Genomic DNA, 1,131,653 nt, shown 5'->3' on the forward strand with positions numbered 1-1,131,653 from the left:
CATAGACAATATTTTATGCATGTCACAACTCATTACTTGGAAATTATTCTAAGTCAAAAAGCCAGTCACAAAAGACCTCATGTTGTCTCATTCCATTTACATGAAATGTCCAGAATAGGTGAATCCATAGAGACAGAAAGTAGATAAGTGATTGCCTAAGGCTGGGGAGGTATGTGGTTTCTTTCTAGGGTGATGACTCTGTGCATAGATTAAAAATCACTGAAATGCACACTTGGGAAAATTATATGGTATGTAAATTACATTTTGTTGAAGCTACTATGAAAAAATTTAAAAATAATGGGCAAAGGACTTGAGTAGACATTTCTCCAAAGATATAGAAACAGCCAATAAGCACAGGAAAAGATGCTCAATATGGCTAATCACTAATTTCATTACAATCACAATGAGGTATCTCCTCACACCCATTAGGTTGGCAATATTTTTTTAGGGTAGAAACTAACAAGTGTTGGCAAGGATGGGGTAGAAAATGGAACTCTTGTGCATTGTTGGTGGGAATGTAAAATGGCATAGCCTCTATGGGAAACAATATGGTTGTTCCTCAAAAAATGAAAAATGGAATTATCATATGATCCAGCAATTCTGGGTACATATCCAGAAGAATTGAAAGCAGCATTCCCACGAGATATTTGCACACCCATGGTCCCAGCAGCAGTATTCACAATAGCTGAAAGGTGGAAGTAACCCAAATGTCCATCCACGGATGAATGGATACACAAAATGTATACACACACAATGAAATATTAATCAACCTTAAAAAGGAAGGAAATCCTGACACATGCCACAACATCGATGAACCTTGAGAACATTATGCTAATTGAAATAAGCCAGTCATCAAAATATCGGTACTATATGATTTCATTTATATGGGATATCTTGTATACAAACTCATAGACAGAGAAAGTAGAATGGTGGTTGTCAGGGGCGGTGGGGAGCAGGGAGTGAAGCCTGGTTATTTAGTAAGTACGGAGTTTCAGTTCTGCAAAGTGAAAAAGTTTTAGAGTTTGGTTGCACAATGTGAATGTTACTACTACTGAACTGTACACTTAAAAACAGTTAAGATAAAATAAGTTTTACCCGGTAAAGTACACATGACAGGTACACACTGCCATATTTATTTATTTTTGGTTGCGCTAGGTCTTTATGGCTGCACTTGGGCTTTCTCTAGTTGTGCTGCACAGGATTCTCACTGCGGTGGCTTCTCTTGTTGTGAAGCACAGGCTCTAGGTGCACTGGTTCGGTAGTTGCAGCACACAGGCTCAGGAGTTGCGACTACTACTACTTGTAGATTTCAGTAGTTACAAGAGGGTTTCAGTAGTTATGGCACAGGGGCTTTAACTGTGGGTTTCAGTAGGTATGGTATAGGGGCTCATTAGTTGCGGCTTGCAGACCCTACAGTGTGGATGCTTCAGTAGTTGTGGCGTGGGAACACTCTGAATCTTCCCGGATCAGGGATCAAACCTGTGTCTCCTGCATGGGCAGGCTGATTCTTATCTACTGTGCCATCAGGGAAGTCCCGGGTTGGGTTTGGTTTGGTTTGAATTCATGATAACTCTCTGGGGAAACTCTCTGAGGTGATGAAGATGTGCTACATCTTGATCTTGGTGGAAATCACCACACGAGTATATACATAGGTGAAATGTTATAGGACTGTATGCCTAACCTTGTGTATTTCCTTTAGGTAATTTCTATCTCCGTAAAGAGCTGGTGAGGAAGAAAAGGATGAAGCACTGGCAGATGCTACAATGTGGATGAATCTTGAAAACATCTTACTGAGTGAAAGAAGGCAGCCATAAAGCCATACATACCTCTTGTACGATTCCATGTATAGGAAATGTGCACAATAGCAAATGCGGTTTAGTGGTTGACTAGAGCTGGAGCTGGAGGGTGGGGGTGAGGTGGGGGGAGGGGGATGAGAAGTGACTGCTAATGTGGACAGAGCTTCTTTCCAGGGTGATGAAAATGTCCTAAAATTAGATAGTGGTGATGGTTGTACAACTCTGAGAATATACTAAGAACCACAGAACATCATTCTTGGAACGTAGACTTCTCAGAACAATGCTATCAGAAAGAACCAATGTGGCTACCTTTCTTTCTTTCTTTCCTTTAGAATTCGCAACCACCAGTGCTGGTATGAATCTCTTCTCCACCACTGTCCTTTTCAAAGTTTCTTCTGCCTTGAAACTTCTCTAGAAATTCATCCTCTGAGGTGCCATATCTTCCCTCCTTTGTTACACAGTGAAACCTAGTAAATGACACTTTTAAAATGTCAAAATGTCTTCCAGTGAGTATCTAGACTTTAGATATTTTAAAAAAAGATTCTTTTGTTCATTCATTTAACCATTTATTTACTGAGCACCTACTATGTGCCAAGACTGTAGTGCAGTCAAGAGGGCTGTGAAGTTAAGTAGTCTTTGACATGAATCTCACAATTGTTATTTCTGGTACGTAAGTTAGATCAACTGTCCTAATCACTCCAAATCCCCATTTCCTACAGTCAACATGGAAAAATAAAAGTATTCCCCCAAACTTGGTGTGAGGATTAGATGAGATAAGGTGCTGACAAGTGCCTCATCCAATTCCTAGCACACCAGAAGCATCAGTGGATCTTAGCTCTTATTATTATAAAGTATTAATGATCTTAACTCTTAGATCCCTCATAGAATTGGGACAATCTGTTGGTAGATAATCATGACCCCCTCCCCCATTGGGAAATTATGAAAACAATTCTGATTTACAGCTGTTAAAACGCAAAAATCAGGGGCTTCCCTAGTAGTCCAGTGGCTAAGACTCCATGCTCCCAGTGCAGGGGGCCAGGGTTTGATCCCTGGTCAAGGAACTAAATCCCACATGCTGCAGCTAAGAGAGTTCTCATGCTGCAACAAAGATTGAAGATGCCTCAAATAAGACCTGAAGCAATGAAATACATTAAAAAAAAATTCAACTGAGTAAATTTGAAGAACTCAATGGCTTTATTTGATGAGTCATGAATTAGCATCCTATCTAGCAAATAGAAAATAGTTCCAGAGTAGCTGTACAAAATAGAAGATTTTTAAAGGCAGAAATGGGGGATAAGACCAGGAAGTCATGAATAAAAGAAAGGATTATTTTCGGTAAGGCTACCTTCCTTTAGGGGAAAGGTGGGGAATCTATCAAGCAGATTACTAGGGATGATCAGGAAATTCCAGACTGATTGGTTTAAAATCCCACCTCTGGAGAGGCTGAAACTGAAATGAGATATTAAAGTTTTTATTTCTGCCATGGGGCTTACCACAAGTGATTCCATTTGGGGCCTGTTTCTTTTTTAAGCCAGTGGAGGTTCTTAAAGTGTGCTTGTGTGCTGTGTGCTTCGGAGACCAGCAGCATCAGCGTCACCTGGAAACTTTTGAGAAATGCAAATTCTTGAACCACTGAATCAGAAACATTGAGGTGGGCCCCAGCGATCTGTGTTTTACCAAGTCCTCTAGGTAATTCTGGTGCACAGCGTGTGTGTGTTAGTCACTCAGTCATGTCTGACTCTTTGCAAGCCCATGGACTGTAGTGGGCCAGGCCCCTCTGTCCACGAGACTCTCCAGGCCAGATTTACTGGAGAGAGTAGCCACTCCCATCTCCAGGGGATCTTCCCAACCCAGGGATCAAACCTGGATCTCCCACATTTCAGGCAGATTCTTTACCAACTGAGCCACCAGAGAAGAAAGGATTATTATTATAAACTTTTATCTCCAAAATGTGAAGTACAAGAAACTCCCATGTTTGGGAACAAGATATGAATTGGGTCATTAACATACATAGACTATGTCTACAACAAAGCTTTTCAAAAAGTCCCAATGATATATCACTATACAAAGTTTTAAAAATAATTTCAAAAACACTCATCCCCTGAGATGCACTTTCTTCCCCCTCTAGCTTTAAGCAGAAACTAAACTGACTGCAAAAAGGCGCGAAAGTAAGGTCATGCCCTATGCATGGTTAAAGGAAAAAGTGACGTGGAAATCAAAAGTAGTGGGTGGGTCACGTTTTATAAAAATGGAACCATAAGTTTCTGGGGGTTAATTCCACCCATAGGAAATATCTAGTGGTCCTATTTTGGTACATCAAGCAGAGTAAATCTCATGCTCTTCTGATTACCTGCAACACCACTAACTTCCTGAGTGGCTCATTCAGTATGTCTTTCTTCCTGTTCCCCAAATTATGTTCAGGTCTTAAATCCTGCACAGAAACAGCAAGGATTTGAGAGATTTCCCAGTTTGGCTTAACTGCCTGCAGTTCTGGGTCAGTAACTTCATCTCTCTGAGTTGAAGTTCTTTAGAAAAGAGTTTGGTTGAAGGAAGGGTGGTGCCCGGAGCACTTGTTTTCAGTTGGTGTTTGCAGAACACTTTGTTTTTTTTTTTTAACTTAGGTGAAATGTTTATTCAGGGTGGTGAGTGGAGGATAGGGGGTGTGTGGAGGAATGCAGTTGGGTGGGTGAGGGAAACATTAAAGGAGACTAAACCTTCCAACCCACTCTCCAGGTCAGCTCTTGCTCCACCCTGGAAGGCAACAATACACTCCACAAGGAGCTGTTGAAAGAATGAAGTGAACTTAGCTCAGTGCCTAGCAGGGGATGCTAAATGTGTGGTGGCGATCATGTTGAAATGTACGTGAATAGCGAATATAATACTGTACACGAGGAACTAACATAATGCTGTAGGTCAGTTATACTTCAAAAACAAACAAACAGGAACCTCCTTAGTGGTCCAGTGGCTAAGACCCAAGCTCCCAATGCAGCAGGCCCGGGTTTGATCCCCAGTTGAGAACTAGGTCCCACATGCTGCAGCTAGGAGTTTGCATGCTGCAACTAAAGACCTCACATGCCACAACTAAGACCAGGCGCAGCCAAATAAAAATATAAAATTTTAAAAATAAATATTTAAAAAACAAACTCATAGAAAAAAGAGATCAGACTTATGGTTACCAGAGGTGAGGAATCAGGGTGGGTGAATTGAATGGAAGCAATCAAAATGCACATATTTCCACTTATTATTAATTAAGATAAATTAGGACTAGGGGTGCCTGTTATATCTGAAGGTTATTAAGAGAGTAATTCCTAGGAATTCTCATCACCAGGAAAAATGTTTTGTTTATTTTGTATCCATATGAGATGATGAATGTTCACTAAACTTACTGTGATAATCATTTCATGATAGACATAAATCAGGTCATTATGCTGTACACCTTGAACTTATATAGTGCTGTGGGTCAGTTATATCTCATTAAAACTGGAAAAAGAAAAAAAAAAACACCTCGCATTAGTGTGAAACTTATACAGAAATCTCTAGTACGGTAGTTCATGTTGTCCTCCAGATCTTCAGCTTGGTTGGTAAAGCATTTTATGACATAATTATCTTATATATAATTAAATTTTAATCATATATTTAAAATTTGGCAGTCATGGAGATAACCTTTCAGATGACCTCCCAAGAGGCCATCAAGCATATGAAAAGATGAGCTCAATATGAATTGCAGGGGGCACAGGTTTGATCCTTGTTTGGGGAAATGAGATCCCTCATGTTGCACAGCCCTCCCCTCAACCTCCCCCCAAAAGATGCTTGACATCATAAAGAAATGCAAGTAAAAACTACAAGGAAATATCAACTTGCCATCTATGAGAATGGCTATTATTTAAAAATACACACCCACACAAAAAGTAGAAAATAACAAGTGTTGGCCAGGACATGGAGAAATTGGAACTCTTGGGCTAGTGGGAACATAAAATGGTGCAACCACTGTAGAAAACACTATGGAAGTTCCTGAAAAACTAAAAATATTTAGAATAACGTTATGATCCAGTCATTCCACTTCAGGGTGTGAACGCGTGCTCAGTCGTGTCTGATTCTTTGTGACCCCATGGACTGTAGCCCATCAGGCTCCTCCGTCCATGGGATTCTCCAGGCAAGAATACTGGAGTGGATTGCTATTTCCTACTCCAGGGGATCTTCCCTACCCAGGGATTGAACCTGACTCTCTTGAGTCCCCTATATTGGCAGGCAGATTCTTTACCACTGCGCCACCTAGTATACAGCCTAATTAGAGAGAGAGAGAGAGAGAGAGAAAACTTACCCCAAAGGATTTAAAATACGTTTGTTAAAGCAAACATTTCAGCTGGTTTTCCTTCTTTGAAGTTAACAGAAATGTGTCAAAGAAATATTACCAAGGAACTAAAGGGGCTCCTTTCCTCTCCTCCTCACAATTAAGTCAGGTCAAGAGATTTGTATTCAAAAGGATAAGACAATATCATTTCAGAAACAACTTTCTAAGAACCTAAAAGAGAAAATCTTTATTAGCACTCTAACCAACAACCCCACCGGCATGTCACCTCGTGTCAGTTCCCTTTTAGTTATGATGCTTGATGGTTTTCACCTTTGCATCTAATGACTGCCGTGCCTTAGAGTACCAGGGACACATGGATCTATAGCCTGTGATAACAGCTTACTCTACAAAATACACTTCACCTCGTAGGAACAGACATGCACCAAAACTTGGGTCATTATTTAAGTGAACAAATTCATTCCCAACATTTAAAAACTCAACTCCATTTTTCCACTCATTAAAAACAGTTAACTTTCCTCCTACCATTTATTCTTATGGCATAGGTGACTTAAAAGGATAGAAAAGTACATATTCCAAAAGAATTGAAAGTAGGATATAGAAGAAATATTTGCACAACCACGTTGTACATGTGTGCGTGATAAGTCGCTCAGTTGTGTCCAACTCTTTGTGAACCCATGGACTGTAGCCTGCCAGGCTCCTCTGTCCATGGGGATTCTTCAAGTGAGAATACTGGAGTGGGTTGTCATGCCCTCTTCCAGGGGATCTTCCTGACCCAGGGACCATACCTGCTTGTCTCCTGTGTTGGCAGGCAGGTTCTTCGACCCTAGCACCACCTGGGAAGCCCAATCATGTTGTATGTGGCAGCATTATTCACAACAACCAAGAAGTCTAAGCAACCTAAGGGTCCATCACCAGATAAACAGATAGAAAAAATGCCATCTATCCATACTGTGGGATGTTAATCAGCTTTAAAAAAGAGGGAATTGTGACAACATTGATGAACCTCGGGAACATTATGTTAAGTGAAATAAACTAATCATGAAAGAATACTTTATGATTCCACTTACATGAGGTACTTAAGAATAGTCAGAATCATAGAGACAGAAAGTAGAATAGTGGTTGCCAGGGGCTGGACGGAAGGGGAATAGAGAGTAATTGTTTAATGTGAACAGAACTCCAGTCTTGCAAGATGAAAAAGTTTTGGAGATTGGTTGCACAATGTAAATGTACTTAACACTACTGAACACACTTAGAAATGATTAAGACAGTACATTTAATATTAAAAAAAATTATTTTATTTCCCTGCATCATATCTTAGTTGCAGCATGCGGGATCTGTCCCTGACCAGACATTGAACCTGGGCCTCCTGCGTTGGGAACACAGTCTTAGCCACTGGACCACCAGGGAAGTCCCCATCACATCCTTTTAAAGGTTCGTTTTATACTGTTGACGTTGACCTCAATCAGCTGGCTGTGGCAATTTTTGTCAGGTTTCTCCACTGTAAAGTTACTCCTCCTCTCTTTTCCATATTGCAGTCTTTGGACAAAAGTCACTATGCCCCACCCAGACTTAAAAAATGGGCACTTTCGCTCCATGGTATTGATTTGGGGTTCTGCATGGGAGACACGATTTGGGGTTCTGCATGGGAGATGTGTTTCTTCTACTCAGTTTATTTAACCATTTCTTTATATCAGTATAGACTCACAGATACTTCCTTTATATTTTGGGTTCTACTATAACACTGTTCTGTTGCTGGAATTTTTCCTCTTTGGCTGTTGGGAGCTCTCCTGTGTCCCTTTGATGTCCTTATCAGTGGGTCTTTTGGTTTATTTTTAGCACTTCTTTACTTTCTGGTATTACCAGTTCCTCCAAGTTCATTTTGTGTATTTCTTGCCCCAGTCCTAGACCCAGCCATTTTTCCAAGGTGCTCTGATTCCTTTTATTGGAAGACATTAAAAACCAAGATCTGGGTGTTAGGTTGTGTTCATTGCTACGGGACTGCAAACTTATACTTAAAACTTTCATTGTGGTAAAACATACATAAAATTTACCACTTTAACTATCTCTGAGTGGACAGTGCAGTGGCATTAAGTACATTCACACTGTTCTGTAACCATCACCACCCACTCCCAGAACTTTTTCATCAGCCCAAACTGAACCTTTCTATTCATAAAACAGCTCCCCTTGCTCCAACCCTCAGCCCCTGGTAACGACCATTCTACTTTCTGTCTCTATGAACTTGACTCTTCTAGGTCACTCATATAAATGGAATCATAAAATATTTGTTCTTTTGTGTCTGGTTTATTTTACGTACCATGTCTTCCAGGTTCATCCAAGTTGCAATTATCAGAATTTCCTTCCTATTTAACAGTATTCCACACACACTTTTAAATATGAAATTTTAAACTATAGATACTCTGCTCATTTTTTTCTAGCAGCTTGCCCTTCACCCCAAATTTAACTTTCCTTCCTCAAAATATAGAACTAATATATCACCATCTTAATGTATTCAGTTCCTGAGTTTGGATGGGAGTTCAAATAGCAAGAGTACAAAAACCACATTATCTGAATCTACCTGATTCTTGAGTTTTGGATAACAAACACCAGAAGTTCAAAACCTAAGGAATGCTTGCTGTTGTTTAGTCGCCATGTCTGACTTTTTTTTGCAAACCCATGGACTATATATAGTCTGCCAGGTCCTCTATTCATGGAGTTTCCCAAGCAAGAATACTGGAATGTGTTACCATTTCCTTCTCCAAATACTGCTCATTAAAAAAAAAAAAAAGTGTACCACTAAAAAAAAAAAGTCTTCAGGAAATTGTTACAATATTGTTTCTGCTTTGTTTTGGCCATGAGGCAGAGATCTTAGCTCTCTGGCCAGGGATGGAAACCCCATCCTTGCGCTGAAAGGTGAAGTCTTAACCACTGGACTGCCAGGCGAGTGCCCTGATCATTTTTTTTTTTTACTCAATACATTTTATTAACATATTTTAAGAAAATGTACTATAAAGAAAGCTATAGACATTCAGGGCCTATGCTTCACCTACATAATAAAGATTCAAAAAAGTAACAGTAACTAAGTAACAGTAATACATCCTTATTTGTTGGTGATTGGCTTACCTTCTAAGAATAAGACTGGAATCAAAATGAGATCAGCTGTTGGCAGATATGACCCACTTGTAGGAATTAATGAGTGGCTGAAGAAATCACGAGACATTCATCAAGAAAAGCACAACTGTATCAGGACATTTCAAGTTGTACCACAAGTCGTAATCTTCTCGAATATATTAACCTAACAAACCAAAAACCTATACTCTGAACCACACATCTATCGGTTCTATACAGATTTACTGATTTCAAGGCCCTCCCTTCCCCCTCCCAAGCCCAGGTTTTAAATCTAGTCTTCTTAACCGTAAAGGCAGGGGTCCTAAAAGAACCGTTTGGGAACTTGAAAAAAAAAAAAAAAAATGCAAATTTTCAGAGATCCTTCAATTCATAGATCGCTACGGGCGCCAGGGAAAGGCATTTAAACCAGCTCCCAAGCGATTCTTTGATCAAAGTCTCCAAACTCATTTTCTTTTTAAAACTTAATTATTTAATTGGAGGATAATTGCTTTACAATATTGTTAGAAAAACTCTGGCAAAAAAATACGTACAACGTTTCCTTGTGAACCGGCACACGCATTTTCTGAGGGGGGAAAAAACCGTAACATGAATCGAATTCTCAAAGTGGGTCTAAGAACTAAAACTCTGCGCTGAAACATCTCCTCATACGGAAATTCAGCGGCTCCCAGTTGATTGGCTACACTTTCGTTAGTTGTTCAATTCAGCATTTTTTAATCTTCATGAAAAATTTTAGAAAGGAGGAAACTTCACTCGCTTTGGAGACGATACGCCTTTGATGCTCAATGCCTGTGATTAAATTTCCTACAATAAAAGCAAAGACGGAAATAGGGCCTGTGACGAATCTGCTGCTTCAGATGTTAAGGTTCGGTCGGTCTAAGAAGAAGAATCTTCCGTCGCGAAGAGCTCGGCACAGGTTTCGGCGGGAAAGGAAGCCCGAGCTTTGCTGAGGTGAGAGGGAGCGACTAGGTGGAATAGGGCCCACCCTGGCGAGAAGGAGGAAGGGAATCTGCCTGGATCGTGTGTCGGCTCGAGTGTGGGCCGCCATGTTGAAACCGGGCAAGGCGGTGGCGGGGAATCTTTTGGGGTTGTGTTGCGGGGAACGGGGGCGATATCTGAGTTAGTCTTTCCTCCTGTGCGCACCCAAATGAGGGGCTGGCGGAGGTAGCCTCCAGGGCCGGCGGCCAAGACGAACGTGCTGCGGGAGTGACTGGAGGTATAAGCTTTTTCACTGAAACTTCCGCCTTAGCGTCCAGCTCCCCACTACGCATGCTCTGACGGCTCCGTGAGCCAGCCTTCAATTTGTTTCCCACCTGGTGGGAACCGCGGGTAGTTTCGTTCTGCAAATTCAACCTGGGGAGGCGTTCCTTGTTTATTTGCTAGCTCAAGAATAGATCTTACTTGCATAATAATTTGTAATTATAAAGCGCTTTCAAAGACACTACCTTATCTCATCTTCATATAAAACGCGGTTAAGAGGCATTTAGCAGCATTTAACAAATGATTTAAATTTTGCCCAAGAGAGCACTAGGTCTCAAACCTGGGTTTTCTGACTTCCAATCCAGAGCTTTTTCAGTTTGCACACTTCTGTTTTTAATGGTTAATTGCCCAGCCCACCTCCACCTCGCATGATTCATCTCACATCCCATTCCCGTTTATGAAGTAATGACTGAGAATTGAAAAAGCCAGAGAGAGTCTAAAAATTTGTAGGAAATCTCAACGTAATGTTACAACGGAGGAAATACACCTAAAAAGATAAACGAGAACCCGTGAAGTCCGCTGTTCGCTTGGTATTTGGTATTGATAGGAACATGCAGATGAGGGAGAAAACAAAATTCATCTTTTATACCTTTGTAATTCTCTCGAGATTTTAATTTGAAGAATTCTTACAGCTTTGAACAGGAGCTCTGACTGTGTACCATAATGTCAGGTTCATTTGGTGGATCTTTGCAAACTTTTCCTGTGAAATGGGGACTGGTTTCCTTCTCACTTGATTGGGGTCTGGGTCAGCCTTCAACACCCAGGCCTAGCCTGTTTTTTCCTATCCCCATTTCAAGCTTTATGTTTTATGATAGCCATCTAAGGAAATAGTTAAGAGCTCAAGCTCTGGAATCAAAAACCCCCCGGCCCTAACTCCACAGCTGGGCCACTTCTGTGATTTGGGACAAAAGATAACCTTTTTGCATTTCACTTTCCACATCTGAAATGGCAATAGAAGTACATGTCCTGTTATTGTTGAGAAGTGAAGGGAGATAAGTCCTTAGTACAGTGCCTGACACCTCCTATGTGTTCTATACAAGATAACTATAATTATTACGGTGTTGTTGTTTTTTGTTTTTTTCCTCTGCAACCTTGTGATGGAGGCAGGAAGTAAGATTAGAATTTTAAGAATTTTAGGGCCATTTAGAGAATACCAGAGCAGAGATCAATGAAACAAGGCAACTGATGGGACTTCCCTGGTGGTCCAGTGGTTTAAGACTGCTTCCCTTTCAGGGGGTGCAGCTTCAATCTGTCCTTGGGGAACTAAGATCTTGCATGCCAGGAGGCAAAAAAAAAAAAAAAGATAACATAGCCAATGAAGATGCCCAGATATATTCAAAAGAGCCCTGATTTTTAAGTAACATATTTCAGCATTGGCTCTAAAGCTTCACAGAGGTGGTCACATTATTAGCAGGATCTGGTTTATTCCGGCAGATTCACATAAGTCAGTTATCATGTGTCAGACTTAACCTTACCTACACTCTTAAAAAAAAAAAAAAAAAGAGAGATCTTGTATCAGAATGAATGGATGACTGTGTGCTTGCTGGACTCAAATTACCATTGCAGTCAATACTCAACCCCTAAAGCATAAATGGATTATCAGCTAGGGAACTGAGAAGAAACCCCATCTTCCTTTTGAACTGAAGAGCCTGAGGCTGGGTCACTGTCATTTTGACTTTGCTACCTGTTTACTGCATTCAGACCACCATTTTCCCTTGTAGCTTTGTTTTTTTTTTTCTTTTTTTAAAGTCCTTATCCTAAAAAAAATAAAAATAAAAAAAAGTCCTTATCCTTTAGTAATGCACACTGAGATATTTACAGATGAATGATGTAATATCTTGAATTAGGTTCAGAATAATCTGGGAGGGAGATGTGAGTGGGGGGCACTGATGAAATAAGATGGGTCAGGTGTGGGTCATAGTTGGAGGCGGGTGAGAAATTCATGGAGGGTTATGCCATTGTTTATGTTAGTCTGTGTTTGAAATTTGTGGTAGTCAGAAGTTTTTGTTTTCTTTTTAAAAAATTATTATTGGCCATTCTGCTTACAGGGAGGATCTTAGTTCCCTGACCAGGGAGTGAACCCCTATCCTGGCAGTCCTAACCACTGGACCACTTGTAAAGAGTTTCTTAAAACCCCCTTTTCCATAGAAGTTCCCAGGCTGGTTTTCCTAGGACCGTTTTACAGTTTCTGAAAGGAAAGCCTGGATTTTGATTCTGGATTTTGATCCATATGCCACATTGAAAGAGTTTGTACATTCCCTACTACGGCTAAACTGGATAATAAATGTATGCCTCAGAACCCAGCATGTTGTCTTCCCTGGAGGGAGGGTGGGGGGTGGGTGAGAGCACCCTGGAGGCCCACTGCTGTGATCCTGTCTCCCCTACTTTCTAACTGGGAGGCCTCAGCCTTTGCTTCCTTCCCTGTTGGAAGAAGGGATTTAAAATAGTATCCACTTAAGGGGTTGTTGGAAGGACTGAAGGCAGAGCTCATAGTAGGTGCTACATAAAACACGCTTTCTGTGCCCCTCCTTAGAACATGAATGATTGGATGCCCATTGCCAAGGAGTATGACCCTCTCAAAGCTGGCAGCATTGATGGCACCGACGAAGACCCGCACGATCGTGCAGTCTGGAGGGCGATGCTGGCACGATACACCCCCAACAAAGGCGTCACAGGGGACCCCCTCCTCACCCTGTTTGTGGCAAGACTAAACCTGCAGACCAAAGAGGAGAAGTTAAAGGAAGTGTTTACCCGCTACGGGGACATCCGGCGGCTTCGGCTAGTGAGGGACTTGGTCACAGGCTTTTCGAAGGGCTACGCCTTCATTGAATACAAAGATGAGCGTTCTCTGCTCAAAGCTTACCGGGATGCTGACGGCTTGGTCATCGACCAGCATGAAATATTTGTGGACTATGAGCTGGAGAGGACTCTCAAAGGGTGGATTCCTCGGCGACTCGGAGGAGGTCTGGGTGGGAAGAAGGAATCTGGGCAGCTGAGATTTGGGGGGCGGGATCGGCCTTTTCGCAAACCCATTAACCTGCCAGTTGTGAAAAATGACCAGTTCCGAGAGGGGAAGAGGGAGAGGAGGGAGCGGTCTAGGTCCCGAGAAAGACACTGGGACTGCAGGATGAGGGACCACCATGACAGGGGCCGGGAGAAAAGGTGGCAGGAGAGAGAACCAGCCAGGGCATGGCCGGAAGGTGACTGGGAGAGAGAGAGGGACTTCAGAGATGACAGGGTCAAGGGGAGGGAGAAGAGGGACAGAAGCAAGTAGACTATCCCTCCCCCTCTTCCTCCCCAAACCCAAAGGAAGGTGCAGGACCAGTAAGAGTGCAGGGATACCACATTGCCTGTGTATAGAATCTAAGTCCAGTGGTTGAATAAAACTGATGAAAATGAAAACAGAACAAAACCTTTCCAATGATAATGGGGTTAGGTAAGTTTTCTTTTGACTCTGGAACCCAGTTTCAAGCTGAACACGTTGATACTATATGAATTTTCTCTTCATCTTACGTGTGTGTGTGTTAGTTGCTCAGTCATGTCTGACTGTTTGCAACCACATGGATTGTAGCCTGCCAGGCTCCTCTGTCCATGGGATTTTCCAGGCAAGAATACTGGAGTGGGTTGCCATTTCCTTCTCCAGGGGATCGTCCCGACCCAGGGATCAGACTTGGATCTTCTGCATTGCAGGCGGATTCTTTACCATCTGAGCCACCAGGGAAGCCCCTCTTCATTTTAGTTTTTTCAGTTTTTATTATTTTTAAAAATCTTTTGCCACACCTCATGGTATGTGGAATATTGGTTACCAACCAGGGAACCCAGGTCCCCTGTATTGCCAGCATGGAATCTTAATCACTGGACTACCAGGCAAGTCCCTATTTTTGTTTTTGTTTTGGGGCAACTTGCGGGGATCTTAATTCCCCGACCAGGGATTGAACCCGGGGGCCCTCAGCAGTGAGAGTGCAGAGTTCTAACCATTGGATCTCTAGGGAATTCCCTTCATCTTACAGTTTTAAGGACCTGTTATTTGATAAGCTTGAGAAACAGTTTTGTGGTCGCCATCATCTGTAGATAAAGACCTGTGTAAGGAACCATCACTCATTTAATTTGGTAGCAGAGAGCTTTGTTTTGATTTTTTTCTCCCATCTATTGGAAATGACCTTTTTGAAAGTGTAGCAAAAAGAGGTGATGCCTGGAAACCATTTGCATTGATCTGTGACTCTCAGGAACCTTGAATCTGGTCAGGATCAAAGTTGTATCTTTTCCATCTTTATGTCCATAGTGCAAGGGTTTGGTTAAGTGAAATAAAAATAGGATAGAAAAGTGAATCCAAGGAGATTGTCCAGAGACAGAGAACCAAAAGCCAGTCCTAGCAGTGTTCTGGGTCAGTAGCCAGCTTCTCTTGAACAAATATAACTCCATTCTCCAGCCAAATGCTGACTACTTTTTTTTCCCTTTCCTTTTTTGGTGGGGTGACTGGCATTTAAAATGAAAAACCAAAGTTGCAGGGCTGTGAGGCTATGGACTTTGGCAATCTTCCAGCCCTTGGAAAAGAGAAAGTTCAAGAGAAGTGAGAGTGAAATGAAAGTGAAATCTATGAAAGGTCAGTATCTAGTTCTGATGGACTGATTTGCCTTTTCCCTTGACCATCTGGCCTCTGGTTTGTTTAAAAGCCGGATATTTTGACCTTAACTTCTGAGGACTTTGAATAAGTGCCATACTATCTACAGTTTTCAACAAACTGACAAATTTAACATTTTTGTCTTATCCATGACTGTATCTTTGAAAGTTTAGTTCTTAAAATTCAGGATGTCTCATGCAGAATAAATGCCTGATTTAGTATCAAGATTCACACATTCATTACTAGGTTTTTGCATCAGGAGTAGGAATCTCATTGTTACGTTAGGGACCTACAATATCTTAAAGTTACTGTTAGCTGTTAGAACTGTTTTAGAAAAATATACTGTTTCTCGATTTCCAGTGCAATAATTTACAATCTCCCAAATCTCAACCATCTTGCAGGAACACCTTTCTGATTTCACCTGAATTTCATTTAAAACATCTGTATGGGCTAGAGTTAGAGTTAGTAGGTATATTAGGTAAATGAGAGATCCCCATCCAGGAACATGAATTGTGAAATGCCTTCAGAAGTAACACATCCAGTGGCAGTGTTTTGTTTAATTCTAATTTTTATCTTTGACTGTGCCACACAGCATGTGGGATCTTAGTTCCCCAACTAGGGATTGAACTTTTATTCCCTACATTGGAAGCATGGAGTCTTAAGCACTGGACCACCAGGGAGGTCTCCAGTGGCAGTGTTTGCATAGTCTAAGCTGGCATTTATCAACCCTGAGTACCAGAACATGAATGGGTGAAAAAAAATATACACACTCAGACCCTGCCTCTGGACATTTGGGTTTAGTCTTGTATCAGCCCTGATAACTTAAAAAAAAAAAAGTAGGACGACCTCCCTTTCCTCCCCTGCCCCACCCTGGCAGGGGCTGTACCCATCGACATGGCAAAGGCTGACTCCCTCTGACCCAGCAGTTCTGCTTCTAGCTTATTCTGCGGGCCGATGCACAAGTACGAAAGTGTGAGTGCTGTTTTAGGAAAACTGGAAGCCATCTGTCCACCCGTGGGCCTGGACAAACATAAACAAATTACACTCTGTATAGTTGACCAGGGTTCCTCAGTACTGGCACCATCGACATTTGGGGCTGGAATATTCTTTGGTTTCAGGTCTGGGCTATGCATTGTAGGATATTTAGCAACATCCCTGGGGCCTACCCAGAATGGATGACAGCACCCGCACCCGCCCCCCCTGCACACAGTTGCGACAACCAAAAATGTCTCCAGAGAGTGCCAAATATCCCTGGGGGCCAAAATCACCCCTGGTAGAGATTCAGTGTCTCTTATACTGCTGTGGAGTTATATCCGGGGTATTCTAAGGAATGAAAGGTACAGAAGGACGTGCGTATCACATGCTGCCATTTATGTAAAAAGAAGAGAAATATATCTGTTTTTTACATGACTGCATGTATATTTATAAATTATTTCAGGAAAGACACCCAGGAAACTATCAACACTGGTTATCCCAGGGAAGGGCAATCAAACGTGATGGGGGGAATTTGATGGGGGATCAGTTTTATTGTTGAGTTGCTCAGCTGTGTTTGACTCTTTGCGACCCCCTTGACTGTAGCCCGCTGGGCTCCTCCGTCCATGGGATTTCCCAAGCAAGACTGCTGGAGTGGATTGCCATTTCCTCCTCCAGGGGATCTTCCTGACCCAGGGATCAAACCCGCGTCTCCTGCATTGGCAGGCTTTTATATTCTCTGAGAGTAAACTCCAGTAGTTCTAATGGCAGTCAGGTTGGAGAACCACTGCTCTAAACCAACATTACCCTGTCTGATTATTTTTCTTAGTGATCTGAAAACAGAGTTCTGTAGATTCTGAGAAATGTAGATTCTGTAAACCAACCTGATGATTTCTTAGCACAACACAGTAAAACATGTAGAAAGCAGCCCAGTCAGATATCCTTGAGTGCTCTGTTGGGAAATGGTATCTCTCTCAAGCCTTGCACCCATTGGGTGGAGAAAAAGCATTATTTGGGCAAACCCCCAACTTGCCAGTTGCAGACAGGGCATCTGGCTGTCCACCACAGCCCCAGAAGTCAGCCAGACATCAGTGGTCCCCAAGCCATCTTTGCACCCACCACCCTCTCTCTGCCAAGTCTACCCCACACACCATCCAGCATCCCCTAGGGCTCCACACCCCACTCTCAATCCACTTTGGGATCTTTGTCTTCTTCCCAGGGGACTAAGTATTTGACACAGTAAATGCTGAAAGGAAACAAGATGCCAAGAAAAAAGAACGCACACAAGAACCATTGCAGTGTCTCATCCTTAGCAACTTTGTTTGGTTAGTACTGGTAACTCACAGCAGATTCCAAGGCACTGGCCTTGAACATTGCTACATGCTCTAGGCATTATCAGTAACAAGGTGCAATAGAGAACCACAGGCTCTTGCAAACTTGTCTCCAGTTTCTGGGTGGGAGGACTGTTGTCCCTGTTTTCTGTTGCTTTGTGTCTGAGCGGGGCCAGTGTGTCCTGTGACTTCGGAGGCCCTCCCCATTTAGTTGATGCATCCTATATATTCTGCTACCACCATGACAACATCATGAACGCAACTAATGAAAACCTACCAGTTCCCTGCCTCCCATGTCAGTATGACAAATGTGATCATAAAATTTCTACACAAAGAATTTCATACAAAGCGAGTCAAACAGCAATTAGAGCGGCAGGTGATGTATCTGGCAAAGCTCGTGTTACTAAAGTTAATGCAAAAGTCAGCCTCCGCTCATGGTCTTATTAAATATATATCTGAAGGGATTGGAGTCATCTATTAGAAACGGTGGTAGCCCTGGTATAAATAAACGTCTCTTTAGAGTTTGGCATCAGTTTTTCAACGTGCTCCCTCGAAGCAGACAGTCTGTTGGAGGGATCAGTTTTGAGGGTGTGATACCCGAGGTGGCCGTGTTCCATGGCAGCCCCTGGCGGTGGGTGGTTCAGGTCCAAGGACAGAGGTGGCTCACGGTCACAGGTGCTGCAGGGCCTCCTGTCCTTGCTCCGTGTAACCGTCATCACGGTGGCAGTTGGCCCACTGGCCGAAGGTCTCGTGGACGCGCACGTTTCTCTGCGTGTTGGCCAGACGCTTCTTATCTCGGGAGAAGAAGCTAAACCTTTGGGAAGGGAAAGACGGAAATGAGAGGCTGCCCTTGGCTGTGCACGTCACAGGTTTTGCAATTGCCAGGGACGTACAGCAGCAAACGTGAGGGGAGCGAATCAGCTCAAGGTGTGAAAGAAAAGGTTGGGGGTGCAGGTCAGAGTTATTCCGGAAAGCAGCGGGGGGTTGATTCTACATGTGACTGTCACGGTACCTTGGAGGTGACACAGTGTGAGCAGGGCGTGAATGTAGGTGATGTGTGATGTACCTCCCCCCTTAAGCACTACAGGGGATTTCTTCTCCTTACCAGTGGAAATAAAAAGCTACTGGAAACATACGTCATGGGTTTCTTCACCTCGATGATGCAGAGAAAGGAATACTCAGAAGCCAAATGAGATGTAAGATGATTCAGATGTAAAGAGATGAATGTTTTAAAGTAACTATGTATTTATGTGATGTGAACTGGGAAGCTAGATAAGTAGCACCTCAAAGTCCAAATTTCATGGATATTTCTACTGCTTAGAATGAGCTCAAAGTAGGTAGTTAAGAAAAGAGATTAAAATACATATTAAGAAATATATATTAAGTAATAGTACGCATGTGCACTGATTAGATAAACACTGTGAATACAGACTGTGAAAGAAATTTGGGAAACATCAATTTGGACAAGTGACAAGAAGTGATCTAATGGTGAGAGCCTTTAGAAGTTGTCACAGTTACTATCTACATGGCTACAGTAGACCAGGAAGCTTTTTCAAATAGCTGTGACTGTTGATCATTGATCAATCAGAGTGAACCCTCAGAGGCCTGAATGATAAAAGTGGAAATCTCAGGCAAAAAGCTGACAAAGTGGCCCACTTGAAACAAAGCTTAAACTCCACCTCAACAGAGTCAAGGACCCAGGGCAGTCAACCCGAGTTGGCCCACATTGAGTATTTCCGGTAAGTCCTCTCTAAGCTGCCAACTGTCCTCCTGTACTCCCAGCTTCTAATTAAAGATGATTTCTAGTCTTGCTAAGTTCCTCTACTCTTGAATTTTGGTTTTTGAATGTGGTCAGAGTTGTAGTAATTCAGTTATGTTTTCTGAGAGCAGGAATAGGAAGGAACCCCTGAGAAATCAAAGCTTCAGATCAACTATTTTTAGTTCCCTCTGTCCGTTTACCTTTTAGGTTTTGTTGTTTGTTTTGCTCTGTTTTTTAGTGCTGTGGCCTATGGAGTTCAGTTTTAATCACGTTTGGGTGAAAATGATTTTCCTTTTCTGTGGTTACTGGACCCTACAATCACTTCCTACCAGGAATGAAGTAGTCTTTCATTGTAAAGCTGGGGCAAGCCAAGCCTGCCTGGAGAAATTCTCTCTACCAGCTAAAGTCGCTCTCTCTCTTTTTTAATGATGTATTCTTGGACTGTTTTTGTTTGTTTGTTTTCAAACTTTTTACTTTGTACTGGGGTATAGCCGATTAACAGTGTTGTGATAGTTCCAAGTGAACAGTGAAGGGACTCAGGCATACATATACATGTATATGTAAAGTCTCTTTTTATTCCTGAAACCAATATATGCACTGGCAAATCAAGGAATGACTCTCATTCTGGGTTATTTAAGAGCTCTTTCTGTAATGTAATCGAAGCAATTAAGCTGGCCAGAAATATAGCCGCATTCATCACTGATACATATCATGTCTGCCTGATTCAAGCAGGAAAGCCACTTGCCACTTCCTGTCCAAGGGGACACAGAAAGAATCAAGACAAAGTCCCCTCTTCTGCTGTTCCTGTTAACAAGCTCAAACGGCTTGCTGACGATGGCTTGGCAAAACAAAGCAGTTTAGAAAGCCAGGGTGTGAAGATCGAAAAACACAGCGTTAGTGTCACTCACGGGGATGGGTCATGGTGGGTGTGGCTTACTGACCCGTCACTTAAAGGACCTTCTTTACTGGATCATGGACAAGGTGGTTTTAGAATGGAAACAGAAAAGACAAAAAGAATTATCGGTGACAGAGCCCAGAATTCCAAGGCTTCACTCGTGCAGATGGAGCGTTCATGGGTGGCACATTTGAAATCACACTCAACACCCACTTCAAATGGGAACACGCAGGGGGATGGCCATGCAGCTAAAGGGGCCAGAGGAGACAGGCCAGCCCCAGCGGTAGCCGCAGCAGACATTGCAAAGGCACAGCTCAAAAGGAAACCAGAAAAAAATCCAGTGCCTACGAGGGACACAAGTCGTCGGACAGGCTGCAGGGTGGGGTCATCTATTATCAGTCCGGCTGCTACCATGGGCATTATGGCTGTAAAGATCCTGGTTAGAAAAGTACAGATAGACACAGAGAAGATAAAAACAGGGGAGGTTGGGACTTCCCTGGTGGTCCAGCGGCTGAGACTTCGCGATCCCAATGCAAGGGGCCCTGGGTTCGACCCCTGGTCAGGAAACTAGATCCCACATGCTGCAACTAAGAGTTTGCATGCCTCCACTAAAGACCCCGCATGCTGCAACAAAGATTTGGTGGAGCCAAATTAAATAAAAGGGGGGTGAGGTGTGAAAAAGAAACACACTCCACAGACAGGTCAGCTGAGGCGTTTGCTTATGGTTCACGTGGAACTGTGCTGTCCACCTACCACCCCGCCTCCATTCATATTTTGGAAAGTCCTAACTCGTAGCTCAGAACGTGACCTTATTTAGAAATAGAACCCTTGCAGATGTAACTAGTTTTGGTGAGGTCATACCAGAGTAGGGTGGCCCCAGTCCAATACGACTGGTGTCCTTATAAAGGGGGACATGTGGTCACAGATACGCATACAGGAAGAAGGCCATGTGAAGATGGAGACGTTTGGGGTGACGCTTCTATGAGTGAACAAAGGCCAAAGATGGCCAGCAAACCACCAGGAGCTAGGAGAGAGGCATGGAGAAGATGATCCCTCATGACCCTTTGAAGGAACAGACCCTGCCGAACACCTTGATCTTGGACGTCTAGCTTCCAGAACTGTGAGACAATACATCTCTGTTGTTTAAGCCAGCTTGGTTTGTGGTACAGCAACCCTAGCAAACAAATAGCATGTGACAACCACCTAGGGAAGACAGGCTGGCCTTGAGGGCTGAAAACACAGGCCTGGGGGTGGAGAATGGTGGATCAAAACCTGCTGTGGGGTTCAGTGGTGACATCTGTGGCTATCTTCCAGCCTGTCTCCCCCAGCTGCCACTAGCCGCAGGCTCGGTACCCTGAAGGCAGCCAGGGGAGACCCAGGAGGGAAGATCAGGCAGCCAGGATGGGCTGGGCAGGAGACAGGCTGCACAATCGCTCCCCTGGATAAGCCAGAGTCTACTCAGCAAGCTCCGGGAGACAGCGAATGACAGGGAAGCCTGGTGTGCTGCAGTCCGTGGGGTTGCAAAGAGTCAGGCACAACTTAGCCACTGAACAACAAACAACAACAGTGAATGCTCACAGGCTCCTTGTCTGGGCAAGGAAAATAAAGAAACTCTAACCACGTCTCCAGAACTTATTTTGAACAGCTTGGTTTTGTTTTTTTTAAAGAGGTTGGCTGGGGAAAAGTTATAATAATATGACGATCTCAAATGAGGTTTGAGAATTCTGTGTCTGGATCACCTTTGATGCAATTCCCCAAAGTAGCTGGGAGCTGGCATCTCAGCAGAACCATCTGAACGGCTTCTCATGGTGACAGTGAGGGGCTTCCCACTGAATGGGCCCAGTCCCCAGAGGCCAGGCTAGCGGGCACCATTAACTTCTTGGCCATAAGGCTCTGCACTCACCTTTATGCTCTCTCTAGCATAACAGGGAGCCCTCAAAGACACAGTTGTTGTTTAGGGGATGGCCCAAGATATGCAGGCTAGGTATTTTGCCTGGACAGATGTTTGCCTGCTAAGAAATGCTGGACTTCATTTGGGGCCCAATCAGGGGCCAGACTGATGCATCAGGGCCTTGGGACACCTGGCGGGGAGGCAGGAGGGGGTTCTGGTTGAGCTACTCTCTGTGGGTCTCGCTGGGATCCCTGACATGGACAGCCCCCCTTCTCTCCCCATTCCAGGCTCCCTGCAGAAGCCACCTCCTCCAGAGGGACAGCCACTGCTATGAAAAAAGACTGGCTTGTTTTGGTCAAAAGTTATATCCTGGATACAATGTAGCTGGTTTCAAGCTCCCACCAGCCCCCGCCACCACCCCACCCTGCAACAATTATTTCTGGAAGACTCAAAGCAAATGAGGTTCTAACAGTGGCATTTCAGGCAGTGCAATGGGCGGCTGTGAAGAAGTTATTTCTGGGCTGCAGTGAGCAGGGTGGCAGGTAGGAGGACAGGGAGAGATTGCACCACTGTCACTACCGTTGGATACTCAGGTGACCGCCTGCTCCAAGGCCAGCTTTTCTGGTGTGTGAGGCCAGCTGTTCCGATCGCAGCTTCCCCGGCTGAGCCTCTATACCCACTGCCAGCTGCCTGCCTCCCTGGTCAGTCCCCTGCCTCCGCTCAGCAGCCCTGCATGTGCCTGTCAGCCCGTGATGGAGAGCTGCGAGCAACACAAAGGGGGCGCTGGTGCCTGGTGTCCACCGGGGACAAGGGTGGAGCACTCAGCTGCTCCCTCGTGACTTTCCCAGGCAGTGCCAGCCCAGACTCTCTGGCCAGCAGCTGCTCAATCACAAGCTATTCTTGGAACGTCCTCTGGGCACGCTGTTTGGACAGGCGGCTGGAGTTTCTGGTTCCCTCGACCAGTTCAGCCCAGAAATGTAGACTCTGGAGTCTCTGGCTGGTGGTGCATTTGAGAGATAAGGGAACTGGGCAGTCAGCCCACAGCTGGTGACTCGGGGAAGTGGGGGAGATAAAGAAAAGGAGGGGTAGGGAGGCCGAATGAGGCGGCTGGGGCAAGCACAGGGCTGGGTGGCAAAAAAAGGCATGGGTTCCGATCTATCCCAACTTTGATCCTTCCCAGCAAGTAATCACAGTGAAGTCAATGGGCTTCTCTGGGCCTCAGTTTCCTCATCTGAGAAATGGGGCTAAACGTCCCAGCTCTGAATCTCCCGACAGGGCAGAACCTCCAAGGTATTAAATAGTTACTGCTTACTCATTGGTGGGTGGGGAAAGTGGTGGAAGGCAGGAAGCTGAGCTGGGGAAGAGCTGTGAGCTGCACTAAAAAGGCTGGCGGGACTTCCAGACATGCTGGACACTGTGGTCCAGTGGCTAGGACTCTACGCTCCCAATGTGGAGGGGCCCGGGTTCCATCCCTAAGTCAGGCAACTAGATCCCAAGTGCCGCACCTAAGACCTGGAGCAGCCAAGTAAATTTTTTTTTAAAAAAGGTGTATGACTAATATTCCACAAAAGCCAGGACAAAGGGACCAGACAGACCCAGATGGGTGCCTGAGAGTGATGGATGGAGAGGGAGACAGGCGTGGAACCATCTTAAGAATGACCACTCCCTTCCCTGGTCCCCAGGGAAGACCCATTTCTGCCCCAGGCTCTGAGCTCGTGGTCACCCTGATGCAGCTTCTGGTCAGTGGCTGAGGCGGACAAAGGCGACCGCTGTCCTGTCTGGGCTGGTCAAAAGCCTTTTGTGCTGGTTTGATCTCCCACTTATCCCCTAGAAGGCTGGGGCAGCCATGGGACTAGCCACCTGCACCCTGTGGAAGAGAGATTCTGAATTCTCTCTCCCTCTTGTCTGTCTCTGACTTCCAGATTCCAGCTACTTCTCCAGCTGGGCTCAGAACCCCAGGTCTTGCTGAGCAACCAGAGGCCAAACTAAAGGGAGATGGGGTTTGAGAACAGAGTCCTTTCCGGAACAATCTGGAAAAAAGAGGACCAGACACCACAGCCAACTCAGGTGTGGGTAGAAGAACTAGTAGAAAAAAAAGAGTGTTGGCTAATTCTGACGAGATCGGGCGCGTTCAGGGTGGTATGGCCGTAGATTGTTGGCTAATTCTGGTAACTTTCCTCTGGATTTTACCTAGTTTGAGATTTGCAAAGACCAACACTTAATTACCGTTTTACAGAAACGGGGCTGGAGTGGAAAACTAGAAAGTCAGAACAACACTGCTTCAGAAGGAAGCCTTAGAATTACACGTGACTTGGAATTACAGTGCTGGAGATGCTGTAAATGTAGTACTGGTGGAGCAGAGGTGATGGAAAGGTCTGACTGTTAAAGGGAAGGAACTGCTGAGGGAAGACGATGCTGCTCTCTTGGTCTTATCTTTCCCTTAGCCAAGGGAGGGACTGTGTGAGCTCATAAACATTTTCTCTAGTTCCCCAGGATTTAAGCCAAAGCATGTAAGATCACTTCTGCTTGTCCTAGGGCTTCCGTGGTAGCTGAGATGGTAAAGAATCTGCCTGCGATGCAGGAGACCCCGGTTTGATCCCTGGGTTTGGAAGATCCCCTGGAGAAGGGAACAGCTACTCACTCCAGTATTCTTGCCTGGAGAATTCCATGGACAGAGGAGCCTGGAAGTCCATGGGGTCGCAAAGAGTTGGACATGACAGAGCGACTAATACTTTCACTTTTCACTTTCTGCTCATCCTTCCATGCAAGTGGGGTGGGAGGACAGATCAGGGCCTCAGCTAAAGGAATCCCACTTCTGACCAAGCACTGGATGGGAAATCTTAACCAAGGATACTGAGTACATCAGAGAATCAAGACCAAAGGGCTCCTTCTCCCCAAAGATGAGGTTACAGTGGACGCCGGTTACTTCTGTCTGCTCAGCAAACTGATCTTGCTTGGGGTCTGTCCCTCCCTTAACTTCAGTCTGTGGGAACTGGATGGAGTTACTTGGAGTTAAAGCTACTCCAAGCTTCAGGTGTGAGAATGAGACCAGACCAGATCTATGGATGCACTGCCCTGTGATTGGTTTAGGGGGTGGCCATGTGACCTGGTCAGAGCCAATGAGACTCAATTCTGTGACCCTGTGGGAGACTTTCTTTTCTCTGAAGTTTCATACCAGAAAGCAGAAGCCTGAGCTGATGGCAGCTGTCCTGCCACCCAAGAATACAGCACACAGAAAGGAAAACCGCGGTAGAGGTAGAGGGAACGAGGCAAAGCCCCGAGGACAAGGCCTGGATACAGCTGAATCTAAAACCAAGATGACCTGAAAACAGTTGCTTGACCAACAGTTTATCTTAAGTTACTTAGAGGTGTGTTTCAAGTGCCACCAGAAGATTACAAACTAATACGTGGCCGACATGGTGTTGAGATCCAGAGGAGGCCTATCAATTAATAGTTCCAAGCTTCACCCCAGGAAATATTTATCCCTAAGCAGAACTGGGGACCACATCCCCTCCCAAATCCAGCAGATGGAGGGCCAAGCAAACATGTGACGCTGGCCAAGAGTGGCTTGGAAGAAAACCAGATCTTTAACCTCACACTCTAGAGGGAGGCCAGCCTTTCCCAGGGCCCAACATTTGAACAAGTCATCCCTTTCTAAGGACAGAACAAAAACAAAAAACAACCCAGGGACTTCCCTGGAAGTCCAGTAACCACTGGACTTCTAAGGTAGCAGGTGCAGGTTCGATCCCTGGTTGGGGAGCTAGGCCAAGAAACCAAAACATAAAACAGAAGCAATGCTGTAACAAATTCAATAATGACTTTAAAAATAGTCCATATGAAAAAAAAAATCATAAAAAAAAAAAGACTGCACTTCCAATGCAGGAAGTGTGGGCTCAATCCTTGGTCAGAGAACTAAGATCCTATACTCCGCCCAGCTCAATCAAAACCCAAAACCAAAACCCAATAAAACCAAACAAAAACTAAGAGCAGAAGGTCCAGCAGTTACACACACTTTGCATTCCCTTCCCATCCCCCAACACTGAGGCTTAAGTCAATTCACAGGATAAGAACTAGTCGAGGATTTTCAAACATAAATGGTCTTTAACGTTTGAGGCATCCAAGTAACACCCCAATTCCCCTCTCCAAGCACCCCAGCTAGCTTTCCAACCCATGCCACTTGCTTTCACAAAGCTTCTACCAGGGTCAGTGTGGAAGAACTGAGGCCTCTTTTATAATAAGTTGTAAGGCTGAGAGCCAGGAAGACCCTCTTAGGGGAGAACAGGAGGCCACAAGACAACTGGGAGTGGAAGGCCCTCCTGCAGTTTAGAATGGGAGCTCTGGGCCAGGTGCCTGGGTTTGAACCCTGACTGCCTCTTACTAGCTGTATGACCCTGGGCAGGTGACTGACTTCAGTGCCTCAGCTTCCTTAATTGTAAAATGGGAATGACAATGCCCCCACCTCACAGGGCTACTGGAAAAGACCCTGATGCTGGGAAAGACTGAGGGCAGAAGGAGAAAGGGGCGACAGAGCATGAGATGGTTGGATGGCATCCCTGACTCAACGGACATGAGTTTGAGCAAACAATGGAAGATACTGAAGGACAGGGAAGCCTGGCGTGCTGCAGTCCATAGGGGTCGCAAAAAGTTGGACATGACTAAGCGACTGAACAATAACACAGGGCTATGGTGAGGACTCAATCTGCCGGGACAGTACTGGACACATGGTACATTCTTAGTAGATACTAGCACACAGTAGGTTCTTAGTAGATATTAGCTAATGAGACTAGAGCTTTAACCCTTTATCTGAAGGGTTGCAGGCATCAGTGAACCAAAAACTGTTTGCAAAATTGTATGATTTCCTCCCCCGACCCCTCCAGGAAATGGTCTGCAACCTCTCATCTGAGTCTCAAAGGAGTCTTTTGATGCAAGGATCCCTGAAGAAGCTTTAAGTCTAACTAAGGGCAATGACTAGGTTGCTCTTTTTCTTGTGTGTTCCCCACAGCAACCAGGCCCTGCCTCTGCATGTATTATGCACCAATGAATACTTAATAGAGAGATGGAGGGACAGATAAAGTCGCCACAGAAAAGCATAGATAGGGTGGACCTGCGGCCATTCGGACATCTCAGAGCTGGGGTTTCAAGCCCTTAAGAGGCACAAACCTTCTCCACCACGCAGTATTTGCTGTCTTCAGAGACATGCCCCACCTGATACACTCAAGCAAGCCCTGAGCATCAGCCATAGGTCCCAGCCCTTTCCCGCCCCCTTGGCCTTCCCCAAACCTCTCTGCCCAGGGACCAACCCCCACCCCGCTAGGAGGAACTCGGCCTTCAAGGTACAGAGGTGAACGCCAAGTCAAGGGCTAGGCCCAAAGTGCCCCAGGGTTAGGTCCATCTCGGCGGGAGGTGGTTAGTGACAAGCCCTGGTCTGGAGCAGGTGCCCAGGAGAAGTGAGAGGCCATGTGAACCACCAGCTCAGCCACCAATGAGCAGCTCCAGACACCGGAAGCGCAGCACTTACAGTCGCTTGATCCCAGACTCGGGCTGGGGAGACATTCTCAGGTGAGCAATGGGTGGAGGTTGGGGTATTCGATTCTCCTCTTCGATTTCTTCACTGGAAGGAGTTGAGAGACATGAGATTAGAGAGTCAACAATTCCATGAAAGCTGGAATATTCCAATGGCACTGTCTGGTGGTCTGAGAGGGCACATACTTTTACAAGGGAGTGATAATAAGAGACCCAGGAGGACAACAGTGGCCTTTGCCCCACAAGCTCTCTGCCTCAGGGGCTGGCTTCTGGAATGGCCAGTTAAGAGGAAGGATATGTCCTGGAGGCAATGTACACAGGTGCCTGCAGGCCCTTGGCCCAGTTGGCCACGCGTGAGAAATTTCAGGAGGGTACCCACATCTCTATTTTAAGTTTACTTTGGAGAGTCTAGCCAAATAGAATTATTTCCTGTTCTTGCCAAATGTCTCCTTGTCTCCATGCCTTTGTGATTCATTCTGCCTAGAATATGCCACCCACAACATCTCCCATATCTGAAAAGGACCCTGTCCTTTAGAGAAGACCCAGTTCAAATGCCACCTCCTCCATGAAGCCTTCCTGATTTCCACCCCATCCCCAAGCCAGAAGAGATTTGTCTCTTCTTCAAGCAGCCAATGCACACACTGTCATAAAACTTTCTTACGTGGCAGACTCACAGTAGGTTTTCAATAAGCATGTATGGCATTGTATTTTCTCTGATGTCTTATCTTCCCTACAAGGGCAGGGACCACATTGGTCCTTCCTTCTAGTTTTCTATGCAACAGGCACTTGTGCACCTACTCTGGGTAAGCTGCATCCTGAGTGCTGGGAACTTAGTCATGAACAAGACAAGTAAGGTTTCTGGTGCCATGATGGTACAGTCTGGTGTGGAAACAGACAATAAAACCAGCATGTTCCTGAACAGGAGAATGTGAGATAGTGAAAAAAGCCATGAAGAAAGTAAAACTGAGGGGGGTGTGGGACTTTCCTGGTGGTGCAGTGAATAAGAATCCACCTGCCAGTGTAGGAGGACATGGGTTGACCCCTGGTCAGGGAAGATTCCACATGCTGTGGAGCAACTAAGCCCACATGAGGGCCTGAGAGCCAAAAGTACTGAAGCCTGTGCTCCACAATGAGAAGCCTGAGCACCACAACGAGGAGTAGCCCCTGCTTGTTGCAACTAGAGAAAGCCTGCACAAATCAATGAAGACCCAGTGCAGCCGAAAAGAAAGCAAAACTGAGTAAAATGACAGACAGTGACTAGTACAGAGCACTCCTTTGAAGGGGTGGTGATGGTGAAGGAAGGCCTCTCTCAGGACGTGACATCTGACCCAAACCCTGAGTGACCAGGAGCCAACTGTGGGTAGAGTCACGGGGAATGTTTTTCCAGCTACAGGAGCAGCATGTGCAAAGGTCCCGAGGTTACCTGAATCGAGCAAGGTGTGTTTTGAGGAACCAATAGAAAGGCAATGTGTACAAAGCTGGGGCTTCCCAGGTGGCGCTAGTGGTAAAGAACCCACCTGCCATTGCAGGAAACATGAGACATGGGTTCTATCCCTGGGTCAGGAAGATCCCCTGGAGAAGGGAATGGCAACCCACTGCAGTATTCTTGCCTGCAGAATCCCATGGATAGAGGAGCCTGGCAGGCTACAGTCCACAGGGTCACACAGCGTTGGACACGACTAAGCAACTAAGCACATGTACAAAGCTGAACAAGTATGAGGTGGCATGGTATGAGATAGTTGTTTAAGTTGGGGAAGTGCTGTGCATAGAACTTCCCAGGAGAATGAAAATGTTTTTCTTCACTGTTCAATATGGTGGCTGTCAGCCACAAGTGCTGATGGAACACTTGAAATGTGGTGAGTGCAACTGAAGAACTGAATTTTACATTTTACTTAAGTTTAATGCGTTTAAATAGCCACACATGGCTAGTGGCTACTGTATGTGCAAGGACTTCATTGACCACAGATGAACTAAATGATCAAAAATATTAGGCTGGGTATCTCCATCATCTCTGTTATTTTTTTTCCATTTTATCCCCCACCATCTCTTATCTGTAACTCCCAAATCCAAACAGCTCTAAAAACCAAAATTCACTTTTTTGGTCATTCATTTGGTGGCAAGCTCTGAAATGAAACCTTGTGAGGCTGTTTATCATCTTGACTGATCCCATTGATTCCGTATGAATGTTCACATCTTTTGCTGCAAAAATATTCTTGTGTTTGACTTGGGGGGAGCCGCCCCAGAACTCACATACAGTATAAGGTCATAAGGTAATACAGTATTTATAATATTCCTTTCTAACTGCTGGAAAAGTTCTGAATTATAAGAGGAATCTGAGCCTCAGAGTTTCAGAAAGGAATTCTGAGTTGGTATGTAAGTGCCTCAGGCCAGTGACGATCCCTATAACGAACACAGATGCAGTCCTCCTCTTCCAGGTGTGAATTTGTCCCTAAACTCCAAACCACCTCAGAATGGAGCCAGCCTGGGAGCTCAGTGGAACACTCACCTCTTGTAGTATGCCAGCTCTTCTTGCAACAAAAACACCTTGGACTTGAGCTCGTTCCTCTCATGTAGCACATCCCGCAGCTCCTGCAGTGTGAACCGGGGGCGGTTAGGGTCCTTGAGATCCATGGCCACCTTCTCCGCCTCGGAGACACACTCTTCTCCGCCCAGCTCCACCTGGAGGGGGCAGAGATGCTGCTAATGAATTCCTGGCCACAGCCACTAGCACCCACTCCGCATCCTGCCGGAGTCTGAATTTCCCACCCTTCCCGGGCCCTGAGCAGCTTGCCGAGGGCGCTATTTTAAGAACTTGCGGGCGGCCTCTGCTCACGTTCTGTGCAGTCAGCATTCATCCTTCGGGAGAGCACAGCCAGTGGCCACCTGCGCGCTGTTTGCCTTCTCAATACCCAGACCCACGATCCCATTGCCTCCCCAATTGACTCAGGGTTTTAATTACAAATAACATTAAAAGGTGTCAGAGAAGAAACTCAATGCTCCCTCAATGCCACCATCCTTTTAAGTCTGCCTGGCTTCCCTTTCCCATGTTCTTGCTTCATTTTCTAACCAATTGGTACCGCATGCATACTCAGTCCTGTCTGACTCTTTGCAACCCCTTGGACTCTAGCCGGCCAGGCTCTTCCGTCCATGGAATTACCCAGGCAAGAATACTGGAGTGGGTTGCCATTTCCTCCTCCAGGGGGTCTTCCCGTCCCGGGAATCAAACCCGAGTGTCTTATGCCTCCTGCATTGTGTCTCCTCTCGTGTCCACTGCACCACCTGGGAAGCCCTTTCTAACGGAGGCTATTGCTAACTTGGCCAAAGTCGTTGGAATCAGATCCAATATTCCATTCTCTATTCCTTTTTCCTTTGATAAGAAGTCGTACACAGTTTCCTATTTGTTACTGGCCTTCTGGTTAAGCCCACTCCTCCCCAGTGGTGGTGGGGAGATTTTCACTGGAGTTCGGTGGAAGCCCTGGTAGGGGTGGAGGTGGGAGGTTCACGTCACAGCTGACGCAGGGCATTTACTTCTCTTCCATGTGGGTCACACAGATGGATCCTAGTCTGCTAAGTTTCCAGACCCCATACTCCATGTCCTTTTTTTTTTTTAATTGTGGTAAAATCCACTTAACATAAAATTTCCATTTTAAAATGCACAATTCAGGGATGTCCCTGGCGGTCCAGTGGTTAAGCTTCTGCACTCTCAGTGCAGGGGGCCCAGGTTCAATCCCTGGTTGGAGAACTAAGATCCTACATACTACTTGGCATGGCCAAAAATTAAAAAGAAAATAAAATTCAACATAAAAAATCAAAACCCTATTAAAAATAAAATGCACAATTCCATGGTGTTAGATGGCACAATGGTAAAGAATCTGCCTGCCAATGCAGGAGACTCAGGAAACACAGATTCAATCCCTAGGTCGGGAAGGTCCCCTGGAGAAGGAAACAGCAACCCGCTCCAGTATTCTTGCCTGGAGAATTCCATGGAGAGAGGAGCCTGGCGGGCTACAGTCCATGGGGTCACAAAGAGTCGGACATGACTGAGTATGCACGCATGTAGCACATTCATGGTGCAGTGCAATCACTTCTAACTAGTTTCAAAACATTTTCCAGAGGAAACTCCACACCCATCAGCAGTCCCCCTTCCCCCAGCCCCTGGCAACCACCATCTGCTTTCTGTTTCTCTATGGGTCTGCCCTTTTGGGACATTTTCTAGAAATGGAATCATATAATATGTGGCTTTTGGTGACTGGTTTCTTTCACTCATGTTTTTCAAGGTTCATCTACATTGTAGCCTGTGTCAGCACTTCATTCCTTTTCATCGATAAGTAATATTCCACTGAGTGACTAGACCACATTTTGTTTATCCTTTTATCTGCTGATGGACATCTGAGTTTTGTTTCTACCTTTTGGCTGTTGTGAACAATGCTGCCATGAACATCTGTATGCGAAGATTTGTTTGAACACTTCAGTTCCTCGGGGTATACATCTAGGAGTGGAATTGCTGGGTCATATGGTGACTCTATGTTTAACTTCTGGAGTAACTGCCAAACTGTTTTCCACAGTGGCTGTCCCCTTTTACATTCCTGTAAGCAGTGTAGGAGGGGTTTGACATTCTCCACATCCTTGCCAACATTTTTTTCTTTTTTGATAGCCAGGAAGTTTTTGCAAGCTTTCCAGGTCCAAGCTGGCCATATCGGCAGGTGGCCCACACTCTACAGGCAGTGTACTGTTCCTGACAGCCTTGCATTGCCAATGTCCCATGATCGTCCAGAAGGAGTGGAAAAAAGTTTAGGACAACAGTGAGAAAGCTTTGGACTGAGGGAAAGAGGGACTGAAATACAGAACTGGCTCCTCCCCCACCAAAACCCCACAGAAGCACAAGGAGAAAGGGACTCTAGCTTAGATGGGCCAGGTGGCTGAAGGACCACAGGAGGCAGAGCTGAGATGCCTCACGTCCAGAGAGCCGGGGACGTGCTGTTCCGGAAGAGGACAGTTGAAAGGAGACACCACCCACCAGAGGAGATCAGGTGTCAGCAGAGCCACCCAGCAGGCGTGGGGCGGGAAGCGGGTCTGAGCCGGAGTCAGCACCGAGCAGGGGGCAGCAGGGGAGGTGTCTGGAGTCATCAGGAAACTGAAAGCTGACACACGCCGCCCACCCAAGCTGGCTGGTGGGGCCTCCTCCTACCCAAGAGCTCAGGGAGGAAATGGAGGAATTAACATCCCAAGAAGGCACTCTATGGGGTTTACTGATGCCACACCTTCAAAGGACTGTGTTCTCAGGGCACATCTTCAATGGGTTTGTTTTTGGCTGCACCACTGGCATGTGGGATCTTAGCTCCCCAACTAGGGATCGAACCTGTGCCCCTGGCATTGGAAGCATGGAGTCTTAACCACTGAGCCACCAGGGAAGTCCATCTTCAATGTTTAACTTCCTCTGCAGAGCCTTTGGGGCCGCTCCTTAGACCACCTGATGGCCATACATTCAGACAATATCCTCTACCCAAGAGGATGTAGAACAAATGCTTAATACACAGCAGGCACTCACTAATGCCAGTTCTCTTCCTCTGCCCAGGTTAACCACAGAGCATCCTCGGAGGTGTGTGTGTGTGTGTTAATCACTCAGTTGTGTCCAACTCTTTGCAACCCCATGGACTGTAGCCTGCCAGGCTCCTCTGTCCATGGATTTTCCAGGCAAGAAGACAGGAGTGCGTTGCCATTCCCTTCTCCAGGGGATCTTCCCAACCCAGGGATCAAACCCAGGTCTAATATTCACTTAATATGACTGAGCAACAACTTTGTGCCTGCTGGTCACTGAGCTAATGAGACGAATCAGACAGGTGGAGGTGGAGGAAAGATATACACAAACAGAAATTTATAAGATAATATAATGAAAGGTGCAAGGACATCAATTCTGAAGGACCATAGAAGATGTTACTGCAGATGTGGTCTCTGTGCACAGGGTCTTGCGGGATGTGTAGGAGTTCACAAAGAACTCTGGGCCCACCCCAGTGGCCCCACTTCCACCCCACCCCCCTTTTATTTGATTCTGTGTTCTAAAACTCCTTTGAAGTAGTTGCCAATTGTTTTAGATCAGGATATTTCACATTAAAGTTTGGGTTTAGGGCTTCCTTTTGGGGAAAAAAAATATGGAAAACTAGGTCACATGGAGTCTACATGGCAACACTGGGCTGGTGCTGTGTAGCAGGTGCGTCCTTTCATGTGCTATTTCCACGGCTGCACACTCACCTCCCCCTTTTCCTTCCCTGCCTCGATCCCATAGGTGTTAAAGGCTGCAGACCGCAATCTCAGGCTCACACACTCCCTTCCAGCCCCTCCCTTCCTCAAACAACCCAGGCTCTTACATTCACTGGGCAAGTCCCCTGCTTCGTTCTGTCTCTGGGAAGTGCCAGCTGACAGATGACCACATGCCTGGGGAAGACATAAAGCCCTTCAGGAGGGCTCCCAACCCCTCACTTTCCCAGAGGGCTCTGGGCAAGCTGCCTACTCCTTTCCGGGCCCGTGTTTCCCCATCGAGCCCTAAAAAACCCATTAATATTTCTAAGGGCTCTTCCCACCCCTACATCAGGGCATTCCTATGAATACAGGCTTTCAAGGTATGGTAGTTCCCTGCTCACCTCCATGGGTTGTCCTCACCCAAGACACCAAAGGGCTTGCTCAGAACCTGAGTTCTTTATCTCTGGCGAAAAGATAGCTCTTTTATCAGAGGAGCAACCTGATCCCCTTAAAGCTTGAGAGATGCCGAGACAGGTGTGCAAAAAAAAGTCCTGACTTCTGGGACTGCCGCGTGGAAGTGCAGAAGAGGGTGAGATTGGGGCTTCAGCTTTTCCGGAGGCCACCAGGCACTGCTGCAGTGCCCTGGGCAGCCCAGTCCTCAAGAGACATGGCCAAGGCTCTTCCCAACATGGCAATCGGGTCAATCAGCAGCGAGCCTTCTAGACTTACCCCGTGAGGGACCACAGAGGTGGCTCGGGTTATCGCTGATTGTCTGTGGTCCCCTGAGGCTCTCTGGGCACAGCTTGAGGGAGATGCCAGAGGCCCCAGGTACTCCCCAGGGAGGCCCAGGAGACCAGCCGACAAGCAACGGGGCCTGTCCAGAGGCCTTAGGGAGGCAATACCCTCCATCAGGGCCCTCCATCCTGAGGCCTGGCCCCCTGGGCGTGCTCCCCTCACCCCACCACTGTCTGGGTCTAGCAAGATCACTTCCTGCGCTCCCAAGGCCCCTGGAACATACTTCTGAGCAGCCCTGGCCCAGCAATGGGGAATGACTGTGCTCTGGTCACCCTTGGTAGCTCCAGGCTACCATGGATAAATTCAGCGCCCAAAACCCTGGTTCACAGGCCAGTCATCAGGCCCCTCTCTGCTTTTCCTGTATACTTAAAAACAAACAAACAACCAGAAACAGGTTCACAGGCTTAGAAAACGAACTTACAGTTACCAATGGGGGAAGGGGGAGGGGGAGGGATAGTTAGGGAGTTTGGGATCAACATATACACTCTGCTGTATTTAAAATGGATAACCAACAAGGACCTACCGTGTAGCACAGGGAACTTTGCCTCATGTCATGTGGCAGCCTGAATAGGAGGGGAGTTTGGGGGAGAATGGAGACACGTATAGGTGTGGCTAAGTCACTTTACTGCGTACCTGACACTATCACAACATCGTTACTCAGCTATACTCCAATATAAAAAGTTAAAAACAAACAAAAAACCCCCCAACTCACTAAGAAATCAAGAGCTTAAAAGGCGGAGACACTGACATCAAAGAGGTACTATTAACTTTAAGTTTTCTCACTGGTTTTCCATAAAGTCCTTTAGACAAGAAGCCAACTTCATTTTCTTAAGGGTTTATATGTCCAGTTTTCAAAGGCAGGACAAACCACCAGTTAAACTATGAGAAGCTGGATGAACTAGAAAACATGCTGAGTAAGAAGGCAGTCAGGATCACATGGTGCACGAGTCCATTTCAACGAAATGTCCAGAAGAGGCAAATTCACAGAAACAGAAAGTAAATGAGTGGTTGCCAGGGGCTGGGGGGAGGGAGATGCGGAGTGACTGCTAATGCGTAGGGGGTTTCTTTCTGGGCTGATGGAAATGTTCTAGATAGTGGTGATGATCACACAATAGAGTGAATATATTTAATACTAAAAATCACTGACCTGGGGACTTCCCGGGAAGTCCTGCGGATAAGACTTTGCCCTTCTGGGACTTCCCTGGTGGTCCAGTGGCTAAGACCATGAGCTCCCAATGCAAGGGACCTGGGTTTGATCCCTGGTCGGGGAACTAGATCCCACATGCTGCAACTAAGACCCTGTACAGCCAAATAAATAAATATTATTATTATTTAACAAAAAAAAGAGAAGACTTTGTGCTTCTAATGCAGCAGGTGCAGGTTTGATCTCTGGATGGGGAAGTAAGATTCCACATGGCACGGCCAAAAAATTAAAAAATTTATCTGTACACTTTAAATGGCTGGATTGTATACCATGTGGATTACATCTCAATAAATGTTATAAAAATATACAAAGAGACCTGCCTACTGGAGATCACACTGAAATGACAGCGATAACGTCTCAGAAACAATCATATGAATCAAGAGGCAATGTTAAGAACAGACTCCTCTAGGCATATACCCAGAGAAAACCATAATTCAAAAAGATACACGCACCCCGGTGTTCACTGCCACTCTTTACAATAGCCAGGACACGGAAGCAACCTAAGTGTACATCAACACAGGAATGGATAAAGAAGCTGTGATACATATATACAAAAGAATATTACTCAGCCATAAAAAGGAATGAAACAGGGTCATCTGTAGAGATGTAGATGGAACTAGAGTCTGTCATACAAAGTTAAGTAAGACAGAGAAAAACAAATATCATATATTAGTGCATATATATGGACTCTAGAAAAATGGTATAGATGATCTTATTTGTAAAGCAGAAATGGAGACACAGAGAACAAACGTGTGGATACCAAGGCGGATGGGGTGGAGTTTGGGATGAATTGGGAAATTGGGATTGACATATATACACTATTGATACACATATAAAATAGATAAATAAGAACATACTGTGTAGCTCAATGCTCTGTGATGACCTAAGTGGGAATGAAATAAAAAAAAGGGCGGGGGATACATGTATACATACAGCTGGTTCACTCTGCTGTACCGGAGAAACTAACACGATATTGTAAAGCAACTGTCTCCAATAAGGGCTTCCCTGGTGGCTCAGCTGCTAAAGAACCCGCCTACAACCCGAACCGGCAGGAGACCTGGGTTCGATCCCTGGGTTGGGAAGATCCCCTGGAGGAGGGCATGGCAACGCACTCCAGTATTCTTGCCTGGAGAATCCACATGGACAGAGGAGCCTGGTGGGCTACAGTCCATGGGGTCGCAAAGAGCTGGACACAGCTGAGTGATTAAGCACAGAACGGTACATACTCTGATAAAAGTGAAAAAAAGAAAAAAAAAAAAAAAAAGAACGGATTCCTCCCCGGCTCTGGATCCCTGCATAGCTCCCATCTTCCCTCACTGATCTGGTGCCAGGACTGACCACCACCCCAGCCTCACCCTGCACAGTCTCTAGTCTGGCTTATGCCGTTCCTCTTGCCCCACATTCCATCCCCGGACATCCTACCCGGGCCACAGACCTTCCTCAAGGCCTTGAAGTCCTACATGGCCCTCATCTCCACTCAGAATTCACTGTGCCCTCCTCTGATCACCACCCTCTATCCAGCCACGCTAAGTTTTTTTTATATTGGGAGTATAATTGCTTTACAATGTTGTGCTGATTTCTGCTGTACCATGAAGTGAATCAGCTGTATGTATACACACAACCCCTCCCTCCTGGACCGCTCTGCCAGCATCCCCGTCCCACCCCTCCAGGCCATCACAGAGCACCGAGCTGAGCTCCCTGTCTATTCAGCAGCTTCCCACTAGCTGTCTGTCTGACACATGGTAGTGCATATACGTCAGTCCTAATCGCCCAATATGTCCCACCCTCCCCTTCCCCCACCCTGTGTCGACATGTCTGTTCTCCACCTCTGTGTCTCTATTCTTGCCTTGGAGATAGGTTTATCTGTCCATTTTTCTAGATTCCATATATATGCGTTAATATATGATATTTGTTTTCTCTTTTTGACTTAATTCACTCTGTATGACAGATTCTAGGTCCATCCATGTGTCTACAAATGACCCCATTTTGTTCCTTTTAGTGCCAGCCATGCTAACTTTTAGATCTACTGAATCAAGTCAAGTTCATGTCCCTCATTTGTCAGATAAGAACCTATTACCCAAAGAGATGGACAGGCCTCAAGTCACATAGCAGCAGGTGATGAAGCCACCACTACCTGTAGCTTCCCTGTTTGAGTGACAAGCATCCTGAATGCCACTCAGCTCCAAGCGATGGTGTCAAGCCCTCAAAAGACACCCTGAGTTCAGGAACAGACGCTGCAGAGAGGCTTAGTGGGTTAGGCATAACTGCTCCTGGATTTTATACCTCTGTTTCTGCCCCACCTCCATGGAGCCAGAAAGGAAACTGAAACCTACCGGCAGCCAGGCCAAGGAGGTGTGAAGTGTCCTTGTCCGAAAGAGATCTGGAGCCGGGCTCAGAGTCTTGTGGCTAGGGGTGATGTCCTCAGGACCCAGGTTTGGACCAGCCAGAGACAGAACCTGAGCTCTTGTGGGGCTCAGGAGGCTGAAAGGTGGACCCAGGGGAGGTGGGAGGGAGTGACCACCCCAAGCTTCGCCTGCTGGTTCCTCCCCTCTGTCCCAAGGCTATCAACTTGGTCCAGTCCTCACCTTTCTTGCCTGGATTACTACCAAGGGCTCCTGACAGCCATGGCTGCCATCGTCTCTTTGTTCAACTGTCCTCCATATAAACTCAGAGCTGATCCTGTCACTCCCCTGCTGAAACCCTGTGTAAGAATCCACATCCTTCTCTGCTCAGAGTTTTGTGAGATTCTCAACCCTGACTCTCTGACATGGACAACAGCTGTTGTCCTGCCTGGCCTGCACATCTCTGGGCTGAGACATGGCAGTTTTCCTCTGGAGAAACTCCTCTTTCCTATTCTCCATGCATGTGGCTCAGACAGGCACCATCATGGATAGTTACGTGCTCAGATATGGGCAACATGTATAATCTAGACCTCAGATTGATTCAGGTGAGGTAACAAGAAGGTTCCTGAGACTTTTGCTGAGAATTTGAGAAAGAAGAAATTTCTTTCCACTGGGTTTGCAAAGCTGGTTGAGTACTAGAGGCCACTATATGGCAAGAGGCTGCTTGAGAATGACACCAACACAGAGAGAAGGGCTGAAACAAATTCCTGCCAGCGTCATTAGGGCACCTGGAACCAGCTATACCTGAAGCCATCATTAACTCAAAGCTTTTAGTTACACAATCCCAAATTCCTTTTTTTAAAAAAAATCCTTGAACCATTTTAAGTTAAGCTTTTGTCACCTGTAGCCAAAAGAAGATTCTATTCCAGTGTCCCTTTCAAGACTTCTCTCTCTTCCTCCCTATCTGTGTCTCAGAGGTTCTTGTCCTTCAAAGAACCTAGGAGTATATGGCCCAAATTCACATGATACTTAATGACTCTGCTGGGACTTGAGCCAGCCTGATGGAAAGCTCCTCTATCTTACCTCCCTCACCTGGAACCCAAGAGACCAGCACAGTGCCTGCAAACCGGAAAGTCAAAAAATATGTGCTGGAAGAAATGGGAAGCTCTGAGCTTTTTTCTAACAGTTTACTACATTTTTCTGAAACAGTATATCCATCTTCTACATCTGCTTATCAAAATCTTAGCATTATTATCACTGACATTCAGCTGAAGCAACAGCTGGTCTGTGAAATTCCATGCCACCCCCATCAGGATTAACTGCCCCATCTCTATGTTCCTGGAATATCCCAGGGGCACATCTACGTGGGAGATACCTTCGGTGCCCTGGGTCACATACTGGGCCCACCCGGATTTCCGCTGCAGCTGTGGTGCGGTTCCATTCATGTGGACAGGGCCCCACCTCGAGCACCCACTGGATGTCTTTCCATTTTTTAAAAAAAATATTTACTTCATTTATTTATTTGGCTGCACTGGGTGTTAGTTGCCACATGTGGGATCTTAGTTGCGGCATGCAGGATCTAGTTCCCTGAGCAGGCATCAAACTCAGGCCCCCTGGATTGGAAGCTTGGAATCTTAGCCATTGGACCACCAGGGAAGTGTCCTGTCTTTCCATTTTTCCCCCAGTTTCCGCTCCACAAGTTCTGCCTGGGAGTATTGGGAGGGATAACACCTCTGGGAACCCTCCTCCCCTTAGTAATTGGGGACAGGCAATTGTAGATCATTGCTCTAAGACTTTCTCCTCCAGAAAGACTGTTCTGGGAGGAGGTCCCAGAGGGACTGAGCTTCCCCATGGTGACCTCAATGACACACCCTCAAATTCCCTTTTCCTCCTTCCCTGTCTCAGTTCTCTGGTCTTTGCGATCCATCACCTCCCCAATTAACCTCCTGCCCACATCCCTGGGTCAGAAAGATCCCCTAGAGGAGGGCATGACAACCCACTCCAGTATTCTTGCCTGGAGAATCCCACGGACAGAAGAGCCTGGTGGGCTACAGTCCATAGGGTTGCAAAGAGTCGGACACAACTGAAGTGACAGAGCATGCATGCACACGTGGTATGTTATGTGATTATCTGTCTAATGTCTGTCTCTCATACTGGTTGTAAGCCCCATGTGGACAGGAGTCCATTTTATCCCCCATGCCTACAACATAGTCAATAATTATTTGAATGAATGAATGAACAGCAGATGCCCAGTAACCACCACCGAGCTGGACACCCTGGGCTAGAATGCTGGGAGTCCTAGGTTCCAGGCCAAGCACTACCTCTGCCCAGCTGTGTGTCTCCTAGCCAGAAGCTGGCTCTCTCTGGGCCTCCCACTTCCCTCAAGTGTCATGGCAAAAGCCAAGGCAGCCTGGGCCACCTTGAGCCAGCCTACAGAAGCCGGCTTCCCACTCACCACAGGCTCCTCCTCTCCATTTTGGTTGGGTTCGCCTTGCAGCCTCTCTCGCAGCTTCCCAAGTTCCGCCCGCAGGCTGCCCATCTCCTGCTCCTTGGTTTGCAGATCCGCCTCCAGTTCTACCTTCTGTTCAATCAGGGCCTTCCCTTGGGCCTCTACCACTGTGACACGATGCCGGAGGTCATGGTTGATCTTCATCAGCCGAGTCTGCTGCTGCTGCAGCTGTAGAGAGAGAAAGCCCACTGGATGAGGTCGCCACATACAGTAGCTCATGTTGTGCACTAAACAAGGGCAAACTGTTTACAGGCGTGCCATTCATACTGTAGACGCTTTGATGTGCTTGAAATTTGTTCACATTCTTACAACTCTGTTGATGCCAGAGATGGGTAATTTATATATTTACTATGATAATTTTATGACAGGTGGAAGATAAGTATCTTGTTAGTATATGATGACAATTTCCCAACAGATGGAAGTAACACGCTTTGAGAAAGGGGTGTCTTTTTCTAATTTAGGCAGAGACAAAGTATAGGTTCTTGAAGGGGTCGGGACAATGCTGGGGCATGAAAGGGGTGAGCTGGAGGAAGCTTCAGGGTCAGAAAAAGGCTGACCAGGCCCTGGAACTTCCTCAGTATGTGTCAATAGTCAGGGCACTGGGCATTGCCATGTTCCCTCCTACTGTTCCAGTGAAGACTTGGCTGAGGGTCCTACCCGTGGCAACGGTTTCAGGGCCGGGTCCACCAAGCCATGGCAGGATCCCCAGGTCACGGAGCAAATGGAAGGAGACTGAGGGGGAGAAGGGGAGCTTTTGGAGGGGAGAATGGAGTCCCTTGCTGGTACCTACCAGCCAGGAGTGGACATGGCAGGCAGGGCTCAGAACTTACCGCCTCAACATCCTCATTCTTCAGCCCCAGCTCCCGATCCTTGGCGCGGATCTCATCTCGCTGTTTGTCCACCACCTCCTTCAGCTTCTTCATCACCTGCCGCTCCCGCTCTGACATGCCTAGAGGGGGCGAGAGGGACCAGAAAGCGAGTCTACCTCCCTCCCCTGCTTAAACCATCGGCAGGGATTTCCCTGGTGGTCCAGTGGCTAAGACTCTGCACTCCCAATGCTGGTGGCATGGGTTGGATCCCTGGTCAGGGAACTAGATCTCACATTTCCATTTCACAACAAAGAATTTTGCATGCTGCAACAAAGACCTGGCAAAGCTAAATAAATAAATATTTAAAAAATGTTCATAGCAGCATTATTTGTAATAGCCCCAAACTGGAAACTGCCAAAATGTCCATCAATAGTAGAATGAATAGATAAACCTTGAGAGTAACAGGCAATGGAATGCTACACAGCAGTGAAAAACAGCAACTACCAGCTCCATTTGAAATTGATAAAGTCAGTTATTTCTCCAGATACTCCCTGCTCCTCAAAGGTTACTCTTCAGCTGGAGTCCTGACTGTCAGGCCCCCAGACTGCTGATGGGGAATCACAGGGCCATCTGAGGATTCTGGGTACTGAGTATCCCTCTCTCAAAACTCCTGGGCAGCTGCTGTGAGGTGGGACCTGGGCCTGGGGTAGTGGAACAAGAAGACATGACTAACATTTCCAGAAAAAGCACACCTTAGACCCAATGCAAGAGTGAGTGTGTGTGTGTATCTCTGTCTGTGTAGGGGAGGGGGTCTGAAATCAGGTGCAAGCAGAGTCTGTGAAAAAGCCACAAAAACGTTTGCTGTCTGCTCTCTCAGCCCCCCATCCTGCAAAGCCCTGGGGCAGGAGTATCACGGGCTTAGGTCAATTTAATCCTTGGCGGGGCACATTCCACTCTGGAGAAATCAGATGAGTAGAACTAAAGTGGGATGGGGGCAGGGGAGTACGAGATCCAGAGAAAGGAAATCTGTATTTGGGATCCACCTGCATCTGAGTTCCCCAACCAGGGACTGAACCTAGGCCACCAGAGTGAAAGGGTCCCGTCCTAACCACTGGACAACCAGGGAATTCCCAAAGAAAGGATTTTTTTTTTTTTTTTGGCCACACCACATGGCTTGCAGGATCTCAGTTCCCAGGCTGGGGCTTGAACCCGGGCCATGGCAGTGAAGGTCCAGAACCCTAACCACTAGCCACCAGGGAACTCGCCATCCGTCACCTTCATGAGTGTTGGTGGCTGTAGGATGGAACAGTCAGAGAACAAATGGTCAAGGGCTGGGAGTCTGGGGCTAGGTTAATTGGACTCATTTGCAGCTGACCTGGCGCCTGTTTTCTGACTTGCAAATGGGGGTCATGTGGTTGCCCCATGTGGGGGGCTCTTATGAGGCTGCATCTGTTAATCTATGTGAAGTACTCACAACAGGCCTGGCACAGAGTGAGTGTCTCCAAGTGTCATTTTATGTATAAAATAGAAATACCAGTTCTCCCTGCTCCAAACGCTCTGCTAAGACAGAGTCTAAGAGAGCTGGAGAAGTGGTCTGAAAAACTGAAAGGTCGAGTGTTTTGAAGAGATTCACAGACATAGATAGGTAAAAGCCGGGAGTTGTGTTGTTACTCCCTCAGTCGTGTCCAACTTTTTGTGACCCCGTGGACTGTAGCCTGCCAGACTGCTCTGGCCATGGGATTTCCAGGCAAGAATACTGGAGTGGGTTGTCATTTCCTTCTCCAGGGGATCTTCCCGACCCAGGGATCCAACCTGTGTCTCCTGTGCCTCCTGCCTTGGTAAAGGATTCTTTACCATCTGAGCAATTATTTAAGTCACCCAGCAATTCAAGACTCTGGGAGATAAATTAACGAGACATTCAGGGGACTTCCCTGGTTCTCCAGTGGCTAAGACTCCATATTCCCGATGCAGGGGGCCTGGCTTCGATCCCTGGTCAAGGAACTAGATCCTACATGCCGCAACTAAAGATCCTGCATGCTGTAATGAAGATCAAAGATCCCAAATGTGATCCCAAAGTTTCCCAATGTGAAACTAAGACCCAGTGTACCCAAATAAATAAGTAAATAAAAATGTTTTAAAAAAGAAAGTGCACCCTTGTGCCCAAGGGCAGGGCAGGGTGTACACTCTGAGGTGTAACTTACACTCCAGAGCTCGCTGCCCTGCACGGACTTTATTTGGCTTCCTCCTTTCCCTGTCCTGATCCCTCCACTCCCCCCAAGAGTCTTTTCTAGGGGGCACTTCCTTAATAAATCACCTGCAGAGGAACATCCTCGTCTCAGGGTCTCCTTATAGAAGATGCTGATATAAACAGAGCTTAGCTCATTCTATCCTCAGAATACTTTACAAAGTAGGAATCCTGCTGTCCCCACTGTACAGTTGAAACTGTGGTGCACAGTAGCTAGTGAACTTACACAAGGTCACACAGCTGATGAGCGGAGCTACCAGGATTCAGGATTCAGGCACTGTTCAGGATTCAAGACAGTGTATTAAAAAGCAAAGATATCACTTTGCCAACAAAGGTCCGTCTAGTCAACGCTATGGTTTTTCCAGTAGTCATGTATGGATGTGAGAGTTGGACCATAAAGAAGGCTGAGCGCCGAAGAAATGATGCTTTCAAATGTGGTGCTGGAGAAGACTCTTGAGAGTCCCTTGGACTGCAAGGAGATCAAACCAATCCATCCTAAAGGAAAACAACCCTGAACATTCATTGGAAGGACTGATGTTGAAGATGAAGCTCCAATACTTTGGTCACCTGATGCGAAGGTCTGACTCGTTGGAAAAGACTCTGATGCTGGGAAAGATTGAAAGCAAAAGGAGAAGGGGGCCGCAGAGGATGAGATGGTGAGATAGCATCACTGACTTAACGAGCATAAATTTGAGCAAACTCTGGGGGACAGTGGAGGACACAGGAGCCTGGTGTGCTGCAGTCCATGGGGCCGCAAAGAGCCAGACACGACTGAGCAACTGAACGACAACCAGGATTGAAACTCAGGTAGCCTAGCTCCAGAGTCCACACACTCTTGCCACCACTTTATCAACCCTCAAAGTGCTGTATATAAAATACACATCAGCCATCAACGGATGGGTGGATCAACAAAGTGTGGTCTATCCATACAATGGGATATTATTCTGCCTTAAAAAGGAAGGAAATTCTGACACATACAACATGGATGAAAGTCAAGGACATTTATGCTCGGTGAAGGAAACCAGTCACAAAAAGACAGATATCGCATGATTCCACTTCTGTGAGATACCTGGAGTACTCAAAATTATAGAGACAGAAAGTAGAATGCCAGTTGCCAGGGGCTGGGGGAGGGAGGAATGGAGAGTTATCAATTAACGGGACAGAGTTTTAGATCTGCAAGATGAGACGAGTTCTGGAGTTCGGCTGCACGATGTGAATGTACTAGACCCAGCTGAATTGTATACTGGGTTAGATGGTTAAGATGATAAATATTATGTGCATATTACTACAACAAAACATATATAAGACTTTCCTGGTGGTGCAGTGGATAAGAATCCATCTGCCAATGCAGGGGACACAGGTACGATCCCTGGTCTGGGAAGATCCCACCTGCCACGGAGTAACTAAGCCCGCATGCCACAACTACTTACTGAGCCCAAGCTCTAGGGCCTGCAAGCCACAACTACTGAGCTGGCATTCCTAGAGCCTGTGCTCTGCAACAAAAGTAGCCGCCATTCAGAGCAACTAGAGAAAGCCCTAGCACAGCACTGAAGACCCAGCGCAGTCAAAAATAAATAAATAAAAACAAAACATATATATAATACTGGAGAAGGAAATGGCAACCCATTCCAGTATTCTTGCCTGGAAAATCCCTTGGACAGAGAAGCCAGGTGGGCTACAGTCCATGGGGTCACAAAGAGTAGGACACGATTTAGCAACTAAACATCGACAACATAATATATGTATAACATTATATATAAATAAATAAGCTACAAAATTTCAAAGACTTAATGTGAAAAAAAGTATGCAAAATATCCTACGGATAATTATTTATTGATTTGGCTGCATCATGCAGTTTGCAGGATCTTGGTTCCCTGACTAGTACTGAACCCAGACCCTTGGCAGTGAAAGCGTGGAGTCCTAAGCACTGGACCACCTCAGAATTCCTCTACTGATGATTTTTTAAATAGATTACATGTTGAAGGATGATACCTTGGACTTATTGGTTTAAATAAAAATATTAATGAAATTACTTTCACCTTTTTACTTTTTTAAATGCCAGCCCTAGAAAAATTATAATCATATCTGTGACTTGCCTACACTTTTTGGTAAAAGGTAAAAGATGTTCATGATTGAAAGAGTAACCAAAATATTGCCTTATATATATATTTTTTGAACAGTGCTGTTCTCAACTTCCCTTCAGAAAATGGCTAAGTGGTCAATCTTCAGCCACTCCTAGTAACAAGAGTTGTTTGTCCAGAGCCCAGGAGTTTTTCTCCAGAGGCCTGGGCATATTTTTGTACCCCCACCCCCCAGTCCCATCGCTTCCGTATCTGTAATTCATCTCGGCATGTGCTAACCAGTAGTTTCAAAGTGCTGACAGGACAGTTTCCAAATACAAGAGGCAGCAAAGTGCTTTTTCATCTGGAGATTTTGGGGAGGTGGAGACAAGAGACTGGTGGGTGCTCTGAGCCCAGCGCCCAGTATCAATGGCTGGGAAAGCAGCACTGTTCCAGGCAGGGTTGGCTCTTATTTTTGTTTTGTTTTTCTTTTTTAATGATTTCATTTATTTATTTTTGGCTGTGCTGGGTCTTCCGGCTGTGTGGGCTTTTCTCGGGTTGCAGTGAGCAGGGGCTCCTCTCCAACTGTGGTGCTTGGGCTTCTCACTGCGGTGGCTTCTCTTGTTGCAGGGCACAGGCTTCAGGCCTCGCAGGGCACGAGCCCAGCAGCTGCAGCTCCCAGACTCTAAAGCACAGGCTCCGCAGTTGAGGCTTAGTTGCTCCACAGCATGTGGGATCTTCCTGGATCAGGGACGGAACCTGTGTCTCCTAAATTGGTAGGTGGATTCTTTGTCACAGAGTTGATAGGGAAGCCCTCTTTTTTTCCTTTGCATAGATTTTTTTTTTTAACTTATTTTTTGGCTGCCCTGCGTGGCATGTGGGATCTTTGTTCCGCAACTAGGACTCGAACCTGTGCCCCAGCCATGGAAGCCGGAGTCTCAACCACTGCACCACCAGGCAAGTCCCAGGGCCGGCTCTTCTAAGCAGGCACCCCACCCCCCTCATCCCCTATATCTCTAGTTTGCCCCAAGTGGTGCTGGACACATAGTCCAACTTCATGGGGGCACCTCTCCCCAGTACCCCTCTGTCCTATGTCTGCTCCTCTTCCAGGTGGAAGCAATGCTCTTGTCCCTGTTGCGTTCCCACAGCTTCCCGTGCAAAATAAAAATAACCATGAGAGGCATGCCTGGCATCCACCCAGTTTCTCCACTTGGGTGGGGGCTGCAGCCGCGCAGAACACCCGAGCCTCGCTGAGCTCAGCCCTGCGAGCCGGACCCACGCGAGATGCCAATTAAGTGCGTCTCAGATGGCACCTGTGTGGGCTGCCTGATGAAGAGCCCAGCAGGGATGCAGAGAGCCGAGGCACGGCCCTCCCACACGGAGGGTGCCGCGTACACACAGATGCAACGGGCCCCGAGAAAGCAGCTCCGGGTATTGGGACCCACACCTGGCAGAGCCGAGGCCTCCGGGGCATCACTGGGGCAGGCAGGGGAGTTCCCACATCACCCCTGGAGCCCGCTGGGTCACCTCCAGAAATGTCACAAACCAAAAGATGGCTAAGGGTGCCTCATGAAGTTCAACAGTTACCACAGGCCGCAGCAATTCCACTTCGAGGTATATACCTCTCGAAGCACTGAAAACAGGGACTTCCCTGGTGGTCCGGTGGATAAGACTCCACGCTCCCAATGCAGGGGACCGTGGTTCCATCGCTGGTGGGGGAACTAAGATCCCAAATGCCCCAGTATGGCAACAAAGACGCAGGACAGCCACAATTTATTTAAAAGAAAACTAAAAACACCAAAAACATTATGTCCACATAAAACACATACCAGAACCTTCACAGCAGCACTCTTTACAACAGCCGAAAGTTGGAAACAACCCGGCGTCTGTCAGTGAAGCATGGGATAAAAACAAAACATGGTCCAAACAGACAAGGGAATATTATTAAGCCATGAAGAGAAGGATGCACCCCCTCAGCCTGTTTTCCTCTTCTTTTTCAAAAAGAAGATTGGATAACAGTAGCTCATAGTAACAATAGTTAAAAACTTTCAGAGTGTGGACACCAGGTACAATTGTAAGCAGTTTACATGTATTAATTCATTTAATCCTCATAACAATCTGATGACAGAGACAGGGTTATCTGCCCCATTTTCACATGGGGCACTTAGGCACACCAAGGTCAAATGACTTGAGCAAGGTCACTCAGCAGGTAAATATCAGGTTAGGAATGACCCCTGGTTAGCATGCTTTGAGCACCAATGTTTATCACTGCTAAGACTTTTGTTTTCACTGCACCATTCATGATCAACAAAGGAAACCCAAGGAAAAGAGGACGGCAGCACCTGGATCAGACATTTCCTTTCTCCTTGGTCCCTACAGTCCTTATACAGTGCGGTACTTTATACTCACAAGAGTTGTAAACTCTGAACTTCAGGTCTCCTCCCTGGAAGTCCATTCCCTTTCATAACAAACATGAGGAAGGGTTTGTGTTGGGACCCAAGGACTTTACTCAGACTACAGAGATGGGTCTAGGACTTCCCTGGTGGTCCAGTGGCTAAGACTTCAAGCTCCTAATGCAGGGAGCCCAGGTTTGATCCCTTTTCAGGGGACTAGATTAGACATGCTACAACTAAGAGTTTGCCTGCTATAACTAAAGATCTCAAGTGCCCTAAGCTGAAGCAGCTCATCAGGGACCAGACCAAATCTTTCTGTCTTTGCTTCCCCAGCACCAGCAGAGGGCCTGGAGTGAAGGTTCTAGATAACTGTTGGTAGGATGAATGACAGCTGAGATGCTCCAGCACCATTAAGATCTGGGCGGCCATCCTGGCTTGCTCATTGTTAAACATATGCCCATGACATGTACCTCAAATCTCTTCCTAGCACACTCAGAATAAAATCCAAACCTAGGTCTCTAAGGGGCTATGCGATCTGATCCCTGCTGGCCCCTCTGACTTCATCTTTAACCACCTTTGGCCTTGATCATCTTCTGTGATGCTGGTCTCCTTGGCTTTCCATAAACAGTCATGCCCCAGGGCCTTTGTACTTGCTTTCCCCCCAAGATATTTGCATGGTTCACTCCATGACTTAACTAGGGCTCAGATGTCACCTCATCAGAGGGGCCCTCCTTGATCACTGTATCTAAAAAAGCTCCCAAGCAAGTCAACTCTATCATATTCCACCCACCTTCCTTTTCAGTTCTTCCACAACCTGGGTCAGAATCAGGACTGTGTTTTCTGTTTACATATTTTTCATCTATCTCTTCTGCACTAAAACATAAGCTTCACGATGGCTAGGGCTTTGTCTTGTCCAAGGTATATCCCCAGTGCCTAGAAAAGAGTCTGGAAAAGTGAGGAACCTCTAACAATTTATTAAATGAACCTCTCAGTTTCATCACCTGTAAACCAGGCTACACAATTTCTCTCGGGCAAAGTGATGGTGGGAATGGCTTCCCCAGTGGCACAGTGGTAAAAAACCCGCCTGACAATGCAGGAGACACAGGATTGTTCCCTGGTCTGGCAAGATCCCCTGAAGGAGAAAATGGCCACCCACTCCAGTATTCTTGCCTGGGAAATCCCATGGACAGAGAAGCCTGGTGGGCTACAGTCCAGAGTCACAAAGAGTCGGACACAACTGAGCACACACGCCTGGCATGTGATGGTGTAAATGCACGTGATGTGAGACACGGTGCTTGGGGACCATCCTCAGGAATGTCACTGGTGATGACGATGGGAAGAGCCTTTCCCCTCACCTCCCATGCCAGCCCCTCCTCTTACCTTCATGTTTCTGGAACTCCTCCTCGGAGAAGCTGACGTCCTTGTGGGAGAGGTTGGTCATGAGCTGCTTGTTCTCCTCTTGCAGCTGAGCGATCTGAGAAAGGAGGTCTTGTGCTTCCCCTCGCCACACGTCCTCCACCAGCTCCAGCTCCTGCAAGGGCGAGGGGCCAGCATGGGGTCACTCATTGCCTGCCCAGGGCAACAGCCTCACCCACCCCATCCCGGACCCTCAGGAGCAGCTCAGAGATGCTGGAGCTTTGGGGTTGTTCCCTTCTCCACAAGAACCAGACATCAGCAGGTGAGCAGTTCAGGCATCACTAGCCCACAAGGCAACTTCACAAAAACTAGAAGGTGCCCTTCCTCTGGGCAAAGCCCACACTTACACTGTTAGGACCCATGCAGGTTAGAACTGCCCTGAAGACAACCATGGCACTGGATCTGCACCTTTTAACAACCCAGACAGGAGACGGAGGATGCAGGGGTAGCCCCAGGTTACAGGGGCCTGAACATACCTGCCCTTTGGGGAGGTCACATCCCTGATCCTCGGGCAGACTTTCCATCCCAGCAGGACACACCTCTTTCCAAGAGGCAGAGAGGGCTGCAAAGATCCCAGGGATGCTCCCTGGCTCCGAAGCTCCTAGTATACCTGAAACAGGCACCTCTTCAAGTAGCCTTGAGCAACTAACTTTAGAACTCTGAGCTTCAGCTTCCCTTAGCTGGGGAGCCCTAATATCAAGGCTCACAGTGAAGAAAACAAAAACACTAATGTTTAAAGATACATGCACCCCTCTGTTTACAGTAACATTATTTACAATTGTCAAGATCTGGAAGCAACCTGAGTGTCCACTGAGAGATGAGTGGATAAAGAAGATGAGGTATATTTACACAACGGAATATTACTGAGCTGTAAGAAAGAATGAAATCTTGCCATCTGTGACATGGATGGACCTAGAAGGTATGATGCTAAGTGGAACAAGTTAGACAGAGAAAGACAAATACCATATGATCGCAGTTATCTGCAGAATCTACAAAACAACATAGATACAGAGAACAAACAGGTGGTGGCTAGAAGGGAGGGGCTGGAGAGGGAGTGAAATACGTGAAAGGGGTTAAGAGGTACAAACCTCCAGTTACAAAATAAATAAGCCACAGGGATGTAATATATAGCATAAGGAATACAGTCAGTAGTATTGTAATAACTTTGCATGGGGACAGATGGTTACTAGACTTATCATGGAGATCATTTCATAATGTACATAAATGTCAAATCACTACACTGCACACCTGAGACTAATATATAACATTGTGTGTCAACTATGTTTCAGTAAAAAAAAAAAATAAAGGCTCACTGATTGAATGTGAGGATAAACAAGACACCTATTAAATTATTTTGTGGATGGCTGTAATCAGAGAAATGCTGTAATCAGAGAAACAGATAATAACAAGTGTTGGCAAGGATGTGAAGAAACTGGAACCCTCCTGCATCACTGGTAAGAATGTAAAATGGTGCAACCGCTGTGGAAAACAGTCTGGCAGTTCCTCAATAAGTTAAACATAGTTACCATATGACCCACCCATTCCACTTGTAGGGTCTGAGAAATGAAAACATATGTCCACACAAAAACATCTACATGAACCTTCACAGCAGCATTATTCATAATTACCGAAAGGCAGAAACAACTCAAACGTCCATCAATTGATGAGCAGGTACATGAAACGTGGTGTGTCCACATAACAGAATGTAATTCAGACAAAAGGAATGAAGCATTGACACAGGCTACAACTTTGATGAGCCTTGAAAATACGATGCTGAGCGAAAGCAGCCAGATGCGAATGGTCACTCAGTGTGTAGCTCCGTTGATGGGAAATGTCCACGATACAGATGAACATACAAAATCCACAGATACAGAAAGTATACTGGCAGCTTGGCAGGGGCAGAAGGGTTGGTGGGGTATAAGGAACGGCTGTTAATGGGCCTGGGTTTTCTTTCTGGAGTAATGAAAATGTTCTAAAACTGACTGTATTTTTCCAAGTCTGGAAAAATACTAAAAAAACATTGAATTGTATGCTCTGAATGGGTGAACTGTATGGTATGTGGATTATATTCAATAAAGCTGTTGCCAAAAAAACAGGTATTTTGTAAAACCATTAACTGTATAGAATGCTTGCTTAAAGCATGGATACCGGAACCTGTTGACCTGAGCATGAATTTAATTTCTGCCACTTACTAGCTGATCTTGGACAAGTTATTCAATCTTTGGGTGCCTTGGAAATGAGGAAGATAGTGTAGTATCTACCCTGCAGGTTGTCATGAGGATTAAATGGTTAATATATGTAGATATTTGGAATTATGCCCAGTACTCAGAAAGTGCTAAACACATGTCTGCTAATTTCTGGTCCTCCTACAACCCATCCCAAGCCGGCCCAGGTGGCCAGATGTCAGCATTGCCTCTGTTCATCTTTTAAATGAGTTCCTAAATCCCATCACCTTCATCAGGAAGCCTGCTGAACTGGGGAAACGAGAGGTAATGACTTAAGTATTCACACAGCTGGTTCAAGGTCACCAGGGGGAGGTGAAGGGTGGGGCCACAGGGCAGAAGCAGTGATTGAAAGATGGAGTGGCCATAGGACCTTCCCACATGCAGGTATGGACTGGGGGTAGAGTCAGGCTCTTCCTGCCCCAGGCCTCTCTGCTCCCAGCTGACAAAGGCTGGGTGCACAGAGGACCCCAGGGCTATTAGCCTATCAGTCAAGTGTAACTGGCTGGAGGGGGCAGAACAATGGCCCCCAGAGATGTCCACAGCCTAATCCCCCTGGAACCTGAGAATATGTGACCTTGTGCGGCAAAAGGGACCCTGAGATGGGGAGATGCTCCTGGGTTATCACAGGTGGGCCCAATGTAATCACAAGGGCCCTTAAACATGAAAGAGGAAGACAGGAAGGGCAGAATCAGAGATGATGGGGGGAATTCCCTAGTGATCCAGGGGTTAAGACTCCACGATCCCACTGCAGGGGACTCGGGTTCAATCCGTGGTCAGAAAACTAAGATCCCGGATACAATGTGGTGACAGAAGCAGAGATCACAGTCAGAGATTTGATGATGCCACACTGCTGACTCTGAAGATGGAGGAAGGGGCCACGAGCCAAGGGATGCAGGTGGCCTCCAGGAGCTGGAAAAGGCCAGGAGATGGATTCTCCCCTAAAGTTGCCAGAAGGAATGAATTTCCTGACACCTGTTTTTAACCCAAGTGAGAATCCTTTCTGACTCTTGACCTTCAGAATTTTATCCAGTATTCTTCATATTGATATTATTCATAGTATCATATTATCCAACGTGATAATAAATTTGTGTTTTGAGTCAGTAAGGCTGTGTTAATTAGCTACAGCAGCAAGAGATGAATACATTTCATCTATTATCCCTCAGTTCTTTTTTTTATTCTTCTCTCAGTGAACTGAACTTGATGCTGGGGGAGCTGGTTCTTGCCCCTGAGCTGATCAAGGACAATTTGATCTTGCCTCCACAACAGCTAAAAAGGCTTTTCCAGGAAGTAGCCCCTGACTGATCATCTCCTTCACCTTTTCTCAGCACTGTTTTCAAACTCCTTATGCAGGCCCATGAGGCCCAGAGTTATCAGATCCCTGAACCTCCCTGAGAGATTCCCAGTTGGCTCAGGGGTAAAGAACTTGCCTGTCAATGCAGGAGGTTCAAGAGATGCGGGTTCAATCCCTGGGTCGGGAAGATCCCCTGGGTAAGGAAATGGCAACCCACTCCAGTATTCTTGCCTGGGAAATCTCAAGGACAGAGGAGCCTGGCTGCTACAGTCCACGGGGTTGCAAAGAGTTGGACACAACTTAGCCACCAAACAACATCTCCCTGACCTCTTCCTCACTTGCTCTGTTCTTGCCATACCAGCCTTCTTTGTATTCCATGCACACACCAACCTCCTACCTCAGGGCCTTTGCACTTGCTGTACTTCCTGCCTAGAATGCCCCCCTCCAGATCCCCCTATGGCTGGTACCTACCCTTCATTTGGATCTCAGCTCAGATGGCACCTTCTCAGGGAAAGCATTCCTGACTGCTCCATCTGTGAGACCCCAGTGCTGACCAGTCTCTTTTATATTTCCCCATTTTATCTTCTTCATGGCACTTATGATAAGCTGAAATTTTTTAAACTGTAAAAAAAAAAAAAAAAAAACCTATCTCCTCATGCTAGAATCATATCATTCCATCAGAGTAGCCATTAGTCATGTGTCTACTGAGCACTTGGAATGCAGCTGGTCTCAACTGAAACATGCAGTGAGGGCTAAACACTCACCGAATTTCAAAGACATAGTAGGAAAAAAAGAATGCAGAATACCTTATTAATAATATTTTGGTAACTGTGTGGTGATGGATGCTAACTGATCTTAGGTGGTAATCATTTTACAACATACACATATATCAAAGCATAATGCTGTACACCTAAAACAGTGTTATCTGTCAATCACATCTCAATAAAAAGTACCTTTACATTGACTACATGTTGAAATAACATTTTGGAAAGCCTGGGTTTGGTATGTTATTAAAATTAACTTCATTTGAGGAATTTCCTGGGTGTCCAGTGGTTAGGACTAGGTGTTTTCATTGTTCTGGGCCCAGATTCAATCCCTGGTCAGGGAGTTAAGAATCCGCAAGCCACAGGTGAGGTAAAAAAAAAAAAATGTTAACCTTACCTACGTCTTTGTATCAATGTGACACACCACATTTATTTCTATGGGACAGCACTGCACTAGAAAGTCAAGCCCTTGAAGACAAAGACCTCATCTCTTGTGGTCACTGCTGTGACCCAGAACAGTGCCTGGCACTTTGTAGGTACTCAATAAATATATCTGTTGAATGAATAAATTAATAACGTACACTATTTACATGATATGCATCTGCCACTGCTTTCTAAAGTCTCTGTGTTTTTCCCGTCTTCCCTGTTATGCACTCGCTGCCTGAGATGAGGACCTGGTCTTCCTTTCCTTTGCATCACCCATGCCACCTGGGAAGGCACTGTGCAAGCTGTGGTCGGTCAACAGGGTTGCAGACTGAGCAACCAGGTAGTACCTGATAAGACTGTGGCCTAGGTCTGAGTGATGAACAGACTGAGGCTGGGGGTCTTTTGGGAGGAGGAATAGAAGAGAGTGTACAGGCTTTACTGGAGCCATATTTGCTTTGTTTTTGGTTTTATGACTGTGCCATGCAGGATGCAGGATCTTAGTTCCCCAAGCAGGAATCAAACCGGTGTACCCTGCATTGGGAGCTTGGAGTCTTAACCACTGGATCGCCCGGGAAGTCCCTGGAGCCAGCTGAAAGAGAGAGAAGGAAGAAAGGAAAGAAGGGAGGGAGGGAGAAAAGGTGGGAGGCAGGAATGAACAGACAGACAGATAAGATCAAGGACATGCTAAGAAGATTTTTGTGGAAATAACACCTTGAAAGATCTTTTGAGGCTTATGAGGGGGTGGGGGTGGGGTGGAGGAGGGAATAAGAGGAGTCTCTTTTGATTTCAAGAATATGAAGTAAAGGGGACTGGAACTGGGATAGAAAAAAAAAGGACTTCGTCCTCTGAATTATAAAAGATCATCCTCAGTGTTTACAAACGAGCCCTGGATGTGAACACACTGGTGTTTACTTCTTGGCCAATAGCACTCCAGAAGTGACAAGTGCAGCTGGCTGGGAATTCCACCTGACTCCAGGCCTAGTGGCCTCCGATGGCTCCCAAGGGTGTCTCCCAGCTCAGCTGCAGCAGAACTTAAAATGCCAAGGATGGGGACACAGGTGCCAGGGCTTGTGTGATTTGGGCTAAGGCCCTTAGTCATTGTCAGTAAGAAGCAGTTTGTACGTGAGCAGCTCAAGGTGCCTTCCTTCCTCGACCTTTTGGGAGAGATGGAAGGGGTAGGAGTCCGGGTACCTAGGTGGGGGGAACAATTCCAACATCAGCCTAAGAGAATTCAGTGAAAGCCCCTCCTGACCCAAAAACAAAAGTCAACACTTGGCAAAGCCCTCAAAATGGACCAGGTTTTGTCCTGAGCACTGTAACTCTATGAGATGGGTACTATTAATATTATATTTCCCTATTGTATAGCCCAGAAGCTGAGGCACAGAGAGGCAAGGTGATTTGCCCCGGGTCACACAGCCCATGAGTGACAGCGCTTTAAACCAGGCTATCTAACTCCAAAGGCCCTGCTCCTGGGAATCTTGACTTTAATTACGGGGCAGGGGACATTTTCAAGCTCCCTGTGAGATCTTGGAAACACCATCTAGGGCTTGGGAGCTTGAATTTCCTACCTACGGTGTCTGATGATAAACACAATCAAACCTCCAAAACATGAGTGCTTTGAATCACCCAGGGATCTGCCCTTAAGGTTAAGGCTGCGAACACAGCCCAGGCTCTCTTCCTTGAAAAGACACAGACCTCAAAGTACACAGTAGGTTGATGGCTGACTGGGGAGTTCCAGAGAGGCCAAGGGTATTTTCCTGAGGGCACACAGTGAGTCGGAGTCTGCTCAGACACCCTGATCCTCCAAGGAGAAGCGTTTCCTCTGATTCTCAGTCTCAAGGGTCTGACAGGAGCTTCCCTGGGCTGAGGTTGGGACAGGAAACCACATGTCTCCCACTTCCTTTTCCCCAGCCACCTCATGTGGACTGTGAGGAGTCCCTGATTCATGGGCTCAGGATTCTTGGTCGTAAGCAGAGGCTTAGCCTTAAAGGTGCCCCAAATCATCTTCCTCCGATTCAAAGAGGGTGGGGAAGAAACACTAGAATTACCTCCATGGAGGCTGGGAGTCTCAGCACTAACTTGGGACAAATCCCTCCACGCGGATCCTCAGTTTCTTCATCTGTAAAATGAAGGGAATTATCCCTACCTCACAGAGTAAAGTCAAAGTGGGGAAACCAACCCAGGTTAATAAACTCGAAGGAACTCTGGAGGGTCATTGGCAATCAAGAGCCCAGAGACTGAGGGTCAATGAACTCAGCGGCTGGAGGTCCCATCCCCTTGGCTCTGAAAAGGTCTGGAGTAGGATGAAGAAAGGAGTCCTGTGTCACACCTTCTGGGTGTGACATGCTACCTTCTGGGTAGCATGAAAGGTAGGGGCGCTTATTTCATTTCTGGAAAAGAATAATATTATCTAAGCACTTTAGATACTATTCCATTTAATTCTTATAAGGCGGGTCTTATTCCTATCGCCATTTGATATGTGAGGAAATGAAGCACAGAGAGGCGAAATAACTTACTCAAGGTCACACTGCTATTAAATGGTAAAGGTGGGGTTGGAACTCAGGCCTGACTCCAACCAACTACCCTTAATCTCTGCGGGTGGTACATGCCAGGTGCCCAGGCTGGGTAAGAGAGGGCCAGGGGCCTCGCTCCTTCCCTCATCCAGTAGGATCTTCTCTCCTCTATTCCTTGTATACACATACGTGTGCACCTACAGAACCCTAGTGCTGAAGGGCCCCCTAGGTCCCAGCGGCCCCATTGCCCGGATGGGCAGACTGAGGCTACCGCCCACCTTCTGGTGCTTGCGCTCCTTCTCGATGCGGTCCATCCTTTCCAGTCGCAGTCGGTCCAGCTCGAGGCGCAGCTCGTCCAGTTCGGGAGCAACGTGGTGGCGGCTGACGAGCACCTCCAGGATCTCCAGGACACGCACGACCTTGGGCATGAGGCGCGCGATGGCCTCGCAGCCGTGCTGGTCGATGACCCGCTCGAACTCGTGGCCCACGAGCGACGCGATGTCGTACACGTCCATGACCGTCAGCTCCGCCACGTTCTTCTCCAGCGCCGACTCGGCCGCCAGCGCCGACCCCCGCTCCTCCTCCATGGCCCCCCCGCCCAGCCTCTCCCCCACCCCGCAAACTAGTGCAACTCCCAAACTTGCCGCTGTCGAGGGCAGCGCCGGGGCCGGGCCCACCTTTCGCCGCCGCCGCCGCCGGCCCGCGCTTAGCTGGCCCTCGGGCGAGGGCGCAGCTGGCAGGCGACGGGCGTCGGCATGGGCGGAGGCGGCGGGCCGGAGCCGGGGGTTAGCGATCAGGGTGCGGGTCTCGGCGCCCGGCTCGGCCCGGAGCCTGCTCCCCAGTGAGGGGAGGAGGAGGAGGCGGCGGCGGCGAGGAAGGCGCGCGCGTGCGCAGGCCCGCGGCGCCTCCCAAGTTGGGAATCCGAGTTGGGCGCAATGGAGGCGCGGGGTCTGGCTGGAGACGGGGTTCCGCTGCCCTCTCGCAAGCAGTCCTCGCCCGAGGGCTCGCTCCCACGCCCGTGGCCTCAGAAGGAAGGGCGGCCGCGGCTCCTCCGGGAAACTTTGGCGGCGGCGACGCTGGCTGACCAGCTCCCCCCGCGGGGATGCCGCGCGCCCCGCCCCGATCCCGGCCTGGAGAGGGGCGCGCCCGGCTGCCGCCGCCCGAGGGCGCCCTGGGGTCCCGGCGGGCACCGCACCCCCACCCTCCGACTCTGCAGCCCCCCGCCCCGCCCCCGCCGCTCCACCCGCGGGACCTTCCTTCCCCGCCTCCAGCCCGCGCCCCCAACGCGTCAGGAGGCGCCACCCGCGCCTCCGGCGCGGTCCTAGCTCCTCCTCCCCCAATCCCGCCGCGGAGGGGTCGAGATTATCCCAGAGGAGAAGCTGGGGGGTGGTGGGGTGCGGAGGCGGTGGGGCTGCGGGTCGCAGATCTCTTGGGACCACTCACAGCGCCGGGGGGAGGGGGGCACTCTGCGTTGGAGAGAAATGGAGGGCTCAGGAGGTGGACTCCGGGATGCGGCCCATCCCGGGAAAGAGTCGAGGACCCCGCGGCTCACCTCCCCGCCGACCGGGTCACCGGGCTGACCTGGCGGCGCCGGGCCCTGAGCTTCGGGAGAGGCGCCCAGGAGCGGGCCAGAAAGATCGAGGGGTCCTCTGGTGCCTAAGTCTCCGAGCTGCCCCGCTTGCTGGCCAGCCACATCCGTTTTAGCGGCTCCTGTGACACCTACACCAGTTCACAGAGGCGGTGAGAACAGGGTTTGAATTTCAGCTTTCTTGTCACAAGCCCCCTGTCCTTTTGACCTGGCTAAATCTAGTCCATCAGACCACCCTTCCTCGCCCAGGTGAGCCTTCCCGGAAGCCACAACCCCATCCTTCACACCCGCTCCTCTGCATCCCCGCATCCCACCTCGTACTCCCATAAAACTGCTCTTAGCACAGTGAGTTTTGACCAAGGTTACACTTACTTCCCCTTTCAGAGCTCCTTGAAGTCAGAAAAAACCCTGAACGCCATTGTAGCTATAAAGTGCACCCCAACTTGACACACATTATTTAAAACTAAAAATGCTTATGTAAAGTTTATGTAAATATATGTTTATGTAAATATATATATATAATTTTTATGTATTTATTTTTGACTGTGCCGGGTGCTTGTTGCTGCATGGGCTTTTCTCTAGTTGCAGTGCACAGGCTTCTCTTTGCAGTGCTTCTCTTGTTGTGGGGCATGGGCTCGAGGGTGCACAGGCTTCAGTAGTTGTGGTACATGGGCTCAGTGGTTGCAGCCTGGTGGCTCCAGAGCACAGGCTCAGTAGTTGTGGTACACGGGCTTCATTGCTCCCCAGCATGTCGGACCTTCCCGGATCAGGGACTGAACCTGTGTATCCTGCATTGGCAGACGAATTCTTTACCACTGAGCCACCAGGGAAACTCTAAAAATGTTTAAAGTTTAAAATGTATTGAGCATTTGCTTTATATTTAGTTTAAAAGTAGTGTTTACCATGTGTCAAGCATTATTCCAGGTACTTTATAAATATTTCCTAACTTACTAGTTCTTAAAGTGTGGCCTCATGACCATCAGGGTTCCTCAATGTCCAAAGGGTCTCTTTGAGGTCCCTTTGCTAGCTATTCATCAATGACAGGCTACATGTTCTTCCTATAGGTAATACAAATCAGCATATCATGATTGACTGAATGTGCACATGCAGATCTTAGGGGCCAGCTCTCTGATAATGAGCTAGATTTTAAAGAGATTTGCAAAAATGTGGAACAATGTCACTGTCCTCAGCACTTGTTTGTTTGTTTTGGAGCATAGTTAATTTTTATTGAAAAAATTCATGCTAACATGTCATGTGTCTGTTTTAAACTAATCAGTGTTTTTTAAAAACAGCTTAAATTTCTAGTTACAGTAGATATCAGTAGATGTAACATGTTTAACAAGATCTCTTTAAGGTCTTCAACAGTTCTGAAGAGTCCCTGAGAGCGAAAAGTTTGAGAACTGCTGCCTTACTACTTCCTAAGAAGTGTTATTTTACTCTACAACAGAGGAAACTGAGATACAGAGAAGTCAAATCACTTGCCTGAGGTCAGACAAGCTGGTAAGTGTTAAAGCCAGGGTCAGATCTGTGCACAGCATCCCAATCAAGTGGATCTATGGTTTGTCGTTTAGTCACTAAGTCTTGTCCGACTTTTTGTGAGTCCATGGACTGTAGCTGCCAGGCTCCTCTGTCCATGGGATTTCCCAGGCAAGAACACTGGAGTGGGTTGCCATTTCCTTCTCCAGGGGATCTTCCCAACCCAGGGATTGAACTCAAGTCTCCTGCATTAGCTGGCAGATTCTTTACCCTCTGAGCCACCTGGGAAGCTCTGATCTATGATTATCTCCACCCTAAATCAAGGACAGTGAGGAATAGGGAGGGACATTAACTTCCTGTAGCTACTGTAACAAATTGCCACAAACTTGACTTCAAACAATAGAAACATTCTCTGACAGTTTTGGAAGCTGGAAATTTGAAGTCAAGGTGTTCTATCTCTGATGGCTCTAGAGGAGGATCCATCCTTGCCTCTTCCAGCTGCTGGCTTCCATAGCACGTGGCAGCATCACTCCAGTCTCTGCCTTTGTCTTCACACGGCCTTCTCTGTAGGTCTGTCCTCTGTGTCTCTTACAGGAACACTTACTGGACTTCCCCGGTGGTCCACTGGTTAAGACTTAGCACTTCTACTGTAGAGGGCAAGGGTTTGATCCCTAGTGGGGAACTAAGATCCCACCCACATGCTGCTCAGAGCAGGAAAAAAAAAAAAAGGAACACTTGTCTTAGATTTAGGACCTACCCACACAACCCAGAATGATCTCATCTTGAGATCCTTAATCACATCTCTACAGACACTTTTAAAAATAAGGTCACATTTACAGATTCTGGAGATTAGGACAGAAGCATAGCTTGTTTTTTGAGAGGAGGGGTGTCAGGAGGGGTAGCACCATTCAACTTGCCACAGGAGGTTAGGTAACTTGTTTAGGGTCCCACAGCTAGGAGGGATAGGGCTGAACCTGGTGTGCCCCCACGGTGAACTAAGGGATAAGTAATGGATGCTCAGATTGGGGCAACTTTGTCTTCCTCAAAGCAGGCAGCAAAGATGTACTGAGAATCTGCTGGGAGGGGACAAGGCCAGAGGAGCCACAGTGTCAGCCAGCAGCTTGAGCCTTAGGACTGGGACAGGAAAGGGATGGGAGAGTGGAGGAGATGGAAATGACTTTAGGAAGGGAAAGGGGATGCAGGAGTCCAAGGTGACCCCCCCCCCCCCAGATGATGAGCCTGAGTTCTTCAGAGAATGTTTACAATCTTAAGAAAAGTAGGGAGAGGCAGTTAAGCTCTCTGATGGTTAAGCTTCCAAACTGTTCTACATTCTAACCTTGATGCAGTCACTGACAAGGTGTGTGGCCTTGGGCAAGTCACGTGACTCCTTGGGGCCTTAGCTTCCCACTCTGTAAAATGGAGTCACAAAGGGTAATTGTGATTATTGAACAAATCAGCATATGTGCCAGCCACACAAAGTTCTATAGAAAAACTAGATGAAGATGATGAAGATGAAACAAACCTGGAGGCAGGAATTCCCTGCTGTCCAAAATTAGGACCCCATGCTTCTGCTGCAGGGGATCCAGGTTTGATCCCTAGTCGGGGAACTAAGATCCTGAAAGCCACGTGGCATGGCCAAAAAAAAAAAGAGAATTCTGGAGGAGATGTCTGGGTTGGATGTAGATGTCTGGTTGACAGGCGGGGACCTGGAGCTGAAACTCAGGACTAGAGCAGTCAGTAAGACCAATGTTGACATTCATTCATTCAATAAATATTTAGCTCTTAATAAATTGCCACATTCACTGCTAAACCTGTGGGCTATGACAATATCTGAGAGACAGGATTACTGCTCTTGTGGGAAACAGATGGTAAACAAGTAAAACCAAAAATAAACTAATTTCAGATAGAACAAGAGAGGGTTGAGAAAGAGGAGGGGAATTAACAAATTAGTGTGTCACAGGAACTAGATGTGTTAACACAATTCAATTTCAAAAAAGAGTTCCAGACACCATATTGCCTCATCTACAAATATTTTAATATGTATTTCTAAAACATAATGAAATTATAAATCTACAGTATCATGATCACACTTGAAAAAATTAATTTCTTCATATTAAACATCCAGTGTTCAAAATGTTGTTTCATGAGTTTATTTTTTAAGTTTGTTTAACTCAAGATACAAATAATATCCAAATATTGCAATTGATTGATATGTCCCTTAGTCTCTTTAAATCCTCCTCTATCTCTTCTTTTTCTCCTTCCCTTGAAATCAGTTTGTTGATGAAACAGGATTGTTTGCCTTCTAGAGATTCTCAGTCTAGATTTTGATAATTTTACCCCTGTAAAGTCCTTTAATATGTTTGTTCCCTGTCTTGTCTTTGTAAAGTCCTTTAATATGTTTGTTCCCTGTCTTTTCTTCAGACTGGTATTGGTTCGAGAGGTTGATCTGATTTGAATTCAGTTTGGTGGTGATATGTTCTAGCATTTCCTTTTGTTAGGAAAGGTTCTTTTTTGTTTAGATGTAAGTCACCTGCAGTGATACTGACCCTGTTAATGCATGCAATTCAGTAGTTTTTAGTATACTCACAAGCTTGTGCAACCATTGTGCGTGTGTGCTAAGTCACTTCAGTCGTGTCTGACTGTTTGTGACCCCATGGACTGTAGCCCAGCAGGCTCCTCTGTCCATGGGATTCTCCAGGCAAGAATACTGGAGTGGGTTGCCATGCCCTCCTCCAGGGGTTCTTCGCGACTCAGGGATCGAACCAGTGTCTCTTACATCTCCTGCATTGGCAGGCGGGTTCTTTATCACTAGTGCCACCCGGGAAGACCTATGACCACCCTCTAATCTCACATTTCATTAACTTTAATTCATTAATTAAACATTAAATTTAATTCATTAATGTTTTGGCTTTTTTTTTTGCCATGTGGGGGTCTTAGTTCCCCAACCAGGGATTGAATTTGTGCCCATGACCACTCTCTAATCTCACATTTTCATTAACTGCCCCATAGAATCCTGTACCTATTAATAGTCAACCTCCATTCCCCTCTGCCCGAAGCCCCTGGTCACCACTAATCCTGCTTTCTGGATCTATAGATTTGTCTATTCTGAACATTTCATATAAAGGAATCATATACTATGTGACCTCAGGTCTGACTTCTTTCACTTAGCATCATGTTTTTCAAAAATATTTCTATTTGTTTATTTGGCTGTGCTTGGTTTTGGTTATGACATGCAGGATCTTTGATCTTTGTTGTGGCATTTAGGATCTAGTTCCCTGACCAGGGTTTGAACCCAGACCCCCTGTATTAGGAGTGCAGAGTCTTAACCACTGGACCATCAGGGAAGTCCCTTTAACTCATTTAATCCCCGCAAAAATTGATTATTCCTGTTTTACAGATTAAAAACTGAGACAAAGAATGATTCAATGCCTCACCAAAGGTCATATAACAAACAAACCTACTGCATCAAATATGAACTTGGACCCAGATTCAATTTCTGGTCCTCTCTTCAACCTCCCTCCCCCCGATCCCCAACTTGCTCCATCCAGTCTAGGCTCAGCCTGCTGACTCACACTCAAACAGAGCACATTTGTTCCCTGGGCATCACACACATAGCCTGTGGTCTTCTCTTATTCCCTCCGTATCATATGGTTCCATTTATTCAGAATGTCCGGAATAGGCAAATGTACAGAAAGCAGGTTGGTGGTCACAGGGTTGCCCCACCTGGCACACGAAAGGTACTCACTCAATAGTTGTGAACTTCCTGGTTGGATAAGGGCCTTTTCCCTTTTCCTACCTACCTGCTTCTGGAGCCTGGTTTATCTCAGAGAAATGAGGAGTTCTGTTCCTGTGAAGTGATCTGAAGAGAAGTACCATTTAACCACAGGCAAAACAACACAGAAGGTGGAAACAGCGCAGAAGTCCACTGTTGACTAAACAAAATGTGGTCCATCCATGCAATGAAACATGACTCCGCTGTAAAAAGAAATGAAGCACCAACACTGGCCACAACACAGAAAAACCTTAAAAACGCAATGCTGAGCCTTCCCTCATGGTCCAATGGCTAAGACTCAGCTCTCCCAGTGCAGGGGGTCTCGGTTTGACCCCTGGTTGGGGAACTAGATCCTAAGTGCCACAATGAAAATCAAAGATCCCACATGCCACAACTCAGACCCAGCACAGCCAAATCAATAAACAAATAGAAATACATATTTTTTAAAAACATGATGCTAAGTGAAAGAAGTCAGACCTGAGGTCACATAGTATATGATTCCTTTATATGAAATGTTCAGAATTTACAAATCTATAGTCCCAGAAAGCAGGTTAGTGGTGACTGTGGGCTTCAGGCAGAGGAGAATGGAGGGTGACTGTTAATAGGTACAGGATTTTATGGAGCAGTTAATGAAAATGTAAGATTAGAGAGTGGTCATGGGCACAAATTTGATCCCTGGTTGGGGAACTAAGACCCCACATGGCAACAAAAAAAAAAGTTAAAACATGTGAAACGTCTAGATCAGAGGCTGGCATGTGGTAAGGGCTACATTAATGTTAGCTACTGCTCTTTATATTGTTGTTGTTGTTACTATTACATTTGCTGTTACTGTTACCACTGAATCATTTCCTTCAGAACAGTGACACCATGGAATCAACACTGTTCTCTTACTGTGGTGTTTGAAGCTACTAGAGGAATTAGAAATTAGGGCAACCAAGTCCCATCAATTGCACCTGCAACACATCTCAGAAATTCTTCTACTTCCTCATCTCTCTCCTGCCACCCTTCAGTTCATTCAGTTCAGTCGCTCAGTCGTGTCTGATTCTTTGCGACCCCATGAATCGCAGCACGCCAGGCCTCCCTGTCCATCACAAACTCCCTGAGTTTACTCAAACTCATGTCCATTGAGTCGATGATGCCATCCAGCCATCTCATCCTCTGTCATCCCCTTCTCCTCCTGCCCCCAATCCCTCCCAGTATCAGGGTCTTTTCCAATGAGTCAACTCTCCGCATGAGGTGGCCAAAGTATTGGAGTTTCAGCTTCAGCATCAGTCCTTCCAATGAACACCCAGGACTGATATGCTTTAGGATGGACTGGTTGGATCTCCTTGCAGCCCAAGGGACTCTCAAGAATCTTCTCCAACACCACAGTTCAAAAGCATCAATTTTTTTGGCGCTCAGCTTTCTTCACAGTCCAACTCTCACATCAGTACATGACCACTGGAAAAACCATAGGCTTGACCAGACGGACCTTTGTTGGCAAAGTAATGTCTCTGCTTTTGAATATGCTATCTAGATTGGTTATAACTTTCCTTCCAAGGAGTAAGTGTCTTTTAACTTCATGGCTGCAATCACCTACCACCCTAGCCCCACTTAATATTATTTCACCTCCTGGAAGGCTACAGTAGGCTTCTGAGTTTTCTGCTTCATCCCTTCTTCCTTCTAATCTTCTACTCAACAGTCAGTAATCTTTTTTTTTTTTTTTTTTTACCTGCACTACATGGCATGTGAAATGTTCCTGACCAGGGATCAAACCTGTGCCCCCTGCAGTGGAAGCATGGAGTCTTAACCACTGGACTACAGGGGAAGTCGGCATTCAATAATCTTGATAAATACATACATTGTATCACACCAGGTATCAATGCCAAGTTATAATAAGCCCAAAGTCCTTCCCAAGGCTGCCATAACTTTTATAGTCCATCTTCATCTCATAAGTAAGCAACTCACTGTCTGAACACCAGCCACCCTTCTGTTCCTTTAGTCCTTCTATGTACATGGTTCATCTAGTCCAAACTCATATCCTTGGTGAGAGCATCCAAGTGGCTGAGCTTGGGTCATAGCCCATGATCAAGGGAAATAAAGTTTAACTTTTTTTTGTCCTTTTTTTTTTTTTCCTTAAGTTTAACTTTTTAAACTTCCATAGAAGGAATAAAACTCTGCTTTCATCAAAAGTCACATAGGGATGGACAGCCCAGAGTTAGAAAGCGAGTTCAGGTGCTGAGTGGGAAACATATGACTTGTTGAGGAGGGCATGCAAATTTGAGTCAGAGCTGAATTGTTGGGAAATAATGGAAAGGTGATTAAAGGTCAGACCACTAGAGGGTCTCTTTCTCCATACACTCTACACACAGTACTCAACCTTCCCTCCCAATAACATGGAACAGCTATTCAAAGATTATGGGCTGGGACTTCCCCAGTGGTCCAGTGGTTAAGACTTTGTGCTTCCAATGCAGGGGACGTGGGTTCTATCCCTGGTCGGGGAACTAAGATTTCTCATGCCATGTGACCAAAAGGTTAAAAAAAAAAAAAAGTAAAGACTATGGGCTTGCTAATATATTCATGAATAAAATGATGTAATGTCTGTGATTTTTTTTACTTTAAAATAACCCATTGGGAGAGTGGGATGGTTGGGAATGTGGAGAAGATGAACACTTGCCTTTTTGTTAATAATTGTTGAAGCTGGGTGATGGGTGTATGGAACTCCATCATACTATTTTCTCTCCTATAATATTAGAACATTTTCATTAAAAATTAAAAAAAAATTAATACAGACTGTGGGCTTGAGTGAATGACAAAATATTAGCTTTCCTGGGATGAGTTTTGCTTCAGCCATGGGTAAAAGAAGAGGGACTTGATGCCACCAACAAGAATTGAAGATCTGGAGTGGAGAGAGGGGTGAGTGGGTTCTGGGAGCTCCCATAGTTAGCTGCAGGAGGAAGAACTAAGCCAGAGGGTCCCTGAGCCAGTTGCCTGGGCACGTGGCAGAGAGAAGCAGTGATTATGTGGAAGGAGAAGTTGTTGCTTCCTGGAAAATCAGGCCACCAGCCCCTGAGAAACCACACTAGGTCTTGAGAGGGAACTTTGGGGCACTGGAGAATAGCTCCCTGTGCTGTTGCCATAGACTATCTGAAAGAATGAAAGTCTGTGCCCCTCAAATCCATACGTTGGAAACCTATCCCCACAATGTGATGATGTTCGAGGGAGGGGCCTCTGGGAGGTGATGAGGTCATGAGGATGGAGCCCTTGTGCATTGGACTCGTGCTCTTATAAAAGAAAGAAATGCCAGGGGGCTTCCCTAGTGGTCCAGTGGTTGAGATACCACCCTTCCACTTCAGGGGTTGTGAATTTGACCCCTGATCAAGAAATTAAGATTCCGCATGTTGCTAACCTTGGCTAAAGTTTAAAAATAAATGAATAAAAATTTTAAAAATGCCAGAAATTCCTCCTCTCTTCCACCATGTGAACAGACAGAGGTCTATGAACCAGAAAGAGCGACTAACACTTTAACATACAACATTGTGTAAGTTTAAGGTATCAGTTCAGTTGCTCAGTCGTGCCTGACTCTTTGCGACCCCATGGACTGCAGCATTCCAGGCTTCCCTGTCCATCACCAACTCCCGGAGCTTGCTCAAAGCTCAAACTCATGTCCATTGAGTCACTGATGCCATCCAACTATCTTATCCTCTGTCGTCCCCTTCTCCTCCTGCCCTCAATCTTTCCCAGCATCAGGGTCTTTTCCAAGGAGTCAGTTCTTTGCATCAGGTGGCCAATATTGGAGTTTCAGCTTCAGCATCAGTTCTTCCAATGAATATTCAGGACTGATTTCCTTTGGAATTGACTGGTTTGATCTCCTTGCAGTCCAAAGGACTCAAGAGGCTTCTCTAACACCACAGTTGAAAAGCGCTCAGCTTTCTTTGTAGTCCAACTCTCACATCCATACATGACTACTGAAAAAACCATAGCTTTGACTAGACAGACCTTTGTTGGCAAAGTAATGTCTCTGCTTTTTAATATGCTGTCTAGGTGGGTCATAGCTTTTCTTCCAAGGAGCAAGCATCTTTTAATTTCATGGCTGCAGTCACCATCTGCAGTGATTTTAGAGCCCAAGAAAATAAAGTCTGTCTGCATTTTTTTCCCCATCTGTTTGCCATGAAATGATGGGACCGGATGCCATGATCTTCATTTTCTGAATGTTGAGTTTTAAGCCAACTTTCTCACTCTCCTGTTTCACTTTCATCAAGAGGCTCTTTAATTCCTCTTCACTTTCTGCCATAAGGGTGGTATCATCTGTGTTATCTGAGGTTATTGATATTTTGGCCAGCAATCTTGATTCCAGCTTGTGCTTCACCCAGTCTGGCATTTTGCATGATGTACTCTGCATATAAGTTAAATAAGCAATATACAGCCTTGACATACTCCTCTCCCAATTTGGAACCAGTCTGTTATTCCATGTCCAGTTTTAACTGTTGCTTCTTGACCTACATACAGATTTCTCAGGAGGCAGGTCAAGTGGTTTGGTATTCCCATCTCTTGAAGAATTTTCCACAGTTTGTTGTGACCTACACAGTCAAAGACTTTGGCGTAATCAATAAAGCAGAACTTAAAGTAAGATTAAGGTATACAATGTGTTGATCTGATACCTTTATGTGTTGCCATATGACCGTCACCATAGCATTAGCTGATCTCTGAGTGTCCATGGGTCTTTTTGTTATAGCAGCTCGCACTGACTAAAACAGACCATTTTACAAAAGACTTTTCTTCAGGAGTCTGAGTAGTCTTCTGCTTTACTTGCCCTGTCTCCTGGGCTCAGTTCCAAGGGCTGACACCCTGAAATAGCCTCAGATCCACTCTTCTACCCATGACAGCCTTGACTTCCCAAAGATGCTAATCTGGATTCTCATTCCTCTTTCTCACCCTGTCCTCCTCTTCTTCCTTCTCCTTTTCCTCCTCATCCTTCTTTAACTTGATAGACTTGAGAAGAGTTCTGATGTCATCATTGTGTCTTTTTTTATTAATATTTAAAAAATATTTATTTACTTATTTGGCTGCACTGGGTTTTAGTTGCAGCACGTGGGATCTTTGATATTCCTGTTGGCATGCAGAATTTTTTTTTGTTTTTAATTGCATCATGTGGGATCTAGTTCCCTGACCAGGGATTGAACCTGGGCCCCTGCATTGGGAGAGCAGAATCTTAGCCACTAGACCATCAGGGAGGTCCCCTCCAGAAATGTCACAGGAGACTCAGCCTATTCTACTTAATAGTCACCCTCACTAAGTCAAAAACATTATATGAAAGATAATAGCATCCCCTAACCCACCTTGGAAAACAGGAAGATCAAAACTTAGCAACATGATTGTTTGAAGTTCACTGGACATGCTCTCTGAATTTCAATATCTGTTTCACCTGAAGAGAGGTTACTTGTAAATACTGGCTCTGTGTAGATTTTCCATTACAGTTACATTCCTTTGGTAGCACTTCTCTGCTTTGAGAGTCCTCATCCACTTTTTTTTTTTTTTAAGATTTTTTGGATGTGAACCATCTTTTAAGTCTTTATTATGTTTGTTACAACATTGCTTCTGTTTTTATGTTTTTGTTCTTGGTTTTTTGGCATGTGGGTTCTTAGCTCCCCCACTAGGGATCAGACCCACACCCCCTGCATTGAAAGACAAAGTCTCAACCACTGGATGGCCAAGGAAGTCCCAAGTGGTTGGGCTCTTAAAGAAAATGTTGAAAGAAAGCTATTTAATATGAAGAAAAAAAAAATCACCCATTGCCTTTGTATGGGCTCCTTAAAAAGAATATGAGTTAGTGCTTTGTTGGAGGGTATAATATAATACCAGGGAAGCAAGAGTCAAGGAAGAAGGAAAATGAGGCTGAAAAGGAGGGAGACCAAGTTTAAGGTGGAATATTGCCGAAGTTGGTCCAGCTTTGCAAGAATGCTCAGCTGGTTGCTTCATCCAATGGGCACTGAGGTGACCCTGGTGCCGCACAGGACTCTGCCGCTGATGCTGTTCACGCCGCAAAACCAAGTATCTGGGGTGGGGGGGGGGGTAGGGAGGGTACTGGTGGGATGCACTGACCTGGCTTTTCCACACCCACAATCCCACCACTTACAAAATTATGTATTTAGTAGGATTCTTCCTGTCCCATTTCCACTCCCAGGTAACTACTGTCGACAGTTTGACTCATGCTCTTTCTGATTTTTCTCCTGAGAACATGCATATATATATATATATATATATATAACACACATTTATTTTTTATGGAAGCGTGACAAACATATTAATACACAATTTGCTTTTTTCACTTCATGTTACCCTGTAATCATTTTTCCAGCTCCAGCATATATACATATATCTTGTTCTTTTTTAATAGATAATCCCTGCCTCATTCTTTCAAATGATTGTATAGTTTTCTGTTTTATGAATGTACTGTAATTTACCGGATTATTTCTTCCCTTGATAGACATTCATGCCATTTCCTGCTTTAGGCTATTTTAAACAACCTTGCTGCGTAAGTTGATTTTTGGTTCTTTCATTTTTATGGGAAGTGAGTGGCCAAAATATGTTACATCCTTGTCTGCCCAGCACCTCCGTTCCTGCATATAAATGAGGCAGTAAGGCCGCAGCTCACCCACTGCAGCCAGACAGCCTCAGGCTGTGTTGGTGTTCTGGGGGCTGGGGCCCAGCAGGGGTGGTGGTGGTTGTGAACTGGGGCTTTGGTTGGGTGGTTCTGGGGAGAGTTTAAGGATCTGGGAATTTGCTCTAGAGTGGGTGCTAGCAGGAAGCAGGGACGATTCTAGGATCAAGGCTGTTCATAAATCTCATCTATACGGGGGACAGACTGGTGAGAAGCTGAGGCTATAATTGGTGCAGAAGCAGCTGTCACTCATATTCGCCAGGAGAGGACTGGATCTGGCATTCTGTGGCTTGGACCACATTCATGTTTTGTCTTGTTCCATCATCGTCCCAGAGTGGCCTCGGCTGATGGTGCTGTTCTGTGAAATTGTTATCTCCGTGGGAGAGCAGCAAGGCCAGCTGATGCCAGGTCAGCAGGTGAATGTCCGGCATTGCTTCCTCTTTGTCAAAGCCGTGAAGGCTGTTTGGTCTTCAAGATGGAAGTAGTTAGCTGTGCTCAGTCACTCAGTTGCTCTGTCGTATCCAGCTCTTTGCAACCCCAGGACTGCAGCCCGCCAGGCTCCTCAGTCCATGGGATTTTCCAGGCAAGAATACTAGAGTGGGTTGCCATTTCCTTCTCCAGGGGATCTTCCTGACCCAGGGATTGAACCCACCTCTCTTGCATCTCCTGCATTGGCAGGCAGATTCTTTACCACTAGCGCCACCTGGGAAGCCCCAGAAGTAGGATCTAGGGAAAAACAAAACTCGACCCTGACCAACTGTGGAACCTGACCTAACCTCAAAGGCACCACCTCTCCTGACTGTCCTTTGTACCTGAACCTGGCAGTTTCTGGACCACACCTTGGATAGCTGAAAATTCTTCCTTGTTTTAAACATATTTTTAATATTTATTTTTATTTATTTGGCTGCACTGGATCTTACTCATGGTATCCAAGATCTTCAATCTTCACTGCAGTATGTGAAGCCGTAGTTGTGGTGTGTAGGATCTAGTTCCCTGACTAGGGATCGAGTCTGGGCCCCCTGCATTAGGAGTACAGACTATTAGCCCTGGCCCACCAGGGATGTCCCCCTTGTTTGTTTTAAATAGCTTATTGAGATATAGTTCATATGCCATAAAGTCCACACATTTAAAAGGTACCGTTCAGTGACACATTTAAAAGGTACCGTTCAGTATGTTCACAGATATCTGCACCCATCACTACTATCTAGTCCCAAGCCTTTTTTTTTTTTTTTGGCTGTACATCATGGCTTACAGTATCTTAAGTTCTCCAACCAGAAATCCAATCTGGGCTCAGGCAGAGAAAGCGCTGAGTCCTCATCACTGGACTGCCAGGGAATTCCCAGAATATTTTCATTGCTCCAAATAGAAGCCCCTGCCAGGCAAGAACGGAGTGGGTGAGGGATAAACAGAGATTGGGATTGACACATACATGCTCGTTGTTTAGTCACTAAGTCCTGTCTGACTCTGTGTGACCCCATGGACTGCAGCACGCCAGGCTCCTCTGTCCTCCATTATCTCCCCGAGTTTGCTCAGATTCATGTCCATTGAGTCAATGATGCCATCTAACCATCTCACCCTCTGCTGCCCTCTTCTCCGTTTGCCTTCAATCTTTCCTAGCATCAGGGTCTTTTCCAATGAGTTGGCTCTTCGAATGGGTGGCCAAAGTATTGGAGCTTCAGCTTCAGCATCTGTCCTTCTAGTGAATATTCAGGGTTGATTTCCTTTGGGATTGACCGGTCATATACACACTACTATATATAAAAGAGATAACTAGGGGGATTTGCCTGGCAGTCCAATGGTTAAGACTCCATGCTTCCAATTCTGGGGGCACAGGTTCAATCTCTGGATGGGGAACTAAGATCCCACATGCTGTGGGCTGCTTCCAAAAAAATATAGGCAACTAATAAGGACCTACTGGAAAGCACAAGGAACTCTCCTCAGTCCTCTGTAATGACTTACATGAGAAAAGAATCTAAAAAAGAGCAGATATATGTGTAACTGGTTCACTTTGCTGTACAGAAGAAACTACACAAGGTAAATCAACTATACTCAAAAAAAAAAAGAAAAGAAAAAAAACCAAGCCCCATTAGCAGTCACTCCCCATTTCCTCCTTACTCCTACTACAGCCTGAGGAAACCACTAATTACTCTGTCTTTATGGACTTGCCTGTTTTGGACATTTTATTTACGTAGAACCATACAATGCATAACCCTTTTGTGACTGACTTCTTTGACTTAGTTTAATGTCTTCAAGGTCCACTTTGTTGTAGCTTGAATCAGTACTCTATTCCTTTTAATGGCTGAATAATAGTCTCTCATAGGGATAGATCACGTTTTCTTTATTCATTTATCCATCAGTGAACTTTTGGGTAGATTGGACTTTCCCTATTATTTGCTTGTGGTAAAAGTAATACTTCCCTTCTGGAAACTCAGGTGCCTAAGTTATCCACTGATGTGTAACAGGTTGTCCCAAAACTAAGTGGCTTAAAACAACAATAATCATTATCTTTCATACTTTTTGCAGATCTGGAATTCTGGAGCAGTTTGGCTGAGCAGTCCTGATACGGAATCTCTCAGGAGACTGCATTCAAGATATCAGCAGGGGCTGCATCATTATCTGAAGCCTTGACTGGGGCTGGAGGAGCCACTTCCGAGATGGTGCCCTCACGTGGCTGTCAACAAGAGGCCTGAGTTTCTCTCCCTGTGGGACTGTCTCCCAGAGCTGCTTGAGTGTCCTGTGGCATGGTAGCTGGCTTCCCTCAGAGGAGTGTCAAGAGAACCCTGAAGCAACAATTCCTTTTATGACCTAGCTTCAGAAGTCATAGACAGTCATCTCTGCCACATTCTCTTAGAGGTCAGTCACTAAGTTCTGCCTCTCATTCCAGGGGAGGGCAATTAGGCTCCAAATTTTTCTTTTTTTTTTTTTGGCTGCTGTAGCATATGGGAATCAAACCCATGACCCCTGCAGTGGAAGCATGGAGCCCCAACCACTGGACCACCAGGGAATTCCCTAGATTGCACCTTTTAAAGATAGGAAGATCACAGAACTCCTGAATATATTTTGAAACCATCACAACAGGCAATGATAGAGCTGAGGAGCCAAACAAGATTGTGAGACAAAAGCATAGGTTATCAACAGCAGAAAGATATTAATCCACTTAGGACTACAGAAAGGAAGGGAGGAAGTAGGACTATCAGAGCCCAGGAGCCAGGACCATCCAGTAGAAACTGGACTTTCAGAGGATCTGGAGCCTCGAACATGCAGTCACTGGCAGAGATGCTTCCCAAAGCAGAAAGGGAGACAAATGCTCTGGCTTCTTCCTTCCTCGGCCCTCCAATCTTTTGCCAGTGCCTGTGACTGGCTAGGAAGCAGAGTGAAAGGGAGCCTGGGAAACAGATTTCCTTGTGATACAGAGGTGAGCAGAGAAGGCCAGGATGGGTATGAGATGAAGGTCCTAGCACGTCCCAGGACGGCTTATTTGATTAGGTGATGACATTATGGTTAAACTTGTCTTGAATTTTCATTTTTATATCAATATTGTTCTTCATAAAGTAACATTTAAAAACTGAAAATGAAAAAAAGAAAAGAAAAATGAAAGAAAATTCTCTACTCTCCTTTACTTCTTCTCTACTTTTTATTTTATTTTTTTCTTCTCTACTTTTTAAAAGAGAACTTCTGTGGGACCAGAAGTGAAGGGGAATGTTAATACCCAAACAGCAGAAAGCTGATCTAGCCTTTCTGGGGAAGCAGCCTTTGTTATTCCCTTTAAAACCTGTCAGCATCTGAGAACTGACTATGCAACTGATGCAAATGCCTCATCAGTGTCTAACCTAGTTTCCTGGTTTCTGCCACAACAAGGTTCTTATTCCCAGAAAAGATAATTTATCTTGTCCTCTCCAGGTATATACCCAAGAGAATTGGAAAATCTATATCCATCAAGAATATGTACAGAAATGTTCATAGCAACGTTCCTAATAATAACCCCAAAGCAGAAACAACCCAAAGTCCATGAAAGTGAATGGCTAAACAAAATATGGTCAGGGTGAATGGGGAATGGGATATGACTGCTAATGGGTCAGGATTTCTTTTAGGGGTGATAAAGTGTTTTGAAGCTAGACTGTGTTGATGGTTGAACAACTCTGTGGGTGACAAGTCCTGAGAACTTGTAGTTCTTTGGATTAATTTGTTTTCAAATCCTGAAATATTGTTGAAAGATACCTGATGACTAATTATGCATGCATGCGTGGGTGCTAAGTTGCTTCAGTTTGTCTAACTCTTTGCGACCTAATGGAGCCTGCCAGGCTCCTCTGTCCATGGGAATCTCTAAACAAGAATACTGGAGTGGGTTGCCATGCCCTCCTCCAGATCTTCCTGACCCAGGGATCAAACTTTTATCTCTTACATCTCCTGCATTGGCAGGCGGGTTCATTGGCAGGCCGGTTCTTCATGGCTAGGGCCACTTGGGAAGCTCGAGTAACTATGACAAGGATGCTAAAAAGAAAAACCTGGGCAAAGAAGAAACTATACCAAGTAGTTGACAGATTTTATAGTATTGTGATTAGAGTTACTTTTGTCTCTTTTCCAATTTTTAGATAGCACTGTTACTTTTATAACATAAAAATTTATAGATGACTTCTGGTGTCGTCTTTGGGTTGGCCCACCACCATGTTTTCAAAAATTGGAGTTGAATGTATTTATTTTATTTGCTATACTGAGTCTTAGTTGTGTCATGTAGGATTCTCAGTTGCGGCATGTGGGATCTAATTCTCTGACCAGGAATCGAACCTGTGCCCTGTACATAGAGAGCATGGAGTCTTAGCCGCTGGGCCACCAGAGAAGTCCCCTGAATGTATTCAGATACAGAATCTATGCTCCTGTTTGCCACAGTGCTTCCTACTTCTTATTGCCTTAAGCTGGTGCCATCTCTCATATAAACTGCCTGATCCCTAAAGTGAGTCCCTTGACTTACATAATAAAACTCCCATAATATACAATTCACTGTGATCCAGTGATGTAAATATCCACATTTTAAAACCCTGATAAGTGGGGTTAGAATGTTATTGAATCAGTTTGAAAATGAAAATTAATATTTAATGTCTAGATAAAAACAGAATTGTTCTTGTCACTTTTCTACAGAGCTGGGTTGCTTGGGAAGTCAAAAAGATGACATTCACCAGTTTAATTCAGTTTAATAGGAAACCTCTGATGGTATTGTAAGCAAGAAGAGATTTACTATAGGGAAATTGTTGTTGTTATTTAGTCGCTAAGTTGTCGTGTCTGACTCTTTTGTGACCCCTTGGACTGCAGCCTGCCAGGCTTCTCTGTCCATGGGGTTTCCCAGGCAGGAATACTGGAGTGGGTAAGCCATTTTCTTCTCCAGGGGATCTTCCTGACTCAGGGACTGAACCAGTGTCTCCTGCATTGGTAGGCAGATTCTTTACCACTGAGACACCAGGGAAGCCCACTATAGGGAAATAGAGGCTTCCAAATGGATTGGTGAAGCTGGAAGAGCAGGCTCTAGGCTGAGCCTCCCTCCAGTGATGGCTGCCAGGACGACACTACAGAACTGACCTGCCAAGAGAAGCAGGGCCCTTGCCAGTTTGCAAGGTGTGGAATCAGGGGACCATTATTAGAACTCTTGAGTTCAATAACATATTGTCATAGCCAGGAAACTTCCATCATCACCCTAATTGTACCTATTTCTTGACACCTGCCCAGGAAACTGGATATTAGGCCACTACTGCCCCCTATTGCCTGCTAGTCTTTGAAGAAATAATTCCCCAAAGGTGCACAGCACATAGTGTCATCTGATTTTCATGATAACTTTACCAGATAAGCAGAGTGTGATGTCATATTTTTTACAGATAGGGAAATTAAGGTTCAGAGAGGTGATGGAACATAAATAAGGTCACACAGCTATGTGCAAAGCTGGAGTAACAACCCAGATCTCCTCATGCTCAGGCCAGTTCAGTGAACTTGATATGTCAACCACCATGTCATGGGTGAGGTTTTTTTGTGGCCCTGTGGTAGGGCCTGAAACTACAGCACACAAGCACACGTATGCCAAGACTAATGCCTCGGGAGTGGCACAGTGGTAAATGACTGTAACTCAGGAGGCACAAATCTGCCTTCTAAGCACAGAGGAAGGGGCTAGTATTGTGCAGGAGGAGGTCTAGAGCTGACATTTGAGTTGGGTTTTGAGGGATGTGTAGGAGTACCTCAGGAGGCAAGGGGTGGGGAAAAATTGTCTCAGCTGGCAAAATTTAAGGGGGTGTGGAGTGTCAGGAAGACTTTTGGGGAGATGAGAGACTTCTAATTTTGGAGGATGTAGCCAAGGTAAAGTTTTTTTGTGTGTATGTGGTTGTATTATAGACACACAGTAAAGCAAAAAATATGGAGCACTACTCAAGTATACAGCTTGAGCTTTTAAAAAAAGCATATGTAAACACTCGTGTACCCATCATTTAGTGACGATATGATAAAACATTTCCAACATCTTCCTGGAGTGGTTTGCCATTCCCTTCTCCAGAGGATCTTCCTGACCCAGGGATCGAAGCCGAGTCTCCCGCATTATGGGCAGGGTCTTTACCATCTGAGCCACCAGGGAAGCCCTTTACATTAATATCTACCCATCATTTAGTGACGATATGATATAACATTTCCAACATCGCAGAAGTTTCCCTTGTGCCCCTTCCCAATCTATACCCACCCCGTCTTTCCCCCGTCGTGTTTTTGTTTTTTTTTTTTTTGAGCTGAGAGCAGGCTAACATAAAAGTTCAAAGCCCTTGGCTTCAGCCCCATCTCCTCCTTACACTACTATTGCTGCCTCCAAATCTTCCGCTGTCTTTATGGATAATCCTAAGAGCGTCTTGCACGAGGCAGAGGTTTCTTGATACTACCGCTTCCTAGTATGGCCCATAGAAGTTTAGGTAGTACATGAATGGAACTAGTAACGGAAACGATAGTTTCTGGTCCTTTTGAGCCTCCGTCCAGGCTCGAGACGCGCGGAGCATTCTTGTCCCTCGGCGGCCGCCGTGCGGCCGTTACGTGGCAACTACGGGAGCTCGCCAATCCGCGGCGCCCGCATCAGCCCCCTCGGGTGGCGCAGCCGGAAGGGGCGGAGCTGTGGCGGCGGCGGCTGAGAAGGCAGCGGTGGCGGCAGCGACGACGGCGGCTCCGGAGGCCGCAGTCCCGGTCCTGGCTTCGGCCCCAGTCCCACCATGGTGACGCTCGCTGAGCTGCTGGTGCTCCTGGCCGCCCTCCTGGCCACGGCCTCGGGCTACTTCGTTAGCATTGACGCCCATGCAGAGGAATGCTTCTTCGAGCGGGTCACCTCGGGCACCAAGATGGGCCTCATCTTCGAGGTGGCCGAGGGCGGCTTCCTGGACATCGACGTGGAGGTGCGGGCGCGCTGCCCGAGGCGGGGGCCCGCGGCCGCTCGGGGGTTGGCGGCGCCCGGGGCCCGCGCGGGGCCAGCGTGGAGAGCGGGACCCGGAGGCCGCTGTCCGAGTCCTGGGAGGGGCCCGGGCCGCCACCCGGCGACCCCCTAACGGCCCTTTCCCTCGCACCCGCCCGCTTTCCGAGCTCCGCTCGGGAGACGGAACCGTTGCTTGGCTGCTTTGGATTCTCAGCTTGAACGGCTGGTTCCCCTTGGAACCTCTCGCCGAGCTTTGTCTACCAGGCGCCGCGTGTCATCTCCGGGCCCAGGAGGCGCTACACGGTCTTGTTTAGCTGATGGCAGGTCTCGATCCGGGCAGCAGATGCTTCCCTTCCTAGCGCGAATTAAAGTTGGGACGTGGCATGGAAACTTCTGAAAAAGTAAATCGGAAGCTGTTGAGGAATGCTAGGTAGACGTTCGCGTTGTGTTTGCCTTTATTTTTCGTAGAAAGGACCCGAGTTAACCCATTCTTACACAGACCTTCGGATACCTCGTTTAGTCATCTCTGACTAAGAGACTGGAGTTGGGTCATGCCTTTTAGAAGTGATTGCAGTGAAGTATCTTTGGAGAAAACGGAAAATCGCAGTCCCTAAATTTTGTCCTATATCATTTTCTTTAAGCCAAAAGAATGACTCGCCTCTAACTTTTTTAAGGAAACCCGATGGAGTTAATATTTAAAGCTACCGGTTAGCATGATTAATTGTGTCTATGGGTTTTTCCATCTAACAGTTACCATCAGCAGAGTTGGGCATAAATTACACAAAACAAGTGAAGTTGAGAAATAAGGGGATAATGGAGGTAATAACTGTTAAAATTAACTAAGCTCTTAAGAGATCAGCTCTTTCAGTGTGCAGGTGGCGCGGGCTTCATAAAAGGAACTACTTGAGCAAGGTCTAACAACTGATTTGGAGCACACTGGGATGAGAACATGGGTCTGTGAATTTCCAATCTAGTCTTTTTCCTTAAGTCTTCAGGCATATAAGATAAAGCAGATTCCTTTACCAATAGGCAGTAATCAGTCAGGAAAACCTCGATGTGTAGGCTTGCTCAAAGTTCTTAGTTTCAAAAGAGATTTCTTTTTTGTTGTTTTGATACAAATAGCTACATAATTGTCTGTCTGTTGGTGGTATTGGGCCACTTGAAGACAAGTGTATGGTGTGGTTTCTGTTTCTGATTGGTTTACTAAGTTGGAATATTAAGACAAATGTAGTCCGAGTTGAAAGGTATTCAGAGAGCCTTGTTTCTTAAATGGGAGAACTGTAGCCCAAAGAGATTATTGTCACTAACTGAAGTGGATCGAAGTTCAGGTTACATTTTCCTAGTGAATGTTTGACTGTCGATAGACATCACTTAACTTTTTTTTTTTAACGGTTTTATTTTTAAAATTATTTTTTAATGAAGTATAGTTGCTTTACAGTGGTGTTAGCTTCTCCTGTAAAGCAAAGTGAATCAGCTTTAGGTTTACATGTATCCCCTTTTTTGGATTTCCTTCCCTTTTAGGTCACCACAGGGTATTGAGTAGAGTTCTTTGTACAATAGGTTCTCATTAGGTTATCTATGTTATACACAGTATCAATAGTACATCTGCATCAATCCCAATCTCCCAATTTATTTCCTCCTCATTTATGATTTTGAATCTTTTGAGTTATCTCATGAATTTCTCTTCTGCCTACAGATTACAGGACCTGATAATAAAGGAATTTATAAAGGAGACCGGGAGTCCAGTGGGAAATACACATTTGCTGCTCACATGGATGGAACATACAAGTTTTGTTTTAGCAATAGGATGTCTACCATGACTCCAAAGATAGTGATGTTCACCATTGATATCGGGGAAGCCCCCAAAGGACAAGATATGGAAACAGAAGGTTAGATGAACATTCTGAAGATTTATATCCCTTTCTCAGAGTTAATACTAATCCTGTACATTTTCTCCACCTGAATGTAGTATGTATTTTAATGGCTTATTTTAGGTTCACTGACTGTCTTTACAACCAAAAACCTTTTGTGAAATACACTTTTTATTTATCCAGATCTTCTAACTAACAAAAAAATTATCGGAGGTTCATGTTAATATTTTAGTTCTTTCCAGTTGCCATTTCTGGCAGCAGGTAGGTTACACGTATCCTAGGTTGTTTGTTCTGTTAATTTGCCTACTCTGGTATATGCATCTTTAGTTGCTCATTTGTATAAATGACTACTTTAGCTAAACTTCTTGTTTTTGTATGTGTGTGTTTATATCTTACACTCTTCTTCAGGTGGTGGAGATACCTGGGATGGTATGTGGATTGTTTTCTGACAGTCTTTCTGCATATTTTTGTTGCCTACTGTCTAATTTCTGCTTTCCTTTCTAACCTCAGTCTGTTAGCATGACAGTGTTTTTTCTCCTAGTTTAAAAAAACCCTACAACTAATTTAGAGTTTTAGAGTGATTGTTTTTTTGGTGGTTTTTATTTTGTTACACGAGATAGAGGTTAGGTCACGTGAAACTTGGTTAGACGTGAAATGCAGTTCTAGGAGCCACGTCTACCCTAGATAAGGCGAGAAAAACTTTGTCAGACATATGTTGCAGGTGGATTAATTTTTATTGCTCAGCTTATCAGCGGTGAGCCCTAAGTTGATTCTTCTGGATAAATTGCTTACCAGGAGCCTGCACATAAGGATTTTTTTGACCAGGGTGGGGGTGGGCATGGTATATTTCAGGACTTCTGGAAACTAGTAGTTTATTTCATAGTATTAATGTGATATAATTTGCCCTAGATAGTGAACACTTCATAGAGTATTTACATAAGTAAGGTGAACTCTTTTTAAGTTTTGAAATCTATAGAATTTAGAGAATCATACTACTCAGAAATTTCTGTGCTTGCTTTTCAAGGCCATTTGCAGTTCAGGACAGGACTTGGCTAATTCTCAAGGAGAATTAGTTTTGAAGGGCTTTGACTTTGTTTGTTTTCTGGAAAATAGTCCTTTTTAAACATTGGCTATTTAAATGTTGGCTGGTGAGTGTGAATATTTTCCTTAAATAATCCTTTAACATGATGTTTAACAGTCTCGCTTTTGCTTGTTCATATTGGTGAATGACAGCTATAAAAATCAAGCTTTCCTCTAAAGCAGTGGTTCTCAGGATGTTTTTTGCTCCCCAGGGTACACTTGGCAATATCTAGATATATTTTTGATTCTCCTGAATAGGTTGGTGGTTGTACACTGCATCGGACACTTTCCCACCACAAAGAATTATGTGGTCCAAAATGTCCACAGTGCTTCTCCTGAGAAACTCTGCTCTAAAGGTTCCACCTAGTGCATGGGCTTCTGACATGAAGCTGGTGAGAGATTATTTGTGATTCCAGCCCAACTGCCTTAAAATGGTAGAGGCTCTTGGCTTTTCATAAGAAATTTAGAATTATTTGTGGCAATTTGAAATTCTAGATGAGGCCAGATTTTGGGCAATAGTGAAGAGATCCCTCTGATGGCAGTCTTCCCTTGTGGTATATTTTTTTCCTACCTGTTTGTACATTGCCATAATACAGCATTACCTATAAACATACACTTAAATACTTCAGAACTGTTAGTTTAACCTTGCTAAAGAGAATGCCTGGTTCTAGACCTTGAGCAGTTGGAAACTTGCATTTTCACTTGCAGTGACTGCTATTTTCCACTGTAGTGAAATGATTGCTTTGACTATAGTACTAGAATGTTGAATTGGTATAGATTTTCCCTAGAACATCTTCATGTTTTTCTCTGCTTAGCTTCATAAAGATTAAAAGTCAGCTTTGATACTTTTCTTAAATTAACATTAGAGTTACATAATTTTCAAGAGTAGATTTTTATTTAGTTTAAATATTGTTGTTTGTAGGATTATTACTAGGATGTTAGTATTACAGTTTTTGTTTAGTTTGTATTTTGTGCCCCTCCTCCATCTTTTTTTTTTTTTAATCTCCACTATGGTTGGCAGTGAGTCTAGTGAACTTCACTTAGCAATTCCTTAGAAGACATTTCTTAGGGCTGTGTTCCTTTAGTTAGTAAATGTTGTATAGTATTTTTCCTACTCTGAAAGAGGTTTCTCTACTGGGAACGAACTTTTTAAAAATTCTTGGGGAATTAAATTGTCATCAGTGGTCCAAAATGACATTTCTGAAAAATAGCTTCTTTTGTATGCCTTCTTTGGAAGAGGTGGTTTTTTTTTTTTTCTTTTTTCCTGGTTTTAAGAATTTTTCAGAAAGAGATTGCCAAATATGTTCTAACCATTTTCAAATCCTTTTGTAGCTCACCAGAACAAGCTAGAAGAAATGATTAATGAACTCGCAGTGGCGATGACAGCTGTGAAGCATGAACAGGAGTACATGGAAGTCCGAGAGAGGATACACAGAGCGAGTGAGTTAATGCTTTGACTTCGCAGCAGTGTCCGAGGGCCGTGATCGGTGACCTGTATTACCCAAGAGCTGGGTTGTGTTTTCCTCATCCGGAAATTTTGGACTCATAAACATACTAAGGGATTGGCTTTAAAAAAGCACCCATGCAAAGATATTTGAGTATATACATTTGTTTGTAGAGCTTTGTATTAGACTAATTTATTATTGGGACATTCATTTTAAACCAAACAACGCTGTTTAGATTCAGCACTGGCTTTTATGAGTTTTTTTTTTTTTTTTTTTTTTCTTTTATGAGTTTTAAAAAATGTGTGGTCAGCTAGGGAGTAAGCTAATGGTTTTCATAAAGCAGAAAGGAAAAACATAAAATGGGCATTGCGTTGGTTTTAAATCTGATATCTGAAACTTTTTTGATCAATAATTACATCAATAATTTAGCTGTTTTTCTAAAACCTGGGATGTGGTTTAATTAAAAAGCATTAAAACGGGAATAGAGTATTCACCAGGTAAAGATCAATTTGGCTCCCAAGTTTGCAAACTGGAAGCTGTGAGTGTGTTTGTCTTCAGAAACATTGATAATTGGAATCCCACCCTAGGTTGCAAAGCCTGTTTTAACCTGTGGTATAGCACTAATTATGATACTTTTGTGTTTAAAATTAAAGAGGTACCATATTGATCCACAGACCAGATGATCATATTTTAGACCCAGGTCCACACCTGTTCAGTGTCTTCATCCTTCAGGTCATCCTTGGGGATGGGCCTCACTGGGCGCAAGCTCGTCTATAAATGCAAAGTGGCTTATGTTTGGAGTCTTTGTTCTGAAGGTAGGGTAGGGAGTGGAGAGAGGAGTGACTCGAATAGATGAGAACAGGTTGAATTTCTCCAAGATGTGGTTTCTGTTCTTCCCACCCTCTTGCCTCCATTCTTGCCAGTGATGGAAAGGCTTTTTTTTTTGGAAAGGCATCTTTAGGACCTAGAGCCCAGACGTCACCTCTCCTTGGGAGAATAATGAGTCGATGTGACGGACTGGACAGGTGCCTCCGTTGTGACCTTTCTGGGGGCATTGGGGCGTGAGATGGATTGAGGCTTACATGCAGCCACTCTTGCCGCTTCCACCTGATTCCTTCTCCTGGCCTGTGCTCTTAATCTTCCCTCCATCATCTGTTGGTTATTTTGCTCCCAGGAGGGGACCGGCCCATCTGTGATGAGAAGGGCTCAGAACTTTCACTGCTTTGTAGTTCCGCTAGCACGGCAGCCAGAGGAGGCCCCCATCTTGCGGTCCTTGGAGGCATCCCACCTTTTTCTCTCATCCTTAATTTGAGTGGAGATACTCCTGAATTTTCACAAACGAAATAGAATTTTAGACATTCAGTTTAACTTTATAAATCCAATAGTTCCCACAATGTTGTTTGTTTTCTGTACATCTTCCTACAACACTCGCTCCTCAGAGCTGGCTATAATGAGATTTTTTAAAAAACCTCCAGGGTTGTAATAGTACTGTTTTTAGATCAGGCTAATGTGTGAACTGGCCTTCCCTGGTGGCTCAGTGGTAGAGTCCTCCTGCCAATGTGGGAGACTTGGGTTCAATCTCTGGGTCGAGAAGATCCCCTGGAGAACGAAATGGCAACCCACTCCAGTATTCTTGCTTGGGAAATCTGATGGACAGAAGAGCCTGGTGGGCTAGAGTCCATGGGGTTGCAAAAGAATCAGACATGACAGTAACTAAACAACAACAAAAAATATGTGAGTGACATGAGAACAGTGTCTTATGTACACATATTTTCCTCAATGATTGCTTTCCTATGTTATATGCTTCAGTGTGTTCTATTTAAGTTTAAAGATGCATTTTTCTGTTATTGAAGGGAGAGATAAATACTTGTTTTTATATGGTTAAGATGCTAGTCATCATGTTAAAAATGGATTATAAAGTTTGCAGCAGAAATAAATTTCATGTCATGGAATGAACATTAAAATGTCAGTGTTGGTGGTTTTTAGAATTCTAGTTAATGGTTTTGAGTGTTTGTCTATTCTTACTCGGGGGGGAAAATGTCATTTTCTTTCCTTGAGTCTGGAGTCATTTAATTGCTTTTCACTTCTTTTTGAGTGATCATCAGTCCCGCAGTTATTGCAATTCTAGTTTCTCTTTTTATAAATGATACATATATATCTAAAAATATGCCAGTTACTTATTCATCTCTATTACTGAATTGCTAATTATAATTGTTTTTAGTGTTGGCCATTTGCAGAAAAATCAGAAACTACCCAGTAGTTTTTATTTATTTATTTATTTTTTAGTAGTTTTTAAAAGTTAAGGAATTTGATCAGGAACTTGAATGAATGTAACATAAATTGAGTGCTATAAATTAATGCAGCCATACTATTCTTTTGATCAATTTCTTAGCTTAAAAACGAGGTAAATCCTGTAACTAGTTTAAGTTTGGTAATAGCTGCCAGCATTGGTCTGTGAAACTGAGAAACCTTTCGATCTAGAACCAATGCCAGATACATAGTGGGTGCTCAATGAATACTAAATAAATGTTTAAAGAAAAGGCACTTTGAAACATTTTAACTTAGTAGTTAGTGCTTCTTGGGTAACTTATCTTGAAAGAATAAGGTTGAATTTTCTGATTCAGCAAAAAGGATTCTAATCTTAGGGACTTTCTTTGTGTGAGAGAGAGAAGGTTGGATTGGGTTTTAACTCTAGAAAGTGACCTTGGGCAAGTCATTTTTTCTCTGTTCTCATGCATAAGCAGAGTGGACTTGACTGCTCCATTAATCTTTTAAGGTCTCATTTAAATGTAAAAGTCTGCTTCTGAGTATGTGTAAGTGCTTGGGTACAAAAGATAAAGGTATTCTGATTACTGTCAATGTTGTGTGAAGTGTTAACTTTGACATGGAGTTAAGACTAGGGGGTGATTTTGGATGTCTATGCTGTTTCTTTTGTTTTGTTTGTTAAATTTTGTTTGTTTGTCCTCAACAGTCAATGACAACACAAACAGCAGAGTGGTCCTTTGGTCCTTCTTTGAAGCTCTTGTTCTAGTTGCCATGACATTGGGACAGATCTACTACCTGAAGAGATTCTTCGAAGTCCGGAGGGTTGTTTAAAAGCCTTTTCCCCATAATCCCAAATTCATAATTCACTGTTTACCAAACATCTTGATCATAATAATGTCATTAGTTTTTATGTTTTTATTTTCTGAACTGTATCTTCACAGCTTATGTTTCTTTGTGATTAATTGATATTGGGGGAAAACACCTTTTTAGGAAAGCTATAGTAAAAATTTGACATTTGATTGGCATAAATTCATATTTGAATTCTGCCTCCATTATAGAGACCCTCCCAAAACTCAAACACTGTAAGCTGAATATAGGTGTAGAGTCCTTAGTTTTCTTTCCTTTTGTTTTCATTATAAAATACAGTTTGTTCAGGATAGTACTTTGCTGATAGTACTTTACTAAAATGACTCTATTCTTGGGATCCCTTATCCTGCAGTTCAAGTCATTAGGAAGATTCACTTTGTTGAGAAACAACAATCTGAATCTTGACATTTTCTATCCAGCTTGATGGTAGAGCTCTGTGACCAGAGTATGTGACCAGGTTGGTACTTTTATATTTTGTCTATCTTGTTTTTGCTTTAAAGATAAGACTTAAACCAACAACCTTTACCCACCCCTCCAAAGTTTCACTTTGAACCTTAGAACTCAATCACCTCCACTTAAAATTGTTGACACAAGCAGCTAATAACCATTTTTTGGTTTCTGCCTAACCTTGTGAGAAGTCTATTAAAGCCAGTTCTCTGGGCGTTTTAGCAAATGGTGGCCCCTTTTCTTTCTATGCTGGCGCATCCAGCTTCTCTACTCTTGGCATGTGGGAGGTATGCATTCATGTAATTGGAAAAATCTGGATTTCCGATGCCAAAGGGTTAAAGCTTCTTGGATTTCTTTGCAGTGATACACAGCCACTATTTTATTTTTGATCAGTGGCATTTTGGCCACTGTTTAATTAGGGTACTGAACATCGCTGTCAGTACTAGGGGTTTTGTTTTTCTTGGGTCTTTCTTTTTTGGCACATGTGAATTTTGTTTTGTATAGAACGAAACGACTTTCTTTTGGTCTCTGATGATGGGTTTAAAAATCAAGGAGCATCTGGTTTTGGTGTGGGGGTGATCCAGGATTATGTTGTGACTGATGTATATTGGTTACTTGTACATTTTTTTTTGGATCTTTGCAAGGGGAAAACTACAAGTAACGAGTTTTGTATAATTAAATTTGTTACAGGTTTTCATGTTCAGGGTAAACAGTTTTTCAACCTTGGGTGAAAATACTTGCAACAGTTTAAGGTGACTGAGTTTTACCTTAGGACAACTGTTGCATGCCAATTTGTGTGCGTGTGTGTGTGCAAACACTTCAAAATTGAGTTAAAAGATGTAAATTTAAATTTGGTTGTGTATCTGATCTGCCCCAGGTTCAGTAAATAAACAGTTCTTTTTAAAAACAGTCTTGGTATTCTGTGTTTTATATATTTATGATTAATTCACATTTGTTAAATACCAGCTTTCTAATCAAAGCTGAAATGAGACATGTCATGTTTTCCCAGTAATGATGCCTATTATAAACATCTGTTACTTTTTATGCCTGTGAACTTGAGAATAGTAAACAGGAATCCAATTTTAGGTTTCCCTGTGTGGTTTCTTTGATGGGTCAGTATTAATATCTGAAGTATTTTTTTCTTTGGAACAAAAGTGTATTTTCAGTCAGCCACCTGGTTTATGGTAGCTGGCAGTAAATTTAAAAGGGATTAAATGATTCACCCAAGGCTCACAGATGAGTGACTGATGTGACCAGAATCTAGATCTCTGCCTTTAGGAACCATTCCTCTTTATTAAACTAAGGGCCTGCTGGTAATAAAACTATGGTTTATCCAGCACTGTAATGGCCTGTCCCCATGCTAAGTGCTTTAGATGGTCTGTCTCGTTTATTCCTCAAAACATCCACTACCTTGGGTACTATTAGAATCCTCATTATGGAAACAAAGTCTTGGAAAGGATCCCCAGATCAGAAAATTAGTAAGTAGACCCCCAAATGCAAATGCAGCTAGCTGTTTCCCTCTGTCTTTGCCTTCAGACCTGCTTGGAAATAGCTGTCCAAGACATTGTAAGGATGTGATAATCCCATTAAAGTGAAAATGTTACCTCAGACTTTACTCTCATCTACTTTGAGATAACTGCAGTTTACACGAGTATTACTCCCATTTATTCATTCCCAAAATATTTGGGTGACTGCCTGGTGCTACCAGTTGTAGTCACTGAAATAAAATAGAGGAAAATCCCATTTATCCCACTTTTAGTGGGGGAGATGAGCCTAGTCAGTATGTAAATTATATGGCATATTAATAATGTGTTATGGGGGAAGAAAGGGAAAATGGTTTTAGTGATTAGGAAGGGAAGGCATCACTGGTGACATTTCAAAAGTCCTCATGGATGTAAGGGAGCAAGCCAAGCTGAAGATATGGGTCCAAGGCATAATAGTCTTAAGCCCAACACAGTTGTGCATGACTCTTTGCGACCCCATGGACTGTAACTCACCCAGGCTCCAGGAAAATCCATGGAATTTTCCAGGCAAGAATACCGGAGTGGGCTGACATTTCCTCCTCCAGGGGAGCTTCCCGATCCAGGGATGGAACCCAGGTCTCCTCCATTGCGGGCAGACTCTTTACTGTCTGACCCATTAGTGAAGCCCAAAGGCGCGTTCTTAACCACTGGACCACCGGGGAAGTCCCTAACTGGAGTGGGTTGCCATGCTGTCCTCGAGGGGATCTTCCCAATCCATGATAGAACTCGGGTCTCCTGCACTGCAGGAAGATAACTTCACCACCTGAGCCACTAGGGAAGCCCAGGTACTGGCGAAGCCCAACGCTGGTCGGTAAAATCTTCCTGAGAAGCCCAAGTAAGACGGTAGGCATTGAGAGAGGGGATCAGGGGGCAGACAGACTGAAACTACAATCACAGACAACTAGCCAATCTGATCACATGGACCACAGCCTTCTCTTAACTCAATGAAACGAAACCATGCCGTGTGGGGCCACCCAAGACAGCCGGGTCATGGTGGAGAGGTCTGACAGAATGTGGTCCACTGGAGAAGGGAATGACAAACCACTTCAGTATTCTTGCCTTGAAAACCCCATGAACAGTATGAAAAGGCAAAAAAATAGGACACTGAAAGATGAACTCCCCAGGTCAGTAGGTGCCCAATATGCTACTGGAGATCAGTGGAGAAATAACTCCAGAAAGAATGAAGGGATGGAGCCAAAGCAAAAACAACACCCAGTTGTGAATGGGACTGGTGATGGAAGCAGGGTTCGATGCTGTAAAGAGCATTATTGCATAGAAACCTGAAATGTTAGGTCCATGACTCAAGGCAAGTTGGAAGTGGTCAAACAGGAGAAGACAAGAGTGAACATCGACATTCTAGGAATCAGCGAACTAAGATGGACTGGAATGGGTGAATTTAACTCAGATGACCATTATATCTACTACTGTGGGCAGGAATCCCTTAGAAGAAATGGAGTAGCCATCATAGTCAACAAGAGTCTGAGATGCAGTACTTGGATGCAATCTCAAAAACGACAGAATGATCTCTGTTCGTTTCCAAGGCAAACCATTCAATATCACGGTAATCCAAGTCTATGCCCCGACCAGAAACGCTGAAGAAGCTGAAGTTGAACAGTTCTATGAAGACCTACAAGGCCTTCTAGAACTAACACCCAAAAAAGATGTCCTTTACACTAGAGGGGGCTGGAATGCAAAAGTAGAAGTCAAGAAACACCTGGAGTACAGGCAAATTTAGCCTTGGGGTACAGAATGAAGCAGAGCAAAGGCTAATAGAGTTCTGCCAAGAGAACGCACTGGTCGTAGCAAACACCCTTTTCCAACAACACAAGAGAAGACTTTACACATGGACATCACCAGATGATTGACACCAAAATCAGATTGATTATATTCTTTGCAGCCAAAGATGGAGAAGCTCTATACAGTCAGGATCACTGTGGCTCGGATCATGAACTCCTTATTGCCAAATTAAGACTGAAATTGAAGAAAGTGGAGAAAACCACTAGACCATTCAGGTATGACCTAAATCAAATCCCTTATGACTATACAGTGGAAGTGAGAAATAGATTTAAGGGACTAGATCTGATAGAGTGCCTGATGAACTATGGACGGAGGTTTGTGACATTGTACAGGAGACAGGAATCAAGACCATCCCCAAGAAAAAAATGCAAAAAAGCAAAATGGCTGTTTGAGGAGGCCTTACAAACAGCTGTGAAAAGAAGGAAAGCGAAAAGCAAAGGAGAAAAGGAAAGATATACCCATTTGAATGCAGAGTTCCAAAGAATAGCAAGGAGAGATAAGAAAGCCTTCCTCAGCGATCAATGCAAAGAAATAGAGGAAAACAATAGAATGGGAAAGACTAGAGATCTCTTCAAGAAGATTAGAGATACCAAGGGAACATTTCATGCAAAGATGGGCACAATAAGTGACAGAAATCATAGGGACCTAACAGAAGCAGAAGATATTAAGAAGAGGTGGCAAGAATACACAGAAGAACTGTACAGAAAAGATCTTCACGACCCAGATAATCACGATGGTGTGATCACTCACCTAGAACCAGACACCCTGGAATGTGAAGTCAAGTGGGCCTTAGGAAGCATCACTACGAACAAAGCTAGTGGAGGTGATGGAATTCCAGTTGAGCTATTTCAAACCCTGAAAGATGATGCTGTGAAAGTGCTGCACTCAATATGTCAGCAAATTTGGAAAACTCAGCAGTGGCCACAGGACTGGAAAAGGTCAGTTTCATTCCAATCCCAAAGAAAGGCAACTCCAAAGAATGCTCAAACTACTGCACAATTGCACTCATCTCACACGCTAGTAAAGTAATGCTTAAAATTCTCCAAGCCAGGCTTCAGCAATACATGAACTGTGAACTTGCAGATGTTCAAGCTGGGTTTAGAAAAGGCAGAGGAACCAGAGATCAAATTGCCAACATCCGCTGGATCATCGAAAAAACAAGAGAGTTCCAGAAAAACATCTATTTCTGCTTTATTGACTATGCCAAAGCCTTTGACTATGTGGATCACAATAAACTGTGGAAAATTCTGAAAGAGATGGGAATACCAGATCACCTGACCTGCCTCTTGAGAAACCTGAATGCAGGTCAGGAAGCAACAGTTAGAACTGGACATGGAACAACAGACTGGTTCCAAATAGGAAAAGGAGTACGTCAAGGCTGTATATTGTCAACTTACATGCAGAGTACATCAGCTGGAATCAAGATTGCCGGGAGAAATATTAGCAACATTAGATATGCAGATGACACCACCCTTATGGCAGAAAGTGAAGAAGAACTAAAGAGCCTCTTGAAAGTGAAAGAGGAGAGTGAAAAAGTTGGCTTAAAGTTCAACATTCGGAAAACTAAGATCACGGCATCTGGTCCCATCACTTCATGGCAAATAGATGGGGAAACAGTGGAAACAGTGGCTGACTTTATTTTTCTGGGCTCCAAAATCACTGCAGATGGTCATTGCAGTCATGAAATTAAAAGACACTCCTTGGAAGGAAAGTTATGACCAACATAGACTGCAGCATATTAAAAAGCAGAGACATTACTTTGCCAACAGAGGTCTGTATAGTCAAGGCTATGGTTTTTCCAGTAGTCATGTATGGATGTGAGAGTTGGACTATAAAGAAAGCTGAGTGAGAAACAATTGATGCTTTTGAACTGTGGTGTTGGAGAAGACTCTTGAGAGTCCCTTGGACTGCAAGGAGATCCAACCAGTCCATCGTAAAGGAGATCAGTCCTGGGTGTTCATTGGAAGGACTGATGTTGAAGCTGAAACTCCAATACTTTGGCCACCGGATGCGAAGAGCTGACTCATTTGAAAAGACCCTGATGCTGGGAAAGATTGAGAAGGGGACGACAGAGGATGAGATGGTTGGATGGCATCACCGACTGGATGAACACGGGTTTGGGTGGACTCAGGGAGCTGGTGATGGACAGGGCGGCCTGGCGTGCTGCGGTTCATGGGATCGCAAAGAGTCGGACACGACTGAGCGACTGAACTGAGCTGAAAAGCTTCCTGAATGAATTGTACACGTGCATGAAACAATCCAGTGGTGAACACAAGAATGATATAGTGATCTTAATTTAAGTCTCTGACCTAACTTCATCGGAAATAAATGAATATTTATTTTGTCCCAGGCAGTAGATCCCCACTATCAGTCTCTTTTGCCTATCTAGGGCTCCGGGATTGGGGTACATTTCTGTCCACTCCCTCCGGACCTACTGTCGTTTGGCCAGGACGCGGTGTTGTGCTGCCATCTGCCTCCGACTGGCGGGGACCTCCGACCGGCGGGGAGAGTGTGAGAGCCGGGGCAAAATCCCTCCCTCCCAAATGCCTGCTCGGTGTGGAAAGGCGCCCGGAGCCTACGTGGTTGCACTGGACGAATGGCACTACTCCAGCCGGGTTCCCGCGGCCCGCTTTTATTCGCCAGAAGTCGGCTTTCCACTCTCTTGCTGCAAGGGTGCCTTTCCCGCCTTCCGGAACTTTGCGAATGGAGCGCTGTTTCCGGTCGGCCGGCTTGGCGACTGGAAACGGAAGTGCTCCCGGGATGAGTCCGGGTAGTAGCTCGGTGGCTGAGCGCACCATGGAGCACGTGACGGAGGGTTCCTGGGAGTCGCTGCCGGTGCCGCTGCATCCGCAGGTGCTGAGTGTCTTGCGGGAGCTCCGTTTTCCGTACATGACGCCCGTGCAGGTACTCGGCATGGGCCCTGGGGGAGGAGGGCCCTCGATGCGAAGGGGGCAGGCTGGGAAAGGGAGACTCAGAGCTGGGACTTTTTTTGTCATGTCGTCTTTCAGCTTCCCCGACTTGGGTGATGCCTAGCTGGTTAATGATCGCCAGGCAGAGGCGGCAGGCGGCCGCGCGCCTGTACCAGGGTTTTCATAACACTGCTCCTCCATCCGCTCTTAGGTGCTGGGACTTAAGTGCCTGGCTCGTAGCCTACTCTTTTTAAGTTCGTATCCCGCTCTTAAGTACCTGGTTCGTATCCTGGCCCTGCCCTCTGTATGTCTGTGAGACCTTGAGCAAATGACTTAACCCTTCTGTGCTTCATTTCCTTTCCGTGTGAAATGACGAAAATAGTATTACCTAAGAGTTGTTGTGAGGATTACCTAAGACAATGTTATGGACACTCAGTAAATGTAACCTGTTGTCTTGTTATGTGGGCTAAGTGAAGTGTGTCGGTCCAGCTCACTCATTTATTCAAGTAATTTCTCGAGGACAAACTGTGTATCAGGTACTCTTTTAGGCTCTGGGGATTTTGCAGTGTTGGTCCCCACTCATGGCCCATGCTTTTTAATGCAGAAGAGAGAGAAGGGAGTAAAGAAATAAGGTAATTTCAACTGGTGATCAGTATTGTGGAGGAGACAGTGACAAGAAAGTACAGGGCGGAAGGTAAGATAGAGAAGGCCTCTTGGAGGAGGTGTTATCAAGCTGATACCTGAATGAGAAAGAGCTGGCCAAAGGATGACTGGGGGGCAGGATATTCCCGCCGAGAGAAATGCCAGTCCAAATGGAATGAGCTTGGAGGGACAGAAAGAAGGCCTTTGTGGCTGGGGCATCTTGAGTAGTGTAAGAGATGAGCAAACTGGGTGCTGACCATGCGGGGTCTTACTTGTGGGATCTTGTATTTTATTCTGAATGTAGTGGGAGGCTGCAGGAAGAGAAGGGCTGTGACTGCTGTATAGAGAATGGACTTTAGGGGAGTAAGAGAAGCAGCGAGGCCATCCACTAGGAGGCCGTTGTCAAGTTAGAGGTGACGGTGGCCTGGAGTAGAGAGGAAGTTGTGGATATTGAAGAGTTGCTTTTGAGATAGCTTTAGGGTTGCTGAGGGACCAGATGTGCGGGTCAGGAAAGAGGAATCTAGAGGGACCCTGAGGTTTTTGTCTTTAGTGACTGGGTGATTGGTGGTATCGTTTATTAAGGTGAGGAAAGCTGGGAGGGTCACAGTCTTCAAAGGAAAAATTTAGAGTCCTGTTTTGAAATGTTGAGATGTGCATAGGCTCCTCAGGAAAGGTGTGGAGGACGCAAGCAGTGCTGTGTGTCATGCCTTGGGACTGCTGGGCAGAGAGGGCCCAATATTTGCCATTGGAGTCCGTGGTCTAAGTGCTGTCCCCTATGGTAGCCACTCGCATATGACTATTAAGAACACTTGAAACATGGTGAGTCCAAATTGAGACGTACTCTAAATATAAAAATCTATAATGGATTTTGAGGACTTAGCATGAAAGACAAATGAAAAACATCTCATTCATTTTTAAAATATCGCTTACACATCGAGCCGACAATATTTTGGATGATATTAGGTTAAGTAAAATATAAATAAAAATTCATTTTGTCTATTTCTTTTTGTTTAAAAAAATATATATATATATTTATTTATTCATTTGGCTGCATCAGCTCATAGTTGCATTATGCAGGACCCTTCGTTGTGGGCACAGACTGTCTAGTTGTGGCACACAGACTCCAGAGTGTGTGGGCTTCAGTAGCTGTGGTGTGCAGGCTTAGTTGCTCCACAGCACGTGGAATCTTAGTTCCCTGACCAGGGATCGAACCCAGGCCCCTGCATTGCAAGGCGAATTTTTAACCACTGGACCACCAGGGGAGTCCCTGTTTTTACTTTTCTTAATGTGGCTACTAGATGAGTATGTGACTCACATTATATTTCTTTTTTTTTTTTTTAAGTATAACTGATTTACATTGTTGTGTCAATCTCTGCTATATAGCGGAGTGACTCAGTTTTATACATAGATACATTCTTTTTTAAATATTCTCTTCCATTATGTTTTATCCTAGGAGATTGGATATAGTTCCCTGTGCTATACAGTAGGAACTTGTTTCTCCATTTCTAAATGTGATAGGTTGCACCTATCAACCGCAAATTCCCAGTCCCTCCCCTCCCCCACTGTTCCTTGGCAACCACAAGTCTGATCTCTTACCATATGTATTTCTGTTGGGCAGCAGTGGTCCATAGCAGAGTTCTCAGCCTCTGCGCTCTTGATATCTTGGACTGGATGATTCTTTGTTATATGAAACGGTCCTGGGTGTTGTGGGTTGTTTAACAGCATCTCTGGGCTGTACTTACTCTGTGCTAGAAACAAACCACGTTCTGCTTCCCCTGCCCCGTTCTGACTACTTACAGCATCTCCAGTGACCTACAGTGACTGCCACATGTTCCCTGGGACTTACTTGTGTCAAGGCAGTTAGGAAAGTCCTGCATGTGCTGCGATGGGTGAGCTCAGGCTCTGGGGACCAGGCGTGGAGTCCTTGGGAGGTGGGAAGGGGGAAACTTTGAAGCCAGGATCTGAGTCTGCTTCACGTTCAGCTGCTCGTTGCTGCAGTCAAAGGGCCAGGCCCCTGGTAAACCTGTGGGTTCTCGGTGGTGTTTATAATGAAAGAGCCCGTTTGAATCGTTATTTTGTGCTACGAGGATCGGAAGGAACCTTAAAAAACCACTGTCTTCAACCCCTTCCTGGTCTAGAGAGGAAGAGTAGGCGAGGCAGGGCTAGAACTCAGGACTCCCAACTCCCAGCTCAACTCGCTTCCCCTGCATGCCTGTCTGCGTAGACACCACGCCGTGTTACCTGTGACCTGACCACACTGAGGTCCCTGGTGGTGACTGATCAGAGTCCACTCTGCGGTGGGATCCAGTGTGACCAAGGCCAGCGCCGTGTTCCTTGGGCTTTGGGCCTCGTCTGTGGTGTCACGGCATCCCATAACTGGTAATTTGCTACCTCTCTTTTCAGTCCGCAACCATCCCTCTGTTCATGAAAAACAAAGACGTTGCTGCAGAAGCGGTGAGTACGTTATGTCAGCGCAGCCCGTTCTTCCGTTTGCCCTCCAGAAAGAACTTGGAGGAAAAGCAAACCTCAGCTTCCTCCCCTTTCAGGTCACAGGTAGTGGCAAAACCCTCGCTTTCGTCATCCCCATTGTGGAAATTCTCCTGAGGAGGGAAGAGAAGTTAAAGAAGAGTCAGGTGAGGAGACCAAGCGCTTTATTTTCCCCGAGTCATCAGAGAGTTCACAGTTGAGGAAAAAGCTAGTCAAAAGCTTGAAAAAGGAGAAAAGCACAGTGTGTCCTCATGACTTGCAGATTCTGTGTTTGTGAATTTGGCTGCTCCTTAGCATGTATCTGTAGCTCCCCAGGCAGCACTCACCATGCTTTCGTGCTCATGGTGGCCTTGCCTGGGGCAGCGACACTGATGCCACATTCCCAGCTGAGCCTGAACAGGGTGACACTGCCTTCTTGTTCCTGCTCTCAGACTGTAAACAGGGGTCCTTTCCCTGGTCTACATACTGCTGTGATGTCTTTTTGTGTGTGTGGTGATTTCACTGTTTAAAATGACCCCCAAACCTAGTGCCAAAGCACTGCTGAGCATTCCTGAGTGCAAGGAGGCTGTGGTGAGCCTTACGGAGAAAATATGTGTTACATAAGCGTCATTCAGGCATGCATGATGGTGCTGTGGCTCTGAGTTCATCGTTAATGAATCAACAGTGTATATTCAACAAGATACCTTTATTTATTTAACTGAAGTATACTTATAAAGTAAGGTGTCTTTAAACAGACATGTGTGTAAAACAAGCTTATGTACTGTTAGGTTGACAAAAACATGACCAGAGGCTTGCAGGAACCTAACCCCACTTCCCTAGGAGCCATGGTTCAGTATTGGTAACGTAACGTTTGGGCACTTTGTAGAGAACTGACTGTAATTCAGACTACAGCTGACCCTTAAACAACGGGTTTGAGTGGTGCGGGTCCACTTAAGTGCGGGTTTTATCAGCAGTGAATAACTATAGGTCTCTGCCAACTGATAGTTTAGTCCCTCCACGTGGAATGGGATCAAACCCATACAGAGGAATCAAACCAGTTATACCCTGTTACGTGGAGGGCCGACTTTAAATTACAGGTGGATTTTTAACTGTGCTTCCCAGGTGACACAGTGATAAAGGATCTGCCTGCCAGTGTAGAAGACGCAGGATGTTCATGTTCAGTCCTGGGGTCAGGAAGATCCCCTGGAGGAGGAAATGGCAACCCACTCCTGTATTCTTGCCTAGAAAATCCCATGGACAGAGGAGCCTGGTGGGCTCCTCTGTCCGTGGGGTCACAAAAGAGTTGGACATGACTGAACACAAGTACTTTTTCTACTGTGCAGAGGGTTGGTGCCCCTAACCGCCCTCCTGCCACCCCCATCGTTCAAGGTTCAACTCTAGTTGATACGCACTATGACCACGCACTGCTGGAAAAGCCCAGGAAGTACTGTTTCTCTGGAGACTTTGCTCCATGAGGTGGAGGGTGCTGGTTGTGGAGTTTCAGCTCTGTAGGCTGCAGGCTCTGCTAATCATGTCCCTTCCTGCCACGTGGTTAGGTGGGCGCCATAATCATCACACCCACGCGAGAGCTGGCTGTTCAGATAGAGGAGGTCCTGTCTCATTTCACGAAGCCCTTCCCACAGTTTAGGTAAGTTGGGCGCAGAGTCCCAAACTTTCAGCCATGGGCTGCAATTCCACCTGACCTCAGAGACCCTTCTCTCATTTCAGCCAGATTCTCTGGATTGGAGGCAGGAATCCTGGAGAAGATGTTGCCAGATTTAAGGAGCTTGGGTAAGTTGCCTTGCTGCTTTGCTTGCTCTTGACATTGAACTTGATGCATGATCAAGACCTAACTAGAAACGCCCCCTTCAGTCACCCCCCTCTCTACAAAAAGTTTTTTCTTGCTGCCAACCTCCCATTTTGCTCACTGGTTAATGGTCTTGTCTCTGCCGAGGTGGTTCCTGACCTCGCCTTGAGACTCAGATAATCCACTGGTCTCCCTGGCATCTGACTGGCATCTTACAGCTTTTGCGGAAACATCTAAAATAAGAGCTTGGAATTTTCATCCCTACACTTGTACCTCATGTGGACTTTCCTATTCATCTTTTCCCTGTATGCCTCTCCTGAGGTCGGGGAGTCAGCCTTGACTCCTCACCGTCCCCACCACCCCTCCTCTCAGTTAACCGTCACCAGATCCTTGGCATTTTCTCTCTGAAGCACATCTCTTAACTGGTCAACTTTCCCATCAGCACCTCTTCTGCTCGTTTCTCCCTTGAACTCTAGTAACTGCTCTTTCTCTCTCTTCTGTGTGTTTCTTTACCTTTTTAAAAAATTAATCTGTTCATTATTTATTTTTGGCTGCTTGGGATCTTAGTTGCAGCACGCAGGCTCTCTAGTTGTGGTTCGAGGGCTCAGTTGTCCCGCTGGCATGTGGGATCTTAGTTCCCCAACCAGTTATCGACCCGTGTTCCCTGGATTGCGCGGTGGATTCTTAACCATGGACCCCCAGGGAAGTCCCTCTGCTGTGTGTCTCTACTCTTACCCCCTGGTTATCCACTCTCCACCAGCATGCCAGTCAGGTCGTGTCACTCACTGAAAGCCCTTTAGTGGCTCCTGCTGGCCGTTAGGACGGACCCCGGTCTTGGTGTCGGCAGTCTGTACTGCCGCCGTCTCCCAGTCCGCCCTGCTGTTACGGTGAGCTGGCTTTCGCCCGGTATTGTACGTGCCCCGCTCCTTTGCATCCCCAGGCGGCTAATGAAAGTCAGGGTGGTGTTGGTCTCGCAGCATTTTACCTTCAGGGCCTAACAAGGAGCAGAGCAGACAGCAGGTGTTTACTAAACATTTAGAATAAATGTTTGAATACATGATGGCAGTCAGCCTGTGGCATTTTATTGTCCCACTATGAATAATAGTCGGTAATGAGCAGCGATAGATTTTGTGCCCAGTTTGTCAGTGAATTCTTGATAAAGAAAACTCCTATTCTTGAGCTCTTGCTGTGTCCAGCTACGACGGGAGATGCTTTGCAGTGGGGGTCACAGACTCGACTTCCTACAGGGGTCAGAGGAAAATATAAACGTCTGGAGTGGGGCTGGGTGGGGACTGGGAGAAACTGGCTAGTTTATGCCCAAATACTCATCTCCAGCTGACATGTTGCTACAGGACTCTGTATTGCCAGGTTTTTAATTTTTTGTCGTCCAGATTTTTTTAACATTTGCATGTAATTCACATTAAAAAAAATAATAATAACTTTCCTGCAGGTACCCAGGCTGTGTGGGGGCCACATTTGGCCTTCAGTCTGCCAGTTTGTGATCTTTACATAAAATTGTCTCTAGTTCTGTTGACATTCACATTTTATAGATGAGTGACCTGGGGCCTAACGCAGTCGAATAAAGCCAGGGTCCTTTCAGTAAAGGCCCGGATAGTAATTATTTTAGCTTCGTCAATCACACAGTCTGGGTCATTACAGCTTCCCTCTGCTGTTAGTGTGTGAAAGCCTCCAGAGGCAACCCATGATGAACGAGGATGCAGAGTTACATGCCAATAAAATGTCACAGAAACAGTGAAGGCCAGATTTGGCCGAAGGGCGTTTGCTGAGCCCTGCCCTCAATCTCAGTCTGGAACTCAGACCTGTCCCCTCATGGCGCAGCCTTCTCCTCCCACTCTGGTGGTCTCCCTTCTCGTCTGTGGGATTTTAGATGATGTTTTTAGAGGGATAGGGCTTCCCAGGTGACTCAGTGTTAAAGAATCCACCTGCCAATGCAGGAGGTGCAGGAGACTGTGGTTCGATCCCTGGGTGGGGAAGATCCCCTGGAGAAGGGAACGGCAACCTACTCCAGTATTCTTGCCTGGGAAATCCCATGGACAGAGGACCTGGTGGGCTACAGTTCATGGGGTCGTAAAAGAGTCGGACATGACTGAGCCCTCATGCACAGGGGGATACAGCAATTGTGTTTGGAATCACAAAGGTCCCTGAGATTCACTGAGTGCAATAAATGTTAACTTTCTTTTCCTAGTGGGAATATCATCGTGGCAACCCCAGGCCGCCTGGAGGACATGTTCCGAAGGAAGGCTGAGGGCCTCGATCTGGCCAGCAGCGTGAGGTCCCTGGAGGTCCTGGTATTGGATGAAGCAGACAGGCTTCTGGACATGGGTTTTGAGACAAGGTACTAAAGTTTGGATGTAATGGGTGTTGGGTGACACAGGGTGGAAAGGACCCCAAGGTGGAATTCCTTTATCACTTGGTGACTATATCTCTGTTACCTGCATGTGAATTTCATATTATTAGATTGTTTGATCCATCAAATTCTCCCACAATGTTTAAATTTCAGTTGTTTTATCTTTGATGCATTTTCCTTCATGGCTCTGTAAAAGTTTTTGTGTGTTTTAAAGAATTAAATAGCTCTATTGGGATCCAATTCATATGTTACACAGTTTGCTCAATTAAATAGTGTGCAGCTCAATAGTTTTTAGTCTCAAAAACTTTTGTCTTAATTTCAGTCTTTTAATTGTCCCCCCATTATACGAGTTCACTTATATGTTTATATTGAAGAAACTTTGGGAAAATAAGAGTGTAAAGAAGAAATAAAGATCACCCATAATCTCACCTCCCAGTAATAGCTACTGTAAATATTGTTACGGTTTCCCATCTTCAAAAATACCTGTTTAGTATCATAAAACACCCTTTGTTCATTATGTTGATAAGTAAGGGGTTAAGATGAGCCCTTCTTTTTTTAGCATAAATACTATCCTGGAGTTTTTGCCAAAGCAGAGGAGAACGGGCCTTTTCTCGGCCACTCAGACACAGGAAGTGGAGAACCTGGTGAGAGCAGGCCTGCGGAACCCTGTGCGCATCTCCGTGAAGGAGAAGGGCGTGGCGGCCAGCAGCACCCAGAAAACCCCTTCCCGCCTGGAGAACTACTACATGGTGAGCACTGGGTGTTCTCACTGACTCCTGCCGGTCAGTGACGATGATGACTGGGGTTAACAGTGTTGTTTACTTGAGACTGAAATTTGCCAACAATGGTTCTGAAGTGTTCTCACAAAAAATTCAAAAGGTGAAGTAAGGTGGTAGGTGTATTAACTTGATTATGACAGTCATTTCACTGTGTGTATGTATGTTAAGTCATCACATCGTACACCTTAAACATACATTACTACATGTATATGTTTTTACTATATAAATGTGCTTAAATATATACCATTTTTATTTGCCAATTGTACCTCAGTAAAGCTGGAAAAAGCAGAACCAGTATTGTTAGTCAAAGCAGCTTACTGAAAAAATTACCAATTTTTTTTGACTCGTACTACTTTGAATAAGCTTAGTTCCATTTTTCTTTTGAAATGATCAGCTATAAGAATTGTTTGAACAGCTTATTAGATTTTCAAGTACTTTTTTCTTAACTTTCACCGTCTGTATGTTTTATCAATATGGTATACCAGGTTCCCACTAATATATGTTGACTCTTAGCAGTTAAAACAAAAAGCAAGCAAAAATTAATAATGATGAGTGTTCTGTGGATTAGCTTTCAGTTTTCTAGGTAACTTAAGTCTGTAAAATGATACCCTGAGGCACCTTTGAAAGTGCAGCATTTGGGGACAGGGCTGGGATATATGGTATGTGTGATGATACTTGTCATTCAGCAAGTAAATGAATAAGTAAGTTAATGTGGACATAACTGTGTTTTAAGCATACTCTCCAGGGATGGTGTCCTTGGGCCTCCTACCCCCAAGTGATCAAACTTTTTGACATGTGCACGGGGCCTGCTGGGTACAGGCATGGGACACACTGGGTTCCCGGCCCGTCACCATGAGCTTGAGTTAGAGAAGGGCACAGCTGAAACACAAAATCCAATGACAGACTCTCTGAAGGAGCCTTTTTGGGTGACAGTGTTCTGCTCTGGAACCTAAATGTCTGGTGTGTTGATTTTGCAGCTGGGAGTTGCTCAGTTTAGCTTCCCTGGTGGCTCAGATGGTAAAGTGTCCGCCTGCAATGCGGGAGACCCAGGTTCAATCCCTGGGTTGGGAAGGTTCCTTGGAGAAGGAAATGGCAACCCACTCCAGTACTCTTGCCTGGAAAATCCCATGGACAGAGGAGCCTGGCAGGCAAAGAGTCAGACGCGACTCAGCAACTTCACTTTCACTTTCTTTCAATTTGCAGCAGTAAATCCTAGCTGCTGCTGCCCTTCCTCACCAGGCAGCGGGAGGCTTTTCGGAATGATTGTTAGTAGTGAGTCCCCTCCTTCTGTAGTCTCTGGTCACTGGCTCAAGCCAGGAGGCATCTAGAGAGGATGGTCAGCCAGGGTGGCCAGGCCAGTGTCCCTGCTTGCCAGGGCACCTCTATATCGTCAGCCAGGGAACAGGGTTTTTCTTTTGGCCGAGAGGGGCTCCCCAGCTCCTGAGCACAGCAATGTGTTTGTAGAGAAAGTGGCCCATTTCCAAATTAGTGTCCCGAGTGCTGTGGACTGTAAGGGCGATGAGGTTGCCATTCTTTGTGTCAGTTCTTGGAGGGTCCGGGGGTAGGCGGGTCAAGGCAGAAGAGTTGGCAAATTAGAAAACCGCCTCTGGTGCAGCTGTCAGGAGGATGTTTTTGAAATCAGACCGGGGATGTTACACTTGGTGTTGCTGTTTCTGCTTGCGGCCAGGCTGGTAGAGTTGGGTGGCTGGCTCTCCCTAGGGGAGAGAGGCGGCGGTGGACAGTGAGGTGGTTAAGGGTAGGGGCGCACGGGTACGGCTGCCCAGGTGCACATATCCGCTTTGTCCCTTCCTAACCGGACCAGGTGGACTTGCCAATTCATCACCAGTAAAATGGGAGCTCAGGGAGCACCCGCTTCATAGGGTTGCTCTGAGGGTTGGTTTATTAAAACACATGAAGGTCTTAGGCCAATGCTTAGTACGTAGTATGTACTAATAAATTAGCTTTGGAACCCACTGTGGCTGCTGTTGCATTCTGTTCTTTTGCATTCATTTAAGCAACTGCATTTAGAAATGTCTGAGTATGTGAGAAAGAAATTACAATTGAGGATCTGGTTTCAGTATTAATAAAAATAGGGGGAATGCATTCAGGTGGATTTACATGTCTTCAGTTTGGGAGCCTGAAAGGCACTCCAGTCTGTCTCCATGGAGGTCTGTGAAGAAATTCTGTGCAGTCCATTCTGGAAATCTGTGTTCACCTCAGAGCAGTGATTTCTGAACATGGCCATGCCTCAGAATCTCACGGGTGCTGTTAAATAATACTGACCCTTGGGTCCAATTCCAGAGCTGCGACCTGTGGTCTTTACGCTGTATCTGAGGACCTGTACTGTAAAGCCCTCCCCTGGGATGGTGTTACGGCCGGCATGGTGCTGGTGGCATGTTGGGGTTTGGGAGGTACTTACTGCGCTGAGTGACTCGCTGTCCTCAGTTACATGATTTCTGAGCTCAGTGGACTGAGTAACATCCTGGTGAAAGTCTTCCTCTTTGTGGAGGAAGTTAGAGTCCTTAAAATTTAAGGCCCAAACTGAAAATAGTTGTGGGGTTGTTCTTGTTGTCAGCAAATTTGTCTTTATTTTTTTGGTTTTCCTTTTTATTTTGCAGGTCTGTAAGGCAGATGAGAAATTTAATCAGTTGGTACATTTTCTTCGAAATCATAAGCAGGAGAAACATCTGGTCTTCTTCAGGTAATCCTTCTGGGGTTCAGCTATCCCTGGAATGTGCACGTGTGTGTAGCCTTCAGGTTTGGAATTCCTTTTAGGTTTGTCCTCTGTTACAAGTTTGTTTAACTGCAAGTGACTGAAAACCCAACTTCTGCAGCTCAAGCAGGACGGGTTTATTTTTCTCCTGTAAAAAGAAGTCCAGAGGTAGGCAGTTCCTAACATTGGTTTCTGTCTCAGCAACGTCAGGGCCAGTGTTTCTGTGACTGTCTTGGTCTTTCCTTCCTGTAGATCAACTCTAGTTTTGAGATGACCACTGTGACATCCCCTGTCACATCTGCATTGGAAGCAGATAAAAGAGGAAAGGCAGAGGGAAGGGCAGTACTTGCTATATTTGACTCTTTTAATCAGAAAAGCAAAAGGCTTTCCCAGACAACACTTGCCCCTGACCCTGGCTGACTTCTGCTTTCATTGGATAAATGAGTGGGTAGCTGTCCCAGCCTCTGTAATAGAGGGAGATGAGGGAGGAAGTGGTTGGGATGGTGTTTAATCAGCCAGCCTAGTGCCTGTCACGCTGGGGTATGTCCTTTTGTCAGAGTGCAAAAGAGGAACAGATGCATGCATTCCTGGGCTGTTTTTTCCTCCATATATACCTACAGTGGTGTTCTTTGGCATACCCAAAGAATTTCATGTTTCTTTTTCATCCATTATTTCACCAATAAAATGCAGTAACTATATTGACCCATAGTTAGAAATACAACCTGGTTCTCTCCCTCTCTCCCTCTCACACACACACACGCACACAGTTAGAAATACAACCTGGTTCTCTCCCTCTCTCTCTCTCTCTTTCACACACACACACACACACACACACACACCTGGTTCTCTCCCTCTCTTTCTCACACACACACACACACACACACCTGGTTCTCTCCCTCTCTCTCTTTCTCTCACACACACACACACACACGCAACTGAAATGAAGATTTCACAGAACTGCCCTTGACTAGGTAGGAGGCATTCTGATGCTCTTTTCTGTTCTGCTCTGATTTTTTAAAAATGCTGGTCCAGATTCACTAAATTGATTTTAGGACCCACCAGATTACTTTCAGATCTGTGGATTGTGGCCCTTGGTGTGTAAAACTGCATCCTTATATATGATGTGACTCGTGGAAAACAGCGGGGAATCGGCAGTGGTCACTTGGCACAGATCTTTAAAAATTTTCTATTTTGGCTGTGTTGGGTCTTTGTTGCAGCACATGGCCTTTCTTCAGTTGTGGCAGGCAGGCTTCTCTTATTGTAGTGCAAGGGCTCAGTTGACCCACGGCATGTGGAATCTTAGTTCCCTGACCAGGAATCAAAGCCCCCTGTCTCCTCTTCCCAGCACCTGCGCCTGTGTGGAATACTACGGAAAGGCTCTGGAGGCCCTGGTGAAGGGTGTGAAGATAATGTGCATTCATGGAAAGATGAAATACAAGCGCAATAAGATCTTCATGGAGTTCCGCAAATTGCAGAGGTGGGTTGGCTTCTCTGGAGACGGCAGTTATCCAGCCACTCTGCTCTTCTGCAGGTTGCTCTGCCTCTAGACCTTCTCGTCTGTTGTTGGAACCCGCTTCCTTCTCTAACCCGGTTGTCACGTCTTCTCCCCCTGCTCTGTCCTGAGCCCATTACCCTTTGCTACACTGACTTCCTTCTTTGTCAACTTCCCTGCTCAATTGTAAGCTCCGTAAGAACAGGAACCTGTGTGTTATGTTCATTCTTGAGCTGCCCACTGTCTGGCCCAGGTCTGGCCCAGGGTTTGGTAAACTGTTTGTTGAATGAATGGGTAGACAGAGTGGATGGGAGAAACCCATAGAAGGTTCCGGGTTGACTACACTATAGGGAAGCTGTGTTTCTGGAGACTATAAGTTGACTCTGTTTGTGCATAGAAATAATACTTTTCTGTTTTTCTTGATCACTGAACATTCTGGCTACATTAAAAACAATCTCTTAGGCAAAGTGATAGACTTGATGATTACACATCACTATGAGAGGGAAAATTTCATTTGTTTTTTTTAAATGGCTGCGAAGGATTAGACCAAATATAGTGTTTTTGGGTTTTTTCCTTCCCCAATTGAAATATGCTAATTAAAAAATCTTTTCATTATTTTTCATTCATCTTTTCATTATCTGCCCACCTCTTTACAAATTTCACTGAGAACTTGTGAAGTCCTAGAGATTCTTAGGAGGAAGAAAAATCAAAATGTTATTGTTGTATATTTGCTTCCATGAGATTCTGCAACCTGTTTTTACTGTCATCTTCAAATTAGTAACAGCTGCTTGATGGTGAGGAAATGATGGTCTCCTTACTCATGGTGTTTTCTTATTTTCTAGTGGGATTTTAGTGTGCACTGATGTGATGGCCCGAGGAATAGATATTCCTGAAGTAAACTGGGTTTTGCAGTACGATCCTCCCAGTAACGCCAGGTACAGAGAATGTTACTTGCTCTGTCTAGGAATCTAGTCTTAATGAAACAGGAATCGTGAGGAAGGTAAACATAATGATGGTTGTCAAAACATTATGAAATAGCAAAAGTCGGGGAACCTGGTGCATTATCACTGATAGGTCAGTAGTGATACTGTGTTGTATTTTCAGATACCTTTTAAAGTTCTTGCAGAAATGCACATGAATAGAATGTTTAAAGGAAAACAATATATATACCACATATGGAGATTTCAGTTATTCTGAGAGCAAGCATGTATTTCTAGGAAATGCCTCCAAACATAGGAAAATGCCTATAAATACAAACTCTTCAGCAGTACTCGTCAATTCTGGGTGGAGTTAGGGGTTGGACTCACAAATCACTTCTATTTTCTCTTTTATATTACACTTTTCATTGTTTCCCAAATTTTCTGCTGGGACCACGTCTTCCTACCTGTATCATCAGATGAGCATAAATTTACGTTTTATAGTTGACATTAAATGTCTGAGATTGCTCTCTGGTCTGCAGTGTATTTAATCGCCAGCTCTTCTAGAACACTAGTAAGTGCAGGGCTGGGACTGAGCTGTGGAGTCGGGCGGCCCCTGGTGTCGTCTGAGGCGCGTCAGCTGCGTGGCCACAGGCCGGTGCCCTGCTGAGCTCTCGGCGGTGACTGTCCCTGCCCCATGTCTTCTAGCGCCTTCGTGCATCGCTGTGGCCGCACAGCCCGCATCGGCCACGGTGGCAGCGCGCTCGTGTTTCTCCTTCCCATGGAAGAGTCGTACATCAACTTCCTTGCAATTAACCAAAAAGTAAGCTGTCTTCCTTTTTTTCTGTGGAATTCCCAAAGCCAGGGTAGTTGGAAAAGTTCTTTTCCAGAAAGTGGTCCAGAATGTAGATTAGTTCCAGAAAGTAGTCCAGAATGTAGATTAGGGGCCGGGCTGGCGGGATCAGTGTGGGAACCTGTCCATAGCTTTATAAAAGGCTGTGGAGAGGCTCTGGGGTCCACTGCTGGCCCCAGCTGAGCATCATTACTTGGGAACACAGACCTATGTTACCATATTTTCCAATCAGAAATCAGGATTGTTATGTAAAATCTGATTTTAAACTTTGCTTTAAAAAAATTTAAAATACTTTCTGGACCAAGTAAAATACTTGGGTTGGATTTGGGCTTCAAAGCCTCCACTGTATAAGATTAAAATGAGTGGTTTTGCCTTTGATTTTACTGGCACTGGCTCTGATGGGGTAGCCTTGGCGGGGGGAGGCGGTCCCAGCCAGAAATGACGATGTGGTCCCTGTGCAGTGCCCCCTGCAGGAGATGAAACTCCAGAACACCACAGCTGACCTCCTTCCAAAGCTCAAGGCCATGGCCCTGGCCGACAGAGCCGTGTTTGAGAAGGGCATGAAAGCTTTCGTGTCATACATCCAGGCTTATGCCAAGCACGAGTGCAACCTCATCTTCAGATTAAAGGGTAAGTTGGATTTGCTCACCATCTGAAACATTTGATGGTTTTTACAAGTATTACAAATATGAAGGGCTTCCCAGGTGGCGCTAGTGGTAAAGAACCTGCCTGCCAATGCTGGAGACATGAGACATGGGTTGGATTCCTGGGTTGGGAAGATCCCCTGGAGAAGGAAATGACAACCTACTCCAGTATTCTTGCCTGGAGAATCACATGGACAGAGGAGCCTGGCAGGCTACAGTCCATGGAGTCACAGAGTTGGATACCAGTTAGTAGCTGAGCACCTGTGTTGAGCACAAATATGAAACTGCTTTGTCTTAGGTCCGTGTCAGGGTTGATGTTCTCCCAAGCATTTAAAAGAAAGTCTTTCTGGGACTTCCCTGGCCTGGACTCCGAGCTTCCATTGCATGGGGTACGGGTTCGATCCCTGGTCAGGGAACTAAGAACCTGCATGCTGTGTGACATAGCCCCTCAAAAATAAAAAGTCTTCCTTGGGTTTGACTAGGTACTGGCTGCTGAGTATTCTTTTTTTATTTTTTGCTGAGTATTCTTTTAGTAAAAATGTAATTATTTTAATTCTAATTAAAATGAGTCCATTAGATCACTTAGAAGAAATTACATTGCTATGAATATTCTATTGGTTGATGCTTATAGTCCTGTTTTGGGTGTGCTAACTCTTGATGTTTTGGTTTAATCAGATCTTGATTTTGCTAGTCTTGCTCGAGGTTTTGCCCTGCTGAGGATGCCCAAGATGCCAGAGCTGAGAGGAAAGCAGTTTCCAGATTTTGTGCCTGTGGATGTCAACACAGATACCATTCCATTTAAAGACAAAATCAGAGAAAAGCAGAGGCAGAAGCAATTATTGGAGCAGCAAAGAAAAGAGAAAACAGAAAATGACGGGAGAAGAAAATTCATAAAAAATAAAGCTTGGTCAAAGCAGAAGGCCAAAAAGGAAAAGAAGAAAAAACTGAATGAAAAAAGGAAAAGGGAAGAGGTAAAGCTGGCAATTTTTTTTTTTTTTTTGGGCAATTTTTAAAATTAAATACTCAGCTTAGAATTCTGAACAAATCTCGCAGAAGTGTAGTGTATAGCGCCTTCTAATAGGAATTGCATAGGACTCTTAGATTTTTGTTCTCTCTTGGTGGCTTGGGTTGGGGAATGTGCTGTTCGTGAAAGCTGATCTAAGAGCATATAGTTCCCGATTGATTAAAAAGTGCTGGTTTGGGACTTCTCTAGTGGTCCAGTGGTTAGGACTCTGCACTTTCACCACCAAGGGGCCCAGGTTCAGTCTCTGGTTGGGGAACTAGAATTCCACAAGCCTCCCAGAGCAGCCAAAAAACCCCCAAAATTTTGCTGGTTTCACTTAGAACACTGTTGCTGAGAAATTCAGTAGCTTGTTGGTCTCTTCTGCACTCAGGGTTCTGATATGGAAGATGAAGACATGGAGGAACTTCTGAATGACACAAGGCTCTTGAAAAAGTTTAAAAAAGGCAAAATTACTGAAGAAGAATTTGAGAAGGGGCTGTTGACAAGTGGCAAGAGATCAACAAACACAGCAGATTTGGAGATCTCAGATTTGGAAGATGATTGCTGATTCCCGTCCCTCAGGTGAAATGCATGGGAGTGGGGAATGTGGGGAGCTGGCCCCCACCTGGCAGACAGCTCGAGCTTCCTTCTATTGAACATCAGAACTTCGGCACCCATTGGGAAACTGCTGTTGCAGAAACGGCAGATGTGAGGGGTTTCACGCTTGTGAGCCTTTTACTAAAAACATACCAGCCTTGAAGTCTAAGAGAAGAAAACGTAAATTTACTTAACTGTAAATAATAGATGTCAATATTTATTTTGATGGGCTACTTAAAGAGCTCATTCTTCGGTGGCTATTTTATACTTATTAAACTTATTTAATATAAAGCTATTGAAGTAGATTTGATTTGAGAGCTTTTAAAAGTTCCTCAGTGTTTTCTGGCACCTGAGCTCCCTTCGCTGGGTGTCTTTACCTCTGGACCCTCAGTTCTCTCTTTGATGTACTGAGCTGACACCCACACAGCCCACAGTACCATTTTATTGGTGAGTATATGAAAAAGAAGCAGCAGGTTATTCTGGGAAAGAAAATGATTATACCTCCTGTTGAATAAACTGTAGTTCTAATCGACTGTGGCTTAAGTACATGAAGGTGGCTGCAGTGTCTTTACCAAGACGGACAACACATCTAGTGTCAGAGCCCTCTGGCTGGGCCTGGGGTCAGCTTGCCGTGCAATGCAACGCCATCTCAAAATCTTTCATGTAATTTATTTGAAAAGATGCTGAATTTGTTCCCAAGAACAATTTTAAAAAGCTGTTCAGGACCCAAACATGTTTCAAGTCACATCTTTTCCCAGATACAGAATTTTAAGTTTGCAAATATTTTGGAAGGCGTCTTCGTAACTGATGAGCCGTGCAGGATACTCAGGCCAAAGAGGCCATTAGTACCTGTTCTTGGGTTCTTGCAGTAGTTTCCACTCTCTTTGGCTTGATCCTTTTGTGGAGATGACAGCCCTCAGCTCGTATTCACCACTGGGAGCCTGATTCAGTGAGTGTTGCCTGCCTTTTTCATCCAGCACTGCGTGGAGCCTGGTCCCAGGCAGCTGTTGGTTGCTGGAGGGGTCGCTGGCTGTAGTTTGGACCACTGCCCTCTTGGGCCTGCTTGTCTTTCAAGGATATTTTGGCAAATCAGTCTGGAGTGTGGGGAAGATGAAGGGAGGGGGAGTGGGCACATCTTCATCCATCAAACAGCCAATAATCTTATATTACTGGAAACTGGACATGAATGGAAGCGTCTGGAAATATATGGAAACCATAAGAGCACAATTTAGCCTGGGCTTTAGGGGAACCATGAACGCATTTTAGATGGGACTGAAATGAGTAAAAAATTTCCCAAGAGTTAGAATTTTAAGTCCTTAGTCCATAAAACTTCAGAAAAAACAATTCAGTTTTGGCCTGGCTCACTGAGGGGCCAAGAGACTACTCCCCATATCTGACGTCCACCAGCAGGAAAGGACCTGGTGTTTACAGGTAGAGCTTGATGAGTTCGTCGCTGACGGCAGAGGGCGTCAGCACCCCCAGGTCTGTAAACAGCAGCGTGATTAAGGAAGGCGAGGTGTAGTCGACCCACGGGTGCTCCTCTCTGAGGTCCTGTCCAGTCTGTACAGACTTCAGAGTATCCGCCTTGTACTGAGGAGACAGGAAGCCAACGTTAGTCTGCCCCACAGACTGAGGGCTCTGAGCTGGTGAGGCCTTGGCCTGAGCGACTGACGTGCTCCTGCCTGAAAGTGCCCTCTGGAAATGGGGGAGCCGGCTGTGTGGTACACTGGTCAGGGGTCTGAGTGTGGGTCAGCCAGGTCATTAGAGAAAACCTTAAGCCATGTGTCCCCTCATGAGTGGGCTGGAGTGACCCCGCCAGACCTCTCAAGACAACTGTTCAGAGCATTTATAGGAAGCTTACTAAGTGCCAGGTGCTGTGCTAAATTCCATAGATTATCTCTGAAGCATCACAACCCAAGTACAGATAACTGAAGTTCATAAACCTTACAGTGAAAGGACCTGCCCAAGATCACATGGTTAACAGGTGATGGAGATGGCAGTGAGCCCAGAGAGCTGACCCAAAACTTCTATTACCTACCAACTTTCCCTGCCTGCTTGGCCTGTATCTAGTGCTTAAGTGAGAGACAAAAGACTGAAATTCTGGGGACAAGTTACACTGTTCAACAACCACCAATTTATCTTTGTATTCTGTATATTTGAAAAAATAGCAATGTGAAGTGAATAACTTATTGGAACATTCTTAGCACTGCGTTTTTTCAAAGGTTTCAGTTTAGACTCAAATACCCCTTATAATATGTAAAACTCTTGCCTTAAACTTATCTGGGACATCCTGCTGGTTTAGTGGGAAGAGTCGTACAAACTTGAAACTTTCCGCAACAACATAAAATGGCTTGTTCTGTGCTTTGGCGCACACGGCCATCTGGTTAGTTCCAATCTGGGAAGTTAGAGAACAATGGAGAAAGGTGAGATCTTATAGCACATCTGTAGTGGAAGCAACAGAAAGTCTATGAGTGAACGTAATATATGTACTTCTGGCTTTGGAATTAAAGAGGATCTTTTAAAATAGCAATAAACATTTCTCCAAAGATTTATAAATGGCCAATAAACACATGAAAAGATGCTCAAGAGCCTTAATCATTATAGAAACACAAGTCAAAACCACAATTAGATACTGCGTCACACCTACTAGGATTGTTCAGTCGCTAAGTCCTGTCCAACTCTGTCTCCTAGTTTGCTCAAACTCATGTCCGTTGAGTCGGTGATGCCATCCAACCATCTCATCCTCTGTTGTCCCCTTCTCCTCCTGCCTTCAATCCTTCCCAGCATCAGGGTCTTTTCCAGTGAATCGGCTCTACCCATCAGGTGGCCAAAGTATTGGAGCTTCAGCATCAATCCTTCTAATTAATGTTCAGGGCTGATTTCCTTTAGGATTGACTGGTTTGATCTTGCTGTCCAAGGGACTCTCAAGAGTCTTCTCCAGCACCACAGTTTGAAAGCATCAGTTCTTTGGTACTCAGCCTTCTTTGTGGTCCAACTCTCACATCTGTACATGACTACTGGAAAAACTACAGCTTTGACTATATGGACCTTTGTCGGCAAAGGGATGTCTCTGCTTTTTAATATGCTGTCTACGTTTGTCATAGCTTTTCTTCCAAGAGCAAGCGTCTTTTAAATTTTGTGGCTACAGCTACCATCTGCAGTGATTTTGGAGCCCAAGAAAATAAAATCTGTCACTGTTTCCACTTTTCCCCCCATCTATTTGCCATGAAGTGATGGGACCAGATGTCATGATATTAATTTTTTGAATGCTGAGTTTCAAGCTAGGATGATTATAATTAAAAAAAAAAAGTATTGGCAAGGATATAAAGAAACTTGGAATCCTTATGTGTTTCTGATGGGAATGTAACATGATGCAGCTGCTGGGGAAAAGTTTGGCAGTTCCTCAAAAAGCTAAACACAGAAATACCATATGACCCAGCAATTCCACTCTTAAGTATATACGCCAAAGACTCAAAAACAGAAACTCAAATAAGTAATTGTACATCTATGTTATTAGCAGCATTAGTCATAATAGTCAAAAGGTATTCATCAAAGATGAATGGATAGACACCTATGGTCCAACCATACACTGGTACATTATGCAGCCATAAAAAGAAATGAAGCTCTGACACTTGCAGCCTATTTCCTCCGTAAAAAAAAAAAAAAAAAAAAAAAAAGGAATGAAGCACTGACACATGTACAGTACAGGTGAGCTTTGAAAACATGCGAAGTGAAATAAACCAAACCCAAAAAAGACAGCTGTGTGATTCCATTTACATAAGGTGCCTAGAATGGGAAAAAATCATGGAGACAGAAAATAGCTTAGGGGATAGGGGAGAGAAAAGGAGTTTTGTGACAGTTTCTTTTGGGTGATGGAAAAGTTTTGAAGACAGTAGTTATGGCTGCACAACAAAGTGAGATGTAATTAATGACACCGAATTGTACACTTAAAAATGATTATGATGGCAAATTTTACGTTATACATACTTTTATCAAACACAATAGACTACCATGAAGTCTTTCCATGTGAAGCAACAGATAAATTTTAAATATTATATTGGTGTCAAATATGCTCCATTAAAAAGAAGAAACCCAATTCCAAGTAAAGCATGTTTTGAGTAAGTATAAATACATTTTCCTAATCTACACAGGTCAATCTCCAAAGCAGAAAATCTGACCAGAATCTGACTGACCCCACTGCAGTGGCTCAGGGGAACTGGGAAACCACTGGTTGCAATGGTGGAGTCCTGAGGATAAGCAGGGTTAGAGGAATGAACCATAACATACAATGTGGTTGGGTGTCCGAAGTCATCAGTGGAGCTCCGTGCCCTGAGCAAGGACCTGTGGAGAACTGATGCTCCTACCTTGTTAATGATTCCTCCGTTTTCAACAACTCCTTCAGCACCAACTATGACAAGATCCACCTTCTCCATGATGTAGCTACAGAAATGAAAAACAAATTTTTAATGCTCCCTTTCTTTGCTCTTGCAACATCACCTGCAAAGATTAATACTCCCATTTTCAGCAAAGTATATTCCTCTCATAACTTTCTTCCAAAGAGCACTGAACACCTGAGACAGCCCTTGGCCCTGTTACCGGTTCTGCTACAGAGGCGTTTTGATGATACCATGATAAGAGGTATAACTCACGCTGCTACCCAGTAAGCACACGCGCACGTGTGTAGCTGAAGCAAGGATTTCATGACCCGGCGTTTATCTTTACTATATGTGGCACACTAATTTTTGTTCTTTGTCAAACTACAAACAAAACAAAAATTAAAAAACCTGATGTGATCTGAAGTTGGAAAAAAATGTAATTCAAGAATTTTGCAGATTGGGTGGGGGCCAATTTACCTTTTAAAATGAGCAACTACTAGAATCCTTCAAAATGTTTACCTTTCCCCACTCCCCCCCTACTTTTTGGCCACAGTGCATACATAGCATGCAGGATCTTAGTTCCCAGACCAGGGACTGAACCCATGCCCATGCAGTGAAAGCACAGAATCTTAACCACTGGACTGCCAGGGAAGTCCCCAAAATGTTTATTCTTAAACACATTCCTAATTTCCTTAATCATCTCCCTATGTGTTTTCTTTCCAAGGGATTATTATTCCTGTTTTCTCTTATGAGCCACGCTGCCAACCCATGGAGCATGTCACCTCAGCTTTAGGTCTGAAGTTGTACACAGGAGATGAAAAATTCTGGAGTGCCACTGATGACAGCCTGTGTCTTTAGATGAAGAGAGAACACTGATTATGAGCGCTGACCCAATCACTGCACCTTGCTCTTAAAAGGCACCATGAGGGACTTCCCTGGTGGTCCTGGGGCTAAGATTCTGCATTCTCAATGCAGGGGGCCTGGGGTCCACCGCTGGTTGGGGAACTAGATCCCACATGCTGCAATTAAAGATCCCGCATGCCATAACTAAGACCCAACACAGTCAAATATTTTTTAAAATGCACCATGACACCATGTATCCGGCTCTTCCCAGCATCCTACAGCCCTGTCCTCTGTGTACACTATCAGGCTCTTATCATGAACTTGCTGGTTTAGTGCCGCTGTCAATTAGGAGGTGGGATGCTGCCCACTTTCATTTTATGAATGAGACTGGGACCCTCCATCTGGAAACCCTGCTCCAGGCCAACCCTGGGAGTGGGTGGGTGAGGAAACGTAACTGTGATGGGGGAGCCAGGCGCTTACCCAACTGCAGCATCAAGGACCACAGTGACGGGGACATTGAGGTGGCAGAGGGCTTTGGCCATCTTCTTACTGAAAATGACATTTTGAGAATGTTAGAAAAAGTCCAAGAAAGTCCCTATAATAGAGACTGGTGAGTCACTTAATTTGGATAATGATAAATCACATTAGCTAGAAACTCAGTTAATTTTTTTCGTTTTAATGTGGACCATATCTGAAGTCTTAAACCTTCACCCCATGCATTGGAAGCATGGCGTCTTAACCACTGGACCGTAAGGGAAGTCACTTCAGTTAATGTTAATGGACTAAGGGGCTGATCCCAAGATTCTGGACTAAGGAAACAAGAATTTGGGTTCTTTAAAAGTATGTATTTTAGGAAAACTGTGCTCTATGCAGGGATTTGTAAATTCAGGAGAAAAGGGGTTTTATTATGTTCTGGATACATAAGAGATGTAACTATCTATTCCTTGACATTTCAGTTGCTGTTCCTCTAAGTACTAAATAAAACCCCTAGATGCTATGCTGTGACTGACTTCAAACTTATGGTGATTTTTCTTCCAGGAGGAGGGATGGGTACTGTGAAAGGCAATGCTGATTGACAGACAAATCGGGGGCTTCGCCTGGCTCCTTTTACAATGGGGTCTCATCCTCAGTTTTCTCATTAAAGGGACTGCTGGGCACGTGACCACATGGAAAGATACTTGCCCTGATAAGTCAGGCTGTGACTCTGTAATGTACACACTGAAGCGCTTCTTGGCTGCCACTGCAGCTTCCAAGACTCTCAGGACCACTCTGGAGTAGGCATGTGTTAATATTCTCTGTGGATAGAGAAAACTCCATCAAAAGTGCAAACTTCCACCAATCACTCAGACTCTGCCGCTCCAATGCATGTTCCTGGTACCCTAAAGCTTCTCTGTATGTATGCTTTTGCACTAATCAATTGTAATCAGAAAGCAGATCCTTGACAATACACTGAGTTTAAGCCCATATACATACTTTTTGTTTTTTGGCACACCACATTGCATGCGAGATCATAGTTCCCCAACCAGGGATCAAACCCTTGCCCCTTGCAAGGAAGCTTGGAGTCTTAACCACTGGATGGGCAGGGAAGTCCCTATTGATACAATCTGAAAAAGTTTTCTGCCAGAGGAATATATCATAGGTCTCCTCTTTTCATAGCAAGCACAGAAGTGGTATCTCCACGTGGTGTTACTCAGATGCAAAAGCCTTTCTGTCTGAAGGCTGTTAGGTTCCTTTGGGTTGGTTTCCCTAATTCTTTGGGTTGGTTTCCCTAATTCTAAGACCTAGTCTGCACACCTGGGCCTTCAAACACCAGACTGCTGGCATAAGGGATGTAGAGGCCAGCAGCAGAGTGCGAAGGCTGACCTCTGGCTATTGTCGCATGGGGCCCACTGTCGCTGGATCATCTGATTTTCTAGAGGAGCTAAAATCCAGTATTTCAATGTTGACTCATTTTTTAAAACTTTTACACACTGTTTGGGGTAAATACAACCCAACTGTGGACTGGACACAATTTGCAGATACTTAGATGGAATCAAGATGTTCTAAGGAACAGAGTACAGAGGACAGAGTAAAGCAAGGTGGAGGGACCAGCTCCCTGGCTCCTTTCTAGGTCTTGCCTGAGAGCTTGTTAGAAATGCAGGTTCTCAGGCCCCACCCATCTCACTGAACCAGAATGTGCATTTTAATTTTATATTTACATATTTATATTAAAATTAAAATAAATTTTTGCCGTGCTGCATGGCATGGGGGCATCCTAATTCCCTGACCAGGGATCGAAACCATGCCCCCTGCATTGCAAGTGCAAAGTTTCCACCCCTGGACTGCCAGAGAAGTCCCAGAATATGCACTTTAAAAGATCTCCAGGTGGTTCACCTGCATGCTTGAATTTAAGCTGCTCTGTTCCTAATTTACCCTAAATAGCACTGATGCAGGTGGTCGCTACACATTAAACTCCACGAGGATGAACAAACCCTGTAGTGTGACTGCTGGGAAGGAGGCGGCCTCGGCGAGAAGCAGTCACCAGCTTGCCTCCACCTGGTCTCAGAACGGCTTTGCTTGAAGCTGGCTTTTGTACCAGTGCCAGTCGCATCTATTACATCATTTATTTAATAACATAATTCAGAGGCTGGGAAGGGAGTAATAAAACAGAGGACAAGATTTCAGGGTCCAGATGCAAGTAAATACTTTTACAGTCGGTGGAGGCTTAGTTGGTAGAAAGGATGTGTGCTGGCAGAAGAGATGTCATAAAAGTTTTATGACCCCTTTGCTGGGAGACTGACTTAATGTGCTGCTCCTGTCTTTCCTCACTTAGGTTATTGACACCTGGCAGCTTTGCATCTCTGTGACAGCATTTGGAACGAAGATGAAAAAAATCTCAATCCAGTGCTAACCTTCGGCAGGAAGAGAGTCAGGATGAACCAGTGACAAGAGCTGTGCTGATTTAACTCAGATCAGTTTAGTACATATCCAGTAAGAAAAAAATACTTTTTTAGTAAGACAGCTTATCAAATCGAGAATCACCCATGCTGTCCCAGGGTTTTCCTCTGCCTCTTTAAAATGACAACCACCTATGATACTAACATCTACCTTTAGACACTGCTAAGTGTGTGCCAGGCATAGTGCAGAGTCCTCACACACACCATCTCATTAATCCTTACAGCAGCCCTATGAGGTAAGTACTATAATTACCCTTATTTGAAAAGATGAGAAAAGTACAGCACAGAGAGCATAAGTAACTTGTCCAAGGTCACACAGCAAGTAGGTGGCAAAGGTGGGATTTTACCCCAGGAGTCTGATGCCAAAGTCCTTGCTCCCGATCACCACCCACAATCAAGACGTACTCACCGCCCCATCTTTGATGAAAGTATGGCACAAATCTGCAATTTTATTTCTTGACAGTGATATCCTCCTGAGGAAAATCTCTCCCCGCTCAATCATGATCTTTTTACATTTGGAGTAATCCTAGGGGAAAAAGAAAAAAAAGCAACATGAGGGGAAGGGGAGGATCCAGGTCAAGCTGAGAATACTTGTGACCAAACACAGAAGCAGAGAGGTGACCAGGGAGGGCAGGGCTTACAGAGTATTCCAGGGAGGTAAGGCTGATGAAGCGCAGGAAGAGCTCCCCGCCCGACGACACGGCCACGGAAGAGTCCACGCCACACAGGGTTTCTATGGCACTGGTGAGATTCGCCCTCAGGCCCTGGATTGTCTCCCCTGGAATGATCACATGAGCAACATGATGTTCATTTCAGTATCACAGCCCCTTGATGGGTCTGCAATTCATACACTCATTCAGCCAGTGTGGACTGGGTGTAGGCTGTATGCCAAGCACTCTGATGGCTCAGCAGATAAAGAATCCGCCTGCAATGAAGGAAATGTGGGATTGATCCCTGGGTCAGGAAGATCCCCTGGAGAAGGAAATGGCAACTCACTCCAGTACTCTTGCCTGGGAAATTCCATGGACAGAGGAGCCTGGTGGGCTATGGTCCACAGGGTCTCAAAGAGTAGGACACAACTAAAGTGACTGAGCATACAAACTTCCTAGATGCCAGAGATAACATCAGTGAACATGACCAGTCCCTGTTCTGATGGAACTGCCTTTCTTTTCCTTTTCTCTTTTTTTTCTTGGTTGTGCTGCCTGGCTTGCAGGATCTCAGTTCCCCTGATCCCCCAGCAGTGAACCCAGGCCCTCGGCATTGAAGTGCAGAGTCCTGATCACTGGACTGCCAGGGAATTCCCAGGACTCTCTTTCTACTGGGAGAGGTAGACAGTAAACAAGCACACAAAGAAATAAACAAGTTATTCAGATTGAATTGAGGACAGAAAAAAGCAGAATGATGAAAAAGGTAGAACTACTTTAGGCAGAGTTAACAGGGATGATCTTTTGGAGTGCAGGCCTTTTAAACAGAGACCTGAGTAAGAAAGTATCCAGCCGTGTAAAGATGCAGTGGGCAAAGTCTCAGATACAGACTATACCAATGCAAAGGCCCCAAGATGGGAATAAAATTGGTATGAGAGAGGCCAGAGTGAAGCACAGTTCAGCAAAGGACAGCATGCAAGGAAATTAAGTAGTGACAGAAGAGGTTTGCAGGGTGGTGCAGCTAAGGCTTAGATGTCTAGATATTAGTATAATGGGAAGATGCTGGAGGTTGTCTTAGAGACATGCATCTCTATGTCAGCCCTTTAAAGAACACTTTATTATTTTTATTATTATTTTGTTTATACCCAGATGTTTACATTTAGGATGATTGAATTTGCAGTGCTCACAATGATGACATTAAAGCTAGAATTTATACTAGAACAATCTCTACATCAACTGCAAAGAATCTGTCACAAGACAGAAGCCCAATAAACACTTGTAAAGCTGAACGACTGCTATAAGCTTCACAGTTAAGCTTATACTCACACAGTTAAGCTTCACAGTTAACCTGTCATACTATGGGCCTTCTTGATTCAAAGTACATTTCAGGGGCTTCCCTGGCAGTCCAGTGGTTAAACACTTAGCCTTCCAATGCAGGGGGTGCTGGTTATCAAACAGCTTCCTGGTTGGGGAGCTAAGATCCCATATGCCACAGAGCCAAAAAACACATAAAACACACATAAAACAGAAGCAACATGATAACAAATAAAGACTTTTCAAAAAATGGTTCACATTAAAAAAAAAAAAAACTTAAAAAAAAACAAAATATATTTCATTTGTGACAAGAGACCCATGTGATCCTAACTTGAGGGCTCTCTCCACACTGAAAGGACTGAAATGAAGGGAGAAACTGAGCTTGAGGCTTATTACCTTGTATCAGCACACATCCATCTCTCACTTTCTACAATTTTAATAGTTACAAGCAGACTTTCCTAACACCTGGAGCAATGGAGGCGGACCCTCTTTACCTGTATCTCTTCTCAAGTACTCCAGTAAAGTCCGGATGGCAGCTACTGCTGAGGCCATGTCAGGATCTTCTTTTATCTGAGACTTAAAGTATTCGATTAACTCTGGGAAGGGAGAAAAAAGTGATTCAGCGAATTCATTTAGCAGGAGAGACAACCACAGAGCTTATCAATGATTGCTGACATTAAAAAGCAAACTAATTTAAAAAATATTTCCTTTGCAGGGTGTTTGACTTCAGGGACACCGAAAATGTTGATGGGAATAGAGATGACATCACTTTACTATTTGCAAGCTCTTTCTCATTTTGAAAAAGCTAGCCCGTGTAATATGGAATAAAATTTAAGCCCCACCAAATGATAGTGAAAGGTCATTCTCACCCTTATTCTTGACCCCAAGTCTACAAAAAATCCCAGAGCCAACCTGCTTACTGATTTCTCCAGACAGTCTATGCCAAGTCAAGCCTATTCACCTACATATATTATATTATATATACATGTGATGTAGAAGTCTACTCTGCTTTTACTTTTTTACATGAAAGGTACTACATACATATTAGTTTGCCCTTGTTCTTCACTTAATAAAACACCTTGATAACCACTCTAGACAGGCACATCAAATACGCTTTTCTTTTGATTCTGGTACCAGATTCAACAGGGCAGGCTCAGGGAGTCTTACTCATACTTCACATATGAAGAAATCAAGACTTCGAAGACCTGCACATTCGTCCGAAATCTCACGTTTTTGGAGGGCACTGGAAAGCGTGGGCAGAAGGGATGTCTGGGGATACACCCAAGACCCATTCCCTGGATACACGAGCAGCGAGGGGGTTTTAGTTGTGACTAGAGGGACCACATCCGACCAGACAGCCTGAGCTTGAAAACTGACCGCGCCCGGAGCCCAGTCTGGGCGTGTGAGGTGGGGGGAATCCCTGCGCGGCTCCGCTCTAGGCCCAGCAGGTACGACGCGTCCCAATTTACCCTTGTTGTCCATGGTGCCCTCTGGACCGCGGAGCCTGAGAGGCCCAGAGCTGCACGAGACGCCTGGACTGGTCCCGCCGCCGCGCGGACTCTGCACCACACTGACTGACAGCGCCCAATCACGCTCTACACTCCACTTCCGGCGCCTTGGGGCGGGGCTGTGGGTAAGGCGCGCGGCCTGAGCCACGCCGTCTCTTACGTCACTCGGAGGCGCCGGAAGTCGAGGTTCGTACACTCTGGCAGGTCTGCTTGCTTGCAAGTGGCTGTTCGCCGAGGGACTCTGGTCGCCATGGTCTCAGACGGTGAGGGCCGCGCCGGCGGGAGCCGGACCCCGGGACTAAGCAGACTTTGCCCGGCGATGATCTACCAAATGGACTGTATTTGGGGGGCTGGGTGGGGCCTGTTTGATCTTTAAAGGAGTAGCAAATTCGTTCATTCATTCAGTAAATATTTTTGGAGCGCCTCTTGTGTGCCAGGCGTTATTTCATGCCCTGGGAGATACATAGAGAACATGACAGACTAGTGGAGGTTACAGTCTAGTGAGCGAGACAGACAGGCAAGTAAATAAAAATAATTTCGAAGGGTGACCAGAGCTGTGACGACAATATAAAGTGATGATGGTGTCGATTGCTATTCGGGGATGATGCAGGAGGAGCTGCTTTCAATATGGGTCCAGGGAAGACTAGTAATATTCAGACTAAGACTTGAGTGACTTTATAAAAGTTCTGTGAAGGCCTTGTGACAAATTGAGCCATTACATTGCAATGGGAAGACGGAAAGGGGACACCTGCGGGTTGAGGAGAGTGGAGACTTTCGTTCATACATTAAACTACCAGTTACAGAGCCTGATGTCTTAAAGGGAGGAAAAAAGAGGCCAGGGTGGTGGGAGCAGGTTGGGATAGAGGGATGAGATCAGAGAGCTAGCTAGCCAGGTGCAGGTCCCTTGTGGGACCGGATCTCTATTTTAAGTGTAATACAAGCCGTTTTAGGGCTCCTAACAAAGAAGTATTACTGAAAAAAAAAAAAAAAGAAGTATTACTGATTTACGATTTTTTTTTTTCCCCCGAGATCTTAGTTCCCTGACCAGGGATCCAACCCATGTCCTCTTGCAATGGAAGCATTGAATCCTAACCACTGGACTGCCAGGGAATTCCCTGATTTACTATCTTAAAAGATTACTTTGACTGCTGTGTGGGAAATTGACTGTGGAGAGCAAGAATAGAAATAGATCCTTTCAGGGGCAGTAACAATTGTCCATGCATCATTTATCTGTTTTAATATCACAACTTTGTGAGGGAGGCAGATCTGGTATGGCCCCTGTCTACAGATGAGGAGGTAGAGACCCAAAGAAGGAAATCCACAGGGACATTCTATGTCTATGGATTCACACCTCTCCTGACAGGCAACGCTTTGTTTTTCTCAGGCTTGATAGTAGCAAGGAATGTATGGCTCTGAGAATTGGGGAGTGGGACCTGATGGAGATATAAGGTCAAAGGCTTTGGGGCAGAAGAGTGAGGGCCTGTGGGAGAAATAGTTATTAAGTGGCTTTCTGTGCTAAACACTTTGTTCTGTGGTTTACATAACATTCCTCATTCTCTAAGAAGGCCACGATTTAGAGGGCTGAGTGGGGAAGAGAGATCAGAAGCATAGCTAAGTGTACAATGAGGTCATGAGTACTGTCATCAGAAGAGGGACCTCACTGTGGGTGGTCAGAAGGAGGCAATAAGGTGTTGAAAAGCCACAGTCTTTATTTCAGTTTTTTTTGTTGGAGTATAATTGCTTTATAATATTGTGTTAGTTTCTGCTCTACAACAGCATAAAGTGAATCAGCTATATGGATACATATATCTCCTCCTTTGTGGATCTTCCTCCTGCCACCAGCCCCACATCTAGGTCATCACAGAGCACTGACTGAGCTCCCTGTCTAGACAGCAGCTTCCCACTAGCTATCTGTTTTACACATGGTAGTGCACATATGTCAGTCCTAATCTCCCAATTCGTACCCCCCAACTGTGTCCACATATCCCTTCTCTATGTCTGTGTCTCTGTTCTTGCCCTGCAAGTAGGTTTATCTGTATCATTTTTAGCCACAGTCTTTAGAGTCAAGCAGATCTGTCTTCAGAGCTGGGTGTTAGCTTCGCTACTTGTTAGCAGGCCATGTGACTTAGAGCAAGTTACTTTCTCTTGCAAAATAGGAATACCATATTTCATCTAATCTAAGGCAATATGATTATGAAATGTGCTTTTATTTACTATATCACTAAGAGAGAAAATGTGATCAGTCATAATGGTAAGATACCGTCCTGAGCTCAGCAACTGTCAAATTGCTGAAAACTGTAAAACTGTTAAAAAAAGAAAAAAGAAAAAGGAGGGAGTACATCTTATAATTGGTGAAAGATAGCTTCCCTGGTGTCTCATTGGTAAAGAATCTGCCTGCCAATGCAGGAGACATAGGTTCAATCTCTGGGTCAGGAATGGCTATCCACTCCAGAGTTCTTGCCTGGAGTATCTCATGGACAGAGGAGCCTAGCAGCCTACAGTCCATGGGGGTCACAAGAGTCAGACACAACTTAGCGACTCAACAACAATCGAAAGATAGCATTAAGTCCCTTTCTGAGTTGTCATCATGGGACAGGATGATAGGATTGTGTGTGCTGGGACTGACACAGAAAGACTGACATTTCTTCTCTCCTGAGATGGGGGAGCCAGGACCTGTTGGAAGACCTGGGGAGGACTTTTAGATAAGGAGGTAGCATTGGGTTGGGACCTTGGAGAGTAAATAGGATTTGGGTATGCAAGCAAGGCATTGCTGCTTTCTGCTATTAAATGAGCATGCTGGGTTTTTCATAACAATGTGTGTTTGCTGGTTCACATGTCTGTCACCTCAGTTAGAATATATGCTCCTTGAGGGCTTGGATCCAGTATCCCTGACACCTAACAGTGGTACTTTAGTGTAAATGTTTGTTGAATGAATGACTGTGTTAAGTTAGCCTGTTTTGTTGTGTCTTTCACTTTGTAAAGAGTAGCCTAATTTTTTTCACAATAAAATCTTTACACAACCATTGCTTTTCACTCTGGTTTTTACCTTTTAACGATTGTTTACTAATTATAATTGGCCTTGCTGGAAGGTGATTTGATGGACCTGGAGCCAAATTGATTCTGTGTCTCCCTTTAAATCTCTCCCCACCCACCCCTACCCCATGCCTGAAATTCTATTAGTGATTCTCAGTACTGGTTCATCAGTGCCTTCTGTCCTTGACCAGACATCTGTAATGCATTTATCATAAAATATTTATTGAGCATCCACCCCATGCTAGGCATTGTGTTCAGAGCAGAGGACAAGCAGTGATAAAAGAGACAAAAATCCAACCACACAATGTTCATAGTCTACTGCAGGGGTTCCCAACCTCCGGGAGCTAATGCCTGACGATCTGAGGTATAGCTAATGTAACAATAATAGAAATAAAGTAAACAGTAAATGTAGTGCTCTTGAGTCATCCTGGAATGAACCATCACCGCCCCCCCCCCCACACACACACACACAACCTGTGGAAAAAATTGTCTTCCATGAAACCCGTCCCTGATGCCAAAAAGGTTGGAGGCTACTATTTCAGTGCATGAGAGGTGTAAATGTGCAGAAGGCAAGCAAGAGCTCACTAAGGGCCTCCAGAGCTTTAAGTCTTTAAAAGAACTTGATCTTGTGTTACTTTCATGGTTGTAGCTTATATACATAGAAAGGCATGTAGTGGTGCTTGCTTTGGGTTTAATTTACAAATTGGAAATGTTCGCTTTGTTTCACTTTTATGAGGCTAATTTTTTTTTGTTAATATTTTCAGAAGATGAATTGAATCTTCTAGTTATCATAGTTGATACCAACCCTATTTGGTGGGGAAAGCAAGCATTAAAGGAGTCTCAGGTAAGGCTGCTTGGGAAGGCTTTTGGATAGCTCTGATTTGACTGAGTATATGTGTATGTTGCTTTTTTATTAAGGTATAATTTCATACCATAAAATTCACCCGTTATAATGTATAATTCAGTGTTTTTTAGTAAAAATCACAGTAAAGTTGTATAACCACCACTACCACAATTCCATTTTAGGAAACTTCTATTTCCAGAAGGTTCCCTCGTGCTTGTTTGCAGTCAGTCACTGCTCCTACGCCCTAGCTGTTATTGTTGTTTAGTCACTAAGTCGTGCCCAACTCTTTGCAACCCCATGGACAGTAGCCCACCAGGCTCCTCTGTCTGTGGGATTTCTTGGGCAAGAATGCTGGAGTGAGTTGCCATTTCTTCAGAGGATCTTCATGACCCAGGGATTGAACCACATCTCCTGCTTGGCAGGTGGATTCTTTCCCACTGAGCCACCTGGGAAGCCCTCCCGCCAGTTGTAGGCAACCATTTGTCTGGTTTCTGTCTCTCTGTTGCTTTTTCTGGACATTTCATATATTGATTCCATATAATATGTAGTCTTTTTTTTTTTTAAATACTTTCTACTTTGAAGTAGTTATGGAATCACAGGAAATTATAAAAACTGGTACAGAGAGGTCTGTGTGCCCTGACTCCAGCTTTCCCCAGTAGTAACATCTTCTGTAACTGCAGTACAAAGAGCGAAGCCAGGACATTGTGGTGTGTGGGCTTGTCCTATTGCGGAATGCCAGCGTTAGGGTGCACAGGCTTCAGTAGTTGCAGCCTGCAGGCTCAGTGGTTATGGCTCACTTGCTTAGTTATGGCATGTGGGATCTTCCTGGACCAGGGATTGAACCCATGTCCCCTGCATTGGCAGGTGGATTCTTAACCACTGGGCCACCAGGGCAGTGTCCTGTCATTTTGATTTTAGTCATTCTAGGGTGGGTGGTAGTACCTCATTGTGGTTTTAATTTGCATTTCACTAATGACTAATGATGTTGGAGAGTCTTGGTCATAAGCTTATTAGCTATCTGTATATTTTCTTTGATGAAATTCATATAAAAATGTTATGTCCAATTTTTAAATTCTTAAATTGGACATGTTCTTAATTAATTCTTAAATTGGACATGTTCTCACCATTAAGAACAAGTTATGTACTTGATAAAGCAACTGTATCAAGTTGATGTACTATGAGCTGCACATATTGAAAGTGTTAATGTTTTCACATATGTATGCATTCATGAAATTATCACCACAATCAAAATAATGAGATGTAGATCCATGGGAGTTCCCTGATGGTCCAGTGGTTAGGACTCAGTGCTCTCATTGCTGTGGCCTGGCTTTAGTCCCTGTTTGGGGAACTAAGATCCTGTAAGCTGATCAATGTGTCCAAAAGAACAAAACAAAACAAAAACACACAAATCCATCACTCCCAGAGTTTCTTCATATTCCTTTGAATTTCTCTCACCCAGCTCTCTCCCTGTTCCCTCCCAGAGGTAGCCACTTATCTGCATAATATCACTATAGATTAGTTTGCTGTTTTAAGGTATGTGTCTACCTGGAATCAAACAGTATATAGTTGGTTTTTTGTTATTGGGTTTTTTTCTTGTTTGGTCTATTGGCCTGTTGTTTTTACTCAGTGTAGTTACTTTGATATTTGTCCATGTTGCTACATGGATCAGTAGTTCATTTTTTGTTATTGCTGAGTAGAATTCTGTGGTGTGGCTGGACCAGCATATCACTACATATTATCATACTCTCCAGGAAGAGTATTATTTTGAACTCTCATCAGTGGTATATGAGGATTCCTTTTTTTTTTTTTTTGTACTAACACAAGATGCTCTGTTTTCTTATTTTATCTTTTGCCAGTATGATGTACCAAAAATTCTCTCAGTCTTCTTTTAGTATATTTCGTGGCCCTTTGTATTTTTCTTTTGGGGAGTTTTCCATTTTCCTCTTTGGGTGTTCCTTTTTTTTCTAACTGGTTTGTGAACACTCTTTATGTTAAAAGGTTAATTCATTGTCTGTCATATGTTGCAGGTTTTTTTTCCAGTTTGTAATTTCCCTTTCACTTTGGTTTAGTTGTTTTTTGTTGTGTAGAAATTTTAATAGGTTTGTTTTACTTTTTTTTTTTTTTTGGTTTGTTTTACATTTTAAGAAATTGAGTGAGTGAAATTTATCAGTTTTGTTTTCTGCTTAAAGTATTGCTTTCTTTAATAATATTAATACTTGTCAGAATGTAAATTCCATGAAAGAAAGGGTCTTCACATGGCACATAATAGGTTCTCAGCATATTTAGTGAATGAATTAATTGAAAGATTTTACAATTACCAATTTAATCAATATATATTATCTATTGTATATATAGCAATAGTTTGCTAGTAATTTTATCTCAGAAGATGTGACATGTTTACTATTCCCTGAATGTTATACAAAAAACATTTGTGGAATATTGTACTGATGAGGAAGTGGTCTCATAAGTAAGACTAGAAAATTCTACTATAGTTTCTTTTTCAGATTTGATTATCCATATTTTTGCTATGAATACATTTATTTATGAACAAATAAGTTGTATTGATTAACAGTATAACAGCTGGAACAATAACAGTGAAAATGAATGTCTTTGCATGTGGAATTTTAGTCTTTCTTGAGTTTATATTTCAAATTGGACAGTTTTGATTATCTGGGAGGATGAAATTGTACTTGGTAGACAGTTCTGTACAGGAGGAGAAAGAAGGGACGAGTCTTGATAACTAGTATTAGTAAAGATTGATTCTATTGACTAAGTTTTATTTAGGTCAACTGGAGCACAAATCAATCATCATGTTTATAAAAAATGACCGTATCTCCTCCCACTTGCCCAGTTCCGTCCCATCCCCCAGTAGCCTCTCTTCCTTCGTTTTGCTCTCTTCCATGAGACCTGACCTGCCATGTGTTGTTTTTCTAAGCAAGTCAGAAATGGGCAAGTCTGTGCTGTTCCGAATTAGAAAACCATACCTTTCCAATGTTTTTGCTTATGACCTTGGAGAAGGGAACTCCAGAGCAAATTTTTAGCGTGAATAATTATCTGACATAGTGGTTTTAGGTAGCTGATTTAGATTCTTTTTTCTTCTGTGTTTCAACAGTTTACTCTATCAAAATGCATTGATGCTGTGATGGTGCTGGGAAATTCTCATTTGTTCATGAATCGTTCCAACAAACTTGCAGTGATAGCAAGTCACATTCAGGAAAGGTATGACCATTATGATTACTCTTCCTGCTCAGTGCTTAAGGACCCTGAGATGAGATATTACTGGGGTAGATAAATATACCTCAAATAATAAACTAAATAGTAAATTAGAGTTTGGTAGGAATTCTCTTCAGTTGTCATCTAAAGAGTGAGAGCCACTGTAAAGTGTTTGAAGAGACCGTAACCGAGTACCTTCTTTATTTTTCCCGTTTTTTGAGAAAATAGTGGAATCATCAAAACATCCCATGGTGGTAGACTCATGTTTGCCAATTTGCCTGTTTTATACATTTTGTAAAACTGGAGTTTATGATGGAGTCTTGAGATTCTGGAATTGGTGTGGTTTTTATCCCTGCTGACTTTTATTTTGATGTTTAGTATGGGCACTGAGTCTCGGTGTGACTAGGGGGTTTTTTGTCTGTTTTTCTATTTCAGTCGATTCTTATACCCTGGAAAGAACGGCAGACTTGGAGACTTCTTTGGAGACCCAGGAAACCCTTCTTCTGAATTTACTCCCTCAGGGAGTAAAGATGGAAAATACGAGTTGTTGACAGCAGCAAATGAAGTTATCACTGAAGAGATCAAAGATCTAATGACCAAAAGTAATTGCTTTCAGCTTTTTTTCCTCCCATTATTGCTATTTGCAGATGGAGTTGAATGTGGAAGTGCTTAAGCTTTTGAGTCCAAAAGTTTGAGATTCTTGATATTATCTACTTAATTCTCTCTCTCTCTTTTTTTTTTAAATCATGCCCACAAAGCCTGTGTGATACTTGCCTGACCTCTGTAGCATGGACATGGTTCACCAGCCTCCACTGGAAACACTCTAGTGTTTGAGGATAGCCTGTTTTGACCCATTTTTTTTTCTTTCTCAGACCATTCTTTCTTCCATTTTTGACTTTTCCTTCATCTTGTTTCTTCATTTTTTAGAAATATTGATTTTATTTATTTATTTTCAGCCACGCTGGGTCTTTGTCACTGCGCTCAGGCTTTTCTCTAGTTTCAGTGAGCAGGCTTCTCATGGTGGTGGCTTCTCTTGTTGCAGAACATGGGGTCTAGGGCCCGTGGGTGTCAGTACTTGTGGCACACGGACTTAGTTGCCCTGAGGCATGTGGAATCTTCCCAGACCAGGGACTGAATCAGTGTCCCCTGCATTGGCAGGCAGATTCCTATCAGGGAAGTCTTTCATTTTATTTCTTTAAAAACTTTTTTTTTTTTTAAATTCTGCACGGTGTTTTTCTTCCTCTGTATGTTCTCATCCAACCTTCCCATTAATTATCATTTGTGTATGAACCCTTCCCAATCTTTGTCTCTAATCCATCCTTTCTTTCAAACTGCAGATGTCTCCACTTAAGGGTCCCTCAGCCTCATTAATAAGCCCCAGACCAGTTTCATTTTCTTTCCCCTCAATTATACCACTACTTCCATTTCTGTCACCCCCATCCACCTGCTTTTCCAAAAGCTTTCATTTTGACTGCTTCCTTCTAAACCAACATCTAATCATCTATGAAATCCTATTAATTTATTGTCAGAAGTACCTCCAAAGTCTGACCCCTTATTACCTGCCGTCTAGCTCAACCTTGGGACCGCTGACATCTTGGGTGGGGGAATTCTTTGCTATGGGGAGTTTCCTGTGCTTTGGAGGATAAGGGTTAGTTGCTCAGTCATGTCCCACTCTTCGCACCTCCATGGACTGTAGCCCCCCAGGGTCCTCTTGTTCATGGAATTCTCTAAGCAAGAATACTGAAGCAGGTTGCCATTCCCTTCTCCAGGGGATCTTCCCAACCCAGGGATCGAACGCAGGTCTTCTGCATTGCAGGTGGATTCTTTACCATCTTAGCCTCCAGGGAAGCCTTTTGGAGGATACTTACTTAGCAGCATCCCTGGCCTCAACCAACTGAATGCTAAAGTATCCCCCAGCTGGGGCTTCCCAGGTGGCACAGTTGTTAAAGAATCTGCCTTGTAATGCAAGAGATGAAAGAGACACGGGTTCGAAACCTGGGTCAGGAAGATCCCCTGGAGAAGGAGATGGTGACCCACTCCAGTATTCTTGCCTGGGAAATCCCATGGACGGAGGAGCTGGTGGGCTATGGTCCGTGGGGTCACAGAGTTGGACATGACTGAGCACGCATGCAGGTACAAACCAAATGACCCTCTTGGGGCACAGTTGTCCCGCTTGAGAGCCTTTGCTCCGGATCATTATAACAGCTTCTTACTCCTGTCTCTCCCCATTTAAGTCCTTCCACTCAGCCCTCTAGAGTTATCATTCTGAAAATCAGAGTTAGGATTCCCTGCCTCAGACTTTTTGCTAATTCCCTATTGCCTGCGGGCAGTGGTTTTAAACTGTCTCCTTTGTCCAAATCACCGGTAGGGAAAAGGCAACTCTAGAGACAGATAGTGGATCAGTGATTTCTCTTGGGACTACGTGGAGTTGGGGGTGGTGGGCAGGAAGGGACTGGGAATGGGCGTAAGTGATCTTTTGGAGTGATGAAAGTGTTCTACAGTTGGATCATGGTGATGATTTCAACTCTAGAAATTTACTGGAAATCATTGACTTGTGCACTTAAAAAGAGTGAATTTTGAGATCTGTAAGTTATACCCCAATAACGTGAAATACTGGGCCCCACTTCATGGTTTCCGATTCAGTGGGTCTTGGGAGGGCCCAGGAACTTCCCTGGTGTCTCACACGGTAAAGAAACTGTCTGCCAATGCAGGAGACCGAGACCCGGGTTCAATCCCTGGGTCGGGAAGGTCCCCAGAAGTATGAAATGGCAATTCCAGTATTCTTGCCTGAAGAATTCCGTGGTCAGAGGAGCCTGTTGGGCTACACTCCATAGGGTCTCAAAGAGTCAGACACGACTGAGCATAGCACAGCACCAGGGAGGACCCAAGAATTTGTATTTTTCTTGAGTTCCCAGGTGATGTTCCTCCAGTGGGTTCTAGAATCACATTTTGGAAACCACTGGCCTCCAGCGTAAAGGCCCAACTTATCAGTTCAGTGGTCCAGACCTTTCCCGGTCTGACCTCCCCTTGGGGCATCAGCACTGCTGGACCAGTTGCAAGCCCTGTTCCTACAGGGTGTTAGTCTGGACTCCTACCTTGTTGAACTGGATGTTTAGAATTTTGATTTTTATGAGTGATTTTTTTTTTTTTTTTCACTCAAGTCTCCAGATAAGCTGTGAACTTTGTCCCTACCTCCCACAGCCAGGGGAGTTGCTCCAGTCCTCTTTTCACTGGTCCAGCTTTTCCAGGGCAGTGGGAAGGAGGAGGTGATAGGAAAGGCTCAGAGCCTAGCCAGGGACCTCTGTGCAGGCTGCCCTCGGTCACACACAGACTTTTGTACCACTCAGATCATTGAGAAACTAGAACCTTCCCCAGTAACACCAGGATACTCTTTAGTATTTATAACATAAAATTTACCGTTTTAACCATTTTTCAGGGTACAGGTCGGTAGCATTAAGTACATTCGCATTGTTGGGCAAACATCACCACTATCCATTTCAAGAACTTTTTCATCATCCCAAACTTGAACTTTATACCCATTAAACAACCACCCCTCGTTCCTCCCCATTCAGCCCCCAACCACCAGGGTATTTTAAATTGAGAAAATGTTTAACAATTGCTTATCTGTGTTTATAAACCCAGTTTTGAAAATGTTATCTGATTTCCTTCATGAAGATGAATGCTTTGGTTTAAAAATGATTTTGGTTCAAGAAAGTACCTAAGAATTCTCTTTTTAATGCTTTTTGTTATTTACAGGTGACATAGAGGGTCAACACACAGAGACTCTGCTGGCAGGATCCCTGGCCAAAGCTCTTTGCTGTATCCTTGGTGTTTTTTTTTTTTAAATATGTGTTTATTTGTTTTCTCTTTGGCTGTGCTGGGTCTTTTTGCTGCGGGCTTTCTCTGGTTGTGGCGAGCAGGGCTACTCTGTACTTCGGGTGCTCTGGCTTCTCGCCGCGTGGCTTCTCTCGTTGTGGAGCATGCGCTCTCGGGCGCGCAGGCTGCAGTGGTTGTAGCACGTGGGCTCCTTAGTTGAGGCACACGGGCCCAGTTGCCCCACAGCACGTGGGATCTTCCCAGACCAGGGATCGAACCAGTGTCCCTTGCATTGCAACGTGGATTCTTAACCACTGGACCACCAGGGAAGCCCCTGCTGTATCCTTGGTGTTTTAATCATTCAGAAGTTTGTTTTGTTTTTTCCTTTAATAAAGATACCTTAACTTGTGATATTTCTTAGAACCGTGGATGCCCACATTACTGGAAGGCATGAGTGTTCTAAAGCGGTAGATAATAAAAAAGGTTTTAACATGTTTTTAGGAGAAGCTGTAAGAATGAGAAAACTCTACTTTCTCCTGTATGTCTTGCTCACAACGAATTATTCTTCAGGATGTTCTTCTGTTAATTATTAGACAGATTAAAACTTTTTTATTCTTTTCTCATGTTAGAAACAGTGTTTGATTTTAAAAGCCAGTTACTGACCCTGGGGCTTATTAAATGAGCAGCTGGTTCTCCCCAGGAGAATGAGTTATTTTGCCCACCTTTATAAGCATGTTGATAATCTATGTTTGTGTGACTTTTTTTTGAGTCTTAAGTAATTTAATTTGTTTGTTTTGTACAGTATCGAGTGATCCCTCCGTCCCCAGACTGTGATTGGGGGTGTCTGATTGTCTGTGTATGGTTTATAAATTCGTCATCTCATTTGGTTGGCGTATTGATTTACTTGTGCCAGTATTCAAATCTAGGACATAATAGATAGCCGTAGAACAATCAAATCTATTAATTTTAATTTTCTGGGAGAATAATCATATTTTGGTCAGGTTACAAGGCCCACTTGATTGCAAAGTCAGTAATTGGAAGCTCCCAATCTCTTTTGTGTGTTTATTGTGAGTCATGGAGCTTTTCCTTTTTTTCAGGTAGGTGGATGCTGAATTTATTTAACTATGATTTGAATTTATTTTTTCTGAAACAATATTTGTAAATTCCTTAATGCTGAGAAAATAAGACATTCATAGAATGAACAAAGAAGTTAAAGGTAAGAGCCTGCAATCTTCTATGAAACTGCAATTCTTATTTTACTACTATAACTTTGAGGGACTGTTTTTAAATTGGTGAGAAAACTTTATAATATGTTCAGTGAGATTCAGTTGTAACGTAATCTGTTTTTATCTCTTTATAGATAATCAGGAAATGAAATCAAGGATATTGGTAAGATTAAAAGAAATTTGTACTATGTTTTTATACCAGCCAGAGCCAGTTAGAAAACAGGCTGAGAGATAAGACCCATTTATAATAGAAGCAATAAATATTAAGATTCCAGAGTTAATTAACAAGTAATGTGTAAAGTTGATTATGATGAAAAACTGAAATTCTGAGAGACATAAAGTTATTGAATAAACAGAGCCATATTTTTTCTTTTTTAATTTTTTCAGTTATTTTTATTGACATATGGTTGATCTACAATATTATATAGTTACGGGTATATAATATAGAGATTCACAGTTTTTTAAAGGTTATATTCCATTTATAGTTATTAAAATATTGACTATATTTTCCATGTTGTGTGAGATATCCTTGTAGCTTTTTTTGTCTGTAATAGTTTATACCTCTTAAATCTCTACCACTCTATTGCCCATCTCTTCTTCCCCCTTCCCCACTGGTAACCCCTAGTTTGTGGAGAGCCATATTTTATTCTCGAATGTCAGTTTGTCCAAGATTAAACTGTAAGTTCAGTGCAATCTCAGAATATTAATCAGATTTTTTTTTTCCTGGCAGAGCGGGGGGATTTAGGAAAGTCAAGAGTTTATCTAAAAGAATAAATCAGTGGGAATAGCCAGGAGCTTTCTGAAAGAGACTAGTAAGTAGGAAGTTGCTCCAGTCAACTTAAAGAAAAACACACAACATTACTGTTGTGAGTTTAAGTTGGTTTTTTTTTTGAGTTTAAGTTTTATTCAGGGTTTTACTGAGCATTATAGCTCAGGAGACAACCACTCAGCTGTGAAGAAACTGTCCCAAAGAGGTAGAGAAGAGACCAGTTTACGTGGGGTTTTTTTTTTTTTTTTTGGCTAGGAAATTCACACAGTCAAGCATACATATCGGTAGAAAATGACTGCTAATCACAAAGACCAGATATCTCAAGATAGTGATTTTAGTGCTTTTCTATTTTTTCAGTTCTTGCCTACAAAGAGGTAAGAATCTGGGGTTGTTAAAATTCTTCTTGAGATACCCATCTGACTGTCTAATAGCCTGTTTATCCAAAGCACTGAGTGCCTCATCCTGCCTTTCATCCTGGACGCCTTTCAGGGTGCGCGGTCGGTGGACAGCTGCAGTGGGTTCCCACTTAACCCTTGTAGAACTGGGTGGTGAGCAGTGCTCTTTGTTCTTTTTTATTCGCACGCCTTTAGGCATTCAAACACATTATAAAGCTACAGTAACAGTGTGGTTCTGGTACAGTAGTATGCAAACAGATAATGGGTACATAGTGGCGTTTGATACAAGATAAATGAAACACTTCAAATGTGTGGGAAGGAAATGGATTATTCAGTAAAAGATACTGGGCCAGTTGGTTGGCCGTTGGGAGGAACACAGAGCTAGATCTCACTGCTTACTCCTAAGCACATTCTAATAATGATCAAACATGTCAATGTAAAAATTTGAGTCATAAAAGTGCTGGAAGGAAATATGTGTTTATCATCTTCAGTTAGTATCTTGCTTAGTATCTTGCTAAGCATGATGTGAAACTTTAAAAGAAAGCTTAAGACCTAAAAAAAATAAAACCTCCAAAACAAGGATGGGAAAAGAAAAAATCTATTAGGAAAAAGTGTTTTCAACATAACAGCATGATAGGATTAATGTATTATTTCTAAAATAAAAAAGAGCTTTTGTAAATTAATTTTTAAAAGTCGGGGTTGACTCCGAAGGAACAGGTGGGAAACATGAGTAGTCTGCAGAAGAGGAAATGCAAATGACCAGGTAGCGTTTGGAAATACGGAAGCCCTACTAGTGGTTCTTCTCTTGCGTCGCCCATAAGAGGATAAATTAGTACAGCTTTTCTGGAAGGCAGGTCAGTAATATGTATCAAAATGAAATGTGCAGACACTTTAGTAATCTCACCGGTTATCTTAGGAGCTAATCAGTCGTGCAAAGGATAGATGGGAGTGTTCATCAGAGCCTTGTCTAAAATTGAGGTTTGAAAAAAAAAAACTGAGATGTGGAAACTGCTTAAATGTCTTCTGTAGGTAACTGGTTAAATAGTCAAAATCTAGGAACTCAGCATTAAGGATGATATACACTCATATTTATTGACATAAGGTTGTTTCCCCCAGATATTGGGGGGAAAAACCAGGTTGCAGAATACTAGGGTATCATCCTGGGTGTGTGTGTGTGTCTGTGTCTCTGTTGAATGTGAATGTATATACATGTCCACATAGATGCTCTTTAGAAACCATTAACAAGGATTATCTCTTGAATGATAGGATTTGGGGGAGATTTTTAATAACTACAAAGATAAATTAGAAAGATGATATTGACTGTAGTTTGTTGTATACTGTGTTGACATTTGAGTAAGAGTATTAGAATGTGGCCAAAAGGTATTAACATGCATATGATTTTTAGGTGATTAAGGCCGCAGAAGACAGTGCATTGCAGTATATGAACTTCATGAATGTCATCTTTGCAGCACAGAAGCAGGTGAATTGAGAGCCTTCTTTTTAAAGAATATTGGTTTCATAATGAAGGAGTTAATTTTACTGTTTGAATGGCCTGCTTTAAGAAATTGTCATATTGAATACTTACTAAGGGATTGGGAATCTGGAATCCATGTTTTGTGCTAGTCATTTTTCTATTTTGAGTCCTGCACCCTTGAGAATCTAGTGGATCCCCAGAAGAATATGCACTGAAGCTCACTTTTGTTTATAGTTTACTTGGTTTAACTATATATATAGTTACAACCCTGTTTAGCCCATCCGTAGACTTGAGGCCAAGAATCCTGAGTTTTATAACAGTTTGCTGCATGTGTTGCCTCAATTTCTTTGTCTTTCTGCTTTAGGGAGGTTTTAGGTGGCTCAGTGGTAAAGAACCCTCCTGCCAGTGCAGAGGTGTGGGTTCAGTCCCTGGGTCAGGAAGATCCCTGGGTGAAGGAAATGGCATCCCACTCCGGTATTCTTGCCTGGGAAATCTTACGGACAGAGGAACCTGGTGGGCTACAGTCCATGGGGTCACAAAAGAGTCGGACACAACTTAGCAACTAAACACCAACAATAAATATTTGATATTTTAACTTTGCAAATAGCTCAAGTGTTCAGATGAGTTATCATTAATACATTTTCTTCTTTGACATGTTGAAAAAAAACTTTCTTAAAACTTCAGTTTGGAAAAAAAACAACACTTTGGTTTTGGGACATCCCTGCTGGTCCTGTGGTTAGGGCTCCGTGCTTCCATGGCACGGGGTATGGATTTGATACCTGGTCAGGAGACTAAGATCCTGCATGCTGTGGTGGTATGGCCAAAAAACTTAAAAAAAAACAAGCTTCCATTTTAACCTAAAATGCTGCTATAGTCACATTAACCTAAAATACTGCTATAGTCACTATTAATATTTTCCGTCTTGGAGTGGCAGCATGATACAGTGAAAAGGCCATGGACTTTGAGGACAGGCAGATTGGGGGTGACAGCGTGGTTTGCCCTTGGCTCTGTGACCACCACTCAGCCAAGGCCTGGGTGTTGCAGTGTAAAATGCAAATCAGATGTCTATCTTTCAGTGTAACCATGCATATTAAATGAGCCGTTTTAAGAATAGAATCTGGCATATAATAGGTTCTCACTATAAGGTAGACTTCATTATTCCAGGAATAATAATTATTCCATTATTAATATTTTTTGACATGTCCATTTCAGAATATTTTGATCGATGCCTGCGTGTTAGACTCTGATTCAGGACTCCTTCAACAGGTATATTTTAAATGAATGCTTGGCGGTGGTTATGAAAGCCTGGTGTGTTCCGTTACCTATGGTAAATGCCTCTCACCCACCAGTCTTCACACAGCTTTAGGGGTTAGCCCTTATGATGCTTCAAGTTAGAGCACCAGTATCTCTCTGGTTACTTTGAAATTTTTATTTATATTCTACATAATGCTTTGATTGACTTTGTACAAGTATTGTAATTCACACATTAAAATGAATTCAAACAGCACAGAAAAGTGTTTTTAAAAAGAGTAAAAATAAGAAAAGAAAAATCTCTTCTTTCATTCCGAAGTTAATGTTAGGTGACCAGCATGATCGCTCTATACATACAGATGGAAGAATAGATCACTAAGCAGAGAATTTTATAAAAAATAGGTTCCAGATCTGTGCTGTCCCTAATGGTAACCATATGATTGTTGAGCTCTTGAAATGAGTCTGGTCTGAATTGAGAAGTACGTGAGTATACAGACTGAATTTCAAAGACAGAATGAAAAACAGAATGTGTAATATCTTGTTAATGATTTTTATACTGGTTATGTGTTAAAATGATAACACTTTGAATATATTGAGTTATCTAAAAGATGCTACTAAAACTTTATCTCTTCATTGTTCCTGTTTCATGTGGCTGGAAAATTAAAAATTACATATGTTGCTCATATTATGTTTCTCTTAGCACTGTTAGATATTACTTTTAATCAAAACATGAAAATGAGTTTTACTTTAACCAAAAAGGAAAAACAAAACAAAACAAAAAAGTGGAAATAAGACTGAAGACAATACTAAACTTTTGGTAAATGGTTTTTGATCACAAGGAACAATATTTCCTGAAAGATCAGTTAAAAGCATAAAATTACAGAAAACTTTGAGTTTGGGTTACTGCTGGGGATTGAGTGGGAGAGGGGGTATACAACCAGAAAGTCCACCAGCCTCAAAAGTTCTAGGATTGTCCTGTTTCTTAAGCTTGATGGTAGGTGCATGGTGTTTATTGGAATGTGAAATGGTACAGCCTCTTTGGATAATAATCTGAAACTTCCTCAGAAAGTTAAACATAGAATTACCAGTTGAGTCTGCAATTCCATCCTTAGATATTTATTTAAGAAAAATGAAGTGCTCGCTTCGGCAGCACATATATTAAGAAAAATGAAAACATTTCTGCACAAAATTCTGTCCTTGAATATTCACAGCTGTGCTATTCATAATAACCTAGAAGTGCAAACAACTCAAATGCCCATCAGCAGATGAATGGATAAACAAACTGTGGTCTATCCATGTGGTGGAATATTATTTGGTCATAAAAAGGAATGAAATACTGATATATGCTACAATATGAATGTACCTTGAAAACATTATCCTAAGTAAAAGAAGCCAGTCATAAAAGGACATAGCTTGCCTGATTCTATTGATCAGAGAAAAGTGTCCAGAATAGGCAAGTCCATGGAGACAGAAAGCAGATCGGTGGTTGTCAGGGGAAAGGAGGGATGAAGAGTGACTGTTAATGGGGATGTGGGGTGATGAAGATGTTCTGCAACTAGATAGCAGTGACAGTTGCACAGTTCTGTGAATATTCTAAAAATAAGTAAATCTTAGATGTTAAAAAGATAGGTTTTATAGTGTGTGAATTACATCTCAAACTGTTAACTAAAAAATATGATGAGAGTGAATAAACATGGCAAGAATAAAAATGTACCACCAGCAGACAAACAGGAAAAAGGGCATGTAGTGTCTTATAACTGCAGGCTTCAAAGGGTGAAAGGGCGTGCACCAAGAGGAAAACACAGCTATTTGAACATCTGGAGAGGTGGCTGCAAGTTTCCAATCCTCCCTCACTCTGGGAAGAGATGCCCTTTTAATTTGCTGTGTCGTAGACCTGAAGAGTTGGTGTTGAGAATGACCTCCGTCTGTGAAAGCTAGTGCTCACGTGGCAGTGAGTCCTTTGTGTGTCTTACAGGCTTGTGACATCACAGGGGGACTGTACTTGAAGGTGCCCCAGATGCCTTCCCTTCTGCAGTATCTACTGGTAAGGAAACGTCAACAGTGAACCTAATGCCTTGAGTCAGTCGAGACCCTTGTTTCCTGGGGAATGAATGGGAATGAGACGGCTGATGCCTAGTAACTGGAAGAAAGGAATTGAGGGGTGACCTAGGGAATTCCAGCTTCCAGTAGTCTTTGAACCCTGTAAGCTCTGTGCAGAATGTTGTAAGGCTGTTTACAGCACAGTGCCTGTGTGTGGAGGTGCTCAGTAATTGCGGAATGAAAAATACACGTTTCTCAACAGACATTCAAGGGAAATCCAGTTTAGTATTCTCAGTGTTCACTGGCTGAAATCTAATATCTGTATCTTGGCTTCTGGTTGTTTTCCCCCATGTTTTAAATAAAAATCTCTTGCTCATTTTTGTTTGTTTGTTTTATATAGTGGGTTTTTCTTCCTGATCAAGATCAGAGGTCTCAGTTAATCCTCCCACCCCCAGTTCATGTTGACTACCGGGCTGCTTGCTTCTGTCATCGAAATCTCATTGAAATTGGCTACGTCTGTTCTGTGTGCTTGTCAAGTAAGTTCGTGTACTGAGTTTTTCTTTTTTATGTCTTTTTTTGGCGGGGGCCGGAGAACACTGTGTGGCATGTGGAACCTTAGCTAACTGACCAGGTGTTGAATGCATGCAGTGGAAGTGGAGTTTTAACCGTTGGACCGCCAGGGAAGTCCTTTTACCCAGTTTTCCTATGTTGGAGGGGAGTCTGCAGAAAATATCTTCAACTGTGTTGCTTCTAAATCATCCTGGTGTGTTTTTTTTTGTTTCAATTTACAGTATTCTGCAATTTCAGCCCAATCTGTACCACATGCGAGTAAGTATCTTTGGGGTTCTGTGGCTGGCTCCCACTTTACAGAGATTTAGAGCATTAAAAAGTGTTTTATTTTTTTCTGTGTATTATTTCAGGACAGCCTTTAAGATTTCTCTGCCTCCTGTACTGAAGGCCAAGAAAAAGAAACTGAAAATGTCCTCATGATAATAAAAGTAATTTCCCCATCACTTAGAGCTGGTTATAGAAATTATATGGCAGAATCTTTGTTAGGGAGGCTCTGAAAAAAATAGAGATGTGTGTAAGATAATGAGCTTTCTTACAGGAAATACTGTGAAACATCATCCTTATCCTGTGCTGGGGGGCTGATTTATTTGAGGGAGTCCATTCTATGCAATATACCAGTCTTTTTCTGGCTGGTTTTTGCCCAGAAATGGGGGAAGAAAGCACAAATTTGAGACTTTTTTTTTAATGAGATGATCATTTGTCAAAGACAGTCTGTCCTGACTGATGGAAAGTGTCAGAACCTACCCAAGTCTGGATCCTTACTGTGAAATGTACGACATGACATTTGAACCCAGTTCTGGAGAAAAGTGACTATTTATGGAGTAATGGCATTAATCAAGATAGAACATCTTACTTGAGTCAACACTTAGCTTTGACAGTATTCATGTAAATAAAATCCTCATTTTCTCGATTGAGATTTAGCTCCAGATATGACCAGATATTTATTCTTTTGTCTGACAGTACATGTTTGGACAATTACTCAAATGAAAGTTTGTCACTGAGTATCTCTAAAATCTGATTTTAAACGAGTATGGAAAGCGAGTGCAGTAGTCGGGAAGGAACTTTTTGTTCAAAAACAGTTGTATGAAGAGCTTATTTGTGAAAGCCAAAGTCTGGGTTCCCAAGGTGAGTGTCTTCGGGGGAATGAATTCTTTCCAGCTAAGTGTTGCCCCACATAGAATTCATTCCTTTTTTAGAGGAGGGCAAAAGCATTAATACTGGAGAATGGTTCTCTGGAAACTTTGGGCTTAATACTGAAAACTTGTATCAATTAAAAAGAAAAATTATTTGTAATTTCAACAATAAACAACTTATTTTTCTACGTAACCTTGAAGTTACTAAAAGTCCTTTTAAATTCCAGCATAGTGTAGGAAGGGTTTTCAAGAATGATGGCCAGTTTGGTTTGTTTTTAGAAAGTATACTGAGAGAAACCTATATGTGTATACAATGTTGTATATAAATAAGATTTTAATTTTCTCTTGATACCATCTCAAAAACTGTCTCAAATACTTAAATAATTTGGTATTTGGTTAGATTATTTCAGGTAGGTTTTATATTCTGGATTTACAGTTTTGTTAACAGATACACAAAGATTTTGGTGGTCACTTTGCAAGTATTTGTTAATCTCTGAGTTTAAGAATGTCTTTTTAAATAATATTTAATATTTCACAGCCCAAGTGTAATGGAGATCACTATTTTTAAGTCTAGGAAATAAAACATCATATATCTAAAGATGATTAAATTCAAACAAGCTCTTAAGGTTTTTGTTACTACTTTTTCATTTGAAATGTTTTATGAACTGGCTTAATTCTGTTTAAATTTTAACTGTTGTGCTTATGGTTTATTTTGTATAATTTTTATAATAAAATAACTTAACTTTTCATATTTCCCTGAGTTATTTCTTCTTCAGTTCAGTTCAGTCGCTCAGTCGTGTCCGACTCTACGACCCCATGAACTGCAGCATGCCTGGCCTCCCTGTCCATCAACAACTCCTGGAGTTTACCCTAACTCATGTCCATTGAGTCAGTGATGCCACCTAACCATCTCATCCTCTGTCGTCCCCTTCTCCTCCCACCTTCAATCTTTCCCAACATCAGGGTCTTTTCAAATGAGTCAGCTCTTCACATTAGGTGGCCAAAATATTGGAGTTTCAGCTTTAACACCAGTCCTTCTAATGAACATCCAATGAACTGATTTCCTTTAGGATGGACTGGTTGGATCTCCTTGCAGTCCAAGGGACTCTCAAGAGTCTTCTCCAACACCACAGTTCAAAAGCATCAGTTCTTCTGTGCTCAGCTTTCTTTATGGTCCAACTCACACCCATACATGACTACTGGAAAAACCATAGCCTTGACTAGATGGACCTTTGTTGACAGAGTAATGTCTCTGCTTTTTAATATGCTGTCTAGTTTGGTGATAACTTTCCTTCCAAGGAGTAAGCGTCTTTTAATTTCATGGCTGCAATCACCATCTGCAGTGATTTTGGAGCCCCCAAAAATAAAGTCAGCCACTGTTTCCCCATCTATTTGCCATGAAGTAATGGGACCAGATGCCATGATCTTAGTTTTCTGAATGTTGAGCTTACTGGTTGTTTATTTCATGCTCATTCGTCTTCAGCTGTGTACTTTTTAACTGGATTTGATCACATGTCAGTTTTTTATTCAACTCTGAAGAACTTTAATTTCAAATCTTGCCAAAACTATACATAAAAATATTGTTACAAATACTATATAATTATAGATTGGTATGAGGTTTTTAATAGAAGATTTTTTACACACCGTACATGGATTCTGTCGGTGAATTGGTTTACCACTCATCTGATAGCTAACAAAATGAGTGAACATTTATTGAGTACTTGCTGTACATCAGGCATTAGGCTAAGCTCATTAGGTGTGTTGCCTCACTTCTCACACAACCCTGTTTGGGAGAGACTGATTACCTCCTTTAAAGCTGAGGAAGCCCAAGCTTAGAGAGGTTAAGTGACTTTCCCAACATCACTTAACATAGAAGGAAGGTGAAATTCAAACCAGGCAGTCCAACCTCAGAGCCTGCACCTTTAAGTCACTGAGCTATGATAACACTTGCAATGCTTTGAGGCTACTGCCATAAGAAAAATGGATTTTTTTCCCAGGCAGAATTTTGGTACTTTTGCATCTGTTCTAATGGTGTGAAAACTTCGTGTGTGTAGTTTGAGAAGACCTACTTTCAGAGGTCTGAGAGCTCTGTGTGGTGGTTCAGTCGCTAACTCCTGTCCCACACTTTGCGACCCCGTGGACTGCAGCACGCCAGGCTTCCTTGTCCTTCACTGTCTTACTGTGTAATACAAACAAAACTTCTAAAAAACTGGGAGAATAATAAAAACAGCACAACAGAACAATTACAGCACTGCAGCTTCACCCCCTTTTTGTTCCTCCCCCAAATCCTCATAAAAATCAAGTTTATTAAGCTGCTTGTTTAGAACCCAGTGCCTGCGGGTTCATATTTGCATTAACTTCAGATTGACTAAATTAACTCCATGTTGGAGAAACTCGGGGTTTAATTTTTATTTTTTAATTTTTTTTATTTTTAGGAAAGAGGTTTTAGTGAGGGCGCCGAGCTGTCCCCGAGCCCCCGGGCACAAAAATATGGAACGCTTCACGAATTTGCGTGTCATCCTTGCGCAGGGGCCATGCTAATCTTCTCTGTATCGTTCCAATTTTAGTATATGTGCTGCCCAAGCGAGCACAAACTCGGGGCTTTAAACTGAACGCGGACTGCTACTTTTTCGTGAGCCTTTACATGAATTGATGGCAGCCAGAAGGACCTAAGGCCTGTAGGCGGGGCTAGGCTGCTGCTGATAGGCTTGAGGGCGGGCTCTCTCTGCTGTTGACCCAATCATGGTGCGCCTCTCGTCAGACCGGCGGCCGATTGGTGGTTGCCATAGCTCCAGGCGTTCGCTTGACAAGATGGTGCCGGCAAGGCCGCACTGGCAGTGCTTCCGAGTCCCCGCGCTTCCAGTCCTTTAAGGCGGGCGCAGTCCTGTTGTGCAGGCCCGGCGAGCCCCCAGGCATGCGTTTGCCGCCGCCGGTCCCTCTGCTTTTGGGGCTCCTCCTTCTGCAGGGCGTCTTGAGGCCGCTGAGGGGAGACCTGGGTGTGTAAGGCGGGGCAGGGGCCTGCAGGACGGGGGTGGGGGAGAGGACGAGTCTTGAGGCCAAATCTGGGACTGCCGCCAGAGCTGCGGAAGACAACGCCAAAGAAGGCCACCACCCAGCGTAGGAAAGGGTTCTGCAACTATTAACTCCTCCCTGTCCCTTTCTTCCCGCCTAGTTTTCATTCCTCCTGTCATCCGCATGTCCGGCCCTGTGGTCAGCGCGTCCCTGGTCGGAGGCACCGAGGATGTGACCGTGTCCCTGACTCAGCTGCGGGACGAGATGGGTAAAGAGACTGACCTTTCCTGTGGGGAGGGAAGAGGTTGGGCCAGCTTCAGGCCGCCCAAGAAGCCTGGCCAGGTGGCATCCTCTGAGGCCCTTGGCGCTGTCCCCTGCAAAGTCGAGATGGGGGCTGCTGTGGACCAGAGGACCAACAGACAGGGTGAGTTAAAGAAAGCTTGAAATTGCGAGTTAGCATTCACTGAGTCATCCCATATACTTAAATACATCACCTCATTTTGCTAATAAGGACAGTAATGTCTTTTAATTCCGTTTAACAAATGAAGACATTGAAGTTCAGAGAGGTTGTCACGGGTCGAAAGTCACACAGCTTGTAAAGAGTCCAATCCTAGGCTTGGAAAGGTGTTCCATCCCTGGAAACCTGACTCAAGAGTGCACTATCTTGGTGGCTGGGCAATACTCTCTTGCGTTCTAATCTCTCCTGTAGGTTTATTGCCAGTTCCCACCTGTGGCGAGCTGAACAACGAGACAGGAGACTGGAGTTTGACTGTCACCCCTACTGTGGTAAGGCCAGAGGTGGAAACCTTTTCAGTAGCATCTTCGGAGTCCTGGTGCTCCTGCAGTGTTGTTTTTTTTCTCTCTCTCTTTTTATTGACTGCACCCAGCAACTTATAGGGTCTTAGTTCCCTGATCAGGGATTGATTGAACTTGGACCAAGGCAGCGAAAGCGCCAAGTCCTAACCACTGGACCGCCAGGGAACTTCCCCTCCAATGTTCTTTTAATCAGACAAGATAGAACTTAGTGCTTGGAACCACCATGAAACTGTGGCCTATCTGATCCTGTAGGCACTCATCCAGCCCAGAGGTTCTTGGACGAGTTTCAAGTGAGGGAATTCCCTGGTGGTCCCGTGGTTAGAAAAACATGCTGTCACTGCCAAGGGCCCAGGTTCATTCCCAGGTTGGGGAACTAAGATCTCACAAATTGCATGGCACAGACAAAAAGAAAAATGCTGTGAACTCTCTAAAATTGTGTATAAAGTTATGTGTGTGTGCATTTTTTTCTGATGAGAGGCTTGCCATCTTCTGTCAGATTATCAAATAAACCTGTGACTCAAAAGAGCTTCATGAATTGCTGGTCTCACCCAACTCTGGGCTTACATGTAAGGATACTCAAGCCTGGAGAGATGAAATATTTTCCACTTAATAGATATTTCATTGAGTGCCTAGTATGTGCAAAACATCAACTCTGGACATAAAAGAGACAGACAGACTTTGCTTGCACCCCAGGAACCAGGGCCTGTTCCATGGACTTTTATTTGTGTGTATTTAATCTTCTGCTGGTAGGATAATAAAGGTGCCAGACAAATACCTTTATCAGACCTGTGTTCAGCTTTCTCTAAACAGCCAAAGGGCTTTCCAGGTGACTCAGTGGTAAAGAATCCGCCTGCCAATGCAGGAGACCTGGGCTCAGTCCCTGGGTTGGGAAGATCCCCCAGAGAAGGAAATGGCAACCCACTCCAGTATTCTTGCCTGGAGAATCCCGTGGACAGAGAATCCTGCCAGGCAACGGTCCATGGAGTCAGAAAAGTCAGACACAACTAGTGACCAAACAACAAGCAGCCACAACTTGCTTGCTTGTATGTTCAGCTGAGGAATAGGAATCAGGCCTTGTGTACTACTGTAGGTTTACGGGGTAAAATTGAGCAGAATGATGTCATCCTTGGGTCCAGTTTGCCTTTTGCAAAATGAATGGAGGCAGATTGAACTTACTTAACCTTATGTGTTCTTATAGATGCCGTTTTGAGTCACCATAAAAAGTACAGCAGTATTTTCCTTTCAGAATTCGTTGGAAGTGACCGTGAGGTTGAAGAGGGATCTGCAGTCATGTTCCTCTAATGAGACAGATCCCTTCCTGGAGGCCCCGTGTATTGTCCAAGCTCTTCTTGTTTCAGCCTTTCATAATACATCCTGTTTGGCACATCTGCTCATTCATGTGGAAATTTATGCCAACTCCTCTCTGGGCCAAAATGCATCAGGCAAGTAAAGTCTCCGACCATCAAAAGTTTACTGTAGACGTTTGATTGTAAGTGTGTGCTATGCAGTTTGTGTGCTTTACTCGTGAGTCTGTCTTGCTTTCCTAAACTTATTTTTCTTTTGTTTAATTTTCTTATTTTAAAAGTTTCCAGGGAATTCCCTGGTGGTCCAGTGATTTAGGGCTCCTCACTTTGAATTCAAGGGGCATGGGTTCGATCCCTGATCAGGAAATTAAGATCCTGTAAGCCACACAGCATGGCCAAAAAAGAAAACTGACAGGAGGGCTTCATAGTAGCTATACCACTCAGAGCAGCAACTTTTTTTTCTTTTAAAAATTATGCTTAAATATAGTTAGGTAATATTTCAGAATGTCCTTGTACAAATAGCCAAACTTAGGAAAATTAGAGTCTGTATATATTGGTATTTATGAGGTGTCCACTCTGACCCCATGAAGGTATGAAAAATTTTGCACCCAGTCAGACAGAGATCAGAACAAGAAAAAGGATGGAAGGACAGCCAGGAGGTAAGCGGTATGCTTGGTAACAAGGAAGCTAGCCAACAATGTGGGAGGCATATAGATAGATTTGCAAATATCTATCTATATATCACATAGTAAAACCCTATTCTAAAGTGCCTTGCTTATGTCTTATGGATTTGATTATACTGAGGGTCAAACCCTTACCCTTGTGACATGGTCTCTTATTGGGACTTTCTTGTTCTTGATACCACTGACATACTAGGGTTCTACTATATTATAGCATAGAATATGTAATAGTTGTTCTTTAGAAGTGTCAGTTATCCTGTCATTGAAGTTGGCTGATACATAGAGTTTACACAAATAGTCACATACATAGCTTTCCAACTGTTAGTCTCTGGATTCCAAATTAGGAGGCTAAAATGTAATATAGTATATTCCTTTTCCAATCAGTGTCAAAATTACTAACTTCCCCCACACTGGAACCAAAATCAGGATGTGAAAATTTGCATTCACAGTGTGATGGGACTTGAGGTTGATGTGTAACTCAGTTAAATGAGATCTTGTGGTCAGATGGCTTCCAGATAAACTGAAATGTCACCGTGGCTTCAGATTTTTTTTTAAATTGTGGTATAGTTCCTTTACAAGACTGTACAACAAAGTGAATTAGCTATTTGTATAGATACAACCCCTTTCTCTTGGGTCTCCCTTCCCACTCGTCTGGTCACCACAGAGCCCCGAGCTGATCTCCCTGTGCTTTATAGCAGGTTCACGCTGGCTATCAGTTTTACACATGGCAGTCACATACCCACTCCCATCTCCCGATTCCCCCACCCTTCATGTCCACACATTTGTTCCCTTCGTCTTAGTCTCTGTTTCTGCCCTGAAAATAGGTTCATCTGTATCATTTTTCTAATTTCTACATACATGCATTCATATACAATATTTGTTTTTCTCTTTATGACTTACTTCACTCTGTATGACAGACTCACGGTCCATCCACGCTACTGCAAATGACCCCATTTTGTTCTTTTTATGTCTGAGTAATATTTCATTGTCTATATGTACCATGTCTTCTTTATTCATCTGTCGATGGACATTTAGGTCATGGCTTCAGGTTTGTCTGTTAAAAGAGGTAATGAATTTGGAGGAGTAAATGCTTACAATCAGTCTGTGTTATGAAAGGAGTTGTGCAGTGTGTTGAAAAATCAGTGCATTGCATTTGTCTTAACTTGCAAATCTTAGTGACTTGATCATCTTCAAGATCAACTGTGACTTCTTCGGTTTGTATAACTAGGACATTCTCTTCTATTTGGGTTTTTGTTGGAGGAATAGATATAGGCCTCAGTAGATATAGCCCATTTCAGGGATACCTTGATGTGGAATACAGGTAATGGTGATTTGTAATACAACTCAGCTTTCTTTGAATGTCTAAAATGTGGCCATGTCTCATCAGTGTTTCACAGCTGAACTTCTCTGTTGTTTGTACTTTTCAGAAAATGTGACTGTCATTCCTAACCAGGTGTATCAGCCCCTTGGTCCTTGCCCGTGCAATTTGACTGCGGGGGCCTGTGACATTCGCTGCTGCTGTGACCAGGTATGGTCTTTCTGATTATTGGGTGCAAAAGCTGTGGTACCTGATAGCATGTGGAGGGCACCAGCAGTTCCCCATCAACAACTTTTTAGTGCGTGGTCTTTCAAAAGCTGAGATTGTATGTCATGTTTTCCAGTTGAGTATTTTCTTTTTTTTCATTTATTTTTATTAGTTGGAGGCTAATTACTTAACAATATTGTAGTGGGTTTTGTCATATATTGACATGAATCAGCCATGGTTTTACATGTATTCCCCATCCCGATCCCCCCTCCTACCTCCCTCTCTACCCGCTCCCTCTGGGTCTTCCCAGTGCACCAGGCCCGAGCACTTGTCTCATGCATCCTACCTGGGCTGGTGATCTGTTTCACCCTAGATAATATACATGTTTCGATGCTGTTCTCTTGAAACATCCCACCCTCGCCTTCTCCCACAGAGTCCAAAAGTCTGTTCTGTACATCTGTGTCTCTTTTTCTGTTTTGCATATAGGGTTATCATTACCATCTTTCTAAATCCCATATATATGTGTTAGTCTGCTGTAATGTTCTTTATCTTTCTGGCTTACTTCGGGGAAGGTTCATAGCATTACAGGCTTACCTCAAGAAACAAAGAAAAAAGTCAATAAAATAACCTAACTCTACACCTAAAGCAACTAGAGAAAGAAGAAATGAAGAACCCCAGGGTTAGTAGAAGGAAAGAAATCTTAAAAATTAGGGCAGAAATAAATGCAAAAGAAACTAAAGAGACCATAGCAAAAATCAACAAAGCTAAAAGTTGGTTTTTTGAAAAAATAAACAAAATTGACAAACCATTAGCAAGACTCATTAAGAAACAAAGAGAGAAGAACCAAATTAACAAAATTAGAAATGAAAATGGAGAGATCACAACAGACAACACTGAAATACAAAGGATCATAAGAGACTACTACCAGCAGCTCTATGCCAATAAAATGGACAACTTGGAAGAAATGGACAAATTCTTAGAAGAGTATAACTTTCCAAAACTGAACCAGGAAGAAATCGAGTATTTTCTTATCTAGCCTTTTCAGCCTAGTTTATGGACAAAGGACTTTCCAGGTGACATCAGTGGTAAAGAATCCACCTGCCAGTGCAGGAGATGCAAGGGACACTGGCTCAGTCCGAGAGTCGGACACAACCGAGTGACTAAGAGCAATTATGGACCAAAAAATGTGTCTGTTTGGATAAAGTCCTGATTGTGACGATACTGAGAGGATGATTTTAATGTCTTACTTAGGAAGCCTTTAAGAAAATATAAAAGGGAGAGAAAAATAGATGTTTTCAGTGATTTTTTTTTTTTTTTAGTAAATTTATAGGATTGTATAACATCGCAATAATCTAATTTGAGGATGTTTCCAACACCCCCTGAAAGAAGCCATGTGTCCATTTGCAGTCACTCTCATTCATGCCCATCATCCCCAGACTGTTTTTTGTTTGTTTGTTTTCACTAGAAATTAAGTATATTTGTTTATCTGGGCATAGTTGATTTGCAAATTATGTAAATTTCAGGTGTATAACATAGTTACAATTTTTAAACGTTATACTTCATTTACAGTTATTATCATAAAATATTGGCTATATTCCTTGTGCTGTACAATAATATACCCTTGCAGCTTATTTATTTTATGTGTAGTAGTTTGTGCCTCCTCATCCCCTACACCTGTGCTGCCCCCGCCCCCATCCCTCTCCCCACCGGTGACCACTAGTTTGTTCTCTGTATCTGTGGGCCTGCTTCTTTTCTGTTATTTTCAGTAGTTTGTTTTCCCGGGTCACTATTAATCTACATTCTGTGTCTGTGGATTTATCTCTTCTGGACATTGCATACAAATGGAATCCTTCAGTCTGTATTTGTGTCTGGCTTTTTTTTTTTTTTTTTTAATATTTGTTCCCCCGTGCCAGGTCTTGGTTGCCTCATGTGGGGTCTAGTTCCCTGACCAGGGATTGGCCCAGGGCCTCCGAACTGGGGGCCTAGAGTCTTAGCCGCTGGACCACCAAGGAAGCCCCTGTGTCTGGCTTCTTTTTCCTGGCATCATGCTTTCAAGGGTCACCTGTGCTGTGGCCTGTGTTGGCGCTCCATTCCTTTTTATGGCCAAGTCATCTTCTGTTGTGTGGATATGTTACAGAGGGCTTAACCATTGATCAAGTGAGGACATTTAGACTGTTTTCACTTCTTGGCTACTATGAAGAACGCTTCTATGAATACCTGTATACAAGTTTTTGTTTGGATGTGTGTTTCCATTTCTCTTGGTTATGTTACCTAGGAGTGGAATTGCTTTGTCACATGGTAACTACATGTTTAACCTTTTAGGGAACTGTTTTTCTTCTTCTTGGCTGAGCCACATAGCTTGTGGGATCTTAGTTCCCTGACTGGGGATTGAACCTGTGTCCTTGTTAATGAAAACGAGTCCTAACCCCTGGACTGCCAGGGAATTCCCTTGAGGAACTGTTTTTCAAAGTAGCTACATCATTTCACAGTCCCGTCAGCATTGTACCAGGATTGTAATTTTCCATGATGTCACCAACAATGGCTGTAATAATCTTGATTACAGCCTTTCTTGAGGGTGTGAAGTGGCATTTCATTGTGATTTTGATCCGTATTTCTCTAGTGGCAAATGATGTTGAACATCTTTTCAAAGGCTTATTGAATGTTTATATGTCTTCTTTGAAGAAATGTCTGTTGAGACCCTTTGCCAGGTTTTTAATTAGGTTGTCTTTTTTGTTGTTTAATTTTGTTGTTAAATTAGATTGTCTTTTTGTTGTTCAAGTTCACTATGCACTTTGAATTCTAGTCCCTTATCAGATATACGATATGCCAAAAACTCCTATTTCTCTAGGAAGTCCATTTTCCAGTTGGTGTTCTTTGAAGCCCAAAAGTTTTAATTTGATCAAGTCCAGTTTATCAATTTTTTTCTTCCATTTTGTGGTATAATTGACACAGCCACTGTACAAGTTTAAGGTTTAAAGTATGGTTATTTGACTTACATACATCATGAAGTGGTATCACAATAAGTGATACTTATTCACTCCAGCATTCTTGCTGGGAAAATCCCATGGACAGAGGAGCCTGGCGGGCCGCAGTCCGTGGGGTCGCAAAGAGTCAGGCATGACTGAGTGACTGAATGAGTGACTGAGTGACTGAATGCTCATGCATTCTAGAATCCAATACAGACCCATTCAGACATGTGTATATAAGCCTGTGTTGTAGGTGAGGAACCTTTAATTCCTGTTATAGTTTACAGAATACATGGTTTAAAATAGATTTCTAGAATTTAAACATTTTTAAGTCAATTTGAAGAGGATTCAGTTTTCTGAAAAACAAAACGTATTTTTTTCTCTTTTGACCTTGAACTACTTGAACTCTATGGTTTTCCAGTTCATTTACCATTTTGAGGAATGTGGCCTATACACACTGCTATATTTAAAAAGGATAACCAAAATAAAAAAGGATAACCAACAAGGACCTACTGTATAGCACAGGGAACTCTGCTCAATGTTATGTGACAGCCTGGGTAGGAGGGGAGTTTGGGGGAGATTGGATACATATTTATGTATGGCTGAGCCCCTTTAGATCAAATTGCCAATATCCGCTGGATCATCAAAAAAGCAAGAGAGTTCCAGAAAAACATCTATTTCTGCTTTATTGACTATACCAAAGCCTTTGACTGTGTGGATCACAATAAACTGTGGAAAATTCTGAAAGAGATGGGAATACCAGACCACCTGACCTGCCTCTTGAGAAACCTGTATGCAGGTCAGGAAGTAACAGTTAGAACTGGACATGGAACAACAGACCGGTTCCAAATAGGAAAAGGAGTACGTCAAGGCTGTATATTGTCACCCTGCTTATTCAACTTATATGCAGAGTACATCATGAGAAATGCTGGGCTGGAAGAAGCACAAACTTGAATCAAGATTGCTGGGAGAAATATCAAAACCTCAGATAGGCAGATGACACCACCCTTATGGAAGAGAGTGAAGAGGAACTGAAAAGCCTCTTGAAAGTGAAAGAGGAGAGTGAAAAAGTTGGCTTAAAGCTCAACAGTCAGAAAACTAAGATCATGGCATCTGGTCCCATCACCTCATGGGAAATAGATGGGTAAACGGTAGAAACAGTGTCAGACTTTATATTTTGGGGCTCCAAAATCACTGCAGATGGTGACTGCAGCCATGAGGTTAAAAGGTGCTTACTCCCTGGAAGGAAAGTTATGACCAACCTAGATAGCATATTAAAAAGCAGAGACATTACTTTGCCAACAAAGGTCCGTCTGGTCAAGGCTATGGTTTTTCCAGTGGTCATGTATGGATGTGAGAGTTGGACGGTGAAGAAAGCTGAGCACCTAAAGAATTGATGCTTTTGAACTGTGGTGTTGGAGAAGACTCTTGAGAGTCTGTTGGACTGCAAGGAGATCCAACCAGTCCATCCTAAAGGAGATCAGTCCTGGGTGTTCATTGGAAGGACTGATGCTGAAGCTGAAACTCCAGTACTTTGGCCACCTCATTCAAAGAGTTGACTCATTGGAAAAGACCCTGATGCTGGGAGGGATTGGGGGCAGGAGGAGAAGGGGCCGACAGAGGATGAGATGGCTGGATGGCATCATCGACTCGACGGACATGAGTTTGAGTAAACTCCAGGAGTTGATGATGGACAGGGAGGCCTGGCGTGCTGCAATTCATGGGGTTGCAAAGAGTCAGACACGACTGAGCGACTGAACTGGACTGAACTGATATACATATATCCCCTCTTTTTTGGATTTCCTTCCCATTTAGGTCACCAGAGAGTATTGAGTAGAGTTCCCTGTGCTGTACACAGGTTCTCATTAGTTTTCCATTTTATCCATAGTCTCAGCAGTGTGTATGTCAGTCCTGATGTCCCAGTTCATCCCGCCCCCCCTTTCCCCATTGGTGTGCATACGTGTGTTCTCTACCTCTGTGTCTGTCTCTAGTTCTTCTTTGCAAATAGGTTCATCTGGGTCTTCTTTCTGCATTCTACATATGTGCGTTAATATACGATATTTGTTTTCTCTTTCTGACTGACTTCACTGTGCATAACAGGCTTTGCTGCTGTTGCTGCTGCTAAGTCACTTCAGTTGTGCCCGACTCTGTGTGACCCCACAGATGGCAGCCCACCAGGCTCCCCCGTCCCTGGGATTCTCCAGGCAAGAACACTGTAGTGGGTTGCCATTTCCTTCTCCAATGCATGAAAGTGAAAAGTGAAAGTGAAGCCTCTCAGTCGTGCCCGACTCTTAGCGACCCCATGGACTGCAGCCTACCAGGCTCCTCCGTCCATGGGATTTCCCAGGCAAGAGTACTGGAGTGAGATGCTATTGCCTTCTCCATAACAGGTCCATCCAAATAAAGTAACTTCTTGATGATACCAATCGGTATCATCGGTCATGATATAACAAGAATGATTCAAGGATTCTTCTGGAATATGGACTGTCTGCCCTCTCTCTCCATGTCCTTAGAGTTCTCTGGACTAGGAATTTGGATGCTGCTGCTGTTGAGTGGCTAAGTTGTGTCCGACTCTTTGCGACCCCATGGACTGTAGCCTGCCAGGCTCCTCTGTCCTTGGGATTTCCCAGGCAAGAATACTGGAGTGAGTGGTGATGCCAGTTGAAAATTCTCCACCTGTGGTCTATTTCATATTATCTTTTCTTTTTCTTATCTTATCTGTAGGCATATCTTAGGTCCCCAGTTAAGATGTAAATTCTATGAAGGTTTGAAGTTCCTGACTTGGAGCCTGGTAGGGAGCTGACTTGCTGTGAGTGCAAACACTCTCAGCCTGGGGGCCAGCTGCTTGTTCCCTGCTTCCTCTACGATGTCCTGCTGGCCTCCAGCAGCTAGTGCATCATGCTGGCCAGGAGATCCTGACGGCGGGCAGAGGTGGGATTTAATCTTCTCTGTGCTCCTCTACGTCTTCTTTCCAGGAATGCTCATCAGATTTAACAGCGCTGTTCAGGGAGTCCTGTTTCCCTGGTGTTTTTGGAGGAGATGTTAATCCTCCCTTTGATCAGCTCTGCTCCATGCAGATGGCACATGGAGTCCCCGACTGGTTTCCATTCCTGTGTGTACAGCTCGCCAACTCACCCTTCCTCGGGTACTTCTACCATGGTTCCATGTAAGTGTCCAGAGGGCTGCCGGGGAGAGGGGTGCACACCCAGATGGCCCTGGAATGTGGCCATGTCCTCCTGGGGACCTCTCCAGAAGTTCCATGCTTCAATTCCTCCGTTCTAGATTCAATTGTAGGTTTCACATAGTAAGTTTATTTTGTGTTAAGTATTTGAAAGAACTGGTTGTTGTTCAGTTGCTAAGTTGTGTCCAACTCTTTGCAACCCCATGAACTGTAACACGCCGGGCTACCCTGTCCTTTACTATCTCCCAGAGTTTGCTCAAACTCATGTCCATTGAGTTGATGATGCCGTCCAGCCATCTGACCCTCTGTCACTCCCTTCTTCTGCCCTCAATCTTTCCCAGCATCAGGGTCTTTTCCAGTAAGTTGGCTCTTTGCCTCAGGTGGCCAAAGTACTGGAGCTTTAGCTTTAGCAGCAGTCCTTCCAATGAATATTCAGGGTTGGTTTCCTTTAGGATTGACTGGTTTGATCTCCTTGCAGTCCAAGGGACTCTCAAGAGTCTTTTCCAGTACCACAGTTCTAAAGCATCAATTCTTCTGTGCTTTGCCTTCTTTATGGACCAGCTCTCACATCCATCCATGACTACTGAAAAAACCATAGCTTTGACTATAGGAACCTTTGTTGGCAAGGTCATGTCTCTAGGTTTGTCATATCTTTTCTTCCAAGGAGCAAGTGTCTTTTAATTTCATGGCTACAGTCACCATCCACTGTGATTTTGGAGCCCTCACTGAAAAGAAATTAATTGATACCACAAATGGTTAATAGTGATTCTCTGGGTTGGGGGAAAGAGTGGTGGGCTCATGGGGGACTTTAACTTTCTGTATTTTATGTATCTGTCTTGTTGACTTTTTTTTTCTTGTTGACGTTTTAAAGCAACTTTATTATTAGCATTGAAGTAAAACTCATGGAACATAATCATTAACTACTTTAAAATGCACAGTTCAGTGGCATTTAGTACAAATATTATTTTGATGGTTAAAAAAGCAGAGAAAAATTTAAAAGAAGAATTGCTTTTAGCATGTTACTGATGGTCTCTCTCATCGATTTGCAGTTCCTCTGGACATCAAGTTTCCTTTGACATGTATTTGCATACTGATCTAAAAGACTTTTCAGACTTTGGTTACAAACAAGGAGACCCTGTTATGACAGTAGATAAGGCATATTTTACTATTCCTCAGGTAATCCTTTCAGTTTTAATATGCTAGAGGTTTTTTCTCACTTTCCCCTTCCTCTTATTAATTTAACTCATATTATTCTAAAAAAAAAAAAAAAATCTCTTCCTGAGTTACGTATTTTTCTCCTGTGGATTTTTCAGGCACTCAGCCATTTAAGATCTCTGGATTGTGTTTTCTTCTTTTGATAGTCACTCTTAAATCAATCTGTCTTTGCTAAATCTCACAGTGAACTTACTAAATAAAACCAAAAGACTGTCTAGAAGTTTCCCTGGAAGTAGCTATCGTTTCTCACTTGTACTAGTTTAACAGCCAATTTCTAGTAAGCCATAAATACTTTTAAAATTTTATTTTTTTTCTTGAAGTATATTTGGCTTATGGTGTTGTGTTAATTAAATATTTAATAGAATTTTGAAAAGTATTTTAAGACTCGAATTTTATGTGAAATCTTAACTTTATTAAGTTCAAAATTATGAGGAAAAAGTATTTATGGGAAGAAGACATGGGAGGCTAAACTGTTTCTCTTTACTATCCATATGAATCCATTCTTATGGCTTTAACAAAAATGGCAATTGTAATGAGGGAGAGAAAATGAAGTTGAGGGAGCTCCCCGGCAGTCTGGTGGTTAGGACTCTGCTTCCACCGCAGGGGACGTGGGTTCCCTCCCTGGCCGGGGAAACTAAGATCCTGTATGCTGCCTGGAGTGGCCAAAAAGTGAAAAAAAAAAAAAAGCAACAGAAAAGAAACTGAAGGTGAATGTAATCATGTTTCTGCAAAGTAAATGATGCAGAGCAGGGAATTTTCCTTAGCAACTGTACTTACTGTGACCCTGTAGGCAGTGGCTTCCAGAGTTTGATTAGCAAGTCAAGTAGATGCTCTGCTAAAGTCAGTTAACTAGTGAATGCCCTAGCCGTTGTTGGAGCTAACCCAGCAGTAGAAGCAGGCTGCAGAAAGGATGCTTTTCCAAGACACTGATCCCTTTTTTTATGATTGGAAAGGCGGTCATAAATCTGTTGGCATTCCCCCCCCGGCCCTCAGGTGTCCCTGGCTGGGCAGTGCGTGCTCAACGCTCCTGTGGCCTTCCTGCAGAATTTTGATGTTCAGTGCGTTACTGGCCTGGAGGAGTACCTAGAACGAGACAGAATTACCAGTGTAAAGATAAAAAATGGTGCTATGGGAGGTAAGTTACGTCCATTTGAGGATGGACCTTAGATGCCAATTAGATGCCAAGAATAGTGGGTTGTTTGGGGAGTGGAGGGGAGCTGAGTAGTTGGCATCCAGGGCAGGCATAGGCACTGTATTTGTTTGGCAAACTTTCATTTTCATAGGTAAATGTGTATATGTGAGGTTCATGTACTCCTATGGAAGTTCATTTATGTATGTTTTTTCAGGCATAGTTACACCAAAAGTAATCTATGAGGAAGCAACTGACTTAGACAGATTCATCACCAATACAGGTATTTTAATGTTATACTTTTATACCATTTCTATGGGAATATATATCATTTTTCACAAGGAATATATACATACAGTAAGTCCCTATATACGAACCTTCAAGTTTCAAACTTTGCAAGATGCAAACACGTGTTCCACCACCATCAGGCCTGAGGGAAAGTTCATCTTGTCCTTCGTCTCCTGTTGCTGACGATCCTGTAGCTCTACCATCTCCCAGCTCCCCTCCCTCCTCTCCTCTTCACTCGATGCCAGCCCCTGTATGCCAGCTCTGATACTGTACTTTTCAAGGTCCTGTACTGAAGGATTAGAAATGTTTTCTTCATTTTTTTTGTTTGTTTTTAATATATTATTTGTGTGAAAACTATTATTAACCTATCACAGTACAGTACTATAGAGCCAATTGCATCAGTTGGGTACCTGGGCTAACCATGTTGGACTCATGAACATGCTCTTGGGATGGAACTAGTTTGTATGCAGAAAACTTACTGTAGTCCCAGAGTAGAACACATTTTCATTAAGAATTTTAGGAGATTTGTAGTTGTTAGGGAAATATCCCACTAGCATTTTGCTTGTTCCTTGTTCCACCTTGACTTACTGTGGAGTAACATCTGTGACCTTGAACCCAATCCTTCCCAATCCTTGAACCCAGTCCTGGATTATGTGGGTTCCAGGGTTCCTCCTTGTTCTCTGGGTGTGTGGGCTTTTTCTTAAGTGTTTTTCAGAGAGTTAAAGGGTTCTTTAGGACCCAGAATTTTCACTCCTTGCTTGCTTTTCTTTTTCCAGTCATTAAACTCTATGATTGTAATGCAGCCAACTAAAGTATACAGAATTTGGCCAATATTACCAGGACTTTTGTTTTTCCACGAAGGACAGTACTTGTGTTTCTTTTCAATGTGTTAAAATTCTTGAAACTTGTTATTTCCTTCCATTAGCTATTAGTACAATATAGTAGTGAACTAGACACCAGGCCCCTGCTCTTAAAGAGTTGACATTCTGTAATCTTTCCTTTAACAGATATAATTTTTACCAGATGTAATCTTTCTGTAATCTTGCATTTAACAGATACTCTTCCAAGCCTGTGCTCTGCATTAGGCTATGAGCTGGGTACCAGGGATGCTGAAATAAGAGGAAAGGGACAGGGACTTTCCTGGTGGTCCAGTGGTTAAGACTCCATGCTCCCAATGCAGGGGGCCCAGATTTGATCCTTGGTCAGGGGACTGTGACCAACTTGGTCAGTTCCCATGTCACAACTAAGACCCAAAGCAGCCAAATAAATGAATAAATAAAAAGTAAATATTTTTTTAAAAAGGGAAGGGATGGAGCTCACTCAGGTTATTGGGATGGTGTGGAAAGAGGAGGAGCTAATGCTGACTTGGGTGGAGATCTGAGGGTGGCTTCTTGAGTAGGTGATGACCCTGCTGTGTAAGGGAATTGGGTCTGCAGGGCAGGGATGGGGGTCGGGGACGGCCACCTAGGCAGAGAAAACTGCCAATAATAGGCTTGAACCCAAGGAAGTTCTTTAATTTTTTTATTTTTAGGTCTTTTATTTATGAAAGTACTCTCTTATTTCCAGAAACACTTTTAAGTACTGGACCAGCCCCCAGGAACGTGAACGTGGAAGAACATTATATTTTCAGGTGGAATAATAATACAATCAGTGAAATAAACGTCAGAATTGTTAAGGCAGAAATTAATGCCCAGCAGAAAGGTAACTTTGTGAAGGGCAGCGAGAATGCTTTTAATTTAAAGCGTTTTTTTTCTTTCTTCATGATTCTCATAATTATAACAAATAAACTAATTCAGACCTGTTTTTCTTATTTGTGTTTATGATTTAATCAGAAAACAGTGGGTTTTTGTTTTTGTTTTTTTTTGCATGTTGAAATGCAATTATAAGGTAAAGAAAACAACACTATGGTGGATAATTTCTTAGCGAATTGGTGACATTATATTTTTATTTTATTTCTAGGAATCATGACACAGAGATTTACAGTGAAATTTTTAAGCTATAACAGTGGTAATGAACAAGAATGGTCTGGAAACCCAGGTGAGACAATGCGTATCGAACTGATCTTACAAGCACATTTTAGTTCGACACTCCTGTGCTATAATGATGATTGTAAATAATTGTTTCCTATTTTAGTTTGTGACTCTAACCTTTCTCTTTTTCTTTTGTGACACTGTATTCTTTTCCTGCTAACAGCTTAATTTTTTTTTCATAAAGTGTTATATATAGTCACAGTTGTAAGGCTAAAACAGTCTTTCTCTTTAGCTACTGGTCTTTTTTTAAATAAAATAGTTTATTTGATTGATGTATAGTTGATTTACAGTGTTGTGTTAGTTTCAGATATACAGCACAGTGACCCAGTTATACGCACGTGTATATACACCTCCTCGTATTCCTTCCCACTATGGTCTATCACAAGACACTGAATACAGATCTCTGTGATACACAGTAGGTCCCCCCTGTTTATCTGTTTTATGTATATATTTGTATCTCCTAATCTCAAACTCCTAATTCCTCCCTCCCTCCCTCTTTTCTTTTTTTTTTTTGGTGGGGGAACAGGGAGACTATGCTCCACCACCTCTGAGATCCTCATTCCCTGGTGAGGGATTGAACCTGGGCTTTAGCAGTGAGAGTGTGGAGTCCTAAACTTGATCGCCAGGGAACTCCCATACTATTCTTCAACATGCAGTAATTAATCATGAAGGAACAACATTTTTAAACTTTTTAGTATCTTTTTGCTTTGCATGATCTTCAATATTTATGTATACTGATTTAATTATACACAATCCTTTATATATATATATTTTTTTTTCTTTTAAATAGGATTTTAATGTTAGGGTTTATTGTTGGCTTTTAAGAGCAGACTCCTGGTTAAGTCAAGGTACTGTATAGAAGTTATGTAAAATCAGTGTGGAAGTTCAATGTTGCTTTTCCTACTCAGTGATTTTGAAGAAATGAAGTAGTTCCAGTGTGATTTTTCTTTATTTTCTAAACTGCATGCTTATGGCCGCCTAAGGCATGCCTCTATGTATTTATTGGTTACTACAGTATTTTGAGAAGTGTTTGGGACATTTCTTTAAATTATGTACAACCCAAAATGTTGGTGTTTTGTATGGATCACAAGTGCAGCATTCCTTAATTATTTGTTACAAGTCACAATTGTTATTTAAAGAATGACACATGTACTGCATGAAAACATTACCTTTTTCTCTTAGTTTATATAAACTCCAAGGTAACTGGGGGGGGGGGGCGGCGCGCGGCAGGGAAGAGACCAGGCTCCTGAAATTTAAGAATTTTCATGTCACTGACTTAATTTGACAAGATTTCTGAGAAAACCTGTCAGAATATATGGGAAATGTTGATGCTCTCATCAGAAAAGAATACATCAAGAGCCAGAACCAATCAGGCAGAGGCACAGCTTGTATATAGAGAGACGCTGTCTCTCTAGTACTTTCTGAGGCTGGACGGGGTTTTTGGAGGACTATCTGACATGTGCCCTGTCCTCAGGGACTCTCTTATTTGGAGTGACAGCACTAAGTCACAGGAAACAACAGTGAACGACCCAAGATAAGTAATAAATGAGGTCAGTTACTCCAGGATTCAGAGGAGTAGAATGTTGACCATTCACCCAGACTGCATCACTAAGGAACAGTGTTGAGTGTCTAGCACGTGCTAGGTTTTGTTTTTTAAAGAATATTTATTTATTTATCTGGGTGTATTGGGTTGATATGTGGGATCTAGTTTCCCTGAGGCATGTGGGATCCCGACCAGGGATCAAACCCAAGTCCCCTGCGTTGGAAGGCGGATTCTTAACCACTGGACCACCAGGAGAGTCCGCATGCCAGGTTTTGTTCCTAGGCTGGAGGAAAAGCACCGAGCAGGTCAGAACCCTGTCCTGAGTGTGTTTCCACTCTGGACTGCGTGGAGAAGACTGTGCCTTGAGAAGCAGATAATTGGAAAGGGTGCTGGGGATAGGAATAACCTGGGGGAAGCCAAGGAGGCCGACACAAGCATGAAGTGTACTCTGGCAGAATTAGACCCATGGCCAGAGGGGAGGCCTCTTGTCGGGAAGGGTGGGGCGTAATGCTGGAAATGCAAACACCGTGCAGGAACCTTGATGGTATCCCAGTTTATATGAACAAAGTGAAAGTGAAAATCGCTCAGTTGTGTCTGACTCTTTGTGACCCCATGGGCTATACAGTCCATGGAATTCTCCAGGCCAGAATACTGGAGTGGGTTGCCTTTCCCTTCTCCAGAGGATCTTTCCAACCCAGGGATTGAGCCCAGGTCTCCCACATTGCAGGCAGATTCCTTAGCAGCTGAGTCACAAGGGAAGCCCAAGAATGCTGGAGTGGGTAGCCTATCCCTTCTCTAGTGGATTTTCCTGACCCAGGAATCAAACCAGGGTCTCCTGCATTGCATGCAGATTCTTTACCAACTGAGAACAATGCTACTGTAATACACATTTTTGAAAGGGACATCGGAAATATGCATATGAACTGGATATGATATAATATGATTATAAGGGGTTATTGTTAATTTTCTTAGGAGAATATTGGCATCATGATGATATAGGAAAATATCCTTAATTTTGAGAGATGTCTGATGGAGCTTTCATGATGTGAGTGTCATGATGCCTACAATTTATTTTCAAATAGTCCTGCCCCTCCCACCCCAAATATATATGCTTTTATAATAGATAAGACAAATATCTATTATATTTTATATTAATATACATTAATATATTATTTGTGCTGTTTTTATTGAAATTTGTGTTTTGGTGTTACAAAGCTTCTAAAAATGGGAAATATTTTATCTATCCCGAAGGAAGGAACTTTGGGGCACACATTAGATATGTTAAGATCAGAAGAACAGTGGCCCCTGAATGGCTTACCCTGAATGGCTCACAATCTAGCAGTCAGAGGCGCTTTACAAAGGAGAGGAACACTCCGGTAATGAACAGGCCCAGGGGTTCCCTTGGACTTGAGGCGTCCAATTCTAATTTTCTCTACAGGAGCCCTAGAGAAGGAGATGGCAACCCACTCCAGTATTCTTGCCTGGAGAAGTTCCTGACAGAGGAGCCTGGCCGGCTACAGTTCATGGGATCGAAAAGAGTCGGATATGACTGAACGACTATCACTTACTTAAGAATACAGCTAAATATTAACAGTTGTTGACTTTAGGTGGTGGCTGTATTGAGTGAGGTTCATGGTATTTTAACTCTTCTGTGCTTGTGAACTTTTTCACATTACAAACGTGGAAACCATAAGCTGGATTACTAGGAAATGGATGGGTATAGGATCTAAATCAGATCTTGGGGTTGAATTAGTTTACTGGAAAAAGGCTACATGGGAAAGACTCTGGTTTTAAGTTTCCTTTATGAGCCCCTGTGATAAGCCGTACTAATCACTCAGTAATTATTCATGAACTGGCCTGCCCAGCAGCTTATTGTTCTCCAAGGTGAGAGGTCTAAGACTGACTCCTGCCTAGTTTTCACTTCTCAGATTTCACTTTAAAAGTGTCTTCAAAAAACCACACTAACATCTGTGTTTTCGAATCTGAAAAAGAACATGTCTATACACCTGAAACTAACACAGCATTGTAATCAACTATACCTCAATAAAAAATGAGACAAATGAAAGGAGTGACGTTGATGTCCTTCTCTCGAGGGTACTCTGAAAAAGAACTTTGAATGCAGATTTCCTTCAGTTGTGGATTCCTTCTTTCTGTTATTTGACGAGCTAGCGCCTGTTGCTTTGAAATAAACTAAGAGGGAAAGATGCTCATTCTTCTGTGTTGTGTTTGTCTAGGATACCAGCTTGGCAAGCCTGTTCGAGCTCTAAGCATCAACGGGACGAATAATGTCACAACCTTACACCTTTGGTATTCTGGTAATCTGATTTGATGATATGACTAGCTCTCTGGTGAACTAGAGTTGGAAATATTGCCATATTTTGAATCTGATCGAGTAAACAATTACTTTAAAGCCTGGTGTTTTTATTTAGCCTGGGGTGGTGGTTTTCCATGCTTCTACAGCTTCCTTTTCTTTTTTCTTTCTTTCAATAAAAAATGTTAACATTGTTTTCACTTGAAGTGCTGATTTTCAGTAAGAGAGATTTAAATATGAAAGTGGCTGGAGAGTCCATTGTCATTATTGTCATTGATTAACCCAAGATGGTGCTAATCAGAGACAGGAAAGTAGTTTCATTCCAAACTATGGAAGAGCTTTGCTTCAGTGGTTATTACCCACATGTGCCAGAAGGCATTACATTTCAGGTTCAGAATAAACCCCTGATCCCTGTCCAGGTATTTCGATACAGAAAGACGCCTTTGTTCAGCTTTCAAAGGATTAGAGTAACAATGACCTCATTTCTAGAGAACTGGAAACTATTTCTGCCTATTGTTCTCTGTTTTGTTTTTTTTTTTTTTGGTTTGTTTTTTTAAGAAAAACTTTGGGGTAAATCTTTTACTTACTTTTGTTTTGCAAAAATAGCAAGATATAAAAAAAATAACAAGAGAATAATCTTTTTATTTTATAGCCGGAAGGAGTTTGTGTTCAACAGCAACTCTCAAACCCATTTTATTTGGAGAAAATGCACTATCTGGGTGCCTTTTACAAGTTGGAATTAATGAAAACTGTACTCAGCTTAGGTGAGTGTCTCACTGATGGATTTATCTACGTTTTGAGTGGTTTGCTTAAATGTAATTCACCGCCCCTCCTCCCACCATGAGTATTAAAGACAGCATGAAAAACTTCAGTCTGAATGAAAACTTATGTGAAAGTGATGGTAAACAGTACAAACTTCCATGGACTTCCCTGGTGGTCGAGTGGTTAGTAATCCATCTGCCAATACAGGGGAAACGGGTTTGATCCCTGGTCCAGGAAGATCCCACATGCTTCCTCAGGCCACAGCTAGTGAGCCTGTGCTCTGCAACAAGAGAAAGCCCACATGCAGTAATGAAGACCCAGCACAGCCAAAAAATAAATTAAAAAAAATTAAAAAAACCAAAAAACAGTACAAACTTCCAATACAATTTAGAGTTGATTCAAACATCAGTATAAGTGCAAATAGACATTCTCAGAAGTTTCATCCATATTTATGCAAATTTCTCTGGGAAGTTTGTTCACATCATTGGAAACCCCACATTCCTAGAAAATCAGAGAAAGAGTTGGAGCCAAGTATCATTGGTGATTAACATTTAAAGAATTTTTAAGCTTTGTTACATGATGTATAAAGAATTTCCCATTTAATTATCTGGGTGGGATTTGGAACTTTATGGATACTCATATGCATTCTTTTTTTAATTGATGCAAAATTCACACAACATAATCGTTTTAACAGTTGACTGGCATTTAGTACATTCATAATGTTGTACAACTACCACCTCTGTTTAGTTCCAACACGCTTTTGTCTCTGTGACATGAAACCTATACTTTTTATTTTTTAATTAAAAAAAAATGTATTTATTTGGCTGCAGCAGGTCTTAGTTGCAGCATATGGGATGTAGTTCCCTAACCAAGGATCGAACTGGGGCCCCCTGTGCTGGGAGCTGAGAGCCTTAGCTGCTGAAACACCAAGGACACCCCTGAAACCTGTACCTTTTAGAAGTCACTGTCTATTCCTCCCTCCCCTTAGCTCTGGCAACAACCAGTTCACTTTCTGTCTCTATGGATTTACCTATTCTGAATATTTCATATAAATGCTCTCCTATACTTCGTGAATTTTTATATCTGACTTTTCTCAGCATTCTGTTCTTGAGATTCATCCATGTTTGTAGCCTGTGTCAGTGCTTCATTCTTTTTCATGACTGAATCATATTCCATTGTATGGAGATATATATATATATATATATATATATGTGTGACATTTGTTTATTCATTCCTTCAGTTCAGTTCAGTTCAGTCACTCAGTCCTGTCCAACTCTTTGCGACCCCATGAATTGCAGCACGCCAGGCCTCCCTGTCCATCATCAACTCCTGGAGTTTATCCAAACTCATGTGCATCGAGTCGGTGATGCCATCCAGCCATCTCATCCTCTGTCGGCCCCTTCTCCTCCTGCCCCCGATCCCTCCCAGCATCAGGGTCTTTTCCAGCGAGTCAGCTCTTCACATGAGGTGGCCAAGTATCCAAAGTATTAGAGTTTCAGCTTCAGCATCAGTCCTTCCAATGAACACCCAGGACTGATCTCCTTTAGGATGGACTGGTTGGATCTCCTTGCAGTCCAACGGACTCTCAAGAGTCTTCTTCAACACCGCAGTTCAAAAGCATTAATTTTTCGGTGCTCAGCTCTCTTCACCATCCAACTCTCACATCCATACATGACCACTGGAAAAACCATAGCCTTGACTAGACGAACTTTGTTGACAAAGTAATGTCTCTGCTTTTTAATATGCTATCTAGGTTAGTTATAACTTTCCTTCCAAGGAGTAAGTGTCTTTTAATTTCATGGCTTCAATCAACCATCTGCAATGATTTTGGAGCCCAAAAAAAAAGTCTGACACTGTTTGCACTATTTACCCATCTATTTCCCATGAGGTGATGGGACCAGATGCCATGATCTTAGTTTTCTGACTGTTGAGCTTTTTTTTTTTTTTTTGACTGTTGAGCTTTAAGCCAACTTTTTCACTCTCCTCTTTCACTTCATCAAGAGGCTTCTTAGTTCCTCTTCACTTTCTGCCATAAGGTTGGTGTCATCTGCATATCTGAGGTTATTGATATTTCTCCCAGCAGTCTTGATTCCAGCTTGTGCTTCTTCCAGCCCAGTGTTTCTCATGATATACTTTGCATATAAGTTGAATAAGCAGGGTGACAATACACAGCCTTGACGTACTCCTTTTCCTATTTGGAACCAGTCTGTTGTTCCATGTCCATTTCTAACTGTTGCTTCCTGATCTGCATATAGGTTTCTCAAGAGGCAGGTCAGGTGGTCTGGTATTCCCATCCCTTTCAGAATTTTCCACAGTTTATTGTGATCCACACAGTCAAAGGCTTTGGTATAGTCAATAAAGCAGAAATAGATGTTTTTCTGGAACTCTCTTGCTTTTTCGATGATCCAGCAGATGTTGGCAATTTGATCTCTGGTTCCTCTGCCTTTTCTAAAACCAGCTTGAACATCTGGAAGTTCACGGTTCACGTATTGCTGAAGCCTGGCTTGGAGAATTTTGAGCATTACTTTGCCAGCGTGTGAGATGAGTGCAATTGTGCGTTTGTGCATTCCTTAGTTGATGGATATTTGAGGTATTTCCACCTTTTGTGGAATAGTGCTTTGTGAATTGTGTTTTGAACATTCTTGTATCACTTTTTGTTTGAACACCTGTTTTCAGTTCTTCTGGGTGTATACGCAGGAATGGAATGGCTGGATCATCATGTTTAATTTTTTGAGGAACTGCCATATTATTTTCCACAGAGGCTGTACCATTTTGCATTCCCACCAACGATGTAAAAGGGGTCCAGTTTCTCCACATCTTTGCCAACACTTGTTTGTTTTTTTGGCCATGCCATTCTGCGGGAGGGATCTTAGTTCCCTGACCAAGGATTGAACCCTCACCCCCTGCAGTGGAAGCTTGTAGACTTAACCACTGGACTGCCAAGGAATTCCCCCTCGCCAACACTTGTTATTTTCCAGTTTTCTGAATAATAGCCAACCTTGTAGATGTGAGGTGGTATCTTCTTGTGGTTTTGATTGTATGTATTGGAGAAGGAAGTGTGGTTTTGATTGCATATATTGGAGAAAGAAGTAGACTGGCAACCCACTCCAGTATTCTTGCCTGGAGAATTCCATGGACAGAGGAGCCTGGCGGGCTATAGTCTGTGGGGTCGCAAAATTTGAGCAACATGGACATGACTGAACAACGAACACTTTCACTTTCATTCTTATACCCATCTCATCTGAACTATATCCCAAGTGGTGTACTTCTTTGGGAAGCAGGGAAAAGGTGGAGGTGACATTGAGAAGGGAAGAAAAAGTGTGGGAATAAGTTACCCACGGTGGCTCCTGATGGAAGGGTGCAAGGCCTGAGTCAACAGCCAGAGTCTCTCCCTTGTGGTTCAATAGATTTGTACCTCCAGTGAGGTCACTGGAACAAGAGAGATGCTAAGTTCTAGTTCTTAATCTGAAATCTAATTAGAAAAAATTTGGTTTTGGCTGCACTGGGTCTTTGTTGCTGCGTTTGGGCTTTCTCTACTTGTGGCGTGCAGGGGTGATTCTTCATTGCAGAGCATAGGCACGAGGCACACAGGCCTCAGTAGTTGTGGCCCACAGGCTTAGTTGCTCCTCAGCGTGTAGTATCTTCCCAGAGCAGGGCTTGGACCCTGTCCCCTGCATTAGCAGGTGGATTCTTATCCACTGGACCACCAGAGAAGTCCTCTTTACCTCATTTCATAGCTCAAACTTCTGGCTAATTATTTAGGTTCCTTTTACTATGGGGTCACTCTGGCCCATGAACTTATCCTGGTAACTTGACATGTGATCTACCCACCTATCCACACTCAGAGGAGCCTGCACGTGATTCTAATGTAAGTTACTAATGTTCTAAGTCTGAAGTGAGATTGCTTCCATATGTCTGTCCTCCCCTTGCTGTATAAGTTCATCTCAGGAAGACCATCCTTGAGGGGTGAGACTCCCAGCCTAGATCTCCTGGCAGTTTTTTTTTTGTTTAGGCATCCAGCAAGCACAACCTGGACACCCTCAGAAAGGACTTCAGGACAAGACCTGCTGGCCAGGAGCTGAGAAATGTCTTCCTCTCTTGCAGGGAGAATGCTGTTGAACTGCTTGATTCATTAGTACAAGCGACTCATGTTGCAATGAGAGGCAACTCCAATTACAACGATCTCAGTGATGGCTGGCTTGAAATAATACGTAAGTCAAAGCTGCACATGTGTAAAAGATGTACCTCGGTTGCTGTGACTATGTAGCGTCAGATGTGGCATTAAAGCCTGACTCAACAGTCGTCTTTCTTTGCTGTGATCCAACAGACATTTGTTTAGAGGTTAGCTCTCCACGTAGGAGGCTTTTCATGTCTTTTACCTCTTATTCACAATGGCTTTTTTTTTTTTTTTTTAAAGAGGAAATCTACAGGAAGTTCAAATTGCCCAGTTGTTTTACAAGCTAACGGTCTTTGGAAAAGGAAGTCTTAATGAAGTTTAAGGATTTTCAGTGCGTGTCAGTCTGCATTCCTATTTTTGATTGCTAGCAGTATGGACAGTTGAGAACTGGTTTTATAATTTACAAAAGCAATTTTGTTAACCTAAAATTAAAAGGTGATAAAAAAAACATTGTGTTAAGTGAGAGAAGCTAGACACAACGGAGCACATACTATAGGATTCCATTTATAATGCAGTGTCCAGAAAAGGCAAATCTATAGACACTGAAAGCAGATTAGTGGTTGTCCAAGGCTCAGGCTGTTGGAAGGAAATGAAGGGTGATTGCTAGTGAGTATAGGATTTCTTTTGGGGGGTGATGAAAATGTTCTAAAGTTGAATCTGCTGCTAGTTACATAACTTTGTGAATATAATTGAAATGAATTGTACATTTAAATTTAAGTAGGTGAACTATATTGCATATCAATAAAGCTATTAAAAAAGAAAGAAATTAAGGTGTAACAGAGCTAATAATAGCAGGGTCACCAAGGCCAGATAAAAAGATTTGACGTTCCAGCGTCTTTGGTCAGAGGCTTTTGCTCTGAGTGTTGGGGTCAGAAGGGTTTAGTATGTGAAGAGACACACAGGGTTTGGTGTGTGAAGAAGAGATATACCGCAGGGAGTACATGGAACAGACTTAGCCCCGATGAGCCCGATTTCCACCCCAATTACAGAGTGTCCATCTGGTCACTGAGCTGAGGCTCACATGGGTGGTCTAAGGTCACAGTTTGTTGTGGCAGAGCTGGAGCTAAACCCAGGGTTCCTTCCTCTTCATCTCCTCCCAGCCAGCAAGTCTGGTAGTGTTGCTCTGATTTCTTGGGGAGTCTGGAATGCACAAGGGGCTTCCCAGGTGGCACTAGTGGTAAAGAACCCACCTGCTAATGCAGGAGACATAAGAGACTCTGGTTCGATCCCTTGGTGGAGAAGATGCCCTGGAGGAGGGCACAGCAACCCACTCCAGTACTCTTGCCTGGAGAATCCCATGGACAGAAGAGCCTGGCGGGCTGTAGTCCATGTGTGCGTGCTCAATTGCTTCAGTCACGTTTGACTCTTTGTGACCCCATGGACTGTAGCCTGGCAGCCTCCTCAGTCCATGGGGTTTCAAAGAATCAGACATGACTGAAGTGACTGAGTATGCATGCTTGAGTGTATAAAGGCACTTTGAATAGAGAGAGCTTCTTTTCTTCCTCCCCTTCCTGGGATTGCCTCTTGGGGCCTGAACAAGCTATCTGACGCTGCAGCATCTGCTTTCTTAAGTCCCCTCCCATCCCTGTGGATGCTGCTGGGAGTGCAAACCCTCCCCCCGCCCCCGCACACGGAGTCCTGTCTTTACCCTTTCCACACCCTCCGAGGTCACTTCAGCTTGTCAGGCTGGGATTCATACAAAGGACCAACCAGACACATGCCCCTGCTCTTTCACCACCCCTCGTGATTAGGACCTGAATCATTACAACCCCCTCTGTCCTCTCCCCTGAGGGTGGCCAGGGATCACGTAATACGTATGCCTGGCCGAGGTACTGCTGACCACTCTCTGACTCAGGCAGTGGGGTCTGGCCAGCCACGCGGTTTGCCTGTCCCACCTGGGCTCAAGACCCTAAGCCCAGAGTTAGGTCCTCATTTGGAAGTAGAACCCAGGGGTCGGGGCTTGTCAACTCTTTGTTAACCTGTCGGCCAGTGAGGTGGGCCATGGAGGTGCCCGTGGGATGCAGGGAAGGGGTCAATAAAGCACTGGAGAAGTAAAAACCACGGGAAATTTCAAGACAGGAAACCAGAGTTGGGAAGTCAGAGGTGATGGCGTTGTGTTGTCTTCAAGGGGAAAACTGTTAGCTTGTATTTCTGTCTAAGCTGCAAGTCAACCCTGGTCCTCGTTAATAAACAGAAGAGGAACAGTGCTGACCTCATGTATCAAGGAGAAGGAAACTTGGTGACAACCTTCCAGATCCCTGAAGAAACAAAGAAATCCCCTCCGGAGTGGCCCTAAGACTTACCATCCACATTCTGTGACTGACCTTGCTGTTTTGTCTCCTCTCACCCCTACAGAGGCCAGTTTTCGAGATGAATGAAAATTCATCTCTTTTCCAGTTTTATCCTCTTCTGTCTGTATTACTGCTATGGCAGCACACCAAGAAATTGCTTTTGAACTATTTCATCTGTAGTAACTAAAGTTGTTAGTATGGATTCTAAATGTCTTACACAAGCTTTTACTAGAACAGTGACTGCATAGAGTGAGCCTCATGGCCTTTTACTGCAAGTTGATATTTCTGTTCAAACTCTGGGTGGATGTCAATGAGGAGCTTGGGAACTGAATCATGATTTATGGTTTTATTAGGTGAGTCAAAGATTTTAAAGTTCCAATGACTGAATTAACATACAAGGCGACACTTTTCTTTAAGTGTTTATTTTTAAAAAAAAAATGATTTATTTGACTATGCTAGGTGTTCTCATTGCGGTGGCTTCTCTTGCTGTGGAGCACGGGCTCTAGGGCGCCCGGGCTGCAGTAGATGTGGCACGTGGGCTGAGTAGCTGCAGCGCCCGGGCTCTGGAGCACAGGCTCAGTAATTGTGGCCCTTGGGCTCAGTTGCTCCGTAGCATGTGGGATCTTCCTGGATCCGGGATTGAACATGCGCCTTCTGCATTGGCAGGCGGATTCTTTACCACTGAGCCACCAGGGAAGCCCAAGGAGACATTTTGAAAATGAAAACTGAAAGTGAAGTCACTCAGTTGTGTCCGACTCTTTGCGACCCCATAGACTGTAGCCTACCAGGGTCCTCCGTCCATGGGATTTTCCAGGCAAGAGTGCTGGAATGGGTTGCCATTTCCTTCTCCAGGGGATCTTCCCAACCCAGGGATCGAACCCAGGTCTCTCTCTGGCATTTCAGGCAGACGCGTTACCGTTTGAACCACCAGGGAAGCCAAGGGAGGCATATAACTAGAGCCTGTTAGAGATTAAAGACTCAATCCTCTGATTCCTGCCTAATAATATTTCCAATTTGGGGGCTTACATTACAGAACTGTAGGAAAACTGCAACTAAATTCCTCTTTCCAAAATGCACGACTTAACATCTCTCCAGGTGCGGATGCCCTTGATGCAGGCGCAGACCCACCTGACAGCAACGTGAGCGGCATCTGCCTGGATGTTCCCGCGCAGCTGAACATCCGCATCCTCTTCTCGGATGCTGGCGCCGTGGAAGGGATGACTCAGCAGGAGATACTTGGCGTCGAGACTAGGTATGATGGCATCGAGGCTAAGTGTGCTTTAGAGAGAGTCAGTAAAGCTGAGGGTATGCCGAAAAACCAGGAAATAGTCATTTCGAATCTGATTGCCTCATTTATAAATTGTGATGATTAGCAACATGATTACTTGTATAAATGGAATGTGGATAAACTGGGTTTGTAATGGAAATTCATTCCCACTCACGAGTATTTGTGGGCTATGTAGAAGGGATTCTGCCAGGTATTTCAGGGCTTTCAGAGATGAATAAGGGGCTGCTTAGTGCTAGCATATTTTGAGATTTGTGAATATCAGCATACTGATCAGGGAATATAGAGATTTTGGTGACAAGATAGATGGGTTCAAATCATGGCTTTCCCAGTGTGAGCTGTGTGACCTGGGACAGTTGCCTAACCTCTTCTGAACTGTAGTTTCTTCATCGGTCAGATGGTGATAACACCTTCACATGTCAGCACTCTCACTTTTCAGTGACTGATTCCCAGTTGACATAGACTTAAGCAAAAGGAGATTTTATTGGTCCAAATTGTGAAAAGTTTGTACACAGTTAGTTCATGGTTCCTATGCGGTCAAGGGTCTTTTCCTCTTTATCTCTTGGCTCCTCCTTCCTTTGGATGGGCTTCATTCTCAGGGAAGTTTCCTCAAGAGGTGGCAAGGAAGAACACCAGCAACTTCAGGCTTATATCGGATTAGCAAGTCCAGTGGAAAGAGGGTGCCTCCTTTCCCCATCTGTCTCAAAAATGGTCTAGGAAGACTTTCGTTGGCTCAGTTTCAGTCATGTGCTTCATTCTGAACCAATCACTATGGCCAGGAGAGTAGACAGATCTGATTGACCGGGTGTAGGTGATGGGCACATTCCTAGGTTCAGGTGAGTCCCTTCTGGTCTGCTCAACTGAGAGTGGGAGAGGGTTAGTTCCCTCTGGGGAAAACTGGGGAAAACGGAGGTGCGATTACTAGAAGAAAGGCAAAGGGCTGCTGGGATAGGCAAAGAGGCAGCAATAACATAGAAAGCCTTCAAAAATCGTTGGCTACTGCTGCTGTTATTACTATTACACTATTGTTTGAGACAAACAGGTGATAAAACAAATGAACTTTAAAAGCACCAGTGTGAAATGAGATGACGGGGGAGAAGAGAGGAGGCAGAACTGGCAGAATGCTGGTAGTTGTTGCAGCCTGTGATAGGTCCGCAAGGGTTCATTATAAGCTGTCTCAGCTTGTGTGTGCATTTGACAATTTACATACTACAAAGGGGGAAGGGTAGCACCCGTGAAACGTAAAACGTGTGTAGGAGAAGCCCAGCTCACCTTGTTGCTGTGTCAGTTACCCAGTGTTCTTAACAGACCAGAAGTGAGTGGTGGCTTTGTTGCCTGCATGACTTTCCCTCCCAGGTTCTCCTCTGTGACCTGGCAGTTCCAGTGTGGACTGACTTGTGAGGACAAGGCTGACCTCTTCCCCATCGGCGCATCGGTCCAGTTCATTAAGATACCCGCACAGTTACCCCGTCCACTTACAAGGTAATCTGTTTGCTGACCTCAGTGACATGATCAGGAAGCAGAAAAATGTATGTTCAAAACTAAGAAGTTTAGGGAGCTCCCTGGTGGTCCAGTGGTTGAGACTGCATGCTTCCACTGCAGGGGGCATGAGTTTGATCCCTGGTGGGGGCAGTAAGACCCCACATGCCACGTAGTGCTGCTGAATAAGTAAAAAACAAAAACAAACAAAAGCTTTATTTCTTTAATCAAGTTTTAAATGAGTTTTAAAAAATAATTTTATTTATTTGTTTTTGGTTGTGCTGGGTCTTCACTGCTGCTCCCGAGGACTTTTTCTAGTTGCAGAGAGTAGGGGCTGCTCTTCAGTTTTGGTTTGCGGGCTTCTCACTGCAGTGACTTCTCTTGCTACAGAGCACAGGCTTTAGGCATGTGGGCTCAGTAGCTGCAGTTCCTGGGCTCTGGAGCACAGGCTCAGTAGCTGTGGGACACGGGCTTAGTTGCTCCATGGCACATGGGGTTTTCCCTGATTAGGAATTGAACCCACATTTCCTGCACTGACAGATGGATTCTTTACCACTGGAGCCACCTTTAATCAGGTTTTGATGCAGCTCATCAAGAGCGTGCTTTGCTATCGCTATTGTAACCTTCTAAAATGTTTTGTAGATTCCAGATCAATTTTACAGAGTACGACTGCAACAGAAATGAGGTTTGTTGGCCACAACTTCTGTATCCACTGACCCAATATTATCGAGGTAGGTAAAGCCCTTTTCTGAAATGGTTATCATTATGTTACGTCAATTAAAAAACTTTTGAAAAAAGTATAAATGTCACAGGAAAGTTAAAACATATAGCAAAGTTTTAAAAAGAAAACATGTACTGATGTTGCCATTTAGACATGATCACTGTTTATATTTTGGCTTATTTCTACCTAGTTACCCAAAAAGTTAAGAAATAACAACATTCCTGGGTATTCCCTGGTGGTCCAGTGGTTAAGACTCTGTGCATTCACTGTAGAGGGCATGGGTTTGATCTCTGGATCCCTGATCAGGGAACTAAGATCCCATAGGCTGTATGGCTCAGCCAAGAATGCCCCCAAGACCAAAAAAACGTTGCTTACACCGCTGTATTTAAAATGGATAACCAACAAGGTCCTACTGTGTAGCACAGAGAACTCTGCTCAATGTCATGTGGCAGCCTGGCTGGGAGGGGAGTTTAGGGGAGAATGGATACATCTATATATGTATATATACATGTATATATGTATGGCTGAGTCCCTTTGCTGTTCACTTGAAACTATCACAACATTATTAATAGTCTGTACCCCAATACAAAATAAAAAGTTTAAAAAAATAAAATAATGATGATGATAATGACAAAAAAAAAAATTGCTTAGTTTGATTCATTGTCTTGCAGGAGAGCCTTACTCTCAGTGTGTTGCCAAGAGCTTACTACTGGTTTCCTTCATCATATTAGCTGTATTCCTCAGTAACCCCTGGATCAGAATACACAAAGATTAGAATGCAACTACCGTCTGACTTCTTACAGATCATCAGCTTCTACGTCAGGCATTTGTTGTCCTCCTGTGTGCCTCTCTGTAAAATCTTAATAAATGAAATGTTTTATTTTTATAGAAAATTTTATTAAGTGCTCCACAAGTTAAATTCACATATGTGGCTATCCAAACATTCAAAGCAATTCAGAGTGGGTGTTCTCACTGATGCACCAGAGTGAGCAAAGTGCATGAGAGGGTCAACTGTGTCAATAAGTGTGATTAGGAACTTTCGTTCATCACAGATTATGGAAGTCATAGGAGTTTTGGTCCAAATGTTATTCCTACCACAGAGAGTCAGTCTTTGAATTTTTTATATATTTCTGTTGAAATGATAAGTTTCCACTATTCCTAAGAAAGGATTAGAAATGCATTGAAGTCTGTTGACTTAAAAAATATTCACAACCTCAACGTTGACAGTTGTTTTATTTGGTGGGGATTTGTAGGACTTCAAGCCGGGAAGATACTGTCCCAAATGACCCTGCGAGAACTACTGTGAGGAGGTGAGGAGAGGAGTCACGTTATATAGAAGTTTTGCAACAAAGGGCAAGTAGCTGGAACATCAAACGATTGTTGTTAATTAAAACCAGATATCCCAAGTTAAGGGATTTTGCACTTTTCTATGTATGGGAAGATGCAGGAGTCTGGGCCCACTGAAATCATTCCTTTCAAATGTACATCAGCTATATAGAGCCACTCTCCTGTGTTTTTAGACTTCCCGGGTGACTCAGTGATAAAGAATCTACCTGCTGATGCAGGAGACCCAGGAGACATGGCTCGATCCCTGGGTCGGGAAGATCTCCTGGAGTAGGAAGTGGCAAACCACTCCATTATTCTTGCCTGGAAAGTTTCATGGATAGAGGAGCCTGGTGGGCTACAGTTTGCAATCCACTGGGCTGCAAAGAGTTAGACATGACTGAGCATGCATGCACATTCTGTGTTTTTGCATCCTGAGGTTGCTTTCCTCAGGGCTTACCGTAGGGAGTGGCCGTAGTCTTGATGACTGCTACATCGCAGGTGTTCTATGCCTTCCTGAATTCCCTAGCTCACCATCTCACATTGGAGGGCTGCAATTGCTGATGACTGTGATATCTTTCTCCAGGAGATCTTTGATATGGCAGGGAATATTCCATTTCTGAAGTCTTAAAAAGTGTGTGTAATAACGAAAATCCAAAAAAATGGATGAGGCAAAATGTAGGGGTTAGGGGAAAGGACCTAACGTAGGAGGTAAGTAAAACAAAACCAGAAGTGAACACAAGCCCACGAAAAAATCTGCCAACAACCTTGCATTTAGTAAAGGTAGGTCCCTAATATAGTCTTCAGTTTGCCAAAAGTCCAAAATTTTACTAGCTATAGGAATCATGGGAACCATTGATTAAAAAATAATCTGGCTTTCAATGAAGTACAGTTTTTCCTAGTTGAGTCTTGAGAGAAATTCCTCCTGGGGCCTCTTACAAAGGGACAGACAGCACAATGCAGCATGGGGAGGGGGGCAGAGCAGCCGTCTCCAGCCACAGCCATGTGGCCGTGTTGCCACCTCCAGTGAGGTTTCTTGGTGGGCTCGATAAATTTTGTCATGTTTCAGATGGACTTTGTGCACCGTGGGTAAATGGAATTTTCTAAAGCAATTCTCTTCTCTCTCTGAGTTCTGAGCATCTCTTGACATCCTGGTGCTATGTACAATGTGTTGTTGCATCTTTTTTTTTCTTTTGTCCACACCATGTGGCTTGTGGGGTTCTGTTTCCGCAACCAGGGATCAAACCCATGCACTACGAACTACTGTTTTGTAATATAATGAGAAATGGAATATTTTGTGCCATATCAGTAAACAAAGGATGTCACAGTGATCAGTGATTGCAGCTACCATGACTGGGGAGCCCCAAGGGAACTCAGGAAGGAAAGAATACCTGCCACCTAGAAACCCTCAGATTGTAGCCACTCCCTATGGTGGAGCCCTGAGGAATCTCAGAATATGATGTGAAATAGAGTGTTTCCTGCCATATTGGTAAAGAAAGATATCACAGTTAATAGTGACTGCAGCCCTAACAGGTGTGAGCTGTTGAGCCCTAAGGGAATTCAGGAAGAAGGAGAATACCTGCTATCTAACAGCCAAAACTGTAGCCGCTCCCTGTGGTGAGGACCAAGGAAAGGAAGCTAAGGATGTGAAAACGTGATACTGGCCCCAGATAGGTGAGATGTATATGAAAGGAATGGTTTCATTGAGCCCAGACTCTTGCATCTTGCCATACACAGAAAATCACTAAATTCCTTAACTTCAGATATCTGTTTTTTCTTAATTAACAATAATCTTTTGATGTTCAGACTACCTTCCCCTTGTTGCAAACTTCTATATAACCTGACTCCTCCCCCTGCTCCCCAGAACCGTTCTCTCAGGGTCACTAGAGATGCTGTCTCCTGGGCTTGAAGTCCTAAAAATTCCCACCAAATAAAACATAACTCTCCACTTTTAGGTTGTGAATACTTTTTTTAAAGTCCACAACATCATGGAAACACTGAATTTCTCCCCACTTTGCTGCACTCTTTCTTTTTTTTTTTTTTGCACTCTTTCTTAGATGTGGATCTCTGTGGGTTGAGGTGATTACACCTGCTAGGAACTGAAAATTGTCTTTTATTAAAGCAAAGGAAATACCCAACTGATTGGTTCTTTGCAGTGAGTGATTCAGAGTCTTTCCCTGGCAGTTAGCATAACTAGCTCTGTGAAGTTAATGTAAAATTTCCAAATGACAGGGAATTTAGCCTGATTTTGTGGGCTTTGTTAGGGTGATTTTGCACTTGAGAAAGGGAAAACTCACTTTGACAGTAGAAGGGGATTAGGGTCAGAGCAAACCCAGGTCTCCTGCAGTGTAGGCAGATTGTTTACAATTTGAGCTACAGGGAAGACCTTACTATATAGTTTATATGTTCATATATGCATTTGGGGAGTATTGAACGACTACTGCCCTGAACCCTGGAGATACCAAGGCAGTATCCCTTGTCTGGTAGACTTGTTGACTGAAACAAAACAAAAAATCTTCAACACAACTCTGAAAGTTGAGAGTTATGTTTTGTTCGGGGATCTTACTGAGGGCTATAGCTCAGGAGCACAGCCTCTCAGATTGCTGTGAAACTGAAAAAGGTAAGGGAGAAGCCAGGATGTACAAGAGTTTTTGTCGAAGGAAAAAAACCATGTAGTTGAACATCAAAAGATTACTGTAATCACAAAGAACAGCCATCACAAGTTAATGATTTTTAGTGCTTCTGTTGACAAGTCCAAGCTTGCTCTGCTTGCCTCATGACAGGCCAATGAATTGGAGACAGGCGTTGAAGCAAGGAATATGACTTTTTGGAAAGCTGGCTGATGGAGAAGATGGCAGACTAATGTCTCAAAATAACCACCTTGTCCAGGTCTGGATGCCAGGTTCTTTTATAGTAGACCAGAGAGAGAGGCCATGAGGAACTAAAGTCAAAAGGCAGAATAGAGAAGGAAAAGCAATGAGGAAGTCAAGTAAAAAGGGCCATCAAGCTTGCAGTACATGTTGGGGAACAGCCAGCCTCAGGAAGGGATGTGTTAATCTCTTTTTTTCTCACAGCCATTCACAGGTGTGCAGGGTCAGAGTCTCTCTTTGAGCTGAACAAAGGCACTTTAGTTTAACAGGCAGAGGGGTAGCGTCCTCTGAGGCAGGCCATTTTGTAGGATTATAATAACAGCAATGAAAAGCAAGTCAAAGAAACAGTTGAAACATGAAGTCAGAATTGGTTCTCCTCTGCAACACTTTTCCATGCATGGGAAGGTAGAAGAGTCTGGGCTCACGGAAATTATTCCTTAGATATGCATCTTATCTATTTAGGACCGGTAACTTGTTTTTCTCCTTTCTGAATCCCCTCAGGATGAACCCTTGGGGGTGGCTGCAGTGGCTAATGGCTTGATGGCTGTGACATCCTTTGCTTACTGAAATGGCAGGCGATTTTTATTTTTTTGTCCAGGAAGTTTTACATTCTACTGGGGGAAAACTGGAAATAAACATAGACAAGATAATGTCAGACAGTGGTAGGTGCTATGGAGAAAATAAAACAGGACTGCCTAGGGTGGGGTGGTAGGGACACTTCTGCTAGTGGTCAGGATCAGCTTCTTAGAAGCAGTGACATTTGAGCTGAGACTTGCAGGAGCTAATCTTGAGAAGGTCCTGGAGAAGGGTGTTCTAGGCAGAGAGAAGGGAAGAGTCAGCAAGTTCAAGCGCACCAGCCTGGAAAAAGAAAGAAGGCAGGTGGGTGGTGTGGAGACCAGTTCTTGGGGAAGGCAGAGGTTAGACCCAGTGGTGTGTCTGCTGGCCCTGGTAAGAAGTTTCAACTTTATTCGAAATGCAGTGGGAGAAGTCAGAAGATTTAAAGTAAGCTCACATCCGGTTTTCGTGTTTGTCAGAGATCTCTGTAGCTGCTGTGGGCAGGATCCTAGCAAGAGCAGTCTGGCACCAGACCCTGTTTTGTCCGCACAGGGGCCAGGACCCCAAAGAAAAACACCACACGGGGTGTAATTCCGTTGATAAGAAATGTCCTAATAGGCAGATCTATGGAGAAAAGGTTGTCTAGTGGTTGTCGGGAGCTAGGGGATAAGAAGGGGACTGACTGGAACTGAGCAGGAGAAATCTTTATGGGGTTGATGGAAACGTTCTCAAATTGATCCCGACGCTGAACTCTGAAACTTTACTAAAAATCACAAAATTGTACTACCCTAGTCGGGTGAACTTTCTGGCACGTAAAATCAACAAAACTCCTCCTATAAAGCTGTGAACACCAGAGAAAAGGGCAGCTTTTGGTCAGGTTGGGGCTGAGTTCCTGAATCCCCCGCATTGACGCGGGGTTAGCGCCAGTTGGCCCCGCAGCCGCCATCGGCCGCAACTCCTGGCGCCATTGGTCGGCCGGCGGGGGTCGTGCGCGCGCGCGCGTGTGGGGGCGGAACCGGAACCGGCTGTAGCCTAGGGGGCGGGGCCTCGAGGGTGGCGTTGGCGGCGGCCGGAGCGGCGGCCGTGGTGGCTGGACTGGGGACAGCTGGTATAGCCCGGAGCTCCATGGTTCGGAGCCGCGGCCAGGCCGCAGGAGAAGCTCGATTCCCGGGTCACCCCGGCTGACCGTGTGGGCCCGCGCAGCCCAGAGCCGCCGGCTCCCATCGGGTCCCGCGGGGGGGGCGCGGGCCGGTCCGCCATGGGGTCCCTGTTCCGGAGCGAGACCATGTGCCTGGCGCAGCTCTTCCTGCAGTCCGGCACGGCCTACGAGTGCCTCAGCATCCTGGGCGAGAAGGGCCTGGTCGAGTTCCGAGACGTGAGTGTCGCCCGGGAGATGCGGGCTGTCGCTCCCTGCCAAGCTCCCTCATTGCACCTTTAGCTCGGGCCTCCTTCCCCGCGGGCTCCTAGGCAGGGGCGCCCATTTCCCAGAAGGGGAAGCTGAGGTCCACTTTCCGGCCAGAGCTTCCGCAGAGCGGTGCCCGAACCCAGGGTCGCCGGATGTCTGTTCCGCGGCCGCCCTGGCTGGGTTAGTTAGGAACGCTTGTCTTCATCAGCTCGGGTCGTACCGTCCTATGCTTCGGAGCCAGGCACTGGGCTACTTAAGCGGGAGAACAAATCTGTTAAGGCCTCTTGAAGCCCTTCTGGAACTTACGGGGACGGGGAGGAGGGGAGGAATATTAAGTAATGATACGTAAACGGGAATACGTTTGCTGTACCGACAATAAAAGGGGATGGTGAGATGGTGCCTCCGGTAGGGGCCGACAGGGAAGCCTCTCTGAGGAGGTGTCTTTGGGCCGAGCCAGCCCTGGGAAGTTCTGGGGGACACGGACCCAGGTGGAGGGAACAGGAAGAGCCAGGAGCCTGAATTAGGAATGAACTTGGTGTAAGCTCTCGGGCGGCGGGATTTTTTGTCGTTCACTGTTACCTGGCGATGTATTGATACATACCACTACCTCGTACGGAATAGGAGTAGAGTCAGAATTTGTTGAAAGGGAGCTGTCCCCCCAACAAGTAGTAATAAACACTTGTTTTATATATCTGTTTATTTGTTTATTGTTTGGCTCCACCATGGACTGTCAACCCCTGGGGGTAAGAGTCTTGTTCATTCCTGATTCCTAAGTACAGCCCCTGACTTTGTGGGCATTAATAGGCATTTGTGGAATGAATGAACAAGCTTGTATCAAGTGCTTGCTGAGTTTGGTGCTGGAGACTCAGGGGCAAGCAGGATGGACAAAGTCCCTGTGTTTTTGTTGCTAGCAATCTGGGAGGAGTTAACAACACACTCTGATTATAAGCTGTAATAAGTGCCATGCAGGAAAAAACAGTGTGAAAAGGAGATTATGAGGCGGGACCTGGCCGTTTGAGCTCAAAGTCACTTGAGTGAACATTTTATTTCTTGGGGCCCACCTTTCATCGCCTGTGGTTTCCCTTCATCTTTCTGAGGGCGCTTTAGTTTCAAGAGGGAACTCTGCTACCCAATATTTGATATCAGCGATTCTGGGGTTGGTCCCCCAAGGCAATTGCAAGGTCAGGGAGAAACTCCTGAATGACAGGTGAGGCTGCAGAGAGGGCCGGACTTGTCCTGGTTCTTGGAGCCACTTGGGCTTCAGCACATGAAGCCCACTCTCCTGGCATGGGCTGCGCTGAACTGTGAATAAGGAGCCCCCGAGAGATTCAGGAAAGACTTGTTTGAGAAGCAGGCTCCCTTCTTTATCATAGATGTTTTCCATCCTGTTAGTCCTCAGGCCAGGAGACTTCAGTCAAGCTGAAGTCTTAGAGGTTTGAACAAATGCTCTAATTACTGTGAAGATTCAAGTTTTGTTGATTGCCATTACATTAGGTAGTAGAGGACGCTTGAGATTCTTCTAAACTGAAAATCAGGGAAAGAAAAAGAAAGTGCTGTTCATCTTTTTCACAAGTGCAATAAAGTGGAAATGCTCACATTGTGTGATGCTTGGTGTTCAGAGCTCAGGGGTGTATGTGTGTCTGTCTTCGGGATGGCTGTCAAGCAGCTAGAGCAGAGAGCTCCATCATACCTGACTCTTTCTGTTCCCTTCTGGAGTTTCTTACTGACTTTGTGTTCACTGGGTGGGATCACTGACTTTTCTGGCTTGTGCAGGTGGGAGCGTTTCCCTTTTTTCTTTTAGCGATCCTTCTAAGGGCGGAGAGGCAGGACCAGAGTTTCTGCAATGATAGCCAAAGAGAAGACCTGGAAAAGAAAGGTGATTCAACTCACCAGTAGGACTCAGTGAAGGGCAAGGCTGTCCCACTTTTCTAAGGGTCTGGAGTCTGAGGACAGTGTTTACCTTTTGTCCGTTAGGATCACAGGTGTGGATACTGGTGAAAACAGCACCAGGCAGCCTCTGCTGGGTTTTCTAGATTAATTATTAGTCTTAAAATGAATCTGTGTTAAAATGTACTTCATAGCATTAGCTTGGGATTAAGGTGCTGTTGCCACCTAAAAAGAAAATAGAAGCTAAACTTCACACAAGAAACCACACAATAGAAAAAAACCAGTTAACATGCTGTGTAAGCAGGCGATGGCGGATGTCATATCCAGTCACGTGTGCGTTGTTGCCGCAGAAGTTTGCCTCTTCATGAAGATCCTACTATTTGTGGAACCCTGGTGTCTGATTTGAGTTCACTAGTGTTTGATATTGAAGAAAAAGACATCAAAACTGAGAAGCCGTGTCATTCATAGACAGCTTTTGATGGGTGGCTTCCTCTGCTCATTCTTAGTTCTAACCAGACAGAGGGTATCTGAATCACTAGAAACTTGAAAGTGGTTACTAGTTTGGATTAGTGCGACTTCCAGAAATGAGTGCAAATGTGACAAACAGAAGTGAGATTAGAATTTTTGTCTTTCTTCTGGTTAGTTCTTTATAGAAGTTTGGAAAACTGAACAAGAACTGAGGCTTTACGGGAGATATTCTCAGGTTGTTCAAGCAGCTTCATGCCACGCTGTTTCTAATTCTCCATTTTGAGAGTGCCCCATGCCAGATGGGCTTCCATTGTGGCTCAGCTGGTGAAGAATCTGCCTGCAATGTGGGAGACCTGGGTTCGATCTCTGGATTTGAAAGATCCCCTGGATAAGGGAAAGGCTACCCACTCCAGTATTCTGGCCTGGAGAATTCCATGGACTGTATAGTCCATGGGGTGGCAAAGAGTCATACACGACTGATCAACTTTCACTTTCCAACCCATATGACGCTGCGTGGAGTAAACTTAAAATTCTTGCCCCATGTGCCTTTCAACGTAAATACTGTAATTTAAAAAGTTGTGATGGTAATATATGTCCACTGTGGGAAATTTGGAAAACCTAAGATAATAACTTCCATGATCCCATTAGCTAGAAATAAACACTTTACCATTTTGGTTAACATTGGCCAAACATTGTTTTTCTAATAATATTTTTTAATGTACATGCACAGATATTTTTATATAGTTGGAACCACATTAATAATGTGTGCATGTGTGTGTGCTCAGTTGTGTCTGACTCTTTGTCACCCCATGAACTGTAGCCTGCCAGGCTCCTCTGTCCATGGGATCCCAAGGAAGAATACTGGAGTGGGTTGCCATTTTCTCCTCCAAGGGATCCTCCCAACCCAGGTATCAGACCTGCGTCTCCTGTGTCGGCAGGTGGATTCTTCACTGCTGTATCACTTGGGAAGCCCCACACTGATAATATGTTTAATCTTCTTCTCCCCACACACAAGTTGTGATTAATTTCCTCATTTTATTAAATATTCTTTTATGATATTTTTTGTTGTTTTAAGCTTTGTTTGCTAAGATATTAAGTAGAGGGAAGAGTATATGGAAACAGTGAATTCCTATATACCCATAATATAAACCCATGGCGGGAATTCCCTAGTGGTCCGGTGGTTAGAACTTGGTGCTTTTACTGCCAGGACCCCAGAAAGCCATATGGTGCAAAAAAGAAAAAAAAAGAAAACTCCCATCAGACGAGATCATTTTGAAGCAAATCCCAGGTGTATTATTCCATTCATAAATATTTCAATAAGTACCTCTAAAATATAAGGACACTAAAAAGATACCATTATCATACCTAAAGTTTTTAATAACAATTTCTTAATATAATCAAATACCTAGTCATTTAAAACATCATTTTTTTTTTTTTTAAAAACATCATTTTTAATAAATGTATAGTAGTCAATTATATTACTGACCCATAATTTTTATACAACTTTATTGATGTGTATCATAAAGTTCACCTGCTGCAAGTGTACAATTTGTTGGTTTTTAGAAAATTTTCTGAGTACTGTGTCCATTGCCACAAGCCAGTTTTAGAACATGACATCATCCCAGTAAGGTCCCTTATGCTCATTTACAGGTCATCCCCCTCCTCACTCTAAGACCCAGGCAATCACTCATCTACTTTCTGCCTCTAGGTTTTCCCTTCCTGGACATTTCGTAGAAATGGAGTTGCACAATATGTGGTCCTTTGTGTCGTCTTTCATTTGCATCTTGTTTCTGGGTATCTCCTCCCTGATATTGATGTATTGTTTTTTTCCCCCTCTTTTTACTGCTAGTATTCCACAGTGTGGATTTAGACTATGATTTCCTTAGCCAATTTTCCATGGTCAGTAGTTTTTTCTCTATCCTTGAAGTTGATCCTCTTCTGCATACATTTTTGTCTGTATCCATAGTTTTTTCCTTTAAGTTGAATTTCTTCATGGGATCGTTCTGGACTAGAGGATATTTTTCAGGCTTTTTTAAAAATCTGTTTTAATTTTTTTGGCTGAGCTGAGTCTTTCCTGTGGTGCCTGCACTCTCTAGTTGTGGCGAGTGGGCTTACGGCTCCCCCACCAGGGATCGAACCTGTGTCCCTTGCATTGGAAGGTAGATTCTTAACCACTGGTTCACCAGGGAAGTCCCCAGACTTTTTTGGATAACAGTTGCCAAATTGCTTTCCAGAAAAGATGTGTCCGTTTATACTCCCACTCAGTAGTATACAAGAATATGCTTTCCCCTTAAACCCTTGGCAGTCGTACTTTATTTATAAAATGGAAGTTGTTTTTAAATTTTAGAAAATTCAGAGCAAAATTTTCATCCTTCTTCTCAGCTCAACCAGAATGTAAGTTCTTTCCAAAGAAAATTTGTTGGTGAGGTGAAGCGATGTGAAGAACTGGAGCGAATATTGGGTAAGTTTTTTTAAACAACTTAAATTATTATTTTATATAATTGAATATATAAGCAAACCTTGTTCACTTTAGAAAAATTAGAAAATCTAGACAAGTAGAAAAGAAAAAAGAAGTCATCGTATTCTTACCATTCATGTAATCACTGTTATGTAGGTTTATATTTTCGTTCCACACTTTTTACTGTTCATCTGTAAAAGTAAGGATTTACATATATAATGATCAGGTTATTTTGTTATTAGCTTTGTTTCTCATTGATGGTACTTTAACATCTTTTAATGTCAGTAAACAGATTGACTCATTGTTTTTAGTGGCAGCATAGTATTTTATGGTATTAATATACCACGAGTTATTTAGCCAATCCCTTGTAGTTTGTTATAATTTAGAAACAACATATACATGTTAATACTTAAATTAGATCAGAGCACAAGGGAGGTAGGAAGTGGTAGATAGCTTGGTTAATAATTTCCTTTTTCTCAGGGATTATTTCCTCTGCATACATCAGTGTTCTCTGACTGTTAACCGTTAAAACTCAGCAGCTCAAGGCTACTTCCTTTATCTGTAAAACTTTTAACATCTTAGCCTAAAATAAAATGTTATTGTTGTCCAGTTGCTCAGTCATGTCCGACTCTTTGTGACTCCATGGACTGCAGCACTCCAGCCTTCCTTGTCCTTCACCATCTCCTGGAGCTTGCTCAAACTCATGTCCATTGAGTTGGTGATTCTATTCAACCGTCTCATCTTCTGTTGTCCCCTTCTCCTCCTGCCTTCAGTCAGGGTCTTTTCTAATGAATCTGCTCTTCACCTCAGGTAGCCAAAGTATTGGAGCTTCATCTTCAGCATCAATACTTCCAATGAATATTCAAGACTGATTTCCTTTAGGATTGCCTGGTTGGATCTCCTTGCAGTTCAAGGGACTCTCAAGAGTCTTCTCCAACACCACAGTTCAAAAGCATCAGTTGTTTGGCACTCAGCCTTCTTTATGGTCCAGTTCTCACATCCATACATGACTACTGGAAAAACCACAGCTTTGACTATAGGGACCTTTGTTGACAAAGTAATGAATCTGCTTTTTAATATGCTCTCTGGGTTTGTCATAGCTTTTCTTTCAAGGAGCACGCATCTTTTAAAATAAAATAGTCTTTATCAGTTCAAACCTTGAAGTTCTGCTTGAAATACACAGAGGGGAACAATTCCAAAGTCACTGTCAGAAAAACCTGAGGATGAGAGAGTTGAGGAGGGGAGATAAGATGACTTTTGGAGTGATTTCTAATAGTTAATTGTTGTGGATTTTATATTTTTTAACTGGGATTTTTAAGATCAGAAGAAACCTTTGGGTCATCAGCAGCCTAGTCCTCTGCATATTGTTTGAGGTCCCAGTCATTTGTGTGGATCGTGAAAGACAGGGCAATATCACACTTCCTTCTTTGCCACGTGTATGAGTCATTGGATAGGTTGTATATTTGGAATGAGTTTTCAAAGACAGGGCAGGATTGACAGGACATTAGACATGCCCAGGGCTTCCTGTAGCTTAAACTGTTTCATAAAGAGTCCAGACTTAAAAAGAAAATGAACCATCAAGTAAATTTAGGTATGTGCTGTGCTATTCTGTGCTTAGTCGTGTCCTACTCTTTCCGACCCCATGGACTGTAGCCCGCCAGGCTCTTCTGTCCATGGGGATTTTCCAGGCAAGAATATTAGAGTGGGTTGCCATGCCCTCCTCCAGGGGATCTTCCCAACCCAGGGATCAAACCCAGGTCTCCCACATTGCAGGCGGATTTTTTACCGTCTGAGCCACCAGGGAAGCCCAAGAATACTGGAGTGGGTAGCCTATCCCTTCTCCAGGAGATCTTCTCCACCCAAGAATCGAACCGGGGTCTCCTGCATTGCAGGCAGATTCTTTACCAGCTGAGCTATTGGGGAAGCCCAAATTTAGGTAAAATAGGTTAAAAAAATTCACATCCATTTCCAAAAAGCTCTTAAACCCATTGCTTCCTTTGCTCTTATTGATAAGACATTCTTCTCTTCCTGCCTGTTTTCCTTCCTTCTCTTCCTCCCTCCCTCCCTCCTTTCCTCCCTTTCCTTCCTTCCTTCCTAGTAAAATAACTAGTAAGAATTCTCCAAAACATTGTATCTGGTAACGATTTTTTACCAGGTATTATGACTTTTATCCTATGGAAAAAGATGCTTCAAGGAATTGAAAATGTAAACTAAAGAATTTAAGTTATTTTTGGCTGTCTGAGTATTAGTTTCATGAATCTAGTGTAAGTCGTCCTAAGTCAAACCATCACAGCTAACTGGTGACTTAGGAGAGCCGGGCTGTTTGCCCTGAGGTTTCTCTTTTTGCTGAGAAAGGTTGTTGTGTTTTTCCTGATGAATGTATATTTCCTCCTAATGGCATCTGCAGCGAGTTCACACTGACATCTCTGGTGGCTTATTCCTGCACTTCCAAGTGTGTTCTTAACTTTCTGCTTCATCTACAGGTGGCAGAGGCAAGTGTGACTCCAAAGTTCTTTAACTAGAGTTTTAATAATGAAGGACAGGAAATTTCAGAAAATATGTATATGGGTTACTGTCACTCTATGCTGATCTCTCTAGGCAGAATTATTTTACAGATGTTCAGAAGCAAGGTGACAAAAGTCATCTATCAGTCAGTTGGGACAATCCAGACTTTTGTGCCTTTAGACAGTTTTTACATGACCTGGGGAAAGTGGGGACGTGAAATGTTCTCTCTGAAATATCCTGGAGTAAGATTTTCAGTCTAATTTGTTTAACTTTTCCACAGCATACTTGGTGCAGGAAATCAATAGAGCTGATATTCCCCTCCCTGAGGGGGAGACCAGTCCTCCGGCACCACCTCTGAAACAAGTGCTGGAAATGCAGGTAACTTGGTTCTGAAGGAGGGTTTTAGGTCACTAACCTCAGATCGGGCTTATTCACTTACTTTATATTGTCTAGGGCTTTTCTGCCTTTCTTCTCAAGACTGTGGAATGAAAGTCAAAGAACCATATGATGGTTAACTCTCAGTAACAGATTATCTGTGATACATTTTAACTAGAATTCATTTTTTTTCTTCCTTAGTATAAGACAGATGGTATTGAACAGAGATTGACAAGAATTAGATCATGAGATCTGGTCATGTAACCTCTGGGCTTCTGCAGGCCTTCGCATGCTGCTGCTACTGCAGGTCATCGAGGCTTCAGGCCTGTGCCCTACACATCTCCCCCGATGCACCCTGACCCTTTCCCCTCGAATTATCAGAAGCTAGTGTGAAAGTGGTCCCCCGTGGTTAGCCAGCAGGATGCCTTCTCTTGGAGTTCAGTGTCGGGGATACACTGTGAGAGCATGGGGTCATTCATTCATTAGCATCCCCCTCCACCCCCATGAATTATCTGTTGAGATTTTGGTCTCCTCATCTGAGTGTTTATTACACTCGGAAATAGACTGGAGCTTTTACAAAGCCCTTCTAAAACAATTAGTACCGTATAACTAGGACCATTCCATTGCTGACTGCTGTGTTTGTTTTACTGGGAGGAAGTCATTTAGCAGTTGTATATGAACGGACTCCGGAGACAACTATACAGTCCAATGAGAGCAGTCAGCTGGTTTGGCCTGTTTGGTGTGTTGGTTATGATGTAATTACAAATACGGTGATTGCTAGCTGTTGATCATTTCAATAAAGCAGAGCACAAGTAATAAATGTAGTGTGTCAGGGGATTTGTTTGAATGCAAGTTTTCATTGAGTCAGTGGGTTTTAGATTTCTGCTTCTACTGTTTTAATCCTTAAAGTATCGGTAAGGATGCTTGGTACACACTAATTGTTAAATATTTGTCCTCAAGTATTTTTATGCCTAATTAATTGAATAAGTGCAACTGCATAGAAACTCAGGCTAGAGATTAGGAATAGGTATGTTTGGGAAAGAGTGTTTTTCTGTGTTACAAATAAAAGGAAATGTAGTCTTAAAAGAGGAAGACTGAAAAAAAAAAGAAAAAAAAAAAAGAGGAAGACTGGTGTATGGTAATGCGTAAGCAGGTGAAGGGAAACCAGAAGAAATGATAAGACCTGAGATTAGCATGCAGAGTCATCATGGCACCCAAGTGCTTGCCATCACGGGTACCTGAGTTAACATGAAACAGTAAATGATGAACTTTGAAAAGCCGTGCCTGTTTTCATATCCCTATCAAATTCTCATATACATTCTGGCTTTTTAAAACCTCTCCTGGTTCTGCGGTGCTGTGAAAAGAGTATTAGAGCCAGACTTGGAAGTATCCCAACTGTCGTTTCGTTTCAGGAGCAGTTGCAGAAGCTGGAGGTTGAGCTGAGAGAGGTCACTAAGAACAAGGAGAAGCTGAGGAAGAACCTGCTGGAGCTGATTGAGTACACCCACATGCTGCGAGTGACCAAGACCTTCGTCAAGCGCAATGTGGAGGTACTGGTGATGCTTGGGAGGAGGTGCCTTTCTTTCTCTTTCTTTTGGTCGCATGGCATGCGAGATTTTAGTTCCCTGACTAGGGATTGAACCCAGTCCCCCTGCATTGGGAGAGTGGAGTCTTAACTACTGGACCACTGAGGAAGTCCCAGGAGTGCGTTTCTTTTATAAAAATCTCATTCCCATAAGGTTTTTGGGGTTTGTTATCAACTCCTATAGAGATACTGCTTTTTAAAAGAGATACATCTTTAAAAAATGAAAGAGATACATTTTGATCTTCACTTTATTTTTCAGCTGGATTCCCATGTTGGTTTTAACCATTTGCTGTTGTTTACTTTGCTAAGTCATGTCCGACTCCTTGTGACCCCGTGAACTGTAGCCAGCCAGGCTCCTCTGTCCATGGGATTTTCCAGACAAGAATACTGGAGTGAATTACCATTTCCTCCTCCAGGGGATCTTCCTGGTCCAAGGATCGAACCAGAGTCTCCTGCTTAGCAGGTGTATTCTTTACCACTGAGCCACTTGGGAAGCCCTGGTTTTAACCATAACTACTTCCTATTTGTAAAATGCTTTAGTTTGCAGTTGAAAAAAATACTTTCTATAATCACGAGAAAAAACTGAACAGTGGAAATCAAACTCCAAAATTTCAGTTTTATTCTTTCCTTCTTCTCAAATTGCTAAAAGTAATGGAAGTTAAAAAAAAGAAAACGTACATAGGAATAAAGAACAGCCTATGCAGCAGTACTGTACTCAGCTGAGCATCAGAGAGGGGCAAAGTATATTCCTTCTGAACTTTGTTTCACTTCCTATGGCAGGTGTGACCTCTGATACAGTTACTCTGTGTTAGGTTAAGGCGATGACATACGTTATAACCAGACTTCTATTATATGTAGATGTCATCAAGTAGTTTACAAAAAAGGAATGGGGACGTTATCCTCTTTCTTTGTCAGAGCCGACTCACATGTCTGAGTTAGCTTGGCACCCAGATCTGAGTAGTTCTGTTGCCCTGCAGACTTGTTTGGAAACAGGACTTGGGAATTAAAGTGTCACTTTCGGTGAGACACGGTTGGTTTCATGTCTCCTTGTAGTTCGAACCCACTTACGAGGAATTCCCTCCCTTGGAGAATGAGTCTTTGTTGGACTACAGCTGTATGCAGAGGCTGGGAGCGAAACTGGGGTAGGTGACAACTGGCCTGATGAGCTTCACACTGTCCTTCTTGTCAGTGGGAGAAGAGAGTAGATGAGCAGCCACCATCTGCAAGCCTGTGTGGAATGAAAGAAAGTGAATATTTATAATAAGAAAACACTGTACTCTAGTGTTTGTTGAGTTGAATCACTCAGCTGTATTGACTTTTTAAGTAGATATGATGGGAATTGCTTCTTTTGATATCATGAACTGGAAAGAAGGAACATTCATGCCGTTTATCATTACTCCATAAGCTTCAGATAGTTCGTCACTGAAGCATCAAGCCCTGTTTTATTTGGTGGGGACATAGGGGCTAAACTGAATTGGGTAATTTATTAATCATATTTTAAGGGTCTCTCTCTACTATTTATTCTCTTTGTTTACTTGAACTAATGGTAACGTGTTTCCTCATGTGATTTATAATCTCTCTTTACTATGAACTTCAGTTCCTTTGCTCCTTATCTGTAGGAATTCAGTGATGTTTAGCGTCAGGCTGTATTCCTTCAGAAAGAACTTATTTTTAACATATGTCAGGTACTTGGGAGCACTCCACCTATTTGGAATCATTTTACATTAATTTCTCTGCTTGAGTTTATTAATTTTTTTTTCTGTTTGTTTACTCACTTTGCATGTAATATGAATTTCATCCACAAACCTGAGTGCTTTCTAACCTGTGGTTGGAAATCATCAGGGAATATTCTCCCCCTTCTCCCCAAAATTGAGTGGAAATAAATAAGTTTGCATAGGTTCCTTTGCAAGATGGATTTTTTTCTAGTCCACCTATTCACTTAAGGTGTAGTCCTTTGTTGAGGGGGGGGGAGAGTCCCAACTTTGAGGTGATTGTGGGGCTTTAGTTCCAACTCCTCACCTGATACAGACTCAGGGCTCCTCTACCGTGCTGGCCTTGAAACTCAAGGCCTTGAGATATGGTTATGTATAGATACCGGCTGCATGTAATACATCAGGGCATAACTGTGAGATCCTGTTTTATTTTTGGATTCCAAGAATTTCTCTAAATTATGAGCTCAGCTTTACATTGAAGAGGATGTTTCAAAAATATCTCATCCAGCATTTCAGATATTGTCCAGTTGGAGAGCTTTCAGGGTACCTTCCCCATTTTGCCAGAAATGAATGTCTTCATCATCCTTTTACTGCAGTTTGATAATATTCATTGCTTTTACTTGACCACAGCCTTTATTGTCTCATAGATTTATATCTGGCCTAATTAACCAAGGAAAAGTTGAAGCATTTGAAAAAATGTTGTGGAGGGTCTGCAAAGGGTACACCATTGTGACCTATGCAGAGCTGGATGAGCCCCTGGAAGACCCTGAAACAGTGAGTAAATGTCACCATCTCCTTTCAGCAGTGACAGACTTGCCCCAGAGCTGGAGGTACAGTCCAGAGTGAAGCATTTGAGTGAGTTGTTAACCGGATTCCTTCCTTTCCTTGGATACATTTGGGGGGAGTTCCTGAGAATAGGGACTTTCTCCTCTTCTACTGAAGTACAATAGGGGCATTAACATGGATATATCACTACTTCCTGAGCTTCAGAAAGTAGATCCAGTTTAGGTTTCAGCAGTTGTCCCAATACTGTCTTTTATGGCAAAGGATCTAGTTAAGAATCACACTTTGGATTTATTTGTCATGTCTGTTTTTTTCTTGGTTGCCCTGCAAGGCTTGCAGAATCTTGTTGAATAGATCCCCAACCAGAGATTGAACCCTGGGCCCTCAGCAGTGAAGTGCAGAGTCCTAACCACTGGACCGCCAGGGAGTTCCCACTTGTCATGTTTTTTTGGTCTCCTTCATTCTGGGGTAATTTCTCAGTCTGACCCTGACCTTCATTGTCTTGGCATTTAAAAATTATTATAGACCAGTGTTTTGGGTAGAATGCCCCCCTGTTTGGGTTTGTCTGATGTTTTCTCATGATGAGATTCAGGTTACTGTCTCTGTCAAGAATGTCCTAGAAGTGATGTTGCCTTCTCACTACTTCCCATCAGGGGCACATGGGAACTTTGTCCCATTACTCGTGATGTTCATTTTGATCTCTTGATCAAGGTAGTGACTCCTAGTTGTCGCTGCTGTGAATTTGTAGTTCCTTTTCCTTTGTATTTAATACGTGTTTTTGAGGAAGTGCTTTGAAACTCTGTAAGTACTCAGTTCCTCATCAGATTTTCAGTCTGTTAATTTATGTCCTATTTTATTCAATGAGTTATACTCTGTTACTTTGATTTTTTATTTTGATATTCAAATTCTCTAGATTTGGCCATCTGGAGCCTATTCAGCTGGCTTTTATATTCTTTTTACATGTTCCCATCATCTTTTGAATACTTTTTTGCTTTCCTGATAACAATATATCCAGATTCATTTTGTAATTTCCCTCATGCAGCTCTGGAATTAGCCATTTCTCTGAGGAGCTTAGTTCTCTTCAGCGGAGAATGGTAATTAGAAGCCACGCTGTGGTTTCTGGGTGTGCCCATTGTGAATGAGGTGATGCTGTTCCCAGCTCTGTCAGTGGACAAAGGGTGCACACATGCAAATGACTCACCCACTCACAACTTTATTTCTGTACCTGTGTGTGTATGTGAAAACCTTGACTTTACATCCAATTCTACTCCAGCACCATAGGGTTCATCCTGATTTGTAGAGTTCATTTGTAGGGTTCATTTATAGATTTGTAACTCCTTTCTTCAATGGTGAGAAACTCAACTCCCATTATTGTTTATATACTTATTTGATCAGTCCCCTTGTATGTGACCAGTCTGCCCACTGATCTCTTACCTCTGCTGCCCTGCCCTTCTCTCCATACGGAACTTCAAGTTCCCCAGCCCCCAGACTGAGAGGCCCCCTGGTGTGGGTCCCCTGCTCACCCTTTCTGGGTGGCTCCTCTGCAGCATGTTTCCTCACAGAGCTTGGGCTCTGATTCTGCCCTTCCCCTCCCCTCTCCAGGTCCATCCCCGAACGCACATCTAAGGCTTCAGGAATGAATTATTCAGGGAGGGAAGCAGAGGAGAGGAGCCATAATTACCTTTTAAAATAGCTGTGATTAATTTTTTTAAAGACCTCAACCATAAAAATAACTATTTTGCTCTAAATGAAAATGAATTGATCTACTAAAGGTAGAAAAGGAACTTGGGCTTATTAATTTTGAGAGAAGCATCCATGTGTTCTTTTCTAGATTTGCCTTAGGAATTTTGGCTGTAATGTTGTTCAGTTGTGTCTGACTCTTTGCGACCCCATGAACTATAATCTACCAGGCTCCTCTGTCCATGGGATTCTCCAGGCAAGAATACTGGAGTGGTTTGCTCTGTTCTTCTCCAGGGGATCTTCCTGACCCAGGGATTGAACTCAGGTCTCTTATATTCCAGGCAGATTCTCGAGGGAATAGTTTTGACGCATAAAGGAGTTTGGCTGTGAAATGATTTTTATAAGGTTTAGCCTGAGTAAATCACACATGTTGGAAAATCTAATCGGTCAAGCTGTTCATTAGCCATACACTTATAATTATTTTTTGTGCCTCCTGAAATTGCCAGTAGCAATATGTTAATTATCCATCACCTGTGACCTCTGAGACCTCTCCATGGAAAGCTGAAGATTAAAACTGTTCTGAAGTAGCATTTACATATCTCTGAGTTTTTTCTTTTTTGAGAACGTATCATTCTCATGCAAAACATAAAAATTAAAAAAAAATACAATTTCTAAGCTCTTTGCTGAGTTTATACCAGTATGTTAAAGGGCATTAAATGTCTGTGAAGAAATACAGAGACATGGATAGACTTGGATAGGGATGTGTATATATGTGTATATATATATGTATATATTTTTAAATTTTCTTTTTAAAAATTTATATCTGTATTTTTGATTATATTTGGCTGCTCTTTGCTGTGTCTCTGTTGTTTTGCATGGGCTTTCTGGTTGTGGCAAGTGGGTCTACTCTCTAGCTGTGGTGCGTGGGCTTCTCATTGCGGTGGCTTCCCTTGTTGTAGCGCATGGTCTCTAGATCTTGAGCTTCAGTGCTTGTGGCTTAGTTGCCCTGTGGCACTTGGGATCTTCTGAACCAGGGATCGAACCTGCTTCCCCTGTATTGGCAGGTAGATTGTTAACCACTGGACCACCAGGGAAACTCTTAATTTTCTTAAAAACTTTTTTTATTTCTAATTTTTTGTTGAGGTATAATTGACAGAAATGTGTATCCTAAAACCATAATTCCTCCCTTTCCCACGATTATGAAGGAAATGTGAGCTCGTTCTAGAAAACTGAAAATAACATAGAAAATACAGAGATGAAAATCAGTCACCTGTAATCCCCCTACTCAGAGAGGGTTACTGTTTACCTTTCAGTGTGCATTCTATTAGTCCTTGTTCTGGGGAGGATGTGGGATTTGGTTTGGTAACTTTTACTCAGATTCTAGGATTTGTTTGTTCAGTTCAATTCAGTCGCTCAGTCGTGTCCGACTCTTTGCGACCCCATGAACCACAGCACGCCAGGCCTCCCTGTCCATCACCAACTCCCGGAGTCCACCCAAACCCATGTCCATCGAGTTGGTAATGCCAACCAACCATCTCATCCTCTGTCGTCCCCTTCTCCTCCTGCCCTCAATCTTTCCCAGCGTCAGGGTCTTTTCAAATGAGTCAGCTCTTCGCATCAGGTGGCCAAAGTATTGGAGTTTCAGCTTCAACATCAGTCCTTCCAATGAACACCCAGGACTGATCTCCTTTAGGATGGACTGGTTGGATCTCCTTGCAGTCCAAGGGACTCTCAAGAGTCTTCTCCAATGTTTGTAGTGTCATGTTTAGTATCTTTTGGGTCCCATGTCTGACCTCTGAAAGTCCCTACAAACCCCAGAGTGTATTTCTAGCCATTTTCTCCTTTGTCAGTATCATTTTTAGATGCTGACCAGTCTCTCTGTCAAAGCTAGACTCAGGCACGTGGTTTCAGATCTGTGTTTTTTATATTGTATATATCCCTGTTCCATATTATGTCTTAGGTGGTTGTATTCTGTGATACAGTACTATTTTTAAAATCATTAAGGAATGTTCAAAGTAAAATTCACTATAAATGCCATTTCTTTTCTCCTCCAGTGTAGTTTCTTTAATAATTTATCCTGAAATAATTTCAGTTTACAGAAAAGTTGCCAGGAGAGAACAAAGACTTCTCCTGTTCCTTCCCAACTGTTAATTTTGCTGCATGTACTCTATCACCCACTTTCTGTATATCTATTCCCATTTTCTTTAAAAAAAAAAAACAACTATCTATTTTGGCTGTGCAGGGTCTTCTTGCTGTGCACAAGCTTTCTCTGGTTGTAGGGAGTGGGGGCTGCTCTTTAGTTGTCCTGTGCAGGCTTCTCATTGTGGTGGCGTCTCTTGTTGCAGAGCACATGCTCTAGGCACACGGGCTTAGTTGCTCCTCGGCATGTGGAATCTTCCCAGGCCAGGGATCGAACCCGTGTGCCCCGCATTGGTAGGCTGATTCTTACCCACCGTACCACCTGGGAAGTCCCATCCCTGTTTTCATCCATCTCCTTGCAGACCTGAGAGGAAGCCATAGACAAGTGTCCATTGCCCGTCACAGGAATGCTGTTTTGGACTCTGACCCACCAGGCTCCTCTGTCCATGGGATTCTCCAGGCGAGAATCCTGGTAGGGGTTTTCATGCCCTCCTCCAGGGGATCTTTCCGAACCAGGGATGGAACCATGTCTCTTATGTCTCCTGCATTGGCAGGCAGATTCTTTACCATTAGCACCACCCGGGGAAGCCCAATAACCACGATACAACCCTCCAAATGAGAAAAATCAACATGGATGCAACACTTCGGTGCAATACAAACATGCCCTTCAGACTCCTCACAGTTTGCCTTGTTTCCTTGCTGGCCCGCTGCCTAGGGGAGACTGTGACTTGCATTTGGGACAGACATCGTGTTCTGTGGGACGACCCTCCTTTGGGGTCCATGCATTGCTTCCTGACGACCAGGCTCTGAGCACACGTTGCTGATGGGAACATGGATGCTCTGGTCCTCTCAGCACCTCCCACCAGGGGCCATGTGATGTTGGCCTGGTCATGTTGGTGTCCTCCAGGTTTCTCCACTTTCATGTCACCCTTCTGCCCTATTTAACTGTTAAGTGGTTGCTGAGGAGGTGTTCCAAGGTTATTGGTCACTGGGGCCTCATTCCTCACCAGACTTCTACCCACCAGCCTCAGCCTCCACGGTGACTCTCTGGAACTCGTCACCTCTGTCACAGTTGCCAGCATTTTTCCTTCTGGGCTTACTGGTTACCATCCTGCAGAAGGCAGTGCTTGCCCTGCCCTCACAGTCACTTACTCATTCATCCACGAACTCAGACCTTCCTCTTTATTTGATGACTTGTATTCTGTTACAGTCCTTTTTTGTTTCGATGCCCAAATTGTCTGATTTGGCCACTGGGAGTCGCTTTGTGCATGTTTCTCTGGCCTTTGGCACGTTCTCAGCATTCAGCAAGCAGTCCCTTATTTCCTGTTAACATAGGATTGTCCTGGTCTCTGCCTGGAGTCAGCTGTTCCTTCAAGGACCACTGGTAGCTTTTAGTAGAGAGCGGAATTTAGAAAGCAGGATCTGGGTGTTCAGGTTCTCGTTGTGTACTGGAGCGCTGTGGTTCCTGGGCCCTTGCAGCAGTCAGACACGTACACACCCCACACACAACACGCACACACACAGCGGTAACCTCCTCTGCAGCTACCTGTGCGCATTGGTTATAGACCGTTTGTTCAGGGACTTTGCTGGTGGTCCAGTGGTTAAGACTCCGTGCTGCCAGTGCAGGGCGTGTGGGTTTGATCCCTGGTCAGGAACCAAGACCCCTTATGCCCTGTGATGCAGCCAAAAGAGGGAAAAAAAAAAAAAAACAACAACCCCAGACCCCCCATTTGTGCAGACTATAACCTACAGTTCTAGACGTCTCTTTTTCTTTGTCACTTTTTTCTGACAGTGAAAAATCTGGCTCCCCTTATCGACAATATCATTCACGAATTGTGTGATTTAGGTATTTGTTCAGTGTATCCAGCCTCCCAACCACATCAGCTGTCTCCTCCTCCCGCCACTTCCCCGCCCTCCCCCATCCCTGGCCGCCCTGTGTCCTTACCTTCAGGATCTCACTGCCTCTGCTTTGCCTAAAGGTCCCCAGCCTGTTTCCTGTCCCATGTTATTTCAAGGCTTTTAAAGCCATCCTTTAAATACCATCTCCCAAATGGATATACTGGCTTGGACCTCTGCCCCAAATACCAGACTTCTGTTGAACTGGCTTCTCCATAACTTTGACGTTCCCTGAAGACATTTCCACAGAACGCTTAAAACTGAACTCCCAATCTTCCCCTGCCTCCCAGACCTGATCTTCCAGCTTGCCTGTCTCAGTCAGCAACAGCTCAGCTCTCATCCTTCCAGCGTCCAGAATGATTCCTGTGAAACTAGTCAAACTCCCCCCACCTCACCCCCAACCTAAAACCCTCCCTTGGCTTCCTGTCTCACTCAGCCAAAAGCTCAAAGCCTCACAATGTCCCATCCGGTCACCCTTCTGGCCCTCGGTCTGGCCATTCCTCTTCAGGCAGGCTGGCCTTCTCACTTCGCCGCATCTTGCCTCTGTCTGAGTTTTGTCTTTGGCTTGAGAGGCTTTTCCCCAGGATCCATGTGGCTTGCTCCTCACCCCTTCACTCCTCTAGACCCAGATGTCACCTTCTCCAGGAGGCCTTCCCTGATTGCCTGATTTAAAATTGCAGTTCCCAACCCGCTTCTTTCCGTCACCCCCCCTCCCCCCAGCTTTATTTTCTTTTTTATAATTATTTTTATTTTTGGCTGCACTGGGTCTTTGCAGCTGCATGGACTTTTTTCTAGTTATGGCGAGTGAGGGCTACTTTCTGGCTGTGGTCCTTGGGCTTCTCATTGTGGTGGCTTCTCTTGTTGCAGAGCACGGGCTCCAGGTTCACAGGCTCAGTCGTTTTGGGTTTTGGGCTCTAGAGTACAGGCTGAGTAGTTGTAGTGCATGGACTTAGTCGCTGTTTGGCATGCGGGCTGCACCAGGGATTGAATCCGTGTCTCCTGCATTGGCAGGCAGATTCTTTACCGCTGAGCCGCCAGGGAAGCCCAGCATTATTTTATCACCCGTATCTCCACTTGGCATATTATGTTCTTTCTTTGTGTCTCTCACTGCCAACCTGAATACAAGCTTCCCTCCCCTCCTAGGTCAGGAACTTTTGTCTATTTTGTTCACTGCTGTACCGGGAACAGTGCCTAGCAAATAGGCCAAAAACCTATTCATTGTTAGTTGTAGAATACTTGTAAATACAGTCAGTTCTCATTTGTATAGTTATGTTGTACAGTCTCCATGAGAACCGAGCCATTGCTCCTAGGAGAAGCATAGGGTTGGGTTCCTTTGAGCCTCTGGTCACAGGGTTTTTTCAACTGATTAGTCCATAACCTCGTTTTATATGTGTTCTGTTTAAAGGCACCTTGCTTAATTTATACTGTTGATTCATTAGCATTGAACTCACTGCCAACCCACGCTAGCATGCGTGTCTGAGCAACTCATATGGGACACATTTAAGGGCAACTCACAGCCTTCCTGTGCTCAGAAACTCTAGGCAGCACTTCAGCAACACCCCTGAGGACTGTTTCCAATTCCGAAATGACCAACGAAAGGCACAGAAGTGTGAAAAACTTGGAGCTAGACAGACCACAGAAAGGACACGTGTTTACAGTGTGAACTAATGGTCACCTTGTTTGACCTGAACTGGAATATGCACTTTGGATATCTCAAAATTTTTGTCACTCTGCATGTCTGCAAATGAGTGAAAAAATGCTGCAAGTTTTGGTTTTGGGGGTTATATCTGGAGTAAATTTGCAATTGTGGAGTCTGCAGATAATGAGGATGGACAGTGTTTGTTAAATGAATGAACACATTAATGAACTAACTCTGACAGAGTATGAGCTGCCAGGGTTTTCAGAGTTCTACCTGCAAAAGTAACAGTCATCTTTATCCTTTGTAGGGAGAAGTCATAAAATGGTATGTGTTTTTGATATCCTTTTGGGGAGAACAGATTGGCCACAAGGTTAAGAAGATATGTGATTGGTAAGAAAAAGAAATATTTTATTTCATTTATTTCTTCATTCTCAGTAACCTCTAGTTTTCCTTAAATAGGTCTCTGAAGAGTAACGCAGAGGCTGCCGGGCTTTGTTACGTGATTTCTTTGCTGTAATGCCCTGTTTTCAAACATTTAATTTGTCATCTGCCTTGCCAGTGTAATACTTAAGATAATTTAAAAGTAAACACCATGTTTTTAACATTCCCAGATTTGATTTCTTTCTTGGGAATTAAGGCTCAAGATCAATCGGGGAAGGAATCCAGGTTTACTATTTGCTGCCTTTCTGTTGTTTTGAGCCACGAATCAGCATATCTATCCTCCTGGAGCGGATGGCTTATCCTTTGTCCAGCCCTCCACAGTTAGCTTCTTTGTCCTGGGGAAGGGGGCCTGGCAAGTGGTGGAGAGGGTGGGCTCAGAGCTGCCCGCCTGCCTAATGAGGTGGTATAAGTAAAAGACTCTCGGATCACATGAACCTTCAAGATACGCAGAGCAGTGTCCCAGCAAGAATCAGTCTGTGACTTAGTTTTGTCACTAGTGGGGAAATAAACAAGGCCACACCAAAACTCAAAAGAATGGCCTTTTGTTTTCTTATACTCCGGGAGATTTTAGCTGGCCTTGCTTCTTGCTGGGGTAAGGGTGAGACTTGGTTATTTTCTTTGGATCAGTGTTCACCAGAGTTTGATACACAGTCACTGGTGTTATGAAAAGTAATTTTAGGTGTTACATGGGCAAGCTTGTTCTTACTCTAATAGATGTATATTTATTTTTATGTAGATGACAAAAACTATAGCCAACAGATAGTCCCCTGACTTCACAAATATCATTGCTTAAGATAAAGCTAGAGTAAGAATATAATTTTGATGGTCAGAGCATAGAGAGAAATAGGAAGCATGGCATTCAAATACTGAGGCAGCATGGGAGATCTTGCAGCTTGGGAGGTGTGGCCCTGCCTCCTCTCTGACCTGGTGTCACATGGCCCCAGGGGATGTTTATTGTGAAAGTGAAGTCGCTCAGTCGCTCTTTGCAACCCCATGGACTGTAGCCTACAAGTCTCCTCCATCCATGGAATTTTCCAGGCAAGAGTACTGGAGTGGGTGGCCATTTCCTTCTCCAGGGGATCTTCCCGACCCAGGGATTGAACCCAGGTCTCCCGTTTTGCAAGCAGACACTTTTACCATCTGAGCCACCGTAGCACATGTCAAGGGCAAGTGCTGGGAATCCAGAACTTTTTTCTCCCTTGATTTTCTTTTTTTATTTCAAGTTTCTTGTTAAAAAAAAAAAGGATTATAATTAGTTGCTTTACAATATTGTATTAATTTCAGCTGTAAACCCTGTGAGTCAGCCACATGTCTACGTGTATCTCTTCCCTCTGGAACCTTCCTCCCACTGCCTCACCTCACCCCTCTGGGTCATCACAGAGCACTGAGCTGAGATCCCTGTGTTACACAGCAGCTTCCCACGAGCTAGCTGTTTTACACACGGTAGTGTATATACGTCAGTGCTACTGTCTCAGTTTGTCCCATCTTCTCCTTCCCTGCTGTGTCCACAAGCCGTCTCTACATCTGTGTCTCTTATTTCTCTCTCCTTTTTTTTAAGGTAATTATTGTATGTTCTTTGATTTATGTATATACTCCCAGCTTAAGGCTCATGGTGAATTTAGAACGTTGAAATTGGGAATGAGCTTTTAGGAATCATTGAGAGCAGAAATGGAATTTGGAGCCAAGAGAGAGTTGGCTAAATCTGTGGAATCCAGTGGACATTTGTCCAGTGTCCATCTGCAAGGCCTTAGCACGGCCGGGAGCTTGCGTCTGCACCTTTTTCTCCCAGAGGGCTGCTTTTATTCTGGTTTGGAGGAAGTATGCCCAGACGGTGAATTAAATTTAGCTCTAGTTTTCTACATAGCTTCTTGTAGTTCTGACGGCTGCAGCGCTGTCTCGAATCCTGTCTTCTAGTTACCACTGCCACGTGTACCCCTACCCGAACACAGCCGAGGAGCGCAGAGAGATCCAGGAGGGACTGAATACCCGGATTCAAGATCTTTACACCGTGAGTGAACCAGAGACTTACCTCCTTATCTGAGGGTTTGTGAAACATTTACACATCCATTTAGTTTCTTTTTTTAATATGGAAAATTTTGATTGTGGACAAATCAAGATGTTTTAGGGGGACTGGAATGTCACCTCCTTCCTCTTTGTGGGAATTTCATTTTAGCAGCCTGTTAGAAACCTAGATGGTTTCTAAATGATAAGGCTTAAAAAAAAAAAAAAAGTTTGGTTATCTTTGATCTGTTGAAGTGTAATTCTTCATCAGACAGCATAAGTGAGCCTCAAGTAAAGTGCTGGCTGTAATTTTACCAGCACTGTTTTAAGTCATCTTTCTGCTTAGACGTGCACTCTGACCCATTTGAGTGAAAGAGGGTTTCTTGGCAGAATAGGATGGGATTTGGTGGCTCCTGGCGTTGACAGGAAGTGGGGTGAGGCTGAAGTGTGTAAGAACTAGGGACCTAGGTCTCTGGGCCCAGCCAGGCCATCATGCTGCCCCGGGGACCACGACATCTCACTGTTTCCTGTGCCCTGAGCTCCAGGCCTGGAGGAGAAGGACTGAACTTCCTTAACTGTCCCCAGAGAGGCCGGTGCCTGGAATCTCCCCAGAGGAGGTCCCCCTAGAGGAGGTCAGGTGCCCGGCAGATGCTCCACTGAGATCCCATGTGTTTGTCCTCACCCAGGTGCTTCACAAAACCGAGGACTATTTAAGGCAAGTGCTGTGTAAAGCCGCCGAATCAGTCTACAGCCGCGTGATCCAGGTGAAGAAGATGAAAGCCATTTACCACATGCTGAACATGTGCAGCTTCGATGTGACCAATAAGTGCCTCATTGCGGAGGTCTGGTGTCCTGAGGCTGATTTGCACGAGCTGCGAAGGGCGCTGGAGGAGGGCTCGGTGAGGCGGCCCTCCCCTCCCTTCTCTCCCCTCCCTTCTCTCCCCTCCCTTCTCTCCCCTCCCCTCTCTCTCCTCCTCTCCTTGCGTGCAGGCCCTTTTCTATCCAAGGTTGGAGTGTATCTCATCAAGCTCCGGGAGGTGAGATAGATGGGATAGGACACCATGTTGATGCTTTTGAACTGAAATTGCAGAGTCAGTCACTGGAAGCTCTGTGCACATGCATTCTTTTTTTCTTAATTGAAGTTTAATTGCTTTACAGTGTTTTCCTGTATATGGCAAAGTGATTTGCACAGGCTTTTTAAAACAAACTTTTCATTTTATATTGGAATATAACCGATTAACAATGCTGTGATGGTTTCAGGTGAGCAGCAAGGGGACTCAGCTATACCTATACAGATACCCATTCTCCCCCAGATCCCCCTCCCGTCCAGGCTGCCACAGAACATTGAGCAGAGATCCCTGTGCTGTACAGTAGGCCCTTGTTGGTTATCCATTTAAATATAGCAGTTGCAGTGGCATTTTTAATTTGCTTGTTGGAGTAAGTAGTTCAGTGACATGTTTTAAAAGTCAAAAAAATATTAAAAAATATTAACCAGTGAAGGGACTAACTCTTACCCAAAGTCTTAGTTTTGTTCAGTTCCCCTGCTCAAAGACAACCCTTGTTTCAGTTTTATTGTGTCTTTGAGTCTCTTAATCATAGATAAACAAATAGGAATACATTAAAGGGAGAATTCCCTTCCTTCACAATAGATTGTGTGCTATTTATACTTTCTTTTCTTTTAAGAAGACTTCCCTGTTTTTATAGCTATTTAATATCCTGCCAGAAGGGATGTTACATGGTTTATGGAACTAGTCCCTGGTCATTTAGGTGCTTTCCGACTTTACAGATACTGCCAGCAGAGACTAACTCTTGACCTTTGACAGTTCATACACACACAGATTTGCCTCTGGGTAAATTCCCAGGGTGGAATTGCTGGATCAGTTTTGCCAGATACTTGCCAGATGAATGCAACCAAATGTTGCATTTCCCCTATTTTGAGTGAAGGTGAATATCTTTCTTTCATTTAAAAAAAAAAAATTCGTTTATTTTTGGCTGTCCTGGATCTTTGTTGCCGCTCTTGGCCTTTCCCTAGTTGCGGCGAGTGGAGGCCACTCTCTAATTGTGGTGTGTTTCTCTAGTTGCATAGCATGGGCTTAGTTGCCCCTAGGCATGTGGTATCTTCCCAGACCAGGGATCAAAGCCAGGTCCCCTGCATTGGCAGGTGGATTCTTAACCACTGGACCACTGGGGAAGTCCTGAATCTTTTTTTGTATGTTTAAGAGCCTTGAATTTTCACTTTCTGGTGAGCACTCTGTTCACATGCTTTGCCCATTTTCCACTTGGGGGTTGGTCCTTTTCTTACTGATTTCCTTAACTCGTTGTCTGTGATACAAGAGCAAATATTCTCCCCCATTCTGTCACTTGTCTTACGGTGTTTCTTTCTGTTTGTTTGCTTTGGTCGTGTGGAAGTTTTTGGTTAAATATCTTGGTTGAACCCATTAATCTTAGTTCCTATGGTCTCTGAACTTTGAATGATAGGTTATTCTCACTCTAGGACTATGGGCTCAGTCTCCCATGCTGCTGTGTGACTTTTTAATGCGGTATAAGTGTTTTATAATGTTGTGTTAGTTTCTGCTATACAAGAGCTTTTTCTGGGTCAAAACTTAAGTTCTTTACTGAAAATAACAGGTTTACATACTTCAATAGACAAAGAAACATGTTTTTTTATGAGCTTTTGCTTAATCACCTTGTTTCTTTGCATAATTCTGTGATGGTACAAAAACATCAAAATAATGATGGCATAAAAATAGTTATTTTGGAGTATGGGGCATCTGTTGTATTTATCTATTTAAAGTTCTAGATGATTCTTATTTATTGAGGTAGCATCAGTTTTGAGAGACATGACCGATATGTCTAGTGCATATGTATGTATATAAGTAGCCCCAGGGTTGCCAATATAAAACTGGAATTTAGTGGTTTATCCGTCTAGTCAAGGCTATGGTTTTTCCAGTGGTCATGTATGGATGTGAGAGCTGGGACTATAAAGAAGGCTGAGCGCTAAAGAATTGATGCTTTTGAACTGTTGTGTTGGAGAAGACTCTTGAGAGTCCCTTGGACTGCAAGGAGATCCAACCAGTCCATCCTAAAGGAGATCAGTCCTGGGTGTTCATTGGAAGGACTGATGTTGAAGCTGAAACTCCAGTACTTTGGCCACCTGATGCGAAGAGCTGACTCATTTGAAAAGACCCTGACGCTGGGAAAGATTGAGGGCAGGAGGAGAAGGGGACGACAGAGGATGAGATGGTTGGTTGGCATTACCAACTCGATGGACATGGGTTTGAGTAAACTCCGGGAGTTGGTGATGGACAGGGCGGCCTGGCGTGCTGCGGTTCATGGGGTCGCAAAGAGTCAGACATGACTGAGGAACTGAACTGAACTCCTAAATATGTTCAAGAGAAATTTAGAGACAGGTACAGTATTACCTAATAAAAATGAAATATAGGGAAGAATAAACCAGAACGTCACTATGGCAACATTTTGGTTTATTTTTGTTACACTCACCACTTCCCACCACTAGCCTTGCTAGATTCTTCTTTCTGTAAGACCACAACCCCCGGGCGTGCCCCGCCTCACCCTGCCAGGAGCTTTCCCCAGTTCCTCCTGTCACTCCTGCTATACTTGAACTCTTGGTGGGGGGTGATCAGTACTTCCCCATGTGGCCCTGCACAGGGCCTTGTCATAGCAGGCCACCAAGATTTGTTGAAAGAGCTCTTGGGTGGTAATTTTTCCCTTCTTTTTTTTTTCATGTGAAAGAGAGAGAGCGGTGGTACGATCCCCTCATTCATGAACACAATCCCAACAAAAGAAACTCCCCCAACTCTGATCCGCACCAACAAATTCACCGAGGGGTTTCAGAACATCGTGGATGCCTACGGGGTTGGGAGCTACCAAGAAGTGAACCCAGGTTGGAAGCCTGAATTTGCCCGTCTTTGTATTTTATACATTCTATACATCACTGTTGCTTTTTTCCCCCTATAAGAATGTAATAGATATTTGGAAAAATAGGCTCACTAGTAACTGTTTTGTTATTTAGTATAAGCTGTTTTATTTTTGAATGTACTTGGCAGCATGTGGAATCATACTTCCCCCACCCAGGGATTGAACCCGTGCCCCTGCATTAGAAGCATGCAGTCTTAATCACTGGACCACCAGGGAAGTCCCTGAAGTGTTCTTTTTAACCTGTCAATTCTCTCCTGAAAATTTGTGAGAAAGTCAAGATCATTATATGGGGTCGTGTTTGCATTAACTAGAAATTTCTGCCTCTGCTGCCAATCAGAAATCTCTTGCATTTCTTGCAGCTCTCTTCACCATCATCACTTTCCCCTTTTTATTTGCCGTGATGTTTGGAGACTTTGGACATGGTTTTGTGATGTTCTTATTTGCCCTCCTGTTGGTGTTAAACGAAAATCATCCCAGACTAAATCAGTCACAAGAGGTAAAAACATAAACCCTCCAGCTCATTATCTCCAGTGAGGTAGCATTAGTAGTGATTACCTTCTGTTTGACTAGAAAAAGACGTTTAAAAATGTTTCATTTTTGGCGATAACTGTAACCCACCTGACAGACCTAGGTGGGGTGGGTCTTCATTCTTGTGTGATGGGAAGTTCCGTGCCATGAACTTGATTTTTATATATATATATATTTAAAGTGTTTATTTATTTGGCTGTGCTGGATCTTAGTTGCAGCATGTGGGATCTTTAGTTGCAGCATGCAGACTCTTAGTTGCAGCATGTGGGATCTAGTTCCCTGACCAGGGATCAAACCCGGGTCCCCTGCATTGAGAGTGCAAAGTCTTAGCCACTGGACTGCCACGGAAGTCCCCATGGGCTTGATTGTGAGCAGCATGGAGAGGAGCAGTTAAGAATGTGCCCAGACTAACTCGATCACTTCAGCTCCTGTTCCCCATGGTGCTGTCTCACTCACCACACTTCGCTCCCCACAGATCATGCGGATGTTCTTCAATGGTCGCTATATCCTCCTGCTGATGGGGCTGTTCTCCGTGTACACGGGCCTCATCTACAACGACTGCTTTTCCAAGTCAGTCAACCTCTTTGGCTCCAGGTGGAACGTGTCTGCCATGTACAGCTCCAGCCACAGCCCAGAGGAGCAGAAGAAGATGGTGCTTTGGAAGTGAGTGTCTGCCCGGCTGCCAGATGGCGTCTGAGGTGGAGCGCGTCACTCCGAGGCCCCCCCATCACAGGAGGCCCTCACCCTTCTCTTGTGTTACAGCGACAGCATCGTCAGGCACCACAGCGTGTTGCAGTTGGATCCCAGTGTTCCCGGAGTGTTCCGAGGCCCTTACCCTTTTGGCATTGATCCCGTGAGTATACTCCTCCCCGTACTATCTCGAGTTTCTCACTAGTACCGCCTAATTTTTCAATGAAAGATGTTTTTAGTTTTGACCACTCCATGTGGCCTGTTCCCTTAGGAACTAAGGTCAGGGCCTTAGTTCCCTGACCAGGGATGCAGCACTTGCCCTTAGCAGTAGGACCTCAGAGTCCTGATCATTGGACCACCAGGAATTCCCAGGATCACCTACCTTTAACTGTCACAGAGGTTTCACAGACTGTTTGCGCAGTTCAGGTGGTTTTACCCGAGGGGTTGGTTCTCGGGGGGTTTCTGCCTGGACGACAGAGGCTCACTGTGTATTCCGAGTCAGGCTGGTGTGCAGATGAAGCTGACAGTCCGTTTGAGAAGCCAGGATCAGTGCCTGAGTACAGGTCCACAGAGAGCTGGGGTCACTGTCTGTCCTACTTCCTGACCCCCTTTATTCTAGTGAAAAGTGCCATGAAACATGTGCTGCTTCTTCCGTTTCTTCTTTGTGCACATTAATTGTTTTTTTATCTTTGGTTTTAGAAATAGTGTGGAATTTTAGAATGGGAAAGGGAGCTTAAGCTTATCATGGTGCTTATTGAGGTGGTTGTTTGAAAGGGGAAAGGTGTGGGGAGAAGGAAAGAGAGGCAGTGCTCTGGGGCTGGGGCTGTCCGCACCTACCCGCCCCGCCTTGGGGCTTTCAGGCGGCTGGCTTATGAGGCCCAGGCAGCGTCTCGAGACTCAGGGTTCTTCTTGAGGAATCTCAGCCTTAGAAGAGTTTAGAAACTACCTCAAGGGACTTTGTTGGTGGTCCAGTGTCTCAGACTCTGCCATCCTGGTACAGGGGACCTGGGTTCAATCCCTGATCAGGGAACTAGATCTCACATGCCACAACTAAGAGTTCACAAGCCACAAGTAAAGATCCTGCATACTGCAGCTAAAACTGGTCTCAGCCAAATAAATAAAGCTATGTCAAAATTGGTTTGGAGGGAGGTGATACAGTAATGAAAAAAACTCACTGACAGAAGTCTATCATCCCTTAATCTGAGCTCTCCAAGGTAAGCTCTCTTCTAATTGTTTGTTCTTGTCTCTAAACATAATTTATATAATTGAATATTGTTGCCTCAGGTCTTAATATGATAGGAAACTTGAAGAAGCTTGACCACGGTTTTCTTCAGGAATAGCGCTTTCATCCTAAGGCAGTTGAAGGAAGCTAAGGTTTTCTTTTTTGGTGTTTTGTTTTGTCTTTAGATTTGGAACTTGGCCACGAATCGTCTCACTTTTCTAAACTCTTTCAAAATGAAGATGTCTGTGATTTTAGGGATTACTCACATGACTTTCGGAGTCATTCTGGGAATATTTAACCACTTGTAAGTACAGATTTTTTTTTAAACCAATATTTATAAGCCAGGTTTTTGGTATTAATATTTCTTAAATTTTGCTTGATGATAGACTGCCTAGATCTTAAAGGCAGCCAGTATGGGGGTATGTTGTATTCATATGATCCTGTTTTGATGATCAGTTTTTTGGCATCTTCTTTGATTCAGCAAATATTTGTTGAGTGTAGAGAATGTGCCTGGCACTGTTAGGGGTTGAACAGTGAGATCAGAAAAAAGTTTTCACCCTCATGGAGTTTTATGTTCAGGTGAGGTAGACATGCAGCATGTTCATTCACCTTTATTTCCAGAGGTGATTTTTGTCATATTTCTTTTTTATTTTACAAATCAAAAACTTTTGGTTTGTTTCTTACAGCTGGAATATTAGGAGTAAGAGTTGATGTCTTTTTTTTTTTTCTAATTGATAGGGAAATACTAGTCTTTTCTCTTGTCCTCACATCTTTTTGTGATTGTATCTGGATCATAACACAGATGATATGATTCTGAGATAGCCTTTGTCACGGAGAATTTAAGGTTAATTTACTCTTTACTTTTTATCTTAGTCCAGCTGCTTGTTGCCGCTAAGACCCTATGTAGCCAGATAAATAAATGTTAAAACATTTGTTCATGGGTTAATCAGTTTTGGTTTTTGCCGTAGGCATTTCAGGAAGAAGTTCAATATTTATCTGGTTTCCATACCAGAACTGCTGTTCATGCTCTGCATCTTTGGATACCTTATATTTATGATCATCTATAAGTGGCTGGTTTTTTCAGCTGAAACCTCCAGAACTGCTCCTAGCATTCTGATTGAATTTATCAGCATGTTTTTATTCCTGGCTAGTGACACAAGTGGTTTTTACCCAGGGCAGGTAAACAATCTTGTTTTTTTCCTTCCCCCATTCTTAGGGATTCAAAGGAAGTCCTCATGAGAGCCTTTTTGTTTCCATCAGTAGAATGATTAAGGGTGCTTCCCAAGGCCTCCCTGGCACTGAGGGGCTTTCTGTTTCTCTCTGTTATCATAGAGGGGTGTCATTCTGCCGTGAGTGCTATCTCCGGGGCTCTGGTCAGACTAATCCAAACTTGCTGCCACTCCTTAGCTGTCAGAAGTGGTGGGGAAAGAATGTGTTACTGGAGGGTTTCCGAGTACTGCTCATCTATCTGTCTTGCCAGTTTTTTTCTTTTTAAATTTTATTTATTTATTTATATTTAAATAATACCACTGAGTCACCAGGGGAAGCCCCTCTGGTTTCTTTAAAATCAATCTCTGACTCAGCCAGGCTTTCAGAGAACTGGCCCTTGGACCATGGCCCAAGGTCTTCTCCAGAACTGACTTTTCTATATAGATGCACATTTGTGTGATGCCACCCATATCAGCTATGAGTTTAAGAAACAGAAGGTGAAGACCCTCTGACAAATATGATTTAGCTTGCATTTACTATATGTTCATTGCTAATAGACATTCTACCTGATTGTCACTAGTGTCAGTGTACCGGTGACCCTGTGGGTACGTCTTTGCGTCTCATCCGGCCCCTCCCCGTCTGTCCCAACAGGAGCACATCCAGAGGCTGCTGCTGGCCATCACGGTGTTGTCAGTTCCCGTGCTTTTCTTGGGAAAACCACTCTTCCTGCTGTGGCTGCACAAGGGGCGCAATTGTCTCGGGGTCAGCAGGGTAAGTGTGAGTTCGGATGCACATTTGCAGATGGTGAGCAAAGTCTGTTTTTAGCTGTGAAAAGTTTTGTAAGGAAAATACCTTCCGGACATTCCAGCGGCTGAGACTCCATGCTTCCTCTGCGGCGGGCATTAGTTCAATCCCCAATCGGGGAACTAAGGTCCTGCTTGCTGTGCAGTACAGCCAAAGAAAGAAAGAAATAGATTGGGAAAAAAACAAAACACCTTCTGTGGGATCCAGGCTCTGATTTAAAAGCTACAGCTTCACTCACTGAGCACTCTGGTGTTGGTTGTTCTGCAGAGGTGTGGTGTCAGGAACCTCTACATCTGGGCATGGGAAACTGCCCCCCGTTAATGAACCCCAAACCTATCAGGAGGCTGAGCTGAAATCTTTCAGTGATGCTGGTCCTAACTGAAGTGTTTTTGTTCCTTATTCTTGCCTCTTCATTTTTTAAGGTGCTTTTTTAATTTAAGTAACATAATTAAAGAAAATTTGGGAAATACAGAAAATAGTGCCTTGAAGTTTTCCTATACAGTTGTAAACAGTGTTAACCATTTGTTGAGTTTCTTTTCAGACTGTTTTCTTGTTTGTCTAGTTTCTCTTTTTGTTTCTTTTTTTAAAAAATTCTGGGGCTGGGGTGGGGGAAATATTGTGGTAAAATGTACGTGATGTCAATTTTCCATCTTACCGGTTTTAGGTGCACGGTTCAGTGTACATCTAAAGTACACATAGGCATTAAGTATTTCACACTGTGCATCCAACCTCCCACCGTCTCCAGAACTCTTCCATCTTCCTAAACTGAGACTTCATATCCATTAACACTAGCTCCCCATTTCTTCTCGCCCCAGCCCTTGGCAACTGCCCTTCTACTTTATGTGTGTACGAATTTGACTGCTTTAGGTATCTCATACAAGTGGAATCAGGTAATATTCTCCTTTTATGACTGACTTAATTTATTTAGCATAATGTCCTCAAGATTCATCTATGTTGTAACCTGTGTCTGAATTTCCTTCCTGGGAATTCCCTGGTGGTCCAGCAGTTGGGACTGTGTGTGCTCACTGCCGAGACTTGCCTGGGTACAATCCCTGGTTGAGGAACTAAGATGCTACAAGCTATATGGTGCCAAAATATAAAAAAGGAAGAAAAAGAATTTCCTTCCTTTTTTTCCCCCCACTTTTTGACTGCACTCCATAGTATGTGGGATCTTTGTTCCATGACTAGGGATTGAACCTGTACCCCTTGCATTGGAAGATGGAGTCTTAACCACCAGACCACCACGGAGGTCCCTTCCTTCCTTTTTAAGGCTGAATAATATTCCATTGTGTGGATAGACTACATTTTGCTTCTCAGTTCATCCATGAATGGGCACTTGGGTTGTTTTCACCTTTAAGCTGCTGTGAACAATGCTGCTCTGAACATGGATATATAAATACCTATTGGAGTCTTCAGCTTTCAGTTCTTTTGGGTATATACTAGAAATGATCGTTCTTTGTTTGATATTTTGGGGAGCCACTGAACTATTCCACAGTGGCTACACCATTTTACGTTCCCATCAGCAATGCACAAGAGTTCTTCCACACCCTGATCAACACTTACTTATTCTCTGCTTTTTTTTACAACAGCCATCCTAGTAGGTATAATATGCTTATTTTCTTTTAAAGGGCTTTTTAGTCCTGAAGAGCTGAATCTTTAACAGAATTGAAGGGGTTCTGACTTTGATGTTGTCACAACCTTGTGATTTTAAAGGCACTGACTCTGTTTTCTTTGGGTTGTTTTTAGAGTGGCTACACACTTGTAAGGAAAGATAGCGAGGAGGAAATTTCTTTGCTGGGAGGCCAAGACATAGAAGAGGGGAACAACCAAATGGAAGATGGATGCAGAGAAGTGATGTGTGAAGAGGTAACCTTTTCAGTTACTGTTGATGTGAGGAGCCAGATTTGCACAGAGATGATCGTCACAACGAGAGTGCTAAGAATCACCTTTTTTTAAAAATTAATTTTAACTGGAGTCTAGTTGACTTACTGTGTTAATTTCAGGTGTACAGCAAAGTGAATCAGTTTTACGTACATGTATCAGTTCAGTTCAGTCACTCAGTCGTGTCTGACTCTGCGACCTCATGGACTGCAGCTCACCAGGCCTCCCTGTCCATCACCAACTCCTGGAGTTGCTCAAACTCGTGTCCATCGAGTCGGTGATGCCATCCAACCTCTCGTCCTCTGTTGTCCCCTTCTCATCCTGCCTTCAACCTTTCCTAGCATCAGGGTCTTTTCCAGTGAGTCAGCTCTTTGCATCAGGTGGCCAAAGTATTGGAGTTTCAGCTTCAGCATCAGTCTTTCCAGTGAATATTCAAGACTGATTTCCTTTAGGATTGACTGGTTTGATCTCCTTGCAGTCCAAGGACTCTCAAGAGTCTTCTCAAAAACCACAGTTCAAAAGCATCAGTTCTTGGGTTTATATATGTGTCTATGTGTGTGTGTATATATATATATATATAAGCTTTCTTTGTATATGTCCATTTAGATTCTTTTCCCATATAGGTCATCACAGAGTACTGAGTCGAGTTCCCTGTGGTATACGGGAGGTCCTTATTAGTCGTCTGTTTTGTATATAGTAGTGTGTATGTGTCAATCCCAGTATCCCAGTTTATCCCTTCCCCCACTGTCCCTGGGTAACCATACATTTGTTTTCTGTATCTGTGACTCTGTTTCTGTTCATTGATAGCAATCATCTTAAACATCAAAACTCAAAGCAAAACAACCGTTCCTCAAAGCTTTCCAAATACTATTCTCTTCATAGAATTGTCATCATAAGGATTTGGGGTTAACATTTAATGGTTCTCAGTCTTACAATGGGATTTATAGCATTAACATCACAAGTTGTGATATTAAATGATTTAAGGTGTTGTGAACATTGCTTTCAGAAGATTCTCATCTCCATGAGAACTTCTCCATAGTTGTAAGAAAGAGACCCTGTTCACTGGCTTCGGGGGAGTCTGCTGGCTCAAATCAGGACGAGGGGAGAGTGGGCCTCAGGCTGGTGAGGCTCTGCTTGGGTTTTCTTCACAAGTTTGCTTCACATTCTGAAGCCAGTTGGCCCCACGGTGTTGGAACTGGAGCCACAGTGAGCACTGAGCCCATTTTCTTCAGTCTTTCAATCAGAGAAAAACACTGTTACCTGCTTGTTACCATGAGGAAGAAGCCCAAGGAAGTGCTGTGATCGGCCTGGCTGGCGTCACTCACCATCCCCAGACCAGTGACTGCTTTAGTTGTCTGCACGGGCTGCCACAACCTCACACTCGGAGGCTTAAACTGAAGAAATTTATTTCTCACGGTTTTGGAGGCCAGATGTCCAAGGTCAGGGTGTTGGCAGAGTCAGTTTCTCTGGGGGCTGCTCTCTGTGACTGTGTCCCAACACGGCCTTACTGCTGTGCGTGCATCTCTTGTTGTCTCCTAAGACATCAGTCCTACTGGATCAGGCCCCAACCTTATGACCTCATTTAACCCTAATTACCTCCTTAAAGGCCCCATCTCCAAACATACTCATGTTTGGGATTAGGGCTTCAATGTACAACTTTTGGAGGGGACATATTTTAGCTGATAATGACTGGCTATGGATCCAGGGTGAGATGGGAGAAGAAGCATTTCCTCCCAAGGAAGGGAAGCACAGTCCTGGTGGACAGAACCAGCATGTCTGCTGCTCTTGTCTACTTTAGTTTCTTGGAAAATTTTTTGGCTGTTCAATGAGGACGAAAAAGATTTCTTACAGTCAGCCTTTTGTAATTATTATGTAATTTAGTGCTTTAATTTGAGACAATTAATAATTAACTTTCTAAGGTCATAAAAAAACAAAAAGCAGACCTAGAAGAATGTGAGAGGCATCTTGCCCAGTGTTCTACAGTCTTTTCACTTTTAGGGACTCTCTTTATAATTTCTTGTTCTCAGACTCATATTAAGATGCTCTTATCCATTAAACACATGTACATTCACAGTCTTCTAATCTTGTGGTTGGTGGATGTCTGGATTTTCATGGTACGTTTTATAATTACTAAGAGTAGCTCAAGAACCTCATTGGGCTGTCTGAGGGCCATGGCGGTTGTGGCATCAGAGTTCCAGTCCAGCACCCTCAGTTTACCTGTGGGGTCACATTCTGGGGACAGGGGAGTGGGAGCTCCGTAGATCGAAAGCTGGGTAGTGGCAGAGCTGTGAGCAGAACTCAGATCTCATGAGTCCCTGTCCCTCACGCTGCAGCACGTCCTCAGCAGCATTCCAGAAGCCAGTCCTGTCACTGTCATGCATGTCATGTACAGAATCTAACCCAGCTTGTGTCATCTCTTGTAGTTTGATTTTGGAGAAATATTAATGACCCAAATAATTCATTCCATTGAGTACTGTCTGGGATGCATCTCCAACACTGCTTCGTACCTGAGGCTCTGGGCACTCAGTTTGGCTCACGCACGTAAGTTTCTGCTTCGACCTGCAGTTCCCAAGCTCGGCCAAGACACCCCTCAGCACCTCAGTTAACTCATGGGGGCACTGTGGGACACTAAAAATTTTTGATGGGAAGGGCACCGTCTACGATACTGTGTGAATGGGGACGGTTAGGTTGTTTGGACTTGGCTACACTGCCCTGGGCTCCTGGGTATTTCTTTTGACTTCAGGGTGCTGTGGAAAAAAATCACTGGGACACGAGTTGTTTTGAGAACTGAGAAGGCTTAGGAACTTCTGGCATAAGCATTTTACTCCCTCTGCTCTGACCATTATTGTTTTTGTTTTTACTGTTATTTTAATTCAGCCCTGCCTCACCAAGTGTGACGGTCTAGTTATGTCAAGCTAGTCCTGAAACAATGCTGATGAATAGTTTTTGATTACAGGCAGTCCTCCTTTTGCATGCTCTGGTGATGCATGGATTTCAGTTACCTCCATTTACTTAAGTCTCACCAGCCGCCGAAAAACACGATTGAAATTTCAGTTTCTACAATAAAATCTGAGTATATGGGTACAAAGCGCAGGCTTCACTGCTGGCCTTTTAGCCTACAAGTCACTACGTAAATAATACACATGCACATCATGACCAGAAACCAGTGACATCACTTTTTCAGAGCCCATTGTGATTGGTCCCTGTGTTTTTTCACTTTCTTATGCATTTATAAACAAGAATAAGAGTGTTTTCATGTTTTGATAATTTTGAAAGGTCCCAGAACAACTGTCATTTTCCCCATTGGTCCCTGAACCTGCTGCTCAGTTCGTGCCCAGACAGCAAAGCGCATGGTGGTGTTGCCTCCTTGTGGGCCAGTGGTAAACTTACCTGGCATTTAAAAATGGATCACTGAACTGAGGGAATTGGCCAACAGAGATGAAAAAATGCACCAGAGAAACAAACAATGATATGTTGGAAGTGAAATGCAAACGGAATGTAACAGGAGTTTAGGAGAAAGAGCTGACGTGGGGGTGGTGACTGCTGCTGTGAAATTTGCAGCCAGAGGAACTTAGTAACGTACGGAAGATGCTGGTGTCCCGGAAGTGATGCCGCAGAAGCTCTAGGAGGTATTTCAGGACTTGGAAGGTGCAAAGCACGCTGTAGATGTTGGTCCAAACTTGGAAAAGAGTAGGACAGCACGCTAAGTATTAGGGAGAATGCTTGCTCTGTGTCCAGGTGCCTGGCTCTCCCAGGTCACATGAGAAGAAGGCTGTTCAAATCACCCTTGGTAAGTTCTTCTTACCAAAACCCCACAACAATTTAATACTCAGTGTTTCTAATGTTTAAAAGATAGATTCGCTCTTTTTCTTCCATTTCCTTATGCATTTATAACCAAGAATAAGAGAATGTTTTAATGATTTGACAGTAATTTTGAAAGGTCCCAGAACAACTGTCATTTTCCCCATTGACCATTAAGGATGCTTTCGCTGGTCACTGTTCTGCCCCTGCTCCATTGTGCAAAGACTATCTGTACTTGTGAAAATCACCAGGTGATAGAGGTGTTCTTTTGCTGGTTGGTACACTGATATTTTTATAAGCATAGCCACAAGTTGAGACTTTTCTGGTTGGAGGGGAAGCTGTGGTCCACCATCTTCTATTACAGAGGAGGAGACTAAGGCCCAGTGAGGTACGGTGCTGGCGCTGGATCACCCGCCTGATCAGTTAGTGGTGGCCGAGTCAGGACTGATGCCCAGCTTCCCACTGCCTGATCCAGGGCTGCACTGGGACTGAGCCAGCCAGACCCCATCTGGGTCAAGATCTCTCCTTGGCAGGCAGGCAGACCTCTGATTTCTCTGGAATGTCAGGTCATCCTCCACATTTGAGATGATCAAGTTGCTCATGTAATTTTTACATGAGGAGCAGATTATATCTTTTACGGGTGTGTATTTATTTTAGGGATAACAATTCAAAATTTCTCAGAAGGAAACTCAGTCTAGCTAGCTAATGGCAGTGACTCACTGAAGGTCTACAGAGGTTAACTCTGCAAAATGCTTCCCACGCAGAGTTGTCTGAGGTCCTGTGGGCCATGCTGATGCACGTCGGCCTCCGGGTAGACACAACCTACGGGGTCTTGGTGCTGCTCCCAGTGATCGCTCTCTTTGCAGTATTGACAATTTTCATCCTTTTGATCATGGAAGGGCTTTCTGCATTTCTTCATGCCATCCGCCTCCACTGGTGAGTTTGGAATTGAGCTTCGGAACTGTTACTTAAGACAGTAACACCCCCCCGATATATATACACATAGAACATTTCCAGTAATATGTATGTGTACATACATTATTTAGGCTAGTTCTTTCCTTCCCAGTATTGAGATCTGTATTCTGATCCTCCGAGTTAAAATTCTGTTTTGGTTCTGAGCTGTTGTCCCTGACATGTAAAAAGCAAGTTTATGCTTGATGAATAATTATGTGTATTTAATATTTTCAACTCACTTTGGGTCTGACAGTTTACTTTATCTCACTGTAAGCCATATTTCTTAATGTTTTACATTATATATCAGATTACTTGTCTGTGTGTCCAGTTAGAAGGAGAGAGAGGTTCCTAATTCTCGTGTGAATGTCCATAGAGTGGGAGGTAACATGAGGTGTCAGCATTTCCTTCATGAGAAAGCCAACAAAGGGTCAGTGTGTGCGTGTATTTTATCTCAGTAAAAGTGTTTGTGCCAAGAGCATATATGGAATGAAGCATGTTTGGAAGTACAGAAACTTTTTTAACTTAGTATATGTTTTAAGAAATGTAGGAAATGTTATTCAGAATCTTTCATTAATACTTTCTTTTTCTTTTTTTAGGGTAGAATTTCAGAACAAATTCTACATTGGTGCAGGCACCAAATTTGTTCCTTTCTCATTCAGATTACTTTCTTCGAAGTTCAGTGATGACCTGGCGTGATCATATTGCAGTATCCAACAAGCTTTCAGATTTAGGAGAATTATCATGTTGTAGAATTCCTTATGTTAAATTGATGATAGGAAAAATTCCATCTTCATTAATTGCCTTATGAGATAGCCAAATCTGTAAGATATACCTCTTCCTCATATGTTAAATATTTTGTAAACTTTCTCAATTTCAGATATATAAATTTCTTTCAGTTTTTATGATGAGCAAATGTAAGTTCATGCAAAAGTTATGTTATGGTTGTTTTTTAAAAATACAGGCGTGGGAGAGAGAAGCTAATTTTGAATGGCAAATTGAAAATAGTCTTAGATATTTGATTCCTTTTCATTTTATTAAAAAAAAAAAAAAGAAAAAAGCCAGACTTATTCTGTCACCTGAAGTTGTCAGATAATATTTTCCAACAGCTGAAGCTAAGTAGTTTAAAAAAAATTTAATGACGGATAACAGAAGATTCACATTTATTATATTTTGCTTAATTAAAAGTATACAAACTTTTTTATTGTATGCTATCTAGAATTACAAGTAGAATTGTTTCTACAGTTTTGTCTTGTTTTAATAATTGGAGAAAATGGGATAAAATAACATGCAACAAAATGGTTATCCCACTTGTATATTTTTTTAAAGCCTTTTATCCTGTTATCCTTACATAAAGCCAATTATGATAATTGTATATTTGAGAAGATAAACTGTGTACTGAGCCTTAAAATCCAGTGTGACTTTAGAAGACATAATATGGATATCTGAATTCAGTTGGCTGATGTTCCTGAACCAAAAAGGGTTTATACTAAGTGAAGAAGGAAAGGTAAAAAGTAGTATTTTGTATATTTTTATAATAAAATATAAATTAAGATATTTTACCATGAAGAGGTCACACCTGTCCTTCAGAACAGTATAATTATAATGTTCCACTTTCAGACTAATTCTAAATAAATGTCTGATAAAGGCCCTTAAGAGTTAAACTTTTAAAAGCTACTGAGATCAGTTGAAAACCAATTCTTACTAAGCCATTAATGTATAATCTTCAGTTTAAATTCATCTCTTCACTTGACATTTGAGTCAGTCCAGTTGAACATTTTTATCTGTCCTGTGTTCTTATAAGTTATGTTCATTTTTCATATTTTACTGTAATGGGTTTTAGATATTTATTTTCAAAAAGAAACCTGCAGTGTTTTCCCTTTCTTAACATTTTGAGTAATTCACATGAAGAGACCTGCTTATTTCCTTCACCCTGGCTGGTAGGAGAGAGTTTGGGACTTTCATTACAAGCTAAGATCATGGTCGCCCTGAATTTAAGTGTATCTTTTCAGGTGATTTCAAGGCCTGTTTGCTGAGGGGCATGAAGTGAACATCATGACATAATGGTGACTCTAACATTAAACCTTTTTAATTGTAGTCAAGATTACATGCTACTCCTCCATGAGATATTGTCCGTCATCTTAAAATATGATACAAAGTGATACTGATGAAACTTAAAAATGATTCTGCTCTCAATGTTAAATTTCCCCAGAAAGATAAAAGGTTAGACACTTCTGTTGGGTGAATACAAAATGTGGTTAATGCCTTGCAGGCTCAGACTTGTCTCTCACCACTTTACCTTTATCAGGGCATAGAAGAGAGAGTGAAGAGTCACTTTTCAGTTGAAACCTATGTAGTAGTTCTGTAGAATGTAACGATATTATTAAACACAAATTGTTAGTTCTAATTTTTGTGAAAGAACTCTCAAGAATTAGAGTTTGATGACATCTTGCAGGCTTCAGGGTAAATTTTCTTTCTTTATATAGTTACTGGTTCTAATGTCATGTTACCAGAGCTGTTGCTCTGTTTTGTTTGCAAGTGATTTGGTAGAAGTATTATGTATACGGTTGTTAAGATGTAACTTCGTTCCTGTGATAGCAAACTTCCAGAGGAAAAACCGTCAATTGTCTGGATGATGCCAAGTATCTGTTTATTTCACCAACTCGAAATGTCACTACTGCCACATTCTCTACTTTCCATTCAGCTGTTCATTCTAAAATAAAAATCCCAGGGATTTCTTCAGTAAAATAGAGGTTGATTTTGCCCTGCAAGGATGAAGAGGGTCCTTGTAGTGGTGTGATCGTGCTGAATCAAGGAGTGCAAAGAGGGTTTGTTGGAGGTCATGCTGAGCCTTGGACTGGCCATTCATCATAGGTAGGACTTTTAGGGGAGTCACCTTTCACTGAAAGCTCCTTGGTCCTCATTACGGAATGAGTATTTTACAACACTCTGATCTCAGTTTTCATTCTGCAGTAGTTAAGGCATAGATTGTGTATAGCATTAGGTAACTTTTATGTTTACAAATTAAAAATTCAGACACTCTAGGGCCTGATTCATTTTGGAAGAGAAATAACAACATCAACTGTTCCTCAGCCTGCATTTACAAACAACCTTATTAAATTTAAAGCCAGGTTTGCTTGCATGCCATCTGGTGTAACTAAGCAAGAAATCTTAGTTCAAGATGATGAAAATAAGACAGTTTGGAGTGATAATTTTTCAACACCCAGGCTGAACTTTGGTTTAGAATTTTAATACTTAGAACATTCCACTTGTTCCTTGATGTGAAAATCCAGTAAGAAGGCTAGCTAGATTCAGCCCAATTCTGAATCTAGGGGCTCAATTCTGTTAGGGGAAAGGACTGAACAAGTTAAAAAGATCCACAAATGCATGAGAGGACAAATTTGCATCTTCCTATCAGTATTCAACTTCCCTTTACTAATGGAAAATAAATATATTTTTGAGATGGCGGGTGTTTTGCTTTATTATGCTTTGGCTTGGCTACAAAGCCTTTGATCCTGTAGCCAGTTTCCCTTCTTGGGGCTCCCCCCTCCCTGACCCTGGTACACCGTAAGGAACTTGCCCCTTCTTGGAAGTCTTCGCTATGTGTTTGCTCTTCTGACGCCCATTGATCCAGAGCGACCGAGGGCTCAGACTGAAGTCCTTTTGCCTCGCGTCCAGTTTTCCCTCTACCACCTCCGAGATGCCGAGGCCAAACGTCTGTCACCTGTTTTGCCCGTTTTCTTGACAGTGCGGGCGGGACGTTCCCAGACAGGCTGGCGGTGGAAAAGCAGGAGGCCTTGCGCATCCAGCACCTACAAGGCTCCTGGCGCACTTACAGGCCTGCAGACCCTCGGCGGCTGAGACTGGCGCTGGCCCGTCTTTAAATCCCCTTGCATAAGGCCGCCCTGCTCACCTCGGTCCTCCCAGAAGGAAGGGGGCGCCCATCCGGGAGAAGAGCCCCGACCACCCTCCGCGCGCAGGCTGGGGCGCCCCGGCCCTTCCCCAGGGGCTCCGCGCCACCCTCCCGAGTCTCGGTTCGCGCTTCTGTGAGCTCTGGGCCCCGGTGCTGGCGCGCGCAGGGACTGCGGGGCCCGGGGCGATGCGTCCCCGCGCCAGCGGCGGCCGTTGCCGGGGCGCCCGTTGCTAAGGGCGCCGTTGCCACGGACGCCCGCCCGGCGCCCAGCTCGCTGAGCGCTGAGTTGTGGTCAGTCCTGCCCGGCCATGGACGACTTGCGAGTGCTGTGGATGCGCGACCGCGTGTACAACGCCTTCGGCATCACAGACCCTCAGCTCTTCGAGGAGCTGCTAAACCGCAACGACGGCGAGGCCGAGGAACTCATCCTGCACTTCCTCAACCAGACCAGCGACGAGGAGGGCGCCTCCACTCTCTTCTTCTACCGCAAGGTGGTACCCGAGGAGGTGGAGGTGGAGATCGGTGAGCCCCTCGGCCGCCTTCCCGCCGTGCACCCTTCGGCCCTGTTCGTTCCCACCACTCCGGCGAGGAAGGCAGATCCCCGTCCACCCGCCACTCCTGGCCTCCCGGGCAGTGCGCAAATGCTTATTGTCGCCCACCCTGTCCGGGCACAGTCCAGGCAGTAGGTGAGCCGGACAAGCCCACTTAGATAAGTAATCACGGCAAACACTTATCGCTGCATCAGTACCAGGTACATTTCCTAACATATGCGTGCGTGCTAAGTCGCTTCAGTCGTGCCCAGGCTCTTTGCGACCCCATGAACGGTAGCCCGCCAGGCTCCTCTGTCCATGGGCTTCTCCAGGCAAGAATACCGGAGTGGGTTGCCAGTGCCCTGCTCCAGATCTTCCCGACCCAGGGATTGCACCCGCGTCTCTTGTGTCTCCGGCATTGGCAGGAGCGTTCTTTACTACTAGCGCCACCTGGGAAGCCCCCGAACGCGTAAATCAACTATTAACCGTATGAAGTGGGTGTATTCAGTTCAGTTCAGTCCCTCAGTGATGTCCGACTCTTTGCGACCCCATGGACTGCAGAACGCCAGGCCTCCCTGTCCATCACCAACTCGCTGGAGTTTACTCAAGCTCATGTCCAGTGGCTGTATTATTATCCCATTTTACAGATAGGCAAGCCATGGCACATTGAAGGTCAACGAACTCATCCCCACAGGTCACATAATAAAGATTCGGAAAAATATGAGTCACTGTCCAATGGCATGCAGTAGATGGATAGAGAAGTGGCCCAGGGGCTGAGAGGGACACGTCACGCTTACTCTGCCAAATGAAGACAGGGTCCACCTTGGTGGAGAAGAGCACGCCTTCCTATCTTCCTAGGCTCCCGCCCGGCACTTGTAAAGTAACATCAAAACAAGGTGTTAAAATATTACAGCAGATGTAAACGTTTATGTTGAACAATTAAGCATTTCAAATAAAGATAGTAACAGTGACTGATGCCCAGAACTCTCCATGGAGGTGGCTGTTCCAGCCCACGGACATGGAGAGGGCTTAGGGGTGGGGACAGGGGGAGACAAGACAGAAGGCAGGGGACACTTAGAGAGGTGCTTGTTGGGAAGGAGGCTGAGAAACACACAGATTCTCTCCCAGCGGGAGTGTTGGCATCAGTGCAGTTATCATGGACTGCGTTTGTGTGATGTGTCTCATTAACCAAGGGCTTCCCCGGTGGCTCAGTGGTAAAAAATCTGTCTGCAAAGCAGGAGCCTCGAGAGATGCAGGTTTGATCCCTGGGTTGGGAAGATCCTCTGGAGAAGGAAACGGCAGCCCACTCTGGTATTCTTGCCTGGAGAATCCCATGGACAGAGGAGCCTGGTGGGCTACCGTCTATGGAATCGCAGAGTTGGACACGACTGAAGCGACTTAGTAGCACATACACACACGTCTCATTAACATCAATGTCAGCCTTGTGTGCTAGTTGTCACATCTTCAGGAGACTTTCTGGGTCCCCTACAGGGCCTTCCACTGGGTGGGAAGGCACAGTCACACAGAACTTTTTATTTTCTTAAAAGGTAGTAGTAGTCACATTCATATATTTTAATTATACCCTCTTCACACAAAATAATACACATACTCATTGTAGAAAATCCAAGCCCACAAATAAACAGCAATAACGAATTGTAAATGACACCCAGAGAGATGACTCTCATAGCATTTGGAATCTAACTTATTATCTGCCCCCTTCTTCCCTGATAGATGTTTGGATCTGGATGTTTCATTATAATAGGACCTCGAATTTAGACTCCTTCATTATCACCAAGTGAAATTATACATACAAAGATAAATGAACAGGATTGACTATTTCTCACGTACCACAAAGTTCAGTAACTTTGATTTTGTGTAGTTAAAAGATATATACAAACATTTTAAGTATACTCTCTCCATATATCCTTAGAATATATATATATGTGTGTGTGTGATATATATATATCCCAAGACCCTAAGAAATGGATGTGACTTATGCAACTTGGACTTCTTGTGACCTCTGAGGGCTTCTGTTCATAGTTTGGTGGCTGTCTGTTGTGCTGTATATACTCACACATGTTTAGCCCATTGCCTCCTGGCAAGATGTCCCTCTTCTATGCAGAAGCAGATTTTAGACTCACTTCAGAGGGTGCCCCTGTTTAATTCCTCCAAAGAGCGCTTGGAAATCCCCCAAGAGCTACGTCCGTTTCTGGTCTGTCTTTACAACCCGTGCCCCCTGCGCCAGTATTCTTCCCCTCCTTCTCTGGGTCTTCTCATTGTCATCACATGTTGAGAATGCAAATATATTCCCTGCTGAGGATGCTGTTCCGGGAAACTCAAAGTTACTGCTCCTGGAGACACCAGGATGGTATTGGATGTGGGTCCTGGGCAGAGGTGGGCTCTCCCCAGCTCAGGTCTCACACTGTCACTCCCGTTCTGCTCATTAAGCCTGCAGGCTCACAAAGACCCCTGGACAGTTTTATTGGATCCTTTATGGCAGTGGTCCTCAACCCCTGAGCCTGTTAGGGACCAGGCTGCACAGCAGGAGGTGAGCAGCGGGGTAGTGAGTGAATCTTCATCTGTATTTACAGCCGTTCCCCATCACTCACATGACTGCCTGAGCTCTGCTCCCTGTCAGATCAGTGACTGCATAATAAATGTAACTTGCTTGAATCATCCCATAACCAGCCCCCTCACCACATCTGTGGAAAAAATTGTCTTCTATGAAACCAGTCCCTGGTGCCAAAAAGGTTAGGGACCCCTGCTTTATGGAGTCAAAACTTCTCTCTGCTCTTAGTTAAAAATTATTTGGATGGAGACAAATAGATGCTGGTCGTGAGGAAAGAGGGGTGTCTAGACCAGCAGCATCTAGTTCATGATGCTGTTCTAATAGCTAAACATGTGTTGTTTCTTGAAATAACAAAATGGAATCATACTGTCCAGATCACTTAATAACTTGCTTGCATTTTTATGCAGTAATTTTTAGAAAAATTGCAAAGTTATGCAGTAATCTAAAAGTTGCTCAGTATTAAGTAATGAATAGTTCCAGCAAGTATTACTGGAAGATGTTCTCTTAAAAATTCATATAATGTAGAACTTAGAAACACAGAAAGTAAAAGAGAATTCTTCACTGCTCCCATTCCTGTGTTGTTGCCGTTTAGTTGCTCAGTCATGTCTGACTCTTTGCGATCCTATGGACTGTAGCCTGCCAGGCTCCGCTGTCCGTGGGATTTCCTAGGTAAGAATACTGGAGTGGGTTGCCATTTTCTTCTCCAGGGGATCTCCCGACCCAGAGACCAGACCCACATCTCCTGTTTGGCAGGTGGATTCTTTACCACTGAGCCACCTGGAAAGTGCCTCCCATTCCTTTAGGTGACCATTATTGGTAGTTTGCTGCACATCCTGCCAGGTCTTTTCTGAAATCAATTTATCTGTCTATATTCAACATCATTATCATCTTTATATATAATGGTATGTATATAATGATAAGGCTTCCTTGGTAGCTCAGCTGGTAGAGAATCCACCTGCCATACAGGAGGCCCCAGTTCAATTTCTGGGTCATGAAGATCTGCTGGAGAAGGGACAGGCTACCCACTCCAGTGTTCTTGGGCTTCCCTAGTGGCTCAGCTGGTAAAGAATCAGACTGCAATTCAAGAGACCTGGGTCTGATCCCTGGGTTGGGAAGATCCCCTGGAGCAATGATAACATATATTGTATAGAGAGAGCTCCTAAAATCATAAATAAGGTCATACTATATATAGTATTTTGTGAGTTATCCTCCATCAAAGATACATTGGAGAATTTTTCATGTCCATACCTATAGATCTATGTAACTTCAGAGTTGTACCGTATTTTATTTACCTATCCCCTAATGAATGAACATTTATCCTGCCACAGTATTTTATTTTACACACAATGACACAATGTGTCCTTTTGTACACTTTGTACACTTTCTTTATTAGAACTGGAGGTGTGGTGGGTGTGTGAATTTGTGGTTTGAATGGGTCCTGCCACACTGCTCTCCAGAAGGGCCCTGTCAGTCCACACCCAGCAAGGGTGATGGGGTGCCTGTTTGCCAACATCCTCACCAACACTGAGTATTATCATGAAAATTTTGACCAGTCCCCTAGATGAAAGGGGATTGGATGCATGTCCTCATTCTAATGTACATTTGTGTGATAATTAGTGGGGTTGAGCCTCTTTTTCGGTGTGTGTTGGTCACTTACATTTCTTTTGGGCTGCTTATAACGGTGTGATCATCCCGTGTAACCTTCATCTCCTAGAGAATTTGCACAGGCCTTCCTTTTGTGTCCCTTAAGGTTGTCTCCAGTAACTGGGATATTTCTATGGGATTGTGTGTTGGTTTGCAAACCGCCCCCATACACGGAGGGCAGAGAGAGACCAGAGAAAGAGGCAGCCACTCTGATCAATAGGTGTGATCTTGGGTGTGGCTGGGTGAGTTTACTGCCTGCTCACCAGCACGTAAGAGTTTATAGAGAGACCTTCCTGGGGTTCAGGCACCCACAGCGCCTTGAGGTTCCCACCACAGCTGATCTATCCAGGTGCATCCTTGAAGTGGCTCCCAGGGTGGGCATCCCCCGGACAGGGCAGGGGCGAACAGCTCCTGATTGCCTGAGGACAGCACTCAGGTTGAGCAGTGGTCCCTCCTCTTGGTGACCTCCTTCAACAGACCATAATAGGGTATGGTCTTCAAGAGATTCTATGGCCTTCAACAGACTCTCCTGGGGCCACAGTCCAACTCTCAGCACCAAGGAGAGTGGTGATTCTCCGGGGCTGGCACAGTGAAACAATTGCATTTTATTTTTCTTCTTTCGCTTTATGTGGCTGTAAAGATGATGACCTTCCTGGCCTGTTTGAAGAGGAAGAAGAGGAAGAAGAGACTGAGTTCCAAAAAGCGGAGTCGATAGATAGAGCATCAGGTATGGAATTGGGAGTGAGGGGAACTGGGGGCCATTCACCCGGAGGGAGAGGTCTGCTTGCCCAGACTAAAATCAGTCTCTGCTTTTTACTTATGTGAAGCTGAGACTTAGTAAGAAGTTTTATACAAGGAGAAAGTGTTGGGTGTTAATAGGTTCATTATTAGTTACCTGGGCCTGCTGTAACTAAGGACCACAGACTGGATCGCTTACAACAACAGCACAGCCTTCTTTCCCAGTTCTGGGGGCTAAAAGTTCAAGATCAAGGTGTGGCAGGACTGTGCCCCTTGACACAGGAGGACCCAGCCCCAAGTGCTAGTAGAGCCTGGATTGAAATCCTTCTCCAGACCATCATGTTGCCAGCAGAGCCAGACAACACATTTCCTCCCTGTTTCTCCCGTAACTCACCTTCCCTTACAATAGCAGAAGTTGTAGGTTAGACGTGGCACTTTACCAAGATACTGAGTGTTTGAAAGTCAGAGGGGAAGGACTTCCCTGGTTGTCCAGAGGCTAAGACTCTGAGCTTCCAATGCAGGGGGCCTGAGTTTGATCCCTGGTCGAGGAACTAGATCCCACTTGCTGCAACTAAAGTGCCTGCATGACACTTTGTGAAGATTGAGGATCCCGCATGCCACAGCTGAGGCCAAGTGCAGCCAAACAAATACACGCAAGTAAATATTAAAAAAGAAAACATCTCGGGCTTTCCTGGTGGTCCAGTGTTTAAGAATCCGCCTTGCAATGTAGGGAACATGGGTTTGATCCCTGGCCCAGGAAGATTCCACATGCTGTGGAACAACTAAGCCCATGTGCCACGACTACTAAGCCCACAGTCTAGAGTCCATGCTCCTCAACAAGAGAAGCCACCCCAGGGAGAAGCCTGCACACTAAAGAGTAGCCCCTGCTCACTGCAACTAGAGAAAGTGGTAGCAACAAAGGCCCACACAGTCAAAAGGAAAAACATCATTTAAAAAAAACCCTTAAAAATTAAAAATAAAGTCAGAGGAGAAAAAGGATTGGGGTGATGTGCAGTGTTTCCTATTGTCATCTTAATTTTTTCAGAACAATTTATTTTTAACCAAAACATAACCCCCTCTCTAGTGAAAATTAGGGGTGTTAGAGGAGAGGAATACAAGTATAGAAATACAGGCCCTCCATTCTTACTAAGATTTGTGTAGGCTGGGTTTTGATAAGACAGACAGTGGCCATGAGGGACACAGTAGTGTTTACTAATGGACTCCTGCTTTAGTACCAATAAATCTGTGATCAGGAAAGAATTGGGAGGGAAGAGGCTGCTTGGAGAGAAGGGTTAGGACAGTCTCCAACAGAGCAAATTAATATTCCTTCCAAGTGTATTTTTTTCTTTTCTTTTTATCGTGGTAAAACATATGCAACTTCAAGCAGCATTTTATCCACTTCAAAGCATATAGCTCTGTGTCATTGAGTGCACTTGGCAGTGTATTTTTTTTTAATCTTTTTTATTCTTTTGGCTGCACTGCATGGCATGTAGAAGCTTAGTTCCCCGATCAGAGATTGAACCCTCACCCCCTGCAATGGAAGCATGGAGTCTTATCCACTGCCTGGATCACCGGGGAAGCCCCTTGACAGTGTATTTTTGTCTGTGGGTGGTTGCTTTTGCTCTGATAATGCTAGTTCTCCCAGCTGTAGACTGTTTCCTCGGCTAGCCAGCATGCTCGACTCTTAGCCAACCTATAATCTAATCCTCCCAAATCTCACCCCAATAGATATTATTGTCCCATTTTTATGGATGAGAAAACCCACTGCAGAGAGGGTTCAGACCACACATGTTGATTTGTTCCAAAGCCTGGACTTTGTCAAGTGCCTTTTGGAGGAAGAGCCAAACAGTTTGAGAAAGCTGTCCCTTCTCTGTGGGCTTCATCAGAAACTCAGGTTGTGACTGGTAGGCTGTGAGGTTTTCAGACCCCATCAATAACAGTAGACTTGGGAGACATACATTCATTCTATTTACTTTTCTTTCCATCCTCCACCAGTTTCAAGTTTTATAGTGAAAAAGGAGTAGATACTAACATGTTAACTATAATCTCATCCCAAGGATAAAGCACCCCCCCCTTTAAGTAAAACTCTCAGAGAAGTCACTCATTGGACACTGTAGCTGAAACAAACTTGTACACTCACACACACAAATTAAAATTCCAACTGAGGACCAATCAAAACCACAACACATTTCTCCTAAGTAAGTGTGAGTCAAGGCTACAGTAGGATTCATTTGTAAAAAATGTACATCCAGCTATTTTTTAAATATAATTTTATTTTTTTATTTAGTAGTAGGGGTTGCTCTCTAGTTGTGGTGATCAGGCTTCTCATTGCAGTGGCTTCTCTTGGGAAAACAGGCACTAGGGCACATGAGCTTCAATAGCTGTGGCACTTAGGCTTAGTAACTGTGGCTCCTAGGCTCTGAGGCACGGGTTCAGTAGTTATGGGGCACAGGCTTGCTCCGTGGCTTGTGGGGTCTTCCTGGATCAGGTATCAGACCTGTGTCTCCTGTGTTGGCAGGCAGATTCTTTACCATTGAACCACCAGCGGGGCCCAATGCCCAGCTTTTTGATAGCATGCCCAGAGTGAAATATACTAACATCCAAGATGCAGGTCTGGTCTAGGTGACCAGAAACCTCATTTTCCAAGTATTTCATCTTGTGCATTGCATCATGTTTTGCAGCTAAGAATCTGCAGCTGAGAGTGTATTCTATACATCGTCCTCCCACCAGCCTTGAGGAGGAAGAGATGGACCTTGAGATTATAGAGAACCTCCCCGTCAAAGTACGTGTGGCTCTTTCTTCTCTTGGGCAGGGTAATGGGAATTTCATGTCCTCGGATGAGTCGGGGTAACTGACACATCTCATACAAAAAATGTGTCCTGTTGGACTTCCCTGATGGTCCAGGGGTTAAGACTCTGTGCTTCCAATGCAGGGATCTCAGGTTCGATCCCTGATTGGGGAACTAAGATCCCACGTGCCACACAGTGTGGCCAAAAAAGAAAAAACAGAAAAAATGTTAAGGAACATATTGTGTTGGCATAGAGATGACGGAATCCTATGTTGGGGGTCCCCAAGGTCCCCCGCAGATTAAAGGATCTGCCACAATGACTCACAGGACCCAGAAAATCTTTTGTAGTCATCAGTTCAGTTCAGTTTGTACTCATGGTTATAGTTTATTTCAGTGAAAGGATGCAGATTAAAGTGAACAGAGAACAAGGCATACAGGGCAGAGTCCAGGAGAAAAAAGAACAAGTTGTCCTTTCCAAATGGGGCTGCCAGGGCAGCATTCATTCATTCTTCTTCTTTTTTAAAAAATATTTTACTTTATTTGGCTGTGCCAGGTCTTAGCTGTGGCACATGGGATCTTTAGCTGTGGCATGTGAGATCTAGTTCCCTGATCAGGGATTGAACCTGGGCCCTCCTGAGATGGGTGTATGGAGTCGTAGACACTGGACCGCCAGGGAAGTTCCTAGTATTCATTCCTGCAGCAACCATGTGAGACAACACATAGGAGGTTGTGCCAATCAGAGGAGTTCACCCAAGCCTTGGTATCCAGGGTTTTTAGTGGGGATCAGTCATGTCTGCATGAAGTCCACACAGTTATTCAGCAGCCCATTCCACCTTGCAGAGGTCAAACTGAGGCAGTATGACTCAGTTCCCCAGGCAAACAAAATCAGTTCACCATAAATCACATTTTTAGCGTAAACTCCCCAGCGTGACCCAAGGGCCCAGGTCTACAGAGATGCTCAGATCAGCCAGGATGTTCCAAAAGCTTAAAGGTCATCACCTGGGAACTGGTTCAGGGCTAGCCTTTTCGTTTTTTTAAAGATTTTTTTTTTTAAATTTTTTTTATGCTGACCATTTTTAAAGTCTATTGAATTTGTTACAGTATTGCTTCTGTTTTATGTTTTGGTTATCTGGCTGCAAGGCATGTGGGATCTTAGCTCTCCAATCAGGGATCAAACCAACATCAACCGCATTGGAAGGTGAAGTCTTAAGCACTGGACCACCAGGGAAGTCCCAGGGCTAGTCTTGAGCGCCTTTGGAATGTGTAGGGTTTGGACAGCCCAGGCCTGCTGGGTCAACACTTCACTGCACAAACCCAGGGAGAGTTCATAAAGTTAGGACGGACCCATTTGGCCTGAGCTGTGCTAATTGAAATTATGCTCAGTTGCCCCATGAATATGCCTCCCAGCAAAAACCTGAATTCAAGACGGGCTTGTTGCAATTTGTGGTCCAGAGAAGCTTGATTAGGACATTGCCCAATTCAGTTTATTCAAGTGCTGTAGTGGCCATTTGGTGGAAGAGTCAGGGTTAGAGTTCAGCCTCTGAGTGAATTTTATTTTATTTTTAAAGTAATTTTTTTATTTGGCTGCTCCAGGTCTTAGTTGCAGCATGTGGGCTTGAGTTTCCTGACCAGGGATTGAACCTGGGCACCCTGCATTGGGAGCTTGGAGTCTTAGCCACTGGACCATCAGGAAAGTCCCCCTGGGTGAATTTTAGCTCATGTCTGTGGTCTACTGGGAAGTAAGTTCAGCCAGTGCATGGGGAGAGAGTTCAGGTGTACACAAATAGGTGATTTGGGTGCACGGATATATCTCAGTGTGACTTTTTTGGTCTGTATATTTCAGAAAATTGTTAAGCAAATGATGGAAAAGACATATCTCCAAGTGCGTCGTACTCCTGTTCCTGAGGAGTTTCTGGACCAGAATGTGGTGTTTTTTCTCAGAAATACAAAAGGTATGCTTCCAGTGGGAGTGTGTGTGAGTGTGGGTGTGCATGCAAGTGCATGTGCGTATGTCTGAGACTCAATTTTTACATGTTCTTGAGAAGATAGCTTTTTATCAGTACAGTCAATCCTCATTATTCATGGATTCTATATTTGTAAATTTACCAACTCACTAAAAATTTTTGTAACCCCAAATCAGTACTTTCACTGCTTTCATGGTCTTTGAAATACACATACGGAGTGGGGAAAATTTGAGTCACTAGCATGCATGGGCCCAGCTGAGGTCAGGCAAGGCCATGCTCTGCCTTCTTATTGCATCAAACACTATAGATGAGTGTCTTTATCGTGATCTATTTAGTACCAGGGCTTTTGAGTTTTTGTGGGGCTTTGGCATGATTTCACTGTTTAAAATGTCTCCAAGGTGGGGTGCTGAAGCACTGACTAGTGTTCAGAGTGCAGGAAGGCTGGGATGTGCCCGACGGAGAAGACTCGTGTGTGATGTAAGCTTGGTTCACACGTGAGCAGTGGTGCTACTGGCCGTGAGTCCAATGTTAGTGAATCAGCAATTATGTTCAATAAGGTGTCTGAACAGAAACACACATAAGGTAGTACAGTAAGTCCCCTATGTACAAACGAGTTCTATTCCAAGAGCATGTTCGTAAGACCAATTTGTTCGTAAGTCCAACATAGTTAGCCTAGGTACCTAACTGACACAATCAGCTATGTAGTACTGGGCTGAAATAGATTTATAATACTTTTCACACAAATAAGACATAAAAAGACAAACAAAAAATTTAAAAAATTTAATCTTATAGTATAGGACCTTGACAAGTATAGTACTAGAGCTGGCATACAGGGGCTGGCATCGAGTGAAGAGGCAAGAAGAGTTACTGATGGAGGAGGGAAGGAGATGGTAGAGCTGGAGGATTGTTAGCAATAGAAGATGGAGGGTAAGCTGCCAATTTTACTCACACCTGACATTGATGGGACAGGTTCTTGTTTCTTGCTGGATTCAATTCTATCTATCCTCTTGGAAAAAGGATCCAGTGATGTTTGGGTAGTATTGTATCAGCTATATCACCGATGCTTTTTGTCATGCTTGCTTCTGGACATCCTGGGCTTGAAATAAAGATATGGTTCGACTGTCCACTATACAGTACTCTATAGTAAAGTACACAACACACGCGATGTTGCTTTTCTTTTCTTTTTTTGAACATTGGTGACCCTTTAGATCACGACCTCACCGTTAAGTTCTGAGTTTCTGTACTTTGTTCTTCCCAAATGAGAGGGAGCATAACAAGAAGGAGGAAAGATGACCGGCAGAGGCTTAGCATTAAACAGTTCTTGTTTGAGGAGGGGTCAATCTCAGCTCAGTGCTTCCCTATTTAACAGTAATCACAAGCCAGGAGCAACAATAATCAGCCTTGGCCAGAGGGTGTGGCATTTACCCCGATTTATTACTATTTACTCTCATCATATGTATATATATTTTAGAGGTATCTTTCACTGACGTTAAACTTTCTTTTTCACACTTGGTTTTTACATAATTTCCCTTTAAAATAAATTTATTTCAGTAAAGAAGCATTTGATAGAAAGAAACCTATCAGGCAAAGAATAGTGTGCACATCTATACAGATGCAGGGAAAGGCATGCAGATTGAAGCTTGCGGTGTGTCCCAGTAAGACTCAGAAAAGTGTCCCAGGGCCGTTTGAAGTGTTTACAGAGCTGATTGGTGGTGATTAATTTTTTGGTGGGGTGGGGTGGAGTTGAGGGAGAGGGTGGGAGCGAATACACATCAGAGAAAACCTGGCCAATTCCGTGGTGACTCAGTGGTAAGGTATCTGTCTGCCAATGCAGGAGGCATGAGTTGGATCCCTGGCCTGGGAAGATCCCACATGTCACGGAGCAATTAAGCCTGTGTGCCACAACTCCCGAGCCTGTGCTCTAGAGCCCAGGAGCCCCAAGTATTGAGCCCACGTGCCTCAGCTACTGAAACCTGCATGCCCTAGAGCCCATGCTCCGTATAAGAGAAGCCCCCGCAATGAGAAGCACCAAAGCTAGAGGGGAGCCCCCTGCTCCTTGCAACTAGAGAAAAGCCTGTGTAGCAACAAAGACCCAGCACAGCCAAAAATAAGTAAATAAATAAAAGAAAACCTGGTCAAGAGAGAGACTGTTTCCAATATGTCTTTAAAAAACCCATGACTTGGAAATTCCCTGGCAATCCAGTGGTTAGGACTTGACGTTCTCATTGCTGGGGCCCAGGTTCAATCCCTGGTCGGGGAACTAAGATCCCACAAACTGTGCAGTGGGGCCAAAAAAACCAAAAACAACAATGTCCCCCCTCCCCCCTGCCGAATGCTGTGACTTGAAAGGTACCTTGGTGATGAACTGGGGAGGGTTACTGGGAGTGGAGAGACAGACCAAGCAAAGAGTTCATCAAATGTTTCTAGAAAACCCAAAGTGTTTCTCTCCTTGTCAGGCTGTACCCACTCCAACCAGATCAGTTCATCCCGTGGCCCTCAGGTGCCGCTTGTGTGAACCTCTGAACCACAGTGTGACCCTCAGCATTTGTTTGTTTCTCAGTGAGAAATGTGTCTGGAACATTCCTTTGTATTATTAGAGGAGGAGCTGGTTCCCACATGCTTGGAAATGTTAGCTGTGTCCACCTCCCTCCTCATCTCACTCCCCAAATCTGTTCCTGTCTAGAGACCATCTCTGAGGCGACTGACATGAAGGAAGCTATGGAAATTATGCCCGAAACACTGGAGTATGGGATTATAAATTCGCATGTGCTTGCTCTCCTGAGGGATGTTATATCTCAGGTAAATATGGATGGAAAAAAGAATCTCAGCACTTTTAACAAGTATGGCCATCTGGGAATTCCCTGTTGGTCCAGTGGTTAGGACTTGGCACTTTGACTGCTCAGGGCGCGAGTTAAGTCCCTGGTCAGGGAACTAAGATCCCATAAGCCGAGCAGCTCAGCCAAGAAAAAAAAAAAAAAAAGAAAAAGAAAAAAGAATAAGGCCATTTGATTCATTGATTCCATAAAGAGGTGGTTGGCAACTTTTAGGTTCCAGACATGGTCATGGGGGTTGTTGGTGGAGCTGTGAGCAGGACAGATGACATCCTTGTGTTCTGGCTTATACTGGTGGAAAGACACCAAACATCAACACAAAAACAGGAAACTCTCAGGTAGTGATGGCTGGCTTGAGGAAACGAAACCCTAGTAATGTGATGGAGAGGGCTTCCTTGGTGACTCAGTGGTAGACTCTGCCTGCCAATGCAGGAGATGTGGGTTCGATCCCTGGGTCAGGAAGATCTCTTGGAGGAGGTCATGGCAGACCTCCATACTCCAGTATTCTTGCCTGGAGAATTCCACAGACAGAGGAGCCTGGTGGGCTACAGCCCATGAAACTAGAGAGTCAGACACAACTTAGAGACTAAACGCCAACAGCAACGTGTGGTGTATGAGTGTGAGTATGTATGTATTCAGGGGGTGGCGGTTAGGGACACCTTGTTGGAGAGGTGGCATCTGACCTTTAGATAACCAATAAAAAAGCCCATAAGCAGGCTAATTTACTAAAGATAAGTTATTAGGAAAATGTAATAGGGTGGGAGTAAGGTGGTCATGAAAGACCCCCTCTGAGGAAGTGACACTGGGTTGAGAGGTGGATGAAGTGAAGGCATCAAACAAGTGAGGATCTCGAGGAAGAGGATCCTGGGCAGAGAAAACAGCATGTGCAAAGGTCCTGAGGCAGGAGCAGACTCTGTTTAGTCTACAAACAGAAGGATGACCAGTGCAGCTGGAGTATAGTGAGTGGAGTTTGGAAAGGAAAGTAGGTTTGAAGCATATGGATAAAATGATCTGGTTTGCATTTTTCTTCTCATCATTGTGTGTATAACATATTGCAGAGGCAAGAGCTTAAAGGACCAGTAGACCTAATAGCAGGCTATGGAAGGGTCTGAATGATGGATGATCATTGTTTAGGCTCCAAGTTCAATCAGGGGAGGGACTGGGAAGCAGACAGCATCAAGAATACATTAGGGATGGAGCCAACAGGACTTACTGATGATTTGGATGTGGAGGTTTAGGAAAAGAGCATTAAGAATGACTCCTAGGATTTGAATTTGAGCAACCAGGGGGATATTAGGGTCATTACTGAGATGGAGGGCGTGGAAGGATCTGGGGGGAAAAAAACCCCAAACTCTATTTTGCACATATTAAACTTGAGATGCCTCCTAGACATCCAAGATGAGGTGTGAGGCAGGATAAATAAGTCTAGAGATCAAGGGAGAACTCAAGGGCTTCCAAATATATATATTTTTATTCCATCTATCTTTTTTTTTCTTTGGCCATGCCAAAGCACCTTAGTTCCCTGAGCAGGGATTGAATCCATGCCCCCTGCTTTGGGAGTGTGGAGTCTCCACCACTGGACCATCAGGGAAGTCCCTTCAGCAAGTTTTTATTGAGCACCTATTGTATACTGATTGTATCCCATAGCAGTGATCACCATACTCAAGGTCTGTATCTCACGGACCTTACATCCCAGTCAGGAAGATTCACATTAAGTGAGATCATTGAGAAAATATACAGTCTAACATAGACCATGATAGGAGTTAAGGAGAAAAACGAAGCTGGGATGGAGGTTAGGAAATGTTGGCAGGTGGTAAAGAGGACTTTTGAAATACTGGATAGGGTAACCAGGAAGACTTCAGTGTTGCCTTTTGCTGGGACTCTTGCAGTTGCCTCCTGATAGATTTCTCAGCTTCTGCTCATGACCCTGTACTATATTCTTCACATGTCAACCAGAGAGATTCTTTAAAATATGCTGTTATTTGTACTATCTCAGTTCAGTCGCTCAGTTGTGTCTGACTCTTTGTGACCCCATGGATTGCTGCACGCCAGGCTTCCCTGTCCATCACCAACTTCTGGAGCTTACTCAAACTCATGTCCATTGAGTCAGTGATGCCATCCAACCATCTCATTCTCTGTCATTCCCTTCTCCTCCTGCCTTCAATCTTTTCAAGCATCAGGGTCTTTTCCAATGAGTCAGTTCTTTGCATCAGGTGGCCAAAGTATTGGAGTTTCAGCTTCAGCATCAGTCCTTCCAATGAATGTTCAGGACTGATCTCCTTTAGGATGGACTGGTTGGATCTCCCTGCAGTCCAAGGGACTCTCAAGAGTCTTCTCCAACACCACAGTTCAAAAGCATCAATTCTTTGGCACTCAGCTTTCTTTACGGTTCAACTCTCACATACATACATGACTACTGGAAAAACCATAGCCTTGACTAGACAGACCTTTGTTGGCAAAGTAATGTCTCTGCTTTTTAATATGCTGTCTAGGTTGATCATAGCTTTTCTTCCAAGGATTAAGTGTCTTTTCTTGCTTCGTGATTTTGGAGCCCAAAAAAATACTCTCTCACTGTTTCCCCATCTGTTTGCCATGAAGTGATGGGACCAGATGCTGTGATCTTAGTTTTCTGAATGTTGAGTTTTAAGCCAGCTTTTTCACTCTCCTCTTTCACTTTCATCAAGAGGCTCTTTGGTTCTTCTTCACTTTCTGCCATAAGAGTGGTGTCATCTGTGTATCTGAGGTTACTGATATTTCTCCCAGCAATCTTGATTCCAGCTTGTGCTTCATCCAGCCTGGCATTTCTCATGTTGTACTCTGCATATAAGTTAAATAAGCAAGGTGACAATATGCAGCATTGATATACTCCTTTCCCAATTTGGAACCAGTCTGTAGTTCCATGTCCAGTTCTAACTGTTGCTTCTTGACCTTCATACAGATTTCTTAGGAGACAGGTCAAGTGGTATGGTATTCTCATCTCTTGAAGAATTTTCCACAGTTTGTTGTGATCCACACAGTCAAAGGCTTTGGTGTTGACAATAAAGCAGAAGTAGATGTTTTTCTGGAATTCTCTTGCTTTTCTATGATCCAGTGGATATTGGCAATTTGATCTCTGGTTCCTCTGCTTTTTCTAAACCCAACTTGAACATCTGGAAGTTCATGGTTCATGTATTGCTGAAGCCTGGCTTGGAAAATTTTGAGCATTTCTTTACTAGCATGTGAGATGAGTGCAATTGTGCGGTAGTTTGAGCATTCTTTGGCATTGCCTTTCTTTGGGATTGGAATGAAAACTGACCTTTTCCAGTCCTGTGGCCACTGCTGGGTTTTCTAAATTTGCTGGCATATTGAGTGCAGCACTTTCACAGCATCATCTTTTAGGATTTGAAATAGCTCAACTGAAATTTCATCACTTTCACTAGCTTTGTTTATAGTGATGCTTCCTAAGGTTCACTTGACTTCACATTCCAGGATGTCTGGCTCTAGGTGAGTGATCACACCATCGTGGTTATCTGGGTCATGAACATCTTTTTTGTATAATTCTTCTGTGTATTCTTGCCACCTCTTCTTAATATCTTCTGCTTCTCTTAGGTCCCTACCATTTCTGTCCTTTATTGTGCTCATCTTTGCATGAAATGTTCCCTTGGTAGCTCTAATTTTCTTGAAGAGATCTCTAGTCTTTCCCATTCTATTGTTTTCCTCTATTTCTTTGCACTGATCACTGAGAAAGGCTTTCTTATCTCTCCGTGCTACTCTTCAGAACTCTGCATTCACATGGGTATATCTTTCCTTTTCTTCTTTGCCTTTAGCTTCTCTTCTTTTCTCAGCTATTTGTAAGGCCTCCTCAGACAACCATTTTGCCTTTTTGCATTTCTTTTTCTTAGGGATGGTCTTGATCACTGCCTCCCATACAATGTCATGAACCTCCCTCCATAGTTCTTCAGGCACTCTGTCTATCAGATCTAATCCCTTGAATCTATTTGTCACTTCCACTATATAATCGTAAGGGATTTGATTTAGGTCATACCTGAATGGTCTAATGGTTTCCCCTCCTTTCTTCAATTTAAGTTTGAATTTGGCAATAAGGAGTTCATGATCTGAGCCACGGTCAACTCTCAGTCCTGTTTTTGCTGACTGTATAGATCTTCTCCATCTTTGGCTGCAAAGAACATTGTTGGGGTCCTTTAATGGACCGGAACCTTGTGGTGCAGAGTCGACGATAAGAAAGTGAAAGAGAGAAAGAGAGAGAGAGAAAGAGAGAGAGAGAGAGACAAAAAAGACCCGGGGACCTAAGCTCTGATGGAGCAAAGGTGCTTTAATGATTTTTCTATGAGTATATATAGGCTGCAGTACAAGAAACTTCTTTCGGGAATGATAGAGATCAGAAAACCAAATGTACAGCAACTGTTACCACAAGGTCAGGAGACAATCCATATCTCAAGAAAGGGGAAGGAGATTAAGCTGTTTTGTCCTAAGGAGAATGTTTACTAAAGGAGACTCATGCTTGCCTCACACAATGACCTCAGTCCCTGGGAGCAGCGTGCTGTTCCCCTTGAAGAGGGACAAAGGACTCATGAGAGACAGCACGTAAGAATCCTCCCGTCAAACATTCCCTGACAATTCCCCCTTATTTATTTATAATATTTGTAAGAAGAGTTCTGACCATCAGAGTTTATTTAGTTTTGACAATCTTTGCATGAAGGCAATGGTAGACAACAAATATAATTGTTAAGACAATCACCAAAATTATGGTTCCATATCCAATGCTGTGAGTAAGACTTTGAAACCATCCACGTGGGTCTAGCCCAGATAAATGATCAGCCAATTGTTTAGCTAAAGTTTCCATATCAATGGAAGAGGGCAGATTATTAGAAAAGGTTTCAAATTTTTCTTTTTGTAATAATTGTACATTCAGAGAGGCGTTATCATGTATGTTTTGTAAATGAAACTTGATTTGTTCCCAGTTGTAGGCACTATTATTAAAATGAACAGGAGTAACACAAAATTGAGTAGAATGCCAGTCACATTTTAGCATCACCTGTTTTTGTACATCTGTTAATTGATCTCCAACCCATTCAATGGCTGTTTTCAGTTCCTGTATTTCTTTTTGAATATCCTCATCTATTTGAGACTGAGTGGCCCACATAGTATGAGCATTTTTAGTCCAATTTTGGATAAAATTATGTGTTTGAATTGAGGTTTGTAAAGTAACGCTGGTGATGACAGCAATGGTGCAAATAGTTATTAATCTTATAATGCCAAAAATCAGCCATCCAATGAATCGTTTACATCGCTAGAGCAATTTAGTAAGCAACCGGGAAGCAAGTCCAGCCATGGGACCTTCTTCCCAGGGCCGTTGGAGATTTATTGGTAACCATAGACTACGTCGAGATCGAAGAATTAAAAGAGAATCATATCTTAAGGAAATAGAGGAGTTAAGACAAGTATATAACCTGCAATTTATGCAAGTTACAAAACGTATAGTCTTATTGAATTGTAAGTTTCCTATAGCTATAACAAAAGGAAATGGAACATAGGCTTGTATAAAATATGATCGATTATAGTGAAAGAAATAATTGCTATAGCTATGATTGGTCCCTGTGGAATGTCTGGTCCAAGTCCCAAGTTCTTCGGTGTTTGCAGCAAGTTTTCAGATGTCCCGTTGTTTAGGCCCAATCTGTTTATCAAAGATGATTCGAGGACGAGGTGGGGGCCATTCCATCGTCAAGCTAGCCAAGAAGTCCTCTGTCATGGTAATGTTCCATTGTAGTATTAGTAACCTTCCATGTTACTTGAGTAATATAATCATACATAGTATTGTTAATATCATCTGAGCAGTTCAATAACCACATACTATGGGTTCCCCAATTGACAATTGTATGATTAGCTATAAACATTAATTTTGCTGATTTGGCCTGACATTTGTCCCAATGATCAGGAATATATTTAAAGTTCTTATTAGTGAACCCTTGGCATGTTGTTCTTTGTTCTTTTTTTAATTCTTTCCCTAAAGTTTCAGTAGTATAAACATGGTTTACTGACAAAGAAAGGGCAGTAAATAATCCAAGTAGTGTCCGAAAATCCTTTTCTGGAGTCAGGACGAAAGCCCAAGTTTGTCGACTAATGTTTATACATAATTCTGCTGGGCCCATACATAAAGGAAGGACTTCATAACCTAGAACGATATTAATTAGTTTTTCTTTTTCTTCAGGATGAGAGGGCCCCTCCAGTTCCAAGGAGGGGGCATATGTGTTGACTCATTAGTGGATGTGATTGGTTCTATATCTGTCCATTTTACAACCTACAATAAAAAAGGGGGGTTAGGTATATAAGCCCAGTAAGTGTGATCAATCAGGTCAGCCTGAGCGGGGGAAGCAAAAGCAAGCAAAGCAAGCATAGCGAAGAAAAATATTTTTAGGATTCCGAGGCATTCCCTGTTGAGAAATCAGGTTTTCAGTTTAGTTAGTAAGGGTTTTTATCTGTCCCCAAGTAGGGAGATCATAAGGTCGATGACGTCGAGTGCGGCGTTATTTTGGAAATTTTTAATGTCGCCATGGCTTATACTGGAATTCTTTCTTCCTGGGTTTTTTTGCTGTTTCATCTCTAGTCTGAATGCTGGGGGCCCCCTTAGGTTGAATCTTCTGAAGAGGAAGTCATGTGAGTTCGTTGGATCCATCTGGAGAAATAGAAGCATATCCTTTCCCTGTAAGATTAGTTTCTTAGATTTCTATTGATTAGTTAACCCGTCTTGATATCAAATGGGCAAAGGAAAGGAAGTGTCCTATAATGTTTCAAAACTTCTTTTTTTGTTTGTTTGTTTTTTGCTTTTGTCAAAACATCTCTTTGTGGTAAGTTTAAAAACTATAAAACAAATAAGGCTATATTAACAATAGTTATAAAAAGAGAGGAAAGCGATAATGATGAAAACATTCTTAGGAAATATTTCAGTCCAAAAGAAAAAAAAATCATTCAGAAATCTGTTTGGGACTGGTATTTGGCTGTGGTTTGTGTTATTTGGGGCAAAGGATTAGGAGTAACCATTCAAATATTTTTTCCTAAGTGAAATTATTGAAAATGTGATGCAGAACAACTTGACAAATGAAATGTTGCTCACATCCAAATATATTTGACCTTGTCCTTGAAAAAGAAATGCAGCTTAGCAACTGTTGAGTCTCACTGTTCAGTGTGTTAAAGAGGATGACTACACTTCCAAGACAGACTTGAAAAGAAGGCAAACATTCCACATTTCTGATATTTTTAGGAACAAATAATCCATTCGGGAAATGGTGTCTTTTTTTTTTTTTTTTTTAATGCCATTTTCGCCCTGCTTTAAGAATCCTACACATTGGGAACAGAAATAGTCATACCAACAATAGTTATAGGCTTAAAGACTACATTACACCAGAATCTAGCAAAGTTTGCTCTGGACAAGGAAGACAAAAGTGTTCCTGTGTATTTTCTCTTATTTAATTTTTTATTTGTAGCTACAGTGTGTAATGTGTTTGTCCAATCATGTCTTGTGTTTGTGGACTATGAGGAATGTCTGCAATCTGTTTAATAGAGAATGAATGTAAAAATTGTTTGAACTGCTTAGAAATATAGGCAGAGTCATTGTCTGTTTTTATAGAATTAGGTGTTCTCATTATTGTGAAGTAAGTTGATAGGTGGGTTATAACATGTTGTGTAGTCTTACCTTAGAGAGGTGTTGCCCCTAGAAAAGAAGAATTTGTATTGATCGAGACATGTAAGAAGGAAGAGGAAGAAAGTTCAGGACAATGAGTTACATCAATTTGCCATAAAATTTTCTTTCATTTGTCATAAGCCTTTTTAAAATTCTAGCACTAAATATCTTTAAAAGTTAAAAGGCCAAAACAAAGTATGATAGCATAATAAACAAATCCAATGTTTATTTTAAATAAACATACCATACTTTGTGGTTTTCATTGTGATCCACCCAAGCATTTCAACTGCATTTTCTAATATAGTTGCAGTCTGAATGTATCTGCTGACCAAAGTTAATTCTGTTAAATATTGTTTTCCTAGAATTTTTCTCTTGTTTCCAATTTGGTTTAATTTGGAGAAAGAACATTTGCTGTAGCTAGAACGACAATGAAAAACTAGTCTAGTAAAGTTTATGTAAATACCACTTTATTCTATAATAAATGTTTCAACAATTAAAAAAATATTTTTGTATTCATCATTTTATTTGCCATTTCTTATATCTTTCTATTAAAAGCATATATTTTACTTTTCTATAGCAACCATGAAATGTCTTGTATGTTAGCATTTTATAGACCGTTGAACATATTTCTCAAATCATATTATATTATATATATATCCATTCATATATAAATATATATTTATATTCATTAACAGCTCAAAATCTCTTCAGCTCTTCTGCAAGAAAAACCCCTTTTAAGAGTAAGCCAATGTTCAGCAATTAACGCTTCAAAATCCTACTTCATTTGGAAATGACCCAGCCATTCAACAAACTTCTACTACTTAGTTCAGCACAACTCTAGAAACCTAAGTCACTCCAATCCCAAGAGACGGCTCCAGATTATAGATAATAGATCATTCTATCAAAAATACAATTATTTCTAAGAGCTTATCTAAAAGTTTTTATCTCATCTATATATTTGTGTGTATATATATATATATATATATATATAAAGAGTTACCTTTTTGTTGACAAACTTAGTTTACCTTAAATCAAGGCATAATAAAAGTATTATATAATGTTGATGACTCAAGACATGTCCCAACTAGATTAACAAATAATTATATTTAAATCACATTCACATTTAAATAAACATTATACCCAACATTGAACACCCTTCAGTTCATGTAAAGCTGAATCCAAATAGAGCTCATTAATTCCACACTATCCAAAAACAAAGACATACATTGAGACATAGATAATTTTAGATACATAGGCATAGTTCTCTGTTTGAAATTTAAAATATCCTTTTGTTTTATTTATTTTGAGCTCCACCAATTTGTTAATGGCTGGAGTCCTAGATAGAGTGGGCTGTGTATCCCAAGGACATGATAAGAGTTAACTTAAGGTTTTTTCTTAGGCCTATTTTTGTTTCCCAGGCAGAACTTTAGCTCAAAAAAAAAAAAAAAAAATTTTAACAAGTTAACCTTTTCCTAACTGCACATGCAAGAAGAACCGGTTTTGCAATTTCAAAAAATATTTTATTTTCATCAGTTTCCTCCGGAGTCTAAAGAATATCATAGCCATTCAGTGTCAAAAATATCATTTCTCTTTTTTGTAGCTATAGTATATTATTAATGATATATGCATGAGGGAATTGTTGTCACATAGTAAGTAAAGCCTTGGCTACAAAATTTTGACAAATACTAGGACTGTTATGGAGACGGCAATGGCATCCTATTTCAGTACTCTTGTCTGGAGAATCCTAGGGACGGGGGAGCCTGGCGGGCTGACATCCATGGGGTCGCATGGAGTAGGATACGACCGAAGTGACTTAGCAGCAGCAGTAGCAGGACTTTTAAGCATACCTTGAGGTAACATAGTCTACTGAAATCTTTTATGAGGCCCGATATGATTAGGATAAGGGAGAGAGAAAGTGAATCTCTGCCGGTCTAAAGGGTGTAAAGGTATATTTAAAAAGCAATCTTGTGAATCAGTAATAATAATGTGCCAATTTTGAGGAACAGTAATAGGTGATGGGATCTCTGGTTGCAAAAAAGAGCAAGATTCTTCAATATGTTTCAATTTTAATTGTGTGTTTATAAGTTCTTTAGTAGCTTGTAATTTTTCTTTCATAAGGGGCCATTGCTTTGTCCAAATAGGCTCATAATTTTTCTTAGTTATATTAATAATTGTTTTGTTTGTTAAATGAGCAGTGGCCCCTAGGAAAAATGTGGAATGCATATCTGAGTTTGCCATTGTATAAGTAAGTCCCTTCCTATTAGATTAAAGGGTACATTTATCACATAAGGTTTTAATGTTACAGGTTGGCCTTCTGGTCCCTCACATGAGTATATTTGAACAATTTGATAAACTTCTTGTACTTTAGTTTGAGAAATTCTTGCAATTTGGCGAGAGACCTTTTGTACAGGCCAGGATTTGGGCCATAAATGTTTGGAAATAATAGTAATATCAGATCCAGTGTCGAGGAGACCAGAAAATCTTTTACCATTAATTTTGATATTTATATTTGGTCGGGCATACTCAGATACTAATGATGTCCACAAAGATTGTTTTTGATCTGTACTTTCAAACCCATCTGTCCATACATTATTAGAGGAATTAATAGAAATGTAAGGTAAAAGAAGTAATTGAGCAATTTTGTCCCCCTTTTTGAATTGCCATAGAATCTGAGATGACATCAGAATTTGAATCTCTCCTTTATAATCTGAATCAATTATTTCAGGGTGAACAGTAATTCCTTTAGAAGTCAGACTAGATCGGCCAAGCAAAAGACCAAAAGTTTGTGGGGGCAGGGGTCCAAAAAGTCTGGTAGGCACTCTAGTAGGGACTGCTTGAGGGTAAGGAAAAAATCATTTAGGGCTGGTATATCGACGGCAGCACTGCTGGATGTTGAGGGTTTGAGGGAAAAGATAGAACTTGCCCCTTTTTAAATGATTTTTATCTCCACAGTTAAAGCATCTTTCATTTTCCTTTCTAAAGGTAGTAGCCATTGCCTCAATCAGCATTTGTATCTTTTGAGTTTCTGATCCTAGATTGCAATAAGCTTTCAAATAATCAATAATAATCTTAGTCTCACAAATTGCAGCTATAGCTCTTTGACATTTTTGATTTGCATTCTCATAAGCAAGTAATTTCTCTAGCTGTTTTTTGGTTTCTTCTCCTATTACAGTACGGGAAATAGCAGCTTCTAATCTAGTTTAAAAATTAGCATAACTTTTCATTAGGTTCCAACAAATGAGAGACTTTTGGAGTTGTGACTGTTGGCAGAGGAGAAGCATTTGGAGCAGCCGGGGCAGGGCTAGTAAGAAAATTTTGAGATATTTTGTATTGTTTTAATTGGGCCTTTTGTAAAGTTTAATCATTTAATTTATATTTATGTAATAAGTGTTCTGTCTGTTGCTAAATATTGGAAGGGCTAGAATGTACCTTGAAATGGCAAAATTATAGCTTTAATAAAAGCCCATAGGGGCTAGAGATCAATTGGAATATTTTTTCCTTGTTTGGCTGCTCATTTAACATTTTCTTTGACCTGGAGCCAGATTTCTATATCAAAACTGCATTTATCAGGAAACTAAGGATTATGTTCAACTACTGTTTAAAGGCAAGCCTCTATTCATTGCTGTGAGGCCAGAAGTCCCTGAAATTTAAACAAATGGTGAAGTAAAGTAGAAAAATAATGGGGCTGGCCAGCCGTTTAACCCATGCCTTAGTACTTACCGACCTCAATAGGTCCCTGAGTCAGTCCGCCCGATATGCCACGTACACCAGTGTCCCTGTTCTTGGCGCCATTTGTTGGGGTCCTTTAATGGACCGGAACCTTGTGGTGCGGAGTCGACGGTAAGAAAGTGAAAGAGAGAAAGAGAGAGAGAGAGAGAAAGAGAGAGAGAGAGAGACAAAAAAGACCCGGGGACCTAAGCTCTGATGGAGCAAAGGTGCTTTAATGATTTTTCTATGAGTATATATAGGCTGCAGTACAAGAAACTTCTTTCAGGAATGATAGAGATCAGAAAACCAAATGTACAGCAACTGTTACCACAAGGTCAGGAGACAATCCATATCTCAAGAAAGGGGAAGGAGATTAAGCTGTTTTGTCCTAAGGAGAATGTTTACTAAAGGAGACTCATGCTTGCCTCACATAATGACCTCAGTCCCTGGGAGCAGCGTGCTGTTCCCCTTGAAGAGGGACAAAGGACTCATGAAAGACAGCATGTAGGAATCCTCCCGTCAAACATTCCCTGACAGAACATAATCAATCTGATTTCGGTGTTGACCATCTGGTGATGTCCATGTGTAGAATCTTCTCTTGTTTTGTTGGAAGAGGGTGTTTGCTATGACCAGTGCATTCTCTTGGCAAAACTCTATTAGCCTTTGCCCTGCTTCATTCTGTACCAAGGCCAAATTTGCCTGTTACTTCAGGTATCTCTTGACTTCCTACTTTTGCATTCCAGTCCCCTATGATGAAGAGGACATCTTTTTTGGGTGTTAGTTCTAGAAGTTCTTGTAGGTCTTCATAGAACCATTCAACTTCATCTTCTTTAGCATTACTGGTTGGGGCATAGACTTGGACTACTGTGATATTGAATAGTTTGCCTTGAAAATGGACAGAGATCATTCTGTCATTTTTGAGATTGCACCCAAGTACTGCATTTCAGACTCCTTTGTTGACTATGAGGGCTACTCCATTTCTTAAAAGGGATTCTTGCCTGCAGTAATATAAATAATGGTCATCTGAATTAAATTTGCCCATTCCAGTCCATTTTAGTTCACTGATCCCTAAAATGTCTATGTTCACTCTTGCTACCTCCTATTTGATCACTTCTAATTTACCTGTATTCATGGACCTAACATTCCAGGTTTCTATACAATATTGTTCTTTAGCATCGGACTTTACTTCCATCACCAGTCACATCCACAACTGGGCATTGTTTTCGATTTGGCTCTGTCTCTTCATTCTTTCTGGAGATATTTCTCTACTCCTCTCCAGTAGCATATTGGGCACCTACCGACCTGGGGAGTTCATCTTTCAGTGTCATATCTTTTTGCCTTTTCATACTGTTCATGGGGTTCTCAAGGCAAGACTACTAAAGTGTCTTGCCACTCCTTTTTCCAGTGGACCATGTTTTGTCTCTATTATGCTACAAATACATTCAAAGCCAGAGGCAGCTTAAGTGCATGAATTATTGAATATGGTGTTGTGTGAGTTGTTTCTTTTTAAAACATTTTTATTGGATTACAGTTGATTTGTAACATCACGTTAGTTTCTGCTGTATAGCAAAGTGACTCAGTTATATATATATATATATATACACATATACCCACTCTTTTTCTATATTCTTTCCCTATAGAACTCACTACAGAGCTCTGAGTAGATCACCCTGTGCTATGCAGCAGGTCCTTATTAGTTATCTATTTTATATACAGTGATGTATACATGTCAATCCCAGTCCCCCAGTTTTTAAATTTATCCGTCCCCTGCTCCCTGCTTTCCTCCCTGGTAACCATAAATTTGTTTTCTACATCTGTGACTTTTCTTCCGTTTTCAAGGCCATTTGTACTCAGCCATAAAAAAGAACAAAATAAGGCCATTTGCAGCAACTTGAAATGGACCTAGAAATTGTCATACTGAGTGAAGTAAATCAGACAGAGAAAGGCAACTATCATATGATATCGCATATATGTGGAATCTAAAAAAGTGGTACAAATGATTTGATTCTTAAACTTGGCTTTTCAGGTTTTCTTGCCAGCTTTGTCCTTCAGTCAGCACAAGGATGCCAACTTGGGACTCACGTCTGGAGAAGGCATAGACTCTTTTGATTATGACATAGACCTACCTAGCATGCCTGGGGAAGCAATAGAATATCACAGCATTCAGTTAATACGAGATGAATTTTTAATGAACATCCAGAAATTTGCAAGTAGTATTCAAAGAACAATGCAGCAACTTGAAGGTAAGGCTTCAGTTTTTCTCCTTGATTATGCAGGATGTTTCCATTAAGAAGAATTTACTTTTGGACACAGTGGGGGATGGAGAGGGGGGATGATCTGAGAGAATATCATTGACACATATATGTGACCGTATGTAAAACAGAGAGCCAGTGGAAATGTATGATGCAGGAAACCCCAAACTGGTTCTCTGTGACAACCTAGAGGTATGGGATGAGGAGGGAGGACAGGAGGGGTTCAAGAGAAGGGGACACACACATACACACACACATATATATATACCTATGGCTGATTCATGTTGATGTATGACAGAGGCCATCACAATATTGTAATTATCCTGCAATTTAAAAAAATTCCTAAGAAGAAGAAAAATTTAAGAATTCAGGAGATTTTTGGGGTTTTAATTTATGATCGTTCTTTTTACCAGCTCCTGATGTGAAAGACACAGAGCTGGTCTTTGTAAGAAACATAAAGAAGAATGAAGAATGACAAATCCTTGTCTTCAAGGATTTTATAATCTAGGGCCCAAGGAACTATGGCAGAAAAAATAACTTGAGATAGATATTAGGGTCCTTAGGGCTTGGAAAAGTGAGACCATTTGGGAGAAGTGGTGAGGGAATCAAAGAGGACTTCCTGAAGGAGGCAGCATTTGACCTCATCTGAAATGATGAGCAGTGCATTGGTAGGTGGAATTGGGGTGCAAGGGCATTTCAGTCAGGGATAATGTGGGAGGGAACCTTTGTGAGGTTCTTTCTGCATTCATATTGCTAAGCACTCTATGAGATTGTTTGCTGAGCACTCTGTATTTTCAGTCTGAAGATCTAGCCTTTTAGTATAAAAAACTCTCTTGATAATTTCCTCCACTATTTGTCTGTTTTCTTTTGCTAATATTCCTGTTGGATGTGTGCTGCTGATTCTGTTACTTATCTTTTCACTTGTGTTTTCCATCTCTTTGCCTGTGAGTTCCTAAAGAGTGCCTAAAGAGTTCCTCAACTTTTACCTTCACAACTTTTGATTAGACTTTCACTTATTCTGTGACTGTACCTTTTCCATAGCATTCTGTTCTTGTTTGATGGATGCTATATTATCTCAAATCTCTAATAGTTGGAATTAACCCCCCCATCTTTTCTTTTATCTCAATGTCCTCTGAAGTCATTGTTGCTGACTTATCTTGGATTGTCTGTTTCATGCTGGAGACGTTCTCGAATATCTGTTGAGATCTGCTTGTTCAGTTTTTAAATTGACATTAGGTTGTAAACTCAGGAATTCTTATTAATAAATAGCTAAATCATTTTGATGGAGCTTGATGCTGCTACGGTGATCTAATTATCTAAAATGTTTTAGGGACTTCCCTGGTGGTCCAGTGGTTAAAAATCTTCCTTCCAATGGAGGGGATGAAGGTTTGATTCCAGGTTGGGGAAATAAGATCCCACATGCCAGGCTGGGGCGGCAACTAAGCTTGCATGCTTCAATTACTTAGCCTACACCCTGGAGCCTGTGAGCCACAGGGAAGATTCCACATGCTTCAACTATAAGACCTGATGCAGTCAAATAATAAATAAAATGTTTTAGTACATTCTAATGAAAGAGAGGGATATATAGAAATATGAGGATCATGATGTACCAGGCTATATACTAATGTGTGGAGAGAAGATCCAGAATTACCTTGAAGATTGTTGTCTGTAATCATTTCCCCCAAACTACTGGCTGACTGACCATTTTTATTCTACTAGGTGAGATCAAGTTAGAAATGCCGAGCATCAGTGTAGAGGGAGGGGTATCTGAACTGGCAGCTGACCCAGAAACAGTTGAAATTTTGGAGCAATGCGTGATAAACTGGTTGAATCAGATATCTACAGCCCTTGAGGGCCAGATGAAAAAGACGCCACAGGTACCGTGTGCAATGCTTTTGCAGATCCTTAATCCAGTTCATGCTTGCCATCCTGAGAAAGAGCCAAGAGTCTGGGAATCTGTGTGATCTAGCCTCTTTTCTTACTGTTTTGTGGCCTTCTTAAACATATTGAAGTAAACATACCTGAGATGTCATTCTTGGGCTTTCTAAGGTTAGTGTGTTACCAGATGACTCCCTGATATTGATAAAGATAATACTATATATCAGTCAGGATTTTTGAGCTGAAAAGAAAAAAACAAAAATGAGAAAGTCTAACTCAGCTGGCTTAAGCAAGAAAGAGGATTTGTTGGCTCACTGAAAAGTCCAGAGGGCAATGCTGGTTTCAGGTACAGTTTGATCAGGACTCTGGCAATCTAGCTGGGTTTCTCTGTAAATTTCTTGGTTCCAATCTCCTCTCTGAAAGGGCTTCCTCCTCGGGCTGGTCTCCTTCATGGTGACAACTTGTAGCAGTTTCTGACTCCACATCCCTACACCACTTTGTCCAGAGAAGGATGGAGTGTCTAGCGTTCCCAACTGGAGTCCTGAGATTCCCTCTAATTGGACCATCCTAGGTCAGGTGTCCGCCCCTGAAGTCCTTGCATGGATTAGTTCCTAACTATAGAGCCTTTGGGAAGAGGGGCATGGATGCTGGAGGAGCAACCGCAGTGTCCATTCCCCACTAATGATGATGATGTTTGTGTGCTCATTGCAGGGTAACGGTCCTCTGGCTGAAATTGAATTCTGGCGGGAAAGAAATGCCACCCTAAGTGCTCTGCATGAACAAACAAAGCTTCCAATAGTCAGAAAAGTCTTGGATGTGATCAAGGAATCAGATTCGTTGCTTGTGGCCAACTTGCAGCCTGTCTTAACTGAATTGTTCAAGTTCCACATGGAGGCCTCAGATAACGTGAGGTTTCTTTCCACAGTGGAACGTCATTTCAAGGTAGGCTGGGTGCACTGCACTGTGGAAAGTCAGCCACATGGATTTAACTTCTGTTTGTTTATTCAGCATTTTAAAAAATTGCAGTAAAATATCTATAACATGATATTTATTATTGGAACCACTCATAAGAGTAAGTTCGATAACATTCAATACATACCCAGTGCTGGGTACCCATCATCACCTCACCTCCTATATGCAAAACTTTTTCACTGTCCCCAACATAAACTCAACATCCCTTAAGCCACAACTCTGATTTCCCCCTAGCCCCTGGTAACCTCTATTCTAATTTCCGACTCTATGAATTTGCCTGTTCTAGGAATTTCATAGAAATGGAACCATACCCTATTTGTGCTTCTGTGTATGGTTTATTTCACTCAACACAATGTTTTATTTCCTTCCCTTTTTTTTGTATTTGACTGCACTGGGTCTTAGTTGCAGAATGTGGGATCTAGTTTCTTGATCAGGGATTGAACCCAGGTCCCCTATATTGGGAGCTTGGAGTCTTAGCCACTGGACCACCAGTGAAGTCCCAACATAATGTTTTCACGAGTCATCCATGATACAATATATGTTCGAATCTCATTCCTTTTTAAGGCTCAGTAGCTTTCCACTGTATACACCACATTTTGCTTATCCATTCTTCTGTTGATGGGCTTTTGGTTTGTTTCCCACCTTTTGGCTATTGTGAATAATGCTGCTGTGAATCTGGGTGTACAGATATTTGTTTGAGTCTCAGCTTTCAATATGTTTGAGCATATACCCAGGAGTAGAATTGTTGGGTCATATGATACTTCTGTGTTTCTAAGAAAACTTTTCTTTATTTATGGCTGTGTTGGGTCTTAGTTGCAGGACACAGGAGGGGTCTTCACTGTGGCTCTTTGGCTCCCTAGTTAAGGTGCAGTGGCTAAGTTGCCCCAGGGCATGTGGGATCTTACTTCCCTGACCAGGAATGGAACCCATGTCCCCTGCATTGAAAGGCAGATTCTTAACCACTGGACCACTAGGAAAGTCCCAATATTTCTATATTTAACTGTCCATGAACATTTTATATTTAACTCTTTTCCACAGTGAGTGCACCATTTTATTACATTCCCACCACAAGTGTAATCTCCTTTTTCACGATTCCTCTCCCCTCTGATTTATCATGCACACAGTACAGTATTCCAAGGCCAGGAGTCATTATTATACAGGCCTACCTATTTCAAACTTCTTTTGTTTGTTAAACACTTTCTTCCATGATAAGAACTTTTTTTTTTTTTTTTTAATTAAGAAGACAGTCCTACACTATTGGTGGGAATGTAAGCTGGTGCAGCCACTGTGGAAAATAGTATAGAGGTTCCTCAGAAAACCAAAAATAGAATTACCATAGGATCCAGCTATCTCACTCCTGGGCATATAGCCAGACAAGACTCTAATTCAAAAAGATACATGCACCCCTTTGTTTGTAGCAGCTCTGTGTATCATAGCCAAGACAGATGAATGGATAAAGATGTCAATCAACAGATGAATGGATAAAGATGTCCTCAACAGATGAATGGATAAAGATGTCCATCAACAGATGAATGGATAAAGATGCATTACCTATACAATGAAATATTACTTAGCCATAAAAAGGATGAAATAATGCCATTTGCAACAAAATGGATGCAACTAGAGATTATCACACTAAGTGAAGTCAGTCAGAAAGACAAAGGCAAATACCATTTATATCACTTACATGTGGAATCCAAAATATGACACAAATAAACCCATCTATGGAACAGAAACAAGAATCAGGGACATAGAGAATAGACTGTGGTTGCCAAGAGGGAGGAGGGTGGGAGAAGGTAGGAGTGGGAGGTTGGGGTTAGCAGATGCAAACTGCCATATATGCTATAGATTGGAGAAACAACAAGGTCCTACCATATTGTACAGGGAATAATATTCAATATCCTGTGATCAGCCATCATGGAAGAGAATATGAAAAAGAATGTAAAATTTTTTTTAAAACTTGAGAGACCTGCAACAGGAGCATATTGTTTTTTCCCCAAAAGTAATAAAATCCAGAAATACATTTAATAATTGGGTTGGCCAAAAAGTTCATTTGAGTATTTCTGTACCATCTTAAAATATCTTTTAAATTAAAAAAAAAATGAAACTTCCTGTAAACAAGAGAAACTTGTTCTCTTACACCGTTCTCCCTGAGACTGAGCCAGCTTGCCTTGCTCTTTTGTTTGTACCCACCTCTCCTTTTAGAACATAACACATGGATCTAGCTTTCATGTTGTCTTGGAAACAATCCCCTCCATGATGAGTGCCCTGAGGATGGTGTGGATCATCTCCCGCCACTACAACAAAGACGAGAGGATGATTCCGCTCATGGAGCGCATTGCCTGGGAGATTGCCGAGAGAGTCTGCAAAGTGGTGAATCTGCGGACTTTGTTCAAGTAAGAACTGGCGGTGCTATGTGTTACTTAAGCTCTTAAACAGCTTTGTGTGTGTGCTAAGTACTTCAGTTGTGTCTCATTCTTTGCGACCCCATGGGCTGTAGCCCGCCAGGCTCCTCTGTCTATGGAATTCTCCAGGCGAGAATACTGGAGTGGGTTGCCAAGCCCTCCTCCAGGGGATCTTCCCAACCCAGGGATCAAACCCCCATCTATTTATGTCTCCAGGAGTGGCAGGAGGGTTCTTTGCCACTAGCACCACCTGGGAAGCCCTAAACAGCTTTATCAAAACATAATTCATAGACTGTACAAATCACCCTTTTAAAACATACAATTGAATGCTTTTAGTACAAAGTTGGTGAAAAAGTTTGTTCAGGTTTTTCCAGCAGATGCAATGATCTTTTTGGCCAGCCCAATAGATTCAGAGTTGTGCATCCATAGTCGTCAGTGATTTTGGAAAGTTTCCTTCATCCCAGAAAGAAACCCTGGGTTCTTTAGCTGCCTGTCCCCCTCCCCACTCCCCTCCTAACCCTGGGCAACCACTGATCTACTTTCTGTGGATCTGCTTCTTCTGAACATTCATGCAAATAGAGTCAGACAACTTGTGGTCTTTTATGACTGGCTCCTCCCACTCAGCATTGTGTTTTCATGGTGTAGCCTGTATCAGTGCTTCATTTCTTTTTATGGCCAAATAATACTCCACTTGTGTGGATTAATCAGGACCATCTTCCTTAATTAGGGGCTTCCCTGATGGCTCAGACAGTAAAGAATCTGCTTGCAGTGCAGGAGACCTGGGTTCAATCCCTGGGTTGGGAAGATCCCCTGGAGGAGGAAATGGCAATCCACTGCAGTATTCTTGCCTGGAGAATCCCATGGACAGAGGAGCCTGGCGGATACAGTCCATGGGGTCACAAATTATCCTTGGAGAGACCGAGGCACATGGTCTGAGGGAACCTCACACCTGGAACATGGAGGATCCCCTCAGGTGGAACAGACTCTGAGGATCAAATCTGGAAGGGGACACTAATCTTTTTTTTTTTTTTTTAACTCTCTCTTTTATTTTGGCTGAGCTGCATGCAGGATCTTAGTTCCCTGACCAGGGATTGAACCTGTGCCCCCTGCAGAAGTGCAGAGTCCTAACCAGCAGACGGCCAGAGAATTCTCTCTCTCTCTTTTTACTTTCTTAAAAAATAATCTATATAAGTGAAATAGGTACCAAAATCTTAGTACTATCATTTTGCTCCAGTATTACAGCCCCATCCCCCCTCCCCCCATGGATCCAAGACCACCAGCTTCCCTTCAAGCTCAAACAGAAAACTTATCAGGTAAACCACAGCTTTGTCCATTGAGGGGCAGCTGTGGTGAAGGTCTACCTGGGCCGTGGCTTGGAATCCTGCCCACACCGCTGCAAATTGCTTTCCTGCAAATTTCTTGGCGGAACAATCTCTTGCCTGGGAAGCTGTTTGCGATGAGGCTATGTCATCAGAGAGGCTCAGCTCTTTGCTTAGGATTGTCCCCTTAGAACCTGCCCCTCCCCACCAGGGAGCAGCGTGGCTCCAACTCCCCGCCTCCCCGCAGCTCTGCCCTCCTGCCCATCACAGCATCTCTTTGCTTCCCAGAGAAAACCGAGCGAGCGCACAGCATAAGACCTTGGAGGCCAGGAACACCCTCAACATGTGGAAAAAGGCCTATTTCGACACCCGGGCCAAGATTGAGGCTTCGGGGAGAGAGGCTCGGTGGGAGTTTGATCGGAAACGGCTGTTCGAGAGAACGGATTACATGGCCACCATCTGCCAGGACCTCTATGACATCCTGCAGGTAGGGAGGCTGGGTCTTCAATGCATGTGAAGGCGTTCAGATCTGGGATTTGCTCCATGGAAGGCAGTTTGGCTTTTTGACGGTGGATCTCTCCGTGTCAGTTGGGAGCAGGGAGGCCGGGAGTGTCTAGCCAGGAGAGATGCCTGCAGAGCAAACAGAATGTTCCAGAATGTCCCAAAGCACACCTGACCTTTGCAGCTTTCCCTTCAGTGACATCCCCCTTCTCCCCTCCCCCTCTTCTTCTTTTTTTTTTTTTCCCTCAGTGCTCAGCTTGTGGGATCTTATTTTCCAAACCAGGGGTTAAACCCTGGCTCTCGGCAGTGAAATCGCAGAGTCTTAACCTCTGGACTGCCAGGGACTTTCCTTGGTTTTCTTGTTTTAAACATCTGTTTTAGAAAATTGAAATGTAGTTGATGTACATTATATAGGTTACAGTTGTATGGTAGGATTCACAGTATTAAAGGTTATACTCCATTTATGATTATTACGAAATATTGGAAGCCAGCTCTGCTTCAAAGGGAGAAGGTGGCCTCTCTGAGATGTCACTGTCCTTGTTTACTCATCGCAGCTGCAACACGTTGACGGGTACTGACTCTGAGTCTCCCTGAACTCCTGCGTACCGTGGCTTCGCTGGGAGTCTCAGCTCATGGGCCTCACGTGCTGCCTCTCGATGGGGTGTCGTGGACAGCCCACAGCCAGCTTTTGCCTATCTGCTCACATGCGTGCATGATTGCCTCCCGCCTCCCCCAACTTGATTTACAAAACACAAGCTCAGAGATAAAGTGGTCGAGAATTTCAGGATGTTAATAGCAGAGACTTCAATCCAGCCCAGAGCCCTTTGGAGCCTGGGGCCCTGTGCGCCTGCCTGAGTCCCACACCTAAGAAGCCTGCCCTGTATGTACATCATCTCTGCCTCGTGGAGCTCACAGTCTAGTGGAAGAGAAAGAAGGTGGACATGCTAATCACACGGAGGGACTTCTCTGGTGGTCCAGTGGTTAAGACTTCGTGTTCCAATGCAAGGGGTGTAGGTTCCATCCCTGGTCGGGGAACTAAGATCCCACATGGTTCTCGGCCAAAAGAAACTAAAAACATAAAACAGAAGCAGTAATGTAACAAATTCAATAAAGACTTTAAAAATGGTCTACCTCAAAAAATTCTCATGACAGAAAAAAATCACTCAGATCCATAGCTACAGCTGAGATGAGTGCAAAGAAAGGGGAATAGAGGGGGCTCTGGAAGTGTGTGTGTAGGGGCCTGAAAGTGAAGGTGTTAGTCACACAGTTGTGTCTGACTCTTTTTGACCACATGGACTGTAGCCCACCAGGCTCCTCTGTCCATGGAATTCTCCAGGCAAGAATACTGGAGTGGGTCGCTGTGCCCTTCTCCAGGGGATCTTCCCAACCCAGGGATTGAACCCAGGTCTCTCGCTTTGCAGGCAGATTCTTTACTGTTTGAGTTACCCATGTAGGGGGTCTACCCTGTTCTAAAGGGTCGGAAAAGATGAAGGCATATTTAATGATGAGTAGTAGGTACCTGGGCCTCCCAGGTGGCAGTAGTGATAAAAAACCTGCCTGTCCATGCAGGAGACGTAAGAGATGTGGGTTTGACCCCTGGGTAGGGAAGATCCCCTGGAGAAGGGAATGGCAACCCACTCCAGTATCCTTGCCTGGAGAATCCCGCGGACAGAGGAGCCTGGTGGGCTACAGTCCACGGGATCACAAAGAGTCAGACATGACTGAAGTGACTTAACACACACGCACACACAGTAGGCACCTAGACATTTTACACTGTGTGTGCAAAAGCCCTGAGACAGAAAGGAACATGGATCTGAAAGAGGCCTGGGGGGACTATGAGGCAGCAGGGGACGAGCAGGATGGGAAGAGACAGAAAGAGGGGGTAGGGTCCTGAGCCTGCAAAGTTTGAAAACTCTGTCAGGGCATCTGGGACTGGTCCTTTGTGCAGTGGGTAACCCAAGGGCTTAGACTGAGAGGAAGTTACCTGTGTGACACAATCCATTTATTAATAACATGAGAAGCATCATGAGAAAACCAAATGGTCACCTCCCTCATTTTGTTTGATTGGACAGGTCGTGGAGGAATTCTACAACATATTTGGTCCAGAGCTGAAAGCAGTGACTGGGGATCCCAAGCGCATTGATGATGTCCTGTGCAGGGTGGATGGCCTGGTCACCCCCATGGAAAACCTGACCTTTGACCCTTTTAGCATCAAGTGCTCCCAGTACTGGAAATACGTGATGGACGACTTCAAGATCGAAGTCCTGGCAAGTAACACATCCTTTGATTTGACCTTGGAAGTGGATACTGTGATTCTGTTGGGTTATTTAGTTATGTTTAGGGTTTTTTTCCCCCCCAAATCATAAAAAGGGATCCCTGCTTTTTTAGTGAAAAATGAAAACTGTGCAGAAGAGCATAAGGTGAAAATGAACATTTCTCAATGTCCTCTGTCCCCACTCCTACTCCCCAGGCAGAATGAGTTTACCTGAAGTATCTTTGCTGTTGTGTCCTCTCCCATTTCTTTGTCTATATGAGTTAGTATTTTATTTTATTTTATTTTTTATCAGTTAGTATTTTAAAAATTTCCTTTTCCATCATTTTGACTAGTGGAAGGGAGAGAGCAGAAAACTGATGCAGCAGGTGGTCTGCTATTTTTATTTGGACCCCAGCTTCCGCTAAGGGAAGTCCTGGTGGCTCAGATAGTAAAGAATCCTGCAATACAGGAGGCCAAGATTCAATTTCTGGGTCGGGAAGATCCTCAGGAGAAGGGAATGGCAACCCACTTTAGTATTCTTGTCTGAAGAATTCCATGAACAGAGGAGCCTGGTTGGTTACAGTCCCTGGCGTTGCAAAGAGTTGTACCTACCTGTACTGTAGCTAACACAGTATAGCTTCCACTGAAGTACAATGGAAATCCTTCTCAAGGTACTGATTTGGTTTGTTTTGCTTCTTTCTTGACATTTCGCTTTTTGTGGGATAATTACAGGGTCCTGAGGGTTTTTTTTCTTGGCTTTGTTTGTTTGTTTGTTTTTGGCAGGTTATTGAAAAAGAAGCAAAAAATTTTATTGACGAATCTTTTAAGACACTTCGATCAGCTGAAGCAGCATTTGATATGCTTTTAAAATTTAAACATATTCGTTCACGGGAGGCCATTAATCGACAAATGATGATGAAATTTAATGATATCCTTGCGCAGTATTGTAAAGAGGTAACTGAAAAAAAATCTGTGGCTGTCGTAGCAGTGAAAATACACTTGGCAAAATGTAAGCAACTGGACCACACTGTTGTCTTTCTCATCTAAATTCAGAGAAACTGTGGAATTTTCCCAAAATAGCATGTTGTATAATCAAAACAGGTAACCAAAAGGAAGTGGGTTTGCTTATTTAGTGGAGAAATTCAGTAAGAACTTATGAAGTACAATATTATATGCCATCAATCTTATATGCCATTACATTGTGATGGGCCCTGAGTGAATTAGTCATAGTAATAATCATAGTAACAAGAGTGAAGTAGTGTGAAGGTCATGTGTGTGTTCATATACACATTCCTGTTGTAAGGATACTCATTATACATTGTACTCACCTAGATAATCCAGGATCATCTCTTTATTGTAAGGTCAGCTAATTGGCAACCTTAACTCCACCTGCTACCTAATTCCTCCTTATCATATAATGTATTCATAAATTCTGGAGATCAGGACCATTATTGGGGCAGATCTTATTTTGCCTCTGACACCTAATTATTCCCATGAGAGGGTGACATGCTTATTTTATTTTTTAATTTATTATTTTTATTGGAGTGTAATTGCTTTACAATGTTCTGTTAGTTTGCACTGTACAACAATGTAGATCACCATAGGTGTGCATATTAATATATCCCTTGCCTCTTGATCCTTCCCACCCTTCTCCCATCCCACCCCTCTCGGTCATTGCAGAGCCCCAGACTGAGCTACCTACACTATACAGCAGCTTCCCACTAGCTGTCTATTTCATACATGGTGGAGGTCAGTGCTACTCCCCTAATTCATCCCACCCTCCGCTCTCCTTGCTGTGCTCACATGACCTCTACATCTGCGTCTCTATTCCTGCCCTGCAAACAGATTCATTCTGTACCCTTTTTCTAGATTCCATATATATGCATTAATATACGGTATCTGTTTTTCTCTTCCTAACTTACTTCATGTATGAGAGACTCTAGGTCCATCCACATGACTACAAATGACACAATTTCATTCCTTTTCATGGCTGAGTAATATTCCACTGTATATATATGTACCACAACTTCATTATGCATTCATCCGTTGATGGCTATTTAGGTTGCTTCCATGTCCTGACTGTTGTAAACAGCACTGCAATGAATGTTGGGGTACATGTGTCTTTTTGAATTATGGTTGCAAAATTTATTTTAAAGTGTAAGCCCAGGCCATATCACAAAGAGTTAGACTGAGTGACTTTACTTTCACTTTTCACTTTCATGCATTGGAGAAGGAAATGGCAACCCACTCCAGTGTTCTTGCCTGGAGAACCCCAGGGATGGCGGAGCCTGGTGGGCTGCCGTCTATGGGGTCGCACAGAGTCAGACACGACTGAAGTGACTTAGCGGCAGCAGCAGGCCATATGATTCAGCAGTTCCATTTTGTGCATATACACAGATAATGGAAAGCAGAGTCTCGAAGAGATATTTGAACATTGATGCTCATAGCAGCACTATCCACAACTACCAAAAGCTGGAAATAACCCAAGGGTCCACTGATAGATGAGTGGATAAACAAAGTGCGTTATATCTGCACATGGAAGATTATTAAGCTTTAAAAAGGAAGGAAATTCTGCCATATGCTATTAATACAACATGAATGAAACTTGAGGGCTTTGTGTTAATTAAAATAAGCCAGTCATAAAAAGACAAATACTCTATGAGTCTATTTACATGAGGTACTTGGAGTAGTCAGAGTCATAAAGACAAAGTAGAAAGGTGGTTCCTAGGAGCTGGGGGAGAGGGAAATGGGGAGTTACTGTGTTTCATGGGTACCCAGAGTTTCAACTTTTCAAGATGAAAGAAGTTCTGGAGATGGATGGTGATGATGGATGCACAACAGCATTTTGTTGTTGTTCAGTCGCTAAGTTGTATCAGCATGAATGTACTTAATTCCACTGAAATCACACTGAAAAATGGTTAAGATGGTGAATTTTGTCATGCATATTGTACCACATTTAGAAAAATATTACACGATAAACAGTTATAAAACCTCAGTGGCATGTACTACACACACACACACACACACGATGCAGGAGGCCTGGCCACCTGTCATGTCTAGAACAGATTTCAGAATTTCCACGGGGAATTCCCTGGTGATCTGGTGGTTAAGATTCTGTACTTTCACTGCCGAGGGCCTGGGTTTGATTCCTGGCTGGGGAACTAATATCCCACAAACCACATGGCAAGGCCAAAAAATGGTCCCCCAAATGATTGTACACAGTCTGTAAGTACAAGGCAGTCTGGATCATCCCATATGTTAAACCAAACAAAAAATTCCTGCAGAGAATAAGAAAAAGCAGTAGAGACTAAGTAGTAAAAGCACTATTCTGTACCTTTAAGTATTTCTTGACATTCCATGTTCATTTCTTTAAAGATACAAACCTCAAGTTCAATCTTGTCTTGGCCCGCACGCTGATACTGCTTGCTTATGGAATTTGTCTGATTGCTTTGCAGATTGACATAGTTAACAAAATCTTTGTTCAGAACCTCGACAACCCCCCGTTGTATAAGAACCATCCCCCGGTAGCAGGTGCCATCTACTGGGAACGGTCTCTGTTCTTCCGGATTAAGCACACCATCCTCAGATTTCAAGAAGTAGAGGAGATCCTGGACAGTGATGGAGGAAGAGAAGTACGTTATGTCTGCTGCAACGGTCCCGTTTTGAGTTTCACGTTTTAAAAATTATTCATTTATTCAGGCTGCTCTGAGTCTTGAGTGAGTGCTGCATGTGGGCTTTCTCTAGTTGTGGCGAGCGGGGGCTGCTCTTTAGTTGCGGTGCACAGATTTATTGCGGTGGTGTCTCTTGTTGCGGAACACGGGCTCCAGGGCATGCAGGCTTCAGTAGCTGTGGTGTGCAGGCTCAGTAGTTGTGGCTTAGTTGCCCCCAAGGCATGTGAGATCTTAGTTCCCTATCCAGGGATCAAACCCATGTGCCCTGCATTGGAAGGTGGACTCTTAACCACTGGACCACCAGGGAAGTCCTGTATTTCACGGTTTAATTGTAGATGGGTAGCCTTGAGCGTGCCCAGGTGGCACCTTCAATCCAGGTGACCCCTGAGCACGAACTGGCTGTGCAGAGTTGCCTGCATGAGAAGCAGTTCAATTTCAAATCCATGCCTGCAACTCAGACAGTCTTTCCCGTGGTCCCTGGGGACCACATCTCCGTATGTATGACATGTCATATATCTATGACAGCTTCCAGGTGACAAGCACATGACTTCCCCCTGCTCTTGATCTTCAGCCTCTCCAGAGGGTGACCACGCTCTTTTTGATAATACTGTCCCTCCTCTTCATGCATTTTTGTCTGTTATATCAAAAGGGCTGGGAAACCTTTTCTTTAACCATCCAAAGAATAAGTATTTTAGGCATTTGTGGGTCAAACGGCCCCTGTTGCAACTATTCATCTCTGCCTTTCTAGAAAGAAAGTGGTAGATAACATGTGAATGAACAGGTGTATTCCAATAAAACTTCATTCATGGATGCTGAAATTTGAATTTCATATGGTCTTCGCAAGTCATGAATCACTGTCATTCTTTTTGAGCTCCCAGCCATGGGCTGAGGTTTGTGAGTCTTACTAATCAGCCTAGATTTTAAGCCATACCATGGCAGGCAAATCATCCAAATTTGTGCAAATCTGCCTGCTTCCTCTTGCATAAAGTGTTAAGTGATTTTTTTTTCAGGAGAGAGAGAAAATTGTTATTTTCAAGGACAAAGTGACATTTGCCTGACTTCTCTGATAGGTCAAACAAAAATATTTGGAACTGGGTAGGATGATGAAAGACTATGAAGATAGAAAGTATGAGCAGTGGAGAGAGACGACAGAACTGATCCTGCCAACTCTCATGAAGAAGAGTCTGCTTACTAAGGTGCATCTTTTCAGATCTGAAGCAGTGTTCTTACCTGGAGAATCCCATGGGCAGAGAAGCCTGGTGGGCTACAGTCCATGGGGTCGCGAAGAGTTAGACGTGACTGAGCACTGACATGTGTGCACACACACACACACACGAACACACGCACCCCAGACTATGGTGGCCGTGTAAGATGATGGTAACTCCCATTTCCTTGAGGTCTGATGTGTTCACTCTCACGAAGTTGAGAGGTATTTCCAAAATCAAAGGCAAAGAAGGGCAGAGGTGGCAGGGGTTGATCAGGGAGAAGAACAGAGGCAGGAAGGGAAAACATGGAGGTAGCAAAATGTCATGGTCAGGAAACAGGTGGGGATCAGGCAACCCTTCTGACTCCTTGGCTTAATTCTGGGCTTCAGGGACCCAATTTGTAAAATGACCTGGATCAGATGACCACGAACATGCAAAATATTAGTTGAACCGTGTATGAAACAGGTTCAAACTGCTGATGGTTGATTATTTTTAACTTACAGGAAAGTGTCACTTTGATAGCAACCAGGGTTCTTGGCCTTCCCCAATCAATAGAAATTGACTAGAGGCCAGATAAGCAATTCAAAGCAAGGCTTTATTGGGGGCCCCTGCTGCAGCAATGGGGAGTCAGAAGTAACACGTTCCCTTGCTTGTTCACTCCCCTAGTATCGGATGCTGAGCTTGTTCATTATATGGGGTGAGGGTAGGGGTGTGTCCAGGGGGGTCTGGCCAGAGGGGTGGCTTAAGTAATTTGCCCATCCCTTTGGTGGTGTTGAGTTCAGGGACCTTTTTCTCTGGACACCCTGTTTTTGCTATGGCTCTTCAGAAGTGGCAATAAGGATTTTTCAGTCTTTTTGTATCTCTTGTCTAGAATTTGCTCCAACTGCAAGTATATGCAGTTATTTTTTAGTCCCATGTAATTTCTTTGTATTTTGTTACTGGAGGAGAAGTGTGTCCAGGTGCAAGCATTGCAGCAAAGGGTCCCAGGTCCCAGCCTGTCTCAGTTTCACATGATTCATCCCCATCTTTAGCACGGGGCCCAGCATATAGCAAGTGCTCAACAAATTAAATATTAACAGTGGGGACGAAAAGACCTCGGCCTGGCAGTTTCAGGTCTTTGGTCTCCTAAGTTCCAAAGTAGGTACTAAAATGAGCGAAGAGGCCAGGTAGAGCTTATCAGGAACTGGATGGCTTGTGTCCTATTCAAAAGGGACAGCCACTCCCCAGCTTCAGTCTGTTCTTGTCATTTATCATCAGCTTTTCCAATTTTTTGAGGGAAGCCAGATTTTTGGATTTTTTCATGCAATTGCCCAATTTTCAAACATGAGTGCTAAATCAAGTTCTTTAAAAACTCTGTGCACCCAAGTTTGTCTTCTAGCTTAGTTCTGGTCAGCTCCCCGCTCTGTCAGGGCAGCAAAACCCCTCCACTGATTTTTTTTTTTTTTTTTTTTAGTTCTACCAGTTTATTGCCACCAGCCCATCTCCCTCCACCCTCGTGCACACATGCTCAGTCATATAATCCCAGGTCCCAGCCCGCCAGACTCCTCTGTCCATGGATTTTTCCAGGCAAGAATACTGGAGTGGGTTGCCATTTCCTTCTCCTGATTTTTTTTTCAAATTCACATTTATAACTTGGGTTGTGTTGATCTGATTGCTTTGTGGACAGCCCTTCCCATGCTTATGAAACATCATCTCCCCCATAGACTTCTGCCGCTGGTGATGACGCCATAAATCCTGAAAGAGTGCCTGCTTTCTCAATCAACTTTTCACCTGTTCTCAGGGAGATTATTAATGAAACAAAGTACTTGGAACAGCTGGGCTTCCCTGTCCCCGAATTAGCAAGGAACATTGCTCTCCAGGAGGACAAATTTCTTAGGTAAAAGGATTCTTCTTTTAAATCAATGGTCAACACTTCTTATCTTGGGACCCCTTTACATTCTTTTAAATTATTGAGAACCACTCCCCTGCCCATGCCAAGGTTTTCATTTTTGTGGATTTTATAACTATCAATGTTTGTTGCATTAGAAATGAGAACTAAGAAATGTTTAAAATTTGTATTAATACATTTGTCTAAAATAGTAAAGATAAACTTATTTCATGTAAACTTAAATAGCACTTTTTTTTAAAAATTAATTTTCACTGGAGTATAGTTGATTTTGGGGCTTCCCTGGTGGCTCAGATTTTAAAGAATCTGCCTGCAATGCAGGAGACCTGGGTTTGATCCCTGGGTTGGGAAGACCCCCTGGAGAAGGGAATGGCAAACCCACTCCAGTATTCTTGCTGGAGAATTCCATGAACAGAGGAGCCTGGTGGGCTACAGTCCATGGGGTCGCCAAGAGTCAGACATGACTGAGTAACTTTCAATATCACTATAGTTGATTTATAATGTTGTGTTAATTTCTGCTATAGAGCGGAGTGAATCAGTTATACATGATTATACTATCAGTTACACATACATGCTTCCCAGGTGGCGCTAGTGGTAAAGAACCCACCTACCAATGAAGGTAGACGTAAGAGACATGGGTTCCATCCCTGGGTCGGGAAGATCCGCTGGAGGAGGGCTTGGCAACCCACTCCAGTATTCTTGCCTGGAGAATCCCATGGACAGAGGAGCCTGGCAGGCTGCAATCCATAGGGTCACAAAGGGTTGGACACAACTGAAGCAACTTAGCATTCACACATACATACATACTCTCTTTTTGAGATTATTTTCCTGTATAGGTCATTACAGGGTATTGAGTAGAGTTCCCTATAAATAACATTTTGAAATTAAGAAGTAACCAATATTTTCCACAAAGGAAAGTTATTGGGAAGAGTGACATTCTTTTAAATTTGTAGTCTGTCTTTGGTCTTTTGTAACGTATTGTAAGGTTATTAAGCTTTTTGTGAAATCCATTTTTCTAATGTCAGTGACTTTCCTGTAATGTCCAGGTACACGGATGGGATACAACGTATGTTGGATCATTATCACATGCTCACAGGAACGTTAAATGAGGCAGAGTCTCTTCTTCTTGATGACCATTCCCAGGAATTATTAAGAGTGTTTAGATCTGGATACAAGAGGTTGAACTGGAACTCACTAGGTAATAAATTCATCTATCTATTGCCTTTTAGACTTTGGGATGCAATCATTCTTTTAGATTGTCTTAGTCAAATTACAATTTTTGAATGTATGTGAAAGTGAAAGTCGTCAGTCATGTCTGATTCTTTGCGACCCCATGGACTATACAGTCCATGGAATCCTCCAGGCTAGAATACTGCAGTGGGTAGCCTTTCCCTTCTCCAGGGAATCTTCCCAACCCAGGGATTGAACCCTGGTCTCCCGCATTGCAGGCGGATTCTTTACCAGCTGAGCCACAAGGGAAGCTCGCATGTGCATAGATATGGTTAACAAGCCATGCTTTTAAAAAAATTTATTATTTTTATTTGATTACGTTGGGTCTTAATTGCAGCACGCAGGATCTCCTTTGCCTCATATAGGACCTTTTGTCGTGGCGCATGGACTCTCCGGTTTCGGCTTATGGGCTCAGTAGTTGTGGTTGGTGCCCTGGCTTCTCTAGTTGTGATGTGTGGGCTAAGTTGCTCCACAGCATGTGGGGATCTTAGTTCCTTGACCAGGGATCGAACCCATGTCCCCTGCATTGCAAGGCAGATTCCTAACCACTGGCTCACCAGGGAAGTCCGTAACAAATATGTTTTGAGCATGACGTGCGGGGTTTTGTGTATGAGTAGTCGCTCAGTCAGAGAAAGCAATGGCACCCCACCCCAGTACTCTTGCCTGGAAAATCCCATGGATGGAGGAGCCTGGTAGGCTGCAGTCCATGGGGTCGCTGGGAGTCGGACAGGACTGAGCGACTTCACTTTCACTTTTCACTTTCACGCATTGGAGAAGGAAATGGCAACCCACTCCAGTATTCTTGCCTGGAGAATCCCAGGGACGGGGGAGGCTGATGGGCTGCCATCTATGGGGTCGCAGCAGTAGCAGCAATTGCTCAGTCGTGTCTGACTCTTTGCGACCCCATGGACTGTAGCCCACCAGGCTCCTCTGTCCATGGTGTTCTCCAGGCAAGAATATTGGAGTGGATTGCCATTTCCTTCTCCGGGGTTTTGTGTTGTGATTGTTTTTATTTGTTCTTTTTTTGAAGTTTTAAAATTACAGATTCTGTTTCATTAATAGTTATAGGACGGTTCAAGTGATTAATATCCTATTGGGTGAGTCGTGTAGTTTGTCCTTTTCAAATCAGTGGTCCATATCATCCAACTTGTCAGATTCAATGTGAGTTTTTCTTATTGTACCCTTATTATCTTTACAATACCTGTCTTTAGGGATCCCTCCTATTTAATTCTGGATACTGTTAATTTGTGTCTTCTCTCTTTTTCTTTTCAGTCCTGCTAGAGATTAGTTTTATTTTATTTTTATTTATTTATTTATTTATTATTTATTTTATTTATTAGCCCTTTGTTTCATTGATTTTTATCTGTTGTTTTCCTGTGTTCAATTTTATTAATTTCTGCTCATCTGTATTATTTCCTTCTGCTTGATTTGGAATTTATTTCACTCTTCTTTTTAAAGGTTCTTGAGGTGGGAACTTTAATTGATTTGATATTTTTCCTCTTTTCTAATGTATGCATTTGGTACTATTTCCCTTTTAGCACTGCTTTAGTTATGCCCCACAGATTTTGATAGTTGTATTTTAATTTTTATTCAATTCAATGTATTTTTAAAACTTCCTTTATGTATTCCTCCTCGACCCATGGATTATTTAGAAGTGTATTATTTAGTTTCTAAGTGTTTGGAGATTTCCCTGTTATCTTCCTGTCGCTGATTTGTAATTTGAGTCCATTGGAGAACATACTGAGTATAATTTCAGTTCTTTTAAATCTGTTGAGGTTTGTTTTATGGCTCAGGGGATAGCCTATTTTAGTTGGCTGTCTCTCCCCCTTTCAGAGTCTTATGCTTGTTTTATGGATAATGTTCATGGTCTTAGCTGTATTTAGCAGGAAGAATAAGGAAAAGTACATTCTTCTTCCTTTACTTTTAAAAAAATAAACAAGGCATTTTTGCTTTTCTTTTTTTTTTTTTTTCTTGCTTTTACTCTTTTCCCCTTCCTCCTACTTCTCTTCTTTTGCTCCAAATCTTCTTTTTCTTTGTCATTTCCTTTTCTCCTCTTTCTCCTCTTCCTTTGTACAGAGAATATGTGTGTTTGGACCATGGACTCCAGAGCAAAACCCCTGGGTTAAATATCTAGTTTCCACCCACGTGACTCACCCTCTCAGGGGCTCTGCTTCCTCATCTGTAAAATGGGCATAATCTTTGTATCCTATTCATAGGTTGTTGTAAACATCACAGGCTTAGGCTGTTGCCCGATTAATCATAAATTCTTAATTCAGGTTTACTATGCATGTTCTTGCTGTTTACTTTTCTAAGCAACAGGCCAGAGGAGACTGTTGGCAAAGTGGCATGGGGCGGAGGGTTTAGGTTGCCGTGGCAATGAGAGGACAAGAGGGTTGGACTTCTTTATCCTCATGGTACTTCAGATACAATTATGCTAAAATGTGAACAGAAGAAATGTATTGTTTGGTTGATTCTGAGCACCAGCTCTTTGTTCCAGTCACCAGGGACCCAGTGGATTTTTGTCACTTCAAAGACCCAAGGGGATGGAAGGAGCAGGGTCCTTCCTGTGAAGGGATGTGGTATTAACATTACAGTTGTTGGTGGGAGGGATGTGGAAAGGAAGCGTTGAAAGCCAAGTATCCCTCTTTTGTTCTTTCTCTTTCTCTCCAAAGGTATTGCTGACTACATAACTCGGTGCAAACAGGCCATTGGGAAATTTGAGTCCCTTGTCCACCAGATTCATAAGAATGCAGAAGACATTTCTTCCAGACTTACTTTAATAGAGTCCATAAATCTCTTTAAATATCCAGCACCTAAAAGTGAGGATGAACTCCCAGGTAGATCTGGCTTCTTTTTTTCTCTTGATTATGGGAGGAAAAGTCTCTTGGTCATGATTGTGCACACACACACATACACACATTTTATTCCACAAATGGAATAAAACCATGCCTCACGATCTCAGGCAGTTACTTGAAAAGATAATGGGTAATTCTTACTCTTTGTCATGTTTTATGTATTGCTTAGTTTTATAGATTCCTGAGTCTGTGAAGATTAATGGTTCTTTTGTCAATAACTCTGTAACAGTAAGGTGAACTGTGTTTTTATGGATTCACATTAACTTATTCAAACGGTATTTTAAACGTTCTTGGACTTAGTCAACAAGGAATTCAGGACTAGTTAACAAGCAGTTCAAGGCAAGCAAGATTGCCCAAAGACATAGCATGCACAATCAGCATTCAATCCCATGTTGTCGTGTATTTTTTGCTGTGGATATGTTTTGCTTTGGATGGTGTTGACTTGTTTTCTGCTTTTGGTCAAGATTAGAGGCTACTTTCGTATTTGCGAGACATACAGCTCATGTTTGCGTTGCTTTTTGAGTAATGTCCTTTTCCGTGTCCATGAAGAGCTTTAACAGATGTCTTCGGCCGCAGGCGTCAAGGAGTTCTTTGAGCACATTGAACGAGAAAGGGCCAAAGATGTGGACCACATGGTCAGGTGGTATCTTGCCATTGGGCCTCTGCTGACCAAAGTTGAGGGGCTGGTCATCCATACCAACACAGGCAAGGCCCCCAGGCTGGCCTCCTACTATGAATACTGGGAAAATAGAATCTACGAGGTCCTGACAAAACTCATCCTGAAGTGAGTTAATCTTCGTATTACATGTTGTAAAGACAGTGTGTGTGTGGGGGGGGGCGGGGGGGGAATTCCTTGGCAGTCCAGTGGTTAGGACTCTGTGCTGGCGAATCTATTTCACTCTGCTGAGTCCTGAGTCTGTTTTATTAACCCCTCTTAGGAATCTGCAGTCTTTTAATTCTTTAGTCCTTGGAAACGTCCCTTTGTTCCAAACGGAAACCATCTTGACGGCGCCAGAGATCATCCTGCATCCCAATGCAAATGAGATTGACAAGATGTGTGTCCACTGTGTCCGAAACTGTGTGGAGATGACCAAGGTGAGGGCGGAAGTGTGTGTTATTTCCTGGGTGGTCCCTGGTTGCAGAGAGTTAAGCCCACCAGCTGTGGACAGCATGTGACCCAGAGTTACCGAACCTAGGTCTGACTGCTCGATTTTCAAGATCTAAAGAGGCCAGGTTGGTGAAAAGCAAAGTTTGTTTTATTTTGGGTGCTGGTAATGGGGATGAGGAGTGAGCGGTGGAGGGTGGACGCCTGTCCAAAGGCCTAACCCCCTCCCCACTGACAACCAGTGGACAAGAGCTTTTATGGACAGAGGGAGGGGGCTACATGCAGAAACAGCACAGTCAGCTCTGACAGTCGTTTTGAAATTGTCATCGGTGGTCTGGCTAGTGTCATCTTGATTGTTTTAAGTATAGTTAATCTTCAGTTCCATGGTCAGTTTGCTCCCATTTCCTTGAGGACAGTCCTCAGAATTGTGGCAGCTCATGTCACGGTTACAGTCTGGTCATCATGCTGTTAACTTCTTCCACCTGGTGGGGGTTTCAGTATCTCTAAGACAGCTCACAAAATTGTTCAGTCACACAGTCGTGTCCAACTCTTTGTGACCTTGTGGACTGCAGCTCGCCAGGCTTCCCTGTCCTTCACTATCTTCTGGAGTTTGCTCAGACTCATGTCCGTTGAGTTGATGATGCCATCCAACCATCTCATTCTCTGTCACCCCTTTCTCCTTCTGCCTTCAATCTTTCCCAGCATCGGAGGCTTTTCCAATGAGTCGGCTGTTTCCATCAGGTGGCCAAAGTATTGACGCTTCAGCTTCAGCATCCAGTGAGTACTCAAGGGTTGATTTCCTTTAGGATTGACTAGTTTGATCTCCTTGCAGTCTGAGGGACTCTCAAGAGTCTTCTCCAGCACCACAGTTTAAAAGCATCAATTCTTTGATGCTCAGCCTTCGTTATGGTCCAACTCTCACATCTGTACATGGCTACTGGAAAAACCAGTTTTTACCAACTGGACCTTTTTTGGCAAAGTGATGTCTTTGCTTTTTAATACTCTGTCTAGGTTTGCATCTTTTAATTTCATGGCTGCAGTGATTTTGGAGCCCAAGAAAAGAAAATTTGTCACTGCTTCTACTTTTCCCCCATCTATTTGCCATGAAGTGATGGGACCAGATGCCATGATCTTAGTTTTCTGAATGTTGAGTTTCAAGCCAGCTTTGTCACTCTCCTCTTTCACCTTCATCAAGAGGCTCTTTAGTTCCTCTTTGCTTTTTATCATTAGAGAGGTATTGTCTGCATAACTGAGGTTGTTGATATTTCTCCCAGCAATCTTGATTCCAGCTTGTGATTCACCCAGTCCAACGTTTCACATGATGTACTCTGCATATACATTAAATAAGCAGGGGGACGGTATATAGCCTTGACATACTCCTTTCCCAATTTTGAACCAATACGGTTCTAATTGTTGCTTCTTGACCCGCATACTGGTTTCTTAGAAGACAAGTAAGGTGATCTGGTACTCTCATCTCTTTAAGAATTTTCCACAGTTTGTTGTGATCTGCAGAGTCAAAGGCTTTAGTGGTCAATGAAGCAGAGGTGGGTGTTTTTCTGAAATTCCCTTGGTTTATGATCCAACGAATGTTGGCAATTTGGTCTCTGGTTCCTCTGCCTTTTCTAAACCCACCTTGTATATCTGGAACTTCTCGGTTCACTTACTACTGAAGCCTAGCTTGAAGGATTTTGAGCATAACCTTACTAGCATGTGAAATGAGCGCAGTTGTACAGTTCAGTCAGTTCAGTTCAATTGCTCAGTTGTGTTTGACTCTTTGCGACCCCATGGACTGCAGCACGCCAGGCATCCCTGTCCATAACCAATCCCCCAAGCTTGCTCAAACTCATGTCCATCGAGTGAGTGATGCCATCCAACCATCTCATCCTTTATTGTCCCCTTCTCCCCCTGCCTTCAATCTTTCCCAGCATCAGGTCTTTCCCAATGAGTCAGTTCTTCACATCAGGTGGCCAAAGTATTGGAGTTTCAGGTTTAGCTTCAGTCCTTCCAATGAATATTCAGGACTGATTTCCTTTAGGATTGACTGGTTGGATCTCCTTGCAGACCAAGGGACTCTCAAGAGTCTTCTCCAACACCACAGTTCAAAAGCATCAATTCTTTGGTGCTCAGCTTTCTTCATGGTCCAACTCTCACATCCATACATGACTACTGGAAAAACCACAGCTTTGACTAGACGGACCTTTGTTGGCAAAGTGATGTCTCTGCTTTTTAATATGCTATCTAAGTTGGTCATAGCTTTTCTTCCAAGGAGCAAGTATCTTTTCTTGCTTCATGGCTACAGTCACCATTTGCGGTGATTATGGAGCCCCCCAAAATAAAATCTCTCACTGTATCCGTTGTTTCCCCATCTATTTGCCATGAAGTGTTGGAACTGGATGCCATGATCTTAGTTTTCTGAATGTTGAATTTTAAGCCTGCTTTTTCACTCTCTTCCACTTTCATCAAGAGGCCCTTTAGTTCTTCTTTGCCTTCTGCCATAAGGGTGGTGTCATCTGCGTATCTGGGGTTATTGATATTCCTCTGGGCAATATAGATTCCAGCTTGTACTTCATCCAGCCTGACATTTTGGATGATGTATTCTGCATATAAGTTAAATAAGCAGGGTGACAATATACAGCCTTGATGTACTCCTTTCCCAATTTGGAACCAGTCTGTTGTTCCATGTCCAGTTCTAACTGTTGCTTCTTTGGACACTTTCTCACCTGGGAGGCTCATCTTCCGGTGTCATATCATTTTAACTGTTCATACTGTCCATGGTTCCTTACTAGCAAGACTTATTGCTGAATGTGATATGTACTGTTTGGTGTGCTGTGCTGAGTCACTCAGTCATGTCTAACTCTTTTCAACAGCATGGATTGTAGCCCGCCAGGCTCCTTTGTCCATGGTGATTCTCCAGGCAAGAATACTTGAGTGGGTTGCCATGCCCTCCTCCAGGGGATCTTCCCAACCCAGGGATCAAATGCAGGTCTCCCACATTGTGGGCAGATTCTTTACCAGCTGAGCCACGAGGGAAGCCCATGAATACTGGAGTGGGTAGCCTATCCCTTCTCCAGGGGATCTTCCCTACCTAGGAATCAAACTGGAGTCTCCTGAATTGCAGTCAGATTCTTTACCAGCTGAGCTACCAGAGAAGGCTATGACATGTACAAAGGGAGCAAAATAGATACTAAAGGACTGTCTTTTCCCCCCCGCCCCACCCTGATTCTTATTTTGTCAGCATTTTGTTCGCTGGATGAAAGGCAGCTGCATAGAATGCCCCCCACAGAAGGGAGAGGAGGAAGAACTTGTTACCATCAGCTTTTACAATGATATCTCTCAGAACCCTCAGATAATTGAGCAGGCTGTTATGATCCCCCAAAACGTCCACAGGATTCTGGTTAATCTTATGAAGTACCTGCAGAAATGGAAGCGCTACCGACCTCTCTGGAAACTGGACAAAGCCATTGTGATGGAGAAATTTGCTGCTAAGAAGCCTCCCTGTGTTTTGTACGATGAGAAGTTGCAGTTCTATGCCAGGATCGCCTCTGAAGTGATGCACCACGTCTTGATCAAGGATGAGCATTGCATCCGCCTTCAGCTCGGACCCCTGGCTAACACCGTGCAGGAAAACGCCAAGTCCTGGGTGGTTTCACTCGGAAGACTCCTCAATGACTCAGCCAGAGAGGAACTCAATAACCTGCAAGAGGAGATGGAGGTAGTGGATCCCAGGTCTTCTCTGAAAATCCAGTGCACTGTCTATTGTGGGACAGAGCCCCAGGGTTTCTCTAAAACTGCTTTCACTTCAAGGAAGTCAGGGCTTCATTTGTCACTGTATTTTTTCCCCCGATGCTTATTTAGTGTCCCTTTGAACTTTCTTTTATAGTCCCTGAGCAAAAACCTGAAGAAGAGCCCCAGTACCCTTGAGGATCTCAAGTTTGTGCTTGCAACCATTGCAGAAATCCGAAGTAAATCTTTAGTCATGGAACTCAGATACCGGGACGTGCAGGAGAGGTACCGCACCATGGCGATGTATGGGCTCTTTGTAAGTGAACCCTTTTCTTTATTTCTTTCCCTTTTTCTTTATTCACTTTTCTCTTTATTTGTTTATTTTTTGGCTATGCTGGGTCTTCACTGCTGCAAGGGCTTTTCCTAGTGGTGGCAAGCAGGGGCTACTCTCTAGTTGCGGTGCTTGAGATTCTCATTGAGGTGGCTTCTCTTGTTGTAGAGCACAGGTTCTAGGGCTTGTGGGCTTCAATTGCTGTGGCATGTGGGCTCAGCAGCTGTGGCTCCCAGGCTCACTAGTTGTGGCTCGTGGGCTTAGTTGCCCCGTGGCATGTGGGATCTTCCCAGACCAGGGATCGAACTGTTGTCGCTGGCATTGGCAGGTGGATTCTTTACCACTGAGTCACTGAAGGAAGCCCCGAAGCCCCTTTCTTTTTTCTTGATGTTAATTTTCTTTAATAAATAAAGGGCTGTTGCAAAAATGAAAAAAAGTGGAGGAGAGAGATAAGATAATAAGAGAAACTGGTAGGAGCTTGAGGCGCGCAGGGCCGGAGACGCCGCAGACCCAGGACCCAGAGCAGCTCAGAGGCGGTGAATAATAGCTCTTCAAGTCTGCAATAAAAAATGGCCTCCAATAAAACTACATTGCAAAAAATGGGAAAGAAAATGGATAGAGTGAAAAAGTTGAAGAGGCAGAACCTGAAGAATTTGTAGTAGAAAAAGTACTAGACCGCTGTGTAGTGAACAGGAAGGTGGAATATTTCCTGAAGTGGAAGGGATTTACAGATGCAGATAATACTTGGGAACCTGAAGAAAATTTAGATTGTCCAGAGTTAATTGAAGCGTTTCTTAATTCTCAAAAAGCTGGTAAAGAAAAAGATGGAGCAAAAAGAAAATCTTTGTCTGACAGTGAATCTGATGATAGCAAATCAAAGAAGAAAAGAGATGCTGCTGATAAACCAAGAGGTTTTGCCAGAGGTCTTGATCCAGAGCGAATAATTGGTGCCACAGACAGCAGTGGGGAATTAATGTTCCTCATGAAATGGAAAGATTCCGATGAGGCGGACTTGGTACTGGCAAAAGAGGCAAATATGAAGTGTCCTCAAATTGTAATTGCTTTTTATGAAGAGAGACTAACTTGGCATTCTTGTCCAGAAGATGAGGCTCAATAACTGTTTGCATTGCCTTTATATATATATATATATATAAAATGTGGGTCTTGGCTTTCTGATTTATTAGTGTGAAGAAATAACTACATTCTAATGAAAATCAGGTTTGATATGTTTGTTTTGAATATTGGGGAAGTTACATTGGGTTTTTTTGTTTTTTTTTTTCCATCTGTAGCACTGGTTACTTTGAACAAATAAAAGCTTTCTGTAGTTGCTTCCTTCAGTAGGAAAGAATTTGATACCATGGTATATTATTTCCTCAGCATTAGAGAACAGTTTTTCTAAATGTTCGAGGAAATCTCCATAGTCATTACTCAATCAGAATTTAGCATTTAACTCATATATGCCTGAGGACCATTCTAAGTTTTTTGTATGTGTATACCTAAAAGACATATGTAAATGGTTGGGAGCTAATTTTTTGTTGTGGTTTTTGTTTTGGTAAATATATTTAAACAACAGCCTTTCATAACAATGGATAAGCCCATGTTCTGGAATTATATCATTTTGAGCAATATAAGAAATAACTTCAACTTAGATTGAAAATTTAAGTCTTAACCTTTCAAATTAAATAATTTTGTAATTAATTAGACAAGTTAAGCAGTTTAAATTGGGTAATTTTTTAAAGCATCCCTATCAGAATCTGCATCCATATCTGCATATAAATGCAGTTTTATATGCAGAAACCCTGGAAGGAAAATTTTTATCACCATCAACAACCTTCCCAACCAAATGAAAAAAGTAGAAAAATTCTGGTATGTTTTAATATAGCAAAGCAAAACTTAGTTAAACGGACACTTGATGGTTCTTTTTGGTGAACCATTGTTTTACAAGAAATTGAAGTCTTTGTGCTATATTTAGGAAAGGTTGTGAAACATGGGATGTCTCAGATTTGTTCATGGAAACCTAATCAGATAGTTTTAAAATATTGGCAGTTTACGATCTATAGGAATAAATGAGTGAACAAACTTTTCTAATCTATGCTTGACCTGCATGTTTTTTCAGACTTGACTCCAATCCATTCCTTGCATGAAGGCTCAGTTTTCTCAGTATTTTGGGTTACTAGTTCAGCAGAAGCCAAGAAAAACAATAACTTTGTAGTAATCAGAATGTTGTTCAACTGTATATTGTTTACTTTATTGTAAATACTGGTGAACAGTGGTCAATAAATAGTTTTATATTCCTTTAAAAAAAAAAGAGAGAGAAACTGGTAGAAGATGATAGTTCAGTTGTCTTTACGTTTGTTAAACACGGGTTTCAAAGACTTTCAGAAAGCCCATGGATGAGTTTGAGGGTTAAGGGTTTCAATCTCCTTGAAATCATATGTGAAATTTTGCATGCCACACATCACATGATACACAAAAAGGAGTCCACTGGAAAAACAAAGCAGAAGGGAGAAACAAATAGCTGTTATAAGCCAGCATTTGCATACAACCTCTATTTCAACATTTACATCACTTGAGTGCTTTCATCACCCAACTGCACCTTGGCCTTGCCTGCAAGCTAGAGATTCTCTCATCAGAAAATGCACAGTGGGGACTTCCCTGGTGGTCCAGTGGTTAAGAATCTGCCTTTCAATGCAGGGGACACAGATTGGATCCTTGGTCAGGAAACTAAGATCCCACATGCCCTGGGGCAACTAAGCCCATGCCCCAGAACAACTGAGGCTGGACACAGCAAGGAAGATCCCCCATGCCTCAACCAAGACCAAATGCAGTCAAAAATAAACAAATGAGTTAAAAAAAAAAAAGAAAATGCACAGTAGTGGTGATCACTTTGTAATGTATAGAAATAATGAATCCCTATGGTGTGCACCTGAAACTAACATAATATTGTAGGTCAATTATACTTCAATAAAAAATAATAAAAACAAAAAGAGGAAATTTTTCCTTAAAAACTATCTGTTTATCCTGAGATACAGTTTATAAAAAAAGGGTAGGTTAAATCCTTGATTTTTGACCTGTATTTACATGTTTTCAGAATAATAATTTGGTTCCCTAGCACGCTCCAAAGGAAAGAGAAAATTGCAGAGTGTGCAAAATTTATGTTTTTATAATTAAAGTCAAAATTTTCAATTATGTTTTTTGTTCTCTTTATTAAGTAAAATCATTTAAGATTCTGTATCTTAGAGCTCCATTATTATCTGCTTATATTTTCTGTGTGTCTCTTGATTTCCTCCAAGTCATTCATATCCTTATCATCCTATTATTTCTGATTGAGTTCTAGACATCTTTTATGAAAAGTTGTAAAGAGGATCAGAGGCCTCACATGATGCTATGTTTCATCAGAGGAGATGTATTTTTGCTTCTGACAGCACAGCTGGGTGTGTTAATGGGTCAAGATAACCTTATTCAAATCAGATGAAGTTGATTTGAAGCTCAGTTTTACTTTATGAATGACTTATCTCTCCAGGTTATCTCTCTCTCTACCTACCTATGTTATCTATCTCTTTTAAAAATTACATTCTTCTGATTTTTATTTGGATTATAAATATCTAATTTGTATAATTCAACCAACATCTGTTCAAATGACCTATTCTACTATTACCCAGATGCAGAAATCAGGACAGTAGTTTTGACCAGAAATTTCAGCTCCAAGCCTGCTTGTCATTTATTGTTTGTTCTTTTTTTTTTTTTTTAAAGCCTTCTGATGCAGAGAAAGAACTGGTTGACAAGATTGAGAGCATGTGGTCAAACCTTTTCAATGATTCATTGAATGTGGAGCATGCTCTGGGAGGAATAAAGAGAATGTTCACAGAGGTACCTTTAAATGCTTCAACTTCTGGATAAAGATGTTGAAAAATACCCAGTGGGCTCAACTAACACAACCCTGCTTTTCTCAGATTACTCGAGGTGAAATACTAAACTACAGACAGCAGATGGAGGATTTTGCAAAACGGTTTTATCTTGAAGGCCCTGGTTCTGTAGGTGAAGATCTTGATAGAGGTAAGGATATCCACATTAGTCTTACTGAGACATTTGAAGACATTCTGCTTAAGAATTTTATGGGAAGATTGGATGGAGTGGTGGTTTGTAAGCTTGCCTGTACACTGGGTTCCTCTGGGAATCTCTAAAGATCACTGCTCCCTGGGGACCAGGTTCACATAGTCTGATTCCACTGATCTCAAGGGTGGTTTAGACATCAAGGTTTAAAAAATTTTTTTAATTTATATATTATTATTTTCTAATTTTTATCTGCACGTGAGTTTTCCCTAGTTATGGTGAGCGAGGGCTACTCTTGATTGTGGTGCTTGGGCTTCTCATTGTGGTAGCTTCTCTTGTTGAGGCGCACAGGTTCTAGGTGCTAAAGCATCAGCTTCAGTAGTTGCAGTAGCTCAGTAGTTGTAGCCCATGGGCTTAGCTGCTCTGGAGCATGGGGGATCTTCCTGGACCAGGGATCGAACCTGTGTCCCCTCCATTAGCAGGTGGATTTTCAACCACTGGACCACCAGGGAAGCCCTTGGACATCAAAGTTTTTAAAAGCTCCCATGGGGATTCTAATCTGCAGCCCAAGTTGAGACCACTTGGAGCAAGAATGCTTAGGAGACAGAAGTTTCTAACTGGAGAAGTTTGCAGCCCTCTGGTTTTAGTTAGAATGATGGAGAGATAAAGTCTGGTCATTCTATATTTGTCTTCCCAATTAGCTTTTATGGCTGATGTGATAGTCTTGCAAATTGTTCATGATTTCTTATTCAGTTTTGTATATCTTAAGATTGTATGTATTCCAATACTTGCCTGCCTGCTTGTGAATTTTATACAAGCATCCTATGCTAATAAATCACTTCTTATCTATCAAAAAAAAGTATGTATTCAAAATGAACTTATTTACAAAACAGAGTCACAGACTTCGAAAACAAACTTATGGTTACCAAAAGGGAAAGGTGGTCAGGGGAGGGAGCAATTAGGAGTTTGGGGTTGTAGTCACTACTATACATACAATAGATAATCAACAAGGACCTACTGTGTAGCACAGAGTTCTCAATACTCTGTGGTAACCTATATGGGAAAAGAATCTGAAAAAGAATAGATATATGTGTAAATGAATCATTCTGCTACGCACTGAGAGTCACACAACATTGTAAATCAACTATGTTGTTGTTAGTCACTAAGTCGTGTCCGACTCTCTTGCGACCCCATGGACTGTAGCCCACCAGGCTCCTCCAGAATCCATGGGATTCTCCAGGCAAGAATGCTGGAGTAAGTTGCCATTTTCTTCTCCAGGGCATCTTCCTAATTCAGGGACTGAACTCGCGTCTCCTGCATTAGCAGGTGAATTCTTCACTGCTGAGTATGAATTTATTTATTTACTTATTTATTAGGAATAGAACTTTTAGCCACTTTCGATAAAGAGCTAGTGATACATGAGAAGAACCGTCAGGAGCTGGCTAATGCTGAGAAGCTTTTTGATCTTCCAATCACGATGTACCCAGAGCTGCTCAAAGTGCAGAAGGAAATGAGCGGTCTGAAGGCGATTTACGAGCTCTATGAAGGACTGAAGGTAAGCGTCCACCCACAGCTTTGGTCTCCATGGAGGGAATGTGGCTCAGCGGACTTTGAGGTCATAGTCATCAAGAGCCTGGGGCAGATTTCAGAGAAACTCGCACTTTAGATCTTGGGAGGAGGTGATCGGGGCCGGGGGTGACTGCTAATGGGTACGAGGTTTCCATCTGGGGTGTGGAGAGAGTTCTGGAACCTGATGGGCGTGTGATGGCTGCCTAACGCTATGAATGTCCTGCTTTCCACTGTACATATTCCTGGCATAAAGCAGGTCAGTGGTTTCCTAGGGGTGGGGTAGAAGGAGAGGGGTGGGAGGGGGTGATTACAGAGCGGCAGGAGGAGACCACTGAGGGGGATGGTGTTGGATACGTTCATTATCTAGATGGAGCTGATGGTGTCACAGGTGTGCACCCGTGTCAGTTGTACACTTGAAATACATGCAGCTTTATCGTACATCAGCAAACTCTCCATAAAGCTCCAGAAAAACAGAGAGAATGGGGAGAAGGGCATTAGGAACGCCAAGTATAAATGATGTTTCCAGTGAGTCTTGTTACAAAGAGAAGCAGAGAAATGAGGACTGGTGGGTGGAGGGGACGTGAGGTCAGAATATTTATAACATTTTTCTCATTTATTTATTTTTTGGCTGCCCTGAGTCTTTGTTGCTGCACACAGCCTTTCTCTAGTGTCTCTAGAGAACGAACACATGGACTCAAGAGGGAGAGGAGGAGGGTGGGATGAATTGGGAGACTGGGATTGACATATATACACTGGTGATACTGTGTGTAAATCAGAGAGCTAATGAGAAGGTACATTGTAGCACAGGGACCCCTACTCAGTGCTCTGCGGTGACCTAAATGGGAGAGAAATCCATAAAAGAGGGGATATATGTACACATGGAGCTGATTCACTTTACTGTGCAGTGGAAACTAGTACAACTAAACAACACAACTCACACACAAATATAACACGACATATACATCATAAAGGAACTATACGCCAATAAAAATTAGAAAAAGAAATCAACGTACACATATTACATGAATTAACATAATTTCCTGTCGAATGTATTTCATGATTCAAGCAACTCTGTCAAGCCTGGATGTCACAGGTTGCAAATGCCAACTACCCAAGATGGTGAATTTTATGTAAGACAGTACTTTTTACATTCAATCTCAAGGAGGTACAACACAAAGTCTTTTCTTTATGATAGCTAAGCAGGAGTATCTAAGTTGCTGGTATTTTGTAACCTTACTTTCTTTTGTCAGAAAAGGACAGCGCTTGAATGAAGTGCATATTTTAAGACCCCCATGATTCCCTGAGTTAAAAACACTGGTTTCTGACATCCTGCTTTTCTGTTTTCCCTGAAAGAAAGAAAGGCATATTTTTGGATCCCACACATTCTCAGATACAGTCTTATTTTTGTGTAAGCCTTTTTAAATTTTGTGTAAGCCTTTTAAAATTTTGTGTAAGCCTTATTTTTAAGCCTTTTGTGAAGGATTAAAAAAGTTGGAATGCTTTTGTTTGTGTTTGAGCGCCTTAGAATGAATCTTTCCTTTGTGAATTTGAGGTTGTTGTGAGGTCAGCGTTGTTGTTTAGCTGCTCAGTCATGTCTGACTCTTTGCAACCCCGTGGACTGTAGCCCATCAGGTTCCTCTGTCCATGGGATTCTCCAGGCAAGAATACTGGAGAGGGTTGCCACTTCCTTCTCCAGGGGAGCTTCCCCACCCAGGGATCAAACCTGTGTCTCTTGCATTGGCAGGTGGATTCTTTACCACTGGGCCACCAGGCAAGCCTCCTGTTGTGGGGAAATGGATGTTAATATTTGGAGAGAGGCGAGCATGCCCAAAGGTTAAGAATGTGCTCTCCCTTCTAACCACTTTTGAGTTTCCAGACCGGTCTTGTTGATGCGACTATTTCTTATTCATTTCCAGGTTGCGAAGGAAGAATGGTCTCAGACACTCTGGATCAACCTGAATGTTCAGTTTCTCCAGGAAGGAATTGAAAGTTTTCTCAGGTCCCTCAGAAAGCTGCCCCGTCAGGTCCGAAATTTATCGGTGGCCTACCACTTGGAATCGAAAATGAAGGCATTCAAAGACTCAATTCCTTTACTTCTAGACTTGAAGCACGAAGCTCTAAGAGACAGGTTGGTGGAGGAGCTTTTACTTCGAGATATGTCTTTGCTCAGATCTGATGACAAAGAACAAGATTCCAGCAGCAATGCAGGGCTAGAAATATACAAGTAATATTTCTCTATATAATATTGCTTCCTTGTAAAGTTCCCATCAAATTATCAACCACAGGAATTCTTCTATATCAATTCGACCTGGGTCGAGAGACAGAAAAACTGGATTCTCCTTCCTGACCATCTCTTTGTATGACAAAACCCAGTGATTCTATGTTTACTGCTTATGTGCTGGGTACCTGGCGTTCTGCCAGTCCAGTGCCATGTTTAACCTCCTTATTACATTCATTCCACATACATTGGACCATAAACGTGGGCAAATGTGAGCCTTCAGAGGAGGCCAGATTGGGCTAAGAGCAGCACTGCTGGTGCTGTGTCTGTTTTGCTCCTTCTGTTTGAAGTAGCCACTTGCCTTTATTGTGCTGTGTTTTTTTCATAACGCTCGAAACATTTGGTGGTTATTTAATTTGTAGATTTGTTGTATCGATCACTGCCTGTCTCCCCAGGTTGGTAGCAGTGTTCCCAAGGGCAGGGGCCTTACCTTTGAGCCACTCTGAACCCCCAGTTGCAAGCCCACTGCCTGAACAGAGTTAGTAATTGCTGAATATTTATCAAACACATGCATGCTCGTAAATTACACCAGGGTATCAAATAGGCTGAGTGATCCTCAGAGGCCGGGATCACCCATCTAGACCATGCAGAAACAGTTACCAATAAATGAAAAGTGTGTTTTCATAGGTGATAGTTAAGATGAGGCATCTAAGAAAGTATCTTCTAGATTAGGGGTCTCCCAAGCCCTGGGCCATGGACCAGTACTGGTCCCGGTCCAGATAGAAATCAGGCTGCACCGCAGTAGGTGAGCAGCGGGCGAGCGAGCAAAGCTTCATCTGTATTTACAGTCGCTCCCCATCGCTCTCATGACTGAGCGACTTTCACATGGACTGTAGTCCACCAGGCTCCTCTGTCCATGGAATTCTCCAGGCAAGAATCCTGGAGTGGGTTTCCATGTCCTTCTCCAAGGAATCTTGCTGACCCTGGGATCAAATCCGGGACTTCTGCATTGCAGGCAGATTCTTTACTGTCTGAGCCATCTGGGAAGCCCTTGGTTGAAGAGGGAATAATTAAACCCATCACTAAACTCAGTAGACATAAAGATTTTTGATGTGGATGCACCTTCAGGCATTGGAAAGAGCTTATGGAGAAAACAGGCGTGATTTTTGAAATGACTGAAACATTCACCTTGGAAAACATGTTTGCTATGGAACTTCACAAACACACGGATGTTCTCAATGAGATTGTGACATCGGCCATTAAAGAGATAGCCATTGAGAAGGTAGGACTATTTTTAGTTATAAAATAGCCTAGAAAAAAAAAGAATTTTTTTATTCAAACAGAAAACCTGTTTGTTCTGCTACCTATTATGTTTGAATAAGAAAGTATTATTTGTTCTAGAAATAGAATTTCTGCTTCAGTTAAATATTTTAATTTTTCTTATAGTTTCACTTTCAGCTTATTTACTAAAGAAATAATGTGTTCAAGGTAGAAAACTGAGAAAATAAATAAATCACTCATAAATTCTATGACCTGAAGATAAATTATTAACATTTTAGTGTATATTCTTTAATGCTTTGAAATGCCTATGCAGGGAATTCCCTGGTGGTCCAGTGGTTAGGGCTCTGAGCTTCCACTGCAGGGGGCATGTGTTTCATCCCTGGTTGGGGAAATAAGATCCCACATGCTGCATAGCATGGCCAAAAAAATGCATATACACATGTGTACACATATAAACATATACCCACACACACACATACACACTACGGAGATGTAAAAATACACATAGAAACACCCACATGTACATAAATACTATGCTCATATACATACATGCTCTCACATATGCACACATATAGGTGTACATAAACACTAATGTATCATTCATACATGCACACACACGCATGTACATATATGCACACACACACACACAATGTACACAGATACATACACCCACATGCACATATATACACATATCTGTGTATATATACACATACACATAATTATCAACAGGTAATTTTGGTTTTTGAACATGCCATGAAAAATAGACATATTTTTTGTAATTTTATCTTCTTGCTAAATGGTAAACACAGAGGCAGGATCTCATGAGCATGCAGAATGGAGGCCAGTTACAGAATTTAGACCCTGGCTCTGGCACTCAGCTGAGTGAATGTGGCAAGCCGACCCTTCTCTTGCCCCAGTTCCCACCTCTGCTAAAGTGTGGATAATAATTATCCCACCCTCGCTGAGATGCTTTGAGGACTAGAGGAGATGGTGTATATAGCATGTGCTTACCTGGCACAGAGCAAGTACTGGGTAACTGACAACTAGAATTGCCAGCTTATTTGGAACACTGACCCAGAACTCTGGGTTGAGGAGCTGATCCATGGCAAACTCAGGAAGCTGCTGTTGGGTTGGGGTTGTTTTTTTCAGCCCATGTGCCTGAACCATACTTTTCATATTCCTGACTAGGCTGTGAAGGAAATCCTGGACACATGGGAAAATATGAAATTTAACGTGGTCAAGTATTACAAAGGCACCCAGGAGCGAGGCTACGTCTTGGGGTCTGTTGACGATATCATCCAGTGCCTGGATGACAACACTTTCAACCTGCAAAGCATCTCAGGAAGCAGATTTGTGGGGCCTTTCCTGCAGACAGTTCACAAATGGGAAAAAACGCTTTCTCTCATAGGGGAAGTCATTGAGGTAAGAAAAAAGACACAGAAAAGATGGAAAGGAGCTGATTCATAGAAAGAAACTTTGTATGAGGCAATTTTGTGCTCAGAAACTAATGATCCTCTTTGATTTATTTTGAGGGGAGAGATGCATAATTAGAGGAGTGAATCTCAGTTTTTATTTCAATGAATGCATTTTTAACTAACAGGACTCCTCATTGGTGCTTTTTCATGTGCCCTTGTTCTTGTTTAATACTGTCCTGTTCTTGTTGCAAGAATGCTTTCATCTCCTATATCACACTGAAGAATTTAAGTATATTTAAAATCCTTTTCTGATTTCCTTCTACTTTTTATTTTCTCAAACTAGAATTTTCCTCTTTTTAGGGGAGACTCTCTTTCACGGGGTAGTGGGTTTTTCTCTGTGTGATTTTGATTTTTTTTAAGTCCATCTTGCATACATTTTTTTTTTTTTTTTTTTTGGCCTGTGCTCATTTCACGTTGATGTGTGTTTTTGCAGTTTTCCCAGCCTAGTCCATCATGTTGGGAAGCACCCAACCAGGTCTTATGTTAGTTGGTTTGGGGCTTTTCTGCTTTGTGTCCAGACCTCTGTGAGCAACCTAGGCTCATTTCACCAGTTTTGTGTGACAGCCTTGTTTTTGTCCTGAGACCACAGGCAGGCACCTTGTGTTAATATAGCTACACCCTAAAGCCTGGGGTGGGATGAACCCAGGCCTGGTTCACTAGCTAAGAGTGTGGTCAGGCATGGGCTTCATTCATTTGCTTTCTTTTTTAAAAATAATTTATTTATTTGTGATTGTGCTGGGTCTTTTTTGCTGCACGCACACAACTTGGCAACTAAACCACCATATGCACTTACTCTGCCCTCTTGCATGGAAATTCTTTTGACCTGAATTGATTTAAATCTGTCCCGTGTTAGGGTGGGATTTTACCATACACACCTTGAGGCACCTGGGAACCTGTGTTGATGATAATGTTGTGCATTTACAGATTTGGATGTTGGTTCAGAGAAAATGGATGTATCTGGAAAGCATCTTTATTGGTGGAGATATCAGATCACAACTTCCAGATGAAGCAAAGAAGTTTGATAACATCGACAGAATATTTAAAAGGGCAAGTGACTGGCTTCTATTTCAGTCTTGAAAGATGGACAGTAATCGGGGATACTTTTACTTGTGTATTTACATGTAGTATTTGGTCTATTTGTAGCTTCTGAATTTTTTCTGTCATTGTATGTGAATTTAATGTCTTCAGTAAAAATTTCTGTTTGATCTTAAGCCACCAGCATAAGGCACTACAACTTTTTTATTTTTACTTTTTATTATAAAAGTAATAGTTATTTAAAAATCTTGGGGAGATGTAGAAGAGAAGGAAAAGATGTGTTTTCCATAGTTTCATTGTCTTTAATATGTAATATTTTTCTTTGTATATGGGTTTAAGAACACAATTGTAATGATATTTTATGTGTGTGTGTGTGCATACTCAGTCTCTTAGTTGTATCTGACTCTTTGTGACCCCGCGGACTGTAGCCCGCCAGGCTCCTCTGTCCATGGGATTATCCTGGCAAGAATACCTGGAATGGGTTACCATTTCCTCCTCCAGGGGATCTTCCCAAACCAGGGATGGAACCCATGTCTCCTCTGGCTTCTGCACTGGTAGGTGGAGTCTTTACCACTGAGGCACCTCAGAAGCCCAATATTTTGTATAATTTCATCTTATAATTTTCTCTTCATATTGTGAGAAACATAGTTTGTATTATGAAGTCATCTGATAAAACATTTCAATGACTTTATATAATGTCTCAGTGAGTGGACTGACATTAGTTTAGTTGATTTATTGTCTAGTAACTGGGCATCCTGTTTGAAGTGAAACTCTTTGCATTCAAAAATAATTTGTCTGAAGTTTTTTTCCGTTTTTAGGATTAATATCTTATTATTGTTTATGAGTAAATCACCCCTGAAAGACTATGGTCATCTTAAAGTCCTTTCCAGAAAGGGTGGTACAGTGGGCACCGCTGCCAGTAGCCAGTGGGGTGAGGATTGCCACCCAGCCCACCTGACCTCAAAGCCCAGGTTCTTTGCTGCTCAGTGATGCTGTTGTATTCTCCAGTTATGAGCAGCCACCTCCCGTTTGGGGCTTCCCAGGTGGTAAAGAACCCACCTGTCAATGCAGGAAACATAAGAGACCTGAGTTCGATCCCTGGATCGGGAAGATTCCCCTGGAGAAGGAAATGGCAACCCGCTCAGGTATTCTTGCCTGGAGAATCCCCAAGGAAAGAGGAGCCTGGTGGAGCCTACTGTCCATGGGGTCGCAGAGTTCAGACATGGCTGAGGCGACTTTGCATAATACATCTGTATCATTTCTGTTTAGATTCCACATATAAGGGATGTCATATGATATTTCCCCTTCTCTGTCTGACTTACTTCACTCAGTATGACACTCTCTAGATCCATCCATCTTGACAGTTGTCCTCTTGACTTTATCCAGATCATGGGCGAGACTTTGAAAGACCCTGTGATCAAGAGATGCTGTGAGGCCCCCAACCGCCTCAGTGACCTGCAGAACATCAGTGAGGGTCTGGAGAAGTGCCAGAAGAGCCTGAATGACTACTTAGATTCCAAGAGGAACGCCTTCCCCAGGTTCTTCTTCATTTCCGATGATGAGCTGCTCAGTATCCTGGGCAACAGCGACCCGCTCTGTGTCCAGGAGCACATGATCAAGGTCAGCTCCCGGGGGCTCCCGTGGGAGTGTCCCCATAAGCTCTGTAATTGCAGCTCATCTGAGTCCACCGCACAGCTGGGTTCAACTCGGAAGTCCAAGACTGGAACACTGCTGGGGTTTTTATTTGGAACATAAATCTGATGAAATCCACTGTACTCTGAAGTCACACCAGCACTGAGCTGCTATTTGTTGTTCTTTTTCCACAGTCCCCCAAACAACATTTTTTGAGAAACCGAAACAATGCAGAAATATACAGGGATGAATATAATAACCAGAGAGACCATACAGAATAGTGGTTCAGCACATCCAGCCAGATTGTCTGGGTTCAAATCCTGGCTCTGCACGGATTTGCTGTGTGGCCTCTGGCAAGTGACTTAACCTCTCTGGTCATCAGTTTTCTTACCTGTAAATTCAGATAACTCCAATTCTACACATTTATAAAGATAAAGATTAAATGAGTTAATGTTTGTAAAGTACTTTGAACAATGCCTGCCTGAGGATGATGGCTAAAGAACCTTATCTACCACCCAGAATTGACACCCTTGTTACTGGTTAGTCATATTTGTCTCTTTTTTTTGGAAGATAAAATTATGGAGATAAAGTTGACATACTCTTTGTTTCATCCCCACTCACAATTCTTCTTCCACTTTCAAAAGGCAGCCATTATCCTGGCTTGGATGTAATTCCTTCCAGGCTGTGTTTTCATACTTTTACATAAATGTACGTGTATCCGTGAGTGATACTGAAGGGCAGGAAACACAACAGACAAAACCGTCTCTTATGACAGAGAGTTAGAGCATCGCCAGGAATAATCTTTGGTCAGCTCATCAAAGCCCTATGTTTAGTATCAGCCTAGAGGTTTCTCAGCCTTGACACTATTGGCATCGTGGTTGAGATATTTATTTTTTTACTGGGATGTAGCTGATTCACAATGTTGTGTTCATTTCAGGTGTGCAACAGAGAGTCAGTTATTATATACATTTAATGACTCTTTTTAATTGATTAATTAGTTTTTGGTTATGCGGGGTCTTCATTGCTGCTTGCAGGCTTTCTCTAGTTGCAGCAAGCAGGGGCTACTCTTTGTTATGGTGTGCAGGCTTCTCATTGCAGCGGCTCCTCTTGTTGTGGAACACAGGCTCTCGGCACATGAGCTTCAGTAGTTGTGGCTCGCAGGCTTGGTAGTTGCAGCTTGAAAGCTCTAGAGCGTGGGCTCCGTAGTTGTTGCACGCATCCTTAGTTGCCCCGTGGCATGTGGAATCTTTCTGGATTCTTATCCACTGTGCCACCAGGGAAGTCCATCCACTGTTTTTTAGATTCTTTTTTGGGCCAGACAGTTTTTTTCTCTCTCTGTGTGTATGTGTTTACACATACAGGGGTATGGGGTCTGTCTTGTGCATTGTAGGTTGTTTAGAAGCATTTCTGGCCTCTACCCAGTAGATGCCAGAAGCATCCCTCTCCAGCTGTGAAAACTGAAAACGTCTCCCAACAGCGCTGAGTGTCCCTGAGGGCAAAATCATCTATGATGGAGAGCATTGTAGAGCAATTACTTTATTTCAAATAAACAAAGTACTGAGGATCAATTGCTTAATACACTGCATACATGCCTGTGTGCTAAGTTGCTTCCGTCGTGTCTGACTTTGCAACCCCATGGCCTGTGGCCACCAGGCTCCTCTGTCCATGGGGATTCTCCAGGAAAGAGTACTTGAAGTTGCCGTGCTCTCCTACAGGGGATTATTCCCCACCCAGGGATCGAACCGGAGTCTCTTAATGTCTCTTGCATTGGCAGGTGCGTTCTTTACCACTAGTGTCACCTGGGAAGCAAGATTAATAAACTGTGTTTTCTTTAATTAATGCTGATTTCCTTCTCAAAGTATGAGTTATAGTTTGCATGTTTTCCTTTCTCAAAGGGAGAAGGCTTATATTCTGTTTCTGCTTTCATAAAGACATATTTTACTGTTGTAGAAAAATGTGTTGTTAGAAGTACTTTGGCTATTGGTAGCTCCTTTTGTAAACCTCTGGTTTTATTTTTTAAAGCTTGCTGTCTTTCTGTCCTCCTGTCTGATTTGCAGAGTGCCTTGTCTTATCTAGTGGGCCCTAAAAGGCTCATTTTCCTGAATATTACTCTGATTAGTAACGAGGATAGCCAGCAAATGCCAAGCATATGAGGAGCTGACATTTCATGCACATTATTTAATTTGATCCTTTGACTTCATTTTGTAGGTGCTGTAATTATGTTTATTTCAGACTGAGAGAGGAGAAGCAACTTGGTCAAACACACCTGATTGGACAGTGGGAGTCTTCATTCCTCATTCCTGGGAGGTCTCTAATTCCTCAGCCCTAGAGTGTTTAATCACCATGCTGTTCCGCTCATCCTGTGTTCAGCTGGCCCATGTGTCCAGATACCTCTCCATCCCAATGTACACCCCAGAATCTCAAGTGTGGGGAGAGAACCTTTCTTCTCTTTTTTTTATTTTTGTTCAACCCACCTCAGACCTTTTCACAGTGCAGATAAAAGGAAGTACCCAATGAACGTTTGTCACTGGGTAAAGAGATACCTATTTGGTGTGTGGTCTCTGATGCTGTTGCTGGCATCCTGGCAGCCCTGATGTGTGATGAGGCACTGCAGGCTGTTCTTTGATTCCAGAACCCAGTGAAGGTATTACAGGGTGGACTCTCCCACTGTATTGCAGATGTATGACAACATAGCACTGCTGAGGTTTCATGATGGGGACAGTGGAGAAAAACTGGTATCTGCCATGATATCAGCAGAAGGAGAAGTCATGGAGTTCCGGAAGATCATCAGGGCTGAGGGGCGTGTGGAGGACTGGATGACAGCAGTTTTGAATGAAATGCGAAGAACTAACAGGCTAATTACCAAAGAGGCTATTTTTAGATACTGTGAAGACAAATCCAGGTAGGATTGTATTGTGATTGTGTGTTACTTTTTTATATTAATAGTAATAAGGGATCAATTTTCAGGGTGTGGAGTAGATTGACTGACATTTCAAATGGTTTTCTTTCCCTGCCATAGCTAAATTAGCTGATGTATACCTGTGTTCTTTAAGGATTACTGTGTACAGCACTTCTCAAATTGTGGTCCATGGACTGGGAGCATCAGGGCCCCTGGGAGCCTGGTCAAAATGCAATTTCCTGGTCCCCACTCCAAACCTGCTGCATCACAAACTCTCAGGGTGGGGCCCCAGGAACTGGGTTTTCACAAGATCCCAGGCGATTCTGAGCTCAAATGTGAGAACCTAGTGCATGCATTGGAGAAGGAAATGGCAACCCACCCCAGTGTTCTTGCCTGGAGAATCCCAGGGACAGAGGAGCCTGGTGGGCTGCCGTCTGTGGGGTCGCTCAGAGTCGGACACGACTGAAGCGACTTAGCAGCATCAGTGACTCACCAGAAACCAGGTGCTCACTAAGCTGGGCTCTATGTGTAGGTTGATGGCAAAGTTGTTTCGAGAATAGTTGATGAATTTCAACCATTCTTTGATTTTGTGGCCTCAGAGCTTCCAGGCACCGAGCTGAACCATGCCTAGCTCTAGTCATGAAGAGGGCTGGCTTTACTATGTGGCTGAACCCAAAGCACACAGAGCATCTTTGGATAGCTTCCCAGGAGAGTTGTAGTACATTTGGCAGGGCCTTTATGACGATACAAAGTCTTTATTATTATGGGAACACTGTCCTCTTGGTTTTGCATGCTGCTGTTTTGATTTTGCAAACTGAAAATGTCTATTTAAATGAATTGTTAGGACAGAGCATAGTATTTGTCTGACTAGGATCCTGCTTTTTCTTGGTTCTGTGCCATGTAAAAAATGGGTTTAGCTCTTTATGTAATTGGGTGTATAGAGGTACATTCAGTGGTGTATTGGTAAACTAGCTCTCTGAGAAGAAAAGCTTTGATTTAGAGTGTATGTCAATTCCCATGGTGTAAATACTCTGCATGTCTAACTGAGATGCAAGCCCATTGGAACTAGTAATGAGAGAAGCAAGGTGCAGTGTAGCTTGTGTTGCCTGATGCCAGTTTTGGAGAAACAGCCCTCACACCCCCTTCTCTCCATTTATGTGCCTTTATACAGGTTTGTATGAGAATAGAAAAGAGTGCCCAGTGACACTCAGGAAATTATAGCAAGGAAGCATGGGAGGTGTGGTCAGAGATAATCAATCTTTTTTGTTGGAATTTTTAAAAATTTAAAATCTCTTATAATATGCCTATCATACTAAATAACTTTCAAACATCTGTAAAAACACATCTTTCAAGTGATGTGGCTTCTTTTACACAGCCATGCCCCTGTAACTGTTCACGTGCATGTCTCCATTGGCCTGGTGCTTTTTGATCTAACCAGAAGAGGTTTATCTCCTTTGTTTATTGGCTTCTCTTACTTTGTCTTCCCTATTCCAGATCAAAGAAAATTTTTTTAAAAAATTGAAGTGTAGTTGATTTACAATATTGTGTTAGTTTCAGGTGTACAACAAAGTGATTCTGTTATATTAATATATACATAAATATGTGTATTTCTGATTATTTTTCTTTATAGGTTATTGCATGATATTGAATATAATCCCCAGTACAGTTAGTCTTTGTGGCTTATATATGTGTAGTCGTTTGAATCTGTTAATCCTACACTCCTGATTTATTCTCCCCTACCTAAGTCCCTTCCCCCTTTGGTGAGCATAAGTTTGCTTTCTGTGTCTGTGACTCTATATTTCTGTCTTACTTCACTCCTTGTAATAATCTCTAGGTCTATCCATGTTGCTGCAAATGGCAATATTTCATTCTTTTTTATGGCTGAGTAATATTCCATTGTATTAGATTGTTTCCATGTCTTGGCTATTGTAAATTGTGCTGTGATGATCATTAGGGTTCATGTATCTTTTTGAATTATCATTTTCTCTGGATATATGCCCAGGAGTGGAATTGTTGGGTCATAGGGTAATTCTGTTTTTAGTTTTCTGAGGAAACGCCATACTATTCTCTATAGTGGCTGCACCTACATACATTCCCACCAACAGTGTAGGAGCATTCCCTTTTCTCCACTCTCTTTCCAGCATTTGTTATTTGTAGACTTTGTAATGCTGGCCGTTCTGACTGGTGTGAGGTGATACCTCATTGTAGTTTTAATTTGCAATTCTCTAGTAATTATTGATGGTGAGCATCTTTTCATGTGCCTGTTGGCCATCTGTGTGAAACAAATATTCTTTTGTTTTGTTTTCGGCCATGCTTATGGGATCCTAGTTCCCTGACCAGGGATTGAACCCATGCCCACTTCCGTGGAAGTGTGGAGTCCCAGAAGACTACTGGACTGCAAGGAAAGTCCCAGAAGAAATTGATTCTTAACAAGACCATTTTTAGTTCCAAGCCGGGGAAAATCTCATAAAGGCATGCTTTTCCTTTAGGGTCGACTGGATGCTCATGTACCAGGGGATGGTGGTGCTGGCCGCCAGCCAGGTGTGGTGGACCTGGGAGGTGGAAGATGTCTTCCGCAAAGTGAAGCAGGGGGAGAAGCAGGCCATGAAGAACTTCGGCCAGAAGATGCACCGGCAGATCGACGAGCTGGTCACCCGGATCACCTTGAACTTAAGCAGGAACGACAGAAAGAAATACAACACCGTGCTCATCATAGACGTGCATGCCCGGGACATAGTCGACTCTTTCATCCGGGGCAGGTGGGGACCTCCCGGGGCACTGGTGTCTTGAAACCTCTCCTGTGTCATCCTCTGGCCTCTCTCAGCATCTCTCCATCCTGCCCCCACCGTCCACCTTCTCTTCCATCTCAGCTCTCCCCCTCTTCAGTTATCCCCCGTTGCTCACCTTCCAGCATTCTCGAGGCCCGGGAGTTTGAATGGGAAAGTCAGCTGCGTTTTTACTGGGACCGGGAACCAGATGAACTGAACATCCGGCAGTGCACGGGGACCTTCGGCTACGGCTACGAGTACATGGGTCTGAATGGGCGGCTGGTTATCACGCCCCTGACGGACCGGATCTACCTGACGCTCACTCAGGTGACTGGTGGCCGGGCTCTTGTGGGGATCATTCACCTGGAGTCATGCGTTTTTTCTCTGGGTGTGACGATAGTAATTGTGATGGTGTACTGTGTTGAATGGACTTCCCAAGTGGCTCAGTGGTAAAGAACCTGCTTGCCAGGGTAGGAGATGTGGGTTCGATCTCTTGGTTAGGAAGATCCTCTGGAGGGGGAAATGGCAGCCTGCTCTAGTGTTCTTGCCTGGGAAATCCCGTGGACAGAGGAGCCTGGTGGGCTACAGCCCATGGGGTCGCAAAGAGTCAGACAGGATTGAGCACGCAGGCACTGGTTTGAACAGTGTCCTCCCCACCCCAAATTCATGTCTGCTCAGAACCTCGGATGTGACCCTATTTAGAAATAGGGTCTTGGCAGATTGAAGTAGTTAAGGATTGGGATTAGAGCCCTAGTACCAATGCCTGGTGTCCGTGTAAGAAGAGGAGAGAACGCAGAGACACAGGGAAGAGATGTGAAGACAGAGGCAGAGACTGGAGAGATGCAGCCACATGCCAGGGAATGGCTGGAGCCACGAGGAGCTGGAAGAAGCCAGGAATGAGCCTCCCTTAGGGTCTTTGGAGGCAGTGTGGCCCCGCTCACACCTTCATTTCAGATGTTTAGCCTCCAGAACTGTAAGAGAACACATTTCTGTTGTTTTAAGCCAGACAATTTGGGGTACTTTGCTATGGCAGCCCCGGGAAACTAACGCTGATAGTAAAGGATGTCATTCTTTAAAAATCTGTAAAGGAGGTTCCATTTGGAATATGACATACTTGCTACCTTTTGTGATTCGGTTGTTTCAAGTTCTGGTGGGCCCTAAAACCACCCTCAGTTTCAATAGTTTGCTAAGAGGAATTACAGAATTCAGTAAAGCCATGTGGTCATGGGTGTGGTTTTTATAGGGCTCCCCAGGTGGCTCAGTGGTTAAAAAAAACAAAAACAAAACCAATCTGCCTGCAATGTGGGAGACGTGGGTTCAATCCCTGGGTCAAGAAGATCTCCTGGAGAAGGAAATGGCAACCCACTCCAGTATTCTTGCCTGGAAAATCCCATGGATAGAGGAGCCTGGTGGGCTATGGGGGTGGCAAGTAGTTGGACATGACTTGACTAAACAGAAGCAGCAACAACAGCAACATGGTTTTTATCGCAAATGGATACAGATAAAAATCAGCGATGGGAGAAGGGAGACCTAGGTCCAGCAATGGGACAGGGTCTAGGAGAGACCAGATCTAAGCTTCAGTTTCCTGTTCAATTCAGCGTTCCAGAGAGCATCATTTCCTCCAGCAAGTATGTGTGAAGTTCTGCTGCCCAGGGAAGCCCACCGAGCCTTGGGTTTTAACTAGGGGCTTGTCATGCATACAAGACTGACCCCTCTAAATGACTGACCTTAGTCTCCAGACCCTCTCGAAGTTGACCTGCTGATGCCACGTGATCCAGGGCTTTCACCATAAATCACATTGTTAGACTGTCCGGTATGGCCCGAGGTCCCCAGATAAACAAGGATTCTCTTCTGAGGCAGAACATTCAGGGGCCTTAGAGGTCAGCTCCTAGGATCTAAAGACGAAGGGCCAAACCTTTCTTTGGGCAAAATGAATCCTTCCCTGCACATATGTCCATGTTCCCATGAGCCTCAGTTCTGGGAACTGCTAGGCATTGTCCTCAGGGTGGGTACAGTATCCAGCATGTTGTGGAGTCCTTGGTTTACTGGTCCCTGTATAACAGGGGGTGGGGGTGGAGTGGTCACTGGAGGTCAGTGGAGGTCAGTGGTCACTGTCAGAAAAGGTGAGTGTGAGCTGGTCCATTACCATTTATATATTCCACATAGATTGTCACAAACTGGTCATTGACAACCTCTTTCCTTCCATGGCAGACAGCACATGTTTTGCATTTGACTTCTGACAGGCACTGTCCATGTATCTGGGTGGGGCTCCTGCTGGCCCAGCAGGTACGGGGAAAACGGAGACCACCAAGGACCTGGCCAAAGCCCTGGGCTTGCTCTGTGTGGTGACCAACTGCGGCGAAGGCATGGATTACAAAGTAAGGACCTGGTGTCACTTCTTCCATCCAAAGATTAACCAAGCCTAACCCTGCTTAACTTCCAAGGTCAGATGAGATGGGATGCTTTCAGGATGGTACAGCCGTTGATACCCTGGCATCACTTCTGGTGTCATCTTCCTAGGCCAAGAGCTCAAAGGAGGACATGGGGGAAGGCATTTTATCTCGTATGCTTCCAAGAAATGACATAGCGACAGCTGGAGGAATATAGTGGGAAACCTCTCACCGTCACAGTCTGGGAACTTGGATGTATTTCTTTGTTAGCGGCATGTAGAGCAAGCGTCTCAGACTAAATGCCCGCTGGAGTCAGGTGGATAATGTAAATGAGTAAACAGCAGACAGACGGTAGAGAGTGGTGGCGACTGTTGGCCAAACTCGTCTCTGCCAATCTGATAATCATCGTTTGCTTTTAATTTAGAAAATTGTATCCATACGCGGATTGCTTGTGATTTTAAAGATGAAAATTGCCCTTGTCCTGACATTCCTTTCATCCTAGGCCGTCGGGAAGATCTTCTCGGGCCTTGCTCAGTGTGGGGCCTGGGGCTGCTTCGACGAGTTTAATCGCATCGATGCCTCCGTGCTGTCAGTCATCTCATCCCAGATTCAGACGATAAGAAATGCTCTGATCCATCAGTTAACTACGTTCCAGGTGAGGATAAGTGTGAAGCTGGCCCAGATCCTCCCCAGGATGGGAACGTGTGATGGTGGACAGTCATCTATGTAGAGCAGGCGCCCCCTAGATGTAGATTTGCCCGACTTCTGCTTTCATGTGGAGATAATTGGGTTTTCCCAATTGATCAGCATCTTTGATAATTAAGTACTGTAATAATCTAGGAACTTCAAACATGGGGGCTCCCTGATGGTCCAGTCATTAAAACTCAGAGCTCCCAATGCACGGGGCACTGGTCCAATTTCTGGTTGGGGAACTAGGATCTTGCATGCTTCATGGGGTGGCCAAAAAATAAATTTAAAAAATTTACAGACATATGACTGATAGAGACAGGTAGGGCCATATTCTCAAATAAATGAAGTGTAAGGTCCCCTTTCAAGGTCAAAAGATGTTCTTAATGACTTCCCAAATTTGAGAAAAAGTGACTTAAGAGAAATCAACATTCCACTGAATCAGAATGTCTTCAGTATAAATTATTGCAATGAACAAGAAATTTTGCCTTCAGACCCAGTAAAATTAGGGCATTATAATGACCAAGTTTTTTTTAATGTCATCTTGGATCAATAAGAACCATTTCTTTGGACATTTATTTTTTTGGCCACACTGAAGCATGTGAGATCTTAGTTCCCTGGCCAGGGATTGAACCCACACCCTCTGCATTGGAAGCATAGAGTCTTAACCACTGGACCCCCAGAGAAGTTCCATGACCAAGATTTTTAGGGTTATTATTAAAGTCAAAAGGCAATTTTAATTTTCTTTTTTGAGATTATACTAATCTCTCCCTGTCCAACAATACATTTGTTGACTCAAGTTTGGGACATCTGCTTTAAGTTACATCAGATGAAAATGGATCAGAGTTTGGAGAAATGTGATCTTATGTAATTTAGGTGGCCCAGGGTGCATTCTCCTAACAACAGGGCCTAGAATGGCTGAACCGTTTCCCTACCCTGAGGCCATCTGTGGTCCCAACTGGCTCTACCGTTCCTCTGGCCTCTGGCCTTGCTCCTGGGTGCCCCTGCAGCCTTGTCACTTTATGACATTTGCTCTACAGACATATCAGACCCTGGGACACCAAATGCATCCCTATCTGCCTGAAATTATCCTTTTTTCTCCTTCACCTGAAAACTCCTATACATCCTTCAAGGCCCCACAGAGCCTCATTGGGAGATCCAGGAACCAAATTCAACTTGGGCTGTGAGGACTTGTTGCAGGCCCCTCTGCGACTACCCCAACTGCTTTTTCCCTGGACCTCAGTGTTGCTGGTGGTCAGAGGATTATGTAAAGTGGGTCGTATTAAATGAGGATTCTAGTGAAGGCTCTAGATGAATTTCTATTCATTAGTTCTGAAACATTTTAGGACTGAGCTCACTACTGCCGTGGGAGACACATTGAACCTGCAATGCATTTGGGTTTCTAGAAGCTGTGTTTTTTTAAGAGTAGGCCTGTCGTCATCTCCAGGGATTGCTCTGGGACTCACATGAGACATTGAGGCATGGATGACGGTGGTCTCAGTGCAGACTTGGGAGATAAGACTGCGGCCTCCATCCTTCAGGGAGCATCCTGTCAGAGGCAGCCTGGGCCTCATAAAAATAAGAATTCTGCTTTCTGTCTGTCTAATGGGTCATTAAAAGAAACAAAACAGTAAAATCTTAGTAGAGAGGAAAGTTGAGACAGTTGAAATTCACTGAGGCTAAAGAGATTCAAAATATAGAGATTTCTGTACCTTGTCAGTCCTTGGAGCACCTGGAGGACAAAGGCTGGTTTCTTAAAAAAAAAAAAAATATATATATATATATATATACACACACACACATTTATTTATTTATTTGGCCATGCCAGGTCTTAGTTGTGGCACGCAGGATCTTTAGTTGTGGCATATGAACTCTTAGTTGTAGCTTGCTGGATCTAGTTCCCTGACCAGGGGTTGAACCCCAGGCTCCCTCCATTGGGAGCTCAAAGTCTTAGCCACTGGACCACCAGGGAAGTTCCAAGTCTGGTTTCTCAAAGGTTGCTGAGGTGGGATTCTGGTGGGAAAGGTCTGGGTGGCACCCAGGCAGCCAGATGGGGATAAAGGTGGGAATAGGAAGAGAAGTGAAAACATGAATGAAAATCTACATTGTGCGAAGTGATGGGCTGGGTGCTCTAGACTATGCTGTCTCATTTAATCACTACAACCTTGCAGAGAAGGAGATGGAGACTCAGAGGGAGTAAGTGACCAATTGGAGGTCATGCAGCGCCTCAAATCAACCCCAGGCTGCACACTTTTCCAACATCAACTACTTCTTAAGTCAACAGACCTGGATTCAGATCAGAGTTTGGGGGTCGACTGAGGCTTGCCCCCCAGAACATTGAGGTCATGAGCATGAGGACTCTGCATTTATCACTGGGAAGGGGCAAGACACAGATGATGATGTTTGCTTTTTATCCACGAAAACGAGTAGCCACGTGGCTCCCCAGGCCTCCTTTCCCCTGGCAGGCTGGCCGGCAGCATAACCCTTCCTTCCTTTGCTCTTGTCCACTAGTTTGAAGGGCAGGAGATCTCCCTGGACTCCAGAATGGGCATCTTCATCACCATGAACCCTGGCTATGCGGGCCGCACGGAGCTGCCCGAGTCGGTGAAGGCGCTCTTCCGGCCGGTGGTGGTGATCGTGCCGGACCTGCAGCAGATCTGCGAGATCATGCTGTTCTCCGAGGGCTTCCTCTGGGCCAAGGTGAGGCCCCCTCCACAGTGCCCTGTGGCCCTGAACCCCCCCTGAGTCTGCGCTCAGACTGGGGCCTGGGCCATTTTCATTCTGTGTGACTCTTCAAATGGTGTTGCTTGGTCTCTCTCCCTCCCTTTTTATTTATTGATTAAACAATGAATGATGGATGCTTTGGGAACAATTAATTTTTTATATTCATTTTATTTGTTAGGCTGCACTGGGTTTTAGTTGTGGCATATGGGATTCCAGTTCCCTGGTCAGGGATTGAACCCGGGCCCCCTGCGTTGGGAGTGTGGAGTCAGCCACTGGACCACTGAGGAAGTCCTCTCTCTCCCTTTTTAAAATGACAACTTTCGTTTTGGGAACCATTGGACTCACAAGAGGTGGGAGCAGGAGTCCAGAGAGTTTCAGGGACCCCTCATCCAGCTTCCTGCAGTGATACCCTCACATCTGGGAAACTTAAGTGGACACAGTGCTATTAACTCACATATCGGCTTTATTTGGATTTCACCAGGTTTCACCTTCTCTCTCTCTCTCTAGTGTGTGTGTCTAGTTCTGTGACATTTAATCCTATGCACAGAACAACTGGAGTCGCAATCTGGACACAGAACTGTCCCATTATCACAGAGAAACTCCCTATGTCGCCCCCTAATGGTGGCACCCTGCCCCCAACTCTAACTCACGACTGCCCGTCATTCTCTATCACTACAATCGCATCACTTCTAGAATGTTCTATGCATGAAATTATACAGCGTGTAACCCTTTGAGGTGGGCTCTTTTCACTAAGCCTCATGCCCTATGTGACTTAAAAATATATTGTTATATTTAAAATGGATAACCAACAAGGACCCACTGTATAGCACAGGGAACTCTGCCTAATGTGAAGTGGCAGCCTGGATGGGAGGGGAGTTTGGGGGGGAATGGAGACATGTGTATGTGTATCTGAGTCCCTTTGCCTTCCACCTGAAACTGTCACAACGTTGTTAGTTGGCTATACTCCAATATAAAAATTAAAAGTTCAAAAAATAAAGTAAGCTTATGAGCAAAAAAAAAAAAAACTTTTCTTAACAAAAACAAAAATATATAGGGTTAATGCCTTTATCATGTCTTAAAATGTATATAAAAAGATTGTACACATACATTTCCACAGAAGGTTTTGGAAAAGGTGCAAAATAGCAAATATTTTTTAAAATAAAAGATTGTTAGGTTGCTTCTCTGCAATTTTTTGGTGAAGGCTCTTATTGACAATCCTCTTGTCTAGGTTTTGAGCCAGAGAGGAGAGATCTCTGGTTCTCGGTTTTCATGTGCAAACTCCCCATGCCATCCTTAGGGACAAGCAGGTTTTGAATCCTTGATGTAGACCAGGTGAATGACTCATCCTCAAAAATGATTACAAGAAAACTTTAATAACACATTTAGTTCAAAGGAAGCCAGTTTCTGAGTGTAATCGCCATGATTTAAAACACTAAATGAATTCTGTTCTTCAAGGCGGTTAAGATTTTCCTTGGCATTCAAGGACTGTCATCCAACTTTGCTAAGGCTGGTGTACTTTTCAACTACGTCCTAGTTAGTCATTGTGAAAAATGAAGGTCCCATCCTGGTGTTTGTTACAGGCAAGAGCATCTTGCTTGTATCTGTTTGTAGAGCAGCTTCATCCGAACATCTTTATGTCACTTTTCTTTCTGTCATGATGTTCCAGTGTTTTCAGGACATTTCCTTCATGTATTTTTTCAATATCTTTTATCACAAAAGACTCTGGCCAAAAAGATGACTGTCCTGTATAAGCTGGCCCGGGAGCAGCTCTCCAAGCAACATCATTATGATTTTGGACTCAGAGCCCTGAAATCGGTATTGGTGATGGCTGGTGAGCTGAAGAGAGGTTCTTCTGAGCTTCGGGAGGTAGGGGCCACGTGCATTAAGTTCTCTGGGTTTTTATTTGGTTCACGAGTATTGAACGAATGCTGGGATGGAAGTGCCAGGGAGCACAGGTCAATCAAGAAAAAGCTTTCCTTTTTTTATATAGTTTTATTTGTTTAAGTCTTTCTTTTCTTTTTTTCAAACTTTAGTTTTGGCTGTGCTGGGCTTCATTGCTGTACAGGCTTTTTCTCTAGTTACAGCAAGTGGGGGCTGCTCTCTAGTTGCGGTGTTGGGATTCTTATTGCAGTGGCTTCTTTTCTTGTGGAGCACGCGCCCTAGGGCTTGCAGGCTTCAGTAGTTGCGGCTCCCAGGCTCTGGAGCACAGGCCCAGTAGTTGTGGCAGATAGATCTAATTGCTCCATGTCAGGTGGGATCCTGGACCAGGAATTGAACCCGTATCTCCTGCATTGGCAGGTGGATTCTTTACCACTGAGCTACCAGGGAAGCCCAAGAAAAAGCTTCATGCTTAGCTGTCACTTCATTTACCTGTCTGGCCTTCATTTGGTCTCTCCTTCATTATATTGTTCTCTTCTAATTTGACTTATTATTGTCAAGTTTAGTGTCTTCACAGCACCAAAGTTTGTAACACGCCAATGATAATAATCCATCTACAATTGCAGGGTGGTGAGATGGAAGGGTGGGGATGAACAAAATTCTCAAGAAAGCATGAACATGAGTTTTTTTTTTCTTCTTTGCAATAAAAGCCAGAGGAACAGTCATGTTTCTTTCACATGGGGCTTCCTCCAAAACAGAGCTCAATGGATGCTACTCTGTGGGCAACAGACTCATGTGTTCCTCCAGAAACTACCTGCAGTGCTCTGTTTTATATTTCGTATAAGATTTCATTGTCTATTTCATAAGACTATTTCTAGACTAGCCTTGGGGTCTTCTGGAAACATCTCTGAAGACATGTGTTTCATTCCATGCAGGATGTGGTGTTGATGAGGGCCCTTCGAGACATGAACCTGCCCAAATTCGTGTTTGAAGATGTGCCTCTCTTCCTTGGTTTGATCTCTGATCTGTTCCCTGGACTAGATTGCCCTCGGGTTCGCTACCCTGATTTCAATGATGCCGTGGAACAGGTGCTTCAGGAAAATGGCTACGTCATCTTACCTGTCCAGGTAAAGCGGTGCTGAAGATGAGAGTTCACTGACTTTCCCTGGGTCCTTTCCATTTTTTTTTTTCATTGAAAAAAAATTGTAAAATGCACATAAAATTTCCTGTCTTAACCATTCCCCACCTTTACCCCCATTTTTTATTGTGATAAAGTACATACAACATAAGATTTACCATCTTATCTTACATCTTATCCATTTTTAGTGATGTTAGGTATATTCATGTTGTTGTAAAATAGATCTCCAGAACTTTGGCATTTTGCAAAAGAGAAACTCTGTTCCCATTAAATGATAACTCCTTATTTCCCTCCCTCAGCCCCTGGTAACCTCCACTCTATTTGACTCCTCTGGGGATCTTATATGAGTGGAATCATACAGTATTTGTCCTTTTGTGTTTGGCTGATTTCACTCAGCATCATGTTCTCAAGGTTCATCCATGTTGTAGCATGTGTCAGAATTCCCTTCCTTTTTAAGGCCTAGTAATATTCCATTGTATGTATATATCACCTTCCAACTGGTGTAATGTGATTAGATAAGTATTTTTTTGGGGGGTTCAATCATCTAAGGTTTTCTTCCTACCCTCCCTTTTTTCCCCCCAGAGTCATACTTACAAAAAAATTAAATTAGATATTACAAATAGAATTTTGATCACCTGAAACCTGTGAAGTTGTATATGTTGTCTGTAGGCCATAAATTATTGCCCAAGTGTTCTGCTGAATGTGTCAACTCCCCAAGCTGCAGGCTCGGAGTGTCTGCATCTGGATGGGCCACCTTGGGGTGTCAGGCTGCCCAGAAGCCTCAGGCAGGGGCAGTGGGTACCAACCATAGATGAGAGAGCCCTTTGCAATTCTCCTGGCCTTGATGGTTTCCTCTACAGGGAGTTGTTCAAAGAGATGTGTTTTTTGGTTGGGAATGTAAAATGGTGTAGCCACTTCAGAAAAGTCTGATGGTTCCTCAAAAAGTGAAACTTTCTGTGAAAAAGTTACCTTGCGTGCATGCATGCTAAGTCTCTTCCGTCCATGTCTGACTCTTTGCAACCCTATGAACTGTAGTCCTCCGGGCTGCTCTGTCTGTGGGATTCTCCAGGCAAGAATACTGGAGTGGGTTGTCATACCCTCCTCCAGGGGATCTTCCCAACCCAGGGATCGAACCCAGGTCTTTGACATCTCCTACATTGGCAGGAAAGTTCTTTACCACTAGTGCCACCTGGGAAGCCCAGAGTTACCATATGATACAGCAATTTTATTCTTAGGTATAAACCCAAGAGAAATGAGAGCATATTTATCCACATGAAAACTTGTCCACAAATGTTCGTAACAGTGTTATTCGTAATAGCCAACAAGTGGAAATAATACAACAGATGAAGAGATAAACATAATGTCATCCATCCATATAATGGAATATTATTTGGCCATAAAAAAGAATGAAGCACTGACACAGTGCTTGTGTATATAAGATGGTAGTGTATAGCATGATACTAAGGGAAAGAAGCCAGACACCCAAGACTACATACTGCACGATTCCATTTCTATCATTCCATTTATATGTTGAGAATGGGCAAATCCATAGAGACAGAAAGTGTGCACTTGGAGCTGGGGGCAATGGGCTTGGTAGACATGACTAATGAGCACAGGGGTTTTATTGGGAGGGTGATGAAAATGTTCTAAAATTGAATGTCATAATAGTTTCACAAACTTTCAAACATATTAAAGCCATTACATTGTTGAAACCACTTTAAATGGGTGAATTGTACAGTATGCAAATTCTAGCTCAATAAACCTGTTTTTAACCAGAAGGTATGTTTTAACCCAGCTGCCAATGTTTGTCCCCCAGGTGGATAAGGTGGTTCAGATGTACGAGACCATGTTGACTCGCCACACGACAATGGTGGTGGGGCCCACAGGAGGGGGCAAGTCTGTGGTCATTAACGCTCTGTGTCAGGCCCAGACCAAGTGAGTAATGGTGTCTGTGGGGGGGGTTTGGTTGCCAGGGTGATTTCATGGTGAGATCGGTGGTATATTACTTAGTCCCTCTTTGTTCTCTGATTTCCTGGGAGATTACATTGGTCCCAAATAGCCCCCTTTAAGCCCAGAGCATCTTTTTTTTTGGGGGGGGGGAGTCCTCAGGGCTTGTGGGATCTTAGTTCCCTGACTAGAGATGAAACCCATGCCCCCTGCAGTGGAAACGTGTAGTCCTAACCTCGGGACTACCAGTGATGTCTGAAAACCAGAGCATCTTAACTTGTTCCATTGCTGATTTAGTTGATATATTTTAGAAGGCAAAACAGTGAGCCTTTTGTCCATCAGGCTGTAAATAGGTTTATTTATGAAATGAGTATTTTACCAGCTATCTTATAAGGATGTTTTGAAAATTAACTTAGGTTGTATTTTCTTGATGTTCAGATTCCTTTAAAATCAGTCAGGACCCACACCATTCTGCGACACTATTATGGTATCAGAGTGGCCAAAAAGAAAGTCACCTCCCTAAATGCCTTGTCATCGCCAGCCTTGCAAGAACTGTGTCTCTTGAAGGAAAAAGTGACCTCACACTCCTAATATAGAATGTCACAAAGACCTGTGGTGAATCAATCAATACCCTTATACTGAAAATGAGTTTTCTGATTCTCACTTTTCTCCTAAGCAATCACTTCCCAGGTGGGTGCTAGTGGTACAGAACCCATCTGTCAATGTAGGAGACAAAAGAGACTTGGGTTTGTTCCCTGGGTCAGAAAGATCCCCTAGAGAAGGACGTAGCAGCTCACTCCAGTATTCTTGCCTGGAGAATCCCATGGACAGAGGAGCCTGGTGGGCTATAGTCCATAGGGTCGCAAAGAGTCGGACACGACCAAAGTGACTTAGCATTCATGCAATCACTACATTGCAGAAAGATTTCAATACATGCTGATATTCCAGCAAAAATCTAAAACAAGCATTATAATTGTTGTGACTTTACCATTCTAGATAGTCTATAAAATCTTTTATAGTTTATAAAAGTTTATAAAATGGCTGTGTCATTTCTTCATGTTCCTTCTTATATTTTTCATGAGAAAACCATTGGACCGTGGCTTACTGATTGTAAGGATTTTATTCCATAGCCATCCTGTATTTATTCTTTAATTAATTCATTATTAGATCATTTATGAAACTATTATATATAGATGTGAGTATCAGTATGCCACTATTATTTTTGTTTACTTACTTTGTTAATTATGAACTATGGTTCATGTGAACTTTAGTTTTCTGTGGATGAATTAATCCCCCAGCACCATGGGAGTTTACAGGCATTGTAGTGGGAAATACCCCTATATACCCCTACATGTAAATCTAAGTGATTTATAAAAAAAGCAACACAGGGTCTTCCCTGGTGTTTCAAAGGCTAAGACTCCAAGCTACCAATGCAGGGGACCCAGGTTTGATCCCTGGCCAGGGAACTAGATCCTCCATGCCTCAACTAAAAGAACCCGTGTGCTGCAACTAAGACCTGGCACAGCCAAATAAATAAATAAATATCTAAACAATAACAACGCTGAGTGGATGTCATTCTATTAACACAAGGGATTGCACATCGTGAGTTCAAAGGTTTTATGTTACCCTGATGACTGTTACCTCTTATACACTAGTTGTGAAATATTTACATAAATATGCCATATGCACGAATATGTAAATACACAGAGATGAAATATACATGAAGGTTAGCATCTGTTGCCCCCCAAAATCAAAGCCGTGTTATCAGTTCAGACCTTGCTTATATTGGGGCCACATGTCTGGTGAAAGGTGGTTCCCTTCCCTTTGTTAGTCGCTCAGTCGTGTCTGACTCTTTTCGATCCCCTGGACTGTAGTCCACCAGGCTCCCCTGTCCTTGGAATTTTCCAGGCAAGAATACTGGAGTGGGTTGCCATTCCCTTCCCCAGGGGATCTTCCCCATCCAGGGACTGAACTCAGATCTCCTGCATTCACGGGCAGATTCTTTACCATCTGAGCCTCCAGGGAAGCCCTCCCTTGACTTTAGTAAAAACCATTAACAGAGAATGGGAAGCCCAGTGCAGGGGATGGTTGGGATGGTTTGCATGTTAAATTTTGGATCGGATCCCAAATCTAACCCCCTACATGAGTGGCCTGTGTTGTTCTAACGCGCTGAGTCTGCCTGAGTCCTGGCTGAGGCTTTTCCTTCTATGTAGGCTTGGGCTGGTGACAAAGCTGTATATCCTGAACCCCAAGGCTATGAGTGTCATAGAGCTGTATGGCATCCTGGATCCCACCACCCGAGACTGGACAGATGGGGTGCTGTCCAACATCTTCCGGGAGATCAACAAGCCCACGGATAAGAAGGAGCGAAAGTGAGTATCTGTGTAAGGAGGGGAGAGCCTGGGTGGATTTGTAATGAATTAGCCAAAACTTACAAGTAAACAAGTGATGTGTAGTATTGTAGTTTTGTGATTGGAGGCAGGTAGACTCAGGAGGCTCTGCTCGTGAAGCTCTAGGTACCACTCAGCACTGTTTCTGTCTTATCTAATTTCTTCTCCTTGACTGTGTTGGTCCCCAGCTTACCATGAGGAAGCTGAGGTCCAGGGAAGGGGAGGCAAGCGCTTGCCTCAAGGCCAGGGATTTGAGCTTGGGACATCATGGTTATTTTATTAGGTCAAATCTCTGGACCAAGTAGGGTGCTCTGTCTCACATTCTGGTTAGAAAACTCTGGGAAAAGATGTTCAACATGAATGGGGAGGTTACACCAAGTTGCGTAATGGGAAGTCTTCCAGGTGCCATGGCTGACTTTTTTCCGGTTGCCACAGGTATATTTTATTCGATGGTGATGTGGATGCTCTGTGGGTGGAGAACATGAATTCTGTGATGGACGACAACAAGCTGTTGACGCTGGCCAATGGCGAGCGTATTCGGCTTCAAGCACACTGTGCCCTGCTCTTTGAGGCAAGTAGTGATGACAAATAATTTCAAACAGAAGTCTTTCTTTTAATTACAATTTAAAGTACTTATTTTTTAAAAATTTATTTTATTGAAGTATAGTTGATTTGCAGTGTTGTATTGATTTCTGCTGTATAGCAGAGTGATTCAATCGTACATTTATATGCATTCTTTTTCATATTATCTTGCATTATGGTTTGAATATCGTTCCCCACACTATACGGTGGGACCTTGTTTATGCATTCTGTATATAATAGTTGGCATCTGCTAGTCCCCAACTCTCAGTCCTTCCTTCTCCCTACCCCCTCCTCCTTGGCACCCACAAGTCTATTCTCTCTGTAAGTCTGTTTCTGTTTCGTAAATAAATTCACTTGTGTCATATTTTAGATTCCACATATAACTGATATCATATGGTATTTGTCTTTCTCTTTCCGACCTATTTCTTTTAGTATGATAATCTTTAGGGCCATCCATGTTGCTGCAAATGGCATTATTTCATTCTTTTTTTTGGCTGAGTCATATTCTATTGTATGTATGTACCACATCTTCTTTATCTATTCACCTGTTGATGGAAATTTGCATTGTTTCCATGTCTTGGCCATTGTAAATACTGTTGCAATGAACATTGGGGTGCATGTATCTTTTTGAATTTTAGTTTTGTCCAGATATACTCCCAGGGACTGGGACTGCTATAGATAACACTGATTTTGTTCATTTCTCCAGGTTGGGGATTTACAGTATGCCTCCCCTGCGACTGTGTCTCGATGTGGAATGGTTTATGTGGATCCTAAAAACTTGAAATATAAACCATACTGGAAAAAATGGGTTAATCAAATACAAAACAAGGTGAAAATTATTTCCAAAATGAACTAACAATCATTAGTATTGGTGGCTAATTGGATAAACATAACTCAGAGGGATGTTTGTCACTGAAGGCCATGATCTTGACCTTGACCTTGACCTGCCCGTGATCTTGAGCACTAAATGTTATCAGTAAGTTGGGTGACAGCATGGAAGACACCCTTATGAGATTTCCAGAAAATTCATGGCAGGTGGGATAGATAGTGATTTTGATAGTCTAGACCAGGGGGTGACAAATTTTTTCTGTGAAAGAGAGTAAATATTTTAGGCTTTGGGGGCCATATGGTTTCTTTTGCAACTACTCAACCCCACCATTATGGTATGAAAGCAGCCATAGTACATGAATGGGCATTGCTATGTACCAATAAAACTTTATTTACAAAACAGGTGGCAGGCCAGATTTGGCTTATGGACTGTAGTTGGCAACCCCTCACCCAGCCAAGTCCAGTGGTTGAGAGACTTGTCTCTAGGAGGTGTCGGGCTCCTCCTGTCTTGCTCAGTTGGATGAACACAGTGTGTGAAGGACCTAGTTTGTCACAGAATTGAGACTCAATGGTTTCAGTTGATCTCAAACACTGTGATAGGTCATAAACCTGCTCAGAAATGTGTACTGTCTTTTTTATTTTTTGGCTCCATTGGGTCTTCATTGCTGCTCATGGGCTTTCTCTAGTTGCAGTGAGTGAGGGCTACTCTCTAGTTGCAGTGCAAGGGTTTCTCATTGTGGTGGCTTCTCTTGTGTGGATCATGGGCTCTAGGGCACATGGTTTTCATAGTTGCAACTCGTGGGCTCTAGAGAACAGGCTCAGGAGTTGTAGTGCACCGGCTTAGTTGCCCTGAGGCATGTGGGATCTTAGTTCCCCAACCAGGGATTGAACCTGCATCCCCTGCACTGGCAGGCAGATTCTTAACCACTGGACCACCAGGGAAGTGCCATGTATTGCCTTAATGGTAGACTTCATTGAAAGATTCAGAGGGAAACGTGACAGTCATGTGAAGGCTGTGGCTTGATCACACCCAGGACATCATGACCATACAGGATGCAGCTCTAGAAGGGCCACTAGGCTGATGGAAAATTGGAAACTATGACGCAATTACCCCGGAGAAGAGAGGAGCAAGGGGAACATGTTAGGACCATTTGAGGCATACTGTCATATGGGAGGGGCTTCCTAGGTGGCACTAGTGGTAAAGAACCCACCTGCCAAGGCCGGAGACACGCAAGATCCCTGGGTCAGGAAGATCCCCTGGAGGAGGGCATGGTGACCCACTCCAGTATTCTTGCCTGGAGAATCCCATGGACAAAGGAGTTAGTGGGCTCCAGTCCATCAGGTTGCAAAGAGTCAGACATGACTGAAGAGACTTAGCATTGATGCATGTCGTATGGGAGATGACGCCCATACAAGCCCTTGGGATCATCAGTGTCTCTATAGGGAGAGAGACCTTCCATTGCTTTATACTCTTTGTTCAATGGCTGTGGCCATGTCACTTAAATTCTTAGATAATCAGCTCTTTGCCTGTCAGGTGGGACCTTTTATAGCACCTCCCTCCCAGGTGGTGGGATAGATTCTGTGGCAGTGAAATGAAAGGTTTTGTGATAAAACAGAAGCATATTATGAAGGACAAATTTTTCTACAAATATATAGGTGAGTTATCAGAGTTTACTCACCTGCTCAATTTCTCATTCATCAGAAAATGTTTCTCATCCCCTCTTTTTACAAGCACAGCTTCCCATGAGCTTCTGTTTGAATAAAGGAACCCTTGGAAGTTCCCCAGCAGTCCAGTGGTTAGGACCCAGCACTTTCCCTGCTGAGGGCCCAGGTTGGCTCCTTGGTCAGTGAACTAAGATCCTGCAAGCAGCATGGCACAGTCAAAATAACAACAATAATAATAAAAGAATCTGTGATAGAAGAAGCAGACTGAAAATTAAATAAAGGAACCCTTGAGAATGCTTTGAAATTCTGCTCTTTTATAGATGGAGCAAGGTTATTTAGAGAGTCTGTTTGATAAATACGTACCGTACCTCATTGATGTGATAGTGGAAGGAATAGTGGATGGAAGACAAGGAGAGAAGCTGAAGACGATAGTTCCACAGACAGACCTAAATATGGTAAGAAACTATCTTTGTTAGCAAAAAGAAATTCTTCCCTAAAGAGCTTTCAAAAGGAAAGCAAAGACATCAGATGGGTAAGATCTAACCTTGCCGGTTACTGACAAGGGAGACTCAATACTTCCTTTCGTGACCATGGGCAAGACAAGATACTGGGCTCCATCTGCCCAAACCAGTATGGTGGGCCATATAATTCCCATCGTTCTGAGATCTGGGGTCCCAGGATTTGTGACCAGAACTGACTCTCAGGGGGTTGTGTGGAATATATGGGCTGACCCAGTTATTTTCCTGTGAACCAGGTAACCCAGTTAGCCAAGATGCTGGATTCGTTACTAGAGGGAGAAATCGAGGAGCCTGATCTTCTGGAGTGCTACTTCCTAGAGGCTCTGTACTGTTCTCTGGGCTCTTGCCTCCTCGAGGATGGAAGGGCTAAATTTGATGAATGTATTAAGCGCATTGCTTCTTTGCCTACTGCTGATACAGAAGGGATATGGGCCAGTCCTGGGGAACTGCCAGGTAGGAACCAAACGTAACCTGTTTTTTTGCTCAGAATGCTTTTGGTTAGGTTTTTAGAGGACATGACCTTGCTCTTCCATATGTATGCCTGTATGGGTTTCCTAGATTGTTTGCTTCTGTAGAAAAATGTGCAGAGCACCTAGTGGCACCCTCAGAAGTTCAAATACATAAGCTTCAATAGCAGAAGTCTGGATCTTAGTTGCAGCACGTGGGATCTTGAATTGACATCTTGAAACTCTTAGTTGTGGCATGTGGGATCTAGTTTCCTGACCAGGGATTGAACCTGGGCCCCTTGTATTGGGAGTGCAGAGCCTTAGCCACTGGACCAGCAGGGAAGTCCTAAAGCCTAGCTCCTTTGGGTGGCCTTTCTTGATGAATCTAACCTTTCCCCACCTAGCTTAGGTGCTTGCTTCATTCACTCTGTTTAAGCTTTGTAAAATTTTCACATTGTATTAATTTCTTCTCCTTTTAGTTTCTCTGTTTTTTTCCCTCTAAAATTCCACAGCTAATTTATCTGCTGTATTCCTGAGACTTTGCAAGCAGATAATCACATGTGGATCCACAGATCATTTGTAGGAAATCATTATATTAAGGTTTAAGTGTTTGCATGAAAAAATGTGCATCCTCAAAGAACCATATATGGTGAAAATGTTGCCTTCTCCAAGAACTATAGATAACACTAGGATCCTTGTTCATCTGTCTCTTAATGACACTTGAATATGACTTGGCAGGGAGACCCAAGTTTTACTCTGTAATCATTACCTGGGCTGTTGTTTTTAAAGCTCAAAGTAAAATGATCATAGGTCTTTCTACTAGAGAGTCATTGAGCAAATAAAAGATGTTTTAAAAGTCTGTGGTCCTTGCTGGGCATACACACTGAGGAAACCAAAATTGAAAGATACACATGTACCCCAGTGTTCATTGCAGCATTGTTTACAATAGCCAGGACATGGAAACGACCTAGATGTCCAGCAGCAGACAAATGGATAAGAAAGTTGTGGTACATATACACAGTGGAATATTACCCAGCTATTAAAAAGAATGCATTTGAATCAGTTCTAATGAGGTGGATGAAACTGGAGCCTATTATATAGACTGAAGTAAGTCAGAAAGAAAAACACCAATACAGTATATTAATGCATACATATGGAATTTAGAAAGATAGTAACGATGACCCTATACGCGAGACAGTGAAAGAGACCCAGATATAAAGAACAGCCTTTTGGGCCTCTGTGGGAGAAGGTGAGGGTGGGATGATTTGAGAAAAATAGCACTGAAACATGTATATTACCATATGTGAAATAGATGACCAGTCCAAGTTCAATGCATGAAACAGGGCACTCAAAGCCGGTACACTGGGACAACCCAGCGGGATGGGATGGGGGACACATGTACCCCTGTGGATGATTCATGTCAATGTATGGCAAAAACCACCACAATACTGTAAAGTAATTAGCCTCCAATTAAAATAAATAAATTAATTTTTTAAAAAGTCTGTGGTCTTTTCTTATCAGTGCTGTATAGTTGGAGAAGTCCTGAGACTACAGGAAGAATAAAACTGAAATCCAGAGGCAGGAGACTTAAGCCCAAAACCTGAGAACACCAGAAGACTCCTGACTACATGGAACTTTAAGTAATAAGTGACTGTCCAAAAGCCTCCATACCTACACTGAAACCAACCACCACCCAAGAGCCAATAAGTTTTAGAGCAAGACATACCAAGCAAATTCTCCAGCAACACAGGAACATAGCCGTGAACGTCAACATACAGGCGGCCCAAGGACACACCTAACACATAGACCCATCTCAAAACTCATTACTGGGCACTCCATTGCTCTCCAAAGAGAAGAAATCAAATTGCACGCACCAGTACACTGACGCAAGCTTCCCTAACCAGGAAATCTTGACAAGCCAATCGTCTAACCCCACCCACGGGGTAAATCCTCCACAATAAAAAGGAACCACAGACCTCCAGAATACAGAAAGCCCACTCCAGACACAGCAATCTAAACAAGATGAAAAGGCAAAGAAATACCCAACAGGTAAAGGAACATGAAAAATGCCCACCAAGTCAAACAAAAGAGGAGGAGATAGGGAATCTACCTGAAAAAGAATTTAGAATAATGATAATAAAAATGATCCAAAATCTTGAAAACAAAATGGAGTTACAGATAAATAGCCTGGAGACAAAGATTGAAAAGATACAAGAAATGTTTAATAAAGACCTAGAAGAAATAAAAAAGAGTCAATTAAAAATGAATAATGCAATGAATGAGATCAAAAACACTTTGGAGGGAACCAAGAGTAGACTAACGGAAGCAGAAGATAGGATAAGTGAGATAGAAGATAAAATGGTGGAAATAAATGAAGCAGAGAGGAAAAAAGAAAAAAGGATCAAAAGAAATGAGGACAACCTCAGGGACCTCTGGGACAATGTGAAACGCCCCAACATTCGAATCATAGGAGTTCCAGAAGAAGAAGACAAAAAGAAAGGCCATGAGAAAATACTCGAGGAGATAATAGCTGAAAACTTCCCTAAAATGGGGAAGGAAATAGCCACCCAAGTCCAAGAAGCCCAGAGAGTCCCAAACAGGATAAACCCAAGGGCGACACCCCAAGACACATATTAATCAAATTAACAAAGATCAAACACAAAGAACAAATATTAAAAGCAGCAAGGGAGAAACAACAAATAACACACAAAGGGAATCCCATAAGGATAACAGCTGATCTATCAATAGAAACCCTCCAGGCCAGAAGGGAATGGCAGGACGTACTGAAAGTAATGAAAGAGAATAACCTACAACCTAGATTACTGTATCCAGCAAGGATCTCATTCAGATATGAAGGAGAACTCAAAAGCTTTACAGATAAGCAAAAGCTGAGAGAATTCAGCACCACCAAACCAGCTCTTCAACAAATGCTAAAGGATCTTCTCTAGACAGGAAATGCAGAAAGGTTGTATAAACGTGAACCCAAAACAACAAAGTAAATGGCAACGGGACCACACCTATCAATAATTACCTAAATGTAAATGGGTTGAATGCCCCAACCAAAAGACAAAGATTGGCTGAATGGATACAAAAACAAGACCCCTATATATGCTGTCTACAAGAGACCCACCTCAAAACAAGAGACACATACAGACTAAAAGTGAAGGGCTGGAAAAAAATATTTCATGCAAACGGAGACCAAAAGAAAGCAGGAGTCGCAATACTCATATCAGATAAAATAGACTTTCAAATAAAGGATGTGAAAAGAGACAAAGAAGGACACTACATAATGATCAAAGGATCAATCCAAGAAGAAGATATAACAATTATAAATATATATGCACCCAACATAGGAGCACCGCAATATGTACGGCAAACACTAACGAGTATGAAAGAGGAAATTAATAGTAACACAATAATAGTGGGAGACTTTTAATACCCCACTCACAACTATGGATAGATCAACTAAACAGAAAATTAACAAGGAAACACAACCTTAAATGACACAATGGACCAGCTAGACCTAATTGATATCTATAGGACATTTCACCCCAAAACAATCAACTTCACCTTTTTCTCAAGTGCACACGGAACCTTCTCCAGAATAGATCACATCCTGGGCCATAAATCTGGTCTTGGAAAATTCAAAAAAATTGAAATCATTCCAGTCATCTTTTCTGACCACAGTGCAGTAAGATTAGATCTCAATTACAGGAAAAAAATTGTTAAAACTTCAAACATATGGAGGCTAAATAACACGCTTCTGAATAACCAACAAATCATAGAAGAAATCAAAAAAGAAATCAAAATATGTATAGAAATGAATGAAAATGAAAACACAACAACCCAAAACCTATGGGACACTGTAAAAGCAGTGCTAAGGGAAAGGTTCATAGCATTACAGGCTTACATCAAGAAACAAGAAAAAAACCAAATAAATAACCTAACTCTACACCTAAAGCAACTAGAGAAGGAAGAAATGAAGAACCCCAGGGTTAGCAGAAGGAAAGAAATCTTAAAAATCAGGGCAGAAATAAATGCAAAAGAAACTAAAGAGACCAAAAGTCTGTGGTCTTGGGACTTCCCTGGTGGCTAAGACACTGTGCTTCCAGTGCAGGGGACCTGGGTTCAATCCCTGGTCAGGGAACTAGATCCCATGTACTGAAACTCAGAGTTCACATGCAGCAACTGAAGATTCTGCATGCTGCTACTAAGACCTGGAGAAAACAAGTAAATACATTAAAATATATATATATATCTGCTTTCTCCCAAGAAGGCAGGTTGTGGTTTAAAAAAAAAGAAGTCTGGGGTCTTTTAGGGGCTAGTTTTCTTGCACTTTTTCAGAAACCTGAGTCTCTTTTCTGGGGGAACTTCCCAATTTTGCCCACCATGCTGGCTACATGCTCCTGCCACCTGCAACCCTCATCCCTCACTCAGAGACGATGCTGGTCCCGGTCTGGTCTTTCTCCTTTAGTTTGCCCTCAGCTTGAGGACTTGAATGGCGCTGTAGACAACCCACTTCCAAATGCCTTCTGCATTCAACTCCAGCATCTGGGTCCCTTAACTTCATCCTAGCCCATAACACTCAATACTGTTCTGTCTACATCATAGTTACACTTCCACTCCCCACCCACCGTCAGCTTCTGTGACTCCTGCCACATGTGTTCTCACTTGGCCTCATGCCCCTCCCTGTCTTCCTACCACCTTCTGAACCTTCTAAATCCTTTTCTGCTGCCCTGTTGCTTCAGTCTCCCTTGCCTAAATTTCCTGGCTCTCTTGCCTAATTTTGCCCTTCTGTCGAATCTGCCTGAGATAGCCCAAGCCGGCCTTCTCTGCCTCCCCAGGGTTTGAATGGTACTGAGAAAATCACTATGAAGACTGAAAGTGAAAGTGTTAGTCGCTGGGTCGTGTCTGACTCTTTGTGACCCTATAGACTATAGCCGGGCTCCTCTGTCCATGGGGTTCTCCAGGCAAGAATACTGAAGTGGGTTGCCATTCCCTTCTCCAGGGGTTCTTCCCAACCCAGGGATCAAACTCCTGGCACCTCCATAAATTCAGTCTTGAACTTGAACTCCCTCTCCTATCCCCACAGGGGTAATTCATTTCCCTTTTCTCCAAATCTCCACTGGGCCCTCGCCCCTATCTCTGCAGATGACCTTCCTCCTTCCTTGAACAGGAAAAACCCACACTGTCAGATAGGAATTTTTCCAGCCCCCATCTTCTCCTGCCTCCTTTCTCAGGGGCGAGGAGACCCTCCTCTTGGCCAAGCTGAACCTGCCCTGAGCTTTGAGATCTGCTGCCTCCCACCTCCTCAGGCTCCTGGCTTCACCGGTTTTCTCCTGTCTTTTATATTTTACATCTGTCCATCTCTACCAACCCCGTCCCACTGGCTCTTTGACATGTTCCAGTAAAGCCTTCCTAATCCTAGCCCCTTCTAGAGATGTCTCTCTGCCTCTTCCTTTTTTTTTTTTTTTAAATTATTTGGCTTCACTGGGTCTTAATTGTAGCACGCAGGATCTTTAGTTACAGTGTGTAGGATCTAGTTCCCCAACCAGGGATCGAACCCAGACCCCCTGCATTGGGAGCTCAGATTCTTAGCCACTGGACCACCAGGGAAGTCCCTGCCTCTTCTCTTTTAAAGCCACGTGTCCTGAAAGATTGTCCTCGAGCTACTTTCTCTTTCATCCCACCACTTCTCAACCATCTGCCTCCTACCTCCCTTCTGCACATCTCCACCCAGACTGCTCCCAGCCAGCACCTACACTGCCTTCTTGTTGCCGGATCTGATAGCCTCTTTAGATCTTTGCCTCCTTGACCTTGCCCCAGTATCAGGCGTGGTGCTACTTTCTGCCTTCTTAAAAATTCTTCTTCCATCCTGCGCCGTTCTGGCCATGCCTGCCAAGTTTCCTTTTTTGAGTCCCCTTGGCCCCTTCCTCATATCAGGACTTGGTCCTAGACCTTCTTTTCACTCTTTGTGTCCTCACTGAGCCCTTTTCACCTTGCTCACAGCTCTGACTTCCAGGCCCTTTCCTTTCTGAGCCTTCTTCTGGGTTTCCTAGTTTGGTTATATTTAAATCTATCTTTCCCTTCTTTCTTTCTTCTTTTTTCCATCCATCCATATTTATCTCTTTCTATTTACCTATCCCACTGACAGAGGAGTCTGGCAAGTCCATGGGGTCACAAAGAGTTGGAATGACTAACAGTTTGGGCTTCTCTGGTGACTCAGACTATAAAGAATCCATCTGCAATGCAGGAGACGTGGGTTCAATCCCTGGGTCAGGAAGGTCCCCTGGAGAAGGGTATGGCTACCGACTCCAGTTATTTTTGCCTGGATAATTCCATGGACAGAGGAGCCTGGTGGGTTACACTCCATAGGGTTGCAAAGAATCAGACACAACTGAGTGACTAACACTTTCACTTTTCACCTATCCATCCATCTTTACATCCATTTGTATCTGCATATCTATGTTGGAGAAGACTCTTAAGAGTTCCTTGGACTGCAAAGAGATCCAACCAGTCCATCCTAAAGGAGATCAGTCCTGGGTGTTCATTGGAAGGATTGACGCTGAAGCTGAAACTCCAATACTTTGGCCACCTCATGCAAAGAGTTGACTCATTGGAAAAGACCCTGATGCTGGGAGGGATTGGGGGCAGGAGGAGAAGGGGACGACAGAGGATGAGATGGCTGGATGGCATCACTGACACGATGGACATGAGTTTGAGTAAACTCCGGGAGTTGGTGATGAACAGGGAGGCCTGGCGTGCTGCGATTCATGGGGTCGCGAAGAGTCGGACACGGCTGAGCAACTGAACTGAACTGAACTGATCTATGTCTATTTCTATTTATTCATCCATCCATCTTTATCTATCTCCATCCATCCTTCTGTAGCTATCAGTTTATCCAGTTAAGTTTCTATCCAGGGAACAAATAGCATTAGTTCATTTCAAGGATGAGCCAGAGCTGATTCTGTATTTCTATGTCCACAATCAAAACAAAACTGACCACTTTTTATTACAGGTCACCTTCCAACCTTGTATGACTTTCACTTTGATTCCACACAGAAGAAATGGATACCGTGGAATCAATTAGTTCCAGAGTATGTTCATTCCCACGAGAGGAAATTTGTTGACATCCTGGGTACGTGAGAACCGAAGCTTCGGTTTAAGCATATATGGTTCTCATTCTGTGTGGAAGGGTAGAAGATCCCGCGGTCCCAGTGGAACTCTCAGTCCCACCCAGAGTGCTGGTGGGGAGAAGCTGAACGTGAGCCATGGGTTTTGCCAAGAGGGTGGTATTTGGATTCCTTTTCTGTGCCTCTGGACATCTGAAGGTGTCTATGCCCCTCAGCTCTTTCGCCTGGCAGGTGGACCCTCCCTGCCAGGGAGGGTGGCAGGGCTTGAGGTGGGTAGGATGCTCCCCTGCTTCTGCTCACTTTGCACAGGTTCCCTCCTGCCCCGTAGAGCTGGCTGGGCGTGGGGAGGGACGCAGGAAGGAGGGAAAAACGAATGACTAAGGCAGCATTTTGTAAGAGTCACTGCCTTGAGAAGTAGTGTACTATGGATATTGTGTATTGAGCTGTATTTAACATGCACACCTCTGGCCATTTGGATACCACGGAGGCTCAAGATATTCCACAAAACGAATATCTGATTTTGGTTGGTATAGAGTTCTTATGGAATGAAGCTTACATGTTTTCTCAGGAACCAATCAGGATTTAAAGCTGCTAGTGTAGGAGTAAGCCAGACTTGACTTGGAGGCTTGATAGTCTCTTCAGAGGAAGCTGAAAAAAGTGAAAGTCTGTTGCTAAGTCGTGTCGGACTCTTTGAGACCCCATGGACTGTAGCCCCCCACGCTCCTCTGTCCCTGGGATTTCCCAGGACTGTAGCCCCCCACGCTCCTCTGTCCCTGGGATTTCCCAGGCACGAATACCGGAGTGGGCTGCCATTGCCTCCCCCAGGGGATCTTCCTGACCCAGGGATTGAAGCCGCATCTCCTGCTTGACAGGCAGACTTGTTACAACTGAGCCACCTGGGAAGCCCTCAGAGGAAGTTGTTGGTCAGGAAATAAGTCTTGATAAGTGACTTATGCAGCAGAGAGCCTGGGAGTTTTCAATATCCTGAGTATAAGTCAGAATCGGATATTGAAACAGTTTGGGTTTTCTACGCTTGTATGCGATGATGACACAGCTGTAGAAATGTATCAAACTCATCAAATTATACACTTAATATTGGAATGAATTTTATGGTCTGTGGATTATGCCTCCATAAGGCTATTAGAAATAATCATTAGGGGTAGTGAGCTTCTCCATTTATATGTTTTCAAGGTCACCTCTTGGGTTTTTGCTGATGCTTCTTATGGGATTTATGGGATCCTGGGGAACTCCAGGCTGCCCAGTGTGCGCCTTATTGGTGTTTCTGTGATGCTCTAATTCTTCATATGTTTTTTAGTTCATACAGTGGATACAACCCGTACTACCTGGACACTGGAACAAATGGTTAAGATTAGACAACCTGTTCTTTTGGTTGGTGAATCTGGTACATCCAAGACAGCCACTACCCACAACTTCCTGAAAAACCTGAATGAAGAGACTAATGTAAGTCATTATTTGTATCTGTTATCTGTGGGCAAATAACAAATTACCCCAACACAAAGCAGTTCATACAACAAATACTATCTCACAGTTTCTGCAGATCTGGAATCTGGGGGTGGCTTAGCTAGTTGTTCTAGCCCAGGCTCTTTCATGAGATCGCAAGGTTGACCAGGGCTGAGGTCATCTGAAGGCTTGACCATGGCTGGGGGAATCCTCTTCTGAGATGTTCAGTATCAATTCCCCACCGTGTGAGCCTCTCCAAGCACTGCTGGTGTACTCCTTTATTTTTTCCTGAAGATTATTTATTCATTTATCTCTTTTATGGCTGCACTGGTTCTTTGTTGCTGCACGCGAGCTTTCTCTACTTGTGGCAAGCAGGGGCTACTTGCTAGTTCAGGTGCATGGGCGCCCTCATTGCAGTGGCTCCTCTTGTTGGGGAACACAGGTTTTAGGATGTGCGGGCTCAGCAGTTGCAGTGCATGGGCTTAGTTGCCCCACAGCATGTGGGATCTTAGTTCCCCAACCAGGGATTGAGCCTGTGTCCTTTGCATTGGCAGGCAGATTCTTAACCACTGCACCTGCTGTTGTCCCCTTGACCTGGCAGCTGACTTCCCTCAGAGTGAATGTCTGAGGTAGAAAAGCAGATGCTACAATGCTTTGTATGATCCAGGAAACCACACACCATCACTTTTGCCACATTCTGTGGATCACAGAGGCACTACTGTGGCCAACTCTGATGCAGCATAGGAGGGGGCAACACAGGGTGTGGGTACCTGGAGGTGAGGGTGATTGGGGGTCGTCTTGAAGGCTGGCAGTTACACTCCTCATCACCATTTTGTGGTTTTTCATTTCCTTCCTCCAGCCATGTGCCAGACGTGGGAGGGTTTGGGTACTCCTGTGCAAACAACAGTGAACAAAGCTATTAAGGTCCACTCTCATTAAGAGGGGAGCCAGATATGAAAATGAATCATGCATGGAACATGATCATGCAGAACATGCCAGGTGCAATGAGATGTTAGGAAGGAGGGTGGCGTTTTTCCTTTCTGTGCACTCCAAGTGGTCCTACATGGCCCTCCTGCTCACCATTGCAACTCTCCTGGTTTTAAAAAATTTTTACTTAACTTTTTAAAATTTGCAGCATGTGGGACCTTTAGTTGTGGCATGTGGGATCTGGTTCCCTGACCAGGGATCCAACCCAGGCCCCCTGCATTGGGAGCTCAGAGTCTTAGCCAGTGGACCATCAGGGAGTGCTAGTGCTAAGTCGTGTCTGACTCTTTGTTGACACTACAGACTGTAGCCCGCAATGCTCCTCTATCCATGAGATTCTCCAGGCAAGAATACTGGAGTGGGTTGCCATTTCCTCCTCTAGAAGATCTTCCTGACCCAGGAATCGAACCCACATCTCTCACTATTGGCAGGTGGTTCTTTACCACTAGCGCTACCTGGGAGGCCCCATTCCCTACTTAATGTTTTATAACCAAGTGAAAACTCTTATCTCCTCCAAGAAGCTGCCCATGATTTTCGGGATGTCCAGCTGTCACATACTTGTCCCCAGTCCATGCACTTACTCAGTTCCTTGTTAACGTTGTCCATCTTTGAGGTTCTTGATTCTGATTCTGGCCTTCTGGAACCTCCAAGCGGAGAAAAGCTTCCCACTGCTTTCCTCTCTGATTCTTCCTTGGGCCTGTGCTTCGCGTGGCAGAGGGGCTCCGGGAAATCTCATGGTACTCCCAAGTGGGGAGTGGTTGGCCTGGCTTTGTGATGGGCACGTAAGGGACAAGGGAAGGATTGGGCCTTGCTGCCCCAAATGGATGGTCAAGCTTGCTCATGTCCTGGCATGTGCAACATGGTTGTTTAGCTTAAGAATGCCATTGTGGAGGGCACTCGAGAAATGTTTACAGCCAGAGGGACCTACAAGTTTACGGAGCCGGGCAAAGAAAACTTGACTTCAGTAGCCCCACCCCTGCCTGCCTCTGTGCTCCTCTCCACCGAGACACTGCAGCTGGTGCTCACAGGCCCAACAAGACAAATCCAGGAACTTTCTGTGCAGTTCAGTGGTTAGGACTCCATGCTTTCACCGCAGAGGTTCAATTCCTGGCCAGGGAACTAAAATCTGGCAAGCCTCAAGGTGAGACAAAATAAGAAAGACACACCCAAACATGTTCACAACAAAGACGTGCGCGTTTGTTCTCCGATGTTCAGGTCAGGTGCACCTGTGCTCGTGGGCACCTTGTAGAAGGGTGTTATCTAAGGCAGTGGTTCTTTTTTATTTATTTATATTTTTGGTTGCCCTGGGTCTTTGTTGCTGCGTGTGCACTTTCTCTAGTTGCAGCAAGCAGGGGCTACTCTCTAGTTGTGATACACAGGCTTCTCATTGTGGTGGCGTCTCTTGTTGCAGAGCATGGGCTCTAGGCACGTGGGCTTAATTGCCCTGAGGCATGTGGGACCTTAGTTCCCTGACCAGGGATCGAACCAATCCATGTCCCCTGCATTGGTAAATGGATTCTTAACCACTGGACCCTCAGGGAAGTCCCACAGGGGTTCTTAAAGTGTGGTCCCTGGACCTGCAGCATAAGCATCACCTGAAAACTTGCTTAAACTGGGACCTACTGAATCGGGAACTCTAAGGATGGGACCCCAATGGGCTGAGGGGCAAGATCCCTCCAGGTGGTTCTGATGCATAATTAAGTATGGGAGCCACTGATCAGTGATCTGTCATCAATTGCTCCAAGAAGGGGTGAGGGAGAAACCCCAAGTTTACATGTGCATGAAAATGTCCACCCCACAGAGGGATCAGGGGCCCTCCCTCACCTTTTTCTCTGCAGTTACTTCCAAGGATTAATCAGTGGTTGTTTGTGTTCTCTTTAAAAAAAAAAAATTTTATTGAAGTATAGTTGATTTACAGTGTTGTGTTAGTTACCGCTATACAGCAAAATGACTCAGTTTTATATACATATATAGTTTGTATGTGTTTATATACACACACATATATACATGTATAGTTTGTATGTGTTTATATACACACACATATAGACACGTATAGTTTGTATGTGTTTATATACACACACATATAGACACGTATAGTTTGTATGTGTTTATATACACACACATATAGACACGTATAGTTTGTATGTGTTTATATACACACACATATAGACACGTATAGTTTGTGTTTATATACACACACATATAGACACGTATAGTTTCTTTATATAGGCTTCTCTGGTGGCTCAGATGGTTTAGAATCTGCCAGCAATACAGGAAACTTGGGTTTGATCCCTGGGTCAGAAAGATTCGCTGGAGAAGGGAATGGCAACCCAATCCAGTACTCTTGCCTGGAGGATTCCATGGGCAGAGGAGCCTGGTGGGCTACAGTCCGTGGGGTCGCAAAGAGTCAGACGCGACTGAACAGTGAACAGACAAACGCATATATACATGTGCGCCTTCTTTTTCAATACTCCTTTCCACTGTGGTTTAATCACAGGATATTGAATATAGTTCCCTGTGCTGTATAGTAGGACTTTGTTGTTCATGCATTCCGTGTATACCAGTTTGCATCTGCTAATCCGACGTTTGTGCTCTCTTTGACTTATTTATTAAGATGTAGCAGGCATGATTGTAATTTATATTTGAATATTGCTCTGTCATTTTGAAAATACTTTGATATATTTCATCTCACATGATAAAAATCACTCTGTGAAGTAGTCCAAGTAAATGTCATTAAAATAATCTTTCAGATGAGAAAAAGGAGGCTCTGAAAGCTTAAGCAGTGGTTCTGAGGTCACCTGAGGTCACCTGGTTAGAACTGTGTAGACCCAGTAACCCTCCCACCAATCCACATCCCCCGCCCAGTTCACACTGTTCACCTGGCAACTAGTTATTGCCTCCTACAACCTGCCATGAAGAAAGAGGAATTCTTGCTTTAGCGTTAAAACATGTAATGAACTTCAGACTCGTATTGGGTTGCAAAAAAATTAGTTCAGATACCAGTGAATCTGTAAAATAGATGGTAGCTTACAATCAAATATTTCATGTAGGTACTGTGAAAAGAGACCGTGTTTTGGAATTCTCTCTTTCTGTTTCAGATTGTGTTAATGGTCAGTTTCTCCTCCCGCACCACGTCCATGGATATCCAAAGAAATTTAGAAGCCAACGTGGAAAAACGAACCAAAGACACTTACGGCCCACCCATGGGAAAACGCCTCCTGGTGTTCATGGATGACATGAACATGCCGAAGGTTGGTGAGGCCGAGGGGGTGGGCGGGGGGCAGTGGCGGGGCCGTGTAGTGGGTCTGGCAGACGGGAAAGCATCTGTCTTTATTCTTCACAATATCTGTAGGGCCAGGTTATGGAGAGTCAGCTTAGGGGACCATGCGACTGGAGAGACTCTTTCCTTAGATGTGTTCCTTTGTTTCTCCAAGGATTAAAGCAGGTAGCAGGCAGCCTCTGAACTGTATTCAGTGTATATAGTTCAGTGTATGTTTGAGTAAGTGGTTCCAGATGAGCTATACTTTAGATAATAATACTGTCCTCAGTCCTGTATACCTGGGTATGCTTCCCAGGTGGTGCAGTGGTAAAGAATCTGCCTGCCAGTGCAGTAGATGTGGGAGACGTGGGTTCAATCCCTGGGTCAGGAAGATCCCCTGGAGTAGGAAGTGGCAACCCACTCTGGTATTCTTGCTTGAGGAATCCCATGGAAAGAGGAGCCTTGCAGGCTACAGTTCATGGGGTCATAAAAGAGTCAGACATGACTGAGTGACATACATGGGAAGTGTAAGGGCAGGCGCTTCCTAAGAATTCCTCTAGATTTACCAAGGAAAGGGAATGTTCACAGGCACCATGAGTTTGTTTCTGGGGCCAGAGCCTAAGAGGTGCAAAGTTTTCTTAGTACTGGGATTGAAATTTATTATCATGTCTGCAGAACCATTCCCCCCACCAAAAATGTATCTTCTAGATGGACTGTTTACAGCCAGGATCCATGCATCCATGCATGCAGCCATCCATCTATCCATCCATCCATCCATCTATCCATGCATGTATCCACCATCCATCCATCCATTCATGCATTTATATCCATACATACACCCATCCATCTATGCATCTGTCGATCTATGCATGCATCCATACACTTGTTTATCCATCCATCCATCCAATTGACATATTTATTGAGCATCTCCTATGGGGACTGGTGCTGTGAAGTGATGAACAAAATATATGTAGTTCCTGCCTTCAGGGAGTTTACAATCTAGAGAGGGACACAGATTAAAAAAAAAACCCCAAAACTACAAATGAATATACGGAACTGCAAACTTTGAGAAGCCCAGTGAAACTCAAACCAGAGCATTCTGAGAGGGTGAAAGGAGAGATGGGATTTAGCTGAAATGAAAGTGTAAGTTGATCAGTCATGTCCGACTCTTTGTGACCCCATGGACTATACAGTCCATAGAATTCTCTAGGCCAGAATACTGGAGTGGGTAGCCTTTCCCTTCTCCAGAGGATTTAGTTGAGATGGTCAGCAAAGGTATTGCTGAGTTCTGCTTTACAATATCACTGTTCTTCCTTTTCTTTAAAACAATTGAGGTGGATGAGTATGGCACACAGCAGCCAATTGCCCTGCTGAAACTGCTGTTGGAAAAAGGCTACTTGTACGACCGGGGGAAGGAGCTGAACTGTAAAAGCATCCGAGACCTCGGCTTTATTGCTGCGATGGGGAAAGCCGGAGGAGGCCGCAATGAAGTTGATCCAAGATTTACTTCGCTCTTCAGTGTCTTCAACATTCCCTTTCCTTCCGAGGAGTCTTTGCATTTAATTTATTCCTCCATCCTCAAAGGCCACACCTCGGTAACTTTTTTTTTTTTTTTCACATATACAAGAATCTATTTTTTTTCCTTTTATTTATTATTTATTTATTTTTTCCATTTATTTTTATTAGTTGGAGGCTAATTACTTAACAATATTGTAGTGGTATTTGTCATACATTGACATGAATCAGCCATGGATTTACATGTATTCCTCATCCCGATCCCCCCTCCCACCTCCCTCTCCACCCAATCCCTCTGGGTCTTCCCAGTGCACCAGGCCCGAGCACTTGTCTCATGCATCCAACCTGGGTTGGTGATCTGTTTCACCCTAGATAATATACACGTTTCGATGCTGTTCTCTCGAAACATCCCACCCTCGCCTTCTCCCACAGTCTTTCTTTACTCATGTATTTTTTACTCATTTATTTCTTTACTCATTTACTCGTTTACTCATTTACTCTTTTACTCATGTATTTCTTTACTCATGTATTTTTGACTATGCTGGGGTTTCATCACTGCGTGCAGGCTTTCTCTAGTTGCAGTGAGTAGGGTCTTCTATTGTTGAGGAGCACAGGTCCTAGGGTGCATGCTCTTCATTAGCTGCTATGAGACGTGTGGGATATTCCTGGACCAGAGATTGAACCTATATTCCTGCATTGGCAGGCAGATTCTTTACCATTGGACCACCAGGGAAGTCCTATTCTTTTTTTTTTTTTTTTTACAATGGAATGCTATGGATTTATTTCACGTTTTCAAGGCTATTTAATAACATGGAAAACAACATAGTATTAAGTGAAACACTGTTAAGTCAAACTGTACTGAATGCTTCTCCCAGTGACATCATGTTACGTTGAAGGATATACAACTCAAACAACCACTTCCTCTGCTCCAAGAATGCCCGTCTCTGCTCTAAGCCACCCTCCATCCTTGCCTCTGGAGCCTTTCTCTTTCTAAGCTACTCCCTACCTCTGCTTTTCCTTGTTACTGGGTCTCTCCAGTGTAATTATTTCTCTCCAGATCAGTCCCAGAGACAAAAACACTTTTGTAATTTCTTAAAATCTTCTCAAAGAACAACTTTTTCCCTAATACCTAGCATCCTCTTCTGCTGCTTCAACCAACTCAGGACATCAGCTCTATTCCTTTCATCCCCACTTCCATCCCAAAAGCTTGTCTTCTTTCTTGCCCATGACAGGGACTCAATGAATGAATGAATAAATGACCTAACAGTATAAATCCAATTCTAACAAAGGAAATCATACCAGTGAGTTAAGTCCAGATGACAAGATTACAACATTACTCTATTCCCTCCTTACTTTCACAATAAATGCATACCACATATACTTCTATAAGGAGAAAACAGAACTGTATTTTCATCCCCATTTTAACTGAACAGAGGTCTAGATTAGAGCTACTCAAGCATGACCAAGTGTAGTAAAAGATCAGTTACATCATTTCCATGTATTCTGAAAAACATTTAGGACCTACATAGTCTGGCCTCAACAACTGGTTTCTGGCCATTAAACAGCAGCTCTCTTTTCTGGAATTCAAGATTAACACGTCAACAAAATTAAAGCAGGCCTCAAAATGAGACACCATCTCGGCAAACTGCAGATGACTGCATAAAACAAATGTGCCCAGAGGGCTTATAGCACTATTTCACAAAGGTGACTGTGCTCTTCCTCTTTTCACAAACGGCCGGCTTGATGCAGAGCATGTTTAGACATAAACTGCTCTACTGACTCTCCCTGCAACATTTTCATGGCTCGCCAATAGAGCTGTCCGCAGTTCTCAGGTCTACCAAGTGGGTGGTTCAATTCTTCTTTGATGTAATCCATCCAGAGATCAGAATCGACAGTTCCAAATTCTCTCAAAGCCCTCTCATAATACTCTCTTAAGTTTTCCATCTTACAGGATTCTTGCTCCTTCTCAAACTCAATCATCTTCCTGAAAAAATCAACTGAAAATGGACGGTTTTCCTGTAAACTTTTAAATACATCTCTGGCCTTTTTGTAACCACCACTTCGATAAGCCCAAGCCAGATACATTTCCTTCATAGTGGCTGAGTCATCTCCTTGGAGACGAAAGACAGCTCTCTTATAGATCATTTCAACTTCTTCTTGCTTTCCGGCCTCTTCACTCCACTGTGCCCAAATAAACCACAATGGAAGACAAATCTGGGGTTTCAGGTACTCAAAGGCTTGGTTAAAAACCTTGCTTATCTCCTGGCTCTTTGACGAAATCATGGCCTCCAGCTTCACGTGCCACATCTCCTCTGATTTTCTGAACAATTTCACCCCAGCGTCTGCCACCTCCAGGGATTCCTTTAACAACTCTCGGTACAGCAACAACTTGCTCAACTGCCTGTACTGGAGTTCTGGTAAAAGTTTCAGCTCATGTGTCTTCCAGAATGTAGCCATGGTTCTTTCCAGCCTCTTCTTTCTGAGGAGGCGACTGCTTGTCTTCTTAGTAAACCTCTCCATGCAGAAGTTCATGTAACACTTCCACATAGCCTCTGTGGGCAGAGTTTTTACCGCCTCCTCGTACACAGCACAGCACCTCTCTTCCCGGGGGCCCACCTCCTTCGCTTTGGCTTGTTTAGTTGTAGGCAGCTCTTCTCCTGGCTGTGATTTAATCACTAATTCTTGCCGGGCCACATAGTCCCAAGTAAGGGGGTCGTCTGTGTGCAGAGCCTTAAGGTCATTGTAAATTTCTCTTTGCAGATCTTTGGCAAAGTCGAACAGCTGTGCAATTGAAAGCAGTGACACATGAAATTTTGCACTTTTAATTACACTTATAGAATTCTTATAGACGATCCGTGCCAACTCGCCCTTAAGGACTTCTTCAGCATGCTCGAGATTCCCCACATCCATGTCGGCTTTTTCAAACTCTTGTTTTTCCTTCCTCAATTTTTCAGCATGCATCAACTCCATCCTAAAGTATTCTTCATAAAGTTTCGGGTAACGTGGGTGAAAGCGCAGAGCCCGAAGAAATAGCTGTCTTGCACTTTCTGCAGAAAAGCGGTCTTCCATTTCCCATTTGGCCGCCAAAATCCACAAACCTGGCTTGTTCGAATGAAAGGCCAACAAGGAAGAAAATAACTTGCTAAGTTGAACGTTGGCAGCCCACTTCCTACAAAAGACTACAAAAGACAGCCAAAGTTTAACATCATCTTTCCACTTAATCGATGCACGTTGGAAGACACTCTGTATCCGACGTATCATAGGGTCCTCAATCTCATCCTTCTTAAATGTATATCCAACACGAGCTCTTCTTTTCTGGATCAGCTCCAAAAGCTCAATTTCATACTGAACATATCTGATAAAGCTGTCCTTTGAAAGACTTCTTCGCTGTATTCCATATTCTAGTTCTAAAGTCTTCCTAATGACTGCCCTAATCTCCGCCTCACTGAAGAGTCCAGTGCGCTCCAGCTGTTGTAATTCGGGAAGTCGATCCTCTACACGTTCCTGAGTTATTTCCGCCATGATAGCCGAACTCCACAACCCACCACAGGTCCTCTCACCGACGACACACGAAGGAAATGGCCACCCTCTAATCCCGAGAACCGACCAAACCGTCCTATTCTTTTTTTTCTCCTTCAAACTTTTAACTTTTTAGTTTGTATTGGGGTATAGCTGATTAACAATGTTGTGGCAGTTTCAGATGACAGTGAAGGGACTCAGCCATACATATACATGTATCCATTCTTCCCCAAACCCTCCTCCCATCCAGGCTGCCACATAACATGGAGTAGAGTTCCATGTGCTATACAACAGGTCCTTGTTGGTTATCCATTTTGAATATAACAATGTGTACATGACCTAGGGAAGTCCTATTCTTTTTCAAATTCTTCTCCCATTTAGGCTGTGGGTAACGACTTAATTAGAAGTCTAAACCAGAGGGCCTGGTGTTGGGTAGAAACTTGGTAGCAATGTATGCATTTGGCACGGCAAGCACAAGGCCTGTAGCCCATGGGGCTTTTAGAGGCCCATGAACATGTTTTAATTTCTCTCAAAATCAGAAGAAAGGAATCAATCTAATCCAGCCTGGATTATATTCATCTTTATACCAAGTTAATCATAATATATATAAGATAATATATTTAATTATAATTAATAAAATAATATATAAATATATATTTATATATAAGTAATATGTTTTTATGGAGGAAGGGGCCCATGAAGGCATAAGTGCCTAGGGTCCATGGAAATCATGGTGTGGCCCTGATTTACACAGGTCACCTTGAGTGACAGCAATGAACCAACTACAGGATGTGGGCTCTGGAGTCAGTACCCATTCTGCTCCTTGGGCAAGTCCCTTGAGCTCTCTCCTATGCCCAACCTCATCCAGAATAGGGAGGTAATACTGGTACCGGCCTCCCTGACGTTTCGGGAGAATGAAAGGAGAAAATGCATTTGACGTGTGTGACACGGTGCGCACACCTCTACTCACCAGGTACTAGTTACTGCTGTTATTTCACCAGGATTTACATGACCTCCACAAATGGGCTTCCCTGGTGGCTCAGACCCTGAAGAATCAGCCTGCAATCCAGGAGACCCTGGTCAGGAAGATCCCCTGGGGAAGGGAATGGCACCTCATTCCAGGATTCTTGCCTGGAGAATCCCACGGACAGAGGAGCCTGGCGGGCTACAGTCCATGGGGTCACAAAGAGTCGGACATGACTGAGTGACTAACATTTTCACACTTTACAAGTGGAACCCCTTCATTTAAATAATGACCTCTGATCCTGGCACTTCTCTTCTAAAGCAGGCTTGCTCACTCAAAGTCTTGAGGGACCAGGCAAGAAAGATGAAGGTGTGGGAAGGCCAAATATGATGATCAGTGAGCACCTGGTGTGTTCATGCCCTACCACAAGCCATTCACTTCCAAAACTATGAGGTCTGTGCAAGTCACATCAGTCTCAGATGGAGGGTTGGTTTGGGGCCTTGGTTTCGTATCATGTTGACTTGTCAGTTAATGTGAAAATCTGGGGAAACAAAAGCAGATCAGATGATTAGTTTCTCTGATCCTTCCTTTTTTTTTTTTTTTTTTCTTACCTTCTCACAAAAAAATTATGATGGGTTTTCCCTGGTGGTTGGTCCAGTGATTAAGAATCTGCAGTGCAGGGGACACCGGTTCAATCCCTAGTCTGGGAGGATCCCATATGCCGCGGAGCAGCTAAGCCTGTCAGCCTCAACTGCTGGGCCTGCATGCCTGGAGCCTGTGCTCAGTACTGGGGGCCCGGGGTGTGTGTTGGGGGAGCCACTGCAGTGGGACGCCTGAGCACCGCGGCTCAGTCGCCCCCACTTGCCAGAAACTAGGGAGAGCCCCGGTGCAACAACAAAGACCTAGCACAGCCAATAAGTAAAATAATAAATAAAATAGGTTTTAAAAAATTTTAAAAAAAAGTTTTAAAAAATTATAGAAAAATTCATGCAATGTAAGACTAGCTATTAAAACCATTTTTAAAATACACAGTTCAGTGACACTTAGTACTTTCATAATGTTGTACAACTATCACCACTGTCTAGTTCCAGAATATTTTTATCACCCCACAAAACAGTTATTCCATCCTGTTCTTCAGCCCCTGGCAACCACTAATCTGCATTCTGTCTCTATGGAGTGTCCTATTCTGGACACTTCCTGTCGGTGGAATCATACAATCTGTGGTCTTCTGTGTTTGGCTTCTTTCACTCAGCATGATGTCTTCAAGGTTCATCTACCTTGTATCCTGTGTCAGCGTTCTGCTCCTCTCCCTGGCCAAATCGTACTCCATGATAATGGATGGACCACATTTTGCTTATCCATTCATCCATTGATAGACACTTGGTGTGGGGGGTGGTGGGACTTTTCATTCTCTAGGTGTTTCTTTCTTTTCTTTTTCTCTAGGTGTTTCATGAGAGCATCATGGCTGTGAGTGACAAGCTGACATCCTGCACGTTGACTCTTTACAAAATCATTGTTCAGGATCTGCCGCCCACCCCATCCAAGTTCCATTACATCTTTAACCTTCGAGATCTCTCACGGGTTTATAACGGTCTTGTCCTCACTAACCCGGAACGGTGAGTTTAGTCTTATCTAACTAAAAGATGCCTCGTCGGTATGATAGCTTCTCTTCTTCTTTTAAGACAGAGGAGCTATCAGGAAATGCGATGTGAATCCATGTGTCAGTTAATCACCCAGTGTCTTTTTGTTTATGTTAAACAAAGAACAGAGACAAATGCTTGGTTAAGACTTGATGCCTCTTGAGCCCTTGAGTTGAAGGTTAGGGAAGCCAAGAGAGGCAGGTGTGTGGCCAAGTGGACAGGTGTGTTCAACCCAGAGGTGGGGATGCTGTGCTGACCATTTGTTCTCAGTTCTAAAGGTGGAATTTGCCCAGTGGAGCCTTTCATTCATACAACTGAGTTGTTTCCAGTTGCCAACTGGGTATATTTTATGTGCCTTTGGGAGAAGTTAACCACAGAGGACAGAGGGATTTAAGTCTTGGTGTAGAAATTTACTTGTGAAAACTAGATGAATTTGTGTATTTACATTAATGTATATTTCATCTATGTAGGTTTTCAGGGATGTCCCAATTTTGTGGATTTACATTATGAATCCACAAACTATTGAAAAATGAATCAGGAACTTTCCACGTGCCCACAGTGACTCTCAGTGCCCTTGAAAGGTTCAGAATGGCAGTTCAGGAGGGGGCCAGTCTGGGTATTTGGGGGTGGAATGAGGCCTCTTTGCCAGAAACCAGAGAAAGACCCAGAATTGGGGTCAGGTGGATCTGGTTCTTAGAGAAAGGAGTTGCCAGTGGCTCCACAACTGATGTTAAATTCATAGATTCCAGTGAGGAGCAGTCCCTTCAAGTTCTCATGTCATTTACATCACTTGTAGATAATGTTCTTTTTTTTCTCCGCAGCAGGAGGAGCTATAAATGACAACGTTATAGTCTTTACATTTAAATTGTTAGTGTCCATTAAGTTTCGGGCTTCCCTGATAGCTCAGTTGGTAAAGAATCTGCCTGCAATGCAGGAGACCCCAGTTCAATTCCTGGGTCAGGAAGATCCCCTGGAGAAGGGATAGGCTACCCACTCCAGTATTCTTGGGCTTCTCTTGTGGCTCAGCTGGTAAAGAATCTGCCTGCAATGCGGGAGACCTGGGTTCAATTCCTGTAGTTGGGAAGATCCCCTGGAGAAGGGAAAGCCTACCCACTCCAGTATTCTAGCCTGAAGAATTCATGGACTATGAAGTCCATGGGATTGCAAAGAGTCGGACACTGAGCAACTTTCACTTCACTTCACTTCATTAAGTTTCAATTAATATGAAATCAGGTTGTGGGGGGGAAGACTATAGATATGTCCTTTTCTGCACCTGTATAGTCATCTGAAAATAGTAGCATCCAGCCTGCTCTTCTCTGATAACTTTGTGGCTAATTTTGCTCCTTCCGTCCTGTAGATTCCAGACAGTGACCCAGATGGTGAGAGTCTGGAGGAACGAGTGTCTGAGAGTCTTCCATGACCGGTTGATCAATGAAACAGACAAGGAGCTGGTCAGTACATTGAAAATGTACCAGCAAATGCAACAAGCAAACAAACAAAAAATACCCAGAACTCAAACAAACAAAAAGCAAAACTCTAACCACAAAATTTGTCTCTGGGTGAAATGAAAAAGTACAAAACAAAAACCCAATATTTTTTTAATGTATTTTTTATGTGGGACTTTACAGAAAAATAGAGACTAACAATGGAAGTCAATAGATTAAGGAGGGTGGATTGTTAAGTACTTAGCAGCAAAGGGGAAAAAAATCAAATGCAAATGACTTCAGATAATCCTAGCCTATGCTCTTTTTCTGACAAGTCTTAGCACATGTGTGGTGTGAGTTTGGGTCCTGAAGTGGTCTTGTGTTGTAAGGTCCAGGAGCACATAGGAAACTTGGTCACGGAACGTTTTAACGATGATGTGGAGGCGGTGATGAGGGACCCCATCCTGTTTGGAGACTTCCGGACAGCTCTGCATGAAGGGGAAGCACGCATTTACGAAGATATTCAGGATTATGAGGCAGCCAAGGCTTTGTTCCAGGTGCGGACGGGGCTCACCCCTCCCAGGATTACGTTACTTGAGTGCCCAGGAGGCGGAGCTGGGGAGAAGGCCATGCCTGTCTGTAACTTGGGAATGTGGGCTGTGTCTGACCCAGTGGTATCCACATCCTGTGGTGCATGTGAATGACCTGATGGGTTTATTAATTCAGACCCCTGGAACCCATCCTCATGCGTTTCCCTTCATCAAGCCCACAGAGGGTGCCAGGGTTCCGGTGCACACCCAACGTTGGGAACCCCTCATCTGACCCCCTAATGTTCATTTTCACCTTAATTCATAAGGCAAGTCTTGTGGTCATCTTATCTTACTGCTGGCCAGTCACAGACCAGCAGATCGAAATCTTTAAAAAATTTATTTAATTTAATCAATTTATTTATTTTGGCCACGCTGTGCAGCGTGAGGGTTCTTAGTTTTCTGACCAGGGATTGAACTCATGACCCCTGCATTGGAAGCTCAGCGTCTTACCCACTGGATGCCTGGGGTGTCCCACAGATCGAAATCTTGATTGTGAAAGTTAGTCTTGTGAACCTGAATGATTTAATCATTTCAACCACTATTGACATTCAAAACAGTCTCTCTTCCATTTTTAATCTCTCCTGCACAGAAGAGAGAGTCTGTCTCTTAAAAGTCAGCGGTCCTTAAAAAAAAATTTTTTTTTTTTTTGTCTCAAATTCAGGAAATCCTTGAAGAGTATAATGAAAGCAATACCAAAATGAACTTGGTTCTCTTTGACGATGCTCTGGAGCATCTGACTCGCGTGCACCGCATCATTCGAATGGACCGAGGCCATGCCCTGCTGGTTGGGGTCGGGGGCTCCGGGAAGCAGTCTCTGGCCAGGCTGGCTGCCTTCACAGCTGGCTATGAGGTGAGCCAAACTCCCTGCTAGAAAATGGCTTTGCTATGCCAATTTCTGCAGTTAGTAGTTCCTGCAAAAATTCAAACAGTGTATTATAGATCATAACATGATGCTTTCACAGAGTATCAGATAGCTTTTTTGGGGGGGGATCGATATTATTTTAACTGAATATTCGAAGCATCTAACTATTGTATTGTTTTTGGAATGTAGACTATGTCAAATCAAGTTCGAGAGTCAAACATACGCAAATCCTGTGATGCATAATGTGTGATGTGTGCTCGTGTAGAGGGGGTCTTGGCCCAAACCTCCATTGACCCAGTGTTCAGGGTCGGTGATGTGCTGGCTGTTGTTTCAATACAACCACCATGCAAAGTTCTGGGCCATTCTTAGAATCTTCAAAAAACAATTAAACAGAAACAAAAAAAATATTTTTATTGAGATACAATTCCCAGATTGTACAATTCATCCGTTTAAGGTATACAATTCAATAGTTTTTTTATGCTCAAAAGGTTGTGAAACCATCACATTCAATTTCAGAACATTGTCTTCATCCAAAGAAGAAATCCCAAGCTCCATATCGTCCTGTTCTTCCAGCCCCTCGGCCTTAAGACATCATTAATCTTTCTTTCTCTCTTGACTTTCCTATTCTGGGTTTTTCATACAATAGGACCTCAGAGTATGTGGTCTTTTGTGACGCCTTCTTGCACTTAGCATAATGTTTCCAAGCTTCGTCCCTGTGTTTCATTCCTTTATGTGGCTGAATCATGTTCCATTGTACGGTAGACCATGTTTCAGTTATCCATTCATTCATTGACAGTCATTTGGATTATTCCCACCTTTTGACTACTATGAATCATGCTGTTATAAACATTCATGTACAGGATTCTGCAGGGACATATATTTTCATTTGTCTTGGGTGGATGCTAGGAGTGGAGTTGCTGGGTCGTAGGGTAATTCTCTGTTGATCCATCTGAGAAACTGCCAGATTGTTTGCCCAAGGGGCTGCACCATTTGACATCCCCCAGCACTGTGTGAGGGGGGCCTGTGTCTCTACACCATCCTTAGACTCATCTATAGATAGTCCTGTGGTGCCCACAGGTAACTTGCCAGCCTGGTCCATCACCGTGGAGACGTGCATCCTGCAATGAGGCTCAGTTTTGAATAAGAGTCAACTCCACTGCTCAGCCTCCCCACACACCCTCCTTAGTTCTTCAGTATCTGATTCTGTTCGTACCTTGGGACTTGCGTTATCCTCGATGCCTCTGTTTTTGCCTATTGTTTTGCTCTGTTTTTATGATCCTTTTCTTTTGAAATTGAAAAGTTAGAGGGTTCAAGGGTATATATTTTTAAAAGATTTTTGACCCATGACATTAGAGTTCATGTTAGAAAGTTGAATTCGTGGTGGAGTGTGCCTCCTTGAAGTGGGAGTAAAAAGTACCAGGGGACTTCCCTGGTGTTCCAGTGGTTAGGACTTGGCTCTTCTACTGCAGGGGCATGGGAGGAAACTGAGATCCCACTTGCCTTGAAGGAAGGCCAAAAAAATGGGGGGGCCTGGGGATGGAGAACCAGGGGAGAAGCAAAGAACTTTTAATTTTATCCATAACTTTGTTAAAAATAGGTTTGAAGCAAATATATGAGTTTTGGGTTTTGAGCAAATGTTAAATATGGGTGGTGGGTGCAGTGGCATTCTATTATTCATTGTAAGTGGTTTATTAGTCTTTAAAAGAATTGAGAGTCTTATTTATTTATGGCTGCGCCGGGTCATCAGGCCTTCTATAGTGTGGTGAGTGGGGGCTGCTCTCTGGTTGCAAAGCATGGGCTTCTCATTGTGGTGGAGTTGTTTGTTGCAGGGCCCAGGCTCTGGAGCACATGGGCTTCAGTAGTTTCAGCTCGAGGGCTCTAGAGCCTGGGCCCAGTAGTTGTGGTGCATGGGCTTAGTTGCCCCACAGCGTGTGGAATCTTCCTAGACTAGGGATCTAACCCAGGTTCCCTGAAATTGGCAGGCAGGTTCTTAACCACTGGACCACTGGGGAAATCCTGTATTTGGTTTATTTTTCAAGATGTCCTCTTTAACAACCAGTCAGTCTCACAACAAAGGATTAAACTGATTTATGCCACCAGCAACGTCCATTTCTCCCGACGCTGACAACGCTGTGTACTGTCATTCTGATATCTGCCAATATTATAGGTGAAATATATCACAGTTTAAATGAGACTTTGTTTCTTTGGCAAATAGTGAAGTTTGAATAGACTTTTATTTATTTTTTAAATTTACTTATTTTAATTGGAGGCTAATTACTTTACAATATTGTAGTGGTTTTTGCCGTACATTGATATGAATAGCCTTTTAATACATTCATTAGACATTTGTCTTTTCCCTTTAGTGAGTTGTCTCTTTATGTGCTTACTGATTTGTGAGAACTCTTTACATAGAAGAGCAGTCACTATTAATTCAATGAATCTCATTTGTGGTATTTCACAAATATTAACCTTCTGTTGAAAGTATTTCTAAACTAACTTGTTGAAAGTATTTTTAAACTAAGTTAGAAATACAAGTTAGTATTTCTAACTAACTTGGGTAGCTTAGGAAATATTTCTAAACTAACGTAAAGGTTGGTGTACCTTTAAGATTAGATAAAATACGTAGTCAAAATCACCCATTATTCAAATGTAATTGCTTTCCTTTTACTTTCTACATTTTTCTATAGGCTAAGACATTAAGCTCTGGGCAAGTTGACTTTTCTGTTGATTAGTCCTGGTAAAACTGGGTCGTGGTTATGCATCTTGAGTTCAAGAAATGACAGAGAGGATGTTGGAGGGACAGAGGAGGGGCAACAGGATATACTGGGTCATCACTGTGTCCTGGGAAGTGGAGGAGCAGTTGGGTAGGGGGACCAGAGAGCTGCTCATGCCAGGGGTGCCCGGAACTGTCGAGGCCGTGTGAAAGCTACACTTGGGGAGGGGGAAGGGGGTCTGCAGGTGGCGGGTGGAACTGGAGGCCAGATTACATTTGGCTGAAGGGCATCCAAGTTGCCCTGAGTCTGTGTGTGTGACTATGTGTGAGTGTGCGGATGTGCAAGTTTGTGTAACTGTGTGTGTGAGAATGTGTATGCGTGACTATGACTGTGAAAGTATGTGACAAACTACATGGGTGCCCATAACATAAACGTGTGTTGAGTGTGGTATTCGCCGTGTGAACATGTGTGGCTATGAATGTGCATGACTGGCTGAGTGAGTGTGAAAGAGGCTGTGTGTGTGTGTGTGTGTGTGTGTGTGCGCGCGCGCGCACATAGAGGTGGAGAGGAGAGAGGAAATGAAGAATTTTTCTGCTGCCATAAATCTGAGCAGTTTTAAAACGACCGCTCACAGTTAAACTTCTACACATCTGAGCTGGAGGAAATGCTTGAACAGAAAAGACTTGGCTTATGCGTGTGTCCTTATTTCCATTTATATCTGTTTTGTGTGAGGATTTTTGAGTTTAATATTTTTAAAATTGCTTCTTGTTCAGTCTTTTTTCTTTACACATCTTCTCACAATTTGTCTCATTTTAAATGAGCTCACGGTGACTGTGGTGGTGGTTTAGTTGCTAGGTCATATCCGACTCTTGCGACCCCATGGACTATAGCCTGCCAGGCTCCTCTGTCCATGGGGATTCTGTACCCACACCCATTTCCTCTGTTGCATGGCCCATCTCTGCCTTATCTCCTTCCCTATAATTGAAATGACTCTTCTTCTTTTTTTTTTTTTTTTCCCACATCTCATGGCTTGTGAGATCTTAGTTCTCTGACCAGGGATAGAACCCGCACCCCCTGACGTGGAAGCACGGAGTCCTAACCACTGGACTGCCAGGAAAGTCCCATCCAATTACTCATTTTAATGACTGAGGCTGTCCTTTTCACTGCCCCCACTCCCTTTTTTTCTGCCTTATTCATCATCCATCTGCAGGAGCCTTGTTCCCTGCACCCACTCACCTCGCCCATGTGCGTGCCTGCACAGAACATCCACTGTGGTTTGTTCGACAAAAAGGAATGTCAGTTTTCTCTGTCCTGCCTTTCTCACTCCACCATATTTTGTGAAAATGGCCCCGGTCATCCGGTTCTGTGGTCGCTGGTCCCCCTTTGATGGTGGCTCAGCTGGAAGCCGTCCTCTCCCTCTGCCCTCACCTGGAGGCCCTCCCTCGGGCCAGCGGTCTCACGGGGATGCTGTGGTCCACGCCGGCAGGTGTTTGAGATCCTCCTGAGCCGGGGCTACTCTGAGAACAACTTCCGGGAAGACCTGAAGAGCCTTTACCTGAAACTTGGCATTGAGAACAAGATGATGATCTTCCTGTTCACGGATGCCCACGTGGCCGAGGAGGGTTTCCTGGAGCTCATCAACAACATGCTCACCTCAGGTACTGGGACGCTGGTCTCACATGGGGTTTGCTGGTCTCTGCGGCTCAGCTTTCAGCGGAGGCTGTCTGATAAGCATTACCTCTTAAAAGCACTTCTTACCTGCACAGGAGGTATCATTCAAGCTCTCACAGGTGGGTAGGAGCCAGCAGGTGCATCCCAGGCTGAGGGTCCAGTGTCTATGGTGGGTGATACGGGATGCTGATTGATTATGCCTGGGGTAGTGTCAGAGCCCCCCTCAAACCACATCCAGACTTAGAATGAATGAGAAGTGACTCACCGAAGGAAAAGAGGGACCTATGACTAGAAAGAGGGAATGGACAGGGGCCAGGGACACAAAGAGCAGAACTGCACTTTCCAGTCTGGCACCAAGGAAACCTTTCCCCAGGTTTTAGCTGCAGTGCCTTACTGGTCTCCCTCCTCCAGTGGTTTCCTGTCTCCTGAATGCCTGGGGCATCCTACCATCCAGGCTGTTTATGTGGCATTGAGCACACGTGTCCTTGGGTTGGCAGTGGAAGTTCCGTGTGTGGGTCACAAACTTGTAATTGGGATGTGAATGTCAGACCTATTCTCTGTCTGTAAACCCCATTGCAGGGCTCGGGGTTTATTTTCTTTGGAGACTGAGTGGGGTCCCCAGGGGTCTGTACCCCATATGATGCAGGTCAAATAGGTCTGAAGCCCTTGTGCTTTGCTGCATCATGAAGACGTTGCATCTCATCCTTGACACGAATGACATTAGGAGAGGGGATAATTCTGTTCTTTGTTGTGGAGGCTGTTCTGGGTATTATGGGATGTTAGCAGCATCCCTGGCCTCTACTCGCTAGATGACACTAGTACCATCCCCAACACACACACACTCACACACCCACACCCACACCCACACACAAACACATTAGACAACCAAAAATGTCTCCTGACATTGCCAGATATCTCTTCAGTTCAGTTCAGTAGCTCAGTCGTTCAATCGCTCTTTGCAACTCCATGGACTACAGCATACCAGGCTTGCCTGTCCATCACCAACTCCCAGAGCTTACCCAAACTCATATCCATTGAACTGGTGATGCCATCCTATCATCTCATCCTCTGTCATCCCCTTCTCCTTCCGCCTTCAATCTTTCCCAGCATCAGGGTCTTTTCCAATGAGTCATCTCTCTGCTTCAGGTGACCAAAGTATTGGAGTTTTAGCTTCAGCATCAGTCCTAATGAATATTCAGGACTGATTTCCTTTAGGATTGACTGGTTGGATTTCCTTGCAGTATAAGGGACTTTCAAGAGTCTTCTCCAGACCACAGTTCAAAAGCATCAGTTCTTTGGCACTCAGCTTTCTTTATAGTCCAACTCTCACATCCATACATTACTACTGGAAAAACCGTAGCCTTGACTAGATGGACCTTTGTTGGCAAAGTAATATCTCTGCTTTTGAATATGCTGCTTTTAATATAGATTGGTCATAGCTTTTCTTCCAAGGAGTAAGTGTCTTTTAATTTCATGGCTGCAGTCACCATCTGCAGTGCTTTTGGAGCCCCCCAAAATAAAGTCTGTCACTGTTTCCATTGTTTCCCCATCTATTTGCCATGAAGTGATGGGACTGGATGCCATGATCTTAGTTTTCTGAATGTTGAGTTTTAAGCCAACTTTTTCACTCTTCTCTTTCACTTTCATCAAGAGGCTCTTTAGTTCTTCTTCACTTTCTTCCATAAGAGTGGTGTCATCTGCATATCTGAGGTTATTGATATTTCTCCCGGCAAACTTGATTCCAGCTTATGTTTCATCCAGCCCAGCATTTTGCATGATGTACTCTGCATATAAGTTAAATAGGCAGGGTGACAATATACAGCCTTGACCTACTCCTTTCCTGTTTTGGAACCAGTCTGTTGTTCCATCTCCAGTTCTAACTGTTGCTTCTTGATCTATAAACAGATTTCTCAGGAGGCAGGTCAGGTGGTCTGGTATTCCCATCTCCTTCAGAATTTTTCAGTTTGTTGTGATCCACACAGTCAAAGGCTTTGGCATAGTCAATAAAACAAAAGTAGACGTTTTTGTGAAACTCTTGTTTTTTTGATGGTCCAGTGGATGTTGGCAATTTGATCTCTGGTTCCTTTCCCTTTTCTAAATCCAGCTTGAACATCTGGAAGTTCACGGTTCACATACTGTTGAAGCCTGGCTTGGAGAATTTTGAGCATTACTTTGCTAGCGTGTGAGATGAGTGCAATTGTGCAGTAGTTTGAGCATCCTTTGGCATTACCTTTCTTTGGGGTTGAATGAAAACTGACCTTTTCCGGTCCTGTGGCCCCTGCTGAGTTTTCCAAATTTGCTGGCATATTGAGTGCAGCACTTTCACAGCATCATCTTTTGTCTCTTGGGGATATCTCTTGGGGAGGGCAAAATTGTCCCCTTGAGAACTCCCGCTCTGATGCTCACGTTAACCCACCCAGGTAAGTAGCAGGCATTTGTTATTTCCATTTCATGGATGAGGAGACTGAGGTCCAAGGGGATTTTCACACACAGTGAGTGAGCCTTGGGGCTCAGAGCTGGGACGCAAGCCCTGCTCTTCAGACTCAGCAGCTACTGCTCTTTGGTGACTCAGTGTGTGTTCAGCTGCTCAGTCGTGTCTGACTCTTTGCGACCCCGTGGACTGTGCTCCTGCCATTTCAGTGCCTCGAGAAATAACCTGAGACTGAACAAAATGCTGGCCTTTGTTTTCCAGGCATCGTACCCGCACTTTTCCCAGACGAGGAAAAGGAGTCTATCCTCAGTCAGATTGGGCCAGAGGCTTTGAAGCAAGGGACAGGCCCGGCCAAGGAGTCCGTGTGGCAGTACTTCGTGAACAAGAGTGCCAACAACCTGCACATCGTCCTGGGCATGTCGCCGGTGGGGGACACCCTGAGGACCCGCTGCAGAAATTTCCCAGGTGCCCTGGAGCAGAGCCTGCAAATCCTTTCCTCCTCTTCAGTAGGGCACATGCTTTGGGTGAGGGAGTGACATGCGTCTTGAGGTTCCACGGTTCCACCAGCCAAGTGACCCATGACATGGTCATTAGGTTGAAAGTTGAGTCCTGCCATGTGGGATGAGCCTGGAGCCACCACTCAACAATAGCCAACCAGCTCTTGTGTTGCGGATGGGTGGCTGGTGCCCTTCTTTTTTTACTTTAAATTTTCAAAAAATTTTTATTATTGATTTATTTTGGCTGTGCTGTGTCTTTGTGGGCATGCATGGGTTTCTTTAGTTGTGGTGCATGAGGGTTTAGTTGCCCCAAGGTATATGGGATCTTAGTTCCCCCACCAGGGATTGAACCCTCATCCCCTGCATTGGCAGGTGGATTCTTAACCACTGAACCTCCAGGGAAGTCCTGACTGATGTCCTCCTAACATGAGGAAAAGCTCACAGTCCCAGCCTCATAATGTACACAATATAGCTCTCTGCTCCGTTCTATTTGAAAAATTCTGGCATCCTCATGGAAGTAGCAGAGCCTGTCCCTAGAAATGGGGGGGGGGCAGTTTTACTCCCCAGGGGACACTTGTCAATGCCTGGAGACATTTTTGATTGTCACAATTTGGGTGAGGGGAACTATGTATAATTGGTATCTAGCTGATAGAGACTGGGTGTTGCCAAACACCCCACAATGCACAGACAGCCCCACCACTGAGGATTATCTGGTCAAATGTCACTAGTGCCGAGGCTGAGAAACCCTGTTTTTGATCGTTGTTTTTGGACATGTCCATCTCATTCACCAATTTGTTGGGTCGCAAAGACTGTATCCGTTTCCCGTGGGTCTCAGAGTAGCAAAGCAATCATCTCTTTTATCTCTCTTTCTTTTCAAGGTCTGGTAAATAACACTGGTATTGACTGGTTCATGCCCTGGCCTCCCCAAGCTCTGCATGCAGTTGCTAAGTCATTTTTAGGTAAGTGGCAGCTAATACCAGGACCACATTAACATTATGTGTGCGTGTTCACTCGCTAAGTTGTATCCGACTCTTTCTGACCTCAGGGACTGTAGCCCACCAGGCTCTTCTGTGGATTCTCCAGGTAAAGATACTATGCATTAACATTACAACAGTTTGTTATCCTTTTTCAGGCTTTGAATTTTGGTCCAGTAGATTGCATGCTCACGAATGATGTTTGTTAGTGTGTTTTGGTTCATATTGTGTTTTAGTCCAAAGAGACTTCAGGGGAATTACAAAGATAATGGAGGATAAGAATTGCTTAGGTATCATAGAAAGTAGGGGTCAGCAAACCATGGCCTGCAGGCCAAATTCAGCCCCTTGCTTGTCCTAGTAAATGACATTTTATTGGAGCATGTAATAAACATACTGTCTATGGCTGCTTTTATGCTACAACCACAAAGTTGAGTAATTGCCACAGAGGCTGGATGGCCCACACAGCCTAAATATTTACTATTTGGTTCTTTAAAAAAATTTTTTTTTATTGGAATATAGTTACTTTACAATGTTGTGTCATTTTCTATGGTAGAGCAAAGTGAATCAGCTATACATATACATATAGCTTCTCTTTTTGGGATTTCCTTCCCATTTAGGACACCACAGAGCACTGAGTACAGTTCCCTGAGCTAAACAGTTGGTTCTCGTGGTTCTTTAGAGAAAATGTGTGCTGACCCCCAGGATGTCTGAAAAACCTTTTGGTAAACTGATTATCCATCAGTGTGGAATTTGCTCTACAGATTCAAACCCCTAAGGCCTTGGTTATTAATTTTAATCTTCAAAATAAGAAAGTGTTAGTCACTTAGCCATGTCTGACTCTTTGTGACCCCATGCACTGTAGCCCACCAGGCTCCTCTGTCCACGGGATTCTCCAGGCAAGAATACTGGAGTGGGTTGCCATTCCCTTCTCCAGGGGATCTTCCCAGCCCAGGGATCAAACTCACGTCTCCTGCATTGCAGACAGATTCTTTACCATCTGAGCTACCAGGGAAGCCCTCAAGCCAGTCAATTCATCCTCGGGGAAAAACTTTTTATCAGGACCTAAGTTGAGTAGCTTTATGACACTGGGTGACCTAGTAAATAGCTTTAGCCTTAATACATATCCAATAGATAAATAACTAGTCCCACTTTACAGACAGATTGCAGTTTTTTGGAGAAGGTGGCTAAGAGAATGAATCTTTTTTGATGATATAACTCAGAGATCAGCAAACTTTTTCTGTAAATGACTAGATGATAAATATTTTCGGCATTGTGGGTCATATGGTGTCTGTTGCAATTATTCAGTTTCACCATTGCATCATGAAAGTGGCCATAGACACTATGTAAGTCAGTGGGCATGGCTGTATGCCAATAAAACTTTATTTACAAAAATGGGCAGTGGGCCAGATTTGTCCTGGGGGCTGTAGTTGCCAGCTCTGATATAGATGTGCCTTAGCTTTCATTGGACTTCCCTTGTGGCTCAGACAGTAAAGAATCTGCCTGCAATGCAGGAGACCCAGGTTCAACCCTGGGTCAGGAATATCCTCTGAAAGAGGGCATGGCAACCTACTCCAGTATTCTTGCCTGGAGAATCCCATGGACAGAGGAACCTGGCGGGCTACAGTCCATGGGGTTTCATAAAGAGTCGGGCACACCTGAGTGACTACCACTTTCTTTCACTTTAGCTCTCGTAGGCTTTTCAGCCACCTCTGTGCATTAGTACTTACTGCTTTCAGTATTTAGTGGTTAAGCATCGTAAATAATGGTGCATGGAATTTACTTAGACTTTTTCTCTTAGGATATATTCCTGGAGTTGGGATGACTGTGCCCAATAAGTATGGATATTTGTGAGGCAAAGCTTTTCATGCATGCTGTAAAATTGGCCCATAGGCTGTGGTTTGTTGACCCCTGGTATAATTCAAGACCAAACATGCAAAATCTGGATGAATGCCTATTTTTGGTCATACCTCCTTCCTTCATTTTTGAGGTGAAAGTATTTTGCAATCTGTGAGATAATTCGAGTGATGTGGTTTTGGCACTGGAAGTGATTATTAATTTTTTTCAGCAGACATATAGGAAGGCCTGAGCTCAGATGCTCAGTCGTGTCTGACTCTTTGTGACCTGCTAGGCTCCCCTGTCCACAGGATTCTTCTGGCAAGAATACTGGAGTGGGGTGCCATGCCCTCCTCCAGGGAATCTTTCCAACCCGGGGATCGAACCTGCCTCTTTTATGTCTCTTGCATTGGCAGGTGGGTTCTTTACCACTGGCACCACCTGAGAGGCCCCATAGGAAGACCTGCCTCGTGCCAAGTATGTGTTGGATACAGGGAATATAGCAGGGGCACTGGGGAAATTTCTGGAATCTCAAGCCCCTCTCCCAACACTGTGTTAGCCTTTAGTAAGACAAACCTTCCTACGTAGGGAAAGAAACTTGGCCTTCTGTGTTCTTAGAGAAATTGCCAGAGTATTAGTCATTTCAGCTCAGTCGCTCAGTCGTGTCCAACTTTTTGTGACCCCATGGACTGCAGCACACCAGGCTTCCCTGTCCATCACCAACTCCTGGAGCTTACCCAAACTCATGTCCATTGAGTCGGTGATGCCATCCAACCATCTCATCCTCTGTTGTCCCCTTCTCCTCCTGCCTTCAATCTTTCCCAGCATCAGGGTCTTTTCCAAAGTTAGTTTTTCGCATCAGGTGACCAAAGTACTGGATCTTCAGTTTCAGTATCAGTCCTTCCAATGAATATTCAGGACTGATCTTTTAGGATTGACTGGTTTGAAAAACCAGAAAATCCACTGACAAGTGATAACTGCTTTTTTCTTTTTTTGTTAAAGCATTTTTATAGTGTATTTTATTGTGGTAAAAAAATATGCAAAATTTGCCATTTTAACTATTTTAAACCATTTTAAGTGTGCACTGCTATACTTTTTAATACTCACAATGTTGTGCAATTGGCATCACCGTCTATCTCCAGAACCTTTTTCATCTTTAAAACGGAAACTCTGTCCCCATTAAACACTCAATCCCTGTTCTCCCACCCCCAGCCCCACCCTCTACCCCTGGGAACCTCTAATTTACTTTCTGTCACTAATCTGCCAATTCTAGATGTTTCCTCTGTCCTTTTATGGCTGGCTTTTACTTTGCATGTTTTCCAGCTTTATCCATGTTGCTGCATGTATCAGAATTTCCTTCTTTAAGGCTGAGTAATACTCCATTTATGGACAGGCCACATCTTGTGTATCCACCCATCTGTTGGTAGACGCCTCTGGCTACTGTGAATAGCGCTGCTATGAACACTGACATACAAAAATCTGCCTGTGTCTGTCTTTCACCTCTTTTGGGAATGTACTTAGGAGTGGAATTGTTGGGTCACATGGGAATTCCGTGTTTAACTCTTTGAGGAACTGCTCGTCTCCTCTCTTTATGAACCACCCTTTTCCATTCCTTTCTCTTCAGGAACTAATCAGATGATCCCAGCAGAGAATATAGAAGATCTGGTAGAACATGTCGTTTTGGTCCACAAATCCGTGGGTGAATTCAGCAAACAATTCCTACAGAAACTGAGGCGCTGCAACTATGTAACTCCAAAGAACTACCTGGATTTTATTAACACGTATTCAAAATTACTGGATGAGAAAACTCAGTATAATATAGGTAAGACTTGGGAGGGGGATGATTCGTAGAAATTGTTATTCCCTATGAGTAAGGATCCAAGTGCTAATGTTTTCCTTAAGCAGATGTTTTCTTAGCAAGATTGAGCATGTTTGGGACTGAGGCAAAGCCGAAAACGCACATTTTGGATTTTGCACCTCAAAATGATATGTGTGGGTGGGCAGAGCCCTGGCATGCATTTATTTTTGTTTTTCTGTGTTGGGCTGTGGACTCTAAGCTCTAAATTTGCATTCCATTAGAAATACTGTTTAATGAGAGCAAGCATTTCTCTGTTGGAAAACTTTTTAAAAAAATTCTCTGGTTCTGGCTGTTGGTCAAATGAAGCACTGTTTTCGGAAATATAGTCATTTTGGAAGTCAAAGTGTTGTTAGTCACTCAGTGACATCTGACTGTTTTGCAACCCCATGGACTGTAGTCCACCAGGGTCCTCTGTCCATGGCATTCTCCAGGCAAGAATACTGGAGTGGGTTGCCATTCAGAGATGCCACCCCCAAAATGGCAATGGAGGTGCTGAGAGATGCTTGACATCTCATGAAGATGATTTTATTTTATTTTATTTTCCTGTGAGCCCAGGTTGGGTGAATCTCACTGCATTGTGTGTAGTCGGGTATGTTGAGAACAGAGGCCCCTCAAGGGTGAATACCTGTGTTCCCTGTCCTCAGCTCAGTGCAAGCGTCTGGAGGGAGGCCTAGACAAGCTGAAGGAGGCCACCATCCAGCTGGATGAGCTGAATCAGAAGCTGGCCGAGCAGAAGATCGTGCTGGCGGAGAAGTCGGCTGCCTGTGAGGCCCTGCTGGAGGAGATCGCCACAAATACGGCCATAGGCAAGTGTGGGGCCAGCTCTGGGGATCTGGACTGCCCCCTTCCCACCAAACAAACCCCCAAATAGGACAGGGCTCCATTGCATGACAGCCCTGGGAAGCCTCTTGTAGGAACTGGCATGTTTTGACCTACCCATTGCTATTTTTTTTTGAAGATTTATATTTTTAATTCTTATTTTTTGGCTGCACTGGGTCTTCTCTATGGCACACTGGCTTTCTCCAGTTGTGGTTCATGGGCCTAGCTGCCCTGCAACGTGTAGGATCTTAGTTCTCTGACCAGGGATCAAACCCACATCCCCTGCATTAGAAGGCAGACTCTGAACCACTGGACCGCCATGGAAGTCTCAAACTGGGTGCTTTAAAACAGAGACATTTATTTATTCTCACTGTTTTGGAGGATAGAAGTCTGAAATGAAGGTCTTGGCAGGACCCTGCTCCCTCTAAGGCTCCGGGGAGGACCCTTCCTGGCCTCTTGCAGCTTGTAGCGGTGGCCAGAAGTCCTGAGTGTTCTTTGGCTTGTGGACGCATTCCTCCAGTCTCTGCCTCCACCATCATGTGACCTTTCCCCCACTGTGTCTCCGTGTCTTCACATGGCCTTCTTATAAGGACACAGTTGTTGGATTTAGGATCTACCCTAACCCAGTATGACCTTGTGTTAACTAATTATATCTACAAAAACTCTGTTTCCAAATAAGGTGACATTCTGTGGTTCTGAGTGGCCATGGATTTTGGTGGGGGCACTATTCAAGCTGGTACACCTAGTCCAAGCCATGCTTTGTTCTATATGTGGGGTCACAGCCCCTGGCAAGAAGCTTACATTCTAGTGAGTGGAGCCCATTCATGAGCCAAGAATCAGATGAAATTTCAGATTGTGGTTAGTGTCACAAATAAACTAAGATAAAATAAAGCAAATAAACAGAGTGATGAAGTGAGAGTGACCTGGGGGGAGGGTGACATTTGGGCTGGGCTGAATGAACGTATAGAGGAAAACAACAGAATGGGAAAGACTAGAGATCTCTTCAAGAAAATTAGAGATACCAAGGGAACATTTCATGCAAGGATGGGCTCAATAAAGGACAGAAATGGTATGGACATAACAGAAGCAGAAGATATTAAGAAAAGGTGGCAAGAATACACAGAAGAACCATACAAAAAAGATGTTCATGACCCAGATAACCACGATGGTGTGATCACTCATCTAGAGCCAGACATCCTGGAATGCAAAGTCATGTGGGCCTTAGGAAACATCTCTACAAACAAAGCTAGTGGAGGTGATGGAATTCCAGTTGAGCTATTTCAAATCCTAGAAGATGATGCTGTTAAAGTCCTGCATTCAATATGCCAGCAAATTTCGAAAACTCAGCAGCGGCCACAGGACTGGAAAAGGTCAATTTCCATTCCAATCCCTAAGAAAGGCAATCCCAAAGAATGCTCAAACTACCGCACAATTGTACTCATCTCACACGCTAGTAAAGTAATGCTCAAAATTCTCCAAGCCAGGCTTCAACAATACGTGAACTGTGAACTTGCAGATGTTCCAGCTGGATTTAGAAAAGGCAGAGGAACCAGAGATTAAATCGCCAACATCTGCTGGATCATTGAAAAAGCAAGAGAGTTCCAGAAAAACATCTACTTCTGCTTTATTGACTATGCCAAAGCCTTTGACTGTGTAGATCACAACAAACTGTGGAAAATTCTGAAAGAGATGGGAATAGCAGACCACCTCACCTGCCTCTTGAGAAACCTGTATGCAGGTCAGGAAGCAACAGTTAGAGCTGGAGATGGAACAACAGACTGGTTCCAAATCAGAAAAGGAGTATGTCAAGGCTGTATATTGTCACCCTGTTTATTTAACTTATATGCAGAGTACATCATGCGAAGCGCCGGGCTGTATGAAACATAAGCTGGAATCAAGACTGCTGGGAGAAATATCAATAACCTCAGATATGCAGATGACACCACCCTTACGGAAGAAAGTGAAGAAGAACTAAAGAGCCTCTTGATGAAAGTGAAAGAGAAGAGTGAAAAAGTTGGCTTAAAACTCAACATTCAGAAAACTAAGATCATGGCATCCAGTCCCATCACTTCATGGCAAATAGATGGGGAAAGAGTGGAAACAGTGGCAGGCTTTATTTCTTTGGGCTCCAAAAGCACTGCAGATGGTGACTGCAACCATGAAATGAAAAGACGCTTACTCTTTGGAAGGAAAGTTATGACCAACCTAGATAGCATATTAAAAAGCAGAGATATTACTTTGCCAACAAAGGTCCGTCTAGTCAAGGCTATGGTTTTTCCAGTAGTCATGTATGGATGTGAGAGTTGGACTATAAAGAAAGCTGCTGCTGCTGCTGCTAAGTCGCTTCAGTCGTGTCCGACTCTGTGCAACCCCATAGATGGTAGCCCACAAGGCTCCCTCGTCCCTGGGATTCTCCAGGCAAGAACACTGGAGTGAGTTGCCATTTCCTTCCCCAATGCATGAAAGGGAAAAGTGAAAGTGAAGTCGCTCAGTCGTGTCTGACCCTTAGCGATGGCATGAACTGCAGCCTACCAGGCTCCTCCATCCATGGGATTTTCCAGGCAAGAGTACTGGAGTGGGTTGCTGTTTTCTTCTCCAAAAGAAAGCTGAGCGCTGCACAATTGATGCTTTTGAACTGTGGTGTTGGAGAAGACTCCTGAGAGTCCCTTGGACTGCAAGGAGATCCAACCAGTCCATTCTAAAGGAGATCAGTCCTGAATATTCATTGGAAGGACTGATGTTGAAGCTGAAACTCCAATACTTTGGCCACCTGATGGAGAGAGCTGACTCGTTGGAAAAGACCCTGATGCTGGGAAAGATTGAAGGCAGGAGAAGGGGATGACAGAGGATGAGATGGTTGGATGGCATCACCAACTCAATGGACATGAGTTTGGGTAAACTCCGGGAGTTGCTGATGGACAGGGAGGCCTGGCCTGCTGCAATCCATGGGGTCTCAAAGAGTAGGACACAACTGAGAGACTGAACTGTCTGACTGAATGAACGTAGGAAAAGCTGACGAAGAGGCAAGAGAGATCTCAGTAAGCCAGAAAAACTTCAAGGGCAGCCCTGATGTCCTCAGCTAACAGCGGCCAAGCGGGGTTGGGGTTGTCTCGTGGGATGGAGTGGGCCGGAGACATAGGTGGGCTAGTTAGGGAGGGTCAAGGTTGCAGCAGCTATTCCGGTGTTAGGGACCCCAGGGACCATGAAGACACTGGCCATATTGGCCAAAGCTCATTTGACCCCCTCGTCCCAGTGCCCATTTTTTTAAAAAATTATTTTTTAAATTTATTTTTTGTTGCACTAGATCTTTGTTGCTGCAGGTAAGCTTTCTCTAGTTACAGCAGGTGGGGGCTACTCTTTAGTTGGTGTGCAGGCTTCTCATTGTGGTGGCTTCTCTTGTTGTGGAGCATGGGCTCTAGGCACGTGGGCTTCAGTAGTTGTAGTGCACAGGTTTAGTTGCTCTGTGGAGGCACATGGGATCTTAATTCCGGACCAGGGACAGAACCTGTGTCCCCTGCATTAGCAGGCCGATTCCTACCCACTGCGCCACCGGGGAAGTCCCAGTGCCCACCTTTGAGGGCTGTGCCACTTTGGCTCAGGAGCAGTGGCCCATCCTCCCCACCTTCGGTGGCTTCATTCCCCTCCCTCTCCCCCCACAGCGGAGGAAAAGAAGAAGCTGGCAGAGGAAAAAGCCATGGAGATAGAGGAGCAAAACAAGATTATTGCAGTGGAGAAGGCGGAGGCCGAGACTGCCCTAGCTGAGGTCATGCCCATCCTGGAGGCTGCCAAGCTGGAGCTGCAGAAGCTGGACAAGTCGGATGTGACCGAGATCAGGTAACAGGTGGCCATCCCCAAGTGTGCCTGGCCTCCAGCGTCACCCCTGACAGCAACGATGACATAATCATGGCAGTTTGGCATTTCTGTGCCGCCCACTTTGCATGGTGGGGACTGTCATCGTCTTCATTTGCAGATGAGGGTCCTCGAGCCCAGAGAGGTGAGCTGACTTGCCCCAATCAGTAGGTAGCCCAGCCCACTGGCCTTGAACCCTGGCCACTCACAGAAGTAGATTGGGTTCCAGAAGGGGCTGGTGGGAGAGGTGGAAATCAGTAGGTAGCCCAGCCCACTGGCCTTGAACCCTGGCCACTCACAGAAGTAGATTGGGTTCCAGAAGGGGCTGGTGGGAGAGGTGGAGCCTTATAAATCAGTCCTCTTTAGGAGAACATGATTGGGTGTCTGTCCTGAAAGAGGCAGGGCCCTGGATGCAGGCCAGGTGTGCCAAAGGCCGAGAGCAGATGGGAGATGCCCTCATCCATTTCTAGACATATGATGGACTTTTAGAGGTGGGAAGAGTGGTTTGTTTTTTTGGGGGGGGGGCTGCGCTTGCATGGCTTGTAGGATCTTAGCTCCCCGATCAGGGATTGAACCTCTCACTACCCTGGCAGTGAAAGCGCCAAACCTTAATCACTGGACTGCCAGGGAATTCCCAGGAGAGTGAATCTTAATTGTAGCTCCCAGCCATTCTGCAAATCAATGTGCCAAATGACTCCAACCCCTGCAGCCAGAGGGCTCATTTGCTGTCCAGAAGAGGGGTCTGGTATGGCGTTTTCTTCCTTCCCACCACGGGGCACTGTTTCCTTAGGGTATCATTAGTGAATCTCAGTGCTAAGTTTGGCAGCGCCCGTGAAGCCAGGAAGAAACAGCGTCCTGCCCGCCCCACCCCATTCCCTGTCTTCGCGCTGCGTGGTCTTGCTCATGTGTCCCTGTGTTAGGAGCCTCGGCTCTCTCCTCTCCTTACTCGCCATCATGTCCTCATTTTCAGAAGGGGTTGTCCTTCTGGCTGCGTAATCAGTGAGAGAGACTGCTGTTACCAGGCTGGAAGCTGACCTGTGTTTCGTGTGCGTGGTGGGATGGCGCTGCTTCTCTGAGCTCCTCTTTTCCTAAGGGCCACGTGGCAGCCCTTGTCCAAGGCCGTGCTCTGGTTGTTGGCTCTTGCCTGGAAAATCCCATGGACAGAGAGAGGAGCCTGGCAGGCTACAGTCCATGTGAAACACATGGATTCAAACAGAACATTCAGCTCGTTCCAGAGCAGGAAACCCAAGTGACTCCTGGGCTGGGGGTGGGGGTGGGGTGGTCATCTGGAGGTGCTGCTGCTGTTAGCAAGAGGTCCTGATTTCAGAGGTTTGCAGTGTGATTGCAATGAAGGCGTATGGATGGATGTTTTATAATTCTATTTATTTGATTTTGGCTATGCTGGGTCTTTATTGCTGCATGTGGGTTTTCTCTATTTCCGTCAAGTAGGGGGCACTCTCTAGCTGTGGTGTGCAGGCTTCTCATTGCCATGGCTTCTCTTGTTGTGGAGCACGGGCTCTAGGGCACGCAGGCTTCAGTAGTTGCGACACGTGGGCTCAGCAGTTGCAGCTCCTGGTCTCTGGAGCACAGGCTCAATATTTTTGGTGCATGAGGCTTAGTTCCTCAGTGACATGTGGGATCTTCCTGGACCAGGGATTGGACCCACAACTCCTGTATTAGCAGATGGATTCTTTAACCACTGAGCCACCTAGGAAGCTCCAGGATGGCTGTTTTAAAACTGCAATAGCACGTGTTGGAAGTTTAGACTGAGTTGTGAGAGAGACCATGAATATGTGCATTTTCAAGGGAAACATCCAGCCACTGGTTATATGGATTTGGGGCTCTGCTCTACCTGGTGGCTCAGATGGTACAGAATCTGCCTCCCAATACAGGAGACAGGTTTGATGCCTGGGTTGGGGAGATCCCCTGGAGAAGAACATGGCAACCTACTCCAGTATTCTTGCCTGGGAAATTTCATGGACAGAGGAGCCTGGCGGGCTATAGTCCATGGGGTCGCAAAGAGTTGGATACAACTTAGCGACTAAACATCAACAACAACAACTCTGGTCAGTAGCATAAAAACATTCTGAGAACAGAGTTGGGAAGGATCTTTGAGGGGGATTTATCTGGAAGGAGGAGAAGGTTGTGAATCCCCTCAACAGTCCAAGGGGCTGGTGAGAGGGGCTTTCCATGGGACCACGTGGAGAGCTTGATATGTGTCCCCTGTGGTTAGACAGGGTGCCTGTATTATCCCTGAGATAGTAAAAATGGCCTATGGCCTAAAAGGAGTAATTTTTAAAAATGTAGTTATTGGAACAGGTGATATGTTCACGCATGGCTTTGCTTCTTCCCAGCTGTGTGACCTTTGGCAAGTCACCTAACCTCTCTGTGCTGGGGTTTCCTTGTTTGTAACATGCAGATGATAATCACTGTCCCCACAGCCTCAGGGTGGTTGAAAGTGAAAGTGAAAGTTGCTCAGTCGTGTCCAATTCTGTGACTTCCAGGCCAGAATACTGGAGTGGGTAGTTTTTCCCTTCTCCAGGGGAACTTCCCAAACCAGGGGTCGAACCCAGGTCTCCCACATTGCAGGCAGATTCTTTACCAGCTGAGCCACAAGGGAAGCCCAAGAATACTGGAGCGTGTAGCCTATCCCTTCTCCAGGGGATCTTCCCAACCCAGGAATCGAACTGGGGTCTCCTGCATTGCAGGTGGATTCTTTACCAACTGAGCTATCAGGAAAGCCCTGAAGCTCAGGGAGGATATGAGGGTCCAGTGAGCTATTATGTAAAGATCTCTCAGAACTGGGTTGAGCATTGGGTCAGTGCCATGTATATACATCAGCTAGGTGCTGGTTCCAACATCAGAATGACATGCCATGAAAAGCCCTCTCTGACCTGCTCCTCATCAGCTTAGTTCCCCTCCCCCTACAGGACAGAGAACCATGGTATGATTGTGTGTATCTCATATCCATTTCCCATATATTCATCCAGTGAGGTGGTTTTTTTTCTTTTTTTTTTTTTTTGGCCACATCCCATGACATGCAGTATCTTAGTTCCCTGACCAGGGATTGAACCTATGCCCCCTGCAGTGGAAGCTTGGAACCCTAACCAACAGGACCGCTACAGAAGTCCCATCCAGAAAGTTTTTGCACATGCTCAAGGCAACCAGATGTACCAGTGTCTCTTCAGTTCCTGATGTTGGGCTCTAAGAGTTGTAGAACAAGGGATACCTACATATTCTCTTTTCTTTCCTTTTAAAATGTAATTGGTAATACACATCATTTTCTGCATCTTGGCTTTTTCCATTAACAAGACACTTTGAAGATCTTTTGCATGTTGATGTATGAGAACCTCTTCTTAACAATAACCCATGGGTTACTTAACAATAACCCATCACATACCTTTGGATGGCTGTACTATCATTTATTTAATCAGCCCCAATTTATGAATTTTTACCTTATTTCCAGTTTTTCTGCATTTCCAAACAGTGTGGCAAAGAATAATGCTTACTTCACTATGCCCAAGTCTACTGGAAGGATACATTTTCAGAAGTGGAATTGCTGGGTGCAGAGTTGTGTGTGTTTTTGTCTATGAGTGCATGCTCAGTTGCTCAGTCATATCCGACTCTTTGCAACCCCATGAACTGTAGCCCTCCAGGCTCCTGTGTCCATGGGATTATCCCAGACAAGAATACTGGAGAGGGTTGCCATTTCCTCCTCCGGGTTTTTGTCTGTAACTGTTGCTTAATTCGCTCCGTAGTTGTGGAACCAGTTTGTACTCCCACTGGCAGCACATACGAGTGCCTGCTTTTTCATGGCCTCACCAACAGAGGGCACTACTAAACACTTGGATTTTTGAATATTTATAGATGAACAAAGATACTTGCGTAGTTCTAATGTGCATCTCCCTTATGATGAGAGAAGTTGCCTTTTTTTTTATATGTGAAAGATGTGTGTAAGAGTCTGTGTAGTTCATTTTCTGTGAACTCTTTATGTGCTTTGCCCGTTTGTTGAATTGTTTCTGTTGCTGGTTTTTTTTTTTTTTTTTTTTGCTTCCCTTACCCATTTCCAGGAACTTTGTGAATTAATAGTGAGATAAGCTTTTTATGTGTGATGTGAGTTGCAAATAATTTTCCCAGTTTGTCATCAGCCAGTTGACTTTAAAAACAAAATTGTGTTTTTGATGTGGATCATTTTTGAAGTCTTTATTGAGTTTGTTGCAATATTGCTTCTGTTTTCTGTTTTGGTTTCTTGGCCAAGAGGCATGCAGGCTCTAAGCTCCCTGAGTAGGGGTCAAACCCCCACCTCCTGCATTGGAAGGGGACGTCTTAACCACTGGACCACCAGGGACGTCTCAGCCATTTGACTTTGTTTAGGTGGTTTGTGTGTGTGTTTGTGTTTGCTGTGTATAAATTTTTATTTTTATGAGGCAGATTTTGGTGATATTTTATTTTGTGGCTTTTTGCTATGACCTCATATTTAAAAGGCCTTGCAACTGGAAGACTGTAAAGTAATCTCCCCATGGTTTCATCCTATACGTTTATAGTTTAATTGTTTACCTTTAAATCTTTGATCTCTTTGGGATTTTTTCCTGGGATTTAATACGTTTGGATCCAGATGACTACAATCTGGCCTTGTTTAGGCCATTTGGATGTTAAGGGTGATGAGCCAGCACTTAGGTCTTGACGATTCCCTAATCCTTTAATTCTTATAATAGCACTTCCTCTCTATAATGCTCAATCCCCTTTGCAGAAATCATTAAATGTTAAGGCAGGGAGATTAGGAGTAATGAAGATTAGTAGTGGATGTTTCTCCGGAGGATAAAAGGCTCCCTTTGTTACTGGCCTGCGACTTTGCTTTTCTTCCTTTTCTTCAGTCAGTACCATCGGGTGCCTACTGCCCGCCCTGTGCTGGCATGGGGGCTGAGAGACAGTGAGCCGGCCTGGGGGGTCTTCACCACGTGGAACCCACAGTCTGGGGGAGGCACGAGTGTGCACATGGGAATCGCGTGAACAATAAAATTACCCAGGAAGAGGTCAGGGAGGCAGGGTTTGGGTTGCTATGACTTTGGATAATGGGGGACCCGATTCTAGTCTTGGGGGGGTGAGCAGTCAGGGAAGCTGAACCCCAGGAAGTGATATTTAAACGAGACATGGGATGGAGGCTAGAGGGGGCTGGAAGGAGTGTGGCTTGAGGGAAAAGCAAAGACAGTGTCTGGGGTAGAGTGAAGGGAGGTGGGGAATAAAGCTTGCAATTGGTGTTCTCCAGGGAAGACAGCATGACTTCACCTCCATCTGTCTATCTGTCTGTCTCTCCCTGAGTTTCTTTCCTTTTTTTTTTTTCTCAAGATTTGTTTATTTCCTGGCTGTGCTGGGTCTTCCATGGTGCACTCGGGCTTTCTCTAGTTGCAGTGAGCAGGGGCTACTCTTTGTTGTCATATGTGGGCTTCTCACTGCAGTGGCTTCTCTTGCTGTGGAGCACGGGCTCCAGGGCATTCGGGCCTCAGTAGTTGTGGCTCTGGAGCTCAGTTGCTCTGAGGCATGTGGGATCTTCCCAGACCAGGGATCGAACTGGTGTCCCTTGCAATACAAGGCAGATTCTTAACCACTTGGACCATAAGGGAAGCCCACCCTGAGTTTCTCTTGTGGTGGAAGAAAGGAGTCGGATGGATCAGGAACACTCATTTCTCAGACTTGGGCTCTTACTTTTTCCCCTATTTTTATACCATTTTATATAACTCATAAAACAGTGTTTGGTAACCTTACTATTGCGAACTCCTTGGTTATCTGGCACCACAACACCGTGTTCTGGATAAACGAGGTTCCTGGGACCGGTTCATAAACTGATCCCAGAGAACTTCCCTTTCATAGACTCAAAGGCTTTGGGGGCTCCAAGTTTCTGGTTCTGCTTCCCCATTTTACAGATGAGAAAGCTGAGAACCTGGGACCGGTCCAGATGGCTCAGGACGCCGCCCCGAGGCTCTTTCCCACTAGTGTCTGAAAACATCTCACTGACCCCCTCCTCCTCGGATTATTCAGAGAGCAGTGGCCCGGCCTGGTCTTCATCAGCCCCGAAGGGAACCTTTTAAAAACAGTTGACAGCATCGCCGCTGTCGTAAGCGCCTAACGCCGCATAATTGAGCCTTTCCCTGGTGACTCAGGTCCATTACTTTAATGGTCGGGTTTTGTGCTGGAGCTTTGCTCTGGCTTGTCCCTGCGAGGGTGAGTGCGTGGGGGGCCAGGAGGGGTGGGGGGTATGGTTGCCGGGTTCGGAGTCTCCACACTGCTGTGTGGCTCAGATTGTTCTTTCTCTGTGTCTTGGCCCTCCCTACACCCATCCTCTGGGGCCTTCTGGCCTCTCCCCAGGCTGCTCCTTGCCCTTGGGGGGGCTCTTCATTTTCCAAATCCTTTCCTTTCCTTTTTCTTCATCATTTTCCTTCTGCTTCTGTCTCTCTCCACGGCTTTGGTGCCTGCACGCCTCGTGTGACGTGTAGAGACATGGCTGGGCAGCAGGCAGCCGAGCGGGGCCCCCTGGGTACCAGCAATGTGTCACTCGTTCCTTCTTGGGTCTTCGCGCTGCCGATGCCGCCTTGCATTCTCCCTATCCTTTTAGATTTCCTGTTCGCCGGAGGGTCGAGTGTGCTGGACCTGTAAGTGTCACAGCAGCCAAGTGATGGCCTAGCTTTGTCAAAGCCACAAAACAATTTCCACAGCCTGGAGGAGCCCAGGGTGCAGGGACCTCAGACCCCACGGGCTATGTAGACACAGGCAGGCCATCCAAGCACTGGAGCCCCATTTCTTCATCTGGTAAATAGAAAATAGGTTGATGATGATCATGACAATAATGACTCTACCACTTAGAGTCTGAGGAGTCACCCCAGGGTGTAATTAAAAACACAGATTCTCAGGCTCCACCCTGCCCTGCAGATTCAGGGGCAGCCTGGGTTTGCATTGAATGATGCCCTGCTGTGTTCCTGGTGCCCGGTCTGAATCTAGGACCTTGAACTGGCACCTGATGGAGGAGACTGAGTCCTGCTCTTGGAAAAGCTCATCCCCAGGAGCCCAAGTCGGTGTTGGGATGTGGTCCCCTTTGCCTCCACGCAGTATCGCCTCCAAGAGACGGTTCTGGGTTGAGCCATTTTTTTCTGGAACCTTCCTTCGGGCCAGATGCTGGCCACATCCTGTGCCCGATCCTCATATGTGTCTGTTCCTCCCCCAGGTCCTTTGCTAAGCCCCCGAAGCAGGTGCAGACGGTCTGCGAATGCATCCTCATCATGAAAGGCTACAAAGAACTCAACTGGAAAACCGCCAAGGGCATGATGTCCGACCCCAACTTCCTGAGGTCTCTGATGGAAATCGACTTTGATTCCATTACCCAGAGCCAAGTTAAGAACATCAGAGGTGAGCCCAGATGGATGGAGGGGACAGCCAGGCTGGTTCTCAACCTGGCGGTTCAGTCTTTGGGGCAGGGAGGGAGGGCGAGGAGGGGGCTTGTTGCAGGCACACCCTCCCGTGGGGTCCAAATGGTGTTGCGGTGGCTGTGCCGATGGAAGAACGGGAATGACCGTCCCTAGAGGAAGATGGCGGCATAGCTGCATGGAGCAGAGAGTGGTGGCGGGATGGGCAGTAGCAGCAGATGCCACATGAATGTGTGGTCCAGCAACAGCTCTAGTTCTCCCTAGCAGGAACACAGCTGCCTTCCGGAGCCCACTCTAGCTTGTCTTCTGTACATCTTATCTGATGGGGGGCATAGTGGTGCCAAGAATCGGTCTAATGGGCAAAGGACTGGAATAGACATTTCTCCAAAAAAGACAGACAGATGGCCAAAAAGCATATGAAGCTATGCTTAATGCTGGTCACTAGGAAAATGCTCATCAAACCACAATGAGGTAGCATTCAGATCCACTCGGATGGTGTAATTTAAACAAAACCACACAAAACAACAAGTGTTAGGGAGGATGTGGAGAACTTGCAACCCTTTTACATTGTTGGCAGAAACGTAAAATCATGTGGAAAACAGTCTGGCAGTTCCTCAGAAGGTTAATCATAGAATTACCATGTGTCCCAACCATTTCACTCCTATGTATATACCCAAAAGAATAGAAAATACATATTCAAACAAAAGCTTATGTGCAATGTCCCTGACAGCATTACTGACAATAGCCAGTGATGGGTGGAGACAACCCACGTGTCTATCAACAGATGAATGGATAACAAGAACAAACATATCCACACAGTGGAATATTATTCAGTCATAAAAAGGAGTGAGCGTCATTTATGTTTTAGCCGCTGTATGCTACAACATAGATGAACCTCAAATACGTGATGCCGAGTGAAAGAAGTCAGGCACAAAAGGTCACATGTTGTAACTCCATTTATATGAAATATCCATAGGTGAATCCATAGGGACAGAACGCAGATCAATGCTTGCCAGTGTCTGGGGAGGGGAAATGGGTTGATTGCTGAATAGCTGTGAAGTTTCCCTTTGAGATGATGAGAATGTCTTGCAACTAGGTGGAGATGTGGCCTGCAGAATCTTGTGACTCTACTGAATGCCACTGACGTGTATACACTTTAACATGGTTCATTTTACGTTATGTGAATTTCAGCTCAGTTAGGCAGAATGGATATGCAGGGGAGAAAAAAAAGAACTGGTCTAACCTTGACTACTCTCCTTGTGCCTCTTGCCTGTATGAAGTCTTCTGCAGGTCCCTGGGGGGTGGGCGAAGAGGAGGAGCCAGCACCACCCACCCCATTCCCTTCTTTTCAGTTACAGAAGCCACACAGTTCCTGCTAAGCCTGACTCCTTATCTGCCCCCAGAGCTTAGCCAGAGGGAATGATGTTAGTCTTTGTTCAGGCATATACAAGTTCATTGTGTCACTGTTTATCATGATGGCTTATTCAGAACTTTATCATCAGTGCATTCTTTCAGCCACTTAAAAACAAAACTAATTAAAACCGGGAGGATAACAACAGCTACAGAAACCCAAGGGGCTCTCTTTACCCGATCCTTGGATGGGTTTCCATTTAGGTGAAGTTCCTTCCAGAGTGAGGGGGCAGGTGGAGGTGATGGAGCCCCCATAATGACAGTTCACTGCCAGCTCTGAGCCACCTTGGTGCCGAGTTAGGAGTCCTCACTGATGCCTTGGGTCTCCAGGGCCTTCTGGGTGTCACACAGAAGTGCCTGTATCATAGGATGTCCTGGAGGGCAGTAACCTGGGCCCCTTACTCACATCTTAAACAGCCACTCACAAAGAACTCATTTAAGGTTGGATCCACGTATTATCTGGGGGAGAGCTGTCCAATCCCTCTCACAGGATTACCAGGGAGTAAGGAACTAGTTACACTTGCTTTGTTCATAGTTAGCTTCTTTCTCATTTTATTCTCCCGAGACAAAGCTCACTGCTCATTGAGATCATTGCGTCTTTGACCTCTAGGCCTCTTGAAGACCCTCAATACCACGACCGAGGAAATGGAAGCCGTGAGCAAGGCAGGCTTGGGGATGCTGAAGTTTGTTGAAGCTGTGATGGGCTACTGTGATGTTTTTAAAGAAATCAAGCCCAAAAGAGACAAGGTACTGCCCATCTGTAAGCCCTGCTCACTTCTGCCAAGAGATCATTTTGGAGTCAGAATGAATGTGTCCACAGCTTTACTGGAAAAATTCTGGCAAGGTTCTGATTTCAAACCACATAAACATTTTCCCCCAAGTACATACAGCTCTCATTTAGATGTAATGTGAACTGACAGAGCCAAAGGCTGAAAGGTTTTTTTTAACTTTTAATTTTATATTGGAGTGTAGCTGATTAACAGTGTTGTGATAGTTTCAGGCGGACAGCAAAGGGGTTCAGCCATACATGCACATGTATCCATTCTCCCCCAGACTCCTCTCCCATATAACATTGTGAAAGATTTTTGAATAAAAGAGGGTAAAAATCGTTCTCGAAGGAGGGCTAATGCAGGGTTTCTCATCCTTGGCACTATTGCCATTTTGGATTGGATCTTTTTTGGTTTTGTGGAGCTGTCCTGGGCATTGTAGGATGTTGAATAGCATCCCTGGCCTCTACCCACTAGATGCCCCCAATTTCAACAACCAGAAATGTCTCCAGACATTGCCATGCGTCCCTTGGGGGAGGCAAAATAAGTCCCTGTTGAGAACCACTGGGTCAAAGTAACATACAGAAGACACAACACAAAGAGAATTGTATAAGGTTGATTCCATCATTTTGAGACGTGTTTTTATTTATTTATTTTTGGCTGTGTACGATCTTAGTCGTGGCATGCAGGCTTTTCTCTGAATGTGGCTCAGTAATGGCAGCACTCCAGCTTAGTTGCCCCCAAGGCATGTGGGGTCTTAGTTACCCTACGAGGGATCGAACCTATGTCCCCTGCATTGAAAGGTGGATTCTTAACCACTGAACCACCAGGGAATGCCCGAGACATATTTTGACATTGCTTTTTAACTCAGGATTTTGTCACTCAGAAAACTTAGAACCTGTAATAGGGCTGGTAGTATCTTCAATGCAGGGCTTCACTGGTGGCTCAGTGGTAAAGAATTCGCCTGCAATGCAGGAGACGCTGGAGATGAAGCTTCGATCCTGAGTCAGGAAGATCCCCTGGAGGAGGAAATGGCAACCCACTCCAGTATTCTTGACGGGAAAATCCCACAGACAGAGGAGCCTGGTGGGCTACAGTCCACTAGGGTCACAAAAGAGTTGGATATGATTGATGTTACTGAACACACACACACAGACACACACACAATCTTCAGTGCATTTTTTGAGTTTTGGACTTAGACTCACAGGGTCCTCTTACTGGGACCTTAATTCACATGAAAATTAAGTTGTCTGCTAACTCAGTACAGGACATCTTTTTTCAAATGGGATGTGGGATTTTGCATTAAACCATTGAAAAAGTTCCTAAGAGGAGAAGCCATGTGCCTTGCTATGGGTGGCCCCAGAGGAGAGGGACGATGATAGAAATGCAGGTGGAGGAATTCCCTGGCAATTCAGTGGTTAAGACTCAGTGCTTTCACTGCCATGGGCCTGGGTTCAATTCCTGGTCAGGGAACTAAGAACCCACAAGCTGCATGGCATGGCCAAAAAAAATGCAGGTGGACATAAGCCAGGTGTGAGACTGTCTAATTCCCACCTCACGACTGTCTTTTAGCCCACTGTTTTGGAAATTGTCTTCACTTAGGTGGCCAGGCTGGAGCGGAATTTTTACCTTACCAAACGTGAGCTGGAGAAGATCCAGAATGAGCTGGCAGCGATCCAGAGGGAACTGGAAGCTCTGGGGGCCAAATATGAGGCGGCCATCCTGGAGAAGCAGAAGCTGCAAGAGGAAGCTGAGATCATGGAGAGACGGCTGATCGCGGCCGACAAGCTCATCTCGGGGTTGGGGTCGGAGAATGTCAGGTCAGCCTGAGTAATGGGCCCTCCTGCTAAGTGGCTCTAAGCCACATTTTGAGGGGATTTTTAAAAAATTAGTATTTGTTTGTTTGTTTCTTGGTTGCACTGGGTCTTAGTTGTGGTATGTGGGATCTAATTCCCTGACTGGGGATCGACCCAAGGCCCCCTGCATTGTGAGCACAAAGTCTTAGCCACTGGACCACCAGAGGAAGTCTGAAGACTTTGTGGTTTGTGAGTGAACCTCAGCAACAGAATTTCTCGCCATATGGAATCTTTATTCCACACTGCATTTTGAGCTGAAAACCATGTGACAAAGTTCTGATTTTACTATTATCATGTCTAAGGTGGATAATGCCTGTTTTATAGATTCTTTTTTTTTAATTAAGATTTTTTGATGTTTAAGTCTTGATTGAATTTGTTACAATGTTGCCTCTATTTTATGTTTTGGTATTTTGGCCATGAGGCATGTGGGATCCTTGTTCCCTGACCAGGGATCGAACCCCCTTGAAAGGAAAAGTTTTAACCACTGCACCACCAGGGAAGTCTCCTATATATATATATATATATATATCTTCTTTTAAAATTAGGTCTCTAGTGTTATTTACTGAATGACTATTAAGGAGAGGCAGTGCAGCAGTGGAGACTGGGAGAAACTAGTGCCCTGGAGCCTGGGAATGTTTGTTCTTTTTTAAAATTTTAATTGGAGGCTAATTACTTCACAATATTGTGGTGGTTTTTGCCATACATTGACATGAATTAGCCATGGGTGTACATGTGTCCCCCATCCCGATCTCCCCTCCCACCTCCCTCCCCATCCCATCCCTCAGGGTCATCCCAGTGCACCAGCCCTGAGCACCCTGTCTCATGCATCGAACCTGGACTGGGCGATCTGTTTCACATATGATAATATACATGTTTCAATGCTATTCTCTCGGATCATCCCACCCTTGCCTTCTCCCACAGAGTCGAAAAGACCGTTCTATACATCTGTGTCTCTTTTGCTGTCTCACGTATAGGGACATCGTTACCATCTTTCTAAATTCCATATATATGCATTAGTATACTGTATTGGTGTTTTTCTTTCTGACTTACTTCACTCTGTATAATAGGCTCCAGTTTCATCCACCTCATTAGAACTGATTCAAATTTATTCTTTTTAATGGCTGAGTAATATTCCACTGTGTATATGTACCACAGCTTTCTTATCCATTCATCTGCTGATGGACATCCAGGTTGCTTCCATGTCCTGGCTATTTTAAACAGTGCTGCGATGAACATTGGGGTACACGTGTCTCTTTCAATTCTGATTTCCTTGGTGTGTATGCCCAGTAGTGGGATTGCTGGGTTATATGGCAGTTCTATTTCCAGTTTTTAAAGGAATCTCCACACTGAACAGAATGTTTGTTTCTTGATGACCTTTAACCCCAAGTCCCTTCTGGACCCGTCTGGAGGAGGACCTTCTCTGTTGCTGGCGCTCCTTGTGGCTGGTTCACTCCTGACCTTCACTTTTAAGCAGGTTTGATGCTTATGGGCAAGAGGATCACTGGGCCATAGATGGTCTGCTGGATGTGATGCAGTTTCTAACCTGAAACCTATTAAAAATGTATGGAAAACGCTGGAAAATATTGTTTGCTTGTGGGAAACAAACCATTTTCAATATGTCTAAAATCTAGAAGGGCTTCCCTGGTGGTCCAGTGGCTAAGGCTCCATGCTCCCCGTGTAGGGGGCCCAGGTTCCACCCCACATAGCTTCCCGTGTAGCTCAGTTGGTAAAGCATCTGCTGGCAGTGTGGGAGACCTGGGTTCAATTCCTGGGCCTGGAAGTTCCTCTAGAGAAGGAAATGACAACCCACTTCAGTATTCTTGCCTGGAGAATCCCATGGAGAGAGGAGCCTTGTGGGCTACAGTTCACGGGGTCTCAAAGAGTCGGACATGACTTAGAGCTTTCTTTCTTTTGGGTTCCAGCCCTGGTCAGGGAACTAGATCCCACATGCCATGAACTGAAGAGTTCCCATGCCCCCAAAAATCCCATGGCCTGATGAAGATCGAGAAGACCCCACGTGCTGCAATGAAGACCCGGCATAGCCAAATAAACACTAACAAATAAAATCTAGAAGACTTTGGCTGCTTACCAGAGGAGGCCAAATGAAACACCTGCTTTCTTTTTTCTTGGTCAGAGTTTTGTCACCCAGTAGGATAGGGGCTCATGCTCTGCTGGGCATGTTTATAAGTTATTGCTTAGGTGTTTGGAAACAATTCAATTACAACTTAATGCATATCTTTGAGACCAAATGTATTCCCCAGACATTTATCGAGGCCCCTGTTAGATGCTGGGTTCTGCTGGGCACCTGGGATTGAACAAAGCCTTTGAAAACACTGGGTTCGTTAGGCGGGGAACGGGCAAAGTGAGCCAGTGATCTCTGTTCTCAACAAGAAAAGAGTATGTCAGGAAATGTTTCCTTCTGGTGAGCCCCCTCCCGGCCGTATGTCAGGCTAGTTCTTCTAGAAGGTTCCTTCGGGTTGTGCTGGGAGGTGATGACTCAGGGCAGCCCCTCCTCTGGTCTCCTCTGCCAGGTGGCTGAATGATTTGGACGAGCTGATGCACCGGCGGGTGAAGTTGCTGGGCGACTGCCTCCTGTGCGCAGCCTTCCTGAGCTACGAGGGCGCCTTCACGTGGGAATTCCGGGATGAGATGGTCAACCAGGTGTGGCAGAACGACATCCTGGAGCGGGGGATACCCCTGAGCCAGCCCTTCCGACTGGAGAACCTGCTCACGGACGACGTGGAGATCAGCAGGTGAGGGCGACCCTGAGCTGGGAGGACCAGGGGAGCCTCGGGGCAGCGTGCAGAGCTGGCGGTGTGCCTGCCTGACCCACCTTCACAGACACTGCAGGGAGCGCTGACCGCCCAGCTCCCCCGATTTGGATGCTCCCGGTCAGTTCAAACTTGACCAGAAAAGTCCCCATTTCCCCTGTTGCTGTCCCTTCCAGGTGGGGCTCCCAGGGGCTGCCCCCCGATGAGCTCTCGGTTCAGAACGGCATCCTCACCACCCGGGCCAGCCGCTTCCCCCTCTGCATCGACCCCCAGCAGCAGGCCCTCAACTGGATAAAGAGAAAAGAGGAGAAGAACAACCTGCGGGTAAGGCCGCCCTGTCCCTCCATGTCCTCGCCCACCTGCTGCCCTGGGGCCCAGCTCTGTTCTCCCCAGTATTCCCGAGCCTCCAGCAAGGCCAAGCTGAAATGCCACCATCCCGAGGCCCCAAGCACATTGTCCCCCTCCTGGGCCCTCCACCCCATTGAGCCTTGGAGGGTGGCTTGTGAACCACCTTGAATCTGACCCTGCCCTTTGCCCTGGTGGCTCAGACAGTAAAGAATCTGCCTGCAATACAGGAGACCCAGGTTCAATCCCTGGGTCGGGAAATCCCCTGGAGGAGGGAATGGCAACCCGCTCCAGTATTCTTACCTGGGAAATCCCAGGGACAGAGGAGCCTGGTGGGCTACAGTCCCTGGGGTCACAAAGAGTCAGACACGACTTAGTGACTAACATTTTTTTTGCCCTGTGTGTTGCCTCCCAGGCTGCGAGCAACCTAAAGGCAAAGTCAGTTCAGTCAGTTCCATCACTCAGTCATATCTGACTCTTCGCAGCCCATGGACTGCAGCATGCCAGGCTTCCCTGTCTATCACCAGCTCCTGAAGCTTGCTCAAACTCATGTCCATTGAGTCGGTGATGCCATCCAACCATCTCATCCTCTGTTGTCCCCTTCTCCTCCCACCTTCAGTCTTTCCCAGCATCAGGGTCTTTTCCAGTGAGTCAGTTCTTCATATCAGGTGGCCCAAGTATTGGAGTTTCAGCTTCAGCATCAGTCCTTCCGATGAATATTCAGGACTGATTTTCTTTAGGATTGACTGGTTTGATCTCCTTGCAGTCCAAGGGACTCTGAAGTCTTCTCCAACTCCATGGTTCAAAAGCATCAATTCTTCAGTGCTCAGCTTCCTTTATAGTCCAACCCTCACATCCAGACATGACTACTGGAAAAACCATAGCTCTGACTAGACAGACCTTTGTTGGCAAAGTGATGTCCCTGCTTTTTAATATGCTGTCTAGGTTGGTTATAGCTTTTCTTCCAAGGAGCAAACATCTTTTAATTTCATGGCTGCAGTCACCATCTGCAGTGATTTTGGAGCCCAAGAAAATAAAGTCTGTCACTGTTTTTATTGTTTCCCCATCTATTTGCCATGAAGTGATGGGACCAGATGCCATGGTCTTAGTTTTCTGAGTGTTGAGTTTTAAGCCAACTTTTTCATTCTCTTTTGCTTTCTTCAAGAGGCTCTTTAGTTCTTCTTCTCTTTCTGCCATAAGGATGGTGTCATCTGAGTATGTGAGGTTACTGATATTTTCTCCTGGCAATCTTGATTCCAGCTTGTGCTTCATCCAGCCCAGCATTTTACATGATGTATTCTGCATATAAGTTAAATAAGTAGCGTGACAGCCTTCATGTACTCCTTTCCCGGTTTGGAACCAGTCTGTTGTTCCACGTCCAGGCAAAAGCAGTACTTTATTCATCTTTGCATCCCGCCAACCCAGTGCAGGGCTGGGAGGCCTTAGCTGCTTGATCACTTTCTTTTTGGAGGGCAGGGGAGAGGCTTGATTGAGATAAAATTTGCCTACCATACAATCCCCCCATTGGAAGCATACAGTTCCATGAGTTTTAGTATATTATACAGGGAGCTGTGTAACAATCACCAGGACCAGTTTTTATCACTCCCCGCCACAAAAGATACTGTGTCCTTTAGCTATCACCACCTCCCAAACTTTCATTTCCCCTCCTGCCCACTCACCCACCCCCAGCCCCTGACAACCACTGATATTTTATGCATCTCTACAGATTTGTGTATTCTGGACATTTCCAGTGAATGGGATCATACAGCCTGTGGCCTTTTGTGACTGTCTTCTTTCACTTAGCAGCATGTTTTTCAAAGTTCATTTTCCCTGCTTAGCAAATCCAACATTTTAAAAAAGCTTTGTTCAAGTCCAGGGCTCAGCAGAACCCAGAATCTAAGAGGGGACTCGATAAATGTTTGAGGGATACATTTTGTCTCCAAGATATGTGTTAAGCAGTAACTACAGTGTTTCCAAACACTTAATCAACACATATTGTAGTGTGTAACAGTAATTCACTCCTTCTCAGGGCTTAATATTAGTCCATTGCATGGATGGAGCACAGATTGTTTCTCTACATATCAGCTGATGGACATTTGTGTTTTTTCTACTCTTTGGCTGTCCTTAATAGTGCTGCTATGAACATTCATGTGCAAGTTTTTGTGGGCATGTGTTTTTAATTTTCTTGGGTGAAATCACTGGGGCTCAATTACTGAAATAATTAACAAATTCATGATTTTTAAAAATCTTTTCCTTATTTTTTTTGGTCTTGCTTCCTGGTATGTACATGCATTTAGAAGAAGCTTCCCAAGGTCAGGGGAACATCTGTCCCTAAACTTCACATATAGCTGTTGTGGGATAAGTATCATTAATGCAGGAATATTTCTTGACATCCCTCTTCCCTGAGTCTGCCAGAGAGTTTTCGCAATTGCCAGCCCACCCCTAGCCCCCAATCCTACTCCTATTCCCATCCTATCTCTTTTTTAAAAAATAGATATTATAACTCTTATTTTATTTACTTATTTTTGGCTGCACTGAGTCTTTATTGCTGCTTGAGGGCTTTCTCTAGATGCGGTGAGCAGGGGCTACTCTCTAGTTGCAGTAAGTAGGCTTCTCATTGCAGTGGCTTCTCTTGTTGTGGAGCACGGGCTCTAGGGTTTGTGGGCTTCAGTTGTTGCCACTTGCAGGCTCTAGGGCAAGGGCTTAGTAGTTGTGGCACATGGACTTAGTTGCCCTGCATCATGGGGCATCTTTCCAGGCCAGGGATTAAACCCATGTCCCCTACAATGGCAGGTGGATGCTTATGCACTGGATTACCAGGGACATCTCCCATCCTGTGTCTTAAAGAGGAGGGTTCAACTTATGGGGTGAGAGGCTAAGTACACCAATGTAATAAAATAGGGTAGAGAGGAAGGGAAGAGGAAGCCCCAGGGGCTGGAATAGAGGAAGAGTTTTTATAGATGTTTTGAGGAAAGAGATCAGGAAGCAGTTGCAAGGTTTGGAGGGAAGTGAATGAAAGAGAGAAGATTAATGCAAACATTTTTTGTGGGCTCAGTTTGGACTCTTTTCGAGGTTTTCTGAGAGGTGTGGTGAGATTCTCTCCTGATCACGTTTTTCCCTAAATTTTGGCTGTGCTGAGTCTGCATTGCAGCATTCAGACTTTTCTCTAGTCGCAGCTCATGGGCTTTGTTACCCCAGGGCATGTGGGGTCTTTGTTCCCTGACTGGGGATCGAACTTGCGTCCCCTGCATTGGAAGGTGGAGAAATATATATATATATAATTATTTATTGTTTTTGACTGTGCTGGGTCTTCACTGCCGCGTGGGCTTTTCTCTAGTTGCGGCAAGTGGGGGCTACTCTCTAGCTGTGGTACAGGGGCTTCTCATCGCGATGGCTTCTCTTACTGCACTGCACAAGCTCTAGGGTGTGGGGGCTTCAGTAGCTGTAGCACGTGGCCTCAGTAGCTGTGGCTCCCGGGATCTAGACTGCAGGCTCAGTAGCTGTGGAGCAAGGGCTCAGTTGCTCCATGACATGTGGGTTGTTCCTGAATCAGGGATTGAACCCGTGTCTCCTGCCTTGGCAAGTGGATTCTTTACTACTGAGCCACTGGGGAAGCCCAGAAGGTGGATTCTTAGTCACTGGACCACTGGGGAGGTCCTCTCCTGATCGCCTTTGGCTGCTGAACTGTGCTTTCCAATAAGGCTGCTCGGAGCCTGAACCTCATGGATTTTTGCATTTATACGGTTGCACACCCTGCTTCTGTCCCTGTTCTGTTTTCCCCTCTGCCTCCCTTCAAGGTGCTCACACATCCACTGCCACCTCAAAGGATTTTTTTTCCCCTTGAATTTGGCAAGTCAGCTGATTCTTAGCCATTGCCTCCCCTTCCTTGCAGGTGGCATCCTTTAATGACCCTGACTTCCTCAAGCAGCTGGAAATGTCCATAAAGTATGGGACCCCCTTCCTGTTCCACGATGTCGATGAGTACATCGATCCGGTGATTGACAACGTCTTAGAAAAAAACATCAAGGTCTCCCAAGGACGGCAGTTTATCATTCTGGGAGACAAGGAAGTGGACTATGATTCGAATTTCAGACTGTATCTGAATACCAAGCTGGCCAACCCCAGATACAGCCCTTCCGTGTTTGGGAAAGCCATGGTGATCAATTATACTGGTAAGGATGTACAGAAGGTCAGTGTCAAATTTAGGTGGAGACACAATCGGAGCTGGAGGTTCTCATGGGACTTCATTTCATTGTGAATCATTCTCCGAGTCACATCTTTCATAGTCAGTCCATCAGTTCTTGGGCTTCCCTAGTGGCTCAGCAGGTAAAGAACCCGTCTGCAATGCAGGAGACCCAGGTTAGATTCCTGGGTTGGGAAGATCCCTTGGAGAAGGAAATGGCAACCCACTGCAGTATTCTTGCCTGGGAAATCCCATGGACAGAGGAGCCTAGTGGGCTATAGTCCATGGAGTTGCAAAGAGCTGGACATGACTGAGCAACTGAGCACACATGCCTAGAAGTTCTTAATGAAGAAGGAACATCTAGAAAGTTCTGGGGCCCCGTAGAAGGCAATGAGTTATGTGTCTTGAGATGTGATAAGTCTGGACCGCAGGACTCAGACATTCACACTCGGAGCCAGGTGAGACCCCTCTCTGCGGTGGGCAGAAAGCTACTCTCTGTTTGTGTGTTTAAATATATGGCTCGGTTTTAGGTTTCCTTCTTCCTCTCAGTTGAATTCTGTTAGGAATCAGATGTCATCTTCCACATTTTCTAGATGGTCACACAGGTTCCTAGATGGGTTAATCAAGTACGTAGGCTTTAGGGGATTCCCTGGCAGCCCAGTGGTTAGGACTGGGCACTTTGACTGCCAAGGGCTTGGGTTTGATCCCTGATTGGGGAACTGAGTGCCCACAAGCAGTGAGGTATGGCCAAAAAAATTGGGTTATGCTTTCAGCAAGGAGTCCCCCCAAGTGTAGGAGCCCCGAATTTGATCTTAATGCATCATCTCTCTTGCTGTTCACCTCTCCATGTAACAGCATCTCTGTTTTATTCTGTCCAATATTTTTCACCTGGGGCTTTATAATGTTTCTTAATGAATTTATTTTTTAATTGAAGGATAATTGCATTGGTTTCTATCAAACATCAACATGAATCAGCTATAGGTGTACATATGTCCTCCCCTTTTGAACCTCCCTTAAAAATGGTTTTGATAGAAGAGTGAGTCCTCATGTTCCTGAGATGCTGGACCCACCCTCCTGTCATCCCAGGCACCACTGTGTAGGGGAGAACACACAGGGACCAGCTTGTTGGGGGGACGGCAATAAAGGGCCTCCCACTGTCCCCCCACAGTCACACTGAAAGGCCTGGAGGACCAGCTGCTGAGCGTGCTGGTGGCCTACGAGAGGCGAGAGCTGGAGGAACAGAGGGAGCATCTTATCCAGGAGACAAGTGAGAACAAGAACCTGCTGAAGGACTTGGAGGACTCCCTCCTCCGGGAACTGGCCACCTCCACAGGGAACATGCTGGACAATGTGGAGTTGGTGCAGACCCTAGAGGAGACCAAATCCAAAGCTACAGAGGTATGAACTGCAATGGATGGAAAATACTTCCATCCTGGCCCTGGAGTCTCAGAGGTGTTCCCAGGGACCCCTGTGCCTCACGTCAACCTCTTTTAATCAAGAGTGATAGAAAACCCAGCCCCACTTGTCTTAAGTCCAAAGAGAATTTATCCTCTTAGAAAACAGGAAAGTCCAGAATGGCTTCAGGCAGGGCTGGATCCAGGACTCCAAACATCAAGACACAGTGTTTCTCCATTTCTGGGCTGGACTTTGCTGTGTTGGCTTCCTTCTCTGCCTCCCTGTGGAGCTGAGCTTCCCTCATGGTCACAGGCTGGGTCCCTTTACTTTCCCCGAAGAGAAGAGTGAGAATCTTCTATGTCACATGCTCATCCCGAATCACTCCCATGGCCTTGGGATGCCACATGTGGATTAGTGGGACCTGAGTCACACGCTGCTTTCCTAGAGATGGGGGTGAGCCCCACATATGAATGAAAGGAGGAACTCGTGTCTCGAAATCAAACCCAGGGATGGTTATTAGAAGAAGGGGGCACAAGGCCATGGTAGTCAAGCCACAAATACCTACCTACACCTCGAAAGAGGGTGGGAGCCCTTCCTATGAGCACCTCCTGGGTTTCTTTGCTGCCACCCTCTCCCTCACTTCTGACTTCTTACTTTTTGCCCCTAGTTCGTAAGTCTTCCTGGTTTTGGCCATAAGTGGCAACGTGCACCTCTTCTTTAGGTATCAGAAAAGCTCAAGCTGGCAGAGAAGACAGCCCTGGACATCGACCGACTGCGGGACGGCTACCGGCCGGCTGCCCGGAGGGGGGCCATCCTGTTCTTCGTGCTGTCGGAGATGGCGCTGGTCAACTCCATGTACCAGTACTCCTTGATCGCCTTCCTGGAGGTCTTCGGCTTGTCGCTTAAGAAGTCGCTGCCTGACTCCATTCTTATGAAGCGATTGAAGAACATTATGGACACGTTGACCTTCAACATCTATAACTATGGCTGTACCGGTAAGTACCTCTTTGCAATGATTAGGACCAATGTGCCCTGTGTATCTGTCTGTGTGTCCAAATGTTTTTTTCTTATAAGAACACCAGTCAGATTGGGTGAGGATCCACCCTAAATGCCTCATTTTATTTTTTAAATTCATGTTTATTGGTTTACAGTTGCTATACAATGCTGTGTTAGTTTCAGGTGTATGGCCAAGTGAATCAGTTGCATATATCCACTTTTTATGGTTCTATTTGCACATAGGTCATTGCAGAGTATTGAGTAGAGTTCCCCATGCTAGACAGGAGGTCCTTATTAGTTATCTATTTTATACATACCTGTGTGCATGTTAAGTTTCGTCAGTCGTGTCCAACTCTTTACGATCATATTGACTGTAGCCCTCCAGGCTCCTCTGTCCATGGGGATTCTCCAGGCTCCTCTGTCCATGGGGATTCTCCAGGCAAGAATACTGGAATTGGTTGCCATTCCCCCTTCCAGGGGATCTTCCTGACCCTGGGAGTGAACCCATGTCTCTTATGTCTCCTGCATCAGCAGGTGGGTTCTTTGCCATTAGCGCCACCTGAGAAGCCCTGTTTTATAAATGTATGTGTATGTTAACCCCAATCTCCCAATTTATCCCTCCCCACCTCCTTTCCCCCTCGGTAACCATAAGTTTGTTTTCTATATCTGTGGCGCTCGTCCTGATTGGTAAATAGGTTCATTGGTACCATTTTTTAGATTCCACATAGAAGTGCTATCATGATATTTGTCTTTCTCTGTTTAACTTACTTCATTCAGTGTGACAATCCCTAGGTCCATCCATGTCACTGCAAATAGTGTTATCTTGTTCTTTTTTTTTAATGGCTGAGTAACCTAATCACCTCTTAGAAGTCCTGTCTCCAATTCTGAGGTTTGGGGGATTAGGGCTTCAACTTATAGATTTTCAGGAGACACAATTCAGCTCATACCAGTTAAGCAGGAGAAATGTTGAGGACTATTGTCCCTATAGGTCACACTTAAGTAACCATCCCTTCTAACACATATAAAGTAGAATTCAAATCTCAGATTTTGATTTACACTTTTTTTTTCCGGGACATATTTTTTCTGGTTTAAAAAAAAAAGAACTCTATTTGTTTTGCATCTTCCTATTCATAAAGAGTCTGTTGATGGACAAAGGATTAATCTCAAAAATATACAAGCAACTCCTGCAGCTCAATTCCAGAAAAATAAATGACCCAATCAAAAAATGGGCCAAAGAACTAAACAGACATTTCTCCAAGGAAGACATACAGATGGCTAACAAACACATGAAAAGATGCTCAACATCACTCAGTATCAGAGAAATGCAAATCAAAACCACAACGAGGTACCATTACACGCCAGTCAGGATGGCTGCTATCCAAAAGTCTACAAGCAATAAATGCTGGAGAGGGTGTGGAGAAAAGGGAACCCTCTTACACTGCTGGTGGGAATGCAAACTAGTACAGCCACTATGGAGAACAGTGTGGAGATTCCTTAAAAAACTGGAAATAGAACTGCCATATGACCCAGCAATCCCACTTCTGGGCATACACACTGAGGAAACCAGATCTGAAAGAGACACGTGCACCCCAATGTTCATCGCAGCACTGTTTATAATAGCCAGGACATGGAAGCAACCTAGATGCCCATCAGCAGACGAATGGATAAGGAAGCTGTGGTACAAATACACCATGGAATATTACTCAGCCATTAAAAAGAATTCATTTGACTCAGTTCTAATGAGATGGATGAAACTGGAGCCCATTATACAGAGTTAAGTAAGCCAGAAAGATAAAGACCAATACAGTATACTAACACATATATATGGAATTTAAAAAGATGGTAATGATAATCCTATATGCAAAACAGAAAAAGAGACACAGATGTACAGAACAGACTTTTAGACTCTGTGGGAGAAGGTGAGGGTGGGATGTTCTGAGAGAATAGCATTGAAACAAGTATACTATCAAGGGTGAAACAGACCACCAGCCCAGGTTGGATGCATGAGACAAGTGCTCAGGGCTGGTGCACTGGGAAGACCCAGAGGGATGGGATGGAGAGAGAGGTGGGAGGGGGGATCGGGATGGGGAACACATGTAAATCCATGGCTGATTCATGTCAATGTATGGTAAAAACCACTACAATATTGTAAACTAATTAGCCTCCAACTAATAAAAATAAATGAAAAAAAAAAAAAGAGTCTGCTGATGGAATGAGCCTACTCTGTAATAGAGACTGGCCAAATCTGGCCCACTGTATGCTTTGGTAAATAAAGTTTTATTGGCACACAGCCATGCCCATTTCTATAGATATGCGTCCCTGGTGGCTTTCACAGTACAGTGGCAGAGTTGAGTAGTTATGACAGAGACTGTCTAGTCTGCAGAGCCAAGATAAGTCACTCTCTGACCTTTTATAGAAAGTTTGCTAATCGCTTCTTTTCTACTGTAAGAACTCTTGCTTTGAGTTTTGGGTAATTGACTAGCACTTCATTCAGAAGGCGGCTCTGAACCTCCATCATACTACCCTTCATCAGCTTGGGGACCCCCCTCCTCTTCCCAGGAGGGTGTGGTAAGTGCTACCCAGAGACATGACCATTTCTGATACATACAAGTGAGGGTCACTGCCCACTGCACTTTTGAGCATGACTGTCAGTTGAGTTCATGTGTTTTTTGTTTTTGTTTTTTTACTGTGCTGGGTCTTAAATGCGATGCCAGGGCTCTTCTCCAGTTGCAGTGCATGGACTTCTCTCTAGTTGTGATGGGTGGGCTAGGTTGCCCCATGGCATGTGGGACCCTGGTTTCCTGACCAAGGATTAGACCTGTATCCCCAGCATTGGAAGGCAGACTCCCAATCCCTGGACTACCAGGGAAGTCCCCAAGGTCAGTTTTTGCACTCAGATATTCACGGACACCAAACGCAAAGATGGCTAAATGCACCTAACTGTGCAGTTGAGGTGTTTCATTTCTCTGAAATTTAAGCAAGTTGTGCATAAGAAACCCAGTGTTTAAATGCATTTATTTTATCCAGACCCATCTGTTGTTTCCCTTCAGGGTTGTTTGAGAGGCACAAGTTACTTTTTTCTTTCAATATGACTATCAAGATAGAACAAGCAGAGGGGAGAGTCCCCCAGGAAGAATTAGATTTCTTCTTGAAAGGTAATGAGCTTGTCTTGTTTCATGCTTTCCAACTCCCTGGACCCACAGTGCACATGCATATGAGTTTGTTCACTAAACAACAACAGTAATTTTCCATCCTTAAAATCTTACTTCCAGTAGCATTGCTTTAGTAAATATCTCAGTTGACAGTTCCAGCCTCAGATATGTTTCGAGTTAATTTAGAGCAACCAGGCTCTGCCTTAAGGCTACCCTGAGACTGGAAGCCACTCAGAGCTTCCTGGCTGGAGTCACAGACAGTGACGAGGAAGCCAATGCCCCCTTCTCTTTCCAACCCATTTGAGAAGTGAATTTCCCCCCAAAGTGAGAGAAGTCCCAGTACAGAGCTGCTTACACTTCCTGGTATGTTGATGTCAGCTGTTTACATCTCTCCTGTTGTCATTAGGAAACATTTCCCTGGAGAAAAGCAAACGAATCAAGCCCTGTGCTTGGTTGTCTGACCAGGGATGGGAAGATATCATTCTTCTATCAGAGATATTTCCGGACAATTTTGGGAATCTTCCTGCTGATGTGGAGAAACATCTGACTGTCTGGCAGGAGGTGAGCTCATGTTCCCTTTCTGTTCCTTCCCTTCCTCACGTGTCGGCAATCTCCATGCTTAATCTGTAGCCTAACTCCTTACAAGTGAGAAGATATGTCTCTGAGTGACTCATGCAAAGGGTAGCCAAGGCCCTCCACCTCCCTGATGGAATCTTCCTTTATCGGGTTTAGCTAGTTTTGTGGGAGAACCATCCATCTTTCTGTCCATATGTTTATCTCTCTGTTCATCCACCCTTTCATCTATCCATCCACCCATCTGTCTATCTGTCTACCCATCCATCCATCCATCCATTTATCTATTAATATCTGTCCATCCATCCATCCATTTGTCTATCTGTCCATCCATCCATCCATCCATCCATTTATCTATTAATATCTGTCTATCCATCCATCTATTTGTCTATCTGTCCATCTATCCATCCATCCATCCGTCTATCTGTCCAGTCATCCATTCATCCAAGACACTTTCTGAGCCTCTGTGGATTGACTGTGTCCATTGATGGGCACTGGGGACTCAACAACTCAACAGTGAATAAGACTCAGTTCCTTTCTTTCTAAAGTTCATAGTTTTGGGGGGTAAAAAAATGACAGAGCTACCTAAAATCGCCTGTAAAGTTCATCCCTTTACAGAGGCTTTTGGGATCTTCACCTAAAAAGGGGGACCTATCTCATTTCTGAGTTGATGCCACCGTGCATATTCTTTGCTTTCCCCAGTGGTATGACCTGGATTCCCTGGAGCAGTTTCCATTCCCTCTGGGTTACGATGTCAACATCACCCCTTTCCAGAAGTTGCTTATTTTGCGCTGTTTCCGTGTGGACCGGGTGTATCGGGCCGTGACCGACTACGTGACTGTAACAATGGGAGAGAAGTAAGTGAGCTTGCGTCTGCTTGGTCCTTTCTGTGGGGTAGGATACCTGATGTTACCTCCTCCTGGGCTTACCGATGGCAGGCATGGCCGGCTCCGGAGAGGACTGTCTAGGAGCACAATTTGGTAGCCACTCAGGAACAGCGCCATTCAAGAGAAATACAATGTGAACCACCTTTGTAAGTTCAAGTCTTCTGGTGGCCACATTCAAAAAGGAACAGGTGAAATGGTTATCATAAGCACATAAGTATAGTACATTACTATATAACAATGTTATAAATAAATAATAAGTATTAATAGTAAATAATTGTATGGACAGGGGAACCTGGCGGGCTACAGTCCATGGTATCCCAAAGAGTCGGACATGACTTAGCAACTCAGCAATAACAATTAATAGTATATAAGTGAATTTAATTATTAAATAATACAAATGGACTTATTTACAAAACAGAAACAGACTCACAGACATAGAAAGCTGACTTATGGTTAGCAAAGGGGAAAGGTGGGGAGGAGGGAGAGATAAACTAGGAATCTGAGATTAGCATATACACACTATGATAAATAAAATAAATAAACAACAGGGACCTACTATATAGCACAGGAAACTATATTTAATATTTTGTAATAACCTAGGTGGGAGAAGAATCTGAAAAAGAATATATATATTATAACTGAATCACTTTGCTGTACATCTGAAATGAACACATTATAAATCAACTACAATAAAAAATTTATAAAAAAGAAACAGGTGAAAATAATTTAAATAACAATTATAAGTATATAAAATCTAATATATTAATATATAACAATATAATATATATGTATTTTAATAATACATAATTGTATTTAACTCAAATATTAAAATCTTAACATGTCATTAGTGGAGATATTTTGAATCTTTTTGGAATCAAGGCTTTAAACTCATAGAGCACAATACACCACATCTCAGTTTGAACTAGCCACACTTCAAGGCCTCAGTAGCCACACGTACCTGATGGTTACCATATTGGAAGCTCTGGAATCAAGCGCAAAGCTGGATGGGTAATTTAGGGTGTGTGTGTACTCAGTCGGTTCAATTATGTCTGATTCTTTGCGACCTTATGGACTGTAGCCAGCCAGGCTCCTCTGTCCATGGAATTTTCCAGGCAAGAGTATGGGAGTGGGTTGCCATTCCCTCCTCCAGGGGATCTTCCTGACCCAGGGATTGAACCCGAGCCTCTTAAATCTCCTGCATTGCCAGGAGGGTTTTTTACCACTGGCGCCACCTGGGAAGCCTGTGACAAACTCACATATGCTGGTAGGTGATGGAAATGAGTGAACGAGACTGCACAGGGACAGGGGTAAACTGGAGTGGTCAAGTCCCTGCCAGTAGCCCCTTAACCTCTGCTGACTGATGCCAGGTGGTGGTGGGGACCCAGATCTCTGACTCTTCAAAGGAAACTAGAAATTTGGATTTCTACACCAAATCTCCCAATGTTTATGTGCTGGCAACTAATTTTTAAAAATCTTGATATATTGGCCATCCAGGACATGCCTGTGAAGCTGCTGGTGGGGGACCTCTGGGTTCAGTGCCCAGGGCACGTCCACCTGGAAGGCTGGCCTGTCACAAGGCACCCAGCTCAGAGCAGGTCTCCTGAACCCAGCCTGGATGTATCGGGCTATGCAGAGAGGTCCCTGTGATCCAGGAGCTGACCATCCGGGGAGTAAGATGTGTGTGAACACTGGATACCTAACAAGGAAGGCTGAGCAAAGAACGACACCAGAAGAGTAGTCAGAGGTTCTAGATGCTGGCAGGCAGAGCCCTGGTCACACTGGCCGGTCCCTGCCCTGAGCTATCCTCCCGGATCATTTTCCAGTCGTGTTTCTTTCCCCAGGTACGTGCAGCCCCCGATGATCAGCTTTGAAGCCATTTTTGAGCAGAGCACCCCCAACTCGCCCATCGTGTTCATCCTGAGCCCCGGCTCGGACCCTGCCAGTGACCTTATGAAACTAGCCGAGCGCAGTGGTTTTGGAGGGAACCGCCTCAAATTCCTTGCCATGGGTCAAGGTCAAGAAAAGGTAAATCGTTTTTGGAAGCAACAAGCCCTAAACGTGCTTGAAGTCCCGGAATGAATTCACGAATGCCTGGCTTTAAGCCAAGAGTCCACCCACACACCAGCACCATGCTCTTCAGGTCTAAGGAGCAGGAATCAAATGTCACAGCAATGATGACAATGTGAACAGTAGTTCTAGGGCTGACCTTCTGTGATTGCCCGGGCTTGCACCCGTATATTGCAAACAGTATGTTCTGCTATTTCCAAAGCACTTTCTTTTTAAAAATAACTAATTAGGCTGTGCTGGGTCTTAGTTGCAGCGTGCAGGATCTTTAGTTGTGGCATGTAGGATCTAGTTCCCTGACCAGGGCTCAGATCTGGGCCTCCTATATTGGGAGCTTGAGTCTTAGCCACTGGACCACCAGGAAGTCCCTCCAGATCTGGTCATCATCGCATCTGGTGATCATCTCCCTCGGCCCTTGCAACAACCCTGTTTTGGATCAGGCTGTCACTGTTGGCTGCCAGTGGCCGGGCCACCCTGTCAGGGGGCAGGTGCCAATGTGTCTGAGGTTGGTGCTCTGGGTGCCAAGGGAGGCCAGTCAGTGCAGCCCAGTGGGCCTGGGTGACCGTGGAGGAATGGTCAAGGATTCTATCTTCAGAGGCTCCCTCTGGAGCTCCGGGACCACCGGCTCCTTTGTGTCTTCTGCTGCAGTGGCCAGCAGGTTATGGGGGCTTGGGGAGGGTCTGGGAGAGCACGGGGTGGTGCAGCCTTGGGATGCCGACACTTCCCTTCTGTCTCCGTCGGGGCAGGTGGCCCTGCAGCTGCTGGAGACGGCGGTGGCTCGCGGGCAGTGGCTGATGCTGCAGAACTGCCATCTCTTGGTCAAGTGGCTGAAGGATCTGGAGAAGTCCCTGGAGAGGATCACCAAGCCCCACCCTGACTTCCGCCTGTGGCTCACCACAGACCCCACCAAGGGCTTCCCCATCGGGATCTTGCAGAAGTCCTTGAAGGTCTGGCTGTAGGATAAACAGATGCGCCCATGGCTCAGTTCCTCAGTTTGCCTCCCAGTTTTGCTACATCTGTGTGTGTGTGTGTGTAAGATAGAGTTGGGACCCCTTGCACCCCTCTTCCCCAATTCCATCTCTCTTCAGAGAGAAGCACTGTCCAGAATAAGGTGATGATCACTGGGTGACAGTGATGATTCCCAGGCCTGTCTTTTTTTTTTTTTTTAATATTTATTTATTTTATTTATTTATTTGGCTGTTCCCAGCCTTAGCTGCAGCATGTGGGATCAAGTTCCCTGACCAGGGATTGAACCCTGGCCCCCTGCATTGGGAGCACAGAGTCTTAGCCTCTAGACCACCAGGGAAGTCCCCCAGGCCTGTCTTTATATCCCTTCTGCATGTCCCCAAAGCACGTGTGGGTTAGATTTCACAGACCTCACATTTATTAACCCTCCTTTTTATCTCTGATGATTGGCCCACCCACAGCCCACAGAACCTGAGTGCTCATGTGCAGAAGTTTCAAGGGGTTTACAGGCCCTGTTTAACTTAGTCTCTGGGGACATTTTGGGGAAAGGTTTTGTCATCTCTCTCTGTCTCTGGGACAGGTAGAGGGGAAATGTACCTCCTTCTGTTTTACATTTGAGGATCCCATGAATCAGAAAGAGGTTTAAAGAGCCTTCCTGGGGTCATTCGATGATTTAGGGCAGAGCTGGAACAACATCTAGGTTGGTGTGTGTGTGTGTGTGTGTGTGTGTGTGTGTGTGTGTGTGTGTGTGTGTGTGTGTGTGTGTGTGTGTGTGTGTGTGTGTGTGTGTGTGGCTGGGCTGGGTCTTGGGCTGGGTCTTCACTGTCGTGCATGGGCTTCGTTTGTGGAGTGCATGCTCAGTCACTTTAGTTGTGTCTGACTCTTTGCAGGCTCATGGACTGTAGCCCGCCAGTCTCCTCTGTCTGTGGGATTCTCCAGGCAAGAATACTGGAGTGGGTTACCATTTCCGCACGGGGTTAATTGACCTGTGGCATGTGGGATCTTAGTTCCCCGAACAGGGATCAAACCCTTGTCCCCTGAATTGGAAGGTGGATTCTTTTTTTTTTTTTTTGGAAGGTGAATTCTAACCACTGGGCACCAGGAAAGTCCCCAATATCTAGGTTTGTTTTTTAAAACTCATTCGCCTGTGTCCTTGACTTTCCGTGTTAGGCAAACAGGGAAGACGCCCCGTTAGGATGGAGAGAAGGCCATTCTTCAGAGCCTGGCTCCTGGGTCTGGCGTCTCTGTCCCCATCTGTCTCCCCTCCTGACAGGTTGTGACTGAGCCACCCAACGGGCTGAAACTCAACATGAGAGCCACGTACTTCAAGATCTCTCCTGAAATGCTGGACCAGTGCCCACACCCGGCTTTCAAGTCCTTGGTCTACGTGTTGGCATTCTTCCACGCAGTGGTGCAGGAGAGGAGAAAGTTCGGGAAGATCGGCTGGAACGTGTACTATGACTTCAACGAGTCTGACTTCCAGGTGAAGATGCGGCTGCTGCCTCTGCCCGGGGACACTCCTCTCTCAGTGGTTCCTGCCCACGTTTTCAGAAAACGATCAGAGCCTGGATGGCTGTGGGTTTGTGGATACCCAGGCCTGTTCCTCCTCTTTTAAGGTCTGCATGGAAATTCTGAACACATACTTGACAAAAGCCTTCCAGCAGCATGACCCTCGGATCCCGTGGGGTAGCCTCAAGTACCTCATCGGAGAGGTAGGAGCATCCTGGGGACCCTCTGCACCTCTCCACCCCCCACCCCCACTGGGGCGGGCCGGGCTATGGCCTGGCACCCCTGGTCCATGGCCTCTGAGCACTCTGGGACTCTCTTCTTTAAAAAAAAAAAAAGATATTTCTTTTTGGCTGTGCTGAGTCTCTGTTGCTGCTTGGGCTTTCTCTCGTTTTGGAGGGTGGAGGCTACTGTTTGGTGCAGTGCATGGGGTTCTCATTGTTGCGGGCTTCTTTTGTTGTGGAGCACAGGCTCTAGGTACACGGTTTTCAGTAGTTGCAGCTCCTGGGCTCTGGAGCACAAGCTCAATAGCTGTGGCACACAGGACTTGGTTGTTCCACAGCATGTGGGATCTTCCCAGACCAGGGATTGAACCTGTGTCCCCTGCTTTGGCAGGCGGATCCTTTATCACTGAGCCACCAGGAAAGCCCTGGGACTCTGCTCTTGCTCCTGCTGCCCGTCAGTCAAAGGCCCCTGGGTCCCTATGAATACCTCAGTTCATCACTCCATTATTCCTCATTCTAAGTGAGCAACCTTCACCTGGGGGGCCTGGACTCATTGTCTTCGGGACTCACGTTCCCCACCTAGGATGCTTCAGGCACATCACTGGAGCCCTGCTCCTGTTCAGCTGGCCTGGAGGTCCACTCTGGAGGCCACGACCTTATACAGCGTTTGTGGAAAAGCTTCCCCAGTGGCCTGCACGTGGCTCAAACAGAGAAAACACCATTCCAGAGACAAAAGGGGCTGCTGGCTTCCTGCGTTGTTTTGTTGCTTATTTGCTGTGTTTTGGGGAGTTTGGCCAATTGCACACTGGCTCCCAGCATTTCACAAGAATTGCTGTCACCTCGGGCTCTATGAGTCTGCACACAAGCCCTCTTGTATATAGTGGCCCAAAGGCGCTGTGGGTGAGTATGATTTGAGCTGCACGGTGGCCAGACGGCAGGAGTCTCACTGAGGGTGCATCTGGGCTTGACCCTGGGCTATCTGCTGGGACCTGAGGGTTCACCCTGGAGGCCTGGGTTCCCACCGGCTGTCACTCTTTTTACCGTTTCAGGTTATGTACGGAGGACGGGCCATCGACAGCTTTGACCGGCGTATCCTGACCATCTACATGGACGAGTACCTGGGAGACTTCCTCTTCGATACTTTCCAGCCATTCCACTTCTTCCGGAACAAGGAAGTGGACTACAAAATCCCCCCGGGGGATGTCAAGGAAAAATTTGTTGGTGAGATTTCTCAGTCATTAGAAAGTATGCTAAATGTTTTATCCTAAGGGAGCCCATACATTTCAGCTGTTCTGATTTCTGTGGTTGGCTTGATGGTTCTTCTGACCCCTCCACTGTTGGGGTTCCTTGTCAAGTCAGGGGTGTTTTCTTATGCTTTTTAGGGGGAACCCAGCAGGCTCTTCCTAGCCTTAGACCTGATGGGGTTAGTTCAGACTTCCTGTCCTGGAATGATAGTACATATATCAGATTCTCCATTGAAGGGCAGAGTGGCCCCTGGGAAACTCACAGAGCCATTTTCTTTTCTTTTTAATTTTTTTAAAATTTAATTTTATATTTGAAAGCAAAGCAGTTTATTATACTCAAATACATACATATTTGTATATATCCCCTGGACATATTGATAAGGGAAGGAGATCAAAGATATATATGTGTGTGTGTTAGTTGCTCAGTACTGTCCGTTCTTTGTGACCCCATGGACTGTAGCCTGCCAGGCTCCTCTCTCCATGGAATTCTCCAGGCGAGAATACTGGAGGGGGTTGCCATTCCCTTTTCCAGGGGATCTTCCCGACTCAGGGATTGAACCCGGGTCTCCTGCACTGTGGGCAGATTCTTCACCATCTGAGCCACCAGGGAAGCTTAGAGTTTATAAAACTTTTGAAGAATACATCTGAATAACCCAGTTTATTATAATTCATATATTTATTGTTAGAATATATCTAATGATCCTAAATGTTCTTTTTAATATAGTTTATATATTTTTGTATATTTAAAAAAATTTATTCATTTATTTGGCTGCATCAGGTCTTAGTCACAGAATGTGGGATCTTCGTTGTTTCATGCAAGATTTTTTGTTGGGGTGCACCGGCTCAGTAGTTGAGGCACGTGGGCTTAGTCGGTCCATAGCATAGGGGATGTGAGTTCCCTGACCAGGGATTGAACCTGCATCCCCTGCATTGCAAGGCAGATTCTTAACCACTCGATCACCAGGGAAGTCCCCTCACTGGGCCATTTTCATAAAAGCTGTGCATAGAGGGAGTTCCCTGGTGGTCCAGTGGTGAGGACTCTGGGCTTTCACTGATGTGGGCCTGGGTGTGATCCTTGATTGGAGAATTAGGATCCTGCAAGGCATGGCAAAAAAAAAAAAAAATAGATGCACCTAGAGCTGGCTTGGACATGGTAGTGTTGAATTCTTATTTTAAAAGCATGTACCCCTTTAAGAAGGGAAAGTAATATAATGTGTCTTGGGAGGTTAAGGCTGTGGGTCTTCAGAAATCGGGGGTGGGGGGTCGGCACAGCGGTATAACCGCTGTATGTTTTCTGCATTTAGTCTACGGCCATACCACCCTGAACGCGCCCGATCTCGTCTGTTTTCTGCATTTATAGAAGCCATTGAGGCCCTTCCGCTGGCCAACACGCCTGAAGTATTTGGTCTTCACCCCAATGCTGAGATCGGATATTACACTCAGGCGGCTCGAGACATGTGGGCTCACCTGCTGGAGCTACAGCCCCAGACGGGTAAAGTCCCCTGCAGACGACTGTGCTCCTGGGGGACCAAGGGCATTGGTCCAAAGCGTGCTGCTTTGGTTTCTGGTAGTTTCCACATTGCTGGTGCCTTCCATCGAAGGCACTGGATGCCCTGGTCCCATGCTCAGGTGCCTTGCTGTCTCTAAAAACGTGTCCTGGTTTCAGGGGAATCCAGCGCTGGCATCAGCCGAGATGATTACATTGGCCAGGTGGCCAAGGACATAGAAAACAAGATGCCCAAAGTCTTTGACTTGGACCTGGTCAGGAAGCACCTTGGACAGGGCATCTCCCCCACCTCGGTGGTCCTCCTGCAGGAGCTGGAGCGCTTCAACAAGCTCGTCATACGAATGGCCAGGTCCCTGGCTGAACTTCAGAGGGTAAGCCCCGGTCCTCAAGTGCAGATTCCTGCCCAGGTGGAGTGCCTGGTCTTCCCCTAATCTTGTCTGATTGCTCTTGATTCTGTCAACAGGCCTTGGCTGGAGAAGTTGGGATGAGCAGTGAATTAGATGATGTAGCCAGGTCTCTCTTTCTTGGGCAAATCCCTAACATCTGGAGAAAGCTTGCCCCTGACACCTTAAAGTCCCTCGGAAACTGGATGCTCTACTTTCTGCGGAGGTTCAACCAGTACACGACATGGGTGAGTGAGAGCAGTGGTCTGCTTGCTGGTTCAAGGCTTGGCCGGGACTCCCTCAAACCATCTCCCAACTTCTCCTGCCGTCTCTGGCAGTACCTCTGTCTGGAGCTGATTAGGTGCTCTGGAAATGGTCCCTGACTCTGCAAGCATATCTGTATTTTTTTTCTCCTTTTGTTTCTTTCTTTTAAAGACTCTGAAGCATCCTATTCACGACTGATTCATCTAAGAGTCTGTCTTGGCAATTGTTCCATCTAAGTATTACACTGAGATCTCTCTAAGCAATTTCAGCTCACAGATATCCTGTATCCTTTCCCCAGTGGACATTTAGGTGGTTATCATTGGAGGTTTTTTTTTAAGTCAATTTTTAAAATTTGACTGCACTGGGTCTTAGTTGTGGCATGTGGGATCTAGTTCCCTGACCAGCGATGGAACCTGGGCCCCTTGTGTTGGGAGCATAGAGTATTGGCCTCTGGGCCACCAGGGAAGTCCCTGTCTTTTTTTGTCTGTTTGTCTTTGGTTTTGCTAGTACAAACATTCTGTTGCATGTGCCTTTGGAGACTCATGTTAGTATATTCCTTGCGTACAATGGAAGGATTGGATCCGGGTGTGTGCGTTTTAAATTCTGACAGCTCTTGTCAGATAGTTTCCTAGAGAACTTGACACCACAGTGTACAAGAATGAACATTTCCTCTCCTCTCTGCCACATGGTGTGTTCTTAATATTTTGAACCGTTTTCTCCTTCATAGGTAAAAAATAATATCCAAGATTTTGGATGTGTATTCCTTTAATTATGGTGAGGCCGAATGGCTTCCACGTGTTTACAGACCTGGCGTGTTTCCTGTGACTTGACTTTTTGTATTTGGATTTCATTCTTACCAAGTTTTCCACCTTTTAAACTTGATTTTTAAGAGCTCTTTGTACATCAAGGGGATTTACCCTTTTTCTCTGCTGGAGTTGCAGATACCTCCCAGCTTGCCTCAAGCTTGTTGATTTTGTGTATTTTTTTCCATAGGAGAGTTTTACATTTTAATGTAGTCAAAAAGACCAGTCTTTTCTTTCATGGCTTCTGAGTTTTGTATTCCCCACTCCATAATTCTGAAAACATTCGCTGGAGATCTCATTTGGTACTTTTGTGGTTTATTTATTTATTTATTCATTTTTGTTTTGTTTTTGGCTGTGCCATGGCATATAGGATCCTAGTTCCCTGACCAGGGACTGAACCCTCAACCCCTGCAGTTAGAATGCAAAGTCTCAGTGTGGTTTATTGTTTGTATTTAAGTCTTTGCTCCACCTGGAGTTTGGCCATCCAGCTTGTTTTTCCCAGTGGGCCGCCAGCTGCCGCAGCACCATCTTTATCCCTCTAAGGTGAACTGCCTCTTTCGTCAGCTGTGACCCTGGCATTTGATGGCAGCCCCAGGCTCCCGCCACCTGACCTCCTCCCTTTCCAGGTCACCGAGAGTGAGCCCAGTGTGATGTGGCTCTCTGGGCTGCACATCCCAGAGTCCTACCTCACGGCCCTGGTGCAGGCCACCTGCCGGAGGAACGGCTGGCCGCTGGACCGCTCCACTCTGTTCACCCAAGTGACCAAGTTCCAGGATGCAGACGAAGTGAATGAGCGGGCAGGACAAGGTATGGCCAGCTCCTTATAGACTCACAGTCTCTCCTGTAAGGTCTCCCTCCTGGAGCCAAAGCGGTGAGCACAGTGTGGGCCCGGATGGGACAGGAAGTGTTGGAAGGTCAGACTGCTGCAAACACTGGCTGTGTCTGTGCGCTGTCCGCGTGGGTCCTGGCATCTCTGAGGGTGTGTCTGGATGCCTCTGGTCTGGTTTTTCCTTTGAGATGCAGGCTGATGTCAGGTGAGAGCTGAGCCACACTCACCCTGCCTGTCTGTGGGAAATGGGCTCCTAGGGTTAGAATGTGAGCTTTCAAAGAACTGGATTGCCAGGTGGCTTCGCAGAACCATGAGACCCCAGGGGCATGGAAGCCAGAGAGTGGGATAGGCGAGGTGTGGACCATTTAATTGTGCTGTAACTTCAAGTCCCTTAGACACTGGCCACAGTCTGCACATTACAGCTGGAAACTGCTGTTTCTTGGGGGAGTCACGTCTTAGAACAGTGGTCTCCAACCTCTGGGGTCTGTTTCTGATGATCTGAGGCATAGCTGATGTAGAAATAAAGTGCACAAGAAGTGCAATGTGCTTGAATCATCCTGAAACCATTGCCCCAAACATCGCCCCTGACTCCCAGTCCGTGGAAAAATTGTCTTCCACGAAACTGGTCCCTAGTGCCGAAAAGGTTGGGGATGCTGTCTTAGAGGGCACTCCACTGCAAGCACAAAAGCTCTCTTGAGCTACTGATAGCTCGGGGAGCAGGGATTTACAGTGAACATTCAGGAATGCTCCATCCCCATTGTAGAAGACCCAGAGAGGTCTCAGAGGGACTGGCGGTGTTGGGGCCACCACCCTCTCTGGGCCAAGTGGCCGTCCTCTTCTCTGCTCCTGGGCAAGTATGCACTGTCCTCCTCCCCTGAGACCACTTCCTCTGCGAGGCTTCAGCTCCCTGCTTTCCGAAATGTCACTTTGGCTCGGGGGGACTCGGAATTGCTGTGGTGCCAGCTGACTCTGGGGGCCCCAAGCCGCTAAGTCTGGGGCGCCAAATCGCTGGGGAGAGACGACCACCCCTCCTCCATGGCACAGTGGCCGTAGGGAGGGTCATGGGGTCTCTGGGGCATCGCATCTGAGCTGTTCCTCTATGAAGGGAAAGCGGGCCAGGTAGAAGTGGTGGCCACGTCTTTTGGGGGAACAGGCATGGGCTGTGTCTGGGAAAGGAGAATCGGTTAGTTACCTTTTTGTTCATTGATATGCACATCCCCTAAGAGCCATACAGCAGAATTATACATGCCCCTGCCTGAGTCCAGGGTTTCCCACATGGCTCAGTGGTAAAGAATCCGCCTGCCAATGCAGGAGACGCGAGTTCGATCCCTGGGTTGGGAAGATCCCCTGGAGGAGGAAATGGCAACCCACTCCAGTATTCTTGCCTGGGAAATCTCATGCAAGAGGAGCCTGTGGGGTTGCAAAAGAGTCAGACACGACTGAGGGACTAAACAACAACTGCCTAAGCCTGGCTCTCTTCCTGTGCCTCTAGGATGCTTTGTGTCAGGACTGTATCTAGAAGGCGCTGACTGGGACATAGAAAGAGGATGTCTTATCAAGAGCAAACCCAAGGTGCTGGTGGTTGACCTGCCCATCCTGAAGATCATCCCCATTGAAGCCCATCGCCTCAAACTGCAGGTGAAATGCTGATGCCCGTCCTGGTTCTCCTCTTCTGGTCTCCTCTTGACTAGAGTTAGACACCAGGCAGTTTCCAACAGTCTTGCCTTTTAGCACAGGAGCCCTTCACCTTTCAGGGCTGGGGGAAGCCCTTGAGCCCGTCCTCGGGAAATGCACTCATGCGCACGCGTGCGTGCAGAGTCTTCCTCAGGGGAGCACGGGTTCAAGGTCGGAGGCTGTGGTCCAGGCCTGCTTCAGGAGTGACTTCTCCCTTCTTGTGAAATTCTGTGGACACTCCTTGGATCAGAATGGAGTTACCTTCGGTGTGGACGGCAGGTGATCCTGCCCTGCCGCCTATCCGCTTTTCATGGGTGTTTGCAGAGCCTGGGCGTGCTTCATAGGCTTGGTGGGGAGCCCTCTGCATCCTTAGCTCTTCGATGAGCCTTTGCCCTCCCACCCACCCTCTGGGACTACTGCTCCCTTCTGCTGGCTCAGCTGGTGAAGAATCCTCCTGCAATATGGGATACCTGGGTTCGATCCCTGGGTTGGGATGATCCCCTGGAGAAGGGAATGGCTATCCACTCCAGTATTCTGACCTGGAGAATTTTATGGACTGTATAGTCCATATATAGTCCATGGGGTCGTAAAGAGTTGGACATGACTGAGCAGCTTTCAATTTCACTTTCGATTCTGCCCTCACACGCTTTTTCCTGTGCAGAACACCTTCCGGACGCCTGTCTACACCACCTCCACCAGAAGGAATGCCATGGGGGTCGGCTTGGTCTTTGAAGCTGATCTCTTTACCACGAAGCACATTTCTCACTGGGTCCTGCAAGGGGTGTGCCTCACCCTGAATTCTGATTAACCCTCTAGCTGAAGAAACAACAATGGATTCTAAGTCTGTGGTCAGCGGTGGATATGCTGGGAGTTAGGGAAGACTAGATCGTCTGCTGTCACTTCTTGGGACCGCTGGAAGAAGGAGGGGGATTGACACTGCTTTTTCCTTTCATTTGAAATCAGCCATTTTCATCTTTTTCTATATAAGTTAACCTGAATGGTTTTTTCAAAAGAAAAACTATTTTTTAAGGATTCTGTGTATTCAAAAAGTAAAATCAAAAAGAGCCTTTTAAGATGTGTCGAATTCTCTTTCCCTTTTCAGACGGAAATCTCTTTCCCTTCTCAACAAAATTGCCTGGCATGTCAATGGCACAAGTGAGAATTCTAATGTAAATTGTCAAAGGTGGTTTTTTTGTTTTTGTTTTTAGTATTTACTTAGTCATTTATTTGGCTGTGCCAGGTCTTAGTTGCAGTATGCAGGATCTTTAGTTTTAGTATGTGGGATTTAGTTCCCTGACCAAGGATCGAACCCCAGCCCCCTGCATTGGGAGCTGGGAGGTTTAGCCACTGAACCACCAGGGAAGTCCCCCAAAGGTGGTTTTCTGATAATCCAGGTCTGTTTCAGCAGCTGCCTCTTTGGAGGCAAGCATTGTGTGCTAGGGTGTGGGGTAGAAGGCTGGGGCTGCCCCGAGGGGTCAGCAGGGGCCCCTTCCCTGGGCTGATGATGTCGAGGAGGAGCAGAGGTGGACAGAACCACCCAGGACCTCTCCCTTCCGCAACTCTCCAGACCAGTTCTTGTGCTGCAGACCCGCCAGCATGTGGGTGAGGCCAGTGGGTCTGATGTTTAAGCCCTGCCTGAGCTCCTGCCCCCAACTGCCTGGGTTTGTGAGGGTGCAGACTTAGAAATTTCCAGGACCAGCGGCTCCTGGGCGTCCCTTCCTTCTCTGCACCTGGAGCCCTGGCCAGGCCGGTCTGGGGATGAGGAGCATCTTAACTCGGCATGGGAGGAACAGGTCTGAGCTGAGCGCTAGCAGGACACGAGGGCAGGGCCGGAAAAGCGACTTTTGCCAGAAACGCAGAACATTCTAGGGACTAGCTCTGGGTAGTGCGAGCTAACAGGGGCTCCTCTTTCCGGAAGTGAACCCCACCCTGGGACCTACCCTGGGTGAGCCCACTGTCTGGGCAGCAGTTGGGGGTGGGGGTGCGCTATTTCTCCCCCTCCCACTGTCCCTCCCCTCCAGGCCCACCCTGGGGTGGTTTAATAAAAGACACAAAACAGAAAGAAGGCAGGTTTAGAAAATAAAGTTTGTTGGGATCTTGAACATTTTGGATAAAACAAACAACAAAAAATATGAACACACATTCAGGTCGTGGTGATATGAGGAGTAATGTCATCTTATTTAGTTCCTGTGACATAACATACAACTGCTTGGCCTATCTGTGCCGCCCCCGGGGAGGGTGTGTCAGGGGGGTCTCCAGGAGGGCTCAGGGCTTTTCCGGAAAGGCCGCCCCGGAAACCCGAGGCGTGAGGTCAAGGCCGATATGCGTTGCTCGGACTTTAGAATTAGGCGTGTGACTATCGGATAATTTCGTTAACGTCGAGCAGGAACGCGGCCTGCGGCCCGTGCTGTGCGCGCGCGCGTGCGCGGAGGTTCCGCGGAGCGGGGCTGGAAGCAAGCGAGTGGGCACGCAGGTGTTTGGCCTCAGCGATTAGTAAATACGGATTCTGCGGCAGGGGCAAGATCATGTTTCGGTGTCAAGTCAGAGGGCCAGAGGAGGAGCAGGAGAATAATCTGTTGACAGTGTGAAAAAAATTTGGCATGCATGGGGATTGAAAAAAAAAAAAAAGCAAAAGAGGAGGTGCGGATGAAGTGTTTTCCTAGTGGTGATCACAGTGCCTCGACAGCGGGGTGGAGGGTCGCGGGGGGTGGGGGTGGGCGCTCACACAGTTCTGTCCGTCCCTGAGTGCTTCCTGACCACCTTGCCTCCGTTCACCTGGTCCACCGCCAGCGTCTCCACCTCGGGCGGGGCCTGCGCGGGGGCCACGTGGTGGATGCGGTGCGCCACGCCCACGTGCGCCTTGTGCGGCTTCTCGCGCGCGGGGCTGGGCTGCTCGCCGGCGCTGCGGTCCGAGGCGATCGGGGGGATGACGAGGGGCCGCTCCTTGATCAGGTGGACCTCGGCCGACTCCCTGGCCAGCAGAAACGGGGTGGGGTCTGGCATGGCGTCCACCGGCTCCCGCAGCAGCAGTTTCCGGCTCTCGGCCCCGAATCTGTAGACCTCCTCGAACTCCGGGTGCAGCGGGGCCGAGAGGCTCTTCTTCATGCGGCGCCGGGGCGTCTCGGGCAGCCTGTCCTTGGGCGGCGCCGGCTTGTAGCTGGCCAGCGCGGGGCTGCCGGCCGGGCTGCCGTCCGAGGTGCCGCCCGAGCTCAGGAGCTTCCTCTTGGTGGCGTGCAGCTGTGAGGTCAGGTAGGCGATGGTGCCGGCGCGCTGCTCCAGCTCACTGGTCAGCACGCCCAGCTTGTGGCTCTTGACCTTCAGCTCCTCCAGGTACTTGCGCTCGCGCTCCTTGATGGTGTTCTCCAGCACGGTGATCATCGCGTTCTTCTGCTCCAGCTCCTTTAGCAACTCCGTGTTCTCGTCCTCCTTCAGTTTCAGCTGCGCCTCCAGGTCTTCACATCTTTTCTTGAGTTCACTGCTTCTGGAAGCTCCGTCCCCTGGATGGACAAGCCGAGGGGGCAGAGTGAGAACCCAAGGGCAGGGCGGCTAGGTGGTGGGGGTGGGGGGGACGGGGTCAGGGAGACTTCCCTGAAAGGATCAGGGGTCTAGGCCGGCCTCGCCTCCCCATGGGGGAAGGGTATGCCTGCCCAAGATGGGTGTGGTACCCACAGGCCACAAGGAAGGCGGGACCCCACCCCTCATGCCGCTTCAGTGTCCTCTCCTCCCAGGAAAGGGTAGGTGATCAGGAGGTCTTTGAGGCCCTGTCCAGTTCAGTTCTGTGGCTTAGTGCATGAAAGGATGTCTCCAAATTAAAAAAACGCTGATGTTAAAATGGGCAGCTTCAGAGTATTGGTTGGTTGTGGTTTAATCACTGAGTCCTGTCCAACTCTTTTTGCAACCCGGTGGACTGTAGCCCGCCCGGCTTCTCTCTTCATGGGATTTCCCAGGCAAGAATACTGGAGTGGGTTGCCATTTCCTTCTCCAGGGGACCTTGCTGACCCAGGGATCCTACCCATGTCTACTGCACTGGCAGGCGGATTCTTTATTGCTGAGCCACCTGGGAGCCTTAGACCTTTCCAAAGGCGTAGGATTACCCTGTTAGCACAGCCATCTGTCTGCTCCATTCAAAGCCCATTTTGGAAAGACAGATGTAGATGTTCTCCATGTCTAAGGCACAAAAGCTCTCAAGTTTCGGGGAAGACCCAATGCCAGGCTGCCACTTTTCCCCTGCCTCGGGTCCCCTCTCTGCATCTCTCAGAGCCTGAACCGTAACCCCTGGGGGAAGGCCTGTTTAGAAAAAGCCATCGTGACTCCAGTGTGGTTTTTGCACTTTTAAAACCGTCATCTGTTCTCTGGTGCAGCTATTTGGGACAGGCCATAGAGGCCCTGGCTTCTGTCCCCTCTGCCCCAGCTGCCAGCAGGCTGGTAGCTTTGCAGGTCCCTGAAGATTCTGGCTTTGGGGGAGCATTGCTGGGACAAGAGCCTAGAGAGAGGCGTTCAGGGCTGTTCTGGAGGCCACGCAGTAATGTGGCCCCTTGTTCAACCAGTCTGTAGAGAGCACACATGCTGTGCCAGGTCCTGTGCTAACTCGCTGGACAGAGATGGAACCCTGCTCCACCCCTTCTTTCTGGTTTATATCACATCTCGTTCTTGGTTACAGAAGGAACGCATACTCACTGTAAAAAAACCAGAGAACCCAGAAAAGCAGAGAAGTGAAGTGAAAGTCGCTCAGTCATGCCCAACTCTTTGTGACCCCATGGACTGCAGCCTGCCAGGCTCTTCTGTCCATGAAATTCTCCAGGCAAGGATACTGGAGTGGGTTGCCATTTCCTTCACCAGGGTATCTTCCTGACCCAGGAATCAAACCCTGGTCTCCTGTACTGCAGGAAGATTCTTTACTGACTGAGCTACCAGGGAAGCCCACAGAGAATGGGCATTCTAAATGAAATATTGGTCGCTTCGGTTGTGTCTGACTCGTTGTAACCCCATGAACTGTAGCCTGCCAGGCTCCTCTGTCCATGGAATTCTCCAGACAAGAATATTGGCGTGAAAAAAAAAAAATATTGGCGTGGATAGCCATTCCCTTCTCCAGGGGATCTTCCCAACCAAGGGATCGAACTTGGGTCTCCTGCATGGCAGGTGGATTCTTTACCATTTGAGCCACCAGGGAAGCCCATTCTAAATACATGTGTCAATCAAGAAAAAAAAAAGAGCATGCACCCCTCTTGCCCCACTGACAGCCCCTTGTCACACCTAGGGAGTCCAGACTGCCCTTGCCCTCCTCTTGGAGAGCTCTGCTCACACGTGCAACTCTTCACAGTAAATGTGTTTTCTTCTACATGTGTCATTAGTGAAAACAGGTGGCACCAACATCTGCCACACTAGGAAACAACAGTGGCACTAAATTTGGGGAAGGGAGTTCTTACCTGTCTGATCCGAACTCTTGACTGTCAGCTCATACGTTAAATCTAAAAAGGAGATCATATACAATCATTGCGAATGATTACTGTACCTTCAAAACCTTCATCTGCTCTGAAAATGCAGAACTGATTCCCATGATCAGCCCAAGGGTCCTGCCCAGACAGGGCAGGGATTGCCAGCATTAGAGGCAAAAGTGACAACAGAGACCATCAGTGGCCACTGTCCTTACTAGGGTTCAGAGGGGACCCTTCTTTCCCCTTATATGTACCCCAACATCCACAATTACCAAGCAGCTTGCTCTGTGTGTTATACTTTGGTCATTGGTTCCAAGATGCATTGTATTAATAAACTCTAACCATTGCACTTGGATCCTTCAAGTCCTCAGTAAGCTGAGAACTGGCTTTCCAGCTTTACGCTCGGTGCATGTGGCCTTGGCAAAGAGGATGAGGTAAGGCATTCAGAGGGACTCCAGCGATGACAGGGTTAGCCACCCAGAGGAGGGAAGTGAAACCCCCTTCTCACGCCCCTGGCACAGCTCTGGAGGCAGCCAGTGTGCAATTGTCTTGATGACAGGTTGTGGTTTGCTCTGGGGCTGCCCCCCACCCCCGCCCCCTGCCCCGGCCCCTGCAGGTTGCTGGGGCCCCCACCCCCACACCTGTGCAGTGCTGCTGCAGTCGCCTGATCTCCGCGTGCAGCCCCTTGAGCGTGCTGGCGTGCTCCCGCTGAAGGAACAAGAGGTTCTTCTGTGCGCTGTGTAACTGGTTCTCCAGGTTTGTGGCTGCCATGCTGACATGCAGGTGACCTGCAGGGGACACAGGGCCTGGTGGCAGGAGAGTCACAGGGTGACAGGCAGGAAAAGGACACTGCCTGCCGCCTGTCCCCCCAACCCCCGCCCTGTGGCTTTGTGGGGTGGAGGGCAGTGTGAGGCCCGGCTCTGGATGCACAAGGTTCCCTGATTCCAAACCCTGGCCTCGCCACGGGCTCCCCAGCTGTGGCTGACTGAGGCCAGACTCACTCCTGAAAGACGTCCTTGAGCAGGTGAGGCACTGGCTGCCTCCTCCCAGGAGAACCAGGTGCTGAGGAAGTGACATCTAGAGCTGCCAGGCCAGGAGTAGGAGGGAGATGAAGGGGCATTTCAGAGGGAGCCCCCCCTGCAGACCCTTCTCTTTACTTCTGATTTCCTGAGAACAATCCCACGGGGCCATGAGGAGGAGTCTGAGTCCAGACTCAGACCCTGCCCTACTCCCCGCCCCTCAGCTTCCAGCCTTCATCATCAGCCACTCACTCAGGGCTCAGACTCTTGGCCTGACTGTAACTAGAGAGATTCAGTGAAGTCAGCCGGCCTTTCTGGAAAGGCTACCAGAGTAATTCAAGACACCTTTGCACAGCACTGGAAAATGCTAAGGATGAAATGTGGATTATCTGTCTATAAATTATCCCTGTGAATACAGAGCCTCACGGTGCTTTTTTCCTAGTCTGCTGGGCCAGCAAGCACCCCCAGAGGAAACACCACCTCTCAGGGGGCATCCGGTGGGTGGGTGTGTGGTAGGGCAGCAGCATGGTTCGAGGGTCCGCTCTAGAGGTGACAGTTCAATGGGTGACACCAAGCTCAGTCTGTTATCTCTTAAGTCCTGTGGTGACATTTACACCCCAACTCTGGAGGTAAGAATGGGGTGTATTTAGAACCCCAGGACATGCGTTTTTATTCACAAGAGAAGGCTCCTCCAAAGGAAAGTGAAGATGAGCAGGGAAGGGCAGAGCATGCGCCAGAGCGTGGGAGGAGCATGCTCACCCGCACATCCTAGAAAGACACGCCACTCAGGGGAGAAGGAGAAAGCCGTGACTAAGAGGAAACTCAGGGGCTTCCCCGGGGGCCCAGTGGTCAAGAACCCGCCTGCCAATGCAGGAGACGCGGGTTCAAACTCTAGGTAGGGAAGATCTCCTGGAGAAGGAAATGGCAACCCACTCCGGGATTCTTGCCTGGAGAATCCCACAGACAGAGGAGCCTGGCGGGCTCCAGTCCACGGGGTCGCGAAGAGTCGGCCGAGCGCACACGCAGACACACAAGAGGAAAACGGAACATGCAGCTTTGGGTGGGAGCGTTCACTGCGCCTTGTTACAGGGAGCGATCTGGCAAAGTGTTGCCTGGAACCTTAGAATTTATTTTAGCAATTCCATTTCTAGGAATCCACCAGAGGGAAATAATAACCTCCGTGTGAGAAAGATGAAGCTGTAAGGACAGTCATTGCACTGCAGTTTACGGTCAGAACTGAGTCAGGAAACAAAATCCAGCAAGAAGGAACGGGTTGAATAAATAAGAGAGTTATCTCTATGGAAGGAGGATCGGATCTCCCCAGAGGCCTGGAACTCTACCTAAGGTCTGGCCGCAGGCCACGCCAGAGTGGAGTTTCCATCCACCAGAGCTGCCCTCGGAGGAGCCGAGAGCAGCCTGCCTGTGGGAGCAAGGAAGATTCCTGTCGCCCCTGGAATTGTCTCCCTGCTGCGGCCACAAGCTTTTTGTACAGGACCGCCGGGCCAGACACTAGTTCTAACTGGAGCCCCATGGTACCTGAGATCCTGATGGTGTGGTCAGGATGTGGCCCTGGGAGGAGGACGCTGACATGACAAGGCGCCAGCTCCAAGCAGGGCAGGTCCAGGGTGTGAGCCACGAAGGGCTGCAGAGTGTCCCAAAGCTGAACGCCCTTGACGTCAAACGGATGCGAACGCAGGGCCACTCCTGGAGCTTTCGGTCAGGATGCCCAGGTTTACTTCTCAGCAGACCTGTGTCTGTCACTCTGGCATCAGCTCCATCATCTCACTGGGAACATCCACTCCTAGGATCTATGGTGGGCTTTGCACGTAGCAATTCCAGGGGAGTCGCGTTGTTCTCCTCTTTAAAAGGACCAACCTGGGACTTGCCTGCTGGTCCAGTGGTTAAGGCACTGGGCTTCCAATGGAAGAGGGGCAGGTTCGATCCCTAGTCGGGGAACTAAAAGCCCACATGCAGCGTAGCCAGAAATAATTTAAAAGGACAGACCTAAATCTGTGCTAATGTGGCTAACGGAAAAAGCAGAGCCTGTGTTTTAGGGGTTTGCCATTGATGATAAAGAACCGTTTACATTCCATCCAGAACTTACTGGGTCTAGGCAGGTAAAGAACAGACCAGGCATCCAAAGCCCCCTCGCTGACCATCTGCTCTGCCACCTGGAGCAGCCACCACTGTGTCTTGGTGACCCTACTTCGAAAACAGTTCTTGAATCCACTTGCTTCTCTCTGTCTCACGCCTAAGCCACATCACCCTCACCTGGATCGCTACAGAACCCCCACTCTGTCCCCACAGGGGAGCAGGGTGATGTTAACAGAACCTTGCACGGCTCTGAGTGGGGTGGGTTCACGAAGCCCCGGGACCAGCCCTGTGGTCTCTGTGCCCAGCGGCTCAGTGAGCCTCCAGGGCCTTGGCCTCTGCACTCTGGGGGCCTGTCTTGGGTTCCTCTGCCCAAAAGGCTCCTCTTGTGTCCTCCCTTTGGCCCACCATTCCCCACGAGCTGAGGCCTGCATGTCTTTACTTCTTGGCTCAAGTTCACTTCTGCCCTGGCCCCAGGCTGGGCGAGGTCACTCCTCCGGCCCTTCACCGCCAGCCCACAACTAGGCAACTATCTCCTGCCTCCACGCACGGACTGCAGGCTGGGTCACTGCTGGATCCCAAGCCCTTGCTCGGAGCCTGGCAGCTAAGAGGCCAGCTGTCAGCACTCGCTAAACCAGCGGGCCCCAGCGCCAGCTGTTGAGCGTGGGTGCTGCACCAGGGGAGCTCGAGGCCTTTGGGGCTGAAGAGCCTCTGTTTCCATGAGCTTCTGACTTTGCATGCCTTGGGCAAAGAAAGCATGATATACTAAAATTGCAGAACGGTTTTGCCCAGCGCTGATGGTACAAATGAGGTGCCCAGAAATAAACAGGTGCTTCTGTGACGTGCCATCAGGAGCAGGGAGCGAGGTGGAAATGTGGCCTCTGCAGGCACCCCTTCTCCACATCACAGCCTGGGGTTCAGTTTCACTTGTGGGGATGTCACCGGTGGTCCAGTGGTTAAGAATCTGCTTTCCAACGCAGGGGACTCGGGTTCAACCCCGGGCTTCCCTGGTAGCTCAAGTGGTAAAGGATCTGCCTGCAATTCAGGAGACCCGGGTTTGATCCCTGGGCCAGGAAGATCCTCTGGAGGCGGGCATGGCTGCCCACTCCAGTATTCTTGCTTGAAGAACCCTATGGACAGAGGAGCCTGCGGGCTACAGTCCATGGGGTAGCAAAAGAGTCAGACACGACTGAAGCGACTGGCTCAGTCCCTGGTCGGGAAACTAAGAATCCCACATGCCACGGGGCAACTGAACCCATGCCACAACTAGAGCAGCTCCTGAGCCACAACAGAGATCTGTGTGCCACAACTAAGACCTGAGGCAGTCAAGTAAATAAATATTAAAGCACGTTTTACTTGTAACAAATTTAATGATTTAAATACGCATTCGCATTCTAGTTGCCTTCGAGTAAGCAACTTGAACTGCACTCAATCTGATTCATTAATTCATCACCATAACTACAGAAATAAAAGTGTGGCCTCGAAGCTTCCCATTCACGCGGGCAGGCAGTCTGGAGAAGAAGGAACACAAGATAAACAGGGGAGTGTGGGTATATAATGGGCAAAGCTGGCTCTGTTTGGAGCTCTGACAGTTAGAGGACAAGGGTTTTTCAGCCCTGTGATACTCCATCTGGATGCTGGTGTCTCTTCTTCCACAATGTACACTAACTTAAAAGGCCCAGAAGAGGAGATACCATCTGGGCAGGGTATCCTCTGGTTGTTGGATGTCCGTGAGAGAGACAGGTTCACTTGGGTCCAAGGAGACAAGTCTCATCTCCAAATGGGATCCAAATTACTGTCAATACACTATTTTCTCATCAGCGCAAAGAGGTAAACAGTGTCACTGACTTCCGGAGAATAGAGAGTTGCTGCTGCTTTAAAGGTGATGGTTTGCGACTGCCCTTGTGGTCCAGTGGCTAAGACTCTGAGCTCTCAGTGCAGAGGGTCTGGGTTCCATCCCTGATCAGGGAACTAGATCCTACATGCTGCAACTAAGAGTTCACATGGCGCAACTAAACATCTGACATGACGCAACTAAGACCTGGCACAGCCAAATAAATAATATAAAATAAATATTTAAAAAGAGAGAAGGTAATGGTTTAATGTCATCTCCTTGGCTACTGATGACATGGAATCACCACAATGACTTAATCCTTCCAAGAAGCTGACATGAATGAAGCTACAGAAGCATCCTGTTTAGATCAAGGAGACGCAGCTGAGAGACGCAGACAGTCTGGAGGAAGAGATGGAATCGGTCTTGGGAGGGTGAATTCAGCATCTCTGAGGCGCTATGGGATTCAGAGACATGAAGGAGCATTTGTGACCCCTCCTTGAAAGGGTCAGCGCGATGGATGAAGGGAAAACGCAGGCGTCTGCTGCAGATGAATAATGCATCCGGCTTGAGCAAAGGCACTCAGGCCCCCTCAGCTATGTCAGCCAGTAATGGGAGGGTGACATCCGTAAAGCGTGGTTGGGAAAACACTGCACTTTTCGGGTCAAAAGGGCACATACTACACGTTGTGGGCTCTTTGTACGGCAGCTTTGTGTCTCGAGGCAATCCCGTTTCTTCTCCCAGTGTTACCAGGAGCTGTCGGCAATTTTACAGTTATTTGCTTGGTCAAAGGCAGCGTGGCCTGCACATGGGCCCTCGTCTCCCCTGGGAGATGTAGTCCTTGCTGTGGAGGACTAGGTTCTGGCCCGGGTAGCAGTCAGAGGGCAAGCCTGCCCTCCGCCCACGTCTTCCCCTTGGGCATTTCAAAGTGGGCCCACCTGCGGAACCGGTTACCTTAATTATATTTGGAGGTTAGGCCACATCCATGTTTTTTTTTCCCCTTTGGCGAATTTACTAGGAATTAAATTTCTGTGAATTTACTGTTTGCTCTACATGTTCAGAAACTTAACACTCAAAAAGGGCCGAGTTCTATAAAGGTGGGCACCTGGCCGCGACGGCTCCCCAGAGTGGGGAGGGACAGTAACATCATCTCCTGGTGATGACATGCTCTCCGTGACGGTTCTCAGAGAGACGTGAGGACCCTGAGCTTGCTGGGTCTGCTCTGTCTTGGCCTGAGGACAAATGGCCTGTCAGTAGCTCACGTCCAGTTCTCAACTTAACTCAAAACTAATGTCCCTTCCTCCCTTTCAGGGCTTTACTGTATAAATGATGACATTAGGATCTTATTTATGGAACTGTCTCCGCTCACAGGAGCACAGAGTGCTTTCCCATCACTTATGTCACTTCGCACACACCCCTCTGGGGAAAACCAGGAACCTCCTACCCACAAGCGAAAGGGCAGTTAGAGAAATGCCGCACCTGAGCCTTACTCCTCGCCCTCGGGGCCTGTGCGTGGATCTCAGTTTCGTTCAGGGATTCAGATGCTCTCCACAAAGCACATGTCTTGCAGTGCTCTGTGGCCGAGGGGGAAAGGAGCACTGTCCCTCGCAGCAGCGTCTTGGCCGGGAAGGGCTGCAGTGCCCACCGCCTCCCCCCACCCCTGGCAGACCACCAGGATGGGCCTGGAGCACCACTGCTCACGCAGGCAGGATTCACCACTGCCTACACTCAGGTGAGACAGTCAACAACCGAGAAGGCTCTGCTGTCCATCCAACACACAGAAAAACTCACCAACAAGTTCTGCTTTTTTTTTGTTTTGGCCACACTGCTTGATCCCTACCAGGGATTGAACCCCGTGCCCCCTGCTTTGGTAGTGAGGGGTCTTAACCACTGTCCCGCTGGGGAAGTCCTGAGTCTTGCTCTTCATACCAGCCAGGGTTTCCAGGAAGCTGGGCAAGGGCGTTCTGGGCCTAGCCAGCCTTCCTTTGTAAACCAGCCAGGCAGCACAGGAAGAGAGGATGAGGCACTGTCACATGATGCGTGCATCCTGATCCTTGGCCTGTACCCAGTCCAGGAGCCAGGGCCACATTCCCTGTCTCCTTGTCCAAGGCGAGGCTCACAGGAGCCCTCTGGGGGCCGAGTCAGCATGGAGCCTCTTCTGGGGCCACAAGCAGTGCCTCAGCTTGGCCACCAGCAGGCAGAAACGGCCCTGGGACTCTAGTGGCGGAGGCACTTGAACCAGATTCATCTTATCCCCTTTTAATCAGGTACCTTGCTTTTGCTTTGACGTCTCTCCTAGGCACACTCAGATCTTGCCTACATTCTCCTCTCGAGGCACAGCCCCGATCGTGTCATATCCCTCTGACGTTCTTGGGGTCCAACTCCACGTTCCCAGAGGCCCTGCCTGCCAGCTGCCTCCCCTCAGCCTCCCCCGGCACACCTACGCTGCTGCCCTCTCACCCTCGGCGTCTGCCCCGCTCCCCACCCCAGTCCTGCAGTCTACACTGCTCCTGGCAAACCACCGCCCACCCCTCTGCGCCCACTCTTCCATGTCTGCACTCCTTCCCGCATTACGAACGAGCTTCGGATACTTTTCTACAGCTTTCCGAGGGTGCCGAGTGGGGAATCTCAACAAGAATTACAGAGCATTAATAAAAAAGTGCTGCCACGGTGCTGATTCAAACATGACCTCATCCCGTAATTTCTTCACATGCCAGAGCAGTATTTTAAAGTATCCCTGGACCACACTCCTTAGACTAAAAGAAATGGAGTATCTTTGTTAGGGAAGGGTCTTGCCATTTAAAAATGGGACATTTCTTTGTTCCTGGGTGATCGAAAGTAGACCTATCTTTTATGCTCGACACAAAGCTTGTGGAAATAGGGTAATAATTTTAGAATCTGAAAAAAAAAAAAAATAGCACACCCAGTACTCACGTGGTGCTGTGAATTAGTTATAACAAGCTATTTTAGATTCTAGTCATGAATAAGTTATAACCTGTTCACATGTGGTCTCAGGCCGTGAACCGTCAGAAAGACGGGAACCCGGCTGCCTCTGCAGGTGCTCGGCAGGGCCTGGGACCCAGCAGGAGCCACCTGGCTCTGTCCAGACCCTCGGTGTCCAAGCCTTTTGTGCATAAGGACCTCTGCAGCTTTTCTTGTGGGAACTCTCTGTGCGGCTCTGGTGTCCTTTAGCTGAAGCACTGTCATGGTGAATATGAAGGTTGGCCAGAGGACAAAGGTGGCGAGTGTCATGATGAAGTGTAAGAGGAGAAGAGATGGTTTCCAGCTTTGAGGTGGTGCCCTAAGTAGATTCATGCACTTGGGAAAGGCTGAGGGTGGAAGAGACCTTCAAAACCAACTATTCTGTATTTCAACACCTCTGTATTTCAAGGTCAAGAACCTGCGGCCCAAAGAAGATTTGCTTAGTTCAGTGGGATTAAAAAAAGAGCAGAATGGCCAAAGTCGTGAGGTGCTGGAGTGTTTAGGGGTTAAATCTAACCCTATCTTGTCACCGAAACCATTGTAATATCTAACTTAAAGAGCCAGTCCCAGTGCTGGGATTTTGCTGGTAGTCTAGTGGCTAAGAGTCCAAGCTCCCAATGCAGGGGGCTCGGGTTAAATCCCTAGTCAGGGAACTAGATGCCACATGCCACAACTAAATATCCTGCATGCCTCCATGAAGACTGAAGATCCCATGTGCTGCAACAAAGACACAGCAAAGCCAAATAAATACATAAAAAGGGTTAAGTGCTCAATGCAATCACTTACAGTGTCTGGCACGTAGAAAGTCCTCCGTAAACGTTAGCTATATTATTTTGTGTAAATGTTGGTCAATATATAAATATTGTTTACTTGGTCCCACACTAGAGTATGATGTTTCCTGAACATCATCTAAGTTTGAAAATGAGCTAGCAAAGGATTCCAGTTCCTTCCAAAGAGGAAAACATAAAAGCAGATGGGGCATTTTCTGATGGCCTTTTCCATTTTCACTGGAGAGAAGCCATTCAGGGAAGTGAATGGAGACAGGCAGGCAGAGCCAGGCACCCTAAGGGACAGTAAAACCTACTTCCTACTTTGAATCAATCTATAGTACTCTACAAGAAGCTACAAGAAGGTCGAAGGCTAATTAGGCCATCAGTGCTCAATCCAGGATACCTGCTTGTAGGAAGGGAAACTTACCATCTCTGAGAAGTGAATCCTGACGTTATTCTGCATTCACAACCATCCTGGATAAAGACACTGTTGTGAGTTGCATGACCCTGGCGTTTCTACTTGCACGTATTATTTAAGAAATTCAACCGAAAAGCTATCTGAGAGTCCTCAAGAGTTGGGGCACCAAGAAAAAGGACGGCATTTCAAGGAGACGAAAGCATTCAGCAGCCACTCCAAAAATATTCTGATGAAAGGAAGGAACACCATTAAAAAGCGGAAGCAAAAAAGACACTGAAGATAAAAGGTGCAACTCTTTTTTAAAGTGACAAAAAATCCTGTTCGTTCATCGTTCTTAATGAATTGGGATATTTTTAAAAACTTAATACAACAGGTAGGTCGAGAGCTTAGCACACCAATCAGAACCTTGGATTCCAATTCAGACTCAGCCACGTTCTAACTGTAGCCTCTGTCTGCCCCTACTGTGTCCTCCCATGACACAGGGGACAGTAACAGCACTTACAAGACATAGTGACTGGGGGGTGTCTCCGATAAAGCACTTAACCTATGTCTGGTCTACTGTGATAAAGTGGTAACTGAACTAAATTTGCACTCATCCACATGAGTGGAAACTGGGTAGAGATATTTTGTGGGGTCTGTTCTCTGTCTAGGTGGATAGTGCATATCATCTTTTAATAGATGGTCTGTAAGCTTCCCAGGTGGCACAGTGATAAAGAATCCACCTGCCAATGCAGCAGACTCAAGAGATACGGGTTCGATCCCTGATTCAGGGAGAGCCCCTGGAGTTGGAAATGGCAACCTGCTCCAGTTTCTTCTTGCCTGGAAAATCCCATGGACAGAGGAACCTGGTGAGCTACAGTCCGTGGGGTTGCAGAGAGTCAGATGTGACTGAGCACACAAAGCTGCTTTAATGATGAAAATATATTACTTTATAGTCAGAGAAAAATATAAAGCAGTGTCTCTTAAAAAAACATAACCACTAACTATCCACTAGAAAAGTGGTGTCATATGTTTTAATTATGCTGTTTCAGGGTAGTCTCGGGTTGCTTTACCAGAACGGAGAAGAATTGATGGGAAGGCAGTTTTTATAAAAGCAACAATTTAGTGTCCCTGAGACATGCAGAAAATGATTGTGACAAGCCTTGAGTGCCTCCCCACCCCCATGTGTCATACCTTCCTGTAACTCTGACATTATCCATCATAAAATATAAGGCCCATCAATAGTTCTTTAGTCATTGACAGCCATTTCCTCCTTGAAAGAATGCACAGCCTAACATGAAAGCTGTAATAGATGTGATTAGAGGGATCAGCAATTAGGTGGGGAAATACGATACGTGGTCGTCTGGGAAGTCTGCAGTCACTGGAGGCCTACACGATGGATTTATGAACCATGTTTCTCTGCAGTCTGATTAGCTCATAGTTTAAGGGCGGGGGGGCGGGTGGGCCGTCTGTGTAAAAAATCATGTCAAGTGTCTGTACACTGGTAGGGGCTCGGCCCTTCCGTGTGAAAACATCTCAGGAAGAAAGTAGGTCTGTGTTTCAGGTTGTCTAAAAGGCCCTCCGAGTGGGCAGCACAGGCCGGGTAAAGACAAGCACATGCACTCCCATAGTCTGAAGCCATACAGTACCTTCCAGGGGTCTCTGGGGCCTCCTGGAAAACTGGGTGACTTCATGGTTGCAATGCTCACCCACTGCAGCAGACCCCACCCCAGGAGGCAGGGGCATCAGCACCCCCCCATGCCCCCCGGCCAGGAGGGGCTGCCCTCGGGACATCACGTCAGCACACAGTTAGCTCAGTGCTTCTTGTTTCAGGGAAGGTGCTTCTAAGGGAGGAGGTGGCCAAGGCTGGCGGAGCTGTGATGGCGCCACTCGGCCCTTCCTGTCCTCCTCCCGCTCTTTCTGGGCGGCCTCCAGCTGACTTCCCCTGAGGATGACCCAAATAGCTTCATTTCAGAAGCTAGAGCAGAAAACATTTGCAACTAAATAGAGATGCCATTTGTGAGCTTCTGACAAGCTTGTGGTTGAGCCAACAATCTAGGGACATATAAAACCTCACAGCTCACCACACACCTAGTTCTACCTAGTGATATTTGCCTTCAAATGGAAAGGAAAATTAGCAGGTCATATCTGATGAGTGGTTCCATTTCTACATCTGACTGTGATTACTGCAGATTTTAATTGTCTGCGGGTTGATAACTCTAAGCTATGGTGACCCAAATGCCAAACTGTCTTTTCACACTAATGAAACAGGAGATACTTCTTAAATCTTACTACTTGATGATCACTATCCTAAACTGTATCTCCGAGGCTGAGATGTGTTCAAGTGAACACTTGCTGTAAAAAAAGACTCTGTGTGTGGTTTGCCAAACAGATGAACCATTTCAATGGATTTAGCTGATAGGGTTTTTCTTTTATCCATCTTGTGGGCCTGACTAATAAGAGTATAGGTTTTAAGGAAAGAAAGGCATCATTAATCAAAGCTCTATACACTTTAATTTAGCCATACTTTTCTTTTATTATTTACAATAAAGTAAACCAGTCAATTGTTTCAGTAGTGCTAATAGAACATATTTAGCCAAACTCTCACTGGGCGCCTAAGAAAATGACCACTGATATATAAAAGCACAAGCCTTTATCCTTGTGCATATCCTGAGATACGCAGATGATATCACTCCAATGGCAGAAAGCTCAGCAGTGGCCACAGGACTGGAAAAGGTCAGGTTTCATTCCAATCCCAAAGAAAGGCAATGCCAAAGAATGCTCAAACTACCACACAATTGTACTCATCTCACATGCTAGTAAAGTAATGCTCAAAATTCTCCAAGCCAGGCTTCACCAATACGTTAACCGTGGACTTCCAGATGTTCAAGCTGGTTTTAGAAAAGGCAGAGGAACCAGAGATCAAATTGCCAAAATACACTGGATCATTGAAAAAGCAAGAGAGTTCCAGAAAAACATCTACTTCTGCTTTATCGACTATGCCAAAGCCTTTAACTGTGTGGATCAAAATAAACTGTGGAAAACTCTTCAAGAGATGGGAATACCAGACCATCTGACCTGCCTCTTGAGAAACCTGTATGCAGGTCAGGAAGCAACAGTTAGAACTGGACATGGAACAACAGACTGGTTCCAAATAGGAAAAGGAATATATTGTCACCCTGCTTATTTAACTTGTATGCAGTGTACACCATGAGAAACACTGAGCTGATGAAGTGCTGAAGCACAAGCTGGAATCAGGATTGCCGAGAGAAATATCAATAACCTCAGATAGGCAGATGACACCACCCTTATGGCAGAAAGTGAAGAAGAACTAAAGAGCCTCTCGATGAAAGTGAAAGAGAAGGGTGAACAAGTTGGCTTAAAGCTCAACATTCAGAAAACTAAGATGATGGCATCTGGTCCCATCACTTCATGGCAAATAGATGGGGAAACAGTGGAAACAGTGGCTGATTTTATTTTTGGGGGTTCCAAAATCACTGCAGATGGTGACTGCAGCCATGAAATTAAAAGATGCTTACTCCTTGGAAGGAAAGTTATGACCAACCTAGATAGCATATTAAAAAGCAGAGACATTACTTTGCCAACAAAGGTCTGTCTAGTCAAGGCTATGGTTTTCCAGTAGTCATGTATGGATGTGAGAGTTGGACTATAAAGAAAGCTGAGCGCCAAAGAATTGATGCTTTTGAACTGTGGTGTTGGAGAAGACTCTTGAGAGTCCCTTGGACTGCAAGGAGACCCAACCAGTCCATCCTAAAGGAGATCAGTCCTGGGTGTTCATTGGAAAGACTGATGTTGAAGCTGAAACCCCAATACTTTGGCCACCTGAAGCGAAGAGCTGACTCATTGGAAAAGACCCTGATGCTGGGAAACATTGAAGGCAGGAGGAGAAGGGGACAACAGAGGATGAGATGGTTGGATGGCATCACCGACTCAATGGACATGAGTTTGGGTAAACTCTGGGAGTTCGTGATGGACAGGGAGGCCTGGCATGCTGTGGCCCATGGGGTCACAAAGAGTCGGACATGACTGAGGGACTGAACTGAACTGATGAGGGTGAAAGAAGAGAATGAAAAAGCTGGCTTAAGACTCAACATTCAGAAAACTAAGGTCATGGCATCCAGCACCATCACTTCCTGGAAATAGATGGGGAAAAAGTGGAAACAGTGACAGATTTTATTTTCTTGGGCTCCAAAATCACTGTGAACAGTGACTGCAGCCATGAAATTAAAAGACACTTGCTCCTTGGAAGAAAAGCTATGACCAACCTAGACAACATATTAAAAAGCAGAGACATCACTTTGCCAACACAGGTCTGTCTAGTCAAAGCTGTGTTTTTTCCAGTAGTCATGTATGGATGTGAGAGCTGGACCATAAAGAAGATAGAGCACTGAAGAATTGATGCTTTTGAAATGTGGTACTGGAGAAGTCTCTTGAGAGTCCCTTGGAAACTCTCAGAGAGATCAAACCAGTCAATCCTAAAGGGAATCAACCCTAATATTCACTGGAAGGACTGTTGCTGTTGCAGAGGTTGAAGCTCTAATACTCTGGCCACCTGATGTGAAGTGCTGACTCACTGGGAAATACCCTGATGCTGGGAAAGATTGAGGGAAAGAGGAAAAGGGGACGACAGACGATGAGATGGTTGGACGGACAGGAGTTTGAGCAAACTCAGGGAGATGGTGAAGGACAGGGAAGCCTGTTGTGCTGCAGTCCATGGGATTGCAAAGTGCCGGATGTGACTGAGCAACTCAACAACGACAATCCTTGTGCTATTCTAGAAAGCTCTGCCCAGTCCCAGTCCTGTCGTCCTTTGTTGTTGTTCAGTCATGTCCAACTCTCTGCAACCCCATGGACTGCAGCATGCCAGGCTCCACTGTCCTCTGTGTCATAGTGGACAGCATTATAAGTGAGCTAGGCAATCAAGCAAAAACAAGTCACCTCCCAGCTTGCCCTTCTACAAAATGGGCCTACATGGGTTATTTCCAACAAGTTTAAAGGATAGTAGAGATCTCTGAAATCATTAAAACTGTCCAACAATAGTCAAGTCAGTGACTAAAGGCACCAGGGCCAAGCATTCAGTTTCAGTAATTACATATCCTCTGGTGATCACTAATAAAATATTTTTATGGGACTTTTTTTCTTAAACACACTTTTTTTTTGAGTTTTTTTTTCAAATTATTTTTTATTGGAGTGTAGTTGCTTTACAATGTTGTGTTAATTTCTACCACATGTGTGCAAAGTCGCTTCAGACTCTTTTTGACCCTATATACCATAGTCCACCAGGCTCCTCTATCCACGGGATTCTTGAGGCAAGAACACTGGGGTAGGTTGCTGTGCCCCTCCTCCAGGGGAACTTGCTGACCAAGGGGTGGAACCCACGTCTCTTACGCATCTCCTGCACTGGCAGGCGGGTTCTTTACCTCTGGTGCCGCCTGGGAATCCCAGCCCAGTTTCTACCGTACAGCAAAATAAATCAGCCATTCATTTACATATATCCTCTCCCTTTTGGACTTTCTTTGCATTCAAGTGAGTTCAAATAGTTTTAAAAGAAGATAAACTTATTCTTTTAAAAAAGGCATTTACCTAGATCTTCATTCCCTAGAACCTTTTCGACTGGTGCAGCATGTCCACCTAAGGTTGCTTGACCTCTTGACTGTCTATCTACTGAGCTGACAGGTCCGACATAGATTATCCACGTCTTCAGAAGTGTCCTTTCGTGAGCTTCCTGTGCTATGTTGAATAAATGAGGCACGTTTACTGATGACATTTAGGGCATCTCTCATGAAGTTCTTTCTACTCACAATGATTCTTTATTGTGTCAGGGATCGGGAGAATTCTCAGAATCCTATATTCCAGTTCTTTAGTAGGTTGCTCATTGAGTTCCAAGGGGAGAAGAAAAGCTCTGCACAAAACACTGATCTATTAAGTAGGTCTGGCATTTAAAACAAACAAGCAATGCTGAGATGCGGATGAAGCTGACGTGCATGAGAACGAGGCAAGGGAGGCAGGTGCTGTGCAGGTAATTTAGGGTTTGTCTTTGCAACAGAATTTGGCTCATTTTAGATAAATAAGCCATCGGTATGAGCCATTATCCCAGTAGAAATAAATAAAAACAAAGAAAGGTAAAATAAGAGGAAGGGCCACTGTATTTCATACATTATCTGTTAGCTGTGGGAGGAGAGAAGGAGGAATTGGGGAAAGAAAACAATCACTGCATTTTATATTCATTTGAATTTTCCAGAGAAGGGGATGCAATTCAGTATTTTCTCATTCTTCCTGTCCTTGACCTTGATGCTATTTTCTTGTGTCCCTTTTTCTCTTTGTACAACAACCTTTGTTTTGTTTTCCTTTCACATTTGACCTCATGCTTCCTCCATGGGGTTAATAATAATCCTCCATTCATGGCACTCTTTCAGGGCTCACTTGACCTATAGATACTTTCAATAATAAGCATAAGATGTAGCCACATGTTTGTGTTTTTAAAAATACTTATTTGGCTGTGCTAGCCAGGTCTTAGTTGTTGCACGTGGGATCTTCCATCTTAATGTTGCAGCATTAGGACTCTTGATTGCGACCTGTGGGAACTTGTTCCCTGACTAGGGATTGAAACCGGGCCCCCTGCATTGGGAGCATGGAGTCTTCATCACTGGACCGCCAGCGAAGTCCCTGTATCCACATTCTTGGAACTTGGCAATTTGGTTTAGAGTGCCCAGATTTTCCATTTGAAGTCCAAAATTCTTGGGTATTTCAGCTTCTTCTGGTTGGACCAAAATATGGTGGAGTCTATCGGTCATTTGGGAGCCGGTGGAATTTGTTTTTCCTCCCATTTTTTTTTGTAACTGGATGGTCGCCCTGGATCATGTGCGGCACTTCTTTTGCTGGTTGTGGGAGGGTGTGAAGCAGCTCCTGTTGCAGTGAAAACAGATGCCCAGAGATGCTTTTCCATTGGCTTTACTCTGCTTTTCTAGGGGGTGACCACCGCAGAGTGAGGGAGCTTGCAGACAGTGATGGTGTCGGTGACAGTCTGTTCCGTCTCCCCCAGCTCTGGCCCGACACAGCCTCTGGGTTGGTCTGAGGCACTTCGGGCAAGAAAATACTCAAAGGCATTTTTTAATCGTGTAAAGCTGAACATCATTCACAAAAAGTCATTACGGCTATTATTTACTGTTTATGTGCCAGGCTCATAGATAACCACATAATTCTTTTTGAAAAAGATTTATCTGGCTGTGCCAGGTCTTAGTTGCGGCACACAGGATCTTCAATTTTTGCTGCAGTATGTGGGATCTTAGTTCCTTGAGCAAGGATCAAAACCGCCCCCCCGCCCCGCCCCGCATTGGGAGCATTAAGTCTTAGCCACTGGATCTCCAGGAAAGTCCCTTTTTCTTTTTAACGAAGGGGAAACTCTGCTAACACTTTTAAAATCAGGAAAGATCTAACCCTTAGCTTAGAATTTTGCTGAGCTGAACTGTAAAGCACTCAAGGATAAGATTTTACCAAGATGTAAAATCCTGTTGATGGTGGTCTGCAGAGGGGAGCAGTACTTGAGGATGAGCTACAGTGATGCAGCAGGTAGGGATGAACCCCCGGGCTCTGGATCCAGAGCTTGTTGGCCTCGGCTTGAATCCTGGCCCTGCCACTTGTTAAGTCTGGGCCTTTGGATGAGTTATGTATAAACTCCCTGTGCCTCACTTTCCTTATCTGCAAGATGGGAAAACAGTATCTACTTTAGTCACGTGGTTGTGAAGATTAAATGAGTTAATCTAATGAGCCGCTATCCAAGAGAACTGCCTGTGGTGGTAGAAATCCTCTCTTCTCTGCTGCCCAACAATGTGGCCACCCGCCACATGAGCCCCTGCCACACAGGTAGCTGGTATGTCTGAGAAAAGGAAGAGGTTGTTTTATTTATTTCGATTTGAATTACTTCAAATTTGAGTTGCCCTACATGGCTAGGGAGGGCTTCCCTGGTGGCTTAGTGGTAAAGAACCCACCTGCCGATGCAGGAGATGCATGTTCGATCCCTGGGTTGGGAAGATCCCCTGGAGGAAGAAATGGCAACCTACTCCAGTATTCTTGCTTGGAAATCCCCATGGACAGAGGAGCTTGGTGGCCTCAGTCAGTCCATGGGGTCACAAAAAATCAGACGTGACTAAACAACGACGTGACTAAACAGCAACGTGACTTGGAGCAACCATACTAGGCTTTACAGACTTAAAGCATTTACAGCTGTGCCTGGAACTATGTGCTGTCTGCCATCACCACCCTGGCACGGAGCACCAGCCATGCGTGTTCCCCCCGGCTCCCAGATAACACCACTGCAGAGTCTGCCATGGCCTGCTGTCACTCTGCACTGCAAGAACACTTTAACAATTTTTAATACAATTTTTTTAAGTTGACAGATTGCATTCTCATTTTTATTCAGTTCAAGAAAATTTCTTTTTTTGGTTGCCCAGCATGCAGGATCATAGTTCCCCGACCAGGGATTGAACCTACACCCCCTGAAGTGGAAGCATGGAGTCTCAACCACTGGACTGACAGGGAAGTCCCAACTATTTTGTCAGTATCATCATCCCGTCCCATCTTGAGTCTTTATAGCACTTATCACTATCTAAAATTAGGTCATTTATTGATCTTTCTTACGGTACTAGAATACAAGCTCCATGAGAACAGGGCTTTCTCTCTGTCCTCCATTATAATACTAGCATTCAGAGCATGGAATGCCTCCCTCTAGTAATCTGAGCTGGCCCTTTAATAAGAAAGGGTTCTCTCTAGTTGAGAATTAGTGGTAATCTCAGTCTCTGGTCTGACTCCCTCCCACCCCCCGCCACATTAGGCAGTGTATATTGTATTGGTGCCATGAGAGGACTTGGAAATATCAATACTACCTTGTCGGGCATGAAGATAAGGCAGAGGAGGAAGCAGTCCTAGTTCATGTAGGCCTCTCAGAAGTTTGCAAATAAAAATGCCAGAAAACTCTCAAGCCACGTACAAAAGAAATATAGTTTAATTTCAGTGGGAGGGAAAGGGGGGCTTGTTGAGGACTCTCTGCGTAGCCTGTGACATACAGGATCCCACTGGGCACAGCTTACTGACACCTGGACTGTTAGTTCTGTTAGGGGCCGACTGTGTGTGTTCGCCAGCACTGACGCGGGCACAGTGCCAAACCCGAAAGGTGGCTCTGCCTGTGGGAACTAAGCTGGTTTCATGCTTTCTCACCTCTCCAGTGGAGGCAGAAACTCAGAAATTCAGGAAATGCTCATGCCGAGCTTTGATGATGATGGTTTTTCTGGTCCGTGATGGAACGGGAGAAAAAGGACAATGTGGTGACTTTTCCATAAGGCTAAGTTTATTTGGTTCAGAGGGTGAGTCTTTATTTTCATTTTAGAAATTCCCCATTCCATGAATTCTGCAGGCCTAGAAACCATTTGAGTCACCAAGAGGTTTATGGTGATGGCCAGGAGCTTAACATCATCATTGTCTTTTTTTTTTTTTTTTAATAATTCAGTATTATGGAAGTTCACTTTATTTAATTGGCTGCCTTGGGTCTTAGTCGCGGCACGTGGGATGTTCCTTGCATCAGGTGGGGCTTTTTGTTGCTGCACGTGGACTCGCCAGTAGTGGCTCATGAGCTGAGTTGCTCCAAGGCATGTGGTATTACCTCCCTGACCAGAGATCAAACCCGCATCCCCTGCATTGCAAGGCAGATTCTTAACCACTGGACCACCAGAGAAGTCCTCTCAATTTTGTCTTCTAATTTTTCTTTTGAAGTTTAGGAGGCCCATTACAACAGGTCGAGCAGCCATGTGTGCTTTTACATATGTGCTGAGGTTAAAGGTCAAGCCAGTGTACGTTCTAAAGTGCTCACTGTGTACTCAGTCCTATGCCTACAGCTTACCAGGGATGTAAGGCTCAGCCGCCAGAGTACAAAGAAAACAAAGTATAATTAAATCCTTGTGAGGATGCCAAGTCAGGGGCCAGGGGAAGGGTAACCCAGCACACAGCACCTGGACCTCTTTCTCATTTACCTGCCTGTCTACCGTATGAGGCTTTGTGAATCCCAGACACAAAATGTGGGGGCCACATCCCAATCATTTCAGTGTTCCTGGTACCTTACAAATCACAGGGCACGTGGAGCTGCCTAAGAAATGTCGAGTGGCTGAGGCTGCAGTGACCTAGGTGGTCTCAAGAGGCTGGGACTGAAGCTGACCCCCAACGATGGGCAGGGTTTACACAGGATGAGGTGAGAATGAAGTTTTGAGAGTCACAGAGAGACCACTATACTGTCCCACATGGAAAGAGCATTCCAGCGAGTGGTGGAAAATAAAGTCAGGTAGAAAAGTGAGGGCTGGATTGAGCTGCTTATTAAAAGTCGCTCAGAAAAGCTGAGCTGGAAGAGAGAGGAAATGGGGAGAAAGTTGAGTTTTTACCGATTAGAGCCAAAGTGCTACCAGAGGGAATTGAATCTGGCGGGGATGATGCAGCAGGGAAGGGAGGGGACGGGAAGGGCAGCAGCCACCCAGCCTGAGGCTCCAGGGACTCAGGGTGAATAAGGCCAACGGCAGAACCACCTTGTACCGAGGGCTCACATGCCAAGCGCTGAGCTACAAACATTCTGAGAATTAGAGAGCCTCCTCATCTCTCACAGGGCTAGCAAACAAGCTGAAGGGGTTAAATGAGTTCCTTAAAGTCACTACTAGCCAGGGGCTGGGTTGGGTTTCATCCCTCTGACTCCACAGCCACACCCTTAGGTGAACCCCAAGGTTCTTGGCAGGTGAAGGTGAAAAGCGTGCATGCCCTAATGGGGGCAGAACATCCTTTGCCCCATACTCCACTTGTTAAAACTCTTTTGCTCTTTCCTTTTCCTATGTTTTAAGCTTCTCTAGTTTACTCTTTTTTTTTTTTTTTAACTCTTTTTTGGCTTGGGCTAACTGGGAGAATACTAGTTTGTTTTTTTTTAATGAGTTGAGGGGACCATTTTTTAAAAGTCTTTGTTGAATTTGTTACAATATTGCTTCAGTCTTACATTTTGGTTTTTCTAGCTGCTAGACATGTGGGGTCTTAGCTCCCTGATTAGGGATCAAACTCATATCCCTTGCATTGGAAGGTGAAGTCTTAACCATGGACCACCAGGAAAGTCCCCAGTGCTTCTTCTTGATGCTCATGAAAAAAGCATGTTTCTTTGCTCCTAAAGTTGCAGAAAATTCTGGAGTATTCTGGACTAAGAAGCTAGTTTTATTAAGGAACCACAAGCTTACTCTGCTCTTCAGTGTGGAAATGTGTGTAAAGGTGTATACTTATTTGGTTTATTATCAAACAAGTGTTTTAAGACATCTGGACTTCCGAGACTGTTGCTGACTCACTTAAAATGTAACTCCTAATTTCTGAAAGTTTGCTTTTCTAATTGTTTGCCTTACTTGATAATTTATCATCTTAGTAATACAATTTAAATCATTATCTGTTTTACTGACATAGAAAATTTTAGGGTTTCCGCATTGGTTAGAGGAGGGGCTTGGGATTTCTCTCTTCATACACAAGGTTGAATTAAGTGTAGATTCTAACACTTTCTTTACTCAGATGGAGATTGAATCTGCCTGTTCAGATCAACAATTGAATGGCTAACCAGCCTGGGGAGGGGAGAGAGAGGAGGACGGGGATTCCTTCTTGAGACAAATTCAGTCCAGCCAAGAGCGCTGAAAGTAACACCCCTTGGGTCCTGCTGAGGAGCTGTGCTGCTTCTGCAGCCTGACTGACCTGCTTGGAACACCCTCTATGGAAGATTTTCTTCTTCCTCAGAGAAGCTACACGGTCACTATTTTACAGCTGAGGCAAGATACTATTGGTCGTTTTCGTCCAAAAAATACACAGCATAGGCATGTAAAATTTATGACTTGAGACACGTGAGAGCAATCAGAATTTGAGGGGGAGCATCCTCCTGGTGAACCCCATTTTTGAATCTGACCAAGTCAGGCAGTGGTGCTACCGGGGGAGACTGGCCAGGTCTGGAGACCTTGTGGGCTGTCACGGCCAGGAAGGGGCACTTCTGCCATCTGGTGGGTAGAGGTTGGGGTACCACTAAACAGCTTATGACACACAGGATGTCCCCCCTCAAAGCAGAATGCTCTTGCCCCGAAGGTCACAGCACTGGGGTGGAGGCGGTCTAATCCGAGGCTGGCCTTTTCCCCCTTCTGACTTGAGGTTTATCCTGCTCTCCTTGGAGTTCTGGGATTGCTAGTAAACTGTGGGTGACGGGGCGCTCAGGAGGGACAGGCACGCAGCCTCCTTCCTATAACAGAGGGCTCCTGACCTGGGAAGAGAGGCAGCCATCAGTGAGAGACCACCAGGCTGCTGAGAGGGTTTCTCCACACCTTCAACTCTTGGGAGGCAGGTGTGCACAAAGGCACTGCTTTACACATCTCACTGTTCTGCATCAGGATATATGCATTTCCTTTTTTCCCCCCTTTTGCTCAGAAGAAAGGAGCTGTACGTAAAATTTGCATAAGAATACAATCATTTTCTTCCCATTATCGGAACAGTTTGAGATTTTGTTTTTCCTGTTTGAACGGTTCAGTGAACTGGGAAATGGGGAGGGTGAATGTAAGATAATTCTGGAACCCCCCAAAGGGGACTCCATATTTCTGCAGACATTAAATGGATATATCCAAGTTGACCCAATATACATTTTCAACAGGGGTACTTTGATCTAAACATTCAGGGCACCCCTAGGAAATGTTGATGTTTAGAGGCTTAATGTTTCTTGAATGCAAAGGAATTCCTGTTTTAAAGGAGACCATTTTTTGTTACTGTTTTTAGTCACCAAGTTGGGTCTGACTCTTTGCAACCCCATGGACTGTAGCCCACCAGGTTCCTCTGTCCATGGGATTCTCCAGGCAAGAATACTGGAGTGGCTTGCCATTTTCTTCTACAGGGGATTGTCCCACCCCAGGAATTGAAACCACATCCCCAAGCCCAGGAGACCACTAAATACTTGCATCTATCTTATGAAGGTTCTAAAGACTCCTAAGAAATTTATGAAACCATACCCAAACTCTTAATCTTTCACATGTGGTGGCACTTTTAGAAAACATTTCCAGGCTGGGAGAAATGAAACTACAGGCTGCATGGCCACCAGGAAACCCCGTTTACAAAAAAGGGCCATAATTTAAACTTTGTAATTTACACAAATATACTAGAGAAGTTAAAGAAATGTATTGAGCTGGTCATTTAAAAAATGGTCTTCTACTTGAAAAAGGTCGATTCCAAAGTACGATTACTCTGGTTATAAAAATCCCAGTTTAGAAATTAGATACAGGTGCAAACTGAAAAGCTACTTATCTTCTTTAAAAAGCTTCTGTATTAAGTACAGGAAGGTATTCCAACAGAACACAGAAGATGCATGAAGAATTATTAAAATACTCTTGGGGCAAACCCTTTCACACTTTGTTCAGTGACTTTGGGGATGTAAATGAAGGTTCTGTTTCCCTCTGTTGGGGGATATAAAGTATCGCTGTGCAGTCTTTCAGTGGAGAAACCACCTTTCTCTGAGCACCTCTCTGAGCGAGGCACCCCTCAGAGGACAGCTGGGAAACGCCAAGTGAAACAGATGCAAACCCGGCCACTACTGGAGCTTACATTCCTGAGGCGGGAGGGACAGATGAGCCTACACATTATCAATTCATACCAAAAAAGCGGGCTTTCTGCCAGCAGGCTACATTAAACTGAAGTTACTAAATTCCTTACCGACCATTATTTAAGAGTAGATAAATCTAAACATGAGCATACAAGTAAAATGAGCTATAATGTACGAAACTGTTATCTCTATCATTTGCTCTTAAAAACTCTCAGACAATATTACATTGTGTTAACCCATAAAACTGCTCTACTTCCATTAGCTGAGTAATTTTTTTTTTGAGTAATGTTTTAAGATGCCATACTTATCTGACAAATTCTTAGTATCAACAATTGCATTATCCTTTAATGCAACTTATAGTAATATTTATTTTCTAAAATCCCTAATTCTCTTTGGACTGATAGTGAAGCAGTTAGCTAACTTTTTCCCCTCAAGATTTGTAAAGAAATTAAAATAGGGAAAACACACCTTATCACCTCAGAATTCCCGAGAACCATCTGCTCCATATTTTTTGTTGTTGTTGTTACTGTTTGGTTTTTAAATTTTATTTTTCAAATTCGAGGATAACTGCTTTACAATGTTGCATTGGTTTCTGCCATACAACAACGTGAAATCAGCTGTAAGTATACACATGCTAGGTATTTTTGAGCCACTTATTTTTAAAGCCCAAATTAAGACGGTAAAATCAATTGATATATAATCGGCTTCTGATATGTCTGATAACATTTGAAAACTACAATGTAAAATCTCTAAATAATATATTGTCATTTAAATATACTGTTTAAATGTACCTTTAACCACATGTTTGGATGTATGGGTGAATCAAGGTATATTAAAGTAAATCAGTGACAACTTGTGCATAATTGAGGAGAGAAGACTAGTAGCTCACAGAAAAGAACATTAGTCCCTGGAAGGGAAGTGGTTCTCAACAAAGAAGGATCTGTCTTCATTTTGCCTCTGCATGGTCTGTCCACAGACAAGATGTATTGCTCTCACTGCAACATGTGACTCTGCTTTTCCTTCTTACCACCCCCCCCCCCTTTATTTTTTCTGATTCTCCTTCTGACTGTGGTCAATTGTGAAAATAGTGAGGGTGCCTCACTCGGGGAGGAACTCACATTTCTAACCGTCTTCATGTTACCCTATGTTGGGGCCATTTTAGAAACATTCTCCCTTTGATGAATAACATGGTCAAGGCTGTCTGTGGCCAGGCATCCTTTATGGACTGATCAGTCCCTCAGTCCCTCCTTTGTTGTTGTTTTCTGGCTTCACTGGGCTTTCGTTGTGGAGAGTGGGCTTAGTTGCCCTGCAGCATGTGGGATCTTAGTTCCCTGACCAGGGATCAACCTGAGTCCCCTGCATTGGAAGGCGGATTCTTAACCACTGGACCACCAGGGAAGTCCCTGACCAGTCCCTTCTGGCAGCTCTTCGTCATGCTGTACTTGTGCCCGATCAGGTAGCCCATGGTGCAAGGGCCTTTGGAAGCTGTCAGGGGTCCCTGTAACTAGATATTTTGGCCTTCCCCAGGCAGCACCTTGGCAGCTCCTAAGGATTTAATTTTCTCATCTTGCTCCTGTGCCCCGGCCTTGTACATGCACATGTAAAGGGCTGCAGGGGATAATTCAGCAGGAGTGGTATGCTCCAATTTCAGCAGTTCAACAGAACTGTGTGAGCTACAATATGTGTCAGGCTCACATGGGCAGGTGGGCAGGGGCATGTAGACCAAGAGTGGCTTAGTTATCTCCCCTTTAGAGGGGTGGGATTTGTAAATATATTCAAATTTGTCTGATTCAAACAAGGAAAATGATTTTCATGTCACCACTTAGTAATTTCGCCAGATGTAGAGGGTACCCATGTACAAAAGGCTGACACAATGCCCATCAAAAAGACTTCTAAAATATTTTATTTCTGGATTTGGCACTTTAAATGTGTCTATACTTATAACAGGAGTCTATAATTTACAGGTTGGATTGTAAATAAAGCTGTAAGGCCCTACACATTGACTGTATCATTCAGAATCAGAAGAGGCAGTTAATTGTCACAATGGAATTGTAGGGGAAGAAAAAAAAAAAAAGAAAACCTGGCAGGATTTTTCAGAACTGGACGGAAGCAGCCAGGTGCTCAACTTAACAGATTGTGAACACGAGAGCTTTAACAGACAAAAAACTGGGACCTTTGTCTAGAAAACTCAGTAGGCTTATGAGACTTCTTTTTTCTAAGATTTTTCTCTTTTAATATGGACCATTTTTTAAAATCTTTATTGAATTTGTTACAATATTGCTTCTGTTTTGCATGTTGGTTTTTTGGCCCTGAGGCATGTGGGATCTTAGCTTCCTGACCAGGGATCGAACCAGCAGCCCCTGCACTGGAAGGCAAAGTCTTAACCACTGGACCACCAGCAAAGTCCCTTATGAGATTTTTAAAGGCAGAATTTTAATGTGCTAGATGAAGCTGTGCTCTGTCACTGGGCAATACTGATAAAGGGCATCAAAGCAATTCATTCACAGGCCTAAGAAGCCTGGGTGATGAGGTTCTTTAGGGTTCAACAGTTCACACTGCTGAACAGGTCAACCTTCCCATAAGGATTTATACTTCTGTGGGCCACTAATACTAATGTACCAAGGCCTCACAGCATGTCTGGTGGAAAGAAACTGGCCCCAACTGCTTAACAACTCCTAACTTCACTTGGTTTTCCTTTGAGGTTCAGAGATAGATAATCTGCTTCTCACTTAAGTTTCAGACTCAAGATGAAAAGCCACCCAGAAAGGTCCTATGGGCCTCTGGGCCTACATGGGAAGGCCCCCTACTGTGCCCATAGCCTGCTGGTGGGTAAAGTCAAGGTGCCATTCCAGACTTAGTCAATGAGGATCAAACTGCTGAGTTCCATTCTACAACTGAATGAGCTACAAGAACACCGCTGAACACACAGCATGCTCAACCTATCTTCGGGAAGGTCTCACATCTGGCCATATTTGTTCCAATTTAGATTCTACCCCCCCCCCCCCACTCCCCACAAAAACCCCATGTCTTTGCCTCAGACAGTAACGTTGCACTTTGCTCATCTCTGAACCAGGTCCTAATACCACAGCCTCACTATACTGAAAAATCTCTTTCTGTTGAAAACTGATTGCAGCACTTTCTTGATGGGAACGAATTCCTCACTTGTGTGTGAAACCCATCACACAATTCAGAGGCCTAGAAGGATGACCTATCTTTTCCCTCTGTCATCAAAGACTATGTCCTACCTGCCTCCCCCAGCCCTCCCCCATCCAGTGCAATAGGACATGTCAGTGAGCAAGTATCTCAATGGCTGAAAGCTGCTGCTCTGTTCCCCAGGGATTTTCTAGTCCGCTCACCATGATTCAACCAAAAGATAAAGATGACTCACTATCGAAGACAAGGATTGACCCTTCCTTGAAAAGGACAGGCTCTGCCTAATAACTTTTGCTATATTCCCAGAACAGAAAATTTAAAAAAATAGCAAAGCCTTTCTTCATCTTTCTCATCAATGTGCAAGACAGATATTTCTAAAAACTGGATCTATTCCCACATGCCACAGCCACTGAGGGAGACGTGACACCAGTGTCCTTTACCTGAGTTGATGCTTGTGATAGTTGGAGAAACGGGGGCTCCTTCGATGTCTGGAGTGTGGCAGGAACCTCATCACATACACTCGTCATTAAGAGAAATTACATTAGAAACCATTAGAAAAATATGGCTGCCTCTGGATGATTAAGCCATGACAGGGATGGACCTGTACCTTGGGGAGCCAGTGTTTTCACAGTGAGGTTACACTAAAGGTGGCCCTTTCAGAGTGTGGTGCCACTCATTTCCAGGTGGACTGTGTGACTTTAAGAAAATCAGTACTGCAATAGTCCTGGGAATTAACATTAATATGTGGCAGCAATGTCACATAAGAAATGACTCAAATGGACTTTCCTGGTGGTCCAGTGGCCAAGACTCCCAATGTAGGAGGCCCAGGTTTGATCTCTGGTCAGGGAACTAGATCCCACGTGCAGAAACTAAGACGCAGTGCAGCCAAACAAATAAAAAAGAAATGCCTCATAAATCCTCTTACCTATGTAGTAAATAACAGGGGTTAAGCCTGCATTTAGAAACATGGTGGGAAGGAACTCTGAAGAGCAAAGATCATGGATCTTACATGGGTCTAAATGTAACATCTTAAGTGTTGTCAAAGAGGCAACAAAGAGAAAGATTGTAGCAGCAGAATATTGTATGCCTAGAATTGGATTATTAACAGCATTCTTCTGTTTTCTTTATTGTAGCTTTTAGCATCTCAGGCTTGTTCTTGTGTGCTAGCTGATTGAAGTGCACTGCTCACTCCTAAGAATCAGCTAATAGGAAGGATCTCGAAAAGAGGACAACACTTATTCCCTCTTCCCTTACAGGTCCAGAGGAGTAGAGAATTCTTGCTTCACACGGTTATTTCTGATAAAGTGGTATACAGGGATAATCATAAAAGTATTCATTTGTCTGCTCCCCAGTGTAGAAACTTGTGAAAAAACATAAACTCTGGTTTTCTGATTAACAAAAGGGTCTTTTAAGACATCTGTGAGATGCCCTCGGAGATTATGGCGAGGTTCTGTAAAATGTAACCTTTCTGTAAAATGTAACCTTTCACCTACAAAAAGGCTGCTTTCTAACTGGTTGCCTTACTTGATTATTTGTTGTCCTGATCATAATATTTAAAACAGCATCTGCAATTTTTTTTCCCCTCAAGGAATAAATCAATACTTGTAAGGTGTCCTTATTTGATTTTTTGGTTGGCCAGAAGAACTGTATTCTTCTCCTTTCCTTTCATGCATAAAGTATAAATAAACAGTGCATCTCTGGTTTAAGCAAATTTTAAAAATCTTTACATTATTTAAATAGTCATACCCAAATCCAGCTGGTGGATAACAGGCACAAAAGCATGGGACAAACTCATCTGCTAAAGAACAAAAGAGAGGGACTATTTTTCTAAAGGTTTTTTTTTTTTTAAATTAATTACAAGTATACATTAATTCAGAGCTGGTTTTTTTCCCCTCTAACTTCTTCCTAAATTGGAGAGCTCAGAATCTGGCCTAACTCAATTGGCCTCGTTACCATCATGTTCCACTTAAATCCTTGTGCACACAGTATTTATTGGGTTCTCTACTATTCACAGGAAGCTCTAGCTCTGCTCCTGGGGCACAGAGAGAGTCCTAACCCCACTGATCCACTTAATACATGTACTGTGATTGACAGTCAATAGCCTCATCTTTGTTTTAACGGACCGAGCATCATTCTTATCGTTGACAAATTATCATTCCCAGTTTGGGCTTAGTACAAATGGGACACATCTTTTCCTTCTTCAAACACAAACTCTAATTTGCCTCATCTTTTTGGACCACTGTGATTCTGCTTCTTCTCAGCTGTGTTCTACCTGCCAACATATATGAGGCAGACATACAGAAAAAAGTCCAGTGCAACTTACTGTCAGGGGATATGACTGGACTTTCGGCTGTGAAATTTGAGTCATGTTTGAGTAATGAAATAAACAAACTAAAATGCATCGCAAGCACAAGAGTCAGCCCTTAACCAGTATCTTTCAAAAAATAATTTCAGCTAAGAAAAAAAAAATTCTATTCACTTTCACAACCTGCTGACTCTTGAATGATTGACACCATTCCATTAAAAAAAAAAAGCCTCTCCTGCTTCTCTTCCTAGAAAATGGTAATTTTCCTCTTGATTAAATGTTTATTATAGAAAATAAAGGACTTCCCTGGTGGCTCAGATGGTAAAGCATCTGCCTACAATGTGGGAGACCTGAGTTCGATCCCTGTGTCGGGAAGATCCCCTGGAGAAGGAAATGGCAACCCACTCCAGTACTCTTGCCTGGAAAATCCCATGAACAGAGGAGCCTGGTAGGCTATAGTCCATGGGGTCGCAAAGAGTCGGACATGACTGAGCAACTTCACATTCACATTCATAGAAAATAAAAGCCAAGAGAAAAAATCATGCATTATTAAGAAGCGTCTTTTAAAATAAGACCGGGATGTGACAGTGCTTTATTACCTGTAAAGCCCCACACAAACGCAAAGAAAGTAGGCTTAGAATCATCTCTGGTATCAGGTAGGCCTCTGCCCTGGTAACAATCTTCCGAGGATGTAAGTAGGTGTCTGGGGTGTTGTTATGCCCAAACTGCAGAAGTCAGAGTAAGAAATAAAAAGACACCACGATGCCCTCCAATCAGACTGCCACTGCAGTCCCTCAGCCCCCCTCAGAAGACCTCTCTCATGCCAATGGGGGTACCTCCTAACAGCCATTCCTGCCCACCGGGGGTCCAGATTATTCAGAAACTCTGCAGGGAAAGAGCAGCCCCTTCTTGCCACTGGATGTTCTAATGATAAACAACTTGTGCTTTTTATATCAAAGTGAAGTCTGTCTTTCTGCAAGTACTACTTGCCTTTGTTGGAACTCATGGAAATACTCTAAAACACAAAATCCCTCTGCTGCCTGACAGACCTTGAATATTTGAAGACAAATAGGACACGTTCACTCCCCTGCCAACCTTTCTGCTGGTTTAAACATCAAAGCTGGAGATGTGAAAATTGGTGTCATTAAGCTAGCACCTACCTAACTAGTCTGGAACAGTTAATCTGAGTCAAACACTTATTGCACACTTGGTGAGTGAAGCATATAAAGGCGCCTAGTTTCTGCGCTTTAAGGATACCCAATCCAGTAGATAGAATTAATCTCAGTTAACAAACATAGTGTGTCCACTATGTCTTAAGGACTTTTTATGGCTGACCTTGTTCCAGATAAAAGAAAAAAGGCTTTTTCTTTTCTTGCCATATGAGAAAATGATAAATAAATATAAAAATAAGTATGTCTTAAAAGTCTCGATGCTATTAACATCAGTATTGCCACAAATGCACTGTCAATTAAGTAATGATGATGCTAAAATGAATTTATCCAATGAATGACAGATGACAGTTACACACCCACAAGAGTGATTTTCTGCCATAGGTAAAATGATTCATTTGTTCTTTTTGAAAAGAATCAACAATAAAAATATCTAATTGCCAAGAAAACTGTTTGTTAGATTGTTAGTATCTACAAATGCTACAGGAAAAATCTCATACACATGAATATTGTCCAGTACTTTAGATATTAAGTATACCTAAACTAAATTTACTGAGTAATTACATCATGATGCAGAGGAATAATAAAAATTATTTTATCTTAAGGTTTTCCAGTAGTGTCTATGCACATGTAAACATATGTATAAAGACACACATAAATTGATCACAAACCTTAAAACCTTCTCCCAAAATATATTTCACATAAAATGAACATTTAGCCAAAATAAATAAATTCAAAACATCTTTGGAGGTACAAGTCACTTTAAATGTTAGCATTATTTTCCTTGCAATTCAATGGCAAGACAATGCAGAGGAATTCTTGATTGTGCAAAACAAAACCCATTTAATAAAACAATAATAAGGCTCTTGAAATACATTTCAGACTTAAAAGTCTTAAAACGGCAATTCTAGCATTAACATTCTTACAGGTAGGTTTCTGGAAATGGGTAATACATTACGGTAGAACAGTCGGGCGGCTTGTATTTTGTTATTAAGACTGATTGCTGCAACTTAAATAACAGAGCGCGATTATACTTCCTCTTAAGGCCACTTCGTTTCATTATGGAAATAGATCATACTGCCTAATACCGAAGCTTGTAATTAATACAGGTCAGCAAGAAAACAGGTAAGTTAGATAAACGAGTAACTCGCTGTAGTAGACGGCGGCTCTGTAGCCGAGCCTGGAGCCCTGCTGCATATTTGCATTCCGCTCAGTTTCATGATTCACAAACAAATCGTTATTTAGGGTAAACTAAAGCCCACACCAAAGCTTCAGAAAAGGGCTGTAAAGGTAGAGTACTTACATAAAGGGTTATCAGGACAGGAGACAATGCAACTTATCTGGGAGGGTCTCTAATGTCCACGGGGTGGTAAAACGCATTTGAAAAGGCGATGTGGATTCGGATGGCCGCCTCCCCACGGCATCCCAGACAAAGCAGGGCCAGGCCCTCGGGCGCTCCTAGTGCACCTGCAATGCGGATCCCTCACCCTACAATCCCACCCCGGGGCTGGCAGGAACGCCCCTGGGCTGCTCTCTCCTCCCGCTTCGGATTGGCTTGGGTGCGCGGCGGGTTCGCACCCCAGCCTGGACTGTAGCCCTGGCAAGGGCAACCCCTCCCTATAACGAGCTGGAAGACCCTGCAGGCAGCCGGCGCGGGGTCGCCGCGCCTCACTTTTGCCCTCCTTTCCACCTATTCTTATCTACCTCCCACCCCCTCCCCCGAGATGTCTCCGTAAGGGGACACCCTTCTCCACCCCGTGGGTCTGGAGGACCCCTCCCCTTGCAGTGAGGGCTTGAAAAATTATTTAAATGAGTTCCCGCTGCGACAGGTGCCGCCGCCCCCCGCCGGCACCCGCAGAGCCTCCCTGCAGGTACCGCCAGGTGAGCGGGGCTGGACTTGATCACACCTCGGGCCCCGCCTCACCTGCGGGCGCAGCCGTCGCGTTCCTTCAGGCGGCTCCCCCCCTCGGCGCGATCCTCGCGGCGGGAGGCTGCGGGGGCCGGCGGCCCATGGGCGGGGCGGCGGGCGGGGCTGGCTCCTGGCTCCGGCCCTGCCCCGGCCGGGCCGCCGAGGGAGGTCAGTGGGCACCGCCCGCGCAGCGCATCTCGCCGGCTCCCACCCGAGCGCTCGCCGCGGTGCACGCTGGGAGCGGGGGGCCGGGGCGGCGAGAAGGCCTGGCCGCGCTGACCCGGCGGGCGGCCGAGGCGCCGGCGCGGCGGCGGCGGCGGCGGCGGCGGGTCTGTGTCTGCGGGGATGGGCGGGGGAGGCCGATCGATACTCACTTCGCGGGGACGGGGTGACGCCCCGCCCCCACTCTCCCGCAGCTGTGCGGGGCTGGGGAACCGACCAAGGGGAAGGGAGGGTCTGGCCGGTGGGACGCAGGCGCACAGCTCAGGTGCGGCCGCACTGCGGTTGCCCAGGGTAACGCGGGTCCGGGTGGGGCGGGAGGGGAGGAGGAGGAGCGAGGCGGGGGAGCGGGAGCGCGCGCGCTGGGCGGTGGGGGTGGGGGGGGTACCCGTGACAGGCCTGGGATTGGGGAGGGGGGAGGGCGCGCGCGGGCAGCCGACGGGGGCGGGGGCAGAGGCGGTGGGGGGCGGGGGGGAAGGGGCCAGGGCCGGGCGGCGCGCATGCGTGCGGCCCCCGCTCCCCAGGGGCTCGCCGGCCTCGTGCGTGCGCACGCGCGCTGTCCCCCGGAGGCGTCTGGGTGTGCGGAGCGCGCGCGCGCGGCTCGGAGGCGCACCTGTGAGGTGTCCCTTGAGGAGAGGGAGGGTGGGTGCGCGGAGTCCGCGGCCTGGGGCGCTTCAACCCCTCACTTGGAGTGAGTTCTGGGGTGGCCGGGCTGTAGTGTCTTTATTTCTTTTCGGGATCAAGGCAGGGGCGAGGGGGGTGGCTAGGGAGCGGGTTCTGGGTCGGAAGGAGGATGAGTGGATTAAAGAAAAAGAAAAACAACCCATTACTTAGGATGGGCCTGGAGCCGGGGCGAGCGCCCGGGCATCGGGTGGGAAAGGTCAGAGTGGCTCCGCGCAGCCGGGCGGCCCGGCGGCCACCCGGGCCGGCCCGGGGGAGGGCAGCCTGGCTTTGGGCCTCGGCGAGCCGGCGTGGGCCCGCAGTGCTGGGGAGCGGGGGTCACAGATGGCGGCCAGGGCGCGCGGCGGGCGGAGGGGCAGCGACCGGGGCGAGGCCGGGCGGAGGCCCCGCGGGAGCCGGACTCCCGAGCCGGGCTCCATTGTTGTTGGAGCCGAGGGAAGGGGGAGCAAAACAGCTTTAGAAACCCGTGAAGCCGCGCCTTGGAGCCTTTCCAGGCGGGTCCCCGGAGAGGCGGTAATGGCCGCGCCGTGGGATCAAGGGAGCCGGGCTGTGCCGCGGAGAAGCCTGGCTGCATGGTGTGATGTTGTGTGTGTGTGTGTGTGTGTGTTTTTTTTAAGAGCGCCTCGCGTCCCAGCTGAGCCAGCCGAGCATCCTACTCAGGTGATGAGGAACCCTCCAGGCACCCAGCGCAGATCGCTGCTGCCGCTGGACGCCTCCATTGTTTGACCATAACAAGGGCCGGATTCTCACCCAGGTAAACTGGATGGCAGCGCAGTGGAGCTCCCTCTAACCTCCCACATCCAAAGGAATCCTCCTCTTTCAGGACTTCACTCTAGTTTTCTTCCTGGGCCCTGCTTCTGATTAACTCAGTATATCCACTTCCCAGGCATTTCCCCATCTGGCTTAATCTTCCCGCATCTCTCTGCCCAGTCACCTCTCATTTCCCTCAAAACTCAGCTCCTTTGTGAAACCTTCCTTGCCCAACTCTAACAACTAAATCTCTCCCAGAGGATCCTGTTCCGAACTCTCCTAGTTGATAGTTTATTGGTTGTCTTATTGCAACAAAGGAGACTAGATATTTTTTAAAATTCTAAGCTGTTGCCTTTTTTTTTTTTAAAGGAAAGTTTTGTGATAGTTTATTGTTTCAAGAGAATCGAACTGTTTTTGTTGCTATATATGTTTTTTTTTTTTTTTAAGCGGGGGTTCCTCCTTCCTTTATAAGGTTTTCTCCTTCCTTTCCACAGTTTTTTAGACCTAGAAAAATGATCTTCTTGTTCAACCCACAGATTGATTGAAATCTTAAGAATTACTTTTAAATCAGCAAAGTAAAACCGTTTCTTTGTAAAAATTAAAACATCACAGAGATGGCCAATGTCTGACTACAGCCCTCTGTTCCCAGAGATAACAACCGTGTATAACCTTCTAGATCTTTAAAAATGTTTTTACGCCAATGTGTACTTGTATTATCTTCGGCTGTTTTAACAAGTGTGCATTCCCTCTAGCTTTCAGTTCTTAGCATAGGATGCATTCAATTATTTTGCAGAACTGCTGCATCATGTTCCATAGTTTGAGGACACCATATTTTATTTAGCCATTTCCTGAATTGATGGCAATTTATTTACATTTAAAATAGCTTTTTTGGTTGTTCTCTACTGAAATTTTAGTGAAGGGAGCACAAATCTACACTTACTACAGAGACTAAGTGTTTATGATGGACGTTCTCTTTGGTTCAGAAATTTACATGTGGGGGCAACCCCCCCACCTTGTAATTCTGATTCTGTTTTAAAGACTCTGTTTTAATTGTGACTCCTGTTTTAAAGTCCTGTGACCTTGAGGAAGACATTTAATCACTCTAAGCCTGAGTTTTCTTTTCTATAAGTAGTGATAATATCTGCTCTATTTACTTCATCAAGTTCAGTGATATGATGTGTGTGAAAGTCTTTGTAGAGTATAAAGTAGTATATAATGTTGATTTTGTGATCTGAAGGGATTTTTAAATTTGCACTACAATTTATATTTCCTTCTTTGGCTAGATATGTATGTAATAAAATACTACAGCTAGCCAACTTTGCTGTTTAGTTTCTGATTTTGTCATATTTTTATCAAGTACTCTTTAGACTTCTGAAAGTATTTTACAAAGCATATTTTTCATAGTGTTTTACATGCTTTGAAAAATAAGGCATAAAAATTAGTTGACTGTGAATAAAGCATCAGAAAATTGAACACTACATAAAACACTCATAATATGTAAACAGAACTTCCTAGTGATGTAAATTCGTTTGTGTTTTTCTGTAGCAGCAACAGATTCAGGTTAGTTTTTATGTCCTTTGAGTACAATGGATTCTTACTGAATTTGCCAGAGGTATCAAGAGTTTTAACAGTTTTTATACATATTCAATAATGTGATGGTTATCATATTAAGATGTAAAAGGCACAATTAAGAGGTATGTAGGTATTTTTTCCTTTTATTCAGATGTACATGAATGTTTCTAGCATGGCCACCAAAATCAGCTTGCCCCTGTTCTCTTCTAGTTTAAGTATGGGGGCAGAAGGGATCAGAAATTAAACACAATCACGCAGCTGCTCCTATAATCACAAACTAGTATCTGCTATGAAAGTGAGGTAGTATTGGCTATGAGAAGGTATTTTAAAAGGGACCACATTTTAGATTGCAGAGATAGGACCCAGGAAAGACTTTTTTGCAAAAATAAGCTTTGAGCTGAGATCTGAAGGGTGAGTAGGCGTCAGTGTAGAATGAGATGGGGGATAATTTTCCAGGCAGGGGAACGGCATGTGAGAAGGCCCAGAAGGGGAAAAGCTTTGCCCATTCTGGGAACTGAAAGAATGACTTGTGGATAGATTATGGTGGGTGAGGGGCAAGTGTGGCTAGGCAGGGGGCCAAATCATGTAGGGTCTTGTAGGGCAGGTTAAGGTTTATTTTATCCTGAGTGAAATGGGAAACCATTACAAAGGTTGGGTTTTAAACAGGGGAATGACTTAATCAGATTTGCATTTTTAAACAACCACTCCAGCTGCTGCTACCTGCAGAATGTGGGAGTGGAGAGTGAAAGTGGGGAAGCCCAGGTAGGCGATGTCAGAAGTCTTTCTAGAAGAGAGATGGTCTTTCCCTTCTAGTTCACATTAACTTCAAACTACCAGCTAAACTAAGGTCAAAATAGATATTTGCTTGTAAAAATAAATAATTTTTTGTTTTCAAAAAGTAGGCATAAAGATGCACTTTTTAATGCAAAACACACGTATGTTAAACTATTCATACTATGCTTAACAGAATAGGATCAGAGAGAGTCTAAATTTGGGATATTTAACATATTTTTGATAAGTTTTGTCAAAGCAGGAATACATGAAATAAGAGTGAGGTGAGGTTCTAAAATGAAAAGAAGGGGAATATTTTAAATGCTATTGGCTAAAAAAAAAGGAGAATAACAAAAAAGATACTAGATAAAAAAATTGAGAAAGCAACTGGCACACAATGAGTATATAATATTTATAGCTTTCTGAGTACTAATAATAACTTTTTCAGAAACTAAAATGGAAAAACAAACAAAAAAGCAGGCTCTGATCACAATGCAACAAAAACCACGAAACAGGTAAACACAGCTTCATCAAGACAAGTGCGACTGACCTGCCTGGAAGAGACCAAACAATACCTTGAAAGATGAGAAAGAATGTCATAAACTGAAGGATAGGCCATATTCCTGGATGTGATGTTTAAATGCTGTAGAGATCCCCTTTTTCAGGTGAACTGGACAGAATAGTGAGTAATGAGCTAGAACAAGCTAATTGTTTAAACATATTGTAGAACCAATTGTGTTTAAACAGTGTCACACTAGCTTCAGAGTATCTGGACAGGTCACTGGAACCTATTCAACACCCCAAAGATAAACTGTATATGGAAGTGTAATAAGTGACAAACCATCACAAATGCCCTCCAAATCAGAGAAGATATGGAAGTAAATATTAAACATCTGGGCTGGACTTCCCTGATGGTCCAGTGGTTAAAACTTTTATTTTCTAATGTAGGAGGTACGGGTTTGATCCCTGGTCAGGGATCCCACATGCCTCAGGGCCTAAAACATAAAAACCAAACATAAAACAGAAGCAATACTGTAACAAATTTAATGAAGACTTTTAAAATAATTCCCACATTAAAAAAAAAAAATCTTTAAAAAAATAGGGGAACATCTGGAAAAAGGAGTTCTCTATGCCGAGGTGAACAGAGCACAGGCTTAGCGATCAGACAGGCTTGAACTGGCATTTAAGTAAGGAAAATGATACCCACGATACAGGTGTTGAGAGAGAAAGAGGTACAGGTCCTGGTACCCACGAGACATTCAGATCTGTTATTAGTTAAAATTTGTATTGGACTACATAAACATTGAAAACTTCTTTAAGAAGAAAGGAAAAATGAAATCCTAGGATCAAAAGCCAAACCACAAAGTAGAAAAATAGTTGTGACAAATGTTAAAGAGTTAATATCTATAACACGTAAAGAACTCACACAAATCAATGAGAAAATGAAAATCCACACACATGGTTGCAGGATGTGGCTCGATAGTTTAATGGATAGAGATATAATTTGTTTGACATTTAGAAAGATGTATAATCTCACTAATAATCAAGTAATTTGTAATTGTTCCTGTAGAAAAGTAAGACTGTATTCTCAATAGCAACAAAACCAGAAGACATTTAAGAGTAACACACAAATGTACAAAAGCTCTATGAAAAAAGTAGAAACCTTTACCTGAAGAATTGAAAAGCTAACCCAAATAAGTGGACAGACATTACATGCTTTGGAAAGGGATGGCATCTTTGTAAAGATTGCAGTACTCTACAAATTAAACTGTAACTTCAATGTAATTCTAGTTGAAATCCCAGTGAGACTTACTTTTGGACACTTGATAAATTGCTTCTAAAATTTGTCCAGAGGACTAAATGTGCTCGAGTGGCCAAGAAATTTTTCAAGTGGAAAATACTGATGAAGGATTTGCTATGCCAGATATCAAAACATACTGTAATGGTACAGTTATGTAAATGGTGAGTACAGGAATAGAGAGGTTGGTACATGGAACAAAGTAGAGCCAGTAACCCATTTATATACAGAGGAATTTATTATATAATAAAGTTGGTATTTTGAAACAGTTGAGTTGGATACATAGGATATAATGTTGGATACATTGTAGAGGGGTAAATGACTATTTGGAAAGAAAGATTCTACTTCCCCATATTCAAAATGGCTTATTTGAGTTAAAGAATGAGCTTAAAGACAAAAACACCTGTAAAAGTATAAGAAGAAAATATAAGAGAATTTATTATGTTGGAAAATAAGTTTCTAGGGTAAGCAGTTTATTAATACGTAAGACCAAGGCCCCAAATCATAAAGAAGAGACTGATAAGTTTGAACATCATCAAAGCCGATATTTCTGTGTGATGTAAAAACATTATAAGTTGACAGACTAGGGGAAAAGTTCTGGTATCGTGTACAAACAAACAAACAAAAAAGCCACTTCCCTGGTGGCTCAGATGGTAAAGCGTCTGCCTACAATGCGGGAGACCCGGGTTCAATTCCTGGGTCGGGAAGAGCTCCTGGAGAAGGAAGTAGCAACCCACTCCAGTACTCTCGCCTGGAAAATCCCAGGTCAGAGGAGACAGAGGAGCCTGGTAGGTTGCAGTCCATGGGGTCCCAAAGAGTCGAACATGACTGAGCGACCTCACAAACAAACAAAGGATAATAGAATTGACATAGTTAAGAAATGAATGGAGGATGTGAATAGTTCTCATTTAATAGTTCTTATAGAGAAATGAAAGTGTCAAAGCGATGACAGGAAATTCAGCCTCACTTGTGATTAGGGAAATGGAAATTAAAACGGTGAATTTTTATAGAGGAGGTAATGGCTTTCAGGCAAGTTAAAATGCTATCCAAGTATGTAGAAGAAAAGCTACCTGATACAGTCTTTGTTGTTCAGTTGGTAAGTTGTGTCCGACTCTTTGTGACTCCGTGGACTGCAGCACCCCAGGCTTCCCTGTCCTTCACCATCTCCCAGAGTTTGCTCAAGCTTGTGTCCACTGAGTCGGTGATGCCATCCAACCATCTCATCCTGTGTCACCCCTTCTCCTCCTTCCCTCAATCGTTCCCAACATCAGGGTCTTTTCCAGTGAGTTGGCTCTTCGCATCACGTGGCCCAAAGTATTAGAGCTTCAGCATCAGTCCTTCCAGTGACTGTTCAGGGTTGATTTCCTTTAGAATTGACTGAAATTAGTTTGCCCGTTCCCTATGACAATTTGGTTAAACCTATCAAAATTTTAAAAACACCCATATGCTTTCATCCAGCAGATACACTTCAGGGAATTGGGGATATTCTAATAAGAGGATACAAGTTAAAGTTAGTATGAATGAAATCTGTCACAGTATCACTTATAAAGAGGAAAAGCTGAAGATGAATGCAGAAAAAGTTTGTTACCTCTACACTATGGAATGTTAGGTAGCTTTTAAAAAGGCAGATTTGTATGTGTTGACATAGCCTGGATGGATATCCAGAATATATTTTTGAGCAAGTTTAATTCCATTTTTTGTAAGATAGAAAACAAAATAACAATGTGTGTGTGTTGTGTGTGTGTGTTCTGAATGAAAATAGAGATAAGTCTAGAAAGATAAGTGGAAAAGGAGGAGTGGAGGAGAATAGGGAGATTGAATTTTTGTTTCTGGGACTGATTTTATATTTATTTTACATGCTTTTGGATTGTTGTAGGTTTTTTTTAAAACAGTATTTACTTCTTTAATGAAGATGTTATGATTTCTCATTTAGTAAAGGCCCAAATTTAGAAAGTTTTAAGACCTAGTACTTAATGTGGGTGTAGCAAAAATGTCACACACTTACGTTACATTGGCTATATGTATCAAGAGCCTTAAAAGTTATCATAGTCATTGATGTAGCAACCACCTAGAAACCATCAAAGGAATATTTTTAAATACAGAGAGGTTTTATGTATAAAAGATACATATTATAGAATTATTTTTAAGGGTGCATTTGCAGGCTGGTTAAGTTATCCACTGGGTAATATATTATTGGCTATTAAAATATTTATGAAGAAAATGTATTAAAGTGCTTATGACAGTGTTAAGTGAAGAAAATCAGGATACAAAATTGCATACATTATATGCTTAAAACTCTTATTAAACAGAAGTCCCAATTGCCCTCCACAAAAGTCTATGATGGTAAAATGTCTGGAGGAAATTAAATGAAAATCTTAAAAATTGTGGACTTTGGGTAGTAGGATGTTGGAACATTTAAGTTTTTTTACTTTTTCATTTTTCAGGATTATATGTCATTGCATCTATCAATTTATCAATTTGTTATTTCATTTGTAATGGAGCATTTACTTTTTAAAAGTACATCATATCTAGGACATTTGTTAGCTGCATGGTTAATAGATGTATACACTTTAAAAATACATCTGTCATATATTAAAGTATCCTCTAAAGTGAATGTTTTTTGAGTGGTATATTTGTTGCTCCCAGCTTTTGGAGGAAGTTTTCTTCTTAGCAATATGCAGAATACAAGTAGTTCTCATTTCTCATAACTGTAGAACAAATGCAGAAACTTAAACATGGGCCCTGGGATTTACTAGTTTGACTCTTGTTAACTCTTTGTGTTTCTAACACACACATCAGGTTGTAAAGCACACTGCCTTTCACCGAGTCAGGGCAAGTAGGATTTAGCCACGGGACCAGGGGCAGAAGCATGAGGAGCCTGATTAGTGACTTGGCAGAGTGGAGCTCAAGGTACCTCGGGCCATGAAGTGTGGGTGAACTGAAGGGGTTATGCCCAAGGGCAGGTAGATTTGCTCCCTTGCCAAGTGTTCCGTGGACCTGCAGGATTCTGTGGATGTGGCGTAGCGTGGGGCTTAGTGGAGGACAAAGCCGAAGAAGTGTGATAGTGGAGAGGAGGTTGCGGACTTGGAAGGGCTCTGGGAGCACAAAAGAAAGGGTCATACAGAATCCAGAAGTGAGGGTAAGCTTTCTAGAGGCAGTGATGTCTGGTGGTGAGACCTGAAGGTAATTGGAGGGAACAGCAAGTGTGATGGGTCAGAGGTAAAAGGAACGTGGTCGGGGGATGGGGGTAGTGGTTCAGGCCTAGGAGCAGACTAGATCTGGGGAGCCTGAAGAAGTTTGGTTTGGTTGGAACTAGATTTGGAGTGAGCAATGGTGAGAGATGAACCAGAAGTAAATAGTAGCTCACACTGATCAGAGTTTAAAAGTCATATGAATAAATTTGAAAACTACACTGAGAATTAATGGAACCCATTGAAAAGCTTTAAGCAGGATAATGAACATCCCATTTTGCATTTTAGAAAGATTACATGACAGTGGATAATGGATTAGAGGAAGTCAGGCATGGAGGCTTTGTAGTGTCCTGGGGGAGGATGGTGGCCTGAATGACAGCTGAGTGTAGGTGAAGTGGGTGGATAAATTCAGGAGCAACTGGGAAGATAAGACTTTGTGAGCAGGAGGAAGGTTGATGGTAACCAGCTTCTGGCTTAGGCTGTTCAGTGACCAGTGGACCCATTTACTACAGCTGAGAACAGAGTTGACTTTGTTGAGGAGATAACAGACTGAGTTTTGAATGTGCTGACAGAACAGGGATGTAAAGAAACTACATGTCACTTGTAGGTTCTTCCTGAGAGAATTTGCAAAGAATGATTTTATGCTGCAAATACATACTTTGCTCTATGAATGAGTGCTCTATATAAATCCATTATTAAAAACAGTGTTTCTGTGGTAACTATTTTTTGGAATATAGTTACACATCTATATATTATTGAAGTTTGGGGAGTATCTGTCTAGCTTAGACTGGACTGTTGATGTCTTCCATGTGGAGTTATTTAAGTCTGCATGACCCTGACTTTGGGTAATACTGTGCCTTTTGCGCTAGACTGTCTCTGAGCAGGTGATGGTGCTGTAGTCAGTTATCCTGTTGTCAGTTATGGCTGAATAATTGGAATGATTTCTACTGATGTTTCCATACTGGTCCGTTCCGCACAGAGGTAGGCCAGGACACAGTGGTGCTGTGACTGTATCCAACTGCAAGTGCTCACCTGGCCACTGGAAGTTGTTCTAGTCCATTTAAACTGCTGTGACAAAATATCACAGACCAGGTGGCTCCAACAACAAATATTTACTTTTCATGGTTCTGGAGGCTGGGAAATCCAAGATCAATGAACTGGTAGATTTAGTGTTTGATGAGGTCCTGCCTGGTAGCTCAGCTGTTAAAGAATCCACCTGCCATCCAGGAGACCCTGGTTTGATCCCTTGTCGGGAAGATCTGCTGGAGAAGGGATAGGCTACCCACTCCAGTATTCTTGGGTTTCCCTGGTGGCTCAGCTGGTAAAGAAATCTGTTTGCAATGTGGGAGACCTGGGTTCAATCCCTGGGTTGGGAAGATCCTCTGGAGAAGGGAAAGGCTACCCACTCCAGTATTCTGGCCTGGAGAATTCCATGGACTGTATAGTCTGTGGGGACGCAAAGAGTTGGACACGACTGAGTGACTTTCGTGTATATTCTGTGAGGTCCTGCCTCCTGGTTCATAGACGCCATCTTCTTGCTGTGTCCTCACGTGGCAGAGGGGCGGGGGAGCTCTTGGGGTCTCTTTCATAAGGACACGCATCCCATTGTGAGGGCTCCACCCTCATGAGCTAATCTCCTCCTAAGGGCCCCACCTCCTAACACCATTACACTGGGGTTGAGGTTTCAATATCTGAATTTTGAGGGGATACAAACATTCAGGGTCTCGCAGAAGTATAGATAGAGGTTGGAGAGTCATTTACAGTGTCCTCCCGTCACGGCTGGCATGGCGGCTGTGGCTGGGTGCCAGTGTGTGGACCAGAGTGAGGTGAGGCCCAGAGCAGAGCTGGGGGGTGGTCCATCTAGGAGGAGGTAGGGGAGACGGGGCCTGTGGAAGAACTCATCAGAGAGGAGGAGGATGTCTTCACCAGAGAGCATTTGGTTAAAGGAAAAAAACGTGTTTGAAGTGGCAGGGGGAATCTCTGAGGAGGCTGCCATGGCACCCCACACTGTATCTTGGCTGAGGCCTGCTAGCGTCTGGAGTGTCACAGGAGCCAGCGCAGCTCTCTCTGCCTGTGTCTCTCCCGAGTCACTGTCCCTTTCAGTTCACTTTGTAGACCCAGGCTTTCCACCTCCCAGTTCTGAATTCTTAGGGAAGAGCATCTGACTGGTTCAGCTTAGCTGACCGGGTTCCTGTTGCAGGGCCCACGGGGGCAGATTCTCCAGGTGGTGAAGGCAGATGGGGGGCCTCGGGGGAGGGCGGTGCCCTGGCAGTTGTGGAGAGAGTTCCCAGAACTGATGGGGACAGTAGGTTCTAATGGCTCAGAGATGTGATAAAGAGATAAGGAGTCAACCTAATTTGGCAAATCAAAGTCATTTAGCCTAGGTGTAAAGAATTACCACAGCTAACCCACAGCTATGGAGATACTCATGCTATGGAAGAGGTTGGAAGAAGGGAGATTTTTAAAAAAGGAAATGTAACTGGAGTTGTATCAGCAGAATTCAAAGTTTAATTTGAAAAAGCAGTAATTTGTGTTGTTGACACTAAAGCATTTCTACAGCTTTATTCTAACTTGAGAATATGCAGTGTCTCTTGTGTCACCTGATATAAGAAATTCAATAAAGCTATTCTAGAGCTTATTTATTTTTTATAACCTGCAAGTTGATAAAATAGTCATAGCTTATTTCCACAGCTTATTTTTTGCAATGCCTTCCATAGTAATGTGCCAAATCTTCTGAGGAAGCCCTTGTTCCAGCTAGAGTAATCCTCTGTCCCAAAGGTTATAAATTCTGCCTCTTTAGGTAAATGATAAAACAATTCATTAAAAAAATCTGAACCCTCTTTCCTCAGAGTAAACCCCATTATGGCCCTCTGGCTTTCAAAATTATTTTTAGATGTGCATTTCAAACATGTAGGATTAAGCTTGATAGGATTTAAGAATGTTTTAGTGATTCAAAGTACTTGGCATCAGCCAGCAAACACAAGTCAGGTTTTTAGTTAACCAATATTCAGTAACATATCACTGTATCTCTCTGTCATGATAGAATTAGGACCTTGTGATAAGCCCCCAGACTCACAATTCGGATCGGGGAACCTGCAGAAAGCCGGCTGTACCAGTCTTCATGGTGCTTAGTAACTAGTTAGAGGTAGTAATCAACTGTGAAATTCGCTGCAAGTTCTAGTGCTTTAGCCTAAATATCCGTGTAGATTTATGAGCAAGTGTTTGAGTGCCCTCTGGAGGCCTTATGAACAGTTAAAACACAGACTCCTACAAAAGCTTTTCTTTAACAGCTAGAATTAAGAACCAGTGGACTAGATAGTTGAACTGGTCTGGGTATGAGTAGGGAGCAGAGGGGAGCCAGGATGGAACCCAGAGGAATGCTAGTACTTGGGGAGGGGCAGGAGTCTCCATGCAGACTGACACCAGTGGGTGTCCTGAGAGTGGAGTTGTAGAAGGGAGTGTCCAGCATGAGCAAGAAGGTGCCAAGAGGAACTTCAGCGGTGTGGTGGTGGGTCGAGGAATGAATGGGAAATGAAAGAATAGAAATCAGGAGACTAAGTCTTTAAGAAGCCTGGATGGGGAAATGGAGAAAATATATGGCAGCTAGAGATGGCTAAGTATTGGTTTCCTTAAGGTAGAAGAGAGTTTGCGTGGGTTTAAATGCTGAGAGTAGAAAGAAGATAAGCAGAGATCAGATGCAGTGAAAGGGTGTGTGTGTTGTGGGGGGTGGCGGGGGAAGTTGACTTCAAAGTTCCTGGCTTAGAAGAGTTGTTGGGGAAGATGTTGCCTTTTACAGGGTCTTGGAAGATGGTGAATTAGTGATTTTCAGTTCACTGTGGGATGATAGGGAAAGATTCCTGCTATGAGAAAATGTGGAATTGTCATTATGGAAATGGCTCTCATTCAAGCCAAGCAGGAGGTTGAGCTTAAAAAAAAAAGATGGAGTGAGGACATACCTTTAGCAGACACTCATTTAGAAAGAAGGAATAAAAGAAGAGCTCAGTGCACCAGCCCCGAGCACTTGTCTCATGCATCCAACCTGGGCTGGTGATCTGTTTCATGCTTGATAATATACATGTTTCGATGCTGTTCTCTCACAACATCCCACCCTCGCCTTCTCCCCCTGGAAGACCCAGAGGGATCAGGTGGAGAGAGAGGTGGGAGGGGGGATCGGGATGGGGAATACATGTAAATTCATGGCTGATTCATGTCAGTGTATGGCAAAAACCACTACAATATTGTAAAGTAATTAGCCTCCAACTAATAAAAATAAATGGAAAAAAAAAAAGTCAGAAGAAAGAAAAAAAAAAAACAGAGGTCAAGGCCTGAGGAGAGGTGAGAAAGTGTAGGGAACTGGGGATGGAGGAGATGCATGTAAATTAGTCAGAGTGAAATGTGAACGAGGGCCTTGAGCTCTGAAGGGGAGGGAAGCAGTTTTGTTTTGTTTGGCTGCCCTTCGTGGTTTCTGGGATCTTAGTTCCCCAACTAGGGATGGAACCTGGGCCCTCGGCAGTGAAAGTACAGAGTCCTAACCACTGGACTGCCAGGGAGTTCCTAGGGAACAGTTCTGCAGGGGAGGCATTGGGGGGGGAAGTAGTGGGGCAGCAGGTGTGTGTGGGGCAGGACCAGGAGGTGTAGAGTGTGCGGGGAGGCCGGCAGAGACAGTGGGGAGGCGGAAGTGGTCACAGACCACAGTGGAACAGTTCATGTGGTCACAGTTCCCCAGTGGAACAGACGGAGACCTTGTCTGTGCTCACCCAGTAAGAGTCCGAATAAGTAGTAACTGCAGAAAGAGAATTATATTTGCCTTTGTGCTTTTCAGGTGTAAGATTTAAATCTTGTGTAACTTCTGTGCTCCCTTCTGTTTTTCTCAAAGTGAAAGCATTAGTTGCTTAGTCGTGTCCTGATTCTTCGAAACCCCATGGACTGTAGCCCTCCAGGCTTCTCTGTCCATGGGGTTTTCCAAGCAAGAATACTGGAGTGTGTTGCCATTTCCTTCTCCAGGGGATCTTCCCAAGCAGGATCGAGCCGGGTTCTCCTGCATTGCAGGCAGATTTTTTTTTTTTTTAAACTGAGCCACCAGGGAAGCCCAGTGAGAGGGAGAATCTGGCCAAATGGAAGAGAATGTTCGGATCTGTTCCTGACATTTGAGGGGACTCTTGCACAAGAAGAAAGTACCTGTGATCAATTTTTGATTTATTATTCTGACAGATGGCCTTTAAATGTACATGATCATTTGCAACCTGAACAACATTATTTCCCTTCTTTTTGGTAAAACTCATAGGACAGCTACTAGAAGTTGTTTGGTTTCCTTTTTGTAAAATATTTCATTAAGAAAAAATAATAGACTCCTAACTCAGGAGTGCTAAAATTACAGTCTGTTTAAATTTGGAAGGTGAGGGTTGATTTCTGACTTCAGACTGCTCAGTTTTGAATAGTAAGGCATAATATTTAACATGTAAGCTTCTATAAAGGGTAGGGTGGGCAGGCTCCAGCTTACACCCAAGCATGTTTGGTTCCACAGGACTGGTTTGCAGGCCTCTGAAGACCTCAGCACTTTTGTCTTTGGCAACCTTTAGCTTGTCATATGTCAAACAAAAACATGTACCCATGTCCCATGCAAAAGTAGCTTATACAGAACTGAGAGTTAAGCTTCATTTGACTAGTTATAGGCATTAAAAATTTATTAACTTTGATTTTACTACGTCCTTTTCATATTTTACATCCAATAACTATTTTTTCAGGTCTCAAAACATTTTCATGGACCATTAAGATGCTCATAAGCTTTGGGGCCAGTACTGAAGTTTCATAGAGAATGAGACACCCCTCTTCTGCTGAGATGTTGAGGCACGTCTGGCTGGGGTGGACTTGCCAGAAATGTTTGTTTGAGGCACTGAGCTACCTCCTGGGAAAACTCCATTCTCAAGGGAGCTGAAGTAACTGCTTTAGTTAGTGCTTTTTTTTTTGTTGTTACAAAGAGCAGAGATCCATTCCATTTTAGGAAACGGGATATGACATTAAGGATGCGCCTGGACCAGGAAGCTGTTGTTCTCTAAGGCAGCTCAGAGAAGCAGTCTTTCCCATCGACAGTAGGGTCTCAGGGCTGCTCTCTTTCCTCTGTGTCCTTTTCCTCTTGCTGCCATCTGGTTTATCCTTTTCCCTTATCCCATCAGTCTTTTTTCTACCTTACTTAGAGTTTCTCCTCCCTCATGACTTTGGTTTGCTGTGGTTGCACGTGGTCACTCCAGCTCCTTTGTATATCCTAACCTTTCAGCTTCATCTCTCGTGGCTCATCACCCGGTTCTCAGTATTGTTTAGATTCCTGGGGGAGCGATTGGGAATGTGACTTTGTTGCAGCTTTTACTTGTAGTCCAGGCCACAGCAGAGGTCGCCATTAAGCTCGTGGGTCAGGTGTCTGCACCTGCTCTCAGAAGCTGTGGTGACGTGAGATGGAGCAGTCATGTGGTCCATGGCAGCTGGACCTGCCCTTAAAGCTGAGGCAGTTGCTGTTAGTAGGATTTGCAGGCCAGCAGGCACCATGATTGGCATGTATAGTTCAGCAAGGAAGAGAAAACCTGGCCCCTTGTCAAAATCATTTGAAGTCTCTATCCTTTAAAGTATATTCTGTTAACAACCTTCATTCCAAGGCAATGCTTTGTTCATGTAGAGAAACTGAAATCCCTAAATATATTGAAAGCATTTTCATTTTCCCCTTTTGTCCCCATTTTATTTAGTCTCAGATATTGCAGGGTCACTCAGGCCTACCTGTAGAATTCCATTTCTTGTATTAGTGATTTCTGCTGAAATGATAGAGCTGCTTCAGATGGCTGTGAGCAGAGTTGGATAACTCGAACCTCATGTCATTCACATGTTTCCTTCCTCTCAAAGTTCTAAGGAGCTATATAGACATATAGTAACTTAGCACCAGCCCCAGAGTCTCCAAATGAAGTGTCCCATCTGAATGTTGCATGGCAGTGGTGATACCTGACTTCCTCAATATGCCATTAAACTTCCCAAGGAAAAGCAATTTCCCCAAACTTTAAAGTAGGTCTTGGAATCTACACCCAAAGTACTCTTGGCACTTCTAGAATATAGCGGAGGGGGAGGGAGCAGATGGAATAAATAAGATAATGATAATGATAGCTAACCATGGTTCAGCCCTTAGCATTTCTATTTTAAATACTTGTCATACATTAACTTATTTAACCCTCAAACTATCTTATAATGGTCCCTTACGAGGTCAGGTGCTTTTTCTTATCTTCATTAACCCCATTCTTAACTTCTGAGGTGAAGGCTGCACAGCCAGCATGTGGAAAAACCAAGATATGAACCGACTCAACCCGCCTTCAGTCCCTACTTCTTCAGTACCCTCTCACCTGGAAAATAAGTGAGAAAAACAGTATTGATCCACATACTGATTAAGACTCTTTAGGATTCCAGCCAGTCCCAGAGTCAGTTATTCAGTCTCTCATATGAACCTAGAACTGAAGTGTGGATAAATTCCTAACAAGAGGCTATTTATGATAGTAGGATTCCTGTGTCTTGAAGTGAAGTTGTGTAGACGTGCCTGGCTTTTCCTTTATAGGGTTTCTCGGGTTTTCTCATCCTCTGTTTGGCCCTGCATGCCTTGAATTCCACATTTTAGTATAAGTCCTGATTATAAGAGGGTCAGCTGGGACCCCATATTTAGAATATCCAGTTCTTTGAAAAGCCTAGTGATCCTCATTCGTCCCTGATACACACCTCCTTTTCTCTCCGCATGTTTCTGACCCCGCAGGATCCCGAGGCTCTTGTTGCTCTTCAGCCACAGTGGGCCCTGCCTCTTCCTCTGGAATGTCTTGGGGGTTTTGACTTCTGTCACTGTGGTAAGTGTTCCCCTTGTTTCACCATTTTTGTAGATGGAGAATCACCCTCAACTATTTCTGAACCAAAATGTCTTTGGAGTTCTTTCTAAGCATGTTCCCTTTGGGGCTCAATGAGGAAGCAAGTTTCCCTGACTCATGGTTTTTCTTACACTCTTGCCTGGATCTGGCTTTGACTTCTGTAGACCTTAGACACCCTTCCTTAACTCTGAAGTCAGCAGAAGCATCTTTGTCCCATCTGGGGTTCCTCTTTGTACCTCTGGAGTCTAATTTTCTCAATTTCATGTGAGCCATTAGTTATTAAAGCTTTCCTTTGCCTGTTCCACTTCCCTCTGCTGTCCTGAAGTCCTCTGGATCAGAAACCTGTTTCTGGACCTATGGTCTCCTGGTGTCTTTCCCATTGTTCCTGTCTTCATTGAGATGTCACAACTTGCTTTTGAACTGAGTTTGTTACTCTGTGTGTTTCTGGTGTTTTCTTGTTTACAAAGCCTGAATATCAGTTTTCTCCTTAAATATGAGTTTCTGAAAGTCTTCTTACCTTGGGCAGGATGTTACATCAGTCTCTGTGCAGACATAATTCTGAGAGCATCACATTTCCAGCATTAGCATTTTTTCCTTCATTTTCTTTTGAACCTGTGGATTTGTGATCATTTTTAAATAATTTTTTTTCCTTCTTCAGCTCAACTGTAAGAAGACAACATATATTTTACATAGGACAGATATTTGTTCCTCTTCATTTGGTCATTGTTGAAATCCAGTATATTCCAGTTGAACCCACAGTCTGGATTGCTATGGTTCACATTCATGAGAAAACTTTATGTCCGAGCCATGCACAGCTGGACAGCAGGAGGAAGAACCCTGTCTTGGTAGCTGTTGGCCTGGGGCACGTGACTTCTTGTCTTCCTCATGCACTGCCAGAGACTGAGTTCTCAGCTCTAGGCCACTCCCAGCCCTGACTTCACTGCCCAGCTGCACGAGAAGCACTGACTGGGTGAGATAAAGGAGTGTCAGTGGCCTCTGTCCTAGTGGGTGTAGCTCCTGTCCCTGGTGAGAAGGGTGAGCCCAGGGGAGGTGTGGTGTCTTTCTCTTCTTGACTCTGCATGGCCCGGGTGGGAAGGCAGGGGCTTCTCCTGACCAGCTTGCTCCCCTCCCTCTCCCCGGTGCTGGATTGATCGCCAGGCCCCGGCCCTGTTTGGAAGCCTGGGCGAGTCTGCCTGGGTACAGCGGCAAAGGAGTTTTCTCTCTACTCGGTCCCTGTCTGTCTCCTTTCTCTCTGGTGCTGACTTGGGTGCCCCCAGCCAGCCTTCTTCATTGTGAGTGGTCAGACCAGAGATACAGGCCTCGGTTTATATAAATTCCTGTTCTGTCCATACTGACTTTGGTCTCAAGTTCAAGGTTTCCACTAACAGAGGGAAAAGAAGGTCTCCATGTGATGTAGTCCCACTGTGAAATGCCGTATCAGGAATGGGCTTCACAGGCCTAGCTAATGATGAAGTGTTCATGTATGTTGTATTTCCAGTTCAGTCCCATGCTCATTTCTGCCTAGAGTAACTGGGGTTGACGAGTGTTTGCTGAGACCACTGGCCGCATTTGGTAGTCGTCTGCTAGCACATGTTTTTAAAATGACACTGGTCCCCCCTCGGGTGTCAGTCTTCCCTGAATGTTGAAGTTCTGTGTTGTTTGTTGTAACTGTTCCTGGGCCCTTTTTGAGAGTTGGGTGGTGATGCATCTCTAGCCATGCTAATCCTGAATTCTGGCTGCCAGAGAGCGTCCAGCCTGGGATTATGGCAACAGCTAACCCGTGAGCTGCCTTCAAGGTTCGTGCTTCTGAGGGCGCCTGCTACACAGACCTGTCTCCCCCAGTCACACTCATGTTGGTTTCCCAAATAAAAAAAGTTACAAGTAGTGACCCAGGTGTAAACGTAGCCAGAATCTGAGATAGTTAAAGTAGGCAAATTCATAGAAACAGAGCAGAATGGAAGGGGGAGTTGTTCAGCGGGCACAGTGTTTCAGTTTTTCTGAAGGTTTACTGAAGGTTTACTGAAGATGGGAAGGTTCTGGAGACGTTTCACGCTAACATGCATGTACTTAACACTGCCATGGACTCTACACTGAAAAATGGTAACGATGGTATGTTTTATTATATGTGTTTTTTTTAGCAATTAAAAATTAGAATCCCAAATCTGTAAACTTTTTGACCTGCCAAGTGCTATGGCACTCCCAATCCAAGTGTCACTGAGACAGGCCTGTTAAAAATCCACTTTTCATTTCTCTTGAAGTCCCCTGGGTCCAGGCTGTGTTTCTCCTTCCTTTCCTTACCTGGGCCCTTTCTGGTGCTGAGTATCCTCATTGTGTCCTGAGAAGGTTTTGTTTTCAGTCCCCCCATCAGTACTGCTCCTTCTCGAGGGCTAAATGAGATTGAGGCCTCTAAGCCCCATGATGTGAGTGAGAGTGAGCCTCAGAATGACTAATGCCAGGTCTTACCATCCATTTCGTGGATGAGTGAGCTAAGGCTGAGTGAGCGACCTGTGGTCACACAGCTGTTCAGTGACGGATCAGGAATTTGAACTTAGGACCGCATGCAGGCCCAGTGTTCCACCCACCAAATTATTATGATTCCTAATGTATAGAGATGTTTACACATTTACCAGATAGATAAGATGAACTTGAGCCTTGTATGTGGTACTCAGGTGATACATCACCGAAACAAGTCACACTCTGTCCCGTCCCGAGGGCATTTCTGTGTACAGTGTTCAAGAGCAGGAAAGAGGTGGGGGAGCTCAGAGTGTGAGGAGATGTCACTGCAGTCAGGTGTATTTTAAAATGATCCTTTGAGTAGAGGGTCAAGAGGGAAAAGTGCTGGGAGATGCAGGAGACAGATGCGAGGGTGTGAAAGCAGCATTGACTCTGAGCAGAGGAGGAACCCTAATTACAGGGAGAGGCACCGCCGGGGCTCGGGAAGCCTCTGCCTGTGAAATGACATTCTTGGCAAATGAATGCGTGTGTCATGCATTAATTAAAATAAGGGAAATAAGGAAACTCATATTTATTTGGCTTCAGCGAGGCTGCGGGCACCCTGATAAGTACTTTCACACTTATTATCTTCTTTAATTATCACAGCCAAGTGTTGTAGACATTATTATCCATATTTTTACAGATCAGTCTGAGATCAGCCAGGGTCACATAGCGAATGGCAGCAACAGGCCCACACCCTGCTGTGTCTCTTTGTGGGTCATTTTTGTGGGAGGACTTGGCTGGAGGGGAGCGGAGGAGTGCGTCCCTATGTCATACTCTATCTCTGAAATCACAGAGGCAGGCAGGCAGTTCTTTGCAGACTTAGAAGAAAACTTGGCATCAGTTGAGACTTCTTTCTCAGTCTCAGAAGAAAACTTGGCATCACTCCCTCCATACTTGTTGCCCTTCTCCAGGCCTCATTTCATAGTCTCTGAGATAGTTTCTAGTTAAAGAAAAATCTGGCATGGTTTCTTTTGTCTTTTATCTTTTTTCCATTAGGAGTCATTAGGCCAAGTCACACAAAAAGCAGTCATCCCAAGGACAGAGGGAAAGCGGCTCTCTTCCCTACAGCTCAGTAAAACCCAGAGCTCATGTCCTTGGCCACTGGACTTTTTTAAGGGCGAGGGCAGGGAACCTAGAACTTTTAGTGTGTAGGGCTTCGGGACGTGTGGGCAGGACTAGTGGGTGGGGACAGAGGAGCCCACACACCTGGGGCCCCAAGTAGGAAAGGTGGGTAGGGTGGGGACAGAGTGGCCTCCCTGGGAGATCCTGGCCAAGTGACTGAAGGGCACCAGCGTCAGGGTTCTCCTCTAGTGCTCAGGACTCATGCTGGATCAGAGTCTTTTCTCACCAGCTGGAGGGAGCGGAGCAAGAGGAAGGCATCCAAAGTGTCCTGAAATCCACTGTTGTTGTTAAAGTTGAGTTGGAGACTCCTGCTCAATCAGAACCTCCTTTGACCGATCTGAAAAGTTGACCTCACTACCCTTGGGGAAATTGTCCTTCTAAATTACTCAGGCTACTGATGATCAGTGGTGTATTCAGGAAGTGCCGCTTGGGTGCCAGATTGGGCGCCTGTGGGAATACAGGTGAGGGCGTGCTGCTGAGTAGATGTTGCACCAATGGCATCCAGTGGCCAGTGACTGACAGACTAGTTCAGGAGCCCTGCTCTGAGGTCATGGCACTCCAGTGACGGGATGCAGTGTGTAAGCACCTGCATGGGCCCTTGGGTGGATAGAAGCCCGGCCTGCGTTCTGAGGCTGTAGAGGGATTGGACCACAGGACATTTAGGCCCAGGAGAGAGATGTGCGCTTGAATCACTGTAAGTGAAGCTCCCCTCTCAGCTGAAGTTAGCCTGGAAAGACGAGGAAGCCTGCGTTGACCTGTGTGAGTGAGAGTACCATCTCAGAAGAGTGGCCTGGCAGTTGGGCCTCGGGCGGGGGGAATTGTCAGCAAGGGCAGGTGGAGACGTGTGGGGAGCAAACCAGGTGCAGGCCTTAGTGGCTTCTGTAGAGTGTTAGGGGAAGCCAGCCCCAAGGTGAGAGGTCTAGGACCTTACAAGGTGGGGCTTCCTGTGACCTGTTGCCATTGAGGCGGCCCGGGGCGTGTGCAGAGGGACCAGAATGAGGAAAAGTGGCCTTGGTAGCTTAGGAGTGAGGTACTGGGAAAAGTGTGGGAAATTGGAAAGGATTTCTGGGGACAGGAGCCTGCCCTGGGCAGCCAGCGTGGGTGTCTTCCAGGCTGCTGTGTCTTTCATTCGAGGACCGATGGTGACATCGAAGCAAAATAGAATGAGTGTGGCATTCACAGTCCTGATCAGTGAGTGACGAGTGACTGCTTACTTAAGTTATTCTGAGGTAGATAGCTGAGCAAAGATGAGGTGGATTGGGCCCATGGAACTTGAGTATCTAGGTCGACACTACGTTGTGTGATGTGTAGTTTAGACTGGAATTTTCTGAAGGTGTAGTGGGGTCAGTGAGGAGATAGACGCCGCCTCTGCTGTCTGCCCAGATCTCTGTGGCATGCAGAGAGGGGTGGCCTTGAACTTCTTAGCCCTGTTCCTCAGCAGTATGCAGACACCAGGCATCTGAACCGCCTTTCCATTTATCTTTTGTTCCAAGGCTTGTAGAAAAGGGTCAAGTAGAGGTACCTTGGTGTAGTATTGCGGCCAGAGTAATGTCTGAGCTTGTTGACTTCTGGGACTTCCTGATGGCTGGGAGTTTCTAGCCACGCTGGGGACAGGTACCATGTTTTCTCTTCACTAACAGCAGCATCTGGCATGTCCCAAGGGGAACCGTGTAAGATAATACAAAATCACAAGGCCCTTGGGCCAGAGATCAAAGTCTTACAGGAACACATCAGGGGTTGCTGCCTAATGGGATAATGTCTGAATCCTTTAAAAAGCGTCTCTCTGCGTAGAGAGTTGTTTCTTGTAGTGTTCATTTTTTCAGTCTTCTTATGGACAAAACTTGACTTTGGGGTTACTTTAGAGGAGTGTCGTTACATCTGTAGTATATTACATCCAGAATAATGATGACTGATGGTGGAAATGACTGACCGCAATTAATTGTTCATCTTACAGTTTGTTCCCACACTTTCAGCTTTAAAAAAAAGTGAGCTTGAGATAGAATCTCAATCCCTTTTTGGGCTTTGGATCTTTTTACACTTTAAAAAGTATTATTAAGGACCTCAAAGGGCTTTCTGTCTATGTGGATTATAGGCATCGATACTTACAATAGAAATGAAGACTAAAATTTTACAAAAGTATTAATTTACAAAAGCATAAATTTACAAAAGTATTTATTTAAAAGTATTAAATAATGACAAACTCATTACACATTAACACAGATTACACTTTTATGAAAATGATACATTTTCTAAAACCAAAAACATTTAGCATTTAGTAGGAAGAGTGGTATAAACATTTCTGTCCACTTCTGTGCTCAGTCTCTTGCAATATGTTGTTTTAGCTGAAGTAGGTGATGTCTGGCTTCACAAAGGAACTGAAAAGGGGGTTTCAGTAGCCTTTTCAGGTACTTGTGAGTTCCTTTGTGACCTGATATCAAACTTGACAAGTGGTGGTTTTCTGCAGATTATTTGCAGTATGCAGTCTGAAATCCTGTGTTGAAATTCCCGGTCTCTTTCTGCACTTTGAATAGATGTTTTACCCACAATGATGTATTACCTGACACATGGGTCATTTGGACAACATCAGTTCACTTTTTGCAGAGCCTGAAAATGTTCATACATTTCATTATGTGTAATATCAGAAAACTCATGGTTAGTGTTGCTTTCAGTTTCATCAGGACAGTCTTCAAGTCTCAGGAAATTAGAGAGCCCATGGTGACAGACAGGAGTTTTCCCAGATCCCAGTTTTCATTTGAAGGCTCAGATTTGACAGTTGGCAATAAATGCCATCAGTTTCCCGTTATCTGAGATGTCTGCCCAGCACCCCAGTCTGCAGAGCGAGTGTGTAGTCACTCAAGTAAAAATGACGCTCTGTCGAGAAGAGGCTGGTTGAGTTTGCAGCTCAGACAGACAAGCATTCTTCCTTGAGACAACCACTGCGCTTGGGTACGTGACCTGATATGGTTCCATTTTAACCAGGAATATGATGAATATACTTTAAAATATATGTGTGTGTATTTCATATCAATATAATGAACATGATATGTTTAACATAAATGTTATAAATACAATAAAAGGGTCTAGATTTAAAGAATTATTTTTTTATTGCTTCTTCAAGGATATTCTTAAGTGAAACTTTTTTTTTTACTGTGAAGAATCTTTCAACTACTGGTGAAGAATCTTTCAACTACTGGTGCCTTTGCCACAGGGTTTTGTGTGAGGAGCCTAAGGAGTGGGCACCTTGGCCAGCCAGTGTGTTTGCATCCTCCAGCCATATGTCAGCACAGTGAAAAAAGCAAGCAACCTTTTAGTATATCTTGAAAGTCATTTTGATCTTGTTTTGTAAGGATTGTGGAATGAATCCTCAAGAGTCTTGGTTTTTGAGAACTGCTGGTTTAGGACAGCAGCTGCAAAGAACTGAGCCTCCCAGGGTTGGATGGTTGTTTGGGGTCCCATGCTCACGGGTTGGCTTTTTGCAAGAGACTCAGCTTGTGCGCCCCCCCGCCCCCACTCTCGCCTTCTGTCTCCCATGTGCTGAAGTGCGCTCCTAGGGCTGGTCATCCTGGCTGTCTCTAGACATTTGCCCTTCCCCAGGGTGAGTTTCTCCAAAAGGGTTCCTCATTTTAGTTTCAGTTTAAAAGTAGAGTTTACTGGACATCTTCCTTGTGATGTGAAACTAGTTGGGATGCCCCTCAGTCGTGTAGCTGTGTCCCCAGGGCCCTGCTCAGCCACAGCACCACTCGCAGAGCACTGGGCCCGTCGCCTCCCCTGCTAGACTGTCAGCCACACAAAGGCAGAAGCCGCGGCTGTGGTGTTGATCACAGGATCTTCCAGAGGGCAGCCCACTGCCTGGCAGGTACTGGGGCTGAGTGTGGGACACGTGCCTGCATTCTCGCACAGGCTTATCCTGCATCTGAGTTCCGTTTCCAGGACTGTTGGCATCAGGGACACCTTCTGGGCCTGCTTCTGGGTGGGCTGGATTATCATTTAGATATCAAACACTCAACAGCATGGCATGAACCAACACGTGTTAGGGCAGCTGGGAACACTGGGATCTTCCTATAAAACACTTCCCAGTAGTTAAAAGACTGGGAATTGATTGGGATTCTTTCATCCTGATTAGTCTGGGGCACCCTCGTCTGAGCTACAGCGCTTTGATCATCTGAGAACCTTCTCCAGGCCCCAGGACACAATTGCCTGCTCTGCACATGGGGAGGAGATGAGTCACGTGGCCGGTGCAGCCCACTGCCATTGGTAGTAGGAGCTTTGGGTGATGCTGGAGGCATCGGAATGTCTTTCTTTCAATTCTTTTTTTATCCATTTTTATCTTTCTCAGGAAGGGTGCCCCTTGTCCCTCTGAATGTCAGAACCATAAGCCACATGTTCTGACAGGTCTGGTTCTGGATAGGAGGTTAGTTTGATTTCTGTTGATGTAGCTTTGACTGGGGTATTAGAACTGGCTACCGTAGAATGGAATTATGTATACTTCATGCACGATCGGAACCACAGCACTGTAGACAGACCTGCAACACAGCACACCAGAGCAGCTGGCTTGATGCGGCATCTGAGGGCAAGGCTTCTGTCTGCCAACTCCTTGACAGGTGTGCATGGCTTTCTCTCCTGCTAAATCGTGGGGTTGATCTTGATTTCACAGCCAGCCTGTGCTGAGTGTGTCTAGGTCCAAGTCAGCATTCTGGAGCATCCAATCGTCTCCTTTTCCAGCCTCTGCCTCTCTGTTGGAGAGTTGGCTGTCCTCTGGCCAGCCAGAGAGCACGGCCACGCTGGCACCTCCTGCTGGCCCAGTACCGGGCCCTGTGGGGTGCTGACTGTCAGTGTCCCTCTCATTCCCTCTTGTCTCCAGCCCCTCCCTTGTGGAGCCTGGGTCCTTCTGTCCTGTAACCACTGGACCGTTTTAACAAGAAATCCATGAAAAATGAGTTTGCTGTTTTCTCCTATGTAGAATCGTATTTTGGGGACAGCTGTGTAAAAGACAGTAACATATGACAGGCACACACAGAAGTATGTTTAAATAATCTTGTTTCAAAGTCCACATCCAGTCTTCCCTCCCCAGCACAGCCTCATGAGCTTTTTCTCAGGGCAGAGGGACTATTACCTTTGAGTTCGTCAACAAATTCAGGCTGAAATTTGGAGAGAAAATCAGTGTCCCCACTCTGTACCTGCCTCTTGACCTTTGCCCCTTGCAGGTAGGACCAGAGTGGGCTCCTCTCCCACCCTGGAGCCCACTAACCATTGTCAGCAAAACTCCAAGAGAAATGAGCAGACGCTGTGCCTCCTCCCCTGGCCCAAGCCCGATGCCATAGGAAACAAGCGTGCTGCCTGCAAGGAAGCTCAGGGTCACTGCAGTAGGTGCCGGGCCTCACCCCACAGTCCAGCAGCAGTGCTGCCTCCTGGTCACAGCACCGGTTGAACTGTGTCTAGACTTGGGAGCATGTGGCCCGATCAGCCCTCCAAGGGCAACAGTCCCGTCCTCCCGGCCCATTAATCCTGCATCTCCGTCTCCAAGTGACCCTTATCCTGTGCCAGGGCCCAGACCTTTTGTTTTTTCAGGACATAGTTTCTTTGTATTTAGGTCTCACTTGTTTTTTAACTTCCTTGCGTTTCAGCCACGGTTGTTTATTCACCTAGATCCCTTACTTTTAAGTGACCTGGGGGACAGGTATTGATGAGGTGGTGTTGGTGTCACACGGTTGACATGAGGCAAATCTCCTGATGGATAGACTGCAGGGAGGGAAGAAACTCCTTTTCATGAAAGGTGGGGTTCAGGGCAGTTGGGCTACTTAAAACCCTTTTCCTCTCAGTTCTTTGCCAGCCTGCACCTTTCTTATTTGAAAAGGTCTTCTCACATGCAGGTTGAAGGCACGGACTTGCTGATGGTGCCCCAAGGTCTTGTCTCCTGGAGAGACGGGACATGGCCTGTAGTGGTGCCTGACGTCCTCAGGTGCAAGCCCCCCTTCCTCCTCCAGTCTACCAGGTGGCCCCCAGTCATACACACTGTCCCCGTGAAAGCCCTTATGGGACACTAGATAGGAAACATCCAGTTTCGAGGGAGAGATTCTTGGGAGCATCGTGCCCTTGCGGTGTGTCGAATTCTGTGATTCCTCCCTGCTCTCCTGGTCTGCCGTTTCCTTTGTCTGTGAAAAGCAGTGAGACAGGTGCTGTTTTAGGAAAGGCTGCGGTGGGGATCCTTGGTGCCTGTTTGTCCTTCTCTTGTTGGTCACATGGCAAGTCTGCTGGATGTTCTTTGCCTGGCCTTTTACCTGCAGAATATGGCTTGCGCTCAGTGCGTTGAGACTTACAGCTGTGCCCAGGCCTTTTACCTGGAAGGCACGGCAGTACCTGACTTCCCCGTCTAGAGGCGCTCTGGTGGAAGGTCATGCACGACGACTGCAGGAGTTTCACGTCGCCAGCAGAGCCAGTCTCTCTGAGGCCTGTCTGGATCGATGCCCTGACCCTGGCCGCTGCCTCTCCAAGGGAGGGCATCAGGGGAACCACATGGCTCTCGGTTGAAGAGCTGGTGAGGGAAGGAGGAGCCTAGTGCAGCACTGCTCGCCGTGACCCTAGCTCATCCCCAGCAGCCTCCCTCCACTCCCCAGAGACGTCTGCAGTGCGCACACACTCGTGTGCTCAGGATGGACTGCTGAGGTCACAGCCATTGGAGGGTTGCATCTGCTTAGTTCACATGCACCTCTGTGCAGTGTTCCAGGTTCGGGGGTCAGTTTGTCCTTGCAGGAGAAGCAGGAAAAGAATGTTTCCCAGTATTAGCCACTTTTGTTATCATGAAAAATGACAGACATACACAAAGGAAGAGATCGATTGTCTTATTCATTATTTATCCATCACCTAGATTCAACAGTTACAGCAGTCCTCCCGCATTTGCTTTGTCTGTTTTTACTTAGCCCAAGCTAAATAATTTTAAGACATATCTCAGACATCATTTTATTGTTACAAGCCTCAGTATCCATCTCTAAAAATACAGGCATTGGTTTACACAACTGCAAAGGCATCATCACACCTCATACAGTGAGCCCAGTTCCTTGTGTAATCTGATACCTAGTCCCTAATGGGCATCTCCCCAGTTGTCCTGTTTTAGCAGCTGGCTTATTTGAACCAAATTCCTAAGAAGGTAGATCCTCAAGTTACATTTGATTGTTATATCTCAGGTGTCTTTAATCTAGAGCAGCCCCCACCCCCAACTTTTTTTTTCTTTTTCTTTTTTATTTTGGCCGTGGCGTGTAGCATGTGGGATCTTAGTTCCCTGATCAGGGGTCAGACCCAAGCCCCCTGCATTGGAAGTGCAGAGTCTTAACCACTGGACCATCAGGGAAGTCCACCCCCCGCCCCCACCTTTTCCATACCATTTACTTGTTGCAGAAATGGGCAGTTGTCCTGTGGACTGGCTCACATTTTGATATTTTTCTGCTTGTGTCCTGGTAGTTCCCTAGCTCTCCTAGTTACCTCAGATAAAGAAGGAGTCCAGGAGACGTATTTGGCAAGAATGTTTCAGGTGATGCTGTGTGGTTCCTGTGGCATCAGGCCAGGAGGCAGGGGGTATATTTGCTCCTCTTGGAGTATGCTGACATCAATCAGGGGGTCGGGGGTTGATAGCCAGATCCTCAAAAGTGTAAGAAGTTCTTGATCAGCCTTTCATCTGATGTTTTTACCCATTTCTTGCCATGGTCTGAATCATGCATTTCGTTATAGATGCACACTTACTAGCTGGCTTGTTGCATTCTCTTGAAAGAGGAAGGATTCTTCATTCTTTCCTTTTAATTGCCAAGTTTCAAAAAAGGTAAAATTTGGTATTCTGTAACTTTCAGTTTAGTCTAGTGCCTTGAGTCTGTCTCTCTGTACCTCTCTTTCTTTCTCAGTGCCTCCCCACCCCTTGTCGTCACTGTGAATTCGGGGGTTTTGTATATTTAGTGTGTTTCAATGGGTCACATTCATCATTCCTTCTGACCCTCAGTTGTCCCAGTTTTTTTCCAATGGGAGTCTATTTGTAAGTTGGCATCTGTGTTCTTTGGCATGACTCCTTGCATTCTGGCATAACAAGGTGTCCCAAGGCTCACTGTGTAAAGTGCTGCTCTGGCCTTGAGACCAGCCACTCTGCAAAGATCCCTGTGCCATTTGGTGGAGAAGGTTCTATAAGAGAAGGGACCACTGCTGATATTTCTAAATAAAATTTTACATTATAAGATTTTTTTCCTTAATTTTGATTTTATGCCAGTATCTCACTTCTTTCACTTCGAATCTTGGTTCTTAACAACATTACCATAGTGAGTTATTTGCATTATCTTACTTTATGAAAATACATTTGTTATAAATTAGTTAAACCATGAAAGAAATTTAACTTCTTTACAGCTTTATTTATCAACAGAATTTCCTTCTAAGTATGGACACTCAGTCTCTTGTACTTAAAAGTTTTTTGTGGATAACAGGAAAGTTAAGGTTCATTTTCTTCATTTTGTTTTAAAATTTTAGGAATTGCTTTCCTTGTTTATTTAATTTTGCTTTTGAATATATAAACATATGTTTCCAAAGCCAAAACAACTTAATGTTACATTCAGAGAAATTTTACTTCATCCCTTTCTTCTTCCTCCTGTTTAAGAATTCATTTTGTAGTAAACAACATAGAAAACAAACTTAACTGTTACCAAAGAGGACAATAGGAGTGGGGGAGATAAAATAGGCATTTGGAATTAACATATGCACACTACTATATATAAAATAGAAAGCAACAAGGACCTACTGTATAGCACAAGGAACTATATTCAATATCTTGCAATATCCATAATCTGAAAAGGAATATATATCTAAATGTATAACAGAATCACTTGTTGTACACCTGAAGCTAACAGAACATTGTAAATTATACTTTAATAAAAAATTCATTTCGTATTATCCTTCTCCATGTTTACTTTTGTACATCATGTAAAGATGTATGTAAATAATTCACATTCCCCTCCTTTTTTGCATAAAAGATAGCAGGTTGGATATACTATTCTATGCCTTGTTTTTTTTTCTAGACAGTATTACCTGGGCTTGGAGAAGGAAATGGCAACCAACACTCCAGTATTCTTGCCTGTAGAATCCCATGGACAGAGGAGCCTGGCAGGCTACAGTCCATGGGGTCGCAAGAGTCGGACACGACTTAGCGACTAAACCACCACCACCAGCACCTGGGCTTACTCGTGTCAGTACATCATGCTCGTCCCCATTCCCTCTTTTTGATGGCTGAGCAATAGTTCACTGTAAGGAAGCCCCATAGTTGATTCAGCCCCTCCCCAGTGGGTGGGCACTGGGCTGCCTTTAGTTTTGCTGTGACAGGTGCTGCATCAGTGAATAAACTGGTCATCTATTTTGCCAGTATATCTTGGGATAGATCTCTAGAAATGTGATTACTAGATCAGAGGATAGATGCATATATAATTTTTCAGACACTGATTATATTTTCTTTCGCTGAAACCTTGGTTGTTTAGATGAATTGCATTATCCTGACACTTCCATCTGGAAACAGTACTGTTTATTTTGCAATCTTTTTTTTTTTTGTCCATGTTCCTCAGCATGTAGGATCTTCGTTCCCTGACCAGGGATCGAACCTGTGTCCCCTGCATTGGAAGCTCAGAATCTTAACTGTTGGATCACTGGGGAGGTCCCCTTATTTTGTGACTTTAATGTTAAAGAAACCTCCTCAAGCCCTCGTGTATCCTGTCTTTGTATTGAGCATATTATTGAGAATGTTATTCTAAGATCTGTTTATTTCATTAAGCAACTGAAGTATCACTTGCTGAGCATAATACAGGACATAAAAATGTAGCTAAGGCATCCTAAACCTCGAAAGATTTCAGATTGAGTACTTGGGGATTTTCTTCTGTGTCTGTTTGGTGTATATTTTGTCCCATGTTGATTATCAAAAGTCTGGTAATAAGGCAGTGGAAAATATACCTTTATCTGCTGTACCAGAATGAAGCAGGACTCTACAGTAGAGAGGAGGTGTTGTTAAGTACCCTGTGGATGCATCCAGTAGGTATCCATTGAATACCTCTGCTTGGCCAGAATGTAAGTGAGCAACATACTAAGTTCTTCCCTCCTGGCTTTTACTTTCTAGCACAGGAGACAGAACAAAAAGCAAGGAACAATTAGATAATTACAAGTTATCTGTACTTTGAAGGAATCAAATAAGAGATTTAAATAGAGTCTTAGCCAGGAGCCTTCTTGAGGAAGAGGAGAGAGAGGCAGCTGACACATCCAGCCACGTGTGAGGTTGCGGTGGGTGGGGGCAGGGCCGTGCAGGACCTTGGGTTTTAGGTTAAGGATTGGGATTTTAAGAACATCAGGAGACCATTGGGACAGTTAAGTGAGGGAATGACTCTTGATGCCAACATGTCACATATTTACTTTCTCTGGATTGGAGGGCCCCTCAGTATTGTGTTTCAGCTCCAGAAGCAGCAGCATTGTTCCTTCTGAGGTTCCAAGTGGAGTGAGTTTTCGTTCTTGCTCTTTTGTGTAGACAGCTGCTTCTGATACTCACATGTAGGTCTTCTGAGGATTTCTTCTCTTTTTCAATAATAGCCCTTCGTGTTGCTCAGATAAGTACAGTCAGCGGTTGTAATTGGATTATGTACTTGGGCTGTGAACAGGAGCGTGATATCTACAAATTCTCTTCTTCAGACCTGCAAATCCAAGAGACACGTCTCTGTGGAAGATAGAGCTCCTTCCTCAAGATCACAGAAGGTCTGTGTCACCGCTGTCTTGCTTATTGAAAATTAATTATAGAATCCATGGCAATTTTCTGGATGAGAAAGGTGTTTTCAGTGTGTGTGTTACGTTTCTATTACAGGAGACCGCCGGAGCGACAGCTGTGCAGGGAGGCCTCATGAGGAAGGACTGACATACCGGGACCCGAGGTGCTTGCTTCCTGGGAGGCTCCTGTCTGATGCGAAGGAGACAGGATGTCATAGTGACTCTGCACGGGGAGGCTCCCGGGGACCGAGGCCAGCACGCAGGATCACGCCCTTGGCCACAGGGGACACTGGGCAGGCCTTTCCCTGCAAGTGAGACGAACGAGATTATTCTGCAAGAGGAAGATTCCAGGGGCTTAAAAGCACAAAGGTTTGCACCTTGGCAGCCTCTTGGAATGTTGACAGCTCAGGATCTAAAAGAAAGTGCTGTGTTAACGAGTTCCAGAGTTGATGTGGATGTGCATGTCACTTTATAATCAATAATAATACTGAGTGAGGAACACTATGCAGGAAGAAGCCTTCCATGGAAAGACAGGCAGGGAAAAGCTTAGGCCGACCTCAGATCTCCTGCATAGAGCCAGCTTGAGATAAATGCCAACATGGCCAAATGAGAGACTCTGAGACAGCCACCTGTAACTGTAGTCATTGTAAGGAAATCTCTAAATCACGATACCAAATAGGAACCATGATCTACAAGTGCCCCATGTGCAGGGAGTTTTTCTCTGAGAGAGCAGATCTTTTTATGCATCAGAAAATTCACACTGCTGAGAAGCCCCATAAATGTGACAAGTGTGACAAGGGTTTCTTTCATATATCAGAACTTCATATTCATTGGCGAGACCACACAGGAGAGAAGGTCTATAAATGTGACGATTGTGGTAAGGATTTTAGTACTACAACCAAACTCAACAGACATAAGAAAATCCACACAGTGGAGAAGCCCTATAAGTGTTACGAGTGTGGCAAAGCCTTCAATTGGAGCTCACACCTGCAGATTCACATGAGAGTTCATACAGGTGAGAAACCCTATGTATGTAGTGAGTGTGGAAGGGGCTTTAGCAATAGTTCAAACCTCTGCATGCATCAGAGAGTGCACACCGGAGAGAAGCCCTTTAAATGTGAAGAGTGTGGGAAGGCCTTCAGGCACACTTCCAGCCTCTGCATGCATCAGAGAGTCCACACAGGAGAGAAGCCCTATAAATGCTATGAGTGTGGGAAGGCCTTCAGCCAGAGCTCCAGCCTCTGCATACATCAGAGAGTGCACACAGGGGAGAAGCCCTATAGGTGCTGTGGGTGTGGGAAGGCCTTCAGCCAGAGCTCCAGCCTCTGCATCCATCAGAGAGTGCACACAGGGGAGAAACCTTTCAAGTGCGATGAGTGTGGGAAGGCCTTCAGTCAGAGCACCAGCCTCTGCATCCACCAGAGAGTGCACACAAAGGAGAGAAACCATCTCAAAATATCAGTTATATAAAGCATTTTGCTAAGAGTTAAAAAAAAATTCTTAAAACCCGTAAGTGCCACTAGGAAGGAAAAACCCTGTAAATACCTACATTGATCCAAGAAGTTTTTACAGCAGGACCCAGCAGAACATTGTTTTCCAGGAGGCATGCATGAGGGTGAGTTTTTGGATTCATGCCAAGTGTGTTGCACAACTTGTGAATCTGGAACTCCTGTGAGTGTGTGCCCAGGGCAGGCTGTGAGGTCCCAGTCGTGGGTGTGCATTTCCTGGGATTCTGGTGGAATAACTACACAGGAAACCATGGTCGTTGCGCAGCCTCCCAAGTCACCTTCTGTCTACACTTTACCTAAAAGTTACCCCAGATACTGCCCCATTTCAGGAACTCACCACCTTCCTTCTCTTGATCCCAGCATACCAGTGAATGCATTTGAAAACGGCCAGCTTCCACCAAGTAGTGTTCTGGTACTTCAGAGGTTACCACTTGGTTTAGCCTCTCCATATCTGTCCATGTATCCCATTACTTCTGCACTCACTTTACCCGTGTATCCTCCAAATGCCCATAAATATCCACCCCTTCCTAGATGGCATCAAATTTCATTTTAGGTTTTAGGTGACTCATGATGGCCACTTACTTTGCCTATCAGAGAAAATCATTGGCAAGCATACACGCCCTTGAACTTTAATTTTGTGAATTCTGCTAATCACTGTGTCACTATGTTAGACTTAATTTTCTAGTGGCTACATCACATATTTTTAACTTGAATATTTTTTGTTTTTTTGCGGGGGGAAATAGCTGAATGTAAATAGGGAGGAGGAAGTGAGCGGAGTTAGGACTTTTCTCCATCCAGAACTGCCCTCTGGGGCTCCTTTAGTAACAGGCGGAGCCACTTTCCCCTAGGAGAAGTGGATGGTAGGAGGCGTCCCTAATAATAGTTTCTGTTAATGTAATTTTGGGCAATAATGTGTAGGATTACATATCCGTTCCTTTGTAGGCAGGAATGTCTCTGTTAACCTCTCCTTTTCTTTCTTCATTCATTGGACAAGTATTTATTGAACACCTCCTATGTGCCAGGCACTGTGCCCCTTGCCGGGGATACCACTGAGTAAGACAGACAAGGGCCCTACTCTCGTGGAGTTGACTTCTGGTGGAGGAGACAGATGATAAGCAAGTAAACAAATAACGTAGTGTGAGATAGTGATTAAGTGCTATGGAGAAAATAACCTAGGGTGATGATTTAGAGCGGTGGGGGGGTGGGGGTGGGGGGCGGCGGTAGATAGCGGTCAGGGAGGCCTCTGTGCGGGCAAGGGCGGCGCGGGGGCTGCTGCGGAGCGCAGGGGCCCAGCTTTTGCTGGTGGGGCGGCCCTGCGCGCAGTGGGCGGAGCAGAAGGCGCGGCCCAGCGGTGAGTGTAGTGAGCAGCAGGGCGGGGGAGATGCTGAAAGCTCAGTATCCTGACGTTTATAGGCCCTTTTTTTTTTTTTTGGCTAGATTGATATTAAAAACTCATGTGGAGGAACTCCAGGAATGTTTAGAAGACCAAAAGTCCCCAATGACAACAAAAAGCAACTAATTTTGAACTTCGTTTCTCTCCTCATTCCTGTTTTTGTTGATTTCCCACATGTAGTCCTTTTTGCTCAGGAAGTCTTTGGGGGGAATTAAGGCTTTTTGAAAGCTCTGAACTGGGTGATCAGGTTAGCAGTGTCTGTCCACTGTCTTGAGAGGTTGGAAAATGAACTATCCGAAATAGTCACTGAAATATGAAACAAAGCTTGATTTTCTCTTCATATTTGAATTAATTTCTTCTATTTGACTGGAAGGGGTTTTTGTATAACTAAAACCTCAGTGCATAAAGGAGATTTAAAAGGGGCACTTAACTGAGTGGGTGAAAGTAGAAGATGGGATTTTGGTGGGGGGGGCGGTACATGTGTTACCACCTGAATTTTCATCTGGATAGCTAATAAGCCTTTGGGAAGTCACTTCACGTAATTTTCCTCCTTTTTGCAAAGAGAGGGATGGCTTAGTTATTTGATAAAGCCCCTTCCAGGCCTGAATTCCTCAACTACGATTTACTGTAGTGTCTTAACACACTCTCATGTCACAGTAGTGCGGAGCATTAGAGAAAAGCCTAGACTTTTAGTTGATAGCGAGCCAGTTCAAATATCATTGATAGAATTTTAGTTTTAGGAAAAATTGGTTTGATTTCTAGCTTTATTACTATTAGGTATGTGAGCTTGGGCAAAATTGCTTAATCTTTGAGTCTAGTTTTCTCACGTACAGAATGAGGACATTAGGCTAAATGATTTCCGAGTTTCCAGCTAGTCCTAGAGTTCTATATTTCTACATAGTTGAATTATTTTATCATGCTGTTGCTGGGGAATATGACTAACACTTTTGAAGCTACTAATTTTATGTCGAGCTTTAAAGTCCATAATTGTTATCTTCGGAAAATATTATTTGACCTACAGTATGTCCAAATCAATTTAATAAAATCACTTTATAACAGGGTTCTGTGCTTGACATATGGTGGTATGAACTTGGTGGTCTGTGTGTGAGTGTCTGTGTGTGTGTGGTGGGGGTGGGCTTGTGCATTATGTCTAGGTGACCATATGATATAGTGAGGAGGTTGCTATTAATACTCAAACATGGACAACAAGCCTAAACTGGGACCATCCCAGCAAACCAAGATGTGAGGACACCCTGGCCCAGGGGACAAGCACTTGACCAAGGAGTCATAAGGTCTGTGGCAGACTGGAGAAAGCCCACCCTCCTGAGAGGATGGCCTGCTCAGCGGTAGCTGTTTGTTTCCATGGTGGAAACCAGGCCTCAGGGTCCCGTGTGGTCTGCTCTTTTAAGCAAAAACCAACAATCCAGATTTTTACTTAAACTTTAAAGGTTAGCAATGAATTCACATTTCCTGTGTGACCCATTTTGGTATTTGTATTAAGGAAATGGCAACCCACTCCAGTGTTCTTGCCTGGGAACTCCCATGGCCAGAGGAGCCTCGCAGGCTATACGTCCACGGGGTCGCAAAGAGTTGGACATGACTGAGTGACTAAACAGTTATCTGCATGCTGCCCGTAGGCTTCTGTTTCACTTTGCGAGCCCTGCTGTGGCCCCTGATGGCTGTCACCCGCCCCTGCTAAGGCCTGACACCTCTCAGCTAAGCAGTGGTGGCCCAGACCTGAGCCACAGTCTCTGATAGTGGGTCTGGCATCCATCTGCTTCTTGGGGCGAGTCTATGCTCCACTTCTGGTTGAGGCGGGAGTAATCCAGACAGCCCTTTCGGTGTGAGTGGGGTGGGGCAGAGAGGTCACACTTGCACTCACATTCACCTGTCAAGTCGCTCCTGTGCTTGCTGGCAGTTCAGGTATGAGAGTCATGGCTCACTTCCTGGTTTCCTGATGCCTTCCCAGGGGCCTTCCAACTCTTGGTTCAGTTATTCCCCCAAATTTAAATTATTAAGCAGTGTTTTCTGTACAGCCTGCTGTTATCCTCAGCAATTTGAAAATAAGTGAAGCAAATATCAGAAGATAGAAAAAATACTCAGTGGTGAAATCAAACCCTGAGGAAGAGGTGAGAAAGAGGTTGATACCATCACAGGATGGGAGGCAGATTATCAGGATAAGCAGTATTGGTGAGTTGGTCCAGGGATTGAAGAGGGGTAGGGAACCTGAAGGTGATGGAGCCCTTACTCTGTGACCTTAAGCTTAACTTCTCTGAACCTCAGATTTATCATTTGTAAAATGGTTTTGAAAATAACCTAACCTGGGAGATACTTGAGAAAATGAAATAAACACATATAAAGTACTTGTGTGCTAAGTCACTTCAGTCGTGTCCGATTCTTTGCAACTCTATGGACTGTAGCCCGCCAGGCTCCTCTGTCCATGGGCTTCTCCAGGCAAGAATACTGGAGTGGGTTGCCATGCCCTCCTCCAGGGGATCTTCCTGACTCATGGATAGAGGCTGCATCTCTTACGTCTCCTGCCTTGGCAGGCAGATTCTTCACCACTAGTGCCAGCTGGAAAGCCCATGAAGTGTCTAACCTTTAGTAATATAACAGACTATTATTATTAATACCATTTGCCTATTAAGGAAGATGAGTCATGCTATCCGGAGTTCTTTTGTCCTGTTGAGCACTGTGATGGGTCTGGACATCTGCATTTGGGGTAGGACCCAGAGAAGGCTGAGTGGCTCCACGTGGTGAGAAAGCAAAGAACTTGAGTGTCCCGGTATAGTCTGAGACGAGAAGATACAGAGTGGACTTGGGAAGGGAGTTAAAGAGAGGGACCCAGTGGAGTAGGGTGGTGTCTGGTTGCACGCTGTCCTGTATGGACCCTCGTGACCACAAAATCCTTCCGCCTGAAGTCCTGGGCTGTTCAGTCTGAGTGGATTTCTTATGGAAACTCATGGAAGGGCCAAATGCTATGTCCAGACTGAAGTGGGGCAGAACACCTAAGTACCACGCATCAATAGTTCTGGGGCCAGGAGACGGCAGCGCTGAGACACACACTCCAAGGGTCTCAGAAATTCTGGGAGAGCTTCCAGCTCCCATTAGCCAGTGTCACCCAAACCCTGCGGGCAGGCAGGCCTCCAGGTGTTACCGCTTGGTTCCCACTCCTGGTGTGCATAAGGTAGAGTAATTCTGAGGTCAGAAGGACACAAAGACATTTTAAATAAATCATTCTCACCTTCTGTTTTAAAATATTAAGAGGCACACAAGAAAATCCGGAGATTCCTGGGCCCTGTGTTTGTTACATGTGTCAGTAGAGGTCTCAGTGGACTGACTGTTGAACCAAAGTGCTTTCATTGTTCAGATGTAGGTATAATATTGGAGAAGGAAATGGCAACCCCTTCCAATATTCTTGCCTGGGAAATCCCATGGACAGAGGAGCCTGATGGGCTGTAGTCTGCAGGGTCACAAAAAGTCAGACACGACTTATTGACTAAACAGCAAACAGGTATAATAGATGCAAATAAAATACATTTTTAGAATAAGATAATAGCACATATATGTTGCTCTTACTGATTTTCAGGTGAATTTACACAATTTATAGCCTGTTTTGCATGTACCCCATCAGTCCTGCTCCCCCATACTGCTTCAGAAAGTGGATTCACCCTGACTTGGCCTCCTCCTCTGTAATGCTAGTCTTGGCCCAGGTCTTCTCTGCATCATGAATTAGAGTGGGAGTGTTGAAGAGTTTTTAAACCCAGGAACTATAGATGGGTCTCAAAGAGATCCAGAACCTTCTTAAACTGTATGCAGAGTTTTGTGTACCTGTAGATATAGGCGTTTTTCGAGGGAGGCAGTCTTTTTAATTTAACTTGTGACTCTAATGGATAAAGAACACTGATTGGGAAGAACTTCCTGATGGAGCCACACAGTTATTTGTTGTGCAGGGACCTTAGGCAAAGGGACACCTAAGAGGTCAGAACAGCAGTGGGTCACTGGGATGAACTGAAAGCCAGGTAATAAATAGTTAAAAAAAAAAAAAAGTAACGCTGAGCTGTGTTGTGAGGAAAGAAGACACTGTTGGCATGAGGTGAAAGGTCTGTTACAGTGGGCTCGGTGCAAGCCTGTGTTACTATACAGTGTCCTGTGCTCAGGAGAAAAGTCCTGTGAACAATGCGAGAGAGTCTGTACAGGTGAGAACAGCTGGGTCCTTCAGAAGGACTGGCTGGACACACGAGGAGTCAGCTCCATGCATGGAAAACGCCAGAGCCACAATTGAGTCTGGCTGTTAGTTGCAGGAGAGGCAACTCCTGATGTAAAGTTGGAGTGAGGGTCCCAGTGCTGGGGTGGGTTGTACTTAGATTCAAATAAACCTATTCGCATCACTCAGCGTCGTGTCCTTCCATGTTTAATTTCTGTGTCCTCCTTCACTTGCTTGGTACACCAAATTAAGGAGATATCTTCCCTATTCATGGTTAAAGCAATCACCTTGAGTCTTCAGCCTGTCTGTTCCCCAAAGTGTCCTTTCTACCCTGGTGCTCCTCTGCCCCCCCCACATCCCCTCCCTTTCTGAAATAAGCTCAAGACCCACAGGGACTGAGTCCAGAGGGTAAGTCCTCCCCCTAACATCTTGTGAGGAATTAGCTGGAGATTTCGACTAGCGACCAGCAGGCCACACAGCGTCACTGTGGCCAACAGTTTGGAGAAGAGTCAGTTTTCTACGTACTGTATGCCAAGACAGCTCACTCGATCCAGTACACATCAGGAAAAGAAATCAAAAGAAAGAGAAGTATAAAATAAGGTGGCAAGGGATTTCCCTGGCGGTCCAGTGGTCAAGACTTCACCTTCCAATGCAGGCGTTGTAGGTTTGATCCCTGGTTGGGGAACTAAGATCCCACATGCCTCAGGGCCAAAAAGCCAAAACATAAAACAGAAGCAAAATTGTGACAAATTCAGTAAGGACTTTAAAAATGGCCCACACCAAAAAATCTTAAAAAATAAGATAGCAGGAGTAGCTGTCAACATAGTATTCATCATAGTGAGGCCCTGGTGCCTCAGACAGTAAAGAATCAGCCTGCAATGCAGGAGATCAGGGTTCAATCCCTGGGTCAGGAACATCCCCTGGAGAAGGGAATGGCAACTCACTATAGTATTCTTGCCTGGAGAATTCCATGGACAGAGGAGCTTGGTGGGCTGTATAGTCCATAGTATCATAAAGAGTTGACTGAGCGACTCACACTTTCAGTTTTCATGATAATAAATATGAATGGATTAAATTCTGCTGTTTCTGGACATTTTCAGGTTGAATGATAAACTGCACCACAAATATGTGTACAGGTTGATTATAAGAGACTATGTACCAGAAGGAAGTGACACAAAAGGTTGAAAATAAGAAAGTGAAAAAACATACCAGGAAAATATTAACAGAAAGAAAGCCAGTGGTGGCAGCCTTGCCAATAAAATGCAAAGTAAAAAGCGTCCATTTATGCAGGGAATAATTTGTCAAGGTGAATAGTTATGGACCTTTATTCAGCTAAAACATAGCTTTGAAAGAGACAGTTTATGTGTTTAAAGGTACAGTGAGAAATTAATTCCCGACCACAACAGAATATATTAATCCTCATATCTCAGAAATCTGCAAATCAATTAGACAAAAATCAACCATCACTGTTAACTTGATCTATCAGCTGTCTATGAACTTTGTGCCAACAAACCCTCTTGGAGCATTCATAAAAAACTGACCATGTTTTATGCCAGAAAGAAAATCTCATCAGATTCCAAAATGCATAAATCCCGCAGGTCACATCCTCTGACTGTAAAACATCTCACAAATCAAAGGTGCTGAGAAGGAGACAAAAATCCTATCCACTTGGAGACTTACAAAAAAACTAGCAGAACATCCTCTTCCCCTTCGGGTTGACAGCTAACCAGAAAATCAGTGCATGTGCAAACTAGAGATGAATGGCAGTGACAGTACCGTGTAACAGATCTCAGTTGTGATGGAAATGAGTAAAAGTTTCTGTAGCCTTAAATTCATCTGTTAGGTAAGAAATGTTAAAAGGGAGCTGAGCCAGGGACTTCCCTGGTGGTCCAGTGGCTAAGGCTCCACGCTCCCAATGCTGGGGGCCCAGGTTCGACCCCTGGTCAGGGAACTAGATCCCACATGCTGCAATTGCCACAGGTAAAGGGTGCACATGCTGCAGTGAAGATCAGAGATCCCGTGTGCCACAACTGAGACCTTGCGCAGCCAAATAAATAAATACTAAAGAAAAACCGTAAGCCAAGCCTTTGAACTTAATATGCTTGATCTTTATCAAGACCACTTTTTGTTCTTGTTCCTTTCACCTATCATTGTGCTGAGTCATTTTGAAAAAATAAGGATAACCGATAACATGCAGCACTGTTAGGACCCCAGGGAGTTGTTGTGGGGCAGAGAAGGGGCCCCCGTGGATCCTGAGGAGTCACCCTTAGATAAGATTGCCTAATGAAGTGCAGAATGCCTGGTTACATTTGATTTTCAGATATTTGACCTACTGATGCTAAAACCTACTCATCGTTTATTCATTAATCTGAGATTCACATCTAACCGAGTGCCTTCTATTTTCATTTGCCAAACCTGGCACCCCTGCTTGAAGGAAGGAGGGGAAGGAGCTCTAGTGTTCAGGGGACGGGTGTCACAGGGGAGTGAGGGAGACCCTCGGTGGGGTGAGTGGACAGTCCATTGGGCCAGACCGGAAGCAGGGAGACCTTTCTGGTTTCTGTAGTAAAGACAGGCTGCATGTCCTGGTGACATGCTTCCCAGGCAACAGGGAGAGGAAAGGTTCTGGGTTCACAAGAATAGTCTGATGCAGGACTCCTGGGCACCTGGACCCTGGGAAAAGCCTGTGTGGGCCCAAGGACTGAGGCCGGGGCTGTTGGGGGAGAAACCTCTGGTGACGATGGAGCACAGTGTGGAGGCAGGGATCCAGGTGGGCACATCCCCATGGCCCCCGAGAGGGCCCAAGTGGGGCTGTCTAAAGCATGGACCCCAGGGCGGGGGCTCCTTCTGACCAGGTCCAAGATGGTCTAGATTGACCACACGCCTACAGAGACTGAGATGGGGATGATATCAGGCCAGACCGGCCCAGTAGAAATTTCTTTTTTTTAAAAAAATGTATATTTAAATATATATGGCTTTGATATGAACCGTTTTTAAAGTCTTTAGTGAATCTGTTGCAACACCACTTTTGTTTTGTGTTTTGTTTTTATGGCCCCGAGGCACGTGGGGTCTTAGCTCCCCAACCAGGGATGGAACCCACACCCCGTGCGTTGGAAGGCGAAGTCTTAACCACTGGACCACCAGGGAAGTCCCCCAAATGAAATTTCTGCCCCATGTGAATACACAAAAATAATATTTACCTAACAGTCATTCTGAGGAAAGGAAGGACAAAAAACTGGAGCCCATGAACTCCAGCCGTCTCCGATCACGCATCCAGGGCATTTTCTAGTTGACATTCTTGGGTCTCTTCCTGATTTCCCCTGTGTTCGCATCTTGTGTTCACCGAGGTGCAGACCTGACTCAGACCAAGTGGCAGGGAGATGTGTGAATAACTCTCTTTCCAGCGTTAAGTGTTTTCCATCTCAACAAAAGTGCTAATCAATATCCTCAAGAGATCCTTGTACTGCAAGAAGCCTGGGAAAAAGATTGCTGTCAACCTCAGTGCTCAGTGCAGGGCAGCCTCGAAGGCTTGAGAGGCCAGTGTTGTCAGGGACCCCTGCAGGGAAGTGGCTTGTGATCCTCATCAGCTCTGAAGCATCACCTGGGGTCTCTTCTCTCTTCTTTTCTTCACAGTCTTGGAGAACACACACTACATCATGCGTGGTCAAGTTTCCTGAAGTCCTCGGGCCCCTCTGATCACTGCTTCTGAATATTGACACAATTTTAGTGCAGTGATAGATGGTGTGTGTGTGTGTGTTGTTTAGTTGCTCAGTTCTGTTTGACTCTTTGAGATCCCATGGACTGTAGCCCTCCAGGCTCTTCTGCCCATGGGATTTCCTAGGCAAGAATACTGGAGTGGATTGCCATTTCCTTCTCCAGGGGATCTTCCCAGCTCAGGGATTGAACCCATGACTCCTGCATTGACAGGCAGATTCTTTACCACGGAGCCAGCTGGGAAGCCCCCAACACAATTTTAATATGCACAGCGATGGGGTGAGGCAATCACTCAATAACCCCCTTGAGTATGGAACAGTAAAATAGATACATTTGCTTTGGAATTAATTATATTTCATTTGCCTTCATGATTTAGTCTTGAATAATATAATCAAATTAGCTGACATTACTTAAGCAAACTTGAGTTATGTGAGTAATTGGGAAAGAGCCAATTATTTGATGGAAAAAAGCCAAGCTGGGATTCTATTTTTTTTTTTTCCTCCTGGGTGAAGAATAGTCATCTAGAAGTTGCTGACTCCCTCATGTTGTTGTTGTAGTCGTCCAGTCACTAAGTCGTGTCTGACTCTTCAAGACCCTTGGCCTCCACTATCTCCCGGAGTTTGCTCGAACTCATGTCCTTTGAGTCGGTGACACCATCCAACCACAGTTGAATATTAATCGTACACTAAAGAATTTATGTTCTCTGGATAGTTTGGGGAATTTGTTAAGACCATGAAGTAGTGAGAGATGTTCATTTTCCTTTTATAAAACAAAAAATGCTCTCAGGGAACCTCCCTGGCTGTCCAGTGGCTAACACTTCACCTTCCAATGCAGGGGGTGCGGGTTCAATCCCTGGTCTGGGAGCTAAGATCCCACATGCCTTGCTGCCAAAGAGTCAAAACATAAAACAGTAGCAGTACTATGAAAGTGAAGTTGCTCCGTCATGTCTGACTCTTTGCGACCCCATGGGCTCTAGCCTACCAGGCTCCTCCGTCCATGGGCTTCTCCAGGCAAGAATACTGGAGTGGGTTGCCTTTTCCTTCTCCAGGGGATCTTCCCAACCCAAGGATTGAAGCCGGGTCTCCCGCATTGCAGGCAGATGCTTTACCCTCTGAGCTACCAGGGAAGGCCAGCAATACTGTAACAAATTCAATGAAGACTTTAAAAATGGTCCCTGTCAAAAAGAATGTATCCTTAGACAGAAGAACAATTTGCTTTATTATTTACTTTTTACTACAAATAGTGTTGCTATTGTCTTTATTAGAGTTGATACATCCATCCATCTATTACTGAAGTATAATTTTCCTGCAATATTGTGTTCTAGGTGCACAGCATAATGATTTAATATTTCTTTACATTACAAAATGATCACTAGGCTAAGTCTGGCTACCATCTGTCACCATACCATACACATCTTTTAAGAATATTATTTGCTGTATTTCTCATGCTGTCCATTTCATTCCCCATGACTCATTTATTTTGTAACTGGAAGTTTGTACCTCTCAATCGCCCTTACCTATTTCTAGAGTAGATACATTTTAGAACAAAACTAAATCCTCCCAGATCCATTTTATTAGCATGGCAGTCAAATGCCAAAGTTATGCTACCTAAGGAAATAAGAGCTGTTGAACACTGAGAACCTGACCGTTCTATGTCATACGGCTAGAGACATCAAAAATTAAGTCCTTGGTTATTTTGGATCAAGCAAGTTAAAAATCAAATCATTTCACTTGGAAAAATGAAGTGATGTGGCTTTAAATGCATGGATAGCCCCCTCTAGTGGTCAAAGGGGGTGGGTCGGGGCTATTATACAGGTTCTTTGTTATTATTCATCTGGGTTCCCTACCTCCCTGCATGCAGGCAAGCTAAGTCGCTTCCATCGTGTATGACTCTTTGGGACCCTATGGACTTGTAGCCCACCAGGCTCCTCTGTCCATGGTTTTCTCCAGGCAAGAATACTGGAGTGAGTTGTCATGCCCTCCATCCCTACCTCCCTACAACTTTCTAAACATTTTTTTCCCTCTTGGAGAGGGGGAATGCAAAAACTTCCATTCTACACCTGTTCTCTGGATTACTTAAAGAATATTTTTGTTGTCTGTAAACCATCTTTCTGGTTCCACCCACCCCAAATGCTGAGAAAGCAACTACTATGAATGTTACAAAACTTCACAGTCCCAAGTTTCAGCCCACTCTCTTTTCAATTTATGCCTTTCTTATCCGAGTTAAATGTTGACTCTCATGCCCCTTTGTTTCATATGTTTAAGTTCTTTGTTAATTCTAAGTTCTATTAATTATATCTAGGCTAGTCCTTCAATCATCATTCATCTGAAAGATAAAAAGAATTAATGGGGCTTCACTGGTGGTGCAGTGGTAAAGAGTCTGCCGGCCAATGCAGGAGACATGGGTTCGATCCCTGGTCTGAGAAGATCCCACATGCCGAGGAGCAACTAAGCTTGTGCACCACAACTATTAAGCCTGTTCTCCACAACCCTGGAGCTGCAACTACTGAGCCTGTGTGCCACGTCTACTGAATCCTGAGCACCCTGGAGCCCGTGTCCGGAACAAGAGAAGCCACTGCAATGAGGAGCCCTTTCTTTGAAACCAGAGAGCAGCCCCTGCTCTCTGCAACCAGAGAAGACTCGTGCAGCAACGAAGACCCACACAGCCAAAAGTAAATTTAAAAATTACTTAAAGATACAATTAATAATGCTAAGAAGACTTTGTGGTTTTGTTTTGTGAGAGGTGCATGCCAAGTCACTTCAGTCGTGTCGGACTCTTTGCCACCCATGGGCTGTAGCCCGCCAGGTTCTTCTGTCCATGGGATTCTCCCAGCAAGAAGACTGTAGTGGGTTGCCATGCCCTCCTCCAGGGGATCTTCTGGATCCAGGGATCAAACCCATGTCTCTTACATCTCCTGCATTGGCAGGTAGGTTCTTTTCCACTAGTGCCACCACAGGTAGTGTTATGTAAAAAACAGAAGCAGGATGTGATTTCATCAGGCAATGTCTTTGGGATAACATAAAATGAAAATTAAGAGTCTAGCTTATAAATCATTGAGTTACAAACCATTACTTCACTTGTGCTGTGGCTTGAAAAAGCAGATTTCCTTCCAAGAGCTCAGACCATTGCCTGTAAATCATACCACGGCTGATAATGTTTTTAAAAAAGACCCTTAAACAACCGCTTGGTGAAGCATGCCAAGTGTTTCTGATAAGACAGCCTATTGATGAAGCAATTCTTTTTGGCTCCACATACCCCAAACGTGTGTGCCAGCAGATTAACATTATCTTCCCTTTTCATTTTCCTGTGGGGCTCATCAATGACCATTATCTGACCAAAGAAAGTTCCGCTAAACGTGCAAGCGTGCTCAAAAGATGGTTGAACGGTACAGCAGCCTAGCAGGGTGTATTTTAGCTTAGAGACCAGAAAAGCTTACTAGCTTATGGGTGGTTAAAAGATATTCCTTCTTCTCTGCCTCCTTTTCACCCTCTCCAGGCAACAATGTGGGGAACTTATAAATCACCTTTATTATTTTTTTATAGCTACCCCTGGCATTTTAAGACCATCATTAACTTCATCTTCTTCTACTGTATTTTATTACATTATATATTAAAATATATATGCATACTTTAATTTTGAGTGCATTGGGTCTTCATTGCAGTGACCAGGTTTAGTTGCTCCACAGCATGTGCGACCTTGGTTCCCCAACCAGGAATCAAACCTGCGTCTCCTGCACTGGAACGTGGATCCTTAGCCACTGGACCACCAGGGAAGTTCCTACAAAGCCACCTTTGTAGTTTATAGAAGCTGACATCTCTGTCTTAAGATACTTATCATTGTCATGGTCATAGTAATTCAAAGGGGAAAAGATTTTCTGTCTCCGTGTTATGCAGAGGACACTGGAAAGGGTGGTGGGTGACTTGCAAAGCTGAGGGGGCAAAGCTAATCAAGAAACCTGGTCTCCTGGGATCACCACTGGATCATGCAATCCCACTTCTGGGTACAAACCCCAAAGATTTGAAAGCAGGGACTCCAACAGATATTTGTATGCTTGTGTTCACAGAAGCAGCATGATTCATACTTGCCAAAAGGTGGAAACAACTCAAGTGTCCATTGATGGATGAACAGATAAGCACAATGGGGTCTATCCACACAATGGGATAGTACTCAGCCTTAAATAGGAAGGAAATTCCTACACATGCTGTGAATACAACATGATTGAATTTGAGGACTTTATGCTGAGTAACATACAAATATTGTATGATTCCACTTATATGAGGTACCTAAAGTGGTCAAATTTATAGACAGAAAGTAGAAGAGTGGCTGCCAGGGACTGGAGGAGGAGGAATGGAGAGTTAGTGTTTAATGGGGACAGAATTGGTTTTGGGGAAGATGAAAAAGTTGTGGTGATAGATGGTGGGGATGGTTGTATAACATTTGGATATATCTGATGCCACTGAACCATATTCTTAAAGATGGCTAAAATGGGGACGTCCCTGGCAGTCCAGTGATTAAGACTCTATGCTTCCAGTGCAAGGGGTGCAGGCTCGATCTCTGGTCAGGGAACTAAGAAGATCCCATGTGCCGCGTGGTGAGGTCAAGAAAAAGAAGACTAAAATGATAAATGTTATATATATGTCAACACAATGAAAAAAGAGATCCCGAAAAGGGAATGGCATTTTGGATTAATATTCAGAATGCAGAGTCAGGAAAAAAAATCATAGTGGAAGCAGATTTTGAAGGACTTTTCCTGGCTTTGATTTTGGTCCCCTCTTTACTATCTGTGTGATATTGAGCCAGTTGCTTGACCTCTCTGTGCCTCAGATTCCTCATCTGTAAGACAGGAATAAGATTTGTACCTATTGCAACTGGCTCTTGTAAAGCTGAAGGGAGCTGAATACGGAACCTCGCAGAGGGAGCATCCAGTAAATACTGGCCATCATTACTGTGATTAAAGTTTAACCTGGCCAAGGGCTCTCCTCTAATAAATAGCAGCATCTCCTGCAAAACGCATGTCAGCCAGTCTTCTCCACTGTCAGGGTATACCCGTCACACATCATGTTATTTGTTGGACTGGATTGAAAGCAGAGTGTTACCATCTTTGGAAGGAAATCACTGCAGCTTAAAGATGATCAGAAAATGCATTTAAGAAATTTAAAGGTGTCATGACACTGTCAATACTGGGCTCTTCCTATAAATGAAATCAAAGAATGGATATATATGATTTTCAAATAAAATAAATGGACACTTAAAAAACAACCACCACCAGGTATCCTGAATGGCAAACTGGTGCTCTATCAATCAGGGAATTTCCTCCTTCATCTGGTTAACCTGATGCTTGAGGCAGCTCAAGTAGGTGAACTTGAGTGTCTCCTTGAGTGAAAGGCACCTTGCTAAGGGCTGAAAATACAGAGGATGATATCAGACATGCTCTTTAGTTATTTATTTAGCCTAGTTGGAGAGAAAGATTTCCAGGGGGACTTCCCTGGCAGTCCGGTGATTAAGTCTTCACCTTCCAATGCAGGAGTTACGGGTTTGATCCCTGGTTGGGGAGCTAAGATTCCCATATGCCTCTCTGCTAAAACAAAACAATCAAAAGCAATATTGTAACAAATTCAATAAAGACTTTAAAAATGGTCCACATAAAAAATCTTAAAAAAAAAAAAAGACTTCCAAACAAATCATCATAACACAGGGTCATAGAACACCCACGGAAGTCTGATCAAGGCACAGTGTGAGTGCAGAGGTGACCATGAATAGCCCTATATTCATGATCCAATGAATAGGTCCACAGATCCAAGAGAGACTTCCTCCAGGAGCCTTTTAAAGGATGTGTAGGAGTTTGACAGGGATGATGAGAAAGCGCATTTCAAGCAGAGGAGACGGTATACCCCAGTGGTTCTCAAAACTCACTGTGCTTCAGAAATCACCTGGCGGGCTCACAGAGAGATCCCCGAGCCCCACGCCAAATTTCTGACTCAGTGGGTGTAGGGCAGCACCTGAGAATTTTTGTCTCTGTCAAGTTCCCAGGGGATGCTGGTGGTGATGCTGTTGCCCTGGAGACCACACTTCGAGAGCTGCTGAGTAACACGAAGACCTGCAGCATGAAGTGACAACATGCGTTTGGGAAACTGTAAGTAAGACCATGTTACTGGAACTTGAAACTTCTAAGGGATGTGGTTAGAGAGCTTGGGAGAGGCCTTAAATTCCAGGGAGGGGTGGACAAGGGAGATAAACACAGAGTTGTATGCTCTAGCTACTGCAAGACACACTGCTATAGTATTGGATCCTGGCAACAACTCAGGAGGCAGAGGGCATCACGTACATTTTACAGACGAGGTCATTGAGGAGCACAAGGTTAACTGATTGGAGACTGCGGTGTAGGAGACAGAGGACCCTGGACTCAGAGGCTCATGAGATGTGGATGAGCAGTCTCTCAGTCCTGACTTTGGAGGTAGATACAAGGTGATGCCGGTGACCAAGACAAGAAGTGTGGGGAAGGGGCACATTTGCAAATATTCTGTCCAGAATTATGGGAACAGGAAAATGTCCTCCTTCCCACACTTACCTGTCCCCTCCCGTTTCATTACATGCTTTATGGTTAATTTTGTCTTTTATCTTCTCATTCACTCATCCTCTTTATATTTCCCTTCTTCTTATGCGATGCTCATCACCAGATTACACCTTATTAACAAATTTTCTTCATCCTCATATAGAACTAAATTTTAAAACAAAATACATAAGGATGCAACTAGATGAGGAAAAAGGGACAGAACTTTCACTCGATATTGAAGTCTAAGCGCCTTGAGAGAGCATGTCTTCTTTTTATCATGAAAAATTTTAAAGAGGGAAAACAGAATGATTGACACCCCTATGTCCATTACATGGATGTAACAATTATTAACAGTTTGCAATTTTACCTTCATTTCCCTTTCGAGAGCATTTTAACATGTTTGAGACATTATGACACTTCACCTGTAAATACTTGAATATTCATCTCTGAAAATAAGGACATTTTCTTATGAACCACAGCAGCACCATCATTCATAAAAGATGAGCAGAATTTATTGTCATCTAATGCTCAGCCTCTATTCAAATATCCCCTCAAGATTTTATAATGAATTTTTTCAAACATGGAAAGAATTTTAGTGACTATCCATACACATATCCACCACCCCTAGTTTTGTAATTAACATCTTGCTTTTTGCTTTGTCATGGACCTATCCACCTGTGTGTCCATTCATCCCTCTTAGTTTTCCAGTGCATTTCAAAGCAATGTGCAGATCTCAGCATTCTCCTTCCCCAAAACACTTCAGCATGGGCATCACAGATAAGCATTCAGTAATTTTTGTTGTTGTTGTTTTTCCTTTTGGGGTAAAATTTACCTGTGTGATGACACACTTGTTTTAAGTGTAATATTTGATGAGTTAAGACAAATGCGTACATTTGCGTAACCCAAAATCCCTATCAAGTTACACATTATCATCACCCCAGAAAGTGCCCTCAGACCCCTTTTGCAAGCCCAACCCCCAACCACAGGCTACCCCTGTTCCAATTTTTCCTACCATCACCTCTTCTGGAACTTCATTTAAATAGAAGCATACAATGTGTACCATTGAATGTGAGGTTTCTCTAACGCAGGACAATGTTTAATACTCACCCACACTGTGTGCATCTCAATAACTTCCTCCTTTTCCTTGCCACGTATTATCCTGTTTTTGGTTGGTGGACAGTTTCCTTTTTTTCCGTCGCTGATGAATAAAGCTGCAATGAACATTTGTGTACAGAGTTTCCTGCTGTACAAATGACTTCTGGTTTGTTTTAACCACAGTCCAATCAAGGGCCACAGGTTATATTAGTCTGTGGGCTTTTCATTTTCAGGGGGAGGGATCAAATTCCCTGATGTATCCACAGCTCCTGTTACCTGGCTGGCATGATGAGAAGCTAAATCCTCTGAGTGAGCTACTGAGTCACTTATGTGTCGACCTAAGCTTTCTGACTGGAATGGTTTCTTGTGCTCCTTGCCTGTGATCAGGAGGGAAAAAAAACCTCCAGGCAAGAGATCTCTGAACTCCATAATCCCCTCTTTTCTGTGATGTACTGTCAGCTTGCGGCCGCAAGAGGGCGCTTGCTCACTTTGAATGATTTAAATTCATCAGGCCCGGCAAATAAAATGTTCTTCCAGAAAACAAATCTTTTAAGATAATCCCTCCGTGTTTTCAGTTCTGTTGAATTCAGTAGTGACGTCTGTTCAGTTGCTCAATGAGTATTTACTGGATACCCACCATGTCTGATCCATTGAGCTGGCACCGTGGGTGGCAAAGAAATGAAACATTTTCCCGGCTGGTGGCCCTCCTGCCCACGGCGGGAAGATAAGGCAGCCGCAGAACATCTCAGTGTGAGCTTGACGTCAGGAGTGTCAAGCTGAGACACACACGTGGGTGTGAGCTGGCAGTGAGCACGTCCCATGCAGTCATGATGTCAAGAGCAATGGTGGAGGGCCCGGAAGGTTCTGGAACATTGGATATGTTTAGGAAGGTTGGAAAGGATTGGGTGGCCCAGAGTTAGGGGGTTTGGAAGACTATTCTGAATGCCACGGGGCGGGGAGTTGAGTGATGCGTGGTGGTAGATTGGAGAGGAGAAGTGGGGCAGGGCAATGGGGAAAATTGGGCAGGATTGGTTGGTCCAGTTGGAGGTGATGGCACCTGTGTTAATGATGACATAGGGAGAATGGCTGAGAATCACCTCTGAATTCTGTAGGCATGAACAAGGCCCCCGGGGAAGAGTAGAGGAGAGGGCATGTTCTGGCACGCTCCCGGAGCACTCTTTTTTTTCAAAGTATTTATTTGGCTGTGTTAGATCTTAGTTATGTTATGCAGGATCTTTTGTTGGGGTGAGAGGGCTTAGTTGCCCCGTAACAAGGGGGTTCTGAGTTCCCTGACCAGGGTTCGAACTCACGTCGCCTGCATTGGAAGGTGGATTCTTAGCTATTGGAGCACCAGGGAAGTCCCAGAGCCCTCTTGTTTTGAATATTGGTTTTTAAAATATGGGTTTTTAATATATTGCATTATATTAATAGTACTCTTAAATATATGGGTTCTTAATATATTACATTGTATTAATAATGCTTTTTCATCCAGATGGTTTCAAGCGGTGAGTTGTTTTTTGCCCCCCCCCCTTTTTTTTAAAGTTACTCTGAGGAGTTCCCTGGTGGTCTAGTGGTTTAGGATTTGGCGCTTTCACTGCGGTGTTTCGGATCAAGGAACTAAGATCCTGCAAGCCATGCAGTGCAGCCAAAAAGAAAAGTTACTCTGACACTTGTTATAATGGTGGTACAGAAGGCTTTATTTAGGATTGTAGGTGTCAAGACTCAAGATGAAGGAGAGACCAGGCTCAACTCTGAATATAGCAAAGACAGCTGGGGATTTATAATCAGTGGTGGGGTAGATTGGTGGATGGACAATTACCAAGAGGATATGTTGAAGGTAGGCTGCTACTGCTGCTGCTAAGTCACTTTAGTCATGTCCGACTCTGTGTGACCCCATAGACGGCAGCCCACCAGGCTCCCCAGTCCCTGGGTTCTCCAGGCAAGAATATTGGAGTGGGTTGCCATTTCCTTCTCCAATGCATGAAAGTGAAAAGTGAAAGTGAAAGTGAAGTCGCTCAGTCATGTCCGACTCCTAGTGACCCCATGGACTGCAGCCCACCAGGCTCCTCTGTCCATGGGATTTTTCCAGGCAAGAGTACTGGAGTGGGGTGCCATTGCCTTCTCCGGTTGAGGGTAGGGCATCTTGCTAAACTGACTTGGCAGGATTCTTGCTGAAGACAGGGCAAGTGATCATTATCAAGGGTAGAGGATCCTTTCTAAAGGGACTTAGTCACAGCTGGACCAGCTGATGGAAGTCAGCGCCCAAGGATGAGGCCTGGGGAGAAGAGAGCTCAGAGGAGCCAGACTTGGGTTTGGACAAGGAGAGACTTGGTGTCCTCTCTCAGGCATTAATGGATCTCTCATGAATGCAAATTTCAGTATGTAAATTGGGAAGTATTTCAAAAGCAGAAAGCCTAAATATATATTATTTAAAGTGGGAGGTATTCATATTATTTAAATAGGAGCGTGATCATGGTGAATTGGGAAAATGCATGTATCTAAAGCAAGATGAAACCTGAAATCATTTTCATACAAATATCGAGATTTTTTTTTGACATTCTAAGTCAGTGGGAGAAGTCTGTTTGATTTACAAAAGTAAATGAAGCCTCAGATAAAGAAAGGATTTGTGATCTTTTGTTCATACTTTAGAAAAAGATGGTGTTAGTGAGTTAAAATAGATGTATTAAATAAAATGAAAATAGAAAATGCTTTTGGTCCATTGAAATAAGGTGGTGTGTTAGGTCATAACTAGATCCCCCGTTAATAGGCTAATTTGTATACACACACTGATTTGCATAAATATCCATCCTTCCTCTCACACACTTTACTAAGTTTAAGGTACAAAGGTTTCCCTGACAACTTATATTTTTCTTTTTCTCCCCTCATTCTTCCTTAAACTCCCCTTTTCATCACCAAGGGACAGCTGGATGCATGGGTTCTGGAGTTGAACGTAGCACCACCGTCTCACCCTGTCCTCGTGGCTTTAGTTTGCCGGACTATGTAATGGGGTAATAACACTGCAGCCTCTCAGGAGAGGGGCGGGGCTGCCATAGTTCCTGGCTTCCATCCAGGCACGATCCTTGTATCTGGTTGAGACGGTCTTGGACCCAAGTTTAATGTAAGGTGGAAGTCCAGCCAATTCTCTCTGCTTTGTGAATTAAAAGGGAAAGCACTTTTCCAACTTGCCCGTGGAGTTTGATGCTTCCCTAAACTTCTTGTGTTACGTGGTTAAGGCTGAGTTAGCAAATTGCAGTTGATCCAGGAAACTTCAGTAGACCCTGTTTAATGCTTCTTATTTTATGGAATCGTCCAACTTTAAAAATCCATTTCTCTCTTATATATAAGTTTCTGTCCATGGGATTTCCCAGGTAAGAATACTGGAGTGGGTTGCCATGCCCTCCTCCAGAAAATCTTCCTGACTTAGGGATCAAACCCGTGTCTCTTGTGTCTCCTGCGTTGCAGGTGGATTTTTTTTTTTTACCACTGAGCCACCAGGGAAGCCCCATATATAAGCCTATAGATAATAAAAATAGAATGAGCTGTATACACCCAGGATACAAGTTCCTTCTTGAACACAACACTTGCAGAGATCAGATGAACTCAGGAAGAGGCTGGGAACTTGGCCCCAGAGCCCAGAGTTGGAAGTGATCAGTTATGGTTAGTTTCTCTGCGATGCCCACTGAGCATCCCGGGGAGCTGGCCCCAGGTGGGTGTGCAGTAGGGCAGAATGATGTTGCCCTCTGGAAAGTATCCTCACTCGTGGACCAGTTTATCAGGGGGATTGAAACTCTGAGAGAATGAAAAAGGAAAATGGATGAAACCAACCAGATTTTGTTTGCTCCTGGTGGGGCAGGAAAAAGAAGTAATAACCAAAATTTGTACTGTTTTTTAAAAAAATTTTTCCAAGAATTTTTTTTTTGATGTGGGCCATTTTTTTAAAGACTCTTTTATTTTTTTAGAGTTTTTTATTCTGTATTGGCATGTAGCTGATTAACAATGTTATGATAGTTTCAGATGGACAACAAGGGGACTCAGCCATCTATACACATGTGGACCATTTAAAGTCTTACTTGAATTTGTTACAATATTGCTTCTGTTTTATATTTTGGTTTTCTGGCCATGAAGCATGTGGGATCTTAGCTGGCCAAGCAGGGATCGAACCCACACGCCCTGCATAGGAAGGTGAAGTCTTAGCCACTGGACCACCAGACAAGTCCCCAAAGTTCGCATCATTTTACCTGGGCGGGCAGTCCTCTGACACTGGGCCCTGTGCCTCACCTTCAGGGTTCACGGTCCCAAGCAGGGGTATCTGTGTTAGTGTCTGCTGTATTTCTAATAAGGTCACACTCACAGGTTCATGGTGGACATGAGTTTAGGGGGGCACTGTTCACCCCAGCACATTACCCAGGTGGTGATACCTTGGCCACATGCCTGCACCTGGGCTACCAGGGAGCAGGATTATGGGTGCTTCTACCTTTGCTAACACAAGTGAGCTGCCTCGAAGCAAGACCCACACGATGGGTGTTCCCTCCAAAAAGAGGGATGTCTGGAAGCTTGACAGTCAAAGCTTCCAGGTTGGGAGGCTTTTTCCAACCATATGACCTGGTGGCAGTAATGAGCACAGCAGCTCAATCAGCATAAACCTAAAAGTTAGCAACATCACTAATTCTTGTCTTCTGCTACTTTTGTTATCTTTTCTCTCTCTCTCTTTAGATTATTTATTGGCTTCACTGGGGTCTTCACTGAGAAGCATGAGGGCTTTCTCTAGTTGCATCCAGCGGGGGGCTACTCTTCCTTGCTAGTGTGTGGGCTTCTCATTGCAGTGGTTCTCTTGTTGTGCAGCGCCAGCTCTAGGACATGGGCTCAGCAGCTGTGGTGCACGGACTTAGTTACTCTGAAGCATGTGGGACCTTCCTGGATCAGGGATTGAATCTGTGTCCCTCGAATTGCAAGGTGAATTCTTAACCACTGGACCATCAGGGAAGCCCTTGTTATCTTTTCAATCATCAGTGAATACAGAGTGAATGTACAATTGATGGATTCAAACTGAGTTGGGGCTTTCCCTATTCTCGGGCACTCAACGCAACCCAGATAAGTCTCACTTCTCTGGTGGAGACTCTACAGTTGTCTGATGGATATGTTCTGTCTTTGCCCTCATCAGGGGCCAAGAACACTGCTCACAGAAACACTGATCTCCATGATGATGAACACAGGAAACAGCCCCGAGTATCAGCTCGCAGGCATTTCTTCATCCCGGGCCTGTAGATTGGCAGGGGTTTCCCGAGCCCCTGAGTGTAACTGCTGGATCTGCCAAGATACCAGTTCCCCTTCCTTAGCACATCCTCAGTTCTCAAAGAGCAGAGACCATCTAAGTCAAGGACAAGTAAGGGACTGCCCTCAGCCCGCCTCCCCGACCTCTGCCCCACACACTGCACAGCTGTTCAGAGGAGTAATACCTGCAGGACTTCCCTGGTGGTTCAGGGGTCAAAAATCCACCTTGTACTCCGAGGGACACTGGTTTGGTTGCTGGTCCGGGAAGGCATGTGGGATCTGAATTCCTTGACCGTTAAGCTAGTGTGCCCAAACTACTGGGCTTACATGCACCCTGGAGCACATGTTCTACAACAAGAGAAGCCACTGCAATGAGAAGCCCTCGCATCACAACAAGAGAATGCTCACACACACACAGCAACAAACACCCAGCACACTCCCATCAACATAAATAAATAAGTAAATCTTAACAAAAAATAAAAAAGGAAGAGTAATCCCTGCAGCCCCTTGTACCCTAAGCAGTAATTATGCCAGGTGCTCATCTCCTACACCACTGTATATTACGTACAAGGTCCTTGACATGAAGAGTGAAAAGCCTCTTGAAAAACCAGCACCCCAGTCAATTTCTCTCCAAACTCGTAGCCAGGCTCCCAAGGGATCCAGGAGGCAGCCCAGATACCTCACTCAGAGGTCACCCCCAGCTTCCTCATTCTGCCACTGGCCACTGTCATCTTGAAATGCCACAGGCGTGAGGGCCAACTTAAAGGCTTCATCTTCCAGTGGATGTGCCGTTTTGTTCTTTGCATCATTAAGCTGAAGAATGTGATAAGACAGAAAGATAAGATGCCTCCATATATTATATTACCGGAGGCCAGGGTTTCTTGGCCTCAGTGCTATTGACATTTGGGACGCGTCATTCTTTGCTGTGGGGCCATCTTGGGCCCTGCAGGATGCTGAGTGGCGTCCCTGACCTCCACCCACTAGAGGCCCAAGCATCCTCCCAGTTGTGACAATCAAAAATGTCTCCAGACACTGCTGTACTTGCCCTGCAGGGAGGAGAGCGGGCAGAATGTCCCTGGTTGAGAACTGCTGCTCTGGGCTGTTATTAGTATTCAATCCTAAAAATAGGAGAGGACAGAGTATACGTGTGCATCCAGCATTTGGAAAACTTCAGTGCTTATTTGCACAAGTCGTGATTTCTCTCCGTCTCTGCTCCCAGCTCTTTATCTAGGGACAAGAGAGGCTGATCAAATCCATGACCAAGTTGCTGTGGATGACAGCCCTGCCCCAGAAACAAAGGAACCAGATGTTCTATAGCACAAAAGAAGAAGAAGAAAAAAAGAGCAGCTCTCCACGTTGTTTAATTCGTATTTTTATTTGAGATGCCTCAGCTCCTCCATGAAACTTAAGTATTAGGGGAAGAGCAGAATTAATTCAAGCAACATCTGAAGTCAGGTTCTGCTGCAGGTTCTTTGAGAAGATGAATGAACAAAGGGAGATAAAAATCTGCTCTTGGAGGGGCTTGTCCCTAGTCATGATGAGCACGGTGTTATGTGTGATATTATAAAATCACTATTCAGCTCTCCTCCCAAGCTCTTACATCCGCCTTCTCTTTTATCTCCTTTCCTTGGCTGCACATTCTAAGTTTGCAAAGAGCAGAGAGCACGTAAGTAGAGCACAGTTCTGTGCCTGTCAAGCACCTGGGGAGTGCCCTGGCGGCTCCTTGGTCCTGGGAGCATCCACTCCTGATGAGTAGGGGGCACTGTGCCTCTCTGTAACCACCGGAACCGGAAGTTGTGTCTGGGCTTCACTTGGAGGCTGAATGTGTGACCTTTCTCACGGATTTTTTTCAACACATGGGCGAAGGAAATAATCATGGAGGCAGATTAGAGATAGTTTTGTATCAGTTTCTCCCCTTTTAGGATCTGAAGGATCTTGTCTCCCTGTGATTCCTTTACTCCAGGGCTCATATTCTGTGATAAGGTCAGCATGTAGTGAAGTTTGGCACAGACTTTGAGTTTATGTCATAAAAACCAAAGTGATGGGGTTTCAGTGCTGTAGCTCTAATTTTTTTAATTGATTGATTTATTTTTGGTAGCGCTGAGTCTTTGTTGCTGGACACGGGCTTTTCAGTGAGCCGGGGATGCTCTCTAGTTGCAGTGCGAGGCGGGGGCTTCTCATTGCGGTGGCTTCTCTTGTTGCGGAGCACAGGTCCTGGTGCAAGGGCTTCAGCAATTGCGGTGCATGGGCTCCGTAGTTGTGACTTGTGGGCTCTGGAGCACAGGTTCAGTAGTTGTGGTGCACAGGCTTAGTTGCCCGGCAGCATGTGGGGTTTTCCCTCATCAGGTATCAAACCCATGTCCCCTGCATTGGGAGGCAGATTTTTAACCCCTGGACCAACAGGGAAGTCCACAGATCCAATTTTTAACAAGCGAATGCAAAGAAAAGATAAGCCGCCCTTTCTGGACTGTGTCTCTTTTCCTGACCCTGAAGCTCATGGGGCCTGAGAAATAATCAGCAGCTGGACACTCAGGCAGGAGAAGGGAGAGGGCTGTGTGCACAGGGCTGTCTGTTTCCTGGGGTGTCACACACGCACACACATGCGTGCATGGCCACTGTGGCAGTGCATGCTCAGAGGTCCCTCCAGGAAAGATCTCGTCCTGCTGCAGGAGTAATGATCAGACAGCTCCAGCTGTTACCTGTGCATCTGGTCTCCATCTCCGCTTTTCAGCAGCGGCAGCCCCCAGGCAGTGCCTGAGCACTGCAGAGGCACAGGGCCGGGCCGTTTCTGCCCCACGTGGGGTCCTTCTAATGGGCAGTCTTTGCTCTGGAGCTTGGGGCTGGGGGTTGGCTGAGACCCTCAGATCTGCCTGCCCCAGTCCTGCTTCCTCTCCTCTTTGCCGCAGGCATCACCCCCCAGTAGCTCTCGCCCTACTAACTAAGTGTCCACTTCCCAGAGGACCCGACACAGTGTTCATGTGGTTGCAGGAAATGGGGACCCCTTCCAGGGCCTGAGAGTGGGCTGTTGTCTAACACTCAGAAATGGATTGTCCAAAGAGACACACATGCTGACAAAGCAAGAGACTTTATTGGGAAGGGGCGCCCAGGTGGCAAGCAGGAGGGTGAGGGAACCCAGGAGAACTGCTCTGCAATGTGACTCTTGATCTTGGGTTTTATAGTGATGGTGATAGTTTCCGGGTTGTCTCTGGCCAACCACTCTGACTCAGGGTCCTTCATGGTGGCCCACACATTGCTCAGCCAAGATGGATTCCAACTAGAAGGGTTCTGGGAGGACATATGGGCTGGCGTCTCCTTTCTCCTTTTGACCTTCCTCGAATTCTAGGCAGTGGTAGCTAATTAGTTTCACATTCCTTCCCAGGACCTCCTGTTGCAAGACAACTCATGCAAGTGGCTTCTGTCTTGTCTGGCCAGAGTAGGTAGTTTCAGCTGTGCTGTCCAATAGTTTTGAGGGGAGGGAGGGCATTGAAAGGCTTCCCTGGTAGCTCAGAGGGTAAAGAATCTGCCTGCAGTGTGGGAGACGCAGGTTTGATCCCTGGGTCAGGAAGATCCCCTGGAGAAAGGAAAGACTACCCACTCCAGTATTATTGCCTGGAGAATTACATGGACTGAGGGGCTTGGTGGGCTACAGTCCATGGGGTTGCAAAGGGTCAGACATAACTGAGCAGCTAACACAGTCACAGTCAGGGGGTTGAGACCAATCCCCGGCTCAGATGGGACCTCGCTTACTCACCTCCATGTACCAGGTAGGGGGGGAGGCGATGTATTCACTCCTTTCCGGATGAAAAATCAGAGCAAGGAGTTTTTGCTAACTTGGCATTTTACAGCCCAAGAGGCAGTAGGCTCGCCTCCGTATCCATGCTTGGGGAGTTTAGTGAGCACAAGAGTAGGCTGGCATGTTTCCAAAATGGAATTCATTTATTTACTTTTTATTTTTTTGGTAGATTAGGATCCCCAGAACCTCAGGAGGCAGAGGGGAAAGCCTCTCTTTGTCTTTTTTATTTCCCACTGGCGGCTCCCCCTTTCTGGAGCTGCTGTGAGAATGTAAAAAGCTACTGCAAAGACTCTGTCTGTGCTTTTGCAAAAATGTCTTTCCGAAGTGCCAGCTGCCCTGGAAAAAGCCCCTGAATTGCTCTTCCTTTAAAAAAAAAAAAAAAAAGATTTCTGCTCTTCATCTGTTTAAGAGGTTGATATGAGGCCAGTTAAAGGGGCAGTCACACCAGACTTCCAGTCTCTTCTCTCTCAAGTTTTTCCAGTTATGCAGGAATGTAGCCCCTTCATGCTATTTGTGAACCTCTCAGGCTTTATGAGCCCTTGACCTCATCTCCTTTCATCCATGTCAGTGACTGGCCTCCTCTGAAGAACCAGAAGGTTTAGTGAAGTATCATTGCCTGACCCTGGGATGCCAGTCTGAGTAGCCCAGAAAACTGAGGAAAAACTGTCCCCAGGGTTAGTCGCACTGACCCCTAACACCATATTGTCACCTAAAACATCCCCCCCCACCCCGCCCCCATCCAAGTCACCTTCCTAACAGCCATCCTTCTTCCTTCCTTGCTACCCCCAAATCCTGATTTTGTTTTGGTTGCTAGTATCTAGTCCTGAGATGAGATGAACCATGACTGAGATAAGTCAGTAAGTCCATGCTGTTCTCTTTGACAGTGACTGGTCACTGGGGTGGGCGTGTGACCCAGCCCTTAGCCAATGAGACATTAGGAAAATTCTGATGGGAGCTTATGGGGACGGTTTTCCTTCAGGACACAAGGGGAGAACAGCATCATTCTCATAACTTCAGCTACCTCTGAAGCTCTAATGAATCCCCAAACTAGGCTGAACCATATGAAACTGCTGATTTTGACCTATACAGAAACGACAGTTTTGTACAGTCTGCTTTTGTTGTCGTTTTAGTGTCTAGCCCACCAGGCTCCTCTGTCCATGGGATTTTCCAGGCAAGAATACTGGAGCGGGTGACCATTTCCTTCTCCAGGGCATCTTCCAGACCCAGGGATCGATTCAGCATCTCCTGCACTGGCAGATTCTTTATTGCTGGGTTCCTAGGGAAGCCCTGAGCCCCAGGTATAGATTGGAGATTCGGGTGATCCCCTCTTTGGGTTCGGTTAATTTGTTACACCAACTAGCAGGACTCAGAGAAACATTTTAGCTACTAGATTATCAGTTTATTGCAAAGGACAGAATTCAGGAAAAGCCAGGTGGACGAGATTGCATACAGCAAGGGCTGGGGGAAGGGCAGGGCCCTTGCCCACTCTGGGGCATGCCACTCTCCTGGCGTCTCCACGTGTTCACCACCCTGGGAGTTCTCAGAACCCTGGACTCTGTCCTGTTGGGTTTGTTTGGAGGCTTTGCTATATAGGCATGATGGATTAAATTACTGGCCACTGGTGACTGATTCAACTTGTGGCCCCCCTTTCTCTCAGGATGGACGTGGGAGGGGGGGGTAGGACCGAAAGTTCCAACCCTCCAATCACATGCTTGGTTCCCCTGGCAACCAGCCGCCGCCCTCAGGTACTTTCCAAAAAGTCACCTTCTTAACATAACAAAAGACACCTTCCTGGCTCTCAACACTTTAGGAAATTCCAAGGGTAACTCTGTGCCAAGAATGGGGCTGGAGACCAAGTTTGCACGTGTGGAAAGCTGAATCCCAGTCCTGCACTAACATGATGGACAGACTTTGGCAAATTATTTCACCTCCCATGGATTCTATTTTTTTTTTCCCCAAGTGAAAAAAATATTTGCCCTCTGTAAGGCGAGTGCAGAGAAAAAGAGAGTGAGCTGGGCAGTCAGGCCAGGAAAGGGAAATTTATTAGAGGGAAAAGAGAGTGTGACTGGCTCTTAACGAGAACCAGCGTCCTCCCTTTCTGATGGAGTCCTTCTTATACCCCACCAATGAAAAATTCTCTGAAGGGATGGTCACATAGCCAGAGGTCTGGAATCTGGTGGTCTCACAGCTTTGAGAAGATAGGCACCAGTGAGAAAACAGCATACCTTTTGGGCAATGTGGTCAGTCTCACGGGTCACTGTGATTTTATTGTTTGTTTGTGAGGTCGACATAGTGAGTCATCTTATCAGTGAGACCCCATGTGGACCCTATCACCCTCCCTTATTGGTGGAATGGGAGGAGATGAGATGTGCAAACAGTCTGAAAAGTAAAGGGCATTGTGAAATGCATGTAAGGGCCCCTCAAATGTCATTTCCCAATATTCAGAGCCCAGAAGGCACCTCACTGCTCTAGCGGTGCCCTTGGTCATGTAAATATTGCCTCAAGCTTAGGAAACAGCCTCCGTGCTCAGAAGTCTCTCAGGGGCTCTGGTTGGGAGACTTTTCATGAATTAGATTCTGCAGTCCTGCGTTTCAGTTGAAAATCCTTAATGGAAGGTCTGAAATATAAGAGGAGAGGAATTACAAACTATTGATTAGTCTCCTCCCAGCTCAAAAAGTCGATGTCTCTGCTGCTGTAGAAGCCAGGATGGAAACAAGTCTTGCCTTAAAGGAGAGTCCAGGGAGATCTTAAGGGTGAGAAAGTAGAAGTGAGCAAAAAAAGCCTTCTCTCAGGAAAACAAAGGCAGGTGTCTACAAATTGGTGCCTGCCACCCACCTCTACAAGGATTAGATCATATGCTGCTGCAGCTGCTGACCTCCAGCGCTCCCTGAAGGAGTTCAGGGTGGAGAGGAGAAATGAAGCCCTCTGTGCTCTGGGAAAACTGGCTGGACAGGTCTTCAGATAGATATTTTCAGGAGTCAATCTTATGAGCCCAATTCTCGTCATATCTAGAAAAGCACTAAAATTCTTCATAGTGACGACTGCTCCTTGTGACTAGCAGAAACCTGCTGAAAAAAATACATGCTTAATTGCATGGATTCCCCCTTCACCAAAGCCACGTATATACTGACCTCCCCACCGCCCCTGCCTCTTTGGAGCAGTGTCTCAGAGTTATCTGAGGTGCTGTCTCCTTGGGCTGCAGTCCTCGTTTTGCCCCCAGTAAAACTTAACTTGAGACTCTCACACTGTGCAGTTTTTTAAAGTTGACACAGGCTACAGAGGAAGGAGAGAGGTAGGACACCCACCTCCTTCGCTGAACAAGGAAATACGATGGAGCACGTTCCCCATGTTGTGTCCGCTGAGAATAAACTGGATCCCTTCCAGATGTCTCTCTTCTCCTCCCGCCTTTGTACATATTTCCTGTGCAGACAGCTTCAGGAGGCATTTCCTGGGAAGGTTATTTCTTCAAAGCCACCCTCCCTCCCTCTCCCTCCCTCCCTGTCTCAGCTAGACTGGTGACATTGCTACGGAGCGCGTCAGCAAGGGGGCAGCCAAGTACAGCACTTAGGACACAAGGACCCCGTCCATCCTCAAGCTGGCGGGACAACCACGCTATCCACTTCCTTTGAAGTGTCTCTCTCTTTTTTTCTATGATCAAGATGTTTCCTATAATACACAGGCCTATTTTTAAATTCACTTTCCATTGGCTGGGAGTACAGAGTGGAAAAATACAATGAATTGTGGAAAGAAGTGGGACATAGGTCTGTGTCAATGATGGGCTCTCAGAGGCCCATGGAAACCTCCCCTTGACAAGCTATCATGATTATTTTTATTATTAGAATGGGTCTCAGGGTTCTCAGATGGCTCAGCAGAAAAGAATCCTCCTGCCAATGCAGAAGACACAGGTTCGATCCCTGGCTTGGGAAGATCCCCTGGAGAAGGAAGTGGCAACCCACTCCAGTATTCTTGCCTGGAGAGTTCCATGGACAGAGGAGCCTAGCGGGCTACAGTCCATGGGGTCACAAAGAGTCAGACACGACTGAGCAACTGGGCACGCGCACGTGTGCCATGGCGTGGTTACATTCCGTTAGGCAGGAGCCGGCAGCCCACAAATGGCTATAAAGGAAAGTTAAGCCTGTCAGAGCTGCCAGAAAAGTGCACACCAAGGGTTAAGAGGGAGAAGTGACCTTCTGCAGGGCGATCAGGAGCTGCTTCACGGAGTTGGTTGAGGAATGACACTTAGCACTCCCGAATGTATTTCTTTGGCCAAAGCAACTCATGTGACCAAGGCTATTATCCATCGGGCAAGAAAGTACAATTCTCCCTCAGGGAGGGACAACGGATATTTTGGGACAATAATATAGTTTGCCACCATTGGTAGGTAGAGAGTACTGATTGTGTGGTTGGAGTTTAACCTGTTGTTGTGAGGACCAGCTGATTTCCTTAAGGGGTGCTTGGGGATGTCCTGAGCAAAAACTTCCTTTCTTCTCCACCAGAAGAAAAATCAGTTATTTACCAGATAAGCAATGGGCAGACCTAGAGAGTAACAGTGGGAACAAGAAGACATGAACGGATAGAAAAGATGCTGAAACTGAGCAGGACCCCGTGGGGCCTTCCTGAGGACAGACACCCCTCCATATCCCCCTGCCCCCCAACCCACTCTCCTCTTGTTTGTAGAGGAGCTTTAGCCTCCTTGGCCTTCTCCAAGTTTCAAAGAGTAGATTTAATCAGAGAAGTGAGAAAATGCCGAAACAAAGGAAAGCAGTGAAGCACAACAAAATAATAATAGTTTAGTCATGAAACAAAGTCAAGGACCCCTAGTTCCTCCTCAAGGGCTATAGATAATATCCTGAGCCATATGCTTGAGCTACTTTGGAGAAACTGAAGCCCCAGCAGGTGGAGGAAGTTAACTGCATGCTGACCACCAGCATGTCTCCTCAGATGGATTGAAACCAGAAGGTTGATGACTGAGATTCCTGAATCATCACTCTGTTACCCCAACACCAACCAGAGAATTGTGCATGAGCTGATCAGTCATCCTACAACCCTCATTCCTGGTGTTGCCTTTAAAAACCCTTCTCTGAAAGCCACTGGGGAGTTCGGGTCTTCTGGGCACTAGCTGCCCGTTTTCTTTGCTGGGCGCTTGCAACAGACACTGTCCTTTCCTTCACCACAACTTGGTCTCGGTTGATAGTCTTTGCTGCTCTTCAGGCCAGCAGACCCAAGTTTGGCTCAGTAACAGGGTCAGTTGAATTAATTAACTTAGAGTTTTAGGAAACTTGACTAAATGATTCTGAAACTTCTTAGGAAGACTGGAGACAAGATAGCTGGGAGTTTTTGATAAAAATAATGAAAAGAGACTTACCCTACCAAATAGCAAACACATTATAAAGCTATAATAATAATAAAAAAGAGTGGTGAAAGTGAAAGTGAAATCTCTTAGTCGTGTCTGACTCTTTGCAACCCCATGGACTGTAGCCTACCAGGCTCCTCCGTCCATGGGATTTTCCAGGCAAGAATACTGGAGTGGGTTGCCATTTTCTTCTCCAGGAGATCTTCCCCACCCAGGGATTGAACCTGGGTCTCCTGCATTGTAGACAGACACTTTATCGTCTGAGCCACCAGGGAAGCCACCAGAAAAAGAATGGTATTAAATTAATAATATTATATGCAAGGACTTCCCTCATGGTCCAGTGGTTAAGAATCTGCCTGCCAATTCAGGAGACATGGGTTTGATCCCTGATCTGGGAAGATCCCACATGCTGGGGGCCACTAAGCCCATGAGCCACAATTACTGAAACCTGTGAGCCCTAAAGCCCATGCTCCCCAACAAAAGAAGCCACTGCAATGAGAAGCCAAGGCACAACAAAAGAGCAGCCCCTGCTCACCGCAACTAGAGAAGGCACCCCGTGCATGGCACCAAAGACCCAGCACAGCCTAAATAAATAAATTACTTAAATAATAAGTGAATAAATAAAAATTTAAAATAATAACAGCAGATTTTTAAAAAGGAATAAATATGCAGATCAAGGGACAAAATAGAGAACTTAAAAGCAGATCGCTTGATATGTTTAATTGCATTAAAGGAAGCACTCCAATCAATGGAGGAGGGAAAGTTTGGTGAAGAAATAGTTAAGAAATAGTTTTGGAGAAAATGGACTCTGGGGAAAAAAATCACTTAACAGTCTCACCTGTCCCATATTCCAAATAAATTTTAATTGCATCAAGGAAATACGCATATAAATAAAGTCAAGGATACATTAGAAGAAAATATGGGTGATGGTGTTTAGATCCTCTGTGAATAAGGAAGTTCATTCTTTCCAAGTATAAAAACAATAGAAAGAAATCCCTAAAGAAATTAATTGATTGACCACATAGATTTTAAAATTTTCATATGTATGCATACTTTTTTCTATAGAAAATGAAAAGCCAAATATAAACCGTGAAAATAAATGCTTGTTCAAATATTTTAGGGTCATAATCTTAAATGCACAAAATATGCAAACTAGTAAGAATAGGACTAGGATTCTAAAAGAAAAATGAGTAAAGACTATGAATGGGCAGTTCATGGAAGGGGAAATAACTGGACAGTAAGTACCCCCTTGGGCTTCCCAGGTTGCACTAGTGGTAAAGAACCTGCCTGCCAATGCAGGAGACATGGGTTCGATCCCTGGATTAGGAAGATCCCCTGGAGAAGGAAATGGCAACCCACTCCAGTATTCTTGCCTGGGAAATCCCATGGACCAAGGAGCCTGGTGAACTACAGTCCATGGGGTCACAAAGAGTTCGACACGATTGAGCACTTGCTTCTTCTCGGTATCCACAGGGGATTGGTTCCAGGACCTCCCATGGATTCCCAAATCCACAGATGCTCATTCCCTTATATAAAATGGCATAGTTTTTGCACATAACCTATGCACAATCTTCTATATTCTTTAAATCATTTCTAAATTACTTATCATGTCTACTGCAAAGTAAATGCTATGTAAGTAGTTGGTGGCATGTGGCAAACTCACATTTGACTTTTTGGAACTTTGTGGGTTAAAAAATTATATTTTTTCCATCCGCGTGGTTGGTGGAATCCATGGGTGCAGAGTCCACAGATACAGAGGACCAACTGTAATAGCGAATGAACAATTGAACAAATTGTCAGCCTCGGCAATAACAAGAGATGCAGATGAACAGCATGAGGCCACGTGTTTTAACTTATTAAATGAACAAAGATTGAACACAGGCAAACCTGAGACTGTGTGGGGGAAAGGGCTGCCCGGGCTTTCTATGTTAGCATGGTCTGCAGGGAATTCGGCAGCAGGGATGCGAAGCCTCTTTGAGCCAGTAATTCACTTTTAGGAACCTGTCTGGTGGATTGCTAGCTTTCAACTATTTATTCTCAGAAAATAATCAGAGCTGTGGGCAAAAAATTGAGCACGAAGAGGGTTTTATGACAGTTGTCATAGTGTCAAAAAATTGGGAAACAGATAAAACATCTAACGCCTGGGATTTGATTAAACACATGGGGTTCCAATCAAGAATAGAACAATATGTGACACATGAAAAACGATGTCATTGTAGAGAAGATCTCCTGGGGGCTGCTTGTGAAGGGCCGGAAGCATGGAATGGTGCCACTTGCATAGGTCCAAAACACAAAAGGTAGTAATTTCTCACCGTCCCAGGACAGCACAAAACCTTCCCTGTCCTGTCCCCAGCCCTCCAACCTTTTCCAGAGGCAACTGACACCTCCATGTTCTTACAATCCTTCCAGAGAAATTTTGTGCAGGGCTGTTAGTTGGAAAGGACGTCTGGGTAAAGAAACATGATTTCTGGTTAGAGAAGATCCGGGGATGTTCTCAGGCTGAGGAAAGAAGCCTGGAGGTCAGGAGAGACTGAAAAGAAAAGAGAGGGACTCTGTGCGGTACCCATAGGAGAAGGGAGAGATCTGTGTGGTGGTGTTGCCTACACATAGCCGAGGAGGGGCGAAGGAGAGGAGGCAGAGAAAGTTGCGGGGAGGGATGCTGACAGGAGGCGACCTCATGGTTCAACATGTGAGTGGTTGGACGCACAGTAATAAAAAGGGGTAAACACTAGTATTCCATTGTAAACGTATACCACACCTTCTTTATTCATCCATCTGTCAGTGGACACTTCATTTGCTTCCACGTCTTGGCTGTTGTAAATAGTGCTGCTGTGAACACTGGGGTGCGTGCATCTTTTTGAATCAGAGTTTTCATCTTTTCCAGATGAATGCCCAGCAGTGGGATTGCTGGATCATATGGTAATTCTGTTTTTAGTTTTTTAAAGGCAAGTTCATGAAATATTGCCATTTGTAGCAACATGGATAGACCTAGACATTATCATACTAAGTGGAGTAAGACAAAGAAAGACAAATACCATATGTTATCACTTATATGTGGAATCTAAAAGAAATTGTATATTGCACAATCATTGTATGCATGAAGCCTCGTTTTATATGCTCCATCAAAATTGTGGATCGTCTTTCCTCTGTATCTTAGTATCTTCATTCTAATGGAGGCTTAATTCCATGACTTCCTCTCCATCGTATTCTCCTGTGTACTTTTATCTGACCTGTATCTCATCTTCTTAAGATCTACATTATCAAATATTTGATCTGATAAACTGATGCATAATAAGATAAATGTTTCAAGTGAAAGCTTTATATACATCTGAATCAAAATACTTCATTATAACAACTCTTGAATAAAATAATCTTAATATTAAATGATGGAAATAAACTTATTTACAAAAGAGAAACAGACTCACAGACATAGAAAACAAACTTCATGGTAACCAAAGGGGAAAGAGGAGGCTAAATTAGGAGTTTGAGGTTGGTAGATACAAACTACTATAAATAAAATATTAATATATAAACAACAGGGACCCACTGTGTAGCAGAGGGAACTAGAGTCAACATCTTGTAATAACCTATAATGGAAAAGAATCTGAAAAAGAATATCTCTATCTGTCTATGTATCTATCTATCTATTTGAATTACTTTGCTGTTCATCTGAAACTAACACAACATTGTAAATCAACTATACTTAAATAAAAAACATTTTTTTAATAAAATAAAGAAGCAAATACCGGTGTCTGAAACATCCTGGATGAACCTCCAGAGAATTGCACTTTGTGGGGAAAAAAAAAAAAGGAAGAGTCCCCAAAGTTTACATACTGTATGATTCCGTTTATATGACATGATGGAAGTGGAAGAAATACAGAATTTAGAGAAGGGCTCAGTGGTTGCCAAGGGTTAAGGAGGGTTAGGATGGAAAGGAAGAGAGGATGGTTATAAAAGGGCAATATGCAGCATCCTGGGGATGGACAAATTCTATATCTCAACTCTATCAGTGTCAGTCTCATAGCTGTAACATGATTTTGTAGGGAATTACCATAGAAGAAACCAGGTTAAGGGTGCTAGGAAATCTCTGCCTCATTTCTTCTGTGTGGGGATCTACAATTATCCAATTATCTCAAAATAGACGTGTTTAGTTTAAACATTTATATGTCAAAACGAATGCCAGTTCTTATGCCAGTTTTGAAGTTGGAAGTGCATTTATTCATTTATTTTTCATCACGAGGCTATCTCCTCTCCTCGGTTGACATTTTTCAAAGGCCTAGATTTTTTTCATCCTTTAATAGCCGTGGCCCTAGAGAGATGCGTGTCTGTTATTTTCTTCCATCTGCGGCAATATGGGAACCCCAACTGTCTTGAGGAAAGACAAATAGCTCAAAATAAATGAACTCCTGCTCAGAGAGAGACTCTTCTCCCCCTACCCACCCTCATCCCCACATCATTCATCTAGTTTTTTTGTTTGTTTAGGATTTTTTTTTAATGTGGACCATTTTTATCTTTAAAGTCTTTATTGAATTTGTTACAATATTGCTTCTGTTGTTTATGTCCTGGTCTTTTTTTTTTTTTTTTGGCCTTGGGGCATGGGGATCTTGGCTCCCCAACCAGGGATTGAACCAACACCCCCTGCATTGGAAAGGGTGAAGTCTTAACCACTGGACCACCAGGGAAGTCCCTCATTTGTTATTTTTAGACATGGATGTTGAAACGATATAGCAGAAATAGAACATGAACTTTGGAGTCTGAGTATCTGGGTTTGATGCTGACCTGACTGGCTGAACTGTATCAACTGTGCCAAGACTTGGTTTCCTCATCTGTAAAAATGGGGATAAAAACGGCACCTCTCCATCACTGACAGCATTTAACTTAGGGGCTGACTAATGATGGGCCTGGGGCCAAAGCCTACCCCCAGTTTTGTGAGAGCAGTTTTATTGACACACAGCCATTCATTTCAATGTCCATTCATTTACCCAGTGTCTGCAGCACTATCACTTCCTAGGACAGAGCTGAACAATTGTGACAGAGACCGTCTGACTCACAGAACATTTATTGTCTGTCCTTCTACAGAAAGAGTTTGCCAACCTGTGACCTAAATGATATAGTTTGTACGTGAAAATGCTTAAAAATACCAGAGCGTTGGTCAAAATTTTCATTAAACATCTTTAACAGATCTTCTCTTTCCCTTAAAAAGTCCAATAGGCTGACTTTTTTCATAAGGGTCAGTCTGAGCAGGCAGATTTTAGAAGAGCTTGGATAAAATGACTGCTGATAAGAGTCTCACATGCTCAGTTCCTCAGTTGTGTCTGACTCTTTTCAACCCTTTCAACTGTAGTCCTCCAGGCTCCTCTGCCCATGGGATTTTTTTAGGCAAGGATATTGGAGTAGGTTGCCATTTCCTTCTCCAGGGAGTCTTCCCAACCCAGGGTTCAAACCTGCGGCTTCTGCCTTACAGGCAGACTCTTTAGTTACTGAGCTATTGGGGAAGCCCCAAGAGTCTCATAGTAGATGTTATCAGTAGTTTTCCTTGCTGGAAACAGAATCTCACAAACACATACATTATCTATCTAATGTATATATATATGCATGTAAATGTTTGTGTCTGCATACATAGATGTAGATACATGCATGGTTATGTATATATGTGTGTGTATGATCCTCTTAACAGGGGTCATGTTATCCAAGCCCTTCTGAAATCTGCCTGCTCAGACTGACCCTGTGTGAAAAAAGTCAGCCTATTCGACTTTTTTTTAAGGGAAAGAGAAGATCTGTTGTTAAAGATGTGTGTACATACACATGCACATATATACACATATCTATTTATCTATGTGCTTTTAAAATTCTTTTTCAGCAAGGAAAACTATTCATATATATATATATATATACACTTATACGCATTGACATATATATGTCAAATATGTATATGCACACATAAACATAGGAATATATCTCTGCTATATACATGGATATACGTGTGTATACATATATACGCACTGACCTGGGTTTCCCTAGTAGCTCAGTGGTAAAGAATCCGCCTGCCAATGCAGGAGGTGCAAGTTTGACCCCTGGGTCAGGAAGACTCCCCTGGAGAAGGAAATGGCAGCTCACTCCAGTTTTCTTGTCTGGAGAACTCCATGGACAGAGGAGCCTGGTGGGCTGCAGTCCACGGGGTCACAGGAGAGTCCGTTGCAACTTAGCAACTAAACAGCACAGCAAGCTCACTGACCCAGGTAAATGCCCTCCTGCTTCTCTAGGCCCCGCCCCCCATCCGTGTTCTTTTTAATCCCCCAGTGTTCTGAGCTGGAAATCCATGATCATTTTTAGGATGAGGGTTTCTGTCTCCCTCCTCACTTTTGGAGGGTTTGGAGATAAATGCACTTGGGTCTGTTTGGAAAGAGAAGACACCAGGCCAGGAGAGTTTGGGACTTTCCTATCTCAGCTCTCACTTCTTTTCTATCACCTGTCTGCCTTTGGTCATCGCATTTTCTCCATTGGAAGAATCTTTGGATTCTCTTCCTATATTAATGAGAACATTCCAAGAAACCTGGAAATGGCTTCATGACATTTGTGGGTCTTGAATGTCTAGACCCTCTTGCACATCTGTGGGTCTAGTCAACAGTGGGGAACATCCAAAATTGTTTACTTGGAACCGTATAATACATAGAATTAACATTGTGTGTTTTGAAGAAAACCTTCAGATCAGATCTCTGCCCAGTGGTTTGAGCACTGAGGAAAGCAGGAACTTTTGACTTGAGGCACTGAGCTGAAAGCGCTTGCCTTTCCTCACAGCCAATAGTAAATCTTTCCTGGAAGTCCCAGTGTGAGTTGGTTTCCAGCCATTGGAGCAATCTTAAAACAGATTGACAGGTATAACATAGAAGTAAAATGCTGCATTTCTGGGAATGTGGGAACCACAAGGGAATGCTTCGTTGACTGAAACAATTAAAGGGGAATGGAGAGAAAGCAGAGCAGAGCTTGGACGGTGGGCCAGCCTAAGGCTACCTCTCCTCGGGAGTATTTTGTCTTTATGTGAGATCACACACGGCTCAGAGAAAAAGCCGGATGGTGATGGTGATGACGATGGTGATGACAATGATGACAGTTGGTGATGATGATGGTGATGATGGTGATAGTGGTGATAATAATTCTTGAGCATGCCTAGTGGTCCAAGAATCTGAAGCACTTTTACAGATTTTGTAGCAAAACCCATGTTTCTGTAATTGGTAACAAGAGACTACTCTTTATTTAAAAAAAAAAAAAATCCCTGATTTTCTGGCATGGCCTCTCACCTCTGATGCTTCTTGATCTGTCTCTCCTTCTTCGCATCTCTTAACTCAGTATCCCCTTTTCAGGGTGGCCTTGCTCTACCCCATAGATGAGTGCAATTCGATCGATGACTGCTCTCGAAGCCGCCACACCTGTGACAGGTTACAATTGAACTTTGATTTATTTCTCCCATCTGGAAGCTCTTAGGGGCACAGACACCCCTGTGTCTCCCTCCATCTACCCCTGGGGCCTCCCACGCCATCTGGCAAAGAACAGGTGTGCTCCCATCAGGAATGTTATAGCGAACATGCAAATGCAGGAAAAGAGAAATGCACCAAGATCTCTGTATAAGCGAGCCAAGAGTATGGACAAGTAATTGACAAACAGAAACCATGGAAAATATGGAAAACACCTTTCATAAGGTCAGTCTTCCCTGGTGGCACTAGTGGTAAAGAAACTGCCTGCCAGGGCAGGAGACACAGGAGACCTGGGTTTGGAAAGATCCCCTGGAGGAGGGCATGGCAACCTACTCCAGTATTCTTGCCTGAAAAATTCCATGGGCAGAGGAGCCTGGTGGGTTATGGTCCATAGGGTCACAGAGAGTAGGACAGGACTGAAGGGACTTAGAATGCAAGCACACAAATTCTATTCATAGAAATTACATTTCCCCTGATTGAATCAGTAGAGAAGAAAATAAAATACAATGTAATACTGTTGCAGTGAATGAGATTCTAATGAAAGTGTGTTCTTTTTGATCTAAACTTTAGAAACAATCTAGCAATAAGTATCAGATCAGAGAGGAGGATAATAGTAAATAGAGTAACAATCCCATTCATAAGAGCTCACATTTGTTGAGGCTTACTCTGCTCTTTGTAGCAACATCTCATTTCATTGGCACAAGGTAACAATCCTATGGGTGGGCCTGTTACTGTCACTCCATTTTATAGCTGAGGAAATAGAGGCAGAAAGAAGTAATTTGCAAGATCACACAGTTAGCAGCTGAGGTGGGATTTGAACACAGGCAATAGTGTAAAATCTATATACTTCACTAGGCTACCTAAAAGGTTTATGCCCTTTGGGCTTCAAATTTCACTTCTGGGAGTTTAGTTCAAGGAGTTATCTTAAAGATTATTATGCACACACATGTTTGTAGAAACAATATTTATCAAGATATCTGTTCCATGGGTTATTCTGTTGTCATTTAAAAAGGTGTTTGGGACTTCCCTGGTGGGGTCCAGTGGTTGAGAATCCTCCTAATGCAGGGGACATGGGTTCTAACCCTAGTCCAGGAGCTAAGATTCCACATGCCTCGGGGCAACGAAACCCGTGTGCCACAACTAGAGAGTCCTTGTGAAGCAACAAAACCCTAATGTAGCTAAACAAATAAAATAAGCTGAATACATTAAAAGGTGTTTATGATGGATAGATATTATATATCACAAAAATATTTCTGAAGAATTTTATGTAGTAACACATGCAGACTGGTGACTTTTATGACCTCAGGCTGCACACTAGCCACCCTAACCATAAAACTTAACCTCAAAGATACAATATTAAGGGACAAGAGCTGGATCCTCATAGCATGATCGTATCGGTTAAAAAAAAATTCCACATAGCAATCCCTACAAGAGACTGGGAGGAAATCCACCAACCTGAGAACTAACAATGGTTAGACTTCAACGCTGACTAAACAGGCAAGTTTCATTTCTTCTTTGCACCTTCCTATAAGTCTCTGTATTTTCTTTCACAAACACCATGACTTTTATAACTTAAAAAATGTCTTCAAGGGACTTCCCTTGTGGTCCAGTGGTTGAGAGCCACCTCTTGGTGCAGTTCGATCTCTGGTCAGAGAAATGGGAACCTCACGCTGCTGTGAAAGATCTGCGTGCTGCAACTAAGACCCGCCCGACACAGCCAAATTAATTAATTCATTAAAAAAAAAGGACTCAAAGTCAAGAAAGACAAGGACTGTGGGAGGAGACAGTTGGGGGAAGCAGAAAGTATGAATTAGATTAAACCTTGGAGGAAATGGATTTATGAATATTTCAAGCTAAGCTGAAATCAAAGAAGTTGAGGAGATGTAGATCTTGCTGGAAATATGACTCTGGGTGAGTAAAGTTTGGGTCACGTCACCTGAAAGGCATTGTGTATTGAGTGTTTCAGTTTCTGGTTGACTGCTCACTGAGACGTCCCATAGGGTTCCTCTCGAGAGAAATATTCTAGCTGTGAGAAATGCCAAGAAAAGCTTCCCCACCACTGAACAGGTGAAAAAGAGCAAACAGATCATTTTAGAAGGTGAATCTGTTGGCCACCTGCTAACCCTGTAAAAGAGGGGTGCCTCCTCTGTCCCCACGTGCAATGCACGACACGGCAGGGGAGACAGATTTACACAGCAAGTCCCCTGCATACACACCTTTGGGTTTTGAACTTTCAAGGATGCAAATGTGTGTTTGCATGTCCAATCACATCAGGCCTGAGTGACCTTGCAGCTTGTCCTCCGTCTCCTGTTGCTGATGATCTTCAGCTCTCCCGTCTCCCACCTCCTCTCCCTCCTCCATTAGTAACTCTTCTTGCCTCTTCATTCGATGCCAGCCCCTGTATACTGGCTGTGGTACTATACTACTGTATTTTTCAAGGTCCTGTACTGTAAGATCAAAAATGTTATTTTTTATTTTGTTTTTCAATGTATTGCTTGTGTGGAAAGTATTATAAACCTGTTACAATACAGTACTGTGTAGTCAATTGCGTTAGTTGAGTACCTAGGCTAACTTTGTTGGACTTATGAACAAAATTGGATGTAGGAATGCACTCTGGGAATGGGCTCATTTGTAGTTAGTGGACTTACTGTATTTAGAAAATTGTCATCCAATACGGTGAGGGCCATCACAGAGACGGCACATGTAAGATGATTTTTTTTTTTAATGTGCAGGGTAGGGTGTTGTCATTGCCATCTTTGAGTGGTCTTAAAAGATAATTGGATCCTCTCTGTAATTCTTTCCAGAACAAACGAGGGTAGAGTTTCAACTTTTTTTAAAGCCCATGTTATTAACTTTGGTGGGTGTTTTCCAGCTGATCTGTGCATGAATGGGGATGCAGAGTCATTTATTTATTATTATTTTTTTTAATGTGTGTGGACCATTTTTAAAGTCCTTATTGAATTTGTTACCATATTGTTTCTGTTTCACGCTTTGGTTCTCTGGCTTGAGGCATGTGAGATCTTAGCTCCCCAAACCAGGGATCAAAACTTCACCCCCTGCACGGGAAGGTAGTCTTAACCACTGGACCACCAGGGAAGTTCCCAGAGTTATTTTTAAAGATCAACTTGGCTGTTCTCCTCTCTCACTGCTGAACTAAAGTATATTCGTTCCTAAGCTGGTACCTGTCCTTGTCAAGATTCTCAAGGTCAACCCATGATGTTGGCTCAGGCATGTGGTACCATTTATAACTGTCAGCGTCGAGCAGTGCAAGCCAGGTTGCTGCCAGGAGAAATGGTGTTGAACTCACGACTGCTCCACATCTGTTGGGAACTTCACTGAGCATAGACCTTCCGGAGGACTGGCTTGAAGAGCATGTGGCCCTTCCATTTCCTCTAGAGCAGGGGTTGCATGGTTTTCTGTAAAGGGCCAGACGGTAATATTGTGTTTTTTGAGCCAAATGGTCTGTTGCCAACTGCTCACCTCCAAAGCAGTCACAGACAATATACTAAGGAATGGGCGTGACTGTGTGACAATCAGACTTCATTTACAAAACAAGGCTGTGAGCTGGATTTGACCCGAAGGCTCTAGTTTGCAGACTCCTGCTCTAGATAGTCTGAAATCTGGCTGGATTAAGGCAATCAGCAGAGGGTGCTTTCTGGGGACCGAGGTGTGCCAGCTGCTAAAGAATTAATTATCTCAGATGACTGAATGTAGGGGGTTGTTGTTCTTTAGTCGCTAAGTCATGTCCAACTCTTTTGCAACAACATGGACTGTAACCTGCCAGGCTCCTCTGTCCATGGGATTTCCCAGGCAAGAATACTGAAGTAGGTTGCCATTTCCTTTTCGAGGGAATTTTTCCAGCCCAGGGATCGAACTGTAATCTCCTGCATTGGCAGGTGGATTCTCTATCACTGAGCAACCAGGGAAACCCCTAGGGGGTTGCTGTATATTAACCTGTGATTATTGCTTTGGCTGAATTGCAGGGAGTGGCTTGCACTGAAGACAAGGGGGCTTAACTAAAAAGCTATCCAGACTTGGGATATTTGGGGGATGTCAGCCCTGATGTTTTGAGTCATTTTCTTTGAGAACACCTGAGAGTGCTGAGCAAAATCACCCAGTCTTTTGTTAGGGACACTGAGTTAGGCTGTATAATCAGATTTCTGCTTTTACTGCAGCTTCTAGAAAACTCCAGTCAAATTCATGCATCTGCTAGTTCAAGTTGGCAGGGTGATTTGGGCTACAGTCTTGAAGGAGCCTCATTCTCAGACCAGTTCTCTTTTTCGTCTTCTCATAATCCACCATGATGAATTGTACAATTGCCTCGTAATCTGCCTCAAATCCCCTTTGAAACAAGCAGGAAAGAAACCATGAGAAGGGAGTGGAGGAGGGAGGGATGTGCCTGAGCGTATAGCATATGAATGGCATATTTCTCTTTCATGCCCAGTGACCAGGTTGGGCTACCCAGGTGGCACTACTGGTAAAGAACCCGCCTGCCAATGCTGAAGACATGAGAGATGTGGGTTCGATCCCTGAGTGGGAAAGATCCCCTGGAGGAGGGCATGGCAACCCACTCCAGTATTCTTGCCTGGAGAATCCCATGGACAGAGGAGCCTGGTGGGTTACAGTCCATAGTGTGGAAAAGAGTTAGACACAGCTGAAGCAGCTTAGCATGGCACAACCAGCTTAATTTCCTATTCACTTCTCTCAGGAAGTCTGGTCTTATACTAGGTTCTGCATTCTATCTGTTCCAGGGAATTCCCAAAGAATGTTAGCAGGTACCACAGATCCTCCCCTGCAGACCCCCGGGGGTTCTCTCCAAACTGGGACTTTGTTCTTTAACAGATTCAGTTGAGTTCCATTCAATCACTCAGCCAGGTCCGACTCTGCCACCCCATGGACTGCAGGACGCCAGGCCTCCCTGTCCATCACCAACTCCCAGAGTTTACCCAAACTCATGTCCATTGAGTTGGTGATGCCATCCAACCATCTCAGCCTCTGTCAGCCCCTTCTCCTCCTGCCTTCAGTCTTTCCCGGCATCAGGGTCTTTTTCAATGAGTCAGTTCTTCGCATCAGGTGGCCAAAATATTGGAGTTTCAGCTTTAGCATCAGTCCTTCCAATGAATATTCAGGACTGATTTCCTTTAGGACTGACTGGTTGGATCTCCTTGCAGTCCAAGGGACTCTCAAGAGATTTCTCCAACACCACAGTTCAAAAGCATCAATTCTTCAGTGCTCAGCTTTCTTTATAGTCCAACTCTCACATCCATACATGACTACTGGAAAAACCATAGCTTTGAGTAGACAGACCTTTCTTGGCAAAGTAATGTCTCTGCTTTTTTTTTTTTTTTTTGTCTCTGCTTTTTAATATGCTGTCTAGGTTGGTCATAGCTTTTCTTCTAAGGAGCAAGCATCTTTTTAATGTCAACGCCATAGTCACCATCTGCAGTGACTTTGGAGCCCCCCAAAATAAACAGTCTCTCACTGTTTCCATTGTTTCCCCATCTGTTTGCCATGAAGTAATGGGGCTGAATGCCATGATCTTAGTTTTCTGAATGTTGAGTTTTAAGCCAGCTTTTTCACTCTCTTCTTTCACTTTCAAGAGGCTCTTTAGTTCTTTGCTTTCTGCCATAAGGATGGTGTCATCTGCATATCTGAGGTTATGGATATTTCTCCCAGCAATCTTGATTCCAGCTTGTGCTTCATCCAGCCCAGCATTTTGCATGATGTGCTCTGCATATAAGTTAAATAAGCAGGGTGACAATATACAGCCTTGATGAACTCCTTTCCCGATTTGGGACCAGTCTGTTGTTCTGTGTCCAGTTCTAACTGTTGCTTCTTGACTTGCATACAGATTTCTCAGGGGGCAGGTCAGGTGGTCTGATATGCCCATCTCTTGAAGAATTTTCCACAGTTTGTTGTGATCCAGACAAAGGCTTTGGCATAGTCAATAAAGCAGAAATAGATGTTTTTCTGGAACTCTCTTGCTTTTTGATGATCCAGTGGATGTTGGCAATTTGATCTCTGGTTCCTCTGCCTTTTCTAAGTCCAGCTTGAATATCTGGAAGTTACGGTTCACATACTGTTGAAGCCTGGCTTAGAGAATTTTGAGCATTACTTTACTAGCGTGTGAGATGAGTGCAATCATGCAGTAGTTTGAACATCCTTTGGCATTGCCTTTCTTTGGGATTAGAATGAAAACTGACCTTTTCCAGTTCTGTGGCCACTGCTGAGTTTTCCAAATTTGCTGGTATATTGAGTACAGCACTTTCACAGCATCATCTTATAGGATTTGAAATAGCTTAACTGGAATTCCATTACCTCCACTAGCTTTGTTCATAGTGATGCTTCCTAAGGCCCACTTGACTTTGCATTCCAGGATGTCTGGCTCTAGGTGGGTGATCATGCCATTGTGGTTATCTGGGTCATGAAGATCTTTTTTTGTATTGTTCTTCTATGTATTCTTGCTGCCTCTTCTTAATATCTTCTGCTTCTGTTAGGGCCATACCATTTTGTCCTTTATTGTGCCCATCTTTCCATGAAATGTTCCCTTGGTATCTCTAATTTTCTTGAAGAGATCTCTAGTCTTTCCCATTCTGTTGTTTTCCTCAATTTCTTTGCATAGATCACAGAGGAAGGCTTTCTTATCTCTCCTTGCTATTTTTTGGAACTCTGCATTTAAATGAGTATATCTTTCCCTTTCTCCTTTGCCTTTTGCTTCTCTTGTCAGCTATTTGTAAGGCCTCCTCAGACAACCATTTTGCCTTTTTGCATTTCTTTTTCTTGGGGATGGTCTTGATCACTGCCTTCTGTACAGTTTGACAGATTGCTTCTCACAACTCACCCCTTGGTTGGGGTGGCTGAGTGTGGCCTATGTGGCCCCCTAGGATTCCCTAATGGTAACCTGCTTGGAAGCACTTTCTGAGCTGCCCGCTCATCTCTGTCTCACTTCCTGCTCCCTGTCTGGTATTTTCTGGGGTTACCTCCCAAATAAACCACTTACATTCACCTTCTAGCCTCAGTGTCTCCTTCTAGGGGAGCCCACACCAAGAGGGAGATTTTGCAGATGGTGGATGGACAAGGCTCGTTGGATGGTGTGAGGGCACAGGAGAGGCTGAGGGATGCTTGGGGTCAAGGGCACAGGTAGGCCAGTTGCTTTTGAGGAAGAACCCTTGGGTTAGAGAAAGGAATCCAAAGGTGGTTACAGGTGTAGGTAACTTGAACACCAAGAAAACAGAGATAAGAACTTCAAGGGAGAGAAATCCAGTGGAATCAATTTTTTTTTTTTTTTACTCTTTTCTGAAAAATTGCTATCAAAATAATACATGCACATAATTAAAAAAATCAGATAGTCTAGAATACTGTTCAAGTGGTGAGTGACAGCTTCTTGCCCCACCCCTTGCTTGGCCCTGGAACCAACCTCAACTGAACAGTTTTGGGTTTTAGTTCTAGTGGGTAGCCTACGCCTCTGAATGGCAGGCTTCTGTGGTTTATTTTGGGTTTACCGACTTTAGGCATTGTCTATTGACTTCCTGTTGTGCTGGATGGTGTAAGATGATGGAGTTGGCAAAATTATAAGATGACCCCAGGATTCTGGCTCCAGGTGTACACATACCTTCTCTTAATTTTTCAAAAACTACTCTGGATGCAACTGTATAATTATGATCCTCAATCAATTGACCTTACCATAGGGAGATAGACAGATGGGCCTGACCTAATCACAGGAGCTCTTTACAGCTCATCTAGAAGTCAGAGTAAGTCAAAGGTTCAAAAGCTAAAGGAGATTTGATGTTGGAGAAGTACTCCTTTGCTAGAGATGGCAAGGAACTTTGGGTGGCCTCTTCGAGCTGTCAGTCAGCCGTGTGAGCCCAAGGAACTGAATTCTGACACAGCCACATGACCTTGGTAGAGGACCCCAAGCTTCAGATAACAGTGCAGTTTATTTTTAAAAAATGTTTGTTTTAGTTATTTTTGGCTGTGCTGGCTCTTGGTTGCTTTGCACAGGCTTTCTCTAGCTGCAGTGAGTGGAGGCTACTCTCTAGTTGCTATATGAGGGCTTCTCATTGCAATGGCTTCTCTTGTTGTGGAGCTCAGCCTCTGGGTCACTCAGGCTTCAGCACTTGTGGCTCGCGGGCTCTAGAGTGCGGACTCAGTAATTGTGGCACATGGACTTAGTTGCTTAGCATGTGGGATCTTCCCAGACCAGGGGTTGAAGCAGTGTCGTCCCTTGCACTGCAAGGCAGATGCTTATCCACTGGACCACTAGGCAAGCCGGGTAGTGCAGTTTTAAGCCAAACAAGACGCTGAACAGAAACTCCAGACTGCCTAGCTACTGAGCTGTGGGCTTGTAAACTTTGTTTGAAGCCACTGAGCTTGTGATACTTTGTTACTCGGCATAGATAGCTAATACAACCAGTTTAAGATGATGTGAAGCTTGACCACTCCTTGTCATCCTTGTGACTTTTCCTAGCCTGGCTCTTGCTGCCTCAGTCCCTCTGCTGGTTACTCTGCCATGTCAAACCATGGCCTTCCATGTTGTTTTCTTATTCTAGCCACCACAGGGAGTGTCATTTCAGCACCCCATTTTGTAAGCTGCAGACATCTTCAGTTTCACAGGCCATGTGTTTTCTGTCACACCTAAACTATGCCTGAATAACAAGAAAGCAGGCATAGACAGTATATAAAGGAAAAAGCATGGGACGTCCCTGGCTGTCCAGTGGCCTGGACTGTGAGCTCCCATTGCAGGGAGCCTGGGTTTGACCCCTGGTCAGGGAGCTAGATCCCACATGCCACAATTGAAAAAATATCCCGAATGCCACAATGAAGATTGAAGTTCCCACGTGCTGCAACTAAGACTTGATACAGCCAAATGAAAATTTTTAAAAAAGGAACAAGCATGAGAGCATGCATGTGTAAGTACTGGATGCCAATAAAACTTTATTTACAAAAACAAGCTGTGGGCCATGCTGCCCTCAGACCCTGTTTCCCCTCTGGTCCTCTGTCTGATGAGCTATATTACTCTCACTAGATCAAGGCTGCTGACTTTGGCATTCTTTCTGCTCCATCCTTAGGAGTCTATTTCCAACTTATAAAAAAGCAGGTTTTGGGTTGATGTGTCATTACAGAATGCCCTGGGAATATCTAGGTTTATCTCTGCCTGTCAGGGACTTTTGAAATGCTTTGCTTCTATTTGATTCCATTCATGTGAAAGGTAGAGGCCCCTTGGAGCATGAAGATGGAGACACAACTCCATCCTTTATAAACAAACTCAGGTCTCGTTCAACCTGTGCATTGCAAGGTAGGGGTCACAGCTGGAAACATTTTCCTGGGAAATTCAGGGTTGTCAAAGGTATTTATCCAGTATTTTATTGTAATTGGTTAATTTTTGCTTTATTTGCCTTGTGAATATGATCTGAAAGTTAGCACTGGGGGAAGGCTGCCTTTTTCTGTTCTACATTGTCAGAAAAATATATGTCTCTGGCTAAAAAAAAAAAAATTTTTTAAGTGAGAAACGGAGCTTTGGAATAAATTTTCCACCACTTAGGCTGAGGCCCACCCCTACCCCCAGCCCCCCCAGCCCCATCTCCGCACCCCAGTCACCATGATTTGTGTTCCTTTAAGTCAAGCAAAACTAGTTTTTGCCGAGCACATTCAAATGTTTCACCTTAGACGGCAGAACTTGGAACTAATCTTCCGGGATCAGCGTTACTGCAAATCAGGCCAAGAGCCATTGGAATAACCCACCTCGCGGTTGGAAAATGCTGATTCCTCCGAGGAAAATAACACACAGACCCAGTAGCCTGCTTGCCTTGTTGACGCAGCGAGTCCAGGCCTGCGCCTCGTCCTTCCCGCACGTGGGCCCACAGATGGGAAATGCATCTCTCCCGCCTCCATCAGGGGGGCTGCCAAGGAGAATTTGCATGTTAGGCCTCTCATCATTTCCAATTGTTCTCCAAATAAAACAGGCCCCAGAGCTGAGGCGAATGCCTTCCAACGCACTTTTCCACTGGGTATGGGTCCAGAATAAATACTGAAGAGAAATCTGCCCCTCCAAGCACTTCCCGGAGATAGTTTTTCATTCAGACCAGTCAGAAGCCGAAGAGAGCGGGGTGCATCCAAACCAAAAGTAGCACGCTGCCCTTCCACCTCCTCCCCTGGCCAGACCCCATCATCTGTTACCTGGTGATACCGGGCTGGGGCTCTCTCTGTCTTCCTACTCTTATCTCTCTCTTCCCCTCCCTTCTCTCTCCAGCCTTGCCCTGTCTCCCACCCACCCACCCACCTTTCCTTCTCTTTCAGTGACAAGCCCATCCCCTTTTGTAAAAAAAAAACAAAACAAAAAACTTTTTATCTTGCCGTAATGATAGACTCTGCAGAAAGCTGCAAAAATATTAATAGTATAGACCATCCCGGGTACGTTGTATTTGGCTTTCCCCTATAATTACTTCTTCTATGACAGTAGTGTGAAAGTGAAAGTCACTGTTGTGTCTGATCCTTTGTGACCTCATGGACTGTGGCCAGTCAGACTTCTCGGTCCCTGGAATTCTCCAGGCAAGAATACTGGAGTGGGTTGCCATTCCCTTTTCCAGGGAATCTTCTTGATCCAGGGAGCAAACCCAGGTCTCCTGCATTGCAGGCAGATTCTTTACCGTCTGAACCACCAGAGAAACCCATGACAATAGCACATGATCAAAACCAGAACATCAACACTGGTACAATGTCTGTGTCTAATTCCATGTCTAAGACCTTCATTTTTTTCTTTTTTAAAAAACTTTTTGGTCAAGCCACATGGCATGTGGGTCTTAGTTCCCTGACCAGGAATCAAACAGGCACTCCCCTGCAGTGGAAGCATGGAATCTTAGCCACTGGACCACTGGGGAAGTCCCTAAGCCTTTCATCTTTGAATGCTCACTTTTTCCTGTAAGTTAGTTCCATTTTCAGGTTTTTTAAAATTATTACTTTATTTTGGTTGCATGGGCTCAGCAGCACATGGCCTTAGTTGCTCTGAATCATGTGAGATCTTAGTTCCCTGAACAGGAATGGAACCTGAATCCCTTATGCTGGAAGGCAGATTCTTCTCCACCGGCCCACCAGGGAAGTCCCATTTTCAGGATTTTTAACTTACTCAAAGAACACGCATCTAATGTTTATATTCTCCTTGTGGGGTGCTGTCTTTTCTCATCTGCTCACTTCCGGGGCATCCCAAGGGGCCTGGGCCCTCCTGCAAGGCAAGCCCCTCAGGGGAAGAATTTGTAGCCTGAGTTCCAGATCTTGCCGGGTAACATTGGAAGTCCACTCACACACTTTGTCTCTTTTGGTTCTCTATTTATTTTCATTTAATAAGTGAAAGGAGATGAAATTGAAACAGGTGCACCTTACTCCTGGGGAAAAGCTCTGATTGCAGATTTGATGAGAAAGCTGTTCAAACTGTGGCCTGAAATGAGTTTCGTGGGCCATCTGCACGCGTCTGTCAGATGTGCAACCTCCTGTGATATGGGTGACGGTAGGCGAGCTGCACACAAATAGGCAGGGGCTTCTGCAGGTGCGAAGGGGAAGCCCAGCCTGATCTTGGGGCCAGAAGTGGACTCCCAGTCCCCACACTCCTGTGACCCGGTGGGGGTGGGGCTCCCCCAACAAGGAATTCTCCCGCTCCCTGACACCAGTTGGGCATCCTGCAACTGAGCTCACCTCCCCATTCTGTCTGCCAGGATACAGTGATGGATCCCACAAGTGAAGGGCTTAGTCCCACAAGACTGCCCCCACCCCACCTCAGATGCCAGTCACAAGTCCAGGTTGTCACCTGTGTTACCAAGTCCAAGCTAGCTCTGCTGTCCAGCTGGCAGGCCAGTAAATCTGAGATGAGGTGTTGAGGCAAGGAATAACAACTATATTCAGAAAGGTGGCAGACCGAGAAAATGGCAGACTAATGTCTCAAAATAACCGTCTTGTTGGGGTCTGGATGCCAGGTTCTTTTATACAACAGGAAGGAGGAGGAAGAAAGGAAGTAAAGTAAAAAGGTCATAAGTTTTGCAAATGTCTCCTGGAATGGCCAGCCTCAGGGAGGGGATGTGTTAGTTTCTTCCTTCCTATAGCCATTCACAGGTGGACAGGGTCAGGATGTTTCCCGGAACAAAGGCACTTTGGTTTAATATTCAGCAGCGGGGCAGGGTTCCCTGAGGTGGGCCATTATGTATAGATAGTATCCTTTTAGTGAACGCAAGCAACAGAAGGAAAGGTTAAAGTAAAAGAAGCAGACCCAACACGGAGTCAGATTCTGTTCCTCCCGGTAACACCTGTGCTTCCGATTGGCTCTCTCTCTCTCTTTTAATGATTGGCTGTGCTGAGTCTTTGTTGCTGTATGCAGGCTTCTCTCTAGAGCGGGGGCTACTCTTGGTTGCAGTGCTTGGGCTTGTCATTGCAGTAGCTTCTCACTGCTGTGGAGCACCGGCTGTAGGTTGCATGGGCTTCAGTAGTTGCAGCCTGTGGGCTCAGTAGTTTTGATTTCTGGGCTCTAGAGCACAGGTTCAGTAGTTGTGGCACGCAGGCTTAGTTGCTCCGAGGCATGTGGGATCCCCCCGGACCAGGGATTGAACCCGTGCCTCCTGCATCTGCAGGTGGATTCCTTACCACTGAGCCATGAGAGAAGCCCTCTGATTGGCTCTAAATGGAAGGTTTCCCCAAACCCCTGTTGAAGTTTGATGATTGCTAGAATGACTCACAAAACTCAGGAGAACAATGTGCTTACTAGATTACTGGTTATTATAAAAGGATACAACTTGGGAACAACTAGATGGATGGAGGCACAGGGCAAGGTCTGTGGGAGGGGACCTGGGGGCTTCCATGCCCTACTTGGTGTGCCATCCTTCCAGTATCACCAAACCCAGAAGTTCTCTGAACCCCATCCTTTGGGGTTTTTACTGAGCTTCCATTACCCAGGCATGATGGATGAAATCACTGGCCATTGGTGATCAGTTCAACCTCCAGCCCTTTCCCCTCCTTGGAGGTGGGAGTTCAGGAGGTGGGACTGAGTGGTCCAAGCCCCTAAGCATATGGTTGGTTCCCCTGGCAACCAGCCCACATCCTGAGGGGCTTCCCAAAGTCTTCTCGTTAACACAGACTATGGTCAGAAGGGGCTTGTTAAGAATAGCAAGCATAACTTTATCTCTCTTATCACTGAGGAAATTCCAAAGGTTTTAGGAGCTCTGTGCCAGGAACAGGGATGAAGATCAAATACATATTTCTTATTATAAATCACAATATCATGAGATGGAATCTAGTTTTTTTACATTCTCGTGAGTATAAAGTGGGTCTGTGAGTTCTCAGGAATTTAAGCAGCTGTAGCTTCTGGCTCCTTCAACCCTGAAGAGTGATCTTTATTTTTTTTCGAGTATTTCTTTTAAAAAAGTTATTTTATTATTCTTATTGTTATTTTATCTATTTTTAATTTTTGGCTGTGCCATGGGGCATGTGGGATCTTAGTTCCCCAACCAGGGATTGAACCCACACCCCTGCAGTGGAAGCACAGAGTCCCAACCACTGGACGGCCAGGGAAGTCCTGTGACCTTTATTTCTGAGTTAAGTTTGGGGCAGTTTGTAAGGTGACAGGACCAAGGACCCGACCTGACCAGTTGGGTGGATTCAGGACTGGTGCTGTGGCTGCTCTTGGCTGTCTTTCCACGGGTCTCAGTGTCCTTCACCAAGAATTAGCCAGAGGCACCTGGAGTGGGATGTGGGGGAGCGGGGTAAGTCATTCATCCATCTCTATGGGGTTCAGGGGGCTTCTGAACCGCAGGGGCGGGGGGAGCTGCAGAGGCTGGAGAAGGCTGCGGGTGATTTGTCCCAAATTCACCTTTCCGGAATGTTCAGCTGCAGCGGGTGAATGGATTTGAGGCTTTCTCTCTCCTCCTGAACAGTCTGTATATAAAAGCGAAGGAAACCAAGCTACTGGGGAGACAGTGCTTAATGATCTGGAAACAAGCGTCGGTGTTTTTCTTGGCTAGGGCGAGAATGGTTACCTTGATTGGAACTAGCCTTTCCGAAGCACATTTCAATCAAGGCTGCCTTTGTCTGGGTGGCGCGAGGGTGAGGTGATGGACCGGATCACCCCCTGTGTGCACAGCCCATGAAGAGCATGATGTTGAATCTGAATTTTTGCAAAAAGCTCTATTTCAATGGGATAATTCTTCAGAGAATCCATCTTTCTTTACACTTTCTGATCTAATCCATTGGTGGGCTTCCCGGTGGCTCAGACAGTAAAGAATCTACCTGAAATGTGGGGGACCAGGGTTCAGTCTCTGGGTCAGGAAGATGCCCCGGAGAAGGGAATAGCAACCCACTTCAGGATTCTTGCCTGGGGGGCTACAGTCCATGGGGTCACAAAGGACGCTAGCAGTGGGAACCACAGGGGAGGTCAGGGTCTGAAAGATGTCAAAGCCTCAAAGTCAGGGGGAGTCAGCTCAAAGTCAGCTGTGTGATCTTGTACAAGTTACTTAACCTCTCTCTTTCCTCATCTGTAACATGGAGTGTGAGAGGCAGAATAATGCCCCTCCCTCAAAGATCCATCTGTGCATGCTAAGTCACTTCAGTTGTGTCTGACTCTTTGCAACTCCATGGACTATAGCCCACCAGGTTCCTCTGTCCATGGGATTCCCCAGGCAAGAATACAGGGGTGAGTTGTTATACCTTCCTCCAGGGGCTCTTCCCAAGCCAGGAATTGAACCTGCATCTCCTGCAGCTCCTATATCGCAGGCAGATTCTTTACCGCTGAGCCACCGGGGAAGCCCCCCTCTCCTAATCCCTGGGACCCGTGATGATGTTAGATTACATGGCAAAGGGGAATTAAGATGGCAGCTGACTTGAACATAGGGAGGTTATCCTAGATTTTCCAGGTGGAACCAACCAAAAGGGAGACAGGAGAGGAGCTTGAAGTGATGTGCTGGAGAAAGGAACCAGCTCGCCGTGGCTGGCTGGCTTTGAAGGCAGAACAAGAGGGAACATAAGCAAGCGAATGCAGGTGGCCTCTAGGAGCTGGAAAAAGCAAAGCTATGAATTCTCTCCCAGAGGCTCCCAGAAGGAAGGCACCCTGCTGACACTGTAATTTCAGCCCAGTGAGACTGGGTTAGACTTCCAACTACAGAACTACAAGATAATACATTCTGCCCCTTAAAGCCACTGAGTCTGTGGTCATTTGTTACAGCAGCAGAAGGAAACTCTTTTTGTTACAGCAGCAAACGGAAATTATCCCTTGATTATTATGGGGGATAATCGTAGTACTCCTCTTGGAGTGGCTATGCTGGATGAATTATTACATGGAACACACTTGGAATAGTGCATGGGTCAGTATCACATTGATGGTGATGATATTGATGGAGGAGAGGATTGTTACTGGCCTAAATATACTTATCTTTTAAAAAAAAATTTATTTGGCCGCGTTGGGTCTTCGTTGCGGCACTCGGGATCTTCATTCGGTCATGTGGGATCTTCTGTTGAGAGTCACGGCCCCTCTAATTGTGGTGTGCAGGCTCTGGAGCACACGGCCTCAGTAGTTGTGGTTCACAGGCTTAGTTGCCCCAAGGCACGTGGGGTTTTAGTTCCCTGACTGGGGATTGAACCCACACCCCTTGCATTGCAAGGTAGATTCTTAACCCACTGGACCACCAGGGAAGTCCCTAAATACACTGATCTTGAGGGATACCCACGTTTGGAGTGTGAAGAGGAAGGGAGAGCCACAGCGGGTGCAGTGTCAGGGACATCCCAGGTGAGAGCAGGAGGTGGCGAAGCCCACGTGGGGTGGGAGGTGTGACGGGAGAGACCCAGGGAGCTCGCCTGGCTGGGCGTGGTGGAGAAAGCCGTGGCACAGGACCCTGTCTGTGCAGCTCTAGAGCTGGGCCTTTCAATCTGGTAGGTACCCACCACACATGGCCCCAGAGTGCTGAGGAGGGGGTTCATCTGAATCTCGATGGGCTGCAAGTATAAAATGCAAACTGGATTTCAAACACCCAGGACACGAAAAAGCATGTAGACGATCTCATTAGTAATCTATGTTGAGGGACTTCCCTGGTGGTCCAGTGGCTAAGACTCCACCCTCCCAGTGCAGGGGTCCTGGGGTTCAATCCCTGGTCAGAGAGCTAGATCCCACACGCTGCAAGTAAGAGTTCGCACACTGCAACTAAAGATCCTGTATGCTGCAACAAGGATCAAACATCCTTTGAGCCACAACTAAGACCTGGCGCAGCCAAGTAAATAAAATAAATAAATAAAAACATGTTGATTACATGTTGAGATGGTAAGATTTCGGAGATGTTCAGTTAGACAACACTTAGTTTTTAAATTAGTCTTATGTTTAAAAAAAATGTAGCTGCTAGAAAATTAAAAACTGCATCTGTGGTTCGCACTAACACAGGTCTAGGATAACTATGTCACCAACTAGGGGTGTGAGCTCAGGCAAGGTTTCTGTTTTCCTATGGGTTCTGTCCCTTTGTTTGTAAACCAGGTGACTCCAAGGTCTGTTTTGGGCATCCTGGGGTTTGGTGGCCAGAAGGTCTCCGGGAAGCATAGATGGAATCATTTTGCAGAAAGGTACATTGCAAGGGATGAGGGTCAAGGAGAAGCAAAAGGGAAACCGGGGCCAGGACTGCATTTCTGTGAAGGAGAATGATGCGGGCTAGGAAAGACAGAAGCTGAGAATCATCGCTCATGCTCTCGCAGAGACTTGGGTAATTTATTTCCGAGGAGCAGGAACAAATGTAGGGGGAGAGATTAGATCGACAGGAGAGAGAGTGGATTGATGGAGGAGCCTCATCGAGGGAGGCGAGAAGATTTAAGAGCTGGGCAGGAGGTAACCTTGGAGGGGGCCCGGAGAGAATGAGCGGGTGAGAAATAAATTAAACAATTAGCACGCTCATCCAAACTGTGCCTCAAAGGGCGAATGAAATAGAATTGGGTGCCCCACAGGACGAGACAGCGAACAGGTGCTGGGGGGAGTCAGGAAGGGGAGAAAGTGTTTGCTGCAAGAAGGAAAATGACAGCCGCCTGAGGAAAATGAACGCGGTGGGGCAGAAGGCAGACAGAGGGGTGGAGCCCGGGCCCCCACAGAGAAGACACAGGCCTCCTGAGGCAGCATTTTGAAAGGCCCCACATGCCAAGATAAAGGTAACTGCAACCCAGATTCCAAAGGAAGGCAAAAATCAAGGACAAAAATAAGTGTGTTTTGCTCTCTGACCCTCATCAACCTATTTTTTCAGTGTTTGTTCCTGCTGAACCAGAAAGGACTCACAGTCTCTTAATTCCTCCCAAATCTTTTTGAGGCTGGAGCATCCTTTGCAAATCATCAATTCCCTTATCAGGGGTGAGAGGTACCTCCAGAACAGCATCTCTAGCCAATACTCAGAGAGAGGTTTGCTTCTCTTGTTTGAAAGAGAAAGCCTCATTTCTTCTTTAAAAAAGTAATTTTTCTCTGGGCTGGGTCTTCGTTGCTGCACAGGCTTTTCTCGAGTTGCAGTGAGCAGGGCACTTCTCTTTAGCGCTCTAACCTCGGTACTTTCTCTTGTTGCAGAGCAGAGGCTGTAGGCCACTCAGGCTTCAGTAACTGCTGCACCTGAGCTGAGTAGTTGCAGCTCCTGGGCTCGGGAGCGCAGGCTCAATACTTGTGGCACACAGGCTTAGCTTCTCCGCAGCATGTGGGATCATCCCAGATCAGGGATCAAATCTGTGTCTCCTGCATTGGCAGGTGGACTCTACCACCGAGCCACCATGGAAGCCCCTTGCCTCAGTTCTTAAGCTCGCTGTGAGAAATCATTTTTTTTTTCTCATGTTGTTCTAGCTTCAGACATGAGGCTTAGTAAAATCACCATTGCTTTTTTTGTGTTTTTTTTGGGGGGGAGGGGTTTTGGCCATGCTGCAAGGCATGTGGGATCTTAGTTCCTTGACTAGAGATTGAGCCTGGGCCCCCTGCATTGGAAACACAGAGTCTTAACCTCTGAACCACCAGGGAAGTCCCATTCTTGTTCACCCCTTGCAGAAGCACTTCATCTTTGTCTCACTTGGAGGAGGAGGGGGACATGGTTGGTTCCACATCCCTGGGGTTATCTGGTGGGATAAATCAGAGACTGCACAACCTCCTGTGACCATCTCTTCCATTCTATGGCTTCAGTGTGGAATCCTCTTACACTTTATTTATTTTGGGTGCTAAGTCTTCCTTGCTGCGAGTGGGCTTTCTCTAGTTGCAGGGAGCAAGGGCTACTCTCTAGTTGCGGTACTCGGGCTTCTCATTGTAGTGGCTTCTCTTGTTGTAGTGATCAGGCTCTAGAGCTCAGGCTCTTCCTTGTGGTGCACGGGCTGAGTTGCCCAGTGGCATGTGGGATATTCCTAGACCAGGAATCCAACCTGTGTCCCCTGCATTGGCAGGTGGATTCTCAACCACTGGACCACCAGGGAAGCCCCCCTTACATTTTCTTCACCAGCCTTCCAGCCATTAACACCATATAACAGAAACCTTTTCTTCCATCTCCAAGAAGGACAGGGAAGCCTCAGCCCTATTTTCTTTTCTCTGCAGCTCAAAATTGAAACCCCATCTTTCTCCTGTTGCCACCACAGTAAGGCCAGATGGTCAGTGTTTCTTTTGCTGGCCCATCCCTCTGGCCAATAAAATCTTGGCATCTTGGGGGCCAAACCTGGGAGGTTTCTTTTCTCCAGCCCCACGCCCTGACTTTTAAAAAAAAGTCACTCTCTGAAGTGTTGATTTTCCTGCTATTTTTAAGTTCAATCAGATTGGATTTCGTTTCAGGAAATACCTCACCCATTCTGTCCCTCTCTTTCTCCCCACTGTCCTTTTTTCTGGTGTCGCTCAGTCTGCTTTGGCTAAGGATACCAGCTGAGGACTGAAACAATGTATTCCTTGGAGCCAGGCGTGTAAAATGAGGACGCTTTTCTTTCCAAAAAACCTTGGTGCCCCCAAATGGAAAAATCTAGCTCTCAAAACACGAGCCTGTTGGCTGCTCTCTGGCTGAAAGATGCTGCCTGTGAGGAAGGAAGAGAACGTGTATTATTTTGCAAAGGCCAAATGTTCTTTCAGAGGTTTCTTCTGTCCTCCGAGGTGGGAACCGAATGCTGAAGCCAGTAACAGTTCCTAACGGCGACACCTGCATTTGGCTCATTTCCAAATCAGGAGAGTCTCCGACATGTTCATGGAAACACTCAGGAAACTGGACCACACAGGGTTAAATGCCCAGTGTCACATGGCAGCTGGCCACAGTGATGACACCAGCACCCGGGGCTTCCAGCACCTGGACACACTGGCCTGGGCTCTCTGAACTCTTCCACTGGGAGATGGGGAAAAGGAGGAAAGAGCTGACTTGTGAAATCTGGTTCCCATTTGCCTGGATCCCCCTGGTTTTCCACTCCTCATATTTTGGTGCTGCCTGCTCCAGAGTCAGCCCAAAGGCAAAGGTCTCCCCAGCTGGCCTTTATTCTTCTTTCTTTTTTTGGCCATGCTATGGAGCATGCAGGATCTTAGTTCCCCAACCAGGGATTGAACCCATGTCCCCTGCTTTGGAAGCTTGGAATCTTAACCGCTGGACCATCTGGGAAGTCTGATAGCCTTTCTGATGTTTGCATTACCGCCTCTGTTGCTGGCTCTGTGAATGGGAAGGCCATCCATCTTAGATCTTGACCCTGGCTCTCTGATATGAGGATAAATCTGGGGTCTTTGTCTCTTACCAACCTTCCAGGACTTCACGAAGGGGTAAAGCCCTTGGAGCGTCCCATCAACTCCCTGCAATGTGCAAGTTTTTGCCCCAGGGTCCTCTGTAAGAGATGGACATGGTGCCACTCAGCACTCTGACCCACTGCTCCAAGGTCCTCATTTCCCGCCAGACTGAGGTCCTTCTGCCACCTGCTTGGTTCTTGACTCAGGTGTTGTCCTTGCTGATGAGGCCAGTTGTCTCATATTCTCTGGGTGCCTGCCTCTCTCGGATGCTGCTCCTGGATGGATCTGCACATGGGCTCCGCTGGTGCTCAGCCTCCTTCTGACTCACTGTCCCCCTCCTCCACCCCCGGGACCAGGAAGTCTGCCCGTGACGCCGCCTGCTCTTGGCCACATGGCATTGCCTTCAGGATAAACATCTCTGGGTGACACAAGATTGATGCCTCCTTAAAAGACTTCCTGTAGCTCACACAATGCCCCCTTTGTAGAAATTCCTGTTTTACTGCAGGGCGACGGCTTGCCGAGACTGAGCCGCTCCTTACCAAGACTGTGGCCCCCTCCTCACTCCAAAGCTTTCAAGAATCAGGAATTTGGAGCAGCCATGGTGCCTGCTTCCCAGTTGGGTTTCTGCTGAGTCTGGACAGAGTCCAGATTGGAGCCCTGAGCTGGGGCATTCAGACCCCTTACAAAGGACTCTCCCCCAGGAAAGTCACCCAAGACATGGCTCCCAATCTCTTACTTTGAAGCCGGGAGCTCCCACCCCCATTAGCCTCAACTCTGCTCAAACCTCCAATGATACAGGCAGCTTGGACAATCCTCATAAAGCAGCCTGGGCATCGATATCCAGGCAAGGAGGTGGGTCATTGCTTTTCTATTTTGCATGGAAAGTATCTGAAAGGTACATTTCACCTTATTCTCTGGTGGCCTCCGTGAGGCAGAAGGTCGCTATGGGCAAGGGCAGGTCTGTCACCCACGCTGTGAAGGGTGGCGGGGAGCACATGCATAAGACACAGGAGAGCAGAAAACACTCGCTACATTCATCTCCTTTGTGCCCAGAGCTCCCTCGGGAGCTGGGTCGCACAGGAAAGCTGGCTCTGCTTCTACCCTCTCAAACTCCCGAATGTCTCTGCTAAAGATCAATTGCTTAGTTATCTCATAATTATAAAGCTAATGAGTGCTCATTGCAGGAAATGCAAAGGGGGTAATAGAAGGGAAGGATGATAAAAATGATCAGTCAACATCATCTCTCTATCATCCCTCCCCTTGGACATGACCATCATTAAATTTTTTTTTTTTAATGAAGTGAAATTCACATGATGTAAAATTAACCATTTTAGTGTGAGCAATTCAGGGACTTCCCTGGTGGCCCTGTGGCTAAGACTGAGTTTCCAATGCAGGGGGCCCGGGTTCGATCCCCGGTCAGGGAACTAGATCTTGAATGCTCCAACGTAGATCGAAGAATCTGCATACCACAACCAAGACAGGTGCGGCCAAACAAATAAATAAATAGTGAGTAATTTCAGTGGCATTTACTACATTCATAATGTTTTGCAACCAACACCTCTATCTAGTTCCAAAACCTTTCTATCACCCCATGAACCATAGCCCACCAGGCTCCTCTGTCCATGGAATTTTCTGGCAAGAATACTGGAGTGGTTGCCATTTTCTTCTCCAGGGGATCTTCTTGATCCAGGTGTCGAACCCGCATCTCCTGCATTGGAAGGAGGATATTTTACCACTGAATCGCCTGGGAAGCCTCTAGGGAGTTATTGCATATTAATCTGTAACTGGGGGCTTCCCAGGTGGCACTAGTGGTAAAGAACCCATCTGCCAATGCAGGAGATGTAGGAGACACAGGTTCAGTCCCTGAGTCGGGAAGATCTCCTGTAATCCTCAAGGACCAAGGAGCTGGGCGGGCTACTGTCCGTAGGGTTGCAGAGTCAGACACAGCTGAAGTGACTTTACATGTATGCACAACCTACATATTGCCTTGACTGAATTTCAGAACGTAAAACTATACTCCAATAAAAATTAATTTTAAAGTGTATACATTAATATACATTTAAATTAATTTTTTGAAAAATGTATGTTACAAATGTAACCTCTATCACAGTCAAGCTCTAGACTATTTCCAGCACTCCAGAAAGGTCCTTTGAACACTTTTTTAGTTAATCTCCCCTTTGTCCAATCCAAGCAACCTCTCTTCTGATTCCCATGTCTTTTATTATCAGTTCTGAAGTTCCAGTAAATGGAATTGCCCAGTGTATTTTCTTCTTTGTTTATCCATATTTCACTCTGCACTATCTTTTTTGAGATTCATCTATGTTGCTTCATGAATCAGCAAAGTTTTTCTTTATTGTTGCTGAGGAAGTACAATTCAATGGTATGAATAAAAAATAGCAGCATGAATATAACATTTTATGAGTAGATAATTTATTCATTTGTTCTCTATTGATGGATGTTTTACTGAGTTCTATTACAAACTATCTCCAACCTCACAAGCAATTTTGAAATATGTGCAATCTAGAAAAATGGTAGAGATCAACTTACATGCAAAGCAGGAACAGTCACAGATGTAGAGAACATAACCTCACAAGCCATTTTCACTGTCTGCCTCGTGTCACTGGTTGGTTCTAACAGTTTGCATGTGTGCATGCTCAGTCACTTCAGTCATGTCTGACTCTTTGCAACCCTATGGACTGTGGTCCACAAGGCTCCTCTGTTCATGGGATTCTCCAGGCAAGAATACTAGAGTGGGTTGCCATGCCCTCCTCCAGGGTATATTTCAGACCCAGGTGTCAAACCTGCATCTCTTGCATTGCAGGTGGATTCTTTTCCACTGAGCCACAGGGAAGCCCTCTAACAGTTTCCTGAGCAGTTTTATTATTTGTGGGCATTCATGTCCTTCTGTTGGAATAATGAACATCCTTAAACACAAAGTTCTGTCCAGGATAGATGCTTGCCACATTGAAGTTGAGAACATTTCAAAAGCTTTTGACGTACACGGTCACATTTCTGTCTCAGCACCCCATATCTGTATAAAGAACCTACATACTGGGTGATCACATGACTCAGTTCTGGCTAATGAGCTCCAAATGGAAATCCAATGGAGACTTCTGAGGTTGTGTTGCTTTTCTTATCTAAGTACCACTCCTCTTCCTTGGTATTTTTTTCACCTTGCTTCCACCAAGGACTTGAGGCTAGAGGTAGAGCAACCACTTTGAGGCCTTGAAGGGGTGTTCCCCAGTAAAGATGAGGAAGCAGAAGAACATTCTATCTGAGAGGCTGGGCATCTTCCACTGGCTTCAGAGGCTGAATCTGGGACCAATAAATGGAAACTTCAATAAAGAAGGTATCATTTGTAGAAAGAAGTTATTCCAATTAGGAAGTCAGTGAGTTCCTTCCTTATCAACAGAGATATTTCCACAGGAATGGAACACCCATTTGGGGGATAGGGGAAGGGGCTTGTTGTTGTTTAGTCACTAACTTGTGTCCTACTTTTTGGGACCCCGTGGACCACCAGGCTCCTCTGTCCATGGGATTTTCCAGGTAAGAATACTGGAGTGGGTTGCCATTTCCTTCTCCAGGGGATCTTCCCAACCCAGGGATTGAACCCGGGTCTCCTGCGTTGGCAGGCAGATTCTTTACCTCTGAGCCACCAGGGAAAAGAGTACAAGCAGAAAATAGTGTGACCTCTGATGCTCCTCTTACTCTGAATTTGATTTTATGACCCAACTCTAATGGGTACATTTTCTGCCTTTGAGTCTGTCAAAGCAAAGTGGCCATAAGACGCCTTCCTTCCCTCCTCATCTTCAAAAGGACATTAGAATTCATCATATTTCTTATAAGACTTCAGAAAGTTGATGTATCCTTTAAAATTAAGCCCAGATCCCTCTGCCTCCCCCAAGTACACACTCATCAATCTCTCTTCTGTGAGGTTTTATTAGGTCTTTTGTGTGTATTAAAAATGCAAAATATCTACCCAATGCCAAATTCCAGAAATGCACAAACATGAAAAGGTTTAGTTTGTAAAGGTTTCTTATGACAGCTGCCACAGTGGTCATTAATATGTAAATCCCATTGGCTGAGAAGGTTGACTTTTGGTCATAAATTGCCTCTTTCCTCCTGATAATCCTGTCTGACAGCTACAGCTGTCTAGACAATGGAAAAATTAACACCATGAAACAGAATAGTTTAGGAACCTTTGGAGCCAAATACTTAAAAACAAATTTTAAATCCAGGGTAAGAAATGTGAGACCAATTAGTTAATTATTCAAGGAATCCCTCCAGAGTACCAACTTTGACTAGTAAGACCTTATGCTTGAGAAGCATTTTAATATTGTGACAAAGTACTTTTCCATACATTATCCTCTTTGATCCCTTGGAATGTGTGATTTTATTTCTGAGACCTTCCTCCATGGTTGTAAAGACCACCAAAATGTGACACCCCAGCTCTCTAGCATCACCATCACCTTCTCTTCTTTAACAAATTAGCTCTTTGGGAGAAAAATGCAACCTCAGCTCATTCAGATATGTCAATATGGGACCTACTTGAGAGAAAACAAAATTATGTGTAAATCTTTATTTTTTTTCTGCTTAACTCTTAAAATCCTTCTTTGGTTTTCCATTGCTTTGAGATCAAAGCTCCTCCAGTTTTAACATGATTACCAAGACCTGCATGATTTGGCCACTGTCAACTTCTTCCCAATCTCATTTCTTGCTAATTTCCCTTGATCCATTCTCCCTGTGTCCAAACTGGCCTTTATAAAGTTCTTTCACTGACACCTCCTCTTCGACCTGTCCCCACCATCTTTTCATAAATCCCTTCACTTGTTAAACTCCTCCTTATTAAAAAGGCACTTCCTCAGGGAAAGACCCTTCTCTCTTCTTCCCATACCATAGTAGATCAAGTTCTTCCAGATTAGAGGTAAATAAACCACAGCTTTAGGGCCAAACCTGGCCCTTCATCTGCTTTTGTAAATAGTTTTATGTGCACACCACCATGTTCATTGGTTTATGTATTGTCCATGTGTTGTCTATGGATGGTTTCTTTTCCCTTTAACAAAAAGATATTCCCCAGAGTTACTGAAGTATGACTGACAAAATTGTATTTATTTGGGTTGTATATATTAGCAAAACAGCATGATATTTTGTTATCTGTAGGCACTGTGAAATGAGTACCACAATCAAGCTAAAGAACCTATCCATCCTGAAATAGTCACTGTTTGTATGTGTGTGGTGAGATCTACTCTCTTAGCAAATTTCAAGTGTACAGTATGTTACTGTTAACTATAGTCACCGTGCTGTGCATTCATGTTCCAGAACCACTCTCTGACCAACATCTTCACTTGCCCCCGACCCCCTGGTCCCTGGCAAGCATGATTCTACTCTCTGTTACTGTGACTTCGACTATTGTTTTAGATTCCTCATATACTCAAGTTCATGCTGTCTTTATCTCTCTGTGCCTGACTTATTTCACTTAGCATCAAGTCCTCGGGGACCATCTCTGCATTTGCATATGGTGGGATTTCCCTCTTTTAAAAGACTGAGTAATATTCCATTGTTTTATATATATATATATATATATATATATATATATATATATATTTGTTTTCATTGATGCACACTTAGGCTGTTTCCATGTCTTGGCTACTGTGAATAATGTTTATGGCTGTTTTTTTGATACCATGGCAGAGCTGAGTAGTCGCAACAGAAATCATATGGCCTACACAGCCTACAGGACTTACTATCTGGCCCTTTATGCAGAAGTTTGCAGACCCAGACCCCTCCTTCAGAGCATTGATCTTGGTTTGCAATGATATACTTGTTATTAAGATCATGTGGCAAATAGATTCAAGGGCTTAGATCTAATAGACAGAGTGCCTGAAGAACTATGGACAGAGGTTCATGACATTGTACAGGAGGCAGTGATCAAGACCATCCCCAAGAAAAAGAAATGCAAAAAGGCAAAATGGTTGTCTGAGGAGGCCTTACAAATATCTGAGAAAAGAAGAGACGCAAAAGGCAAAGGAGAAAAGGAAAGATATACCCATTTGAATGCAGAGTTCCAAAGAATAGCAAGGAGAGATGAGGAAGGCTTCCTCAGTGATCGATGCAAAGAAACAGAGGAAAACAACAGGATGGGAAAGACTAGAGATCTCTTTAAGGAAATTAGAGATACCAAAGGAATATTTCACACAAAGATGGGCACAATAAAGAACAGAAATTGTATGGACCTAACAGAAGCAGAAGATATTAAGAAGAGGTGACAAGAATACACAGAACAACTATACAAAAAAGATCTTCATGACCCAGATAACCATGATGTTGAGATTACCCACCTAGAGTCAGACACCCTGGAATGCGAAGTCAAGTGGGCCTTAGGAAGCATCACTATGAACAAAGCTAGTGGAGGTGATGGAATTCCAGTTAAGCTATTTCAAATCCTATAAGATGATGCTGTGAAAGTGCTGCACTCAATATGCCAGGAAATTTGGCAGTGACCACAGGACTAGAAAAGGTCAGTTTTCATTCCAATCCCAAAGAATCCCAAAGAAAGGCAATGCCAAAGAATGTTCAAACTACTGCACAATTGCACTCATCTCACACGCTAGCAAAGTAATGCTCAAAATTCCCCAAATTAGCTTCAACAGTATATGAACCATGAACTTCCAGAAGTTCAAGCTGGATTTAGAAAAGGCAGAGGAACCAGAGATCAAATTGCCAACATCTGTTGGATCATCAAAAAAGCAAGAGAGTTCCAGAAAAGCATCTACTTCTGCCTCATTGACTACAAAGCCTTTGACTGTGTGGATTACAACAAACTGTGGAAAACTCTTCAAGAGATGGGAATACCAGACCACCTGACCTGCCTCCTGAGAAATCTGTATGCAGGTCAGGAAGCAACAGTTAGAACTGGACATGGAACAACAGACTGGTTCCAAATCAGTCAAGGCTGTATATTGTCACCCTGCTTATTTAACTTATATGCAGCACATCATGCAAAATGCTGGGCTGGATGAAGCACAAGCTGGAATCAAGATTGTTGGAAGAAATATCAATAATAACCTCAGATATGCAGATGACACCACTCTTATGGCAGAAAGCAAAGAAGAACTAAAGAGCCTCTTGATGAAAGTGAAAGAGGAGAGTGAAAAAGTTGGCTTAAAGCTCAACATTCAGAAAACTAAGATCATGGCATCTGGTCCCATCACTTCATGGCAAATAGATGGGGAAACAATGGAAACAGTGAGAGACTTTATTTTGGGGGGCTCCAAAATCACTGCAGATGGTGACTGCAGCCATGAAATTAAAAGACACTTGCTCCTTGGAAGAAAAGCATGACCAACCTAGACAGCATATTAAAAAGAAGAGACATTACTTTGCCAACAAAGGTCCATATGCTCAAAGCTATGGTTTTTCCAGTGGTCATGTATGAATGTGAGAGTTGGACTATAAAGAAAGCTGAGTGCCCAAGAATTGATGCTTTTGAACTTTGGTGTTGGAGAAGACTCTTGAGAGTCCCTTGGACTGCAAGAAGATCCAGTCAGTTAATCCTAAAGGAAATCAGTCCTGAATATTCATTGAAAGGACTGATGCTGAAGCTGGAACTCCAATACTTTGGCCACCTGATGCAAAGAGCCAACTCATTGGAAAAGACCCTGATGCTGGGAAAGATTGAAGGTGGAAGGAGAAGGGGACGACAGAAGATGAGATGATTGGATGGCATCACCGACTCAATGGACATGAGTCTGAGCAGACTCTGGGAGTTGGTGAAGGACAGGGAAGCCTGGCGTGCTACAGTCCATGGGGTCGCAGAGAGTCAGACACGACTGAGAGACTGAACTGAACTGAAGATTATGTGATTATCTCTTACTTCTTCTAGACTTTGGCCTAGAGTTGGACAGTTACTCAATTAAATATCATTGAATGAAAGGGAAAAAAATAACTGGAGAAAAATAGAGGAATTTAAAAAGGAGAATGAAAGGAAGAGAGAAAGAGAAAAAAAGGAACAATAGCTGGGCATATTATGAACATCTCTGATGCTACAGGTCAGTTCTTTTAAGTAGTCATGCTCTGTTTTCAGAAATTCTCATTCAATGGTTCTGGCTCTTTTTTAAAAAAAAGATTGCTTATTTGGCCACATAGGATCTTAGTTGTGACACGTGGTATTTTCACTGTGGCATGTGGGATCTCCTATTGTGGCAGGCAGGCTCTAGAGTGCAGGCTCCGTAGTTACGGCACTCGGGACTAATTCCCCCGCAACATGTGAGAGTTCCCCAGCCAGGGACTAAACCCAAGCCCCTTGCAGTGAAAGGTGTGTGTCCTAACCACTGGACTGCCAGGATACTCCCCAAATGGTTCTTTTAAGTGCCTTTGTTTTGGACTGGCTCAGTATGCAGCAATAACTCACTGGAAAACACCGTGACTGAGCTAAGTGACTAAAAAGGTATCTCATGAAGGTTGGCTATTTATGGAAAGTCATTGAAATGGCCTCTCTGCTTCCCATGCACTTCTGTGTTGGCAGGGCAAACACTTTTGTGCTCATTTTTCCAGATGAGGAAATTCAGTTCAGTTCAGTCACTCAGTCGTGTCCGACTCTTTGTGACCCCACGGACTGCAGCATGCCAGGCTTCCCTGTCCATCACCAGCTCCTGGAGCTTAGTCAAACTCATGTCCATTGAGTTGGTGATGCCATCCAACCATCTCATCCTCTGTCGTCTCCTTCTCCTTCCGCCTGAGGAAATTAACACAGGTTTAGTCACCGTACGAACTACAGAGCTACTTTGTTTTATAGCTGGTGGGGACACATGGGAATCTTTTATAATACAAGTCTTTTTAAATAGTGGGATGATATGAATCTTTTAAAATATCTCTCTCTTTCCAGGCCGGGGAAGCTGTGACTTTCTAACATTTAAGTAGGACATGGAGAGTGTTTTAAAGTAAGTTTCCAAAGACGGGACAGGGCTGTATTCCTGGTGGTGGCTGCCAGGAACACACGTTGTGGAGAAGGGTGACTTTGACAAATATATGGAACAGCATGAAGGGGCCAAGCTTCTGTTCCAGAAAATAGCAATTGTTGGCAGTATAGGTTTAGATTCTACCTTGACTTTCCCCGTCTCCACCTCTTTCCCTCCTTCCAAAAAGATTCTTTTCCTATTTTATATTTTTAACAAGGAAATGAAAAGAATTGGCATGAAATGAATTATGTCTTTCCCAGCATACACTTGTCTTCTGCTTGACGGTGGCCAGGATTCATCCCAGGTGGCGCAGTGTTAAAGAATCCCCCTGCCAATGCAGGAGATGCAGGAGACTTGGGTTCGATCTCTGGGTTAGGAAGATCCCCTGCAGTAGGAAATAGCAGCCCACTCCAGTATGCTTGCCTGGAGAGTTCCATGGACAGAAGAACCTGGTGGGCTGCAGTCCATGGAGCTGCAAAGAGTTGGACACAACTGAGCGACTAGGCATAGGACTCATTACAGCCATGCTTCCTTGTGGAGATGTCTTGTATTGATGGGTGGTGGGGGACCTTGTGGGCCAGTGATTGGCAGTCTGTGAGTTTCCATGAGGGTCTGTGTTTGGAGGTTGATGGAGGGTTGTCTACTGTCTCAGGGTTTGAAGTGTGTGCTGATCTGAAGCAAATGTAATAACCCACCACGGGGCAGTCATATATTCTGTTCCTCCCCTAAAACACAACACCCTTGACTTGAGTCTAAGGAACAACTAACTGGGGGACAAATGTGTATATAGACACTGGTACCCTGGACATCTCAATAAGAATTGATACCCTGTAAGTCCATAAGTAGCGACAAAAGTCTAGAAACAATGGTTGTTTTTTTAAATTTTTTTTTTTTGGCTGTGTGGCATGTGGGATCTTAGATCAGGGTTTGAACCTGCACCATCCTGCTTTGGAAGCATGGCATCTTAACCACTGGACTGCCAGGGAAGTCCACCACAGTTAGTTTTTTACAGTTGAAGTATCTGATGGAACACCTTCAAAGGGTAGAGGTATTGTAAATTCCCAATAGAAGGATAATTTTGCAACAATAGTTTGGAGCCCGAAGGGGGAAAGATCTGGAGCTAAATGCATAGGGAGTTGGCAGAAATGCAGGCATAAAAATTCAACCTGAAAAGGCCACAGGAGTTTTCCACCCAAAGAGTGATTCTGAGCCGAAGTGAATGAACCAGAACTGAAAGTCTCAATTTCCTTCCTGCGTTGTAGGAAAATTGGGAATCTCACTCCTCTCTGGGTTCCAGTGGAAATAATTGTCTGCTCCCTTTCAAATGCTGAAACCAAGAGCTGGACCATTTCATGCCTGCGGCTTTCTCTTGTGTCTCCCCCCGTATCTTCTCATCACAGCCTTTTTGCAAGCCAAGCATCACCCAGCCACCCCCGCCCCAACCACTCCGGGATCACAGGACAATTTTAAGTTCTGTGAAAGTGACTTTGGTATTTGGTTTAGGAAAAAAAGTGGCTTATTTAACTCAATTTGAGCCTCCCCCAGGACAGCCCATGATAAAATGCCAGAGGAAGGTGGGTCTCTGCCTTGACGCCCAAGCCCCTTCAGATATGACTGTGCGCCAGACCCATGGGACATGAGATTTGGTGTCTGCTTCCAGTCTGCTGTTAAAAATGTCTTATCCTGGGGCTTCCCTGGTGGCTCAGTAATAAAGAATCTGCCTGCCAATGCAGGGGACCTGGGTTCGATTCCTGATCCGGGAAGATCCTACATGCTGCAGGACAACTGAACCCATGAGCCACAGCTACTGAGCCCGTGCTCTAAGAGCCTGGGAGCTGCAACTACTGAGCCCATGTGTCTATAGCCCATGCTCCGCAACAAGAGAAGCCACTGCAGTGAGAAGCTTGTGCACTGCAATGGAGTAGCCTCGCTTGCCACCACTAGAGAAAGCTCGATCACAGCAATGAAGACCCAGCAGAGCCATAGATTAATTAATTAAAAACACAAGTGACTCCTTTTAAAAAATTGCCTTATTCCCTCATCTGACAAATGTGCCAGTAGATGAGGTTAACAGAGAAGTAAGCTCCGTGTTCCTGGGAAGAATAGAACTTTATAAACCCCAGGCGCCATGATTAGTTGCATTAAGGTGGAGCCATGCATGACAGGCGTCTCCCAGACCCCCATCCCCTCCTCCTGAAACCTCAGTTCATGTCAGCGCAAAGCGGCAGAGGGCTCCTTGCCAGCCTCTAAGAGGGGTCAGAGGTGCCCCGAGAAACATATCTCTGAAAATAGAATCGGATAGAAGAGATTCAAGTGCTTCTCTGGGACAATTAAGGAAGTCCTGGAAAAATCAATTTTCCCCATGCCTTTGAAGCTGACTGTGACAGAGGAAACTGAAATTCTGTCCTTGCAAGTGGTAGGAAACCTCTGTGCTCTGGGTGTCTGCTCCTGAAAGAGGCTGTATCTGGGGGAGTACAGGGGAGGGGGGCTGCCTCTGCTCAGGGAACCGATGATAAGGCTCCCAGAGGGGGTGTTTTGGGGATGCTTGGGGGCCAAGGGTTGACATATATAGTTTAGGGCTTTTTTTTTTTTTTACTTTTTAAAGTCTTTTATTGAATTTGTTACAATATCGCTTCTGTCGTTTTTTGGCCACAAGGCATGTGGGATCTTAGCTCCCAGACCATGGGTTGAACCCCTATTCCCTGCATTGGAAGGTGAAGTCTTAACCATTGGAGCACCAGGGCAGTCCCAGGGCTCTGGTTTTTAAATGATATTCTATGATGGTCCTAGGGGGGAGGATAGGGTCGCCCAGGGGCCAGTAATGCCCTTAAACTTGGCTGTGGGCAGTGGGGGGACTGCCCTGGGCCTGGGACTTAGGGAGCTGACCCTGGCCAGGCTCTCCCCTTAGAGGACACGAGTCCAAGGGTGGGTGTGAGAGAAAGCCCCTACCCTGCCCCACCCTCAGCCCAGCCCTGGCTCCAGACAACGCCTGGTACCTGGGACCCCAGATTTCCTGGTACCCGGGACCCCTGAATCCCTGCCCAAATATCCTGGGCCTGGGATAGACCACCTTGCTGGTGTGTAGGTCTCCAGATGTGAGGGGTGGCCCACAAGCAGCTTTCAGGGGACGTGAGTGGGGCTGGGTGTGCAGAAGGCTCTTTGTGGTGCAGAATATATGATGTATTCCTGCTGTCCAGTACAGGTACATGCTGTGTGTGTGTATGTGTCTATATGGGTGTGTGTGTGTGTATGTGGATATGTGTGGGTGGGCATGTAGTTGAGAGTATATCATTCTATTTCCACTTCCCTCTGTTAAACACTTTTGTGAACCTTTCTGTGTTTTGGAGTATGCTTGATTAACCATATTGTGTTAGTTTCAGCTGTACAGCAAAGGGATTCAGTTTCCATTAAAATTCACTTAAACCAGAAGTTGGGTTTTTCTAATGCCCTGTTGGCATCTTTGGAGGCCATTCTATGCATCTCAGTGATTTAAAACTGAGCAGGTGTTAGGATTAGAGTTGGTTCTACAGACATGACCAGGGGTAGAAACACCAGAAAACACTGGGAGAGATGCAGGACATCATCCAGATGCAACGTGCTGTGGTTGCTGCAGTGATTTCCTTGCTCATGAAGGAGGACTCTTTTTTTTTTTTGAAGGTTCTTTAACTTTCCACAGGGGCATCCCAGGAATTCAAGTGTGGGATGCTGTATACGCACATTTTCTGTTCCTCCCATGGGCATTCTAAGATGGGGTTGAGGGGTTTGTGTGGGTTTAACAAGTGCTGCCTCAGCTTTTGTGAGCCACTTTCTCTGCACCACTGTGAGGTTCAGGGGGGCACCTGGTCTTTAGGCTCCAGAGAGAAGTGACTCCTACAAAGGAGGACTGAGTAGTTTGTGGAATAAGGGGTGTTTTGGGGAAGAGACTTGTGTGTATGTTTTTATATTTATGTGTGTATGTATGTGTGTATCTGTCTATGTATATGTGTGCATGTGTATGTGAGTATATGTGTGTGTGTGTGCACACGTGTAGTATCATGAGGTTTGTGATCTCGCATCACAGTCTCTAAAAATCACAGATCGGACCATTCTGGAGGTGGCATTTTATTTTCATTTTAATGTAATTTTTATCTAGTTTTTAAAAATTTAGACCCAGGACAGCCAAAAATAAATAAATAAGTAAATTTACAGCTTTTTTGTTTTTGTTTTTGCTTTAAAATACATTATTTTATTCAATCTTTATAACAGGTGTGTGGATAACACAGTATATTGTTTTATGGTTTTTTAAAAAAAATATTGATTTGGCTGCACTGGGTCTTAGGCGCAGCACACAGAATCTTTGCTCTGCATTCAGCATGCAGGACATTTAGTTGTGGCTTGCAAACTCTTAGTTGCAGCATGTGGGATCTAGTTCCCTGACTAGTGATAGAACCTGGGCTCCCTTCATTGGGAGCATGGAGTCTTAGCCACTGGACCACCAGAGAAGTTCCTTTTAAAAAAATATTTGTGGAGGTGGCATTTGAAAGACCACCGTATCCACTTCCTCATTTAGGAACTAAGTACCAGAGTGAGGAAGTGACTGTCCAAAGTCACCCCTGAATCAGAGCCCAGAGCCCTTAGCCCCGCCCCCAACCCTGAGAGAAGCCTCACCATCCTTCACGCAACATCTATGGTTGAAGAGAGGAATTGACATAGTACAACTCAGGAGTAATTTTTAACTAGTTGGGCTCTGCTTTGTTAATTTCCGAGACAAACTGGCTTCTGTCTGTTTTGGTTACAAGTGACAGAAACTCAGTTAAGCACTAAAAATAATTTCTTGTCTCATCTCTCTGCAACTGCTGACTTTGGGCATAATTGGAAATAGGGGTCTAAACTATGTAAGCAAGATGCTCTTTTTCCCCACTCTCTTTTTCTTCCCAATTCTTGGCCCCATCTTTTCCTCACTGAGTCCATCCTTGAGCTTTTCCTGGTGGCCACTGGCACTTTCACCCCTGGCGGTCACAAGATGGCAGCACCAGATCTAGTGCTTCAAAACAACAACAACAACAAAAAGCAGAGGAAGTTCCTTGGTCCCAGCATTCCCATCAACATCCCAGTGGCTTCTCATTGGCTCCTATTCAGTCACATGACCATCCCCTGAACCAATCACTGTGGCCTTGGGTCCCTGGATCCCTGCATGAAGCCCCATCTGTATCCTTTATTATTGGAGTTAGTCAGGGACTGACACCATAGAAGGTGATTGAGAGCCTTTCCAGAAGAAAATGCATGGAAGTTGGGCAGCAAAAGCATCAGCTCTCTGCTTGATCAAATCCTATTATGATAAAATAAGGCTATTTAAAGGCTCTCAAATTTTCCTAAACTGGGGGGCAGCCCAGGCCTTTGTTCATTGATCTACCTGCATGAGCGATGACCTTGATTTCCTAGGTCCATAGGATTGACCCCATGTCTCCACGTTCTTTGAAATTTATAAAACCTTTTCACATCCGGGGTGGGGCCTGAGGGCAAAAAATAAAATTGTTTGTTTAATTGAATCAATTACTTAATATTTGAAAGCTTTATGATGATGTAAAGCACAAGTTTTATATACAGGGCACAAGAGGTTTTAATAGACTCGACTTGTGTTCCAAATTAAAACAATGTTAAATTCTTGAGTAACCCTAGCAGGGAGAAAGAAAGAAAGGAAAAAAAAGAAAAGAAAACCCCTCTTATTTCCAAATCACTACCAGTGGAATTTTAAAAATTATTTACACACTTAGCCATGAGTCCATTTATACATGATGGGTTTGGCAGGAAGGTCTGAAGCAATAATTTAAAACAGAGGTTGGGAATGTATATAAGGAACTCCCCCTCTTTTCCAAAATAAATGTACCGTCAGATCCACAAAGAGGTGACTTTTCCTAAGAAAAGACCATAACTCTGGGAGCTGGGGGTCTGGGGGTGCTGTCTGAGTTAAGCTGACAGCACAATGTGCTTACTTTCTGTGGATTCTAGAATGAAGGGAACGATGATTCCTTGTGGTACAGTGGAAAGAAAGACCAATCCCTTGTCACAGATTATTTCATTTGAATTTAGTCTGGACTTACATGCTTAGATGGAATTGTGAATACATGGCGGTGTTTTGTGGTTTGTTTGCTTAATTCACCAGTCATTATCTTTAGAACTTTTTAAAAAAATGGCTTAAGGTATGTGGAAGCGTTTTTCCAAATATTTATTTTATGTTTTATCTGGCTGCATCGGGCAGAGTCAGGCAAGACTTAGAGACTGAACACCAACAGCAACTTTTCATTGCAGTGCAGGCTCTTTGTTGCAGCGGACAGGTTCTCTAGCTGTGGCACTGGGCTCTAGAGTACACGGACTCGGTAGTTGCAGAGCATGGGCTTAGTTGCCCTGAGGTATATGGGATCTTAGTTCCCCGAACAGGGATCGAACCTGAGTCCCCTGCTTTGGAAGGTGGATTCTTAACCACTGGACCCCCAGGAAAGTCCCTCTACTGAACTTTATATTGAGTTTTGTTCTAAAATACAAAGGAGACTCCATTCTCTGCCCAAGGATGTAGACATCCCAAAGACAAAAGACTGTGTCACTGATGACTGGGCTAGGTCACCAGGTCCCTTCCAGTAAGGGAAGGGGCCAGTGTTGAATGGCTATTTGGTTATACAGAAATGGGTTGGAAAGGCTGCCAGCAGGGAAGGAAGAGACAGAACCTAGTTTCAAAGCCCCTAAAGTGTTCTTGCTGCCTCTCAGAGCGAGCATCTGTAGGGCATGCTGCCCAGGGCCCCACCTGTGCCTCTCAGCTGGCCATTGGCTCTGCTCACCTTCTAGCTGCCACTGCCTGAAACCCAGAGGTCGCTTTGCCCACCCAGCAAACTGGAAGTGCCGGGGGATCTCCACCCAGTTGGAAGCCCTCAATCAATGTCTCTGGGCAACTGATGTATAAATCCTTAGTTCCCTCCCTCCTCAGGTAGCCTAACCCTTCTTTCAAAAAAATAAAAGAACTTTTCTATTTTGGAATAACTTCTTTAGACTTACAGAAAAGTTGCCAGATAGCACAGAGAGTTCTCGTATACTCTTCACCCAGCCTCCCCTGATACTGAAATCTTACACGTTTATTCAAAGATCAAAACTAGGAAATTGATGTTGATAGGATGGGATTAACTGGACAGTAAACCTTACCCTATTTTCACAAGTTTTTCCACTAATGTCTTTTTACTGTTCCAAGATCCCTCCTGGGATCTCACAGTGCAGTGAGCTGGGGGGTCTCTTTGGTTTCTTCTAACCTGTGACAGTTTCTATCTTTTCTGGTCTGGCCTGACCTTGACATTTTTGAAGAGTTCAGGTCAGTGATTTTTGAGAATGGCCCTCGGTTTGTGTTTGTCTGAGGTTTTCCCATGTTTAAAACAGAGATACATTCACGTTTAAGTGTACTTAAAATGTGTCTCAAATTTAGAGATTTAAAATGAGATACACTTACTTTTTATTTATTTATTTATTTTTATTTTATTGGCTGCACCATGTGGCTTGGGCGATCTCAGTGCCCTGACCAGGGATCAAACTGGTGCCCCCTGCAGTAGAAGCATGGAGTCCTAACCACTGGACTGACAGGCAATTCCCTAACATGAGATTCACTTTATTTTCATTTATTTATTTTTTAAAGGATATTTATTTATTTGGCTGCTCTGGGTCTTGGTTACGGCTCACAGGATCTTAGGTTGTGGCATGCGAACTCTCAGTTGTGGTATGTATGATGTAGTTCCCTGACCAAGGATCGAGCCCCAGTCCCTTGCATTGGCAGTTCAGTGTTTCAGCCACTGGACCACCAGAGAAGTCCCGAGATACATTTTAAAGTGAAACACATTTTTGGCAAGAAAGCCAGAGGGACAGTGTTGAGTTGCTCTCTGTGGCATCATAGCTGAGGCAAATGTGATCGATAAGTCTTCCTGCTAGTGAAGTTAACCTTGATCCCTTGGTTAAAGTAGCAACGTTCTCCCTTGTAACATCACCATTTTCCCGCTGTAATGAATAATGCTACTGGGGGAAACCCTTGGAGACCTTGCAAATATCCTGTTTCTCCTCAAACTTTGGCCCAATGATTGTAGCATCCATTGGTGGGTCTTGCCTGTGGCAGTCAGGATCTGGGGAAGAACTCTAATAGCACATTATTTTCAGCCGTAAGTTGTAGGAATAGTCACACTGTGCTGTCGCTCAGACTCTTTGCGACTGACTCTGTCAGTCGTGTCAGACTCTTTGCGATCACATGGACTGGAGCCCACCAGGCTCCTCTGGGATTTCCCAGGCGAGAATACTGGAGTGGGTTGCCATGCCCTACTCTAGGGGATCTTCCCAACCTACGGATTGAACTCGGGTCTCCCGCATTGCAGGCAGATTCTTTTTCCATCTGAGCCACCAGGGAAGCTGAAGAATACTGGAGTGGGTAGCCAATCCCTTCTCCGGGGGAACTTCCTGACCCATGAATCTAACTGAAGTCTCCTGCATTGCAGGCGGATTCTTTCCCAGCAGAGCTACTCAAGAAGCCGTCACGCGAAGCTGGATCAATAAAAACCATGTCACATTACAGCGTTTTTGATGCAGCGTATTGATACAGGTTTTGATGCAGATGAGTGATGAGAAAACTTTTAGTGTTCAGACCTGTCTGGAGTTCAGATTTGTGGGTGAGGGGTTGTGAATTTGTATCTTCTTTCCCGACATTAGAAGTGAGGCTGATCTGAGAAACGCAGTAGGATTCCTGCGTTGCTGAAAACTGTCCCTCTGATCTTTGACCAGATCAAGCAGACTCTGGTACAAAATGTTGCTTCTCTGTTTCTTGGAAGCCAAGTTGTGCTTTTGGGGGGAGAAAGAGGAATGCCTTTGTGGTAGGGGATGTGGGTGAGCTGGAGAGATGCAGAACCAAAAGTTGAAAGTCATTGCGGGTTTGTCCTCCCTCCTCCCAGGGTCAGGCCAGATTCCCTGGAGCTGGTGCAACCCCCCGTCTCCCAACCACCACCACCTTTATCATCCCTCTGGATTTAAGGCATCCGAGGTACCCTAGAAAGGCCCTGTTTCCTTGGAGAGTGTCTCAGAAATGGAGAAGCGGTTTGGCAAAGAAAGGGCTACTTCACTGCAAGGAAAAATACACACCCACTGTCAGTTTTTTTTCATTTAACCCCACAGTCCTCTAAAGGGTGTGCACTGGGGACTAAAATTCATTCGGCACCATTTAGCAAAGAACGGATTTGAAACATGTAAATGGAACTTGGAAAATATAATGGAGCACAGATCCTTCTCTTGCAGAAAAGACATTTTAAATAAGAGGTCTTTCAGGTTCCCCCCTCTTGCCTCCATCTGATTTATAGGTTTGTGATTAACCATGACATTGACCAGTCAGATCCAAAGTGGACGCTGCTGGAGGTTCACCGGGGCCAGGTGGGCAATCTTGTCACAGAATCAGCAAGTCAGCGCTTGTATTCATCCCCTGCCTCAGCTGTAACAAATTGCTGTGACTTAGAGGCTTAAACCAACATGCATTTATTATCTTGCGGTTCTGGAAGTCTGAAGTCTGGAAATGGGTCTCTCTGAGCTAAAGTGGAGGTGTCAGCAGGGTTGGCTCCAAAGTTCTAGGGGAGAATCTGCCTCTTGACTCTTTCTGCTTCTAGAGCCTGTCCTGTCCCTTGGCTCATGGCCCCTTCCTCCATCTTCACAGCCAGAAATGACCATTTGAGTTTTTTCTCATGCTGCGTCCCTCTGGCCTTCTCTTCTTCCCTTTTCCATCTTTTAAGAACTCTTATGATTACAATGGGCCCAACGGGATGATCCAAAATTATGTCCTTATTGTAAAGTCAGTTGATTAGCAACCTTAATTCCGCATGTAAACCTAATTCCTCTTTGCCCTGTAACCTAACAGATTGACAGGTTTGGGGAAGTAGGCCATGGACATCTTTGGGAGGCTGCTATTCTGCCTCCCCAGGGTGGACACCACAAGTCACACAAGAGGACATGAAAGCCTTGGGCAAGGAGGTGAGAGACTCCTGTGTGCCCAGTAAAATTCACCAGAATAATAGCTAACCTTTATTAAATGCTTACCATGAACTTGACCCATTACAGACTTTATCTCATTTAATTCTGTGAAGTAGATGCAATTATTCTACCCATGTTACAGAGGAGGAAAAGCAGAGGCTTGTGAAATCAAATAAATTAGCTAATTCAGTTTTAATAGTCACATGAGGTCCATCGACAGATGAATGGATAATGATGTGGTACATATATACATGGGCTTCCCTGATAGCTCAACTGGTAAAGAATCTACCTGCAATGCAGGAGATCCCAGTTCGATTCCTGTATTCCATCTACACAATGGAATACTACTCAGTCATAAGAAAGAACAAAGTAATGCCATTTGCAGCAACATGGATGGGCCTAGAGGTTTCAGACAGAGAAAGACAAATACCAGATGACATCACTCATATAAGGAATCTAAAAAAAGTGGTACAAATGAACTTACTTAAAACAGAAATATACTCACAGATGTAGAAAACAAACCTATGGTTACCAAAGGGGAAAGGAAGGAGGGATAAATTAGGAGTTTGAGATTAACAGATACATACTACTATGTGTAAAATAGGTAAACAACAAGGACCTCTGGATAGCACAGGGAACTGTCCCCAGTATCGTCCAATAACCTATAATGGAAAAGAACATGAAAAAGAATATATATATAAATTGTAAATCGACTATGTTGTTGTTGTTCAGTTGCTAAGTCCTGTCTGACTCTTTGATGCTCCATGCACTGTAGCACACCAGGCTCCTCTGTCCTCCACTATCTCCTGGAGTTTGCTTAAATTCATGTCCACTGAGTTGGTGATGCTATCTAACCATCTCATCCTCTGCCGACCCCTTCTTTTGCTTTCTCTCTCCCAGCATCAGGGTCATTTCCAACGAGTCGGCTTTTTGCATCAGGTGGCCAAAGTGTCAGAGCTTCAGCCTCAGCAACAGTCCTTCCAATGAATATTCAGGTTTGATTTCCTTTAGGGTTGATTGGTTTGATCTCCTTGCATTCCAAGGGACTCTCAAGAGTCTTCTCCAACATCACAGTTTGAAAGCTTCAATAAAAAAAGTTACATATGGCTAGAGGCTACCATAAAGAGCAGTGCAGCTGATAAATTAAAATTAATTAAATCAAAACTGAGCATAAATTAGTTAAAGTGTGGGCTAGCCAATGTCTCAAGTGCTCCACACACAGCCCAGCCTGGTCCAAACGGTTTCCTCGCCTGCAGAAAGTTCTGCTAGGCAGCGCTGTTGGAGACAGTAAACATCTTTCTCAACATCACACAATTAGATAGTGGGAGAGTTGGGGTTTGAACGCAGTGCCTTTGACTCAAGAGAACATGAGCTTGGAACCATCATGTTAGACGGATACTCAGCGTCCACTTCTGTCATCGGGCGTTGAAATGCCTCATAAGCTGGGTACAGCTTTTCTACATCTTTGTCCATCTGCATTGAGCACCTTCTTATGAATACATGATTTCTGGTTCAAATGCATCTTGGCATTTTCATTCAGCCTTTGAATACTTGCACCTGCTTGAGTTCACTGCAGAAACCAAACTTGGGTCACCAAGACTGTTCAGCGCCCCTGTTAGCTGTGTGGCACAAACTGGGCACTGCCGTCTTTCCCTTGCCCCTTTTCTTTGTGTGTGTGTGTGTGTGTTCCAGTGCTGGATATTGTCAGCTGTTTTTATTTTTATTTATTTTGCTGCATTGTCCAGCTTACATGATCTTAGTTCCCGGACTAGGGATCAAACCCAGGCCCCAGGCAGACCACCAGGGAACTCTCCTCCCCTGCTCTTTCATTAGCCTTCCAAGGGTGGGTGGAAGACTTCCAAGGGGAAGGACGTAGAGAGCCGAGGAGGATCACATCCAAGGAAAGAACAAGTTTTTATCAATCTCCTTGCCCTGCAGTGTTGGCTACGTCAGAGGTGCTGGTCAGCTGATCTCAGTGTGGACACTCATCCAATTTTCCTCTGACTTTTTCAGTGGAAATTTGCCAAAGAAGATGACCCGTTTGACTGTAAGAATAACAACAACTTGTACTCAGAGGACACCTAGAATGTACCATGGCTCTAAGTGTGCCCATGAATAAAAGTCACCGCCTGAGGCAGAAGTTCCATCTCCAGTTTCCAGATGGAGACACTGAGCTTTTCAGCCCCTCCCTGGGGTCACAGCTAGGAGTGATGGTGTAGGATTCAAACCCAGACTGCCTAGCTTCAAGTTCTGGGCCCTTCACCCTGTGCAATTTTTCCCCTACATCTTTTTTGAAAAAATAATCAATTAATTCATTTTATTATTATTATTATTTTTTTGGTTGTGCTAGCTCTTCATTGTGGTGGCTTGTCTTGTTGCAGATCACAGGCGCTAGAACTCAGGCCTCACTAATTGTGGCAGACGGGCTTAGTTGCTCCACGGCATGTGGACTCTTCCCGGACCAGGGATTGAACCTTGTCCTCTGCATTGGCAGGTGGATTCCTATCCAGTGTACACCAGGGAAGTCTCCCACTGTGTCTTGAATGTCAACCAGAGGTCATTTTGTTTCCTTTCTCAAGTGCCTGGCACTTGTGGACGGAACCAGAGGACCAGTCTGCCTGATGTTAGCGAGAGTGCTCCCCTCTGCAGGGGAGCTGGGCTACAGAAGGCGTGGCAGGTGAGCCCAGGCCTGTCCGCTGTCTCAAGGTGCTCCCTACCCCTCCCTCCTGGGTCTCTGCTGTGGGCCCCTGGAGGTCTCTGGACAGGAGCAGCCTTGTCTGTGCCGAGCTCCAGGTTCCAGTGGAGTTGATGTGTTTCCTGAATCAAGGAGTAAAACCAGAGCTGGAAGGAATGAGAGGAACTGTGTCCCACCTAGCCCCTCATGCTCAGAGCCTTGAACAAGTGGGGACCAGATAAAGGCAGACTTCATCAGGAAGCTCCCACACTGGGCCACCCAACCCCAGGGCTCCCAAGGATGCAACTCAAATGACATGCATGTTATGGGTACCTCATGCTTCCCAGGTGGCTCAGTGGTAAAGAACCCATCTGCCAATGCAGGAGACGCAGGCTCGATCCCTGGGTGGGGAAGATCCCCTGGAGGAGAAAATGGCAACCCACTCCAGTATTCTTGCCTGGAAAATCCCATGGACAGAGGAGCCTGGTGGTCTACAGTCCATGGGGTAGCAAAGAGTCGGGCACAGCTAAGTGACTGAGCGCGCGCGTACACACACACACACATACACACACACACACACATGCCACTTTAGCCGCTGGCTTCATTACCATCCCCTGTTATCCAGGCCTCTGAGATATTTCTCTTCACTCCAAGAAAGCTCCTTTTGTGCTGCTGTGAATTCCCAACCACAAGGGCCAGTGTACAGAACAAACAAATCAGCCTGAGGCAGACAGAAGTTTCCAGAATTCCTGGCCTGGCCAGACCAGCTCCTTCCTGAGCAGTGCGGTGCATGCCACATTTCACAGTTTACAAAATGACTCTTTTTTTTTTTTTTTTAGTTTTCACAAGGACATTTTTCCAAGAAAGTTTTGAGAAAGATAAACGATGCTCCCACAGGATTTCATGGAAAATGTTCACCCAACTTTCTGAATTGCCTCTGGGAGTCCAATCGGGGCTGGCAGGTCCCTGTGGGCTGAAGGACAATTGTCCAGCCTGCAGGGGAAAGTTTCCGGCTGCCTGACAGGGACTGAAATGCATCCAGAAGGACAGAGAAAAATATTTATTTTCAGCCTCGGGCGAAAATCTTAAATTCATAAATGTGTGAATTCCAGAGTCATGGAAGCAAAGTGTAAATTATTCAGGATTGTCTGTATTCTGCGGATAGGTTGTGCAATGAGAGTGTTGAAACCAGAATGATAGGAATGAGAGAGATGCAGTTTATCTTATAAGAGTCATGCTTAAATAAATACTGGGGAGCATTCAGGGCTATTTAAAATGAGACGTGGGGTTCTACCACGCGGCCACCTGATGCTGACTCGCACTGCTGTTTCTACTTCCACTCTTGCCGTGTTTTGGCTCTGCTTCCATTTCTGGTATTTTCTTTCAGTTCATTTACTGTTCAAACAGCCCTCGATTTTCAGGTCACTTTCCATATTTAACTTTAACCCTTTCTTCCCCCATCTGTTAATCCAGAAAGCGCTTCACTATTGCGCTTTTTTCCTACTTACACTGAGCTGAATTATTTTTTTAATCTTAAAAGATGTCTTTAACCATTCAGAAATGTACAAAAATTACAAAGAATTAAGAGGAAAACAAATCCACAGGAATGGTCCAGTTCTCATATAATTCCTGCTCATATTAAAAAAGTCCTAAATTTTATAAACACTTGAAAATGCAAACAGTACAGAGAAGTGCAACATGGAAGATGAACATCTCTCCTCTTTCGTGCAGACCCTCCTTTCTTCTGCTGCTTGATTTAGCAAAATAAGACACAGGATATTCAGTTAAATGTGAATTGCACATAAACAGTATTTTTTAAAAAAATTATTTGATAGTTGTGTCATGTGAACTCTGAGTTGTGGCATGTGGGATCTAGTTCCCTGATCAAGGACGGAGCCTGTGCCCCCTTGCTTTGGGAGCACAAAATCTTAGCAACAGGACCACCAGGGAAGTCCCATAAACAACATTTTTTTTTTTTTTTAGTATAAGTATATCCTACATATTGTCTGGGACACACTTATGCTAAAATTTTTTTTGTTGATCTGAAATCCAGTTTTAACTTGGCACCCTGTCTTGTGCCTGGCAATCCTATCCCTTCCCTGCCTAGACCCTCTCTCCAATGCACATCTGTGGGGTACATCCTAGCAGTAGGATTGAGGGTCAGAATAATCTAGAATTGAGACTGGGTTGGAGAAATTTACTGGAATAAATTGAGCACTGCAGTGAGCTTCATCCTGCTCATCTTCCTGGGAAACATTTTTTTTCAAGTGCTGGCAACAGCTGGATGCTTACAACAAAAGAAACAATCAACACACTGAAAAGACAACTTATAGAGTAGGAGAAAGTATTTGCAAATCATCTATCTGATAAAGGGTTAATATCTAAAGTATCTAAAGAACTCCTACAGCTCAATAGCAAAAAAATCAAATAACCTGATTTAAAAATGGGCAAAGGTCTCAACTAGATATTTTTCCAAGGAATATATACAGATGGTCAATAGATACATGAAAAGATTTTTGCTCAGCATCACTAATCATCAAGAAAAGACAAATTAAAACCATAATGAAGAACCACCTCATACCTGTTAGGATGCCTATCCATAAATGTTGGTGAGGATGTGGATAAAAGGGAACCTTTGTGCATGGCTTCCCTCATAGCTCAGTTTGTAAAGAATGCCTGCAATGAAGGAGACCCCAGTTTGATTCCTGGGTCGGGAAGATCCACTGGAGAAGGAAAAGGCTACCCACTCCAGTATTCTTGGGCTTCCCTTGTGGCTCAGCTGGTAAAGAATCTGCCTACAATGTGGAAGACCTGGGTTTGATCCCTGGATTGAGAAGATCCCCTGGAGAAGGGAAAGGCTACCCACTCTAGCATTCTCTCCTGGAGAATTCCATGGACTATACAGTCCATGTTGCAAAGAGTCAGACAGGACTGAGCGACTTTCACTTTCACTTTGTGCATTGTAGGTAGGAATGTAAATTTGTAAAGCCACTATGGAAAACAGTGTAGAGTTTCCTCAAAATATTTAAAATAGAACTACCATACGATCCAGCAATCCCACTTCTGGGTATATAGCCAAAGGAGTTGAAATCAGTATCTCAAAGATGCAGCGTTATTCTTATTATATGCTCATGGCAGCATTATTCACAGTAGCCAAGACATGAAAGCAACCTAAATGTCCACTGACAGAAGACTGAATAAAGAAACTGTGGCTTGTAATTCGATGAAATTGTATTCAGCCATGAAAAAGGAGGAAATCCTGCCATTTGTGACAACATGGATGAACTTGGAGGCTGTTACCCTAAATGAAACAAGCCAGGTATAGAAGGGCAAATACTGCATAAAAGAATTGAACTCAGAAGCAGATGGTAGACTAGGGTTGGCCAGGGGCTGAGGGGAGGAGGAAACAGGAAAGATCTGTCAAACGGCACAGAGTTTCAATTATACAAAAGGAATATTAATTCCTGAAGACTTCCTGTACACCACAGTACCTGTAGTTAGCAATACTGATTTGTAGGTTTAAACCTTGGTTAAGAGGATAAGTTTAATAACTGTTGTTACCACACCCCAAAATAAAAGAGCAGGAAGACACTTCTGTAAGTGATGGATATGTTTATGGCATCTAATTGTGGAGATAGTTTCAAGGGTGTATATTTATTTCTAAACTCATCGAGAGCTGATGTGAAGATCAACAGTTTTTTGTTTTTGTTTTTTTTTAAGGGGGTGGGGACTTCCCTGGTGGTCTAGGGGTTAAGAATCCTCCTTCCAGTCCCGGAGACTTGGGTTGAACTCTGGATGGGGAACTAAGATCCACATGCTGAAGGACAACTAAGCATGTGCTCGGCAACTGAAGACCCTGCATGCCGCAGCGAAGATCCTGCATGCTGCAACTGGGACCTGACACAGCCAATAAGTAAATAAACATTAAAAAAGTTAAAAAGGGGGTGGATCATATTTAAGTGAGTGAGTAGACCAGGAAGATAATGAGTCACAAGATGGCAGTGTTTTAGGAAATGGATTTTATTTGGAGTCTAAGGTTTGAATGATATGGAACATATGTGTGTGCTAAGTCACTTCAGTGGTCTGACTCTTTGCAACCCCGTGGGACTGTAGCCTGCCAGGCTCCTCTGTCCACGGGATGCCTCCAGGCAAGAATACTGGAGTCGGTTGCCATGCTCTACTCCAGGGGATCTTCCCGACCCAGGGATCAAAACTGCATCTCCTGTGGCTCCTGCATTGCAGGCAGACTCTTTACCACTGAGCCACCAGAGAAGCCCTTGAATGATATTGGCCACACTGAATTCATGTAATGACTGGCTCTCACTGAATCTCATCTCAAAATGTAAGATTTATTAGCATTTGAAGAGCTGATGTATTTAAAATTCTCATCAGTCCTGGGATTTGATCATGCTGGTTTAGTGACCCGGGAAGCAGCATCTCTTTTCCATCTTCTCAGTTTCCTCCCAATCTCTGGATAATCTCTAGGTCCTTTCTGGATGTTGGGCAGAAACTGCATGTCATTATCATCCCATTTGATCCAGTGTTCTCACACCTGCTCCTCCAGGGGCAGGTCTGGTGTGTGTATTTACACACCTTCCACTGTTTGTTTTCAGATCAAATATGTGCGAAGGAAGCAAAGGCCATTCCTTGTTTGCTTTGCCTTGTGAAGCCCGGTCAGGTGATGGGCTGGACTCAGCACCTAAATACACTCAGTGACCCCACCTCACCCTCCCTTCCCCAGGACCCACCAAGAACCCTTGGCCCCTTAACCATGCTTTTCAAACTTTCTCAGTAATCACAGTCCGTTTCAATATTCCAATCCATTACACTCACACACATGTACGGAGGTGAGAGTCAAAATATTTAACATCTGGTGGGGCCAAGAGGCTGACCCATCAGAATTTGGTCTTAAAGTGGAGCCAGGCCTTGGAAACCCCCTGCTGTGCCAGAAGTTAACCCTTTTGTTGCTGAATCTGAAAGGGGTTGTGGGGAGAGAGTATCCCAGGGCAGCAGGAGGAGGACATAGTCAGGCAACAGTTGTCCCCCAACCAGTAGAAATGCATTTGAGTATTTTAACAATGGGTATAGTTGTAATGCCAAATGCCAGCTGAATCTCAGCTTTGCGTATGTATACATACCTGAAACAAAAGTTCCATAAAGCAATACTTACCTTTTCTGCTGTGATACTCTCTGATGTTGTTCTGTTTCATTCTGTTTTGTTCCACTTCACCCCAGCCCATTCTTTTGGTTAAAAAAGTGCTGACCCAGAGCTTCTAAACTGATTTCACAACCCACTGATTGCTTGGGACCCACAGTTTGGAACACTTCTCTTTTCTGGTAGCTCTTAAATGTCTTCATGCCTAAGAAATAGCTGGGAAGTGTGTTACAAATGTAGATTCCCCATTCAAACCCTGCTGGGCTGCAGCCTTCATTTCAGAAGTCCTTCAAGTCCCCTAAGTGATGCTGATGAGGGTGGTTTAAGAACCATTCTTGCAGAAACACATGTCCACCCTGGGATGTGAAACACAGACACACAGACATACATACATACATCCTTTTCTGGATTCTCTGTGTTTTTCTATTTATCTATGTGTCCAATCTGCATTGAAGGAGGGAAGATATTTTTAGTTGCAAACAAAGAAAACTCAATTGAAAGTGGTTAAAACAATGCAATGGATTTATTGACTTATACTTGAGAGGTCCGGGGCTTCCAGCAAGGCAGGATCTCACAACCCAGATGACATAGTAAGGACCCACTTTCTCTCTCTGCATTTATCTGCTCTGCTTTCTTTGTCTTGGTGCCACCTTGGTCTGAATCCAGGAGCTACAAGATTACATGCTTCCTTGGTCATATCCAACAGGAAAACGAGAGTCTATGTAAACAGGCCCTCTGGAATTAGGCTAAGTTGTCCTTCTTTGATCTGATTTAAACACAGCATCGGGGTAGGAGAATGGAACATGGCTTATGCCAATCAGACTCCATTCTAGAGCTGAGGATGAAGTCGGTCCCACATAAACCCTGGCTATTCAGGATGCTCTTTGGGAAGGGGAGGTTAGATGCTCCGGATTGCAAAGAGTCAACAATTGCACCTCCATTTACTGAGACCATACCTCTTTTAAAGAAAACTTTTTAGCCATACATATGCATGTATCCATTCTCTCCCAAATTCCCCTCCCATCCAGGCCACCACATAACTTTGGGCAGAGTTTCATGTGCTACATACAGTAGGTCCTTTTTGATATCCATTTTAAACATAGCAGTATGTACATGAGACCACATCTTTTTGATGATTACAGCTTTGTAGTATGTTTTACCATCTTGTTACTATCTTTTACACAATTTCATGGTTTTTCACTTTAGATGAATTTTAACATCAGCCTTTCAGTTATATTAGGAGGTTTCTTGGAATTGCATTGAAGTTCTGGATTAAAGTGGGGGTAAAATCAGCATCTTTATAATGTTGAGCCTTTTAACCCAAAGAATAAGATAAGACTTTCCATTATTCAGGTCTACTCATATTCTCCAGTGAAGATTTATAGGTGTTCTCACATTGGTTTTGGGCATTTCTTCTAACTTTATGCCTCAGTATTCTCTGATTTTGTTTTTCACACAGATGGAACTTTTGGCCCCCCGATATTGTGTAATTGGTTGAGGCTGTCATAAAGGGAAGTTGTTGATGTTTGTGTATTTATCTTGTATCTGGCCACCCTACCAATGCTTCTTAGTCATAACACTTTTCTCAGCTGGTTCTGCTCATGGGAATCTTTGCCCCCTTTCTCTCCTCAGATGTGCTATAGTTTGGCTCCCTCTCTCCTCCCAGGAGTCACAAGTAGTTTCTTTTATTTTTAAGGTGACATTTAAAAAATTTAAATTTATTGGCCTTGCTGGGTCTTCATTGATGCACCCGTGCTCTCTCTGGCTGCAGTGAGCAGGGGCTCCTCTCTAGCTCAGTGCAGTCTTCTTGTTGAGTGGCTTCTCTTGCTGCAGGGCACAGGCACAGAAGTTGTGGTGCATGGGCTTAGCTGTCCTGCAGCAAGTGGGATCTTCCTGGACCAGGGATCGAACCCATATCCCCTGCACTGGCAGGCTAATTTCTAACCGCTGGACCACCAGGGAAGTCCCACACATGGTTTCTTTAGTTCCCTCCACATCATCTTAGAGCTTGTTCCACTTTACTTTCCCTGTTTCATCCCACACCATCCACTCCCTACCAGAACCTCTCTATTCCACGAGTCAAAACCATATTCAGCATCTTCAGATTTCATGGGTAGTGTGAAGTGCACATTTTCCCCTAAACCTCTCTTAATATATAAAATTCTTTGTGGGATACCACTGAGGACTATTATTTACAAGCTGCCAAACTTTGGGTAATAATTGTTCTCATACTTGGCATCCAGTTTAACTGCCTAATGGGGCCAGTGGAAATACCACTGTGTGTCTGGAGAGAGGAGCTCTTTCAGAGGTTGGGGGAGGTTGTGATTTGGCCCTCCTTGTTAAAGCTCCAATAAAAATTTTCCTGCCACTGCTTTTAGAGATAGAGAAGCAAGTGTTTCATCCCCAAACTATTGGATTTTTTTAATTACATGTTTTACTCTCTGCAATAGGTCGTGTAGCATAAAACAGGTACTTAGTTGCAGAAGTTCAAGTAATGTAAAGGTGTTAATAATTCCCTCTTACAAGTAATGTAAGATGTTAATAATAGCCACCCAGGTAACAAGTAGTAACAGTTTGGTGTGTGTCCTTCTATACCGTGTTTGTACTTATGAGCTTGTTTAGCATGTTTTTTTTTTAATCAAAGTATAGTTAATTTACACTATTGTGTTAGTTTCAGGTATACACACACTGATTCAGTTATACATATATGTGTAGATCTATATTGTTTTTTCAATTCTTTTTCCCTTATAGTTTATTACAAGATATTGAGTATAGTTCCTTGTGCTATACAGTAAATCCTTGTTGTTTATCTGTTTTATATATGATAATGTATATCTGTTAATTTATTCCTTTCCTCCTTCCCCCTTGATAAATATAAGTTTGTTTGCTATGTCTGTGAGTCTATTTTTGTTTTGTAAAGAAGTTCATTTGTCCTATTTTTTAGATTCTGCATATGTGATATCATATAAAACTTCTTTATCTAACTTACTTCACTTATTATGATCATCTCCAGCTCCATCCATTATTGGTTTCAATTTTTAAAAAAACAAATTTGTTGTTGTTCGGTTGCTCAGTCATGTCTGACTCTTTGTGACCCCATGACTGTAGACGTCTCTGTTCTTCACCATCTCCCGGAGCTTGCTCAAACTCATGTCCATTGAGTCGGTGATGCCATCGTATCATCTCATCGTCTGTCGTCCCCTTCTCCTCCTGCCTTCAATCTTTCCCAGCATCAGGGTCTTTTCTTTTTTTTTTTTTTCACCAGAGAAAGCAGCTTTTATTGAAGAGTTATCTCCAGAAATTAGAAAGACTATGTACCCACTTTTGGTCACCCCCTATCCCTCCAGACCTCGCAGTGCTCCACCTAGGGTAGGGCTATAAATTGCCTCTAGGTTTTTCAGGGCCCTAGTTTTTCCTCTTCCTGTGTAGCCCAATGCTGTGTTTTTCATCTGTGTCTACTGCAGCTACTTAGTAACAATTATGGGTGAAAGGGTGTCGGGGAAGCAGTTAGATGAGTTAGAAGAATGATGCACAGGATAACAGGAACCGTAGCCTATCAAAGGTCCCTCTGTCCTGCCTCAGTGGCTTGATCCTTCATTGGCTGCATTTCTCTTTATGCTGAATCACTCCCTTCTGAATCAGATCGGGGATTTCCACTGCCAGCCATGGTCCCAGCCCCAGAGCCATGAGATGAGCTAGTCCAAACTTAGGCACATTCCTGGTCCACAAAGGCTTAAAGTGATCGGTCAGGCATATTTTGCCACCCCTGTACATCTTTGCTGTTTTTCCATCTAGTTCAGGTACTGCAATTTCTGGAGCAGTAGGGGATATGTGATAGGAATATCAAACTCGATGTCAAACTCATATTTGAGGAGGTCATGGATGTACCAGCATTTTCCAAACCAGCGAGTCCCTTCTTTGTTGGACTCCAGTCGGAACCAGTCATTGTCCGCATTCTTGTTGTTCTCCACATACCGTACAAGAGACTGATATTCCTCCTTGAGTCTCTGCACCCACAACTCCGGATCTCGAGGTCCAGCGTTGGTCTTCAGCACTGGGATCTCAGACACGACACGCCGGGTGGCCTCGTCCGCCATCTTAGACCAGGGCCTCAGGGTCTTTTCTAATGAGTCAGTTCTTCACATCAGGTGGCCAAAGTATTGGAGCTTCAGCTTCAGCATCAGCCCTTCCAATGAATATTCAGGACTGATTTCCTTTAGGATTGACTTGTTGGATCTCCTTGCAGTCCAAGGGACTCTCAAATCTTCTCCAGCGCCATAGTTCAGAAGCATCAATTCTTTGGCACTCAGCCTTCTTTATGGTCCAACTCTCATATCCATACATGACTACGGGAAAAACCATAGCTTTGACTAAACAGACCTTTGTCAGCAAAGTGATGTCTCTGCTTTTTAGTATGCTGTCTAGGTATGTCAGAGCTTTTCTTCCAAGGAGCAAGCATCTTTGTAGTCACTATCTGCAATGATTTTGGAGCCCAAGAAAATAAAGTCTGTCATTGTTTCCATTGTTTCCCCATCTATTTGCCATGAAGTGATGGGACCAGATGCCATCATCTTAGTTTTCTCAATACTGAGTTTTAAGCCAGCTTTTTCATTCTCTTCTATCACCTTCATCAAGAGACTCTCTAATTGCTCTTTGCTTTCTGCCATAAGGGTGGTGTCATCTGCATATCTGAGGTTACTGATATTTCTCCTGGCAATCTTGATTCCAGCTTGTGCTTCATCCAGCCCGGCACTTCACGTGATATACTCTGCATATAAGTTAAATAAGCAGGGTGACGATATATAGCCTTGATGTTCTCCTTTCCCAATTTTGAACCAGCCTATTGTTCCATGTCCCATTCTAACTGTTGCTTCTTGACCTGCATACAAGTTTCTCAGGAGGGAGGTAAAGTGGTCTGGTGTTCCCGTCTCTTGAAGAATTTTCCACAGTTTGCTGTGATCCACACAGTCAGTATTCTAGTCACATTACAACCTGTTATTGTTTTTAATAGCTTTCAATTTTGGAATAGTTTTAGATTTGTAGGCAAGTTGCATAACTTTCATATAGCCCTCATCCAGTTTCTCCCATGGTACATTTGCCAAAACCAAGAAACCAGCTCCAACACATCACTATTAACTAAGTGAAGTGAAGTGAAGTCGCTCAGTCATGTCTGACTCTTTGCGACCCCATGGGCTATTGCCCTCCTCCATCCATGGAATTTTCCAAGCAATAGTACTGGAGTGGGTTGCCATTTCCTTCTCCAGGGGATCTTCCTGACCCAGGGATTGAACCCAGGTCTTCTGCATTGCAGGCAGATGCTTTACTGTCTGAGCCACCAGGGAAGCCCCATTTTACTATTAAATAAACCTCACCCTTTATTCATATGTCACCAATTCCCCCCCCCCCCAAATCCCATCCAGGACACTACACTGTATTTAGTCTTCATGCCTGCTTAGCCTCCTCCAATCTGAGATAGCTCCTTAGTCCTTTTGTGTCTTTCATGACCTTGACATTTTTGAAGATTACTGGCCAATTATTTTGTAGAATGCCCCTGTATGTGTCTTTGATTTATTTCTCTTGCTTAGACTGTGAATGGGTTTGAGGGAGGAAGAACACAGAGACAAATTCTTATCACATCATGTCAGCAGTACATATGATCAGCCTATTACTGATGAGGTTAACTTTGATTGCATGCTGATTTTTTAAACTTTAATTTTTAATGTAATTAAAAAAAATTGACTGTACCAGGTCTTTGCTGCAGCACACAGATTCTTTAGTTAGCAACATGCAAGATCCAGTTCCCTGACCAGGGATTGAACCCGGGCCCCCTACATTGGGGGTGAGGAGTCTTAACCATCAGGGAAGTCTTTGTTTTTTTAACTGCCTCTTCAGGTCAACACATGTGCCTTGTGCGTTCATTTTAACAGCTGCATAATATTCCACATGTCAACGAAACATGGGTCATTCAAATCTTCCAAAGTTCTCATATAAATGTGAAGATAACGTGAAAACTCTCAGTACCTGGATGAGTGATTCTCAGTAAGTGTGCTGAACTGGAAAGACAGCCGTGTGTTTGCTGTGGGTGAGATTTAAAACTGGGGGGTTGGTCCCAGTTCATGGGGGACGTGCTAGACAGTAGAAGGTGTCCCCAAGGAGGGGAAGATGGGTCCACAGAGGTCAGTGGAACCAAGTGGGGAAACCTCCAAGAAGTACATAAATGACTGTGAGAATGGTTGGGTCATAATGATGTCTTGAGCCCAGACAAGGAAAGAAAATTATTATAAATGGTGGGATGCAGAGAGCATCCGGTGTGGTGAAGATGGACCATGGGGAAGACTTTGAAAGGACCAGGCGAAAACCTAGCTTGATCCAGGCACTGGAGGTAAGGCAGCGACGGAAGAAGGAACCTATGGAGGTCAGGAGGTCTCTGCCTTTTGTCATATCATCGTGTACCACCTCTGAGGGGATATGCCAACCTGTTGGAACATCCTCTTGGACAACATGCATGCTACTCCCGGTGGGTGGAGGGTAGGTCCTGCAGAAACAAATGTTCTTTGTTTCGTGTGTAGGGCTGGGATTCCCCCTTCCCTTCCACTAGATGGAGGCCATCTATCCCACCTCTTAGGAAATCTGGAGCCTATGTTCTGTCATGACTTTGTCATTGAGATATGTTTTCATGCACAGTTGACAGTCATCCAGCTTTGGGAAATGAAAAGTTGAGGGTCACTGCAATTTCCTCTTTCTTAACCAAAGAGGTGCCTTGGATGTTTGTGGCAGGGAACTCCTTCTGCCAGCCCCGTAGCTACTGCCTGATTCCTTTTCTTCTCCACCTGGCCCCACAGGTGAAGACCTGGTCCCAAGCAGACAGAAACCAGATCCCAACCCCCCGTCTCACCTCCCCAACACACACAATGACATTTCAAATCAGGAACACATGAGACTTTGTCTAAAAAGTAACCAATGTCAGAGGAAGCATAATGCCAATTCAGTGATCTCCATCCCTCCTGGAGGACAAAGCTGATTTCAGACCTAGCGACTGCATTTTTCTCTAACGTGTGGATTTCATAGATGTTTCCTGAAGGCAAACCCACTGTCAGCCAGCCTTTCTGATATAGTCAGATCTCTCAGTGGTGGTGCTTTGCTGCTTCTCCAGTCTGGTCCTGCGGACCTTCTGCCAACAGAAACATATCCTGGTTTCTTAAAATGTTCTTACATGATTCTGTGGTGGGTTCTGCACATCGCCATCAGCCTTTATCAAGCAGCCTCGTGCCTGAGTGGTTACTAGCCACAGCTCAACGGTTCTTGGACAATCAGCTCTCACCCCACCTGTTGGAAGGAGAGTGTCGGTGTCCCTTTCAGATGTTTTGATGAGAATGTGTTAGTCAGTCATGTCCGACTTTGTGATCCTGTGGACTGTAGCCCACCAGGCTCCTCTGTTCATGGGATTCTCTAGGCAAGAATACTGGAGTCAGTAGCCATTCCCTCTTCCAGGGTATCTTCCTGACCCAGGGATCGAACCCTGCATTGCAGGTGGATTCTTTACTATCTGAGCCACCAGGGAATAGCTTATTAGGCAGATGGGCTTAGGTGAAACTGCTTCTGCCGCTTCCTAGCTAGGGAGCCTCAGGTGGCTTCCTGAGCAGCCTCACCAAGTTGTTAATATATAATGGGCATCTGAAAAGCCAGCATTAAAAATAACACCCACCTTCCATCATTCTTGTGACGATCAGATGAGGTGAGGAATATAAAACACCAAGGACAGTCCTTGGCACGTGGTGAAAGCTTATCACATTTTTTTCTTTTCTTTTCTTATTTTGTAACAATGCCAGGTTTGGGGGTGGGATCTAAGCATACCCAGTTCTGTTCGGGGCCAGCTGTGAGACTTTGTGCAAGTGGTCCTGTGGTCTAGGATTTAGGACTGATTATGGGATGATATGGTGACATTATTTGGGGATTCTATGAGATGTTCTGCATCTTAAGGGCTCAGATGTCTGTTTGGGGCAGTATTTCCATATCACTGCATGGGAAGGAGATGAAAGAAACCTAGTACAAGCTCTCTCCCTGTCTGTCCATATCTTTCTGTGTTGTCCGTATGTCCATCTCAGTCTCTCCTCTTTCAGACCCACTACTGAATCAGCCTCAACTTTCCCTGGCCCCATGTGTCTTCCATGTGACACCAATCTTTTCTAAGCTCAGGCAGAACTCAGAGTTTGTTACAGAAACACCCCAAATGTCTGCACTTGCTTGTCTCTGAATCAAGGCAAGTCAGGAACTTGCACCCATTTTAACTGTATCATTATTGAGGTTTGATTGGATACAGACTGGCAAGGCAAAGCTCTGTGTCAAGGCGAAAGAATTGGTAAAAGATGAAGTTCACATATTTTGCATTTAGAGCCGGTAGTTTACCTAGGCTCCTCTGTGGATGGAATTTCCCAGGCAAGGATACTGGAATGGGTTGCCATTTCCTTCTCCAAGGAATCTTCCCGACCTAGGGATTGAACCTGTGTCTCTTATATTGCAAGTGTATTTACTGCTGAACCACCGGGGGAGAGCACCTAGTCTGCAAAGGAGCTGAATATTGAACTCATCGGCTTGAAAGTTTGTAAGGGTAGGGTAGATGGAACGTGTCAGTAAGGAAGATGCCCGAGGCAGAACATCCTAATTTTCCACCTAACAGCTGTGTGCCTCTTCTATGCCCACCTCTCCCCCACCCAGGGTGGGTAAATCCTGATCCACTGATGGAAACATGTGGCTCCATCCCTTTTGCCTGTTTCTGGTTTAGACAGGGACATGTGACCAGTTCCAGCCAATGGGGTGTGAGAAGTCCCCTGGGGGCTACTGGGAAAGGATTTTTTGCTCCTATAAAGAGACGCAAGGAGGCAGCCCCCTTTCCAGTTCTGGATGTTTTTGTGGATGCTTGCCTGGAGCTATGGCAGCCACCTTGAGACCATGAGGGGTGACTTTGAGGATGACAGTCAGAAAGAGAAAGAATCTGAGTCCTTGATGCCATCAATGAGCTATTGAATTAATCTACCCTGGAACTACTCTACCTCTGGGTGTCTTCCTTAGGGAGATATCTCCAACGTTGAAACACTTTTGTTTGGGCTTCCTGCTACTTCCAAAGACATGCCTGCTGACTGATTCAATAACTACAAGTCACGTGGGACAGAAGTAAGAGGTGTGACAACTGGTTAGTTGGTTGTGACCAAGTAGAATCCCATACTAGTTGTCACCCATTATCACCTGCTGCATCAGCCTGTGCCCATAGAATAAGAAGTCTGCTGCCTTTAAAATTAATATTTATTTGGCTGTGCCTCGTCTTAGTTGTGGCATGGGGGGTCTTTAGCTGTAGCATGTGGGATCCGGTTCCCCGACCAGGGATTGAACCTGGGCCCCCTGAATTGAAAGCACAGAGTCTTAACTGCTGGACCACCAGGGAAGTCCCATCACCTGCCTTTTTTTATAGCCTGATCATAAGCACACACCTTCCCCAGCCTCCGTGAAGGAAATGAGCTTCTTCACGAGGATCCCATGGGGAATTTCAAGAGGAGCTCCCCACAGAAGCAGCAGAACAGGAAGAAATCACTCAGTCTCTTTCCTTAGACCTTCTAATCTGAAGGCCACCTTCTCTATTTGACGGAGGAAACATAAATACTAGCAACATGAGATTGTCTTGGGGAACCAATGAGCTAAAGATTGTTAAGTGCTGAGGACAGTGTCCGGCACATAATAAACAATCAGTAAGGGATTTCCCTGGTGGTTCAGTGGTTAAGACTCCATGATGCCAATGCAGGGGGCATGGGTTTGATCCCTGGTGGTGGAACTAAGATCCTGCAAGCTACACGGAGCAGCAAAAAAAAAAAAAAAAAAAGAACTCATAAGCAATCAGTAAACATGGCTGTTGTTATGACTAATCCTTCTCTTTGACATGCGACGTCTTAAGCAGGAATGCATTTATCCCTACACATCACTCAGTCAACCTGTAATGCTTGAGGCCAGGATCACTGGGGCCATACTGGAGGCTGGCTGCCACACAGGGACTCTATTGGCCACTTATATATGTTGTTTCTAAACCTCATTCTCAAGTATTAGAGGGATGCCTTCTAATCCTGGCATCCCCCAAGGGAGCCAACTTGAGGAATGTCTCCTAAAAGGACTAAAGACCTTGACAAAGGAAGGGAAAAGGGTAACGGGACAGGGAAAAGAAAAAGTAAGAAGAGGTGGACAGAGAGCAGAAGGGAAGGAAGGAGGGGAGAAAGAAAAAGTAGCCTATGTTCAGGAGAGGGGAGCAGCGGGTCCACGGGGCCATCCTTGCTCTGGTTTGCAGAGAACATTCCCTGGGGTGGGGGTGGGGGCTGGGTTCAGATGTGGTCATCACTGGTCTTTAATTCCTGGTAGGCTTCCTGCCCTAGAGACAGTGGGGTGTCCTAATTGAGAGCAACCGAGATGCAAAGGCTTTTGCCACATAGATTGTTTCCAGGGTCTCCTTCTTCCTGTGGCTTCTGTTTTTCTTATTAAACTCTGCTTCTAAATTGGTAGCGGAAAGAAAGACAGTGAGGCGGCCCAGGGAAAGCATGAGTCTTCCCAGTCCTGGGCTCACACCCCGCGAAGGAGAGCCGCAGGTCTCCGCATCCTGAGATGCTTTCTGGCCATGTAGCTTAGAAATGGCCTGGCATGCAGAGCTGGGCCTTTCATCCAAATGTCCAGATTAATGTTACCTCTGAGTGTTCGAAGGAGCCATGAGGTCTGACTTACTCACAGCCCTTTCTTCCTGGCTGAACCCCCCATAGGTCTCTCTGTTGTTCTATCCAGGGAGCTTCTCAGCAGGAAGAGAGAAGCCTGTTGTAAAAAATTCCATGAATTGATGTCAGCTCAGCAGCCACGAGGAATATTGGGCCACACGAGGCATGTCCTGGGACCCTAACATCTTTTCCATCACTTCCTGAGCAGGAAACTAAAGGGAAGAAGCAGGAATTTACATTCTCTGACAAAGTGCAGAGGCTGCAATGAGGTAAAACACAACAGCCAAGGCAGTGGGAGCTGGCCCAGAGGCTTGGACTTGCTGCTTGCATCCTGGGAACAAGTCCCCACCCACCCTGGGCATCCCAGGGTTAATGCTACAAGACCCGGTCTTGCACGTGACTTTGGGGTGCCCTGGAGAGCTGGCAGCTAGTCTGTGAGGGTCATCACATTCCCAACAGTAGCTGTGTCTCCAACCACACAGAGCTGTCACATTTAAATGTGAATTCTCTGGCCTTTCCAAGCTCAAGATCAAGGCTCTCCCCATTCTGCCCCCCTCTCTCCCCTGGGGTTGGTCTGAGGTTAACCTCGGTATTGGTGATGAGGCAGCATTTGAATGACTCTGGGAAAAACTCTCTGAGTCAGTGACATCTAGTTGCCTACCTAAATAGCCATTCTTTCCTTGTTCCTCAGAAGGAGTCCGGATACTGTGCCCAACCACAAACTGCATTTCTTGGCTTTCCTTGTGGCTGAGTCTGCCCTTGAGACTGAGTTCTGAACCAGTGGAAGTGGAAGTGTGGCATGGCACTTGCAAGAAGTCTTCTTAAAGAGAGCTGACTCAGCTGGGAGGAGAGCCCTTTCTGGTGTTTCTTCCTATTGCCTGGAAGCTAGGCTTGATGGCTAGAGCTCCAGCAGCCATCTTGGACCATGAAATGACCTTCAGGATGGAAGCTACATGTTGGGAGAATGAAATAGAAATATAGAAGGAGCACGAGTCCCTGATGGCATCATATTGCCACCATGCCAGTCTTTGACTGCCTATTTACGAGCTTCTCTTAAGCAAGGAAGAAATAAAATTGTATCCTGTTCAGTCTACTGATATTTTGGATTTTCTGTTATTTACAGCCAAAAGTACTCCTAACTGATATACCTATCAAATTTCTCCTCTCTTATCCAGGTGCCACTGTACATGGAATTCACATATGAGAGATGCATCCTTTTCTGTTAAGTTTTCCTTTTCTGGGAACATCATCTCAGATTAAAGTAGAAGCAGGGGAACCAATGAAGTGCATCTTTGAACCTGCTGAGTTTATTTCTCTCCTCCCAGGCTGTGGTCTCCTCCCTCTCCTCACACACTGGTTTGCTTTTAGTTTGCTGTCAAGGAATTTCTCCCTAGCTGGTAAGTCACTACATCTTATGGGATATTTGGTTTTTCCTATCAATTTGTCATTTCCTACTGTCATTCCTATTAGTGACAAACTTGTCATTATAAATCCTGTCTTGAAAAAAATTCTTCCTTGATTCCACATCCCCTTATAACTATTGCCCAATTTCTCTGTTGCCCTTTATAGCAAAAATTCCAGAAAGATTCATCCATACCAGGACTGCCCATCTGGGAACTCCAGGAAGCAGCATTCACATCATGGCCTGCATCAGGGGCATCTCTCTGTCGTGCAGTGTACAACTTGTAGATCTCTACGTGGGAGGCTGGGACGATGCTCAGTGACTCCACTGCCTTAATTACCAGGCTCTTTTGAACCTAATCTTATCGAGCATTTCTTTCACTACTCCAGATAAACAGCTCTTGTCAAGGTTCTCAGTGAACCCATCTTACAAAATCCCAAGGTAAATTCTCAGTCTTCACCTTACCCTGTTTAGCAGCAGGCAGCGTTTGTCAATCACACCTCCTTCTTTTCTGTTTTAATGTTTATTTGTTGTATCTTTGGCTGCACTGGGGCTTCGTTGCTGCCCACAGGCTTTCTCTAGCTGTGGCGAGTGGGGGCTGCTCTGTTGTCATGTGCAGGCTTCTCACTGTGGTGGCTTCTCTTGTTGTGGGGCATGGTCTCTAGGCACACAGGCTTAGGAACGGCAGCCTGAAGGCTCTGGAGCGAGGCCTTGGTGGTGGTGGTGCACAGGCTCAGGTGCTCTGTGGCATGTGGAATCTTCCCTGACCAGGGGTCGAACCTGTGTCCCCTGCATCGGCAGCTGGATTGTTATCCACTGCGCCACCAGGAAAGTCCATACCTCCTCCTTAAAATGCTTTCTTTCCCTGGCTTCCGAGGCTCTATTCTCCTACTGCACTGGTTATGACCTTTCAGCCTCATTGTCTTCCCCAAACATCACTGTTTTGTTTATTGCTAAATTCTCAGCATAAAGAATAGTGTCTGGCACACGGCAAGCCTTCAATCAACATGGCAGGCATTGAATGAATGAATGCATAGGGGATTGTATCTAAAGGAGTGAATGTCAAATAGTGGAATTTCAGGCACTGTGATAAGAGTGCTGGTATTTGGGGGCAGGATAGTTATTTTTACTAACTTCTAAAATGCCATGTGGGGGGCACAGGAAGCTATGTTTTTTTCTTTACATCAGAATAATAGGTCAGTTCTTGTGTCTAGGTGCTGGGTTGAAAACACAGGAAATACATTTTTCACAATAGCCCGGATATAGAAACAACCTAAATGTCCATCAAGGGATGAATGGATAGAGAAGGTGTGTTATATAATGTGCAATGGAATATTATTCAGGCTCTAGAGAAACAGGAAATCCTGCCCTTTGTGACATCATGAATGGACCTTGAGAACATTAGGCGGAGATCAGTCAGACAGAGAGAGATAAACTGTATAATCTCATTTATTAAAAATGAGAAAAGTCTAAGTTTCATGAGTTTTGTGAAGCAGAGAAGAGAATGGTGGTTACCAGGGGCTGGGGGGTTGGTGGAATTAGGAGGATGTTGGCCAAAGGGTACAAACTCCCAATTATAAGACAAATATGGGGAATTCCCTGGTGGTTGTGTGGCTAAGACTCTATGCTCCCAATGCAGGGGGCCTGGATTCAATCCCAGGTCAGGGAACTAGATCCCATATGCCGTTACTAAGAGTTCACATGCCTTGACTGAAAGATCCTGTGTGTTGCAACTAACTCCTGGCACAACCCACTAAAGAAAGAAATACATTAAAAAAAAAAAAAAAGACAAATTGGTTCTGGAAATCTAATGTACAGCGTGGTGATCACATTATATACTTGAAATTGCTAAGATAGTAGATCTTTAGTGTTCTCACCGTGAAAACGATATGGTGGGACTGCCCTGGCGATCCAGTGGTTAGGACTCCTCACTGTCACTGTTGAGGGCCCAGCTTGCATCCTTGGTCAGAGAAATGAGATCTCACAAGCCTCGTGGTGTGTGACCAAGAAGAAAAGAGAAGAAAAGAAAAAATAAAAAAAGGAAATGGCAGTTGTGGGATGGAATGGAGGTGTTGGCTAATGCTTTGGGGGTGATCATTTTGCAACATACAAGTGTAACAGATCAACACATTGTACTCTTGCCACGACATTGGGCCCACCCAGATAATTTTCCCATCCCAAGATCCTTAACTGAATCACAGCTGCAAAAGCCCTTTTGCCACCTAAGGTCCATGTGCTGTGATTAGTCTCTCCGTTGCATCTGACTCTTTGTGATCCCATGGACTGTAGCCTGCCAGGCTCCTCTGTCCATGGGGATTCTCCAGGCAAGCATACTGGAGTGGGTTGCCATGCTCTCCTCCAGGAGATCTTCCCAACCCAAGGATCGAGCCCAGGTCTCCTGCATTGCAGGCAGATTCTTTATCAGCTGAGCCACCAGGGAAGCAAATGGTCAGAAACAGTTGCCGAAACCTGGGATTGAACCAGGGACCTTTAGATCTTCAGTCTAACGCTCTCCCAACTGAGCTATTTCTGCCACCCGTTCATAGGTCCATACACAATGCCATTTGCAGGTTTGGGGATTGGGATGTGCACATCTTTGGGGAATTATATATCTGCCACACTTCCTGATCCTGAATCTTACAAAAAAATATTTATTTATTTGCCTGTACAAGTTCTTAGTTATGGCATGCAGGATCTTTGATGTGCATGTGGCATTTGGGATCTAGCTCCCAGACTGGGGACTGAACCCAGGCCCCCTGCACTGGGAATTTAGAGTCTTAGCCACTGGACCCCCTGAGAAGTCCCCTGATCCTGGATATTTACTCCAGCATCCCTTTCTCAGTGAGGCTTATGCTGATGATGCAGGCCTCCTGCTCTATCTTTTCTTCTAGCAAAGTATGCAATTGACTAATACCTGGTGAATATTCCCTGTTTACCTCACTAGACTGTCAGCTTTAGAAGGGCAGGAAGTTGATCATTTTCTTCACTGCTTCCTCTCCAGCACCTGCCATATAGATGATGCTTGGTAAATGTTGGTTAAATAAATGATAGAAAGGAAAAAAGCCAATAACAACAGCCAACCCTTTTTTAACCTGAGTTTGAGCCCCTAAATGGAGAGTTCTCTCACATTCGCTAAATTGGGTCAGGGAATTGATGCAGCCAACCAGCCCTTTAAACCTTGTGTTGGGAGACTGAGAGCCTCACGCAGGGTGTCCCAGGCTGCCGCGGAGGCACAGAGGAGTCACGATAGCACAGTCGACAGAGGCTCAGAGGAGCTGAACAAGGATGCTCTTCATTGAAAGAGACTACGAGAGCGATTAGCCAATGTTACCCACAAGCGCACCTAGCTCAGTCCCCCAACAGACGATTCCCGAGCTGGCCACCCTGTGCCGCTTGGGATGCTCTGGGAGCAGTAGGCTGGGTGGCCCCGAGCAGCTGGCCCTGGGTCCCTGGCTTTCTCTGGTTCTGTTCTTTCTAACTTTCAACTTGTGGCTTGTGACCTTTTTTCCAATGATAGTACCAGGAAATTCCTTGAATTCGAGTGATGATGTGTTATTTTCTTTCCAGAGGTTAACTCTCAAAATCTCTGTTCTCTCCATTTCTGCCATCTCGGGAGCATTTGGCCATTTTTAAAGATGGAATCTGTTTTATTAGTCTTAATCTTGTGCAGTTGTTTCTTCCAGCTCAGCGCTAGACTGTCAGGGCATCCTACAAAGGTTTGGCGGGACTTCTAGGGAAAACGCCTGCTGATGATAGAATAACACAGTGCCTTGGCCAGCTGGATTCCCAAAAATGCACCCTCTGACAGGGCTTCCCAGCCACTGAGAAGCAGTTGCTGGGGGCTCAGCCTGCAGCTGACGCTGGAAAAAGAGAAGAGAAAAAATGGGAGGAGAGAGGTGGGTTCAGGGCAATTTTTCTGCACAGTTCCTGGAAGCTAGGTTTGGGTGTATCTGAATGAGATGGTTCGTGTTCACATCAGGGGAAGAAAAAGAACTCAAAAGACAGAACAGCCACAGTGGACAAGCAATGAAAAGAAACAGTGAACCCTTCTAATGAGAAGCCCACAAACACCCTGAGAATTCATTTCACCCTCCCCACCCCCTGGTTCATCATTTTGCTTGCTTTCAATTTTTTTCTTAATTGGTCAAGGTTTTATTTTGACCCATAAATTCTTCTTTTTTGATACATATATATATTGTGAAATGATTATTACAATCAGGTTAATTAACATGTGCATATATCTCCTCCCTCTTGAGCATCCTGCTTGAGCTTCTCCCCCACCACCCCTACTTCCCGCCCCTTCTAAGTCATCACAGAGCACCAGCTGGCTTTCAAGTTTTGGGAGCAGTGAAAACTATATCACAGGATTGGGAGGCAGGACGCTCAGCATCTAACCCAACTTTGCATCAAAGATGAGCCATGTGACTTTGGGGAAATTGTTTACCCTTTCCATCATCACCTATACAATTAAGGATGAATAATTATTCTGGCTTCTGAAGTTAAGGGGAAACTCAAATGAGATAATATACATCATCATCATCACTGTTGTTGTGATTCTAATATCAGAGACGGAGAAATGGGGCTGGCTGGGGAGAGAGCCTGGAAACTTGGTATCTTGGGTCTTTATTTTAACTTCCAGAAGTCTTGCTGCTTTCTTCCTTTAAAGTGTCTCATCTAAGTTAAATTTAATACATTTGGGCAGTTGTTTAGAATTTGGAAGAGATTCACCAACGTAGCAGAACTTTCATACCTGAATCAAACAGTGCCTTCTTTATAGAAGTTCAACTCCTCCAGGAGCACAACCTCTAACGGCAAGAGGTTCACGTCCTTACAAAGATGCAGAGTTGGATACAAGAAAAGGATTCTCAACTAGGGAGATGTCTAGAATAAGTATTTTAGGGTGTTCAAGTACACAGCTGGTACATTTTTTTCAGTGAATGAGGAAACAGTTTGGCCGAGGGGAAAGCAATATTTCACCACTGAGGTATCCAACTAGATTCTGACCCTCATTGCTCCCCATATCCCAAATCCATGCCTTTTGTCATGTGACTTTGGAGTCCCTCCTATAAAGGTGGCATTTATCTTTTGGAGCTTTCTGCTCTAGGGTAAGATGCTTCACTACTTTGATTAAAAATTTTTTTAAATATAGAATATTTATTTATTGGCTGTGGGGGGTCTTTGTTGCTGCACTCGGGCTTTCTCTAGTTGAGGCAAGCGGGAGCTCCTCTCTAGCTGCAGAACATGAACTTCTCATTGTGGTGGCTTCTCTTATTTTGGAGCATGGGGTCTAGGCGTGTGGGCTTCCATAGCTGTAGAGCATGGTTTTAGTTGCCCTTGGCATGTGGAATCCTCCCGGACCAGGGATCGAACCCGTGTCCTCTGCATTGGCAGGCAGATTCTCAACCACTGAACCTCCAGGAAAGTCCCAAGACACTTAGTTACTTTGGGGATATTTTCTTATCCATTCAGTGAGGACAAAAATAACCCCAGCCCATAGCAGTGTCGTGAGGGTTAGAAACAACACATATAAGTGGCCAGTAGGGTCCCTGTGTGGCAGCCAAGCCCCCAGTAGGTCTCCAGTATCCTGGCCTCCTGGTGGTCCCCTCTCACTCAGACTAGGGCTGGGTTGTGTAACCAGTGTGGAAATGCCGATGCGTGACTTCCAAAGCTACGTCACAAAAGACACTGCCGCTTCCGTCTTGGTCTCTCTTGGATCCTTTGCTCTGGGAAAAGCAGCTGCCCAGGAGGAGGACACTCAAGCAGCCCTCTGAGCAGGTCTGCAAGGCGAGGAGCTGGGGTCTCCTGCCTACAGCCAGCACTATTTGGTCCATCGCGTGGAAGAGCCAACTAGAAAATGGGCCCTCCAGCCCTGGTCAAGCCTTCAGATGTCCACAGTCCTGGCCAGCCTCTTGGCTGCAATCACGTAGGAGACTCTGAGCTAGAACCACCCCGTTCAGCCACTCCCAATTCCTGACCCTCCCAAACTGGGTGAGACTGTATAAGTGTTGTTATTTTAAGCTGCTAAGTTTTAGGGTAATTTGTAACACAGTAATAGGTAACTAAAATGCCCTGGCACATGGTTTACATAATAAATGATCGGTGATACCAACTGTTTATTGAGTTTCCATTATGTGCCTCACATTCAGCTTGAGGCTCTAGAAATGAACCGTATATACTGGGTTGGCCAAAATGTTCATTCATGTTTTTCTATAAGATGTAATGGAAAAACCCCAATGAACTTTTTGGCCAACCCATTACATCATCCCTTCCTTTAAGATACTTAGATTAGCAAAGGGAAGAGTAATGGGCTCCAAGGTGGACACAGGTGCCCTTGGTACTGAAACTTGCCCCCTGGAAATACTGTTGAAGGAAAGCCCTCTGGAAATCCCAAGTAGAGGAACTATAATACCCGAATTGATTTTAACGTCTTTATGTAATGGCAACGTGTCTGCTTCTCTTACAGAAAAAAATTAAGAACAGAATTCCTTTTATTAAGCAAATTCTGATATCCTGCAATCTGACCAGGAAAACACCCACCCACAGAATGTGCTGGGGTGTTCTTAAAGTCAATGAGGCTGATTTAAGTGATGCACTTGAGTTTGAATTATAAATGAGAGCTGTGCTTAGGTATGTGCTTAGGATATAACCTCTGTCACCACCAGGTGGCGCCCTGGAGGTCTTGGCTTCCTCTTGGGGCTGTCGCCATCCTCAGTGGCTCTCTGGGTGTGCACATCTTTGGTATTTTTTAATCATGCCAGGTGTCTTGCAGGATCTTTGTTCCCCTACCAGGGATGGAACCCAGGCTCTCGGCAGTGAAGGCGTGGAGTCCTGACCACTAGACCACCAGGGAACTCCTATGAGTTGGATTAGCTTTGGGGGCAGGGGGAGTCTCCAGACTGTTTCCCTGAAGTTGGTTTTACTAGCCTCTGGAGGTTCTACTTCCAGTGGTTGCATTAATAATAACAACAACACAACGAGAGGCAGCCCTTTGTAGACCAGATGCTAATATACATAATACATACTATATCTATAATATAGCACAGTTGACCCTGGAACAACATGGGTTTGAACTGCATGGATTTCTTTCAATGATAAATACTGCAGTACTACATGGGCTCATGGTTGCTTAAATCCCCTAATGTGGAATGGCGGATACGACAGCCCAATATAAATCATATGTGAATTTTTGACTTCATGGAGGTTTCTGGCGTTCCTAACCTTTGCTGTGGTTCAATTTATATGACATATAATATTTGGCATAGCATACTATATAATTGGGCTTCCCAGGTGGTGCTAGTGGTAAAGAATCTGCCTGCCAATGCAGGAGACACAAGAGATGAGGGTTTGATCCCTTGTTCAGGAAAATCCCCTGGAGGAGGGCATGGCAACCCACTCCAGTATTCTTGCCTGGAGAATCCCATGGACAGGGGAGCCTGGTGGGCTATAGTCCATAGGGTCACGGAGTCGGACACAACTGAAATGATTTAGCATGTGTGCACTATATAGTTATGTATAGTAAGTATACTGTATATGATTTTATATATACTATATGTAATATGTAATATATAATATGTGCAATAAGTGATTTCTGAATCATATGAAATAATTATTTTCAGTTTTTTCACATAGTATTATTTTATTAAGGCTTATTCATGTCCTTAAATACTCCTTGGAAACTTGATTTTAATTGCTATTTAATATTCAAGCCACACCTTGTTTGTTTACTATTCTTTTTTGGGATACTGAATTATTTCTCCTTTTTTAACATTACTATGTTGCAGTATAATTCACCTGTGTGAACCTTTGCTTATGTCTCTGATTATTTCCTGACACTAGATTTCTAGAAGTGGAATTACTGGACCAAAGTGTGAGGACATTTTCAGGGCTTCTTCTGTTACCACCTTTTTTCTAGTGGAAAAGCCAAATTATAACCCCACCAGTGTGAGTACCCATTTTTCTGTATCCTCACTAACACTGTTTTTTAAAAATTATTATGAAATTTTTTATTAGTTTGGTGAGCTTTTAAAATATATCATCTTACTTATATGTTTTTGCATATCCTTAATTATGCAGTTGAACTTTTTTCATTCATCTATTAAACACATGCTTCCCTTCTTTTACAAAGGTCTTTTGTTCTCTGTTAGAGTGATTGCCTATTTTCTTATTTTTTGTGTGTGTGTGCTTTATTTATTTTTAATTGGAGTATAATCGCTTTACAATATTGTGTTGGTTCTTATTTGTTTTTAAGAACTTTTTATATATGAAGGATATTGATTATTGATCCATCATCAGTATATCAGTGTGTTTGCTTTTAAATTTTATTCGTAACATTCTCTGGTGTTCTGAGGTTTTGCTTTAATATGGCCAAATCTATCAATCACAGATTTCTTTCATTGGTGCTTAAAAAGCTCTGTCCTATCCAGAAATCAAATAAGTATTCACCTTTATTTTTTCCCTGCTTGTTTTGGAGATTTATCATTATTATTCTTTTGAATTTGCTTCTTTTATCCATCTGGATTTTATTTTGGTTTATGATGTTGAGGAGTCAACATTATTTTTTTCCCTAAGTACCTAACCAATCGTCCCAGCACCAGTGACTAATCCTTTTTTCCTGCATTGATTTGTAATGCTACATTTATGGTATATTAAACTTTTATACAAGCTGGATCCTAGTACATATAAAATCTACATTTTTTTTGTACTGTTTATTCCTCCAGAGAGATGTTTTTAATATACAGAGTGGTCCATGCCATTTTCCTTCCACTACACGCCCAGCTCACATCCTTTAGTATAAAATCCAGACTGCCTGCCCCCACCCTGCCCACCAGTCTCCCCTGCTCTGTAGCTCTTGTCCCACCAGGGGGCCCATGTGACTCCACGATCCACCCACCTCCTCAGACCTGGTCCCTTTTTTCTCCCACGCCCCTGACACCCTACATCCAAGCACTCCACCATCCTTGGTGTGAGCACTGGGCTTCAGCCTTGGAAATGGCAGCTTCCCAACCAACCCCTGGCCAAGCTCCCTACTCCCTACTTTTACTTCCCTCTAGTCCATCCTCCACAGGCAGCCACATCCATCTTTGTGTAAGCACGCATCATGTGTGTGCATCCCCTAAACACATTCCTTGCACAGAGCCTGGCAACCTGAGCTGCTCACAGAAGAAAGTACATGGCCCCAAGCAGAGCCCTGCGCACGTTGCGGTGCCCAGTGAGGATTCATGAACGCACGCTGGCGGGACCTGCGTGGCAGCCCTGAGATCTCTCCAGGTGTCCCAGCACCCTGCCCCAGCCCACGCCCAAGCCTCTTCCTCTCCTGGGAACACCCCCACCTCTCTCCTGACACACTCACCCATCCAGACTCAACCCTGGCTCTCCCCTCTCCAGAGGCTTCCCTGGGGTGACCCGGGCCCCTTCTGTCCTCCGGGGCCCCCACGAGCTTTGGTGTCACGGACACCTCTGTTCACCGCTCTCACACTTGGATGTAAGAGGAGCCTGTGTTTTCCCAGCCATGAAGAGCATCGTCCCGGGACAAACCCTAGCTCCACCATCTGGGGCTCTGTGACCCAGTGCAGGTTACTCAGCCTCTCTATGCCTCACTCTGTAAAAGGACAAGGGTAACTTTGAGGGGTTATCGTGAGGATTAAATGAACTAATACCAGCGAAAGGCTCTGAACACTGCCTGCATTGCTAAGTGCCTTGTACTCTTGGGGTATTATTCTTTTTTTTTTTAATCATTAGTTTTCTTCTTCCCACATCTTCAGGGCACCTGCCCTGAAGGGCACAGCATGTAGGTGTTAAATAAGGGAAACAAGGAGGGCAGAGGGAAAACAAGAGGACAGAAGAGAGGCAGGCGGGGCGGGGGTGTTGGCCTTCCCTGACCACCACTCCCTCCTGGCTACTCCTGTACATCCCTTCCCTGGCTGGTCACCCATGCCGCTCTGTACCATTAACCCTTTTTCTAATTTGCGATTTAAAGTAATTAATTAATTATTTTTTGGCTGCGTCGGGTCTTAGTCGCGGCCCGAGAACTCTATCGCTGTGGCGCTCCGGTTTAGTTCCCGGGCGCCATGTGGGATCTTAGTTCCTCAACCAGGGATCGAACTCCCACCTTCTGCACTGGAAGGAAGATTCTTAACCACTGGACCACCCAGGAGAAGTCCCCTGTACTATTAATTCTTGGCACCTTATCCCCTGGTGGGAGGCGTCTTCCGCCTGTATCTTCCAATCTGGCTGCCATGGGCACTTCATAATGTTTGCGGGATTGAATCAAAACCAGGAACGGAGGGGCCACGTGTCCAGTAGGGGGCGCTCACTGCTGGGGATGCCCAGTTTGGGTCTACTATCTAGGCGTGGGACCCGCAGAGCTGATGACAGTAACAGCTAAGGAGCTTTGGTGTCGCGGTTACCTCCGTTCACTGCACTTACACTTTGATGCAGGAGGGGCCCGTGGTTTTCCAGCCTAGACAGCAGCGTTTGTGCCCTCCCAGCGTGTCACACCCTGGGTTAGTCCTTCACCTGCTTTCAATCCTCACGGCAAGCTCAGGAGCTGGTTATAGGCACCATCTCCTTATACAGATGAGGCCACGAGGGCACAGAGAGGCGGAGGAACTTGCCAAATCACGCAGCTAGCATGTGTCAGAGCCGGCACTCCCAAACTTTTCCTTTCCTGACCATGCAGGACACCTCAGTGGCGTAGACCTACCTACCCAGGCAGAAAGAGATCTCCCAGGGCTTCAGGATTCACTCCTGAGGTGGACTTTGAAACCACTGCAGCCTGAAGCTTTGAAGGCCTCATGCCAATGCCTCGTGGCTATGTGGAGATCATAATAGTGCCTGGGATCCAGTCTCAACAAACACTCAGTTGTATTTATAATACATAATACAGTAAGTCCCCCACGTATGAATGAGTTCCGTTCCAAGTGCTTGTTCATAAGTCCAATTTGTAAATCCAGCGAAGTTAGCCTGGGTACCCAACTAACACAATCGGCTATATAGTACTGTACTGTAATAGGTTTATAATACTTTTCACACAAATAAATCATTAAAAAAACAAACATAAAAATAAAACATTTTTAATCTTACAGTACAGGACCTTGAAAATTGCAGTAGGACAGTACAAGAGCTGGCATCCAGAGCTGACACTGAGTGAACAAGCAAGAAGAGTTACCGACGGGAGGAGGAAGTGGAAGTGGACAGTGGTAGAGCTGAAGGATCGTCAGCAACAGGAGATGGACTTAGGTTCAGTCTCTCAGTCGTATCCGGCTCTTTGCGACCCCATGAACCGCAGCACGCCAGGCCTCCCTGTCCATCACCAACTCCCAGAGTTCACCCATACCCATGTCCATTGAGTCGGTGATGCCATCCAACCATCTCATCCTCTGCCGTCCCCTTCTCCTCCTGCCCTCAATCTTTCCCAGCATCAGTCTTTTTCAATGAGTCAGCTCTTTGTATCAGGTGGCCAGAGTATTGGAGTTTCAGCTTCAACATCAGTCCTACCAATGAACACCCAGGAGATCAGTGGAGAAATAACTCTATAAAGAAGGAAGGGATGGGGCCAAAGCAAAAACAACACCCAGTTGTGGATGGGACTGGTGATAGAAGCAAGGTTCGATGCTGTAAAGAGCAATATTGCATAGGAACCTGGAATGTTAGGTCCATGAATCAAGGCAAATTGGAAGTGGTCAAACAGGAGGTGACAAGAGTAAACGTTGACATTCTAGGAATCAGCGAACTAAGATGGACTGGAATGGGTGAATTTAACTCAGATGACCATTATATCTACTACTGTGGGCAGGAATCCCTTAGAAGAAATGGAGTAGCCATCATAGTCAACAAAAGAGTCTGAAATGCAGTACTTGGATGCAATCTCAAAAACAACAGAATGATCTCTGTTCATTTCCAAGGCAAACCATTCAATATCATAGTAGTCCAAGTCTATGCCCCGACCAGTAATGCTGAAAAATCTGAAGTTGAACAGTTCTATGAAGACCTAGAAGACCTTCTAGAACTAACACCCAAAAAGATGTCCTTTTCATTATAGGGGACTGGAATGCAAAAGTAGGAAGTCAAGAAACACCTGGAGTAACAGGCAAATTTGGCCTTGGAGTACAGAATGAAGCAGGGCAAAGGCTAATAGAGTTCTGCCAAGAGAATGCACTGGTCATAGCAAACACCCTCTTCCAACAACACAAGAGAAGACTCTACACATGGACATCACCAGATGGTTGACACCAAAATCAGATTGATTATATTCTTTGCAGCCAAAGATGGAAAAGCTCTATACAGTCAGCAAAAACAAGACCAGGAGCTGACTGTGGCTCAGATCATGAACTCCTTATTGCCAAATTCAGACTGAAGTTGAAGAGAGTGGAGAAAACCATTAGATCATTCAGGTATGACCTAAATCAAATCCCTTATGACTATACAGTGGAAGTGACAAATAGATTTAAGGGACTAGATCTGATAGAGTGCCTGATGTTCTATGGACAGAGGTTCATGACATTGTACAGGAAACAGGGATCAAGACCATCCCCAAGAAAAAGAAATGCAAAAAAGCAAAATGGCTGTCTGAGGAGGCCTTACAAATAGCTGAGAAAATAAGGGAAGTGAAAAGCAAAGGAGAAAAGGAAAGATATACCCATTTGAATGCAGAGTTCCAAAGAATAGCAAGGAAAAATAAGAAAGTCTTCCTCAATGATCAGTGCAAAGAAATAGAGGAAAACAATAGAATGGGGAAGACTAGAGATCTCTTCAAGAAAATTAGAGATACCAAGGGAACATGTCATGCAAAGATGGGCTCAATAAAGGACAGAAATGGTAGGGACCTAACAGAAGCAGAAGATATTAAGAAGAGGTGGCAAGAATACACAGAAGAACTGTACAAAAAAGATCTTCATGACCCAGATAATCACAATGGTGTGATCACTCACCTAGAGCCAGACATCCTGGCATGTGAAGTCAAGTGGGTCTTAGAAAGCATCACTACGAACAAAACTAGTGGAGGTGATGGAATTCCAGTTAAGCTATTTCAAATCCTAGAAGATGATGCTGTGAAAGTGCTGCACTCAATATGCCAGCAAATTTAAAAAACTCAGCAGTGGCCACAGGACTGCAAAAGGTCAGTTTTCATTCCAATCCCAAAGAAAGGCAACTCCAAAGAATGCTCAAACTACCACACAATTGCACTCATCTCACACGCTAGTAAAGTAATGCTTAAAATTCTCCAAGCCAGGTTTCAGCAATACGTGAACATGAACTTCCAGATACTCAAGCTGGTTTTAGAAAAGGCAGAGGAACCAGAGAGCAAATTGCCAACACCCACTGGATCATCGAAAAAGCAAGAGAGTTCCAGAAAAACATCTATTTCTGCTTTACTGACTATGCCAAAGCCTTTGACTGTGTGGATCACAATAAACTGTGGAAAATTCTGAAAGAGATGGGAATACCAGACCACCTGACCTGCCTCTTGAGAAACCTGTATGCAGGTCAGGAAGCAACAGTTAGAACTGGACATGGAACAACAGACTGGTTCCAAATAGGAAAAGGAGTACGTCAAGGCTGTATATTGTCACCCTGCTTATTTAACTTATATGCATAGTACATCATGAGAAACGCTAGGCTGGATGAAGCACAAGCTAGAATAAAGATTGTCGGGAGAAATATCAATGACCTCAGATATGCAAATGACACCACCCTTATGGCAGAAAGTGAAGAAGAACTAAAGAGCCTCTTGATGAAAATGAAAGAGGAGAGTGAAAAAGTTGGTTTAAAGCTCAACATTCAGAAAACTAAGATCATAGCATCTGGTCCCATCACTTCATGGCAAATAGATGGGGAAACAGTGGAAATAGTGGCTGACTTTATTTTTCTGGGCTCCAAAATCACTGCAGATGGTGTTGCAGCCATAAGGAAAGTTATGACCAACCTAGACAGCATATTGAGAAGCAGAGACATTACTTTGTCAACAAAGGTCCGTCTAGTCAAGGCTATGGTTTTTCCAGTGGTCATGTATGGATGTGAGAGTTGGACGGTGAAGAAAGCTGAACGCCGAAGAATTGATGCTTTTGAACTGTGGTGTTAGAGAAGACTCTTGGGAGTCCCTTGGACTGCAAGAAGATCCAACCAGTCCATCCTAAAGGAGATCAGTCCTGGGTGTTCATTGGTAGGAGATGGAGGGCAAGCTGCAATTTTAGTCATGCCTGACATGATTGGACGTGTGAACGCATGTTCACATCTTGGAAAGTTTGCAACTGGAAGGTTCGTTTGTAGGGGACTTACTGTAGTGACTAAATGTTGGCTACTACTAGCATGATTTTTGTGAGGTTAAAGTGTTCTCTGGAGAGACCCTTCACTCTCCGGAGACACTCTTGAGTTGATCATTCAGTCTTTACAAATAAAATGTACCTGTGGTGATGGTCTTTCCAGAGAGAAACCCCCAGCTCCAGCCTTCAAACTCCTCTTCTCAGCAAGCTTCTGGGTGAAAGTGTTCTGTTTTCTTTACTTTGCACGTCACAAATGAACGATACCCCTTCCCTCACTACCTAATTTATGCCCCGTTTCAAATTGCCCAGGTTCCACATACCAAGCTGTATTTCCTGATACTCATTTCATCCCATGGGGTCTGTCTAGACCCCAGGATTACTGAGAATCAAGAGACAACCCTGAATTTTTTTTTTTTTTTAGCCTTCCCTTGAAAACCACACGGTCTTCCCACGTGCTTCTGTGGTCCCTTCAATTCTGGCTCCTTTCTGTAAGTGGAGGGAGAACCTTCTAAAGAAAAGTCATTGGATTTTTTTGGTTTTTTTGTTTGGTTGGTTGGTTGGTTGGTTTGATTGTCCTTCCCTTCTCAGAAAGCATTCGAAATCCACTCTGACTCTCAAGTGTGTTTTGAGTCGAGTTCAACTTTTAACGTTCTGTGAAAATTTGGATTTAATTAGTTTCTCTTGAGTTCTGAAATCGTGTGATACTTTTATTTTCTGTTTCCTGGACTGCAGCCTTGCCACATTTGTGGAAAAACTGAAGGGGGGAATATTTTCTCGTAAGAATGAATGTGAAATGGATTGAAATTGTTGCTTGAGGGGAAATGACTGATTTCTGGCCTCCAGGCCAGGCCCACAAGACAGGGCGCTCTGACTCCACAGCATGCTGCTGGTGAATTGGACTGGAAACATTTGGACCCTAAAGTGGGACTTGTCACATGGTCTGATGGAGCCGACACTGGCAATCCCTTTCATGGGTTTGTTGCTGTGGAGACACAGCCTGTGAGCTTGGGAGAATGTGGCTAGGTTCCACCTGTGATGCCGGGGTTGTGTTTGCTATTGTTGTTGTTCAGTTGCTAAGTTGTGTCTGACTCTTTTTGAACCCATGGACTGCAGCACACCAGGCTTCCCTGTCCTTGGCTATCTCCCAGAGTTTGCACTAATTTGTATCCATTGAGTCAGTGATACTATCCAACCATCTCATCCTCTGCTGCCCGCTTCTCCTTTTGCCTTCAATCTTTCCCAGCATCAGGGTCTTTTCTGATGAGTCGTCTCTCCTCATCAGGTGGCCAAAGTGTTGGAGCTTCAGCTTCAGCATTAGTCCTTCCAATGAATATTCGGAGTTTATTTCCTTTCAGATTGACTGGTTTGATCCCCTTGCATTGTTTTTGCTATTGTTTCTGTACAAATTACCACAAACTGAATGGCTTAAAATGACATGAATTTATCATCTTACATTTCTGGAGGTCAGAAGATCAAAAATGGGTCTCATGGGGCTAAAATCAAGGTGTCAGCAGGGTTGTGTCCCTTCTGGAGGCACTAGGGGAGAACCCATCCATGATGCTTTGGCATTTGGAGGCTGCCCACATTCCTCGGCTTGTGGCCACATCACTTCAACTTCTGCTTCTGTCCACACATCTCCTTCTGTGACTCTGGGCCCTTCTTTCCTCTTATAAAAAGTTTTGTGATTGCATGGGTCCATCCAGATAATCCAAGGGCTTCCCTAGTAACTCAGTTGCTAAAGACTCTGCCTGCAATGCAGGAGACCTTGGTCCAATTCCTGGGTCAGGAAGATCCGTTGGAGATAGGATAGGCTACCCACTCCAGTATTCTTGGGCTTCCCTTGTGGTTCAACTGGTAAAGAATCTGCCTGCAATGCGGGAGACCTGGGTTTGATCCCTGGGTTGAGAAGATCCCCTGGAGAAGGGAAAGGCTACCCACTCCAGTATTCTGGCCTCGAGAATTCCATGGACTGTATAGTCGATGGGGTCACAAAGAGTCAGACGCGACTGAGCAACTTTCACTTTCATTTTTCCCTTTCATCCAGATAATCCAGGAGCATCTCCCCGTTTCAGGGTTCTTAACTGAATCACAATCAAATCACATCTTTGCCGTGTAAGGTTACATATTCTCAGGTTCTGGGTATTAGGTTGCAGATATCTTTGGGGTTCATTATTCATCCTTCCCCACCATGCTTGTCACCACCTAGGGTTGAGACATCCCAGTAAGTGCTATCAGCATTAGGAAATGGGCCTTTTCTGGTCCCAAATTCGAATTCACAGCCTCATTTAAAAAAATTATTTCTTTATTTGGTTGTGCTGAGTCTTAGCTGCAGCTGTGGGATCTTTGATTTTCATTGTGGCAGGTGAAATCTTTAGTCATGGCATGTGGGATACAGTTCCCTGATCAGGACTCAAACCTGGACCCTCTCCATTGGGAGTGTGGAGTCTTAGCCACTGAATTGCTAGGGAAGTCCCCGCAGTCTCATTTCTAGGGTGAGTATAAGAGCTATCTATTGGGACAGCAGTGATCCTTGAGGACATTTCCATAGCATTTCTGGAAGAGAGGAAGCTGGCTATGCCCAGATCCTGGAGCATTTCCTGGAGAAGGTCCCCAGGGTCTTTGGAGGTTTAGAGACCACAAATTGAATCCCTATTCAGTCAATTCACCAGAATGGCTTTGAACTTCAGCTTCTTCAAGACCTGGGTGAAAAGCTCTTGGGGTCCTTGTGTGGATTAATGGAGATGAGTGTGAACATAATAAAGCACTTTGCATATGGAACATAGTCATGATATCACTACTGAAGAATGATCATAATTGAAAGATGGGAAAAATTGGTCTGTATTACTCCCTTCATTATGAAATGCAGAAATAATCAACCTTTTAGATTCTAGTTAAAAAACATAAGCAAACAAATCTCTTTAAGAGCCAGTTAGCCTGGTGGGAAAACCCAAGGATTCTCTACTTCTTTTAGGCCCTAATGGTGTTGACCACCTTTGTGCAACTTTGCTTGCATAGGATAGATTTTCAGTGCCTGTGGGGTCAGTTTGAAAAATGGCAGGGAAAGTTGGGTGGGACATTTCCACTTGGCTCTGTGGCAGTCATGGCATCTCAACTCCAGGCAAAGATATGAACCTCAGTGATTGGTTTATTTGGCCTGCCTACTTTTCTATTCACTCCTTTCTCCAAAATCCATCCACCTGGAGACCAGGTGGCTTAGGAAGAAAGCACTGTATGGTTTAGACATCCCTGTGGTCAAATCCCATCTCTATTACTTGCTGTGTGACTTTGGGTCAGTTACTTAATGTTTCTGATCTTTTGAGTTATAACTTATAGAAAATGAGAACCGGTAGGGAAGTGCTTATTGGTGCTCCTAAGATATGGAAGGTGACCAGTGAGTGCTAGTTCTCCCTCTGTCCTGTTGGGTGGTATTTCCCTTACTCAGCATAATCTCACCAGATTTGAGTCATGGTGGTCTGAGAAACTGAGTCCTGTTATAAATCCTGGGGATATATGTTTCTATCCTGGCTTTAATCCTTAATGGTTACATATTCTCAGATGAGCCATTAACCTCTCTAGGCTTCAGTCTTCCTATCTGTAGAATGAGAACCAAACTGCCATTCTGCCTGTCTCGTTCAGCTCAGGCTGCTGTAACAAAATACCACAGAGTGGGTGATTTAAACAATAGACATTTGCCTCTCACAGTTCTGGAGGCTGTAAGTTCAAGATCCAGGGGCTGGCAGATTCCATGTCTGGTGAGGACCTGATTCTTGGCTTGTAGACACATTTCTCGCTGTGTGCTCATATGGCCTGAACTTGTGGGCTTGAGAAAGAGAGGGGAAGAGCAAGGGAGGAAAAAGGGTAAGTGAAAGAGAGAGAATGATTTTTGTTTCCTTTTTTATAAGGTCACTAATCCCCTCATGAGGGCCCCACCCTCATCTAACCCTAATCATCTTCCAGAGGCCCCACCTCCAAATACCATCACATTGATTTTGGGGGAACACATTCAACCCGTGCTATTCATTTCATAAGGGGCCACAAGAAAGTATTCATTGGAAGAACTGATGCTGAAGCTCCAATACTTTGGCCACCTTATGTGAAGAGCCAACTCATTGGAAAAGACTCTGATGCTGGGAAAGATTGAGGGCAAAAGGAGAAGGGGGTGACAGGATGAGATGGTTGGATGGCATCATTGACTCAATGGACATTAGTCTGAACAAACTCCGGGGGATAGTGAAGGACAGGGAAACCTGACGTACTGAAGCCCATGGAGTCACAAAGAGTCAGACATGACTTAAGCAACTGAACAACTATACTAACTACAAGAAAATAAGGCAATGACTTTTGGAAAATAAAGTATAATAGAAAACCCACTGTAGAAGCAAAGAAAAGTATCAGTTTCCTGAAGCATTCAGGATACCCACACATTATACATTTTCTAACAGCATTCATTTTTGCTGGAACGGAAATGAAATATATTGCTTTTAATTATCAACTCAAATATCCATCATCCATCCATCGGTGATGCACACCTATCAAGCAGCCTGGGGAGTGCGCCAGCTACTCGGGGAGTGTGAAGACCCACACCATTCACGCCCCCAGCCTCCACCTCTGAGGCCAGGCTCCCTTCTGCAGAGACAAGCGTTCACCAGGGCATTCTGGGCTGGGAGCCTGACTAAGGAGGAGAAAAGGTGGCCAGTCGGCTGGTTCACCTCACCTGGTTCCAAGAAGCAGACACTGGAGTGACCAGCTTCTGTGGGACAATCTGTCCCTGAGGTCACCGGGTGGATCCACACTGACTGCATGGTCCTGGAGCATCTTCTAACAGAGAGCAAGAACGAGGAAGAGGGAACAAACCTGACACAGTGATGGGCTGAGCCAAGATGGTGCTGACTTGGGAGGGTACCACCAAGGGGTACAGAACAAACTAGAAGCTGGCAGCTGCCACCATGCTGCCATGGCTGCAAGTAGGCTGTCCTGGTGACATACCCTTGGGATCCGACACAGATGGATTGTGGATGTCCTGGGAATGGGGGGCAGTTTGGGGCTTCTGTTTTGAGTTAAAAAAAAAAAAAATAGAACAAAAAAACACACTAGCTTTGCTTGCGGAATCATCACAAGTTGGTTATGCTGACAGGAATGGGATCCCAGAATAGGAACCAGCTGGAGATTCATATGGAGAAAAACAAAGGTCCCGGTGATTTATTTATTTTTTTTCTGCTGGCACATTAGCAAAACAAACAAGCAAACAAAGTGGGATGGGGGGGGGGCGGTGGGAAATGCTTCAATGTGCTATTGAGAAATAAAAACTAAAATGCATCTGGAGTCAAAGGGACCAGCTTTGCCCTTCCTAATTAGAAAGAACTGCAAGAGTCCTGACAACTAGGAATATGGGCTTCCGTCTGTCAAACCCAAGGGAAAAAGCATCTGTGACGCCATCAAATGGCAAGATGGTGGAGCCAAGCAGAAAAGCAGTAAGTGGGTTCCATCATGGTGTGCATCATTTCGGGGCCTTAGGGCTAGTTCTGACCACGGAGAGGGTAGCCACCCCCGGCTGCACAAAGGCTGTGTTCTGGGGGTTCCCATAGACATTTTACACCTCTTTCCTCCATTGGAACCTCCCTTTCCTGCCCAATCCAGTGCTTGAATTCCCAGCAGTGAACCTGGCCTGAGGCGGTAGTGGGTGGGTGGTGGTCCTTGATTTCTGGGATGTCAAGTTAGAAGAAAGAAGGGTGAAGACAGGAACAGTGGTGGGAGTGCTACCTTTGGGGGCTTGTAGATTTTTTTATGCACTCTCTCTGGCATTGGAAGGACTTCAGACTGTTTCAAATTATCTATGAATACATTTCCCTTTGGATTGTCAGGCAGCCAGGCAGAGAAGTGGAAGATGCCTCCTCAGCCAGCACAGCCCCTCCAGGAAAATCGCTGCCAGACGCAGGGAACTTGGCTCCAGGTTGGGTCTTAACAGCCAAGGCTCGGGCTTAAGCATCTGAAATGAGGGTTCTAATAGCAACCAGGTGGACTGGGAGGGGGACCAAAAAAGCCAGCACCCACCAAACACCAAACCTGAGCAGACATCTGATCCCAGGAAGGCCCCAGAAAAGAAACCCTAGTATTTGATGAAACCATCCTACCGTAGGAAAGATGGGGAACTTTACCTTCAAGAAGGAAAACACTTTTGAAAAAAGATTTACTGCAGGAATAGGAAATGAATTTGTAGGAAACCTCTGTCTTGGGTTCACAATAGTGGCTTGCGGGATCTTAGTCCCCTGACCAGGGATCACACCTGTGCTCCCTGCAGTGGAAGGGCAGAATCCTAACCACTGGACCACAGGGAATTCTGAAGGAAATATGATCTTAAAATAAGGTAAACATGATGCGGCACTGGATGGTAATGAAATGGAGCGGGCAGAAGTAGTAAAGGAACTGGGTGTGTCTGGAAAGATGGTGAGGGAATTAACAATACACCCAGAGGATGGACACGGACCCTGGGAGCATCAGGAAACAATGGAAACAGGAGAAAACTGAACCAGTGATGTTCAGGAAAAGGGGGGAAGCTGGGGGTTGTTGGCCAAGATCCATACTCCCCACCTCTTCCATGGGAACAAAAAAAACCTTTATACTGTGTCTTCCTGGGTCCCTATGCAGTTTCTGGGGGACAGGCACTGGCCCCTCCAAGACCCAAAGAGGTGGATCTTGGTTGATGTAAGTCAACCACAGGGGTGTCATCCCCCTTTGCCAATGATTGTCTTAAGCCTGGTCCTGGGTGCCCTGCTGGCCAGTGACTCGTGAGGTGGTCTCTGCAGAGGGATGGTGGACAAGCAGGAGGCACATGGAAAGGCTCGCCCCTCTCTTCTACTGGACGCCACCTTGTCCGCACGTGATGCCTGGAAACATGCCCTCCGTCTATCCACCAGAGATGGTGGAGAAGAGAGGGAAGAACTTGGTTCCAGGTGCTGTCACTGATTAAGCAAGCCCGGAACTACCTACCTCCCACCTTCTTATTAGGAGACCACAGATGTTCTGAAAGTCCAAGTCACTGGTACTCCCTGTTGCTAAAGACATCCATCTAGATAAGTTTGAGGAGCTCCCCTAAGTGGAGGAGGAAAAGGTGATGAGATATGAATGACAGAAAAGTGACTCAGGTGGTGAGTGGTGGCTGGTCCTGAGGAAGAAACCAGAGTAAAACCCAGGAAGACTCAATACAAGCTGAGAAAAGACCCCAGTCTGCAAACTGATGCTGACATTCTGTTGTAGGTCAAGGTCTTGAACAGATCCACAATCAGAGGACAGTGACACCCTCGGAAAAGGACAGAGGACATGGACAGAAGCCACAGCAAAATGCTGTTCAAATGGCCCATGTGCTTGTGGAAAGATTCCCAGTTCAGTTCAGCCCAGTCGCTCAGTCCTGTCTGACTCTTTGTGACCCCATGAATCGCCGCATGCCAGGCCTCCCTGTCCATTACCAACTCCCGGAGTTCACCCAAACCCATGTCCATTGAGTCGGTGATGCCATCCAGCCATCTCATCCTCTATTGTCCCCTTTTCCCCCTGTCCCCAATCCTTCCCAGCATTAGGGTCTTTTCCAATGAGTCAACTCTTTGCATGAGGTGGCCAAAGTATTGGAGTTTCAGCTTCAACATCAGTCCTTCCAATGAACACCCAGGACTGATCTCCTTTAGGATGGACTGGTTGGATCTTCTTGTAGTCCAAGGGACTCTCAAGGGTCTTCTCTAACACCACAGTTCAAAAGCATCAATTCTTCGGCTTTCAGCTTTCTTCACCATCCAACTCTTATGTCCATACATGACCACTGGAAAAACCATAGCCTTGACTAGACAGACATTTGTTGGCAAAGTAATGTCTCTGCTTTTAAATATGCTATCTAGGTTGGTCATAACTTTCCTTCCAAGGAGTAAGTGTCTTTCAATTTCATGGCTGCAATCACCATCTGCAGTGATTTTGGAGCCCCAAAAATAAAGTCAGCCACTGTTTCCACTGTTTCCCCATCTATTTGCCATGAAGTGATGGGATGATGCCATGATCTTAGTTTTCTGAATGTTGAGCTTTAAACCAACTTTTTCATTCTCCTCCTTCACTTTCATCAAGAGGCTTTTTAGTTCCTCTTCACTTCCTGCCATAAGGGTGGTGTCATCTGCATATCTGAGGTTATTGATATTTCTCCCGGCAATCTTGATTCCAGCTTGTGCTTCTTCCAGCCTAGCGTTTCTCATGATGTACTCTGCATAGAAGTTAAATAAGCAGGGTGACAATATACAGCCTTGACGTACTCCTTTTCCTATTTGGAACCAGTCTGTTGTTCCATGTCCAGTTCTAACTGTTGCTTCCTGACCTGCATACAGGTTTCTCAAGAGACAAGTCAGATGGTCTGGTATTCCCATCTCTTTCAGAATTTTCCACAGTTTATTGTGATCCACACAGTCAAAGGCTTTGGCATAGTCAATAAAGCAGAAATAGATGTTTTTCTGGAACTCTCTTGCTTTTTCAATGATCCAGTGGGTGTTGGCAATTTGATCTCTGGTTCCTTTGCCTTTTCTAAAACCAGCTTGAACATCTGGAAGTTCACGGTTCCAAGCCTGGCTTGGAGAATTTTGAGCATTACTTTACTAGCGTGTGAGATGAGTGCAATTGTGTGGTAGTTCGAGCATTCTTTGGGATTGCCTTTCTTTGGGATTGGAATGAAAACTGACCTTTTCTAGTCCTGTGGCCATGGCTGAGTTTTCCAAATTTGCTGGCATATTGAGTGCAGCACTTTCACAGCATCATCTTTCAGGATTTGAAATAGCTCAACTGGAATTCCATCACCTCCACTAGCTTTGTTTGTAGTGATGTTTCTAAGGTCCACTTGACTTCACATTCCAGGATGTCTGGCTCTAGGTGAGTGATCACACCATCGTGATTATCAATGTGATGAAAGCACACATCTCTCCTGGGAATTTATCCCACAGAGACATACACTGGTGGGAAATGGTGATAGATAAAGCTGCACAGGGCAATTTACCCCTAATACCTAACAGCAGGATATTGGCAACAGCTTCAAGTCCATTCATAAAGGACTGGTTCCATGAATTACACTCCGTTAAAAACTAGACAACTCTCTGTATACTAGTGTGGGTAGGTCTCCCAGATAGATCTTTAGAAAGCAAGACGTGAATAGCACACTGCCATTTGTGAAAAGGGGTTTCCTTGGTAGCTCAGACGGTAAAGATACTGGCTGCAATGCAGGAGACCCCGGTTCAATCCCTGTGTTAGGAAGATCCCCTGGAGAAGGGATGGCAACCCACTCCAGTATTCTTGCCTGGAGAATCCCATGGACAGACCATGGGGTCACAAAAAGTTGAACACGACTGAGCAAGTAACACATTCACTTTATTTGTGGAAAATGTGGGGAAAAGGAACACACACACATACACACACACACATAGGTATTCATATTTGTTTGTTGTTGTGGACTCCAAATTCATATGTTGAGGTCTAACCCTCAATGTGACTGTATTTGGAGAAAGGACCTTTAAGGAAATAGTTTAAGTGAAAGCAGATCCTGAGAGCAGGGCTCAATCCAATACGGCTGATGTCCTTATAAGAAGAGGAAGACAGCAGGGATGCACCTGTGTAGAGAGGCGCCATGGGTGGGCACAGGAGGAAGAAGGCTGTCTTCAAGCCAAGGAGAAGGGCTTCAGGAGAAACCAACCCTGCCCACACCTTGGTCTCAGACTTTAGCCTCCAGAATTGTGAGGGAACACATTTCTGTTGTTTAAGGCACCCATTCTGTGACGTTTTATTATGACAGCCCTAGCAGACTAATACACTTGTATGAGCATGAAGCATCTTTAGAAAAAGATGCCAAAGAAGCTAGAAACAGAGGGTGCCTGTGAGGAGGGGGACTGGGGGGTTAAGAAAAGAGGAGAAATTTCTCACTGTATATCTTTCTATGCTCCCTTTCATATTAAAAACAGTTATAAGTTAAAAAAAAAACCTACTAGGAACCAATTAAATTTTTCTTAATGTGATAAAGATGATTTATCATAAGCTTGACAGCTAGTATCATATTAAATGGTGAAGCCATAAAGGCATTCCCGTTAAAAATCAGGAGCAAGACAGGAATGCCTGGTAGCACTGCATTATTGAAAGTTCTGGATGGGCCAAGTAAGCCAATGCAATAAGACATGAATATTAGAAAGGGGATCCAGTGATGGAAAGGAAGACACATGTATCATTATTTGCAGATGACAGTATTTATTACTATTATCATTTTTCAATATGGTGGCTGCAATGCATGTTTTATATATTTTTGTGGTTTAGATAAATTTTTAAGGGGATCTTCTGTCATTCATTAACAAGCACAGATATAGGGAGGTGAATATAGGCAACATTTAAACTTAGGCAGCTCTGAATCATATTTTTATATGTTAACTGCAATAATCCTTATTTGGGGGAATTTTAGACAGTGATTTAAGGAGACCATATTTATTTAAAAAGAATGTTGGCGTTAAAGGGTGAATTCACAGGAGGCTAGGCCGTGAGATTAGTGGGAGGAGGCCTTTACTTGACTGCTCGCCCGTGAATTTCTCCCACCTCTAAGAGGCTTTCAACAAGCTGGAACCTGAGTATTATATGCTAGGTAATTGGCTGTAATTAATTCCACAACCCTGGGCCCCTCACAAGATTGCCTTGCCAAATGAAAGCAAAACACACCGAAGCAAACGCTTCCCTCCACCTAACTCCACTGGTTGGGACTAGAGCCCTCTGACAGTGGGGCTCCCACTGCCAAAAACCCACTGACAGACTGTAATCAAATGCCCTCGCTGGGGAAGCCCTGGCCCAGGAAGGGAGCGCTGACGCTGCTCTTCGCGATTGCTGTGTTCTTGATCCCACCGGCCCAGCCACAGCCGTGTAAGCCCCACAGGGGCCCAGTTGGCCAAACCATTTTCGTCCTTTCTTTTCTTTGCTCCCAGTAGAACAAAGCAGTAGCCTGAGGGCTTTGTTCCAGGTACTGATTCTCAGGAGCGGCTAGGAGTGTGGCAGTGGACGTGGGGTGAGGAGTGAGGTAGGGTGGATGTCTCAGTTCTAGTTGTTCAACTCCTGTGTCCCAGCCCAAGATGGCAATCAAGTCCCCCTATAGAGACATCCCTTGTGGTCCAGTGGTTAAGAATCTGCCTTGCAATGCAGGGGACACGGTCAGAGAACAAAGATCGCATATGCCTCGGAGCAGCTAAGTCTGTGTGCTGCAACTATTGAGCCCTCATGCTCTTCTCTGTGGTCTCCAAAGCTCTCCCTGATCTGCCCTTATGTATCTCTTCAAGTTTATCTGGCGTCACTCACTCCAGGCCACTGAACTTGCTATCCCATAAATGCAGAATGCTTGTCCCTTCACGTCCTGTTCCCTTCATCCAGAGGTTCTTCTCCTAGGGTTCTACAGAGCTTTCTGTTTCTCATCAGAAAATCTCACCTCTGAACCTGTCCTGAGTTATCCACTAACGACAGACCTCTCTGCGCTTCTGCATAATTTATTGGTTTGCATGTTTATTTCCTGTCCCCCAACCCCATCCCAAGAAGACCCCATGAAAGCAGGGTCTTTGTCTTGATCACTGCTATGCTTGACACAGAGTAGGAAATAAAAAGACATGCTTAATTATTTTAACTGATTAAGAAAGAAATAGATGGCCAAGGACTTCGTTTATGTATCAGTATAAGATCCAAACCCATGGGTTTACTAGGTAGGTAATTGAACTTCAGGCTTCTCCTGCAAACATCCCCTTACCCCAAGGAGATCTAATTTTTAATTTGCAATTTTTGTTTTTTTTCTTTGAAAGAAGTCCTTACTAACATCCATCGGTCACCCCCAAGCCAATACTCGTGACATTTTCTCGGTCATTGGCACATGCAGTGTGCCGTGCATGCAGAGCTGTGGGGTGTGCTTACTCTAGCTGAGGGCAAACAGGGCCAGTCTGTCTTCTTGTCTCACCTCATGCTGTAAACAAGTATCCTTTTTGCAGTCGCTCTCTCTTTTTTGTTGCATTCTTGTCCTTTTTATAGGCAACTGCTATTTAAAATGGTCCCATGTGTAGTCCTTATTTAGTGTTCCTGAGTGCAAGAAGGCTGTGATGCAACTAAAGCAGAAAATACCTGCCTTACATAAACTTCATTCAGACATGCGTGACAGTGCTGTTGGCTGTGAGTCCAGTGTTAAAGAATCCATAATATATAGTAATCAAATGATCTTTAAACAGAGACAAAAATTGATTCTTTCTAATTGTGGTGCTAGAAAAAGACTCTCGGGAGTCTCTTATAGCAACTGGTTTGATCTCAAACCAGTCAATCCTAAAGGAAATCAACCCTGAATATTCTTTGGATATGATGCTGAAACTGAAGCTCCAATACTTTGACCATCTAATGCAAAGAATTGACTCTGGAAAAGACCCTGATGCTGGGAAAGACTGAAGGCAGAAGGAGAAGGAGGCGGCAGAGGATGAGATGGTTAGATAGCATCGCCAACTCAATGGACATGAATCTGAGCAAACTCTGGGAGACAGTGGAGGACAGAGGAGGCTAGCCTGTGGCAGTCCGTGGGGTTGCAGAGTTGAACGGCTTAGCGACTGAACAACAGCAACATATAAAACCAGTTTATACTTCCTCTGGTTGATGAAAATGTTGTGACCAGAGGCTCGCAGGAACCCAACCCCAGATCCTCCCCTAGGTGCAATAGTTTGGTACTTGCTAACTCTGTGTTTGCGATGACTTCATAGAACAGAACTTCCAGGAATAATGACAATCAACTGTTTTTCTTTCATGCCCCAATTGAATTACAGGTTCTCTGTGAGCCCGATCTGCAGTTCCTTTGGCTTCAGGATGCTCAAGTGCAGGGTCAAGTTCAAGCATCTAGTGCTCAGTAAGCACCGTTACTGACTGTGGGGTAGTGGCTTGGGCCGCACGGGTGCCCACAATCTCTGGGCAAACCTGTCAGAGTTAAGACTCCAAGACTGCGTGTGGTTTGGTTTCTGGGATGGACTGGAATATTCCATGTCTGCAAGTGGCCCTTCTTCCTGCAGGGATCTGGCGACATTCTCTCCCCTGAGAGGGAAGTGATTACACAGCATACCTGTGGCTGATGCTGGGCTGTTAAGAGCCCCGTAAAACTAAGGTAAAACTAAGCCATAACTCGCCTGTTAGGCCACGCGCCTGAATGACTCTTTGCAAACATTTGCTGCAGGCGATGTAGAGAAAGATCCTTACTGTTTTGAATCAAATTCCTGTTAAAAGCAGAGGCTCAAGTTTCTTTCCCTTGGTTTCTCCTTGCCCCTGGCCCCTGGTCGCTGGTTAAACACTCCTCCCCCACACAGCCTGCCTGGGGGCCACATCCTTTTTTATGGGACTTCAGTGGCTCCTAAGGCCTTACATTCTCTCTCTTGTTTGCAGTAGGCTGCTGGGGGAGGGGGCCTGGGAGGGGACAGAGGCCCAGAGGACTCACTGGGGCCACTAAACCAGTGAACATAGGCTTGGCTTCTCTGTTGTCCACCCAGCTGGGGATGCCAGGTCAGCTTGTTTACAAGCGGAGGTTGACTGACTACAACCTTCTTTCTAGTAGGAGGGAGCCAGGGGGCTTAACAAAAGCTGGGGGGAGACTTGGAGGTGGTGGAGTTGGAGGGGGAGGAGGGAGGTGGGGAAGGCTCATTCTGGGAGCTGGAGTTTCCATTGGTCCTTGGAGGGAAGGACCTGTGCTTTCCACCTGTGTGTAGGTATGTGCGTGTACAAATGTGAGTGTGTATGCCTATGTGCATAGATGTGCACATGAGTGTTTGCATTCAGTGTGTGGTTGTGTGTGTGCCCTGCCTAAGTGAATGTGGGCATGCCTGTATCTGAGTGTGTGTACAAGTGTATCCACACTCTATGCATATGTGTGCGTATGTGTATGTATGTGCATCAACGTGTATGTATGTGTGTGCTTATGAGTGCAGAGGTGTGCAGTAGGCACATGTGTATCTTCAGTGTGCGTGCATGTATGGTGTGCACTCCCGTGTGTGTGTGTGCATGTCCATACATGCATGTGTGTGTGTGTGTGTGTTTTGAGCGTGTTGATGGGGATGAGCTGGCTTGGGGTGCAGCTCTTTGGAGTGGTGGGAGAGAAAGGGTGTGGTGGATCCAGGGAGTTCAGCCACAGAAAAGAAAGTTGATAACCAAAGAATTTTGTTTGGATTCTTACTGGGCGGGGAGGAAAAGCGCCCCTTACTGTAGACTCTACCTTCCTAATATAAAACAGAGACCAAGGGGTCCAGTTTCGTAAAAAGTGAGCTGGCCAAGGCCTATGCAAGAGACCATTTTCCCAGTAACTAAAGTCATAAAGAAACATAGAATAAGTCAGGCCTTTTTCTCCCAAGACTCCCCTTTCTCTCCAGAGTCTCCGAGCCTTGTGCTGTGGTGTGGTCTGTCATTTGTTTGCAAAGTCAGCTCTTATGGACAGCTGCTGGCCACTCAGACTAATGTCAGACCCAATGAGCCTCAATGAGTGATAAGCCTTATTTGCTATGTTTGTTTGTCTAGACTCCACTTAAGAATCCTTTGGGAAGATAATTTGTGAGAGATGGGGGAAATTTGAATATGGACTGGGTATTAGATGCTATTAGGGAATTTAAAAAAATATTTATATATTTATTTATTTGGCTGCATTGGGTCTTAGTTGCGGCCTGAGAACGCTTAGTTGCGGCGTGTGGGATCTAGTTCCCTGACCAGGGATGGAACCTGGGCCCCCTCATTGGGAATGCTGAGTCTTAGCCTCTGGACCACTAGGGAAATCACCGTATTAGGGAATTATTATTAATTTAGTTATGTATGATAAAGGAACTTCAGATATGTGGGAGAATCCTCTTATTCTTCTTAGAGATACATGGCACAGTATTGAAGTGCCATGTAATTTATCTATAATTAACTTTAAAATGGTTTAGCGAGAGAGAGAGGGCAAAATGTTAACAATTGTTGACTCTGGGTAATAGATGCATTTCTGTTTCTCTTTGTGCTTGAGAATGTCAACAGTAAAAAAAAATTAATGCTTTGGGAGAAAACTACTTAAAAAATAAATCTAATGTGTTGCATGAAAAAAAATTCTTTGGTGTTTTCTAAAGCAGAGCCTTAGGATCAGAGAAGCTTCTTGTCTCTCCTGGTGCCAACCTGGAGTTGAAGCAGGTGGTGGGAATGAGCTTTGAGAACTGGATTGGTCCTGTGGGGACAGTGTGGGCAGCAGACACTGCCTGGCTTCCTGATCTCTTCTACCCAAACACATTCCAAATGTTGAGTTAGGAGAGTGGTTGACTTGACATTCAACACAGGCTATGGTCTCTTCCGTATGTCTGGGAACCATTTCTCCTTAGAATACAATATCACTCTGCTTCAGAAGTTACATCTTCCCCAGGAAGCTGGATCCCAGATGGAATTCACCAGGAGCAGAGACTGCTTTTTATCAGTCTTGACCTGTCCAAGTCCAAGCGTGGCAATGAACTTGCTGTGGGCCAGGGAGACAAGCATGATCGCATTCAAGCTCATCCCGACACTATGAGATTGACACCATTCTAACTCCCACTTTACAGATTGGAAAACTGAGAGCCGAGAGATCATTTACTTATGTGAAGTCACCTGGACAGGTGGAGCTGGCATTCATCTGTGGGACCTGGTCTGTGGAATCCAGAACCAGCCTTCTTACTGCCAAACATGTATGGTGGATGTAATGGCAGAGTCCATGCAGGGTCTGTGGCTTAATTCATGGAATACATGGGTAATTTTTCATTGGACTTTCTTATAATACAATTTCTTGAAGGCTGGAACAGTATCATCTCCACGAAACAGTCCACACCCTTAGGCTCCCGTCTGCCCTATTTGGTACCCCTTCTTTTTCCCCGGGCACAGGAAAATAAAGTCTCCAACAAGTTTGAGAAACTCCCCTTTATAAAACACACACCTTCCTCTACAAAGGCAAATGGTCTCTTTGCTCTTTTGTGACTTTTTCTCCATTTTAAGGCTTCCATGGTTATTTCTTTGATCTTGCTTAGATAAAAATGTTCCAAGGGCGTGCACGTGTAATGGAGTAGCAGGTGTGGAGCCTTGTTTGGGGACCCCAAGCCCCCAGAATGCCAGAGGATCTCCCCTATAATTTTGTTGGCTCCCACGTGCCCCAGAACATAACACATGTGCCATCAACACATTTTGATACATCTCCCAGGACCTAGTACTTTGCATACAAGCGGGCTTCAAAAAACATTTGTTGAAGCAACACATACTGGTTAAAATGCCCGACAGTAGAAAGAATCACCAAGACGATGTCTCAGATGCCACCCTGGAGACAGCGTGAAAATCTGAGACCATCTGTCGGGTTTCTGGAAGGCCCAGAAAAAAAAAGCCATCAATTTTCCTGAAATAGTACAAACAGGATTTCCTGGAGGGAGCCAAACCGAGAAGCAGGCTACATTTTGAAAATGGAAAATGCAACTTTTGCTTGCCATTTGGGGCTGATTGGGTGGATTTCTGCCAGCAGCTGTGGAGGCTTCCTGTGTCCAGTGGGGCCCCTGGTCATTCAGCGATGACCTCTGAGCAGGCAGGCACAGGAGAACTGATAGATGATTCATCCACCTGTAAAGACCGGGATGTGATATTGGTAAAATTGCCCTTTACCACAGGGGAGCCAGGATTTGCCTGCCTCTGCCTGGTGCCCCCTCCCTCTCTGCAGAAATGAGGTTACACAGTTGGGGTTCAAATCCAGGCTCCTCCAGTTATCAGATGTGTGACCTTGTGCCGGGCATGCTTTTTTTTTTTTTTTTTTTAATTTATTTATTTGGCTGAGCTGGGTCTTAGTTGTAGCACGTGGCATCTAGTTCCCTGACCAGGGATCAAACCTAGGCCCCTGCCGTGTGAGTGTGGAGTCTTAGCCAGCGGACCACCAGGGAAGGCTCTGACATGGCCTTTCTTTGCCTCAGTTTTGTCATCTGTACAGTGACCATTAGACTCGCACCTGCCTCATGATGCTGTCAGGGGATGGATGGAGCTCATGAAAGGAAGGCATTTGAGACAGTGGCAACACACTCCCGTGTTTGCCAAACATCAGCTGTTTGTGTTTCCACAGTCACGCCGCCCCTTCACTCCTGCCTGGAGCCTCTCCACCCCCATGGTTCCTGGTCCAGCACCGATGTCCCCCTCTGCCCACTTATCCACCCTGAAGCCCAGGGATCTGCGGACCACCCGGATCTAAGAGCCCAGTGTCTGAATTTCCCAGGAGCTGCTGTAACAAATTACCACAGATCTGGAGGCTTCAAACAACAGAAATGTCTTCCCTCAGAAGAGGCCAGAAGTCCAAAATCAAGGTGTTCACAGGGCTGTGTCCCCTCTGAAGGCCCCAGGGAAGCATCCTCCATTGCCTCTTCTAGTGGACCCGGGTGTTCCTTGGCTTGGGGCTGCGTCACTCCAGTCTCTGCCTTTGTCTGCACAGGACCTTCCCCTCCCCTCTCTGTGTCTTCCTTGGTGCCTCCTTTCTCTTCTTCTTATAAAGATGGTTGTCATTTTATTTATTTATGTATTTTGCCATGCCAAGGCACATGTGGGATCTTAGTTCCTTGACCAGGGATTGAACCCGAGCCCCCTGCAGTGAAAATGTGGAGTCTTGGCCACTGGACCTCCAGGGAAGTCCCTTGTCACTGGATTTAGGGCCCATGTGGATAATTCAGGATCCTCACATTTCTAGATCCTTAACTTAATCACATCTGCAAAGACTCTTTTTGCAAATACGGTCACATTCACAGCATCTTGTTGGGCACATCTTCTGCGGAGGCCATTGTTCATCCCACTGCAGCCGTCAACTTCCATCTCAGGAATGTCATTGGAATCTGTCACTTTCTCTGCATCCCAGTGGTCCCCAGTTCAGACCTGATCATTTCTGTCTGAGCCTCTCAGAACTCCCCACTTTTTCATCCTGCTCTTTCTTTCCAAACCATCCTCCAAATTTTGGAAGTTGTGTTTCCAATATGGCAGCCACCAGTCACATGTGACAACTGAGCACTTGAAATGTGTCTAGCTGGACTTGAGTTGTGCTGTAAGTGTGAAGTACACATCCATTTCTTAAAATCGGGTTAAAAAATAGTATAAAATACCCAGTAAAATTTTTAAATGAATCATGTATTGAAAATGATGATATTTTAGATATATTGGGGTAAATAAGATATATTGATATAATCAAAATGAATTGCACCAGTTTTGTTTTACCTTTAACATTTTCTTTTTATTTTTACAATGTTTATTTATTTATTTGGCTGTACCTTAGTTGTGGCAAGCAAACTCTTAGTTGCAGCTTGTGGGATCTAGTTCCCATACCAGGCCCCTGCTTTAGGAGTGGACCACAAGGAAGTCCCTCATCTTACCTTTTTTAACACGATGATTAGAAAATTTACAAAGACAAATATGGCTTGCCCTATATATCTATTGGACAGCACTGGTCTGAAGTGTGTCAGTCTCTGGTTGTCTATCCATCCGTGTCAGTTGCCTATACCTGTGTAACAGGCCACTCCCCAAACTCAGTGGCTTAAAAATAACACATTTCTCCTGCTTTGGGAGGTTGGCTCAGAGGTTCCCTGTTGGTGTCGTTTGGATTCACTGTAGTGCATTCTGTTGGATGGTCTCCTGGGCTGGAAGGCCCAAGATGGCCTTGGGTCGTCACAAGTAGCTGGCACTCGGCCTTGGGTCTCCATCCTGTGGCCTCCCATCTTGCAGTTGGCTAGCCTGACTTTCTTGAATGGCGCTGTTAGGGTAGCATTCCAAGAAGATGGAAGCTGCCAAGACTCTTCGGACTTAGTTTCCAACATGGCGTCACCTCTGCCAGATCCTATTGGTTAAAGCAAGTCCCGTGTCCAGCTCAGATTCAAGAGCGGGGAGAGGCCGACTCCACCTATGGGAAAGAGGAGGGACTAAATCACACTGCAAATATCGAAAAGGTGCATGTGCACTGGGAGGGGAAGAGCTACACCTACTGAAGCCTGCGCACCCTAGAACCTGTGCTTCGAAACACAAGAAGTCACGGTAATGAGAAGCCCGCGCACTGCAATGAAGAGAAGCTCACCACAAGGGGAGAAAGCCCGTGCTCAGCAAAAAAGACCCAGCGCAGCCAAAAGTAAATAAATTAAATTAAAAAATAAGAAGAGTAGAGTGTCTCCCTCCATCTCTCCTGCACCCCCTCCACCCACCCGCCCACCCTGCAGGGTCCAGAGTGTCCGGCATCCTGTCCCCATGATTGAGGCATATTCATGGAGTTGTCTTTTTGAATTGCTTTACTCACATAAAGGGCTTCCCAGATGGCGCTAGTGGTAAAGAAATTGCCTGCCAATGCAGGAGGCATAAGAGACGCGGGTTCAATCCCTGGGTGGGGCAGATCCCCTGGAGAAGGGCCTGGCAACCCACTCCAGTATTCCTGCCTAGAGAATCCCATGGACAGAGGAGCCCAGTGGGCTACAGTCCATGTGGTCGCAAAGAGTCGAACACGACTAAAGTGGCTTGGTCCGCACGCAGACACATAAATGCATAGCACACCCTGCTCCCTTCCCTGGCTGCAGGGTTAGCCCAGTCTCTTTCAGGAAAACTCAGAGATGTTTGATAAATGCCCACATTTGCAAATTTTCAGACAACAGTCCCTTCAGATTCACTTTAGAATAAACACGGCGGCGGACTGGGTTTTCTCCGGCTGAGCGAAACTGGAGAGACATTTCTGTTTGTAGCTTTTGAGTTGGCTTAGGGCTGAGAAGAAACACAAAGCGTCCAAAGTTCTGTCCCCAGGTTTGAGGCACATTCATGGGTTTTTTTCTTTCCCAGTTCGGATCACTTTATCAACATGCCGCAGGCACGGTTCCTGCTTTATTTTCTCAGGTGTCATGTAAACCCATCAGACTTCTAATAAGAAGGAAGCTGGCAGCCTTGCCTTAAAAAAGCACCCCCAACCCACCTTCACATACAGGGCTTTTCATAAGAGTATGAGGGTTATTGATGCAGCGTCCAGACAGACCAGCCGGCGAAGGCTTCCAACCTCAAAACATTCACAAAAATCACTTCTTTTTCTTGGATCAAAGGAGGGGGCTGAGGCGAGCTTTCAAGAAGATTTTGAGAAGGAGCTGGCAGGATGTGGTGGCTTATTCTTTCAGACAGGAGGACACACAGGAGAAGTGTGTGATGGTGTGAAATGGCCAAGAGGAGGGGCGAGGGGCGAAATCTGGGTTTCAGAGCGAGGGCAGGGGAGGAACCTGGCAGCTGAGGGTGGGCGCAAAGAGTCTAGGTGGCAGCAGGGAGACGAAACAGAATCCGGAATCAGGCAGATTCATTCGTTCATTCATTCAGACTGGGGATCAGTGTTCAGATCACCTCTTTTTCCTCCCATTGGTGAAGGCGGGATTCCCAGCCACAAACGGTATGAGATGGCCGAACACAGCATCCGCCAACCCCGGACAGAGGAAGTGGGCAGGAGTTTCTGAACCGCCCATGCTCACAGCCTTGGGGTGGACACCATCTAGCACCCAGGGGCATGGGAATGAGCCAGAGCTGTGGGTGGCAGGCTTCATGGTAACAAGAGGATGAGATGCACCACGGCTTCCACGGGAGGATGTGATGGCTCCTTTGAATTGTGTCAGAGGTTGAGGGGAGTGAGATCCATTAGAGGACCAGATGGCTGGGTGAGGAGCATATCAGATAAGAGGAGGGACAGGCAGCCTTCCAGGTTCTCAGGCTCAAAGCTATCAAGGCAGCACTTGAAAATGTAGGTCTTAAAAACACTGTCAACAAACTTTCTTTGGTAAAGGGGCAGCTAATAAGTATTTTGACTTTGAGAGTCAAGGGGCACCATCTGTGATGCAGGTTCTTATGCAATAAGAGATAGAACACATTTCCACAAAACTTTTATTGATAAAATTAAAAAAATGATCATCACAATTGAGTGCGATGTTTTATTGTTTCATACTCTTTGGCTGCGTTGGTTCTTTGTTGCAGCATGAAGGATGCATGAAGGATCTGCATCACGTGGGTTCTTTCATTGGGGCACACGGAATCTCTAGTTGCTGGTCAAGGGCTCAGTAACTGTGATTAGAGGGCTTAGTTGCTCCGTGGCATATGGGAGCCTAGTTCCCCAACAGGGATCGGATCCACGTCCCCTGCATTGCAAGGTGGGATCTTAACCACGGACCACTGAGGAAGACCCCTTGAGTACAATGTTTTATGATGTAAATCTAAAAATGAGAAGAACAGAGTTCTTTTTTGGGGAAGGACAACATTTTTGCCCAACTGGAGTATAAAATTAGTGTTCCTTGTTACCAAATGGCTGGTACACATTCGTCTGTAAAATCCATTCTTAGCTCAAAGGCCACACAAAAACAGGCAGTGGGTTAGGTTGGATTTGGCCTGTGAGATGTGCTTTGCTGATCTCTCACTTAGACAAATCTTTACCCTATTTTGGATGCTGCATTAGGCTATGGATGGATGAGGCATTATCTCTGACTTCAGGAGGCTCACAGTCTGATTAATGGGATGGGCTCACAAATAAGGAGCAGAGACAATATGATCAGTTCTGTGATACAGATACATTGGAAATTCTGCTTAGGGGATCCTAATGCTTCCTGATGGTATCTAAGAAAGCTTCCCAGGAGAGGTGATGTTTGATGAGGTGAAGGCATGCATCCCAAGGCAGAGTAGGGGAAGGGAATCTAGTAGGGGAAGAGGCTGCCTTGTGCAAACATGAGAACCAGTGGGAAAGCCTGACCCACCTGGGGACTCTGGGTCTTCAGAGTAATCTCAGCCCTGTGGGGAAGTGGGATAAGGGGGCGGGAACAGTAGGAAGGCCCTTTTAGGGGGGACCTCAGGGATGTACTGGTGTTTGTACCCCCTCAGAAGTTCACATTTGGGCCTTAGGGAGTGCACACTCACAGCTGGGAAAAAGCCAAATGGAAAGGATCGGAGATAGAGGTATGTTGCTGCAATAACCCCGAGAGAAATGAGGAAGACTTGTCCCAAGGAGGGGTGATGTGAGTGGAAAAAGAAATGAGATCAAAGAGGTTTATAAAGTGTGACCAACAGGAGTAGAGTTACTAAGATTCTGAGGGCCTCGGAAGGGGCAGGTGAAAGGTCCACAAAAGAAGAAACTAAAGGGACTTCCCTGGCAGTCCAGTGATTAAGACTTCGCCTTCCGATGCAGAGGGTGTGGGGTTCGATCCCTAGTTGGGGAGCTAAGATCTCACACATCTTGTGGCCAAAAAATCAAAACATCAAACAGAAGCAATATTGTAACAAATTCAGTAAAGACTTTTAAAATGGTCCACAACAGAAAAAAAATAAAATCTTAAAAAACCGAAGCAACGAAGGGACAGGGAGACAGAGGTGATGGCCATCAAGCAAACACTCTAGAGGTGGGACAGATCTGGATCCCACCACAGTCAGGTACGTGGACTCAGGAAGGAGATGCGGCAGCAGGTTAGAAGAGAGGACCCTCAATGTGAAGGAAGCCAAGGAAATTTGACCTGAGAATATTAGACATTTGCTTCCATGCAACAGAAAGCTGACCTAGCCCAGCGCAGTGGAAGGAGTTGAGTGGGAGGCAGATTCTGGACTAGGTACTGAGCTCATTTCGGTTTTCCTATTATCTACTGCTGTGTAACAAGCATCCCCAAGCTTGGTGGCTAAAAACAACGATTTGCTATTATCGCCACAGTTCCGTAAGTCCCCTGGGCTCACTTGGGACACTCTTCCCCAGATGTTCATCTGGCTCTGTCCTTGAACTCTGGGCTCAGATGTCACCCAGCAGGGCTCGATCTGACCAGCCCCTCCCTGCCCTATCTTGTTCTGCCCCAGCTCTTAGACTTGGTATTGCAGTCTCATTTATCTTGCCCCATGTTTTCTTGTTTCATTTCATTTCACCACCTTCTAACATTTAGTATAATTTATTCATGAAGTAGTTCTTTTTTCCTTAATTCTCCTCACTCCCAGGACATCAGCTCCACGAGGACAGGAATCTTTGTCATTTCATTCATTGCTATATTCCAATATCTGGTGCCTGGGCAGTACCCAGTAGACATCGGTTGAATGAATTATAAATCCTCTAGGTTGCGGCCCACCTGTCATCCAATCAGAGAGGCTGTCTGTGTCCCTCCCACCAAAACTCTCTTGCATTCAAATCTTTCTCCTGAGATAATCAGTTCAGTCACTCAGTTGTGTCCGACTCTTTGCAGCCCCACGGACTGCAGCATGCCAGGCTTCCCTGTCCATCACCAACTCCCAGAGCTTGCTCAGACTCGTGTCCATCGAGTCGGTGACGCCTCCTTTCATTGTCTCCTAAGCGGTACTTACTATGCTCGAATAAAAATCCTGTGTTTGTTTTTTAGATTATTTTATTCATTTAGATTTTTATAATTTTATTTACATTTATTTATTTTTGGCAGTACTGGATCTTTGTGGCTGCTCAGGCTTTTCTGTAGTAGTGGCAAGAGGGGTCTCCTCTCTAGTTGCGGTGTGAGAGCTTCTCATTGCTGTGGCTTCTCTTATTGCGGAGCGCAGGCTCTAGGCGCATGGGCTCAGCAGTTGTGGCTCCCTGGTTCTAGAGCACAGGCTCAGTAGTTGCGGTGCAAGGCCTTAGTTGCTCCACGCCATGTGGGATCTTCCCAGATAAGGGATCGAACCCGTGCATTGGCAGACAGATTCCTTACCACCGAGTCACTAGGTAAATGTGGCAGTTTATTGATTTACTGGTTTGCTGTCCATCCCCCTTGCTGGAATGTGAGCACCATGATGCCAGGAAACTTCTGGGTCAGTTCAACACTGGATGTCTACTACAGCACCTGGCACATAGCAGATACACAATAACTATTTTCTGGAAGTTACTATTGAATGCCCTGTACTATCGCCTGCCTCCCAATAAACCTTGAGACTATGCTCTCAGCCACACCTAAAACAGGACCTTGTGTACACAGGCCCTTGGTCAATATTTGCTGAATGAATGGTATTTCCATTTACCTGCCTGGAGACAGAGCTGGGGTGGAAGGCTGTCAATCAGACTCTGTTTCAGCCCAGTGGGTCTTTTGGATCAAGAAAGGACGAAGTCAGGGACCTGAGGTGCCCAAAGCCCCTCCTGCCCGGCCCATCCACAATGTTGCTTTTCACGTCTTTCGGATGCAGCCGTGTGCCAGCGCTTAGGAGCGGCGGGGCTGGGCCTTCCCACGTGGCGAGACCCACAGTAGAGCCTTGTTCTTCTCCGTCCTCTGCCTGAACCCTGCCGGCTGGGCAAGGCCTTCCCTGGGGCCAGCTCAGCTCTGTTGCAGAGATTTAGTTGCCTGAGCCTGCTTTCTGTCTGATGGTAGTTTCATGGGAAGTGCTGTGAGGCTGGGAGCAGTTGGTTCATCACAGTTCCCCAGGAGAATAAGTCACATGTCCCTGAAGATGCTGCTGCAGTCTACTCCCCTCACTCCACACACCAGTTATTCCCAATTCCCTATAGAACCTGCTCATGTGCTCTGAACACGTCCCTTTTCATCCTGGAGAAGTGTGACTCAGTGCTTTACATTCAGCTAAGAAGCCACCTGCTCCAAGAAGTTGTCCCTGAATGCTTCCCCTGCATTCAATGCCTCTTTTGTGACTTCTCAGGGCTTGCACTTGTCTATTTGTTTACGTTCCACTAGATTATGAGTTCCCCCAGACAGGGCCTGGCATCTCCAGCCCCTAGTACAGTGATCCCCCTACAGCAGGAAGCCAATGTTTGCTTGTGAATGCAAGAATGAGTGTGTGATGCTCTTGTAGCTGCCATATTGGCATATTCTTTGGGGGCCTTGGTTTGCCAGTTTGTTCTATGGGGGCTGGTCTTATGGTTTTTCTGGAATCCTTCAGCCCAGTGGTTTTTAGCTGGGGTGACACTTTTACTCCCCAGGGACATTTGTCAATGTGTGGAAGTGTGTTTTATTGTCACAAGTTGGGAGGGAGGCATGTTACTGGCATCTAGTGCGTACAGGCTGGGATACTGCTAAACATCCTCCAATGCACAGAACGGCCTCCACCACAAAGAATCACCTGGCCTAAAGTGCCAGTGCTTTAGGTGCTGAGGTTGAGAACCCTCTACTAGCCATTTGTCTTTTCAATTCTGAGGTTCGCAGATGAGACTGGCACCAAGAAATAGATGGTATCACCAAGGTCCTGGGAGTGTGAAGGAAGGTGGCAGGAAAGGATGACTAGTGTTTAACACATGGCTGACTTATTCTTTTGTGTATAACATTCCCAAGTAAACAAACTGTATAGTACAGGACCACCCCCACCACCACTTATTTCCCAGAGTGTTTGTATCAGTCACACAGGCTGTGTAACGAAACATTCCAAAACCTCATGGTTTGAAACAGCAGTCACTTGTTATAACTCATGAGTCTGTTGGTCAGCTGGGCAGTTCTGCTGATTTGGGCTGGGCTTAGCTGACCTCTGCCTATCTGTGGGTAGCTGATACCTCAGCTGGGGGCTGGCTGTTTGAACTTGGCTTCAGTTGGGATGACGAGGCTCAGTTCCATAGGTCTTTCCTCCTCCAGCAGGCTAATACCATCACTTCCACCACATCCTGTTGGTCAACACAAATCACATGGCTGAGCTCAAATCAAAGGAAAAGGAAATAGATTCACTTCTTGAGGGGAGAAGCTGCAAAGTATCTTTCCCAAGGTGTGTGGATAATCAACTACGGCCTATTTTGTTTATGCCCATCCCAACTCCTAACTTTCTTTACTAACAGCCTAGGGATGCACTGAGCCACCTTTGGAAGTGGCACTTATATTTCTTCAAGCCTTTGATATATTTATTCTATTAAATGATGACCAGTATGATTCAGGCCATCTTCTTGACATCTAACCCCCTCCCTCCCCAGATGAAGAATCCCACTGAAACACACATACACACACATATTACATACCTGGTTGACTGGATATAACTCAACATATATCAAAACAAAGTCATCAGCTTTCCTAAATGTCAATTTCAGTTCATGGCATCACCAGCCAGAAATAGCAGAATTATCCAAAATGCCTCACTCTCCTCTAACTCCCCACTGCCAATCCAGCTTGTGTCCCAACTCTGCTAATTTTACCTCCTAAATATTTTTCAAACCTCTTTTCTAACACTGCCCACATTTGAAAGCTCTTCGATCTCTCAGCTGGACATTGCAACAGCCTTGTTTTTTTTTTAATTATTTATTTATTTTTGGTTATGCTGGGTCTTTGTTGCTGTGCTTGGACTTTCTCTGGTTGTAGCGAGCAGGGGCTTCTCTCTAGTTGCAATGTGCGGGCTTCTCATTGCAGTGACTCGTTGCAGAGCACAGGCTGTAGGGTGTGCAGGTTCAGGAGTTGTGGTGAACAGGCTTAGTTGCTCCAAGGCATGCGGGGTCTTCCCAGACCAGGCATCAAACCTGTGTCCCCTGCATTGACAGGAAGATTCTTAACCACTGGACCACCAGGGAAGCCCCTGCAGCAGCCTCTTAATTGTGTCTCCACCTCTAGTCTTGTACCCTTCCTCCCACACCCTGCATTAAATCAGTAAATCCATTCTTTACACCAGAGAGACATGCATGTAAGACACACCCAGACAACGGCACTTGATAAGAAGTTAAGACTTTTATGACCTTAAATGGACTTATAACCAAGAATGTCTGGATCATGTCCTGGGAGTCACTTCTATCCGTGGGTTGTGCCCCAGGGCTGCTCTACATGTAGGATTTGATATCAGAGAAGGAACTAACATCAGCTTTGTTGTTAGCGGAGTCAGCGCTTGTGATCAGATCAACAGCTCCTTCTCCCTTGGAAAGGGGGATGGGGGTGGGCCTGGTGTTGGGAGAGAGGCTGCAGTGGTCTCCTTCCCAATTTTTGTCCTCACTCTGCCACTTACAGAAAAATGGCTAAACTCTGTAGCCCTTTGTGTCAGTTACTTTTGCTGCATAACAAACCACCCCAGGGAATTCCCTTGCAGTCCAGTGGTTAGGACTCGATGCTTTTTCTGCTGGGTTCAAACCCTGCTCAGGGACCTAAGGTCCCGCAAGCTGCTCATTACCACCACCAAAAACAAACACAACAACAACAACAAAACCAAAAATGGCTCAAACCACCCCAAAGTTAGTAGTTCAAGGAATTAAAGAGAAGATAGCTTACCTCTACTCCATGGTGTCTGGGGCCCAAGCTGGGAGGACCAGAAGGTTGGTGGTGACCTGATGACTCAGGTCTGAAATAACCTGAAGTCTTGCTCCCTCACCCCTCTATGAGCTGATGCTGCTTCTTGGCTGGAACCTCAGTAGGGACTGTGAGCTGGGACACTTTTACGTGGCCTTTCCTTGTGGCTGCTTGGGCTTCCTTACAGCATGACAGCTGGTTCTCAAGAGCAAGCATCCAAAGAAACCCAAGTAGAAGGTGCATCCTTTCATGACATAGCCTTGAAAGTAACAAAGCATCACTTCTGCCAGATAAGAACTCCTAATTTTCAGCTAGGCATATGGACATCTGAAATAAAGACTACATTTCCCAGCCTCTCTTGCAGTTAGAAGTGGGCAAGGGATTAAGTTCTAGCCAGTGAGTCAAGTGGAAGAAGTATGTGTAATTTTTCAAAAGTATCTTTCAAAGGAGAGGGCACTCTGATATTTGTCCCTTCCTTCTTGCTGACTGGAATGAAGATGTGATGGCTGGAGCTTTAACAGCCATTTTGTTTCTTGAGGAAGAAGTCCAGTGCAAAGAATGGCAGAGAAACAAGATAGAAGGAGTATGGGTCCTTGACTTAATCCTAAATTGCCTGACTGCAGATTTCTATTATATATTTATGTTATTTAAGGCACTGTTGTTTAGAATTTCTAAACATTAGTCGCTTAGAATGTAAATTTTGCAAGTTACCAAGGTAAATTCTCTTTAATTAATCTTACTGCTGTAAACCTGGCACAGAGATATAAGGTTTAGCGTTTGTACTTGGTGATGCTGCTTCTGTGGGGAAAAAATGCCCTCTATCTTCTGAGTCTCCTTATCAGGCCCCCAGAGAGCTACCCAAAGTGGGTAGGGTGGGTTCTTGGGCCCTGCAGAGGTTACCTCCTGAGTTGCTCTGAGCTGGGCTGGAAACAGAACAGCTATGTCCTTAGCTGGAGCCTTGCCTTCCTGGGGCTTGCCCAGGTTGCGCTGAAGATGTCGGCCCCCGCCCTGCAAACACAGACTGTCACCTGTGTGCCACGGCCCCATGCAGAGGACACGCTGCCCAGTGGGAAGTCCTCAGAAGTGGCCCCAGTAATCTGCTGACTGCAGTAACCTTCAAGCCCAAGCCAGTCAGCTACTCCAAGTTCATTCCCATTCCCCACACCAATAAAGCTCTCGCCAGTCTCGCTCCTATGTATAACCACCCGGTGATTCAGATCAATACCCCAGATTGCCTCTCAGGCCCCAAGAGAACACACAGAAAGTGGAAAGTCATATTCTCAGATTTTACTTTCTCTGGGCTTAGAATCCAAGTGATTCTCTTGTCTAGTTCACATGGCTCTTCTGACTTTCTTATTTTTTTCCATCTTCAGAGGACAGTGAGGCTACTGAGACCAACCACAGGTATCAGGGAAGTTAAAAGGCTCTGAGAACAGCAGGTCTGCGTTTAAGCTCAGTACACTTTCAACCAAACCGTGTGCGTTTTCCGAGGCGTTTCTTCCAGCCCAAGAACCAGGGACCCGTCTCACTTTTCCCCTTTGCTCCATCACTACCCATGTTCCCTCAACCCAGAAAGAAATGTTTTAGGTGACCATAGTTCTACGCTGAAACTTGGGATCCGAGCCTCGTTTCTCTTGGCTTTGAAGTCCGTATTAACTCATCCACCCAAACCCAGAAAAGGAGGTCCACTTAGGGAAAGATGGGACTTTGTTCTTCCTCTAACCATTGTTCTCCTTTCAAAGAAGATGAAAGGCAACCTCCATAAAGAAAATCAGAAAGATTCATGCAAAACAAGAATTTAATACCATCAATATTCGGCTTTGGATGTCATCCTTGTTGCTTGGATATTGTCAATTGTCTGTTTGAACTGAAGCTAGCATACATTTTTAGAAACATTTAAAGATCTTGTTTTGTTTGGTTTCCTTTTTCTCAGTGGCTTTAAACTTTTTAAGCACTAATGAGTCCAACTTGGGGAACCCTGTGTTTATGAAGTCCAAATGACCATCCTCTATATAACAGTAGCTCTAAGTAAAATCTTGATCTTGCAAAACTGTTGGGAAGAGAACTTAAAGGGACATTTTTGGAGTTAAATGACTTGAAAGGGGAAGCACCTCCAGCAGGAAAGCAAATTCCCATGTTAATAATTTTCTAATATTCCTCTTTGCTATCTCGGGCCTGGATATTTCCAAGCGTGCGTGTGTGCTGAATCACATCAGTCATGTCCGACTCTTTGTGACCTTGTGGACTGTAGCCCATCAGGCTCCTCTGGGAAGCCCGGGTATTTGCATAGAGCTGTGCTCATATAATAACCACTAGGCACATGTGATTCTCTACATTTAAATTAAATAAAATTTAAAATTCAGTTCCTCAGTTCCAGTGGCCATATTGCAAGACCTCAAGAGCCATGGTGGGGGTGGGGGGGTGGGTGGGGGCAAGTGGCTACCATATTGGACAGCACAGAAGTAGAACATTTCCATCACTGCAGAAAGTTCTGTGGGTCTGGGACTTCCCTGGTGGTCCAGTGATTAAGACTTCGCCTTCCAATGCAGTGTGCGTGGGTTCGATCCCTGGTCAGGGAGCTAAGATCTCACATGCCTCATGGCCAAAAAAACAAAACATGAAACAAAAAAAATATTGTAACAAATTCTATAAAGACTTAAAAAATGGCCCATATAAGGCTTCCTGGTGGTTCAGTGGTTAAGAATCTGCTTTGCAATGCAAAGGACACTGGTTTGATCCCTGGTTCAGGAATATCCCACGTGCCATGGAGCAACTAAGCCCGTGTGCCATAACTACTGAGGTAGTGTGCTGCAACTGCTGAAGCCTGTGTATTTGGAGCCTGCTCTACAAGAGGAACCCATGCACTGCAACTAGAGAAAACCTACATTCAGCAACAAAGACCCAGAATAGCAAAAAAATAAAATTAAAATAAATAAATAAATCTTTAAAAAACGGTCCACATAAAAAAAAAAAAAAATCTTAAAAAAAATTCTATTGGTCAACCCTGGTAGATAGACACTCTTCCCTTAACCAGTTTTCCTTCCCAATTATTTAGTGCTAATTGCATTTTTCTAGAACCTTCTATTCAGGAGTTTTAAAAAATATATTTATTTTTGTTTATTTGTTTATTTGGCTGTGCCAGGTCTTGGTTACGGCATGTGGGATCTACTTCCCTGCCCAGGGGTTGAACCTGGGTCCCCTGCCACTGGACCACCAGCGGAGTCCCTCCATTCAGGATTAATTGAAGTCATTACCATGTAGACTTGGGGTCCTCACGCAACTTGGGGCACTTAAGGTAGCCTTGGAGGAATCTTATGTCATCCCACTGATAGATGGATCAAGATGAAGAAAGTGTGGCCTCCCCAGCTGTCTAAATTCTTTTCTGTGAACCCTTCAGGGAAATCACCTAGCCAAACCCTCCAACTAACCCTTCTTCTCCATGTGGTTAGCAGAAATCTGTGAAAACAGAGTTTCTTCTAAGATCTACCTCCCCATAAAATGTCTATAAGTGAAAAAAAAAAGGACGTGATTCATACCAGCAACTTAACAATGAATTTCTCTGGAGAATAATATGGGAATCTTATTTTCTTCTTCAAGCTCTTGTGTATTTTTCAATGTATGATTTCCATGTATTGCTTTTAAAATTAGAGAAAAACCAACGACATTTTTTTTTTCTGTTTTAAAAGGATGAAATAACCTATAAAATAATAAATCCACACTTTTGAACAAATATATGAAGTCTTTTAACTCAAACAAGTGTTTTCCTTCAAAGGAATGACCTTGGGTTGTTTTACACTTATTCTAGCAAAGGCTGTGCTATTAATATTACCTTTATAAATTCCTTTTCAAGGCAGCCTGTAAATTACACATGAAAATCAATCTTATTGAGGTATACCTGCTTTAATAATGACATCATTAACAAGATAAATTACCATACTTATTCACTACACTGAGCTCTGAATTACTTTAGGCAGTCTGCAAAAAACCAAGCCCACCTCCGTTGTTGAAGGTTGAAGATTTGTCAGAATCACAGATTTTTCACAAGAATAGACAAAGGGTTTTAAATATTGTTCCAAAAGACAGTGGCTGCCAGACATGTGTTTCTTTTCTTCCTCTTACCCCCTTCACCTCTTTACTGTCTGCAGGGAACATAACCTTGTAAGCAATGTCAAAATAACCACACGTTCCCTTTTTCCAGAAGTAAAATACATTTTTCATCGTCTTCCCTGGAAAGTTGTAATCTCTTCCCAATGGGTCAACAGTTCCAGGGAACCTTCTCTGTCTGCATCACACTGTCTGGTCTGCCAAATGGAATCCAAAGTGAGCTTCTTAGGTGGGGATTGAAGAAAAGACTTCATCCAGGGGATGTAGATATAAAGAAACAGAGATCCTTTGCGGTCTGTGCCCATGGGAGCACACACCCACCCCCCACCCCACACACACACATGCACACAGTGGGATGCAGGAGAGCAGGCTGAGAATACTAGCTTGGCTTAGTCACTAAGACATGTCCCACTCTTTGCAACCCCATAGACTGTAGTCTGCCAGGCTCCTCTGTCCATGGGATTTTCCAGGCAAGAATACTGAAGTGGGTTGCCATTTCCTTCTCCAGGGGATCTTCCTGACCCAAGGATTGAACCCTGGTCGCTAGCACTGCTGGCAGATTCTTCACTGACTGAGCTACCAGGGACTTGGAAGGGTCCTCAAACTACTTGGGTCCCTAGATTGGAGGAAATGGATGTCCCCCTCTTTGCACCTCTTGGTTTGGGATCTACTAAATCATTTAATTTCTGTTCCAAAGGAGTATTTATCAGCAAGTTTTGACCCTATCCAAATGATAAAAAAAAAAAATTCAGATTATCCCTTGTGCTGAAACCTTATCTACACTCAGGTGTTTTATAAACTATTCAAAAACTTATTGACAGGAGATATAATCTGGCAAGAAAGTTTTATTTTCTTTTCCCTGGATTTTTGTCTTATTGCTTTTTTGACTTATCTTGTTGTATCTATTTTAATTGGAAACAAATATAATGATAACATTCACATAGTAAAGCTGCAATAATCTGATCATTCTATATAAAGCTAATCATATTTTTTGACATTTTCTTTCATTTGCTATGAAATAAAAATGTCCATAATATTTTGTATTCATATGTTAAAAAATATTCATACATTTTTAACTTGGCATGGTAAACATTTCCCCATGTTTCCATATAGTCTTCAAAATAACCTTATATTCAGTTCAGTTCAGTTCAGTTGCTCAGTCTTGTCCAACTCTTTGCGACCCCATGAACCGCAGCACACCAGGCCTCCCTGTCCATCACCAACTGCCAGAGTTCACCCAAACCCACGTCCATTGAGTCGGTGATGCCATCCAACCATCTCATTCTCTGTTGTCCCCTTCTCCTCCTGCCCTCAATCTTTCCCAGCATCAGGGTCTTTTCAAATGAGTCAGCTCTTCACATCAGGTGGCCAAAGTATTGGAGTTTCAGCTTCAACATCAGTCCTTCCAATGAACACCCAGGACTGATCTCCTTCCATAACATTTCATCATGATGCTGGACCATGAATTATGAAACTATTATTCTCATGCAGATGGTTTCTAAATTTTTACTTTGTAGATTATGCTGCATTGAATATTTGTGAACATGCATATTTTCTTTCTGTTGCATAAATTGAGTCTTTGTGGATAATTTTAATGTAAGAACTATGAACTCTCAAATGAAGGTCTAATTCTTGCTTATGTAGTGTAAGTTTGGCAAGTCTGTAAGTTCTATGTAGTCAATTCATTGTTTATTTCCTTTATTCATGAACTTGCAGATCCATAATACACTCCCTTTTATTAATTTTCCTTATATTACTACTAGTTTTTATTCTATTCATTTTATACTAATGTTATTTAGCTGATAGTTTATGAATCCTTATCTTGATTTCATTACAAACTAACTTTTAATAATAGCCAATTTTATGTTGATAAATATTTTTCTTTATACATTGTGTTATTGAGTACCAATGCCTTTTCTTTCATATGAATTTGACTGAAGATCATTTGCCATTATATTCTGCCTTTCTGTTTGCTTTTTGTGTGTCTTCTGAATGACCAGTTTCAGACCTTATGCTTTTAATAAATAAATCTGTACTATTTACATTTATTGTTATAACAGTTTTGCTTTTCTTTTTGATTAATTGATTTTGTTTTCTCTTAGCTGGGTTCTACAGTCTCACATTCCTAGAGTGAATTTAATTTGTGAACATTCTGTTTTCAGTTATAAATAATATGTTTAAAAGCTAAAGAACTGTATTTGAACATCATCCATGAGAGCTAGGCTCTTTTTTGCTCTCAGTTTTTCCCATTGTTGGTTTAGGATTTGGCTTTTTTCAGGTCTGCTAAATCAGTGATGACTCATCCCATTTACCTCTCAGCTTTTAAAATATTCTTGCTGTTCCCTCCTTTCTTCTCCTCCTTTCCTTGAAAGTTTCAGCTTCTAAATAGCCAAACCCCAAACCAAAAAACTACCTTTCCTGTAGTTTTAGTGAGGTTTTGGGAGGGAACAAAGTTAGATGTATATGTTCCATCAACCATCTTAACCCCAAAGTTCGCCATCCCAATTTACATTATTTTGTCTAAACAACTCTGGTCATCACACATAAATTTTTTCAAAACAGCAAGAGTTTTGAAATTCCTTTCCTCTTTCTTTAGTCTTTGGAGTTCTTGACAATGTCTTCCCTACTGATATCTGACAAAATGATACCTAGGTGGTAAATTTTGTGAAAGTTTGTGAGCATAAGAATATCCTTCTGAAGCAGTCACATTTGAATAATACAACTTGGACCACTTTCTTAGCTATCATCACTTTCTTTAATGTTTTTGAAGATTGACTTCTGGTTTGGTCCTTGCAGCAGGAGGGTCCCCAGAAATATCCTGCTTTGGGTGTCTTTGAGAGAAATCTACTTGGAAAGTTGAAGAACTTTTCATCCTTTCTCCTACTCTTCTTATCTCTGTAAATTTCTTCCTGAATCCCTGTCTATGCTTTTAGGATCTTCCATTTTACTGATTCTCTGCATCTTTGGTCTCATGTGTTTACTGTTTTCTGTAATGATTTAAATGTGTTTATTTTGGGACTACTACCCTGGTCTGCTCCTTGTCCTACTGTGATCATATCCTTGTTAATGCAGTTGTGGAAATTCTGCCCTCAGGGGCCAGATTAAGTAAGACACATACAGCATTTAGAGCAGTGCCTGGCATGCAGTCAAAGCTCCTGAAAGGATTGTAATTCTTCCCTAAAACTGTTGGGTCTTCACTCTGCAGGTTCTCTGATTCATGGATGGATTGACCTCTGGGCATTTTCTGGTTCCTTTCTTTTTTCTTTTACTGAAAAACCTTTTCATTAGGGTCACTTTCCTTCTCTTTCCCCCATAAAGTCAAATTTCCTTGTAATCAATATGCCAATCTCACAAGATGAGTTCCACTAGGGTTGAGTTAGATTCTTCCACATGTTAATTTGATGGAAGGTCATTGGCAGGTTTAGAATTAAGAGAGGGTTTGCTGGGGTGTTGAATAGCTAGATCTCAGTCAGCCTGAAATCAAGAAAGCCATCCTCCTGGAAAAACTAGAGGTCCCCTCTCCTCTCCTTAAAGCTTTTGCTGTTAAAGGTTTGGAGTCTGAGGCAGACTTTAGCAGAGACAGGATACCAAGCAGGATAATTCTGGATGTGTGGAGGGAGCAGTAAGCTGGTTTGGCTCCATGCCATATAACCCTCTTCCCTATTCCCCTTCCTGCCCAGAGCTTTGTCAGAGAGACCACTCCCCAAAGATGAGTTTGGCATCCTGATCTCATCACAACTTGAGTCTGGCTTTTTCAACAGGAATCCCATGTCACAAATAGGGTTGACAACACCCAGGCCACAGAACTACGAGTGAGCACAACCTCGGGCGCCGCTGGGTTGGTAGGATGGCTCTGGAAGAGCGTATCACTGTGATGCTGGTGCTGATTTGCCTCAGACAGCTGGGTGGGAGCCCAGGACTCCCAGGAGGGAGAACCGGGTTTGTAGGAAGTGTCTATTTGCATGTAATTTGCATACATTTCAACACCGCACCTGGTGCTCCCTTGCTATCACTGCACCTACGTGCAAGGGGCTCCACACATGTTTCTGGGAAGAAGGGAGGGGGCGGCTTTTCATTTCTCTCTTGTCTTCACTTCCTCAAGACACTTCAACATATTTTATCTCATTGGATTCTTGCAAGAGGAAGAAGAAAGGATGATTTGTCACCAGCCTTATTTTATGGATAAGGAAACCAAAGGAGAATGGCTTGATGATTAGTCCAGAGAGGGAAAATAACCAACACAAACCAACGGGGAAACTTGGTGTCACTTATTACAGATTGAGAACGGGAGCCTCATGGATGTGGGGAAATGCTTGTGGGTTCGAATGCCCTTTCACCTCTGTATCTCAGGGGTCCCCTTGCTCTTTCAGCCGGGGAGAGAGGGCAGGCACTCTCACCCTGTTTCGTCATGGAGGGCACTCCAAGCTGCCGTGCTTGTTGCAGAAAGGGGGAGGGCCCAAGCATGGGCTCTTGTCTAACACTCGGAAATGAGTTGTCCGAGGAGACACACGTGCTGACAAAGCAAGGGACTTTATTGGGAAAGGGTGCCCAGGTAGAGAGCGGCAGGGTAAGGGAACCCAGAAGGACTGCTCTGCCACGTGGCTCACAGGCTTGGATTTTATGGTAATGGGGTTAGTTCTGGGTTGTCTCTGGTCAATCACTCTGACTCCGAGTCCTTCATGGTGGCACAGGCATCACTCAGCCAAGAAGGATTCCACTTAGACGGGTCCTGGAAGGACATATGGACTGGCATCTCCTTTCTCCTTTTGACTTTCCCTGAACACTTCCCTTTGGTGGCAGTTTGTTAGTTCTACTTTCCTTTCCAGGACCTCCTGTTGTAAGATAACTCATGCAAGAGGTTACTGTCTTGCCGACTCAGGGCAGGTGGTTTCAGTCAGTGGTTCCTCTAATGTTGTTTTTGCTGTTCAGTTGCTCAGTCGTGTCCAACTCTTTGCGGCCCCATGGACTGCAGCACACCAAACTTCCCTGTCCTTCACCATCTCCCAGAGTTTGCTCAAACTCATGTCCACTGAGTTCATGATGCCATCCAACCGTCTCAGCTTCTGTTGTCCCCTTCTCCTCCTGCCCTCAATCTTTCCCAGTATCAGGGTCTTTTCCAATGAGTCGGCTCTTCACATCAGAGCCAAAGTACTGGAGCTTCAGCATCAGTCCATCCAATGAATATTCAGGGTTGATTTCCTTTAGGATTGACTGGCTTGATCTTCTGGTGGTCCAAGGGATGCTCAAGAGTCTTCTCCAGCACCACAGTTTGAAAGCACCGATTCTTTGGCACTCAGCCTTCTTTATGGTCCAACTCTCACATCCATACATGACCACTGGGAACCTGGAATACAGCTCTCGGCTGGGCTCAGAACCCTCGGCTGCCCTGCCAAGTGCAGCAGAAGGTCGCATAGATCATTAGTCTTGGCATCAAAGCAAAAGCTGAGAACTTTCCCTATCAGAATTGCAAGAAGAAAAACACACCCGCCCCCCTTGGCTGGGGCTCGGTCCCTACACTCTTCCATGGCAGGAGGGTGAGAAGGGCTTTGCTTCAAACCAGCACCATTTTCTTCCTTTGGCTTATCCAGGTCATGTAGAGGAGTCTTGGTTTCTTCTTTTTCCTTTCACTTCCAGCTGCTATCACACTAGTTCTTAAAGTATGGCCTAGGGAACCCTTGAGGGAATGTTTTTCAGGGGTCCACAAAGTCAATACTATTTTTATAATAGTACTAAGAGACTTTCCTTATTGTTCTCATTCTCTTGTGAATGTGCAATGGAGTTTTCTAGAGGCAAAACAACATATCCACGATTATTTAAAAAGGCTGTTACAATTCTACTCCCTCCTTCCAACAATCTATCTGTGTGTGGCAGGATTTTCTTCATGTGCTTCAACCAAAATGATATATCACAACAGATCAGATGCCGAAGCAGAGGTAAGAATCTAGCTATCTTTGGATTCTAGAAATTTAGATTTTCCTTGGATAAAAAGAAATTAAACACAGCAAAGAAATTTGCAAAGTGTAAACCAGTGCCACACTTCTCGCTGTATTTTTTGTTTTGGAAAAACTTACTCGTTCTGAAAAATAAAAAGAGTATTGCTTGTGACAACATGTAATAGATAGTTTATTGTTATTTTAAAATGAATTACTACATGGATATTTTTTAAATTTCTCAATTTTAATTCTTTAAAAAAATATTAATTTGGCTACGCCAGGTCTTAGTTGCAGCATGTGGGATCTAGTTCCCTGACCAGGGATCAAACCCAGGCCACCTGCACTGGGAGCCTTAGCCAGTGGACCACCAAGGAAGCCCCTCAATTTTAATTCTTGATACAGTGAATATCAACAGATACAGTGCACACGGAACACAAAAGCTTTTTAGGAATCCTCAGTAAGTTTTAAGAATGTGAAGAAGCCCTGTGTATTAGTGCCCCAGGGCTTCCATCATGGATTGCAACAAACTTGGAGGCCAAGCACAGCAGAAATTTATTCTCTTAGTGTCCTGGAGGCCAGATGTCCAAAATCGGTATCACTGGGCCCAAATCAGGGTGTCGGCAGAGCCACACTGCTTCCGAAGGCTCTAGCGGACCATCTGGCTATGGTAACTCCTGCCTTTCTTTGACTCGGGGCTACATCACTCCAGTCTCCACCTGCAGCTTCAGATGGTCTTCTCTTCTCTGTCTCAGATCTCCCCAGGCCTTCCTCTTATTAGAACACTTGTCAGGACTTCCCTGGTGGTCCTGTGGCTAAGACTCCAAGCTCCCAATTCGAGGGGCCTGGGTTTGATCCCTGGTCAGAGAACTAGATCCCATATGCTGCAACTAAGAATTTTCACACCACAACTAAAGAAAAAAGATCCCTCATGCCACAGTAAAGATCAAAGGTCCTGCATGCTACAACTAAGGCCCAGTATAGCCAAATAAATAAGTATTGAAAACACACACACACTTGTCATTGGATTTAGGGTCAACCTGGACCATCCAGCATGATCTCGTACCAAGATCCTTAACTTAATCACACCTGCAAAGACCCTTTTCCCAGATAAGGTCATATTCACAGGCTCCAGGTATGTGGATGCTGACATCTTTTGAGGGGCCACCCTTCAGCTCAGGATGCCCTGTAACCAGCCTATCTGAGGACTGCTGTCTGTTCTTTGTCTGATCCTCAGCCTCCCCAACCCTCCGTTTGTTGATTTTTAAAGACAGTTAGGGATAAAGATCGCCCATCCCTCATGTGATCAACAAGCAAGAATTCCACTCTAGGCAAGTCTACATTTCCCCCATGCTCCTGCAAAATAGATACAATCTTTTAGCCATCTACCATCACTCTGGTTCCCTTAGAATTTTTCTGAAAATACTCTTTCTTCTCCTGTCATTTCTGAAGCTGCAGCGGTTGGAGGAGTGGGCGGAGGCGCCCTGCTGTCAGTCTCACCCTCTGGAGCCTGCTTGGGTCACTTTGCCTCTAGGCAACATCTGATATTCTTTATTGAAGAAGAAGAAAGGATGACCCAGAAGTTTCTCCAAATATCAAACTCTGTCCACATACAGTTAGAGTGGCTTAAGTGAAGGAGGGTCAGAAACATATGGAATAAATTCCTTTTAAAATAAACATGGGTTTTTAGAAACAGTGGATTGGAGAGAGACTCAGTTTTAGGTTTTTGCTAGGACCCAAAATGTCAGTCAGGATTAGAACAAAATATCGATTGACTCCTTCCCCACAGTTCCATGATGGAGTGGTTAATAGTGCAAATTCTAGCTTCAGCCTCCTTGGGTTTAAGAACCTCTCTGGGTATCAATTTCCTCATTTATAAAGTGAAGAAATGAATTATTACCTACATTGTATCAGTCGGGATATGCTAGGTTATGCTGCAGTAACAAATGGCCCCCAAAATCTCAATTGCTTATAACAAAGCTATTAAACAACATATATATATATATAAAACATATATATATATATATAACATATATAAACAACATATATAACAAAGTTATTAAACAAAATAACAATTGCAAATAACAAAAAAAAATGTTAGTTCTCACATTTACTCCACAGCCTTCCTGTGAGGCAGAGGGTTTTGCTCCGTTTCATCCTCAGTTCAGAACCAGGCTGATGGAGCTTCAGTCTGGAACACTGCCAGCCTCCTGAAAGAGAGAATAGACTGTGAGATAAAACATTTGCTGTCTCTTAAAGCTTTCACTCCGAAGTGGAAAACAACCCCGATGCTCACATTTCATTGACTAAAATGGGTCGTATAGCCACACCTAAGTTCAACAGGGTGGGAATGTATTGTTCTTCCTTGGAGGGGTGGGGGTGAGGATGGGGAGTCAGGGAACTGGAGGGAGGAGCAGCATATGTTACAGTGATACACTCTTCCATGGACTTTATAAGCTGTTGTAGGGATCATGTGAGATAATAATGCATTCGGAGCCTCAGTACAATGCTTGGCACATAATTGCCTGAATGCATAGTCACTCAGTCATGTCTAACTTTGCGACCCTTCGGACTGTAGCCCACCAGTCTCCTCTGTCCATGAGATTTCCTAGGCAAGAATACTGGAGTAGGGTGCCATTTCCTCCTCCAGGGGATCTTCCCAACCCAGGGATTGAAGCCGGGTCTCCTGCGTTGTAGGCAGATACTTTACTGCTGAGCTACTGGGGAAGCCCCTGAATGAAGTCGAGTGGGTGAGTATTTATCCCCCATTTTCATATTGTGCGTCTCTTTAAAAAGCAGACTCTCCTTCGATTCTTTGAGACCCAACATCTAGCCCAGTATCAAGCTTACAACATACCTAAACAGAGTTTGTGGGCTGAATGAATACACAGATGAATGAATGAATGAGTTAGTCCTAGGAATGTGCTGGTAAAACTTAGTTGAATAACTGGCTCTATTGGGGAAAAAACAAAAACAAAAAGCCTTGGTTTATAGCATTTACCAGTTTCCATGGTATAAAAGCTCTCACCATGACTGATCTTAAGCTACTCATGAGATGTCATGGTGGGGCTCCCCGGGTGGCGCTAGCCAGTGCAGGAGACATAAGAGATGTGGGTTTGATCCTTGGGTTGGGAAGATCCCCTGGAGCGGGGCATGGCAACCCCCTCCAGTATTCTTGCCTGAAGAATTCCAAGGACAGAGTAGCCTGGTGGGCTACAGTCCATGTGGTCACAGTCAGACACGACTGAAACAACTTAGCATGCATACGTGCGATATCACTGCATGTAGCCCTGGGGCACAGGACAGCCTCCAGTGAGTTGCGGGAACAGCTTTAACATGCCACTATTACCCTCCATGATATCCTTGCTCTCTATCAAGGAGGCACTTACTAAATCAAAAAGCAGTCTGTTCCATATTTGAACTGTTCTCATTATTACCAGATTCTTACATAAAATGCAAATGATTGACGTCCTCCTTAGAGAAGAGGGATTCCTCCTTCGCTAGAGCAGAAGACCAGAATTAGGAAAGTATGTAGATTGTTTTGCTGTGTGACCTCAGACAAGTCCTTTACCCTCTCTGGGCCCCAAGGCCTGAGAATGACGAGAATGTGAAAACCGCATAGGCTCAACTTGACACAGAGGATAAATAGCAGCCTGTTTCCCTGGTGGCTCAGAAGGTAAAGAATCTGCCTGCAATGCTGGAGACATCCCCTGGAGAAGGGAATGGCTCCCCATTCCAGTATTCTTGCCTGGAGAATCCCATGGACAGAGGAGCCTAGTGGGCTACTGTCCACAGGGTCACAGAGAGTCGGACACGACTGAGTGGCTGACATTTTCACCTTTTTCACATGCTGGATGGTCTGTGGGAAATGCTCTGTGGTTTGATTCGGACGCATGCTCAGCTTGAACTAGGGAGGACCCCCCTGGCATGGAAATTTCTCTCCTGAGCACATCCATCATCATCACAAACCAGAATTGTGACACGTGCTTAGAAATCCTTTTACAAAAATTCCAAAACAGCCCAGCCCAGGGACCAAGCAGCAGGTAACCAAGAAAAACAAAAGAGAAAAACAATAATCGCCTTATTCTGGAAAGTTCAAATGTAGGCCAGAGCCTGTAAGTACGATTTTTAGGGCAATGAAAGGAATGGAAAATTTCGCTTGCTCACGTCTTTTTGTGAAAGCTCTCCTGGCGCCATTGTTGGCTCCGGGGTTGGGGGGTGGGGAATGGGGTTGGGGCAGTCTCGTGTTGCAGGATGAATGTGAAAAGCACACGCAGCCCTCACTGGCTTCCTAATCTCCAGATATTACAGATGACAGATGATGGTTGGATTCTATCCATGGTCCCTGCAGGGGCTGGATAGCCATGCTGGCTCTCCGGTCTGTTTCAGATGCTTGTGAAACTCAGGGGGTGTGCTCAGCACCCTGCTTGGCATGTGAAGGGGACCTAGTTCTCCCTGGGGGTGGAGGGGGTCTGTCTGTAACCTTGGGAGTGAATGTCGGGCTCCAGTGGGGACAGCTGAGTTTCCTAGTCCCCAGGGAGCTAGCGAACTAGCAGGCGCTATGGACACCCTAGAGACTTCTCTCCCAGGAGGTCTACTATTGTTTCCTTCACTGTGTCCCCCTCCTGTATTGCCCCAGGCATCAGTCCCTGGCATATGGGCTGCAGTGTAGGTTCATGTCCACCCCTGCTGCTCTCAGGGACCCTCTCCCTCACCTCTCACATCAGGAAACCTTGCAAGTTTTCTGTCTCACATCTCCCTTTGCCATCTTGCCTGCTACTACCAGGAGCAGCAGGTACACAAGGGATAGGCCTCCTATTCCACTGGGAAAACCCAACGAGGAAATCAGGCTTCTTACCCATCTATGTCACACACAGGCAAAGCTATGATTTTTCACCAAAGAGCAGCTTTGGATGAACTGGCACGAGCTAGATTTAGACCCTCAGCGTCAAGCCCCTGGGATTTGGAAATGAACTTGCAGGTTATTCTTCTCTGTCCAGGAGATGCCAAGAAACAGAAGCATTTGCTCCTAGCCCTCTCCTGAAAGTCACCTTCACTGCTCACTGGGGTGGCGGTGACAGCCTCTCATAGTCTCCCCACTTCCTTTCTTGCTCCCACAATTCATTTATTCACCTTCCAATCACTAGAGAGATCTTCAAAAGATATAAATCGGAACAGAAAGGAGGCCAGAGTAACCAAGTATCCCCTGTTGGGGTGGACGATCACCCTAGATGAGAACCACTGTTCAATGAAATGTGGTCTTTCCCCTCTTTTTTCCTTTCTTCATAGCAGTTGCTATGATCAATAATTCTTTAGTTTATTCATTTGTCTTCTGTTTATTGTCTGTAAAAGTGAAGTGAAAGCATTAGTCGCTCAGTCATGTCTGACTCTTTGCAACCCCATGGACAGGAGACCACCAGGCTCCTCTTTCCGTGGAATTCTCCATGCAAGAATACTGGAGTGGGTTGCCATGCCCTCCTCCAGGGGATCTTCCTGACCCAGGGATGGAACCCAGGTCTCCTGCATTGCCAGCAGATTCTTGACCATATGAGCCACCAGGAAAGCCCTTTATTGTCTGAGGAGGTTTTAAAGCATGACTGCATATTCTTTGACATCCTTTCTTTTCTACTTCCTCATCCCTTCACATCCTTCTCCTGCGCCGTCCCCTGCCCCTTCCCCCCACCCATTTCCCCCTCTTCATAAACGCAGAGAGAAGTGATGGGATACAGCAAGCTGAAGACCAGAATTAAGTCTCAATCTTTTCTGTACCTTCTCAATCCTCATCCTGGGCTCCGTGCACAAGTTAGATTAACAGGTCTCAAATCTTCCAGAGTTTACAATCCAGCGATGCTCTGCTCCAGTCAAGTAGTGATGCTCAAACTTGAGTGGGAGGGCCTGTGGAAACACAGATTTCCAGGCCATGCCTGATTCAGCAGGCCTGGGTAGGACTAGAGAATCTGCATTTCTGTCAAGTTCCCAAGAGGTGCTGCTGAGCTGGGGACCACACTCTGAGAACCGCTGGCCTGTTTTAACTCGTGAGCACCAATGGTTTGCATGCTGGACTTCCTCAGTCTTAACTGCCTGCTTAATTTTGCAGGGAGGGGTTCGATAAAAGAATAGCAACCTCGGGAGTGTGAATGGAATTGCGGGTGCTACTTTCTCCCCCTGGGGTGAGAATTGAGATGCTGCAGGCAGAGGGGCAGCCTGGTGGGGGTCCGTGTCCCTGCTTCGCCAGAGGAAATGCCGCCCATGGCCTCACTTGGTGAGAGGTGCCCCGACAGGCAAGTGCTCATTCGCAGGTCCAGTGATGGGTTCCCCAGCTCTGGAGAAACATCTGAGCAAAACTACACAAACGTGGGAGCCTGTAAGAGACCTGGTTAATTACGCTGCCATTTGAAGGAGCATAATCATCCTTGCGATGGAGAAAAATTACAGGTTACCAGGCTGTCAGAGGTAGCTGTCAGCCTGAGCATGAGCGACTTTTTAATTGAAAATGGTTTCTGTTCTGCTTTGTTGGGTTCACGGTTCTCTTATAGAAGGGTCACGTCACTCTACTGGAACACAGACGCCACCCAGGGAGGCGGTGTTAGGAATAAAGTGGGCTTGTCTCAGTCCGCAAACAGCAGCAAATGTCAGGGCATGGGTGAATTATGAGCTATTCCAGGAGATATATTTGTTTTCCTTTCTAACCCCAAAGCTAATTGTAAGAAATGAAATTCATGTTTGTTTTTCTTTAGGTGTGTTTGAATTTACAAGTCTTAAGTCTTGTAGAACTAGGTCAACCAGACTTTGCATATGCTTATACTTTGGATGAAAAAAGCCTTTATTTACATCTCTCTCCACTTCTTTCCAAAAAAGGAATGAGACTACAGCTTACAACAAAGGATCTTATTAAAAAAATTAAAATGAAAATGTTGGTATAACAGAAACAGTATGTTAGGTCCCGTGAAAGAGGGAGTAACTATGCTGATGATAAGGATGAACTGTTTCTATGATGAGGCATACAACTCAGCCCCGAGCTTCCTGATAGCCAGGTCAATAAGGGAAACACAGGATATCTCATATCTCTCATAATAGAAAGAATGAAACAGCAATTCGTTATTTCTGATACCAAATTCTAAAATAAATTTCTTATATTGGGTTTTATATAAAGGATATCAAGTTACCATGCTCTGGACAACCATTTTTGAGCAAATGCAAATATAGAATTCCCATGATTTCTTGAAATAATCTTGGATGAAAGCCAGTACGGTGAAGTAAATTCCTCAAGGAGCTAATCTGACATGGTTCTTGTGTGAAGACTCCTTGTGACCTCATTTGAGCTGAAAATGGATCTTTCTTGGGGAGTGGAGGAAGGATAGTAATACTCTAGCAAACTGTGTGCTCTTTTAGTTGCAAAGAAAAGAGACTTGCACTGGTTCTTTCAAGTAATGGGACCATTGCAAGGCTACGATAATTGCTAATGCCTTCCAAATGCTTTTCATCACAATGAGAGTAAACCCTGCAAGGTCCTACGTGACCAGGCCCTGTCTGGGGCAATTCCTGCCTCAGGGCCTTCACAGAACACTCTTCTCTCAGTTGTTTGAGTGCTAGGCTCTGACTCATTCTTTAAATATGTGTCCAAGTGTCCCCTCCTCCAGGAGGTCTTCCCTGACCACCTAACTAAAACAGCCTTTCTCCCCTTCAAGTCATTGTCCATCATATTTATTTCATTTTGTCTTCAAAGCAGTTGTCACTCTGAAATGATTTCATTTACTTGTTCATTTTCTTTCTCTTCTCTTCATGAGATCAGGGATCATGTCTCTTACTCCCTAGACAGTGCCAGGCAGTTAAAACATACCTGAAAATGATGTGTTGAATGAATGAATGAATAAACATACAATGGATATTTCACTGTCTCCAAATGCCCAGAAAGTGAGCCCTGGTCAAGATTGTCATGTACAGTTGTATATGTTGTATACTGCACAACTACAGGAGGTACACGCACCTTATGTATGGCACATTCAGTGTACACCCTATACAGCTATGTGCAGCCACCATGGGGTATTGGGTCCTCTTGGAGATGGCAACTGGAAAGCCCAAATTCCCAAGAAAGTGCAAAGGCCCCAGCTGCAGGTCCCAAGGAGCTTCCCTCCAGGGCACATCCATTGGCAGGATTCCACTAGTCTCTTTGTTTCAACTTTTCTCTCTGTGTCCTCTTGTGTATCCTCTCTCCATCATTCAGACACTCTGATCTTGGTCATAGCTTTGTCTTGCTCACGTCTCTCTAGCGCCCCTCCTGCCCATGTCTTCTGTCAACCTCATGCCTTTTGGTTCCTGTCACCAACCGCCTAGTCCTCTCCACATTTCCAATTCAGATTCCCCAGAGGGAAAATCTTTTCAGTCTCAGTTTTCCTATTTGGGTAGAATCTTCATGCTCAGCCTGCTCACTGGTTGCCAAGCAGCCAATGGCTTGGCCACTGACGCTGGGTTGCGCCCTCTGTTCAATCCTGCCCCCATGAGGGGAAAAGTCTACAGCACAGAACAGGCCTCACCCTGGGAAAGATCTACAGGTGGGGTAGTCTCTCCCTCCTCGAATCAAGGGGCATAGCACTGACTTGACCTACACTTCAGCTCTCTGAGAAGAGCCAGGAAGAGGCCATGTGATGACAGACAGCAGATCTGTTTGTCTGAAATCCAAACTGACTAAGGGCAGAGCTCCTATTCTATAGTGAAAACCAAAGCAGGGAATTGGACTTTTCACACACTGTACACACAGGGAGAGAGATGAACTGTCGCCAAAAAGAGCTGCTTTGGCTGAACCAGCAAGTGCTCGATGTAGAACATGAGCACCACGCCCATGGGACATTCGTTTACAGGTTTTCTCAGAAGGAGATTTTTGAAATCATCTTGCAGTGTATTCTGTTCTGCCTAGGAGTCCCCAACCAATAGAAGCATCTTGGTAAGCAAGAAAGCTACTTTCTCCTTCTGAGCCTCAATTATGCCAATTTTCCTGGTGGGCATAGCCAGCCTTGAGCCCATTTGAGAAAGCTTGGAGGCTTTGAGCTGGGCCATGAACATGGATCCCAGCCCTGCCCCAGTTTCAATCACTGCCGAGGACAAACACTTGGGGAGCAACAGTCTCTCCTGCTATGTCACCGTCCTCCAAAGAGACGTCCTAGAATCAGACCTTATGGCCCACTCAAAGTGAGGACTTCTCTCTTATTCCCCATGTTAAGCCTGAGGAAAGGGAAGTCCAGAGAGGCAGAAGTTAAATGACTTGACCAGGGTCACCCAGCACCCACAAGGAGGCTCCAGTCTCCCTTCCTCTCTGAGCAGTGTTCTTTTCATGACATCATACTGTCTTTCTCTCGCTCTTTTAAAAAATATTTATTTATCCATATGTTTATGTATATGTATATATTTGTTTGGATGTGCCAGGTCCCAGCTGTGGCACACAGGATCCTCATTCTTCGTTGTGACGCATGGAATCTTTTAGTTGTGGCATGCAGAGTCTTTTCATACTGCTCATGGGGTTCTCAAGGCAGGAATGCTGAAGTGGTTTGCCATTCCCTTCTCCAGGGGACCATGTTTTGTCAGAACTCCCCACCAGGAGAAGGGGACGAAAGAGGACAAGATGGTTGAATGACATCACTAACTCAATGGACATGAGTTTGAGCAAGCTCCAGGAGTTGGTGATGGACAGGGAAGCCTGGTGTGCTGCAATCCATGGGGTTACAAAGAGTTGGACATGACTGAGCGAATGAGGAACAACAAATGCAGAATCTTCAGCTGGAGCATGAGAACTCCCAGTTCACATGGGGTCCAGTTCCCTGATTAAACCCAAGCCCCCTGCACTGGGAGTGCGGGGCTTTTACCACTGGGCCACCAGGGAAGTCCCCATACATTCTTTCTCATTGTAAGCTTTCTTTAGTACCACCTGTAACTTCCCAGAGAGAGAACTGATGTTGCTTATCCCTACAATGCTTGGTGAAAAAGCTGGCTTAAAACTCACATTAAAAAAACTAAGATCATGGCATCCAGTCCTATCACTTCATGGCAAATAGATGGGGAATCAATGGAAACAGTAAGACACTTTATTTTTTTTGGCTCTAAAATCACTGCAGATGGTGAGTGCAGCCATGAAATTAAAAGACGCTTGCTCCTTGGAAGAAAAGCTTTGACATACTTAGACAGCATATTAAAAAGCAGAGACATTACTTTACCGACAAAGGTCCGTCTAGTCAAAGCTGTGGTTTTTCCAGTAGTAATGTATGGATGTGAGAGTTGGACCATAAAGAAAGCTGAGCACTGAAGAATTGATGCTTTTGAACTGTGGTGTTGGAGAAGACTCTTGAAAGTCCCTTGGAGTTCAAGAATATCAAATCAGTCCATCCTAAATGAAATCAGTCCTGAACATTCATTGGAAGGACTGATGCTGAAGCTGAAACTCCAACACTTTGGCCACTTGATGTGAAGAACTGACTCATTGGAAAAGACCCTTGTGCTGGGAAAGATTGAAGGCGGGAGGAAAAGGGAATGACAGAATATGAGATGGCTGGATGGCATCACCAACTCGATGGACATGAGTTTGAGCAAGCTCCGGGAGTTGGTGAAGGACAGGGAAGCCTGGTGCGCTGCAGTCCACAGGGTCACAAAGAGTCAGACGTGACTGAGCAACTGATCTGACTGACTGACAATGCTTTGCATTGGTTTCCAAATAATGATGATTAAGGTTGGTTGAGATGAAATCAATCAGGGTATTGCTTCTTTAAAGCATTTTGGTGATAGCACCTCCCGCCCTCCCAGGGCCTCTGCACCTGCTGTGCCTTTTGCTTGGATTGTCCCATGGCTTGTTCTCTGACTTTATTTTCCTTTTCAGATGTCATCTCTTTAAAGGGTCTTTCTTTAACCTTCTCATTTAGTTTTCGCCCATCTTGCTTTCTTCCTTCACCATGTTTACCTTTGTGTACCAGCAGTCTGTTACCTGCTGCTATAATATTTACTTATTTTTTACATATATTTATTTGGTTGTGCCGGGTCTTAGTTGCAACATGTGGGATCTAGTTCCTTGCTCAGGGATCGAACCCAGGCCCCCAGCATTGGGAGCACAGAGTCTTAGCCACTGGACCACCAGGGAAGTCCAATATTTGTTTGTTTATTTGCTCATTATCTACCTTGTCTACTGGAATGTTGACTACATGAGGGCAGCTGGGACATTGGTTTCTTCTCTCCTGTGTTCCCAGGTCCTTGAACAATGCCTGACACAGAACAGAAGTTAATAAATGTTTACTGAATGAATGAATGCCTAATCAATATTTATTTCTTCATTTGGACTTTCTGTTGAAGTGAAGAGATGGGTCCCTGCTGGTTCATCCAATGACAAGGCTCTGTAGGGTGACTGACTTGTCCCAGTTTGCTGGGACCTTCCCGGGCTTAGCACTGAAAGTCCAGTGTCCTTGGTCTCTGGCAGACAGGGAGGGTTGGCCACCGAAGGGCTATGATTTCACTAGCCCTGTCATCCACGCTGTTAATAATAGCCACTAACTCTTATAGGGTCCTTACTGAGTGCCAGACTTTGCTGTAAGCGCTTTACATCAATCACTTCATTTAATCCTCAGGGCGGCCTCATTTGGCCAATATGGAAACTGAGGCACAGAGCTTTAGGTAGTGGGGAGAGGCTTCGAGTCCATGCACGTCACCTCGAAGTCCAGGATGCTAGCCTCCTTACCAGCCTGCTTCTTGATCAGTCTCTCAAATCCACAATCTCTGTCCTGATGGCCACCACTGGCCAGAGAGAGGACCTCAAAGAAGCCGATCAAGGCAGGGCCGCCTGTCAGCTCATAGTCCCCAAGGCCCCAGCGGCTGCCAAAACTCCTTCGGCCCCATGAGCTCATGCGTATTTCGTTTTCACCACCTTAGCCCCTGGTAAAAATATATGTCTGTATAAATAAATAACTAAATAGACTGGATAGAGTAATAGTAAGTGGCACAGACCATAAATAATTCTGTGAAATGAGGAACTTGGTGAGCGGTCGAGAGGACTCCTTTATAAGATCAAACGCTGACTGTAAATGCCAGGGGGGAAGTTTATGAGCTGAGAACAAGCCTGCCCTCCCCTGGCCTGGGACGGCTCCCCTGCTCCCAGTAGGATGGGGCTGTGGCCGGGTGCCCTGGCAGGAGCTCAATTGACCCGCCTGGGTGGGCTCCCCAGGGAGACAGCCATTGCCCGGCTCTGGGATCCCGGGGGTGGACAGAGCAGGGGTGCTGGTCCACCCCTGGCCTTACTCAGAAACATGCCTCTTCTTTCTGCCTATTTAAAAAATTTCTTAAATTGGAATATAATTGCTTTAAAATGTTGTGTTAATTTCTGCTGTGCAACAACATGAATCAACACATGAATATATGTGTGTGTGTGTGTATATATATATATAGGCTTCCCTGATAGCTCAGTTGGTAAAGAATCTGCCTGCAGTGCAGGAGACCCCGGTTCGACTCCTGGGTTGGGAAGATCCCCTGGAGAAGGGAAAGGCTACCCACTCCAGTATTCTGGCCTGGAGAATTCCATGGACTGTATAGTTCATGGGATTGCCAAGAGTCGGACACGACTGAGCGACTTTCACTTTTATGCTTTCGCACATGTATATATCCCTTCCCTCCTGAGCCTCCCCCCCGCCCCCATCCCACCCCTCTGGGTCATCACAGAGCGCGAAGCTCAGCTCTCTGTGTGATACAGCAGCTTCCCACTAGCTGTCTATTTTCCACACGGTAGTGTATACGTGTCATGCTGCTCTCTCAACTTGTTCCGCCCTCCCCTCCCCCACTGTGTCCATAGGTCTGTTCTCTACATCTGCGTCTCTATTCCTGCCCTGCAAATAGATTGATCTGTACCATTTTTCTAGATTCCACAAATATGCGTTAATATATGATATTTGTTTTTCTCTTTCACTCAGAGACACACCTTATTCAACATACTCCTGTTTCTACTTATCCAGGTCCAAACGATATGAGTATACTAGCCTCTAGAATAAATTAAAAATTAAAAACAAACATACAAGAAAAACTTCTGTATGCATCGTTCTAACCCCCTCCCCACAAAACAAAGGAGTCTTGCCCTCCCTCAAACTTTCCAAGTTCATGGATTTTTTTATTATGGATATTGAATATTTATGCCCACCAGTGCATACCTGAAAGGCCAGCCCAAATGGAAAGGACCAGCCATACCGAGTGTTGGTGCAAATGTGGAAGGCTCTCCTACAGTGTGGGTGGGAGGGGAAAAAGTGCTGTCACTTGGGAAGACAGTTGGGCAGTTTCTCAAAATATTCAACACACACCAACCCTATGAGCCAGCCATTCTATGAACATGTGCGTATGTTCACCAAAAATCACGCACTGGAACATGCAGAGCAGGACTCTTTGAAACGGCCCTGAACTTGGGGCTCATCCAAAGTTCCTTCAGCAGGTGAACGGGACAAGTGGGGTCTCTATGCGAGGGGCCACATGTGAGATCGACAGACATGTGCTACACATAACACGGAAGAACCACACACGTGGTGTCGAGCAGGACAGGGAGCAGGACGCGCTGTCTGATTCCTTTGACATGGAGATTGGGAGCCGGCACGCACCCTCCAGTTGGAAGGCAAGGATGGTGGTCTCCTTGGGTGTATGTTGGGGCGGGGCCCACGGTGGACATTTGGGGAACTGGGAAGGTACTGGTCTTCTGTCTGGGTGCTGGTTATGTGGGTGTGTGCACTTGGTGAAAATCCAGTGAACTGTGTGTGTCTGATTTATACACTTTTCTGTATATTCTGTATGCTATGCTTCAATTAAATAAAATAAATAAAAGTAAAAAAAAAAATTTATTTACTAGACCCGCGTTCAATCCCTGGGCTACTGAGACCAGACAGTTCCCCAATCAGGAATCATACCAACGTCCCCTGCACTGGAAGGTGGATTCTTAACCACTGGACCACCAGGGAAGTCCCTCAATGAAACCTTTAAAAGTTAGGGAGTGTTGAATAGAAGGGGACAGAACGCAGTGGTGGCCCAGTGGTGGCCCGTGGCTTGACTGAAGTGATGTCCTCTCTCTGCCCGCTCTCAGTCACAGATATGACAGCTCACCTGTTTTCCCTCCAGCCTCAGAAGAAAAGTTTCCTTTGTCTCCATGTGAAATCTGGCATAAATTCTACCAAAAAGCTGGCGCACTGGCTGGGCCTGCGAGGCGCTCACATCCCCACAGTGGTTCGGATGTCCCAGTGTTGGACAGCAGTGACTGTTTGGCTGCCCAGAGTGGGCCTGCTTGCCCTGAACGCTGCCTTGGACCCCTGGTCGTGTCCTAGCTAGAAACTGCTGGCTGCTCCCCGCGCCCACTGGCCGGGGGTGGCCAGCCCCAGAGTCAAGGACAAAGACATTTTTAGAAGAGCGGCTGAGAAACATTTTGGCAGCTTCTCAGGGTGTGCTCAGGCCTGTAACTTACCTCATGGTCTAACTGGAAGGTATTTGCAGCCCATAAAATTGACACGAGGCATCTTATTGCCAATGTTATTCTTGGACTGAAATTTCATTTTGAAGACACTTGAAACCCAGGTATAGAATCCCCTAGTTCAGTTGTCTTCCTCAGGCTAGTCTGGGGAACATGTTGCAGGAATGTTACCTGGCTGGTCCACAGGGCCAGGAATTCACAGGGCACGTACAAATTTGTTCAAAAAGATGCACTGCGGGGGCAGGGAGACTTCCCTGGTGGTCCAGTGGCTGAGACTCCATGTTCCCAATGCATGGGGCCCAGGTTTGATTCCTGGTCAGGGAACTAGATCCCACGTGCCGCAACTGAGAGTTTGCATGCCTCAACTAAGACCCAATGCAGCCAAATAAATAATAAATAAATATAATAAATATTTTTAAAATGAAGGTGCATTACGGAGTTTGCCAAATTTTAGGTGTATGGGAACTCTCTCTGGTCCTGAGCCTTGATTAGAGTCATCCTAGTGTGTTTGACGGAGAAGACAATGGCACCCACTCCAGTTCTCTAGCCTGGAAAATCCCATGGATGGAGGAGCCTGGTAGGCTGCAGTCCATGGGGTTGTGAAGAGTCAGACACGACTGCGCTGCTTCACTTTCACTTTTCACTTTCATGCATTGGAGAAGGAAATGGCAGCCCACTCCAGTGTCCTTGTTTGGAGAATCCCAGGGACGTGGAAGCCTGGTGGGTTGGCGTCTATGGGGTCGCACAGAGTCGGACACAACTGAAGCGACTTAGCAGCAGCAGCAGCAGCAGTGTGTTTGAACTTAGATTCAAAGGATGGATAGAAGGTACTAGTGGTGAAAGAAAGGAAGGACATCTCCAGCAGAGAGACTGGCACATACAAAGGCCCTGTGGCAGGAATAAGGAGGAAAGAACCCCAGTGTGGTCAGGGCACAGGGGGTGAAGTGCGTATGCAAATGTGGGCGGGACCTAGACCCCGCAGGGCCTTGCAGTCACATTGAAGAGTCTCAATTTATCCCAAAGGCAATAGAAATCATTGAACAATGTGAAAGGAAGACAGAGTTGGGGTTGGGAGAGATCCACTCTTTGAAAGGTCACTCTGCCTGAATTTCCACCATCTGCAAAGCTGCTCTGTGCTGAAAGAAGGGAAGGTGAGAGACTTCCTGTCTCTCAGGAAGTGGACAGCCCAGGTAAAGAAAGAAAGGAACCCTGTGCTGTCCTCTAGAAAAAAGATGTGAGCCACAAATGCAAGACAAGTGGTTTAAATTTTCTAGGACCCACATGTTTTAAAAAGTGAGAAGAAACAGGTAAAATTAAAAATTTAAAATTATTGAATTAATTTGGCTGCACCTGGTCCTAGCTGCCGTACATGAGATCTTCATTGCTGTGTGCAGGGTCTTTAGTTGCAGCCTGTGGGATCTAGTTCCCTGACCAGGGATCAAACCCAGGCCCCCCACATTGGGAGTATGGAGCTTTAGCCACCAGATCACCAGGGAAGTGCCGAAATTAATAAATATTTTAACACATTTTCATCAGTATATTTAACACATTTCCATCTCAACATTATTGATACAGAACATTACTCTTACTGTTAGTGAGATATTTCACATTTTTTCACATTCCATCCTTAAAATCCCGTGTGTATCTTTTGTTCATGGCCCATCTCAGTTTGGAGTGGCTACAGTGTGAGCATCTCACAGTCATGTGAGATTAGTGGCGGCAGAATTGGACAGCGTGGATCAAAGTCATGGGTGCTGGCTTTCCCTGACCCCTGCCTCGGATCAACCCATCAGACAGGAAGGATGTGGAAGGTGGGAAAGATTCTCCCAAACGAGGGCAGGATAGGGCAAAATCCAAAGGGAAGAGGCACAGCGGCTGTCATGTGGGAGAGTGTTCACAGCATTGTGGTCTGTAGCAACCCCAACTCAGAAAGACCCTAAATGTCCATCAGCAGATGGGAGAGACTGATTGACAGATCCATACAAAGGAATACTAGCTTCCATACCCACGTCCTAGCTAGATGAGAAACACAGAAAATAACAAGTGTTGGTGAAGATGTGAGAGGAACTGGAACCTTTGTGCCTTACTTCTGGGAGTGTAACATGGGGCAGCTGATGAAGAAAACAGTCTCCCAGTTCAGTGGGTTAAACACAGAGTTAGCATAGGAACCAGCAATTCTGCTCCTGGGTGTACACTCAAAAGATCTGAAAGCAGGTGTTCTAACAAAAATGTGTACACAGATGTTTACAACAGCATTATTGCCAATAGCCAAAAGGTGGAAACAGCTCAGTGTCCTTGGAGAGTTGGATGGATAAACAAAACATGGTTCATCCACATAGTGGAATATTATTCAGCCATCAAAAGGAGAGAAGTACTGACAGAAGCTACCATATGGATGAACATTGAAAATGTTGTGCCATGTGAAATCAGCCAGACTCCAAAGGCTGGGTATTATATGGTTCCAGAATTGGTAAATACATAGAGATAGAAAGTAGTTGGTGGTTGCCAGGGGCTGGGGGAGGGGAGAATGAAGTGTGATGGTTTAATGGGTATGGGGTTTCCTTTGGGGATGATGAGAATATTCCAGAACTAGATAGAGGCAGTGGCTGCACACCACGGTGAAGGTACAAAATGCCACTAATGGTGAATTGTGTGCTATATGGCTTTTTAAAATTTATTTATTTATTTATTGGCTGTGTTGGATCTTCACTGAGGTGCTTGGGCTTCTCACCGTGGCGACTTCTTTTGTTGCGGGGCCTGGGTTCGAGGATACGTGGGCTTCACAGTTAGAGTGCACCGGCTTAGTTGCCCTGTGGTGTGTGGGATCTTCCTGGACCAGGGATCGAATCCAAGTCCCCTGCATTGGCAGACAGATTCTTAACCACTGGACCATCAGGGAAGCCCCTATGTGTATTTTTAAAGGCTAAAAAAAAGGATGTGGGAGGGTGAATACTGGGGCTACATCTCACCAAATGTGAGTGTATTTCATAGAACAAAGAAGGAAAAGCCAAAGTTGCGGGAGAATGAGGAACAGATGTTGCTGACAGTAGCCCAAATCCCCTTGGCCGCCCTCACCCCCAGCCCCTTGGCAGAGGCACGGCTTCACCCTGCCTACTGTCCCCCTTCTCAGGCACCTGTGTGCTGAGCTGTGCTTAGTTGCTCAGTCGTGTCCCATTCTTTTTAAGTCCACGGACTGTATCCCACCAGGCTCCTCTGTCCATGGAATTCTCCATGCAAGAATACTGGAGTGGGTTGCCATGCCCTTCTCCCTGGGATCTTCCCAACCCAGGGATTGAACCCAGGTCTCCCGCATTGCCGGTGGATTCTTTACCTTCTGAGCCACCAGGGAAGCCCAAGAATACTGGAGTGGGTAGCCTATCCCTTTTCCAGGGAATCTTCCAGACCCAGGGTCTCCTGTGTTGCTGGCGGATTCTTTACCAGCTGAGAGACCAGGGAAGCCCCAGGCACCTGTGACCCTTCTGCAAAGACTTCCTCTGCCTGCAGGAGTAAGCCACCCGCAGGAGTGGGAGGACACGGGTACCCCAGCCTCCTAGCCCTCAGCTCGTGCTCTGAGCATCGCTCCATACACTCAGGGAGCCCAGGGGACACAGCCTAACCACCACAGCCCCCTGCCCCCAGCTCAGCCCTCACTGCTTTTTCTCCTGCTTCTCTCCTGCCTCCCTGACCTCACCTCCCACATAAACTGTGCTCCAAACCCTCTTAGCCTCTGCTTTTAAGTGAACCCAAACTTAGACAAATGCCCGTGACATTATATCACATAGGGAAGATTTTGAGCTGTGCAAAGCAATACAGAGGTGTTGCTTGGGGAATTCACACACAGGTAGCAAAATGGCTAAGACACATCCAGGAATGATCAGCACCAAGTCCAGGGCACTGGGCGCAGCCGGAGAAGGGGAGGGGCAGGTAGGATGGAGCTGCCCTCTGAGAAGGGTACCCAGAGGGCCTCAAGGGATTGGAAATGTTTTATCTCCTAAACATGGGTTGCAGGCACAGAAAGGCTTGTTATATATGTATATTTCTTGAATGTTTGAAATGTGTCATTGTCATTGTAAAAGAAGGCATGAGTAGGTGTATTTAGCAGCCAAGGAGTTGGAGGGGATGGAGACATTTTAAGTGAAGAAATGCTGGACGCTAAAGCTGAGTCCGGACTCTAGTCCAGGTGGCATTGGGGAGGTCAAATGATACTGCTGTTTCATGTCATTCTGTTTGTGATCCACGGACCCAAGGCAGCGAGGAGGACCTGGATCAGGGAAGCTCCCATCACAGCTAGAGTAAGACAGTCTCGGTGGGGCAGAGTCAGGAAACAAAAGGCCTGGGAAACATTTGAAGGTGGGAGGCAGTGGCCAGCTCTGCTCACTGGGGTGGGAACCAGGAGCAAGCGAGGAGCTGGGGTTGCAACTCTGGGGGACAGGGGGACGGGAGGGCCCCTGCAGGGCTCTGGATAGCCAAAGGTTTTTACTTACTTGAATTGATCAGAGAAGGAGACTGGGATAGGTTTGTACAGATCTGCACAGCATTTGTACTTGCTGGGGAGGCAGGTGGAGGTGGGAAGATTTTTGACCTCAGCACCTTGGATTTTCAGGTAACAGCAGGGCTCTGTGTGACCCCCAGCTCTGAGCCCCCTGCAAACCAGCCAGTCCCTGCCTACAACTCACATGTGACCACTATTTCCGGGACCTCAGAGGGTGCCTGACAAAGGAGAGAATCCTCAGTGGCAGGTTCTTCGTGGGGGTCTGAGCCAACCCTCCACAAAGCCATTCTGTTCTGGGGCTCAAACCCTTGTGGGAGGTCTTGGGGTCTGATGCATCCCCTGCTCCCTGGTGGATTGCTTTAATGGTGCCCATTCTCCCCGTCTCTTTGTAGCCACACTCTGTGCTCTGGACCTTCTTTTCCCAGCTTTTTTGGGCTTTATTCAGAATACAGTCTGATAGATTTTGGTAATTGAATTCCACATTGGTGTCATGATCTAGAACTTTCCAATCACCCCCCAAGCTCCCTCGTGCCCCTTTGCAGTAAACCTCAGGCCCAATGTCTAACTCCAGGTAACTTCTGATGTCTTTCTGTCACTGAGATTTGGCCTTTTCTAGAATTTCATATAAACAAATTCATTCTATATGAGCCTTTATGGACTTGAAAAATATTCTTTTTTTTTTCAGTTTTGTTGAGATATAGTTGGCAAATAATCATGACATCTCTTTAAGATGTACAGTGTAATGCTTTGATATACATATACATTATGAAATGATGGCTTCATAAAGCTAATTAACACATTCATCACCTCCCATAATCCCTTTACATGCATGTGGTGAGAACACAAGATGGACTCTCTTAGCAAATCTCAAGTATACAATATGGTGTTATTAACTGCAGTCAGTCACCATGCTTGCTATCCACAAGCTATTCACAACTGAAAGTTTATACTCTTTGACCAACATCCCCCATCTCCCCCACCCCTCAGCCCCTGGCAGCCACCATCCTATGCTGTTACGATGAGCTTGACTTTTTTAGATTCCACATCTAAGTGAGGTCACACAGTATTTGTCTTTCTGTGTCTGACTTATTTCACTTAACGTAATGTCCTCTAGGTTCATCCATCCTGTCATACATGACAGATTTCCTCCTTTCTCATGGCTGAATAATAATCCATTATATGTTTTTATACCACATCTTTGTGGACTTCCCAAGTGGCGCAGTGGCAAAGAATCCGTCTGCCACTGCAGGAGCCTCAGGAGACACAGGTGCGATCCCTGGATTGGGAACCCCTTGGAGGAGGAAATGTCAACCCATTTCAGTATTCTTGCTTGGAAAATCCCATAAACAGAGGAGCCAGCCAGGCAGGCTACAGTCCACGGGTTCACAAAGAGTTGGACGTGACTGAGTGATTGAACACACACCTCTTTATCTGTTGACAGAGACTTAGGTTGTTTCCAGATGTTGGCACTTGTGAATAAGTCTGCAATGAATGTGGGAGTACAAATATCTTTTGGAGATAGTTTAGATATATTCCCAGAAGTGGGATTGCTGGATCATTTGGTAGTTCTATGTTTGATGTTTTGCAGAACCTCCATCTTGTTTTGCATCGTGGCTGTACCAATTTACATTCCCACCAACAGTGCGTGAGGGTTCCTTTTCCTCCATACCCTCATCAACACTTGCTATTTCTTGTATTCTTGATAACAGCATTCTAATATGTGTGAAGTGATAGTGCATTGTGATTTTGATTTGTATTTCCCTAATGAACAGTGATGTTGATCAGCACCTTTTAATATATCTATTGGCAATTCGTATGTCTTCTTTGGAAAAGTGTCTACTGAAGCCTTCTGCTCATATTTTAATCAGGCTATTTGTGTGTGGGGGGGATTATTTTTTGCTATTGAGTTGATATGAGTTCCCTATATATTTTGACTATTAGCTCACTGTCAGAGCTATATACCAATAGTTTTCAAATATTTTCTCCCACTCTGTAGTTTGCCATGTCATGTTGTCAATTCTTTCCTTTGCTATTCAGAAACTTTTTGGTTGAAGGATTGGAAGAATTAATATTCTTAATATGTCCATAAGACTGAAAGCTATCTGTAGGCTCAAAGCAATCCCTGTCTCAATTCCAGTGGCGTTTTCACAGAAAAGGAAAAAAATAATTCTAAAATTCATATGGAACCATCAAGGACTCTGAATAGCCAAAGCAATCTTGAGAAAGAAGAATGAAGCTGGAGGCATCACATTTTCTGATTTCAGATTGTATTATAAAGCTATAGTAATCAAAACAGTACGATAATGGCGTGAAAACAATGAAACAGTAGAGAGCCCAGAGATAAACCCACACAGATATGATCAACTAGTCTTTGACAAGGGAGCCAAGAATACACACTGGGAAAGGAATAGTCTCTTCAATAAAAATGATGTTGGGAAAACTGGACATCCACATGCAAAGGAAAGAAATCGGACCCTTATCTTACACAGCACACAATCATCAACACAGAGAGGCTTAAAGACTTAAACATAAGATGTATGCACATGTGTGCTCAGATGTGTCTGACTCTTTGTGACCTCGTGGACTGTAGCCTGCCAGGCTCCACTGTCCATAGGGTTATCCAGGCAAGAATACTGGAGTGGGTTGCTATTTCCTTCTCCAGGGGATCTTCCCCACCCGGGGATCACACCCATGTCTCCTGCATCTCCTACATTGCAGACGGATTCTTTACTGCTGAGCCACCTGGGAAGCCCTAACATAGGATGCAAAGCCATTAAAATTCTGAGTCAAGGGTTTGGAACTTCCTTGGTGCTCCAGTGATTAAGACTCTGTGGCTCCACTACAAGGGGCATAGGTTCAATCCCTGGTTAGAGAACTAAGATCCCACCTGCCACACGGAGTGGCCAATAAATAAATAAATAAAATAAAAATATCTTTAAAAAAAAGGATTTGAGTACCAGGGGACAAGGATTCAGGAATCAAGTCCAGGGAGCAGCTAGAAGGAAGTGTGCACAGTGAGATGGGGACAGGAAGGCAGTGGGAAAGGATACAGTTTCAGGCAGGTCACTGCTGGGCCACTGAGGTTCAGTAACCCATTGGGGAGCCCCAGAAGCCAGAATGGAACACGCCTTCAAGCCACTCCACTGAGGGGCTTCCCTGGTTGCCCCATCCCCTGGGGGTGGGGGTGGGCATGAACTCTCCAGCACTTCAGCCCAGGATCGCTGCGGGATGAGTATGGAGCATCCAGAGCGGCTGATCACCTCTTGGTCCCCTTCTGTCCCTGATGATACGGAAGCCCCGAGATGCCGAGTAATCGGGAACCCTGTTTGTGCCTCAGAGTCCTCAGGCCCCATCCCTACCACCCTTGGATGTCCTCTGCTGACTTCAATATCCGGTCTCACGAGCCCCACAAGGCCAGCAGGGGCCTCCCAGGCTTCGGGCAGGGTGGGGTCTAGCCCTGGTGCCCACGCATCTCCGGGCCCTCCACCTGCACATCCACCTGTTCCTGCAGTGCATGTGGCTGAGCTGGTCTCTGAATCAGGTGCTTGACTCAGTGATTGCCGCGATAATTCCCAGGCTGGCAGCATCCACTCGGCTGGCTCCCCAGGGCTTGTGGGTTTGCATCCCTAGTCTATTACCTCTGATAGGTTGGAGCTTAAGAGCATCAGGGCTGCCTGTGGAAAACCCCTGGTCCCTCCCACCCTGGGATCAGCCGGGTCCCCAGGGCTCAGGCTTTTACGGCCTCTGCTGCTGGGTTACCGCCTCCCACGCGGAGGCCCCTGCCGGCCTGGAGACGAGCTGATGGACTGTTTGGTCCTGAGAACAGGGCTGTCAGACGGGGCGGGGCTGGATGAGTCACGCTGGACCTTGCTTGGTCATCCAGGTGCCAGGACGGCCAGTCCCTGCTCACCCTGGGGTGGGGGGAGCTCCCCAGCAGGGCCTGTTAGGGGTAACAACCCAGCAGGAGGGTTTATTTGCAGTCTCTGCAAGAGATCAGGGAGGGTGGAACCTATACTTCAGCCACTGCCCAAGGGCGGGGGAGGCTGTCCTCCTGGGGGGCCGCCTGCCTCTTGGAAGATAATAAACCTCGATGGTTTGGGATGCTGCCTTCCCTAAAGGCGGGGTTCTCATTGTCAGAGTTTAAGAACAAACAAAAGCAGGGTTTCTCAGAAACAGTCACTGATGGGGAGCAGATGACTTCAGGTGGAAAATTGAATGGATTTAAATGAGATTAAGTCACATGATGAACAAGTTATCCCGCCTCCAGGGCTCTTTAATCCAGCTTGATTCTTATCAAACAAAAAACTCAGCCTGGCACTAATGAGTCTTTAATGCCTCTCTAGGACTTCCTAATTTCCTTTATAAAAAAAAAAAAAGGAATATTAGACCTCAAGCTGCAAGTCTGACACAGTCCATCCTCCTGGTTAGAACTGAAAATGCTTGTTTTGTTTTCATTGAACTCACTTTTACAGTTGTGTGTGCATGATGTAGTTTTCCATTTAGAGGATGAATGTGAAAAAAAATTAAAATTGATTTATTGTACCTTTTTTTATTCTTACAGCAAGTCCTTAATATATTTTATAAATAATAGTATGAGTTGGGGTTGGCAGATCCTGGCCCTGGGCCAAATCCAGTCTGCAGCCTGTTTTTGCCAATAAAGTTTTATTGGCACTTAGCCATGCCGTCATTGACACATTGCATGCTCTGGTTGCTTTAACAGTAGTTTCAATGGAGACCATCCAGCCCATGTTGCCTAAAATATGGACCGTTGGGCCCTTTAGGAAAAAGTTCACTCATCTCTGATATAAATGAAACACTGAAACAACAACAAAAAAGGAAGTGACAAAGGGCTAAAGTTTGGAAATTATTGATGAAACTAAGTATGAATTTCAGGGCCTTGGGTAATCATAGAAAATTACCATCCTTCTGCTTGGCTAATTACTTATCACCCTGAAGTACCACTATGATGACCAAGTGAGCTGGAATTCCTTGTGTTATGTGTTCTTCCCTAGTTCTGGGCAGACTGTGGTTGGGTGAATCAGCTGGGTATTGGGAACAGGGGTGTAAATGTCCAATTTCTTCCTCTCTTTTCCGGCCTGGTTAGACTTAAATTTTCTTTCCTAACTTAAGGCTCTAGACCTATGCCTGATTTCCCATTTAGTCCTGTGGCAGTTCTGAGCAATGCTCTGTTTTCAGTTAATTATTTAAGTAGAGTATCCTGACTCCCATGCAATAAGCATTTTTGAGTTGAATTCTGAGTTGGAGATGCAAAAATGAAAGACGTGGGGCTTCCCCAGGGGCTCAGTGGTAAAGAATCTGCCTGCCAACGCAAGAGACATGGGTTCGATCCCTGGTCCAGAAAGATCCCACATGCCACAGAGCGACTAAGCCTGTGTGCCACAACTATTGAGCCTGTGCTACTGAACCCACTCAATGAAACTACTGAAGCCCGGTGCCCGGGAGCCCATGCCAGGCAACGAGAGAAGCCGCCGCAACAAGGAACCTGCACAGTGCAGCTATAGAGCAGTCCCGGCTCACTGAATCTAGAGAAAGCCTACACAGCAATGAAGACCGAGGACAGCCAAAGATAAATAATTTTTTTTTTTTTTTAAAGAAAGACACTATCTAGCCTTGTGGACCTTTCACACCTGTGGAACTCACCACCACCACGATCTTTATCACCATCACTGCCGCCCTGATCACCCTCATCATCACCCCCATCACCCCCATCATCACCATCACCACACCATCCTCACTATCATCACCATCACCACACCATCACCACCCCACCCTCACTATCATCACCACCATCACTCTCACCCCCACCATCATCTCCTCCATTACCACTATCACATAAAAGAGCCACCTTTAAATTGCCTAATGCTTAAAATACCCCAAGGGCAGCACAAGCAATATCTGACATAAAGTTCCTCAAGAACATCAGGGGACCCTCTATCTTGCTGAAGCACCACCCCTTTTCTGCAATGCCCTCTAGGCTGGAAACAGACAGGTCAGGACTGTCCCCTGTCAGGAAGATAAATCTTCTCATGGCTTCACTCAGCTTCTTCTACACAGGAAAAGTAGTCGTGGCCAAGCAGCTTGTATTTTCTATTTGAGTGGTTCACAAATACATTTTCTAAAACGCCCTTTTTCCTCTTATGTATTTGCTGACTCTAATTTAGACACTTAGAAAAGACCCAGAATTCAGTGAGTCCTCGTCAGGCACCAAGAATAGAAGCATGACCAAGGCTCAGAGGGCGCTCGCCATCCAGATGCCAAAACAAACACGCTCACAGCCCTTGCCCGGGAAGCGGTGGCTTGTGGTTCAAGCGCCAAAGTGGTGGGGGGAGGGGTAATAAGAAAAACAATCAAGAGATCAACGTAGAGAAAGATTTCCCTTACCAACTTCTGTGCTGAAAATGCCCGTGGCGTTGCCAAGTGCTCCTCATGTGGGCGGAGGACCTACAGACTACCTCGGGTCCCTTTCTCACTGAGCCGAGGCCGACCAGGACCTAGAGAAACAATGAAATGGCCTGCCCCAAACGAGTCTCCTTCTCCAAAGCAGAAGTCATTGGCTTAAGCCAACCTTATTGGCAAAGTCTTGTCTGGGTGAAAGGTGCAAAGAAAGGAAAGAAGAATGATGAGAAAACCAAGCTTGAGTGCCTGCTTGGGATGGTGTTAGAGGCTAGAAGGCAGAGGTGGGAGCAGAGTAAGCATTGGATGGTAACAGGAGATGCCATAGTCATTATCCAATATGGTTGCCTCTAGCCACGAGTGACTGGTGAATACTTGAAATGGGGCTAGTTCGACCAAGGAACTGACTTCTGCTTTAGTTTAATTTTAACCAATTTGCTTATTTTCTTCTTTATTTACTTCATTTGTTGTTATTCTTTTCCATTATGAGTGTGTGTGTGTGTGTGTGTGGTTTTTTTGTTTTTTTTCTTGGTCATACATGTGGAACTGTCCCACCCAGGAATGGAACTCAAGCCCCTTGAATTGGAACCTCAGAGTCCTAACCGCTGGACCACCAGGGAAGTCCCATTATGGTTTATCACAGGATATTGAATATAACTCCCCATGTCATACAGTAGGACCTTGTTGTTTATCCAGTATATACTAGTTTGCATCTGTTAATCTCCACCTCCCAAGCAAGTTTAAATTTAAACACAGATACTTAGTGCAGTTCTATCACAGATACTTAGGGCTTCCCTGATAGCTCAGTTGGTAAAGAATCCGCCTGCAATGCAGGAGACCCCAGTTTGATTCCTAGATCGGGAAGATCCCCTGGAGAAGGGAAAAGCTAGCCACTCCAGTATTCTTGGGCTTTCCTGGTGGCTCAGCTGGTAAAGAATTTGCCTGCAATGTGGGAGACCTGGGTTCGATCCCTGGGTTGGGAAGATCCCCTGCAGAAGGGAAAGGCTACCCACTCCAGTATTCTGGTGTAGAGAATTCCATGGACTATACAGTCCATGGAGTTGCAAAGAGTCAGACAAGACTAAGCAACTTTCACTTTCACTTTCCACTTAGTGCAATTATTAGAAATCTTAAGTATGTTTGGAACACGTTTGGTAGGTGAATTAAATTTGTCAACTGTATATTTTTATGAAACTTGCAACTTTCTTTTTTACAGATTGTAAAATTTACTAATTTCCAATAAAAATGTAACATCCAAATCAGCTATTCAATAGTTGAATCAAAGTATTCAACACATGTCAAATTTCAGACTTAATACAAAAAAAAGAAAATAGCTCATTGATAGTTTTTCTTTGTATTGCTTGTGTAGTTGAAATGATACTTTAGATATACAGGATTAAATAATACTTGTTAAAATTCATTTCACTTGCTTCTTTTTAGTTTTTTGCAGTGGCCACTAGAAATTTTTATTTATTTGTTTGTTTAATTCTTCAGTCAAGTTTGCTCGGCATGTGGGATCTTAGTTCCCCAACCAGGGATTGAACCCACTCCCCCTGCATTGGAAGTGTAGAGTATTAACCACTGGACCACCAGGAAAGTCGCTAGAGAATTTTAAATTACACATGCAGATTGCATTCGGTTTCCCCCAGAGGGCCCTACCACCCGCATGTGGAAAGCAGGCACACTCTCCAGAGCAGCCGTTGATGCTGGTCGGTTATTTTGTTTCACTCTGTCCTCTGCCCCCTCCCCAGCCACACCTCAGGAGTAAATATTTGCCAACAGTTGCCCAGAGAGGAAGTGTGATATAATTAGAAAAATGAATCACAAGTTAGAAATTGTACAACTCCCAATGTTATCATTGACTCCAGACTATTGCATAAAGTCTCAGTTCCCGCAGCAAAATTTGCAGGGCATTTTGATTTAGATCACCAGAAGATCATCCTAGATCTGACTTCTCAAGACCACAAAGTTCCTGTGCCCTGAATATACTGGACTCTGTTGACCAGAAGATGTTGGGGTTCAAGATTCCCAGTGCAATGTCTCTGTTGATCTAAAGTTATTTTAAGTTTAAAAGTTTATTTTTAAAAAAATCAAGTCTTGGACTTGAAACCAACCAGAAAACTTCTGATTTTATGTTCTTGACGTGTGGCTTAGTACTTTCTAAAGGCATCATTCTCTTGTCCTTGGGTCACTGACATGGCCATGGGTGGCTATTGAATACTGGATCCCTACTGTAAAGTACATCACATTTGAAAGGCTTAGGATGAGGGGAAAAAAAAAGTATAAAGTGTCTAGTTAATAATCTACTTAGATTGCATGTTGAAATGATAATAGCTTGGAGGTATTGGGTTAAATAAACTATATCAGAATGAATTTCTCCCATTTATTTTTATCCTTTTAATGTGACTACCAGAAAATCTGATCTACACATGTGCCTCACATTTGTGGCCTGTGTTTGTGGCTCACATCCTGTTTCCCTAGGACAGTGCTGCTGCAGAGTGTCCTTCCTCCATCCGTGGTGGGTGAGATGTTACCCTCCTGACGTATGCACGTGAGATCCCATTCTGAATCCACCCAGTGTGACCACAGCAGAAGTAGGTTACCTTTATTTAGGCAAGGAGGGGCGACAGTCGGCCTAATCACCAGGCTGAGCGCCGAAAGGGAACAGGGAGGCTTCATACTTATAGGGAGTTTTGTGGAAGTGATAAGGGAAACGTTAATCAGGCGGGATATTTTGAGTATTCTTCTGTTGAGATGACATTTGTAGTTGGGCAGGGGGTGATAAGTCTTCTGGGCGGGTGTAGGGGGTGGTAGGTTTCCATACAGGGGGTGATAAGTCCCAGATAAATGCAACCGGCCTGCAGCATCAGGGTGGAACTAAAGTTATACTTTGTTTTCTCCGAAGTTAGATGATTCAGCAAGGGGCCTTTGAGACTGTTGTTCTCTTTTCTAGGCCCAAAAGACTCCTTCATTCACCAGTTGCTCCTTGGCATGTGGGATCCTCCCAGATCAGGGATTGAAACCATGTCTCCTGCATTGGCAGGCAGATTCTTTACCCCTGAACACCAGGGAAGCCCTCACTTACTCTGAAGTCTGACTGCTTTTCCTCTCCTTCAGAGTCTGGTTTTCTTTCTCATCCCTTCTTGGTAGTGCCTGTATTTCCTAGTTCCCTGTAAATAGGAAACCATCTTCCAAGATGATTGATGCTTCCCCAATTCTCAAACGAAAAATATCTTTGTTTGGACTTGTTTTATGACTCACTGTCCAATTTCTCTCCTTTCTTTTGCCACTCATGTGAGTGCTACATTCCATTCCTGTACTTTTCTTTTACTTCATTTTTTAGAGCAGCTGTAAGTTCCCAGCAAAACTGAGGGGAAAGTACAGAGATTTCCCATATGCTTCTTGCCCCCTACACATGCACAGACTCCCACATCATCAACACGTGTGCGTGCTTGGTCACTCAGTCATGTCCAACTCTTTCGAGACTCCATGGACTGTAGCCCTCCAGGCTCCACTGTCCACGGAGTTCTCCGGGCAAGAATACTGGAGTGAGTTGCTGTTTCCTTCTCCAGGGGATCTTCCTGATCCAGGGATCAAACCTGTGTCTCCTGCAGCTCCTGCATTGGCAGACAGAATCTTTACCACTGAACCACCTGGGAAACTACATTATCAACTCCCCCACCAGCTGGTACATTTGTCACAACTGATGAACCAACACTGACACATCCATCTTCACATTACAGTTCTCCCTTGGTGATGTACGTTCTGTGGGTTTGGACAAATGTATAATGACATGTATCCACCATCATGGTCTCATCTGGAGTATTTTCACTGTCCGAAAACTCCTCTGTGCTCTGCCTACCCATCACTCACTCCCCCTCCAACCCCTGGCAACCACTGATCTTTTTACTCTCACCATAGGTTTTCCTTTTCCAGAATGTCATAGACTTGGAATCTTCCAGTACACAGCCTTTTCAGATTGTCTTCTTTTCCTTAGTAATCTGCATTGAAGTTTCCTCTGCATCTTTTCATGGTTTCATAGCTTGAAAGCATTGAATAATATCCCATCATCTGGATGTACTAGGGTTTATTTATTCATTTACCTACTGAAGGACATCTTGATGGCGTCTAAATTTTGGCAATGAAGAATAAGCTGCTATAGGGCTTTCATGGTGGTCTAGTGGTTAACAGTCCACCTGGCAATGCAGGGGACACTGGTTTGATCCCTGGTCTGGGAAGATGCTGCGGGCATCTTCATGCGGCCGCAACTACTGAAGCCTCCAAGCCTAGAGCCCACACTTCAAAACAAGAGAAGTCACCGCAATGAGAAGCATGTGCGCTGCTACTAGACAGTAGCCCCCGCAACTAGAGAAAGTTTTTGCAGCAACAAAGACCCAGCACAGCCAAAATTAAATAAATAAATACATTTAAAAAATTAGAACAAAATAATAAAGCTGGTATAAACATCCATGTGCAGGTTTTCTTGTGGACAGAAGTTTTCAGCTCCTTTGAGTAAATATCACAGAGTGCAATTTTGGATGATGAGATGGTCCCTCTGCTTTTGAACCCTCCACCCCTTTCCGGGTCCCTGGCAAACTCAGCTTCTGCCCACACCCTTGGGCCAAAACCATCTTAAAACTTAGCCAGTGACTTATATCTCAGCATGACTCTTGCCCGGTCTCATCCTCCTCAATCCTTTAGAATAAAAAAATAAAATAAAACAACAAACTTAGGGATTTTTTAAAGTACTTTTTATTACAGTGATCTGGCTTTCTCCCAAGTGGTTGCATCGTCATGGAGATGGACGGAGGAGGCTGCCTCCATTTTCATCTCTAACCTCCTTGTGTTTGTGGCATGCGAACACCCCTGTGTGCAAGTGGCTGTTCTTACATGGGTGGAGCCCTTTCCATTGAGCTGGAGGCAAGAGGTGCCCTGTAGGGGGCAGAACCCCCTTCTGGCCCTCCTCCAGCCCACAGTCCCTGGAGAGCAACGTTAGCATCTCCAATCCAATCATTTTTTTCTGCCACATGTGCTAAGCAGTAAACAGCTCTCCGGGACCCAAATAAAAAGGTCTTTATGGAGAGAACAAACACAAGTAAATGCCAGAATCCAATTTAAATGAATAAATAGACCCAATTCCAAAGGCTGCAGGCCACAAGATTTCAGCAAGACAAGCCAAGCGAGTTGCTTTCTCTTGAGTTCGCTTCTTAACATGAGGGAGGAAGAACCATTCCAGGCTGTCAGCAGAGCCCATCATCTCCAAATCCAAGGGTCCCTGTCCCCTAAGAAGTGAAAGTGCACAGCGCCAGTTTTCTCAACCAACAACCAAGCCTTGCAAATTTTGCATTTAGAAATAGAGGCGAGTTGAATCTCAGAGGCTTGGGGAGAGAGAACTTTACAGCCTCCTGGAACCTGCAGCAGGGAGGGATTCCTGGAGGGTGATGCTGGCCCCTGGGATCTGTGCATCTTGTCATCTCAGGAACACTGGCTGGAGTGTCCCTTGCCGGCATGGGGAGAGGGCCATTTCCTGGTCTCCATTCACTCCATCAACACTTGTTAAGCATGTTGGGTGCTGGGCAGTAGACAAGGAAACTCAGGAGAATAAACCCTGTCTTTGCCTTGCAGGAGCTCTCAGCCTGGAGATAGAGAAGCAGAATCACCATCATATTCTAAGACAATCTCCTCCAATGAGTGAATGAGGTGGAGGAGGGGGGTGCTGCAAGTGAGAGTGAGGGGGCAGGGGAAACCCTCTGAGTGCTGGGGGCCAGGTCAGAGGGTGGCCGGACTGCGCTGTGAGGGAAGAGAGGCTGAGAGACATTTCTTTTTTTTATCTTTTTTTTTCCATTTATTTTTATTAGTTGGAGGCTAATTACTTTACAATATTGTAGTGGTTTTTGTCATACATTAACATGAATCAGCCATGGATTTATATGTATTCCCCATCCTGATCCCCCCTCCCACCTCCCTCTCCACCCGATCCCTCTGGGTCTTCCCAGTGCCTGAGCACTTGTCTCATGCATCCAGCCTGGGCTGGTGATCTGTTTCACCCTAGATAATATACATGTTTCGATGCTGTTCTCTCGAAACATCCCACCCTCGCCTTCTCCCACAGAGTCCAAAATTCTGTTCTGTGCATCTGTGTCTCTTTTTCTGTTTTGCATATAGGGTTATTGTTACCATCTTTCTAAATTCCATATATATGCGTTAGTATACTGTAATGGTCTTTATCTTTCTGGCTTACTTCACTCTGTATGATGGGCTCCAGTTTCATCCATCTCATTAGAACTGATTCAAATGAATTCTTTTTAATGGCTGAGTAACATTCCATGGTGTATATGTACCACAGCTTCCTTATCCATTCGTCTGCTGATGGGCATCTAGGTTGCTTCCATGTCCTGGCTATTATAAACAGTGCTTCTTCTTGAGTGTGGGGTAGTGTTGGGGATATTGTGATGTAAACTATAGAGGTAAGACATGGGTCAGGAGGGACCCTGATACCATTTTTAGAAGGCAGGTCAGCATCCAGCGAGTGCTGAGTCACTGAAAAGTGTCCTGTCCATCCTGGCGTCTTCCACGAGTCACTTGGTGGCGTGGAGGGTGAGTCTGAGGGCTCAGTGATGACAGAGACTGCCAGCCGCCCCTGTATCCCCGTGCGCCTTTTCTTCCTGGCCACGCCCAGGAAACTACATTTCCCAGAATCCTCTGCCCAACCAGGCGAGATCACACGACTAGTTCTGGTCAATGGACTGTAGGCAAGAATGATGCCAGCACTTCCAGACCCGGCCTCTAAAACCTCCCTAGAGAAGCTCCGAGCTCTTTTCTGTCTCCCAGCTGGACACAGAGGATCCAGTGGAAGGTGCTGGGATGGAGCCACAATATGGGAGGAGTCTTGCTTGCCAATGCAGGCGTCATAAGAGACGTGGGTTTGATCTCTGGGTCAGGAAGATCCCCTGAAGGAGAGCATGGGAAAGCACTTCAGTATTCTTGCCTGGAAAATCCCGTGGACAGAGGAGCCTGATGGGATCGCACAGAGTCAGACAAGAATGAAGCGATTTAGCAGGCTTGCACGCATGCACTGGGTCCCCAGATCACGATAGCAAGGACCAACCTGTGTCAGCATGAGTGAGCAGCACATTTTCATGGCTGTCAAGCCACTTTGATTTTGCGATTGTTTTTGAAACCGTGAGCTAATCTCATACGTTGTCTGATTCAACATCCATGATTGAGACATGGTAGGAGCCTAAGTCAGCCGATGGAGACAGGGAGGAGGAGGAAAAACAGATTCAAGCCACATTGAACAGTGAAGTGATCACCACCTGATAATGAAGTAGACGCAGGACATGACAGACAGGGGCACATCTAGGTGGAGGCTGATGGCCTGAGAATCCAGGAGGGAAAAAAGTCTTTAGAAGGGAGGGGATGCACGTAAATTCACACTTGATAAACCTGTAGGAACCCCATGGGGGTGCCTGGGAGACCAAAGTGAGGAATTTGTGCCCAAGATGTAGATAGATGGGAACTGGAACCAAAAGAGAAGTTAGACAAGCATGAAAAATGCCTGATCATGATTCCATCCATCACAAGATGTAGTAGTAGACACCAGTTATTTTCCTTCACCTGGTCAAAAAGAAAAACTGCAAGGAATACTGTGGATAGGAAAGAAAGTTCACATATAACCCCTAATCTATAGAAGTATAGGTTCTTGAGAGTTGGAATCAATCTTTTGCAAAACAAACAAACAAAACAACTCAATGTTTCACCAACTAGAAAAACACTACTTAAAAATGAGTGTTCTCAGCTGAAGTAAAATTTTGAAGAGAGGAAAAGTCTAGAGCTCTTCCCCCAACTCTTCAAATGCTGCCCTGGGTAGCATTTCTAACCTGAGCGTGGGTAATAGATCCTCAACCTGGTGAAATCTGGAAAGTTGCTGGTGAGGTCGATGGATGATCTGTCTCACTCTAGTGCAGACACAGTGTGGTATTTTTTGAGGGCAATGGGGCATCTTTGCCACTCCAGGCCATCAATTACACCTCTGGTTTGGACCTACAGTCTGGCTTTTCGGGGAGTGGTGGGAGCTATAGCTGCCAGCATGGGGAGAAGCCCAAAATAATGGTATCTGTGTGTTTGCCCCCAGACGTCCAACCCACTGACACTGGGCCCTTGTGCTAGAGACTTGGAGCAAAACCGAGAGGCAGGGTCCTGAGCCTTGGGGGCCGCTCTGGGCTCCCTGAAATCCTAACACTATTTTTCAAACACTGGGGGGATTGGTTAAAATCCAAAGTCAGTTTTTCCATGTTATGCTTTTTTTCCTCCTCAATTTAGCCCTCTTCATAACTCCATGGACTTTTTACCCTTTGTGTGGGTATGAGTTTGTGTGTGTGTGTGTGAGAGAGAGAGTAGGTATGTATATACATATGTGTGCATGCATGGGTAGATGTGTCTGCACACACATATTATAGGGGAATTGTTCAGAGAGGTTAGGAACTTGGGAACTTAGCACTGTAGAGAATTGGAGGTAATGAATTCATCTCAATTTCCATGGCCCTCTGGCACTCAGCAAAGGTAAGGGGAGGGAATTCCCTGGTTAGAGCTCTGTACTTTCACGGCTGAGGACCTGGGTTCCATTCTTGGTTGGGGAACCAAGACCCCACAAGCCATGAGTTGCAGCCAAAACAAACAAAAATAAGGATAAGTTGGAAAAACTAGTTGAAGTTGACACTATGTCATTCTGTAGTAAAGAAGAGTTGTGGTTAACTGTGTCCCCCTCCCCAAATTCATAGGTTGACATCCTAGCCCCCAGCACTTCAGAATAGGACCTGATTAGAAGTGGGGTCCTTACAGATGTAATTAGTCAAGGTGAGGTTACACTGGAGTAAGGTGGTGCTAATCCAATATGATTGGTGTCCTTATAAAAGGGGGAAAATGGGCTTCCCAGGTGGCACAGTGGTAAAGAATCTGCCTGCCAATGCAGGAGACCCAAGGGACTCAGGTTTGATCCCTGGGTTGGGAGGATCCCCTGGAGTAGGAAATGGCAACCCACTCTGGCATTCTTGCCTGGAGAATTCCATGGACAGAGATGCCTGATGGGCTGCAGTCCATGGGGCCTCAAAGGAGTCGGATACGACTGAGCAACTGAGCGTGCTTGGACACAGACATGCACACAGGGAGATGACCCTGTGAAGGCTGGAGTTATGTAGCCACCAGCCAAGAAACTACCAGAAGCCAGGACAGGAGCCTGGCAGGGATTCTTCCTAGAGTCTCCAGTGGCAGCAGGGCCCTGTCAACACCTCGATCTCAGACCTCTAGCCTCCAGAATTGTGAAGCAATGCATTTCTGTTGTTGAAACTGGTTGGTTTGTCATTTGGGCAGTCCTAGGGCTTCCCTGGTGGCTCAGACGGTAAAGAATCTGCCTGCAATGCAGGAGGCATGAGTTTGATCCCTGGGTTGGGAAGATTCCCTGGAGGAAGGCATGGCAACCCACCCCAGTATTTTTTCCTGGAGAATCTCCATAGATAGAGGAGTCTGGTGGGCTACAGTCCGTGGGGTTGCAAAGAGTCGGACATGACTGAGTGACTAAGCACAGCACATGTATATATTTACATACATAATATGTAATATAAATGTTTAAGATCTTTATAGACTGCACTATATCTATTCTTCCCTGACTTGTGTCTTTGACTCATTATTGTGTTTGTAAGTTCATCCACATTGATAACACGTTATGCCAGTTCACTCATTTTCACTAAATACAATATCCCTTTGTATGAATGTAGTACCATGTTTTTATCCATCCTCTCTTGGTGGGTACTTAAACTGTTCCCTGGTTTGGTTTCATGTGGTCTGGTTTTGTTTCCTATTATGAATGAAGCTTCTAGGAATACCGTTGTCTGTGTCTCCAAATTTCTCTAGGGCAGTCTTTTTTCAAAATGAGGGTGGTGCCCAGTAATGAGGATTGAAGTTGATTTAGTGAGCCAGGTCAACTGTACCATGAAAACAGGAGGTGAGGAAACAATCTATTAGAGTACATCACACATAGTAAGACTTCACACCGTTTCATGAAACTTTCATATCAGGAATGTGTGTATATGTGAGTGTGAGTGTGTGCTGCCTTGATTGAGATAGAGAGCTCCTAAATGTGAGCAGTTTGAGAAAAAAAAAGGGCTGTCTCATTTCAGGCTTCTATAACCAAATCAACTGATTTTACAACTAGTGACACTGAGGCTTTTTAGTGACATACCTGAAGCCTTGAATCTAATAAATTACAGAGCAAAGATTATGAAGCCAAGGGGCTCATCCTCAGGACCACATTCTCTCTCTTTTTTTGGCTGTTCCAGTTCTTGGTTGCAGCACTCAAGTTCTTCATTGCAGCTTGTGAGCCCTTAACTGTGGCGTGTGGGATCTAGCTCCCTGATCAGGGATCAAACCAAGGCCCCCTGCATGGGGCGCATGGAGTCTTAACCACTGGACCAGCAGGGAACTCCCTCAGAACCACATTTTGACTATCAAGACATAGTGCTTCATATGGTTGCTTCCTACTTCATAGGGTTGAGGTGTTTTTTTTTTTTTAACACGATCAAGGAAAACAATAAGGCAAATGTGGGTTAAATATATAGCTTGGGCAAGGGTAAAGAAAGTTCTTTCTAAGCAACCTAAGAGTTCATCAACAGATGAATGGCTAAAAGAAGATGTGTGTATATATATAAATAATACACACACACACACATGCATAATGGAATACTACTCAACCATAAAAAGAATGAAATCATGCCATTTGCAGCAATGTGTGTTAGTGGCTCAGTCGTGTTGACTCTTTGCGACCCCACAGACTGTAGCCCGCCAGACCTCTCTGTCCATGGGATTCTCCAGGCAAGAATACTGGAGTGGCTTGCTGTCCCTTTCTCTGAGGATCTTCCCAACCCAGGGATCGAATCCTGGCCTCCTGCATTGCAGTCAGATTCTTTACTGTTTGAGCTACAGGGAAGTTGGATGGACCTAGAGATTGTCATCTTATGCAAAGTAAGTCAGACAGAGAAAGACAAATACCATATGATATCACTTATGTGTGGAATCTAAACTATGACACAAGTGAATTCATTTACAAAAGAGAAACGGACTCACAGATGTAGAAAACAACTTGTGGTTACAAAGCGGGTAACAGAGGAGATAAACTAGGAGTTTGGGATTAATAGATGCAGACAACTGTATATAAAGAGATAACCAACAAGGACCCACTGTTTAGCACAGGGCACTCTATTCAATATCTTGTAATAACTTACAGCAGAAAAGGAAAAAAAAAAAGGTAACAGGATGGAGAACCTGGCGTCATTTCTTTTCTGGCTGCCGAGTTGCCATTTTGCCTGCGGTTTGAGTAGTTTCTGCTGCATTCCAACCTTTATTAACTAAGAATTTGCTCCAACCCTTTATACAATCTTAAGTTACAAATGCTGCGTGGAAGAGCCGGCGAGCCCAGCAGCTCCATCGGGTTCAGTTCACGTTGTGGGTTATAATGCAGTAATTTATAAGGGAAAATCTACAGCACGCCCCCTTGGCCCTGGGCCCATAACTAAGAAAGGTTGCTCAGAAACATGCAGTCTTTAGTGCTTTTATATACTTAATGGCCCAAGGAATGAAGGAAGGGGAGGGGGTTGGGGGAAGGGAATCTCAATTTGTGTTTACTACAACTCTACCCTTACCCCTTTATTCCTCCAAGAAAGTCTTTCCAGTTCTCTTGTAAAAGGCTTCATGGTGAACCAAGGAATAAAGCTGCCTGAGCAGGCTGGCCTTTATAAACAACACAACTAGGCTACTGTGGAGTAAGCTATGGACTTGGCCACTAAGGTACCTGAGGAAGGAAACAGGGAGGTGAGTGGTAATATTTGGGTCTCACTGGAGAGCAAATTAGGTCTAGAGGCATCACGTGACCCGCTGACCCAGCTTGGAAGGATTCCAGAACGTTTGCAAGGACAGAAGTAAGGCCCCAGGAGTGTGGAAAACTAGGGGGTCAGAGAGTGGATGAAGGCAGGAACCACCTCACTTTTAACTGGCCCCATCTCTGCTCCCATCTTGAGCTGGCTTCCTTGGGGCTGGTCAGAGTGACCCGCAGGAATGCCACGATTTCCCCAGGACACTGCCTGGGCTCTTTGGCAGGCATCTCTGAATGCCGGCCCTCTATCCTGTCTCTATTCCTAAATTTGGGAGAAAGCTAAGTCCATCCTCATCCTATCAGTTATCTATAGAATGAGGATGGACTTCGCTTTCTTCCCAGAGATGGGAACCTAGAGCATAGCAGAGGGAACCCCACTGAATGCTCTGTGATGTCCTACATGGGGGGGAGCCCCGAAAGGGCGGGGCTATATATATGCGTATGACTGACTCTTCTGCTGTGTAGTAGACGTTAACACAACATTGTAAAGCAACTGTGTGTGTGTGTGTGTGTGTGTGTGCTCAGTCGCTCAGTTGTGTCTGACTCTTTGCGACCCCATGGACTGTAGTCCACCAGGCTCCTCTGTCCATGGAATTTTCCAGGCAGGAATACTGGAGTAGGTTGCTATTTCCTTCTCCAGGGGATCTTCCCAACCCAGCGATCAAACCAGTGTTTCTTTCGTGTCTTGCATTGGCAGGCAGATTCTTTACCACTAGCACCACTTGGGCAGCTCAAAAGCAACTATACTGCAATTTAAAAAAAAAAAAAAGCCCTCATCCTACTGGAAGTCTGACTCTGAGGGCTTGTCTTCCTGGGTGGGTGGTGTGAGAAATCTTGACTCTTGGAGATCCTATCCTCACAGGCACAGATGCTGAGACCCTGGTTCTCATCCCCCTTGACGGATCATAGGCAAACTTTTGATCATGCTGAAATTGTCACACCAGCTCTGGGACAAAGCTTTCCCCTCATAATGGGTTGAACTGGGACCAGGACCTCCATTGAGAAAGAGACAGGAGAGGTTGGGGTCCCTGAGAGAGCAAGGAGAAGTGGATGTATAGAGCGAGGAAATGGCTAAAAAAGGAGATTTGAGACAGAATGCCACGCCCTGGCAGGATGATCTTGGTCAAGTATGTTGTTGCTCTCTCATGTCTGACTCTGTGACCCCATGGACTGTAGCATGCCAGGCTTCATTGTCCTTCACTATCTCCTGGAGTTTGCTCAAACTCAAGTCCATTGAGTTGGTGATGCCATCCAACCATCTCATCCTCTGTCGCCCTCTTCTCCTCCTGCCCTCAGTCTTTCCCAGCTTCAGGGTCTTTTCCAGTGAGTCAGTGATTTGCATCAGGTGGCCAAAGTATTGGAGCTTCAGCACCAATTCCCTACTCCAGGTATAACTGGGCATTTACTGCACTCCAGGTCTCCACTCCCCTCCTCTGTACAGTGCGACAATAATAGTACCTATCTCAGGAGCCAGAAGAGGATTTTTTAAAATGTGTTTATTTATTTGTTTATTTTGGCTGTGCTGGGTCTTCGTTGCTGTGTGCAGACTTTCTCTAGTTGTGGGGAGTGGGGGCTACTCCCTAGTTGTGGTGCATGGGCTTCTCATCGCTGGGGCTTCTCTCGTGAAGCCCGGGCTTTAGGCACATGGGCTTCAGCAGCTGCAGCTCATGGGCTCAGTAGTTGTGGCACACAGTTGCTTAGTTGCTCCGAGGCATGTGGAATCTTCCTGGAAAGAAAGAAAGAAACAAAAGTCACTCAGTCGTGTCCTACTCTTTGCGACCCCACGGGCTGTAGCCTACCAGGCTCCTCCATCCATGGAATTTTCCAGGCAGGAGTACTGGAGTAGGTTGCCATTTCCTTCTCCAGGGGATCTTCCCAACTGCAGGCAGATGCTTTACCATCTGAGCCACCAGGGAAGGCCTGGACCAAGGATCAAACCTGTGTTCCCTTCACTGGCAGGCGGATTTTTATCCTTATCCACTGCACCACCAGGGAAGCCCTGGAAGAGGATTTTTAAGTGGTATCTTGGACTGGAAGCCTGAGCATAGCACCTGCCTGTACTATGTGCTCAGTAAAGACCAGCTTCATTATTGCTGGAAGAGAACAGAGGGGCCCCCGTGGCTGAGCAGAGGCTGGGCGGCGCCACGATCAGCAGGGAGTGCACCCCTCACACTTGAGTCTGTGCCCAAGGGTGGGGGTGGGGTGTGCTGTTTTCCTCTGAGTCCTCTTCCCGCTTCAACACAGTTTAGCATCTGACACATACATAAGCCACGTTGCTTTGGGCTCATTCCAGAGTTTACTTCCTGGGAGAATCCAAGTCCCCAGGCATCAGCATTTAAAAAGAAAACAAGGTCTAGGTCTTTCTGCATATCCTTCATCTCAAGAGCAGACACATTAATGTTTCCTCCACATAGCAGCCCAGGTTGCCCTCTAACCCCCTTTATTTTTTCCTGATGGGCTGTGTTTGGGTTTCCCAGGTGGCACAGTGGTAAAGAATCTGCCTGCCAATGCTGGAGATGCAAGAGATGCAATTTCAATCCCTGGATCAGAAAGATCCCCTGGAGCAGGAAATGGCAACTCACTCCAGTATTCTTGCCTGGAGAATCCCCATGGACAGAGGAGCCAGGTGGGCTACGGACCAGGGGGTCACAAAGAGTTGGATCTGATTGAGAGACTGAGCACGCGCGCACACACACACACACACACACACACACGCATGGTTAGAGTGGATGTGAATCTGAAGAATCCAGGCATCATGTGACTGAAGCCTTGAGTGGGGCTGGGAGGCTAGGAAAGGAGGTGGGTCTGGCCAAAAACCAAAGAGAAAGACCATTTCTCACCCACTAAGGCGTCTAGTGTTAATAAGACGTGAGCAGCTGGAACGCTTGTTCTTGGCTGGTTGGGAAGCAATCCCACTGGTAGGTACTGACCCAAGAGAAATGGTAAACACATCCACCTGAGGACTTACACCTTTATGCTTAATAGCGCCACACTGGAAACAGCCCAAATGTCTGCCAGTCGAGCCACACTTACACTAAAAAAGGACTCACTGATTATTTGAAATTCAAATTGAATCAGGGGTCCTGTATTATCTGGCAACCCTCCTTCAGAGGTAGGCTTCCCAGGTGGCTCCGACGGTAAAGAATCTGCCTGCAGTGTGGGAGACCCGAGTTTGATTCCTGGGTCGGGAAGGTCCCCTGGAGGAGGACATGGCAACCCACTCCAGTATTCTAGCCTGGAGAGTCCCCATGGACGGAGGAGCCTGGTGGGCTGCAGTCCATGTACTCCCAAGAGTCGGACAGGACTGAGTAACACATACACACACTCCTTCAGAGGCACTGCCAGGAGGTGGTGCTGGAGGTGAGGGGAGAACCCACAGCAACGTATTAAACATGACATTGGGTTGACCAAAAAGGAAGATGTGATGGAAAAACCCAAACCAACTTTTTGGCCAACCCAATGTATAGTTACTGTTTGTTGCTAAGTCGCTTCAGTTGTGTCTGACTCTCTGTAATCCTATGGACTGTAGCCTGCCAGGCTCCTCTGTCCATGGGATTCTCCAGGCAAGAATACTGGAGTGGGTTGCTATGCCCTCCTCCAGGGGATCTTCTTGACCAAGGGATCAAACTCGAGTCTCTCACATCTCCTGTGTTGACAGGAGGGTTCTTTAGCACTTGCGCCACCTGGGAAGCATTTACTATTTGTTCTTAGGGGCTGCTTAGCTTGGAATCCCAGCTCTGCAGCCTTCAAGCTGTGGGACCTTTTGGTGCCTTTGTCTTCTCATCTGTGAAATGGGTGTAACTGTAGCCTCACAGGATGGTTTTGAGGTTTAAAAGAATTGATGTAGGTCGAGCGCTTAGAATCCTGCTTGGCACATAAAGGGTACTCAAAAAGTTCAGCTACTATTAATATTATGGTTGTTGGCAGTTTCATGTTAGCCAAAGAAAACCAGTATCAATAAAAGTTGCTTGAAGCAATCTCCTTAAGCCAGGAACCAAATTTGATAGACAAGAGCCAAGGAGTTGGATTTTTGCCTGGGACTTCATGTTGAAAAATGAAACCAGGTGATAAAAATGTATCAGATGATAATTGCACTAATGCACTAAATCTTAAAATGAACCAAGAAAAACTCTACAGGAGTTGGGGGTGTATGATTTTTCTGGCAAAATCACGTGGTTGCAAAATAAAATGTCCTTCTCTTCTGCAGCTTCCCAGCTGGTCCCTCTCCCCAACTTCACCTCTCCTCTCCTTTTTAAAAACATTTATTTATTTATTTCAATTTTTTTGCTGCACTAGGTCTTCGTCACTGCATTCACGCTTTCTCTAGTTGGGGGCATCGGGAGCTACTCTTCATTGTGGTGTGTGGGCTTCTCATTGCAGTGCTTTCTCTTGTTGCGGAGCACGGGCTTAGGTGCTCTATGGCATGTGGAATCTTCCCAGACCAGGGATCGAACCTGAGTCCTCTGCATTGGCAGGCAGATTATTAACTACTGGACCACCAAGGAAGTCCGCTAGCTCTCCTCTCCTTAAATTGTGCATCCCCACTGCAGCCCCCAGTGCTTTGTAAAACCCAAGTCGCTTGTGTCTTCCTCCATGTCAGAGCCATTTTGAGCCAATGGCCTACAGGAAATAATCCAGCATAACTCACAGGACCACGCTGTTGATGAGAAGAGGTGAAACACAAGAGAACAAACCAAGATGTCAAGAGGTGATCTGGGTAGGAGAAGGGGACGTTTTAAGAAAAGAGAGACTGCCCTGACTATTTAAAAAAGTGTTTTGGCGGGAATTCCCTTGACGCTCCAGTGATTAGGACTCTGGACTTTTACTGCTGTGGCCTGGGTTTGATCCCTGGCCAGGGAACTAAGATCCCTCAAGCTGCGCAGCAGGGCCAAAAGAAAAAAGAAAATAAATAATAAAACCGCATTTTGGAAAAATCAAAGGAGAGACAGCATCTGAGACAGAGAATGAGTAGAAGTTTGCCCAGATTGCAGAAGGAAAAGATAAACAGATAAGAGAATGTCGGTAGAGATGAAGGACAGTGTCTTAGTAACCGGCAAAAGTACAGCCGCCAACAGAACCGGACGTGTCGGTCAAAAATGGTCACTGAAAGAAAATCTCGTGCTGTTTAAAACTGGAAATAATATTCTAAAGTCACCGTTTACATACACACAAAAACTAGGAACGGGCAACAGAAAGTGGAAACTAGTTTAATGTTCTTTGTCTCGTTTTACACAGAGACCATTTCATTCCTGATCTTGATAATTACAGAGAGACTTGAATCCTCTTTATTGAAAGGCTCACATTAGTGAAACCAAAACCATTTGACATCTTTCACGTCCCTAGAGGGAAAAAGAAGACTGTCTTCTTTTTCATATATAAAGGGTATGAAAGAGTAGAAATTGCAGAGATGACCGAAACAGAACCTAAAACGAGAGAAGGGACGTAGTGTGTATTTGTTGTAAACACAAATATAAATGAAATTCGACTACAAGCTGTATACAAGGGACTCCTCAACAAAGTAATCAAGTGAGGTTAGAAATGCAGAGGAACTAAAATGTGGGGGGCAAATGCAGAAGAGAGGACAAGATTGAGAGAGGTGGAGGGACGCAAAGCAAGCAAAGGAGGGACCTCCTTGGTGGTCAGTGGTTAAGAATCCACCTTGCCATGCAGCGGATGAGTGTTCTATCCCTAATTAGGGAACTAAGATCCCCCATGCCTGGAAGTAACTAAGCCCATGCTCCGCAACAAAGACCCAGTGCAGAAAACAAACGAACAGAAGACAGAAAAAAAACAAGTAAAGCAGACGAAGCACTGAATTCTTCAGAGGATGCAGGTTTTAAAGGGCAAAGCCTCAAGTAGGTCACTCCTCATTGATAAAATCTCTTAGCACCAGATAACTCCGCTTTCGGTCACACTCCAGAGAAGATAAAGCTGAAACTAACCTGAAATATGATCTCCATCCTCACAGTTCCCTCGCTCTCCCCAACCCCCAGTACAATTTCCTGGTCCTCCGTTCTGACAGCGAGATAAATATTTTTCAAGAGTCTTTTACTCAGAGACCTCCCTTTCTCTCTCTCCAAGGAGCTGATATTCAGAAATCATTCCAGGCATTTGGAATTCAGAACATAAACATCTCCGAGGCAGCTCTTGGCCCCAAACTCCCCCACACACCCTGTTTGCTCCCTGACACCTGTCTTCATGCCTCACTCCTATTTTCCCCAAACTCTTGGCTCTCGCGCTGGTCCAGGCAGTTCAGTTCAGTTTAGTGACTCAGTCGTGTCTGGCTTTTTGCGACCCCATGGACTGCAGCACGCCAGGTTTCCCTGTCCATCACCAATTCCTGGAGTTTGCTCAAACTCATGTCCATCAAGTCGGTGATGCCATCCAACCATCTCATCCTCTGTCTCAGGCATGTCATGCTTATTCACGAAGAGGCAGCTTTCTCTGGGGACCAGAAATAAATCCTTTTGTGCCTTGTTTGAAACCAACCAACACACCGTTTGGGGATTTGAGAATGCAGAAGTGTTCAGGGGTACAGCGTTCTTTTTGCAACAGCCCCAAAGTGGAAACAATCCACGTGTCCATCAACAGATGAATAAACAAAGTGTGGTCCGTGCATGCAATGGAGTATGACTCAGCCATAAAAAGGGATGAAGCCCTGACACATGCCACAATATGGATGAACCTTGAAAACATCATGTTATGTGAAAGGCGCCAGACCCAAAAGGGCAAAAACTGTATGATTCTATTGACCCTTATAGAAAACACCCCAAATGTGAATTCATAGAAACAGAAAGTAGCTTAGAGGTTGTCAGGGGTTGGGGAAAGGGAACATGGGAAGTTACTGCTTAATGGGGGCAGAGTTTCTGTTTGGGATGATGACAAATAGAAATAGACGGTGGTGATGGTTGCACGACATTGTAGATCTATGAATGCCATTGAATTTCACGCATATAAACGATTTAAAAGGTAAATTTTGGGTCATGTATGAAAAAAACATGAAATGAAATATTAGTTGCTCAGTCATGTCCAACTCTTTGCAACCCCATGAACTATATAGTCCCTGGAATTCTCCAGGCTAGAATACTGGAGTGGGTAGCTGTTCCCTTCTCCAGGGGAATCTTCCCAACCCAGGGATCGAATCCAGGTTTCCCGCCTTGCAGGCAGATTCTTTACCGTCTGAACCGCCAGGGAAGCCCTGGGTCATGTATATTTTATTACAATTTTCTTTCAATAATTTATTTATTTATTTTATTTTTGGCCGGGCTCAGCGTCTTCACTGCCACACCTGGGCTGTTTGCTGCTGTGTACGGGCTTACTCTAGTTGCGGCCAGCGAGGGCTCCTCTCGAGTTGCAGCGCTCATCTCTCATTAAGGTGACTTTTCTTGTCGCAGAGCACGGGCTCTAGGGCACCCGGGCTCAGAGCTGTGGTGCATGAGCGTCGTTGCTCGGGGGCATGTGGGATCTTCGTTCCTGCACCAGGGATCAAACCCATCCTTGTCCCCTGCCTTCACAGGCAGATTCTTAACCACTGGGCCACCAGGGCAGTCCCACAGTTTTTTTTAATAGGAAGAAAAGTGATCTTTCTGCTCAAGGTATATGGAACTCCCCCCTCCACAATGGGACGGGCCTCAAGGCTGCCTGGAGCGTCCCTGGGGGACAGTGAGTAGTTGTGACAGATATTCTGTCAGTGCTCACCCCTCTCCCCGCCCCAGGCACCCTCTGATGGGCGTCTGCATGGGAAAAACCTCTTTCTTCTCCCTCCTTCTTCCCTTCTGTCTTTTCTTCCCTCTGTCCCTCCCCCTTTCTAATTTTTTTCCCCGATATAATAGCAACACCTAGTCAGTTGAGAAAATGTAAAATCTACCCAAGAAGCACCCATTCTCATACATAAAGTGATGCTGTATTGAGTCCTCCCTGTGTAGGGGAGCCCTGGTCACTGGGAACACATGTAACCCCTCAGCACCCCTGTGGTAGGTATTGTCATTGCTCCCACTTCACAGATGAGAAAACTGAGGCTCAGCATCAATCAAGAAGTAGAGGAGCTGGAACGTGAACCTTGCTGTCAGGCTGCTGTGTCTTTTCCTAGTCCCTGTCCCTTTCTGGTCCCTATATTTGTGGGCAGAGTCACTGCAGACCTATGGAGACCAAGTCAGAGCGTGGCCTCTGAATGGAGGCAACCTTTTCTGATCTCCGCTCACTTTCATTTTCTCCCGGGAATGTGTACAGGCCCTGAAGCAGCGCAGAGCCCCCTCCCTCCACCTCACAAGTGTAAACATTTTGGCACCACACTGCCAAAGGAGAAGAAAAAATCCCTACCTCGTGTTAAACAACCAGAAAACCAGGCCGTTGAAAATCAAAGGGAGCTTTGTGTGGGGAGCCTCCAGGGAGAGGGGAGATGGGGTCCCCTCTAGGGCCAAGCCTCCCCACTGCCACCTCAGTGGGGGCACCAGGCTGGAATCACCGCCCGATGGCTCAGGGGAACGGGTAGGACCAAGTCGGGAATAGCCATGGATTCAGCTCTGGGCTGGAGAAGGCAAGGGCACCCCACTCTGGTACTCTTGCCTGGAGAACCCCAGGGACAGAGTAGCCTAGCAGGCTGCATCTATGGGGTCGCACAGAGTCGGACACGACTGAAGTGACTTAGCAGCAGTAGCAGCAGCAGCTCTGGGCACGAAGATGGGTGCTTCCTCGCAGGCAGGACTGAGGCTGCCGGCTGGGGCAGGGGGCTTGGGTTCTGCAACAAAGGGGTTGAACTTGCTTCCTGGGGGCCCCCCAGAATAGCGAATCTCCCCTTGATTCTGCAGTGGCAGCTCCCCCCCACCCCACTCTTAACACCTGCCCACTTCTAGGCACATTTAGTCAAACCAGTAGGAAGTGGGTTGGGGGCTTTCAAGAGGCTGGAGATCCCCATTGACTTTTCTGTCCCCCTAACCACACACTTCATGGAGGTTTCTTCACAGTATAGAGGCAGAGGCGGTGTGGTGGGCTGCGTGCGAGCTCAATCGTGTCCGACTCTTTGAGACCCTTTGGACTGTAGCCCACGAGGCTCCTCCGTCCATGGGATTTTTCCAGGCAAGAATATTGAGTGGGTTGACATTTCCTCCTCTGGGGGAATCTTCTCAACCCAGGGATTGAACCTGCATCTCTTGCATTGGCAGGCGAATTCTTTACCATGGAGCCACAGGTTCTGGGCAATTCTGTAGGCACTGCAATCGATCATGACTCTGGGAATTTAACACCAGGAATTTCAGATGCTCTCATTATAAACATTCCCTGAGAATTAGAAGAAAGTAGGGGACGCAGTAACATGACCCAATCATGCTCAGCTCCTAGGAGACTGACCAGAAAACAGCATTGTGCTTCAAAGGTGACCATACATGTTGTGTATCTGAGTGCCCACCTAGTCTGAGGCACTTAGAATTATTAGAAGTCAGTGAGACTTCCCTGGTGGTCCAGTGGCTAAGACTCTGCGCTATCAATGCAAGGGGCCCCAGTTTGATTCCTGGTTGGGGAACTAGATCCCACGTGCCAAGGAGCAGCTAAGAGTTCGAACGCCACAACTGAATCAATTAAATATTAAAAAAAAATAATAAAGAAGGGAGAAAAAGTCATGAAAATAAATTTTTAAAAAGGAGTCAATTCAACCCCACCAGAGACCAAGGAGGCAGGCACTGTTGGCGCCCACTTTGCAGACGAGGAAACTGAGGCACAGAAAGGTTAAGTAACTTGCCCAACCAAGGACACACAGATAGTAAGCCACAGATATGAGATTCAAAACCAGGCAGTCTGGGAACCCGTGCACAGAAACCTGTTTTACACGTGTGCCCAAAATACTGTACTTTCAGACTGTGGAAAAGCATGGGGAAGCAGACTCTGGGCAGACAGACAGGCAAGCACACACACTAATAAAACTGACTAATAAAAGATTCCTTCCTGGGACAACTTGCATGGCAGGAGCCCAGAGATTCTGCTGAGGCTGTTTGCTTTTTTCATTTTATTATGACTCTTAATTTTAGTGTAGGTTAAGACTCACCAGAAGTTGCTAAAAAATAAAAAGTACAGAAAATCCCTTGTACCCTTCACCCAGCTTCCCCCCAATGCTGACCTCTGACACCCAGAATTCACACAGGTAAGACGCTACAAGCTCAGACACAGACCTTACTCGGATTTTAGTTTTTAGAGGAGGGAAAGCATGGTAAAATAGCTCAACCTTTTGGTTTGAAACTGAGGAGCTGAACTCACCAAGAGTGGTGATCTGAAAGGATTTTAAGACTTATTGAGGAGAGACTTCTCAGGTCGTCTGGTGGCTAAGACTCTGTGCTTCCCATGAAGGGGGCCCAGGTTCGATCCCTGGTCAGGGAACTAGATCCCACATGCTGCAACTGACGGTTCACATGCCGCAACTAAAGATCTCACGACTCAGGCTGGAAGGAGAGGGGCTGCCAAGGACCTCAGGGCAACTGGGAGCAGACCCTGCTCAGGGGTGATTTCTGAAGCTGATTTCTGCCTCCCAGTCTGTTTAGGGCATCTCCACAGAGGTGGAACAAGAGCCTGGGAGGAGAGTAAGGGCCAGGGGGTGGCAGCTGGGGGTGTGGGTGAGTCCCTAAGAACCAGAGCTCCACCTGCTTGCAATCAGGTCCTGACATGTAGCTGTGAGCAAAGGCTCAATCTTGGGGAAGGTTGCGGGGACCTGGGGGCTTTAGTGTCTGAGGTTTCCTCTAAATTAAACCTCAAAAAGAGCTTTTTAAAGTGAGGCATCATCTACATATAATGAAATGCACAGATTGCAGGTGTGTTTGGCACACGTCTACACCTGAGTCACTAACACCCCATTCAAGATCTGGAATATTCCCTCACCTGGCAGAGAGAGTCCCCCTCTCCAGGTTAACACCGCCAGAGGTAACCGCTGGGCTGACCAACCTCACCTAAGCGCAGTCTCACCGGCTCCAGAATTTCCCATGAATGGAAGCATGTGGTGTTTTTGCATCTGACTTCTCTCCCTGGGCACGGTGAACCTAGGACTCATCACACAGGGTGTTTCCTGTCTGTGTCGCCGGCTAAGCCCTTTGCTGTATGAATAACCACCATTTGCTGATCCATTCACATGCTGATGGATATTCGGGTTGTTTCCAGATCCAGGCTGTTACAGATAGAGCTGCAGTAAAGCTTTGTGTGACCATCCATGCTCCTTTCTCTTGGGTAAATACCCAGGAGCGGAGGTATGGGGCTCGGGGTAGAAGCATGTTGAACTTTGATGGAAGGCACTTTGGAGGGAGCTGTTCTGGTGGGTCAATGGTGAAGAATCCGCCTGCCAATGCAGGAGACCCAGGTTCGATCCCTGGGTAGGGAAGATCCCCTGGAGAAGAAAATGGCAACCCCCTCCAGTATTCTTGTCTGAGAAATTCCATGGACCGAGGGGCCTGGTGGGCTTCAGTCCATAGGGTCACAAAGAGCTGGACAGGACTGAGGGACTAAACAACTGTCAGACAGCGACTGCTGTCCTAAGCCACCCCATTCGTAGTCGCTTGTCACCGCAGCCCTGTGAAGTGAACACAGCCATCCTTTCCAAGGAAAACTGAGGCCCAGCTCAGGACGTGGCTGGCATGGGGCGTTCCTCCTGCAGCCCACTGGAGTAAGGACAAGTGCGCGTTTCAGTCCTTTCAGCAGACCTGGGGGAAATAAAGACCCACCCTGGGCCTTGCTGAGGGAGTCTTGGCAATCGGCCAGCTGCTTTCCCTCCCCCTACAAGCTTCTATCAAGTGCTACTCTGTGTCCTGTCTGAGCAGCTGAGCACTCAGGAGGGATGGGGAACATTGATTCCGGCATCAACAAACCCTGTGGAGCGACTCTTTGAGCCTCCAGGGGATGCGGAGATGAATAAACTACTGTTCGCCCTGTAAAGCCGGTAGCCTGATGAGCAAAGTGGAGTCAGCTAGAGTTAAGACGCTGCATTCTGAGCACCGTAAGGAGGATGGGGCCTCACGGAGGTGGGGGTGACAGTGGGGGAGGGACCTGGTCTTTGGGCTAAACCTTAGAAGACTGATTAGCCAGGTGGGTTTTGGAGAAATGCACAGATTTGCTCTCAAAAAAGAAAAAGAAAGAAAGAAAATCACTACAACACGAAACAAAATACCATGATGAGAGGAGAGGGTGGCAGTGTAGGGTGGTGGTCAGACAGCAGGCCTGGGAAACAGCCGGAGTTTCCATCCTGGCTCTGCCCTTTACTCATTGTGTGATCTCGGGCAAGTTTACCTTCAGTGCCTCAGTTTCTTTATCTGTAAAATGGGGATAAAATTAGTATATGTGTTATAAGGTTATGGGGTGACTTGGAAGAGTTGATACCTGGAAGGTTTAGCAGCCACCTGGCACATGGTAAGAGCTGAACAAATGGGAACTATTTAGAGAAGAGAATTAGAGTCATCTTCCAGGTGAGGTGTGAGGGTGGAGCTACAGGAGAGGGTGGAAGTGCAGAGAAGGGGGCGTGGATCAGGTCCAGTGACTGCTGACATAGGAGGCCGTGGAGAGCAGGAAGAGAGGGGTTTAAGATGGCTCCTAGGTTTCCCCGTCGTTGGCTATCCTGCCTCCCCTGCTGGACCCCAGAAAGTCTGCACGGACTGCTACCCACTTCCACATATGTGCTGGATTCTGGAAAACCTTGCGTGGCAATTTATTGAAAAGCTAAGAACCAAAAGAATGAAAGAAGAGGTCATCAGAATCACCCACTCCCTGCTCTGATGAGCAGGCAGACGCAGCCTCCAGCGAGCAGGCGCCCGGAGGTAGTCCTGGCCCTGCAAACCTCCAGCCTGTTCCCCCAGCAACATCCTGATAAGTGCATCCCAACCCAGTGTCCCTGCCTCACTGTGGGCCTCCCGTTGGGAAAGGGATGGGTTTGGAAGAGCAGGCTGGCCCGGCTAAAGGGATGTTCAGCTCTTCTTTCTCCCAGGTGGGGACTGGAAGAGGAGATGGTATAGGGAAAATGGGTTCCTAAGCAGAGAAACAGAGAGAGAGAGAGAGAGGGCCGTCACCACCACCCTCAGCCATGTCCCCTCCTCAACTAGTTCTGGACCAGGCTTCTGGGACATGAACAGGGTAAGCACAGCCTCTGTAATGATTGCATCACAGAGAAAGAGAGATAATTTCTTCTCCGTGTAATCTAAGCACGAGGTCAGCTTTCTTGAAATCATGATCCATCCTCTTTGTCACTGAGAACCTGGGTCAGATTTTGGAGGCAATTGCAGTTCCATGATGCTTGAGAATTTGCGTTTCTTGGGGCTCTAAGTGCCCTGGGGTGGTGGTGGCGGGTGAGTGTATCCTGTGCTCCTTGGGACAGGAGAATAGCTGGAACTTGGCATATTCTGAATGTGTTGGGCAAGAAGAACCATTGTTGTACCTGTTTCAACAAAACCCTCATGAAAAAAGTTCCTAAGATCCTTCCAAATCACTTTCTTAGCTCAGGATCCATATCTCTGCCTCCTTTGCATGATGTTTTCCCTATTTAGGGGTTTTTAATGATTTTCCCCTTATAAACATCTGTGGAGGGTCTCCCTATTTTATGCATTATTTTGGTGTCTGTCTGTCCATATTCCTTCCAGTGGTTCATCTGTAGATTTCCCCTGCAGTAAAAGGTGAGCTCAGATCTCTCTGGGCTGCAGGAAAGTGTGCCCAGTTTCTTCCCTGACAACCCCATTGTGTATTTCTTATGATTGCTAAGGTTTCCAGTCCTTTGGGTTAAGACTGACAAGGCAGCACCAGTGTCTATAAGAAATTCTATCAAATGGACTGCCACATCATCACTTGAGGTTCGACGTTAGTTATGTATATAGTATCTCTAGGCAGAGCCGCTTTTGGCCTCAGGCCCACAGGTCTCCTGATTGTGAAACCATCAATGGCTGAGCCCCATAATATTGGGGTTATTATTAATATTATTGATAATAATATAATTGATATTATTAGTGATAATATTGTATTATTGTTATCATTATCAATGACATAATTTATATTATTGATGTTATCAATAATATTATTGATAATTTTATATCATTGTATTATTGATATTACCAATAATTTTATTAACATTATCAGTATTATTCTCAATAATTGACAATATCAAATTATTAATATTATATAACAATATTATTGGTATTGTTATCAATATTATTGATGTTATTTTCAATAATAATATTAATAACCAGAATAGCAAACATTTACAGAGCATGGACTTGGAGATGTTCCAAGGAGAACCTTTGCATCATTCCACTGATACTCGCCTTCCCAAGTCACCCCAATAAATTTAAGTCTCAGCAGTCATCTTGCTGTGTGTGATGAATAATGACCCCTCAAAGACGTCTACATCCTAAGCCCCAGAACCTGATTAGTAAGAGGGCAGTTGACTGGAGCAGCTTGAGTGAAGACGAGGGTGGGTCCAGACCCTGCAGGGCCTTCTCGGGGTTGTAGTCATGACTTTGATGTCACCTCTGAGCAGAACAATGTAATCCTGGTGCCCAGCGTAGGTCCAGGCCTCTGGCCACGTGCCAAGTGTTTAGACAGATAAATAAATGTTTGAGCAGAGGGGACACTGGTGAAATCAAAGTGGTTCAAAAGCCAGTACGAGCAAAGGCAGCAGGAGATGGGAGGGGTTTCTTTCTTTTCCTGCCCCTCCTCAGGCCCTGTATGTGCCTTCTAGGGCGGGTGTACGAAGGGACCACGATGGGGAGGCTGAAAACAGCAAACAGTTATTTTCTCACAACTCCAAAATCTCACAGTCTGAAATCAAGGTGTGGAGGCCTCCAGCCTCCAGAGGCCCCGCCCCCAGCGTCCGGGGGCACCCGGCCCTCTTTGGACCCCTCCGCTAGTAAACACCTCACTCCAGTCTCCGCCCCCATCTGCGTCTGCGCACAGCTGCCTCGTCTGTGTGTCTGTCTTCTGACCTTCTCCTAAGGACGCCTATGGTTAGGGTTAGACTCACCGCACTCCAGGGCTACTTCATCCTCATTTGATCACATCTGCAGAGACCCTATTTCCAAATAAGGTCCGATTCGCAGGTCCGTGGGGGCTTAGGACCTATCTTTGGAGGGGACACAATTCAATCCACGGCAGGCCTCCTCTTTGCCTGTTATTGGTCCTCTTGTGTCTGTGCATATGCGTATGCACAGATGTGAATGTGTATTAACTCGTGGGGAATTCATCTCACCAGCTTGCACTTATAAGAACGTCAGTGTTGAATTGGGAAGCATTTCTTAGACGCCGGGTCCCAGGAGCTCACGCTGATGGAGACGGTCCAGGCTGCGCACCACAGGACCCTGCCGGAGCATCTCCACATGAAGCCTGAGCACGGGGCGCCTGGTCTCTCCCAGTTTGAGAGCTACAGCTCTGAATTTCTTTTCACTCTTTCCTTTCCCAGAAGACAACAAGCCCACACTCCTTGTCCTCAGGCGGAGAGCCTCTCTGGAGTGCTCCGAAGGGCTCCCTTTTGCCACCAGCTTCACAAAGGGAGGATTCAGAGCCCCGAAGGTAAGCAGCCAGGGGAGCCTGTGATCAGGCTGTCTGTCCTCGGGGAGGAGAATGGACCAGTTCACAAGGCAGATGGAAATCAGATCAGAGCAACAGAATCCAGAGGAGTGGAGAGCAGGGAGCCGGAATCGTGGGTCCCCAGGCCCTCTGGGACACGGTCTCCCCTGGGAGGAGAGAGACCCAGGCCACAGCAGGGCTCCACAGAGTGGAATAAAAATGAACACAGCTTCAGGACTCACAACTGGGCGTCCCACAGCCAATGGGGAGGTCCAGTAACCCTGCAGTGAGTTCTGAGGGCATCTGCTTCCTCCTTCCCAGGCAGTTAGTGGAGATAATAGGCTTAACCCCTCAATTAATATAGACCCTCTTAGATAATTTGCTTGAAGGATCCAGGCTTCCCTTTTATCATGACTGCTATGGACTGAATGTTTGAATCCCCCCAACATTCATAGGCTGGAACCCTAACCGCTAAAGCGATGATGTCAGGAGGTGGGGTCTTTGGGTGAGGAGGTCAACCTTAAGAGAAGAGACACAAGACAGCTTGCCTCCTCTCTTTCTCTCTCCACAATGTAAGGATAAAGCAAGAACAGCCACGAGGAGGCTTTTACCCAGACCCAGACCATGCTAGGACTCTGATCTCAGATTTCTGGCTTCCAGACCTGTGAGAAATAAATGTTTGCTGTTTAAGCCACCTAGTCAATGGAATTCTGTTACAGGAGCCGCAACCGAGTAAGACAATGACTAGAAAATGAGTGAGCCTGTCCCTCAGTGCAGTCCCAATGTAAGGGGTGCCTGTCTAGGTCTCGAGGTAGATTATAGTGGCAGAGAGGTCTGTATTCTGCAGATGTGTGTGAGGGAATCTTGAGAGGAAGTGCCAAGGACAGAGCATGTGTGGGGTTACCCCAGGCAGTGTCCTGGGTTGGGGAGCAGAGTGCAGAGGAGCACAGCTCCGGAACCTCCTGTGAACCCCAGTTCTGCATTTCCTCACTGAATGACCCCAAACACCTTGTGTACTGGTTCCCCCTAACTGACCTCATACAGTTGCTGTGAAGGCTAAACAGAGTAACTTATGTCAGGGGCTTAAAATAGTGCCTGGCCCAGGTAAGCACACAAATATTATTATGATATTACAGTCTTCTAAGATCTGAGATGTCGAAATTCTCTGCGTGACTTCCCTGGTGGCTCGGTGGTAAGGAATCTGCCTGCCAGTGCAGGAGACGCAGGTTTGATCCCTGGGTCAGGAAGATCCCCTGGAGAAGGAAATGGCAACCCACTTCAGTATTCTTGTCTGGGAAATCCCTTGGACAGAGGAGTCTGTCTGGTTACAGTCCATGGGGTCACAAAAGAGTCAGACACAACTTAGCGACTAAACAACAGCAGCACTTATTTGACTGTAAAGCATCCCAGACGCAGCCCAGGGCATCTTTGACCTTCACTGCAGCACATGGGATCTTTTTTAGTTGTGGCATGCAAACTCCTAGTTGTAGCGTGTGGGCTCCCAGTTGTGGCATGTGGGATCAAGTTCCCTGACCAGGGATTGAACCCAGGACCCCTGCCCTGGGAGCATGGCGTCTCAGCCACTAGGCGACCAGGGAAGTCCCTGTTTTTCCATCTTGACTTTGAGGCCCCTTGCTCCACCAGCCCTCTCACTCAGACCAGCAGGCCCTTCTGGGGGAGGGTGACGGGCAGGTACCACACACAGATTCTCAGGTGCTCTGTCACCAAACCCTTCCACCCCAAGGACCCCATTGGGAAGGAGTCCAGACCTGACCCCCACTGCCCAGAGTGCTGCTCTCTTTACCCTGCATAGGCAGATTTAGAGCCTGGTGGGGGGCCCTCTTCCAGGTTCATGGATGCCTACCTTCTCACTCTTCTCACATGGTGGAAGGAGTGTGGGGTCTCTCTGGGGCCTCATTTATAAAGGCACAATCCATCATCATGACCTACTCACCTCCCAAAGGCTCACCTCCTGATATTAATACTATCACATTGGAGGTTAGGATTGCAAGTATGAATATTGGGGAAGGGGAAACACACATTCATTCAATGGCAAATGGTTAAGCAAATTACAGTGTATCCACTTAAAAATACTATACAGTAAGGAAAAAGAGCAAGCCACTAATACCCCTGACAGCATGGCTGAACCTCAACAATATTATGCTGAGTGAAAGAAGCCAGATACAGCAGAGCCCATATGATATGATACCGTTTACATGTTTTAAAACTATTTATTTATTTCATTTATTTATTTGGCTGTGCCAAGTCTCAATTGCGGCATGTGGGATCTTAGTTCCTTGACCATGGATTGAACCTGGGCCCCCTGCATTGGGAGCACCAGGGAAGTTCACCCTTTACATTTTACCAAGTTGTTCTATTTCCCTGCCTTGAGGCAAAAAGATGAATCTTAGTTGATCTTTAGGCAAAAGTCATCAGTGATGATCCAAGTCCAGGTGGAGGTTTCTCTGGGGTTGTTGGCTGGGAGGAGGCATGAGGGAGCCCTCTGGGTGATGGACATCTTCTACCCCTGGACCTGGGTGTGGTCACATGGTGTCCACATCTATAAAAAGGCATGCACAGAGCTGGTCATTTCAGATGTGTGCTCCCCACACATGAAAACTGTACCCAGCAAAAATGAAGATGAAGTCGAAGCTCCAATACTTTGGCCACCTGATTCGAAGTAATGACTCATTGGAAAAGACCCTGATGCTGGGAGAGATTGAGGGCAGGAGGAGAAGAAGACAACAGAGGATGAGATGGTTGGATGGCATCACGGACTCAATGGACATGAGTTTGCGCAAGCTCTGGGAGTTGGTGACGGACAGGGAAGCTTGGTGTGCTGCAGTCCAGGGGTCACAAAGAGTCAGGATACGACTCAGCGACTGAACAACAACAAAATGAAGAGGGAAAGAAATGATGTATGCTACACCCAGAGCTCACTGAAGGGCACACATGAATAAATGTTTTAATGAAGGAAGGAACTGAAGGATGCTTGCTGCTTCCTGGGGTCCCCTGAGGGCTGAGCTCTGGAGCCTCTGAGCCTTTCCAGCTCCCTTGAGCAGCTTGTGTCCCCAGTGTCCTCAGGTTTGTCCCAGGAGGAAAAATACCCTGTGAGTCAGCATTGTCAATTCCCCAAAGGACTCTCCCCACCGCCAGTCACCTCGTTTTACCCACCCTCGACCACAAGCGGGCTGGGACCATCGCTCCTCTTATATCTGCGCCCACCAGGGCTGGGGCACAGCCTCCATGGTCTTGGGGCCCCACACCAGCTTCTCCTGCCTGTTTGAGTTCAGAGAATAGGGGGAGTCACCAAGTCAAGCCGGCCTCCTCCTGCCCCAGAGAATGTCCAGGTGTCCGCCCCACCCACCCCCGCCATCCCTGGCCTCCCTCAGCATCCTAGACCATCTGTTGCCCCAACATTCCAGTTAGGACTGCTGAGCTGAGCGATCTCCAGAATGAATGGTGCTGGAGAAGGCTCGCGCCACAGCGGGGCTTTGTAATGCCCCCTCCTAGAGTTCTCATAGCACCTGGGGGCCCCACGTGGTCTGCCTGAGTCCACGCTTTGGGGTCACGTGCTCTCCTCCAGGCCAGGTGGGATTGAGAGACCACGGCCATATGGGGATACCCTTCTGCACTCCAAAGCTGCTTCTGAACCTTCCCTCGGCCAGTGCTAGAGATCTCGGGGTTCACCCAAAGGCAGCTTGCAAAAGAACCCTCTGGAAGGCAGCCTCAGCATCCACTCATCACCCAACCTGGAGCCAGGCACAAAGAAATGACGGGAGGTCAGAGTGGCAGCTGCTGTTGAGCTGACTTTGAACTTGTACTAGTTTGAAATCCAGCTCGTAAATCTCCAGCTCAGCCTCGGGGCACTCACCTTAAGGTCGGGGTGTGGAGTTCGCAGGAGAGGCCCGGGGTCCCCAGCACAATGTGACATTGACAGGGCTGCCTGGGGAGTGTGTGTGGACCTGGGGACGTGGTGCTCTGGACGGTGCCAGAGGGAGGGCCGCGTACATCTGGAAAGTGTCAGGTTTAACGCGCGAAGCCACGGGGCCCAGGTCAGCTAAAAGTACATGTTTGCTTCCAGCCGCAGCTGTGCAAACTCCTGCCGCTTGGCCCTGCTGGGCTCACGTCAAGTTCCCTCAAAGACAGTGGTCCCTTTGTCAGATTGCCCTCCAATCCCCCTTTTCAAAGTCACTGGCCTGCCACGGGGCCCCTGCCACAAACAGCTGCGGGGCAGCGTCTGTCTGAGGCTGCATTCATTCAGCCTCGAGAAGGAAAATATCGTAATTTAGGGGTGCGTGTCTGCAGCCCCTCCACCAGACAGCACCCCTCCCCTCCCCTGAAACCTCCACGTCCCGGCTCACTGTGCGCCCACCCTCTCGGCTGCTGTTCAGGCATCACAGACAACTCATAGCATGTCCTTTGGGGAGCTGGTTCCTTTGGTTCTTCGTGGCTGTTAGTCGCTCAGTTGTGTCTGACTCTTGGCGACCCATGGACTGTAGCACCCACCAGGGTCCCCTGTCCATGGAGTTCTCCAGGCAAGAACACTGGAGTGGGTTGCTACTCCCTTCTCCAGGGAAGCTTCCTGACCCAGAGATCGAACTCGAGTCTCCTGCATTGAGGCAGATTCTTTACTATCTGAGCCACCAGGGAAGCCTGAAGGAAGAGTGGCTATTGCCTGGGAAATCCTTTTCCCGTGGATGGGTTTTGGGAGGGTGACGGGAACACAAAGGTGTGTGTGTGTGTCCGTGCATGACAGGTAGGAATAGATTAGGTGTCACCTGCAGACAGCTGATGTCTTAGCCTGGGTTGAGCCCTAAAGCAGAGCTTCAGACTTGAAACAAGTTAGTTTGTTTGCGGCTGTGGTCCCAGGTATCGGAAGTCAGGGAGCAGGGCAGGAAGGACCTGGTCCTCATCAGTCGGAGCTCTGTCCTGTATGACCTTCTTCTGAGATGCAGCTTCAGATCTGTCCTCCCGGGGGATGGGAAGGGAGAGCATCCCACCATCAGTAGCTGCCCCTGCTGGTGCCTCCATGGATGTGAATCCCTCCACACTCAGCTGTGCATGCACAAGGGCCAGGAAGGTCCCTGCATGTGGGGAAGCAGCCAGAGAGGTCTGCGGGGTGCCTTGAGGGGGGGCAGTCCCACTGCGCCTATGTGGAGCTGGATGAAGACTGTGAGGGGATGTGAAGCGTTGAAGTGATGGGAGGTGACAGATAGGAGGGGTGCAAAGGGACCAGCTTGGGTCATGGTGCCTGAGCCCACCTGTCCTGCATCCTCCTGGGGTGCTGCTCAGTCCGATGGGAACATCACTGTGAAGTGACCAACCTCTTGGTGCTCTTTAGCCAAAGAGAATAGGGATGCTGGGGCTACCTAACCACAAACCTGCTTCCCAGGAGGACTGTAAAAGCTTGACTCTCTTGGGGAAGAGAGCTTCCCTTGGGGGCACTACTGGTAAAGAATCTGCCTGCCAATGCAGGGCATGGGTTCGACCCCTGGGTTGGAAAGTTCCCCTGGAGAAGGAAATGACAATACACCCTAGTATTCTTGCCTGGGAAATTCCATGGACAGAGGAGCATGGAGATCTACAGTCCATAGGGCTGCAAAGAGTAAGACATGACTCAAGCAACTGAGCACAACTCCGTCTCTGCACATAGCCTCCCCTGTTATCAACATCTTGCATTAGTGGAATACCTTTAGTACAATTGATGACCTCTTATTATTAACTAAAGCCCATAGTCTGCTTTGAGTCGCTCTTTTTTGGCAGAGTTGGGTCTTCGTTGCAGTGCCTGGGCTTCTCTAGTTGTGGTGCACAGGCGCAGTAGTTGCAGCTTTCGGGCCCAACTTACGCTTAAGTTAAGCATAACTTAACCTACGCTGACTGATACAGTTACTAACAGGGTTGTTTTGAATTTATTAAAAAAAAAAAAAAGAGTGATCTCCGGAAGCCAATATGGGTTCACTTAGAACAAGTCACGTCTGACAGATGCCTTTTACTTATTTGATAGATTATTCTGGTTTGGTAAAGTGATCAATCAGAGGAATTCTGTAGCTATAAGTGTAACTGCCTTTCAGCAAGGCATTGATAAGATTATTTCTCATAAACAATGTGGAGACATGTAAGCTCAGTGATAGCATGATTAAATGATTTTATAACCATCACAGTGATGAACCAAGGGGGATGCTAATTAAATGCTGCAGATGCCAATCTACAAAAAGGTCTCCAGTGATGTGACACAGGACTCTGCCCTTGTCTCATTCACATTAACATTTTTATTAATGATTTTTCACAAGGTCTTCAAAGATGTGCTGATCACATTAAAAAATGATATGAAGCTGGGAAGAACAGTTTGCTGAATGATGAAATATTTTTGGCAGAACATAACAAGATGAATTGTGCAGAGATCAAACCACATCTCAAAAAACCAGAAGGACTGGAAATGGAAGATATAGATTTATAACGGCACGTGTGGGAAAGACAGAACTTGGTGGACCTTAAGCTCAGTATGAGTTATTATTAATCGCCAGTACTCACTTAACACTCACAATGTACCAGACACTCCGTTAAGTACTTTACACAATTACCTCATTGTATTCCTCACAACCACCCTGGTTATTTCATGCCATGCTTTGCACAAGAGTTGCATTCATTGAATCTCCTTATGGAAAAAAATATATGCATATATTTTTTTTTTTTCCTGTAAAGAAACTTCCACGAAGTAGGGTCCAGTCATTCTGGAATGCAATGTTTTCTATCCTTTCTTCTTCAGTGTTTCTAACTTAAGGATTCAATTTAATTCAACAAGTGTTTATTGAGCATCTACTATGTATCCAACATTTTTCCAGGGGCTCGGAATTGATGAGTGAATAAAACAGGTAAGCTTCTTTCCTCCATGGAGTTGACCACTTGTATGGCAGACACAAAACAGTGAGCCTCATGATTTTAGGTGGCAATACATTCTTCGAAGATTGCAAAGCAGGGTGTTGGAATAGAGTGACTGGGGGAGGTTCATGCATGATCAGTCGCTCAGTCGTGTCCAACTTTTTGCTACCCATGAACTGTAGCCCACCAGACTCCTCTGTCCACGGGATTCTCCAGGCAGGAATACTGGAGTGGGTAGTCATTCCCTTTTCCAGGGGATCTTCCCAACCCAGGGATCAAACCCAGGTCTCCTGCATTGCAGGTGGATTCTTTACCATCTGAGCTGCCAGGAAGAGGCAATCAGGCAGAGTAATCAGGTCAGGCGCCCTGAGAAGGTGAGCAGAGCCCTGAATGATGAGAAGAAGCAAGCTGTTTTTTCTGAGGAAAACATTTCCTCTCCCTCTGCTTCCTCTTTGTTTAGAAACCAAGGCACTTGGGGAGAATGGATACATGTATATGTATGGATGAGCCCCTTCCAGTGGTGTTCACCTGAACCGATCGGGGCATTGTTAATAGCCTGCACCCCAATACAAATAAAAAGTTTAAAAAAAGAAGAAACCAAGGTACTTGAGTATTCCAATGTAAGGGGTGTGGGTTTGATCCCTGGTCTGGGAGCTAAGATCCCTCATGCCCCGGGCAAAAAAAAAAAAACCAAACAAACCCAAAACAACAACAACAAAAAACAACCCTAGAAGCAACACTGTAAGAAATTCAATAAGGCCCTGTAAAAAATAGGTTAATGATAATTTAAAAAAAAAAGAAACCTAGACACCAAAAGTGACTATAGAAAAGCTACTTTTTGAGTCAGGGCAAGAGGAGAGATTCTAAGAAGCTTCCAGATGTCCAGCTTTTTGTCCAGCTGGCTTCAAAGCAGAGCCTTCCCCGAGCCCTCGAGCCTGGCAGGTGCCAGGGGCCTCGTCCTGGGCCAACTGTAGCAAATGTATACAAAGGAAACAAACAAACAGACAAAAACGTATAGAAGACAAATCTCAAACAAGGGTAGTTTTCTCCAGGGTGGGTTATTTTTGCAGCTTTTGAGTTTTCCTTGTATGTTCAGGAACCCTGGGAAATGATTTGCTTAACAAGAGCATTTGGAATTTCTCAAAGTCTGTTTTTTTAATAAGCGGCTTTGCCTTTGCCCTTGTTTTTCTCTCTTTGTTTGGCTTTTGAGCAAAAACTTCCTACCCACTGTGATATTTTCCCCATGAATAGCTAAGTAGGCTAGAAAAACAGTAGTCGGAAATAGGGTGGATAGCCAGGAATCAGAGTAAACAGCAGCCTGGGAACCTCCCAGAAGAGCCAGGATCAGCATTCCAACCTCAGTTCATGTCAGCAAGTGGCTCCAAAGCCAAGGCGGCCATTTAAGTTCCACGGAGGGGATCCCCTTGCAAGATGCCGCTTAGCTCTAAGTCCCTCAGGTGGGACAGTGGCAATGGCAGAGGCCTTGCTTAGCACATCCTGTAGGGAACCAAGAGAGACACACATTTCGGAACCACCTGCTGTGAAGTTGGTGATAAAGCATCTTGTATGCGCAGTCACTGAAGGGACAGTGGCCGATCCAAATTCACCCAGCGATACCACATCTTGCTTGCATAACAGTGACTTGAATTTGAAAGGATTAAAAGAAGCCCATAGAAATGGACTTTTTTTTTCCTTTTTGCTATTTATTTATTTAGTTTTAAATTTTTATTGGAGTATGGTTCGGAGAAGGCACTGGCAACCCACTCCAGTACTCTTGCCTGGAAAATCCCATGGACGGAGGAGCCTGGTAGGCTGCAGTCGATGCGGTGGCCAAGAGTTGGACACAACTGAGCGACTTCACTTTCACTTTTCACTTTCATGCATTGGAGAAGGAAATGGCAACCCACTCCAGTGTTCCTGCCTAGAGAATCCCAGGGACGGGGGAGCCTGGTGGGCTGCCGTCTATGGGGTCGCACAGAGTCGGACAGGACTGAAGTGACTTAGCAGCAGCAGCAGCAGGAGTGTGGTTGATTTACAATGTTGTGTTAATTTCAGGCGTACCACAAAGTACATCAGTTGGACATATACATAGAGCCATTCTTTTTAAAATTCTTTTCCCATATTGGCCATTAAAGAGGACTGAGTGAAGTTCCCTGTGCTATAAAGTAGGTTCCTATTAGTTACCTGGTTCCTATTAGTTAATATTAGTTATATTTATATATAGTTGTGTGTATAGGTCATTCCCAATCACCCACTTTCCACCCTGGCAACCATGAGCTTGTTTTCTACATCTGTGACTCTATATCTCTCTTGTAAATAAGTCCCACTGTACAGTTTTAAGAGTCCACATAAGTGTGATTTGTCTTTGCCTGTCTAACTATCACTCAGTATAGCAGTCTCTAGGTTCATCCATGTTGCTGCGAAATGGTATTATTTCATCCTTTTTTATGGCTGAGTAGTATTTCATTACATATATGGATCACATCGTCTTTACCCATTAACCCAGTGGTGAACATTTCCATTGCTTCCATGTCCTGACTGTTGTAAATAGTGCTGCAGTGAACTGAAAAGAAAAAAATCATCTCTGAACCACAAGGGCTGTGAAAGGTCAAATGTGAAGGGAAGCGTGTCAATCATGCTTTTAGACAATTTGGAGGGAAAAAAACATGGAACATTAAAGAAAAAAATTATTATTGATTATTTGTCTATTCTAAGCATTAGCACAGTTACCATGCTTTGGTAAATGAAAATGAACTTACCTTAATTTTAGCTTTATCATTTTAGATTTATGTTTCAAGATGGAGTTCCAATCAAACCTCTTTTTTCCCCCCAACTATTAATCTATCATCCTTTTTTCCCTCTTGTTTTTAAAATATGGAATTTGCAGCCCCCTTGTCAAGTGGCTTGACTTTAGATGCCCCTGTTTGGGTACCTGGTGCCCTGGGAAATGAAGCCCTTCTGTCCTTCCTTCCCTGGGCTTGTGGACCACCCTGGTGTCACAGAGAGAAGAGTTTCACCCCCCTGGGCTGTGTTCCCATAGTTGACATCTAGACACCACTGAGTGGAGAATCTTCTGGATTCTTCTGTGCAAAGGAATAACCCCACTGCTGCTCGTCTTCTCCATCTCTTCTGTATGGGTCAGGTTAGGCAGCGTTAGCTGCTGTAACAAACAACCCCCACTTCTCAGCAGCTGCAGAGCTATCAGCAAGCAGGCTGTTCTCTACATAGTCACTCAGGGTCCCAGGCTCCCTCCATCCTGTGGCTCCTCCCTCCTTTAGGCCCTTCGAATCCCCTCCCTTCAGCCAGTTGTGGGAGAAGGAATGCAGAAGTTCTATGGATTGGTCCTAGATGTAGTGCGCATGGATCCCATCCACAGTCCAGTGGCCACACCTAACTGCCCAGGAGCCTGGGGGATACAGTGAAGCCTCATCCCCTGGAGGGCATCCCATGTGGCACTAGTGGTAAAGAACTCACCTTCCAATGCAGGAGACATAACAGATGTGGCTTCGATCCCTGGGCTGGGAAGATCCCCTGGAGGAGGGCATGGCAACCCACTCCAGTATTCTTGCCTGGAGAATCCCATGGACAGAGGAGCCTGGCAGGCTATAGTCCCTGGCATTGCAAAGAGTCGGACATGACTGAAATGACTTAACACACACAACTCCTGGAAGGAGAGCAGAATTTCAACACTGGTGAGCCTTAGCAATTTGGCCACGCTTACCTATATTTCCATCTTCTTTTTGATATCTCCTTCCTGTTATTGTTCATCTCAGCTAAACACTGATGTGTCTGGCTCAGGTATCCATGTTCACTCAGATGAAGCAGGTAATCCTCGCCTCATCCTAAACCTCTCTTTAGTTTGCCAACTTGCTGAAGGTCAAAGACAATTTTAAAGCTAGGTGAGCATGTGTTTCACATGGGCATATCTATGTGCACAATATTTATACAACCTGAGCAAAATGTAAACAACATGGTTAATGGCAGAGAGACACAGTCTAGCTTCCCTTGTGGCTCAGCTGGTAAAAGAATCCACCTGCAAAGCGGAAGACCTGGATTCAAACCCTGGGTTGGGAAGATCCTCTGGAAAAGGAAATGGCAACCCACTCTCGTACTCTTGCCTGGAAAATCCCACGGACAGAGGAGCCTGGTAGGTTACAGTCCATGGGGTAGCAAAGAGTCGGACACGACTGAGTGACTTCACTTTCTTTCGGTCTAGTTTGAAGTCTAGTGACTTCACTTTCTTTCCGCTATCCATCCAGCCATCCATTTGTTCAAACAATAATTAATGAGCCCACCGTATATAGAGCCTTGTGATAAGTGCTATGCAGAAAGGGGGGAAACAGTATAAGTCATACACTCTGCTTTTGCGAAGTTCGTAATCCAATTAGGGAAATAAGAACTAAACACATGGGAAGCCAGCAAAAATTCCAAGTCCATGCATGTAGAGACAAGAAGGGATCATTCAGGAGTGGAGGCAGTGTGGGCCCGCTTTGCACATACCTTGTCTCCCTCTCCCCACAAGCACACAATTTGTTTTTATAGGCAGTGGCTTTCTTCCCCATCCCCTCCATGAATTCTCCTGTCCTTCACCTTCAGTCTTTCACAGCTGGTCTCTTTCACTTTTTGTCTTCCAGTTCCTTTTCTTTCTTTTTGTAAATTATTTTTTGACCTTTCTGCATGGCATGTGGGGATTTAGTTCCCTAACCAGGGACTGATCCTGTTCCCAGTGCATTGGAAGCATGGAGTCTTAACCACTAGACCTCCAGGGAAGTTCCCCTATCTCTTTTTTTGTTGTCTCCCTTTCTCTGTTCATTTCCACCACCACTCCACTCCTCTCTGTCTCTCTCTCTTCATTCTTCCGTATATAAAGAGCACTTCAACATTTGGTTCAGCTATTTCCAACAAAATCTACATTTCACTTAGTCTAAAACTTACTAAAGGCATGGGTAAGAACAGGACACTCAGAATAGACACAAGGTTTTGTTTGTTGGTTCTGCTACTACCCAGCTGAAGGGATATTACATTGTAATTTTTTATAGAAAATGTCTTCTATTTTGAATTGAATATGACCCTTACTGCTAATAAATCCTGTGTTACATTATTAAAAACTAAAGAACACCTCGAGTTTGTGGTGGCCCCAGGGCCTTTGCACCTTCAGTGTCCTCTTCAAAGAATGCCCTTTCTCAGACTGTACTCAGGGCCAGCTCCTTTTCACCATTCAAACCCACCTCAAAAGGAGCTTACTTGGCCTTCCTCACCAACCCATCAACAGCAGACCCATCCTGGTTATTCTTTTCCTGTCATCCTATTATATTTGTATAATATTCATAAGTCTCTGAAATTATCTTGATCAGCTATTTTCTCTCCCATCCATCTCCAGCCCCGACTGGAAATTCCATAACAATGGGGACCAAGCTTGACTTGTCCATGGCTGTATCCCCCGTGCCATGCATGCAGCTGGTGCTCAATTAATAACTACCGATTGAAGGGTTGGGCTTCCCAGGTGGCCCTAGTGGTAAAGAACTCACCTGCCAACGCAGGAGAGGAGGCGTAAGAGACAGGAGTTCGATCCCTGGGTCGGGAAGATCCCCTGGAGGAAAGTATGGCAACGTACTCCAGTATTCTTGTCTGGAGAATCCCATGGACAGATAAGCCTGGCAGGCTACAGTCCATAGGGTAGCAAAGAATCAGACACGACTGAAGTGACTTAGCACGCGTGGTAGTATGATTGAAGGCACGGAGGATAAGAGTTCTTCCCCCTTTCCCTCAGTGTCTTGAGACTACATGGAGAGCATTGCTGAGCCTCCCTCTGCCCACAGCCACACCGTCTCTAGAGTCTGGTACCCAGACTCTGCCTCCCTGGAGTTCCGGGGCATCGTGCCAGAAGCCCAGTCTTTCTTTGGCTTCCTACTCAATGCCCCTGGTTTCCACTGTCAGCTGCAAACCACACAACCGGAAAATCTGCCCAGACTTGTGTCTTCCTTGAGAAATGACTGCAAACAGTATTTGTTTGCCCTACGCTGCAGTGTGTTCACCCCAGGGCCCTCTCGGAGGGGAATACAGGGCCCCTGGCAGCTTCGCCTCCACCCTTAGTCCCTCTGAGGCACAGAGAAATAGCTTGGAGCTTGGCAGGAGCTAGGAAAGAGTTTGTTCTCTCGTCTGCACGCCTCTCGGCTACTCTCGCCTCCTTTGGGCTCCACCCAGGCTAGACTTACTCTTATGTATGTTGTGTTTTTTTTAAAAAAGGAAACTTACATTTTTATTTTTTAAATTAAAAAAAATTTTTAAATTTTAAGTTTTTGGCCCCACTGTGCAGCATAAGGGATCTTAGTTCCCTGACCAGGGATCAAAACTGTGCTCCCTTGCGTAGGGACCACAGGAGAAGTCCACTTATGTATATTTAATGCACATAGGTGTCCTTTCTGCTTCTTTATTCAGATGTAGAGAACGACTGTCCAGTTAATGAGCGTTTGTCATACTGGCAAAGTGAAAAGCCATTGTGATTTTTGGAGGAATTTTCTCAGTATAACAACTTTTTCATTCCCACTCCCCCCACCCGTGTGTCTGAGTGGATGCGTGCTAAGTCACTTCAGTCGTGTCCAACTCTTTGCGAGCCCACGGACTGTAGCCCGCCAGTCTCCTCTGTTCATGAGATTCTCCAGGCAAGAAAAAATCGAGAAATAATGTTTAGGCATCATGGATCTGGGCAGACATATCCTCCAGTTCACATAACATCATTCTTTCTACTCAGAGAAAATCATTTGAAACCGATTTAGATGGTGTGCCACGTTTGGGAACATTTTGCCTCTCGCAGATTTGCCAAGCGAGAGGCATGAAGAAGGGGCGGCTTCCACAGCTTTCAGTCCGCTGTGCGTGCACCCCGGGTCCACATGCGTCAAACCCTGAAGATGTTTGTGTTTAATTTTAAGCGCAGCTTGAGAGCAGGAAAACCATGAAACCCTAAAAAAAAAAAACTGGAAAAAAATGGTAACAAAACTGGTACAGAAAGATGAATATATTGGGGGAATTCTCTGGTGGTCCAGTGGTTAGGACTCCAAGCTTCCAATGAAGGGGGCATGGGTTTGATCCCTCAATCCATGCAACTTGGCCTAAGAGAAAGAGAAGGATGAACATGTTAGAGGAGATTTACTGATGGTAAGTCCTTGACTAAAAACTCTGTTTCCATCCACCACCTTGCAGGGTCGGCAGACTTTCCCTACAAGGGGCAGAGTGGGAAACATTTTAGGCTCTGCAGGTCGGGTGATCTCCGTTGCTGAAGATAAGCATAATTGCCGTGGTATCTGTGGGGCTGTCACCGAGCACACTGCCTCTCGCAGATGAATCGACTGGAGCTTGTGGAGGTTAAGGCTTGTCAGGGACAGGATATCCCCACGGGTCAAAACATCTTTCCACGGATTCCAGATGAATTACAAAGAGAAAGATAACTTTGGTCGTACACCACCTCAGCCAAGTGACAAGATGTTTGCCTGATCGAAAATGGGACAGGCTGACCCGACGTCCCTTCTGCTGTTAGTGCCCACAACAGCCCTGTGAATTTCCTGCAGGAGTGTTTATGTGGAGTCTAATCGTCAGGGAGCAATCAAACTAACGCCGACTGTGGGACTTCCTACAAAACGACTGGCCTGTATGCTTTGGAACCGGCAAAGTCTAGACAGACATAGAAAGGCACGGGATTATTCTAGAATAAAGGATGCAAGAGAAATGACTTTTGAAGGTGTGAAGTGACTCATACTCTTGACTGAAAATGATGATCAAAGGCTAGAAAGGTCTGAGATCTCACCCTCCCAGCCAGCGAAGAAGTTAGCCTGCCCCGGTCACCTGGGTCCTGGCAAAACATAGAAGACCCTGGAATGGGGGACAGGGGGTGTTATTACTCACAGCCCTTGCAGTAGCCAGAGTGCCAGCATCTTCTTTTCCCAAGCCCTGGGTCCCACAGGGCCACTCAAAGAAGGCCGAGTGTCACCTGTACACATACTGCCTTGCTTGCCTTATAGTAGAGGAACCCTGAATGGGAGAAGCCCAAATATTTTATAATGGACAATAAGCCTGCCTGATCCCCTCGCCCTCCAAGAGAGGTATTACCTTTCTTTCTTTCTTTTTTTTTTTTCTGCTCCGTATGGTATATGGGATCTTAGTTCCCTGACCAGGGATTGAACCTTCGCCCTCTGCATCAGAAGCTTGGAGTCCTAACCACTGGACCACTGGCAAAATCTTGGTATTATCTTTCCTACACTGGATGGTAAACATGCCTACACTTTGCTTTGGCAGGAGACACTGTCTCTACCTTTTGGAGCTGTACTCCTCACAAACATCCTAGAAATGACAGTCCAGGCAAAGGGCAGCCAGAGCGTCTACTCCCAAGATGTGCAGAAATACAAAAGACCCATGGAAATGGGCCCCCAACAGTGACAGCTAGGAACACCAAATGCTTGGGCCCCAGACTGAAAAAGAAAGCAGTTCTCCAGCATCGTTGGGATCACTGGGGGAAATTTTTTTGACATATACACACTGCTATATTCATTTATTTATTTTAAAATTTTATTTAATTTATTTTTGGCAGTACTGGGTCTTTGTTGCTGCATGCGGGCTTTCTCTAGTTGCAGCGAGCAGGGGCTGCTCTCTAATTGTGGTGCAAAGGCTTCTCACTGTAGTGGCGTCTCTCGTTGGGGAGCAGAGACTCTCAGTGCTCAGGCTCAGTAGTTGTGGCACATGGGCTGAGTTGCCCTGCAGCACGTGGATCGAAGGACCAGGGATCGAACCTGGGTCCCCTGAATTGGCCGGGGACCACTGCACCACCAGGGAAGTCCAATGGCGGGAATTTTGAGATGAAATCAAGATTCTGTAATATCATTGCATTAATGGTTGAAGTGTGGTGGAGAAGGATGTTTGGGCTTTCATGATATTATTCTTGCAGCTTTACAAAACAAAAACTGATCGGGGACCTGGCTTCCCCAAGAACGCGCAGCTGGCCTGGGGCCGCCCGCCTTCTCCTGACTTAAAAGGCTGCGTTTTTACTACACCCCGTCACTGATCTTATCCTTGCCCTGCCTTAATGAAGTGCTGTGAAGACATAAATAGTTTTTTGTTTACTCAAGCTTGGGAGAAGCTGGCAGAAAAGGCCTTTTCAGCTAAAAAGCTCCTTAAAGCCCGAAGGTGTGAACCAGTAAGTTAACAGCCGTGAAAACCCTTTCAGCTGTGGGCGCCTCTGCACGCAAGCGTGCAGTGATGCAGTCAGCTAGAAGGAGAGAGGCGAGAGCTTCTAGAAGGAGAGAAGCGAAGAGCAGCAGGAATTGCAAGGCAGAAAGGCGGCCCACAGACTCTTAGAGCAGTTTTAATCATCTTGCTTGAGGCACTGAGCATCCTGAGGCTAGACCAGACTCATCCGTTGAGAGGTCAGCAGAAGGATGCAATCCCAGGTCCAGATACGCTCTGGCTGTATTTTGTCCTCACGTCCCTCGCAGAGCCGGTTGTCAAGAGCTGGGCCTGGCACGGACGCTGGTCCCTGCCCTCTTGCACGGACCTGAGGGCAGTGAGGCCGGCACAGTCCCTGACCCCCAGACAGACAGCTGCCGGGCCGACACAGCCCCAGGCTCACAGGATGCGCTAAAAATGAAGAAGTGAGTCACTGGTGAAGCTATGTCCCGGCAGGGACACCTGTGGCCCGAGCTGGGCACTGGGCAAGGGTGCTATGGAAAAGTCTCTCAGGCCAGATGGCCAACAGGGGCGGACAAGGCTCTACTGGCCAGGATGGGCTGGGCTGTGGCCCAGATGTCATTGTCATTGCACATTCAGCCCTGGGCCTCTCACTGAAAGCCAGTTCCATTGGATCCCATGCCCTTGGGAACAAATCGAATGGGAGAAACAGACTCATAGACAGACAATAGACCTGCAGTTGCCAAAGTGGACAGGGGTGGGACAGATGGATTGGGAGTTTGCGCTTAGCAGATGTAAACTAGTATATAGAGGATGGATAAACAGCAAGGTCCTACTGTAGATCACAGGGGTCTCTAGTCAATATGCTGTTATAGGCCAGAATGGAAAAGAATATGAAAAAAGTGTGTGTGTGTGTGTGTGTATACATATTATACATATATGTATCACTGAATCAGCAAAAATTAACACAACATTGTAAATCAACTATACTTCAAAAAAAATCTGTTGGGAGTTGTCTAGAGCTTATGATAACAAAGCAACTGTTTCTCAACTTTTCTGCCCTCTGCCTCTGTGCTTTTTTTTGTTTGTTTATCTTTTGGCTGCCTGGCATATGGGATCTTAGTTCCCCAACCAGGGATTGAACCTGAGTCCCTTGCATTGGAAACCTGGAGTCTTAACAACTGGACCTCCAGGGAAGTCCCCCTCTGCCTCTTCAAACTCCACTTAGAGTCCTGGTGGCTACCTTCTAACACCAAATAATGTCTGATTACTATCGTTTCCTGGATTCCCTAAAGATAGACAACATCTATGCACTCTGCATGTAAAAGATAAGGATTTAGCTCACATTTCACCTCCTTCTCTTACATATAAATACAAATAAATAAATAAATATATTCTTTTTTTTGTAAAGAATCTGCCTACCAGTACAGGAGATGCCAGAGATGTGGGTTCGATCCCTGGATGGGGGAGGTGCCCTGGAGGAGGAAATGGCAACCCACTCCAGTATTCTTGCCTGGACAGTTCCACAGACAGAGGATCCTGGTGGGTTATAGTCCATGGGGTTGCAAAGAGTTAGACATGACTTAGTGACTGAGCATGCATATATTAATGTATATGTGTGCATGTGTACGTGTGCTTATATACCTATACACAGGTATTCATATTGATTCTTTGTCGATATATATATATACATATTTAATATGTTAATTGCTTTGCTCACTTTAACTAGAGAGGAAATGAGGTACTGTGATTAACAGCAGGGGAGGGCCAAGCCTGGAGAATTTTCGCTGGTGTTGCGCCGAGGACTCAGCCTGGCACTGGCAGACCTGGACGCTGACTCTAGTTAAGCTTACACTTAATCCCAGTGGATTTAATCCTCATTTAACTCCTGTATTAACATCCCCACTTTATGGGTGGGGACACTTAGGCACAGAGAGGACATGAAAATTACCCAAATCACACAGGACTGAGATTCCAACCCGGGCAGCCAAGCATGCCGACAGCGAGAAGACCCCTTTCCTTCCAGTGGGAGCTCTCCTGGAAGTGCGGGGGGGGGGGGGGGTTGTAGTATTACATCTGTGACCACAGCCAGCGGTGAAGAGAATCTGTGCCCATGGGCCCCAGTGCCCCACCCAGGGGTGCACCCCATTCCTGCCAGCAAGAGCCCCTCATCTAGACTCTGATGGAAGCTCCTGAATTAAGAGCAGACAAGCTCCGATCTGCCTGTGGGAACCGAATCCTCGTTGCAGGAAGAAGGGCACTTCTGGGTGGGTATTGACTTCAACCCCTGCAGAGGGGCAGCTCCTTGTTGCAGACAGACCCCTGAGTAATCACAAAGATGGATCCCAGATGAGGATCTGAAGAATGGGCTCTGCTGTGTGACTTTAGGCAAAACACTTACTCTCTCTGTTTTCTCATATCTAAAGGTGATATAATTCTCCATATTCTGCCAGTCTTTCCAGAACATGACGTCAACCATTGAGCAACTGTGGGGAACTATATGTGCGTGTGCGTGCGCGCTTAGTCATTCAGTCCTGTCCGACTCTTTGTGACCCCACTGACTGTAGCCCACTAGGCTCCACTGTCCATGGATTCTCCAGGCAAGAATACTGGAGTGGGTTGCCATTCCCTTCTCCAGGGGATCTGACCAACCCAGGGACCAAACCCAGGTCTCCTGCATTGCAGGCATATTCTTTACCATTTGAGCCACCATGAAACCTGGGGAACTATACAGATCTGATTAAATGAACTGGCCACCGCCTCCCCGGGGACAGCTATGTGAGTGACTAGGGCCCTTCCGATGCAGAACAGTTACTCAGACTTGCTGTGTATGTTGCGCACAGCCCACCAGGAAACAGGAGTGCCAAGCCCTGTCCTCGGGGAACTTCCAGGGCAGTTGGCAAGCCGGGAGGTGATCTGTGAACAATCACTATGTCACATAAGCCAAGTCTTTGCTTTCCACTCACTGGGCCTTTGGGGTCTTCCACTTGCTCCCCAAATGGACTGTTTGCTTTGGGGTTCTCTGTGCAGGTCAGGGGAATGCCTTGTTGTCAGGCACTGGGACCTTACTCTTGCCTCACCCATTTCACAATACATTGGGACCCACTGACAACTTTCCCCCATATCCATCCTCAACGCCCCCACTCTGCTTTCATCTTCATAGCTGTGTGACCTCAGGCAAATCACTTACCCTCTCTGAGCCTTCACGGATTGAGCCGCTCTATTTTAAATTGGAAGGAATGCATGTGAATCTGGAGTGTCAGGATAGTTTGCGTGGTTCCAGGGTGAGACAGAGCGTGTGCAGGGGTCTTTGTCGGCTATCCCAGAAGGCACAGCCCCACCTCATGAATGTTGCTCACTGCTGCTTGGAACAAGTGGCTCATGCCTCTCCATGAAAAAGCCTTTTCTCCTCTGTGCCCTTCCTCTTCATCCGCTGGCCTTTCCTTCTCCCAGCATTGAGCTTCTCTCCCTTACAAAGCAGCTCCGAGGAAGTCCCCCTGAGGCTGGAGTGCTGGGTGAGCCCCATGGAACTTGGGACCACCCTAGGTCACCTTTCTTAAAAGTAGGTGACTGCCTGAGCTGCTGAATGAACCTCTTCCTTCCCGGAAGTTTGTGGTACCCGAATCTCTGTCTCTCCAGTATTGGATACCCACTTCTGGACCCCTTGTCGGGGTACTCTAATATTGCTTTTCTGTTAAATATTGACTTTGACTTTACCCAGTTTTTCTCTGTCTCCACTCTCCCCTCTTTACTCCAACTTCAGAAGCAATTTGCATCAGCGCATTCTTTTTTTTTTTTTTTTTTTTAGTATTTCTTTATTTCTTTGGCTGCGCCGGGTCACAGTTGTGGTGCACAGGATCGTTGATCTTCATTGTGACATGCAGGGTCTTTAGTGGTGGTGTGTGGGATCTAGTTCCCTGACCAGGGATCAAACCCAGGCCCCCTGCATTGGGAGCTCAGAGTCACAGCTCCTGGACCACCAGGGACATCCCATATCATTCTTAAAATCTACATGTTCCGCATCCTCAGGCAGATAAAGTCCAAATCCTTTAGCCCCACATAGGCATCCCTGCAAACTCGATCTCAGCTTCCACCCACAGCACCTGGCCCAGAGCCTTTACTCCAATCTGGAACGATCCCTCTTCTTGCTCTTCTGGCCTCCTGTGACTGAGATTCCAGCCCCTTTTCCTCCAGAGACCAGCCAAGACAGCCAGCCAGCCAGCCACCCACTACTAGCCCCTGGCTCAAGCTAACTTATGGAAATTTCGGCCTTTTCTCCTCTCTTTGACATTTGCAGACCATCTGGCACAGTGAGAGACAGAAGCTTTTTACAGTACCGGCTTTCAGTGGATGGACAGCCCCCGGCCTGTAGCAGTGGACTTGAATAGGTCAGAGGTCATGGTCACTGGGGTCATTTGTGCGGGCTGCTCATTGGGTGTTTGACATTTGTAGTGCAGTCATGTTTTTCCTGCTGCTGGGTGTATACACATCCCCAGTGTTACTCCAGTTCAGGGGAAGTTGTGTGTGGGTTCAAGGAAACTTCCAGAACCCAAGTGGGCACAGTCGTGAAGGCACCTCTAATAAGCCTGAATGGCACAAGAGAGCCAGGATTGGGGGAGGAGAGTGGGGCACTCGCCTAGAGAACAAAATTTAAGGAAATGTCCCAGGAACTTCCCTGATGTCCCAATGGTTAAGATTCTGAGCTTCCGATGCAGGGGGTATGTGTTCTATCCCTGGTCGGGGAACTAACATCCTGAATAGTACATGGCCAAAAAAAAAAAAGGAAATGTCCCATACTCAGAAATCATGACAAATACTATTTTATTGCAATGTTTTACAGGTCTAACTTGATACAAAAAATTCCAGGTGAGCAACAGAGCAACACGTTAAATAAAGTCAAGATAACTGTTCAAGGATGCAAGTCTGCCCTGCACACTGCCCCCAGCCCCCCACCTGCCCTCGGTGGATGCTACTGCCTGGGATAAGAAGCAGTCAGTTCTTGTCAAAGGTTTTTCTCCAGGGCAGCCCAGCAGTGGATGCAAGCTCTCTTCTGTGGACTCGAGTGGGTGAGCATTTGGGGAAAGTGCATCTTGGAACTTCCCTGGCAGTCCAGTGTTAAGATTATGAGTGTCCTCTGTAAGGGACATGGGTTTGATCTCTGGTTGGTGAACTGAGATCCCACATGCCTTGTGGAGCGGCCAAAAAAAAAAATGAAGAAAAAGAAAGTGCATCTTAATGTGTTCATGTTCTGGAAGGCACAGTCCCCCACTTCTGTCCTGTGAATGATAAGTCACCCATGTGTTTCTGGTCAAGGAGCCTAAGGCTGAGGAATTCCTGTCTTGTACAAGAATTGAAGCAGTCAGTTCTATGGTTTTTTTCCAGAATGCTCCAGATATTCAAAGTTCTGTTTGGGCAGCAGGCTGCCCATGATCTTCCTGGTTGATATGGAAATGGGCTGTAAATTCATGATAACATGTCCGTCTATGCCCCCCCCCACACACACTTGAAGGAAGCTACCCCACCCTTCTGTGCGTTCCTGGAATGAACCTCATTCTCACTTCTGAGAGCACCTTTGTCCTTGGTGTCCCCCACCTGGAAGGCTAATTTTCTTCCTCCAGCTCACATGTAGTTATTCAGGACTCATCCGAAAATGTCACCTTCTCAGAGTCAACTTCCACCAGCACCCCAGCAAGGAAGTGTTCTGCTGATGGTTCTTGCTGGCATTTCCTTGTTAATTTCCTCCCTGAAACTCACAGTGTTGCTTCCCCCACTCATCAGACTGGGCACCCCAGAGCTGGACTATCTTGCTTTTGGGTAGTTCTGAGGTTGAGCCAGGGCTGGGGGCACAGTGGGGGCTTGATCAATCCTGATGGGATGAACATGCTTGAAGGCAGTGCCTTCAGTTTGGGGCTGTCTGAAGAGCAGACACCAAAGAGAAACTAAACTAGTGTATCTGTCCACACTCTCACACCTTCCCTGTGACCTCTGTTCCCTTAGCTAGAATATGAGCCTCTCCCACATTCCTCTGGTCCTTTCAAAGCAACCTGCAGATATCCCTGGGTTCCCTGCTTTCAGAATGGAACGCTGGATCACATGGAGGTGTTGTGGAGTGGCTGAGTGGGTGGGAGCTGAAAAGGTAAGGATCCCCTTTATCAGTCATCTGAAGTCCCCACTTTCAGAATGGAAGGCTGGCTAACCTGGGGATGGTGTAGGAGTGTCTGTGTGGGTAGATGGGTGGGTGGGACCTGGAAATGTAAGGACCCCCTTATCAGTCACCTGAAGAAAGGAAAGCAAGTGCCTTCTCCCTTCCAAGGAAGGAAAACAGGGAAAAGAAGGGTGAGACCTTTGTCAGCGAGCAAGAACCTGCTTGGAAGAAACTAGGCACACAGCAAAATGCTGGAGGATTCATGACATATTTCTAATCTCCAGGCCACCTCCCCCAGCCCCATTTTCACTCAATGCTTTCCATCCGCAAAGGCCCAGTGTGTTGGCCTCGGATGATCGATGACGGAAACACAAGTACCCCTGGCCACTGGTTCCTATCTTAGAAGGTAAACAGAGGGGTGGACAGTCGCGTTGGAAAGAGAGGAGCCAAGGAACGGGTCTTGAAGCCTGGTGAGCGTTTAAGCATCTTGTTTTCGCCCCTTCCGTTGTAAGTTGACATTGACGTTGAAGTCGCTCAGTCGTGTCCGATTCTTTGGGACCCCATGGACTGTAGCTTACCAGGCTCCTCCGTCCATGGAATTTTCCAGGCAAGAGTACTGGAGTGGGTTGCCATTTCCGTTGTAAGTTACAGACTTTTTAAAACAGAGACCTCTGAAGATTCTTTTATTGGGACTTTAGTGAGCGGAAGGAAACCTCGAAAGGTTACATCAGACACGACTACTACTGCTGCTGTTACTTACGATGGCTTGCGGACCCCATGAATCACCCTCCAGTGCTGCCACTGGGGTGTTTATTCCGGCGGCTTGTAGGGCTTCTCAGGTAGCTCGGATGGTAAAGAATCTACCTGCAATGCAGGAGACCCGGGTTCGATCCCTGGGTTGGGAAGATTCGCTGGAGCCGGGATGGCAACCCACTCCAGTATTCTTGCCTGGAGAATCCCCATGGACATAGGAGCCTGGCTGGCTACAGCCCATGGGTTCGCAAAAAGTCAGACACGACTGAGCGACTAAAACACACATAACGTCGAGCTGTGCAGTCCCCGCGGGCGCGGGCTGGCGGAGGCGCCGGCCGGGGCGGTTGCCCACCGCGGAGGAGGCCGGGGGCGGGGTGGGCCGGGAGGAGGAGAGAGGAGGGAGGAGGAGGCGCCTAGAAAAGGAGGCGCGGCCGGGAAGGTGCAGAGAGGGCCCGGCGGCGGCGTGCGCCTCGGGCTGGGCCGGGCCGCGGGCGGTGGAGCGCAGAGACGAGGCCGGGCCCGGCGTGGCTGGAGCGCGGCCAGCAGCGGCGGGCGGGCGGCAGGCCCGGCGTGGCAGCGCGGCGCGGCGGCTGCCCCGAGCGCGCAGAGCCGGGCGCCCGATCGCCGGCCCCTCCTGGACGCGGCGCGCACGGCCCGGCCTGTCGGGGAACCCGGGGGCTCGGGGAGCCCCGGGGCCTGACGCGCCACCTCTCGGCTCTGCCTGCAGGTCCCGGGCGCGCGCAGCCCTCGCCCCACCGCCGCCGCCCGCCCGCCCGCCCCGGGCCCCGGAGCGCGGTGGAGGAGCCCCCCGAGGAGCCGGGGGCCTGCGCCCCGCGCCCCCCAGACATGGTGGGCCACCTGCATCTGCAGGGCATGGAGGAGAGCCTCAAGGAGAAGAGCCGGGAGGGCGTGCTGGACAGCCCCGACTCCGGGCTACCCCCCAGCCCCAGCCCCAGCCCGCCCTTCTACTCTTTGGCGCCTGGCATCCTCGACGCCCGCGCTGGGGGCGCCGGCGCCTCCTCCGAGGCCCCCGGACCCGGCGAGGCCAGAGCGGTAAGCACGCACCTTCGGGCAGAAAGGGGGGCAGTGCCCGCCCCCTCACCCCCAAGGAGACGGGGTACTTCAGGAGCCGGGCCTGGGTCCCTCCCGGCATCCCCCCAGACAAGAAGGTGTCTCAAGAGACAGCCATGCTCCCCAGGTGGGGATCGGAGCGCCTCGGTGGGGGTGGGCCAGCCTGGTCCCTGCAGACCTCTCCCTGGCTGCCGGCCTCTTTAAGGAGTCTTACTATCAGCAGTAAAAGAACAGGGGGTGAGGACCGTCTGAAATACTTAAGAGGTTGGCTTCCCAGAGGTGAGCTGGAGCCCCAGGCCCCAGCAGTGGACCCAGGTTCCCTGTTTACTGCTCCCCTTGGGCTGCCAATGTGAAAGCCTTTTTTTAAACCAAACCCAGACAGGAACCCTTCCTCCTCGGGATTTTGAGGGATGTTGACGTGGAGTTGAGGCGGTGCCTGGGGAAGGCTGGAACCCCAGGTCTGGAGACGCAAGAGTTTTACCCCTTGCCAGAGGCCCTGGGACCTTCAGGTGGACTGCGGGGGTCTCCCCGCTTGGTGGCTGGGCTGAGACTGGGTTCCCCCCACCCCACCCCTTCCGCGGCAGGCGGGAGCCAAGCGGGCGGGATTGGGCGCCTTCTGCTTTGAGGAAGGACAGACAGATCCGGGGGCCGCTCACAGCCCCAGTGGCATCTCCCCGCTCGCGCAGTTCTCTGCATGCTTTAGCGGGTGTACCAGCACGGCTGCAGCCTGGCACCACTTTCCTGGGGCCCCCGGCCCTCAGGGGTCCCTCACAAGGCAGTAAATGCATCCCGCTCGTTGGAAAATCTCCCCAGAACCGAAAGGAATGGTTATCCCACCTCCCGCCCACAGACAGGAATGTCACTGGTGTCTCCCTTGCTCTTTGCTCCGGTGCGTCCCAACCTGGAGAGGGCATGGGAATCTCTGGGAGATATAAAAAAAAAAAAATTCCCATACCCACCTCGTACTTCCAGACATTCTCATTTGATTTATTAGAGGCTGCGAGCTGGACATCAGGATTTTTAAAACCTCCCCAGGCGATCCTAGTGCAGCAAAGTTTGGGAAACACTTGCCTTAGACCAAAATCTTGTGTTGAATTTGAACTTTGGTCTCTCTTTGTGTGTGAGGGGGCGGGAGAGGCATTCCGGACTTCCAGGGATCGATAGGTGTGACCCCGGCTGTTGGCAGTGAAACTGATCCTGTTGTCCGAACGTGCCAACTTTCCTGCACGAGTGTCTCAGACTTGGCACGGTTGAATGGGGGTTATTTGGGCTGCTCGCGTTGAGACTCAGTTCCTCTGGTGTCCTACACAATGGGGCTTGGAGTATGGGGCAGAGAAGCAGGCTTCCCCTTTACTCTTTGGGTCACCCAGAATTTGCTTTATAGAAGGTTTTCTGGATGCTTTTCCTGCCAGCCAGGGGCAGCCACAGGACAGTGCTCCTGGCTTACTTGTCTTGGCTGTCCTGGTTGATTTTATTTTTCCCTCTCCTTGCTAACTAGATGCCAGGTATGGAACTGAGCTGTGTCTTTAATCTTTTTAATTTGGCTTGAGGGCAAGACTTAGGGCTTTGTCTACACAGGTAATGACATCTGCGTTTAGACAGCCTTCCCAGGTGCTAAGAACTGTCCTAAAGCTCTTTACTTCTGCCAACTTATTTCATCTTCTTATCCCTATGAAGTATGTAGGTGCTCTTGTTAGATCCATTTTCCAGAGGGGGAGACTGAGGCTCAGAGAAGTTAGTGACTTTGCTGGATTAGAACCCAGGGAATTGGGCTCCAGAGTCTCTACCCTTAAACCTTCCATTATCCTATTTTTCATTGTGCGGCTAATTAACTATCTGTGTGGGTTTTAAAATTTTATTAAAAAAATTTTTTTAAACATACTTTATTTTTTGGTTTAATATATTTTTTTATTTTTAAATTTTTTATTGGAGTATAGTTGATTGGGGGCTTCCCAGGTGGCGCCAGTGGTAAAGAACCCACCTGCCAATACAGGAGACATAAGAGATGTGGGTTTGATCCCTGGGTCGGGAAGATCCCTTGGAGGGGGAAATGGCAACCTGCTCCAGTATTCTTGCCTGGAGAATCCGAGGGACAGAGGAGCCTGGTGGGCTACAGTCCATAGGGTCACAAAGAGTCAGACACGACTGAAGTGACTTAGCACACACACACACACACACACACACACACACACACACTGAGAATGCTTCCTAGGAACAGATGTAGGCAAAAATACCAGCTGCCAAGCTTGCACAAAAGGACAGAAAGCTCTCCTGTGTTTTGGAGCTGATGGTTTCAAATGCCCAGGAAGATGCTGGCTGCACGCAGGGCCGGGTTTGCTTTGGCACCCCTTGTGGGCCTGGGGTTCAGCCTGGGGTAGACACCTCTGTTCTGACACCCTGTTCCCGGCACTGCCTTCCCGGTCAACATTGGAACCACACGCCCCAGCGGGTGGAGGGGGGCGGGGTGAGCTGCAGTTCTGTCCCCACCCCCAGGTCACTGAGGTCCTCACAGGCTTGTCACCGTATTTATTATGCTGGACGTGCATGTTAAATTTGCTCACCCTCTACAAAGAGGTCCCCTCTCCCCCTACTTTTTTGTGAATAAGTTAAACTTACCTTCTGGACAGTACCGCATGGATGTAGGGTAACTGGCTGGCTGCAACATTGCCCCCCAAGACCTAAAAGGCACTGGGGACCAGGCTGGGTGTGAGTGAACCCCTGACCACCACCCCCCATCTTGACCATAGGTTTTTTCTTTTTTCTTGCCCACTCTTTGAAGCAAAGATGGTAATGTTCCTAGTAATTCTCAAGCCAAAGGAAGATCTGGGAATCATCCCACCAATACTTACTGAGCACCTACTGTATGTCATGCAGTTTTGGGGCTCATGGGTGACACAGTGGTGAACATGATGTCAAAGGTGGTCCCTGCCCCCATAGAACTGGCATTCTAGTGGGAGAGACAGTCATCAACTTAAATACGTGATATAACGCTAGACAGATTGTTAAGTGCCCTTAAAACAGAGATGGGTGCGAGTGGACAGGGTGGTCAGGGAAGTGACAGTTAATGGAAACCAGAAAAAATGAAAGAATGGCCCTCATGGTCATAGGCCTGAATTGAGTGTCAGTTCAAGGGAATGGCCAGTGCAAAGGCCCTGAGGCAGGAGCAAGCCGGCATGGTTGAGTTGCCTCAGTGAGGCCGGCCAGGGCCAACACAGGGACTTGTAGACCCAGCTGAGACCAGAAAGTAAAATTCCATTTGGTCTTTTAAAAATGGACTTGTGACTGGTTGTTGTTTTTTTTTTTTTTTCATTTTTTGAGAGCCTCATGAGTTCCCAGATTCCCCCAAATTTAGAAACCCAAATCAGAGGCTTGACTGAGAGGGACCCGTGTGGAACAGACTCTATGGAGGGTGGAGGGAGGTCTTATCTCCATGTGGTAGGGCCCTGCTTGCCTGCAGGACACTGGGACAGCCAAGGCTGCCTGCCGGGTCAGCCAGGCTCTGCCTGTCAGCTGCATTCATCCTTCAAATATTTAAGCCAGGCTGGGTGAGGGATACAGCCAGGAACAGGACAGAAGCCGTCTGTACCACCTTCAAGCTCCCAGGCCCTGGACCGCTAACTCTTGTGTACTTCCTCCCCCTGCTCCCTGTCCTGCCTGGAGGAGCTGGGGGACTTCGGGGGCATCGTGGGGAGAGGCTTATGTTGCTAGGAGGGCTGAGTGAGTGTGTGTGGCAGACACCCACCCCTCCAAGTTAACCTGGGCAGTTCGGGCAACTAGCCCTGTCCCCTCTTTACCACCCTTAGGGAGAATGCAAATGGCATTGGGATCTCAAGTCATGATCTCTGGGTGCCCACTGGAGGGGACAACCACCATGGGGTGGGGGAGATGAGAGATTACCCACCTGTGGCAGATGAAGGGCTCACCCCCCTGTGACCAGAGGTGGCGGGCTGAGCCGTTACCCCTCAGGTACGGATGTGGATTCCCCAGCAGCCAGTGTTCTGGGCCCTGTCACCCCCATCTCATCTCCTGGGGTCTGTTTATACATCGAATGTATACCTGAGTGGCCCACTGGAGAATTTCCCAAAGGACGAGGTGCTGGTTCCCTGGACTTGGATTCTGAGGGCAGCCCTTGGGGCCAGATCCAGGTAGAATTGGTGATGGGGAGTGGGCTGTCTTTGCCCCATCCTTGAAAATTTCCTGAGGCTGCCGCCCAGCTCTTGGAAATCTTGGTCACAGCCACCTCTTAGGATCTTGGCTGTGTCCCCCAGAGCCCTCCATCTCAGGACACTTGGATTTTCTCATTTCTCTTTTTCTGGTCTGTGATGATGAAACCAAGGATGAGGGCAGAGGGGGAAGGGAGTTAGGAATTTAGGCAGTTAGGGCCCAGGATTGGGAAGGATGTATGAAGAAATGAATGGATGGATGGACAGATGGGAGGATGGGCAGATGAATGCATACATGGACAGAAGGATGGATGGACAAATGGATGGATGAATGGATAAATGGACAGATGGGTGAATAAATGGACAATGGATGGATGGATGGACACATGGATGGATGGATGCATAGACAGAAGGGTGGATGGGTAGATGGATGGATGGATGAATGGGATGGACAGATGAGTGGATGGACAAATGAAGAGAAAAATGGAAGGTTAGGTGTATGGACAGGCGGACTGTGAAGACAAGGTGAGCCTCCTGGCCCCCTAGTAGGCCCGCAGGTGTGTCCCTGACCAGCACAGTTGCCTGAGCAGGGTCAGGGGAAGAGAACCAGGTGTGTCAGGCCACGGAGGGAGGAGCCTGTGTGAAGGAAGAAAGGCTGTGAGGAGCCAGAAACCCTGGCGCCTCCTTTCAGCCCCCGTCTGCTTAATCCTGGACAAAGCGGCCTCCAGCGGAAACCCCGCGACCTCTCTGACAGCCCCGCTTCTCTGTGAAAGGCTCACCTGTCTAAGAAGCTACACCTGGAGCTTTAGTGTGAAGAGAAGACAAACAGGCCCTCGTCCTGCCAGCTGCTCTAGGGGTGAGGGGGCAATCAGGAGCCAGCATCCTGGGAAAGTGGCACCCGGCAGAGGGCCGCCCGGAGATGGGTCTGTCCTTCTCGCCCTTGGGACTCAGGCCTCCCTTTCGGGGGAGGGATATGGTACAAAGGGGCCCCAAGTCTGAGACCCAGGTGTCAGCAGGCCCACCATCCCTCCAGAGGTTCTAGGGGAGAATCCACCCATGCGCCTGTCCCAGCTTCTGGTGGTGGCTGCCAGCCTTGGTGTGCCTCGACTTGTTGACACACGCCCCCGTCCCCATGTGACCTTCTTCCCTCTGTATATCCCGTGTCCAAAGCTCCCTCTTTTTATAAGGACACCAGCCGTACTGAATCAGGCCCCACCCCCACCCAGTGGGACCTCATCTTAACTTGCTCTTCCTTACTTAAAAACCTTATTTCCAAAGAGGGTCACACCCCAGGTCCCAGCAGTTAAGATGTGAACATACTTTTGCGGGGGCTTCCCTGGTGGCTCAGACGGTAAAGAATCTGCCTGCAATGCAGGAGCCCCGGGTTCAATCCCTGGGTTGGGAAGATCTTGAGAAGGGAATGGCAACCCACTCCAATATTCTTGCCTGGAGAATCCCATGGACAGAGGAGCCTGGTGGACTACATACAGTCCATGGGGTCACTGAGAGTCAGACAGGACTGAGTGACTCACATGCACACATATACTTCTGTGGGGGTCACAAGCCAACCCAGCACCCTCCTGTCGCTTGGGCCCCTCTGGTCACTTGTCTTGGGGAGCGGCCCGTCCTTCAGCCCCGCCTCTGACCTGTGATCTACGGCTTTGCTCAGGTCCCCTCTCTGAGTGTCAGCCCCTGGACCATTTGGGGTGTCCTTGGCTCCCCCAGCCTGGCCCCGCTCACCTCCTCTGTTGTGCCATGTTGAGCAAGTAGCCTTTGGGAGCCGCGTGCCCCCGCTGCTGCCCCGTCCCACACCAACCCAGAACTGACCATCAATCCCCAAGGCCTTTTGTAAAAGGGATGAGGATTCTTGGGGCATAAATAACCCCTTCTTGAATCGCTTTCCTCATGAGTGAAGGCTAATGCCCACTTAGCCCACCATGGGAACTTTTGGTCTCAACTCCCCAAACACGCTGAAGATCATCAGTTTAATTCTGATTGCAGTAGAAGCCGTGGCCCCCAGCGAGGTGAGCGGCCTTGAGAAGGGCCATTTCAGCACTCACAAAGGTTCCCCATGGCTTTGATGAGGATGCCCCACCCGCATGCCAGTATGGGGTCTCCCTGGATCCTTCCTCCTGCCACTCACTCTCCACTGATGGGGGCTTGATACCCCCTGACTGAGCAGAAAGTTTCGTGGGGCACACGTGGTTCTAGCCACATTCCATGCAGTGGGCAGGTGGGGGACCGCCGTGGGTCACCTGGCTGGGGACAAACGCCCCTGTGCTGTCCCTAGCTGTCCCTGCCAGCCAGGCTGGGACCCCCGGTCGGGCTGGGCTGTCAGCACGTGGCACAGAGCTCTCACAGCCCAGCAGCGCTTATCTTTCGTTGGCGTCCTGTGGGCCGCGCTGTGTACAGCAGCCAGAGACGCGGAGCGCTCCAGACGCCCATGTGTATTTTTACTCCCAGTATTTATCCTCGCACATGAATCACTGGGCGAGGCGGGTGGGGCCTGGCGGGCAGAGGGCAGCCGCGGCCCACTGCTCTCTGGGTCTTGCTTTCTCTGAAGTCCTCCCTGGTCCCCACACAGACGCTCGGCCTGCCCAGGAGACCAGGGAGCCAGGCCAGCCCCCTCCCCAGGCTAGAACGGGGCTCTTCTGGTTCCCAGAAGGAGTTGGGGGCTGGTCCAACTGTGTTACCATCCTAGGGTGGAGGGCGTGGTGTTTGGGAGATAGGGATCCAGCCTTCAGCCTTTCCGCTCCTCTGCCCTGGAGGCTCAGCTGCTTTTCCTCTGGCCCTGCCCCCCAGGGCTTCAAGGGGCCCCAAGGAAACTAGCCAGCCTGTACCTGGGCACCCCGGACTGTGGGCCTCACAAATGGCACAATCCCATTGTACAGATGGGCAAACTAAGGCACAGTGAGCAGGTTCCCTGGGCACAGGGGTCTCTTGGTGGGTCCTCTTCAGAGTGGAGCAAGCACCTGGGCCTTTGGGGGAACAAGCTGGCCTGTGGCTGCCCCCGGGGTTGGGGAGTGGTGAGGGGAGCAGGGTGCCTGGGAGTGTTCGCTCCACGTGGCCTGGGCCAGGCGAGCAGGTGCAGCAGCAGAAGGGGTCCTGTGGGCCCATGAGCCGCAGCCCCCCGGCAGCCCGCCCTCACCCTGGTGGCTCCCATGGGAGTGGCTGGGGGATGGGGGGGTGGTGAGCTGCTTTTGCAGGGTCGGCGGCTTGCCTTCCTGGCCCGCCATCATAGCTGTAAGACTGAGCCCCGAGCTTCTGGGGCCAGGCGGGCAGCTGCGGGGCATCTAGGAGCTTCGAGGAGCCCAGTGAGGATGGCCTTCAGCTGTCCTGTGGCCCAGGTCCCTGGATGCCAGCCTCCGTCTGGGTTTTCAGTGGCTTCCACCAGCTCTTGTATGGGGTGGGACGGATTTTAGCTGTTTTTCACCAGGGCCCTTGGGACGTGATGCCCAGAGCGCCAGCTTCTTGGCCCAGCCTGTGAGGTCAGCCTAGTCCCTTCTGCTGGCAGCCAGTCAGGGAGTGAAATCTGGCCAGAATAGGGCCCCAAACATGTATTCAGCTCTCATCAGGAGGCTTGAGTGAACCTGAGAGGGATGGTGGTACCCGGTTCTTCATTACCTCCCAAAGAAGGCCTCCCTGCTTCTGAGCTTGGGAACTGTTCTTTTCATAGGGGTGGGGGTGTGGTGGGGGTGGGGTGGGTGATGAAAACCAGTGGCAGGCTACCCCTTCCTTCCTCTACCCTTCCACCTAGAGACGCCACCGAAAAGCTTAGCACCCACACCCGCAGCCCCTTGCATGCCTGCATCATCCTCTGTCCTCTTCTGTGTCCACAAGACGAATCCTGGGAGGCACTGTGACTCATCCAACCCACACAGGATCTGGCACACAGTAGGTGTTCAGCACACAGTAGGTGCTCAGCAAACCACTGCACACACTTGGGGGAGTGCCATACTTCAGATAGGGAATGGCTCACCACTCCAGGATTCTTGCCTGGAGAATCCCATGCACAGAGGAGCCTGGCGGGCTACAGTCCATAGGGTCGCAAAGAGTCAGAAACGACTGAGTGACTAACATGTTCACTTTCATACTTCAGAGAGTCTTGCAGGGAAAGAGCATGGTCATGGAGTTTTATAGCTGAGGACATCAAGTCATGGAGTTTTATAGCTGAGGTCAGTGTTGAGTTCACAGAGCCATGGAGAACACCAGAAGTTCCAAAATCTTGTCACTTCTAAGAATTATTTTCTTTCTTTAAAATTTTGACTGTGCTGCATAGCTTGTGGGATCTTAGTTCCCCGACCAGGGATTGAACCAGGGCCCTCAGCAGTGAGTGTGGAATCTTAACCATTGGACCACCTGGGAATTCCCATCACTATTTTATTTTTAAACTTAAATCTCCTGAATGATGCATGCTTGCTTCTGGCAGGTCAGAGCAGGGTTGTCCCAAGCTTAAAAACGGGGTGTGGATTGTACCTCTCTCTGGAGAGGAACCCCTACCCCTGCCTCTTGACCCTTTATGAAAAGCATTCAGAATACAAGCCCACTCTTACACAGAGCTTCCTCAGTAGACACAGTCCCACTCATTTACACATTTTGAATCCTTCAGTCCTCACTATGGCCTGTGAGGCAGGTGCTTCTGTCACCCCACTTCAGGGACCAGGAAGCTGCAACCCCGAATGGGGAGTTGCTTGCCAGGTCACATGATGTATTAGCCCCTATCGCTGCTCTAACAAATGGCCACACACGTAGTGGCTTAAAACAACTCGGACCCAATACCTTACAGTTCCAGGGACTTCCCTGGTGGTCCAGTGGGTAAGAATCTGCCTACCAATGCAGGGGACGTGGATTCTATCCTTGGTCAGGGAACTGAGATCCCACATGCCGTCAGGCAACCAAGCCCACGCGCCATAGCTAGAGAAGGCTGAGCGCCGCAACGAACAGCACGTGTGCTGTGAGAAAGACCCAGCACAGCCAAAAATAAATAAGTAAAATAAAAATAAATGTAAAGAATACCTTACAGTTCCAAAGGCCAGCCGTCTAAAATGGGTCTCACAGGCTATTAATAAAAGCAAGGATTTGGGCAAGGCATCCTTTCTGGGACCTTCCCAGCTGGCTCTAGTGGTAAAGAACCCGCTTGCCAAAGCAGGAGACATAAGAGATGCAGATTCGATCCCTGGGTTGGGAAGATCCCCTGGAGGAGGGCATGGCAACCCACTCTAGTATCCTTGCTTGGAGAATCCCCATGGACAGAGGAGTCTGGCAGGCTATACAGTCTATAGGGTCGCACAGAGTCGGACACAACTAAAGCGCCTGAGCACACTCCCATGCATCCTTTCCAAATGCTCTAGGGGAGAATCCTTGCCTTTCCCACCTTCTAGGGGCTGCCCACGTTCCTTGGCTGGTGGTCCCATCCTCCGTCCTTAAGACAGCAGGGTAATGTCTTCAATCTTTCTGACTCTGACCTGTCCCTCCCTCTTTCCCTTATAAGGACCATTGTGATGATGGGGGGGTGGGGTGGGCACTGGATACTCCATGACACTGGATACTCAAGATCCTTAATCACACCTACAAAGTCCCTTTTGCCCTGTAAGGTTGCACATTCCTCGGAACTGGGCATTAGAACCTCACATTTTGGGAGACGTTATTCTACCTGCCACAGCCAGCAAAGGAGAGATGGGGCTACCCTGAGGACAGCTGCTGGGGGCCTGTGGGGAACCCCTTGTTTGTCCAGGTCTTGGGTATTTTCTTCCTGTGGTTCTTCATTGGCCTGTGTTCTGGGGACACTGTGATCAGCTGAGGAGGCGACTTCAGTATTCATAGGCAGATAGCAGATTAAAAGATGGGCATGGGGCTGGCTCAGGGGCTCACAAGTGTGTGTGGGAGCAGTGTGCTGCTTTGCACATGTGAGGTCCTGCCTTTGGACAGCACGGGGTCCGTGCCAGGCACTGGGGATAGAGTGGTCCGCTGGTCCTGAATCTTAAGGAGCTCATGGTCTGGGGGAGACAGACACACATAGGGGCCGCAGCAATGGAGAACAGCAGATGGGAGCTCCAGGGACCCCACAGAGGATGGTCGGGAAGACAGGAAGCTGGTTTCTGAGTTGCCGCCTTAGACCAAGTGAGAGAGAAAGAAAAGGACATTCCTAGTACCGAGAACAGCATAAACCAAGGCGCAGAGGCAGCCTGGGGCGTGGCCAAGACTAGCGGAATGTGGGCCTGGATGGGAGGCTGTGTGATCCTGTGCATGAGAGCAAGCTTGCTCTGAGCACGGGGTGACAGGTCAGGTCTTGGGGCTACAGCGCCAGTCTTGTGGGTGTGAGAGGCAGTGGGGGACACGGGCGAGGGCACAGGCTTTGCAGCTAGACCACCAGCTCTGCCCCTTCCTAGCTGTGTGGCCTCAGGCAAGTTACCTGTCCACTCTGGGCTTCAGTTTTAGCATCTATATAACAGGGGTGCTAGTAACAGCTCCGTCCCATGAGTGAATGAATGGATATGTGGGGGTGCTCAGAGCAGTGCCTGGTGCAGTTCACGCTCGAAGAGTGTCCACTACTGTGATTCCTCATCCAGGTGAGGTCAAAGAGGACCTTGTGAAGGATTTGAATGAGGGACCCACAGCCATGCACCAAGAAGGGCTGGGAACTCTTGCCTTGATGAGTGCGGTTTTCAGCCCATCACAGAGCTCCGTCCTGCCATGTCACCCTGGGGGGCAGCTTGAGAAGCTTGGGCTCAGGGGCTCCTTGAGAGGGTTCTCAGTTCTACAGGGCCCTGAGCCTGGCTCTTGGGGCTCAGGTGGGCTGGGCGCTGTAAAAAGAGACCATGACCACGTCCCCTTATAGTGACGCCTGAGAACTGGGTGGTTAGGGGAGCAGGCCGGTGGGTGAGTGGGCATCAGAGTGCTTAGACTCCGCAGAAGGACGCTGGGGTGGGCTTCCTGATGGACCCCAGAAGCAGGCTTCCAGAAAAGCCAGGACTGGAAGGGTGTGGGGAGCTCCTCTTGAGTCCAGCGGGGAGCTGAGGCCGTAGTGCCGAAGGGCTGCTCACGTGACCCTGTGTCCCTGGCTATCCCCACAGCCCCCCGCCCACCCCCCAAGCACCCCGGCGCGAGAGATGAGGCCCCGGATGCTGCCTGTGTTCTTTGGGGAGAGCATTGAGGTGAACCCGGAACCCACACCGGAGATCCGGTGAGTGGGGCTGCTGGGCTGGGTAGGGGTGGGGTAGGCGTGGGGTGGGGTAGGCGTGGGGTGGGATGGGTCGGGGGCCAGGCTGGGGGTCTCGGCAGGGTCCCCTCGCTCCAGGCAGCCCTTCTGGGTGATGCTCCCTGAGGAGGCATGGCTGTGATTTGGAGAGACTCTGTGGCCTTTGCTGTCCACACCCTCCATCTCCCCGTCCCAGGCCCCCATTTGACCGTTTCCACACTAACTTCACCCCCAACCTGGCTGATTGTTATTTTAAATTTGCCCCTTTATCCCCCAAGGAGCCGTTGCCCTGAAGTGTGTTAGGTGCCCTCCCATGCACAGGGTGTCTCAAGTGGCACCTGCAGCGCTTCTGAGTTAAGGTGCCCAAAGGCCTTGATGCTGGGAAAGACTGAGAGCAGGAGAAGGGGGCAACAGAGGATGAGATGGTTGGATGGCATCACCGACTCAATGGACATGAGTTTGAGCAAGCTCTGGGAGATAGTGAAGGACAGGGAAGCCTGGCGTGCTGCAGTCCATAGGGTCACAAAGAGTCGGACACAACTGAACAACAACCTCGCCCCCTCTGGTGCTTTTCTCCAGCCATCTGCCCTCCTGAGAGGGCTTCTGGGGCTCAGGCTTCCAGAAGGTGGAGTCTAGGGTCCGTGGGTCTGGCCCCCATATCCTTGGGATGCTCAGATGGATTTGTTCACATCACTCTAGCCTGGCCATGGGTGTGGGACCCACTGCCTCCTGTTCCTCCAGCTCTGGATATGATCGCAGGAGACAAACGGGTCCACTTTAAAGAATTTTCTGCCCAAAAAGTCCTCCTTTTTAGTTTTTATTATCAGAGGCCCCAGCCAGGGTGGTTGCAGGCTGCCTGGGCTCTTGTGAGTCTGCTTCCCTCCCCTCATGGATTACCTGTGGGATCCAGTGGGGAAGGAGACAGGTGAAGCCCCCGCTCCCCACTACTTTACCTTCCAGTGTGATGATCTGGGAGCAGAGCTGGGGGATGCTAAGCAGTTGGCCACTCATAACGGGGTCACCCCTGGAGGAGGGCATGGCAACCCACTCCAGTACTCTTGCCTGGAGAATCCCATGGACAGAGGACCCTGGCGGGCTACAGTCTATGGGGTCGCAAAGAGTCAGACACGACCGGGCGACTAAGCCCAGGGCAGCGCAAGGGGCTCACTCATCTAGAGGAGCCAATGCTACTCTGGGGGAACTTATTTTGATAAAATTTCAAACGTAAAGAAAGTTGCAGGAAGAGTATAGGCGACCCCGGTTGAACTGATTCCTTGCTGTTTCCATATTGCCCCGTTGGCTTGAATATCCACATGCTCTCACTCATTCTACATAAACAAAACATTTTTTCTGACCTGTTTGAGAGGAGGATGACGACACCCTGACCTCGAACCTCTAAATAACTCCAGCCGGTGTCCTTCCTGAGAACAGGGACATCCTCTCACATAATGACGGTCTGCTTGCCAAAATCGGATCAGCTAAAGCCAAAAACACGACCACTGCCTAGTCCAATTCCGCCCATTGTCCCCAAATGTACTTTTATGGCCTATTTTTAATCCCAGTCCAGGAGGGGCACGTGTGAAATATATAGTTGTCCAGTTTCTTGAGTCTCCTCCGAGTCGGCAGGGTCCCTTCTTTGTCCTTTTGACCTTGACATTTTGCAAGAGCCCAGGCTGCTCCATGTTCACCTTGCCCTCTGATCGTGACCTGACTGCCCGGCCCTGAGCTTACCCCTGTCCTCCCCTCCACCAGCTGCAATTCTGAGGTCAAGTATGCATCGGAGAAGCACTTCCGGGACAAGGTCTTCTACGTGCCGGTGCCGACGGTCACGGCCTACAGTGAGACGATTGTGGCCACGCCCAACTGCACGTGGCGTAACTACCGCAGCCAGCTGACCCTGGAGCCGCGACCCCGCGCCCTGCGCTTCCGCAGCACCACCATCATCTTCCCCAAGTGTGCCAGCAACTCCTTCCGCACCACCCTGCACCTCAGCCTGGGCCGGCCCCGCTGCTGGTTCACAGCCAGCGTGCAGCTGCAGCTGTGCCCGCGCCCCGGGCCCGGCCTCCAGGGCCCCGCGCCCCTCTGACCCGCAGCCCGGCCCCGGTGGCGGCGGCGTCGCGGCGAACCAGGGCCATCCCTGGGGCGGCCGGAGGATGGACTCTGCTATTGGGAGGGACCCTGGGGTGTGTCTTACCCCGGCCGCTGGGGCTCACCCAATAAACACATCTATTTTATCAGCACCTATGTGGGGAGGCAGCTTGGGCCTGGCTCTCAGAGGAGCAGGGGGTGGGGGCAGGTGGATAGGTGGCGATGGAAAGAAGAAGGCACGTGTCCTTGGCTGCCCCTGAGGCGGGGACACCCCGAGCATGGGCAGGATGGAGGCATCCCAGCCTTGGCCACACGGGAGGGAAGAAGGGGGCCATTCAGACACCCAGCGGCCCTGGAGGAGGCTGTTTCCAAAACGAGCCTTTCAAATGCATGCAGCTTAACGCCCAGAGCCGTAGCCCGGCAACCTCCGGCGGATGGTGGGCCAGGAGACTGGGTGAAAGCTGGATGCCAATGCCAGGGCCAGAGTGGGCTGTGTCTGGGGAGCCGCCAGGAGGAGCCCTGCCCACACCACACTGTCCCGGTTGCCCGTGCCCCAGGGCAGAGGATGGAGGGCCCAGCCTGTCTGCACCGCAGCCTTTCAGCGCCGTGTCCAGAGCCTCACCCACAGGGCAGCTTGCTAACCTCTGTCCGCCGACGCCTTCAGGACCAGGACTCGGGAACATCAGAGCCCTGGAGCCAGGTGCCAAGGGGAGGCGTCTAAGCTCTTGGAAATGACCACCACCACCTGCCAGCCGTCAGCTTAAAGAGATTCTGTGGGGCCCGGCTGCCCTCGCGCAGGCCTTCCCCTCCTACTGTGATGACTCAGCAATGGCCGGTGCTGTAGGGCTCACAGCACACATGCAAGGTCAGGGAGGAAGACGTGAGACCCCTGTGCTCCCTGGGAAGAGCCAGGACATGTGGGGGCAGGGGCCACGACCTGGGGCTGCTCAGCACCAGTGACCCAAAAGCCCCCCAACGTGGCCACAGAGATGCCCTCAGATTGGACCCTTAGGTGGGGGTTACCCCGACATTCCCCTGGCTTCCCCCCTAAGATGGGGCTTTAGTTCCCTCGCTGGGGAGAAGGGCAACTTGGAGCTCACATTCAGGAGAGGCAAGGTGATTGGTGTATTTTTATATAACTACACAGACTGTGCGTGGTCTCTCCACAAAGATGCTTTCTGATTAACAAAGAAATAACTTAAGAAACAACTGATTATCTTAATAAAATGTGCAAACTCAAAGAGGTTCCTTCTTCCGTGCTTCCAAGACTTTTGGATGCCCCAGGAGGGGGTGGTATTCACGGGCTCATGGTCCCTCCTGGCTGCTCACAGGGGACAGGAAGACACTCGGAAGGGTCAGAGCCCTATGCTAGCACCCCCTTCCCCATACACAGCTTCAGGGTGCACCAGCTCCACCTAGGAGCTAGGAAATTAATGCAGAGGGCCAGGCCCCACGCTGGGACTTGGTCTGGGGCTGATTCCAAAGAAAGTCCTGGCAATCTGAATATTTGATGCTCCCATGCTTTGCCACCCTGTATGCCAGCCCTCAACACTCACAGACCACCAGAGCCCATTGTATCCCTGGAGAAGGGCCCATGCTGCCTCTGCAAAGCAGGTCTTAACCATGTTACATCTTCTCCCCATCTGGCCCACGTCCTTGGAGGGGCCTCTGGGACCCCAGATTGTAAACGAGGAGGGCATTCAGCAGCCTTAGGATAGTGTCCTCTTTTGAGTAGCGGAGTGCTGGTGTCTTTGCAATGGGCTTCCCTAGTGGCTCAGGAGTAAAGAATTCACCTGCAGTGCAGGAGACCTGAGTTCGATCCCTGGGTTGGGAAGATCCCATGGAAAAGGAAATGGCAACCCACTCCAGTATTCTTGCCTGGAGAATCCCATGGACAGAGGAGCCTGGCGGGCTACAGTCCATGGGGTAGCAAAGAGTCGGACACGATGGAAGTGACTGAGCATGCACGCTTGGTGTCTTTGCAGGGGCTCCAGCCTTGATGGAGGATGGTCTCTGACAAGGAGTGGAGGTGGTGAGGCAGGAAGGCAGGGCCAAGGGGCAAGTTCATGTCACCCAGAGAAAGAACCTTGAGGCCTCGGCTGCTTAGGGAGAACAAACGGGGCGCAAACACAGCGCTGGGGCTTTGTACGGACATGCACGCATGCTGGGGTCACATCACTCGCACCAGGCAAATTCAACTGAGTTTACTTTCCAGTCACAACTCTGATCTCCCCACTTGGAAGGAAAAATGGGTTGGGCTTCCTGACGCGTGCAATTATGGTGCCAATGAACCTGGTGACCTTGGAGATGTCCCAGGTGTCGCCGTTCAAGAAACAACTTCCGGGGTGTGTGGTTAGCTGACGGCTTCCAGTCAGAGAGTGCAGGGATGGGACCCCTCCAATGGGCATCTTGGCTCCTGGTTGACCGAGGCTGGATCCCTGCCTGGTCCTGCTTCCTACTTTTGTCTTTCACAGGTGTCACCCCTGATAGGCCTCATCCCCCCGCCCCAACCATCTCAGTACCTCCCCAAGGACCTGGGTAGCACTTGTGCTTCTGAGAATCAAGCAAGACCATCTTGGACCATGCAAACAGCTTCCATGTTCCCTGATGACCTTGGAACTCCAGCCTGCTTTTCCTTGTATGGCAGGGGTTCCAAGAGGCCCACCCTGTGGTGGGAGTAAGAGATGTGCAAGGGTTGCAGCCAGAAGACCCTCAAGCACACCCCAATTTTCCTCTAGAGAAGCCGTGTGTCCTACCAGAACCCAGAGGACTTGGAGGCCAGCAGAAAGTGGTGCCCGTTTCATCTGGGAACTGTCCCAACCCTTGGGATTACTACCCCCAAAATAGAGCCTGGAGGCCGGTGACCCCACTACTGAGGCTCAGGGTGCTGCCTGCAGAAGGCACTTCGGTCTTCTATCCCCCCTCAGCGCTCCCCAGATCCAGATGCACTGGATAAGCCCTTGTGGGGTAGGCAGAGGCCACTCACTAAGCCCCCTGGGAGGGGAAGACTGACATGGGAAGGGCACGGTGGCTGGAAAGTCTCTTGCTTTACTTCTCTGAGCATCTGCAAAATGGGCACATGATTTCACCTTTCTGGCGGCTGGGACAGTGAGAGTCCATGCTGGTAAAGCTTTGGCTGCAATTGAATCAAGCTGGGACCATCCTGGGGGTGGGTCAGGGCGTCCATCTCTCATGCAGCTGCAGGAACACTTCCCAGGTTGGAGGACCGGCTCTGGCCCCACACACCCATCCTGATCCACTTCGCTCAGCTTCGTCTGCGGTCACCCCAGCCAGTCTCTGGGTTCATCACACTCACAGGCCTCAAATCCAACTCGGCGGTCCCTGCCCACCTACAAACAGGTGCCCTGTCGGCAGTCTCATCCCCGCCCGCCCTTCGTGATGCTGCCAACAGCGGCCCTGGCAGCCGGCATGTACATGGACCACCTTCTCTGTCTGCAGACTGCCTGACCCTGCTGTCAGCACTTTTTTGCATTTAATCTTTCCAAGGAGCCTGTGAGGTAGCTGGTGAGACATTCTAATGAGGAAGTGGGACCTGGCCAAACTCCAGAGGGGTGAGATGGACAGACAGCCTGTCGTGTGACTGCCACAGCTGACCCTTCCCCAGCTTCCCAGAGAAGGCATGAAGACAGACACATCTCCTTCGACGGCCCTCCTCGTCCTTCTAAAGGCTCCCTCCCACCAGCCGCCAGCTATCAAGTCAGTCCCACCCCCTCCTGGTAATATGCAAAATAGTCACTCACTGTCCCTGGACCACCTGGAGTTTTCCCTCCCCTCTCTCTCCTTTCCTCACAAACCCATTCATGTCTTTTTTCCTGGCCTCACCCTACTGACTCCTGCTCAGATGGGTAAACTGTGTCTCTACAGAACTACACAGCCCATCTCTGAGTTACTCCTCCCAGCAATATCATTATCCCATTTTACAGATGGGGAAACCAAGGCACAGAGGGTTCAAATGGCTTGGCCATGGTCACACAGCCATTAAGCGGCAGCTGGCCCCGTGGTCTGTCCTTACTCTCAGGCTACACCACCTCCCTTTTGCCTGCCTGGTAAGTGGCCTGGCCCCTTGATGGGGGCCCTTCCTGAGGCAGTGGGTCTCTGTCCTGGCCCCACACTGGTCTCCTGGCCTGTTTTCCCCTCAGCACCCAGTAGCCTCACAAGCCAATGAGCTCCAATTTCAGGAAACCAGCCCATCATCTTACAGGGCGTTGCTTGTTCTGTCTCAGAACTTCCAGGGCCCCCGCACTATGTCCACCCACCCTGGCCTCCTGAATGCCCGGCAGGGTCTCACCTCCCACCCTTTGCCCACGCAGGTTCCTTCCACTCAGCATATCCCTTCCCCAAGAACCACCACCTCCTGGAAGCCACCCTGATTGCTCCAGGTCAGTTGTCACAGTTTGTGAGTCACCTGGGCCCACGAAGGCTTGTCCTGAGCCGAGGGCCCTGGGGACCAGCCCATTCCTGCCCTCCCTGTGGACGGCAGCTCTTCAGGCCAGCGGGGGCTGTGCCTTCCTCTGAAGAGCTGTCTGTGGCCTTACTGGAGACCTCCTGGCCGTAAGGAACTGAAGGGATCAGGTTCTAGCTCCAACCTTGGGTACCACCCCCGCCATCAGGAGGGCTGCAATGCGTCTGCATCAGGAATATCTGGGCTGCTGGGTGAATACAGATTCCCAGGCCCCACCGTGAACCCAGAGAATCATATATATCCACCAGGCGGGGCCCAGGAATCTGGATTCTAACCAACGCCACATGGAGACACAGGGACACTAGCCGACAACCGTCCCCCACTTTACAAACCACGTTCTCATTTCCCGCTGAATCTGATCATCAAGGGTCAGTTCAGCTCAACAGTCAGCGGGGGGCTTGGTCAACAACAGTCAGGAAGGGAAAAGCAAGAGCCTTGCTCTCCAGGGGTTCTGTCCAGTAGCTTGCGGTATGTTAGCAGAGACCCAGAGGAGAGAGAAGACGGGGAGAGATAATGGGTTTTAGAGGAGGGAATGACCTAGCTGGGTTTTGAAGTGTGTGTAAAAGTTTTCCAGGGAAATAGGGGTCAGGGAACAGCATGAAAGTGTCAGTTGCTCAGTCGTGTCCGACTCTTTGTGACCCCATGGACTGTAGCCCGCCAGGCTCCTCCGTCCATGGGATTCTTCAGGCAAGAATACTGGAGTGGGTTCCCATACCCTCCTCCAGGGGATCTTCCCAACCCAGGGATCAAACCCGGGTCTTCTGCACTGTAGGCAGACTCTACCAGGGAATTAAGGCGCACAGCATTGGTCTCCATTTTAAGATGGACCAGTAAGAAAACTGAACCAGAAGGGAGTCCGGTGAACCCTTTGGGGGCTGAGGACTGGCTGGGTGAGCCTGGAAGAGAGGGCGGACCCTCTGTAGGCACCAGGAGGACCTGAATTCTCCCTGTGCCCTGCCAATATTCCGGTGTGGGGTCTGTGTACCGGCCCTCAGAGAGGACAGAGGCGCCGAGTTGTGTCAGTTCTGAGGTCCTGGAGACAGAGGGCTGGCAGAGATGACCCTGTGGGTTGACACTTGTGTTACCATCCCCCACCCCCCACCTCTATATCACCCTGGTCTGACTACAGCTGAGGGAGGAGGCATGGGATCCTGGGTGACACCAGCATGCCTGGCTAACCCCTGGTGGCTGGTGTGGCCAGCACAACCTGACCCACCCTGGATTCCAGGTGGGGGCTGGCCTGCACCCCAGGCAGAGGGAGGCCGGCCGAGGACAAGACCCTTTGGTGGCCCAACACTGCCACCTGCCTGTCAGCACCAGTACTGCAGCCCAAGTGCCAGGCTGCACCCTGTGGGGCTCAAGCCCTCTGCCCACTCCCTTCACGGCAAAGGTTCGCAGGGTAAACTTGGAGCGCCACAGGGGCTGGGCAGAGTCCCCTGGGGATACAGAGCTTTCCCCCCCCACCGCACGCCCCGGTCTACACCCTGGGGAGATGGGGGTGCTGGGTTGACCACCAGGTTAAAGGTTGGGCTGGGGATGGCAATTTCTCCCTACAGTGGCCCTGGTTCTCTCCTCCTCTGCGCCCCACCCTGAACCCCAATCCCGCATGCATGTCCGCTGCAAAGAACTTCAGCCTCTCTGAAGCGCTGGCTCCGCTCCTGAAGGAACATGGCAGGCGTGAGAGCACACAGCCCTTGAGATCCGTTTTACCAAAACCACAAGTCGCCAATTGGCAGATGTCTCAAGATTCGAGCTGGGAGGCTGTTCCCTCTTCTGCCTTATATGCAAAGCCAAGGATCTGTCTGTTTTCTAACAAGGCATAGGTGGAATAATTTTTATTTTTTAAAGTATTTATTTATTTGGCTGTGTTGCGTCTTAGTTGGGGCACATGGGATCTTCACTGCCGCGCACAGGCATAGCTGCCCCACGGCATGTGGGATCTAAGTTCCCCGACCAGGGATCAAACCCGTGCCCCCTGTGCTACAAGGCGGATTCTTAACCACTGGACCACCAGCCAAGTCCCAGAATAATAACGTTTTAAGGTATTTAACAGTTCAGAGGTGATGATGGCCATCTTGGACACTGTCAGCATGGGTGTGAATTTCCAATACCCTCCTCGTGGGTGAAAATTCAATACTCCCACCATGGGTGTGATGGTTCAATGTCCGCACATTGACATCCCTACCGTTGGTATAAATACTCACCTGCAGAGGAGCCAACTCACTGGAAAAGACCCTGATGCTGGGAAAGACTGAAGGCAGGAGGAGAAGGGGACGACAGAGGATGAGATGGTTGGATGGCATCCCTGACGCAATGGACATAAGTTTGCTCCAGGAGATAGTGAAGGACAGGGAAGCCTGGCTTGCTGCAGCCCATGGGGTTGCAAAGAGTCGGACACGACTGAGCAATTAAGCAACATTCACCTGCAGATGGGACGAGTCTGGTGAGTCTGGGGATGTGCCCTTGTCCCCCGCAGGGCTACACTCCCACCGTCCCATTCTGTGTTGCCCACCCTCCGGGCTGCGGGTCCGAGATAGATAGAGAAGGAGCCTCTGTAACTCGAGTATAATTTGCTTTTTAATGAGAAGAACATGTGTAAATGACAGGACGCCACCGCCGTGCGCAGACGGCGGTCACAGAATACCCATCAAATTCATTCTGCCCAAGGAAGGGAGGAAGGGAGGACGCAGGGGGGAGCTCAGGGGCCAGCAGCCCCCACCCCCCCTTGGTCCTGCGGACGATGGGGTCACCGACTGTCAGCCTGCGCACGCCTCTTGAACGGTAAGCAGGGATCGAAAGCACAGCAGCAATAATACTGGGTAAGTCCTTCCTTGCTTAAAACATCTGAATTAATTCATTGAAGGTATCAAAAATATACCCTGTAAACCAATATATCATTTACACCTGCCTTTCCTTCCCGCCGCTGCGGCAATGCTGCGTGAACAAAACAGTCCAGTTCCTCGGAGCAGCCGCTCGCCCCAGGCCGCACCTGGCCCTGCCGCCCGCCCGCCCGCCTGGCCTGACTCGGTTTCCCACGGTCTCATCGCCTGGGGCTGGGGCAGCCCCTGGGGCCCCGGGACAAGAGTGCTGGGGCCTGGACAGGGCCCGTGTCCGTCTGTCCAGAGTGCTAAGCGGGAGGGGGGTGGGGGGCGGAGGGGGCTGGGGGTGCGGGGGCTGCGAGCTCAGTTTAGACTTTGGTTCCAAATGCGTTAAGGGGGGAGGCAGTGGCGTGGGAGGTGGGTGGTCGTCCTGCTTTGGGTCCCTGGCCGCCCCGGCTGTACGCGTGTGGCCGCCACACACGCCTGCCGCGCCCCCTGCCCGGCCCGGCCCCTCCCGAGCACCAGGTAAACATCCCCTGAGTAAGGTCACTGCGCGGGCCAGCCGGGGCGGGAGTCGTAGTTAAGGCTTTAGACAGGCAAGGATGCCGGCTCTGGACGGACGGACGGACGGACGGACGGACGGGCGCACAGGCAGACTCAGGGGCTCCTTCCTCGGTGCGGGGAGTCGGCGGCCGCCCGCTCCTCGCCCCGCTGCTCCGGCTGCTCGCCGCCCCCTCCCCACTCTGACCGTCACTCGCTGTCGGACAGCGTCTCGTACTGCGAGCAGAGCAGTGGCTTGGGCTCCTCATCCCAGGCGTGGTGGGGGCCGGCCAGGGGCCCGCTGCCCGTGGGGAGGCCGGGCGGGGGCGGGGAGGCCATGACCCCCGCCTGTAGCCGCATGATCAGGGGGTTGTAGGGGAATGGGGTGGACCCTGCCGGAGAGACCGGGAGAGACGACACGGTGAGCCAGGCGGTCCCCGCGGGCCCCACCCACCTGCCACCCCGGGGCCTTGCTTTCCTGCCTCCGCTGCCCTTCTATCTCCTGAATGTTCTCAAATTGCCCACCCGGGCTCCTCGCCACCACTCCCACCCCATCCATGCCCGGCAGTCTGTCTTCCATCCCTGCAGGAGCCTCCTCGCTGCTCCTGCCCTTGTCCCCGGGGCCTGTTCTGCAGCCAAGGGATCTCCCGAACCTCCCCCAGGGACTTCTTGGCACTCACAGAGAAATCGGGGGTGGGGGGCTCCCTTGCAACCCCCCTGCAAACCCATGGGACTGGTCCCTGCCCACGAGCCTCTCTCTTCACTTCCGGAATCCTTCATCCTCTCTGACTGCGCCCGTGCCCTCCAGCTGGGCCCTTACAGGGAGTGTCCTGACCGTGTGTGAGTCTGAGTTTAGCTGGGCAGGGCCCTGGGTGGTCTCAGAACAGGCCTGACCACGTGCTCAGCACACAGTAGGTGCTTGAGCAGTCGGCCTGGCCCCCTTGCCCGGCCCCAGCGCCCACCTGCGGATGAGGGCCGGTCCTCCCACACGCGGTTGGTGAGCGGAGTCCGGCGGTTGCAGTCTCCCTCCGAGTGCACCGAGGAGACGGAGGGTGGCCGGTCCCCAGACGCCAGGCCCGGGGCTGGGGACTTGGCTTTTCGGCTGCTGGGTCTGCCGGAGACTTTGGCCTTTCCGCCGCCACCTGCAGGGGGACACACGGAAGGGGCCGCGTTGGACTGTGAGGACAGCTCTTGTGCTGTGGGGATTTGGGGATGGGTGAGGCCCTGACCCCCTGCTTCCTGGGCCCCCCAGGGAGGGAGAACAGCAGCTCAGGCCCCTAGGAAGCCAAAGAGGTCAACCAGATGTCCAGACCCAGCCATGCGCCTGGATGTGCAGGGGTTTCTACTAGGGCAGTGGGTAGAATTATGTGCAAAGCCCCCTCAGGCTGCCCCGAGGCCCATCTACCCACTATGGGCTAATACTCCAAGCACAAAGCCTCAGGCCTCTGGCTTGACCCTGACCATAGCCCCAGGACTATGCTGGGGCCTGGCGGGCTGCAGGCCCTCTGCAGAGAAGCCGGGAGCCCTGAGGCCAGGCCTGGGTTCGCGTTATGTCCAGAAACTTCCTGGGGCCACAGTGTCCAGGTTAGAAAAATGGCTCAAGCGCTCTCCTTGCAGCCCTTGCTCTGATATGTGGAGTGTTGATTAGGGACCCAGGCCCGAGGGCGAGCTGGCCCGTGTGGTTTCCCTAACTCATCTGATCTCCTCCCCATCAGGCCTGAGGGCCAGCTGTGGACATGCAGGGTGGCCGCCGCAGGCACAGAGCCTACTAGCCTGGCTGCCCATGAGCCCAGGGGTCCCCTCGATCCACACAGAGAAGGTAAGGACCTCACTCCAGCCCGACTGCCCCCAAGGAGACACAAGAGGGGCCAGGATGCGGGCCTCTGGGGACCCGTGTCCGGCAGGGTTCGAGGAAGGCGGGGCAGGGCTCGGGCAGCGGCGTGAGTGGTTTTAGAAAAGCGGCAGTTCCTTCGTGCCCAGTGGGCAAGGGCGGACCCGGGGCAACTCGGACACCTGGGGGTGCCCGCCGGCTTGGGGTTAGCCAACTCCAGGACCACGTCAAACACGCACAAAAAAATCAAGTCACAAGCTCCAAAGCTGGGGGTGGGGGGGCGGGAGGCGGGGTGGCGTTGGTCAGAGGAACGTGGAGGAGGAGGAGGAGGAGGAGGAGGCTGCGGCGGCGGGAGGATTAATGACACCGGGGTGGGGACAGACGGGGCGGGCGGGGCTGGAGGGCCGAGGCGGGAGGAGGCCTGCAGACCTGGCGAGGTGAGTGCGTGTTCGCTTCGTCCGTCAGCAGCGGTTATGGGCATAGCAGCAGCGGGCAGGCTGGCACTGGCATTCAGAGGGTTAAAAGCATTGGCGCTGAGCGGGTGCTCTTCCCACTGATCATATTTACCCATGAGCGCCTTTCTAATAATAGCCTCCAGCCCCATGTTGGTGCTGGCATGTTCCTGCACCGCCTGGCTTCTGCAGGTCATGAGGCCTGGGAGAGAGACACACACAGGGGGGCCGGGGGGGCCAGGGGGGAGGGGGAGAGAAGCACAGAGGGGGAGAGGGAGGAGAAGAGAGAATACACAGTGAGCACATTTCGGCAAAGCCACGATTCTCCGTTTCCCTGTCTGCCCCGCCCGCCCTGGTGTTCCCTGCAGGGCGATGGGGCGGGAGGCCTGTCTCTGACTCTCAGGGATTCCCGGTGCGGTGCGGGTGAGGGGGGAGAGGTGGGCTTTGGGGCAGTTACAAGCTCATCACCCCCCACCAAGCCTCACTTCTACTCTGCCCTCTGGGGAAGAGGAAGCCCCTACTGGCTCCCTAACCCCAGCTGGGGCTGCGTCATTAATTACAATCCAAGTGGCCTTCAAAACAGGGAGTGGGGTGGAGGGTGGGATCAGAGGTCCCTTTATTGAGGGGAAAGGGCTGCGGGGAAACTAAGTCCAGCCTAAGCGCAGTGCTGGGCGTGGGGGAGTCCTTCCTTGGTTCCCAGGGTATGCTGGGGAGAGGGACGGGGGGAAGGTGACCAGACAGTCCTCCGGCCGCCCCCACCTGGGAGCCCCCTGCCCCCCCGCCCGGCAGCTGGGCCTAACTCTCCTCCCACGCCTTCTCCCCGCCCAGGGAGCCACGAGGAGAAAGAGGTGCAGAGACGGACGGTGAGGGAGGGTCGCAGCCATGCAGTTACGGTGCGTGCGGGGGTCAGGGCAGAGCTGGAGACAGTGGCCTGGCCGCGCCCGCCCGGCCACCCCAGCCCACAGCGGTCTGATCGACAGTTGCCCCCCCACGGATCCTTCCAGACACCCACTGCGAAGTCAAGCCCGTTACTCCTCTTTTTCTGTTTACCAGGTTTCCTGACCCTCTCGTGTTTCCTTGTGAACCATCCCAGGGACTTTTTTGCAAACCCCAGGGAATGTGCCTCTTTGGGGCATTTTTTTTTTTTTTTTTGTTAAACCAGACTCTGCTTTCAAAAACTGCCGACGAAGCTCTCTGCCTGCCACCAGGCAAAATTTTTCATGAATTTTAAAACTTCTGCTCAGAGCCAACTGTATGATTAGCAAGTCTGGCTGACCCCTGACTCATCTGTAAACTGGACTGCTGACTTCGTGACACGGCAGCTTCTAAAATCACATTTCCAAAGCAACTATCTGCTGTCTACGTTTTCTTTTTCTTCTCTTCCTTTTACTTTCAAACTCATTCACAGCCACAAGACCCCTTGACTTTTTTTTTTTTTTTTTTAAGCTGGGTCTTGGCCATGTTTCATCAGCACTTCAAATAAAAAAGCCATGTCCACCAAGAAAAAGGAAATTTTCCAACAGGGGTGATGGATGGGTAGAGGAGCAAAGAAAGCATTTATGATCCTACAAACTAAAACACTGGGAAGTGGAAAAAATGTGAGGGATACTGGTAATGATGGTTACTCTGTAGGTTAGCATCCTACGATCACAGATGAGCCTGACACCAAGGTCATGGGTACGTGATCTGACTGGTGCTTAGTCAGGAAGCTGACCACTGCCAGTCCTGAAGCAGGAGCTAAAGCAGCAGAGACTGGGGTCTGGGGGAAATTCCTTTGTTTGGATTAAACTGCTTCGAAAAAAAAAAGTTGAATCTAATTTATATACAAGTTTTCACATAAATCTTGGTTGTTGCACATGAATTTCTACATACACATGCACCTGCATGTCTCAGCGACTCAGTCAAGGTTTGGAACATTCTGAAAACATCCATTTCTGACCATCTTGTTGTTTCGACCAAATTGCCTCCTCCCTGTTGCCTAAGGCTCAGCATTTAGAGGCCCCGTGGCCCCCTGATAAAATCCAATAGTTGTCTTTTGCTCACCCCGTTCCTGGAGCTGTGATGGCCCCCAGAGAAGGTCATTGTGACCCCCCCGTGTCCCTCCCGAAGATGCTCCCACTCTGGCAGAGGGTCAGCCCCATCTGCTCTGGGCTCAGTCGTTTCATACCAGACACAAGGCCCTTCCCCAAGGCCCCACCCAGTCCTACAGAGGCAGCAGAAATGCACAGTGTGGCCCCTACTGGAGGCTGGGGGATCCAACCCCAAGGGCCTCCAACACATCATAGAAGGCTTAAGTTTCAGCTTAAAAACACATGTGGGTTTTACACTTCTCTCAGAATATATCTGTAGTGTTCCCCTAGCCTCCTGGCTGGTATTTTCAAGTAAAACTGATGCTCTATCTATATAAAATGCCCACCTGGACCCCGAGGGCAGCCTGTATGCACACAGGCTCACTCTCCATCCACAGACTCAAGTCTCCATCTGAGACCCCAACAGACAAGCCGGGTAAGTTTCTGGACAGTTGTGTGTGATTCTAACACTGTCCTAAATGCACCAGGAGGCCTTGAAATTGAACTCCAAATAGAAACTGGTTGCAGGCCTCCCCCTCCCCTGCCTCCGGCCTTTTATGTGCGTCTGTATCCCCACCGCAAGGTTTGTTTAGACCAGAGGAGGGGACGCACTTGAACAGAGAAAGGCCCCTTGTCACCACAGTTACAGCTGGTGTGGGGCCCAGAGACCTCCATGACCTCATCCCTGAGTCTCCTCCTGGGTCCAGACACCCAGTGTGACCTCCCCAGGGTGCATAGTGATGGGGGTGGGGTGGGAGGACAGGCACAGGGCTGGCGGTCCCCAGGATGGATGGTTACCTGCTCCGGTGATGGCCGGCATGTTGAAGATCTCCGTCCCCGGCTGGCCGATATCTGGAGGGAGACAATAAGGAGGGTGAGGGCGACGGGCCCACGGATCCTGGAAATCATCTGCCCCGTCCCCCTCACCCCACACCCCAACCACCTGCCCCGCTCCCGTCTGGTCTAGGCAAGGTGCGCCAGCTGGGAGCTTGTGCAACGTGGCAGGGCTAGTCTCGGTCTATGGGATTCTCTTGGCAACAATACTAGAGTGGGTTGCCATGCCCTCCTCCAAGGGATCTTCCCGACCCAGGGATCGAACTTGTGTCTGCTGACATTTACCTGCATTGGCAGGTGGATTCTTTACCACTAGCACCATCTGGGGCAGCACTTGAGAGTCTGTATTTCTCTCTATTATGTACGGCAGCCTGTCATACATAACACCGCGCTTGGCTATGTCTCCAGTCTTGGAAGCTTGACTACCCGGTGTGTGTACGCTAAGTTGCTCAGTCATGTCTGACTCTTTGCGACCTCATGGCCTGTAGCTCTTCAGGCTCCTCTGTCCATGGGATTCTCCTACAAATGGACCCTGAGGGCTTGTGTGGAGGTTCTAGCACAGCTAGAGGGGAGCACAGAGCTACTGATACACCCTTGACCAAAGAAGGGGAAGGCCATCCTCTTCAACTGAGCGCACAGCTCTGGGAGGCACACACATGGAGCAGTGAGGGAGGAAGGGGACACCCGCCAGCCAGCCAGGTCAGCCGAATCAACGCTGGTGATCAATGGGGTGACAGAGGTCACAGCCAGATGGCCTTGACATCCGAGATTTTGCATTCTGAGTCAGCTCTCGGGGACTGCTCACCTGCTGGCCGATGCATGGCACTTGACAAGGTTCTGGATTTAACAGCCTGGGCCAGGGACTGTCTGTAGGGTTTTAACACCAGCCCCAGAAAGAGAAAAGGCTCTGCAAGGCCCTTGAGCTCCCCCCAACTAAAGAGCTCTTTGAGGCTGAAGATGTGAGGACCCTTCATTCATTGGTTTACCGGCTCATAGGTTCTCTTAAGCATCTGTGACGGGCCAGGCGCTATGCTAACAGAGGTGGGGAGCTGAGCGAGGACTGACATCCAGGAACCACATAAATAGAGAAAAATCACAAATGTGAGGAACACTGTGAATGGGAGACACACGGAGCCCTGTGTGAGTGTGACCCCAATCTCTGGAGCCCAGTGTGAACTGGCCCATTCATGCAAATATTCCCCAAGAGCCCCTGTATGCTGGGAATCATTCTGGGTACAGCATTCTGTGCCACCAGATACCTACAGTAAAGAGAGAGACCACCCCAGGCTCCTTGAACATGAGGTGATGGGCCAGTGGGAGAGGTGGTCGGCAGGTCCACCCAGCCAAGCTGGCCCCCAGCCCCGCGGCCCCGTCATCCTGCTCCCGGGGAGGGGTGGGCCCCTTACTGTATTCTGGCTCATTCCGGTTGTGGGTGTTCAGCTTCTTATTGATCTCCTGTTTCTTAGATTTGACCATGGCCGAGTTGCTCTCAGTCAGCTTGCTGAAGAACGCCGGTGGCTGGCTGGTGTTGCCTGGAGATTTGGAGCCCATCCTGCTGTGAGGATCAGACACCCCAGGTTAGTTCACTTGGGGCTGTTTGTACACCCTTGATGACAGGGTGCTCACCACCTGAGCTGCCTTAGAAATTCAGAATGATGCTTCTCCCACCCCCAAACCTGCTTCCTTGGTCTCTTAGGGACCATGTCTCCTGAAATTCCCTATCCATGGGCTCAGGGTATCTCTGGAGAGCCTCAGCTGCCTTGGTGGGCCATACCTATCTGCCTGCCACAGCCAGATGCCCAGAAAAGGGCTTGGGGAACCAAAATGGGCTCAGATCACACCTTCCCCTGAGATCAGGGGGCTTTTTTCTCTGCCCCCAACCCAGCCCTGGGCCCCAGCTTGGTCCAGTACATTTAACTCTTTAAATCTCAGGTCCTCAAATGTCGGCAACAGGGGCCCAGCCTGAGCTGAGAGACCCCAGCCCAAGACTCTGGAAGTTGCCATGGAGATCTCTCAAGTTTCGACCTTGTTTAGTAGGTCTGAGGTCCTCAGTTGCACCCCGAAGCCCTTGTCAAGCCCCCAACTGCACAGCAGTGGACCGAGGCCACAGGTGAGCAAGGGCCGTATTCCTGAGCACCCGGGGAAGGGGAGGGGCCAAGAAGATACCTGGGCTCCATCTGCTCCCCGTCCCGGTACAGCAGTGGGTACATGGTGCCCCGCGGATGCCCGGGCTCCACCATGCCCTCCGGTGGGGACACAGGTTCAATACCATCCTCGCCGCTGCCCAGGGCTGACGTCTTGCTTGGCTCTGGAGACCTGGGTGGAGAGAGGGTCCCAGCAGTGGTCAGAGCTCTGAGCTCTCTCTCTCTCGAAGCGGGTACACCCCTCCCTCCACTCCCCTGCAAGCCCTGTGTCACTCTAAACCAGCGCTTAGCACCCTTTATTTTCCTGTAAAGGGCCAGATAGTAAATATTTCAGGAGTGATGGGCCAATTGTGGTCTTGGCTGTGTTCTTCTTTGTTTAAAAAGAATAACCCTTTAAAAATGTAAAACCGTCTTCAGCTCATGGACTGTGCAAGAACAGGCTATGGGCGGGATTTGGCCCCCGTGGGTGGCACTTTGTTGAACCTCTGCTGCACCCCCACGCCAGGGACCCCAGTATTCCTCCAAAGACATCCGGCCATCTCCTTTCCTCTGTGCGCCACCCGGAATGGCTCCCTCATCCTAGTGGAGGGCCCTCCCCTCTCCCCTCCTCTCTGACCGGGGGCCCCTAGGGGTAACCAGGAGTGCAAAGTGCATGTGTGCCTACTAGGAGGCTGCTCTCACACCACACAGCTCTGCTTCGAATCCCAGCTCCTCCACTTACTGGCTGTGTCCCTGTGGGCAAGTGAGCTCACTGCTCCATGCCTCAGTTTCTTCATCTGTGAAATGGGTAACACTGCCTACACTTCCTGAGGCTGTGGTGAGGATCCTGGTTGATGTGTGTGAAGGGTTTAGCTCAGTGCCGGGAATCCCCCCAGAGTGTGGAGCGCATATCAGCTAGGGGTCCAGTTGCTCTGTGACCTTGAGCCAACTCCCCGAGTTCCCTGAGCTTCCCCCTTCCCGCAGCAGAAACCTAACGAAGCTCCTCGGTGGGGACTGTCAAGGGGCACCCTGTCTCCCACCCCTGCTCACCTCTTGCCCCCTTCACTGTGGGGTGAGCCACGGGCCTGGGCACCGTGGTCCGGGGGTGGGAGGTAGAGGTCGCTGGGTGGGCGGCGAAGGTCCAGGACGGGGCAGCTGGCTCCGGGGAAGGAGTAGAGGGGGGCGGGAGGGGCGTGCTGAGCTGCTGCGGGTGGTGCCGCGTGTAGTCCTGCGTGATGACTTCCTGCAGGCCAAGGGTCAGGGGAGACGGGAAGGGTCAGGTGCCGGCCAGCTGCCAGAACCTTCCAGATACGGTGAGGGCTGAGCTGAGCTTTGGGGGCAGAACCCTGGGGTGTGGTCCTCGGCTCCCCAGGAGCTTTGGGCCTGCCTATAGCAGCACAATGCCCCCAGGTGCATGGGGTGAGGCCAGAGGCCCCCAACTGGGCCCCGAGACGGGTCCGATTCAACTGGCCAGCGTGTGTGAGGTATGGATCGTGGATGGGCTTGTGCACCTGATGCCCCATCAGTGGAGGAGGAGGGGGGACAGCTACAGCACCTGAGTTGGAGATGACTCTGGGACCTCTGGCATGACGTGCCCTTGCCAACCCCCAGATCCTTGGTTCGCCCCCCCACCCCCACCCAGGATTCAGTTTACCCATCAGAGGACATGTGGACCCCCCTCCCCTCCCTTTCTCAGGACCTAGTCCCGCCCCAGGTGCAAAGGCAACGACGAGGCGGGGTAGTTACACTGATGTGCTGAGCCAGGGTGACCACCCGCTGGTGACCTTTGACCCCCGGGGTGGTCTGGAGCAGCGGGCTGGACGAGGGCTGGCTCTCGGGCAGCGGCCGCAGGTGTGGGAGGTGTGCCGCCTCGCCGCTGAGCTTCCCCGGGCCTGCGGGCAGAGCAGGGCTGGTCAGGGCGTGGCCAGGGTGGGCAAGGCCGGTGCCCCCCTCCCCGGGGGGGCTGCTGTCCTCAGATCCCGGCTTCGCCCTTCGAGCTGAGAGTCCACCACCTCCGAGGGCCTTGGCCTCCCCGTCTGTGCGGGGCGGGACCCCACCTGGCTGCTTGTGCCGCAGGTCTCCCTCCAGGTGGCTCTTGTCGAGCTCCTCCAGGTGCTTGGGGAGCCCCTTGTCGTGGGTCAGGCTGGGCGAGCTCACGGGGCTCACGGGCTCCACCCCGTCGGGGCTGTAGCTGCCGCCGTGGTAACCTGCAGCCGGGCGAGGCCCGGAGTCAGGCCAAAGCCAGGGCCAGGGCTGCCCTTCCCAGCCCGCCCCTCCACGCTGGACAGGCTCCCCCGGGCCAGAGGTGGGGAAGATTTGGGCAGATGGAGAGCGGGAGTGAGCCGGCGTGAGGGCTGCTGGCCAGCCAGGGGTGGGGACATGTCCAGAAAGGAGGGCGAGACAGTACTGCAGAGAGAGGTGGATGGAGAAGAAAGGCAGAGAACGAGACACACAGGCAGACAGGTGGAGGGAGATGGAGAGAGACCCAGGGAGAGTGAGAGACGGACAGCAACAAGGTGGGGAAAGGGAGACCGGAGACAGACCCAGCCGGTGGGGGCCGGGGGTGGGGATGAGATGGGACAGGATGAGTTTCGGGGAAGGGAGTGTAGAGGCAGCAGATGGGTGGTGAGGGTGTGAGGTCAGTGTGGTGGCGAGTGACACTCAGATCGCAGGGTCATCCCTCGCCACAGCCCCCTCTCCAGCACAGAGGAGCCCTGAGCTGGGGCTGGAGGTGGGAGACAGGCACAGAAGACTCTCCTCTTCCCCGGGGAAGCTGGCTGGTGGGTCGGCAAAGGAGACACAGGGCCACAGCATCCCCAAGACCCCCTCACAACCTGGGCAGAGGACGCAGGGGCCAGGTTCCCGCTCCTCTTGGGAAGCGAGGGGGTGCTCCTCTTTCCTCCCGGACGTCCCCCGGCACTGTACGCCTCGGGGGCAGTGGGGCGGGGTGGGGGAGGCATCCTCCAAACCATACACAGCAGCAGGCAAAGGCGTGGGCCTGTGCCCCTCCGCAGCCCCGCTCCCCAGACAAAGGTGCAAAGGGGGAGATGAGAGGCGCGGCTGGAGTCAAAATCACAGATCCATTCATTAAAGGAAAAAAAAGTGAAAATCCAAAAGAAAAAAGAAAAATCATGATAAAAACGATGTGCAAATGATGAAGTGCTCCCCTCTCCAATCAGAGGGGTGGGTAGGCGCAGCTTGAGGAATCATCAGAGCGTGCAATCGACGAAGACGAGTTTCAAAACAAAATACCAAAACCAACGAAAAATGGGGGGGAGGGGAAAAATAAAAAGCAGAGATCTGAAAATATCTTTAGGCCACAAGACGGGGTGGGTGGGCGGCGGGGCCGGAAGTCTTACCATCGCGAGGGGAGTCGTTGGCCAGCGAACCTCCTTCTCGCGGCCCTTTATCGTGAGCAATTTGACGCATGATTATCGCGTCTATGAAGGTGGCCGCTGTCAGGGTGGTCTTACCCAGAGAACGGAGTTCCAATTCCTGGATGGAAAAGGGTTTACTTTGAGTCTTTTCCCGGTGCAGGTCCGCGGCTGAGGCGGGGGGCGCCGGCTGGTCCGGGCTGGTGTGGTGGGACGCGAGGCTCTTCGCTGGGGCGCGGGCGATGGCCGCGTGGCCGGAGCCGGGGGGCGCCAGGGGCCGGGGCTCGGAGCCCTTGCCGGGGGAGGAAGCGGGCTCCAGCCCGGCGCGGGCTGGAGGCTTGGTGAGGAACGTGTGGCCAGCGTCCGCGCGGGGCCGCTCAGGCCGGGCGACCCGAGGGGCCTCCTTAGGCAGCAAGACAGGCTCCATGAGAGTGGGGTAGACCCCATCGAGGGTGCTGCCCAGCGGGCAGTGGGTGGCGGGTGGGAATGTGGCAGCTGGGCGGACAGGCGAGGAGGTGGAGGTGGACCTGGGGGAGGAGAGAGGGAGGTCAGCAGCTGCAGGAGCCACAGCTGGGGCCCTTGAGGCTGAGGCAGGGTCACTCCCTCACTTTGACATCCTGAGGGGTTGCCACTGCCCGGAATAGCTCCCACATTCCCCAGAATAAACCCTCCCAACTGTGGCCTGCGAGACCCCATGCCACAGGGCCTCACCTACTCCATCCCTCCATCCATCTACCCATCCATCCATCCATCTACCCATCCATCCATCCATCCACCCAGCCATCCATCCACCCATCCACCCACCCATCATCCCATCAACCCAAAACCTCTTACTGAGCACCTACTATGTCAGGCACTGTTCTAGACACCAGGGATATGACTGTGCACAAAACAGTCAAAAGTGCCTTATGTTCTAGGTGAGGAGACACATTACATACAGGGTCATATAATAATATGATAAATTAAAGTTCTATTATTGTGGCAATTGCTTGAAGGTAACGATTCTGGGTGGAAAACAAGCAAACAGCAAGGGAGCTCTCAGGCATGAGTAGCGGGGTGTCTCTCAGAGGGGCTGGCATATGACCCAGAGAGGAAGTAAGCGAGCCCCGTGAAGGATCAGAATGCCAAGGGCAAAGGCCCTCAGAGTGGGTCAGGGTGGGTGGTTAGAGGAAAGGGCAGGGGTGCCCAGTACTTCCACCTCAGCCACCAGGGGCCACACAGGGCTCCTTGCTGTATTCTCTGCTCATAGTGCTCACCACACTCCAATGGGGCTGGAGCCGGCAACTCGAGAGTCCCATGCCTCTTCCTTCAGGCAGCCTTCCCTGATTGCTGCCTTGGTCTAGACCATAAGCCCTAAGAGGGCAGGGCTTGCATCACCATGTCCCCCATACCCAGCACCGGGCAGGAGACCCACTGCAAGCCCACCAGGAGGAAGAAATGCACAAATGCACTCACTCTGACCTTCAAGGGCTAGTGTAATTATCCCCACGCTGCAGATGAGGAAATAGGCTTGGGCATGAGCTGGCCCGACTCTATCTCTTGTTGGCCTCTCTCTCTAGTCCAAGACTTCCATGAGGAAGTCTTTCACTAACCCTCACCCTCAAGGGTCTTCCTCAGCCGCCACTGGGGAAGGCCTTGATGTTCCTGCTCCAGCTTCTCACCAGCTGTTGCTGGTGGGAGCTCATGTCTGGTGCTCTTAGAGTCAGGTGCTCCTGTTGTGTGTAACTGCTGAGACCTGACTCGGAGGACACCAAGACGATGCTTCTGGTAAATGATGTTGTCATTTTTTTGTAATTGGAATTGTGGTGGGGAGGGCGTGATTTAGAGTAGCCAAGTGCGGGGACACTTGCACAAAGGGACGCTTCATTTCGGAAGAACAAGCTGCCTCCACACAGGTCCCTGGGCAGGGAGGGGCCCTGGGGAAACTCCTGCCCCCCCATCAGGCAGCTCAGCCCACAGGCCTTGGGCAGCAGTAGGAGGTGGGTCACCAGCGGGGACTCGGGCCTGTTGTGATAGGAAGTGGACTCCGGGGACCAGACACATCCGGGACCTCTGCAGATTCTCCAGTCTCCAGGGAACCTCCGGACTTTGTCCAGACAAGAGGCACCCGATCTCCTCCTCCCTGTGGGGCTCTGCTGAATCCCTGGAGGAGTGGGAAAGCCTCTCCTCAAAGTCCTCACCCTGTCTCTCCCTCTCTGCTCCACAGACTCCATTCCCAAACTCGTCAACCTACTCAGCTACTTACCTATCCACCCACCCAACTCACCATCCACCTACTCATCCATCTACCTACCCAACCCCCATCCACCTACAAAACTCATCACCTCTCCACCTCCCCATCTACCCACCCACCCACTACTACCTAACCAAACCCTAATCCATTCCTCCACTTACCCAACCCATCATCTACCCATTCACCCATCTACCCTCCATCCACCTACCTACTCACCCATCTAACCATCCAATTACTCACCCTCCCATCTATTCATCCACCTATTCACCTAGCTCTAACCATCAGTCCATTCATCCGCCCAATGTCATCTACCTATCTACCCACCCACCATTATCCACTCATCTAGTCTGCCATCCATCCATCTACCACTGACCCACCTATGCACCTACCTACTCACCTGTCATCCATCCACTTATCCATCCACATAAGCGGATAATATCCACTTATCCAAACCTATTACTACCCATCCATCTAACCGAATCACCCATCAATTTACCTCCTCACCCACGGCTCACCCTCCCATTTATCCCTGGATCTACTGGTACCCTTGGACATCTCTCCTCCTGTATCCAGAGACCAGCACCCCTCTCCCAGCACCCCCTCCATGGGACTGTCCCCTCCCCCATGCCAACCTGGCCCACCTCAGGACCGTGGGCGTGCTGGGCTCCACGGAGGTGATGATGCTCTTCATGCCCGTGTTGTGCAGCACGCTGGGCCTCTGCTGGATGGCGTCCTGGGTCCGCGGTGAGATGGGCGAGTGCTGGTGGGCGTGGGAGTGGGAGGCGGGGCGGCTGCTGCTGCCCCCACCCCCGCCGCCGCTGCCGCCACCGCTGCTCTGCTCCGTGCCTGGGGGAGACGAGCTGTGCTGTCAGAGACCTGGAGCCGCTGCGAGGACCCCGTCTCCACCCCCGGGGCGCGGGCTGGGGGCTCGGCCGGCCTACCCGGTCTCCAGATGGGCGCGTGCTCCACCGTGGTGCTGGATGTGAGGATGGACTTCTCCCGCTCGCGTTCGCGCTCCCGATCGCGCTCCCGTTCCCGCTCCCTCTCGGTGGAGGACGTGGCGGTGGGTTTTGTCAAGTGAGTTGGGCCTCCTGGAAACCCAAAGGCCTGCGGCTCAGCCCCAGGGACAGGAAGCCGCCCCACCACCCCGACTCATCTTCCGGGATGGAACACAGAGGGCAAGGCGTCTGCCCGAGGACACCCAGCACTGGGGTGGGGGCCGTCACCTGGGGAGAGCGGAGAGCTGCTGAGCCGGCCGCTGAAGTGCTGGGGTGCGGTGGGGAGGTAGGCGAGGCGGTCCATGGCAGTGGCCGGCGTGCCTGGCGTGGGGGGCACCAGCACAGGCAGATGTGGCACTTGAGACAGGTCGATGATGCCTGTGGGAGAGGAGGTGGGGCAGGGGGCTGCAGCCACGTGGGGAGGAGAGGAGCCAGGCTGCCTGCTCGCTGGACCCCCACCCAGCAGAGCACCGCGCACCCTGAGAAGCAGCACTGCTGGGTGCTCCTCCTCGGTCCCCGCCCTAGGTCTGAATGCCAGCTGCTCGGAGCCCCTCCTCCCTTTGCTCCCAAGCCCTGAAGCAGATGTCGCTTGCAGGTGGCGCCACTGCATACACTGCTGTGCCCCTTTTGCCCGTGACCCAAGGCCCTCAGTTGCTTGTATTCAACCCCCACTGTTTGAAATGCCTAGTGGGACCAGTTTTAACAACTGGACCCTAACTAGGACTTGGTTGTTCCGAAAGAACATTTCGGAAGTGTTTCTAGAAAGTGTAATAGTCATGTGCAAAGTAGCCACGGGCTGGTTGCTCATCAAGGGAACAAGAAGTTCCAACCGCCTTACATTTCCATGTGTTTTTTTAACGACCACATACACCAACAGGACACAGGCACATGCACGGCCTGTGTGTCACCCAGGATGCAACCACACGCAACTCTAAACCACGGGCGGTGTGGTGGTTAAGACGTGGGCTTTCATGGCCGTGGACCTGGGTTTGATCCCTGGTCGGGGAACTAAGATCCCACAAGTTGTGAGGTGTGGCCAAAATATATTAATGTTGAAATAAACCACGCGCTGGGTCTGTGTGTGCTCTCAGCATGGTGACACCCCCTGGGCCTCTAAGGTGACCACTCTCGGCAAGAACACATGTACAGGTGTGGGCACACACGTGTCCTGTGTTTTCAGGAGCCTGGGCAGACCAGGGATAAGGCCGATTCTGGGCAGAGGGTCCTGCCCGCCCGTGTGCCTGGCAGCGCCCCGCCCCACCCACCTCGCGGGCCGGTGGCGTAGTTGAGGGCCAGCGAGGACTCTCGGGGCGACAGGCCCCTCAGCATGTCGGCTCGCTGGGCCATGGCGGTGGCCGCGTTGTGGTGCATCTGCTGCGAGGTGATGTAGTCGTTGATGATTGTCTGGCGGTTCTCCAGCGCCGCCGTGTCGGGGTAGCCGCGGATGAGGTAAGGCGGGTACAGGTGTGGGTAGGTGGGGTTGGGGGCCAGGTGCCGGGGCAGGTAATAGGCAGCGGCTGCTAGGAGAAAGGGAATAAGTTTAGGCCGGCTCACACCTCGGCTGGGAATGCCCTTCTGCCTGTTTTAATGCCTCCACAGCTTCTCCCAAACACCCCCACAAAACAGAATTGAGAGCCTTGAAGCAGAAAAACCCTTGCTCCCCAACATACAAGAGAGTGCCTCTTATTGATAATATTCTTGGGATCAGAATTCACCCAAACACAGGGTATTCGAAATGTGGATCACAAAAATACCTAAGGGCTGTGTCCTTTTACACAGATTTTCAGATCATGTCTGTTGGGGAACACACACCCTTGAGCCCTCTTTTGATACATTTGCAATTTTCAAGGTGCTGGTAAGTCTCACAGGAAAAGAAAACCACTGAACAAATGTTTAACCCAGCATGACCCTGAGACCCTCCAAGAGAAATTCTTTCTCACCTCAACTGCTGACATGACTGCAATGTTGGGTCCCTCCCTCTCTCTGCCCTGCATGCCTCAGTTTCCCCTTCTAGTGGAGCCTAATTGATGCCTGAGGAGCCCTTGGGCTGACACTGATGCTACAGGGCTCCCTGGGTCTGGGACAATTACCTGCATCCAGAGGGATTCCTCGGGGTATGGAGGTGGGGTCGAAGGCCAGCGGGATGTGGCCGCGGTACAGGTCCACGCCGCTCACCCCCCGGAGCAGGTGCTCGTAGGGCGAGATGGGGTGGGGGTGGTGCTCAGGCACACTGCTGTGTGGGGACTTGGCAATCTCCCGGGGCGTGGATGTCAGCTTTCGGTCCTGGGATGCCTTGCTGGACGAGAGACTGCCTGTGGGGATGAGCCAAGTGTGGATGGCATCAGACCTCAGACATGGGTGTCCCACCCCCTACATGGGGGCTGTCGGAGCTAGTGCTTATGGGAAATCGTTTGAGGAGAGGGTCTCTGGGGTTCCAGGAAACAGGGCTCTTCATCCATCCATTTGCCTCAGTTCATTTTTCCTTTTACTTACTCATTCACCCATTTGCTTCTGCTTTTTATTCTTTTTAAAAAGCTCATCCGTTCTTCTGTTCCCTTTTCTGCTCATTCATTTAATCAACCAAAAATATTTATCATGTGTCTATGATAAGCCTAGTACTTTCGAAGAGCTGGGGCTCCCCCACCAAACAAAATAGGAAAATCCTGGCACCCATGGGGCTGACATTCAATGTAGGAGGCAGATGATCAACTAGTCATCAAAAAAGAATTTCAAAGTAATAAATGCTCTGAAGAAAAATTTAAACTGTGACAGAATGTGACCAGAATAGTGAAGGGGGAGGGTGACCATAAGAAACCTCCCTGACGATGTGACATTTGAACAGAGTCCTGAAGGGCAAAAAGAAACCAGTTAGGTAAAGATCTGAAGGGGGGAGGGTGCATTTCAGGCACAGGGAAACTGCACATGCAAAGGTCCTGAGCAAAGAGAGCTGAGTGAGGTCAAGTAACAGAGATAAAGCTGTGAGATGGAAAGGCTGGTGGAGCCGGATCCTGCACGGCCATGGCAGAAAACGGTGATTTTTTTTTTTTTTAATCCCCTTAAGAGCAGTGAGAAGTCACTAGAAAGATTTAAGCAGAACAGTGGCATAACTGATGTAAATATTTCAAAAAAGTATTCTGGCTGCCGTTTTGGGGAGCAGATTATAGCAACACAAAGGAGTAGTCAGGGAAGCCAGGTGGTCTGGAGGCGGCAGAGAGATGCGGAGAATTCTGAGGATGGTTTGGAGGCAGAACCCACAGGTTTGGCAGGTGGGCTGGATGTGGTGGCCCTGGGGATGCTCCTGAGCTAAGGAGTGGACGACTGGAGCCCAAGGCGGCCCCGCCCCGCCCCGCCCTCACCCCACCCCCGCGTCCCGCCCCTCCTTGCGCCCTGCCCCACACACCCTCCTGCAGGCGCGGGGTGGGCTCCCGTGTGGTCACTGGTGATCCGCGGGGTAGGTGACCGGCGAAGGGCGCCGCGTGGTCCTCGTAGGTCAGGGGGCTCTGTCGCGGCTTTCCCAGCTCAGGCACGATGACCGGAGCCCCCCGGGTGATGGAGCCCCCCGAGCTGCTGACGGCACCCGACCGGCTCTTCAGGCTCTCCTCGTAGCAGGCGCGCTCCAGCGCCCGGGTGTCGGCCATCACGTCCAGCGGGTGCACAGCCGGGAACGTCCGGCCTGGACTGCCGATGATGGAGCGCACGTCGTGCTTTTTGGAGCCAGTGGAGGACGTGCTGGTGTCATACTTGAGCGGGGTGCCCTGGGGGAGGGCGGGGAGGGAAGCGGGGGCGTGACCACCAGCGGCACAACCTCTCTGAGCCTCAGTTTCTGTGCTATGCAATGGGAGGGACATCTCACGCGTCAGAGGCAGGGGTGCAGAGCTTTGCTAAGCCTAAGATGAGCCCACCTGCCCGCCCCTGGCCCCCAGAGCCACCTTGGGGGCTGCAGAAGCGGGCACAAAGTGCAGAGGTCAGGCCTTCCTGGAGCAAGTGGGGGACCCTCGGCTGGCCCTTGGGGTTTGCTGGAAAGAAACTTAACACCCCCATGAGGGCAAATGCCTTCTTTCCATCAGTCTGGGACCCTCCTTGATCCACCCAAAGCCAAGCCAGAAAATCCAGCCGTAAAATCCAGTTCCAACACCCTGAAGTTCAAGTCTCAGAGGTCAGGGCTGAGGTTATGTCTGCTCTTGGGCCAGAAAGGGCAGCTGAAGGAACAGGGATCATGGATGAGACTGCAACCCAGCTGCCTGGGAGAAGACCCCACCCTGTCTAAGCAGGCCTGGGAAACCCAGGATACAGTGGGCATGTAAGAGAACTCTGTTTTTATTCAGGAATGTTTTACTTATTTTCTTAAGAAGGGGAAATGCCCTCATTTTAGAAAGAATATTCTAGAATCAGACTGGCCTCCCTTTTGGATCTATAGTGGACTCTTGCCAGTGACTCCACAGCTGCCTGGAGGCTGAGCACCAAACCTGACCCCTGGCCTTCGATGGCCTTCCTACCGCTCCTGCCTTCTCCCTAGGCGCTTCTGAGCCTTGACTCAACTGTGATGCACCCTGGACACCTCCCTACCACCTCTCAGCCATGCCGGCCCCCATGGATCTCATTCTCCTTCCTTATTCACATCTCTGACCCTGTGAAGAGACAGTGGCCCTTGGGACCAGCTCCTCACAGAGTCAGAGTTCATCTTCCCCTTCCAGGCTGGGGCTTCTGGGGGGCCCAGTGCCACAGGCAGTGGTTAGTTGCAGGGGTGGAGTGGGGCTGCAACCTGGTGGAGGAGGCCAAGACGCAAAGATGTTACAGATGTAAGGACATCTGGATTTGAGATTCACAATGGCCATTTACTTGCTGTGAGACCCCAGACAAGTTGCTTATCCTCTCTGAACCTGTTTACTCACCACTAAAATGAGGGTACCTCACTTTTGTGAGGGTTACATAAGTCATGATGCCAAATTCTCAGGCAGCGAGCACCTGGCTCACACTTAGGGTGCAATCAAGCTTTATTACACCTAGCTCTGGGCTTTCAGCAAGCTTCTTGACCTCTCTGGGCCTCAGTTTTTCCATCTGAAGAATGGGGGTGATGGGTATGACTTCGTGCTCAGATGCTTCAGTTGTGTCCAACTCTCTGTGACCCTATGGACTACAGCCTGCAAGGGTCCTCTGTCCATGGGATTCTCCAGGCAAGAATACTGGAGTGGGTTGCCACGCCCTTCTCCAGGGGATGTTCCCAGTCCAGGGATCAAACCCATGTCTCCTGCGTCTCCTGCATTGCAGGCGGATTCTTCACCCACTTGAGCCCCGTGGGAAGCCTGAGTGTGACTCTCCTGGGCTGTAAATACAACTGAATGAGGTCATGAGTATAATATAAAGCCCCTGCTATGGCCCCTGGAATGGATGTAATGACAGCTCACTGTCATTGGATGTAATGAGCAGCTGTGTGACCTTGGGTATGGCACTCAACAAGTCCGGGCTTCAGTTTCCCCATTTGTAGGGACCAGAGCCATGCCTATCGGTATCCTCTGCCCCGACCTTGGCCCCCGTACCTGCGTGATGGAGCCCTCCTTGAGCGGCCGGGGGGCCAGGGGCAGCTCGGGCGTGTGCCGCAGCTCCTCCCGTGGAATCTCGTGGATGGAGCGGCCGGCCTCCTTCACCGTTGCCACCAGGCCCTCGTGGGCCGGCTTCAGCTTCAGGGGACCCAGGGCCTCCAAGGGCCGGGCCTTGTAGGCCTCAGCCAGGTCCCGAGGGGGCGGAGGCGGCGGTGGCGGCGTGCCCTCGCGCTTCAGGAGCTTGGCCTCCCGGCGCTGGTAGTCTTCCTGGGCCTCCACGTAGGACCGTGGGATCCCTGCCAGGGAGGAGGGGGCGCTGACCCATGTGCACTTGCCTCCCACCTTGCTCATCCTAACCTGGGGCCTCCACACTGGCAGATTCTGAAGCTTGACTACCTGGGTTCAAGTCCTTACTTGTTGTGTGACCTTGAGCACATGACTTGACCTCTCTGATCCTCAACTTCTTCATATATAGAATGGGAATATTAACTGAAGCACCTCACCAAGTCATTCATATTCAGTGGGATGATACAGATACAAAGCATGTTAAAAAGTATCTGGCTTGTCGCTGACCAGCCAGGAGAACATGGGTGTCTTCCTTTTGGAGGCTGTTCCATAAGATGATCAACAGAGAGCACTTGGGGTAGCACCCAGCACACAGCACAGGAGATGCTCAGTAAATGACAGAGTGAAGGGTGATGGGTAGTAGTTTGCTTTCAATTTTTGTTTTCATGCCTTACTCTGCCCTTCAACCTACACCCGTACCTGTCATGTACACGTGTGTTACACGCCTTCCCTGGGTGCTCACGGCACTCTGGCCTGCCTCCCCTCCCCTGCCCATCTTGACTGTAAACCCGAGGGCTTGTTGCAGCCACCACGAGGGTGTGGTGGCTGGGCACGCCGGGAGCAGAGGGCAGCGTACCTTGCGTGATGGAGCCTCGGATATGGTGCTGCTCTTTAAGGTGGTGGGGGCTGTGTCGCTCAGGCGGGATGGCGCGGCCCATGAGACCTGGAGGGGGCGGGCGACAGCATCATTTCATGGCTCCCTGACCCGGCCTTGGGCAGTAACCGGCCAGAGTCTACAGCCTCCGCTTCCCTCCGGCCACCCAGTCCCCGAGATGATGGTGGGGCTGGTGGTGGCGACAGAGGACCCAGCTGGCAAGCGGCCCGTTTTCTAGGTCCTTTGCTACCTCCAGATAGAGCCTCAGAAACACCCAGCCTCAGTTTTCCTATCTGTAAAGTCAGGATAACTATTCCCACACTCCGTCCAGGGGGAGCTGATGTAACCCAGCAAGTGGGGAAGCCCCCGGGGCAGGTCCTATGGCCCCCGCTCCACCCCCGGAGTAGGGAGCTGGGCAGAGCACACACCTTCGATGCTGGCTGAGGAGATGGCCCGGCTGACACGGCCCTCCATCATGTCGTAGGTGCGCTTGGGGGCGGCCGTCTCGTGGGGAGGGCCCGAGCTGCTCCTCCCATCTTCCTTGGAGCACTGGGACACAGACATGCCACCTGGAAACCAGACCACGCTCACGATGCGGGGCAGCCCCTGGGAAACTGTGTGTACCGAGCCCAGTACCAGCAAACTGGCAGGGCCGGAAGGCAACAGCGGCTCAAACAGACCCTCGTCACGAGGGCCCGTCGGTCCCATGGCTGAAGCCGGGCCCAGCTGAGCCTTCCCGCAGGAACCCCCAGCTGGCAGTCTAGCCCAGGGCCTGCTCTGCTGGTTGGTAGGTCTGAACCTTTGCCTGTCCACGGGCATGTGAGTCTGTGCACAAACAAGCACTCGCGGGAGTGGACATATGAGATGAACGGGCGGAACCACATGCACGCGAGCAAGGATGTACCAGCAGAGTGTGAACACGCAGGGTTGGCACAACCATCTGTGTGTGTCAATGTGGGTCTGTGTGTGTGTGTGCACATGCGTGACACTGTGTGTGTGTGCGCACACCTGTCCACTGTGAACAAAGTGAGGCCACGTGCAAAAAACTATGTGCATCTGTGTCCACGTGGGGAGAGTGTGTGTCTGGTTGACTGTTGCTTGGGAGGGACAAGGAAGGGTCCACAGAACAGGTGGCCTCATCAGGCCAGGCTGAGTCCAGAGGGCGGGCACATCAGGCTGGGCACACGGGTGCCCTACAGGCCAAGGGTCTGAGCAGCTTGAGGAGAGGGGCCCTGAGGAGGCCACGGTTTGGTCTTGCCCATTGGGCTGGGGGCTTCTGAGTCGGCCTCTCCTTCCAGGGGTGGTGGAGTCCACAGGTATCAGAAGCAAGCCCCGCCCGCCCCAGGCCGGCCCCTTAGGATAAAGGGTGCCCTGGCTCTCACGGATTTCCATCACGACCCCGAAAGATCCTCAGAGCAGGAGCTCCTCCATGGGCTTACAAACTAGTGGCCAGCAGATAGACGGTATTGCCCCTCCTAATTTTTCTCAAAATTGATTGCTGATGTTTAAACACCAGGAGATGTCAGATAAAAATGCAGAGATCAGAAGTCTGGCTGGCGAGCTCGCACTTGTTACAGGGCGACAATCAGCTGTCGGAGAACAGAGGCAGGGGCCCCTGTAGACACGGCCGTCACTCTCAGGGTCGCCACAGTCTCCTCCCCGCCATCTACCGCCTGCCGCTGGCATCACTAGTCCCCAGGCCCCAGGAAGCACATGAGAAATGAAAAGCCTTGACGGACACCCGTTCTACGGATGCTAAACCTAAGGCCTGTAGGGTCTCAAGAACTGATCTGGAGGCCTGAGCCGAGATGCCACCCAGGCGTCCCTGCTCACAACACCTCGACTGCCTCTCCATTCGCCCTTCCCAGGGCCCCTGGCCATCCCCCAGGGCACTCAGCTGGGTACCGAGGTTGGCACAGAACACAGCTGACAGCCTGTCCCCAAGGCTGTCTCCACCACTTGGCAGCAGAGAGAGGCAAGTGCCTGAGTCCCACGGTTCCACCTCCGCATCCCAGGACCTGGGGGGCCGTGGGGGCTGGGGGCTGGGCCGGTGGAGGCGGATAGTGAGGAAAAAACACCCGCCCATTATAGCAGAAGCAATTTGCGGCCCTACGGCTGCCAGCGACTGAGAGGGGCGCCCATTAGCGGCTTTTATCTCCGCACCCCTGGGTGCCTGAGGCTGCCAGGAAATTGACATCTCAGCCCTTGATTCCCTTAATTCCTTCCAGGCAGGGCTCCCGGGTGGCGAAGCGGAACCCAGGGAGGGTGAGTAGAGTGAGGAGCACTGAAGTGGGGGGCCCAGGGTGTAAGGGGGTGGCGCATCACTGGTTACCGCCCCTGCCTGCCACCCTCATGCCGTCAATCAGAGTGCAGCCTTTGCCAGGAGTGCTGGGCCAGAGGCCGAGGGGTGTGAGCTGAGGGCTTCTGCTCCCTGGGTCTGTTCCCCCACTCACAAGGCTGGCCATGAGTCTGCTTCCTAAACTGTAAAGAAATAGGCAGAGGTGGGAGGCAGCTGAGGCCGATCTTCACCTGCTCTGACTCACATACCTACAGGGACAGGGAGGTCACTACCTCTCTGATTGTGCTTCCTGGTGTCACGTCAGCCCTGCCTCGCGAAGAACTCACCTCAATGGGCCAAAGACTCTCCCCACCCCCGTCCCAGGGCTCCTGTTCTCTGAGGGGTACAGAAGAACCATTGGACACCACTGTACCTCAGCTCCCACATCTGTAAAATGGAAAGACAGTCCCTCACCTCGGCTCTCAACCACACACAGCTGATAGGAAGGCAACACACTCCCCCAGACTTGTTTTCTGAAGACAACTGGCTGCCCTTTAAGCCCAACCATGTTTTCTGGAAACTTCTCTCTTGACCAGCTCCAGAAACACCAAAGTCTGATGTTTGGTGAATAAGCCACAGTGGATACAGACAGGTTTAATGACAAGATTAACAAGGTGACTTCCCATTTGCACCTGGGGAGGGGGGGTTGTCCTGAGAGCCTTCTGAGGGGGGCTTCGTCTGCTGGACCCCCAGTAAACATCAGAACAACCACCGCGAGGTCCCCATTGGTCCTCTACCTCGGGAGTCCTTGCTGGACATCAAAGAGCCCTGAATGGGATGGCCTGGCCAGCCCCTGCCCGCCCACCAGCTTCTCACAGCCATGGCGGCATCACTCACCCTCGTAGGATAGCACATGGCCCTTCTTGCCCTCGTAGATGACATGGCCCTTGGGGAGCCCATCCTCCCGGCTGCGGTCCAGGCGGCTCGGGCTGTCCTCACCGATGATCCTGGTGATGGTTCCCTTGTACAGGACATCGGCCGGCGTGCCCTGGGGGTGCGGAGGCGGGGTGAGCACCTGCAGGCTCTGGCCAGGGACCGCACCCCACCCCCCACTCGCCAGACATGACCTAGGACATGCGCACGTGTGCCTTCCAAATCCACACAGGCACACATGTGTATATCACTGCATATGTGTTCACACACATGCGGCTTCAAAAGGGAAGGCAGAAGGAATTCCCTGGCGGTCCAGCAGTTAGGACTCCATGCTTTCACTGCCAGCACCCAGGTTCAATTCCTGGTGGAGGAACTAAGATTCCGCAAGCTGCCATGTGACCAAGGGAAAAAAGACAAAATGGGGGAGGCAGAGCCCTCCAGAACACAACCACACGGAACAAACATCAATGATACTAATAATAAGATCTGAACCCTGTGCAGGTATCGACTCATTTAACCCTGGTAACAGCCCTGAGTCAGGTACTACTGTGCCTATTTCAGATGAGGAAACCAAGGCACCAGGTAGCTTCGCCCAGGGTCACCTGGCTAAATGGAGGCAGAGCCAGGCTGGGAACCCAGGCAGCCTGGTCCCGGGTCTGTGCTTCTACTTATACTATGTGAGTTGTACTTTCTCAGAGCCTGGATGCTGGGATGTCAGTCCACGTGCCTGTGATGGGTCACTCCCCAAACGAGAATGGGGACACATCAAGGCGGGACACCAGAGATCTGAGCTCTGACACAGGGTTTCTCAGCCTCGGCACTGTGACCTGCGGCGCCAGATGCTTCTTGTGGTGGGGGCCATCCTGGGCGCTGCAGGACACTCAGCAGCGCCCCCTACCCCGGCACCCTGGGCTCTACCCACTAGACGCCATGTGATCCCCTCAACCTGCCCCTCCAGATGTGACAATCAAAGACGCCCTCAGACACTGCCCAGTGTCCCCTGGGGGATAAAATTGCCCCCGTCGGGAACTACGGCCTTAGGGGGAGTGCGCTTCCTATTGAGGGGTATATTCAGGCAGACAGAAGATAGCCCCATGGGGTAGCATCCTGCCTTGGGTGACTTCCAAGAACATGAGTGTGGGGGTTGGAATATGAATCTGGAGTCAGACTGCTGGATGGCAAACAGCAGCTTTACCAACAAGTTGCCGTGTGACCTTCGTCAAGTCACTTTGCCTCTCTGAAGCCTCAGTCTGTACATCTGCAAAACAGACACAATCTCTGTCTACGATTCTTAAAGGCACTTGGCACAGACAAGCTGTCCCCAGATCAAGACGTCTCTCTTCTCTTTCTATGAATCCAAGAGCCGATTCAGAGATGCGAGTCTGACTGTGTGCCAAGCCTGGGACTGGTGCCCTTCGAGTCTCCCCATGGGAGCATCTCTGCCAAGTAACATCCTTCTGTGGGGCAAGGGCAACAACTGGCACCCCCTGGGCTTTTATCCCAAATCCTGGTCTTCAAGGAGAAGAAAAATGAAATGTCCTAACTCCAGACAGGTCTCCCCAGATGTCTGAAAGCAGGCACCCTAGATAGGATCCCCTGGTCACACTTTAGAAGACTTGGGCACAAATAGCGTAGAATAAATGGGCTTTGGTTTGGGTGACAGTCCAGGGGTGGGCAGTCACCTCTCTCCTCAAAGGGCACAGGGCAGAGAAGCCAACTGCAAGCCATCAGGAAAGGCCTCTCCTCTATGTGTGTGCGAGTTTGTGTATGGGTGTGTTTATGTACGTGTGGGTCTGTGTGTTTGTGTTTCCTGCACAGATTTCATCACCACCTGGTCGAAAGGCTGTGGGAAAGTCTGACCCTCACATGTTTGGCAGTTGCCACCCTCTGCCAACAACCATCACAGGGGTGTGAATGACCGACAAGGCTCAGGTCACGGCCACCTGGAAAGCAGAGGCCGATGGATGCCCAGGCACTTCAGATGTCAACCTTTAATCCCAAACCACTCTATGAGAATGACTCAGCAGGACTTCCCTGGCTGTCCGCTGGTTAAGACTCTGCACTTCAAACGCAGGGGGCGCAGGTTCAATCCCTGGTTGGGGAGTTAAGACCCCACATGCCAAAAAAAAAAAAAAGTGACTTAAGAATCCCTACTCTATATGAGTACTGATACTGAAGCTCCAATACTTTGGCCACCTGATGCAAAAAGCCGACTCATTGAAAAAGACCCTGATGCTGGGAAAGATTCAAGGCGAAAGAAGAGGGTGACAGAGGATGAGATGGTTAAATGGCATCACTGATTCAATGAACATGAACTTGGGCAAACTCCGGGAAATAGTGAGGGACAGGGAGGCCTGGTGTGTGTGCCTGCTGCATTCCATAGGGTTGCAAAAAGTCAGACACAACTGAACGACTCAATAGTAACAACTCAGTATGAGAATGACTCAGCGACAGACATTTTTACCAAAGGGGTTTCAAAACTGACTCAGGGGCCGTCGGTCGCCTGCCTGGGTGAGTGTGCGGCAGGGTTGCGGCTTGAGTGTCTGTGGCCTGCCTTTGGCCCTGGGTACCTGGCAGCTGCCTTTGTAAGCTGGTGATTTCAAAACTGACAGGTCTTAGAGAAACATGAAGCCTGAGGGCCCCCCCTCCGTGGTGTGATCTGAGGCCTCTGGGGTGCAAAGACACCTCACTGTCAGAGCCTGCGGCCTGAAGTTTCATCATTAAGACACGTGTGGGAGGGGGTGCTCTTCCCCGGGCCCAGAATGCTGTTCCCTGAGGTTCCTGCAGGGCTCACACCTCTGAGTGGTCTCCCCCAGCTCCCCTGTCTATGTGGCCTCGACAGCATCGGATGCTCTTAATCGCAGTGTTGGACTCAAAGTCTGAAATCACCACTCAGTTTTCACCTGACTGCCTCCCTCTGCTACCCTGCCAGCTCCTCGGGGGGGCTCGAGGTTTTTGCTCAGCACCTTAAATGCCTGGCTCTCAGGAGAGATGAATGCTCACAGAACAAGCGGGTACCCCCAAGAAGCCACCCCATCCACTGGGGCGGGGGCCACGCAGGGATGCTGCGGGGGGAATGGGTGGGCTGCCCACTGCTTTGTCCACAATCGGGGCCACGTCCAGAATGCCGCCTGCGAGTCCCACCCTGGACCCGCACGCTGTGGCCCCAGACACCTACGTGGGTGATGGAGCCACGGTACGTGATGGGGCTCTCGGAGGGGACCCGCGTGCTGGGGGTGCCCTTGGTGATGCTTCCGCCTGGAACTGAGCCCAGAGACGTCCCTGGAAGACAGGAGACACAGGGCTTAGAGCTGGACCCAGAGCCACCCCAATTATGCTCCAGGTGACCTGCAAGTTCCATCCCCTTCAGTCGCAGTGTCTCAATGCAGAGTCCCCCTGCCCCTAAATGGAGAGAGAGACACTTGGGAAGAGAGGCTGCCAGACCCTCTGGGAGCTGACACTTCTCAGCAGGTTTTGGATAAGGGGTCTCATTCCTGCCTCGACCCTCCCCGGGATGGAAGGGCAGCTGCAGGGATGAGGGCAAGACACCGGGCCTCATACCCAGTTCCCACGCTCTCACCTCTCAGGACGGACGTCTCCTGGGCCGTAGGCACCCCCAGGCTCTCGGGGGGTCCGGCCTGGCCCCGTGGAGACAGCTGCTCCTGCTTCACTCCGCTGAACGGCGCTGGGGATGGGCGAGAGCGGTAAGCAGAGCCACAGGGCAGGGATTCGGAGGCATGGCCCCCCTCCCCGCCCTACCCAGGGGCTAGAGGTCCTCCCCGCCACGCTCGCTCCAGAGTCCCAAAGGCCAAATTGCCTTCCCTCGCCCCCTGACACAAAGGGTGGGAGACGAGCCCCGGCTGTCAAGGTTGGGGGCCCTGGATCCTTACCCAGCTTCTTGGGGTCCATGGCGAGGGGCAGCCCCATGGCAATGGGGCCCACGGGGGCCTTGGCGTGCTCTGAGTACGGGACGTGGAGCTGCACCGACATTCCCTGTGGGGGCAGAGGTCATGGGTCCCAGAGGCTTCAACCAGGGCTTCCTGACACCCGCTTTCACGAGAGTGCAAGAGGAGGGGAACCTTGGGACCACACACGGGTCAGGGAGGAGAGGCCTGGGGCTCAAGTCCCGGCCCCGCTGCCCCTCTGAGCGACTGGGGACAAGTCGCTGCCTCTCCTGAGCCTCAGGGCCCTCACCTGTGTGGTGGCCAATCATGGCCTGGTTTAAAGGAAATGGTGCCCATGAGCATCTGGGCAAAGCGGAAGCCTTGCCCTGCCCTACAACCCACGGCAGCAGGTCAGGGAGACGAAGGGGCAGGTAGACCAAGGCTTTGCACGTGCTGGTGCTGGGTGTCTAGTGAGCATGCTCCCTGTTTCACAGGGGGGCGCAGCGAGATTAAGTAACTTGCAGAAGGCCGCACAGTCTAGATGCAGCACCCCTGCTCTTGAATGCCCCATGGGGTGACCTCCCAAGGTCCTGAGGCCTGGGGCAGACTGCAGCCAGCCTGGACCCAGCCACTTGGGTGCCTGGCCCCCCAACCAGACACCATCGGTCCCAGTGACCCCCTCCCCCAAGTGTACAGATGGAAAGGCCAAACCCCTGAAAGAGGAAGGGGCTATTCTCTGGGCACCATCTGGCACGGGTGTTTCTGGGGGGCTGGCCCTCCCACCTCACCTGGGAGATGGCCCCCATTTGCCTCTCGAGGACGCTGGGGTGCTTGGTGGAGGAGATGAGGGGCGGTGGGTTGGAGATGGTGGGTGGCCGTGGCAGGACGGGCCGGGCGCTGTCGTGGAGGCCCAGGGGCAGCGGGTGACCTGCAGGGCACATGTCTGTCCTTCATGGGGCTCCGGAGCAGTGAGAGATACAGCCGCCGGGGCCGCTCCCCACCCTGCCCTTGTCCTGTCCAGGGGAGTGCCTGTCCACACATGCCCCTCTAATGCTCCTCTCCCACCTCTGCTCTGATGAGCTGTCTGCATCCTTGGTTCAGACACAACTACTTCCACCCACCCCACCTCCCTCCATCCACCCCACCTCCAGGTCCTGGACCAGGTCCCTTCACTCTCCCTAGACTCCTTAACTGGTCTCTTCATCCCTCCTTTACCTTCCAATAATTCATTTCCCTCACAGGAACCAAAAGGATCTTTTTCAAAGTCTACTGGTTCACCTGCTCCCCCCGCCTCCCCTGCTGTGAGCCTTCTATGGCTCCCCACTGCCTTCAGGGTAAGATCTTAGCCTGTGACACAGCTTTCCCGTTTGCCTGACCTTGTGGGTGTGGTCTCCCCAGGCTCACTGGGCACCGCGCTTCCACCACGGCAGTCTGATTCAGTGTCTCAAGCTTCGCCTGCTCTTTCCTGCCTCTGGACCTTTGCACATGCTGTTCCCACTGCCTGGCATACCCTTCCCTGTTTTTTTGGCTCTTTTGCCTCACTCATCCTGCAAGATCAGCTCTGCTGAGGATGACCTTTGCTAATTCAAGTCCTTATCCACCTGAAGCTGTGCCCCTTCGATGGCTGGTAGGGCCCAGAAGGACTGGGGAACCTCAAGAAGGATCTAAATCCAGCCTGACTATATTTGTAAGCCAAAGCTGTCTCCCCCCATCCTTACACCTTTCTCTCGACCTGCTCATTCTCCAGCTCTAAGTCACTGGTGGGAGTTGGCACTCCCACTCCAAATCTGCCTCTCTCATCATCAGCTTAAGCACCTCCTATGGTTCCCTAGTACCAGTGCTTCCACTGTCATCCTGGAGATTCCTCAAACTTCAACGGAGCCCCCTTTCCCTTCATTGACCAGACCATCTCTCCCGTCAGGACCCGTCAGACTCTGAGATCCTTCTGCATGCAGTTCCAAGCAGTGCCCAGTGTTTGGCGGGTGATTGGTGGTATCCAGTGATTGCCCACTAGCTGACAGGAGGAGGAGGCCAGGCTGGGGTGAACTACTCACCAGGTGGGGCGTAGGAGAAGGCCAGGGGGTCAGGGGCATGCGGAGAGGCCTTGATCACCTCGCGAGGGGGCACGGGGAAGGGCAGGCCTGATGTCCAGCAGGAGGGGTCCGTGGGCAGCTTCTGGCCCTCAGTTGCAAAGGCCGGGAAGAACACAGGCTTCTCTGCTGAGGGGTGAGGCAGGGCAGGCAGTCAGCCACGCTCCGCCAGTCCTCAGGCCCCCAGTGCTGGCTGATCTGCTCAGATGAGCCCCCTCCCCTTGCCTGCAGCACCAGCCTTGGCCAGAGGAGGGTCCCAGCCAAGGGTGACAGGGAGGAGGGGGTGCTGCTAGCGTGATGCTCCCCCAAGTCTGCAGACCAGGCATCACTCTGACTCTGCTAATGTCCTGCCGAGCACGAGTGTGCCTTGGGAGTGGGCTGGGGGTCTCTCGGCGACCCTTGATTTCAGCCCTGGAAAGACACAGGCACTGGCCTGGCCCCAGATGAGCAAGGGGCCTGGACAAACCTCCCAACCAGGGGACGGAGGTGGCAGCAAGGGGTCTGCTCACCACCTGATTTTGCATGTACACTTGTGCCGGAACATGGTCACGTCTACCCGCTTATTTACCATCTACGGCAGAGCTGAGGAGTTGCGACAGAGACTGTCTGGCCCGCAAAGCCTGAAATATTTACTATCTGGCCCTTTCCGGAAGAGGCTTGCTGATCTCTTCTGATGATGAAGGTGGTCGGAACAGTTTGCCGAGACCCATGTACGTGTGCTCTGGCGGGTGCGGCTGGGAGCCCACATGCTTGGGATGACAGCATGTGCACGTCAGCCTGTATAATAGCACGTTCCACGACCAGGCACTGGGCCGGGCGTTTCGAAAGCACGAACTCAACGAGCCTCCTCGCAGACTTGGGAGGAAGAGAGCACCCAGGTCCGGCGCTGTGGAATGGGAGCTGAGTACGGACACACTGATGGACTTATCTAGGGTTGCCAGCAAACATTTGACCAAGTCAGGATTTGACCCCTTGACCTCATGGCCGCTGCAGCAGCAGATAACAGAACAGCTCTCCTGCGGGAGCTCCAACTAAGGACACTGTGTGGACTGACTTGTTTATCCTCCTAATACCCTTCAGGGAACTGATGAGAATTATCCCCATTCAGCAGATGGGAACACAGAGGCTTGGAGAGGCAAAGTTACCGTGTCAAAGGCTCACAGCCAGCGAGCAGGAGCCCTGAGCCCAGGCAGATGGGCTGCAGGCTGTGACCTTTACCTTCGCAACACACGCTGAGCACCACAAGAGAAGCAATGATGACCCTGGATTCTCAGGCCTGAGGACTGTCTGCAGACACGGCAAAAGGCCTGGCCGTCTTCACGGTGCTCTCCTGTGGCCTCTCGCTGCTGAAATCGGCCCTAAGCGCCGAACCTCTCCCTTGAGACTTGGTGTCAGGCTGGAGGACCCATGGGAGCTGGGGGGTGGGGGTGGGGGGACCAGGGAGTAACCAGCTGCTAACAACTTGGGAACGCCGGGCCTGGGATGGGAACGGCAGGCAGGTGTCCTCCCTGGGGCCACCTCCAGATGACGAAGGGAGGAGGCTCTTAAGACCCAGCTGGGCGAGCAGAAGCGTGTTGGCAGCGATGAGAGGTGCCCGCTGTGGGCCCGGCAGGTGGGGTGGAGGCTGTGCGTGCTGTAGCCCCTCCGCGTCTCTCCTGGGAGAGACAGAGCTCCCCCCCGGACCTATGTGCCTGCTGGCGGGGGTAGCCCACAGGAGGGGGATCACACATGCGGGCAGTCATCCAGGTAGGGGTTCTCACACTCAATCTCCTCTAAAGGAGCACCTCTCTAGGGCCTGCACCGGGCCCAGAAAAATCCCCAAATGCCCCGGACGGTGTTCATCCAGCGACCCGACCCTGCGCGCACCCAGGCTGCTCTCTCCAGCTCAGCCCCGGCTGTGGTGGGAGGGGGCGGGAGGCCTCCGGTGCTGGAAGGGAAACTTGAGCCCGGGGCCAGGCTGGGCGGGTGGCTGAGAGCCTGGAGAGAAAACCTGTTCCTCCAGCTGGGCCTGGGGAGCCCGAGGGGTGGGCGGAGCCAGGAGAGACCGGAGCGAGGTCGCGCTGGGTGTCAAGTTCACGCATGTGCCTAAGGGTGCTGGCCGCATACCCGACGCCAGGTGCACCGTCTCTGGTGCCGCCGAGCGATTCCAGGAAACCGCGCGGCCCTCCGCCGTGCCAACGGGCCGAATGCCAGACTCAGAAACCAGGGGAGTGGTGGCTCACCTTCTCCCAGGACAGGGCCTGTGACCCGTCCCAGCAGGCTCTGCCTGGCCCTGTGCAGTATCCAGCCACCCAAGCGCAGCCTGGCCTGGCTCAGATCTGGCGCTGGCCAAGGCTGTGTGGGCCCCTGACGTTGCTATGCGGCTACCCCGCCCTGGGCTAGTGCCCCGGCCCTCGAATGTCCTTCCAGACCATACCCCATGTCTCACACTACACTCTTGCCCAGCAAACCACACCCCCACCATGGGGAGTCTCGGGCCCAGCATGGGTGACCGGCAGGGTCCCAGGAGGTGGCTGACACCCTGCTTTCAACCCCACACTCAGGTTCATCAGCGGGTCCCACTGGCTTTGCCTCTGAAACAAAATCCCAAGCCCCCCCCCGCCTTCCTTCCATCTCCACGGTCACCCATATAGTCCAGACTGCCACCACGGCTGGCAGGAACAGCACTATGCCCTCCTCCATCTGCCCACAACTCCCTGTAGCCCTTTCTTCCCAACAATGGACAGAGAAAAAGAGATCTTTCCAAAACAGAAACCAGATAGCCTGACCTCTCCTCGGTCCCCAACACACACACACACACACCCTGAAAATTCCTCTTGCAAAGGCTTTTTTCCCCTGCACCCAAGACCAAATGTCCATAGCACCATAGCCTACAAGGCCCTACACAATCTGGCCCCCATCCCCCATCCTCCCCTCCCCTCTCCCCAGCCACCATGACCTCTTGGCAGCTCTGCCGACACAGCAAGCTTGTTCCTACCCCAGGGCCTTTGCACATGCTGTTCCCTGTGCCTGGAATGCCCTTCCCCCAGATCTTCCCACCACTGCCTTCTCCTGGTCTCAGAGACCCCTTTCTCTGAGCCCCTCGTCACTCAACCCATTTTGTCTCATTCGTTACGTGAACTACCCTGAGGTCATCTTGCTTCCTCATGTGTTCCCCTGCTTAACATACTCTCATTCACAAAAAGGGCGGCTGCCCAGAGCAGGAAGTTCATCCTACTCACTGCCAGACCCCCACTACCCATGGGTAGTGCTTGGCAGTGGTGGGTGTTCAACACGCGTCCTGACCCCCTGGCCACACGCTGGATGGATGCGTGCCCGTCTGCGTGGGTGGCATCTGAGACTTCCTGTGGCAGGTGAAGGTAGCCGCAGGGAGACAGGTGGGGGGTCGGCCGATTAGCCGGGGAGAGTCTGGCAGACCCCTGTCACTCGTGACATGTGGAGTTGGCCTCCTTTAGGGACAGCCCTGCCTTTGGCCTCAGACACACAGCACCACCCTCAGGGAGGCCCGTGGCCGAGGGCCAGCCTGACTTTCTAGAGAAGGCAAGATGCCGTACCAGAAGTTGCTCAAGGTGCGGGCGCAGATGGCCCTGGCCGCCCGAGTCTATCCCTGGCCGTGTTGGACAGGGAGGGTGGCCTGGGGTCCTGCTACCCTCAGACCCCTAGAGCAGCCTTCAGGAGCCTTGGCCAGCACAGCATCAGGGGAGCCTCTGGGGAGGGCGTCAGCCCCCAGTGCCTGTGTTATGACAGGCTGATCTGGGATGGGTGTCCCTTAGGGATACAGGCTTGAGACTTCTTGGGGCCAGTGGGGAGTGGGGCAGAGATAGAAGATCCAGAGAACAAGAAACCAGACCCCACCTGTCTCCTGACCTTGAACTTCACGTGGTGACAGTAAAGCATGCCCCGGGCAGTTGCTGCAACACAGCTGCTCGGGGAATCGCTCACTGGCTCCCCAGTGAACCCAGTGACCTCGGCCTGGAATAAGGTCAGGGTGAAAGCTGGAGACGGCAATGTTTCCTGCCCAGGCCCAGAGCCGATGCCAGCTGGCGCTGAGCCTCAGGGTTCTAGAAGCTCACGTGTGGACTGAATCACATGGAACCAGAAACAGCCACAGACGTGTTTTCGTATACACACAAAGCTTGTGGAAATTTTGAGAAGTTGCCAGTGTTGAGAAACTCGAAGATTTCACATGAAAAGATGGATTTCTAGCTTCTCTGAAAGAACAACCCACAATCCCAGGCCTGAATTGCCACATGGTGACCCTTGGCTGAGGCCAGTGTGAGTCCACTTCAGAAGGAGCATGAGTTCTCCAATTTGCTGCAGTCCCCACCACCCCCGACTGCCTGACTCCCAAGTGTTTCACTCATTAACTTGGCCTGTCCTGCCACCACGGCCATGGAGTTGGAAACAGCTGCTCGGCATACACAAAAGGCCCCTTATTCCCGCCCATCAGGCCCCCTCTCCCTCTGACTCCCTCAGCCGCTGACACACACTTACCCTCCTTCTCGGCAGGAGGCGCAGGACTCCTGCTTTTGCCTCGAGGGCTGCTGCTGGGCGGCTGGGGGGTGTCACTCTCTGGTTGCAGGTGCTGCGATGGTAGGGGGGCAGGGGGAGCTGGCTTAGGGGGAGCTGCTTCCTCCCGGGGCGGCTCGTGGACTTTGGTGACCTGCTGGGGGAAAGCCAGGAGGAGGGAGCGTCTTTACAGGCTGTTTGCAGGTCCCAGAGATCAGGGAAAGCCTTCCAGGCCCCCTGCATGTGACCAGCCTCAAAGCTGAGGCCAAGGAGAGATAGCAACACGCCTAAGAGCACACGGCTTGAGGGCCAGGAGGGTAGGGCTTTGTGCCAAGTGTAGGGGGTGTGCCCAGCATCCCGGGCGCCTGGCTGTGGATGGGGAGCCCTCATTACCCTGCCCTTAGCCCCTTCTCCCTTCCCCAAATTTCTTGGGGTTGTAGAGAGATCAGAGCTGACAAATGGGACAGTGCCCGGCTGTGGGGAGCAGGCAGCACAGCCTGGCACTCCTTGTACCCCTCACTTAAAAAGCCCTGGTCAGCTCGGAGTCTATCAGCCCACAGTCCCCAGGTGCACTGGAAGGCCAGGCTCATGTCCTGGGAGAGGGCAATGACTATGTGAGGGTGCCAAGTCACTTCAGTCGTGTCCAACTCTTGGCCACCCTACGGACTGGAGCCCGCCAGGCTCCTCTGTCCATGGGATTTCCCAGGCAAGAATACTGGAGTGGGTTACCATGCCCTCCTCCAGGGGATTTTCCCAACCCAGGGATTGAACCGGCATCTCTTACATCTCCTGCATTGGCAGACGGGTTCTTTACCACTAGCACCACCAATGACTGAGCCGTTACAATTAGGAGCACCTCTGAGGGTCCTCCTGCTTGGCCTGGAGAATCTTCTGGAGAACCCCCCAAACCCTGTAGAGGGTCTTAAGCTAACTGGTGGGGCCCCGCCTTCCTCTCTGAGGTGCTGTGACAGTGGGGGCTTCCTGCCTGGTCTGGGGGGCTCTGGAGAACCCTCGACAGGCGGGGGTGGTGGGGTGAGAGCTGCCAGGCTGGGAAGCCAGAAGGAGGAGACCTGCAGGCCGGGTACTTTGGGGGCCCCCCGGCCCCCCTACTGTTCCTGCCTGTCTCCATGGGGATTTCTACAGCAAACAGGAGGTGGTGGGAAGAGGGGGGGGCTGCAGGTGCCGGGCCTCCACCTCCCTGGTCTGTGATCAGCCTGATTTATTGTCTCCCCACCAGGAAGTGACGGTCACGGGGTCTCTGGGCGGCTGGGCTGGATGGGGGTCCTGGCCACGGGAGGGGGGCCCAGGACTCACGATCGGGGGGATGGCAGCTGCCCGCTGCTTCAGCTGTTTCAGGTCCAGCGGCTTCTGGGGCGAGGCGTGGGTCCTGGCGTCGCTGGTCGGGGTGAGGAGGCTGGGCCGTGGTGACAGGAGCCTGGCGGTGGGCGGGCATGGGGGGGACGGGGAGACCAGTGTCAGGCCCATGGGCTCACAAGCCTCTCCTGGCTCCTGCCTGGATGATGTGGCTCGGGGGAGGGCGGGGGCTGCCAGAGGGAGGTGAACATCCAGGGCTGGGGAGACCTGGGGTCGGGATGGGGGCTTTTCCCTCCCTCCTCTGCTCCATGCAAGGAACCAAGACCCCTCCCACCCCAGCCCAGAGGATCAAATGCTCCTGAGATGGCCCAGGGCAAGGAAAGTCCCAGAGAAGCCCATACTCAGGGCCCACACCACGCTCAGCCCTTAGGAAGCTGCTGGGAAACCCAAGAATCAACCTGATTAAGGCTTGGGAAGCTTAAGAGATTCAGGGAGATGACTCATCATCCAAGCATGAGAGGCTCAGGCCCCAGGGTAGGGGCCTGGGGTATGGTGCTGAGTGGACCCTGCTTACTGGAAATGAGGACTGGGGTGCCCTCCCACTCAACCAGAATGTGTGGCTAACCGGAATCTCACCCGCATACCAGGCGGGCGTAGGCTCTGCGGGCGCAGAGTCAGTGTGTACATCGCCCGCCCTGCAGCCATAAGTGGGGCTGTGGTGCTGAGCTGGGCCTGCAGGTAGCTTGTCCTCTAAAGCAAGGTCACGTCTGTCTGCTGCTGACATGCAGAACAGGGCAGCAACCTGCTAAGGGTGCACGGTGTGTGTGTGTGTGTGTGTGTGTGTGTGTGTGTGTCTGCACACGGGTGCATGGAGGAGGGCAGGAAGGGCAGGGGGCTGAAACATGGGCTGCCAGGGCTGGGGTCACCCCAGGGTAGAGCTGCTGCAGTGGCTTGGGTGCCCGGGGCAGAGGCTGCCCTGGGGCATGGCTCCAGAGCTGCTCACCAGTGTCCCCTCCTTAAGAGGTCTTCAGGGATTTCCAGGACACAATAGCCCTGGCCCGGTGCCACGCCACAAGCCAAGGTCTCGAGGGCAGAAGCTCAGAGCCCCAGCCTCGGAGCCCCTCACCTCCACACTAGGGCTGCCGGGTTCCTGCCCAGCTCTTGAGTCCCACCTGGGACCACCACTCGCTGAATACACAGCAGGCCTGGGGGAATCAAACAGTGTGCACGCACAAAGGCACTGGCCATGGGCTGGATTCAGCCAGGAGGGAGAATCACAAGTCAGGTCAGCGAAGCCTGAGGGTCCTGTGGGCATAGCCCCTAGCATGTTCCGTGACCATCCTGGCTGATGCCATGTGCAGACCGTTGCAGGTCTGTGCAGATGCCATGTGCAGATCTTCCAGGTAAGATCCGTGACAGCCAGGGTGCAGCTCACACCACCCAGAGCTGGCTGCCGGATGCAAGAGTGGATCACGTGCCTTCCCGCCGGCATGCAGGACAGACGCGTGACATGCAGCCGATGGGCCCCCTCCCTGCTCTCTGCGGTGATGGGACCGCAGCCCGTGACAAGCCAGTTCCTCGGGCGCTGACCCCCTGCCCACGTCTGCCACACGCTCAGTTGAGCAGAGACGGTCTCGGCGACACCCCCTGGGGCTGCCCACGGCATGCAAGTGGCGCCGGGCTCCGAGGTCAGACTGACTTCATGCTCAGCTGGGCTTCACAGTCCTCCTGACCAGCTCACCCTCCCTGCCGTCCTCACCTCTCTTGACCTCTCCAGATCCTGCTCAGGCTCCTAGGACCACCGGAGGCCTCTCCTCTGTGGCTGCCCACCTTCGCTCCCCCAGAGACCCAAGCCCAGCCTCGTTTTGCCCACTACCCTTGGGCCAAAGCACCCTGACCAGGTCCAAGAATCCATGCTCTCACTTGTCCTGTACTCCTCACTGCCGGCTTCAAACGTCACCATCCCAGCCTCACGCCCCTCCTCTTGCAACTAATTATCACTGTCTGCTTAAATCAACTTGTATTTGTAAACTTAAGAGTGAATACACTGCAGCCCTTCTGGAAAATGCTCCGGCATTTCCTCAGAAAGTGCATTAGAGTCACTTTAGGACCCAGCACTTGCACTGCTGGGCTTACACTCGTGAGAGTAGACACACACACACACCCACACACCAACCGTTCACGAAAGATCATAGCAGCCACGATCTGCAAAAGCCAAAAGGTGGAAGCAACCCCCACGGACAAAACCAGGTGAAATGGATAAGCAAAATGTGGTATGTCCATGCAGTGGAATATTACTTAGCCAAAAAGAATGACTCCAGGCTACAACTTGGATGAACCTCAGAAGCATGATGCTGAGGCAAGAAGCCGGTTGCAAAAGGCCACGTACTGCACGATTCCATTTACATGAAATTCCCATAAGAGGCAAATCCACAGACACAGAAGATAAGATGAGTGGGTACCAGGGGCCGGGGGTGGGGGATAAGGACTGACTGCTAGTGGCCTGGGGATTCTTTTGGGGGTAGTTGACAATATGCTGGAATTAAACAGTGATGATTCCATAACTCTGTGCATGTACTAAAAAAAAATCACACTTCAATGGCTGAATTGTATGGCTTGTGAATTATGTCTCAGTAAAGCTGTTACAAGGAAAAGATAAAGAATATACTCCTTGCTGGCCACAAAATCAAGGGTTTGATATATTAAGTATATTGTTTCAATAAACAATAAAGGAATAATGCTATACTATTATCTACTGTATAAAATATTTAAAAATGCAAATTTTAAACTTAAAATATAAACTTTTATATCTGTGTAAATATAATTTTGTAAGGACACAAAATATGCTTTTATGACTCAAATAAAAAGCCAAGTGTGTGTCTCACTCTGATTGTCAGTGATCTAGGGCCTTTGTCCTGCCCTGGTTTCCCTGTGGCTCCCTGTCCAGGCAGAGGGCAGGCAGATTGGAGGGGAGCAGGGATCACCCTCAAATGCCCTCAGCAGGCACCAGCTGGGGGTGTGCATGGAGGCCCAGACCCCTCTCTCCTGCGTCCCCCCGACCCCACCCGGGGAGGCAAGAGCTCAGCGGGGGCTGCAGCCACGGGCACCGCACTGCACAGTTGACCAGATGAGAGCAGCCTGACCGCTCACTGTAAAGAGAGCAGCATCCGAGAGCGAGGGCCTGAATCCTGATCTTCAACAAGCCCGAGGGGCCTGAGCCTCCCCACCACCCGCGAAGGGCGGGAAGATGCCTGGCGCTCACGTGGCCCGCAAACTGCCTCATCCCACCTCCGCAGCAGCAGGAGCCACCACCTCCAGGAGCTCTCCTCACTGTGTCGCCCTCCCTCTGTTCTCTCGCCTTTGTTTTCTCGGAAGACAGGGCGTTTATTTTCCTCGCAGAGACCGGGGCAGGGTAGGGGCTCTCGGAGCCTGGCACTGTGCATGTGACCTGGGCCGGGAGGGGTGGGGGCGGGGGTTGGGGGGAAGCTGGGTGGCGGGGGAAGCCGGCAACTCGGCTGGGAGCAGCCGGGGTCCTGCCCCTTAACCCTGAAGTTCAAGACTCCACCTCCCAGTTCAAATCCCACCACTGGCCGGATCACTTGACCGACTGTGCCTGACTCAGTTTCCTCATCTGTGAAATGGGTATGAGAAAAGTCGCTCCCTCCAGTGACTGTCCTGTGGGTAGGACACGGGAAGGCACAGGAAGCCGTGATGACAACGTCCAGTGCTGAGCGCCCTGGGCATCTTCTCATCCCTGTGGGTTTTCTTCCCACCCCGGAAGGCCAGGGCTGGGGAGGGCGCAGGGCCCCAGGGGACTCTGGGTCTGCAACAGTATGTCCCTTCTCTGCTGAGCCCCCTCCCCAGATTCCTCATTACCACTGGGCTGGGATAATCCCGGCTGCCAAGTTGGGGCTGGGAAGGCAGGATCATGAAGATACACAAAGGCATGGTCATGCTGGTCTCCCATGCCCCCAAGATAAAACCCCACTCCTCGCCTTAACCCCCGGGGCCCTGTGGGGCCAGGTAGAGCCAGGACTCTGCCCACCTCTGTGACCTCCCCTCAGGCCCTCTCCTCCTTCCCTCACTCGCTCCGCTCTCTGCCACAGGCCTCTTTGCCGTCTACGGAACATAAGCTCGTGAGGCCATAGGCTCCTTGCACTGGCTGTTCTCTCTGCCGACTTTCCCTCCATGCCTCATAGTCTGTGTTCCCATCATCCTTCAATGTCACCTCCTCAGGCAGGTCTCCCTGACTGCCCCTCACACTCCCCCCATGACCAATCTCTCCCTCATGCCCTCATCACACCAGCATTCCCTTTATTCCACTGCTGTTCCAATTCCGTACGAATCGCTCCCAGTGAAATGTAAGCTCCCTGGAGCCAGGACCTCATTTGTCGCTGCTCCCCTTGAGTCCAGGATGGTACCTGGCACACCCCAGTGCCTAGTTAATCATTTATGGAATAGAGAAATAAAGGAGAAATTGCTGTTACATTCTTTTGAAATTCCAGGGGCTCAGCGGAAGCGACTACATTCCAACCTCCTCGTGGAATGAACTTTGGGGGCTCCTGAAGCAGTTCCAAAGGAAGGGAGCAACTCTTTTCATTGAGCATCTTACCGTGGGCTCGGAACTCCATTATCCTCCAAAGCAGCCCGTAAGCAGGGATACCCACGCCCGTCTTGTGGGTGAAAAACCTGAGGTCCAGGGCAAGGCACTTCTGAAGGCCCAGCCCTGCCAGAAAGTGCCCGGCACCGTCTCTGGGAAACGGAACAGGCTGGGGCAGGCGAGCTCAAGGCTCTGCAATCAAAGCCACTATCTCTGGTCGCTGGCCAAGAAAACTCCCAGGCGGAGCTGTCTGGCAGAAAGCAATGGAGAGTAAAAAGCAGGATATGATTTTCTCTCCCAAAGCCGTACGGGCACGGGCCAGAACGCAATGCATCTTGTGTCTTGTCCAGGGACGCCCAGTGCACTGCGCTGAGACTGCCAGGCGGGAGGCAGGGCTGTGGGCAGGGGGCCAGGACCTGGGGTCGCCCCCCGATCTCTCTGGGGCAGTGGGGGGTGGTGCTGGCTGCCAGGGCGCACTCTGACGCATCTCGCCTGCGTCCTCCGGCGCCCGCCTGGCCCTGTGCGGCCGCAGCCGGGGCAAGAGGGAGGGGTGGCGGACTGCCAGCCAGGAAGAGGTCAGGAGGCTGGCCTGAGTCCAGCCTCACCCTGAAGGCGGGGGACTAGCCTCGGTCACAGAGGGCGTGACAAACCAGGTGTCCTGACTCCCAGCCCAGGGCTCCTGCTCCCAAGGGACTGAAGGCTGGACGCTCGGGCAGGAAGAGTGGACAGGAGCCAGGCCCAGCTGGGGGAGAGAAGGACACGTCCCTGGGTGGGGCTGAGGTTGTTGGGGGAGAGGCTGAAAGTAGGCTGCGGGGCTTCAGGCCTGGCCCGAGAGGTCCAGGGGGAAACTGTTGGGACCCAGGCCAACCCTCCAAGCTGTCCAGCCCAGGCAGGCCATGTGTACCCAAAACACAGACTCCAGGAGGCCGCTTATCAGCGTGGCTGTCCCATGAGCTCAACGCTCTTCCCGCTAAGAACAGAAACGTGTGTTTCCATGACTCTGTCTCTGCGGCCAGCAGGAGTTGGGTGGGGAGCCGCCCACCCTGACCCCATTACCCAGGCACAAAGAGCGAGACTCTGGCCCAGGGCCCTCCCCGGCAGATTGGGCTGCCGTGAACTCTTGTTTTCCAAGCTGCACCCACTGGGCAGGAAACCCAGGACCTCCGGGCCCCCAGAAACCTGCTGGCCAGACCTCTGCTTATCCAAGAGCCATACAAGAGGGCTGAGGGTCCTGCCAGGGACCAAAGGTAGCTCACCGAACAGGTGGGGACCCAGCGAGCTCTGACCAAGTCCGGTTTTCACATGAAACGTTCTAGCACTTGCCATCTTCGCATGCCCCAAGGTGAATCACGGCGCAGAGGAAACGGCTCCCAGTGAACCGGTCGGATTTGAAAGTCAGATTTTCCTCCCTCTCACACTGCCCAGAACTTTTCCGAGAGACGTGAAAGGAGCGAAAACAGACTGCACTGTTTTCAGTCAAAATAAAAATGACCGGCCCGCCTCACGAGAAAACAATTCCTTAAGCCGCCCAGATGCAGGCGGGCGTGGCTCTCCGCAGCCCTGCCCTTTGCTGCCCATGTTGGGCCCTGAGTGGGGCCTGCCAGCTTCCACTCTGGCCGGGGTCTCGGGGACCCTCAGTGGGCAGAAGATGAATCAGCCAGGATCCCAGGAATCTGCCACTTGCCCCCACGTCCACCGCCACCAGCCTCACCAGCCACAGGACACCCCCAAGGCCGCCTCACAAAGCGCATCCCTCTGCTCCTCCGGCCCCCCATTAAATCTCCCTCCTCACACCGCTGGCAAGTTTCAGAGCCTGAGACACACCCCAAGTCTCAGGCACAAGCTGTGGAGGTCTCATTGTCCTGAGAACAAAATGCAGCCACCCAACCAGCCCGGAGGCCCCGCAAGGCGGGCTGGTCTGCTGAAATCATGCAGACTCAATCCCGCACCCCGCCTCTGCACTTGCTGGGCCCACCATGTTGAGAGTAGAACTATGTGAACTTCTTTGGAAATAGGCTCTTTGCAAATGTGATGCAGTTAAGAGGAGGTCCTAAGGGTGGACCCTCATCCAAGGACCGACGTTCTTACGGCCAAAGGGAAATGTGGGCACAGGGACACGTGCAGAGAATGTCACGGGACCACAAAGTGATGCATCTACAAGTCAAGGATGGCCGGCACCACCAGAGGCTGGAGGAGGCAGGAAGGAGCCTTCAGGGGGAGTGGCCCTGCCGATGCCTTGACTCTGGGGTGGCCCTTGGTGGTGGCAGCTCTGGAAGCTATTCCATGACCACTGTTACCCTACTTCTCCCCGCCCAGACTCAGCTCAGAGGCCACCGCTAAGGGGGAACCAACCCCATCGATGCTGCCCTGTCCCAACACTGGAACTCCTGCCTGACGGAGAACACTTAGTGGCGGCCCCCTCTTCCTCCGAGGGCAGGCGAGGAATCAGCCTCTTGTGCCATGGTCTCGGTACACGGGTGACGCTCACTGAGCAGGTACAGAAGGAGACGACGAAGCCGGCGCCCTCACCTGTTCTTGTCGCCGCCCTCGGGCTCGTCCACCTCGTCGGCACTGCAGGTCGCGCTGGAGTCACTGTCCTGCGGGGCACCCGAGCCCTTGGCCGCCGGGCCTTTGCCCCCAGAGCTGCTGGCCTCCTTCTTCTCCACCTTGAGCGCCCCCTCGGGCGCGGCCTCCGCTGCAGCCTCCGGGCCCGCCTTCACCTTGTCGGGCCCCTCTCCGGTGGCCTCCTCCTCGCACTCAGTCTTGATGGGTTCCGCGGGGTGCGCCTCGACCAGCTCCTCCGTCTTGGCCTTGCCCACGTCGGCCGCCAGCTCTGGGGCCACGGGGGGCTTCTGCTCCTCCCCCTCCTCGGTTGAGGGGGCGGCTGTGGCCTCTTCCTCCTTCTCCTCCTTGGGGACCACGGCAGGGGGCGTGGTGGGCGACTGGGGGGCTGGCGGGGGTGTGGGCGGGCCAGTGGCTTCGGGGGCCTGGGCGGGCTCGGTGGGGACTGGGGCGTCCTCGGGCGGCAGGGTGGGCGGCTCAGGAGGTGGTGCATCCGTGCCTGGGGCGGGCGGGGGCTTGGGCCCATTCTGCCCCGTGTCCTTGGCAGCCTCGGTGCGGGGTGAGGGGACGCTCTCGGTGTCGGAGCTGTTGTTGACGGCGGCTGCGGGGAGAGAGCAAAGATGGGGTGAGTGGTGTGGGGGAGGCTCAGGGTCGAGACAGGCGGGGCCCTGCCCACGCTCCCCCCGCCACCCAGTGACCCGGACCGTGCAGCCTGGCTCTGGGTAGGAGTTCAGGGGGCCGCGGTCCCATCCCTGGACACCAAACAGCCCCGAGACTCCTACACGCCTGGGCAGCCCGCCTAGCCCCTCCCAGACCTGTCCTCCTCTGGCCGCCCTCTCCACCTGCTGACCCTGGAGGAGCCCAGGACCTGTCAACTTCCGATCCCCTGAGTGGCTGGGTGGGTGGCCAGTGCCCTACAGAGCCAGGCTAGGGGCAGTCAGGGGTGCAAGCTTTTGCTCTGGGGTCTCCTTGTTCTCACTGGAGCTGCAGCCCTGGCTCTGGCCCTGCTGACACAATGACCTCCCGGCCTCACTTTCCCCATCTGTAGAGTGGGGAGAACAGTTCCCACCTCACAGGGGTTGTGGCACACAGGGTGACACCTGGCAACTGTTTGCTGTTGTGTTATCACTGTCGTCCTCATAAAATGCGGCCAATGAACCTGGAGGAGCTCACGGGGAGAGGCTCCACACCAACTACAGCCCCTGGCCACTGTCCATAGGGCTGGTACGCAGCAGGTGCACAATAAGTGCTGATCGAAAGACAATGTGCACAGATGAAGGGAAAGGGGACCTCAGCTCCAGACCTGGCTCCTTAGCCTTAACCACGACTCCTGTCCTCTTTGGGTTTCAGTTTTCCTCACTTTCTACAGAATGGGGACATTTGAAACCTCCCTCCCCGACACTTGCTGTAGGGGAAACAGTAGTGGGTAAGAGTCATAGGTGAACACACTAGTAAGAAATCAACGGAACAGTGGCGTCGAGTGCACTGATCTGCAGGTGCGAGCCAGGAACAGCATGGGGAACAGACACTGCGCTGAGGAGGGGGAACAGAGGCGGCGGTGGCACCAGCAGTGGTGCGCTCACAGAGGTGGGGCCCCTCATAGACAACAGGGGACCTGGGGGTGCCCCCTACCCCGGCCTGGCCCTACCCCCACCCCCCCAGGCCAGCTGGCCACATTCGTACCTGGGCCACTGCATTCCCCTCTGGGGACCTCGTTCCCAGAGGCGTGTAAGGCTGGAAGGAAGTGAGAGAAGGGTTAGAAGCGAGGCGGCATAAGGAGCAGGTGGGGAGAGAAGAGGATCTGGGGCCAGGCAGGCAGGGAGGACCTACAACCCTGTCCCGAAAGCCCGCAGCCCAGAACACTCCTGGGTGTCCTTGGACAAGTCACTGGCCTTCTCTGGTTCCCAGCTCCAGGGTCCTCGGGGTGGGGTGCTGGCCTCAGAGTGGGGCAGGGCTGGAGGGAGAGGCCTTTGGGGCTGCCCGGCCCCATCTCACCCCTCAGGCACAGAGCCAGGCCAACAGGGGCTGCCAGTGCCCTGCAAAAACACTTCCTTCAGCCTTTACTGCCCCCAGACTCCCACCTCTCCCATCTCTTGCCTTAAGGCCCAGAGCAAAGGCCACTCCTCCCAGAAATGACCATCCCAACAGCAGCAACACAGGCTTGCTCTGTGGGTGTTGGGCTCCGGGCAAAGCTCTTCAACACACACAACTCACCCTCAATCACCTCTAAGTTAGAGACGATCATCACCACTCTGCTTTGCAGATGAGGAAACAGAGAGGCTGAGTCACTTGTCCCAGGCCACACTGCATGGGGGCAGGAGAGGGTTGACCCCAGCATCCTGTATCCCTAACCACAGGGTTCCTGACCCTGTCTTCTGACTCCGGCAATGTCACTCCCTCCTTCCACATCGTCACACTACAGGACGAAGGGGGCCAACACTGAGGTCCTCTGGACAAATGGCTTAGCCGCACAGTCTGTGCATTTATCTATAAAATGAGTGGTTTATGCCTGGCGCTCTCTCTTATCCAGCAGCTTATCTCTGTTAGGGATTCTCAGGCATGAGTATGCCTGAGGGCTGTGAAGACTCGGCTAGGCCTACCCCCAAAACATTCCTCACTCAGTAGGTCCAGGTGGGGCCCAAGAATCAGTATTTCTGACAAGTTTAAATCCTGGTCCCCAAACAGGCCAACTGGCTTCCTTGGATAATTTCCCTGTGTCTCAGAGTCCTTGTCTATAAGATGGGGTGAAGACAGCACTCATTGGGCTGTTGTGACGATTAAAGGGAATAATTCAAGGCTGATGCTCTTATTACAACCACAGTCTTTACTGGAGAAACTACAGGGTCAAATGGATCACTTCTCCATCCCCTGGACTCATCTCCAGCCTGGATACAAGGCCCTTGCTGCCTACCCCCTGGAGGGGTCTCTGGTGCTGTTGGGGCTGGTGGGATATTCTAGACGGTTCCATTGGAAAGACCTGAGGCCCTAACCTGGGATCTACCTCCCCTCCCCTATCCTGGTCACAAGGGACAAGTTTACACAGCAAATGCCAGCCTGATTGGCAGATTCCAACTCTACCAGCTACATGACCCCCTGTGTGAGTAATTCTCCTCTCCTTCCCCACATGAGGCCTCTGTTTCCTCATCTGTAAGATGGGACCATCACCCGGTGCCTTCGGGCAGAATCTTCTCAACTGCCTCCTTTGATGTGCTCGGGGCCACCAGGTGGTCACAGAAGCCCTGAGTTCAGCAGGCCAGCCAAGAATGCCCCTCTCCCATCTTTGATAGGGAGTGTGAACCCTACAGGGGACTGAGAACTCACTACCTCAAAATTCTCTAACTGGGCAGCATCTGTTCTGCTTTTAATGCCGAGCCAAAGTCTGGCTTCCTTTAACTTTCCCACCAAGGCTGCATCCTGCCCACACACAGCCGGGAGGATATTTAAAGAGGAGAGTGCGTTCTTGCTCCCCAGGTTCCCTTTTCCTGGTTACAGACCCAGGACTCAGAATTCAAGGACCTGAGGGATTTGGAGCCTTCCATCAGAAACTGGTCAGGCCTCTAGGCAACCTGGGCTGGAGAGACCCAGGGCTGAGGAGGAGGCCAGACTCAGCACCCCAGGTCACCCCCAACATGATAACAACCACCAAATGGGCCGATTCTTCCTTTTCAACCTGGAAGTAGGATTCAGACTGGTGAATACACTGCAGGCTGGCACAACTTGGATCTATGTGCATGTCTTGCTTACAGAGCCGGGGGTGATTCACACCTTCCTTGCACACACTGGCAGAAGTTTGGGAGTTTAAATGCAGGGGCAGGCAGATAGGAGCGACAGGAGGGAAACCTGGGCAGGAGACGGGATGGGAGGAGAGGAGGGTGCCTTCACCAAGAACATGAGGCCCCGCTGGGGAGTCCTGGTGGGCGGGATGGCAGAAGGAGAAGCAGACACATTTAGCAAAGCAGGGACGGGGGGTCTTCAGGGGTGTTGTGTGTGGGGTCTTCAGAGCTGTTATGCCTTGAGGGACTGGTGTAGACAAAGTAAAAGGGAGAGGGCTGGGGGCCAAAGGCAGAGTAATCAGTGACCAGGGACGCAGGCCTGCCCTTGGGCAGCCTGGTGTGTCTTCCACACTTATAAATGCTATTTGCATAGTGGAGCCGGGTGTTACATGGGGGCTACGCTCTGAAGCTGAGTGACCATCTCATGTAGTCGAAATCCTCCTTTTGAGAAGTGGTCAGAACCAAGAGCAAAATTTAAATATTAATTCTCACTCTCTCTTTAGCAGCCCTCACCAGGTGGCAGAATTCATCTAAGATCCAGGCCGACGATGCAACTCTGGGGTGCCTGAGGCAACTGCCCCCAGCCTCAGTGCCCCCAGGCAGAAAGCTGGGGGCTGTGCAGTTTACCATCCAAATTTGGACACTTGGGAGCAAAATGAAGCATAATTACATAACTTTTGAATACCTATTGACCAATGGTATTGGTTCTGCTTACACTGGTCAAAAGATAATGTATATTAGTTGCTCAGTCGTTTCCTGACTCTAATGCAACCCCATGGACTGTAGTCCACCAGACTCCTCTGTCCATAGGATTCTCCAGGCAAGAATACTGGAGTATAAAACAATGGTTCAGGTCAGAAAACTATTTTTATGGACTTCTCTGGTGGTCCAGTGGTTAAGACTCCATGCTTCCACTGCAAGGGGCACAGGTTTGATTCCTGGTCAGAGAGCTAAGATCCCATGTGCTATGTGGTGTGATAAAAAAAAAAAACCCACCTATTTTCAAAAATAAATAATTTTTTTCCCTAAAATGTGACACCAGATATGCTGGCAAGATAACAGGTGTCACCAGAACTGGATATGTCCTGAATGCATAAGGTCACCAAGACTGAACTCATAGGGGGCAGGAGGATTGAATGAACAAGTGTCTGTGAGTGCAGAGAGGCAGATTACCATGATTATTGTTGGCACTGTCAACACCATCATCACCATCACCATCATCACCATGATCATTACCATCACCATCAAACATCACCATGATCATCATCATCATCACTATCACCATCACTGACATCATCACCATCATTGTCACCATCACCACCATCGTCACCATCACCATCATCAAACATCACCATCATCACCATGATCATCATCATCACTATCACCATCACTGACATCATCACCATCGTCACCATCACCACCATCGTCACCATCATCACCATCAGCATCACTGACATCACCACCACCATCGTCACCATCACCATCATCAAACATCACCATCATCACCATGATCATCATCATCATCACTATCACCATCACTGACATCATCACCATCATCATCACCACCACCACCACCGTCACCATCGTCATCACCATCACCACCATCGTCAAACATCACCATCATCACCATGATCATCATCATCATCACTATCACCATCACTGACATCATCACCATCACCACCATCGTCACCACCACCACCACCATCGTCACCATCACCACCACTGTCACCATCACTGTCATCATCACCACCACCGTCACCATCACCATCATCGTCGTCATCACCATCACCACCATCGTCAAACATCACCATCATCACCATGATCATCATCATCATCACTGTCACCATCACTGACATCATCACCATCATTGTCACCATCACCACCATGATCATCACCCTCTCCCCTTGGGGCAGTCCAGGCCCCTTCTCAGCAGGACCCAGGCATTTCTGGAAGAGGTCAGCTCCCACCGCCCACCCTCACCTTCTGCCTCCTCTGCCATCTCCTCTTCGTTTCCACTCACGCCCGACGCCTCCATCTCCTCGTCCTCCACTACGGGTGGGAAGGCGGCCTCCTCACTGGCAGCGGCCGGGGCTTTCTTCTTCTTCCTCCGTGCATTCCTCTCCTTCTCCTAGGGCACAGGGATAGTGGCGGGTCAGGGCCAGCACCAGGGCCAGGACCTGGGCTGTCAGCCCGGGGACTCCTGGAGCCAGAAGCCTCCCATAGCTCCTAGGGACAGTGATCCCGGCCACGTGATCCCAAGGGCGCTCTTCCCCGCTCGCTCCCGAACTGCACGGCCAGACATGCCAGTGGTTATTTTTACCCAGAGCTTCATCCTTCCATCGTGTCCCAGATACACCAGGGCGCAGCCTGGCCTGTGGGCTGCCCCGACATCCTTCCAGAACAGGTGAGGAAGGACTGCCTCTGCCTGGAGGCCCCCCATGATTGCTCCAGCCCTGCTGGCTGTCCAAGCCAGAGCAATGACCGCACTCCCTGGAGGGCACACTGCCAGGCAGTGCAGTCAGTACACTGGAGAGAATGAATGGATGAAGCGTCCCCTTGCGGCACCATCTGCCCCCAGGTTAGCTTGGGTGGCGTGTCATTTCACCCCTCCGGTTTTTACAGTGTACCAGAGGATAAGAAAGCACAATGAATGACGTAGACAGGGTCTCTGCCCCTCCACAGGCCAGCTAGTCAGGGAGACAGCAATCGACACATCAATTAAAAAGACTCAGAGGTGGAAGCACGGCAGCCCGTGGGGACAGACAGGGTGGGGCGAGAGTGCAAGGGGGTGGGGCTCAGGAAAGACTTCTCGGAAGAGGTGACATCTGAGCTGAGTCCTGAGAAGAAGCTGGCCAGACAAGGCTCTGGACAAGAGTGGCCCAGGTGGAAGGAACTGCAAGTACGGAGGCTGGAGGTGGAACCAGCTGGGTGGTTCGAGGAACAGAAAGAAGGCCCTTGGTCGGCAGCCTTTCACTTCCCTCCACACCTCCCCCCAGTCTGGTCCCCAGAAGCCCTGCTCCCCACTCTGGGAGCCAAGGGCCCACCCCCAGCCGGGGCACAACTCCTCCTTGACGGCTCCCGTCTTTGCACCTCACTGTGCCAGGTGCCCCAGGAGGATGTCTCTTTACCCCCAGGCTGAGCCAGGCAGAGGTTCAGAAAGCGTTTGTTGATTGACTTACTGAGTGACTGAATGGGCAGCATCGGGAGTCTGAACACACAGTTGGCAGAGTCAGGGCATGTGTAGAGGCAGCATGTGCTGGGAATCCGAAGTGACCTGGGACTCCCAGGGGGGTGGACTGGCCCCTAAGAAGGGACCCACCCCAATACAGTCAGTGTGATGGGAGGGGTCACAGCCTGAACCCCTTGGGGTTCCCAAGGAAGGAGATGGAACCGAAACGCTCCTAGACATGTCAACAGCTCCCAGTGAAGCCCCTTACCCTGGGTTGACTAGATTCCTCCCAGAATAAAGGTCCCTGGTGGCTCAGAGGTTAAAGCGTCTGCCTCCAATGCGGAAGACCTGGGTTTGATCCCTGGGTCAGGAAGATCCCCTGGAGAAGGAAATGGCAACTGACTCCAGTATTCTTGCCCGGAGAATCCCATGGACGGAGGAGCCTGGTAGGCTACAGTCCACAGGGTCGCAAAGAGTCGGACACGACTGAGCGACTTCACTTTCACTTTGAACCCTAGAATGGGACCTTACTTAGAAATGAGCTCTTTCCAGATGTAATTAGGTGGGACAAGGTCTTATTAGGTGAGAAGACGAAAGAAGAAGGCTGCTTAGTCGTATCCGACTCTTTGCAACCCCATGGACTATACAGTTCATGGAATTCTCCAGGCCAGAATATTGGAGTGCGTAGCCATTTCCTTCTCCAGGGGATCTTCCCAACCCAGGAATCAAACCCAGGTCTCCTGCATTGCAGCCAGATTCTTTACCAACTGAGCTATTAGGGAAACCCAACTGAGCTATGAGGGAGGACCCTAAATCTAACATGACTGGTGTCCTTAGAAGAAGAGGGACTCTTAGACACAGAGGCACCCGAGCCACCAGCTGAGGAATGTCCAGGATTGTGGGCCGGCCCCAAAAGCTGGGAGAGCAGGGCAGGGGGCCTCCCCTGGAGCCTTTGGAAGGAGCAGGACCCTGCCGACATCTTGGTTTCAGACTTCTAGCCTCTAGGATTGCAAGATAGCAAGTTCCCGTACCAGTCTGTGGTACGCTATTACAGGGAAAAGGGCACTAGTGCACCTCCCCTCTGCCAGTTCCCCGGCCCCATGCAGCCCAACTCACTCTCAGACAAATGCCCCATCACCTCCAGGTGCCAGCAGGCCCTGCGCAGCCTGGCCCCTTACCATGCGGGGCCGCGAGCAGGCCTCAGGGGTCCCCAGGCCCCAGCCCCTGCCCAGGAGTTGGATCACTTCCTGTCCTGTCTCCTTCCTGAGCAAACGGGGCTCCTCGGAGTGCAGCCGCTCAGAGTATAGGGAAGAAGAGGGAAAGTCCGTTTGCCCGTTAGTCACGGTTTCCGTCACCAGCGCTCGGCCAGGGCTGCAACCCCACCCTGCTGAGCGTCCACCGGGCCCCTGGGCGCGCCCAGCTCCGCCGCCATCTGCCCGCCTCCAGGGGCTGGCGCAGCCCAGCACCAAATCCCGAGCTTCTCCCGGGAGGGGCCCCTGGCTGGAGCTCGTGAGGGCACGAGAAAGTGGTGTGGCATGTGGGTTCTGTGGGTGCGGCTGAGGGTTCCCGCTTCTTCCCCAATCTATTTTTAACAGACAGGGACCCACTCGAGTGTTTGGGGCTGGGTGAGGGTGAGCGATCAGCTGCCTGGGGGCTGGATCAGGGGGAACACTTGGAGCCTCATAGGGAATGGGGGCTTCCTGTGAGCCAGGCGGGGAGGCACCTCCTGGGGAAACTGAGGTCCCTTGGACCCGCAGCCCAGGCCACGTCGTCCCAAGCAGGGTGAGTATGACGTCAAGACCGGAATCTCCCCAACACCGCGTCTGAGAGGCTGGTGGACTTCGTGTCCCAGGAATCATACCAAATCCTTCCACACGTGGCCCCAAACCCCAGAATTGAGAGTTGTGTATGGAACAGGAGATGCTGTTGATACTACTTAGTGATTACAGCTGATGTTTATTAAGCACCTACTATGTGCCAAGCCTTCTCTACTTACAAGTTTCCTGGGTCTGCACATCTGCTCTGCAAGTCAGAGAATTCTGCTCCCTGCTTTAAACTCTCCAGCCATTCCGAGAACCCGCAATATAAAAACTCAAGTCCTCCACACTCCATACGGTCCAGTGTGATTTAGATCTAGACCCCACTCAGCTCTCTAACTGGTTTTCCTTCCAGGTCTTCTACAAACACTACCCTTCTTATGCAGGTGTGCTCACAATGCCCTGGCCACAGGACCTTTGCACTGCTCATTCTTCTGGCTGAACATCCTTCTTCCAGACACCCACAATGCCTGCCTCCATCAGGGTTTCATTCGTACATCACCTCCCCAGAGAGGTCTTCCCTGATTACTCTGTCAAAATGAGCTAATCTCACTCCCCATCAATTGCTATCCCTCATCATACCATCTTCAGACCATAATCAGAAATTATCCGTGTGTTAACGTTAATTTGTCTCTCCAGCTAGAACTAACTTGTCGAGGGCTGGCACCTTTGTTCTCAGCTGAATTCCCAGCACACCTAGAACAGAGCCTGGTGCCGAATAGGCACTCTGTAACTACTTCTTTAGATGCATGAAACTGACAGACAAAGACACTGGCTCAGAGAGGCAAAGACACCCGCCCAAGATCACACAGTTCATGGGGTCAAGAAGCCCAGACTTCATTGCAGGTCAGGTTCAAGTACTTCCCTGCCTGACCATCTCTCTCTTCAGGCCTGTGCAGCTTCAGATGGAAGAGGCAACAGAGGAAAACACAGTGAGGTGGGGGATGGGTTGAGACAGACAGACGCGGAGAGACACAGAAGCTGAGCCCCGGGGCCTGGATTCACAGATGGGAGGAAAGGGTAACCTTCGGCCATTAGGAGAGGGAGGGAAAACCTCGGAGAAGTCACCAGTGCCAGATGTTACATAACTCTGGGACGTGCTCCGCCTGCCCACCCGACCCTGCTTCCTGCTGACGTTGTCAGCGGCCACACTCAAGCCAGGTCTGGCGCAAGTCAGAAGGGGACACCCCCTGACCCCCTGCTTCCCCTACTGCTTCCTCTGCTGGCGGAGGGTGACATGTCTTCCTGAGCTCCAGACGGGGGCCTGGCCGGCAGCCAGAGGTGGCTGCCCCTGCTTCAGGAATCTTAAGGATCTGTCTCCCTCCCGGGGTCTGGAGGGTGCGGGCAGCATCTTGGGAGGCCTGCTTGCATTCTCCAGTGACGGGGAACTCATCCCTGCACCCTGGGTGGCCAACTGTCAGGATGGCTGGACCTGGGTTGATGGGTCCCCAAATCCCTCAGTACACTCTCTCCGCAGCCTTCAACGGAAGTCCACTCCTTTGCAGTCAGCAGGGGAGGAGAGCCAACCCCACTCTCCCAAACAGCCCTTTCTCATCCACAAGTGACCAGCCAGGTTCACCCGTCTGCTGGCCTCAGAACGTGGCCTGCCGGCCCCCACCTTCTGAGCCACTGCCTCCCACCAGGACCACCTCTGCTGAGTTCCATGGGAGTCCTGGAACACAGGGAAGGGTCCAGAAAGGGAAGCCAGGGGCGCCTACAGATGTGAGTTCAAACCTTCCTGTGGCCTCCCTCACCAGGCCCCTCTCCCATCTGACCTCAGCATCTTCACCTGAGGATGGGGTCAACGGTGACAACCTCAGGGGTATGGGGAGGGGCCCAAGATGGAGCTCAGGGTCCCCCTGCTGCTCATACCCACCCTCCTCCTCAGTGATGTCGCCCATCCACCAGCAAGTTCAGGGTCCAGGAACAAGGAGGACGACCGTCTCTATCAACTTTGGCTGCGCTTTGCTGGGACCTGCACAATCTACCTCAAGTCCAGCCCCCGCTGGGTGGCCTCTCAGCTCACAAACCCTCGATGGCTCCCACTGTCCACTAAAGAAAGACCCAGCTCCTCAGCCCAGCAGGAAACCCCACCCACGTGTGTATGGATGGCACCTGCCATTTCCTTCCCTGGCACATAGCAGGCACTGAGGAAAGCCGTGCCGAGCGTGCAACGGGGGTGCGGTCCAACACTTAGCAACACCAGTCAGGGCGGCGCCCGGCCCTTTACATGTAGGAGAGCCTCTGCAGCTCACAGCAACCCCACAAGCGGGGCCGCTCTTTAAAGCGACGCCGAGTGCCAAGGCCGTGAACCCACGGGCACCACCAGTGAGGACGTGGCAGAGCTCTGTGCGCCCTTTAGCCCAGGGCCCCACTCTATACCATCTGGCTAGGCTGCCTCTTTGGATGAGTGAATGAATGAATGAACCAATCGATCAATGAACCAATTCCTCAGGCAATCTAGGAGCAGACATACTCTGTACCCAATTAACAACCAAGAGAGATGCGACACCCCGTCCCTCAGTGCACTTTCTCCGCAGCCTTCAATGTAAGTCCACTCCTTCGCAGTCAGCAGGGAAGGAGTGCACTTACATTATCCAGTCATCCCAGCCACCAGGCACCAGGCGGACACGGGCAATTCACTACTGAACCCGCCAACACTGCCACCGCCACGTGGCTCTCACTGAGGGACGCTCACAACATACCAGGAACACTTCTAAGCACCCCACACCCATTTCACTCAAATGGTCCCCACAGCAGCCCTTTGAGGGGGACATGTGTGTGCTCAGTCGTGTCTGACTCTTTGTGACCCCATGGACTACAGCTTGCCAGGCTCCTCTGTCCATGGGGATTCTCCAGGCAAGAATACTGGTCTCTTCGAGGGGATATTCCCCACCCAGGGATCAAACCCATGTCTCTTGTGTCTCCTGCATTAGCAGGTGGATTCTTTACCAACTACTCCACCTGGGAAGCCCACTTTGAAGTGGGAATTATCCCCATTTCATAAGTAGGAAAACTAAGGCCCAGAGAAGACAAACCACTCGCCCAAGGTTGCATAGCTAAGAAGCATCAGAATCTGCATCTTAACCTGGGTGTCTGGGGCAAGTCCCTACCATGGTTGTTCCTACACATATTATTCAAGAGAGCACCTCAAACACCCCTGAGAAGAAAAGGGGGGGCCAGTGGCTTTAAAATAAAAATGATGCTGATACCACTACTAGTAATTAGGGCAGCCTGAGTTCCAGGAGTAAGGGTTGTCGTTATCATTCTCCCACTTTACAGATGAGGAAACTGAGGCTCGTGGGGATGAAGCCGCTACCCAAGGTCACAGGTGTCAATTCATGAAGCCAGGGCTTGATTCCACTTTCTCCCAGAGGACAAGCCACACCACCTATCCAGCTAGTACCTCTGGTTCCCCAACCCTCCCTCTCAAGTTCTGGGGTCTTCAGGGGTGCAGCAGGGCCGTGTCCCAAGGAAACCTGGAAAGTGAGGCCGTGGGCCAGCAGGCTGTAAGAGGAGACTCCTGTAACCCAATAGCCGGGGGAAAGCACGCTGGTGTGTGGGCACTGGGCTGGGCTGGGCAGGGAATGGGAGGGGGAGGGAAGAGGCAGGGAGGACTGACAGGTCAGAAGGAGAAGGGGAGGGAGCAGGAAGACCTTTCTGTCCCTGGGGGATGTCAGGGCCAGCCCCTGTCCCCGGTGTGTATAGGTGACCGGCCACCCACCTCCAACCACCACCGCCACCTCGTGCTACGGGATCTTAGCAAGCGTTGTGCTCCAGACCAGGTGCCCCTCAGCCTTGGCCCTCACCACCTTCCTCCCTGTAGAAAGCAGAGTCCTGGAACATCTAGAAGACCAGCAGAGCTCCTTGTGTTCGAGCGAGCCCTGCCTGTAGCTTGAGGAGGAACAGAGGAGCACCGGGAACCAACTTCAGAGCAAGCAGGGCACAGGCAGGGGGCAGAGCCCGACCCGACACAATGGGGACGCGGCGCAGGTAGAGGCCTAACCCAGTGAAGCCTGCAGGTGGGCCTCAGCCCTGACCACAGGGCCATGGCAATCCTCCTCCAGCCAAGAACACTCAGGGGGCTGGGGAGTGGGTGGGCTAAGTCATTCAGTCCTGTCAGACTCTTTGCGACCCCATGGACTGTAGCCAGGCTCCCCTGTCCGTGGGATTCTCCAGGCAAGAATACTGGCGTGGGCTGCCATTTCCTCCTCCAGGGGATCTTCCTGACCCAAAGATCGAACCCATGTCTCTTATGTCTCCTGCATTGGCAGGAAGGTTTTTTACCAATTGCACCACTTGGGAAGCCCAGGGGGCTGGGGAGTGATGTCCTCAAATTCGGCACAGCACTCCAGGAGCATTCAAAGAGGGAGATTCTGGTCCCTGATCCGCCGGCCACGCTGTGTGACCCCAGCAGCCTGCTTGCCCTCTCTGGACCACAGTGGGCTACATGAGGAGCAATTCAACCCCCACCCCCCAGACAGGCTTCACATACTTCAAACCCAGCAGAAATGGCCCGATCGTGCAGAACTGGGGGGTGGACAACTGTGCATCCCCCTCCTGTGCCCTCACATCTACAAGGAACTATGCAGCCTGCCGACCAGAGGCATGAGTCCTCAGGTCATGTAGTTGTGGGTTCACCCCCAAGTCAGCTGTTTATGAGCCTGGCTGAGTCTCAGTTTCCCCAGATCTGAAATGATGACCGTGCTTGACATGTCACAAGTGTGCCCCAAAGGGGAAGGGAGGGGGATGGAAAGAGGGAGAGAAAGAGAAGGAAGAGAGGGAGGCAGAGAGAGAGGGAAAAGAAAAGGGGAAAAAAAAAGAGAGAAGAAAAGATGCCGCCCCCAAATGGCCCTGTAACAGCTTCCCAGTAACAGCTGCGGAGGAAGCGTGCAGACCATTCATAGGAGCAGTGAGGCGAGCCCGCCCCTTCTGTGCTCCTGGGGGAGGGAGAGGTCTGAGCTGCTTCTCCAGTCCCCAGGAGGACAGGGCTGGGCCGGCTGCTCCCCGGGGTGGCCCTGAGACTGTGAGTTCAAACGGGGGTGGGGGGAGATGCTGACTTAGGGTTCATCTGCCCCGGGTCTTCATTCCAATGTGCTGACAGCCCCAAGTCTCTGGTGAGTCACTGCCCTGACCCACCACGCTCCTTCCTTCCTCCCTGCCCGGAGCTCAAGGCCCTCAGAGGGGTCTGCCCAGGGAGTGCTAGCGAGAAGGGGGCGGGGGGTGGTGGTGGAGCCGGGGAGGTGGGAGGGTGGGCCTGCCCACTGAAGTACCCAGGAGGGATGCTGACGGCACAGGATCAATCCCAGCAGCATTCCAGGGGGACCGCTGAGCAAGAACCGGGAGGGGCTGAATCCTGAGCCAGACTGGGTGTTAAGACCCCTCCCCGCCCAGGTCTCCAGGGCTGTAGTGCCCACACGGGCCCACGGTGTGACCCCAGTGGGGGAGGAGGGGAGAGGAGGTTGGTGGGGGACTCACCATCTTCAGCTTGTGCTGCTGTAGAATCTCATCCAGGTTCTGCCTCTTCTTGTAGTTGAAGTAGAAGTTCTTACACTGGGACACCGTCTTGGAGCCCACCATCCGGGCGATGGCCGACCAGTTCCGGCCGTGTTCCAGGAGGCCTGTGGGAGGAGGGAGGCACATGAGGGGCGTCAGGGGGCTGGAAGGGCAGAGAGGGCCTGTATCCGTGGCAGGAAGAGCAGACGGAGCCCCGGGCAGAAAACAGCCCTGATCCCTTAGGCTCACTGTACCGGTCCAGGGTTTCTGGAAAGAGATACAGATGATTGGGCTGGGGGGGGGGGGGGCACAAGAAGGAGGGGGCTGGGCTCCCTGGGAGAGGTCTGGGCTCCAGGAACTGGAAGGGCAGGTAGGAACAGCCAGGGTGCACCCCTGCTGAGGTCACCATCAAGGGTTCTGGGGGCTGAGGGCTGAGGTCAGGGGCACAGACCCCGCCCGGGGCCCCACCTCTCCTCCTCCCCTGCCGGTCGTGACCCGGCACTGACACTCGCTCGCAGCTGCAGACGAGGAGGCCTCGGGAGACCGAGCTGTTTTCCGGCCGCACCGGGCCAGGGAAAGGAAGGAACGTGTGAGCAGGGGTGGGAGGGTGGAGTCCGGGTGGGGGTGAATCGGGCCAGGAGCCTCCGCGCCCAGGTTAACCGGGGCAACCCCAAGCTCCCCCGGGACACCTAAAGGCCCACCCTGGACTCGGGCCCCACCAGGCTGGTTCAGGATCTGGGGTGGAGTTGCCCCCACAAATCACAGTCACCCTCATCTCCATGAGCTTCTCACACAGCTTCACAGACTCCTGATGTGGGGAGACACCCCTAGGAATTGGTAGGCACCACCCCAGACTCACCTAGGGCAGAGAAAGCTCCCTCCATGCCCACAGACTCGGGCCAGAGCTGCGCCTCCAGCCCCTATTCCATTTTCAACACCGTAAACACCAGGCTGAGCAGAAATGCAGTCCCCCTCCCCGACCCCCCCGCCCCCAGCAAGCCGGCCCTGAGTCTCAGCCCATCTGCCCGCCGTGCTCCCAGTACACGGGCTCGCCTCACATCCGCCGGTGTCTCTACGTCTTTACGTCTCACATCTCCTGGTGAGCAGCATGCCTTGTGCGCTCAGGTCAGCCCGAGCAGGTAGGGCCTGCCCCGACTCCTGACGGCTGCAGGAGGGGCTGAGGAGAGGTTCCAGCCTCCAGGGGCTGCGGGGCAGGACTGGGCCCCCAGAGGGCAGCAGGAACGAAGCCTGAGTCACGTTGCTGGGAACAGAGCGGCCTCTGAGCCCCAGAGCTAGACTCCTAACGACTACTGAAAGATTTCCCATAACGAAGTTTGAGGTCGTTTTCCTTGAATCAAATCAAGCTGCAAGCCAGGAAGGCTATATTTTGCAGGGGTGGGAGTCTGAGGGGCTGACATTCTGCCTGTCGATATTTTCTGTCTCTCATTCATTCATCTATCCATCCTTCTCTCCATCTACCCATTCATCCAAACATGTGCCGGCAGCTTGCTACATACAAGGCTCACACAGAAATAAAACAGCATCAAAAACAACATCGACAAACCACCGTGTCACATGGCCGAGCAACCTGGAGTTTGCAAAGCCCTTCAAAGACTTGGTTCCCTCTTATCCTTGCTGTCGAGGCCACGGCCGTTTTCACATCCCCTGGACGGGAGGGAAACTGATGCTCTGGAGATCAGAGCAACTTACAAGCTCCTGGGGTGGGCCACAGGGCCAAGTAGACGTGGGGACCGGGGCTGTCCTCTCTCCTGCCTGTAGGCCCAGAGGGGTGGGGGTGGGGGTGCTGGACTGACAGGCCACCTGCTCCCCTGCGGAGGCCACCAGGCCACGTGGCTCGACGGCCGCTGCTCAGGGTTCCTCAAGGACAGGCACGGGGCGGGGGGTTGGGGGGGTTGGGGGGGGAGCCGAGGCGTGGGATCAAGTGTAACCCAGCCCCCTGACCTTTCCCGCCGCCTGCGCCAGCAGCAGCTGCCACTTCCAGAGAACCTGGCGGAGGACGACGGGGACGCGTTTATTTATATTTCCCCAACCGGGGCCAAGGGAGCCCAGGCAAACACGTTGGGCCGGAACCCCGGGAGGGAGAGGGCGGGTCTCCCATCTGGGCCTGCTGGGGGGGGGGGGGGTAAGTATGTGGGGGGTAGGGAGGGGCGGTGGACAAGAACCCAGGGGGAGGCTGAACCCCAGGGAGGTTGACATTTACAAACTGGACACATAAATAAGGAGATGGCGTGGAGTTGGCTGAGAGGCTGAGGTTCTAATTAACTTCACTCGTGGCAGCAGCAGGGGCTTGGGGGGCTGGGGGGGGGGGTCGCCCAGCGCTGCCTGAAAGCTGCTTGGGAAGGACCGCTGGACTGAGCCATCCTGAAGCCCTGCCCAGACTTGCTGTGTGTGGTCCGCGCCATTCCCTCTGCTCTTTGGGCCTCAGTTTCTTTTAAGTGCTGTGCAGAGAGCTGGGGTTAGTGTTCTAATATTACGGGCCAGGACACCTGGGGTGGGGGTGGACCGGTATGGGCTGTCTTCTGGTTCTGAGAACCCAGACCAAGGGTGCTGGGCACAGGGAGATGCCCTGTAGACCTCACCATGCCTCAGGGACAACCTGAACCCGATGCAGCAGAAAGACCCCCACCTCTCGACCTGGAGAGAGCACCTCTGAGCACAGCTGTCCAGGACCCCTCCCGGATCCGCCTCAACACAGACCTCCTTCCCAGGGAGCCCCCACCCGACAGCCAGAGAGGCTGGGAAGGGGCCCTAGAAGAAAGTGAGGTGGGACCCCACGGTAGAGAAACCCCGAGCCCTCCCTCCGGCCCCAGCCTGAGGTCCTTGTCACCCCTGGGGTCCCTGTCACCGTGGCCCAAAAGCACCCCCCCCCCGCCCCCAGTCCCCTCCCCGGAGCCACTCACTCACATCCTCTCATCTGCGTCTCCCCCTCGGCCAAGTTTTCCGGAAACATACGGCTTGGAGGATGCTCCAGGGATCGGAGCTGGGAGCAGCGGGCTGGGAGGCGGGAGGCTGGGCGGCCGTGGTGCCGGCTCCGCAAGGCTTCTGGCTGGCGTCTGCTGGCGGCTCAGCTCAGCCTCACATCCTTCTCGTCCAACGGCGGCGCGAGGGAGGAGGGAGGGGGGAGGGAGGAGGGAGGAGGGAGGAGGGAGGTGGGAGGGGCCGGGCGGTGGAGGGCGGCAGGCGGAGGCTGGCTCCGGGGAGGGCGGGGAAGCAGCTCCGTGCTGCGCGCGCCGGCCCGCCCGCCCGTGGTGGCCCAGGGCTCCTCCGGCAGCGCTGCCACCCCTGAGCCGTCCCCCCCGCCCCCCGCAGCTGCGGGCCTGCGAGGTGCCCTTCGCCTGATGGGGGAGGGCGGCGGCAAGTTGTCGGCTGTGTGCGAGAGGTGCCCCGTGCCAGGCGTCACCAGGGAGCACCGCGTCCGCGCCTCCTCCGGGCACCGACGTGCCCAGCGTGGGCGCTCAGCCCCCGGACCCCTGACGCGCCCACCGGGCAGAAACCAAAGACCCCACCCCCACCGCCTGTCCGGCAGCCTCGCCGCGGCGCGCAAGGACTCGGCCGATCTTCCTGCTGCCTGACCCAGCGAGACGCGTCAGGGCTGAATGTGACCTCCAGACGGAGGCTCCCGGGAGCGGGCGGGCGGGGGAGCGTGGCAGAAGCCCAGGTTCAGAAGGGGGCGGGCCAACTTGGCACTGGCCTCCCCCTCCCTCTCTCCCCATCCGCGGCGGTGGCGGCGTCAGCAGCGGTAAGAACAGATGAGGGTTCAGAAAAACAGAGCTTCTCCACCCCGGCAGGCAGCCGGGGAGCAAACAGCTTCTTCCGCCGTCATTCCCCTGTGCGCTGGTTCCACCTGTGGTCTGCCCCCCTTCCCGCCTGACTGCTGTCAGGGCGGCCAGGCCCATCGTGGGGGACTCTATAAGTCTGGATGGGCTGGAAGCGGGCAGTGGGTGGGCAGGGCTAGGTTCGCCTTATAGGAGGAAACTTAGAATCTGAGGGGATTCTTCCAAGTGCAAATGAGACCTCCAACCCCTGAGGATGGGAGCGGGGGAGGGTCTGGTGTCCTTAGAGGGCTCTCTGCTCCCCGAGGGTCTTGGGGCCAGGGCTACCTTTTTCTTCCCTCTCTGAGACACCCAGGTCAGCCTGTGCCCCATAAAAAACACCTGCTACAGATTCCCCAGGCAGCTCCCAGGGAGTTGAAAGTTAACTGAGTTGAACTTTGGAGCGAGATCCAGGTCACGACCGATTTCTCCAACTCCCAGGTCATTGACCTGCTCAACTCTTCTGTCCTCAAGCCTCTCCATCCTGCCCACAAAACCCAAGGAACAACGGCCCACCCCTGTCCCACCGCCTTGCCCCCAGACCTCGCCCTGGGTCCTGGGGCACACCCCCAGGGAGGACAACAGAGACAACCGTGTTGGGGAGCCGGACGTCCCACTCGAGTCCCACGATCCTTTCTCTGCAAGGGAGGCCCAAGGGGGCTTCTAAGGATGCCAATCCAATCGGGTCACTCCTCTGCTTCAGATTTGCCAGGGATGACCCAATGCTCTTGGAATAACACCCAAAGGCCTTGGCGTGGTGCGTGAGGCCCGGCAGACTCGTCCCACACCCGTCGTCCACCCCGATTCCTACCTCTTCCCTTGCTCCAGCCACCCACGGGGACCCTTCCTGCCCAGCCCCTGGGTGTGCCCCAGGACATCTGTACTCACTGTCCCTGCTGCCTGCATGGCTTTTTCACAGATCTCCTTCTGCCTTCCTTCACTTCTCAGCTTCAAGCGACAGCTCCTCAGAGAAGTCTGCTGTGACCACTCTTTCCAAAGCTGTCCTCCCGGCCACCCTGCCGTCATGGGGTTTTGGTATCTCCAGAGCACTTATCGCTGCTCCCTGAAATTAGCTCCTTGGCTCCACTGCTCATTGAGGGCAGTGTCTCTGCACCCACAACTGCTAGGTGTGCAGAAGGCATCTGGCAAATGAAGAAAGCTCCAGATACCCTAGGCGTGTGGGTTTGGGGGCTCACTGGGCATCCCCCAGGCACCTCTGCTACCTCGCTGGGGCCCACAGCTTCAAAGAGAGGAGCGGGCTGCACCTTTATCCCCATGGGGGGTCCTGAACCCTCCCCAGAAGAGAAGGGAGGGAGTGCCCCCCTCTCACACCAGGGGCCCGCCCTCACGCACTCTGCGCTGGTGCCCCAGACGGCAGATTCTGCCAACATCCCCTGTGGTTTGGATTCCCCGACCTCACTTCTAATTTCTAAGGAAGGAGTTTCGTTCTGAAGCGACAGGGAGGCAGGAACTAGGAAGTGAAATTGACCAAGACAGGAAGTCAAGCCAGGAGGTCTGAGTCACTGAGCACAGAAGGAGGTGAAGGAGCAGGGGGAAGCCGGAGAGGTGATGGTGAGGGGGGCTTCCCTGTGTGGGGGCTTGGCCTGGCCGCTCCAGCTACCCTCAGGAGGGAGCTTCTCATACACTGTCTGGGGGCCTGAGATGAACTGTTATCATAGGAGCAGTGTCTAAGCCCCCATCAACTCAAGTACACTGACCCCCAGAGAGACCTTGTCCCTGTCATATCCCTCCCCAAGGTGCTACCCTCTCAGGGTCCCCACTGCAGGCAGCTCTCATCTCTGGGGTCTGCAAACCTGCACCAACTACACCCCCCAACCCCACCATGGGCAAGTTCTGATAACCTGGGGGTGGAGGGATCTTTCCAGCACCTGCGGGCAGTACCACACTGCCATCCATCTGCGTCCTGGGAATTTCACAGCTGCGCCCCCCCTGGAAACTAGCATACCCCCCAGGAAACACTCGCTTCCCACCATCCCAGGCAGCCCATCCAGCCTGAGGTTTTCTATTCCCTCCGTGAAGCAGCACAGGCCACTTGCAAGACGGACATGTCCATAGCCCTCCCACCTACCGCCGCTTTCCAAGAGAAACCCTGGTTTGCAAAACAAGATTTTCTGCCTAAAACACTATCAAAGGAGCAGGGGGAAAAAAAAGAAAGAAAAACCAGCCGATTTAGTCCTGAGTCATGCCACTTCCTTATTTCAGAAACTCCAAGCCCTGGGCAGATTTGACTTGGACTCAGCGCAGGGTTGGCGACCTTGCCGGGAACCTACTGTGTATCTGAGCCTCCAACACACCTCCTGCCAGTCCCTGAGGGGATTCGGCCAGACAACCTCACACCTGAACTTCGACTTACCTTTCTACTCTTGTCAAAATAAAGACTCGGTGCCTACATTAGCCTCAGCCTCAGCTTCAGCTATTATATCTGCAAATCTTAGGGACAATGTGATCTCCCAACACATGATTAAAGACATTAAGATGAAAAAAATAACACCTGTGTGTAACCTGGCATCCTACCATTTTGGGAAATTATGCGTTCAATGTCAGGTTTTCCAATAGAGCACAGCCAAGTGGTAAGTTCTGGGGCCAAGCAACTCCAGGTTATTTGTTGTACAAGCCCCAGCTCGTCATTCAGCCCCTTGGGCCTCAGTTTTCCCATCTGCAAAGCAGAAGGTGTGTCTGTGTGCATGTGTGAGTGTATGCACACACGTGTGTCCTCAAATATGGAGAAGCTGCCTTGAGGGTCCCTTGGAGGATTAAGTAAGATCATTCATGCAAAATTCAGGACCAGCGAGCACCGACCACATGCTAACAGGCATTGTCATTACTGTGTAACCTGCCTCGGGTCTCTTTCTCTGAGGAAGCATCAACTTGAATGCCCACGTCTGGATTTTGCTCCTAGAAGTTCGACTGGGCTGGGAGATGCTTGACTTTACTTTCAAGGGTGCTGACAAGCAACATGAGAAGGGTCTGGAGCTTACCCTGGTATCTGGCTGGGTTGCCCAAGTTCAGGCAGAAACCCCAACTCTCTCCTCCTTCTGAACACCAGAAGAATCCAGGTTTGGGGGATAGTGCACCCAAGATGAAGTTCAGCTCCAGCTGGAGGTGGTGACAGCTCCCCACCGATGCCAGCCCCGGGATGCTGCAGGCTCTTCTAATGATCTTTGAGGTCACCCCCCCCGACCCTGTCCATCAACTGTCCTCAGTCCCCACTTGGCATGCTGGTCCTGTCTCCTGCTGGACCCTCATTGATCCACGTGCTCAGAAGTGACCCAGCATCCTGAACCCGGGTGCCTCCATCAGCTGCCAGCCCTGTGCACTGACCATGGTGTCACGCTGCCCATCGTAAGCCCCAGTGGGCATGTGCATGGCTGTCCAGGCCAAGCACACCCGCCGTTGCTCTCCCGTGGTCGGGAGGCTTTGATGACAGACATGTGGAAGCGGAGGCCCGAGCTTCCAGGCTGGGGACTCACACCTCCCCTCCCCAAGCCCTCGACCCTTCATCCGTAAAAACTAATTAAACCAGCCAGTGTGCACAGCAAGCACTTTGGAGGTGCAAAGCAATTAGTGGTTTCTCCCTCACCCCCCATGAAAGGAGGCGAGTCCTGCGGGTAGAGCGGGCCTGGAGTTACTGGGGGAAGAGCTCTGGGACCCACCTGGGCTCCACCCGGGCTGAAGGGCTTTGCTTGGGGCCACCAGGGCCTGGTCTCTGCAGGGCCCTCCCCTGGGTCCATGCACCCTGCCCTCACCCTCCTCACCAGGCGGGCCACTTGAGGCCAGGGAGGGGCTGGCAGTGTGGAGCTGGGCCAGTGCCTATTTCTGGTCTTGGGAATGGTGTGCCCAGGGGCTTCCCCACCCCCCTCCACAGCTGGCGCCCTCTCCACCAGAGAAGGGGGCTGGGGACCAGGAGGGGGTGCCAGCCGAGCCCAGGGCCTCCCGCTTAGTTGGGTCAAGACTGCAAGCCAGGCCAGGCTGACCTTTCCCAGGGGAAACAGAGCTTCACATCCCAGCCCAGTGCCTGCCCAGCATGGCGCTGCGCCCTGGGGCAGGCGGCCAGCTCTCCGGGGCCGCCCTGCACTTGCTCGGTCCCCACTTGGTGTAAGCCCCAGGGCAGGCAGCCCTACTCCATGTACAAAGGAAGGGCAGGTGCTCACCAGCTACCTGGAATCCTGCAGCTCTCTTGTCCCTGGGCCACGCCTCCCCACATTATGGCCTTCCCCTGCTCTAGAGCGACCACCGAACTCTTGCCCACAGCTGGTCGGGCCAGCAGGGGTGGGAAGGGGGTAGCCCTCCCAACGGCCTCTCCACCCCTTGCCTCTCTTTCCCTTGCTCTCTGCGTTTTTTTGGTTGTTGTTGTTTTATTTAACTTTTGGCCAAACCCTGCAGCAGGTGGGAGCTTAGTTCCCTGACCAGGGATTGAACCTGCACTCCTTGCACTGGAAGGCGGAGTCTTAACCACTGGACCATCAGGAAAGTCCTGCTTGCTGGGTTTTAACAGCCTGTTACTTGACTTCACTGCCCTTGCCCCAGGGCCTTTGCACATGCTATTCCTTTACTGGGAGGCGCTCCCCCCACTTCATCATCAGATTAATAGTAGCCCGACCCATGGTCTCACTTATTCAAACCTCACACCAGCCCCATTCTGTAACTAGGGTGCCTGGGTTTGAATTCAAGCTCTACCAATTAACAGCTGTGTGACCTTGGGCAGGTCACTTAACTTCTCTGGGTCTCAGTTTCATCATTTTGGATAAAGAAACAAGAAATAGCATCTGCCTCATAAGGCTGGTGGGGATGAAGTGACTTAACACACAGATTGCCTTTAGCAGTACCTGCTACACAGAAGTACTGACAAATACTTAACAGTATTACTTATTATTCTGTGCTTTGGGTGTCAGCCCCAGGGCCCTTTCCCAGTGCCATGAAACCACCTCCAAATGTCATCTTACACCACCAATCCCCTTCCCAGCTGTGCAGGGAAGGGGCTGAGGCCCCCAGAGGTGCAGCTACTGTTCCGCGTCACCCACAAGGGACAGAGCTAAGACTCAAACACAGAGTCTGTGTGCTGAACTGCAGGCCTGCCATTTCTGAGAATCTCCTGTATACCAAGCACTGCACAAATAAGGCTCACGTCACCCTTCTAATGCCTTTCAGTGATGGCATCCCTGTCTCATTTTGGAGGACAAGGGAAAACGAGGCCAAGACAGGGATGGGCCAGGCCAGGATCACAAGGCTGAAGGGCTGGCTATCATTCCAAATGGTTGACGGGGAACCCAGTGTGTCTAAGTCACCACCCTCCTAAGCGCTTCTGTTTTCTTTTACCAAATCCCCACAAAGGGGCTTCCCTGGTGGCTCAGTGGTAAAGAATCTGCCAACGCAGGAGACATGGGTTTGATCCCTGATAGCAGAAAATCTCACGTGGTTGCGGAGCAGCTAAGCCCAAGAACTGCAACCGCTGAGCCCTCGTGCCGAAACTACTGAAGCCTGCACACTTAGACCCTGTGTTCCACAACAAGAGAAGCTGCCGCAATAAGAAGCCTGGGCACCACAGCTAGAAAGTGGCCCCTGCTTGCCGCAACTAGAGAAAAGCCCACGCAGCAAGTGAAGACCCAGTACAGCCAAAAATAAAATAAATAAATAAATTTTTTTAAAAAAGTCATCGTACTGAATTAGTGTCCCCCCGCCTCTCGTCAATTTCACGTCCACCCACCTGTAACCTGCGAATGTGACCTTATTTGGAAAAAGTCTTTATAGATGCGATCAAGTTGAGATGAGGTCATGCTGGATTAGGGTGGGTCCTTATAAGAAGAGGAAAATCTGGACACAGACACGCAGAGGGAAGGCAGCCATGGAAGATGGAGGCAGGGATTGGAATGTCTACAAGCTGAGGAACGCCGACGACTGCCAGCAACAGCAGAGGCTGGAAGAGGAGAGGCAGGATCATCCCCCAGGGCCCTAAGGAGGGAGCCCAGCCCTGCCGACACCTTGACTTCGGACTCACGGCCTCCAGAACTGCGAGAGAACATGTCTCTGTTGTTTTTAAGCCACCTAAGTTTGTGCTTTGTTATGGCAGCCCCAGGAAACTAATACAGTGGGTGAACCTCGAGTTTCCATTGTACAGATGAGGAAACCAAGGCAGGGAGAGGTGGACTGGTTTGCCTGATATCACAGAGCTAAGAGATCCCGAGGCTGAAGTCCAGTGTCTCTCTGGGGATGATGGACCATCTGCAGATTATCCTACAAGGCCTGGCTATTGGAAGTCCCCCAGGATGCTCGGGGCAGGCCCAGTAGTCCCAAGACCTCGGGGACACCTGGATGCTCACTCCCTGGGCTCCCTGAGGGAGGGACCAGAGCTGGCTCATTTCTGGTACCCTTGCCCAGCACAGGGTAAAGCACTGGGTTGATGTGAGTGATGGGTGGGTGCCATCTGCCTCGGGCACAGCTCGGTTTGCGGTACTTTCCTGGGTTTCTGAGGGCTGGGGGCCTTGGAACTGCCCCCCCACCCCACATCCCTGCTCACTGTGGAGAGGAGTCCTGGGGGCTGCCAGCACCTGCCTCCCTGCCCCGACCCCCTCCTGCCTCCTGGAACACGCTGCCTTTAGCAGCCACCCTGAGCGGTAATTGTGCAGATTGCTGTAATTCACGGCGGACGAGCGCACTGGTGCTCGTCACATTATCAGAAATGTCACTGAGCAGGGCCTCGGCATGCACCGTCCCCCGGGGGGACTCGCACACCACCGTCTCTGTGGGCTGGGACTCAGGATGAGATCACTGCCGTCCCTGAGGACCCAACCTTGAGACGGTGGGGCGCACTCCTGGCTCAGCCGATGAGTCATCCCCAGTCGTCCTCCCAGCCCCTGGGTCTGCCCTTCCCAAGGGAGAGAGAGGGCCACGCAGCCAACTCCCCGTTCCCGGGCAACAGGGAGGGAGCCAGGGATGGGGTTGCCATGACGACAGAAGACGCAGCTCAGGCTGGCGGCCCTGGGATGTGCACGTGGAGCCCCTCACAGCCCTGGTGATGGGGGGGGGTCCCCTGGGGCGATATCACTGCCAATGGCTGAGATCTCAGGGTCTGATGTGTGGTTTTAAAAAACCATGCAATTCTACACAAATGTTCACAGCAACACTAGGCACAAGAGCTCATAGGTGGAAACAACCCAAGCATCCATCAACTAACGGACAGATGGATAAACAGAATGTGGCATGTCCATACAGAGGACTACGACTCAGTCATAAAAAGGGATGAAGTGCTGACACAGGCTAGGACAGGGATGGACAGCATGATGCTGAGAGGAAGAACCCAGATACAAAAGGGCATTCACTGTATGACTCAATTCATGCAAAAGGCCCAAACAGGCAAATCCACAGTGATAGAAAGCAGACTGGTGCACGCTGAAGGTTGTCAGGGTTTGGAGGGATGGGGAGTGGCTGCTAATGGGTACTGGGTTTCCGTGTGGGGTGATAAAAAGTTATAGAGTAATGGTTGCACCATACTGGGAATATACTTCATGCCACTGAATCATACACGTTAAGATGGTGAAAACGGTAGATCTGATGTTATGTGTATTTCACCAAAATTAAAGGTGGGGGAGAAAAATCACTCATTTTTCAAATAAAGTCTCTGTTTCACCCCACGGCGAAATCCATACCAGAAACGACAAAATAAACACAGAAAGAAAGGATGGCATGGCCCCCTGGGGGGCTGACAGCACCCACCGTGCCCTGGCAGCTAGAGACCATGCCCACAGGCCCCCATGAGTGCCCCACTGAGATGCTGAAGGCAGGACCTCCCCCACGACAGGAAGCGTGACTGCTCCTCCTATTATCCACGATGCTGAGGGCCAGCTGGGCCCTTCCTCCTGCTCCATCTCACCTGATGGCTGGGAGCTTGGAGGAGGGAGGTCTGGAGCCTCCAAGGGGCAGGGTACCTTGGACAGGAGCCCCCGAGGGGAGGGGTTGGGACCCAGGTGGAGGGCCTGACCAGGTCTGGGGCTGTTCCTGGTCAGTTTCTCTCTTCTTTCTTTTAATTTTTACTGGACTAAAAGTTCCTTATAGGAGTTTCCTTGGTGGCTCAGTTGGTCAAGAATCCACCTGCAATGCAGGAGACCCAGGTTGTATCCCTGGGTCGGGAAGCGCCCCTGGAGGGAGGGCGTGGCAACCCACTCTAGTATCCTTGCCTGGCAAATCCCATGGACCGAGGAGCCTGGCAGGCTACAGTCCATGGGGTCGCAAAGAGTCGGACGTGACTGAGCGACAAACCACACCGCCACACGGTTGCTTGACAATGTTTCTGGGCACCCGTGTTGAATCGTTCCAGTCTTGTTCGACTCTTTGGGACCCTATGCACTGTAGCCCACCAGGCTCCTTGGTCACGGGATTTCCCAGGCAAGAATACTGGAATGCGTTGCCATGCCCTCCAGGGGATCATCCCGACCCAGGGACTGAACCCGGTCTCCTTAAATGCAGGCAAATTCTTTCCCACTGAACCACTGGAGAAGCAATCTGGGTTACACTCCGCTGTGTAGCAGCTGTGCCTATACACACATCCCCTCTTTTTTGGATTTCCTTCCCATCTAAGTCTTCACAGAGCACAGAGTAGAGCCTGAGCTATACAATAGGTTCTCATTAGTCATCTATTTTATACATAGTACCAATGGTGTATATATATCAATCCCAATCTCCCAATTCATTCCACCACCCTCTTCCCCCCGCCTTGGTGTCCATATGCTTGTTCTCTACATCTGAGTCTCTATCTGATCAGCTTCTGAAACACCAGGACCAGACACTCGGGCCCCTCGGCACCCCTACCTGGGGCGGAGGGTGGAGGCAGGGCCCTCAGCCCGCAGTCTAAGATGTCAGCCTCCAGGCCCAGCTGTCCTTGCACATGACCGCCCCTGTGCACCTGGGTCCCTCATGAGAAAGACCGTTTGTTCCCTCCCTGAGTCACGACCTGGCGCTCCAGGCACAAAGATGCTGCACGTGAGCAGTGGGGCCTCAGAAGGACCTCGGGGACAAGAGCTGGGGGGCGGGAGGGAGCGGGGGGCCCAGATCACCAGCCCAGGATCCCGGCCATCCCTGGCCTCTGCTCCTTCCTTCCACATCCACAAAACAGCCAGAAACAAGACCACCGCTCAGGGCTGGGGTCAAGATGAACGAGAGTGAGCCTGCGAATATGGCTCAGATGTACCCCCCTCCGACCCTGCCAGCCTCAGCCTTCCCGTTGGCGCAGCATTAGTCTGACGGCCCCCAAACATCTCCCAGAGGTGGGGGCCGGGGAATTGACACCGACACAGCCCCGACAGTGCCTGTTACCTCTGGCTTCTCTGGGCCCATCTGGACACCCCTCCCATCTTACAGATGGGGAAACTGAGGCGCAGAGACAGTCCACTAAGCGGGGGAGGCAAAGGCCCAGCCATTCAGGCTCTAATGAACAATGGGGACACGCGGATGGCTTCCACGGAGAATGTGGGGTCGGCATCGCAGCCCAGGGAGACGGCACAGCTGACGGGCTGACACCGTGACCGAGCAGCGGTGGACACCAGCAGGCTCTGCCCCTCCCCTCAAGGCGCCCAGGAGCGCTGTCACCCCTCTGTCTACAAGGCCATGATGTGCTGGCCCCAGAGGCCACGGACGCGGTCCCCCACAACATGGTCACACGGACCCATTTTCTGGAGGACAAAACTGAGGCTCTGAGGAGACGAGGCCAGTCTGAGAACACCCGGAAGCAAAGCCTGGCCCCTGCAGGCCACACCACAGCCCCAGTAAGGGCATGTGTCAACCTCCTCCCAACCACACGAGCTATAGGGCCTGCACACACATCGAGGGTGATGAGAGCGGCCAGAAACCACTCACCTTTCTTGGCTGTCTCCATCTCTTCTTCCGTCCAGCGAGAACTCTCATTCATCTCCATGGAAGCTGAAAAGGAAGACAACGGGTGTGTTGGCAGCAGTCCGCAGAGGGGCAGTTTCTCTGCCTCTGGCAGCTTGGGGCACCTGCTGGGATGGGGGTGTGTGTGTGCAATCACCCCATTTCACAGATGGGGAAACTGAGGCAGTCCAGGGCCTCTGCATACACCTGGCAGAGCTTGGTGACCACGTGAGGGTGGGGAGACGAGGAGGGACACGAGCTTCAGATGGGCAAGGACCTCATCTGAGCGTGGACTCACCGGGGCCGGATGAGTCTCTGTGGTGAGGGCCACCCCAGGTGTTTCAGGGGCTTGAGCAGCAGCTCTGGCTTCTACCCAGCAGGGGCTAGGAGCCCCCACTCCAGCTGGGACAATCCAAAATGTCCCCAGACATGGCCCCCTGTCCCCTGCTGGGGGACTTTGTTCTACAGGGTGATTATTAGACTCTGCTCCGAACTATATAACACACGGAGGAGGTGGTTCGTGTTGCCGAGAAGTAAGGCAGCTGCCTTCAGGGAGCTGGCCAAGGGTCTGCTATGGCTGTTTCTGAGCCTCTCCTCCGAGATCCCCCACACGTGAGCCCTGGTCCTTCCCTGAAAGTTGCTTAAGACATCATGAGAGGGGTGAGCATGAGGGACGTCAGCTTCATGGACCTAGTGCCTGGAACAGCGCCAGGCACAGAGTATGCGCTTGGTAAAGTCCGCCGACCCTCCGGGGAAAATTCGGGCAGCTTCCCCGGCTCCCTGCTGCCACGACCAACTTCCCCTCCCCCTGCCTACAGGACCCCCAGAGGGAGGCTCTGGAAGCCGGAGCCCAGGATGGGGAGCCCGTCAGAGGGACCAGGCTTGTGTTTTCCACCACCCAGCCCCAACATCAGCTTGAGGTCCAGAAGAATGACCCTAGAAGTCAGGTGCACCAACACCCTTCTGAAAAGAACCCTCCTGCCCTGAGCCTCCCCGCACTCCAGCACCAAAGGGCAGCTGGCAAGAGCTTACAGGAGTCAAATGGGATTTGTGGCCAGTGGGCTGGGTTTGAATCCCAACTGACTCCACGACTTTACGCAGGCAATGTCCCTTCTCTCAGACTCAAACAGCCCATCTATGAAACGGGTACAAATGATCTCTCGCAGGAAAAGGGCGAGGAGCCTGGCACAAACCTCGGGTGTGGACAAGGAGGGCATCTGTGAGACAGAAACCATCCCTTCCATCAACTCCCACCCTGGGAAGACATCCAGGCGGTTGGGGCCTCAGTCTGAGCACTCAGGCCTCGGTTTTGGGTCCCTGCAGACAGGAGAGGGCAGGCTCCAAACAGCCAAAATGGTTCAGACAAGCACGCGCCGGCTGCCCCCCTGTGGCCAAACTTGGGAACTGCTAAGCAATTCTTTTTCCCCCACCTCAGGTTCAGAGCACCTGTGGGTGGGCACCCGTTGAGCAGGAGAAACTGAGGCCCACAGAAGTGACGGTACAAACCCAGATGCCTCCCAGGGCTGGCAGGGACAGCAGCACTCGGGCACTCTTGAAAAGGGGTGGGTTTTTTGGCCATGCTGTGTGGCTTGTGGGATCCTAGTTCCCTGACCAGGAACTGAACCCGGGCCCCTGGCAGTGAAAGCCTTGGGAAGACCCGAGGGCAGATCTTCTGATTGAAAAACAAAACCAAATTGGTGCTCTGGATTTGCAGGTGAATTCTCCAGTTCTGAGAGGATCACAGCTGACAGCCAGCAAACCTGCCCCAGGCGCTGTTCTAGGCTCTTCCTACATACAAAGTCGCTGAAACGCTCAAGCCCACTGTTACAGGCATTACTCACAACCCGGGTGCTGATGAAGCCACCAGGGCACAGAGAGGTCAAGGAACTCACCGCAGGTCAAACAGCAAATCTGCAGTGAATGTTGGGATTCTGAGCCCACTGGGCCTCAGCGCCCCTTCCCCAGCCCAAGACTCACCCAGCTCAGCGCTCTGCTGCGGCGTGACAGCCTCCTCGCTGTTGGCCTCGTTGGCCATCGAGCGGGTGATGCGGCCTTTGCGTCTCCCCTGGCTGTTGGCGGTTTTTCGGCCTTTGGAGGTCACTGCCTCCTTCTCATCATTGTCTTCCCCAGAGGTGTCGTCCGTCTTCTCCCTAAAGGCCAGAGAGGGGAGACAGGGATGGTTTCAGCTGGGCCAGGAACCTAAATGGCAGTTTCAAGAGACCCGCTTTTCTTTAGCAAGATGAGCGCTGGCTGCCAGCGATTTTCTACTAGTCAGGGAGTGGAAAAAAGGGGGAAAGCTCAGGGTGACATGGTAGCAATCTGCAAGGCTCCTTTATCCACCAGATTGAGGGACTGAGGCTGGTAGAGGTCTGCAATGCCATCTTATTTATCACAAGGGAGGTGAGAGCTGGTAGCTGTCATCTACTTTATTCTCCTAACAGGGATGTGGGCTGCTAGGTAACTGATTGGCTTATTTTATTCATCCAAAGTGGGTATGGTGGCTATCTGCAAACCCATTTTTTAAAAAAATGTTACTTATTTGACCAGGGTAGGTCTTCATTTCTCCAAGGGCTTTTTTCTAGTTGTGGAGAGTGGGGGCTACTCTCTAGTTGTGGTGCTCAGGCTTCTCATCGCAGTGGCTTCTATAGTTGCAGAGCATGGGCTCTGGGGCACATGGGCTTTCAAGAGTTGTGGCTCCTGGGCTCTAGGCTCATAGGTTCAGTAGCTGAAGCGCACGGGCTTAGTTACTCCAAGACATGTGGGATCTTCCCGGACCAGGGATCAAATCTGTGTCTCCTGCACTGGCAGGCGGATTCTTTACCACTGAGCCACCAGGGAAGCCCTGCAAGCCCGTTTTATACATCAACTAGAGATGCTCTCTGCTGTCCGTTTGCAAGATTACTGGATTAAATGCATAGGGGTGCAGGCTGGTACACCCTTCAGGCCACTTTACTCCCCAAAGAGATGTCCCCCTACAAACAATGCTAACTTTGCCTTCTGTGTTATCATGGGCCACTGGGTCTTGCAGAAAACGCTAGAGAAGAGTATTCCGCCGGCCTGATACGGGCTGAGTCAGGTGTGTGGGGAGCATGTGACCTCAATAGCTGGGGCTGGGACTTTTCTCAGAAGCCAACTCAGGGGAGTTTACTGCAGGGCGGCTCAGATTTATCACCACCGCCTTCCATTCATCTTCCTGAGGCCCTCGCAGGAGCGTCTGGGAGACAGGGGGTAACGAAGCCAGATGTTCTCAGAAGCCACATTCCTGAGCCCGCTCCAGGTACCTGGCGCTAAGCTGTGCCCACCCCCCCTCACCCCTTGCTCGGAGTGAATCTCCAGCTGGCGGTGCTCCGCCCCTGGCAGGCACGGGAGGCGTCAGGGGCCCCGAGGCGAGGCTGTGCCTTGATCTGCAAGAACTCACACTGACAGCGATAATTCTAAAGGTGAGGGCTGCCGCCTGCGTGTACCTCGTCCTCTCAGATCCACCCCCCTCCCGCTCTCAGCATCTCAGGAGACTCAGCTGAGGAAAGGGGAGGAGATGGGGAGGTGGGGGCGCCAGGCAGAGTTCCAAAGTCATTGCCTGGATTTATTAGCTCAGGAGTAGAGCTCAAATGAGCCATCAGTCTCTAAGGTCTCCAGAGGCTTCAAGAGAAAGGGCGGGCGGGTGGAGGGAAGAGAGGGGAGCAGGCTTCCGGAAGCGGGGCGTTGAGGGGGGGGGGCCGTGCTGCCAGGGGACTGGCAAAGCAGAAAGCGCTTCCTTTCTCAGCAGGCGATCTGCTGTAGATAGACTGCTAATGCTCACACACCTTTACGGAGGGCGGGCGGCCTGCAAGCTGAGTACCGACCACGGCCCCCCTGCCTGCCTGCCTGCCCGCCCGCCCGCCCGCCCGCCACCTGGGGGTCGTGGCCAGGCCCCTCGCAGGGCGGCCGGGCTGGCCTTACTTGATCAGCTCCTCCTTGTCATTCTCCACATCGGGCTTCTCCTCCTCCTTCTCCGCCTCCTTCTCCTTCTCCTTCTCATCTTTCTCCTCCTGGCTGCTGCGGGGCATCTGCTGCTGCTGCTGCTGCTGCTGCTGCTGCCGGGCCCCGGGGGAGGGCGGGGGGCAGTAGGGGAGAGAGGGAAAGAGTGAGGCAGGTGAGGCTCTGCTCCTGGACTGAGAGCTGGAGGGGAGGGTGAGTCCGGGCGAGCCCCCCTCTCCAACACCTGCAGTGTGAGCTGGGCAGAAAGCCCCATGGTCTGGGGCACTGGGTGGCAGGAGTCAAAGGGCGAGGCATAGAAAATGCTTGGGTCAGACACCTGGCCTCTGGCACGTGGTGACTGCGTGACCTTGGATGAGCATCTTAAGCTCTCTGTGCTCCAATTCTTCCCTTTGAAAGCATGCCTACCCCTCAGCCAGGCATGGGGAGGCTCAAACGAGAGCATGCTTACAGAGTTGCCATCTGGCACCAGTATTTAAGCGCGGTGGGAACCCCATGGCAGAAGGGTGGGGCCCTGGTCAGATTTAGGCAAGAGCAGGGTGAACACGAGGAAACCTGGGTCAGAGCCTGAGGCCCCTGCCTGCCTGCCTGCCTGCCCCGGACAAAAGCTCAGGCCAGCTCTCCAGGCCTCAGTCTCCACGTCTGTAAAATGGGTAGATGGAAGGGCTGTCCCCAGGCCCATTTGAGGATGGCTGCTCCTATGATGAGGGCCTGCTTTTACTGCCGTGGGCCTGGTCTTCCTCTCCAGTCAGTCAGCCCTTGAAGGGGAAGAGAGCAGGCCCACTGGACAGAAGAGATCAAAGGGGCTCACAGCAAAACCAGCCCCCTTCCTGCAGGCCTGTTCCTTTCATCTCCTTCCCAAGTGAGTGAAGCCGGTGCTGGCCAACCTGCCCCAGTCAGCCAGGCTGCTGACCCTGCCCTCACCAAGACAGGGAGGGCAGGCAAGCTCCTCCCCACACTGCCACCCAACTTCCTTTCTGTCCTGCCTGATTTCTTTTAAGCCACACACTGATTCTCTTGGCCACCCCCAAAGTGCTCCATGCGGGCAGCTGCTAAAGCAGACCATCTTTCCATCCCCCTGAGTCAATGAAATTTAAAAAAAAAAACAAAAACAAAAGGCAAAGCCTTTCCATGTGTGCTGAGGGGTGTGGTCACACCAACATTTAAACCAAAGAGAAAGAAACCCAAGCAGATGGAGAAGGTGAGGGCATAGGGCAGGGGGCTCCCTTTCTCCCCATCTTTCCTCCACACCAGGAACACACACCCATCCCCAGCACGAGCTGCCTTGGCCTGAGACCTCACCACCCCCAATCCCCCCGCCCTCCTCTGTAGCTTTAATTTATGATTCATGATGCGGCTGAGCACAGGGGCCAGCTACAGGTGATCTGTACAGAGCAGGGGTCTGGGTATTCATGGGGAGCTGTGAGCTTTCCAAGACTGCAGCAGTGTGAACCCAGGAAGCTCCTGGCTCGGGTCTGCCCCCCTTCCCCAAGAACCTCCCTCTGATCTTCAAGAGGAGGGGCAAGGGGGCAGAAGAGCCTCCCTCCGCCCCCTGCAATGTCGCTGTCAATTCCCAATGGGTGGCCCAGTGTCCTTGAACTAGCCTGTCCCTCACCACCACCCCAAACCCTGAAACACTAAACTTCCAGCTGCTGGGGAGTTGGGGTGGGGCGGCAGGGACCAGGACCCAGAGCGAGGGGAGATAGCATGGCTGACTGGGGAGGGACCCTTGCCCCATGGGCTGCTTGGCATGGCTGCTGTCTCCACCTGTGAGACCTGCCTGGCTTCTGCACACTCAGGAACCTGACACCCAGGGCCGGGAAGGGCAGGGCCGGGGCTTTCCAACCTCAGGGAGCTTGATGTCTCCTGAAACATCATCGCTGGACTTCATGCCCAACTGGGCTGTAGCTTCACTCCGAAGCTTTATCTGCTGTCCCTCCCAGCGGTCAACTCCAGGAGCACCTGCCATTGTTCCCTGGGTCTAGGCTGGCAGTGGTGTCTTCAGCCCCCGCTGGAATCTCACCCTTGGGCCACAAAGCAGGCCACTGTCTGCCCCCAGCACTGCCAGCAGAGGCAGCTCCCGAATCGCTGACCCAGGCGGCAGCGTGCCACAGACCCCAGCCCTGCACTAACACGGCACGACTGACCGGGACTGCTCCCAGGAAGTCTGCTCCTGCGCCCTCCTGCCCAGGGCCCTTCTGACTCAGCCCTCCCCCACATCCTCCAAAAGCCCCACTGAGGAAGAGGCCAGCACTTTCCGCGCGCTCACTACCCGCCCGATGCTGTGCTGTGCAAGGTCTATTGATCAATTCCCGGCCCCTCTGAAGTCCTGAGGATAAAGATGATGAAAAACCAACAGTAATGGTAACCTGGGGTTCATCCACCGTGGCCGCTCCTTCCCTGGACCATGCCGAATGCCTTGCAAATACTGTCTTGTTTACTGACCTAGCCTACCTCTGTCCGGAAAGGACAGGGACCACTGCTCCCATTCTGCAGAAGAGGCAACTGAGGTTCAGACAGGCAAAGCCTCACTGTCTCAGAGGGAGGGAAAAGGGGGCTCTCAAGAGAGGGGGAGTAGGCCTGATCCTATCATCCCCAAAGCCCCTCTGAGGGTTTCACCTGACCCTATACCCTGGTTGGCATCGTGGGCTCAGGTGGGGCTTCTATGGGCATCCTTGCCCCTTTTCATCAAGGCTACCTTGTTTCTCTTGCAAGATTCCTCGAGCCTCCACCTGGGCCTGGGCCAGCCCATAACCACCCATTCCCCTGCATAACCATCCACATCACAGCAGCAATAATAAAAATAGCTCCTAGCGCCCCGTGCCCGGCACATGTTGTATGTACTTCCTGATCTCCTTTACCAACCCCCGCCTCACTCCCATTTTACAGAAGACGACACTGAGGCACAGTGAGGGTGACTGACAAAGCTGGGCAATAGCAACGGCAGGATTCAAACCCAGAGGCTGAGTTGACCCCGGTCACAACCAAGCCCCTCTCCTGTCATCTCCACCACACCACCCCGGCCCCTGACCTCCCCAACCCTGCCAGTCTCTGAAATCCTGATCCGCACCAGAACCTGGTCATTATTCCTACTGCCTCCCACCCCGGTATGCAATCCCAGTGCCAGATCCTGTGGCCTCCAACCTGACACTCTTATCAAGCCCCCCAGGGCAGGGGTGGGTGACTCCCACATCCCATCCTCTGGGAGAAGTGACTTCAGGGTCACTCTGGAGCCAGGGCACAGAGCCCCGTGGATGGGCTCCCGGTTTCCTAGGGCCTGAACTCCATCCTCCTCTGAGGAGGTGTCCCTGTACCCCAAACTGAGTGATGCGAGTGGAGGGGGTAAAAGAGAGAAACCCCAGGTCAGTCCCGGCCTGAAACCTGGTTTCCACTGGGAGGGACTGTCAGGCACAATAGTGACCAGTTGCCTGGGGCATGTAGGAGGTCAGCGGGCTGGCATCCACTCACTCGGGGAGATTGATGGAGCCAGAGGGAGGCCGCAACTCCCGGTCCCCGTCAACCAGCTCAGTCCCTGAAAGCCTTCGAGGACAGCAGACACAGCGACAGCTAACTCCAGGACGATTCACACCTACTAGAGCTTCGCTTCTAATCTTAGGCCCATCATTGATCGAAACTGCACTTGCTGGGTTTCATGGGCAATTCAGAGCCACTGTTCTCATAGCTGCACACTCAGGTCACCGAGGAGCTCTGGGAAGTCCCAACGCCCAGGCCCCACCCACACCAGTCATATCAGGACCTCAGGGTGACAGCCTGCCATCAGCGTGTTTAAATTCCCAGGTTATTCCAATGGGCAGCTAGGTTTGATGATCAGCAAACTTTTTCTGTAAGAGCCAGATGGTAAACACTTTAGGGCCGGCCATTGGTCCATCAGTCTCTTTCGCAACTACTGACTCTGCCATTTATAGCGTGAAAACAGCCAAAATGTAAACAAGTAAACGTGGCTAAGTGCCAATAAAATTTTATTTACAAAAACAGGTAGGGGGCCAGATTTGGCCTTGGGGCCATAGTTTGCCCATCCCCTGTCCTTGAAAAGCACTGTTGAAATGGAAATGCACACACAAACCACCTGGGGATATTGGAGAAATGCAGATTCTCACTCAGCATGCCTAGAGCAGGCCCTGAGAGTCTGCATTTCTAAGTAGCTCCCAGGGACCGCCCCCCCCAAATGCTACTGGTTCCTGGACCACACTCTGAGGAACCAGGCTTCTGGGGGCGGGGGTGGGGGGTGGTCCTTGTTTCACAAAACACACCCAGGACCCTTGCCACTAGCAGCTGGTGATGCCTGTGGACCCGGGAAGAGAACCGGAAGCCAGACTCCACCATCTCAAACGATTCTGGAGCCCACGGTGAGGTCCACCTTTGCTTTCCAGACACGCCGTCGGTCATGCTGACAATGGGCTTCTTGCCCAGAGCTAGGTCGGGAACGCCACCTCCCAAACCACAGCACAGCTCTGCGGAAAACCCGACCGAATCGAGGGCTAGCCAGAGCTCTCAGTTCAAATCCCTGAGAGACCCCTGCTTACCGAGCGCTGAGTGCTGGACAAGCAGCCCGTCACCGAGTCTGCGCTATGCTAAAGCCCCAGACCGGAAGCAGTGCAGAAAACATTATGAATAAAAGCAACAAACGCTGATGAGGCACAAGGAACACGTGATGAGGCCTTCTCCTCAGTTCATACCTGTAGTAATAACAGCCTCCCAACAGTCTGTTTCACAGAAGATCACACAAAGACACAGAGAGGTTAAGTAGCTCACCAAAGGTCACACAGCATTTTCCTAGCAAGATCCCACAGACAGGTGCTCAGCCTCTCACCCTGGACTGGGGGAATCACAGGCTCCTCTCACTCCCATTTAAGCCAAAGTGTGCCTACTGCCCTTGTTTATTCCCTCCACAAACACACTGTGAGCCCCCACGGTGAACACCAAGTCACAGAAAAACCTTACGGAGCTAGCACTTCAGTTGACAAGGAACTATGACAGGACGCATGGAGGCTGCAGCGTTAAGAAAATTTAAAAAAGTTCCAGCACCTTGCAGAGGCAACAGCAATTTACCCTGACGAACAGGGAGGAGGCAGGAGGCCTCTGAGCTGAGCCACCAGAGGCTTTTGGTAAAGAAAGACGAGAGAGGATGTTTCAGGGAGGGGGCCCGCTTGAGCAAAAGCAGGCCGAGAAAACACCCATTGTCCTTACCGAACGATATACTGGACGTGGCGACAGAGTCTGGCCAGCTTTAACGCCCTGGCTCAGAAATTTGGAAGCTGGTTACTTCCCTGGTGGTCCAGTAGTGGAGAATTCGCCTTCCAATGCAGGGGACGAGGTTTCAATCCCTGGTTGGAGAACTAAGATCTCACATGCCCCGGAGTAACTAAGCCTGTGTGTCACAGCTAGAGAGCCTGCGTGCCTCAACTACTGAAGCCGCAGGGCACCATGAAGATCCCGTGTGCTGCAAATGAGACCCGACGCAGCCAAAAAAATCAAAAAATAAACGCTTTAAAAGGGAAAAAGAAAAGGAAATACAGGAGGCGCCCTGACGGCAGTGGACAGCCACTGAGGGCTTTTTCAGAAGGTGGAGGCGAGGAGGGAATGACGTGTTCCACCCCATGTTGCGGCTGATGCATCAGCTCGTCACGGGAGGAGGGACCGTCGGTCTGAGGAATGAGAGGAGAGTTCAGTGAAGAGGCGGCAGCGACTGCGCAGGGAGGAGTTGGTGAGATTTAGTTCTCACATGACAGGTCCTCCCAACACCTGATGAGAATTTCCCAACACCCAGCAACACCGACTGCAGCACGATCTCACTCATTCATTCAACAAACATTCTGCTGAGCATGAACTATGTGCCAGCGAGCAAATCCGGGAGGAGTCTGCCCTTGAGACACCCTATCTCTTGCAGAGTGAAGGGACATCCCAGGAGTCCAAGGCTTGGTGGGAGGAGTGAGGTCAGGGGTCAGGACCAAGACACAGCAGAGGTTTCTGTGGCTGGCAGGCCCTCCCTGACCTTCAGCCCCCACCCTTCTAATCCAGTTCATGTGTCTTCCTGGAAATAAAACTCAGGCAGGGGGAGGCCTTGTTGGCTGGTGAGGAGCGTCCTGTATAAGACACACAGATACAGGTGTGCTGGGCTGGCTTGTACCAGCTCACAAGTGCAGACTTCAGTTTCCAGGAATTTTGCAGGTTAGCTGTTAGAAACAGCCATTCTTAAAAGTGGAAACACATAACTCTGTAATGAAAGAAATTATAATAAAAACAAAGGTAGTGAGTACTCAAAAATGCACCCCTTTCTCATTACTTGACTGAACCGGCTGTGGTCTGTGCTCTCGTATGCAGCTGTACCTACACGGCGCAAGTAGGATAGGATCGCGTCCTACCAGGTGCCAGGCACACCCCTTTCCAACTCCACATTCAGCTGGTAGCCTGGAATCAGCGGGGTAGGAGTATTTCCACCATGGCAATCAGCACGTGCTACAATCGGGGCTTCGCGCCCGGAAAGCTGGTTGTCAGACACTCACCAGCACTCCACCACACACTGATGCATCCGCACAAACCAGAGCAACGTCCAACACCCACACCCGTCACGTCTGTTCTGCCTGCGAGGAGACGCCTGCTCGAGGCAGCCAAGCGTCTGCTTTAACTGTTAGTCAATCTCGTCCGGCCACTTGGGATAAAATCAGTGGTGCACACCTCAAGGCCGGGTGATCTAGCTCCTCCCCCTCCACGCACACCCCTCCTGGAAGATGTCACACTGGTTCCTGCCTCCTGCCTCAGGGCCTTTGCACTCAGGGTGCCCTCTGCCTGGGAGACTCCCCCTCCTACTCTGCCCGACCGGTTCCTTCTTATCGCTCCGGTCTGAGCCCAAAGGATATCTCTTCTGAGAAACCTTTAGGATCCTCTTCCTCAAAGCTGCCTTCTCTTGTATGTCAGCTGCCTCCTGACCCCGGCTCACCGTCTGTACCCCTGGCCGCCCCCTCGGATAACCATGTCATTACTTGTGCACCGTCGATCTCCCTGGGGAGGGCGTGACGGCTCTGGGGACCCGGTTTGTCTCGTTCACTGTGGCATCACCTAGAATGGTGACACTGTGAAGGAAGGACTAAACCAGACTGGAGCTTGGCCACTGTCTCCCCCCACTCCCCCTCCACGGGGACCCCTCCTGTGGAGACCCGAGCTGGCGAAAGCCCACACGAATGCTGCTCTGCTGGTAACTCTTTCCTGTTTCTTGGCAGCCGAGCTTGAAATGCCCGGATGTGAGGTCTGTCGGCCCACACCGCTCTCACCCCCCGGGGGGTCGGACTGATCCCTGCTCACATTTGCCATGTCTTCCTGTCTCTTTGGTGCAGTCTGCATCAGACAGTGCAGAGGGGGAGCCAGGTCTCCCCTGCCACTGTGTCATGGCTGGTGAGAAGGCAGTGTCTCTCTTTCCCAAACGGTAGCCCAGCTTGTCGAGTCCCTGGGGCCTGGCCCCTCCTGCCGCCTTCCTGGGAACCATGTGCCCCGGGCGGGGATGTGTCTGGGAGACCATGGGCCTGGACAAGCCGTCCATAGGTCTCTGCCCACAAACCCGTGCAGGGGATCAGGGTCATCTGCTTGCTGGAGCCCTAAACCTGGACACGATCCCGCCCAGCCCAGCCTGCCCCCAGCAGAGCGGAAGTGGCCACCTCCTGCAGGCTTGGGCGGCCTGGGAGAGTCAGACTGACCCCCAAGCTGGAGGCCCATCCGGTCAGGGTGGCAGTCTGGGACTGGCCCCCTTGTGCTCACCCAGCGGGCAGGGAGCAGCACAGCCCAACCTGGAGGCAATGTGGCCGCAACTGGCGGGCCACACGTCCCCCTCCGGACTTCACCAGGCTGAGCCATCCAGTGATATCATCCGCCCGGCAGGGGGTGGGGCGGGGAGGGGGCAGCCAGGGTCTGGGAACCAGCACCGACTGCATGGTGGCCGCCCCCTCCCTCCAGGGACGGCCGCTTGGCTGGCCCTGCCCTGGAACGCCTTCCGGTCACGCTGTCCCCCGTGCGAGTTGCCCGCGGCGCGGGAGTCTCTGGAGTGCAGAGCAACTGGGAACAAGGTCACCTGTCCCCCGGCAGGGAGCTGGGCGAGGAGGTGGGGGAAGGGAAGGAGGCTGAAGGAAGATGAGGGATACAGGGGAAGGGACGGCTGTGGGGGACAGACAGACGCAGAGAGAGAGGAGAGATGGGGGAACAGGGCTGCAGGCCAGAGAGAGGAGGAAGGAAGTGGCACCCCCCTCCCCAGACGTCCTCTCTCAGCTCCCAGGAGTGGGAGGCTGGGCGCCCTGTCCCCGTGCCCGTCTACGAGGGAAGAAAAGAAAGACCATGTGGGCTCGAGGAGACCATGACCAGCCCAGCTCCCAGCTGCCCACGTGGCCCTGAGGGGTCAAAGTGGGGGGACCACACACCCTTGGGGAGAAGCCCCCTCCGCGGCATGCCCCCTCACATTGCCAGGAGTGCCCCCTGCAGAGCTGGGCCACTGGTCTCAACCTTGGCTCCCCGACAGTTCGCATAGTTAAGTCAGGGAGAGACTTCTGACCGCAGCATTCCTGGGCTCCAGCACTGCATTTAGCTGGGATAATATGGCCCCTCCATCCATGAATCATAAACTATAAACCACAGTGCCGTCACTGGTGCTCTGAGCTGGTCCCCGCCTCGGCCGGTGACTCACCTCGAGGAGAGGACGCGGGGGCCCTGGCCACAAGCTCACTAGCCACTCATGGCTAGATCTTGGGGGCCGGGGTCCAGGGGGTGAGGGCTCCCTGCCAAAGCTCAGGTGTGTGGGGTTGGCAAGGGGTGGGTGTGAAAGGGTTGGAATTCCTGAGTCTCCCTCTGTCTGGATAGGGGAAAGCTTCTGGAAAGTGGATGGCACCCTCTCTCTCTGGTTTTGTTTTGTTTGTTTTTTTTTGGCCGTGCTGTGCAGCATGTAGGATCCAGTTCCCCAAACAAGGATCAAATCCAGCCCCCTGCGTCGGAAGCATGAAGTCTTAACCACTGGACCGCCAGGGAAGTCCCCAGGATGGCACCTTCTCTGACATTCCAGATGGCCAACAGGCATCCCTGCCTCCAGCTGCAGGGCCAGGGCAGCATTGCATTCTCGGGTCATCGAGGGTCTGAGCCCAGACACATCTGTTGGCCAGTGCTTTTCATCCAGGAACTTTATATCTGCTTTTGTAATCATCCCCACTTTTGAATGGCAACCACCGCCATGACGAACCAGGGGCCCAGCAATGGGTGTGGAGAGGGTGTCACAGGGCGGTGTCACCTGAACACATGAGGTGACATCTTGCTGTCCACTCTGTGGTTAAGCATCACGGCAGGTCAGGACCACCATGGAGCATAGTTTGCAAACATGCAGACATGCGGGATATGTCCCCGGGATGGAATGACCAGGTCCCTTCCTAGAAGAAGCCTGCGACCCCAGCTGCTACGAATGCACTCAGCCTTTACGGCCCCTGGACTAAGACCTGGCCCTCTCTGCCCACCTGGAGAACCTGGGAAGGTGTTAGCTCACCAGAGAATCTTCTGTCCATGTTCTCCAGGCAAGGATACTGGAGTGGGTTGCCATTCCCTTCTCCAGGGGATCTTCCTGACCCAGGGATCAAACCCGCATCTCCTGCATTGGCAGGTGGATTCTTTACCATGAGCCACCAGGGAAGGCGGGTGACCACACAGTGTCATACATCCAGCACCTCAGTGGAGGTGGGCGCCGGGGGTTGACTTTGGAGAAATGGGAGCAGGAGGGCCCGCCCACCTGAGGGGCATCTGTGGGCGGACAAGTTGACCGGTCCCTAGTGGCCGTCCTTAGCTATGGCGTGGCCAGAGCCACAGGAAACACACCAGGACCACAGCCTGTGCCAAGGTTCTGAGCTGCTGGAGGGGCCAAGTGTTGGTCAGACACAAGGATGGGACAGCCGAGCTGTCACCTGAGCACCCACTGTACCTATGGCAGATGGTGACTGCTCCCTAGCCCATGGTGAATCACCCTGCAGGTTCATTCCCACCTGGCACTTCTGGCTATACAGAGCAGAGGGTCTCTGCCTGCCTTACCACTCCTTCCCACCCCACCATCTGCTCACAGTATCAACCCCCTGGGGTCAACAACCACAGGCACCCATCCATCCATCCACACGTAGGCGCCCAAACAGATACACCTGCCCGCAATCCATGCCAGGCTGGGGCACCTCCGTCCACCTCCTGGGAGATTTATCAGCAGGATCACAGGTTTTATAAAATCATGGAGAGAGAAAGCAGCTCAGGTTCACTCCAGTAAGTGCATCTTGAATTAAGAAGAGGGGCTGCGGGGCCTGTGTCTGCCTTTTATTTTGCTGTCACGGGGCCAAGAGATGAGTTATGACCACAAAGTCAACACCTGGGGTGACCCATTTATCCCGTATTTATGAACAGGGCTGGCGGATGGTGGTGAGGGTGGTGGATCTGCCTCGCACAGGGGCCCTTCCGGGGTTTGCGTGTAAATCTCTGTCCCTGGCAAGGCTGGGACCACACCGCGCCTCCTTGCAGCCCCCACTGATCAGAGGGAGGGGAGAGCCCCAAGGAGATGGAGGCCTCCTGCCCTGCCTTCTTCTCTCTTTCTGCATCCCTGTTCCACCCTGGGAGCCCCAGCTCAAGACACCAGCTTGGGCAGAGGGTAAAACCTTACCAGAGAAGCCCCATGACCCGAGCAGCACAGCCACAGCTGACCCAGGACGACTCAGATGAAAAGAGGAAGCAAACATTTCTCCTGTAGCCATAAAGCACTCCAGGGCCCCCGATGCCCTGATCCTGGCCTCTGTTGCAAGTCACACACACATTCTCTGTACCTCCTCCCCAAGCCTTATCACACTCTAGTCCACAGGTCCTGAGGGCTGAGGACAGATTTCAAGATCAAATATGAGTTGTCTGGCCTTTCAGCATATTGTTGTCATCGTTTCGTATGTGACCTAAGATTTAAAAATCAGGCAGTTTCATGTAATTCCAGATCTCCAGGTCATCATTATTAAAAAAAAAAAAAAAATCAGATCTGGACTTCCCTGGTGGTCCAGTGGTTAAGAATCCTCCTGCCAACGCAGGGAATACAGGTATGATTCCTGGTTCTGGAAGATCCCACATGCTAGGGGGCAACAACTGTGTGCTGTGCATCACAAGTACCGGGCCCACGCGCTTTATAGCCTGTGCTCCGCAACAAGAGAAGCCACCACAATGATAAGTAGAAAAACTCATCCCAACCAAGAATTAACAAATAAATACAATTTTAAAAAGCTAAATTAGATAAAAGTTTTTAAAAATCAGATCTGACAATACAGGGCCAAGTAGTCAGCTGGAGCGGATGAGGTACAAGCTAGCTAGTTAACCCCAGGCCTCACCATCCCCTACTGTCTCCCATGGATTCGCCATCTCTTCATTCATTTAAGACCCTGGAAGGTACTCAGGTACTTAGGCCCTGCTCCTAAGACTCTCAGGGCCCTGTGCACTCTCTCGTGCCCTGGTGTTGTACCTGCTGTTCTCTCTGCCCAGGTCACCCTCACCTCTGTCCTCGTCCTCCAGAGGGGCTGCTCCTCAACCTCATCTTTGGGGCCCCTTCCTCAATGGAGCCTCTCAGGCAGACCACTGGCATGCCAACTTGGAACCACCCCTGTACACCTAGTCTAGATGACCGGGCATGGAGCCCCCTGTATCAGCACACAAGCGTCCCGTGGACAGATGAGTCAGCAAGCGAGGCATAAACACCACAGAGTGAAAAGCATGGCAGCCAGGACCAGGGGCGTCGGGCACTAACAGCCCCCACCCCCCAGGACTCCTCTGGAGATACCCCCTCCCTAAGGTGAAACCAACACACAGTCTTTCTTTGCCTCCCTCCATGCAAACGTGGCTTTCAGCACAAGGCGAGGAGAATGGCCCTGTCTCTCCCCATCTGACTCAAAACATTTTCCTCTCCTGAGCACCCAGCCCAGCCACAAGAAAGGGGCTCCTGAGTCCACCCACAAGGTCCTTACAAAGGTAGGGAAGCAGGGGTTCTGGTACACAGGAGATGCTCAAAAAATACCTGATGATGTTTTTCAAATCAATCTAGAGGCCTTACTCCCACTTTGTTTAGCCACAGTCCACACCATGCCCTACTGCCTCTTATGCCAGCATAGTTAGGCTCTCTGCCTGGCATTTATTTGAGTTCTTGCCTCTCAGTCTAGAAAAGTTCCTAAACGCACTTCGATTTCTAACACACGGGAGCTAGGTCTTTAGAACTGACTAGCTCCAAGCTGGTATACCTCAGTTTTACACATCTGTTAGATGGGCAAGCAGGCTGGCTAATTGTGGCCATGCTAAACCTAGAAGAAAACCCTATCCTCAAACCAATTGCAGCCACCCTTCAACGACTGGGCCCACAACAACCAATGCTTGGTCTCAATCATTTTGGCCTGATGTTCAGGATGCAGTAAGGGGTTGTTTATTACCCCCTGCCAACAGATTTGCTTCCCTAATTATATGTGGCTTAACCAACAGGGGAATGGACTCACAGCCCTGAAGCAGTTTCCAGAAAGCAAGAAAGGAGACAGGGGATGTGTAGACCAACCCCTCAAAGGCTGTGAGCCTTGATCACAGAGTAACTGCTTCACAGTGGACACTGGAACCCCATGGGAGACGGCTGGACTTGACACCCTCAGGCTCCTGTCCCCGCTGGCCTTGGAAAGGGAAAATGCCAATGTCAGGGAGCTCTCACCTACCAGAACCTCTGAGTCCTGCTCTCCTGTCCTGCTAATTCTGACCTTCCTCCCTTTCCCTTGTCCGACCTCCCAGGCCAGAGGCCCCAGAGAAGGATATGCTTCAACTAGTTCCAGTCCAGCATGTAGCAGCAGTGCCCAGCGCCTTCTGCAGGGTCCTGCCTACATCCCCCTGCCTGCAGCACAAGTCCACTCGACTATCTCCCCACTTTCCTCCTCCCTCCTCCAACCTCAGTACTCCCAGCATCGGCTCAGGGCTGATTCTCATTAGCCCAAAAGTAAGGCTAACCCATCCCTGTCCCTCTGTCTCCCCGATGCCAAACACTCGTGAGCCCCCTTAAAAATGTGTGCCACTGACATATTTACTAAAATTTTTTTTTAAACGAACAGCCTTTTCCTCTAACTCAGTGGTCAGCAGACTTTTTCTACAAAGGACCAGATGGGGAATATGTCAAGCTCTGCAGTTTGTCATGACTATTCAACTCTGCTGTTGTAACAGAAAAGCTGCCACGGTAATTCCACAACAGGTGTGTGTGGCCCCATGTCAATAAAACTTTATTCACAAAACAAGTGGAGGGCCTGACTCACCCAAGAGCCTTAGTTTGCCAAGTCCTGCTCTAACTTAAATCATCCCTCAGTCATATCTAGTGACGTTTGAAATACAGCAATTTCAAGTACTGGCTTCAAGTACTTCCTCCAAAAATGCGTTACACTAAACACCAGAAACTATTTAAAATTTTTAAATGTTTAGTTTGTGGACCAGTCCAAGTCATCCTGGAAGCCCAGGCCTTGCTCTGGGAATGTGACCCTATTCATCCCAGAGCCTATGGGTCACCAAGTCAGCTGTTCTAGAATTTTCCAGGCTGAACATGGAAATGGCCATTTCTCCCAGCTCTCTTCTCTACTGTTGGGGTAGGACAAATACCCCCAGAGAGGGTCTCCCAGCTGCCACTGAGAGGACCCAAAATGAGGGACCCACTGCTGAGAAACATGCAAATGTCACCGCAAGCGGCAGTCAGGCCTGCCAGCTGCCAAGCATGCTGGGAGTCAGCCACAGAGCATGCTGGGAATCCATCCAGAAGCCCGCCCTGCCCCCTTCTTACCTGGCTTTTGCCTCGACGACGGTAGCTCCGCCTCACCAGGCTCTTATAGTTCTCATTCTTCTTGGTCAGGTAGTAATAGAGGACACACTCAGCCACTGTCTGCAGGACAGAGAGAGAGACAAGACTTCTGAGGAGTGTGCAGTGTGGGCAGCCGGAGCAGAAAGCCTGGGTTCAAATCCCACTTTCTCCACACACTGGCTGGGTGACCCTGGCTAGTTTACTGAACCTCTCTGGGCTTTGGTTTTCTCACCGGTGTTTGGGAGTACTTTACCACATACTACACAGGTTTGTCATGAAGACTGGGTAAGTTAATATACATACATGTAAAGGACTTAGGACCACAGGGCACGCACTGCAAATGTGTGGCCTCTCCGTATGGTGGGTGCTGCTACTATTAGCAATCGCGACGATAAAGCCGTCACCTGCTATCCACTCGAGGAGAACAAGGCTTCCAGCTCCCCAACTGGGGTCTGGGGTCTCCTTTCTCTCACGCCAGTTTCCTCCTCCCTGAAGAGTTGACTCATTGGAAAAGACCCTGATGCTGGGAGGGATCGGGGGCAGGAGGAGAAGGGGACGACAGAGGATGAGATGGCTGGATGGCATCACCGACTCGATGGGCATGAGTTTGAGTAAACTCCGGGAGTTGGTGATGGACAGGGAAGCCTGGCGTGCTGCCACTCATGGGGTCGCAAAGAGTTGGACATGACTGAGTGACTGAACTGAACTGAACTGAATACTTGGGGCCCTGAGTAACCTCTTCCAAGCTTCGTGCATCCAGCCTGACTAATGTCCCCATGCGACTCTTCACCTCTTGGGACGTGTATGTCTTTTCTCTATCGTGGTCTTTTCCACGTGGACCTGACACTGCCGCTTGCTGAGTAAGTGGCTGGTTCTCTCTGAACCCCACCACCTCCTCCTTGTCCAAATGAGACCAGTAAGAGGGCATCATCCACAGAGAGCAACTAGAGGACAGCATGCGATGATGCCACCATCTGGGCCCACTCCACAGGTGACAGCTCACTTATGCCGGCAGCCATTACTGACATGATGTAAAATGTTTCTGTGATGCTCAGAGCTGGTGCCAAGCCAGGAACTGGCCTCTGAGGGGCAATCCATGAGGGCTGCTGGGTGCAGAGGCGGGCTGGGCCTCAAATCCCTGTGTCCTCATCCACTTCCTGGGACGGACTGAACAGAGGTGGCTCCCAGGCTAAACCTGACCACACGCACGGCCCGCAAAGTAGCTCGGAATAACATGTTATAATCAGGTGCTAGTATCTGCAAACTGGGGGATGTGGCTGTCTGACTTCCCCTTGAACAAGTCATGAGAGTGCCTTCCTGCATTGGACAACCAATGAGCTGGCCCTAAGCCTTAGGAGGTCCTAAGCCTTGCCCCTGTAGGTGGGCACGGGCTGGCCAGTCCACTGGGCTCCCACCCTATTATTGGCCTCACTCACCATCAGGACACACCAATCCCCAAAGGCACAGCAGGCAGCTCCAGCTTAGACCCTTCTGGAAGCTCTATTTGAGTCTCAGCTTGGGCTGCCTCTTAGCCAAAGAACACCATAAAGTTTATTCTCCAGCATAGAGACCTCTGATTTCCTCATTCAAACAGTGCTGCTCAATTACCAATGTCTGAAACCCCTGCTTGAATCTCCGGGGAGCCCCAACCTAGAGTCTCCTGCATTGTCCACACCCCTAGTAAGAAGCTGTCACTAACTCAGAGGAGACGCTATTTATGGGCTTGCTTCTCCACACTGGTTTTTCAGGCCGGGAGAGATTTCGCTTCCCCACGCTGCCCCAATCTCCCTCCTTCTATGGATCATTAAGGGCAGATGCTGGGAACAACTGTTACCCTTTAAAACACCCGCCTGGATCCTGCTCCAACTGCCCTCACAAAATTAGGAGGCATGAGGCCTCCACCAGCAGTGTATTTGCGAAGCTAGGGGTGGGCAGACACCCCCACATTGAGAAACAAGATTCGGGGAAACGCTGCTTTAAACACCCAGACAAGCAGCTCCAGAAAGTAAACCTTTTCAGGAAGCTTGTCTGGCTCCGCCCCGATGATGCTAGGGTCCAATGGCAGGCTCTGACCTAGGACCACGTCCAGCCCAGCCTCGTGGGTGCACAAAAGGGGGCGTTACCATTCCCTAGGACGTTCTGTGTCCACCTGCCAATAGGGAGCTGGAGCAGAGAAGGGCACCGCCCCTGTGGAGCTCGAATGTCAGTTCTCCATCAAGTTCTATCCAAGGGGGATGAGGACTTTGCCAGCCACATGCCTGGCTTGGCATAAAGTGTGTCAGCATAGAGCGACCATCGGAGGGACCTAGAAAGGTCATTCCACCCAGCGCCCTGGAAGACCAGCACTCTTCCCCATAAAGCCTTAATTAGGATGCCAGGCACAGCACAGCTTCTAGAACCCAGGTCCAATCTGCCAGGATGCTCGCTGCCACGTCGGAGGAGGAGCTGGTGCACACAGCTCTCCTGGGGTTTCCCAGCCTGGAGCTCCGCCCCCGAGGGCTCGGGAGGCTGGGGCGGGGCCTGTGGCTGCTCCCAGGAGGGAGGCAGGAGGGAAGCGCTGTCAGACACAGCAAGGAGAGCAAGGGGCCGGCAGGCAGAGGCCTCGTGGGTGGGGAGGGAGGGTCCTTCACCAGCAGCCCTAGCGGCTACCCGCAGAAGTGGACGCCAGAGGGGAACGGGGAGGGGCGGGCGGCGCTGCACTCCTGGGCAGACTCACCTTCCTCTCCAGGAATGATGCGATCAGGCCGAAGTTCTTGGGGTGCTGCATGAATCTGCGGGGAGAGAAGGGCGGGCCTGAGACCAGGCCGAGGGGGGCTGCCCGGCTGGGCGGCCGCCGAGCTCCCGGGCGCCTGCCATCTCCGCGGGCCCGGCTGGACGGGCGCCGCCCCACTCGGAGCAATTAAGCCCAGGGGGGTGTGGGAAGGGCCGCGGCGGGCGGGACCGAGGGGTAAGAGAGGGCGTTCCTTGGAGTGAGTCACTGGTTTTAGCGCCTTTGAAAATACATTTGTTTGTCCTGCTAGAGGCGGGTTCCAGGAAAAATGAGGACATTACATGCAGCCCTGTGGTGGGGTTCCCCCCCTTTTAAAAATCTGCTTTTGTTTCTATCTCCGGCTGGGCCTGGGAAGCTGGGCCTCGCCCGGCCCACACGGGGCCCCCACGGGCGAGGTCACGGCACAGAATCTCGAGGCTGTCGGGCCTCCCCGGGAGAGATGGGAGCAGAGGCTCCGAGTGCCCGCGGGGAGGCGGGCAGGAGGCAAGCCAGCCCAGGAGGCGGCAAGAAGGACCGAAGTTGGAGGGGTGGCGGGGGAACTGGCGCCCCACCAACTGGCTTCCTGCGAAGCCGAGAGAATTACTGGGAAAGAGCTGGGCCAGGCTGAAATGTCAGGGCCACAGGAGCAGGCGGACGGCGGGGGTGGAGATGTGGGTCACGGCTGCTGGGGCCCCAGGGATGCTGGGCGGGGCCTTGGCCGGCCCACCCCCACACCCCCATCCCCAAGACACACCACCGCCCCGCGGCCTCCCTGGGGAGGGAAGAGGCTGCTAGGGAGGCAGGGGCCCCGGGTCCCCCACCCCCACCCCCAGGGAGTCCGGGCCAGGGCTGGCGATCATCCTGCCCAGCCCTCCAGATGGTTGGGCTGGAGGCCAGCCGGCCCCTCCCCGGCTCCCCAACCAGACACTGGAGAATCCGGAACAGCCTCTTCTGTCTTCCCAGAGGAAGCCGCGAGCCAGGCAGCTTTCCCGGCCTGCAAGCCCGCCTCAGGCAGCTTGCAAAGCTGGAGGCGGCCTAACGCCCTGATTTTCCAGACAGACAGAACCTTCCCTTTCTCTCCCTGCCCCTGTGACACTTCCTTCCCCCACCTCCCAAAAAATAGCCCTTCCTCGGGGTTTCCCCAAGTCGAGATGGGGCCCCCCGGGAGACCAAGAAGCAAACTCAGAGGATTCCCTTAGGTCAACTGTTCCACCTCCCTCCAACCTTCTCCTGTATCCTCTGCGATGTTTATTGAGAATTTACTTTGACACTGGGCACGTCGACGGCCACACAAGGAGGCACTGAGGCTACACCCATTTTACAGATGTGGAAACTGAGGCTCAGGGAGAAGTGGCTGTTCGAAATCACGAGGCCACCTAAGTGAGCTCTACGCCACCAACACACGATTGTCAGCGATTTTCAAAGGGCCTGAGTGCTGTAACTTCCGCTGAAAAGGAGAGATCACCCGGGACCCTGAAAGACACAAGCTGCCAAATTGGGTCTCAGCACACATCAGCCTAGCCTGGGTCCCCCATTCTTCAGCTACTGTACTAACAGTATGCAATCGTTAGGTCAGAACAGGAAAGCTCCAAAAGGCCAAAACACAGAAAGCACCCCCAAAAACCTCTTTAAAAAAAAAAAGCATAAATAAAAATAGGAAACATATTAGGCGGATTTAAATACCTAATGCAACAGTAATTCTTGGAATCCATGACCATACTATAGCTGGTTCTTAAAGTGTAAAACACCTAATACGGAGGACTTGATTCAATGGCAGAGCAAGCACATCTGTGAGCGTGAGGACACTAAGGAGCCACTAAGTACCTGGGTTTCCTATCTCTGAGCAGTAGTCCCCAAACACATGTGGAAATTGCTCCCAAAGCCCTCTTTCCTGTGGAAGACTGCTGAATCTGTGTCAGGTGCTCAAGGGGGCATTATACCATCCCTCTATTTTTATATATGTTTTATTATTTCCATAATCAAAAGCCATTAAAAAAACAAAACAAAACAAAAAAACCCACACTTTCCATACAAGAGCCTCTTCAGTCGCGTCTCCTGCATTTCCAAGTCCTGGTGACTGCGCTGGCTGACGCACCCCAGCCTTGCCCGTGACCCAGAAGCATCCCCATCTCGGGAGCCCAGTTTGGCATTTTGGGGCCACTCGACCCTACAAAGGGCAGAGACAGCTCCAGCCCCTATGGCCTGGAACTGCAGCGGGTGGCTGGAGAAGTTAATGTCCCACATGAGTCATCTCTTTTGAAGAAACTCTCCTGGCGATGAAAGAGGTGGTGGGCATGGACGTCCAGCAGCTAAGCCCCCAGCGCCCTCCTGGTTGAGTGCTAAGGTCTCCACCAGTCCCTCAGTTTCCCACCCTTTTGCTTCACAGGGGTCCTCAGTCCTGTGAAGGTGCAATGTGCTCAGGATGGGGTTCCCTGGGACACACCTTTTGAATCTGGTGGGGGAAAGGAGGGCTTTCTCCATCTGGCCCTTCACTCATCTCCCGAAAACAGTCATTCTGCTCTTCCATTTTAGAAGCCCCAGCTTCACCTCTGAGCATCCAGATCCTGCCTCTGCTTCCCAAAGCACTCTCTACTCCCTGGTTCCATCTTCCCTCTCCCACGACAAGCCTCTCAGTTGCAGCTGAGCCCCTGACCTGAAGCTGGGGGATTCTGAATCCTGCCTCCACCCTTTGCAGGCTGTGTGACCTTTGTTAAGTGTCTTAACTTCTCTGAGCCTCTGTTTCCACATCTGTGTAATGGGGATGGGTAATGCTGTTATGGGGGATAAGCGGGACAAATGCACAAACCCCAGAAGACATCTGTCTAGCGTCTGTGATGAAGGAGGTGCTCAACCAATAGTCACTTTCCAAATAAAATGAAAACCAAAGTTACCGGCCAGCCACATACCCCTGCCCAAGCCTTCAGCCCAGCCTCGAAGGTCCTCCTGCCTTGTTCTTCTAATACATACTGACTCATTTCACATAAAGCTTCCCTGACACTCTGTACTGGTCTGAATAGTGTCCCCCCAAATATCTTGTCCTCCCAGAACCTCAGAATGTGGCCTTATTTGGCGATGAGATCTTTGTGGATATAATTAGTTAAGATGAGGTCATGCTAGAGTAGGGTGGGCCCTGAATCCAATGTGACTGGTGAATTTATAGGAAAAGGAGAAGACACAGAGAGAGACACATGAGAAACAAGACCACAGCTGAAGACAGCTGAGATGGAGGGATCCATCTGCAAGCTGAGGGGTGACAAAGATCTCCAGCCACCACTGGGAACCAGGCTGGAAGGGACCCTCCCTCGGAGCCTCTAGAAGGAACCACCCTGCCCACACCTTGATCTTAGACTGCTGGCCTCCGGAACTGTAGGAGAATACATTCCAGCTGTTGTGAGCCACACAGTTGGGGGACACTTGTCGTCACAGTCCTGGGAAGCCAGGGCAAACCTCAACAGGACAGGCTTCCCAGGACAGGGGAGGGCAGCCTTGGCCAGCCCCCACCCACCCCACCGACGGGGGACTCACTTCTCCCGGAAGGTCTCCTTCTCCTGCTCGCTCCACATGTTCATGACCTGGCGGTCTTTGTACACCTTCATGGGATCATCCATGAGCCCATTCATGTTGATGAACTTGATCCGCTGCTGGTCGGCATCGTATAGCATGGGCGGGATCACAGCCAGCTGACGCATCTGCTTCTCCAGGTTCTGGAAGGAAAATGGAGATGACAGAGGGCACCCCCCTGGTCAGAAAATGCAAGAAGACAAGGAGCTGGGGGCCGGGCGGGGGAGGGGACAGGGTGCTCCCGCCTGCACAGGGGAACCCAAGTGAGTGAGCAGAGGGTAGGGATACTCCAAGTCAGAATGGGAAAACACAAAACCAGAGAGAAAGCGCGTGATGGGTTAAAAAATACAACAGGCCCATGCAGAGGGAAGGGAGAATTTAAAGGCAGCCCCAGACAGGTTTATGGTGGGCAGGGCTGTAAATTCAACACAGAAAGCAGCAGTCACCTTATCTGCAGTAAGAGGGGAGTGATGAATCTTCCCTTTAGAAATGCAAGTGCCATAAAACACTGCAGGGAAGATGTGCAACCTGGCTGGCTCGGCAGGGGGGCTGCTCCCCCCTCCCACCCCAGGTTCAGAGGGCATGCAGGGTGGGGCGAGGGGCTGTCTTGCTATGGGAGGGCCCGGCGAGGCTGCAGAACCATTTCCTCACCAGCCGTCCACCTCCAGCCCTGGATCCCGCTCCTTCAAGCGTGCCCACTGGGGACCAAGCCTGCCCAGCCCTGTGCGCAGCAGGAGTCGGGCGGGCTCGCTCCTAATGCATCGGGGCAGCTATTAAGAGGCTCAGAGCCACCACTCAGCTGGACTCATTTCCCCAAATCTCTGCAGCCAGCCCATTACTGGCGATTAATTACCCATCTCCGGAGGCAGGCGAGGGCCCCAGCCCAGCCAAGGTCAGCCGGTTCAAAGGATCTGCTGCCCAGCCTCCCACAGCTAAGCGCTCCATTCAGTGCTGGGGATTCCCAACAGAAGCAGGGGAGCACAGCGGAGGCACAGCCCTGACCTTGGCTGAGAGGAGGACTCCCAGGGAGGCCTGAGCCTCCCTGGCACTTGAGCAGCCCTCGAATACCATCACCTCCCCATCGCCCTCACCTGCACGAGACACACAGTCCTGGCAGATGCAGGCCGGGTACCCCCTGGCAGGAACCCCCACCCTACTCCACGGTCCCATCCACAGTGGGTTCACATGCTGACTACTGCAAGCTCCCCCCAAATCGCGAGCGTCTCTCTTCCTGCCCAGTTCCCGCCTTCCGACCCTCCCAGGGAACCTCGGGTCGGCCTGGACTGGGTGAACAGTTGCTGCCCTGAATTATCTTTCCAACCATCACCCCTAAACGCTGTCCCCTCCACCACCCCAAGGACCCTGGTGGCTGCATTCTCATGTGGCCAGGAGCTGGGGAAGTGGTCCTCTGGCATGGGGGTGGTGCTGGACACTGAATCAGCTGAGATGCCATGCACCCTGCATCAAGCAGGGAGCCTGCAAGAAAGGGTCACCCTCTTCCTGCTTCCACATGCCAGTGTGGGTTGTGTACTTGGCCACCATCGGTGGGACAGGAGCCGGAGAAAACCCACAGGTGTGGACAAAGGCGTTCCGAGTTCTGCTTTCTGCGGACTGGAGGGTGTTCAAAACAGGGCCACATCATGTGAGGTTTTAACACAAAGGCTTGGATTTCGGCTTCCCTAGTAGCTCAGATGGTAAAGAATCTGCCTGCAATGCAGGAGACCCAGGTTCGATCCCTGGGTCGGGAAGATCCCCTGGAGGAGGGCATGGCAACCCACTCCAGAATTCTTGCCTGGAGAATCTCATGGACAGAGGAGCCTGGCAGGCTACGGTCCATGGGGTCCCAAAGAGTCGGACATGACTGAGCAACTGACACTTTGACTTTCACACTTTTCCCTGGTAGTCCAGTGGTTAAGACTCCTCCTTCCAATGCAGGGGACACAGGTTCAATCCCTGGTTGGGGATCTAAGATCTCACATGTAGCCAGGTGCGGACAAGAAAAAAAATTATTGATTAAAATTTATAAAAATAAAATGAAGGCTCTTTTTTTAATAGCCAGGTGGTCTGAACTATCTGTGTCAGACTTGCAAGAACAGCCTGGTGAAAATGCAGATTTCTGAGTTCTGCCACCCCAGACTGGCTAAATCAGAACCGCTGGGGGTGGGGGACCTGGGAAATCACAATTCAAGTTGGATGTCCCCTCCCCAGGACTCTTAAGTCTGTCCCATATGAGACTCAGTGGCCTAGGGCAGCACCGCCCAATAGAATGTTCTGCAGCGACGCAGGTGTTTACAGCCTGCTCTCTGCAGCACGGGGGCCACGAACCACACGTGGCTTCTGAGCACTTACAATGTGACTGGTGTCACTGGAGGCACTGAGTTTTTAATTTTATTTCATTTCTGGCCATTTCCATTTAAATAGCCACATGCAGCTCGTGAGCAGTGACTGCACGGATCTGGAGTTGTAATACCTCCCAGCTGGACAAAAGCTCTCCCTGGACACAAGGCCCGGGGGAGGAAGAATGTGTTCCCCTCCTTTTGCGAAGCCCCCTCCTTTCCACTGTGATGTTAGGAACATGGAAGGGGGGGATGGGGAACTGACACATGAGATGCTTGTAAGACCTGAGAGGGGACAGGCCTGCGCCAGCCCTGCCCCAGGAGCAAACGCCTCCTCTCTCTGCTCCCTGGCCACCTCTGGGCTCCAGTGACCAGAGCCAGGGTCACCTGGCTGATAGAAGGTCACCTGGGAACTCTTGATAGAAGGTCCCCAGCTTGGTGAACAGCTGGTGAGCTGGGAAACCCACCTCTGACCCTAGTTCTGGACAACTGGGAGGCTGACCTACAAACCACCACCCTCAGGCTCCTGTGCCTTCTGGCTTCTGGTCGGGTCCAGCCAATGGGAAGCACTCAAAGCTAGAGGGAGCAGGGGAGGAGTAAGAGGCCAGGCTACGTACTCCGCCATGACGTCATGACAGGGCCCTGGCTGTGACCCTTACTGGCCGTGTCCTACCAGGTGGCCTCTCCTCCACGGCCCCAGGAAGACCCCTCTCCCGCTAGGCCTGCAGGCCTGGGGACAGCCAATGGCTGCTCCCCTGGGGCCTCCCCATCCCACCTCCGTTCCGCCCACATTCAGTAACAAGCCCCTTGGATCTCAACCATCCAGGTGAATTCTGTTTCCTGCTGGACCCTCTCCCTGGACAGGGGACACAGCGGGTGGGGCTGAGGTCGGGGTCAGGGACTTACCTCCTGCTCCGACAGGCCATCGATGATCTCGGACACCTCGTGCTCACTGCGGGCGGCCGACATGGAAAGCCCACTGCCCCGCTGCCCCACCCTGCTGGAGATCGAAGGCACACACTCAGGACCGGCCCCTCGCAGCCAGCGCAGTGGTACAGCCCCGAGCCCACAACTTCCCCAGAGGTGGCGTGTGGGCAGCGGGGAGGAGCCAGGCCTCCCACACCCACACAGATGGCCCCAAGCCGAGGGGTCTGGGGGAGGGATGGAGCACCCCAACTCTCACCCAGAAAATGCCAGAACCCTTTATCTCTCCTAAGATGCCCCCCCCCCACAAAAGACCAGCTACACAGATCCACGTATAAAGTCCAGCCCTGCCTCTTCACAGCCTCTCCCTCCATGTCCTCCCATGTAACCCGGGGATGAGGTGGTGCCCAGCTCCCAGGACTGGGAACAGGCATTCAGTGAGATACGGGCTGTGAGCATCCAGTAAAGAGTGAGATCCAGAGACTTCCCTGGTGGTCCAATGGTTAAGACGCTGAGCTTCCACTCTTGGGGGGACATGGGTTCAATCCCTGGTCAGGGAACTAAGATTTCACATGACATGCGGTGTGGCCAAAAATTAAAAAAAAAGAACTACGGCAAATAATTAAGGGCTCTAATGGAAAAAGGAGACAACATGCAGGAATAACTTAAAACTAAGAATCATACAATAATAAATTTTCATGTATTTGTTTTTAAATAAAAAAGAGTGAAGTCCATCATCCCTGCTCACAGCCCATTGCCTCATCTGTGTGACAACAGAAACCGCACTCACACGCCACCAAGCACCTACTGTGTGCTGGGCACTCTGACACAGGATTGCACCCAGCCCTCAGGGCCGCCACGCGTGACCAGCATCCTTTCCCTTTGACCTACACCAGGGATCTCATACTCGGGGGCCACATAAACGAACAAAGCTGGGGTGGGTACCAGCCCATGGCACGCCGGAAGGAGAGCTCACTCTATCAAAATGGATTGAAGTTTCTTTCCAAGAAGTGTTAAGTCCAGGCAGGTGCTAAGTGGCACACCCAAGGACTTAACTCGGCCCTTGGGGTGCAATTCTAGACCCTGCTGTGCTGTCCTTTTGCATGCCAGCCAGGGCTCCTCTGGAGACAGTGCCGCAGGCGGACCCAGGTCCCGGGAGGCAGGGAAGGAGGTGGGGGCGGGGCGGTGTGGGGAGGAGGAGGGTGAGAGGGGTGAGTGGGCCCGGTCCGCAGCTCACCTCTGCATGCGCTCCTGCAGCTCCCGCTGCTTGCGGATCTCGGGGAACTGCTTCTCGTAGTACTCGCGCACCTTGCTCTCCTTGGCCCGCCGCCGGGGGTTATTCTCGATGCGCTCCACCTTCTTCTCCCAGGCCTCCATGAGCTGGTCATAGCGCTGGCAGAACTTCTGTTCCTGGGGAGACGCGGGGGAGCCGTGTGGCAGCTGCTCCTCCTGCATCCGACATTCGGCACCCCCAGGCTCCCCCGCTCTGCCGTGCGCACGGGCAGGTATGCGATCACACACAGGTGCACAGGCAGACACACAGATCACGCGGAGACTGGGGCAGACCCAGGCCAGAAAACCCACGGCCTGCCCTAAGGATCCAGCTGCCTTGCTCCTTGGGGTGTGGGCCAGCCCCACTCTCAGCCTTCCGCTAGAAAGGCCTTGTACTATACAGAAGCTTCTAGTCACATGTGGCCGTTAAAGCTGAATCATGTAAAACTAAGTCGTATTTAAATTCAGGTCCCTGGTCCGCCTGCCACTGGAGCCAGGGCTACTGTCTGCAGTGGACAGTGCACACAGACCATTTCCATCATTGTAAGTTGGGTCAGACGGTGCAGCTCTGGGGTGCCCGTCAGACTTGGGGCAGCCCCATGGAAAGTGTTCTCTTTCTGAATAGTTCCTCACCCCCCAGCCTCAGGCCCAGCCATGCTCCCCAGATACAAAGACTGGGTATAAAGACTCAAGCTGCCGTCCGTCCACAAGGAAGTCCCTCTTTAAGTCTAACCACAGTGCTTCCTGCTGTATGCATGTCCCTCCTTAGAGAAAAGACCCCTGCCCGGCCCAGAATGTAAGCTGCCGAGTCTCCAAGGTGACCCAGACCTCGAGCAGGCAGGGAGCGTCCGGCTGCTCTTGAGACCCGATCTCCCCATCTCTAACAGCTGCTGTGGACAGATGGCACGGTCTGGGAGTCTCGCTTGAATGCCTTCTCGACACTTCAGCATAATCAGAAAGCCCATCTCTGGTCTTCATGCCCAGACATCCCATCCCACCCTGAATTTCAGCTTCTGACCAAGGCAGTCTGTGACCTTGGTCCTCAACAAACCCAGCAGCGTTGACGGTCCCCAGGGGGCTGTCAGGCCATCTATGAGGAAGAGCAGAACTTGACCCCCAGCTACCTGGGGCGCCACACATACCAGACTGCCCCGAGAACCCTTGGGAGGTCACATTCTAGTAGCACGCAATGGCCACACGTGTTCATGGCAACGTGCTGCAGGCAGCACTCCTGGGGTGGGAACCAACATGAAGGACACCCATCGTCAGAGCAGGGGACCCTCCCCACCCTCTCAGTGTGAGTGTGTGATCTGTATCCTCCCCCGGCCAGCGGGGCCACCCAGGTGGAAATCCTGGCAGGGTCATTGCTGCCCCAGGAGGGGCTGTGGCCACGGCCACAGGCTGTCCTGTAGTGCCCAGGAGGCCTTGGTCTGATGGGTGAGGGCAGGAAAATGTCAGATGAGGAAAAGGTGAGAACATGCTCACCCAAAAACTAGCAGAGAGAAGGAATACAGTTACCAGTGAAGACAAGCAAGAAACCCGCGGGGGCCACCAACCAGCTGCCCAGTGGAGGGGCAGCCGGCAAGATGACCCAGCTCTGCCTGGGGCCCTTGCAGAGAAAAAGGGACAGGAATGGCCGTGAGGGGTCATCCAATCACACTGCCCAGCCCCAATCACCACACACAAAGACATGAGCAGCTCCTGAGGACTATTCAACATGAGGAAGTCCCCCTCCATACCTGACCACAGTGCCACCTGCTGTCACCTGTGTGTTCGGCGTCCTCTCTGTCCACGGAGGGCCGAGAGCACCGCAGGACAGCCCATGGCAGTGGCCGTAGCCCCTCCTGGGGCAGCAATGACCCTGCCAGGAGATTCCACCTGGGTGGGCCTGCTGGCCGGGGGAGGATACGGATCACACACTCACATACACACACACACACACACACACACACACACAGATGCACATACATTCACATACATCCCCACTCATGTACACAAGCGCACACACACACACACACTTTCTTATACACACACACTCATAGTGACAAATACATCACCCATATTCTCACTCACAATACAAGCCACACACACTCACTCATAAACTCACACACCCACTCTCAAGCACACATGTACTCACACACTGTCTCACACATTTCAGAGGCTGGAGCACCACTAAGCTAGCCTGCAGGTGCCAGGGGCAAGAATACGCACAGGAAAGGAAGGACAGCCCCTGTGTCCACAGTTTGTCACCCTCAGTGAGGATTCTTTGTACCAGCACCGTCACCATCATCATCTTCCTCACCATCCTATCGTCATCATCATAAACAGCATCATCAGCATCACCATTAGCATCTTCACCAACACCATCATCACCATCACACCATTGGCATCACCACTGACACAGGCCTAGGTACCACTGTGTCATGGGCCAGGCACAGAGCTGAGTCCTCCCCGTGACTGACTCTCCCAAACCCCCCAAAAGCGGTGACCACCATCCCCTCTGTACAGGTGGGAGTTCAGAGCTTGGGGGCCACCAGGCCTGGATCACACAGTCCAGACAGGAGGTCAGGATCCTGACAGTTCTTCTGAGAACGTAAGTGTGCTTACTTTTCCTTTCACTGCTCATGCTTTTGGTGGTCACACCCAAGCGCCACTGCCAAATCCAAGGTCATAAAGATTCCCCACCAGGGGTTTTCTTAATTGTATGGCTTTAGAGGTGTTTGGTTTTTTAAGATTTATTTTATTTATTTTTGGCTGCGTTGGGTCTTCCTTGCTGCATGAGGGCTTTCTCTAGTTGCAACAAGCAGGGGCTGCTCTCTAGTGGCGGTGCACAGGCTTCTCACTGCAGTGGCTTCCTTTGTTGCGGAGCATGGGTTCTAGGAGCAGGGGGTGCAGTAGTTGTGGCACAGGTGCTTAGCTGCATGTGGGATCTTCCTGAACCAGGGATTGAACCCGTGTCCCCTAGAATGGGAGGTGCATTCTTAACCACTGGACCACCAGGGAAGTCCTGGCTTTCACTCTCGCATTTAGGTCTCTAACTCATTTTGGGTGAGTGTTTGTGTTAATTCTGTGAGGTGGAGTCCAGCTCCATTCCTGCGTGTGTGACTGTCCTGTTGTCCCAGCACCATTTGTTGAAGAGACGGTCCTAACTCATTGATTGGACTTGGCCTCCTGTCAAAAATCCACCGGCCACAGATGTGAGGGCTTAATTCGAGACTCTCTATTCTGTTCCACTGTCCTCCGTGTCTGTCCTTAGGCTAGAATCACACTGTTCTGATTACTGCAGTTTTGCAGGGTTTTTTAAATTTGTTTTTTAATTTTGGCTGTGCTAGGTCTTTGTTGCTACCTGAGGCCTTCCTCCAGTTGTGGCAAGCAATGACTTCTCTTGTTGTGGAGCATGGGCTGTGGGTGCTCAGGATCAATAGTTATGGCTTGAGGGCTCTAAAGCGTGGGCTCAGTAGCTGTGGTGCATGGACTTAGTTGCCCCACGGCATGTGGGATCTTCCCGGAGCGGGGATCGAACCTATGTCCCCTGTGTTGGAAAGTGACTTCTTAACCACTGGACTGCCAGGTAAGTCCTGTGATATGTTTTAAAATGATGAATTGAGTCTTCCAACTTGGTTGTTCTTTTTCAAGACTGTTTTGGCTATTTGGGGTCCCTCTGAATTTGAGGGTCGGCTTGCAGCTGACAGTTCTGAGCACCCACAGTAGTCCGGGCGTCACCCCAAACATGCTGCTTGCAGCCTCTTGCTCAGTAGCCTGATGAGGTGGGTGTTCCTACAGTCCCCACTGAATGAAACAGAGAGCTGAGGCCAGGAGTTCAGTGATTTGCCCCGGTCACCGAACAGGGCCAGGATTTGAACCTCTCCTGCCCTGCCAGATGTGGCAGGATGCAGCTCGACAATTAGGGAGGAAATAAGAGATGGGGTGCCCAGGAGGAACCTCCTAAACTGAGGAAGACAGTCTCAAACCAACGGAGAACATGGAGGGAGGTGATAGGGAGCTGACTGGAGCTGGCTGGCCAGGAAAGCTGATCTCTGTGGTCACCTAGTGACCTGGCATCCTCCAGACCCCCAGGAAGCCTGCAGCCTCATGTAAAGGCTTTCTCCCACTGGGCTCAGTGGCTCAGGTGCCACGGAGTCGCAGAAATGTTCCCCCACTGGCTGTCCTGCGTGTTCAGCGATGGGTGAAGGGGACAGGCTAGGGCTCTCCCAGCCTGTGTCCTGCGGCCCATCACTCAGGCTGCAGAAGTGGATGCTGGGCCAAGTCAGGACAAAGCCAGATGTGAAGCATAAGGACATCAGAGGTGCAGGGGATACAAAGTGTGCATCCTTTAGCCATCTCTTAAAGAAAGAACTGATGCTTTCGAACTGTGGTGCTGGAGAAGACTCTTGGGAGTCCCTTGGACTGCAAGATCAAACCAGTTCATCCTAAAGGAAATCAACCCTGAATATTCATTGGAAGGACCAATGCTGAAGCTCCAATACTTTGGCCACCTGATGCAAAGAGCCGATTCATTGGAAAAGACCCTGATACTGGGAAAGATGGAGGGCAGGAGGAGAAGAGAACGACAGAGGATGAGATGGTTGGATGGCATCACTGACTCCATGGACTTGAGTTTGAACAAGCTCTGGGAGATGGTGAAGGATAAGGAAGCCTGGCTTACTGCAGTCCATGGGATTGCAAAGAGTTGGACACAAATGAGGGACTAACACACACACTAGACCGCAGGACAGATGTCCATGTAAGAGAGGAGAGGGGAAAGGGGAGGTGAGGATGGAGCCCAAGATGGGAGTCCTGTGGCCACAGCCAAGAACTGTCTGGAGCACCAGGAGCTGGAAGAGGCAGGAAGGAGCTTCCCCTAGGGCCTCTAAAGGGAGCACAACCAGCCCACATCTTCATCTTGAACTTCTGGCCTCCAGCACAGAGAGAGAGTACATGTCTGTTGTTCTCAGGCACCTAGTCTGTGGCCATTTGTTACCGCCGCCTCAGGAAATGAATACACCCACCGTCCAGGCTGGGCTCACCGCTGACTAACCCATCCTGCAGGGCCACCATCAATCACACCCACTCTCCCCACCAGGCACTGCGCTTCCTGCAGCGCCACCATGACCCCATTTCACAGATGAGGAAAAGCAAGGCTTGGGGCCAGACAGCTCTCCCAGGACCACTCACAGCAGGTATGGTGGATGGGGTTTGAACCTGTGCATCAGTGACTCAGCCTTACACCCCCCTCCCTCAACACACACACACACACACATACACACACACACACACACACACACACACACACACACACACACACACACACACACACACACACACACACACACACACACACACACAACCTGGCTTCCAGGGTTGTGGGGTAAGCTCAGGGAAGGATACGGCAGGCCCAGTGGGGGTTCCTGTTGGGGTTGGGCACTCCTCCGGGAAAAGAGCCTCAGCTCTCTGGGCAGAGCAGGCATGCAGGGCAGCCTGGGCTGCTAGGTCACAGTCCCAGAAACCTCTGAAAAGTGAGAGCTCCACCAGAGAACTGACTCAGGTGGAGGCAAGAAACACACAGATCTGAAGGGGCACGTCCTGACCAAGCCCCCTCTAGGCCCCGCCTGACAACAGTGCACAGGACTTGGGGCTCGTTATATAAGAACTAGAGCAAGACCATTCCCGATGCCCTCCTGTCATAGTTTCTGTGGTTTCCGAATTCGTTTTCACAAGAGCCTCTCTTAAGACGGGCTCAGCTTGGCCACAAAGCCACCCAGAGTTTCTTAGAAGTCTCCAGTTCCTCTTCCTCTATCTTTAAATAAGCCCATTTCCCCTCCATCCCCTCAAAGGACCTCCAAGGAGCCCTGGGAGATTTCTTAAGAACTTACGTCCACCCAACTCCACCCTCAGCAGTCACCAGGATCCTTTTAAAATGTAGATCAGATCTCCTTTCTCACCAGCTAAAGGACCTCCCCAACCATGCCCTTCGCTCCCAGGCAGGACCACTCGGGAAAAGCTGTACATCCTTAGGTGTGCTCCTGAATTTCCTTCATCCAGGAGAGAGACATGGAAGCATGACAGGTGAGAGTCTGGGCATCCACACTTACTTTCTAAGAGTTCAACACAAAAACATTCATACTCACACACAGACACACACACACACAAAGTGAATGCAAAGAAGAAATGCTGTGTGCACACCTTAAGTCACTTCGGTTATGTCTGACTCATTGCGACCCCATGGGCTGTATGTAGCCTGCCAGACTCCTCTGTCCATGGGATTCTCCAGGCAGGAATACTGGAGTGGGTAGCCATGCCCTCCTCCAGGGGATCTTCCCGACCCAGGAATCAAACCGGCATCTCTTCTGTCTCCTGCATTGGCAGGTGGGTTCTTTACCACTAAGGCAGCTTTACCAAAGAAGGTGGCTTCTTTGGGAAGCCCAAAGAAATGTTAACCATGAGGAATTCTAGATGGTGGGCATATAGGTGTTCACTGTATTCTGTCAAACTGCCTACATGACTGTCAAGTTTTCTGAATCACTAAAAATCCTTACATTAAAGATTTTGTATTCTTTATTAAGAATAAATTGTCTCACTGTATTCGGAATAAAATCCAAATGTTCCATCCTAGTACAGAATGGTTTTCCCCCACAGTCTCCTCATTCATGCTCTGTAGTTCAACGTGCCTGTTGCATTCTGTCCCATGTTACCCCATGCTGGTTCCTACCTCAGGGCCTTTGCACTTGCTGTGCCCTCTTCTTGACACTCAGACCCCCAGATATTCATACAGGTCATCCATTCTGGTCATTCCTCTCTCAGTTCTGAGGTGGGACATCCAGGCTGTACCCCACCCCACTTCTCTGCACGGCACCTGTCCCTCTGTCTCCTCCACTCAGCATAACACAGCTCAGCACTGCACCAGGCCCACAGCAGGTGTTCAGTAAATATTTCTTAATTCCATGAATAACATAGGATGCCCTGTTTCATGAACTCCATCTAACCAGTTGGGTGCTTCTGGTCACCATCCAGTCAATTTAGGAGTCTGAGAAGGTCAAGAAAGGGAAGGTTGGGAAGCCCACCACTTCTCACCCCATGGGTCCCCAGAGTCCAAAGGTGTTGCCCCCCCCCCCAGCCTCTCAGGCCTTCAGCATCTGAGACAGAAGCATCTCCCTTCTCTGAGGGTCCAGCTGACATCTAGGACCAGAGCAGGGTGGGTTCAGAACAGTTTCAAAGGGTCCAGGGCCCTCAAGTGGTACGATCTGAGCTTTTGTGAGATGGTCTAAGAAAGAGTAGTTTCTCTCTTTCTGGCCTCCAAGCCTACTACAGAAATTCAGGTCCCAAAGGAAAATCAGTTTGTCAATATGCTAACAAAGAGTTGGGGGAAAAAAAACAACCACCAAGAAACCGCATAGACTTCAGGTACATCAGAGCAGGTACAACCTGATCAAACCACCCCTGGACTCCACTCAGTAGACTTTGACAGCTACAGAAATTCCTTGACTGGTTAAGCCCATCCGAGCCAGCTATTCTTCCTCTCACAGCTGAATAATAATGGGTAACACTCCCTCCATCCCTCAGCCCTAACCTCCCCCAGCGAACCAGTGATGTAAACGAGCACCCCAAACCACAACTAAAGGGTTCTCTGGCGTGGGCTGTCCCTGCTTTGGGGCTGCCTCCCAGCTGAGACTGGAGTGTGCATGCAGCGGAATGCAGGAGTCGTACCACTGTCTAAGCAAGGAGGCCTCACTGCCTCTCTGGGTCCTGATTTTCCTGAGCCCAGAATGAGCACAGTGGGCTGGGAAAGGCTCATTTCTCAGGGAATCCCCTGCAATCACTGCCACCCAGCACACAGCCCACCCCCGTCCTCCACCTCTGCCAACAGACCTCTCTCTGCCCAAAATATCCACAGTGGGTCCTCTGACAAGGGACCAGTTTTCCCAGCTAATGTTATGCTTTCTCCTCTTGCAGGTTGGAAAAGGACGGGCAGTGTCCCCAGCACCCCGTCCCGCCCACACCCCTGCCTCCTTGAGGCAGCTGAGCCCCGAGCCCCCGGCTTCACTAAAGCAGCTGCTGTCTTTTCCCATTTCTCTTGCTGTCCTTGGCTTTTCTTCATGCCCCGGACACTCAGGAATCAGGCTCAGAACCGCGGGGTCCCGGGGGCCATGGCCTGAGTGGTGGGGACCATTGCCACTCTCCAGGAAGCCTGGTCCACAGAAGGCAGGGGGCAGCAGAAGAGATTCCAGGGCTGGGGGCCCCAGTGACGACTTACCCATTGTTTCCGGGCGTGATTCCTCCTCTTGAAGTACAAGATTAACTTTTTCCGCATCGCCTGGTTTCTAAGCAGGAAGGAGACAGCCAACGGGGCAGGTCAGAAAGGCAGGGTTTCAGGAATTTCGTCCCTTGCTGAAGTTTGCCCCATCACGGCCTCCCGGTGAGGGAAGAGGCCCCACAGTACCCCGGGGCAAGCCACATACTGCCAATGTGTATCTTTCCCCTGCCCTATACAAGGTGCCCCCCACCCACACTCTGGCTGAGCATGGTCTGCAAGAAAAGAGGGGTCCGAAGGGGGAACAAGGTCCTCTGACTTCCTGCCCTCCCCGGAGTTGCCATCACCGCTACACACACCCAAGCTCCCCTCTCTCAACAGCCACGGGAAACCAGCCACAGAGAAAAAGCCACAGCCTTAGACCAGGAACGCAGGTCCGGCAGACTAAGCCCCTGAAAGCTGCAGCCACATACAGGCAGGATCTTGGGGTCTGGCTTCGGTGACCCCAAGCCACCTCCAACCAAGAAAGCCCCTGCCCTGCCCGCCTGGGGTGGGAGTGCTATGGATAGGCCAGCGACAGGCTGGTGGGAGCCAGTGTGGCAGGAACTCCAGGAAGCACTCGAGGGGTCTCACGCCTCAGGTCGGTGAAGCCAGACCCCTCCCGCCATCAGGGTTCTCAACCGAGGAGGCCACACACAGCACTGCTCAGAGGGGAGGGGGCACTTCCAGGGGGTGGGAGGGATGCGGGCGGTTCAGAGAGAAAGAGAGGCAGAGAGAGAGAGACACCGAGACCCGGGATGAGGGAGAAAAGGAAGGCAGAAAGACAGACAGAGCCCCAGAGAGAAGCGAGGGGAGAGAGAGTGAAGTGGATAAGATCCCAAATGAGGACAGAGCCCCAGAGGGGAAGGAGCCTGGCAGAGAGAGAGAGACAGAGAGACAAGAGGGGAACAGGCCTCCAGGCAGAGGAGGACAAGATCCAAAGAAGGGGGGAGGGGGGAAACGATGGATAAATAACAAGGACCTGCTGCACAGCACAGGGAACTGTGCTTAATATCCTGTGATAAACCACAAGGGGAAAGAATATTCATATTCCTGTATGTAAAATAGCCAGTGGGAATCTGCTCTATGACTCAGGGAGCTCAGTGACAACCTAGTGTTCTGTGACAGCCTAGAGGGGTGGGACGGGGAGGGAGGCGGAAGGGAGGTTCAAGAGGGAGGGGACGTATGTATACCGATGGCCGATTCATGTTGATGTATGGCAGAAACCAATGAAATACTGTAAAGCCATATGCTCCAGTTAAGAATAAATAAAGGAATGGAAATGGTATATAGGAGGCAAAACTTTAAAAAGGAATATTAAAAGAATGTATATATTTGTATTTATATATTTGCTGTGCAGAAGAATTGTACAGAACAACACAACGCTGTGAATCAACCATGCTTCAATAATAAAATAAAAATGAAAGAGAGGGAGATGGAGCCCTAGAAGGAGGCAGAGGGAGCGTCAGAGATGCGGACCGATACAGAAAACGGGGAAAGACACACCTGAGGACCCACGTCCCCCAGCCCCCTCCCCACAACCTCCAATGCCCAGCAGAGTGCAGCAGCTGGGGTCTGCGGGGGTCACAGGGAGGCCATCAGGCCTGTGAACTTGCTTGCCCCCATCCGACTGTACAGTGGGATCAATTTTTCTGGGGCGGGGTCCCCTGACTTACTCATAGCCTCAGCTGCACCCAAAACCCTTGCAAAAAGCTCACAAACCGACGGCTGGGAGCTATGCATGCAGGGGTCTACCAGCACGCCTTACCCCTGTCCGGATGAGCGTCCCCAGACCCTGCAGTGATTTCCAGCATCCTCACTATCGGGTCTCAAGTCTGAGATGCTGACAGGCCTGCACGGACCCTCTTCATTTATGGACCCCAGCCAGGCTTAGAGCCCTGTCTCCACCCATCTCCCGACAAGGAAAGGCCACGCTCACTTCCAGGAGGGTTGCTGGTAAGAAACCCTGGGCTCCCTGGATCAATCTGATTTCACCTCCCGCCATGCAGGCCTCCCACCTCGAGGTCTCACTACTTAACATCAATCTTGCCCTCCCCAGCAGGGTGGGCACCAGGGGTCCTCAGCCACACAGGCTGAGACCAGAACCCCTCATTCCACAGCAGGGTATCTCTGAGCAAATCTCAGGTCTCTCAGCGTCAGTTTACTCATCTGAATAATGGGAGCAATGGCATCATGCTTTCATCTCCTCAGTCACTCAGCAAAAGTTCACCAAGACCTACTATGCGCCAGGCACTGTTTTGGGCCCTGGAGACCCAGGGGTAAGCAACACAAAGCCTCAAGTCCTCATGGAGGCAGGCGACACATAGAGGGACCATACTGACAATAAGCAATATAATCCTGGGGACTTCCCTGGTGGTCAAGTGGTTAAGAATCTGCCCGGCAATGCAGAGGACATGGGTTCGAGCCCTGGTCAGGGAACTAAGATCCCACATGCCCTGAAGCAACTAAGCCGGCACCTCACAACTAGAGAGTCTGTGTGTAGCAACCAAGATCTTGCGTGCCACGACTAAGACCCAACGCAGCCAAATAAATAAATATTTTAAAAAATGATAACCTTAAATTCAGAAACTTACACAGAGGGATGGGGTAGTGACTGGGGGAGGGGAGCGCATAGCTGTTTTAGAATCGGGGTGCAGAAAAGTGTCTCAGAGTTGGCCTGGACATTTCAATCACCAGGAGGGCCCAGCTGTGGAACAGCCCACAGGGAGACGCACTCCAGGCAAAGTACATGGGTGTGCAAAGGCCCTGAGGTGGGAACAAACTCAAGTGCTTGCAGAACAGACAGAAGAAGATCCTTGTGGCTGCAGAGTGCTGAGGAGCAACAGAGGGGAGGAGGGCAACAAGGTGAGCAGGGCCCACGGTGCAAGGCCTCATGGGTTGGAACACAGGAGAGGCTTTGGACCTAAAGGCAGCAGCTGAGAAGGCCAAGAAGCCATGACAGCCCAGAGCAATGAGCCCATCAGCTCTGAGGTCTTGGTCTCTAACACCATTCTCCAGTAAAAGGAGCCATTTCTCAGGACTTCTCCGGCAGTCTAATGGTTAAGACTCGGTGCTTCCACTGCAGGGGGCACTGGTTCGATCCCTGGTCGGAGAACTAGGATCTTGCATGCAAAGGGACATGGCCAAATCAAAAAAAAAAAAAAAAAATAGAGCCATTTCTCCCTGGAGGAATGACTGAGTCCAGTGCTGGGGCAGGAAATATACAAGATGAGCCCAGAACATCTTTAAGTAGAGAAGTGTTAAAAAGGAAGGGGAAAAAAAAAAGCTGGGTGGGGGCAGGGGGGGTCAAAAGGACACAGGACCCAACCTAAAAGAGTTTCTGACGGCCAAAGCTGGAACAGTCTGAGAAGCAAAGTAAATAACACTAGTGCTAGATTATAACCCAAAGAATAAAATAAATATCCTCACATCTACACAGATGTAAATAAATGATAGAATAAATAAACAAAGGAGAGAGAAGGGACACATGTTCTTTGTGTGTGTGCATGCATGCTCAGTCAAGTCCAACTCTTTGCGACCCCATGGACTGTACCCCGCCAGACTCCTCTGTCCATGGGATTTCCCAGGCAAGAATTCTGGAGTGGGTTGCCATTTCCTTCTCCAGGGGATCTTCTTGATGCAGGGATCAAAGCCTGTGTCTCCTGCACTGCAGGCGGGTTCTTTACCACTGAGCCACCTGGGAAGCCTTACAGAATTTCAATTAACTAAACGCAGAAGGACTAAGGGAAGTAGAAAATCACTATTAGATACCACGGTGCTAATTGTTACAGGCAAGACCCTTCCATGAATGTTAAACTGGTTGGCAAAATGTTGAGGAAAGATGAGAAATTTGCATAGCTGCAAAGCATTTTCCCCAAATATTTACTAAGCATCGTGGCGGCTTTCACTTGAGTCCACAAAATCTTTGATATTCCCTTTTAGGAGGTGCAGCTGTCTCCCCTCCCCTTGACAGTAGGCTGGACAGGGACTTCCTTCTAAAGCACAGAGTGGGGACTTCTCTGGTGGTCCAGAGTGATGGTTAAGACTTCACCTTCCAATGCAGGGGACACAAGTTTGACCTCTGGTCAGGAAACTAAGATCCCAGATGCCGCCTGGCCAAAAAAACCAAAATGTAAAAACAGAAACAATATTGTAACAAATTCAATAAAGACTTTAAAAATGGCCCACATCCAAAAATATAAAAATAAAAAATAATGCACAGAGCAGGGATGGGAAAGACAACAGCTTGACAGTGGAGACACAGCTGACACTTCCCTGAGCAAGGGAGCAAAGTCAACACCACCTGTAGTGACATAAACACCCCCAGCCAGGGTGTTGGGTGCCCCTGATATATCGTGATGGGAAGGACACCCCCTCACCTCAGGGGAACTCTTCCCCCAAATCCACAAGCCCAGCCTCCTCCTGAGAAAATATCAAACACACCCAAATAGTAGGACATTCTACAGATTCCCTGAGCAGTCCTCTTCAAAAGTGACAAGGTAAGGAAAATCAAGGAAGATTAAGAAATGGTCACAGAGCGAAGACCAAGGGGTCACGAGGATGAAGTACAGAGAAGGATTCTGGATCAGATCTTGGACCAGAAAACAAGCATCAGTGGGAAAATGGAAAATCCAAAGAAAGTCTGTGCAGTGGTCCCCAATCTTTTGGGCACCACAGACAGGTTTCATGCAAGACAATTTTTCCATGGACTGGGAGATGGTTTGGGGATGAAAAGACACAGGAAGAGGGCCATGCGAAGATAGGGTTGGAGTGAAGTGTCTACAGGCTAAGGAGCGCCAAGGATGCTTAGCAAACACCAGAAGCTAGAAAACGCATGGAAGGATCCTCCCTGTAGCACCTGCAAGAGATCATCCTGCCAATCCCTGGATTTCCAACTTCCGGCTTCCAGAACCACGAGACAATGAATCACTATAGTTTCCAGGCAGCCTGGTTGTTGTGACGAGTTCTGGCAGCCTGAGGGAACTCACACAGCCTGGAACAGTCTACCCCAAGCACGGTGCTGTGGCTTCGAGCTGAAGAGGCCTTGGTGAGAACAAAGGCTTGCTCGCAGGGGCAGAGGCCAGGCAAGCAGCCGCCTCCATCCCCCACAGCTACTGGAGGGCACGTGTCCTCCCCAGCTGATCCGGGTTTCCTTCCAGAGCAAGCTGGTATCCATGGCAGGTATCCATTTGCTGACTGCCAAAGAGGACCAATGTCAAGTCCACAGGTTGCCAACAGGTGCAGTCCACCAAGCAGGGCCAGTTCCTGAGACTGCTGTGTTCGGGCTGTGGAGCTTTTGGAAAACACTGCGTTTGTTGCCATTATTGAAAACCAGAAGCTGCTGCATAAAAAGCTGAACAGACAGCTTCTCTTAAAAAAAAAAAATCAGGCAGCCTGATCACACTCCATTATGGCCACAGACTGGGAACTGAGGTCTGACTGCCCCCTTGCCACCCTTTAAAAATGTTTATTTATTTGGCTGTGCCGGGTCTTAGTTGTAGCACGTGAACACTTAATTTGGCTACATGGGATCTAGTTCCCTGGCCAGGGATCGAACCTCTGTCCCCAGCACTGGAAGACTGGAGCTCTACCCACTGGACCATCAGGGAAGTCCCCTGATTGCCCATTTAAAAGAGTGACAAGCTCACCACTCACCCTAGTCCCCACACTCCCTAGCACCTCCCACCAGCCCTTCCCTCTCTAACCTTGTTCCTGCCCCAGAGGCACACATCTGGGTTCACAAGCTTCTAGACATCTGGCTTGGGGTGCTCATTTGTTCAACACTCTTCTGGCAAACTTTTTTTTTGTTTGTTTTGAGTGTTTATTTTGTCGCAGGAAGTGTTTAGGTACTGCAGCTGCAAACAGCGTACTGCAGACAAATCTCTGCCGAGATTCTGTCTGACAAAAATAAGAAGCAGAGTCTCTCTCAAAGGGTTCTGGAAGGACTGACAGACCAGCAATGTGATGAGTTCGTTGGTGGAAACATTTTTAGGGTGCAGAGGATATCTCAGTTTCCTGGAGAAGTCAGGGTTTAAAAAAGCACAACCTTACAGCAGCGCCGCGGGAGCCTCGGTTGGCCTCGGATAGCCGGTCCCCGCCGGCGGGCCGTTGCCCGTGTCCCTCGGGGCACGGCGCGGTGCACCCCGCCGCGCATCGGGACCGGGGTCCGGTGCGGAGAGCCCTTCGTCCCGGGACACGGGGCGCGGCCGGAAAGGCGGCCGCCCCCTCGCCCGTCACGCACCGCACGTTCGTGGGGAACCTGGTGCGAAACCATTCGTAGACGACCTGCTTCTGGGTTGGGGTTTCGTCCACAGCAGAGCAGCTCCCTCGCTGCGATCTATTGAAAGTCAGCCCTCGACACAAGGGTTTGTAAAATGAAAAAAATTTTTTTCTTTCTTTTTTTATATTTTAAAAGAAATTAAATTTTTTTTTATCTTTAAAAAAAAAAAAAGCACAACCTGTCAAGAAATACAGGCCTTGTCAGCTGACACTGAACTAGGAGAAGGGGAGCTAGGAAGGAATGAAAAGTCAGTGGATGTTCGAGGAAGAGTCTGGCCGAGCCCTGCGGTCTACAGGATTCTGAAAAAGGAAAGCGGGGCACAATCAAGGGAGGCTTCCTAAAGGAGATGAGGTTTGAGCAGAGGCTTCAGAGAAGCAGTGAATGGGTGGGCAAAGAGAAATGAGGTGGGCACCCACCCAAGGGAGGAAGGGTGATAGTGAATTTGGAAGGGGTAAGGAGGGGTGTTCAGCGAGAACCAGATCCCCTGACTTCAGGGGAAGAGTAAGATGGAAGCAGCCCATGCAGGCCCCTGAATGCCTTGGGAAAAGCTTGTCAGATTGGGGTGACTGATGGTCCGAAACATGCTCACTGGGGGCAAAGCACTTTTCCCACACAATGTGACTTCCAAGGAAACCAACTTATTGGCAAGCAAAGTGATGTGACGTGCCCGAGGTCACTGGGTTGGGGTGGCGGGGGAGGGTGGAGGCGCGGGCAGAGCCGGGACTGCAGACACAGGCAAGGAAAGCAGGGTGGGTGTGCAGATGGGGCTGGTCTAAAGAGTGTGGCTGGGTGGCCCCGGGGAAGCTACTCAACATCTCTGAACCTCCAGAGCAAGACCACAAGGACCAGTTAACAGTAACCTGGGCCCAGAGTACCCTTCCCACCTGCATGGCCCTAGGGCATCAGCCAAACCCCAGCAAGGCAGGAAAAGGGGAGAAATCAGTCTGTAAGACAAGAAAATCCGGAAGGAAGAGCCAGAAAGAGCCAGCAGGCTTCCAGTCTCGAGCGGAGGAGAGGACAAGGCTCACCACCAGGTGAAGGGGTGGCCACGGCAGAGCACGCAGGAGCTGCAACCGTAATCATTGCATCAAACCCACGACCTTTCACCAAATCACCGTAGGCTCCCTGACCCGGAGAATTCAGCCCCCAGCTCTCCCTGTGGGTCCAGCCTGCAGAGGGCAGGGAGCCCCTCCATGGAGCACCCACTGATGCCGCTCTGCGGTCGCCCCCCCCCCACCCCCTCCCCTGCTTCCCAAAGCCTGGGAGGTCTGCGGAGTCACTGCCAAGGACTAGGGCTAAGACCAGACTGCAACCAGTCTCCCACACCACCCCTGCCCCTGCCAGGAGCATGGGCGGCCGCCCCCATGCCTCCCGAGGAGGCAGGTGGCAGAGGACAGCATCGAGGTGGGTACAGGTGACTTCAACACGTCCGAAATTGCCAGTGCAGCAGGAAGTCAAGCGTGAAATTAACTTTAACTCAGAGGCCCCAGCGCGCAGACACAGAGAAATTAAAGTGACAGGGCAAGGTCCTTGGGGAAGGGATAACCTTCCACCTGGTGGCGATTACAGAGGTGGGACGGGAGGGAGCCTGGGAGGAGCCCTAGTCGGGGTGAGCTGGTAAAGCTTTGCACTCTGAAAAAGAGAACGCCTCACCCCAGCCCCAGCCTGATCTGTCTTCTTGTCCTTATCAAGCTATCATTATATCACAGACGTATTTTTTTATGATCTGTCTGAGCCACCAGAATGGCAGACCTCCTCATTCACTGCTCTCTCCCCGGGGCCCACAATGGTGCCTGGCATAGAGCAGGTGTTCCTAAATATCTGCTGAATGAATGAGTGAATGAATGAGGAGGAGAACTCTCTTGGTCTCTGTTGATGAAGTGAGAAAAATCACAGAACACTTCCTACATGCCTGATACTGAATAACTTTGAGGGATTCATTGAATCTTCAACCCATCTCACAGATGGGGCAACCGAGGCACCAAGAGTGACTGGCCTCGTGAGCCAGATGCTTGTGGTCCTCAACCTGCCCCACCCCCAGACCATGGGCTCACAAAAACCCCATACATCACTTAACGTAAACCTCATCACTAGCCTCCCTTAGCACAGATAATAAACCCAAAACTCGTCACCAGCCCTAGGTGATCTGCCTAGCACCTTCTTCTCCTTCACCTACCCCTTCAGGAAATGCCAGCCTTCTCTGTGATCCCGCCAGCTCAGTCCAGCCCCAGGGCCTTTGCAACGCCTTTTCCACCTGCCTGTGGTGGGGGGAAGGGTCTACATGCCAGCTGCTGCTTGGTCTCTGAATGTTCCCTCAGCTGTCAGGCCCTGGCCCCGATCCCCTTGGCTAAGTCACCCCTCACATTCTCTCCCATCAGCCTGTTTGCCATCTTCATAGCATCTTTTTTTTTTTGTCTTTGTTTTTTTTTTGGCCATGTCACACAGCATGTGGGATCTTAGTTACCTGACCAGGGATGGAACCCATGCTCTCTGCAGTGGAGTCTTAACCACTGGACCACCAAGGAAGTCCCTTCATTGTATTTTTTAAAGTAAACGACCGCACTGATTTAATCATGACCACACTGAAACTAAAATTACAGAAGTGATTATGATTTCAGTGGCAAACTATGGGGAAAAAAATTAAAATTCTAAGAAGAGAGCAATTCAAATAACTTGCTTACAGATACATTTTTCTAACATGAAACAGACCACTTTATCACTGAAGAAATCTCAAAATTATTTATCTCTATGTTTTAAACTTAAACATGTTCATCTGTGACTTAGATTTGGAGTAAATTTCACTAGGCAGTTACCTACTTAGCCAAAATGTACTCTAGTAGAGGAGAACTGTCCTCTGATGAAGATTATAGGATATAAAAATTGGGCACTGGTTTCAGTAAACTCATAGTTTTATTTTACTTATATGTAGCAGTATCTTATCAGTTAGTATTATTTGTATGGATACCTTTTGCCTTTGTTGTTTGGATCCTATGGCCATTTTTATAACCTGAAATCATCCACGCTATTCAGCCTAAAGTATTACTCATTTGTAGTCTAGTGAAAAAAATGTATGCAAGACCTCTAGTGTAATAATACTGCTATCAAAAATTGTTATGCTGAAAGGAAAAATACAACTCAGTATATTAAAGCATAAAGAGCTTAAGACAGCTATGTGACCGCAGTACTTTTTATTCGCTGATATCTTCTCTTTTACTTAACTTGTTTTCTGCCTCCACTGCTAGACAAAGCTTAATGAAAGTATGGGGAACTTCGTCTTGTACACAGTAAGACCCCAGGTCCTAGAACAGGGTCTGGCACACAGTGAGTGTAATAAATGTGTATAGAACGATTGAATGTTTCCAGTAGGCTCTGCCCAGCTGAGAACATGCCACATTCATCCCCTAAACCAGCCATGAGAGGCCCTAAAGGGCCCCATGCCCTCACCCAAACTCCATCTGGGGCTCCCCTACCCCCAGCAGTGGCCCCAGGAAGCTTTATAAAGGACTAATGTGGCCTGAATGGAAAATAAACCATGTAGTGTTGAGAGGGATTTGGTACCTGAGCAGTGAACACACTCTCGAGGCCAAACAAAAGCACAGGCCACATAGGACACGGAAAACCCAGGGATACCCCAATGCTCCCCTGGACAGGATACCCCATAGCCCCTGCCAGCCACAGGCTGAGTGGCAGGCAGCAACGAAGGTGAGGCGGGTACTCCCAAGCCCAAATAAGCCAAGGACCTCGATGGCAACAAGAGATTTTTCTAGGTTGCTTCATCAGCCACTGGGAGCTGCAAGGGGGGGTGGCCCTGTTGGGTCACCAGAGCCTAGACTAGTCATGTGGGTCCAAACACTACAAGAGGAGGGACCTCCCCAACAACTAGTCCAGCACCTGCAGATACTTGAAAACCATCAGGAGGCTTGCATGCCCCCAGGGATGGGGAGCTTACTGCCGCACATACACCCTGAAACTCCACCCCAAGGAAGTTCGGACAGTCAGACCAAATTGGACTGCCCATTGAACCAGCTAAGCACCGCCCTCCTGAGGTCACACAAAAATGAACCTTGAACAGTTCAAAGATTGTGATCCCAAAGGACCTACCTATAACCTAACACCCCCGGAGTGTTCACAGCCACATGTTCTTCAACAGGCAAGACCCCTCTGACCTTTCAGACTCCTGGATAACGACATGAGGTAATATCCCCTCCTCGGCCAAGGAGGCTATACTCCTACTAATGCATCCCCAGAAAAAAGCCAACCTCTTTCTGACAGCCACAATTCCTCAACGCCTGGTGCCCAACTTGGACACATAAAGACACTGGCCACCAGCACCGTCCTGGTGCCCCTGGTCTCCCAGCTCGGCCCACGCCAACTGTGCGTGGCACTTCACTGATATTTTTCCACTTCTGGTGTTCATCTGGGAAAAGGCCCCTTCACTGGGCTATATCATACTGGCCATTCCAAAGCCTCTAGGTCTGGGTGAGTGCTCCCAGGTGCTCCCACACTGGGCTGTGTCACAGACGGGCCCCTCTGTGTGGACCACAGATAGTCCTAACTATGCTTACATCGTAGCTCAAAGCACAGGGTCCCTGCTTACTCCACGGCCACCCCCACGAGCACATACTCCTCCTCCTGGTAACAGCTTCCTTCAGCTCAAACAGGAGGAGGACCTCCACCTCTGTCTCTCAGAAGCTATGCAAGCAGCTTGCCCACCCTCCCAAACCACGGTCTGTCTCCCAAAGTTTCATGGGGCCACTCCCTTGGCCCCTCATCACCTCTGCCTCTCCATCCAAGGCCCTGCCTGGCCCAGAATTCCTGCCCAAATCACCCCCTTCTGTCCCCTCCTCCAGCACCCGGCCCTGGCTGGGAGCCCCGACGGGAACTGAGAACCCACATCCCATCCCGGGCCCCCCACGCCACTGCGCGTCTGCACGGCTGCCCTCAAGGACTCACATTTTGATGTTCTCATGATACTGCCTGGTGTCGGAGGGCTGGTTGTACAATGGCTGCAAGAAAACAGAGAGGGAGGCAGGTCAGAGCCGGGCCAGGACTATGGGCAGCTGGCGCGGGCTGGGCTGGCCACTGCCCTGTTGCGGCGCCCCAGGCCCTGGCATCAGGGAGCTGTCCACTGGTGTGAGAACCAGCCGCCGGCAGGCATGAAACGGAACATGGGGACCCAGCCCACAGCCCCAGCCAGGAACAGACTGTGACCCTCTGGGCGCAGTGATGGGTACTATGACCCCCTCCCCCAGGGCCGCCATGGCTGCCCTGCAGGACACAGGGCAGGGCTGGCATGAGCACCCAAGGACAAGCACACACATCCCAGGTGAGCTGAGATCAGTAACGGTCTTGAACAGAGAAAACTGTCCGAACACGGTGAGCTACCCTGTCACCACCAGGGACTGGCAGAAGAGAAAACAGCCCAACAGTGCCAAGGGTTGGCAAAGACGTGGGGAGATAGGAAGGCGTGCATACAGCCATTGGAAATATACACAGGTATCTGTGCCCCAGAGATGTGAAGGCAGGTGTGCCAGAGGACCCCCTCCCCTCCTGCAGGTGCCCTGGAAAACAGTCAGGCACTGTGTCCCACCAGAAGATGGACCCCAGAATGCCTGGAAGGCACTATTCATAACAGCAACACGTTAGAAGCAAGCCAGGACTTCCTTGACGGTCAAGTGGTTCAGACTCCATGCTTCCAATGCAGGGGGCACGGGTTCAATCCCTAGTCGGGGAACTAAGATCCTAAATGCTGCATGGTACAGCCAAAGATGTTTTAAAAAGAAGCAAGCTAAGTATCCACCTTCAGAAAAAGGAATGAGGAAGTAAGGACTCGTTTACACCTCGAAGGCTACACAGCAGTGAGAAATGAATGAACTGGGTCCATATACAACAACAACAACAAGTGTGCAAATCAAAAGGAGGAAGTTGCTGCAGTGTCTGCGATGGGGCAAGAGCTGAGCTAGATGCTGTGTGTTCTCTCTCCTGGACGGCAGGGCTGCAGTTAAAGGCTAACCCCCCGGGCTCACATCCCTGGCATCTTCCAGCTGTATGTCTCTGGGGGAGTGACTTCAGCCCATCTGTGCCCCAGGTTTTCATCCATAAATGGGGTTAAACTCGGAGAGTTGTTGTGAAGATCCAACGAGATAATGAATGCAAAGCTCTCAGCCATGCCTAGAAGACTGAGAGGCCCAAGAACTTTCAGGGTCATTATCACCATCAGGGTGCAGTGACTATATTCATGGAAGCAATTTTTCCTGCCCACCTTGCATCCATCCACACCCAGTGTTTTGTTTTTCTGTTTGTTCATTAGTCGCCCAGTCGTGTCCGACTCTTTGCAACCCCATGAATTGTCGACTGCCAGGCTCCTCTGTCCATGGAATTTTCTGGGCAAGAGTACTAGAGTTGGTTGCCATGCCCTCCTCCAGGGGATCTTCCCAACCCAGGGATCAAACCTGGGCCTCCTGCATTGCAGGCAGATTCTTTACCGACTAAGCCACCAGGGAAGCCCCAATGAGACATATGCAAACTGTGAAAGGAGACGAAGCCTTTCTGCTCTTTCTTCCTCTCTTGTTCGCCTGCTCCCTCTGCCCCTCACCTTCAAGAAACCAAGTGTAGCCTGGCCTGCTGGAGGCAAGAAGCCGGCACGGAGAACAGCAGCACTAGCCAAAAAGCTAGAACCATCCGAGCCAAAAGCTAGAACCACCAGCTGATTTTCCAGCTGCCCACAGATGTGAGTGGGCTGAGCTCACATCAAGAGAAATTGCTCAGCTGACTTCTATACTTGTGGGAAATATCAACCTGTTGTTTAAATTTGGGGCCAGTTTGTTACACAGCAGTTACTGACTGATACAATTACCATCTCCATTTTACAGATGAGAAAACCTAGTCTCTGAGAGATTAAAACATTTGCCTCTGGCTAGAAAGAGATGAGCTGATACCTGACTCCCACCTCTCAGCTCCAGCCCTGGAGGGAGGGGTTTACCCTTCTCTGCCTGCACTCTCTGTGCGTCTCCTCCCGCATGTCTGTGCATCTCTCTTTGTGTTTGGCCTCTTTTCCTGTTCCTCTCACCGCCTTCCCTCTCTCTGTCTCACACACCCACACAGGCAGCCATGGATGACGGTGGTACAAGACTCAGGTACAGAGGGTGATGGGTCAGGCTGGGCAGGCGAAGATGGAGATGTGGTGTCCTGAAGCCTCGGGGTAGGGCCCTGAGGTGAGGGAGGATGGCATATCAGGCCCTGCCCTTGAACCAGCCCCTGAAGATGGAGCTGAACACACCTCCTGGCGTCATCCCAGCTGATGGGGACCACCCCCAAGCAGCATGGCACAGGTCCAACCTGTCATTTCCCCAGAGACAGGCCTCCTGACCTCCATGGACAGCCTTGGCTGAGGACAATTCGCCACTCCTCAGGCAATTCCAGGCCCCAAGCTCAGCTACTCCCCGCAGGATGGAGATGTTGCCCCATGGCTGGCACAGGCCATCTCCCCCAACGCTGGGTCAGCTGCTCTTCCAGGTGCTTGGCTCTCATCAAGAAGGTTTCCCCAGCCCCACTCTGTGTATCTGAACAGCAGGGCAGCAGGAGAGACCACGGTCAGACTCAGTGCAGAACTTCCCAACCAGAGAAGGTTAACACCTCACTGCACACGACTGACAGCCCACATCTCGGGACGGCAAGGAGTCCTACAAAGATGCCTGTGCTTAATTCCAGGGCATTAAATGCTGTGCTTAATCGCGGGTGACTCTGCATCAGGTCTTTTATGTTCGCCACAAGCTAATAAAACACAAGCTTGGCGGGAGTGGGCATGCCTTACATGTTCACTTCGGGGAGAAGATGGGTCCCAATTTAAGTGATGGCGCTCCTGTTGCTAACTGTCAGCTTATGCCTTCAACAATCAGGGCCTCAGCGTCCTCATCTGGAAAATGGGCATAGAGCAAACAGGAACTACCTTATAGGGCTTTCAAGAAGCCCAGGAAGTGTCAGATTTGGCGACTCAACTGCCTTATTTTGCTTTTAAAGATGGCAGTCTCCACAGTCTAAGGAGGCCAGGAAGGGCTGAAGGACAACATAGAGAGACCCCAGGTGTCAGTGATGGGCTGGGGGTGAGAGGCAGGGGGGTGGCCCGTTTCTACACGGTGGGATGGGCCAGAAAAGAGGAGACAGACTTCCGGGAGGGCAGTGGGGTCCCAGCCCGCCTCTGACCCGCCAAACCCGCAGGGAAGGGATCACTTTCACCCTCCAGCCCTGCTGGATAAGACAAGGACACAGCACTCTGCCCCTCCAGGTGGCCTTCAGCAAGAGGCCAGGAAAAGTCAGAGAACATCGTGGGGTGTGCTGCTTCTGACCAGAGGGGCTGTCCTCCAAGGAGGCACACTCGCTGGGCACTCTGAGATAAACAGACCTGGGCAGGAAGGAAACACTCTGGCCTCAGGAGGCTATTCGTTGCCCCATCGTAGGAGTGAGGAAGGATCACAAGGCAACTTTGGCTGGTACACTGTTGGGGGGGAGGGGGCAGGGCCAGAGGTGGGGGTTCCCCCCAGGGCCCCTCCTCACCACCTACAGGGGGCTGCACAAGGCCAGGCAAGACCCGCTTCCGTCCTGGGAGGCATGGCCTTCAGCTTTGTCCATGAGGCCACCTTGGCCTTCACACCCACAGCAGCTTTCTCTGCTACCGTCCAGGTTTCACCTGTTGCCAGGGCGACCCAAGACCAAAGAGGTGCGACTTTTCCTGGTGGTTCAGTGGTTAAGAATCCGCCTGCCATTGCAGGAGACACAGGTTCAATCCCTGGTCGGCGAAGATTCCACAGCGGGACTAAGCCCGCTTGCCACAACTACTGAGGCCCGCGCGCCTAGAGTCGGTGCTCCGCAACAAGAGACGCCAGCGCCGTGAGAAGCCCACACATTACAACTAGAGAAAGGCTGCCCGCAACAACAAATACCCAACGCAGCCAAGAATAATAATAATAAACTTAACAACAACAACAAAAAAGATTTAGGAGGGGAAATCCCTGGCCCAGACCCCAGAGGAGCGAGGCAGGGCGGGAGTGGGGGAGCGGCTGGGGTTCCGATAGGAAGGCCCACCCCCTCCATGCCTGCATTTCCTCCTCTAGAAATGGGGGCACAGCTGAGTCAGGAGGGAGAAAGAGAGCACACAGTGGAGGATGTGCCAGACTGGAAGGCCTGGGACAGAAATGACTAAGAAAGAGGAGCTAGGTCTTGGGGAGAAGGAAGGGGCTCCCCCTGAGGCCTGAGGGCAGGCAGCCGGCGGGTGGCCGAGAAGAACCAGGTGGACGAGGTGCTAGAAACGAAGCGTCAGCGCTGGCCCTCAGTCCTCTGGTGACACCGCATTCTTAAAATAACACCTCTGAACAGGAAGGAAACCAGTGACTCAGAGCGGTATGGAGAGGAGGTGGGGGCTGGGCTGCCCCTTCCTCTGGGCCCGGCCTGGTCCCCAGGGCGCAGGGGTGGAGGGCCGAGCCCCGCTCGGAGCTGCCCGCGCTATTATCTCTCTTGCCCACGCACGTTCCTGCAGGGCCCAGGACTCCCCCCAGGTCACTGTCTTCCTCGGCTGGCTGCTCCCTGGCTGCAGATGGGAGAGACCCCCGGGGAACTGGACTCTCCAGTGGTGCTACCCAGTGACCTGAGACCCGGGGTCAGCAGCACCAGGCCCCCCTTCCCAGCCTGAGACAGGACTCCTGCGTAGCACGAAGTAGCTCTCTGCAAAGAGTGTTCCTCTGAGCTGCCTCTGCTTGGAGGATACCTCTGGCCACTCGGGCCTTGTGGTACCCAAGACAGAGGGCAGACCTGTGAGGAATTGGCTGGGCTCTGCACACCTCCCCACCTCATCTCTTGCTGTGTCTGGGCAAGGCACTGCCCTCTCTGAGCCTCACCTAGAAAATGGATGGTGACATCTCCACAAGGCCTGACAAGGTATATGCTCTGTCAGCGTGAGTCCCTTCTCCAGTCCCCCTGAAGGCCACCGAGTCAAGAGCCTATGGACTTCAAAAGGACTCCAGTGACAGCCACACAGCCCCCCCCAGTCACTCCAGACCTCCGCCTCCTGTGCCACCAGCCTTGAGGGAGCCTCCTCTCTGAGAACCCCAAGCAGAGGACAACGTCCTCTCCCCCAAAGACCCAGGAAAGAATCACCGAGATTGTGAGGCCCACAGACACCCTGCTGTTCTCGGCGGAACTCCTCAGGCCTCCCGACCCAGGGATCTCCCTTTAGGCCCACCCTGCCTACTCAGGAGACCCCGGGAGTAATTAAGTCAGGAGGGAAAGGAAGGGCCTCCAGGTCTAGACATGGTTGAGGGGCCAAATCAAGTCCTGCAGCCCCCCTGGCAAGAAAAGGGGAACCAAGGTGAGCAGCAGCTGACTGGTGGGGATGGAAAATGGTGGAGCGATGGATTGAAAATCATCTGGCAATTAATTCCTCAAGAGGTTAAACACAGAATGAATATGATCCAGCTGGGTGGATGAGACAGTAAAGAAGCTGCCCGCAATGCGGGAGACCCAGGTTCGATCCCTGGGTCGGAAAGATCCCCTGGAGAAGGGAATGGCAACCCACTCCAGTACTCTTGCCTGGGGAATCCCATGGACACAGGAGCCTGTCAGCTACAGTCCATGGGGTCGCAGAGAGTCGGACATGAGTGAGGGACTAACACTTTCACTTTCAGCAGGTCCAGGCTTAGATATCCACCCAAGAGAAAGGGAAACACATATCCACACGGAAATCTGTATGTTTATGTTCACAGCGATTCATTTATAATGGCCAAAAGCAAAATCAACCTAAAGGCCCATCAATGGCTACAAGGATAAACTAAATGTGGTCCATCCGTACAATGGAATACAATTCAGCCACAAAAAGGAATGAGGCAACCAAGACACAAGCACTTAAGAACAGGAAGCTGAGTGAGAGAAGCCAAGCACAAAAGGCCACGTGTTGTCTGATTCCACTGATATGAAATGTTCAGAACAGGCAAATCCATAGAGACAGAAGGCGGATTGGTGGTTGGGGGGGGAAGGGGTGGGAGGCGAGGAGGGGGAAGATAAGGAGGTGATAGTTCAGGGAACAGAGTTCTTTCTGAGAGGGTGAAATGTTCTCAAGTCAATTGTGGAGACGCTCACACACATCTGCTAACATACTAAAAACCAGTGAATTGTACTCTTTAAATGGGAGAATTGTATGGCGCGTGGATTACGTCTCAATAAAGCTACTTAAAAGCTTTTTTAAAAAGAGGCTGTGAGAGACATCTCAGAAAGCATGCCCAACGGGAAGCAAGAGCTCAGGCTGGGAGCTTGTCACCCACTGCAGGAGGAGCATTGGGCCCTGTCCTTGAGCCATAGGAGCCCTTACCCCCACCCAACTCCCTGTCTGGCTCTGCCCCCTGCAAGGACCTGGGGACAGGAAGAGGCCAGCTGCTCACAGCTCCACAGTAGCCCATCAGCAGCCGGCCCCCCAGGCTGAGGAGCAGCTGCCACTGCAGAAAAAACTCCAGGGACAACAGTTCCACCCTCTGAGGCAACCACAACGCCGAGTGCCCGCCGTGGGCCAGGTGCTGTGCCAGCAAGCCTTTTCTGCGCACGACTACATTGGTCCCTCATCAAGATCCACAGCGTCCCCATTTCACAGATGAGAAGACTGAGTCCTTTTCCCGAAGCCATGCGGCAAACACAAGGTGGGGTCAGATTTAAAATTAGGCTCCAGATGCATAAAACTTTATTTCTGCCCCCCAGCCGGTACACACACACAGAGACCCTCACACCATCTAGCAGGCGTGTCCCTCATGCTGCCCCCCACATCTCTGCACCCACCCACGCCATGGGACACTGGTCCCGGGCAGGCAGGAGCTCTGGTCATCTCTCCCAGGACTCCAAAGCCCCCGGCCAGGAGTTTCCACACTCCCGTGCTTCCTACCCTTGGTGACACAGAGGGTGACAGGTGCCTGAGAGAGAAGAGGCCTGGGTCTGCTTCTAGGCTCTGCTGCTGACCTGGCATCTTCCCATCAGCAAAATGACACTGACAATGGTAATACTAACAACTAACACTCCACCCTTACTGTCTAAGGGGTGGTGTGTTCAGGGCTTGACAAAAAGGTGTATGGCTCATCTTCACTAATGGGTATGTGCTATTATTTGTCCCAGTTTACAGGTGAGGAAACAGGGCACAGAGAAGTTAAGACACCTGCTCAGGTCACACAGCTACAAAGTAACAGACCTGGGAGTTGGACCCAGATCACCTGGCCCAGAGCACGGGCTTTCCGCGATCAGCCAGACCACATGGGCTGGACTCCAACTTATCAATCTTGCAGCTTGACTGGCCGGGCTTGGGAGCAAAGCCGGAGGACTACACATCCCCACCTCACCCCCAGTGCGGCCCGGCCCACCTGCCCACTGTTATCTGCCTGTCCCTCTTATCAGAGGGTGGATTTCCTGCCTCCTCCAGAGGACAGGGCAGCACTTGGCAACAGACAACTTCCTCCTTGCCTCCACACCCACCTGCCGCCCTGTCCACCTCTCCAGCTACCCACCCCCTCCCAGAGCACCCCACCCTGTTCCCCAGCTCACCAGCTCCACCTGGGGCCCCAGGCCTTCCAGAATCCGATGTGCAGCCTCGGCCTTCTTCTGCAGGGGGACGGAGAAGAGGAAGAATTAAAAAAAAAAAATAAGACACCCAACGCGCACGCACACACACACACACAGAGAACAGATTATAAATAGAGGCCTCCTCCTGGAACACCAAGCAGCTGCCCAGTCCAGCACGCCCATCCAGGCCCCAGGGGCGGGTGTGGGGGGCGGGGAAGGTCCCCCTCGCCAGCCCTCCCTGGGCTGGAGACCAACACAGAGAGGCCTGAGCATCCCCACAGCAGCCCTGGCAAGCCCGCCAAGTTTCGATTCGAACAAACACACCCTGTTCTCTGGTGCGGGCTCCCCCGAAGCCCCCAGCTCAACGCCCCCCCGACCAGGGCCCGGGGTGGGCACAGATCCCCAGCCAGGCCTCGAGATGCCTTCCTCTGCCTTGGAAGCCTGGAAGCCGGCTGGGTGTCTCCAATTACCTCGGAGCTGGTGCCGCCAGTGAGGGGGGAGGAGGCGGGGGAGAGAGGGTGAGATAGAGGCGTGGGGAAGATACCCTTTCTAGGATTCTTCTATTTCACAATCATGTGACTACTTCTGAGCTGCCCTGGGGCCTCCCCGCCTCCCTCCCCACTCACAACTCGGGACTTATTAGGAAAACAGGAACATACGGCAGAAGGGGCTAGGTGACTGCGAATTCAACAGGCTGAACCCTGACCATAAAGGTGGACGTTATGTCTGGGCCAGGCCCCCAGTTCTGGGACCACAGGGCCTGCTTGGCTGGGCCAGCTGGGGGATGGGGTGGGCACAGAGCTGGGAAAGGTGGCTTCGGGGGGTGTCTCTATCAAATGGAAAGTGGGGTGCCCACAGCGCACACATGGGAGATCTGAGACCCTCCCGTGACCCAGGACAGGCTGGGTGCTCATGACTCAGCCCAACTCAGGGAGACCAGCCAGGACTCAGCATGGACTGGGAGGACAGGCCAAGCAATGCACCATCATTAGATCGAAAGGTTCCCCCAGTGATCCCCCAATCCAGACCCACCAAACGGGAGTGACCCAGAGCCCTGGAGGACACGGCTGACAACAGAATTGGAGGCCCAGGTGTCACAGCAGGGAGGAGGCGTGCTGAGGGCCAGCCTCACCCCTCCCCCAGCCCCGGTGACAGAGGGCAGGTATGTAGGTGGGCTCAAGCTGGCACCGAGGACGGCTCTGCCTAGAGCCCTGGGCCCAGCCCACCCAAGAACAAGCCATGATCTCGGCCCCCTTTGTGCAAAGCCAGAACCCTGAGAGCAGCAGCCTCAGAGTGTGGCTGGGGGCCAGAAAATCTTGCGGGTGGGAGGTGGTGGGTGCAGATGATTATCATTAATGAAAGCCATTTCATTGAGAACCTACTATGAGTCAAGCATTGGGTACATGGCATGCATTATTAGTATTTGAATCACACATAACATGGAGTCAGGGAGATAGAAGTACCCCCATTTTACAGATGATGAAACTGAGGCCCAGGAAAATAGTATAAGAAGTCTTTCTTCTGATCTCTAGGCTCCAAGAAGGGAGAAAGACAAGAGCCGGTCCTATCCAGGCCCTCCACTAGACGTAGGTCCCGCATCTTCTTTGAGTTGTGGCAGGTACCAGTCTGGCAGTCACCGCAGACCACCCCAGCCCTGGTCACGTCACAAAGCCAGAAACTGTTAGCGATGGGGGACCAAAGATGGAAGAATTCCCTAGCTGGACCAGAAGGACTGGGTATAGGGTGGCAAGAGGACAGGGTAGCTTCCCCAAATATTTGAGCAGCCACTCTGTATTAAGCACCACAGCATGAAACAAAACGAATAATATTTGGTCTCTATCTGCAATAAACTGAGGCTAGTGGGCAGTTAGTCATGAGCAGTGATGGCAGGTTAGTACGCTCAGGCAGGAAGGGTATGTGAGGTATGTGAGGGAGTCATTAAGTGGCTCAGAGTCACTCTCTCCAGAAAGGTAAAAGGAGGGATACACAGTCGGGCTTTGAGGAATGAATAGGAGTTTGTGCATATTCATGAGGCTCTGTGAGATGGGCAACTGCCCATTGGGACAAAGAGGTGATGTCAAACACAGGAAGGGCAGGGCTGGAGCGAGTGGACACTAAAACTGCCACATCATATCCCTGGGCCCGGGTCTCAGACCCCATACAGGGCCTCAGGAAGCCTGTGTCCGATGAACCACGGAGGATACCATCTTCTACCACATCCTCACTGTCTCGGGAACACAAGTACCTGGGGAGGGGCCTTCCTGCAGCCCCTGCGGAAGAGAGCAGGGAGGAGACCCTTCCTGACCTTCAAAAGCCCCAGGGAGCCCAGGTGACGGGGCACAGCCCAGGGCAGCCAACTCTCCCGTCATACAGCTGGTGTGAGAGCACCTTTGGTCCCTAACAGGCCTTCCCCCAGGCTCTGCACTGAAGCCCTGAGCAGCCCTGGGGCCTTTTTAAGACAACTCAGTTTCCAAAAGGTCACCCAGCGGGGAAGAAAAAAAACAACCTATCATGGAGCAGTCCTAAAGATGCCGCAACGCTGGAACACAGGACAGCAGGGTGGTCAATAGCAAGGCTACACGGGTAGCCAGACTGGGCTCTGATCCACGTGCCGGCTGTGTGGTCCTGGACAAGTCCCTTCAGCGCCTTTGAGCCTCAGTTTCCTCATCTACAAAATGGGGACAAGAGCAGCACCGCCCCACACAGCTGTTGAGAGACTTAAATGAATCGACACACATTCCAAGCTAAAATCAGAGCTAAAATCAGGATCTGGCATGTGGGGAGCACTAGGTAAGGGCTAGCTGTTATTATGGCTGTCAACAATAACGACAAGGCCACGGCTCACACCAGGTGACCCCCTATCCATGCCAGGCCTGGATCCCTTGTAAGCCCTGTCCGTTTGGATTCCTGCAGGTACTCATGGTGGAAGCTTCTAGCATCAGCCCCAATTACACACAAGGAAGCTGAGGCTGGGGTCACCCAGCTAAAGTAGCCGATAAAGGCTGGGACAGGCAGGCCCACCTCCTCACGTCTTCCCGGGGGTGCTTCTTCCACCTCATGCTGCACATCCTGGCTCCCAGCCTCTCTGGTCCAGTTTGCAGGGGCGGGGCGGTGGGGGCAATGTGGAGAGGGTGCCATTGGTAATTTGCTAGGTAGTTTCCAGCGAGCTGAGGCGGTCAGGATGGGGGTGGATGTCCTGCCTACGGGGTCCCTCCCCCAGGTGGGGTCCATCAGGGACCCACATCTGGGAGTCCGCTCTGCTTGAACCCTCAGCAAGTCACTTTAGCCCTACACGTGCTGACTCAAACATGTGTATCCACACAGAGTCATCCCACTCGGAACACACACACGTGCACAGACATACAAATGCATAGGGATCACACGCCTCACACATGCTGAGTCACACAAAGGCGTGCGCGCACGTGCATGCACACACACACACACACAGCCTTCAGTAGGTCTGCCCACGTAAACAAACACATACCTGTGTGGGGTACAAGTGCACACGTGACCCCCGCAAGATGTCTCCAACACACAATTTGCACACATGAAAATAACTGTCCACTATTACACATGTGCTCACACACATGCACACATGAACTGCTCCCCCCAAACACACATAGTTCCAGTTCCTGAGCAGGAGGGCCAGAGTCGCACCCTGATCAGACCCCTGGCCAGCCCCCCGCCCCTTGAAGCCACCATTCTAGCTCCTCCAGCCTGAGCTCCAAGCCTCACCCTCCTCTTCTGCAGAGAGAAGGCAGCACCAGGAAATACCCACCCACCCACCCAGGAAGTCTGGGACCCCCCGCACCCCACTCCAGGCTGCACCACCCTCCCCTCCACACCACGTCCACCTGCCAAGTGCTGCAGCCTTTCAGGGGAGCAGTTACCCCTCCCCCCAGGCTCAGCTTCCTCATCTGAAACTGCAGCCTAAACACCCCATCCAGAGCCCTTCCAGGTGCGGGACGGAAGTGACCGAGTGCTGAGGCGGAATTCATGGGCTCGTGTTAACAAACTCAAGAGCACATCAGTCTCTACGTGCACAGGAATCTGGAGGAAGCCTTGGACTCCAGGGCTAGTTATGATGGACAGAGACAGAGGCAGAGGCGGGGCTCAGCCTGGGACGCCCCTATCACAACTCGAGGGGGCAGGGAGTCTGAAGCTGGGCATTGGGGTGCCTGAATCCCCAAAATGCTCTACAAAATGCTTCACATTCTTGGTTATTACTGATAGAAGTATTCATCTTTGTCCAGCTTAGTCCTAACCACACTGTATACACACTTTACTAGGAAGATGCTTAAAATCTAAGACAAAAAAGGACTTGGTTCTTACTCTCTGATTTCTTCCTCATCCCTTAGCAACCGGAGGGCCCTGCCTCCGTGAATTCTGCCTCCTCACCATCTTTGGAACAGGCTGTGATCTTCTCCACTGGAAGCATCCTTCTACCTTTTCCCAGCGGTGCCCATTTGTGCAGACCTAGCTCCAGTCACATCCACGAAGTCTGCCTGGATTGCCCACTGCCCTGAACTTCTACAGTGCCAGCACCATGCAAATTGTCGCTTATTTGTATAAGGATGTGTAAACATCCTTCACTAGTGCTGTGTGTGTGTTTGTTGTACCCAAACTCAAAGTGTGAGCCTCTTCCCACACCTGCCAGACCTCTACCTCCCGCCCCTACACATTCCCTTTGAAGATCAAACGAGAGCCCGTCCCCTCTGTGAGCCTCCACCTGTGCTGCAGCCCCCACAGAAAGCCCTCCTCGGGTCGATGGCCCACCCACTGCTTCCAAGAAGCCTTTCCCAATCCCGGCCCTGCCCGCCCTGCCCGTTCCTGCCCCTTGGGGCCTGCAGCAACCCTGCCTCCTGCTCTGCCATCTGTGTGCACCTGCCCAGCCCCGCCCACACAGGCAGCTTCCCCCATGCATGCTGGCGCCTGGTCCATGTGCCCCGAATGGATAATGAACCTGAGTCCAGCCTGCAGAAGAGCCAGGCAGGCTCTGCCCGGCAGGAAGCCGCGTTTTCCAGCCGGCGTGGCATTTAGAGATAGACCCTTGTGTCCGCCTCTCAGAGGAACCCGCAGAGAAGGAAGGAGGATTAAAATTTAATCCGACTGATCCCCCAAGGGGCAGTAAGTCCTGACTGCTCCTGCCCACCCGGCCTCCAGCCCCTGAGGCTTGGCCCAGGTAGGGGGACCCCCACCGACCTCCACTGGGGACACAGGCCAGTCCCACCCAAAACTAGAGGACTCTTTGGGGGGAGAGTCTCCCACCTCTCTGGCATTCATTCATCTGTTCAACAGATACTTAATAAGCACCTACTGTGTGCCAGGCGCTGGAGATACAGCTGGGAAAAAAAGAATCCTCACCCTCATGGGGCCTCTATTCACAATAAACAAACAAAATATAAATTATGTCCAGTGGGGACAATTAAAGCCAGGGAGAGGAGCTACTGAAGTTTTTGAGGATTAAACAGAGGGTCGAAATTGACCTTGGCTGAAAAGGGGACATTTGAGCAAACAGCTGAAGGAGTGAGAGAGAAACAGCCCAGCAGGGGAAAAGGAGCTCCAGGCAGAGGACCCAGTCAGTGCAAAGGCCCTGAGGCAGAAGCATGCCTGAGTGTTCAAGGAAGTACAAGGGTCATGAGGCTGGAGCAAGGGGTGGGGGTAGATGAAAGCAAAGAAAGAGGGACTTGGACAAGGTGGGGCAAATTCTTCAGACCCATGGTGTGCCTGGGGGGCAGGGGGAGTGGTTTCAGTGTGGTTATATCTCCTCCATCAGAAAGCCACTGTGAGTGGACAGGAGGCCAGGGTCCCTGCTGGGCCCCCAGTGCCTGGAACAGTGGCAGGCCCAGAGCAGACGTTCAGTTACACAGCTGTTGAATGAGTGAATAAATGAATGAATGAACAGGACAGTGTGATGCATCCAGAGCACCTGAACTTGCCAGGCAGGGGGCTGCTCTCAGAAGCTCAGGATCTAGGGTTTGAGTCCCAGTCTGCCACTTACTACCTTTAAGGCCTTGGGGAAATTACCCAGAGTTTCTATTTCCTCATCTGAAAATATGGGGTGGGTGGCTGGGGGAAGGCCAGTGTCTTTCACTTACTGTCAGGACCCCATCAAGATGAAATCAGCATAAATGGGCATAAAGTCCCCAGCCTGAGGTGCTGTTGGGGTGAGGAGAGGACAATACCACCCGAAGATCAGGGAGGGTGACAGCTCCAGGAGCTCTGTCTTTGTCCCCTCTGCCACAGGCTCTTGGAGCCAATTCATTCTTGGCTCTGATCCCCAGGCTCAAAACTCACTTGCTGTGCAACCTCAGGTAGGTCACTTTCCCTCTCTGAGCCATGGTTTCTTTATGAGTAAAACAGAATAATAGTACCTATCTTATACAGGTCTGGAGAGGATTCAGTGAAATCATGCAAAATGTAAACAATAACAAGAAGAGAAGAACAATGATGATAACAGTTAATAGCACCAGCTTAGCGCCTACATGATGGCAGGCAATGTTCCAAGGATGCTACATAATGAACTTATTTAATCCCCACACCCTGGTACAAGGTAGGTGCTATAATTATCATCATTTCACTGGTGAGGGAGATGGGTTACAGGGAGGCTTAAGAAATATGCCCAAGGTCACAGAGCCAGAAAATGGCAGAGATGGGATCTGAACCTAGGACATCTGGCCAAAGAACGCACAGTTCCTTTAGTTCTCCTATCACTATGATCGTTACTGGTGTTAATTGGGTAGGAAGCCAGGGTGTGAGAGGTGACCAGCCCTGACAGGCCCAGCACATAGTTTCCAGGCTCCCAGCAAGTTCAGTCTCATCCTGCATCTATTGCAGCTTCAAGAGGTGATGGCATAGCCAAACCAGTTGATCCAATACTTTCCTGCCTGGAGCTATAGCCACAGGTACCAACCACATGTTCCCAGGCTCTAGAGTTAACCATCCAGGCCATGGGACACCATGGACTCTCCAGCTCCTGCCTGGACTCTGAGCACTGATCCAGCAGCCAGGGGCAAATCTCATAGCAGAGGCAGCTGGGAAGCATGGCCAGAAGCCAAGGACGGGAGAGGGGGGAATCATAGGAGTCCATCTGTCACACTTCACTGTATGACCGCAGACAAGGAACAAACCCTCTCTGGGCCTCAGTTTCCTCTCCTGTAAAATCAAGGACGGGACTCAACATCCACAGGCCCTGAGCACATTTGAAGAGTCAACTGCAAATCACTGAAGCTGAGCTCTTAGTGGTTTGATTGGGAAAAATGGGGAGCTCACCACCTCACCAGCTACCAGATTCCACTTCAGTGCAGCTCCAGCCTGGGGGTTCAGCCCCCCAGGAGATACTCTGCTTTGGGTACCCTGAGCCCCTTCCCAACAGCTGCCCTCCACAGATCCCTAGGAGGCTCCACAGTCCGCTACAGATTCTATGTTCAACCATCCCAACAGCCCTTTCCAGGGCTCAGTGTAAACAGAGGCCAGTGTCAACAAATAACGCCCTGGGATCTGACAGCTCACGGGTTCAAATCTCAGGCCCATCACTTCCCAGCTGTGTGACTTTAGACAAGTCACTTAATGTCTCTGGGCCTCAGTTTCTCCCTGTGTTAATTGGAAACAATCATCATACCTACTCTCTGAGGACTGCTATGTAAAAAAACTTTGCCCATCACCTGAAAAGAAGGAGCTGTTCAACTAATGTTGCTGTTATGACAAATAATGTTACTACTGTCTTTTGCATTACAGGAATTTCTTCTGAGTACCTAAGTGATTGCCCATCCCCCTCACTGATCAATTAGCCCCTGAAGCTCTCCTATGACCTAATGCCTGGATTTTCATTTGCATCCCACAGGCCAGCCACGGTCCAAACCACAGCCACACCAAGATGGGTCTCCACTGGCCACCCATTCCCCCTCCTACTCACAAACCCAGATCTGTGGGAGGGTGGTCACAAGAGATGCCCATTTCACAGATGGGAACACTGAGGCCCCGGGAGAGTCAGACCCTTCACAGTGACGCCTGCCTCCCACCTGGCGGCCAGCACAGGGCAAGCAGGAGAAGGTGGGGCAGGGGCCACGAAGGACAGGACGGGGCATACCCGGTTCTCGTCGTAGATGATCTGCACCAGGCTGCGATGCTTAGACTCGATGGGTGGTGGTGACACGGGCTTCTCGGGCTCCGGCGGCTTGGCGGCCTCCTCTTCCAGCTGTTGCTGTGGGGAGTGGGGAGAGTGTAGTGGTGAGCACGCCGGCAGGCGGAAGGAGAGGCAGCTCCCCCAACAGCGGGGGCGGCCCCCCGTTCAGCCAGGCTGGTGGCCCCACACAGGAAGTCAGGCTGCTAACCATTTCCTCTGAGTCACCCGCAGGGACTCCAAGCCCTGGAGAGGCCCCAGTTCCCACAGGGAAGGGCCCGACCAGGGCTGGCTCCAGACTCTGCTGCCAGCCTACCTGGGTGTAAGTTCCGCCTTGGGGATTTACCAGCTAGGTGAGTATTAGCAAGCAGTTTAACCCCGCTGTGCCTCAGTTTTCTCATCTGTAAAGTGGGTCTCATGGCCGTGCCTCCTGGATGAGTTAATTTATGTACAGTCAGACTGGGGGCTCACTCAAAGTGACCCATTATCCATCATTACCAACACATGCACCATCATCCTCAGGAGAGGCTATGGAGACTCTGGAGCCAAACTGTCCACACTGGAACCCTATTTCTACGACAGTAAGTCTCCTACATAAGAACCTTTGAGTTGCAGACTTTCAAAGATGCAAGCATGCCCCTGTATGCCAGCTGTTGTTATGTAATTACTGTAATTTTCAAGGTCCTATAAGATTACAAATGGTTATTTTTTGTGTTTGTTTTTCATGTATTATTTGTGTAAAAAGTATTATAAACCTATTACAGTACAGGACTATATATCCAATTGTGTTAGTTGGATACCTAGGCTAACTGTTGGTTCAGAGTTAGTTGCTCATAGTGAAAGTCACTCAGTTGCACCCAACTCTTTGTGACCCCGTGGACTGCAGCCTGCCAGGCTCCTCTGTTCATGAAATTCTCCAGGCAAGAATATTGGAGTGGGTGGCCATTCCCTTCTCCAGGGGACCAAACCCAGGTCTCCCACATAGCAGGCAGACTCTTTACTGTCTGAGGCACCAGGGAAGCCCAAGAAAACTGGAGTGGGTAGCCTATCCCTACTCCAGAGGATCTTTCCAACCCAGGGATTGAACCAGGGTCTCCCACATTGCAGGTGGATTCTTTACCAGCTGAGCTACCAGGGAAGCCTGTGTAACTCTGTTGGACTTAGGTACAAATTGGACTTAGGAATGTGCTTTTGGAATGGAACTCGTTCATATGCAGGGGACTTAACTGCTTGCTTATTATATACTTATATTTACTTGCTATATAACCTTGAGAAGTTGCTGAACTCCCCCAAGCCTCACTTTTCTCATCTGGAAAATGGGAATAATAAAAGGTTCTATCCTAGAGAGTTGATATGAGGATTAAATGAGCTGGTGCACACAAAGCACTCAGCACCTAATGAGCAGCTTTTCATCATCATTATTATCATTGTCATCTGCACTGTGGTCTTCATACTGGACCCCCCTCCTCCAAACACCATAAAAAACTCCCTGCATGCTGTTATCTGCTTTATACCAAAAGGGCAAAGCAAAAACCAGAGAGTTTAAGACACTGGCCCAAGGTCACACAGGAGGCCAATGCCCGGGGAATAGTCTGACAGGGCATCTTGAGGGAGATGAGAACACTGTTCTTTGCTCAAAAGGCTCACACATCCTGCCCATGACCATGAAGCAAACCATTATGAACTCAAAAATACAGCCAAGACGGCCGTGCAGAAATAGTCTGAAGCCAGGCTGGTTGAGCCAAGCTGCCTCAGTCCCACAGTGATCCCTAGTGGCGGCTTTCAGAAGGACAACCAGCCCTCAGAAAAACATTGAAATCCCTCCAAAAAGTGTGAAAGAAACTAAGCCAAGAAATGGAAGGCATGCATGGCCCGGAAGAAGATTCTCACCAATCAGTGAAGGGGACCCTCCCTGAGGCACTAAAAATTAAACACAGAGTTACTGTAGGACCTAGAAATTTCATCCCTAGATACAGAGCCAAAGAACTGAAAACAGGTGCTCAAACAGAAACATGAACACAAAAGCTCATAGCAGCACTATTCACGATAGTCAAAAGCTGGAGACAACCTAAATGTCCACCAACTGACGAACGGATTAACAACCGTGGACCATCTATCCGTACAGTGGGATACTGGCAACAAAGGGAATGAAGTGCTGGCAAAGGCTGCAACATGGATGAACCCTGAAGACATGATACTGAGTGAAAGACGCCAGACAGAAGAGGCCACATAGTGTTTGGTTCATTTACAGGAAATGTCCAGACAAATCCGCAGACAGAAAGCAGATTAATGGCTGCTGGGGCAGGGAGAAAGGGAGTGGCTGCTAGTGTGCACAGGGGTCTTCTTTTGAGGTCATGAAAATGTCTTGGAACTAGATAGGATGGGTGCTTGTACAACGCTGTGAATGGACTAAATGCCGCTGAATTGTTCACTTTACAAAGAGTCATTTTATGTTTTGTGAATTTTATTTAAAAAAGAAAAATTGCCCAAAATGGAATTTTTATTTTTTTAATCTGGCTATCAAGGGCTGCCCTGGGCCATCTGGCTTCCAGCCTTAGTCACAGACATGTGCACATGGCCTGTAGCTTCAGCCTCACCCCAAGGACAGGCCTGGGGGACCTAAAGGCCCAGCACTCCGCTGGCCTTGGCAATAACTGCTGACTCCAATCAGGGCCCGGCCTCCCCACATGGTGTATTGCCATCCTGGAAACCCACCCACTTCCTGCAGTTGGCCAAGCCTCACTGACTGGTCAGGCTGCTGGACCATCCTCAGGTGCCCCCAGGCGAGCGACAGTCCCAGGGTCTCTTGGAATCAATGCTCCCCTCCCCCTATATAACTTTCAAAGCCTGTCACACTGCCCTAAATTGGCCTCCAGGAAGCATCTCACTAGCCTTCCTTCCAGTGCCTATGGTGGCCAGAATGAGCCCTTAGATCCGTCATGGAGCCCATGCATCCTTACCTGGAGGGAATCAGGTATGACCCTGCTTCCCCCAGGGTCAAGACAGGTGTCACAGTGACTCAATCCACAGTTTTTAAGGAGCACCTACTCTGTGCCAATGTTGCTAGGAGCACAGCAGGGAACAGGAGACAAGAACCCTGCTTTTGGACTTCCCTGGTGGTCCAGTGGTTGAGAATCTGCCTGCTAATGCAGGAGACACGGGTTCAATCCCTGCTCCAGGAAGATTTCACATGCCGTGGAGCAACTAAGCATCAGGCACCACAACTACTGAAGCCCATGCACCCTCGAGCCTGTGCTCTGCAACGGGAGAAGCCACCGCAGTGAGAAGCCTGCCTACCACAATGAGGGAGTAGCCTTCCGTTCACTGCAACTAGAGAAAGCCTGAATGCAGCAACAAAGACCCAGCACAATCGAAAACTAAATTAAATAAATAAACACAAGTTAAAAAGAAAAAAGAAACCCTGCTTTTACACTGTAGTCATGAGAAGACCACAATGTCACAGAACAAACTATACATTCGTTCAAATGGTGACACCATTCAGCAGGGTGACGAGATTGGCCAACTTCCTATAAAGGCCCAGAAAGTAAATATCTTGGGCTTTGCTGGCCACACAGTCTCTTTTGTGACCATCCAGCTCTGTGGTTGTATCATAAAAGCAGCCACAGACGATGTGTAAACAATTGGATGTGGCTGTGTGCCAATAAGGCTTTATTTACAAAAATAAGCATTGAGCCACATCTGGCTGGATTTGCTGACCTCCAGGATAAAGAATGGGTGGGGATGAGGACTCCTATAAAGGTCAGGGAGGGTCTCCTCTGTGGAGGGAACATTTGAGCAGACACCTGAAGATGCCAGAGAGAGAAGCAGAAGAGCCAAGAAAAGGTAAAAATAAAATTATAAAATTTACATTATTCTTCTTTATGTCAACTTTTCCTTGATTTCAATGACAATGATGATTTCTTTTCATCACATGACTCTGTCCCTTCCTCACAACCCTATGAGATAGTGTCATGTCTGTGCCCATTTTACAGACAAGCAAACTGAGGCTCAGAGAGGTGAATGCTCCGAGGCAGAGATAGGAGGTCCAGCTCATCCAGATTCCAGAGCCAGGGCCAGAATCATGTGAAATTTTCCTTTACATTATAAATGAGGAAAGGGAGGCACAGAGAATCAACTGCCCACCCCACAGCTGTTCATTCCTGTGCCATCCAGTACAGAAGGCACATTTGGTTATCCAAGTGTACATCTCATTTAATTCAAATTAAACAAAATTAAATATTCAGTTCCTCAGATGCACTAGGCACATATGGGTAGTGGCTACCATTTTGGACAGGGCAGATCCAGAACATTTCCATTAGGGAGTTCCAGTAGACAGCACCACACAAAACAGCTCTCCTGTCCAATAAACACAAAGGGCATAAAAACGACTCAGCACACAGGCAGTGTTCAGCACACGTTAACAACTGCAATTACTACTATGTTATCTCCTCAGCCATAGCTGCTGCTGGATCAGAAACTGATATCCACCATTCCCCCACCCACACCTGCTTCTTCTTCAGTTTGGAGATCTGCTGCTCCACCATGGTGATCTCCCGGTCCACCCGGTCCATGTTCTGGATCAGCTCCTCCTTGGAGAGCCGTGGGGGTACCAGCTCCAGCTCAGGGTCAGCATGCGGGGGACTGGGAGGAGACACCGGCTCCAGCTTGCCTGTCAGGCTGCGGTCCTGCAGGGGAGAAAAAAACAGGCCTGGGATCAGGACAGGAGGCCCCCCCACCCCCAATACACTGAAGGTTTCCAGCCATGACTTCAGGAACCAACACCCCCGGCCTCTGTTGTGCCGGCCCCCGCATCCCAGACACGAGGTTGCTTGCTGATCCCACCTCCCCGCCTTTGCCCTCACTGGTCCCCTGCCAGATGTTCCCTCCCTGGCCTTCTCCAAAGTTCAGATCCTATCTATCTTCCTACATGCAAGTTTTCCAGACCTCCCTGCAAGGCCTCCCTCTTCCCTTTTCTCATTACACACCTCTCTCCTACCCTGTTACCCTGTCTGTGTCCTCCCTCCAGATCAAACTTCTTGAGAACTGGCATCAAAACCCACAACCTCTTAATACCCAAGGCCTGGCCTCAGTTGACCCTCCACAAACACGTATTCACGATTCTCAGTCCAATTGAGCAAGTTACAGAATATCATACACGGTACAAATCTGATTTTGTAGAAGATATACACAAACACACAGGAAAACTATAAGAATGGGAAACAGAGATGTCAAAAGTATTTACTGGGATAGTGGGAGAAAAGGGGGATATTTTCACTTTCTTTTTTTGTAAACTGAGGTACTACTTGCCTTTATAGTGTTGCATTAGTTTCTGTGGTACAATGAAGTTAATCAGATATATATATATATCCCCTCCATCTTGGACCTCCCTCTCACCTCCACCCCCCATCCCACCACTCTAGGTCATCAAAAAGCACTGGGTTGAGCTCCCTGTACTATACAGTAGGTTTCCACTAGTTATCTCTTTTACACATGTAGTATACATATGTCAATCCTAATCTCCCAATTCATCCCACCCTCCTTCCTACTTCTTTTTATTTACCAGTGTTCTGCTTTTCCTTCACTGACTGCTACTTTCTGTGTAATGAAGTCATTTTCCAAAATGTGCTAAAAAAAAAAAAAATACAACTTGGGAATTCCCTGGTGGCCCAGTGGTTAGGACTTCACACTTTCACTGCCGAGGGCCTGGGTTCAATCCCTGGTCAGGGAAATAAAATCCCACAAGCCAGACGGTGTGGCCAAAAATAAAAACAAAACAAAAATGTGTTAAGCAAACAAGGGAGTCAGTGGCTCCATTCCACCAGTGAAAGTTTATTGAGTATCCAAGGTTGCTGGGAGCACAATGAGGAGGAAGTAAAATAAAACCCAGTCCTTGCCCCCAGAGCACTCACCTATGTGGCCCTGGGTTCAAAACCCCACCCAGGATCATCGTGACCACAAGCCTATCACCTGCCTCCGTTTCCTCATCTGTACAATGGGACCATTCCCCACTTTCTGGCTGCTGTGAGGCTTGAATGAGTACCTATGCACAGAGCGCTCAGCTCAGAGCCTGGCGCCCTCTCAGGACTCCACAGGCACTGGCTGGAGCCGTCCTCCCCAAAACCTGGCCCCTGCCCTGTGCCATCCTCAAGGCCAAGCCGGCAGCTGCTGGCAGAGGAGGCCCCAGGAGAAGCTCCGGGCGGCTGCCTCCCCACCCCCACAGCAGCTGCAGCCCGGAGGACAGAGGACACATTATTCCCAGGGACAACTGCAGCCCAGGGCTGCCAAGCGCCACGCTCCCCCCACCCTCCAGCTCGAGTTGAGCAGAGGCTGTGCCATCTTATGTGTATGTTAGTTGCTCACTCGTGTTCGACTCGTTGCGACCCCGTGGACTGTTGCCCGCCAGGCTCCTCTGTCCATGGGATTCTCCAGGTAAGAATACTGAAGGGGTTGCCATTCTCTTCTCCAGGGGATCTTCCCGACCCAGGAATTGAACCCAGGTCTCCTGCATTGCAGGCAGATTCTTTACCATTTGAGCCACCAGGGAAGCCCTCTGGTGCCATCTTAAGTCCACCCTTTCTGTCTTTGGAGTCTCGGTCCTACACACACAGACCCCACTGAAGCCCACAGGGACCAAAGGTCTGGGGATCACTGTGGCCTTATCATTTCCATCTGAGACATGGGGGAGAGCAGGTGTCGAGACTCTCAGGTCCTCCACACACCCAGAACCCTTGGGGAAAAGGCAGAAGAGGTCCCAAGTCCTTTATAGGGCCCAATGTGGCCCTAACAGGGCTCTGATGTGGCCCTCCTCAGGGACACTCAGGAAACCGAACCAGGCATTCCACTCAGCACACCCTACCCCTCAACTCTGACTGTGGTTCTCCCAGGGGGCTGCCGCTGCATCCCCACAGCACAGATGAGAGAACAAGGAACTGGCAGGCACAGGTCTTGGCATGGTTCTAAGCCAGCAGTCAGCACACTTTCCATAACCAGCCAGGTGTAAAAACACTTCAGTCTCTGCAGATCAGACAGTCTGTGTTCCAAGCACTCACCTATCATTGCAGTGGGAAAGCAGTCAAAGACAGGATACCAAGGAATGGGCATGGCTGGGTACCAATAAAACTTTATTTATAAACCCAAGCTGAGGGCCAGGATTGGAGCTCGCTATGCTCTTAACTCACATAGTGGTCGCAGCCCACACTGGAAGTGGAAGTACAGTTTTCCCCATTTTCCAGATGAAACCAAAGATCCAGTGAGGTTCCACGACATGCCTGAGGTCACCAGTAAAAAAGTGATAGAGCCTTGGCTTGGAGGGCTCAGGATGGGAGAGACCAGGCCTCAGTCAGAACTCTCCAGAAGCAGGCAGAGTACACAACCAGGTGGCAGGGGCTCCTACAGCAGAAACAAGGTCTCCACCACACATTCATTCATCCCTCGGAACCACGTGGCTGGGCAGGAAAGCAAGAGCGAGGTCCCTCCCAGGGTCCACGACTTCCTGAATTAGAAGCAAAACTGTGCACGGAATTAAACAACCTCTAGAGAAATACTCAGAAAGGGTGTGTGTGTGTAACTGCTCCCCAGTAGGAGGGACCAGCTGGGGGACACAGGGACTGCAGGCATCTGACCCCACAGATGCCAAACCAGAAGCCGCTCACGTACCCTGGCAACTCCGGGCCTTTGCACCAGCTGTGCCCTCTCAGGACTCTACCTGAGTGCCACCTCATATCAGACTGACCATCCATGCCCCCACCCCCAGCCCTTATCTGAGCTTTGCCCCTTCCCTCTGTGCGCCACGGCACTTGGCTGGTCTTCCCCCAATAGCCTCAATCATTCCTCAGGGTTCTTGAGATGAAAGGTTTTGGTGACATGGTTCCCAAACCCCAGTCCTATTACCTGCTGTAGGAAACATCTCTCCTGCCTCGCTCTGATCTTCCACCAGGACCAAGAAGGGAGGGAGAGGAGCAGGGTGAGAACGAGGACTGTGGACAGGAGGCTTTCGGGGCCAGGACACCCCAAAACAGTTCATCTAATTCGGGGATAATTCTCAAAATGACATGAGCGGGAATGGTGGTCCAGTGGTAAAGAATCTGCCTTCCAACACAGGGGGCTTGCATTCGATCCCTGGTTGGGAAAGTAAGATCCCACATGCCTCCGGGCAGCTAAGCCCGCACCCCACAACTACAGAAGCCTACACACTGCAATAAAGAGCACACATGCTGCAACGCAGAGCCCAGGCAGCCAAATAAAGAAATAAAAAAATTTTTTAATAAAATGTCATGAGGAAAAAGATTTCCGTCCCCAAAGCTGACAAGGGCAGCAGAGCAGTTGGATGAAGCAATTGGCAATGACCAGGAACTATTGGAAAAATTGTTGGAAACTTTTTCTCAAATTCTTGATGGGGAAAATCTGTCTTCTTCAATGGTTTCTTCCTCAAGGTGTGGGCTTAGCTTTTATTCTCAGCACAACTACACAGATGGGTCCATCAACTGACAAAGTGTGGTCTCTCCATATAATAGAATGTGACTCAGCCGTAAAAACGAGTGATGTACAGACCCATGGTACAACACAGATGGACCTTAAGAACATGATGCTGAGTTAGAGAAGCCAGGCATAAAAGGCCACATATCGGATGGTCCCATTGATACGAAGTGTCCAGAACTCGTAAATCCATAGAGACAGAAAGTCGACGGGTGGTTGCCAGGGGCTGGGGAGGAGGCAGTGGCTGTTGATGGGTCATGGTACCTTTCTGGGATGATGAAAATTCTCTGGAACTAGACAGAGATGGTGCACAACTCCGTGAATGTACTAAATGCCACTGAATTGCTCGCTTCAACCTGCTTAATTTCATGTTATGTGAATTTCCCCTCCATCTGAATAGAAGATGCACACCAGAGGGCAAAGAGTGCTTTCTGCGGTGCTGAGTTTTCCAGGAATGGGACTGGGGGAGCCCGGCTACTGGGCCTCCAGATGGTTCTCCCGATGGCGGCTGGCCTTCATTTCAGTCCAAACCCGCAGGAGGAAAATAACAATCCAATACCCTCACCAGTCGCTAGGTAGCAGTTGGCACCATTTTCCCCGTCAGATGCCCTTGGCTAAAAATTCAGGCCAACATGGAACAGAAAAGCTCATTATGTAAAATTACAGACACAGAGGTAAGCAAAAGCCTTGAGAGCTGGAGAGGACCCCTTGGGCCTCCACCTGCTCCGTCTCAGACCCAGGAAAGGGCAGGGCCAGGCTTGGGCACCCACAGTCCACTCCGCCAGTCACCATGATGGATTCCAGGACAGGCAGGGGCTTACCCAAAGGCAGGGAGATAAACAGCTCTGGTCTGGAAATGTGGAAACACAGGGAAAGCTCTTTTTGTTGACCTTGAATGTGGGAAGAGGAAGGCCTGGAATTTCAAATTGCCTTCTTGTTAACAAGACCACATGCAAGATGGCAGAGCCAAGAAATGGACAGAGACAGGAACCCAGGGACATGTCACCTGGGTCAAGCTGTGCCTGAAGCCAATGATGCTGGGATTTCAGTTATATGAGCCAGAACTCCTGCCTAAGCCAGTTTTGCCTGGGTTTTCTGTCCCTTTCAGCCAACAGGGCCCCAACAGACAAAGAGACTTTCAGAAATGGTACCGTTTGTGATGATTCTAAAGTCCCCAGAACCAAGTTTGATGAATTTCAAAGGAAGCCTCTGATGCCACAGGACTCCAGAGGCTCAAGGGCAGGGAAGTATTATAAAACAGAACATTTTTATATGAAAAAGGAACACAGCCAGAGGGGAAGGGGGCAGTGCTGTTTAAAAAAAAAAAAAAAAATCCCATCAAATTCCTGTCTCACGCATCCAGCTAAATTCCACACAGCAGACGCAAAAAACATCTGAACTCCTTCAGAGTTGTGTTTCTCCCCTGGCTTCTTCCCTTGCCCAAAATGCGCTCATACTTTCCAAATGCTCTTAACAGCCTGGAGCAATTACAGGAATTGGTCCAGCCAGGCCCCAACACTGGGCCCATCACTCCCCCGCACCCATGGGGTCCAGGAAGGGAAGAAACAGACAGAGAGAGAGAGAAACAGAGAGACACACAGATACACACACACATCCAGGCAGAGAAAGACAGAGACACAGGGACAGAGAGACAGAGACAGAAGCAGAGACTGAGAAAGACTCACAGAAGGAGAGGAAGCACCCCAGGGCACTCTAAGAAGGAGAGGGATAAGCAGAAGGACTCACAGAGCCCCTGTCAGGCCCAGAGACCCTCAGAAGGACCTGAAGGCCTGAGGGCTTGGAGCCCAGTTCTGCAAAGCCATGAGGCAGGCCTCTGGGGGCTGGCCAGAGACCCGCATCAGCCCATTCTCCAGGCAGAACCAGATGTGAGCACAGGCACATGACCCACTTGGGGCTCCAGTCCCTCTGGGTGGACATCAAGCCTCCCTAGTGCGGCCCTGTGTCCCCCGTCACACACGCCCTGCTCCCCTTCAGGGAACAGCTTTTCCAATAGCAACATCCCTCCTAGTAGGCTGAGGAGTCACAGAATCTAAGAGGAGGATGCTAATAAGGGGATGGCAGGATGGTAGGTTCGAAGGACCAGAGAGGGACAGCCCAAGACACGGACAGCACACGGGGCAGACCTGGGCCACGTGGGCTTCAGTGCCCACTTCCCACATTCCAGGGACGGTGGCTCTCTCAGCCTGGGGTCCCCTATATAAAAAGTGATCATAGGAACTTCCCAAGTGGTCCAGCAGCTAAGACTCTGTGCTCCCAATGCAGGGGGCATGAGTCCAATCCCTAGTCAGGGAATTAGATCCCACATACTGAAACTAAAGATCCCACATGCCACAACTAAGACCCGGAGCAGCCCAATAAAAATATATACATTTTAGAAAGATGATCGCAGATCAGTCTTCATCCAGCTGAGATGGCACAATGGAATTGACACTCATATATACCCGGCCCACAGGCAGAGAACTCCATCCGTGTTAGTTTATCATCATCATCATGACCAACCCAGGAACCCCGTTTCCTGCCAGTCCCCCTATTAAGGAACCTGCCTCAGCCTGAAATCTCACCATTCAATCCCATCCAGTGTCAGGCAGAGAAGAAGATCCAGCAGGTCCGAGTGGACCACTTCCCTCCCCTGGCCTGGCTCCCAGTCCCCACCCACCCCCGCTGAGGCTGCAGTAAGAAGAGCACTGACCTCACTCAGCAGCTGGGCAGCCGTTAATGAGCTAATGTGTGTCCCCGCGGTCACGAAAGACCATGATGACACTGCTCAGCACGTGCAGAAAGGACATCCTTCGTGCAGCCGGCCAAGGACAAGCATGTCACCTGGCCTCGGTCCCTGTTGCACCCTAGGCAGTGACAGGGAAATGACAGCCTCTGAGGCAGCTGGGTGACCCTGGGAGACAGAAGCATCTGAACCACTGGCTGCGATCCCTCCATTTAGATGGAGACCAAATGAGCTTCTAGAGGTCAGTCCTGAGGTTCACCGGAATGGCAGAAAACCTCTCCCAGCAGCAAACTATGGGCACTTAATCTATGCACATTCTCCCCCTCCATCTCAGCTCGACTCTCTGTTTAAAGAAGAGTGAAATGCAAGAGCCCTCCAGGGCACTATGGTCCCCAAGGGCGGGAAACACTTGGGGGTGGAAAACGGGGGAAGGGGAGACGTCCCTCTCCAGTCAAGAAACAGCCCACGGAGCCAAGCTCATCCCTAGACCCTCCTGTCGCTGCTCAGCCTCTGTACACCCGGTGCTCAGTCCCTCCTCCCAGCCTGACACACCCACCCGTTCCCTTGCATCCCGCCCAATCGCAGCACCACCCAAATCCTCGGAGGAGCTCCCAGCTGGGGGCCAAGCCTTACCTTGGACAGGTCCTCGGAGCCCCCAGGCTGGCCAGCGGCCAGCAGGGGCGAGGGCCGTAGCAGAGGGTCGGGCAGGAGCTCCAGGCGAGGGCGCTTGCTCTCCAGGAACTCCATCTCTGACTTGCCCAGCTCAGGCAGGTACGAGTGGGACTCGGGTCGCAGGTGAAGCTCCTGGGACCTGTGGGGGGCCACATGACATCACATCTGCTGCCCTCCTTGCTGAGCACGGCCATGAGCCACGCCCTCCTCCACCCTGCAAGGAGTGTCCATCTGCTCAAGGGCACACAGCGAGGCAGGACTCAAAAACAGATTTGTCTTGCTCCGAGTCAGCATTCACTGACAACGTTTATAGCAAGAGAAGGTCCTGGTGACTGCCTGCTCCCTGAGTGTGGTCCCCAGAGCAGTAGCATCAGCCCCTCTTGAGGCTGGTTATAAATACACAATCTTCTGAGTCCTACCCCAACTGCTGAATCTTATTCTGCATTCAAACAAGATCCTGGGTGATTCATAGGGGAAGTCTGAAAAACACTGTGGGTCTAACACAGATGTTAACACACATGATGCTATTTGCACATCACTCACCCAGAGCAGATTATCACTAGTCGATCCCAGCACTCTGGCTGTTCAACCTGGCCTTGCCCCCTTATCAACTCAGCCCAGCAGTCTTTCGCAGAGATAGGAGCTGTCCAGCCTAATCACTCGTGACTAATTTTCCTTAACCCTCCTTCCTAGTGGACCAAGAAGGAAATTGGCCCAGAGAGGACATGTCCTTGCCTGAGCACACACAGCAAACCCAGGACTCCTAGTGTCCACCTCCAGCCACTGCTGCTGACCAGACAGTCCAAATGCTGCCCCTGCTGAAACAATTTTCAAGTTCATGCCTTTTCCCCCCAATAAACTCAGAATAAGAATCCAGATGCATTCCCCCCACCCTCAGGCCCTGCCCGATCTGGCCCCTGTTCACCTTGCCTGCTTCATTCCTGCCCCAGGGCCTTTGCACTGGCTAGGCTGGACCACACACACACACACACACCCCACCAGCTCTTTCTTTCCATGTTAGGGCCTTTGCACTGGCTAGGCTGGACCACACACACACACACACACACACACACACACCAGCTCTTTCTTTCCATGTTAGGGCCTTTGCACTGGCTAAGCTGGACCACACACACACACACACACACACACCACACACACAATCACACCAGCTCTTTCTTTCCATGTTAGGGCCCTTTGCACTGGCTAGGCTGGACCAACACACTACACACCACACACACACACACACATACACCACACACACACACACACTAGGCCTTTGCACTGGCTAGGCTGGAGCCCCACAACACACACAAACCACACACAACACCCACACACACCCCCCCCACACACACACCAAACACCATCCCACAGCTAGGCTGGAACACAACACACACAAACACACACACACCACAACTTCGGGCTTGGCACTGGCTAGCTGGACCACAACAACACACACACACACTACACACCCCACACACACACCCCCCCACACACAACACATCCCACCAGCTAGGCTGGACCACACACACACACACACACACACCACACACACACACACACACACACACACACCAGCTCTGTCTTCCCATGTTAGGGCCTTTGCACTGGCTAGGCTGGACCACACACACACACACACACACACACACACACACACACTTAGGGGCTTTGCACTGGCTAGGCTGGACCACATACACACACACACACACACCACACCCACACACACACACTTAGGCCTTGCACTGGCTAGGCTGGACCACACACACACACACACACACACACACCCACACACACACACACCCCCCCCACACACACACACACACCCCACCAGCTAGGCTGGACCACACACACACACACACACACACACACACACACACACACACACACCCCACCAGCTCTTTCTTTCCATGTTAGCTCTTCCCCTTCCTGTTTCAGTGCCCGGGGCATCTCCTCCTAACAGCTGTCACACACACACACACACACCCCCACACACACACACACACACCCCCCACCAGCTCTTTCTTTCCATGTTAGCTCTTCCCCTTCCTGTTTCAGTGCCCGGGGCATCTCCTCCTAACAGCCGTCTCCCTGCCTAGCAAAGCTCGAAACCCTCCCATTGGTTTCTGCGAAGTTTACCCTCTGGACCCCCAATCACCTGTTCACCCCAGCCACCCGACCTCTTTGCCTTTCTGGAACATTCCAAGGACATCCCCCTCTCTGGGCTTTTGCACATGCTATTCCCATCACCCGAAATGCCTTCACCCTGCTCTCTGAATGGTTGGTCACCCCTCTCCAAATGGCTCTCTGAATGACTGGCTACTTAGTGCCAGGTGTCTCTCCCCGGAGAGGCCTTTCCCAGCCACTCCAGCTAAATAGCAGCCCTTCCCGGCCCGGTAGGAAACAAGTCACCTGCCCCATTTTAAAGTCATCCTGTGTGTTTGCTGTATCTCCCCTGCTAAGACCATGGGCTCCCTGCGGGCAAGGCTGTCTGTCTAGGTGCATGTGGGCAGCCACAGCCTACAATAGTTCATCACGAGTTAGAAGCTCAAGACTCTCAGGAGTTCCCTGGTGGCCTAATGGTTAAGATTCTGGGCTTTCACTGTGTGGCCTGGATTTAGTCCCTGGTTGGGAACCTGAGATCCCACAAGCCACAAGGCACAACAACAAAAAGCCCAGGACTCTTGGCGATGAGTGCTATTACTGTCTCAGGCATCTTCAGGTTCTCTCAGGGCTCTGGCCTGTCCTGACAGCCTCAGCCCTGCCCCTGCTGGGTCCCCACCTGCCACATGGCCTGCTCCCTCCCACCTGGATTTCACAAAGGCAAGGCAGGCCCAGAGGACCTCGTCCGCCAGCTGAAGAATGGAAGAAGACTCAGAGAAAAAGGGATGATGACAAAGGTTGGGGGGGGCAGTCGGTAAGGGGGCTCCCCGTGTGAAGCCAGCTGCAGGCACATCCCTCCAAACCAGTAACCCAGCCCTGCTCCCCCACTTCTAGCTTGTCATCCCCTCCTGCCTGGGCCACACATCCAGAGACCCCTGCAGGCACACGGCAGGAAGTCCACGTGGTTCTTCCCTGCTCATCTACAACCCTGCCCCAGTCACACGCCTGACATCCCCTCATTTAACACCTCCCATTCTCCACGAGCTCCCCACCAGCACAGGCCTCCACTTCCCCATCTGAGCCATGGATGCACAAGCCCCTCCTCACCTTTCATTCCCGGGCTGAAATTCAGACAGCAGGGAGGGCCTCCTGCGCTGGGGCTGGATGATGGAGCTAGGCGACAGGTGTGAGGTGTAGTCACGGGGGTGGTGCGGGTATTCAAGCAGCCCGACATCCTGCAGCACAAGACAGGCCAGTGAGCGCCCACCCCACTGCGGTGCACCCCCCACAGTGACCCAGGGCCAGAGCCCCCTGCCCGGCGCTGCTCCTCCACCGGGGAGCCTCCCCCATCCTCTCCTGGCCCTCAGTCCCTGTCTGGCCAGAGTGCATTCCTGGGGCCAGTGACCACCAAGAAGTGACCCGTTCAGCTAAAGGGTGCCCCATCCTGTCACGATCTCCCAGTCCTGCCCTCTTTCCAGATGAGATGACCAAGCCCATGTGTCAGCAGAGAAAACCAGAAAAAGGCACAACCTGCGCGTCGGTCTCTGGTGCAAGAGACCCAGCAAGACACAGGTCAGGGGAAGTGGGTGACGCAGCAAACACTGACAGTCTGCAAGGCTCAAATACCAGGTTCCAAAACAAAGCGCCAGCGTGGGAGTCCCCCATTTGCAGAGGGAAAACCCACACACGTGTGTCGCATACACAAGCACAGCTCAAAGTCAAAAGGATAAACTCCAGGCAAAACCCTCCTTCTTCAGTAATGTGCCATCATCACCCATTATCATCTGGGGAAAAACAAAACACTAACGAATTAGATGTGCTCCGATTAGCAACTACACGCTGACTGGAGACACATATTAAAATGTTAAAAAAAAAAAAAAAAGATTGAAACAAGAAGTCTTTCAAAGGAGAAAACAGGACAGGCTTCCTACTCGTACCAGTCCACATTGATTACTTCTGTCTGCTGAGAACATTCACGCTGTGGGTGGCAATCAGTTAGTGATGTCTGGCAAGAGTAAGGCTTGGGAAAGCGTGGGATGGTAGGTGATTTATTTTCTTCTTGGCACCTTTCTGAATTCTCCCAACCTTCCGTAAAAATCTAGTCATTCTTTTGCTGTCTGGCTTATTTTTTTAAAGCTGTTATTTCTGCAAAAAGAATTAGATGATACCACGTAGGTGTGTTGGGAATGGATGTGTTTCAGACCCTCCAAAACAACAGCATGTAAGAGGCTGGGAGGCTGGGAAGCTGGAGGGATGAGTAACTAGAATCAAGAGGGATCCTGTCAACTTCAGAGGCTGGAAATGTTGAGGGAAGGGCCTTCCTGGGCAGCCCAACGTGGAAGCAAGAAGCTACAAGGCCTCAGGCTAGAGGTATGTGTCCATCACTCAAACCCTCTGAGCCTCAGTGTCCTCACCATTAAAAATGGATGCCTGAATTCCCTGGTGGTCCAGTGGTTAGGACTCCACTCTTCCACCGCAGGAGCACAGGCTCTCTAATCCCTGGCCAGGGAACTGAGATTCCCGCGTGTGACATGGCGTGGCCAAATAAAAGGAAAGAAAACTAAAATGGATGCTTGACCTGGACTGAAGGAGGCCTCTATGCCTCCAACCACAAACCCCCCTTAACTCTCCAGGGATTTCCCCCAAGACTGATGGCAGCTTCCAGGAGGCAGAGGAGGGCTCAGCCTCCCCTGAACTTCCCCACACTCCAGGATGTCTACCAGGTGCTCTCAAAGGAAGAAGTAGAAAGGGCTGGAGGGAGTGGGTGGCAGCCTCTGGGATCCCACTGGCGAGGCTGCCAGGCATGGATCTGGTGTGCACACGCACGCAGAGGTGTGAGAAGAAATCAGCAAGCACTGCAGTCTGCCAGGAGGAAAATTCCTTCTCACACAAAAGCAAAATGAACAAAGCGGCAGAAAGGCAGACAGTCCAATCCCTCGGGAGAGGGCCCGGGCAGGATGGCGTGCCTACCGTCGCCAACTGAGGCGGAGAAAGGCACGTGGCGCCTGAGGCCCCTGAGGCAAGGGCATGGGGCGGCCACTGCATGAACCCTTCTGGCCTCAGTTTCCCAGTTTAAGAGTCAAGTGGGATGAGCTTAGAGCATAGTTCCCCCAAAGACCATCTTGGGGGCCACCCACACTGATCTCCACCCTAGGGCCCTGAGTCTAGGGACCCTCAAGGATGCCTCGATCTTTATGGGAAGGCAAGAACTGGGGAGACCCCAAGAGAGGCCAAAAGTGAGGCTCATTGTGATCCCAGGAGCCTGAAGACAGCAGGCACACTGGACGGAACCCTCCAGACACATCTCGGAACATGAGAACCCTCCACGTGTTTCAAACCATTCCAGCCCCGCCTGCTGCCCCCACACATGTGTGTGGCCCAAGCGGGCTCCTGAGTCCATGACCCTTGGTCTGAGGGGAAGCACTGAAGATGAGCAGATTCAGATCCTTCTTGACAGCCTGTTGACAGGACCGTAGCATCTGAGTGCATGGCCAGCACGGTCCTGCCGGCCTCGGCCTAAACCCGTCCTCACACCCGCAAACTGGGTCACGTGCAGAAGGCCCATGTATCCGTTTGTGACAAACTGGAAATGAAACAGACTGGTCCTTCCCACAGAGAGCCTGATAAGCACTGATCTGGGGCCAACGAGGCCCAAGGCCAAAGTCAGGCTCGGCCTGTCTCATCAAGTGTCACTGGCATACGGCCACAGCCACTTCAGTACGTGTTGGCTGAGCTACTTTTCGCGCTGGGACATCAGCAGCCACAAGTCACTGTGACAGAGACCGCATGGCCCAAAAAGTCTGAAATATTTACAGAGAAGGTTTGCCAACTCCACCTCTGGAGGAAAAGCCTGCCGTGTACCCTGGGGGCCACTTGGAAAAGGATGCTAACGGGCATGTTGTTGTCATGACAGCAGCAGCATCAGTCATCAACACAGTACTGTATCAGTCACGCTAACCTTCCCGGGCGTTGTGCAGAGGCCTCTGCAGGTGTCAACTAACTTGATCCTCAGAGGCTTAAAGAAGCTGCCTACAATGCAGGAGACCCAGGTTCAATCCCTATGTCAGGAAGATCCCCTGGAGAAGGGAATGGCTACCCACTCCAGTGTTCTTGCCAGGAGAATTCCATGGACAGAGGAGCCTGGAGGGTTACACTCCATAAGGTTGCAAAGAGTCAGACACGACTGAGTAACACTATCAGAGGCTTACTAACTACCCTCACTCAATGGATGGCAAGGGGTGGTCAGGCCACTAAACTACAGTTTCACAGCTAGGACAGCACTAAGGCAGGACCTGAGTGCAAGGGGCTTAGCTTGAGAATCTGTGCACTTAAACGCCCTTCTAACACTAAGGCACAGAGAGGTTAAGTAACTTGCCCAAGGCCACACAGCAGGAAGGCGTCGCACTGGGATTCAGACCCTGTGTCTTTGGGCTTTAATGCATTCATTCAGCGCACGGCTTGAAGGAACTTAAGAGAGGTCAAGGGGTCCCAGGGGACCTGAAGGAGACAGCAGAATTGAGGTGGCTTGCAGAAAGCAGGAAAAGAGACAAGAAGGGGAGAATGTGTTGGGACCCTCAATCCTGGGAGACCATCAGACTCCAGGACCCTCGGGGGAAAATGTGGGGTCCTGATACTGTGGGGGAGGAAAGCCAAGACCACAGAGATGGTGAGAACAGGACACAGAGAGGTGGTCCGGGAGGAGCAGGTGGGACTGAGCAAGCCACATACACAGCGCCATGGAGAGAGGCTCTGAGCGTGCCTGACGCCAGATTGGAGAAGCACACCTGAATTAAGCCCTCCCTCTGAACCAGGCATAACACACTAGGCGGCCTGGAGATGACGCAGGTCGAAGCACAGGCCAGGAGAGGAGGCTGCTCCCAGCCCCCTCTCAGAATCCAGACCCCCTTCAGTCTCCTGCCAGCCTCCCAGGAGGAAAGAGATAATTGCCACGTGCAGACACAGCCCTAGGCACCTTGCAAACATCTGCCAGTGATGCTCAGACCCACAACAGCCATATCACACATGGGAAAACTGAGCCTGCCCCACGCAGCCCAATGTCACTCAGCAAGTTGGGAGGAACAGGGATTCAAAGGCACATCTGGGCTTTCTTGCCCCGCCCCTCATCCCAGCATCCCTGCCTCAACTATTGTACAAGGCGCTGGGACCCTGGGTCCCCATCTGGCCCTTGGACCGGGCATTTGTCTCTCTGTGCCTTTATTCCCCTTTTCCTTCGCCATTTGTCTTTCAAAGACTCAGGGTGGAGGGGGGAGTTCTCAAAAATTCTGTACAATGGCCTGGCGGTAAGGGGTTAGGGGGCTCAGGGCTGCAGGGGGACCCCTAGATTATAGTCCCAGTGCTCACCTCCCACCTGCCAAAGAAAAGCCCTGGACACATGCCTGGGAGAGCAAGACCCCACCACCCGCCCCGGACACCCAGAAATCTTGCTTTTAAAGCCTTCCCAGTAACAAGCTGGGGCCCCCAGCTGGGCCGCCCCAGCACCAGGCACGGTGGTCAGGAAGTGGGGCCCCACTGCGGTCACCACACAGGATAAGGATGCCCCACCTCGTAGCTGTCCAGGGCCCCTGCCCACGCGCAGCCTCAGCCTCCTGCCTGGAGGAAGTGACCACTCGGTTCTGCCCAGCCACACCCTGCATCACTGGCAGTCCAGCAAGAACAACACAGAAAGTGTCTGCGATCAGGTGGTGACTCCAAGTGACTGCAAGAGGGCCGGGCTGGGGCAAAGGAAGGAGGGGATGGCAGGATGGCAAGGGCCATGGGGACTTGAGGACTCACCAAGGCTGGGCCCGGGCCGGAGTGGCGGGTGGGGGCCCCGGGGGAGGAGGAGTGGGGGAGAGCCTCCTCCAGGCAGCTCTAATGACAGTGACAATTTTGCAATTGGACACATGTGCCATAATGATGTTCCACAGATCATCACGTTTCATCCCCAGGAGAAACCAGGCAACAGATGCTCTCATTACCCCATTTTATGGATGAAAAACCAAGGCTCAGAGTCGTTACATAACCCATCCTATTTGCTCACCTGCAAAATGTTCCCCCTGGAGCAAGGGCAACTGTATACACAAAGAGCATAAACAAAACGCTCGCCCTAGGGACTTCCTTGGTGGTCCAGTGGCCACGACTTCACATTCCCAATGCAGCGAGCCTGAGTTTGATCCCCAGGCAAGGAACTGGATCCCACACGCTGCAACCAAGACCCGGCACAGTCAAATAAATAAACACTAAAAAAACAAAATAAAGCTTGCCCTGCAAGCACTCAGTGGATGCTGCTGCTGCTGCTAAGTCGCTTCAGTCGTGTCCGACTCTGCGCGACCCCATAGACGGCAGCCCACCAGGCTCCCCAGTCCCTGGGATTCTCCAGGCAAGAACACTGGAGTGGGTTGCCATTTCCTTCTCCAGTGCATGAAAGTGAAGCCGCTCAGTCGTGTCCGACTCTTAGCGACCCCATGGATTGCAGCCCACCAGCCTTCTCCGTCTTTGGGATTTTCCAGGCAAGAGTACTGGAGTGGGTTGCCACTGCCTTCTCCAACTCAGTGGATGAGAATGCTTATTTTTGCTACTGTGATCATGACAAAGCTGATGACAATACATAATAATAAATGACCCCCAGGAGCATAGTCCTGGGCCCTGGGCACACAGTAGGTGACCAATAAACAGAAGCATCTGTTTCACGGGGGCTCAGAGTCCTTCCCTGGTGGCTCAGTTGTAAAGAATCTATCTGACAATGAGAAAGATGCAGGTTCAATCCCTGGTCCAGGAAGATCCCCTGAAGAAGGACATGGCAACCCACTCTAGTATTCATGCCTGGAAAATCCCACAGACAGAGGAGCCTGGCAGGGTTGCAAACAGTCAGACACCATTTAAGGACTGAGCATGCATGCACACAGAGTCCTGAAGCTGACGCCAACTCTGCCTCCTCACAGTGATTGAAGCTGAGGCCTATTATTTAACCTCCCAGCCTCAATCTCCTCATCTGCAAAATGGGAGGATAATGTAAGGTGCTCTTTCATTAGGTTGTTTGTGAGAATTCGACCACTCCATCCATAATGTGCCCGTTGATCACAGCCAGCTCTCAAAAGCATCTTGGGGCCCAAATTCTCGAGAGGCCACTGTGTTTGGGACACCCCCAGGCTGGGCCAGTGGGCTCATATGCAAAAACATCTCTCTCACAGAGGCTGGAAAAGTCCTCCCACGCCATTTCCTCTCAGCATCTCAGGAGGAGGGACCATGCCACCGGAGCAGGACAGACACAAACATGTACACGCCGGGGCCAGCAGGGCCGGCTTCGACCCCGGCTGTGACTGCAAATCCTCACGGTCCCTTGCTGAGTAGCTAGGAGGCCCAACAGGGGAAGCCCAGGATTCTGAGGGCCCTCTGGCAAGCCCCCAAAGACACGGTATACAGTAAGTGCCCAATAAGTGCCAACAGAGCAGAACCAAAGCCCATCCTCAGAGCCACAGGCAGCTACAGGTGAAGTCAGGAAAGGGGGTCCCCACTAGGAGGTGGACAGAGTCGGGTGCAGCTCAGAAGAGCTGACCGAGGAGACTTCTCTGGTGGTCCAGTGGTCAGCACTCTAGGCTTCCAGGGCAGGGGCTCGGGTTTGATCCCTGGTTGGGGAACTAAGATCTCACATGCCAGATGATATGGCCAAAAAAATTTTTTTAAAGCTGACCAAGGGCGCACCTGCTCCTTCCCCAGCAGGCTACCACCCCCAACATTGGAGCAGCTCTCCCGTGAGCAGAACCAACTCCCTGGACCTCCCCTGTCTCCGCTCCCCAGCTCATGTCAGAGATTCAGAGAATGATATGTGCTGGCCTTGTCATTTGAGAGCTCTGAGCATCACACAGTGAATAGGCTCCAGGCCCTGAGGATTGGAGGGGAGGGTCTGCGAGCCACAGCCCCCAGAAAGTCACTCCAATCCTAAGGCAAGGGATCCTGGTTGAGGCTGGGCTGACAGTGTATACAGCAGGAGCTCCACATCTGCATGCAAACCCCACAGCAGACCCAGAGGCAGGGATCACAGCTCAGCCTGGCCCTGGGCTCCACCTTCCCAGCTTTAAAGTGGGAGCTAAGAGATTTTCCCAGATGTCCCGGGGCCTGGCAAGGCCACAGATGTCAGTGGTCTCTGCCCAGTCACCCCACTTCCCCACAGCAGACCGTGAGCCCTGGCTGGACACCATCGGAGCCACGCCGGCACCGACTCCAAGGAGAAACAGGAACCCAGCGACAAAAGAAAACTCTGAAGGTGACCCCAGGCGAACATTCGTGCCCCTTACCGTGTGCGGCCGGGCAATCTGAACAGGGTAGGAGATGCCGTGGGGCGGGTAGCGGGGCTCGGTGGCCCGCCACGTCTGTGCCACAGGCTGCGTGGATCCCGACATGGTGGTGGGCGTCCAGGGGGGCTCCTGGGCCCCTGTAATCTCCCGCTCAATGGTCAACAACGATTAAAAGCCAGTCTTTGTCATCTGCTCGCAGACCACCCTGTCCTAGGCACCTGTGAAAACAGAAAAGAAAGCAAGATCAGCCATGGGGCAGCTGCTCCTGGCAGACCTTGAAGGGGCCCCTTCCTGTGGCCCCTGTGAGGGAGCGAGAGCAGACAGGGGTCTTCCAGGACCCTCCTCCATGCTACTGGTACGCTCCCTGCCCACTGACAGCAGAGGGAGACGCCAAGTGGTGTTTGAGGCCCCTCCAAGCCACAGCAGGCCAGCAGCTGCTGCACAAGCCACGTGGGTGACAGCCGTGCCCTCCCCACTGCCAAGGTCCTTGCTTAGCAGGCATGGGAACCCCAACTCTACAGGTGCTGCCCTTACGGCCCCCAAGCAATCTCATCCCACCCAACTGCACCCCATGGAACCCCAGCTCTGCAGACACTGCCCCCACCACCCCTGTGGCCCCCAAGAACCCTCAGTCCACCCAACCTCACCCCACAGAACCTCAACTCTGCGGACACTGACCCCACCACCCCAGTGGCTCCTGAGCACCCTTGACCCACCCAACCTCACCCCCAGTCCTCTGCCACTTTGAGTCACCAGGGCAAAGTTCCCCCAAAGCACCTGGCAGCTCAGTCAGGCACTAATGGGCCTGTCCCAGGAGGGGACAGGTCCACATAAGCTGGGGGGGCAGTGGTGAACAGGGTCAGGTCAGGCAGAACGCAGGTCACAGTGTGACCACGGGCAAAGCTGGGCCTGCCTGGGCCTCCTGGTGATCCTCAGGTGGGGGGAGTGTGACACTGGGTTGGGGGACAGAACAGACATGATGTTAGCCAGGATATGAGCTGAGAGCGAGGGCACTGGGAACCTGAGGGCCACACTGGGGAAACAGCTAAGGACACGGACCGAAGTGGGCCCCAAGCGGCTCCTGGGAGCAGGCAAAGGATAACCTCCACAGGGGAGAAAGCACGCCTGTGTCCACAACGGAAGGAATCTCAAGAAACAGTCCACTGGCTTTTCAGATGGAAAAACTGAGACTCAGAAAGAAGAAAGGACTCCAGTCAAGAGAGCAAGAGAGCCTCTTGTCAGAAAAGGCCTTTGCCCAGGAGTCTCTGGGGGACCCCCACTCTCCCCAGGACCCTTCACTCCCTTCTTTGCTGGCCACACTGCAGGCAGCCTCCCCAGGATTGTAACTGGTTCCTCCACCCAGGCCAGGATGAGAGCCTGGCAGGTCCTGGGCCCCCTCCAAACTGGGCCACTCTGAAAGGGGGTGTCCACTCAGAAACACCAGCACCACACACAGGAGGAGGAGGGTGGTTAACAGAACAGAAGGAAAGACCTGGGAGGTTGGGGACAGCTCTGGTAATGTGGAATCTTCTGCTTGTCCCTGTAGCTAAAAGTACAGTGCCTCAGAAGGGGAAGAAAGGGAGACCGTAGGTTGCTGCATTTGTATTGTTTCAGAGCCAAATAAATCATACCCAACATCAAAAATAAAAGAAAAAGAGAAAAGAGGTGTCCATCAGGCCCCCACCATGTGCAACGCCCCACTCACAGCCCCTACTCAGAAGCTGAGGAAAATCCAAGATGGCGCAAGCACTCAACACCTGAATGTCCCCAGGTAGGGCTGGGGTTGCACCTCACGTGTACCCCCCAGCTCCCTGTAATTTCATCACAATCCCTCATCACCCTGCCTTCCACTGACGACCATCCTTCTCCAAGGGCATGGACGCCCCTAAACCCTCCACTGGTGCTACACCCACTGAAGATCTGATGTGCAGGGATGTTAGGAGGAAAGACGGGGATCACGGTGGTCAGAAGAGGAACAAACCCCTCTCCCCTCCATCTGGGGGCCCTGACTGCTTCCTGCTCTCCACCCCCATCTCCTGCTACAGTAGACTTGACTTTCTTTTCAGGAACCATCTTCCCTCTCCAGACTCCAGGAGTGATCACATGATTCAGGCCTGGCCAATCACACTCCTGCTTCCCCTGGACCAGTGATAGGCTCAGGGATTGGCATGTGACCCAATATGAGCCAATGAGAGTCGTCGGGTCTTGAGACTTTGAGAAGGAACCAGAAAACGGCACTCTCCACTGGGGCTCTAAGCTAGGAGGGTGAAAGCTTGGGGGTCATGCGGGGCCACTGGGTGGCAGAAACCTATCCAAGAACATACCCCCAGAAAGACAAAAGTGAAGGGTGGTGATAGAACAGTCAGGTCCTGATGACAGCCATGCCCGAAGGCAGCTTAAAGCCTGCTTCTTCATTCAGGGAAGTCAAGGCTCTCTTTCTATGTGTTTTGCTTTGGCCAGCCCAACCCGGGTTTCTGCCACTTGCCATCAAAAGTTCTGATTCTTCCAGAGCAGGAAGGAGCCTTGGAGCAGGCAACCCTTCCATTGGGTGCTGTCCAGCCTTCCACCACTGCAAAGCCAAAGAATTCAGAGCCAAAACTGCCATCCCCACGACCACCGCAGGAGAAAAGCCCACATGGACTTCTCCCAGCCATCGAGACAGGATGAACTGTGTAATTCTTATGAACGTGGGAACAAGTCTCACCCAGCAAACGGGAGCTTCTACGATTACAACCACTAGTACTGTCACTGCAGTAACTGTAGCCTGGTCACAGCGATGTGGAAGGGAGGCCAAGCTGCCCCTGACAGTCCACACCAAGAGCAATTTGGCATCTGTCCTGCAGCCCAGAGACAAGAGACCGGCCTCCGGAGAGGGGTCAGTTGTGGCCACCAGTGCTGGACCCTGTTCCAGAATTCCCTTTGTCCCAGCTTGTCACAAAGCCCAGCAGACCCTGGTGGTCCGATGCAGCAAAGCCAATTCTATCCCAGCTCTCTCTGGGTTTCCCAGAGAGGCCAGCAAGAGGACGAGGCCAGCGGCTGGGCAGGTGGAAGCCAGCGCTGCTTGCCTTTCTTCCAAGAGCACCACGGGCAACTTTCAAATTGCTCTGTGGCTTTGCATTGCACAAGGTGGTGAGAAGTCTGATGTACCCACAGCTTTTCTGACCTTCTTTGTCTAATGAAATGCCAACTCGGGATGGCAGCCCTGGACAGATGCACACATTGTGCACTGCTCATGGGCTCCAAAAGCCAGGGAAGCAACACCTTTTCAAACCAGCCCTGGAGAATCCCTGGCCACCCCCCACCCTCCCCAAGCCCAGCCTGGCTGGCTTCCCACTCCATCAACACTCATAGAGCGTCCACCACCAAGCTTAGGGGCTGACACCCCTGCCACCCACCGGCCATAGGCACTCCACCAGCTCCCTGGTCCAGCATCCACATGTGCAGGTTGTCCCCAAGGCCAGGAGACCCTTGGGACCTCACACTTCTTACATTCACCACGAGCTTATTTTAATAAGCTCAATTTCCATTCCTCCCAACCTCAGCCAGATTTTTTTGCCAACTTGAAAAAAAAAAATTTTTTTTTTTTTTTTAGGAAAATAGTCTGGCAATTCCTCAAAATGTTAAACATAGAATTACCATATGACCCAGCAATTCCACTCCTAGGCATAGACCCAAAAGAATGGAAAACAGAGATTCAAACAAATCAATGTACACGCACGTATTCACAACACCACTATTCACTACAGTCAAAGGTGGAAACAACCCAAGTGTCCGTCAACGGATGAGTGGATAAATAAACGGAACGTGGTCCATCCCTATGATGGAATATGATTCAGCTCTAAAAAGGAACGAAACACGGACACCCGCCATAACGTGGATGGACCCTGTGAACAGGATGCTGAGTGACAGAAACCAGACACGAAAGGACAAACACTGGATGATTCCACTGATGTGAAATGTCCAGAACAGTAAATCCACAGAGACAAAACAGATTGGTGGTTGCCAGGGGCAAGGGGTGGGATGGAGGGTGGGGAGGGTGCTGATACATGTAAGGGTTACCAGGCAAGTTTTAAAACTAGATAATGGTGGTGTTTGCATAACATTGAGGGATTAAGTTTTGACTTCATCAGCAATGCTGGGAGGTGCAGAACAAGAAAAAGTATGATACGCTTCACCAAAGACAAGGGTGCAGGGAGGACTTTCCTGGTGGTCTAGTGGCCAGGACTCCATGATCCCAATGCAGGGGGGCCCAGGTTCAATCCCTGGTCAGAGAACTAGATCCCACATGCCGCAACTACAAGTTTGCATGCCACAAGTAAAGATCCCACGTGCTGCAAGCCTAAGACCTGGTGCAGCCATATAAATTCACATAAAGACAAGGGGAGGAGAGGATGAGAGACCCATGGGGAAACGTAGGGGGTCTCCTGAATCTAGCCTTGGCTGAACAGGGTTCTGAGAACAGGATCCAGGTTAGATCAGGAAAGAGATGCAGTGGCCCCAACATCACTGCAGGTCTGGGGCTCTGGGATCAGGAGAGGATGGTGGGCATCCATTGTTCTCCAGACACTTTGGGGTCCCCACTCAGAGCTCAGCCCCAAGCTACTGAATGAGGCAGGATCCAGGCCACAGATGGTTTTGGCGCTCCGGCAGGGTGTGGCAGGGAGCAGACAAGCAGTAAATAGTGACCTCTGAGTGCAGGCTGGGGGCTCTGCAAGCCTTGAGGAGCGCAAGAGGGAGCCAGGGAGAACCTCCTGGAGTGTGAACAAGACACAGCCGGGGGAGGGGGAAGAGGCCACCACCTAAGCAAGAACCCAGAGAGAGACCAGGCACTGTGTGCTTGAGAAATTCCTCGAGTCATTCAAGGCCCATGGGCCATGGAAAGGGTGGATTTTGTTTGAAGGGCAATGGGGAGCTACAGAAGGTGGTTGATGGAGAGAGGAAAGGGCCGGAGTGTTTGACAAGCAGGCGTTGTGAAGAGCAAGCACGGAACCAGGAGGCCGGGGGTGGGGGGCGTTATCACAAGATACGTGGATGATGCTGGTGGGATCAGGGCAGCAGGAACAAAGAAGCAGAAGCAGCCTGGTGGTTGGGAAGGAGATTGCCGGCCTCAGAAACACCTTGCTCTGGGGGTGAAGAAGGCCATGCGTTCCCCCAGGGATGGCGGCCGTGGTTCCCCTCCTCTGGCAAGACGCCTGGGGGCTCTGGTCCTCTATTTCCTCAATGACAGACAGGAAGCATACGTGTTCCTGCTCCACGGACCCAGGAGGATAGCATGCTTGTGAAGTGATGCCTGGTGAACAGAAGGTGCTCAATAAAGCAAACTCAGCCAGGTCAGCGTTCCAGGGAGAAGAGGGGGGCGCTCTGGTGAGGTTAAGGGCTTGCTTCAACAGGCGGCGTAGGACACTCCTGAGTCCCACGGGATGGGGACACTGCAAACCCCGCTGGGCCTCACACATCCAAACCACAAACCACGGCAGAGGGGGGGGCACCTGCCCTGCTGCCCTGCGGAATCAGCCTGAGGAGGGCTGCAAACTGGGGGCTCCCATGCACACAGCAGGGACCCCCACCACGCCTGCCCCAGAGGAGACACCCGGCCAGGGCCAGGCAGCTGCCCCGGGAGAGCCCTATAGGCTGTGGCTCTGACAGCCCCACAATGCTGCCAACCCCACGTCCTGCATCCACAGAGAGAACTCACCGCTGCCTCGGATCCTGTGTCTGCCTTGCCCCCTGTGGCCTCCCAGGAGCCTAGCACAGCACCAGGCACATAGCAGGTGCTCAATGAATTGAACCTCTGGAGAGAAGATGAACGCCAGTAACACAAGGTGAGGACAGAGCCCACCACACCTGCATCCCCAGTCCCCAACCCTGCTGGGGAGAGGTCTCTTTCTTTGGGTGGGGGGAGGGTAAGTTGCCGTCCTGCCCCGACATCCCTCTTAGGCCCCAGGCAAGACGGCCAGGGAGGCCATACCAAGTCACAGTCCATGGACTTTCTGTTTCCCGAGCAGCCTGGCTCAGCACCTGTTTGGGTGGATCACGGCCGCCGGGGCTGGAATGTCTCTGAGAGCTCAGGGAAGCGGGTGGATTGGCTGTTAAGAGCCCGGAACTAAAGCTGAAATGTGCCTGGGACCCTTCAGACCTGAGCCTTGGAAGATGAAAGGGGAGCTGTCTGCATCGCACGTGCCTGACATTTTCTTGGAGCTAATGGGCACCCACGCTGGAAACTGCGGCGGGTGGAGGAGCCTCAGAATTTAAAATCAGCTGCCAGGCAGGAGCAAGGAGGCCCCCAGCATAAGCACAAGAGCACTCGTCAGAACCCTCCACTGTGCTCAGAGCAGCCACCAGTCTCACAGAAGGGACATGGTCTATGACACCCCCGGCCCCACTCAGACTGTCTCGGGTCAGAGACACACAGATGATCTGAGAGCTTGCAGGCAGAGACCTCGTCACTCTCTTCAATGTCTGACACACAGTTGTTCAGTCGTGAAGTCCTGTCCGACTCTTTGCGATCCCATGGGCTGTAGCCTGCCAGGCTCCTCTGTCCATGGGGATTCTCCAGGCAAGAATACTGGACTGGGTTGCCCTGCCCTCCTCCAGGGGATCTTCCTAGCCCAGGAATCGAACCTGAGTCTCCTGCATTGGCAGGCAGATTCTTTATTGCTGAGCCACCAGGGAAGCTCATCTGACACACAGTAGCTGCTCCATAAACATTTAGGTGACTGCTGAATCCCCCACAAGGGGCATGGTGCACACAGTAGGTGTATTGTTTTCCTGGAGCCACTGTAACAAATTGCCACAAACTGAACGGCTAAAGACAGCGGAAATGGATCTTCTCACTGATCTGGTGGCCAGAAGTCCAAAATCAGGGTGTCAACAAGGCCACACTCCTTCCAGAGGCTCCAGGGGAGGACCTTTTCCTGACTCTTCCAGCTCCTGATGGCTCCGAGTTTCCTTAGCTTGTGGCCCCACTGCTCCAACCTCTGCCCACCTTCACATGGCCTTTTTTTCTTTGTGTCTGTCTTCATTTTGGCCTCCTCTTCTTTTTGGCCACACCATGCAGCATGCAGGATCTTAGTTCCCCGACAAGAGATTGAACCTGTGCCCCTAACATTGGGAGTGCAGAGTCCTAACCAAAAAAGTCCCTGGCCTCCTCTTCTTATAAGGATTCCACTTATATTGGATTTAAGGCTTAGCCTCTCTAGTGTGACCTCAACTTAACTGATTATATCTACAAAGATCCTCTCTTCCAATAAAGTCACACTCATAGGTTCCAGGTGGACATGAACTTGAGGAGGACACCACTTAACCCAATACAATGCACACTAAATCACTTCAGTCATGTCTGACTCTGTGCAACCCTACAGACTGTCGCCCTCCAGGCTCCTCTGTCCATGGGGATTCTCCAGGCAAGAACACTAGACTGGGTTGCCATGCCCTCCTCCAGGGGATCTTCCCGACCCAGGAACTGAACCCACATCTCTTATGTCTCCTGCATTGGCAGGTGGGTTCTTTACCGCTAGCGCCATCTGAAAAGCCCCAACCCAATACAGTAAGGTGCTCAATAAATAGGTGCTTTGTTCACTGCTATATCTCCGAGCCTGGCACAAAGTAGGCATTCAGATAAAAAGAGTTCTGGAATGTGAGGTGAAGATGTTGCAGAAACACCAGCTAGAATGAAGCTGACTGTTCACACTTTGTGTTTCTAGCTTGTGACATACAGTAAAAATCGGGAACAGGTCATCTATTTGAAGGTCGCCTTCAGCAGGGGCTCATGGTGCAGAATGAACACCCAGGAACCCGACTCTGAACCAAGTCATGAGATGAAGGTGGGAAGTGGTATGGGTGAGCCTCATCTGGCCTGGCCCATAAGAGCCAGAGCAGCCCACGTGAATGAGGGCACGGGCAGAGATCCTGCCCGGTGCCCTGGCCAGCCCCTACTGTCAACCACAATTTATAGGCACCTCTTGTTGGGCTTCCCTGGTAGCTCAGATAGTAAAGAATCTGCCTGCAATCCAGGAGACCCGGGTTTGATCTCTGGGTTGGGAAGATCTCCTGGAGAAGGGCATGGCTACCCACTCCAATATTCTTGCCTGGAAAATTCCATGGACAGAGGAGCCTGGCAGGCTACTGTCCATGGGGTCCCAAAGAGCTGGACATGATTGAGCGATTAACACTTTCACTTTCATTTGTGGGGTGGGTACCAGCACACAGGAGCAAGTGACAGACTCAAACTCCCACCCACCATCTCGGAACTGGTGTTCCAGGAGGTGACATGGGAATAATTATAGGATGGCGGACAGTATTTGTACTATGGAGAAAAACAGAAGCGTGAAGTAGGTAGACAGGGAATGGGGGCTGGGGTGCAGTTTTAAAGTGGGTGCCCAGGGACAGCCTCACCAAAAGGTGTCCTTAAGCAAACACGTGGAAGAGGAGAGAGAGGAAACCATGTAGATGTCTTGGAAGGGTGTTCCAGGCAGAGGGAACAGCAAGTGCAAAGGCCCTGAGGTAGGAACAGCAGGGAGACCCAGATGGTGAGAGTGGAGGTCACACGGGGCTTTCACTCCAAGTGAGATGGGAAGGATGACACCCTGTGGGCTGGGGCGATGTGAAGGGTCTCCTACGCTAAGCCTGCCCCAGCATCTCTGTGCTCAAGGAAACTTCAGCTGTGCCCCCTGTCTACAGCCATGGGGGCAGGCCTCTGTGCACTGGGTGCAGGGAGAAGGGCTGGCCCACCTATAATCCTAACACTATTAAAGCCACCATCCAGGGACTTCCCTAGTGGTCCAGAGGTTAAAACTCTGTGCTGCCAATGCAGGGGACAGAGGTTCAATCCCTAGATGGAGAACTAAGATCCCACATGCCAAGCAGTGCAGCAAAAAAAAAAACCACCACCCAGGATCCTACAGAAATGGGCCCCTGCCCACCTGGGCAACTCCAGCAGGAAGACCAGCCTCCCTGCTCTTCACCTGGCAAAGAGGTCACTGGGATCATAAGGAGGAGCCAGAACCCCAACCACAGCCTGTCCTTGGCCATGCCCAAGGGGTGGTGGTCCAGAGTGGCCGAGGATCACCATTCTGAGAGTCAACTCAATGTGCCGCCCATAAGGGTGCCACCTGCCCCCCGCCTCCACCAATCTGGTACCAGATTAGACACACCCAAGCCAACGGGAATCTCCACACATTCTGGCCAATCAGGAAATTATTTGGGTACCTACAATGTACAGGCAGTATTCCAAACACTGGAGCTATAGCAGACAAAAGGCCTGCCAATCAGAGCTGACTAGGGGGATGGAAGAAGGGGGGGATGGATGATGGATGGATGGATGAATAGATGGAGAAGGGATGAATGGATGAATGAAGGTGATGAATGAGATGAGGGAGGAATGGATGGAGGGTTGAGTAGATGAGGGAGGAAGGATGGACAGATGAAGGGATGGATGGATGAAGGGGGGGAAGGATGGATGGATGGATGAATAGATGGAGAGGGGATGAATGGATGGATGAAGGTGATGAATGAGATGAGTGAAGAATGGATGGGTGGGTGAGGGAGGAAGGACGGATGCAGGGATGGATGAAGGAGGGGATGGGTGGACGGATAGATGGAGGAACTAATCAACCAATGGATATCAATTTAACTGTTCCACTTTTCAGAGGTTACTTTTTTAACCAACCCTCAGAGCCAAGCATGTTTTTATTCCACTAATATCCCCACGTCAGGCTTCCTGCCAGCCACCATGGGGGACACAGATGAGCACCATCATCCCCATGAACCCCCTCCCAAGCCCACACAGGTGCTCCCCAAGCCCCAGGATGCTGGGCACAGAAACCCAGGGGAAAAGCTGCCTCTGATTCCAACCTTCAGAATCCCAATGGGACGGACTCAAGGCCCACCCTCCCCTGGGCAGCACTTCTCCTCAACCCACAGCCAGCACCCCTTCCTCCTGGGGAAGAGGAGAAAAGAAAAGCCCGTTGACTATAGCCTCAGAAACATTTTCCCTGTGGCCAATGGATTTACAGCCCTGGGTATCACAACACATCACGCCACACTCAGGCACCAAGCAATAGCCAGAAAAACAGCTTCCAGTGGGTCCAGAATGTGGCATACACCCCCAGATCTGTTCTCATTGGGCAGGTTTCCAGGGACCTGCTCCCCTTCTCCCCATCCAGCTGAGCCAGGCCCCAGGGACCAGCTCAACACGAAGCGTTACCAAGAGGGAGTTCACAGAAACACCCCTAATTTCTGGCTTCTCTGAAAACTAGGGACTCACACACGTGGCAGGCAGGGATGTAAAATGGTGCAGTCTCTGCGAAAAACAGTCTGGCAGCACCTCACTAAGATAAACACAGAGATACCGTGTGACCCAGCAATTCTACTCCCAGGCATACAGCCCAAAAAATGAAGGCAGGTGATGAAACAAAACAAACATGAACGTTCAGAGCAGCACTATTCACAACAGCCAAGACATAGAAACAACCCAAACATTTCTTCAACTGATGAGTGGGTAAACAGACTGCGATGGATCCATTCATTGGAATATTATTTAGCCATAAAAACGGACACATAGGGCTTCCCTGGTGGCTCAGCGGTACAGAATCCTCCTGCCAATGCAGGAGACTTGGGTTCGATCCCTGATCCGGGAAGATCCCACATGCTGCGGAGCAACTAAACCCACGTGTCACAACTACTGAGCCTAAATTCTAGAGCCTGGGAGCTGCAACTACTGAGCCCATGAGTCGCCGCTACTGAAGCCTTGAGCCCCAGAGCCTGTGCTCCACAAGAGAAGCTACCACAATAAGAAGCCCCAGCACCACAACTAGAGAGTAGCCCCCACTTGGTGCAACTGGAGAAAAGTCTGCGAAGCAATGAAGATCCCAGTGCAGCCAAAAAGAAATTAAATTATTTTTAAAAGGTTGGGGGGGGGGGAATACATAAACCATGAAAGTATTATGCCAAAAGGAAGAAGCACATATTGAATGATGCCATTTATGCAAAATGTCCAAAAGAGGCAAATCCACTGAGTTAAATGCAGGCTGGCGGCTACCAGAGGCTGGGGGAGGGGAGGATGCAAAGTGACTGTTAATAGGTATTAGGTTTCCCTTGGGATGATGAACACATTTTAGGATGAGACAGTGGTGACGGTGACGCCACTGAATCTATTACACATCCATGAACCACACACTTTAATATGGTTCAAATGGTAAATATCAACAAAATCATTTAGGGGCATGACCGGCTGGAGGTGAGCAGGGGTTGCCCACGTGGGATGGACACCCCTCTCCTGATTGCCATGTCCCCTCATAGTCTGCTACCTTTGTTTATGTCCCCAGGCTGAAACAGGACTCGATGACCGAGAGCACAGTTCCCCTTCTCCTTCAGGCCCGGCTGCATGGATGGAGCCCTCGCCTCCACCATCACTTCCCAGGAACCCTCCCCCAACTCCAGCTCCCCAACCTGGGTTCCCAAGAGCCTCTCTCTTCCTGCCACCCCCATGGGCCCAATGCCACGCACCACTGCCGTCTGTTTACCCACTGTCTCCCAGCCCCCGGAGAGAGCTCCCAGCCAGCAGTGTGAGCTCTATCTTGGATCACCTGCATAGCAGGAGCCCTAGAGGCTGTGGGCCGAGTCACAGCCCCTCAGGCACTAAGGGAAAAGGTGGTGCCCTGCAGCAAGTCACCCTCACCCTAGAGATGCACCCTCTCGACCAAGCCACCACCTGCCCACACACTGCCAAGTGTGTGGAAAGTGGCCAACTAAGTTCAACTTCCAATTCTGCTACTATATGGCTGTGTGACCCTGGGCACAGTACCGACCTCTCTGGGCTTTCTTTTTTTTTTTTTTAGTTGGGGTGGGTCCTCGCTGCTGTGCCTGGGCTTTCCCTAGTTGCAGCAAGCCGGGGCGACTCCCCTTGTGGTACATGGGCTTCTCACTGTGGTGGCTTCTCTTATTGCAGAGCACGGGCTCTAGGCACACAGGCTTCAGTAGTTGCAGCACTCGGACTCAGTAGTTGTGGCTCGAGGACTCTAGAACTCCGGCTCAGTAGCTGTGGCACATGGGCTTTAGTTGCTCTGGGGCATGTGGAATCTTCCCGGATCAGGGATCAGACCCAGGTCTCATGCGTTGGCGGGCAGATTCTTCTCCATTGTATCACCAGGGAAGTCCTCTCTGAGCTTTATTAACATCCCATCTGTCAAAATCTCTCCCTAGGGCCAGTGGAAAGATGACTCTTTGGGGAGATCTACAGAAAGCTCAACGCCCATAAATGAGTCCCCAGGGACATCCCTGGTGATCCAATGGTTAAGAATCCACCTTCTAAGACAGGGGACAAGAGTTCGATCCCTGGTCAGGTAATCAAAATCCCACATGCTGGGGCAACTAATAAGCCCTTGTGCCAGACAATGCTCCTCAGTGAAGATGGGGAATGCTGCAACTAAGACCCGAAGCAGTCAAATAAATAAAAAGTTAAAAAATATTTGTAAATAATAATGAGCCCCCCCAAATCAGAGCTAAGGCTGTTACCACCCTGCATTGCTCCAAATACTAGGGGGAGGAAGGGAGGCAAGTTAACAGCCATGATGCTGCTGATGTTACGGGCAGAGGTAGTTACCGTGACTGTCCCCATGATGCAGATGAGGAAACTTAAGCTGAGGAAAGAGAGCCGACCAAATGGTGGAGTGAGTCCGTAATTAGGAGGTTGGATGGGACAGGGGAACCCCACACATGATGATGGAAAAAGCAGAGGACTGATTCCCCGGGGTGAGCGGGGCCTCGCACAGTCTGGAAACAAGGAGGAAGGGGCTGTCCTTCCCCGCCCTGCGACCTTGGCCGCAGGACTGCTCACTCAACACCCTCTCGTTACAGATGGGAAACTGAGGCAGGAAGAGGGTCAGCAGGCTGTTGCCTCCTGGCTAGACTCCACCCTCCTAAACTGGATCACTCCGCCCGCGTGGTGCAGATGTCTGGGGCAGGGGCAGGGGCGGGAGCGGGCTGAACTGAGTGGTCTGCGCTGAGCCCGGGGACCACCAGCCAGGGGAAGGGCTCCAGCCCCACAGGATAACCAGGTCCCGGGACAGAAATGCCTCTGCAACCTGGCTGGGGGGCCATGGATAAGATCCCCTACCCACCCCAAACGCCACATCCTGCATTAAACCTTCCAAGGAAGGGACTTCCTGGCAATTGAGTGGTTGTGCAGTGCTGTGCGTAGTCGCTCAGCGGTGTCGGACTCTGCGACCCCGTGGACTGTAGCCAGCCAGCCTCCTCTGTCCATGGGGATTCTCCAGGCAAGAATACGGAGTGGGTTGCCATGCTCTCCTCCAGAGGATCTTCCCCACCTAGGAATCAAACCGGGGTCTTCTGCATTGTAGGCATATTCTTTACCAACTGAGCTACCAGGGAAGCCAGGATTCTGATGTCCACTGCAGGAGGCACGGGTTCGATTCCTGGTTGGGGAACTAAAAGCCTGCAAGCCGCAATCCCGCAAGTGCAGCCAAAACAAAACAAAACAAAACCTTCCAGGAAAAACACACCCCTGGCACCCGCCCCACCTCTTAACCTCCCTGAAAAAGGATCCCCAGCTACTGGGAGAACTTCCCACCGCACCGCCTGCCACTCATTCTGCTCGGAGAAGCCCTCTCAGGGTCCTCATAGCTGTCCTTCACTACCGGCAGTTCTGCTTTATCCACTGGCACCCACTCACCGGAAGAATCCAATTTCCCACATCAAACACGACTGTCCCCTTTCAACAGAACAGGAAACGGAGGCTCAGAGAGGTGAACTCACTTGCCCAAGGTCACACAGCGAGGAAGCAGCCAAGCTTCATTCTGATACCTCAAACCGCCAGCCCAGGCCCCCGCACCCGCCCCCCCCCCGCACACCCCGCGCCCCCTCCCAAAGCAAGCAGAAGGGAGGCGGTGCTGGTTGGAGCCGTCAAGGAGGCCCATTTCTGTTTCCAATTTAATTGGTACATTTGTGTCCACTGGGCTGCGGCCAGCTCGGCCGTCCGGCACTGCTCCCCTGCCAGGGCAAGATCTGCTCAAAATCACTTCCTCCTCGACCCTTTTTCCTTCCCCCCACCCCACTCCCCTTTTAATTTTAAAAGGGAGAGAGAGAGCGGGAAGCCACAGCCCTGACGAACCCTCCTGGCACACCAGGTCTCAGGGTTCTGCACGAGAACCCTGCCGTGCGACGCGCCCTCCCTCCGGGGTATTTCACAAACATTACACCGGATTTTTTCTGGCTCTTCCTCATTAAGTTCTGGGCGCCCCAGGAGGGACGTGGTTTCCATTAGACCCAGCTCCTCCATCTGGCCTTCCAAACGGCAATTTTCTCTGCAGAGAGAAGGGGGGGCGGGGACACAGAGAGAAGAGGCTGGTGTCTGGGCAGTGGGGGATGGGGCGCTGGCACCAGCTGTGTGACCCGGGCAAAACGATTAACCCCCTGCCCTGAGGCTGGGATGGGGATGGGGGGCTATGGAGTGCAGGCACACGACAGGACAAGCTATGTGGGGCTCAGCATCATGCCTGCTGGTGGTGAGATGCTGTGACCCGGTTACTAATTCTGGGAGGACCCTGGCGTCAGAAAGGATGAGGGGTTCGGGGTCCTGGGTCCATCCACTTGACTTCAGCCTGGAGGGGACTGAACCAACAACCGAGGCGAAAACAGCCTGCAGAACACAGCTCTTGACATTCTGCTGAGTGAAATAAGCCAGACACAGAAGGACAAACACTGTAGATTCCACCCAAATGAGAGCCCCAGAGTAGTCCAGAGTCACAGAAAGTATAATAGAAGGATAGGTGCCAGGAGCTGGGGGAGGCAGAAGGGAAGTTCGTGTTTAATGGGCACAGAGTTTCTGTTTTGCAAGATAAAAAAGTTCTGGTGATGATGGTGGTAATGGTTGCGCAACTGTGAATGTACTAAAACACTACTGAGCTGTATATTTAAAAATGGCTGAGGGACTTCCCTGGAGATTCAGTGGTTAAGACCCTGAGCTTCCAAAGCAAGGAGTGCGGGTTCAATCCCTGGTTGGGGAACTAAGTCCCACATGCTGCACAGCTTGGCCAAACAAACAAACAAACAAAAATGGCTGAGATGGTAAACTTTTTGCTATGTGTGTTTAAACTGTACGATAGTTTACAAAAAAAAATTTTTTTAACACACACACCTCCTCTAGGGAGGCCTCCCTGATTGCTAGCTAAGAGCACCTAACTGCTCTCTGGGGGTTCCCACTGTCAGAGCCGCCCCATGAAAAGAGAGTATTGCCAAGAATACTGACAGGGTCCACTCAGTGGACCCTCAGAGCCAAGGGCTGAGTGGGACCACAGTCAAGGGCTGACGGCAGGCTCTGATAGCCACACGACCCAACTGGGCCTGCAGACCAGCGCCTCACAGCTCTGGTCCCTCAGCAGTGCCCCATAAGCTGAGCTCTCCACTGACCAGCCGCTTCTACCCAGATGGCCTGGATGCAGGGAGGGGCTGGCTAGAAACTCTGTGCCTCTTAAGATGGGTCCCTGCCCGAGGGTGAGACGGGCAGCCCCTGGGTTCCCACCGACTCCCCGGCACCAACATCTGGCAAACGTGTCCACAGCCGTGCAGCTGCCGGAAACGCCTGCTCCCAGCCTCCTCCGCACACACAGGCCCTCAAGGACAGCTTTCCGAGGAATTTATGGGGTCGCCTCTAATATTTCAGGGCAGATCTCTGGGGGACGTCCTCCACCACATGTGAACAAGGACAAATGTTTCTGCTGCTAAGAATAGCTGCTCTAGGCCAGGAGCCCACCCACTCATCACCCGCCCTTCCATACATACATCACCTCTCTCCCCAACCCCCAGCAAACCACCCGTCTGGACTCCGAGGGCCCACTTCCCACAGGCCTGGCTGCAAGACCCCCTACTGCCACCAAGAGGCCCAGGCCGAAGGGCAAAGGACCCACTTTGATCCGATCCGTTCAACTCTCAAATGTGGATGCTTAACGGGCCATTGAAATAGCCTGAGTGTGTTCGCTGATGAGTGAGTGTCTGATGATGGAGAAATGACCAGGAACCCAAGGTCCTCCAGCCCTGCAGCCAGGAGTTCCAGATGGTGAACGCGCTTTCAGTGCCCAGGAGTAGCAAGAGTGCCCCTAGGATTGATTATCCCTTTGGGGAGAAAGGAGAATCTAAAAAGCTCCAGGCGGGACATCCCTGGTAGTCCAGTGGCTAAGACTCTGCGCTCCCAGTGCCGGGGCCCCGGGTTTGATCCCTGGGTATCAAACACTGCAACTAAGACCTGGTACAGCCAAATAAATACAACTAAATATTGAAAGGAAAATAAAAATACTCCAAGACAGAGGGTCCCAGGCCAGAAGGAGGGAGGCGAAAAGAGAAAGGGGGGATGTGGACACCCACCAGCCGCCTGCAGTATCTCGGGCCAGGCTGGAACCGTGACAAGCAAGGACAGGTGGGGCTGCGTGTGCGTGGGGCACAGGAAGGGGCTGGCCCAGGCCATCACAGCTTCTGATTCCTTCAAGAGAAGGAAGTCTGGGGCTTCCCTGGTGGTCCAATGGTCAAGAATCCGCCTGCCAGTCAGGGGACACAGGTTTGATCCCTGGTCTGGCATGATTTCAAATGCCACGGGGCAACTAAGCCCTGTAAGCTACAACTACTGAGCCGGTGCTCCACAACAAGAGAAGCCACACGCACCACAGCTAGAGAGTAGCCCCCACTCGTTGCAACTAGACAAAGCTCTCTCAGCAACAAAGACTCAGTGCAGCCAAAAAAATAACTTAATTTTTTAAAAAGGGGGAGAGAAGAAATTCTGATTTTGAGACACCCCTCAATTTGAAATTTTTATTTAAAAAACACTGGACTAGAAACCCAATGCAATAAATAAATCATCCTGACATCCAAATACAGCCCATGAGCTGCCAGGATGTGACCTGTGGCTTTTGACATGTGGTCAGCTGGGAGCCACAAGAGAGGGCCTGGCAAAGTCTGGGGAGCTTGAAGGAGAAGGGGGGCCCAGGGGACCCCTAATTACAACAGGGAGTGGGAGGGACAGAGCTCACTTACCCACCAGCAACACCATCCCAGCCCCAACAGGACACACACTGGATGTGAGAGGAGAACAGGCTCATCTCCAACCCATGGAGTTTTTTATGGCAAACCACACCCCAGTGTTCTTGAGGTCCCTCTTATACCCTCAGTCCTGGCTTTGGGGTAGGCTGACCCCGCCTCTCAGGTCTGGCCAGTCAGCACCAGTTGAGGCAGCACTTGCTGCAGTGATTGGTTTGGGTGAGGCTTTCAACTCTGAGCTGATAAACCTCAGTCCCAGGACTTTAGCTGGGATTTCAGGAACAACATGCTTACCTTCCACTGGGGCTACTGAGCTGCAATGAGTCTGTGCTACCAGGGACTGGACATGAAAATCATTTTGTCACCTGAGTGCCTGGATCCAACAGTCCCTGAAGCTTACCCCGAGCCTTCTGTATTAAATACAGGAGAAGGAGAAGAGTCTGCCAATTGCAACCAAGAGACCTACCACAGCAACACCCTAAAACCCAAGTTCCAAACATGAAATCTCCCGGGAATCAGATTTCCTCCACCCTCTGGTTCCCTCACCTGTCCAGGTAATGAAAGTGAAAAGTGAAAGTGTTAGTCACTCAGTTTTGTCCGACTCTTGTGACCCCATGGACTGTAGCTGGCCAGGCTCCTCTGTCCATGGGATTCTCCAGGCAAGAATATTGGAGTGGGTAGCCATCCCCTTCTCCAGGGGATCTTTCCAACCCAGGGATCAAACCCACGGCTCCTGCACTGCAGGCAGATTCTTTACCACTGAGCCACCAGGGAAGCTGCCCTGTATAGGTTGGGAGAGGTCTAAAAACAGCTACAAGGAGGGAAGGGAATTGAGAGGGAGCCCGGGACAGATTCAGTGTAGAAGGGGCCAGGCAGGAGCCTGGGATCCGTTTGCCCTGTTTCTCACCCGACAGAAGTGGTGTCTCCCGGCCCAGCCTGAGCCATCAGTGGTTCTAGTGGGGATACAGCAGACAGTGGCTTTGCAGATAAAGGTGCCTCTCCTGGCTGACTCAGATCTGGGTCATTCCCCAACCGCAAGCAAACCCCACCCACACTGCCCCAGGCAGTAAATACAGCCCCCAGCCTTGGTTTCTGGAGTAACATCACGAGTGCACTTTCTCTCTCTCTCTCTCTCTCTGAACATCTGCTACCCTGAACTAAACATGCTGATAAACAGAGACCGGCTTAAGCAGGTCCTAGCAGACCTGCGGGGTCAGAAGACAGGCACTGTCTGCAGTCAGGAGGCTAAAGGGGCTCCACCCACCCATGGGTGCACCAGGGTTGTTCCAGGGCCTCAGTTCCCTGGGCTATAAAATGGGCAGCTGCTCCTGACTGGCAAGGTGGCCAAGACTTGAACCAGCAGATGGAGATCCTGGCCCCACCCGCCCTCAGTTTCTCCCACCATCCCCTTTCCTCCTCGACCTCCATCTGACCACAGGCTTGTAGCATGTCCCACTTCACAGACTGAGCGTCTGACAGCAAAGAAGCCTGTCCAATATCCCCCAGGTTAAGAATGGGGCAGCAAAGATTAACAAACACAACATTGGCTTCCAGGTTCTAAGCAGTCACTGTATTAGATCCAAAAGTAAATCTTCCGTTTACGATCCCAGCTAGTCCCTAACACGGTGTTTGCTGGCATCTGTTCACTGAATCATCCCAACATCCCTGGGGGCAAGACTGAAGCACAGAGAGGCTAAGTAACTTGCCTGAGAGCACACAGCCTGGATGCAAAGCTCTCTCCAGCATTCAACTCTTATCCACTGTCACCACCAGAGTACCCCTGTCTTTCTTCCTGGATTGGAGGAGACCCATCCCCCTAACCAGGCTCCAGGTCTCACACCCAACATCACTGCTCATGGGTTCAGGCCAAGTTTTGCCAGCTGGAGGCGCCCACAGATCTCTGGAGAAGGGATGCAACCATCTTCATGTCTACCAGTCAGCCCCCAAAGCTTGCTGCAAACCCCTGACCCCAAGCCCTGGAAGGAGAAGGCAGGCAACATCTGGGCCCCCACTCCAGCTCCCGGCCCTCTTCCTTCCCTCCTCAGGGCCTGGAATCCTCCTTCGCAAAGTCCTGCTGCCTTATTTCCCATCCCCCCACAAACCCAAATATAAGATCCATGAAAGCAGGAGCTACCTCTGCTTTGTCCATCACTGAGCCCCAGCAAGTCACACGCAGCAGGCAATCTATAAATAATTGTTAAATCCACAAACTTTCTAAGAGCAGAATTCCAGGCTCTGAGCTGAAGATCAAAGACCACTTTGCAAATAGAGAAACTGAGGCCAAGACGGTGTCTACTGAAAGCCAGATTTCAGGATGTTATCTACACTGGGCCAGCGTGTCCCAGAAACTGATCCACATACACACTGCCTGCTTCACTGTCAAGGTGGCCCAGGGCTCTGATCCCTCCCTCCCGGAAGCCACGGTGCCAGCCCATCCATTAGCCATGACTGGGTCTCCAAAGGCTCTCACCACCACCAAGGGACTGTGCGATCTTCCCCAGGTAGCCTGTCCTCTCTGAGCCTCGGTGTCTCGGTTCGTCAAGGGCACCAGACAAATGAGGCAGCTTCCCAGGGAACAGTGACGATCCGAGTGCTGGTGAGCTGCCAGGCATATGGGGAATGGGCATTCTGGGCTTAGGGAGGGGTCTGGCGTGGAACCAAGGGGCCTCCTCCTCAGAGATGGGAGAGGTTAGCAGCAGGCGATGGTCAGGTTCAAGAATTTGTGGATTTAGGGACTTTTCGGGGGGTCTAGTGGTTAAGAATCTGCCTTCCAAAGCAGGGCATGTGGGTTCGATCCCTGGTTGAGGAACTAAGTTCTCACATGCCAAAGAGGAACTAAGACTGTGAGCTGCAACTACTGAGTCCCGCGCACTCTGTGGCCCACAAACCACAACTAGAGAGAAGCACATGCTGCGGCTAAGACTTGACACAGCCAAATAAATAAACAAAAGTTTTAGAAGAACTTCTTCCCTGAGTCAGGAAGATCCCCTGGAGAAGGAAATGGGGCAACCCACTCCAGTATTTTTGCCTGGAGAATCCCACGGACAGAGGAGCCTGGTGGGCTATAGTCCAGGGGGTCGCAAAGAATCGAACTGAGTGATTAAGCATAAAAAAAAAAAAAAAAAAAAAAAAAAAAAAAAAACAGGATTTGTGTTCTGGGTGAGGGAAGTGGGTTCCAGACTCTTCATATGGGGCTCCTCACACCACTGGGCCCTCAGGCTTGGGTGGGAAAAGACATCACCCAAGCCCTTCCCAGGGATTGCTCCACCCAACCTCCAAAGATTGGGGGGGGGCGGTCACCAGCTGTATTAGTTTCCCCAGATCCACTGTAAACAAATAATAATGATCCGGTGGCTTAAAACAATAGAAATTTATTCTCTAACTGCTCTGGAAGCCAGAAGTCCGAGATATAGGCATCTGCAAGGCCACGCCCTCCGAGGGCTCAAGGGGAGGATCCCTTCTGGCCTCTTCCAGGTCCTGGAGGCTCCAGGGAGGGGTCCCTTGGCTTGTGGCCGCATCCCTCTGTCTCTGCCCATCTTCACGTGGCCATCCCTCTGTATGTCTTCCTCCTCTTTCTGTCTCTCACAAGGACACCAGTCTCTGAACTTAGGGCTCACCCAGATAACCCAGGATCACCTCATCTCAAGACATATCTTCAAAGCAGGTCACGTTTAGACACAAGCACATGCGTCTGGGGGGCTACCGCTCACCCGACTACACTGGCCTCGCTTTTTTTCTGATCACCCATCTGCTGAGAGCTCATTCCCCGCCTGGTCCCATGGGCAAGGCCTAGCACAATCCCCATGAAGCAGATGAGCAAACTGAGGTGCCACACGCCCGGAGTTTGATTCTTCTTTCTCTGAGCAGGGCACAAGGGCCTCCCTCCCACTTAGAGGAAGCACAACACTCTCACACCCACGCCTTCAGGAGAAGGCCCACGGGTGATGACTCACCCCCCCAACCCCCCACTTCACAGGCCAAGAAGTGGTTCCGTGGCGGGGCGGGGGGGGAGGGGAAGAAAGGGGGAGGGGGAGGACACACACCTCAGAGTCTGTTTGCTCCTGTGTCAAATGGGAGCAAATCCCACCTGCTAAAGGATGAAAGAGGATCCTGGAAGGAGAGAGCCTCTGCCCCCTGAAAATTACCACCACCCCCCTTATTCCCAGCCCCGGCCAGGCCTACACAGCTGCCCACCCAGCCTCCCACTCTGCGCAGAAAGGGCCCATTATGACATCACAGGCCTGGAATTATGTTATTAGCCTGGGAAGGAGGCAGGACCCAGGGACAAAGGGCTCATTGTCATGCAAATCCATGACTGGGGTTGGGGGGGGCGGGGACAGCCCCTCCTGCCTTCCAGCTTCAGAGCCACTCTGACAAACCAACTCCCTGCCTTCTAGAAGCATATGGGCATCTCCCATCCTCAGATCTGGTTCCAATGAGGCTCTCAGACTGGGAAGTGGGCCCTTCCCCAGGTTGGAGCCAGATTCCCAGAAAATAGCACCAGCTCTGAGGAAGGTCGCCAACAGAATCTGGGTCCAGAGCCTGTCTTCTCTACAGCTGTGCCACTGTCCTCTGAGACAGGGACACCAAAGGGCCTCCTGAGGATGAAGTAAGATCATCCGCTTAGAGAGCTGAGCAGCGCCCGGGGGCATGGAAACAGCCGCATAGGAAATGCCACTACCTATTAATCATGCCTCTCAGCAAGGTGCCTGCAGCTGTGTGTCTTTGGGCACACTCCTTACCTCTCTGTGCTTCCTCTGGAGAGGCTTGTGGGCAGGACCTGATACACGAAGGTGTACAGAATGCTCACTCCACAGTGTCAGTCCCCAACACACAAAGCAGATGCTGTCAGCACCCCGCTCCCACACCCTGAACCCCCTGGGGGGAGCGGGGGCACTTTCCTTGCTCGCCAGCCCCACCTCCTTGACTATCCAGGAGGTGCAGACTTTCTGGGGATGCTTGGCAGGTTCGATCAAGGCATTCTTGAGTAAACGTACAATAACTGCTTTTTTCCAAAGACTCTAGTTTTCCAAGAATACCCCCCCACCCCAGTGCATTCTCAACCCTTGGGAGTAGTCGTCCTGGGGTGCAAGGAGGTGAATTTACCATGCATTCCAGCTCAAGGGACCTAGGTCTCCCTAGCCAGGGCCCTTGCACATGTGCACATCTGTCCCCATGGACCTTGAGAGCACAGACCCAGGTCCACAGTTTGTGGGGAACACTGAATCGGGCACAATAGTTTTCTAAGTGAAAGTCGCTCATTGTGTCTGACTCTTTGCAACCCCATGGACTATACAGTCCATGGAATTCTCCAGGCCAAAATACTGGAATGGGCTGCCACTTACTTCTCCAGGGGATCTTCCCAACTCAGGATCGAACCCGGGTCTCCTTAATGCCTGACCTACCAGGGAAGTTTTCTAAGATCACTTACTATGTGCCCAGCGCCGGGGACACAGTGATGACCAAGATGAACAAAATCCCACATGGAGAGGCTGGAGGGACACGGCATACAGTAAACTGCAGGTGATGAGAGCAGCAAGATAACAGAAGTGATGATGGAGAGGTGGAGGCCTCTCTCAGGATGTGACATTCCAGCAGAGGCTCAGTGAGGGGAGGGTGTGAAGATCTCAGAGAAGGGCATCCCAGGAAGAGCTCAGCAGGTAGAAAGGTTCCAAGGTGGAACCCGGATTGGAGCTTCTGAGAAACAGTCAAAAGCCTCCTGCAGTTGGAACGTCCCTAAACTCCCACCCAACTCCCTGCCCCTCCTGCCCGGCAAAGCCAGAACCCGAGACCCTGAGATGTGATCAATGTCCCCTCCCCCGAGACACAAGCCTGCATCACTCCATCATGATCGTCATCATCACTCCCTCTCAGCAGCTCAGACCCCCACCCCGGGCACCGCAGGCATCCACCTGTCCCAGCCTGGGATGTTCTGAAACTCTCCCGAATCCTGAGGCACAAAACCTGCCCTGCCTGGACCTCTTGAGATGCCCAAGGACCCATGCTGACTTACTAACCAGCTGTGCAGGGCACAACCATCTGATGACCTTTCCCAGGAGCCCTGGAGAAATGCTTTCGGGAGAATCAGCCCTGGAGAATCGCTAAGTGCCAACAAAGGTAACCCAGCTCACTCTAGGGTGGGTTTTGTGTGTGTGTGTGTGTGTGTGTGTGTGTGCGCGCGCATGCTTAGTTGTGTCCAACTCTTCTGTGACACCATGGACTGTAGCCCACCAGGCTCCTCTGTCCATGGAATTCCCAGTCAAGACTACTGTGGGTTGTCATTTCCTCCTCTGGGGGATCTTCCTGACCCAGGGATCGAACCCCCATCTCCTGCATTGGCAGGCAGGTTCTTTACCACTGGCACCATCCGGAAAGGGTGAGCTAGTTACACCCCAAAGGCTTTCTCACCACTGCTAGAGGCAGGAAGGAGCCTGAGAAAAACCAGTAGCTGCCGCAGGGAGCAGTAGGAGGTAAAGGCTGCACCCAGCGGACAGAGCGAGGGGGTCAAAGTGCTTGGAGAGGAGGCCGAGGTCAGGAGGGAGCCCACAGACAGAACTGAGACCCAGCCCCACCTTGGGGTTGCACAGACAGGCCTCAGAGGACGTGGCTGAGAGGTGCGAGCTCTGGGTGGGCCCCGGAAGTGAGCAAAGGGGCCCAGAGTCGAGGCTTCCTAGTTTTCACAGGTCATGACCCAGCCCCCTGTCCAGCTGACAGATGAGAAGAGGAGGAGAGGACTGGGGCTCAGAGAGGGCAAGCAATCTCCCCAGGGTCACCCAGCAGAAAGAAACTCCACACACAGGCTCTGGCTTGGGGTTTGAGTCCTAGCTCCGGTCCTTACAAACTGTGTGCCCTTGCGGGGGGTGGGGGAGGGCACACAGCCAAGCCTCAGTTTCCTCCTCTTAAAAATGGGGATCATGAAGCACCCTCCCTTCCTGCGGCTGATTCGGGTATGAAATTAGACAGCATGGGGCAAACCGCAGTCATCCCATCAGGGTGATAAGAGTACCAGTGACAACACCCCTCACCCCCAACACGTGCCAGCAGCTTCCTAAGCTCTTAGCATGAACCAAAGCATCTAATCTTCATGTGAGCCTGATGAGGTACCCGACACTGCCCACCTTTCACAAATGAGGGGATTGAGGCAGCCGGCTTAAGCCACCTGGTGTAATTCACATGGCTACTAAGGGGCACAAACGGATCAAACCCGGGACAGCCAGTACTTCGAGTCTGTGCTCTCTTTCCTTTTCAGATCACTGTGAGGAGCCGACTCATTAGAAAAGATCCTGATGCTGGGAAAGATCGAAGGCAAAAGGAGAAGGGGGCGGCAGAGGATGAGATGGTTAGATAGCATCACCGACTCGATGGACATGAGTTTGAGCAAACTCCCAGAGATAGTGAAGGATAGAAGAGCTTGGTGTGCTGCAGACCATGGGGTCATAAAGAGTCAGACACGACTTAGGGACTGAACAAGATTCATGTGCAGCTGTAAGAAACAATATAGTTGGATCGCGTGGACCCTTTGGCCAGCTTCCTCTAATGGCATCATCCTTATAATACCTGCAACCTGGAAACTGACACTGATGTAACTGATCTTATTCAGATCAGTTATTTACATGCACTCACTCAGTGTGTGTGTGTGTGTGTGTGTAGATTTATGTAGATTCCTGTGGCCACTGCAATTGATGCAAGACAGTTCTACCACAAGGGGTTCTTGTGCGACCTCTGGTCTGAACCACCACATGTGACTGTCATTCTCAGTGGATGGGGGATCGGGTCACTGAGACCTTCAGGACAGGGCAGGGACAGTACAGTTCTGTGGCTGACCCACGTGGCTACCAAGGGCTTACGGGCAGCAAGGGGACGTTCATGGGGTCCCCTGCTGCACCAGCCTTTCCTGAGGTCCCCACGAGAGGCCTGAGGACAATCGGACAGCGGCAGCTGGCAAGGGCAGCCTGGACACCCGGGGAAGTCCCTGCTGGCTCCCGCTGGCCCCAGAGGAGAGGGCCTGAGCCAGCCACCGGCCCAGCATCCGGTGTCACTTACAAACACAGGACAGTTGCCACCCTCCGCAGGAGAGCCAGCCGTGTGTGCCCTGCCCCCAGGCCACACCAACCACTGTCGGGGTGCCTGGCCCAGTCTTGGTGGGGGACGGGGCAGAAACAGGCATACATGGGATGTGAGGGGTACCCAGGGACCCCAGCCCAGGTCCAAATGCAGACTGAGCCTGGGGCTGAGGAGGGACCCTTCTTAACTCGCTGGGGTTTCATATCCATAAAATGGGAGGGCTCTCAACAGGGAAAAGACAAACCAATGGAGTCCAAGATGTATTAATAACTAACTTAAATGCAACCTTGTGGTCTACACTTACAGACTCTCTCCACATCAGCCCACTCAAGGCCCCTGCCGGTGCATCTCTGTTTTCCCCAAAGTACCTCTGTGGGCAGCTCTCCATGGATGGATAGGAGAACCAAGACTCCGTGGGGTTCCATGACCTGCCCAAGATCACCCTGTCCATGAGAGGTGGGGCAGGAACCATTCATTAGCCCCCTTAAAGCCATTCAACAACTTAGGGATGGAGACAGATGGAGCGTCCATTTGCCAGATAGGAAAACTGAGGCTCGGAGCTGTGAAGTGACTGGTCTAAGGTCACACAACTGGGATATGAACCCAGGCAGTCTGGCAACAGAGGAAAGCAGGTACCTCATCCTCACACCCCCATCATGGTCCCATTTGACAGGCAAAGAAACTGAGGCTCACACTGGGAGGCCCAGTGTAAAAAACAGCCAAAGCCAAGATTCAAACCCGGGTCCACAGCCACCGAGCCCCGCCGTCTGGAAACTCAGCCCTCCCTGGCCTGTGCTCACACGCCCTACGAGACGGCCCACTGCCTCCCAACAGCCCCGGCGCACCCAGACCTCAGGACAAATCGCTCCCTCATCCCCTTCACTTGCAACTGAAGGCTCCTTGTGAGCTCAGGAAGCCCTTCCAACTTTCCAGTGTTTATCCCGGCTCCTCTCTGCCAGGTCCCTGGGCAAGCCTGGGCCGGTGGCGCTGATTTCAAACCAGACACGGGCACCCAGCCAAGCGCCACCGCGGTGGGAGCCGGGCGCCAGGGCAGCCAAGGCACTGCCTGCACCTGGCCCCCTCCCCTGCTCCATGGCCACTGAGGCGCCCGCCCCCCAAATACCCAGGCCCCCAGCCCACCCCTGGGGCCAACACCAATGAATGGATGCCAGATTCCTGGTCTTGCCTGCTTCCCTGCAGGGACGAGGTACAGGGGCTCCAGAAAGCAGCACCCCCACTCCCCACCCCACGCATCCACTCCAGGGGGCAGCCTGTCCTTCTGGGGCATTCTGGGGCTTCAGCCACTCTGATAAGGCATTGGGGGCTACTACCTCCTGGCCATGGCCAGCCTCCCCAGACAGACCCAGGGAGCCAGAATGCGAAACCATCAGCCCCCATACAGGGCCCCCACCCCACATCCAGGTCCTCCTACAATCTGTGGCCCCCAGTCTCTCTGCCCACCCTTCCTCAGCCGGGTGACCGGGCCACGCCGCATCTCCCTGCCCACCACCAAGCCCGGAAACTTCTCTTACCCAAGCACATGACCAGCCTCTGTCTCGCTCACGTCAGCTCCAAACACAACTTGAAGTAACTCTCCCACAAAAAACAAAAAAAAAAGAAAAGAAAAAGAAAGAAGTAGAAGGTGCCAGCAAGTGGGTCAGCAGAGTCCACACACACAGACTGGGCTGTTGGCTTCCAGAGGACACATGGCGTCCAACCTCAAACCCATCCTTCCTCCGGGGCTGACCCAGGAAGAGGGGCGACCCCACCGAGCAGCCACGCTTGCCTTCCCGCGAGACTGCGGGCTCCCACCCTGGCTCGGGGATGGGGTGGGGGGGCCTGCAGCCAACCGGCCCCCCAGGCTCCCGGCCCGATACCCCCCCTTAGATGGGGCGAGCAGAGCCCCCCTCCCCAGGGACAACCCACGGGGCCACCTGACCCACAGCAGGGTGAAAACGCGATGTTGGGCCACAGGATCCCTGCTTGCCTCCTGCCACTCCGGGCCTATAAACACAGGGAATTACATAAGTCCACTCCTCTTGTTGGGAAGCCAAAAGTACGAGCTTTCTCTCCCAGCCTTGGCAGTAAGTAATAATTCCTCATCGCCATGGTAACCCTGGCGGGCTTCCAGCCGACACTCGGGAGCTGAAACACGGGGAGGCCTTTTTATAGCTCGGTAGAAAAACCTCCTCACTGTTCACCGCTCCCAGGCAAAAGCGAGCTCCCCGCCGGCGTCTCCTCCTCAACCCAGTCTCCCCCGCCGAGCTGGACCATCCACCCAGAGAGCAGCATGGCTGCCCCGACCCGGACCCAGCATGAACTGACGCCTCTACTCCCATCCCTTCTCGGCCCTCCGGTCTCCAGGGTGACATGGCCACTGGGCAGGCTCTGCCTTTAAAATATTTCTGTCCTTGTCATCCCAGGAAAAGCAAACATGACCCCTTCACATTGGCATTCTGAGCCAGGGTCAGCACAGCTGACAGGCCCAGAGGGTTAAAAAAGATACAGTCACACACACACACACCAGACACACACACTCACACGCACGCATGCACACTGGCCAAAATGGGTGACTTGATGGTCAGCCAGGGGTCTGAATCTTGGCTGCAGCTAGCTATGTGACTCAGAGACAAGTCTGAGCTTCTCTGGGTGTCAATTTCCCCTCTGCAGCCGGGCAGGCTCCTCTCAGCTTCCCCGGTGCCCTGAGCAACAGCAACGAGGTGTCAGGAGAAGATCCAGAGGGATTTCTAGATTCGCTCCCCTGCCCCCAGCAGCCAGGAGTCAGGCCCAACGCTGTTTGCCCGAGACGGCATCCTAAGTGATGCGAAGGGCTCCCTCGGGATACGGATGAGGGGAAAGGCGGCGTAGGCAGGAGGTGCAGCAAGGACAAAGGTCTGGAGGCCGGACCGACTTGGGTGCGTCGCAAAAGCAGAGAGGAAACTGATGTGGCCAAGTCCAGCGGGGATGTGGCGACGGCATTAGAATTCAAGGTCAGAGAGTGGTGGGAGAGGAGTAGGGGAGGGAGAGCATGAGAATTTTGGGCAAATCACCTAACTCCCTGGACTGCAAACACCCCAGAAAGTAATAATGATGATAAGGGGACTTCCCTGGTGGTCCAATGGCTAAGACTCTGCGTTCCCAATGCAGGGGGCCCGGGTTCGATCCCTGGTCAAGGAACTAGACCCCACATGCCACAACTGAAAAAAAAAGATCCTGCCAACTAAGATTAGGTGCAGTCAAAAAAAAAAAAAATTTTTAATAATGATGACGATAGTGATAGTAACTCATCCTGGAGCCCAAGCGCTTTGTAAGCACTTCACCAATTAACCCATCTGTTCTCAGGACAACACAACAAAAGACAGGGGCACCCAATATACAAAGAAGGAAAAGGGCCCAGAGAGGTTAACTGGCTTGCCCTAGGTCACACAGCTGGGAAGTGGCTGAACTGAGGTTTGGACGGTGCAAATCTGGCTTGCATCCACCAGCGGAGAGCCATAGAGGGTTTGCAGCAGATCAGATTTGCATGTGACAAAGGTTCGTGGCCACTGAACCAGCTGAGGGGCCAGAAGAGCCACTAGGAGACCCCCTGAAGAGACCCACGGGAAGGCCACGTGTGTGCCGACCCCCATCAGCTCACCCTTCAGCCTCTCCCAAGAAAACACTCCGGAGGATTATGGAAGAATTCGGCAGATCTGCTTTCTTTTGTTGGTGGGGAAACCGAGGCACAGGAAGATGTGAGCGATCGAATACTATATTTTTAAACCAAAGATCTCACCCATCCACTCTCACCCTGACCATCAGAGGATCTCAAGAGCGAGCCAAACTAGCCCCACCAAAACATAGGCAGGCGGTGGAGCCCAAAGCAGCCGGGTCAGAAAGCATGGGTTCCTTTTGTTCTTTTCTGTTTGTTTTGGACACAGACCTGCCCCCAGACTTTCTCAGAGGCTGGCCCTGGAATCAGGAGTAACACCCCAAACCCCCACCAGAGGGATTTATGCTTCGGGCAGGTTCAAAGCTAGGCCAGGTCATTCCACGGTCACTTCTTGTTTCTGCCCTACAAGGAGCCAGGGAAAGAAAATGGTTTGCTGAGTGACTCTGTGAAGATGGGAAATCATCATAGACCAGAAACAGCCCCAGGCAGCCCCCTCGAGATAGAGCCAGCCACCAAAACCAAGCTCATGTTCAGAATATGTTAGTGTGCGGCCGTCTGCTTAGCAAGAGAAGTCCTCATTCCCCAAGACTCTGATGGCGAGCATCCCTCGGTGTTCTAAAAAACCAAGATTCACCAGCATGTACTTCCAGAAACCTGTCTGTGGGCAAAGCTTTGGACGATGGGAAAGACCAGTGACATTACAAAATACACAGTGATGGGGACCACAAGAAGCAGGAGGGGTCCCTAGGCCAAGTGGCCCTGGGCAAGATCTCAGTCTCTGCAGACATCAGTCTGCTCAGCTGTGAAATGGGGGCACACCTGCCTGCTGCCTCTGTTAGGGTCAGCAGAAACTACATCTGTTTTGGGAGGAGCCTCAGGAGACCAGAGGGGACCCGTGGTCATGGCTCCCATTCAGCCTTCAGTCCCGAGTGGAAGGGATCCTTGCTCACTCCCTCTCCTCGTGGCTGCTTCCTGATCCAGCCAGGCTCTAAGATAAGGTTGGGAGCAGAGCGGGGGCTGGGGGAAGAGAAAGAGAAAAACGAGTTAGAAACATCTGGCTGGGACTTCCCTGGGGGCGCAGTGGATGAGAATCTGCCTGCCGATGTTGGGGACACAGGTTCAGTCCCTGGTCTGGGAGGATCCCACGTGCTGAGAAGCAGCTAGGCCTGTGCGCCACAACTACTGAAGCCCGCATACCCTACAGCCCACGCTGTGCAGCAAGAGAAGCTGCCGTGATGAGAAGCCCTCGCACCCCAACTACAGAGTAGCCCCGCTTGCCGCAACTAGAGAAAGCCGGCACAAAGCAATGAAGACTCAGCGCAGCCAAAAACAAACAAATTAAACTTTAAAAAAAAAAGAAACATCTGGCTGTTTTTACCTCCTCCTTTCCTTTCCTGAAGCCCAGCGCTCCCAGATTTGGGCGGGTGACTACTGATCAACTACTCAGAAGGTGACTTTGTGGATGTCCATCCATACAATGTGATATTCTTCAGCCGGAGAAAGGAATAAAGTACTGAGTCATGCAACCACGTGGATGAACCTCGAAAACATCATGCCCAGGGCCAGAAGTCAGACATGAAAGGTCACATTTTGTATGATCCCATTTATAGGAAATGTCCAGAGCAGGCAAATCCAAAGAGACAGAAAGCTCTGTCTGCCTGGTGGCTGCCAGGATTTGCGAGGCGGAAGGGTGAAAGTGCCTGCTGATGGGTTCAGAGGCTCCTTACAGGGTGATGGAGCTGTTTTAGAATTAGAAGTATCGGTTGTACAACACTGTTTACATACTAAACACCAATGAGTCATGCACCTTTTTTTGGCTGCACCACGAGATATGTAGGATCTTAACTCCTCCACCAAGGATCGAACCAGTGTTCCCTGCAGTGGAAACACAGACTCAATCACTGGACCACCAGGGAAGTCCCTGAACTGTGCACTTTCCAATGGTAAATTTTACATGATGTGAATTTCGTCTAAATTCAAAATGAATAAAAAGATGGTTTGGTTGAACAGACTCCACTCCAATCCAGTTTACTGACCTTCTGAAAGCTGTGCCCACCTCTAAGAGTCCGTGACCCCAGGCCTGGAGACACCAGACATTTAGGGAGCCCCGGTGATACACACAGGCACAGAGAATACAGCAGGAACAAGAAAAGGATCCTTGCCCGCGTGGGGGTGACTTGGGAAAAGGTGAGGAAGTCAGCAACAGAAAAGATGTGATGACATCAAGGAACGGTAGCAGCTATGGACGGGTGGTTTCTGGGGAGGTGACAGTTCAACAGTGGCCTGGATGGAGTAAGAGAGAGAGATGTGGAAACTTCTCAGGGAACGGTGTCCCAAGCCGACCAAACAGCCAGGGCAGAGGCCCTGAGGCTGCTGTCCTCGGTGAGTTCCGGGAGCAGCCAGGAGCCCGCAAAGCGTGGCAGGGGGGAGGTGGGCCTGGAGGGATCAGGTAGGGCTTCGCAGTCCACAAACAGATCTCTAAGTGTGATTTAAATAAAATCCAGGCAGATGAATGGATAAAGAAGCTGCAGCACATATGTAATGGAGTATTACCCAGCCATCAAAAGGAATAAAACAGGGTCATTTGCAGTGATACGATGAATATGGAGTCTGTCATACAGAATGAAGTCAGAAAGAGGAAAACGAACATCGTACATTAACGCATATACACGGAAGTCTAGAAAAATGGCACTGATGAACCTATTTGCAGGGTAGGAATAGAGACGCAGACATAGAGAACAGACACAGTGAGGTGGGGGCAGGCGAACTGAGAGAGGATGAACTGAGACAGTAGCACTGACATGTAATCACTCCCACATATAGTAGACGCTTGAGCATTTTAAAAAAACCATCCCTTCCCCCAAGAGCTCCCCACCCAGGCTGAGCCAGACGAGAACAGACCCCAAAGAACCCAGACACCCTTCCCTGAAAGCGGGATCCATGAGCCACTCATAGGCAGCTGGCAGGAAGGGGGCCTCCCTGAGGGGGAGACTTCCCCAGACCAAATGCACTGTACTTCATCATTTCTTCCAGGCACAAAAGCATCACATTAAACGCTTGGCCGTGCTGGCTAAAGGCAGTGAACTGGCCCCTAGGGCTGGTTTCCTGTGTGCTGCTTTTATTTTAAAAAGGGGCTGCCCCCACCGGCAACAGCTGTGAACTGGCCTCGGGCAGGGCTAATTGCTGCACGTCCAAGTGCAGAGCCATCCTGCAGCCAAGGGCACAGAGCAACTGGCAAGGATCGCTGGGGGAGGGGGACCCACACCCAGAAGCAGAGGAAGGAGGTGTCCAGGAAAGCTCTTAGCCACCACCAGCCCCCAGATGCCAGGACTCAACCCAGGAAGGACAAATTACACCAGCCCCGGGACACACACCCTCCCAACGTGCCAGGCGCTGGGAAGAACAGGCTTCCCACATGTTCCTTGATGCCTCACAACAACCCAAAAGGATACTGTCAACCTCGTTTTACAGATGGGGAAACCAAGGAACAGAGAAGTGAAGTGACTTGTCCGAGGGCATACGGCTATGAGTGGCCAAGTCAGGATCTGAATGCCCCAGTCACTAACCACTCGGCTAGACTGTCTCTCAGACCAGGTTGAGCTCCTCTGGAGAGCTCTGGGATCAATTCTGCAGCCTCAGGCCTCCACTCAAGGAGACGGCATCTCTCTGGAGGCCTAAAACGTGACTTCCCAAGTCTTAGGACCTTCTGTGACATTCCATGAACCAGTCTGCCTAGATCATAGAGGGCAAAATATTTTGAAATGAAAGTCACAGCTAAGCACAAGAGGCCACAGAAGGATGATGGGCAGCTGTGGCCAACAGGGAAGCTCTTTCTGACACACATCATGTTTTGTTTTGTTTTTAAATTAGGGCATTGCTTATAAAATCCAGATTTCCAGCTTCTCTCGGAAAAAAATCAGAATATCCAGCAGGCTGGTTAGCCACAATCCCCATCCCTCCCATTTGTCTCATTCCTTTCCTTGACTGCATCTGAGTTGGGGACACTCCTTCCCCTTACCTTAGCCACCTCCACCCAACAGTAAAAATAGCTGAACAAACACTGAAGGCCTCATTCAGTAAGGAAATGGCAAAGAGCAAGGGGGGCTGTTCTTGGGGCTTCAGGCGACTCTTCCTCCTCCTGGTTTGCTGTGCTGGTGGCATGAATTTGCCTGAGAACAAAGCCCACACAGAAGGAAGCAGAACTGACACAAAGCCAGCTCTCCAAGGTGTGGTTTGAGCCCCTGGATCCAGCCATGCCTGAACTTGCCCTACCCGGGACACTCTGCCAATAGGAGCACCCATCGATTCCTCCTTGTGGCCTAAACCAGCCTAAATGTGTCTCCATCACGACTCAGGAGTCCTAACAAATCACCCTCAGATCTCGCCTCCATTGACACTTGTCCAAAGAAGCCTGTCCTGACCCAGAGGCAAATTCGAAACTTGTTACGCTCCAGTGGTGGTCTGAACTCTGTCCGTGTGACCCTTGATATCACTTGTTTAACTGACCCTCTCCCTCTGGACACTAAACTCCTCAAAGGCACAAATGATGCCTGACTTTTTCCATCATTCTGACTCCGGAATATTCCATGTGCCCAGTAAATGTAAATTAACCAGCTAGCAAAAGAACAAAAGAAGGAAACCAAAGCCATGGATGTCTGCCTTAAATGCGATAAAGGGCCTAACCCCTGATGCCTACAGAACAGCCTCAGATCCAGAGAACTAACCTGGTGCCTCTGACTCTGTTTCAGCCAGGTAGGCCTCCTCAGCATTCCTGGGACATCATGACCCCAGGGCCTTTGCATAAGCCGATCTCTCTACCCCGCTGGCTCATCCCTCTTCCTTGCACAGGTCTGGTTCCTTCTCTTGGTTCAGGTCCCAGTTCAACTGCCACCTCCTTGGAGACTACCTGTGATTCCTTGACCTAAAGCAAGTAGCCCCCACCCCCACCCCACCCCCCTGAAAAGCAGAATTGTTCCACACTGTTATTCCACAGCCAGGATTTCCCTGCCTTGTAAGAGCATGTGTGTTTACTACACTGTCCATCTCCCCATCAGCCCATAGGATCCACAAGGCAAGGGCCTGGCGTCTTGTTGGCTGAGTATCACAACCCACTCCCTCTCCCAGGAGGCCATGGGGACACCAGGCTGGCTGCAAGGAGGCAGGAAGCAGACCCCCTCATGTCCTGACCAATCCTGCCCAGCCCAGAGCAGCTGCTGCATGCCTGAGGGCCCTACATGACACATGGAGCCTGGCCCACCGCCGATGCGGCTCTGCCAAGAGATTCAGTCTGGCTCCAGGCTTGGGGGGGCTACAGGTGGTGCCTGCAAGGTCCCCACAATTAACAGCAGGTGCCATGGAGTCAAGCTTCCTGGGTTCAAATCCCAGCTCTGCCAGCTGACAGCTGTGTGACCTTAGGCACATCACTTAACCTCTCTGTGCCTGCAGCGTCCTTCCATATAAAACAAGGCTGGTAATACTAGCCCTTACCTTATACGGCAGCCTTGAGAACGTGAGTGGGTGTATATGACATATTTAGAACAGAGCCTGGCATAAAATATATGGGCAGGAATCATTAGAAACTCTAGGGTTCATAATAATGGTAACAGCAAACTCTCACACCAAGGCAAGCAAAAAAAATCAGGAAGTGTTAGCTTGAGTAATAAATGTAGCATTTTCTCTGTGCCTGTTTGAGGTGCTTTACAGGAGTTCCTCCAAAGTATGTTTCTTATTCAACAAAGGTATGTTTGTTCTTCATTCAACCGGCTTGTTCCAGCTCTTCCAGGCAGCCTCCCCAGATTGCTCCAACCCTCAGGAGCGACATGAACACACACAATTCCTCATGTGAGTCTGTCGTCAATTCCCCTTTCCATCCCAGGCTACAGAGAGGGACAGAAGAGCCCCAAAGCCCCACCAGACTAAAGTCAGCACATGCATGCTGAATACCAGCCCAAGCCGCAGCTCCTGCTGGACTCTCAGAAGTGCAGGCCCCATCAGGCGCCCCAGAAAGTGAAGGGTGCTCCTTCCCTGCAGTCTGCAAAGGGGCAACTCCTGGTGGAGGCCTGGGTGTCCCAAGGGCTCAGGGCCCACTGCCCCTGACAGGGTCAGACGTCCGAGACACAGGGCACACTGTGGAAGGACACGCAGTGACTTCTGCTGAGGGGTCTGGGGTCTCCAGAGACGGCGAGTGAGAACAACAATGCCCCCACAGCCACTCCCATCCTTCCTGTCCCCCACACGAGGTGGGCACAGCTATTTCCTGGCCCCCAAGCACAGCTAGGGACCTGGTGAAGCCAGCCTTTGCCGAGCATGGCCCCTCCACTTCTCAGACAGAGAGGCACCCCTCTTCATGCCAGGGACCTGACGTGGCCCCAAACAAGATGCTAAGAGCTGGTTAGAATGCTAGCTCCAGCACCTCACTCAAGTCCCTCTACCTCACTGGGCCTCAGTTTCCTCATCTGGAAAATGGGCTGGGTCTAATGATCATTGGCACAGTAGCTACCATAGACAGTACCAGGAGTGCCCAAAGAGCCAGCAAATCAAAGCCACAAAGAAAGAAAGGTCTAGAAAGAAGTCATTTTAATTTCTGCAAATGGGCTTGCTTTCTCATTACACGAAACTTAATTTCACGTGTCATGTTTCAGAATGGTTTCTGTTCGGATTTACAGCAACTGTGGAAAGCATGACCTGATCTTTCCAGCATTTAAACCTCTTGGGGCCTTGAGCCCCCCCTAAATTAGCATCTCCTTCTGAGGGCACATGCCTAGCAGAGACAGCTCTCCACGTGTCTGTGTCCCATACAAGACGACCTAGAGGCTAAGACAGGAGACCCAGAAGGATGCAGGCTCTGGGGCAGACAGCCTGGTTCAAATCTCACTGGCTGTGTGACCTCAGGCAAGTCACTTAACCTCTCTATTCCTCAATTTCTTCACCAGCAAAGTAGAGATGACAACAATCTCTACTTCACAGGCAGGACTGGAAAATTAAATAAATTATAATAGGTAAAGTACAGCATGATTACTATGATAAACCCTGTTCTTGTTACTGCCGTCATTTGCTGCAATTTCAGAAGGTTTAGAAACCTAACTGCAGGAAAAAGACAAGAACACCTGGATTCATGGGGTCTGGGGGACCCCACCACCACCTAGGCTCACCAGGAGCCCCAAAAAGCAGGGCCTCCCTCCTCCCACCAGCTGAGGGCAGGGAATCCTATCAGATGGAAGGAGACACATGTCAGAACCGAAGATTAAAAACAAGTACAATTATCGGGCAGGCATCCATCCATAATTATGAATCTGATGTAATTAGGCACCCCACTAATTTCATTACTTATTTATTTACGGGATTGCTTATTTAATTTACAGGCCTCCTTCCCCGAAAAGTCATCTTAGCTCACACTCCTTGGGCAAGGAAGGAGGGGACCCTCTTCTCTGTCGCCCTGCCCCATTCCTGGGCTTCCTCACCCCAAAATAGCTCCCCGGAAGGTCTCTGTGACTGAAACCCAAAGGCTGACATTCACTCAACAGTGCTGGGTGCCCACAGACAGTATGTGACCTGAAAAGCAGAAGGTGTAAAATGTCCTTTATACCCTCATCTCAGGGGGAAAGAAGGGTGATTCTAGGCACCCCCGCCCAGCCACTGATTTCTGAGGTGACCCTCTGGACCAGCAAGCACATTGGTAGAACAATGGGGCCATCTCCCAGCTTGGAGATGGAGAAAGAGCACTCCACTCTCACCGGATGACCTTCTATAAGTCACCTGACCTCTCAGAGGCTCAGTTTCCTCATCTGTCAAATGGGAGTATTTAGGACAACACCCACAGCCAGCTAACCTTAAAACCGCCAACTGCCACTAGTCAACGCTACCCTGTGGCTTCAGCCAATGCAATAAGGCAAGAAAACGCAAAGTGGCTTAAAGACTTTCTAGCTTCATTCATTAATAGCCAAGAAATGGATACAACCTAAAGGTCTATCAACTCATCAATGAATAAACAAATGGAATCATATATGCACACAATGACAAATGAATCTCAAAAACTTCACACAGTGAAAGAAGCCAAACACCAAAAAGTACACACTTTAAGATAATTTTAGTACAAAAACCTAGAAGATTCTATAACCTCTATGAAAGCAGATCAGTGGGTGCCAGGGGATGGAGATTTTTGGGGGGTGATAGAAACCCTCCTGATGATGGTAGTCATATGAATGTTTACATTTTGCCAAAACTCACGGACTGAACTCTAAAAATGGGTGCTTCTTTTTACAGGTTAATTCCATCTCAGTAAGGCTGTTTTTCTTTTTAACTGTAACAGAAAAATACATGCATATATTAACACCACAAACTCCAATCCCCATGCCCAGGAACTATATTCTCATTTCCAGCTCAGGTCTGCTAGTTCCTTTACTGTCCCTCAAGTTTCCCCAAAGGCCCTGATTTATAAGCCCTGGACAAGGCAGATCAGGGTTGAATCCCAGATTTATCCCTTCCTTCCTGAGTCATTTAGGGAAAATCACTTTCGCCTCTCTGCTTGTCAGGTTCCCCATCTACCGAAGCAGGGTTATAAATAGCATGATCATTGGAGAATTATGGTGGAGTAAAACGCACCAAGGTGAAGTACCTGCTGCAGGCCCTGGCATACAGCAGGGGCCTCATTACTGCTATTGCAAAATAATGAACGAGCAAGGACCCGGCCCATTGTGGACAGGGTTGGCCAGGATTCTTGTCCCCCAGGCACGTACAAGCCCCTCACTGCCAGACGAGACTCCAGGTCCAGGTAGCTGCCCCCATCACTGAAGGCTCCAGACTGCCAAGGTTCCAGCATTTAATGGATGTCTGCTGTCCAGGACAGGACAAGTCTCCTTGACTCCACCCAACTCAACCCTCCCAGGAGAGCGGACACAAAAGGATGAAGGCCAGGTGGGGAGGAACTCGCCCTGAGGGCGGTGTGGTACACCCTGAGAGGTCATCTGGGGACAGGAGCTGGCTGGTGGAGAGGACCTCCTGGTAGAGAAGGGTGCCTTGGCAGTCAGGCCATCATGAGTAACTGGGGCAGGACAGGGTAACCTGGAGCCCACTCACTTATGTAGGAAGAAGGATGATGGGAAAAGGATGACGGGGAGGAGACTTCGGGAACTGAGGTGCAGATGCTGTGCTGGCCTCCCGTGTGCCTGTCTGAGGGCGGCTCCAGCTGCCCTGTGAGTGATGGAGCGGGCAGGCAGCGCCTGGGAGCCCGGGCAGGCGGGGCGTCCCCCGGGCCCGATTAGAGGGTCAGCCGCAGGCAGACACGCTCAACTGTCAGCCTCATCCTCCCAGCCGCCATCAGAGGCACCATTAATTGCTGTCATTTGAGGGTAGCCTGTGGAGAGAAGGAGGGGGGCTGTGGGAAGGGGAGGGGAAGGAAAAGGGAGGAGGAGCAGGGAGCTGTGAGGGATGGAGAGAGGAGAGGAGGGGAAGGAAGGCGGGGGAAGGACAGCTGGCTAGGGCTGAGCGCCCTGAACTGGAAGGAGAGAGAACCACCCATACATTCTCCTCTTCCACCCAACAGAGGGACCAGGGCCCCCCCCCCAGCTAGGGACATGCCCATCAACCCATTGCCCAGGTGGGGCAAACAGAGTCCAGACAGGTGTGATTCTGCCTGTCCCAGTCCCCTGAACGTTCCCCCATCCCCTCCACATACAATTGGCCACTTGTCTGCCTGGGAGCTGGTTGGTCCCGATCTTCCTCCCCAGGGGATCCAGAAAGCCCCCCTCCTGCCCACCTTCAGCCTCCAGCCACACTCAACTCCTCACTCCTCATGTATACACCACCAGGCACCATACTGGGAGAGACTCAAGGCTCATGCGAACCCCACTTTCCCACCTATACCCTGCACTCATGCAATTCCCCACCTCGAGGTCAAAACCTACACCTAGCTTAAGGGCCCAAACACCACCTCCTCCAACACATCACCTTTTGCAACTCAGTTTCCTCGTCTGCTGAATGGGCATAAGGACAGCAGAGTGTTGAAGTGTTTGCAGCTGCTGTTTCATGATCATTCAGGACTTCCATCCCTCTTAACTCACACACAGCTTCCCTTCTCCCTCTTATTGTGGTTTTTTTCTCAGAAATACCTGTTCCCCTGAACCTGACTCCAGCCCCACCAGAACCCCCACTCCAGCCCCTGATGGTAGGGTGAGGAGGGTCTCAGAAGGCCCCTGAGCTGCCAACTGGGAGCTCCTGGGCATGGGAGAGGAGCCCAGAGCATCCACCCAACCTCCATGCCCCCTGGGGGCCTCCCTCCCAGCTGCCCCTGCCTGTCCCCAGACAGGACTCATCTCTGGGCTGAGGAGACACTTGGGTCCTGCCAGGGGGGCTCCTGGGAGCACTGGCTTCCTCGGCAGGGGGAGGGACCTCCTTTCTCCCTCCCTGCTGTCTGCCCCCCACCTCCCTCACACGTGATGGATCTCCCCAGAGGAGGAAGCTAAGTGCTTGCAGACAAAAAGCCCTTTTATCGTCCTCGGGTGGGCCACTGGCGTGACAAGCAGATAACTCAGCCACAGGAGGAAGGCTCTCCATTAGGCCTTCGATGGGGATTGATGGAGGACGGAGAGGCAGAGGAGGAGTGGAGGGAAAAACACCCCAGGCAAGGCCGCCTGCCTTCCAACCTCAAAGGCATCGAGAAGGCCAGGTAGAAAGCCCGGCTGGGCTGACCACCTCTGTGGGGACCACCACCGGTGTCACCCATGCTCCCTGCCTCCAAGATGAAACCTACCACTGCTGTGGGACCACAGGCCTGGCTCAGGAAGCAGACAACCTCCAAGGCTGTCCTTCCCTCCTGCCTACTGGAGAGGCCCAAAGGCTCAGAACAAAGGAGTGAGGTCTGACTCAAGAAAACCCCAGCCAGGTGACTCATACAGACTCCTGCAAACCAGGAGGCCCATTCCATACAGCCTCAGGGCCTTTGCACAGACTGTTCCCTCTGCCTGGGTCACCCTTCCTCTAGAGACCTACACCTTTCCTCCAAAGACCTCTTGCAGGTCTTTGCTCAAATGCTACCTTCTCAGGGAGGCCACTTTGATCCCCCCTCCCATTTGAAACCGCAACCCCCAGACTACTTGCACACTCCCCAGACACCCTTCCTGTTGGTTCTTCACCCTAGTGCTCCCCACTGAAGGACACACCATGTATCTGACTTGGGAACTGTCTGTCTCACCTAAGGAGGACAAGATGCTTGTCTGTCTTACTCCCAGCTCTAGCTCCAGCCCCAGAACAGGGCCTGGCACACAGTGCTTTAGAAAGAATTGTTCAATGAACGAATGTATTCAGAAGAAGAATAAAATCTCCCAGTAGCAGTCAGGAAGTGCCCAGCAGTGCCCTCAGCAACCCTTGGAGGACACCCATTTGTCAGATGAGGAAACTAAGGCACGAAAGTGTCTCAGCTTCCCGGGACTTGCACCCAGGTCTGCAGGAGGCTTCCCAGGTGGCACTAGTGCTAAAGAATCTGCCCTGCCAATGCAGGAGATCCCTGGCTCAAGAGGATCCCCTGGAGGAGGGCATGGCAACCCACTCCAGTATACTTGTCTGGAAAATTCCATGGACAGAGGAGCCTGGCGGGCTACGGTCCAGGGGGTTGCAAAGAGTCAGACATGACTTAGCACATATGCACTGCGAGAGGTCCACCCACTGCAAAACCACCCCAGAGACTCAGGATGCCAGTCCAGGGCTGGATATCACAGATGAGACAACTAATACTCACCCTCCATCTGCCTCTCAGTGTTTTAGCCTGAGAGAAACCCTTTCCCATCTCTCAGCCTCAGTTTGCTCCTCTGCAGAATGGGGCTGCATAAGTGACCACACTCCCACTGTCCCATCCAGAGCACTGCCCCAGTCCCAACTGCACCAGTGTGGCCCTAATGGGGGAACAGCAGTGACCGGTACTCAGTAGCCAGAGGAGAAGGTAACATATCTTGACCCCACCGTGAACACCAAGGGCCAGAGTGGGGGCTCTTCAGACCCTCCTCCAACGCTCCCTGGAGTCAGGCCTGGCTGACAACCCTCTCTAGTCCTGGAAGAACAGCTTCGTCAATAAGAGGTAAAGAAAGATGCTGGAGGGACTTTCCTGGTGGGCCAGTGGTTAAGACTCCGCACTTCCAATGCAGGGGGCACAAGTTCAGTCTGCAGTCAAGGAACTAAGATCCCACATCCTGAGCACACGGGCAAGAAAATATATATTAAAAAAAAAAAAAGGAAAAATGTTGGGGGTGCTAAATGAGTGCTTCCTGCCTGCTGAGAACTGGTGCCTGCGATAGCCCACGCCCTATGTCCCAAGCCCCAGTGGCTGAACACCAATCCCAATCAGTGGCCAGAGCTGGGAAGGGGCCAAGCTGACATCTGCAAAGGGCCAGCGCCTGCTCTCCAGCAGCCGCACCCACTGACCAGCCCTTCCTCACTGGCATGGATTGCGTGGGCACCCCATGTACCCTCCAGGATGTGTCTCTGCTTCTTCCCCAAAATTCCTGACTCTCTGGAAAAGCTGGGGGTTGGGGAAGGGGAGGGAGTGGCATGTCCTCATCACATCCATAGGGGTCTCCCGGGGACAGGACTGCCTCTGCCAGGCCTGAACCAGCTCGCAGCCCCCTGTCCTGGGAGCCAAAGACAACACACAGGGAGGGGGCCTGCAAATTCAGCCCCTCCTCCGCTAGGGCACCTGACCGCTTCAACAAAAATACAAAGCACCAAGATCCTAGCAACGATCTGTTCATCACCAGTTCTATGGGAGCATTTGATTCCATCCCCATTCTACAGATACAGAAACTAAGGTATGAGGTGGCTCAGGGCCTTGTCCAAAGTCACAAAGACGATAAGTGGCAGAGTGCAATATGCACTCAGCAGTCAGGGTCTGAGCTCCTTGCTCAGGACCACTTGCCTCCCCTGGTTTTTTTTTTTTTTTTTTCAGGGGAAAGCGCGAACGCAGTCCCCCACTACCACAAATTATGCAGTCGAGTTTCCCACATTTGGGGAAATCGCAGGGGTCAGCACATCCGGAGTGCAATGGATAAGCCTCGCCCTGGGAAAACCACCTTCGTGATCATGGTATCTCCCCTGCCAGGTAAGTATGCCTCCCCTGGTTTAAAAAAATAAAATAAAATAAAAGATGCCTCCCTCTCTGGCTAGTCAGACCAGTACCTGAATCCCCTCCTCCAAGCCTGTGTTTGGGTTTCCCTGGTGGTCCAGTGGTTAGGACTTTGGTGCTTTTCACTGCCGGGGGCCTGGGTTCAATCCCTAGTCAGGCAACTAAGATCCAACAAATTGCACTGCACAGCCAAAGAAAAAACAAGCCTGTGCCCAGCCCACTGACCCACATCTGGTCTGCCTTCTCTTCCCCCTGACACTCCAAACCTTGCCAGTGCCCCCTATGGCCTCCCTACAGTCCCTCTGGGGAAGAAGCTCTCTGGGGAGACCCCTGCCTTCAGAGGTACCAGGTGGGTGGTGGAGGAAGGGAGGGCAGTGGGCACAGACATGCCCAACACCAGCCTCAGTCTGCCCAGTGAAACGGCTGTGAACTGCGCTGAGGAAGCATCCACCGGGTTCCCTGGGAGGGTCAAAGAATTAGTCTCAGCCAGCTCTGCTTCCAGCTGAGACATGGAACAGGTGATCTATGCGTGCCTCCCTTTCCTCATTTGTTAAAATGAGGATAACAGTCCGTTTTGCAGCATCACCACGAGGGTGACAAAACGGGGTCACACGAAAAGCCCTAATGCTGATGGACTTTTGAGCACCTCCTCTGGGCCAGACGCCGTCCCACAGCAGCGCACTGAACCGTTGCAGCGACCCCAGCTGGGGACTGCTCATTACCCCTGGTTTACAGAAGGGGAGATGGAGACACAGGGAGGTGAGTGACCTGCCCTGGGCGCTCGGCATGAAAGTGGCCGAGACTGGGACCCAGGTCACTTCTTCTCCCACTGGGCACAGTGACCACAGTGGCGCACCGGGGGGTCCAGCCCCGCACCCAGCCCCGCACCCTCCAACATCCAACGTCCCGGCTCCAGGCCCTGCACACTGGCCCCGCCCTCTCTGAGCCTGCCCACTGACTCCGCCCTCTCTGAATCTGCACACAGGCCCCGCCCCCTCCGAGCCTGCACCTTGGCCCCGCCCTCTCTGAGCCTGCCGCCCACCATCAGGGCACAGAAGTCCTGTGCCCGTGAACCCCAGAGATGCAGAAAATGCACAGTACCACAGCTGCACTGTCGGGGCAGCTCCTTCTCCCAGGCCCTTTCTGAAGAGCACTGCATCCGGTTAGAAAATATTCCATCCTGGAGGACCCCGCAGCCTTCACACTGGGCAATGGTGCTGCCCATTCCGCACCCCATGAAGCCACATGGAGCGCGGCCCCCGCCCCCCGCCCCGATCCACCATATCCACTCACCAGTAGAATATGACAACCCAGCAACTTCCGACCCACCACCCCGAGGAGGTCGCAGCAATATGTTGGAGACAGCAAGTGGGGACAAACAGGAACCTACCAGAAAAAGCCGCCAGCAACTCCGATTCCTCAGAGACTCCCTGGGACCTGCAGGGGAAAATGCGGGTCTTGTTAGCAAGGATCCCAGCCTCCACGCATGGCCCAGGGCATGACCACATCAAAGTGCAGGTAGACGGCAAGGCCCTGGCCTGGGCCTGGGGTCAAGTATTTCTCCATGACAACTCTATGAGGCGGTACTGCTAGCTCATTTGACAGAGAGGGAAACTGAGGTTCAGAGAATCAAAGTCTCAAGTCCCAGGATCCACAACTAGGAAGTCATGGAGCTGGGATTCCAGTCCAAACTGTGTGGTTACAAAGGCAGCCCACACCCCATCAACCCCACCCTCCCAGGGACCCCGGGCCCAGATTACAGTGTTGCCGTGAAAATCACCCATTAACTTCCCAGGGGACCCCATAAAGTCAGTAAGAGACACCTGAAAGAGGGGTGGGCCTACTACTCTCATTCAACAATTCCTGAGTCACCCTTCAAAGTCAAAGCCAGCACATTAAAAACAAGCATCCAGGATATAAAAAGCACACTCACAAATAAATAAGAACCAGTCGACCCAATAGAAAAATGGGCAAAAAGACTTGATAGCACTTTGCAAAAGTGGATATAGAAATGGCCAATGAGCACACGAAAAGATGCTCAATATCATTAGTCAGCAGAAAACTGCAAACTAGAAACAAGAGACCAGGGACTTCCCTGGTGGTCCAATGGCTAAGACCCCTCACTCCCAATGCAGGGGGCCCAGGGTTTGAGCCCTGGTCGGGGAACTAGACCCCACATGCCAAAACTAAAAGATCCCGTTTGCTGCAACTAAGACCTGGCACAGCCAAACAAATAAATATTTTTAAAAATTAGAACAAGAGACACCCTACGCATCCATCTGGATGGCCAAAATAAGACAGACAATACCAAGTGTTGGCAAAAATGCAGATCAACTGGAATTCTCAGACATTACTAGTGGAATGCAAAATGGTGCAACTACTTAGGAAAACAGTTTGGCAGTTTCTCACGAAGTTAAACATACATTTGGGTGACCATATGACCCAGCAATTTCACTGCTGGGTATTTACCCAAGAAAAATGAAAGCATATGCTCACACAAAGAGTTGTACCAATACGTGAATGTTCATAACAGCTTTATTCATCATCACACACACACAAAAAAACTGTAAACAATATATTCATCCATAGACAAAGGGATAAACAAACAGCGGTACATCCATACCATGGACTACTACTCTACAATAAATCTGAACAAACTACAGACACACAACCACATGGAAGAATGTCAGACTCAGACACTAAGCTCGCATTAGGATTCCATTTATAGGATTCTGGGTAAGGCAAGACTCCACTTTCACAAGAGGTCTGCAGAGGCAGTCACCCTAGAACAAAAGAAGATGTTTCCCACAAAAATTAGAACACTGATCACCTATCTCCTTAACAATTATTCACTAATCTGCACCCAGGTATTTATGCATTCTTTACTGTGTAAGTCTTTGCATACACACACAAAAAGAACAAGTAAACAAACAGTGGGCTTCCCTGGTGTCTCAGATGGTAAAGAATCTTGCCTGCAAGTCAGGAGACCCATGTTCAATCCCTGGGTCAGGAAGATCCCCTGAAGAAGGGAATGGCAACCGATTCAGTATTCTAGCTTGGAGAATTCCATGAACAGAGGAGTCTGACTACAGTCCGTGGGGTCGCAAAGAGTCAGAGACGACTGAGCAGGCAACACACTTCAAACAAATGGTAACGGGCAGACCACTGGACAGAGATCAAAAACCTGGCTGTGGTCCCAGTTCTTCTACTAACGGCTGTGACCTTGGGCAAGCCCTCAGTTCTCTCTGACCTCAGTTTTCCCATCCAGAAGACGGGTCCACTCCCCAAGGCCATCTTCAAGACCCATCCATTCACAAACATCTCTGCCTTGACTGGACCTTCAGGGAACCTCCTCTGCATCAGCGGCAAGTAGAGCTGAGGCTACCGGCGCTCACAAGACACTGTATGTGGGGCTCAGGCTCCAGAACCAAGCTCCCTGGGTTCAACGCTGGGCTCTGCCCCTCCTAGCTGTGTGCACACCTGGGACAAGTAGCTTCAACTCTATGAGCCTCAGTTTCTTCCTCTCTAAAATGGGGACAAGGGAATTTAATTCCCTGGCGGTCCAGTGGTCAGGACTCTGAACTTTCACTGCCGAGGGCCCAGGTCTGATCCCTGGTCGAGGAACTGAGATCTTGCTAACCATGCAGTGCAGTCAAAAAAAATTCTTTTTTAATTCAAAAATAAAATGGGTAAGATGAAAGATAAAAACACTGACCTTACAGGGACACCGTGGGGATGAAGTGCCTGCGTAGCCAACATGGGCTCAGTTCCTGCTGGATATTACATTACCCCGATGCAGGGGCTGGCAGCTAAGCTCCAAGACCCAGAAGTCCTAAAAGGGGCCGCTGCCGCCAGTGGCTCAAGAGGGAGGATCCTGCCCCTTCTCTCCTATTCTTTTAAGTTTTTTTTTTTTCCACTATGATGCCTCCAGGCTAGGTACTTGTCCTGGGCAGCTGCAGAGACAAGGCCCAGCAGGAAGGCTGGAAGTAGGGAGACCAGGTGTGTCTCCATAGCCTTCCCGGCCCCGGGCTCCCGGGAACCTCCATGGCCAGTCCCCTGAAGCAGTTCCTATGAAGAGCTCAGGCAGGGTCAGGTGGGTGAGCGCTCTCTCCAGGCACCACCTTGGAAGGGCAGCTTGGAGATCAGATCCCACCTGCTTCCCACCTTCTCCCAGCTCCAGTCCCCAAAGGAATCCTCTGATGGTGTGGGGTCAAGACTGGCCCGGGCCAGCCCCAGGGTCACAAGCCCCGGGAGGACAGACGGAGTTCTTTCAGCAATGCCGGCAACATGCAGGTCCAGAGAGCGGTTCCCAGCCTGGAGAACTTGGGGACTTCCCGGGAGAAGCCAGGCCGAGCCCCAAGGAGGAAGGTGTGCTTGGCCCGAATCGGGGTGGGGAGGAGATGGGTTGGCAACACAAGAAGATGGGGGGCCCAGGCAGAGAACAGCTGATCCCAGCGCAAAAGTCAGAACAGAGTGTGTGTGAATGCTGAAGAGACTGAGCTGATCACGCTGGGCCCTGCGGATTGGGGGCTTTATTCCCCGGGGCAAGGAGACCCTTCGGAGGGTTCTGCATGCAGAGAAGGGACTGGTCCCACTGGAATTTGCAGAGTGCATTTTTCGGTCTCTGGAGTGGAGGATGGATGGAGATGGAAGTGGGACAAATGGACAGGATGGAGAATATTTTGCAAGTAGCGTCCACACAGATGAGGGATGAAAGAGGAGCCGTGGTGGACATGCTGGGCTCCCACAGCCTCCTGGCCTGGAGACGGCTCTGGGTTGGGGATGGAAGGAGAACTACATACACTTCCTGTAGCCTTTCCGGGTTCCAGCTGCTTCCCCGTTACCCCATATAATTCCCACAACCATCCTGGGAGATGGGGGTGGCCTCTGTTTTCAGCCCAGGAAGTTGATGCTGAGGGTGAGGGTAACTCACCCAAGGACATCCCACTAGGAAAGGAAGGAGCCAGGATTCAAATCCAGATCCGAGCTCTTTAGGCCACAAGAGCCAGGTCACTGGGTGGGGGATGGGCAGAGGGGTGTGCAGTGCAGTAAACCTTCCTTGGGTGTGAACAGGAGGAGTGGGAGGGGGGAGGTGGCCGCTCCAGCCCCCAGGTTGACCCCAAGCTGCAGGAACTTCCCACCAGAGCCACACCCACTGGGACTTCCCTGGGCTTGGAAAGGTCCCCCTGCCCTGGGCCTCCTAGGAGGCGGGCAGCTCTGACCCCTGTGCAAGGGAGTCCAGTCAGGGAGCAGACCCCCTCATTTCAAGGTCTCAATCACACCTGTGCTTGCACACTCAGCAGTTCATGCACACCCTCAGTCTCACACACACACATACACACACACACACACGTTTTCATGGGCTCATGCACATGTGCTAGGTTGCTTCAGCTATGTCAGACTCTGTACAACCCTATGGGCTGTAGCCCGCCAGGCTCCTCTGTCCATAGGATTCTCCAGGCAAGAATACTGGAGTGGGTTGCCATGCCCTTCCCCAGGGAATCTTCGCCACCCAGGGATCAAACCTGCTTCTCTTATGTCTCCTGCATTGGAAGGAGGGTTCTTACCACTAGCACCACCTGGGAATTCCCAAGGCACAACCAAAAATTTAAAAGGAAAAGGAAAAAAAAAAAAAAAAAGAACAGAACAAGATGACATCAAAAGGCAGTGACTGAAAAAAAAAAAAAAGGCAGTGACTGAACAGACAAACCAGGGTAAAGTGAAAGTGAAAGTGAAAGTTGCTCACTTATGTTCGACTCTTTGCAACCCCATGGACTATACTTTCCATGGAATTCTCAGGCCAGAACACTAGAGTGGGTAGCCTTTCCCTTCTCCAGGGGATCTTCCCAATCCAGGGAATGAACCAGGGTCTCCTGCACTGCAGGTGAATTCTCTACCAGCTGAGCCACAAGTAAAGCCCAAACCAGGGTAAGCCTGCAGTGAGTGACAGGAGTGATGGCAGGTGAGGAGGAGAATGGGAAGACAGCGAGGGTGTCCCCGGAGGTGAGGGTTTTATCACTATTTCCAGGGTGAGGCCACAGGAGGGGAGCACCACATTCTGAACTGACACCAAGTAGAACGGTGTGAGGCAGGGCCAGGGAGACACCTCCAGGTCAATCCCTGAGGGCTCCATGGAGGCGGTGTCCTCTTCCCCAAGACCAGCGTCTCCCTGCACAGGGGTCTCTCCTAAGGTCAGCACCTCAGGGCTCCAGCCTCAATGCTAGTTAAGTGCTTGGTAGCTAAGCCTCAGTACCTCCAGGCCTTTCTCCCCAGGACACCCAGGGGCAATGCCCTGACTCTGCAGGCCCCCTGAGGCCCTGGCAACACCTGGCCTTTGCCTCCACCTGTTCCTTGAAAGTGAAGTCGCTCAGTCCTGTCCAACTCTTTGCGACCCCGTGGACTGTAGCCCACCAGGCTCCTCTGTCCGTGGGATTCTCCAGGCTAGAATACTGGAGTGGGTTGCCATTTCCTTCTCCAGGGGATCTTCCCCACCTAGGGATCAAACCCAGGTCTCCCGCATTGCAGGCAGACGCTTTAACCTCTGAGCCACCAGGGAAGCCTATTCCTTGGGCAAGTTGCTAAAAGCGATTGCCCAAGCCAGGGCTCAGAACAAATCCTCTCTCCCAGCCCTGCCTCCTCCGGGCCTCCAGCCATGCGGGCTGCATCCTCCGCAGGGCCCCCCGGGGGCACACCTTCCAGATGCTGACGGAGCCCTTGTAGTGCCTGCAGCCTACAGGCTAGAGAAGTTAAGGTTCCAGTCCTGGTCGGCCACTACCGCACTGGGCACCCAAGTCACTTTATTCCTTGTGCCTCTGTCTCCCCCTCCCCTGTCTGTAAACTGAGGGGTGGTAACAGTGTCCCCTCAGAGGGTTGCTGTGATGATTAAATGAATCAATACAGCTCAGCCTCTTGGAACAGTGCCTGGCACAGTGTAGACCTCAAAAAGCCCTTTCATTAAATTTATTTGGCTGCACCAGGTCTTAGTTGTGGCTTCTGGGATCTAGTTCCCCAACCAGGGATCAAACCGGCGTCCCCTGCACTGGAAGGCAGATTCTTAACCAATGGACCACCAGGGAAGTCCCTCAGGTGGGTTATTTATTATCCCCATTTTACAGATGAGGAATCTAAGACTTGGGGAGGTTGAGTCATTTGCCCCAGGCTCATATGGCTGGTGAGAGGTCAGGACAGGTGCCCAGACGGCCTTAACTGCACGCATGGGGTTGAGCGCTCTTACTGTTAGTGGTACCCTCCTCTGTGTTCTCAGACCCTCAGTCTAAGGGCAGCAGTAACCTGACCCGATCCTCCTGAGCTGCTGCTGCCCATCTCTCTGATGGACAGACTGAGGCTCCAAGAGGGGATTGCACAGCCAGGCTACCATTCACCTCAGTGGTCCACCCAGTGGGCGGGTCCTCCACGATTCTCCCCCAATCAGTGCAGAGGCCAGAAGCCAGCGCCCAACCAGAAGCAGGAGTCACAACTAACCACTGTAGTCCCGCCCAGTCATCACCTCCTCCCAGGGCAGGTTCCCCGCCCAGGCTCTGCCCATCCAGCCCCGGACCCTCAGTACCACCCCTCAGAGAGGAGATGCTCCACCCATAGTCCCTGCCGTTTCATCTCAACACCCTCAGTGGGCACAGGTCAAGTTCAATCACTCGGCCAATGAGCTTAGGGGCTGGGACAAGGTCCCCAGCCAGGACCCTCAGGGCCTGAACTAGGTCCCTCTTCGAGTCAGCCTTGGAGAAAAGACGCTCCTTCACCAGCTGCTGCTGCTAAGTCGCTTCAGTCGTGTCCGAACCTGTGCGACCCCATAGACGCAAGCCCACCAGGGTCCCCCGTCCCTGGCGGCCCCCGCCTTCCCACCTCAAGCTCCTTCAGTAGCATAGGTCATGATCCACAAAAATCACCCAGGGCCTGGGGACCACTGCAATGCCTGCTACTTTGAGGAAAGGGAAGTGACCCCCACATAAGCCTCCACGTGGCAGCGTGAACTTGCTAGGCCAAGATGAACCAGTCACAAAACGTGCTTTACAGAGGCCCTAAACAGGACCCTGCAGATCCCGGCACTGCCCCCAAGGGGCAGGCATAACTTCTGGAAGCTGTCCCTGCATGCTGAATTTGGGGACTTCAGGTGCAGTGTGACCCAGGTGCCCAGGGCGGGAGCAGGCCAGGGCCCTGAGGCATTAGAAGGTGGCAGGGGGTTAGGGGAGTACCTAACACCCCTCCCAGAACCTCCTGGGGCTGCCGGGCACATCTCTTCACACTAGATGAACAAGGAAGTCTCCCCTGTCTCCTGGGGCCAGGTGTCGCCCTTCCCTGTCACTGCAGTAGTAAGCAGGCCAGACAGTCAGAGCGAGAGGGAGGCGGCCCCTTCCATTTAGAAGTCACTGGGGTATTTTATTTTCCTTCTCAAGTGACAGCTGAGACTGGCTCTCCTTGAAACTGCGGAGAGGCAGTCACCAAGAGTTCACCCAGGTCTCTGATTCCCCACCAGACTGCGGCAGTCAGCGACAGTCGAGGGGTGGGGGGTGGGGCGGCGGGGCAGTCAAATCAAAACCACGGCCAGCATGGATGTTGAGTGGACAGGGCCTGGGGGAGGACAAAGTGGGGAGGAGGGGCTCTGGCCCAACAGAAGGTGATGCATGACCCCGCCCAAAGGGGACACAGCCCACCTAACCATGGGTGGCACCGCCCCACTCCACGGGGCTCGAGGGCCATCCAAGGGAGGCACAGAGTCAGGAGGAGAAGGAGGAGTAGCCCTGACCCCTGCCCATGAGTGCCCCAGCCTCCAAATCACCCACCTGGGCTCCCTAGAGACCTGCACTGATCGCAGGCGAAACAAGCTCAGCGGGTCACCACAGCAATAATAATAGTCCCCTCCCGTAAGTGCGCTTACGGTATGCCAGGTTCTGGGCCATCTATCCTGACCCCATTTTACAGATGGGTAACCTGAGACCCAAAATAGTTCAGCCATCCGCCTGAGCTGGCACAGCCGGTGAGGGGCAGAGAGATGGGCACCCAGGCGACTGCCCTTGGCCACCCCATCCTCCACGCCTTCCACCCTCAATTTGACCTCGGAACACACTTTTCAGAAACCTCCCATCTTCTCACTACAGGGTGTGGGGCCATCTGTGAAGACAGCAGCCAACAGGAGCAATTAGACGCCAGGAAGGAGCCAGGATATCGACCCATTTCTGGAAGGAACGGGAGGGATGGGAGGGGACTCGGGCCACACCCAGTGTTGGCAGCCTGGCTCCCAGCCAAGCCCAAGGCAAGGCAAGGCAAGGCAAGGCAGGCGGCACAGACCAGGCCAGGGTGGGGGCTGGGGTGGGGCAGGGTGGGCGGCTTTGCTTCAAGGCCTGCGGAGACCCAAGAGATGCCCTCTGTCTGTCCATCACCAGCACCACCAGTGGCAGACACCCGAAACCCCCCTGCCGTGACTTTCTCTGAGTGGGCACCATGCTAAGCCCTCTAGCTTACTAACTGGTTTAATTCTTACAAGCATCGTACGCACGAGTTACCATGACTCTCCCCATTTTACAGATGGGAGCAATGAGGCAGAGAGGCAAGAAAGTGTACCCAGGGTTCCCACAGCTAAGATTTGCATCTGGGCGTCCACTTTAACCACACATCACCTCTGCATGGGAGTCCCCTGAGGGATGGGAGATAAGAGAGAGGGCTTTCTGGGAATGGGGCACCGGGGACTGCGTGGGGTGGAAACTTCCAGAAGCCTCTGGAAGTCCCTCAGAGGCCCCATCCTGGACTCTCTGTAAAGATAGTTCCACCCTGTAGGAACACAGGGCAAGTGCCCTAAAATGCTAGCTTCAGTGTTCTCTGGGGAAGAGGCTGCCTGATGGTCAGCCAGAAGGGAAAGCCACTGCAATATTCCCAGGCCCAACCCCCAAACCCCAGGCTTCCCTGCCCTGGAGCAGGGTCTGGGCCATTAGCAGCTGCAGGGCGGGGGTGGGGGGGGATTGGGGGTGGGGTGGGGGTGTGGAGTCTTGAGGGCAGCAGGCTGGGAGAGCAGGGGGGTCATGGAACCATGGATGGATCGCCAGAAGCAATTAATTGTCTGGGTCAAGAGATGGTGAAAGAGATTTGTCACCCGGGGGGCCCAGGGAATATTCCAAAGAGTCCAGCGACCCCGGGTGGGAGGGAGGGGTGGTCACCACTGACCAGGTCCAGGGAGGGAGATTAGGACCTCTGGAGCTCTCCATTCCCCTCCCCCACCCCCATCCCCTCTACACACTGCACACTGGTAAAAGCTCATGTCTCCACGGGGAACCCATCCCCTCCCCAACACCAGCCTCTGACCCACCCCAGCATCCAGGACCTGCACACCAGGGAGACCAGCCCATCCTGCACAGAAGGGGACAGAGATGCCTGGCAAGCGAGTCCACACACAGAGTCCTGACAGCCCAGGATCCGGCCAGAGACCCAGATCCAATCCCAGCCGCACCAAGCTCAAGCTAGGTGACCATGCCTGTTGCTTAAACCTCTGAGACTGCTTCCTATGCTTTTGTGAGAGGGAGGCGATAAGCAGGGGAACTAAAACCAGGCCGGCTCAGGCACAAATGCCAGCTCTACCATGTCATTAAGCTTGAGGCCATCACTTGGCTTCTCTGAGTCTTGGTTTCCCCGTCTGTAAAATGGGGGGGTGATGCCAAGGGTTACTTTGAGCGGAAACACACAGCTTGGCACACAGCAGGGGCTCAGGGCAAGCTTACCATCAGGGTTCACCAGCCCGCCACCGCAGGGACCCAGGCCCAGCCCCCCCAGAACCTAGGACACCCAGGCTCAGGCCCCCAGCCTGATGGGGGTATTGATGACAATACCCCTGCACAGACCCCCGCCCAGCCTCTGCAGTAGGACCCAGTGGGAAACATAGGCTGCTGAGGCCACCATCCCTTGACCGGGCTTGGCCTGTCATAGAGAACAGAATGCCCTGGACACACACAGCCATCCATTCAGACCCTCCGAGGACAGATCTGGAGCGGGTATGGGGTGTGGGCCTCCCCACCGTTGAGTCCCCCCAAGGAGCTCCCAGCTTTCAGCCCTTCATGTCCACACCAAAACCCTCCACACACACCCTGGGTACATGCGGCCCCTGGGATCCACTGTTTGATGCCAGTAAACACCCCAAACACCTCCCTCACTGCCCCCACTACACAGATGAGAAAACTGAGGCCCGAGCACCCAGCAAAGGGCAGCCTCAAAGCCAGCTCTCTGTGATGTCCCGCAGGTGCTCAGAAGCCCAGGTGGCTGGGGCACGGCGGCGGGGGCCCACACTGAGTCAGAGTGAGAAACTCGACGGAAACTGAAAACAGCCCCGGAGGCCCCACGAACTCTCCAGAGTGAGTCGCGCTGATTCACAGCCGGGCTCTGTGTTGGAAAGTTCCTGCTTCTGTGGTGGAGTGGGGGTGGGGGGCCGGGGGCACAGCACAGCCGCCAGGCTAGCAGCGACCTGCCCCAGGGCCTTTGTATCGCATCCAGCCCTGCCCCCACCCGGGGCCCCAGCAGGGAAGTGCCTGCAGGGATGTTCCAGGCGGAGGGCAGGCGGGCAGGAAAGTCGGCAGAGCACAGCTGCAGTGACCTGAGGATCTGGCCTGAGACCTAGCTTCTAATCCAGGTTCCCCTGCTTTCGGCTGGGTGACCCCGGGTGTGTTGCTTCACATCTCGGAGCCAGCTCCTCGCCTGTGAAATGGAAATTCTCATCTCACAGGACTCAGAGACTCAGTTGAAGTATGCCTACAGACTGCTGAGCATACAGTAAGAGCCCAATAAAGATGTATCTTTTTCAGTTCCCAAATGGGTTTTTTTAATTGAGGTGAAATTCATACAACATAAAAATAACCATTATAAAGTGAAAAATTCAGTGGACTTGATTACATTCACGGCACTGTGAGGTCACCAACTCTAGTTCCCAGCATTTCCAGCACTCAGAAAAGAAATCCCCTACTCACCGAGCTTTTTGCCTCCATGCCCCCTCTTTTCCCCCCAGCCCCTGGCAACCACTCATCTGCTTTCAGTCTCTATGGATTAACTGTTCTGGACATTTCATAGAAATGGGACCACACCATATGCAGCCCTTGGCGTCTGGTTTTTTTCACTCAGCCTCATGTTTTCAAGGTTCATCCACATTACAACATGGATCAGCACTTCGTTCCTTTTTTATGGCTGAATAGTATTCCATTGTACGGATGGACCAACTATTTATTTTTTAAATAAGAAGAATAAATGTTTCCTGAATGATACAGAAAGGCAATCTGACAATATATATAAATACACACAGATGTGAAATACTTTAAAACTTGCAATGTTATAAAATAACCATAAAGACTGTAGTGATATAGTGTGCAATCTGGCCAGAAGGAAGAACCAGTTGGCTGGAGAGAGGGGACCATAGTAGCCCCAGAGCTAACAGTCCCTCGCTCAGGGCCTTTCTTGCTCAAGCATCAGGCCTCCCATATCCAGGCTGTGTTGTGCTGTGTGACCCTGGGTCAACTCCTTACCCTCTCTGGGCCGCCACTTCCCCATTTGTAAACAAGGGTACTGGAAAGGACACTCTCAAGAGGGATTTCCCACCAGAAAGGCGAGGGAGACTGTGGCAGCCAGACTGTGGAACCCAGCAGGCATGGGGCATGTCACCCAGGGAACCGCCAGGCTTCCGAGTGCTGGTGACAGCTAGGACAAGCAACTCTGGGATGTTCAGAGTCCCTTTAGAAGCAGGGGGGTTGGGGGAGAGGGCATACTCTGGGCCACAGAAATACAGACATAGCACGAAAAGGGAACCTAGGTGTTCCTGCCCTCCCCTGCCCGGGGCGGAACCAAGATGTGAGTTTCTAAGGCCTGATGCCAGGTCCTCACACTTAAGACACTTGGTTCTTAATGACAACCCACTCCAGTATTCTTGCCTGGAGAATCCCAGGTCCACGAGGTCGCAAAGAGTTAGACATGACTGGAGTGACTTAGCATGAACGCTTGTGCACTATAGGATGTTCACAGCATCTCTGGCCTCGACCCACTACACCTGTTGCACCTCCCCAGGGTTGGGACAAATGAAATGTCTTCAGACATGGACAAATAATCCTGGGGGCAATGTCACCCCACTGACCCCATCCCCACCATGGTCCCCACTAAGAGCCTCTATTCCTGGGCAGGAAATAGCAGTGAGTGGTACCCACCCCTCCCCTGGGCCAGCCCTCTGGTCTGGTCAGTTCCAGACAGGGCAGAACCCACTGAAGGGACAAGGACCCTGTGTCCAGGACCCATCCTCCTTCTTCTCCAGGTCAGGCCAGGCCTGGTCTCCCTGCCAAGAAACACACAAGCCATCCACACTGACAGCCAATGGATTCCTTGGCAGGAAGCCCCTGTCATGTCCTGATGCCGATTCAGGCACTGGGGGCTCAGCTGCGGACAAGACAGAAGCAGCCCCTGCTTTCTTGGAAGTGACCTTCTGATGTGGGAAGGCCAACAACACACCAAGGGACGGAATCAACCGAGAAACTTCATGGATCAACAACTACAGTCCTGAGTGAGGGGCTGGCATAGTGGCTTGGGGTGGGGGGCGGTGCTTGACTGGGCAGCCAGGAGGACTTCTTGAGGGTGACATGTGACCTGAGACCTGATGACAGTCGCCATGCCAATCACAGGGAACAGCATTCCTGGTGGGGGAATAGCAAGTAGAGAGGCTGAGTACAGAGGGCAGGGTGGGGAGGGATGTGGCTGGAGATACATCAATGACAGGGAGGTGGGTGGTGGGGGACAGCTCCCCAGCATGCTCAAAGTCTCTGGTTTTATTCTCAGAGGAGGGGGAAAAGTAGGGAGGAACTGAAGATTCTCATTCTCCTTTAGAGAGCATGAAGAAAATGGTAGGAACAAGAATGGATGGATTCCAAGGCCAGGAGAAGGCTGGATGGGTGCCCAGGTCAGACAGTGGAGCAGGGAGGAGGACCACAGTGCCTGACCTGCTGTTACGAAAGCAGAGAGGGTCTCGACCACAGTGGTCTCGTCCCCCACCACTAACAGCATATTGTTATTTGTGTGTTGTTAGGGGGTCTCCTAGGCAGGGTCCCCACCCTGGAACATCTCAGAAACAGACAGGGATGTTTTTGGCGTCCTATGACTGGCACTTGGCCAGTGGGACAGTCCCACGCCACGAAAGGCACCCTCCCCACACAATTTTCAAATAACCTGGCCGTTAAAAAAAAAAAACAAAACCTGCCAGAACTGATCCAAACACTAGCCTTTTCTTGAACATCACTTTCATGTGTTTCCAGAACCGAAACGCCTCTGATCTCACTTGCCTCGAATCGACACTTACTCATGCTGAGTAGGAGCCAGCAGCAACTTCCTCCCATTTCCTCTTATACTACAATGGGGCATACACTGATTGTTGTTGTTCTGGTTAATTCTGTGCAAAGTCAAGACTGTATTCAGGAGGAAATCTCAGTGCCAAGGAGTAAAGGGGATTTTCCAAGATTATGCTGTAAATATCCTCAGGGGTTGTCAGGATGCTGTGTGGCTCTAGGTAAGTCAGCCAACCTTTCTGAGCCTTAGCCATTTGCCTGAAACACAGGGAAAGTGATGATGTGATCCTTGCTAGCTCACGAGATGGAGAGGACCGAACGAATGAACGCGGCGAGTGCCTGCTGCTATTTGACACAGAAAAAGCACACGGCCCCGGTTCACCGCGGGCAGCCTGAAGGGACTGGAGGCGGATGGGGCAAAAGCCCCCCAGCACAGGCCCCCCGGGTGGGCAGGGCGTGGAGGAGAAAATCCCGCACTCCCCGACTGGGCCAGGTGGCTCCTCGCCAGCCCGGCTTTCATCTCCAGGAGATAAGCCGCCTGCTCAAGTTCACGTTCAGGATCAAATGAACCCACTTAATCGCCTTAGGGATCTCCACTGAGCCGGCTCCTCAGGGACTCGAGGAGGAGGGCAGCTGAGTACCCTCCAGCAAAGACCCCCACTTGCACAGCCAGGCCCGCCCACACCTCACTCACACCCCCAACCCCACCCCGCAGTGCCCAATTGCAGCGACCCCCAAAGGCAGATGTGTGCACACTGGCCCTGTAAGTCTGTGCACACATCATCTGCTCACCATCACGAAGCATCTTGTGTGCCCTATGGCTGGGGAAGTGCTAGCGTTAGTTGCTCTGTCGTTTCCAACTCGTTACAACCCCATGGACTGCAGCCCGCCAGACTTCTCTGTCCATGGGATTTCCTGCAGTGGCAGGCAGATTCTTTACCACAAGCGCCACCTGGGAAGCCCACAAAGGTGACTGGGTTCCCCGCAGGATCAGCGGCAACCCTTAGGACTACGCTTTTTCCATTTCACAGATGGGGAGACTAAGACAGGGACGGGCCTTAAGTCACCACCATATCCGGATGCCAAATCAGAAGTGGGTGAGCAGAGTGTCCAGCTAACGCCTTGGTAGAGGGGGAGCAGCCAGGCTGCACTTGCCTGATGTAATCCTAGCCACATCTTAGAACTTGAGATAGCTCTTGGCACCCAGTAGGTCCCCTCAGCGAGAGCATCCGAATGAACAAAATCTACACACTGGACACAGACTCCGAGGAAAACTCCCTCACAGGACCTCTCTGCCCTCCTAAGAGCCCTCATGTACCACAGGCGTCCTGGGGGGTGTTTGTGCACCCCTCCCCCAGAGGACACTGGGCAACCTCTGCCATCATTTCTGGTTATCACGATGGGTGGAGGGTACCAAGGGTAAAGACCAGGGATGATGCTAAGCATTTGACAGTGCCCAGGACAGCCCCCAAATAGAAGCATCCACCCCGAACATCAGCAATGCCCAGGTGAGAAATCCTGAGGAGCTACATTCACTTGAGCATTAATTGAGCACCTACAACATGCACAAAAGCCTGCAAGGAGACGAGGTCACAGAGGCGAGGTTTTGTGTTCCGTGTCACACAGACTGCAGGGCAGAGGCAGGGCCCAGGCCCAACTGACTCAAAGCCCCATCCCAGAGCCGCCAGACACCCGCCCTATTCCTGAAAATTCTGACCCGCCAGGTCTAGAAAAGGGACTGCAGAATCTAGACGGTTCCCCATTCCCTCTCCCCATGGTCACGTCCAGGCAGCAAAGGTCAGAACTGGTCCTTTCTATCCAAACCCACAGACACTAAGATGCCAACAGTCTCTCTCTGGGGGTTGGGAATGTGGTTGCATTTTTTTTTTTTTTAATATGCAGGCTTTTTTGGTTTCTTCATTTTCCAATTTATAGAGAACACATCTGTTCTGCTTCTGAAAACCAAGAAAGAGACTTCTCTGGTCCAGTGGTTAGGACTCCATGCTTCCACTGGAGGGGCTGCGAGTTTGATCCCTGATCAGGGAACTAAGATCTGGCATGTCACTCAGCACCACCAAAAAAATGTAAAAAAGAAACCAAGAAAGTCTTTTTTGTAAGGTAGCTGTCAAACCACACGTCTTACCCAAGGCCTTGGCTGCGGGGAGATCTTACACCCCAACGCAGAGGACCAGCCAGGGCAGCCCCCTTGCAGAGCCTACCAGCATTATCTAGGAGAGCCACAAGCTGGCCGTCTCACTCCCAGGAATACACAGAGGAGAACAGCACCTGAGCACCTGGAGGCACTTGGAGAAGCTCCAAACACTGCAACCCACCCTAGCAGCATCTAGGGAATACACCGATCACGTGTCCTGTATCACCATGACAAGATGCTATCTCTACAGAAGTTAAAATTCATCAACGAGATCTAACTGCATCAAAACGTCACAAATCACACACTGCTACACTTTAAGTGGATCACCAACAAGGACCTACTATATAGCACACGGAGCTCTGCTCAGTGTTAGGTGGCAACCTGGAAGGGAGGGGGGTTGGGGCAGAATAGATAAATGTATACGTATGGCTGAGTCCCTTTGCTGGGCGCCTGAAACTATCACAACATTGTTTGTTAATCGGCTATACCCCAGTACAAAATTTAAAACTTTTTTTTTTAAAGCCACAAAATCCTAATTTTTTATTTTTTTGACAGTGCTCTGTGGTTCGTGGGATCTTAGTTCCCTGACCAGGGATTGAACTTGGGCCCTCAGCAGTGAGAGTCCAGAGTCCTAACTGCGGGACCACCAGGGAATTTTTTAAAAATAATAGTAATAGGTACACAGGCCTCCCTGGTGGCTCAGTGGTAAAGAATCTGTCTGCAACGCAGGAGCCTTTGGAGACTTGGGTTTGATTCCTGGATCAGGAAGATCCCCTGGAGGAGGGCATGGCAACCCACTCCAGCATTCTTGCCTGGAAAATCCCACGGACAGAGGAGCCTGGCGGGCTACAGACCATAGGGTCACAAAGAGTCGGACACAACTGAAGCGACTTAGCACACAGTAGGTACACAGTCTTGTGCATTACATTTTTAATCCTCAGAACGATTCTAGAAAACACATACTACTTCAGTCCCTATTTTACATAAAGGGCAACTGAGGCACAGGGCGATGCCTCGCAGCTGCTAAGAGGCCATGGAGGGGGTGGGAACCCACGCCATCAGAATCCCTGCTCAGAACCACTTCGGTCTGCTTGCCTGTCTCAGTGTTGAGAGGAAATTACTAGGCTGAGTTATATAAAAGCTGTCGATATTCGGCCACTTTTGACCTACAAAACTGGCAGAGTCCCACAGCTCGTTCTGATAGCAAACTGCAGAGCGGCACACACAGAAAGACTTGGCCACGTGCATCTTTTCTGCCTGGAGATGAGACAGGGCTCCTAGGTCCTTCGGGAAAGCATGCAGAGGCCCCCTGAAAGTGTGACAACATTTTTAGAAGAGCACATATTCAGTGGAGAAGTGGTAGTCTCCAGGGGAGGGGACTCAGGTGACCAGAAAGTCATCTGCAATTTTTTTTTTTGGCAGGGGGAAATAAAAGGCAGCCACCTGGGACTTCCCTGGTGGCCCAGTAGCTCAAACTCCATCCTCCCAAGGCCTGGGTTCAATCCCTGGTCAGGGTACTGAACACCATGTGCTGCAACAAAGACCCAGCACAGCCAAATAAATTTTTTTTTTTAAAAAAAAGGTGGCCACCGTAGCTGGTGGCCTGGAGCCCAGCCTCCTGGACCAAGGCTGACTAGAACATTCCTAACCTCTCCCCTCTCCCCATGGCAGCCTCTCTGCCCCTGGACCCCACATAGCCCATCCACGAGCAGGCGGGTCCCCAGGACCTGGTCTCCAGCGCCTCCGCCCCCAGGTTGGAGAAGCTCTCCCCACCTAAGGATCCAGTTTCATTTAATTGCAGGCTTCAGGTTTCTGGATGCCGGCCCAGAGGCCTTTGGGGCTGAAGGCGTGGGTCATCTTCTTCCTCTTTCCAATAAAGCCGAGAAGGAAGCAGTGTGTGGCATCGCCCGTTTCTTCCGAGAAAGTTCAGCACCTGCCCCTTGGGAGACCCCACCCAGGAGAATCATCTACGGCTCAGCACAGTGGGGGACAGGCTGGGGACACAGAGTTTTCTCTGGCCTTTCATCTGAGCCAGGTACCCCCACTGGATTGGAAGGAATGAAAAAAAAGAAAGAAAGAACACACAAACATCCCTACCTCACACCATTCCTTTTCTGCTCCAAAACCTCTGGCAATCTCTCTGGTTCTAGACCTTTTTTTTTTTTTTTAATTTTTAAATATATATTTATTTGGTTGCATCTGGACTTAGTTGCAGCGCATGGGGTTCTCTAGTTGTGGTGCTCAAGCTTAGCTGCCCTGAGACACAAGGGATCTTAGTTCCCTGACCAGGGATCGAACCTGCCTCTGCTGCATCAATAGGCAGACTCTTGACCGCTGAACTACCAGACTTCTTTTCCTCTTTGCATTTTATTTTTTCCTCCAGGACAGCCTTTTTATGGTTTGTAGCTTCCTGTCTTCACTCCATGTCCCTCAGTCTGATCCCAAGGTTATTAGTGGCCAGGGACACACGTGACCTAAGTGACGGGGCTGCCCCTGGCTGCTGGCGTTCTCAGGGAAGATGCAGGCTCTGTTTGAGCTTCCTCTTGCTGCAGTAACAAATGCTCACAAACACGGTGACCTAAAACAGCACAAATTCATTATCTTGTAGTTCTGGAGGTCAGAAGTCCGAAATGGATCTAACAGGGAGAAAATCAGGGTGTTAGCAGGGCTATGCCCCTGCTGGGGGTTCTCCACGAGAATGCACTCCTTGTTATTTCGGACTCTAGAGGCTGCCTGTATTCCTAGCTCTCTGCCCCATCCTTGATCCTCAAAGCCAGGAACACAGCATCTTCAAATCTCCTGCCTCCTCCGTATAAGGACACCTGTGATTACCCTGAGCCCACCACAACTATCCAGAATAACTACCCCTATCTCAAGGTCAAAGGATGACTGACATCCTTAATTCCATCTGCAACCTTAATTCCCCGTTGCCATGATGATGAGATGGCTGGACGGTATCACCAACTCCATGGATATGAGTTTGAGCAAATTCCGGGAGATAGTGAAGGACAGGGAAACGTGGTGTGCTGCAGTCCATGGGGTGGCAAAGAGTGGACACGACTTAGCGACTAAACAACAATGTAACCCAGAACAATCACAGGTTGTGGGATTTCGGGTTGTACAGATCTTTGATGGAGACCATCACCTATCTGCCTTGCCACCGGCTCCAAAAATCTCTGGGGCTCGAGGGAACCACTCCATGGGCCCACTCTACAAACCCTGAACTCTAGGAGGCAACTGCTGAGTCCACGTGACTCAGTCTCCCCACACCTACACAGCAAGAGAAGGCATACCCCTTTACGTCACCTGGATGGTGAATACATATCCCAAGGGTGCTCAATCTAGTCTTTGATGAAAATGTGAATCAAGTGGAGCCCTACTGCTTATCACTAGAGACTTCTCTAAGACAATGAATAACTCACCCATCAATTCCCTCAGGCAACTTTTGTGGGTTTGAGGGGGACCAGTCATAAATCAACCTATTGTACATCTCCCACTCCAGCAAGATCCGTAACAGGGAAGACGTCCTGTTAAACTTTCTTCTTCACGTCCCTGCATTCTAGGTCAAGAATACCACTGGCATTAACAAAGCGCCTAACCCCTGGGAAAACGAAAAGTTTGCAAGGTACCACTGACCTGTAGCATGATACTTGAACTTGGAAAACTGCCCCAAGGACCAAGCCCTCACTGCATAGCTGGTATCGGCTAGAGACAGGCATGGGTGGTGAGGAGGGACCGGGGAACAGGCCACCCAATGCACCCAGCAGCACGACCAGCTGGGGCGTCCCTGGAGTGAGTCAGCACCCTTTCCCCATTGCTCCTGATGACCACAGCTCACTGACCCCACGCTGGAGCCAGGTCTCTAGGGACCCGGCAGTGCAGACAGAGACAAGGTGAACCCTGTCCCATGACCCCACATAATGATATTGACATAGCAGTCATCAACGTGAAAGATGATAGAGGACACAGTGACAGAGTCTCCTGGCTTCAAAACCTTTGTGCATCTCTTTCCTGGCAGATAAATCTGGGAAGATGATGCCAAGGCCAAAGAGGTCGTACAAGAATTACACAGCAACCCAAGATGGGTCTCAAATGCCCAGTGCCCACGCCCATGGTCCATCTCCCAGTCCAGGACCCTCCAGACAGCTCCACCCCTTTAAAAAGGGCCCATCACCCCTCTCCAGGCTCCATCAATGCCCTCCTCCCACTTATCTCCCCTCCAAGGAAAAAACTACCCGCACTATGTCAAACCACCCACCAAGCCCTCCACACCTCCCTGGCTGCCATCCAAACACCCGGGAGACACTCTTTATGGCCCAGGCATAAGGGCATATAAGAGGCATCCCAGACACATGGCCAGGGGCTCAGGGGCACAGAGAGGGCAGGGAGGGCCCAAAGGTCACACAGCAAACCTGCAGAGCAACGCCTGGGGTGCACACATGGTTCCACCTTGGCATTTCCACCAGGAGAAGCTCAGTTCCAGGAGGCGCTGCAGCAAGGGGACGGCAGCCAGAGCCCAGGTGCCATGAGCAGCTTCCTGCCTGCTGCTGCGGCTGCTATTTATAGTCTCGACAGTGGGGTCAGCTTCCTGCAAGGCAGAGCCCAGGAGCCTGCAGGGAGCCTGAGAGGGTGACCTCAAGGGGGTCGGGCCAGGCCAGGCCAAGGCACCCAGGGCCAGTCCCCAGGGTCCACAGTCCAGGGGTGGGGGCGAGGGAGACAGAAAGAAAGGCCAGATGTTCCCCACGACAACCACACACCAAGGAAGGGGCTTACAGGCTGTGTGCCCTGAACCAGTGACATCACCCCTCTGTGCCTTGACTTCCCCATCATTAAACAGGGAAATTAACAGTTCTGACCACAAGTGTGATTGTGGTCATTGTGAGGCTCTCATTATTGGGAGGCTTAAATGAGCCAATATGAAACAGCATGTAGTGAGCTTGCCCGGAAAGCCTCTGTCAACTCAGACTCCACCTCCAACCCCCGAGCCCTGCACAGAGACCAAACAAGGAATTCAAGGAGGAAGATGGCATGCACACCACCTGTCCAGGGAAGGTCACCATCACTGATGACACCCTAGGTGCCCTAATCTACCCTACCCCTCCTGGAGGCAGGGAGGACACTTCCATTTTTCAGATATGGAAACTGAGGCTCGGAGCAAAAGAAGAATCCAGTTCAAGAAAGGGAGAAGCAGTCCTCCCGTCCCTGGGTTTCGTGGAGTTACTTGGGGTCTTCTCTCTCATTGAACAGCAGACAGGCTTCTAGGCCCTGGGAGTGCTCCCCTCACACCTCCCCCATCCCCACCCCTAAGCACAGGACTCCCTTTCCTGGGACGGGGTCCGGGGTGTACAGAGCCAGGAAGGAGCTGTCCCAGGTCACAAGAATATCCAGAGGCCACCCACCCGAGGGAACACCGGCTTAAAGTCCCCCAGGCACCTGGAGTCGTCCAGCTATGATATTTCACCCCTCCTCCAAAAAAACAGCAAAGGAAACACCCACACAGCATACTGAAAATACCAATGCCACCAAATACCAATTGAACTGAAGTCTTTCTCTGAGCTCTCAGTGCCAGTAAGCCCCTGCATGTGTCACCTCACTTAACCCCCCTAACAGCCTCGAGAGACCAGTGATCTGATCGTGCCCATTTCATGGATGGGGAAAACTGAGGCCTGGAGTAGCCAGGACCTTATTATTATTATCCCAAACCCCGGCCTCTCCAGAGCAACCAGCTCCGCTCTGCAGAGGACCATCCTGACCACCCACAAGAGAGACAGGGAGGGAGTAGCTGAAGGCCCAGGGACTTTGGGGGGTGGTGGTGTCCTGTGGTGAGTTGGAAGGGGGTCTAAGGTGAGGGAAAAGGTATCAGACGCAGGGACAGACAGACAACTTCAGGTCCCAAAACATCCTGCAGTGGGATGCCAGGTCAGGCCATGCCTAGCCAGCACCTGACATTCGACACATTTATTGAGCACCTACTGTGTGTCCAGAGGTGTTCTAGAACCGGGATACAGCAGTGAATGTGGACCAAAGTCCCTGCCTTCTGGAACATGCATTCTAGCAGGGGTGACAGACAACAGCACTTTGAACAGATGAAACCACAGCTCATCAAAAGGAGACACGTGCTAAGAAACAACTAAAGGAGGAGAGGAGAGGGCTTGAGGTGGAGAAGGTGCAATTTTAAATAAGATGCCCAGAGAAGGACCCACAGTAAAGGTGACAGCTGAGCGAAGATGGCAAAGGAATGATGCCAGCCACACAGACACCTGGAGGAAGAGTGTTGTGGGCAGAGCATGTGCAAAGGCATTGAGGCAGGAGCATGTCAGTGAATTTCCGCAAGGAGGCCAGTGTGGCTGGTTTCAGATCAGGGGAACAGATCTGAAAGGGAATGGGGAGGGGGCAGCAGACTGTGCAGGGACCTGTAGGCAAGATAAAGAGTTGACTTTTGGAACTTCCCCAATGGCCCAGTGGTTAAAGCTTCCAATGCAGGGGGCACAGGTTCAATCCCTGGTGGAGAAACGAAGATCTCACATACTTCGTGGTGCAGCCAAAAGAAGAAAATAAATAATTAAGAATTGGCTTTTATGCTGCCTGAGATGGGAGGGCTCTGATCACAGGAGGGACAGGTCTAAAACAAAACCCCCTGGCTGCCATGTGGGGAACATGATCAGACTGACTGGTGAAGAGACTACTGCAATAGTCCCAGCAAGTGATGGGATGATGGGAGCTCTATTAGTTTCCTGGAGCTGCTCTACCAAATGATCGCAAACTAGGTGGCCTAAAACAATACAAATTTATTCTCTCACAGTTATGGAGGTCAGAAGTCTGAATCAGGGTGTCGGGTAGGTTGTTTACTTCCTCTAGGCAGGGAATCTGTTCCATGGATCTAACCAGCAATCCTCAACATTCTTTGGCTTGTAGATGGATCACTCCAGTGTCTGCCTCCATCTTCACACGGCTTTCTCTTCTTTTAAGGACACCAGTCCAATTATTGCATGTAAGATCATCCTACTCTAACATGACCTCATCTTAACTAATTACCTCTGCAACAACCCTATTTCAAAATAAGGTCTCCCTCTGAGGTTCAGGGAAGCACATGAATTTGGAGGTGGGGCGGGGGGGGGGGGCGGCAGTGGGTGGGTGTGCTGGTAGGGGACCCTCTTCCACCCAGTACAGTGGCTTAGATGGAGTAGGCAGCAGAGGTGGGCCAAAGTGAAAATGGTTAAAAATACTCAAGAAGGGGACTTCCCTGGTGATCCAGTGGTTAAGATGCTATGCTTCCAATTCAAGAGACACAGGTTCAATCCTTAGTCGGAGAACTAAGATCCTAAATGCCTTGAGGCGTGGCCAAAAGATAAATCATAAAATAAAACAGGAGGATGGGAGATCGCATTAATGGGTATATGCAGTGGGAAAAAGTGGGCGCCTCTCAACCTCTCCCCGCAATTTCATCCTCTCCTGGTTTAATCGGTCACAGGAGTTACCACCACACATAATTCCCACCAGAACCCCACCCTGCCAACCAAGCCTGAGCCCCCAGGACCCTGGAGGACCCCCTGATCCCACTGGCCTCTGCAGCATCTTCCAGGGCCTGCTCCACTCCTGGCCTGGTGGCCTGGCAGACAAGCCCCGCCAAGCCCCGGGGCAGCACGTCCCCGGCCCCCCACCTCGGCCCGGCAGGCTTGCCTCGTTAGCCTAACGAGCAGGGCCCCGGTGCCAGGCGGTTGCCATGGCCACGGAGACAGCACCGCAGCACTGGGCGATGCTCCCAGAGGGTCTGTGGCGGGCACCGGAGTTCAGCGTGAGGACAAGCAGGGGCCCTCAAGGCACCCCCCCTCCTCATGGGGTCCCCACCATGTGCACCTTTGGGCCTGGCCTCAGGGACTTCTGACTGCCAGCATCTCCCAGAGAGGAACCCCCAGGCCACAGAGAAAAATTCACTCCCCTGCCACTCATCCCTCTAGACCTGCCTGGCTAGAAGTGCCCCATCACTCCAACATAGCACACAGTTAATTGCAGGGGTGGCCAGCCAAGGGGAGGTCAGAGGTCAGTGGGCAGCTGCGGAGACAGGCCTCCAAGGCAGTGAGAAGGGCCTGGATTTCAGGCAAGCAGTGCTGGGAAGCCCTGCGGGCTCACGGGGCTCTGAGTAAGGTCAGGGCACTGCCCCAGTGGCCCCACCCCGCAGCTGCTTCCACAGGACAGACTATAGGGGCAGGACAAATGGAGGTTTCTGCAGGCACTGAGTGGGCGAGAGGGTAGCAGGGATGACCCCCAGGTCTCTGGCCTGGCCCCACACTCCGGGAGCAAGCTCAGGCTGGGAGTCTGGGGGCAAAGGGGAACCGCAGGTCCATTTTGGGACAGAGGAGTTCTGAAGCCCCTTTAGGACATCCGTGAACAATGTAAAGGAGGCTGCTGGATCTGCCTGCCTGGCCCTAGGATGGGCTCCATGGCTTTATGAGCTGCAGACAGGAAAGTGAGGGGCAAGGACAGGGCCTGCTGGACTAACTCAAGCCTCCAATGGCCCCTTAGCTCCCTTTGCCTCACCACACCCTCTGAGGTCGTGTGCATTCATCACCCCATTTTCCCTGGTGGGTAAACTAAGGCACTTCATACAGAGGCTCCGTTACTTGTCCTAGAATGCACTGCACAGCCAGACACTGGACTCTGCCCCATGGCTCATTTGAGCTCCCATTCACAAGCCCCAAAACCCAAACACGAGTCACCGAAAACCAAGCCAAGCCCAGGAGACAGGAGGCAGAGAGTCAGCCCCATGGGTCCCTGGGAAATATACCCACATGTGCACTCCAGTGGGCAGCTGGCTGTGGTCTCATCTCATTCTACCCGTGGCTTACTTTTTCCCTCACTTCCTTTCCAGCTCAGAGAAATATCCCAGGGTCAACAGAAGGAAGCAGAAATATCCAAAAGCATCAGCAGAGCGCCAAGGTTGGAACAAGAGCCCAGAGGCCCCTAAGTGTTGACACACCCTCAGCATTGCTATGGCAACAATTCCAAAATCCCTGGGCCCTGGCTACAGCACAGACGGAAGTGACACTCCACCACTGGGAGTGCTAGGTGTCACCTATCCGATTCCAGGGCCTTCCTTCAGGCCAAGTGGTTCACCAGGGCCCCGGGGCCTCCGATAGGGATATTTCACCTTCCAGGTTACTGACTGTCATCTTCCTGAGTCCAACCCAAGGCCTAAGTGTGTGCTAAGTCGCTTCAGTCATGTCTGATTCTGTGCAATCCTATGGACCATAGCCCACCAGGCTCCTCTGTCTACGGGATTCTCCAGACAAGAACACTGGAGTGGGTTGCCATACCTCCTCCAGGGGATCTTCCCGACCCAAGGATCGAACCCAGCTTTCCTGTGTCTCTAACACTGACAGGCTAATTCTTTACCACTAGAGTCACCTGGGAAGCCAAAGCCCCATCCCAAGATGGACACCCAACGACCCAAGTTCTTGCCCTGGGTATGACCTTTGTTAAAACACTCCATGGGGCCAGACTTTGGCTTCCCCTAGAATTATCCATCAGGAAATCACCCACCCCACCCCCACCCCCACAGGCACTCAGGAGGAACAAACATGGAAACATCTTGCAAGTGTTTTCCCTTTTCTTTGCTCCTGTCTGCTCCAGCTCACCCTTCAAGAACTGAGACAACTTTTAGGAATGCATATGATAAGATAAAATTCAGAGAGCAAGCCCAAGAAGAAAAATCAGGGACGAACCAATCTGAAATCAGGATGAAGTCCAAAACACAAACCAGATTAGACTGCTGAAGGCAGGCAGCAAACTGTGGCTCTAAGCTTCCTAGTGGCCAAAGCAAAGAGGGAAACAAGATGGGTTCTAAAGTGACTTTGCAAAAAGTGTGAAAACTATGTAGCACCAGGTGTTATAGCAATTCTTCAGCCCTGGACAGAAGAGATTATTATAGCCTCAAACATCATCTAAGAACCCAAAAATCCATGCCAAAAGTCAGCTGCCTTAACCGTCCCCACTTTCCTATTGCATTCTACAATAGCATCAGCATAACTCAGCAAGAACGGCAAGCCAGGCAAGAATAAGGGTTGTTTGCTGTTTTCGTTTTGTTTTTAATATTTATTTATTTATTTGGCTGTGTCAGGTCTTTGTTACAACACCCGGGATCTTTTGTTGCAGTGCACGGATTCTCTAGCTGTGGCACGGGCTCAGTAGTTGTGGTATGTGGGCTTAGTTGCTCCATGGTATGCAGGATCTTAGTTCCCTGACCAGGGATCGAACCCACATCCCCAGCATTCTAAGGCAGGATTCTTAACCACTGGACCACCAGAGAAGTCTCCAGAACAAGGGGTTTTAGGGCCCACTTGGTGTGACCCTTAAACTCACAACCCTCTTAAGGGCCCCAGTTTCGCATAACCCTGGAAGATTATGCTGAAGCTAAAAAGAACATGGTAGCTATCGGGGGTCGGCAAATGTAAAGGGCAAGAGAACCAATATTCCATCTTTTTTCAGCCTTCCAGCTTCTGTCATAACTCCTCAATTTTGCAGCTACACCTTAAAAACAACCAGAGACTGTACACGAATGAATGAACATGTGTTAGTCACTCGGTCATGTCCGACTCTTTGCAACCCCATAGACTGTAGCCTGCCAGGCTCCTCTATCTAAGGGATTCTCCAGGCGAGATACTGGAGTGGGTAGCCACTCCCTACTCCAGGAGAATCTTCCCTACCCAGGGATCGAACTCTGGCCTCCCACATTGTAGGCAGATTCTTTTCCACCTGAGCCACCAGGAATAGCTGCATTCCAATAAAACTTGACAGCAGATGCTGAAATTTGAATTCCACTTACTTTCACATGTCACAAAATATTCTTTTTTTTTTTCCTACCATCAAAAAAATGTAAAAACCATTCTCAGCTTGGGCATATAAAAACAGAAGGTGGGCTGGATTTGGCCTGCGGGCCGTAGTTTGTGAACCCCGGCTCTCTATATATTTCAGAATAAATCAAGATGTATTATAATTTAAAGGAGGAAAGTAAGACATAAATATGGTGTGATACCATGTGTGTGCTTGTTTTTAACGGGAACACACACATCTATGTCCCCTGTGAGGCGGACATATGGCCGGAGTATCTCCGAGAGGAAACCGTACCCGTGTGTATCTGCCTCGGGGGACACAGACAGAAGGCCAGGAACAGGAAGGAGACTTCCCTCGACACCTCCTGTGTTCTGTTTTAATTTTTTTAACAGGCCCATGCTTTTTCTTTTATTAAAATAGGTTTTTATAAAGCCCAAAGCAAGTGGCAGGGTTGGAGTACATTGTCATTGCTTAGTCACTAAGTCGTGTCTGACTCTTGCAACCCCATAGACTGTAGAGCCCACCAGGCTCCTCTGTCCATGGGATTCTCCAGGCAAGAATACTGGAGTGGGTTGCCATTTCCTGCTCCAGAGGATGTTCGCGACCCAGGGATCAAACCTGTGTCTCCTGCATTGGCAAGCGAATTCTTTACTGCTGAGCCACCAGAGAAGCCCTAGGAGTATATCATTTTGGGGGTTTTCTGTATTTTTCAAATGACAAATAAAAAGCAATGCTGTCTCCTCATCCAAAGTTAATCTAGTTGTTATCAACATGGAAAGATATCCATAATGTGTTAATTCATAGCAGGAAAAAAGTACAGACCAAGACAGCCCCTATGGGAAGCAGGCCTGCTCAACGTATCTACAGGTGTGGACACAGACAAGGTAGGAGTTGGAATATCATCTCTACAAACCTGAGATTCTTCTGAGCCTGAGTCCAAGACTCATGAACCTCAACTCAGCCTCCAGTGGGAGCTGCCCACACTTTGCACAGACCTGGGGTTACCTCCCGTGCTGCAGGAGAGGAAGTAGGGGACACTTGAGCCAGCTCCCCAGTCTCAGGGATGGTGGCCTGGTAGGACCAGGAAAGGTGATAACGTCTAGTCAGTGGCCTGAATTCTGGCATTTGGCCCTGAGTCAAGAAAGAAGGGGAACTTCCCTGGCGGTCGAGCGGTTAAGACTCTGTGCTTCCACCGCAAGGGGCCCGGGTTTGATCCCTGGTCGGAGAACTAAGATCCCACAAGCCACAAGACAAAAAAAAAAAAAAAACCAGAGAAGGCGAGGCTCTATCCTCAAGTTGCCCAAGAGGAGCAAAGCCCACTAGTCATATTTTGTGGATGCTCAGCCATTCAGTCATGTCCGACTCTACAGACCCTTCGGACTGTAGCCTGCCAGGCCACTCTGTCTATGGGATTTTTCAGTCAAGAATACTGGAGTGGGTTGCCATTTCCTTCTCCAGGGAATCTTCCCAACCCAGGGATCGAACCCGCGTCTCCTGAATTGGCAGGCAGGTTCTTTATTGCTGAGCCATTGGGAAAATCACATTTTAAATGTATTCAAATCAAGTAGTAAATAACATTCCAATCCTAGGTTGCATTCGCCTCATTTGAGGCGCTCAGCGCCACCTGTGGGGAGTGGTTAAGGTGCTGGGCACGCAGGACAGGTCTGGAACATTCGCACCATCACAGAAAGGTCTCCTGGACAGAGCTGCCCCAGAGGCTGGCAGGACAGGAGGAGGTGGGGACATGAGGAAGGTGGGCAAGGGAAAGTGGACGGAGGGCTGTGGAGTCCAGGCCAGCACCCGGGAGAGCCTCAGGCTTTGCCGGGAAACAGGATCACAGAATGTGGAGTGTCCCTCCAAGATGACAAGGCTCTGGTGGCTCCAGGCAGAGAAAAAAACACACAAAAGAAGGAAAAAATCAGCTGCTGAGAGTCAGGCCCTGCTCCCATACACTGAATCTTGTTTCATCATCCAGTCTCGGGCCTTGTGATCAGGGCAGCCATCAGACACAGCCACATTTGGCTTTTTAAATGTAAGTTAATTAACATGAAATAAAATTACCAGTTCAGTCGGCACTAGCCACATTTCAAGCGCTCAAAAGCCACACATACCCAGTGGTTGCACATGTGTATATGTGCACTTAGTCGTTCAGTCGCGTTCGACTCTTGGTGACCCCATGGGCTATAGCCCAGCAGTCTCCTCTGTTCATGGGATTCTCCAGGCAAGAATACTGGAGTGGGGTGCCATTCCCTTCTCCAGGAGATCTTCCCGACGCAGGGATCGAACCTGGGTCTCCTGTATTGCAGGCGGAATCTTTACCGTCTGAGCCACCAGGGAAGCCCACCTCATGGTTAGGGGACAGCAAAGGTCCAGAACGTTCCCCACCATTACCAGGAGTGCCAGGACACTGCAGCCCTAGATGGTCTTCCCAGGGGTATTATTTTGCACACCCCACTCCCCCATTTAAGGATAAGGAAACTGAGGCCAAAAGGCTTTTAATGGAGGGGAGCAGGATTTGAGCCAGGTCTGATTCAAAGGAGCCCTTTTGAGAACCACCCCCCATCCCCAGGGGTAAGGGGAAGCTCAGCCCTTCCCCAGGAGGCTCCCTGTGTCCTCCCCATCAGTCTTCCCCCCACTTTCCAGGCTGCCTGAGCCCTCCAACTTCAGTTCCCAGCAGGCACTGGGGAATTAAAAGCAGAACAGAAAACCTTGGCCTTCAGGGGCCCAGGTCAACCTGGGCAGATCTGGGAATCACCAACCAGTCGGACAGGAGAGGAGCCTGCTGCCTCCAGAGAGCAACAAGCCCAGGCGTGAGGTTCAAGTGAAGAGATTATTCCATAAGATTCTTCCCAGCAGCCTTTTAGAAAGAAGAATAGCTTGCATCCAACCAGCCCGTCAGTGAGGACCTAGGTTGAACAAAAATTCTACACGGTGGAAGCCTCCCCTCTCCAACGGTGGAAGCAGGAGGGAGGGGCAAAATAACAACAGCTCCTATGATATATCACGACATCCATTGAGTCCTCATAACAATAAAACCAGAAGTAGAATCATCATCCCCATTTTAGAGATAAGCAAACTGAGGCCCAGAGAAGTTAAATAACCCATCCAGAATCACACAACTAGAAACTGAAGAGCTGAACAGTAAACCCAATGCTCTAGCTTTCTGCCCTTTAATCCTCTCCCCCTACCCCACGGCCCTAGTGGGTAATATGCCCATTGTACAGACCAGGGCACCCAGACTCTCAGGGGGGCAGGGATCAGTCCCAGGGCACTCTGCTTGCACATGGCTAAGCGGGGGTGGCAACTCACTGGAACTTTGCAATGATCAGTGGTGCGAATCTCAGACAAAACACTGCCAGACTGTCCTCTGCTGTTGGTTTAGGATGATTCTTTACGGATCTCTGAACCGAAAGTTCCCAAGTTCCCTCCCCCTGGGTGTGGTGGTGGGGAAGTGCCCGGGCAGAAAAGCCTCACTTTTGACTAAAAGAAAGACAGTGATGATGATTTTGATCATCATAAGAAAGGCATACTACCTTGTGACCTTGGGGCTGGCCTGGCACCTCTGACCTGCGCCCTCATCTGTATAACCGGAAAAAGCTGTCATCCGCCCCAGGACTTCTCAAGGTCTCCAGCTACAAAGAACCCCAGGGCTGCCCGCCAGCTAGCAGGAGCTCATCTGATGCAGTTTTCTGGAGTCCCATAATACGCCATGCTAAATAATTCAAAACCATGTTTTCATTTCAAAATAAACACAGCCCTGTCGCCACAGCGAATGCCAAATTTGCATGAATGTTTAAGATAAAATGAGACTTCAAAGGAACTTCAGACCTGCTTCTGGCACTGTCCCCCTCCCCGAATCCTGGGGAGAACAAGTTCTCAGTCTCCAGCCCCGCAGGGCAAAGATCTATAGGTGCTGCTCAAATAAGAAACATCATTTCTTTCTTCCTGTCTTCTCTGGCAGCTCTACTGAGCAGGTCTGCAGTACGTTTATTCTTGCTGCACCAAGGCGGCCATGAGTAATCCCAGGTCTTAATTCTTATTTCCACATCCAAACTGTGTGACCTTGGGCAAGTCACCTAACCTCTCTGCTTCATTTCACCATACATAAAATGGGATGATATGAGCCCTGACTTCACAGCGCAATAATGAATAGTAAACAGATTCCTGATGAAGGTGGACCTGGCACATAGTAAGCACTTTATATATGTTGGCTGTTATTATTGGATTATTAAATCATATTTAGTATTTTTCAGCTCCTGAACCAAAACTTCACTTGACAGGTTGTAAAGTCCCTTCCCCACCTCCAAGGATCCTCCAAAAAGTTTTGCCAGATGACCTTTCCTAAGCATCACTTCCTCGGGGGACTCTGCATACCCACTCATGGAAGAAGCCTTTTAAGAGGACTCCCCTGGCCTGACCCTAGGCAGCCTGGCCCTCCCCAAGCAGGCAACCCAGGCTCCCGTCCCCTCCTGGCCCCCTTCCCTGGGCTCCCAGGGCAGAAATGACCAGTTCCTCCAAGCTGTTTCCCTGGCAGGGAGTCTGGTCTTGAAGGTATCACCTGGGGAGGCTGCTGTTGGCATAAGAGAGATGAAGAGGAAATAGAGGAGGAGGGAAAAACACACACAAATAAAAGCTCTCAGCCCCCTATTGTCAGAGGCAGCATTTGATGTGGGGGATTTACGGTTCAGAGAGCTGTTGGAAGGAAGGGGTGAGAGCTCTAGGTCTCTTGCTGGAGCATCTCTGCTTCTTACAGAAAGGAGACCCCTCCAGCTGGGTTATGCCTAGCAGCACTCCCCCACTCCCCCCGCCCCGGCCCCGCGAGAAAAAAAATTCTGAGTGAACCAACTTTTCCACCCACTGCCAGGCTGGGAACACAGCACAAGCTACCCCACCACCAACCACCTGGCAGTCAGAGGAGATCGGGTCCAGGCAGCCTCCATCCAGCCTGAATGGCAAGAGGCTGGGGGCCGGGACCCCTGGGGCCTCTTTCCAACGCCAGCCAGCGGGCCAGTGTGAGCCCGGCCAATTCCCCCAACCCCCAAGCCGGGAGAACAATCAAGCCTTCCTTGCTCGGGCCTTTCATGCAGCTAAATTCGTGTTTGCAGAGCCCTCAGAAATCTTTAGGAGGTGGTATGAGTATTATTAATTGGGGAAAAAAGAACGGATTATGCCAAATAAATCCTTCCCACGTAGCCAAACCCTCGCTGAGGGAAGGAGGGAGGGTGCGTGCTGCCCCTTGAGGGGGTCTCCATCCCTCACCGGGGCCTGACAGCCACATTACCATTTACATGGCTTTATCAATAGTATTGATCCCAGAGCAAGCGTAAATAGCTCGGTGGGAAGAGGCGGGGGCTGGGGCCCGCTGGGTACCCGCCTCCACGTCTGGGCACCGCAGACTCCCCGGGCACCCGGCGGCGGCGGTGGTAAATTTCCAAGCAAAGACAAGGCAGCCGGCGCGAGGAAGCCAGACAGCGCCCGGGATGCCCTGGCAGCCGCCGCCACCGCCGCCTCCGATTCCTCGCTCACCGCAGGCGGCCGGCCCCAGCGTGAATCCCACAGCCGGACTCAGTCTGTGCATCTGTTCAGTGGGCTGAAGGCGCCGCCTGCCCTTCTCAGTCCTCATGGGGAAAAGTCAAGGGGTTGGGGGGTGGGTTGCAAAGAAGTCCCTCTCCCTTCACCACATCTTCTGGCAAAATGCACGGCCGCCCCTTCTCATCAAATTTCCAGGCCACTGGAGTAAAGACCAAGTTTTAGAACTCAGGAATAATAATAACAACAGTAACTGGTGATACATATACAAGCACCTTCTATGTATTTCCACCCTCGGTTCTCACAACAACCCTCTAAACTCGGTATTATTATTATCATCCCACTTTGCAGATGAGAAGCCTGAGGCACAGGGAGGTTGAGTAATTTGTCCAGAGTCACACCGCCAGTAGTGGCAAAAGTGTGATTCCCACCAAAGGCGATACGTTGCAAGAGCCGGCTGTGAATGGTTCAGCTCCTCGGATTCAAGGTCTCTTACTTTCTCAGAGGGCTCTCCCCCTACACTTCAATCCAAAAAAAAAAAAAAAGGCCACCCACCACGAGGTACATAACAATGCCCAGGGACGTCCTCCCAGCTCACTCCAGGCCAGGAGAACCCCTTCTATCAAAGCAACCGCGGGGACCCAGATCTGGTTTAAAAAGGGCAAAGTCAAGGCCACGGATAACACAACCCCCAACAAGCCCAGAACTCCCTCATCCAGCCTGCAGGGCTCCTCTCCCCGTCCCTCCTCCCTGCCTCCCTCACACATCCTTCCTCCAAATCTGCAAAAGGGGAAAAAAAAAAAAATCATAATAAAACCAGTTCTCACCAACAGGGGGGGAGGAGGAGGGGGAGGAAGCGAGGAGGCTGAGCCGACAGCACAGATCCGCCTCCGCTGCCTGCACCAGACCCTCAGAGAGCCGGAGCGCGCGACAGGCGGCTGGAGGGCCCTCGCTTCCAAAAAAATAAACCTACAATGTAAAAATAACGCCGGGCGCCCCACGCTAATTGAGCCCGTGCGACAGCAGCTCACAGGTACAGCGTGTCTCGCCTGCCCGCCCGCCTAGACCTCTCTCGCTCCCTCGAGCTTTTTCCTACAAGCGTCCGGGGTGGGGAAGGCGCGCCCCACGGGTCTCTCCCCTCAACTCCCCGCCAAGTCTCCGGGGGTGCTCCCCCAGCACTAGGACCGGGGGCCTCCGGGTCCAGCCCAAGTGGGATCAGTTCTGAATTCCAACTTCCCAAACTAGTGGCATCCCAAGTATCCGCACAGCCCGGGGGAGGGACCAGGAGGCGGCCCCATGAGGCGTCACCAGCCGCGGGAGGCAGGCCCAGACACCAGGAACACCGGCCCACGGGGGAGGGGGGAGCAAGGGGCGCCTCTCCCCGGGGACCCCGACCCAGAGCCCTCGGACCCCTCGCCCAGGAGCGGCCACGCCAGAAGCCCCCCGCCCCCCGTGGCGGGAACCCCTCCCAGGCGCCTTCCACAGCAGCCAGGCCGGGGAGCCGAGGGTGCCATCTCCAGGGGCACCCCCGAGCTGCACTGACCGCTGGAAAATAAGGCGCAGTGTCACCCCCCAAGTCCAGGGCTGCTTGGAGAGGAGGGAGGCGCATGGCGGCCATGCCCCCAGGGCTGTGGCACACGGTGGGGGGCTGTCCTGCGCAGTTCCACGGCACCCCCCCGTCCGCCCACCCCCCACGCCACTTCCCTCCTTCCCGTCCCCTTGCAGGGGAGCTGGAGTTCCCCTAAGTTCCCCGGCACCCCCACGCACGCGGGCCGCAGTGTCTATGGGGCGCCTCGGTCCCCAGCAGGCCACCCCCCGAGAGCGCCAACTCGGGAGTGCAGGGGCCCCGCCAACTCCGCCGCGTGCGCCGACCGATCTTCCCCGATTTCCCCGGAAGCGCGCCCCGCGCCTCACCCCGGCCCTCCACGGGGACCCCCGGCCCCAACTCACCTCGCTGAGGTGGCGGCGGTGGCGCCCGGGCTCGGGGCGCGCTCGGGCCGCCCGGGCGCTCAGGCAAGTGGCGGTGCAGATCGGGCTGGGGGCGCGCAGCAGGCCCGGCCTCCAGCCGGGGCGCGATCCTCCCGCCGCCGCCTCCTAGGGCGCTAGCCCCGGGTCCCCGGGCCGCAACTTGGCGCGCATCGCGGGGGCGCAGGGCGCGGGCGCACGGCTCGGGCGGGGCGCGGGCGGACACTGGGCTCCGATGCGGCCCGGCCTGCCCGCGGCTCCGCTCCCCGGCGGCGGCGGCGGTGGCGGCGGTGGCGGCGGCGGCGGCGGCGGCGGGAGGGGGAGGAGGGGGCGGGGCGGGAGCCCGGGAGGCGGCGGCTCGGCCTCCCGGCTCCTGGCTCCCCGCCCGCACCGACGCGCCCCGGCCCGGCCCCCTCGGGCTCCTTAAAGGGCCCACGTCGCCTCCCCCGGGCCTGCGCGCACCCACTCGCGCGTGCACACGCTGCCACACAGACACACACACGCTTGGGCGCGACGCCGAGTTTCTTTTTAGCAGCTCCCTGAAGGAGGAAGGAGGGGGAAAGCGCCTCCCCATCCCGCCCCCTCCTCCTCCTGTGGGCCGTGCGCCCTCCTCTTCCCCAGCCCCAGATACTTCACTCGAAGTAGCATCGCGTTTCAGCTATTAAATTATCAGTCTAACTCTGGAGTGACCAGTGGATGGGCAGGGGGCGTACGAGGAGGGCCACACACAGGACCTTTAAGGGACCCACACAGATGCGAGGGGACACACGCGGTGGAGCTCGCTCTGGGGGGTCTGGCACACAGCAGGGCGCAAGACTCTCACCAGTGGACCTTCACACACTGGGCCGCAGAGAGGAGAGCTAACCCAGGTGGGCACGCGGGGAAACGCGCAACCACCCTCCACCCCCCACCCCCGCCCCGCAGACGTGAGCGCAGCCTGGGACGCAGACTCCTAAGACATAAGGTCACCCGCAGATAAACAAACGCCGACACAGACAGGAGTTCACGCACGCGGGCGAACACACACACACACACACGAATGTCCGTTTCTAGAGGGCGAGGATTTCTATGTGTTCCCTGATCTTTCCCAGTTAGGGACGCAATGTATTGCAAGAACTCCCAGTTCGGGACTTTCAAGGGACACAAACGCAGACACACGATGCTGCAAGTGTGTGGCGGGCATGAGCGGGCAGGGTCAGGGACGAGCACACATGTGGACATTCGCCCGCGCACACGCAAGCGCTCACCGCTCCAACAGGAACCCCCACGGGCAGCCCTGACAACCGGTGTGTCCTCATTTACCCCCTCCTGCCCCTCCCGGGCTGCTTTCTCAAAGCCAGGGAGATCTTTTTAAACAGCAGAGGGCACCGGGAGCCCCAGACCGGGACCCTCCCTCCTCCTCTGCTTTCCCCTAAGATGTAAGAGTTTGAATTTTTTTTTTTTTTTTTTTTCGGTTCAACTTTCCTTTTTTGGAGCGACGTCTCAGCAGATTCAGTTCTGCCATCTGCCAACATCTGAGAACCCCCAGGGGGAGTGGGGAATGGCTGCGGTGGGGAGGCGGCCATGCGGTTTCCAGGGGCAGGGCGGGCCTCCGCCTCCAGCGTGCCTGCAGGGGTTCTCGGCCTCCGTAGTAGCAACGTGCCCCTCTTGGCCCCCTCACGCTGCTCGGGCTCTTTTTTTTTTTTTTCTGGGGAGGGTGCGGTGGGAAGCACCTGAGACTGACAAAATCTGGGAAAAGGGAAGTGTCTGGAGGGGCTGAGGCATGGAACAGAAGTAGGGGGTCTCAGGTCAATGAATGTCTCCTCCTTTCCCACCCTGGCCCCACCAGCTCCAGAGGTGCCCAGCCAGACCATGGGAATCCACAGGCCAAGAGCCAGACCTAGGGAAGGAAGGACTAGCCCTTCAGAGGGGCCTGGAGGAGGGGATGAAGGGGAGGAACTGGGGGGGGCCGTCCCACCCCACCAGGCAGACTCGGAAATCCCCACCCACGTGTCACCTGGGAACACTCTCTGGGATTTGCATTTCAATGAGATTTGGTTCTGGGGTTTGGCACCGAAGGGTGGGGAGGGGGTTGCTGGGGGTAAATTCAGGGGTTCCTTCTCCCAGCTTCTGCCTCCCAAGTGTTGCCATTGGGCTTTGACTGAATCTGGGGGAATAAGAGGTCAGGCAGGCAGGGGGACTGTCAGCTTTGTAATGTCCTGAGGTGGAAGGTGTCACTTGGAAACCCCTCAAAGAGTCAAGCAGAGACTCAACCATCCTCTACCCTCTGGACCTACCAAGTTACAGGTGGAAACGCCCAGACCCCTAGAAGGGGCAGCATTTTTCTGCAGAGGACCTGGCCTCTTCCTTGCCCACTCCTGTCTCTCATGATTATTAATCCCATCCTCAATGGACAACAGGGAGCAACACAACTGCTTGTTCTCAGAGTTCATGAACTCCCCCCAGAAATCCTCAGATGGGGGGTCGGGGGCTCCTGAGATGGGTCCCACGATGCAGATGGGGAAACTGAGGCCCTAAGAGATTGAGAACCTAAAGAACTAGCTGGGCTCACTCAGCTAGCGATTCCAGATGGGTGTTCTGAGCCCAGGCTCTGGAGGGATGAGCTGGAAGAGATCTCTACATCAGGCTCCCCACAGATTTCATCCTGTGCCCTGATTGCTACTCTGTGTTCTGTATGTTTCACCACTGCACTCTGAGGGGCAGCCCCAGGGATCCACTTGTAACTAACAAGAATAGCAGCTTTGAAAAACCGTCAAACACTCTGGAGTCCAAACAGTCTCTCTGGAGGGCCCCTACACCCCTTGGGAATAAGAGCTTCCCAAAAAGTTCATTAAGCCTTCATGAGGGAAAGACTTTCCATATACCCATTTCATGGGTTGGGGGGACTGAGACTGAGTTAGACAGTCACTGGAGGACATTATAAGGACATCCCTTAAGTGACCCGGGCCAGATCAGAACAGGTGAAGAAGGAATGTTACATGCATCGAGGGAGCTCTGGCTCCTAAGGAACCAAATTCTGCCTTAGGCTTGGATCCTGCTGTTGCCTTCCCAATCCTTCAACATTTCCCTCCTAAATACCTGGCAAACTATTCAGCTCACCCCTGCCTCAGGACCTTCGCACTCACTTTTCCCTCTGCCTGACACAGGAATCTAACTTTGAGCTCCAGGTTAATACTGCCTCCCTAGAGAGGCCCTCACTGACCCTCAATCTAAAACTCCCGAGGCACTCACAAACCTACCCCCCTATTCCTTTTCCTCATCTTTTTTCACCACCTAAAATTATCCTGGACATGTCACTTAAATATTGTCTTGTCATCAGAGTGTTCGCTCCATGAGAGCGGAGACCTCATCTGTCTACTCACTGCAGTACCCCCAGCACATAATAGGCGCTAAGTTAAAGTGTACTGAGAATGAAGGAATGAATGAATAAATGAATTACAACCCAGAGGAAAATGGCTGGGTGTCAGACTTGGCCCTGGAGAATCTAGACGCAATTGGGCATGACTGGCCTGTTTTCTAATACTCACTCCTCTGGGATATTTCAGAGTTGAATCTTTCCTTCCCTCTGTCTATCTCATCCTCTAGGTGGAGGGTGGGGGGTGGAGGGTGGGTTGGTTAAGGGGCCTCCCTGAACAGGACCCAGGGCCTGACACCTAAAGATATCCCATTCAGGGTCACTGAGTCCATATAGGCAGCCGCAGTGTCGGATCCAACTTCCAGCCACTCCAAGTGGGTCTGCCCTGAAAATATGCCCGCCCTGGGCAAGCCTGGGGAAACCAGGCATTTAGAGGGTCAGATTGAAGGCTTCAGGGCATGGTGCCTTGAGCCGCTTTTTTTTTTTTCCCTTTAAGTTTCTATTGCTTTTATTTTATTTTTGGCCGCAACTTGCAGCTTGCAAGATCTTATTTCCCTGACCAGGGATTGAACCCTTGCCCCCAGCAGTAAAAGTACTGGGTCCTAACCACTGGACCACCAGGGAATTCCCAGCCCTAAGCCTCCTTGACTCCAGTGGCCCCAAAAGCTCCCCAGACTGGCCATCTGAGCACCCACGAAGGAAACCCCTCATTCTTGGGACCTCTGTCAGTGACAACACGAAAGATGCCTGGATGAGCATCACAGGGGCAAGACTCCTATGCACATCAGAACAGCATACACATAGGAGATCTTACACACCCTTTTCATACTTTTGTTGTGCCTTAAAATGCAGTAGTCTTGCCTGGAGAATTCCATGGACAGAGGAGCCTAGCAGGCTACAGTCCATGGCATCGCAAAGAGTAGGACACAACTGAGCGATTAACACACACACAAAATGGGGAGGGTGGGAATTCCCTAGTGGTCCAGTGGTTGGGGCTCAGTACATTCACTGCTGTGCTGGTCCTGGGTTCGATCCCTGGTCAGGGAACTAACATCCCACAAGCTGTACAGCACTGCCAAAGAAAAAATAATAATGATAAATAAAAGGGAGAGGGCAAATGTAAAAGCCCGAAGGGCCTGGCAAGAGCAGCAGGCTTGTGACTGGAGGAGAGGTGAGTAATGGTGTGGGTGGGGCCTTCGGGCACACCCCCACGCCTGTCCTAAGGCACTCAGAGTCACCTTGGTTAAAGCATAAGCACGGCCAAGCCAAATACCAAATGCCTGGGTGGGCCAGAGTCTGCAGGGGCAGCTTGTTTGTGACCCCGGCAAAACCTTAACTCCCCGGGCCGGTTTTCTACTCAGTGACCCGCGCTTTCTACCCCAAGTTGAGGGGCCAAGTAGGGGCAGGAAATAGACGCTTCCTAAGGTAACAGGAGACCCTCTTCCCTAAGTGTGGGTGGTTGTTGAGTTGCTAAGTCATGTCCGACTCTTCGTGACCCCATGGACTGTAGCCCGCCAGGCTCCTCTGTCCTCCACTATCTCCGGAGTTTGCTCAAACTCATGTCCATCGAGTCGGTGATGCTATCTAACCATCTCATCCTCTGCCGCCCCCTTCTCTTTTTGCCTTCAGTCTTTCCCAGCATCAGAGTCTTTCCCAGTGAGCCGGTGTGGGTAGGAGGAGGGAAAGCCTGGTTTCAATGCATGCATCCCAGTTTTGGTTATTCAGGATGTATTTTATTTTAAGTATGTACTTATTTATTTGACTACAGTGGATCTTGGTTGCAGCTTGCAGGATCTTAGTTCCCTGACCAGGGATCGAACTAAGGCCCCCTGCATTGGGAGCTCGGAGTCTTAGCCAGTGGTCCACCAGGGAAGTCCCTCAACGTGTATTTTAGTAAGCGCTTCCTGTATGCCAGGCACTGTGAGAGGGAAGAGTAAAGGAGATCAAGCTGAACCCTCAGGAACTGGCATCAGGCAGGGAGTTGACATTCAAAATACAAAGTTATGTCACCGCCTGTGTGCTAAGAGCCCTTTAAAGGGAAGGAAAAATGCCCTGGTGCTCATAGGAAAGTTAAATTTCAGGACACAGAGGATTTTGGAAGGGAGCACATTTCCCCAAATCCCCATCCTCTCCTGCACAGGGGAGTCCAGAGTTCCTCTCCAATCTCGCAGTCTGACAAAAATATCACTGAGAATGTCACCCAGGGCCCCCAGCCACCCTCCCCCGCCTTCCCTGCAAGAAACTGCCGTGTCACCCCCGGCTTCCTCTGATGTCTGCGCTTTTATTTATGACACTGTGTGCATTTCAGAAAGAAGGAAGCAGGGAATGAGATCAAGCCCCTGTCTGATAGGCCTGATTACCTCTGAAGATAAACAACTCCCTTTCTCCCAGGGCTGCATTTCTGGGGTGTTTGCCGCCCATCTGCTTGCATCTTTGCTCTCAGGAGCCAGTGGGGTAAGAACAGAGACATCCAAGGAGGACGAAGTTCCCCCCAGCCTTGCTCACGGCGGCCCCAGGGCGAGCTGCCTGAGTGGACGTCAGTGGGGCAGGCCGTGTGGAGCCTGGGCATTCTTCCAATGGAACAGTCGGCAGCCGTGGAGGAGCACAGAACAGGCTGTACATTCTGATGGGGGCAGAACTCCAAGATACATTGTTTAGCACAAAAGCAGGTGCAGACCTGGGCGTGCAGTGGGGTCCCTTTTGTGCACAGAAGAGCAAGGGGAATCAACGGTGCAGCCACGTGCTCATCTGTGCGTGGCTACTTCCAGAAGGGTATTTATAAACTTTGGAGTACCTACTCTGTTTTGGGCACCATGTTAGCTGGGCTCAGGGAATTTGGCAAAGTGACCAAGACAGGCAAAGTCCCTGCCCTCCTGAAGCTGACATTCTGAAGGTGCAGATGCATAAGAAAAACTAAACAAATGTATCATATGCTGTATTGACAGGTGGTCCGTGCTCTGAGAAAAAGTAAATCAGGAAAGGAAGACACCATAGATGTGAGGGAGGGAACCATGCATGCAGTATCTGGGTAAAAGCAGGAGTGCAGAGGCCCTAGGGTGGGAATGTGCCCGCAATATTTAAAGAACAAGAGTGAGGCCAGTAGAAGAATGAACGAGTGGGCAGTGAGGATGAAGGGATGTCCTAGGAGCTTGGAGTGGTTAACAGGACACATGAGAGATTGATACCAGGAGTTGCTTCTGGGTGGAGGAGGGATGCCTGGGAATTGGGGTTCAGAGGCGGAGGTGGGGGATGGGGGGGCATTTGCTTTGACCACATCCCCTGTGGACTGTTTAAAGTTGCATAATGAAAGTTCTTTCTTTTCTTTTTTTTTTCCTTTCTTTTTTTTTTTTTTTTTTTAGTTTGGACATCTGGTTTTGGACATCCCCGCTTGCGCTTCTGGATTTTTTTTTTCTTGAGATTCAAGGAGGTCTCCTTTCCGGCATCTTTGCACCACATTTGCTGTTTTTCAGCCTCCCAGAGAATGTTAGGAATTAGCCCCTGGGTGGCCTGACCTCCTGGTTGGGCCTGGGAAGCCAAGCAAAAGCCCCAGCCTTCCCAGGGTGGCGACGACACGGATGTCCGGACAGTATAAGAATCTACATTGCAGTGGTTACCACACGTGGTTCTCAGCGCAGCCCTGGCCTGAACAGCCCCACGTATGGGCCCAGAGCACAGGCCCCTGGTCAAAGCAAGATCAGAACCCAGAGGCCTGTCCACAGCTGGCGAGGCTCACAATCTTGTGTGTCCCTCCTGTGTCCCCTCTGGCTTTTACCCAACAAAATGAATAATAATTCTCATTTTAAAAATATCAATGTGATGGGTTCAGCTGACTGAGAAAGGCCCTCCAGGCCTCTCAGCACCCTCAGGAGGGCCCAGCACTGAAGGCCCAGCACTGTTTGTGCAAAGGGTACAGAGTTCTGCAATCCCGGGGGGCGGTCCATGTAACAGGCTAGAGCAGGTTGAGATGGAAAGGATCCACAGCTTTGAATCAGACAACTCTGGGTTCAGCTTCCAACTCTTACACCTCATTAAGTCACTCAACAAACATTTAATAGACTGGGCCCAGGATCCAGCTCACATAGAGCTTCCTAGCAGGGCAGTGTTCATCCCTCCCTCCTCCTGGCATGTCTTCTGGATGGCATAAGCCAACAAGTATGCTTTCCAGGGGCTTCTCAGGCAATGCTAGTGGTAAAGAATCCAACTGCCAATGCAGAAGATGCAAGAGAAGTGGGTTCAATCCCTGGGTCCAGAAGATCCTCTGGAGGAGGGCATAGCAACCTACTCCAGTATTTTTGCCTGAAGAATCCCATGGTCAGAGGAGCTTAGCAGGCTATAGTCCACAGGGCGGCAAAGAGTTGGACATAACTGAAGTGGCTTAGCATGGACGCACGCACATGCTTCCCAGACTCCCTTGCAGTGAGGGTTCTGTGTGGGTCCTGGTTCCGGCAATCCGTAGGTAGCATTAGAATTCAGAACAGAGTTCATGGGGTACAGAGAGGGTCTGGCCACTGAGCTGGGTGCACTGCAGCAGGGGCGCAGGTTCTGGAAGTGGCATCTGGGGGCAGCACCTCACTCAGAGGGCGGCTTCCTGCCTGGGACAGGGGACAGAGCTCCCTGGCAGCCCAGCTCTGCCGCGTGTCTCTGAGTGTCCTGTCTGGAAGCTCTGCCTCAACGACATAGGCAGCTCACCACCCTGACTTCTGTGCAAGATTTAGGGACTCAGAAAACAAACAAGCAAAGGAAGAAGGAATACAGTAAGTCCCCTACATACGAGCCTTCAGGTTTTGAACTTTCAAAGATGCAAATGTGTGTACCAGCTGTTGTACTGCCGTACTTTTCAAGGTCCTGTGCTGTAAGCTTAAAAATGCTAGACTTCTCTGCTGGTCCAGAGGTTAAGAATCTGTCTGCCAATGCAGAAGACACCGGTTCGATCCCTAGTCCGGGAAGATCCCAAATGCTGTGGAGCAACCAAGCCCCAGTTGCATAACTACTGATTCCCACCACAAAAGAGAGTAGCCCCCACTTATCAAAACTAAAGAAAGCCCACATACAGCAACAAAAGCCCAGCACAGCGAAAAATAAATAAATACTTTTAAAACTATTTTTCTTTTTAAAAAAAATTATTTATTTTTAATTGAAGGATAATTGCTTTACAATATTGTGTTGATTTCTGCCCTACAACAACATGATTCAGCCATAGGTATACATATGTCCCCTCCCTCTTCAACTTCCCTCCCACCTCCCACCCCCCACCCCATCCCACCCCTCTGTTCTCTTTATTTTTTGTGTTTGTTTTTTATGTACCTATTCTTTGTGTGAAAAGTATTAGAAACCTATTACAGTACATTGTCTACAACTGATTGTGTTAGTCGGGTACCTAGGCTAACTTTGTCGTACTTACAAACAAATCGGACTTAAGAACATGCTCTCAGAACAGTAATCATGAGCGAGTGATTCAACTTGCTTCCTAATCTGTAAGATGGGGAACAGTAACAGACCCTCCCTCCCAGGATGACTGTGAGAATTAAACAAATTAATGTGCATAGATCAGGCAGTGTCTGGTACATAGTGTTATAAGCATCAACTGTTCACGGTATTTCACTGAGCCTCCCAAGAACCTGGTAAGATTGGGACTGCTACCATTCCCACTATACAGATGAGAAAACTAAGGCACAGCTGAGGAAACTAAGGTTCAGAGTGGTAAATCACCAGCCCAAAGTCATCAATGGGAAGCAATTCACATTTAAGCCCAGCTCCATCTGACTCTGGAGCCTTCCTTGTACCGTCCCACAAGACCCAGTTGGCTCCTTGCTTTGACTGTAGTTCCCACTATTTACAGGAGACATTCATACCAGTGATGGAATGGGGGTGCAGGATTGATATCCCCATACCCAAAAATATGGCTGCTCACTGTCCGCACCATGGTCCCCTGTTCATTAGAACATTACCCAGAATCTGGTGGGTAGGAATCATCATTGTCATTGCACCTGCCATGCCAGAACAATCCATTTTACTAGACAATGTTGAAGAGGCAAGAAAAGCAAGAGGGACAGCAGCAGGGGAGGGAAAGAGCCTGGGAAGCCCATCCTGGTGAGTCTCCCCCTCTCAAACTCTGCTCCACCGCACTGGCCTCCTCAAACACGTCCATGATGCTGCCTCAGGACCTTTGCACTGACCGTTCCCTTTACTTGGAATGCTTTTCCCCAGATGGCCATGACTTGTTGTCTCATCTTTTACATGTCTTTGATAAAATGTTATCTTCCTTGGGCATGCTAAATCACTTCAGTCATGTCCAACTCTTTGCAACCCTGTGGGTTGTAGCCTGCCTCTGTCCATGGGATTCTCCAGGCAAGAATACTGGAGTGGGTTGCCATTCCCTTCTCCAGGGGATCTTCCTGACCCAGGGATCAAACCCAGTTCTCCTGCATTGCAGACGGATTCTTTACCGGCTGAGCCACCAGGGAGGCCCTTTTTTTAAAAAACAAGCCCCCCTCCAAAGCTCCCAGTCCTCCTCTCCTGCTTAAGTTTCCTCCTCATGTTTATCACCTAGGGACCTGAGACACACTTCCTAATTTCACAGGGACTATTTTCTGGTGAGCGGCATCAGACAAAGAAACAAATCCCTATACGATGGCAAGTTCTGCCAGTGCGGGAGGCATGGGTTCGATCCCTGAACTGGGAGGATCCCACATGCTGCAGATCAGCTACTCTAGAGCCTGAGAGCGGCAACTACTAAGCCCACGTATAACAGCTACTGAAGCCTGTGAGCCCTAGAGCCCATGCTCCACAACAAGAGAAGCCAGCGCAACCCGAGAAGCCCGCACACCGCAACTAGAGAGTAGCCCCAGCTCACCACCACTGGAAAAAAGCCCACACAGCAACAGAGACCCAGCCCAAGCACGAAGATCCAACACAGGCAAAAATGAATAAATAAAATTATTTTAAAATATATATAATGGCATGTTGTAATGCCAGCTAGTATTGAAGGAAGAAGAATAAAGCAGAAGGTGATACAGGGAGGTCAGGGAAGACCTCTTTTTTCAATGTTTAGTTAATATTTATTTAATTAAATACATTTTAACATTTAATTTAATAAAATTTAGTATTTATTTAATATTTATTTCTAAATATTTAAAAAATGTATTTGGCTGCACTGGGTCTTAATTGTGGCACGTGGGATCTTCGATCTTCATTGCAGCATGCGATTCTTTAGTTGTGGCATGCGGAACCTCTTAGTTTCAGGATGCAGGATCTTGAGTTGTGGTGTGCAAACTCTTAGTTGTGCATGTGGGGTCTAGTTCTCTGACCAGGGGTTGAACATGGGCCCCTGCACTGGGAGCATGAAATCTCAGCCCCTGGACCATCAGGGAAGTAAGTCCCTGGGAAGGCCCCTTTGAGTGAAGGGAGAGAGCCAGCCACAAGGATATCCCTGGAAAAGGCATTTCAGGCAGAGAAAACAGCAAGTGCAAAGGTCCTGAGGTAGACTGGATGAGCCTGGCAAATCTGAATGGCCTTGGCAAATCCGAATGGCCACACAAGGAGTCCAGACTTCCCCCTGTAAGCACTGGGGAGACCCAGGAGGGTTTTCAGTGGGACTGTGGTCAGGTCTGGGTCAGGTTTCAGAACAGCTCTCCCTTTGAGCAGCACGAGGTGGGAGGCCTTGCAGTGAGAAATGATGTGTCAGGTCAGGGGCAGCGAAGTGGAGAGGAGGAAACAGATGTCTGGGAGGTTCAGCAGGCAGGATGTAAACCACCCATCCCCCCACCCCCAGCATCCCAGTGCAGAGAGGAGACCTGCAAGGCTGGGTGCAGAGACAAGTCTGGGCCAGGTGAAGGGAGTGGAGCCCCTTTGTACCTGTAAAACAGTTTGCTTTGGCAGCTGCATGGAGAAAAAATTTCAGTTTATGCTCCCTGCAATTCCTTTGAAGTTATTTATGGAAAGGCTTACACCAAGGCTACAAGGCCCATCTTGTTCTCAAGGCCATCAGTGTCTAAGTCAAGCTGGTGAAGGGTGTGCAATGTAGGTGGATCAAGCCTCCTCCCATTCCATCTCATGCTCCTTCTTATCTTCTGCATGCCTTAGTTTCTTTCTCTGTGAAACGGGTATCATACAAGCCCTTTCCTGTTGGAGTGAAAAGCCCTTTCCTCTTGGAACTGAGAATTAAATGAGATACTGATATAAAGGCTTTTAGCATAGTGTTAGAACCACAGAAATGTCAAGCATTATTATTGGTTATCAAGAAGAGAAGAGGTGGGTGTGAGCTGGAGGAATCAGGATTGACTTCCTGTCAGAGGCATGACTACTGCTGGGACTGGTTAATAATGGCTAGAGCTGATTGCAAGTTTACTCTTGAACTTCCTGAATCTGTGCAAGGATCCTTGGAGGTAAATGCAATTATCAGCTACTTGGTATAAATCTCCTTGTCGCTGCTATAATGAATTGCCACCAACTTAGGGGCTTGAAACAACATAAACTTATTACTTTATCCTTCTGGACATCAAAAGTCCAAAAATGAGTCTTACAGAGAGTTACAAAATCAAGGTGTCTGCAAGGTTGGAGGCTTTGAGAAGAATCTGTTTCCCTGCCTTTAGCAGCTTTTAGAAATTGATGATCCTGCATCACTCCAACCTCTGCTTCTCCATCACATCTGCTTCACTGACCCTCACCCTACCACCTCTCTCTTACAGGAGTCCTTGTGATTACACGGGGCCACCTGGATAATCCAAGATGATCTCTCCCTCTCAGGGTCCTTAACTGAATCACAGGTGAAGTCCCTTTGTCATGTAAAGTCACATATTCACAGGTTCCACGGATTAGGATGTGGACATCCTTGAGGAGGTCATTATTCTGCCTATCACTTCCATCTTATGCACAAGAAAGCAAAGGTGTGATCATCAGCCCAAGATCACACGGCTTAAGAGTAGAGCACTGGCCTTGAACCAGGTCTGTCAGACAGCAGAGCCTACAGTCATCACGCTTTCAGGATGCTGACTTTTGCTGTGTTTACTATTTGAACCAGCATTTGGATGCTCCAGACACTCTGCTTCACCAATTAGTCAGCAAATATTAATTGAGCACCTATTTTGTTCCAGGTACTGATGATAAAGCAGTAACCAAGACAGGAGAACATTTCTGTCTGTAAGAAACTGACCGTCATTCAGTTATATCCATTACAGCCAAGTAACAAATCCCAGGCTTCCCACGTGGCTCAGTGGTAAAGAATCTGTCTGCCAGTGCAAGGAGATTCAGGAGACTTGGGTTTGATCCCTGGGTTGGGAAGATCCCCTAAAGGAGAAAATGGCAGCCCCTTCCAGTATTCTTGCCTGGAGAATCCCATGGACAGAGAAGCCTGGCGAGCTACAATCCATAGGGTTGCAAAGAGTCAGACGTGACTGAGCTCACATGCATTATCACTAATTAACAAATCCTAGCACAAATCATCTTGAACAACGAGATCATTTGTTATTTCACAGTGCAAGAAATCAGGAAGAGCAGCCTATACTACAAAGCCATAGTCATCAAGACAGTATGGTACTGGCACAAAGACAGAAATATAGATCAATGGAACAGAATAGAAAGCCCAGAGATAAATCCACGAACCTATGGACACCTTATCTTCAACAAAGGAGGCAAGGATATACAATGGAAAAAAGACAATCTCTTTAACAAGTGGTGCTGGGAAAATTGGTCAACCACTTGTAAAAGAATGAAACTAGAACACTTTCTAACACCATACACAAAAATAAACTCAAAATGGATTAAAGATCTAAATGTAAGACCAGAAACTGTAAAACTCCTAGAGGAGAACATAGGCAAAACACTCTCCGACATAAATCACAGCAGGATCCTCTATGACCCACCTCCCAGAATATTGGAAATAAAAGCAAAAATAAACAAATGGGACCTAATGAAACTTAAAAGCTTTTGCACAACAAAGGAAACTATAAGCAAGGTGAAAAGACAGCCCTCAGAATGGGAGAAAATAATAGTAAAACGAAGCAACAGACAAAGGATTAATCTCAAACTCCTGCAGCTCCATTCCAGAAAATAAATGACCCAATCAAAAAATGGGCCAAAGAACTAAACAGACATTTCTCCAAAGAAGACATACAGATGACTAACAAACACATGAAAAGATGCTCAACATCACTCATTATCAGAGAAATGCAAATCAAAACCACAATGAGGTACCATTACACGCCAGTCAGGATGGCTGCTATCCAAAAGTCTACAAGCAATAAATGCTGGAGAGGGTGTGGAGAAAAGGGAACCCTCTTACACTGTTGGTGGGAATGCAAACTAGTACAGCCACTATGGAAAACAGTGTGGAGATTTCTTAAAAAACTGGAAATAGAACTGCCATATGACCCAGCAATCCCACTTCTGGGCATACACACTGAGGAAACCAGATCTGAAAGAGACACGTGCACCCCAATGTTCATCGCAGCACTGTTTATAATAGCCAGGACATGGAAGCAACCTAGATGCCCATCAGCAGATGAATGGATAAGGAAGCTGTGGTACATATACACCATGGAATATTACTCAGCCATTAAAAAGAATTCATTTGAATCAGTTCTAATGAGATGGATGAAACTGGAGCCTGTTATACAGAGTGAAGTAAGCCAGAAAGATAAAGACCAATACAGTATACTAACACATATATATGGAATTTAGAAAGATGGTAACAATAACCCTATATGCAAAACAGAAGAAGAGACACAGATGTACAGAACAGACTTTTGGACTCTGTGGGAGAAGGCGAGGGTGGGATGTTTTGAGAGAACAACATCGAAACATGTATATTATCAAGGGTGAAACAGATCACCAGCCCAGGCTGGATGCATGAGACAAGTGCTCGGGCCTGGTGCACTGGGAAGACCCAGAGGAATCGGGTGGAGAGGGAGGTGGGAGGGGGGATCGGGATGAGGAATACATGTAAATCCATGGCTGATTCATGTCAATGTATGACAAAAACCACTACAATATTGTAAACTAATTAGCCTCCAACTAATAAAAATAAATGGAAAAAAAAACCACTAAAAAAAAAAAAGAAAAGAAATCAAGAAGAGGAAGTAGTTCTGAGTTTGATTCATTAAGTGCCATTGTTATGGACCCCCAGTTTCTTTCCATGTTTTTTGTTTCTCATCCTCAACTTTGTTCTCATCTCAAATTCCTTCCTGATCACAAAATGGCTGCCAGTGCTCCAGCTAACACATCCAGACACAATAGCCAGTGCATGGAGAACAAGAAACCTTTCCCCAAAGCCCACTGCAGCCTTTAGTTCACGTATCGTTAGCTATAACTGGGTCCCATGCCCATGATTTAACCAATCTCTGGCAAGGGAAATGGGATCAGATAAATTGTCTGAGACCAATTTGGATTTTCTTCAGAGCTGTGGGTGGGTCACAGTTTCCTGTGCCACATGGAGAGGCATGGGTCTTTAAATAAAACCAGGACTCTCACAGCAGCAAAGGGATAATTACTTAGCCATCCAGTGGCCTGGGTTCAAATCTTGTCTTTGCCATGTTCTCTCTGAGGAACTCTCTGAGCCTCAATTTTCTCATCTGTAAAATGGATAACCTAGTTCACAGGATTGTTAGGACAATAAAATGAGTCAATGCCTGCAAAGCTCAGCTACTATTACTTTCCCTTCAGCCTACTTCTTAGGGTGGGGCCCAGAACATCAATTCTTATTCCATTGCCCTGACTGCAGATGTTTTTTCTAGTTTCTCTCCAAATTAAAATGAAAAGCTGCTCAAGATGATTGCATTTCAAGACCCCATCCTAGAAGCCGGTGGGGAAAGGACCCATGTGAACCCTCTTCCCAGAACCAACGATAATTTGAGAGGTACTCACTAAGATCAGGGGACTGGCTAAGTGTTTGGCACACAGGACTTCTCTAAACCTCATCAGCCACCACTGACAGGTGAAGCCCAGAGACTCAGAGCACCCTGGCTCAGGTTACCAAGAGCAGAAGCAGAAAAGCAGGAGCCGAACCCAGGTCTGACAGGCCCTGAGATCCAGCCTGCAGACAGACAGTCAGTGTGCCCCATGCAGAGTTTTAAACACCTTATCGGCCAGCATTGGGTCACATCCCCATTCCTGAACTACCCCACACAAGGCGGAATGGCTCACTCTCACACCAGTCAGATCCTTCTCTGGAGCTAGGGGTAGGGCTCAGCTGTCCCTGGGGTCTTCCAGCTGGTGGAGAAGCCACATAAAATCAGGGTTCCTCCTGCTGGGTAAGAACCAGCATTACTGCCTCCACTAGTCTTTCCAGAAGTGTGACATCTGTACTGCTTGATGGCAGTGTGGTGACTTTAGGTGATGAAATTTTTAACAGATTTTAGGTGACCCATTTTAATAGTTACCAGTGTTTACAGTAATTATTATTACCTTTTTGTTTGTGGCAAATGATTCTGATTTTTCTTTTGTGATAGCTATACCGTTGCCTTTTAAAAACAAGTTTTGGGACTTCCCTGGTGGTCCAGTGGTTTAGAGTCCACCCGGCAATACGGGGGACATGGGTTCAATCCTCGGTCAGGGCACTAAGATCCTAAATGTCACAGAACAAATAAGCCCGAAAAGTCACAACTACTGAGCCAGCACACCACAACTAAACAGTCCGTGTGCATCTGTGTAAGATCCTGCATGACTCGACAAAAATCTGATGCAATCAAATAAATAAATAAAAAAATTTTTTAAATCACTATCTAGGGAATTCCCTGGCAGCCCAGTGGTTGGGACTGAGTGTTCACTGTTGAGGACATGGGTTTGATCTCTGGTTGGGAAACTAAGATCCTGCAAGCCAAGCAACCAAATAAATAAGTTTATATTCCACCATTCTGACCTTTGAGATAATTACACATAAGTTAAAAATAAATAAATAAAAAAAAAACAAAGTTTAACCAAATTTTCATATACTTGGGTGGGAGTGTAAAATGGTTCAAACACTTTGCAAACTCTATCTACTAAATCTGAACACACACCAACTTATGACCCCAACACTTTCTAGCCCAGGTATACACCCTTTGGGCTTCCCAGGTGGTACAGTGGTAAAGAATCTGCCTGCCAAAGCAGGCAGACACAGGAGACCTGGGTTCCATCTCTGGGTCAAGTCCGGAAGATCCCCTGGAGAAGCAAATGGCAACTCACTCCAGTATTCTTGCCTGGGAAATCCCATGGAGAGAGGAGCCTGGTAGGCTACAGTCCATGGGGTCACAAAGAGTCAGACACGACTGAGTGACTGAGTTCACATGCATACATATAGAAAAGTGTCCATTTGTTCATAAAAACACACGCACAAGGATGTTTATACCAGGTTTATTTATTACACCCCAGAATAAAAACTCTCCCCAACACCCATCAACCTAGAATGGATACATAAATTGTGGTATATTTACCCCATGGTAGGCAACACCACAATTACACAAGACAACATGGATGAAACCACACACAAAGAAGTCAAACCTAAGATTCTATTGATTTAAACTTCCAACTGAAGCAAAATTAATCTGTAGTTTAAAAGTCAGGACAGGGTAGTGGTCGCCCATGGGACTGAAAAGAGGTCTGGGCAGCAGGAGTCATGGGGGAGCTTAGGAAGGTGGTTTTCCTGAAATGAGTGCTGGTTTACACCAATGTGTTCATTTTATGAAAATTCTTCAGGCTGCACATTTAAGACCTATGACTGTGGACTCCCCTGGTGGTCCGTGGTTAAGACTCACACTTCCAACGCAGGTAGCATGGGTTTGATCCCAGGTCAGGGAATTAGGATACCACATGCTGTGTGGTGAATAAAACAAAATGAAACAAAACAAACAAAAAACCCCATGACTTTTCTGTATGCCTAATATACTTTGATAAAAAGTTCTAGAAAGGTAAAGCACTTCAAAGAAAAATATTAGCTAGACAATAGAGTCAATGGTACACTGATTTATGCACATGTGAAGGTTTTCAGGAATGACTGAAGTCTTAGAAGCTGTCTTATTCTGTCGTTATTGTATGCCTATTTTTGGTGGTTGGAGTCGAATGAACAGCAAACACCTGTTGTTGATAACGCAGACTAAGAAAAGAGGCTTAGGAGGACAGACGGTGCATAGAGCGTGTTATTTGCTTAGAGATTATTTCATTTAGCATTCAGTGGAAGTAAATCTGTCTTCACTTGCTGGGATGACCTCTCGACATCCCTTTCTTTGGAACAGCCTTGGGAAGACCCAACCCAGTCTCAGCAAACTTGAGGCGAGCCTACTATCCCTGCACGTTCTGCTCCCAGGACAGGCATTGCTAATTGATCCTGGAGCCCTTGTCCATTGATTCCAGGTAAAGCCTTTAATTCCTTGGAACACAACGTCAAAGGCAGTTGCTTGCAAACAATTGCAGCTGGCACTTGAATGACATTTCCTTGCCATTCCAAATCTAAAGCTCTACTCTGTCTTAATCAGGAAGATATTAAGTCACAGGTCCCACCTCTGACCACAGCACACCCAGGAGACTTGTCAAACCCAGCAGAGTGTGCAGAAGAGGAGAGGTTGACAGCTTCTGCCTATGACTGTAGTTCACACTGTGTGTTTCCTGGACACCCTCTCTCTGCTCTCAGTCCTACTTGCCCAGCCTGCAGCTGCCTTTTTGTAACCCCACCTCTGCCTCTCCTGCACAGCTTTCACTTCTGGACAGAAGGACCTTGCATGAATTCACCTGCATGACCCAAATACAAACAGATCCCCCCAAATCACCATCTAGTTTTCATAAGCCAGGGTACCATCAATTAGTTAACTCTCTCTGTATTAATGAAGGCATGGAGCACAGGGAGATAATAGCAGATTCATTTTGACCTTGGGATGACAGTTAGGACTTTCTACCATGCACAAATTTGCATAATTAATCATAATTTGATTAGGCTGTGTTTTTGCTTGACAGGCATCCATTCCTTCCCTTCCCAATAATAGCATCTCCTTTAGGGAAACTTTCTTTCCCCGCCACTAAATGAAATAATCTCTAATGTTATTTGGATAGAGGATATGGCTGAATTGGGCAGACTCATGGTGATTGTTTCAGGAATGGGTATAAGAAATGATTGGGCCAATCAAAGCTGGCCCAGTAACTGGAGCTTTCAGGCAAGAAGTGCTCCCCTGCTGCTCAGGTTGCCACGGTGATAAGAGGTAACTGTACAGCTGTTGGCACAATCTTTTCTCCACTTGAAGAGCCCCAACCTTAAAATGAAATCAATACAAAGGGACGCAGACACAACATATGACAGGATACAGATTCCCAATTTAAGCACCTGGACCCAGCCATACCTGAAAGTATTTCTGCTTAAGGCTATTTGAATTTGATTTCTTTTCCTTGCAGTCAAAAGACTCTTGACTAGCACAGGTTTAAGTAAGTAAATAAATTTCAAATAAGTCTGAATAGCTTATAAATAGACAAACAACCATTAAGGGAAGTGTCCTAAAAACATGTGGGAAAGGAATAGCATTGTCAGATAAAGCAGATGCAGAAGAAACAGGTAGACAATCAAGGCCTTGATACCAATTCCCACTATAAAGATAATGAAACCACTATTCAACAGATCCTTTAGGAGGGTGGGGTCCTAAGGGGCCATCTGTTCTTCCAGGGTGGTCTCCCCATGAAAACAGGAAATTGACATCAGTCAACACAAGGTAGCTTAGTGAACCTGTGTTAGCTTCTCGTGATTATCATATTTTCTTCTAAATAGTCACGAGCCATCTGTGTAAAGCTCTGTTCCAGAATTCTGCTAAGAACTCTGGCTGTCAGACATACCCCATCTGGGGATTCCAGACTCCATATTATTTTTCCCTCTTAGAAAATCCAGGTCTTTGCCCATCTTCAGGCTCTTCTCTTGTGTCTTTTTTTTTTTTTTTTTTTTACTGTCTCCCAGCCAACCACGAATTCAACTCTCTCTGTAGAACTTGTCTTCCTCCCGTGGTATTTGAAAGAACATTTGTCCTCCGTGGTGAAGGCAGAGCTGCAACAGGGATGTGTGATTCAGTGTTCTTACTGCTGCCTGAGCATACGACCCCCTCACCCCATACAAGGGATCCATCTTTTAACATCTCAGTATTTCCCCTCAATTTCTGACATTCTTCATCTTGCAAAATTCACCTGAATACTTTATTACTTGTTAAAAGTAACGCACACATATGATAAAACAAGTTTCAACAGGTCCAAAGATCTCCTCCCCTGGATTTCTGGCCCCCTGACTCCCCCTTCCCTAGGACAGTCACAGTTATCAGCTTTTCCTTCCAGAGATATTATGTACATTTCCAAGGATATATGTTTGTGTGTATGTATGAGTTTGTATACATCCTCTTCCTGACATTATTTGTATGTGTGGTAAAGTATCCATAACATAAATTTATCACCCATGACATTTCACATATTCACAGTTATCACCACTATCTAGTTTTGACCATTTTCATCACTCCAAACAAAACCGGTACCCATGAAACAGTCATTCTCCATTTCTCCCCTCCCCCAGTCCCTGGTAACCACCCATCTGCTTTCTGTCTCTATGTGCTGTGTACATCCCTTCAGTGGTGTCCAACTCTTTGTGACTCCATGGACTGTAGCCCACCAGGCTCCTCTGTCCGTGGGATTTCCCAGGCAAGAATACTTGAGTGAGTTGCCATGCTCTCCGTCAAGGGATCTTCCCCACCCTGAGATAGATTTACTCCTTCTGGACATTTCCTATCAGTATGTGGCCTTTTATGATTTGGCTTCTTTCAATTAGCATAGTATTTTTGTGGTTCATCCATGCTGTAGCCTGTGCCAGTACTTCATTCCTTTTTATGGCTGAAAAATATTCCACTGTGTGGATATAACCGCAGTTTGTTGGTCCTTTCATCTATCGATGGACATTTGGGATGTTTTACCTTTTGGCCCTAGTGAACAGTACTGCTGTGAACATTCGCGTACATGGATTTGTTTGAATCCCTGTTTTGGGTTCTTTCTGGACATACACCTAGAACTGGAATTGCTGAGTCATAGAGTCATTCTGTGTTTAACATTTCAAACTGCCATACTATTTTTCACAGCGGCTGCACCATTTCACATTCTCACCAGCAATGCGTGAGGGTTCCAATTCCTCCACAGCCTCACCAACATTACTTTTCTGTTTCTTTTTTTTTTCTTTGCAGTACTCATCCTGATGGATATGAAGTGGTGTCTCATTGTGGTTTTGATGTACATTTCCTTGATGAGCAATCATACCCTCCTTTTTTTTTTAACACAAACATAGACTTCTATACACACCATTTTGCTTCCTGAATATTCACTGAATGCTCTATAATTGGAGCTTATTCTGTATCAGTTTCACATCACCTCCATGTTCTTCCCAGAGCTGCATAGGAACGCATACTGTCCAGATAAATCCTGTCTCATCAGCCAGTCCCCTACTGAAGGGCATAAGAATGTATCAGTCTCTTCATACCACGTAGTGCCGTAACAAACACCACCCCAGTGCAGGTCTTTGTGAACATTCCTCTGATTTTCTTTTTTGTAATGTTTATTTTCTTTCTTTATTTATTCAACTCCACCAGATCTTAGTTGCAGCACACAGGATCTTTTAGCTGTGGTATGTGGGATCTAGTTCCCTGACCAGGGATTGAACCCCAGGCCCCTGCTTTAGGAGTATAGAGTCTTAGCCACTGGACAACCAGGGAAGTCCCTTCCTCTGATTTTCTTAAAAAATGAATGCTATTTCTGAACCACACTCTATTCAGGCACTTACGTTTCCATGTATTACTCCATTGACTTCCCCACTGATTCTTTGACTTGACTTTTCCCCCATCCATTCGTCAGGTGGGAAACAGATGTGCTGGGCTTCCCAGGTGGTGCAGTTGGTAAAGAACTCACCTGCCAATGCAGGAGATGCAAGAGACGTGGGTTTGATCCCTAGGTTGGGAAGATCCCCTGGAGAAGGATATGGCAACCCACTCCAGTATTCTTGCCTGGAGACTCCCATGGAGAGAGGAGACTGGCAGCTAAAGTCACTTGGTCGCAAAGAGTCAGACACGACCCAGCACGCTCACAGCAGCAGTAGCAGACTGATGTTTAGGAGGGTCACTGGTCCTATGTTTCACAGGATCAATGGAGGCAACAGAGTCCAGACCCTGATCTGTCTGACTCCCAGGCCATCCCCATCATCTCCGGGCAGCTCTCTTGCTTGGAACATCTGGAATAAGGTGACCAACCATGCCAGTTTGCCCAGGACAGAGGGGCTTCCCAGGACGTGGGAGCTTTCATGCTAAAACCCAGAAAGTCCCAGACAAACCACTGTGGTCTGGAAAGTCGTCCAGCTTGTGTTGGGGACACATGGCCATGAGTCATCTATGCCTCTCGTCCTTCCTCTGTTGGCTTGGGGCCCAAGTCATAACCCAGGGACTTTGGTGGGACTTGAACCCACAACCTTAACTCCTCATTTCCCTCCCATCCCCCCACCCACACACACACACTCAGGCCTCTGCAGCCTCTCCCCCACATTTCCCCCTCCACACAGTTCCAGTGAGACATGGGGGCCACAACCCACAGTAAGGCAAGCCAAAAGCTTGTCCATCAAGGGAGAGAAATTCCTGGTCTCGCTGCCAAGGTTACTGAGTCAAGGAAAGTGGAGACAAACCCAGCATCCTGTCTCCTTGGGTTTCTGCGTTTTCCACAGTTCTTTGAGTTCCCGTCACACATCTTGGGCTGAAAGGAGGCATTTGGGGCCGGGGAATTTAAAGACACCTGTCTGAGCATTGGTGCCCCACCCAAAGTGCCAAGTAAATAACAGCTCCGTGGCACAGCTGGCCGGCGATGGCTTGGTGACACCCATAATCATTCAGAACCGTTCACTCAGAGGAAACCCGGGGCCAGACTTGGCCTCTCCTCACACCCTGATCTGCCGGCACCATAATTAGCTTATTACCAGCCACCTCGCGTTAATAACCTCTCCCTTTATGACTGCGAGAGGAATTAAAGAGAACTAATAGACCGGGGCCAGCAATCCATTTGTAAGCTTGCATTTTTTCCCCCAGGTCCCGGGTGAAGAGAGAAGTCAAGGGAACTTCCACCCCTACCTCCTCGAGATTCCTGTTCTTTTTGGACAGTTCTTTTGTGATGGGGGGCGGTGAGCAATGTTGACAGGACTTCCCCTTTCGGTGGGTGCATCTCAAGTTCAGTTGGCCCCGACTCCTCCGGGCTGGATGAATCCAAGGGCACTGAGTGGGCCACAGAAAGCCCCAGGTAGTCCCCCAAAGGATGAGAAGGATGGGGAGAGGGTGCTCGGTATCCCCTTGGCCCGACCATAGAGGCCAGCTGAGGGCAAGTGTGGTCCATCTGGCGGTTTGATCTTATGGTGATGCTGTTGTTTGCTCACCCTATGGCCATTCTCCCTGGATTTGCTGTTTTATTTCCCCCTTTGGCCTCCTGTCACCTCTCTGTAAGGATAAGAGACTGTGTTTTATTATTTATTTATTTTATTTTTAGCTGCACTGGCTCTTCAATGTTGCGCGCAGTCTCTCTAGTTGCCGCGAGCCGGGACTAATTTTGTTGGAGTGCATGGCCTTCTCATTGCTGTGGCTTCTCTTGTTGCAGAGCACAGGCTTTAGGTATGCAGGCTTCAATAGCTGCAGGGCTTAGCTGCCCTGTGGCATCTGAAATCCTCCCGGACCAGGGATCGAACCTGTGTCCCCTGCATTGGCAGATTCCTAATCACTGGACCTCCAGGGAAGTCTCAGACTTGCTGTCGATGAGAGAGGCTACCTCCCCAGCGGAGGCCGAACATTCTAGCTCCTTCCTGCCCCGGTGCGGAGAACCCCATTGATGTCCTGCCCTGATCCCCAGGAGGCCTTTCACAGAATCTGCGCCTCCTTCCCCAGGTTCTGTGAACTTGACCTCTGATGGCCCATACCCAGGACCTTCCTCTGAAGGCTGACTTAGTGCTACAGGAGCCTGCTCACCTCCTGGTCTGGAGCAGATAACTCCTGGCACTGCGGTCTGCCTGTACTGGAGCAAGGGACCAAAGTCCAGCTCTCTGCCTTCAGGCGGGGCAAACTCTGCTGCTCCTGGTGCTCTGAGATGCCTGGTTTGGAGCCATTCCTTAATCTAAGCATCAGGAGGGCTTGTGAAAACCCTCCAGGTGGGATTGCTGGGCCCCACCCCCAGATGTGTGATTCAGTGGATGTAGGCTGGGGCTGAGAAGCGCATTTCTGTTAAGTTCCCATAAAGCTGATGCTGGAGGCTGAGGACCACACTTCGGGAACCACTAGTTAGTCATATCAAAATTAGCCTCATGGGTCTCAGCCTAGCTAGATACTAGAGTCATCATTTTAGAACTGTAGATGCCTGGGACTTCCCTGGTGGTCCAGTGGTTAAGAATCTACCTTCCAATACAGAGGACACAGGTTCAATCCCTGGTTGGGGAACTAAGATCCCACATGCTGTGGGGCAACTAAGCCCTTGCACCTCAACTATGGAACCTGGTGCTCTGGAGCCCGTTGGGCACAACTAGAGAGAAGTCCTAGCACTGCAATGGAAAGATCCCGAGTGTCACAACTAAGACTCCACGTGCGTACGTGCTAAGTCACTTCAGTTGTATCTGACTCTGTGAGACCCCATGGACTGTAGCCCGCCAGGCTCCTCTGTCCATGGGATTCTCTAGGCAAGAATACTGGAGTGGGCTGTCATGCCCTCCTCCAGGGGCTCTTCCCAACCCAGGTGTTGAACCTGTGTCTCTTACGTCTCCTGCATTAGCAGGTGGGTTCTTTACCACTAGCACCACCTAGGAAGCCCCTAAGACCTCCACCCCTCCCACGCAGTCAAATGAACAAATAAATATCTTTTTTTAAAAGAAAGAACTGCAGTTGCCTGTTCCCCATCACCCAGAATTTTGATTCCATTGATTTATTGGTGGAACCCAGGGACATCCATGTAGGTAAAGACATTCCCCCAGGAGATTCAAAATAAACCACCAGGTGAAATACACAGCCTCTGCCTGAAACCACCTCAAATTACGATGTGTGGTATTCTTATGTCATATCCCCGAGACATTTATTCAGAGAGAACGCCAAGAAATTTAATCTGATCTCGCCATTATAAGTTTGCATTCATAGGTGTTGGATGTCACTATAAACAAACCTTTTAAAGGTCACTTTAAAAAGTAATATAGGAAAAAAAAAAAAAAAGTAATATAGGAAGCGTTCCTTGCTGGAGCTCATCAATAATATACACCACAAAGCAAATGAAACAAGCAGTGTCCTAATTTATGCAAAAGGGTATTTGTGGCCTGGGATAACATTTCCAGTGGCTGCATCACATGCAGATTCAAAAAATGCCTTGTCTGAAAAGTTCTAGACGTATGGGGAGCAGATGGGCTCAGCCAAAGTCTATTTGATGATTCAAAACACAATGTCAAGGGTACGGGTGGAGGGCTCAAAGAACATTATTTCATGAATGTAAGCCCGGAAAAAAAGACATATTTCTTAATGTATTATATTACTTATTTAACATGTGACTTTAAATAAATGTAATTAGGCATGGTTATTACTCTATTACTAACAACATTCAGAAAACTAAGATCATGGCATCTGGTCCCATCACTTCATGGGAAATAGATGGGGAAACAGTGGAAACAGTGTCAGACTTTATTTTTTTGGGCTCCAAAATCATTGCAGATGGTGATTGCAGCCATGAAATTAAAAGGCGCTTACTCCTTGGAAGGAAAGTTATGACCAATCTAGATAGCATATTAAAAAGCAGAGACATTACTTTGCCAACAAAGATCCGTCTAGTCAAGGCTGTGGTTTTTCTAGTGGTCTTGTATGGATGTGAGAGTTGGATTGTGAAGAAAGCTGAGCACCGAAAAATTGATGCTCTTGAACTGTGGTGTTGGAGAAGACTCTTGAGAGTCCCTTGGACTGCAAGGAGATCTAATCAGTCCATCCTAGAGGAGATCAGTCCTGGGTGTTCATTGGAAGGACTGATGCTGAAGCTGAAACTCCAATACTTTGGCCACCTCATGCGAAGAGTTGACTCGTTGGAAAAGACCCTGATGCTGGGAGGGATTGGGGGCAGGAGGAGAAGGGGCCGACAGAGGATGAGGTGGCTGGATGGCATCACCGACTCGATGGACATGAGTTTGAGTAGACTCTGGGAGTTGGTGATGGACAGGGAGGCCTGGCGTGCTGCGATTCATGGGGTCACAGAGTCAGACACAACTGAGCAACTGAACTAAACTGAACTGAACATAAATGTGCAAATAAACATATGACTATTTAATTTGTACCTTGAAACTTTTATACTTATCAAAAACATTGGGAGAGAAACCCTCTCATTGTATAAAAGGGAGTCACCATACATCGTTTGGAGATACATATATATATATATATGTATTTTTTTTTTCCAGTATAAGGGTAAACAAGACAGATGAAGTCAGGTCTCTGCCTCTAGGAAACTGACTAGAGGGAGAAAGACAACAAACAAACACATACAATATCATAATGAGTACCATGATGAAAACTAAAGTAGATATTTCCCTGGTGATCCACGGGTTAATGCTTCACCTTCCATTACAGGGGGTGCAGATTCGATCCCTGATCAGGGAGCTAAGATCTCATGTGACTTGCAGCCAAAAAAAACTAAACACAAAGCAAACAATATTGTTAACAAATTCAATGATGACTTTTAAAATGTCCACGTCCAAAAAAAAAAATCTTAAAAAAAAACAAAAGTAGTACAGAAGGAAAGGAGCACTGGGGAGAGGTGCTGGTCCATTTGAACAGAGATCGAGATAAAGAGAGGAACTGAGTCTTGTGAATACCTTAGGGAAGAGAATATCTGGTATTGGAAACTGTAAGTGCAAAGGCCCTGAGGCAGGTACACACTTGCACAGTCAGGGAATAGCTGGGAAGCAGTGGGAGGAGGGGGGCAATGCAGATCTTGTAGGGCCTGAAGAGAGGTATATCTTATTTAGTCTGATGGATCAGGAGCGCTTGGTTCCTGTGGGGCTGAGCAGAAGGTAACCTCTCATCACTCTAGATCTGGGACCTCTGTCCACAACTGGATCTAGCATTTTCGGGGCCTCGGGGTTGAAAGTATTCATGTTTCTTGCTTCTCCATCTCCCTCCTACTTTTCTCCTTCTCCTCCCAACACTCAAGGGCAAGGAGGGGCCACAACAAGTCCCAGAGGTTAAATATGGACTGTGCCATCCCACCTCCAACTGTACAATGCAACTTAGTTGTGGGAACAGGCACTTAGTCAGCACCTCTTGGATGCAAGGCACTGACCTCAGCTGGCGCCACACACAGCCAGGCACCCCACAACACCTGCTTCTGAGGCTGCAGCTAGGAGCCGGCACAATCACCCTTTGTTTTTTTATGGCCTTGGAGAGTTTACTTTGCTTTCCTGCCAGGCCTTTGTCATCCCTTCAGGAGTCAAGAAGACAGACCTGATGGTAACAACTTGGTAGCTTAAGAAAATAAGCAGGTGACAGAGAAATCCCAAGTCTCCAGAACCCAGCAATCCTGATTCCCATCCCTGCCTGCCAACTCAGAGGTGCACGAAGCTAGGCACATCGGGACTTTTCGCACCTATCATGTATGTGTCCTACTGTGCGCTCTGGCCACAGGAGGCTGATGGGGACAGGGCCAGCTTCCTGAGTGAGGCACACAGGGAGCCACACTCCGAAGGGCCCCAAGCTTGGTTTAATGCCCTATAGTCATCACCTTGAAATTCTCAATCGTTTTTGAACAAGGGATCCTGTGTTTTCATTTTGCACCAGGACTCAGCAAATGATGTGGCTGGTCTGGACCAGGACCCCATTTGAGATGTACGTACAGGGTCCCTGGCAGTCAGTGGGGATCTGAGACGTAGCCTCAACTCAAGATTTCAAATGCTGTGGCCTGTGGATCCCCCCAGTGATTCTTCAACCCCAGTGTTGTATGGAAGCATCTACATAGATGTCAGAGCTGCTCTGAGCAGACATCTGGGAGGCGATGTCTGGTTTTGATTCAAAATGAGAGTCACTCATTAACTTGCCCCACAAGCAAACCTGGAAGCCCTCCTGATATAAACCTCCACCCATATAAACCTGCCACCCACATCTCCTGCTGGAAACCAGGAGCCCCTGGTTCAGGAGCTGTGAACCCAAAAGAGGGGAAAGGCCTGCAGTCCAGCAAAGCCTGCATCTTCCGTAGTGCAAGGGCTTCCCCACCCTGCTCTCCCCTCTCCTGACTGGGGTCAGAGGCCATTGTTTACCTGGTACCAGGGATCCAGGAGGGCACCCTGCTTGCTTTGGCCACTAGATCTAAAATCCCATCAGAACCAATCCTTTTTCCCTTGGTGAAACCCATACCTTGAGCTGTTTTGCATTTCTTATTGCAATTTTTGCAATGATTTATTTACAAGTTTGTCTCCTCTCCAAGCCAGAGCTTTGGAGGGAAAAGTCCATGCCCTAATCATTCATTCTTCAAGAAACCTGTCCCAGAGCACCCCCTGTGGTGAGATGTTCATAGGTACAAGGACTCTAGAACCGTCTTTGAATCCAGAATGCTAGGCAAAGGGCCTCCCCTGCTTGGGGGCCTCTTAGTAGTTGATGAATGAATGAATGCACTAATTAAAATGATGACATATCAGGCTTCCCTGGTGGCTCAATGGTAAAGAATCCACCTGCCAATGCAGGAGACATGGGTTCTATCCCTGATCTGGGAAAATTCCACATGCTGTGGGCCACTAAAGCCCGTGCATCAGTACTACTAAGCCTATGCTCTAGAGCCCAGGAGCTGCAACCACTGAAGCTCAAGCACCCCGGAGCCTATGCTCCACAACAAGAGAAGTCACTGCTAGAAGAAACCAGCGCCCCTCCAGCTGGAGAGTAACCTCTGCTCACCACAACTAGAGAAAGCCCTCACAGCAACAAAGACCCAACACAAAATAAATAAGTAAAATTGTTTTTAAAAATTGTGACATATTTGTATGTCACCTATCAGGCTCCAGGCACTGTTTTAATCAACTTGTATGTATTTTCTCATTTAACGGTCATTAACAACCCTGCACTTTGTGCTATGCTTGCCCCCATTTTAAAGAGGAGGAGACTGAGGCACTCAGAAAAGACGCTTTCATTTAGAGGGCTTACAACATACATACACATACACTTGTGCATACGTGCCCATGCACCTCTGCAAGTCAGAGACTAGTCAGTTCACAGGTAGGCAGGGTTCAGAGCCACATGAGCAAAATATATTAGATGGTATTTATTTTCTTTCTAATTCTCAAGTTCTAATGACTATTTATTCTCATAAACATCTAATTTGTGTACTCAGCCTACCAGCCAGAGTGCAGTGCCAAAAGCCTCGAATGTTTGCTCTCTGGTCCGGTATCATGCCTCTCCCTGCTTTTTTGTATAAAACAAGACTCCTCAGAGCCTGCACATCTTACTGGCATCTCACAGCTGGGACGTGCTATCCTCTGTAGTATCAGAGGCCTTGCCAGGCCAGCAGAAGCAGGCTGGAGGGGAGTGAGGGTTCCCTGCAAAGATGGCCACCAGCAACTCTTCCTTTCCCTGCAGGTGCCTCCTCCCACCAGGAGGCAGAGTCTCCTGAAAATGGGTGGGCTCTGTGAACGCGTTGACTAATAGAATGTAGCAGAAGTGATTCCACGCCAGGTCTGGAGAGACCTGCTGATTTCTGCTTTCCCTCTCTTGGGACCCAGCTGCGGCCATGGTAAAGAAACTCAGGCCTTGTTCCAGAAGAACAAGAGATCATGTGGACAGAGTGAAGCTTGAGGAAATTAGAGACTGCAAATGGAGAGAGGGACCCTGCCATTCCAGCCAGGGGCAAACATTATGGGTCAAACCACGTGGATCATTCAGCTACAGACAGTATCCCAGCCCACACAAAATGAGGCAGACTAGGCAGCTAAGTCCTGAAGGTCAGCCTTGCCAGCAGCCCATCCCCAAGCACTCCCTCTTCTCCACGCCCTGGGAGCGTGTCTGCTTGTCTTCCCAACAGGTGTTAAAATAACGACCTTTGGGCTAAAAAGGAAACCCAGTGCAGGGGTGATAAGACAGTCTAGCTGCCTGAACCGGAAAGAGAGAGGGAGGAGGAAAGCAGAATGGGGGCAGCCTGGGGAGGTGGGGAATTGGCAAATTTCAAGAAGGGCTGTCAATGAACTGGGGGGCACAGAACTTCCTTTCTCTCCCCCTCAGAATTCAGCCTCTGTCTTTTCTTCAGGAGCAAGATTTGCAGGAAAACCAGGGTCTGAGACCGATAGCCCTTTCTCCTGCCTCAGGGGTTTTGCACTTACAATTCCCTCTGCCTGGAATGTAATCCCCCCACCCCCACCCTTATTTGGAAATAGGATCACTGTAGATGAAATTAGGTAAATTAGGATGAGTCAGATCAGAGTAAGGTGAGCCTTAAATCCAACATGACTGGTGTCCTTATAAGAGAGAAGGCTGTAATGAAGACGGAGACGCCCAGGGAGAACAATGTGGCAATCGAGGCTGACGTTAGAAGGATGCAGCTGCGAACCAAGGAACTGCAAAGATCGCTGGCAACCTCCAGGGAAGGAGCTAGAGGAGGAAAGGGGTCGGTGTCGGGGGTTGGGGGGCAGGGGAGGGTTGTCCTTCATTAGAATCTGCGTAGGGATTGGGACTTCTCTGATGGTCCGGTGGCTAAGACTCTGCGTTCCCAATGCAGGAGCCCAAGTTCTATCCCTGGTCAGAGAACTAGGTCCTACATACCGCAACTGAGATTGCATGCCATAACTAAAGATACCGCATGCTGCAACAGAGATCGAAGGTTCCTCTTGCCCCAACTAAGACCTGGTGCAGCCAAATAAATAAATGTGGGGAAAAAAAAAGAATCTGCACACGGAGATGACCCTGCTGACACTTTGATTTCACACTTCTAGGCGCTAGAACTGTGAGAGAACACAGTTCTGTTAAGCCACCCAGTTTGTGGTCCGTACTTGTTACAGAGGCCCTAAGAAACTAATATACTCCAGCTGGGCCTTGCCCTAGTACCCCAGGACTTCAGCAAGTGCAGTTGACTCTGCCTTCAAAATGCACCCCAGATTGGCCCCTTCTCCCCACCATCATCTTGTCTTGCCTGGACTATTGCAATAGCCTCCTCCCCAGTCTCCCCAGAGTTACTATGTGCCTTCTCCCTTAAAGTAACCAGAGGGGTCTTTAAAACCCTGTATCAGGCCTGCCACCATTCCTTAAAAGTTCCCAATCCCAGGACTTCCCTGGAGGTCCAGTGGTTAGGACTCGGCACTTCTACTGCAGGGGCATGGGTTTCACCCCTGACTGGGGAACTAAGATGCCAAGGTATGGCCAAAAAAAGGAAAAAAGATTTTGAAAAAACTTCTCCATCTTGCTCACAATACAATCCCAATTCCTCTCCATGGCTGCATCAGGACCCCAGGATCTGGCCTCTTTAGTCCCCATGATCTTCTCTCCCTCCACCCACTTGGATCCAGCTCATTGTCCTTTTCACCGTTCCTCAAACACACCAGAAATGGCCCCACCTTAGGGTCTTTGTACGTGCTAATCCTTCTGCCTGAATCCCTCTTTCCCACACATTTCGCATGACTCTGGCTCTCTCTTGTTTATGTCTTACTCAAATGTCATATTCCTCCGAGAGGCTTTCCCTGACCACCCTCAATAAAACCGCTAAGCCCCCTTCCCTCCCCCAACCCTGCCCCATCTCCCTCCACCTGCTTTGGGAAGAAGATCTCATCTGTGATGTCAAAGCCCTGCCTCCTCCTGCAGGCACTCTTTGAGGCCACTGTTCTGTTTCTGGGACCTGATCCTGCAGTGAGGCTGGCACGAGGCATGGAAGCTTGGACAGACAAAAACGTGCTCAGCCAGGTTGCTGACAGCAGCGAAAGCCTGAAAACAAGCTTGGTGTCAATCCACAGGGGACCCGGCATATCAGTTATGAGATGGCCAGATGATGAAACATGACGCGGCTGTTACGAACGTTGAGGCTGCCCCAGAGCCAGGGCACAGAGCAACCTCTCAGATCTGCATTCACACATCACTTCTGTTTTGTATTTTTTAACTGTGGGATGATATGCACATAATAAAGGACATGAGGTGGATTAGCCTTTGGAGGACAGCTCAAGGGATTTTTTAAAAAATAGATCCTTAAAAAAAAAAATACACTATTTTTGGCTTCCTGGTGGTCCAGTGGTTAAGAATCTGCCTGCCAATGCAGGGGACACGGGCTTGATCCCTGAGTCAGAGAAGACTCCACTTGCGGGATAGCTAAGCCCATGCGCCAGAACTAGGGAAGCCCCCACACCCTAGAGCCCATATTCAGCAACAAGAGAAGTTCCCAAAATGCAACTAGAGAGTAGACCCCAATCATCGCAACTAGAGAAAGCCCACGTGCGGCAACAAAGACCAAGCGCAGTCAAAAATAAATAAATAATTTAAAAAACATTTTTAATAAGTACTTTATAGAATGATTTTAGGTTTACAGACAAACTACAAAGATAGCATAGACTTCCCAAACATCGCACACCCAGTGTCCCCCTCAACCCCATTCTTTTTTTTTTAACCATGTAGTTTATTTATTTATTTATGGCTCTGGTGGGTCTTCGCCTCTGCTTGGGTTTTCCCTACTTTTTGCGAGCAGGGTCTACTCTCTAGTTGCAGACCTTGAGCTTCTCATTGCAGTGGTTTCTCTTGTTGCCGAGCACAGGCTCTAGAGTGCAGGCTCCGTAGCTGTGGCTTGCACCGGCTTATTGCTCCGAGGCATGTGGGATCTTCCTGGATCAGGGATCAAACCCGAGTCTCCTGCCTTGGCAGGCTGATTCTTTACCACTGAGCCACCAGGGAACCACCCTCTCCAGCCCCATTCTTAACATCTTCCATCCATACAGTGCATTTCCCACAGTTAAGAAATCTATATTGATACATTATTATTAACTAAAGTCCATACTTTATTCAGATTTTCTGTTTCCTAAATGGCCCTTTTCTCTCTAGGGTCCCGTTCAGGACAGCACGTTGTGTTTAATCCTCACTTCTCCTTAGAGCCTTCCTAACTGTGATGGATTCCCAGGCTATCCTTGTTTTTGATGAGCTGGGTGGTTTGCAGAAACCTCAGTCAGGGATTTTGCATGATGCTCCTCCGTTGGGATTGATCTGATGTTTTTCTGTTTCCACTGGGTTTACATCTTGAGAAAATTTTTAAGCTCTATTGTTCAAGGTAGAAAACTAGATGGGTACAGAAGACCGGTCCATTAAGAAATAATTTCATGTTTTTATTTGTACATTTCTCTGTGTGCATCCTTTGGTCACCTCTGGAAGGACACACAGAACTTGGTCCCTGCAGAGGCGTCGGGGGCAGAGAAGTGGATACCCAAAAACTAGATGGGAGAGAGATATCCTTTACACCGTGTCCTTTGAAAAAAGGTAACCATATGTATCTGTGATTGAAAAAACCCGGAGAGATAAATGGAACAAAAGAGAACACCCTCCCTGCCCTGGGCCTCCACCTCTTCCTCAGCCACGCTGAGAAGCTTGGCAGGAGTCCAGGAGGAAGGTGAGATGGAGAAGAGGTTCTTCAGGCGGCTGGCTGGGGCTTCAAAGGACTTCAAAGAAACTGCCCTGCCGGAAAAGGTGCCCCTGAGGCCAGGGTCATTCACCTCTGTGGAGGGAAAGAAATGTCAGCCCCGGGGGCCATCTCAGAATATCTCCAGGGAGCAGGGTGTGTCTGCCAGGTCACCTGAGCTAGCAGCTTCACCTCTCTGAGCCTCAGCCTGTTCATCTGTGCACTGGGGGTGTCGAGTGCTCCTGATCTCGAAGGCTGGTGGGAGAATGGATGTAAGCATGAACATCAAGAGCTTGGCTCGAAGCTGAACTTAGGATCTGAGTTCTTCACACTGAAAATAAAGTCAAGGTCCCCTCCCTTTGCTGACGAAGATCCGTATAGTCAAAGCTATGGTTTTTCCAGCAGTCATGTATGAATGTGAGAATTGAACCATAAAGAAGGCTGAGAGTCGAATTGATGCTTTCGAACTATGACGCTGGAGAAGACTCTTGAGAGACCTTTGGACAGCAAGGAGAACAAACCAGTCAATCCTAAAGAAAATCAACCCTGACTAATCATTGGAAGGACTGATGCTGAAGCTGAGTCTCCAATACTTTGGCCACCTGATGCGAAGAACTGACTCATTAGAAAAGACTCTGATGCTGGGAAAAATTGAGGGCAGGAGAAGAAGGGGACAACAGAGGATGAGATGGTTGGATGGCATCACCGACTTGATGGACATGAGTTTGAGCAAGCTCCAGGATTTGGTGACGAACAGGGAAGCCTGGCCTGCTGCAGTTCATGGGGTCACAAAGAGTCAGACACGACCGAGCAACTGGACAACAACCACCCCTCCCAGTGGCCCACAGGGTCCTGTGTGAGTGGCCCTTGCCCAGGTGTGAGACCCCATCTGCTTCCTCCTCCTGCAGTGGCCAGTGAGAAGGCTGGGAGGTGTGGTCATGGCAGGGGTGGGGTGCAGACCCTGCAGGACTAAGGCGTTGAGAAGACTTGGGATTTCACTCGAAGTGAGAAGGGACCCACTGAGACTTGGGAGCACAAGAACACCGGGACCAGGCTCCCTCTGGCTGCTGTAAGGAGAACTGGAGGGCCAGGTGGATGCCCAGAGAGCAGGGAGGAGGCCACTGCAACAGTCCAGGCAGGAGCTGAAGGCGACTCAGAGCAGGGCAGAGCCCAGTGGGGGAAGCAGCTGGTAAAGCAAGGCTCGGACTCGAATCACACGTGGATTCCAATGGGAGCAGGCGCTCGTCTGGTGCACACTCAGTGTTACAGTTCACCTGTGGATCCATCAGTCTGGGGCCAGCCCCCAGTTTGGGACTTCCTGCCCACTTCCCCACAAAGTTCCAGGCCCCAGGGACTCTGTCCCACACTCCGCCAGGTTGTTTTTCAGGGTCTGGGTCCTGAGGACCCGGCAGAGCATCCTTCTGTCCCCTTGCCATAGGCAGGTGAGCACACTGCCCACGGGCACCTCTCTCTTTGAGCACCCACCCTGTCCAGAACCACAGTGCAGAGAGCAAGTGCTCTGGTTGCTACACCTGTTTTCATTTGGACACAAGTGCTCAGAGCAGACCTCTTTGTCCTTGGTGTAAGCCAGAAGCATCCCAAATGTCCACCAGTGGGCAGATGGACCAACAGGTCAGGACATGTCCATATACTGGGAAATGCCTTGCAGCAGTGAAAAGGAAAATGAGACACAAATTCCTACAGCAACACATGAGAATCCCAAGTGCATTCTATTGAGTGAAAGAAGCCAAGATGCAGAAAAGCACAGGCTGTAAATTTCACTGTGTGAAGTTCAAGAATGAGCAGTCAGCCTAGAGGGACTGAAGGCATATACATGGTTTCCTGCAATGGTGTGTGTGGGGTGGGGGGGGGGGCAGGGACACAGGTAAACGGAAGGTGATTAGCAGGGGTCCAGAGGGTAGCAGCCGGTCTTCACTGAGGTATAATTCACATTCTATGAAATTCAGCCTTTTTTAAAAAATATTTTTTTTATTTGACTGTGCCAGGCCTTAGCTGCATCATGAGAACCCTTAGTTGTGGCATGTTGGCTCTAGTTCCCTGACCAGGGATCGAACTTGAGACCCCTGCATTGGGAACCAGGAGCCCCAGCCACTGGACCACCAGGAAAGTCCCTGAAGTTCTGTCTTTTAATGTATATTTCAGAGGCATTTAGTGCATTCACAAGGTTATACAGCCATTACCCCCTATCTATTTACAGAACATTTTCTATACCCCTAAAAGAAACTTTGTACTCATTAGATCACCCACATGTCCCCCTGCCCTAAATCCCCAAGCACCCACTTAGCTACATTCTGTCTCCATGAGTTGGCCTATTCTGGACATTTCACATAAATGGAATCGTACAATCTCTGACATGTTGCATCTGGCTTCTCTCATGTAGCATCACGTTTTCAAGGTCCATCCATGTAGTAGCCTGTATCAGTGCTTCTTTTCCTTTTTAGGGTCGAATAACATTCCATCGTCTATCTGTTTACCAACGGATGGTGTCCAATGTGGTGTCCTTAAAAATAACACTGCTACGTGCAAGTTTTCGTCTGGATACACGTTTCTGTTTTCCTTGGGTGAGGACCTGGGAGTGGACTGCTGCCGAGCCGTGCGGTGGTTTTCTGCTTAACTTTTGAGGAACTGCCAAACAGTTTTCCAGAATTCCTGCCAGAACTTTGACATGAGCTAATAAGCATCTGGAACAATCTGGAAGCTTCTACTCACCTCTTTTCCTCTTTAAAAAAAGGTGTAATAAATTATCTGTGATGTTCTAGTGTTCTAGGAATGGAGTGATGGATGCTATCAACATGTGCCCGAAGAAGGGTTTGGGTGGCTTGGGAAAGGGGTACTCCGGGAGGGGGTTGCTGAGCCCGTGGGGCTCTGGAATCAGGATGCCTGCTTTGGAACCTCCCCATCACTTACTTACCATGGCCTTTGAAGTGATGCCAGCTTAGCATTGCTTCAGACCCAGAAAAAAGAGCAGGGAGAGAAACGAAAGTGCCACCCTGACCTCAGGACCCCGGAGCCGCCCTGCTCTGCCTCCACCCACCGTTCCTTGGGAGCACATGACTGTAGACAGTTTAGGGCCATGATCTGGACTGGTTTCTGCCTCCAGTGTTCAAATCCCAGCTCTCCCACTTCTTTGTGTGACTGCAGGCAAAGTACAGAACCTCTTTGGTCTTCAGTTTCCCTCTGCCTGAAACAGAAAGAATAACAGAACTTGCCTTGAAAGGGTTAACACAAGTCCTTCTTGCATTCCAGACCCGAGTGTGTGTCTGGGTGTGACCCTGGGAGTGTGTGCCACTCTGCAGCTGTTGGCAAGGGTGCATGCGAGTGTGGACATGCCCCATCACTTGCCTTCTCCGTTGGGCAGACTGGTTGGCTGCCCGGAGGAGGTGTCATTGGCTAGTTTTCCTGTGGTTCTCAGGAACCTGTTTCATCGGAGCCAGGCTCCTCCAGGGGCCAGGGAGATGAGCAGTTTCTATCCTGGAGCTGATCATTTAATGGACATTTATTTAACCAGACCCAGCAGGTTTGTCGTTTCTCCATGCTGTCCCATGTAGGAGCTACCAGCCACGATACTTGGCATGCTGGCATGTGAGCCTCAGGCCTCCTGGCCTGCGCCCTGAGATCTCTTCTAGAGGGGCTGGTGGTCTCATGGCCCCTTCCCCACTTGGACCCCACATTGGTGATTCACCTTATTGTGTGGATCCCAGTCCTATTGGGGTCTCCCTCAAAGAGACCCCACACCCCAAACACCTGTGACTTTAACAAGACAAACTGTTCCTGAAAGTTGGGGTCAGGGCTGGTGGCAGGGGAAAAGGGGAGGTCCATTCTGGAGCAGTTTCTCTTTGTCTGTTTGCTTCTCCTCCTGCCTCCTCTCAGAATCAACCAGAATCCCTCTTTCCTCCAGCCGTGCAGTTCCAAGAGCAACATATCCTGTTTCTGGAACATTCTTTGAGCTAGAACTCCCACCCAGTGGCTTCCCCTAATGATCTTTCCAAGCAGAGGGAGGTCAGCTGAGGGGCCGGCCCGGGGTGGAGGCAGGCTCAAGAGGAAGAAGCTCCTGGGCTGGAAGGCGTTGTCCCCAGAACAGCGAATGTTGGTTGAATGAATAAGCCATCGCCTTCAACAAGGCTGCAGGGAGGTATTGATGGTGACACTTTTCAAATAGAGAAACCGAAGCTCAAGGTCACACAGCTTATAAACAGAGGCGCCGGGACTGAAACCCGTGTCCGCCTACTCTCTCCTCACCCAGAGTTCCTCAGAAAACAGGGTGAAAGTCTGTAGGAGGCCCTGCCTGCCCTCCTTTTGCCCCCTCGGGAGAAACAGCCAGCCAGCAGGGAAGGCGCCAGGCAGCTGGCCTTCCCCGGGAGGCGCAGAGCCTGCAGAGCCTGACTTGTGATGGCAGAATTAATCTGCCCTTGGGCTGCGCTGGCTCTGGTCCCAGCCTGGTGGTGACTGTCACTCTAGATAGAAGAGGGCGCCTCTCGCCATGGCAACGGGAACGTCACCGGGGATGTATTTGCACAAAAGGGGGTGTCAGGAAACACCCGCATGCTGGCAGCAGGAACACGGTGCCGTGGCCTCTGTCCCTGCCCGGGGACAGCTGCTGGGAGGTGGCCGAGCCTCTCTGAGCAGCCACCGCCTCCCCCAGCCCTCGTGTCTGCTCTCCAAAGAACTGGGCTGTTTTCGATTCTTTCCCAAAGTGGAGAAGGCAGGAGAGATGCTGCATCTGCTTTGTGCCTAGTGAAGTGCTGGCGTTTTCACACCGCTTTGAATCGTGACCATTGCACAAACGAGGTGGTGCTCATAGTTTAGTCGCTCAGCTGCGTCCGACTCGTGAGACCTCAGGACTGGCCTGCCAGGCACCACTCTTTCCTTGGGCTTTCCCAGGCAAGAATACTGGAGTGGGTTGCCGTTTCCTTCTCCAGGGTCACTGAGTCTCTGAACCTCAATATTCTCATCTATAAAACAGGAATAATGATAGTTTCCAGAACAGTCACTATTTTCTTTTTTTTTAAATGCTGGGGCCGAGGCTGGGGCTGGGACTGGCACTCATCTTTTTTTTAAGACTATGATTCAGTGATTGTAGTATATTCACATGGTTGTGCAACCATCATGCGTGCTTAATCACTCAGTTGTGTCAGACTCTTTGGGACCCCACAGACTGTAGCCCGCCAGGCTCCCCTGTCCGTGGGATTTTCCAGGCAAGAAAACTGAAGTGACTTGCCTTCTTCTACTCCAGGGGATCTTCCTGACCCAGAGATCGAAACTGAGTCTCCTCCATCACCTGCATTGGCAGGCAGATTCTTTACCACTGAGCCACCTGGGAAGCTCCGTTGCAAACATCATCATTATCTAATTCCAGAATATTTTTCATCAGCCTGAAAGGAAAGCCCCAACCTTTAGTAGCCATTCCCATTCCCTGCCCCCAGCCTATAGCAACGAGCAATCTGCTTCCTATCTTTATGGATTTGCTGATTCTGGACATTTCACATGAGTGGCATCTTATGATACATGACTTTTTGATTTTGACTTCTCTCACTTAGCATGTTTTCAAGGTTCACTCACATTGTACCAGGTATCCGAACTTCATTCTTTTTTCACAGCTGAAAAACACAACAGACCACTGATAGACCATGATTTGTTTGGCCTTTCATTAGTTGACGGACCTTTGGGTTGTATCCCCCTTTTGGCTGTCCTAATCAATGCCGCTATGAACATTCATATACAAGGTTCTGTGTGGATGTATGTTTTCATTTCTCTTAGTGTCTACTTAGGAATGAAATGACCAGATCATATACTAGATATATGGTAAACTTTTTAAGAACTGCCACACTGTTTTCGAAAGTGGTTGTACCATTTTGCATCCTTACCCGCAATAGGTTTTGTTTTTCCACGTCCTCAACAGCACTTGTTATACTACTGTCATTTTATTATTGAAGATGCTTTTGAAGATGATGAAAGTAACAAAAGAGCCCATGCATTACTCCTAATCGTCAAATGATGAAAGCAACTCAAGAGGCTGTCAACAAATGAATGGGTAAACAAAATGTGGTATATACATACAGGAATGCTATTTAACCTTAAAAAAAATTCCCTCTCCCATTCTGGATACCATATGCCAGATAGGCTAAGAATGCTCCTGGAGGTTATTAGTGCTGTCCTTGCAAACAGGAGCTTAGCATGACTAGCTCACAGAGATGGTAAGGCACTGAAATAGTCAAATCAGTGTTTTTTATAACATATCTACCTGGCATGACCACTGGCATAACTTCTGATGACATGGAATCCAAGCAACTAAGATGTCCCAATTTTTTTTTTCCCCAGTTGTACAAAAAAAAAAAAAAAGAAAAGAAAAAGATGGAGATTCTGGCACTAGCTACAATATGGATGAAACTTGAGGACATTATGCTAAATGAAATCAGCCAGTCACAAAAGGGCAGATACTGTATAATTCCATTTACATGAGGCACCTAGAGTAATTAAATTTATAGAGACGTAAGGAGAATGGTGGTTGCCAGGGGCTAGAATAGGGAATGGGGAGTTAGCGTTTAATGGGAATAGGGTTTCACTTTGGGAAGATGAAGAAGTAATGGAGATGGACAATGATGATGGTTGCACTGCAATGTGAATGTACACAATGTCACTGAACAGTACTCTTAAAATGCTGAAATCATGAATTTTAAGTTATATAATTTTACCACAAATTTTTAAAAAATGCAGCATCCTTTATATTTTGTCCGTGGGTGAACTGCTTTTGATTTCAAGTCATCCAGTCTACCATGTAGCCTTTAGCCTACTTTCCTTCCTGCTTTTGAATATCATTGTGTGAGCAGGTGATGTCTGGAGCTGTGGCAGTCACCTTGTCACCATGAGGAAACAACTAAGACAATTTCAGAGATGTCAACCCTATGTTATGATATTGAGGAACTATTGAAGCTACCTAGGCATTGCCTACTTCCTGATGTCCTCTTATGTAAACAATGAATGACTTCAAGATTTAAGTCACTCTCTGTCCAGGTTGCTGTAACTTACAGCCAAGTGTATTCCTAGTGGATTCAACACACACATTCTTCTATGGATTCAGGGTTTGAGTCAAATGACTTGGAGTTCATCCCAACCTGGGATGGGATTATAGGGAAACTGCTCCACCTCCCTGGGCCCCCATTTTGTTAACTGGAGACAGTAGTGCTGTGTCTTTTGGAAGGTAGATGGTGTGAAGTTAGTGCACGACAGGATGTCAACATGTACCTGATACACAGGAGGGGATTATTCAGCTGTTCCCTGGGAAGCAGGATGATCCTTGTACCGTGGGAACAAAATATAATGTCATTGTAGGACTGTCTGGGCAGAGATGGCTGTCCCCAGCTGCAGTCTTGCGGCTGTGGCTTTTTTTTTTTTCTGGCTGCCTGAACTGCCGAAGCTGCAGAGGCCTTGGGCTGCTGGCTGGGGAAAAGCACATCGATCCAGTGTTGATTGGGGGTTTTACTTTCCCTTCTCCCTTAACAAAAGCGCTGAGCATTTACTTAGAGCAGGCTCATAAATTCCCAGCCATTGCACAGCCTTCCAACTGGAAATAGTCAAGCGTTCCTCTTTGCTGAGTTCAAGGTTGGCCTCCCACTGTTGTGCTGGCACTCGGGATCCTGTGGAATGAACTGAGTCGTTGCAAGGAAGTGGTGGCTGGAAGGAGCAGCACTGCCCCTCCCAGGAGGGACCAGGGAATATAGAGACAGGCAAGATTACCTAACAGGGTCCCTATTACCCCAGGAGGAGTTGGAGAGCAAGCAGTTAAGATAAACTTGCAAGTGGTCATGAAGCAAGTGTGGTGTGCTCCCACGCCCCCTAAGGGAGGAGGTGGTGGCAACTTTGACCTCATTAGCAAGGCTGAGCTCATCTTTCAACTGTCCAGAAACTGCTTAACAATCTTACACTCATTCCCCAGCTGCCTCGCCTGAAGCTGTTCCCATGTTTGTGTCCCCCTCCTTCCCAGCTCTTATGTTGAAACTAACCCCTATGTGATGATACTAGGAGGTGGGACCTTTTGGAGGTAATGAGGTCACAAAGGTGCAGCCCCCACATATGGGATTAGTGCCCTTAATTAAGAGGCCCCAGAGAGCTCCCTTCACCATGTGAGGACACAGACAAGACCAGGGACCAAGGAGACACAGAATCTGCCAGCACCTTGATCCCAAGATCCAGAACTGAGATATTAATGTTTGTTCAACCTGTCCCATTGATGGTATTTTCTCACAGCAGCCTGAGCTGATAAGACAGGCCCAGAGAGATTTGAGGGATTCCTTGGTGGCTCAGATCGTAAAGAATCCACCTGCAGTTCAGGAGACACAGGAGACCCGGGTTCCATCCCTAGGTTGGGAAGATCCCCTGGAGAAGGAAAGGGCAACCCACTCCAGTATTCTTGCCTGGAGACTCCCATGGACAGAGAAGCCTGGTGGGCCTGCAGTGGACCTGCCCCAGGCCGGTGCCTGTAAAGTGGCAAAGCACTGGCAGTGAGCATTGCGGTGCCCCCCACTTTGTTCATCCCAGCCTCATTCAGTCTCCCCCACCTTCCCTCCTCCAGCTTTTCTTCGACAGGCCTCTCTCTCAAGGGCTTCTTAGACTAGCTGCTCTTCCTACTTCCCTGCTCAAGGGAGTGATTCTGAAAAATGTTCCCATCCTCAGGAATGCAGACTCACTGCTTCTTGTTTAAAAAATAATGGCAAATCCTAATGCAATATGAGCAAAAGCTAGGCAGTAAGAAACTTTGGGGAGACCGCAGAGAGTGGGGAGGTGTGGCTGAACCGGGAGGCAGCAGGGGCCTATGGGGTGGGGGAGGGGAGCGCTCTGGACCCTCTGATCCAGTCATGCAGGCTTCCTTATGGGACTTTGCACCTGCAGTTCTCCCACCTGGAACATTCTTCCCCAGATTTGACACACACGTGCGTGCTTTCACTTTAAGTCATGTCTGACTGTTTGCGACCCTATGGACTGAAGCCCTCCAGGCTCCTCTGTCCATGGGATTCTCCAGGCAAGAATACTGGAGTGAGTTGCCATGCCCTCCTCCAGGGGACCTTCCCTACCCAGGGACTGAACCCAAGTCTCCTGCAGCTCTTGCATTGCAGGTGTATTCTTTATTGCTAAGCCACTGAGGAAGCCCAGATCTTGGCTTGGGTCAAAGATCACCTAAAAAAGCAGTTCCCAATGGCCTTTCTAGAGTAGCCACACTCCTTCTCCCTCACTCTCTTCCTCATCATCTCCTTCTATGGACTTTTCTCTTCCCATTGCCCAGAGTTCGGAATCTCTTTGGTTGTTTACGGTCTGTCTCCTCTACTGCTGTACCCCCATTGCTAGGACAATAGGATGAAAGATTAGGAGGACCAAATGGATGGATGGATAGATGGATGAATGAACAAATGAATAATGGAGACTGGTTGGGTAGGGGGTTAATTGTGGCAACACGCACAGTGATGTCTTGAAACTACAGGGTGCTCTGTCCCCGCTGCAGTCCCTAGCGCCAGCCTCGGCCTCACTCAAGGCTTGGGAAAGCTTGCTGATGGCCCTGCCCCTGGGGCTCCATTCTCCTGCCATCGCCATTGCTGTGCAACAGCAAAGCTTTGAAGCTGCCATTCCCTGCTGGGTCTGCAGGTGGGAGCTGCCTGGCATTTCTGCAGGGGCAGCAGGCTAGGGGCAGGGGAGGGTCTGTAAGGCAGCCAAGCTCTTGGTTTCCTGCTGGAGAACTCTGCAGGAAAGCAGATATATATTTTTTTCCCCCCAGAATGCCAAGATCAGTCTCTCTCCCAGGCACCAGGCACCACGCACAGTGAGCCTCAGGGCTGCTCCTGGAAGCCATCAGACTCCTCACAGGGGAGGGCAGGAGAAGAGAAGCCTGCGGGCTGGCGGGCTCTGCTGAGAACTGCACAGAGAGCAACCTTCAGAGCCTGAGGGATGAGCCAGAAGTTCCTGAGCAGCCAACAGGAAACAGTGGGAAGGACCCAGGCCTGGAGGAGGGGTATGGCAGGAGTAGGTTTAGGCCCTTAGGAACAGATTGCATTTTTCAGAGATGGCTACTGAAATATCCCCCACCCCATGTGGTCTTCTTCCCACAGGACCCTGACACTCCTCCCGACTGAGGGGGTGATTTATATCACCTCTGTCTTGAATCTGGGCATGTTTGTGACCTGTAACCTACAGAAAGTGGTAGAAGGAATGCTGTGTGGTATCCAAGGCCAGGTCACAGAGGGTGGTGCAAGTACATTCATGCAACAGCCCAGAGATGCCACATAAACAGTGTAACTGCTGGGGCTGCCATGTTGTGAGGAAACCCAAGCAGTCATGAAAAGAGGCTGTGTGTACCTGTCCTGACCCATGATCTAAACGAGGTCCTAGTCAGCCAGCTCCAGCTGCTAAATAAGATGGCTCTGCTATGCCCTGCACGAATTCTTGACCCACAGAAACTGTGAATATAAGAGGACCACTATGGGAATTCCCTGGTGGCCCAGTGGTTAGGACTTTGCGCTTCCACTGCAGGGGGCATGGGTTTGATCCCTGGTTGGGGAACTAAGATCTCACAAGCCACATGGCACGGTCAAAAATAATAATTTTAAATAATAATAAGATGACTGTTGGATGCCTTAGAGTTTGGGGCAGGGGTTTGTCATCCAGAACTAGTACACTTCTACCTTGGCATGGAGGCTTTGCCTCAGCATTCTTACTGGTCTCCCCACCTCCACTCTGCCCACCCAGCCACCCATCACCTAGGCACCGGGTCAGGCCCGTCCCCTGTTTAGAACTCCCCTTGTTGTACAGAGGAATGGACAAAGAAGATGCACATATATACAATGGAATATTAGCCATAAAAAGGCAGAGACAGGGACAGGCCTAAAGACAGTCATACAGAGTGAAGTAAGTCAGAAAGAGAAAAACAAATATCATATATTAGCGCATATATGTGGAATCTATAAAAATGGTATAGATGATCTTATTTGCAAAGAATAAATAGAGACATAGACATGGAGACCAAATGTATGAACACCAAGGGGAGAAGGAGGTTGGGATGAACAGGGAGACTGGGATTGACATATATACACTACTATATATAAAATAAATAACCAATGAGAACCTACTGTATAGCACAGGGAACTCTACTTAATGCACTCTGATGACCTAAATGGAAAGGAAATCCAAAAAAGAAGAGATATATGTATAGGTCTGACTGATTCACTTTGCTGATGGTGACTGCAGCCATGAAATGAAAAGACGCTTGCTCCTTGGAAGAAAAGCTATGACCAACCTAGACAGCATATTAAAAAGCAGAAACATCACTTTGCTGACAAAGATCAGTACAGTCAAAGCTATCATTTTCCTAGTAGTCATGTACAGATGTGAGAGTTGTACCATGAAGAAGGCTGAGTGCCAAAGAATTGATCCTTTAGAACTATAATGCTGGAGAAGACTCTTTTAAGAGCCTCTTGGACTGCAAGGAGATCAAACCAGTCAGTCCTAAAGGAAATCAGTCCTGAATATTCATTGGAAGGACTGATGCTGAAGCTGAGGCTCCAATACTCTGGCCACCTGATGCGAAGAGCTGACTCATTGGAAAAGAACCTGATGCTGGAAAGATTGAGGGCAGAAGGAGAAGAAGGCAACAGAGGATGAGATGGTTGGATGGCATTACTGATTCAATGGACAGGAGTTTGATCTGGGAGATAGTGAAGGACCGGAAAGCCTGGTGTGCTACACAGTCCATGGGGTCCCGGAGAGTAGGACATGACTTGGTGACTGAACAAAAGCAAAGAAACTAACACGACATTGTAAAGCAACAACACTCCAAAAAAAAAAAAAAAAATTAAAAATAAAAGAAACTGTAAATGGCACACTTTAAAATGGTTAAGAAAAATTTCACAATAAAAAAAAAGGGACTCCAGTGTGGGTATGAGTTTATACCTTTCTGTGAAGGTAAGGAATGTACCCATCTTTCATCAGATTTTGTCACCTGGCTCTTTGCAGGTCTCCCACAAAACCTGAGGAAGAAGTTAAATCTTAGAGAGGTTTCAAGAAGCCACTTTGCCTTCTCAAGGTCAAATGGTTGGAGCCTTCTAGAACATAGGGCAAAAGTTCCCATGTTTTCCCATCCATATGGTCATTGCAGATGGTAATCACAACCACAACAGCAATGACAGTGATAGAGGGCTTGCTCTGTGCCAGTCACTGTTCTAAGCATGTCTCACATATCACCTCATCTGGATTTGCTCATCGTCCAAGCTGGTATGATTCTTTTAACTTTTAAATATGAATTGATTAGTTTGGCTGTGTCAGGTCTTAACTGCAGGATCTTCACTGCAGTCCTCAGGCTCTCTAGTTGTAGTGTGCTGGCTTAGTTTCCAGGAAGCATGTGAGATCTTAGTTCCCCACCCAGGGCTGGAATCCACATCCCCTGCATTGGAAGGCAGAGTTTTAATCACTGGACCACCAGGGAAGTCCCCAAGCCAGTATGATTCTTGGGCAATTTCTTACCCAGGTGGTTAAGCACAAGAGTTTGTAATAGTTAGGATAGGACAGGTTATGCTGTAGTAACAAACAGCCCTGCAAGGTCAATGACTTGACACACAAAGGTTGACTGTCCCTTGTACTAAACATCCATGGTGGGTCACCTGTGGACTGTGCTCCATATTGTCCTTACACCAAATTGTTGAATGGCGAATTAGAAGGGAAGAGAGCTCTGGAAGGTCTCATGCTGACAAAGAATGTGCAGCCTGGAATCATCACTTACACTCACACTCATTGGTTGAAAACAGTCTCATGCACCACCCCGCCCCGCCCCCCCCACCAGGGGCCAGGAAGCAGCCAGGAAAAGGAATATATGAGCAGCTTCTGCTGCCCCAGAGTCTGCAGAGAACAGTGACTGGTACCTGGGTCCAGCATCCCCGAGGGTCACACTCAAGCCTCCCTCCCCTCCAGGGTCTATCTCCCCCTGAACCTAGTGGGGGAGTGGCACTCACCCTTACAAATCCACCTGCAGAGGGCAGAATAACACCCCTTCACCCCCAAAAAATGTTGTCCTCAGACTTCCCTGGTGGTCCAGTGGCTAAGACTCAGAGCTCCCAAGGCAGAGGGCTTGGCTTCAATCCTTGATCAGGGAACTAGATCTCACATCACAACTAAGATCTGGCAAGGACAAATAAATTTTTTAAAAAGTTATCCTATGTTACCTTACATAGTGTAAGGTACATATACTTTAGCATATGCTATCTTACAATGCAGTTAGCTCCGGCTGCCTTAACACACTCTGTGGGCTTACATAATAGACATTTATTTCCTCATGGTCCTGGAGGCTGGAGTCAAAGCTCAAGGTGTTGGCAGGGCAAGTTTCTCCTGCGGACTCTCTCCTGGGCATGCCACCTTCCCGCTGTGTCCTCAGGCTGCTCTCTGTGCATGAGTGCGTGCATGCCTCTTGGTCTCTCTTTGTATCTTAATCTCTTCTTTTACGGCACCAGTCTTTTAGGATGAGCTTTAATGACCCTGTTTTAACTTAATTGACTCTTTAAAGACCTTATTTCTGAATACTGATGTTCTGGGCATCACAGCTTCAACATATGAGTTTTGAGGGGTCAGTTCAGTTCAGTTCAGTCGCTCAGTCATGTCCAACTCCTTGCAACCCCATAGACTGTAGAATGCCTGGCTTCCTTGTCCATCACCAACCCCTGGAGCTTACTCAAGCTCATGTCCATTGAGGTGGTGATGCCATCCAACCATCTTATCCTCTGTCATCCCCTTCTGCTTCTGCCTTCAATCTTTCCCAGCATTAGGGTCTTTTCCAATGAGTCAGTTCTTCACATCAGGTGGCCAAAGTATTGGAGTTTCAGCTTCAGCATCAATCCTTCCAATGAATAGTTAGGACTGATTTCCTTTAGGATTGACTGGTTTGATCTCCTTGCAGTCCAAGAGACTCTCAAGAGTCTCATCAATTCTTCTGAGCTCAGCTTTCTTTATAGTCCAACTCTCACATCCATACCTGACTACTGGAAAAACCATAGCTTTGACTAGACAGACCTTTGTTGGCAAAGTAATATCTCCGCTTTTTAATATGTTGTCTAGGTTTGTCATAGCTTTTATTCCAAGGAGCAAGCATCTTTTAATTTCATGGCTGCAGTCACCAACTGCAGTGATTTTGGAGCCCAAGAAAATAAAGTCTGTCACTGTCTCCATTGTTTCCCCATCTATTTGCCATGAAGTGATGGGACCAGATGCTATGATCTTCGTTTTCTGAGCAGTTGAGTTTTTAAGCCAGCTTTTACACTCTCCTCTTTCACTTTCATCAAGAGGCTCTTTAGTTCCTCTTCGCTTTCTGCCATAAGGGAGGTGTCATCTGCATATCTGAGGTTATTGATATTTCTCCCAGCAGTCTTGATTCCAGCTTGTGCTTTATCCAGCCTGACATTTCACATGATGTACTCTGCATATAAGTTAAATAAGCAGTGTGACAATATACAGCCTTGATGTACTCCTTTCCTGATTTGGAACCAGTCTGTTGTTCCATGTCCGGTTCTAGCTATTGCTTCTTGACCTGCATACAGGTTTCTCAGGAGGCAGGTCAGTGATCTGGTATTAGTCAATCCCTAACATGTGACAAAAGAGACTTTGCAAATGTGATTAAGTAAAGGATTTTGAGATGAAGAGATTATCCTGTATTATCCTGGTGGGTCCAATGGCATCAAAATGGTCCCTGTAAGAGGAGGGTCAGAGTCAGAGAAGGAGGCATCAGGATGGTAGCAGAGGTTGGAGTGAAGTAGTCACAATCAAGTAACACAGGTGCCTCTAGAAGCTGGAAAAGGCAAGGAAATAAATCCCCCCACAACCCCACCCTCAAGCCTCCAGAGGGAATCAGGCCTTCCACCACGTTGGTGGCAGCTCCATAAAATCCATTCTGAGCTTCTGCCCTCCAGAACTGTCAGATGATACATTTGTGTTGCTTTAAGTCATTAAATCTCTGGTAATTTGTTATAGCAGCAACAGGAAACTGATACGGCTTTAAACCCCCATCTTTGTTGAAACTGCCCCCAGAGGTACTGCAGTCCCAGGCAGAGGGGCCCAAAGGCCCAGGGCTGCCACCTTGGATAATGGGAGACTGGCCCACAAGAGTGAATGCTAAATACAAAGGACAAGTGACCACAACTGCTCGATAGCTTTCTCTCTACCCTGGGGACAAAACACCTACACTCTCAGGCACCCCCTGACCTCCCTGACCTCCTCTCTGGCCACACCCAGCTGCTCTTTTCACCCACGCAGCCCTCCCACCGCCCAGCCTTTGCCCGGGCTGTTTCCTCTTCTTGGTGTCCCTGTGAGCCTGACTCATGGTCAGGCTCCAGTGAGCATCCCCCACCCCCAAGGCTAATAGCCTGTCCCTCCTGACCCTGCCTGGGCCCGTTGAATTAATCTCATTTCATTCACTCCCTAGACGTTTAGCAAGTGTCTCTTCCATTCTCACCAGGCGGTAAACAGGACAGACACAGCCCTGACCTCAGAGCAGATGGTACCAAGAGCACCTCCCTGCCCCATCCCCCACCGTGGCACACAGCTTCCTCTTTATTATTAATATCTGGTATTAGTGTGACACATTTGTTACAGTGAAAGACTCAACATGGATGTAATTTTTTTTTAAGATTTTTTTTATGTGAACCATTTTTTAAAGTCTTTATTGAATTTCTTACAATATTACTTCTGTTTTATGTTTTGATTTATTGGCCAGGAGACATGCGGGATCTTAGCCCCCCCGACCAGGGATCGAACCACACCCCTTGCATTGGAAGGCAAAGTCTTAACCACCAGACCACCAGGGAAGTTCCAGATACATCATTTTTAACTACAGTTCACAATGTGCAATAGGGCTCACTCTTGGTGTTGTACAGTCTATGATAAATGTTTTAATAATAGGTATCTACCATTATGGGGCTTCCCTGATAATGAAGTGGTAAAGAATCTGCCTGCAATGCAGGAGACGTAGGTTCAATCTCTGGGCTGGAAAGATCCCCTGGAGTAGGAAATGACAACCCACTCCAGTATTCTTGCCTAGAGAATCCCATGGACAGAGGAGCCTGGTGGGCTATAGTGCGTAGGGTCGCAGAGTCGGACACAAGTGAATCGACTGAGCACACACACATCTACCGTTATGGCATCATACAGAATTATTTCACTGCCTAAAAACCCCCCTGCTCCACCTATTCATCTGTCCTTTCCCCCAGCTCCTAACAACCAGTGATCTTTTAACTGTTTCCCCATAGTTTTACTTTTCCTAGAATGTCATCGAGTTGGAAACATACAGAAGGTAGCCTTTTCAAATTGGCTTCTTTCACTCAGCAATATACATTTAAGGTTCTTCCATGTCTCTCCATAGCTTGATAGCTCTCTTCTTTTAAGTGCTGAATAAAATTCTATGGTCTGGATGGACCACCGTTTATTTATCCATTCACCTACTGAAGGGCATCATGGTTGCTTCCAGTTGGGGTGATTATGAGTAAAGCTGCTGTAAATATCTGTCTGCAGGTTTTTGTGTGGACAGAAGTTATTAACTTCTTTGGTAAATACAGAGAAGCATGATGGCTGGATCATATGGTAAGAATGCGTTTAGTTTTATAAAAAACCACCAAACTGTCTTCCAAAGCGACTATACCATTTTGCCTTCCAGCAATGCATGAGAGTTCTGGGTTTTTACATTTTTTCTTTCATGGTTGAAACAAGTTGAAAGAAAAGTAAGATTGGGAATTCCCTGGTAGTCCTCATTGTGGTAGCTCTCATTGCTGAGGGCTGGGGTTCAACCCCCTGGACGGGTAACTAAAATCCCACAAGCCACATTGTGCAGACAAAAAAAAACCCACGTAGTATTTCATGACACATGAAAACAACATGAAATCTAAATTTCAAGGCTCATAAATAAAGTTTTATTAGAGCACAGCCATGTTCATTCATCTAGGTATTATCTATGGTTTCTTTCATCCTACAAAAGTAGAGTAGAAGGCTGCTATATTTAAAATGGGTAAGAGTAAGGTCCTCCGTACAGCTCAGGGAACTCTGCTCCATGTTCCGTGGCAGCTGGATGGAAGGGGAGCTCAGGAGAGAATGGATACATGTGTATGCATGATTGAGTCCCTTTGCTGTCCACCTTAAACTATCCCAACATTGTTAATCAGCTATGAAAAATGAAAGTCACTCAATTGTGGATGACTCTTTGTGACCCCATGGACTGTAGCCCACCAGGGTCCTCTGTCCATGGAATTGTCAGGCAAGAACACTCCAGATAAGAATCCCCTGGAGAAGGGATCTTCCTGACTCAGGGATCGAACCTGAGTCTCTTGCATTATAAGCAGTTTTTTTTTTTCTTTTTTTTTTTTTTTTTACACCATCTGAGCCACAGTTCCAAAACAAAATTAAAAGTTTTTTTTAAAGTAGAGTAGAATTGTTGGGACGGTAAGCCCCACAAAGCCAAAAACATTTCTGCTTGACCCTTTACAGAAAAGGCTTACCCACCCACCTCTGACTTAGTCATGATTTTGAGATTCATGTATGTTGTTGCTTGAGTCAATACTTCATTCCTTTTTATTGCTGAATTGGATTCCATTGTGAAAGTGAAAGTGAAGTTGCTCGGTCATGTCCAACTCTTTGTGACCCCATGGACTGTAGCCTAACAGTCCTCCTCAGTCCATGGAATTTTCCAGGCAAGAGTACTGGAGTGGGTTGCCATTTCCTTCTCCAGCGGATCTTCCCGACTCAGGGATCGAACCCTGGTCTCCCGCATTGCAGGCAGACGCTTTACCGTCTGAGCCACCAAGGAAGCCCTAGGATTCCATTGTGTAGGTACACAAAAATTTATCTGGTCACCAGTCAAGGGATGTTATGTGTCTCCAGTTTTTAGCTCTTATGGATAAAGCAGCTATGCACATTTGTGTATGAGAATAGATGGGACACATCTAATAGATGGGATACATCTCTTGGGTAAATGTCTATGAATGGAATGGCTGGGCCAGGAGAGCAGGATGCTATTTCTAACCAATGTGCATTCTATTTCATTTAACCCAAAGAAGGGTTCCTTCTTTGCCCTTTGTCCCCTGCCCTCTGCCAAACTAGACCGTGAAGCATTCATTGCACAGAGGAAGAAGAGAGTAGAAAAACATTAAAAAAGGCCATTTAGTTTCACAAGCCAAAGCTTTTGAAGCCTGAGCTTTTGAGCTGCAAAGCCAGAGCTATGGAAATATCAAGGTGATGCCCCAAACCATAGACTGGAGGGGCAAGTGGAATGTAAAAGACAGACTCAGAGCCCAGGAGGAGATGATGGCTCCTGGGGCTGGGAGACAGAAGACAGTAGATGGACAGACACCACTAACTGCTCATCAAATCTGTCCTTGTCTCCTTTGGGCAAGCAGCAAGATGGCCTTCCCAGCATCCCTTGCAGCTAGCAGTGGTCATGTGACTGAGCTCTTGCAAGCTGACTCTCCAAATCTCCTCTGTATGATTCTATTTTACTTTTAAAAAATATTTATTTATTTGGCTGCACCAGGTCTTAGTTGCGGCACGTGAGATCTTTTAAGTTGCAGCATGCAGGATCTTTAGTCGTAGCATAGTAACTCTTAGTTGCAGCACGTGGCATCTAGTTCTCTGATCAGGGATCAAACCTGGGCCCCCTGAATTGGGAATGCAGAGCCTTAGCTACTGGACCACCATGGAAGTCCCCCCCGTGTAATTCTTGATCCTTTTGTTTTCCATCAGTCATAAGCTGCTCTAGTGATGAAGCTCAGGTATTCGGTACCACAGGATGGCAGGAGCTTGAAGTGTGAGTGATTAAAGAAAGAGAGCTCTCCGCCACCTAATTACCCTGAATCCTGAACCATTACATGAACAAGAGACTCACATTATAGTCAGTAGGCGGAATTTTTCCAAATCAAGGGTACCTAGAACAAATGCTTGAGGAGCCAGATAGGTAATGTAGAGCACTATGGTTGGGGTGAGGCAATAGAGAGTGGTGGAGACTGTGGCAAGCTGGAACTCATACTCCATCTAGAGAGAGCAGCCACATTTCACCTCTAATTATTGTCACAAGGGGATATGACTCAGTGTGGCCAGAAATCCTAACTTCTCTAAGACCCTTCTAGAAGCTGAAAATTTTGATACATGTAAAATATCTTCCTCATCAAATGGCAGCAAGTCATTTATGCTGGCTTAATTCAACCTATCTGTGGCTGAATTTGACCTATGGGCCACACTGGTGGCTCAGCCAGTAAAGTATCTGCCTGTAATGCAGGAGACCCTGGTTCGATTCCTGGGTCAGGAAGATCCCCTGGAGAAGGGATAGGCTACCCTACTCCAGTATCAGTATTCTTGGGCTTCCCTGGTGGCTCAGATGGTAAAGAATCCTCCTGCAGTGCGGGACATCTGGGTTTGATCCCTGTCTTGGGAAGATCCCCTGGAGATGGGAACGGTTACTCACTCTAGTAGTCTCACTTGGAGAATTCCATGGAAAGATGAGCCTGGCGGGCTACAGTCCATGGAGCTGCAAAGAGTCAGACACGACTAAGCAACTTTCACTTTCACTACCAGTTTGCACTCTCTGTCCATTCGTTCAATTAATAAGCATTTTTGAAGTACCTATGGTGTGCCATGCACAGATAAGGCACACCATAGGGAATTGGGGAGGGGAGAGTAATTTCCCCAGCAGAGACCCAGAGGGCCAGGCTGTTGGAAGTCCCCAGAGTGGTTGCTGGTCCTGGGCTGGGGTCCGGACAGGGGTTTCCTCCCCTCACCCAGCCCTTGTGCCGGTACAAAACCCCACCCTCCCGAGGCTGAGGGGCTGAGGGGCTTCGTGGGTGGCCCAGTAGCCTCCAGGCTTTTCCAAAGATTCACAGGAGAAAACTTTCCCTCCCAGTTGCTCAGAACTGTTAAACTCCCAGCCGTTCACTAATTACTGTGCCCTTGAGCAAAAATGTTAATCTAAAAAACGTAAAAATTATAATGGCTTACTTGACATAATTGGAACAAACAAGATGAGCAGGGAGGCAGCAAGCAACAGTGTTATCCGCATCAGCCCCCTGTCGGCCTGGGGGGGAGGGTGGCAGGCCCTCCTGGCACGAGGTGGGGGGCAGACTGCCAGGATGGCTAGCCACTGGGAAGGAAGGCCTGAGTTGGAGCCCTGGTGGGAGGAGATGTACGGGCCTCATGTGCCCCTCACCTTGTGATATGGCTGGGCTCATCTTTCTTTTTCAAAATATTTACCTATTTGACTTCGTTGAGTCTTAGTTGAGCCACACAGGATCTTCTTTGCCGCTCAGGGTCTCCAGAATGTGTGGACTCAGTAGTTGTGGAAGCGGCTTAGCTGCCCCGAGGCTCATGGGATCTTAGTTCCTCAACCAGGGATCGAACCCGGGCCCTCTGCATTGGAAGGCAGATTCTCAACCATTGAACCACCAGGGAAATCCCCGTGAGCTCGTCTTTCTGCCGTGGGTTTCTGGCCCATGTTGGGTGTGGAGCAGTCAGCATGGATGTGCATCCCACTTCCTGCTGTGTGTCTTGGGAACAGTGATTCCTCTCTCCTCCCCTCTCCTGTTCGCCCCTTTCCTCATCCATGAAATGGGACTGACAAGGATGTCCACCTCCAAGAGTTCTCCACAGGACAGGTTTATGAACTCTGAGCACGGAGCATCAAACGCAGCAAGAACTGGGCACACAGTCATCACAGCTGTTGATGAAGGGAGCCTCATCCGGGGAACACTCATCTTCCTGCCTGCCTGCCTTGCTGAACATCCAGTAAGGATTCCAGAGATTCTAGAATCAGCAAAGAGGAAAGAAGAGAACTGGTAATCTCCTGATAAGAGATGCTCAGAGAGCCCTTAGTGAAGGAACAGCCCGGTCCTTCTTATCTGAGCAGATAAGATGATGAGTGGGGTGGGACACACCAGGGCCCCTGCACCCACACCAGAGAACTGAAGTGAAAATTGCTCAGTCATGTCTGACCATTTGCGACCCTATAGACTGTAGCCCGCCAGGCTCCCCTCTGTCCATGGACTTCTCCAGGCCAGAATATTGGAGTGGGTAGCTGTTCCCTTCTTCAAGGGATCTTCCCAATCCAGGGATCGAACCCTGGTTTCCCACATTGCAGAGCCCGTGCTATACCACCAGAGCTTGTGCATGGACACCCAGAGCCCATGCAGGGCTAACGTTTAGCCCCAAGCTCTCTCTGGATAGTTTCAACTATCCAGAGATGCTTTGGGCTGCAAGTAACAGAAAAATCTAACTCAAAAACGGCTTAAACCATGATTCGGCAAACTGCTGCTCATGTACTGGCTCCCTGCTTTTGTTATTAAATCTTTATTGGAACATAGCCATACCTATTTATGGATTGCCTCTGGCAGCTTTCACTCTCCAGCAGCAGAGTAGACTAGTTGCTACAGAGACCGTTTGGTCTGTAATGCCTAAAGTGTTTACTATCTAATCCTTCACGGAAAAGTGTTGCCAGCCCATGGCTTAAACAAAAAGGAGGCTAATTACATCATTTGATGAATGCTTACAATGAAAGTGGTGCATTACTTATCCATGAGTGGACAACAGGTCATCCCCAAATTTAGAGGCTTAAAGCAATAATAATCATTTACTAGCTCACAGTTTCTGTGAGTCATGAATTCGAGAGTGGCTCTGCTGATTGTTTTGAACTCAGGGTGTCTCCGAAGTTACAAGTGGAGGTGCTAAAAGTTCATGCCAGATTGTGAAAATGCTATCTTTGTGTTTGTGTCTGGTACCTCAGGTATCTCCCTTCATCTTTTTTTTTTTTTCTTTTTGGCCCATGCCTTGTGGCATATGGGATCTTAGTTCCCTGAACAGGGATCAAACTTGCCCCTCTGCATTGGAGGCAGAGAGTCATAACCACTGGACCGCCAGGGAAGTCCCCCTCCCTTCATCTTTTTGTGTTTTTTTCCAGCATGACAGCCTCAGAAAAGCTGGATTTCTTACACTGCAGTTCATGATTAGATGTCCCAAGCATGTCCCAAAAGAGAGCCAGGTGGAGGTCATTTCGCCTTCCTGTGAAACCACCATTCAGAGCCATCACAAAGGTTCAAGGAGAGAGACCCACCTCTACAATGCCTCACTGTGGCCACTGTGAAGCCAGGATCCTTCCACTTTCCTGTTCTGGCAGTCTTGCTCTGCACTCAGCTGATAGCCTCGTGGTTGCAAAATGGCTGCTGAAGATCCAGCATTTTAAACAAACACAGCAACATCCATCAGAAGAGGAAACGGTCTTGATCCTGTATCTCTCTTTTGTCCCCAATATTTTTATTGAATTGTAAGATACAGAAGAGTGCATAGATCATAAGAACACAGAGCAATAAAATTCCAGAAGTGTGCACATCTCTGTAGACATCACTCAGACAGACAGCATGACCAGAAGCACTCAGAAGCTTCTTTACTCTCCCTCAGCCACCATTTTCCTCAAAGGTGATTGCTCTCCTGAGCCCTATCACTGCAGCCTACTCTTGGCTATTTTTGCCTTTTATATGAATGGAGTTACAACTACAGGTGCTTGTGTGTTCAGCTTTTTTCACCTGATATCACATTTATGAGTTTCTTTCACACCACTGAGTGCAGCGGCAGGCAGTTCTTTTTCATTTTTGTGTAACGTTTCATTCTGAAAACTTCCCCCTCTCCCCAATTTGTTTTAACATTCTCCTGTTGAGAGACGTCTGGGTTGCCGGAGTAATTATGAAATGAGCTACTGTTAGTATATTTTTAGGTCTTCCTTTGAAAATTGGACTGCATTGGCTATAAAACAAGGAAGAGAATTGCTGGGGTATAGGGTAGGTGAGTGTTAGTCACTCAGTTGTGTTCAACTCTTTGTGACTCTATGGACTATAGCCAATCAGGCAAGAGTACTGGAGTGGGTAGCCATTCCCTCCTTCAAGGGATCTTCCTGATCCAGAGATCGAACCCGGGTCTTCTGCATTGCATGCCAGTTCTTTACCATCTGAGCCATCGGATGAAGCTCCAATACTTTGGCCACCTGATGTGAAGAATTGACTCATAGGAAAAGACCCTGATGCTGGGAAAGACTGAGGGCAGGAGGAGACGAGGGAGACAGAGGATGAGATAGATGTTTGAATAGCATCACCAGCTTAATGGAGTTTGAGCAAACTCTGGGAGATAGTGAAGGCCAGGGATGCCTGGTGTGCTGCAGTCCATGGACTCGCAAAGAGTAGGACATGATTTAGTGACTGAACAACAAAGTAGGTGAAGTCCAGCCTCATTATAAGATTCCAGACTGTTTCCAAAATGGCCAACAACATCCCAGGCCCAAAATTCAGGAACCCCAGCACCCCACAGTGAGTGACCCTTTATGTCTAGTCTCCTGCCCCAGCATCAATCAGCCCTCCCCCACTCTTTTCTTTCCTGCCTTCCAGGGTCCAGAGCTATCAACTCCAAGGTAAGCTATAAACACAAGACCTGGTCACACCAGAGACTACACGGTCTATAAAGGACACCTCAGTAAAGAACTTTCCAATCTAAAGGTTTCAAATGGGGACATTTTTTTTTTAAGGACAATGACTGCTTATTTTAACAAGCAGTCTAAAGGGAAGAAAATAAAAGTTTCCTTTCATCTCATGTAATAATGTCATGTAATAATCTCCATGTATATTTTAATGTATTTCTTTCCATTCTTTTTTCTATGCATTTATTGGATTCTGTGATGGCTCAGTGGTAAAGAACCCCCCTGCCAATGCAGGAGACCTGATTCAATCCCTGGGTTGGAAAGATCCCCTAAAGAAGGAAATGGCAACCCACTCCAGTATTCTTGACTGGAAAATCCTATGGATAGAGGAGCCTGATGGGCTACAATCCGCAGGGTCACACAAGAGTTGGACATGACTGAACAACTAAACAACTCAACATATGGACATAGGATTGTAGCTAACTTTCTTTTTTTTTGGCTGCACCAAGTGGCATGCAGGATCTTAGTTCCCTGACCAGGGATTGAACCCCTGACTCCTGAAGTGGAAGCGCTGAGTCCTAACCCCTGGACCGCCAGGTAAGCCCCTGTAGCTAAGTTCCATAGCACACTTACTACATGCCAAACACTGTTTTTTAAGCATTTAATGTATATTAATTCATTTAGCTTTCATAACATTCATTTAAATGGTATTGTTAATCCCTACTTTCCAGATGAGGCAAATAAGGCTCAGAGAGGTGAAGGGACTTGCCCAAGATCACACAGCCTTGCATCAGCACAGCAAAGACCCAAACTCAGCTTTCTCACCCCTGTTTTGCTTTCAACCACTGCAGCATCCTTCTCCTGGCCTTGTTCTTATTCACCTGGAGTCAGAGGGCACAGAGGGGATGTTGATCATGGATTTAGGAGTTCTGACCCCGGGAGACCCTGTCCTCCCACCCCTCTGTGGTCAGGTCACAAAAGGCCCTCCTGTCCTCTGTTCACATGTCTGACTTTGGGGGGTCCAGCCCTAGGACAGTGGTCACAGAGACCCAGCTTGACCTTCCTGTTTCCTTGGCTCCAGAGCCTCCGCAGAAGGCAGACGTGTTGGGCGTTTACCTGTCCATGGCCAGGTGCCTTTGTCTCCGCCTCTGAAGATAAAAATCTACTGACCTCTGAGTGGATTTCTGGGGAACACCAACACATTATTCATGCTACCTAGGGCTGTGCCCGCCCCAGTGCATGCTGGGTCCCTGGTGCCTACGTGGCACTTCCCAGGTGCCCCAGGGGAATTCTGGCACCTGGCAGCTCTGACTCACGGTGGGCAGGAGAGTCAGCTTCTCCAAGACCAGTGGCAATGGGAGCTCTGCCCGGCCCAGCACTCAGGTTCCCCCACTCACCGTGTCAGGCTCTTGAGCAAGGTTAGCCTCCCTGGACATCAGTTTTCTCATCTGGAAAGTGGGTATGATAATACCATCTTTCATTACAATGAAGCTGACATCAGTGTATGCAGCAAAGTGACATTATGCCCCATGAAGCAGAAACTGTTGCCACTTAAACTGTGACAAGCCACGGGTTGTCAGAAAGGTTTCGATTTCAGCAATGAGGGAAAACAGGCTTCTGAGTGACAGACTCGCATCAGCTGACTTCATAGGGCTTGGCACTGGTGCTGCCCTGCTATCATTGCGACCTTTCTTCTCTTTCTTCTATTTTGTGGCGAGGGGTGAACAGCAGTGCTAATTTCACCAAGGGGAATCAACCTCTGGACCTGCCCTCCTGAGCCTCATGGTGGACTCCCAGAGGCCATGCCATGGGCTGGAAACTTGGCATCTTGTCCTCCACCTGCAGGTGCCTGGGGGACTGCCACTTGGTGACATCATGGGGTCTCTCTGCTATGATAAAGGGCACACAGGTGGCAGCAAGTGCTCCTCATTGGGGAGGGGTTTTCATGGAGATGACCTTCCAGGGCAAGGAGAGACAGCTAACCAGTAGATGAACAGGAAGCACTCCATTATAATGTCAGGGAGACACGAGGGTCAGAAGAAAATAGAGCAGCATGAGGGGTCAGTTAACAATAGGGAAGGTCCAGGCTATTTAGATAAGGAGGTCGGGGAAGGCAATTGACATGAGTGGTGAAAAGTGAGAAGGAGTCAGCCAGGCAGACTTCTGGGGAAAAGGCATCAGGCAGGGGTGGGAGGGGGGCACAGCAAGTGCAAAGGCCCTGAGGCAGGAACATATCCATGTCTGAGGAGAAGGAAGGCCATTGAGGATGGAGCAGAGTGAATGGAAGGGAAAAGAATAGGCCATGAGATGAGGTGAGGCAGGGGCCTTGAAGGTCATGTGACATACGTGAATATTATTCTGGGAACAATGGGAGCCTCTAGGGGTTAAAGTGGAGAGGTGGCAAGGTCTGGGTGATGTTTGCAAAGGTCACACTGGCATCTGTGAACTACAGAGTGCAAGGGCAGTACTGACTTCATAGAAGCATCCTGGAGGTTGCAGGAAAGAATCCATACAAAAAGTGCACCCACCAAACTTGGCATACGCCAAGTGCTCAATTCATAGTAATCAATGTGGCTATTGCTGATATTTTATTATTATATTTAAAATTTATGTATTCCAAAGTTGTTCACCAAGGAAAGTGGCAGTATTTTTTTTTTAATATTTGTTTATTTATTTTGGCTGTGCTGGACCTTTGTTGCTGCATGTGGGTTTTCTCCAGTTGCGACGAGCAGGGGTTACTCTTCATCATGGTATGCAGCCTTCTCAGTGCACTGGCTTCTCTTGGTGTGGAGCATGGGCTCTAGGCGCGGGCTTCAGAAGTTACGGCATGTGGGCTCAAAGTTGCCCCGTGGCCATGGGAATCTTCCCAGATCAGGTATTAAACCATGTTCCCCCCATTGATAGGCAGACTCTTAACTACTGGACCACCAGGGAAGCCCTGTTGTTATTTTATTATTATCAAGATTGCATTTCCATATGCCAACAGAGACCTCAATCCTGACATGCATCCAGAGCCTGAAAGCTCAGAATCTGTCTGAGATGATCAGTTCTGCCAAGTCAGGGAGCCCTGTCCTCAGTCCCAAAGAAGGTTCTAGGACCTCAGAGGAAGGAGGGTCAGCAGGGACTACCCACCTCTGATGGCCTTTCTTATACCTTTGAATGCTTCCCAGTCCAGAATCTGGCTTCCCAGGTAGCTCAGTGGTAAAGAATCTGCCTGCCAATGCAGGAGACACAAGAGACACGGGTTTGATTCCTGAGTCAGGAAGATCTTCTGGAGAAGGAAATGGCAACTCACTCTGGTATTCTTGCCTAGAAAATTCCATGGACAGATGAGCCTGGCGGGCTACAGTTCATGGGGTCATAAAGAGTCGGACACGACTGAGTGCACATACACACACACACACATACATACATACACACACAGAATCCAGAATGGGCTAGTCAACTCTCCAATTCACCCCCCACCTTCTCTCGCCTCTCCAGAAAAGCCACCACCTGTGTGCTCTGAACATGCTTGCTGACGGGAAAGTCTCCCTGGCCTCGGCTATTGTTCCTTGCTCAGAATTCTCTGTGGATCTTGGCTGAAGCAGTCACCTACTTAACATCTGAGTTAAGTTTCCCCAAGTCAGAGATGATCAGAATTTGCAGGAAATTTTGAGATGGCTAAGCTCAGGGTTGGTGAATACACAGCATTTCTCTGTGCCACCTCTGAGCAGACATCACTAATAGATCTCAGCTCGCTCACTCTCTCTCTCTCTCTCCCACTAAGCTTGAACATCACCTCTTCATCCTGGACCTTCAGGGGGCCACGCCTGATTACTAAGAATCAGCACAGGATGAAAGCTCCTTGCTTCTCTTAGTCTAGCACAAAGCCCTCACTGTGTACTAGGAAAACTGAAGCCCATTTAAGAAAAAGAACTAAAATTCAGGCCCCCTGACTCTCAGCCTGTAGTTTCACTTACGAAGGGCGAGCAGACAGCTGTCATTTATGTCTCTCCCAGAGGACCTAAATATAGCAGATATTTGTTCACAAATCACAGGAATTAGATAAATGAAAACCAAAGAAAGAAAGAAGAGTTTCAGCTGCAGTGAATGAAAACTAGGTTGGATATGAGGAAGACATTCATGACATCAGAGGTTACCAGATATTTAGAAAAGTTCTAAGAGAAAATTTTAGAGTATCTTTCCTTGCAGGACTTTAAAAATAGTGCTGAAAAAAATGCCCTAATTAAGTACCCATCTGCCTGGGAGACTCCCACAGAATTCTGAGTTTTTGTTCATTCATCATTGATAAGTGTTTGCTGAGCACCAACTATATGCCAAGCGTAAGTCAGCTGTCGAATTAAAAAGCAAAAAGAACAGCTAGAATCTGTGTCTCAGTACCCATAACATATCTTGGGCTGTGTATGTGCCAAGGAAAGCCTGGGGGCTATTAGTAGATATGGCTCCTTCCATGGCAGGATTATTTGTTAGCCACAGCTGCATAACAAAATACCCTAAAACTTCCTGGCTTAAATCAACAATAAATACTTATTGTCTCACACAGTTTCTGTGCATCAGGAATTTGAGATCAGCTCATCAGGTGGTTCTGCGTTGGAATCTCTCATGAGGATGTAACCACATGGTGTGGCAACATGTTCTACTTCTTGCCCTGAGTGCTGGTACCTGGGTGCTAGCTTCATAAATATATTCTCTACTCTGTTAAATGTGCTATTCCTTACCAGGCTCTATTTTGGGAGGAGAAAGTTCATGGGCTTTGGGGCTCATCATGCATTAAATATTTATTTCTTGGGCACCTACTGTGCACCAGACCTGATGCTAAACTATTAGGGATACAGGGAGAGCAAGACAGACATGTCCTCTGTCCTTAAGGGATTCATGGACAAGTGAGAGAGACAGATATTAAGCCAATAAAGACACGTGTGGCTGCAGTTTGATTATATCTGTACCAAGTCAATGAGAGAGCTTTAGGAAGCATGGCACATGCTGGTACCTTGGAGACCTGTGTGAATGGTTCAAGAAGTAATACTAGTAGCCAATGCTTCTTGCTCCTTGCCCTCCTGTATATATAAAGGCATTTTTCTATCTTCTTTTCTTTTTTCTTTTCTATCTTCTTTTCTTAATTCCCTCACTCAATCCTTTTAACAACGCTATAAGGTAGATGCTCTTTCTGTGCCCACTTAACAGATAGTAAAAATGAGGCATAGAAAGCTTCAGCAACTTGCCTAAGCTTATCCAGTTCAAGTGGCAGAGCTAGGATTTGAACCCAAGTGGTCTGACTCCAAAAGCCCTTGAACCTGACACTAGTCTGCACCTAGAGGAACTTTAAGGTCTTTAAGATGAGACCTGAAAGATGAACAGGGTCAGCACCAGCTGTCACCGGGAAAGCAGGGAACAGCATTTTCACCAGAGGGACTAGCATGTGCTAAAGTTCAAGCTGGAAAGAAGTAGGGGGTGTGGGAGGGGCTGAAGGCTGGAGTACAGTGAAGATGGCAGAATGGCTGAAAAGGGTCCTCGTGGAGCCCCAGGGCCAAGTACAGAATGTCAGAGCTGCTCTATGTCCCAGTGTGTCTCTCACCCTCTGCTGGGTGTAATGGGATCTCCCTGGTTGCTGCAAAGATGAAATGCAATCACATGCATTAAATCTTTTCTTTCCCCCTGAAGTTCAAGCTCAAAGAAATAGCCTCCAGAACACAGAGCCATGAAACCCAGAGTTGTAACACTACTTACTGATATAAGAGGTCTGGCACTTCCCGCTTCACAGAAGACCCATCAGTGCACACACGGCCCTTCTGCTATGTGGCATTCAGCACTTCCATGGTCTCTGGGGACCAATGCAGCCCTGCAAGCATCTGGGCGCCCACACCAGCCCCCTGCCTGGGGAGGGAGCAACAATTTCATGTTCACACTCTGAACAACACAACCCCTAATTAGACACGGAGGCACTGCAAGCCAGCGGAGGTTGTGGGATATGGTTCCTGTTTAGTAAAAGTGTCATTTCATCTTTCTCTCGCTGCTTTTGAAACTTGCTGGTGATAGCAGAGATCGGAAAAAAGAGAACGCCCACAGAAACACATGCCCGGGGGCTGAGGCGCGCTGGGGTGGGCGTGCGAAGCAGCAAGTACACGCGCGCACACATAGGCCATGTGCTCACGCGGCTGGGCTTCCAGCACAGACACCACACTCTGCTCCCCCATGTCGTGGTAGAGAGTGGCACTCGGATCCTGGGTTCAAATCCTGGGTCAGCTGCTTGTTAGCTGAGTGTCCTCAAGCAAAGAACTTGACCTCTCTCAGCCTCCTATTCATCAACTGTTAACACATAGTTGATTATTTATAATGATCTCACTTGCCCTCGTCCTCCTGTCTCTGTGTCTGCAAGGGCTGAGTATGCAGCACAGGAGCTGTGCCAACAGACATGCTCCTCCCCCACCCACCCTACACCCTCCACCCCCCACCCTGGTACCAAAGGGGAGCATCAGAACAGATTGGAGGGTGGGGGAAGGGAGAAGGAAGTGGGGTTACTTATGCCCCTCGGTCCCTCCCTATAGGGCTGAGGTTTGGCAGTGGTTTGTCCCCATACTGAAGGTCACAGCTCCCGGTGGGCAGTACTTTCTGAGAGCTGCCTGTAATTGCCTCCTATTACTGTCCTAATGACCCCAAACATTCACTGGAAAGAGTGATGCTGAAGCTGAGGCTCCAATACTTTGGCCACCCGATGCTAAGAGCTGACTCATTAGAAAAGACCCTGATGCTGGGAACTATGGAGGGCAGAAGGGGACGACAGAAGATGAGATGGTTGGATGGCATCACTGACTCAATGGACATGAGTTTGAGCAAACTCTGATAGATAGTATAGGACAGGGAAGCCTGGTGTGCTGCACTCCATGGGGTCGCAAAGATTCAGGCACAGCTTAGCAACTGAACAACTGTACTAACAAATGAGCACACACTTAGTGGCTTAAAACAGCACAAACTTACTATTATTATTATTTTAACTTATTTGGCTGGGCTGGGTCTTAGATGTGACATTAGGAATCTTTAGCTGCGGCATGTCAGACCTTTTCTTTGACCTTTTTTAGTTGCAGCAGGTGGGATCTAGTTCCCAGACCAGGAATTGAACCCGGGCCCCTGTAAGTCCTCAAACTGATTTTTTTAAAGTCTGGAGGTCAGAAGCCTGACACAGGTCTCACTGGGCCAAAATCAAGGTGTTGTCAGGGCTGCCTTCCTTCCGGAAGCCCTGGGGGAGTATCCGTTCCTTACCTTTTCCAATTTCTATGTGTGTGTATTACTCGTTCAGTCGTGTCCAACTCCTCACGACCCCATGGACTATATAGCCCACCAGGCTCCTCTGTCCGTGGGACTCTCCAGGGAAGCATACTGGAGTGGGTTGCCATTTCCTTCTCCAGGGGATCTTCCCAACCCAGGGATCGAACCCGCGTCTCCTGAATTGGCAGGCAGGTTCTTTATAATCTGAGCCACCAGGGAAGCTCAGCTTTCAGTTTCTAGAAGTCGTCAACCCCTGGGGCTTCCCTGGTGGCTCAGTCCCTAAAGAATCCACCTGCAACACAGGAGGCTGCCTGTGGCACAGGAGATTCAGGTTCATTTCCTGAGTCGGAAAGTTCCACCCATGGATTCAGTTCCCCTCCTCCATCCTCAAATCTCCCTGAGTCCCTGCCTCCTCCTTCCACTTTTAAGGACCCTTGTGATGACCATGAGCCCGCTGGATAATCCACAATAATCTTCCCATCTCAAGGTCAACAGATTAGTGACCTTAATTTCACCAGCAACTTTCACTCCCCTTGGTCATGTAACCTGGTACATGCACGATTGCCAGGAATGCAGTTGCGGATGTCTCTGCAGGCCATTATTCCATCTCCCATGCTACCCTCTCTGGCTCCAGGCACTGCCCTGGTCCCTGACCCTTCAATCTAGGAACAGGAAATGGTCCCCATGATAGCAGCCTCAGGGTGCTACATCACCCTGCGGCTTTCATTAGCCTGCCCACCCCACTGTCTGCATCCCTTCATTTCACGTCCCCATTGACCCCTATTCCAGCTGTCTCCTGCAAGCACCTGATGAGTGTCTTTTGAAGTTTCTTGAGGATGAAATGGGCCATTGTGTGTACCTGTGACACCCTCAGCCTGGTGTCTAGTGCGTGAGAAGCGCTCATCATATCTTCATGACCATTATTATTATTTTGTAAATTTCCCTCGCTAGATGCAGACCTTTGAAGGTGGGAACTATATATTTTTATCTCATTTTCTCTAGTCCAGCTGTTCTCAGTGACTAAGTGATCAATTATTCATTTAAGAAACATGTATTGAGCATTGGCTGGACTCGAGGGAGACAGAGGTGAGAAAATTTAACCCTAGAAAGCTTCTGGTCTAGAGAGGGAGCCAGCAGCTATGGCTGTCATCAGACAAACACATGATGACATGTTGCTGTTGTTGTTGTTCAGTCACTAAGTTGTGTCTGACTCTTTGTGACCCCCCTGGAGTGCAACACGCCAGGCTCCTCAGTCCTTCATTATCTCCCAGCGTTTGCTCAAATTCATGGCAGTTGAGTCAGTGATGCCATCTAATCATCTCATCCTCTGCCACCCCCTTCTCCTTTTGCCTTCACTCTTTCCCAGCATCAGGGTCTTTTGCAACGAGTCGGTTCTTCGCGTTAGGAGGTCAAAGTATTGGAGCTTCAGCATCGGTCCTTTCAATGAATATTCAGGGTTGATTTCCTTTAGTATTGACTGACTTGATCTCTTTGCAGTCCAAGGGACTCTCAAGAGTCCTCTCCAGCTCCACAGTTCGAAAGCATCAGTTCTTTGGCTCTCAGCCTTCTTTATGGTCCAACTCTCATATCCGTGCATGACTAGTGGAAAAACCACAGCTTTGACTAGATGGACCTTTGTTGGCAAAGTGACATGACACCAAAACCGGGATTTGGGTAGTGGAGGTCCCAGTAGAAAAAGAAGATAAAGTGTCCTGAAAACATAGCCATGTGCAGGCCAATGGGTGCCTGAACAGATCTACTTAAAACTCAGCTTCCTTCCATTTTACATTTACACGTATCTTTTACATAGCCTCATTTTAAGTATGCTGGTTACCTTTCAATTGCCCCGTCAGACATTCCCTGCTCTGTGCATCAGGAGGCTGACTCTGTGGACTACATTTCCCAGGATCCCCTGCACTCTGGTTTCCTGGGGTTCAGCCAATGGGAAGCACCCAAGGGGAGACCTGGGGCCAGAGAAGAGAGAGGTTGGGATATTTCCCTTACTTCCCTTCCTGCCTCACTATGATTGGAACCGGGCCTATGTTCTTTTGCTGAAAGTCACTCCTGTCAGATTAGCCCCTCTCCTCCAGCAATAGGTCTCTCTGGGTTCTAGTAGCTACTCCTTCTCCACCCCTTCCAGCCTAAAGGTACTAACAGCTCCTTATTTTCGCTAGCCTTAGGCATCACAATGGCAACCCACTCCAGTATCCTTGCCTGGAAAATCTCATGGACACAGGAACCTGGTGGGCTGCAGTCCATGGGGTCGCAAAGAGTCGGACACGACTGAGCAACTAACACTAACTCACTTACTTACTTAGGCATCACACCATTTCTGCTTGATTTCTCTACACAGACCCTGCCTCCCCCTTTGTAGAGTGTCCCTTCATTAACTCTCTCACTTATCCCATTTGAGTGCTGGGACTCAGACAGATACACTGCACAATGATATTTGTGACATTGCAGGTTTGATGTGCCTGTCACAACATTTGAACACACATTAAAATAAAGATTACTTATTAAAGAAAAAAGTACAGTGTTGTTCTACTTAAAATCATCTCACATAATATCTTTGGTATTCATGACACTTGGGAATATTGTCATGGAATATGCCCTATTACAGGAGTAATACAAACCATGTTTAGTCTAACATGGGAACCAAATTATCACACATCTTTAGGGAGTGGGGTGCAGCTTGCCAAGGTCAGACTGCACTAGGAATATGGATGGGGGAAAGAGCATTGAGGAAGATGAACTCAGTGTAAGTACGCGTTCAGTTGCTCAGTTGTGTCTGACTCTCTGGTGGCTCAGATGATAAAGACTCCGCCTGCAATACTAGGAGAATTGGGTTCAGTCCCTGGGTCGGGAAGATCCCCTGGAGAAGGAAATGGCAACCCACTCCAGTATTCTTGCCTGGAGAATTTCATGGACAGAGGAGCCTGGCAGGCTACAGTCCATGGAGTTGCAAAGAGTCAGACATGATTGAGTGACCAACACTTCTTTCACTTTCACTTTGTGACCCCTTGGACTGTAGCCTGCCAGGCTCCTCTGTCCATGGGATTTCCCAGTTAAGAATATTGGAGTGGGTTGCCATTTCCTGCTCCAGAGTATCTTCCCGACCCAGGGATCAAACCCACATCTCCTGTTTGTCAGGCAGATTCTTTACCACTGAGCCACCAGGGAAGACCTTGTGGGTACCATCTAAAATGGTAGATTCTGGTATTTCAAATGGGAAACTTGCCATTTTTGTAAATAATTACTTGTATGACACCATCTCTATTGTGCATTGCTATGACATAATACACACTTCTTCATCTGACAAGCTATTTTAAATCAGAGTTCCTATTATCTATGACCTCTTGATTCACTTGGAAAAGTCCTGAAGTAAAGAAACCAGTTTCCTTTTTGTTACCCAATATTTCTCAAGCTTCTCTGGGAAGAAAAAACTTTGAAAGAATAGTTCGATAACACCTTTTGACTTTCCTTTTTAGATAATTAGCAAATGTAGCAAAAGCTGAGACACTTGACCATGGTGGGTTCAAATATTGGTCCCTTACTGAACAGTGCTGTGACCTTGGGCAAGCCCTTCTCCCAGGAAAGTTCCTGGGCAGGGACAGATAATTATCTTCTCAATATCCACCCTCCCCTTCCTCTTTAGCCTCAACAGCTCAATTTTTAGCTGGACAATATTTCCTAGCCTCTCTTGTGGTTAGGTTTGGCTGTGTGGCTAAAGCTGGCCAGTGAGATGAAGGCAGAAGTGTCTCATGGAACTTCTAAGAGAGCTCCTTAAAGGATGAAGGCTCAGCTGAAGGATGATCTCTTTCCTTCTTCCAGCTGCCTGGAGTGCAGATGTGATGGCTGGAGCTCAAGGAGCCATCTTGAACCATGAGGTAACTTGGAGAATGAAAGTCACACACTAAGATGTGGAGGAGCCCAGGGCCTGATGCATAATAAGTGCTGAATAAATAGAAGCTGTGATTTTGTCATTAATATTGCCAGGACCCAGGTTTCCCCCCAGTGTATTCTGCAGAACACAAGATGCTCCCCCCACAAAAAAAATGGGTACAACTGGGATAGGTCTTCTACAGATGTAGAATGTTTGACTATTAAAAGCCCTAATAAGTCCTACACTTTCTCTTTGTTTAACCCTGCACTTCCCAGACTGATTTTGAACTAAACAACGCCCCCATTATCTTTTGAAAGGAGGGATAAAATGAATGAAGTAACAAGAAAGTCAAGTAAACTCTCCCTTACGTACACATTAAGAAGCAGGTTCAGAGAGCCTAGGCAACTTACCCAAGGACACACTGCCAGCAAGTAGCAGAACTGACTCCAGACAAACTGCCTTGATTTTCTCATCAGAAGATTATAGTGAGATCTGGAGAATAAGGCCAACATTTTAGGGAATTCTAGGTGGGAGATGGTGTCAATGGCCATTTTTCTATGGGTCTTGGGCTCAGCAAGCCAGGGTTCCAGGCTGTCTGGTTGTCTAAGGATTGATCTCTACCAGGAGGTCAAGGTGTCTCCACCCTCTCTGGGTCGCTGGGATCAACCTGTTAACCACTCTGGAGTAAGAACAAGGCACGAAATGCTCCCTTCCTCTTGGCTCGGGCCACCTCCCCCATCTGCTGGTGAAGTCATCTTATTAGAATCCTGGGATGAGCAAATGAGGTCATTCTGGCAGGTCTGAGCCAGTCATGCCTGCGCCCACGCAGCCCTGCAGCTGCCCATTCCACCCTGCAGCCCCCACTCGGACCAGAGAATCTGTTCTGACAGCCTTGGGATTTGGGAATGCTGGAGTCTGCCCCCAATAATGAGGCTCTGTGGGGCTTTGTTCAAACTCCCCTTTTCCTCTCTCATCCCAGACTTATGATGGGAAATAGCAGCACCACGAGGGCAGAATAACCAACTCCATCCTGATTTGCTAAGACTGTCCCAGGGGTAGCACCAAGGTCCTGTATCTCAGCAGCCTCTCAGTTTGGAGCCCGTGGGGGCAATTGGTGACTCGTCCTCCCATGGGGGGTGGGGTGGGGACTTTCTTTTCTGTTCCCATGAGGACAAATCCTGTCCACCTGCTTTGTTCCCTTGCAACTTGCTGCGATGGCAGTGCAGGGGGGTGTGTGTCTTCTTGCGTGTGTGTCTGTGTAAGCACCCCACCTCAGTCTTGTCTCCTGTAGAATGGGGATAAGGATGCTACACTCCTGGCAGAGCTGCCAAGAGGCTTAAAGGAGGTAAGGCCCATAAGAGACTCAGCAAAGAATGTAAGCACCCATAGGAGGCAGTGCTTTTATAGATAATAATAACACTCAGGGCCCTTGCTGAGGAGGCAAAGTGAGTCCTGGGGAAATTTCTGCAAGTGGAGAAGACCACAGGCCAGAGTTGGATGTGGGTCACATACCAATGGAGTGTGGGGCCCCTGCTGGGCATGCGCTTGATTCATCCGGAGAGCTACATAGTAGGGAGTATTATTGCCTCATTTTATAGATGAGGAAACTGAGGCTCTGAGAGCAGTTAAGAAGAGTGGCTCCCTCTCCCACTCTCAGCTACAACTCTCCCTTCCTGAGACCCTGGGAAGGGAAGAGAGTCATCTGTCCCCTGGCTCAATGTCCATCCAATATCCCAGAGGTCCCCATGCTGGGGGAGCAGGACCATCCTGATTCTGCTGGGGGCTGTCCCCCAGCTCTTTTGATGGCCCCAGGCCTGGGATGCCCTCCCAGACTCTGCTACCCCCATCCATGACTCAACTTTGTGGGGCAGGAGCCTCAGTTTCTCCCTCTGTAAAGTGGAGATGATAGAACCCTGAAGGCTGTTGAAGGGAACTTTCCTTGACTCACTGAGAGCCAGTACTGAACAACCCAAGCCCTGGGCACATTGGGGTTCACACAAGGGGGATTCTGATCATTGGGGATCCCACCTCCTCCCCTAGCAGGGTGGGGTGTCTCTGACACACTGCCCAATGGCCTTCATCCCTCCATACCCATTCTGGGTTATAACTATTGGCTTAGGCTTGTTTGCTGGCCTCACCCATGGATCTGTGACATCAGACAGGGCAGAGACCTGCCTGCCTCTCGTCCCACAGAGTCCCAGCACTAGCCCCTCCAAGCCGCGGCAGGCAAGCTGAATCCAGACACTGTCTCCTGGGCCCCATCCTCACTCTGCACTTCAGAGGGACAAATGCACACTTGAACAGCCCCCTAGATCACACTTTCTTGAAGTGTGGCCTAAGGATCCATGGGGGTCTGAGACCCTTTGTTGGAATTCACAAGATCCTCCCTTTCCAGGCCCTTGTCTTGAGCTGCCTTTGCTCACTGCCTTCCACCAAGAAGACCAGAGTCAACAGGTGCATGTGGAGCAAATCCAAGGGTCCAGACCCCAGACATTAACGACATTTGCACAAACTGAAAACAAAGCCACTCTTATCACAGACTTTTTCCTTTTGACTTGAGACAAAATCATTCTTTTTGTCATAAAAATACGTTATTGACATTGACATGTAATAAGTGTATTCTCTTTCTTTTTAAGTGAATTAATAAATGCAGGCTCTTCTGACCATGGGATTCTCCAGGCAAGAATACTGGAGTGGGTTGCATTTCCTCCTCCAGGGAACTTCGTGACCCAGGGATCAAACCTTTGACTCCTGCGTCTCCTGAATTGGCAGGCAGATTCTGTACCACTGAGCCACCTGGGAAGCCCTGCTTTAAAAATCTGACCAGTCTCCATCTCTAATATGATTAATACTGAAAAATAGAACTTTTTAAAACGAAGCCTCTTTGGTTTGAGTCCCTGATAATTTTTAGGTGTCTCGGGGCCTAGAAACCAAAAAGTTGGAGAACTGCTCTCTTAAGCAACGACCTGACTTTGGGACTTCCCTGGTAGTCCAGCGGTTAAGAATCTGCCATCCAAAGCAGGGGATTCAGGTTCAACCCGTGGTCAGGAAACTGAGATCCCACATGCCACAGGGCAACTAAACCCATGGAACGCAACTACTGAGCCTGTGCACTCTGGAGCCCATGCACCACAACCGAGACCCATTGCAGCCAAATAAATAAATATGTTGTTTTTTTTTTTTATTAATGGTCTTACTTTGCCCCTTAAATCAAAATGCCTAACAGTTATGAAGCACTTTCTATGTGCTGAGCATCTGTCTAGACAGTTTGCATAGATATTTTTATAGAGGTGTGCCTGTAGGTATCAATTTAGTAGCACAACAATTCCCTGAGGCGAGTTGTAGTTGTTCCATTTTACAGATGGGGAAACTCAGGCTCAAAGAAGGGAAGTCCCCTGTCGAACGTGAGGGATGGGGGGAAGGGTGGACTGGACTTGAACCCCAGGAGGCTGGATACTTACCCTCTGGAGAAGCCACACACCGCCCCACCCCTGCCACCAGGAGCACCCAAGCTAGCCCAGAAGAGGCTGAGAATTGGGGTCAAACCCTCTGAAATTCTCAAAGTTGGGCCCCACTCAGGAAACCCCCCAGGTTTCACTGGCTGGATTTCCCAGAGTCTAAAGCAGAATAGGGCTCCACCCCAAACCCAGACCTGTTCAGATCATGTGTGTGCTCCGTTGCTAAGTCATGTCCAACTCTTTGCAACCCCCACTATAGCCTGCCAGTGGGATTACCTGTCCATGGGATTTTCTAGGCAAGAATACTTGCCATTTCCTTATCCAGGGGATCTTCCTGACCCAAGGACTGAACCCTCATCTCCTGCATTGGCAGGTGGATTCTTTACCACTGACCACCAGCGAAGACCTTGTCCAGATTACCTGTTCCAAAAAGGCCTGGCCATCCCTTCCTCACTCTCTCTTGCTACATGGGTCTTTTTGCTGCTCTCTGGACACACCAAACAACTTCCAGCCTCAGGGCCTTTGCACGTGCTGTTCCTTTTAGCAGGCATGCCTTTCCTCCACCAGGGAGGCCCTTGCTCTCATTCTGGCCTAATGGGTCTGCCTTCTCTGGCCTCTGGTATGAAATAGCAGCATGCCTTCCTCCATCATCCCTCTCCACCCACTTTCTCTGCTATATATTTCCTTAGTAACACTGATCACCATGTGACATTATATTACATATGCCCTGGTTTAAGATTTAGCGTCTGTCTTCACTGTGAGAATCAAAGCGTGGTATAAAGAACCAGGCATTGTGACAGATCCCAGTGCTATTGAATGAGTGATGAATGAGCTGAGGATTGGAACAGAAAAGTCAGGCCATGTTTAAGGGACAGCCACCCTGTCCGTCGCCTGCCCCCACAACACCCTAGCCTGGGCTATGCTGATGCCAAAGGCTTGCTAGATTTTTTAATTTTTCAAAAGAAGCTGAACATCCAGATTTTTATGTAGCATCTCTTATTTTTTTTAATATACACTAGCAACTTATTCAAATTACCAGAATGAAAAAACAGCTTGGTAAGCCAGACCTTATGTAGATAAACGCAGTCAAGTTTGGCAAAGCGGGCTCACCTCCCATTGTAAGGGGAAGTGATATTTGAGCAGGGTGGGGAGACTAAAGAGGGGAAATTTGGGCACAGGTCAAGTAGGGGGCTGGGGAAGAGGAACCCAGGTCCAGTGAGGGTAAAGGCAAGTTGGGGGGGGGGCACTTTGAGCTGTGCCCACCCCCTGCACAGGCTCACATCCCTCAACCTTCCCTTCGGAAGTACCCTGGGTCCCAGCTGGCTGCAAGCCATGCACTTGAAGCATATGTGTGGAGTGTTTTGAGAAAGGAACACACAATACACAGCAAATAAGGCTGCTTCTCCGTCTGGCCCGGACGCGTCCCTACACCCCACCAGATGGTCCCCCATCCGCCTCCCCAGCTGAGGCCGGGGCTTAGTGAGGTTTGGTAGAGACTCCTCTCCATCTCGCAAGGGGCGGCTGGGAACCTCTCTCCCTGGGGCGGCTGGGAAGATTTTTCTTGGCCCACAGACAGGAAGGCTGATTCAGCTGGGAATCTTCTGGATTTATAACCCCCACTGCTTCATCCCCTGGTGACCCGGAGCCCCAGTGTGCTGGCGTTTATTGCTAATTGTTTTCAGACAGATGGCATGGCCCAGGGTCTAATTCCCCAAGGGTTAGGGGGCGGGGATGCTGGAGGAGGAGGCCATGCCCTTGACCGCTGCTTACATTCTTGAGGAAAATGTTCAGGGTTGAGGAGGGGGGCGGGGCAGTGGGCAGTGACCATGGTGAGGGCTTATGAAAAGGAGGCCCATTAAGGCTTTGGAAAGAGAACAAGGGAGGAGGAGGAGATTTTGAAAGGCTAGAGTCAACCCTAGAGTTGAAGGGACTGATAAAGATGGCTGGAGGGTGCTCCCTTCTCCAGAAAGTCCTCCTGGATTGAAGACTGTGTGGCAAGGAAAACCCCTCTTTTAGGGTTGGATTTAGGGATGGAAGGAAGTAAGGCATTTATTGGGAGGGTGGAAGACCCACCCACAACCTAATAAGCAGTCCTCACTTTCTAATATGATCGCAACATAATTCAAGGGCTTACAGAGTCATCCTTATTTCACTGGATCTCATGAATGACAGGCGTGAATGAAGATGCCAAATTAGAGTGAGAAAAAGAAGGTAGTCTTTGAGAGGGTAAATGACTAGCTTGAGGTCACACAGCCCATAAGGATTCACTAGGGACTTCTCTGGTGATCTGGTGGTTAAGACTCTGTGCTTCCAATGCAGGGGGTGTGGGTTCGATCCCTGGTCAGGGAACTAAGATCTCACTGTGTGGCACTGTCAAATTTAAAAAAAAAAAAAAAAGGATGCTGTGAGCACCCACTGTGCTGGGGACACAACACACAGCAGAGGGCAAGCCAACAAACTCCCTGCATTCACAGTTTCTAGGTTTGTGAGACGACACAGATATTAAATCACAAAAAGTAAGTTCAGAAATATAAGGACTGGAAAGAGATACAACAGGGAGATGGAGGAGTCCGGGAGCTTAGGGGAAGGTTAGGGAGGGCTTCATGGAGGAGGCAACTGTTGAGTTGAGCCTTGAAGATGGAGCAGAACCAAGATGTGCCAAATCTCAGGGAGGAGCATTTCAGGCAGAAGGAACAGAAAGTGCAAAGGCCCTGAGGTGAGAATGAGCTTGCTGTGTGCAAGAAACCAAATAAATAGCCAGTGTGAGTGCATCGGTTAAGAGTTATGGGAGGTGAAATGTGGGACCTGGTGGGTTTTATATAAGAGCTGAGGCTATAAAACCTGTATACCAACATCATTGGACACCAAATGCACCCACAACTGAATGAAACTGATGAGCCAGACATTATAACCCTATGTTCCAGGTGTTGAAATCAGGGCCCTCTCTGAGAGGGCAAATGACTGTTCCAATAATCTGTCCCACCAGATTAGCTGGTCACCAGCTAATCTGAAACAAAATTTGAGATTTGAGTAGGCCTTCTTACTCCTTCACCAAGTCTCAAGGCAGAGAGAGTAAGCCTGGACTCCATGGAAGTTTCTGCAGAATTTCTGAAATGTGTGTCAATTTTCTGTGTGTGACAATTAGATTGAACAATGGACAGGAATCTCTTGAGCCAGTGGGTGACCAGTAAGAGAAAACACAACACTCCCTGGTATAAACAGAGAAGAAAATTTACTGGGTCATGTAACTGAAAAGTTTCAGGGGAAAGTGGCCTTCAGGAATGGCTGGATCCAGGGATTCAAAGATCCCAGGAGTCACTCTCTCTTCATCTCTCTGTCCCGTTTGCTTTGGTAGGCTCTCCCCAAAAGATGGCAGAAGCACTATCAGGAGCACCTAGGCTGCTCAGCAGCTCAGCATACTCCCCACAGACAAAGCTTTTGTACTCCAGTCATTTCAGCAAAAGTTGCAGGGCTGGCTCTCATTGGTTCATTTCAGGTCAGAGGGCCATCCGTGAGCCAATCACTGTGATCAAGGGAATGCACTTTGCTGATTGGCCATCCCTAGAACTTGGGATGTGGAACCCCCCCTTCTTCTCATGGGCTGAAACTGGGAAAGAGATGGTCCCCAAAGGAAAATGGAGATGAAAAAGCCCGAATGAGAAGGAAAAGATGCCAGGGAGGCCAAAGTAAAGCATGCCCACTGCAAAGTTGGAGGGTGGCTCCATCTGCGTGCCTCCCACGGCCATGTCAATGCCAAGAGACTCTGCAAAGCACAAAGACAATGCACTAGCAGCCCACACAGCCCCTGCCAGGTGGTCGCCCCTCCACCCAGAAGGCTGGCAGGAGGGGTGGGTTGTAGAAGCCTCTCAGAGTGACTGTTCACAGGCTGTGGCCTCCTTTGATCACTGACATCTGGGCTTTCTGTGGGACCTCTTCTTTTTATTCAGTAAATATTCACTCCCCACCTACTTGGTGCCAGTCACTGCACTAAACCCCAGATATATAACCCTTAATGAAACAGAAAAAGAAATCCTTCCTTCTGTTCCCCAGATATACCAAGTGAGGGCCTGCCTCAGGACCTTTGCATGTGCTGTTCTTTCTTCCTTGCCAACTACTTCCAACTTGACCTCACTCCTACTCATCCATTAGGTCCTAGTTAAACATCCCTGGTCTGAGAAGTCTCCTCTATGCCCCTGGATGAAGTCATTCCCCCCACTTCCTACTTATGCTCTCCCCATCTCTCCCTGGAAACCCTCATCCCATTCGAAGGGAGAAGCAGAAATGTGCAGTGGTTAGAGCACAGAGTCTAGAATCAGGTTGAGGTGTAAAGTTAAAGTGTTAGTCACTCGGTTGTGTCTGACTCTTTGTGATACCATGGACTGTAGCCCTCCAGGCTCCTCTGTCCATGGAATACTCCAGGCAAAAATCCTGGAGTGGGTAGCCATTCCCTTCACCAGGGAATCTTCCCCACCCAGGGATTGAACCTGGGTCTCCTGCATTGCAGGCAGATTCTTCACCGTCTGAGCCACCAGGGAAGCTAAAATCAGGCGGCCTGAGTGCAAATCTCAGCCTCTCACTGAAGAGCAGTGTGACCTTGACCAAGTCATTTAACTCTCAGCCTCCTTTTTAAAATGAAAAGAATAATAATCCCACCCATGGAGGATTATATGGGATATTATATGCCAGGAGCCTGGAACAGTGCCTGACATGTTGTATGTGACCAATAATTGCTATTGTCATTATCTGGAATTACTTGTCGACTGAGCAGCTTCCCGGCCATGCTGCGGGGGTGGGGGTGGGGTGCAGGGAAGGGCTTGCCTTGGGCGTGGTCACACAGGGTTTGCAGGTGTACCTGGCACTCCGCTGGAGGTCTGGACTGGAAAACTCAATCATCACATACAGACTGGATGGATGTTTGATCTCTGAGACCTGTGGACCCTCCATCCTACACCCCTATAGCTCCCCTCTCCCAGCCCCTACCACCAGGGCTCATCTACCCCACTCCCTCTCCTCCCAGCCTCCTCTAACCACCCAAGTGCAATTAAGCCAAACTTTTGATTTAAGATATTTATAAAGGCACTACGAATGCCCTCTAATATCAGCTTATATATTTTTAATCTGCCGTTAAAGTGATTTAAAACGGAGCTCGACAGACGGGCGTGATGAAAATTAAAAGTCTCCATCACCTCGCGTCTGGCTGCGGCGCCCCTGCCGACAAGGACGCTGGGGCACCTCCAGCCCGCTCAGTTCTTGGGAACCGCAGCCTCGCCCGCTTCCTTCTCCAGGGCTGGGGCCGCAAGGGCTCCTGCGTAATTAAGTCAGGAGCGCCAGGGGCGGGGGTCTGCGGAGAGAGCCACGCGGTCGCGCTGCGCACGCGGCCTAATGAACGGTGACATCTGCTCGTCTGTTTAATTAACGAGCCCCGTGCGCTGTGGCAGGACACAAGAACCACGTCCTTTGTGCCTGCAGTGGCGGAGTGGGGGGTGGGGGGAGCTGGTGGAGACAAGACTGCAAATTTGCAGCAAGATTCCACTCCCCAGCCCCCGCCCCGCCTCCTTTTAGAATCCAGAGAACGGAACCGGCGCCTATCTTTCCTTTTCTGCAAGGCAATTTCCTGGGACTCATTTTCTGGGTCTTCTGGTGGGTAAACCAGCCTCCCAGCCCATTCTTCTCCCTCCTCCCCACCCAGCCCCTTCCCAGGAAAGTCTGAAAGAAATGAAGGCAGCGAGCACATGTGTCCTCGGCTTCCTCCAGGCCCACCGTGAAAAGGCGTGAATTAACAGCGAATTAAATCTCCCCATCGTCAATTCACTCATCCACAAATGCCTCTTGTCTCCTCTCCACCCACTGACAATGTGCTGCCACCTAAGGAGACACCAGCCCCGGGGGCGGGCGGGGGATGGATTCCGACATCTCGAGGTACACGACCGGACCATCAGGTGGCGACCCTGGAGAGCACAGCCCCATTTGCAGGAACGTTTGGTGGTGGTCGTTGGGGGTCGACGCGGATGTATCTGCCGTCATAACTCCCCTTGAAATCTGCCCCCAAGATGGACAGTTCTGACCACCTCCATGAAGATGCTCATAGAAGTTTTTCCCCTCAACTCCATGGAAATTGGGGGCCGGAGTTCAGGTGGGAGAGATGGATTTGGACACACCCAAGACCCTTTGAGACATCTGAGTGGCAGTACTGAATACACACGTGGATAGCTCACTCAGAAGAAAGCTCTGGCTTGGAGATATAAATGTGGGAGTCATTGACACCTGGTCAGGAGACAGAGTGGGGCTTCCAGGTGGCTCAGTGGTAGAGAATCCACCCGCCAAGCAGGAGACGTGGGTTCAGTCCCTGGGCAGAGAAGATTCCCTGGAGAAGGGAATGGCTACCCACTCCGGTATTCTTGCTTGGGAAATGCCATGGACAGAGGAGCTTGGTGGGCTACAGTCCATGGGGTTCCAAAAAGAGTCGGACATGACTTTGCGGTTAAAACAACAACAACATGGAGCCCGAGTAGTGGGGGAGGGTGGAACTCTAGAGTGGGGAAGGCATGGGTTTCTGACAGTCTTGGGGACCACTCCCAGAGGTGGGGAAGGAGGCTGGGTGATGGACGGACCCCTAAGATGCCCCGCCACGGATCCCTGTCCTTTTCTGCAGTTGAAGTCCTTGTGTAATCCTCTCCCCCTTGACCGTGGGCAGGTCCTGAGGCTTGCTTCTCCCCAGCAGAATAATTCTTAAGATCTACCATCTGGAGGGCACTTAAAAGCCAACAGAAAGAATCTGGCTGGGCAGAAGCAGTTCAAATCCCAAGAGGAAGAAAAGAAAATGGATTTGAGCAATGGACGGGAGTGCCAGCCACACCCCAGGCTGAGGGGTGGTCAGCACCAGACACACGTGGGAATCCCCCTGTGAGGCCTTGCTCCTTCCCAGGCAGCCTCCTGTCGTCCAGGATGGTGGGCCTGGGGCTGGCGGGCAGCGAGCCCAGGAGGCCCCCATGCCACACTCCACGGCTGAGCCGAGAATTCTGCCCTCACAGCTGGGCTGACCTCCTGCGGGCGGGCCTTCCCCTAAACAAGGACCCAGTGTGTTTCCCTAGGCGAGGATTTGGCTGGGGTTCGCCTGGGAGCCTGGTTCAGACAGGAGCCCTTTGAAGGCAAGATGAATTGGGCTCAATGTCTCCATCCCGCTGAGGGAGGGGTTGGGGGGCCGGGGCCGGCCAGAGCAGCTTCCAGAAGGCCTCTTGTCTGGGGATGAGAAGAGGCTCAGCGTCCATGCCCGTGGCCGAGTCCTGCGGCTGCATCCTCACCCCACGACCCAGCCACCACAGCAGCGATTCCCACAGCCTTTGCCAGGGTGAGCCCTGGGCAGGACAAAGATGGCCTTGGACAAACACGTCTGACTGTAATATTGGTGCGTTTATTTTAACGTACACTAGATAAAATACAGCTGGCTCATCCAATCACCGCTTTCTTGGGTTTTATTGCTTCATGCAAGGTGACATCTACTGACATTTTAAAAGGGGCATGAGACTTCCCTGGTGGTTCGGTGGTTAAAGATCCACCTTGTGATGCATGGGACTCGGGTTCGATCCTTGGTCTGGAAACTAAGATCCCACATGCCCATTGAGCAACTAAACCTGGACACTACAACTAAGACCCAGTGCAGTCAAATAAATTAAAAATTTTTAAAGTGGAGGGGGCGGTGCTCATTGGCAATGACCGGAATGTCCACCATGGATGAGTGAATTGTGGTCCATCCATACAATGGAATGCAATGCAAATGCAAAGTAATGCCATCCTGGTCCGCATACCATGCATCCACAATACATGTAGAGGGCTGGGGGTAGATGCTGGGTTTTTTGTATTGTTTTGTTTGGCCATGCCACACAGCTTGTGTGATCTCAGGTCTCTGACCAGGAATTGAACCCAGGACCTTGGCATTGGAAGCAAAGTCCTAGCCACTGGATCACCAGGAAAGTCCCCTGGATGCTGTTCTTAAAGGAGGAAGACCCTGAGCCTGGATGTTGCTTGGGACAGGGGCCAACACACGAATTGCTCTAATGTCCCACCCCTCTGCTGGCACCCAATCTGTCTCTACATCAAGGGGATTGTCCCCAGGAATGTCCTCTATCACTCCTAACCCACCTATGTCTGACTCTTATTCAGATGAATGCATTTCTCTTTTGGCTTCCCTGAGCCCTGCCTCTGGCCTCTTCAAATCACTCTCCTTCTCCCTGACAGCATGAATTAATCTTCCTAAAGTGCTGCTCTGATTGAGGCTCTCCCCCTGCTCAAGCGCCTTCAATGGCTCCCTATTACCAGGAAAACAAAGATCAAATTCCTCAGCCTGGAGTTTCACATTCCCAGGATCATCTGAACTAACTTCTGTCCTATATCAGTCACCATCCTCAGCAAATAATTTTAAGCCCTTTCCTGAATGTACCCCACAAATACTCACATCTTGGTCTATTCCCTCCACCTCAAATGCCCTTTCCCACATCCCTGACTGTCAAATCCTGCCTTTTTTTTTAAACTTGAAGCTTAAATGCCACTTCCTCCTTTCTGGTCAGAGACAAATATATCCTTCTTCATTGTTTCACTCCATCCTACATGTCCTAATCCATATTTCCTTGGCCCATAGTCAGTCAAGTTCCACTCTCAGGGAATCAAGATTTTAAAATAATCACTTGACGATGGTAATGCTTAATCCAAAGGAATGCTATTCTGCTAGTGAAACTTCAAGCACCTGTGATTACAGAAGATGACATAGTATTGGTCCAGGGACCCTCCCTGTAAAGCACATAGACCAAAGGCCACAAACAGCAACAGAGTTGAGGAGAGATGCTGTGAGCTAATGCATGGTTCTGAGTAACGAATTTGGACTCAGATAGGCTTGGACTCAAATTATTCTTCTGCATCTTTGTAGGCCAAGAGCCTCTTTCTTATCCTAGAAACCTCAACTCAAAATGGCTTCAATGAAAAAGAAAGGGTATTGAACTTTTATAATGACAAAATCCAAGAGTAGCATCAGCTTCAGGTATGGCTGGATCCAGGGGCTCAAGCACTGATCTCAGGATGCTATCTCTTTCTGTCTCATGGTCATTTTTGTCTATGCTGGTTTTATTCTCAGGCAGGCCTTGCCCTCAAGATGGAAAAGGCATCCCAGCAGGCTCAGCTGAACATTCATGATGGTTACCCCCACCCCACCAAACTCTTTCTTACCAACTGTTCTAGGATTACCTCTGAGTGGACCAAATTAGGTCACCTGATGATCCTTGAACCAATCACTGAGCCCACGGGTTTGAAAAATTTTGATTGGTCAGGCTTTAGTCACATGCCCGTCTCTGAACTAATGGGAAGAGTCAGACTAACTCAAATCACAGTGGCCTGAGGTGAGGGAGGGGTCATTTTCAAGGAAATTTGAGACTGTGACCAGGAGAGGCACCCAAAGCAACTGATGTTCCCTAAAACTGCTGAACAGCTGTGGGAACTTGGGCAGTCCCTCCGAGGACTTTCTGATCCTTGGAGCCTGACAGTTATAAAATGGGACTATTAGAGGCCAACCCCAAAGTGGAGTTGTGGGTGGTTGATTTGCTGATATTAATGAAAGCCGCAGGCACTCACTGGGTACCTGATGAAAGTCCACAGAATCAGAAGCTAGGAAGAATCTGGGCTGGAAGTAGAGAATGAAAGGGGGAGAGTGGCAGTGTATGTTCTGATACAGTCACAAGTTCATCCATCTTACAAGCTGTTTTTATGATATGAAGTTGTCACTCCTGCCATTGACAGATGGGGTCCATGTCCCTCCTCTTGGCTGGAGTTTTGGCTATGTTGGAAGTGACGCTATGTGTGACTTTCTTTTGATTGCGCTGGGTCTGTGTTGTGGTGCACAGGCTGTTCCTTGCTGTACTCAGGCTTTCTCTAGTTCTCACTGTAGTGACTTCTCTTGTTGCAGTTCTTGGGCTGTAGAGTGAGGGCTCCGTAGGGGTGCATGGGCTTAGTTGCTCTGTGGCATATGGGATCTTAGTTCCTGGACCAGGAATTGAACCTGTGTCCCCTGGCTTGCAAGGCAGATTCTTAACCACTGGACCACCAGGGAAGCGCCACTATGTGACTCCTGAAGCTAAGTTATAGAAGGTGACACAGCCTCTTCCTGGCCCTCCTGGGACATTTCCTGGAGTCGTCATGTTGTGAGGAAGCCCAACCTGCTCCAGGAGGCCACAGAGCCCCCTGAGGTCCTGGCTGACAATCAGCATCTATTGTGTGAGCTGCAAGATGTGTGAGTGAGCAAACGTCAAGATGACCCCAGCCTCAGGGACCATGTGATTGCAACGGAATAAGAGATCCTGCCTGGGATCACCCAGCCCAGCTTACTGGATGCCGGAACTGTGGCATAATGAAGTTATTGCTTTTGTTTGGGGTGGCCTGTTACCATAGCAACAGATACCAGGAAGAGTGGGCTAGTGGGGAGATTGTGGGCAGAGGCTGTCATGGGGAGTTTTACTGGTTTGATCACACAACAGAATCTCTCTCCAAAGCTCACTCACTCCCATGCCTGGGTTAGTGCTAGTCTGTCCAAGAGAAAAAAAACAGAGACTACGCTCACGACCCTTGAGTCCCCTGAGCTACACAGAGCCCTGTGCCTTACTGGCAAAAGCTGGCCCAGCCACACCCTTGGGCACGTGCTATGAATTTCCCAGGACAAAGTGGTGGCCCCACATGCTTTGGGGACAAACTCTACTTTGCAGCATTGGTTCTTCCAGAAACTCTGGCCCAGCCGGCTCTCACTGACTGGTAAATGGCACTTGTCACCTTCTGAAAGTGGAGGGAGTGGGAGTGGGGGTGGGAGGGAAGGAAGGGGGTGAAGAGGCAAATTAAACCCTTGAAGGTGAACTTGCTAGATGTTTGCATAACCCAGGAGATGGGTTATGCAAAAGGAGAATTTCCTTTTGCTGAGATTGGAAGAGGCAATGGGTCCCCATTTATCAGCCCCATTCTTGTCTCAGCCCTTTCATTCAGGTCCTACGGCTTTTCCTGGTTCCCATTCTGTCCCGCTGTCCTGGGTATGTCACCTCTGATGAAAGAAGAGTGTGTGCATGTGTGTGTGCTCATTTTTGTCGGACTCTTTGTGATCCCACGGACTGTAGCCCACCAGGCTCTTCTGTCCATGGGACTCTCCAGGCAAGAATACTGGAGCGGGTTGCCATGCCTTTCTCCAGGGGACCTTACCAACCCAGGGATCGAACCCTCGTCTCCTGCGTCTCCTGCATTGCAGGTGGGTTCTTTACCACTGTGCCACCTGGGAAGCCCCACTGAAGGAAGAGAGATGATGTTAAATGTGAATGGTACCCAGGTGGTGTCTACACAGATCAGGAGATAGTCCAGCTAATGGGATTGTTTGAAGCTTACAAGGAAACACTCCACTCTGGACCTCAAACTCCCAGGCAGCTGCCATCCCCACTTCCTGGGGTGTCCCCATGCAGCTCTGTCCCCATCCCCCTGTAGCATCCATGGGAACGGATCCTGCCCTCTTCACACCGGAACTGCCATTTGCTTTATTCTTTAACATTAACCGTGTGCCTTCTCTGTCAGAAAACTCACTGACTTCAAAAGGACAGCTTAGATGACCCCATAATTTGAAAAGCCGCTATCACATGTTGTAAACGGAAGGTTACTATGAAAATAAACGCAAAGGACATGAAGGGTTTCACCACAATCTGGCTTCCAGCCTGCCGCCTGACCTGACACAAAGGTTTTTTCGAGATGGAAACTGTTCCCCTGCTTTGTTGTAAAGGTAGCTGAGGCAGCCTGAGCGAGGTGTCCAAGGCATATCAGTACCCTGCGGAGACTTTCTCCTTGAAGTTGGCAGAAGAATGGAAAGAAAACTACTTTCTTGCCATTGAGGGTTATTTAATGCTGTGTCTGCATCCCCCTCCAGGTCCTCCCAACAGTTGGGGAGACATGGTAGACTGTGAGGATGGTGAATGCTGGAGCAGAGCTTGCTGCGGGCTTGAGGCAATTCCAGGACATTCAGTGCACTCTCTCATTTAATCCTCAACAACCCTATGAGGTAGAAGTAGGTGCCGTTATCATCCTCACATGGTACCCAGAGAGGTTAAGTAATTTACCAAGGGTCACAGCCAATGAGTAGTGAAGCAGGGATTTGAACCCTGATCTCCGCACCTAACTGCCTGGATGGCACAGGTCTACACTTACTGGGTTCCAGGATAATTGCCTGAAGTCTCCATTCTGGGTTGAATAGTGTCCTATCCACCCACCTACCCCACCCCCTTCCAGAATTTGTGTCCACCTCTGAAGATGACCTTATTTGGAAATAGGTTCTGTGCAGATCAGATTGAATTAAGAATTGAATTAAGATGAGGCCATACTGCAGATGACTGAATAAAGACAATGTGGTGTATATATATACAGTGGAATATTACTCAACCATAAAAAGGAATGAAATAATGCCATTTGCAGCCATGTGGATGGACCTAGAGATTATTTTACAAAGTGAAGTAAGTCAGAAGGAGAAAGACAACTATCATATGCTATCACTTAGAGGTGGAATCTAAACTATGACACAAATGAACTTATTTACAAAGCAGAGACAGACTCACAGACATAGAAAACAAGGGGGAAAAGGGGTGGGGGAGGGATAAGTTAGGAGTTAGGAATTAACAGATACAAACTACTACTATATATAAAATAGATAAACAAGATCCTACTGTATAGAACAGAGAACTTTGTTCAATATCCTGTAATAAACCATAATGGAAAGGAATATATGTGGTACGTGCATGCTCAGTCATGTCTGACTCTTTGTGACCCTATGGACTGTAGCCCGCCAGGCTCCTCTATCCATGGGATTCTCCAGGCAAGAATACTGAAGTGGGTTACCACTTCCTACTCCAGGGCATCTTTCTGACCCAGGGATAGAACCAGGGTCTCCTGCAACTCCTGCCTTGGTGGGCAAATTATTTTACCACTGAACCATGTGGGAAGCCCAAGGAATATATAAAAGTATGTGTATATATATTTTTTGTTGTTGTTCAGTCTCTTAAGTCATGTCTGACTCTTTGCAACCCCATGGACTATAGCACGCCAGGCTTCCCTATCCTTCATCATCTCCAAGTGTTTGCTCAAACTCATGTCCATTGAGTCGGTGATGCCATCCAATCATCTCACCCTCTGTCGTCCCCTTCTCTTCCTGCCTTCAATCTTTCCCAGCATTAGGGTCATTTCCAACGAGTCAGCTCTTCACATTGGGTGGTCAAAGTATTGGAGCTTCAGCATCAGTCCTTATATATAAACACTGAATCATTTTGCTATACATCAGAAGTTAACACAACATTGTAAATCATCTATACTTCAATTTAAAGAAAATGATGGGGTCACATTGAATTAGAGTGGTCCAATGACTGGTGTCCTTATAAGAAGATGGAAATTTGGACACAGTGATACACAGAGGGAAGACAGCCATGTGACCATGGAGACAATGATGGAAGCGGTGGGGCCACACACCAAGGGATACCAAGGAAGCTGGCAGCCGCTAGGAGCTGGAGGCAGTGTGGAAGATTCTCCCCAAAGCCTTCAGGGAGCACAGCCCTGCTGACACCTTGACTTCAGGGTTTCAGCCTCCAGAACTGTTAAGAGATTAAGTTTCTGTTTTTTAAGACACCCAGTTTGTAGTCATTGTTACAGCGGCCTCAGGAAATGAACACAGTCACCTTGGCCCATGTTTGGGGGGAAATGTTCTCAAGAGGGTGAGAGGCTCATGAGAAAGGGGTCTGGAGTTCACTGCAGGAGGTCTCTTGTTCATTGGAAAGGCAGATTTCCCACCTTGCTCTGCTTGCTCGGACACCTGCTGGGGCAGTCTGACGTTCCCTGGTCCTCTGCTTCTCTTGCTGTGTGACTTTGGGCAAGTGACTTAACTTCTCTGAGCCTCCAATGCCCATCATGGATTTAAGGAGAAATAAACCCCCAGGAGGCAGCTCTTATGTCTCAGTAGATTTAGGCTTCAGGGGTTGTCACCATCTGGAGTTTCCTTGCCTATTGGTTTGCCTGCTTGTGTTTGTCTAAACCAGTGTGGCCCAACAGAGCTTTCCGTAATGAGCGAATGGTGGCTATTGAGCCCTTGAAATGTGGCTGCTGTGACCAAGGAGCAGACTTTTAAATTTAATTAAATGTAAATGTGAACAGCCACAGGTATTAGATTCCTCTTGCTGCGGTAACCAACGACCACAGACTTAGTGACTTCAAACAACATAGATTTATTGCCTTATCATTCTGGAGGGGCAAGGTCTGCACTGGGCCTCACTGGTCTGCAGTCAAGGTGTTGGCAGGACTGTGTTCCTTCCTGGAGACTTTGGGTGAGGTACGGGGGAGCAGAATTTATCTTTCTGATTTTCCAGCTTCTAGAGGCTCAAGGACCCATATCACTTGGACATCTGCTTCCATTGCGGCATCTTCCCTGATTCTGACCCTCCTATCTCTCTTTCCTGAGGACTCTTGTGATTACGCTGGGCCTCCCCAGATAATCCGGGATAATCTCCCTTTTTCGAGATCCTTAACTGAGTCATATCTGCGAAGTCCCTTTGTCATGTCAGGTCATGTATTCACAGGCTCCGGGATTAGGACGTGGACAGCTTTGGAGACCACTGTTCTGACCACCACCCCCCCCGCCACACACACACACACCTCACATGGCTCATGGTTACCATCCTGGAAAGTGCAGGTCAGAGACACCGATGTGTCCCCTGAGCCAGGCACATGTGCTTGCTAAGTTGCTTCAGTCATGTCCAACTCTGTGCAACCCCATGGACGGAAGCCCACTAGGCTCTTCTGTGCATGGGATTCTCCAGGCGAGAATACTGGAGTGGGTTGCCATGCCCTCCTCCAGAGGACCTTCCTGACCCAGAGATTGAACTTGCATCTCATATGTCTCCTACATTGGCAGGCAGGTTCCTTCCCACTAGTGCCACCTGGGAAGCCAGGCACAGAGTAGGTGCCCAATTAATGTGTTCAGTTGATGAAATTTGAATATTGCCTCTCCAACATGTGTTGAAGGATGTGCTGGGCTTTAACTCCAAGTCCTAGCTAAACTTGGCAAAATGGAGACAGAGTGTGTTGCTTCTAACAGAGCTCAGGCAAGGCCTCTGGAAATGGTTCTTTTCCCAGCTCTGCCATGTAACCTTAAGCAAACCTCTGTGCATCTCAGCACTGATGCCCTCATCTGTACGATGAAGGGTAAGGAGGGAAACGAGCCATGAGAAATAGCTACCAGCAGCCTCACGAGAGAAAAGAAAACTGAAGGATTTCCCCTGTGGTCCAGCGGTTAAGACTCCACACTTCCAACGCAGGGGGCCCGGGTTCCATCCCTGGTTGGGAAACTAAGATCCCAGATGCTGCGTGGTGAAGCCAAAAAAAGAAAAAGAAAATTGAGGCAAAGTGAAGCCAGGGAGCAGACCCAAAAGCAAGGTGATGAGGAAGAGGAGGAACCTGTCTCAAAGACCAGAATGCACTTCAGAAAGAGGGTGTGCGAAACCTGCAGAGAAGCTTTCTGTGCCATCTGGGAGAGTGAAGATGGTAGCCTGGACCAAGGATAGAATCAGGGATTGACTTCTTAAATGCTGTGATATCTGCCTGGAGAGTTCCTCTAGACTTTTTCGGATTGTTGAACTCCTACTTATTCATCAAGACCCAGTTCACATGTCCCTTTTTAAAGGAAACTGTCCGTGACTCTCCGAACTCACCTCCGATTCAACCAAAGGGCCCAGGATCTCTGGACCTCCCACAGAAGCTGTGCTGCCCAATCACATGACCTACGAAAGGCACATGGGCTGGTATATGACAGACCTGGAACGTGACCACAGGTGATCTGGCTTCAATGTCTATGCTCTCACATACACATCCCTAAATACACACACACACACACACACACACACACACACAGGAGCAAACTCCAGGAGACAGTGAAGGACAGGGAAGCCTGGTGCACTGCAGTCCAAGGGTCGGATGGGAGTGAACTGAACAACAGTAATAACAAATAGATGCACATGCTCACACAATCCACACACACACATACACATCTGTAAATATATTCACGTACACAACACACAGATATACACAATCCTATCCTTCTGCACATGCGTGACCACTGAATGCATGTGTGCACATATATGCACACATGCATATACATGCAGACAGGCCAGACACACTGCCCCTCGCTCAAGCTTATTCCCCTGCACACACACAAACCACATGCTGGCCCATACACCAGCCCACAGTTGTGTACACACAGACGCTCAGGAAGTCCACCTGCCCACAAACCCCTCCATAGGTGCCTAGACCTAAGAATAAAGTCTACAGGAAGCCTGGCATGCTGCAACTGGGTCACAAAGAATTGGACACAACTTAGTGACTGAACAACAACTCACCAGTGGGACAGCACATGTAGGCATACACAAATACACATGTGTATCTTCACACAGCTAAAAACTCACATGGATCCTGAATACAATCAGGCTTCCCTGGTGGCTCAGATAGTAAAGAACCTGCCTGCCAATCCAGGAGACCCAGGTTCAGTCCCTAAGTCAGGAAGATCCTCTGGAGAAGGAAATGGCAACTCACTCCAGTATTCCTGCCTGGAGAATTCCATGGACAGAGGAGCCTGGTGGGCTACAGGCCATGGGATCTCAAAGCTGAGCGACTAACACACACACACACACACACACCACACACACACAATTCAATCACGAACAGAAAAATGTCTAACAAATATGTGAACTGGAGTATTCAAAATTTCATCTTCCCTTCGTGCACCCCTGACACGTATGTGCATACTCAGGTACACACACGTGCTCCTGTTCTCCATCCCCAGGCCCCGTCCTGCCCACCCTGGGCTCCATCTCTGCTATAAGGCCTGGAGGCAAGTATCAATGCCCTCTGGTCTGAGAGGACCACCGGAAGGAAGGACAGTCAGCTGCCTGGCCTTACCTGCCAGGCTGGGAGGTAGCAGGCAGCACAGTGCAGGTGCTAGGAGGAGGGATGGATCCAGCCCCAGCCTTGTCCTCAGAGCCCAGCTGCCTGGCCCTTGTCACCCTGATCACACTCCTCCTGACCCCTGCACGGTCCGGTCCATGCTGGATCATGGGGCCAGAGGCAGACCCAACACACTCCAGGAGGCCCAGATGAGAAATCTGGGAGGGGACAGGTCCACCCTGGCGCACCCCCCCGCCCCCCACCACCACTGGCACTTCTGAGCAGAGAGGAAGAGGATGTACCGCATGGACTGGTAGGAGGAGGGGAGAGGGCGCCTGCCGGGACAACCTCCTACGTGTCCAGATGGCCAGCCATCTGCAGTCCCCTCCTCCTCTGGGGTGGCCGGGCCTGGTGCCGGGGCAAGCCGCCTTGGAGCTGGTGGAGCATGTTGGAGCCAAGTGTTGCCTGCCAGGCTGGGGGGAATGTTCCTTTGTGGGAGGCGTCCGAATGCACAACCAGCCAGGCATGGGCAAGCCTGCTGTGCCCGGCTGCTGTGGCCCAGCCTCTCACCCCATGGTGCAGGCATTTCTATTCTGGAAGATTTTAGGGTTTCAGAATCCAGCCCCTTCATCCATTCATTCATTCATTCATTCTCTAAATACCAAGTGCTTACTAAATGCTGGTCCTGGAGGTACAATGACAACAAAACAAGTATCTTCTGAGTACCTATTCTTCTTCCTCTCTGCTCAGCAGGGCCAGTGGGGGGCTCCAGGGTGGAGTGAGGGGTCTCTGTCTCCCCTCAGACTTCTGGGTCTCATCTGGGCTCCCTGGAGTATGTTGGATCTGGACTGCGCATGTTCGTCACTCAGTAGTGTCTCCCTCTGGCCCCAGGATCCAGGCACTTTCCTAGGAATCGGGGATACAGTTGTGAACAAAATAAATACATATTAGACATCTACTCTGTGTCAGTCATAAGGCTGATGACAACAGTGAGCCAACTATTGAGCACCTACGGTATGCCAGGCACTGGGGAGACAGCAGTCACCCCATAGGTGACAGGTCTCTGCCCTAACTGAGCTTGCAATCTCTGGGGCAGAAAGGACAGATGAGCTATAGTGAAAAACAAGGGGTGAGGGAAGAACAGTGATATTCTCATCCATTTGATCATTTTATCTTTTTTTTTTTTAAAAGTATTTTATATATTTGGCTGCACCAGGTCTTAGTTGTGGCATGTGGGATCTAGTTCCCTGACCAGGGATCAAACCCAAGCCCCCTGCATTGGGAACACGGAGTCATAGCCACTGGACCATCAGGGAAGTCCCTATCCATTTGGTCGTTTTAGACAGACAGTCAGGGAAGGCTTCCCTGAGGAGGTGACATGGAACAAAGACCTGGATGATGGGAGGAGCCAGCCCTCAGACTCCCTGGGAAGAATGTTGTGGGCCAAGGGAATAGTCAGGGGGAAGTCCCGCAGCAGGAACAGGCTCTGTGTGCCCAAGACAGCTGTGGCGAACCAGGGCCCTTGTGCCAGAGCAGATGAGCCTGGGGAGGGGAAAGGGTGGGAGAGGAGGGGTAGGTGGAACCATGGTGGGCTTCTGGGGAGAGACCCCAGGGTTTGCAGGGGTGGAGGCAGAGTGGGCCTGTGAGGTGACAAGAACATTCTATGTAGGAAGTTCTCCCCAGGGGCAACCTCCACAAGGGCTGTATGTGCATGGGTCCCAGTGAGTCTGGGAAATGAGCGCAGGATGATTCCCATTTCACAGACAGGAACGTGGAGGCACAGAAGAAAACTGCAAGTCTGGGGCCCGTATCTTGTTGGGTGCTCCCCATCCTTCCAGAGCAGGCAAAAAGGAGGTGCTCCGAGCCCATATGGGCCCTACCCTGCCACCCCCAGAGGCTCCAGGCTGGCCCAGCTCCCAGTCAGCACTGCCCCAAGCATGGGCTCTGAAAACAACGTCCCCAGCCAACCCCTCTGCTGGCGCCTGAAGCTGTCAGCCCCGATTCCCCGTGGGCTTAGTCACCCAGCACAAGTGACATTTATTTATTCCCTCACACGGGAGTGTGGCAAGAATTAATTATTTAGCGCCGAGGAAGCACTTTGAACATGAAAAGTGCTGAGGATGACCGTGACATTACAGAGAATAATGTTCCCTCTGCGTGGCTGAGCTGTCACCTTCCAGGGTCCCCAGACCCCGGCCCATGATGGGGGGGGGGGTTGGAAACACCCCCTGACTCCCCACACCTCCCCATGGGGCAAAAAAATGATCTGAGCTCAGAAAGTCTTTTTTGTTCAAGTAGGAGGGTAGAGAGGGAAGGAAAAAGAGGGGGAGAGGAGTTGTGGGGTGGGAGGGAGGGGAGGAGGGGGAGGGGAGAAGAGGAGGAAGGAGAAAAGGAAAAACAGGAGACAGGAAGGAGGGAGGAAGGATTCCAACGGCTCCTTGCCTCGTGAGTTAGGAAGGTGGGACAGGAATGAGTCACGACAATGCAGTTCCGGTTTATAAGGCACTTTCTCTGTGTTATTTTCATGAGGTCTGCAAAACAGGGTGGTTTCTCAGAGCAGAGCAAGGGTTGCAGCCCCACTTTACAGATGAGGAGACTGAGCCTCAGAGAGACGCAGCTTGCGTCCAGGTTCCACAGCCTGGCAGCAGTGCAGGAGCGAAAACTGTTAGAAAGAATGGGGGGGGGGCACCCCTGGGGCCTCTACCCCGAGAGTTCTCATCTCTGGCGAAGTCCCAGCTCCAGGGCTCCTGGGCTCCCTTGAATCTGAGCCTCTCCCCTCTACTGCCCTGAGGGTCCCCCATCCCCCAGGCGGGAGGGAGATCTTGTTAGAGTGGGGAGTGAGGTCACGTGGGGGACACAGAACAGCGCTCCAGGGAACCTGAAGTTTGATTTGATTTCATATTTACCCTCAAAGAAATCCCATCAGGCAGAAGAGTCAGCTGGAGACTGGAGTTTCTATAATTGCCAAGTGAGACTGTCTTTGTTCCTACCTTCAGAGGGAAAATAAAGCTTGCAGGCCACACTTGACTCCCCTCCTCCAGGCCAGAGCCAAGACATTCCAGTGGAGGTGGAGAACTCGGGGTTTCTGGGCTGTCTGCACACTTCTTTCTAGGGGTCCCAGCTGTGCCTTATTCATCTCCACTCACCGCAGCAGCCAGAACCACGCCTGCATTCAGCTCAGTTCAGTCACTCAGTCGTGTCCTACTCTTTGTGACCCCATGGACTGCAGCACTCCAGGCTTCCCTGTCCATCACCAACTCTGGCAGCTTGCTCAAACTCATGTCCATCAAGTCAGTGATTCCATCCAACCATCTCATCCTCTGTCGTCCCCTTCTCCTCCTGCCTTCAATCTTTCCCAGCATCAGGGTCATTTCCAATGAGTCGGCTCTTCGCATTGGGTGGTCAAAGTATTGGAGCTTCAGCATCAGTCCTTATATATAAACACTGAATCATTTTGCTGTGCATCAGAAGTTAACACAACATTGTAAATGAGTCAGTTCTTCATATTATGTGACCAAAGTATTCGAGTTTCAGTTTCAACATCAGACCTCCCAATGAATATTCAGGACTGATTTCCTGTAGGATGGACTGGTTTGATCTCCTTGCAGTCCAAGGGACTCTCAAGAGTCTTCTCCAACACCACAGTTCAAAAGCTTCAATTCTTTGGCACTCAGCTTTCTTTATGCACTTAGTAGGGGCTCAATAAATGTCTGCTCATGTGTCCTGGCTGTTATCTGAGGACCACGTTCAGGGAAATAGAGCAGGACAGGGATGGGGTGGGGTTGGGGGAAAGATGAGGCCTTGCTGGGAAGAGTGACTTAGCCTCTCGGTTCCTCAGTTTTCCCTTATAGAAAACAGAAGCAAAAACGCTAGACCAACATCACAGACTAGTGAGGATTCAGGGACTGGTTCCCAAAGGGCTTGAGTGGCACCTGGGGCTTCCCTAGCAGTCCAGTGCTTAAGACTCTGGCCTTCCACTGCAGGGGGCACAGGTTCAATCCCTGGTTGAGGAAACAACATCTCGAAAGCCTCGAAATATGGCCAAAAAATAAAAATAAAGTTATAAGAAACAAAAAAAGACAGCACTTGGCAGGCAGCAAGTGTTCAGAGCTACTAGGAGGGACTGATCCCAGCAGAGCCCCTGGCAGACATGTGGTCCTCACAGCTAGAAGCGAAACCTCTATTCCAACCTCCTGGACAGATAAATGGCAGAGGAAAGGGGGTGAGGTTCCTGGTGGGAAAGGGCTGGCCTCAGCCCATCCCACCTCCCACTCCTATTACCCTACCCCCACCCTGCTCAGACCGCAGGAGGCTCTTTATGCTAATCAGGCCTCAGGGGTGGCCCTGATGTTCCCCTGCGTGGCCGCCCACCCAGGTCATAACTGAGTACTGTGTGCTTTGAACCAGAAGACACTCTGGCTGTAAATGAGGAGTCTGCCCATGGGCACGGAGGCTCCGCAGCCACCTGGCGGCCCTCAGTCAGGGAGGTGGGTGGAAGCCCCGCGGGCTCCTTGGACAGCTGGGAACCTGCTGGAGCCTGCTGCCATGGCAACATGCTGGCTGCCCTCTCTCTGCGTGGGCCCCATCCTGCCTCTCCTGGCACTGTGTGAGCTGGGGCTCAGCTGGTTACCTCTCTCTCCTCCTCCCCCAGGGGTCACCCAGGGGTCCCCAGGCTCCCCGCCCACTCGCTTCCCCAGCAGGGTAAAGTCACCTCTAAGACATCCCTCTCTTGATAATAACTAACACCAGCTGACAAGTATTGAGTACTTAGTCTTTTACAAGAATTAATCACTTAATTCTCATGATAACCCATTCAATACATAAAAAGACTAAGGTCCACAAGGGGCTTCCCAGGTGGTGCTAGTGGTAAAGAACCTGCTTGCCAATGCAGGAAGCGTAAGTGACACAGGTTTGATCCCTGCATTGGAAAGATCCCCTGGGGTAGAAAATGACAACCCCACTGCAGTATTCTTGCCTGGAGAATCCCATGGACAGAGGAGCCTGGTGGCATACAGTCCATGGGGTCACAAAGAGTCGGACACGACTGAGGTGACCTAGCACACAGAAGGTTCAAAGGGGGCAAAATGGCTGCCCAGATCCAGTCATCACATCCCATTATGATGAAGTACAGTCTAAGATGAGCCAGTCAGCTCTTTTTTTGTGTTGCTCTTTTTAAAGAGCAAATCAAGACCCCCGCACCCCAGAAAGCCTCTACTGGAGTCCCCCTCCATATCTCATTGGCTAGCAAAGTGCAAAGCCAGGGCTTGAATCTGGGATTTTGGCCCCAGAGTTCAAGTGCATGGTATAATGCAATGGCTAAGGCGCAGACTCTGAAGACTTCCCTGGTGGGCCAGTCGATAAGACTCCATGCTCCCAATGCAGGGGGCACAGGTTCAGTCACTGGTTGGGGAACTAAGATCCTACATGCCATGCAGCATGGCCAAAATATTCTTTTTAAAGAAAGATGCCAACTCTGGAATGAGACAAGCTGTGTGATCCTGGACAAGTTACTGAACCTCTCTGGGCCTCAGTTTCCCTTTCTGCAAAATGGAATAATAGTACCTACTCGGGAGAGTCCTTGGAAGGATGAGATCAGTTAATACGTGCAAAGCACTTAGAGCAGCAATGGGTACAGAGTACGTGCTGGAGCGTACCTAGGCTTTTCCCAGAAACAGATGCTAAGATGAGGATTTGGGGCCAGGTCCTCCAAGGGACGCCCAAAGAGGAACAGGACAGAGTGAGAAGGATGCTAAGCCGAGGTTATCACTGAGGCACCGTCCCAACCCTGATCTGCAGAGGGCTCTGGAGCGTGAGTTACACCTCAGTTTGCCCTGCCTCCGGATCAGGGGACGGGACCCTTACACTGTCAGAGGTTGCCTAAGGGCTGCCCCAGGGGGGATGACAGCTCCCAGGCAGTTCAGGCTTTCTGGGCCCGGGGCCAAAGGACTTCCAGTCGCCCAAGAGCTGTGCGCAGAAGTGAGGCAAGAGTTCAAGTAGTCAGGAGGAAAACACGCGGAATTGCAGAATCACAGAATTGCGGAACTGAGGAGAGACCAGGACTTGTGGGTGGAACCCTGCCTCCTGTCTTAGCTACTGTTATTTATCTTCCTAGGATCTCACTGCAAACCTGTCTGACCAGTGGAGCTGCCCTCATTTTTACAGGTACAAGGCCACTTGGTTTGGCCACAGACATTTGGGGCAGGGGGCCAAAACTCTAGAATTTCAATTCTATACAGGTTTCACTGTGCCCTGTGGCATGGGCATGGGCCACTGCCTGTGGCACCTACAGAAGAGGATGCTGCAGGAGGAGAGTCAGCAGCTCAAAAGCCTGGGGCACCTGGAGGAGGCTGTACTAGTTGGAATGTCTTAGGCACCAAATAACAGAAAACTCTCAATTTGAACAGCTTTAATAATGAAGAAGATCTCTATATTTTATGATAAGAAATCCTGAGGTTAAGGAGCTCCTGAGTTGGTTGATTCAGCTCAGTGGTAGCATCAGGACCCAGCTCTTTCCCTCTCTTTTTTGCCATCCTCAATATAGATCATGCCATTCAAGGTACCAAAATGGCTGCCCAGATCCAGTCATCACATCTCAATAGGATAAAGGACAATCCAAGATGAGCCAGTGAGCTGTTTTTTGTGTTTCTCTTTTTTAAGACCAAGTCAAGATCCCCCCGTAAAGTCCCTGCTAAAGTCCCCCTCCCATATCTCATTGACTAGAGTTGGGTTACATGACCCAACCCAACAAAGGGACATAAGGACCATGATTGGCTTAGACAAGGGGTCTATAAATTATGGCCCATTGACAAAATCTGGCCCCAAGCCTGCTTCTATAATAAAAGTGTATTGGTGGACAACCATGCCCAATATTTTTAACATATGACCACTCTTATGCTACAAAGAGTAAAAAAAAAACTTTGTAGGTTGGGTCATGTAACCCAACTCTAACTAATGAGATATGGGAGGGGGACTCGACTAAGGGCTTTATGGAGAGACTTGACTTGCTCTTATTTCATGCAAAGATGAGCACAACAAAGGACAGAAATGGTATGGGCCTAACAGAAGCAGAAGATATTAAGAAGAGGTGGCAAGAATACACAGAAAAACTCTACAGAAGAGATCTTAATGACCCAGATAACCATGATGGAGTCATCACTTAACTAGAGCCAGACATCCTGGAATGCAAAATCAAGTGGGCCTTAGGAATTATCACGACCAGCAAAGCTAGTGGAGGTGATGGAATTTCAGTTGAGTTAGTTCAAATCCTAAAAGATGGTGCTGTGAAAGTGCTGCACTCAATATGTCAGCAAATTTGGAAAACTCAGCAGTGGCCACAGGTCTGTAAAAGGTCTATTTTCATCCCAATTCCAAAGAAAGGCAATGCCAAAGAATGTTCAAACTACCACACAATTGTACTCATCTCACATGCTAGCAAACTAATGCTCAAAATTCTCCAAGCGAGGCTTCAACAGTATGTAAACCAAGAACTTCCAGATGTTCAAGTTGGATTTAGAAAAGGCAGAGGAACCAGAGATCAAATTGCCGACATCCACTGGATCATCGAAAAAGCAAGAGAGTTCCAGAAAAAATCTACTTCTGCTTTATTGACTACGCCAAAGTCTTTGATTGTGTGAATCACAACAAACTGTGGAAAATTCTTCAAGAGATGGAAATACCAGACCATCTGACCTACCTCCTGAGAAATCTGTATGCAGGTCAAGAAGCAACAGTTAGAACCGGACATGGAACAACAGACGGGTTCCAAATTGGGAAAGGAGAATGTCAAGGCTGTTTATTGTCACCCTGCTTATTTAATTTAAATGCAGAGCACATCATGCAAAATGCCAGGATGGATGACGCACGAGTGGGAATTAAGATTGCTGGGAGAAATATCAATAGCCTCAGATATGCAGATGACACCACACTTTTGCAGAAAGCAAAGAGGAACTAAAGAACCTCTTGGTGAAAGTGAAAGAGGAGAGTGAAAAAGCTGTCTTAAAACTCAACATTCAAAAAATGAAGATCATGGCATCCGGTCCCATCACTTCACGGCAAATAGATGGGGAAACAATGGAGAGAGTAACAGACTTTATTTTCTTGGGCTCCAAAATCACTGCAGATGGTGACTACAGCCGTGAAATTAAAAGACACTTACTCCTTGGAAGAAAAGCTATGACCAACCTAGACAGCATATTAAAAAGCAGAGACATTACTTTGCTGACAAAGGTCTGTCTAGTTAAAGCTATGGTTTTTCCAGTAGTCAGGTATGGATGTAAGAGTTGGACCATAAGGAAAGCTGAGTGCTGAAGAACTGATGCTTTTGAACTATGGTATTGGAGAAGACTCTTGAGAGTCCCTTGGACAGCAAGGAGATCCAACCAGTCAATCCTGAAGGAGATCAATCCTGAATATTCATTTGAAGGACTGATGCTGAAGCTGAAACTCCAATACTTTGGCCATCTTGATGTGAAGAACTGACTCATTGGACAAGACCCTGATGCTGGGAAAGATTGAAGGTGGGAGGAGGAGGGGACAACAGAGAATGAGATGGTTGGATGGCATCAACAACTTGATGGACATGTGTTTGAGCAAGATCCTGCAGTTGGTGATGAACAAGGAAGCCTGGCATGCTGCAGTCCATGGAGTCACAAAGAGTTGGACACGACTGAGTGACTGAACTGAACTGATGCTACAAATGTAGATAGTAGCAATAGAAACAGTCTGGCCCACAGAGCCCGAAAGAATTGTTATTTTGCTCTACAGAAAACCAGTTTCTTGACCTCTGGTTAAACTAATTGGGATTCATCCCACACTGGACTGAGTCATTGTCTCCGAGGGATGAAGATGGAACAAAATGATGCTCCATGAATGACACAGGACGGTGTCTGGGCTGGCAGGTAAGTCATCCTCTCGGTCTTTGCTACTCAAAGCACTGTCCACAGACCAGCAGCAACAGCAGCCTCACATGGGAGCAGAGCCTGGACGCTCCTCCCATCCTTCACCCCAGACCAACCGAACCAGGACCTACACTTGACCAAATTCCCAGGGGGATCTGCGTACATGTAAAACACCTTAGCCCTGAAGACAGGTGAAGGGACGGCTGGGGGGATATGGGAACTGCACCAGATTGAACTAAAGCAGCCTGAGTTCAAGTCCTGACTCTGATCTTATCAGCTGTGTGGTGGTGGGCAGGTCTTGCCACCCCTCAGGATCTTAGCACCCATACCTGCTAAAATGCCACTGGTTGGCATCCTGGGCTGCCATAACAGAGTTCCCCAAACTCTCAGCTTAGAATAATAGTTCTGGAGGCCCGGAGTCGGACATCAAGGTCTTGGCAGGGCTGCAGTCTCTCCAAAGGCTCCCATGGAGGTTCCTGCCTGGCTTCTTCCACCTTCCTGCAGCCCAGCGTTCCTCGATTGTGACTACATCCCTCCCATCTCTGCCTCCATCCTCCCGTGACTTTCTCCCTCTGTATCTCTCCTCTTCTTAAGGACACTAATCATATCAGATTAAGACCCTATATCTGCTCAGTCGTGTCTAACTCTTTGTGACCCCATGGACTGTAGCCCACTAGGCTCCTCTGTTCATGGGATTCTCCAGGCAAGAATCCTGGGGGGAATATTGGAAGAATATTTACCCTCCTAGGGGATCTTTCCCACCCAAGGATCTAACCCGAATCTCTTGCATCTCCTGCATTAGCATGCAGATTCTTACCTCTGGGAAGCCAGGACACTGAACAACCCCATCTTAATTCTTTAAAAATATTTATTTATTTGGCTGTGCTGAGGTCTTAGTTGTGGCACATGGGATCTTCAATCTTCCTTACGTCATGCAGGATCTTTAGTTGCAACATGTTGGATCTAGTTCCCTGACCAGGGATGGAACCCTGGCTGGCCCCCTGCACTGGGAGTGTGGAGTCCTAACCACTGGACCACTGGGGAATTCCCCCTGAATGATCCCATCTCAACTGGATTACATTTGTAAAAACGTTATTTCCAAGTCAGATGACATTCACAGGTTCTGGGGCATTAGGACTTCAACACATCTTTATGGGGGACACGACTGGACATGGGGGCTGCACCGCTCACATATGACACACAGGTGAATGGGACACATGAGCGTACGTTGCGGGGAGGACAGGGCCAAAGGAGGAACAGCTGGCCAGCTTGCTGGAAGCTTCCTGGAGGTCGCTGGTCCAAGGTGGCCTCAAGGAGGCCATCTTTACTCCCTCAACTGCTGATGGGAGGAGATGCTTCGAGGATGTCCTGGGTCTGTAGACACCAGGCCTGAAAATCCTCAGCAGTTTCCCAGATGAGAATGAGGCAAGGGAGGCAGCCAGGTGCAAGTTTCGCGAAAGCGTTCCTTTGTTCTCAGGGGTGGCCAGGAAGGGCGCACCACCTTCAACTTAGCACCCTGAGTGCCTCGTTCACCTCATCCCATCCAGCGCGGGTCCTCAGTTCCGCTTCTCTGCTTTCAACTGTGGTTGGGAAACCGGTGGGCTCTGCCCCAACCTCTACTGCGTGAACAGATAAGTCTGTTTAACTTCACAGATAAATTGAAAACATCCAAAAGTATACCCTGAGCACCTACCTGGTATTTGAAAACCACATATGTTAAGTGAACAAGGAATTAAATTCCCAAATCCACATTCCTCACCATGACCCACAAGGCCCAGCATGGTCTGGTCTTACTCACTTTACTGGCCTCATTCCTACCATTCCCCCCCCAAACCATTGGGTTCCAACTACGCTTACCTCCAAGCTCTTTCCAAAACATGCCAAACCCCCTTCAACCTCAGGGCCTTTGCATTTGCTGTGCCCTTGGCCAGAATGCTTTTCTCCAGATGCCCAGGTCTGACTCTCTCTCTTTCTCTTTTTAATAACAGAAATGCCTACTTTTAAATTTTATTTTTGGCTGCACCCTGTGGTACGTGAGGTCCTAGTTCCCTGACCAGGGATCAAACCCAGGCCCCCTGCATTGGGAGTACAATGTCTTAGCCACTGGACCACCAGGGAAGTCCCCTGGCTCTCTTATTTTATTCACATTTCTGTGCAAATGTCACTTCCTCGGAGAGGCATTCCCCACCACTCAATGCTCACTGCCCCCTCTTGCACCTCCGTCACCCCTCCTCCCACCCAGCCAATACCCAGTCATATTCTATCCCATCAGATCACTTTCTTGTCTTGATAGAACGCACAACTAGAGTGTGGAATTCTCACAGGCATTTATTTATCCATTGGTTACATTCTCAGTGCCTAGAACAGTGGCAGCACATAGTGGGTGCTCAGGAAAAATTTGCTACTTGACTGAATGAACCCCTTTTCCACCCGAATCCAGTTGACCTCTCAGAGAACACTCAGGCAACCCCAAGCCCCTGCACTCAAGGCCTGACAAGCCTCACCCTGCAGTGGAATTTTCCAGATGAAGCTGTTCCTTTTGTGTGTCAACCAGGCGTTTAATCTCAACTCATCGCTGGGCAGGAAGGAACCTGCTTTGCTAAAGGACTAAAGCTGTCAGGTAACATAAGAGGGCCTTCTCAAGAGGAAAGCACCGCTCGCCACCCCCCACCCCCGATAAGCATCCAGTGTCCCCCTCGCCTTTTCCACCCACAGACCTGACCACAGGCTGAGCACCCCTGTGCCTGCTCCCCGGCCCACAGACTGCTGGAAGGCCCTTCATTGGGTCAAAAGGTCTTTAAAACTTCCTGTATAATAGCCCTTTAAAAATAGCATTACTCACTTTCTTTTTCTTCCCCATGTTAAAAATTTACACATGTAATCTACATGTACTGACAATGAAAAATTTCTAGAACACAGTGGGAAGCAGTAAAAAGGGAGTGACTTTCACGCCATTGAGGATTATTTAATGCTGTGTCTGCATCCCTCCCAGGTCCTCCCAACTGTTGGGGAGACATGGTAAATTGTGAGGATGGTGAACACTGGACAGAGCTTGCTGTGGACTCGAGGCAATTCCAGGACATTCAGTGCACTCTCATTTAATCCTCAACAACCCTATAAGGTAGAAGTAGGTGCTGTTATCATCCTCACATGGAACCCAGAGAGGTTAAGTAACTTACCAAAGGTCACACAGTCAGTGAGTAGTGAAGCAGGGATTTGAACCCCAAGCTCCTCAGCTCACGGCCTGGGTAGCACAGGTTTATACACACCATGTCCCAGGATAATTGCCTGGAATCTCCATTCTGGGTTGAATAATGTCCATCCATCCATCCACACACAGAATTCATGTCCACTTGTGAAGGTGACTTTATTTGGAAATAGGGTCTGTGCAGATCGAATTGAATTAAGATGAGGGCATGCTGCAGATATCACACACATACTGCAGATGAATAAATAAAGAAGATGTAGTGTGTGTGTGTGTGTGTGTGTGTGCACGTGTGTGTGTGTGTGTACACACACAGGAATATTACTCAGCCATTAAAAAGAATGAAATAACGCCATTTACAGCAACATGGACAGACCTAGAGTTTGTTACACTGGTGAAGCAAGTCAAACAAAGAGAAATATCGTATGACATCCCTTATATGCAGAATATAAAAAGAAATTATACAAATGAACTTATTTACAAAACAGACTCACACACTTAGAAAAGGAACTCATGTTTACCAGGGGGCAAGTTTAGGGGGGAAGGGATAGTTAGGGAGTCTAGTCCTCCAGGGTTATTATAGTCTTACCCTCATTTTACAGATGGAGAAAGTGAGGCTCAGAGAGGGACACAGGTAGCCAATGGTGGGATCAATATGTATACACGGCTGTATTTAAAATGGATAACCAACAAGGACCTACTATTTAGCAAAGGGAACTCTGCTCACTGTTATGTGGCAGCCTGGATGGGAGGGGAGTTTGGGGGAGAATGGATACATGTATATGTATGACTGAGTCCCTTTGCTGTCCACCTGAAACTATCACAACATTGTTAATTGGCCATACTCCAATATTAGACAAAAAGTTTTAAAAATTCACACATGTAATCCACATGTGCTGACGATGAAAAAAATGCCAATATTTCTAAAGTTTGGTGCAAAGCAGATCATCACTCTCCAGATTTCAACCCTTAGGGCAGAGATGAAAACCACATTCAAAGGTGAAGGGTGCCTTGGGAAGGCCTGGATTCTTTTATTTAACATGTTCTTGTATGGAGCCCCTAGCAAATCCTCTAAAGTTGTTATATTCTTACTCCCATTTTACAGATGGAGAAAGTGAGACTCAGAGAGGGACTCAGCCAATGGTGGGGCAGCAGTGAACTCAGATGGTCTGTCTGGTTTTGATCCTCCCTTTGACCTCTATGTCATACCACCTCTTTGGCAGAAAAGTTCTTGGTTTGGTTTTTAACTTTTTTTCTTTTTTTCCCCTTTTCTGTTCCATGTTGTTCTTTGACTTGCTTTTCTCATATAATACTTCCATGTCTGTGACATCAATCCATGGCAGACACACAGAGGTCACCCCATCTTTTTTAATGTCTCTGTTGAATCCCAAGCTCCCGATACACAGCACAGGACTATTAATATTGTTTGGGTCAAAATGGTCCATTTGTAATCATCTTAAATTCTCAGTACATAATTTATTCGAATGTGAACTATAGTAAATATGTGATACAGTGAGGACTTTGGGGGAAAATCAATAAGATCTGTACTTATGGGGCAGGAGAAGATCTGAGTTTCCTTGTCACCCACAGACTCTAGGCTAAGTCTGAGAGGTGGTGTTGGTGAAGAAAGTAAATGCTCTATGATCCAGAGTGTTCCTAGCCCCAAAGAAGCCATAAGGATGAAACATCTCTTTTGCTGAACAGCTACATGTCTAAAGGCTCCAGAAGGTCAAGCCTTCAAAGTGTGGTGACTCATTCGCTGAACAACAATGCCTGGTAATTCACAAAGCAACCCTCATCACATCCCAGTTTGTCTGCGTCTCCAAACAAAATCCTACTCAGAATCTCCCCTGAGCAGATCAAGGGAAACCAATCCTCTTTCCACTTCAGACACTGGATACTTTCAGGGGACGAGCATAAAGAGTGGGCTTCCCACTCAGCAGGTAAAGATTCAGCAGGTAAAGAATCTGCCTGCAATGCAGGAGACACAGGAGACTTCAGTTTGATCCCTGGGTCAGGAAGATGCCCTGGAGAAGGAAATGGCAACCCACTTCAGTGTTCTTCCTGAGAAATTCCATGGACAGAGGAGCCTGGCAGGCTACAGTCCATGGGGTCCCAAGAGTCGGACAAGACTTAGCGACTAAACCACCACCACCAAAGAGAGGGAAAGTGAAGGGCATAAGCTGTCATAAAGTCAAAACGAAACTGTCAACAACCTGGGTTCTCTGTCTCCCAAGAGTGACTCACCCAGTGAAAACCAGAGTATTTATTGTTCCAAGTGTCAAAATCTGCAGAACCGCCTCCAGGATTTGGGTATCATCCAGCTTCAATGAACCAAACATTTCAGCATCTTCCTACAGTACCTGTGAATAGTGCATTGTCTTTTCCCTGTGGCTTTTGTTTTTGAAAGCTCATAAAGAGGAACCTAGGAGGTCAGGAGACAGTAGGGTGGCCATTTCCTTCCCCAGGACAGCCTTCAGACACTTTCTACATGCCTCCCAGTGATTGCCTCTTGCCAGCGACCAAACTGGTGCTGATGGCACCTAGGCTGCCCCGAGGACACAGAAAACCAGGACCCCGGCTGGGGGCTGAAATGTACTCCACTGAAGAATCCTCTGGCCTCCTCAGCACTGGAAAGACCAGCCAGCGGCAGGGAGAGTTTATCATCATTTGGAGCGAGTTAACTTCAAACAGGGGAGAAATGCTTTTGGAGTAATTCTATTAGCACTGGATTCTGGAATGCCTTTTCTATTCTTCTAAGTAATATTCTCTGCAGCCCTGTGCCCTCCATAGAGGAGGAGGAAATTGACCAGTTTGTAGATGGGGAAAAGGCTGAGCCATTTCTGTCTCCTGATTTTATTTATATGAGGGAATTCACAAGATAATCTCAGAACACTACAGTTTGCCTTGTGGGGTTGGCTTGATCTCCACTGTCCTACTGAATATATTGTTGGTGCATATGTTAGTCCGTAATGAGTTATATAAAAACCAGGATAAGGTGACCTATGTCAGTTTTCAGCCATGATGGGGACTGAAACAAGAAACAGAGGGATAATAGTTAACACCTATAAAGAACTTTGTGGGACTTCCCTGGTGGTCCAGATGTTCTGGACTCTGTACTCCCAATGCAGGGGCCCAGGGTTCAATCCCTGGTCAGGGAACTAGATCCTGCATGCCACAAATAAGAGTTCACATGCTGCAACTAAATATCCTGTGTGCTCCAACTAAGACCTGGTGCAGCCAAATAACTTTTTTTTTTTTTAAGAGTTTTGCATAGGCTGGACACTATCCAAGCACTTTGCATGAATCAACATTTAACTCAGATAATGACCCAACAAGAGAGGTACTAATATGATCATCCTTTACAGATAAGGAATCTGGGGTACAAAGAGTTTAAGTAACTTGCTCAATGTCAAATAGCTAGAAAATGGTCAAGCTGGGATTTGAACCCAGATCTGCCTCCATGATTTGTGCTCTTAACTATATGGAGCATTATGTGATTGTATCAGGTCTAAAGATACTGGAAATAAATGGACTCTCTGTGACAGACACCATGACTGATCCATCAACCATTCCCAGCCTTTTCTCCATCCCCGCATCAACCACCAGGGTCCAGAAAGACTATTTGCTTTCCCAGAATCCTTTAAAGTTCTGGCCAATGAGATGGAGGCAGAGGCCAACAGGAACAACTGTGGGAATGGCTTTGCTTTCCCTAATAAAAAGAGCAAAGGTAGAAGATGCCCCTGTGCCCTATATTCTTTCCATGGAAGTGGATGTGATGCCTGGGATCATGGCAACCTCTTTGTGAGCTGAGGGAGAGGTCAAGAGAAGCACAGTGACCTGGAATAGCCTGAGCTTTGGAACTGACTTCCCTACCCTTCAGACATCTTTTTGTATGGAAAAATTAAACCCTGTTTGTTTACATCAACTGAGCTAGGTTTTCTTTACTTGCAACCAAAAATCACACCTAATATTCTTTTCTCTCTTTCTCTCTCTTAATCCCACTTGAAAGTAACTGCTTTTTAAATGCCAGCATCTTAGAAACAGTGAGGGACAGTGAGAAGCTTCTTCGTGAGGATATCTGACATAGAATTAAACCCCCCTGCAGACTTTCCAGTGCTCATTTACTGAGCACTGGATGTATACTGTATTGCATGTATATCATGGGCTCCAGGTTATTTTCCCCCAACACTCTTACAGCCTAGGAGGGAGGCCATATTCAGCTCCATACTACAGACAAGGACACTGAGGTGCTGGGCCTTAAGAACTCGCCCAGTGGGTGGGCAGCAGATTCACCCAGGCCAGTCGGACCTCAAGCCCAGGGTCTCCCTGTTCTCAGCAGTGGTCACTCCAGTTCTTAAGAGTTTCTTCAACTCATCAGACTCCAGGCCTCTGTTCCCTCCTGTCCCCTCAGGGCTAGTACCTTGCCCTCAGTGCCTCAGCGTTCTCATCTGTAAAGTGGGGATGATACTAGGACTCACTCACAGGGTTGCTGTGCCAGTTCAGTGGAATAATCCACTTGGCATGGAGCCTGGCACCTGGGGAACTTTCGACAGACAGTGTTATTATTATCATCACTATTATTAAATACCTAGAGTCCTGTCCACAAGAGCAATTTCCCAGAGCAGCAATGAATGGAAAGGAGAAGCCGAGAGAAACTGGAGCCTGATGTCTATTGAACTTGACGTGATTTCATGCTTCCCCAGCCTGGGCACACGTGCACCCTTGGGTGACATCTTGGAAGGCTTTTTGTGCAGAGCTGCCTGAGGAAGAAGGCTCCTGCCAAACACCCTGTCTGGAAAGGAGCACAATTCAAGGAAGCCTGTCTCCTGCCAGGGGCTCAGGGGCTCAGGGGCTCGCTGTTAGCATCACTGGCAGGGCTGGCCAGTGCACAGGGCTTGGAATTCGGCCTTTGGCTCAAGGCCAGGGTGGCTGCCAGCTGCGGCAAGAGGGAGGGAGAGGGGGAGGCAGGGAGAAAGGGAGAAAGAGAGAGGAGACATCTCCTTGCTGAGCCCCAGGCCACAGCAAATGGAGTCAGCCTCCAACAGTGGAGGGGAGAGGGCTCTGTTTAATTAATTAATCCTTTAATGACAATGTATTCACTGCCAAGCATTTGGATACACAAGCTTCATTGAAACCTCATCACATCCCTCTGACGGAAGTACTATTATGATCTTTATCTTGAAGGTGAGGAAAACTGAGGCACAGAAAGGTTAAGCAGCTTGCCCTAGGTCACACAGCTAATAACTGGAGGAGCCAGGATCCTAGCCCAAGTGCCCAAGCCCCTGAACCAGTGCTGCTAAGCAATAAAGAAGTAATAAGACCTTTCATTCTAATAGGGCTGGGAGAGGAGAAATAGACTATAAACAAATCAATAAATGATGAAATAACTCTGGATGGTGACAGTAATTGATTAAATCACCCATAGCTGATGAATCTGGTGGCGGGGGGGAGCATGTGGAAGGCTTCTAAAATGAAATGGAGTCTGGGGTCCTCCTTGAAGGAAGGGTGAGATTTTAACTGGGAACTAACTGGAAACTTGGGCATGAAAGTCATGTCAAATAGTGGGACGGGCATGTTCAAAGGCTAAGAGAAAGAAAGCAGATTGGGAGAAAACTATGGAGCCAGAACTTGGTATGGGTAAAAAAGCAGACATACAATTGGTGCTCCATAAATGGTCATTGTGGGCTTCCCAGTTTACTCAGTGGTAAAGAATCCACCTGCCAATGCAGGAGAGGAGGGTTTGATCCTTGGGTCAGTAAGATCCCCTGGAGAAGGAAATGGCTACCCACGCCAGTATTCTTGGCTGGGAAATCCCATGGACAGAGGAGCCTGGTGGGCTTCAGTCCATGGGGTCTCAAAAGAGTTGGACACAACTTAGCGACTAAACAACAAACGGTCATTGGAAAGATTATCTTGAAGGTTAAACTATGGGAGGCTTTAGAGAACTAGAGGAATTGTTTCTAAGTCCTTTTCTGGGTCTTTGTTCCAGCATCTGCATCCTCAGTAGTAGTGGAGAGTCAGACTCAGCCTCAGTCCCAGAGCCTGAGTCCCGATTGGTCCAAGATGTTCACGCCCCTAGCCAGAGATTGGGCTGCTTGTGATCACGTGACACAATCTGGCCAATGACAGGCAAGTTTCTAGGAAAGGTTTTTCTCACCTTCAAAACACAAAACTTCATCCAAGATGGCCCTTGTATTAGTGATCTATTGCTCACAACAGAATGCCCCTAAACTTAGCAGCTTTAAACAATAATTAAATATTATCTCAGTTTCTGTGGGTCAAAAATCTGGAAGTGACTCTGGGGGTGATTCTGGTCCAGAGTCTCTCAGGAAGTTGCAGTCAAGACGTCAATGATGGTTGCCATCCTCAGAGGGATTTCTGTTCAACCTCTCTTCAGGTGAAGGCGAAGAAGGGTGTCAGAGGTCAGTTCATCCAGTCCCAACCTGCAGACACCCAGTCCTTGACTTTTTCCCAACACACAGATCCCAATTTAAACATCACCTCTTCCAAGAAGCCTTCTGAGATCAACTTTTAGAAAGCAGCTCCTCCCTGCCCATGCCAGAGAGTTTCAGCCCTATCCCCTCTGCCTAACTGCCTGACACTCTGCTTTTAACTTACCTTTGTCTCTTCTTGGTTATTTTCCTTTTTGGATCTCTCTACCTTTTTGGATTCTCTACTAGAATATATCCTTCACACAGCATCAGATTTTTGTCTATCTTGTCCTCTACTAGATTTCCTAGAGTTTAACATGGGACCTGCTATGTATCAGGTGCTCAATTAAATACATGTTTATGGTTTATGCTGAATGAAGAAGTGAGTGGATATTTCACAGCTGTGGAAGTGATCTGGGATATCAGAGAATTCTGAAGAACCAAGAAAGAGGCTGAACCAAGAAACATGCACTTTTTCCTCCAACTGCCTGCATCTAGGTTGCCCTCATGCTCACATGCACAGCTCCCAGATTCAGCCCTCTCTGGTCTGCTTCCCAAATTGGCTTCTCCACCCCTGTACCACCTCCTCCATCTTGTTCCTACCAGATCTGTGAGGCCACCTGAATAACATAAATTACATGGAATTTGGAGTCAGACAGACCTTGTCTACATTTGAAACCTTCCAGCTGTCTGAACTTGGGTGGCTCACTTCTCATTTTGAGCCTCAGTTTCCCCATCTGTAAAATGGGGCACTGCTCGCCATCTCCATGAACACGAGTGTGAGGTTACTTCGAACACAGAAGGGCACTGGGCTTGCCTGGAGTAAAACTCTCCTCTCCACAGCCCACAGCAGCTCAGACTCTCTCCAGTCTCACCCAGCAGTCGCCCCTCCTCTCGCAGCTGCTCCCCAGAGAGTGTGAAAGCTTAACTGGCCAATATTTTCCCCAGCTCAGCACAAAGCACAATCATTGCAGGGCAGCCAGGAAGGGCTGTTAGCTTGATTGGGTCCTTTTTTCATCTCCACGTCAGCTAGTAGGCAGCTCAGCTCACACAGGGCGCCTGCTCCTTTTATTACCCAGCCCTGGAGTGGGGTGGGTGGAGCCCTTAACATATAGCAAGAATGTGGCCCCGCTGCATACCACCCCAGACAGCAGACTCTTGAGACACCTCGTCTCCCTATTCAAAAACTAGAAATAGCTCCTCATTCCTACCCAGAAATCAAGTCCAATCACACCCCTCCACCCGTGCTGAAGGTTTCCTAACCTGGCCTCACCCCCGCTTCCTCCTTTCTATTTGGGCAGGAAACATTTTTTTTTTTCAAAGTCCTCCAGGTGCACTAAGCTTACAAGAATGATTACTTTAAAACACATGGGTAACTACTTCTGCCTCCTATGGGAGGGGGTACAAAACATTTGATTCCTGCACCATCCCCTCTTAACATAATAAATGCTTATAGAGCAATCACTATATGCTAGGCACGGCTCGGAGTGTTTTCCATAAATTCACTCAATCAAGCCTCTCAGCATTCCTAAGAAAAGTTGGTTATCCATATTCCCCTTCTACAGACCAGGTTATGGAGTCACAGAGAGGTTAAGTAACCTGCCTAAGGTCACACAGCCGCGGAACAGAGGTTAGATTTTCTGGTGCCGTTAACCTACTCACTAAAGGAAGGGAAAGTGGATATGGCAAAGGCCAAAGTTCGCTTGTCTGTGACTGTGAGGCTGGGGTATGGAGAAAGTGTGGATGGCCATTTCCTTCCTAGGACAAAATGATGAAGGGAGCTTGATCTTGATAGGAGGCTGCATAGGAATGTTTAGATAATAGAGTTTCCTGGGGAGTCAGAGAAGGAAAGGACTGGAAAACATAAAAGCAGAGAGTCTTAAGAGAAAATGGAGCCTGAACAGCACAGTGCTGCCAGACCTCTCCCTTGCTTTCCGAATCTTAGCAAAGTCTGCTGCAACCAGAAATGATCCAGGCTGGGGGATGGGGAGATAAAATCATGATAATGTCATGGTCAGGGCATTTGCATAGCCAGAGACAGACATCCAACTCTCAGATTTCTAGTTTCATGTAACTGAAAAGTCGAGGGTGGATTTCAGGCATGGCTGGATTCAGGGGTGCTAATAATGTCATCACTTGTCTCTCCTTCCCGGTGCTTCTTTTCTCTAGGCTGATTTCTTTCTCAGACAGGTTCAGTTACATCCCACCAGCATGGCAATTCAATGGAAATAGAGATCTTTTCCCCAAATGGTTTCAACAAAAGTCCCAGGGAGAGTTCTCATTGGCCCAGCCTGATTCACATGGCTGGGTCACATGACTATCCCTGACCCAGTGGCTGTGGTGATGAGACAATTTGACTCACTCAAACCACATGGGTGAAGAATAATGGAGGGGTGGTTCCTCAGTGGGACATGAGAGGGAGAAATTTTCTTCCAAAAGAAGAGGACCTAGGCAGGAGGGCCACAGACATCCACTGTGGGGCCATGAGGTAAAGAGGAGGGGGAAGAGAACAGCTGTAGGTCAGCATCCACTGGGGAGACTAAGGGGTTAAGAGAGAAGTCTCAAGTGATCAAAACACAGTCCCTGCTGTCTGCTCTCTCCTGGAATTGCATAGAAATCATGCCCCAGGTACAGTAAGTGTTCGTTGTTCAGTCGTGCCCAATTCTTTGCGATCCCATGGACTGCAGCCCACCAGGCTCCTGTGTCCGTGAGAATTTCCAGGCAAGGATACTAGAGTGGGTTGCCACTTCCTTCTCCAGGAGATCTTTGTGACCCAGGGACTGAACCTGGGTCTCCTGCACTGCAGACAGATTCTTCACCAACTGAGCTACAAGGGAAGCCCCAGGCTGCCTGTAGAATGAGCAATAAGAGAAATGACTCAAAAATCAAGAACAAGACTTCCCTGGTGGTACAGTGGAGCAACTAAGAATCCGCCTGCCAGTGTAGGAGACACGGATTTGACCCCTGGTCCCGGAATATTCCACATGCTGTGGAGCAACTAAACCTATGTGCCACAACTACTGAGGTCCAAGCGCCTAGAGCCCATGCTCCACAACAAAAGAAGACAATGCAGTGAGAAGTCCACAGAAGGAAGCGCAGATATTCATTCAATGGACATTCTCTTCTACTCCTGGTTGCCAGTCCAAATGCCACCTCTTCCAAGCAGTGTTTTTTGATTCCATAGCTCTGATGCCTTCTTGGCCTCTCCTCTTGCCTACACACTGACTTTGTGGAAGTTCTGATCAGTGCCTTTGGAGTCCCTAATTTATCTGGCATGTGACCCTATAAACAGTGGGTATTGTAGAGATTTTGAGATTGATGATGTTGAAAGTGATAATGATGATGGGCAAAAATGTCGTTTGAGACCTCCCAGGCCTCCTTAGTTCTTCTTCCAATTTAATTTCAGTTTAACTTGATTCCAGAAGTCTTTTTAAATCCACGTTTGCAAGGATGTAGGTATAAACAAACACATAAAACCAAGCATCTGCTATACCCAGCGCTCTCTGTACCTAGCGCTCTCCCAGGCCAGCCTTTTTGCCAGTCTCAAGTGGTATCTTTGCTTTTAATGATGAGGCTTTCATGCAAACAGAGTTTCATGGCCTGCAAGATGACTTGGAGTGGTACACAAAGATGAACACTTTTTATTGTCGTAGTTATGTATTTATTTTAATTAGGAATTGCATTTGGCTACATATAACTGAAAATCCAAATCAGAGTAGCTTACTCAAATAATGGACTTCTTTCTCTTTGTTAAGAGACAGCTCCATCTTGCCATTAAAACTCCAGCCCCTTTTATCCTAATGCTCACCTTATGGTCACAAGATGGCTGCTCTACCTCAAAGAACTTGGACAGAAGTCCCACCTAATCACATCTAATTTAAATCTCACTTGGCTAGGTGTGGGTCATGAGCATCACCGTTATCAACTCCTACTTACAAAGGAAGCTGGGAAAGGTGGAGTTTACACTGGATACAGTGTTGTCCCAAACACAACTAGGGTTTTAATAGAAGTAAGAAAAGAAGAACAGATATTGTGGAAGCAATCCATAGCATGGACCACACACACCAAACCTATTCACAGGAATTATTACTTAGAACAGCAGTTCTCACGCTTGAACATGTGTCAAAAATTCCCTGGAGGGCTTGTGGAAACACAGGTAGCTCGGCCCACCCCCAGAGTGTCTGACTCAGTAGGTCTGGGGTAGGGCCCAAGTATTTGCCTTTCTAATGAGCTCCCAGGTGATTCTAGGCTGCTGGTCTGACACCACACTTTGAGAATTGCTGACTGCAAGGCAAAGTCAGTACTCAGATAAAAATATATAAATTGTTTTTAAAGGGAATAGTAATGAGAACATAATGGTTTGGCTATTTTATCAGTTAGGATCTGAATAGAAAACAGAGGGGGGCACATTCAGATGGAAAATTGAGAAAATATAGCAAAGTGACTATTTTTAAAAGTCTGGGCAGGGAGTGGTTACCCACCATCCAATAGCAATATGGGGAGTTGTCACTGTATATGAAAGGGACAAGGGTGAGGGCCTTACTAGAACCTGAAGCCAGCAGCTATCACAGAGGACCACTCAATAGGAGCCTTATCCTTTTTTCACTGCCCCATGTGGCATGCAGGATCTTAGTTCCTCAAACAGAGATGGAACCCATACCCCTGCAATGGAAGGTGGTGTCTTAACCGCTGGATGGCCAGATAAGTCCCAAGAGCCTTATGCTTTATTGAAGGGACACAGCCAACCTGAGGCAAGGCAGAGAGACAGCTGGGGAATAAACACCCTGGCTTCCTTTTCCACCCGCCTCTAGCTTCCAGCTGATGCCTCCCGTTGGCTGGATCCAGTTGGATACCAGAGGGCTGGGAGCTCCAGAGAATGTAGCCCACATAGGTCAGCCTATACAAAACAGAATGGAAAAGGGGTGGAGAGTAGACCTGCAGAGGAAAACGGAAGATGTCCAGCACAGACAGTGAAAATATCATGACATCATGATATACAGGGCAACTGAGTTTGGCAAACCACAGTCTAAAGTAAGCAGTTCACCCAGCTCATTCATTTATTCATTCAATTATTCATTGAGCACCTGCTGTGTACCAGGCAATGTACCAAGTGCCAGGGATTTTGGACTAAATTAACCATGACTCCTGCCCGGAAAGGCTGCTGCGTGCTAGGGTCAAAGCACTGTAGTGGAGGGTGGGTGGAGTCCTTTTCCCCCTGCCTCTCGGCTGCCACAGCCCACCCAGCCAGACTCACTGAGCCTTCCCCTGATCTCATTCACTTGTCACCCGCAAGAATTCCAGTGTGATTTAGGCTTTCATTAAAGTTTAACTACAGGGGAAAGCCTGCAAAAAAAAATCACCTGCTCCATCACAAATCACAATGTTATTATGTGCTGAAATAGGGGCCATGGGAATATATTGAGCCGGGGGTGGGGTGGGATTTGGTTGGGATAAGAGGCAAATGGATTTAAACCACTGGGTGCCCACACGCCTCCTATGGCAACACCCTGTAAACTTTTATGCATATAGATTTATATCCGGCAAATTGTTGATTATGGCTCCCCCCCACCCCAGCCCTCACCGGCCCCTCTGCGATCACATCAACCTTACACAGAATGTCTGTCTCCATGCTCAGTAGCCAATAACAAAAATGATGAAGAATCTGATGCAGACGCGGATAATTGCTCCGGCTTCCTCCCGTGAATTTAAATAGCTTTCTTGAATTACTGCTTTTGACATGATCAATAAAATTGAGCTATTGCTGTATCAGGCCTTTCAGCAAATACACAGGAAGCCATGTTCCTAGGGCTGGTGGTTCAGGGACTCCAGCTGTCCCAGTGGGTGGGGCCGCGGTCTTAGGGACAGTTGATGGAGTGAGGACAGGGATGTGCTGGACTGACCGGCAGCCAAAACAAGAAAAGCAGATCAGCTTCAGCATTCTGCCTTCCAGTTGACCTCAGTTTGCTTATACACCTTCCCCCACCGCTCAGAAAACCAGCAAAACTTACCTGTCACACATCCCATTCCCCAGGCTGGCCAATAAGATGCCCCCATCCATGCCTGGGTATTATTAGCTCAGCACCTTCCAATAAGGGAAGTGACCCCAATGGGGGCATTGACCATACCCCAGGACCAAAGACTGAGACCTTCCTAGTGGTCCAGTGGTTAAGAATCCTACTTCCAATACAGGGCACATGGGTTAGATCCCTGACTCAGGAACTAAGATCCCACATGCTACAGGGCAACTAAGCTCCCACACCCTGTAATGAAAGATCCCACATGCCACAACTAAGACCTGATGCAGCCAAATAAATAAATCTTTTTTTTAAAAATTGAGACCAAAGATTAACTCTAGTGGTGAGATTTTATATAAAGAAACGATATCAAGACAGGAAAAAAAAATTTAGGTAAAATTCACATGACACTAAGTTAACCACATTAACAGGTACAATTCAGAGGCATTTAGCACATTCACAATGTTGGGCAACCACCCCCTGTCTGGTGCCAGGCATTTTCATCATCCCAATAGGAGACCTCACCCCCCTTAAGCAGTCACTCTCCATTGCCCTCTCTCCCCCAGCTCCTGGCAATCTGTGTTGTCTCTAAGGATTTGCCTAGAAAAATTTCTCTTTTTTTTGGCCCTGCCGCATGGCTCATGGGATCTCAATTCCCTGACCAAGGATTGAACCTGGGTCATGGCAATGAAAATCCAGAAGCCTAACCACTAGGTCCCCAGGGAGCTCCCCTAAAAACTTTTAATGCCTTGTATCCCCAATATTGGCTGGTTAGGTCTATGTGTTTTGAACAGAGTCTCTAAAACCCAAGTATCTCGAAGAAATAAGCCTGCAAGATTGATCATTCTTTTTTTAAAATAAATATTGGCATGCTATTTACCTTTCCATATATCTTGTTTTAATAGTTATTTATTTATTTGGCTGCACCAGATCTTAGTTGCACCGGGGATTGAATGTGGGCCCTCTGCGTTGGAAGTGCAGATTCTTAGCCACTGGACCACGAGGGAAGTCCCGAGAGTGATCTTTCTTACCTGGGCTTCTCTTGGACTTAATATTTACTAGGCGTGAATGCTCAGTCACTTCAATCATGTCTGACTCTGCAACTCCATGGACTGTAGCCCAGTGGGCTCCTCTGTCCATGGGATTCTCCAGGCAAGAATACTGAAGTGGGTTGCCTTGCCCTCCTCCAGGTGATCTTCCCAACCCAGGGATTGAATCTGCATCTCTTATGTCTCCTGCATTGGCAGGTGGGTTCTTTACCACTAGGCCAGAGTCTGTAAAGGTTTGGACAAGAGCGAATCCTCAGAGTCAGACTGACTTGAGTTTAAATCTCAGCTTTAAGTTTTTCCAGCCATGTGACCTTGGGCACTTGCTGTGTCACACTTTGAGCCTCATTTTTCTCATCCACACAGGGGAATTTTAACAGTATTTTGCCTCGTGGGTTGCTGTTGGGATTAAGTAGGGAGACACAGAAAGTTCAATCCACTGCAGGCCCTTGGGGACTCTACTGGGTTAACAGTGTCCTCCCCAAAGTCACGTTCACCCAGAACTTCTGAGTGTGATCTTATTTGGAAATAAGGTCTTTGCAGATGGAGTCAAGTTAAGATGAAGTCATGGTGGATTAAGGTGGACCCAGAATCCAACAACTGATGTGAAGACACAAGGGTCCAGGGAGAACATAGCCAGCGAGGCAGCTGCAAGCCAGGGAATGCCAAGGGTTGTCAGCAGCTGCCACAAACTAGAAAAAAAACAAGGAAGGACCCTCCCCTAGAGCCTCCAGAGGGAGTGTAAACCTATTATCACCTTGATTTTGGACTCCTGGCCTCCAGAACTGTTGTTTTTGTTGTTCAGTCACTCAGTTGTGTCCAACTCTTTGCGATCCCATGAACTGCAGAACGCCGGGCTTCCCTATCCTTCACTGGAGTGTGCTCAAACTCACGTCCATTGAGTCAGTGATGCCGTCCAACCATCTCATCCTCTCTTGCCCCCTTCTCCTCCTGCATCAGCATCTTTCCCAGCATCAGGGTCTTTTCCAATGAGTTGGTTCTTTGAGTCAGGTGGCCAAAGTATTGCTTCATCTTCAGCATCAGTCCTTCCAATGAATATTCAGAGTTGATTTCCTTTAGGCTTGACTGGTTTGATGTCCTTGCTATCCAAGGGACTGTCAAGAGTCTTCTACATTTCTGTCATGTTAAACCACCTACTTTGTGGTATAATGAGTTACACCTGCCTGAGGAAACGACTACAGAGACGGTTTGGCAGGGGGAAGTCTCTGTGATCTCTGCTGGCTGATACAGGATTCGCTCAGGAGGGCCGGTGGGTCAGGGGACCCAGAGGGCTAAGGAAACTCTCTAGCAGCCATCCTGAGATGGGCTGGGACCTGGGACCCTTTTCTGCAATGCTTGCACCTGGACAGACCGCTCCTCCAGCAATAAAATACAAAGTAACGATAAGGGACTAAAAATAACTGCAAGAACCCCTGGCAGTTGGGACAAATTCTGCACAAAAGATACAAAAAGACCAAAAACTCAACTGCCATTTCTGAAGAGAAGGGAGGAAAAACAGGGTACTGTGCATGCTCCCTGCACTCAACCCCACTAGAGGGGTGAGCAAACCACCTAAACCACCCCTCCCGGACTTGACCCCTGGACACACCCCTATCCTTTCTCCATTGTAAGGAACCAGCTTGCTCTCCCATCTGGAGGAGTGAAGAGCAAGGGAATCTGTTTCTTGTTCTGGCTCCCTGCTGTGCAGTGGGGAGCCCCAGTAAAGCCTTGCCTGAATTTCTTGTCTGGGCTCTAGTCAATTTCTATTGATTGGAGAAGGCTAAGATTCTAAAAGTCAGTCTTAACCTCTAGCTGTCCAGTCCTCCCAGGAGGGTAAGGTCAGGGTCAAGGATGTGTTTTAGTGGATTAAGGCTGGAGACTACATGAGGGCCAGTCCTAGGGTGAGTTGAGGGGTCGGCTTGGGGGTAGAATTCGTGATTAGGGAAAGCCCTGGAAGGGTACCCAGGCCTCTAGACTCAACAGCAAAGGGCAGAATGGAAAAACAAGTGGCTTCTTAGAGGGGTGCTCTCTGCTCCAACCCCCACTGGAACTTATCCTCTGGTCTGTTTTTAATTGAATATAATTGATTTACAGCACTGTGTTTATTTATTTTAAATTTTTGGCCGCACCCTACAGCACATGGCATCTTAGCTCCCTGTCCAGGGATTGAACTTTCACCCCCTGCATTGGAAGGCGGAATCTTAGCCACTGGACCACCAGGGAAGTCCTTCCACACCTACGTCTGTTTCTATCATGGCAGAAGCAGGACACCAGGATGTAGATTAGCCAAGTCCTCCAGAGGAATGTTGACATCCCAGAATAGGAGATGATGTCAGGGGATCCCCTGGGGTAGTGGGGATCAACCCCAAAACTGCCTTCTCACCCAGCCACCCATGACTCAGAGGCTCTCCCCAAAGTGCCGGCTACTTCCAGAACAACAGCCACCAAAAGGTCCTATCCCGGTTCCCTGCACCCTGAACTCGACTCTGGGAAACCCCATTCTCACAGATAAGGAGCATTTTCCCAAGACAGCCCAGAGCAGAAGGGAAGAAGCAAAGCCATGGGGGAAAATGGCCATCAGCATTCATGCTATGGCTTGGCCCATTTCCACCCGATAAAATCCACACTGAAAGAACCCCAGGGAAGCTGGGATGATGCGGGCTGAATTTCTGAGATGATAGTTTTGGAGTTCCCAGCCAGTGGTTTGACAAAGACAGCAGGAGGAGAATGAACCCTGACAAGTCAAAACATGGGCCCCAGCAGCCCCCAGATAAGGGCAGATGCTGCTTAAATCTTGCTTAGCCCAGGTTTCACACCAATATACAGAGATTCTGGGCACCTGGGGGCTGGGTGACAACCCCCCAGAGTAGGTAACCACGTCCTTGTCCCAACTCTGCACACGTGCACAAGGCAATCTTTGGCTTGCAATCCCTTGGAAGTCTCTGATTGCATAAATGTTATTGCAAATCTGGTCTCTGACCTGCAGAGATACCAGCCGAGCCATGCACAGGGCCCAGAGAACGTTCAGAAGAACGCCAGTTTGAATTTCTGAAGCCAAACCAAACACTGGGCCCGAAAACGTTTTCTTATTATCTCATTCCCTGACTATGGAACAATCACCCCATTGAAAAGCCATGAGCCCGCCCAAGTTTTAAATTAAACCTTGTGAGTTTTCCCTCTGAGAGCAGATAAAATCCTTCCAGCTTATGTTTTGAGGAAAGAATTTGGTGTGTGTGTGTGTGTGTGTGTGTGTGTGTGTGTGTGTGTGTGTGTGTGTGTGTGTGTGTGTGTGTGTGTGTGTGTGTGTGTGTGTGTGCGCGCGCGCGCACATGTGTGTGTATTTCCCCTAAAACTCATTTTCTTTTGTTGGATTCCTTAAAGCCCTGTTTAAATATTTTACTTGGGGAAATAATTACGTTTGATGAATGTTGAAATACCCTTCCAGGAGCAAGTCCTTCAGGCTGCCTAGATTCCAGAACGAAGCTCTTTTTGAAAGAAGAGGCGAGGCCCCATTCCGAGAAGTAAGCCCCCCAGCATGGCTTTGAAGAGCTTTGCTGACTTTGTTACAAGAGGTATTTATTCTCCACCCATCTATTTATTCCTTGGATGTCAACCACAGACTCTGAAAATTCACTGTGTATAAAAGCTCAAATTGCAATGATGGAGTGCAGAGAGAGAGGGTTTTGTTCCTTGGCTGCCGCTAGAAGAGGCCCAAACCCTGATGCCGGCTCCACCCTGAGCAGCTGGGCGAACGCTGGCCAATTACTTCTCCTCTCAGCATCTTAGATGCCTCACGCGCAAAGGAAGGCTAATCCTAGGAGCTCCTGTTGCGGAACTGCCATTCGCAAATGCACAGAAGTGCTGGCTGCTGATACGCTGTCATTTAGTCATTCAACAAACATTTGCCGAGCACCTACTATGTTCCAGATTCTGTTCTAGCCAACAGGGAGACAGTGAGGGAACAAGACAGACAGTATTCCTGCCCTCGTGGAGCTGATGTTCTAGAAGGTGGGAGAACTTATCCGTTTCAGACTCTGGGAGTAGTTTCTGATTTAGTTTTAGAAGTTACACAGGGCTTTGGGGAGTACCTGGTACTTAGGTCAATACTTCTCTTTTTCTTTGTTGTCATGAAATGGATGGTAAACTATCATTCCCAGGAGAGAAGGGCCCAGGGATAGTGTGTGCAGGAGGAGGGGCGTCGGCGACTCTGGGTCTGGAGGTTGCAGCCACTGTGGTGATCTCGGGGTCCCCATGAAGAATCCTCAGCCCAGCTGAGACAACGTGGACCACACCACCCTGACAACAGTGAGCAGAAGCCAGGATTCCCCCATCCCATGCAGCCTGAATTCTGCAGCCAGTGATGAAAATCTAGCTTTAAAGTCAAGGGCACAAGCTAGCAACATGGTGGGGAACCCAGCCTGCTGACAGATTGGGGTATTTCATGCACACCCCAAATGCCTGGCTTCTCTTAAAACATCAGAAATTTAGTCACATTGGGGCAAATTCCTGCCTGGCTGTTCTGAGCTGAGGCCTCTGCCCTCCAGGTTACTCCTGACCTCTCCTTTATGTAGCCACGCAGCCTCTGATGACACCTGTGTTTTCAATCCCTTTTTTATATAGAGCGGGCAGGAGTTTTGATGAGGTTATAGGTGGCTTTTTTTTTTTTTTTCATGTGACTGCACTGGGTCTTAGTTGTGGCATGTGGAAATGGTCTGTTGTGGCATGCTGGGTCTAGTTCCCTGACCAGGGATGGAACCTGCCCCCTACACTGGGAGCATGGAGTCTTAGTCACTAGACCACCAGGGAAGTTCCTATAGGTGGCATTTTAAGTGATAAGAAGCTTTCTCCACCTTGGTTGGTATGGGAATGGGATGGGGTGGAGCAAACACAGGACTGGGAACCAGATAATCAGTGGTTCAAACTCCTGGCTCTGCCATTCATTGACTGTGTGATCTTGGGAACTTCAGTTTTTTCATCTTGAAAATGGGAAGCTGTGTCCCACTAGACTGTTGCAAGGAATGAATTAACACAAAAGGTCTTCAATGCACCAGGTAGAGTCAGGGGCGAGGGGCACAGAGGACTAGGCAAGAGGTTGAAACCCAAAATCTATAGAGATCAGACAGGTAATGCATATGAGTAAAACAGCTCAGGTGTGGGGCAATAGGGATTGGTGGGGAGTGGGGTGAAGTGGAAGAATGAGCACCTGCCTTGTGTAAAAGCCATTTCCAGGCAGTTGTCATCATGTCAGAATGTAGGGCCCAAGGTCACCAAATCTTCTGATTTTTTTTTCAAACAAAGGCCAAAAATCTAGAGTTTTAATGTGAAATTTCTTAACTTTAAAATGATGCCAATGGGACTTCCCTGGTGGTCCAGTGGCTAAGATTCCAGGCTGCCAAGGAAAGGGTCCCAGGTTCAATCCCTGGTCAGGGAACTAGATCTCACATGCCACAAATAAGAGTTCACATGTCACAACTAAAATAAAAAACAAAGAACCTCACATGTTGCAACTAAGACCCAGCACAGCCAAGTTCATACATATATATGTATGTATGTAATGATGCTAATTTGTTAAAACTGATAAAACTCTATGCAAGGGAAACTAAACCCATTTGTGGACCACCCATGGGCAATATCTGGGTTAGAAACACAGGATTTCTGCTCTCATTGACTTTGCAGCCTGGGGAGTCCAGGGTGGGGAAGCCGGCTACAAGGAAATAATTTCACAATTCTGGATTTACCATTTGTGATAATTTTCTAAAGGGGAAGCACTGAGAGCTGGGAGAATGTATTCCGGGGAGAAAGGGGAAGCGTCTTGAAGAAGTCATGGTTCAGCTGCGACCTGAAGGCTGAGCTTGTGGAGTGATGGGGGCTGGGCAGGAGGCAGGGGAAGGGCAGGCCCAGTGGAGGGAACAGCATCAGCAAAAGTCAGCATCAGACGTTAACCTGCCTGTCCAGGAAACTGAAAGGCGCCCAGCACAATACAACTCCCTTGCCAACACAAGAGGTGCTTGTTACATCTCTCACCCTAGTGGGAAAAAAGAGGTAAGCCTTCTAGAGAATTCTGTGCCAAGCTCAGGAATCACCAACCTGAATGCCAGTGAGTGGAGGGTCAGGCTACCCTGGAGACCCTCTCCCCATGGACCGGCTGGAAATCTGAACTGCGTTACGGGAGCCTCCTTTGAGCCTCTCTGGGCCTGATCTTATCCCCCCAGGTCTTAGCTCCCAGGAGCCCTGCCCCTGCCTTCTTGTTCCTGCAGGAGGGAGCCTGGACACACTTCAGATTCCTTTGCAGTTATGCGCTGTTTGGGGCACCTGGGGCGAGGCCTGGCACATTCCAGAACAAATGGAGTTAGCGGGTGGAGGGCTGAGGAGTTGGTACAACTTCAGCAGGGATTAGGGGACCACAGCAGAGGAAGCAGATGGAGACCACCGACCTGAGTCTCACTCTTCTCTGCTGGGTCTGGATCCAGTTTTGAACTTTACTTTTTTTCTTGCTCTGGCCTCAACCTGTTCCAGCTCGCCATGCGGTCTTGGAGAGGTGCTGTGTGTCAGCGGGAATCGAGCACCAATTTCTTCAGGGTCAGGCTCAAGGTCATACTGATTTGCACATGAGCACCTGCTTCAGGCTGAATATGACTGAAGCGACTTAACAAGCGTGCACCTGCTCCAGGCCAGGACTGGGTTTACTTACAGTGGAAAAAAAAAGTCAGTCGTGTCCGACTCTTTGTGACCCCATGGACCATAGCCCACCAGGCTCCTCTGTCCATGGGATTCTCCAGGCAAGAATACTGGAGTGGGTTGCCATGCCCTCCTCCAGAGGATCTTCTCAACCCAGGGATTGAACCCAGGTCTCCTGCATTGCAGGCAGATTCTTTACTGTCTGAGCCACTAGGGAAGACAGCAAAGGCTCCACCACACTTGGGGGCAGGGCCATTTTGGAGGCAAAGTTGAAGGGACTCTCAGCGCCTTTAAATCCCTTATAACTGTCACATAGAAGCCCAGAATCTCTTCTTCCCACAGTACTACACTGAGAATGTTAACAGCCAGAGCTGGGCATAAAATCAGTGTTCAATAAATGCACACCCAAAGAATGTTAGCAGCCAGGGCTGGGCATGCTGTCAGTGCTCAATAAATGCACACCCAGTGCTCAATAAATGACCTGAAAAGGCACAGAATGTGTCTGCTTTCTGTGACCACACTCTACAGCATGGGCAACATGCGCAGTCTCAGCCCATCTCTCTCCAACGACCACTGGGAAGGGAAAATATTAATATGTTCCACCCTAATCAAATCTGGATAATTTCACTAGAAACCTTTCCATAATTTCATCAGCATTAAAGGATTACAATAGCAACAAATTAAACCAACAGGCATGAATTTAGTTGCTCAAGAGGAAAATGTAGCTTGATTTAGAAACGGATGTTACAGTTTATTAACCAATCTAAATTAATTCGATTTTGAGCCCCTGTTAAATATACATTAGGATGTATCACCCAGTAGCATAGCTGGCAGGGGGAGAGAAGGGCAAGGAAGGAAAAGAAGCAAGACCAACATAAGCTTGGTGCCTGCACACAAAATGGCGTGCTGCTTCCGCAGTTTCGGGCTGGGTGTTCAAACCTGGAGAAGGGGGTCCCAGCTGGGACTCCCAGTAGCACGAATCACAAACTCAATTTAAGCCAGCTTAAGCCAGAAAGAGGATTTATTGTCTCAATATCTGAAATTTTCAGGGCTTGTGAAGCTTCAGGTACAGCTGAATCCAGGTGCTCAGGGCCAATAGGAACTGATCTTTCTGCTTCTTAGTCTGTTTTCTTCTCTGGAGACTCTACTCTCCATCAAGATAACCATCAACGGCTCCAGATTTTTGTTCTACTGGCTTAGCCACCTGGCAGAGAGCTCATCCCACCCCCCAATTCCCAGATAAAGCTCTCATTGGCCTGGCCAAGGACATGAACCATTCTGATGGGCTAGACTTGGGCCCCTCACTCATCCTTGAGCTAGAGAGGAGAAGAGGATGGTCAGATCCATGTGGGGCAGGTGGACGAAGAGCAGGTGAGGGGCAGTTCCCCAAAGAGAAGGAGCAGAAGGGCAGTTACCAGTTTTGAAGATGGAGGAAAGGTCAATGGTCCTTCTAGAATGCAGGCCTCCTCCAGAAGCTGAAAGAGGCAAAGAACAAATTCTCCCCAGAGCCTCCAGGAGGAACCAGCCCTGCCGACACGATGATACTAGTCAGTAAGGCTCATTTCATAAAGGAATTTTTAAATTTTTATTTATTTCTTTTTGCCTGCCCTGGATCTTCATTGCACAGGATTTCTCTAGTTGTGGCAACTGAGGGGGCTACCCTCCCGTTACAGTGCATGGGCTTCTCACCGCAGTGGCTTCTCTTGTTGTAGACCACAGGCTCTGGGGTGTGCAGGCTTCAGTAGTTGTGGTACACAGGCTCCGCAGTTGCAGTTCCCAGGCTTTAGAAAGCCCAGGCTCAACAGCGGTGGTGCTCGGGCTTAGTGGCTCTGCGGCTCGTGAGATCTTCCAGGATCAGGGATGGAACCCCGGCCCCCTGCATTGGCAGGCAGATTCTTAACCACTGGACCACCAAGGAAGTGTAAGACTCATTTTGGACTTCTGACCACCAGAAAGGTAAGAGAATAAACATACACTTTGTTAAGTCACTAAGTTTTGGTGACCAGTCCCAGCAGTGAGAAGAAATGAATACATTTGTGTAAGAATATGCACTCCCCTTGGGCATGAGACACCAAACCCACTATAAAGGAGAGGAGACTTCAAAGACAATGGAGAGAAAATACTTTAGGTTGCAACAATTTCAGATCTACTAGGGTCCAGAAGGCAAAATTTGCCTGAATGGCTACCTTAATATATAAGCCATCAGAGACATCTCAGGCTGGGACTTCCCTGGTGGTCCAGTGGCTAAGACTCCAGACGCTCACGATGCAGGGGGCCCGGGGTTTGATCCCTGGTCAGGGAACTAGTGCCTCCATCCTGCATCCTGCATGCTGCAACTAAAACACCCCACGTGCCACAACTAAGACCTGGCACAACCAACGAAACAAATAACAATATTAAAAAAAAAAAATCCCAGGGTGCATGCAGGCTGTTTTGTGTTTGTTTTATTGGAGTGTAGTTGATTTACAATGCTGTGTCAGTTTCAGCGAAGTGAATCAGTTACACATATACACACAGCCACTCGTTTTTAGCTTCTCTTCCCATATAGGCCATTACAAAGCATCAGTAGTGTTCCCTATGCTATGCGATAGGCGCTTATTAGTTATCTAACTTATATATAGCAGTGTGTATATGACAATCTCAACCTCCCAATTTATCCCTCCTCCCCCGCCCACCCCCTGGCAACTACACGTTTGTTTTTTTACATCTGTAACTCTATTTCTGTTTTGTAGATAAGTTCATTGGCGCCCTTTTTTTAGATTCCCCATATAAGTGATATCACATGATATGTCTTTCTCTGTCTGACTTACTATGCAGGCCGTTTTTAACCAGGCCTTCACAGATCAGGGCACCCACTAGCAGCCACGGCTTTGACTATCGTCATCCCCTGGGGTCTCCTACTGCCGGGCACATGACTGACTGATTGACAGCCCCCTGCTGTGCTCTGAACCCACCCCGTGCTCCGAACATACCCTGTGCCCCATGGATGCGCCAGCCAATGACCCAGCATGGGAGGGAAATGAAGGTAAGATGTGGGAAATCCCGGCAAGATGTGGGATGCCCCCGATGGTGACCTTGGCTCCAGTGTTTCCCATCAGCCTGCACAAAAAACTCCCCCAGAACTGTGCTGAGGCCGGAGCCCACTCCTGCCTGACCCTCCTTGCTCGCCTCACTCCTACACAGAGGCCAGACCCACATCTCAGCCTGAAGCCTCCCCCACCTCCTCTTTTCCTCTTAGAGCTGTTTTTCCCAGTCACCGTCTTGCACATCTAATCTCACCCTTGACATCTTTTTTTTTTTTTTGCTTGTGGTGCCATGTGGCTGGCAGGATCTTAGTTCCCCAAGCAGGGATGGAACCCATGCCCACAGCTGAAATCCCGGGGTCCTAACCACTGGACTTTCAGGGAATTCTCTTGGCATCTTCTTAAAGGACCCAAACTGACCCAGCACTGTGAGCATTAGAAAGAGAGCCCCAGGTAGATGAATTACAAAAACCAGATGCTTCTTACAGGATAAGCAGCTGAGCAAGCAAGCCATACACAGACTGATAGCACCCAATGGGCACCTTTGTGCAGGGCACGACATATACACTGTGCATGGCAGGCTGCTGAGGACCGCTTGGCTGTAACGGGATTTTGGAGGGAACACCAACACAGGCAGTCCACGGAGCTCCCACCTCACTACTCGGTGGGGTGAGGGGGGACAGGAGAAGCCCAGGCACCCCCCTACACACACACAGGACCAAACACTTATCCCTACCCACCCCCTGGTAGCTGAGTGCAGACACTGTTCTCAGCAAGGACCACTTTGTGTGGCCTACACTGGGTTTTTGAGAACTTTGAATTGTTAGATGGCACCCTTTACAATGGAGAAGGGAATAGCAACCCACTCTAGTCTTTTCACCTGGAGAATCCCTGGTGGGCTACAGTCCACAGGGGCACAAAGAGTTGGACACAACTGAAATGACTTAGCACGCATGCATGCACGCACACACCTTTTACAAAGGAGAATTTTAGCTTTAGCTTCCCTTGAAAACTCAGCTGACCTGGTGCACAGAGTCCATGTCCCCTACATGGGCAGTGCCCCTTCACAGTGACTGAGTGTCCCAGCCGGCCACAGTCCTCCCCACACCCACCCACTCTAGTCCTGGGGGCCCTGGGGGTTTGCCAGTCTGGTGATCCCACTGACTTGCTGTGTGACCTTGGCCCAGCCGATGCCCCTTTCTGAGTCCTGCTAGCCTGTTCTTGCAACCAAGGGGGAAGGACAGGCTCTTCTCATCTTCCAGGGCCCTCCAGCTCCACACACTGACATTGCTGGGGAAGATGGAGAGGGAGATAAAGAGAGAATAGTTTTGTCTAATTGCCTCATTAAGCCCTCCTTGTTGGAAAGCCAGAAGTGGAGCAAGCTTCCTCTGTTTCATTGCTTGCCTGCATCCTCCCCAGCTGAATGATGCAGCTGAACACTGAGGGGCGGGGGAGAAGCCCGAACACAGAGGAGGGTTCCTTGGGAAGGGGCAGGACCTAGGCAAACTCAGGAACCATGAGATTCCCATCCCTGCCAGGGTTCTATTTGCCTGCACGGAACAGAACTCTCTCTCCAAAGACTGTTTTTTTTCGGTCGTGACTCAAAGCTTGATCTCCAGTCAAGGATTGAACCCGGGGCCCCGGCAGTGTAAGCACCAACTGGATCGCCAGGGAACTCCTGCCCCAACAGCCACTTAAGCAGCGTGGGATTTATATTTCTTTAGTGTACCAGTGATGGTAACAAATGCTACTATGGAACATGACCTACACAGGTGCCCAGGGCTGTTCTCAGCATGTTGTGAGATTAACTCACAGTAAAACATGTCCTGGGGTGAATAGCATCTCCTCTAAATTCACATCCACCTGGAACCTGTGAATGTGACCTCATTTGGAAAGAGGGAGTTTGCAGATGTCATCAAGTTCAGATGACATCATACCAACTGGGGTGGGCCCTTAGCCAATGACAAGTGTCCTCATAAGAAGAGAGAACATTGATGACAGAAACACAGAGGGAAGACAGTCATGTGTTGACAGAGGCAGAGACTCAAAAGATGCCTGAACAAGCCACAGAATGTCAAGGATGGCCGGCCACCACCAGAAGGTGGGAAGGGGCGTGGAACAGATTCTCCCCCGCTGATGCCAGAAGAAACCAACCTTGCCGACACCTTGATTTCAGATTTCTAGCCTCTACAACTGTAAGTGATTAGATTTCAGGTGTTTTAAGCCACTAAGTCTATGGCACTTTGATGTGGCACCCCAGAAATGACTACATTCCAAGCAGTGGGTTCTGTCATCATCCCTATTTACAGATGGGAAACTGAGGCACAGAGAAGGTAAGTAACCAGCGCAAAGTTGCACAGTCTGTAAGTAGTAGAGTCAGGGGGTTTTTGTGTGTGTTTTTTGGGGGGGCTGCATGGAATCTTAGTTGAAGCATGCAGGATCTTTGATCTTGGTTGCAGTATGCAGGATGTTTAGTTGCAGCATATGAACTCTTAGTTGCAGCATGTGGGATCTAGTTCCCTGACCAGGGGTTGAACCCAGGGCCACACTGGAAGTGCCGGAGTCTTAGCCACTGGGCCACCAGGGGAGCCCCTGAGTCAGGCTCCATCTTAAAGAATTTCTGCCAGAGAGGGAGGCGTGTGTGCAAGTAGACAGGCATCTGTGTGTACAGATGCGGTCAGGAACCTCTACAGGGTCACCTGTGTGTGCAACAGGGTGCACATGGTGCTAAGACACAGGATTTGACCCAAGTCCACAGAAAGTGTGTGTGAAGCGATGATGAATGAGCCAGGGGACCCGAGCCTCCACTGCATGATCACATGATCACATTACCAGCCCAGCTGGAAGAAGTATGGCCAGATTGATGGATGAGATGCTACTGACTGGGTCGGATGAGATTTAGCAAGTCAGAGCCTTTGCTGATGGGATAATCCCCAAGTGACTGTGCATGGAAGGAACTCTTGGGCTGGCCATCAGCATGGACCCTCAGGGACAGTGCTCACACAGAGAATGGGACCTCCTCAAAGACCAGGGTCTTCCCTCTGACCCCACCTCCCTTAGCCTATCCGAGCCTTTGTTTCTTCCTCTGTGAAATGGGGCCATGGATACACATAAGGTGGATGATCTCACAGACATTATGTTGAGTGGAAGAGGCTAAACACAAAAAAGCATCTTCTGAATGAGGCCATTTTAAAACATTTTTATATATTTATGATTTATTTATATTTGACTGCACTGGGTCTTCATTGCTGCATGTAGGCTTTTTCTAGTTTCAGCAACTGGAGGCTATTTTCTAGTTGTGGTGCCTGGGCTTCTCACTGTGGCAGCTTCTCTTCTTAGGGAGCGTGGGCTCTGGGGCTCACAGGCTCAGTAACTGTGGCACTCGGGCTTAGTTGCTTCCGCGGCACGTGGGATCTTCCCAGTCCAGGGATCAAACCCCTGTCCTATGCATTGGCAGGTGGATTCTTAACCACTGGACCACCAGGGAAGTCCATGGATGATGCCTTTAGTATTAAATTCTGCAATGAAACTCATATATGGGGAGAAAGTCAGAATAATGTTTCACTCAGCAGGGTGGGTGCCACTGATACAGCAAGAACATGAAGGAGCCTTCTGGGGGCTGGAAATGGTCTCTATCTTGAGCTGGGTGGCGGTTATTTGGGTGTATAAGAAACACATAGGAAATTCATCAAGCTGCACGATCAGGTTAGTTCCTTTTACATACATGTAAATGCACAGGTATGTACATTTTGTTGGAAGGAAGGAAGGAAGGCTGTTAACTTTTGGTCACTAATGTTCTGTGTTAAATCCTATAAAACAGATTGACAACCTTCTGGGGCTGGTACAACTTTTATTCCCACTTTACAATGAGGCAATGCCTCCAAGGATGTGCAGTTGGAATCTGGCAGATGGGCTCCAAGCCTGTGACCTTTTGTCCCTACTCTAGGGTTTCCTCCAAGTACCACATACTTTTTATACTATTTTGTTATTGTTCAGTTGCTAAGTCATGTCTGACTTTTTGCAACCCCATGGTCTGTGGCAGTCCAGGCTCTCCTGTCCTCCATTACCACCTGGAATTTGCTCAAACTCGTGTCCATTGAGCCTGTGATGTCATCCAACCATCTCGTCCTTGGTCGCCCCCTTCCCCTCCTGCCCTCAATGTTTCCCAGCATCAGGGTCTTTTCCAGTGAGTCGGCTCTTCCCACCAGGTGGCCAAAGTATTGGAGCTTCAGTTTCAGTATCAGTCCTTCCAATGAATATTCAGGACTAATTTACTTTAGGATTGACTGGCTTGATCTCCTTGAGTCCAGGGGACTCTAAATCATCTTCTCCAGCACCACAATTGAAAAACATCAATTCTTTGGCTCTCAGCCTTCTTTATGGTCCAACCCTCACATCCGTACAGGACTACTGGAAAAACCATAGGGATTTCACACTATGAATCCTTCCAAATACTGCCCTAATCTTCGCCAAGAGCTGTGTGGAGTTGCTCTGATGAAGCTTCATAGCAATGGCCCCCAAATCCTCCCCTGAACTCCAGGAGAAAATGACGTCATTGGAGGGCAATGAGTCAGGACCCTTCCTTAAAGGAGGGCTCCCCACCCTGGCAGCACTGTAGCAGAAGAGTGTTCTAGTTGTCCTCCCAAATCCAGTGGCCCCTTCTTCCTTAGTAATAGAAACTCTGAATTTTAGCTGGGTGCACAGCTGGCAGGAATAAAGACAACATTCTCCAGACTCCCTTGCAGCTAGGTATGCTGGAACTCAGTCCTGAAACAGAGTCCTCTTAAAACTGAGTTCCCTTACTGAGTTTATGATTAATATCTCTATCCCAAACTTTATTCCCTTTCTTGTGCCCTCTGACCTCAGTCTTGTGCTCTAATTGAACACTAATCACCCAAAGTCAGATGCTAAAATTGCAGTTGTTAATACCAGTAATGTACTAAAAACTGCTCTTATCTTATAGATCTCATCATTAATGTACAAACTTGGGTTTTTTTCTCCAGGGCATGATGAGCTCACAAACCCCCAAGCCATGGATCACTTGGTCAGAAAATCATAAAGTAGAGACATTCTGACTCCTGAAACTGTGATTAAGAAATGTCACACGATGATGATTAATCTCAGCCTCTTTTGTTCTTCCCCTTAAAAAAAAAAAAAAAAACACCTAATTCAAAGACCAAGGTGGAGTTGATCTAAGGCTTGTCTCCCACTCCCTTGCTTGGTGCTCTTTGATAATCTTTACATTGCTGCAAACTGCCACTGTCAGAGTCTGGCTTCCTACACTGCAGGTACACAAGCCCTTTGTTCCATTTCAGTACTGGCTACCAAGATGTAACTGGAAGTGATATCTTTGATGGCTGGGGAGGATCCTTAAAGGATAAATGGTTATCTTCTGGATTTTTCCTTTCTTCTGTCTGGAATTCAGATGTGATGACTGGAGCTGCAGCAGCCCTTGTAGTCCATGAGATGTAAGCCACAACTCCCTCCCAGTTTTGTTTTCTTCTGAGAAGTAAACTTCTATTTTGTCTAGGAGTTCTCTGTCAAATGTTTTTCTAACTCATAATGACAATAAAGTGTCCAAGCAGTCACTGGGTTCCAAGGTTTTGGAGATAGCCTCCAAGTAGCCTTGTTTTGGTTGAAAGGAAATGATTTTTTCTTGAGGGTATTCCTGAGGCCTTTAGCACTGATCGCAGAGGTGGCACTTGGAATGACAGAAGGACCCCACCATGTTTATATATGAACTCATATGTACAGGCAATGTGATTTAAATTTTTCTAACACATCAAATGTTTCCCACCTTGGGGGAAAATAGCTCAAATAGCAAACTAGACTTCAGCAGCTATTACATCATCCCTATTCCAAATTCACTTTGTCAATATCTTGTAAATTGCAAATTATTTCCAACATAGGGTAATGTTATTAACAGTAACAGATTGTATATCCCCAACCACTCAAATTAAGCAGACATTAACATTTTGCCAAATTTGCATCAGATCTCTCTCTCTTTACAGAATTAAAAGGTTGCAGATCCAGCTAAAACCCTCCTCCTCCCACAAGTACACAGAGCATCCTCTCCTCCTACACTGCCCCCACCCTGCGACCGCCACTAGCCTCCAAACCCGGAGTTGGCAGATAACACTCCTATACTCTTAATACTTCTCCTACACATAACGTCTCCATAAACCACAGGCTGTGGTAAAAACCACTTTCTTACTCCAATTAGTTAAAGTCATTTGCTCGTACATAGTTGAAGCCATCATTTTATGACAATTTATGTAAGACTACTGGGCCCATTGGGAGGATATAGGTCTTTGGGGAAATTTTATTCCACAAATATTGCCCAAAGACATATGTGCTATTTTATTTTTCTCTAGTCCATGTTACAGTAATTGTGTAAGTTATTCAAATGAAAAGAAACAGCTGAACTGTATACCAGCTGAAAATATCCTGTGCACCACCAACAGTACGCTATCAATTGGGAACACAGTCTAACCAGTCCCAGAGACTAGTAACCAGAGAGCTAACTTCTGTGATCCCAGTCTCCTCTGAAGGTCAGCCAAACCAGAACATTCCAGACACTTCTGATCGTACCCTGTGACAATAAAAATAAAATTTGAGCACCAACCTCCGTGATAACAAATATTTCTTAACTTGTAATTTATGCATCTTGTGTTACCCGGCCGTTTTCTTACCACTTACCTGTGTTACTAGAATTATCCTCCATCTGCCGCTTCTCTGCAGGGAGATGTTTAAGCCACTTGTCCATTTCGTGAGGGTTACTTCAGTTAATCCCTGTTACCTTCATCTTAAAGTCGCTAGCCCAGGCTTATTCACGCTACAGTTGTGACCAGTGTGGAGGGCACCCCTCCAACCCCAGGTGCTTGAGGGAAAAAAATAAGCATTTATCGAATGTTTACTGTTCCAAGCCTGTTCTAAGCTGCTTTCCTCAGACTAATTTATTTAATCCTCACAACAGCCCAAGAGGTGGTATTATTATTATCCTCATTTACAATTGAAGCTCAGAGAGGTTGAGAAAAGATCAAGGTCACAGAGCTGTCCAAGGGGAGGCGGGAATTAAATCCAGGCGGACCAGTTTTCAGCCCACACACTTGCCAATGCTCTTTAGTCTTCCTACAGAAGAAATGGCCTGCCAATGCAGGAGATGCAAGAGAAGCTTGTTCGATCCCTGGATCAGGAAGTTCCCCTGGAGGAGGAAATGGCAACCCACTCCAGTATTCTTGCCTGGAGAATTCTGTGGACAGAGGAGCCTGGTGGGCTATAGTCCATAGGGTTGCAGAGAGTCAGACACGTCTGAGTGACTGAACATGCACTGTTTTCTAAGGCATCTTGGGAAGGGATATGACATGAGATCAGCCAACATTTGGTCTGAGAGAGGGGGCACCCATAACAAATCAAACTTAAATCTTATAAAGAATCTTTACCTGTAGATTACATTCTAAAGTGAATCAATAAGAGACTTCCCTGGTGGTCCATGGTTAAGAATCCACCTTCCAATGCATGGGACATGGGTTTGATCCTGAGTCCAGGAGGATCCCACGTGCTACAGGGCAACTAAGCCTGTGCACCACAATTACAGAAGTCTCTGCACCCTAGAGCTGGTGCTCCACAATGAGAAGCCACCGCAGTGAGAAGCCCACTCACCTCATCTGGAGAGTAACCCCTTGCTTGCAGGAACTAGAGAAAGCCTGAGTATAGCAACAAAGACCCAGTGCATCCAAAAAGAGTAAATAAATAAAGTTTTGAAAAATAAAGTGAACCACTGAATATTAATAAAAAATTAATATAATCAAAGTTATCCTTAAATCACCCATAAGATAAGTAGTAGACCATGTCATGGGAAGTATAGCACAGTAAGTGATTCCTCTATTGTGTGTGGGTCATTGCCTGCTTGCTCTACCCTAGACACCTAAAACCTTTATTTGCTGAGCTTTCAATCTGCTGGCTTCTTCCCAGGGTCAGCCAATGGGATGCATTGTTTGGAACTGGAGGACCGAAGGAAGGAAGCGTCCAGAATATTTCTACCCATCTTTCTTATTTGGTGTTTTTTAGCTTTGCAGCTTGTGGGATCTTAGTTCCCCAACCAGGGGTTGAATCCCTGCCCTTGCAATGGAAGCATGGTGTCCTAACCACTGGACTGCCAGGGAATTCCTTCCTTTGGTGGTTTTCTCCAGCAGCAGCTACATCTCTATTGTGTCTCTAGCTCTTGCCAGATGGCCCTGCCAAGACTCTAGTTCCACTGGATGACCCAAGCTCCTAATTCGGGTACCACCATCTCCTCCATCTCTCTAGTTTAGCAATGGCAGTGGCTTCCTATTGTTACTGACTGCTGGGCTTCTCAGCTTTTCCATCACCTGCGTGACCAAATCCTTGCATTTAAATCCTTTTGTTAAAACACCTAGAATGGTTTCTGCTTTCCTGATTGGACCCTGACAGATACACATCGAACAATGTCTGAGGGCCAATCATATCAAAAACATGTACCTTTGGATGGCATGCCAAGTACAGACAAGTGGAGTGACTGGAACTCCCAGATATGACAGATGGCAGTGAAAATTGGGACAGCTGCTTTGCCAAACTGTCAGTAGCTACTAGAGCAAGCCCACGCCCAGTATATGATTCAGCAATCCTCATTCCAGACATGCACCCAAGAAAAATGAGAACAAATGACCATTCAAAGACATAAACAAAAACATCCATAGAGGCCTTCTCTGAAATAGCCCCATGCTGAAAACAACTCAATGTCCATCAGCATTAAAATGAAAAATAAATTTTGATCTATTCACACAAGTGAAAACTGCACAGAAATTGTAAAAGATCAAAGAGTCAGTTTACATGTCAACATGAGTGACTGTCATTGCCAATGGAAAGCAGAAGCAGGACATTGTGGCTTTAAGAGCTCATACATACTCTGTCATTTCACTTCAGTGACATTTGGGAACCGGTGCAAGTTACCTATGGTGATGCAGGTCCCAGTAAGGGCGACCTCTGGAGGGGAGGGGTGGCTCTGTTGAGCAAACTCTAGGTGATTGAAATCTTCCACATCTTGATGAGGATGCTAATGACATTGGTGTAAAGATGTAAAATCCATCCAACTACACACTTCAGATCTGTACACCTTCCTGTGTATTATTCTTCTAGTCAAAGCTGTGGTTTTTCTGGTAGTCATGTATGGATGTGAGAGTTGGACCATAAAGAAAGCTGAGTGCTGAAGAATTGATGCTTTTGTACTGTGGTGTTGGAGAAGATTTTTGAAAGTCCTTTGGATAGCAAGGAGATCCAACCAATCCATCCTAAAGGAAATCAGCCCTGAATATTCATTGGAAGGACTGATGCTGAAGCTGAAACTCCAATACTTTGGCCACCTGATGCGAAGAACTGACTCATTAGAAAAGACCCTAATTCTGGGAAAGATTGAAGGCAGGAGGAGAAGGAGATGACAGAGGATGAGATGGTTGGATGGCATCACTGACTCAATGGATATGAGTTTGAGTAAGTTCCAGGAGTTGGTGATGGACAGGGAAGCCTGGCGTGCAAAGAGTCAGACATGACTGAGCAACTGAACTGAACTGAAAGTGTTTAAAAATTCTTCACTTTGAACATGAATTTCTCTTTTAGCATAACAATATAGCCAATGAGTGACATAATCGGGGCCGGGGCGGGGTACAAAAGTTGGTCTCTCCCCCTCCATCTCCACAAGCAGAGATGTGAACAAATGCTTACATACCCACGTTCACAGCAGCAGTGGTCACAATAGCCAAAAGGTGAAAACAACCCAAGGGTCCTCCAGTGGATGAACAGAATATTGTTTGGCCATAAAAAGTAATGAAGCTGTTGTGAACCTAAAAAATAAAGTCTATTTAAAATATATATATATATACATAGAGAGAGAGAGAGCATGTGTATATGAGGTGGGGGGAAAGGAATAAAGTACAGATACATCCTATGGCATGGATGGACCTCAAAAATATGATACTGAGGCAAAAGGACAAATAGCCTATGATTCCAGCGTATGAATTTTGTGGGGGAAGCAAACATTCAGTTGATAGCATATAAGCTCTCAGTGCTCAGTGGTGTCTGAATCTTTGTGACCCCACGGACTATAGCCAGGCTCTTCTGCCTATGGGATTTCTCAGGCAAGAATACTGTAATGGGTTGCCATTTCCTTCTCCAGGGGATCTTCCTGACTTAGGGATTGAACCCACCTCACCTGGATCAAATCCAGGCAGATTCTTTATCACTGAGCCACCTGGGAATCTCATAGCATGGTATATTTTACTACAATGAAAAAATAAAGCCCAAAAAAAAAAAAAAAAACCCACACTGTACAATAAAACACACACATGCACAAACCCTGACCTGCCTGGCTGAAGACAGGAATGACCTTGGTGCAATTTACGCTCCAGAGCCCAGAGCCCTGCGTGGAAGCAGGCTGAGACCACATGCTTATTTTCCCTGTGTTTCTCATGTGCTCCATCCTGCCTCCCTTTGCCACCTTTTCCCTCTATAAATCACTCCTGTAAGAATCCCTCTCTTGGGTTGCAATTATAAGGTGATCCAGGAAGGCCTTGCATGAACCCATCGGCGTCGGAAACTTTGAGGAGGAGGAGTTGAAATCTCTTGTTTCAGAGAAAGGGAAACAGAGGAGCAGAGAAGAGCTTTGACTTGGCCAAGATTCTGCAGGAGCAGGAGACTACACAAGGCTCAGACCCACAGCCCTTGGCATCCTGCCTCTCCATGCCCTTCTTTACTTGTGACAGGTTCTGCGTGGCCATTTAGGTATAAAGCTGGTGCAACATCAGCCTGTCCCCAGAGGGCCAGAAGTCCTTCACAAGCCTGTGGAAAATCTGGTTTGAGAGCTAATGGCCAGAAACGGCCAGGAAGGACAGGCCCCTGCTCCCCGGGACCTGCCCTGGGGCCCCGCTTAACAGAAGCGAACCTTGTCTTATTAAATCCACAGTCGGCACATTTGCCCCAGACTCTGACCTCAGGAGCACGGCCCCTTGACCTCACCCAGGGGTTACCAGCTGAAGCTGGGGCCACAGAGCACAAGAAGTGGGGGAAGGCTGAGGGAAGCAAAAGACCCAGGACCTGCAGTGGGAAGTCTCATTTCTGGGTGGCAGAGAGAAAGAAGTTGTCCCTGTTGTTTAGTTGCTAAGTCGTGTCTGACTCATTGTGACCCCATGGACTGTAGCCCACCAGACTTTGTACATGGGATTTGTAGCTCAGATGGTAAAGAATCTGCCTGCATGGAGAAGGAAACGGCAACCCACTCCAGTATTCTTGCCTGGAAAAGTCCAGGGACAGAGGAGCCTGGCGGGCTGAAGTCCATGGGATTACATGACTGAGCATGTGTGCACAAGGGGGGAGGGAGATGGGTTGGTGGCAATAAAGTGGTAGAACTAAAACAAAACAAAAAAAGAATCTGCCTGCAATGCAGGAGTCCCGGGTTCGATCCCTGGGTCGGGAAGATCCCCTGGGGAAGGGAATGGCAATCCACTCCAGTATTCTTGCCTGGAGAATTCCATGCACAGAAGAGTCTGGCGACTTACAGTCCATAGGGTCACAAAGAGTCAGACACGACTGAGCGACTAACTACTTACTACTACTAGGCGAGAATACTGGAGTGGGTTGCCATTTCCTCCTCCATGGGATCTTCCCGACCCAGGGATTGAACCCACATCTCTTTCCTCTCACTGGCAGCTGGGTCCTTTACCACTGAGCCACCAGAGAGCAAGCAGGGGGCGGTTCTCAAAGACACACACAAGTCCAGGTTGAAATCTCCACTTTCTGTGCCAAAACAGTCACTGTGTACAAACACAAACTATTGTGTCCCCAGACAGCACTAACCGAGTGTCTTTTGCAAGGACTGGTGACAGGACAGTGCACTAAAATAATTAAGACTTTTGCATGTGAAAGGAGAGGGAGGGGAAGAAGGAAGCAGATCTTATTTAATTATTTATAGTAAATAGCACAGGGCTTCCCTGGTAGCTCAGATGGTAAAGAATCTACCTCCAATGTGGGAGACCAGGGTTCCATCCCTGGGTCAGGAAGATTCCCTGGAGAAGGGAATGGCCACCCACTCCAGTATTCTTGCCTGGAGAATTCCATGGACACAGGTGCCTGGCAGGCTACAGTCCATCGGGTCACAACAAGTCGGACACAACTGAGTGACTAACACACACACAGTAAACAGCAGGAGATAAGTTGGATAAAGAGAAAGCATGCCAGTTTTTGTTTGTTTTTTTTTAACAGAGAGGGGGCAGCCACTCCTGGTTAGAGCTGTGAAGTGATTTATGGCCAGACCCGAGCTTCTTAGCCATGGAGGAAACAGACCTTGCCGGACAAGAATTTGAGAAAGATCGGCAGGCTCTATTTGACCAAGGGCAGCCCTAAGGTGGCTGGTGGAATCTGGGTCTCCTTCCATCATAGTCAAGTGTGAACACTGTAAAGGTGGCAAAGATGTTCCAAATATAGTCCTCCATAACCTACTAGTATTGAGAGAAGGCGGCATAGGGAGAAGGGAAGACCACATGTTCAGTTCAGTTCAGTCGCTCAGTCGTGTCCGACTCTTTGCGACCCCATGAATCGCAGCACGCCAGGCCTCCTTGTCCATCACCAACTCCTGGAGTTTACTCAAACTCATGTCCACGTGTTAAGCACCTACTATGTTTGTATTGGGTGATTTATCAGGATGTGTTTTATTGCCTGTGGTTGAATGTTCAGTAAATCTTTAGTGAACACCTACTATAAGCTGCAGAACAAACAACCACAGAAGCTCAGTGCAGAACACAATAAACATCAACTTACCTGGGTACTAAAGCTAGGGCAGGCTTCAGCAGTACGTGAACCAAGAACTTCCAGATGTACAAGCTGGGTTTTGAAGAGGCAGAGGAAACAGAGATCAAATTGTCAACATTCACTGGATCATGGAGAAAGCAAGGCAGTTCCAGAAAAACATCTACTTCTGCTTCATTGACTATGCTAAACCCCTTGACTGTGTAGATCACAACAAACTATGGAAAATTCTTAAAGAGATGGGAATACCAGACCATCTTACCTGTCTCTTGAGAAACCTATGTGCAGGTCAAGAATCAAGTTAGAACTGGACATGGAACAACTGACTGGTTCAAAACTGGGAAAGGATTTCAAGTAGGCCTATGTGTCACCCTGCTTATTTAACGTGTATGCAGAGTACATCATGTGAAGTGCCAGGCTGGAATCACATGCTGGAATCAAGATTTTCAGGAGAAATATCAACAATCTCAGATATGCAGATGATGCCACTTCAATGGCAGAAAGTGAAAAGGAACTAAAGTGCCTCTTGATGAGGGTGAAAGAAGAGTGAAAATGCTGTTTTAGAACTCAACATTAAAAAAACTAAAATCACAGCATCCAATCCTATAATTTCATGGCAAACAGAAGGGGGGAAAATTGGAAGCAGTGACAGATTTTATTTTCTTGAACTCCAAAATCACCGTGGACAGTGACTGCAGCCATGAAATGAAAAGGCACTTGCTCCTTGGAAGGAGAGCTATGACAAAGTTAGACAGCATATTAAAAAGCAGAGACATTACTTTGCTGACAAAAGTCCATATAGTCAAAGCTATGATTTTTCCAGTAGTCATGTACAGATATGAGCATTAGATCATAAAGAACGCTGAGCGCCAAACAACTGATGCTTTCAAATTGTGCTGCAGAAGACTCCTGAGAGTCCCTTGGACTGCAAGGAGATCAAACCAGTCAATCCTATAGAAAATCAACCCTGAATATTCATTGGAAGGACTGCTGCTAAAGCTGAAGCTCCAATACTTGGGCCACTTGTTGCGAAGGGCCAACTCATTGGAAACTCATTGGAAATGACCCTGATGCTGGGAAAGACGGAAGGCAAAAGAAGAAGGGGGGTGATAGAGGAGGAGATAGATAGTATCACCCACTCAGTGGACATGAAATTGAGCAAACTCTGGGAGATACTGGAGGACAGAGGAGCCTGACATGCTGGAGTCCATGAGGTCACAAAGAGTCGGACACGACTTAGCGACTGAACAACAACCACAAGGGTGGCCAGGACCAGCTACTCTAGGCTAGCTCCCCTGGCAGGCTCTGGAGGTGTCACCGGGACAGGCTCTTGCCTCTGCAGTTCGCCTAATGGAGCGGCTCAGAGGCTCAGCTCTCTTCTCCTCCCTCTGGGACCAGCATCTTCTCCTCATGGGGATGAAAGAGAAGCAAAATCGCACGCAAAATCAAGCAAGGATAAACTAGGACCTGGCACTAGGTTAAAGCCAAAATCAAGCAGTAGAAAAGCAAAAATGGGCTTCTCTGATAGCTCAGTTGGTAAAGAATCCGCCTGCAATGCAGGAGACTGCGGTTTGATTCCTGGGTTGGGACAATCCCCTGGAGAAGGAATAGGCTACCGGCTCCAGTATTTTTGAGCTTTTCTTGCGGCACAGCAGGTAAAGAATCCGCTTGCAAGGCAGGAGACGTGAGTTCGATCCCTGGGTTGGGAAGATCCCCTGGAGGAAGGAAAGGCTACTCACTCCAGTATCCTGGCCTGGAGAATTCCATTGACTGTATAGTCTCCAAGAGTTGACACGATTGAGTGACTTTCGCTTTCACTCTCCGCCCCTATAGTGGGAGGGGCTGGGCAGTGGGCGGGGCCATGTGAGTGGAAGGGGCTGGGCAGTGGGAGGAGCTGGAAAGGCGCGACGACAAGGAGGGCAAGGAGTGGAGGCCCAAGTCAAAATAGGGCACTTGCACATCCTCTCTGCCAGACTCTGCCGTTTGCTTGAGGAGGCCATTGTTTATTAGACACTGAATGTGGGCCACTTATTCATACATTCCGCAAATATTTACTGAGTGCCTGCCAGCCAGCACTGTGGAACCAGCACGGTGGAGTGCTGAAGAAACACTTGTCAACAAAAGCTGATAAGTCACTGCCCTGGTGGACTTCACAGGGCGTGTAGGGGGAGGAGGTCAGGAAACAATGCACCCCGTGCATGACCGTTGGCTGTGATTAGCATTCTAAACAAGAGGCGCTTGTGCTAGGGGAGCCTCTATAATAAGGGACCTGACCCAGCCTTGGGGGCTAAGGGAAGACCCTCCCAAGAAAAAGATGATGGCGCTGAAACTTGAGAGATGTGTTGTAATGCCCTTGTGAAGAGGGAAGGGAAAACATCCTGGGCTGGGCTCTCAGCAGGTGCAGAGGTCTTGCAAGGAGAACTTTGCCTGCAGAGGCAAAGAAGGGTGGGGAGGCCAGTGGGGGACGCACAAGGGCAGATGACTTGCTATGAACACCAGTCCCCAGGGCATGGCGGCTGCTGGGCCTTTGGGCACAGCACTCTAAGCCCGACAGCTCTAAGGGCTGGTGACGATGTCCAAGGACGTTAAACAGAGCATGTGCTGCCTCTAAAATAGAAAAGACAATGGCAGAATCCAAGTTAATAACTGTCGACTTGGATCGTGACAGGACTTACCATTCTGTTAACAACAGCAACAAGTCAAATACAACTCCAAAGAGCTCTGAGGTTTCTGCTTTTAAAGCACAGTATTGGTAGGACTGGTGCTTCCGCATATACTTTTCGCCTCTTCCTCCTACCGTGTCTGTGTGTGTGTGTGTGTGTGTGTGTGTGTGTGTGTGACTCAGTCGTGTCTAACTCTTTGCAACTGCATGGACTATAGCCCGCCAGGCTCCTCTATCCATGAGATTCTCCAGGCAAGAATACTGGAGTGAGTGGCCCTTCCCTTCTCCAGGGGATCTTACCAACCCAGGGATCGAACCCAGGTTTCCTGCATTGCAGGCACACTCTTTACCATCTGAGCCACCAGGGAAGCCCCTTCTTCCTACTGCACATAACTAAAGAACATAGTGCTGGCTTATATTTATTTAGTCTTTACAGGTGCAGGTGCTGTTTCAAATGCTCTATGAAGACCCATCCTATTAATCTCATTAACCTCCCCCATGTACTAAGTCAGATGTTGGTAAGTGTTAAGGACAAAAATCAAAGCCGGGCAGGGAGCCTAGGAGGTGAATCTTTTTTTGTTTTGTTTTGACCACACCACATGTGAATCTTAGTTCCGCAACCAGGGATGGAACCACCTTCTGCACTGGCAGCTCACAGTCTTAGCCACTGGACCACCAGGGAAGTCCCTAAGAGGTACAATTTTAAGTAGAGCAGCAGGGGCCTTGCCACCCAGAAGGGGTCAGTTCACCTGAACGAGGAAGCCGGCACAGCCAGTGCAAAGGCCTGAGGCTGGCAAATTTCAGGAACTGGTAGGAAGCCAGTGTGGCTGATGCTGAATCAATGAAGGGGTCAGTATTGGGAAATGAGGGCAGAAATGGCATGGGAGGTGTGCTGAGAAGCCCAAGCTGGTGTACTGCATTCAGAATATGCAGACTAGGGAACTTCCCTAGTGGTCCAGTGGCTAAGACTCCACGCTCTCAATACAAGGGGGCCTGGGGTTTGATCCCTGGTCAGGGAACGCGATCCCACATGCCACAACTAAAGATCCCCTGAGCCACAATAAGGATCGAAGATCTCACATGGTGTAACTAAGACCCAGCATAGCCAAACAAATAAATATGGGGGGGGGGTGTGCGGTAATGAATGTGCGGGTTGGGAATACCCTGGCAGTCCAGTGGTTAAGACTCTGTGCTTTCACCGCATGGGTTTGCATTGAATCCCCAGTCAGCAAACTAAGATCCCAGGGTCACAGACAGATGGCCCTCTCAGCATCTAAGCTCCCATTTGGGTTAAGTGAAACCCACAGGGTTGTTCTGATGGAAGATTCAATTTCAATACACCCCCACAGAGGAAGCAGAATCACAAGATTTCTTGCACACATCCCATAAACAAGGGGGTGCAATGCATGGGGGACAGCAGGGTGGGCCTCTGTCCCAGATCACCAGGCAAAGAGACAGAGAACAGGGTAGCCAGCACCGATTACTTACACGATGGTTGGAAGATGCTCTGAGAAAAATCAAAATGGGAACTGGTGGTGGGCAGCCTAAATCCAAGCCCTTATCTAAGTGTCCAGGCTCTGGGTGTGAATAGGGTTGTGTGTATGCTACAGCACTTCAGTCGTGTCCAGTTCTTTGTGACCCTGTGGACCACTGCCCACCAGACTCTGTCCTTGAGATTCTCCAGGCAAGAGTGCCATAAGAAGGGTTGCCATGCCCCCCTCCAGGGGATCTTACCAACCCAGGAATGCAACCCACGTCCCTTATGTCTCCTGCATTGGCAGGCGGGTTCTTTACCACTAGCATCACCTGGGAAGCCCATGAGCAGGGTTATCATACCATAAATTTTCTGGGCAACAACTCAGAAAAAAAAAGGTTTTTTTTTCTCATCATAGGAGGTGAGAGCATGTGGAGCTTTGAGGCCACATTGAGAACTTTGATTTTTACTCTGAGGGAGGTGGGAGCCATGGAAGGCTTTAGAGCAGAGGAGTAGGGTTTGTTTGTTTGTTTTTACTTTATTTGTTTTTGGCCACACTGGGTCCTCATTGCTGCTCAAGGGCTTTCTCTAGTTGCACTGACTGGGGGCTATACTCTCTAGTTACGGTGCACAGGCTTCTCATTATGCAGCTTCTCTTATGCAGCATGGGCTCGAGGCATGCCGGCTTCGGCAGTTGCAGCTCATGAGCTCAGTAGCTGCGGCTCACGGGCTTAGTTGTCTTGTGGCATGCGGGATCTTCTCAGACCAGGGATAGAACCCATGTCACCTGCATTGGCAGGTGAATTCTTAACCACTGGACCACCAGGGAAGCCCAGGAGTAGGCTTTAAGAGGATCCCTCTGGCTGCCACGTGAGGAATAGGTTCAGGGGTGGGGCCAGGGTGGCAGCCAGGATTCCAGGAAAGTGGCCACGGCAAAAGCCCAGGTTGGGACCTGGGTAGGAGCAGTGGTGGCGAGGAAACGCAATCAAACTCTGGATCTACTGTGATCAGAGAAACAACAGGATTTTGTAATGAATTGGAGACCGAGAATGACAGCCTCAGGTTGGCACTCAGCAAAAAAGAGGTGTCGGAATGACTCCAAGGATGTCAGCCCAGCAACCGGAAGATGAAGTTAGCATCCAGGGAGATGAGGAGACAGCAGCAGGAGCCGGTCTGAGGTCGATTTTAAACACCATCAGCTTGAGCTGCCCGCGAGGCATCTGCAGCCAGCCAGGTTTTCCTCTAAGGACACAGCAGCAGAAAATGTAATGCACTGTCTGGTTGAAGCTTCTAAAAAATCTTTGCTCGTCAGATTTGTTCTCCTCTGGGGATAAAACAAACCGACCAGATCTTTCTCTGCCGTCTCTCCTGAGCGCGGCGAGCCTCCAACTGGGTCGGCCTGCATCGGCGGGGAAGCTGGTGCCATAAATCACCAAGTGATGATACCAGGGCCTTCACAGGACGCCTGCTGGTATGAAGCTCAGACAATAGAAGGGGATTCGCCTGAGCTCACGCAGCAGCAGGCACATTAGATTTACCACAAATTATTACAAAGTAACAGGAAATCACAGTGATCTCAGCTGAGCTGCAGAAGGAACAAGCAGAGGGTGGAGGCACCCTCTCAGTCCCCGCATCCTTCAACTCATCACCCTGCTGTGTGTGTGCACATGTTTGTATATGTGTGTGTGTGTACCCCAGAGTAGGCCATCAAAAGACTCGGCGTGAATGAGAAATGTGAAGGTTTTCTTGAGAACATCAGAGGATTTCTTTTTTTTTTTTTTTCATCAGAGGATTTCTTTGCTTAGCGACTTTAAAGCTGTGTGCCCTTGAGCAAGTTACCTGGCCTCTCTGAGCCTCGGTTTTCTCATTTGAAAAATGTAGATGATAACTGGACCTACTTCGAAACACAGCTGGGAAGGATGTGTGAGCCATTCATCCCTAAACCATTTGTTGTCTTTCTGGTTCTCCTCCCTAGCACACAGTAAGATTGCATTTCCCCGCCCCTTGAATTTAGGTGAAGTCATGCGACATGCTTCCACCTATGAAATATGAATAGATTGATAGTATCGCTTTATGAGCCCATGCACAATACACCATGATTCACTGCATTCATGTCCCTTCAAATACTCTTTTACCAAGAGACAGCTGCTCAAGAATATATATATATATATCCCTTTTCAGTCTTTTCCATTATAGGTTATTAGAATATATTGAGTATAGTTCCCTGTGCTATACAGTAGGTCCTTGCTGGTTATCTATTTTACATATAGTAGTATGTATCTGTTAATCCCAAACTCCTAATTTATTCCTTCCCCCTTCCCCTTCGGTAACCATAAACTTGTTTTCTATGCCTGTGAGTTTATTTCTGTTTTGTAAATAAGTTTATATGTATCATTTTTTTTTTAGTTTCCACATATGTGTGGGTGTGCTCAGTCCTTCAGTCATGTCTGACTCTTTGTGACCCTCTGGACTGTACCCTGCCAGGTTCCTCTGTCCACAGGATTCTCCAGGCAAGCATACTGGAGTGGGTTGCTGTGCCCTCCTCCAGGGGATCTTCCCGACTCAGGAATCGAACCTGCATCTCCTGCGTCTCCTGCATTGTAGGCAGATTCTTTACCCACTGAGCCACCTGGGAAGCCCTTTCCACAAGAAGGGATATCATATATTTGTCTTTCTCTGTCTGATTTATTTCACTCAGGGTAATCATTTCCTCTTCTTATAAGGACAGCAGTCCTGTGGGATTAGGGCCACACTAATGACCTCATTTTAACTTGATTACCTTTTCAAATACCTGCTTCCAAATACAGTCACATCCTGAGATATTGACAGGGTTTCAACATACGCATTTTGGAGGAGACACAATTCAACCCATGGTGGTTGGTTACCCTACCTAACAGCCCACAAGGAACTGAAACCCTACCAACAACTATGTGAGTATATAAGCCAATTGTCCCCAACCTTTTTGGTACCCGGGACAGGTTTCATGGAAGACAATTTTTTCCATGGTCAGTGGGGTGGGGATAGTTTGGGGATGATTCAAGTCTTTATATTGATTATCCACTTTATTTATTATTATTACATCAGCTCCATCTCAGATCATCAGACATTAGATCCCTGAGGTTGGAGACCCCTAATACAAGTTATCCTTCCCCAATTGGGCCTCCAGATGAGACTCTGTCCAGCCAACATGGGACTGCAGCCTTGCAAAGGAACCAACTAAGCCATGTCCAAGCTCCTGACCCATAGGAACTGTGAGATAAGCAGTGTGGGTCATTTTGAGCTGCTCACTTTGTGGTGATTTGAAATGCAGCAGTACACAATGAAAACACGGAGTCGTATCAGCACACTTGTCCAACGTTGTTGCTTTCTGCTGATGCCCAGCACAAAAGCCTCTATTCCCATATTCTCAAGATGTTCTTCTGGAAGGACTTCAAGTACTTATCCTTCAGGTTCCTCTTCTGTTTAACCTGATAACTCATCCCACTGGGCTCCTAATCCTTCGCTAAAGGGATGGAATTTTGTTTTTATCAAAGTGCTTTCGTATGCTTTGTTAATCAGTCCGTTCATTTGCTTGTTGGGTTTTTATCGTCTCTCCAGTCACACAAGCTGTTGCCTCCTAAATGCAGCCGGGAAGGTGAAGGTCAGAGAGGTGACGTAGTCAGTGCAATAGACTCCATCCTCTGGTTACCTTTCACATCACTAATCCAGAGTGCTCTGCAGCAACCCTGTTGGAGCACAAAGATGCTCTTTGAAAAGGGGATTTCATGGACAACCGAATGTTCTCAGCACTGCTGAGAGATGCACTTCGGGCATATTAAAGGCACTGTTAAGTCTAGCATAGGAAGAAACTACTTCAATGCCTTTAGACGAATGCTGCTGTGATGCACATGATGACCTTGCAGAGTAGGTAAAATTATGCCGATTTTCTAGATAAGAACATTGAGACTTATTCTAGTGCCTTGCTCAAGGTCCCCCAGTTAATATAGTCAGGCTGGGAGTCAGACCCAGGCTGGGTACACCAAAGCCTGGTCCCATATGACTTCTTAAACCATGCAACAAATTGAATAAGGCTTTGGTGGATCTTAAGGGGGTGATAAAGGTCAAGAATTTGCTGGAACAGGGACTTTCCTGGCAGTCCAGTGGTTAATACTTTGCCTTCCAATGCAGGGGGTGCGGGTTTGATCCTAAGTTGGGGAACTAAGATTCCACATGTCACTCTCTGCCAAAAAATTTGCTGGAACGAGGGCAGGGACTGACTTGGGGGCCAAGCGGATGTTTTGGCAGCTGAAAATGTCCTCTGGGTGAAATTCCAACTGTCTCCTCTTTAAGAACCACAAATTCATCTATATTTAAAAATTTCTTATTTTCTTTAAAATGAGATGAAATGAAGGAACTCGTCTGGACTCTGGTGCCTATTAGACTAACATGTGCTTTTTCCTCCGGAGGTTTTGCTGGGAATAGTCATACCATTATTAGTAATGGCTCATAGCTATTGAGCCCTCATACGTGCGTGGGGTGCATGCTGTGCTAAGCACGGGACAGTAGTGTCTTACTTAATCCCGACAAGAACCCTGTGAAGTGAGGGGTGTTCATATTTCATTTTGCAGATGAGGAAATACTGGGCTAGGAACAAGAGGCAAATGGCCTTCAGACACAGCGGGAGGGACATCCGTGAGATTTTATAGAGAGCTGCCAACAGTATGAGAGATCATGAACTCTGCCAATATTATAAAAACATTGACTACCGGGCCTTGGTTAGCAACAACAGCTGTTTTTACCACGTGCCTGGTCCTGTTTTCAAGGCTTTGTCTAGCTGCAGTTGTTGAGTTCCCATGACAATCCAAGAAGGGAAGAAGTGTTATTATCCTCCCCATTTTCCAGATGAGGAAACTAAGGCACAGAAAAGTGGAGTGCCATGCCTAAGGTTCTGCGGCTAAGAAGTGCAGAACTGGGACACCAGTCCATAGCCCTGTGCCCTTAGCCTTGCACTCCACTGCCTCTCTGGGCCTTATTTCCTTTCTTTCCCTTGTTAGCCCATTTTATAGAGGCAGAAACTGAGGCTCTGCAAGGTGATGCGGGTTGCACATAACCACACAACTACTTGGAAGGAGACCTGATACCTATCTTACCCAGAGCCAGTGTTTTAACCACCAGGCATCCGCATCACCTTCCCTGCAGCACCTGGTGCCAGGCCTGAGGTTAATGGATTTTACCTTCGCTGTGCCACATCCAGCCATGTGGACAGGTCTTGATGGACCCCACCCTGGCTAGGCCCATCGCCACTATCTGCTTAAATAATGCTAACCCAATAGATCACAGGCAGATGATGGCTTGGTGCTCTCCACATCTGCCGCTTGCTCAGCATTCTTGCTGAACTAAAAACAAAAAAAAAAAAAAATCCTTAAGAATGCCAGAAGCAGAGCTGTTACTTGCTTAAAATGAAAAGAAAAGAAAAAACTGATAATGTCAGGAATCTTTCTTGCAAGCCAATGCAAATCAAACCAGCTTCAGCAAAAGGGGAATGCATTGGTTCAAGTAACTAAAATTCCAGGAATAGTTTCAGCTTCAGGCATAGCTGGATCCAGGGGCTGAGATAATGTCATCAGCAATGAGTGTCTGTCTGGCTGTCTATATGTCGGCTTCATTCACAGACGCCACATGGTGGCAAAATGGCTGCAGGAGTCTTATACCACATTCCCCGGATTGGGGTCTAACAGGAAAGACAGTCTGCCCCCACAGGCAAGTCTCCAGGATCTGCTCTAATTGGGCATCCTGGACCAATCACAGAGGCCAGAGGAATGCAATAAGCTGGTTGGCTTAAACCAGGCTCCTCCGCCCTAGGGTTGGAGGCCATCTTTGGACTGTGGGTGGAAGGCTGGCTCCCAGAAGACAAATATGGCTACTGCCAGAAGGAGGAGGAACAGGTGCTGTGAAGACAGACACAGGTTTTCACTAGACTAAGAAACGAATCAGACCCTGTGTGCCAGCATCTTCTGTTTGCCCGCCTCACTCTCCTCCTTCCTGCCCCGGGCTCTCTGCCTGGAGGCTGATCCAAACCACCCGCAGCCCGCTGCTCTCCGCGGTATGGATAGACTTCGCCGATTCGGAGCGCCTGCAGAACTCTGGAGGAGACCGAGGTCAGGGTCTCCCCAGGGCCGGCTGTTTGCTTCCACTGAAGGACACCACGCCTCTGCAGGCAGGAGATGTTACATCCTCTCTTCTGCTGGTTTCTGGAATTTTCCCTCCCTCCTCCTTTCCAGCCCCCGGTGATAACAGCTCCTCCACGTCTAGCCCAGGATTTCCCCTAGGTCTGCCCACGCCCTTGCAAATAGCCCCTTTATCCAACTCTCCTGGAATTACCCTTCTGTGACTGCGCCTACATTTCCTGAAGCCTGGCTCCCAGAGAGATGCCGAGAAGAAATCCAATCCCGGCTGGGACACCTGGCTTCTCCCATGATCCTCCTGCACTGGCCCTGCCACCAGGCATCCCATCCCCACCCGACCTTCCCCCAAATCTGAAAAGCCAGTGAGTTGGGGAAGACCGAAAAGTTGGAGGCTGATGGTGAACCAGTGTGAATGCAACTTAATGCCACTGAGCTGTACGCTTAAATATGGGGAAAACGGTAAATTTTATGTTCTGTTTTACCATAATTTGTTTAAAGGCTTAGGGAGAAAAAAAAGTCAATACACACAGAGCCTACTCCACCCAGTGGCCCATTTCTGACCACCACCCCTCCGCGCCTCCCCCCGGGTGGGTGCTGGAGAGTTCCTACTGCGAGGCACTTGATGAGGGAGGCGGTCTCCTCGGAATCAATGCCGTATTGATTCTTGTTTTGTGGCGAGAACAAGGCACAGGCTGATTTCCTTCCAGTGGATCTGAACTTCAGATGCCCCCAGGCCTCGGGTACAAAATGATGCAAACCGTTTCCGCAGCCAAGTGGGAGGCGTCCCAGCGGCTCGGTCGTGGCCGTCCGGGGGCGGCGGGCAGGGAGAAAGGCGTTTGGCAACCGCGACTTGGGAAGGAGCCGTGGTGACAAGGTCTCAGCAGACGCCCAAGTTCCTCTTCGCAGCGCAGGAACGGAGTCACCCTGCCCGCGCCCTCCAGCAGCTGCTCTTCCTCCTGTGGGCTGGGAATGCCCTGTTTCTGAGGACACACGCCCACGGTCAGCAGTTCAATGATGGTCCGTCCGCTGGGAGAAACGGGAACCCAGAGCACAGGACAGCCCAGACCCGAGACGTCCCTGATAAGTAACTGAGCCCGGAGACCAGTGGCTGCCTTCACCCAGCTGGCATTCCAGAGCAGCTGGGAAAAGGCAGTGAGCCACATATGCAGTGAAAAACTCCCTGTAGCCACGTTAAAAAGGAGAAAGAAACATGAAATTGTATAGCACAGGGAGCTCTGCTGAACAGAAGCCACCTGCGGTGCAGGAGACACAGGAGACTCCGGTTCGATCCCTGGGTCAGGAAGATCTCCTGGAGAAAAGAATGGCAACTCACTCCAGTAGTCTTGCCTGGAGAATCCCATGGACTGAAGAGCCTGGCAGGCTGTAGTCCAAAGGGTCCCAAAGATTTGGGCATGACTGAGCGACGAAGGATGCATGCGTGCGTGCATATGAGAATCTAAAAAAGAATGAACATATGAATCACTTTGTTGTACACCTGAAACTAACACAACTATACATCAATACATCAACTATACATCAATGAAATTAAATTATAAAAAGAAAACAGATGAAATTAAGTGTGGTGTTTTATTTAACCTAATGGATCATATATATATATATATATATTTTTTTTTTTTTTTTTGAGGGGAGGACCCCCTGGCCCCATACCACGCAGTATGTGGGATCTTAGTTCCCTGGCCAGGATCGAACCCACACACCCGTGCACTGGAAGCAGGGAGTCCTAACCACTAGACTGCCAGGGAAGTCCCCAAAATATTATATCAGCATCCAAGTCACATGAAAAATTATCAGTGAGATATTTACATTCTTCTTTTTTCATATGAACTCTTTGGAGTGCCCTCTATATTCTATATTTGCAGCCCATCTCACTGTAGACCGTCAGTTCCCATTGGAAATACTTGATCTGTATTTCAATCTCATAAAACGGACAGTTAGAAAGGTGGATGGACCCAGGTTGTCCTGCAGAGACTTTGGTCTTTCAAGCACTGAGTATTCAAAAGCCCTTTTGCTTTAATATTTGTGACCACATTTGTTGGAACCAGCTGGATTTTTTCATTTAAAATTTAAATGGATTAAAATTAATTAAATTGAAAATTCAGTTCCACAGTCTCACCAGCCACAATTTAGGTGTTCCAATAGCCACGTGTAGCTATTATTTGGGGGGCAAGGCCAGAGAGAGACATTAAAATACATATAAATAGAATCATTTCATGTAAATGGAATCACACAGTAGGTCCTCCTTTTGTATTCAACTTCTTTCACCTAACATGATTATTTTGAGAGTTATCCACATCACTCCTTTGTGTGTTTATATACATATGAAAGTGTTGGTTGCTCAGTCATGTCCAGCTCTTTGTGACCCCATGGACTGTAGCCCGCCAGGCTCCTCTGTCCATGGGATTCTCCAGGCAAGAATACTGGAGGGGGTTGCCATTCTCTTCTCCAGCGGATCTTCCCAACTCAGGGATCAAACGTGAGCGTCTCACATGGCAGGCAGATGCTTCACCATCTGAGCCACCAGGGAAGCCCTTATATACATATAGTTTTAGCCAAATGTAGGTTAGCACTAACAAGGAAATAAAGCAAAAGGCAAGACAGAAGAGGAGTCTGGAGTTCTTTTAGACAGAGAAGAGATTTGTACAGGCCTCTCTGTGGAGGTGACCTTTGGAAAGAAACTGGCAGGCAGTAAAGGTCTGTGCCATGTTTGGATCTAGGGGAATAGGAACTAGGCAGTGCAAAGGTCCTGAGGTAGGAGTTACCTGGTGGGTCCAGGAAGCAGGGCAAAGGCAGGCAGGGGAGAAAAATGAAAATAGAAGGGTCTCAGGGCCAGATCATGTGGATCTTGTGGATTCTATAAGAACTTGGGCTCCTACTCTGAGAGTCACATCCCCTCACTGGTGTCCACTGCCCCCTGGCCAGGGCATTCTCAGCCCAGTTTGCCCCCTCCTTGTCTTTCTTTGCTGCATAGTTATGCTGAGAGTATAGTTATGTGTATCAATAGTTCATTTCTTATTCTTGCTGAACAGTATTCTGTGGTGTGGATAAACCTTTGTATGTTTATCCATTCACTTATTGATGGACCATTGGTCTATTTCCAGTTTTTGCTTATCACAAAAAAGTAACTCTGAACATTCATGTACAAGTCTCCATGTACACACTTTCATTTCTCTTAGGTAACTACCTAAGAGTAGGATTGTTTGGTTCTATGGCAGATATACTTTTAATCTCTTAAGAAATTCCCAAACTGTTTTCCAAAGCAGCTGTACCATTTTACTCTCTTTCCAGCTGTGTATGAGATTTCCAGTGCCTCCATGTTCTCATCAACTCTTGATGCTGTCAGTCTTTTTAATTTTAGTCATTCTAGTTGGTGTGCAGTGGTATCTCATCATGAGTTTAGACTACAAGATCTTTCAGGTCCAGAACATTCACTCATGCATTCAACAAATATTTGCTGAGGGTTCACAAAGCCCCAGGCACTGTGCCTGTGTTATGCACAGCTTAATGAAAGCAAGGACAATCCTATGGCATACTCAGTTTTGTGTATGAGATTGACATTTACCAATTACTGAACTGTGTGCTCAGTCCCTCACTCATGTGTGACCCTATGGGCCATAGCCCACCAGACTCCTCTGTCCGTGGGATCCTCCAGGCAAGAAAACTGGAGTGGATTGCCATTTCCTCCTCCAGGAATTGTTGATCTACAGGGGCTTTAAAGGCACATGATGCTAGGAGTTTGTGAAGCCAGGAAACATGATCTGCTCTTGGGAGGAGAGAAACAGGGCAAGCTCCTCTGAGGAAGTGGCATTGGAGCTAAGCTGTGCATAATGAGGAAGAACTACCTGGTTGAGGGGGGAGGAGGCCTATGAATAAGTTGGAATGCTTTTTGGCTGCAAGTAAGAGCTGTGAAGAAATTTAGTTATCTCATAATAAATAAGAAGCCTGGAGAGCATCAGTTTCAGCATGATTTTGGTTCCACAATCAAGAACCTAGGAGCTTACCAACTTTCTGCCCTACTATCCTCAATAGGTCAGCCAAGTTAGCCTCATAGTCATAAAATGGTTGCTGTGGCTCCAGGCAACACTCCCTCACACAACAGTGAACCAAGCAGGAAAGAAGGATGAGACAGCAAGAGGAGCTTTTTTCTCATGTGCTTCTCTCTTCTTAAGGGGAAAAAATCTGCCCCCAGCAAAGTTGCCCTAACATCTCATTGGCTAGAGTTGATTCTCATGCCCACTTAAGATCAACAAGAAATAGGATTTCCTTAGGCCTATCTGATGGTCTTCCAGGAGAGGGTCGTTCATCTCCCAGATAAAATCCAGGCTCTGTTGAAAAAGTAAAACAGGGAACAGTTGCTGGCATCAGGACCCACCTGGCTCACAGATTACTGTTTAACTGAACTGGCTGCCATTTTAGGAATGTTTAGGTCACTGGCCTGAGAGAATTCATCCAAGGTGACATGGCAAAAACTGAGGGATGACCCAGGTGGCGAGGCTGGAAGCAAGGGATGAGTTACAAGAGCCCACTAATGAGGTTTTCTGAATGAGGGTCCAGGGCCCCCTCTCTCCATGCCCCACTGAGACATCTGGAACTGGGAGCTGGGCTGGGTGGCAGCTCAAATCCTCCTTGGCACAGATCCCAGCCCAGCCAGCTGCTGGCACTTAGCCAGACCCCTCTTTCTGTCTTGCAAAGCTCTTTGTTTTTTTCACTTCCCTAGGGGAAACATCTCAGCAATTCCAGAGTGCAGCTCTGAAGAGGAAGATCAACCTACAACAAGACTCATCAACCCCTCCCAGGTGAGGGGAGCCCAGCTGGGTTTGTATATAAGCGTCTGTCCACATCTGCAGCTCTGTGGGCACAGGGGGAGTGGGTCTGTGTTTGCAGGGGGCACGGACTGCACTTGACAGGTATGTGCTGCTACCTTCATTCATTTGGCCAGGATTGACTAACAACCCACTACGAGCCTGGTGCATCTTGGAGTTTCCAAGAAAATAGCAGAACAAGATTCGCCCCAACTAGCAGGCTTACCTTCTCCAAAAAAAAGAGATACAATATATAAGAAAACAAATGGGGTCATTTTAGATAACACTTCTCCATGCTGGGATACAACGAGAACCTGACAAAGTCTTAGATTCTTCTGTCTAAAAGGCCAGAGCAGTCCTCTCGGGGCAGCTGACATCCGAGCCAAAAACTATGTAAGAAGGAGACAGCTGTGCTCAGACCTTGGGGAGGCTGGTTCCAGGTGGAAAGTACATTTAACACAAAAGCCCCAAAGTGGGAAATTAACCAAGGGGAAAAAAAGGAAAGCCCGTGAGTGTAGGGGGCAGTGTGCCCCTCTGAGGCTCTGTGTATGATTGAAAGGTCTAGATATTAAAAGTCAGATCAGGCCAGGAGGACTCTGTGGGCTTTCTTAGTGGAAATTCACTCTTTTTGGAACCCCTGGAGGCAGGTGGAGCAGTTAAGAAGCTGTCTTTGACTGTGGTTGCTGCATCAAGTATCAGAACCATGATTTTTTCCTGGGATTGAGGGTGGAAGGGGGGAGAACTTGTTCCTGGCTAGAATTCCTTTTCCAGCCTCCCTTGTGGACATAAGTGGTGAGCAGAAGTTGTTAGGACATGCTTCTCAGAAAAATTTTTTTTTAAGTCAGGTTTATTGAAGCATAATTTATATACTGTATTCAGTAGCATTCCACCAATTTTCAGGAATTTTGTGCGGCTGTTAAACTGTTGGCCTTGTGAAAGCTGCAGTGGTGGGTGTATTTACACCATGGAAATGCGCAAACACTATACATCAGGGCTTCCAGCTACCCACCCTACTTCCCCTACACTCCAAAATATTTGACTTAAAAATGCAATTAATACATTTTAGCCTTTTTATGAACAGTTCAGTAAATTTTGGCAAATGCAGAGAGTTTGTATATCCATCACGATCAAAATACAGAATGTATATCATCACCCTCCAAATTCTCTTGTTCCTTTGTAGTCAACCCTTTCCCCACCCTAGTCCATACCAACCACTGATCTGTCCCCTGTTCTTCTAGTGTTGCCTTTCCCAGAATGTCATGTAAATGAAATTATATATCTTCTTTCATTTAGCAAAATGAACTTGAGATGTACCCATATTGCTGTATGAATCAATGTCTTGTTCTTATTTAACACCAAGCAGTATTTCATTGTATGGATACATTTTAGTTTATTTATCTGTTCACCTATTGAATCTGCCCTTGCCCCTTTCACCTCCTTCCTGTCTTACAGATACAATGACTGGAGCTACGGCAGCCATTTTGTCACCATGAGACAAACAAAGACAACGATAAGAATGGTAGTACAAAATGATAGGAGAAGCCTGAAGATAGCAGCATTCAACCATCTTCCAGTTGAGCCCCATCTGCCTCCAGACTTTTTTTTCTTAAATAATTTATTTTTATTTATTTATGTATTTTTCTGGTTGCACTGGGTCTTCAGTGTTGCTCTTGGGCTTTCTCTAGTTGCAGTGAGCAGGGGCTACTCTTGGTCACAGTGCATGGGCTTCTCACTGAGTGGCTTCTCTTGTTTTGGAGCACAGGCTCTAGCAGACACAGGCTTCAGTAGTTGCAGTGCACTAGCTCAGTACTTGTGGCTCGTGGGCTCTAGAGCATGGGCTCAGTAGTTGTGGTACACAGGCTTAGTTGCTCCAAAGATGTGGAATCTTCCTGGACCAGGGACTGAACTTGTGTCCCTGAACTGGCAGGCAGATTCTTATCCACTGTACTATCAGGGAAGTCCCCAGACTTCCTATGGTAAAAGTTCTTTTATCTAATCAACTCTGAAATGGTTTTCTACTACTCACAGCCAAATCTAACTCAACACCAAGCAAAGTCTAAACTTCTTTCCTCCCTCACCTTATGAATTTCTCCAGGAAAAGGGAGGGATGTTGGAGGGTATACACTTTAGATAGAAGAGAAGACCATTACATGAGACAGATTCAAGAATCAGAGTACAAAGGACCCTCCAAGCCAAATGGCCATTCCTTCTCGCTCCTTCCAAACTGAGATTCTCCCAGAATTCAGAGAATGTACTACTTTCAAAGACTGGGTAACAAATCATCACAAGTTTATGAGCTCACAACATCTAGTGATTACCTCACTGTTTCTGTGGGGCAGGAATGCAAGCCCAGGCTAGCTTGATCCCCTGCTTGGGGTCTCATCAGGCTGGAAGCCAGGTGTCAGCAGGGTTGCTGAGACTCTGGTTCCTCTTGCAAGCCCCTCCAGTTGGCAGAACTCACTAGGACTGAAAGCCTCACTTTCTTGCTGGTGGTGAGTTGGGACTGGCTCTTGGCTCTTAGAGACCCTGCAGTTTAATTCCTCAAAGCCAGCAGGGAGGGGTTCATCTCACTACTCTCTGCTACTATAAGATAGATTTTTATGTAACATAACTATGGGAGTGACTATGTGTGCATGTGTGCTAAGTTGCTTCCGTCACGTCAGACTCTTTGCAACCCCATGAACTGTAGCCCACCAGGCTCCTCTGTCCATGGGATTCTCCAGGCAAGAATACTGGAGTGGGTTGCCATGCCCTCCTCCAGGGGATCTTCCTGACCCAACGACTGAACCCAAGTCTCCTGGGTCTCCTGCATTGTAGGCGGATTCTTTGCCACTAAGCCACCAGAGAAGCCCCAGGTGTGACTATACCTTTACTTTTTTTTTTTTTTTTCATCTATAACATAACCTGATCAAGACAATGTCCGTCTCATCACATTCACATCCCAGCAGTGGGAATCACATGAGGCATTCACGCCAGAGGAGGGATGATCTTGGGCCTATCTTAGAATTCTGCCTACCTCAGAGGACAAAGCTTTTGACAGAGGCCTGGCCTGATACAGATGCCAAACCTCAAGTCCCAGGACAGTGCAGAGACGACCCCTCCCCACTCCCTGCCTCACCAACACAGGGCGGTGTCTACAATCTCACTGGGAATTATCCACTGGCCAATTTCGAGCAAGAAATTGCTGACTCTTCACCCTGCATGACCCAGACACTCTTGAGTAATCCAGGAGAGGTTAAGGAAAGCAGGGAGAAGCCAGGAGAAAGCCAGACTGAAGAGAGCCTCAAGAGAGGTGGGGAAGGCACCCAGCAGGAACCACCCGTGGAACCAGAAGACAAAGGATCAGAGAAAAGTCATGTTAGGAGTTAGATTCGGTTGCATGTGAAGGAAAATCTATTTACTGAGCAGGGAGGGGATCTGCAGGGAATTCCTAGTGGCTGCAGCCTGTATAAATATTAATAGAAAACAAAACCAGCTGCCCACAGAAGGTTACCTCCATTTTGCGGATTAAGAAACTGACACTCAGAGAGATTAAGTAACTTGCTCAGCATCACACAGCGATGAAGTGGCAGAATTTGACATTTGAACCCATTTGATTTGGCTGATTCTTTTTTAATCAGCCAGTAAGTCATAATTAATAGATCATACAACCCTTGACCCACTCTGAGTCAAATCAGGGGGTGAGCTGGCCCTCATTGAGCCCCTTCGTTCTCAACAAACAGCCCAGAGTCCCAACTTCCCTCTGACAGAAACCCCTGGCAAACAAAAATGGCCAGCTCCCATGCCAGCAAGAAAAACCTGCAGAGGGGTCAGGAATCATGAGACCACACACAGAAGAAGCCACATTTCTTTCTCCCACACCATCACCAGACCAAGGAAGATTTGCCGACAAGTTCAATCTCCTTTGATGTCTGAGTCACAAGATGAAGATTCCATTCTAAAGCCCCGATAAAGCAAAACCACTGAGACCACTGAATCTTCAGCACACCAACCATCCAGGAGCCTGGGGTTGGTTTGACAGTAACCGGGGACGGATCAGAGCTGGCCTGTGACTCAAGAATGATCCCACCCTGAGAAAGTCACAAGGCGGTGGCAGTCAGCTCCTGACAAAACAGAGGACCAGAGAAGTTAGGCCACCTACCTGAGAGCACACAGCTCATGAGACAGAAAACTGGGAATAAAACCCAAGTCTCCCAATGCCCCCCATGGCTCTTTCCTCTTACTTTAGAACTAGGTGAGAATTTTCCCTCCTCTGTTGTAGTGAAAGGTTGCTATTTTTAGCTATGTTGCATTAATTCCCATTTCTAACAGAGTAGAACCTGAATTTCCTTCACCTCCCTAACCTGATTCTCAGTTCAGGATGTTCCTGTGGGGCTCCACCCCTCAAGGGGCGGAGCCTTGACTGACACCTGGCCAATCAGAGCATTGCTTGCCAGGTGATTGGCTCAGAGATTATTCTGATCCAATCAGAATAATGACTGGTGCAGGAGTTACCAGGAGGAAAGCGTTCCATGTTTTCTACTAGACTTGAAGCCAAGGCAGATGCGACTTTAAGCAATATAGATTGATTTATCTTATGGTTCTGGAGCTCAGAAGTCTGAAATGAGCCTCACCAGGCTAAAATTAAGGTGTCTGCTGGGCTGCGTTCTTTCTGGCGGTTCTAGGAGAGAATCCATGGCTTGCCTTTCCCAGCCTCTTCTAGAGGCTGCCCACTTTCGGCGCCTCACAGCCCCTACCATAAATGGCATCATTCCTATCTGATCACTACTTCCATAGAGTCACATCTCTCTGTGATAGATTCTCCTTCCTCTCTTTCACTGATAAGGACCCTTCTGATTACTCATGTGATATTCCAAGATAATCTGCCCATCTCAAGATCCTAAACTGAATCACATCTGCCACGTTTCTTTTACCATGTAACAGTCACAGGTTCCCTGAAATTAGGGCATGGACATCTTTGGTGGGGGGTGGGGAGGAGTCCATTACTCAGCCTACCACAGAAATCAAAACCATGAGTTCTGAGCTGGAAAGAAAGTACATCCTGTAGAGGTTTCTAGCCCCTGAGTCAAGCTGTACCTGAACCTCTCAGTTACATGATGACTATTGCCTTTCCTTTCCTTAAATGCCTTTCCTTTGTGCCTAACCAAGTTTGAGGGTTTTGCTTTATCACTTGCAAACAGAGCCTGACTAATCCAATTCTCAACCCATAAGAATGTCACAATGAGTAATTACCAGTTCCCATGTCTCTCTCACGTGAGGCTAAGATTCTTTGAGAGCAGAAACAATACCTTATTTAACTTTGCATCCTCAAACCTCTCAACAGCGCCTGGCACGGAGGAGGTACTGAACAAGCGTTTGTTGATTGAATAACAATTTGCTGATTGAACGACTGAATAAACATCGCTAAAACACGAGGACGGAGAGAAGCCTCAGCAGAATTTTCCAGGGGTGAATTGCAGGCCAGTCATTTCCTCTCTGAGGGTGGCAGCTTCCTCAGAGAGAGGCCCTGGGAGTGACCCAGACAGAAGGCTTGGAGAAGGCTTGACCTTTGTGGGCAGCCAGCAGCCCTGCCATCCTGAGGCAGCAGTTCCAAATTAATCCCAGGATGGCAGCTGCAGTCCTCCACTGACAAATCTATCTGAGTCATTTCTGGTCAGGAAGCGCCTCGCTCTTAAATGAGAATCACAGCAGGTCCCTTTGGGCAGCCGGAAAAGACAGACTCCTCGTTTTCCAGGGCTGCAGGGCCAGCTGGCCAAGGCCTGGTAAGGAGGGTTTTCATGAAAGGAGGAGAGAAGATGAGAGAATAAAAACCTACCTGGCTCTGTCCTCAGAACTGAACTATTATTTTTTTTTAACTGTTTTTAAACGATTCATTTGGCTGCAACGGGTCTTAGTTGCAGCACTCAGAATGTAGTTCTCTGACTAAGGATTGAACCCTGGGCCCCCTACATTGGGAGCACAGAGTCTTAACCATTGAACCTCCAGGGAAGTCCCTGAGCTATCATTTTAATCAACAAAGCCCTTGCCATTTTTGTTCCCCCCACATACATATGAGAAATGAGGTCTGAGGGAGTGATCCTTCCCTCTCCTGCACCCCATCCCAGACACATCTGCCTGTTCCTTTCACATCTCACTTTAGGGGGTATGGTTTATCCCTCTAAAGGAAGTATGGTGAACTCTTTATGGTGAACTCCAAAGGGCAGAGTTCAGTCTTTGCCGCATCTGCACTGGGCCCCGTACTCAGTTCACTGGGCACTGAAGTGTAGCAACACTGCACGTCTTTGCACATGCTGTTCCTGGGACACTGTTCCCCACACTGGTTATGCCTTTGACTGGCTAATGTCTTCCATGGAGTCTGAGAAGTCTTGAGAAGATATGTCACATTCGTTTATTTAATCAATTGGGATTGATGCAAATAATTAATGACATGCAAATAATTAATGACACTTAGGGCTTCCCTGGTGGCTCAGTGGTAAAGAACCAGCCCGCCAATGCAACAGACGTGGTTCGATCCCTGGGTCAGGAAGATTCCCTGGAGAAAAGAATGGCAACCCACTTCAGTCTTCCTGCCTGGGAAATTCCATGGACAGAGGAGCCTGGTGGGCTAGAGCCCATGGGGTCACAAAAGAGTGAAATGCACCTTAGCAACTAAATAGCAACAACAATACAGCACTTAGGATGTACCAGGCTCTGTTCTATCTATTACAGATGCACATAACTGACTTAATCTTCACCACAAGTCTAAGAGATGAGAAAACTGGTGCAACTGGTGAGTGGCAGACAGACAGAGCTGTCCACAGGGGCGGACTATTCAACCCCTGAGCTGTAACAAGCTGGAGACTTGTCCTCAGGGCAGATCCCCTGAACCCCAGGATTTTGGCCAAGTCCTCTGCTGTGTCCACCCCCAGCCCCCATCACACCCCATGCTCCATGAGGAGAAGTACTGCCACATTCATCTCTGACCCCCAGCACCATCACTGGATGGATGCATAAATACATAAGTAACTGAGTTTGCAGTCAAGCCACGTGACCTTGGGCACTTAACCTCTGTATGCCTCAGTTTCGCCTTTGTGAAATGGGAAGGATAATAGCACCCACCTTGACAAGGATGGACCTGGGTATCTCCTCTTAAGGGGGGCTCTCAGAAGAAATTCAAACAAGAGATTACAGGTTGGTCTCAATACATCTTCAAGTCTGTGATTGAGGTCACACCGCCCCATAGAGGCCCAGGGATGATGCTGTAAATATTTAACAGGTTCACCAGCCTGGGTACCTACCATCAGAATGAAACTGGTCATAAACTGCTCTCAGGACAGTGGACTGGCATGGATCCAGGTAAGTAGGCCCCCAGCCAGCTCTGACAGGTGGGTGCTTCGGCCTCCAATCAGCCCACACTTGCACTGGGACAAGCCAAGGGGATCTTACAGGAGCGGGAATAGTGCCCAGCATGAGTGAGTCACGGGGGCCCTTTGCAGATTCCAGGGGTGGCAGCCAAGCCTGGAAAAAAACTGGAGGGGGGACCCCTCCACTCTCCACCCAGGTTGTCCTCCCCACACCAAAGGGAAACTCTGAGACCTGTCTGACCCTGATCCCCGCTGAGATCTGGCTTCTCCCCTTGACTTAGGCAGGAGAGTGTAAGTGGCAAGGGGAGCCCTGTTGGAGGGTCTCATGGATGGCTTGGGATTTTAGACATCCAGGCTGAGGACTTACCTGGTGGTCCAGTGTTCAGTGCAGGGGGTGCAGGTGGTCAGGGAGCTAAGATCTCACATGTGGTGGGCACAGCCAGAAAAAAGGTCCAGGCTGCGGGAATTCACCAAGCCAGGAGTTCCCCAGAGAACTGGGCTCAGAGAGAACTTATGAAACCACATGTTTCCCTGATTCTGCTTGACAAGTACAAGATCACAGGATAACTCCTGGCACCCCTCTGATCCTAAAGATCTGGATCTCATCAAATTATAGCCAGGAGTTCTCAAGCAGGCCGGAATCCTGTGGGCATCTTCTGACAGAAGAGCAACTTACTTTTGGGGTCAGGAATCACATCTGCAAGCTGGCCCCAGTGGGCAGCCAATTTCTACTTACATACCCCCAGGGATGGGGCACTCACTCCTTTCTGTGTTCCTGATTCAGGATTATGAATTGAGTTTGCTTCTGCAGAGATGACTCAAGCAACCATTTGTCTTCCCAGCCCTGTTTACACAGTGGCCAGTATATCTCTGTACTTTTGTCAGGTTCACCACACATCTTTGCTCAACCCCACAGTCATTAAAATCAGTCTGAAATTGCCAGAAAGCCCCAGGCCTGGGCCTCCTGGGGCTTTCTTTGTTCATGAAGCTTATATTCTAGAATGAGGAAGCAGACACCCCAAAATAATCAAAGATCTATAGTTACAAACTGTGATAAGTTCCATAGAGAGAAATGGCAGGCAAAGGAGACGGGGTTACTTATAAATATGACTTTGGATACCAACATATTAGAATGTCCAGGATATTTCCTGGCTTTGAAGAATGAGATTTTTTTTTTTTTTTTAAGATTTTTTTTTTGATGTGGGCCATTTTTGAAGTCTTCATTGAAGTTGTTAAAATATTGCTTCTGTTTTATGTTTTGCTTTTTTGGCTGAGGCACATGGGATCTTAGCTCCCCAATTAGGGATCAAACCCACAGCCCCTGCATTGGAAGACGAAGTCTTAACCACTGGACCACCAGGGAAGTCCCTGGATCCACTTAGATGTAAGTTGTCACATGCCTATGTTCTTAACACTGTTTTCTCTTTTTTTCTTCTCCATTTTTCAGTTTTCTTTTCAGGTTCAGTGGCAGTGTGGTTAGTGTTTTTTTAAGTCATTTCCCTAGATGGAGACCTGGAAGTTATGTTCTCTGAATCCTCGACTATTCTCCTTTTGCTGCAGAAGATGCAAAGTACTAAAATCACTATAAATGGTGACTGCAGCCATGAAACTAAAAGATGCTTGCTCTTTGGAAGGACAGCTATGACAAACCTAGAGAGCATACTAAAAAGAAGAGTCATCACTTTGCCAACAAAGATTCATATAATCAAAGCTATGGTTTTTCCAATAATCATATACAGATATGAGCATTGGATCATAAAGAAGGGTGAGTGCCAAGGGTGATGCTTTTGAACTGTGGTGTTGGAGAAGACTCTTGAGAGTCCTTGGACTGCATGGAGATCAAACTAATCAATCCTAAAGGAAATCAACCCTGAATATTCATTGAAAGGACTGATGCTGAAGCTGAAGTTCCAATACTTTGGCCACTTGTTGGGAAGAGCCAACTCATTGGAAATGACCCTGATGCTGGGAAAGATTGAAGGCAAAAGGAGAAAGGGATGGGAGAGCATGAGATGGTTAGACAGCATCACCGATTCAATGGACATGAATTGGAGCCAACTCTGACAGATAGTGGAGGACAGAGGAGCCTGGCATGCTGCGGTCCATGGAGTCATAAAGAGTTGGACATGAGTTAGCGGCTGAATAGCAACAACAAATTTTGAAAACTGGATAGAAGATTCTTGAGTTTGCATCCTTTCTCTCTCTTCTCTGTAAATACTGTGCCACTGTCATCTTTCCATAGCTTAGATGAAAATCCAATTCCAGTCTGTCTTTTTTCCTTCGTGAATATCTTCTGCTTTCCCCTGACACTTGTAAGATATTTAAGAATTTTACCAGGTCACACCCACATAGGACTCTTATTTCATCAGATCAGTCTGGAACTCAGTGAGTCCTTTTCTGAAAAAAATTATTAATTACTTAACTTATTTTGGCAATGTCCCACAGCATGCAGGACCTTAATTCCCTGACCAGGGATCAAACCTGCGTCACCTGAAGTGGAAGCACAGAGTCTCAGAAGACTCTTGAGAGTCCCTTGGACTGCAAGGAGATCAAACCAGTCAGTCATAAAGGAAATCAACCTTGAATATTTATTGGAAGGGCTGTTGCTAAAGCTGAAGCTCCAATACTTTGGCCACCTGATGAGAAAAACCAACTCATTGGAAAAGATGATGCTAGGAAAGATTGAAGGCAAAAGGAGAAGCGGGCAGCAGAGAATGAGATGGTCAGACAGCATCACTGGCTCAGTGGACATGAATCTGAGCAAACTCCGGGAGACAGTGGAGGAGTAGACCTCCATGGAAGTCCCAGGAATGAGGATTTTTGTCCCAAAAAATAAAGAAAGAAAAGTGGGAAGGAGAGAGGGAGGAAGAGGGAAGGAGGGGAAAGGAAAAAAAAAAATAAGGAAAGGAGAAAGAAGAGATAGTCAGTCCCCATAACTATAATCTAATCCAGGAATCAACCAACTAGAGCTGTGAGCCAAATCCAGCCTGTTTTTGTGTGTCCTGAGAACTAAGAATGATCTTTTTATGTTTTTAAAGGGTCATAAAACAATCAACCAAAACCAGAAACAAAGAACACATAACAGACCTTGTGGCACACAATGCCTAAAACATTTTCTGTTTGGCCCTTTACAGAAAAAGTCTGCCGCCTCTGAATCCCACCAGTTTCCGCTCCTGTAAAAACGTTCCCAGCCTGGACCAGCTGGGAAAGGCAGAATGAAGGGACAGACCAGACAGCAGAGAATTTTCCATTTCTGCCCACGAGGCCAAGCACGATCCATCATAAACCTTTCAAAGCCAAGGCTCAGAAGGTTAAGTGATTTCTGCTCCAGCTCAGCGAGGCGAGGTTAGGGGCCGCGGGAAAATGGATGTCCTCACACACCAAAGAGAAAGGAGTGGTCAGGCGGCCTCTCCCGTTATCCATTTCTCATCAGCTTTTTAGAAAGCAAGGAAATTAATTTCCCCTGTTCTGCACATGGGGAGGTAGCATTTCTGTTTTAGGAAACAAAGGAAGACAAAAGGCCTAGTTATGAGTCAGGACTCTTCCTTCCAAGTGATAAAATCCCAATTCAGAAGGACTGAAGCAACAAACAGAACTTATTGAGCCATGTTACTGAAAAGTCCAGGAGTTGCACAAGCTTCAGGCATAGCTGGATCTAGAGGCTCAAAATGGCACCATCTATGTTTATTCTCTCCATTTCTTCTGGGTTGGTTTTGTTCTCAGGGAGGCTCTCCCCTCATGAGGTAAGATAACACCATCACATCCCTTCCTTTCCACTTGCCATCCCCAGCCAAAAGAGGTTCTGTCTTTGATGTTCCAGAACCGAATCTCATTGGACCCTATCTGGATCATGTGAACCCTCCCAACCAATGATTGTGGTTGAGGGATGGGATGATCTGATGGCCAAGTTTGGTCATGTGCTCCTTTGGGAGTGGTGAAAAGGATCAGCCAGCCCCACCTGAACCACAACCAAGAGAGGTGAGAAAAGAATTATTTCCCCCAACAAGACTGGGGGCCATTATCAGAAGGAGACACAGGTGCTGAACTTTCAAAACCAACTCCTGTCCCTACAGAAGCCAACTGATCTTTTTTTTTTTTTTTTTAAGCTGCCCCACCCGGCTTGTAGGATCTTAGTTCCGGGACCAGGGATTGAACCTGGGCCTTTGGCAGTGAAAGCAGTGAATTCTAACCACTAGACTGCCAGGGGATTTCCCAGACTGATATTTCTCAGACCCCTTTGCTAAGTTTCACCACCACCCATATGATAGTTGAAACATATCCTGGAGGTAAAGTCAGTCTCTCAAGGAGACAAACCTGGTTCATGTGGGAGACAGGATTCTAATCTTAATCTGAGCCTGACTCATAACACCTACTGCCCACATGGACCATCATGCATCTCCAATTCTGCCCTTAAGAAGCCTGCACATAGTTGGTGTGCAATAAATGCACGTCACATCCAACTATTGTTGGTGACTGCCTCCCCTCTAGACTATAAGATACCTGAGGGCAGAGACCATGTCTGCTTGTTCACTGCAGCATCTACCACCTGTACATAGTAGGTGGTCCACGGACGCTTGGCAAATCTATGCATACAGCCTTAGCATTTAGCACATAGTAGGTGTTCCATAAGTAGTTGGTGAATAAATGAATGAATCTCAATAGAAATCAAGCTGCCTGGCAGTTCAAACATTTCCAGATCATTAATAGATGATCAGTGAACTAAATGGATGGGAATGGGCAAATTTAATTCAGGTGACCATTATATCTACTACTGTGGGCAAGAACCCTTTAGAAGAAATGGAGTAACTCTCATAATCAACAATAGAGTCCAAAATGCAGTACTTAGGTGCAATCTCAGAAAGGACAGAATAATCTCAGTTTGTTTCCAAGGCAAACCATTCAATGTCACAATAATCCAAATCTACACCCCAACCACTGATGCCAAGGAAGCTGAAGTTGACCAGTTCTATGAAGACCTACAACACATTCTAGAACTAACACCAAAAAAAAAGATGTCCTTTTTATCATGGGGGTTGGAATGCAAAAGTAGGAAATTGAGATACCTGGAATAACAAGCAAGTTTGGCCTTGGAGTACAAAATGAAGCAGGCAAAAGCTAACAGAATTTTGCCAAGAAAACGTGCTGGTCATAGCAAACTTCCTTTTCCAACACACAAGAGATGACTCTACACATGGACATTGTCAGATGGTCAATTCTGAAATCAGATTGATTATAATCTTTGCAGCCAAAGATGGAGAAGCTCTAGACAGTCAGCAAAAACAAGACCTGGAGCTGACTGTGACTCAGATCATGAGCTCCTTATTGCAAAATTCAGGCTTAAATTGAAGAAAGTGGGGGGAAACCATTTAGCCATTCAGGTACGACCTAAATCAAATCCCTTATGATTATACAGTGGAGATGATGAATAAATTAAAGGGATTGGATCTGGTAGACAGAGTGTCTTAAGAACCAGGGCCGGAGATTCATGACATTGTACAGGAGGCAGGGACCAAAACTAACCCAAAGAAAGAGAAATGCAAGAAGGTGAAGTGTTTGTCTGAGGAGGCTTTATAAATAGTTGAGGAAAGAAGAGAAGCGAAAGGCAAGGAAGAAAGGGAAAGATATACCCAACTAAATGCAGAGGTCCAGAGAATAGCAAAGAGAGATAAGAATGCCTTCTTAAATGAACAATGCAAAGATATAAAAGAAAACAACAGAATGGGAAAGACTAGAGATCTCTTCAAGAAAATGGAGATATCAAGGGAAGATTTTATGCTTGATTTCTTAATGACCTGGATGACCACAAAAGTGTGGTCACTCACCTAGAGCCAGATGTCCTGGAGTATGAAGTCGAGTGGGTGAAATCTTACTATGAACAAAGCTAGTGGAGGTGAGAAATTCCAGCTGAGCTATTTAAAATCCTAAAAGATGATGCTATTAAAGTCCTGCACTCAATATTTCAGCAACTTTGGAAAACTCAGTTCAGTTCAGTTGCTCAGTCATGTCCAACTCTGTGACCCCATGTACTGTGGCATATCAGGCCTCCCTGTCCATCACCAACTCCCAGAGCTTACTCAGACTCATGTCCATTGAGTAGGTGATGCCATCCAACCATCTCATTAGTGGCCACAGAACTGGAAAAGGTCAAATTTCATTCCAATCCCAAAGAAAGGCAAGGTCAAAGAATGTTCAAACTACCCTACAGTTGCGCTCATTTCACATGCTAGAAAGGTTATGCTCAAAACCCTTCAATCTAGGCTTCAGCAGTATGTGAACCAAGAACTTCCAGATGTACAAGCTCGATTTAGGAAAGGCAGAGGAATGAGAGATCAAATTGACAACATTCATTGGATCATGGAGAAACCAAATTCCAGAAAAACATCTAATTCTGCTTCATTGACTAAACTGAAGCCTTTGACTGTGTGGATCACAACAAACTATGGAAGATTCTTAAAGAGATGGTAATACCAGACCTCCTTACCTGCCTCCTGAGAAATCTGTATGCAGGTCAGGAAGCAACAGTTAGAACTGGACATGGAACAACAGACTGGTTCCAAATTGGGAAAAGAGTATGTCAAGGCTGTATATTGCCACCCTGCTTATTTGACTTATATGCAGAGTACATCATGTAAAGTGAAGGGCCGGACAAGACACAAGCTAGAATCAAGATTGCAGAGAGAAATATCAACAACCTCAGATATGAAGATGATACCACTCTAATTCCAGAAAGCAAGTGAAAGTCACTCAGTCATGTCTTATTCTTTGCAGCCCCATGGGCTGTACAGTCCATGGAATTCTCCAGGCCAGAATACTGGAGTAGGTAGCCTTTCCCTTCTCCAGGGGATCTTCCCTACCCAGGGATCGAACCCAAGTCTCCCACATTGCAGGCGGATTCCTTACCAGCTAAGTCACAAGGGAAGCCCAGAACTAAATCTTAATGACGGTGAAAGAGGAGAGTGAAAAAGTTGGTTTAAAACTCAACATTAAAAAAACTAAAATCACGGTATCTGGTCTCATCACATCATGAGAAATAGAAGGGGAAAATGTGGAAGCAGTGACAGATTTTATTTTCTCCAGCTCCAAAATCACTGTGGATGGTGACTGTAGCCATGATATTAAAATGCTTGTTCCTTGGAAGGAAAGCTATGTCAAACCTAGACAGGTATTAAAAAGCAGAGAGATCACTTTGCCAACAAAAGCCCATATATAGTCAAAGTTATGGTTTGTCCAGCAGTCATGTACGGATGTGAGAGTTGAACCATAAGGAAGGCCGAGCGCCAAAGAATTGATGCTTTCAAACTGTGGTGTTGAAGAAGACTCAAGACTCCCTCAGACTGCAAGGAGATCAAACCAGTCAATTCTAAAGGAAATCAGTCCTAAATATTCATTGGAAGGACTGATGCTGAAGGTCAAACTCCAATACTTCAGCCACCTGAAGCGAAGAGCTGACTCATTGAAAAAGACCCTGATGCTGGGAAAGATTGAGGGCGGGAGGAGAAGGGGACGACAAAGGATGAGATGGTTGGATGGCATCACCAACTCAATGGACATGGATTGGAGCAAACTCTGGGAGATCGTGGCAGACAGAGGAGCCTGGCATGCTGCATGCAGTCCTTGGGACCACAAAGAGTTGGACACAACTTAGCGATTGAACAACAACAACAGATAGATGCAAAGACTTCCCTGATGGTCCAGTGGCTAAGACTCTGCACTCCCAATGCAGGATGCCTGGGTTTAATCTCTGGTCAGGGGACTAGATCCTGCATGCCAACAAGAGTTGGCATACTGCAACTAAAGATTTCGAATGCTGCAAGTAAGAAAATCCCTCCTGCCATTGCAAAGATGGAAGATCCTGCATGCCAAACCTAAGGCCTCGTGCACCCAAAATCATTAATTAATTAATTATTTTTAAAAAGATAGATACAGATAAGGAGATGAAGGAGAGGTGGGCAGGATGAATGAATGAATGAATGAATGACAGAGCCTTTTCTAGAGTCTGGAACGCTCAGAGCAGAATCCATAGATCTTGTCCTAGACAATGAGAATGTCAAGGTTACTTGGAGAGCGTAACCAAGTTTTGATAGGGACGCGGAGTCTTTGTGAGGCAGGAGAGGGGGTGGTGGGGCTGGTAGGAGGAAGCCAGGTCAGCCGAGACCCAGCCAACCGGCTGTGCCAAGGACACTGTGCCCCGGGCAGGGCCAGTGCCCCGCCCCATTGCCCCTGACCTTGCCTCATCCCACAATAGAGCAGCCATTGTGAGTGGATAATCAGGTTCCGGCATATCCCCTCCCCAGGCTGGGGGTGGAAGTGAAGGGAAATGCAATCTGTTTTCTACTTGTCACAGCTGCCAAGATGCCACTCCCTCCGCTGCTGCCCACCCTCGCCCCACTGTGCGACAGCCGCTGTGACATTCCTTGGCCGGGGCTGAGTGTGGAAGAGAGCTGCTGCCCAGGCCGGCTACCCCAGGAGAAACACGGCAGAAACCTAAAAACAGCCTAACAGGCCTCCTGGCCTTGGTTTGTATCCTCACCTACGGGGAGCTTAAAATATTGCCCTAATTGGAGTCTCTCCATCCAAAGGAGGGAGTTCACATCTCCTTTTCTTTGTGGCTGTGTGACCTTGAACCAGTCACCTAACTTCTCTGTGCCACGGTTTCCTCAGCTGTAAAATGCAGGTGATGATGATAATACTAGGAGAGACTGTAAGTTGTCTTGAATATGTTCATCCATCAGGGTGCTGGGCTTGTTATGTTTGGTAACTGCTGGAAGTCATTGGATTTACTGTTTAGGAAGTTGGAGCCTCCCTGTTTCGATTTAGTTTGCGAAACTGAATGTCTCTGATCCAGACCACTCTGAGGTGAGGGAGTAAAGGGCGAATAGCTCAGAGAGGGTTTTCTCTGTGAGCCCCAGGGTCACCTCCTTGCTCCACACACTTATATCCAGATTTAAGTGGGTGGATTGCATCATATGTGAATTACATCTCAATAAAATTGCCATTAAAAATAATAGTACAGTGGATAAGAATCCACCTGCTGATGCAGGAGACACGGGTTCAATACCTGGTCCTGGAAGATTCCACATGCCGAGGAGCAACTAAGCCCATGTGCTACAACCCCTGAGCCCACAAGCCGTAACTAGTTATAGCCCACATGCTCTAGGTTCTGTGCTCTGCAACTAGAGAAACCACCACAATGAGAAGTCCATGCACCACAACTAGAGGGTAGCCCCTGGTCACCACAACTTGAGAAAGCCCACGAGCAGCAACGAAGACCCAATGCAACCCATCAAGAAATAAATAATAATGAGGGACCTCCCCAGTGCTTACGTGGCTAAGACTCTGTGCCTCCACTGTAGGGGACATGGGTTCAATTCCTGGTTAGGGAACTAAGATCTCACATGTCACATGGTCAAAAAAAGAAAATACTAATCATAATAATGAGAAAAATGTCACTCGTGTCAGAGTTGAGAAATTCTGCCATACACCCTTACTAAGATTCACCTGGTGTGGGCCTGGAATTGCTATTTATTCATTTTCACTGCTGTATAATACTCCACAGTGTGAATACACCATGGTGGTGTTGTCCTTCTTCCTGCCAATGAGTATTTGGTTGGTTTCAGCTTTTGCCACAGTGAACAGAGCTGCCATGCACCTTCTTGTACCCATCGCTCAGGGTGCACATGCAACAGTTTCATTTTGGCATGGACATAAAAGAAAAATGACTAAGTCACAAGGAACAGGAACGTATACCAGACAATGCCAGCCACTTTATTAAGCACTGTCTAACTCATGCCAGGCAGACTTCCCTGGTGGCTCAGTGGTAAAGAATCCGTCTGCCTTCTTGCACTGTTGGTGAGAATGCAAATTGATACAGCAACTACGGAGAACAGTATGGAGATTCTTTAAAAAACAAAACAAAACTAGGAATAAAACTACCATATGACCCAGCAATCCCATTGCTGGGCATATACTCTAAGGAAACCATAGTTGAAAAAGATACATGTACCCCACTGCTCATTGCAACATTATTTACAATAGCTAGGACATAGGCTAAATAGTCTACCTGTTTTCTCACCCATTTTTGAGACAAGGACACTGAGGCTCAGAGGGGTGAATGAACTGGCCTGGCCCAGGACAAGCAGATCAGACATAAGCTGTCAGCCACACTTTCTGCAGTGAACTCCCCTGCATGCCTGAGCGACAGGCTTCCCCAAGGTCCGTGCTTCCAGCAGCATGGGGGTGGGGGATGGGGGACTTGCACAGAAGCCACTTTGAATAATTCACCAGCTGCTTCCAGCTCAGCCTGGGTGCAGAGATGACAGCAGGAGACAACTTGTTTAGAAAACAGCCCACTGCTTCTGAGACATACATATGGAAGAGCCTCCAAGAGGCTTCCCAGGCTGGGACCGGCTGAACTTTCTAGATGGTGCTGGCAAACCCACATCACACATCACAGCCCTCTCCTCAGGCACCCAGAATCCACACAACAATTTCAACACAAATGTTCATCATAGCATTATTCACAATAGTCAAAAATTTGAGCAACCCAGATGTCCATCTATAGATGAATAAACAGAACATGGTCCCTTCATATGATGGAATATCATTCAGCCGTAGAAAGGAATGACGCCCTGACACCTGCTACAATGTAGATGAACCTTGAAAACATGATGCTGAATGAAAGAAACCAGACACAAAAGATCACATATCGCATGATGCCACCACCCCCATGCCTCTCTCCTGTCTTGTGTCTTAACTCCAAACAGCGCTTGCACGCCAAGCAAAATAGGAGGGTGCAGCGGTGATGCCCGTGAGGTCTGCCAACCTCATTCCAAATCCCGCTTTTACCATCACATGCTGTGTGACCAGCGGACAATGACTTGACATCTCTCAGCCCGTCTCCAATAAAATGGGGACATTGATGCAGCAGGTGGCATCATTGGTATACATCCCAAATCCAAGTCCGCAAGATGGAATCAATTTTACTTCTTTCCAATCAACATAGAGTCAATTCCAAGCACTTATCCTCCCAAGATGATAAAATAGACAGATAGATAGGTAGATATAGATGTAGATATAGATATATTCTCAGTCTCAAGATTGGAGTTCCTCCATGCTGGCTCAGGTCAGAGACCAAATCTGAGAGTCCATCTGGCCACTGGCTCCCACTGAGAACCCAGGAGATCCAGGATGTGCAGCATCTTCTGGTGGGAAATTCTTCAGCATCCCTGTGGTGGGAATGAGGGGAGGGAGCTTGTCTGCACTAGGACCTCTTCACTCAGGGCACCCTCCTCCTGGTACACAATGCAGCTTCTAGATTCTGACATCTCTCCCAAGAGCACCACCACCAAATGAAGTCACCAGGCCGGCCTCCCTGCTGCCAACTCCAGCCTATGCAAATTTCCCGCCATCGTTCCCTCTCCCTCCAGAACCAAGAGCAACTTTTCAGCCAGTTCCAGGACGCCTCCTGTCCTCCAGGAAGAGAACTTCTGCTGGGATCTGGCTGCTGAGCCAGAGACACCATCTCGCAGCCCCTCTTGCTCGCCTTTGAGGGTGAGCAGGAATGGTTTGTGTGGCTTGCACACCACTTGCTTAACAGGACGTTGCCTGCCTCCACTTTTTCTTTCTCTCCCCATTTCTGAGAGCTGGCACATGGATCTGGTTTTGATTCTGCTTCAGCCATGCTTTGAGGGAGCATCCATATCCTTTGTTGTTGTTCAGCCACTCAGTCATGTTTGCCTCTTTGTGACCCCATGGACTGCAGCACGCCAGGCTTCCTGTCCTTCACTATCTCCCAGATGTTGCTCAAACTCATGTCCATTGAGTCAGTGATGCCATCCAACCATCTCGTGCCCTGTCACCCCCTTCTCCTCCTGCCCTCAATCTTTCCCAGGATCATGGTCTTTTCTAATGAGTTAGCTCTTCACCATCAGGTGGCCAAAGTATTGGAGCCTCAGCTTCAGCATCAGTCCTTCCAATGAATATTCAGGGTTGATTTCCTTTAGAATTGACTGGTTTGGTCTCCTTGGCATCCAAGGGATTCTTGAGAGTCTTCTCCAGCACCATAGTTTGAAAGCATCAATTCTTTGATGCTCACCCTTCTTTATGGTCCAACTCTCACATCTGTACATGACTACCGGAGAAACCATAGTTTTGACTATATGGACTTTGTTGGCAAAGTGATGTCTCTGCTTTTTAATACACTGTCTAGGTTTGTCATAGGTTTTCTTTCAAGGAGCAAATGTCTTTTAATTTCATGGTGGCTGTCACTGTCCGCAGAACAAAACCGAAGGATCTGGGACCCCGATGGCTGCAGAGCTGAGCTCCTAGCCCTCCTGGCATATCCCTCACCCTCAGACCTCTTAAATCAGAGATATACAAACTTCAGTTTTATTTTAATCAATGTGGGTTTTTTGAGGGGAGTGGGGCCCATGTTACAGAGACTGAGCATATATCCTAATATACAAAGTTTTCACGAAAGACTTGTGATGATTAATTTTACATGTCAACTTGACTGGACCATGGGCTGTGCAGATATTTGGTTAAATGTTATTCTGGGTGTGTCCATGAGGATATTTCCGGTGGAAATTGACATTTGAGTCAGTAGACTGAGTAAAGCAGGTTGCCCTCCTCAATGTGGGTTCGATTCAGTCAGTTCAGTCGCTCAGTCGCGTCCGACTCTTTGTGACCCCATGGACTGCAGCATGCCAGGCTTCCCTGTCCTTCACCAATTCCCGGAGTTGCTCAAACTCATGTCCATGGAGTCGGTGATGCCATCCAACCATCTCATCCTCTGTCATCCCCTTCTTCTCAATATGGGCGGGCCTTATTAAATCAGTTGAAGGCTTGAGTAGAACAAAAAGATGTGGAAGGGAGAATTCACTCTCTGCCTTATTGTCTGCAAGCTGGGACATTGACTCCTGTCTTAAGACTCAGACTTGAGCTGGAACTCAAACTATCAGCTCTCCTGGGTGTCCTGCTTGCAGATGGCAGATTGTGAGACTTCTCAGCCTCCATTACCATGTGAACGAATTCTTTACAATAAATCTCTCTGGACTTCCCTGGTGGTCCAGTGGTTAAGAATCTGTGCTCCCAATGCAGGGGGCACTGGTTTGATACCTAATCAGGGAACTAATACCCTGCATGCCCTACAGCAGAGCCAGATGAAAAAAAACTCTTATAAGTAGACAAATAGAGATGATAAAGATAGAAATATACTATATCCTATTAGTCTCTGTCTCTAGAGAGCCCAGATTAATACAAAGCAAGTAGACTATCTTCCAGAAACTTCCACTCTCTGCTTGGGGGGGTGGGGGAAACATAAATTAAGAAAATACAAAGGGCTGCAGTCTGTCTTCGAATCCAATGAAAGAAAATTACAGGGTGAATAAATATGAATGAATAGCTCCATAAAGAGTCCTGCTTATTGTTAACAATATCATATATTTGAAAGTTGCTAAGACAGTAGATCTTAAAAGTTCTCATCACAAGAAAGAAAAAGTTGTAACTATGTGAGGTGATGGATGTTAACTAAATTTATTGTGGGGAACATTTCACAATGTCTGTGTGTGTGTGTGTGTGCTTCGTCACTCAGTCGTGTCCGACTCTTTGCAATCCCATGGACTGTAGCCTGCCAGGCTCCTCTGTCCATGGAGTTCTCCAGGCAAGAATACTAGAGTGGGTAGCCAATCCCTTCTCCAGGGGATCTTCCCAACCCAGGGATTGAACCTAGGTCCCCTGCATTGCAGGCAGATTCTTTCCCATCTAAGCCACCAGCGAAGCTCTTCACAATGTGTACATATATCAAATCATCATGTCATGAGCCTAAAACAAATACAATGTTGCATGTCTATTATATTTCAATGAAACTTGGGGAGAGGAGTTGAAATTTCAAATAAAGAATCCTGTCACAGTAATGCCTACTGTGGGGTTGGGGGTGGGGGTTGCTTGAAGGATGAAAGGGATCATGCCTGCACTCAGGGCAGTTGGCTCACGAGGCCTGGCCCTCAGCTAGTGCCCAGTAAGTGGCAATGACCCCTGGAGCACCAGGCACGTAGGATCCTGCCTTTGACGTTTTCCAGGGCATGTGATGTCCAGTACATCATTTCACAATTGCAACGAGTAATCATTGAACACTTGCTATGGGCCAGGCACTGTGGTAGATTCTGGGGCTACAGTGGGGGAGGGTTAGAAATACCTAGTCCCAGTTCTCTCTAAGCTATATTTGGGGCCCTTGAGAGATGCCAGTCTTAGGGGTTCTTAAATGCCAGGCTGCCCAGATTTAATGTTCAGCAACAGACATGGAAGTTCACAGCAGATGGAGTGACATGGCAGAAATTGGTGGGGGAGGGTGACGAAGCTGGCCAGAAAAACCATAATGGACTAGACTCAGATAATTAGCATCTCCAGAAGGGAGAAGAAAATTCCTGACTTCTATGATAGCTCAGCAGAACAGCTCTCTCTAATAAATACTAACCCTTCTGGCTTTCCGGCTAATGGTCACATAGTAAGGTCTCTCTTCTCCACTCCCACCACCCCACCAGGAGTTAAGCATGGCCACATAACACCTGGACCAACTCGATGTGAGTGGAAATGATGTAAGTTGCTCATGGGAAGAAGCTTTAAGAACCATTGCATGACTTCCCTGATGGGCCAGTGGTTAAGGATCCTCCTGCCAATGCAGGGGACATAGGTTCAATCCGTGGTCCGGGAGGATCGCACAAGCCCCGGAGCAACTAAGCCCGTGCAGCACAACAAAGAGTAGCCCCTACTCCCCACAACTAGAGAAAGCCCAGGCACAGCAATGAAGACCGAGCACAGCCAAAAACAAATAAATAAATTTGAAAAAACAAACCAGTGCACAATTTCCCCCATGCCGAATCATGGTCATGTTGCAGACGGCATGTTCCATCAATCTGAGTCCCACAGTGGGGAGGTGTGGCAAAGAGTCACCAGCCAACCCACCATAGCCATGGAGAATCAGTGAGATACAAGCTGGTTGTTTTAAGCCATGAGATTTGAGGGGGTGGTTTGTTACTGCAGCATAACTGAGATGATGCTGACCCATACATCTCCATTTCACAGATGGGGAAACAAAGTCTGGAAGAGGTCATGGAGCTTGCCCAAAGTCAAACTTGGGGTTACAGCCAGGACATAAAGCCAGGCCTGCCCATCACTGTGACCTTTCCAGAGGTGGGGGGGTCTCCACTCTCAACAGATCCAGTCAAACCCTCACTTCTAACCCCTTCAATTAAAGCCAATTTCAAGGTCTTCTGGTTTCTAAATAAACAGCCCTGATCATGTTCGTTAGAGGCCCTGTCTGCTCAGACTGCTCATTTTATCAGAAGCTGCCAACAAGATAAATGGCCCTGTAACTTATTGTTCTGCTGCAAAGCACCTCACAGCCAGTGGCAGCACAGATGCCAGGAATAAATCACATCTGATCTTCTGACAGTCAGGCCTAGCTCCTGCAAGGGACGTTGGAGACAGGGGAGTGGCCTGGAGAAGCTGCAGACTCTGGAGGACTTCACCAAGGACCACAGAGCTGCTGGGAGGTCGTCATCTGGACCCCAGAGGCCTGGGGTGAGCATCATTTTCTTTTGCAATCTTCCCAGCATCTATTTCCCCTTCTTAAAGTTTAATAGCAACACTTTTTCTTTAGAGAAAAGCCTCTCTCCTCCACTCTCAGTCCATATGGGTCAGGTGGGGTCATCGCTCCCCTCCAGCTACAGAGAGTGAACATGAGATCTAGTCTTGGCTGCTCACAACCCACGTCCTGTCACTGCCATGAGTGGTTCACAGTGAGGATATACCCTGGGGTGATGGGACTTGATTTTCAGATTTTTGTTGAAATCCTCAGGAAAAGAGAAGTTCCCTTTTAACAGACATTGCTCACAGAAGGAATATCTTTTTCATTGAGCTGTCTCTAGCTGCTACCACAATTCCATGTGTGTAGTCGATGATCAATAAACATGGGTTGAATGAGTGAGTAAGCAAGCTGGAGTCAAGATGGCAGGGTTCTTCTATGGACTCAGCCACAGCAACACTGTAACATCTAAATGCTCTCTTCACCTCTTTGGGCCTCAGTTTCCTGGCCTATGGAATGGAGTTAATAATTACATTTACCAATAGTTGGTTGTATTGGTTAGCTATTGCCACCAGTATGCTGCGTAACAAATAACCCCTAAATTCTGTGTCTTAAAACAAAAATCATGCTTTATCATTCACACATCTGTCAGTTGCATCTTGGTGGGGGAGTTACCTGATCCAGAGTGGGATTTGACTGGTTAGCTCTGCTCCACCAGAATTTCATTCTCTTGGATTAGCAGACTAATCCAGGGTGTTTGTCACACACCGTGGCAAAAGTACAGAAGAGCACAAAGCCTCTCAAGGGACAGAAGTAGCCCAGCATCACTTCTATTTCATTTTTTGGCCAAAGCAAGCCACGCAAGTTGAAGTTCAGGGTCAACTCTATGGCAAAGAGCATAGACGCAGGGAGAGGTGAAAAGCAGAGCCCACATGTGCATTCTCCCACACAGATGTGACCATTTTTGTTTACCTGTTTCCTTATTCAAAGTCAGCAGCTCTACTGGAAAATAACTTCCCCCAACACCTGACTCTTAACCTGCTGTGCTCCGGATGGTGTTGGTAGCTCCAGCCCCCTAAAACAGGGCCTGGGACAGCGTCAGTGTTCAGCTAACTTTTGTTGAAAACCTGAGAGGCTGTCCTCCTCTCCCTACGCTGTCACAAAGACTAAACCAGGTCAGAAACACCAGCAACACTATGGGATTTATAGAAGCCCTCCCAGGGACTTTCCTGGTGGTTTAGTGCTTAAGAATCTGCCTTCCAATGCAGGGGACATGGGTTTGATCCCTGGTTGGAGAAATAAGACCCCACATGCCGCAGGGCAACTAAGACCGTATACCATTGACTACGGAGCCTGTGTGCCACAACTAGAGTGCCCATGCACTGCAACAAAGACACAGCGCAGCCAAAAAGAAAGGAGCCGTCCCAGAGTGGTGATTCTCACCCCACCTGCTTGTTGACTCTGCAGGGGACAGGGGCAACTGTCCCATCTCTGTCCCCCTGATAAACAAGAGTCAGCGGTCCAGTTATGGGTGGGGGCGTCACACCCACCCTTGGTTAGTCTGTGTCTCTCAGTCTGGCCTGGTGGTCCTGGAGAGGCCCCCCCCCCCACCCTTAGATCGGGAAGTCCAGGTTCAACTCTAGGCTGAGAACACAGATCTCTCTGGGGTGAGAAGGAAGTGGCCCAAACGGCCCCAGGAGAGACAGCCCGCTGTGGCCACGTGCTTGGCCCAGAGCCCCTGAGGCCACGGTGCCGCCCTGTGCGGTTTCGCTCCAGCCCTCCCTCCTGTCTGCAGGAAACAGCAAAGTCACAGACCCTCTGCCCACTCCGCGTCCGCCCTCTCCTGGGGGAGCTGCCCGCCCCTCGCATCCATCTGGCCCTCAGTGCCTCCGTCCCACCGGGCGGACTGGGCTCCCCTGAGCCCCGCACACAGGCAGCGTCTCCAGCCTGCCCCTGCGATGCACACTTCAGCACAAAACCCTTCTCCGGGCCCAGCCCGAAAGAACCAAATGTTCCTCTGTTATGCAAGCTCATTTCTCTCTTCCTGCTGGGCCCAAATTGCAATCTGCGCCAGGGGAAGAGACGGAGACGGAGGCCTGAACTGGGGAGCTGAACAGCTCTGGCAGGAAACCTCCCCCCACCCCCACTACCCTGCCCAAGGCCCCCACCCCTCACCCCGCAGCAACACTGGCCCCCTCGGCTCCCCAGGTCCGAACCCAACACCCTAGCAGAGGGGAGATGTGTCAACGCCTGTCACCCAGAATTAACACAGATGTTCCTGGGGTCTGCCCAGGACAGATAACCCCAGGTTGTGTTCAGAAAGAGCAGAAAATCATCACTTTGATTTGACTGCTCTGGGTCTTCGTTGCTGTGCCTGGCTTTCTCGAGTTGTGACAAGTAGAGGCTACTCTCTAGTTGAGGTGAGGGGTCTTCTCATTGCAGTAGCTTCTCTGTTGCAGAGCACAGGCCCTCAGTAGCTGTGGCACACGGGCTGTTTCCAAGGCAGTGGAATGTTTCCAGACCAGGGATCGAACCATGTCCCTGCCTTGGCAGGCAGATTCTTAACCACTGGACTTCCAGGGAAGTCCAAGAAAAGCATCACTTCTAGCCAAAGTGACCCCATCAGAGGGCGGGGTCAAAAGCAGGATCTAGGGCAAGAACTTTGCATAAAACAACACATGGGTATTATTTACTCTGTGTCAGGCTCTTCTCTAAATACCTTCTTATGTAATCTCGCTCTCTGAATAGATGCTCATATTACTCTAATTTTGCAGAGGAGGAAACTGAGGCTCAGAAGGAGTGATTCAGCTGAGAAAACACAGTTAGGAAGCAGCAGAGCTGGGATCCAAACCAAACAGTCAGGCCCCAGGATAAAGCTTGTCCAATCAAAATGTGTGGATCTCTGTTCCCAAACGTTTTGCCCACCAGGCTAAAAGTCATACCACTTGTGGGACTTCCCTGGTGGTCCAGTGGTTGAGACTCCACACTGCCAAAGCAGGGAGTGAGGGGTTTGATCCCTGGTCAGGGAACTAAGATCCCACATGCCATGAAATGTGGCCCAAAAAATAAATAAATAATTTAAAAAGTCACACTACTTGTGATCCAGCCATCCCACTTCTGGGTATATAGTTGACCTTGAACGACATGGGTTTGAAATACACAAGTCCTCTTATATGCTTATTTTTTTTTCCAATAAATGTATCATGTATACTGGGCTTTCCAGGTGGCACTAGTGGTAAAGATCCCACCTGCCAATGCAGGAAACATAAGAGATGCAGGTTTGACCCCTGGGTCTGGAAGATCTCCTTGAGGAGGGCATGGCAACCCACTCCAGTATTCCTGCCTGGAGAATCCCATGGACAGAGGAGCCTGGCTGGCTACAGTCCATAGGGTCGCAAACCGACACAATGGAAGCGACTTAGCACACACGCATGCACCATGTACACTGCTAGGTTATTCAGTCTGAAGTTGATTGAATCCATGGATACAGGTTGGATCTTAGATACAGAGGACTGACTACAAAGTTATATTAAGATTTAAGATTGGGAGTGGGGGTCCACCCCTATAACCTCCACATTGTTCAGTGGTCAACTACATACCCAAAAAGATCGAAAGCAGGTTTTTGAAAGATAGCTACACACCCATGGTCCTGGCAGTATTATTCACAATTGCCAAAAGGTGGAAGCAATCCAAATCTCCATCAATGGATGAGTAGATAAACAAAATGTGGTCTATCCATACAATGGAATATTATTCAGCCTTAAAAACGGGAGGAAATCCTGTCACACTAGAGCATAGATAAAACTTGAGGACATTATCCTAAGTGAAATAATATAAGCCAATCCCCAAAAGATAATTCCACTCCTATGAGGCCCTGGAGGAGTCAGATTCACAGAGATAGAAAGTAAAAGGGTGGTCGCCAGGGCCTGAAGGAAGAAGAAAGGGAGGCAGTTGTTGACTGGGTACAGAGTTCCAGTTTTGCAAGATGAACAGGTTCCTGCTTGCCCTCCTGCCCCTCTACCCTCACTGTGGGTCACGCCTGGGCTAGCCTTCTGGAGGAGACACACGCGAAGCAGAGCTCGCCCAACAATCCCAGCTGAGGCTCCCCACGATCAGCCAACAGCCATCGGCCCCTAGATGTGTGTCTGAGCCCAGCTGAGCCAGAAGAACCACGCGCCCCGCCCCTCAGCCAAATCTAGCCCCAGCCTCTGACCTGCAGACTCATGAACCACATAAATTCTTATTGATGGAGGTCATCCATATTTGGGGCAATTTGTTATGCATTATTCTGCCAATAGATGACTGATACAAACTCACATAAAAGGCCTCTAGCCCTTCATTTATTCAGCTGCTCCAACACATAACTACTAAGCCCCTATTCTGTATCCAGTGACAGAACAGCTGGTAAGACCCTCTCAGAGACCACAGTTGAGAGAGGGGAGACGGACTATAATCCAAGTACTTCATTGTTGTTGTTCAGTCAGTCGTGTCTGACTCTTTGCAATGCCATGGACTGCAGCATTCCAGGCTTCCCTGTCCTTTATCTCCTGGAGTTTGCTGAAACTCTTGTCCATTGAGTCAGTGATGCCAACCAATCATCTCCTTCTCTGTTGCCCCCTTCTCCTCCTGCCCTCAATCTTTCCCAGCATCAGGGTCTTTTACAATGAGTTGGCTCTTCGCATCAGGTGGCCAAAGTGCTTACTGCTGCTGCTAAGTCACTTCAGTCGTGTCCGACTCTGTGCGACCCCATCCCTGGGATTCTCCAGGCAAGAACACTGGAGTGGGTTGCCATTTCCTTCTCCAATGAATAAAAGTGAAAAGTGAAAGTGAAGTCGTTCAGTCATGTCTGACTCTTCGCAACCCCATGGACTGCAGCCTACCAGGCTCCTCCGTCCATGGGATTTTCCAGGCAAGAGTACTGGAGTGGGGTGCCATTGCCTTCTCCCGGCCAAAGTGCTTACAGCGGTATAATTAAGTGCTGTGAAGGGCCTAAGTATAGGGGCTGTGGGAGAAGCACATGAGAAGGGCACATGTCTCAGGCTTGGGAGGTCAGGGAAGGCTTCCTGGAAGAGGAGTTCTTGAAGTGGAGGCCTGAAGCAGTAGGAGACAGCCAGGTGAGGGTTATGTGAAGGCAGGAGCAGAGAAGGATATCCCAGGCAGAAGGAACAAGAGCAAAGGCCCGGGCTGGTTGCGGAGACAGAGCCTGGCTGCTTGGGAGAAAGTCAGGAATGCTGAGAAAGTTGTGCTGGAGCCATTTCTGAGCAGAGACTTTATCCTGAGGGCCTGGGGCAGGGCGGTGGTGGCTGGGGTGAGGGGGTGGGGATTTCGGCCGTATTGCTGCGTGATCAGAAGTGCACTTGAGAAAGATCACTCAGGCAGTGGTGCGGAAGGGACGTTCACATGCAATTAAGCCCGGCCGTGAAGGCTGCCTGGAGAGTCAGAGGTCCCTGTGCCAAAATGTGTTGCAGACGGTGCCCGGATCATCAGGAGTCGCCAGCGGTTGGCTGTTTCAACTGCCCGTTGCCGGGGCTGGCTCCCTCTGGAGTAAACGAGATGCAGAAACTGAGGTTGTCCCCAGGGATGATGCAGAGTCAGAGAAGAGGCCTTCTGCCAAATGTCCGCCCTCTCCCCACCCAATCAGCAAGCCACCAGCAGCTGCAGAAGACACCCCGTCCAATCGGGAGCCAGGACACCCCCACAGGCCACCTCCAGTGCATCCTTGGGGAGTGAATTGGCTGATTCTGGGCAAAGACAGAGCAGCCAGCAGTCTCCTGCCAACCCCATCCCAACGTGGCCACCTGGCCCCGCCACGGGCACCCCTGCCCCAGCTGGCCTCCCCCCTGTACCGGCAAGACCCCACATCCGTCAAACACCACCATCCGCTGGCATCCATCATCATCGGAGAAAAGAAATAAAGACGTTACCCTCTCGTGGTCCCAGGATTAATGTCCCTGCTGTGAAAACAAACGTCGCGTCTTCCCGCCAACATTTATTTTTGATAAATGCTGTGACTTTGCCTTGACATTTCGGAAGCAGCGGGAGACCATTACCCGGTGACAATGTTCTATTCCACTGACATTATCTCTTAATTATAATATGCAAGTAATGCTGAAAAAAATGGCCCATAAATAGCTCGTTCGGAGTTGCTGCATTCTCCTGTCGGGGAAACACTGAAGGATTTCATTCAGCTCTTGCAAATGAGGAGAGACAAATGGATATGGGGGCTCTGTGTGTGTCCTGCCTCGTCAATGACAAAGCTCCCAGGGTGGCGGGAGGTGGCAGGGAGGTGATGATTTCAGGGCATCAGCTGGGCTTCCGCCTCCCCCCACCTCCCCCTCCCATCCATCTCCATCCCCCCAAATCAGAGGGCGCTTCACCCCATCACAATTAATAAGCCTCCAACTCTAGTCCTGCAAAACGATTTGCTATGTCGCATAAAGGAGACAGGCAGTGCTCTTTTTCTTCCCCAGGAAATTAATTCCGTTCAGGGGCAGGGAGGTCGAGGGAAGAGCTTCTGGAGGAAATCCCATTTTGCAACTCCTCTGGGTCCTCAAGAGCGGAAGAAACATCTGCCAAAGTTCAGAGTGAACAGGGTTCTGGGGGCGGAGGGGAGGGGTTGCTTGGGGACAGGGCAAGAAGAGGCTTTGAGATGGCTCGGGAAAGCAATCTGGACACCCTTTTAGAACTAGTGGACAGTGGAGAGGGGTCAACCAAAAGTCAGAGTCATAACATTAACATTTATGCGAACCTGACACTTTGGGAGCAAGAGAGGCCAACTGAATTCACGCTTTGAAAGCCTCAGTGCTCCAAACTCAAACCGGTGAATACTCAAAGTCTAAACCAGTGGCTCTCAAACAGAAGTGACTTAGCTCCCCCGCTCTGGGAGGGGGATCACTTGGCACAGTCTGGAGACCAAGGGGTGAACACTACTGGTGTCTAGTGAGTAGAGACCAAGGAGACTGCCAAACGTCCTCCAATGACCAGAACGGCCCCCACCACAAGGAAGCATCCAGCCCAAAGGTCAACACGGATGCTTGTGAGAGGGGAAGGGGTTGGTGAGTTTGTTGAAGAAGGCAAAAGGCCTTGATGTGGTTGAGAAGAATCTAGAAATACTGCATAGCTGCCCACTTTGCGAAGAAGATATACAGATATGTAGCTTAAACATCCAGGGGTAGCCAGCGAAAGGACGGAATGCAACCTACAGTGAAAGCCTATCTGGGACTTCCCTAGCAGTCCAGCAGTTAAGACTTGCTGCGCAACTTTTGCCAGCTCACTCAACCTCTCTCTGAGCCTCAGTTTCTTCTTCTGTAATCTAGGGTGAATTCCTCCTTGTAAGAAGAATTTGTAGGGACAGATGAGCATAAGATAAAGCAAGCAAATGAAAAGGCACTTGGTGGTTGATCCCTGGTGATCCAGTGGTTGGGATGCTACCCTTCCACTGCAGGGAGCACAGTTTCGATCCCTGGCTGGGGAACTAAAACCTGCTTGCTTCATGGCACACCCAAAAAAAGCCTATCCTGGAGTATAACCACAAAAACCAACCCTGCCTCAGTTAGGTTTTCCCATCTGCCCTTCGAGAACATTATTATGTTTCCTCTGTATTTTACAAACCAGGAAGTGGAGCCCCCAGGGTGGGCTGCCCAGTCACAATAGCAGTTAGGGAGACGAAGGGGTCAGGGAAGAGGGTGGCCTGGGCTCAGAACCTGGCCTCATCCTTTGCCAGCTGGTCATGTTACGAGAGCAACTCGACCTCTCAGGGCCTTTGTTTGCACGTCTGTGAAATGGGCTCATAAACCTGCCCCATCAGGTTGTCCCGGGAATGAGCTGGGACAGCCCTTGCTGTGTGCTGTGCTTAGTCACTGTCGTTCCAACTCTCTGTGAACCCGTGGACTGTAGCCCACCAGGCCCCTCTGTCCACGGGGATTCTCCAGGCAAGAGTACTGGCATAGGTTGCCATGCCCTCCTCCAGGGGATCTTCCCAACCCAGGGATCGAACCCAGGTCTCCCGCATTGCAGGTGGATTCTTCTCCGTCTAAGCCACCAGGGAAGCCCAAGAATACCGGAGTGGGTAGCCTTTCCCTTCACCAGGGCATCTTCCCCACCCAAGGTCTCCTGTCTTGCAGGCTGATTCTTTACCAGTTACGTTACCAGGGAAGCCCGAGATAGCCCTTAGATGTAAGGAAACAGAATCCAAGTCCAGTGGCGTAAGGGATTTTAATCAAAGGAAGTATGGACAGAGACATGGGCAATGCTGGACAAGGGCCCTGAGGTACCCAGGGGTGGGCACTGGTGGGAAACCGCTGCCAGAATAATAGGGGAAGGGGCTGGGGAAGAAATATTATGCCTGGAGGCAGGGGACCGACCAAGCCAGGCTCCGGGAATAAGGACGTGGACATCATGGCCGGGGGAGGGGAGGCGCACAGTCTTCATTGTTACCATCCCCCATCTTCATTTGGTTTGCTTCCTGCTGTTCCACGCTGCTTCTCAAGAGAAAACCTGGAGCGTCAAGGGGTCACTTGCAAGGTGGCAGCAGAATGAAAATGAGGGACTGCCAGGCTGCGGGTCCACGCACCACTGACAGGCTCCTCAGAATGTGTTCCGGAGCTCTGGACAGCCCTCGGCCAGCTTCAAGAAGCCTGATACAGGAGTTCGGGTTCAGCGCAAGGTTGCTGGCTCAGATGCCACCAGGGCACGTCAGCATTTATCGAGTGTGGCTGACCTGGGCAGTGGCGCGGAGAATGTGTCCCTGCTTGGAGCAGTCACCACCCCGGGGGAGGGGGTGGGGACAGCTGCCAGGCAGGCATGAGGGCTCAGTGTGGCCAGATGTTCAGATTTTTGCGAAAGTAGCTGAAGTACAGATTTTTCCATGAAATCCCTTGATTTTTCAATATTGGCCAGTAATGCGGGTTTTTCTTCCCCCTTCAAACACTGTGTAAGCCAAAGTCAACAAGTCTATAGGCCACTGGTTAGCACCCTCTGGTCTGGTCCACAGTCATTCCTCTCCTTTGGGAGATGATGTCACGCCCGCCTGGAGTTATCCTAGAATTCACCCTGCTCGGGGTCACAGCCAGAGACACAGCCATGGCGGCTCCTGACCAATGGGCTCCAGGGGACGTGCACCTGAAGCTTGTGGACCCTTTCCCTGCCCCTGACTCCTCCCTTTGGTGCCAGAGCTCTGCGCCAAATCGTTTCCACAGACGCCCTAGGCCAGCTGGCCACATGGTTAAATCAGGTCCCTGAGCCTCAGCGGCCCCATCTGTATAATGGGCCTCTGTTGGAGCCTTGTGAGCGTGGAGAGGGAGTCCAGATGGAGCACTTGGCAAGGCCCATCACAGTGGTTCTCAGTCATCAGGGCAAAAATTATCAAAACCAAAAAGAACAATAAAAGACATCCTTGGCTGGATTCTTCTGGAGAAGGGGGCCCAAGACTGTCTTGTCTGAATTTTCCTCTCGTTCCCAAGAATATCATGAGAGGTTAGCATAGGAACTGGGGTCAGAAGACCCGGGTTTGGATACCACCTGCCCTATTACCTCGCTGTGCAGCTTTTGCCAGCTTACTCAACCTGAGTCTTGGTTTCCTCACTTATAATCTGGGGTGAATTTCTCCTTGTAGGAGAAATTTGTAGGGACTGAAACCATAAGATAAGGCAAGCACTGTGCTGTGCTTAGTCATTCAGTTGTGTCCAACTCTGTGCAACCCCATGGACTATAGCCTGTCAGGTTCCTCTGTCTGTAGGGATTCTCCAGGCAAGAATACTAGAGTGGGTTGCCATGACCTTCTCCAGGGGATCTTCCCAACACAGGGATCCAACCCAGGTCTCCTGTGTTGCAGGCAGATTCTTTACCGTCTGAGCCACCAGGGAAGAAAGCCAAGCACTAGGCGTGTGGAAAGGCACTTGATGGGAATTCCATGGTGGTCCAGGGGCTGGGACTCTGCCTGTCCATTACAGGGGCCCAGGTTCAATCCCTGGTCTGGGAACTGTGTGGGTGCTAAGTTGCTTCAGTCGTGTCTGACTCTGTGACCCCAGGGACCGTAGCCCACCAGGCTCCTCTGTCCATGGGATTTTCCAGGCAAGAATACTGGAGTGGATTGCCACGCCCCCCTTCAGGGGATCCTTCAGGGGATCTTCCTGGGTCTGGGAACTAAGATCTCACAAATCACAGAGTGCAGCCAAAAAAGAAAAGAAAGAAAAGATCTTAAGAGACTTAAAAAGATTACCCTACTTTAATATTATTCCAAAATAACTTTTGTAGGTATTCCCTTGTGGTCCACACTTTCACTGCTGAGGGCCTGGGTTCAATCCCTAGTCAGGGAACTAGGAATGTGGTTTTTTAAAAAAAAAAAATTAGTGTCCTTTCAGAAACTCCCCGCATCCTCTTTTCACCCACTTCCTGGTTCAGGTGTTGAATGGGGCGGAGCTTGACACCTTCAGGTTTTCTAAGATGTGCGGTGCCTTCCTCCCCAGCCTGATGCGGATGTGTCTTGTACCAGCTCTGTGTCTCCTGCTCCCCAGGGAAAGTCAATACTGACCTCTGCCCAAGGTCTGGCTGTTACTGACGTCACCGTGGGCAGGCTGGGGTGGCCTGGCCTGAAACATTCATCATTGCCACAACCTGCCTGCTACCTCCTCCAGAGAGTTTGCCTGCCACCAATGGTATCTTCCCCCAGTCCCTGCTTGCCTGCCAACAATGGTATCTGCAGGCTTGCCTTCGGTCCACCATGGGCCCAGAACAAAGCAGATGACTCCACTTAACTCATGTACCCAGTTAGAGGAAAGAGCCACCGGGTCACTAGAATGGAAGTCTGGTGGGTCGAGGATTTTGGTCTGCTTTATTTACTGCTGTATCTCCCAGGGCCTGGCAAGGTGTAGGTCCTCAGTCAATATTTGTTGAATGACCTAAGAGGAAGCTATCTTTCATGGAGCCCTCATTCTGTAGAAGATACTGTTAAGTCCCCTCAATGCTTCATTTCATTCAATCCTCACTACATTCCCCAGGAGGCGGTTTGTATCAGTCAGGATGGTTTAGGTTATGCTGCAGTAACAAATAATCCCCTAGATCCCAGGAGTTTAAAATAACAAAGGTTTATTTCTTGCTCACGTTATAGAAGTCAGCATGGGGCCATATTTTGTGGCGTCTTCATTCTGGGACCCGAGCTGATGGAGCACCCAAAATCTCAGACATTGCCTGTCACCAGAGAGTATACAACCTCAGAGAGGTTAAGTGGCCTCTCTGAGAGAAAAGGGAGATTCTCACCCCTACAATTAAATGCTGCAGCCCAAGAAATGATACAAGTGACACTTCACCCTCATCTCATTGGCCAGAGTGATCCCAACCAACCACGTGAGGGTCAGGAAATATCTTCCTCCCAGATGCCCAGAAGGTGAAAGTTAAAAAGATTTGGTGTACAGACCACTAATGGCTACCACAGTTGTATTTTTGCTATCCCCATTTTTATAGATGAGGCTATCAAGGCTCAGAAAGGTTAAGTGACTTGCCTGAGATCACACAGTTAAGACATAGCAGATCAGGGATTTACACCCAGTTCTTTCTAACTCTGGAAACTAGTATCTCGGCCATAAACACTTATAAACTCCAAAGTATGACCTGTTCAACTATAAATTTGTACATAAGACAAACACATTCTGGGAGTTTCCTGGTGACCTAGCGGTTAGGATTCCAGGCTTTCACTGCCATCGGCCTGGGTTCGATCCCTGGTTGGGGAACTAAGATCCTACAAGCTACTTGGTGTGGCCAAAAATAAAAGTTAAAAAACAAACATGTTCAGGGAATTAGGCTGATATAGGACACCTTTCTAAGGGGCTTCCCTGGTGGTTCACACGTAAAGAATCCACCTGCAATGCAGGTGACCAGGTTTGATCCCTGTGTCAGGAAAATCCCTTGAAGAAGGAAATGGCAGCCCACTCCAGTATTCTTGCCTGGACAAGAATCCCATGGACAGAGGATTCTGGTGGGCTACAGTCCATGGGGTCGCAAAAAGTTGGAGAAGACTGAGTGGTTTAGCACGTACATGCAGACACCTCTCTACACACCTCCAGAAAGGGGCATATCACCACAGTCACTTGTATTTAAATTACACAACTAACAAGCAAAGGCAAATACTGAGCAAAAACAAATAGACCAAGTCCTATTCAAGACATGCTTGCTTCGGCCCACACAGTATTTTATTTAATTGGGATATGTGTCCAATAATTAAAAATCAGGAGATTTCACTTTTAAAAAAATTCTCTTGAAACTAAAAAAAAAAAAAAAAAAATTGAAAGACCTGGAACAAGAGCCTGCATTCCCATCAGATCAGGCAGTCGTCAGCGTGACTGAAGACAAAGCCAGGTTCTCAGATGACAGAGAGGCAGCCTGGACTGGAGTCTGGAAGGCAGGGTGTCAAATAACCCAGAACCCCAGACACAAAATGACATTCTCTCTTTAACTACAGGTGTAACAGCCTCACTTTCACACTTTAACATAATTTCATCAAAGTCTTAGCAACAATGGTGTCATCTGTGTACCTTTAAAAAGTGTTGAGAAGGTGTCACTTTGGGAATGCATATACCCAGTAGCTCTCTTATTAAGTTTTGGGCAGATAAAACCTTCTCCCACTAGCTACCCTACCACTTAGAGACCAAACACCAGGCCTTTAGGCATATTGACTTTGCTGCCTGGTCCTGTGGGCATTTGAACTTGCCCCCGGTGGCTCAGACAGTAAAGAATCTGCCTGCGATGCAGGAGACCTGTGTTCAGCACCTAGGTCGGGAAGATCCCCTGGAAAAGGGAACAGCTATCCACTCCAGTAGTCTTGCCTTGAGAATTCCATGGACAGAAGAGTCTGACAGGCTACAGTCCACAGGGTCCCAAAGAGTCAGACACGACTGAATGACTAACACTTCCACTGATCTACACATACCGTTTAAAGAAGCTGAGTGAGTGAGTGAGTGAAGTCGCTCAGTCATGTCCGACTCTTTGCGACCCCATGGACAGTAGCCTGCAGCAGGCTCCTCCGTCCATGGGATTTGCTAGGCAAGAGTACTGGAGTAGGTTGCCATTTTACACGATAGATATCCATCCAGTGATTCACCTGGGAGAATGCCCATGCCATGTGTGACAGCAACACCTCCCGGTGATGTATGGTTTTTCAGCTCACCTCTACTAGACCTTATAGATACTTAGGTAAACTGAATGTTTGATCCAAGAGTACTTTGTGACACATTTAAAAGTCTTTTCAGGACTTCCCTGGAGGTCTAGTCGTTAAGATGTGCTTCTACTGCAAGGGGCGTGGGTTCAATCTCTGATCAGGGCACTAAGATCCTGTATGGCACGTAGGGCAGCCAAAGAAAGCAAGAAAAGTCCTCTGTGGGATCATCACGAGGACCTGTGAAATAGTGCAGTAGGAATTGGAGTGTCTTTTGGAGAGAGGAGGGCAGGGGCACCAAGGGGTCAGAGTGACTTGCCTGCAGAACACAGCGTGTCAGGGCCTCTTTTGCAAACAGCTCTGGCTTCCAAAGCCCACTGGCTGCCTAACCTCTAGGTCTGATATCATGGAAGAAACCGTGTCCTTCCCCCAAACAGTTGCAGCTGCCACAGCCAGAGACCACAGGGGCTGGGTCACCACGAACAGGACCAGAGACTCTTAGTGTCTCCTCGGGGAGTTCCTGTCCCCTAAAATGGAAGAAATTCCAGCAGCCCAGGGAAGAGCAGATGGGGTGGGCCATGGGCACAGATGGAAGATCCCAGGGACCAGAACAACGTTCCACAGTTCTGAGAGCCTGCCACAGGCCGGGACACCACAAGGATGCCTTCCACACCACATTGTTCCATCTGCTGAGATGTCTTCCCCGGGGGAGCGGAAGTCCCATTTCATCACGGAAGTTGAGGGGGTAGATGAGAGTCAGTGTGCAGAAATGTGCATCATGACTGATGTTCCTCAAACATCTGTCACTTAAACTTGAAAACAAACATCTCCATCTCAAAGGACCCCCTTCGTCCACAGCTGAGGACCTCTGGATGTTGTCAAGTTTGCTGCGGCTCAGGCCTCATGGCAAAAGTGCCTGTGAGATCTGGGAACATTCACAACTCCAGACTCCAAGACACGGCCACTTGGCCTTCACCCTCTGGGGAGGCATGCCAGGCCTGGAACCCTCAGAAGCTGGCACCCGAGCCCTGGGAGAGAACAGTCTGAGAAACAGCCCCCACCAAAGCAGTGGCCCTTAGCCCTCCCTCTGGCAAAAGTCCTGGGCGGCTTCCTCCAGTCTCCTCTGCCCTCCCTTTGCAGTCTTGTGGGTGTGAGAGAGCCAAGCACTATTTTTAGCAATGTTTATTCTTACTCTTCTCCTTCCCTCCCATTCTCGACCTCTCTGGAACGAGCCTAGATGTTCCCCCGCTAAGCGAAGGGCTTTTCTGGTATCGCGGGGCACGTGCTGGTGTGCAGGGGCTCTTTCTGGATGGAGCTGGGATTGAGTTAGAAGTAAACGAACTTTTCAATCTCAGATGCTCCAGAATCAGGACCCATCTGTATATTTGCTTGAAAATGACGTTCCTCAAAGCTGGTTTCCCCTGCGTGATTTCCAGAAAGGATACAAGACAGCAGGAGTCTCTGGACTTCCCTGATGGTTCAATGGTTAAGACTACACACTTCCAATGTAGGGAACCCAGGTTCAATCCCTGCTCAGGGAAGTTCCACATGCCACACAGTGCAACCAAAAAAATAAAATAAAAATAAAGATGCACATATCTTTAAAAGGGGCTTCCGTGGTGGCTCAGACAGTTAAGAATCTGCCCACAATGTTGGACACCTGGAGTCAATCACTGGGTCAGGAAGATCCCCTGGAGAAGGGAATGACTACCCACTCCAGTGTTCTTGCCTGGAGGATTCCATAGAGAGGAGCCTGGCAGGCTACAGTCCATGGGGTCGCAAAGAGTTGGACCCAACTGAGCGACTAACACTTTCAGTTTACTTTCATATCTTAAAAGGTGGGGCTTGGGGTGGGTGGGTACTTTCCTGGTGGTTCAGTGATTGAGACTCTGATCTTCCAGTGCAGAGTTCCCAGGTTTGATCCCTGCTCAGAGAACTAAGATCCTGATTGCCACATGGTACCACCAAAAAAATATATATTTTTTTTTAATTAAAAGAGAGTAGGAGTCTCCGACAAACAACAACAGTCATGAGTCCTGGTTAACTGGACCACAAGGAGATGCGCTGGGTGACAGATGAGCACACATGCCCTGGACCCAGTCGCTGAGCTTAAAATCTGGACTTTGACACTTACCAGTCATAAGACCTTGGATGTTTACTTTTCCTCTCTGCACCTGTCTCCTCATCTGTAAAAAGATGGTGATGATAAGAACGTTCACCTGGGTTATGAGTGAAATGAGACGCCCTTGTATGAAGAGTTTAAAACAGTGCATGGCACATAGGAAGCATTCAGTTAATGTTAGCAACAACCTGTTTTAGGAGAGGAAACCAGTCCACCAGAGCCCGACTCTCGCCTGACTGACCAGAGCTCAGCATCTGCAATTTTGATGAGGCTCAGGCCCATCTCGGGGCGGGGGGATCAGCCACGAGGCCCGGAGCCAGCAGGAGCCACTCTCCAGACCAGATTGAAGGCACTGTCCTGGAACCCGGCCACCCAGATTGAGAGAATCGTAGTTATTACCCGTCAGCCAATCTGGCCCTCTGCGGACATTGCTAATTAATAACTTTATAGACCCTGTAAGTTCACACGAGAATACTGCAAAGCATTTTTTATGTGTAGAAACTCTTAATATGTACAATGGAGAAACACAAGGAGCATAGGTTATGCAGCGCTGATCTGTCGATCTTTCTTCTATTTTTTTTTTAACTCTTGAACGAAAAAAAAATAATAATAATAATAGACGTGGCTCAGGCCCCTCTAGACTGCCAGAAAGGCCCAAGTTGAGCCCAGATCTTTGAACACCTAACCAGGAGCTGCCCTTCAGAGGGCGGGCCCATGGCGCCCCCTGGTGGTCAAGTTCTGCATTTCCAGCATCTGGCGGGGCCCACGGCGGGCTCTGGGGCTTGAACACAAGGTGGGGATCGGCGAGAGGAGAAGGGAGGGGTGCAGAGCGAGGCAGCTGGGCGTGCGCGGGCTCTGCACTGTCCTCCCTCAGTCACATCTCTTACGGTCACCACTCCCCCATCATTCGTTCATTTATTCCACAAAGCCTTTGCGCACCCACTTTCCTGCCAGACACTGTGCCAGGCTCCAGGGATACAGCCGGTACCCCCTACAGACCTAGTATATGCCCTCAGGAGCTTAGAGTCTAAGGAGGGAGGCAGAGCGTGACCAAATGCTTACACACACACAAAAAGATCAAACTGCAAAGGGCAAGGTCTTGAGACTGAAAAGCCAAAGGCAGACAGCCTCCCCTCAAGGGATCACCCAGGAAGCAAAAAAGACAGAGAAGTAAGGAATGTGTTTCAGTTTCCCCACTGGTAAATCCGGCCTGATTCTCCTGCCCAGGCCATTCCACGTGTGCTCTGAGGGTTCCATGGCAAGAGCAGGGGGGCAGGGGAGCTTTTATAAATTGTAGCGTGCCTCTTGCCACCTGTCTCTTCACCCACCTGTGCCCCCACCGTAATTCCCCACACAGCCAATCAGCAATCACATTGCTGCCCAGCTTAAAATGCTCCAATGACTCCCACTATACTTAAAATCCAAATTCCAGGGCCCTGCCGGATTTAGCCCCTGCCCAGTTCTACAACCTCCTCTGCCTCTGTGTTGAGTACACTCCAGCCAGGCCCCACTCATTTCCTGTCTGCATGCTGCTACCTTAGGACCTTTGCACATGCAGTTCTCGGTTCTTAAAGGGCTCTTTTCCTGATCCCTTCAAATCCTTTTGGAAACAGCATAAATGGCCCTTCTCAGAGCACATCTAAGTAGTACCCTTCTCATCTAAGTAGCACTCCTGCCCCCCCACACACACATCAAACACTTCCTCTCCTCATGTCGCCTGTTTTAGTTCTTTCCTGGCACCTATCACTGTCTGGTGTTATGTTACTCCCTTACTTGTTCAGTGTCGCCCCCACTAGAATATAAACCCACAAGGGCAGGACCTCTTCTGCTTTGTCCACCACTATACACACACACACACATATATATAATTTTTGATACCCTGGATGTTCCTTGCTGGCTTTCTCTAGTTGCAGGTGAGCGGGGGCTTCTCTTTTGCAGAGCACAGGCTCTAGAGTGCATGCACTCAGGAGTTGCGGCTCATGTGCTTAGTTGCCCCACGGCATGTGGAATCTTCCCCAACCAGGTATCAAACCTGTGTCCCCTGCATTGGCAGATGGATTCTTAACTATTTTACCACTAGGGAACCCGCAACCACTGTTTCTGAGGCAGATAACACTGGTACTCTCCCAGATCCCAACAGATCCCTTTTGACTGTTTCTGTGTTCCCCCTGGTTTCTGGGTACATTCCCCTCAAAGCCCAGTGCCTGCTGATCTTCCTTGAAAAACACCCTCTCAGGCTGCTGGACCCCAGTTTGCCCTCCTGGGACACCCCTTGGCCAGGAGTCTCTGTGTCAGCATCTCCAACCCAAGACAACTCCCAATGTGTGTACTCAAGCATCTGACACACAGTTGGCACCCAGAAAATATTAGCTGACTGAATGTATGCATCCACACAGCCCTTTGAGTTAGACTCCCTCCAGTGCCCACCCAGTGCTCTGCACACAGTAGGTATCTAATAAATGCTTGCTGGAGGCCCAGTATCTGAGATCTTTCACAATAGTCCTGGACCCTGTATGTTCACACATTTATTTCTATTCCACCTTCATAAGGCTTCTCAGGTATTCATAGAGCAACAATCTTCACTCCCAAGGGCAGGAAACTCAAGGTTCAGAGAGGTTACAGAGTTCTCCAAGGCTGCCCAGCCACTAGTACCACTGGACTCGTGCGCAGGTGACCTGCCTCCAAGATCAGAGCCCTTTCCTTTTCATGTTAAGGAAGCATGAATATCCCATGAACCTAGTTTTATTTTAGGAGTCTCACTCTTGCTCAGAGGAACCTTGGAGGTCAAGACCCCTTTGAAAAGCTGAAGAATATTAAGGAAATGCTTCCCAGAAAATATGCAGACCGTCTAGTCAAAGCTATGGCTTTTCCAGTAGTCATGTATGGGAGACTCACATGACTCCAGTGTCATGTGAGAGTTGGACCGTAAAGAAGGCTGAGTGCTGAAGGATTGATGCTTTAGAGCTGTGGTGTTGGAGTAGACTCTTGAGGGTCCCTGGGACTGCAAGGAGATCCAACCAGTCAATCCTAAAGGAAATCAAGCCTGAATATTCATTGGAAGGATTGATGCTGAAACTCCAATACTTTGACCACCTGATGCAAAGAACTGACTCACTAGAAAAGACCCTGATGCTGGGAAGGATTGAAGGCAGGAGGAGAAGGGGACGACAGAGGATGAGATGGTTGGATGGCATCACCAACTCCATGGACATGAGTTTGAGCAAGCTCCAGGAGCTGGTGATGGACAGACAGGGAAGCCTGGCGTGCTGCAGACCATGGGGTTACAAAGAGTCGGACACGACTGAGCGACTGAAACTGAGGCATAAAATGAAATTTCTGGAGGTTACAAGTTCCTGAAGCCAGACTGTGACCCCCGCGTTTCTCCCCTTTCAATTTAAGGAATTTAAGAGGTGATCTCAGCACTTCTGAGAACGAGAACCCAGACCTCGTAACAACCTGTGTGCGCAGCTCGCCCTCCAGTGGCCAAACCTGTAATTGCCCAGAAGCCTAGCATCGCAGCCTGAAAAGGGGAAGGATTTTCCCATCAGCCGGCGAGAAGGGGTTTGACCCTCCAGGTGGGGAAAAACCAAGTAAGGATTTAAACAAAAGATGAGCCTGGTGATAGTTTACATTTCAGGAAGACCTCTCAGGGCCCTGCTTGAGGAAGGGACGGCACAGGACAAGCGTGGGAGCCAGATGGACAGGCTGCCAGAGCCTCCTCCAGGCGAGAGACCCCAAGGGTATCAACTGGGACAACCCTGGAAATGTGGAGCTGAACGCAGGGGCCCCAGCCCTGAACCCACCAATGGGGTCCGCCCATTTTTTTTGAGCTCCGCACTGACTTTGCCAAGCAGGTATTCTTCTTTTTTTTTCAATAATTTTCAATAATTTCATTCTCAGGGTGTAGCAAACACTCCATAAATATTGGTTGAAAGAGTGACCATCTGAGTGAGCAAAGGAATACATGGGAATGTGAGTAAGCATCTTGGTTAAAACTAATTTCTGGTGCAGTTGCAGGTGGCAGGGCTTACATTACAGGCTCTTGGGGTTTAGGGACTCCAGTAACTGGGGTTAGGACTTCCAGTATTCTAGAACATCCTAGTATCTTCTAAGGTACAGACACAGCAACCCAGGAATCCCAAGCAGGGGGTTGAGGGGGGAGCTGAGTGAGCAGAAGAGATCAGGGAGGCTTCCTGGAAGAGGAGACATGGCTGGAATTGAGTCTTTGATGATGGCCAAGACTGAGCCAGACGCTTATTCCTCAGGCAGAGTGGTAAGAGGAGGAAGTGGAGGACACAATAAGGCACAGTACAGAGTTCTTGAATGGGGCAGGTCTGGTGGTAACTGGATGAACACCTTAAGCTTTAATAGTTAAGTATTTTTAAATATTTTTTTCCTTTTTTATTGTGGTACCGTTCAGATACAATATTATGTAAGCTTTAGGTGTACAACAGAGTGGTTCACAATTTTTAAAGGTTATATTCCATTTATAGTTATTATCAAATATTGGCTATATTATCAAATATTGGCTGTATGTACAGTATATCATTGCAACTAGTTTTTTGTATACAAAATAGTGTGTACCTCTTAGTTCCCTACCCCTATCATGCCCCTCCCCCCCCTTCCCTTTCCCCACTGGTAACCACTAGCTTGTTCTCCACATCTGAGAGTCTGTTTCTTTTTTGTTATATTCACTAGTTTGCTTTATTTTTTAGATTCCACACAGTTACATCTTTGTTGGTGGCTCAGAAAGTGAAGAACTGGCCTGCAATGCAGGGGACCCAGGTTCGATCCCTGGGTCAGAAGCTCCCCTAGAGAAGGGAATGGCAACCCACTCCAATACTCTTGCCTGGAGAATTCCACAGACGAGCAGCCTGGCGGTCTAAGGTCCATGGGGTCGCAAAGGGTTGGACACGACTAAACTACTAACAACAACAGCAAGAAAAATTTAACTTGCCTGTTGGACCCACAAGTTCAGATAAAACTGTTTTTAAAAAAACAAAGTTTTTTAAAGAAAATTTCTTTTAAGTCAAAAAAGTGGATCAAATTGAAGGAAAATATTGTTAGCTGAGTCACATAGTGGGCAGGTAAAGTGTAAAGTGATAGGGTAGGAATAAGAGTCAAAGGTACTCCAAGAACTCCCGTGTTAAAGCCTGATGCCATGTCTCTTAAGGTGGCCTCGAAGCCCGTCCTTCCCCTGTGAGGCCAGAGGGCAATTCCTCTCTGAACCCCCAATGAAGTCAGTGACTGGGTTTAAGGACCAAGCTTGTACCAAAAAAACAAATTAGCTTGAACTTTACCAAGATTTAGAAAGATGGTAACGACAACCCTATATGCAAAACAGAAAAAGAGACACAGAAGTACAGAACAGACTTTTGAACTCTGTGGGAGAAGGTGAGGGTGGGATGTTTCGAAAGAACAGCATGTATATTATCTATGGTGAAACAGATCACCAGCCCAGGTGGGATGCATGAGACAAGTGCTCGGGCCTGGTGCACTGGGAAGACCCAGAGGAATCGGGTGGAGAGGGAGGTGGGAGGGGGGATCAGGATGGGGAATACATGTAAATCTATGGCTGATTCATATCAATGTATGACAAAACCCACTGGAAAAAAAAAAAAGATACTCAGAAGCAAGATGTTCACATAATGATATGCCTGGAGGCTTAATTCACCTCTTCCATCCTGTGATCACTTGGGGACACACACACACACTCACACACACAGCACAGTGGTTTGTGGAGACTGTCTCTTTTTTCCTTTATGAGCAGGCCGGGCTGAATGCAAAAGTTGCAAGTGTCTGTGATGAGGCTTGGACACGGGGAAGTCAGCAGTCATCTCAGTGGTCCTCAAACACTTGTCACCTGTGAGTCTCCCCAAAAGCAGGCAGCAAGCTCTCTTCCCTGGGCCCCTTCATGAGCCCCCCACTCTGAAGCAGGCAGGTGCAGCCCTCCCTGGCCAAGAGGGACAGTCCCAAATACTGGTTTCGAGAACTGATCTAAAAGACTTTTGCAAGTCAGTGGTTTCCACTTTGTAGCCTTCTATGAATGTGAAGAAAGGTCAGATGGAAGTGTCAGTTGATAGATCAGTAAAAATACTTTTTTGATGATAGATCACCACCTCATTTTTGGTCAGCAGTCTAAAAATTGAGTGAAGGACCTCCTGTATAGCATGAGGAACTCTGCTCAATACTCTAATGATCTAACAGGAAAAGTAATTTGAAAAAAATGCGTGTATGTGTGTGTATAACTTTGGTGTACACCTGAAACTAACACAACATTGCTAATCAACTATGCTCCAATCTAAAATAAAAATACCCTCATCTTTTAAAAATAAAAAAATTTAAATAAAAGAATTGAGTGACTCTGCTATCAGAATATTCCTTCTACTTCCAGCTATTTATTCATGTAAACAAGGCTTCTCTGCACTTATGCAAAACAAGAATAGGATTGATGACAAAATTGGTCGCATTCTGGCAGTCACAGTCATTCATGGATACATAAATTAGCTGAGAGTGAAGAGGAAACCACCATCTCATTAGCAAATGTACTTCCATGCAAATAAAAAAACGCACAAAAATGTGATACCACCACAAATGACAATTCTTTAAAAACCTGAAAGTAGCAAGGTATACCTGGATGGTGGGAATGTAGAATGGTGCAACTACTGTGAAAAAGGCTAAACACAAACTTATGTTGTGTTACCCTATGACCGAGCACTCTCACTCCTACGTATTTTCCTTAAGAGAAATGAAAATAGGGAATTCCCAGGTGGTCCAGTAGTTAGGGCTCTGTATTTCCACTGCCGTGGGCCCCGATTCAATCCCTGATTGGGGAACTAAGATCCCAAGAGCAAAAAAAAAAAGAAGGAAAAGAAAAAATATATGTTCACACAAAAACCTGTATATTCATGTTTGTAGCAGCTTTCTATGCATAATCACCAAAAACTGGAAATATGTGAAATGTCCTTCAACTCACAAATGGTTGGAAACCTGTGCTATGTACCTATGAGGGAATTCTGCTCAAAAATCAAAAGGGATAATTGTTCCCATGGATGCTATTCTTTCAACACAACAAGTATATAGAATGGAATGTGTTCTGCTGCTGCTTATTAAAAGAAGCAAGACTGAATGTGCTTAAGTATGAGATGAAAGCCTTTGCCCATTGAATTTCCTATTGAAGTTTGTATTGAAGTGAAAGAAAGATGCCTCATTTTTAAATTATATTCATGTTTTCATGATAAGTGTTGTTTTACCCAGTTTCTTGCAATGTTCATTTTTATATGCTACTGTTAGCTTTCTAAAAAAAAAAAGTAAAATCTGTTGCTTTCTAAGATAATAATTTTATTTGGAAAGGTACTTGTAGTCTTAAATAGATGGATATATTATTTCTTATAATGATGTATGACATTTGATATAACAAGTGAGACAATAGTATTCAGAAAGTTTACTATATAAACTTTTCATTTTTATTTGCTACATCCCTACATTCTAAGGCCTGATGCATAATACTAGGAAAAAATTAGTTTTAGCATGGCATTTAAAGTTTCTATTTAAAGTTTTTGCCGTAGTAACACATCTCTTGCAATTTCCTTCTTTAAAATAATAGTTTCTTATGTTTTTATACTACAGTTTATAACTTTTATATTTCTTATATAAAAATAAGAAATATATAAAAATACACAATATTTCATTGTGCAAAATTGATCAGACTGATGAACACAACAAGCTGTTTTCTGAAATGTGTGTGTTTTCATGTTTCATCATATTGTTTTTGGCTTCTAAATAAATATAATATGGTTTATAGTGAAAAAAAAAAAAAAAGAAGAAGAACTGAATTCATGCAGAATTTATATAAAGTGTTAAATATACACAAGTTGGAATTCTTAAATAACAATGGAAAGGCAGGCCTGCAGCCCAGTCTCTGAGAGACACTCATGATGGCAGTAACCAGAAATGAGATACTAGCTAAAAAGAGCCTGGGGCTTCCCAGATGGCGCTAGCTGTAAAGAAACTGCCTGCCAAAGCAGGAGATGCAAGAGATGCAGGTTCGATCCCTGGGTCGGGAAGATCTCCTGGAGG

At 47.8% G+C, this 1,131,653-nt stretch overlaps 14 protein-coding genes, 3 long non-coding RNA genes, 8 other non-coding genes and 2 pseudogenes across 47 annotated transcripts; 14 read left to right on the top strand and 13 right to left on the bottom strand.

The window, feature by feature from the left end:
* The first annotated feature begins 9,686 nt into the window (after window positions 1-9,686).
* SNRNP35 (small nuclear ribonucleoprotein U11/U12 subunit 35) lies at window positions 9,687-13,898 on the top strand. Its single transcript, XM_043442199.1, has 2 exons — window positions 9,687-10,182; window positions 13,025-13,898. The coding sequence occupies exon 2, from the start codon at window positions 13,028-13,030 to the stop codon at window positions 13,763-13,765; it is 738 nt and encodes a 245-aa protein (XP_043298134.1). The 5' UTR covers window positions 9,687-10,182; window positions 13,025-13,027; the 3' UTR covers window positions 13,766-13,898.
* Window positions 13,899-17,377: 3,479 nt separating this feature from the next.
* Window positions 17,378-57,914, bottom strand: RILPL1 (Rab interacting lysosomal protein like 1). 6 transcript variants are annotated; one of them, XR_006264420.1, is made up of 9 exons: window positions 56,991-57,914; window positions 49,458-49,608; window positions 41,401-41,519; window positions 40,517-40,738; window positions 29,990-30,162; window positions 27,479-27,571; window positions 20,418-20,505; window positions 20,083-20,139; window positions 18,195-18,229 (listed from the first exon to the last, which is right to left on the bottom strand). XR_006264420.1 is itself a non-coding variant. In XM_043442184.1 (9 exons), exons 1-8 carry the CDS (start codon window positions 57,297-57,299, stop codon window positions 20,137-20,139), a joined length of 1,158 nt encoding a protein of 385 aa, XP_043298119.1. In that variant the 5' UTR covers window positions 57,300-57,914; the 3' UTR covers window positions 18,195-18,229; window positions 20,116-20,136. The 6 variants fall into 6 exon arrangements, 5 of the variants coding, with proteins under 5 accessions (XP_043298096.1, XP_043298089.1, XP_043298104.1 ...); XM_043442184.1 differs by having other exon boundaries at window positions 20,116-20,139; XM_043442161.1 differs by lacking the exon at window positions 20,418-20,505 and having other exon boundaries at window positions 17,378-18,229; window positions 20,116-20,139.
* Window positions 57,915-58,058: 144 nt separating this feature from the next.
* Window positions 58,059-73,781, top strand: LOC122424452. 2 transcript variants are annotated; one of them, XR_006264433.1, is made up of 3 exons: window positions 58,059-58,549; window positions 59,644-59,800; window positions 72,712-73,781. It is a non-coding gene; the product is annotated as an uncharacterized LOC122424452 (long non-coding RNA). The 2 variants fall into 2 exon arrangements; XR_006264432.1 differs by lacking the exon at window positions 58,059-58,549 and having other exon boundaries at window positions 58,959-59,800.
* On the bottom strand, window positions 63,048-63,120 carry TRNAR-CCU. The gene has a single exon. It is a non-coding gene; the product is annotated as a tRNA-Arg (tRNA).
* Window positions 68,690-68,761, bottom strand: TRNAG-CCC. Its single transcript has one exon. It is a non-coding gene; the product is annotated as a tRNA-Gly (tRNA).
* A 3,514-nt stretch (window positions 73,782-77,295) lies between the features above and the next one.
* Window positions 77,296-86,489, top strand: TMED2 (transmembrane p24 trafficking protein 2). 2 transcript variants are annotated; one of them, XM_043442225.1, is made up of 5 exons: window positions 77,296-77,588; window positions 79,302-79,494; window positions 79,885-79,905; window positions 81,889-81,996; window positions 84,973-86,489. In XM_043442225.1, exons 1-5 carry the CDS (start codon window positions 77,409-77,411, stop codon window positions 85,095-85,097), a joined length of 627 nt encoding a protein of 208 aa, XP_043298160.1. In that variant the 5' UTR covers window positions 77,296-77,408; the 3' UTR covers window positions 85,098-86,489. The 2 variants fall into 2 exon arrangements, with proteins under 2 accessions (XP_043298160.1, XP_043298168.1); XM_043442233.1 differs by lacking the exon at window positions 79,885-79,905 and having other exon boundaries at window positions 77,298-77,588.
* A 5,152-nt stretch (window positions 86,490-91,641) lies between these two features.
* On the top strand, window positions 91,642-113,795 carry DDX55 (DEAD-box helicase 55). 3 transcript variants are annotated; one of them, XM_043442266.1, is made up of 15 exons: window positions 91,642-91,804; window positions 94,855-94,905; window positions 94,998-95,084; window positions 96,474-96,565; window positions 96,646-96,708; window positions 98,931-99,080; window positions 99,652-99,841; window positions 102,490-102,572; window positions 103,930-104,061; window positions 104,919-105,011; window positions 105,702-105,816; window positions 106,308-106,476; window positions 107,166-107,461; window positions 107,885-108,075; window positions 113,191-113,795. In XM_043442266.1, exons 1-14 carry the CDS (start codon window positions 91,661-91,663, stop codon window positions 108,059-108,061), a joined length of 1,842 nt encoding a protein of 613 aa, XP_043298201.1. In that variant the 5' UTR covers window positions 91,642-91,660; the 3' UTR covers window positions 108,062-108,075; window positions 113,191-113,795. The 3 variants fall into 3 exon arrangements, with proteins under 3 accessions (XP_043298201.1, XP_043298191.1, XP_043298183.1); XM_043442256.1 differs by lacking the exon at window positions 113,191-113,795 and adding an exon at window positions 112,242-113,184; XM_043442248.1 differs by lacking the exon at window positions 113,191-113,795 and having other exon boundaries at window positions 91,643-91,804; window positions 107,885-108,618.
* TRNAC-GCA lies at window positions 100,871-100,942 on the top strand. The gene has a single exon. It is a non-coding gene; the product is annotated as a tRNA-Cys (tRNA).
* EIF2B1 (eukaryotic translation initiation factor 2B subunit alpha) lies at window positions 108,740-119,823 on the bottom strand. The gene is made up of 9 exons (XM_043442281.1): window positions 119,673-119,823; window positions 118,698-118,799; window positions 116,887-117,023; window positions 116,655-116,771; window positions 114,492-114,604; window positions 113,790-113,858; window positions 112,455-112,530; window positions 110,360-110,485; window positions 108,740-109,680 (listed from the first exon to the last, which is right to left on the bottom strand). The coding sequence occupies exons 1-9, from the start codon at window positions 119,683-119,685 to the stop codon at window positions 109,516-109,518; spliced, it is 918 nt and encodes a 305-aa protein (XP_043298216.1). The 5' UTR covers window positions 119,686-119,823; the 3' UTR covers window positions 108,740-109,515.
* Window positions 119,824-119,872: 49 nt separating this feature from the next.
* GTF2H3 (general transcription factor IIH subunit 3) lies at window positions 119,873-140,222 on the top strand. The gene is made up of 13 exons (XM_043442295.1): window positions 119,873-119,974; window positions 123,509-123,588; window positions 126,701-126,807; window positions 127,237-127,403; window positions 130,558-130,620; window positions 131,804-131,833; window positions 131,978-132,006; window positions 134,413-134,487; window positions 135,694-135,747; window positions 137,708-137,776; window positions 138,173-138,308; window positions 138,564-138,600; window positions 138,693-140,222. Exons 1-13 carry the CDS (start codon window positions 119,962-119,964, stop codon window positions 138,760-138,762), a joined length of 930 nt encoding a protein of 309 aa, XP_043298230.1. The 5' UTR covers window positions 119,873-119,961; the 3' UTR covers window positions 138,763-140,222.
* Window positions 140,223-141,959: 1,737 nt separating this feature from the next.
* Window positions 141,960-142,066, bottom strand: LOC122424908. The gene has a single exon (XR_006264609.1). It is a non-coding gene; the product is annotated as a U6 spliceosomal RNA (small nuclear RNA).
* A 131-nt stretch (window positions 142,067-142,197) lies between these two features.
* Window positions 142,198-173,076, top strand: TCTN2 (tectonic family member 2). Of its 3 annotated transcripts, XM_043442348.1 has the most exons (18): window positions 142,198-142,471; window positions 142,648-142,755; window positions 143,197-143,273; window positions 144,550-144,745; window positions 146,715-146,815; window positions 152,754-152,944; window positions 154,009-154,135; window positions 155,168-155,309; window positions 155,521-155,586; window positions 157,158-157,292; window positions 157,551-157,628; window positions 161,399-161,479; window positions 162,128-162,239; window positions 166,342-166,448; window positions 169,801-169,957; window positions 171,347-171,472; window positions 172,112-172,200; window positions 172,862-173,076. In XM_043442348.1, exons 1-18 carry the CDS (start codon window positions 142,390-142,392, stop codon window positions 172,963-172,965), a joined length of 2,079 nt encoding a protein of 692 aa, XP_043298283.1. In that variant the 5' UTR covers window positions 142,198-142,389; the 3' UTR covers window positions 172,966-173,076. The 3 variants fall into 3 exon arrangements, with proteins under 3 accessions (XP_043298283.1, XP_043298277.1, XP_043298267.1); XM_043442332.1 differs by lacking the exons at window positions 142,198-142,471; window positions 142,648-142,755 and adding an exon at window positions 142,765-142,911; XM_043442342.1 differs by lacking the exons at window positions 152,754-152,944; window positions 154,009-154,135 and having other exon boundaries at window positions 142,254-142,471.
* A 4,867-nt stretch (window positions 173,077-177,943) lies between these two features.
* ATP6V0A2 (ATPase H+ transporting V0 subunit a2) lies at window positions 177,944-218,403 on the top strand. Of its 2 annotated transcripts, XM_043442309.1 has the most exons (20): window positions 177,944-178,313; window positions 183,081-183,159; window positions 185,942-186,039; window positions 187,449-187,586; window positions 188,675-188,763; window positions 189,981-190,107; window positions 197,778-197,860; window positions 199,826-199,919; window positions 200,599-200,811; window positions 203,666-203,816; window positions 204,211-204,347; window positions 204,855-205,042; window positions 205,142-205,232; window positions 206,477-206,595; window positions 207,260-207,470; window positions 208,152-208,271; window positions 210,051-210,170; window positions 212,609-212,726; window positions 214,751-214,922; window positions 215,537-218,403. In XM_043442309.1, the coding sequence occupies exons 1-20, from the start codon at window positions 178,197-178,199 to the stop codon at window positions 215,634-215,636; spliced, it is 2,565 nt and encodes an 854-aa protein (XP_043298244.1). In that variant the 5' UTR covers window positions 177,944-178,196; the 3' UTR covers window positions 215,637-218,403. The 2 variants fall into 2 exon arrangements, with proteins under 2 accessions (XP_043298244.1, XP_043298253.1); XM_043442318.1 differs by lacking the exons at window positions 188,675-188,763; window positions 189,981-190,107 and having other exon boundaries at window positions 177,983-178,313.
* A 755-nt stretch (window positions 218,404-219,158) lies between these two features.
* DNAH10 (dynein axonemal heavy chain 10) lies at window positions 219,159-385,291 on the top strand. 2 transcript variants are annotated; one of them, XM_043442362.1, is made up of 79 exons: window positions 219,159-219,372; window positions 224,234-224,320; window positions 227,013-227,113; window positions 228,963-229,071; window positions 231,767-231,882; window positions 245,327-245,543; window positions 247,272-247,429; window positions 248,142-248,372; window positions 250,608-250,798; window positions 252,415-252,613; window positions 254,700-254,894; window positions 255,665-255,835; window positions 258,337-258,513; window positions 259,623-259,748; window positions 261,461-261,633; window positions 262,689-262,840; window positions 265,545-265,709; window positions 266,304-266,511; window positions 266,666-266,822; window positions 270,068-270,544; window positions 270,713-270,871; window positions 274,640-274,756; window positions 274,840-274,942; window positions 276,316-276,494; window positions 278,425-278,636; window positions 279,855-280,008; window positions 281,196-281,429; window positions 282,407-282,529; window positions 283,904-284,137; window positions 286,828-287,051; window positions 289,538-289,807; window positions 289,960-290,143; window positions 292,060-292,194; window positions 292,709-292,861; window positions 295,405-295,593; window positions 297,337-297,483; window positions 298,431-298,622; window positions 300,450-300,568; window positions 302,794-302,952; window positions 303,406-303,541; window positions 304,259-304,381; window positions 306,366-306,500; window positions 306,800-307,016; window positions 314,028-314,147; window positions 315,458-315,603; window positions 319,686-319,838; window positions 321,181-321,441; window positions 327,288-327,460; window positions 328,842-328,935; window positions 329,298-329,465; window positions 330,160-330,348; window positions 334,561-334,732; window positions 337,438-337,641; window positions 338,552-338,632; window positions 342,105-342,302; window positions 342,983-343,144; window positions 346,817-346,991; window positions 354,223-354,404; window positions 356,442-356,578; window positions 358,201-358,418; window positions 360,986-361,207; window positions 361,402-361,549; window positions 365,463-365,742; window positions 366,922-367,151; window positions 367,870-368,143; window positions 371,195-371,299; window positions 371,703-371,857; window positions 372,572-372,726; window positions 374,598-374,781; window positions 375,567-375,767; window positions 377,060-377,269; window positions 377,403-377,498; window positions 378,566-378,737; window positions 380,121-380,252; window positions 380,427-380,638; window positions 380,731-380,898; window positions 382,344-382,524; window positions 384,039-384,184; window positions 384,882-385,291. In XM_043442362.1, the coding sequence occupies exons 1-79, from the start codon at window positions 219,159-219,161 to the stop codon at window positions 385,026-385,028; spliced, it is 13,773 nt and encodes a 4,590-aa protein (XP_043298297.1). In that variant the 3' UTR covers window positions 385,029-385,291. The 2 variants fall into 2 exon arrangements, with proteins under 2 accessions (XP_043298297.1, XP_043298303.1); XM_043442368.1 differs by lacking the exon at window positions 255,665-255,835 and having other exon boundaries at window positions 384,882-385,285.
* On the top strand, window positions 227,221-227,293 carry TRNAG-UCC. The gene has a single exon. It is a non-coding gene; the product is annotated as a tRNA-Gly (tRNA).
* On the top strand, window positions 271,366-272,003 carry LOC122424518 (annotated as a pseudogene).
* LOC122424510 (U3 small nucleolar RNA-associated protein 6 homolog) lies at window positions 322,389-324,969 on the bottom strand. The gene has a single exon (XM_043442377.1). It carries the CDS (start codon window positions 324,881-324,883, stop codon window positions 323,087-323,089), a length of 1,797 nt encoding a protein of 598 aa, XP_043298312.1. The 5' UTR covers window positions 324,884-324,969; the 3' UTR covers window positions 322,389-323,086.
* Window positions 385,292-386,286: 995 nt separating the features above from the next.
* On the bottom strand, window positions 386,287-421,069 carry CCDC92 (coiled-coil domain containing 92). Of its 5 annotated transcripts, XM_043442415.1 has the most exons (5): window positions 420,942-421,069; window positions 418,448-418,573; window positions 390,297-390,443; window positions 389,647-389,688; window positions 386,287-387,717 (listed from the first exon to the last, which is right to left on the bottom strand). In XM_043442415.1, the coding sequence occupies exons 3-5, from the start codon at window positions 390,424-390,426 to the stop codon at window positions 386,942-386,944; spliced, it is 948 nt and encodes a 315-aa protein (XP_043298350.1). In that variant the 5' UTR covers window positions 390,427-390,443; window positions 418,448-418,573; window positions 420,942-421,069; the 3' UTR covers window positions 386,287-386,941. The 5 variants fall into 5 exon arrangements, with proteins under 5 accessions (XP_043298350.1, XP_043298332.1, XP_043298341.1 ...); XM_043442397.1 differs by lacking the exon at window positions 418,448-418,573 and having other exon boundaries at window positions 420,942-421,063; XM_043442406.1 differs by lacking the exon at window positions 418,448-418,573 and having other exon boundaries at window positions 390,297-390,461; window positions 420,942-421,036.
* A 48-nt stretch (window positions 421,070-421,117) lies between these two features.
* Window positions 421,118-456,132, top strand: ZNF664 (zinc finger protein 664). 5 transcript variants are annotated; one of them, XM_043442448.1, is made up of 5 exons: window positions 421,118-421,255; window positions 422,444-422,580; window positions 437,686-437,773; window positions 452,099-452,161; window positions 452,268-456,132. In XM_043442448.1, the coding sequence occupies exon 5, from the start codon at window positions 452,777-452,779 to the stop codon at window positions 453,638-453,640; it is 864 nt and encodes a 287-aa protein (XP_043298383.1). In that variant the 5' UTR covers window positions 421,118-421,255; window positions 422,444-422,580; window positions 437,686-437,773; window positions 452,099-452,161; window positions 452,268-452,776; the 3' UTR covers window positions 453,641-456,132. The 5 variants fall into 5 exon arrangements, with proteins under 5 accessions (XP_043298383.1, XP_043298393.1, XP_043298402.1 ...); XM_043442458.1 differs by lacking the exon at window positions 421,118-421,255 and adding an exon at window positions 421,395-421,413; XM_043442467.1 differs by lacking the exon at window positions 421,118-421,255 and adding an exon at window positions 421,674-421,836 and having other exon boundaries at window positions 452,000-452,161.
* Window positions 456,133-469,017: 12,885 nt separating this feature from the next.
* On the top strand, window positions 469,018-677,014 carry LOC122424569. The gene is made up of 4 exons (XR_006264477.1): window positions 469,018-469,122; window positions 655,349-655,458; window positions 675,809-675,899; window positions 676,352-677,014. It is a non-coding gene; the product is annotated as an uncharacterized LOC122424569 (long non-coding RNA).
* On the bottom strand, window positions 542,479-543,126 carry LOC122424568 (annotated as a pseudogene). Its single transcript, XR_006264476.1, has one exon. The product of XR_006264476.1 is annotated as a ubiquitin-fold modifier-conjugating enzyme 1-like (transcript).
* Window positions 553,627-553,699, bottom strand: TRNAF-GAA. Its single transcript has one exon. It is a non-coding gene; the product is annotated as a tRNA-Phe (tRNA).
* Window positions 677,015-678,842: 1,828 nt separating the features above from the next.
* Window positions 678,843-694,170, top strand: RFLNA (refilin A). Its single transcript, XM_043442514.1, has 3 exons — window positions 678,843-679,462; window positions 690,717-690,826; window positions 692,594-694,170. Exons 1-3 carry the CDS (start codon window positions 679,256-679,258, stop codon window positions 692,925-692,927), a joined length of 651 nt encoding a protein of 216 aa, XP_043298449.1. The 5' UTR covers window positions 678,843-679,255; the 3' UTR covers window positions 692,928-694,170.
* A 5,801-nt stretch (window positions 694,171-699,971) lies between these two features.
* Window positions 699,972-934,472, bottom strand: NCOR2 (nuclear receptor corepressor 2). The gene is given in 50 exon segments (XM_043442529.1): window positions 699,972-701,163; window positions 701,734-701,913; window positions 703,032-703,256; window positions 705,922-705,975; window positions 707,364-707,512; window positions 708,124-708,273; window positions 709,131-709,269; window positions 709,272-709,323; window positions 709,827-709,972; window positions 710,138-710,287; window positions 711,554-711,981; window positions 714,329-714,533; window positions 714,629-714,778; window positions 714,914-715,063; window positions 715,951-716,202; window positions 716,776-716,997; window positions 718,086-718,440; window positions 720,223-720,521; window positions 721,148-721,234; window positions 721,594-721,734; window positions 724,341-724,491; window positions 727,555-727,658; window positions 727,957-728,061; window positions 728,267-728,369; window positions 729,049-729,188; window positions 730,315-730,476; window positions 734,845-735,016; window positions 736,174-736,294; window positions 743,303-743,936; window positions 745,019-745,069; window positions 749,089-749,236; window positions 757,573-757,715; window positions 771,291-771,353; window positions 773,283-773,455; window positions 775,245-775,378; window positions 789,115-789,213; window positions 791,849-791,903; window positions 795,407-795,585; window positions 798,685-798,778; window positions 799,940-800,112; window positions 808,226-808,292; window positions 819,495-819,547; window positions 827,109-827,165; window positions 835,216-835,329; window positions 839,754-839,933; window positions 847,100-847,277; window positions 850,343-850,470; window positions 857,530-857,747; window positions 900,787-900,833; window positions 934,164-934,472. Coding segments are annotated over 48 exon segments (7,602 nt in total). The 5' UTR covers window positions 857,635-857,747; window positions 900,787-900,833; window positions 934,164-934,472; the 3' UTR covers window positions 699,972-700,981.
* LOC122425471 lies at window positions 899,217-899,380 on the bottom strand. The gene has a single exon (XR_006264859.1). It is a non-coding gene; the product is annotated as a U1 spliceosomal RNA (small nuclear RNA).
* Window positions 934,473-938,084: 3,612 nt separating the features above from the next.
* TRNAK-UUU lies at window positions 938,085-938,157 on the bottom strand. Its single transcript has one exon. It is a non-coding gene; the product is annotated as a tRNA-Lys (tRNA).
* A 122,505-nt stretch (window positions 938,158-1,060,662) lies between these two features.
* On the bottom strand, window positions 1,060,663-1,070,338 carry LOC122422066. The gene is made up of 4 exons (XR_006263725.1): window positions 1,070,272-1,070,338; window positions 1,067,189-1,067,303; window positions 1,064,143-1,064,323; window positions 1,060,663-1,060,961 (listed from the first exon to the last, which is right to left on the bottom strand). It is a non-coding gene; the product is annotated as an uncharacterized LOC122422066 (long non-coding RNA).
* Between the last annotated feature and the right edge of the window lie 61,315 nt (window positions 1,070,339-1,131,653).

This window comes from Cervus canadensis, chromosome 1 (assembly GCF_019320065.1).
Source record: "Cervus canadensis isolate Bull #8, Minnesota chromosome 1, ASM1932006v1, whole genome shotgun sequence".
NCBI lineage: Eukaryota > Metazoa > Chordata > Mammalia > Artiodactyla > Cervidae > Cervus > Cervus canadensis.

Coding starts and splice junctions, on each gene's coding strand:
- DDX55 (XM_043442266.1), top strand. CDS start 91,661: ATGAGTCCGGGTAGTAGCTCGGTGGCTGAGCGCACCATGGAGCACGTG. Junction 102,573..103,929: donor AAACATCTGGTCTTCTTCAG/GTAATCCTTCTG, acceptor TCCTCTTCCCAG/CACCTGCGCCTGTGTGGAAT. Junction 107,462..107,884: donor AAAAAAGGAAAAGGGAAGAG/GTAAAGCTGGCA, acceptor TTCTGCACTCAG/GGTTCTGATATGGAAGATGA.
- RFLNA (XM_043442514.1), top strand. CDS start 679,256: ATGGTGGGCCACCTGCATCTGCAGGGCATGGAGGAGAGCCTCAAGGAG. Junction 679,463..690,716: donor GACCCGGCGAGGCCAGAGCG/GTAAGCACGCAC, acceptor CTATCCCCACAG/CCCCCCGCCCACCCCCCAAG. Junction 690,827..692,593: donor GAACCCACACCGGAGATCCG/GTGAGTGGGGCT, acceptor CCCCTCCACCAG/CTGCAATTCTGAGGTCAAGT.
- GTF2H3 (XM_043442295.1), top strand. Junction 126,808..127,236: donor GCAAGTCACATTCAGGAAAG/GTATGACCATTA, acceptor TTTCTATTTCAG/TCGATTCTTATACCCTGGAA. Junction 135,748..137,707: donor ATTCAGGACTCCTTCAACAG/GTATATTTTAAA, acceptor TGTGTCTTACAG/GCTTGTGACATCACAGGGGG.
- TMED2 (XM_043442225.1), top strand. CDS start 77,409: ATGGTGACGCTCGCTGAGCTGCTGGTGCTCCTGGCCGCCCTCCTGGCC. Junction 77,589..79,301: donor TCCTGGACATCGACGTGGAG/GTGCGGGCGCGC, acceptor TTCTGCCTACAG/ATTACAGGACCTGATAATAA. Junction 79,906..81,888: donor TGGTGGAGATACCTGGGATG/GTATGTGGATTG, acceptor ATCCTTTTGTAG/CTCACCAGAACAAGCTAGAA.
- DNAH10 (XM_043442362.1), top strand. CDS start 219,159: ATGGACGACTTGCGAGTGCTGTGGATGCGCGACCGCGTGTACAACGCC. Junction 250,799..252,414: donor AATCTGCGGACTTTGTTCAA/GTAAGAACTGGC, acceptor TTTGCTTCCCAG/AGAAAACCGAGCGAGCGCAC. Junction 354,405..356,441: donor CCAAGTTAAGAACATCAGAG/GTGAGCCCAGAT, acceptor TTTGACCTCTAG/GCCTCTTGAAGACCCTCAAT.
- ATP6V0A2 (XM_043442309.1), top strand. CDS start 178,197: ATGGGGTCCCTGTTCCGGAGCGAGACCATGTGCCTGGCGCAGCTCTTC. Junction 205,233..206,476: donor ACCCTTTTGGCATTGATCCC/GTGAGTATACTC, acceptor TTTTGTCTTTAG/ATTTGGAACTTGGCCACGAA. Junction 214,923..215,536: donor CATGCCATCCGCCTCCACTG/GTGAGTTTGGAA, acceptor TTCTTTTTTTAG/GGTAGAATTTCAGAACAAAT.
- CCDC92 (XM_043442415.1), bottom strand. CDS start 390,426: ATGGCAGCCACAAACCTGGAGAACCAGTTACACAGCGCACAGAAGAAC. Junction 389,689..390,296: donor ACTGCAGCAGCACTGCACAG/GTGTGGGGGTGG, acceptor TCTCCTTTTTAG/ATTTAACGTATGAGCTGACA. Junction 387,718..389,646: donor CAAGAGTTCGGATCAGACAG/GTAAGAACTCCC, acceptor TTGTCCATCCAG/GGGACGGAGCTTCCAGAAGC.
- TCTN2 (XM_043442348.1), top strand. CDS start 142,390: ATGCGTTTGCCGCCGCCGGTCCCTCTGCTTTTGGGGCTCCTCCTTCTG. Junction 161,480..162,127: donor CTTACACCTTTGGTATTCTG/GTAATCTGATTT, acceptor TTTATTTTATAG/CCGGAAGGAGTTTGTGTTCA. Junction 162,240..166,341: donor GAAAACTGTACTCAGCTTAG/GTGAGTGTCTCA, acceptor CCTCTCTTGCAG/GGAGAATGCTGTTGAACTGC.
- SNRNP35 (XM_043442199.1), top strand. CDS start 13,028: ATGAATGATTGGATGCCCATTGCCAAGGAGTATGACCCTCTCAAAGCT.
- RILPL1 (XM_043442154.1), bottom strand. CDS start 57,299: ATGGAGGAGGAGCGGGGGTCGGCGCTGGCGGCCGAGTCGGCGCTGGAG. Junction 30,163..40,516: donor ATGGAGAGGAGGAGCCTGTG/GTGAGTGGGAAG, acceptor TGCCCCCTCCAG/GTGGAGCTGGGCGGAGAAGA. Junction 20,140..27,478: donor GAGTCTGGGATCAAGCGACT/GTAAGTGCTGCG, acceptor TCCATGATCCAG/TAAAGAAGGTCCTTTAAGTG.
- LOC122424510 (XM_043442377.1), bottom strand. CDS start 324,883: ATGGCGGAAATAACTCAGGAACGTGTAGAGGATCGACTTCCCGAATTA.
- EIF2B1 (XM_043442281.1), bottom strand. Junction 114,605..116,654: donor CTTTCATCAAAGATGGGGCG/GTGAGTACGTCT, acceptor CTCTATCCACAG/AGAATATTAACACATGCCTA. Junction 112,531..113,789: donor GTCCTTGATGCTGCAGTTGG/GTAAGCGCCTGG, acceptor TCATTTCTGTAG/CTACATCATGGAGAAGGTGG.
- ZNF664 (XM_043442448.1), top strand. CDS start 452,777: ATGAGAGACTCTGAGACAGCCACCTGTAACTGTAGTCATTGTAAGGAA.